General features: G+C 37.5%; 3 protein-coding genes, 1 long non-coding RNA gene, 2 other non-coding genes and 1 pseudogene across 14 annotated transcripts in view; 3 read left to right on the top strand and 4 right to left on the bottom strand.

Moving 5' to 3' along the window:
* The first annotated feature begins 175393 nt into the window (after window positions 1-175393).
* Window positions 175394-175456, top strand: LOC120365819 (U7 small nuclear RNA). The gene has a single exon (XR_005580664.1). It is a non-coding gene; the product is annotated as a U7 small nuclear RNA (small nuclear RNA).
* Window positions 175457-345886: 170430 nt separating this feature from the next.
* DIAPH3 (diaphanous related formin 3) lies at window positions 345887-834998 on the bottom strand. Its single transcript, XM_074387642.1, has 28 exons — window positions 834644-834998; window positions 802592-802624; window positions 777041-777217; window positions 759414-759518; window positions 712866-712996; window positions 686417-686491; window positions 686259-686328; window positions 680644-680780; window positions 678650-678755; window positions 663244-663354; window positions 662845-662963; window positions 661948-662064; window positions 657825-657943; window positions 656638-656702; window positions 650108-650212; window positions 646638-646946; window positions 645743-645857; window positions 601741-601836; window positions 588992-589086; window positions 584579-584680; window positions 553631-553870; window positions 535148-535277; window positions 517190-517313; window positions 510794-510959; window positions 492828-492963; window positions 456796-456891; window positions 456259-456318; window positions 345887-347132 (listed from the first exon to the last, which is right to left on the bottom strand). The coding sequence occupies exons 1-28, from the start codon at window positions 834821-834823 to the stop codon at window positions 346870-346872; spliced, it is 3582 nt and encodes a 1193-aa protein (XP_074243743.1). The 5' UTR covers window positions 834824-834998; the 3' UTR covers window positions 345887-346869.
* On the bottom strand, window positions 697951-698600 carry LOC120365724 (cx9C motif-containing protein 4). The gene has a single exon (XM_074387358.1). The coding sequence runs from the start codon at window positions 698358-698360 to the stop codon at window positions 698154-698156; it is 207 nt and encodes a 68-aa protein (XP_074243459.1). The 5' UTR covers window positions 698361-698600; the 3' UTR covers window positions 697951-698153.
* Window positions 834999-881138: 46140 nt separating the features above from the next.
* On the bottom strand, window positions 881139-884299 carry LOC120365581 (uncharacterized). Its single transcript, XR_012514240.1, has 3 exons — window positions 884179-884299; window positions 883676-883745; window positions 881139-881492 (listed from the first exon to the last, which is right to left on the bottom strand). It is a non-coding gene; the product is annotated as an uncharacterized LOC120365581 (long non-coding RNA).
* A 53957-nt stretch (window positions 884300-938256) lies between these two features.
* On the top strand, window positions 938257-939877 carry LOC101033997 (TAR DNA-binding protein 43-like; annotated as a pseudogene).
* A 116928-nt stretch (window positions 939878-1056805) lies between these two features.
* The window catches only part of TDRD3 (tudor domain containing 3), a 408301-nt gene continuing 311673 nt past the window's right edge, over window positions 1056806-1153433 (top strand). For 6 of the 9 annotated variants that reach the window (XR_012514351.1, XR_012514352.1, XM_074387640.1 and 3 more), the window contains exons 1-9: window positions 1057096-1057244; window positions 1096437-1096521; window positions 1101445-1101510; window positions 1118009-1118169; window positions 1126101-1126242; window positions 1132517-1132588; window positions 1134529-1134678; window positions 1141616-1141756; window positions 1153011-1153167. Coding sequence is in view for 7 of the 9 variants with exons in the window: in XM_074387640.1 (XP_074243741.1) it covers window positions 1057204-1057244; window positions 1096437-1096521; window positions 1101445-1101510; window positions 1118009-1118169; window positions 1126101-1126242; window positions 1132517-1132588; window positions 1134529-1134678; window positions 1141616-1141756; window positions 1153011-1153167 (1015 nt within the window). In the remaining 2 variants the exon portion in view is untranslated. Of the gene's footprint in view, window positions 1056843-1057054; window positions 1057245-1096436; window positions 1096522-1101444; window positions 1101511-1118008; window positions 1118170-1126100; window positions 1126243-1132516; window positions 1132589-1134528; window positions 1134679-1141615; window positions 1141757-1153010; window positions 1153168-1153433 lie in introns of those variants that run through there. The other 3 variants (XM_003927197.3, XM_010337924.2, XM_039473286.2) reach the window with 2 other exon arrangements.
* LOC120365818 (U7 small nuclear RNA) lies at window positions 1073804-1073865 on the bottom strand. Its single transcript, XR_005580663.2, has one exon. It is a non-coding gene; the product is annotated as a U7 small nuclear RNA (small nuclear RNA).

The raw sequence follows: 1153433 nt of genomic DNA, 5'->3' as shown, positions 1-1153433 counted from the left end.
TGCTCTGGCACTGGGAGCTCGCTTTTATGTTCTCGCTGGCATCCTGAGGAAAATGGCCTGGGGCAGCCCGTGGTTCTTCAGATGGAAGGCGCAAATTCAATACACCATCACAGTAGGAAACAAGTTCAAAGATTTTTACTCACAGATCCCGGGAAGAGAGGGTGTAATGAGTGGAGAGGTCAGCCTCCATCCCCACAAGGCAGCTACGAAGAGTCAGGCAGGGAGAGAGAGTGTGTGTAGCCAGTGGCAGTATGTAGAAAGGAATAGAATGTGAGTCACTTTAAGTCTGCATCAAATGCCTGAATGGTTTGTTTAAAGGAAGCAGGAAAGCAGGGATCCCAGCTTGCTAAGTGGGATAGTTGCTTCTAGGTTCTTATCTCTGGCCGCCGGCTTGAACCAGCTGGGTGCGGTGTAGAACTGGAAACTGTCAAGGGCCACTGAATCTTGCTTCTGGTATGATAAAGTTGTATTCAGAATTAATGCTGAGCCAACATAGAATTATAAGAACTTACTACTATGAGAGCCTCACATATTTAGTAAAATATGTTAGCATAGCCTTAGAGAAGGAAATAAATGGGCTTTATTTATGCTTGAGGCAAAGCAGTGTGGGGAGGGGACAGCAGCTTGCAGCGTGGTGATGGCAAGCCCAGAGTGTGCGTGAGAAGCCTTAAGCAGTAGTTAGGAATGAACAGTGAAGGAAAATAACCCAGGAAACATACGCCCTCCTCTTCTGGAGATCCTCAGACAAAAGTGTGTGTTGTACACAGATGGAACATTTATTCAGCAAATCTATATTTTCAGTGCCCGACACTGTTCTAGGTGCTTTGGATAACAGGAGTGAATAAATCTGACCATGTCCCAGCCCTTGTGGAGCATGGGGCCCTGTGCAAGAGACAGATGATAAACGAGCACAAATTATGTCACATGGTAAGAAACATAATGGAGAAAAGTAAAGTAAGGTGCAGGGGATAGCAGCTGCTGAGGGGAGGGCTTGGTAACATTTTTAAAGGCGATCAGGGGACCTCTCTAAGAAGACAACTTTTGTGCAGAGATCTGAAGGAAGTTGTGAGTGATCTATACAGATGTCTGAGAGAAGAATGTTCCACGAAAAGGGAACAAGTGATAAGACTTGGGACTGGAGTGTGCCTGATATTTTTGATAGCTTTGGGAATAAAAAAAGACTCCATATGTCTCTGTGAATCATTGCTATCGCCATCGGTATGTATTGGCATCAAATCTTGTTTTCCACTGAGAAAATCATTAACTTCATCAAATACCAAACATGATTGAGACCAGTTTTTCCTGAGGTTTCATCAAGAAATCAAAGCAGAATGTAAAATTTTTTACAACTATACCAGATTTTCTGATTTTCCACAGGGTAAATCTTGATGCATCTAATTAAATTCTGGGCAGATTTTTTTTTTTTTTCAGAGAGAGAGAAAATGAAAGAGAATTCGAAGCAGTTTAATTCACAGTCTTCCTCTCCATTCCAAGTTCTGCTATCATTCCCAGAAAGTTGAGCGTATAGATGGACAATAAATACATCCAAAAGCTTCCTTCAAACATTACTTTATTTCCATAATTTCAATGACTTTCCCGCCATTCTAATTCTGCTCCCCACATCTCATGGAGCAGGCCTGGTCTTTTTTCCATCACTTGAAATGCTCAAGTCTAGTTTCCTAAACAAAAATATCATGATTTAATAACCACAAGTTCTGTCCTTCCAGTTGTCTCACTTGGCTGCTTATACAAAACCTGTAGCTGCAAAGTAGCTCAATGGTCACAGCAAGAGCCTGGCATCAGATGCCCTAGGCTAGCAGCAATTCTGCCACGTTCAGAATGTGTGAGCACAAGCAAATTTCTTAATCATGCTAAGCATCTGTTTTTCCTGTGAAAATAATAGTCGTTGTTGGGAGGATAATATAAATCAGAATATTTAGCATGATAGCATTGACAAAACATGCAATATATCACCCTCCTTTTTATTACTTGATGACATCAAAACCTCTAGTTGCTTCATTCTTCCACTTCTTCTTTATTAGCCAATGTTTAAACTCCTCTCTCCCCCACGCCCCGCTGCACCCCAGTCTCAGACAATTTGGACATTCACTTTAGTCATTCTCCTGCCAAAGCTCTCAAATCTCACCTCATTGTCCCACTGTACTGCCAACTCATTCTGTCTGTAAAACCCCAGCCCGAGGCTGCCATTGAATAATAAATACATATGCAATTTTAAAGGGCACACCACTGGGTATGCTATCCTTAGGGCGGTGTAGGTGTTTAGTGAGTAGAATGAATGGATGAGTGCTACCATCAGTCCAAGGCCTGTATCCTCAAGGAGACCCTCAGAGCTACCCAGCAGCTTTATTTCCTCCTTATCTCTTTTTTTTTTTTTCAAAGTAGTTATTTTGGTTGCCACTCTTCTCAAACTCCAAGCCCTACCACCTGACTTCAAAGGAACTGCAGTCTGTGTCTTCCTCCCACTCCTGTATCCCTTCGCTATTGTATCTTCTCTATGAGCACTGAGTCATCCACGAGTTTCTCTCCTGCCCAAATGAAAACAAAACAGCACACCCAGGTATCTGATTCCTCAGATCCTCTCCAGTTACTGTCCTATTTCTCTCCTGCTTTTTCCATGGGAATTTCTTGAAAGTATTATTTATACTCAGAGCTCCTACTTTACTTCCCACGTACTCCTCAATATGTTTGCATTCTCACCCCATAACTGAAACTTCTCTTGTCAATGTTATTTGTTGCAATAGAAGTTTGGCATTTTGGCAACAATTGACATTTTAACCTCTAGATATTTTTTCTTGAATGCTTTATTCCCTTGAGATTTATTAAATAACAGTTTGAGATGGAATTCACATGCCATAAAGTTCACTCTTTTAAATAGTACCGAGTTTTAGTATATTCACAAAGTTGTATATCCATGACTACTATCTAATTGCAGAATACTTTGTTACCACAGAAAGTAACCCTATACCCATTATCGGTCACTCCCTGTTATCCTATCCCCTGACAAACATTAACCCAAGTGCTGTCTCTATAGATTTGCTTTTCTGGACACTTCATGTAAATGAAATCATATAATAGGTGGCCTTTTATATTTGGCCCCTTTAGCTTAGCATGTTTTGAAGATTTGCCCATATTGTAGTACATATCAAAACTTCTTTTTATGGCTGAATGATATTCCGTTGTATGGATATATCACATATTGTTTTTCAGTTCATCAATTGATGGGCATTTTAGTTGTTTCCACTTTTTGACTATCTTGAACAATACTGCTATGAACATTCACATACAAGTTTTTATGTAGATGCGGTTTCAATTATCTTTGGGTATATACCTAGGTCTGGAATTGTTGAATCCTATGGTTAATCCATGTTTAACTTTTTGAGGAACTGCCAAACTGTTTCCTGAAGTGGCTACACCAGCAATAAATGACGGTTCCAAATTCACTACATGCTTGCCAACACTTGCTACTGTCTGTCTTTTAAAATAGCCATTCTAGTAGATGTGACATGGTATTTCATTGTGGTTTTGATTCACAGTGCCCTAATGACTAATGATGAAGTGTATCTGCTCATGTTCTTATCAGCCATCTGTATGTCTTCTTTTAAGCAATGTCTATGCTTCCCTGATTTTTGAGATCACTTTTTTTTGAGGCAGAGTCTTGCTCTGTTGCCCAGGCTGAGTTGCAGTGGTTTGATCTTGGCTCACTTCAACTTCTGCCTCCCAGGTTCAAGCAATTCTCTGCCTCAGCCTCCCAAGTAGCTGGGATTACAGGTGCCAGCCACGACACCCGGCTGTTTTTTTGTATTTTTAGTAGAGACGGGGTTTCACCATATTGGCCAGGCTGGTCTTAAACCCTTGACCTCGTGATCCACCCGCCTTGGCCTCCCAAAGTGCTGGGATTACAGGCGTGAGCCACCGCACCCGGCCGAGATCCCATACTATTGGTTTTCCTCTGTCTCTTTTGTGGGTTCCTCATCTTCTGCTCTTGCTTTAAATATTGAAGTTCCTCATTATTCTGCTCCAGATCCTATCCCAGGATGACCTCATCAATGCTTAGGCATTTGTTACAATCTAAAAGTCAATTATTTCTAGTTCTCCAGTTCAGTTCTCTCTTTTAACATCAGATTTGGTTCTCAAACTATTTACTAAACATGTTTAAACTTGAATTTATTGTTCTGCACCAAACCCCAACCTATTTTTGCCAGGATGTGTATCCATGACTACTATCTAATTATGTCTACTAACTATCTCATGTCTAGTCATTCAGCAAAACACCAAACCTCAAATTCTAGCTATCCTCCTTTTCCCTTTTCATCAACTGCACATCTAAAGTAACCCAGTCCATCGTATTCAACATCTTTCATTATCCTCTAAATAGGGTTTTCTGCCCTTTTCTTAATTATCAGTGACCTATATCAGCCCTGTTAATTAATTATCTGAACTTCTAGCAATGGCTTCTCTATGCTTCCCAACCGGTCTTCTCATATCAAATGTTTTATCCTTTGAGGCAACACTCCTCATAATCTTCATGCGAACAGAACAAAGCTGACATGTTTAAGGACTACATTTCCCAATCTGCCTTCCATCTTGTGTTTTTCACACACAAAACTTCCCAGCAGAATCACCCTCCAGGTTAGAGGACAGAGGTGAGTATGAGAAAGGGGCAGCCACACAGGCCATCTGAAAGCCTTGGCAAGGAAGCAGCTTGGTTATCCAGTGGCAGCTTTCGTGGCTGTCCTTCTGCCATGGTTCTCAACCCTGAGTGTGCACAAACATCAGCCACAGCTTTTCTGTTTTGTTTCAACACCATGGCCGGGCCCTGCTCCAGATCAATTAAATGCAGTCTCTGGGGGTGCTGACCAAGTACCAGTACTTTTGTAAAGCATTCCAGGTGATTCTGACGTGCAGCCAGGATTGGGAAACATTACTCAGATGTCCAGCTGGTTCCTAAGTTTCTAGTTGCCAAGCCTAGGCCATGGTAGCTGCTACCGATCCTAATTCAGCAGCTTTCCTGTGTGACCACAGTGCTGTCATTCTTGAGTAGGAGGTGGTAGCCACAGACACAGCAGTTCCTTGGCCAGCCAACATGGCAGTGTGACTTGTGTGATGATTGTTTCTTGAAAGTCAGCCTAAAGCCAGCTTCTCCAGCCCTTGCAGCAGGTCTGTAAGCTGCTTAATACCCAGTAAGAAATCCCATTCTGCTAAAACTGGCCCGAGAGTTCCGTTGTCCACTACTGAACCTTTACCAATGCAGCTATCCAAAATTCATGTCTGACCACATCACATGTCTGCTTTAAATAATTCACTGGTTTGTCATTATTTTCACATTACATCTAAAATGCCTGTAAGTGACTTGTAAGATCTTTTGTGAACTGGTATTTGCCTTTACGAAAAGCATGCCAAAAATATGTGTTAAAAGTATTTCATAAATGGATACTTTCATCAAGAAATTATACATGTAAGAATTTATTGAATAAAGAAGATGTGGACATATGGGTAAAATGAGGCATATAAGGATATGCATCACTGCGTTATTAGGTTTTTTTAGAAGAAAATGCTAAACAACTTATAAGACTCTGGTGAGAAATATTATAGTATCCTCATAAAGTGAAATAATTTTTGTTAATTAAAGAATCTTCGTGTGGTAATCTTGTGAGTGATTTCTATAACTTTCTTATACTTTACTCTCATTTCTCAATTTTTTTTCAAGGAACATATATAAACATCTTCAGGAAAAAAATTCATGAATCCTCAAGGCTTGAGGATTTTCATGTTAGGAGGAAGAATTTGATGTTTACAGTGAACAGACCACACCAAATAAGCAGTCCCCCTTAAAGAACAATGTCCTAATAGGATTCTTCTAAATGAGCTAGTGCAGGGTCCCCAATGCAGGAAAGAGGCTCACTTAGAAAGAGTCTGTTTTATTAGGTCTACTAGTTGGGACCCCCTCCCCCAAGGGTCCCCTAGTGCAGGGGTCAGAGCATCTGTGGCATTAGATCCTCATAGGATTGCGAACCCTATTGTGAACTGCACATGCATGTAAGGGATCCAGGTTGTGCACACCTTATGAGAATATAACTAACGCCTTGTGATCTGAAGTGGAGCAGTTTCATCCCAAAACTATCCTCCACTCTTACTCCCCATTCACAGAAAATTTGCCATCCACAAAGCCAGTCTCTGATGCCAAAAAAAAATTGGGGACCACTGAGCTAGTGGACAGAAGCTCTCTCCCACTGATACTTTCCTTTTGTGCAAGCCACTTTGACCATCATTATGGCCTTTCCAGTGGAAGGGAGGTGAAAACAAGTTCATAAGGATTGGAGAAATCCAAATATCTTATAAATAGTATCTGTTTGCCTTGCCTACAAAAGTGAAAAAATTAAAAAAACAAAAACAAAAACAAAAAAACCACCTTGACAAACAAAAGAGATCTAAGCAGACCTCAGGAAGTAAGGGGAAATCTTCAGTCTCTGCTCTCTCTTCCTGACTCCCTTCTCCCTCCTTCAGTAGCATATGTTATATGAGAAAGGAAAGTGATTATATAACACACATATGATAAAAAATCATCAAACATGTTTCCAGTACACAGCATGCACCAGAAGTCACAGCAGGAGCTTTAGGTAATAAACAGACATCACTATTATCTTAAGCAGAATATCAACTGGTTCCTTCAGTAATGGTGTAGATGAGAATTTCTGCATCACCACTTCATAGGTAGGGAAATTGAGGATCTGGGAAATCATGTCCCTTTCTCAGGTCAGCCCAAGGCCTAAGTGGCAGGTCAAGTTTCTTGGCCAGCTTTCTATATAAGTTCTGAAATAAAATTTTGCAGAAACAAGCCAGGTTTTATCCAGGTCTGCAAGTGAGAGGGAGAATGAAAAAGACGGGCAAGAAGATCTGAGAGGATACGGTAGCAAAGGAGGAGGCTTTCGCAGGAATAGGTTGCATGGAAAGCACTGAGCTCCCATTCATCACTTCTTTATAACACTAATTTGAAAGTTAACATTTTTGGGGGGAAAATAAGTGTGTGGTTAACATAGAAAAGTTTGTGTGTGAATGCATCTATTAAGGCATATAATATTTTCATTATAAGCATATGGCTTTCATGCTGAAAGAAATAACCTAAAGCTTTTCCTTCTGTGCTGTGTAGTTGGTTCAGAGAAAGGCCAACCTAAACACCTAGAGGTCGGTATTAGTCCATTCCCATAGTGCTAATAAAGACATACACAAGACTGGGTAATTTAAAAAGGAAAGTGGCTTAATTGATTCATAGTTCAATTCAACACGGTTGGGGAGGCCTCTGGAAGTTTATAGTCATGGCGGAAGGGGAGGCAAACACGTTCTTCTTCACAAGACAGCAGGGAGAAGAAGAATGAGAGCCAAATGAAGGGGGAAGCCCCTTATAAAACCATCAGATCCCAGAGAATTAACTCACCATCATGAGAACAAGATGGGGGAACTGCACCCCCCATGATTCAGTTATCTCTACCTGGTCCCTTCCATGACATGTGGGAATTACGGAAACTACAATTAAAGATGAGATTTGGGTGGGAATACAGCCAAACCATATCATTCCACTCTTGACTCCTCCTAAATCTCATGTTCTCACAATTAAAATGCAATCATGCTCTTCCAAGTCTCTCAAAGTCTTAACTCATTCCAGCATTAACTCAAAAGTCCAAGTCCAAAGTCTCATCTGAGACAAGGCAAATCTCTTCCACCTATGAGCCTTTAAAATCAAAAGGAAGTTAGTTATTTCCTAGATACAATGGGAAAACAAAGGGGTTACAGGCCCCATGCGAGTCCCAAATCCAATAGGGCAGTCATTAAACCTTAAAGTTCTAAAATGATCTCCTTTGACTCCATGTCTTACATCGAGGGCACACTGGTGCGAGTGATGGGCTCCCACGGCCTTAGGCAGTTCTGCCTCTGTGGTTTTGCAAGGTACATCCCCACTCCTGGCTGCCTTCACAGCCTGATGTTGAGTGTCTGAGGCTTTTCCAGACACATGGTGCAAGCTGTCAGTGGATCTACCATTATAGAGTCTGAAGCAGGCATCCCCAAACTACGACCCACAGGCCACATGCGGCCCCCTGAGGCCATTTATCTGGCCCCCCGCTGCACTTCAGGAAGGGGCACCTCTTTCATTGGTGGTCAGTGAGAGGAGCACAGTATGTGGCGGCCGTCCAACGGTCTGAGGGACGGTGAACTGGCCCCCTGTGTAAAAAGTTTGGGGATGCCTGGTCTGGAAGATGGTAGCCTTCTTCTTACAACTCTGCTAGGCAATGCCCCAGTGGAGTCTATGTGGGGGCTTTGACCCATTTCCCTTCTGCACTACCCTAGCAGAGGTTCCCCATGAGAGTTCTGCTCCTGCAGCAAACTTCTGCTCGGACATCCAAGCATTTCCATACAGTGTCTGAAATCTAGGCAGAGGTTCCCAAACTTTAATTCTTGACTTTCGTGCACACAGAGGCCCACCACCACATGAGAGCTGCCAAGGCTTAAGGATTGCACCTTCTGAAGCCATGGCCTGAGCTGTACCTTGGCCCCTTTTAGACACTGCTGGAGCTGAAGCAGCTGGGATGCAGGGCACCATGTCCCAAGGTTGCATAGACTAAGAGGGGCCTGGGCCCAGCCCACAAAACGACTTTTCCCTCCTAGGCCTCTGGGTCTGTGACGGGAGGGGTGTGCTGTGAAGGTCTCCAACATGCCCTGGAAACATTTTCCCCATTGTCTTGGTGTTTAACATTTGGCTCCTCATTATTTATGCAAATTGATGCAGCCAGCTTGAATTTCTCCCCAGAAAATGAGGTTTTCTTTTCTATGACCATTTTTGTCAGGCTACAAATTTTCCAGACTTTTATATTCTGATTCCTCTTGAATGCTTTGCTGCTTGCAAACTTCTTTCTCCAGATACCCTAAATAATCTCTCCCAAGTTTAAAGTTTTAGAGATTTCTAGGGCAGGAGTAAAATGCCACCTTTCCATAGCAAGAGTGACTTTTACTCTAAGTCCCAACACTTTCCTCATCTTCATCTGAGACCACCTTAGCCTGGACTTCACTGTCCACATCACTATCAGTATTTTGGTCAAAGCCATTCAGCAAGTGTCTAGGAAGTTCCAGATTTTGCCTCATCTTCCTGTCTTCTGAGCCCTCCACGTCTCTAGGAAGGTCCAGACTTTCCCATATTTTCCTGTCTTCCTCTGAGCCCTCCAAACTGTTCCAATCTCTGCCTTTTACCCAGTTACAAAGTCATTTCCACATTTTTGGGTATCTATATAGCAGCACCCTGCTCTCCACAGTACCAATATTTTGTATTAGTTCATTCTCATGCTGCTAATAAAGACATACCCAAGACTGGCTAATTTATAAAGGAAAGAGGTTTAATTGTCTCACAGTTCAGCATGGCTGGGGAAACCTCCGGAAACTTATAATCATGGCAGAAGGGGACGTGAACACATTCTTCTTCACATGGTGCCAGGGAGAAGAAGAATGAGAGCTGAGTGAAATGGGAAGTCCCTTTTAAAACCATCAGATCTTGTGAGAACTTACTATCATGAGAACAGGATGGCGGAAACCATCCCCATGATTCAATTATGTCCACCTGGTCCTTCCCACGACACATGGGGATTATGGAAACTACGATTCAAGATGAGATTTGTGGGGGGATACAGCCAAACCATACAGGAGTTAGCAAGGCCCAGTTTCATATCTTCTTTCTCCCAAAGACTGTGACTAGCTTCCTACGCTGCTAATTCTTAATTTAAAAATTCAGCATAGACTAAATTTTGACTTTAAAAATATGAAATTCTTGCAAAAGTCCATAATAATTACAAGAAAAAGGAAATTATTACCTCCAACTTCTTTCTTACTCTACTACTTGCATCTTTTCTTTAAAGCTACTCTGGGGACCATTAGTAGTGTTCCTGACTTAGTGAGAAGACCCAGGCCTAGAACAGAGTCTCCCTTCACTACTTCCAGGAATAATTTTTTTAAATGTTCATATGTGTCCATAGGTACATCATAAATATGAATGTTTATTATAGCATTAGCAATAATGAAAAAAAATCAATGCTCATCCATAAGAATGTTTTAAAATAGATTATGGAGGAGCCATACCTTGGAACAACACATAGCAACTAAAAATAAGAATGTAAATGTAGAATAAGAATGTTTAAAAATGGCTGCCAACCACCCCTTCCTCTTTAATGTCTTGGTGTTTGCATGGGAGGGAGCTTAGGTATAGACAGAGTGCTCCAGGGAAAGCTTTTTTACTCTTTATACCCCAAACAGCTAATAACAACACAGTAAGTCCTCACTTAACATCGTGGATAAGTTTTTGGAAAGTGTGACTGTAAGTGAAATAAAGTATAAAACTAAACCAATTTTACCATAGACTAATTGATATAAACAAGAGTTAAGTTCCCATAATGTATTTCTGGTCACAAAAACATCAACAAAATTTTAAAACCAAAACACTTCCAACATCACACATTGAAATAAATGTGAGATATACATACATTTAAGAAAGATTAATGAAAAGAAATAATATTAATGATTTACCCAACTATTCTAGTCCAGGGTCTGGGGTGGCCAGAGCCTGTCCCAGCAGGTCAGAGCACCAGGAAGAACTGGGCTAGAACAGGGCTCCATCCCAACACGGGGCACACTCTCACGAACACCCAAATTCACTCATGCGGGGACAATGGAGACATGTGAATTCACTGACATGCACATCTTTCAGATGTGGAAGGAAACCAGAGCACCCAGAGAAAACCCGTGAAGACATGGGGAGGATAAGCAAACTCCACACAGATGGGGGCCTCAGCCCAGAATCATATTTTTTCCCTTATCAGTGTTATAAGGAAACAACATTGAACAAAAAGATGTTATTCGAGGACCTGCTGCACTCTTCAACCCTGACCATTAATGAGACCTAGAAAAAGCAGAGTGAAAATGCACCTGACAACATGAAAAGTAAATGACCTGCCTGGATTGAAAGAGGCCAACACAATAAAATCATGCTAGTAAGACATTTAAAGTTATTTTTGCCACTACCTCTGATTCCATCCAGGCATCCAAAATTTTTATGCCCTCTCTCCTTTTCCTGATTTCAGCACAAAGGCTGATCTAAAATCAATCCTTTACAAGCTTAGTGGGGATATATCTCAGAGCCAAGGTAGAACTAGCTGAATTGCCCAGGGGCCTGTTCCCAGAAATGTATGCAGATAAAGTATTTCATATACTTGTACAGTGTAATTGTTTTCTATTAGTTCCACTGTTTCTAATATTTTCATTGTAAGTACACAGTTCACTGCTATACAAGGCCAAATGCTTTTTTGTGGAGTCATGTGAAAGATAACAATTTTTAAAATAGTGTTCAGTGAGGGGATGTGACCTAAATTTTAAAACCACTGACATCCATACTTTTAGAAAGCAACCTGTTTGAGACTTCAAATTACATGAATGCTAAATCAGAAATTAAAGGCATTTAAACACCACAAATTACTCTTGATGAGACACATTTGCCTCTGGAGCAGGGGTCTGAGTATTATTGCTGAAAGTCAGAGAAACCACTGAGGTTATAAGCAAGAGTGACAAAAGAAATGTGACACAGAAAATCAATTTGTTAGTGGTGTGGAGAATGGATTAGAAAGGTGCAGCAAGGAAATTAGAAAGATCCTGCTATATATATGTCACTAAACAGTTTATTTCATATATCTAACCTCACTCACTGCAATAGATATTTTCATATTCATTTTACAGATGAGAGAACTGATGCTCAAGGAAATAAAATAGCTTGCTCAGGATCACATTGCTATTAAACATCAGTGCCAGTTTAGGGGAAGAGATTGTACATACAGAATTGACTTATGACATCCTAGACTACAAGAGACCCTAGATCAATTATTATGATAATCCTGTCTTTAGACCAGTGCTTGCAACTTCACTAATCATTGGAATCACCTGAAGAGCTGCTCAGAATACTGAGTTCATCATCCCACATCAAAATTATTCTGATGATCAGTACCGTTAGAAAACTTCTGCTGCACTATCGATGACTAGGCATTCTACTGAAAAACAGGCTAAGTCCAAGAGATGATTCATTCAGTATCAGATTTACTGAATTTGAGATAATGGAAGGCCTCAAGTAGGCTCAAGGAATAACTCAGCTAGAGAGATGAGACCAGAGCTGGAAAGAAATGTCAGAACTGGAGGGATGAATTTTGAAATTGTCTGCATGGAGGTAATAGTTGGAGTCATGCAAGGTATTCCAGGAAGAAAAGAAATACAGAGGGTAAAGGCAAATTTTTAACGAATATCCACAGAAGTAGAATGGGAAGAGGTAAAGGAACAAGTAGATATGACCGAGTGGTATTCAGACAGAATATCTGCCAGGAAGCTGCAGTGCCATGGAAGCTAGATGAATAAACTCCAATTCTACAACTATCAAAGATGCACTAAAACAACGACAGCAGCAGCAAAACCATGAATGTGACCATGGGAAAGTTACTGGTGAATTCTGAGAGTATTATCTAGGGGAGAAGACAGATGATGGGACTGACTTAGGCAATGAGAAAAGAAAGGCAGTAAGTGTAGGGCTTGAGGAAGTTTAACATTGAAAGAAAGAGAAGAAGAAATGGTAGCACCTGGATCAGCAAGGTTAACGAAGAATGTTTTAATGCCATTGTCATTGAACTATTTGGCTAACGCTAGGTGGGAAAGCAGATTAATAATTTACTTGAACCATGAAAAAATCTTCCTCAAACCCAGAAATGTCCATTAAACTGAAGATTTGTGGACAGTTTTTATCTATGTGAGTCAAGGATACACACCGCATTTGCAGGGAAAAGTCCAGGTAAGTTTGCCAGGTCTAAAAGATCCGTCTCATGTGAGCAGTCTCTCCAGCATAGCTGATCAGGGTTCTACCTTCTGGATGCTGCCCTGGGCACAGAGGGCTGTCTTGTAACAGAAGAGCTTGAGCTCTTTACATTATAACAGCTAAGCCAGGACTTTTGCCCCATGCTGGGCTTGAGGCCAGTTAGTCCAAGGCACTGAGGACACATGTGCAGTATCAGATGTCCCTCTGTCCTTTACATGAGGTCAGTTGAAATTCAAGTTTACTTGTGTTTTGATGACAGGGGTGGCACGGTTGGCCAGGACAGAGCTTAAGACCTCTGGATCATGTGCTGCAATCTAGCCTACCAGAGTGTTTCCTGATGAGGTCTGGGTCCCAAGTCAACTTAGCAATACAGTGCCACTGTTTTTTCCTTTCCAATTACTTGCATATATCCCTCACTAGGAAGTTAATTTTAGGCTGGTGTAGAATCCAGATATTTCTGGGTCTCCTGGTTATCTGGCCACCCCAAACCCATCCCAACTTCCAAGGCCACATTTGGATAGGGAAAAGCAGCACACGATCGACGTCTCGAGCATGAAGGACAAACCAAGTCAAATTCCGTAAGGGAAAACTAAGTTTAAAATAACCTAGAGGGCAGGCACAGTGGCCCACGCCTATAATCCCAGAATACTGGGAGGCCAAGGTGGATGGATCACCTGAGGTCAGGGGTTTGAGATCAGCCTGGCCAACATGGTGAAACCCTGTCTCTACTAAGAATACAAAAATTAGCCGGACATGGTGGTACATGTCTGTAATCCCAGCTCCTTGGAAGACTGAGGCAGGAGAATCATTTGAACCCAGGAGGTGGAGGTTGCAGTGAGCCAAGATGCTGCAACTGCACTCCAGCCTGGGCTACAGAGTGAGATTCTGTCTCAAAAAAATAAAACAAAACTTAGAGACCATATACCAGCACCAACTACCATCTCAGTTTTAGCTAATAGTCTCCATTTCCATTTCGCAAAAAAAAAAAAAAAGAAGGTGCCACATGGGAAGTCCACCACTTTCCACTGCCTGCAACCCACTCACCCTCTTCCCCTGCTCCCTTCTCTTACAATTCAGAAAGACCCTTTCTTCTGTATTAGGTCAACCCTTGTACCTTGTTGGTGCACTTTGATTTCTATCCTTACTGCCTAAGAACGCTTCCTTTTCTTCTAACAAATTGTTGACAACCTACTCTCTGTCCTTTATCTTCATCTTCTCCCTCTCAACTGCATTCTTTTCATCCTAAAGAATGCCCAAGGCCCTCTTTTTATTTTAAATAAAATAAAATCTAGCTCAGACCCCACCCCAGGTCTGAGCGAGATTTCTGAGTACAGAGGTTCAGCTTCATTGTCCCTATGTTGCCATCAGCCTCTTTAATTCTAACTCTCCCCTACTCCCTCCCAGTCCATCGCACTACTGAAGCGGTCCTTAGTTCTGTTGTGGTCACTCTACCTTGAGCACATTCAGTTGACATTTTCAACTTGAAAGCTGAATTCTTAGAAATCACCCTTCTTGAATTCTTAGAAATCATTTCTAAGAATGGTCACTCCCTCAGTCTAGAAACTGTACCCAGCTCAAGTAATGGCACTCACATTCTCCTGTGTTACTTTGTTCTATTTAATCCTTCTCAGTCTTCTTTCCTGACCCATCCCGCTCTACTTGGCTGTTAATATTTAGCTATCTGTAGCATCATTTTCAAACCCTTTTCTCAGTCTATTCTCTCTTCCATGACTAGCTTCCATGCCCATCTGTAAATTAATAATCCCCATGCCTGTACTCACTTTAATCCTTTCTTCTGGTCTCTAGTTCTACAAACTCTACTTTCTACTTTCAAATCTCCATTAGTGTAAACATTTTTCAAGCTGTTCATGCTCTGAAATGAACTCAATCTTCTCCCATCCTAAACCCAATTTTCTTACATTGTTCCTTGAGTTAATGTAACTTGTATAATCCAGAAACGTATGGGTAATCCTTATACTTTCATATCCAGTTCATTCATAAGCCACAAGATTTTACCTCCTGAATATCTGACATTTATCCATTTCTCTCTGTTCCTGCAGTCACCATTCCAGTCCCAACTACCATCATCTTTCCCTTACACTGCTGTAATGAATCTCTAACTGGTCTCTCGACATCTACTTTTGACTCCAATTAGTGTTCTCTCTCTCTCTCTCTCTCTCTCTCTCTCTCTCTCTCTCCCCCGTCTCCCCACTCTTTCTCTCTCCCCTCTCTCTCCCTCCCTCCCTCCCTCCCCTTTCGGGATGACATCTCATCTGTCACCCAGGCTGGAATGCAGTGGTGCAGTGGTATCATGTTGGCTCCCCTCAACCTTCGCCTTTCAGGTTCTAGCGATTCTCATGCCTCAGCCTCTCAAGTAGCTGGAACTACGGGTATGCACTACCATGCCTGGCTAATTTTTTTTATTGTTAGTAGAGACAGGGTTTTGCCATGTTGGTCAGGCTGGTCTCTAAACTCCTGACCTCACGTGATCTGCCCCCCTCGGCCTCCTAAAGTGCTGGGGTTACCGGTGTGAGCCACCGCACCTGGCCTCCATTTGGTTTTCTACAGTACAACCAGTATTGTATTTCAAATCCGATCCTGTCATCCTCTCACTTAAAGCTTTCTAGTGCTTCTCGTGGCTCTTAAGACTTACAAGGACCCGCATGATCTGGCCCCTGTTTTTCTCTCCAGCCTTGTCCTCATCTCACGCATTCTCTCGCTTTATTTTTGCTTGCATTCTTTCCTCTTCCTGGAATCAATCAATCTATCTATATATCTATCTGTCTGTCTGTCTGTCTGTCTGTCTATCTTTCTATCTCTTCCATCTTTCTCTTTGTTACACACACTCAAACACACTCTTCCTAAATACTCACATAAACAAATCTTCATAACCTGCTCCTCCTTCACCTCTAAACCCGCCCCATTATATCTCCTCATAGCACAATGTGCCTTTCCTTTTCTGTTTTGTCACAGTGTCTAATCAGACATTTATTTAAACTTGCATAACTCTTTTATTCCATGACTATCCTGGAAGCCCCCTGAAGTAATATTCTTAATACTAAACAAGGTTTGGCCCAGGAAACAACAAATATTTTATTACATTTGACCTAAGGCCAGGCACAGTGGCTCACACCTGTAATCCCAGCACTCTGGGAGGCTGAGGCAGGCAGATCAGGAGACCAGCAGTTCAAGACCAGCCTGGCCAACATGATGAAATCTCATCTCTACTACAAATACAACAAATTAGCCTGGCTTGGTGGTGGACACCTGTAATCCCAGATACTCAGGAGGCTGAGGCAAGAGAATGGCTTGAATCCGGGAGGTAGAGGTTGCAGTGAGCTGAGATCACACTACCACACTCCAGTCTGGGGGACACAGTGGGATCCTGTGTACAAAAAATAAATAAATTAATTAATTTAATTAAATAAATTTGACCTATTACATTTGACCAAGAGACCATAGACCAGATTGGGTTTAAGGTTCAAAATATCAAAGTTCAGAATCATGCTTGGGTCAAGCTGGAGGAGAGGTGGTTTTGGGATTCTAAGCCTCACATTTACCGCTTTGTGGATGTGCAGGTGAGTCATGCTGCCTCAGAGAAGGGGAGCAAGGCAGATGCTATCACCATCTCAAATGACTGTAAATTAAATAACACTATGCATGCAAAAGTGTTTTACAAGCTAGAAAAGCTGCTGTTCATAGATTTGATTTAAGCCTATGTAATATGAGATAAGATTGATGAGGGTAGGGAAAGTCTATCCACAGCTGTACCCTAGTGCTGAGAACAGTAGCAGAACATAGTAGAAGCTCACTACTTGCTTGTCAATGAAAAAATAGATACCCCTCTTACTATAATAAGCTAACAGAAGGATTTCTTAACTACATTTGTTGAATGATTAAACCCTATTCTTTGAAGTGTCAGGCTGTCCTTAGATTTAATTCAAAGTTTCTGAAAAATAAGATAGGATTTCATATATGAAATAGTTTTTTTTTAAATCCACGTGGTAGAATATGTAAAATAATTCCTTTAGGATAATTTCAAGTTCTATTTCCTTAGTTAATGACTATTAATCCTTAAAAATCAACGCAAGCACCATCTCCAGTGGAAAGCCTGTCCTCACTCCCAGTCTAAGTATTCAGCACACACACACACACACACACACACACACCCTGAACTTCTGTGGCTCTATGGGAATATTTCTTTCATAGCACTTTTCACATTGTTTTGAAATCCACTGAGATCCCTTTCACCAGTCTCTAAGTTCCGTTAGAATAGCAACATTGTCTTATTCTTCTAATGATTGCTAATTCCTAACATAGTATCTGGCAGTTAGTAGATGCTAAATAAGTTTTCGTCAAAGTGATCTGAATCTTTGAAGACTTTTAGAGATGGTATCAATTTTATAACCTGATTTACTCATGCATTAGCTTTCAGCCGGTTTCTCAGCTAATCCCTGTTCATACCTGTACCTGGAAGGAATGATAACATATCATTTCATAAAAACTTTCTGGACCACTTTCAAGGTACCAGATTCATTTTAAAAGTATTCTGATCAATACTAGTTTAAATTAGGTATCAGAAAATCCAATGCATACATAAGTGTTTGCTGTATTTATATAAAGCTAAACTCAACAGTTTCTTCCATTCCCTTTCTTTCATTTGGCGTGACATTTTAGCTGATATTACCGAACTGCCGGATAGAGCAAATGCATTTCTATTAGAGGCAGTATTTCCCCATGGGATTCTGCCAATAGGTGCTCCAGCTTCTTAATTATCTGTACACTTTCCCTTTACTTTTTAATTACTAAAACAAGAGAATTTACTGCAATTGCTTAAAAGGCCAGATCTATTTAAATAAATAAGGCTATTCTGAATTACATACGGAATTAAAATTTGGTCGATGTATGGTCAATAGGTAGCATCCTGGTGTTTTCTTTTCTATACCCTAATTCAGCTCTGAAATTTTGGGGAAAGAGATATTCCAGGGCAATATCTTTATATTCACAACTCTCAAGATTCCAAATACAGAGGGAAAATTCCACTCTTAAGAAAACATAGCTTAATTTTCCCCTTCCAAAATTATGTACCTGCATGAGTCCATATATTCCAGATAACTTTCTTCAGTAAACATATAACTATGGTACCCACCTGTGCAACCTCCATATATCTTTAAAACACCACAATCCACAGAAAACTGTCTTTAAAAACAAACAATGTGAAAAGTATACAGATGTTTGACTTATTTTTCTGAGAAGAAACCTTCCCAGAAAAAAATTTACTACACTATATTCAAGCCATGTGGTTTGTCTCGGGTGAAGAACGGTGAGGGTGAAGAGGGAGTCATTTTTCTGAAGTCTTAACTGTTACAGTTCTAGTCATATTTCCAAAATATTTATGATTTTCAAAGTTTCTTTTTTAAGTTAGATTTGCCACGTACAAATCCTGAACTCCTCTGATGTTGCTTCCTTCCTTTTTCCAATAATTTTATATGTTGCTTTACATACACAGATGTGCAAGCAACACGTAAAATGCAGATACAAAATCTGCATTATTTCGACATATGGTTCTGGCAAAACTTCTTAAAAGCTGACTTTATTTTGTCTGACGGATTCCAATTGTATTCATTATTTCCTGTTTTTTCCCTTCCCCCAAATCTCTTGCCTTAACAGAATTAACATTCTTACATGTTCTGTTTCGGAAGAACAGACTGGAAACATCTCAACTATTACTGCTCTGCAGCGGCCCCTGCTGGTAAAAGACGCTATACAATTTATCCTTTGTCCGCTCTGCTTGTCAAGCCTGAATTTCCAAGGAACCATGCCACCGTCTAGCCGCAATTAACCTCCAGCTTCGGCAGATCCTAGAATGGGGCTGCCTAACCATCTGCAGGGCAGCAACTATTCCTTGTTTTCAGTATGGAAAGAGAATGCCAGAGGAATACATATTTTGTATGAGTCTTTATTTTCCTTGTTTCTAGAGCGCATTAAAAAAAAAAGGGGATTTAGAAACTGTGACTAAAATGATAAAAGGAAATCAATGCAGCAAACCGTAGACCACCTGAAAATCTTCAGTTGAAGCACAAGTTGTGGCATGATGTCAAAAAGGTATTCTTTTCACAGAGAAGGCATATTAAATTATGCTAGTGCTGACTGCTCTTCCAAGGACTGTTGATAGATGCTTACAAGAAGAAAATCTTCCTTTCTGGTTGACCTTAAAAGCTGTCTTACCCCAGGCCTTAAACGTTTAAATGTGAACATAAAACATTTTTTCATTGATCTCATAAAAAAAAAAATTTCAACTTGTTCTCCTTAGTTGTTCCTTATCATCTGCCCGTGCATATAGAAAGATGTATGTGTGTATATAGAGAGAGATGTACAGATATATTAATTCTCAGCTAAAGAATAAATACATTTATCATTCAGAATGACAGACCCAGAGTAGAAAATATCCAGGTGATTGCAATTTGTTTTGCCATGCACCCATGAAAACTCCCTGTAGTGAAAAGAAAATAGAGCAGTCAGGTTATGATAATAGAATATATCTATTTTTCTCACATTTATCATTATATTTAAGCCAATCTTCCCGAACACAGCAAAATGTGTACATTTGTAATAGGGATACTATTCCCCCAGGATTTTGTTAAATGGGGCAGGGGAAGCTGCAGAACTAATCTACGTGAACTTGAGTTGTGTAATGGGGAAAACAAGACTTTGGTTGGGAGAAATAAAAGAGACATGAACAATGGGAGACAGGAAACAGGACACAGAAGACAATTTAATTTAAAGATTTGGAGTATGTGCCTATTTTGGAATCAGGAAATGTATCTTTAAAAGGAAGGGTAAATATGCTTAAAACAAAGAAAGAAAGATTCTTTTTTTTTTTTTTTTTTTGGTATACAACCTCAACAGAAATAACATCCCTTCAAAAGAGTAGCATCAGGGTTACTTCCAATTCGTGTTTGATGAATATTATAATTTCATTTAATAGCGTACCACTAGATGTATCAGCTACCCAATGACTATGAACCGAGCCAGGAATTCCAGGTAGATTAGGCTGTGATTTTTGCAGGCTTCTCACTTAGCAATATCACTCAACGGGCAAGCCAGGGTACCAGAGACCACCAAAGCATGGCTAGAGTAGTGCCTATTTTAATGAAATAGAATCATCCAAGTACTTTTGTTTTCTTATTTGAAAAGCAAATTTGGCCTCAAAGAGCCATCTGATATAACAAAGCAGCACAATCCAGGCTGATACAATGATAACCTCTCAGGCAAAGCTGCTAAATAGTTGTACCTTTCAAAGAAAATGAAGACAAAGAAACCCAAACCAGACACTACATGTTCCCTCCATAGTATCCCTATTACAAATGTACACTTTCAAGTTGTGACAAGGGATTCTGACATACGGCAAACCTTGACAAAGCATCAGGGTACAGATGAGAAACCGTTAAGTCATCTGACCTTCGTCTGTACTCTCTTTGGCAGACACTCACAAAAATACTACCCAAGAATTATCACTTCCATAAAGCAATGCAAAAAAGTCACTAATGTATTATCAGATCCGGCAAGAGGAATGCTCTAGAATTTATTCACTGTTAATGAATTAACAATAGTAGGGGTATATTTATACGCTTTTGTCCCCCAAAAAAGGAAAAGACAAGACAGGTTTCATTATGCCAATGCGTATATGCTTCTTTGACAACCTTCTTGGCAGCGATTATAAAAGCACAATCTTGGGGGGAAATGTCACGAGGGCTCAGCTTATTAAATTTTGTAAATCATAAGGTTTGTCTGCGAATGCAGAGCACTGCAGCTGATTTAGTCGTTGGCCTAGAAACTCTGCTGTTAGGATCATTAAACAGGTCCAGAGTTTAAGTTGCACTGTAAATTACACTCAAAAGAAGCAGACAGAGACTTTTGCCTTCATGTTTTCTGTCTGTGAACACAGTCACCACAGCAGCCCTGTGAGATGATGTCAGGATTTTACAATGATGTATCAAACTACTGCACCTTGATTGAGCCTACCTGAGACTACTGCAGAGCTCTCTTGTGAATTTAAATATTTAAAAAATGGAGAACCAAATTAAATTAGGCCTTTTCTATTTGAAAAATCTTCACAGCTGGAAGAGATACAACCAATATTCTTTTTAGGTTATGCCAGCTCTTACAGTCACTTTCAACAAATAGCTATCATTAGAAATAGCAAGGACAATGCAGTTGATCGTTTAAAAATAAATGGTTGTCATTTTGATTTTTTTTATTCTTAAAAGGAATAATGAATTGCCTATAGCTACTATGACTGAAACACCCCTTTAGAAGCTACAAATAAATGAAGCCATAAAGAAAGCAAAGTCATATGTCAAAGAAATCTGATCCAATTAATCATTCTGTGTAGCAATTCTGTCATGAAACTTTCTAATGTTTTATTTCTATTGAGATGTAAACTGTTAGCTAGTAATTTGGAGCCTACTCAGTTATTTAATGTTCTATTAATTTTTTTAAATAAAGTTTTTTCATACAAGACTAAGTTTTGAAAGTTTCTAGTGGCTAAGTTACAAATAGCCAATTATTTAATAAAAACTGGGAAATAAATTATTTTCTAAAATATAGAGACTAAAGGAAATAATTTGAAATATGAAATATAACATTATTGTGCTTATATTCTGAAAAAAGTGTTGCATTCTGTAAGTGTTGCATAGTTGTAATATTTAAGTGCCTGAAGATAAGTATCAAAATAACCCCTATTATACTTATGTAATCTAAGGATATGTGTTTAAATTTTCACAAAAAAAAAACCTTTCTATTCAAGATCACTTAAATGATGCCTTAAACGTAGTACACATTCAATTAATGGTTGATGATAAGTCCAATTCTGCCCATTCAACAGAGTTCGTAAGCATAAAATCTTCACTTAGTTCTCCATGGTAAATTCACCTAAACCAATTGCAACTGGTAATTTATTAATATATCTACAAAGCCCTCTTCAAGACAAAAGAAAATTAATGTCAATCACTGATTGAGTTCTTCCCACTGTTCCCCAAGACCTATACACCAAGTACTTTATAACAGAACAAAATAGAATGCAGTTTGCTTAAATTGATTGAAAATTTTTTCCCACATGGACGTATTTTATGTTAAGACCCAAGAATCTCGTTTGGAAGATATGATTAAAATGTGGTTTGATATCAATAGAAGAAGAAAAGGGTGGAAATCAATACTGTGAGGGCTAATAAAGACAAATGTACTACGATTCACCAGGGAAGAAATAATGGATGAAAAATTGAATATGATTCAGCGCTGTAATACTGTCACCAAAAGGCAAATGCTATATCGGATTGCATTAATAGACATATCATGTAAAACAAGCAAGGTAATTTTTCAGCAGCAGCATTTCTCAACACTATTGGTTAGGTCCAAATTGGAACAGGGCCAGTATTTTGGGCCATACTCATTGCACAAAGTTGCCCAGAGTTCACAGGAGAACAAAAAAAAAAAAGCACAGTCAATCAATCCATGTTGATAGATAGAAGATAGCTAGATAGGAAAAAGAAACTATCGACCACGAGGCTTAGAAAAGCAGACTTGCTTTCAGAGATAAGAGAAGTCAGTTGATGTGCAGCCTAAAAGCTAAGCCGACTGAGGGAGGACATGACGCATAAAGGCAACGAGGGCTCAAAAGAACCAGTTGCCTTCATTCGGCAGTAACAGGACCAGCAATAAACAGATTCCAGTTGTTTCCTATCATGATTTACATTAACGAGAAAGAAAAATCTGTAGCATATAGACAATCAATGGTATGTCTGGGATTTCAGTTGCTGGATATACTCAAAAGAATAAGCATACTCAATCTTTCAAAGTGGATTAATGGGTACATGGCTAAAGAAACCTTCAAATATATTTAGTTTCTGATCTAATACAGCAGGATACTCAGTCAGATAACTAAAAGAGCAAAACTAAAAAATAAAAATGAAAATATCTGGGGAAATGCAGGGTGAAATTACAGACTCCATGAGTCAAAGCATCTCTACTTTATCAAAAAGAAATTATCTTAGAATAAAAAGATGGGAAAAATATTTGCTAATTGTATCAAGAACTTACTGTATACCAGGCGATATCCTGTATTTTTTGCCTATAAAAATGCTTTAACTTAAACCAGGCATCCCCAAACTTTTTACACAGGGGGCCAGTTCACTGTCCCTCAGACCGTTGGAGGGCTGCCACATACTGTGCTCCTCTCACTGACCACCAATGAAACAGGAACCCCTTCCTGAAGTGCGGCAGGGGGCCGGATAAATGGCCTCAGGGGGCTGCATGTGGCCCGCGGGCCATAGTTTGGGGACGCCTGACTTAAACCATCTTAAGAGCTATATACTAACTCCATGAGAAACCGAGATGTAGTATTCGTTAGCAATTTTGCCCATAAGTTTTCACAAGCAGGATATTGAACTCTAGCAGTCTAGTTGCAGGCCCTAGTAGGCTGTCCTGCCTTTCAGTTCCCAAAGAATATATCACAGAGTCTGCTGGAACTAAGTAGCATGGGCTAGGATGATAGCTAGAGCGTGTATCAGTAGGTAACGGCAGTTGATGAGTGAAGAAATAGCCTTATGAGGCAGAAGGAGAAAATTAGAATAGGAGGACAACTTTATGCTCAATGCATGCCATTAATCTTAGAAAACACATTGTGAAAGGGTAAGGAACATTCTTTCTGGTGATTTTCTAAAATTCTAAATAGTTTAGATTTTCATCTTGCTGTGATGATTTTGTGAAACTTTTTCTGAATGTAGATTATTAAGTTATTCAAACTTTTTTAGAGCATGTGATTTACATAAACCATAACATTGCTTTGGAAACATCACACTAGGGGACTTCAAAGGGAATATTTAATTTGTCTAACATAGATTAATTTAATATTTAATTTCTATCTAATATAGATTAATCTCATTAATAGGGGCAACTGGCTACAAAAATCACATCCTCAAATTTTGCATCTCTTGAGTCCCAGAGAAAGAAGAAGCAGTTAGAAATGGGAATTGAGAAGCAATCCCAAACATGTTCAGGATTATGACAATTACCTAAATCCTATCACTTACTGTATAAGCATATTCAATTCAGAAACATTATTCAAAGACGCATTCATGATATAAAAAAGGTTTAGCTGACAAATATTGCATTCATATTGCTTCTTATAAAAATAGAATTATCATAACGATTATAATACTCTCTTTCCCATATAGCGCTCAGATAGTCCAATGCCTTGGTGTTCTGTTTCTCTTATTAATATTTTCCCCTCACCTGAGTTGGTGCCATTGAAAGCATATTTTGTTTCTGGCCAAAATAATGGGAACAAATGACAAAACCATGATCTTAGAATTGATATAAGGCTTTGTCCTTCAATTCTCATCGGTTACCACTTTGAACATGTTCACAATAGCATGAGTGCTACTGGTGATCTTTCTCTACCTGCCCTTTATTCTGTTCTATCTAGAGACTATCCAGGAACCTTTAAGGACATTTGCAACAACATCATATTCCTTCATAATGGGTTCATTCATGTGTCCTTTGTGGATAAAACTGCATAGCTGAATGGTCACGCCCTTTCTGCTCAATGAATTATCTCATTAAAACTGCTATGTTGTAGATAAAAACTTTGTCCAATACAATTTTTATCTCTCACATACAATACTGTTGAATTTGTTAACACTAGATCATAAAAATAAATAAGGTGGATAAAGAAACACTTTATTATTTTTATCCAGTGTTAAATTAATAAATTCATCAGTATTATATGTGAGAGGCAAAAACTGTATTGTACAGAAGTTTTTATCTCCAACGTAATAGTTTTAATGAGAGAATTCCTTGAGCAGAAAGGGATAAACTGAATAAAGAAAATGTGGTTCATACACACCATGGAATACTACGTAGCCATTAAAAAAATGAGATTATGTCTTTTGCAGGAACATGGACAGAACTGGAGACCATCATCCTTAGCAAATTAATGCAGGCACAGAAAACCAAATACTGCATGTTCTCCCTTGCAAGTGGGAGCTAAATGACGAGAACACATGGGCACATAGAGGGAAACAACACACATTGGGGCCTCAGGAGGGCAGTGGGTGGGAGGAGGGAGAGGATCAGGAAAAACAACTAATAGATACAGGCTTAATATCTGGCTGATGAAATACGCTGTATAGAAAACCCCATCACATCATTTATTTATGTAACAAAACTGTGCATCCTGCACATGTGCCTCCGAACTTAAAACTTTAAAAAGCACACACACACACACACACACACACACACACACACACACAGTGTTTTTTATTCTAAATCCTAGATCCTGAGCTTCCTCAAAACAAAAACAAAACCAGTAACATAGTTTACATTAAATGCTGACTCTTCACTGTTCTTTATTGAATATCCATTAATAATAAAGCATTATTCAAACCCAGAAAGATTCAGAACAGTCTTGGCTCAAATATTGGATCTGCTATTTACTAACTATATTAACTGGAAATTTAACACATCTGCACCTATTTCTGCTTGTTTAAAAGGAATAATTTTACTTGGATGCCAGCATGACTATAAAAGAAGACAAATCAAATTACCATGGTCTTGCATGTAGCAGGCACCCAAAATGAATGATGGCTCTTAAGATTATAGTTATACTTTAAAAAATGCTAAAGAGCATTTGAAAGTCTAAGAAGAGACCAAAAGAAGGCAGCAGATTCTTGCAGTCAACCTGAGAATTGGAATTAGAAGGGTCTCTGTCAATCTTTCATTCCTATGGACCTCCTTTGTTCAGCCAGGACTTTCACAGTTATAGGGGAGTTTCAAGAAAATAGTGTACCAAACATCACATTCCTTCCAAGAGAATATGATAATTTGTTTGGTTCACTAGGCTTTCAAATAATATTTTATTTGATAAAATGCTTATTTCAGTAGAATAACCTTGGAAGCTATGTGAGATGTCCAGAATTCAGCCAGATATTAATTTCTCATTCTTAGTTGAGATTTTTAAAAGCTTTTTAAACTACATAATAAAAACACATAATTTAGTTAAGTTCAGGGCCTCTAACATTAGAAGGAAAAAACATTCTGCATATTTTATGAGCCAAAGAAATGCAAAATCCAATAATTAAGGATAGCCTGAGAGCGGATTACAAAGCAATCTGACTTATAGACTCTGTGATTAATTGTGACTTTAAGTTATGAAATCCTTGTCAGATATGATGCACGGGAGTCAGTTTGTCCTATCCACATCACAAAGAACCAGTTGCTTCTTGACTAGAAACTCTGATTATTAATAACTTCAGCAAACTGAGAAGGCAACCAAAAGCATCATGTGAGAAAGCTAGTGAGAAAACTACCCTCAAAAGTGTTTGAGGTAACAAAATTGCACCTCTCAAAGGAAACACTGTTCAAGCCAAGCAAATGTAGAATGAATGCAGAATATTTAAGATGATCATTTATTCATTCATGTATTCATTCAGCAAGTATTTATGGAGTGTACTAGGTGCCAAGTACTATTTTGAAAACTGTGGATACATGAATGAGCAAAACAGAAAGTCTCTACATTTGTAGACCTTGCTGTCTAGTCAGAAGATAAATACAATAAACATTATTATGAAGTATAGCTGATGAGACCAGTGCCTTGTTTACTCTTCCTCTTCACTCATTGGTTGAAGACTGTTAACTGTGAACAGCTGCAACTCTGCCCAAGCACGAGAAACACACTCCAACCACACTCAAGGCCAGGCAGAAATGACTGTGGAAGTCCTGAAAGCAGCTCTCAACCAAGGACAGAGGGAGTCTGGTAGAGCCATACCCCGTCTTTCTCACGTTTTGGTAGAAAGCAATTGAGCCTCAGTTGCCCACAGAGATAACCTGCTTAATAACCTACCTTCACCTGACTTGCTACCCTACTCCCTTGCCTGTTTTTCTTGGAGTAAATTCCCAAATGACTATGGGCTCGCATTTTATCTCCAGATCTTCTTCTAGCAGAATGTGTCTGCTTCTAAACAAATAAATCATATAATATATTAAAAGGTGGCACATGCTATAGGAAAATATAGAATTCATTAGGAGGGATCTGGATTAGAGGGCAGGGATAAGGTGGTTTCCGGCATTTCAACAAAGACTTGAAGGAGATAAAGGGGTAAACCATGGGCTATATGAGGGAAGGCCAATGCAAATGCCCCAAAGCCAGAGTATGCCTAGTTCATGCAGGACCTGGCCGCCACTGTGACTGTGATGGAGCATGTGAAGGACATAGTATGCCATGAAGCAGAAAATGGGATACAACAAGGAACATACCAGTAGTGGGTACGAGGGTTAAAGACCTTGTAAGGCCATAATTATAAGGACTCTGGGTTTTAGCCCAAGTGACATAGTGATACGAAAGGATTTGAGCAGGGGAATGACATTAATTGACATGTTATAAACATATTTCATTACTGTGATGAGAAAGAACTGTAAGATAGATGTCAAAGGTAGGCACAGGGGGGCCAGTTGGACATCTATTACAAAATGCATGTAGGAGTCAATCAAGGCATTAAGCAAGAAAAAGAAATTATATATTTTTTAAAAATTCTAGTGGAAACATTAAGCATGAAGAAAGCAATAGATGGGGCCAGGTGTGGTGGCTTATGCCTATAATCCCAGCATTTGGGGAGGCTGAGGTGGGCTGGTTGTTTGAGTCCAGGAGTTTGAGATCAGCCTGGGCAACATGGCAAAACCGTCTCTACAAAAATCACAATAATTGGTCAGGCATACTGACACACACTTGTAGTCCCAGCTCCTTGAGAGGCTGAGGTGGGATTATCAGCTGAGCTTGGGAGGCAGAGGTTGCAGTGAGCCAAGTTCATACCACTGCACTCCAGCCTGGACAACACAGCAAGACCCTTTCTCAGAAAAAAGGAGTAAGTAATAGAACAAATAGATAGAATAAAGAGCAAAATGGATACAGCTAAGGAATGGATTGAGTTTGAAGATAAGTTTCAGTAACTCTCCCAAGCAGCAGGGAAAGACTAAATTCTGGCTTATGACATCAATTTAGTGAGTTTTGACCAGCTTTGAGAGAGAAAAGAACAGAACAGAATGGAACGGGATAGAATAGACTAGAATCACTGCATGGCACATAATAATGTTAAGAATACTTTGTGAAACCTTTAGTTATTCTTATTTTTGTATTCCTTTGTATGTCTATGTATATTGAGTTGCTGTGTAAAATGAATATTTTAGTGTAGGTCACAATTAAAATGTTTGAAAACTGAAAAGAAAAAGTCCACCAAGAGATGAATAAATTACATTATATTTACATACAATGAAATATTATTTAGTCATATAAAGGAAAGAAATAAACCTCAAAAATATGCTAAGTGAAAAAGGGCAGACACAAAAGTCAAATATTGTGATTCCATTTATTCAAAATATGCAAGATAAGTAAATTTGTAGAGACAGAAAGCAGATTAGTAGTTTCCATGAGTTGTAGGGAAGAGGGTTGAGGAGTAACTGCTTAATGAGTTTGGGCTCTTTTTGGGAATGATGAAAATATTTTGGAAGATGGTGATTACACAACATTGTAAATATACTAAATGTCACTGAATTATTCAATGTAGAATGATTAATTTTAAGCAATGTGAATTTCATCTCCATTTTTAAAATCTAAAACAAAAGAGCAAGGGATGAGGATGGCTTGGACCAAAGTCTTAATGACGTAGGTGATGAGAGTGGAATGATTCTGGACATATTTTATAGGTAGAGTCAACAGCATTTCAAAATTGGATGCCAGAGCGAAACTCACGGTGACTCCGAATTTTGGGACTTGAGCAACTCTTAGAAAGAAGTTGGCACTTACAGATAAGAGGAAGATTGCAGTTGGAGCATGTTTAGGGTAGAAGATCAAGAGTTCAGTTTTGAGTATGTCAAGATTGCGATGTCTATTAAGCAATGTCTTAGTTCAGGCTGTGAAAACTAGCATAAACTGGGTAGCTTATAAGCAATCGAAATTTACTTCTCACAGTTCTGGAGGCTGGGAATTCCAGGTTCAAGGCACTAGCAGGTTCAGTGTGTGGTAAGGGACCAATTCCTGACTCACAGAAGGCAGATTGGCAGATTCCTGCTGTGTCCTCATGTGGTAGAAGAACAAAACCTATTCTATAAGTACTGATCCCATTCATGAGGGTTCCACTCTTAGGATCTAATCACCTCCCAAAGGCCCTACACCACCTAATACCATCATCTTGGGGTTAGGATTTCAACATATGAATTTGGGGGGGAACACAAACTTTGACGCCATAACTGACAGCCAAGTGGAGTTTGACATATCTAGTAGTAAGGGCAAAGATTTGAGCTAGAATCACATCCACTGTGTTTTTATTTTTTATAAAGGAATCAGTGGATATTTGGCATGTTAAATATGTCTTGATTTTAAGAGAGTCAGCTTTGTAATTCTAAGTTAAAGTGTGTATTTAACTTAGAGTAACTTAGAATTAATTCTAAGTTAAATTTTAAGTTAATTAAAATTTAAATGTGATTTTAACAAGCACTAGCTTTTATGTATTTGATCATTTTTAAAACCTTAAGTGTTCCATATTTATAATTTTAATTTATTAGATCCATAATAAATAAATCATTGAGATTTGTCGATCATGTCAATGATGCAATTAAAAATAAAACAATATATTAAATCTATTAGCAAAGTTTAGACAATATAAGGGTGTATATACTTGTAAACAGACCTGAGCTATTCAAATGCCCTGAAAAGTTATTGTAGATTTATAAGCAGAACAGTAAATTTTGTCAAATAAACCTAAAATTTAAAGAATAATTCAGTTTTAAAATATCTAATCTTAAGAAAATGAATATTATTCTTTAAAAGAAAGTTAACTCCTGAATGGTCTCTTTCACATACAAACCAGCCCCCAACGGATCAACAAACTCACATTCAATAGCTTGCTCTGATGAAAGAAGAAGTTGAATGCCCAGTGTGCAGTCAAGCATATTTCTGAAGACTCGAGAAATTAAACATACTCCCTAGAGTTTCAAAGTCAAGATTTTCTGATACTTTTTGGTAGTATTCATGCCTAAAAGGAGCTATGGTTTAATTGTGAGTCATTTGGGAAGTTCTGGAATTCTATGACACATGTCAAATTATTCTGGAAAATATTTGGAGGGCCATCTCATTAAGGTCCATGATGCTTTATTGTTACTGTTGTTTTAACTATTCAACACAACGCATACAAGATGCCATCCAAAGCACTTTGTATGACATGATATTTACTGCTTATTAGGGCAGAATGGACTTGCCCAACGCATCCCAATAAGTCACAGCAATGCTGCAGTGAATACAATCAAAGAAAAAAAAAAGGAAGAATTTGCTACAACAGACTACTTTCATTTTTATCCAGTTCATTACCATATCTGGATAGAAACCACAGCAACAGCAGCAGTTTACAATATTAAGAAGAATTTGGGGAAACATAAAACTGTGCTGATTAAAATTTTTTAAAATATTGTGTATAAGCAATACTGAGCTCTATTGGATTGTAGCTGTTGCTAAGTTTATAACCAATTGTTAATATTACAAGCGGGGTTGCATTGCGTTTATTGGTTTAAGGGCTTATTTAATGGTTTAAGGCATCTGAAATTTTTGGTTGCTCCCATAAGTAGAATTAATTTAGGTTGATTTGATAACTGATTATTTATGAGGCTGGTTGGGGGCCTAAATAAGGTGGAACAGTGATATTAAAGCAGAAAATCACTTTAAGTAGCTGAAGTTTCCAGCTATGCTTTCCATATTGGTTTTATTCAATGGGTAGTTCTTCATACCCCTCTAAATTTTTAACACTTGGGTACAGATCACGGAAAAAAAAATGAGAATTAAGAGTTACTTAAACACAGAAGAGTGCCACATGAGACTTTGTAGAATTTGAGAACACGCACGTAAAGAATGTCAGTCCTATTTGTCACTTTTTGTCCGATCCATTTGACCTTATATTTAAATATTTTGTTAGTTTGTTGCCAAATATTTAACTCTAAATATAAATGTATATTTTTTCTCCTGTTAAAAAATTCTTACAGATTTTACAAATTCATTTTCATAATGAATTTGGAAAATATAAGGATGTTTCCATTTTTAAAATCTCTTATAAATTCACCACCCAGAGTAAACATTTTGGTGTATTTCTTTCATACATATGTGTATGTACACAAACACACACACACACACACAGAGAAAACTATACACACACACACACAGAGAAAACTATACACACACACATACACACACAGAGAAAACTATACACACACACACACACACAGAGAAAACTACACACACACACACACAGAGAAAACTATACACACACACACACAGAGAGAGAAAACTATACACACACACACAGAGAAAACTATACACACACACACGTGTGTGTGTGTGTGTGTGTGTGTGTGTGTGTGTGTGTAAAGAGTTTTCTGCCACGATTGTGACTACTTAGGAGGCTGGGGTGGGAGAATTGCTCGAGTCCAGGAGTTTGGGATAATATATTTAATCTAGCTCTGTGTGTTAAAAACATTTAATATCGATCTACCCACAACTAATATTAAAGCATAAAATACAGTGCTGTTAACTAAAGCTATGATATTGTACAGTAAATTTGTTATTTTGCATAACTCAAACTTCATACTCTGAATAGAAACTCCTAATTTCCCCCTTCCTGTAGCCCTTGGCAACCACCATTTCTACTCTGCTTCTATGAGTTTTACCATTTTAGATACCTCATGATTCATATTTAGTATTCTTGCCTCCCTAGGTAATTTCACTTTGGTCAAAATTTCCCAAATGTGTAAATATTCATGGAAAATGGTTTTTCATGGCTATATAGCATTGCATCATATAAACATATCCTATTTTATTTAACCATTTCTCTATGGTTATTTGTGTTCTTTATTGTTTATTATTACATAACTAGCTCATTAATGCCTAAAAATATGTATGTGCCAACAGAATAAAAATTGACTTAAAAATATATAGGGAAGTTCCTAAAGAGATAAAATATTATTTATTTTTAAAAATCTGTCCTATTTTCTTTCTCCTTAAATATAAACTTTGGTGGTGTATTTGAAGTATTTAATAGGTATGCTTTGGTTTTCTTTTTCTCATAAATGAATTTGCAGTGAATTACCTAATTCTTTTGAGTCTAATGATTCTCTCGTCTGCATGCCAAATTTTCATTTATCTCAACTATCTTCATTTGACAGTTTTGTTTTGTATTACTCCTATCGGCATTTTCCTTTCTGCATTCTCTAACATATTTTTGGACAATAGTGAAGATAAAATCAAATGAAATATTCAAATAATTGCGCAAACACCTTCTGAACACAAACCTAACATCATCGTCAGAGCTAAAATAATAGCTAACATATTATCTGTATATACCAGCAGCAGAAATTACTACTAACTAGCCAGCCTATGAATAATAACAATTCATTGGAAGGGTGTGAAATTGTTCACAGGACTAAAAGGAAGTAAGATGGGAATAAGCAGCAGGCAGTCCCTATCTCAGTCACAGGAAGCATCTGGAAGTCTTACCTTGGCATTGCTGTAAGAACAAATAAAATCTGTTTCTGTGTCATCCCATTTAAGTTTCAAATTTCCCATGAGGAAGTATAATATCTAGTTGGTCAAGATGCCCTTGACAGTACCGGAGTTAAGAAGGAGGATCTATATAAAGTAAGGAATCTACAGGGCCTTTTCCGTTTCTCTAGTAAGAAAGCAACCATACGGAGTTACCTTCCCACTCAATCCTCACAGGGTGAAGGAAAGGGAATCACTGGGGTGTGAGTGGGTGTCCTATTTAGGAAGAAAGGGAAATGAATGCTAGAATGCAAACTCCATGAGGGCACAAATCTATCTTGGCTCACCAATGCAGCATATAGTGAGAACTCAGTAAATATTTTTTGACGTGAATTGGATAGGCACCAAAAGCAGGAGACAAGGAAGGAAGGAAAAAGGAAAAGGGCAAAATCTAAAAGTAATTCAAGGTAAATTTTATTTTAATAAATGGGAAGTAAAGCTAGGTGATACTTTTCTTTCAGCTACATTAAGGAATTACTCTAAAGTAATGTAATCGATTTTCTTGGGTGGCTCACATATTGACTTTGAAGGCAATTTTCAAAGGGAAGCTCTAAAATGATCTTCAACAATGGCAGTAATGTTGGTATAATATAGAGCTCCCCTGTGGGGGCACTTTAAAGGACTCATTTGTATGTTTAAGTCCTGCTATGTAGGCTTTTAAAAAATTCATTTGTGGTTATACATTGTATATTTGCTATAAACTAATTGGTTAAGGAAAGCAATGTGAGGCGATAGGAATACTAAGAGAAAAGCAGGAAGGCCATCACTTTAAACATGACAGGCTTAATAAAATTTACCGATCAAATATAATTTCAGAGACCTAAATGATTACTGAACACATTTTCAAGGCCTGCTAAAAGCTATACTAATAGTTACCATATATCTAATACTGACTATGTATAAGGAATTTTACACTGAATTATCTACAATACTGTAACAACCACCCTGCTAAACAGATACTGCTGCTCCAATTTTACAGGTTAGGAAATTGAGGGTCATAAAGGTTGAATTGCCCAAAGTCATGCAAGACAAATCCTGATTTGAATCCCAGTTTGTTCCGTGCCATACCTTGAATGCAATACTGAATGCATAATTTGAATGCAATATTTTTCACTAAAAGCAAAAGGGCAAATGAGGCAATGTCCTCTTCTAAGATACAAATATATGAGTATATTTATTACTTGCCTACACCTCCGAAATTCTCATGCACAAACCATTTAACATATTTTCTAAATGATGTAAAACTCAAGCAAGCAATTAATGTTATCAAATCCTTCCCTTAATTTTTAAAACCACTTTATTTAACCATGTTTAAAATCTAACCACTCACATGTACATTGCAGCATTATTCACAATATCCAGGGGTATCAACCAACATATCCATCAACAGATGAATGGATAAAGAAAAAGTGGTATATATGCACAACGAAAGATTATTCAGTCTTTGAAAAGAAGGCAATTCTGTCATTTGAGACAACAAGGATAAACCTAGAGGACAATATACTAAGTGAAATAAGGCAGGCTCAAAATCAAATACTGTGTGTTCTCAATTGCATGAGGAATCTGAAAACACTGAACTAGAGAAGTAGAGAGTATAATGCTGGTTACTGGGGCTAGCAGGAGGGAGATGGGGAGATTCTGATCAAAGGGTACAAAGCTTTAGTTAGACAGAAGGAGGAGGTTTTAGAGATCTATTGCACAGCATGGTGATGGTACTTAATAAAAATGTAGTATATATTTCAAAATTGCTAATAGAACAGATTTTAAATTCACACCACAAAAGAAATGAGTATGTAAGGTGATGGATATATTAGTTTGATTTAATTGTTTCATAATGTATACCTATATCAAAACATCACATTGTAACCTATAAATATATACAATTGTTATTTGTCAATTAAAAATTAAAAATCCAATCATGTAGACATATATAATATTAATTTTAAAAATCAAAAGTACTTGAAACGTTACTAAATTGATAGTGATAGACTTTCCATTAAGTGAATGGAACTTCAGCATATGATTCACATTTGCACTAAATTTGTATTTTGTGGAAGAAAAAAAGTCTTGTTTTCTATAATGACCAAGGACTAGACCCACAGATATCCCTTGTAAGGACTCCTTGATGCCAGAGCCTATCAGCATAAAAAAGTAATAAAAGAGAGCTCACAAAGATCTAAAAAGTTTATGGAAAGAACAACTACTTCATAATGAGAGTTTCCAGATCACAAAGTAGAAAGAAGAAATCCAACTATAAATCTGTATTCAGAGAAAATCAGGAAATAGGATATGAGGTAATTTTTTGCCTTACTTTTGAGCAACACAAATCTTATGAACGGAGGTGGAAGTTATTCAATAACATTTATTGCAAGGTCTAGTTCAGTGCCTTCCACGGGTGTGCAGTCAAAAAATCTTATTTGGAGATGATATTTATGCAATGATAATCAGTCTACTTCAGCACAGCAATTCCGGGGGAGAATATTGTCTGTAGTGAGGTTAAGCTTTGTCAAGTAAGATAATAAAAGAAAGGGCAAAGACCAGATGTGAAAAGTATTCAAAAGAGAAATTAAGGTTTATGCAAAATTTGCAAAAGCATTGGCAATTACAATTCAGAAAAGTAAATACATTTTCATAAAACTTGGAAACACATTTGGCTACATGCAGAGAATGCACTGAAATCGTACATGATTTTTTTCTCTCCTCCGACTTTACCGACTGACGCATATTTATTTACTCATTCAAAGAGTGAAGATGAGGATACAGAAGGACTCTGACCTTTGTTTCAAGGAAGGGGGGGATCAATTATATATAATTGAGTCCTTTCACCTGTGTTTCTTGAGATCTATGGATAATAAATTAAATTATAAGGACTACTATAATTTTGAAACATAAGAAATTGAACCAGGTAATTTTTTATATCATGAATTAATGGTTTGAGTCAATTCTATTAAATGATTCAAACATAAAACACTTAGGTTGATTTTAAGCTGAGAATCCTTATTTTCTTAGCATGAATTAAAATTTATTTTCTCATGGCAATACACACACGCACACACACCACGCACACACACACACACACCAGAGCACTCTCAGTGGACACTCAGTGCTGATATACATACAGAACATGTGTCCAAAAAAACAAAAACGAAAACAAACCCCAAGCTGACAGTTAATTTAGAAAAACCTATAGTTTTAACGAACAGTTTTTCATATAATTTTCATATGGTATTTAGAAATAACAGAACTTTATATTATTCTTTGCCTATCAAGGAATAAAGATTTAAGGAATAACTTACGGAAAGAAATAAAATGAAGAAAAAGGAAAAGGTACTGCAGCTGTGACATTTCTTTAAAGATAGCATAGAGAATTGTTTCACTATGTTCACCACAAACATATTTGACATGTATGTTTTAGAAGTTGTTAAAAATAATAGGTAAAGTTCAAAAAGCAAATACCAGAGTTGAGCCTGTTACCTTAATAGTCCAAATTTCTCATTTAATGATTGTATGCTCAGTAGAAAGAAAGCTACCCAGTCAACAGGACACTTGTTAGAAACCCAAATGGGAAAAAGGTCACTTACTACAAATTTCAGGTTACCTAAACACCAAGTCATTTCTATGCTAAGGTGCGATTTTAGTTTTCTTAGAATTCTTTATATCCTCCTTCCTTTTTCAATTCATACACCCAGTTTGAAACTCAATGGTTGGCATAACTCCATCTACAATTTCAGCTGTCAGTCAAGAACAGTCACTTTCACCTGACTTTTTCTGATAGAGGAAGTTGGAAGGAAGAAAACCCAGGTTGTTTACTTAGCAGAGACAATGAAACATAGGGAGAGATATTTTTCTTCCATTAACAGAGGAGATGCGTAGCAAGGCAAGCAATGGAAGAGCAGGAAGCAGCCTTGTCCCCAAGAGCAGCTATCAGCCAAACAGCCCGAAAGGATCAACTAAAAATAAAAATGACTTCCATTCTCTGAAGTTTCTCACTTTACACAATCTACTCTCTGCGTTCATACCCTAACTTCATCTCTGACTTCATTCTGTAGGGGAGTGTGACTTCACAACTTAAACAGACTGAGTTTACAGTAAATCTTTGCATGCAGACAACAGTGGGAAGCTTTGGGAGCAAGTCACTTTGAAAACAGGGAGGACAAAACTATGCGCTGCATTGAGACAAGGCTCAAATTAATCATACATTTGTTTTTGTGGAAACATATTGGATTCCACCCAAATACACACACCTCCCATACCCACCCACCCCCCCACACACATACATACACATACACATTAGCGAATTCACAATATGTCAAACTTTTCTCATTAGGCCTGGGTATAAGTGCACACATGCCTATACGTACATGTGTGTGTGCATGCATACACAAGGAAGAGAGAAAAAAATACGTAGTAAAACTCACAGAACCCCAAATAGATAAACAATATTTTTTTCATTGCATGCAATGTTCAATACTTAGTAATTACTACAAAAAGAATATATCCCATTCAGGAATTTTTTTAAAAAGTTGTATGCTAAAAGTGGAAGAAAGTACCTTTCAGGATAGGGCTGTATGTGAGTCTAGCTGAATTAGAGCTGATCAAACAAGAAGCATAAATCAAGCAGTGGTCAGATTAAGGAAGGTCAGTCAAGGCAAGGTGCAGACAAATATCTATTCAATTTTTCAATGAGAACTTACTCATCCATTCAACATTCTTCATCCGTTCAACACTCATAAATGTTTAATGAGCACCCACAATATTCCAAGTTCAAACTTGGCTTTCAGTGAGTTCACAGATAACTGTTTCCAGGTGGCTAAAAGTGACACATCTGGGAGGCAGGCAACAGGAATCAGAAATTCAGGTTAAAGAAAACAAAGAGAAAGATCAGAGAGTTAAGCCAGTGAGAAAACCTGGGCCCTCAGGCCCCTGGATCCATCTTGCTTTTTAGAGAGGTGCTCAATCTAAATTCAGGAAAACGAACTCTCCTATCACAGATGGGGAAATTGAGACTGATAGAACTCATGTACAATTTTGTTTATCTCATAGCCCCTATGTCACCCTCTCACCCCATCACCACTTCCATCTTTGTAAGTTTCTGCTGAAACCCCTTATCTTAGTACAAAAAGACTTCCCAGAGTATTCCTTCCAACCACTTTCTGCCTTGTCTTTGCTCTCATTCTTCATCCCACATGGAAAAAAATTCAGACCCACACATGCAGCATGCTCTTTCATCCTTACTTGTTTCTACCTATACTTTTGTTTGATGAGTTACAGCATATGCTGGGCATTTTTCCAATTGCTCTATGTGAATGGCTCACAAAATATCCCTGAAGAGACTATAATAATTGTTACTCTTTTTTACAGACAAGGAAACTGAGGCTTAAAGAGTTAAGTAACTTATATAATAATTCACAGCCGTAAGGGGTTGAATTGAGGAACTTGCCTCTAAAGTCCACTGTATCACATATCATGCTCCTTCTTGCCCTTTGACTAACTCACACTCCAGACAAATGTTTCTTACTCCATAATTTGAATTAGATGGTGTTTCCTATTCTCGCTAAACAGCAATTACTTTATCACAGCGCTTGCCCTACTCATCTGCAGGAATTTATTTGGTTGTCTTTCCTCTAGTGTCGAGAATAAGCCCGCAAGCCTCTGATGCTCCAGTGCATAGCCCAATGCCTGGTACCTCAAAGGTGTTCAATAAAACTTTACCGACTCAGAAAAGATGTCACGTGGCTATGAAATCATGGGCCGAAGGATTAAATTACCAGTGTATCTGACTTTAAAACCATTCTTCCTCCAATGTACCATACTGATTCCCAGCTCATCATAGATGAATGTTCTTACTTTACCCAGAAAGTGGAAATAAGGTTATCCATTCTGTCATTATTGAAGTAGGATAGTGAGAGAGCCAGTGTTTAAACCTATTCTTTCTTGTGCCTATTTCTGGCACACAGCAGGAATTTAACACGTTTGTTGAATAAATAAGCCTGGTTCTGGCATATCGGTAGCCCCTACCTCATATGTCTGCTATCTGCTTAGGTTAACAGTAAGCACTGTATGCTCTATCATTTTCTACTGTAATTGTGGTCCATGAATGAGTGCCACTAGGAAACCTAGTAGAAATGCAAATTCTAGGTCTCCACCCTGGATCTACTAAAAAAGAATATGCATTTCATCAAGACCCACAAGAGACTAATGTACATGAAAATGTTTAAAAAGCGCTACTCTAGACTATAAGGTATGTATGAACGTGTGGTTCCTGCTCAAGGATATTGCAATTTACGTTGGAGAGAAAAATCATTCCCATCATAAAACACAATAGGTTAACATCATAAAATTAATACCAATGCAAAAGAAGAACAGCATTAGACACAGTAAATCAAAAGCCATAGAGAATAAATTCATGTAATAATTCAAAGAGCTCTTAGGCAGAGTAGAGAACCAGAGCATGCTACATCTAATAAAGATGCTGTCTGCAAGGGACCGGTAGGGAGCGCCCTAACTGGTACACAGTGTTCAAATCATAATGAAGACAGACCACAACAAAATTCATGTGGTTAGCTCCATATTGTAACTTGAAGTGAAAGTTCATACGGTGGATAAAGAGTCAGGATCTGAAGGTGAACTGCCTGTGTTCAAATTCTGGCTTAAACACCGACAGTGGAAACGATCATGTGACATTAGTTGCATTGTTTAAGCCTCAGTGCCTGTCCTGGGAAATGGAATAATAAGGTACTTAACTTACGGAATTGCAATAAGCATGACATGAAATAATCTCTGCAAAACACTCCGAAGAATATCTAAGAATAGTTAAGAAGGATATTCAAATAAGCACTCAAAAATTATGACTGCATCATCACAATCATTCTGAAATACACAGGCAGTGGTTAATTTTGGTGTGGCTCTTCTGCCCTGATCAACTTAATTCTACATTGTCCTCTCCCTCTTTTTGCTTTCGCATCCCAAAACATGGCTGCTATCTCATTATGGGAAACAGTTGACCATAAACCCTTTAACCTTACATAAAAAGATTGCGTATATTTCTTAGGAAATGTTCATATTTTCTGTGAGACTTCAAGGGCATTGACGGTCTCAAAACAGTCTTTAATCGCTATTCTGAATGTGGTGGAATGAGATGATCAAGAGCATAACTTGTGAAGGCGGCAACAACAGGCTTGAATTCCAGTCCGGACTTCACTGGCTGTCTCCCTGTCTTTCAAGTAAGGATAATAACACTGTCTTAACAATATCATTTACTGTAAAGCCTTGTGTAACAGTCCAAAGAGATGCTGTATGAAATGGTACTCTGCAATTGTAAAGAACTTCCAGATAATGTAACAGTGACTTCTCAAACGTTTTCTCTTACGACAGATCACACTCACTCCAAGGAACCATTCCGTCAGAAAGCTGCGAGTATGATGAGCTGGTCAGGGGGCTGCTGCATCCATTACCTGTGCCCCTGCCATGCTTACAGAGACTGGGGTGGCTGAGAAGTGTGGCAAGATGGAAACAGTGCCAGGGGAGGATCAGTTTAAAAGAAGGTTGCTCATACAGAGGCAGGGGAATGACAGCAGCTCATGGCTTGACTTGGATCTCCACACAGAATATCTTGAGCAGAAAATGAATTGATGGAGAGTATCTGTGAAAATTCACCAGTGAACGGAACCATATCAGAATGTAGGGAGCTTCAGGAACAGAAGAATGTGACTGACAGCAATTCAAAGCAATGGGCATTTCTTGGTCTCACATAACAGACGTGCCCTGATGTGCCTTCCAGGCAGCAGTGTTTTCTCTTCAGCAACACATTTCCAGGCAGCCTTGTGCTCCTGCTTCCATTTGTCAACAACAAAAATCAGTGGAACACAGGATTCAGAAGTCAAAAGATTCTGCTTCTTTAATTAAAAGGGGTCAAAGCAAAGTAATATGGAGATAGGGAAGAAAAGCAATCTCCGCAAGTAGATCAAAATGTGAGCCCAACTTTGGACCTAGACATTTCCACATTGTAATCAAGTGGATTGCCAGGAAGCCAAGATCATACAGCTGAGGAGCAAGTGAGAATGAGACTCTGAGAGTGTGATAACAGTTCTGTATCCATAACGCTTTCATCTCAGAGAACACTTGTGCTGCGAATGCATTTGCCAGCAGTTTTCCTTCCTCTCAAGCGGGAGTCTAACAGGAAGACTGCAGAAAGGGAAACATTAGGAAGTTAGATTTTTGTATGTGCCAGTGGGACGAGAGTAGGCTAGCCCTGTACCAAGTGCACAGAGAAGGCTTCAGAGTGTTTAAAGATATGTTAGGGTCTTTATCACGTGCCTGAACAATTCACTTCAACCAATGAGTCCTTCCCAGCTAGCATTCCTTTTCAATGTATAAAACAAAAATGCAGTCTCTTTCTTAGAGTTTTCAAATTAGAAACAGGGATATTAAATCAGTTCCTGAAGAAATGACATAGGAGAGCTATTTAAGGCTTCAAATTCTTGATAATGTGAAAAAAATAGAACGAGGCTTGGTGTTTCCTGCCTCTGTTTAAGATGAAATCATTGTACGTGTCAGCCCATGACCGTATTTAACTCATTTCCTACGTCCTTGCATTGTTCGCATTTTCTTCTCTTTGAGCTTTCCTGCTTGAGTGGTGTCAGTAATGAAGGGGAACACATTTGTCTCTCCCAACTGTCAGAGATGACACAAAGAGGCAAAACGAATGTGGGAGGTGCTGTTTTGTTTCTAATTAACAAAGGTTTTCAGGTATTTGTGTAAAGAAAGGAAGCCGACGTTCAAAAAGTTTGAATCTATTGCCCTTTTCAATGTTTTCCTTTAAGAAAAACAAAGATACATTTTTACGCAGGGAGATACTGTGTGCGCAAGTCAGTGGAAATGATAGGGACAGCGGGAAGTGAAATATGAAAAACATTAAATAATCCAAGTACTGTAAAGCAATGCATATCTGAAGGTACCTTATTGCTTTGTATTATACCTTCTCATTCTGAATAACCACTGTTATATAATATGAACCATTGATGTTTAATAATAGAAATAACCACAGTCAGATGCCAAATCGAGAAGAAAAGATCAGCACTTTGAAAAAAAAGAATTCTCCTAATGCATATGCCACGTGTAAACGTTCGGGGCTTGAGCTCTGAAAGGAATCCTGCAGCGGGAGGCTATTGAGAAAAGCAGTTCTGAGCAAAAGAAGGCGGTGGGAGCTAGTTACAAGTCTGGTTCTTGCCCGGTTGAAGTAACTGACACTACACAAGTCTGTCTAGACCTAGCTCTTAGGTGTGAACATCACCATCACCACACACTGACACCTTATCTTGTTGCCTAGAAGCAGCTGCAGGAATTAATTCAGTGTTTGGTGTGTCCATCGATCAAAAATACCTACTAAAGTGTCTAATGAGAAGAGTGTTCTGGATTATGCATCTTAAGGGAATACCAAAAAAAAAAAAAAAAAAAACCTCACATTTTATGACTCACTATCTGGAAAGACAAAAAGCAAAACATAAAAAAAAAGAATGCCTCTGCAGGATACATAGTGACAAATAGGATATATTAGTATTGCAAAGTGCCGTGTATTAACGGAAGTAAAGGGCTGCTCAATGATAATGTTCGCTGAGCACCATGAAAAGAAAACGACTATACTTAGGATAAGAATGAGGGTTCTATCATTTAAGCCTTCCTCAAAAAGATGAGTTTTGAGCAGAAAATGAATTAATGGAGAGGACCTATGAAAATTCACCAGCGAATGGAACCATGTCAGAATGTAGGGAGCTACAAGGAACAGAAGAATGTGACCGACAGCAATTCGAAGCACTGGGCATTTCTTTGTCTCACCTAACAGGAGGTCTGGACATCAGCCACTGGTGTTAGGTCTGCAGTCTCAAAGACAAGAGCCAGAAGTTCCTGTGATTGTCTTGTGGTTCTCTTTCTTAATCACAAGATGGATGCTGCAGCTCCAGTCATCATAACTTTGATCAAGGCTTAGCAAAAAAAAAAAAAAAAAAAAAAAAAAAAGAACAAAAGAAAAAAAAGGAGGGGAGTGAACAAAAGGGGGAGCAAAAGAAGAAGTGGCCCCCTTTATTAGGAAAAATGAAAGCCTTTCTGGAGCCCCGACTAGCTGGCACAAAGAGACGGGGAAGACCAAGAGTCTGCCAAGGGACTGTGTGTGCCACACGGGGACAGATGAATGTGAGAAAATACAGGTGATGGTGACTTTGAAAGACTTTTCCAAAGTGCGCGTGCGCACGCGCGCGCGCGCGCGCGCACACACACACACACACACACACACACAAGCACAGCACAAAAATAAATTGTAGGTAGAAATGATGTCTAGAATATCTTGTTTACAAAAACATTCACACCTTTAAAATAAACTTTCATACTTTTATGCACTAGAAAATTTCCACTTGTAACAAAAGAGCAGCCATCTCTGAAACAGGATATGGCAGTAATTTGCCACGATGCAAACAGGAATTCTCCAACACAGGTTAAGCATGGAAATAGAAGCCACTTTCGCCAGAGCAAAACTACAAAAACGGGTTATAAGAATACACCATATTTGTCTAAAGAATCTCCCACCGATGTTCCACATTTCCCCCTCTTTTCTGGTCTGTTACCAAACAAGTGACATATGCTTTACATAGTGCTAAGGCACTTTGCCTTGTTTGTGGATATTTTATTTGTTCACAGGCACACCATGCTGGACAACCTGGTACCATGTCCCCGTTTCCTTTAATGAAGAGGAAAATGAAGGGGGTTTTCATCTCTGTATACTTCATGTCAGCAAAGTCTTTGTGCATGGGGTCTTTTGGGTCTCCTGGCAAAACTGTGATTTGAAGTGTCACTATCTTATCTGAAAGGGGAATAGTTTGAGGGTTAGAGAAGTCAAGTCAGATGACTGAGAAAGAGTGAGTCACAGAGGAGTTGTGTGGTATCAAGCCACGCCAGTCAGACTGCAAAGCAGGGGGATGCCACGCTGACTCGAGAATTCTACATGATGTGCCAAAGACCTTAGCAACTAGCATAATTACTGAATTGTTAGCAACTGAATATGTGAATGAAACCAAGTCTCTGGCCATAAAAGAGAGGGAGAGAGAGTAATAAGCACTGAAATAATTTTCCAACCTTGAAAATACCAGGTCAATTTGATTCAAGCCATTCTGGTCATCTAAAAGCCTTTCCATGGTTTCCCCAAGCTCTAAAACATACCTAAGTGTGTTGAGATGCCCCCAACTACTTGCAGCACTCAGAGACAACATCATCCCGTGGAAAGAGTAAGGGTTTTAAATCAAAGCATCCTGGATACTACTCCTAGTTCTACACATTGCTAGCCAGTGTCCATGGATGACTTGCTGGGCCTCCCTTTCCTCTTATGCAGGCGTCCCCAAACTACGGCCCGCGGACTGCATGCGGCCCCCTGAGGCCATTTATCCGGCCCCCCTCCGCACTTCAGAAAGGGGCACCTCTTTCACTGGTGGTCAGTGAGAGGAGGACAGTATGTGGCGGCCCTCCAGCGGTCTGAGGGACAGTGAACTGGCCCCCTGTGTAAAAAGTTTGGGGACGCCTGCTTATGCATAGTAGGGTTAATAATGGCCACCATAGCCGGGTGTGGTGGCTCACACCTGTAACCCCAGCACTTCGGGAAGCTAGGCGGGCAGATCACAAGGTCAGTAGTTTGAAACCAGTCTGACCAACATGGTGAAACCCTGTCTCTACTAAAATACAAAAATTAGCCGGGCATGGTGGCACAGGCCTGTAATCCCAGCTACTCAGGAGGCGGAGGCAGAATTGCTTGAACCTGGGAGGTGGAGGTTGCAGTGAACCAAGAATATACCACTGCATTCCAGCCAGGGCAACAGAGCGAGACTCTGTCTCAAAAAATAAAATAAAATAAAATAAAATAATAATAATAATAATAATAATAATGGCTTCCCTGTAGAGAGGATATGTGAGAAGCACCTCACACAGGGCCTGATATGTGGCTGGCGCTCTATGGAGAAGAGCCAACATCAGTGATGTGAGCCCTTTGTTAGCAGCACACTCTCCACACAATGACAACCCCATGGCCCAAGACCAGATACTCCCAACATGACCCCAAAGTAAGCTTAAGAAAAGAGTCAGCAGAACAATTCCCAGGCCTCTCTCTGCCCCAAACAGGGCAATCCAGGCTTAGCACTACCTAATAAACAGCACAGATTTATAATAGAGTCAGGAGTGTTTGAGCACATAGGGAATGATGGAAGGACATCAGAGATTAGAACTGTTAGTGGCTCACACCTGTAATCCTTACACTTTGGGAGGCCAAGGCAGGAGGATTGCTTGAGCCCAAGAGTTTCAGACCAGTGTAGGCAAGCTGAAAAGACTCAGTCTCTTAAAAAAAAAAATGTTTTATAATTAGCCAGACATGGTGGCATGCACCTGTAGTCCTAGCTACTTCGGAGGGTGAAGCAGGGGATTCCATGAGTCCAGGAGTTTAAGAAAGTACTGAGATATGATTGTACCACTGCACTCCAGCCTGCGTGACAAAGCAGGATCCCACATCTAAAAAGAAAAAGTTTTAAAATTTTTCTTAAAAAAATTGTTTAGGGAATGTAAAGATGAAAGGGAGACATAGAAGACCATAAAAATGGAGTGGTGAGGGAGGTGTCACATCAGGAAAAAAAATTATATATATATATATATATGCATGCACCAGAAGGATCAAATGCTCCATAGCTAAAGGAGATGAACTTGCAAAAAAATTTTAAAGGCCTTTGAATTTCACAAGACCATGGTACTCCCAATAGTGGAATGGAGCAGTTTGTCAGATTGAAATAAGCCATATTGAAAATGCCTAGAAGGGTTGAGTGAGGTTTTGGAGGGGTTATTTTAGAACAGCTTCTCCGCCTTGGCTCCACTGACATTTTGTGTCAGATAATTGGTGTGGGGGCTGTCCTGTGCATGGCGGATCTTTAGCTGCATCCCTAGCCTCTACCCACTGGGTACCAGTAACTCCTCCAGTCCCCGAGGCATGACAGTAAAAAAATGTCTCCAGCCTTTGCCCAATTTCCTGGACTGTAGGGAGAAATGCAGCCATTCTACCCTCAGTTGAAAACCATCGCTTTAGAATGCAGAGACCTGTATGTGTTTTAAACCACAAGGAAATAAATATATAAATAGTTTCAGTGTCTTGTCACGTCAAACTTTTCTGTTTTATATCAATACAGAGGGAATAATGCCAAAATTTCAAATGGTAAACAGAAGAAAAAGAGCAATGACTGTCAACTAAGGGGATGGAAATCAGCAGTTCTTTATTGTTGTTCTGTTCTGTAATAGTGCAAGTAAAGATAACGTTGGGAGAAAGATAACTTAGACTGTAATTTTATTTAATTTCAGGGCATAAATGTAGGGTAGGCAATCTCCAAAATTGGTGCTCGGCCCAGGATGGTTGGTTCTTGGCTTCACCCAGGAAAGAATTCAAGGGTGAGTGGGAGGTGTTAGACAGCAACCATTTTTTTTTTTTTTGAGATGGAGTCTTGCTCTCGTTGCCCAGGTTAGAGTGCAATGGCACAATCTTGTCTCACTGCAACCTCTGCGTCCTGGGTTCAAGGGATACTCCTGTCTCAGCCTCCCCGGTAGTTGGGATTACAGGTGCTCACCACCACGCCCAGCTAATTTTTCTATTTTTAGTACAAACAAGGTTTTGCCATGTTGGTCAGGCTAGTCTCGAGCTTCTGGCCTCGTGATCTACCTGCCTCGGCCTCCCAAAGTGCTGGGATTACAGGCATGAGCCACCATGCCCGGCCTCTAGATTGAAGCAGCAGTGTCCAGCAGCAGCAGCAGCGGTGCTGCTCCCTGCAGAACAGGGCTACCCCACCGGCGGTGTGCCCAGAGTGGCAGCTCAGAGGCGGTTCTAAAGTCATATTTATACCTACTCGTAATGACATGCAAATTAAAGGGTGGATTCTACAGAAATTTCTAGCTAGAAAAAGCAGGGTAACTCCTAGGTTGTTAGGTTTTTGCCATGGAAAGGGGCTGTAACTTCTGGTTGTTCCACTGGCAATAGTAAATTGGCATGGCACACTGATGGGTGTGTCTTATGGAAAGCTGTCTCCACCCCAGCCCTGTTTTAGCTTGTTTTCGATTTGGTCCAGTGTCCGCGGCCCGCCTCCAGAGTCGAGTCCTGCGTCCTACCTCAGTATGACCAAATTAAGAATATACACTTTCTATGCAATAAAAAAATTAATAATTTGAGAACAAATGTCCAGCCAAGAGTTTTGAAAGAAATCAAAAGCTTCAAAGTACTCTTACTGTGTAGACAGAATGAAGAAATGAATATGACACAAAATTTTTATAGCTTGTGCCTGTCTTTCGGCTTTTTTAGACATGATGCATTTGGAGTCTTTCAGTTGTTCCTACCTCCCAGCTTCCTTTCTAAATGAAAGCTTTAGCATTCAGTCATGAAATACTGCACCCCCGTTGCTCCTATTTTTAAACAGATTCTGCAGAGTTGATATTAGCATAGTTTAATGTTTTAGGCAGAAGTTCAAAAAAGAAATAATTCAATCCCATATATTTACTTAGTCACATATTAAAAGAAATATAATTTATAATAAATATCTGCTTTCTAGTCATAGCATAACAGAAGGCAAAGAAAATTAGGTGTGAGCACTGACATACACTCATGTATATATGTAATTAAACCTTAAAAATAAAGCTGATGGATTTTTTTATACCAGTCCAATAATAAATAATACCTAAGTCAAAGTTAGGTCTTATAAAAGTGCTTTCTTAAATATAATGGGCTAGTTCAGAAGGACAGACCTGTTAAGGTCTCTCAGTTCAGAAAGCGCTCTCTGTGCCAGGGGGCAGTAGCTCATGCCTGTAATCCCAGCACTTTGGTGCGACTAAGGTGGAAGGATCAGGATTTTGAGACCAGCCTGGCCAACAAAGTGAAACCCCGCCTCTACAAAAATACAAAAATTAGCAGGGCATGATGGTGCGTGTCTGTAATTCCAGCTACTCAGGAGGCTGAGGCAGGAGAATCACTTGAACCCGGGAGGCAGAGGTTTCAGTGAACCAAGATTGTGCCATTACACTCCAGCCTGGGCAACAGAGCGAGATTGCATGTCAAAAAAAAAAAAAAAAAAGAAAGAGTTTTTTGGAATAGATCTGCGTGACACTGCTAGAAAACAAAACAACTGGCCGGTTCTGGGGCGGCGGGGTGGGGGGCAAGGGAAATTCAATAAAATTGATTATTTGGCATTGTGAACACACTTCTCTAAGAAAGATGATCACATTTAATTCTCACTTTCCAACTGTTTGCCTTAAATTGCTTTGATAAGAACTTACGGGAAAATACTTCAGAGATTGCTGTAGTAATTTATATACACCAAAATATCTAATGCTTATATTTTCTTCTGTTTCTTATAAAATATGTCCCTGAAGAAATAATGGATATTTGAAAAAGTAATTGCTGGATTTTCTGGAAAAGCCCCCCAAAGATAAAGACTTTAATTTTTAAAATAGCCATTAGGTTAATATCAGTGAACTCTGGTATACAGCATGTTCCAAGGGAGGTCATACTCTTGAGTTAATTCTAAAATAAGCTGTTTATTTTGGTTTGTTTCATGACTATAGGTTGTAGCTTCAACTCAGGCCAATCAGATCAAAACTGCAGATGTTGATCCAACAGAAACGACTCCCTAGTGTAAATAAGTCAACTCAAACTCAGGCCATTACTGGAAAATAACTCAAAGCTTATAGACTCAGCCAAAAGATAACCTATTAATGTGGGGGAATAAATCGACCAATATGTATTGTTTTGTGGTTAATCAGTAATTCTACCTTCATTTAAGGAAACAAACAATATGTTTGCCATTCTAAATCACAATAAACAAAGAAAAATTCTACCATTGACTCAAACTTAACCTGAGTACTCATCACAAATTATCTGCACCTCTCTATAAATCAGCAAGGCAAATCAAATTCACAGTTCAATTACAGGCAGCCTCGGTTATTAAAACTGTTAATGAACAGTATTTGAAGTACTGTTTGTTTGAACAATGACTCAGATTACAGGGTTTCAACTGAAAAACAAAAAGTTACAGTAGTAAACGTAGCACATCCATCCTCCACAAAACAATGTTTCAAATGACCAACTCGACCTTTGGTTAAAACAATGATAATCAGCATTCTGTTCCATACCATAAACACTCTTACACCAAATATCTGACATTGGAAAAGAGTCTTAAAGCAAACAAAGGAAGGTGAAGTGAGATACTGTGTTTTTGATGCTGCAACAATACCTAATGTTTTGAATGCTGCAAAGCAGTGATGACAAAAACAGAAAAGAAGCTCTTAGTGTTGTTTGGAAAACATCCTGCAGATGACTGCATCCATTGGCATTCATTTTGCAAAAAAAAGAAAAGGTAGCCATATTATTTCCCCTTTGAGGCGTTGCAGTTGCCCATTCTTCACGCTTCTTTTATGAAAATGAGATTAATAAGAAAACAGGCTGATATTAGGGATTCTTTTTGAAAAGCAATCAGAGCATCCGTACAGTTTAACCCAATTCCCCAACTTACTACATTCACATCTTTAATGTTTACCATAATTGATGTTTAAAATATTTACCTCAAGGCACTATAAGAATCTGAGAAGTCAATTGTGTTTAATATACCTTGTTTATTAAAGCATAAAATTAGAAAATATATTTTCAAAAGATTATTCGAAAACTATGATTGAAGCAAAGAAACAGAAGTTGGGATGGTCGATGGGCAGTCAGATGGCTTATGTTCAGCCATGCCAGAAAACTGAGCTGTAACCAAATATTTATCATCCTGTTGCAGAGCTCTTTTAAGTCAAGCCGCCCAAATGCGCTGTCAGCAGATCTCGAGCTCTGTGTATGTGTGTGTGGGGGGCGGGGGTCGTGGGGAGAGCAGAGGCTAATGGAGAGAACATGTCAAAATGCCAGACTGCAGAGTTCTCCTCATACAGATTCCCACTCGGTAGGTCTGAGGGGGATCCGGGACTGACCTTTGAAATAAGTAACCTCGGTGATTCTGAAGGAAGTGGTCCATGAACAATACTTTGAGAAATATTGTAGTCTTCTCCTTAACTCTTGAGAAACCTTGCTTTACAGTCTTAATAGTCTCTTCCCAACCGTTCTCAGGCATGTACACCCCTCACAAAAGGATCCTCCTTGCTTCTTATGGTTTCCTGGGAGTCCCTTTCCAGTCCCTGCTCCCAAATGTTTTCTTTGCCTCGCTTCCTGAATCATTTCATTCCACTGGACTACTTGATGCTTCGGACTGTTCTTTGCTTCTTTACTGAGCTTACCTGATACAGAGACTCTAGTTTCCCTGCAAATGCAATTTTCTGTAGAGTACAGACAGTTCTGTTCCTCTTTTAGCATATATGTTATCAGAAGTGTGTGACATTATCATTTTGAAAATGGCATAGTGGTGTGATATAAACAACCTGGGGTCTCAAGTCAGACCTAAGTTTGCATATTCATACTGCTTAGATCCAACTATGGACAGTGAGAAGGTTGTTTGAGACTCTGACCCTCAGGCTCCTCATCCATAAAATAATACCTCACTCTTGGGGCTTCAGTTGGGGTTCAGTGAGACGCTATCAGTGGAAAGGCCTTTGGAAACTGTAATTTCCTACAGGAGTATTAGACTATTAGGTAAAGTTTTGAACATTTTTGCCCAGCAAAAAGAAAACCTTGCTAATAGTCATTTTTAAATCCCCCTCTTCTATAAAATAAAATATAGAACTTCTAGCTTCTTTCTCATGAGGGGTTAAAAAATATAATCCCATTATAGTAACTTCGTTCTTTAGACACCAATAATGCTAACTCTTTAGTGATCTGAAAAACAACTGTTCTGGATATTTTTCACTTTTCCTCCCCTTCCGCATTTCATCTCAGGAAGTCCCCACTAAAAGTTATACTTCATGGACTCCCTCATTGACTGCCTTCTGGGTGGGGTTGGCTAACAGAGGCACCAGTGAGAGATGGATGACAGGAGGAGCAGTGACAGGGTATTTCATCGCCACTCATTCTGATTTCAAATCACATCTCTGGCAGTAACGATGTCCACCCACTAGGACAGTCACATTCCCTGCAGTCCCAGGGCTCACTGGGCTCCAGTATTTCCTCTGCTCAGCCCTAGTCCTAGGTGACAAAACGGCTGCCTGCTTTCACCCCACCATCCTCTGTTTGATTCCAACCCACGTCCCTATATCTCCTTTTATTAAAGTCTTATTTGAACCATCTGGAATGAATTCTGTTTCCTGCTGGGACCCTGATTGATATAGCAATACAGGAGGCCGACAACATGCCTGGGAGTTTTGAAGCAGGACGGGAATGTAAGTTCACTTTTATGATCAGGGATTTATGTTATTGTAGATTATATTCTATTCCCTTATTCTTTATCAAAAGCAGGCATTCATGCTAATATTGAATCTTTGGCCTGCGGCAGCATGGTTAAAAAGATCATTGCCCTAAAGCTAAATAGAAACAAACAAATTCTCTCTCCTGAAAACGTCTCTGAAGTTTTTGTTGTTGTTGTTGTTACTATGGGATACTTTAGCACTGGGGTGTTTTTCTCTTCTCTATGCCTTATTTAAATGATGCATAGAGGCTTTCTAGTTGAGGAGTGGCACTGTTTTCTGTTGCTGAATTGGGATATAAAGTAATTTCATTTTTAAAAATATATGTTTATAAGTTTTTAATGTGAATTAAACTCCCTCAATATTTTTATGTAGAAAAGAATTAATGAAGAACTTATTAACATTGGAAAATAGGCAATCTCAGTTACACAGTAACTTTTTCCCAATGGTTTTCTTAATATTTATAAATTAACATCATAACAGTGCATTACAATTCATACAATATGGAGCCATTTATTGCAAAAAAGCGATCCATTAAAATCATATCCCCATCCTACAGCCAGACTCGACATGCCATCAGGGCTCAGAGGGAGCCAAACGCAGGATCACATGAGAGGCCAGAAGCTGGTCTACCAGGCCAGGTAAGTCATACACATTGCGTAAAAGAGCCAAGTAAATAGAGAAACACAAAAGTCTCTGTAGAGTAAATGTGCACTCGGGCAATTATTAAAATAAGGATTGTGGAAGATTCTCTTCTCTCCTTTACTCTAGGCTTATCCTTTTAATAAGAACAAAAGTAAATCAAACGTGTATGCACAAAGACACAGAATACAGTCTAATAACTTCAGGGACTCTGTTTTAATCGACTAAAGGGATATATTTCGAGTGGAGAAATAATATCTTGAGACCCCTTCATTCTATCTGGGTGTTACAACTGATATAGGCCTGTGTCAGGCAAGTTAAGAACAATGCGTGCTGTTCTGATGCCTGGATATTATAGGTGCAGCAATAACTAGCTTGCAGAGCTTCAAAGAGCAGAAACGATTTCCACCTTAATAACCCCTGTGGCATTTTTCAATTTTCCAGGCTGCCAGTCAAATGAATGCATGTCTGGGAAGCAGAGGAGACAAGAAAGGGAAAAGATTAACCTCTGAGATCCAGGATATAAACTCCATTGGCTAAAATTGGTCATGTGTTAGGAAACAAGCATGGGTGGTGATCGCCCTGTCTAAATACTGGGCACGAATGTTAGAACAAAGATTCTCGGAGAGAAACTGGGATCCCAGGGTCACCTGGCTGAAATAATCTTGGAATGTTAATCATTCGTATTTTCTTCATCCTCTGAGTTGAAAGTAACCCACCAGTCTCCACCTGATGATCTTCACACTAATTAGCCCAAGAGATGGTTCTTAAAAGCCAGCATTGTCTTTTTAAATGAGAAAGCTTTGCAGAAAACACAAACCTGCTACTGCCTAAACCACTGGAACTCGACTGAACGAAACAAGCAGAACTCTTGGTACTGCCCCTTCCTCATCCTTACCGTGTAGCCTTTCCCCAGGCTTCCTTTATCCATTGACAAATTAGAACACTTCCCCCCAGGAGGTGAAGAACCTCTAATTACAGATGCTTCTAAAAAAGCTAAGATTACTGCTATTGCCAAAAGAGCAAAATGCAAATAATATGCACAACGAATTTGCTCTAAAGACACCCACATGATGCAGATGGCTCACTGCACTTTAACTTGCTTCTCACATTTCCAGGTATTGAACACTTTCAAATTGTCTTTCAAAGTGTCTTTTCAGCCTCTGTTTTCTACCCAGTGCTCCTCCCTGAACCTTTGTGCAAATACTGGGCATTCCAAAAATAAGACAAAGGATCACTCATTTCTGGTAAAGGGGTCCTTGGAAGCAAAGGGAAAAACTGAAATAGTCTGATTTCTGTTTGAAATCACCAGTGCTGCTTCTAGAGTTAGGGACAGAGCCACCTTAATACTGCCAAAGGGCTGCTGTCTTCAGGGTCTACTTAGCCTAATCTAACCCTTTTTTAATTAATTCATCTATTTATCTATTCATTTATTTATTCAAAGAATATGTATTATGTAGATATTATGTAAATACTTCCATGATAGATACATAAGTAAAAGAAAAGATAAATGGGCTGGGGTGCGGTGGCTCACACCTGTAATCCCAGCACGTTGGGAAGCCGAGGCTAGTGGATCACCTGAGGTCAGGAGTTCGAGACCAGCCTGGCCAACATGGTGAAACCCTATGTCTACTGAAAATACAAAAATTAGCCTGACATAGTGGTGCAGACCTGTAATCCCAGCTACTAGGGAGGCTGAGGCAAGAGAAGCGCTTGAACCCCACAGGGGGAGGTTGCAGTCATCTGAGATCATGCTACTGCACTCTAGCCTGGGTGACAGAGTGAGACACCACCTCAAAAATAATAAAATGAAAGATAAGATAAATGTAGTTTACAAACATGTATCTTGCTAAAGAGAGTCTGTCCCCACCGTAACTCATTTTTAGACTGGAAACTGCGAGAGTGTCTGATCTGCTCTCCTTTACCCATCCATATACCCCTCCAATCCAGTCTGTACACTGCCCCCAGGTTAGTGATGTTTTCAAATGCAGCTCCTGCTGTGTCATTCACTATGTATAACCATCACACCTTACTTCAAGATAAACGTCAGCATTCTTAAGATAGTGCTCAAAGCCTCTGGAAGTCTTGGATTGGTTTTAATCATGCAGTGAGTTTCTCTCATTCTGACCTTATTTTTTAAACATAAATTTACATTTGGAAGAATTTTAGATGTACAGAAAAATTGTATAAATATTTCCCGTATACCCCTCACCTGGGTTCAGTTTAATGTTATCATCTCCCATTACTGTGAAATGTTTGTGAAAACTTAGAAACCAACATTAGTACATTACTTAGTAACTAAACTCTGTGCATTATTTAGATTTCATCAGTGTTTCCATTAGTGTCCTTTTCCTGTTTCTGGGTCTAAACACTCTGACCTTCTTTTAAATCTTTCTCCCACCACAGGGTCATTGTGCATGCCATTGCAATGCTTAAAACGCTCTCATTTACGCTCACGCCTTCCTCCTAGCCCTCTTTGCTATGTGGTTTCTACTCATTGTTCAGATTTCAGTCCAAAGGGCACCTCCTCAGAGGAGCCTCTCTGAAGTCCAGGTCTAGGACTGGTTTCTTTATTACAGGCCTTCACGCACCCATGTTCTCTTCCTTCATAGCACTTTCCTCAATCTGTAATTTTACTCTCTGATATGGTTGGCTGTGTCTCCACAGTAATCTCATCTCTGATTGTAATCCAAATTGTAACTCCCACGTGTTGAGGGAGGGACTGGCGGGAGGGGATTGGATCATGGGATGGTTCCCCCATGCTATTCTCGCAATAGTGAGGGAGCTCTCATGATATGTGCCTGGTGCCTCTCTCTTCTCTCTCTCTCTCTCTCTCTCTCTCTCTCTCTCCTGCCACCATGTAAGATATCCCTGTTTCCTCTTCACCTTCTGCCATTATTATAAATTTCCTGAGGCCTCCCCGGCCATATGGAACTCAGAGTCAACTAAAATTTTTTTCTTTATATATTATCCAGTCTCAGGTAGTATCTTCACGGGTCAGCTAGGGGAGGGGTTTCAAATGCAGGAATTGGCCATCTCCAGGCCTCCATCCAGAGACCAGAGAGGTTTCAAATGTTAAGTTCTTTGTCTAGTTTTCCTAAACATGGGACAGGTAGCGAAAGCCAAGTTGGGCTCTTTTGTCCCAAATTCCCGCCCAAAGCTCTGGGAGGAGGGCGCTCTGTAACTCAGGGTTGTAGAATAAGTAGCCATTCCAGTATCAGAGTCAAAGATCAATCACTCCAGAGGAAGTCTGAAAGAACTCCTTTCACTGGACAAGAACATGAATGGAGAGGGAATAACTCAAGGGTTAAAACCTCAGCTGCTCCTACCTGAATGGATTTCCCTCTCTGGGGTCCCCTCCCATAGCAGTGTGGGAGCTGTCTTCCTTCCATCTCTCTAATACATCACTCTTCCACAAAACTCTTTGTGTCCATGATATTTATTTGAACAGCAAACTCACCATGCCACTGGGGCCCCTTTCCCTATTCTTCAGCATTAGAGAGGCCAAGAACCTAAGAGCTTTGGGAGCTGGATACACTCCCCCAGTTACATTCTCTTGATGTAATAATTTAATTATTGTCTCTGTTTATAAGTAGACTCCAAAAGCCATGAAAGCAGAAATCTTATCTGTGTTTGCCATGCATTGTATTCCCCCAAGACCTAGCATAATCTGTGGCACAGAGTAGGCGATCAAGAAAGGTGTTGAATAAATGAATGAGCAAATACATGATGAATGAAAGAGGAGAGAAGAGTAAAGTGATAATAGGCGAAAGCACATTATAGAACATCGAAGTAAGTGATGCAGACAGTAAGTATCGCAGGACTTCAAAAGAGGAAAAGATGAAAGTGAGATGTGAAATTATGTAAAGACTTCATGAAAATGGGAGTGGGAATTTGCCTGGACATTTTATTCATGCAATTAACAATTACTGATTACCTACTGAGTGTCAAGCTCTCAAAGTGTTTTGTTGTAAATAAAATTATACAATTAGTGTGATGTGTAAAAAATAGGGAGAAATAGGGAGGATGGATTGAAGCAGAAGGAACCTGGGAATTGAAAAAGTTGTTCAGATAACAATCCACCTAAGAAATACTGAGGTCTTGTACTAAGGCAGACATGCTGAAGATGATAAACACTGGGAAGGCTGACTGAACAAGGACTTGGAGATGCCAAACAATACAACAGGAAACTCCCAGAAATGCAAGCAATGAGAAAAAGTTAAGAGTTACACCTTAGCGTGGACATTGGGGAAGCAGTGAGGATAATTCCAGGTTAAAGTAAAGGGCTCCTGATGGAAGCAATGAAATGGAGACTTGAATAGATGAATTGTGCTTTTGAAAAGTCAAGGTGATTGGATTTTATTCTATTAGTGATGAGTCATTAAACAATAATGACATGATGAAAGTGAGATATAGCATAAGAGAATCTAGACAAAGGGAAAGTACATTGAGAAGCTGCTGCAGAAATCTAAGCACTTGCTTTAGAGGGTTAGCATTCGAAATATAGAGATGACATAGCTATGACACTTGACTTAAAATACCCAAGTTAGCATCCACTACAGTATCCTGTACGTTCTATTTTGTCCTTTAAGCTTGCAGTTGACCTACTCTTCTTTACGAAGAAAGCAACTTGGAAGACTAGTCGATTGTTGAATATCCATAAATATTTGCTGAGAACCCTTCATATGATGAGTAAATGGAGCACCCCAAAAAAAGTACAAGTGATCCTCCTTTGAATTATCTCTTTCACTCTTATCAGCTTCATCTTATCAGGAGAAATTAATCTATGCCATATACTTCTGTGGTAGTCCTCCTCCAGGATGGCCTCCAGGGATCTCCACTTCCTGGCATTCGCACAGCGTGGCATCCTCTCCCACGTGGCATTGGGGTTGATCCGTGAGCTGCGTAACACACAGCAGAAGCCAGAGTTTATCGTTTCCCAGAGTCGGCTGTAACAAGACTGCAGCTTCCATCTCGGCTTTCTCTCTTTTTTTCAGATCAGCCACTCCAGGGAAAGCAGCTGCCGTGTCGCCAGCACGTTCAGCAGCCTGTTGAGAGGCACATGTGGCGGGAAGGGAGGCCTCTGGACATCAGCCAGCGAGGAACTGAGGCCTGCCAACAACCACATGAGCGAGCCTGGAAATGGATTCTCCAGCCCCAGTCAAGCCTTGATGGGACTGCAGCTGCTGCCAACAGCTTGACTGCTACCTTGTGAGAGACAGCGAGCCAGAGCCACCCAGCTAAGCTGCTCCCGGTTTTCTGCCCCTCAGAAACCCTGAGAGATAACACATGTTTGTTGTTTCAAGCTGTTAAATTTGGGGGTAATTTGTTACACAGCAATAGATAACTAAAACAACTTTGTACTACTAAACATTAAAAATTATCTAGGAAATTATGTTTCCATCTTTGTCCAAGCTGCTAAGGAGTACAAACTAAATATGCTTCTTGATGTCACTTGCCTTTCTCAGTCCGAAATTGTTGGTTTTCCCTCTTCCCCACTCCCTTCATTTTTTTATTCTCATACTTCATTTTCTATCCACTGACTTTGGTTTTATCCTATTTACTCATTTATTGCAAAGCTCTTAGAGACTTTTTAAAAAATTAGATGAGAGATAAAACAACAAAGTAAAGACAGTAAACATTAGATAGGATTCCAGCCACCATCAGAGAGATGAAAAATCTCGGAGAGAAAAAAAGAGCAATACGGCGCAGCCCGTTACTGGTGTTCAACTAACTAGCAATTGCTCTTAGAATTCAAAGAAATGATACATCAGAAAAGCTGTGTTTTTGGTCAATTTCCCCTGAAGCAGACCTTGAGATAGGATTTGCATTATGAAAGGACTCTTAAAATAAACTACTGAGGGAATGGGGAAAGCCAGAACAGAATGGGGAAGAAGTCAAGCCAGGGTAATATCTCAACATCTCACAGAAGATTGCTTCAGCCTGATCCTCCATAGGATGTTTGCGATGTAAGTTAACACCTCAGAGATTGTCCTGGGGCAAAGGAAACGAGCTTCCCACCTTCTGTGCCAGTCACCCGTTGGCCATGGTCCTCTCAGGGAAGCGAGCTGTTAGGGACTACAGCTTTTTGTGGGACTCTCTGGATATGTAGATAAAGTGGCGGCAGTTGCCTGTGTAAGTCCTTCAAAGAAAGTTCCAGGTGTCTGTGGTCAGGGGGAAGAGCACACTGACCCCAAGAAAACACAAAGAGGTGGTAAAGGGATCTGAGGGCATCTAAGTAGAGCATCAAGGTCTGCTCTTTTGGGGAAAGTTCCATTGAAGGAGCTGGCTCTTCACCTGTACTGAGCCTTAGAGGATAGGCAGAATTGGTATAGACATGGAAGAGAAAGTATTTTATAGAATCTGCAATTCAAAGATTAATTATAAAAGTAGCTGAATCCACCAGGTGCTCTAGAATGATGGGAAGTTATTACCTAGACTCTGATTTCTATTTCCAGCCCCAAGGAAGAATCCTGAATTCATCTTTTACTTAGGTTATTAAATACAATCATTTGTCTTTAGATAAGGGGTGATAGAAGGTTTTAAAAAAAATATGCTTCTCCCAAACTTTAGCAATGCTATTATTCATCCATTCTGGTCCTAAAGTACAGAGACTGCATAAATATCTGCCCTCAATAGTAAGTAAAAAGGAAGCCTGGTGGGAAGAGGATGAGACCCACCTCAGTGTTTTAAAATTCCCTATTCTATTATCATCATCCCTGGGTTGCAAAATTTGGAAACCATTTCAAATAAAAGATATTTAATAATGTGTCTCTTTTTCTTTCTTTTTTTTTTAAAGTAGAATTTATCACCAACAAGCAAAGTGCAGTAATAGCTTTTCCTCCTGTGCATGCTTTAGGATGTAGTCTAACTTTATCTGGAGTTGGGCACAAAGGCATAAATCATTAAGCCCCGGCTGGCCTGATCAAGAGCCTATCTTTCAGAAAAATCAAGTGTCTAGAGGCTGCCATTCACAGAAACTCTATTTTCTGGTTCTTCATCAGGGTTGCAGACACCTCTCCCCAAGGATTCATCAACCGCCAAACAAAGAGGAAGGCAGGTCAATGACACCAAAATCTGCAGCTTCAGCAGCTTCTGAAGTTTCTGACCAAAAAAAAAAAAAAAAATTACATAAAATAAAGTAAGAGAGAGAGAAAAAAAAAAACAAACAGAGGCAGTATGAATAAAAAATCTCAAAGGAACTTTAACAAACTATCTCAGATTCCACAGTTTACATCCTGGAAAGGAGGCTTTTGGAGGCCTACAACATACAAGCTTCTGTTGCTAAAATAATGGGCTACCAAGCAGCCACTGACCTTTATTGTTTTATTAGATAGTACCGAGTTACATGTGCTTTAAAAAAATCATTTTGACACAAGAATTTCTTCATCATATCTTTTATCATGTTATCATGATTTATATGTAGACAAACCAAACTAAAATATTCCCATTTACAGAACACAGGCACTGCCTTCTGGGTGAATATTCCTCTTTCAATTTGTCCTTGGGTACTGTTGTACTTTGGCACCACCAATTTATAGCACAAAATTATGGAATTCCGATCCAGATCAGGAAGCATTGCTTTTAGGATTAGTGTTCATTTTCTAGGTGAGGAAGCTGAGGCTCAGAGACGTTGAATCGACCTCTACAGGGCCAGATCAAGCCTGTTGTGGAAGAAACCCAGTCAACTTGTCTTCCTGCTGAAAGCTTTTCTAGGTATACCACAGTTCAAGGAAAAACGTTAGAGACAAATTTAAACTCCAAAGATTCTTCAGAGGGTAAGACACAACATGATGAAACTCAGACAGATAAAAAGCAGAACTCTTTATTACTCACAACTCCTAAGGAGAGAAGGCTGCCAGGCAGGGCCACACAGGAAGTTAGACAGGGGAAGCGTACCAGCAAGCTGGAGCTGTGAGAGGCAGCTTAAGAGAGCTTCCTGTGGACGCGCTAATTTGAATAATTCCTGGGACTCAGGCTCCACGGTGGAAGAACTGCCCTAGTTGTTTGGTATTTTGCCCTGGGGTAATTAGGGCAGGTGCACAGCAGCCTAAGCACATGGGAGCTCCAGGAAAGAAATGGCTAGGGTATGGATTCAGCCTTCTCAAACAAGAGCTAACTCGCCTTTAGCCATGGCCTTAAAACTGGGTATAAAACATCTCCCAAAATTATTTTACAAATAATTATTAATAAATAGTGTTAGCCCTATGCCAAACTATAAATACTCAGAGAAGTAACTGTGAAAAGGCAAAACAAAATAAAAACGATAAGCCAACATAGTTAATCAACAGACCTGGATTTGAGTTTTTCTGCCACTCATTTGCTCTGTGATTTCAGCCAACTTAGCTAACTTCCCCTGTACTTCAGGCTCCTCAGCTGCGAATCAGGCATTGACATAATTTACAGGACTATTGTGGAAATGAAATGTAATCATGTATTTTAACAAACACACATATTTCATATGTTTATGTAAACTATAAAGTTATAAACAAAGGAATTTTCACCCCAATGACAGGTTTTATACAAATATAATGATATCAAGATATTTTTAAGGGACTGCATTCTTATCATTACAGATATACACAGCCTTCTAGCTCTCAGGGAGTGTCTTTTTACTACCAAATAGACAGAGCTATAAATTGTGGATTCTTGATATAATAGATCAAGATAGCCCCTTTCCATGTGTTATGTTCTACTGCCTTAAAATAATAAACTGCCAAGACAGCACCATGCATCATACTAGAGGCAGATTATTCAGTGAAACTCCCAAGGAGAGGGACTTGCAGCTCACAGACACGAGGTTTCATCCTTTGTTATCTGATTCTTCTTTGCAATGTCCTCAGTTTTACAGAGTAAGAAAAACCTTAACTTATAGTAATCAGAAAAAGTATGATTCATAAAAGTACTTCAAAATTCTTAGAAACACAAAACTTTAAAATTATCAGTGGTAAAAGTAGCATAAAAATAAATCATTCTAGACTTAGAAGAACTGCTTTTTGGGTGAAGATTTATAAGGGAGATCAAGACATGGGAGTCTGAATAGAAAACATTCAAAATTCTCTCCCAGACACTCAGAAGTTCTCGTTTCTCAGTTCGTGTTTCTCAGGAAGCACAGTTCTTTTGATGTCAATAAAAGAGACTCAAATTGGCCTCAGCACGGATTTTTTTTTTTATCATTAAAGTTTCTTCCCTGATCAGCAATGAGTGGTCTAGAGAAGAACCCCCAAGGAAGGAAAGGACCTATCAGTTAGAGCCCTTACTAGGTTCTCACATGGGTCCAAAAAGAGCTTTTCAGAAAGACCTCAAAAGTTTCCAAGACACAGAACTCTTCTCTTGTAACCTTTTTCTTTGGAAACAAGACACAGGTGAATTATTCAACTACACATTTTTCAAAGCATTATTGTGTGGGGGCAGGAGAGGGGGAGTGAGTGAGTGTCTTGCTCTGTCTCCCAGGCTAGAATGCGGTGCCATCTCAGCTCACTGCAACCTCTCCCTCCCAAGTTCAAGCGATTCTCCTGCCTCAGTCTCCCCAGTAGCTGGGAGTACAGGCACCCACCACCATACCCAGCTAATTTTTGTGTTTTTAGTGGAGAAGGGGTTTCGCCCTGTTGCCCAGGCTGGTCTCAAACTCCTAACCTCAAGTGATCCACCCACCTCGGCCTCCCAAAGTGCTGGGATTACAGGCATGAGCCACCATGACTAACCTCCTATATTGTGTATTTTTAAATGCTTTGTGCTTTTGAAATGCTATAGCCTGCAGAGTCCACTTTCAGGAGAGTATCACATATAATGAAGCCCAGCCCAGACAGAAATTTCTGATCGTTACTCACAAACCTCGGGTATTTAGAGGGTCCATTTGCAAGTGCATGAAAACTCTCACACTGTGTTTTCTTCGACACTCTGTTACCTTAAAACTCCTAGGAGCCTCTTACTATCCTACTCCAAGTGCATCTGATCTCTTAGCACTATTCTGTGTGCTAAGACCTCCCCTCTTATCTCAGTAGCCAAAACTAGGCTACATGTCCACTGTAAGTCAATCACAGGTGAGGGAACTTAGACCACCATACTGGACCTAGACAAGTTAGAATTTACTGCTGAATCATATGGAAAGTGCTAGACATTGAATGTCAATTCTAAAATAACCACGGTATAGGAACTCAACAGGGTATGTTAGCATTGCCATTTCTTGAGTAGCATACGTGCTTAGCATTTTAAATACATTATGTTAGTCAATTGTCAAATACCCATGAGGTAGCTATCACTATGCTTATTCTACATATGAGAAAAAAATGCAGAAAGGGTCAGTTATATGCCTGGATGGATCAGTAATACAACTGATGTCACATCCCTTTTCATGGCAGAACCAGACACCATGGCCAAGTTGGTCGATCCAAAATGTTTGCCATTTTTGCCATTACCCAGTGTGCTGAACTTTGAAATGAAAACCCCAACAGGTATCATATCTGTTGAATCTTCCCAATGAGTTGCTATTAAATCATCAATTTTCCTTCCTGGGAAATTATTGGCAAATAACAAATGAAAGTCACTGAGCTTAGACCCTTCTCAGTTGCTCCAAAACCAACTTAGTTAGATTTACCTACGTTGGGATTGTTCAACAAAACTGCCATACGGAAAACCAGAAAGAATGGGAAGCTTGCCATGAAGTGCTGAGAACAATAGTTATTAGGAAGAGATACCAAAATATCATTGATTCGCTGGAGAAAATGTTCCTGTTCTGATCCTCACATGCTGATACTACAGATGGACCCAGTTTAGCTGAGGCATGCTCTGTGCTTCAGCTGTTTACTTAAGTAGCACCAGGGTTCTCAGAAATAGTTGCTATGCCAACCAGCCCCAGGACTATATATACATTCATGACCAGGGCTTATTCTTAAGGCTTTGTTACCTCTCTTTCAAAAGTTTGAATCTCTTATTGCTAAACTGCTTGCGTTCACACATTACAGTGTCTGATAGTTGGGCGGCTTCCTTTTTTCCAGGACGTGAAAACCCCAAGTGGAGATTTGCAGGCTATGCCGAGCACCCTTACGATATCAGAATTTTATAGTCAAGAACAGGACTGTTCTGTTTGCCCAAGCCTCTAAAGATCTGGCATCCAGGTGATCAAGGGCAAGGCTCTTTGTCACCGATTAACTGTCACATGTGCACATTACCACAGAAGTTCTCAGAGAAGGAAGCAAAGCAGGCTTCTGGGTGCCTTGACTGGTGTGCTTCATTTCTTTACCACATTTTTAACGGGACACATTTCAGAACAGCATCAGCAAACAAATTTGGACCATCAATCCACCTCTGGTCTCCTGCTAGAGCTGCATTTAAATAAACCTGCAATGTGGAAAGCTGAGGAGAAAAAGCTCTTTAATTACCTTTTCTCCTGTTTATGTTCCTTTGATGGCTTTTGTTCAAATGCATCTGAATTTTCAGTGTGCTTTTTTATAATTATTGGATGACTACATGCTGCAATGCCATTTCAATTAGATTTTGATGGCTGATAAAACCATTGTTGACAGGGAGTACACAAATGAATTTGGGGAAACCAGATTAGTGATGTTTGTGTTGTTGCATTTAAATAAAATGAAGTGTCCTGGCAGCACTGTGATCGAATCTGAAAATTTTTTTATATAAAGAAAAAATAAGCAGCCCTGCGAGAAATCAGGTTTTCAACAGAGAAGCCATTTCCTGTCGAGACATCATTTTAAATCCTCAAGTGTGCAGCTACTTCTTCAAACAGATTATAAAACCAAAAAACAATCATATAATCTCTTCTAACAAGAGGTTTTCAACTAGACAGATTGCTTTAAAGGAGAATGAAGTAGAAAGAAAATCAAGATCTAAATACCGATAATGCATGCTAAATCCATTAGAATTGATAAGGTAGAGAAAACATGGTGATAAAGCTTAAGGGGTTAAGGCTTACGTTCACCCAAAAGATCAATACCTAGAGAAGAAGAAAACTTGGAAACATTTCCATCTCCAATTAACAACTAAAATATGGCAGATGAGGCAGAGTGGAAACAGACAGGCTATTTCCCCAGGAACAGACCTAGCTCAAGCAGGGCTCAGGCTTGCTTTGTTATCGATGTAACGACTGTGTGAATGACAATGTTTAAGTGCTAAAATATTTGCAAAAGGGAATAGAAATCTGCTGTTTCTTCCAAGTCATTAAAGCAAAGCCGGATAGTAGAAACAAAACAGAATCATGCATAGTTGGCAAACTGAACAGAAACTAACATCCACACAGCACGCCCTTCTGCCATGTGCTGAGCTCAGTGCTATTCATGCACTATCACAACGCAACCACAATGCAGCTTTCCCTCCTGGAAGATGTAGTACATACAGCTGGTCACTGGCAGAGCTGGGATGAAGACCCAGAACTTACCCAATGCCTGTGTCCTTGACCATTTGGCGATAGTAGGCTTTCCAGTTTGATTTCCTCTCATCCAGCATTTGAATTCGTCTACCATTTGTTGCTCTTCACCCTCCTTGGCTGAATCTGAGGTCTTCACCAGGAAACCTTAGTCAGAATTAGAAGTCAAAAACAACGTGATGTTAAATGCTTTAAAGAACAAAAATTGGTATGCCTGGCTATATTTTACATCTTCCTTTAATTTTATTTTTTAATTGACAAATAATATCTGTACATATTCACCAAACACATGGATGTTTTGATACATGTCATGTATAGTGATCAAATCAGGGTAATTAGCATATCCATCATCTCAAACTTTTATCATTTGTCTTGGGAAACTTCAATATCCTCCTCCTTGCTATTTGAAACCATACAATATGTTATTGTTAACTAGAGTCATCCTATAATGGTATAGAACATTGAACTTACTCGTATCGAACTGTAATTTTGTATCCTTTAACAAATCTCTCCCTACACTTCTCATCTTTAATTCAGATGTTTGTTGTAATAGAATAATTCCATCTAACAATTGTATGGCGTTTCAGCATGCTAAGCACTTTTGTAAGCACTTTATAGATAGTAAATCTAACTTACTTGTCACAACAACCCAAAAAAGTGAGTACTCATATTTCCATCTTCTCCATCTTACAGGCAATGAACAAGAGGGAGGAGGGATCCCTCAGCTGATAAGGGAAGAGCCAGTTTCATACCTAGTCAATCTCTGTCCAGCGTCCACACTCCTGCCTGACAATATTTACTGAGCCTATGAGGATAACTGTGCGTGCTTATGACTGTGCTTCATACACATCTAAGTGATTGCACATTTCTGTTCTATGGAGCAATAAAACAAAATTGCTTTTCTATTACCTGTTGTTTTTCATGATTATTACTAGTGATAGTTGCTCTGATAAAAATTTGTTTCTAATTTTTATTAAATGTTATAGAATTACTGATATTTCTGCATACATACCAAATGCATGAATAATATATTTATACCGTTTCCCAGGTAAATTACCTATATTCTCTACTTTCACTCTAAAGTAATTGACTCTGTAAAAATCACATCTAGTTGTAAAAATTTCCACATTTACTTCCTAAATGTGCTCAGCATTTCATTTGGTCCTCACAGAAAGTTCATGAAGTCACGTAGGTGTTATTTTCTCCAAGTAAAAGACCAAACCACTAGGCATGGGAACATCAAAGACACTAGACAATAGGATCAACTCTGAAAAATACAGGAGGAAGAAGGAAAATGATGGAACCAACGACTCACAGAAGTCAAGCTGGCTTGCCCACACCAATTAGTGAGCAACTCAGACACACTGCTCAAGATTCAAGAGAGGCTAAGCAGATACCTATCAGTGAAGAAATCACAATTACTGGGTTATGAAGACCATACCATGGGCTATGAGAAGCCAAACCCTCTAACCTTAAAGAGCTTACCATCTGAAAAGGGGACAGATGGCCGGGCGCAGTGGCTCATGCCTGTAATCCCAGCATTTTCGGAGGCATAGGCAGGTGGATCACAAGGTCATGAGTTTGAGACCAGCCTCACCAACATGGTAAAACCGTGTCTCTACTAAAAATACAAAAATTAGCCAGGCATGGTAGGGTATACCTGTAGTCCCAGCTACTTGGGAGGCTGAGGCAGAAGAATCGCTTGAACCCGGGAGGCAGAGCCAAGATCATGCCGTTGCACTCCAGCCTAGGTGACAGAGCGAGACTCTGTCTCAAAAAAAAAAAAAAGAAAAAAAGAAAAAGGAAAAAAAAAGTAAAAAGACAGATGCACATAAGTCATTGTAAATAAGAACAAGAGCTCATGTCAGTCTACCTTATATCCCAAAAAAAGATCCTTGGAAAAAGTAAATATCTTCTATTCGATGACTACTGGTAAAGAAATTACAAAAACCAGTAATGACTGGTAAATAAATTATCAATATTAAAATTATTCTTGAAAAAAAAATAGCACAATGCAGTCATTAGATAAGATTCTGGAAACAAATCAAAGGACTTAGTTTTGATGAGTAGAATAATGCTGAGGTTTGAGAAGTTGTTGTAATCCAATTTCTGCTGGAAGTTAGAAGTAATGTTAAAGTTTCCATTTTTTTAACTCAGGCCCAAGAAATAGGCAAATGAGTTATAAAGTTTTGAGAGTAGCATGTTCTTTCCCAGAAAGTATGAGAAGTTAGTAAGAGGAAAAGCTGTCCTATTTTGGTTACTTGTTCTGTAGTAAGGCAATTGGAGAAAATGAGACTTTGATAATGGTAAAAATTCTATATTGTATTTTGAATATAAAGAAAACTGACTCTACCTATTATGTTCTTAGCTGCATGTTTTTATGTTGGTGATAGATAGGGCTTATTCATTGACTCTCCAGCTTGACTCTTCCCCCACTCCACCCTACTCCTCAATAAACATTACACACTTACAATAACTGAATAACACAAACCCAGATAGATTGGGTTAGTGTGTATGTGTGAGAGCTGTTCAGGGAAAATAAGAGAGGCTGCTCTTATCAACATGTTACAATGGAACTAGGCAACATACCACCAAAAGTACTCAGAAGCCAAGCCAAGGACTTATTTTGATGGTGGGGCCAAAATAACTGCTTTCTTTACTTTTCATTACAATTACAATCTACATAGCCTGTAGATAAATTGTGATTCAGAACCTGAGAAAATGAAGTTACACATCTTATCAGGATTTTGTTTAGTACAGATGAACTTTAAAGCTTTCCTATTAAGTAGGTGCATGGCCGAGAGACACTATGCCAATTTCTCTGTATGTCCTTTCCTCATCTGCAGAGGATGGGGTTGAATTGAGAAGAGGTATGGACTCCAAGGAGATCAGTTAAAACTGTGACTCTAGGCACTGTGTCATGCATAAGTGGTCTGCAACACACTGCAATAAATTGATGTAATTCATTCAAGCTGTTCTTTCATTGTGTGATAAAGGGAGTCTGTCCAGGAAACAGTAGTATTCTTTAACAAAACCTGATTTTGCTGTATCATTACTAACATTTTACTTCTTTATTTCTCTTTAAAATTCATGCTTTTTTTCTTTTCACCAAATATAGTAGTTTCTTCCTTTAAGAAGAAAGGTGAATTTTCGGAAGGGAGAAACACAGCTTATATCCTACTTCAAGTCACTTTCATCTTTTAAGACTTGCTTTCATTTAGCATGACGCATTGATAATCAAACTGCAAAATATCTAGGAAATATTCAAATCACTTCCTTACTCTCCTATCTACCTGTTCTCACAGAGGAGATGAGACAAGGGTGAAAAGGAGAAAAAAAAGGAAAGGAAAGAAGAGAAAAAATGTTTTCCAGGTTTCAAATGATCACCATCAACATAAGAGGCACGACGAACAGTCGGAGTTTGCGGCGTAGGCCTTCTTGAGAGCATATTTCTTGCCCCTCCTCCTCTGCACTGATTGCTCTGTCCACAATTTCATCCCCTGCTCTTCTCTAATCTCCTCACTCAACTGTTTTCTTAGTGTTCTCTGCCCTCAGCATCTCTTCTGTGATTGCTCTGGCCTCCCTGGCTTTCTCCAAGCTACCTCTGCTCCTCTGTTATCCCTCTTTTCTATTGCCTCACCCTTTCTCTGCCCTCCTCTGCTCTCTCAGCCCTTGTGCTCTCTCTGGCCTCTGTAGCTTTTCCTATGATCACCCTTCTTCGTTTTTCTCTGTGATTTCTCTGCCCTCTCTGGCTTTCTCAGCTTTCTTTAGAAGTCAGAAAACCTCGAAAAGTTCAGAGATTAATTTCAGTTTAGATAAGCACCCAAACTTGTGAGTGCTTACGCCAATTCTTTACTGAAACTCTTTGGATCTAAAATCTCACTGGGAAAGTCAGCATTAGAAAAGTTCAAGTACTTGGAATTTTATCAAGAGAAAAATTTCCCTTCAAACATTGGCCTTTCTGCTCCTTATTTTCCGTAAGATGAAAAGAAGATGGTCATTGTTTATTATCAATCATTTATCTTTTTTTCACATGATGTACACTTGGTACTGAGAAGGAATCTCAAGCATTCATTCATTCATTCATTCATTCAGCAATAATTTATTGATGACTGCTATGTGCTGGAAATGCAGGAAACTGGACTTTAATCCCCATGCAATAATTACAAATTTGCTTTCCATAAATATGCCTTACAGACCATATATCCTTGGTGCAACCTTAAATTAGATGGGAAATGACAAAAATGTTACTGCATAAATCCTGCCATCTAGAATTTAAATATTAGATATTATTTACTTCCTGTACCTTTAAAATATATATTTCTATTATTCCTATTACAGAGCAGCTCAGGTACTGTTAAATCAAAAGTTTTCACTAACTCCTCCCTTCCAAGTCAAGTACAATCACCAGTGTTACAAGTTCATGCCATAAACAATAAAGACAAATAGGATAACAAATAGAATTCTTTTTAATTTCTTCACCCAATATTTGAGACATTTATTGTTTAGCTTTTGTTTTTGCATTTCTTAGGGAAAGCGGAAAACTGAATCTGTGTAGTCAACCTCAGGTGTAATTCCATAATCTGATAATAGTTGAAATGTTGAGCCAAATGGCAAGCTCTATCTGCTTTCCTACTAATATTTGGTCATTTGCTCACGTATCTCTTTAGTGAAGAGTCCTAAAATGCTGTTGCATGGGTCACGTCAAAAGATGTGTTTTGTTTGCCTGCAAAATATTTTTCTCTGCTTTTATCAGAGATGGGGTTCTCACTATGTTGCCCAGGCTGTAGTGTAGTGGCTATTCACTGGTGCAATTATAATACACTGCAGCCCCTACCTCTTAGCCTCAAGCAATCCTCCCATCTCAGCCTCCTGAGTAGCAGGGAATATAGGCATGCACCACTGCACCTGGTTACCTGAAAAATATTTTTAAAGTCTAAATACGAATGTTCTAGACAGGCTGGCAATCTACACCTTGCGACACTCTCCAGTAATATCAATTGTCACATATTTGTACCACTGCACAGACTTACATTACTCACCTAGTTCCAAAAGTATTTCAGTGTCTGATTCCTAAGCTGAGTGTATCTCACCCAAGTGGGAGATGAAATATGGAGAGACGTGAACTTTTGATGTTAACCGAAAACATTCTAACCATAAATTTGTTGGAAATGTAGTAATAAAATGAGATCATTGATTAAATTTCACTCTCGCAAACCTTCTTATGGATGGATGCATAAGGTAAACTAAAGGAAAGGAGTCATTTGGTTTCTTAATAATTCCCAAGAAAGCCTTCTGTAGTTGTTAGGGATGAGAGAGCTTGCATACTTAGAGGAATTCACTCCTCTAATAGATACTAGCAATATGCACTTTCATTAAAGAACAAGGATGTTGTTATCCAGTGCTAAATTTGGTTAAAGGATCAGAAAAATAATAAATAATCCCTTAAACAAAATTGCATAATTATCAGGCTCTATTTCATGGTGTGGTAAGGTCAGCCCTGAGTACAAAAGGGTGGTGGCATGACAACAGTTTGTCCATTTCTTAATTCTGGCAGGATCCTACCTACATACAGAGTGCCACCAGTAACTGCAAGCTTCAGAAAACCAAGGGGAGAGGGATAAGTTGTACCTAGACTTGATATGTGTGGCCACCTCACTTAAATCCATATCAGAATCTGAAATTGCATATCTGTGGTGAAGAAGGGCAGAGTGTTGTGCAGTGAAGGATTAATCCTGTCCAGACTGAGGTTTGGTCTTTGCCCTCAGAACCTGAGAGAGAACCTTTAAGCCCTTGGAATGCTTTCTTGATAAGAGTATCCTTGCTTACCTAGGGGACGTGGGCCATGCCAAATAGTCTAAGTTGACAATATGACCTAGAGTGGGGAGCCTTGGTCCATGTGATATTAGCTCAACCTCTTGACGGGGCTGGAGCCTAAGCTAGGCCATACAGGAGTCAACCATGTCTAGGTGACTAAGTCCCAATAAACCCTGTACAGCAAAGATTGGGTATGCTTGTATGGCTAGCAGTACTCTATGTGCATTGCCATACATGTTGTTGAAATCAATAGACACTATCCAACACAATTCCACTGGGAGTGCCAAAGTGGAAGCTCCATGACTTGTCCACTGAACTCTGCACTATGTTCCTCTTTCTTTTAATCTGCATCTTTTTTTTTGCTATAATAAACAGTAACTGACATGGTTTGGCTCTGTGTCCCCACCTGAACCTCGTTTTGAATTGTAATCTCCATGTGTTGAGGGAGGGACCAGGTAGGATGTGACTGGATCACAGGGGTGGTTTCCCCCATGCTATTTTCATGATAGTGAAGGAGGTCTCATGAGATCTGATGGTTTAAAAGTGGCAGTTTCTGCCAGGCATGGTTGCTCATGCCTGTAATCCCAGCACTTTGGGAGGCTGAGACTGGTGGATCACCTGAGGTCAGGAGTTTGAGACCAGCCTAGCCAACATGGTGAAACCCCATCTCTACTAAAAATACAAAAATTAGCTGGATCTGTGGTGGGTACATGAAATCTCAGCCACCCAAGAGGCTGAAGCTGGAGAATCACTTGAATCCAGGAGGCGAAAGTTGCAGTGAGCCAAGATCGCACCAATGCACTCCAGCCTGGGCGGCAAGAGCGAAGCTCCATCTCAAAAAAAGTAATAGTAAAAATAAATAAAAGTGGCGGTTTCTCCTGTGCTCTTTCTCTCTCCTGCCACCATGAGAAGAGATGCCTTGCTTCTCCTTTGCCTTTCACCATGATTGTAAGTTTCCTGAGGCCTCCCCAGCCTACAGAACTGTGAGTCAATTAAACCTTTTTCCTTCATATATTACCCAGTTACAGGTAGCATCTTTACAGCAGTGTGAAAACGGACTAATACAGTAGCCATCAATAGAACAGCTTTTCTGAGTTCTACAAGGTCCTTCTAGCAAATTATCAAGCCTAAACAAAAGGGATCTCTCAATAGGGCTCTCTGTACGGGTCTTGGGGAATCTCTGAATGTGCATTTGGTTTCAGAAGTGAGAGTGGTCTTGAAAACCCCTGAAATTGCAAGTAGAGCTGCATGGAGGGATGGCAGAGAAACTGCAATTCTCCAGAAATTCTACGGTGACTTCCTGAGGGTTCTATACCTAAAGTAGCCAACGGTTGTCTAAAAACAGCCTCCTCTGGTAACCTAAGTTTCCAAGCAATGCCACAAGGGTACATCCCCATTTCTTTAACCTGGGCCCTACCAAGGGAAAGAAAAGCCAGCCAATTCATCTTTCTTTCATTCTCAGCATCTTATTCAGAATTTTTTTTTTCTAAAGCTGCTGCTCAGTATTATGTCGTTAAGGAAAAAGATAATTACAATATTAACATCTTGCTTCCAAACACTTAGTGAAGTCACTAGCATTTAGCTTCACACTTAAAAGAAATGGGGACCAAAGTATGTGACACCTATTATTCAAATGCAAATCTCAGAGTGATGCCGAAAACTCAGTTCCTTTTCATTTCCCACTACAAAGAACAGATAGCATTTTTCAGTGAACTGATCTCAAATTGCCTACGGGAATGGAGGAAAAACACAGGCACGTATATAGATCCACCTTAGAAAGTAACAAATTATATTTGGAAAAATGTTCATCTAGACTAATTCCACCCACGATACTACTAACATGCTGCCAAATGCTGGAGAAGTTTTCCAACTCCAGTGACTGACTTTCTTTTTACAGACATACGAAGTTCCAAGCCCTGGGGCAGGGACATAGGCTGCCCGATGGCACACACCCAGGGTTTCCTCTGTCCCAGAATGTCTTCCATACAATAATCACAAGGCACCACAAAAGGGGAGCATCCACAGACTCCAGGGTAGCCTACTGCTCCATTCCCACTGCTTGTTGAAGGATTACCAAATCCCTGACACTGTGCTGAGCTCCCTACATAGGTGGAATCCAAATTTTAGACAGGTTCAAGAACCTGCCTAAGATGACAAAACTAGCAACAGTCAAACCCACTTTCCAACCCAGCTCTGTCCGCATAGAAACATATTTTATTGCTACGCATTCAGCATTCTGGTTAATTACAGACTCTGATTATAACAATTTATCCTATATATCATCAATGAATTGCTAATTTTTAAAGAATTAAAGTACAGTAAAATACCCATAAGACCAAAAGTACTAAAATTCCACAGAATATAATCAAATTTTTATTGGATGCTTCAGATGATACTTTAAGCCCTTGTAATGTCTCGGGTGCATCATCCTGAGGAAGAGTGATTGTGCTAATAAAGTGTAGGTCAGAAGAATAACAGATAAATCAGCTTCCACTTACATATAATCACTATCCTAATTCTCATAAATACTTTTGCAGAGTTCATGATGTAGTGATCTACTAACTTTTTTTCAATCCAAGTTAACAAATCTTTATCTAGTGCCTTCTTTGTGCCAAGCCCTGTGGTAAGCTCTGGGCAGCAGTAATAAGTGTGATATAATGCCTGTCCTTAAGCAGGACACATTTTGACTTTGGAACGGTACATTATTTCTCTTGTAATAGAATTACTTTGTCAATATTTAATTGGCTATAAGTGGAATATTAACAGCAGCAGATCTACATTTTAAAAAATTACAATTGGTATGTCCACTGAAGTTGTAAAGTGACTACTATTTTTCTCTTCTCTTCTCTTTTATATTGTTTTCTTAAATGAGCAATGGCTACCTTCCATGTCACTTAAGACTCTTCACCCATACATACATGCACACAAACACACAGTAACAAACACACCCATGGGCGTGTGTGAACACACATACACACACACACACAGAGAGTGAATAAAAGGGTGTTGTGGCTGTAGTGTTACCCAGCATCCATCACCGTGCATATATTCACAAGGATCTTACAAATAATCTCTCTGATGACTCTTGGGAGGGAAAGGAAGCAGGGAACAAAGGCGGAAGGAAGCAAGGAAAGGAGCGTAACCTTCCCTTTGGCAGATGTCTGGGAAAAGGAGACTCTTTATGAAATCACTGGATCAAAGGGAAGTAAGAAGTTTCCAGGCTGCCAGTCACAAAGCCACCAAAAACTCACTTTTAATGAAAAAAGAAACTGTTAACTCCTGCACTGTTGTAAAATACTTACCAAAGACACCTTCCCTGCTAAGTGCCATTCATTTCAAGAGTGAAATGCTGTAACAGAGAAAAATGCCCAGGGCAACTGGGAACCTGAGAAGGAGGGAAGTATGTGGTTCAACTGTCCCTGCAGGGGAGGGAAAGCATCTCTTTCCTTGACAGCTACCCCACTTAACTACTGTGCAGTCAGCCCTATTTGGCACCAGCGAAAATTCAGCCTTCCAGCAGATTCCCTGCCATCTGCCTTATGACTAACAGCTTACAGTCACACACCTTGAATGCTGAAAATCTGCAGTGCTCCCAGGGGCCGCCTTTTTGGGGCAATTAGAAGATCCATGGAAAGGAAATCTTTACTTTGTCACTTGGCTTAGGATTCCACATTTGGTTGAAATTCTGGAAGAGAATATTTGGATAAATACGATTTCCTGATTTTTCTTCACCTTGGTGGTTTTTTAGTACCCGTAGCCAGCAGCCATGGAAGATGAGGGAATGACAAATGGCCATCAGGAAGGCTTGAGTCTCCAAAACTCAGCAGAGATGTTATCCAACTGACAAGGAAGAAAAAGGAGAAAGGAAAACAGAAACAAAATAAGCTCAGCTTTTGGCCCCAGGGCTCTACCAGGTATCTGCCAATTTACTCACACTGAAATATGAAGAGATTCCAGATGGAAACATATTCATTTTTTCGTTGTTGTTTTCTCTTAACTTTATTTGGATTTTAGTGGTTGCTATTGGAAAGTTTCCCTGTGCAGGACTAAGAAGAAAGCAAAGACCATTGCTCAAAATCTATGGAGGGAAGCAGGAGAAGTTTTAGCATTTAATCATTTACATCACTTGAGTACATGTTGCAAGAAAGCCAAGACAAGCTCTTCCAAAACATATCCACCTTTCACACAGACACAAAAAAAAAGATAAATAATTTGATAGCTTTCCCACAAAAATGTGTGACTAACATGGAGTACCAAAAGATGCCTTCCTTAGCATTTGGATTCTAGCTATGACTAAAGCTAAATAACTTAGTTATCAGTCTAGTCCAGACCCTTTGAGAGTCTGAAAATGTATGTAATCTCTTAACATCTTTATAGCCAAAAAAATCTTATCAACAATAGTATAGGCATTATAAATTTCTTTTCTTTTTTTTTTTTTTTCCAATAAGGTCTCATTTCATTACCCATGCTGGAGTGCAGTGGTGTGATCATAACTCATGACAGCCCTCAACCTCCTGAGCTTAATTGATCTTCACACCTCAGCCTCCAGAGTAGCTGGGACTACAGGTCACGTGCAGCTATCCAGGCTAGTTTTTTATTTTTATTTTTATTTTGAGATGGACTTTTGTTCTTGTTGCCCAGGCTGGAGTGCAATGGCATGATCGTGGCTCACTGCAACCTCTGCCTCCTGGGATCAAGTGATTCTCCTGTCTCAGCCTCCCGAGTAGCTAGGATTACAGGTGCCTGCCATGACTGGCTGATAATTATTATTATTATTTTTGTATTTTTAGAAGAGACGAGGTTTCACCATGTTTGCCCGGCTGGTCTTGAACTCCTAATCTTAGATGATTCACGCGCCTTGGCCTCCCAAATTGCTGGGATAACAGGTGTGAGCCACTGTGCCCAGTCATTTTGTTTATTTTTTTGTAGTAACAGGGTTTCATTATGTTGCTTAGGCTGGTCTTGAATCGTGAATGCCTGAACTCAAGCAATCCACTCACTTCAGCCTCCCAAAGTGCTGAGATTACAGGGCACCATGCCTGGACTAGAAATTTCTTGTCCTCCCGATGTTGCTGAGTACAAAACTCGTACCACTCACTGCACAACAGCCAGTAAGTGGAGAGAAAAGGTGTTGGAGCAAGGAAGATGACTTTATTTCTGGGAGTCAGCAAACCAAGAAGATGGTGGACTAATGTACTGAAGAACCATCTTATGCTAATATGGATTTGGGGATCCTTTTATGTAAAGAAAAGGGGTAAGCAGAAGGCGGTTGAGGTCAAAAGGTGACAAGTGATTACAGACATACAAGCAGCATCAAAGGTAAACATCTGGAGGAGGCTGGACAAGATGGCCAGGTAGGAACAGCTCTGGTCTGCAGCTCCCAGTGAGATCAATGCAGAAGGTAGGGGATTTCTGTATTTCCAGCGGAGGCACCTGGCTCACCTCACTGGGACAGGTTAGACAGTACAGCCCATGGAGGGTGAGCAGAAGCAGTATGGGGCATCACTTCACCTGGGAAGTGCAAGTGGTCAGGGGACTCCCTCCCTTAGCCAAGGGAAGCCCTGAGGTACTGTGCCATGAAGAAGGGTGCATTCCAGCCCAGATAATACACTTTTCCCACAATCTATGCAACCCACAGACCAGGAGATTCTCTTGGGTGCCTACATCACCAGGGACCTGGGTTTCAAGCACAAAACTGGACAGCCAATTGGGGAGACACTGAGGTAGCAGGAGGTTTTTTGTTGTTGTTGTTGGCGTTTTTTTTTTTGTTTGTTTGTTTGTTTTTTTTTTTTCATTTCCAGCGGTACCTGGAACACCAGTGAGACAGAACCCATTCACTCCCCTGGAAAGGGGGCTGAAGCCAGGGAGTCGAGTGGTCTAGCTAAGTGGATCCCACCCCCACAGAGCCCAGAAAACTAAGATACACTGTCTTGAAATTCTTGCTGCCAGCACAGCAGTCTGAATTTGACCTGGGAAGCTCAAGCTTGGTAGAGGTAAGTATGTCTACCAATATTGAGGCTTGAGTGGGCGGTTTACTGTTCACAGTGTAAAGAAAGCTGCCAGGAAGGTAAAACTGGGTGGAGCCCACTGAAGTTCCATGAAGTCGCTGTAGACAGACTGGTCCCTCTGCTGAGGAACGACTGCCTCCCCAAGTGAGTTCCTGACTCCCATGCCTCCTGAATGTGAGACCTCCTACCAAGGGTCGACAGACACCTCATACAGGAAAGCTCCAACTGGCATCTGGCGGGTGCCATCCAGGGAACAAAACTGGATAGAGAGTGAATTTGACAAATTGACAGAAGCAGTCTTCAGAAGGTGGGTAATAACAAACTCTTCTGAGATAAAGGAGCATGTTCTAACCCTATGGAGGAAGCTAAGAACCTTGAAAAAAAGGTTAGAGGAATTGCTAACTAAAATAACTAGTTTAGCGAGAACATAAATGACCCGATGGAGCTGAAAAACACAGCATGAGAACTTCGTGAAGCATACACAAGTATCAATAGCCTAAACAATCAAGGGGAAGAAAGGATATCAGGGATTGAAGATCAAGTTAATGAAATAAAGCATGAAGACAAGATCAGAGAAAAAAGAAAGAAAAAGAATGAACAAAGCCTCCAAGAATATGGGACTCTGTGCAAAGACCAAACCTACATTTTATTGAAATCACTGAAAGTGATGGGGAGAATGGAACCAAACTGGAAAACACCTTTCAGGATATTATCCAGGAGAACTTCTCTAACCTAGCAAGACAGGTCAATATTCAAATTCAGGAAATATAGAGAACACCAAAAAGATACTCCTCGAGAAGAGCAACCCTAAGACACATAAAATTGTCAGATTCACCAAGGTTTAAATGAAGGAAAAAATGTCAAATGCAGCCAGAGAGAAAGGTCGGGTTACCCACAAATGGAAGCCCATCAGACCAATAGCAAACATCTCTACAGAAACCCTATAAGCCAGAAGAGAGAGGGGACCAATACTCAACATTCTTAAAGGAAAGAATTTTCAACCCAGAATTTCATATCCAGCCAAACTAAGCTTAATAAGCAAAAGAGAAATAAAATCCTTTACAGACAAGCAAATGCTGAGAGATTTTGTCACCACTAGGGTAGCCTTACAAGAGTTCCTGAAGGAAGCACTAAATCTGCAAAACCATACCAAATTGTAGAGACCATCAACACTATGAAGAAACTGCATCAACTAGCAGGCAAAATAACCAGCTAGCTTCAGAATGACAAGATCAAATTCACATACAACAATATTAACCTTAAATGTAAATGGGCTAAATGCCACAATTAAAAGACACAAACTGGCAAACTAGACAAAGAGTCAAGACCCATTGGTGTAGTGTATTCAAGAGACCCATCTCATGTGCAAAGGCACACATAGGATCAAATTAAAGGTATGGAGAATGTTTATCAGGCAAAAGAAAAGAAAAGAAAAAACAAAACAAAACAAAACAAAAAAACCAGGAGTTACAATCCTCGTCTCTGATAAAGCAGACTTTAAACCAACAAAGGTCAAAAAAGACAAAGAAGGGCATTACATAATGGTAAAGAGATCAATGCAACAAGAAGAGCTAAATATCCTAAATGTATATGCATCCAATACAGGAGCACCCAGATTCATGAAGCAAGTTATTAGAGACCTACAAAGACACTTAGGTTCCCACATAACAATAGTGGGAGACTTTAACACCCTGTCAATATTAGACAAAACAACAGGACAGAAAATGAATAAAAATCCTGACTGGAACTCAGCTCTGGACCAAGTGGACCTAATAGACATATATAAAACTCTCCACCCCAAAGCAACAGAATATACATTCTGCTCAGCACCACATTGCACTTATTCTAAAACTGACCACATAATTGGAAGTAAAACACTCCTCAGCAAATGCAAAAGAACAGAAATCATAATGAACAGTCTCTCAGACCACAGTGCAATCAACTAGAACTCAGGATTAAGAAATCCACTCAAAAACTGCAGAACTACATGGAAACTGAACAATCAGCTTCTGAATGACTACTGGGTAAAAAACAAAATTAAGGGAGAAATAAATAAGTTACTTGAAACCAATGAGAATAAAGATACAATGTACCAGAATCTCTGAGACACAGTTAAAGCAGGGTTTAGAGGAAAAATTATAGCACTAACTGCCCACAGGAAAAAGCAGGAAAGATCTAAGATCTACATCCTAATAGCACAATTAAAAGAACTAGAGAATCAAGAGCAAACAAATACAAAAGCTAGAAGAAGACAAGAAACAGCTGAAAGCAGAACCGAAGGAGACAGAGACACAAAAAATCCTTAAAAAAAAATCAATAAATCCAGCAGCTGGCTTTTGAAAAGATCAACAAAATAGACTGCTAGCCGGACTAAGAAAGAAGAAAAGAGAGAATAATCAAATAGACACAATAAAAAATAATAAAGGGGAGACCAAAACTGATCCACAGAAACACAAACTACCATCAGAGAATACTATAAACACCTCTACACAAACTAGAAAATCTAGAAGAAATTGATAAATTTTTGAATACATACACCCTCCCAAGACTCAACCAGGAAGAACTTGAATCCCTGAAGAGACCAATAACAAGTTCTGAAATTGAGGCAGTAATTAATAGCCTACCAACCAGAAAAAGCCCAGGATTCACAGTCAAATTCTACCAGAGGTACAAAGAGGAGCTGGTACCATTCCTTCTGAAACTATTCCAGACAATAGAAAAAGAGAGACTCCTCCCTGCCTCATTTTATGAGGCCAGCATCATCCTGATACGAACACCAGACACAACAAAAAAGAAAATTTCAAGCCACTATCCCTGATGAACATCCATGCAAAATCTTCAATAAAATACTGGCAGATCAAATCCAGCAGTGCATCAAAAAGCTTATCCACCACAATCAAGTCAGCTTCATCCCTGGGATGCAAGGCTGGTTCAACATAGGCAAATCAATAAATGTAATCCATCACATAAACAGAACCAATGACCAAAACCACATGATTATCTTAATAGTTGCATAAAAGGCCTTTGATAAAATTCAACATTCTTTCATGCTAAAAACTCACAATAAACTAGGTATTGATGGATATATCTCAAAATAATAAGACATGCTTATGGACAAACCCACAGCCAGTATCATACTGAATGAGCAAAAGATGAAAGCATTCCTTTTGAAAACCGGCACAAGACAAAGATGCCCTCTCACACAGCTCTTATTCAACAGTCTTAAGTTCTGGTCAGGGCAATCAGAGAAATAAGAAATTTAAGAGAAATAAATAAAGGGTATTCAAATTGGAAGAGAGGAAGTCAAATTTTCTGTTTGTAGATGACATGATTACATATTTAGAAAAGGCCACTGTCTCAGCCTTAAATTTTTTTAAGCCAGTTTTCCCAACACCATTTATTAAATAGGGAATCCTTTCCCCATTGCTTGTTTTTGTCAGGTTTTGATGTTGCTGATAAGCAAGTTCAGCACAATGACTGGACACAAAATCAATGTGCAAAAATCACAAGCATTTCTGTACACCAATAATGTACAAACAGAGCCAAATCATGAGAGAATTCCCATTCACAATTGCTACAAAGAGAATAAAATACCTAGGAATACAACTTACAAGAGATGTGAAGGACCTCTTCAAGAGAACTACAAACCACTGCTCAAGGAAATAAGAGAGGACACAAACAAATGGAAAAACATTCCATGCTCATGGATAGGAAGAATCAATATTGTGAAAATGGCCATACTGCCAAAAGTAATTTATAGATTCAATGATATCCCCATTAAGCTACCATTGACTTTCTTCACAGAATTTTTAAAAATTACTTTAAATTTCATATGGGACCAAAAAAGAGCCCATATACCCAAGACAATCCTAAGCAAAAAGAACAAAGCTGGAGGCATCATACTACCTGACTTCAAAGGTAAGTTCTACAAGGCTACAGTAACCAAAATAAAAAGGTCCTGGTACCAATATGGATATATAGACCAATGGAACAGAACAGAGGCCTCAGAAATAAAGCCACACATCTACAACCATCTGATCTTTGACAGACCTGACAAAAACAAGCAATGGGAAAAGGATTCCCTATGTAATAAATGGTGTTGGGAAAACTGGCTAGCCATAAGCAGAAAACTGAAACTGGACTTCTTCCTTATACATTATACAAAAATTAACTCAAGATGGATTAAAGACTTAAATGTAAGACCTAAAGCCATAAAAACCCTAGAAGAAAACCTAGGTAATACCATTCAGTACAGAAACATGGGCAAAGACTTCATGACTAAAACACCAAAAGCCAAAATAGACAAATGGGATCTAATTAAACTAAAGAGCTTCTTCACAGCAAAAGAAACTATCATTAAATGGGAAACAAAGAATGAGAGAAAATTTTGGCAATCTATCTATCTGACAAAGGGCTAATATCCAGAATCTATAAGGAACTTAAACAAATTTACAAGAAAAAGAAAATAGCCCCATCAAAAAGGGGGCAAAAGATATGAACGACACTTCTCAAAAACGAAAACAAACATTTATGCAGCCAACAAACATATCAAAAAAATACAACCCCATCAGAAAGTGGGTGAAGGATATGAACAGACACTTCTCAAAAGATGACATTTATATGGCCAACATACATATGAAAAAAAAGCTCATCATCACTAGTAATTAGAGAAATGCAAATCAAAACCACAATGAGATACCGTCTCACACCAATGAGAATATCAATCATTAAAAGGTCAGGAAACAGATGCTGGAGAGGATGTGGAGAAATAGAAATGCTTTTACACTAATGGTGGGAGTGTTAATTAGTTCAACCATTGTGAAAGACAGTCTGGTGATTCCTCTGGGATCTAGAACCAGAAATAGCATTTGTCCCAGCAATCCCATTACTGGGTACATACCCAAAGGATTATAAATCATTCTACTATAAAGACACATGCACACATATGTCACTATTCACAATAACAAAGACTTTGAACCAACCCAAATGCACAACGATGATAGACTGGATAAAGAAAATGTAGAACATATATACCATGGAATACTATGCAGCCATAAAAAAGGATGAGTTAGTGTCCCTGCAGGGACATGGACAAAGCTGGAAACCATCATTCTCCGTAAACTAATACAGGCACAGAAAACCAACATCGTATGTTCTTAATCCTAAGTGGGAGCTGACCAGTGAGAATACATGGACACAGGGAGGAGAACATCACACACGGGGGCCTGTTGTGGCCTGGGGACCTAGGGGAGGGTTAACATTAGGAGAAATACTTCATGTAGATGCAAGTTGATGGGTGTAGCAAATCACAAAACTGCACGTTCTTCACATGTATCCCAGAACTTTTTATATATATATATATATATATATATATATATATATATATATATGGAAACATCTTTGTCTTGGTCAGATCACAACGCTCTTATAAATTTTTAACAACATTGATACTTGTGTGTACACCTGCCTTATATTTCTGGGAATCAGTTTTGGGAAGGCACTATTATCATCCTGGCTTTGAAGTTCACAGGTAAGCCAAAGCCATTAACCTAAAAGGTATGACAGTGGTGGTTAGGAGCAAAATGGAGTTAGTCATGCAAAGCTTCCTTTTCATAGTCACATCTACAGGTTTCTTTTTCTTATGCCCTGAAATTTTTTGTCTAGTTCCCCTTGTTGAATGGTTCCTCTAGATTTGGATTAATAAGCTCTTGAAATCTCTTCCATTGAGATCTACATTAATTGGATTTGAAGCTCTACCTATGTTCCTAGGTACACATTTAAGGAGGTCATCAGCTGAGATATAAATAATGTCTCTGAACAGCTGTACTTTTTCAATATAGTATTTTAAAATATACTAAAGCTAAAACAAAAGTTTCCTAGTGAGAATAGGAAGTGACCTACTTACGACCAAAAACATTCTCTCTGTATTACACCTATGTTCCGAAGGCAGTTTAAAATTTTCTTAAAGACATTTAAAAATGCAATATAAGTTATTGTGTAGTATACTAACATGGATTTCAATCATTTCTATTCAAACTTAAACTCAGATTGACTTTACAATCCATTAGTCATCTTTTGTTTTTTCCTGAGTTTTTGGAGACAAGAAGTATTTCTCTATGTTACAAATGAGAATGTTAGTTATATTAAGAATTTCTACTATGTCGGAAATCAGGACCAAAAAGGCTAAGTGCGGTAAATATTTCTTTTAACTGAAAACTGAGTGAAAGATATCAAGTGTATGACTTGTACAGATCATGTCTCAGTTCAGAGTCCCAGAACAGCAAAATGGTGTTTTCCTAGAGTCTAGTTTCCTGTTGGATTTGCTGAGATCCTCTCATTAGAAGCTAGAAGTGAGTTCTAAAAACAGGACTGATGATTTGAACCGAATAGATTTCTTGAGGATAAAATTTTGCACCAGGGTTCCAATTAGAACCTAAGGCTCATTATTTGAATTTATAGACCTCCTGGCTGAATCCTAGCTTTCCTCACCACTGGATCAATGCTTTTTTACTAGGTGATTGAGAATATTTCAGTGGATCTTCCTCTGACGTCTTCTTTCTATTGCTTTTGGGGAATCTCCAACAGCTTTGCTTTAGCAGCAGAGTAAATGGCTGTGAGCATGGGCTCTGGTGTCACCCTGCTTTGATTTGTACCAACACCACCACTTACCAATATTACCTAAGCAAGTTCCTAACCCCCGCAAAGCCTGTTTCCTCACACATTAAATGTAAATACTTACAATACCATCTTTAAAGTGATGGTTTGAGGATTAAATTAACCAGTATATATAAAACAGTCTAACAGTGTAATTAGCACTCAAATTATAGGATATTATAAGCTATTATTTACATACATATAATACATATATAAATGCATAAAGGTTTGTGTGTGTATACACACACACACACACACACACTTACTTTCTGGTTCACTGGTATCTCATCAGGATTTTTTATTTAAGAGAAAAGGGATCATGCTATGTTGCCCAGGCTGGAGTGCTGTGCCTATTCACAGGCATGATCATAGTAAGTATACTACAGTATGTTTACTGTGTATATACAGTATACTAGCTTAGCACATCTGTTCTCAAGTGATCTTACTGCCTCAGCCTCTATAGTAGCTGAGACTACAGGCATGTACCACTTGCACCTGGTTCATCAGGATTTAACACAAAAAATTATAGTATAATGTAACATACTCTTGAAAATTCCCCTAAAGTGGTATGTTTTCTCTTAGATATACAGCCTGCCAAAGACACAGCATGTGTAGCAAACACTGGATGTCTTGTTGATATTCTCTTTATGTATTGTAGACCACTTACTGCACACAAATACCTGCCATTTTCTGCCTAAAGAGTTTTCAATTGGCTATGTGAGCACCCTCAATCCATGGGCAGGGTCAGTTGGAAGTCTGGAGAGCTAATGGCCTCCAGAACCCCAACCAATGAAAATGAAGAAATCACTAGATAAATGTCATCATGCCCTTGGCCATCAGCTGGAAGAGTGAAATGTGTTCTCACTGTCTCCCAGACTTCCTTTCAGGGGTAGAGCTCAAGAGGTCCTCAGAGATAACTATCTCAGAACACACATTTTGTTGTCTTCCTTCCCTTTCCTGACTGAATTCTCTCTCCATGGGTGTTTCCTGGGATGACCTCCCAAATAATACATTACATACACTTGAATGCTTCTCCCAGAGCCAGCTTCTAGGGAATCTAAACCAAGACACTGCCTCAATGAATCCATTATAGCCACGTTTTCATTCAATGAATGTGGACAAAGTGTTCCTTTTCTGTTAAGGATCTAGTAAAGTAACTGACTTGGTTTGGAGGCCACAGAGTATGTTTACATGTATATCTGTATATGTATCTCCTTAGAATTGAAATCATAGGGGGGCTCAAGATTGTGGTTCTGCCTTCTCGCTTCTATATCTAGAAGTTTCTTCATTCTTCTGAGAAATTTCTTTAGAATGCAGGTACTAGATCTTCCTCTTTTCTTTTCTCATGATTATTTTCAGGTTGCGTGTCTTCTGGAGAAATATCACAGCAGTAAAACTCCTTATTGCATCCTATCAAGAGACGGTGTACAATTTTGACTTGTCCCATTATTAATGACATCAAGTTTAATCACTCGAATACGTTGGCATTATCCATGCTTTTCCACAGTAAAGTTACTATAGTATGTGAGGGAGGTACTTTAAGATTTTTTAAATACCCTGCTTCTCATCCAGTTAATTAATTAATAGATATATAAATAGATACCTATATAAATTCTGTTTTATTCTATTTTTATTAAAAATTTTCTTTAATTTTTATTCTTGAAAAATTCACCTGAAAAGGCTGCAGCTAAGCTCAAGAAGGGTTGCCATCTTTGTGGGGAGGGAAAGGAGGGTCATGGCAGCTTGTGCCACATTGGAGCCTAAGAAGGGTGAGGAGAGCTGAGGGCTTCAGCACCTAGAATGGTCTATTGAAACTTGAATAGAGCATATCCAGAGTGCAGATTGTGGTTGCTAAATATTATTTATAAATCAAAGGAATGAGGGCTGATTTGCAAGTTGGGACTAGAAAACTTCAAGGTGATCCTTGAACAACTTGGTGTGTCTAGATAAAACAAAGTGCTCAAAGAATGATGGGGATGAATCAAAGATCATTTTGAAGCGGTTCCTATTGGTCAAATCTGGACAATTTAAAGCATCAAAGTAAATAATAATAGAAACAAATAATCATTGAATAAAACAGAAATGGCAATTTATATAGATATTATTAATTAGATGAAAAGAAGGGTATTTTTAAAATCTTGAAGTACCTCCCCAAAAACTACAGTAACTTTGCTGTGGAAAAGCATCCAAGATACCACCTTATTCGAGTGATTAAACTTGATATCATTAATAATGGGATAAATCAAAATTGTACCCGTCACTTGGTAGGATGCAATAAGAAGTTTTACCACAGTGATATTCCTCCAGAAGACACACAACCTGAAAATAATCATGAGAAAAAAACCTATGAAACACAAAACTGAGTGACCTTCAGAAATGTTAAGGTCATAAAATTTGAGGAGAACTAAGAAACTTTTCTAGAGTGAAGAAGACTAACAGATGTGGCAGCAAAATGCAACATATGATTTTCTCCTGGATTCTTCTTATAAAAGACATTTTGGGGAAACTTAAGTGAGGTCTGAAGATTTGATGACAGCAATGAACATCAATGTTAATTTCCTAATTTTCATGATTACTATTTGCTTATAAATGGGGAAGTACTTGTATACAGGAAATACACACAAAGGTATCATATAAAAAGGTAAGCCACTTACTTTCAAACAGTGCAGAAAAATAGGTATATCTTCACTACTCTTAAAATTTTTCTGTAAATTCGAATCCTCTTTCAAATCAAAAAGTTTAAAATATATATAGGAACTGCAATCAGAGAAAATACCTACAGATACTGATAATTAGGAATTGCTTGGTCAGGTGCAGTGGCTCATGCCTGTAATCCCAGCACTTTGGGAGGCTGAGGCGGGTGGATCACTTGAGGTCAGAAATTTGAGACTTGCCTGGCCAACATGGTGAAGCCTCATCTCTACTAAAAAATACAAAAATTAGTCTGGCATGGTGGTGTGCACCTATAGTCCCAGCTACTTGGGAGGCTGAGGGAGACAATCGCTTTAACCCAGGAGGTGGAGGTTGAAGTGAGCCAGGATTGCACCACTGCACTTCAGCCTGGATGACAGAGCGAGATTCCATCTCAAAAAAAAAAAAAAAAAAAAAAAAGGAGTTGCCCAAGGAAAAATCAGATAGCCATCAGAACTCCAGTCAACAAGCTCTTGCAGCCAACCTAGGTTCCATCAAGTTTTTAGTACCTCACACCAAAGTATGAATGGTCAACCAACGGTCATCAAATGCCTGAGGAACGCTTTCAAGATACCAAAACAAACAAAAGGACAAAATGATCCAGAACAAAAATATGCAAAGAAAAAGACAGCAGTGCTTTATTTATACATTTTTAAATTTTTATTTCTTTCAATAGGTTTTTTTTGGGAACAGCTGGTGTTTGGTTACATGAATAAGTTCTTTAGAGGTGATTTCTGAAATTTTGGTGCACCCATCACCTGAGCAGTATACACTGTACCCAATGTATAGTCTTTTTTCCCTTGCCACCCTTCCCTCTCCCCGAGTCTCCAAAGTCCAATTTATCATTTTTATGCCTTTGCATCCTCATAGCTTAGTTCCCACTTATGAGTGAGAATATATGTTTGATTTTCCCTGAGTTACTTCACTTAGATTAATAGTTTCCAATTCCATCCAGGTTGCTGCAAATGCCATTATTTTGTTTCGTTTTAAGGCTGAGTTGTATTCCATGGTATATACCACATTTTCTTTATCCACTAATGATTGATGGGCTTTTGGGCTGGTTCCATATTTTTGCAATTGTAAATTGTCCTGCTATAAACGTGTGTGTACATATATTTTTTGTATAATGCCTTCCTTTCCCCTGAGTAGATACCTAGGAGTGAAATTGCTGGATGGAATGGTAGATAAACTTTTCACTCTTTTGGGAATCTCTGCAGTGTTTTCCACAGTGTTGTACTGGTTTACATTCCTACCAATGTGTAAAAGTGTTCCATTTTCAACGCATCCATGCCAGTATCTATTTTTTCTTATTTCTTGGTTACTGCCATTTTTGCAGTTTTGCAATATTTTGGTTTAGATGTGTATTTCCCTGGTAGTGATGTTGACCATTTTTCTATATGTTTGTGCCATTTGTATGTCTTCTTTTGAGAATTCTTATTCATGTCCTTAGCCCACTTTTTGATGGGATTTTTTGTATTGCTCTTGCTGATTCGTTTGAGTTCTCCGTAGTTTCTGGATATTAGTCCTTTGTTGGATGTATAGATTGTGAAGATTTTCTCCCACTCTGGGTTGTCTGCTTACTCTGCTATTTCTTTTGCTGTGCCAGAACTTTTTAGTTTAATTAAGTCCTATCTACTCATCTTTGCTTTCATTGCATTTGCTTTTGGGATCTTGGTCATAAGGTCTTCGCTTAAGCCAATCTCTAGAAGGGTTTTTACAATGTTATCTTCTAGAATCTTTATAGCTTCAGGTCTTAAAATTAAGTCTCTGCTCCACCTTGAGTTGATTTTGTATAGGGTGAGAGATGAAGACCCAGCTTCATTCTTCTGCATGTGACTTGGCAATGATCCCAGCATCATTTGTTAAATAGGCTGTCCTTTCTCCACTTTACGTGTTTGCTTTGTCAAAAAATCAATTGGCTCCAAGCATATGGCTTTATTTCTGGGTTTTCTATTCTGTTCCATTAGTCTATGTGTCTTTTTTTTTTTTTATACCAGTACTATGCTGTTTGGGCGACTATGACCTTTTAGTATAATTTGAAGTCGGGTAATGTGATGCCTTTGAATTTCTTCTTTTTGCTTAATTTCGTTTTGGCTCTGTGGGCTCTTTTTTGGTTACATGAATTTTAGGGTTGTTTTTTCTAGTTCTGTGAAGGATTATAGTGGTATTTTGATTGGAATTTCATTGAATTTATAGATTGCTGTTGGTAGTGTGGTCATTTTTACAATATTGATTCTACCCATCCGTGAGCATGGGATGTGTTGCTCAATACACACACACAAATATATGTATATGTGTGTATATATATATATATATATATATATATATATATATATAACCAAATATATATGTTATATGATATATGTGTATTTGTGTGTGTATGTGAGACAGAGTCTTGCTCTGTCGCCAGGTGCCAGGCTGGAGTGCAATGGCCCAATCTCAGCTCACTGCAACCTCTGCCTCCCAGGTTCAAGCAATTCTCCTGCCTCAGCCTCCCAAGTAGCTGGGACTACAGGTACATGCCACCACACCCAGGTAACTTTTGTATTTTAGTACATGTCATCAACAAAAACAGGCCGGGCGCGGTGGCTCAAGCCTGTAATCCCAGCACTTTGGGAGGCCGAGGCGGGTGGATCACGAGGTCGAGAGATCGAGACCATCCTGGTCAACATAGTGAAACCCCGTCTCTACTAAAAATACAAAAAAAAAACTAGCTGGGCGTGGTGGCGCGTGCCTGTAATCCCAGCTACTCAGGAGGCTGAGGCAGGAGAATTGCCTGAGCCCAGGAGGCGGAGGCTGCGGTGAGCCGAGATCACGCCATTGCACTCCAGCCTGGGTAACAAGAGCGAAACTCCGTCTCAAAAAAAAAAAAAAAAAAAAAAAAAAAAAAAAAAAACAACAGTTTGACTTCTTCACTTATCACTTTGTTTGCCTTTTCTTTCTTTCTCTTGGCTGATTGCTATGGCTAGGACTTTCAGTACTATGTTGACTAGAAGTGATGAAAGTGGGCATCCTTGTCCTGCTCCAGTTCTCAGGGGGAATGCTTTCAACTTTGCCCTGTTCAGTATAATGTTGGCTATGGGTTTGTCATAAATGGCTTTTACTACCTTAATGTATATTCCTTCTATGCCGATTTTGCTGAGGTTTTAAATCATAAGGGATGCTGGATTTTGTCAAACGCATTTTGTGCCTCTATTGAGATAATCATATAATTTTTGTTTTTAATTTTGTGTGTTGTATCACATTTATTGACTTATGTATGCTAACCCATCCCTGCATCCCTCATGTGAAACCCGTTTGATCATGGTGAATTATCTTTTTGATACGCTGTTGGATTCTGTATTTTGTTGAGGATTTTTGCATCTATGTTCATCAAGGACATAGGTCTGTAGTTTTCTTTTTTTGCTATATCCTTTCCTGGTTTTGGAATTAGGGTGATACTTGCTTCATAGAATGAGTTAGGGAGGATTCCCTCTTTATCTTTTGAAATAGGGTCAATAAGATTAGGAACAATTCTTCTTTGAATGTCTGATAGAATTCAGGTGTGGCTCCGTCTGGTCCTGGACTTACTTTTGATGGCAATTTTTTTTATTAGCATTTCAATCTTGCTGCTTGCTATTATTCTATTCAGAGATTCTATATCTTCCTGTAATTTCCATGTACTTTAATTTAGAAGGGTTATATATTTCCAGAAATTTATCCACCTTTTCCAGGTTTTCTAGTTTATATGCACAAAGGTGTTCACAGTAACCTGGAAGAATCTTTTGTATTTCTGTGGTATCAGTTGTAACATCTCCTCTTTCATTCCTAACTGAGCTTATTTGGATCTTTCTTCTTTTCTTGGTTAATCTCACTAATGGTCTATCAATTTTCTTTATCTTTTCAAAGAACCAGTTTTTCATTTATCTTTTGTATTTTGTTTGTTTCAATTCCATTTAGTTCTGCTCTGATCTTTATTATTATTTTTCTTCTGCTGGATTTGGTTTGGATTATTATTTCTCCAGTTCTGTGATGTATGACCTTAGAGTATCTATGTGTGTTCTTTGAGACATTTAATGTAGGTATTTAATGCCATGAACTTTTCTCTTAGCACCCCTTTTGCTCTATCCCAGAGGTTTCGATAGGTTATGTCACTATATTGTTCAGTTCAAATAATTTTTACATTTCCATCTTGATTTTATTGTTCATACATTGATTATTCAGGAGCAGGTTACTTAATCTCCATGTATTTGTATTGTGTTGATTCTTTTTGGAGTTGATTCCCAATTTGATTCTACTGTGCATGGAAAGAGTACTTGATAGAATTTAATTTTTGTAAATTTACTGAGACTTGCTGTGTGGCCTATCATATGGTCTATCTTGGAGAATGTTCCATGTGCTGATGAATAGAATGTATATTCTGTAGTTGTTGGGTAGAATGTTCTGTAAATATCTGTTAAGTTCATTTGTTGCAGGGAATAGTTTAAGTCCATTGTTTCTTAGTTGACTTTGTCTTGATGATCTGTCTAGTGTTGTCAGTGGACTATGAACATCGCCCGCTATAACTGGGTTGCCATCTATATCATTTCTTAGGCTTAGTAGTAACTGTTTTATAAATTTAGGAGCTCCAGTGTTAGGTGCATATATATTTAGAATTGTGATATTTTCCTGTTGAACTACTACTTTTATCAGTATATAATGTGCCTCTCTGTCTTTTATAACTGCTGTTAAGTTTGTTTTTTCTGATATAAGAATAGCCACTCCTGTTCACTTTTGTTGTCCATTTGCATAGAATATCTTTTTCCACCTTTTTACCTTAAGTTTATACAATTTCTCATGTGTCAGGGAGTCTCTTCAAGGCAGCCCATACTTGATTGGTGAATTCTTATCCATTTTGTCATTCTGTATCTTTTAAAAGGAGCATTTAGGCCATTTACATTCAATGTTAGTATTGAGATGTGAGCTACTATTTTTTGCCTTAATACCTTGGAGTTTTTTCATCGTGTAATTTTCATATATGTCCTGTGAGATTTACACTTTAAGGAGGTTCTATTTTGGTATATTTTGAAGATTTTTTTCAAGTTTTAGAGCTCCTTTTAGTAGTTCTTGTAGGGCTGGTTTGGTGGTGGTGAATTCTCTCAGCATTTGTTTTTCTGGAAAAAGAATGTATCTTTCCTTCATTTTTTAAAGCTTAGTCTCACTAGATAGAAAATTCTTGGCTGTTAATTGTTTCGTTTAAGAAGGATAAAAATAGGGCCCCAGTCCCTTCTGGCTTGTAGGATTTCTGCTGTGAAATGCGCTATTAATCTGATAGATTTTCCTTTATAAGATACACAATGCTTTTCCTTCACAGCTCTTAAGATTCTGTCCTTTGTCTTGACTTTAGATAACCTGATGCCTATGTGCATAGGCGATGATCTTTTTGCAATGAAACTTCCCAGGTGTTCTTTGAGCTTCTTATATTTGGACATCTAGATCTCTAACAAGGCTGGGGAAGTTTTCCTCTATTATTCCCTCAAATATGTTTTCTGAACTTTTGGAATTCTCTTCTTCCTCAGGAGCACCAGTTATTCTTGGGTTTGGAAGTTTAACATAGTCCCAAAATTCTTGGAAGCTCTGTTCACTTTTTAAAATTCTTTGTCTAACAAATTGGGTTAATTAAAAAGACTTGTCTTCAAGCTCTGAAGTTCTTTCTTCTTGTTGATTCTATTGTTGCAACTTTCCAGTGCATTTTGCATTTCTCTAAGTGTGTCCTTATTTCCAGAAGTTGTGATTATTACGCTATTTCACAGAATTTCCCATTCATATCCTTTATTATGTTTTTTTATTTCTTTAAGTTAGACTTCACCTTTCTCTAGTGCCCCCTTGATTAGCATAATAATCAACCTTCTGAATTCTTTTTTTTTTTTTTTTTGGCAATTCAGTGATTTCATCTTGGTTTGGATCCATTGCTGCTGAGCTGGTATGAATTTTTGGTGTTAAGGAAACTTGTTTTGTCATATTAACAGAATTGTTTTTCTGGTTTCTTCTTATTTGATAGACTATGTCAGAGGGAAGATCTGGGATTCAAGAGCTGCTGCTCAGATTCTTTTATCCCATGGGAGTGGTCACTTGATGTGGTGTTGTACCCTTCCCCGAGGACGGGGTTTCCTGACAACCGAACTGTAGTGATTGTTTTGCTCTTCTGGGTTTAGCCACCCAGCAGAGCCACCAGGCTCCTGGCTAGTACTGGGGAGTGTCTGCGAAGAGTCCTGTGATGTGATCCATTTTCAGGTCTTAAGCCATGGATATCAACATTTGCTCCAGTGGAGGTAGCAGGGAAGTGAAGTGGACTCTGTGAGGGTCCTTAGTTGTGTTTTTATTTAGTGTGCTGGTTTCGTTTTGGTTGGCCTCCAGCCAGGAATTAGCACTTTCAAGATCACATCAGCTGTGGTCCTACAGGAAGAATGCAAACTTGCCCTAGGGACACCTGGTTAAGTATTCAGGTTTCTCAGGCAGTGGGCAGGGTTCACAGAGCTCCCAAGAGATTGTGACTTTTGTCTTCAGCTACCAGGGTGGTTAGAGAAAGACCATCAGGTGTAGGCAGGGTTAGCCGTGTCTGAGCTCATCTCTCCTTGGGTGGGGCTTCCTGCGGCTGCTGTGGGTGATGAAGGTGTGGTCCTTAGGCCAGTGGAGTTATATTCTCAGGAGTATTATGGCTGCCTCTGCAGAGTCATACAGGCAACCAGGGAAGTGGGGGAAAGCCAGCAGTCACAGGCCTTACTTCATTCCCACACAGCCCACAGTCCTAAAGGCTGGTTTCACTCCCACTGTTCCTCCACCACAGCACCAAGTCTACTTCCTGGCAGCAGGTGACCAGAGCTGAAAACTTGCTGCAGACCACCAGCCTCTCTGCTGAGAAAGCAAGCAGACTCACAGTTTTCAGCATCTCAGGGAGCCCAAAGCAGTGACAAGTTCCCTCAAAGGGTCTGTGGATTTTCTCTGATTTCCTGATATGTTTCTATGGTAGTTCTTGGAGCAAAAGTTCATGATGTCAGTCTCTACATGCTGCTCTGTCCATCCAAGCAGCAGCTACAAGCTGGCCCTGCCTCCTATCTGCCATCTGTATCCAGCATTGGTGCGTTTATTAGACAATATTTGTGGAGCATGCACAGGCTTGCTACAAAGTCCTCACATGCAATTGTAGATGTTTTTTGAATGGGCATGTACATTATCAACGTAAATTTTAATTATCCCCATGTTCTTCTGTATGTACTCTCCCATGTTGATAGTTGAAATTTACTAAGGCAGTCCCTGATAGTGATTTGTAAGCAATTTGATGAAGTTGAAAATTATGAGTCAAACCCAAGTGGTACTTTTGTACCTGGGCCATGGAATCAGAAAAACTTGGGTTTCAATTATGATCTATCAATCATACTGGATGTTATTCTGCCTGACTCCTGTTTCTGCATCTGCAAAATGGGTATAATAGTATCTACCTACCCTTTTAGTACTGTGTGAAGATTAAATAAGATCAGCCATAACTTTCTCTAGCAAATAGAACTCATGAAATGATGCTGTTGATAGCATTATTATTACTTATCACTAGCATCTAGATTATCTCAAGATATAAGTCTTCCTTTGGGAAGAGGCTCTGAGCTCATTATTTTTCTCAATTATGTTCTGTCCCAGAATATCCATGACTGAGTGTCTTCTGGTCATTTCATTCTAGTCATGACACTCATCCCACCAACTAGTGACTATGCATTCCTTCCCAGTTATTACTCTTGTCTAAGCATCAAACTCATTTTTTCTATATTCCCTTTCGTAATTCTGGGGCTGAGACTATTAAAAACCTTCTTTTTATTTTCCCAGCAGTTCTGTTAGGCATTGTCACTAGGGGGCACCAGAGGGAGACAGCTAGGCTAAAGGCAGGGACCGCAAACACTTCCTGTTTGTATCTTGCTCCTGTCTTGGTTTTCTGTTCTTATTTTAGTTTCCTGTTCCTATGTCACTCTAGCATCACTTACACCTGGAACACTGGTTTGTTCCAGTAGAATAGCTGATTCTAGTTTGCAATTTTTCCAACACTTAAAGACCAGCCTTGTCTCACCTCTCTGGTTTACCAGCGCTGCAGAGCCTCTCTTCCAAGTCACTAAGTGTTCATTATTTCAACCTCTTTCCTCATCCTCCAGGCCCGATTATACTGTTTTATTTTTGCCTTTTCATTTCTTTAATTCCTAGTTAACAATTTTTTATTTTAAACTCTATTGAAATAACAGGTAGTATTTTATGTCCTGGCTGGATTCTGGTGGGCACAGATGAGCTGTACATTCTCCTTAGACTCTTCTTTAGACTCTATGCCAGGATCTCCTGGGGATAATCTTATATCCTAAGATAAGTCAGTTCTTCACCATCCCATTAGATATAGGCTTTTCTCAAAGAATTTCAGCCTCCGTGATTGTTCAAGCTAACTTAGCTCTCTCTCAAAGAAACTCTTGTCACCACATCTAGTATTTTCCATTCATGTCTGCTGGCCCCTTAGAGAACAGACAGGTCTGTTCTACCTGATTGCTTCTAGCTATTTCCCTTTAAATCTTACCTCCCAGGGAGATCACCTATGAAAGGCTCCTGACTCAAGCTAGGAACATAGTCAATTGTTGAAACTGGAGGTAGCAGAGAAAGGTAGACAATCCTGTGCTTCTCATGACTATATCACTTATTTTGCTTCTCTTCCACTTCTTCAATCTCCAGGCCACTATAAAGAATTCAACAGTATTTTCTCAAACATCATTTCTATCTTAGTTCATCCTCAAGAATGTACAATGATTCCCTATTGCCCATGTGATCAAGTCTAACCATTTACTTAGACCCTGGGTATCATTAGGATGGCTTCAACCAATTAAACTGACAACATTTTATAATCCTAGACTGATTTTTCCCTTTTATAGCTCTTGCTTTAGCGAGAAACTTGCTCTTCCAGCGTGCTGTTTGTGTGTGTGTGTGTGTGTGTGTGTGTGTGTGCATGTGTATATAGAATGAACTAGTGGAACTAGTTACAGTCTATAGGAATAGAACTACTGGGAAAAGAAGATGCCTGGGAAACTGGCCTATGGTTTGGCCAGTCTCACAGCTAACATGCAGGAGCACAGTACACTAGGGATAGATGAACAGGGAGCCAGAGACTCCATAAAACTTAGCAAAAGGCAAGAGGGAATCCCTTTAGAAATGAAAAACCTTCTTGGGCAGGAATGAAGCACTTCTCACCCCAGTTACATGCTGTCAGGCTCCACCAGGCATCCTCAAGAGGATGTGAAGTCCAATAAATCATCATTCTTCAACCCTGAGGGTTGCTGTACCTCCACAATAAGAGGCCTTCCGTGTACATTAAATAGTATCTTTTACCTGCATTAAAGCTGCTTGTGTTTTTGTCTATTTCCATCGGCCAAATATTATCCCCCTTTTGACAGCCACAAATATCTGCCAGGTAATTTTCCACAGAAGGACTTCTTTAAAAACATTCATTTTATAAACAACTATCTACCAATAAATGATTATCTTCCATAATTAAACAGCTATCATCTTTCATTGATTGTATGGTCATTCTTCTGGTTTTATTATATGTTGCCTACAAGGAAAATGGTTTGTGCCTAATTTATAGGATTTGAAAAGATGGTTCAGGCTGTTTTTATATGATTCTGAAAGGCCAGTTAAAAATAGAAAATTCACCCAAATGTCTGCATTTTTGGTCTATGTGGCATCAAACACCTAGATGTTTAAAAATACCTGGATCATTGGCATACCTTATATATCAACCTAAGAAGAAAAGTTAAAATGTGTAAAGCATATTTACATGTTTTTAGTGCTCTTTCTTTTTACTTGGCTAATAATAATTTTGCTTAGATGTTAAATATTATGTTAAATATTATCTTTTTAAAAGATGACTTAGTACTAAATTATCCTAATTTTGATGTGCCTATCAGGACTTTTAAATATATTTACTGTCATTCGTTTCATTTCAATGTTTCTTCTAAGTTACACTCTTGACATTTACTCTATTTTAGCTCTTCATGATTAGAATATGGTATGATGCCATTTTTTTCACTCTTTCTTTCTTGAGGATTTGTGCCATTAACTTAGCTAGATTTCTCACTTAATGGTAAACTTCTCTGATTTCAGAAATCTTCAAAAACTACTGAGGGCAAGATGAGAGATGTAATCAAAAGAAACATTATGTTACCTGATGTCACACACAACAAAATGAAAATTTGATGAACCGGTGTGGAGAAATTGTACTGCCTATTTGAATTAATCAGTGGCATACATTCGGAGCTTCACATGTGGCACATAACAAGATATTTTAAAATTCTTATTTCTTTCCATGAAATGAAATATGTTTACTATGCATATAGTACTGGAACAAGTATTGTGTCCTTACTAGAATGTGAAGAATATGCTTAGCTTGATGAATCAGCTGAGGGCAGTAAGCGTGAGTAGTAGGCAAGGGACTTATTTTTGTATAAAAGTCTAACTCACACCACTGGCCAAATTTCACATTCAACCTCTTATGATACCCTGCCTTAAGAAAAATAACTTGTCTTAGTCAGTTCAGCTGCTATATATTAGAAAATAATGTCACAGACTGAGCAGCTTAAACAACAGAAATCTATCTCTCACAGTTTTGGAGGCTGAGAATTCCAAGATTAAGGTGTCGGCATTTCCGGTGCCTGGCAAGGGCTTGCTTCCTGCTTTGCAGATGGCCGTCTTCTCACTGCACACGGCAGAGAGTAAAGAGAGAAAGCAAGCTTCCTTAGGTCTCTTGAGCACCAATTCCATCCTGAGATCTTCATCCTCATAACCTAATTACCTCTCAAAGGCCCCATCTCCAAGTACCATTTTGCTGAAGATTAAAGTTCTAATGTGAATTTTAGGTGGGGACAGAAACATTCAATCCATAGCATAACACTTACATAAGTATATATAATCAATAGCAGTTATTTCTATTCTTATCTCCTTAGAACTCATCGTACCTCATAGAACTGAATTTAAATACATTTCCTGATGGCTACATTGCAACGCATTCCAGAAATCCATCAAAACTTGCCTCCCCCAGCATGCTCAGATGCACTTAGAATGAAGTCCAAACTCTTTTACCTTAACCAACAAGGCCCCACCTGATCTGTCCCTTGCCTTTGACCTTCTCTTTTGCTACTCTCTTACTTAATCTATTCCAGTTTTACCAGACTTTATGTTATTTATCTTTCCAGTCTTATTTGCCCCTTGGGACTTGCATTTGCTGTTCTCTTTGCCTGAAAGTTTGTTGCCCCCAAGTCTTTGGCCAACTCATTATTCATATCTGACCTCAAAGGCCAGCTTCTCAGAGAGGTCTTCCCTAAACATCCTAACTCCTCTCTGTTCTACTGTGCTGGACCATAGCATTTATCTGTATGTGAAATCATTTATTTACTTCTTGTCATCTGCTGTGGGAAAAGCTTTCCCTCTAAGTCTGGTCTAGGAGCTTCTCCAGGTTCCTGGTTTGTTTTCCAGTTCTCTGCTGCGACTGGAGCCTGCCCCAAATCCTAAACTGTTTACCTTGATCTTCCTCCCAGAAGCCCACTCTGCCTTAGAACTGGATCCAGCTCTCTGTACCCTCATGCCTTGTGCCTAGAAAGAGCCCTTCCTAAAACTTTTCCTCTTTCAAAGACACTTGCTGTTGTAGCTAAACTTACTAGGTCTGAATCTTTGGATGGGACCTAGGCACTTTGATTGAACACTCATCTCCTTAAGAAACAGGATGAAAATGAAAGCTATTCTCTTACTTCTCTAGCATTCCTTGAGGTAGGAAGTTCTTCTGATTCCCAGAAGCCCTTAACGTTTTCAGGATCATCATCTCTGGGAATACGTAATTTCCTGTTAATCCTATCCAGACACCAAAAATATGATTCAAGAAGGTTAATGTAGGAAGTACATGGTACAGTGAGGTGGTCAGTTGCATGAGTCTGGAGTCAACATCTTGATTCAAATCCTAGCTCTGCCATTTACTTAACATATGACCCTGAAGACATTACTCAAGATCCCTGAGCCTTAATCTCCTAAGTATACAATAAGGGTCATAAAACAAAGAAATAACATTATAATAAGGAAAAGTTATTGTGAGAATTCAGGGAGATAATCTAAAGTGTTCAGATTCATGCCAGATGCATTCATACATTGCTTGTGGAGGTGAAGAATGATATGAGCCTACGAAGGGCAATTTGCAGTATGTACTAAAATTATACAGGCGCTTACCTTTGGTACAGCATGGCACCCATACCCACAGCTGCACCTTCACAAGTACAACATAGGCACAAGATTATTTGTCAAGGCTTTATTTGTAATAGCAAATATTGGGGAAAACATAAATGCACAGCCACAGAAGATATATAAATTGATAGATATTATATATGTGTGTGTGTGTATATATATATATATATATATATATTTCCCATAGTGCAGAAAAGAAATATATAGGTAGATATGGGCACGTGTATATATACATAAATATATAACTATGTGTGTGTGTGTATAAATATATATACACACACCCATATATACCTATGCATTTATGTATATATCCATGTATACTTTTTTGCTTATTTTTAAAAATAAAATATAGGAAGAACAAATCAGAAACTAATGAAAATTGTTTATCATAAGGAGTTAGATGGAAATTGGGAGAACGAAACAGGAGTAAAACTTCTGAACAGACATTTTTAATGTAGTTTTGCCTTTTGAACCATGTAAATGTTTTACAATTCTAAATTCAAATTTGTATTAAAAAAGATTTACCAAAAGCAAACTCTAAAATGGAAATTGAACAGCAACAAATGACTCTAACTACATATCAACTTGATAATATAACCACACACAGGATGAGACATCATTAAGTGGGTTTGGAACAGAGTTGCCTGACTAAACATTCTTGGTGGAATCGTATCAGACAAATTCAAATTGTGGAATTTCCTCTAGGACATCTATCCCGGAGTCCTTGAAAATATTAATGTTGCAAACAACAAAATGGCAAGGGAGTGCTGTTCTAGATGGACAGAGACTAAAGAGACTAGAGAACCAAACTCAATGTGTTATCCTTCATTGGATCTTGGATTTAACAGACAAATGACTATCAAAAACATTATTGGGACAACTGGGGGAAATTTGAAGTCAGATTGCATGTTACAATATGCTGTGGTATCAATGTTAACTACCTTGGATATGATAAAGATAGGGCAATATCTTTGTTCTTAGGAGATGTATGTTGAAATACTTTGAGAGAAAGTATCATGATTCTACATGAAACTTACTTTCACATTTTCAGCAAAAAAAGAAAAAAGAAAAAAAAGAAAGAAAAATGAGAGAGAAAGCAAATGTGAAAAATGCTTATTATACTACAGATTTAAAAATTTTTGAAATAAAATGTTGGGGAGATAACTTCCAAAAACAAACTAAAAAAGATCAGTTCTTTTTAGCTGTTACTACCTCTGACTCCCCCAGTCCAGGAGCCTATGAGAACAAAACCAGGAATAAATATATGTGGTCGATAAATAAAAAGGAAATCATATACTGGGATCTATTTTCAGCCTCTGAAGCATGTCGGTTGATAATTTTACTTATTCATTTCCCACGTGATTTGCCCAAACAAATAAAACTGCCTCCAACTTTAAAAAAAGGAAGTGAGACTGTCTCCAAGCTTCCCTGGAAAGAAGCAGTTAAATCTTATCCTTATTTTACCTCCTTCTTATTTAGTGATGTGCCTTGGCAGAAGCCCAAGGGAGTACTGTTCCAACCAGCCTCTGGAAAAAAGGCAGACAACACTACCTCCCACTTTTGTGAGTGATGCTGGGGAGAGCGCCGCTACTTCCAACCTGCCCATCTCAATTGTGGTGACAAAGCACCAGGCCAAGAGGCAGATCCCTGGGTAGACGGGTCTGTATTATTTCAGATTTTAAATACTGAAAGCAAGACAGAAAGCCCTCCTCTCAGATCAGGGAGTGGAAAGTGTAATTTGAAATAGATTAAGCTCACTTATCTGGGGAGCATTTAAAGATCTATAAGCCCTTCCTTTTACACTTCTGATACACAATTGACCTAACAAAACACCTTTAGACACTCCTAAATTATATATACCTTTAAAAAATCTTTTTCCCAGATATATAGTATTTGCCTCACAAAACGATGAAACGACAATTTGCCCCTGGCCTTCTATTTTCCTTTCTTTCAAGCCTTAAAAGCCTGTTTCATTTCTATTGCAGGATTGTATCCAGGTATAGACAGATGCCCTTTGTAAGTGGTTAAAAGCTACAGAAAAGCTCTATTGAAACAAAATGCTGCTCATATCCCGATCCATGCCAGGAGGAATAAATCACACAAAAGCACCTAAAGAAAACTGTTTTATAGTTACTACTATGTTACATTAGCTGACAAGGGAGAAATGATTACATTTACCGATTTTTTTTTTCCTTTTATAGAGGCAGAATCTATGTGCAGTTGAAGAATTGTGTATTATCACTACTGGAATTTGAATTCAGCTAATGAGAGCTAACGGCAAAAGGAGGACTTCTGGTAAAGCGGCTTCATCTTTGGTCCTCAGATGAGCCACAAAGCTGGGCTGCTTGGCTTCCCTTTGGGACCACAGCACTGATCCACAAATGTATTTCAAGATTCTATTACTGCATCAATAAAAATATTAAAACATGCATCTCTTAAAACATGTATCCTAGGCTAGTTATGAAACTGGAAGCTATTAATACCAAACTAACATTATAAAGTAATACCCTATATTTGCATACTAATAGCCTCTATTTGCGCAGAGCACAGTCACCATGGGTAATCTCATTTTCTCCTGGGAACTCTAGGAGGTAGACTGTGTGGTCAGTCTTTCCACTATGCCACTATGCAGTTAAAGCAACTGAACAAGACAATCATTCTCGATGCTGAAATTTATGCCAACTATTGATCAGAACTGAAAACCCTGACTTGAGAAAGAGAGCAAGAGAGCACTATTCAGTTCTGTCACTTACCAGCTGTGTGGTCCTGGGCAAATGACTAAACTTCTCTGAGCTTCAGTTGCCTCAGCTGGAAGACAAAGAAAATAATACCTACCTCATAAGAATGATGTCATGGTTAAATTATTTGTTAACTTGGCACTAAAAAGGATATATATTTATTGATTCATTCATTTAACAAATGCGTTACTGTTTTAGTAGTTGAGATGAATAATAAAGATCTAAAAACAGCAAGCAATATCATTGTACTATTTAAGTTATAGTGCTGGCCTTCATGAACCTTGCAGACTAGAAGGATGGCAGACATTTAAGTAAACCATTACAATATCATTTTATATTGAGGAAAGCAGGCCAAGGCAATCATGTACAATTATGAAGATTTTGCACTATACAATCCAGGAGGCAAGGTTTATGTCACAGTATATATGATAGAAAACACCCTTGGAATTGCATAAAGCACTACCTTAGAAGCCATAGACAGCAACCCTTCAGGAAACAGAGAAAGGTTCATAAAGGCTTCACAGAGGTGACATTTAGTTTAGGTCATTCAAGAAAATGGAAAAACTGCATGAGAATTAATGGAATGAATATGGAATTGCAAGCCTATCATTGTCATATATGACAGAAAAATTATATTCAAAAGATAAAAAGATGGGAGGCTGAGGTGGGTTTTAGCTCAGGAGTTCAAGAGCAGCCTAGGCAACATGGCAAAACCCTGTCTCTACCAAGAAAAAAATAAGAATATGAGAATTAGCCAGGCATGGTGGCACATGCCTAGGGTCCCAGCTACTTGGGAGGCTGAGGTGGGAGGATCACTTGAGCCCAGGAGGTCAAGGTTGCAGTGAGCCAAGATCGCACGACCATACCCCAGCCCAGGTGACACAATGAGTCCCTGTCTCAGAAAAAGAAAGAAAGAGAGAGAAAAAGAGAGAAAGAGAGAGAGAGAGAGAGAGGGAGGGGTGCAGGCACGGGGGTGCTGGGCGCAGTGGCTCACGCCTATAATCCCAGCACTTTGGGAGGCCAAGGCAGGTGGATCACGAGGTCAAGAGATCGAGACCATCCTGGTCAACATGGTGAAACCCTGTCTCTACTAAAAACACAAAAAATCAGCTGGGCATGGTGGCGCATGCCTGTAATCCCAGCTACTCAGGAGGCTGAGGCAGGAGAATTGCCTGAACCCAGGAGGCGGAGGTTGCAGTGAGCTGAGATCACGCCATTGCACTCCAGCCTGAGTAACAAGAGTGAAACTCCATCTCAAAAAAAAAAAAAAGAAAGAAAGAAAGAAAATGAAAAAGAAAAGATAAAAAGAGACCACATGGTGAAGGGCCTTATAAATCATCATAAATAATTTGCACTTTATTCTCAAAACGATAAAATGCTTTCGGGTAAATATGTGGTTGCAGCCTCAGCACACCTCCTCTACTTCCCAGCAACCTCCATTTTCCACTGGGAGATTTACACGGTTCTAGGAATTCATAAACAGTATAAACCCAAACACCCCAAAATCAAGCCTTACCTTAAGTCACCTATAGAGATCTTCAATTATGTGAATGTTACGAACTGAATTTTATCTCAAAAAACTCATATGTTGAAGCGTTAATGCCCACTAGCTCAGAATGTGACTATATTTGGAGACAGGGTCTTTAAATAAATGATTACACTACAATAAGGCCATAAGAGATGGTCCTAGTCCATTCCAATTGGTGACCATGTGAGGATACCACCATCCACAAGCCAAAGAGAGAGACCGCAGAAGAAACCAAACCTGCTGACCTTTTGACCTCCAGCTTAGAGAACGGTAGGAAAACAAATTTCTGTTGTTTAGGCCATCCAATATGTGGTATTTTGTTATGGCAGCCCTAACAAACTAGTAAGTAAGCCAGTAAAATTCTATTTATTATTTAAGCCAGTTTGGGATTTATTTTTTGTTACTTTCTATCAAAATATTTTTAACTGATGCAGGTATCCATGAAAGACTCTAAGCAAAGGAATGACATAATTTTATGTACAATTTAGAAAAACATTACTGACAACAAATGGGAGATGAACATGCTAGAATAGGCCAGAAGTCAGCAAAACAGTCTTACTGCCAACGTTCAAACAAGAAGGGAAGACAATAGAATGAGCTATGTGTCCTGACCCACGAAAAAGATCTCTCTTTCTTCCCCACCCTCTCTCTCCCTACACACACACACACACACACACACACACACACACACACACACACACACACTCTTAAAGACAGGGTCTCATTCTGTTGCCCAGGCTGCAGTGCAGTGGCACAATCACAGCTCACTGCAGCCTCAACCTCCCAGGCTCAGTTTATTCTCCCACCTCAGCCTCTCGAGTAGGGACTACGGGTGCACACTACCACGCCCAGCTTGTTTCTTTATTATTTTTTATATTTTTTTGGAGAAGAGGTTTCATCATGTCTTCCAGGCTGGTCTCAAACTCCTGGCTTCAGGCGATCCATTTGCCTCAGCCTCCCAAAATGCTGAGATTGCAGGCATGAGCCACCATACTCAGCTTCAAGACTTATTTTTAATGGGTAAAACCAAATTGCAAAATAATTTATATTACATGTCCCATTTTTATTTTTTTAAATCCTCATAATTTACATGTGTACATGCATTTTACTTTTTACTATATATGTTTTCTGTCTGAATTTTTTAAAATGAGAATTATATTTGTTATGTAATTTTTTAAAGGACAATTTAAGAAATAATGACCAAGACATGTAACTCTGTGGCCTCGAATGGAAAGAATGAGTTTGAAAGATGTTTGACAGTCACCTATATAAAGTCATTCTTTCAGGTAAGGTTCTAACCCACCTCATCATGACTCTTTTCCGGACTGGCCCTCCCCAGAATGATCCTCCTTCCTTGAACTCCTCTTCACTCTCTGGATAAGCATTACTTCTGCCCACTGTACTAAAGGTTAACTTTTCATGATTCCGTATATTTGTAGTCTCATTGCATCCAGTTTGTTATGTTACACACAGTAATTATTAGAATATCCCCTTGTTAGTTAATCATTTTTTTCCAGTCAGTGATACTTCCCTCCATTCCCCACTTCCCCTACCCTGTCCGCCCCTAACTTGAAGAATTAAGTGTGCTTTTGTCATACAGGACTCCACTCTCTCGAGTTCCAGTTTTAGCTCTGCTTCTGCATCATGAAATGACCTCGGGAATGTCTCTACTTCTCAGGGAAAGTCTCTGTATCTCTGAGTCTATTTCTATGAAAACTTTCACAGAAATATTTGGAGGGGTCAAGATTAAAAGTCAAGAAGGTCAGAACCTGTTAGGCACAGAAGAAAAAAGCAGGCTGGAACAGGAAGGTAACATCAGGGAGGAAATCTTAGGTCAGAAGGAAAATAGTCAAAGTTACATTCTAGAGGCAGTGCATTCGATGAAGGCATCCATTTAAGAAAAGCATAGGGCAGTGACACCATTAATATGGCTTTACCACCAGAAACCCATGATTTAATTACGTAAACTGTCCTCAAGTGAAGAGAGCAAGTACAAACTGGTTCAATTCTGCTGAATTCTCCTTGTCAAAATATTTATTGAGTTTACTCAATAAATATTCATTGAGTGTTTGTATTTCTGAAGCACTGTGGTCAGTACTAAGAAGACAATAATAAACAAGATAAGCATGTTTCCTGCTCTCATGAAGCTTAAGCTCTAATGAAAAACAAAGGTAAGTAGTCTATGTAATTGACACCCTGAAGTACAGTTTCACAAACTACAATGTGAATCGTGACCTGGATAAGAAATATAATGGAGGAAACCCTCATACTTTGTTGGTGGGAATGTAAATTAGTACCACAACTATGGAGAACTGTTTGGAGGTTCACCCCCCACCCCCCCCAAAAAAAAAATAGAGCTACCATGTGATCCAGCAATCCCACTGCTGGGTATATACCCAAAAGAAAAGAAATCAGAATTTTGAAGAGGTATTTGCAGTTCCATGATTGCTGCAGCACTGTCCACAATAGCTAAGATTTGGAAGCAATGTAAGTGACCATCAGCAGATGAATGAATCAAGAAAATGTGGTACATATACCCAGTGGAGTACTAATTAGCCATAAAAAAGAATCAGATCCTGTCATTTGCAACAACATGGATGAATCCGGAGATCATGAAGTTAAGTGGAATAAACTGCGCACAGAAAGACAGACATCACATGTTCTCACTTATTTGTGGTATCCAAAAATAAAAATAATTGAACTCATGGACATAAGAGGTTATCAGAGGCTGGGAAAAACAGTGGTGATGCGGAGAGGTGGGGAGGGGCGGGGTGGGAAGAGTGAAAGGTAAGGATGGTTAATGAATTTAAAAAGGTTAGAAAGAATGAATAAAACCTACTATTTGATAGCACAACAGGGTGACTATAGTCAATAATAAGTTAATTGTACATTAAAAACAACTCAAAGAGCATGACTGGATTATTTACAACACAAAGGATAAAACACACAAAGGGATAGATACCCCATTCTCCACGATGTGCTTATTTCACATTGCATGACTGTATCAAACATATCATGTATCCCGTAAATATATACACCTACTATATACCCACAAAAATTAAAACTTTAAAAATGTCAAGAAATACATAATGGGTGTTATGAACTGAATGTTTGTGTCTTCTCAAAATTCATATGTTTGGACCCCAACCCCTAATGTAATTTACTTGAAGACAGAGCCATTATGGAGGTAATTAAGGTTAAATGAGATCATAAGGATAGGCCCTGATCTTACAGGATTCATATCTTACAACGAGAGGCACTAGAGAACCTACTCTCTTTCTACTATGTATGAACACAGCAAGTAAGTGGCCATCTACAAGCCAGGGAGAAAATCTTCATCAGAGAAACCATCCCTGCTGGACCTTGATCTGGCAATTCTAGCCTTCAGAACTGTGAGAAAATGAATTTCTCTTCCATAAGCCACCTGATCTATGGTACATTTGAATGGCAGACCAGGAGGACTAACACAATGGGAAAAATGCAGAGTGTTGTAGGAGCACCTCACCCTATTTTAGGGGTTCATAGAAGGCATCCTAAGAGAAAAATGAAATGTAATATTAGCTACAAAAAAGAGTTTTCTCAGGTCAAATGGAGAATTGGTGAAGCGGGCAGGGAAAACTGTTGAAGGAAAATGGTTTCCCAGACAAAGAGCAGCGTTCCTATGAAAGAGAACAAGACACATTTACAGTCCATACCGAATGGGTCATAAAGTTGAGGGACCCAGTCTGTGAAAAGTTTAGCAGAGGCAGGGTCACAAAGAGACTTTTAAAACCTTGGTAAGGAGTTTATATTTTACCTTGAGATTAATAAAAGTGCTAAAATATTCCTAAAATATTAAAATTAATAACTGAAATTATTTGCTCCCTGTAAAGAAATTGTCAAACAGTCTGGAAGGAAATTTCTACTTTCGCAGCTTTTCAAACATTTGCTCAGCACCACATGGTGGCACTCAGTGACATTTGTTTAATAAATGACTGGTTGAGGCCTTTTCTGAGGACATTATGATTCACATCTTACCATCACAGTGGTTCCGAATCAGAGGATTTTTTAATGATCTCTTACTGACATGTTAAGAGAGACTTTTGCTATGGCAATCCCTATAATAATTTAACCCTAGAATCTAGGTTTCTATTTGGGTTGCCTCTTAAGACTCGGTCCTTGCACCTGTTATCCCCAGATTAGCTAACACAGTGCTGGACTTGTGAAGACTGACTTTAAATCATCTACTCTGTCTCAAGAACGATTCTGTGTATTCTGGTAGTTTCTACAAACTGCTAGTCCTTGGATGGGTATCACCACTACAGTTTTACATTTTTCATCCTTCTGGAAAACAATAGCTAAACATCAGAGCATGACATAACGTTTTGTTTAGGGGTCTGTCAAGCATGTCAGGTCAAAATCTCTCTTTTTGGCCTTCAGATTGTTTTGAGAGATCTCATAATAGCATTGCACCACACTTGGTCCTCAGGGAAACAGACTTGGAAAACAAGAGTTGATGGACTCTGACAGCCAGTTTCTGAGGTTTGTCCCTCCAGTCAGCCAGTCATGGGAGATAGTTACACTTTGACCTCAAGACCTTTGCCCTGCCTCCCAAGGCCTCCCCTAGCACTATACCTTCACGTCTGTTTAGAGCCCACTATTTGCTGGACATACTTTAGTCTCAGATTTTGAGGAAGATGGCTATCTCTTAGAAATCTTTTAGCTCTCTTAGAAACACTTTTGTATACTACTCATTTATTTTGTGTGTATCTGGTGCATAGAAAAAAGCTCAATGTGATAAAATTAAGAACTGCAGCTATGGAATGATCAACACCATAAACCAAGCCTACTATTGACAAGGTAAGCAAATTCCCAACCCCAATCTGGCACCATTACTGACTGCAGCTGGCAGCAAGAAGTCATTTGGAGGAGAGATGCTTTTGTGATCAATAATCTTTGAACATCTTATATAGAAATACCAGGCTTGAAACTAAATAAGAGGGTTTCTAAGAAAGCGAACCTTCCAAATTGCTTTCCAAACACAGCGATAGAACTGTGTTTTCTACGGTTTGAGTGTGTCCTCCCCAAAGCAGCAATGTTGGATGGTGTGTTATCAAAACACAAGGGTTTTGGTCTACATTCTACTGCTTGCTGCACAGAAAGCCAATCACTGAGACAAGGAGCGTTACCAGAGAAGAAGGCTTTACTTGGGTGCTGCAGTCAAGGAGATGGGAGATGAGTCTTAAATTCATCTCCCTCACCGACTGACTAAAATTAAAGGTTCATATAGCAGGAAATTAATGTAATTACCTGCAGGAAACCAGGAATTAAGGAGGGGGTAAGGAATAGGAGTTGGTCAACAGAAAGCAGGTGGTCAGTTAGGCAATCATGATGAGTGAGAGGTCTGGTGTCTCATTGTCTAGATGCATAATCTGGTAAGTTTCCGTTCTTTGATATTACCTGGGAGGACTAATGGTTGGTTTTCTGAGAAAGGAACTCAGATAAGACAAACGAAACTTTCTCAAGTTTTAAGACTAGGAGGGTCAGTTTCTATGTTTATTCAAAAGAAACCATAAATATCAGTTCTATGGGAATTCTAAGGGACAATGGCCGAGTTTTATGTGGAGCCTAAAAGGAGCTGTTTAGATCATGAGGGATCCAACTTCATGAATAATTTGATGCCAATTATAAAATACCTTGTGGCTGTGAGTTTGAGCTTTCTCTCTCTGTCTCTCTTTCTCTCTCTCTCTCATCCTCTTACCTTCTGCCATGGAATGACACAGCAAAAAACGTCCTTACCAGATGTTGGCACCTTAATATTGGACCTCTCAGCCTCTAGAACTGTGTGAAATAATTTTTTTTTATTAACTATGCAGTCTGTGGTATTCTGTTATAGTAATGCAAAATAAATGAAGACAATGTTATTCAAGCTAAAACTCTGGAGGAAGATCAAGCGTATAGGGCTTCCTGAGACTTGGCAGAGTTTTGTGTGTGTGGTTTTTTTTTCCCCCTAAGAACGTATAGTCCTAAAGGACTAACTCATTTGAATTTATAGATGCTAAATATTAGACCTTTGTCAAATGCATACCTTGCAAATATTTTCTCCCATGCTGTAGGTCTTCTGTTTTCAGACCTCTATTTGCGTAAGCATTGGACTTCTTTAGCAGCTTTGACTGAGTCATTGGATCTACTTTATATAGAAGTAATATTGAATGCCTACCTTGCCAGAATAGCTCTTATCATTTCTAGTATTCTCTCCACTAGTATCTTTGCTGGTACTCCCCTTTCCCCTAGACCAGCTTTCAGCTCTCTGCTACCAACTATTAATAAAGTCTTTACTGATCGCCTCTCCATTCCTACCCTTAATTGTCTGCTTGTCCTGGGTCAGGTTCATGGGGAAACCGATTCTGAGACAGATTTGCATGCAGAATTATTGGAGAATGCAGTTAGGATGCACACATGCAAAGGACTGAAGAAAACAGATTTAGAGAAGAAGAAATTGAAATGAGATGTAGTTACAACAGAGGCCAATTGCACCGGGCATTCTGAAACTAACATATTTATTCAGTGTTTCCAAGTTAAGGCAATGTGGCCAGGGCTTTATATTCCCAAATCTACAGATTATTAGGCAAAGGATGCTCTAGGAAAGGGTTATAACCTTGAGGACAAGGCAGCTCCAGCAGGCAGAGGGCGATTTCTCGAGAGAGTCTTAGCTGTGAGCCCTCAGCAGCAACACTCCCAGAATCTGGGGAAGAGGGGTCTTGAGCCGGAAGGTGAATGTGAGCAGTGCCCCAGAGCATCTTTCATACCTTCTCACCCCAATAATGTCAGGAAGAGTTTAGAGTGATGTAACCACCTTTTCTCCCCTCTCCATTTGATTCATCATCCTTCTGTCATTCCTCCTTGCTGGCAAATTCTAGCAATGCATTATGGTCTTACCCCAAGGGGACTCCTGCTTCCACTCCTCCAAAAGTGTCATGCCAAGCAAGCAGCTTAGGCCTAGGGTCTGGCAGTTTTAAATTTTGTGTGTTTTGATAGACTTAAATACATTTTGTAATATTTTTAAAGGGAATTTTTAATACTCATTTCTAATTTCTCTGGCTAGCTTTTAATTGCAAATGCACAGTATTTCAGCTACATTTGGGTGAGATCAATTTTTGTCTACCATCCAAGAAGGCTTACAGCCATTGTTTCTATGAGAAAATGTATATTGAGTTCCAAACACTAAGCTCAAAAGAAGTTCTGGAACAGTGCCCAGGTGAGGACTGCCACACAGGTAATGGCTAAAATAAGCACGTTAACAATTGTCAAACTCTTCAAATGCACAGAGAGTGAGTAAAAGCCCATTAAGGGCTGAAGCTGCTTTTTAAATGTGCCTTGCTTAAACTGATGCCTGAAGGCCAAAATATTATTCTCATCAATTTGTTCCCAACAAATAAATCCACTACCACATACTCCAAAACAAGATAGGCTGTTTCAAAAGATCACACATTTTAATGGAATCACACATCACTTCTGCCCAAGCAGCTCAGCTGTCATTATAAACAGGATCTGGTGACTGCTCCCTCTATCCCTAGCATTATCCCTATTTTACCAAAAAGGAAGCTGGCATGATGTGCTTAAGTGACTTTAGCCCCAAACTAGGGATCAGGACCACAGCAGTTGGTGAAAGCACAGCCTTCCACAGCCTTCGCATGGGTTCCTGGCTCCTTGCCCCAGCCTGGATTTCCTCCCAGCTGCAGGGCCTGAAATGTCCCTTTAAGTCTCCTTGGCTAATTTCACCTGTGAAACAAGCTGAAAACAGCCTTTCCCGGGAAGATTCAGTGTTCATTCACTAATCAAAGAAGAACAACCCATCACCCCTCCAGGGGGACACAGACTCAACACAGTTTCTGAGGAGGGCCTTATTCTCCTCCACAAAGGGGGTCAGAATTTCTTAGGTTTGAGCCTCTCTTATGCTTTTGACAGCAATATTAATAATCGCCCCACCTCTCCCCTGGCATAGCTGTACCACTGAGTAAAGCCCAGTGTAGGAGATGTGCCCAGTGCAATAATGCTGGCTAAATAAGTGCAGTTCATTACATCCCAACAGTCAAGGAGTTTAAAATCCATCAATTCATCCCACATGAGGGAGATTATGTGATTTACATGTTAAAGTGCCCCTGTGGTTTGATTTGCATAGCAAAGACTTTGGGGGCATGGAAACAAAGCATCAGTGTGCATGACAAGAGTACTATTAGCATAGTGCCTTCAGATTTTCAGACAGCCCAGCCTGGCAAACAATCCCGCACCTTTGCCACATGTGTGGAGTTTATCAGATTTGACAATTTCTCATCCACAATCAGGAAAGAGGTTAGGGAGCTGGGGTATGGAATGAGGTTTACTAGAAAGGCTGTCTTAAATACAATAATTAGTCTTTCCTTGAAAGACTTCCCTCCTCCTATCACTTTCTTCTTCTTATATTCATTTCAAGGTAAAAATATTCCACCTGATCATTCTGGAAGAGCCCAGCCACAGCCATTTCTAAATGCAGAAAAACTCAAGCAGTAGCTCCACCATTATCAGCCCACCCTCTGCCTAACCACACACACAGACGCATGCACACACCACTGTAACCTTACTAAAACCTGCTGGGACGCATTAAGATCTCCCAACTAGAGCACTCTGGGCTCAAACTATTGGGCTGGCCTCTGGCAAAATTGCAAAATTAGTTGAGCCCTTCCAGTTCTCTTCTGAATGGTTCTTCTGGCCATTGCTCTCACTCCTCTTGATTAACTTACAGCGGGAGATGAACCTAACATGAGCCACAAAGAGCTGGTGATGCTGCAGGTCTTGCTTCCTATTGTGGGAAGTCCTTTAGAAGTCCAGACTGAGAAGGGAGGTTACTGGATAAGCACAGAGTCAGAGCAAATGGTGTCCTCAGGGGCCCTTCTATTAGTCTGTCCTTGCAGCTTGAAAACCCAAGAGGTGGTTGGTGAGATAAAAGGCAGGTTTGATCAGAGAGCCAGCAAACAGAGAAGATGGTGAACGAGGGTTCTGAAGTACCTTCTTGAATTTCTAATTTACTACAAGAGTTTTAAAGGAAAACTTGATATGGGAGACAGAGATACAGGGTATTGGGTCTGTGTGTCTTGTTCCAATGGCTATCTTGGGTAAGAGATACACCTAGTTGGCATTATATTGACTTTGGCTCAATGGTCATGGACTAATTGTTCATGATTCCCCTATGTGGGAGGATTCTGCAATCTGGTTTCTGTGCTGGTTTGTTTCAAGATTAGTCTCTGAAATTCCTTAAGCAAGAACATAGATAAGCCTGCACTGCCAGAGGGGAGTATCTAGAGAGGGAAGAAATGAAGGGCTAAGAGTGGAGGGAGGAAAAAAAATAATGGGTGATTAAAATATATTTTTAAAACTGAGGTCCCTGTTTACAAATCGAGGGCACTGGGATGAGTTGCTCTTCCACTACGATTCCTCAAATGCCCATGATCACTAAGGCTTTATGATTATAAAAACGAATGAAACAAGGTTGTAGCCATCAAGGAGCTCCCAGGCTAGTAGGGGAAACAAAAGTGTAAGATCCTGTGTTTAGTGCTACAATAGTGATATGGTTTGGCTGTGTCCCCACCCAAATCTCACCTTGAATTGTAATAATCCTCAAGTATCAAGGGTGGGACCGGGTGGAGATAATTGAATCATGTGTATGGTTTCCCTCATACTGTTCTTATGGTAGTGAATAAGTCTCATGAGATCTGATGATTTTATAAAGTGGAGTTCCCCTGCATAAGCTCTCTGGCCTGCTGCCATGTAAGATGTCCCTTTGCTCTTCCTTGATCTTCAGCCATGACTGTGAGATCTTCCCAGCCCTGTGAAACTGAGGCCATTAAACCTCTTTCCTTTGTAAATTACCCAGTCTAGGTATGTCTTTATTAGTAGCATGAGAGCAGACTAATACAAATGGTATGCTAGGAGAATGAAGAAGGAGCACTAAGCCAGTAACCAGATGGATGGAGAGGGAGGGACAGCATCTCAGGGGAGGAGATGCCTAAGCCAGGACCAAAGGATCTACAGGGAAAAACATGAAGTTGAACATCCTCATGCTAAATAGGATGGATAGGGCCATCGTAACCAACTCTTACACATTGTTTCTGACTCTTTGCAGATGCTTATTATTTCCTCCTTCATCCCTACTCCTCCCCACAACACTTAGCTACTTCAGTTAAGTTATAATTGACTAGGTGAAGGCTTTTTGAGGAACACAGTGGCTCTCAAACACATCCTGTTTCTTTCCTGATTGTTTGGCCCCACTGATATTACCCTGACTATTTTGAGGGCACCTATATCTCTCAATCCACTTGCCCCTAAATCTACACCCTGCAACACACACACACACACACACACACACACACACACACACACACCTCACCCTAAAAGGTATTTAATTTGTATCCTATTTCTTCATTCATTCATGTAATATTTATGTAACAGCACTGGTTAGGAAGCTTGGAGGGCTGGATTTAAGTCAGAGTCTCTCCTTAACCAAACTAATCAGGCTTCTTTTAACTTTCTCTTCAATAAGGCCTGACTTTTAGGCTTTGGTGTTAGTCTCTGCATTGTTCAACTTTAACAAGAATCGTGCTAAGTCACTTTAACCAGAATCTCCCATCCTCAGTATCTGATCACCTTTGACATCTGATCAGGTTCTTCCTCCTCCATCATCACTCAGATGATGTCTGATCACCCTGGCCTGCCTTCAGCAAGAATCATACCAAGTTAATTTTGGTAGAATTCCCTCTACCTTACACCTGATATTTCCTCTTAGTAATTTCCCACCCATTGACACCCACCTTGCTCCTCCTTGGCTATAAATTCCCATCTTTCTATATGTGTTTTAAGTTGAGGCCAGTCTCTCTACCCTACTGCAAAATCTTATTTCAGTGCTTCCTATACCTATCATGATGGTCCTGAATAAAGTCTGCCTTAGCATTCTTTTTTTTTTTTTTTTTTTTTTGATACAGAGTCTCCCACTGTCACCCCGGCTGTAGTGCAGTGGCGCAAACTTGGCTCACTGCAATCTCTGCCTCCTAGGTTCAAGCAATTCTGCCTTAGCCTCCCAAGTAGCTGGGACTACAGGCATGCACCACCATGCCCAGCAGACTTTTTTGTATTTTTAGTAGACAGGGTTTCACCATGTTGGCCAGGATGGTCTTGATCTCCTGACCTCGTGATCTGGTGCGTTGACCTCCCAAAGTGCTGGGATTACAGGTGTGAGCCACCATGCCCAGCCACCATTCTTTAACAAGTATGAATAATTTTTCTATGATAAGCCTTGACTCTGCTACACTGGTTATCTGGAAAAGTCACTTAATTCCTCTGCAATCCAGTTTTCTCCAAAGAAGTAAGAGAAAACCTCTAAGATTTCTTCCAGCCCTAATGTAAGAGAAATTAATAGGGCATTCTGGTGCACAGTGATATCAGACAAGGTGAACCACAGGAATGAGGAAGCTGAAGGCTAAGATGAATGTCCAAGAAACCCCCCTTTACATGCTTAATCATCTGTCGCTTTAAGAGTTTGTCACTTAGAGAGCCAGTTTCTAAGTCTTTAGAAGAAGAATATCAACAAATGTATCTCAGGGATATTGTGAGAGTTAAATATAGTGTTCTATGTGAAAAGCTCTTTGCAAATTATAAATGCAACACACTGTTACTAATGTGTTAACTCAGATGAGATTGAAATTTCAAGTACTAACAGCAGGATACTGTGGAACATTCCTTTAATCTATTGGTTTTCAGTGTGGAGGTAGGAGAGATTTTGCCACCAGGAGTTATTTGGCAATGTCTGGGAACATTTTTGATTGTCACAACTGAGGGAAGGGGAGAGAGACTACTGGCATTTACTGGATTGCAGCCAAGAATGCTGCTAAATGCCCTACAAAGCACAGGACAGCTCCTCACTACAAAGGATTACCCTACTCAATAGCAAACCTAATACTCAAAAGCCATCCTATATCATGGCTATCTGTTTTCCTGGGGACAAAGACAGGTCGAGACAGTATGGACCACCAATAATAAGACTCCACAAATACCTAGACTCCCAAAAAATCCCATGGCTCTGTGACAAAGTTCCAGCTGAAAACAATTTCCTTCAGAGATTTCATCACCAAGATCTTAGCTACAGGGATTTGAATGGAGGTTGTCCTGTGACCAAAAAGTTCCATAAATGGATGTGAAGAAAGATCACGGAGCATGCTGGTAACTCTAGAAAATTTGTGCTCTCTTTTTTTATTAGGACTGGGGAGGCGGGGGAGCCAGATCACTGAAACCTTCACTGTGTATAATTAAGCAATGGGAGCTACGGTGTATGAAGAGTAACATGATGCATCATTCATACTGTGGGGTTGAACTCGTTGATTCTATATGTATTACATTCTCAAGCACACAGAAAGGATGTAGTTACAGAAGTCATTCTTCCTGGAAATCTACTAAAGGTTGGACCAGGCTTGGTGGCTCATGCCTGTAACCCAATGCTTTGGGAGGATGAGGCTGGAGTGAGGGACTATGTTAACTTCTCTTCCTGGGTCCACAGGGGCGTGGTTTCAAAGGCAAGAACTTCCTAACACCATGCCTCTATCCACCTCCCCATGGGGAACCTAGAGTTCTTTGTCTAATTTTCCTGAGCGCAGTCTAGATAAAATTCCAGGTGAGCTTCCTTTGTTCAGAAAGCCCGCCAAAAGCCCTGGAAGGAGGGGCTCTGTTGTGGGCCCAAGCAACCAATCTCGGATCAGAGTCAAAGATCAATCAATCACTCCAGAGGAAGTTTGAAAGAACTCCTTTCATTGGACAAAAACATGAATGGGGCGGGAATAACTTCAAAGTTAAAATTCAGCTGCACCTTACCTGTGCAGATTTCCCTCTTTGGGATCCCCTCCCACAACAGCGTGGGAGCTCTCTCTACCCACCCCCGCTACCCCACAACAAATCGCTCTTTACAAAATTCTCTGGGTCTGATATTTACTTAACAGGTAAGCTCACCCTGCTGCCAGGGCCTCTTCCCCATTCCTGGGGCCAGGGAGCCCAAGAATCTCTAGCATATCAAATGGGCAGGGGGAGCTAAGCCCTGACCTGTCTGTCCGGTGATCCAGTTACAGGAAGATGGTTTGAGGCCAGGAGTTTGAGACCAGCCTGGGCAACATAGCAAGGTCCTGTATCTACAAAATAAATAAATATATATATATATATATATATATATATATATAGCTGGGCAAGGTGGTGCACCCTGTAGTCCTAGCCACTTGGTAAGCTGAGGCAAGAGAATCACTTGAGCCCAGGAGTTTGGGGTTGCAATCGGACCATTACACTCTAGCCTGGGCTACAGAAAGAGACCCAAAGGTCTGCTAGGTCCCAATGTAAGGGGACCAAATGTCTGTTATATTGCTTTATGTCCTTTCATTTTTGCTTTTCTGCATGTTGTCTGTTTTTAGGGACAGAGTATTGCTCTGTCACCCAGACTGAAGGGCTGTGCACAATCATGGCTTACTGCAGCCTCAAATTCCCAGACTTGAGTGATCCTCCCACCTCAGCCTCCAAGGTAGCTGGGAATACAAGCATGTGTCACTACACTCGACTTTTTATTTTAATTTTTTTGTAGAGACAGTATCTTGCTATATTTTCCACACTGGTTTCAAATTCCTGGGCTCAAGTGATCCTCCTACCTTAACCTCCTAAAATGTTGGAATTACAGGTATGAGCCACATACCTGGTGCATAATAGAAATTCCTGTTAGTTACTGCTTTTAAAAATATTTGATCACTAGCTGAGTGTTACACAATTTGAAACCTGAGTATTATTTGTATTTGGCTACCAGTTCAGCATTAATTCTGAACAGACAACCCCGGTTGAAGGGTGAGTGTTATTTGGTTAGCTCTTTAGTGGGTTGGTAGTTTGTTTTCAACTTGTTCAAAACCTCAGATGAAGAAAAAGATTTTCTGAAAAAAGAATAATTATTACCTTAAAATCCCCTTAAAACATATTATCACCATAATCCTATGAGAAGGATGTTAAAATAAATGAGAAAACAAAATCATAAGGAATAAGAAAACTTTGAAGGTAGGAGTAGAGTTCACCACCTTTAAATCGTTGAAATCCATGCCAAAAATTCTGAAAATGCAACAGTTGCCCTCTCTGTACTTTCTCCTTAAACCTGGTGTTTTCCTACTCCGTGTTATGCCAATTTGTTCTCTAAAGGGCTTTTTGAATAGCAGTGACTTGGTAGGTGATTATACTGCAATGCTTGACCATTCTGTCTTGATTTGTCATGTTCATATCAGATTTCCAGCCTTGAGCCTGGTGTTAAGGTCTGTGAATCCTGACATCTCTGACCCGAGCTGAGAGTTCTTTCCTTTACCCTCTTGAAATGTTAGTGGGGGCGCTGGCACTGACTCTCTCCGCTGAGATAAGAGCCTGGCAGTGAAATAGCGCAGTGGAGGTGAAACCCTTGTAAAACACAGAGCTAAGGCATAATAGTTTTAAGGTGAACAGAGGTCACTGCTCCTGAGAGCTCGGCGAGGTGGCACTGACAACACCTACCGAAACCCTGGTTTTGTAGTGCGCTGGTAATTGTAGTCTCTTTGTGAAGAAGTCACTGATTAAGGTTTATGCAGATAACATTCCAGATTTTTCCTGTGTCTAAGCTTGGCACTTTTGAAAATGGTATGAAATCTGTCAAGTCAGCAGGGTGCCATTTTTGAAATTACTACTACAATGAACTAAGTGGCACCTCACAGGATTTACCCCGTGTTCAAAAATTGTTCTTATAATTAAAGGATAAAACCATTTGATAAACTCCTAGGAGTAATTTAGGTTCTAGGTGAACCCAACTATTTCGGGCCTGCTTTTGTCCAAGCCCTTTCCCCTAGGACCCTGAATGAACTCTGAAATTTTTTAATTAACAGGTTTTTTGTCAGAAGTTCTTAAAAGGTATTATTCTCCTTCCATCTCTGAACATGCATGCACACATACACACTTTGTAGAGTTCACTTTAAAGGTTTCTGGTTAAGGACGATCCCAGCTTCAAAAAGGCCTTGAAAGGGGTTTGAGGCAGTGAGAGAAAAAGAGAAGACAGCAACCCAGGAGGTGCCATCTCAAAACCTGTAGATCATTTGTGTTTAGGATGTGATCTGTAAGTTTAGACAGGAGTGGCTGACGGCTGAAGGAAGCAGTGCTAAAGACTTGTATATGTTTAACACGGAGGACGGTTCTTTCTGTAGTTGTCTAGATTAAAGAATGTTAAGTCAATGGCCAAAATAAGTGGCTAAGGTAGGGTCACCTAAATTGGGTGGCATTGCTTGCATGCATGGCCTAGAAGAGCCTCAGAGCTTTCTAGGATATCAATCTTCTAGAATAACAAAGGACTAAAAGGGGGAAAAAAATCATCTGACTGACAACTGTTTACTGGAAAATATTCCCAGAGGCTATGCATGCTTCAAGAAGTATAGACTAAACATTGTTTCTTTCACATAATGAGGAAATTGAGCTAGTCACACTGTCAGAGCAGCTGTGACCAAGGAAGCTCACCACGACCTGGGCGAGCACTTCGGAGATCCTCAGGCAGTATTTGTGCTGTCTGTTAGGAAGTAAGGAGCTCCGGGAAGACAGAGGCACAAATCTCCCCAGCCTTCGTCTCAGGACGGAAAGGAAACAATGTCTCTGAGACAAAGGCGGCTCAGAACACATGGCCTCACTCTTGCTTGGGTTTTGTTGAAAATAATTGCCAACATGCCGTTGACACAAAAGCGCTTTAAAATTGAATTAAGCAAGGCTAACAAACATAAAAAAAGCAAGAAGGTGTATAATTACTTCTGTTCTTTTTACTAGTATCTTATTCCACATGGTTTCCTTTCTGAAACCTAAAATTTTCAATATGGATCAGAACACAGTTTTGTGAGTTTTTTTTCTTTTTTTTTTTTTGTTATTAACTAAAGAATCCATTTAGGAAGGTGGGTAAAAGGGGAAGGAGAGCATTAGAACAAACACCTAATACATGTGGGGCTTAAAATCTACATGACTGGTTGATAGGTGGAACAAACCACCGTGGCATATGTATACCTATGTAACAAACCCTCACGTTCTACACATGTATCCCAGAACTGAAAATAAAAAGGAATCCATTTAAAGATAAATATTCTGAGATATGCTTAGTTTCCCCAGTTTCCACCCTGAAATGAAGTCTATGTTACACTTAGAGTCTCCTGGTGAAATGTTTACGGTCAAACAATGTTTAATAAATTGTCAGTCTTATCTGAGAAAAGTCACCCCTCTACCCTCTCTTTCCATTAACTGCATTTTTCTATATGAGGAATGCCATATCTGAACAATCCATTTTAAAAATAAACAAAACTCTGTGGGTAGCTGATCTTAGATTGCGCCCAAGATTCATCTTTGTATCTACCCTAAACTGTGTTGTCGTCCAGTCAGGATGCTTTGCCAGCCCCTGAATGGAAGTCACTCACACGGGAAACAGAGAATCCATCTATTAATTGTCCCAGAAGAATCTTTCTCAACATGAATGTTTCTATGAGTTGTTTATATCCCGTTGACTGTAACCCTATTACCTCGATTAGAAACAGATGTCGAGATGTTGTGAAAAAGTAATATTCATCTCAAAAATTTCATTTAGATCATTGTACATGAACACCCAGAGATAAATGCAGGGCTGAGGTAATAGGATACAAGACCATGAAAAAAATTCAGAAATAGCTTACTTTTGCTATGTGCTTCATCTTCTGGAAGTAGAAGAAACACACATTGCCAAAAATTGATTGGGAATTAATTAGAAAATTCTATGACCTAAATCAAATGATAAACTATGAGAAAATAAATTTTTTCAGTACCTTGCAAGTTTGTACTTCCCTGGTAATACCTGTTTTATTGCATAGTGTTGCTATGGTTTGCATGTGCGAGCCCTCCCTCCCCCGCCCAGCCCAGTCCATCCAAAGTTCGAGAGGTGGTTACTTAATTCCCAGTGAAACAGTGTTGAGAGGTAGGACCTTTAAGAGTTAATATGGTCACAAGGGCTCTGCCCCCACTGAATGGATTACCACCCTTATTAGGAGAGTAGGTTTGTCATCACAAGTTTGTTGTTATAAAAGTAAGTTCGATCCTCTCTTACTCCTTCTGGCCTGCATTTGCTCTTCTGTCCTTCCACTCCACCTTAGCATGATGCAACAAGAAGGCCCTCTTCACATGTGTGACCCTTGACCCTGGACTTCCCAGCCTCCAAAACTGTAAGAAAAAAAATCTCTTTTATTTATAAATTTCCCAGTCTGTGGTCTATGGTATTCTGTTATAGTAATAAAAAATCTGCTAATGCAATTGTGTATTTTTTTTTTTTTGAGACTGAGTTTCACTCTTATTGCCTAAGCTGGAGTGCAACAGCACAGTCTTGGCTCTCTGCAACCTCCACCTCCCAGGTTCAAGTGATTCTCCTGTCTCAACCTCCCAAGCAGCTGGGATTACAGGCACCCACCAACACACTCAGCTAATTTTTTGTATTTTTAGTAGAGATAGGGTTTCATCATGTTGGCCAGCCTGGTCTTGAACTCCTGACCTCAGTGATTCACCTGCCTCTGCCTCTCAAAGTGCAGGGATTACAGACACAAACCACTGCACCTGGCCTGCAACTGTTATATAATTTTTTCTTATATACTCTCTTTTTGGAGAGTCATATATATATGACTCTCCAAACTAACCAACATTATTGATTTTATATGCATTTTTAGTTCAAGGACACATACAGTTTTATAAGGATGCATACTTCCAAGGACACATACAAACTTTAATATACTGCCCAATGGTAACTAACAAAACTAAATGCTTTGTGAAGTTAACCAAATCAAGGCTGGATTTTAAAGTTATGATTAAAGTGAATAATAACGCCTACCACATATTGGCCAACATAGAGAGACTGTAGAGGGGTTCCAGGACCAGTGCTGTGCTATCAGACTGTGATATTAGTTGTCCACCAAAGGCCATTCATTATTCAATGCCAGGAAAGATTAATGAGGCCGCAAAAGGAGAAGGGTATGACCTTATTCAAAAAAGATGTTCGAATCTAGGTATCAAAAGCATGAATGGCATTAGTTGTAAGACATCTGACAAGAGGAATTTTAAAACAAGCCTTAGCATGAGAAGGGTCTCAGAAGAGGCCAGCGATGAGCACTGATCACCCTCAACAAGAGCCATTTGCTCCCAGAACCTCAGTGAGGTTATCTCCAACCAAATATGAGCCCTGCTCATCCTGGACAGGAGCCCTTTGCTCCTAGAAACTCAGAGACACTCCTCCAATGAACCACTGGCAAGACTCCAGCTGGTTTACTCCACTACCATCTGGATGTTTGAACCGAGAAAAAAAAAAAAGGTTTTGAAGGCCAAGCATGGTGGCATATGCCTGCAATCCCAGCTACTAGGGAGGCTGAGGCAGGAGGACTGCTTGAGGCTAGGAGTTTGAGACCAACCTAGCAACATAGCCAGACCCCATCTTAAATAGATTAGATAGATAGATTGATTGATTGATTTTGAACTTAGAATAAGTGTCAAATCATCAAAGAGAAACTGTATCTATTAGCAGGATTGCCCCAGTTTAGTCATGCTGTAATCAGTATGGAGTAGTGATAATTCAAATAAAGATTGAAGGTATTTTTCCTCACCTGCTGTTGGTAGGGAATTTTCCAGTAAAAGTACCCATGAAGAACGTAGGTATCACAGCCATACTTTTGCGACAGATTATTTAATCATAGAAGTTAATTTTTTAGAATTAAAAAGAGACCTAAGATATCTGATACAACTTCCTCCTTTTACAGAAAAAAAAACAGCTAAATTTGGAGAAGTTGAATGTTTTCTCTAAGGACACACAGCAAGTTAGTGGAAGGCTGTTAAGTCTGAAGTGGAGAACTCTGAAACTGTGCTATCTAAATATGTGTCCCATCTTCACCACTGGGTCACTGTGTTATCATAAGCATGTTCCTTACTTTATCTGGGTTTCAATTTCTTTATCTGCAAAGTAGGTGTGATAATAAAAACAAATGTAATAAAACATCGGTGTAAGCAGAGACTCATTAAAACATACAAACACAATATTAGTCCATTTTCATACGTCTATAAAGACATGCCCAAGAATGGGTAATTTATAAAGAAAAGAGGTTTCACTCAAAGTTTCACATGGCTGGGGAGGCCTCAGGAAACTTACCATCACAGTGGAAGGGGAAGCAGGCACACTACACAGCAGCAGGCAGGAGAGCACGTGAAAAAAGGAAAGGAAGAAGAGCCCCTTATACAATTTCAAATCTCATGATAATTCACTTAATATCATGAGAACAGCATGGGGGAACTGCCCCATATCCAGTCACTTCCCACCAGGTCACTCTCTAAACACCTGGGGATTACAATTCAAGATGAGATTTGGGTGGGAACATAAAGCCTAACCATATCAAACACTAAATTATTTATTTTTAATCTAAGACATATACAGTTGACCCTTGAACAATGTGAGGTTAGGGACACTGATTCCCCCACTCAGTTGAAACACTGTGTATAACTTTTGAACTCCCCAAAACATAACTATTAATAGCCTACTGTTGACCATACGTTTTGCTAACATAATTAACATGCGTTGTGTACGTTATATGTATTATACACTGTATTCATCATAAAGGACTTCATTGTCCTTGTCTTCACATTCAACAGAAAGGAGGAAGAGTAAGAGGAGGGTTTGGTCTTGCTGTCTCAGGGGTGGCAGAGGCAGAAGGGTTGACAGAGGTAGAAGGGGAAGCAAAAGAGGCAGGCATACTTGGTATAATTTCTATTGAAGAAAGCCCACGTATAAGTGAACCTGTACAGTTCAAATGCATGTTGTTCAAGGGTCAGCTGTGTGTTGTTGCTGTCACTGTTGTGTGTATGTGTGTGCACATGATTCATCCATTTTCATGTAGAATCAAGGCCTCTTCTCTGAGGGTAGGTCCTCTGATTTTGTTTCCATTCATCTTTCTTCATATAAACCATACCCATAAGGTTCCATCCCTTTAATTTGGGAGAAGTAAAGACAATTATGAGTCAGTCCAAATACACCATTCTTTTTAATTTTTATAATTTCCAATTTTACAGTTGTTTCACATGGTCTTTGCCTGTTGAGACTACTGTAACAAAAATCATACACGAGGTAGCTTATAAATGACAGATATTTATTTCTTATAGCTCTAGAAGCTGGGAAATCTGAGACTAAAGAAGGCACCAACAGATTTCATGCCTAATGAGGGCCATTCCCTGGTTCATAGATGCTGCCTTCTAGCTTTGTTCTCACCTAATGTGAGGGGCTGGACTGTTCCCTGGGGCATCTTTTGTAAGGGTGCTAATCCCATACATGAGGATTCTCTTCCATGACATAAACGCTTCCCAAAGGCCCCATATCATAACACCAGCACATTGGTGATTAGATTTCAACATATAAATTTTGAAGGGACACAAACATTTGGAGCAAAGCACACTTCTACCTAATTCAACAGCATTAAAAACATAAATTATATTGATTGAATCCTTCCAATATATTTAACTTTGTGTTTACAAAAACCGTCTTTAGTCGATTAAAATTATTATTGCATTGAATTTTGTTATATTTGACAAAAAAATGCAATTGTATTCATAAGTGCAACTGATATAATCAAATTGGGTCCAAACACCCCCGACTCTCTTGATAATATTCATCTCAACTTGCAGGAGCAAAAGTGATCAGCTTCCTGGAGGTGGGCCCACTCCCTGGAGCTGTCAGTGTGCTATGTCAGTGTGCTTTACAGACAGAATGGAGAAAGCCAAGTAATCTTTTAAATTCAAGTGGTTAAGGAAGTTTCTTCTGAAAGCTTATAGAACAATGCCAACATATATAAAGCACTGAACAAATGTTAGCTATTAATATACAAGTTTAGAACTCATTTCTCCAGACTTCATGTCAGGAAATAAATAGACACTTGTAGATTGATGCTGTTCTTTGTTCTATGTTCTTTTTTGCACTGATATTCATAATTAACTTTTATGTCCTATTAACTACATTCATAAAAAATTACCAGTGATTAAATGATATGCCCTGCAATTGCTACAACAGTAAAGACTGGCAATCAATTCTAGAATCATGCTGGTCTCCATGATATAAGAAAAAATATTTTTATATGTTAGATAGTTGATTTCTTTTTTCTCGGAATTAAAATGCATATGTTTTAAAGTCAAATACTGAATCACACTGATTCTAAGATGCACATTTTTACACATTTTAGTATCTTTGAAATCTGAATGCCTTCTTACTGTCTATGTCATCTTATAATTTCAGTGGACCAGGTGGCAATCATAACACAGTGACAGTGTCTACACATCTACACTTCTAAAAAGTACTAACATCAAAACTCAGAAGTGACAGCAACTTGAAAAAAATAACAGAATCAATAGTGTATCATTCTTTGGAGGAATACTGTATCACCAATGATCTCAATAGCACAGAGAGCACTACCGTACGGAAAGATGCAAGCACCAACAACGTTGAGTTGAAGTAATTCAGGAGAATTTGACATTTTAGGAATACCTTATCCAATTCATTTCACTTACATTTTTATTTTTCATTTATGCACAGGAATTATGCATGATTAAAAATGCTAATCCAAATAAATAGAAAAGAGCCCTTTCATTAATATTATATAAAGATTGCAATGATTTCTGATAATGGTGGAATAACTGGTACCAAAGAAATGCTCCTGTGATGAACAAGCCTAACAGTGGGACAAACATGCTAGGCAACTGTGTTGAGACAGTGGACCACAAGCAGTACAAGAACGTGATCTCTGAGAAGAACTCACGATGGGAGCCTCACAACTGCGCAGCTGTCTGACTCGGGACAAATTCCTGACTAGAGAGCAGTGAGCTGCTGTGCAAGCAGATAGTGCTAGTCCATCTCAACTGAGGAGGCGGAGATCGCAGCAGCAGATGAAGCAGCTGGAATCTGCAGGGCAGGACTCCAGAGGAGGAAGCTGAGCAGAGATGGGACTCCAAAAGATTGGAATGGGTATTTTGCTAATGGCTGTGCTATGCATGGTCAGAGTGAGATTAAGCTGCTTCGGGGTTCAAAATTGGAAAGAGATTAGTGGTCAAGCTCTGCTTGTAAAGATGTTGTTAACACCAGCTGGGCATTGTGGCTCACGCCTGTAATCCCAGTGGTTTGGGAGACTGAGGTTGGTCGATCACCTGAGGTCAGGAGTTCGAGACCAGCCTGACCAATATGGTGAAACCCCGTCTCTCCTAAAATTACAAAAATTAGCCAGGTGTGGTGGCATATACCTGTAGTCCCAGCTACTCAGGAGACTGAGGCAGGAGAATCACTTGAACTTGGGAGGCGGAGGTTGCAGTGAGCCAAGATTGCACATTGCACTCCAGCTTGGGTGACAGAGTAAGACTTGTTCTAAAAAAAATAAAAATAAAAAAATAAATAAAATAAAAGTTAACACCTTGGATATCCTCCAGAGACAACAAAAGCCTGCATCTTAGAAGTAAGAGCCATGTCCCGTTTTATACCCACGCAACAAAGCCAAAAACAAAAACCCAGGAAGTCAGAGTTCAGAGGCTTAATCCCATCAGGTTAGGGAGGTCTAGAAAACCCCTTGGTTTTTTCAAATATCTGCTTTAACAAAGTATATCCATAAGGCTAAAGTTACACAATACAAGATGACCAGACAATAACTGAACTGCAAACTAGCAGTTTAAAACAAAAGGAGCATTCTTCAGATTTAAGGACTCCCCAATTCCCAGGCTGCAGACGGGTACCAGGATCTGCTTAGACAACAGCTCACTGCATTCTAGTCAGGAATTTGTCCCCAGTCACACAGCTGGGCATAGTGAGGTTCACATCCTAAGTTCCTTTTTCAGGGCTCACATTTTTGAACTGGTTGTGATATACAGTTTCACCCCGAAACCATCCCCTGCCACTCCCATCCACGGAGAAATTGTCTTCCACAAAACCAACCCCTGGTGCCAAAAAGATTGGGGACCGCTGCCTATAACATACAGCCAAAACAATTTTGAAACTGAAAAACAAGCTAGAATAATTATACCATCTGATCTCAAGACTTACTACAAAGTGACAGTAATCACTTTCTGATACTGTGTCACATTGAGACAACATGATAATGATGTAATGACAGACAAAATAGAGTCCAAAATACCTCCACACATATCTAGTCAATTGATTTTTGACAAAAGCCCCAAGGTAATTTAAGAAAGAAACACATTCATTTCGTCAAATGGTGCTGAAACCACTAAATACCTGGTGTGGAAGAAAATGAACCTTGATCTATTTCTCACACCATACACAAAGATAAATTTTATATTCATCAAATCTAAATTTATAAATGAATCAATAAAATTCCTAGGAGAAAATATATGTGAAAATCTTTGTAAACTTGGTATAGGCAAAGATTTCTTAAACAGGATTGAAGAAGCACTAATCATAAAAGAAAAAAATGAGAGGATGGATTTTATCAAAATTAAAATTCTCAGACAGGGCTAGGATTAGGGTAAAGTAAGCAAAGCCAAATTTTTGCAAGTCCAGAGTCAGTTTTTGTCTTTATTTTAACGTTCAATATTTTGTCCATTGTAATTTTTTGCATTAGATTTTTTAAACATTGCATTAAAGCATTATCTATTTCTATCTATATCTCTATCCTAGAGTCAGTGAGACCTCTGGCTCTGTTTCGATTCTTTCTTCCTACTCTGTAGCCTGCAAATGCTCTCCAATCAGTAAACTGGGGCAATCATAGGGTGCCCTTATCTGTTTTCCTTTTCTCAGGAATCACTGTTATATTGTACCTCTGGCACAGTGGCTAAACACCATTATTTCATAGGTATTGTCCAATTTTCCAGTTGTTTAAGGAAGGAGCGTACTTCTGGTCTGTGTACTTAACGATAGCTGGAAGAAGTTACTTGTAAGAGTTTTGAATTTTTTTTTTTTTTTGAGATCGAGTCTCTGTCGCCAGGCTGTAGTGCAGTGGCTTGATCTCAGCTCACTGCAACACCCGCCTTCCAGGTTGAAGCGATTCTACTGCCTCAGCTGGGACTACAGGTGCATACCACCACACCCAGCTAATTTTTTTTGTATTTTTAGTACAGACGGGGTTTCATCATGTTGGCCAGGATGGTCTCAATCTCTTGACCTCATGATCTGCCCATCTTGGCCTCCCAAAGTGCTAGGTTTACAGGCGTGAGCCACTGCTCCTGGCCTGAAATCTATTTTTAACTCGAATATTTATATCTTTAAAGGTCAGTGACTATGGCACACTTTGCTATGTAGTCAATTTATACTGGTTTAAAATAGATAGCGATCAAAATTTTTCAACAATGTTATACTCTTTATATTAAACTTTTGCAGGTGGCCTAATGACCATTTATTTTATCATACTGCTCTTTAAAAAAAAAGGTCCACAATATTTGGCAATGACTTGTAAGACTGCTATGTGAAATACACTGAACTAAAGTTATAAAATGTGCAAGCATGTGACTATCTATGACATGATTCATGATTAAACACACTGGAAATCGCTAGGTTCCTTGAATGTTAATGAAATTGTTTCCATTCCATTGATTTGTAGAGGGGGGTATATTTTCTGTGCATGAAGGAGACTAGACAACTTTTGAGAGATTCAGTTTACCTTTTTATATTGCTATAGAAACCTTGAAAGATATTTCATCTGTACTTCTCAAGGCAGGAAAAAAGTGTAAGGTCAAAGTGCTTGAACTAGGCTCAGAGGTGGGAGGACAGTTGCTTTTAGACTGCAGGTCATTGAGTTAGCATCAGGAGATGGGGTGAAAATGGGGAGCAGGATGAATGCAGGTTCAAGTGCATAACTATGGAGTGAAGACCAAAGAAACCAGCCACGCAAGAGTGTAACCCAACACCTACTTCTCTTCTTTAGTGGGCACCTGGATACTTTGTCTAGAGCAAGAGATTGTTTTTATTCTGTTGTGATCAGCAGCATGCATTTACTAAGAGAGAGCAATAATTGTATAACAAAAAATAATTTATATTCATAAACTGTCTCCCTGGAGACATAAGACATTATTTAGATTGGTTTAGATTAAGAAAATTATCTTCTTACTTCTCCTTACTGACCAAACAAAACTATGTTAAGCATCCTCTAGCATTGCTGCAACATGTGTTTATGTGAAAGAAACAGCCATTAAATAAGGTATAAAGAGGTCCTCTCATTCTTAAAATGATTCTGTTCTCCCTGCTGAGCCTGCCAGCCACCTGCCAATTGTGATGTACTTCATGACAGGGACACAGGGAGCTAGACAAAGATCACCAATTAATTTCCTTCCCCAAAAATGACAAAACATATCATGAAAGAGAATCACTTAAACCAGTGGCCACTAAGTCTTGGCTTCTACCCCAGAAGCAACAATCTTTCTCCTTTCTGATGACTGATTTAAACTTGGAAGGAACTCAGCTCCTGCACCCATGGCCATAGCTGTTTAAGCTTGGTCTTTACAAACGGTTCAATGATAGAATGTGGATTTAGAAGAGAGGGTAGAGTTCGTCTGATACAAATTTCCCAATTCATAGAGAAACTCAGAAGTCACTCTTTCGCCCAAGCTGGAGTGCAGTGGTGCGATTTTGGCTCACTGCTCACTGCAAGCTCCGCCCCCTGGGTTCAGGTGACTCTCCTGCCACAGTCTCCTGAGTAGCTGGGATTGCAGGTGAGTGCCACCATGCCCAGCTAATTTTTGAACTTTTAGTAGAGACGGGGTTTCACCATGTTGGTCAAGTTGGTCTTGAACTCCTGACCTTGTGATCTGCCCGCCTCGTTGCCCAAAGTGCTGGGATTACAGGCGTGAGCTACCATGCCTGGCCAAGTTAAAAGCTCTATTACTCTCAAATTTTTTCCGTTATTTTAGTCAGTGAGACCTTTTTTTGCTTGCCTTATGCAGACTCTACAGTATTATGGAAAACATATTTTTATCCAAATTATGAAACTAGTTTGCTAACATGTGTTTTGGTTTCTTTATAACCAGATTAAGGCATTAAAAATCAAGAAAAGACTTTGGGAGGCCGAGGCGGGTGGATCACGAGGTCAAGAGATCGAGACCATCCTGGTCAACATGGTGAAACCCCGTCTCTACTAAAAACACACACACAAAATTAGCTGGGCATGGTGGCTCGTGCCTGTAATCGCAGCTACTCAGGAGGCTGAGGCAGGAGAATTGCCTGAACCCAGGAGGCAGAGGTTGCGGTGAGCCGAGATCGCGCTATTGCACTCCAGCCTGGGTAACAAGAGCTAAACTCCGTCTCAAAAAAAAAAAAAAAAAAAAAATCAAGAAAAGAATGGGAATAACTGTATTAAAATATTTGAATGCTTTTAATGCCCAAGGCTGTTTTAAGAGGGATGATAGAGAAAATGCAAACCAATTTAGAAGAGTCTCAGGTATCAGCCAACACAGGAGCAAAATAAAACAAAAATGAAACTGAGCAGGAGAAACAACAAGTGACTGATCTCAAAATTTTGTGGGCTGCCTGAGCAGTTGTTCCGCTGGCCTCACCTGGACTCTGTGGCTTCAGTAAGCAGTTTAGTTGTTGCTGGATACTCTAATGCTGGGCCATCACATACCTGGGGCCTAAGATGGGTTGTCTAAAGTGATAGATATGGCCAAGCCTCTGACCACTTGGCCTTTTATCCTAGTTTTCTTAATTTTATGGCAGCAGCATTCCAAATAAGCAAGAGCAAAGTCATGAGTCCCCCTTGAGAATCTCACAGCATCCAATTTACCATGTTATTTTATTATTTCAATAAATTTGGGGGGAAGAAGTGGTGTTTGGCAACATGAATTCATTCTTTAGTGGTGATTTCTGAGATTCTGGTGTACCAATCACCCAAGCAATGTACACTGTACCCCACGCGTAGTCTTTTATTCCTCACTCCCCCTCCCAGCCTTTCCTCGAGTCCCCAAAGTCCATTATATTATTTGTATGCCTTTGTGTTCTCATAGCTTGGCTCCCACTTATGAATATGAACATACAATGTTTTCTATTCCTGAATAATTTTACTTAGAATGGTTTCTACAAAACTGCCAAAAGTAATCTACAAATTCAATGCAATTCTCATGGAAATACCACCATCGTTCTTCACAAAACTAGAAGAAAAAAAATACCCCTAAAATTCATATGGAACCAAAAAAGAGTCTGCATAGCCAAAGCAAGACTAAACACAAATAACAAATCTGGAGACATCACATTACCTCATTTCAAACTATACTATAAAGCCATAATCACCAAAACAGCATGGTATTGGTATAAAAATAGGCACAAAGACGAATGGAACAGAATAGAGAATCGAGAAATAAACGTAAATACTAACAGCTAACTGATCTTTGACAAAGCAAATAAAACCTAAAGTAGAAAAAGGACAACCTTTTCAAGAAATGGTGCTGGGATAACTGGCTAGCCACATGTAGGAGAATGAAACTGGATCCTAATCTCTCATATTATGCAAAAATAAACTCAAGATGGAATGAGGACTTAAATCTAAGACCTAAAGCTATAAAAATTCTAGAGGTCACAGGCGTCCCCAAACTACGGCCCACCCGCGGGCCGCATGCAGCCCCCTGAAGCCATTTATCTGGCCCCCTGCCGCACTTCAGGAAGGGGCACCTCTTTCATTGGTGGCCAGTGAGAGGAGCACAGTATGTGGTGGCCCTCCAATGGTCTGAGGGACAGTGAACTGGCCCCCTGTGTAAAAAGTTTGGGGAAGCCTGCTAGAGGATAACATTCAAAAACCCTTCTAGGCATTGGCTTAGGCATGGATTTCATGACAACCCCAAAGCAAATGCAATAAAAACAAAGGTAAATAGCTGGGACTTAATTAAACTAAAGAGCTTTTACACAGCAAAAGGAACAGTCAGCAAAATAAACAGACAACCCAGAGAATGGGAGAAAATCTTCAAAATCTATACATCTGACAAAGGATTAATATCCAGAATCTACAATGAATGCAAAGAAATCAGGAAAAAAAAAAAAGTCCCCTCAAAAAGTGGGCTAAGGACACGAATAGACAATTCTCAAAAGAAGATATGCAAATGGACAACAAATATATCAGAAAATGCTCAACATCACTAATGATCAGGGAAACACAAATCAAAACCACAGTGTGACACCACCTTATGCCTGCAAGACTGGCTTTTGTCAAATGATTTTTCTGTGTTTATTGAGATGATCATGTGACTTTTGCTTGTTTTAATTTCACTTAGTTCTGGTCTGATCTTGGTTATTTCTTCTTCTGGATTTGGGTTTGGTTTGTTCTTGTTTATCCAATTCCTTGAGGTATGACCTTAGATTATCAATTTGTGCTCTTTCACACTTTTTGATGTAAGCATTTAATACTATGAACTTTCCTCTTAGCACCACTTCTGTCATATCCCAGAGGTTTTAACAAGTTGTGTCACTATTATTGTTCGGTTCAAAGCATTTTTAAATTTTCATCTTGATTTCATTGTTAACCCAACAATTGTTCAGGAGCAGGTTATTTAATTTTCATGATTTTGAGGCTTCCTTTTGCAGTTGATTTCTAATTGTATTCTATTGTGATCTGAGAGACTACTTATTGACACTTGCTTTGTTGCCTATCATATGGTCTATCTTGGAGAATGTTCTATGTGCTGATAAATAGAATGTATATTCTGCAATTTTGGAGCAGAATGTTTTGTAAATATCTGTTAAGTCCATTTGTTGTAGAATATAGTACAAGTCCATTGTTTCTTTGTTGACTTTCTGTCTTGATGACCTGTCTAGTGCTGTCAGTGGAATATTAAAGTCCCCACTATTATTGTGTTCCTGTCTCTCATTTCTTAAAACTAGTAGCAATTGTTTCATAAATTTGGGAGCTCCAGCATTAGGTGTATATATATTTAGGATTCTGATATTTTCCTGTTGGACTACTACTTTTATCATTATATAATCTTCCTCTTTGTCTTTTTTAACTGCTGTTAAAGTGTGTTTTGTCTGATATAAGAATAGCTACTCCTGCTTGCATTTGGTGTCCATTTGCATGGAATATCTTCTTCCACCCCTTTACTTAAGTTTATGTGAGTCCTTATTTGTTAGGTGAGTCTCTTGAAGACAGCATATACTTGGTTGGTGAATTCCTATCCATTCTGTTATTCTGTATCTTTTAAGTGGAGCATTTAGGCCATTTATAGTCAACATTAGTATTGAGATGTTAGGTACTATTCTATTCATCATGCTATTTGTTGCCTGAATACCTTGATATTTTTTCATTGTGTTATTGTTTTATAGGTCCTGTGAGATATATGCTTTAAGGAGAGTCTGTTTTTGCATATTTCAAGGATTTGTTTCAAGATTTAGAGCTCCTTTCAGCAGTTCTAGCAGTGTTAGCATGGTAGTAGCAAATTCTCTCAGCATTTGTTTGAAGATTGCATCTTTCCTTCATTTATCAAGCTCAGTTTTCCTGGATACAAAATTCTTGACTGATAATTGTTTTGTTTAAGGAAGCTAAAGATAGGACACCAATACCTTCGAGCTTGTAGGGCTTCTGCAGATAAATCTGCTGATACGTTCTCCTTTATAGGTTACCTGATACTTTTGTCTCACAGCTCTCAAGATTCTTTCCTTTGTCCTGACTTTAGATAATCTAATGACTATATACCCAGATGATGGTCTTTTTGCAATGAATTTCTCAAGTGTTCTTTGAGCTTCTAGTATTTGAATGCCTAGATCGCTAGCAAGGTCAGGGAAGTTTTCCTTGATTATTCCTTCAAATACATTTTCCAAATTTTAGATTTCCCTTCTTCCTTGGTAACACCAATTATCCTTAAGTTTGGTCATTTAACATAATCACAAGCTTCTTAGAGGCTTTGTTCATTAAATTTTTTTTCTTTGACTTTGTTGGATTGGATTAATTTGAAAACCTTGTTTCTGAGCTCTGAAGTTCTTTATTCATGTCCTGATATCATTTTTATTTCTTTAATTAGGACTTCACCTTTCTTGGTTCCCTTTTGTTTGACTTAATATTCAACCTTATGAATTCTCTTTCTGGCAATTTTGGGAGTTCATCTTAGCTTGGATTCATTGCTGGTGAGCTAGTATGATCTTTTATGGTTGTTAAGAAACCGTGTTTTGCCATATTATCAGAGTTGTTTTTCTGGTTTGTTCTCACTTGGGTAAAGGATGTCAGAGGGACAATCTGGTACTCAAGGGGTGCTTTGCAGATTCTTTTGTCCCATGGGAGTGTGACTTTGATGTGTTGCTTTCCCCTTTCTCCCATGGATGGGGCTTCCTGAGAGCCAAACTGCAGTGATTGATATTTTTCTTCTGAATCTAGCCACCCAGCAGAACTACTGGTCTCTGGGCTGGTACTGGGGAGTGTCTGCAAAGTGTCCTGTAATATGATCCATCTTCAGTTCTCTCAGCTGCAAATAACAGCATCTACTCTGATGGAGATTACAGTGGAGTTAAATGGACTCTGTGACAATTCTTGGTTGTATTTTCATTAAGTGTGCTGGTTTTGTGTTGGCTGGCCTCCAGCCAAGAGCTGATGTTTTAGAGAGTACATTAGCTGTGATTGTATAGGGAGGATACAAGGTTGCCTTAGGGTTGCCTTTGGATAAGTTTTCAGGTTTCTAAAGCAGTGGACAGGGTCATAGAGCTCCCAAGAGATTATGTCCTTTGTCTTTGGTTACCAGGGTAGGTAGAGAAATGCCATCGGGTGGGGGTAGGGTTAGATGCATCTGAGCTCAGGCTCTCCTTGGGCAGGGTTTGCTGTGGCTCCTGTGGCAGATGGGGTTGTGGTTCTCAGGCCAATGGAGTTATAATCCCAGGGGGATTATGGCTCTCTTACATCACACAGGTCACCAAGGAAGGGGCACCGAGTTCATTTCCAGGCAGCATTTGAGCAGGACTGAGCATTTGCCCCAGGCTACAAGCCTCCCAGCTGAGAAAGCAAGCACACTCACCATTCCTCAGCTGTCCCACGGAGCCTGCAGTGGCAATCCGCTTCCTTCAAATGGTCTGTGGATTCTCTCAGCTTTCCTGGTATGCTCCTGTGGTAGTCTTTAGACAAAAAGTTCACTATATGGGTCTCCACACACTGCTCTGTCCCTCCTAGTGGGAGCTGCAAGTTAGTCCTGCCTCCTATCCACCATTTTCTTCTTCTCTCCCAATCTATCAGGTTCTAGGTGTCGATGAAAGTCAAAGGCCAGCCCAGATCCAAGTGTTGGGGAAATGGGCATCATCTCCTCATGGAAAGATGGGAAGAGTTCATGACCATTTTTAATCCACCACTTGCATCATAAATACAAATAAGCATAAAGGAAAGCATTATTGAATGCCAGCATATGCCAGCTAATGCTTTATATGTAACATCTAAGCATTTATTATAATTCTATGAATGACCATGAATGAAAATGTCTTTATTAGAGATGAGGAAACTGTACTACATAAAACGTTAAATAACTTGCCAAAGATCATACAGTCTGTGATGCCAAAGCAGATTCAGGCCCAATCAGTCAAATGACAAATCCCAGTCTCTTGATCACTACACTTTATAAAATGTACCATAAGGATATCATACGAGTTTTCTATTGCTGTCATAACACTTTGCCACAAACTTAGTGACTTAAAACAATACGAATGTATTGTCTCACAGTACTGTAGGTCAGAAGTTTGAAGTGGCTTGGCTGGTTTCTCTGTTTCAGTTTTCATCAAGGCCAAATCAAGGCTGTGTTATTATCAGAGGCTTGGGAATAATCTATTGCTAAGTTCATCCAGTTTGCTGGAAAAATTAAGTTCTTTGCAATCAAAGACTGAGGATCCATTCTCTTGTTGGTTGTCAGCTGGAGGCCACCCTTGGGTCCTAGAGGTCTACATATATATAATCTCAAACCCACTAACTGCGCATCAAATTCTTCTCACACTTAGAATCTCTAACCTTCTTTTCTGCTGCACCTCTCCTGCCTTCTTTTCTGCCACATCCCTCTGACTGCAGCAGGAGAAGTTTATCTGCTTTTATGGGTTCATGTGACTAATTGGGATCACCCTGATAATCCAGGATAACTGCTTTTTCTTAAGGTTCGTAACCCTGATTACGCCTACAAGCTCCCTGTTACCTGTAATGTAGCACATCATAGGATGCAGGGATTAGGGTGTGGACATTTTTGTAGGCCGGGGGATTAGTAAGTATTCATGGAGGTAAAATTGAGTTGGATTTTAAGAGATGCATAAGGTATTACAAGGTTTTCCTTGTGTTGTTGTGTTGGGGAGGAAGAAGTATAAGCCTATGGGAGCAGCTGTCCAGAAAACAACAAAAATCACACAAGTAGGGACACAGGAAAGCATAAGATACTTGTGATAAGGGATGATGATTGGAATGATGAATTTGTGGGAACAATTAGAGGAATGATATGTTAGAGGGCAGATAAGGTCAGCCAGTGGAGAACCAAAAATGCCACATAGAGGAATTTGGGTTTTATTCTACAGGCTACAGGAAATCATTAGGTTTTTGAGTGAAAGAGTGAAAAATTAAAATGATCTGCTGAAGTGAATCCAATCAGTGTACAGGAAAGATGGGAGTGAGGTGGGTAGAAGACAGCCAAGTAAATTATAATCAACCAGTTGTGCAATAAGAAAGTTGCTACAGAGGAAGGGAAATTGGTGAGAGATTCCAGGAAGAAAGAAACAGCTGGAGTATGGCTCAACTGAAGGTTGCACATTAAAGAGAACAATTGTGATCTTGGAAAAAGAAGGGTGGGGAGCAATGGGGTGAAATCTGCTACAAAGAGGAAGCCTGAGTTAGGTAAAGCAGTAAATTGTGATTCCAGTCTAGAGAGAACAGCTTTGCCCTAACAAGGAACAGCTGGGGTCTCCATCCTGCTCAGCCTTCATGTGCTGCCATCTTCCCATTTAAAGGTAAGAAATGGACTCCTCCACAAAGCAGGCTCCCCACTGGAAACTCCCCGACTTCAAAGCCACATCTCCAGGCACAGAAATGCAGAGGCATTTTTTCCTTCTGAAAAGTTCCTTTTAATATTTGGAGTTATTTTCCAAACAGTGGTTTAATTAGTGTTTTTAATTTCTAAACTTAATGAAAAATTTATAGCTCCATGGTTACTCTGAAGACTCTATGTGATTATGTGTGTGTTATCTTTTTTTTCCTTTCTTCCTATTTCTTAATGCCAGATTTTTATAGACTCGAAATCTTCTGAACCTTAATCTTTGGGGGCATCTCTGCATTGCAGAATTAATGTATATAATAATAATAATAATAATAATAATAATAATAAAGTCCCCAACTATATGAAATGTTGGATTAAGAGATCACTCTTTAAGACATTTCTTAAACATTCTTTGGCAGGCCTGAGATTTACAGGGGGCCATCATCAAAGCAGCCATGTAAATGGGGACATATTGACAACTTTCCCCCTTAAAGGCAGGCACAAACAGGATTTATAGGCCTCAATCACAGCTCCCTTGGGAACTCAACAAGGGACTTATTTTGTTTCTCTTTTAATAGCTTCTCTTGGGTACTTTATGGACCAGTTCTCTCATCTCAAGTGTCTGATCCCAAGACATAAATTAATTTTAGATGCACCTTTTATCCATCTTGTCTGCTAAGGCAATATTCACTATTTGTTTTGGTTGCCATGGAGAAAATTGACTTCCTGCAGTGGCAGGAGTCTTGTTTGGGGGATTTAAAGGGGTTTGGGTCCAGGGATTCTTTAATTTTCACATCATGAGGAAGGCCATTTCAACAGGGGAACATTCGTATACATCTCCCACTTATAATTGGAATGATTTTTTTTATCACCTTGTGAAATTTCCCCTTTTATTTTTCATCACTTCCTTCTTTATGGTTTAACCTCTGCTCTCTAAGGTGCTGACTAACACCACAGCAAAGGACAAGCATTCTATTTATTACTGTTTTGAAGAATGGTTGGACACAGCTTCTCAGCAGAATACTATCTGAAAAAGACAGCTGAAGAATCTGAAAAAAAAAATGGTGGCTTATAGAACCCTCAGGTAGAGGAAGAGGCTACATTTTCTCAAGGCAAAAAACACTTTGAATACCTATTCATAAAATCAATCTCCCAGTTACCAACTCAGGCTGCAGAAGATTGGGTCCCTCTCAAGTTTAGGTACCAGTTCTGATATTTACAAAGATGATTGTTGGATTCTGCTATAAACTGTTAGAATAGGCAACCTGAAAATCCATCTCAAGTACAATGACAAAAATTAAGAAAGAAATATCAGCTGTAAGAATATCCTCTTTAAGATATACAAATATACAAATAAAATGATAAATGTGATGTTTCACACACATTCCCTCCTACCTTCCACATTTGACTCCCATTACAGATCATGAAAGTTTCCCAAAAAAATTATCTAAAGACTTATAATGGCATTTAAAAACCTAACTACCAGAAATATGTCCTTTTTGTTGCATTTGATTTTTGAGAATATGAGTTATGATATTTCTGTACAAAAATTTTACACCACCAAAAAAATCCTATGCCACTTATCCACAGGGCTAATATTTTTGCTAAAATAATTTTTCACTGTAGTTCAAAAAGCTATTACCAACAGAAAAAAATTAAATCAATGATCAGAATGAGAATTCTTAGGAGCAGTAATAGTGAACACAACTCTAAGAACCTACTTCAGTTCTTTTAAGTGCACAGCACAAAATCAATTTGCAATGACCCTGAGAATCAGCCTTCTTCACCACATGACAACAAAAGAAATGGGAGATGAAAACAAATTAAAATAAGTTCTTAAAAGTCTTTTTTGCCTTCTAAAGATTTAAGGGTATCTTTGAGCTATGAAACTTTTAAAGGCAGCTCTTTGAATGCTTATCAATATCGTTGTATATTCTTACAGTAATGGCTTTTAGGCTGACCCTAGAAGCTCACAATTCCCTTTCCGATTCCTCTTTCATTCTCATTATTTATTTCATAATTCTTTTGAAGATATATTATGAACATAGCACTGTGCTAGGTAATGGAGGGAAAGAAAAATACCTGATGCAATCTAGACAGGCACCAACGTCAGGATAACACAAAGCACATAATTGGATGTACATGTTCAGAAGACAACAAAATATAAGGGAATACAAATTGGAGGGAAATGCTTCATTACATGCCTACCTTAGCTACATTCGCTCATTTAACACTGACAGTACCTCCAGTCCACTGACATTTTAAAGAAAGCTACACTTTAAAAAGGAGCTGATATAGGGCAGAGCCCGGATTTGACCCTGGGAGTCTCTGAATCCTAACCTAAACACTAAACTACTAACTTATAATGCTTCCCTAGTTTAAGTATTATAGTTGACTTCGATGATGACATTTAAGCTGGACCAGGCAGGATTTTAACATGTTTAAAGATACAAGGAAGTGGATGCATGAGCCCCTGAGACAGGGAATATAATAGCTAAGTCTTACATCTCCAATGAGGGCAAGTACTATTATCATTCTCACTGTATAAATCAGGAAAACAAGGATTAGAGAGATCAAGTAACCAGCCTAAACACAAGCAGCAGCTAGTAAACGGCAGAGCAAACCCAAGTGATCTGGCTCCGGAGCCTTTGCTCCTAACTTCTGACCCCTGCAAGCGCCATCGCCATCCCCGCAGAGACTGGATATGAAATTCAGGAGGAATGGGTGGGGCAGGGCCAGACAACCAATGCCCGAGAAACGTATCTTGGAGTCAGGCTGACAGGCGCTATCAATTGTCTTCTCTAGGCTTTGAAGAGCCATGTTTTGGGGTTTGTATTTGTTTTGTAGCAGGGATAAGCTAAGCTCAGCTTTGTGCTTTAGAAAGATAACCCTGGAGCAAAGAAGAGCATGAATTGGAAGGGATGAAAACTGGAGCCACTTTTCTTTCAATAAAAACATATTTACAGATAACCCTACACACACACACAGAACTCACACACATACACAACACATAAACACACATATACCACACACACGTCAAATATAGACACATGAATAACTTAAATACACATCAAATATGCACTACATACATCCATATACCACACACATATACACACCACACACCACATATACTCACACATATACCATATGCACTCACTCCATACACACATATATCACACACACATATGTACATGAATATTCAAACATGCCACAGAATCCCACACACATACCTGCATACACACTACATATAAACCACACAGACATAATACTGCGTTCATACAATATGCATAAATACACACACGCACACACACACACACACACACACACACACACACACTCACATACACATGTATTCCCTGGCCTGAATCATGAGGTAAATGAACTCAAACAAAATGTTCACTAAGATTTCTTTATGTCATTTATTTTTTGCCTCCCTGAACACAGACTAGACGTCATCCAGAAACTTGAGCCTGCAAGAAAGGAATGCTACACATCTCCTTCATCCTGCTTCTAATAACCCAACATTGGAAAGACTTTTTCAGCCGGGCGCAGTGGCTCACGCCTGTAATCCCAGCACTCTGGGAGGCCGAGGTGGGCGGACTACCTGAGGTCGGGAGTTCGAGACCAGCCTGACCAACGTGGATAAACCCCATTCTACTAAAAATACAGAATTAACCAGGCATGGTGGTTCATGCCTGTAATCCCAGCTACTCAGGAGGCTGAGACAGGAGAATCACTTGAACCCAGGAGGTGAAAGTTGCCGTGAACCAAGATCACGCCATTGTATTCCAGCCTGAGTAACAAGAGTGAAACTTCATCTCAAAACAAAAAGAAAAAGAAACAAGAAAAGGAAAGAAAAGAAGACATTTTCTTTTCCAGATTAATTTGAATATTCTGAGCTCAAGAAGCCTGCCAGGGAGGTATCTTGAAAGCCTAAAAAGGTACCTTGGGCAGCATCGTCCTCAACTTTGCAGATGTTACCTGGTCACTTATGTCTTCATTAAGAAAAACAATGCATTTCTCTTTCCCTGGTTTCATCTGATTTTTTATTTAGAAATTATATGTGGTAAGCCTGGAAAAAGTCAGTGTCCAGGTCGAGACAGTGACTCCCGCCTACCAGAAGATCCCATACAGCTCTATGTGGGCTTAATTGTGTATTTGCCTTTATGCAAATGTCTAATTTTCTACTTTTACTTTTTTTGTATCATAAATACACAACTATAATATTCTCTATTTATAAGAATAATATGCCTGTATCTAAACAAAATGAAAACACTTATTCGTTAGTCAAAATAGCTGCTACCTGGATGGTAAATTATGTTCAGATTATGGCTTATACTTGAAAATTATTTTTAAAGCGTCATGAAATTCTTGAAAGCAAAACAACATTTTTGAGCACACACGATTTAAGTTTCACTTAGGGACCATGAAAAAAAATACATCCTTTAGAACACACATAGGGCATTTACAGGAAATGTGGTCCATGAGATACAGAGCCTCTGTTTGTGCTGAATGGAAGATCACATTTCATATTTTAAGGTCAAATTACATCAGTTTCTTTCCAGTAAAAAAAAAAAAGTGCATCATACTAGAATGTTAATATCTTTAAAACCTCCAAGACTCAATATTGTGTACTCCAGGGATAATTTACTGAAGATGAGACTGATGAGCTGCAGCAGCCATTTAATACACAGAGTTGCACTTAGGAGAAAAGGATTTCCAGGATAAACCATTTGCAGGGAAAATTCAATCTAAGCTTCTTTATTTTCAGAACCTATGTTCAGGGTGGAAGAAAAAAATAAACTCTAACATATACAAACATAGAGTTTTCAATCCTTATAATATAATAAGACTGGCTATTTAAAAAGTGTCGGCATAATTTAGAACCTTGAATTTAGGACCTAATTCATGACTATGTATCATAAAATCATTTCAGTGAGAAAAAAACAACCAAAGTGATTTCTTTTTCATTTCCTTTCCCTCACCCTTTATCACACTGTCTCTGTTGGCTCTGTGTTGTTATTATGTTTACAGAATCGCATACGAAATAGATTCACTAAGCATTTACTGAGCCCCTACTCTGCTAGGTGCACACGGAGACATAACATCATAGGAGACTTCATGTTTGCCCTCAGTGAGCCTGAAATCCAGCAGGAATGGTAAGACATTTGCGGGCATACCTAAAAAACAAAAGCGCAGTTGTGAAGATGAACAGGAGGGTGTAAACTACTTTAGGAATGCAGAGTCGGAGTGGAGAATCACCAGACTGCAGGCAAAAGAAGGCACATGCATTAACAGCGGGATATGAAATTCCCATTTCAGGAATATAAAGTTGAAGTGTGTTGAGGGATGTTTTGGCTGCAGCAGCAGATGTTTGAGACCCTGTGTTAGAAATAGGAAGTGTTAATGACTACAGGTGGCTATCATACCAAAATGAAAAACAACAATAACAAAAAAAACCCATAAAAACCTGAGTGGCTTCTGCTAGGTTTGTTGGCATGTTTTCAAACTGAAGGAGATTGCTCATAAATTATCTTTCAAGTTGATTTTCTTTTTCTCTGTATGCTCATTAAATGCTTTAACGAACATCTACACCTCCTCAGTGGAATTGGGAGTGAGTTATTTGTGACAAACAGGTGAGGTTGCTGCTCAAGGATGTCCTACGTGTTTCTGCTTGAGTGACACAGCAGTGGACTCACAGATCTCCCAGTAGGTTTCGGACAATCGTAGCAACTATCAAAGAAAGAGGGTTGTGGTCACGGGGAGGTTTTCCAAGTGGAATTTTACAGAGGACTTTGTCAGCGAGTTCTCGAGGCTCCTTCTGAGCATTCATACACATCCCTCCTTCTCTCATTGGTACCTGCAATCTGAATTTTCTGCACAGAATCACATCCATATCTACAAGGTGGAACAATCAAATTGGATCAGAGGCATACCCCACTGCCCACACCTGTGGGGAAAGGCTCCACTGTTAATATTTCTGCTGAAAAATTAACAGTCTCTGCCATTTGCAGAACCCCCATCATGTTCAAGAGTCTTACATTCATTCTGTTGTCTAAACAGTAATTATGTAGGGTTAGCTATTGCTATTTTTCATAGGCCTCAAAAGTCTAAATATAAGCTCCCCAAGACTACAGACACAGCAAGACTTTTTTTGATCCCAAAGTATCATTCTGCTTTGCTCTAGGATTGGAAATAGAACACACAAGAAAATTGTAAATTTCAATTTCAGCAACATAAAAACATGGCCATCAACTAGGTAGTGACTATCTACTGGGTTAATCCTAAAATAAATGAAAAACAAACCTTTGGGAAGCCCAGAGCATACTATTCCTGTTAGAAGAGACAAAGGAAGACATCCAGCCTAGGACATCATAACCTCAGGCAAACAATAGGATGCCCCGGGCATTGGGGGCTGCTATTATGAAGCATTATTTATTCTCTCCAGGGACAGTAATTTCACAGGCATGAAAGCCATCTCAGAACCTTAACGTGGGGCTGATGATTCGTCCACTCATGCGTAGTGCCTACTAAAGTACACTGGATGAAAATCTGAACCCAGGCATATTATAAATTCATGGCTTTTCTTTATTAGGAGTTAATCTAAAATCAGAGATTTTAAATAAAATATGGACATTCAAAATTGCAGTGTTATCCTTTAGGAAATAAATGTTACTTATTCAAAAATTATTAGAATCCCATGGACTTGAAATGGGCTGACACCAAGGTATAGAGATGAATAGAAATGAAAGATGAAAAGATCTATCCTAAAGAATAATCTTACTCTCCTACTACTTGGAACTTCAAATAAAATACATCTTAGATTAGGCAAATTTCCCAGGATCTTATACAGAACCCCTTTTCATTCTTTTTTTTTTTCCTTTCCTTGCAGGGGTCTCTGCGGAGTGGCTGTGTTTAGAAGTAAGAGAGGTGTTGAGGTTTTTGTGGAATAAAATATGATGACAAAGAAGAGGAAGCCATTCATTCATTCATTCATTCATTCATTCATTTCATGAGTATCTGAGTATCAACATTGTTTACTACTGGGGAACATAGTTAAGCAAAAACAGTGAACAATCCGGAGCTCACATTTTGTTGAGAGGAAAAGCTGACAAGAAAAGAGAAATAAAATATAGAATGTGTGTTAACAATGATAAGTGAGGAGAAAAATACAATAGAGGGAGATAAAAAAGTGTCTGGGGCTGCAATTTAAATGAGTTGGTCATTTAACATGGGAGCCCATGTCATCTATACAGTCTTCAAATTACTGGAAATACCCTGACCCTGGTACAGTAGGCCTAATCAATTGGTGCATTAGTTTCCTGGGGCTGCTGTCACACAGTATCACAAAGTGGCTCCTTTAAACAGCTATTTTATTGTCTCACAGCTCGGAGACCAGAAGTTTGAAGTCAAAGTGTCAGTAAGGACTTCTGTGACCCGTGGGAGATAATCAGTTGCATGCCTTTCTCCCAGCTTCTGGTGGCCTCGGGCTTTCCTTGGCTTACAGATAGTGTTTTCCCTATCTTCCCTCTGTGCATGTCTGTCTCTATATCCAAATTTCCCCTTTTGATAAGGTTCGAAACATATTGAATTACACCGCCCCCAACCTACGCCCTCATCTTAACTCGATCATTGTAAAGACTCTATTTCCAAATAAAGTCACATTCACAGGTACTGGAGATTAGGACTTCAACATTTTTGGGGGGAGACATGATTTGATTCATAACCGTTGACAAATAAGAAACGCCAAAAAAAAAAAAAAAAAAAATTTAAAGTCCTGACAATTCCACTTGGAGAGAGAAATCATTAAAGGGGTTGATTGCTCTCATCAGGGAATGGTGGTGATGCCTGCTTCTATATTTAATAAAGGCTAATTTCAGCCTACAAACATCCACAATGAATTATTTAATGCAGGCTGGCAAAAATATACCTATTGAACACAGATGTTGTCGTCCGTTACTATTGGATCTGACTATAAAATAAGAAAGGAATTAGTAATCTCTCAGGGACCAGAGCAACAGAAAATTAGGCAGGCCAAGGTGTCCTTAACCCACTGTCCAGAACAGCTCTGCATTCACTGGGCTGCTACCTGTGCTAGGAGCAGCCCAGAATGGGCTCCCTGGTTTCTTAATAAGCATATTTTCTTTTCACAAAGGGTAGAAAACATTATCAAGCTAAATTTTTCCCTTTGCCAACAAGTTAGGGATAATGTGCACCATGTGGATCAAGCTGATCACATAAATTAGGGCTTTAAAGCATAATATCTGAGCATTTCCCAAGTGAGCATTACTTTTCTGTATGAATTAAAAATGTCTAAAAGGGGGTTTATTAGAAGGAGACTATCAAAGCTTTTTATGAACATGCTTTCTCTTTTGATCTATGTAATTTTCAAAAAGTGTTAGACATATCATGATTTCTAGCACAACTGGAATTTTAAATCTAAGAATCAGAAGAAAAAAAAATGCAAATAGGAAAGACATGATTTTGAAGCCATGTCTATTTTGCTGCAATTAGTCATTAAGCAGAGGAAATGAATGCAGTAAAAAGCCTGCTTTATCTAGCACTTTATCAACCAGAAAGCTCCAGAAAAAAAGCATTTCTAAAATCTCCAAACACAAATTTTCAATCTATTAACCACAGGACTACAAGAAGATTGTTATTTGCTTTCTTACTGGTTTGGGGAGGAGAGAGAAAATTACATCTTTGCATCAGTGAGCTTTTTCAAACAATGGTGATTTACATGTCAATCTCTTGATTATTAAATATTATCTATGTGATTTTCAACTGCATCCAATAGAAAAAAAATTTAAATCGCAGATAATGTCTCAGAAACAGTAACCACTTTGAATTCCTATAAGACCTTAGAGAAGATCAAAGTCCTTTCAAGGTATGCTTGTGGATCACTGAGCCAGAACAGATCTGAAGTGGTCATTTATTGCTAAGCACTCTCTTCAAGCATGTCAATATTAAAATATCAAATATTGGGAGACTTTTCAGGTTCTACTCTTAAAGAATCTTAATACGCAAAGTTAATAGAGCCTCTGTGGACTTGAGAGATGACCAAATAGTAAATAGGGTATTCATAAGGTGTCCAATTTGGTGGCCATGGAAAGCGGTAGAATAATCGAAGCTCCTTTCCTTGTCTGAATGTCAACTGGGAAAAGGTGCGGTTCCTCTCCTTTCGGAGGTTAGTCCATCAATTTACCGAGCCACAGGGTAGCAGAAAGATGCAAAGGCATATGTGTTGGTTTGCTTGGGTTGCCAAAACAAAATACTACAGGTTGAATGGCTTAAACAGCAGAATTTTGTCACAGTTCTGGAGGCCAGAAGTTCAGTACCAAGGTGCTAGCAGAGTTACTTTCCTCTGAAGGTCATAAGGAAATGATCTCTTCCAGGCCTCTCGCTTTGGCTTGCAGATAGCCACCTTCTTGCTGTGTCCTCACATGGCTTTGCTCTGTGCAGGAGCATCCCTTGTATCTCTGTGTTTCTAATGCGTATCTGTGTTTCCTAATCTCTTCTTACAACAAAGATACCAGTCAGATTGGCTAGAGCTCACCCCATGCCCTCATTTTCCCTAACGTAGTCACAATGTGTGGTTGAGAGTGTCAACTAACGAATTGGAGGGGAGGGGAAGACAATTCTGCCCACACCAGAAAGCACTGGGAATCATCTGTTGGGCTCAATGGTAATAATTCTTTCATTCCTAAAGTTTTTCACATTCTTCCTGCTCAACGGATGAATGGAGGCTTTGTCTTAATTCAGCTGTAAAAGCTGCAGCTCTGTTATTTGCCTGAATGGAAGAAGAATTAGCAAAACAAGGTGGACTACTAAGGTAGCCTAACCCCTCATAAGGTTTCCAGTCTTCCGCTTCTATCCTGGGAATAGAGAGGAAATGACTATATACATCAATGCTGTGTGGATTATAAGTGTCGAAACTTTAGAAATCTCAAGCTAGAACATGGATCTACTTGCATAATTCAAAGCCCTGCCTAGCACAGGGTGTAGAACAATTAGGAGCTATCCGTGTAGTATATCTCTTAGTATGTTGGCTGCCATCATACCCCTTCTTGTTTGCAACTCTCATCAGCAGGGATTTGCCACATGCACATGGTTTCCCCAGCTCCCAGCATGGTAGCAGACACACAGCAGTCACTCAGTTAGAGCCTGCTGAAGGAGCATACCTTCTCCTTTAGAGAAGCTCTAGAGCTAGCACAGTCATAGGTGAGAAAAGTTGTACGATTTCAAAAGTCACACCTTTGGGTTTCCTGAGTAATTTGATTCAGATTTTCTGCCCATTTTAGCTGAGAGAGGCAGTTTGATCTTATCATAAATCATGGGCGGTTCGCTTTTTCCTACTGCTCTGTACAATCTAGTTACAATACTTTTTTATCTAGCTGAAGGAGATAACTCTTGAGTATGAATGACCTTCCCTTGATAGAATTTACTTTTGGTTTGATTCATGTGTATCCCAGTCAGGGAAAAGCCTTCACAAGATGGAATCTGGCAGCAAGGGCACATGAAGTCATGGTGCTTTTTATATTTTACATAGTGCAGAGTAATATTTGCTTCCTCCAATGAAATGTGTGGCATTATTCATTGTATTACATTTCTCAATAAAGTCATCCAAACACAGCGTCCTCCTAGATGGTGAGTGAACATGTGCTCATTTCCATCATGAGACTGAAAGCAGATTGTGTCTAGGTGTACTCTTATTGTGGTCTATGCAAACGTAAGGTCTGTCTACTTGCACGGTTTGATTTCCTAGTGTAACGATTCCTCTATCTTCTCATTTGCTAGCATTCTCAGGAAGGAAGCATATAACTGTCATTAGAGATAGCACCCAACTACAAGTGGAATCTCAGTAATGACATCCTCTGATATTGTTCTTTCTCTTCCTTCCCTCCCCAGCTTCCTGGAAACGAAGGTCATTCCTCTTTGTTAGAAGACTAAGGGTCCCTGACCTGATCTGTGGAGCGCCAGGGTGGAGAGAGTGGAATCGGCAGCAAAATAAAGAATTGGAAGCTGTTTTCAAAATTTTTGTTCTCATTCTTGTATTATAGATTACCTAAAGGGAAAATGTAACTCAACCAAAAAATCTGTTCAGCCCTATGAAGCTGAAGATGTTAGATACTGACTCTTTCCTAAAGAGCACCAAACCTGAAGTTTTTCCTGCTAGAGAGAACTGATCTTCACGGATACCTGTCTATTGCTAGACATTAAGAAGGAAGGTGAACTCTGTCCTCTCCTCATCAAACACATTTTTGTCTTTCCCCCTCACTCCTCCACTGAACCCACTATGTTTACAAGCACAAGCTATGACTCTGGAGATGGATAATCTGATACTGTCAGCACAAGTGGAACAAAATGAAGAGAGAAAAAAACCTACACCCATCTGGACTTCCATATGCTCTGTAGCCCAGAGGCTAATATAATTCCTTGAATGTTGGTTATAAAGCAATGTGATATGGATGAGTGCTATGCACTGAGCTTATTTAGACAAGTGTTCTTTCTACTCAATAAACCTTTGAAAGGATTAAAGTACAATCACTCCCAATTATCTGTTCTTGCCTTTCTGAGTTTTGACCATATCCTACAACTGGTCCCTGTTTCTACCCCATTCTGATTCCGCATCCACGGGACCAAGTGACAGTGTAGTGAGAAGACATGACATTCAGGGAATATTGAGAAGTTGGATGTGACAAGGGTGCTGGGTGTGTGGTCAGGCAGGGGCTGCTGAGAGAGCTGCCTAAAGAGATAGGAGACAGAGTATGTGAACGGCCTTGCCTGCTACGGTGTAGATTTTATCTTCTGAGCATCAGGAACCCTTGAGAATAATGTGATGAATTTTGTTTTAAAGAAATAATTCTGATGACAGTGTGAACAGTATGCACAAGAAGAAGAAAAAAAGGATGAGAGGTACACTAATTTGGTGAGATGGCCGTGGTCTGGCAGAGAGAGATGATGAAGGCCAGACTCTGAGAGGGGATGGAGAGCAAGGGCTCAGTTCAATTTTGTGGTTAGATTTACACAATGGGAAAAGTGAGTCCCTTCACTTCAAGGAAGCAATGCAAGAGTAAATAAACTCCCTGAGAAATTCCTCTCTGGATTTTTGCAGCCCCTTATACATCAGGAACAATATTAAGGAGACTTGGAACGTGCTGGTTGAAGATTACTCTTTAAAAAGGTCTTAAAATTATACTCCTGGCTGGGCACGGTGGCTCATGCCTGTAATCTCAACAGTTTGGGAGTCCAAGGTAGGTGGATCATGAGGTCAGGAGCTCGAGACCAGCCTGGCTAACATGGTGAAACCCCATCTCTACTAAAAATACACAAACTAGCAGGGTACGGTGGCACACGCCTGTAGCCCCAGCTACTCAGGAGGCTGAGGCAGAAGAATTGCTTGAACCCGGAAGGCAGAGGTTGCAGTGAGCCAAGATCATGCCACTAAACTCCAACCTGGGCATCAAAGAGAGACTCCATCTCAAAAAAAAGAAAAAAAAATTATATCCCTGACTTATGTTACAGGACGATAGTCTTTAATATTCTTTATCATCTTTACATGAAGGTTGCTTCCCTATTATTTTAAAAAGACATAGTCTTCTGCATCCTAATGTATTCCTATATGCTAAACATAAAAATGCCTCGATTTTTGTTCCCTTTTTCCCTAATGATGCCTCAGATTTCTGCCTCTGAAAGCTCCAGTGACACCCTTGACCATCAGCCCTTTAGTACATTTCATAGTGAAATTAAGACTAAGTGGATTTCAATGATTGAGTTTATATATTTCTAAGTCCTCTTGTACAGACATCCTTTAAAGTTGGAGACTACACAATGGTCTTTGTGCCAGTTGTGAAGAAAAAAAAAGAGAAGAAGGGAGATTTTACAAGATACTTTTTTCTCTAAAAATGTAGCTCTTATGTTAAAATCCAGACCAAACTATTGTCATGTACAAGAACTTAAAAGACCCATGCAGCAGGCAGAATTAACCAATGAACATTATCATCATCATTTACAAAGACAGCACTGTGCTAACAAAAACTCTCCATTGATCCATGCTCAAGGTAATTGTGTGTTCCCAAGATTTTTACCTGTTAGAAAGGATGAGGTAGCTCAGTGGAACACTGTTTTGTAGGTCAGCAGGTTCAAGGTCATCCTTTACAAGTGGCTTGAGTAAAGCCCCAGGTGTGATGTGAATTAGATATAAGTACTGACCTCAGCAGAGCTTGGTGCCCTGGTGCTCTGGGACCCACAACCAGGGATACAGGAGAGTCAAGACATTATATATTTGAGATAGGTAGGAAGAGGAAACTGTAACTGCGAGACATGGTTTTAAAAAAAATTAACATTTCCTAAAGAGTAAGGGAAATAATCTAATATCCTCACTGAAGCTTCTTGGGAAGCTTGGACAAAAATTTCCTTCACCAGAGAAGCAGATGTTTACGGTTTCTGTTTTTCTCTTTGTTATGAAAATGATCACAGGTTAAGAGAGAACTGCATGTGTTGGACCACAATTTTGAGCATGCATGCCAGTGTAATGGGAAATACGGCATCAGAAGCCCTCACCTGTTTTCATGATGGGCTGCGCAGACAGACAAGCTCTCAGGAAGCAAACAAGCTTGTCAGCTCACTAAGGAAGCCACAGACCAGCTGTCACTCTATTGCACAACACTTAGTTTTTAATTTTATTCCAAAGACAGGAAAACAGAAGTCCAATACCACCTCTCATTTCTCTTAAGTAGCGTAATAGAACTGAGATTCTCTCAGTCACAGAGAAAATTTAATCAGAGTAGCTGAAATAGGAGGAAAGAAAATATATCAGGGAGAAATATATACCAGCCGCTCACTCAGGGCCAGGTTTTCAATGGGCCTTCTTAATTGTGTCTGGAGTCTTTAACAGCACTTCCATTTTCACCAGTATAAGCCCACATTTCAAAAGCAAATTGGATACCTGCATGAACAAGCAGGCAGTTAGGCAGCTAATTACTGTTTGCAATTCAATTACCTAATTACTGTGGGCAAGTGTAGGGTATTTGTGCAAGCAAACAGTCCCACCCACAAATATCGCAGATTTGATTAAGGCGGCTTAAGTGCAAAGATCCATGTTCATTGCTAGCACCTAATATAGGCTCAGTAATCTTCCCTCTGGGCCCAGGAAGGTCCTGGTTAAGCATTTTTCTAGGACTGGAGTGGAGAAAGCCCTGCTTAAGTGAACCTCACCAGCCTCCACCATACCAGGATGAAGGCTAATCTGGAACTCAGCCTTGCTACTCAAAGTGTGGCCTGTGGACCAGCATCATGGGCTCTGGGTGTTTGTTTGGAAGGCAGAATCTTGGGCCTTACCCCAGACCTACTAAGTTAGAATTTGTATCATGACAAGATATCCAAGTTATTCATATGCACCTCTGTATCTGAATACACCTCACTAAATGCCTGCTCAAGACATACAGCTGCTCTTGGTGCCAACTTATGCTAAGTCTGTGTGGGGATTGCCCTTGGAAGCTTTCCTTGAAAATGAGAGCAAAGCTGGTATCAGGGAGATGACCAACAGTTATTCAGCCATTGTGAGCAAACTGAATGCTTTAAGAGAAATCCCAAATAGTCAACCTTTCAGGAACAAATCCTAAAATGTTAATACTCAAAGTACCCAGCATGTGCCCCAGGAGAGAGCAGAGATGATGTGACTGGATACCTCCACAAACACATGCTTCACACATCATTCCGGGAACATTCTCCATCCATTTAGGATCTGTTTGACTTGTGATATTTATCTTCCTCTGTGACTACATGTTCAGCAACCAAATTATTCTGCAAATGTCCTCAACCAGAACTTTGAGTCCTATTAATCAGTCCAATCCGCCTCCACGGAATACCAGTATGTGAGGGCTCTATTTTGTGGTCTCTGCCAATCTCTGCAGAGACGGACCACACTGATGCATTTACTCAAACGTTACTGAGAGGATGGCTATACAGCCTCAGGGACAGGCATTATCTACTCTCAAATAGACTGCTTCAACTACTCCATCAATCTTGTTCACTTTGCATGGTGCTGGAACCTGAGAGCAGTGCCATTTTAGGCAAAATTGTGTCATTTGTCTTCATGATGTAGAGCAAAAGTACCACACAGGAAATGGGGCTCTGACCCCACCACTAACCAGCTATGTGACCTTGGGCAAGGCACTTAAGCCTCAATCTCCTCATCCCTAAAATGAAGGGACTGAATTGGATTCTTTTCTAATTCCCTTCCAGTTCCTACAATAATTTGTCATTATACTTCCACACTTGGGTTCTTGGCTTCTAAGTCCACGTCCAGTAGCAAGGTACCTTTGTAAAGTATAGTTTTAGACCTTCCGATTTCAGGCAGTTCTCCAGTGTAGGACTTCTCAGCTCTCTCCTACCTACAGTTTTCTACTCTGAACCTCATCAGATTCAGAGCCTGCTTCAGTGAGCCATCCCTTTAACAACCTTCCAGAAAGAAGTGTCCTAAAGTAGCAGCAGCTAATTTAAATGCATTTACCTTCCCATGGTTTTGGATTTGAATGGGAACCTTTCCTTAGCACAGAGAACTCAATTTTTTTTTTTTTGAGATGGAGTCTCACTCTGTCACCCAGGCTGGAGTGCAATGGTGTGATCTTAACTTATTAAAACCTCTTCCTCATGGGTTTAAGTGATTCTCATGTTTCAGTCTCCCAAGTACCTGGGACTACAGGTACATACCACCATGCCTGGCTGATTTTTGTGTTTTTAATAGAGATGGCATTTCACCATGTTGACCAGGCTGATCTCAAATTCCTGACCTCTGGTGATCCAACCACCTCACATGCCCAGCCTGTTTCTAATGATGAAATTTTAAGCTGGTTTTCCTAATAAGAGAATGTGACATTTCTATAAATAGCCCACAAAGCATAATCCTGCTCTTTTCATTTCAGCAACTGAGGCCTAGAGAGATTAACTCACTTGCCCAAGAAGATGCTGCTAGGATTAGAACTAATATTTCTTGAATCTCAACACTGCAAGCAGGTTCATCGTTTTTTCTTATTATTATTATTATGAAGGCTGCTGCAGTTTGAGGTAAGTGCTGACCAATCAGCATGACGATTAACTTCGTCTCCCAAAAAGAGGTAAGGGCAGACCAGATCTCAGACAGGGGATAGATAGCATTTCAAGGTTTCTTCCATAAAGGAAAAGAGAAAGTATATTCCACAATAATGCTTCATAGTAATCATCCAAGCTAAAGTTAATGGACTTTTTTTTTTCTGAGACAGGGTTGGACCCTGTTGCCCAGGGAATGCAGTGGCATGATCATGGCTCTCTGCAGCCTCAGTCTCCTAGGCTCAAGCAATCCTCCCACCCCAACCTCCCAAGTCACTGGGACTACAGGCATGCACCATGACGCCCAGCAAACTTTTGTTTTTTTTGTAGAGACAGGGTTTTATCATGTTGCCTGCTTGGTCTCAAATTCCTGAGCTTAAGTGATCTGCCCATCTCATCCTCCCAAAGTGCTGAGATTACACGTATGAGCCACCATACCTGGCCAAAAGTTAATAGGCTCTTAAATTCAGCAACCCAGAGGGAAAAGACAATATTGCTGAAAGCACAGTTTACTGCAAGAGAAGAAGGACCAAGAGATGCTATAAAGGAGATATAATAAAACCTCAGGAGATCTGACTCTGTTTCTCACTGGGGTCAACAACTCTATGCCTTTGACTCAGATTGAACTACATAACCTCTGGTTTCTCTCATATTCTGAAAGTCACTTGAAAAACTGTGATAGGTAGGAATAATGAATCAAACCTAAAACACAATTTATTAGGAATAAATTAAAGGTCCAGCATGTAGATTCATATAAACTGAACAGGAACAGGATGGGGTGAAGATAAGACTTGGTAACTGTATGATTAAACAACAATCACTGACTCCAATTAAAGTCTTACATGACTTGAAAGGGTTAATTTGAGTGCAAGTAGTATTTTATATGTTGACTTTAACACAGAGCAAGGGCAATTATAGTCCTGTCCTGCTTGGTCAGACCACACCTAGAGTGTGGCATTCAGTTTTGATGCCACGTTTAAGACACAGGTGGATAACGAGAAATATGCTCAGAAGAAAGTGAGTAGAAGAGTGAAGCGGGTTCTGAACCTTGCCATGTGAGGAATTACCGGACGTGGAATGTTTAACCGGAGAACAAAAGAAAAGTCCTCAAGTGACCTGATGACTGTGTCGTTTTCAGGAGCAGTTGGCACTATTCTGTGTAGTTCCAGAGAGCAGAGCCAGGGCCAGTGTGAAGGAGGCGCACAGAGAAGCGACTTCTGAGTAGTTAGGGGCATCCAAAGGCAGAATGGGTGACCTCAGGAGGTCACTCACTAGAGCAGTTCAAGCCCTTCTGTTTGTTCTTCTTTGGAAAAGATCCAAGCATCAGATGAGTGGATGAACAAGGTGACCTTTCCTGTTCCTTCCCAACTAAGTGTCTATGAAATGGAGAGAAAAGCTGGACGAAAAGAAAAGACAGAGACGAGCAAATGCCAGGTATTTATTACTGCTCTAAATGAAACCATTCCTGTCTCAGGAACAGCAATAAATCATTCATTTTCACAGGGGATATTTTTAGTATACGTTGCTAACATGCATAGAAGGCACTCCTGCAGAATTACAACTATTAAGGCACTCTTGATGTCCCTGATACAACAAGGCTATCACCTATTCGATTTATTTTTCGCTAATGAGATACAAATCTCTTACATTTACAACGGGAAATTCTTTTTTTTTTTCTGTACCTAATATGTAAATCCTTTCTGTGTGCCTTATTTAAGGCTATTATATCTCATTAACAAATTTTATTTTTACCTGACCAGTAAACCCACATCATGTTAATGACAGGTCTTATCACTAAACTTCATTAAGAAGTGTGGTATCTTCACTTTGTATTCATTGCTGGTGTCTTTGCTGCTGCTGTTGTAACTATAATTTATTAAGACGTGATTGTCTTCAGTAGCGTGACCATCTGTGTTATTAATACAAAAGCAAAACAAAATCTGCTCCTTTTATCTTACTTCCACTGTCTTGCCCTCCAAAATCTAATGATCATCTTATTGCGACTTCCCTAAATGGCATGAACTGTTTGCTGATTTTAAGAATCTCCATTTTGAGAAATTTTGAAACTCACCTTTCCGTTATAGACATGGTGAAAAAATCACTAAAACTCTGACAATGCACATCAAATCCAAATGTGCAGATGTCCACAACTATTAATTAGCAACGGTGCTAAGTTTATCAGAGAAAGATGTCCCTCTGTAGTTTGTATCAGTAGAGGCTGTTTTGAAATTGTACTATATTACCCCCAGTAAAAGTCTGAAGACACAGGGAAGAAAGATATATCAGTCCATAAAGGAAGAACTGTTTTTAATAATTAGAATGATAAGCTACTAAATATTTTTCTGCTGTTTGGGTAAAGGCAAAAAGAAAGCGCTGATTTTTGGACAGCCAAGGGTCAAAATGAGGCCCCTGCAGCCTTAGAGGTAAGGAAAAGGGGTGGTTAGGAAGTCGGAGCGTGTACATAAGGGAGATGTGAAGATACCAGATGCCATTTTTACTTGGCTTTTGGTTTTGTCCAGGTTACAGTGAATCTAACTGCCAAAGAAAAGAGTTAGGCCAGCTCATACATGAAGAGGAGGTAGAAAGATCTCAAATAGGAGAAGCCCTGGGCCATTCCAGACCAGCGAGAATTTCTTTCCTTATAAAGATCTCTGAAAAATCTATAATGTCCTCAATAGCTCTTTCCATAGCTGCCAAAGAAATATTCATTGATTGAATGGCTGTTACCAGGGAGTTCAGCCCAGTCACTAACTTGCGATTTCCAACTCAGGTCTTCCAACCGATCACTAGCATTTTTACCATGTCTATCACCTGTTAGGAGCATGGGGAAGCAAGCCGACAGCCCACAATGCACAAGCCACATAACAAAGTTCATTCTCCTAAATCTCAAAGCCAACGGCCTTCACCCAGACTCCTCCCACCAATCACAGGTCAGAGAAATAAGCCCTTAGTCCAGGTCAGCCTGTTCTAACAGCCCAGCGTCAGACAGAAGAGACCTAGGTTACAAGAAGTATGTCTGTCCCTGAACCTCTGAAGATATGATGAAAGCATTAACAAAGATAGCTAGCATTGCTCTATGCTCTATTGATGAGGGGAACAGGGATATTTTTCTATGTATTTCATTTGATTCTAAAGACAAACCCGTGAGTTAGCAAGGGTGATCATCACACCCACCAATTAGCAAATGAAGACATCAAGGGAAAAGAAATTGAGACTTGCTTCCCTGGTCAGTGTCACTAACCCTGACCAGCCATTTAAACTCTTTAAGGTCATATGGATAGTAACAGAATTGAGATTACAATCCAGGTACTCAAAATGCTAATTTAATGCTCTTTAGCCAAGCCAACCACTCTCTTCTCATTACTATCCAATTCTCTTCAAAAAACAAAAGCTGTTAATCCCACATTAGTTCCAGGAACTGTTCTAGGTTCTGATGAATCCATCAAGTCCACAAGAACTTTAGATACTAGATAGGTAAGTAAATAATTATGTCAACTGTACTTCCGATTGTAGTAAAAGTTCTTAATAGAAAAATTCTGTTTCTCTGAAGATGTCAATGATAGCAATGTTTCACCTAGCTCTAAAAACATGAGCAGGAGTTCTTGAAATACAGAAAAGGCAAGAAATATCCTAGCACAAAGAATAGGGTAAATAAAGTCACAGAAATATGACAACTTAGAGACATTGAGTTGGGCCCGGGTTGTGGGGCAACTGGAACTATGGAAGAGTCCTCCACAAATGAATAAAGACTGTTATCAATAACCTATTAAGAACAGAGCGTCAGGCTGCAGACACCATTCTAACTGGCAGGCTGACTAGAAATGAGAACAACAAGCCCCCTTTTTGCTTATTCTAACCTGTCTTCACCCAAGCCGACATCACCGTTCACCTCCTCTTCTACACTATCCAGGAGGCATCAAATGTAATTGAACATCCACAGCAAGTTCTATGTTTGCAGTGAATGGAGTCATTCATTCTGGCCACAGGATCTTCATTACAATTGCATGAAGCTTTCACTGTGGGCCGTATTATGAGAGTATGCTCGGTGCTGGCACAAGGAGAATTGCCTGGTAGAGCCAGCTGCAAATGTCATGTCCAGCTTTTACGCACAAAGGAAATGAGAGCTTTAAAAAAAAAAAAAAATCCAATGCCCATTATCATTATGATTCATCTTCTTCCCATCAGCACCAGGATGTCTCAGCTTACATTGTCTGGCTCTCGGGAAAGAGAACTAGGGCAAGGCTGAAGGGAAGGGTTGCCACTGTGGAGTCAGGGCCTCTCCTCTGAGGCTCCGGCTGCAGATAGCCACGCTTCCTGCTGACAGTCGAGCCAAGGTCTTCCTGAACGATGGCTGAAAAGGCCTTTATAAAACAGAATGTGAACCCTGGAGCCTACTGCTCCTGGTGGGAGTCAAAGAAGGGAACAGCAGGAGCTGCCTGTAATTTTCTTTGTCTGTGGTAGCAGAGCAAGGGAAAGAAGTGTCACAAACATGAGGGAAAGGAAATGAGAGATCTTTATGCTGAGCCACTAAATTCATTGGAGGCTGAAAACCATAAAAGCAAGTTCACATAAAACATCACTTGGCATTTCACCTGGGATGTTCGACAACTTTGGGTGCAAGGAGTTCTAAATTATAGCTGTCTCATCTGTAGACAGGGAGAAATGATCTTGTCTGAAAACTTGGGACTAAACTATGGGGCCCTAGGTGCCTACATCCTTGAGGGTCTAATTAGAGAAGCACTTTATTATAGAGATTTGACTTTAGAAAATGGAAGGAGCTGGTAAAACAGTGTCTGCAAGGCCATTGGCTTTGCATTTGATGCTGGAGCTTGATGTCTGCTGGGCAGGCAGTCTGGAAGGAATGGCTGGATGTAAATAAAATAGAGAGAACGAGGATAAGCTCAAACCACGTCAGTTTCTCACTGTCTCCTGCAAGAGAAGATGGACTCTTCTTCATAGAGGTAAATACACACCTGGACCAGGAGTCAGAGAAGCTGAAGGAGGATGCAGGGGAAGGCATAGCAATTGCAGGTGCAGCTGCTGCCTTAAACACCAATGAGGTGAGCAGGCAGATGAGCGGCAAGGTGTATGAGCCGCAAAAGCACCTGGTGGCCATGTCTCAATATTCTGAGCATAAAAACAATATGAGGGGCTGGGCACGGTGGCTCATACCTGCAATCTTAGCACTTTGAGAAGCCGAGGCAGGCAGATTGCCTGAGCTCAGGAGTTCAAGACTAGCCTGGACAACATGGTAAAACCCTGTCTCTACTAAAATACAAAAGAAATTAGCTGGGCGTGGCAGAACACACCTGTAGTCCTGGCTACTCGGGAGGCCTGAAGCAGGAGAATTGCTTGAACCCTGGAGGCAGAGGTTTCAGTGAGCTGAGACTGTGCCATGACACTCCAGCCTGGGCAACAGAGCAAGATTCTGTCTCATTCTCAAACAAACAAACAATATGGCTGCTGTTAGAGTTGTGTCCCCAAAGCTTGCACAAAAATATATCTTGTGGCACAGCTTAATTAAACAGAGAAGGGGGTTCTAGGAAACACAACACAGCCCTGTCAGTTCAACATGTTACAATGCCACCACATGCCTTCAGAATTAACTCATGACTTTAAAAGTAGATGGCGTATAGATGTTTTATTTGTTTCCAAGGGCTGCTATAACAAAGTACCAAAAACTGGGTAGCCTAAAATGAATGAAATTTATTCTCTTATAGTAATAGAGGCTAAAAATCCAAAATCAAAGCATCATCAAGGGCAAGCTTCCTCCAATGTCCTTTCAGAGCCCAGGGAAGAGTCCTTCCTTGCCTCTTGAAGTTTCTGGTGGTTGCCAGCAATCCTTGGCATTCCGTGACTTGTGGCAGCATGGGCCCAATCTCTGCCACTCTCTTTATATGGTTTCTTCCCTGTAACCCTGTGTATCATCCCCTCTTCTTATAAGGGCACAAGTCATACTAGATTTAGAGCCCACACTAATTCTGTATGACTTCATCTTAATATAATTAATTACCTCTCCAAAGACTGTATTTTAAAGTAAGTCATATTCTGAGGTTGTATAGGGTCATGAATTTTGTGGGGGACAGAATTCAATCCAGTACAAGTGTTATAAGGGAAAATCTAGAACAGAAAATGAACAAAAATCTCCAAACAGTGGGTTCAAGCAAAGAATATGGGCACTTATAAAAGGAGCGGCTTTGTTCCAAATAATTAATGTATTCAGGAGTGTGGTTATAATATCAGTTAGACCCTAAATTTGTTGACATTTGGTACAGAAATATCTATAAGATTCAAAGGCATGCATTTACTACTTTCTCATTCATTTCTTTTATTTTCTCATGGAGAATACCATATTATTCAAAAGAGAAAATCTAGGCTCAGAGAAATTAATATGCCCAAACTATGCCATCAGAAAATCTGCCGGGCACGGTATCTCACGCCTGTAATTCCAGTACTTTGGGAGGCCGAGACAGGTAGATCTCATGAGCTCAGGAGTGCGAGACCAGCCTGGCCAACATGGTGAAACCCGTCTCTACCAAAAAATACAAAAATTAGCCAGACATGTTGGTGTGCACCTATAATCCCAACTACTCTGCAGGTTGAGACATGAGAATCACTTGAACCCTGGAGGTGGTGGTTTCAGTGAGCCCTCCAGCCTGGGCGATCCTGTCTCAAGGAGAAAAGAAAAAAAAAAAGATAAAGAAGTGGTGGAGCAAGAAATTGAACTCAGGAGTGTTAGATTCCATAGGGCATGTTCTTTTATTACCCTTATCACGTAACAATAAATAACACTCGCTAAAATGAATGTTAGCAAACTTCTTCAGGCCATCTCTTGCTTATCCTTCAATGCTCATATTAAGCATTACACCTTCTCTGAAGACTTCCCTAATTGCTCAGGACAAAGTGAATTCCTCTGACCTCCCACACTGAGATTACAATTCCACTGTTGACGCCATTTCATTGTATGATGTTATCTATCTGTACATCTGTTTCCTGTCTTGTATGTAGCTACCATATCTTGTCACTGCAGCAGCCCCAGTACCCAGCCCAGTGCCTCGAACAAAATAGAAACTCAAATCTTAATTGATTAAAGTACTTCAAAGAAGGTACTTCATTTTATAAAAATTTCTGGAGATGTTATGCCTGTATCTTCCCCTTATACGCTGTTCTCAGACTTCAGAGATTCCAAAATCTTCTTTTATACCAAATAAAATACTACTTCAATGCAAATTTTTATTTTCTCTTTTCTGAGGATATATACAACTGGTTTTGAAAATTTCCAAAAAATATCAGGTAATTATGTCCATTTTTCTTTTCCTGGTTAAACAGCTCAATTGATAATCTCATTTTATGCTTTCTCTTTTTTGAGACAGGGTTTTGCTCTGTCTCCCAGGCTGGAGTGCAATGGTGTCATCTTGGCTCACTGTAACCTCTGCCTCCCAGGCTCAAGTGATTCTTCCTGAGTAGTCTCTCCTTTCCGAGTAGCTGGAACTACAGGCGCTCAACACCACGCTCAACTCATTTTTGTATTTGTAGTAGACATGGCTTTCACCTTGTTGGCAGGCTGGTCTCAGACTCCGGACCTCAAGTGATCCACGTGCCTCAGCCTCCCAAAGTGCTGGGATTATAGGCTTGAGCCACCGCACCTGGCAATTTTATGCTATTCTTAAAAACCCTGTTGCCTATGCTAATGAACACACTTAAATGTTTCTCATTTTATTTTTGATTTTAGGTCATTTAATAAGCTAAAAATCCACATTAACCCTAGCCATGCGTTCTATTCCATTTTTTCCCATGCATCTTCTCCATTTCCTGCTACCTTGTCTCTAACTCTAGGAGCCAGCATCTGCCTTCATTAGACTTTCTCAGTAACTCCCCAAGGAAATGGATCACCATAAAAACTACACCAAAGAGGAAAAACAGTCAAGGCAAGAGTAATTTGAGACCACCACCTGATTTGGGGCTCACTTACTCCCAGGGGACGTTCAACAGCTAAATTTTATTCCTATTTTTCTAATAGCCTTTCATGTACTCAGTCCTGTGTTATACACAATAGAGGCTACAAAGTCACAAAAGGCCAATGTACTCAAGCTGCATGGCCAGCTCTTGTTTCCTTAAATGTTTTAATCCATGCCCAGTGATGTCCTAGATTCTGGTTATTCAAAATGCAGTCCACAGACCAGCAGCAGCAGCACCTAGGAGCCTTTTCAAAATGCACAATCTCTGGCCCGTCCTCAGACTTACTGCTGCAGAATCCACATTATGACAAGTCTTATGGTTAATTCACATGTGCATTAATTTTTGAGATGCTCATCTCCGGATAATTGGAAACAGCTGTGAGACAGAGGCAATAGCCGTGGATTGGCATCAAAAGACCTAGGTTGGCTCTGCTATATTTCTACTTGTGTGACCTTTGGAAAATCACTTTGCATTTCTGACCCTCAATTCCCTCAACTGTATATGAAAAGTGTAAAGTGATTCAAGAGTCCCTTGCATCACATACTTAAGTCCTACCCTATAATTACTGAATCAGAATTTCTCAGAGGTTTACATTTTTAACAAGCTTCCCAGGTGATTCTCAGGCACATTTTCATTCGAATCTCTATAGTCAATAAACATAAGGAACAGTCTTTTCTATGTCAACATCAGTGCTAGTGATGTGTGTGTCAGTTCCAGTAATACCAAAAAGAGGGGCAGTAACTGGAATAATCTCTAAGTAACTTGACATCTGTACTACATTTTTGCTTCTCTCTTTAACCTCTATCATAAATGAAGAAGTAATAGCCTTTCCTTAAACTGAATCATAACAAGAGGATTGCTTTATAGGAGAACTACCAAGACTGGCAATCATTCTAAACTATTCATCCAAGACAAAGAAGCATGGTGCCTAGTGGGTTATTGTACTATCAGTGGCTATTCATTGCTCTTCTGATTTGTCTAAGAATACCGAAAAAGGTTTCCAAGGAGATGTGGCTTTCCACTTCTCCTTCACAAGATGTTCCTACACCTGGCAGTTAAATGAAATGCTGAAAACCAAATGCTTTCTTCTTACTGCTGTGCAAGCTTTCTAGATCAAAGAAATCTCTTCAGCAGTCCTATAAAGTTAAGTTAGGGAGTGAAATGTTGGAATTCAACATTTAGTGAGCCTCTCCTCTATGCTGGGCACTGTTCTAGTTATTCTACTGCTACTGATTCAGAAAGTTTCCACTGCAGTTCTAGCAGGCAGAGTTTATTTGCTGCATTTTCCAAATGATGATGAGAATTACTGTTGGACACATTACTGTTTTATGCATAGGTTTTATTCTGGGGTCCATTTCACTCATTAGAGTCTCAAAAAAATAAACCCAAACCCTAAAAACTAATACTCTCAGAGTACCTAAGTTACAATTTACTTACCTTAGAATCTTATTTATTATTTTCAACCTTATAGTGTCATGCAACTTAATTCATGAAATATTGTTTAGTGTTTGTTTTGCCATTTGGGCTATTGATATGTATGGTGAGCAAAGACTATACATCACTAAACCATAATAGCCTGGGAAGACTGTCTCACATTCTTCACAGGCTATACATAATAAGGTGAGTACAAATAAATGTTCATACCATGTGAGATGGAATAAAAAAACATGCTTCTAGGGAAGAGCCTGGGGAGTTTCCAAAGAAGGAAGCACTGGTATCTGGCTGCGGGGACAGGCATGGTATAGGAAAGGATCTCATTGTGCTGAGATGGAAAGTTGAGCACTACAGGAAAAAGCTCAGATAAGCAAAGGTAGGGAGGCTGGGAAGTTCAGGGTCTATTCCAGGCATCCCCAAACTCTTTACACAGGGGGCCAGTTCACTGTCCTCAGACCATTGGAGGGCCGCCACATACTGTGCTCCTCTCACTGACCACCAATGAAAGAGGTGCCCCTTCCTGAAGTGTGGCGGGGGGCCAGATAAATGGCCTCAGGGGGCCACATGTGGCCCACGGGCCGTAGTTTGAGGACGGAGTCGAACAAACAGTTAGGCCCCATTTGGTTGGTTTTGGTTGGTTGTGGCCAAAGAAATAAGCAGGAGAAATCTGCAAAGGAGAGATGATATTATGGAGATCCTTGAATGTGAAGCCAAGATGCATGTCATAGATTCAGAAGGTTTGGGAACTAAAGAGTATTTAGTTAGAGCTGTACTTTAAACTCACTCTGGCAGCACCGTGCAAGGTGCTTGGATGAGAAAAAGTCTGTGGACAGGGAAGGCGGCAAGAGTCAAACCAAAAACCCTGAAAGTAGAAAGGCGACTGCACCCCTGGGCTCTGGCCCCATGGCAGCATCTAGGAGTGGGAGCCTGTGACTCCTGAAGCCCAAGTGGGCATGTGTTACAGTGCTCTCTTTTAGCCTTGCCATCCATGTACAGCTTAAGTGTTAACCAGCTCAGTGCCCTCTTGGTACCCAGGTCCTTGTCCGGGTGTCCAGAAAGAATCAGGTCACACATGGACTTAAAAAATGAATCTGGGGATTTCACTGAGTGGTGGAGGTGGCTCTGCAGTTGCCATGAGAAATGATCCTGAAGCAGAACATATACACCTTGCCAGGACACTGAGCAATAGCAGGAAGGAGGGAAGCACTTATATCAACAAGAGGGAATGCAGAGGCAGCCACCTAATGTCACCCCAAACTGCATTTATACTCCAGCTTGGTTCCATTTCCTTAACCTTTTTAAATCTGTAAACTTATTTGTAACACAAGAAGAATCATCTTACAGGGCTGTTTTGAGATGTGATTGAGCAAACTTGTAAAATGCCTCATTCAGAGTGCTCCTGATACCTTGGCTTCCTCCTTCTCCTAAGTCCTCCTACTTTACAAAGCACGGTGCATGGACCAACAGTGGCATCATGACCTAGAAACATGTTCAAAATGTAGATTCCCAGGCTCCACCCCAGACCCACTGAATCTGAATCTGCATTTGGAATATTAACCCCCCAAATTTCTGCACATTAAAATTTGAGAAGTGTTACCCTAGGTAATCCTTCTAGAATGCTCCCCAGGTCTCCCTGGCTTCTCCCTGACTTCTAGCCTTAATACCACCTTTCCTTACCCTTCTTCTTACCCTCAAGAAAAAAAAAAAAAGAAAAAATGAAGGGAAAAAATATAGTAGAACCCAGAAGAACGCCTTATAACATAGAAAAACTAATTTTTCTTTCAACAAAATTGTCACAAGAAGGCATTTTAAAAATAGTTCTAAAATGTGAGTTACAGAAATATTTGAAGAAAAATGGCTTCCAAAGATACATTTAGTTAGCAGTTTCTCTGCTATGTTTGTTGCGGGGTGGGGATATCTCATTATTTTATCTGCACACCTGCAGTCAAGTTTTTAAAATGATGGATAAAAGGAAAATGCAGTGTTCTAGTGACAGTAGTAATCCAATTTTATAAGGCAACAATCAGGACCTGTGGCTGGGAAAGAAGCACCTTTGATTTTGTGGATTAAAGATCAAACTCGGTTCTGAATGCCTTTGCATTTGGCCACCATTCAAACCAAAGCTTTTAGGCTCTTGACATTATGAAGCAACAACACAGTCAAGGATCAAAGGATGGAGAATTCTCTGCATGTCGGGGTTAGCTTGGCCTCTGCCAACATAGGTATTCTCTGCATAACATCAGCAAACACAGAAACTGCTAAGCTGGTGGGCTGGCGGCTCAAGGCAGCAAAAACAGACATTCTAATTCCAAGCACAGAGAGGACAGCAAGATGATCTCTAAGGTCTATGCCTGTGAAGGGGTATTCATAATAAGGAAACAAGAGCCACAAAACAAACAGTCTCAGATCAACATGTCAAAAGTGTATCCAACATGGATCTAGGTCTACTCACAACAGTCCTCAAAATACTTTTCAAAATCTTTCTGGGAATATCCTACTGAATCTACTAACCCTGATAAAAATCAGCAACTGACAGAATATCCCGATTTTATTTCAGTATAAATATGTGAGAAATATGTAGATAAAAAGAATATGCAGTTGATTGAATAGTGTATTATAATTTTAGATTATTAGTGATAGCATCACTGTAATAGAGAATAAATAAGAAGAACAGTGACAGTCTCAATAACTTCCCAGTGATAAAGATAGGAGCCAAGGAAATACTGGGTAGAAGAGGGCTGTGCTCCATTAAAGGCTCCACCCTCAATCCTGGAAACCCACTACACTAAATGGGAACAGGATTCTTCTTTTCATACCGAAACGTTGCCTTTTGGCCTGCCGTGTTCCCCTATCCTTTACCCATATAACCCCCATACTCTAGGCTCCACAAGCAGATGAGCAGACAAACGAAAGAGCATAAGACCAGGAGAGATGGAGAGAAGAGAAGAAGCATCTGAATGTCAAGTGGAGTTTGGCTGAGGATGGTCAAAAATAAATGAACTAGGTAGTGAGCTGCTGGTCCAGAGAACCCACAGTATAGCAGACACGGACTGATACAGCTCGGTGACCTCTCCTTTAGGGAGAAAGGGAAGACTGAAGCATAGGTCTAAAGTTCCAGCTTTTCAGGGGACTACCCAAGGGACTGGTTTCTGTCTAGCCTACCTTGGGGTACTTATGGGACCCAACATAGTCTAGATGCCACTGAGGACAAGAAAGAGTGAGAAGGCATGTTTTAGTTTCAAAGAACACATGATACAGCAGACAGGTAACAGAGGAAGCCAGAAAGTATGAGCTTCTGAAAAAAAAAAAAAAAAAAAAAAAAAGGAAGACAGAAGAATGAAGCAGCAGCAGCAATAACCAGCTGATCTCTCTAATTGGGAATGCACATGCACAAGTCCAGAGAAGACAAAAATGCAAAAATAGATTTGAGAGGGTTCCAAAATCTCTAACCAGGCTGATTGGTGAAGATTTTTCCTTTTATGAAGCCAGTCCATAAAGACTGGGAGAGGCTGCTATTTTTCAAATGTGGGATACTCACACAAAGTTACAAAACCAATGAATAAACAAGGTGAAAAGTCCCAATTAAAGGAAATAAAGAAATCTCTAGACACCAACCCTAAAGAAATGGCGATATATAAATTACCTGACAGGAATTCAAAATACTCTTATTAAAATGTTCAGTAAGATTTAAAAAAAAAAAGACAAACAAAATGAGAATTTCAACAAAAATATACTTTTTATACTTTTTTTTGAGACAGAGTCTTGTTCTGTCCCCCAGGCCGGAGTACAATGGCGCGATCTCAACTCACTGCAACGTCTGCCTCCTGGGTTCAAGCAATTCTCCTGCCTCAGTCTCCTGAATAGCTGGGATTACAGGTACACAGCACCACATCCAGCTAGTTTTTTTGTAATTTTAGTAGAGATGAGGTTTCACCATGTTGGTTAGGCTGGTCTTGAACTCCTGACTTTATGATTAGCCTGCCTCAGCCTCCCAAAGTGCTGGGATTACAAATGTGAGCCACTGTACCTGAATTTTTTCTTTTTAAGCAAATAGAAATTTTGGAGAAGAATGTAGTTACTGAAGTGAAAAAAAGAAGAGTTCAACAGCAGTCTTGATCAAGTGCAAGAAAAAAACTAGTAAACTAAAATATAGGTGATTTGAAATTATTTAGTCAGAGAAGAATAAAGAAAAAAGAATGACGACATTAAAGAAAGCCTAAGGAACTTATGGTATCCTTCACACAGAACAGCAAATACACTGTGGGAGTTCTAGAAGGAGAAGACAGAGAGAGAAAGGAACAGAAAATTTATGTAAAGAAATAATGGTTGGGGATTTCCTGAATCTGGGGAAGGAAATGGACATCCAAGTTTTAAAATCTCAATGAATTCCAAGTAAGATGAATCCAAAGAAGTTAACAATGAGATACACTATAATCAAACTGTACAAATTCAAAAACAAAAGGAGAATTTTAAAAGCAGCAAGAGAAAAACAACTTATCACATACAAAGAAAGTCCTTGAGTCTATCAGCAGATTTCTCAGCAAAAACACAGGCCAGAAGGAAATAGGATATATATTCAAAGGGCTAAAGGAAAAAAAAAAAAAAACTGACAATAAAGTACGCTATGTCCAGCAAAACTGTCCTTCAAAAATGGAGAGATAAAGACTTTCCCAGATAAGTGAAAGTTGAGTTGTGGAAGTTCATCACCACTCGACTTGCCTAATTAAGAAACACTAAAGGGAATCCTTCAAATTTAAATGTAAAGATGCTAAACAACAACACAAATGCATATGAAAATATAAAGCATGCTGGTAAAGGCCAAAATATAAACAAATATTGAATTTTGTAATATTGCAATAGTGGTACATAAATGACTTTTGATTCTAGTAGAAGTTATAAGACAAAAGTATAAAAAATAAGCTATAACTATTAAAAAATATGCTAGTCACAATATAAAAATAATTTGTAATATCAGTATCATAAGGTTGGGGGAAGGAATGAAGGGCAGAGTTTTTGTATGTGATTAAACTTAATTTGTATCAGCCTTAATTAGATTGTTATAACTATAAGATGTTTTATGTAAACTCTATGGTAACCACACAGAAAATACCTATAAAAAGGCAGAACATAAAATGAAAATGAAAAATGTTATCACAAAAATATCAACAAAACACAAAAAAATTGCAAGAGAAGAAAAGAAAGACAAAAGAGCTATCAGACACATACAAAATGATGAAATGCAGTAGTGTGTCTTTCCTTATCATTAATTACTTCACATGCAAATGAATCAAATTCCCCAATCAGAAAACATAAGGCAGCTTGACGAATAAAAAACAAACAGGATCCAATTATATGCTGTCTAAAAAAAGACTCACTTTAAAGACAAAATAGGCCAAAAGTAAAAGGATTTTTAAAAGATTTTTTTAAAAAATATTTTTCATGCAAATTGTAACCAAAAGAGAAAAATGTTGGCCATATTTATCCAGGCAAAATATACTGTAAGTAAAAAACTGTCATGAGAGACAAAGAAAGACATTATATAATGGCAAAGTGTCAATTTACCAAGAAAATAAAAGAATTATAAATAGATAATTCAGCCAACATTACAGCACCTAATATATGAAGCAAATAATGACAAAATTGAAGGGCAAAATATACAACAACATGATAATAGTAGGAGATGTCAATACCCCAATTTAGATAATGAATAGAACATCAAAACAGAAGATCAATAAAGAAACACAGGACTTGAACACCACCAAGTAACAAATTGACTAGACATATATGTACAGAACATTTCTTCCACAGCAGCAGAATACACATCCTTCTCAAGCACACATAGAACATTCTCCAAGGTAGAGCACACATTAGGTCAAGAAAGAAGTATTAACAAATGTAAGAACGCTGAAAACATATCAAGTTTATTTTCCAACCACAATGTAATAAAGCTAGAAATCAATAGCAGAAGTAAAACTGGAAAATTCACAAATATCTGGAAGTTAAACAACACACTATTGAACAACCCAAGGATGGAAGAATGAAGTCAAAAGGGAAATTAGAAAATATCTTTAAACAAATGTAAAAGGAAACATCGCATTCCCAAAACTTACGACATGCAGCATAAGCAAGACTAAGAGGGAAGTTTATAATAGTTGCCTACACTAGAAATGAAGAAATATTTCGAATGAACAACCTAATTCTAGACCTCAAGGAACTAATAAAGAAAAATAAATTAAGCACAAAGTTACCAGATAAAGGGAAACCATAGAGATTAGAGCGGAAATAAACAGAAAAATGATTTTTAAAAAATCAATGAAACTAAGAATTTTTGAAAACTGATAAACCTTAGCTAGACAAATTAAAAAAAAAAAAAAAGAGATGACACAAATAAATACAATTGGAAACACAAAAGGGAACATAACAACTGAGACCACAGACAACATCATTACAGACTATTACAAACAACTATAGTCCAACAAATTTGGAAATCTGGAAGATATGGCTAAATTCCTGGACACATACAACTTACCAAGATTGAACCATGAAGAAACAGAAAACCTCAGCAAACCAATAACGAATAACGAGAGTGAAGCTTTAATAAAAAGTTGCTCATCAAAGAAAAGCCCAAGGTCTGGTGACTTTACTGTTGAATTCTCCCAAACACTTAAAGAAGAACTAATACTAATTCTACACACAGTCTTCAAAAACATTAAAGAGAAGGAACACTTTCAAATTCAATTTATGAGGTCTGCATTACTCAGATAAAGACATTACAAGAAAATAAAACTACAGGCCATCAACAAAATACCAGCAAACAGAATTCAACAGCACATTAAAGGCATCATATGCCATGACCAACTGGGATTTATTCCAAGGATGCAAGGATGATTCAAGTTACATAAATCAATAAATGTGGTACACCATAGCAACAGAATAAAGGACAAAAACCATGTAATCACCAATAAACTCAGAAAAAGCACTGATATAATTCCACATTCCTTCATGATTAAAACTCTCAACAAATTAGGTATAGAAGGAATATACTTCAACATAATAAAGACCATATATGACAAACAGTCAGTTAACATCATATTCAATGGTGAAAAACTGAAAGTTTTCCCTCTAAGATTAGGAACACAGCAAGGATGGCTACGCTTGCCACTTTTTAACATAGAATAATTTGGCTAGTACTGGAAGTACTGGCTGGAGCACTTAGGCAAAAGAAATAAATAAAAGGCAACCAAATACAAAAGGAAAAAGTAAAATTATCTCTGTTTGCAAATGGCATGATCTTATATGCAGAAAATGCTAAGGATTCCACAAAAAAACTATTAAACAAATTAATTCGGTAAGATTGCAAGATTCAAAATCAACATACACAAATCAGCTGTGTTACTATACACTAACAATGTCCAACTGGAAAAGGAAATTAAGAAAATAATACTGTTTATAAAAGCATCAAAAAGAAGAAAATATTTAGAAAAAAGCTTGACAAAGGAAAGAAAAAAACCCGTATACTGAACACTACAAAACACGGCCGAAAGAACTTAAAAAAGATACAAGTAATTGGAAGACATCCTGTGTTCATGGGTTAAAGGACAATACTGTTAAAATGCCCGTACTACTCAAAGCTATCTACAGATTCAGTGCAATGTGTATCAAAATCCCACTGGCATCTTTTACAAAAATAGAAACAATAATCCTAAAATTTATATGAAACCACAAAGAATCCTGAAGAGCCAAAACAATCTTGAGGAAAAATAAAATAGCAAAAGGCCTCACACTTCCTTGATTTCAAAGCATTTTGCAAGTTACAGAAATTTGAATGGTATACTACTGGCACAAAGACAAGTATACAGACCAATGGAACAGAATAGAGCACAGAAATAAACCCACACTCATATGGTCAACTGATCTTCAGTAAGAACACAAAGACTACACAATGCAGTCTTTGATAATTTCCTCAACCAGTGGTGTCAGGAAAACTGGCTATCCACAAGCAAAAATAAACTGTACCTGTATCTTACAACATACACAAAACGAACTCAAAATAGTATAAAAACTTAATGTAAGACCTGCAACTATTAAACTTCTAAAAGAAAACACAGAGGGGAAGATTTATGACGTTAGTCTTGGCAATGGTTTCTCACATGTGACACCAGGAACACAGGCAACAAAAGCAAAAATTGACAAGTGAGACCACATCAGTTTACAAAGCTTCTGTGAAGCAAAAGAAACAGTCGATAAAATGAAAAGGCAGTTTATGGAAGAGGAGAAAGTATTTGCAAGCCATGTATCTAACAAAGGGTTAATATCCCAAATATATAAGGAACACCAGCAACTCAATAGGAAAAACCAATCCTATTAAAAACTAAGCAAAAGAGTTGAATGGACATTTCTCCAAAGACATACGAACAGCCAACAGGAATATGAAAAGGTGCTGAGCATTACCAGACATCAAAGAAATATAAAACTACAATGATATATCACCTCACACCTATAAAATGTAAATTTTTAAAAAGAATATAGGCGGAGGTGGGCAGATCACCCGAGGTCAGGAGTTCGAGACCAGCCTGGCCAAAGTGGTGAAACCTCATTTCTACCAAAAATTCAAAAACTTAGCCAGGTGTGGTGGCACATGTCTGTAGTTCCAACTACTCAGAAGGCTGAGGCAGGATAATCACTTAGAATCTGGGAGGCAGAGGTTGCAGTGAGCTGAGATCATGCCACTGCACACTCCAACCTGGGTGACAGAGCAAGACTGTCTCAAAGGAAAAAAAAAACAATGTAACGGTAAACCAAGATGTGGAAAAAGTGGAACCCTTGTGCACTGTAAGGAATGTAAAATGGTAGAAGCCACTATGATGAAAATCTAAAAATAGAATTATTGTATGATCCAGCTTTCTGAGTATTTATTCAAAAGAACTGAAATCAGGATCTCAAAGAGATATCTGCAGTTCCTTGTTCACTGCAACATTTTTCACAATAGCCAAGATGTACAACCACCTAAATGTTCATCAATGAATAAATGGACAAAAAAATGACATATACATATAACTAAATTTTATTTGGCCTTAAGAAAGGAAATCTTTTCATATACTACAACATGGATAAACCTTCAGGACAGTATGCTAAGCAAAATAAGCCAATCATAGAAGGACAAATATCACGTCATTCCACTTACATGAGGACTCTAACTCATCAAAGCAGAAAATAGAATGGTGGCTGTCAAGAGCTGGGGTGACAAGAAATGGGGAGATGCTTTTCGAGAAGCATAAAGTTTCAATCATGCAAGATGAAAAAGTTCTAGAGGTCTGCTGAACATTATGCTTATAATTAACAATATTGTCCTGTATGCTTAAATATTTGCTTAAGACAGATCTCGTGTTATATATTTTGTATCACAATTAAGAGAAAGTAGGTATGTTAAAATTGAAAATAAGAACCAAATCAGTGGAAAGATTTACAGTAGTATAAATTTTGCTTCTAGACCTATGGCCAGTCACAGTTCAAAACTGCTTTTGGTTTTGTTTTTCAAAGTACATTCCATAATTTTCCATAGCAATTCCTCTATTACCCTTAGGAAATTTCTCTTTAAATGTGTCCTAACTCTGTCATTAAATACAGCATTTGTTTCTTAAGTTTAAATATAAATATTTTATTTGGTACTTGTCCATACCCCTGGGATTTGTGTGTGTGTACTTTTCATTCCTTATACCACTAATTTTTTTTTTAATGGCTCTGAGACTCTCCTTGTTATTGTCCAGCAGATTGATGATCCTTAAACTTTATTATGTTCTTGAGGCCAGGAGTTCGAGACTAGCCTGGCCAACATGGCAAAACCCTATCTCTACTAAAAATACAGAAGTTAGCCCAGCATGGTGGCTTATGCCTGTAATCCCAGCTATTCAGGAGGCTGAGGCAGGAAGATCACTTGAACCCAGGAGGTAGAGGTCAGTGAGCCAAGATTGTGCCACCGCACTCCAGTGTGGACAACAGAGTGAGCCCCTGTCTAAAACAACAACAACAACAACAACAACAATAAAACACACTTCATTATGAAATAACCAATGCAGCCAGCAAGATAGTTATCTCGTCAGATTTTATTTTCTTGGTTATACTTTTTACTTTGCTATGTAGGCCTTGCCTTTCAAATGCCAGGAATTATATTCAATTTACTTCTTCTATCTACATGTAACTATATGAATTTAAATTTAAATTAATTAGAATTACATAAAATCTAAATTTCAGTATCCTAGTCACATTAGCCACATCTGAAGTACTTGATAGCCACATGTGGCTAGATTACTGTACTGGACAGGACAGATACAGAACATTTTTATCACTGCAGAAAATTCTACTGGAGGCCCTGTTCTAGAGATCCTACCCTTACCCTCCAAAATGTCTACTCCTTGTTAGCATATTAGCAGAACACTGCCTCTAAAGAAATCTTACACCTCTCATCTGAAAAGTGAGGATTACACTTTTACGACTCAGGAAAGAGGACTGACCCACATTTCCTTTGAGGTTCCTTACCAGTATGATAGCTTCATTTCTATGAATCCACTAAAACCTGACCCTAGGGATCAGAAAGATAACTCTATTATAATAATGTTTCTCTGGAAAAAAAGTCAAATTTGAATGACATCATCTCAATTCACAGCTTCTCTGCCAAGAATATAACCTACTTAAGTGGAGGAACTGCATTCTAGCTCTACAAATTCCTTATTAGGTCCAATATGGCAGGTGGTACTTAAACCATATCAGTTTTTTCACACCCCAGCAGGCCTTGAAATCACTGTGATAAGAGAATCAGCCTCTCTAAGAAGGGTCACAGCATGCCTATAAGAAGACATCTGGGAAGCAGAACATTTATTTTAAAATGCAAACTACGTAGTCTTGTAAGCAATTAATTGGGAAACATAAGTTGTATTTGAACTAAAACGGAACCTTTGATTACACTTAATGTCAGCTGGATGATTAATGTATAAAGTGTTTGTTGTTTACTAAACAAAGGATTTGTCTTTTTTTTACCATCTGAAAAATTTTGTCTAAAACACTTCTTTTCAGAGATGTGATCATTTCTTTGGCACTTACTGGACTGTTAAATTGAATTCATGCTGTCCTTCCAGTTTCCCAGCCTACTAAGGAAGTATGAAAATGGGAACTGATGAGCAAGGCCTGGACATGTTTCCACATCTACTGTGTTCATGTCTGTTAATGTAAGTCAGCCCTGCACAGAGATTGACCACCTGGACCAAGATAAAGGGCGAGCGATATACTTTGCTGCTTGGGCAACTTTCCCTCCATGTCTGAAACAGAGTAAGTTTCCTGAGTTGGAATATTATTCATTTTTTATCACAAACCTTGTTGAGATCAATATATTATATCAGAAACCATGTAAAATACACAGATGCATTTAAATGACAATAATTCCCAATGCAAAATATAACAGGAAAGATTATCAAACCACTCTCCCACTACCATTAAAATTTTTTTCCCTTTTCTTTTTTTTTTCCCCTTTTTCTTTTGAGATGGAGTCTCACACTCTTGCCAGGCTGGAGTGCAGTGCCATGATCTCGGCTCACTGTGACCTCCGCCTCCTGGGTTCAAGCTATTCTCCTGCCTCAGCCTCCCAAGTAGCTGGGATTACAGGTGCACGCTACCACACCCAGCTAATTTTTATATTTTTAGTAGAGACTGGGTTTTACCAAGTTGACCAGGATGATCTTGATCTCTTGACCTCATGATCCACCTGCCTTGGCCTCCCAAAATGCTAGGATTACAGGCATGAGCCACTGCACCTGGACTACCCTTCAAGTCTTAATCTTGACTGTAGGTTTTCCTGAGGAGAGAAAATGAATTGGTGGGGGAAGTGAGTGATTTTCTCCATCCCTTCCCTAACTTTCCTAATCTTTAATTGTGCCAATTCAACTTCATTGTGTTATTCTTGACCTTTTGCCTCATGAGGAACCAGAAGTTTGTAAGTACATAGAGGAAGCAGTGGGTTTTTTTCCCTGAGGCTCATCAGCCTCCAGAAAATAAAAAGCAAAATTATATAAATACCTGCATTTTTTTCTTCGGAGGAGATTAATAGCTTTCATTAGGTTTTGAAAGAAGTCCATGATCCAGAGAAGACTAAAAAGTCTCCATTTTGATAGATTTGGAATAGAATCCACTCATGGATGAAGTTACTGCCTCTGCCACTAGTGGGGGCAGTGAGTGGGTACCACGCAGCAGCTAGAGTTCTGTAAGAAAGAACAGAACCTGTGTGCTGAAGTCAAGAGCCCTTCTCTCATTGCAGCTTTTAATAGCTGAGATGTGATGACAAAACTGGTGATAGACTTTAAGTCAGGTGATTCTGTGATTTATAATGAGAAATACATATTTGGTCTGTATTCTCATTTCTGGCACACAGCTCCTAAAATACTCATCATTTCCTAAGTGATAAGAGCTATGAAAGTATCTTTGGTTCTAATCTTTGGTTCTTTGTCTGGGGTTCCTAAAAGAGCTCTAGAGTATCTCTTGTTATTCATACGAAGCCTCTTTCAACCACATCCAAGTTTATATTAATGAGGTGATTTTTCAAAAGCCCCTAGAAAATCACTGGATGGGGGCTAGATGCCAGAGGAATTAATCATGTGATTTAGAAGGTTAGAACTTTACCCCCTACCTCTAAGGGGCAAGAAGCTGAAGCCTGAATTGATCATCAGTGGTCCGTGATTTCATCAATCATGCCCATAGAATGAAACGTCCATGAAAACTCAAAGGCACAGGGTTTAGAGAGCTTCTGTGTTGGTGGTGAAGGAGAATGGCATGTCCAGGGTGAGCACAGAAGTTCCGTGTCCCTTCCTCCACGACTCGCCCTTTGCATCTCTTCCAATTAGCCGTTCTTGAGTTAAGTGGGAAATGTAAATAAATGTTTTGCTGAGTTTTGTGGGCCATTCTAGCAAATCATCAAATCCAAAGAGGACATCACAGGAACCTCTGATTTATAGCTAGTCAGTCAGAAACACAGGCAACAGCCTGGACCTGTCAGTGGCCTGAAGTAGAGGCACTCTTACGGCACTGATCCCTTAACCTGTGGGATTTGATGCTATATCCAAGTAGAGTGTGTCAGCATTGAGTTAAATTGTAGGATACACAGTTGGTGTCCACAGAGAATTAGAGAATTACCTGGTATGGAAAACCCACACATCCGGTGTCAGAAGTAAAGTACTGAGGGTAGTAGAGGAAAAAAACTGTTTTCTTTGGTTGGTGGAGAGAAGGAAATCGTTCTCTCTTACAGCCCCAAAAGATGAACTGGTGACATGCCAGAGCTCTGACTGCAGTAACATCCACCATTATTTGTTAATACACGTTCTTCCATTTAATCTTAATAATCCTTCAAAGTGGTATGATTACCCCATTAAAAGGTGAGAAAATCAAGGCGCAAACTGGCTAATTCATTCAAGATGACAAAGTTACAACATTGCAGAACCAAAATTAGAGCCCAGGTCACTCTGATTCAAAAAGCTTGTTCATTAATACTGCCCAGCTAAGATTATCTGTCCAGATTCTAGGAATGGACCTTTAATTCTATCACCTCACCTAAATCTGAAAAGGTAGCACATCTCATGATTTCTCCAGCAGGGCCAAGCAAGGCTAATTTTAGCAGTCTAATGAGAAAGGATTAAGGTACTTCCTGTTAGACAGTCAACACAAGTGGCTCTCATTAGCAACAATAAAAACCCAGCTTGTTCCATCGGCAAGAGTAGCAGCCTCCGCTCTCTTTTGTAATTCTCAGCTGGGTTGCCCCTTTAAGAAGCTTAGCCCGCATAGTCACAGTCACAGATCCTCTAAATCAAAATCTTTTTTTAAAAACACCCAGGAGCGATCCCTAACTACCAAGGAGTAAGACATCCTTTCAGGAAAGGACATTGACGAGGTTTATCTGAATGCCAGCAAGTTTCACCTAGTCAAGAGAAATCCATCTAGAAAAGTGCTTTTATACAATTTGTGCATTGTATTCAATTCAACCTTTATTTACAGTTGCTCTATGTAGGAATTGTGCAGAGCGCAGCAGAAGAAGTTAAGATGTACAGAATGAGATGTTCTCCACTGGAGGTTCACACTTCATTGGTAGAGACAGATGCACACCCAATATGTATAGTGCAGCAGACAGTACTAAGTTAGAAAATTGATTTCCAACCAGAGTGCGAGACGAGAATGAGAGAGGGAGACAGGGATTCTAATGGCCGGTCAGGGTAGAGACTAATCTGAGAAGAGCTTGTGGAGAACGTGGGCTCAGTGGATAAATAGGGCAAGTAAGATGTAGATGAATACCATGACATGGTGAAAGCCCCATACAACTGTATACCTCAACCATACCTCGGCTTTCTGTTGAAACTGCTCTCTGTGACCCTAATGTGACAGGCAAGCAGTCCAAACCCGTGCCATCTTGGCCCCTGCGACTTGTAATAAGTAACTAAGATCTGTAATTTCCACCACTACCCAATGTGTAAACTAACGCTTATCTTGACTTCTGCAAACCACTTAAGTAACAATCAGAGTGACAAAAGTCCCCTGGCCCTTGGAATGTCTGGAGCCCCTCACCCTCATCTCTGCCCAGGAGGTGATTTATGGAATCCACTGGCCCTCAGAATGTCTGAAGGCCTTCAGCCCCACCCCTGCCCCTCACCCTCACCCCCGAGGTGGTTTATGGGCATAAAAGGACTTGACACCCTCCTTTCGGGGTCACAGGTTGGAGAGACGCGAGTCCTCCATGGCCGCCGGCAACAAAGACCCTATAATTTGCTATACTTTCGTCTTGGCGTTGACTTTCTATGCTCGCTCCAGTACAACAATACTAGCGTCCCAAAAGCATAGAAGCAGAGGTTGTGCATGTATCTGGAAAAACAACAATGTCTTGGGAAGGCCAGAGAGTAGACTGACAGGCCCGTCCTGCAGAACCTTGCCATTCAAAGTGAGGTCAAAGGCAGAGCATCCTCAGAAACACCTGGAAACTCTGACATGCAAAAAGCCCAGGCTCCACCCTGGCCCGAATGCATTAGGATCTGCATTTTTACAAGATCCCCAGGTGATTCTTATGCACATGAAAGTCTGAGAAACCTTGCTGCAGACAATGGGGAGCCATTGGAGGTCCCTGGGAGAGAGGAGTAATCTGCTGTTAGATATGCCTGGGAAATGCAACTTTAGGAAGCAGAGTAGAGGGCACATGGAATGACCAAACAAATGAACAGTTATTCGACCAACCAAGATCTTTTAAAAATTTGAATGTTAAGTGTTACAGCTCTTTTAGAATTGGTCTTGCAGGTTTTCTGATTTGCACTAGAAAAACCATAGAAAGTGAAAATAGAAAATAATGTGAATAGTCATCTATTAGAATAATGATTAATAAATGATATCCCTGTACTCATAGCTCCATCATATTTGACTGTAAGGTAATTAGGATATTAATTTTTAAATGCAATTTATTCATTGGATGGGAGGAAAAGGAAGTAAAATCAGGTTGTGGCCAAAAATAACATATTTTTTCAGTTTAGTTCACTATCTGGAATCTATGTAACCATGCTGTTTGATTTTAGACTGTTCAAAATTTTTAATACTCTCTGAAATCTGATGGTCAAGGACCCTGTAATCCAAGATAAGATTGATCAGGCCCAGCGCCTTAATTCCAGAATACTCTCTAGCAACTCATACACCCTCCCCCATTCCCCAAACACCCATTTTGAGATAGCCAGGGTAATTTTCTTCATTTCCTGCCCAGACAGCTGTGGAATGTTGTAATTTATTGTTAGGCAGCTGCAGCAATCCTCCTTAGAAAAGGATACATCTTGTCAAGGATACGGTTATTCTCAATTTTTGAGTTTATTTTTTAAGCAGTGATGTACCCACCAGATGTAGAAATAGTCAAGCCTGAAAAACCTCAAAGGGAGGCTGGATCTAACACATGCATCCCTGCTTAGAGGTCAGTGCTACAAATACCCTCACCAGGTCGCCTGTAATCTCACTGCTTCAGCAAACAGTCCAACCCACTCCTGTTGGAAAATCCTCTAGACTCCTGAAAATAACTCCTTCCTAGCCGAGTAAACCTTAACCCTCTCCTACAAGCTCATGAGAAAATGCAGCACACCTGGAAGGTGAAGAGTAGCTGATTTTCATCCTCAATTATCTCCTTCCTCCACATCCACAAAAACAGCACTGCTGTCTTCTGATCTTTACTACAAAACTGGGGAGAGGAGAGCAAAAGGAGATTAAAATCTCTCCACACTGTGTGAGTGCATGTGACTCTCTCTCTCTCTCTCTCTCTGTGTGTGTGTGTGTTAGAGAGAGAGAGAGAGAGAGAATGTGTGTGTGTCTATGTGAAAGGGAGACAGAGACAACCATATAAAAATTGAAAATTACCCCAGATGACCAGAAAATAGAGGAGACAGAATACTCCAGGGAGCAGCAATGATTAGAGTTAGTAGGAGTGTCCTGTGAAGGCTAAGAAGTTAGACTATTTAGATTACTTGGGAAATGTGGGATAGTAGATTAAGGAAGGTCCATTATGCCACATCCTGTAATTTAGAGATTGCAAATTACAAACAGGACAAATGAAGGAAGCTTTCCTACTCTTAACGTGGCTTCTTCTGCTTTCCTAATAACCTCTCATTTTGTACAATTTTAAATTTTTAAGGCACCTTAGCGTTGGCAAAATGGATTCAGAGGCAATTAAAGTCCCTCTAGTTTCTTTTGTGAAATTGGTGTTTAATAGCTATTTGGGGAGTTTCTCCCAATAAAAATCCCATTTTTCCCCATTTCTATTTCAGAATTTCCAATAATCATTAAATTTTGTTTGACACGTTCAAGTAAAGCTATTTTATCACTTTATAAAATCAGTCACAAAACTCTCTTCCAAAGTACAGAAGAGAAAGAAAGAGTCTTTGTCTATCAGCACAGCCTGGAGATTTACAGAAACTAGGCAACAAAGGTCAACCGGCCTCACTCAGTCAACAAACCTCTAAGTACCTCTGCATAGCTAATACCTATCATGCGCCTTGCTAGGCAGAGACTACAAGAGGACAAATAAGGCGTAAACTCTATCCCACAAAGCTGATGTATTTATGAGGGAGATGATTAAAGAGAGAATAATCATAATACAGACTGAGTAATCTAATAGGAGCGGCTACCCAGAGAGTCAGGAATGGCTTCCCGACCAGTTAGGGGAAAATGTCCCCCCCAGAGTTCAGGCTTCGAAGTTAATTCTGATGCAGGTTTTGGTAGACCTGGATATACTCAGTCAAGGTTAACTGAGAGGGTAGACCCTCTCCCCTCCTCCTGATTCCTGGCCTCTACATCCTCCTCCCCTCTGGATGGGAAGGAGAGTGAAAAAGAAATAAAATACCAAAGAGCTGGGAAGATAACGCCCTTTTCAGTTTCCAGGGTCTCTGCTATCTATGAGCCTTGACAGAGTTGCAAATGAATGTTATCACTATCACTGGAGCCTGGCACTGGGTCACGTCCCCTACATTTGCATGACCTAGGCTCCCTCCTGGAAATACTGCTGCCAACTAATAATTTACTGCCTTTGTCTTGTCTCTGTAAGCCCCCTCCCCTGCCTGTTCCTGCTCATGCTGCATATGAATTAGCAAATCAATGAAGCCAAAAAATTGCAAGGTGGAACGTCCAGCAAGTTGTCATTGTCACAGTTTCACCTCAGTTTTCCCTTTAGTGTTGTAAGCCTATAAAAGGGGAGAGAAGCTGCTTCTCAGGGAGCTCAGTGAATGAGGCTGTAGCCCCTCTCAGCTCCCTGCCAAAAAAAAAAAGCCACTTACTTCCTGAGTTAGGTGTTAAAGAGGTTTGTTACTCACTCCTGCTTCAAGTCAGGGTTTACCAGCTCCAAGACTAAGTTTGATTAAGGAATTCAAGTAGAATGATGATGGACACACACAAAACAAGTTATTGTGGAACCACATTACCAAATTCAAAGAATTTTAATTCTGAAATCAAGATGAACTCTTTGGCCCTCTTAGAAAATCCTCATGTACCAAGTACATTATAGGCAATCTGTAGTTGGTTTAGTGGGAAAGTCTTACTAGTCAGGAATATATCACCATCAAGCAGCTTGGAACAAGCAAAGACTCCAAAGCTGAACTGACCAGGTTTGAAGCCTGGTTCTCCCCTTTACTAGATATTTGACTTTCAGCTCAATCTCTCTATATCACAGTTTCCTTATCTGAAAAAAGGACTTAATAATCACATCTACTTCACAGGGTTGTTATGAGAAAAACAGATTAAGTAAATGTCAGGGTCACTAAATCCCTAATTCAATGTCTCAAGACAGGGTGGCTGAAGCATTTATTCTAAGTAATACCTGCTTTTTCTAAGGATGAGGTTACCTTCCTATGGGGGGAAAAAAACATCTGATGTAGCCTCTGTCTCAACCAAAAAGACCCACTCTGACTGTGTTAGTTAATACTCAATGTCATCTTGATTGGATTGAAAGATGCAAAGTATTGATCCTGGGTGTGTCTGTGAGGGTGTTGCCAAAGAAGATTAATATTTGAGTCAGTGGGCTGGGAAAGACAGACCCACCCTTAATCTGGTGGACACCATGTAATCAGCTGCCAGTGTGGCCAGGATATGAAGCAAGCAGAAAAACATGAAAGGCTAGAATGACTTAGCCTCCTAGCCTATATCTTTCTCCCATGCTGGAGGCTTCCTGCCCTTGAACATCAGACTCCAAATTATTCAGCTTTGGGACTCAGACTGGTTTCCTTATTCCTCAGCTTGCAGATGGCCTATTGTGGGAGCTTGTGACCATGTCAGTTAATACTACTTAATGAACTTTACACACACACACACACACACACACAGCCCTTATTAGTTCTGTTCCTCTATAGAACCCTAATACGCTGACCATATTTAAATAAAAAATAGCTCTTGGGTCCCCTTCTCTCCAGATATGCCATAATGAATGGAATATGTTTTCCCAAAAGATTCTTGGCATGGTGGTACCCAACATCTCTTCTCCAGAATTAACAATAGATGGTCAAGCAACAGCAAGCAGCAATCTCATATTAAAGGAGATCCCAGAATGCAATAACAAATTAGCATTATAACTCAGACATATATCTTTTCATATGTCAGTTTTCTAAAATTCAGCATCAAATTTAATTACATTGATGGTATTTTTTGTCTTAGATTATAAAATTAATTTTCATAAATCTTCAGCTTTCCCTATTGTCCACAAAAGTTAGCAAACAACCCTCCTTCTCTAGACCTTTAAAATAAATTACACTTAGGCATACACATTACCCCTAGACTGACAGACTTCTACAAAACTAATTTCCCCATCCTCTTATCAGAGGGCTGTACTGGAGCAGCAACCACATGGAAACTATTTATAAGCTGTACAAGGCAAGTAAATGCCAGGAAGCAAACTTGGCTGCCTTTAAGATTTTACACAGACATTCCAAAGTCCCAGGCAATTTCTTTTCCAAAATTTTAGTAATTAGTCATTTTCTTAAGCTTTAACAACAACAGCAAAAAGACAGACAAAATCTTCCTTAGGAGGACATTAGGATCATATTACTCTACTTTGTCAGGCAGCTTAGTAAGTGTCCCATTGAGAGGGTCAGGAGTTGCAGCCCCTCCCAGCTCACTGCAGATCAAAACTCCACTGATAGGCACTTGAGCCCCTGACCTGCAAGTTAACACTCCCTGTTTTTCCAGACGGCCATTCTCCCAGGTGCAGGCTGACAATCATGTCAAATGGGGCTAGGACCTGATCACCAGCCTCATTTTCAATTGTGAGTAAAACCAGGATTTGAAGTCAGGTCTCTGAAGACCAGACACAATGACATGAACTTGGTCCCCTAATAAATCACTGCTGAAGCTAGCGTGCAGGAGAGCAAATGCTATATGATGTTGCAGGCAAGATGAATTCCATTGCAGTTTCACCTGTCCCTCTTTGCCTTGGCTTAAAACTTTCAAAGAAGTTTAATCAGAGTTCTCAGAACTCCATGTTTATCCTTTGTTTAAAAGCAATTTTTTGTTCTTTTAGGAAATCATCTTACAGATGGCCTCAGGAGAAAAATGATGTGTTTTATATATATTCTGAGGTCTGTGGGTTCTCAGAGGAGCAAAGTTTAGAGCAAAAGCCACATGTGCATCTAGGAATTCTGGGTGAAGAAAGAACAAAAATTACATATCAAGTCACTTGAAGTATTTTTAACATTTTATGTTTTCTACCTAGAAATGCTGAAAATAAACAATAATGTCTGAAAATTATGATTTACCTTCCAAATTCAGCTTCAGTGGAGCAGGTGATATTTAAGAAACCATCATCAGTAAAAATCAAAACATCACAGAAATATTGATGTTTTACCTCTATGCTCTTTTTAGCAATTTTTAAATTGGCCAAATGGTATAAATTCAGCATTTAAACCTGCAAAATACAAGCATTTTTTTTTTCTGATTCTTAATGCAAAGGTATGTACTCACAAAGAAAAATCAATTTATCAACCTTGTGTGTAGATGACATTTTTTTTCATTTCCCGACTTGCTGAGGAGAAATACAATGTATATTGCAGAATGAAGTGACATTTAAAGAATTGTTGATTTTTTTTCATTTACCACCTTATTCACATTTAAAATTTTTATTTCAAACATTACAAGTGTCATCCTTCCCTACATATTTAAAATCAAACTAGCAAAATTCCTTGCAAGGAAGCAAAATTGTCATAAACTTAAATCATCCTTTTATGCCTGTTGTCAAAATGATGCATATAACGGCATCAAAAGCCTGAATAAGTGGAAAATTTGGGCTCTCTGGGCAATATTTTACAAAGTTATTCAGGTTTTCACTTGCCCTAAACTGATTTCTTTCAACATGGAATTCATGCCTTCAGGACCTAGCCCATCCTTTTTTTCCTGACCATGTTATTGTAACTGCAGAACCAGAAGTAGATAATTTACAGTTTCTTATAAAAGAATCAGGTTTACTTCTAGAAAGGAATAGTTGGTCACTGGTGGTTACATCTTCTATACGTAGAGTGTTCTTAGGCACATCCTGGCCTGTGTAAAGTAGGTTTCGAGGAAATAGACTGCCTCCCCTACTATTTTGCAGGGTGAGCACTTTCTCCTAAAGCGGTTTCATTATACTGAGTAAACCCATTGCTCAGGGTCCCTGAAGTAGGATGACAACCAATACTCAACCCATTCTGGCCTCAAGTGTTTTATGCTGTGGGAAAAATAACATCAGATCCATTTAACATCAATGCCAGCCCCTGGTCATTATTTAATTTGTTTTTTGTTTTTGTGTGTGTGTGTGTTCTTTTTTTTTTTTGAGATGGAGTCTTACTCTGTCACCCAGGCTGGAGTGCAGTGGCATGATCTCAGCTCATTGCTACCTCCACCTCTCAGGTTCAAGTGATTCTCCTGCCTCAGTCTCCCAAGTAGCTGGAACTGCAGATACATGCCACCACACCTGGCTAATTTTTTGTATTTTTAGTAGAGATGGGGGTTTCACTGTGTAAGCCAAAATGGTCTCAATATCCTGAGCTTGTGATCTGACTGCCTCACCTCCCAAAATGCTAATTTGTTTCTTAAATAAAACTCTATGGTATTGGTCATCCTCTTGTCATTTTCTAGCGGACGAAACTAAGAATCAGAGGTACAGAGGATTAAGTTCACTTAGCACTCAGGAATTTGAATCTTAATGGTCTCCATCCAAAACCTGGAATCTAGTCACTAAGTCTTCCTGCTTCTGTTTCTGGCCACAAGTAAAATGTAGTGGTTAAGTTCTGAGGCCTGGGCTCACATCCCACCTCTGTTCCTTCCCAGCTGCAGAACTTTGGTAAAAGTGTTGAACCACTGAGTGAGATGAGTCTAGAGACATATGTGCCTCATAAGATGTTTGTGAATATTACAAAGTATGTGGGAAGTACTCCACTGCATCCCGTGCCATAAAGCATTTAATAAATATTGGTGGCTGCCATTACATTGTGTTTTTTATATTTTCAGGGAAACATCTAATCATCTTAGATGCTAGTACCAATTTCTTACTTTGGGATATGTCCTTACCCAGTTGGCCTTAATGTACGGCAAGTTCTATTGGACTCTGGCAGTGAGTCAAAGCAAGATGGAAAACCTTTCTTTACATTAGGAACTTAGTGCAGATGGGTTTCAAACACTATTATTCAGAACAACGAACACTCAAAGAAATAATGATAGTGGTCTTCATAACTGTAATAATAACAACACAATCCCCATACCACTGTAAGGATTCATAGGCTAGTTTAAATGCCTTTCGCTGAAGGAGTGTTAAATTTTTCTTCGAAGTGCTACTATTCTGGATATGAGCAGAAGCAGCTCTGGGAACTTATTCAAATACAGAGTGCAAGGACACTCCTTAGCTAAACAAAGCCCTTCCAGCCTGTACCTCCAGTGGCCACTAAGAACTTGCCTATACATAACAGATGTTTCAAAACATCATAGATGTTGTTCCAAATGGTTATTTTGTCATTTTCACTTGGATTCATGTTGTACAGTAAGAGAGACTGAGATATATTTGAGGACAGATTCACTAAGCAGTTATTGACTGCCTTCTTTGTGGAAGGTATTTTTTGGACAAAGAACCTGTGATTTTCATGATTTTGAATTATAAGTGGCTCCAACGAAAACCCACAATGATATCTCCAGTGTTTGCTCACTGAAATAGAATTGAATTTGCAAAGTGTGTTATTTCATTTTACATTGCTATAAAGGAATACCTGAGGCTGGGTAATTTATAAAGAAGAGAGATTTATTTGGTGCATGGTTCTGTACAAGAAGCATAGTGCTGGCATCTGCTTCTGGTAAGACCTCAGGAAGCTTACAATCCTGGCAGAAGGCAAAGGGGGAGCAGGTGTATTACACAGTGAGAGAGAGAGAGGGAAGGGAGGAGGTGCTAAGCTCTTTAAACAACCAGCTCTCCACTAATCTAATAGAGTTTGAACTCGCTTATTACTAGGAGGAGGCACCAAGTCATTCATGAGGGATCTACCCCCATGACTCAAGTACCTCCCAGTAGGCCCACTTCCAACACTGGGGATAGTATTTTAACATAAGACCTGGAGGTGACAAACATCCAAACTGTATCACAAAGTACATTGTATCAGTCAACTATTGTCATGTAATATGCCACTTCAAACCAATATTAATGTATTCTCATACATGTGTCTGCTGGTCAGCTTGGAATCCGTTGATCTAGGTGGTGTTAAGCTAGATTTACCTTCACGTTTCAGGCTGGTTTAGGGTTAATCCTTGCGTCTTTCCTGCCTTAGAACTAGCTCTTCTTTTGTCAAACAGCAGATGTGCAAGCAATCAAGGCCAACATCCGAGCACAGTTCAAGCAACTGTGCCAAAACCCAATACAAACTACCTGGCTGAGACCAGTATCAAATCATCAAGTAGCACTCCCCACGAGGGGGACAGACTACGAATTCCCAAGCAAGCAGTGTGGATACCAGGCAGGACAAAGAATTGGAGCCTGTAAGTCAATCTTTCACATATACTTTCTAGAAAATGGTTAATTCCTCATAAATTGGAGTGTCTATCATTAGACAGATAGGTGGCATGTACTTATCCCTTATAAACTTAAGCTAAGTATGTTTCTCTAAGATCTTAAAAATTATCACGCATCATTTAAGCACTACAAATTTCCCTATTAAAAATATGGCCATTACTTTTATATAACAATGAATCTTAACTGAAAATTAGACCTGTGTCTACATATTAGGCTTATGGAAAATCCTGTTTAAAGTAAGATTGGCAGAAACTAACTTGCCTGCTCTATGAGGTTAGGGATTATTCTGAAATCTTTATCATCGTACTTTGTCCAGTGCTTGATATAGAACAGATGCCCAAGAAAGATTTGTTTACTGAAAAACTGAAAACAATTACCGAACATCTCAGAGGCTGGCTCTGTGTTTACAATCCTTGCTTTTGGTTAGTTACCACTTGATCTTTTCTTAGCTCGTAGGTTTCCTCTGACTCATAGGGTCAAGACTTCCCACCCTATGTGCCTGTGTCTGGGAAGATATTTTATCTGTGAAATGAGAATTTGCCACTCGTTCCCAATATAGTTGGTCAGCCATGGAATTTGTGTTTCTATTGTTTTAAGGCTCTTTGGGCCAGCTTTTATATGCCTTTGCCTCTAACGTGTTTGTGTTTGCTTGTTTTGCGCATTTGTTTCAAAAAGAAAACTATGTACAGAACTCTACCTCTTCTCCTGCCCAGAATACTCAACCAAATTCCCTCTCTTTACCCTTTCTTCCTGTTAGTATCTTACTTGAAAAGATGCACAACTAGAAAATGGGATGGCCTTTTGTCTGGCACCAAACCATGACCCTACTTTCAGATCTTGCTACTTTCAGTCTAAATGGCTGAGTCATTAATTCAGTTTATCAACCTCTCTTCTCCTCATTCCCTTTCTACATATTTGACTCTTTACATATTTGACTTCTTATATTTTTTTTTATATTTTGGTTTTTAAAATTTATTATTATTATTTTTTTTTTGAGACTGAGTCTCGCTCTTTCACCAGGCACTAGGCTGAGGTACAGTGGCATGATCTTGGCTCACTACAACCTCCGCCTCCTGACTTCAACCAATCTCCTACCTCAGCCTCCTAGGTAGCTGAGACTACAGGCACGTGCAACCATGCCTAGCTAATTTTTGTATTTTTTAGTAGAGACAGGGTTTCTCTATGTTGGCCAGAATGGTCTCGATCTCTTGACCTCATGATCTGCCCTCCTCAGCCTCCCAAAGTGCTGGGATTATAGGCATGAGCCACTATGCCTGGCCCTATTATTTTTGAGATGGCGCCTCAATCTGGCACCCAGGCTGAAGTGCGATGGCTTGATCTTGGCTCATTGCAACCTCCGCCTCCCAGGCTCAAGAGATTCTCCTGCCTCAGCTTCCCGAGTAGCTGGGATTACAGACGCCCATCACCATACCTGGCTAATTTTTTGTATTTTTAGTAGAGATAGTGTTTCACTATGTTGGCTAGGCTAATTTTTTGTATTTTTAGTAGAGATAGTGTTTCACTATGTTGGCTAGGCTGGTCTCAAACTCCTGACATCATGATCCACCCTCCTCAGCCTCCCAAAGTGCTGGGATTACAGGCATTGAGCTATAATGCCCAGCCTTATATATTATCAATAAAGTTTTTAAAATCTTACTTCTGGAACATAATTCATTCTTTCTGAACCTTTCAAAAATACATTGAAAATAATAGAATTGCTTTTGAATACAGCTATAAAAAAGTCTCCTCCCAATCTCTCATAACAGATCTTGAGTGAAATCTGAAATTAGGTGAGGCTGCCTTCATATGTTACAAGGAGCCATCAGAATATGGCAAGTCCCACACTGACTTAAGATATTCCCAGTCACAGGGAGTGTCTTCCATGCATTTGTGGAGTTAAAATGCAATACCTTTAGCCAGTTCATTAGTCAGCCAGGGCTTTAATAATTATCATCACAATTAATGAAATTAATGAAAACATCTTTTATTAAAAGCTTGTAGCTGCCAGGTATGGTGATGAGCACTTTCTATATACCATTTTCATTGATTCTGATAACCACTCACTGAGCTGGAAAGTAAGGCTAATTTACAGTGGACAAACCAAGGATTTGGACTGGTTATATATTCAGCCAGCTGGTCATGTAGATGGAACAGTGGAGATGCAAACCCAGGCTGACATCAGAGCCTAAGCTGTTGCAATAGTTTTGTGAACTACACTTTCCAGCTGTTTCGTTGTTCTTTTTCTTTGCTACATTAAAAGGATGGAATGCAAAAGTTTCTACCCAACTCCTAGAGAATTTGAGGATTGAGACTTCGCCCTTCAAGAAAGAAATACTGGCTGATGAGTTGCTAACAATTTGGATGCCAAGGGTTCTGAGTATAATGGGCCATCCACTCTGCAAGAACAAAGAAAACACAGTTTGAAGAGAGTTGAAGTTCCTCTAGGAGAGAAAGATTACCCCAGAATGAAAATAAGTCAGAAGAAAGCAGCTGAGAAGGAGGAGGTAAATGGGCAAAGCATCAGGGACAGGAGACATATCCCAAAAAGTAAGCTTAACGGAGGACAATTCTGAAGGACATGGGTTCAATGCAGAAAGCAAATGTTTTAAACAGCAATGACTCTGAAGCCAGCCTGCCTTAGATCAAACCCCAATTTCACTATTTTCTAGTTTTGTGACCCTTGACAATTGACTTAATCTCTATGCTACTCAACCTCTACCTCAGTTTTCCCTTCCATAAAATGGGAATCATATTAACATCCACCTTGTAGGGTTCTGAGGGTTAAATGAATAGATACCTGTTAAGGCATTAGGATGGTGCCCGGTTCATGGTGTTTAGTAGGTGTCAGTCCTTATTATTCATATGGTATTTGACAGCTTTGGAGTTGGGCGGGGCCATATCATTATCTGCCCAAAGCAGAAACATGTCCCATGACCTGCTCTCACACATCTCTTGCTTGCCACAGGATATTGTCCCAGTGAGGCTCAGAAAGGACTCATTCCAGAAGGATCCACTGTGCACCTGTACCCTCCCAGCAGGAACAGCTCCTGGCCATGCTACAAGAGCTCTGCTAAGCCCCTTTCGTAATTCTAAGAACAGGAAGTCAAATGGCTTTTAACTTAGAAGCCAAACGATTAAGAACGGAAGCCCTAGAGCCCTTTTCTTCTGGCCCCCACTTCTATTTCACTCAGTTCTCCCATCTGAAAAGTAAAACTACTACCCACCTCACAGTATCATGAGCTCCTTTTTATTAAATGACAGAACAAATAAAAAGGAGCCAGCGGCCGGGTGCAGTGGCTTACGCCTGTAATTCCAGCACTTTGAGAGGCCAAGGCAGGTGGATCACAAGGTAAAGAGATTGAGACCATCCTGGGCAACATGGTGAAATGCCGTCTCTGCTAAAAATACAAAAATTAGCTGGGTGTGGTGGCACGTGCCTATAGTTCCAGCTACTCGGGAGGCTAAGGCAGGAAAATCGCTTGAACCAGAGAGGCAGAGAGTGCAGTGAGCTGAGATCGTACCGCTGTACTCCAGTCTAGGCAACAAAGCAAGACTCTGTCTCAAAAAAAGGAGCTAGCACAGTGCCTGAAATGCAGTAGACACTTTAAAAGTACAGTCGTCCCAGGATATTTGCATGGATTGTTTCCAGAACCTCCCTCAGACCCCAAAATCAGCAATGCTAGAGTCCCTGATGTAAAGGGGTACAGGATTTGCATATAACCTATGCACATCCTCCTATATACTTCAGATCATCTCTAGATTACTTATGATACCTGATACAATGTAAATGCTATATAGATGTTGTATTGTATAGGGAATAGTGACAAAAAAAAATCTGCACATGTTCAGTACTGATGTATTTTTTTTTCCAAATATTTTTGATCTGCAGTTTGTTGAATCCATGGCGTGGAATCCACGGGTACAGAGGGCTGACTGTATTCATTTCTTTCCTTAAGCTACAGACAGCCCTTACTAAACACTGTTAAGGGACTAATGGCTTAAGGTAAAAAGCCTGGTGGGAAGTGGGGAATTAGTTCTGTCATTAAGCCACTGCTGCCTATACCATATCTACTGATTTATTCTTTCCCCAAATGTGTGTTTTTCTTAATGTATGTAGGTCAGAAAGAATGGCTTCAATATAGAAATTAAATGAATATAATAATAATAATCACTAATAATATTTAGCTTCAGAAGTGTAAGAAAATTGGCTTCTGTTCCTTTAATAGAGAAGTCTATGGTTTTCTTTTTTGGTCCCTAGAAAATTAAATCATAATTTATTCCTGTGTTTCAGGAGGGGATCTGTTCTACTGAAATCATTAGATTTATTTAAGTTCACACAACAGAAGGAAACATTGTGGAGGCTCTTTTTCATTGTTAAATGAGCACCTATGTGATATTGTCACAGATGAAGGAGGTAAAGATACTTTTAGGAATAAGACAGAAAAGGCACTAGCATAAAAATTAATCAGATTAAATGTATTAGTAGATAGAGACCTGCAATCTGTTTTCTCCACCCCCTGTGTGACAACATGATAAAAGTAATCAGGGAAACTACTGGAGAGGGCCCACAGTTTAAAGACCAGTATGCTTGAAACAAAGGCTTCCTTGAAGCACTCTTTATGATGCTACACCTAACTCTCAGCAGGACAGCTAATTTCTCACACCAATCAGTCTATTGCAAGAAATGCTGAGGTGGAAAAATAAAATCCCTGCTGCACACTTTCCTGTCTTTCCCCAGATTCTAAATCTTCACACTGAAAATAATTTGCAAGCACAGGCATCTCTGGAATTCAACGGATTTCCCTTACCACCCTGCCTTTGTTCCTTTAATCCTAGAGGGATGCTTCAAGCAGACAGGAAATGTGACCCAGAAGTGTGGCGACACATTTGTGTCTTGTTTCAGGAAGATGAGTGTTTCTCAGCCTCCTCTAGTTGAACTCACACATTCCATCTTTGGAGAAAGTTTTAAACAGTTCTGGCTTATTCGGAGTCCTTTGTTCTCAGGACCAGTTTAGGAAGCTGCCTACGGGGACACAATGGCTGTGGTGGGCACAGCATTTTGGAATACGTACCTTCAGGGATGGGAGTATGCTACTAATATTTTTCTAATCATGACTTCCTGGGCAAGATTTTTTGTTACCCATTGGTAATACCAATCCTAATCCAGATCACACTTCGAGAATCTATTTAAATGATCTTACACTAATCAATAGCATGATAGAATATAATTGCATAAACTTCAAATTAGTTCTCATTTTCCCCTTTGAATATAAAATGTCATTTAAAGTCTTCCTAAAGACATAAATGAAAAATATGTGAATATTCCACACAAATATCTAAATCTAGGCAGGCTTTACGTAAATGAAACCAGATATAGAAAACATACCTCTATTAACCAATAGTTATTGATTTACTTTCATTATCAATAATTCATTTATTATTTTCTTATTGAAATAGGATTTAAGGGTAAGGAAATCAGGGATGATTAAAGTAAAATATCTTGGGTTCAAACTGACACCAAGGAGCCTAAACATTCTCAGAGATGCCATTAGTCAATATGGAAAATGTGGGTGATCTAGGAAAAACCTTTTGTCTTCCCCACTCCAACTCTGAGCAGCCCTGTGGGCCCAGGGTTTATTGAACAGAAGAAGGGGGTCTAAATTTCAGACCCCATGTTCTACCTCAGCCAGGTGCATTCTTACATTTCACAAACAGTACAATCACCGAAAGCACCCGAAGCCACCTTCCACAGCAGAGCAAGAGCAGATCAGTAATGAGTCCTTGCTTGGTAACAGAGACTGTCTGGCAGGTGAATCTTTAAAAAGGTGGCCTCTCCTTCAGGCTTGTGGTTATTCAAGTGAAAGTGAAAGGTTTCCCTGTCATGACATAAAACTGAGCAAAAAACAATCACCATATCTCTTGCCAACTTTGTCTCCTTGACTCAGGGAGATTTTAAATATAGAACGAGTGCTCCTTACATCAGTAGCAAATCAGCCCCTGTGTCACTATTGTATTAATAATGCCTTAGGAAACATATCTCTGAATTGCTTCTCGGCCTTTTGTCTAAGATCATGTGTGGAAGCATGTCTCTGATATGAACGGCTCTAGTACACCAAATACCCTGATACAGGAACACTTTGTACTGCAGGCATGGCTATGGTAGTATATACTCAGTGTACTAGATGAGCAGTTGTATTCTTTAGATATATAGAACAAATTTTATCTTTTCAAATGAAAATTCCAACACATTACTGTTCACAGGAAAAAAAAAGTCATAATCAGTGAAGACATTAGAAACCACCCAAATAATTTCTTCTGAATCATCTATCTGCTCGACTTCTCCCCACCCTCACCTTCCCATTGTCCATAGTTGCCAGAAAGTAAACATGAATGCTGAATCAAGAATGAAAGTAAAACAGAAACACATATTTATGTAAACTGGTATTGATTCAACTCGGAAGAAACCCCATAGCTTTCAAGGCCTGAGTCACAAATCATTATGATCAGAAATGCTGATGTGCTAGGAATGCACAAGTATTTCTGATTATCATTGCCCAGTCCTGTTGCAGAGCAAGAGTTAAGCTGAAAAACAGTAAATATGGTTTTAAGCTTCCATTTATCAGGCAATATTTTGGGAAAGGGAGGACACAGTGGCAATGAGTCCAGGCTTGTATATTCAGCTCTACACTCGGTCACCAAAAAGATCCACATTTGGGAAAATCAGAGGGAGGTCACACCACCTTTCCAAACAAGAGAAAACTCTGTTCTTCCCAAGATGACCTGAAATGTTCTAATTATTGGTTATTCCCTCTGCTTGGTGACGCAGCCAACAAGCACGTAGAGTTCAGCAAACCCACAAGTGCACAGCTGTTATCTTTGACTTATGGCCAAAACAAAAATTGGAACAGAATTTACTCAGACAAGTATAAAGGCTTCTGTTTAAAACAGCTATTTTCTAAGCCAGATAAACAGCTTTGAAATGGAAAAGAAATGAATCCTTTTCTAGAATGTCTGAATCAAAGTGAGGTCAGCATCTTGAAGACGAGATGTTAACATAGATTACCCACACGGCTGCCCAAGTCTCCCAAAGCATGAGGCAGCCTCCACACCTCCAAGTTATCTGTATTTCTACTTTTTTTTTTGGTCAACTTTTTTTTTGTGTTTTGGAAACAATTTTCTGCATTTGGGAAAGGTGGCTATGTTTAGTTAGTTGGTCAAATAAAACATTAAGAACAGAGAATTGCTGTGCTGGAAGCTTCTGTGAGCAATTGCACAGGCCAGTGGTCCCTTTGGCCAGTAGCATGAGGGGCTCTTATGTGGCAGTTTGAGGACAGAAGAAACAAAGTGGCATCACTGTGGGCTTGAGTCAGTGATTCTGGCCTTTGAAGTTCCGCTAAGAAACATTAGCAAATACCCAATTTTTTATAGGTGGCAAAGGGACTGGTAAGAAATAGCTGGTAGGAGAAGCAGGGAAACATCACCCTCCTTGTGCCCCACACAAATACTGTGTGCCTGTACTAATCTGGCAATCCATCTTACAATCACCAAACAGTGCAGAGCAAGGAAGCAATTCACACTGCAATAGTGCTCCTCCGAGCTTTTCATAGCTTGATGCCTATTGCAGCTGCTTATATTGTACCAGCAGGTGGGTATAAAACAGCAGATTCCGGAGCCTACAGAAGCCGTGTCCCAGGGTAGAAGAGGAGATGATTTTTTTTTCCAGTAGAGTGAATATGCATATCAATGTACCTGAATGGAGAGCTGGGTCCTGGTGAGCTGTCATCAGCAGCAAATCCGTCTGTACTTCCATCTCAAGTGGCCTATTTCAGCGATAACAAGGCTTATGCAGCAAGGGTTTGAAAAGCCTGCTTCTCTCTCGATTCCAGGGGGCTTACAGACTACGTCTGCTGTGTGGACAGCCTTGAGCCCACTATCAAAATTCATTCATTCCCAAATTCTCCCTGCACTCATCATTCGCAGCAACAGTAAAATCTCACCAGTTTGAAAGTCCTGGGTTTTCTAGAATAGTAAGTGCAGAATATCCAGACATTGTAAGAACAATTATAACTACACAGCATTGTGGCCTGTTCTAAAATACTCTATCGTTAAGGCAGTCAGCTGCATAATTGGTGTCAACTGCATACCTAATGGGCAGGGATAGTTATCAGAAGCCCACTGAACAAATGGATGGGACGTTTCAAACCTAAAAGCATCAAGCTCCTCCAAAAATAACAAGAAGTGACAGCTGAAGTCATGCTTAACAGAATTGGTTTAAAAATGTGAAATGGGTTTTAAAAGCAGCACTACCTTCATATTGGGTGTGAATGAGGCTTCCTATGAAAAATCATAGGAGGGGAAATCCCTATTAAAGCTGAGACTCATGCTTTGTTCTCTGTGTCTGACAATTGGATCTCTCTAGACAATACTTGAAAGGACCGAGAGGTGTGGCAGCAGATGGGTGGGAGGGCAAGGCTGTGTAAAACAACCCTCTAAGAAAGAGCTTCAGTGAGCTTCGTAAGTGGCACCATTAGGACCCGTCTGTGTAACAATTCCAGAACTGCTGCTTATCTGGTCATTTGCTTTCATAAAATGAGCAAGGAGAATCATGTCTGCCCCCTTCCTTCCCTCCCTGAGATCATGTGTTTCCTGCTGTTGGTTGTATGGTTATTTTCTTTCACCCTTTCCCCATCTGGTCATGGCTTTCTTATACTCCTCTAACACTGGGGTCAGAAAAATTTTTCTGTAGAAGGACAGAGAATAGATTAAAAGTTTGCAGAACGTACTGTTTTCATCACAACTACTTAACTCTGCAGTTATAGCATGATGGCAGCCACAGACAATACTCAAATAAATGGGTGTGGCTGAGTCCCAAGAAACGTTATTTACAAAGATAGGTGTATCTTTGGGTGTCGCATTTAACCCACAGCCATAATTTGGGGATCTCTTCTCTAAGACACTGTATCTTAAAGTCAGCTCTGGGAAATACTGTGGATTTTACTTACTTTTCTACACTTGATAACCCTCTGTGGCGGATTATTAGAGCAGCAGCTCCCTCATTTGTTCATAGGTCCCACTCTCCAGGCCCCGGGGAGTCTCTTCCCATACTGATTGTTATGGGCTGAATTGCATCCTCCCAAAATTCATATGTTGAAGGTCTAACCCTTAATACTTCAGAATGTAACCGTATTTGGAGATAAGGTCTTGTTTTTACATGGCGGAAAGATATAGATATATTACGAATTAACCAGCTGTACTCAGATTAGATGATCCCAATTTTGTTGGCAACATCCAAAGCATCATAATCAGGAGCCAGATGAACATATGCCTTCTTCTCTCCGTCAGGCCGAATCAGGGTGTTGACCTTGGCCACATCCACGTCACAGAGCATCTTCACAGCCTGTTTGATCTGGTGCTTGTTGGCTTTAACATCCACAATGAACACAGTGTGTTGTTGTCTTCTATTTTCATGGCGGACTCAGTGGTCAGCAGAAACCTGATGATAGCATAGTGGTCCAGTTTGTTTCTCCTGGGGGCGCTCTTCCGAGGATATGTGGGCTGCCTCCGGAGTCACAATGTCTTGGGCTGCTGGAAGGTGGGTGACGTGTAGATCATCTTTTTTTTGTGGCAGTGGACACCTTTTAACACTACCTTCTTGGCTTTTAAAGCCTTGACTTTGGCATCAGCTTTAGGAGGGACAGGAGCACCCTTCTTTGCCTTTGCTGCCGTCTTCTGAAAAGGGTCTGATAAGTTCTTTAGAGGGGTGATTAAGTTAAAAATGAGGCCATGACCCCTAATCCAACATGACCAGTGTTCTTCTAAGAAGAAGAGACACCAGAGATGCAGACATAGAGAAAAGACCATGTGAAGAGGCAGCAAGAGGGTGGCCATATGCAAGCCGAGGAGATAGACTTCAGAGGAAACCAAACCAGACACCTTGATCTTGGACCTTCAGATTCTAGAACTGTGAGAAAACACATTTCTGTTGTTTGGGCCACCTAACCTGGGGTACTTTGCTATGGGAGCCCAGGGAAACTAATATACTGACACTGGGCCATGCATGTGACTTTCTTTGGCCAAGGGGCAGTAGCAAACATGATATAAGCAAAGACTTGGAAAATGTCTCTTGCTGCTCTTGGGAGCCCTACCAGCAACCAAGTTGGGGCTAATCTTCCAGATGAGGAGATAACATGGCCCGTCAGCTCACTGCCCCAGTTCACAAGTTAAACCCCAGACGCAGTTGCCTAGCTTACTGCCAGCCCCCACATATGCATGAGAGTCCAATGGTCCAACGGAGATCAGAAGAAGAGCCACACAGCTGACACCAGTCCCAACTGCAGATCCACAGAATACTGATATTGTTTTAAGCCACTAAGTTTTGAGGTAGTTTGCGACATACATTAGGTAACTGGTATACCACGTACCCACTTCCCATGTCTTCTCTACCCCAATGCTTAGACTATCTTCTTTGTCTCATGCTTATTTGGTCTGTTTCAAAGCAGCATTCCTTTATTCAACTCTTCGCCTATCCTCTCCAACCATCCAGTACTTCAGTCTGGTGCCTCATCTGCTTAAGACACCATTGTCTGCTGTGTGAGTTGGTATTCATTTTCTCTTGCCATGATAACAAATTACTATAAATTTTGCAACTTAAAACAGCATGCACATTTATTCCCAGGTCTGTAGGTCAGAAGCTTGACGTGGATCTCACCAGGTTAAAATCAAGGTGTCGGCAGGACTATGTTCCTTCCTGGAGGCTCTGAATCAGTTTCCCTGCTGATTCAGATTGTTGGCAGAATTTTCTTGCTGCTGTAGGATGGGGAGCTCTGTTTTCTTGCTGGCTGTGAGCTAAGGGCTGTTCCCAGCCTCCAGGGGCCACCCACATGTCTCAGCTGTTAGTTTGTTCCTCCATCTTCAAAGTCAGCAAGGTAGGTCAAGTCCCTCTCATGTTTTGAATCTCTCCTGCCTCTTCATTTATCACATTTCTCTGACTCCAGTGAGCAAAACTTCTCTGCTTTTAAGGGTTTATGTGATTAGACTGGGCCCACCCTGATAATCCAGGATAATCTCCCCATCTCAAGATCCATAACCTTGATCACATCTGTAAAAAGTCCCTTTTGCCACATAACATAGCACATTCACAGGATCTGGGAATGAGGATGTGGATATTTTGAAAAAAGGAGGGATCCATTATTCTGACTACCATAGTTGGCAACTTGTGGCAATGAAATCAGAGACCGCCTGGGAGTGGTTGCTCACATCTGTAATCCCAGCACTTCGGGAGGCTAAGGCAAGGGGATCACTTGAGCTGAGGACTTTGAGACCAGCCTGGGCAACATAGTGAGACTCCTCGCTTTATAAAAAATTTCTGGAAAATAGTCAGGTGTGGTGGCATGTACCTGTAGTCCTGGCTGCTCAGGTGACTGAGGCAGGAGGATCTCTTGAGCCCAAGAGGTCAAGGATACAGTGAATCATGATCATGCCACTGTATTCCCGCCTGGGCGACAGAGCAAGTCCCTGTCTCAAAAGGAAAGAAAAAACAAAGAAGAAATCAGAGAATAGTTCCCACCAGCTCTCCACGACAATGGGGATTTTTCAAGGGCTAACTACAAACTCCATGGCCCAACCCCCTTCACAAGCACTGTACAGCAGCCCCAGTAGTCTAAAATTGCTGCTTTTATTTACTATGGAGCAGTCTTCACCCACATGCCCCTGAATCTGTACAGCTCTTCTCCATGCATAGTTGTAAATTAGGATAGGACATGTGGACTATAAGCACCTGAATATGAGATTTTCAGGAACAGTGTCTAGAATCCCTTATGTCATTGTCTTGGGCAAATGAGCTGGAACAGGTAGTCATTTTCCTATCCCTACTGCTTCAAGCACTAAGAAGTTTCTAGGCTAACATCTAATAGTGTGTACAGGGGAAGTACCAGTGTTATAAGGAGTATCATAAGTTTCTACTCCTATCTACATGGAACTTTGCAAACTGGTTTATTGTAGCCTATTAAAGCTACTAAGATCCATTCTGTATCAGTTAGGATGCCTTCAGCTGTGAGAAAAAAGAAACTGATTTAAACTGGCACACACAATATGAAAAATTACTATTTCACATTACAAGAAGCACAGACACAGATAAGACTTCAGGGTTAGTTAACTCTGTGGCTCAGAAAAATAATCAAGGTCCCAATTTCATTCTCTCTCTCCACCCTGACATCCTTGTGTCTCAAGTTGGGAGCAAGGTGTCTACGGCTCTTTCTGGCATCACATCCAATTAAAACAACATCCAGAGGAAGAAGGGAGATTGTCTCTTCCTGTGCCTCTATCTTTGTTGTGAGGAAACGCTTTCCTACAAGTTCCCCCGGTAGACTTCCCTCTGGTTTCATTGGCAGAATTGACCTAATTTTAAAGCAAGGCAAGGGGAATGAGAACATGTCACTTCATCGAGGCCTTCCTTGATCCCTTGATCACCCTTTTAAAACGACAACATCTCCCAGCATTCCCTTCTGCCCCTGCTGAGGCTGGGTTTTTCTCCTTAGTTTTTATCACCACACGCTCTGCTTTGTTATTTGTACTTTTTCTTCCACACACACTAGAATGTCAGTTTCATTGCGTTAGGGATTCAGGGTTGTTTTATTCGCCTAAAACAATATCTGTCACATAATAGGAGTCTCTCAATATTGTTAAATAAATGAATGAGTTATAACCCTTGAACTAATCAAGTCCTTGGTGCAAGATGTAAGATCCACTTCTCCTATGTCATACGGCTGCGGTGGGAGGATGAGTTACAGAACAAAATTGAATGAATGTTATGAGTAGGTGTGGGGAGTAAATGCTAGATAGGCAACCTACATTCTCACTCTTCACTGCATTTCCCACCACAACCATCACCAATATTGGCCTGGAGTAACTCTGAAAAGACGGATGGGCATGTCAAATCTTAGAGGGGCTTATGGGTCTCAGGTAATCTTTTCTTCCAAGGAGTCCTGGTCCAATCTAGACAGGTAGAAACTTTTCACAGATCCATTTATGCTTTCATCGTTTAGGGTAGAAGGAATGATTACCGATGCTATCAAGTCCAGTGGTTTTATTTAACCTTTGCTATTCTAATAGTTGTAATACTTCATATAATTTACTCATAGAATTCTGAGGAAACAATTTTTCTCAAGTTTACATGCTAATAAGAAGGGGGGTTCGCAGCCAGACAGAGTGGCTCATGCCTGTAATCCCAACACTTTGGGAGGCTCAGGCTAGAGGATCACTTGAGGCCAGGAGTTCAAGACCAGACTGGGCAACATAGATGCCCATCTCTATGAAAAATGTTAAAAATTAGCTGAGCGTGGAGCCACATACATTTTAGTCCCAGCTACTCAAAGGCTGAGACAGGAAGATAACCTCAGCCTCTGGGTAGCTGGGGGACAAAAAAAAAGAAAGGAGTTTCTCCTGGAAATAACCATCTAAAGCAATTAATGGAAGGAGTAAAAGGGGCTAAGGAAAGCCATTAAGCTGATGTCAAGCTATTCAAAGCACTCCAGCTGGAGGTGCCCGAGCAAAGCTTGAGAAAGGGTAATCCATGTTTCCCAGCATGTTCTGCTCTCAAGGTTTTTGAGTGCTGGAAGGTAGGGGATCTGGGCTTTCAAGATCTCCTTCTAGACCCCTCCCTCAGAGAAAAACCAGTATGTTCACTGCACAGAGATGTAGATCACGTGCCCTGTTGATGTCAAATCCTAGAAATTTCTTTCCAGTCTCCTTCCAAAGACCTTTCTTTGGAAAGGCTTCCCTTTGAGAAGAAAACAAAGGGACCATTTGGTCTGTTTATCCTGAATCATTAACACTGGACTGTCTTGCTATATACATATTAGGTTACTGCAAAAGTAACTGCAGTTTTTGGCATTATTTTCTTTTTTTTTTTAGATGGAATCTCGCTCTGTCACCCAGGCTGGAGTGCAATGGTGCAATCTCAGTTCACTGCAGCCTCTGCCTCCCCGGTTCAAGCCACTCTCCTGCCTCAGCCTCCTCAGTAGCTGGGATTACAGGCACGTGACACTATTCCTGGCTCATTTTTGTATTTTTACTAGAGATGAGGTTTCACCAGGTTGGTCAGGCTGGTCTTGAACTTCTGACCTCATGATCCATCCACCTCAGCCTCCCAAACGTGTTGGGATTACAGGTGTGAGCCACCGCACCCAGCCTTTGGCATTACTTTCAATGGCAAAACTCGCAATTACTTTTGCACCAACCTAGCATGACCCACCCAGGCTCTAGGGTTCTCTTCCCCCTTGGAACCCACTTTGCCTAAGTAAGGCTTGCTTCCTTCAGAATCCTCACTTCACTTCGTGGCTGCCCTCATCATCCCCCATAGGCTTTGTTCCCCTGGGTGGCTGATTCCACTCCAACAAGCAACCAAAGAACAGCCTGAGTGACTTCTGCCAGTTTCCATCCCTAGACCTCCAAACTCCTTCTTGGAATTCCTTATAGCCTCTGGGGCCAGCTCCTCTCAAAGAAGCGAACCCTCTTTAGGTACTCCCTGAGGAAATCCTCGTTACTCTCTAATATTTCTATTATTTATTTTCTTGCTCCAATTGTTCCAACTCTGGCCACTAAGAGTTACTCTAGGTTGACGCCAGTGTCTTTGTAGAAAGAGCCCTTTCTTTCTGCACACTTCCTGACTCCACAAGATGATCCAGGTTAATTTTGTATTCTCCCAGCCTACCCAGGAATTTATCACTTCTTTATGAAGCACTGGTTTCCTTTATTGAAAAACAGTGTTTAGAAACTAAGATCTGGGCATCAGGTGTATTCACTGCTGTTGTAGTGTCATTGCCTGTAGGCCCTTTCAGCAGGAAGAGGTGGGAATTCATATCTGTATACTGACCTATGCATACACACACATCTATATTTTTGTACCTGTCTATCTGTACATAGACCAAAGTCCATGAGTTTATGCTGATACCTCTGATTCTAGTCCAACACCAAAGATTTCATTTTAGCCTTACGCCTTTCCTTATCTGTAACATCCTTCTTCAATAGTGAGAGACATGGCGTATTATCTACTTTCTGATTTATTCTATTTCTCATATAAATAGATACATTTAATTGTTCATTCAACTCCAGTATACACATAAAGTTTTTCAGGATTTTGAACCCATGACCTCTTGAGAAACACATTTACTAACTAAATTATATCACTTGTATACAGTTATTTCTGTCTTCACCATATTTAGTTAAAACACCTTTTTCCAGTGTTACCTAGGTAGCTCATTCTTAGGGCAGATACAACTAAACATGCTTTTAGGGTTATACTTTTAGGTGCTACTTTTAAATGTGCAGGCTAATTGAGTGTCAATTATATATTGTACCAGATCTTCAATTGTCTTCTTTATCAGCTTAAAGCTCTTCATTAAATAAGAATACACTTGACTCTCGTGCATATTGTATTTATGCTATATTATTTTTCTATATAATACTTGGGATGCTTGAGCTGATGATTATAAATTTCTTTTTATTATTCTAAATTTGTACTATCCCCTTAAGTAGCATATTGAATTGCTATAGTTCACAACCTCCAGCCATAAAATACAAAGCAATAAAATCTTCTAATTAATGCACACATATGCAAAGTTTGTAATTAAATGCAAAGCTATAATTGGACCCAGTGCCCATCTAACACACAACAGCAATAGCAATGAACTAGAGGGAAAAAATAATATCTGGAATGCTCAGTCATTGAAGTTGAAATGGTTATTTACAATAACTTAAAGAAAAAACATTATTCCAGATTGTAGGGAGAAGAAATATCCATAAAGCCAATAAGAAGAAAATATCAATCATTATGCAGGCGGATAAGGTCTGCTATACTTATAACACACTAACGTGGGGGAAGACCATAGGAAATTTATGGATGTGGTAGTTAAGGAAATAAGCTCATCTGTTGACTATAATCTGCCCACATATACCCCTAAACACAGCCACAAAAAAACAAAAAAAAAAAAAAAAAAAAAAAACACACACACACATATCTCCATTGCTGGAAGCTTTAAATTCCCACTTCTACTTGATTTTTTCTTTTATAGATTTCCATATAAATATTACAACTCTTGCTGCAAATGGAGTTATTCTATCTTTGACAAAGTATTTCTGATGATGATATCAACTGACCTGCAAATACGCTTTTCATGGATAGCTTGTTTCTAAATTTTAGGAAATTAGTAATTTAGGAGTTCCGAATTTCATATGAAATAGAAAAACATCTACATTATTGTGTTCTATTAGTTTTAGGACCTAATTAACCAAAGTTGCTCCTCCCCTAGTCTTCCAGTTGAGCATTAAATGTCACCACTGTCCACACAGCATCCCCGCAAGGCAGAGCATAGCAATCATTCATCACTCATCTGAGATATACCCTGGAGCATGTTCAATCCATCAATAAATCCTATTAGTTCTAGCTGGAAAATGCAGCATGAGTTCATCTCCATCTTTCAGTCTCTACAGCCACAGCTCAAATCCAGCCGGCTCTCCACTGTCAGTGGACCACTGAAGTAGCCCCTAACTCCTCTCCCAGTATTCATTTTTCCCACCTTGCAGCCGTCCCGTGACTGCAGCCACTCAATTGTTTTTCACGAATGTAAATTGAATCATATCACTCCTTTGTTTAAAGAATGTTAAAGGCCTTCCATTTTCTCGTGATAAAAAACCACGCTTGTTCTGGTCCCATCTGGGGGCTCATCTTGAGCCACTCTTCACTCCTCTTTGAACTCAAGCTCACAGCCATCCTTCAGCTCCTGGAACACTTTGTTTCTCCTCAGGGACTTTGCCTGTACCTGCCTGTCTGCTACACTGGGTTAATCCTTAACCATTGTTCATAACTCAATGCAAAAGTCAGCTCTGCTAAGAAATTCTCCCTAACCCTCATGGTAAAAGTCAGAGTACCTCTCATGTTTTCTCAAAATACAACGGGCTTTTTCTTCATAGCACTAATTGTAGCTGAAATCCTACATGTATCTGAAAAATTATTTAATTACTATTTTTCTACCTCCACTAGACTACCTGGGTTCTCTATAGTGTCCTTTGCCCCTAGGAGCATCATAATTTGGCACTCAGTAGGCAATCAATATGTATTTATTGAATGAATACTGGATAGAGAAAAGAAATATCCTGAATATATGGAATTTTGGCTTTTGCCTTCTTTATCAACCATCAACAGCAGGTGGAATAAAAATCCTGTCAGGGCACGTGAATCTCCTATTGTGATCCCTGAAGTTCTGCTGTGCTCAAGACAGATGGAAACCCTGCAGCAGCCTCGCAGAATGGCTCTCAGATATGACCCGCATATAAAGCAGAGAGCAAGAGGATGCTCCAGAGCCAAGCGCCGGCAGCCTGTTGACATCCATAAAATACAAGACTATCTTCAGTTTTGACCCTCTCAGGTCCAGTAAAACATGGCAAAAATGTAGAGAAGGGGCGAGCTGCTGTCTTGGAATTATTCCAGACAATTTGAATATATGACCAATGTGTAAATATATGACCGATCTGTATTATCTGCAAATGTGCTATCATCTTTTTAACCTCAAAGAGCAAGAGAGTAAATGCTTTGACAGTTATTTTTCTTCTCTCTGGCATTTCCAGGTGACATATTTTAGTGAGATAAAAATAAGGGTAATGCTTTCTAACCCTCTCTTTTGTAGCTCCCACAAAGATATCACATCTTGATCACATGTAATGTGGAAGGCAGAGAAGCAACCAACCTAGGGAGGAGAGATGGCCACCTCTGGGAAGGAGCCAAGAGGTCAAACACTGTGCCCAGGGCATGCAGTGAATGCTCACCTACTCCAGGAAGGAGGCAGTATGCATGTTTCCAGTTCCCGGGTGCTGGGAAGAGACTCACAAGGGACTTACAGTGGCAGGAGTTCTGGGCATCAGGTGGTGCCTGAGCCATGGACTGTGAAAGATGATAGAAGCAGGATCCAAATCTACAAAAGGGGCTAGTAGTAACCAGGCAAGAAGAGTCACTGTCCCTGGCCAAGTAAACTTGGTTTATGGAAAGGGGCAGGTGTAACTGAGAAACAGAGGGAATAAAAAACCAACCAAGCTGACTCTCCCCCTTGCTTATCACATTCATCTTTGAATTTTATTGAGATTCCATAAGTGTGCATGCTGTTAATGGGCTCATTTTCTGATCTTCATCCATGTAATAAATTTGCCAGGAATACCTCCAACCCTGGATCAATTCAACCATCTGCATTACCACATACCTGGTCTGCTAATCAGGTAACTCAGAAGAAAATTCTCCTACCTGAGTAGGATAGTCCAATTACTAAAATTAATGACCTAGCTGGCCTCCATCTGAGCATGCCCAGTGTACCCAGTTGTCTTTCTCAGGATTCCATTTAAAAATACTGGCCAGGTGCAGTGGCTCACTCCTGTAATCCCAGCACTTTGGGAGGCTGAGGCAGGTGGATCACGAGGTCAGGAGTTTGAGATCAGCCTGGCCAACATTATTATTATTATTATTATTATTATTATTATTATTATTATTTTAGTTTCTCAACTTGCTCAGTGCTTTATTGAACCAAGACCTTAACAGATGACTCAGCAGGGCCTTCAAGCACAGCCCTGCCCCCATCTTGAGATTCAGAATCCAGAGGGTGCTCAGTCCTTGGTTTAGCTGCTTCTGTGACATTTCCTCTTGAATAGTTCCAAACCCTAAGTGTAAAGATTTTTGTCCACATACACAGACACACATATATTCCTGCTGCAGGCTGTCATGCTCACCCAAACGCTGCCAACTGGTTTGGGTGTGCAAGGCACTGTTCATCCATAACCATGCATCCACCCACACACCCACCCATGCATCCATCCATCCATCCAACCTTGCGTCCATGGTGAAACCTGGTCTCTACTAAAAATACAAAAAAATTAGATGGGCATGGTGGCACATGCCTGTAACCCCAGCTACTCAGGAGGCTGAGACAGGAGAATCACTTGAACCCAGGAGGCAGAGGTTGCAGTGAGCTGAGATTGTGCCACCACACTCCAGCCTGGGTGACCAAGGGATACTCCATCAAAACCAAACCAAAACAAAACAAAACACAATACTGACATCTCAGTGGGCTCTTTCAACCTCTCCACTCTCATATATCCCATTCTCACCACATCTCTCTGCCAACTGAACCTTCTTTTTTATGATAAGAAATACCTCTATCTCCTAACCCTACCTCAATCTCCTGACCCTACCCCTTTTGACTTGTAAAGGTATCTGGACCTTTGCTTTCTTCCTTTCAACCTCAGAAAAAGAGGTGATTCTTTTGCTGCTCAAAGTTAAGCCTTCCACATGCACTCTCAATTACACCCTGTCCAAGTCCTCAGAAAACTTGCCCTGTCAATTACCTTCTCCTATCCTCTATCTTCCACTTTTCTCTTGCACCACTCTTAGCCACTCTTTCCACATTAAAAAAAAGTTATCCCTTTACCTCTCTCCTTCCCTCTTTTCCCAGGTGACTTAAAAGGCTCTTCTATACTCAAAAATGTCTACTTTGTCACCTCCTATTCACCTGGCACAACTGAAACAGCCCTCGCCAAGTCAACAACAGCCTGCTCATGATCAAACCAATGGACACGTTTCTGTCTATATTTCACTCATTGCATTTAACACAGTTGTCCAGTTTCTCTTCTGTTGGCTCTTGCGACAGTCTCTTCCATCTCATTCTTATTCTCTCTCTCTTCCTTCATAGTCTCTTTCATCGATATCTCTTCTGCTCCCTATCTCTTCTCACAGTATACTTTTTAGTCACAAAATCTCACCCACACCATGTCACCAACCACCCATATACAGAGGACTTTCAAGCACCAGCCCTGATCTCCTGAGCTCCAGGCTACTCTGTGCAAAGTGTCTATTAATCATTTCTACTTGGACATGTCAGAACGATCTCCAATTCATCATATCCCAAATTAAACTCACGTGCTTCCTCACAAAAATTTCTTATTTTATTGTTTTCAGTCTCTGATAACTATGCAGTTTGTTCACCAAATACTATTTGTTTCCTCTTAAATACATCTTAATAAGTCTGCTCAAGTCTACCTCCACTTTCCCTGCTACAGTTAGGGTGGTCATCATTACTTCCCTGAACTGTAGTAAGGGACTCCACTCCTAATTTATCTCATTACCCTGCTATACTTGGTCTTAAATTTGTCCTCCAGAGTTCTCTGCTTTTATTCTGTAAAAGACATACTCTGGGGAAAACCACAAAACTTCTAGCATGTCATATAAATGATTCCCAATCTGAAAAGCACCATTATTTCCCCTCATAAAGAGTACATTATAGGTTGATAATACCTATCACATAAGGTTTTTGTGAGTATGTCAAAGGTTTAGAAGAGGGTTCCATACAAGAGTGCCCAAAAACTTGACGTAATAGTCGAATAAAAACTCAACAAATGTTCACTAAATAAATAACTGAGGTGCTCATCAGAAGATTTGGTGATTTGCATCCCAGTGTTAAACAGGTGACCAGAAAACCAAGTGTGGGCACAGCAAACTTCAAATTCCAGTTTACTTGGGAAGAAATGGTTGACATTATATGAGTTAGGGCCTTTAGTGGTTTAAAGATTGAATTTCTGATTTCTACAACCCACATGTGAGAAGGCAGAGCAATCTGGGATTAAAAGTACATTAACCATGAGATCTCTCTCTTTGTTTCTTATATTTACCTCTATTGGGAATGATTTGTTAGCATTTTCTTTTTCTTTTTTGAAATCTTTTAGAATAGACACATACAGGGTAAGATGAACTGTATTTCGCTCAGTGGAAACATGTTCTAACTGATGCTGCCTGAGTAACTGAAGATAAGATCTTTGCTTTTTCACTTGTCTAAAATCTTTGACTATCAACGCATACAGTATAAAAACTGTAGGGCACTCAGTGGAAACTCAAGTTATAACTGATGCTCCCTGGGTAATTAATGATGAGAAAATGATCGAATGATAACAATGAGGATGCTGATCAACAGTGTCTCTTCTCTAAGCCACCTATTTGGCAAAAGAGATTTCCAACCCTGGTAACCTTAAGAGAAGTTTTACGTGAAAATATAGTCATCTTGCAGAATCACAGGTGGCAGACCTTGTCTCTGTCAGTTGCACTGAAATTTATGCCGCAAAAGAACGTCTCTGTGCTCTTTCACATCAACCTTCAAGACATGCCTGAACTTCCATTAACGATCTGTCATTGCTATTTATCTAAACCAGGCTGACGAGCTATTTATGTTATTAGCCTCCTCTACTATTTGTCGGCAGTGAGCTTCTCAAATTCTAAACTTATCTCTTTCAGATCAAAGGGGTCACTCAGGTATACCTAGATTTGGGGAAAAAAACAATAAAGGGCTAAAGGAGAAAACACTTGAGTAAAACCATGAGCTCTAATGGCAAAATACTGTTCCCCCAAATCTTTCACTGGGGCGGGATACAGCCATTACTTTCATTTGGCACAAAAACCACACACCAGTACCAATAACAAAGAAACCTATTTTACTTCAATAATTATAGCCAGAAAAGCACATTGTTTTTTAAAAAGAGAGACGATTACATTTTAGACGTTTTTATTCTTCTTACTCCTTGTTGTTCTAGGATTCAGAAAAGATTATGTCATACAATTTACTCACCTACATAAAAATGTAGTACTAGTGCCTAGAACAGGGTAAGTATGACACATGGTCATCACTGCTGTTATTATTGTCATTATGATTATCAACTCCCATAGTACAGTGAGGACGTGGTCCAAGGACAGAAGCAACTATTAGTATGTCTTCAACTTAGGGAGATTAGTAGGTAGGTAGGTAGATGTATGTGTGCACATATATACACACATGTAAACACATATATACATATACATGAACGGCTTTTGCATTTATCACATCACCTTCACTTAGGATTCCTGTGAGGTGGGCAAGGTAATATAATGATTTGAATTTTACATATAGAAAAACTACACCAAAAGCAGCAGATCCACTTCGTCACAGCAATCAATGGAAGATTTGAGCCAGGATTTCTGCCTTTCAGTCTCCTAGTGTTTTGCTCTTTCCTTTTGAGGTTGAAGAAAAGATACAAAAATGGTTGAGGGATTGCGATGCAAGGGAGGTCAGGGAATGAAAGATAACATTACAGGAAGCTGTTCTCCAGGTTATCCATGTCCCACAACTCATGCAAGATATAGAGTTGTCAAGCAACTGATTTTGTTTGTGGCTGTAGCTTATTAGGTTTGTCTCTTTACTTTGTTATTATCTTTGATAAATTCATTGTAAATAGGCATTAGCCTACATTCATGATTTATCATTTGTTGTACCAGCGTGAAAAGTCAGAACACTGCACTGTATCCTACTAGGGCTCAAATTTTTCTTTGAATTTATAATGCTTGTTCTAAAGGAGAAGTGAGATTCTGACAAGCATGGGTTGATTTCCCATTATGTTTCCTAGCTTCTTGGCTCAATAAACTAGACCTTCCACGGTGCCAAACATACGTTGACTGCCCTGGATCACCCAAGGTATGCTGGAGGCCTTAGGAGACCATATGTTAGGCATCTGACATATGTTAAAAAAGAGCTGGTCATATTTCTGAAGCGGATTTCCATAATGGAGCTTCAGCAGTGCTAGAATTAGCCCTGTAGCTCATCATGTTTAATTCATGCTTAATTACATTTGAATCCGTGAACTTTCCATGAAGTCGTTACAACTGCACTTCCACTGCAATAGTCATACTTGCTGAATTTTTCTGCTTTAAAAACGAATGTCAGTGCCTTGTGAAATTTCACAATTATGCTATTCACTGTCATTTTTCATCCAGCTATAAATCAACATAATTTGATGATAGCTGTACAATTATGAAAATACTATCGAGTAGACATCACCTATGTGAACCTAGCGCTAACCATTATTGTAATGAAGTCAGTGAAAGTTATGAATTTCCTAGCCAGCCTGAACTTAACAGAACATGAAGTCATTTAAATTAATTGAAAATGCTAGTTCAGTTTTTTACTTTGGCAATAGAATTTCCACACCAATTAGAGCTGCTTAGGGACGTATTGCCTCCATAGTCGTCTTTAACACAGAGCAGGCAAGATTACCAAATTTACAGTGGTATTCCATATCCAACCCTCCTTTCTAAGAACCATTTGATTATCTTCCACTGCCATGTTTAAATCAAGTGCTATGAAGCCCCCATCAGAAAGTCATAGAATCATAGCTTAAAAGAATTTTAAAGATTATGTATCCCTGCGGTTATTTAATAAATGAGAAAATCAGACCCAGACTGCCCTAAAAATCACAGTTCTAGGGCAGTCAACTGGAAATGAAGCTAAACTTTCCTAACACCCAAGCCAGGGATAGTTGGGGCAGGTAATGGAGCATGTGTCAATAAGGGTCATTGAGAGTCTCAAGTAAAGCCTGAAGCTTTATTCCTGACTGAGAAATGCAGCACCAAAGAGTAGAACTTTGTTTCCTTCACCCAAATAAGTCATCGCTTCTAGTATGGTTTTATGCCTGAAAACCTCACCATTTGTACGTCACTCTCTAAAGTTACACCACCGCATTCCTAGGAGAATACTAGTAAAACGGAAATCATGTATTATATAACAGGGAATATCCCCTGAAATTGTCCAACGAATCCTTCAGCATGAATTTCAAGTTGGAAATTAGGGCCTAAATGGGTGGACAAAGGACAGATCATATTTGATGAAGGTAACTGATGGAATTCAGTAATGAGAAGGGACTTGGACATGGTTGAGAACAATGATGAGAACCTGGAATCTGAAGGTCTAGATAGGAAACAAGCTTGGGAGGGGCAGAATTGAGTGCTTATAATAGGCTGGGAAATGAAAGAGACAAGGCTCTGACGAAGAGCATGGAATGAATGACTAATCCCCACACACTGGAAACATGAACGACCAATGACCAGTGTTACCGTCTCTGGAGAATTATGTCTCCATTGAGCATTTTCCTTTTTTAACCTCTACTCACTCAGAAAGGCAAGAAAACTTCTGTGTCTATCTTAAACACTCTTGCCTAAGGGTTTCTCTGGGCACGTATGGCCAAAAGATGTTCTATCCTTTAGCCAGAAAGTCCATTTTAGAAAAGCTTCTTACTCCAGACAGCAGGGGAATAGCTCCTAAACAAGTCTTCATCTTCCCATCTCCCAGCTTCTTTTTGTTACAAAGCTTCCACAAAAACATTGTAATAAGTCCTGAAGTCCACGAAGTACAAGGAAAGACCTACAGTGACCGTCTGGCAACCCTTCTGCCTCCCTCCCCATACCCCACCTTCAACCCTCGTGTGTGCTGGGCTGGACAAGGTGATTACGGTGGCACTTAGGAGTTCTAGGCTAAGCAGATCCTGCTCTGCTTTAAACTGAGTAAATATATAATGGGGTGGGCAATTCCCATTGGGAGGTAACATCCTCATGGGATAAGATGATGTTATAGCTACAAGTCACTTTCTGGTGTGTTTAAGTCAACCCACAGCAAGCCCCTATGCTGTGTAAGTCAGTAAGAGTAGAAAGAACATAGAAACACAAACTCCATTCTTATGAGCTCAGAGCTTGATGGTATAGAGACAGCATCTCTGTAGAAAGATGACCAACAATAATATCAAGATCAGAGGAAGGGAAGGGTGGAGAGAAATGGGTGAAGGAGAAAGGATAGCACATATACCTGTAAGTGGATGATAACAACAGTTACATGAGAACTGTGTTCTCAGCACCGTGCTATGATTTATATACCTTATCTTATTCAATGGTGTTTATGACTTTAGATCTCCAGAAAGGAACTATAATTAGTCAATTCAGACTTGTCTCTAAATACTTATATCTAGGAGAAGTAACTGAGCGAAGGTACCTCATTTATGGATGACAAGGCTGGTGCCTGTGGTTTGATAACAGAAAGTCAACGGCAGAATCTCTGCCTTGTAGACCTTCCTCTAGGAACGCTATCTGCTATTTTATCAGCTTTGCTTTAAGTGTCCCCTAATAATTGTCACAGCATCCTGAGTAGAGCAGATGTCCAATATTCCCTTCTTGATTTGCCTTGGGTTATAACTTCTTGTATTCCGAGGGACTCCCCATTTTTGTCATTAGCAAGTGTCCAAATCCTTACCCCTCAGTTTGTCAGCAATTCATGTTTCCAAAATGCTTAACCAAACATAGCCAGAGAAGGCCCACTGTGAATCTTTGATGTATCCTCAACATGTACAACTACAAACCTCTCCCTCTTTGACCTCCACATACACACAAGCTCTTCCAAGTGCAAAGTCACCCAGAAGTACAAAAGGCACAAATGGAATTGAGAGATTCATGAAACAAAGACAAAAAGTGGCCTAGAAAGTGCTAGAAGGTGAGGGAACAACGGCGCTTGACATGCTAAAGACATTTTCACCCAGAGCAGGCCAAATCTTTGTCTGCCAGCTTTGAAAATGCTGGCCGCAATATGACTTCGGTTTGCCAGGATAGAAGAGATTCTATTGTGGAACACCCTCTGGGTTCGTGGAAATAAGTATTAACTGTGGCTTCCATAGGCTAGGATTATGCCAGGTGGAAAAAACCACGTGCTTTAATCTGCTTGATCTGAAATGCGAAATTGGGCCTAAACACTTCCTAGTGCTCTAAATACTGCTGGGAGAACTAAGATCTTGTTGCCTTAGACCTTCTGTTCTAAGCCCAGGCTTTTCTTTTACATTTCCACATTAATTAGAATTCTTTGCAAGGGAGAGAATAATTGCTCTGGCTATTATGTACTATCAACAGGCCGTTTTCAAGCTTTTACCCAAAAATCAGTGATTAGACCTCAGCCGACATGCCTTCTGGTTACCCTCGCTTAGCCCTTCACACTTGCTGAGCAGACAATCGTCAGTCCTGTGGTTCTGAGATTGGAAAAATACTAGACCTCCTTCCACCTTTAATCTCTGTGCCTACAGAGTACTGAGGGGAGAAGACCAAAGATGAGAGCTCCTCCTGGGACCAAAGCAGAATGTAACTCTCATTTAGAAAACAGAGAAAGCCCTTCAGAGGCATATGGGAGGCAGGCCCGAAGCAACACAGGGTTACATTGGTAAACTAGGGCACAACCAGGCTGGCAACGCAGACTCTCAAGAATGAGGTGGGTTGGTTTGCACAAAGCAATACAATGAGACCAGAGCCAGAAGAGGGAGAGGGCATCGGCCTCTCCAGATGGAGACTCTGGATGGTGCTGGATGCCGCTGTGTATGCCGGCTTGACGGTGGCTTGTCACTGCCATTCATTTGCCATCAGGAGCACAGCCATCGGGCATGGGAGGTCACTAAACCAGCAAAAAACACACATTCACTGCTGTAGTATGTCACTCTGCTCTGTCCAGTGTTTTTAAATTGTAAGGATTATTTTCCAAGAGTGAAGAGGATGTGTGTAACTAAATGCTCAGGGAATAGCAAACACTGTAATGAAGGGTCAGACTCCATTTTTGACATTTGAATGCTGACAGTTTTAAGCCCCACTACTCCTTCCTCTCTGCCCACATCTGAGCACTCTCTTAAGAAAGCCCAGGTGCTCCCTCTTTTGGCATCAAAAACAAGTTCAATGACAGAAGCCACTGGCCAGGCATGGAACCCTTCCCCTGGCCACACCTCACTAACCACTATTAAAAAAAGATCCTTTCTCTGCCTTCTCAAGCTGTTTTCAGACAAGCCTGGGAGTTTTCCTTGCTCTCCACAGAGAGGCCCATTATATGACTAATAAACTTTTGCACATTCTCAGTGCATATATGATGTCATCTCAACCAAATTTGAGTTAGGGGTTCACCCCCACACTGTAGGTCGACCACAACACATTGTTTAAAATGCATAACGGCAAACATTGTACTTGACCAGGAGAGATCGAAGACATGTTATTTTTGTTTGTTTGAAGGAGCCTGTGTAGAAATAACCATGCTTGTTGCACTTTATGCAAACAATCAGACCAAGTATAAGACTAAAGTTTATTCGTAGTCTTTACCAAAAATGAAAACAGGAGAGAAAACTTTTCCTCCAAAGCTTATGATCTATTTGTCATTAAATCCTAGTCTCGTTGCTTTTAAGCAATGGTTGCATGATTTCCTTTCCTGTATAATTTTTTCCTAACATTAATAATTATTTCTATGTAATTCTCTCTAATATTTTCCCAATATTTCCAGATGTTTAAATAGATCAGATAGTCAGTCCTCCCTCCAAAGAACTTCCTAGGACTTCCCTTTCTTCCTTCTCTCATGTTAGATGAATATGCACTTTTCTCTCTTTTTGTTTACTCTGCAGTTTGCTTAAGCACAACTTCCAGCAGCTTCCCAAAAAATGCAACAAAGGAGACCCCTCTTTTTTTCTTTCACTGTTGGCATGTCTGGAAAAACATTTATTTCTTTTATAATTTCCTCATCTCTGTTTCTGATTGCATTCTTATTAACCTGATGTTGAACTTTCTAGATCGAGCTAATATCCTTCTCTTTCCTCTGTATTCTTCCTTTTTGTTCTATTTTCTGAGAATTCCTCAACTTCATCCTCCAATCCTTTTATTAAATTCTTTATGTTACTATCATGTTTCTCATTCTTAAGGGCTCTTTCTAATCCCTTGATTATTTCTTTTTATAGCACCTGTGTTTGTTTTATAGATGTAGTATCTTTCATTGCTCTGAAGATATTAAATATAGATTTTTGTTTTCTTCATCACCTCTGTTTTTTTATGATCCTTTTTATTTGTTTGTTTTTCCCTTTAATGGTAGATGACTTACCAAATATACAGTGCTCCTTGGCTGTACATTCACATTTCAGCCTGGCAATTCCAAAGTTGCTGACTGGAAGCTCAGTGTTCATGATTATGACTCATCCAACAGTGAAGCATGGCGTGCATAGGCATGATCTGTCCATCAATGAGCAAATTGGGAAGATGTTTAGCTCTGAAGTAAACAAGGCTTGGTAAGAGAGCAAATGTTAGAATCTTGGGATCCCAACTCTGGATGTGTTGTATTTCTCCAAAAATTCTCTAATTCCCTGCTGGAGATGAGACAACTTTGTGAATACACATCATATTCTTGGCAATTAGAATTCTAAAAATGAGACAGTGGGTGGTCCCTGATGATTCTAAAGATTGGTGCATAGAGTTTGATTTAATGGCCTGCTTTCAACCCTGTTCCTTTCAGAAGGCACTCCCTGCCTTCCGTAGTACTGCTGTAAGCACTATGATACCTAGTGTGACTAGGAGAAGGAAGACAGACAAATTGACAGCAGGGACAGATGAAGTGTAGAAACTAAAGGAACTGTTACGTTACTGGAATGAAGTGTTGTACTCTTCAGAATAGATGGACTGCAGTCTTCTGTAAGACCAGTATAGCTTATTGACACTTAAGGTTTCCTAAAGATGAATCCTACTCTTAGGACTAACTCTGGCCAACATAAGGAGATAAAATGTTGTAAGCTGGATAAAAAGTTCCAGGCAGCAGCCTCACATGGAGTGATATTGCTAAAATAAATCTTCCTGGTAGCTGGTCTGAAGCTCACTGTTTCTGGGTATTGAATTTTAGCCTATTTTTATAGTCATGCATTCCTATAAAGACACTTATTACAGACTGCAAAAATCTGATTATGAAGAGTAGCTACAGAAAATGAATTATGCAAAGGAAAGATCTTGCATTCTTAATACATATACTTGTTAACAAATATGCAGCAGAGGAACAATAGGCAAAAAACCAGCTACTACTTTAAAAATGAATGCTTATTATTCTAAGAAATGTATTGTTTACAAATAACCTGTATCATCTGGCAAATTTATGTGAATGACATCCTGCAACTTCAAGCAGATGAAAAGGGTTTAGCCCGCGAGGGCTCTACCTTGTGTCATCACTGCAAGGGAACGAAGAAAAGTCTCTCTACATTCTTTCTAGACTCTTGGTTCAAGTTAGGCTCATGTCAGGATTAAGAAAATTTCACTTCTCAAGCTACTTTGGTATCTTGCTGAAAGAAATGAAGCCAATTGTCCATAAGGTGAGTTCAGAGATGGCTTCAACATGACTTGAAGGATCTGGGGTCCCTATTACTAGTCACTCCCAGTTTAAGGGTAATGCTTTCTTGCTGTGGACAGCTGAAACACTGCTCTACTAAATTTCTCTTGCATTAGTCAGGGTTCTCCAGAGAAATAAGACACACACACACACACACACACACACACACACACACACACACGGGAATGTATTACAGGAATTGTCTCACACGATTATGGTGGTTGAGCATCCCACAGTTTGCCATCTGGAGAACTAGCAAAGCTGGTGATGTATTTCAGGCCAAGTCTGGGGATGATGGTGCTAAGTCCCAGTCCAAGTAGCTTAAATATAGAAAGGAAACTCTCTTCTTTTTTTTTTTTTTTTTTTTTTTTTTTTTTTTTTTTTTTTTTTGAGACAGTGTCTCACTCCATCGCCAGGCGCCAGACTGGAGTGTAATGGCACAATCTTGGCTCACTGCAATCTCTGCCTCCTGGTTTCAAGCAATTCTCCTGCTTCAGCCTCCTGAGTAGCTGGGATTACAGGCGTGTACCACCCTGCCCAGCTAATTTTTGTATTTTTAGTAGAGACGGGGTTTCACCATGTCGGCCAGGATGGTCTCGATCTCCTGACTTTGTGATCTGCCCACCTTGGCCTCCCAAAGTGCTGGGATTACAGGCGTGAGCCACCACACCCAGCCCTATCCTTCCTTTTTATTCTATTCAGGTCCTCAGTGGATTAGATGATGCCCATCCACATTGGTAAGGGCAATCTTTACTCAGTCTACTGATACAAATGCTACTCTTGGCTGGGCATGGTGGCTCACACCTGTAATTTTGGCACGTTTGGAGGCCGAGGTAGATGGATCACCTGAAGTCAGGAGTTTGAGCCAGCCTGGTCAACATGGTGAAATCCCTCTCTACTAAAAAAAAAAAAAAGTCAGGCATAGCGGCAGGTGCCTGTAATCGCAGCTACCTGTGAGATTGAGGCATGAGAATGGCTTGAACTGGGAGGCGGAGGTTGCAGTGAGCTGAGATCACACCATTGTACTCCACCTGGGGACAAGAGCAAGACTTCACCTCAAAAAAAAAAAAAAATCCTACTCTCTTCTGGAAACACACTCATGAACACACCACAGAAATTATGTTTTACTATCTGGTCATCTCCTAGCTCAATCAAGTTCACATATAAAATTAAACATCATATCTCTGTATATGTAATCAGTTCTATTTGTACAACTGGGAGGTAGTCTTAGTACAAACTCTGATACTACATAACAATTCAAATAGTAAATGTAATGTCACACATCTACTCATGCATATGCCTACCCATACCTAACCATGCCTGTTGCATGAAGGAGTGGTTTACAATGTCTTTACTAAAAGCTACTTAAAAATCTTGCCTCACTTCTGATACCAGGGTCTAAATAACCTGGGGTAAATATAAAATTGCAAAGGGAGTGAAAGACTAGATGAGGGTCAAATTGTCAAAATAAAAGAACTCTTTTCACATACTTAAACCTATTTCTGGAACCCAAATATCGAAGAATACAACTCTATTAAAATGTTTTGTAGCCGGGCGTGGTGGCTCAAGCCTGTAATCCCAGCACTTTGGGAGGCCGAGGTGGGTGGATCACGAGGTCAAGAGATCGAGACCATCCTGGTCAACATGATGAAACCCCGTCTCTACTAAAAATACAAAAAATTAGCTGGGCGTGGTGGCACGTGCCTGTAATCCCAGCTACTCAGGAGGCTGAGGCAGGAGAACTGCCTAAACCCAGGAGAAGGAGGTTGCAGTGAGCCGAGATCGCGCCATTGCACTCCAGCCTGGGTAACAAGAGCAAAATTCCGTCTCAAAAAAAAAAATAAATAAATAAATAAAAATAAAAATAACAAAATGTTTTGTAAGAAACTTAAGTTGATGCAATTACCTTAGCAAACCGTTTTTACACTCTTTTAAAGTTTAATTAACATAGCAGTTTCATTCCTAAACTCTTGCATATGTGCACAAGAGACATGTACAAGAATATTTACTGCAGCCTGGTCCACAACATCAGATAAATGAAAACACCTACATGTCAACTGAGAGGAGAATGCTAAAATAATGGAATGGCAAGTGATCTAGAAATAGGCATGGGATGGTTCATTTTATGTGTCGTCATGGCTAAGCTATAAAGCCCAGATCTTTGGTCAAAACCTAGTCTAGATATTTCTGTAAAGCTATTTTTATATGAGATTAACATTTATAATCACTATATACAGCAGAGCACCCCCCTCCATGTGAGTGGGCCTCATTTAATCAGTCGTTGTTCTTAAGAGCAAAGGTTGAGGTTTCTTACAAAAGAAAAAATTCTTCCTCTAGGTTGCAATATAGAAATCCTGCCTGAATATGACTCCAAAAGCACAAACAACAAAAGCAAAACTAGACAAATGGGATTATATCACGCTAAAAAAAAAAACCTCTTGTACTACAAAGGAAACATTCAACAGAGTAAACAGACAAACTTTGGAATGGGAGAAATATTTGCAAACTACACATCAAATAAGGAGTTAATATCCAAAATATATAACGAGCTCAAACAACTAAATAGCAAGAAGTCAAATAATGTGATTTTTTTAAATGGACAAAATACTTGGATAAACATTACTCAAAAACAGACACATGAATGGCCAAAAGGTATATGAAAAATATTCAGTGATATCTCTAATTGTCAGGGAAATGCAAATTAAAACCACAATGAGATATAACCTTATACTTGTCAGAATAGCTATTATCAAAAAGATAAAAGAAAAAAGGTGCTGGTGAGGATGTAGAGAAAAGGGAAATCTGATACTGCTGGTGGGAAGATAAATTAGTATGGCCATTAAGGCAGTTTGGAGGTTTCTCAAAAAAATTGAAACTAGAACTATCATGTAATCCAGCAATTCCACTACTGGATATGCTTTCAAAGAAGATGAAATCAGTATGTCAAACAGGTATTTTCACTACCATGTTCACTGCCCCATTATTCAAAATAGTTTAGATATGGAATCAAGCTACCTATCCATCAATGGATGAAGAAAGAAAGAAAATATGATATATGCACACAATAGAATACTAGCCAGCCTTAAAAAAAGAAGGAAATCTTGGTAATTGTGACAACATTGACGAAACTGGAAGACACTGAATTGAGAGAAATAAGCTAGGCACAGAAAGACAAATACCACATGATCTCACTAATATATGAAGTTTTAAAAAGTCAAATACATAAAAGCAAAGAGTGGAACGGTAGTTACGAGTGCATGGTGGCAGAGGCAGTGAATTGTGTGGATGTTGGCCAAAGAACACAACATTTCAGTTAGACGGGAGGAATAAGATCACGAGACCTATGATACAACACGGTGAGTAGAGTTTATAACAATGTCAAAACTGCTGAGCAAGGAGACTGAGCTTTCTAATTACAAATAAATGATAGGTATGTGTGGTAATACATACATTAATTAACTCAATTTAGCCATTTCACAATGTATACGTATTTCAGAACATTGTGTTGTATACCATGAATATACACAATTTTTATTTGTTAATTTAAAACAAAGAAAAGGAAAAAAGAAATCCAAGGCTGCCTGAGTCTTCATTTCCAGCCTGCTGGCCTGGCCTAGACATTCAGACTCGCCAGTCCTCACAACTGCTTAAGCCAGTTCCTTCAAATGCATTTCACTCTCTTTCTCTTGCTCCCTTTCTCCTATCAGCTCTGTCTCTGCGGAGAGTCTTGACAAATACAAAACATAAACATTGGTGCAAAAAAGCATATAAAACTTAGTGGTACTGTGATACCATAACTAGACAGGTCAAAAAGAGGGAAAACTAAACAATATAATATTAGGAACGTACACATACACGGAAAAATTACCTTAGAAAGGAAGGGATAAGCACAAACGCATAAAAGCATAGTATGGCTGCGCACGGAGTCAGGGCAAGGGACTTTCATTTCACATGTGTTTGGTAGCGTTCTACTTGTCGGGTAGGGTGATAGGTTCAAGAGTATTTTATTATTATGCGTTATATTTTACATGTATATTAAACGGACTTTTTATAAAACAAATATTTCATGATTACAACGTTCTTTAATAAGAAATCTTATAGGTCCTATAAAGGAACATGGTACTGGGCTTTTGTATGTGCGTGTGTGGCTTAGTAACTGCTTATAACAAAGAATTTCTTCCTGGAAGTCTCTCTCTGTTCCCTTCTCTTTAGTAACACTCTTTCCTTTTTTATCCTTGTCCCACTTGTATTTTTCACAGCTTCTAATCCATTAACCACTCTGACATATGGGTTTAAATGCCCTTCTTATTACACTCTAAGTTCTCTGGGTCTAATTTTCCCAATTCTGTCTAATAATCAGTAGCTTTTTCTATAACCTTTATTTTCAACTCTCTCATCTGGTTGTAATGCCATTCTCCTTTCTCTCATCTTGCCCAGGCTCTGAACTATGTCCTGGGAGAGTGCTATATCCCCTGCTGCCTCCTTTGGCTTTGATTACTTCTCCTCTTAACCTTATTCTTTCGGTTAAGCAATTCTTCTTGGCTAAAAGTTTGCATCTGTGCCCTTAAGTTTCTTTCCTTCAATTCTCTCTTTGACCTCCTCTAATCTGCTTTTACCCACTTCGCTCCATTGAAATACAGAGCTCCCAGTGACCTTCTCCTTGGGGGCTCAGCCTCCTGGCCTCTGTGCCAGCCTTCACCCCTTTCACCTTACAGCTGCCTTTGATCTTGTGCAACACTCACTCTGGGTCAACTGATGGCTCCCACAAGGGCCAGCTGAAATGCATTCCCTTGCCTAGAGGAGTCAGCAAGCAACTGGCAGTCTGGGGCATTTTGCATGCAGCAAAGTAGCTCCCAGCTAAAGAGGTGAGACTTGAGATGAGAATCAGTTTTTCATTTGAATGCTGAATGAAGGATTGATCGAATAGGCTGAAGTACCTTGAGGAAAGAAAGAGCTGCCAATGGTAAGAAAATGCAGACCTTCTTTCCAGTAATTTTACAGCAATTTAACAAATAGAAGTATAAAATAAAAATTTTTAAGGAATTTGAATTGAGTCCAAAGTTCACTGTAATAACTTGTCCCTCTTTTTCTGACTAGCATATTTGAGTTTTAGTTTTATAAGTAAATATATGAGCAGCATATTTGGGGTTTTTGTTTGGTTGGTTTTTGCTTAGATTTAGAAAGAGCTGGAAATAATATTTTCTCTAAAATCACACTTTAAAAATATTTTCTCTCGATCCTCATGGTATTTTATCACTTATTAAGATTGGATGTATTATTTATAGTACAGGCTGAATATCCATTATCTAAAATGATTGGGACCAGAAGCATTTCAAATTTTGGAATTTTTCAATTTTAGAATATTACATATACATAATGAAGTATTATGGGGATGGAACACCAGTTTAAACATGAAATTCATTTAAGTTCCATATATACCTTATAATGCATAGCCTGAAGGTAATTTTATACTTCTTTTTCTGTAGAGATGGAGTTGGCCAAGTTACCCAGGCTGGTCTTGAACTCCTGATCTCAAGCGATCCACTCACCTCAGCCTCCCAAAGTGCTGGGATTACAGGTGTGAGCCACTGCGGCCAGCCTATACAATATTTTTAATAATTTTGTACATGAAACAAAATTTTGACTGTGTTTTGTCTGTGACAAAATTTCATACAAGATCACGTGTGAAATGTGTCACTTGTGGCATCAAGTCAGTGTTCAGGAAGTTTTGGATTTTGGAGGATTTCAGACCTCAGATTTTTGGATTTTTGGATTAGCGATTCTCAACCTAGGTGGTTTGAATTTGCACGTCTTGATAGTCTGCCTTGGACATTCAAGGTAGCCTCTCACAGCATATCTCCAAATTACGATTGTTGATTTACCTTTCCAACTTTATACAATTTAGCTGAACAAGACTCTTTGTTCTTTCTTACACCTTTGCTTTCCCTCTTCAGCAGCTCAGTTCCTACAGTTTTTGTCTGCTTTGCCTTTTTTTTTTTTCCTGACTGAAAGATTTCTTCACCCTCTCATTTCCACTGGTCAAAACTCCTCCCATTATTTAACTATCACTAGTACTGAATTTGTACCTTCCCTGACCTTTTTTATGTACATGTCATATTAGTTCCTTAACTTTGTATTTCAAAATACTTTCAAACTCACGGAAAAGTTGTGAAAATTATGTGGAACATAATACCCTTTGCATAGATACACATTAACATTTGCAATATTTGTTGTACCTTTTCTTTTCTCTGTGTGTCTGTGTATGTGTTATGTGTATTATTTCCTTCCTGAACTTCTTTTGAATAGGTTGCATATGCCATGCCCTTTTATTCCTTAATATTTCAGTGTGTATTACATAAATGAAGAGCTTTATTCTTAGGAAACTGGAGATTTAATAGTGACATATACCTTTTAACAAAGCAATCTATATTCCAACTTTGTTCATTGTTCTGTTAAAGATCTTTATGATATTTGTTTTTGTTTCCAGAACAGAATCCAGTCTAAGATCACATGTTGTATTTAGGTAGCATTTATTCTATGTCATGTATCACTGCAACTAGTATGCAATCTGGGAACAGTCATATTAAGGACATATAAATATCCTGCTCTTCATCACACTCTTCCTCATAGATTTAGCATCTGTTGATGACTGTTGCCTCAAACAATCTTTACTATGATAATTGCAAGGTGGTGAATTTCTAACTTCACTATCCCATCCATATTTATCTGTCTAAATTAACCTGTAAGGAAGGGCCCTCTCATTTCCCATTTTTATTTACTATCTAATTATTTGCAGCATAAACTCATAGATTTCTATTTTCTTTAATGAGTTGTCCTTATTTATATTCATGCTTAAAATCATTCTGTATTTTGCCAGTGAAACCTCTTCAAGCTGGCTTTATATCCTTTGATACGTCCATCATTGTTTTGATCACTTCCTTACTTTCTGGTATAGCAGAATGGTCCAGGCTCATCTTGGGCCTTCTCTGCCCCAGCCCTCAAAGAAGTCAGTTATTTATTCGCATCACACACACTATTTTAAAACCTGCCATATGCCAGTCACTCTGCTAGGTTCCACAGATACGGAGATGAGCCATACTAGACACTGTGCTTTTCCTGATAAAGTAGATGAGACAGACATTCATCTTTTTCTTTCCCCATGCCTCAAACTCATTTACCCTGTGTGTTGTGAAGTACACAAATGTCTCACTAATTGGATTGAAAGGTATTGGAATGAGTCTTAAGTTATCTTCTGATAATCTCCAAATTTCTCTGTCTAAATCTGTGATCTTTCAGTCCTGTAAGAAATAACTGAGTCAAAGCCCATCTTTGGCCAGCATCGAAGCCCACTTCAGTGTCTCCTGCTCACCTGCTCTGGGGCCCACTTGCAAGGCACGATGCTGGGTAGAAGAAGACACATAGTGTTGGCTGTTAGGGACACAGGGCATTGGATCAAAACTTTGAGGAGGAGAAAATAATGGCCAAGTCAGAGCTCTGGGTGACTCAAGACTAGCATTGTTGAAAACCACAGCTTCCCCAGTCCCATATTGCATGCTCCGTGTGCTACAGTCACATAGGCTTTCTTTCCATCCCTTGAAAAAGCCAAGCTTCACCCACTTGTAGCATAGCCAAGAGTCCCGGCGCTCTCATCCACAATGTGCTCATCTTTCACATTTATAGCAGCTATTTCTGACCATTCCACCAAGACCCTTGTTCACTCTGTTCATTCCTTTACCACCACCTTCAGAGTCAGCAATACAGAACTTTGAAGAACATAACAGGGAGCTTGGACTTTTATTCAAGGGCAATAGACTTTGAAAAAACGGAACCATCATAACATTTAAGATAATCGACTATAGATGTACCCTCTCACTTGAGCTCAGAAACTTAACAACCTAGAAGAAAATGTTAGCACTCTCACCTCTATCATCTGGAAGGCTTGCTTGCGATCTGAAAAACTAGAAATGAACAAATCATTGCACACACATTCAAAATAAATGAAATGTCCCATGGTGAGGCTTTAAGCAGAACCTCCTGTCTTACTCAGGGATGCTACTTCCTGCTTTGGTCATGCTGTTTGAAAGTTATTAGTGCGCCTGGTAGGTACACCTCAGGGACTTTTGAGAATGTAATTTACAACATTTAATATAGATGAAATGTGAATGCTTTTCATACCCAGTTGTGCATAGCTGAATGCATAAGGGTGGAGTGCTGAAAAAGTGTATTTGTACTAGCAATGCTTAATCATAAAGGCCTTTATCTCCATAACCCCACCATCTTCTCTTATTATCTGGAAAGTAGTGGTGGGGGGGGGCAGCAAAATGTTCCAGAAGAAATGGTATCTTTGGAGCCTTTTAATCATCTAAAATTTGGGACTTAGGGACCTTTAAAAATGTTATCAATTAATCTGGAAACTGAACAGTAAAATAATCAAATTGTGATTGCTTTATTGCTTTAGTCACCTACAGATAAAAGCATCTATTGCTAAGATTTGAGGGATTTGCTCTTTAAAATATTAGATTAAAAGACTTACATAGAATTTTGTATTATTTCAATTATAAAAGCAATATACAAAATAAGCTGATATCTTAAATTGTAAAAATAATGAAATAAGATAAATTTGCTATAATCTCACCATCAAAACATACTAGCAACTATTATCATTTTGATATGTGATGAGAGAATAAGGGTCAGACTGTAAAGAAAATTCTGTAGCTGACTTTTGTCCTTAATTTCTATTCTGAGCATTTCACCTTGTCATTAAATAATCTTCAAAGCCATAATTTTTAGTGCCCACATGTAATTTCAGCATGGGCATGCACCTGATTTATTTAACAACTTCCTTGTCTTTGCAAATGTAGGTTGTTTTCAATTTCTACTTATAATGAATAAGGTTGTAGATATCTGGTTTTTAAAATGTCAGACTGATCGCACACACTTTAGCCCTCTGCTTCCCCAAACCCTGCTAAAATACCCGAAAAGGGGCATTAATCCATAAGGAAAAAAGATAGTGCAAGAGATCTCAGCAAATTAAAGACTTCAGTATATTTTTGGAAGAAACAAATAGAGGAGACCTCAGCAAGTCAGAGATTTTAATACATTTTTTGGAAGACAGAGATGAGGTGAGTAACTGACTCGCTAGAAGATGCAGAGGGGCTCCAATGAGAAGACAACAGATCGGTACTAATGAACACTGAGAGGCACAGCCCTTCAAAATACTTTCCTATTTCTTCCCTATATATAACCCTTCTAAATCGCTCTCTGCAATATCTAGTCAGGAGTGACCATGCATTTCTAACCTTGATCAAATTATGAATCCATAAGCCCTGAAAGGGCCATGTGTGAGGGGACTGAGTCAAGCAGTCAGGAGAGGGCAGACAGTGGTTGGTCACTGGTTATTTCAGGAGGATCTTTGTGATGCAGTTGAGAACGGGGAGGAGGTGAGTCTTGTGCTATCATCTTTCACTCCTTATCCCTATGCAATTTCTGATGAATTCTCATTTTGATTTATAAGACCACAACTTGTCTTTTCAGAGTATTTAGATACATATTTCAATCTACGTCTCTCTGAAATTTTATTCACTAGACCCCAACTGTAAGCCCATTGTCCTTCTTGTATGGAATGTAGATTCTATATATCTCATGTTATTCAGTGCATATATTGAAAATTTTTGAACATATAATTTATTAAGTCATGGCAGGAACTTTAAGTCTTTTTATATGACTTTCAAAGTAGCCCACCTTATACCAGCAAGTTTAATAAAAACTCTGATGGACAAAATAAGTAGCTTTTATTATGTTCAAATCTGGGTGCTTGTTTTTTGACACTTTTCCCTGGTGTAGGTAACACCAGACTTGAAGCCTTCCTACCTCCATCCTATCATAGCTCTTCTGTTACTGCATTTATCACTTCACATTGTAACTATTTGTTCACAAAACTATCTCATATGCTAGCCTATGAGATCGCTGGGGTCAGAAACCATATTTATATTCCTTCAATACACATTTTTTGCACCTGCTACATATCACACAATATAATAGGAATAAGAAATACAGTGATGAACAAGATAAAGTAAACATGGTTTATTTGGGCAAATGCAGTGTGGTCTGAGCGCCAGAATCATATAGTAGTTAGCACTTGCCACAGTAATGCTATATAACCATCCCAAAGGTCAGTGGCTTACAAGCATTCATTCTCACACCCACGGGTCTGCAGACTCTACTTTGCTTGATCTAGGCTAGGCTCCAGTGGGAGGCTCTACTTCAGAATGAAGTTTGTCTGGGCATGTTTCCTCATTGTGAGTTGGGTTCAGGTTGAAGACACTTTTGTGTTAATTCTAGGGCACAGGCTTCTCAGAGCATGCTCTGCCTGGTGGGTCACAGGAGCACAAAATGTTAAATACATCAGAAGCCTCTGCTCCATGATGTCCATTAACTTTCCATTGGCCAAAGCAAGTCCCATGACCAAGTTCAGTGTCAATAGAGCGGGAAAGGCCCATTGTAGGAAAGTACTGCAGAGTCACCCGGTAAAAGATACAGATGTATAATTCTAATAAAGGGTTGGTGTCAAGACTTGCAAAAGATGGTCCAGGCACAGTTGTGGATGCCTATAATCCCAGCACTTTGGGAGGCGAAGGCAGACAGATTGCTTGAGCTCGGGAGTTCAAGACCAGCCTTGGCAACATGGCAAAACCACATCTCTACTAAAAATACAAAAATTAGCCAGGCATGGTGGGGTATGCCTGTGGTCCCAGCTATTCAGGAGGCTCAGAAGGTCAAGGCTGCAGTGAGCCAAGATCACACTACTGCACTCCAGAGTACACTGTACTCTGAAATGTACATTGTACAAGAGGAGTACTCCTCTTGAAATACTCATTGCATTTAGAAAGAACTGGCTCAGTATTCGTCACGCTAGTCTTCTGTAAGCTTTATAAACATAGTAATCTGGCATGTTTTACTCACTAATTATTCACCAAGTTATTCTTTACACATAGTAGATGCTCAACAAATTAATATTGCATTAAATTGAATTGGTAAGTGTTATAACAGGGAAATACAGAAAGCTAACAGATAATACAGAATAGAGGTTCTTAGTATCACCTGCTCCTTAAAATCACCTGAGTCCGGTGTGCTAGCTCTGAAAAATAAAAATTAACGGAAAAAGAATCACCTGGGGAACTCACACAACTCCACGCCCATACCTCACCCAGTCCAATTAAAGCAGAACTTCCTGGTCTAAATCTCCACAAGTGGAGCCTGGGCCTTGGTGTATTTCAAATGCATAAGAATCACTGACCTGGGGACAACTTACTCGGATTTGGGCAGTCAGGGAAGACTTCCTGAAGGAAGTCGTAATTAAAGCAGAGGCTTTGTGTGAACTGATAAATCCATACGGGGCCCAGCAGGGGCTGAGGGTAGGTGGGAGAGGTCTGTAACTGAGGAAGTTGACTGTGCAGGTGCACTGAGGTAAGAGGGAGCTCTCTGTCCTGATGTCAATGTTGCAGTATGCTAAGCGAGGCAGAGCCTAGCAAATGTTACTCTAGGCAGAATTCTTAGATAAAATGACCAGAAAAGCTTAGGATTTGAGGGGAAAGCTTCCTGACCAGGAGGCAGAGGTTTCCCAGGACAGGCTCTGCCTAGTCTGAGTAACTTCCCTTGGCGGTGGTGGCTGGCCGGGGGCGGTGGGGGAAGCTTTTGTTTAGCAGAGCTTTTGCCTGAGTTTATTTCTGTAGCTGTTGTTGTTATGCTCAGCTCTTTCCAGCTATTCTTTATGTAACTCTCTAGGCAGCCATCTAATTTCTAGGATATGACAATCTTTCCACATAACATTTTTGTTCATATGACTGTTGACTTATATTTTAATATTAAGCAGGCAGAGCTTTTTCTCAAATATCAATATAAGAAATATTTATACTAAAAGTATTTCTGCTTTTTAAAAATCTAGTTTTCAAGCTACACTTCATGTAGCTCAATATTCTCCTTATACAGTTCCATGTTATTTCTTTTCAGAGTCTTATCAGTAAAAGCTTGTTGTTCTTGTCAAATGACTTATTTTCTTACATTTGATAATGATAAATATTTATCCATATCATGTTTTACCTCATCTTATTTTCCAAAAAACTCAGAGCTAAAATTGCAGAATTCAGTATTAGCCCAGGTTAAAGAGTGTCATTCTCTTTCCTATCAGATTTTAATTCTTTTATCTTTAGCAACTCTATATGTGGCTTCTATGGTAATCTACCTTAAACACTTCTTTGAAGCAAGATTACAGATTACCAGGTAAATTACTCAGGCCTCTTATTAGTTGCTACAAAAAATACAAAGGCATGTAACTCATTCACTGTCCAGGAGTTTTCAATCTACTATATATTCAGAGACAAAGTTTCTCTACAAATAGATGTGTTAATGGAAGACTCATAATTTTTAGGCCTCAAATTATCTCTGCAATAGGCCTAAAACTAAACATGTGTTTTCTTGTAGTCTATTTTAGACGTTATAACTATTTTTTATTAGAAGTCCTCCAACCATGTACTGAATATTCTTTTTTAGAAAACGTACGTACATATATATACACATGTGCAAAGGTAGACGCAGTGAATGTTACCAATGTAACATTGTGAAGGCTAACAAATATGAAATGTTTATTTGTAGCATTTCCATTTGAAAGGTACATGGCACTAACAATAAAATAGTAAATGCAAATACCTTTTTGCGACTTTCCAGATAAAATGGCATCAGTTGAAATTAAGTAATTTTGAACCCTCTCATTCCACAATAGAGAAGAAAATCTAAGAAAACTGAGTACTCTAAGGAAAATGTGAATACGGAATTAAGTAAAACAGGTAGGAATTTTCCAAAGATAATTAGGCCATTCCAGATCCCAACACAAGGAGTATCTGCCAATCTACCTCCTTCCAATAAAAATCACAATTTTTAAAAACCCTTTAAAAAGTATTTCTTGACACAGTTCTGCCTTCTGAATCCAATTAGCAATTTTATCACCTGATTTTATTAACATCTATTAATCTTGAAAAACATAGTACTGGCATTCTATTGACCTCTTTCTGGTCTGTATTTATAAGGGAGAAAGCTTCTCATTTCTATTTACTAGCACGAAAGAAAAAGATTTAGGGCAAGACACTTAGCATAGAAAACTCATAAACTTCCACCTAAATAAGCAGTTACAGAAGAGCAGATGCATCTAGATTGCATTGGTAAACAGTGCTGTGTTATAGACCAATCAATACAGTTAATGCTAATTGTAATGTACTTTTGTCAAAATTGCACTTTGTCTTAATTTCTGATTTATGGCATTTTCCATTAAGTACATCTGAAAATCTAGAGCTTATTACATTCAGTCCCCGCTAATGGGAGACTGACAGGATTGAAATAACACTCTAACCTGAGTATTCAGATATCCAGTTCAATATTCCTGTTGGTTCAGAAAGAACTAATATATACCAAGCCATCTCCCACCTGCCCCAGACTTTCTCTAACTGCGTAAGACACTAGTATGTCAAGATCAACAGATCTTGACCCCAGCCACTTTTATAGAAAATACCAGAAGCATTTATCTCAAGAGATAATATCCTTTACAAGTGCCTAGAGAAATATTTACAACGCATTGTCGAGTGCATTGATCATTCTGTTCAATAAATTGTGCATTGATAAAATAGGACAAGAATTAAAATTCAGTTTTATTATTGTAAGTGAAGGGTTCTGTGGTTGCTCCTTATATGTCAGGTCCCACACCTTGGAAAAATAAAAGAACTACAGGAGCCAGATCTATCCATGTTCTAAAGAAATAGGAAAGTTTCAGAGGTTCCTGCTTCATCTACAGTAGAAAAATCCTGCCAGATCCTTCTACTCCACACTGTCATTAGACTACTGCGAGGCACCAGCTGGACAGATCTTTCTTTCTCCAATATTTTTCTCTCTCTCACTTCCCCCCGCTCCTCTCTCTCTCTCTCTCTCTCTCTCTCCTTTCTTCCCCCTGAGCCCTTCCCACTCCCCTTCTCTTCTTCCTTCCCTCCCTGGCTGTCTTTCTTATTCTATTTATAAACTACCTGGTTCTTATTTACCTCTGTAAACATTTTTGGCTAGATAATTCACATCCTTTGGGGGGATTTAAAAAATTTAGCAAAATGCCAGGTTCTGTACTAAGACATTTATAGAGGAGAATCTAATAATTTTCCATAGCTGTTCTTCCCAGCATGGTATGAAAATGCATTCAGTAGTTTAATTTTCTTTTCCTTCTTGTTGCCAGAATTATTTATTGCTGAAAATTGAAGAGTTGTATTATAGTTATTATTTCTTTTGATTGGTTTAAAATTTTTGTTTGATAGAAATCTTAAAGAAAAAAAACTCACAAAGTTTAAATGTGGTTTGGAAAGGCAGCAGAGGGATTTGAAGAGAACAGATCTGATGAAAAAGAAAAATGTTTTAGCATTTTCAACCGTCCAGAGTAGAATCATTGAAAATCAAGCAGTCTCAGAAGGAAACTGCAACAAAGTAAAAAGGTTTTATAAAAGAATACATAGTCATTTGGAGAGTTGTGTTGGAAAGGATAAGGTGATATTTTTTATCTGAGGCTATAATGAAAAGACCAGAATTACAGGTGCAATCCCTCTGTAGGAATCAAGTTTTTTCCATGACAACAAACTAGATTTCCATCTCTGGCTAAACATCTTGAAAAAAAATGTAGAAATACAGAACTGATCATGTCGAGCTGATTAAATCACAGTTTGTGGAAAAACAGTATGTAACAAAGGATCAGTGTTGTAATGTTGAGAACAGTCCCCACAAAATAATCTGAATGACTAGAGTTGAAAGTTTCCCAGACAATGACTATTAACAAATGACAATTGACATGAAATAAACAAATTACAGCACAATTTTTTTTTTTTAATAGAGTCTCACTCTGCTGCCCAGGCTGGACTGCAGTTGCCACAATCTCAACTCACTGCAACCTCCACCTTCTGAGTTAAAGTGCTTCTCCTGCCTTAGCCTCCTGAGTAGCTGGGACTACAGGCATGTGCCACCACTCCAAAATTTTTATATATTTAGGAGAGACAGGGTATCACCACATTGGCCATGGTTGGTCTTGAACTGCTGGTCTCAAGTGATCCATGCACCTTGGCCTCCCAAAGTGCTGGGACTACAGGTGTGAATCACCACACCTGGCCTATTACAGCACAATCTATTCATCCTTACTATCACTGGAGATTGTTCTACCATCCATTCTGTAGCCACAATTACTGTCAACAGCCAAAGTGATTATGAACAGACAATATCTTGTGTTGGAGGGAAACACACAGATGAACTTTACCTCTTCTGCTCTTCCACTAACTAGTCATTTGATGTTGAGGGCCCTCTAAACTCCCTGTCTCTTTGCTTCTTGTTTTCAATAGGAATAACAATTCTGCCTTCTCTACTGCCTTACTGGGTTGTTATTGAGTATCAAATGATATGAAAGAAGCAGCAGCAGCTTAGAAACATTAAAAACACTTATACAGCATTATTAGTGTTTGTTGATCCAAGGTGCCAGGGTTTATTCTTACATTTGCTCAAGGTTCAGCTTTTAGAGCAAAATATGCCATTGATAGTAGGTTTATTGTCTTCCAAACTTCGTATCAATACATTCTGACTTTAAAAATAGCAAATTGAGATGGTTTTTGCAAAGGGGACTTCTCTTTTGTTCTTGTCTTGCTCAACGTGCCAAAGTCCTATGTAGAGTTTAATTTTTCATTTTTGTGAGTACCTAGGTGCATATATGTGTGGGATACATGAAATAATTTAATGGAGCCATGCAATGTGTAACAAACACATCATGGGGAATGGGATAAACATCCTGTCAGGCATTTTTCCTTTCTGTTACAATCCAGTTAGACTCAGCTACTTTAAAATGTACAATTAAATTATTATTCACAATAGTCACCCTGTTGTGTGGTCAGACACTAGGTCTTATTCTTTCTATGTTTTTGTGCTCATTAACCATCTTCACTTCCTCCCAACCAACCCTCAACAACCCTTCCCAGCCTCTGGTAACCATTCTTCTATGCTGTATCTCCATGAGTTCAATTGCCTTGATTTTGATGTTTCCAAAAATAAGTAGGAGTTTGATTATAAAATACTTTGAGGTAGGCTTCTTTCTGTTTAATCTTTCTAGTGTTCTACAACCTTCTTGTACTTAAATACCGATACATTTCTCTAGGTTTGGAAAGTCCTCTAATTTTATCCCTTTGAATAAACTTTTGACCCTTATCTCTTTCTCTACCTCTGTTTAAAGGCCGGTAATTCTTAGATTTGCCCTTTTGAGTCTATTTTTCAGATCCTGTAGACATGCTTTGTTTTTTTTTTTTCTTTTGTCCCCTCTGACTGTGTATTTTCAAATGGCCTGTCTTCAAGCTCACTAGTTCTTTCTTTTGCTTAATCTATTTTGCTATTAAGAGATTGATGCATTCTTCAGTTGCAATTTTACAAACTTTAGAATGTTTGCTTTTTAATTATTTCAACCTACCTGTTAAAAGTGTCTGATAGAATTCTGAATTCTCTGTGTTATCTTGAATTTCTTTGAGTTTCCTCAGTACAACTATTTCAAATTCTGTCTGAAAGGCCACATATTTCTGTTTCTCCATAATTGGTCCCTGGTGCCATATTTAGTTCTTCTGGTGAGGTCATGTTTTCCTGGATGGTCTGGATGCTTATAGATGTTCATAGGTGTCTTAGCATGAAGCAGTTAGGTATTTATCATAGTCTTTGCAGTCTGGGCTTGTTCGTGCCCATCCTTCTTGAGGAGGCTTTCTAGATATTCAGAGGAACTTTGGCCCCAAGCCCAATAATGCTATGGTTCTTGCAGACTCAGAGAGATACTGTCTTGGTGATCTTGAATAAGATTCAGAATAATTCCCTGGATTGCCAGAGACTCTGGTTCTTTTCCCTTACTTACTTCTAAACAATGAAGTCTCTTTCTCTGTGCTGAGCCATCTGGAACTGGGAACAGGGGACACAAGCACCACTGGGACTGCACTGGTTCAGACCTGAAGCCAGCAGAGCACTGGGTCTCACCCAAGGTCTGCTGTAACCACTACCTGGCTACTACCTATCTTCACTCAAGTCCCCAGGGCTCTACGATCAGCAGGTGATAAAGCCATCCAGGTTTGTGTTCCTCCATTCAGAGTGGTGAGTTCCCCTAGCCATAGGGAAGGTCCAGAAATGCTGTTTGGAAGCCAGGAATTGAGTCAAAAAACCTTAGAAATGCATTTGATGTTCTGTTCTACTTAGGCTAAGCTAGAACTCAAACCACACTACAAAGTCCTTTCCCATCTTCCCTCCCCTTTCTATAGGAAAAGGATCCTCTCCTTGTGGCTACCACTGCCACTGGCAAACAAGGGAGGTTCGCCGGGCCACCACTGATATTCACTTATGGTCCAAGGGCTCTTCAGCTCGTAGTGAATGCTGCCAGACCTGGGACTCACCCTTCAGAGCCCTAGTCTCCCCTCAGGTCAAGGGCAGGTCCAGAAATGCTGTCCAGGAGCCTAGACCTAGACTTGGGAACTCCAACAGCCTGTTTGGAGCTCTATCCAACTGTGGCTGAGCTGGTACTTAAAGTGCAGGACAAAGTCTCCTTTATCTTTCCCTCTGCTTTTCTCAAACAGAAGGGGCCTTTCACCATAGCCACCACAGCTGGGAATGTGCTGGGTCACATCTGAAGCCAGCACATCTCAGAGTCTCACCTAAGGCCCATGGCACACTCCCTGGGTATTGCTGATTATTCAGGGCCCAAGAGCTTATTAGGCAGCAGGTTCCCTTTTGGTCCAGGGTGTGTTTCAAAATGTTGTTCATGAACTAGGGCCTGGAATGGGGGCCTCATCACTCTGTCCAGTGCCCTACTGTGGCTGAGCTGGAATCTAAGATGCAAGACAAAGTCCTCTTTATTATTTGCTCTCTTCTCCTAAAACAGAAGGAAGGAGTCACTTTCATTTGCTGCAAGCTGCACTGCCTAGAGTTGGGAGAGGGGTGGCACAAGAACTACCTTAGCCTCCCCATCTGGTATCTCCCTAGATCACGTGTCACATGCCTAGGTCACATGCCACTAGGAGTTGCCTAGCAATCAGTGTGTCCTAGACTGCCTTTCAAGTTTACCTAGGACCCAAGGCCACTTTGGCCCATGAGATGGTGAGGCTTGCTAAGAAACTCAAGTTCCAACCAGAGGGATGGATGATTCCCCTCTGACTAGATCTGGTCCAAATGCTCCCTCCATGTGTGGGCACCAGCTGAACACAGCAAGGCTTTGTTCCCCACTGTGACAGGGCAGTACTCAGCTTAATGTAAAGTGCCCCAGTCACTGCGCTCTCCCTCCCCCAAATGCACAGACTCCCTCTCCACACTACATGGCCACTGCCAGAGGATGGGAGAGGGGTGGCATTATTGATTCAAGATTCAAAGATACCCGCTTCTGTGCCTCTTTCAGCAAGAAGAGTTAAAACCAGGTACTGTGATTGCTCACCTGATTTTTGGTTCTTGTGATGGTGCTGTTTGTGTGTAGTTAGTTGTTAAAATTTAGTGTTCCTCCTGTGGGGAATGAACAGTGAAGGCTTCTATTCAGCCATCTTGTTCCACCATCTACTAATGCACAGATTTTTATTTTTAGTATTCAGAAGACTTTGGGAAGAAGTTCAAATTCAGAGGCAACTTTCAAATCCCCTTCACAAGTACATCATTAGTGATGTTAACACAATATTAATACCATCTGCATTGATATAGGCTTGATATTCCCTTATAGTCATGTCATACGCACATTGCAGTTTGAGAAAGAGTCATAAATACTTCCTGGAAAAGCCAACTGGTATGCTTCCTGAAAAAAGCCACCTTGGTATAGTTACTAAGGGTATGTATGGTCTTAAATATGGAGATTGGAAAGTCCATAGTCAGTACATACAGAGTTAATCAGGCACAGGGAAATAACTTGCACCAACCCCATCCACAAGTCTGACATTAAGGAATCCAGAATGCCAATTTATTCACTTATGATAAAAAAAATAATAATGCTCCATTGATGGATCTGGGCAGGCCAAGTTTCACCAGAAAGTTGCTTGATGGATATAGCATTAGAAGCTTATTGCCTGACCTGAATGGCTGCTGTGGTCAAGTCACCAGAGTACTGAGGAATATGTGTGCACACAGGCCAGGTCCTTGAGCCCATAGCTCAGGAAAACCAGTCTTCTGGACATAGCTAGAGATGGAAAGTCCACATTTTTCACTATGCCCTACCATACTGTTGATCAATCAGCTTTAAGACTTTTTTCCTTTTGCCATTAAAGTATTTTTCCTTCAAGTTTGACCTGGAAGATATTTTGCCTTCTTAAGATAATCATATCTTTCCTCTGATATATTAAATGTTTATTTTATAGAAACTCTTGGTGAGTAATCTGATTTTTACGTCCAGATAATTGGGCTGCACCTCATCCTTGACCCAGGTAACATCAGCAACAATTCTTTCTCACATTTCCCAAGCTTTTTCTATACTCTTAAACTTCTGGGCCTTTGAGTATGGTTTGGGTTGAAATGCTCACCATGATCAATAAACTCCTGTGATAGTTCAGTGTACCTTTAAAAGTTGATTCCTCTGTGTTTACTGGGTAAGCAGGGCCGGTGTTCACAGAAAAAGAGCTACTGCACCAAACTCAGTTATGCTATCGGGCTTACGTCACTTTTCTTGGGTAGCCTTTCTTTCCAATGGAGAAAAATAGAGTGGAGCATCCTAAATTTTGCAAGAGAGACAACATTGAAACAAATCTCCAAGGAACTATTCTAGTTCCCTGGTCACAGTAGCTGTGAGGACTCCTCTTGGCTAGGAGGATTTAATTACACCACATTTTAAAAGTTGTATTTTATCAAATAAGATGTTATGTCACACTGATTATTGTAACACTTTGAGATTCAAGGAACTACTCCAACCCAGCCGCAGTGAGCTACGTTTTTAATTGCAGCTGGCATTCACTGAGGGCTTTCTATGTGCAAAGAAGTGTATTAAGCATTTTGCATGCATTTTTTTTCATTTACTCCTGACAGTGAACTTATGATGAAGGTGGTTTTAATTATCCCCATTTTATAGTTGAGGAGACTGATGATGATAACAGACAGATGGTAAGAGGCAGAGCCAGGACATAAACCTACTGGTGAAATCTGAAACAGTATAGTGACAAATGAGTCTTCCATTTTCTACACTCTTTGTTTTTCACACAATACTCATCTCTACAGTATACCTGATCCTCATTGCAGAGATGGGTCTAGATGTTCTACAATGGCTAAGCATTTTAGCAAGATCTGTGCAAATAAAAAGTTGGAAAGCAGCCAGGCGCAGTCACTCACACCTGTAACCACAAAACTTTGGGAGGCTGAGGTGGGGGGATTACAAGGTCAGGGATTTGAGACCTGGCTGGCCAACATGGTGAAACCCCATCTCTACTAAAAACATAAAAACTAGCTAGGTGTGGTGGCACGCGCTTGTAGTCCCAGCTACTAGGGAAGCTGAGGCAGAAGAATCACTGAACCTGGGAGGCAGAGGTTGCAGTAAGCCTAGACTATATCATTGCACTCCAGCCTGGGTGACAGAGCAAGACTCCATCTCAAAAACAAACAAACAAACAAACAAACAAAACAAAAAAAGGAAGCACAGAAATGTAGACTGTTGATACAGAAATACAGAAATTGCGCCAGGTACTCCCTGGATCTGCTATGGTTCCTAGTAGATGAAGCTGCCGCAGAGCCATAAATGAAGCACTGAGACCTACTGTTCAATGCTTTGAGCCCTGTGAGGATAGTGTCACACAACTGAGAAGTATTAAGAGTTGAACTGAAAAAAAAAAAAAAAAAAAAAAAACAGTAACCTACAAAGCCATGATTTTTTAAGAATCTCTAATGTTTTAGAAGGCTCATAGTTCCCTCATAATTTCCAGAATATTAGACGTTTGCTGATTGTATATACAGTCATGCATCACTTGACTGGGGTGTAGGTTCTGAGAGATGAATCATTAGGTGATTTTTGTCATTGTGTGAAAATCAGGGTATACTTACATAAGCCTAAACGGTATGACCTGCTATACACCCAGGTTATATGGCACAGCCTATTGTTCCTAGCACAAACCCGTATAGCATGTACTGTACTGAATACTGTAGGCAGTTGTACACAATGGTAAGTATTGTGTATCTAAACATATCTAAATATAAAAATATACAATAAAATACAGTTAACTTATGGAAATATTGTATATGGGGCCTGTCATTGACCAAAACATTGTTATGCAGTATATGACTATATTCACATTTTAGCCCGTGTAGGGCTCATGTAGCAACACAATTGTGCTCCTGAGAGCCCCAAAGAGAGAAACTTCTACCTAACCCAATCTCATAAAGTTAGAGACAGCTATTTTTTTTTCTTTCTAGAAAACAAATAGTTTCCATCATAAATGGACCATAATCCCTAGAGGTATTACCATGTCTTCATTCACACTATTTGATGAGTCAAAGGAAAGTATGTGTAGGCTATCACCAGTTCCCACTGGGGCACTCAGCCAGCTGTAATATCTAAACACAACCACTGTTCACAGTGTCCTTCTGTCTATTCAATAACACGTATTTGGCACCTACCATATGCTGGCCACTTAGCTATCAACCCTCAGTGTTTTATGTTTTACAGGTATATCTAAGCACTAAAAATCATTTGGCCCGTGTAAACATTTTAGACCTATGCTTTAATATGTATATGAGTTGCCATGTAGTCAAATGAGTGCTCTGATATGTAATTTGAAAAGGGGAAGTGTGCCTTTTAGAATCAGAGGACACTCAACCATTGAAACTTTTTTTCTCTCCCTTCCTCCTCTGTCCTTCCCCCAAACCTATCTCCAAGTCACCTTCTCTCATCCCCTCCACACAAACACACACTTAATCATAAGCAAATCTGTAGTGTAGCTACTCACATGGTGACTTCATCATTAAGATATATCACTTCACAGCACCTTATGGTGATAGTAGGATCCTCCCCCCTCACTCACCCTTTGATTAATACGTTTAACATCTCTCACACATGCCTACCCAAGAAACTCTTTCAGGGGAGGAAACAAAATTACACCCTCTTTAACAATGATCCAGGGGAGAAAATGAGATTGCCCAACACATTCCAACTTCCATTCAGCAGAGCCACATGCTCTCTCTTGAGAAAGGATGGAAAATGAGCTGCCAACTAAAAACTCCTGAAGAATGTCACAATTACAACTTTTCACTGGTACTCCCAGTGACAGTACTTCTGACCTAAGACAACTGAGACACACAGGCTGTACTCCTAAGCCTGCTCATTAGCCTAATGAGGATGGAGTCAGGCAAAGAGTTAATTTGACTAATTTAATCAGCATGCCCTCTGATGTGTCTACTGGGAGAACTCCAAAGTGAGGGAGACAAACACAGAAACACACAGTGGAAAGGGGATTTACTGAGCTGTACTTGTGATTAGGCAGAGTCACAGTTTGAAAACATAATGGAATCAAAGCTGGAAAGAACCTTAATGATTGCTGAAGCCAATCACATCATTTTATAAAGTCTAGAGAGGTTAAGAAATCATTATAAACATAAAATGTATTATAAAATGAGTAATAAATGAGAAAACATTTTATAAATTATACACTGCTACTATGTATGTATATTAATTTCCCCCAAACAATATAGAATTTAAACAGTGGATACATTGTTATGTATTTTCATAAAACAAGTATTATATGTAAGTTTCTTCTCCTCCTTCTTCCAGACCTCTGATTGTTTAGCTATGTCAACACACTTCAAATTCACTCATCTGATAGATATAATTTAAAATTGTTAATTTAAAAAATTATTGAAACTTTTTCTGTACTTGTAGACTTTAAAAAAATAAAGCATTAATGGTGTTATTTGATGAATATAAATTTTAGTTTTACCAAAATTAAGGATTTTTAGTTAACACTTAGTGTGAATGATTTATGCTTTTGATAAATGGTTTTCGATTTCTTAAAAGTTCCACCTTAAAATGAATAACATAAAATATCTATTTAATATTGGCAGTACTTCTGACAGCATGCCTTGATCTTACAATTAGAGATTAAGCCACAATTACCCCTCACATTTAGTATTTCTGAGAGAGTCGATTGAGGGTTTTCTGGACAATGGAATGTCATTTGCATTAATTATTTTATTATGTTAATTTTCTCACCACTTTTTTTTTTTTTTTCATTTGAACACTATTAGGGAAGTTTTTTTCAACAGGCTCAAGCCTAAAGAGATATAAAAGAAAATGAATAGAGTTTTTCCTGTTAAAGACAAGCAAAGAAGGAAGGAAGGGAGGAAGAAAGAGAGGAAGAAAGAAAGAGAAAGAGAAATAGAGAGAAAGAAAAAGAAACAAAGAAGAAAGAAAAGTAAAAAGGAAATTAAAAAAAAGAAAGGCTTATGAGGCTACTAAGGCTTATGGCTATAAATTTGTTCTGTTCTTTTTTCCTTGATGGTAGGTTGCAGAATTAAAATAATATGGGAAAATTTATATTTTGAGATTGTCTTTTAAAAAATGGATCTTTTGTAACATCCCTTCTATGTGAATGATATTGCCAGTATTGCAACCGTCAGGCCAGACACAGCATAATACTTCTTTTTTGTAAGTTTCCTTAAAAATTATTCTGTTTTCAATTATTAATGGAGATCTGATTATGCCTACTAAGTATAAAGTTTATGCTCTTGCAGGAGACAGACATTAAATTCATTAAATAAATATGACTAAAAAATACAAGAGCAATAAAGGAAAAGAATAGTGTTCTACGATAGAAAAAAAAAGAAGGATAACCCATTTGTAAGTGTCATCAGGGAAGGCCTCTCTGAGAATTGCAAAGAGCAGAGACAAGTTAGGTGAGAAGAGAAAATGGACCAGACAAAAGTAACAGTATGCAAAAGATTCGGAAGCAGGAAAGACCTTGGTGAATTCAAGGACTATCAGTCAAGGTCAGCATAGCTGGAATAAAGGAAAAAGTGGCCCAGGATGAGCTTGGAGAGGTGGCCAGTGTCCGTATGGGAGAAGGTTGAAGAGTGAATGGGAAACTTTATATAGAATGGTGATGGAAGGAATGCAGGATCAAATTCTTCTGCCCCCTCCCAAATACCCAGTATAAAATGACATGAAGTAATTTTTTATAAAAGGCATAAATCCCCAAGAACAAAGAGAGATGCAGGTGAAGCAACAGAATCTTTAGAGTTTGAAAAGCATGTTAAAAGTGGTTTTATCAAATCTGAGACAGGCCACAGTGCAGAAAGCTGAGAAGTTACCCAGTTTACCAAGTCACCTGGTGAAATGTGGGAAGGGCAAGGCTAAAAACAAAAGGACTGGTTAAAATGCCATTCAAGGAGCGCTTAAACTGTACTGTATCGGTCAGGAAGGAATGTAATACAGAGAATTAGCAGACTAATTGGAAAGACTGGAGCAGCACAGGTCACGGAAAGCCATGGCTGTTCCTGAGACTTGTCACCTGAGTCAGGAAGTTGCAAGAACTACAGAAAATTTCAGAGATGACTATAGCTATCTGAAGCATCATAGCAGGAGATTTGCAAATAAACACCCTGAGGCTGTTGTAACATTTCACGTTTACTGAAATCTGCAAAATTGCCTACTGCTGCTGAAGGCATTAATATGGTTTATGCCTTTCTTATGCCTTTCAAATCTTGAGGTGTGCCTCTCACTGTCAGACTTCAATCCAGAACACGAGCAGCAAATGACACTGGGAACACAGTTCCTGGTCTTCCAGCCCCTGAATTATGAGAGGGCATAGAAGAGACACGACGGCAGAAGGAGCAGGAGTAAAGAAGCTGAGTTGCCATCTGTGAGGCCAGCAGAGAGGGCCTCCTGGACCCCATTCCTCATCTGTCCAACTGAGTAATTGCCCCTACCTGGTGCAGGCTGGTGAGGTATAAGACAGATGATCTCTAGACTGGAGCACTAATCTCAGTTGATGGCAGGGATATAGTTCTTAAAACAGGGCGGCTAAGAGAAGATGAACATATTAAATGTTCAGACCTTCTAGCTCTCTTTTCCCATTAACTCCTGTAGGTATTAGCTAGGTTTTTACCTTCTGGGCCAGATATTGGAAGAGCTTTCCCTAGAGAATCTTACCAACCCAAGAGAAAAGACCTGAGAAATACAGATATCTTTCTTCCAAAAAAAAGACCATGTCAAATTACCTTATAGAGAAGCCTATAGTGCAAAACCAACTCATGGGTATAAATCTTTAAGCAACTATTTAATGCCCTATATTAGATATAAGCCAAGTATCATCATCATTTGAGAAAGGCAACAGGTATGAATATCAGAGCCCAAAACAAACAAAACTCGTGGAATACAGAGGCTATAGGGAAGAGAGGAAAAAAATCAAAAAGGAAAACTATTATTAAGTATCACCGGAGAGGAAAAGGAATATTGAAACACAAATAGGATGCTCTTTAGGGGCTGGGGTTGGGGGGAATTAAATATGACAGCAGAACCAAAAATCTTAATAGAAATTTTAGAAAATAGTTACAAAAATATTTCAGAAATTGGAGTGAAAAGACAGATTAAAAATTATTTTAAGAGAAAAAAGATGTTTCAAATAATAGAAACCATAAAAAAGAAAGAAATGAAGAAATTATAGAGAAGAAGGAGAAAGTATATTAGGAATAATTCAAGATAATATACCAGAAATGAAGGATATTGCACTCAATTCAAGGAAAAAAAAAAACAAACAAACATGGACCCACAACAAGCTACGTTAAAACACTGGGGACCAAAAGAAAATCTTACAAACTTTTAAGAAACAAACTTTTAAGAAACAAACAGCAAGGTGGCCAAGTAGAATTCCCTAGAGATTGAAAACCCTTTCTGGAAACACACACACACACACACACACACACACACACACACACACAAACACACACACAATATTTTAGGCTTTTGGGGCCATATAGTATCTGTCAAAACTACCCAGCTCTGCTCCTGTAGCATGAAGGACAACAATAGAAAGCATGTAAATTAACGAGCCTGGCTGCGTTCCAATAAAGCCTTTTTTTTTTTGAGACAGAGTCTCACTCCATCACCAGGCGCCAGGCTGCAGTGGCGCGACCTTGGCTCACTGCAACCTCCGCCTCCCGGGTTCAAGCAATTCTGCCTCAGCCTCTCAAGTAGCTGGGATTACAGGCGTGAGCCACCGCGCCCACCCCCCAATAAAACTTTATTAACGGAAATAGACATTGGGCTGGATTTGTCCTGTAGGCAGTAGTTTGCTAACCTCTGACTTATATAAAGAATCAAGAATCAGAATGGCGCCAGACTTTACAATAAATAGGCTGGACTAGATGACTTGCTTAATATTGATAAAATTCTGAAAGAAACTTATCTTTAACTTATCATTCTATTCCCAGCCATATTATCAAACAAATGTGAGGGGTGACTATCTCCCTTTATCTCCCATTGGCCTTTCCTCAGGAAGCTAACCAACAGTGGGCTTTATCAAAATCACAAAACAAAATAAAGACATGGGATCATAAAACTAGAAATTAGGTTCCATTGCTTGGATCTGCAGATTATGTCAAAGAAAAATACAAAGTCTGCAAGTCACTCAGCAGAGAGGACAAGTGCTCTAGTCAACTCTGGTAGAAACTGCTTCAAGAAGATAAAATTGGAGTGACATCAGCAAGGTGGCCAAGTAGAATTCCCTAGAGCTTGTCCTCCCAGCAAAGACCACCAGAACAACAAATAAACAACTAGATTTTAATGAAAATAGCAAAAGGAGAGTGCCACAGTCCATCAGAGTAGTAACAGAAGCCCTGATGAGCACAGAAACTCAGAATAACCACAGAGAGAACAAAAGAAAACACTTGGGCCTCCAGCATCCCATCCCCCAGCTGGGATCAGCTGGAACCACAAGGATCCTCTCCCTGCAGGAAAAAGGTAAGCAAGAGAGTCCCAGCAGCCCCATCAACACCTGGAACACCTGCGGACTTCTACACTGTGGTCCCATGCAGTCCTCACAGATACTAAACCCAGCTGAGAGAGCTGCCTGGAGTCTGCATAGCTGTGCTCCTTCAGAGAAAGAGCCAACACTGTGCCCCAGTTCCTGTGGCCATGTGGCTACTCTGCTATGCCATCTTGGAACTGAAACTGCTATTGGAATATGTCCTGCTCTGGGGACAAGTGCTCATGGTACCCCTTCATCCCTGAGGCTAAGCTGCCATTGAACCAGCCCCACTCAATGGCCCAACAATTCCAAACTGAGCTACAACCAGCTGTTACATGCTTCTGTGTGTGACATACTAGGGGTATAGCCAGTCCACTTACCCCTCTCACAGTGTCCAGGTGCAGCCTGCCTGCTCAGGCCAAAGCTGAAGCTGCACACTCCTTCCTAGGGAAATGGTGCCTTGGCAGAGCTACTCCATCTACCCATCTCAGTTGCTGCTGCACCTTACACTTGGGAGCTGGCACTAAAGCTGCCCACTCTCTGAAAGAAACAGTGCCTTGGCAGAGTAACTTCATCTGCCTCTCCCAGTTGCTGTGGCACCCTGCCCCTAGGGAGCTAAGCTAAAGCTGCACATTGCCTCTTGGAGATATGATGCCACGTCAGAGCTGCTTCAAATGCCTCTCCTAGTCACTCTCCTAGTCAGTCCCCCTGTGCTGGAACTGAAACAGTAGATCAGTCATCCTGGAAAAATGGTGCCTTGGCTACCCAGAGCAGTCATACCTTTCTGTGCCAGAGCTGAAACAATATCCTGCTTTTTGAGAAAGCATCACCTTCACTGCCCAGAGCAGTCACACTTCCCCAGTGGCTAAATTGAAGCAGTGCCTTAAATCCCAGTGAAACAGAGCCTGGGCCATTTAGAATAGTCACGCCTTCTGGGGCTGAGCTGAAGCAGCACCTTCTGCCCTGGGGGAGCAGTGCATTGGCCAAACTGAGCAGCTGCACATCCCAGGGCTGAGCTGACATAGTACTGTGTGTTCCAGGGAGACACAGAAGCAGCTAAGCCAAGTACCCCACCCTCAGGCCTAACAACTCTAATATTCTGCTTTCCTGGAGCTGGACTAGTTCCCTAGAGTCTAAACTGCTAAGGCACCCTCCTCCCCAGAGGGTGGACTCATCACTGTGTTATTCCATGCCACCCAGCACCCAAACAACAGGTGGGTTCCACCACTCTTGGATACTAGTACTTGGATTCACAGTCTGAAATACAGCCAAGCCCTGCCATCTCAAGGGCTAAAGGCATGACTACACAGTGTCTCATCCTCTGAGATCCAAGTTGCCACTGAGCCCTATTGACTTAGGTTCCCAAATTGCAGCCACACTCTGGTCTCTGGGCTCAAACATCCAGAGCACCCCTTCTTACTCAGAGTTAGGCCAATGTTATGCCATGTCCGTCAGGGGTAGAATCACAACTGGGCCCTGGGGCCCAAGCTGCTAGGGAGTGCCTCAGAGTCACAGGTGCTGGCTGTGGGCAACGTATATCCAACCCTGCCACAGAGAGAAAAGCTATGCCCCAAGACTCTGGGGCCACAATATGTCAGACCCTGAGCCTAGGGCCCCAGGCCCACAGATGCTCTGGGCACATGCATCTGGAACCCAGAACTACTGTAGCTGCTTGTAGGCCATGTCAGACCTGACAACAAGAAGGAGAATACCCCAAAAGTCCTTGCTCCTGAGGACCTTAACAACCTATGCCACTGCTACAGTTTCCAAAATTCTACAGCCTAGGGCACTGAAGTACTTACAGTTACTGCTTATGTCAAACACAGCTAAAGAAGCTGCATGGAGACTATACCACTGTATATATCTGGAAGCAGAGTTACCACATCCTTTTCAAACAGCACACTAAGATCGATTTGCAGGTGAAAGTCTTTCCTTATGAAAGCCACTCTAGATATCTGGAAAAGGCTATTGTTCTACCAGATTCACAGGTATTAATGCAGGAACACAAAAAACTTGAAAAGTAAAAACATCATCAACAACAACAACAACAAAGAAAAACAGCACCAAAGGAACACCATAACTCTCTAGTAGCAAATCCTGATGAAAGGGTAATTTTTAAATTGCCAGAAAAGGAATTCAAAATGATAATTGTAAGAAGATTCAGTTGGATACAAGAACATATAGACAATTCAATGAAATCAGGAAAACACTTCACAATATGAATGAGAAGTTTAACAAAAAGACATGTATCACTGAAAAGAAACAAACAGAAATCCTACAGCTGAATAATGCAATAAATGAAACTAAAATAAGGACTTTCAACAGTAGATTTGAACAAGCAGAAGAATCTCTGAATATGAAGAAAGGTTATTTGAAATGATCTAGCCAGAGATTTTTTTAAAATAAGAAGAATGAAAAAGAGTGAAGAAAACAAGACTTATGGGACATTATTAAGTGAAAAATATTGAAGTTTTGGTAGTTATTGAAAGAGAAGATATAAAAGGAGGCATAGAACACCTATTAAATAAAATAGTACCTGAAAACATTCCAAGTCTTGGGAGAGATAAGGACATTCAGATTCAGAAAGTTCAAAGTCCCCAAATAGTCAACCTAATAAGGTCTTTTCTGCGGCATGTTATAGTCAAATTGCCAAAATTAAAAGACAAAGAGAAGATTCTAAAAACAGCAAAAGAAAAGCATCAAGTTACATATAAGAAAACTGCAATTAAACTAACAGCAAATTTCTCAGCAGAAATCGTCAATATCAGGAGAGAATAAGATGGTATGATCCAACTGCTGAAAAAAAAAATTTCAAAAATACTACGCCCAGCAAAGCGATATATCCTTCCAAGTAACCTATAAAGTATTTCCCAGACAATGAAAAACTGAAATAATTCATAACCACTACACTAACTTTATAAGAAATGTCCAAGAGTATCCTAAATCTGGAAGCCAAAAGACAATTATCGCTATCATGAAAACATTGGTACAGCAGATACATAAAGGAGAAAGAGAAAAGAGTAAAACTTGATCACACAGAAAATCACCAAACTGCAATAAGTAATAAGACAGAAAGAAATAAACAAAGAACATATAAAACAACCAGACTAACAATTAACAAATTGACAGACATAAACGGTCACCTATCAATAACACCCTTTAATGTAAATGGATTAAATTTCTCACTTAAAAGATATAGACTGGAAAAATTGATATTTTTTTAAAAACATACTTTTTGGCTTGGCGTGGTGACTCATGCCAGTAATTCCAGCACTTCAGGAGGTTGAGATGGGCAAATTACTTGAGCTTGGGCATTCAAGACTAGCCTGGGCAACATCATCAAACCTCATCTTTACAAAAAATACAAAAATTAGCCAGGCATAATGGCATGTACCTGTGTTCCCAGCTACTTGGGAGACAGGTGGGAGGATCGCTTGAGCCCTAGAGGTAGAGGTTGCAGTATGTGGAGATTGTGCCACTGCACTCCAGCCTGGGTGACAAAGAGCTTTTCTCAAAAATAATAAAAATTAAAAATTAAGAAAAATAAAAATAAAAATTCTCAAAAAAATATTCCCAACTGTATCCTGCCCATAAGAAACTCACTTCACCTATACATACATAGACTGAGAGTGAAGAAATAGAAAAAATATTCTATGCAAATGGAAAACAAAAGCAAGCAGAAGTACCTATACTTACATCAGATAAAACAAACTTTAAGTTGAAAACTGTAAAAAGAGACAAAGATGGTTATTATATAATGATAAAAGGATCAATACAGCAAAACATAACAGTTGTAAATTTGTATGCACCCAACATCAAAGGACCCGGTTACATAAAGCAAATATTTTAGATCTATATAAAGGGAAAGATAGATTCTAATGCAATAATTGTTGGAAATTTCAACACCCCACTCTCAGCATTGAACAGATAATCTAGACAAAAACCCCCAAAAAAGCCATTGGATTTAAAATGTGAAACATTGGATTTAATATATAATTAGATAAAATGGACATAGCAGACATTTAAAGAACTTTTCATCCAGTGGTTACAGAATACATTCTTTTCATCGGCTCATGAAAACTCTCCAGGATAGATCACATCTTAGGCCACCAATATAAGTCTCAACAGATTTAAAACAACTGAAATCATATCAAGTATCTTTTCAGACCACAATGAAATAAAACTAGAAATCAATAACAAGAGTAATTTTTGATGTTGTATATACACATGGAAATAAAACAACATGCTTCTGAACAACAAATGAGCCAATGAAAAAGTTAATAAGAACATTTAAAAATTATTCAAACAAATGAAAATAGAAACACAAATTGCCAAACCTATGGGATACAAAAAAAAAATAATAATAATAATAACTATTAAGAGGTAAGTCTATAGCAATATACTCCTATATCACAAAAGGGAGAGATTTCAAATGAACAAACAGATGATGTAGCTTAAGGAACTAGAAAAGCAAGAACAAACCAAATCCAAAATTAATAGGAGGAAATAAATAACAAATATCAGAGCAGAAATTGAGACTTAAAAAATTGAGACTTAAAAAACAGAAAAATTTTTTAGATTGTTTTTCTGAAAACATAAAAAAAAATTGTTAAATCATTGACTAGACTACCCCAAAATAGAAAAGGCCCAAATAAATAAACCGGAAACAAATAAAATGAGAAATTTAAACTAATGCTGTAGATATGAAGGATCATTTGACACCATTACAAGCAACTATACACCAACAAACTGGAAAACCTAGCAGGAATAAATAAATTTCTGGATGCATAAAACCTACCAAGATTGAACCATGAAGAAACAGAAAATCTGCAAAGATTGATTCTGAGTAACAAGATTTAATTGATAATAAAAAGTCTTCTATAAAAGAAAAGCTGAGAACTTAATGGTTTTACTGCTGAATTCTACCAAACTTTTAAGGAAGAACTAATACAAATTCTTCTCAAATCCTCCCAGTAAATTAAAGAGGAGATAATTCTTTCAAACTCATTCTACAAGGCCAGTTTTACCCTGATTGCAGAACCAGACAAAGATACAACAAAAATAGAAAACTACTGATGAAGCAATAACCCTGATGAACACAGATGCAAAAGTTCTCAACAAAATAGTAACAAACTGAATCCAACAGAACATCAAACAGTTAAGATGCTATGATCAAGTATGATTTATCTCAGACATGCAAAGATGGCTCAATTTATGCAAATCAATAAACATGATAAATCATATCAACAGAATCAAGGACAAAAATCATATAATCATCTCAACAGATGCAGAGAAAGCTTTTGATAAAATTCAACATCCCTTCATGATAAAAACTGTCAACAAACTAGGTATACAAGGAACATACATAAATACCATAAAGGCCATATATGACAAACCCACAGTTATTATACTGAACAAGGAAAAGCTTTCATGCTAAAACAAGACAAGGTTCCCCATTTCACCACTCTTATTCAGTACGATAATAGAAGTCCTAGCCAGAGTAATTAGCCAAAGAAAATAAATGGCATCCAAATTGGAAAAGAGAAAGTCAAATTTTCTCACTTTGCAGATGATATGATTTTATATATAGAAAACCCTAAAAACTACACCAAAAACTCCTAGAACTGAAACAAATTCAGTAAGGTTGAAGGATACAAAATCAACATACAAAAAAAAAAAAAAAAAAAAAAAAAGTAGCATTTTTATACACTAACAACAAACTAGCAGGAAAAAAAATTTTCAGTTACAATACCTAAAAAATTTTAATAAAATACCTACAAATAAATTTAACCGAGGAGATAAAAAATCTCTGCCAGGAAAACTATAAGACACTGATGAAAGAAATTGAAGAGAATGCACAAGAATGAAAAACATCTCATGTTCATAGATTAGAATAACATTATAAAAAATGGCCACACTGCCAAAAATCTTCTACACAGTTAATACAATCTCTATCAAAATACCAACGATACTTTTCAAAGAAATACTTTCAAAAAATCAAATGGAGCCAAAAAAGACCCTAAATAGCCAAAGCAATTCTGAGCAAAACTACAACAGTAACAAAAGCTGGCGGCATGACAATGTGTGACTTCAAAATATACTACAAGGGTTATAGTAATCTAAACAGCATGGTACTGGCATAAAAACAGACACGTACACCAATGAAACAGAATAGGATGCCCAGAAATAAAATCCATGTATTTACAGACAACTGGTTTTTGACAAAGCCATCAAAAACATTAACTGGAGAAAGACTAGTCTAATAAATGGTGCTGGGAAAACTGGGTATCCACATGCAGAAAAATGAAACTAGACCACTATCTTTCATCATATACAAAATAAACTCACACAGATTAAAAACCTAATAGTAAGATGCAAAACTATAAAACTACTAGAAGGTAATATAGGGGAAACACTTCAGAGCATTGGTCTGGGCAAAGATTTTTTGGATAAAATCTCAAAAGCACAGGCAACAAAGATAAAAACAGATAAATGAGATTACATCAAAATTCAAACTTCTACAGAGCAAAGGTCAATAAAGTGAAGAGACAACCAGCAGAATGGGAGAAAATATTTCCAAACCATTCATCCCACAAGCAACTAATGTCCAGAATATACAAGGAACTCAACCCAATAGCAAAAAACAAGCAACCAAAAGACCCACAAATAATTAAATTTTAAAATGGGCCAATGAACTAACTAGAGATCTCTCAAAAGAAGACATATAAATGGCCAACAGATACATGAAAAAATGTTTAATATTACTAATTATCAAGGAAATGCAAATCAAAACCACAATGAGATATCATCTGGCTTCTGGACTTTTTTGTTGGTAATTTTTTAACTACCATTTCAATCTCACTGCTTGTTATTGGTCTGTTCAGGGTATCTAATTCTTCCTGATTTAAGTTAGAAGGGTTGTACTTTTCCAGGAACTTATCCATCTATTCTAGGTTTTCTACTTTATGTGCCTAATGGTGTTCCTATTAGTCTTGAATGATGTTCTGTATTTTAGTGGTGTCAGTTGTAATATCTCCTGTTTCTTTTCTTAGTGAGAGTCTTTGGATTTTCTCTCTTCTTTTCTTGGTTAATCTTGCTAATGGTCTAGCAATTATATTTATCTTTTCAAAGAACCAGCTTTTTGTTTCATTTATCTTGTATTTTGTTGCTGTCATTTCAATTTTATTTAGTTCTGCTCTGGTCATGGTTATTTTCTTTCTTTGGCTGGGTTTGGGTTTGGTTTGTTCTTGTTTCTCGAGTTTGTTGAGGTGTGACCTTAGAATGTGTTTGTGCTCTTTCAGTCTTCTTGATGTAGGCATTTAGGCCTATAGGCCTATGAAATTTCCTCTTAGCCACCGCCATTGCTGTATCCCAGAGGTTTTGGTAGGTTGTGTCATTATTGTTTGGCTTGAAGAATTTTTAAATTTCCACCTTTGTTTTTGACTCAATCTTCCTTCAGGAGTAGGTTATTTAATTTCCACGTATTTGCATTGTATTGAGGATTCCTTTTGGAGTTGATGTCAGGTCCCTGAGATCAACTTTCAGTTTTATTTCAGTGGCCCAAAAGAGTGCTTGATATAATTTCAGTTTTCTTAAATTTATTGAGGCTCATTTTATGGCATATCATGTGATTGGTCTTGGAGACAGTTCCATGCGCTGTTAAATAGCATGTGTATTCTGTGGTTGTTGGACAAAATGTTCTCTCTATATATGTTAAGTCTATTTATTCCAAGGTACAGTTTAAATCCATTGTTTCTTTGACTTTGTCTTGATAATCTGTCTAGTGCTCTCAGTGGAGTACTGACGTCCTCCACTATTATTGTTTTGCTGTCTATATCATTTCTTAGGTCTATTAGTAATTGTTTTATAAATTTGGAGGCTCCAGGGTTAGGTGCATATCAGTTTAGGATTGTGATATTTTTCTGTTAGACAAGGCCTTTTGCCATTATATAGTGTCCCTTTTTGGGTCTTTTAAGTGTTGTTGCTTTAAAGTTTGTTTCATCTGGTATAAGAATAGCTACCCCTGCTCGTATTTGGTAACCATTTGCATGAAATGCTTTTTTCCCCGCCCTTTACTTTATGTGAGTCCTTATGTATTAAAGTCTTCTGAGGACAGCAGATAGTTGGTTGGTGAGTTCTTATCCACTCTGTGGTTCCTTATCTTTTAAGTGGAATATCTAGGCCATTTACATTCAATGTTAGACTGGGAATTTTTCCTCAATTATTCCCCTAAATATGGTTTCCAAGCTTTCAGAATTCTCTTCTTCCTCAGGAACACCAATTATTCTTAGGTTTGCTTGTTTAACATAATCCCAGACTTCTTGTAGACTTTGCTCATATTTTCTAATTCTTTTTTCTTTGTCTTTGTTGGATCGGGTTAATTAGAAGACCTTGTCTTTGGGCTCTGAATTTCTTTCTTCTACTTGTTCAATTCTATTGCTAGGACTTTCCAGCATTTTGCATTCCCATAAGTATGTCCAGCGTTTCTTGAATTTTTGATTTTTTCTTTAATATATTTCTTTGAATATTTCTCCCTTCACTTCTTGTGTCATTTTTTGGACTACCTTGCATTGGGCTTTGCCTTTCTCTGGTGCCTCCCTGGTTGGCTTAATAACTAACTTCCTGTGTTGTTTCTCCAGGTAAATCAGGTATTTCTTCTTGTTTTGGGTCCATTGCTGGTGAACTAGTGTAATTCTTTTGGGGGGGGGGGCGTCTTAAAGAGTCTTTTGTCATATTATCAGGGTTGGTTTTCCGGTTCCTTCTCATTTGAGTAAGCTCTGTGAGAGAAAAGGTCTAGGGCTGAAGGCTGTTCAGATTCTTTTGTCCCACAGGGTGTTCCCTTGATGCAGTTCTCTCCCCCTTTTCCTATGGACGTGGCTTCCTGTTAGCTGAATTGCAGTGATTGTTGTCTCTCTGCTAGGTCTAGCCATCCAGCAAGTCTACCCAGCTCCAAGCTGGTACTAGGGGTTGTTGGCACAGAGTCCTGTGATGTGAACCATCTCTGAGTCTCTCAGCTGTGGACACCAGTGCCTGTTCCAGTGGAGGCAGCAGGGGTGGGCAATGGACTCTGAATGTTCTTAGCTGTTGGCTCTCTATTTTTGTGCTGGTCGTACTCCTCCCGGGAGGTGCTGCTTTCCAGAGAGCATCAGTTACGGTAGTATGGAGAGGGACCAGTGGTGGACAGAGCCCAAGATTGTAAGTCCTTTTTCTTCCACTATCAGGGTGGGTAGGGAAGGACCATCAGCTGGAGGCAGGGCTAGGCATGTCTTAGCTAAGACTCTCCTTGGGCAAGTCTAGCTTCGGCTGCTGTGGGGGATAGGAGTGAGATACCCAGGTCACTGGAGTCGTACATCTGGGAGGATTAAGGCTGCCACTGCTGAGACATGCAGGTTGTCAGGCAAGTGGGGGAAAGCCAGCAGTCATAGGCCTCACCCAGCTCCCATGCAAACCAAAGAGCTGGTTTCATTCCCTCCATCCCACCCCCACCCCCCACAGCAACCCTAAGTCTGCTTCTAGGTGGTGGGCAGGCTAGGCTTGAAAACTTGCCCCAGGCTACTCACCTCCCAGCTGTGAAAGAAAAGGTCTTGGGTTCTTCCCCAACCTGTGGAGTCTACAATGAATTTGTGCTCTCTCGCCTGAGTTCCAGCCAAGAGGATTCTCACCCTGTTCAAATTGTTACACAGTTCAACTAGAGATTTCCTTCTCCCTGTGGATTTTTATCACCCACATTTCTGGTCACCCTCCCGATGGATCCTTGTGGTGCCAGGCAGGAATGCCCTGCTTGGGCACCCAGTGAGCTCCAAGGGTCTTTCTGCTGCTTCTTCTACCCCTTTATTCTGCTCAGCATTCTAAATTGACTCAGCTCCACGTAAGACCAGAAACTTTTGCCAACAGACCTTCAGTTTTTCCAGTGGGGGTGTGGAGTTTTTCTAGTGGGAAAGGAGGCTGTCCCTTTCCCAATTCCACAGTTGGGGCACTCACAGGATTTGAGGTGTCTTCCAGTTCCTGAAGGAGCAGACTGCTTCCTTAAGAGGGTCTGTGAATCCTCTTGGGATTGCTGTTTTGTTTTCGCAGTTGATCTGAAGCTAAAATTCACAGTGCAAGCCTCTACACGGTGCTCTGTCCAGAGCTACAATCCAGTTCTGCCTCCCATCCACCATGACCCAACATACCCTTGTAACAAACAAACCTGCACATGCTCCCCTTGAATTTAATAATAAAACTTTAAGAAAACAAGCCTTGTAGAACACTTCGACTTTTTAAACTATGCACATGTATACACTTTGATTTTTAAAAACACTTTAGGGTAAAAAGTAGTTTTCCATTGCCAGGAAAATAACCAATGGCATATTTAATCAATGGATTTTGTGTGTAGCTCTTAATAAAATGGAGCTTTCATGTTTCAAGATGAAAAAATATCAATAGCAATGCTAAAGAAAACAACAAAGCAAATTGGAAAGAGATGTAGAGTGTGTTCGACTCTACTAAAAGTTTAAAAACATGAAATGCAATACTATATTTTATTTCTATATAAATATGTACTAAGTAATAAGACCTTGCATGGGAAAAATGAACAACTATTTCGGAATGTGGTTGCTTCTTGGAGAGAGGACAGCGAGTGGTCTATGAAGTGTTTCCATGACGGGATGTTTTATTTCTCTAAAAATACTAAGCAAATAAGATGAAGTAATGCAGTTAGATAAACCAGGAAGGAAAAGTTAAAGAGGCAAGAAAGAGAAACGTAAACATGAAAAACAATGAAAACTTTCATATCAAAAGTATTTTCCTCTTTCTGACTACATTCAATCTAAGTAGGCTTTTTTTTTTTTTTTTTTTTTTTTCTCCCACTTCTTCCTCTCTGTTTTGTTGTTTTTTTTCTGTCAGCATTCCAACACGCTCTTGCAGTGACTCTTTCTACCTACAGTGAAGGTCCTGTTCAGTCAAGCTGACTGGAAGGGTTTATTATACATGGGGTCTCCATTTTCTTCCCTCCCAACCACTGTTTATTTTAAAGATTTTTTTTTTTTTTGGAGTAACAAAGCTTCAGTAAGAGAAATTCAGAGTAAAATATGATGTTATCAATTATAATTGTTTCCTACCCCCGCCCACCATGCTGCCACATCTTTGAAGAAATGAAGGTATAATTAACTACTCTGTGAGATTTGAAGGACAATTTTATTATTGAACATAATGAAGAATCAGGAAGTAGCTATTTCCAGGTTTGGTTTAGTCGTGCAACTCAATGCCATCAGGAGCCAGCCTGCTTCTACACTAGCATCCTCAGATCACTGATTTGGTCCTCAGATTTGTCCCTGCATAGTAGTCCCACGGGAGTTACCACAATTCCCAATATCTAGGTGAAGAAAAGAGTTGTTTCTTCCCACGCATCTCTCGTTTATTACAGAGGAGCTTTCTTTTGGGTTGCAGACGACTGACTTATTTTATTCTCATGTGGCAGAGAGACAGTGAGAACGCTCTCTGGGTTCTCTTTTTTAAAGGCACCAATCCCATTCAGAGGGTTTGGTCTTCATGAACTAATTCCCTCCTAAAGGCCCGCCTCTCAATGCCATTACACTAGGGGGTTAGAATTGCAACACGAGTTTGGGGATGACACAAACTTTCCATCCATTGTATGTATGCAGTGTATGTATGTATGCACTCCTCCAGATCACATTCACCAGGCTTGGGTCATGTGCCCATGCTACCAATACAAGGAAGAATAGAAAAAGGAAAGCTGGGATTTTCCATCTCTAGAGTAGGAGGCAGCTTCTCCTAGTAAGTAAGTGGGGTGTGGAATAGCTGTTGGATAGGCAAACTGATTAAAAGTGACTACACTCAACTTGGGTCCCACAGAATATCCCCTACAATACCCAGAAAAGGGCGGAGCAGTGTCCAGTGGACAGAGCCATATTCATTTGAAGTGACTGCAATGCCTACCGGAGGTAGCACTGCCCAGAAGAAAAGGCAGTATCAAATGGAAGCATCAATGTTTCCTGGTGGACACAATGATGCCCAAAAGATACAGCACAGTCAAGCATAGGGAGAAGCTATAGCTGTACTGTCCAATATGGTAGCCATTGTCCACATGTGGCTAAACTAAAATTAAACAAAATTTAACATTCAGTTCTTCTGTCACACTAACCACATTTTAAGTGAGCCACCTGTGGCTAATGGCTACCCTCTTGGATACTGTAGATCAAGGACTGTTCCATCTTTACAGAAAGTTTAGTAGACAGCACTGGGCCAGAGCAAGGGAAGAACTTCTTAAATGACAAATCCACATGTGTAGAAATAAGATTAAATCATAGCTTATCTACAGCATCTTCAGGGATGCCTGGAGCCATGGTACAGACCCTGGGCCAAAATAGGGATAAAATGTACTAGCTAATGATTTGCAATGTGCTGTTTAAAGCCTGGAATTCCCCCCAGAGGCACTGGGTGCCAGCTTGTCTACATTGCTTGGTGAAAATGTATAGACTGATGGTCCTCACCTGGTTTACCTAGTCACTCAGCTTGATGTTAGCTGTTTGATTAGAATAATGAAAGACAACTCAGTAAAGTTGTTTCTCACCTTGCCCGAGACAGATATCTTATTCTCATATTGGTGGATCGTGATCCTGAGATAGAGCATAGTCTGTGCAACTGAGAGAGGATGACACTGGGCTCAGGTGTTCCTGGCCATCATAATGTTGCTGTATGCTTTCCTGCTCCTGGTGTTGTGTATCCTTCGCCTGTAATAAATCTTTCATAAGTATACCTTGTTAGAGTCCTGTGAATCCTTTCAATTACCTGTCCCCAGGTAATTGCAGCACATCACGGTGGCCAATCAGGACTGGTCATTAACACATACAAAACACCCTCAGGCACTGCTAGAAATAACTAGGCTGAACTTGACAAAGCTCTGAAGGTCCTGCTCTATCAGGTATAAGCAAAAACACCATGATTTACTTATGAATTTGTTGCTCTTGTTCACTCTTAAATGTAGAAAGAGAGTTTTAAATGAAGTGCTGTAGTTTGACATGAATGTAAGAGAGATTATCTGTGTTCAATCCATGGGAAAATGAGATTATCGCTTAAACTTCAGTCTTCTCTTTTGTAAAATAAAAAATATTACATAGTTCACATTATAGGTCTGTTTAAGGGGTTAATTTAGTACATGCAAAAAGCAATGAAGCAAATATTAAGTACTCCATAAATGTGAGCTCTTCTTATTACTCTCCCCAAATAAAGATTTGTCAAATATGAACACTTATAACAAAGTTTAGTAGTATATTGCTTTAATGATCTTATTATCTGTCTTAGATTTTAAAAATTTTATCCAGTAACAATGTCTCAATTATCTTCCAATTTTACATTTATTTTCCCTTAAGTGGTATTTTATATAAACACATACTGTACCTAAATAGAGTGCCGCATCTTCCAATCCTAAATATAGTAAATATTTTCATTTGCTCTGCTGATGAGCTTAGTTTTATTGAAAATTCTCTATTTTTATTCTATGCATGGCACTTGCCCAGTGGGAAAATTACGAATCTAATTGTTAGGCCACTAACTCAAATTTATTTCCCTGGTGGTTAATCATGGTTTCCAATCCCAACTGTATAAAGAGCTTTCCAGGAGTTTTCTGGTATAAACCTCTCTCTTTAGTGAGATCTCATAGCTAGTAAATGACAGAACTGGGGCTCAAATCCAGTCAGACCCATACAAATGCAGAAGTTGTAAGAATATATAGAATGAGGGGTTCCCCCTCTCGGCTTTGGAACCCTCCTCCCTCTGTCTCTGTGCAGGGGAGCTTCTTCCTTCTCCCTTCCTTCTTGCCCCTTGCCTATTAAATTCTCTGCTCCTTTAAACAAACAAACTAACAAAAAAGACTATATAGAATGATATGTTACATTTTTGGAGAGCATATCCTTTTTGATAGAATAACAGATTGTGAAGAGACACAGAAAAACTTTTTTAATTACTTAGACTAATGTATAGGGTAATCCTTCAAAAGAGGCAAAAGTGTATAACATATTCTTCCTACCATTAAAGAATTTAGACATTGTACTCAAGGTTCTTTTAAGTCATATGAACAGAAACCCATTCAAGATAACTCAAATGAAATGATGATTTATTATAAGGCTGTTTCAAAGAAAGAAAAGGAAGTATGCCTGAGCCATGTAATTCTGTTTTCACTAGACTGTAAAGTAAAACAGTGTTAGGGACTGAGCCAGGCACTTCATCTTTCCTGCTTGGGACTTCTCCTCTAATCTCGACCTTCCTTAGATTCTTTGCTCTGAATTCCTTTCTGTTTCACCTGGTTTCCTCTGCTGGCATATCTGAAAATGGCCCAACGCAGTCTGACTCTTAACTCTGGAGTCCAGCACTTTGTGCTACCAGCATGTGTCTCCCTTCTCTATCAGGCAGTGTCTCCCTCATCATTGCAGTTAGTTGCACTGTTTGCCCTTGGCCAAGAAATTTATCTGTTGTCAATTGATTTGGCAGGAGGTTTGTGAGCACACGAAATCTAGATCGGACTCCCATAGGACTATGATATTAGGAGGTAGAGGCTTATGGGATATAATTAGGTCATAAGGGTGGAACCCTCAAAAATGGGATTAGTGCCCTTATAAAAGAAAGCCAGAGAGCTCCTTCACCCTCTCTGTCACGTGAGGATGCAACAAGAAGTTGGCCGTCTGCAACTAGAAAGAGGGTGTTCACCAGAACCCACTGTGCTGGCACTCTGATCTCGGACTGCTAGTCCCCGGAACAGTGATAAATAAATTTCTGTTGTTTAAAAGCCACTCAGTTGATGGCACTTTGTTATACCCGCCTGTATGGACTAAGACAATACATGCGTAAAACTTCAAAAACCATGCAAAGGTAGTCATTCACTGCTGTTCTAAGGTGTCGCATGAGATACGTTGCATGTTGTCCAATGCACATAATGAAAACAGGAGTCCTCCAACAGTTCCGTGGTATCTGATATGTAAGTGGACTGTATGCACTGGGAAGACTAAACAGAGAAAGTGACTGTTCAGAGGTATCTTTGAGAATGGGTACAGTTTGCCTATGTGGCAAAAGGTTAAAGGGCATGGAGATAGGAAATGTTAAGGTGTGATTAAAAGTTAGAATAGGGCATTTGAACTGCAGCAGTGTTCATATACAGGCATAACAAAAGGTACAGTTGTGAAAGGTAAATTGTGGGCTGAGGAGGGCCCTGCAGTGCATATTAGAACAAATTTGATTCTAGAAGCAAGTTTAGGTAACACTTGATTTCAAAGTATTTTCTTTCTGGAGTACATGAGGAAAAGTTTTGGTACTAGGGCTCTTTGAAGATGGGTCTTGGGTGGTCCAGGGTTAGAAAAAAAAAGAGTAAAGTGATGACCAGTTCTCCATCTAAGATGCCATCCTTAGGAAAATATAAAAAAATGAAGACCAATATTTATGTATCAAATACTCATGATAGAACTACAAATAAAATAGAAACCTGGAAGTAATTTAAATACCTTACAACATGAGATTTATTAATGAATTATGCATACCCAGATATCATAGCATTAAAAAAACATTTCCTAAGACCACTTAATGATATGAAGAGAAAGGGGAGATGGAACTGCTCATTATATTTGAAATGCAAAATTCAGGCACAAAGCTATACATTCATGTATATGGTATTGCCTAAAACTTAAGCATCAAATCTTCCTTTTGAAACTTTTGGAATCAATCTCTGCACTTCTTAAACAGAATATATTATCATTATTCATATTTTTGAGAAAGATTTATTATAACAAAGGTTGACATTTGTGTTATAAGCTAAGGCAAATGCTAAGCTGCTATAACAAAGACAAAATAAATTTAACAGCTCAAATAAGACATTTAATTATTCCGCTACTCTAGGTTCATTGAATAGCTCCATCTCACAAGGCCATTCAGGGAACTCGGTTTCTTTTATCTTGGTACCCGATCTTACTCCGGGTTTTTGCTTTTGTTTTTGTTACTTTTTATGCCTAATCAAAGCTAAGTTGGTGCCATGTCCCTGTTCTAGCCCACAGGAAATGAAAAAGAAAGCAGCAAATTCAAGCACCATTATTTTTAAGGATGTGTAGCAAACGTTGCTCACATCACTCTGCTCATACCTCATTCGCCAAAATTTGGTCACATGATCATACAGCTGTATGGCAGGCTAAGAAATACAGTAGCGGAGGGACAGTGTGCTCTATGACTTAAAGGAAGCAGAAGAGAAGAGATGACTGGGGTTAATCATCTCTTCCACACCTGCTAGAACGTAATTGGTCCTCAGAGATTGTTTATTCACTGTTCCCAAAATACCTAAGGATGCTTTTTCCCTAATGTCAGTAGTGGAAACACTGTAGTGATTGGTAAAGCAGTCACTGTTTTAGTTTACTGGCAACTGAGCAACCAGATCGCCAAATAACAGCAAGAATAAATCTCAAACAAACTTAGGTGCGATTAAGTAATTATATTCTTTTTTATCTTTAAATATTTTAAACCTGACCCCAAGCCCTCTGACATCTGGATGGCAAGAAAGTCAATCTTCAGAATGACTAGACAATTTTATCCAAAGTTTACATTTTTAAGAAAACTAATTTTAACACACAGTGAAAACATGACAAGAAGCAGCATGCAGCCAAGTCTCTGCTAAAGAGGTGAGCTGTCTCTCAGAAGACACTGTGAAGGCCTTCGAAGTCAAACAAGGAGAAGATCTCAATATTTTAGATCAAAGGAAACTTTGGCTACATCTTTTTTCTTGAAGATGAAGTGTCGTAGCAACTTTCTAAAATGCTCTGGCTGACATCTTTATTAATGATCTTGCAGAGACAGCAAAGGGTACTTAAATGAAGTTTGCAGACGATGCTAAATTAAGAGCTGTTGCTAATATCAGTAAAGACAACAGAGTAATAAACTCATGATGGTTAAAAATACAAGGAAGGAAAAAGGGGGAAGACGGGAAATATCTAAAAGTGATATAGAACATGCATATTTTGTGATGTTACATGAAAGCTATCATTCCAGCCTCCCCCAGCCCCACCCCCAACTCCACCACAAAGAGACCTATCTTAGGGTAAACATAAAGATCCTGCTTCATGGAGAGAAGACATTTTTCCTTTCTCCTGACTGTAGAGCTGAACTTAGAACAGCATGTCTAACTTGGCACCAAGTATTCGACCTGGAAAAATGTCAGACTATAGAACAAATCTGAACTGAGAGTCACCAAGGGTGATGCAAATAAAAAGATTAATAGGGATAAATATTTATAATTTCAATACAAAAGAACATCTGCAATTATTCGAAAGGTGCAAACTCTATGAAGAAGAGCAATTATTTAGTTTTGGAAAAGGCTTGTACCTAGAAATAATGATAGAAATAATGATGTTAAGTATTACGTTATTTCAGAAATATCTGGACTTTTTTTTTCTAGCCACAAAAGCTATTAGATCTAAGCAGTAGATACAAAGAACATGTTTCCAGAGGCTTCCTTTCTGTGGGGAAGAGGAGAAGTAGTGAAAAGGATTGTAAAGCAGTTTAAGAGACAGCATTAGCCCCCCACAGGGAGCAAAAAGCAGAGACCTAGAGCTCATAGCACCAACAGAGTCCTCTGGGAGCCATGAATTGAGGAGCTGTGGGTCCAGGCTTACAAAGCCAAGGGAACATATTCATTAAAAGCAAGAAGGGGAGGGACTCTGAGTTCCTAAATATCAGTCCAGAAGCAATCTGGCTTCACCCCACATACAGAAAATAAAAAATAAACACAGTGCTAAGCAGCAGCAATATCTTAGAATTCAAATATGAGAATTAGGTAGTTCATGGGGTCACAGAGAAGTGAAAATCAGACTTCCATGTTTAAGATGCTACTTCCTTTAATTTGCACTGCACTGTTTGTCCCCAATTTATGGTTTGTATACTAGAAAAAGTGAGACTGAGGTGGACAACCAGCTTCCCCACCATCATGGGTTCCCTGCCAAAAGTTCTGTCTCAACCTACAGGAAGCATCCAGAGTACCTGGAGAGACAAGGTACCCCTGAAAACAAGCCAGAGATGAAGGAGGGAAGTTAGACTAACATTCTAAGTCCTAGAAACTCTACTCTGTAACTCAGCCAAAGGAAACATCAAATCAAAGTGTCTCTTCAGCATGCTGGAAGAGTTTTGTTCCATAGGTACCCTGGATGCAAACTCCTAGTCAGCCTTCTTATAATACCAAGATATCCCTTTTGGGATCTTCCTCACTCAGGACAGGCAGCACCTTGATTGTTTGCTAGAGTAGAAGCAAACTTGTGTTTAAGGTGCCATCTAGTACTGAAAAGGAAGCAGTGACCTAGCGGGGGGGGGAAAAAAAAAAAAGAAATCAACAGGACTAATGGGTAGATTACAAAGAAGGTCTAAGAAAATATATCTTAAGAAAAAAAAAAAGAACTAGACAGAGAAGACTGGAATAAATAACCAATCTTTCAATGCAAAGACGTAGACATACATCCACAAGAAACAAAAACAATCAGGGAACCATGATCTTCCAAATGGACATAGCAAGGAACCTGTGACTGATTGCAGCAAGACAGCAATATGTGAGCTCTCTAACCAAAAATTCATAATAGTCATTTAAAAAAACTCGCTGTTCTCCAAAATAATCCAGAAAAGCAATTCAGAAATTTATCAGATAAATTTAACAGAGATGTTGAGATAATTTTAAAAACCAACCAGAAATGTAAAATCTGAGAAATACATGTGTTGAACTAAATTTATTAGTGGCTCTTGACAGAACACATCTAACAGAGGAAAGAATCAGTGAGCTCAAAGACAGATTATTTGAAAATATGTAGTCATAGGAGAAAAAGGAAGAAGGAATAAAAAGGAACAAAGATGACCTGCAAGATACAGAAAATTACCTCGAAAGACCAAATCTAAGATTTATTGGTGTTTGAGAGATTTGACCAAGAACAAGAAGTAGAAAGTCTATTCAAAGAAGTAGCAACAAAAAAACTTTCCAAAAGTTGAGAAGGATATAAATATTCAGATACAGAAAGGTCAGATTACACCAAATGAATTCAACCCAAATAAGACCATCCTAAAGTACTTAATAATGAAACTCTTAAAGGTCAAGGACAAAGAGGATGCTAAAAGCAGCAAGAGAGAAGATGTAAATAACATATAAAGAAGCTGCAATTTGTCTGGCAGACTTTTAAACAGAAACCATACAGTCCGGTAGAAAGTGGGACAGCATTTTCAAAGTAATGAAAGAAGAAAACTGCCATCTAAGAATACTATATTTAGCAAAGCTATTCTTCAAATCTGAAGGAGAAATAGTCTTTTCTAGACAAACAAAAACAGAATTCACCACCACCAGACTTGTCTTACAAGAAATGCTAAAGAAAGTTCTTCAAACTGAAGTAAGAAAATACTAATGTGCACACAGACACAGACAAATACACACACACGCACATGCACACGCACACACACAAATTGAAGATATAAAACCCACTGGCAAAATTAAGTACATGGGCAAACCCAGAATACTCAAATACTTTAATGTGTAATCCACTCATCATTCTAGTATGAAACTGCCAAAAGACAAATCTATCAAAAACAGTAAGAGCTACTGCAATCTGTTGAGAGATAAGCAATAAAAAGTATATAAAATGAGACGATAGTAAAAATGTGGGGGGATAGATTTGAAATGTAGAATTTTTCTTGTTTCTGTTCTCTGCTTTGTGGTCTAAGATAAACTGTCATCTCTTTAAAATAACATATATATGTATATACACATACACATGCATATTTATTTATATATATGCACATATACATGTTGTTTGGGAGGAGCCTTGTGGTAACCAGAATGCCAAAACCTGTAATAGATTTGCTAAAAAAATAAAAGGCAACAAATTAAAGCATACTACCAGAGAAAATCACTTAGCCACAAAGGAAGAGTGTAAGTAAGGAAGAAGTTACAAAACAACCAGAAAACAAGCAACAAAAAGGTAATAGTAAACCCTTATTTATCAGCAATAACATCAAACATAAATGAGTTCAATTCTTCAATTAAAGAGACACAGTGGCTGAACAGATAAAAAGAGCCAACTACAGGCTGCCCACAAGAAACCCACTTCACCTAAAGACACACATAGACTGAAAGGGAAAAGATGGTAAAATATATTTTATACAACTGGAAACCAAAAAAGATCAGGAATAGCAACACTTAGATCAAATAGACTGCAAATCAAAGATATAAAAACAATAAAGAAGGTCGCTATATGATGATAAAAAGGTCTATTCAGCAAGAGAATATAACAATTATAAATAACTAAGCACCCAACACTGGAGCTCCCATGTGTAAAATGCAAACAGTAATAGATTTAAAGAAAGAGAGAGACTGCAGTACAATAATAGTAGGGGACTTCAACACCCCACTCTCAGTAATGGACAGGTCATCCAGACAGAAAATCAACAAAGAAATATTTGAGTTAAGCTACATACTAGACCAAATAGTCCTAAATGACATTTACAGGACATTTACCCAATTGCTGCAGAATGCACATTCTTTTCAACAGCACATGGAGAATTTTCCAGAATAGACCATATCTTAGGCCACAAAACAAATCTCAACAAATTCAAGAAAACGGAAATCATATCAAGTATCTTTTCTGACCACTAAAGAATAACACTAGAAAATAACAAGAGGAACCTTGGAAACTATACAAACACAAGGAAATTAACATGTGTTAATTCCTCCTGAACAATGGGTCCGGAAGAAGTTAAGAATAATTTTTTTCCTTTTTTTTTTTTTAAACTTAGAGACAAGGTCTTACATTGTTTCCCAGGTTATTCTTGAACTCCTGGGCTCAAGTTATCTTCCTGCCTTAAGCCTCCCAAAGTGCTGGGATTACAGGGAAGAGCCACCACATCCAAATGAGAAGAAAATTCAAAAGTTTCTTCATACAAATGAAAGTGGAAATAAAATATATCAAAACATATGGGATACAGCAAAAGCAGTACTACCAGAAAAGTTTATATCTATAAACATCTCTATAAAATCAACAAACCAACAATGAGTAATGAGATCAAAGCAGTAATTAAAAAGTCTCCCATTGAAGAAAACTCCAGGACCTGATGGCTTCCCTGCTGAATTCTACTAAACATTTAAAGAAGAACTAATACCAATTGTACTCAAACTCTTAAAAAAAAAAAAAAAAGTAAAAAGGAGCAAATACTTTTAAAGTTATTGTATGAGATGAACATTACTCTTCTACCAAACCAGGCAAGGACATAACACAGAAAGAAAACTCTAAGAGAATATCCTTGATGAAGACAGATGCAGAAAATCCTCAATAAAATACTAGCAAGTTCAATTCATAAACACATTAAAAAGACTATTCACCAGAATCAAGTGGAATTCCTCCCAGAGATTCAAAGATGGTTCAATAATCGGGCTGGGTGCAGTAGCTCATGCCTGTAATCACAGTACTTTGAAAGGCCAAGGTGGGCAGATCACTTCAAGTCAGAAGTTCAAGACCAGCTTGACAAACATGGAGAACCCTAATCTCTACTTAAAATACAAAATTAGCCTGCATGGTGGTACACACCTGTAATTCCCAGGTACTTGGGAGGCTGAGGCAGGAGAATCACTTGAACCCGGGAGGTGGAGGCTGTGGTAAGCCAAGATCGCACCTTGCACTCAGCCCAGGCAACGAGAGTGAAATTTCATCTCAAAAAAGAAAAAGAAAAAAGAAAATGAATAAAGGTGACACATTACGTTAACAAAATAAAGAACAAGGACCATATGGTTATTTTAACAGATTCTAAAAAAGTATTCAATAAAATTTAACACCCTTTTGTGGCAAAAAAAAAAAAAAAAAAAAAGAAAGAAAGAAAAAGAAACCCAACAACAGCTTATCAAACTGATTTTAGAAAAAGCATACCTCGAAATAATAAAAGCCACATATAACAAACCAAAAGCTAACATTGTCTGAATGGGAAAAAATGTAAAGTCTTTTACCTTAGATCTGAATAAGACAAAGGTGCCTACTTTCACCAGTTTTATTCAACATATTACCAGAAGTCCTGGCCAGAGCAATTAGGCAAAAGAGGGAAAGAAAGGAAAGGAAAGGAAGAAAGGAAAGGAAGGAAAGAGAAGAGGAGGGGGAGGAAAGGGGAGGGGAGGGCAGAGAGGAGGGGAGGGGAGAGGGGAGAAGGTGGGGAGAGGAGGGGAGGGGAGGGGAAAGAAAGGGAAGAAAGGAAAAGGAAGAGGAAGGAAGGAAGGAAGAGGCATCCAAACTAGGAAAGAAGTCAAATTAGCCTTGTTCACAGACAACATAATCTTAGAAAAATCTAAAAACTATTCAAAAAATTGTTATAACTTGTAATCAAATTCAGTCAAGTTTCCAGACACAAAATAATCATACAAAACCCAGTAGCATTTACGTATGCCAATAGTGAACATCTGAAGAGAAATCAAGAAAGCAATCCCATGTACAAGAACTACACAGAAAATAAAACATGAAGGAATCAATTTAATCAAAGAAATGAAAGATTTTATACCATAAAAACCTATACAACACTGATGAAAGAAATTAAATAGGACACACACAAAAATGGAAAGATAGTCCATGTTCATGGACTGTAAGAATACTGTTTAAATGGCTATATTACCCAAAGCAATTCACAGATTCAATACAATTCCTATAAAAATACAGTTTCTTCACAGTAGTAGAAAAAAGAAAACCCTAACATTTATGTGGAACTAGAAAAAATTCCAAATAGCCAAAGCAATGCTGAGCAAAAAGAACAAAGCTAGAGGTATCATAAGATCTAATTTCAAAGTATATTACAAAGCTGTAGCAACCAAATCAGCATGTTGCTGGCATAAAAACAGACACACAGACCACTGCCAGAATACAGAACCCAATATAAGTCCACACATTTACAGCTAATTCATTTGTGACAAAGGCTCCAAGAACAGACATTGGGGGAAGGACTGTCTCTTCAATAAACGGTGCTGGAACAAATGGGTATCCATATTCGGAGAACGAAACTAGATCTTTATCTCTTACCATACACAAAAATTAAATCAAAACGGATTAAAGACATATCTAAGACCTGAAACTATGAAAGCACTGGAAGAAAACATCTGGAAATTGCAGCAAGACATTGATCTGGGCAAAGATTTTTTTTTCATGTGTGAAAGACCTCAAAAGCACAGGCAACCAAAGCAAAAATAGAGCAGCAAGTTTACATCAAGCTAAATAGCTTCTGAAGAGCAAAGGAGATAGGCAACTCATGGAATGGGAGAAAATAATTGTAAACTATTCATCTGACAAGAGATTAATAACCGGAATAAATAAAGACTTTAAACAATTCAATAGCACGTGTGTGCAGGTGCACGTGCACATACCCGCACCCACACACGCACACACCCGCACCCACACACACACGCACACACCCACACCCACACACACACGCACACACCCACACCCACACACACACGTACACACACACACCCCCCTCACACACACCCCCTCACACACACACACCCCCCTCACACACACACCCCCCTCACACACACACCCCCTCACACACACACACCCCCACACACCCCCCCACACACCCCACACACACCCCCCACACACACACCCCCACCCGCACACACCCCCACCCACACACACCCCCACCCACACACACCCCCACCCACACACACCCCCACCCACACACACACCCCCCACACACACACCCCCCACACACACACCCCCCACACACCCCCCATACACACACCCCACACACACACCCACACACACACACCCCACACGCCCCCACACACACCCCACACGCCCCCACACACACCCCGCACGCCCCCACACACACCCCACACGCCCCCCACACACACCCCTCCCCCCCACACACAAATACTCTGATTTTAAAATGGGTGAAAGACCTGAACAGACATTCCTTAAAAGAAGGCATACAAATGGCCAGCAGCAACATAGGGGAAAAAATGTTCAACGTCACTAAATCAAAACCACAGTGAGATGTTATCTCACTCCAGGTAAAATGGTATTTTAAAAAATAATAATAATAAACAGAATAATGGATGCTGGCCAAGATGTAGAGAAAAGGAAATCCTTGTATATTGTTGGTAGGAATTTAAATTAATACAGCCATTGTGGCAAACAGTATAGAGATATTTCCAAAAACTTAAAGAAGAACTACTATATGATCATTATTAAATATTTACTCAGAGAGAGAAATCAGTATATAAAAAGAGTATCTGCACTCGCATGTTTATTGTGGCACTATTAATAATTGCAAAGATATGGAATCAATCTAAATGTCTATCAATGGATGAACAGATGCAGAAAATGTGGTGTATTTATGTGGTGGAATACTATTTGGTCATAAAAAGAATAAAATCATGTCATTTGCAACAACATGGGTAGAACTGGGGGACATTCTGTTAAGTGAAATAAGCCAGGCACAAAAAGACAAATGTCACATGTTCTCACTCAGGAAGCTAAGAAAGAAAGGATCTCATGAAAATAGAGAGTCAATTAGTGGTTAACAGAGGACAGGAAGAGTAGGAAGAGATGAAAAACAAAGAAATTAAAGGTTTTTAAAATTATATAAATAAAAGAAAAAGAAAAAAAGCAAGAAAGCAAGCTAATGATTTTCAGAATTCCTCCTTCCAGTCTGGGAAAGAATGAACAGAAAAGACTCTAGTCATATATTATAGGAAATACTTAGACGAGATCTCCGATGTCCTCTAAGAATTAATGCTGCTGTCACGGTAAGTAGCTGACACATCACAGTAGCATACCGTACTGGGGATAAACCAATCTGTCTAGTGAATACTGATACATTCTGGCAACAATGAACTTATGCGGTTGTAACATACTCTCAATTCTGACAAGTTCTCCTCCCATCCCTTCTGGGTAGTTAAAATAATTACATGATAGAACCGCTCAAGAAAAAAACTGAAAAACTGTTTCTCTACTCACAGCACTTCTGACACCAAATGTGTGGATCTTCCACACCAAGAAATTCTCCAGTTGTCTATAGACACAAAATGGTGTCCTAAAATGTAATTCAATTCTGACATTAAAACCATCTTAGCGCAGACCCCATACATTAAGAGCTCAGTCCCTTAAGACTGCTCCCCACCTTAAGATGTCAGTCAGGTAGTTGATCCACGGGTTACCCATGCTTCTGTCTGACTTGGTTGTGAATCAGGTGTTCTCATATCCCATTGTTAGGTTTAATAATTCGCTGTAATGGTTAACAGAACTCACAGAAACACTTTGCTTACATTTACCAGTTTATTATAAAGGATATTATAAAGCATACCAATGAGAAGCCAGATGAAAAGGTCTATCAGGCAAGGTCCAGAGGGATCCTGAGTGCATGAGCTTCCATCCCCTTGGAATGCAGGGGTGAGCACCTCAACATCTGTGTGTCCACCAACCCAGAGGCTCTCTTAACCTTGTGGTTTAGGGCTTTCGTGGAGGATCTATTACTTAGGCATGACTGATTAAATTATTGACCATTGGTGATTAACTCGATCTCTCAGGAGGTTAAATGCGGGCTGCCTCTGGCAACCAGCACCCATCCTGAAGCTATCTAGGGGTCCATCCAGAGCCACTTGATTCATGTAATCTCAGGTATTGGTGAAAGGGGCTTATTATGAATAACGTAAAAAAAAGTCCACTTGAGGACTTGGCTGCCAAACACTCCCACACACATACTTTGTCCATGCTTACAATTAAGTAGCAACAGATTTAGCAACGACACAATGTAAAAGACTGCCACCAAATACGCCCCTTATAGAAGTCATCTATCTGTAAAAGGGAGATACACTGTTAACTACGACTGCCTCCAGGGGCAAATCAAAGAGCTCTGAAAGGTCTATTCCTCCTCTACATTTTTCTCAATCCCATCTGGACAATCTTTCAGCTTTGCACTGTTTTGTAAACTTTACTCACTATAAATAAAATATGTAAGGCAACAAGAAAGCAGGGAAAGTTAGAATATATAAGTATATACATGAAACAGTAAGAAAATAAGAGTAAGAACAATAGTTCTTATCTCTGAAATGGTGACAAAGTTAGATTATTTTAAATTTTCTTTCTCCTCTATTTCATGTTCCCAATCTAATCAGTCAGTACCTCAGCTGGTCAGAGTTCTTTACATGGTGGGATTAACCAAATTTTACTCTCAGAATGTACAAGTTCTTGGTAATCGTGCCTGTAGAGGGTTACTGTAGTTTTATCTTTATCACGGAATAAGGAAAAACTAGCAGACATCACTGAGAATTCCCTGGGTTCCATGAAGAATTCTCTCTGTCTTTACTGTACAAAAGCAACCCTATTTTCCATTGATAATAAGGATCCATCCCCTCAGTTAACATGGAGTTCTTATTTTTGCCTGTTTTCCAGAGGCAAGAGGAATGCTAGATGGCGAGATAACAGTCTCAGCTTCCATCATTGTTACATTTATTGGCAGCAACATTTTTCTCTTGGTCACTTCCACACTTAAACCAGGAGATTCCAAAGGCACAGAGAAAACAAAGGTTATTGGAGTAATTTGGTTACAGAGCAATCTCGAGCTTCTACCTCCTTAAGATTTATTATAAGTCAGCTGTTTACAACCAGGAAGTGGGCCCTCACCAGAACTGAACCATGCTGGCACCATGATCTTAGACTTCCAGCCCCCAGACTGTGAGAAATGAATTTCTGTTCTTGATAAGCCACAGTTTCTAATATTTTGTTCTAGCTGCTGGAGCCAAGAGTTATGATAGTAGGATGCACCACTCTCACTTCTACATCTTAGTTTCATAAACCCTGTGTTCTGACTATGAAGGAAACAGCACCAGGTATGAGTCACTGATTCACATCAAACCTACATCTAAACAGCACATGGGCTGCACAAGCCGCTGTCTCCCAGCCAGAGCTGTAACTGAGTCTTCAATGGAATGCTCCACTGTGCTATTAGTCCAGCTGCTTCTGGATGGTGTGGTACACTAAGGCCAGTGAACCCCATGGCATGAGCACACTGGCTCATGTATTTTCCTTTGAAATAAATTCTTTGCTCCGTAAACTGTGGCTCCAGCTCAGATATTATAAAAAGGCAATCATCTTTCATTCTTCAACTGAGTACTATCCACTGGGATCTTGCCTCCATACAGTTCTTTACCCTTTTCCAGACAGGTTAGGGGTCAAAGGACATGATTCTTAAGCTTTTTCAGAATCACACAGCAATCCCAAGCAAGACATTGCTTCCCACCAACTTTGGTTCTAAGAGGCCAAAGTTACAGCAATCTCTCATTTTTTTTTCCCTCTATCTCCTTCTCCTTTTAGCCCTTTTTCTCTCATGTTCTTTCTTACTCTTCCTCTTTTCTTCTTTTTCTCCTAATTCTTTCTTATCCTTCACCTTGCACTCCTCATTTTTTGTAGTTTTAACCTCTATTTCCTTATCCAAATGGAATGAAGCCCAATCCCTACGTAAGTTTCCCAAAGCAGCCTTTTTCCTGGTTACCTTTCAGGCACACTATGTCACAGAAAACCTTAGCATATGCAAGAAGAAAAATAACCTTGAAAATATTACATTAAATTATTATTCTTCCTAGCATAAAAAAAAATCAATCTTTGTCATTTGTCTTTAAGAGTTCAAGCTTTGACCTCTCATTGCAAAGATGTATATATTTAAGTATCGGGGAACTGTTTTCAAATTCCCCCATTTAGAAATTTTCTCAGTTTCAGCCTCTAAGATCATTTTTATTTCAGAATAAAAATCTTCTAGGCTGGGCTCGGTGGCTCAAGCCTGTAATCCCAGCACTTTGGGAGGCTGAGGCGGGTGGATCACGAGGTCAAGAGATCGAGACCGTCCTGGTCAACATGGTGAAACCCCGTCTCTACTAAAAATACAAAAAATAAGCTGGGCATGGTGGCGTGTGCCTGTAATCCCAGCTACTCAGGAGGCTGAGGCAGGAGAATTGCCTGAACCCAGGAGGCGGAGGTTGCGGTGAGCCGAGATCGCGCCATTGCACTCCAGCCTGGGTAACAAGAGCGAAACTCCGTCTAAAAAAAAAAAATCTTCTTTCAGCACCATAGACTTATTAGGTAGTTGCATTTTAGCCAAGCACTTGATAGGCTTTTTGTTTGTCTGCGTATCTCTATATTTGCTTTATCGTGTTAGATTTAAGTGTATATTTTCAAGAACAGATTGAAGTGTACATTTTAACCCCTTTGTATCTTTTCTTACATCAATTGTGATTATTCTTGTTTTACCCTTATTTAACTTCTGTTGACAATTCATATTTTATGACATTAAGCTTTAGTATTAGATTTATGATAAAAGTAATCATATCTATAGTCTGACATGTTTCAAAAGCTTCGAAGCTGAGGTGTAAATGTTTTCTACGGACTGTCAAAGATCTGCTTTTACTAATAACATGGTTTCATTGAAAAAATAAAGAATGGCTTTAAATGTCAGTGAAGATCTTTTGAGTCACAAATGGAAATGTACAAAAGAAAAGCAATTTATTGCAAATAGTATGTGATGAGAAATGATCCAAAATGGAAGAAAATTTTCTGAGAATAAAAGTGTTTTGAACATACTTTCTCTCTCTCTCTCTCTCTCTCTCTCTGTCTCTCTCTCTTCCACACACACACACACACACACACACACACACACACACACTTCTCTATGGTAATAGTTCTTATTATCTTTAGGGTCTTGGACTCCTTTGATAATCTAAATAAAGCTACAGACTTTCTTCCTAAAAACGAAACATATTAACGTACAGGGTCCATGGACCTCAAGGTAAGAACCCATCTCTAAGGAATAGTATTAGACAATTAATCCAAGTCAAAATGCCCTCTGATTCCCTTTCTGCCACAGCCCAAAGTTTTACTTGTTGAAAATTAGCATTTTTCCTCAAGTAGAAGGGCAATATCCCCCAGCATTTGAACTTCTATCCATTACAACACAGCCGAGAAAGAAACAGTAAGTAAATGAATGAATGCATGGGAGCCCAATTCACCATTGGTGGTGACACTGGGTTGCAGGATTCTGGGGAGGCTCAGCTCCCCAATAGGACGTGTCCTTCCAGGCCCTTGGTCCTTCACTCACCCAAGAATGGGGGAGAGGATCCCACCAGGCACAGTGAGCTTGTTCTAAGTAAATATCAGATCCCAAAGAGTTTTGCAGAAAGTGATTTATTTAGGCAAAGAGAGAAAAAGGAGAAAGAAAAGCAGCTCCCACATCATGGAAGGAGTTCCAGAAATGGAGTCCACATGGATGTGGGAGAAGGAGACTTTTAACCTGGGAGATATTCCTGCCCCATTCAAGTTTTCTGTCCTATGAAAGGAGTTCCTTTAAACTTCCACTAGAGTGATTGATCTTTGGTTTCTAACTTTTGATTTGTTGTTTTGGCCCACAGTCCTCCCATTGCTTCTCACAGGCTTTTCTAAACAAAGGGAGCTCACCTGGGCAGTCTATCTTCCTGCAAAAGTTAAACAAAGACCTCTAAGCTCCCAGATGGAGACATGGAAGAAGGCAGGTTAGGCATGTCTCTGGGAAGTCCTTGCCTTTGAAACCACACCCCCTTGTGGACCCAGGAAGAGAATACATTCCCTCGGTGGGCCTATGTCAAATACCGTGTGGGCTTGATTTGGAGAAAGTCATCCTGGGCAGAAGAGACAGCCTGAGCTGAAAGAAGAGGTGTGAAGCACCATGCAGTCTGTGGCAAATTACAGGTGTGAAGGGGCAGTACAAGAGACTGGACCCTTCCATAGGGGGTGAGGCAGCGTGATGAACGTAATGATGACCCTATTCTGTAAAGAAAGGGTTTTGAACAGTGGAGTAACTGGCCAGCTTCAAATGTTAGAGATCACCTTGGTCCTCCTAGAGGCAGAAACACCATTAGGAGGTGGCTGCAGAAGTCCAGGACAAAGGTGATGAGAGACTGAAATGAGGCAGTGAGCGATGACATATAACAAAAAGGGGGAAAAAATTGGAAAACATTAAGATATAAAAAAACAAATAGAAGAGGATGGGGAGGTTGGGGAGGGATAACATGGGAAGAAATGCCAGATATAGGTGACAGGGAGACAGAGGCAGCACACCACCTTGCCATGTGTGTCCCTATGCAACAATCCTGCATGATCTGCACATGTACTCCAGAACCTAAAGTACAATAAAAAACAAAAAACAAAAACAAAACAAAACAAAACAAAATAGAAATAAAAGAGGCACTATATCACCCTTGCTAGAAGTATTTACATTTCACAGAGGATTTAAATTGTAGATAAACAGCTTAAATATCCCAAGACCACCCCACTGAGGGCCTTGGGTGGTTTTGTTGTGCTGCAAACACAGCACCATTTCATAGTAGTGTGAGGGGAGAATGCCCTTTTCTTCCGCTAAGGAACTACAGCTTAGGTTGCCATCTAAGGCTGAAGCTTGGAAGCAGAAATATTTGGGGAGTGGGATAAAGGGGATTGCAAAGAGGTTTTTATAACAATAAACTTTCTTATACTCTGAATCTCTCTCTCTCTCTCTCTCTCTCTCTCTCTCTCTCACACACACACACACACACACACACACACACACACACACGTTGAGCCCCAGAAACAGAGTGGCTAGAGAAAGTCTCGTGAGTCGTCAAAAGAATCCTATTCGTATCATGCACATACCATCTGTTTGGACAGGATTCTTGCACTACGTGAAATAGACATACTCTGGCATTGAATGCCTAAAGTATGTTTTCTTTGATTTTCAATAAAAATCTTTATATTGAAAAAAGTACTTTTCTAAGTGCTTACACTAGTAAAATCACAGCTTATGATTCATATGCCTGATTCAGCTTTCCTGAATTTTGACTCTATTTATAGCTGATACATTTTGGGGGCATTTTCTAATTCTTGGTGAATTCTCTCTTCCCATCTTCTTCAGGTCACGGGCAAATAAAACAGAGAACCAAAAAGAAAAAGGAAGGAAAAAGACTGTAAAGAAAAGTAATCTAAACTGGTGTTAAATTCTGATGGTTGTATCAGGGTCATTCCTCGCTTGCCTTTTTTTCCTCATCAAACCCTGAAGAGGTGATGTCAAGGAGCGGCTACAGACAGGGGTTTTGCTCCACCCCAAGCCCCAGTAATCTCTGTTAGTGCTTCCCTCAAGTAATTCATATACAAGAACAAGGTAAAAATACAAGTAAAATCATGTTTTTTCTGGATGTTGTTTTGGGTTTTTTTTTTTTTTTTTTTTTGGCAAACCCAATTACAAGTCTCCCAGGTGCCCACCTCTGACTAGCTTCTATTCCTCAGCCCTTCTACCAGGTTGTACCATATTAAATAGCCCTGTTTGTATGTCAAGCACAGTTGACTTTCCTCAATTTCACATGGTTCAAGTGAATATGCAGAAATTCTGGATTCACTGTTGCACAAAATATGTCCCTTCCTAAGATTGTAGGGAAGAAAAACATCCTAAGCCATTCATTTTGCCTATGCCACCTGTTATACACCTCCGAGTTCCCCAGTTTTTTCTACTCTGCTTGAAGATTTTCCCTCCTATAAAGTTTGTCTTGGCTTGGGTGAGAAATAACAAGGAATTCTGAAAGAGTTAGGGGCTTTCTTGGAAAAGACCAAAGAAAAACCACCTGCAGCCTATCTTGTATCAGAATTAGTAGAGGGGCGGGGGTTCCTCCTATAGCATCCCAGGACCCCCTACCAAAAGCCACTGTGGTCTTGCTTTGCTCAAGACACAGCACCATCACATGTGAGTGTGAGAAGAGAATGCATTTTTCTCATACTAGACCTTGGGTTGATATTTAAGACACTGTTCTGATCCCTGAAGAAAGCTCCCTCCCTCCTGCATAAGGGAGAGGCGGGGAAGAATATGGATTTTACAAAATGTGGCCAACAAGAGAAAACTAAAGAGTACAAACTCTGGAGACAGTGCTGGAAAAATTCATGTCTGTGTTTAATAATCGATAGCTTATGCTGGCTATCATCACAAGCACTGTATGCCTGCAGACTGTGATACAATCAAGCTTTCATTTATATTTATGTGGCCAGGAGGACTTTGTATTTGATGATTTTAAAAGATGCATGGACTCTGCGCTGTTTAATTCTGATATATTGGTCTATTATCTATAAGAGGCCATTGGCTAAATTGTACTATTCACATGAGGGTCCGTGATGAAAATTTATCAGAATGATAGAGAAATATTCAGATTTAGTTTTTCCTCAACAGTAAAATTTGAAGACTATAAGCACATTGTGCTTCCAAACGACCATCAGAACTAGATTTAAGAAGACCTCATTCTACAAAGAATGCATTATTAAAATAGTTTGTTATGCTGCATTAAAAGAAAAGCAGCTTGACAACTGACAGAGCAGGAAAGATTGGATCCAAAGAATTACAGCCAATAAGACTGTTGTCTTGGGGAGTCAAATTCAGCCAGCCTGGAGGAAGCCTCTAACAGTGAAGGAAACTGGCATTTCTAGGTGGCCTGTCACCAGCAGAGTCATCTAACGTTTCGTTTCAATAAAATGTTTATTTAGCTTCTGTCACTGCTAACTCAATCTGGACAGGTCACCTCAGTTTCTAAACCCTTTCTTTTATTCAGCATCTATGGGCGAGTGTCCCAGTGTGATAGTTATTGTGATAGGTATGGATTGTCAGAAAAGATACTCATTGTCACTGCCCTGAGGAATCCGGCAGTCTGGGGAGGAAACACAAATATACTGATTGGTATAACAGTTGTTTAGTGATCCTCTTGAAAGAGGTAAGGAGAGGTAGGAAATTCCTGATTCTCAATGGGAATTTCAATAGTATTGAACAAAGGTGTTCTACGGACTGTAAGTCATGCTCTCATCTCAACACGATCATTGTAATGATATTCTGTTAAGGAGCAGGGTATGTGCCTGCCACTACCTCAAGTAATGGGTTTGCAGTAAATCGTTCCTGTGCGATCATTGATATGGATTTTCAGGATGCTCTTCTGGATGAGCAAAGAGTATTGACTTATTGGAACAAACACAGAGGGTTTAAAATGCATTCGACTTTAGGGTTAGAAGACCTGGGACCTAGTTCCAGCTCTGCCACTCCCTGCTAGTTGGATACTGGAAAAAAATCACTCTACTTCCAAGGATCTCAGATATCCTCAGCTGTGCAATGTTAATAGAATGTTAAAAGTGACTAGAGGTATACATTTCTATGTCTCAGTGTGGAGCTGAGCCTTTTCTCACCTCTAATGTCTTGAAATGAAGGCAGTTACGGAACATGTTGACTTTGTCTTAGAGCCAGATTTACAATTGTGCCCTTACAAAACCACATGATCATACTGATGGAGATTTGTTGTACTTGTATGTTGGTTTTGGGAACGAAATATCTGTCTATTTGAGATTATATATATATATATATAGAGAGAGAGAGGGGGGGGGGAGAGAGAGAGAGTGAGAGAGAGAGAGAGAGAGAGCGAGAAAGAGAGAGCGCACACACGTATTTTGGGGCCTGAGAAACAATGTAAAAGCGATGGAGTCCCTTCCTTCCTGTGCAGCAGTAAGAATAAAGTTCCTGGAATTTACATCAAGAAGCTCAAGTATCTTCTAGCAGGATGCATAGCTCGTAGCTAGTATCATAAAATACTGTATCCAAAATGATGTTAGAGATCATTTACAAAACACAAGGGGAAAGTGAGACCTAGAGACGTCCAGCTTTCCCAAGTCACTCACGGTGCTAGTGATATTCTTCATTTACTCAACAAATATTAGAATTCTAGATATTTTTGCTAGTTCCCAGAAAAACAGTAAACAAAGTACTTACAAATCTCACGGTCTCATGCTTGTCATAGATAAACATGATTTGATAAGTGTTATGGTCTGGAAATCCATTATAGAGGGATGTCACAGAAGGTTTTCTTGAAGGAATAAAATCTAGGCTAAACTCTAAAGCAGGCGTCCCCAAACTTTTTACACAGGGGGCCAGTTCACTGTCCCTCAGACCGTTGGAGGGCTGCCACATACTGTGCTCCTCTCACTGACCACCAATGAAAGAGGTGCCCCTTCCTGAAGTGCAGCGGGGAGCGGGGGCTGGATAAATGGCCTCAGGGGGCCGCATGCGGCCCGCAGGCCGTAGTTTGGGGACGCCTGCTCTAAAGGACGAGTAGAAGGCATAGAGCTAGGACTGTGAAGCCTATTAAGTTCAAGCCTTTTCTACAAGCCAAGACTATAGGAAGTAATTGGGTGTATTCCTGGAGGAGGCTTGTCTGCTCTCACCTTGTTTAACACAAACTGTTAGATAGCTCCTGAGAACTTTTGGTTTGTGTTCACTCTGCCAGTTTGATTTGATGGTTGGGGTGAGAATAATATAGTGGAAAGTGTGGGTCCCACAGAGCTGAGTAAATCTGGGTCAAACTCAACTTCAACAGTGACCACAACTGTGGCCATGGGCAGAGCACTTCCCTCTCTGAGCCTCGCAGCTGCAAAGCTAGAGAGATACCTCCTTAATAAAGTTGTGGAGTCTTTAATCAAAGAATGAATATAAAACAGCCACAGTCTCAGCAGCCAGGCCAGATAAAGAGCCCACAGAGAGTAGCTCTGAAGGGTCAGGAAACTGCAAACACCTGAAATTGCAGGCTTCTCGTCAGGGGTGACTAATAGACTTTGCAAAGGAAACAATAAATTCAAGATCTCTAAACACTGAGAAACTATCTTCTGTTCTGCTTCTCTGCTTCCTCATTATCAATTAAAATTATAAAATTTCTTAGTACTTTATCAAAAGTTATTAAAAGATATCTCTATAAAGCCTCCATCCCAAGCTCATCACTCCATTGGACTTACTAAGATCCAGGAAATAAAATTCAAATGTGCAGATTTACAGGTTAGAATCAATTCATTCAGCCATAACCTGTGAAAAGCAGCACAATTTCTGCTGTTTCGCTCTTCTGGAATAAATTAATTATAGTTTATTCAAATAAATTTTTAATAAAGAACCTAACAAAATTGTAAATATAGGCCCCAGGCATTTTTTAAACAAAAGCACAAGTATACCATCCTACTTCCTGCTTCAGAGGGGTTCATCCAGAGTGTACAGACATACTACTCCCCAAAGCGATCCTCTTTGACAAGATACACAACAAAGCAAGTCAAGATGACATCTGGGCACACAGATCATGCACACTCAATACACAGTTTCTCTTTAGGAAGCAGAGAGTTCTGTCTGCCACAGTCTCCATCTTCAGTGATGACTACAAAAGCTCTTGGCTGCCTGGTTTGTGCTGCATGTAGCTTCCTTTCTACAGCTCCTTCAAATGTTTTTCTTAACCTTCTCATAAAACTTTGCAAGGAAGAGAAGTGTTAGTTTACAAACTAAACACATTGGACCTGATTGGCACTAACAAACTGGTATATTTAAGTCTGGGAGGCTGATAAAATGCCTGCGATTTCTGACATATGAAATTATTTCCACTCTGGCTTTTCAGAAACACGTATATTAATGATAATATCAATTCAGTCTTTCCTACTCAGGGATGTTGCATCATCAGCTTTCAGGCTCAGATTTGTACAATCTTGATGACTCCTAGCCAATAGGTTTTAATTTCAACTGCAAAAAAACCTATAGGGTTTAACTGCTAGAAAAGCAGCCTGTAAGTTGTTTCACTTCCTGTCTTCGCAAATGCTAATGTGATCAAGAAAAGTTGTAGTCACATGAGAGAATATAATTCAGTATTTTTCATCCTGAGAAGAAAGCTTCATTGTTTGGTTTAATTAATCCAGTTAGTGACCCTTGTACCCATCCAGCTGATGTAAAAACCTATATTGATGAGTGATTACCCCTATGTAACTTGAATGAAGAGAGTCACAATTTCAGAAATCAGCAACAGTACACAGAAAGGAAATAGTTGGTTATTCTACACAATGTGGCTAGAGGCAATTCTAAGTTTTCAAACTCAGCTGGTATTCTGGTATCATTCACAACTTGCGTTGTTAGTGCTATCCCTGAGCACCTATGACCTCAGTGCTCCTAAGTGTTCTTTTGTTCCCTTTCATTGTTCTAGCATGTGGACTCCGAGGTTCACAAGTTGGAGCAATGATCTGTACAGTGATGATCAAACTGGGGCACTCACAGCCCTGGCATTATAGTATGATTTTCCAAAGGGTGAGATAATTCCTATAGTTATCAGAGAATCAATTTCCAGATTCCCAAATTCCATTTATATCTTCTCTTAAATAAGATTTACTTGAGTATACACTGTGTTCACCAATAGCCCTTTTTTAAACGTTACCAAAAATGAGCCATTGCTTTATCTTCCGTGAAAAATCACCAGCTGTCCCCTGCCCATAAAAAGGTGGAGTCCCCACCCCCCCAAAAAAGGTGGAGTTATTTCCTTTCATGACTACTCAAGACAGTGTAAGGTCTTAGGGCTCCCCATCATTCCTTCTCCTTCATTTACTCTTTCCTGATCAAGATGAAGATGAGCAAAAAAAAAAAAAAAAAAGAAAAGAAAGAAATTTGCCCCTTGGGCAAAAACTAAAGAGAAATTTGGATCCCTGTTTGGATGTTCTAAATTCAGGTATACAATAAAGTGGGGTTAATCACATAATAAAAATAAAAAAATAAAGTGAGAGTAATGATAATTTTTGTTTAATGATTTTATGTATTCTATTCTCCTATTATCAAAGAATTCATTATTTACAAGGATGAATCTGTTGAAAGCAAGGTAAAAAGAACATCTGTGGGAAATACTGAACACTAAAAACTGGTTCTTTTTGACATACTTAAATGTAAGCATTTCTTTTACAGCTATTCTCAACGATCGTCCCTAAGACATGTTATTAGCTGGGGAAAAAGCAGCTTCCATCATCCAAAGAGAAGCATCTTCCATTAGCCAAAACAGTATGGGTTAGTGATGCAGATTTTTAAATCTAAGTGGACTGTTCTCTGGGACTGCAAATTGTTTAAGATAGATCTGATAAACACTTTAACATATAACATACACCAATCTGAAAAGTAATTACATAGTTTATCTGTGAGTTTTAAACATCACCTTATGAAAAATTTAGTATTTTCCTCTTATTAGTAAAATATAAAATTACGCTAGCTGCCAGGCCAATTCATTTTTAGCAGGTTATATATCTTTCTCTTTTATTTTATCTGTAGGAAACTTCGATTATAGTATCAAACCAAAACAATGGTGTTATTTATTCTGTTTATATCTGACTTAATTATATGTAAAAGCCAAACACCAAAATATGATACACACATATCACATATACACGTTTACTAAGGATTATCATGGCTTTTATTATTATCCCTGTATTAATCCTTTCTCACACTGTTTTAAGGTCAAACCCAAGACTGGGTAATTTATAAAAGCAAGAGGTTTAATTGACTCACAGTTCCACATGGCTGGGGAGACTTCAAGAAACTTAAAATCATGGCAGAAGGGCAAAAAAACCCATCCGATTTCATGAGAACTTACTATCATGAGAACAGCAGCACAGGGTTCCCAATCGATTGTAAGTTCCCAACTTATAATACCAATTATAAGTTGCCAGATAGTGATCTGGCAACTTGTAATTTTACCTACATATTACATTATGTTGTTACAAAATTAAGTAATGAGAAACTACGTATTGAATTATCTTGTTTTTGTATCTTAGGGAAAAAAAATGTCCTCCTTCACATGACAGCAGGAAGAAGTGCCAAGCAAAAAGGGGGAAGCCCCTTATAAAACAATCAGATTTCTATATTTTTAGTAGAGACAGGGTTTCACCATCTTGGCCAGACTGGTATTGAACTCCTGACCTCAGGTGATCCACCCACCTTGTCCTCCCAAAGTGCTGGGATTACAGGCACAAGTCTGTAATCCCAGCTACTCAGCAAGCTGAGGCAAGAGAATTGCTTGAACCTGGGAGGAGGAGGAGGTTGCAGTGAGCCAAGATTGTGCCAATGCACTCCAGCCTGGGTGACAGAGCGAGACTGACTCAAATAATAATAAAAAAAGCAACCATCAGACTTCATGAGAACTTACTATCATGAGAACAGTAGCATGGGGGTCCCAATCCCTATTTGGTAACTTATAATCTTACCTACATATTACGTTACGTGTTACAAAATTAAGTAATGAGAAACTACATGTTAAATTATCTTGTTTTTATATCTTAGTACAAAAGGGATAAATTAGTTATATCAGATCTAAAGCATTTTAATCTTAAGTGTTTTGATAATCATTTTTATAAGATTTACTCTATAATCTTTCTTTAGAGTTTCACTATACTTAAAGAATATACTTTGGAGTTCCTACTATACTTAAAAACATGCTTATTGACACATACTTAATTTAAAAATTAAGTCAGAGTGATATCCAGTTCTAGGACAAGAGAAAACATGTACCTACCTTCCTCCTGCTTATTACAGCTGTAAACTCTTATGTAAAAATAAGCAAGAAGACTGAAAGGTGGAGAGAAGGCAGCAGACTAGTGTGGGGCCTTGGGATCTAAAAAACAACATAGCAATGAGTTTCCTGGTTTTTCTGTTTGCCTTGTATACATACCCTATACTGGGTGCTAGAGAAGCTAGTAATCCAGAAACACCAATGGTGGAGATTTTAGAAAGCCCCCTCAACAGCCTGTTCTCTGCAGCCAAAAGACCAGGAAAGGGCTGCCCAGTAAGACAGAAAAACTTTTGGAAGACAACTTCCTTACTCTGACCATACAACATGGAAAAGCTCAGCCTATGCTTCTACCAGGTACAAAGGCCAAGTAGCAAGCTCAGACTTCCATCTCATCAGAAGTCTGTAACAAAGTGTGCCCCTTTACATCTGGGATGGTGTCAGAGAAGGCCAAGTGGGGAGCCAGAGCTTCCACCACCACCCAGTGTTAACTAGAGCAACCTCTACCACCAGTGATATCAGTGAAGGCCACATGGGGAGCCTGACCTCCCAGCCCTGCCCAGCAGTAATGAGGTACCCTCCATCAGGGTGTTAATGGAACTTGGACATCTACCTCAACCTGACATCAACTGTGTGGTACCACTGTCATGTCAGATATCATGTCAAAAGATATCTGCTAAAACACAAGATTTAAATAAAATTCAGAGTTCCATGATGCTCAAAATGTCCAGGATAGAATTCAAAAAATCAAAAATCATGCCAAGAGCCAATTATACCAGGAGCTTAACTTGAATGAATTAAGATCATTCCTTCCACATAAGTGGCAGAGATGGTGACATTATCTGACAAATTCTTAAGTACTCATGAGAAAAATGTTTCAAAGAGCAATTATGAACATAGTTTAAACAAAAGAAAAACTTTCAGCCAAGAAAATATATATATATATAAAAATGGAAATTTTTGGACTAAAAATACAGTAGCTGAAATAAGCTTAATTGGACTCAACAGCACAGTGGGGATGACAATCAGTGAACTGGAAGATACAGCAATAGAAACTACCCAATCAGAACAATAGATGGAAAAAATAAACTGAAAAAATAAAGAGAACCTTAGGAGTTTATCAGACTATAATTAAAAATCTAACATTTATGTATTAGTCTGTTTTCACACTACTGATAAAGACATACCCGAGACTGTGTAATTTATAAAGAAAGAGTTTTAATGAACTCATAGGTCCATGTGACTGGAGAGGCCTCACAACCATGGTGGAAGGTGAAATGCACATCTAACATGGTGGCAGACAGAAGGGAATGAAGCCAAACAAAAAGGGAAACCCCATATAAAACCATCAGATCTTGTGAGACTTACTCACTACCATAAGAACAGTATGGAGGAAACCACCCCCATGATTCAATTACCTTTTATCAGGTCTCTCCCACAACATGTAGGAATTATGAAAGCTACAATTTAAGATGATATTTGGGTGCAGATACAGCCAAACCATATCAAATTACATCATCAGGATCCCAAGATGAGAGAAGAGAGCAGTACTAAAAAGGTGTTTAAAGAAAATAATGGCTGAAAATTTTCCAAATCTAGAAAATAATGTTAGCCTACAGACAAAAAAAAAAAAGGAGCTAATCTCAGATTAAATCCAAAGACACCCATGACAAGTCACATAATAATTCTGAAAACTAATGAAAGAAAAAAATTTGAATGCAGTAAGAAAGAAACATTTTACCTATAAAGGTAAAAATTTCTAATGATAGCACATTTACTGTCAGAAAACCTGTAGGCCACAATAAATGGTAAAACATTTTTCATGTGCTTAAAGAAAATTACTGTCAACCCAGAATCTTATATCCAGCAAAAAAAATATCCTTTAGAATGAAAAAGAAATTATGACATTCTTAAAAGAAGGGAAACTAAGAATTTGTCACCAGTAGTTCTACCTTAAAAGAATAGCTAATGTAATTTCCTAAGGAATGAAGAAAAAACAAGGGACAGAATAAAAATATGAATAAATACAGTAGATCTCAGCTCCTCTAAGTTTTCTACATTATGTTTGATGTTTAAAACCAAACTTATAACATTCTCTTTAGTTTTCAATGTACATAGAGGAAATGTTTAAGATGATTATATTAGAAATGAGGAAGGGTAAAGGGGTCTAAAGGGAAGTAAGGTTTCTGTGCTTCTCATAACTGGTAAAATGTCAATACTAGTAATATCTAGAGTAACCACCCACACATACACATACATATACATACACACACACACACACACACACACACACACACACATACACACACACAGAGAGAGAGAGATTACAGAAAGATGTTTACTCAAAAGCACTTTAAATAAAATTCTAAAACATGTTTCAGTAATCCACAAGGAGGCAATTAAGTAAAAGAGATACAAAAATGAGAAAAGAAAAAGGTAACAGAAGGAATAAGCAGAAAAAAAATGACAGATTTAAGCCAGAGATATTTGTTAGGCAGAAGTTCAGATGTGACCACATAAAGGTAGCATGAGGAAGATCTTTGTGCCCTCAGTAACACTGTAGTGATAGAACAGTTCTGTATCTTGACTGTGGTGATGGTTACATGAATATGTACATATAATAAAAATGTGTGGAACTATACGCATTATACCAATGTCAGTTTCCTGGTTTTGATATGTAAGGTGTAACCCATTGGAGGAAACTCACTGAGTGATGTGTATATGACACCTTGCTCTACTGCTTTTGTAGTTTTCTGTGAATCTGTAATTAGCTCAAAGTAAGTTTTAAACTTTTTTCCAAAAAAACGAAGTCAGACATTTGGTTGATTGGTTTGACAATGTGTCCTTGCTTTCTAATTAGGCTCTCTGTTGATCATTAATGAGCTAAATTTTCTACTCTAGGTTAAAAAACTGTTTAAGCCACATGATAAAATGAAAGTATTATATCAAGCATATTATCCTGGTAAAAGTGTAATACAAGTAACAATGTTTTATTTTCCCTGTCTTTTCTGAATGAATATAAGGCTTGGATAAATAGGATGCCTCTAAATTTAAAAAAAAAAATAGGTAAAATTGCTTATCATTTTATGTCTTGATAGCATCTTTTCAGTATACTATACTTTCCTGAAACTAGAAACTCAAATTCAAGGAGACAAGAGTAAGTCATATAATTTTAAAGACCATAATTATTTATTTTTAAAATGAATGATAGTGGGTATTAAATTATCATATTTGGATACCATTAGTTTTAAAAATGATGTAGTTTTATGTTTAAATATCAGCATTTATAAAATACCAGAAACTACATCTTTCCCAATTACTTAAAGTTATGAAGAATCTTTGAGGTCAATTATAATACATGTGGTTGGGCAATTTTTTAAAAAAAGTTTGAACACCATATACATAAGCCCAGTATCTTTCAGAACTAGCCTCTTCCTCTTTCCTATTGGTCCCAAACCACTCTGGGGCAGACCATCTATCACTCACACGTGGCCACATAGCAACTTACACTGGGTTCCTAGGCTCCACTTCTCTCCTATTTGTACTTCTGTCATAGTCATTATGAATCCTCCCCAGAGCCAGTCTTAGAGTCAGGTGTTCTGAGTGTGGAGACAATAGACTATGCTAATCTCAACAAAGAATGAATGGGGTGGGGCGTTAGCTAAGGAGGGTTTGTGTCTGGAGCACCATTTATCTGGGACTATTTCTGACTCATTTGATCTTTTTAATGCTGGCTTTGCCAGCTTCTGATCTCCTTTACATATTTTGTTTAGCTTACTTTGAGAAAGATTTATGAAAGTCTTTTACATACAGACACTGATTTGTGCAAGGAGATTATATATCTATCTATAGGTATAGATAGATTATATCACTTGGCTTTTAAGAAGCTTACAGCTAATAGATTTCAAATAAATAAAGCACTGAAGGAAAGATACAAAATCAAATATGCAGAAATACTGTATTTTATCAAATCTAAGATACCATAGATTATAAAATGTTGCATAATTCTATTTATCAATAAGGAAAAGCCACTGCTGCTTAAATACATTTTTATAACAGAACCTTTATGTTATACTTATTGAAAGAACTTACAAAACTTATTTAGATGTATATTTTCATATTATATATACATTAAAAGGAAAATAAATTGGTTAACATGTTCCTGAAACTTCGTATTCAGTTTTATTTTTTAGTATCACTTTGAGTCAGAGCTCTTCATGGCTATGTCTTTCCACACAGTAGAGTCTTCTGTGCCCTCCATAACATTGGTGATGCGGCAATTCTTGAAAGAGTACTTTACTCATATCTCTAGGATTTTCTTTCAAGTTGCTGATACTCTTTCTACAAGTATCTGCAAGTTTTGACAACTCTTCCTTGACTTTATGGAGAAGTTGTCAACAAAAGATTTTCAAACAATTAAGAGTCATAATCCTTCTTTGAATGGCTCTCTTAAAGTTTGTTGACAATGAGAGTTTGCAGCTTTTCAGTGGTGCTTCCATGAATAATAATAAGTTTTAAGTATGTGCATGAACCAACCACGTTATAACCAGTGATCATAAAATATCAATAATGATAAAGGCATCCTGATTTCAGAAATAAGATGTAGAAGAAAAAATACTGTGTTTTGGATTTGATATAGTATGATAGTATGAAGGAAAGAATGGTTACGATTTTCTGGGATTATTTGGGATGGTTTCTGTTAAACAGTCATACCTGACCATGTTTGGTTTTCTGTTTGTGTTTAATTGTTGAACGAGCATTCAACAGGTATAAAAGGGGAGGAGGAGGGGAATACATGGAGACATAAAGCAACAGGGCAAGCTGGGGACTCAAGCAGTTGGTGAGAACTTAAGGTGAGTCTGGATATCAAGACAAATGTCAAAAGGGTCTATGTGTTCAAATAAGAAGCCTAGACTCTGTTGGGCAAGTTACTATTGAGCTACTAAGACGTTAAAGGACTGTCAGGATTTGATTCAAAGAGGCTTTAAGATGGATGACTAGAAACATTTTATACCCACCTCCTTCACTTAGAAAAAACAATAGTACATAGATAGCCACACTTTGAATACATCATCCAATAGAGAATGCTAGAATCGAACAGAGAAGTGGCAGGTAACAGCAAAAGTGGGGAAGGAGAAGGAAGAGGCAATCTTCTAGGACAGGACTGGCTGGGAGTTGGGAATAACTTCTTCCCAATGCAGGGCAAGGATGAGTAAAGGACTTCCATGAGCCCACAGTCCCACCGTGGAATTGGGCAATCCATGCCACGGGGGAACCCCTTGACCCTCCCAACCCTAGAAACTAAAATGGGGAGCTGCTGGAAGATGATGGGGGAAGAACTGCTCTGAGATGGAGCTCACGCTGGGTCCTACAACCTTGGTGAGCTAAGTAGCTCTGGCAAGGTGACATTTTCAAACCTGGCATACTGAATGCTGCCCTGTGCCCAGTGGCACTAGGACTGAAGTGTTATGGAAGTCAAGCTGTCACTGCTGGGACTGGAAAGCCAGCTGGGAATACTGCCATGGCCAGGGCTAAGAAGCAGGCAAGGCACAGGCTACAGCTGCCAGTGCTGGAAAAGGAACACTACTAGGACTGCTACTGGAATGTAAGCACAGAGTTGCTCCTGGGACTTGGTCACAAGCTGGGTGTTTGCTCCTGCAGCCAGGGCAGAGATATGAGCTAGGTGTGAGCTATGGCCACCAGAACCAGAGAGTGAACCCCACCAAAAGTGGGGCATAGGAAGGACACACCTTTCCCATCCACCAGCTTATTCTGTGGGCACTGATGATGGCATAATCTGTTCCAGTGGTAAAGCCTCACCATAGCTGCTACTGTCCCTCATTGGAACACTCCACCTGGAACCCAAGGATCACCTCACCTCTGTCCACCAAGGCTGGTGCTGGTTGTCACCACTGGGGAACCTGAACACTAGCCAACCTAGCTCAGCTTCACCCCCTAGCTGAGAAAGAGCACATTGCCCAGGGTCCTGGGGATTGCCCCGTACAATACACCATCTTAGGCAACCAAGCATGCAACAAAACCAAAACAACAAACAATAAGAGACATAAAGAAATAACAAATAGATAAAACAACCAGAAAACCATTTACAACATGACAGAAATAAAGCCTCACATATCAATAACCTTGAATGTAAATGGATTAAATTATCTACTGGAAAGATATAGAATGGCTGAATGGATTTTAAAAAAAGAATACAACTGTGTGCTGTTTACAAGAAACTCACTTTAAGAATAAAGTCACATAAACTGAAAGGATAGAAATGAAAAAAGATATTCTATACAATCAGAAACAAAAAGTAGGCCGGAGTCACTATGCTTATATCAGTTAAAACAGACTTTAGGTCAAGAAAAGTAGGAAAAGACAAAAAAAAAGGTCATTATATAATGATTTAAAAAAAAAATCCAGCAAGAGGATACACAATTTTAAATATATATGCATTCAACACTGCAATACCCAGATTCATAAAGCAAATATTCTTAGATATATATAGAGAGAGATTGCAATACGATAATAGTGGGGGACTTCGTCTGGACACAGTGGCTTACACCTGCAATCCCAGCCATTTGGGAGGCTAAAGTGTTCATCCATGATTGAATGAAGAAAATGTGGTAAAGGAATGAAACTACATCATTTGCAGCAACTGGAGGTCATCATCTTAGGTGAAAGCCAGACAGAAAAAGACAAATATCATGTCTCACTTATATGTGGGAGCTAAAATATTTGATCACATGGAAGTAGGGAGCAGAAAGATACATAACAGAAACTAAAAAGTGTGAGAAAAGGGAGGATAAAGAGAAGTAGACTAAAAGGTGTACAAACATTCAATAAGATAGCAATAAATTCAGTATTTGATAGTAGAGTGACTACTCTTACCAAAAATATACTGTGCTCATATGATGGACACTCTAAATACCCTGACTTGATCACTTGTTATGGGTTTTCGTTGCATTTGGCTCTAAAATAGTCTTGTTGGGAAAAGTGTCGGGGAGAGGGCTTCTTCCTACATACGCATTGAGAGAGACCCCAACTAGCTAATGATCTTGTTTGTAAGAAAGAGATTTTGCTGGTTGAGTGCCTGAAGAGAAAGGTGGGATGGCCTTCAGATTATACCACTTTATTAGCTAGCATTGCTAACCAACTATTGTAAGCTCTGAAAATAAAAGATCTTGAACCCCCCAAAATAAAATTATACACATGTAGCAAAATTACTCGTGTACACTATAAGTTTGTACAAATAAAAAATTTTATTCACAAAAAATTACTCTCCTTATCCAGCAAAAGAGAAGTTTAAGGAATTTAAACATGCAAGGAAGCTACTGGCAGCAATAGTACAGAGATAATGTAAGTAAATACTCCCAGAAGTCTTCAAGAGAATGAAAGCAGCATCAATAGCATCTACGTCCATGATGCCATGAAGATCAGGCTCCCATTGCAGTTCTGAGTAGATGATAGTTGTAGAGAGAACCTATTACCGAAGTGAATCTCCAGTGGTGGCCTTTTGCCTCTGACCTTTCATGGCCCAACCCAATCTTTAAGGCAAGGGGGAAAATATCCTGCCGAATCAGATTACTTCAATTTACAGTAGGCATGCATGGAACCCTTTTAACCAAGCAGAGTGTTTTATCAGTATTCTCCAGTGGGACTCTAACACAAAGGAACTAGATAAAGTAGTTGTTCTTCAGAAAATATAATGGAGAGACATTAAGAAGGGAGGGAGGGAGGGAGGGAAATCAGCACTTGAAATAGAAGATCCCATTTTCACTTTCAAAGTTCATAAAGTATACACAATAGTATAGCATTCAGCCACTGAAAAGAGTGAAATCGTGTATTTTGCAACAACATGGATGGAACTAAAGGCTATTATCTTCAGTGAAACAACTCAGATACAGAAAGACAAGCATCACAAGCTCTCACTTATAAGTGGGAGCTAGATAATGTGTACACATAGTCATCCAGTGTGAAATGCTAGCCAATGGAGACCTGGAAAGATGAGGGGGTGAGAGGCAGGTGGATAATGAAAAACTGCTTGATAGGTACAATGTATGTTGTTCTGTTGATGGATACACTAAAAACCCTGACTTCACCACTATGCTATCTACCCATGTAACAAAATTGCACATCTACCTTGTAAATTTATATAAAAATAGATTTCTTTTTTTTTAAAAAAAAGAAAGCTTAAAAGGACATCTATACATGAAACATGAAGATATCTAGAAGAACTTGTTCCCACACGGTGAAGTTCTGGTAAATTTCTTATGCTTCCTCCTACCTCTTTACCCCAAGTTTATTCACATATTTAGATTAGAATTAAGATTTCATTATCTCCCCAACCTCTATGCTATAATTTTACATATGTCACATTCTTTTATATTATTTCATATGTTCCTGAGGCTCTGTTTGATCTTTTCAATATATTTTTTATTATTTCTATTTTGATTATTCTTAATCTGTCTTCAAGCATACCTTACTCTCTATTGTCATCTACATTCTGCTGCTAAGTCCATTCAATTTTTAATTTCAGATATTAGGTACTTTTCAGTTCTAGAATGCCTAAATGTTTCTTCTTCATTGCTGCTGTATATGTGCTGAATTTTTAAGAATATTTTCATTTGTTGCAAATAGATTTTCCTTTATGTCCTCAAGGACAGATAAGTAAGTTGCTTTAAATCTTTATTCACTATTTCTAACATCTCACTTATCTCAGAGTTTGTTTTTTTCTTTTAAGAATGGGTTTTATTGGCTGGGCGTGGCGGCTTATGCCTGTAATCCAAGCACTTTGGAGGCCAAGGCCGGTAGATCACCTGAGATCTGGAGTACAAGACCAGCCTAACCAACATGGTGATACCCTATCCTTAAAAAAACAACAACAACAAAAAAAGGCTGGGCGCAGTGGCTCAAGCCTCTAATCCCAGCACTTTGGGAGGCCGAGGCGGGTGGAACATGAGGTCAAGAGATCGAGACCATCCTGGCCGACATGGCGAAACCCCACCTCTACTAAATATACAAAAATTAACTGGGCATGGTGGCGTGCGCCTGTAGTCCCAGCTACTCGGGAGGCTGAGGCAGAATTGCCTGAACCCGGGAGGTGGAGGTTGCAGTGAGCCGAGATTATGCCATTGCACTCCAGCCTCGCACTGCACTCCAGCCTCGCACCTGGTGACAGAGTGAGACTGTCTCAAAAAAAAAAAAAAAAAAAAAGAATGGGTTTTATTTTTCTGGTTCTTTGAATGTCAAGTAACTTGATATTTTTATCTCAGACATTGTGAATATTGTTTGAGAGACGGGGTTCTTTACATTCTTCTGAAAATCGTACATCTGCTGTGATGGAAACGGGTTTATAAGATTGAGAAAAATCCACACCAAGAAGACAGCAAGGCTAGTTTACTTCCCGCAAGAAGGGGGCAACTCGTCAGCAGTCTTGCCACGAGAGCACACCTGAACAGAGGAGAAAGGGGCATTTGTCACTTTCATAACCTGATGCAATTGCCCCACACTGTGTCCAGTTTGCTTTGGCCGGAATAGGACCCCACATTCTATGCTTGACCCGATTGACTAAAAACTTGGAAATATCCTGAATAAAGGGGAAAAAAGTCAAGGAAGGAGACAAAGCTAGTCAGGAGAAGGTCAGGAGGGTTTCCAAATAAGGAATGGCATGCACTGGGGTCTGGAGCTTGCCCAGTTCTGTTCAGACATGCCAGATAGAGTCAAGGTAGCCGATTTAAGATGTAGCTGATTTAGAGAATATATACATGGGTTTATGTTTAGGCTAATAGTGGATAACGGCCATAGAGCAAGAGATTCTAACTCCTCCTTATAATGTAGTCTAAGATAAAAACTCTGAAGAACTTCCCCATCTCTCACATGCTGTTTTAGCAAGTAATGATTTGGCTGGATTCAAACTGCAAACACAGACTCTTAGAAAGCACCTTGAAGTTCAGTTCTTTAACCTTCACGGAGTCTATCACACACATTGAAGGTTTGGCACCTAGAAAAAGATTTAGGCTGGAGTTTGCAACCTGCAGCAAGAATGTGGGTACTTTCTCTGTAGCTCTCCAGAATTTCCCTTTCACTGGCCCTAACACTGTCCTTTGTTTCTTCAGACCAGAAAAACTGAGAATTTCCTTTCAGAATTATAGTGACATCTTGATGTTAACTTTGACCCACCCTCAGATGGAACGCTGTTAAAATATTGGTAACTCATCCTTTTTCTAAGTATCAACTCTTCTCCAGAATAAGCCTGCTTTTGTTCATTCTCCAGTAAGTTTAGGTCATTTGTATTTTATTTTACCCCAAATTTGTAGTTTTTATCAGCAGGAGGGTGAGTTTTAGTGGGAGCTACTCATTCATACAGGAAGGGAAAATTCAATATTCCTGATTATGATTTATAATCACTTACTGAGTCTTTGATCTGCACAGGAACTGTGCTTTTTCACACATTATCTCATTTAGTCCTAAAGGAGTCCCAGTGGGAAGTGACCATTTATTTACCTTTTACAGGTAAGGAAAAAGAAGTGAAAAAAGGCTCCAGGTTGCCGGGCGCGGTGGCTCAAGCCTGTAATCCCAGCACTTTGGGAGGCCGAGGCGGGTGGATCACGAGGTCGAGAGATCGAGACCATCCTGGTCAACATGGTGAAACCCCGTCTCTACTAAAAATACTAAAAATTAGCTGGGCATGGTGGCACGTGCCTGTAATCCCAGCTACTCAGGAGGCTGAGGCAGGAGAATTGCCTGAACCCAGGAGGCGGAGGTTGCGGTGAGCCGAGATCGTGCCATTGCACTCCAGCCTGGGTAACAAGAGCGAAACTCTGTCTCAAAAAAAAAAAAAAAAAAAAAAAAGGCTCCAGGTTACATTCTAATAACAAATTCAAACCTGGTGTTTTAAAGTCCAAAGTCCATATTCTTAACCTAATGCTTTAAGAAATAAAATAAGCTCTCACTTTCAAAAGGTGCCCTAAGGCACCAAAAACTGCCCTAGGCAGCCTTCTTAATCAGAAGTCAACTTTAAACTAGTTGATTGTAGGCTTAGAAATTCATTTTCTTATTCACTTCAAGTAGTGTTTCCCCAACTTGCCTTATCATACAGATCACCTGAGGGGAATTTCTGGCTACAGATAACAGACTTTCTCAATCAGTCCCCAGGGGCAGGGGCTGAAAATCTGAATATTTAACAGGCTCTCCAGATGACTCTAATGTTTCTCCAGTTTGAAAACACTTACTTAAAAAATGAGCACCTGGCACCCACACACTTTATTTGCAACTGTTTCCTGGTATAAATAACGACAATAATAAGAACTGGTAATTATCACCTAGAGCTTACCTCAGGCCAGGCAGGTACTTTTCTAAGTATTTTGTATGTACTACCTACTTTAATCCAACAAACCTACAAGTAGTTACTGTTTTTACAAGGCGATTAAGGTACCAGCTGCCTACAATCATACCAGTAAGTAGTGAACCACAGTTTAATTCTGCTATTTGATTCCATGACTTTATCACAACGTTATTCTACCTCCGCTTGTTCAATCTGCCATAACCACACCTGAAGAGATGTTTGAGTAAACATATGGCCATGATGCAGCATTTCCAAAAGGCCCAAGAATAAAATTAACTCAGCCTGGAAAGAGCATCTCTTCACTGCCAGAACCCACTGAAGCTTTGGATTATGCTCTGAGCAGTTCCAAAGATCCTGCTACTTTGATTACTTTCAGCAGGAAGATTGGAGAAGAATAGGAAAGAGCTCTGGAGAGCTCAGCCAACAGATTCACAACATGCACCTAATTATTTTCCTATCTTTTCCATAGCAGTCCATGTGCAAGGCTTCCATGTATAAACATAGCGAGTTTATAGTCTAAGAAAGGAGGAAGACAATTAACAATACTGCCAGCTATTGCAGATTGATCTACTGACTATATGCATAACTCTTAAGGTCTTTTATAGATTATGGTGTCTACCAAATAAGTTTGAAGTGGAGAGGGTCAGCTGGTTCCTTATGATAGGTTATTCTAAAAGCATATCTCGGAGTTGCTTATTCATTAATTAGATGTTTACTAGCAAAAAAAATATTAAGGAAACTATTTGACTTCTGTAGATTGCAGAAGACTTCTGTTGTCTTTCTTTTCAGATGCTCTGACCACTAATTTTGTATGAAAGTCTTATTCTAGAATAATGCAAGATTCCAGAGGCAGAATTCTGTCACCTTTGTCTGAAAGTATCTAGAGTTCATAGCTAGAAACCAGACCTTTTAAGTGCAGTCCCTAGGGATGCCTATAATTATAGATCTTGTATAATTTTTATATCCTATTCATGTTATTTTAAACACAATCAACGTATATTAAATATCTTTATTTCACAATTGACAGCTCATTTCTAATATTCCTTGCATTAAGCAATGGGCTACATTTTTCACTAATAAAAACTTATTTCTGACAGGCACTGTGCTAATTAGAAAGCATCTGATGTTGATGGAGCTGTGGATAACAGGAAAGCCTGTGATAGCTGCCTCTGAGTGTGGCCCCTGCTGATAGAATGTTATTTGACCCCTGGGCTACACTTTCTTAATTAGTAGACTAACTGACCACTTCATGACTGTGCTTTCTAGATAATGCTAAGGAACTTTGAAAGTAATTACAGACATTATAACGACAACAACTAAGAAAGCAGCAGCCATGGTCAAGTTCTATTTAGGAAGCCCATGACAGGGTTTTTGATAGAGAGGAAACAGTTTTTGGTTTCCAGAGACCCAAGACTGATTGTGGGAGGGTCAAGAGTCAGGAATCACCTTTCCTACTTTTCCTTTTCCTGCAGTCCTCCTGCCTCAGTTGTCCAGAAGTACAACTAGGAAAGAATGGAACATATTTAGGGAGGCATTAGCCAGGAGTAGAGAGTAAGAATTGTCTAGTGCATTTGGGCTGCTACAAAACACCACTGTCTGGTTAATTTATAAACAGCAACATTTATTTCGTACAGTTTTAGAGGCTGGGAAGTCCAAGATTAAGTCACCAGGAGATTTAGGATTCAAGGAAGGCTTTCTCTTCAATTCTAATATGGCGGCTTGTTGCTGCCTTTCACTTCACCAGGTGAGAATGGTGAAATTAAAGGCAGCTCCCTTCAACCTCTTTCATAAGGGCACTCATCCCATAAATCTAATTCTTCAGGACTTAACCTCCTCCTGAAGCCCCCCCCTCCCCCACCTCACTCTTCACACTATCGCATTGGGGATTAAGTTTCAACATGAATTTTGGCAGGACACCAACATTTCACAGCAGGAATCATGATAGTTAGAGGTGACAGACAGCATCAGTGTCAGAGAGTAACATGAAAGCATCCTATGAACAGTCAACCCATAATTTCCCCAATCACCAGCAGAGCTACTACAGTAGCCTCAGCAGTTCTTAGACACATGGATTTGTTCTTCACAGATTATACACCATTCTGAGCCCATTTCCCACCCACCAACTCTACGCTGCTGAAAGTACTGTCTCCACCACTTCCCCTTAACAACTTCCTCTCTATTCAGCCTGATCTAACACTGTTCTAGAGATTGTTAGATCTCTGAAAAAGCAGTAACTGGTCATTTCTATTTTTCAACACACCCTTTCCTCTGCTTCCTAGTTCCTAAATGACAACTAGTGATTCTGTTCATTTTTATGTTTCTACTATATTTTTCTTTCTTTCTTTCTTTCTTTTTTTTTGAGGTGGGGTCTCACTCTGTTGCTGAGGCTGGAGTACAGAGGCACAACCTTGGCCTGCTGTAACCTCAGTCTCCCAGGTTCAAGTGATTTCCCACCTCAGCCTCCTGAGTAGCTGGGACTACATGCACAATACATCATACCTGGCTAGTTTTTTTGTCTCTCCCTCTCTCCCTCTCTCCCTCATAGATAATGAGGTCCACCATGTTGCCAGGCTGGTCTCAAATTCTTGAACTCAAGCAATCCTCCCAGTCTCAGCCTCCCAAAGTGTCAGAATTACAGGCATGAGCTGCTGCACTCAGCCTATATTTTTCTTTTCATAATAAGAAAAGCTATGCTTTATTCTACATGCCTATTATAAAAAGAACTCAGTAACATGAAAATAAGGAATAAGTAAAAGTCACCATAAATCCTACAATCCAAAGAGTACCACTGTTAGCAAATTTTTATGTCTTAATATAAATATACATAAATTTATATAATTTTACATGAACATTAACCATGTTTTATCATATAGTGGTTCTTTCCACACATTGTTTAACTTTTTAACACAATTAAAAAATTGTTTTAACATATTTAAAAGTTTTTAAATTGTGGCTTACTTTCAAAGCAACACATTCTAGTAGAATCATGAACATATGTACACATATATGAGGGACTTGTCATTGTTTTGAATGAAAACATGTATTCTTCCCTTTAACTTGCTTTTATCAATAATAAATATTAGAAATTTCTCCAAGCCAATGGTATTTCATTCATTCATTTTAATGTCAGCATAATGTGCTATGACACAGATCGCTTGGGTTTATTCATTCTCTTCATAATGGGGATTCATAATTTTTTTTCTTTTTTTGGTCCCTACAAACAAGGTATGAGTACTTATCTTCTTACATATATTCTCAATATGCCAGACACTTTTATCCCTTTGACTATTTCTAGGAGTATGATTGCTATGTTGAAGATGGTGTATTTTTATTCTAATGAATTTTGCCAAATTACATGCCCAAAAACCTTTCAGAATTCACACATCTGTTTGCCAAGGGAAAGAGTGCTCTTTTCCTCAAATCTTTACCAGCGGGAGGCATGGTAACTCTTTAATTTTTGTCATTCTAATGGGAGAAATAATCTTTCTCATTCCTAGTTTAATGAGTCTTTTCATGACCACTAGTAAAGTTTAATCCTTTTACATGTTTATTTTCCAGTTGGATTTCCTTTTCTGTAAAATGTCTATATCTTTTGTTCATTTAACAAGATCTTCCTTTTTATTCTGCCACCTTGAAGGTAGTTATTGCATATTATAAGTTTAGTCTATCATATGTGCTCCACTTCTTTTTCTCTTTGAGACAGTCTTGTTCTGTCGCCAGGCTGGAGTGCAGTGGTGCAATCTCAGCTCACTGCAACCTCCGCCTCTCAGGTTCAAGCAATTCTCCTTCCTCAGCCTTCAAGTAGCTGGGACTACAGGTGCACGCCACCAAGCCCAGCTAATTCTTGTATTCTTTAGCAGAGACGGGGTTTCACCATGTTGGCCAGGATGGTCTTGATCTCTTGACCTCGTGATCCGCCCGCCTCCGCCTCCCAAAGTGCTGGGATTACAGGCGTGAGCCACCGCGCCCGGCCTTTTTCTTGATAAATCATTAGTGTCTTGATTTTGTATTTGCTATCACCAATTGTTTAAATGTTTGATTTGTATATAGTCTAACATGCCTAGCTTTCTCTTTGTGGTTTCTGGGTTTCTTCTTTTGCTTCAATAATGTTCACTGTTACAAATGAAACTGTAACAAACATTCTAGACTATACCTCCAATTTTTTCCTTGGACTAAATTCCAAAAAGTTAAATTAGCAAATTACCGAGGTAGAACATTTTTAAGATTCTTAATGATGTTGCCAAATTTTTCTCGAGATAGACTGTGGTTGTGGCCTTTTAAATCTACCTAGCAGAGTGTATTAGTCCATTTTCACGAGGCTATAAAGATACTATCTAAGACTGGGTAATTTATAAAGGAGAGAGGTTTAATTGACTTACGGTTTGACATGGCTGGGAAGGTGCCAGGAAAGTTACAATCATGGAAGAAGACGAAAGGGAAGCAAGAACCCTCCTCACATAGCGGCAGGAGCGAGAAGAGTAAATGGAGGAACTTGCCAAACACTTATAAAAGCATCAGATCTCGTGAGAATTCACTCACTATCACGAGAACAGCATAGGGGAAGCCGCCCCATAATTCAATCACTTCCCACTAGCTTACTTCCTAAACACCTGGGGATTATAATTCAAAATGAGAGTTGGGTAGGGAGACAGAGTCTAACCATATCACAGAGTATATGAAAGTTTATTGTACAGCACCCGCCTCAGCACTCAGTATTCTTATACTTACCATTGATGCTATAAGAATATCCCTAATCATAATCATCCCTCTGTGTGCTCACATCTCTTGTTAGATCCTGAAAATCTTGACATCAGGCTGGTGGTTCATTTTTTTCTAATGTAGCACTCTTTGTGGAATATCTCAATAACTTCTGGAGCAAAAGGAATTTCATTTTCCTTTGGGGCAGTTTTTACTACTGTTGATTACAAACTATACCTCACTACACCCACTATATCTTCCAAGAGAGACAGTTTTTATCCCTTATAGTTTATAACATGGATGAATTTAAGCTACATTGATGGGGGTGTCTTTTTCACAAAAGACAGACAACAGTAAGCTGGAAGAAGCTTAAAGTCTTCATTTCTTCTGGACCCCTGCTTTCCATGGATATCTGAAAGCACAGTGTGGACAAGAGTTTATCTATCCCAATGATTCTCAAACCCCGAATCTACCAGAATCACCTGAGGGCTCGTTAAAAGACTCAATCCCAGAGTGTCTGATTCAGTAGGTCTGGGGCAGGGTTCAAGGATTTGCATTTCTAACAAGTTTCCAGGTGATATTAATGAAGCTGGTTCATTAGCAACACTTGAGACCCTCTCATCTGCCCAAACCCCACCTATTTTGGTAATAGAGACAAGTATTTAATAGGCCTCACTATGAAGTTCTATTACTTCTCTATAAAACATCCCTCTTTTATTAGTTCTGTCCTCTGTGACAGCAAAGAACAGCTGGTCAGCACCTTCTTCATTATAACCTCTCATATCCTTGAAGACAAGTATTAAGTTTTCCTTACTCTCCTTTTCACCTATCTGAAGTCTTGATTCCCTCAGCCTTTTCTGATAATAACATATCCAACCTGCTCATCATTTTTATTGCTCTTCCCTGAAGCCTATTTTGAGTTTCTACACCACCCCGTCCCCATGTCTGTTAATATGAACAGATACGAGGGAAAGGAATATGCTCATATAAACCTTGCGTGCATAACTTTCTGGACTACCCAGCGTCTCCGGCTAAGATATTTTAAGTAGGTTCATGCAAGTGGGTGCTTTGTGTTTTTTTTTTTCTTCACAGTTATTTCAAGATTATAGTTTTCTTATTTCAAAGATTATAATGTTACACAAATGGGTGGAAAATACTAACCACTTTCTTCATATTTATTCAAATATAATGAGCTGCATCTTTAGGTACAAGAAATAGCCATTCATTGACTTATTCCACAAATATTTATTAAACATCTGGAATGTACCAGGTACTGTGAATACTGTATCTAGTGGATTTGGCATTGACTTTAGACCAAGTCAACTTGCTTAGGTGCCTCTTAACGTCTAAGAATATCAGGAATGTTTCCATCACTCTGCCTACAGCATGGCTGAAGAAATGCAGTTTAGCAACCCAAAGATGATTTTGGCCTCTTCCAAATCCATCTAGAAATGGACCTAGATTATATTCAACTTTACATTCTGCAAAGAAGCAATAATATCTTCTATAATTAAAGTTAGCCCATTAAAGATAATCACTTCTGTTTGGGGGTTTTCTAAAACAGGCATATTACGTTTAATGCTGTCATAAGTAGCACTGATTTGTCAAAAAAGCTTGTGTCTGAAACATTTCTTCCCCACCAAAAAAATTAGTCAGTGACTTTCCCCATGCTCTAAACACCATCATGTATCTGAGAGAGCAAGACTCTGCATGGTAGACTGCACTGTGCATTCTCGGTGCTATGTTAACAGGTGTTCCTGATGGTGAACAGGTAGCCAGGTAGCACTCTGCTTAGGTGGTTACTCTGTGTTGTTGTGCCCTGGCTTTGTGTTGTTTAATCCTTTTTACTAGTTATTCTGTGATGAATTGGGCTTTAACCTCTAATGTCCAACAAAGTGTGAGCAAATAACAGAACCTATCTCAAATAAACAACAACAATAAAATCATCCAAAAAGACAAGAAAATGCAAATTTTATGATAGTGCAAGTCTCTTTCAAGGAAATGACAATGGAAAAGAGAGTAAAAATCTGCAGGCAGTTAGGGATTGGTGGAAGGGCTTTGGCTTAACAATAGGCATCAGACATCACTAGCTCATATCAGTCAGTGGCTTCAGAATATTTGAAGAAAAAGAGAATTGATTTCCAGAAGCTACCGTACCTCTCCAGCCCTGGGGGTCCGTCTTCATTCTTTAGCCCACATGGGTGCCACAACCCTGGCTGCACAGAGCCTGGTTACAGGATCAGTTAACTTCATTAGAGGCTGTGCTAATACTATTTATTCTGGTATCAGTTCCATTTCTTTCAGAAGCACATGGGATATACTCCATGGGGAAGTGAGGTAGAAAGTGAACTTAGTGGTGAGTGTTTCAACTTCATACCCTCTAAGCTACTTTTGAAGCTTTTTGCAAAAATTCCAAATAAATTACCAATGAATTTGATTCAACAGTATGTTAAAGTAATAGAAAAGTAGCTGACACCCTCCCAGGTTAGCATAGTGGATACGCTTCCACACCTGGACCTGAGAAACAGCCCTGGGGCACTCCCCACTTGCAGACACATCTCTAACATGACCAATAGCCTATGCCTGCCTCCCATGCTTGAGAAATAGCCCCATGTCTTCCACCACCGTGACCATGTCTCTAGCTCACCCAACAGCCCTGTCCCCACACTCAGGGCCTAGGAAACAGTCTCGTGGGCCACCTCTGGCAAACACACTCGCAGGCTGCCCATGCAGGCTTGTAATCATATCGTGGATCTGAAAAACAACGCAGCAACTCCACTCCTAGTAGAATCACCCCTAGCCCTGAAGGAGACACACATGCATATTCTAGGTCTGAGAAACAACCTCAGGAGCCATCCCCATAGGAAACATCCCCCAGGCCAGCCAAGCAGCCACACACTGGCACCTAAGGTCTGAGATAAAGACATAATGGGCCCACCCCCAATAGACACGCCTTTAGATTGGCTGAGCAGATGAACACCAGCACTCAAGGCCAGAGAAACAGCCAGGCAGTCCTACCACGGGGCAGTCATGCCTCCAAGCTGGCTGAGCAGCTGCATGCCTGTGCCTCTGGCCAGAGTAGTAGCCTTGTGACCCCAACCTAAGCAAGCCAGGCTTCAAGTTGGCTGACCCATCATGTGTACACAAATGCCTTTGACCAGAGAAACACTTTAGGAAACCAGCCCCCAGCAAAGCTATGCCATTGCTGCCACAATATACTGCCTATGCCACTGAGAAACTCACAAACATTACTATCATGAATTACAGCTGAAGAAATTGCAGAAAGACTATATTACTACATCTACCTATAACAGAACCTACCCCACCCAACTGACATGCCAAAATCTACCCATAAAAATAAGTCTTTCCTTAGAATACCTACCCCATAAAATTATTATTTTTTTATTTTTATTTTTTTGAGACAGAATGTCACTCTGGAGTACAGTGAAAAAAATCTTCTCACCGCAGCCTCCACCTCCCAGGTTTAAGTAATTCTTCTACCTCAGCCGCTCGAGTAACTGGGATTACAGGTGTGAACCACCATGCCTGGCTAATTTTGTATTTTTAGTAGAGACAGAACTACTCCATGTTGCCCAGACTGGTCTTGAACTCCTGACCTCAAGTGATCCATCTCCCTTGGCCTCTCAAAGTGCTGGGATTACAGGCATGAGCCACCTCACCCAGCCCTACCCAATAAAATTAGAGGGTGACTATTCAATCAGATGCACAGAAATCAACATAGGAACACATTAACCATTAAAAATCAAGGAAACATGACCCCTCTCCAAAGGAACACAATAATTCTTAAGTAATAGACCTCAATCATAAGAAAATATATAAAATGTCAGAAAAAGAATTCAAAATAATGATCTTAAGAAGACTCATTGAGATATAAGAGAATACAGACAATTCAATGACATCAGAAAAGTAATTCATTATTTAAGTGAGAAATTCAATAGAGATAGACATCATTAAAAAGGAATGAAATAGGTTAGGCATGGTGGCTCACACCTGTAATCCCAGCACTTTGGGAGGCAGAGGTGGGCAGATCATGAGATTAAGAGATCAAGACCACCCTGGCCAACATGGTGAAACTAAAAATACAAAAAAATTAGCTGGGCTTGGTGGCACATGCCTGTAGTCCTAGCTACTCAGGAGGCTGAGGCAGGAGAATTGCTTGAAACCAGAAAACTGAAGTTGCAGTGAGCTGAGGTCACCCCACTGCACTCCAGCCTGGTGATACAGCAAGACTCTGTCTCAATAATAATAATAATAATAATAATAATGAATTAGAATTTCTAGAACTGAGAATTCTATGAAGGAAATTAAAGATACAATCACGAGCTTCAACAACAAACTAGACCAAACGGAACAAAGACTTTCTGAACTTGAAGACGTCTTTTATAATAAATGAGGCAGAAGTCAATGATGACAACAATAATGATGAAAAAGAAGAGGAATTAAAAAATTTAAACAATAGAGCCTACAGGATTTATGGGACACCATTAAGTGAACAAATACTTGCATTGTGAGTGTTAGAAGACAAAGAAAGGAAAAATATGTAGAAAATATATTAAATTTAAAAATAGCTGAAAACTTCCCAAATCTTGGGAGAGAGATGGACATCCATCTTCAGGAAGCTCAAATGTTCCCCACATAGATTTAATTCATAAAGGTCCTCTCTAAGACACACTTTAGTCACTGTCAATAGTCAAAGGCAAAGAATTCTAAAAACAACAAAAGAAAGGCATCAAGTCACATATATGGGACTCTCCATCAGACCAACACCAGATTTTTCACATGAAACCTTTCAGACCAGGAGAGAATAGAATGACATATTCAAGGCACTGGTAGAAAAATACTGCCAGTCAAGAATCTCGCACCCAGCAAAGCTATTCTTCAGAAATGAAGAGAAACAAAATATTTCACAGAGAAGCATAAACTAACCATTAGACTGCTGTTACAAAAATGCTCAAGGGATATCTTAGATCTGGAGGTGAAAAGACAATAACCACCATCATGAAACATGCAAAGTTATAAAAAAATCAATGGCAGAGCTAATTCATAAAGGAGAAAGAGAATCAAATTTTTTCACTACAGAAAAATATCCAAAAGCAAAAATAAACAATAAGAAAGTAGATAAGGAACAAAGTGTATGTAAAGAACCAGAAAAAAATGAATAAAATAAAATAAGGCAATCAACAAAATGAGTGAGTTCCCACCTATCAAGAATTACCTTGGATATGTAAATGTACTAAATCATCCAATTAAAAGAAAAAGACTGACTGAATTAAAAAAAAAAAAAAAAAAAAAAAAAAAAGACCTAACTATATACTGCCTAAAGAAACTCACCTCACCTGTAAAGACACATATAGACTGAAAGTGAAAAGATGGAAAAAAAAATATTCCATGAAAACAGGAACCAAAAGCAAGTTAGAGTAGCTATAGTTAGATAAAACAGATTTCAGGTCAAAGATGTTAAAAGAGACAAAGAAGGATATTATGTAATAGTAAAGAGATTAATTCATCAAGAAGGTATAACAACTGTAAATTTATACATCAAACACTGGAACACACAGATATATAAAGCAAATGTTAGATCTCAAGGGAGAGATAGGCCCCCAATGTAATAATAGTTGAGGACTTTGACACCCTACTGTCAGCATTAGACAGAGACCATGTAGACAGAAAATGAACAAAGAAACATAAGATTTAGACTGCACCATAGAACAAATAGACCTAACAGATATTTATAGAATATTTCATCCAACAGTTGGAGAACTTTTTATAAGTGTGTGAAATATTCTCCAGGATTGGTCATATGTTAGTACACAAAACAAGTCTCAACAGATTTTAAAATCAAAATCATATCAGGTATCTTATCTGACCACAATGAAATAAAACTAGAAATAAATAATAGAGAAACACTGGAAATTATACCAATAAAAAAAAAATTAAATGACATGCTCCTGAATAACCAGTGGGTAAAGGAAGATATTAAGGAGAAAATTGCAAAATTCCTTGAAACAAATAAAAATTGAAACACAACATACTAAATGCTTTGGAAAAGAGAAAAAGCAGTTTTGTTTTGTTTTCTTTTGTTTTGTCTTAAAACGGAGTCCCTGCACTCAGGCTGGAGTGCAGTGACACAATCTCGGCTCACTGCAACCTCCGCCTCCCAGGTTCAAGTGATTCTCCTGCCTCAGCCTCCTGAGTAGCTGGGACTACAGGCACGCACCACCATGACCAGCTAATATTTGTATTTTCCATAGAGATGGGGTTTCATCATGTTGACCAGGATGGTTCTGATCTCTTAATCTCATGATCTGCCCATCTCAGCCTCCCAAAGTGCTGGTATTACAGGGTGAGCCACCACACCCAGCCTAGAGAAAGCAGTTTTAAGAAGCAAGTTTATAGGAATAAATTCTTACACTAAAAAAGTAGATTTCAAATAAACAAACTAATGATGTATCTCAAGGAAACAAAGCAGAAACAAACGAAACGAAAAATTAGTAAAAGCAAAGGAATAATAAAGATTTGAGATTGTCCAAAATACAAAAGATCAAGTCAACAAAACACTGGCTTTTCAAATGATAAAGAAAATTGACAAACCACTCACTGGACTAAGAAAATAAGAAAGAAGACCCAAATAAATGAGATCAGAAGTCAAAAAGGAGACATCACAATGGATACTACATAAATAAGATGGATTGTTAGAGATTATTGTGAACAACCATATGCCAATAAATAAAAAGCCTGGAGGAAACGGATACATTCCTGAAAACATATAAACTACCAAGATTGATTCAAGAAGAAATAGAAAGCCTGAACAGACCAATAACAAGTAGGATTGAACCAGTAGTAAATGTCTACCACCAAAAAACAAACAAACATACATACAAAACATTTCAGCACCAGATGACTTCACTGCTGAATTCTACCAAACTTTTAAAGAAGAATTAATATAAATTCTTCTCAAACTATTTCAGAAAATTGAAGAGGATGAAATTCTTCCTAACTTATTCTATGGGGTCAGTATCACCCTGATACCAACACCAGATAAGGACACACACACCAACAACAACCTATAGAACAATATCCCAGGTCAATATAGACACAAAAATTCTCAGCAAAATACCAGCAAAAAACACATCAAAAAGATTATTCATCATAATCAAGTGGAATTTATTCCAGGTACCAAAAATGATTCAACATACATAAATCAATAAATGTGATACATCACATCAACAGAATCAAGGACAAAAACCATTTAATCATCTCAATCGGTGCTGAAAAGCATTTCATAAAATTTAACCTTCCTTCATCATAAAATCTCTCAGTAAGTTGGGTATAGAAAGAAAGTACATCAACACAATAAAGGTACAACTAACGTCACAGCAAATGGGGCAAGGCTAAAAGCATTGTATGTATTGAAACATCACTATCATAAATATGTACAACTATTATGTGAGAGACATATATATATAAAGTTGGCACGCATTTTCATAGGCACTGGGAGTATAATAACAAACAAAATGAAGTTTGTTATTGTTAAAGTTCTGACTAAACAAAAAGATATAAACATATAACTATTAGAAAGAAAATAATTATTACTTACAAATATTGTTTATGTTGAAAATATCAGATAATAAACTGAAAATATTCTAGAATTAATGAGATTAAAAACATAAATTTTCCTGTCTGAGTCTTTTTAGGTTCTATAACAAACAGCTATAGACTGGGTGACTAATAGACTAACCATAGGAATTTATTTCTTATAGTTCTAGAGGCTGGAAGTCTGAGGTCTAGAAGACCATGCCAGCACAGTCAGGTTCTGGTGATGGCCCATTTCCTTGTTCATAGATAGCAATCTTCTCACTGTGTCCTCACATGACAGAAAGTCCAGGGAGCTCTCTGGGACCTCTAGTATAAAGGCACTGATTTTATAAGGGTTCCATTATCATGACTCAATCATCTCCCAGCAGCCGCATCTCCTAATACCATTGCCTTGGGGGTTAGACTTGAACCTATAAATTTTGAGGAGACTCAAACATTCAGTTTATAGCAGTCTCCAAGTTAAAGTTGGGAGGAAATATTATTCATGAAGGCAGTAAAATGATAAAATAACCAGGTACCTTACCAGAGAATATGCATTACCAATATGAATGATATTATAAGAAAGATCCTAAAGAAAATAAAACAAAATGCAGAGGCATACTAATTAAAACATACACAATGTCAATTCCTCCCAAAAGAACATAGAAAACTAGAATGCAATTTCAATTCAATAATGAAGTGTTTTTAACGTTACAGAAAAGATTCTAAATTTAATCTGAAAAGTAATAAAAGGAAAGACAAGCCAAGAAAATTTTGAAAAAGATAAATAATGAAGATCTTTCTTTATAGGATATTTAAAAATCTTCAGAGCCACAGTATTAATTTTTTTTAAGTATCTGATGCTAGAAAATGTCTCAGAGCAACAGAACCACAAATTTAAATAATAAGGAATGAATTATTCAATAAATAACCTAGGTAAAATGGATAATCTGGAAATAATTCATTCAGAACCTAACTTTACAGATGGACTTTAAAAATTAAACATAAAAATAAAAATATGTTTCTCAAAATGTTAAATAAAGCATTGCCCTAAGACCCAACAACTCTACTTCAACGTATATACTCAAAATAATTAAAAGTAGGGATTCAAACAAATACTTATACATAAATGTTTATAGCAGCACTGTTCATAATGGCCAAAAGGTGAAAATACCCCTTTTCCATCTCATTTCCACAAAGGTGGAAATGCCCATCAACTGATGCATGGATAAACAAAATGTGGCATGCCATACAATGGAATATTATTCATATAAAAGACTAGAGTACTTATACAGGCTACAATGTGGCTGAACCTCAAAAACATTATGCTAAGTGAAAGAAACTATACCAAAAAGTCGCACATCATGTGACTCCATTTATATAAAATATCCAGAATAAGGAAATCCAAAGAGATAGAAAGTAGATTAGTGGTTGCTAGGGAATAGAAAATGGGGAATGAATGCTTTATGAATTTGGGTTCTCCCTTAGGGTGATTTAATGTTTCAAAACTAAGTCAAGGTGATGGTTGCACAACACTGTGAATATACTAAATGTCATTTTAAAATGGTTAATTTATGTTATATGAATTTTATCTCAATAAAAATATAAATAAATACAATTACAAAAATAGAATACAGGTGTACCCTTCCCTAAAATCTGGATTTGGAGGAGCTTTCAAAATATAAACTCATTAAAGTAATCAGAGGAAAAGGTGCATACAGTTAATGATGGGTGAATTTATTTAAAATTTGTTGAGTCCAATTAAACAGGAAAACTGTACTATATGATATGATTTTCAAGAAATACAACAGTCATTATGTTCCCTAGCCTGCCCTCCACCATTCGTAACTCTTTCCTGCTTCCCTAACCACTCGGGAAAAATCAGCACCTCTTATTAGTCTGTATCTAGAATACCAGCTTAAAGAATATCAGCCATATTTATAAAATTGCTGTTTCACTTCTTACCAAGAGCATGAAATAAGCCTCAGTAGAGGGTTTATGAAGACATGATTTATGCCCAGAAAGTGTTAGATTTTTTAAAGGTGCAGATCATAGAAAGATTTGTCCTAAATCTCAGTTCAGCTAAACTATAAACAGACTTTATTAGATATTTATTTAGATGCCCTGTACAGATTGCTTTGTTTAATTTTGAAATTAAGTTTCCAGGTTTGCCGTGGAGCTTTAAATACATGAATTCTAGAAAGGCAGCAGCTTTGAACCTTTGTACTTCTCTTCTAAAAAGCTAATTAGGAAATTAAATCCAAAAGGACCGAATCCTTAAAATGTTGGCTTTGTAATGCTGATGGAACAATTCAACTCCCCTGCTATTTTGGTGACATCTCCTGATTAGTCACTGGAATGAGATATTCAAAGAAATTTAAAAAGATTAAAAAAATAATTTAGGAGCTCCACCACCTTTGTTAATATTAGAAACTTTATTGCTTGGAAAATTAAATCTGAACAGAGAAGTATTTTAGATTTTCTTATCACTCCTGGTTAAACGTTTTCTTAATTTCTTATGCACTTGATCAGTCGGCAAACTTTTGGGCTAATTTCTAGTCGTGGTGTCAGCTGGAGCTTCGGAGCCTGACCATTATCTCTGTGGGTGCCCTGGAGCCCTGTGGGCTCAAACCACGAACAGCTGGAGTCCACTGGGAAAAAAAAAAATCACTGAAGCTTTTTCTACCTCTAAAGGTCTTTCCAGCTTACCAGGACTTGTAAGGCTCAGCGACATTCAAAATTCATCTTTTCTTCAGCAGAAAGTTTCATTTACTGCTGTGACCCTTGACCTCTTCAAATGAGTTTAAAATACCATCTTACACTGAGGTAATTTCTTTTGTCTTTTGCCTTAAATGTACCCAGGATCCTATGAAATCCGACCACTACACAGAGAGACCATGGTTTGTGTGGCTCAGATGAGAGCTTCCTAAAACTCACCCGTCAGGCTTTCCATCTAGACTTCCTTTTTTCAAATATCAATGGTGTGAAGCATGTTTCTGGCTAATTTAATCTTCAAAAACAAAGGAACAGATTTTTTTTTCCTTCCACACATACTTTTACAGGCCCACCTTGTACCCGACCCCTTCCTGAGCACAAATGAGAAAAAAAAAACAGACTCAGATCCCAATGTGCTTACAGTTTAGCAGGAGGGACAGTTGTGTAAACAAACTTAAATGATGTATTGTAGATGCCATAGGAGAGAACAGGATTTTTTTTCCTCATCGCTCTCTAGGTTTATGGCTGAGGCACCTACAGCAAAAGATAGATTCACTAGAGAGAAGCCTACAAACGTATTTAGTACAAAGTTTACATGACACATGAGCCTTCAGAAACGAAGACCTAAAGAAAAGGGAAAATTTGTGCATTTTCATGCTAAGTTTGAGGAAGAATGGACAGTCATGGAAAAGTATGATTGGACAGAGTAGGAATGAGCTAATGGTAGTAAACTGGGGGGAACTTAGCAAAGCCTGTTTGTTCAGATTCTTCTTGGCATCTCTCTCTCTTTGAAGATAAGTTCATTTCTTTCTTCTGGGTCTAGAGACAGTAATTCTTGAACGAGGGTCTTAAACCACGTCAGAGGAAAGTCAGAGAGCTATTTCACTGCCTGCTTCAGGAGAGAAGGCCAAGAGAAGGTCAGAGAGACCTTCCTGCTTCTGCTATTTTCTCAGATGCCAAGGGGTCATATTTTGGGTGGGACAGTGTGTCCTGAACGCCATCAATGCCAAGAGAGAGGCAAACCAGGGGAAGAATAAGTAGGTCTATAAAGGAGGGAGGACTGAATTCTGCTTCAAGGCGTGGGAGTCAGGAACAAGCCTGATCTTGTAATGTGAACAGCGTGTCTGCTAGTAGATGAGGACAGAGAAAGGGAAGAGAAGAATGCACTCCCGACCACTGTTGCTAGTCTCCAAAGACTGTCACCATCCATTTCTGCCCTCCGTGTGCATGCATAATGCTGTTCACATCAAGCATCGGAGTAATTTCCCTGCCCTGAATATGCGCAGATCTTACTGACTCATTTTAATAGTAGAATGTGGCAGAAATATGCCATGTGACCTCCAAGGCTAGGTTAGAAAAGGCCATGCCACTTCTACCTACACTGTCTGGAATGCTTGCTCTTAGAATGTAGGCTCCATGTTATGATGAAGCCCAGGCCACAAGGAGGCCCTTGTGAGCCTCCAGCTCTCAGCCTCCAGTGAGTTCCCAGCCCATGGCCAGCAACAAGTGCCAGACACATGAATGCGGAAACCTTTGAGATGCCTCCAGCCCCAGGCACCAGCCGACTGCAACCTCACAAGAGAACACAAGCGAGAACCACCTAGATGCATCTGAGCTCTACCACCATGAAGACAGAAAAAGTTAATCACCACAAAATATTGCGACTGCTGTTCTAAGTCGCTATGTTTTGGGGTGATTTTTATACAGCAACAGATAACTAGCACACAGACAAAGGAGGAAGCCTATGGAACAGCACAGAGATGCTAAGCAACAGCTAGACTTTGGATGTTGCAGGTTCACTGAGATTGAGGAAGGCAACAGAAGGAAAGAATGGCAGAGCAGCAGGATCAGGGCAGGAAGTGGCTGATCACTAAGGCCATACTCCCCAGGGGTGAGGATCCCACCCTATGGGATATGGGGAAGCCATAGAAGACGTCTTGTGGGGAGGGGAGGCTAAAACAATCAGATCTGAGGAACTCCCCCTAACAGCAGAGGGTAGAAGGTTTGGGAATGTAGAGAATACTGTCTTCATCCAGAATCCTCATGTGGACCCTGAACTAAGGCAACAGCAGTGAAGGTAAGGGGTGGGGAATAGAGAAGAGATTTAAACATGCTAAGAAAAAGAATCTATTAGCTTTGGTGACTCTCTGGATTTGGGATTGAGAGGAAGGTAGAACCAAAGAAATCTCATTTATTCACTCAACTCTGATGGGGGGCCTGCTATTGATTAGTATCAAATGTGCTTCTAGGCTTTGAGGATAAAGCAGTAAATAAGACATTCTGGGCTATCGTGAGCTTATATTCTAGTGAGAAAGAAAGATAATGAATGGATTTAAGGGAATTTAAGGCTTAATTAAATCCAGTTGGAACCTTTCCTATTAATCTGTCTCCTTATTTATCATGCAGTATACAGAAAACATGAACAACTTCTCATAAGGTAAAACAAATTCCTTAGTTTTGTATTCTGAAAATGATGGACCAAGGCAGATCACCTAGCTCAAGAGTTCAGTTTACAAGGGCTTGCTTTTCAATACTGTTAGATCGAACAAGGAAATGCAGGCATGTGGGGTCAGAGGAGCGCCTTGGGCTATGTATTGTGTCTTTGGTACCAGAGACTAGCGGCATGGAATAAAAAAGAAGAATGAAAAATAGGTTTCAGGCCAGGAGGAAGTGGTTCTCACTCATTTTTTGACAAAGATTTGTTAATTCAACAAATATTCACTGTACTAACTGCTAGGAACGTTACAGTGAAATAGAGAAAGAAAACTCCTCATTTTATGGGCTTCCATTGTACTTATGAAAACAGGTAATAAACAGGTAAAAACAAATTAATACCGGTGCATTAACTTCCTATTGCTGGTGTCACAGATGACCACAAGCTGAGTGACTTAAAATACCTTAAGTATATTTACTTACAGTTCTGGAGGTCAGAAGTCTAAAAGAGAATCTTATGGGTTAAGTCAAGGTGTCAGTGGCACAGTGTTCCTTCTGAGAATCCATTTCCTTGCCTCTTCCAGCTTTCAGAGGCCACTTGCCTTCCTGGGCTCCTGGTTCTCTTCCTGCCATGGCCCCACTCTGGCCTGAGCTTCTGTGGGGTAGCTCCTTCTAGGACTCTGATCTTCCTGCCCTCTTGCAAGGACTCTTGTTCCACTCAGATAATCTAGGGCAATCTTCATATCTCAATATCCTTAATTTAAACGCATCTGCAAAATCTCTTTTGCCATGTTGGGTTCTGGAGATTAGAATACAGACATTTGGAAATTGGTTGGGGCGGGCATTATCTAGCTGACGGCAATAGGAAAGTAAAGCAGGGTAAGCAGATAGAAAGTGTCACTAGAGAGAAAAGAAGTGAAAAATGAGATCAAGGAGGGGGGCCATAAACCATGGTAGGAACTTGGGATTTTATTCTCAGTGTGTTGGGAAAACTTCAGAGAATCTACTGCCCAAGTTGTAGCATGATTTAATTTACAGCTTTGAAGGTTCACTTTTGATGCTATGTGGAGAATATTTTCAAAAAATATTATTCCAAAGAGGAACAGAAAAAAGGGGCTGAAGGGCAACGTGTGGTCAAAGGAGGTGTTTTTGTTGCTGCTTTGATTTTTATTTTTCACACCGGAGATATTTCAGCAAGTCTGTCTGCTGATGGGAATAGAGCATACAGCAAAGAGGGGAACGTGGATAACACAGGAATGAAAGGGATTAAAAGCGGAAGTAGAGTCCTTGGCTAAGCCAGAGCACAATAGGATCCCGTGTACAAGTGGAGGGGTTGATCTTGGTAGGAACAGAAATCACTCTACTTTTGTTAATAAGGGTGAAGGTGGAACAAGAGAGAAGAAACAAACACAGAGAGACCAGTATATTGTACCTATCCCCTGGTGGAATACAAAGCAAGGGTATCGCTGTGTATGTGTGTATGGTTTGGCGTGTTGGTGAGTACAAGAGACAGGAATAAGTGTGAAATATTTAAGAGAGTGGGAGAATGTGTTGACATGGGAAATGTTGCAGATTTCTTGAGCAACGTGGAAAGCCCCTTGAGGATTGTAGTCATTAATTTAAAACCAGCAGGGTTGTGTGCCTGTTTTTTCTCAGCCGCGATCAGCGGTTTGGGAGCAGTAATGGAGAGTGTGAAATGTTAGATTTAATCGAGACTGGGAGTTTACATGTGAACATGATGGAGAGAGAAGGGGAGAAGTGAATCGTGGGTCAATGCAAGGAAGCAATCATAAATATGGACCACAGAGCCAGAAGGAAAAACATGGGCAGTGATAGAAAGTAAAAAGAGGTAGAGCCAATGAACAGAAAATCCCAATGGGGTAAAACAAAACAAAACCATTGGTATGGAAGTTTTAGAGCAAATGAGCTAGAAAAATAGGAGGTGGTGATCAAAGTGGGGTGCCTAAAATTGAGATTTTGGAGATGTCTGTGTTAGTAGCAAACCATACCATGGGTGTGGATAACCAAGGTGCAATGGAAGATAAAGTTATTGTAGGCAGTGACAAGGTGTTGGGGAAATTATCTACATAGATATTAAAGACATAAAAAATGATAATAGAGTAGTGATAGGGAAATTTCCAGTAAGCCAAATCTAAGTTCTTCAACTAATAAAGGTAGAAAAGTGGAAGGATGGTTAGTGATTATTAAAGGAGGAGTATCAAGCACTATAGGTAAAGACATTTCGGGGATAGAGGAACGGGGAGAATAATAGTCTAGAAATGATCATGAACATCACCACTCTAGGCACAGTGGTACATGTGATGGTGGGAGAAACATGGGCATCATTTGAGGGAGTCATGTGGGAAGCACTGTCTCAAGGGAAAGTCAGATACCTGCAAGAGCAAAATGAAAGGAACATTGAAGTTGAGAATTTAGGAGATGTGGCTGATGATACTAAGTTTCAGAGAACTCGGCTCGAAGGTCTAGGGGCTCAGGGAGGAGTAGGGCTTGGGTCAGAAGAGGGCTGCATGGAGCCATTATAGGGATAGTTCCTTGGGTGGGTTGTGGTTTTCGTGTGTGGAAACTGAGGAGGAAATAATGTAGGGTATCTGGGGATTAATTCTGATGTCCTCTTAGGGCAAGGCCCAGCAAACATTTTCTGTAAAGAGCCTGATGATGAACACTTTAGCTTTGTGATCATATGGTCCCATTATGAACACTCAGTTCTGCCATTGTAGAGCAAAAGCAGTCATAGACATTACATAAATGAATGAGTGTGGCTGAGTCCCAATAATACTGTACTTGGAAAATTAAGCAGTTTGCTGACCCTGCCTTAAATGAAACTGGCTGATTGGTTCTGGGGACTGTTATCTCAGGCAATTGCAGGGATAAAGCAAGTGAAGTAGTTTGGAGCAGGATGGCTGAAGTAGCATTCCCATCAGGAATACCTGTCATGCCAGGGCCCCTCACGCTGCAGTAGCGTGGGCCCTCAGTGCTGCTCTCAGTAGCATTCGGATCTCTGTGGGCCACTCACATCCTGTTGTGGCCTCCTGGGTCATTCTCCAAGACACAGATGATGAGGGAGGGCCATTGAGGGGCAGGAGATAGAGGATTAATTTCATTTATAACGTTGATTTTGAAGTGTCTGTGATACATCCAAGTTGAAATGACCAGTAGCCAGTTGGATTGGGATATTGAGCTCCAAAGATGTCTAGACATGTCTAGGTGTCTAGACGTCTCAGTGCCTAGCTGTCTAGGTGGGGCATAGGTCAGTGTCTAGATGTCTAGATGCCTAGGTGGGTGAAGGTGTTGTCCATGAATAAGGGAACTGAAGCTTCACTCTGGTTCTAGCTGGAGCTATTTCCCTGGGAACATCTAACAGGTAGGCAGAAAGATTCAGATACAGAAATCTTCACTGAATACTTAGGTTTTAAATCAATTCTTAAGTTTTCCAAATTCCAGCTCCCTCTTGCGCTGGGTGAGTCCTGAGATTCTGGAGAGTATAAAACAGAAAGTTTCCAGTGTGCATATGTCAGATAAATACACTATTTGCTTGAGGTTGTATTATCATAAATTGAGTGCATGAAAAAAATCTTGAGTTTTCTTCTGAAATTTTTCAGTAGAGCAAGGCTTATTCATGAGTCATGTGTTGATCCTCCTTCTCCTTTTTTTGATGGTTCATTTTTCTTCTCACCATCACCTCTATAAAAGAACAAAAAATAAAATAAGGTGGTGATATGCAAATTATTTGACATTACCACCAATGAACAGCTTTCATTCAGGGAAGGATTGGAAGGTGTGGTGTAAGTGGATGTTTTCAGGTTGTCTCTTAATATGCCTTGGGAACTCAGAAAGTCAAAATTAGATAGTAGAAAAGTGGTTTGCTCTTGGAATCAGAGGACTTGGATTTGAGAGGTGGTTTTGGCCCCAACAGGAAGCATGACCTTGGGTACCTCACTTCTCTGCAGCCCAGTGGTCTCACTTGTAAAACACCAACCATGAGCCAAGTATAGGCCAGACAACTTACATACTCCTTGATTCATTTAATATTCCCTACCTAAAACAGGATGCTGTGATAGCCAAATGAGAACATGAATGTAAAAGCACTGGGAAAACTACAGAGCAATATGTCAACATATGTCATTGTATACCTCACTAGTCATTGTTTTCAGTGGCCCTAAAATGGCCTTAAAAATAACGGACTGGTTTGCCCATGCCCAGAGGCCTAATTTGTGGCTCAGTTTTCTTTTTGTGCTGCTGTTTTTAAGAAAGCAAACCAACAGCTTGTCCTTTATATTTTATAGTAAAATTGCCAAACTCAGAAAAGGGAAGATAAAATTCCAAAATGCTTAGGTGACATGAACTCCAATCCTCTTATAAGATTTGCTGTGACTTTCTTAAACTCACAGTCTGCTGCTCTTTCTAAAGCTCCCCTAGCAAAGTAAAGGGTTTGGAAGAGGAATCCATGGGGGTGCTTTTTCCTGGACTGAGGAGGCACTGCCATTAGACGATGATGGCATTCCTGCATTATAATTTTCACCTGCATTCCTTGCACTTTATTCACTGCCAATAATTATTGAATAATTACTGTGTTCTCCTACTGAGGCCTCTCTTTGTACTCCCACTTCTTCCTAGGGTTTCAACTAGATTGTTGCCTTTTGAAAGTTTCTTTCCTTCTGAAATGAAGGCAGGTGGTTTATAATTCTTATTTTTGAGCCAAGCTTTTAAATCAGAAAGCTGTGTACCCAGTAGTCCGTCCTGTCTCCCTGGTTTCTGAATGCACAGTTTGCTGGAAGGAGAACAGGAAGTGGTTTGTCCTAGAAAGTCACTTTTGCTTAAAGACCTTAAAATTCATGTGTTTGTGACTCCCATGTTACCTATTTTCATGTAGCATCTTCCAAATTTGCTAAGCTGATTTGAATTGAGATAAATTAGATCATTTGCAGCCCAACTTGCCTGCCAAATTCAAATTGGCACTTGAAGCACTTTATCTACGTTTAGGGGTTTGTTGGAAGACAAAATCATCAAGACTTAGCTACATTTGAAGGAGTTTGTTTTATTTTCCTGTATGAAAAAAAAAAAACAGGTTAATTCTTGCCTTTTCTCCCCTTCTCTGCAAAAAAAAAAAAAAAAAAAAAAAAAAATTCCTCAATTACTTAGTCTGTCTTAGTACTCAGTAACCATTCTCCAGGTCAGAAGAATAAACCTAAAGTACAAGACATAATCTGATTGCTTTACCTGGGTGGTCTTCTGACTGTAAGATCATTCTGGTGCCATGGTACCCAAGGAAAATATTGTTAAGACTGTAATCTTTACTCATTATTGCTTTCCATTCAAAACTTGTAATTAATCATGGAAGAACTTAAATTTCTGTCACTCCTGGAAGAGTGTTTATTCTGAATCCTAAAGTGTTGTTTTTTTTTTTCCACATACTTTACAACCGTGACAAACCTCAATAAATGATGGTTGAATAACCAAGTCTTCTTTAAGCCTGATTATTGAAATAGAGACAAAAGCCATTCTGGAGTCCAAACCATGCAAACAGTATCAGGCTGCTTTGTGTTTTTACTCAACCTTAGAACTTGCACCCAAAATGACCATAGCCCTAGTATTATAGAACAATTAAATATAAGGCAACCTTCATTAAATAAATGCGGATGTGGCTGAAATTGGCAGTATAATGTAGCACACAGCACAGGCTTGGGCTAAGTGCTTTACACCCATTTCTTAGCCCTCAAACAAGTTCTCCAGGAAGTTGGTGGGCAGAAGGCAGGAAATAATATGATCGTTTGCATTACAGCAAAGGAACTGAGTGACCTGAAATTGGTTGGGAGATCTAAACCAGACATTCAGAACATCATTTTGCATCCAGAGGCCTCCTCAGTATGAGAAGCTTCCAAATGATGTTCTCATAAGAAAATAGATGGTGACAAAGTCATAGGAATGTTTGAAACTTCATTTTGTTGTGTTGTAAATAATATATTCCCCTGAATAATATTCCTTTATAGTACACATGTCACCTCACCCAGCTATCTCTATTGTGAAAGACTCCAGATTTGGGAGAGGACAGATTGACATTCCCCTATGTCCCCATTGTTATAAAATGTTTGATAAAGCTGAAGTCTGCCTCCAAGTATTTTTTAGACATTGGTCAATTTATTCATTTAATAAATAATTACTGAACATCTGCCACCTGCTAGACACTGCACTAGGTCCTGATAATAAAACAAACAAAGCACAGTCTCTGCCCTCCTTTGACATCTCTGCAGCTGCTGAAAGTAAAATCGGAATCAAAAGCCAAGAGATGAGATTCATTAGATACAGAAATGACTGACCTCAAGAAATAATCCATACAGGTTGGTTGAGAAAATGTTAAGACATATAACTTATAAACAATTATGAATTTGTTAAATTGGAGCTATTATCTAATCCAGATAAAATGAATCGACATGTTGAAGTGAAGAAATGAATTCACTCCCTCATATATCACATGTATCGTATGTGTACCTTTCCCTGCCCTCACAGAACTTACAGCACCAATTTACCAGTTTCTCTCTGTCTTTTCCAGCTGTGGAAATGTCACCACATCCATTCAGTTGCATAAACCAAATTGCAGGAGTCATCTTTGATTCTTCTCCTTCCCTCAGCCTCAACCCCCTTCCCTCACTCATGGTACTCTCAGCCCACACATAATCCAGTAACAAATTTTGCCCACTCCAAGACACACCATGAATCTTCCCTTTTTTTCACAGTCCCTACAGCCACTCCTCTGGCCTAGCACCAGCTTCTCTCACGTGACCCACTGGGATGAAATCCTGACTGGTTCCCCCGCTTCTGTGCTTCTCGTCCAAGCCCAATACAGATACATCCCTTCCTGACTCAGCAGCCAGAGTGAAAGTCTTATTTTTTTTTTGAGATGGAGTCTCACTGTCCCCAGGCTGGAGTGCAGTGGTGTGTTCTCGGCTCACTGCACCCTCCATCTCCTGAGTTCAAGCATTTCTCCTGCCTCAGCCTCTTGAGTAGTTGAGAATACAGGCATGCACCACCACACCCAGCTAATTTTTGTATTTTTAGTAGAGATGGGGTTTCACCATATTGGCCAGGATGGTCTCGACCTCTTGAGCTGGTGATCCAACCGTCTTGGCCTCCAAAAGTGCTGGGATTACAGGCGTGAGCCACTGCACTTGGCTGTGAAATTCTCTTAAAAGGTAAACTGGATAGTGCCACTTACCAGCATCAAGTGGCTTTCCTTACATGTGGAATCAAATCCAGCCTCGTCTTCCTGATCTATAAAGGCATATGTGATATAGCCTGTTTTTCTCTCCTGGCTCAACTACTGCTATTGTTGCCTTTGTCGAGACAAACACTGGTCTTTCTGTGCCTCCCATTCACAGACTTCCTTCCCAACTTTAGGCCTTTGTACAGGCTGATCCTTTTGATCTTCACAGAGCTCATCATTTGGATCACATCGTTTCCTCATCATTTGGATCACAAAGAAGGGTCACCTCCTCAGCCACCTTCTTTGACCTTCCACTCAATTTCACATCACAACCACTGTAATTTTCAGCCTACCACTTCTCAAAATCTGTGATTTACCCTCTTTTTTTGCTTATTTGATTCTTGTGTGTCTACCACCACTAGAACAGAAACTCTGTGTCTGTTTTGTCTGCTACTGTATCTCTGGTGCCTAGAATGTTGCCTGATGTGCATTTGATGCTCAGTAAATATATGTGGAATGAATGGATGAAGGATGATAGTAGAAAAGGAGGGAGTAATGAGAACTGGAGGGAGGAGGTGAGGAGAAAAGGAGAGACTGGGGAATGAAAAGAGATGGAGAAACGTTGGCAGAGGGAGAGCCAGAGAGCCAGTAAGAGAAATTAACCGACTTTGAGATTGAGACTCCAAGGATGGAAAAAGTTAAATTCAGCAGGAGTATAAAGTGGGGTGAGGAAAAGGTGGAGAGGTGGGGATGGAGAGGCCGGCAGCAGGTGGATCATCAGGAACTTTGAAATCCAAGAAAAACCATTTGTGCTTTATTCCGTAGAAACCAATTAAAGGTTTTAAGCAGGGGAGTGACAGGATCACATTTGTGTTTTAGAAAGATCACTGTGGCTGGGATGTAAAGAATGAATTAGAAGAGAGAAGACAGATGAAAACTTACGTTAACAGAAAGGAATGGTCATTGTGGCAGCTTAAACAAAGGGGAGTCGGAAAGCAGGGATTTGGCAGTGTTTTTCCAACACTGTCAGGGTAGAGGTGGTAAATCTGAAAATGCGAGCATCCCAGTGACTACAGAGGAAGTATATAATGGCCGGTAAGAGTCTGGGCTTGGAGTCAGACAGACCTGGGTTTAACCTCAAATCTATCACTCTGTAGCTCTGTGATCTAGAACAAGCGATCATCTCTAAGCCACAGTGTCCTCTTCTGTAAAATAGAAGTAATAATTGACAGAATATAAACTGCTTAGTTCTTAGTTCTTCTTAGTTCTGCTTGCTATATTTGAGTGCTAAAAACATATTAGTTTTATTGTGATATTACTAGAGATGCCCTGTGCTGGGCTTAGAAAATTCGAATCGGTCACTCCAGAACCTAGATAAACTGTACCTCACAGCCTCTACCTTCTTGTGATATGAGTCTCTACGAATCAGGAAACTCTTTGATTATTAACTTCACTTCCTACACAGTTGCTTTATGAGTATCTTGGCCACCAATAAAAGCATATTTCTCAATTAATAATAAAAAGATAACACTGTGCTTACATGTAGTCTCTGTTGAGTTACGTTAGCTTGAATCAAGCCCCTAAACTTATATTCATCCCTAAGAAGAACTGAACACTGAGATGTGCTTTGTGTTCTGATGACAAAGTCCACACCCTGGGTCAGTGGCTGTGGCTAGGGGACCCACCGTCGGAGAGTGAACAGGGGGGCTGTCCTGACAATGGGATTCTGTCTCTCCACGTTAGCCATTCCCAACTGCCCCACGTAGAAAGAAGCACATGCCTTAAATTTGATCACTCTTCTACATAACATTTTTAATACTTGAAAATCTCCTAATTTTCTTTTACTTTCCTCCCTCCAATCTTTCCTTGAGCACAGATATCCAGATGGAATAAGAAATAACTAGGGTTGTTTTTCAGTTCCCAGCTTCAAATGGATCAAGAGTGATGCCCGCTTATGCATTTGATGTGTTTTTCTTTGAATCTGTCTTTGGGGAAAAGGGTTATGTCTGTTAGAGACTTAATATTTTTAGAAATTTAATAGGCTCATTGAGAGGTAAATATTTTAAACAGGCCACCCATGCGTTGCATTAACTGCACCTTGCTGTGACATTATCACAAAGGCTTCAAACCTCAGGGACTGAGAAACCTTTTAACACTCTGTTTAGTAAACGTTAAACCCTCGGTTGATGATCTGAGTTCACTCTCCCTTAGTATAGATCAGGCTGCTGAGGCGGGTGATATTTCAGTCATTTGAATGTCAGTCTAAAAGCACGCACATCACTGCTGTACACCATCAGAGCCTCGGGTCATTTACACTTGTGGTTGTTTTACTTCACAGCCCAGAGCCTTCCCCGAGCTGCTGTCATTCTGACCCTGAGGCCGCCCTTCACAGCCTCCTGACTCCACTCCCAACATCCCCTTTCAAGCTGACACAGAGCAAAGGCTGACCTTGTCCCATCAACCACTTACCCACATAGACCCAATTAATCTTTGGTTGCCAGTAAATCCAGCGCACTTCCCTCCTTGCATACTACAGAATTTCGCAGAGGGGATGCTTTGGGCTTCGTTTGCTTCCCTATGAGATGAGCTGTGGCTGAAACACAGGCAGTTGCCCTGCAGAATGATCTGAGGCCCCTGGCCACCAAAGGTGTCTCCCTGTCAGAATCTCAGGGTATGGGAACTCACTCCTAGCCTCTTTCCATTATTCCTGAGGACTTCCTTCCAAGAATAAAGAATTCCTAGGAAAATTAACCAGTTGCCTCCCACAAGGCAGTGGTGTCCTAAAACAGAGTTCATACAGGGATGAGGGGAAAGGGATGAAAAAGGGCACTGAAGACGGGGTTCTGGGTGTCCTGAGACATTTGAAGGCACTGGGTGCCTGCAAGTAGTGAGACCCAAGTGAGGGCACAACATGACTCTAGATGGGTTTGTTCGTGGTCATTAAACTATATGACCCACCATACAGATGCATTATAATCAATGCAAACATCACTCACTACCAAATTTAGTTTTTGCCAGACTTGGCTTTGGTCAAAAACACAAAAACACAAATCAGTGGCTACTTCAACAGATGGAGGGTGGGGGTCTAGAGTGAGACTCGTAGCGTACACCTTGGGCATTCAGGATAATGAAGATGCATCCAGATCACTGTAGGAAGGTAACTGTTGTCTACATGAGATTCCTGGGTCAGCACTGGCCTCAATTTGATGGGTTTCTTATCTGTGAATAGAGTGCAGTCTGGAATTTGGGGTGTGGGGCCTGTTAAGGAAGAGGGCATTGCTTGCCTGTGGAGTGAGAAACTTGAGGGGTAGGAAGGCTGTGGTCCAGCACACTTTCTGGAACTGGTAACAGCATCCTATTGCACCATCCCTGTAGCTCAGGTGACCCTGCTGTCCACATTAGCAAGAGTTGGGAAATGTATTTCGGTCCTGTGGTAGAAAGAGTAATGCTCCCTCCAGAGACGCCTGTGTCCTAATCCTATGAATATGTTAAGTTATATGTCAAAGGAGAATAAAGGTTGCAGATAAAATTAAGGTTTCTAATCAGCTCACCTGGAATGGGTGAGATTATCCTGGATCATCTCAGCTGGCCAAATATAATCACGAAGATCTATAAAAGTAAAGGAGGGCAGCAGTACAGAAGGCTTGAGTGATGATATAAGGAAGTCTTGACCCACTCTTGCTGACTCTGAAGATGGAGGAAGAGAGTTACATCCTGTCAAGGGATGCAGGTGGCCTCTAGAAGCTGAGCAAGCCAAGGAAATGGAGTCACCCCTAGAGACTACGGAGGGAACGCAGCCCCGCCATATACCTTGACTTCAGTCTGGTGAGACCCATGTTGGATTTGCAGCCTACAGAACTGTCAGATAACAAATCTGTGTTGTTTTAAAGCACAGGGTTTGTGAGAACATGTTATAGCAGCCATTGGAAACTCATACAGGTCCCTTCTGAGGTGCAGGATTCGTTCTACCAGACGATTTGTCCAAAGCCACAAATCATATTCTCGGTCCCCGAAGAGAGCAAATTCTCATCTTTAACCCAACCTAAAAGCTTCCTAAGTTCTACTTCTTCCTGTGGCATAGAGAATTGAAGCCAGATTCCCCATGACCACAGGCATTCAGAAGTTCTAGGTGGGCAGAGTATGAAATGAAGGACATCCATTAATGGAAGTCAACGTGAAACTTACCTCAGAACTTTTCAGACTACTGCTTCAAAAGAAGAAATGCACATTATGGGGGTTGTTAAGGATCTGACTAGGCAGCTTTAGAAAAAAAGATTCAGAGACAAAATGTGTCCTGTATCTCAAGTTTACCTTTATTGTTCCAAAGAATAGCAGGGATCTTAGAAGACTGTCATCTCAAAGCACAATGTGTCGAGTTAAAGATGGAGTGGCAGTATTAATGGAATTGCCTTGCTTTAGTAGGTTTAAGGCAAATCCTTAACATTATTTTCCTGCCGTTTTCTAAATTAAATTTATAAGAAATATTATGTATCCTGCTGTGCAAAGTGAAAGCTGTGTTCTTGTAAAGGGCTTATAATCATATTAAAAAGCTGGAGGGTGAAGTTTGTTCATGCCATCAAAGTCACAAAGTAAAAATAGAGTCTTATATTGTGCATTTTTATAATGGTAATACCTTTTGGGGTATATAACACCACAAAGTGCTTCACTGATATTGTTTTGTTAATCCTCAGAACATCCCCGGTGGGGAGGTATATTTTTATCTCCACTTTGCATATGGGAAAACTGAGGCACAGCGAGTGTCAGCAATTTGCCTTGGCCTGCCAGTAGGTGGTCAGCACAGCTTGTGCAGAAACTCCAGGATCGTAGCCCAAAGACTACTCACACCATTCATCAGATGACAGTCATCTTTCTAATCTACCTTTTTTCAGGTACAGAAATAGCTCCAGGACTTTGGCATCTCTCAAATTTTATCTTCAAGTTCCTTAAGAAAAATATCCTATGAATAGATTTTCTGTTAATTCCACTACATCTGCTTAAAATACTTATGAACAGTCGGTAGGAGGTAACAGCACAGGGCTCAGAATGGGGGAATTTTTGTAAAGTTAGAGGGAAATGTGGACGATATGGGGAAAGCCAAGGGAGACAGTTTGGGGAGCTGGAGCAGGATGGTCTGTCTGGTAAACCAGAAGCTCCTCCCAGGAGCCTGCTCACCAAAAGCACACAGTTCCCCTCTGACCAGGGAATTTTAGGTCTTTCAGGAAGTTCTATTCCTGGGCACAGAGATTATTTCCCTTTTTCTGAAGACTTAGATTTTACTTTTTTTTTTTTTTTTTTTTTTTTTTACTTTTACTTTACTCAAGCTTCTGCTTTATGTGCATTAAACCAGCTGGTGCATGCCAGGTTTGAGCATCTTGATAGGAACACTCAGTAACTGAACTTACAGTTTAGTTTCCCTGCTCTGGGCCATGGAGAGCAGGTGGTCCAAATTCTCCTCCTCTCTGCTGATTTCCTCAGTTATGTTTCCCTGAGTGACAAAGAAACCAAAGGTGTGAGCACCTTGCAAACAATATAGGTAAACACAGGGATGTATTGAGCACCTGCCAGGCAACGGCATGAGACCCACGTCTAGGTCTCCACGTGTCACTCCTCGGGCCTCATTGGAATTATGCTGTCCATTTGCACAGCACAGGAGGAAGAGTCATTTGCTTAAGGTCATATCATGAGTAAGTTGGTGTTGGTGCAGCTGGGATTCAGCCCCAAGTCTGATGGGACTTGATCACCTGCTTTTAACCACTACCCTAAGATCCCTCTAATGTTCTAGGATGTCTGATCTATCCTGCATCCTGTGAGAAATGGACTTTGCCAGCCAGAAACTACCCTTCCAGCACAGTGATGTGCTCAGGGCTGCTTGCTGTTTGCATCTGTCTTTGGTATCTTGCTATGTAACCTGATAAGCTCGCCCATATTCTTTAGTTTTAGGGCTTCTTACCCTCAACACCTTTCAATAAAAATATGAGTGACAAGGTTTCTAATTTTTCTTCCTGGGAACTGATTTAAAACAGACAGTGGGCTGGGTGCAGTGCCTCATGCCTGTAATCCCAGCAGTTTGGGAGGCTAAGGGAGGCGAATCACCTGAGGTAAGGAGTTTGAGACCAGCCTGATCAACATGGTGAAACCCCATCTCTACTAAAAATACAAAAATTAGCCAGGCATGGTGGCACCCACCTGTAATCCCAGCTATTCAGGAAGCTGAGGCAGGAGAATCACTTGAACCTGGGAGACGGAGCTTACAGTGAGCTGAGATTGTGCCATTGCACTCTAGCCTGGGCGACAGAGTGAGACTCCATCTCAAAAAAAAAAAAAAAAAAAAAAAAAAGATACAGTGAAGTTATTTGGATAGCTAGCATTTTCTATTCTTTTCCTTCCTATGCCTATATGTTATATTTGTTCCATTAGTGTGTTTCAAATGCTCAGTTGTTCAATGATTTATTTACATAAATAAATAGGGTTTATTTATATACCTGTTATGTAACCTGATAAGCTTGCCCATATTCCTTAGTTTTAGGGCTTCATACCCTCAACACCTTTCAGTTAAAATATTAGTGACACGGTTTCTAATTTTTCTTCCTGTGAACTGATTTAAAACAGACAGTGGGCTGGGTGCAGTGGCTCACTCCTGTAATCCCAGAACTTTGAGAGGCTGTGCCAGATGGATCATGTCAGGTGATCATGAGATAGAATGATCTGGTTGTTTAAAAGTGTATGGCACCCCCCCATCTCATCCCCTAACCCCAACCCCCTAACCCCCTTTCTTCCTACTCCTAGTATGTAAAACATGCCTGCTTCCTTTTCACATTCTTCCATGATTATAAGTTTCCTTAGGCCTCCCCAGAAGCCAAGCAGAAGTTGCTATGCTTCCCGTACAAGTTGCAGAACCATGAGCCTATTAAACCTCTTTTCTTTATTAATGACCCAATTTCAGGTATTTCTTTATAGCAGGGTGTGGATGAACTAATATAACCAGCTACAAAAAAGCTCATCCAAAAGAAAAGATTTCATTCCCAGGTTAAGGGACACAATGGAGAGATAAGGGGCTTACTCTGTCCTCACCTGGACAGCAAAGATGATCTTACATAGTGTTGGTGTTACACAGAGTATCTGGAACTAATTTCTTTAATGTCTTCTCTGTTTCTGGGTTGAGATTTTTTTCCAGACCTGCCAGCATGCCCACTATGCAGAGCCCCAGCCATACCCCTCACTTCTCATTGTTCTGGTACCTCCCAGTGACTTCATGCTGCAAACACATGCGACTCTGTCTAAGGGTTTCATCTGACCATTTGTATGGCCGTCTGAGAGGAGGGTTGGCTAAAAGCACCAGGAAATTAACACCCCTGAGAGCAGCAACAACCAATGATGAATTGGAATTAGTGAATCTTTAGCCCACTTTCTTTGCCTCTCAGGTAGAACATCTGATGCATCTTCTAAACTGTGATCAAGAGACCCTGCAAGATTTAACCCATTTACCCACAGAAGTAAGTTGCTCACTAATGTACTTACTTCCCTTCCCTGTCTCACTTCCCTATTCCTTGTTGGTGCTTCCCGAGATAACCTCCCAAATAAATGCAAGTTTGTCTTCTGGGGGAACCCAACCTAAGACACCCATGTTTCCTGGACTTCTGTCTTCCCTTGTTCTATAAATCACTTACCTTTTGAATTACAGAGTTAGACTGGATCTTCTGAGTCATCTAGCTTTGTATTGACTGTGTTAGTCCATTTTTGCATGAATACCTGGGGCTGGATAATTTATAAATAAAGGAAGTTTAATTGGTTCACAGTTCTGTGGGCTACACCAGCATGGCCCCAGCATCTGCTTCCGGTGAGAAGTTTAATATCATTGTGGAAAAGAAGGAGAGCTGGTGTGACATATGGTGGGAGCAGGAGCAAGAGGAAGAGAAGCGGGAGGTCCCAGACTCTCTTAAACCACCGGATCTCGAGTGAGCTAACTGAGCGAAAACTTGCTTATTACCAAGGGGATGGCACTAAACCATTCATGAGGGATCCATCCCCATGATTATTCAATCACCTCCCAGCAGGACCCACATCCAACATTGGGAATCACATTTTAACATGATATATGGAAGAGACAAACATCCAAACTCTATCACTGACCTTCACGGCGGAGGAAGGGCAATAAGGCAGGATTCTGGCCATTTCTTTGAACTGCAGCAGGGGTAATTTCTACGTGGTTTACCTCTTGTATTGTCAGTAATATTCAATTTGAACTAAATAATGTAAACCTTTTTAAAAATTGCTTAAAAAGTCATAGATCTATCTAAATTTATTTTCCCATACAGGAATCGTATCTGTATTCATTTCTTATAGCTACCCTGATAAATTGTGAAAGACTTGTTGCCTTGAAATTCATTCCTTCATGCTTCTGGAGGCCAGAAGGCCAAAATCAAGGAGGTGGTAGGGCCATCCTTTTTCTGAAGACTTTATGGGAGAATCCTTCCTTTTCTCTTCCAGCTTCTGGTGGCTCAAGATGTTCCCTGGCTTGTGGTGGCATAACTTTAATCTCTGTCTCCATCTTCATTCATTCTTCCCTCTATGTCTTCCCTCTTCCATCTCTTATGGGGACACTTGTCATTGGATTTAGGGCCCACTTGGATAATATAGGGTAATATCATCTTGACATTCTTAGCCTAATTATATCTGCAAAAACAGTTTTTCCAAATAAGGCCACATTCATAAGTTCCTGGTGTTATACCTCTTTGGGAGCCATCATTCTACATATTACATCAGTCACAGCACCTCTGACCAACAGTGTATGATACAGCTCAAATCTGTAATGACTGGCAATTTTTCTTCTCTCACATGACAGTTGATTTCATTTTTTGCTGAACTCTAATTTCTTTTTTCTTTTCTTTTTTTTTTTTTTGAGACGGAGTTTCGCTCTTGTTACCCAGGCTGGAGTGCAATGGCGCGATCTCGGCTCACCGCAACCTCCGCCTCCTGGGTTCAGGCAATTCTCCTGTCTCAGCCTCCTGAGTAGCTGGGATTACAGGCACGCACCACCATGCCCAGCTAATTTTTTGTATTTTTAGTAGAGACGGGGTTTCACCATGTTGACTAGGACGGTCTCGATCTCTTGACCTCGTGATCCACCCGCCTCGGCCTCCCAAAGTGCTGGGATTACAGGCTTGAGCCACCGCGCCCGGCTTGTAATTTCGTAAAAGAGAATCTTCATGTTGTGTGCAAGTCAGCATCTCTGTAATTTCCCCCCATCAGTCCTACTTCTACCTATGGAAATACTGAGGGATAAACTCAGTTCTTTTGCAATAAGACTAATGAATAGAGCTGAACCTAAAACATAAGGGTCAGAGAAATGTGAAGGTTTGTGAAAGCAGGGCAATCTGGACAACTAATTCAACATAATTCATCAATTCTTTATTATGTGTTTACTTTGTGCAATATACCGTGGTGGATAGTGCAGAAGATTTTAAGATGGATAAGAGAGTTCAGGACCTCCACATAGCAGGGCAACAGGACATGTTCACATATAACTGCAATGCACAATATTATGCAAATCACTATAATACAAGGTATAAGGTGGTGGAGGTCATGAAAGTGGATTAACAAAGTGCAGTAGGAGTTAGATGAGAGGATATTCTTTGTCATCCATTCTATTCTGTCTCCACACAGAAGCCAAAATGAGTTAAAAATAAACGGAAAAGGCTCAAAGCAGACTCTTCCAGGCTCAACACTATACAATGGCTCTATGTGGGAAGAAAGAAAAGAAAAATCCAACCCCTGGTATGGCCTTCAAAGCCCCTACTCACCTTCCAGCCTTGCCTCGTCCACATTCCTCCTTGCTCTCCGCAAAGGCACCAGCCACCGGGGCCCCTGTGTTCAGGTCCTCAGACTTGCCATGGTCTCTTCTGGCCCGGGGCCCTCTCCCAGCCACTCCCTCAGCCTGGAATACTCTCATCCCAATCCTTTGCTCTTAACCTTAATAAGGACTCTCTTGATTGCTTATTTAAATTAGATCCTCTGTCATATTATCTAATAGCACCTTGCCTTTCTCTTCACACTGCTGATCACAGTTTACAATACCTAGGTGTGTGATTATCCATTTGATGTGAATCTTTGTTATTGGATGGTAAGCTTCAGCAGGGCTGCTATTTCACACAACATTCGCATGGTATATCGGAGTACCTGGAAAATAGATGTACAATAAAGACAGTTGCCAAACGAGTGGTTCAGTGAGGAATGAATGAGAGCAATTAGATAAGGTTTTCCTGAAGGAGGTGGCATTTGAGAATTCTGAAGAAATCACAGACATGGATGGGGCTGGGAAAACATTTCGGGAAAGTGAAAAATGAATAAATGGGAAGTTCAGGGGTTATTACCATTTGGAAAATGGCAAAAAATAAGAGCACGTGTCTAGGGCAAGGGTTGGCAAACTTTTTCCATAAAGGTCCAGTTAGCACATATTTTAGGCCATATGGTCTCTGTTGCAGCAACTCAACCCTGCAACTGTAGTGTGAGAGCAGCCACAGATAATATGCAAACAAGTGGGTGTATCTGAGTTCCAGTAAAGTCTTACTTGTAAGAACATGTGCAGGGCTGGATTTGGCTCTTGGGTTGTCGTTTGCTGACATTTGGTCTAGGGAATACTGAGAGGGATACAAGTGGAGGCTGGTGTAGTACCCTTAATCCTAAGCTGTGGTAATTCACTAGACAGTCCATAGGAAATCACAGCAGGTTGAAAGGTATGTGAGTAAAAGAAGGTGTGTGAGTAAAAATTATTTTAGTATTTGTATTACTTCATTTTCACACTGCTATAAAGAACTGCCAAAACTAGGTAATTTACAAAGGAATGAGGCTTAATTGACTTAACAGTTATGCATGGCTTGGGAGGCTTCAGGAAACTTACAATCCTGGCAGAAGGCAAAGGGGAAGCAAACTTGGACCTTCTGACATGGTGGCAGGAGAGAGAAGAGCAAGCAAGGAAATGACAGACCCTTATAAAACCAACATATCCTGTGAGAACTCACTATCATGAGAACAGCATGGGGAAAACCATGCCCGTGATCCAATCACCTCCCACCAGGGAGGTATGGGGATTATAATTCAAGATGAGATTTGGGTGGAGACACAGCCAAACTATATCAGTATTATTAATCTGGGAACACCTCTGATGAATGGAATCAGAAGAGATTAGAGGCTCAGAGAGGGGCATTTAGGAGGCTATATGTAAGATAAGTTATGATGAATCTCACCTGATAAGACTGAAAGGGAGCAGATGAAGGATACTGCAAAATTAGTTCTGATGTTTTATCCTGGGTATTAGACAATGGTATAGTACTAATAGGAAAGAAACAAGGAGTTTAGGAGAAAGATTGCTAAAGATTGCAAGGAGTTTAGGAGAAAGATTGCATACAGTGGGGTAGCCAACAGACCAGAGCAAATGCGGGGCTTAAGCCAGGGACAGGTGCTGCAGATGCAGATTTGGGTGAAGGGCTGAGGGACAGGAGAGAGGGAAGGTGTGGTGCCCAAGGACAGACCCCGGTAATGATCTTCGGTTAGACAGTGAGTGGAGAGAGGAAAGGTACTAAGTGACCCAGGACTGCAGAGAGCTACAAGACGCAGACTGGGAGGGTTTTCAGAAGGAAAAGTGAAATCAGCCCCCAAGTAAATCCATCTCCAGAAAGCAAAATGTATATCTGTTTCTGAAATTATCAAACTATATCAACAGCTTGGTACACTAACCAGAAATTATGTAATAAAATTAGCCAGGGTGAGTCTAGCCTTAGGGTTGGTGCTGCCCTGTTCTCTTCAAGAGCCTGCATCATGAAGAACGTGACGCAGAAGAGACAGACCTATTTGCTTTCTTTATCCAAGGCAGGCTCGCATACTTCCAATGACCTGAACAAATTCAATAATCTGTTCATTTGCTAGAGTCTCTCCCCGAGACTCCATTGATGGGTGATTTATCAGAGCAGCCAGGGCAAGCGCAGGGGCATTTTCTGCGTTTGCTTTGAAGCCCTGATGCCAAAGCACATTATCAGGTCTGAAGGTCATTATTTCCATAGAAAACAATGGCTTGTGGTTAATTCCACCCTGTTGGCATATAACAGGGGAGATGACTGGCGATAATGTGAGGACAGAGAGTTCACTGCAGCCCACATCTGTAGTTCAGCTGCCTCCTGTCTGTTCGCCCTATATTCTCACGCTGCCCTCGCCTTCTGGGAAGAATGGGATGCATCTGTTCTTTAGAATGAAGGCTCTGAATCCTCCTTGGCTCTAGGTATAACCTGGAGGGAAAATACCCACCCAGCAGAGGATGGACAAAGGCTGACTTCACTGGGCTTTTCACTTGCCACTCTTTGGGTCAAAGCATTTGACCGCAGCTCCCTGTGGTTAGGCTAGCGGAGACATTAGCAGAAGGAGAGCGATGATCCCAGACAACCTTCCTGGAATAAGCCCACTTTGTTCTCACTTGCTGAGTTCTGCATTCCTGCCAGGTGCTCTGGAATTTAAACTACTGTTTATTAGTTTCTGTGGATTCTCTTTCTGGAAAGATTTACTATTCTTGCATTTCTTGGGTAAAAAATATCTATAAAAACTTCTGAGGCATCTTTGGGGATTTTACAATCAGGAAGTAGAAAATTATGTTTTAAAGCTGAAGCTAATGAGAGATCATCCTGTAATGGGTGAGATATAAGGCTCTGTATCTGTGGAGGGAAGGGATGAAGGAAACGGGTAATTTGCTAGCTCTCTCTGTCACCAGAAAAATTTCAACTTTACAGCCTGACAAGAAAGGGTTGCAACCGAGAACATGCCAAACCTCAAGTGAAAAACAACTGTTACCCATGCAGGCAACCATGCATTTTCACGAAGTCTTCTGCCTTCAGGATAATGAGTATTTTATTTCTCTAGAATGACTTTCAATAGCATTTCTCTGTGAATACATTTCAACTTTTAACAGCACTCAGGGTTGCACGTGGAAAAGCTACCAGGCTATAATGGAGCCTTGTCAGTCATTCTCCACTTGCATGTCAGGTTTGTTTTCTGGCCTTCTGTGTGTGGCAGGAGGTTGCTCTTTATAAAGGGCTTCGCTAAGCTCCCTGTTCTCTGGACTCTGGTTGGCTTTGTGCAGTAGGGGCACCAGTGGGGGACGGGGCACGGGGAGGGTGTAAAAGCACTCAGGGTACCTATTTCCTCAGTCCCCTTCCTAGTCCCTACCTGCCCTGCTGAGGTTCCTGCCAGCTGACCCCTCTGTGGCCTCCAGGAGCAGGGACCCTCCTTTTGCCCCTTTAGGCTCGGGGTGCTCAGGGCCTCTCCACACCTTGTTGGTTCTACCGTACCTGCCCACACTCCTGAAGGTCATCCCTTCATTAGCCTCTTTTCAGTGAAACCCTGTAAGGGTGTCATGGGTTTCCTGTCTGCTCTGTGATGGAGACAACTCATATTTTCTTAAGGTACTATTTGCAAAATCATGTAAAAGTGAGTATGGAAACAACCATGTTCAACCAGTCAACATTTTCTTAGCTGTGTTAGGAAACTTGACAGAATAATTCTAAATTTCTTCTAAAAGAAAAAAATAATCCAAGAATATAGTCAGGGGAATTCTGGAAAAAAAATTTAAAAATCTTCTGAGGTGTTTTCTGTTTTGTTTTGTTTGTTTCGAGACAGGATCCTTCTCTGTCGCTCAGACTATGGTGCAGTGGTGCACTCTTTGCTAACTGTAACATCAAACTCCTGGGTAACTCACTGTAACCTCAAATTCCCACCTTAGCCTCCCCAGTGCTAGGAATACAGGCATACACCACCAGGCTTGGCTAATTATTTTTTTTTTATTTTTTTGTAGCGACAGGATCTTGCTGTGTGGACCAGGCTGGTCTTAAGTTCCTAACTTCAAATGATCATCCTGCCTTAGCCTCCCAAAATGCTGGGATTATAGGTGTGAGCCATCATGCCTAGCCTAAAGCTTTTGATTTATCAGATATTAAAACTGATTATAAAACTTCCATAACTGAAACAAAGTAACACTAGTACAAGAACAGAAGATAGATCAGTTAAAGAGAATAGAGGGCTGATATGGTTGGCCTGTGTTGCCACCCAAATCTTAGTGTCATTTGTATCTCCCAGAATTCCCATGTGTTATTAGAGGTACCCATCACCTGACCTGGAAGGAACAACAAATAAAATTGTTTTTTTTTTTTTTTTTTTGAGGTGGCATATCACTCTGTTGCCCAGATTGGAGTGCAGTGGCACAACTTTGGCTAACTGCAACCTCTGACTCCCAGGTTCAAGCGTTCCTTCTGTCTCAGCCACCTAAGTACCTGGGATTATAGGCATGTGCCACCATGCCCAGCTAGTTTTTGTATTTTTAACAGTGACGGGGTTTCATCATGTTGTCCAAGCTGGTATCAAACTCCTGATCTCTAATGATCTGCCGGCCTCGGCCTCCCAAAGTGCTGTGATTACAGACATGAGCCATTACACCTGGCTCAAATAGAAAATTTTAAAGCACAGAAGATAGACTAACTCTTATATGTACCTAATAGAAGTGCCAAAAGACAGAAAAGCAATATTTGATGAAATAATAGCCAGAATTTTTCAGAATTATGGAGAGACATCAGAGCTCAAATTCAGGAAATTCAATGAATCTTAGGGAGAATGAATAGAAACAAAACAATACCGAGACATTTCACGGTGAAACTGCAGAATCCCAAAGATAATGAAATTTAAAAGCAGTGAGAGAGAAAAGGGAGATTACCTTTAAAGAACAGCAGCTAGACTGACAACTGATGTCTCAACAGCAATAATGCAACTCGAGGAATAATATCATCATTGTGCTGAAAGAAAATCTGCAAACAAAATCTTTCAAGAATGAGAGTAAAATAAAGAAAATCTCTCAGTCAAACAAAAACTGAGAGAGTTTACCACCAACAGATTCTTACTAAGGGAAATTTTGAAAGTGGGTGTAAGATGGTTCCAGAAGTCTATGAGATAAGGAAAAAAACTGTCTGTGTAAAACAGCAATAAGAATGTCAAATGTATTGAGCTAAAGAAAGATGGAAGTAAAATATTGGACAATTTAACCCTGTAATTTTGGAGGGCCTAATTGGTGTTATTTATTTAGAGCTTGCATTATTTGGAAGAAGAGTAATAAAAACAATTAACTTTAGACTTTTAAAGCTAAACTCTCAAAATAGCTAGGGAAACCACTAAAAGAAAAACGCATAATTTCCAACCTTATATGTGGGAAGTAGAAAAGTTCCTTTTTAAAGTTATCTTTCTTGTTAAAGAATAAGTGTGCTAATAACTTTGTTAAGCCCTATCTTATCTAGCTGTTAGACGTACCATGCTTACAGGCACGTAGTACATTCTATGTCCTTGTACTTTAACCAAGATATCTGTGCTGGACATGCTCACAGGCATGTTCCAGCTCTCCATTGCTTTTACCTGTTTAGAAAAGTTTTAAATTATTAGCCAATAGGGCTTTAGTTTAGATTGTGAGGTCTGGCTCCAGCCAACAGAAAGCAGACACAGCAATAAGAACAACCTCAAATACATAAGGCATAAATTTGTCTGTTTTCCTTTATTCATTGCACTCTCATGGCAAGATGGCTAGTAAGAGTACCCTTCCTGCAGTCCAGGAAGTAAAAACTGTGTTGCTGAAAGATCCTTTGTCTCAGGGCTAATTTTTCTTTGCAGCACTGAGCATCTACTTCCAACATTATAGTGGAAAGTAATGCAGTGAGAATAGTTGGAAGAGAGACTAAAACACATTGTTTGAGAGTATATACACACACACATATATATACATACATACGTATACATACATTAGTATATATGGAAATATCACAAAAGTGAGAGACAGTGAACACAAAATTGAGAGTCTGTGAAGGCTGGACAGAAACCGTGGCACTCTGCATGGTCACCCTTAGTCTGGGGTCTCCCTTAGTGTAGTTGGCCATAGAATGGGCCCAAGAGTGCCTCTAAATGCCAAGAGTGGAGTTCGGGAGCGGGGGAGGTGGGGGGGATCCTGAGAACCAGTTCTCAGGAGCACCTTTGGTAGCTGAATGATCTATGCTGAAGATGGAGAAAAAATGGATTAGGATCCCACAGCCCCTTCCCAATTTCTCTGGCACGATTTTAGCTTGGAAGAATTGCACAATCCCATGAAGGAAGGAAGGGTCCCAGAGGTGATGAGGGGATTTTCCACTGGCCAGTGAGGTGACAGTTCAGGTCACAACATCTGACTTATATAAATAAAGGAATCAGAAATGTCATTGTCTGAGAAAAAAAAAAAAAAAAAAAAAGCCAAAACACCTCACTCCCAAAATGTTACTGGTGATGATCTTTGGTGAAATTTCAGGTGACTTTTAGTTTCTTTATATTTGCACTTATAATTTTAACATAAAATACCCCAGATATGTATAAAATTAAACTCATCTGATTGCAGGATGTAACAAAGGGAATTTTCTGTGGCTTGAAAAGACTAGTGTTTGTAATTCCCTAGAAGTTGCCCTGAAAACACTATTTTGGTTGTAGTTTTTAATGTTCTAATTGAATTTCCTAAGGTGGGCTGTGCTTTAGAAACCGTAAAGCCCCATATCTGCTCTCATTGTTTTTATCTTTTCTTACATGGAAGTTAGAATTTTGGCAATCATTCTCCCTTCAAGAGATCATTTTATCAAAACAAAAATCTGTAACTCATACTGTCGCATAAGACTAAGTCACCTTATAACAGAGGGTTTCCACAATGTGTGACTTCTAGAATTATTAATATGTGTAAATAATATCTTTAAAAGCAGAAAATCAGATCAGAGAAATGGCTGTGGTGGAGACTGTTGCTTTGCCTACTGTTTTCCCCTCCTTTGGGCACACAGCTAGACTACGGTTCTCAGCTTTCCCTACCATGAGTTGACTTAGTTCTCTTCAATGGAATGTGAGCGTGAGTGGTGTCTGCTACTCCGAGGCCTGGCTGTCAAAACCTCCCACATGCCCTCCTTCAGGCTCTTTTTTCCGTCAGGTTGCCTACCCTGCACCTGCCCCACCTCCCACCCACAGCACCCACAATGCCACATGCTGAAATGGCAAAGCTACCATCAGCCTGGGGCTCTGAGTGCCTGTGTGTGTGGAGCATGCTACTCCCACCCCCACTCCCACCTCAAACCTCTCTAGAGCACGTGTGCTCAGGAGATTAACTGCTGTCAGGCCTCGAGTCTCTGGGTTTACTTGTTCCCACCATCTTGCCTACCCTAATGAAAACAGTGGCGCATTCTCAAGAGTGGCTCATAAATGGCCTGAGAGTGAAACTTTTTCTCTAATCACTTTATTTGTGAAAGTCTTCTTTGGAGGAATCCTCAAACACTGTGTGGTGTTTCACCCATGAATGTCAGATTTACCTCATTAGTTAATTTGATCTCCTGGGTGCAAAACTGTTCATCTTTTCACTCAGTGTGAAACAGAGGCACACTGTGTGGGGTACATCTTAGATGCCAAAAGTTACACAGGGCAATATTTTCTACTACATTCATTTGGTTTGTTATAATTATGGGTGGGAATGTGATGTGGAAGCTGAAACTGCAGTTTTGAAAGTGAAAAAATAGCAGAATCTCCTATTTAAAGTGACAGTTATATAACTAAAACTCAATACAGTAGTCCTCTCCGATCCTCATTTTCGCTTTCCACTGTTCAGTTACCCACGGTACAGCACAGTAAGATATTTTGAGAGAAAGACCACATTTATATAACTTTTATTACAGCTTATTGTTATAATCATCCTATTTTATTGCTTGTTGCTGTTACTCTTTTAGTGTGACTAATTTATAAACTAAACTTTATCACAGATGTGTATGTCTAGGAAAAAACATGTTACATGTAGAGTTTGGAAACATCCTTGGTCTCAGGCGTTCACTGGAGGTCTTGGGACGTATGCCTGCGGATAAGGGGGGCTCCTGTAACATGTGCTGTTCTGGAAGAGGCTGCAGATATTTCAGGAGAGTTGTCTCCTCCAGAATGCACCTGTTGTTTTGACTATTCTTGAGCCTGTCTCAGACGGCATTCAAGAGCCATTTACACATAGCCCACAAATTTGACTCCAGAAGCCTTGAGAAATTATATGAATATTGACTAAAGGTTTTCTGCAAGGAGTGCTGCAAGGCTTTATATACAGGACACACAGGACAATGTTTTAAAATTCCTCTTCACCCATCCGTCTCTGCCAGTTCCCTACAGTGGCTGCACAAACATCTCTCCCCATGGTGATCTCTTTATGTTTTCCTCCTCTTTCCGCTCCCTCTTCTTTTGCTAGCTCCTCTCTGTTCTTTTCAATGTAAATCCTGCTACAGTTCCTTCAGATACTCCACACCTCATTCAATACACCGAGCTATCAGGAAAGGTCCAGGGAAAGGAATAGAGGCTGGAACAAGGTGGTGAATTCCTGAGTATGAATCTTTTTTGTTTCTGTCATAATGATATTGAAGTTTTATGAGATTGTATTAATCATAAGATTCTTTTCTATGCTCTTTTCACTTTTCAAGGAAAAGCTCTTAGTTCCCGCAACAGCACTGTAGTCCTTAACTGAATGAACTGTGAAAGTATGAGGAAGGGCAAGGCCTGGAAACTGGGGGTGAGGCTTGGATCTCTACAGATACCAGTTGTCATCCTCAGTTACCAGTTTTGGGGAGCGAATGCTTCAGTCCACTGAAAAACAGTTGAGAAATGACTGGAGGGCCTTTAGGCATGCAAGGATGTACTCTTAAATGTTCTGTTTCTTTCCGGTTTTCCCAGAATTCTAATGTGATGGAATTCATAAAAGAGCCATTCTGGAAGGCTTGCTTGTCCTTTAGATAATCCTGGAGGACAAGGACTTCTTGAGGCTGTTTGCTTGGAGCTTTCCCTGAAGCAATGACACTGGAGCACCTGCCCTGTGATGGCTGTAATTGTGCCTTCAGCCTTGCTTCAGGATGAGGAATAATGGCGATCACCTGGCACTGCTATTTCGCAGTGTCACTGGACCGGGAGGCCTGCATTGGGAGCTGCCAGTAGCCATTGTGAGCAGGCGAGTTTGAGATATCCAACCACAGCGAGGACCCTAAGACCTCCGACAGGGCAACGGAGACGCCTAGTCCTGGATGATCTGCTGCTTCCTGTCTCTTACTGGGGACAACAACCCTGAGCTAGTGTAACCGGGTGACAGGAGCAGGGCTGCGGGGGTGTCCCAAAGATGCTCACTGTTCCCCAATCAGATGTGTTTTCCCAGGTCCTTGGGCCTCACTCACCCAAGAATGGGGAGAGAGCCCTGGTGGCACGATGAGCTCATTCAAGTAAGTATTGGACTCAGAGAGTTTTGCAGAGAGTGATTTATTAGGCAGAGAGAGAGAGAGAATGAGAGAGAGAGAGAGAGAAAGAGAGAGAGAGAGAGAGAGAGAGAGACAGAGAAAGACAGAGGGAGAGAGAGAGAGAGAGAGAGAGAATGAGAGAGAGAGAGAGAGAGCGCCATCTCCCATGCGATTGTGGGAGGTGATCCAGAGTAGGAGTCCCTATAGTTAAGGGAGTAGGGGGGTTTTAACCCTGGAGTTACTACCACCCCATTCAAGTTCTCGTCCAGTGAGAGGAGCTTTTCCAGACTTCCTCTGGAGTGATGGATCTTCGACTCTGATGCTGGATTGGTTGTCTGGCCCACAAAAGAGCCCCTCCTTCCAGGGCTTTTGGCAGTCTTTGTAAACAAAGGAGCGCACCTGAAATTTTGCCTAGCCCGTGTGCGAAAATTAGACAAAGAACTCTAGGTTTCCGGATCGGGAGGTGGATGGAAGCATGGTGCTGGGAAGTTCTTGCTTTTGAAACCATGTCCCTTGTGGACCCGGGAAGAGAAGTTAACAGAAGTTAACATAGTTCCTCACTAGGACTGAATCCTAGGGACACGTGTTTCCTTTGGCCTGAACCCTCTGTTGCCCAACATCCACCTGGGCACCTCATTCCTGGGGCCTCTGCCACATACTTCTGAGTACGGGGTCTCTGACAACTTCACATTACCTACCATCATTTCCTCTGTGACCTTTACAGTTGTCAAATGAGTTTATGGTTTTTTTTTTTTTTTTTTTTTTTTTTTTTTACCCCTCTAGTCCTTTGTCCCTGGAGTGAAATAAAGCTGCACATTAATCAACTTGGGTCCAGACACTTTGCTTTGAGGTCTTTTGTAGTTCTTTGCTGTCTAACATAACACGCATTTAGAAGCATGGCCACCCTGCCCTTTTGGAACACATTGTGTTCTGAAAGCCGGCATGACATAAGCTTGTTTAGATGAAAGGGCCAAGGCTGTTTTGGTAGCTTCTGTTTGTCTTGTTTGACTTTGGTGAGATCATATTAAAGTTTCATGCTTTCTGGGTGTGTAAAATTGATGTAGCATAAATTAGTTGGCTGATCTATGCATTTTTTTTCTATTGTTTGAAAATTACTGTCTCCAGGAAGCTCCCTAGTGGATACAACTTTGCCTGCATGGGTCTTAGACAAAACACCACTGTTCATAGTTCTCATAAAAGTATGTATCTACAGGGGAAGAAAGGGCTCTCTGAAAAATCAGACAAAATGGCTATTTTTACATATTCCTTTTTTTCTTCCCATCATTTCTAAAGAATGTACATCCCACGGTGATGTGGATGATCTAATGGCATTTTGTACCAGCAATGTTAAAAATTGGTGTGACAGACTTCATCTCAAACTGTATGGTTACTTTCTAAAATAACACATGAAAGCATACACTGAAATGTATACTTGAAAATATATACTTGTATCAAGTAGGAAGGTGATGTGCTTGCCTTAAATACCAAGATAATTTAGTGTAGCGAAATCCTTGGAATAATTAATATAACAGATGTTCACCTTGCAATACCTTAAAAATAGAAATCTTAATGTATTTAAAACTAATTAAAGGTTGAAGCCTTCTAACTTAATTATATATATTTTTTTATGAAGATGAAAGAAAATTTAAGGAAGTTTGATACCATGAGTAATTATTAGTTGTTTTCATTTTGTAGTTGGCTTGGCAAAATTTATACAACCCTCTCTCTCAAAAAAAATTCCAGTGGTTTAAACAAAAAGCAGATTTTTTAATGCTATAGAAGATGCAATATGCTTAGCTTACCCGCAATCTCAGACCTATTTTGTGCCCCAAATGAAAATTTCATGCTGTCTTCCTGTTACAAAACTTCATACATATTGTTCCTCCTGCCTGGCACTCTTTCACCCCTTCCGCCTCTGTCTAGTCCTGCCCACCCTCTTCACTTCAACCTAAGTCACTACCCAGGAGGGCTTCCCTGATCCCCTGTTCAGCTCAGTTAGCCTTCCATTATATTCTCCTCCTAACCCTGTACGTCTCATACCAGAACAGTTATCCTATGTTTGTCTTCTCCATTAGATTACACACTCCTCTAGGGCAGGGACCATACAGTTAATACTTTCACAATATGGGTTTGAACTGTGTGGGTCCACTTATATACACGAATTTTCTTCTGCCTCTGCTACCCCTGAGACAGCAAGGCCAACCCCTCTTCTTCCTCCTCCTCGGCTTATTCTATGTGAGGATGATGAAGATGAAGACCTTTATGATGATCCACGCCCACTTAATGAAGAGTAAATATAGTTCCTCTTCCTTATGATTTTCTTAACAGCATTTTCTTTTCTCTACCTTACTTTAAAAATACAGCATGCAGGCCGGGCACAGTGGCTCACCTCTGTAATCCCAGTACTTTGGGAGGCCTAGGCGGGTGGATCACTTGAGGTCAGGAGTTCGAGACCAGCCTGACTAACATGAGGAAACCCTGTCTCTACTAGAAATACACAAATTCACTGGGCGTGGTGGCGCAAGCCTGTAATACCAGCTACTTGGAGGCTGAGGCTGGAGAACTGCTTGAACCTGGGAGGTGGAGGCTGCAGTGAGCTGAGATCATGCCATTGCACTCCAGCCTGGGCAAAGAGAGTGAAACTCCAGCTCAAAAGGAAAAAAAAATACAGTATGTATTATATATAACATATAAAAAACTGTTAATTGATTATGTTACCAGTAAGCCTTCCAGTTAATAGTAGGCTATTAGTAGCTAAGTATTTAAGGAGTCAAAAATTATCTGTGAATTTTTGACAGCATAGCGGGTCAGTGCCCCAAACTCCTGCATCGTTCAAAGGTCAGCTGTATTTGCTTGTTGCATTTTACATTCCCAGGATTTAGCACAGTCTTAGGCATTGCCGAATGAATGGGTTTATGTTAAGGATTGACATCTGAACAGCTTACGACGGGCTCTTACATCTAATTGCTATTTTATACACATACGTGGAGTTTAACAAAAGCATGAGTTGTTAAAGAATAAACACACACAAAATTCTCTAACGAATCCCTTTCTCTTCTTTGATTAAACTGATAGTTGATTGGTTTTCCTGTGTATTTTACAGTTAAAGTAAATTTTATTAAGCTTTATGTCAGGTATCATATAGGACAACGAATACTCTTGTTGTCAGTAAGGAAATCAGAGAATGGATACTATGGTGCTAGATCTGTGTGCAAAGGACTCGGGAACTTTTAACTTTGTTCCAATATAATTATAATCAAAATATAAGGATTAAACTGTGGAAGCAAAAAGGACGAACAGATAGAAGTCTTATGCTGGAATGCCTTATTAATAAGAGGAGCAAATTCGCTTTTTAAGTTGTCTTTAAAGACTCATTTATTGGCCAGGCGCGGTGGCTCAAGCCTGTAATCCCAGCACTTTGGGAGGCCGAGGCGGGTGGATCACGAGGTCAAGAGATCGAGACCATCCTGGTCAACATGGTGAAACCCCGTCTCTACTAAAAACACAAAAAATTAGCTGGGCATGGTGGCGCGTGCCTGTAATCCCAGCTACTCAGGAGGCTGAGGCAGGAGAATTGCCTGAACCCAGGAGGCGGAGGTTGCGGTGGGCCGAGATCGCGTCATTGCACTCCAGCCTGGGTAACAAGAGCGAAACTCGGTCTCAAAAAAAAAAAAAAAAAAAAAAAAGACTCATTTATTTGTCAGTATTGCTGGTTATGGACTAGAAAAGCACAATCTACGGGAGGGCCACGCCAACTTTATTTCATCTATAATAAATCTCTTACCTTCAGTATAAATGAAATATAAATTGCCTCTTATCCAAATGTTCAGTATGAATGGAATAAAGATTGCCTCTTATCCAAATGATGAAATTCAGAAATTTCTCAAAATATGGTATTCCAAAATGCACAGCTTACTACTAATCAAAGGTGTGAGAAACACTGTCATGAGTGGACTTGTCTCCTTAGAACTTCACACATTTGCAATTTTAAAAACCCCACTCAAAGTACTCTAATTTTTAGATACTATTAAAAGGCCTATCTTAAAGTGATTGTTCTGGCAAAAAATAAGTCTTGTGAAAGTTACTATTTATGAATCGTGCTTCTATTTCCCCCTAAATTCAGAAAAAAAAAGAAAGGAAGCCAAAAGAAAGCAAAAAATGATGAGCATTGTTACTTTGCGGAGAGGCTAAATGTTTGGGAAGCAATCATCTCCTGTACATACCAGATTCGTGGAAATCTCAAGAGTCTTCCAAATGCACAGGGTCTGACAAGCTGTTCATCTGTGCAGGAGAAGCACTCCTAGGGGGAGCAGTGTGGGAAGGCGACCAGTCTCAGAGGAGCTGAAATTCCTGTCAACCGCTGGTCGTTTGACCAACTCTGGCAGCAGACATCCATGTTGAAACTTACCTTAAGTTTATATGTGTGACTATCTCACAATACTAAAAGAGAAGCAGAGATGACAGAAACCCAAATGAGAAATTTCTCCATTGCCATCTTTGGTACATAGGTTTACTGAAGATTCATAGCATTTTAGAACAATGAAGCTGAGGGGTGAGAGTCATCCACAAGGGCAGCTGCATAACTGCATGCAAGGCATGGCGGAGGCAAGGGGTTCAGGGCTGATTGCCAGTGTCGTTCCATGAGGCAGTTTAGAGCAGTGCAGGGAAACGGTATGTTCTAAGATCACAGAGTCCAGAGTTTGTGAATGCCTACACTTTTACCCTGTTCACTTTCTACTAGCTGTGTGACCATGCGTTACTTAACTTCTTTACACATGAGTATCTTCATTATTGAAATGCAGCCCCAACAGCAATTCCTTCTCATAAGATTGTAATATACATAAAGTAAGATAATAGGCATAACGTGTTTAGAACAGTGCCTGGCGTGTGAGTGCACAAGCCACATCAGTGGGTGTTTCTATTCCTCACTGCATTTCTGCATGCTGGGAATGAGCTGCTTTACTGCTCGGACTGAGTCATGTGGCCGCCCGGGTCCTTGGCAGGTGCTCCTTCCCACCAGGCTTTTTGCCTGTCCTGACCACTCCTATCGAGGGCAGTGCTGATTTATTTCAGTTACAAGACCTGGCGCAGGCACATGAATAAACCAAGACAGTTATTATGTCCCTCAAGGAGATAAGCAAGCGGAATATGTGATGGCATGAGAAAGGTGATAAGCCCCAAGGCTAGGGTGCCCACTTATGATTCCATAAAATCACAGAACACTGATTCTAAGCATGATAAAGTCCTTCAGAGCTCATAGATGCCAGCCTCCTCCCTGAGTAATAGATTCCTTTATTATCTGCCAACCAAACCGAGTCTAGCCTGTGCTACCTAAAGTAACTTGGTGACTGACAGAGGCTGTGTGATGAGGGAGGGAGCAGAAGGAGCCAGGAGACACGTGCTCCAGCTGGAGCAGTCCACTTCCCTCTCAGGAGGAGACCAAGGGGTTCCAATGAGATGACCTCCAATGTTCCTTCTAAGAACTTGCTCGAATTTTAAGACTCAATGACTTTATCACCTTGGAGGACAGCCTCTCTCATCACTGGGCAGCTCCACAGTTAAAATGCTTTCCCGTATACACTATACTCTATTTTTATCTGTTGGCTTTAGCCCTGTGCTCTGGAGACACAGAAAGGCAGTTCATTATCTTCTCCTTGTGAGTTCCTGAATGATTTGAAAGTAGAGGTCCTGTCTTCGAGTCCTGACTCCCTCTGAACTTGTGATGTGTATAGCTTCCAGCCCTCACTGCCGAGGGACTTCATGCACCTCTCAGCAAACCTCCTCCCATCTCATGCCTCTTATTCTGTCCTTCTCTCTCTCTCTTTTTTTTTTTGAGACAGAGTTTCACTCTCGTTGCCCAGGCTGGAGTGCAATGGTGTGATCTCAGCTCACTGCAACCTCTGCCTCCTGGATTCAAGAGATTCTCCTGCCTCAGTCTCCTGAGTAGCTGGGATTATAGGCATGTACCACCATGCCAGGTTAATTTTTTGTATTTTTAGTAGATACGGGGTTTCTCCATGTTGGTCAGGCTGGTCTCGAACTCCCGACCTTCAGGTGATCCACCTGCCTTGGCCTCCCAAAGTGCTGGGATTACAGGCAGGAGCCATTGTGCCCCACTATTCTGCCCTTCTCTTAACTCTCCTTATGTTGCATGGTCTCTGTCTTCACCCACACACGCCAGTCAGTGCACTAGTTGGCCAGTTGGTGAGTGTGGCTTCTGAAGGAAGTTACTGGTTAGAATTATGCAGCTTATAGCAAAGGAACCATATGTCCACATCAACACAGACATCAAACCCAAGGTCCAACTCACTCTAGTAGAGCTGACAACACTATACATTCAGGCAAGGTCTCTTGTCTTGTTTCTGAGATTTAGCAAAGGCCAAAATGCCCATGCAATCCTCCTAGGTGTGTGGGATATAACTGTAGGATTGAATTGATGTTTGCTATCCTGCAAGATACCTGAAGATGAAAGGTGGCTGCACTGTTCCTCAGCAATGAACCACTGGTCCCCTTTGTTATCTGCTGTCCTACCAGAGGATACACTCAATGGCTTTTTCTCAAAATGAGAGGCACGTGGTTAACGTGGAGGATGAAAACTGTTGTCCATCAGCTTGGGCGTCTTTCTATTTCTTGCTGCCTTTATCTAATTCCCCACTTCTCTACTCAGAGCAAGCTTTTTGAAAAAGGCTCATCTTGTCTCAACTCCACAAAGAAGAATGGAGGAACTTTTGTCTGTGCTTTGCCTTCAGCATTAAGGGGAAGTAAATTCCCTTCAAGACCCGGGTGATGGTAACAAGGGTATCCAGAGTGAAAGAACACCAAGAGGGAGGTGCAATTCAGAGCTCAGTGAAATCAGTGAGCAATGAGTTAAATGAGTTCCCTTAGTTTGTTGCTTCCCAATTCTCCATGGGTAGACTTTTAACCTTTATAGGCCAGATGTAAGTTAAAATGCAAATATACCCTCAGCAGGGTAACATTTTGCTGCTACCATTCACCTAAAGAACTGAAAAGAGGCTCAGTTAACAGAGAAAGAGAAGCCCAAGAGTAGCAAAGGTGTACAAAGGTGTAGCTTCTCAGGAAGACTGGAGCGGATCAAAATCAAGCTTTGCCTTCCTTGTGCTGTATCTGGGCTAGGCCTAGAGAAGGGTCATCCTGAGTGGCTCTCTGTCAACAGGGCATTTTGTCTCTGCAGTCATGCCAGCCCGATGTGTCTCCAACCTCTTCATGCTTAATAGCGTCCTTGAAGTGTGCCTGTTCTTATGTGTGCTTCCTTTGGCTAATCAGACAGAAGTTGTTAAGCATCTCTGGAGAGTATGAAAAAAGCTATTACAATATCAAAAAAACTTAGTTTCCAGGCGGATTCACAAGGAAGTGCTGAGAGGCAACTTTCCCTATTGACTGCCAGTATAAAAGAACTAATCATCGAAAAGCTGGGTGGTGAATTGGTGGACTTGGTGAATAGATAGTATTTCCTCTAAGATCCTGAGCCCCAGAAATTATTAATGGATGAGGCTGGACACTTCTTGATGAGGTCCTTTAATCTCTAAGAGACCTTCAGTATTCATTTCATAACAGGAGACACATTTAATCTAATGGAGGCAGTAAATGTTTTGCAGAAAACATATGGCATGATTTGCAGAACATTTAACAGACTTTTAAATATATATATATATATATATATATATATATATATATATATATACAGATTTGTTTTCTTCAGGTCAGCAATTCTTTATTTTGAGGAGAGGCTGTGGAAGGAGGAGAGGGTAACGGATACAAGCTATAACTCAGGAAGGTGATACAAGGAAGGTCAGATGGGACAGAATGATGTGTGAGATCATGTTAGAAATATCACCAGATTCCTTGGGGAGTTGTAAAGGTGCCTTAATTCTTGTCCTTGCCAAACATCCTATAATAGTATGACAAGATTTTATTTATGATCACAGTCAAATTGGACTCTTATGCTCTGGGTAGGCCACAGGTGTGGAATGTCAGTCATGGCTCTTACAATCATCAGAATGGCTCTTGTTAGGTCATTAAGAAAAGGAAAGGATTCAAGAGGAAGCCCTCCAAAGAAAATGTCGTTTTCTTCAGGCTGTAGAGGTACCTGTTTGCTTTTATTAAGCACCTAGTTGATTTTGCATTGAAAGAGCCATGTGTTTGCACCTGAAACAAGGGAAGGAAAGAAATACCCATTTCAAAATCAAGTTTCCCTGATGAATTGGGCACTTTAGTTATGAAGTCAAGCTTTTGTTGTCTAATTCTGTAGTCTTTTAATAGAGAATACTACACACAGAATACTACACACAAATTAAGCCTTGAAAGGAAATAATTACCAAATATGTAAATTAGACATTTCTATATACTAACATCTGCATCTAACTATATTTGCCTTTATGGCTATTAAGTGTATTAAATTAAATATACATTAAATATTTATGGTCAGTCTTCTATTTTTTGATGCGCAGATGAATATACTCCACCACAACCAGTCATGTCTGTGAGAAAGCAGATACTTAAGGGAGAAAGTAACTGGAATATACATATGTGAAGATTTAGTCCTACTCTCAAGAAACCAGAACATTTGTTTTAATCTGTTTAATCTAATTATTTTATTATAGCTTCCTATAATAGGCCTCATGTTTGACCATTAATCACGTGAATGCAGATTATACATAAAATATTAAGATTAGATAGATTCTGATTGGAGATTCATCTTTGAAATAAATGCTAGTAATCCTTAGTTAGAAAATAAGGAGAAAAAATAAATTTTTACTAATGGGTTTATAGTCCAAATATAACATGAGATAAAAATGTCAAGATAAAAACAGAAAGTCTTAATCTGTAAAAAAAAAAAAAAAAAAAAAAAAGTTAAGTAACACAACAAACTTACTAAAATACTTTAAAAAGTTGTTGTAAATGAAAGTGAGTAATTTGTCCTGAAGAGATAATCAAGATATTTGGTTTCCAATTTTGTCATTAGAATGCCTTTTCAAAAATTATATTTCAAATAAGAAATCTATAATAATGTAGACTGTAGAAACACAGTGAATGTTGATAATATCAATTGTAAGAAGGCAGTATGTGGAGCTTTTAAAACATTTTTGTCCAATGGTTGGGGTTTCAAAATGGAAAAGTGGAAGAAAAACATCTATCACTTTAGAGGTTTTCTGAAAGAAACCAAGGCTCCTTTCAAGTTCTTGCTTCTTGGAAATGCCTTAAGGGAGGCTATTGTTGAAGTAAAATACCACACTCAAATATAACTAGCTGTATAGGAGACAAAGAGGTCTCTATAGTTGAATCCTAATTAGAGGACATTTTGTTCTACTTCAAGCCCTATCCTCAATTCTAGCTTTAACCTTCTCCTCAGATTCACTTTAAAAGGCAAAGGTCTGCTTAGGAATAATGAACTTTCATGGATCAAGGTTCCATTATGTTCATTTTACGGAAAGATCTGGATTTAATTCCAAAACAGCACCTGGTCTCTGTGGGTCTTTGGGAACGCCACGTATTTTGCTAAACAGTAGCTCTTGGAGCAAAAACTGTTGAACAATGTGGCCCTAGGACACATTTTAAGGACACTCATTCATGCCTGGTTACAATTTAACAATTCACCAGACAATATGATTACCAGGCCACTGTCAGCTACAATTCTTAGATTTCAACATTTTAAATAATTTATATGAAAGGAAAAGAAAATAAATGTCACCTTTTTGGTTTTCAATCAAACTATCAGTGTACATATTAGGACCTATTACTTTCCAAAAGTCACATATTCCCTATAAAAATTTGCCACACAACTCATCACCAAAAATATTGCCAATCTACATGTGTTTATATAGCAAGGAAAGCTTAATTAATCAGAGGAAATGTGGCACAAATGTATGTTATAGCCTCAATAATTTAGTTCCCAACTAAACGCAGATCTATTTCAGATTATGACATTTTAAAATAAAAATAAATCACCCAGGACATAATCACTCATGGGTAAACTAACATTTTAATGTCATTAATAGTTCTTGTTTTTGAATAAATAGTATGTTACCAACTAAAAGAGTTTTGGAGCAACTTGTTGTAAATTCTGTTTTTTAGATTTACCAGAAAATTTTGATATGAATTATTGAAATACCCACTTCTGTATATAAACACTGTGTGTTTGATATATTTTGTTTAAATATGCAAATATGTTAACAATAAAGGAGATACAAGCTCATTTAATGAGATTACTTCCATTATTTTTAAGTTACTGTAAATATTTGATGGGGAAAACTTGTTAGCCATGGGACAACTCAATGATCACCCAGTTGTGTGTGTGTTCCTGCCAGATTCTCTACAGTAACATGAGAAAGGGCACAATGATCTTTCTGGGATCAGGGATGTGTTAGTTTGTTTTCACTCTGCTAATAAAGACATATGCAAGACTGGATAATTTATAATATAAAGGAAAGAGGTTTAATGGACTCACAGTTCCACATGGCTGAAGAGGCCTCACAACCACGGCAGAAAAGCAAGGGATGTCTTACATGGTGGCAGGCAAGAGAGAGGTTGTGCAGGGGAACTCCCCTTTATAAAACCATCAGCTCTCATAGGACTTATTCACAATCATGAGAACAACACCGGAAAGACCTCCCACTAGGTCCCTCCCATGACACATGGGAATTATGGGAGCTATAATTCAAGATAAGATGATTTGGGTGAGGACAAAGACAAACCATATGGGGTTTATCACTGGCCTGGATGGAACATGCTTATTGAGACAAACACACACACACACACACACACACACACACACACACACACACACACACGAGAGAGAGAGGGAGAGAGCATGAGAGTGGAGAGAGAGAGAGAGAGAGAAAGAGGGAGGGAGGAAGGCGGAGGAGGGGGAGAGAAAGAAAGAGAGAGAGAGAGAGAGAGAGAGAGAGCGAGCATGAGGAATTGGATCAGGTGATTTTGGAAGCTAAGAAGTCCCACCATCTACCATCTGCCAGCTGAAGGTGTAATTTCAGTCCAAGCTCAAAGACCTGAGAAACAGGAAAGTCCATGGTGTAAATCCTAGTCTAAGTTCAAAGATCTGAGAACTAGGAAGGCCGATGAACAAGGGCAGGAGAAGACGATGTGCCAACTCAACCAGAGAGTGGAAAAAATTTTTTTCTACCTTCTGTTCTATTCTGGCCCTCAGCAGATTGGATGATACCCACCTACAGTGGGTAGGGCTCTCTTCTTTATTCAGTCTATGAATGCAAATGCAAATCTCTTCTAGAAACACCCTCACAGACACTTCCAGTAATAAAGCTGTACTGCTTGCCTGGGGCATCCTTTAGCCCAGTCAAGCTGACACATAAAATTAATCAACATACCCGCTCATTCCAATGAACAAACTTTTGTTTATTCAAAAAAATAAAACTGTACCTCAACATCTGCCCTTAAATTAAAGGTCAGTGCTATAGTTTGACTAAGGAAATATTAATATTATGTATTATAAAACCCTATCATAACTCTATTCCATTGCTGAAGGGCATCTACCAAGAAAAGTATCTCCAAATGAAATGATCTGTTCCTTGAGTTGGTACTCACCATTATCTGTCGTTGAGCGTTTTTGTCTCCACAGCTATGGTCCTTTCTGGAGCCGGCTGCTGTCACTGAGGGAGGGGGAGTGCTGGCTGCTGACCTGCCGGCGGCTAGCTGCTGCGGATGTTCTGCTAGCCTTGGCTCCTGGCCCTCTTGCTTGAAAGTTGTCCTCAGCTCCTGCAGACAGATGCTCTGAAGCCTGCCTGCTCCATTTCCGGACTTCCCTGCCTTCCTCTGTCCCTGAGAGTCTCCAACATCTTCACTGTCCTGTACTTGCCAGGCTTCTTCTCCCCTGTGGCTGCTCCCCGGTCCCAAGTTTCCAGAGTATTTACCTGCTTCCTCGTGTGTCCAAACTCTCTAGTTGAATTTAAGTTTTGTTTCTGGAAAAACCAAGTCTGCAAAATCACATTAAGAACTGATAGTGAGAGTTCTTTCATTTAACTTCTTTCCTAAACAAAACAATCCTGCCTTGCTGTTAGGGATGTTGTCAGCTTAAATGTGCAAATGCTCTTCACCTTTCTTGATTTTTAAGGTTTGTTTTCAGGAAAACAGGAATCGTGACTGGAGGGCAAAATGCACATTTCAGCAATACATACAGGTACACATTTATTCCTACACTGGCTATAGATAATACTCTGTTCTCCAACGTCTATAAACAGGGCCTGGTGCATAGTTCTAATTAATTAACTTTATTAACTTGGAGCTGAAAGGAGGTGGCAACTTAAGGAAATAAAAAGCAATAGACCTTACCGACTAGTTCCATATAACTGCTTTTTAACTGAAGGTAAAAGAGCAGTGTCTTACTTATATGTAATAAAGCAAAATAGATGCTTAGACAGACTGCATAGCACAGTCTATTCCCAGCTTATCCACAGAATATGTTTTCCAAAAAGAGAGAGAAAAGAAAGCATAGTTTTTTCCTTTAGTGCAAGTAGCAAGTTTATTTTCTTTGATATAGAATTAACAGAGCAATGACGCCCAAATGAGGTAATATTACATTTGCATAGGAAAACTTTCCTTGAAACACTTATTTAGATCTTTGTTAAAGTTATTGATTGTCAGATCAGAGAAACTGCAATTCCAAGTTTATCCATAAAATTAAAAAATGTTACTTTGGAAGTTTCAAAATGGCAATTTTATCTCAGAGTCATAATCAGAAGGAGAAAAACACTCTCTTAGCTAAGACCAAGAGTTTCGGCAGCACTGCAACACTGTTTAAACGGCACGTGCATTTGGCAAAGAGAGTGCATGCATTCTTACTACATCATTTTTGGTTATGTGCCCAATTGCCTTACGGTCTCCTAGAGGGTCTGCTTAATGTGAATTTGACGAGGATAATAATGGGGTTAGGGGTTACCAGTCATTTCCTTACATATATAGCTCTGATGTAGTCAATTACATGTTTTTGATGATGTGCTGGTAATATATAGATTTCAATTAAAGAGAAACCTGGGCCTATATAAACAATATATATGGAATATACATGGATATGTAAAGACTTGAGGTTGATGACTTGACATTCATTAATGTTAAAAATAGTAAAGTAAAAATTCCAGTGGCTTAGAAAGATGGTATTTTCTTAAGGACACATTGCTGAACACATGGCCACCTACCTGCTCTCTAAAGCAATATGTATAATTTAACCACCAAATATAGAACAGAGGATTACTAGGAGACATAAAAAGCATTAAAGCCCATTACAATCTCGAATAAACCCAAACCTCCAGTACATAGAAAAAGCACTGCAATCATGTATTTAGCTTTATTTTTCTAATATATATCATAATTTAAAGCTATATAAGGCCACTTATATAAAAGCAATTTTTTCAAGTGTTATAGTTTAGAGCATGGCTTTATATTTGGCTTAATCATTTTTTTTTTCTTAACCAGTTTAACTTATAAAGCTCGTAATCTTGCCAGCAGGGCTTCAACTTCGGGAACTGATTCATTTTTAGAAAAAGAGCCAAGAAGTTCCGTTTCCTTTTTTCTGTTGCTTTCTACATTACAGGCTTCCTTCTTTTCAACTGCCTTGATCCTCCCGGTAGACGCATGAGTGTCTAGATTATAATTAAGCTCCTTGGCGACTGGAGTCCTTGTTGAGTTGCAATTGATATTGTAGTGTGAACGTGACCCTTCTGTCAACTGCACTTTCTGATTTTCTACGGTAAGGAAGAAAGAAGCATAAAACTTACCACCATGATAACCAAGGACTGTGCACATTATGAAACAGATTTAAAATAATTATTCTCAATAAACAAGTAGTTTTCTTAGATAATGAAACAGTCAACAGAGTAAGACGGATTTAAAGTAATCACACAGAGGTTTAAAAATAAACTAAAATATAACAGCCATCCACTTCATTAGCACCAATGCTTATTTCCTTCTTCCTTTATGCCTGATATGCCTGTCATGTGGTTATCATCAGGGCTTGGTCCCGTATTTCTTTCAGGTCTCAGTTCAAACACCACGTAAGAAGGGAAGCCTTCCGTAGCCACGCATCTAAAACAGAACTTGCCCTTTGCACTGCTCTATCCTTCCCCCTCACGTTTTCCTTGACAGGACTCATGACAGCTGGACACATCACATATTTGCTTACTTGTCCATTGTCTGTCTTACTGGAATGTATGCACTAAGACAGCAGGGGCATTATTTCAAATACTGCTAAAATTTCAGGGCCTGAAATGGCCCTGGTGCAAAGTAGGTCCTCAATAAATATTAGTTGGATAAATAAATTATTTCCATACTCTGTGACACAAGATAAACATTAATTTGAATAATAATATGAATTTTCCTTTTTGAATGAAAGCAAGAAGGAAAGTTTCTAATAAGAATTTTAAAAGTCGATTATTTTCCTTTAAAAAAATAATGAAATTGGCACACTAATAATTAAGACTTCCTAGCAAGCCAGAATGTTATATGTAATCGTCAAGAATATACACATCTATAAATACATGCAGGTATATATATACATACACATATTCATTCTTTTATTGGTAAGTGATGGTAATGATGACTTTTAAAAAACAGACACCTTCGATATTCATGTAACCTTGAACAGGGCTTGAAAATGGTTTCAGCAAACCCGACATGACATTTAAAGTTTTTTGGTTATTCTCTGAGAGATGTTCCATTGTCCCAACAGTAATGACTTTGGAGCACAAGCAGTCACTCATGACAGTATGTTTTATGTGAGTGCTGAAAATTCCAACTGAAAACAGCTTGTACATTAAAAGGTGGCTGCTGAAGATATTTACTGCACTGTCAGTTCCTGACCAGGGGCTTCCAGTGATGGATGAGGATTTTACACACTTTCTTGGACAATCTCAACAAATTTTAGAAGTATGATCACCTTTTAGCTGCTGGAAGAAAATAAATACACCTTTTCTTTCACCTTCTATATCAGGTGGTTTTTGTTACTCAAAAATCAAAATCTAACAGAGCAGTGATTTTCTCTTAAAGGAAGGTATGCTCTATAGCTTGTAATGTACATCCTGTGTTTGTTGGAAAGAGCACAGCGGATGTGGTATTCCTGCAGTTCCTATGACCATAACCTTTTTTTCCCTAGCACCAACTCTTCTGTCCCACACAATGCCTGAAAGCTGCATTTGTAGCTAAATGCAGCATGTTGCCCAGCTTACTGCTCCTTCCCCAAAATGTTCCTATTTTTGCTTACTTGATTTCTTGCAAATCACTTCATTATGATGGTATCTCTAACAAACCAGTTTATTCTGCTATTGGACCACTCTAATTAAATGTCTAATGGCAAAGAAGATATTAAATTGGCCAAAATATGAAGTGAGTGTGTGTGTGAGTGTGTGTCCGCGTGCATGCATGAAGGTGAACATGTATGTACTCCAAGAAAGTAGGGACATTGTTTTAAATAGTGCTATAGCTTTAGAGCCTAGAATGTCCTTGGTGCAAAGTAGGTGCTCAAGAAATATGTCAGGTAAAGAAATTATTTCTACACTCTATGTCACAAGATAAACTTTAGTTTGAGTAGTAATGACATTAATTTCTTTCTTGAGTGGAACCAAGGAGGAAAGTTTCCAATAAGGTTTTTTTTTAAAGTTAGTGATTTTCTCTCAGAGAAATAATAAACTTGGCAGGTAAATTATTAAAAATTCATGTATATATATGAATATATATATATATATATATGTGTATGTGTATATACTCACAACACATACATATATACCGTCTTATGAATAGCCTGTATTTATTTAGTACCTTTATTTATTAAGCACTTGTTGCACTTCAGACATTCTCACCCTCAGCATATAGATTGAGGGGTACAGGCAAAAGGTGGTTAAGTCGTTTGCTTAGACTTAGTTACGGAGTAAATCAGTGGTAGATGCCAAATGCTGTTTCTAGAGGTACTGAGGCTGTCTTAAAGAAATATGAAAACCTTTTTGCCAAAGAAAAGTGCTAAGTCATTCAAAGCTAAGTTTCATAATAATGGTGTCCTGTACTTATACTTCAAAATGCCTCTGACACACTGAATTCTCACAACTTTGTAAAGCAGATAGTATATCTATGCAAACTACCTCAACACAGTACGTCTAAGGCCACACATATCCTCCTTTTCTTTCCTGCTCTCACTTAGATTCATGACTATGAGCTTCAAAAGCACAACCTTTATCCCACCACAATTCCCTAGTCCATTCACTCTTCCATTCTCCAGGACAACCATTTCACTTTCTCCTCTCTTTCAAACAGCCAACATGTCCTCCCTCATTCTCATTTAACTCATTCATAGAGACAATTGGAAGAGAGCTCCTGCATGTGCCTCACTGCTTCCCCAACACCTATTAGCCGCCTACTGCACACACATACCTCCACCTCTCCTGTTAGGATGAATCAACCTTCCAAGCTCCCCTCTGAGGACAGCCCTCAAGGTGAGTGACGGATGTGACTTTTGCTTGTCTGCTCAAGGACATCCCTCTGGCTGCTTTGCCCTCTCTGCTGCATTGCAAAGGTTTCTTCTTCCAGGTGTTCATTCCCCTCAGCAGAGAAGTAAGCTCCAATAACCATAAATTTAGGAGGTGGAGGAATCTCTATTTGTCTCCACATCCTGCTCCACCTAGTATCTAAATTCCTGGCTCCTTTTATAGCAAAATACCTTGAAAAAATTGCCCATACTTACTCTCTCAATTCCTCTCTCCCTATTTTTCTCTTGAACCCACTCCAATCATGCTTTTGACCCTTTACTCTTCTGAAACAGTTCTTGTCAAGGTCACTAATGAATTGCACGCTGCCAAAAACAAGGCTTGCATATCTATTTGAATGTCTTAGAACTCCTTGATCTATACCAGATCCAAGGATGAAATGCCTAGCATTGCCTGGGTTTTTCTTTTAGTGTTTGGTCTTTGAACTTCTTTGGAGACTTAGGTAAATAATAATGGATGGGCCGAGGCCGGCAAAAGCATTTCTATCCTTCTGAGGAAACTCAAAATAGCTGTGGGCTTGTTTTAGGGACAAAATGAATAGAGGAAAACTAAGATGGTATTTATCTCCTCTGCAGTTTCAGGTGAGGAATCTGTCATGAGAAGCACCAGACAAGACAGTGTAAAACGGAAAGAGGCCATTCCTGAGACCACCGAGGAAATAAAAAAGAAAGTGCACAAGAGTTTTTTTTTAAAGGATGTTTATAGCTTTGTTAGAAATTCCTAGATAACAACTCTTCACTCCCAGCCCTCACATTAGCTCTCGGCACCCCCACAGCCGCCATTGTGGTCCTCAGCTTCTTTTTGCTTTGTCTTCAGCCATAGGAGACCAAAACTGTAGAACTGAGCAAGTCAGGTCTGAAACCGCAAAGCAGATAAATAAAACTGGACAGGAGTGCCTATCCCACTATAATCAGAGATAGTGCAGGTAGAGGAAGTGCCCAAGTTGGCAGTTCACTTTTTTTAGGCTTGGTTTTGTTGCCAAGCTGGGGATAAGCTATCCAGCCGCCTCAGCCTCACAAAGCGCTGGAATGACAGGTGTGGGCCACTGTGCTGACGCACCCCGGAAGTTCACTCTTATATAGAAATCTTATTGTAATGCTGAGTCAAGACCAGGTGTCATTTGTTATTACCATTGTTTTAAAGTTTGTTATTGGTGGCTTTGTGTCGGCTGGAGACCTAAATCCCATGCAGAAACATGCACTTAGTTTCCAAATGGTTGACTTTCAAACAACAGGGGGATGCCACAGCCCGGTAAGTTGGAGAAAACTCTATACTCTATCCAGGTGCTCAGAGGCATAAATAAATTGCAATTTGAGGCAGGCGGGCCCACTCTTTTCGTATGAAGTTACACAGTTACAAATGCAAGACGATACCTAGAACAAACGGACTCAATGAAAGGTAAGGCTAGGGTATCAATAAAAAGACAAGCATTTCTATTTCTCCTCAACTCAAATCTTCCCCATACACACTTTTAAATGGAAACTAAAAATACTAAGGCAAAGTGGAATGATTAATTCTTCAAGGCGAGGAGTTCATTTTATTATTTTACAAATTGAATTCTAGGCCTTTTTTTCCCTTTAAGATATTACAATTGATCTCTATGTATAATATATCTAGGACTACTGCCAATATTCAGGGCCACTGTTGATTGTAGTACTTATAGGCAAAGAACCAGCTGCTATTCTTAGTACCAATTCAGTATGAAAATGCAATTCACACATCTTGTATTTGTGTTTCTGTGGAAATAAACATGATGAGAATACATGCTGTTTTCCTTTAAGAGAGGAAGACTTACTTATTTCAATTTAATTCCTTACAGGATTCTTACTGTAAGAATTAAATATAGAGCCCCACCACAGCCTTTTCTTTGAAACTGAACTCAAAGTTGAACGTTGTTGGAGAGTTAAATGCCTCTTAAATACACATACCCACTGGAATTAAAAATGAGAATAAAAGCCTTAAACGACATCTAGTGTTGGGTCCCACATGACCTTTGGCAGAGTATAGATTTTGATGACAAAGAAAGCTTAAAAAACTCAATCGTCTTGTGCTAACATTTCCACTGTTTCTTGAGAAACACAAAAGAAATCGGAAACTAGGAAAGTTGCTGACAAAAAATTATATTTATACAGATATGTGTGTGTGTATATATATATATATATATATATATATATATATATATATATATATGCGACTTGGCATGTAAATGAGAAAATATTTCAGCCAACAATTGTTATACTTCTTAAGCTAAGAAGGCAAGGCTAAGGCCCTGGTGGACGGCCCTTGGGGAAGCCTTCTCCGCGGCAGGAAATATCAGTTATGGTTCAGAAAGAGGCATTATTCCTTTTCAGTCAGTATTGATCCCCCTTCACATTGTGGTTCTAATGGGCACTGGCTTCTTAGGAGTGCCAGCTCTCAGATGAAATATAAAATTGAGCTCCTGTCTTTTGTGGTCAATGGTGAGTCCGTGGCAGCCTTGACAGGAGGAAGAATACAGAACTCTGGTGTCCTAAACTGACTGCATCTATTCCGTGTTCCTGAAATTTGGTCTCCCCTCACAATTCTTTACCTTTTGCTTTTAACTATTACTTTGACCCACTAAGTAGCTGTTTTGTTTCACCCCAGCAATGACTTGACTTTGGTGAAAGAAAAAGAATGACCCATAAATGTAATTTTTAAAGCACCACTGGGTCTACACGATAGTAAAGTGTGTGACAAATATATGTTTTTAATCTATGCAATAACAGAAGTTAGGGGTGGCTGCTGGCAGCCCATATCCCTGTGGTTTTCCTTCCTGTTGATTTACTGATGTTATAAATAATTGTCTTCCCTTGGTTTCATTTCACTGTTTATCTTACGTATTGAAAATATATAAAAATAATTCAAAGAGCAAAAGGTCATTTTTGTATATAGTTAAAATCTTTTAGGGGTGCCAGAAACTCTTATTAAAACCTATTGTGTAAAAATAGAAACAACTAAACAAAACAATACTCCCCCTATCTTAACACAGCATGCAAAACAGAAGATGGTATTTTTGAATAGAGGAGACAACTGATGAAGAACTTTATTTGCAGAAACTCATATGTAAACTTCTATTCATGTTCTGTATCACTACCTTTTAAATAAAATTCAAAGACAACCCTGCCATCTCAGTTTCCTATGCTGAGTTTTTCTGAGTGGAGGGCTAGAAGGAAGCTCAAGATGATGCGGGCTCTGTGCACACGATACCCAGGATATTCAGCCTCTAAAGGAAATGGACTGCTTATCTTTCTGATCTGTAATATGCTACTTGAGTTGGATACCCTTCTCCATATCTGCTTTCCTCTTTCTTACCTCTCCCCTTAATTCTTAGCGATTCTAATTTGGCTTTCATCCATATCCCTCTTTTGAAATTGCTCCCTACAATATTACCAAAAGCATCAAAATTCCTAAATTCAACGGCATTTACTCATGCCTCCTTTTCCTCTTACATTTGCAACATTTTGGAATGTGTGTAATAAAGAATTCAGCTGATTTTTGTCCCAGTCCCTGGGAGGTGGCCTCTAAAGGCCGTGGAATTTTTTATTCACGTTGGGCCTCTCAGACCTATAGTTTGAAGCCCTAAAGTGATTTTTTGCTAACAAGGTAACTCATAGTGGGCCCCTAGATAGTTTATACTAATGAATGACTCGGGATGGGGGTTAACCATGCCAGAAAGACCAGTCATGTGATTAGAGGGTTGGGGTTTTGAGCCAAATGATTATGCGCCTGATTTCTGAGCAGGAGAAAGGTATGGGAGCTTGAGCTTTATCACGTGGCTGATGATTCAAATAATTGTGCCTAAGCAGCAAAACCTCAGTGCAAACTCAAGACACTGATGTCACATGAGTTTTCCTGGTTGGTAATCCTCTGTGCATCCTTACACCTCAGTGTGCAGCAAGGGTGATGCGACTCTGAGGACAATAGAGGCTTCATGTGTCTCTCCTTTGGCTGCCTTTGATTTACACTCTTTTGATATAATAAAGCTGTAATAGTAAGTACAGTACTTTCCCGAATTCTGTCATTCTAGCAAATTATTGAAACTGAGAGGGTAGTATGAAGCACTGAATTTGTAACCAAGTGATCAAAAGTGAGGGTAACCTAGGGACCCTCAAATTTGCAGCTGATACTGAAGTGAAGGCAGTCTTTTAGAGGACTGTGACCTGTGAAATCTGGCTTAACTCCAAGTCGTTGGTGTTAGAAGTCAATGTAGAATGTTATTTGTGACTTGAACATTATTATGGAATTAATAATATCCATATGATCATTATTTTTATATACGGCTCTTCTATAGTTTGCAAACACTTTTCCTGTATATCCACTCATGTGATTCTTATAACAGCCCTGTGAGATAGGTAATATGGGTATATTTACCTTGTTTGACATGAAATTGAGAAAGCAGACATGACTTTGAGGCAGAGCCAGAGACAAAACTAAGTCCTCAGACTCCTGGTTAACAGGCTCTAACATGGTATGGCCCTTGACCGTGCTTACTCTTCTAATTTTGATGATTCATTTTAAATCTTCTTTGGTAATTTGTTCTACCTTCCCAACCTGTATCAAACAATTTTAACTCTTAATGTGGCCATTTTTCACAGTTACATCCTTGGCCCCCTTTTCTGCCCTTTCTACCTTCTCTCTATCAAGATCTCACAGCTTCAAACACTTCCTCTAGGAAGAAGACTCACATCTGCATTTCCAGCCCTGACAACAGAGCTCCAGTACCGTATCCACCATGGCCTCCCTACACATTCCTACATATGCACTACTACTACTTCAAATAACACATTCTCAAATCACACTTTCATGGTCTTCATACTAACATACTGAAACCAACCATGGCCTCTGTTTATCAGCCACGCTATCTACTACTGACAGCTGTCTCGGACTACTATGTACTTGTGGTCACCTGGAGGTAACTTGGCAGATATTAAGTAAATATTTCTAAAGTATGTAATGACTTGTCAGCTAATTGATACCAGGTCACAAGTAATTTGGTCAATTGATCTGGTGGTTCATGAGGGAGAGGGTAGAGAAATAATATAAGGGTATGGTCTGACAGTATGAAACACATACTACGTACCTTATAAACCTTTTACATGCTATTTTGTTTCCTTTTGTTTTTAGAGATAGGGTCTTGCTAAGTTGCTTGCTCAGGCTGGAGTGCAGTGGTGCCATCACATGGCTCACTGTAGCCTTGAACTCCTGGGCTCAAGGTATCCTCCTGTCTTGGCCTTCGGAGTAGCTACATCTACAGGCACACATCACCTGGCCTGGCTAATTTTTAAATATTTAAAAGTGAGACAGGGTCTTGCTATGGTGCTCAGGCTCACCTAGAACTACGCCCGTGATCCTCCTACCTCAGCTTCCCAACATGCTGGAATTACAGGTGTGAGCCACTATGCCTGGCCTTTATGTGTTATTTTAAAATTTTTTCAACAATCCTAAAGTACAGGTACCAACAAGCCCATTTTATAGATAAGGAAACTGAGGTTTAGAGAAGTCTATGAACTGCCAAGGCCACATAGGCTTTGCTGTTTGCCTCCGGATAATTCAGTCCAAGTAGTCGGCCCTCCAGGTTCTGGAGGCACATGATTAGGCCTTGGGAAACAGACATGATGTGAAGTGTAAGGAGCACTTCCCAAGGATGAAGAGGCTGGGGAAAGGTTGATTTCCAGTGCTAACAACTTGGGAGCTGTATTAGAAACTAACCAGCTAATTATTTTTAAATACTTCAGGACTGAAACATATTTCTGAAGCCATTTCTAAGTCTCATCACATAGTGTGCTTTTAAGTATGTTCCTTTATTTCTTACACTTCTTCAACATTTATTAGACATTTCAAATGTACAGGTATTTCTTCTGAATAACTTACACTATTTCTGTTTCATTTCATTTTGATTTGCAGAATCGTGTAATGTAGAATCAAATAGAAAGAGCCCTGGTTACTTGGTGGAACCACCTAGCCAATGCTTGAATTATGTTTAGTTAGCATCCTATCAAGTGGCTGTCCAGCCTCAGTTTGAAAACCTACAGTCATTTCCTCACACTCTCATCAGGCAATGTAGTCCGCCTTTGGTCAGCTCTAACAATTACATGTTTTACCTTATATTTATCCAGTGTTTATTTCCCTGAAATCTCAGTCACTGGCTCTGCTGATTTTTTTCCATTAGGGCCATATTAAGTTTAATTCCTCTTCTACCCACCAGCCCTTCCACTATTTGAAGACAGATACTATATTCCCTCAATCTTTTCTTCTCCAAGCCAAATAGCTATTCCTTCAGTGATCACAACTGTTCCTTAGGTGATCATGAGCTGAAATTATGGTGAATTCATTAGGTAATTCAGTGAGGGTTTAGCCTACCATGCTAGGTGCTAAGTCCTTGAAACACTTAAGATCCTGTCATTTCTATAATGAACATGCAAAACAAGATCCGCTTAGTAGTTCAAAATTCTGGGGAAAAACTAAAGCCAACTAGGATGTCCAGTACTGTAAAACAATACAATTATATGCTCAGAGATTCTTTTAAAAAACTTCCATGTAGCCTTAATACTTCAGGTTGATTTTCGGTATACATTTAATAAGAATCTGCTTAAAATAATGTTTTTATTCATTAGAGAATTCAATCTTGGGATACATTTGTGTTGATGACCATTTTATAAAAAAATAATTTTATATATGACTACGCACATAGAAATGTTCCTTTACTTCTACATGGCCTGTTACTACATACATACTACATTAGCCATATGTAAACACAGAAACATATTCCAGTAGTAAGAAATCCAATTCATATCCATCTAACTGTGACCTAGCTTGCTATAACATAAGCTCTATAAAGGCAATATCTTTGTTATATTCACAGGTGTATTCCCAAGCCCTAGCACAGTGCCTACCCGCTAACAAGTGCTTGATAATTTATTTCTTGAGTGACCAAACCTAAGCATGGCATAATTTTATTACCTTGTTGCACTTAATGTTTTAAATTAAACCTTTTTTTTTTTTCCAAAAAAGAAAACGCTTTGCAGTAATATTATCTGGATACAGAGTAAGCTGAATATATATCATTTTGGTTTATTGTACATTGTTTGGGTCCCTTGAGGACTCAACATTGAGACTAGAATGGCATTGTCCAATAGAAATTTAATGAAAGTCAGAAAAATGGGCTACACATGCAAGGTAAAAATGTCTAGAAGTCACATTAAACATTGAAAAAAAATCAAGTGAAATTAGTTTTAATAATCTATTTTGTTTAACCAAATGTCAAATGTTACCACTTTGACATATACAGCAAAAATATATTGATATATTTAGCATTTGTTCGTACTAAGTCTTCAAATATCAAATGTCTATTTCATAATTACAGCACATCTCTATTCAGACCAACCACGTTTCAGGAGCTTAAGAGCCATACCTGGCTACTGTCTACTGTATTGGGCAGCACAGGTCTAGAACCTGGAGTTTTTCACACTGCTGTTACCTATACATTATCTCGAGTTGAATGTGTGTATATTATAAACAATCAAACAAAAAATGAATTGTTCTAATATTTAGCATTTCATTGTGATTTTGTTTCATATAAAGAGGAAGGAACAGTTATAAATTTCGAGGTAATTTGGATTTAGGTAAATCCTAAATCCTATTTTGCCTTTTATGAATGGCAAAATAGACAAAGGCTAAAGATTAAAAATATATTCACAAAGTTTGAATGCTAATAATGACAAGCCTATCATGGGGAGACTGGGTTACCATTCAGAGACTCTTCTACTTTCACTTACTAGTTCTGTACATGTTTTAATAAATCAATGAAAATTAGGAGGCTCTAACTTATTAAATCTAATTCTCCTTCCTTTCAAAATGAGATTGACCTTTATTCCATGCTATTCTCCTATTCATATTGGATCAGGACCTACGTGGGGGTGAGGTTCACAGAGCTGCCACTATCAGAAGCTGATAGACTGGCCTCTTTTTATTGTTCTATTCATAACAGAGCAGCATTATCTTGTACTAGGATTGATGATACCAAGCTTCATGATGAAATCTGAAACTATTTCTAAGATTTTATTTTATGCATTTCTAGAAAATGAGCGAAGAAAAGAAATCTGGCATGAGTCATAGACATTACCCTAAAGAGAGTAGCTCAGGCTAGTACACCACTGCCTCCTACTGTCTGTTTGAGGAAAGTGAGAGAACCCTACTCATCCTTATTTCTGTTTACAAATTTAGACAAGTGGTCTTCTTCCTTCAAAGGACAATTTTGTGCAGATAACCTAGGAAGAAATACTGATGTTCTCTGAATTTCTCTGAATTCTTCCCTTGCTTAGACTGCTAGATCTGCGGGAAAAAAATCCAGCAAACAACTTGAGCATGGATCTTTTTCCATTCTAAAAAAGAAATTGGTTTTAAAGGTAATTCACAAAACACCTGTGCTTTTAAATTCTATTTCACATTAGTTTGTTGTTAAATTTTTCATTTTCCTATTCTTCCTTCTTTCCCTGTGGGGCCTTACATCACATCTCTAACAAAAATACGAGAGAAAAAAAATCTGTATTATTTTAAAAATCTTTCAGCAGCCTTCTCCTAAATAAAAATATTAACAAGTATGACATGAGTTAATATAGTAGGAAATATAACAATTCATTAAATACAGAGAAATGTTTAAAAGCTTTAAGTTATCTAAAATATGAAGGCAGTACATGACTACATGACAACTTAGGATAAATAGAAAACTACTTATTTCTATAACGAGCACATATAGATCAATGATTTGGATGCTGATTGCACAGTCCCCTGCGCTCAAACTGTAGTTTCACTTCTCGTCGTTTTGGCTGAGTCGAAGAATATGAACCCTTATTTTAAAGGTGAAATTTTTGATCAGCAAAATAAGTCAGGCAAAGAGGACCTTTCTTAGAAGCTGCTCCCTTTTAATGAGGAAAAAAGTAAAAGGAATAGGTCAATGTCACTTCAGTTATTTTCTTGCAAATAAAATACCAAGTTTGATTTCTATGAAACCCCAGGTTGCACTAAGGTCTCTGTAAAATTGGTTTCTGTAAATGACTCATCTTAACACAGCATTCACTGGCAGAGCTTGTGCTTCCTAAGACTGCAGACACACAATCAGATTGGACCACACAATTCCCCTTTTCCCGTTTACTGCTAGATTCTTGCCTCAGGCTTCCCTTGTCAACAGGGACTGTTTCCTCAAAGACCTGCTTCCAGTCTGTCTTCTTGGGGCTTTGAGCTTTGGAGCACCTCCTGTCTCTATGGTAACACAAAACACAAAGACTGGAAATGTATCATACAGAGGGCAGAAAAGAAAGAAATTACAGTATAGTACTCCTGGCAAGCTAAGAAGATGCTGACGGCAGGAAAATAGATAAGGAGGACAAGAGATAGTAACTGTTGTTCCATTTCACATACATCCTCTTAAAAGAGCTACAAGTGTTAGCACAGAAGCCTTAAAGTATGTGGAACTTTACAATCCATATGGTATTTAAAATTTTAAAAATACTGGAGACCCATATTGGCCATAAATACTTAGCAATTCATTAAACTACTGAGAGAAATAAGAATTCTCAGTGGAGACACAACGCGTTAAAAAAATTACATCAAGTATTACAGTATGGTTTATGTTAAAGACAAAGAAATATATGTTACTATCACATGGCAGAATGTTCTCTTTTTTATTTTTCAACTCTAAATACAAATTTTTCTACTTTTTTTCAATTTGGGGCATCATAGTAAATGTAGCATCTATTAGTTCAATGGTTCAATACAATCAGAGGGTTTATGTCCTCAAGCTGTTGGTCAATTCCATTCTGTTTCTTGGTCACAAGCAGCATGCTGAACTCAGAAGAGCTGTCTCAGAAACATGGTGGAGTCTTTGAGGAACTGTAATGCTGTCAATTTAAACCCCAAGATATTTAAGTAACACACACACCTATATATTAGGAAAGGTATATTATTCATACAGCTATCTAAAAAAATATACATGGTCATATACAGGTATCCTATCAGTATTTTAAAAACATTTCATGCCAGCCTATAAAGTGTTGTTGAATATCAATGTTGAGAGCTTGCTATGAATTTAAGAATGTCTATTTAAAAAAATGCTGTAAAGATGGCTTGGCTGCTGGGCCTCAGAGAAGGATCTGCTGACACACTGAAAGCATTTGAACACATAGATTCACAAAGTTGGTTCTGAACGCTGTTCCTTGAGGTAGTACTCCAACAGTCAGACCAGCAGAACTTCAGGGAAGCTAATCATACACTCAGTTGTAGAACTCTATTATTAGGATCTAAGAAGACTTCTTTACTTAGTCTTTTTTTTTTTTTTTTTTTTTTAAACTCAATCAACTAAAATGCAGCTATAAACTATAGCCACTAGAGGTCAGACGGCTACACCTATCACCAATCATTAAATTTTACTGGGCATTATAGTACCCTGAGTAATTTAAAAAATATAGAACAGAATATACTTACTTAAAACTATTATGGTATAATAATATGTTTACTAATTAATTATGCTGTTTCTAAAGGTCTTAGATTTTGCAATGGTACTACTTTTCTCTGTTGGCTTTCATTTTATTTGGATGAGGAAAGAAAACATTGCAGTAATGGAATCTAGAAACCTTTGCAAATAATGAAATCTCATGATATCAAAGACCACTCTTTTGAGCAGAACATGGAAGAACATGTGTTCTGTAGTTTTATCAAGCCCATTTGGTAATGCAATCCTTATGAACCTTCCAATCTGAATCATTTTATTTATCTAACCTAATCTTTTGCCTAATTTTCTCCTGGTATATACAAATCTTATTGTATACAGTTATGGCTTTACTTATTAAAGATTTATTATAATGGGGGGTATTACTACTTATCTTTCAAATGAGGTTTATCATGTGACATGCCACAAATACTTTGTTAAAAAACAATAAACGCCGGGCTCAGTGGCTCATGCCTGTAATTCCAACACTCTGGGATGCAGAGATGGTCGGATTGCTTAAGCCTAGGACTTCAAGATCAGCCTGAGCAACAGAGTGAGACTCCATCTCTACAAAAAATTAAGAAAAATGATTAGCCAGGGCATGGTGGCACACACCTGTAGTCCTAGCTACTTGGGAGGCTGAGGTGGGAGGACTGCTCAAAACTGGGAGGTTGAGGCTACAGTGAGCCATGACTACACGACTGTACTCCAGTCTGGGCAACAGAGTGAGACCCTCTCTCAAAAACAAAAAGATTTTTAAAAATAGTAAAACTTTCACCTGTAACACAATCCACAAATAAGGAACACAAATTTCATTATAAAAAAATTATGTTCACTTTCTTACTACATGATTCACAAAATAACTGTTTCAAGGCTTTTTTCCATTTCAGGCTATGTTTTACAAAAGACTCACTAAAAACACAATACTAGTACGTTAGAGCACCTACTAAGTGCCAGATTTGCACAAGGTGCTTTATGAAAATCATTATATAGCCTAAGCAAGTCTAATTTGTATACTCTACAATTCACAATAAGGAAAGAGGCTTTGAGGGATTAAGAAACCTGTCCTAGTTATAAGCCAAGTTAGGGTGGAGCTCTTATTCAAGCTCAAGTCATTCAATTCAGCTCCTGGCTCCAAATTATAGCACGTTAATAACATTTTTAAGCTGTAAATGCTGTAAAAGAAGCAGGAAGTATTTCTACATCGTACAAGGAACCAAAAGGAAACTATGAGACACTTCATTTTTACTCATATTGCTTTTGACAAATATCCTAAAAGTCTAGTGAGCTCTCTAGTTAAAGGCATATTAATTTCCAGATTTTCTGCTTATATCGTAGAGTACTGTCCATACTTATCTTTGCTGTATATCTACTCACAAAAGCAGCAAAATCTATGTCCCAGGTTCAGTAGTACATTAGAAAATATTAGAAGCTAGTTATTTTGACGTTATACATAAAACTCTCACATTTTAACAAATACTACTCAATTAATACCAAGAGTCCAGCGTCATAAAATTATTTTCCAGTTATTTTCTTTTTTAACAAAAATAAGCTAATCACAAAAATCTTGATCTCTTATTCATTTAATAATTATTTATTGACAAGGTCTTGTCTGTCACCCAGGCTGGGGTGCAGTGGCATCATTACAGCTTACTGTAGCCTCAAAATCCTGGGCTAAACTGATCCTCCCCCCTTACCCTCCTGAGTAGCTGGGATTACAGGTGTGAGCCTCCATGCCTGGCTCCAATCTATTTTAAAGGTTAAAGTTTTAGCATATAGTTTTCTCTCACTAATAATCTACACTTTAGGATACTACTCTTCTATTAGGAAATAGTGCAATTTCTTAAAATGCCTTTACATTTTTTAACTGTACTTATGCAGCAAACTCTATATAAAAAATACTTCATTAAACTCTCATATAATACAACTCCCTCTCTATTCCCCTATTCCCTGGTCTGAATCATTGTCTATAATAATCTTTGATCCCTCAAAGCTCAATGAAATACGACCTCCTGATTTTCCAAAACATAGCAATGGCACCTTGTATTGTATTTCTCTCATATCATTTGTATCTGGGTTAGCCTGGTGGTATAGGTTTTTGTGCCCCTGCTGCATACTCAAGTCTAGTGATAATACCATAAACTACTCAAAGTAGAATCTATGTACTTCCCATTCTTTGTGCTAAAAGCAGTACTTTATGTGCAGATTTGTCATATTTCATCATAAGATTCTACATTCAAGAAGACAATGTTTTCTAATTCTTTGGTGTACTGCAAGACAAAAGATGAAGAATATGCTTTCATTCATTTAGTCAAAAGCATGTAGAGTGGGCCATGCTGCTTTACGCTTCAGAGACATAGGAGAGAATGAACAGACATAATCCCCGCCTTCAGGAAGCCTACGATCTAACCACATTCATATATCTCTATCCACAGAGAGATTTGCTTATTACCTTCCCTATATAACAAGTAGAAACAGTAAGAACAGCTTGGATTGTGTTGAGTAGTCACTCAAACCTCTCACTTTTTTTCGAGGCAGCATTGGATCTGGTATCTGTTATGACTTCTAGCAAAATTAGGGTTCATTTTGTCTTAAATACTAAATACAAATGTTTAAGTTCCCGGGGCTGTGTTAGATTCCAAAAGAAAATATATAGGGCTGGGGGTGGCGTGTCATCTGTAGCAGTGATGAACAAAGGAACATAAGCAATGTGAAGGTAGCAGGAACTAATTAGAGGAAATCCTCTGATGCAAACTAATAAACTAGGATATTCAGGGGACTCGTTGAAAGACAAGAGGCAGGAAGTAAAAAGGAGGCTATGTAGAAAAGCAGGCAGAAGTGATCAAATCTGGAAGAGCTTATAAAGGATGAATCAGGCAGAATTTGAAGAGCAACATATGAAAGAGGAAATAGATTTATAATCAGAAGTCCTGAGTTGGAGACATGTTAATCCCAGGTGTCATTAAAAGTAGTGGCTTCCTCTAACGTTCTTTCACTGAGGTTAACCTCTTTTTACTCTCCTTGCTGTCAGTGCTATACTAAAGGGAGAAGAATAAAATGAATTCATCATTCCACCTGGGTCTCTCCTAAGAGATTAGTATTCCAGTTTCCCATTCTTTTCACAGTCAGTCTGAAACTAGGTCTTAATCCAAATGGCGATGATGGCAATGCTACCACTTACATCATGTGCCTGTGTGTGTGTGCCAGACATGAAGAGGAACTTGAATAGCATTTCTCCTGTTAATTCTGACATACCCAGTGAAGTTGTTGTTAATATATCCATTCTGTAGGGGGAACAGAATCAAGGCCATGGAGCCAGCTATTATCTGTGAGACTCTGACAATGTTCTTGGCTTGCTGCTGGGGATTTCTTCTGGGCCTTCTGCAGAGAACTCTGAATATCTCAGGCAAATTAAAAACCCTTTTGTGGGAAGCAAGGTTGGGAGGCATCTGTTGTCTCCTCAGATTTGGTTTTAACTGAGCTTTCTGTCACAGAACAACCTTTTTGTTTATCAAGCTGTATGCTTATTAATTTGTTTGTTCTATGGATTTACATGAAAGAGAACCAAAACAATTTCTGCCGGCTCATCTGGTTAGTTGCAAACTGTACATTTGTGACAGCTTAGATCAGAGGATATTGTATTATGGGGTTAGTTTATACATAAAAGGAAAAATTGCAAGGGTTTCTTCTTGGCTCTATCATTTACTTTTTATCTCCTGAAACAATGCTCTTCATCTCTTTAGACTTCAGCACCTTTCTTTGTTTACTGGGGATGATTAAACAAGCTAAACCTACAAAGCAGTTTTATGACAAAAACAACCTATGTAAAAGCTCTTTGAAAAGTACAGATCGACCCCTTCCTGACACCTTACACCAAAATTAACTCCAGATGGATTAAAGACTTAAACATCAGACCAAATACCATAAAAACCTTAGAAGAAAATCTAGGCAAAACCATTCAGGACATAGGTGTAGGCAAGGACTTCATGACCAAAACGCCAAAAGCAATGGCAACAAAAGCCAAAATAGACAAATGGGACCTAATCAAACTCCACAGCTTCTGCACGGCAAAAGAAACAGTAGAGTGAATCGGCAACCAACAGAATGGGAAAAAATTTTTGCAGCCTACCCATCTGACAAGGGGCTGATATCCAGAATTTACAAAGAACTAAAGCAGATCTACAAGAAAAAAACAAACAAGCCCATTCAAAAATGGGCAAAGGATATGAACAGATACTTTACAAAAGAAGACATACAGGAGGCCAACAAACATATGAAAAAAATGCTCATCATCACTGGTCATCAGAGAAATGCAAATCAAAACCACATTGAGATACCATCTCACACCAATTAGAATGGCGATCATTAAAAAATCGGGAAACAACAGATGCTGGAGAGGATGTGGAGAAATAGGAACACTTTTACACTGTTGGTGGGAATGTAAATTAATTCAACCATGTGGAAGACAGTGTGGCGATTCCTCAAGGACCTAAAAATAGAAATCCCATTTGACCCAGCAATCCCATTACTGGGTATATATCCAAAGGATTATAAATCATTCTACTACAAGGACACGTGCACACGAATGTTCATTGCAGCACTGTTTACAATAGCAAAGACCTGGAACCAACCCAAATGCCCAACGATGATAGACTGGATAGGGAAAATGTGGTACATATACACCATGGAATATTATGCAGCCATCAAAAACGATGAGTTCACGTCCTTTGTAGGGACATGGATGAACCTGGAAACCATCATTCTCAGCAAACTGACACAAGAGCAGAAAATCAAACACCGTATATTCTCACTCATAGGTGGGTGTTGAACAATGAGAACACATGGACACAGGGAGGGGAGCACTACACGCTGGGGTCCGTTGGGGGAAAATGGGGGAGGGACGGGGAGGTGGGGAGGTGGGAAGAGGTAGCATGGGGAGAAATGACAGATACAGGTGAGGGGAAGGAAGGCAGCAAACCACACTGCCATGTGTGTACCTATGCAACAATCTTGCATGTTCTTCACATGTACCCCCAAACCTAAAATGCAATAAAAAAAATAAATAAATAAAAAAAAAAAGAAAAGTACAGATTATCATACTCATCACAAATCTTGAAAAGGGCTGGGTTTGGGCCTCTTTTCTGCTGGGTTACAGCAGATAGACTAGTAACAGATACTACAAAAGACAGATAACTCTGGGTTAAAACAGAGTCATGGAAGCTTTGGGAATAACCGATCAACATATGTCTTTCAATGTTGTACAAAGAAAGAACTTTCATTTCTAAGACTTTCAGTGTAATCTATCTCATCAGCAAACTGGTTTATGCTTACACGTAGTATTAAATTTATGGTTACAATGATACATCCTATGATGTGTATTTATGTGCTAATTTGCTTGGGATAAGGTAGGTGGATATCCAAATTCAGAATAATATATCCTATGAGAATGGCAGCTGTAATACATATGAATTACAGCTCTGTGTCATTTAAAATAACCTGACAGCTCTTTCTTACTACATGGTAACAGCAATACACTTAAAATCAACTTTGAGGATTTCAGGGCACCTAGAGTTATCGAGGAAAGAAAGAATTTATGAAAAGTTTATTGGGGAGTCTAGGGGTGAAGGGTGGAAAGGAGATTTTCTTTTCTTAGAGTCAAAGAAATATTTCACATTTTCTTAAATATTGGTGCTTTTTAAAGAGAATTCCTTCTACTCAAACCTTCAAATATCTTGAAATATACCTTCAAATATATTGAAATATCTGTGACATCTGAGTAGTAATGAATACATTATGCTCATCAATAAATGAGAATGAAAAACGGACTAAGAAGAACAATTGAAATCTCTTATTTAATTATACTGAAGCCCTCTTGTTCATGTATTCTTGCCTTTTCCAAGTTCTTGCTGGCTGTCAAATACAGGTCTCAAAGAAGCAGGTGTGTGGATATATTAGCCCAGAGAGCATCCACTGAATCCTCCTGTGAGGTGGTTATTGCTTACCTCCATTTACCAACAAAAACACTGAACCTAGAAGTTAAGTGGATTACTTTAGTGACAGAGCAAGGAAAAGACAGAACCTGAATGAAAATGTGAAAGTCTCAGTTTCAAGCGGTATGGTATCATCTTCTGGATCATGGATTAGTTGTTCTGTTGAAAGCGGGGGCTCTCTTGTAATACAAAGCGATGGTAAATAGAGATATAGAGATGGAAAAGTGGTATCACTGTTGGTTGTGTGGGAGAAAAGAATATATGGGAGCTGCAGGAGATCCAGCAAAACTAAGCAGCTACAGGCTTAAAGATTTTGTAGTAACAGTTTGTAGTAACAGAAAAAATAAAGTTCTATTGATCATAAATTTGTTTTTATGTGGAATATTTGTGGGGATTGCTACAATTATTTTGAAAATTCCTGTGTTTCTCTTTTATTTGGTTTTAATCTGAGATAAACTAAAATCTATAGCCCAAGTTAACATTGCAGTAGTTAAAAATTGGCAATCCCCAAACTAAATGTGCCACTGCATGTGACTTTGTGTATTTAGACTCAGCTTCATCAGCTACAAAATAAACACTTTGTGATCTCTAAGATTCTTTTTGATTTGAAAGCTATTTGATTCTATAAACAAATAAAATGACATTAAAAATAACGTTACAAATATTTGTTACTGGAATCGGCTATAGGAGAAAGAAGTAGATAACCCCAGAAAATGTGGCGCTCTCTTTTTCTGAAACAAAGTGAACTGGAAGAACTCTTAACTTCCGATAATGTGATTACAGGCTAGTTCTAAGCTGTGAATTTGGCACTTACTACAGGCCTTATTTAGAGATGTTACATACACCTTTAATCTTATACTGTAAGAATAAAATCACAAAGGATATCTATTCATATCAATGTTCTACTCGAAAGAGGAAAAAAAATTAGCTCACAGGTGGCTGTCAGGCAAGAGGACTCAAAGGTTCGAACAAATAGGAAAGCACTTTGGGCTCTTCAGGAAAAGGTACTGCTATTTAATAAAAGTAAGGATCTTTTCCCACTGAGATAACGTATAAAATATGTTCACTGACAAAACAAGGTATTCATTTTTAACATAGTTATGTTTTATACACATTTACTTTGCCGAAGCAAATATAATCTCCAAGTTATTTCGGGTTAGAAGCATAGAAAGTTTTGCTGGAGAATAGGAAGGCTTTTGCCTGACTTGTGTCAGAGGTTTATCAATCGACACAACCAGGATAAGCACATTCTAAAGCAGACCCTATCATCACACATCCTCAGGCAAAACCATGTGCACCAAAGCATTATAGAAATAGCCTTCTGAAGTAGAACACAGCACTAGGACAACAATGAAAAACATTGCAGACCAGAACCTTTCATGATCTTTGACAAGTCATGGTATATAAAATAGTAACGACTTCAGAGCCGCGGAGGTGCTGGGGGTTCATGTAAAAGCACCATCCATTTCTCTTTGTCTGCTCTTAGTTGAGCTTCCCTGTAACAAGTGAGTCTAGACCAAGAGGCAATATTAAAAACAAAAGGTTAGAGATCATCATGGGACATTAATTATGCAAAAGAAGGCAAACTGAATTTAATCAGAAGCAGTACACTCGGTGCAGGAAGAATTTTCTCTTTTTGACAGAAGCAGTTAGGAAAACATTTATGGTAATACCACAGCATCTGCTGATTACAGTCAAAGCTGCAGGACACCAACGTTAAATCACTGAGCCATCCTGACAGCTCCTGGGTACTCGTCACATCCAACAGCAATTTACAATGAAATTCATCCAAGTCTAAAAATCAGCCAACATGCCTCAACCAGAGCAAAATAACTTAGTTTGGACTTTTAAAAAACAATTATAAGAGGGAATTATAGTTGATGAAACTTTTGATAGAGTGTAAGTATTTGTGGGTTTAAAGACAACATACCCATTTTTAGATCTATGAGTATGCTTTGTGATCAGGCAGATTTTGGAATATATAGGAAGAAAGGATTTTATGAGGCCAAGAGTACAGGAAGTGGAGTTTTAACTCTTTTGATAAGAAGTCAGGACAAAGTCTGACTTAGTATCTTAAAATGACGTATCAAAAGGACTCTGAGAATATTAGGATAAATTTTAAACAATTATAACTTGGTGACTAAGCAAATATGAATAGAATAAAAAGTTCAGAGAGACAATGAACCACAATGTAGTGTAACATAAGGATGATGATTCTATGAATTGCCCATAGAAGTACAGGCAGGACAACCGCATGCCAATATTACCCACTGGGAATTGCTGAGATGGTAATTAAAATAATGAAATACTATAGATATTAATAACTAAAGCTTTCATACTTAGGTGTTTCAGAGGGCTTTCTTGTGGTCAAAAACATATCGATGTTTAAATTTAAATCTTTGAATGACACAAGAACCCAGAGAACAAAAGATTGTATGGAAGCCTTCAGAGATTAGCATTCACAAAAGTAAATGTCTCATATTTTATCCAAAATCAACCCCAAAGATTTTCTTTCCTCAGCTGCTTTGGGAGTTCAACTAAATATTATTCATAACATGAGAGATTAAATGAAGAAGGAAACAAAAATTTTAAAATGGCTATTTTTGCAGGAAGCCATTGAAATTGTGGTCATAAGGGATGGCTCTATTGTTGTCTTTTTCTCAGCTTGATAAATTGCTTCAAAATATGTTGGCTACAGCTAATCACTAGCACAATATTCATCTGCAATTTAAAAAGAATTTCTTTATTCTTTTCCCAAACAAATTATAAATGTCTCTAGACTTCTATTTATAGATATAACCTATTGATGGTAAAAGTGCACCTGGGTAATCAAAACCACTGACCAAAAAAAAAAAAAAAGATAACTGAAAAGGTCAAAAAGTGGATCAATCGAACATTTCAGCCTCACAAATAAGTCCAAACATAAATGAATAATGAATCCATAAATGTTTATTCAGCACCTATATGCATAAGACACAGAACGTGGAACCACCAAGTTTAAGATACTGTCACTGGTCGGAAAAGAACCAGGGATAAAGAGCAGCTTATGTTGACTCATTTTTTAATGTTATTTAAGTGTCAAATGCACTGTGCACATAATAAATAGAATAGAATTTTGATGGAGTGAGGCTCGTCTAGAGCTTCATCAGGGTAGGATTTCATTTCAGTTTTGAAGTAACAATAGGATTAGATACATAGGAAACAACTTGTAGGGAACTTTACCTAAAGGAAATATCTATTAAAAATGCTACCAAGTTCCCATTTAGTGGATGGTTAGGATTCAGGACAGGCAACTCTCATGCAGATGAATATATGAAGACAATGAAAAAAACCACATAACATGGGTTATCCAATACTAACATGTTTAGTATCAAATTACGTTGGAAATTTCACATAGAAGATGTTTATGTAATAGTTTAACCCCAAATCAATCAACTACATAGACTGGGTTTCATCTTTATAATGTACTAGTCAACCCCCAGGCACAGAATGAAAGCAATGATTGAGGGAGAGATAATTGTGAATCTCTTGTTATAGAAAGTGAAAGACTACAATAATTTAGCACCTTCTTTCTTCTGCTGCAAAGAAGTCTCCTGAAAGGCCACAGGTTTCTGGGGAAGCTTAAAAACAGGGCAGAAAGTAGAGAAGACTTGGGCTACCTGAGGAAAGAGACATTCTAATCAGTCAGAGAGAAGAGTTTGAGCCTCAAGTATTTTGCTTGGAGTACAGCAGCCTTCTGCTGTCCACACTCTTGTTTCTTTCCTCACCCACACATGAGGAAGGAAGGAATGAGCTGGGAAAATGGGAAGTGCAGGTGGTCTGATAAAACCGATGAAGGAATGAAAATGGATTGCACTAAAGTAAAAAACAAACAGAGTCGTCATCAGCAAACAGATGGCTCCTAATAGAGAATAAAATTTGATTAGACAGTTTGCTGGAGTGGATATCTGCTGCACCAGAATCAAGTGAGAAATTTTTAGGCAAATCATGAAGGATAATTTGTTTCTTCATGGAATAAGGCAAAATTCTGTGTAAGAAACAAGAAGATTGCTATTCTGCAGGTTTGGATGTAGATATTACTTGATGAAAGTTGGTTTCTGCGTGGATCTTGGTGGCAGATGTTGAGGAACAAATTGGTTTTAGGATGATAAGGTTCAGCAGACATTGGGGAACAAGATGGTTTTAGGTGGACAGATTTGGCAGATTAAGAAAAAAACTGTATTAAGCAGTGTGTGTGTGTGTGTGTGTGTGTGTGTGTGTGTATGCTATGCAAGTGATGCTTTAAGTAGCTGAAGAAATTCAGACCATATAATTATGACCCTTCCAGGACGTTTTTTATGCCAGAAAAGTTACCACTCTATTCAAATAATGTTAAATACAGATAGATATTCGGGTTAAAAGAACTGGAAGTCATCTAATTTGTACAATGTTACTTTACTCAAGAGGAAACTAAGGCCCAGAGAGATGAACTCATGTGTTTTCTGTTTGGTCCTGGTAGAGAAAAGATAGCATGCTGGTTACCCAGCTCCCAGGTGATAGGGTTGGGCAACAGAATTTGAAATCTCAACTCTGCTCCTTTATTTTTCATTCCTTTAAAAGTCCAAAATTCAGTCTAATTACATTTGTCTGTAAGCACTTTATGCTATGACACATACTGCATTTTTATAGGGCTGTATGTGTTTCAATGTATTCTTATATACATTACTTTACTTTTTCTTTAGGGTGAGCGGGCCAGAATTTACCAAGTTGGCTGGACAGATGCAGAAACTAAGGCATAGTAAAGTTAAACGATTTAAAAGGGAAATTAGTGAAAGAGCCTGGCCTACGTTCAGCTACCCTGCTCTTGTCACTAGATCATAGTACGCTTCCCAGTTGGTATAATTTGCCCTAGATTGCATTTTCTATACAGAAGAGGGATTGTATTTACTTAATGTAATGAAAACATTGCACATTTGTAACAGTGTTGTTTTCTGCTATTTTTCATTACAACTGCATAGTGCTGCAGCTACATTATGGGTTAAATAGACTCATGAGGGCTAGCCTGGGAACCTAACCACCACTTATAACATTCTTTCCATGGGAAATTGCTTTGTGAATTCCAAAACAACTGATTTAAAAAATAACTTTGGGAATACAACCGATTTCAACGTAGAAGACTGTTGGTCGGACATTTCATGTAATTGGTTGCTTAATTCACACAACTGAAGCAAACAATAATGGACTGCCTGCTATGCATCTACCAGCCATTAATCTGGGGCCAGGGATGCAAGGATGAGTAAGATCTTAGACCTTGAGGCACTCGTATCTATCAGAGAGAAACAAATTACTAAAACAAATAAAGCATAAATAAGTGCTAAAATAGAGTTATGGGGAAAATGCTGCAGAAGCAAAGAGGACAGAGGAACTAGGCCTCCAAGGGATTTACTATGAAAGTCACATTTGTGTTGGGTCTTGACATGTAAGTAGGAGTCTGTCCAATAAAGAAGAATAGTAGCACATTGCCAGTACAAGAAGAGGCAAAGACAAAATGCTGGGAAGTAAAAGTGTCTGGTGTTTAGGGAAAATGACAACAGCAACACACAGGAAGGCAGGATGGCTGTTAATTATCAGTTGCTTTTTAGTCATTAAAAATTTAAGTAATTTCTGGAGAAAAAGTTAATAAGAAACAAAATCAGTGTATAAGCAAAGTGAGTCCATATTGGGACCTCTTCAATTATTTCACCTTCTTGGATTTTCCAAAGGAAAGGGGATGACTAGACTGAAAAAATTATATAGACTCTTGCCCTGCATGAAAGATGAGAATTTCTGTGTACTAATTTCATTAGTCTTGTTTTTATCCCCATGGGTCATACTGTCAACCTTCAGCAATCTTTTGCTGAACTACGATATCAGATCAAAGATTATAAAAGCTTATTTAATGACATCTAGGTGTTTTAGGAAATACAGTAAAAAATCAGTAGTTAAAATAAAACCTGGCACATTTCAACCATTTCCTTATGCTTGCTTCTGTTAAACTAGTATGCTTTATATTAGAAAAATTATAATCTTTTTGACCATAAGAAATAGTCTCACTGTAAACATATGATTAAGGAATATTCAGAATAAAGCCTAACCTGAAATTTCAGTCTGTATGTAGATCAATTTTAGTTAAAGCATGAATAAAATAAGCAAAAGACAGGAAGCAAAGCTAGAGAAAGGGAAAGAAGTAAACAAAGAGGAAAGAATGTTTTAGCTCAAGTACATTTAAAATGTGTGAGAAACATTTTTATATTCAAGTACATCATCCATTTGCAGAGGGCTGACTGAGGGTGTTTATGACTATGTAAACTGTATTTCTTTCACGTACAACATAAACAAAAGGATACAGTCCACTGATCCTTTGTAAACATTAGTTAAAAATAATCCTGACCCTTCAGTGTAAAGCTTATGCAATGTACATGTTAGGACTCAAATACTTCATTCAGTCTAACACAAGTCAAAAAGGATTTTAAGAAGGATTAAAAAACAGAATTTAGAATGTAGCATACCCCACGTAGAGTTCGCAGTATTCTCTGTTCTATGGTTTTTTGATAAAAATAATAGAATAAAACTTATTTTTTTCCATTACTTGGTATAGATTACTCATAGCTTTGAGAAACGTTTTTGGTTGGTTCTTTTTTTTAAGAAAATAATACAAAACTTTTACTCTTGATACCTTAGCTATTTTTCTGACTATTTGAGACTGTATCTATGAAATCTGATGAGGAAAAAGGAAGGTTGAGGTTTAAAACTCAAGGGCTAATAAGAGGTATGAATGTTAAATAAATAATTATGAATTTTGAGCCAGAGGTCATTTGTAGTCGTATCCCTTTTCCAGACCTTTTACATCCGCCTGCTTTGCCCATTGACACCCGCCTCCACCCCAGCCCATAAGCTCTATATTCTTGGCTGTGTCTGGAATTCCTGATAAGGTTCACAACTATAATCCACCTTCCGGGCAGCAAAGAATGCTGAAGCCCAAGCCTTACACCATTCTCCTATTTGAAGGTGACAATGTTATAGTCATAGAACTTCAGGTTTCCCTTCTATGACAAGGAAACAGGCTCAGAATGGTGGAAAGACATGCCCCAAACGACACAGTGAAATTGTCAGGGTGCACTCTTGCCATGCAGAAATCGGCCCACCACCACCACCTCCACCAACCATAACCTACTCTATTAGGCCTCTAAAAATTCAGCCTGGTGCTCCTCCTTTATCACACCAAATAGCCTCTCCTAGATTTCATGTTTTTCAGGCTGTGTATTGCTCCCTGGGAGTTATTTTGGGTCTAATTTACCTGTCAAAAGTGTGAAATACTGATTACAATAAAGTCTTTCCTCTGATTCCAACTCTTTCTTTAATCACAGAGTTTATACTCTATTGGGAGAGGCAGGCATTAAACAAATAATCAAACAAATATGTAATTATAACTTGTAAGTACAATGAAGGAAAAGTAAAGGGTGCAATTATGAAGTGTAACAAGGGACCTGATTTAAGTTTTAGAGGGAAGGCAGTTAAAGGAAAACAACTATGAGAAAATTATATTTGAGACCAGAACAAGAAAGAGTGAGCAAGACAGGGTTAGTGGAAGAAAGGCAGCCCAGGGAGAGAGAACGGCATGGAGGCCTCCGGTAGAAGGCAGTTATGACTGAAAAGTAGTGACCAAAGAGAAGAGTGACTCGACTGAGACAGGAGAGGTAGCCTGAGCCTGTGGGTGAAGGTGTTCTGGGACATAGTACAAACTGAGATTTTATTCAAAGAATTATGGGAAACCACTAAAAGATGCTGAGCAGAAAGAAGTATGGGCTGGCCAGATGTGCTTTTATAAGCTCTCTAATGTCATGACTCGCTGGTGTCATGGAACTCAGTTCTTTGCCTGATTTTGATTGTCAAAACTCAGGCTTAAAAGTGTATAACGTTATTCAAAAAAATGAGGAAAATTATCAGTGCAAATTCCTCTCTCCTACTTGTAAAGACAATTTAAAGCAGATGCTCTTTGGATGGTCTTTATATAGTATCAGAATTATTTGTAACCTCACATGAAAACTCACTGCAGAACACAAATAGCATATTTCCCAATCTTAGAAAAAAGTGACAAAGTTTGTGCCAAATTCATGAAGCATGTGTTGGGATATCTCAAAAATAGCAAAAATGATAGTGTTTTTAATAAAGAGAGAAAAAAAATTATTGTAAAATTATGTGACATATTTTAGTTTCTTACTTGCAGAATAAACTTGAAGCTTTAATTTATATATAAAATTATATTTTTAAATCTGAATTTTAAATGATTCTTATAATCCCCATTTAGAAAGCAAGGCCAAAAGTGAATTTTCAAGGAAATAGTTTCTAAAATAAATTCTGAAATGATGACATGTTTAGTATACAACCTTCTACATTCATCACAAAGAAAAATCCTTAAGTTATATCCTAAAATGTGACTTTATTCTTGTGATCCCTAATTGTTCTTGTGGTGTATACATAAGCCAAAGTCACCAAATACTCCACCTTCAATTTGTTTACCATTATAAGAAAGGACAGATATGAGAGATACTAAATATTTTTATCTTTGAAATATTAAGAACTAATAGCTAGCCTCTGTAACATTAAGGAAAGTAATGGTAGAATGGATTTAATCAAGGCAAAAAGAAATAGGAGACTGGCAAAACTCAGATAATTGTGTATGACTCCAACCACCAGAGGATACTCAAGATTTATTTGCTATAGAATTGAAAATCTCATCTCAGGTCAGGGTCTATTCCAAGAATAAGTTTATGAGGTTGACCCACTGATTTTGGTCTAATTTACTATAAAGGAAGTTATTTTACTCTTCATTTGTTGCACAGTTCCTAGTTAAAAAATTCAAAGTGCATCACCCAAAAGTTAGATAATACATTATAGGAAAGTATGATTTCATAGTTTCTAAAATTTTTGTCTTCTTTGGGTACTTCAACAACTTAAGAAGAAAAGTCATGGAAAATGTTATAAACTAGCTAATTTTGTAGCTGCTAAAATGCTTGATTGTTAAAATAAACAACGCTCTTGGGATGCCTATATTTCTGCTTAATAAACTAAATTGGTCTTCGCACAGTTTCTTAGTGAACATATGACTTTAGTAAATGCTTCCTTTGTTCCTGTTTTTTGGGAAAATAATATTGAAAACACAAAGAAAGTTAAAAAAAAAGTTACAGTTCTAGAATGAAACAAAGTTGTTTAGTCATCAGAAACATCTGGTACTGAAAGTGGATTTCTTAATTACTGAGAGGGCCCTAAAGTATAAATATTCACAGGTTCAAAAGAGTGCTGCCAAATGGGTTATCAAGCAAAAAATACGCGGCCACCTGGAGAACAAAATCCATCTGTCTAGAGACTGAATCTAGTCGAAAATAATTTTTTAGACTTGTTAGTAAAACCCTCATGTAAAATTTATTTGATTGAATAATTTACTAAGAATATTTCCATAAGCATCATAAAGTGCTACAGTCGATAAAAATGAATATACTGATCATCTTTCTAACTTCGAACCACTGCCATAGCTTCTACTGCATATATTTTGTGGATTACTAGTTTGTTTTCATTGTACCTGTGATCTCAACTTGAACACAGGATTGCCATCAATAAAGTGTTGCCATCCCATTAAAGGCCCCCTTTACAGGGAAAAAGGGACAGTCTAAATATTCCTGGTTGTAGCTGATATTTAACTGAAGGCAAGCAGCACAAATGTCTTTAAAGATTTGCACCCTAGTGCTCTTATCTTCCCCAATACTGGAACTCGGGTGAAAGCGAAAGTTGGAATGAAGAATGCCAGGAGGAATAATATTAAATCTGTATTCTCTCTCCTGGAACTTTCGCGCTTGAAAAGAACCTGCTGTTGGAATCCAGATGGTTCCTCCTTTTAAGTATAAGTTAAAGGGGCAGTGCATTAAATGAGATAATACAATGCATATAAAGCACAAAGCACAAAGCACAGTACTTCACACAGAAAAGCCACTAAACAAATTATTAGTTCTATTAAATGGCCATTGGTCTCCTGTCCGAAGTATCAGAAAACTGTAACAGCAATGTTCCTAACAAAGAAGTGAGATCTTCAGTCAGGTAAATTACCTGTTAATAAGTGAAATGTCAATATACAACCAAGGTGGATTAATGGTTTTAATCCTGAAACATACACTTTACCCTTTCTGAAGACTAAAACATGTATTTAAGAAGTTAGTATTAAAACTCTTACCAGCATCAGAGTATTCCAACAAAAAAATTTAAATTACAATAAAATAACCCTTATCTAAATAAGAATGACAATTTAAGCTGAGTCAAGCAATTAAAAAGATATGCACTGGTACCCTTTCTTCTAATCTAATAATATAAAGAAGTCTTTAAAAATTATTTAATGTAGTTAAATAATGTGGTTATCTTTAAAAATAAAATGGTAGAACTAGAACTAATCCCTTGATCTTACACTTTTAGATGGAGATCAATCAAGATAATCAAAATGGCATGTTACTGAAATTAACAATCACTTTTTAGAAATAGCTCAATGGATTCCATATTATCTGGATTGATTTTTGAACATTAAACAACAGATGGTACAATATTAGAATATAAAATTTAGGGCAATCTGAAAACCTGTCAGTTGCTATGATTACAGTATAAGAACATGTGGAGTTATTTCTTGGAGACAATGCCACGTTCTTTTACGTCACAAACCTGTTACCATGACAGGGAGGATGAACGTCTGCTAGATAGTGCTATGCATCCCATTATGGTGAGTTCATTCATATTTATACAGTCTGTGATGTTGATGCAATCACTTTAGATCTCACTGTTATTTCAGACAAATTCATAACTGAGCAAAAGGCAGGATGTTGACAGGCATTAATGTGGGTTTACGCTGTTTACAATTGCTTTCTAATCTACTAAATGGCTGTGAAAATTGATGCACTGTTAAAAGTGTTTGTATATACTAGTACAGACAAAGAGTTGGGTTGCAGTAATTTCTGTAATGCTAAATTGAATTTTCTACAGTGCTTTTTGTTTTCCTTATTTGTATGTGTTAAGTAGGTTCCTGATTTTATGTAAACCATTAATAAAGAAACCAAAAACATCTTCTGATTTTATTAATTGACATGTATTTGCGTCTGCTTGCAGAAGTAAAAGTAAACTTGTAATTCTATCCTAGTTAGTCATAAAATAAACTTTTAATTGTATTTCAAATGAACGAGGGAATCATATTCCCGAGAGAGTTGGACTATCCAGTTCTAAACCTCTGAATCATTTAACTTGAGTAGAAACTTGACTAACACATGGTATATTGAAGGCTACATAACCTAATGATAGTTATAAAAATTCAGAAATTTCAATGTGAAATATTAGTGATAATACCCCCTCAAACGACTCCACACGCTGACAGTAAGATACGTCAGAGAGCAGAAAGGTTTTGCAAAGAATGGATTCGACTCATATACCAACATCTGTGATTATTTCACATAGTTCATTTAAATATCACTACAAATACACCCTACATGAGTGGTTATTAGTCATCACAGCTACCAGGAAACTGCACTGCCTCTTCAGTTCTGACAGAAGTATTAATACCGATATTTGACAGCTCTAAGAATCATTCCCCCCTGTGAGGCCCACCACTGGAACAACCTGGAATCTAAGAATGGGAGGTTGGGTTTTCACCTTTACGCAAGCTATGAGAAAAAGATTACTTATTGATAAAAGGAAAGAATAAATGTTCACGATGTATAAAAACCACTTTAAATCATTCAACTCATTATCAGCTACTTGATTATTGTGCTAATGTCTTGTATTTCCCAGAAAAGGGTTAGATACATTGAATAATTATGCTTTCATTTTAAGATGTTAATCGTATTTGAAAATAGTTGCTTTCACATAAAATTTTGTTTAGAAGTAAATGATGCTCCTGGCATTTTTTTTTTACATCATCTTATATTATGGTAGTCAAAGAAAGTTATGTATTGGTAAAAATAAAACACTCAAGAGAAGTCCAGTAAAATGCATATGTCCAAATGTGCATAAACCAAAGAATGCTTATTGTTCAGCCACTAAAATACGGGTACATCCTTTCAAAGACCTGCCTTCTCTCTCCTCATACTTATCAATACATTTCATGCTTTCATCCTTTTTCTCTCAACAAGTTACCACATTGACATTTACAAAGTATACCATGAAGAATATGAAATAACTGCCTGTCTGATCACAATTTCACTCTGAGCTTAATGTAAGATTTTACGTTTTTTTCCTTGTAACTGGTAAACTGGTAAACTGGTAAACTGGTCTTCTCTAGGACTTAAAATAACTTAAAATGATGCCTTTCTGGTGAGGGAACACAAGACTATTTTGCTACCTCAAACAACTAATAGAAGGAAAAAAAATGAAGTAACAATAGACCTTCCATGACAACCTGCTACATTTAAAAATCAGAGCTACCAAACACAACAGTTGCTGAAGCAACCTGAATATAAAAATCACATTTAACAATGCTTAACAAGGCAAAATCCTGTTCATTTATCTTTTTAAAATCTCTCTTGCATAAATATTATGGAAAAAACGTGCAGAAAAAGTTGCTAAATTAGTGCATGAAAAAGTATTACCAAAAAGGAATAGCACAATAAGCCATATTCCTCCTTCCTTAAAAAATAGGAAGTAAGCAATATTCTTATTTCCTTAAATCAGCTTGAAGTAATTTATTTTCTATGAATAACACAAATACTGGATGGCAAGGATTAATAGAACTAAAAGAATTAGGATGGCTTGGTGCAGTGGTCCCAACTGCAGCTTACATGTGTTCACTGAGGCAAAATGAGAAAAGTGATGACTCTGGAAGTCAAATTAACAAAATTTAAAATTATGTCCTCTCTCCTTTTTTTGGTATTAAAATATTCTCATTAAGAGTGAAATATTAGGGATTGCAAAGGATAATCTTTAATACCCATTTATTAATTCAATACATGCTGAACTTCTCATATGGGTCAAGCTCTGTTCTAAGAATAGCAGACAACAGAAGTGAAAAGGACCCTGGCTTTCATGGAGCTTCTATTCTAGGAGTAAGGCAGGAAGCAGCTCACAAGAGACACACAGGTAAACACATAATATGTTAGAGGGTGGTCAGTATATTGGAGACAAGGGCAGTGTCAACATGCTGAGGATTGGGGTTGCTATTTTACAAAGAATGGTTGGAGTAGGCCTCTCATAAAACGAGAATGGAGAAGAGAGCTGCAGTAATAGATGGAGTGAGTATACATATATTTTGAAGGAGATGTTCCAGACAGGAGAAGTAAGTACAAAGACTGATGTGTCCTAGGAATAGCAAGACGGCTGGGACAGCTGAAGGGGAGTGAGCCAGGGCTGGAGTAGCAGAAATGAGGTCAGAGACATGACGGGGACAGACGGTTTGGCCCTTGGTCTCTGACTTCACTGGAGGGTTTTGAGAACAGTTATCTCATCCAACCTGCATTTGAGCAAGTCACCCTGTCTATTGTGTTCAGAAAAGACTGATGGAGGACAGAGTGGAAACAAGGAGGCCAGTTAAGCGGCAATTCCAACAATCCAGGTGAGAGGGATGTAATTAGTTTGTTCTCCTACATAAGAGATCCAGAGAAAATGTGGTATGTCAATTCAATAACAGTTATTTTAATGATGACTTACTGATTTATTTTCTTGTGTCCCACTCTTTTCAGAAACACTTTCGGGCACAGAAGGGTCTTAAATCCAGGTTTTGTCAGAAAGTGATTTCAGTAATTCACTCCATCTTAATTTATAGCCTGATTTTCTCCAGGGCTTCCTTCCAAGACTTTGAACAGTTTGGAATCAGAGCCCACTGGGAAAAGTCCATGCAGTGACCTTCCATGGGCTGCTGGAGCTGAATTAGAATGATAGACTTACTTGGCTATTCTAATCTTTAAGTCAGGTGGAAAGGGCTATTATTTTTCTTCCAAACTTGAGTATACAGCTCATTCACTTCTCTTACCCTGGTGACACTCACCCTTGCTGCTCCAATCACACACACACTCTCCCTTGGTCAACCGTAAATGTGAACACTTCCCTAAGGAAGAGAGCTTGAGGTCATCTGTCCCCTACGCTTAAACACAGGCTTTGGCTTCAAACCTTGTACCTCTATGCTAAAGACATTTCGGAGTTGTCAATCTGTTTCTATTTGTGTATAGTGTACCTCCTTCTTGTTCAAATTCCTGATGTCTGAATGGACATTGTTTTTCTTCTAAAAGGAAAAACCTGCTCTCTTTACATTCCCCATTTTAGTTAGTAGTACCACTGTCTTCCCATTTAGCCCATTATTTTTACCATAGGGAAAGATGAAGCGGGAGGAAACAGTAATTCTAATAATAGTGTATCTCCCCATAGTATAACACCTAATTGCCCCCTTTCCTTTTATCCAGCAATTTCTCAGCTGGAAACCTTTGTAATAGCAGCCAAACAGTTCTCTGATGGGGACTTCGTGTTTGGAGAACTCTGGAAAAGAGGGATCAATGTGTGCTTGCGGGGTGAATATACAGACACACACACATTCCTTTATTATGCCACAAGAGTATTTTTATCTCCAAGAATGTAAGGCTGGAGGGTGTGGCAGACAGAGAGCTCACCAGATAATCTATGTGCTTTCCTACATTTCCCATATCTTTCTGCAGTCAGGTTGAGGATGCGAAAATCTCTGGTTCATGGGTATGACATAACTTGCGGTATATTTAGGGTGATGTATTTAAGAGTCAAAGTATCTCCTCTATCCTTCTTTCCATGCTGCAAAGACTATTATCTTCCAGATGATAAAGCCAGTTGTTGGAGGGAAATTGCCTGACCCACACCGGACTTCATATGGGAAAGAAAAACCTTTATTGTGTTAAGCCCTTCAAATTCTAGAGTTTATCTGCTATGACAGTAAGTCTTGCTGAATAATAAAGATTGCTTGGTTATCCTTGTTAAACCAACCATAAATGTTAAAGAATAGATTATTTTAGTACTTCTGGCATTCTGAAATTTATCAAAAATTTTCATTTCCATTTATAGTTCATCTTATTATCATCTTTAAGATAATTAGTACAGAAGTTTATTAGTATACTTAGTAAAGGAAGTGACCCAGATCCAGTTTCAAGGATATTCATTTTTTATTTTAGTATTTGAAGATTTGCTCTATCAGTCTTTACTAACACAACACCACATCTCTTTCTGTATGTATATATACGTTGCATATATGTATGAATATTTTATAATGCTCTCTCCCAGCCTCTGCCTCTGGGCCTAAAAAGTCACACATTTAGCAATGGATCTTATCCTTCCGTTAATTTTAGTTGCTTGCATTCATTCCATTGTACCTACCTTGGAGTATATCAAACTCACAGATACTAAATGTTCGCAATATGATAAATAACAAAGATCTTGGCCTTTGACATTTTTGTAATTTTGACTGAAGGTAATCATTGTATGTCAATTAGGTGCTCTCTTGCAAGCCATCTCTGAAAACCTTGGTTCCATCCACAGTCTGAATCCAGTGCCTCTCTGGAGACATACACAGCACTCTGGCATAGAGGTGGGAACAGGGATCACTCTGCTGCATAAATGCTTACTGATCTAGCTCCTCCCAAATTGTAACCTAGGTCAGCTCGAGGTCAGAGGCCAAGTATGTCTTTATCTCTCTGTTTTCCTAGCACTTCATATAGGTCAGAGGTCATAGCTGAAGCTCAATAAATATTTATTTGTTCACTAAATAAATGAATTGAACAAAATTATTTCTGAAATTTTTAGCTAATTCAAGACCATGGCTTCCTATTGTGGGGGTTATGAGTTTTTTCCTAGGGAAAAGGTTCTTAACTTTGATTAGATTCTCAAAGGAATTGGAAAATTTTTCAAAAAGGATAAAAGCCATTGCTTGAAAATCACGTACATAAGCATACGAACGCAATGGCCATACATACATCACTGCATTCTTACCACCTCAACATTCATCTGCCCACCTGCACATATCTGCAAGGTCTTCCCTGAGGAAGCTCTCCAATTTATTGATTCTTTCCTACTAGAAAGTTTAGCGTTCTTTAAAACCTCTGATATTTGACTGAGTACTGCCTTTCTCCAGATTATTTGTAAAAGTGTTAAGTAAGCCTAGAGCTAATATCAATCCCTGAAGAAACCTATTCCTTAAACTCCTCAACCTTTCCTTCTTACTGTTTGTTTTCCTTTTCTAAGGTAGTTCCTTTACCATAAGTAAACCTCTCATGCAACCTCAACGAATAAAGATTTATTATTATTTATTTTTCCATCTTGGCCATAGTAATTGTATTTTTCAAACCTTTAATTAGGAAGATGATATATAACACCCAGGCATACTCAGTATTAAAATCTGCATTTGTGAGATGAAGAAACGCCCTAGCTTTCTAACTAGATGCCTTCTCATTACCTAACTTATAATGAAGACTGAGCCACTTGTCATAAAAAAATGATGCTTAACTTACAAATTGAATGTGGTTATTTTCAATCTTTAAAAAAGAAAACAAAATGTGAGAAAACCGAAAATGAATAGTTTTCAGATTTTATATTCATTATATTATATTCACAGTATGGAAAAGCTGTTCTTTAAAATATTTTATGCTGACAGAGCTTGATTAGGGGAAAAGGACTTTTGAAAATCAGCTTTAGAACACACGCACAGAAACCTTCCCCGACCTTTCACACGGCACTTACTAAGGCATTACCTGCCTTTACCATTCAGTCTCTCTTAGGAAGTATTTTTATTCTTTTATTAGCAGCGGTAGAAAAACCAAAGCTAATATTTAAGCCTTGAGATCCCCCCTCCTTAAGATGAAGTGAGTACACAGAACATGAAAATATACAGATATATTCTTTATCTCTAGATAAACTTCAAGAAGTACAACAAAGCTTTATATGATCTGGCCTCCTTTTGCTTCTCTGACCTACTCTAGTTAATCCCTCTACAATATGCCCGCCTTGTTGCTGCATACACTGGCACACTCCTGCCATGAGTCCCTGTCCTTAAACTCCTTCCTGCACTCATGTGCAAGGCTCACTCACTTCCTCATCTCCTTTACGTCTATCCTCAAACACTACCCTGTGGGGAAGCTTGCCTTCATCTTTCCATTTAAAACTGTATGCCCCTCATGCTTGCCACTACCAGTATCTGGCACTCTCTATCCCCTTTCCTAATCTTTAAAAAAGATTAAATATGGCTCTCCTTTTGTTTTCTCTTTCTTTCTGGGATTCTCCTTACATACTGTAAATCTGAGCTGTCCGACATAGTAGCCATACTGACAGGTGACGATGGAGCACGTGAAATGGCTGGTCCCATATGAGATGTGGTGAAGTGCAAAATGAACACTGATTTGGAAGACGTTGCCCGAGCAAAAGAAAGCAGAGTACCTAATCAATATTTTCGTATTAATTAATGTTGAAATAATACTTTGAATACATTGGGTAAAATAAATGATCAAAAATTAACTCCATCTGTTTAAGTACCATATGTGTTCCACATTATAAGTCTATTGGACAATGCAGTCTTAAACCTTTCTGTTTTATTGCATGTCCATTATACTTTTTTCTATACACAGCATCTTTTTTTTCTCTCTGCTTCTGCTTGGATGTTTTCTGAAAGTCTTCCAGTTCCCCTACTCTGTTTTCTGCTTGTCTAAACTGCTATTTTATCCAGCTAATTTTATATTCTGTATTTTTCAGTTCTAGAATTTCCATTAGATTCCTTTGATGGATTCTAATTCTTGGGTGAAGCACTCCATCTTTTCATGCATTTTCTCATTCTCTAGTATCTGAAATATATGCATTTCGAAGTAACTGTCTAGTAACTCCAGTATTTGGATTATCTAAATAACTATTTCTTGTGTGCGTGTTTATGTGTGTGTATGTTTGTATGTCCTGTCTCTTAGCATGTCCAGCAGTATCTTATTGAAAACTTTGCATTGTATATATATTAATAAAACAAAATACAAAAAAACCCACAAAAACCTAGGAGGCCCCAGATGCTGCTGTCTTCTACCTGAGGATTCATTTTCCTCTCCTGGAAAGAAAAGGTCAATGTCTTACTAACCTCAATCCAGTCAGGGACTGAGCTAACCCCCAGGCTAAGCTGTGGTTTTAATAAGACTGGGTCTATTTTGCTATTTCCTAGGGAGGGCATAGGCCTCCTGGGTTTTTGACTGATTGTCTGGCAGATTATCATTTCCTCAGCAAAAAGAGGTCTTCTGCTTAGACTTTGTCTCTTGTGCAACCCCTCACCATCCACAGCTTCAGGATTTAGTAAATCTTATGAAGGGGAAATGGAGGCCCTTCCCCTGTGCTGAGGCCCTTCAAATTTCCCTTTGTGCCAGTCTAGCCCCACAAAACTGCCAAAATGTGGCTGGCTTCTTAGCCCAAAGCGGTAGCCCTCTGCCTGGGCAAACCCAGATTATCAGTCTCTCGCCTTGGCAGCTGCAAGTGTCATCCTACAGACAGGCAGACTGCGCTCCAAAATTTACGTTCCTCTGGTCCTCACTGTTTCCACAGCACTTGGATGATCTTTGTTTCCGCTGGTATTCCGGTTGCTCTTGGCAGTAATGTGGATCTGCCACCAGCTCTGCTCCACTCTCACACAGAGGCAGAAGCTTGCTGTGGTATTTTTTTTTCTTAGCACTCTTTACCATCTAACATGACGTGTACAGTCATGTGCTGCAGAATGACACTTCAGTCCATGAAGGACTGCCTGTATGATGGTGATCCCATAAGACCATACTGAATTTTTACTATGCTTTTTTTATGTGTAGATACATTTAGATACACAAATACTTGCCATAGTGTTACAATCGGCTACAGTATTCAGTGTAGCAACATGCTGTGCAGGTTTGCAGCCCAGGAGCAACAGGTTATATCTACAGTCTACATTTGTAGTAGGCTATCCCATCTAGGTATGTGTAGGTAAACTATTATGTTCCCATGACAATGAAATTGCCTGACAATGTATTTCATCGTTAAGTGCCACCTGACTATTTTCTTTCTTTAGTTTATCATTGTCTTCCTTCAGCAGAATGTAACTTCCAGGAAGGCTAAGAGTTTTGACTTTTTTTTTTTTCACAGCTGTACCCTCAAAAATATAAAAGAATGAATTCCGTAGACATTACAATGGTAAGATAGGAGAAACCTGAATGAAAGTGATTATTAAGTAAAAATGATCTGTTTTATCCTCCCAGTCTGACAGCCAAGAAAACAGAAATTTATTTTACCATGATTTACAAGGCCCTTACTGAGTGCCAAACAGTGTGTGAGAGGCTTGCATTCAAAAATGATTATAGCATAGTCCTCACTCCAAAGAAATAGAGCAGCAAAAAATAGGGATTAAAAACAAAATAACCACCTACTTTCTTGACTCATGACAAGAGAGCAGCAATGAATTTTTAAACACATGAAGACCCTAATTAACCACAAACCCCTTCGAAAGTTTCTGTGGGAAGTTATACTCTTAGTACTCCCACGGTGCCACTCAGATTCTACGCAGAACAATCTGCCAATTTTTCTATAATTGCCTTCAGGGTCTGTAGCATCTTTGCTTTCAATGGTGGCAAAAATGTTTCCCCTTGAAAGTAGATTTGACTTTAGAAACAGTCAGAAGCCCTTTGGAGTGAGGCCTGATAAAAAAGGAACCTCATAAAATCATTTCAGATCAATCAGGGAAAACTGTAAACAGGACTTCGTGTGTTTTATAAACTGGCTCTGATGGCAACTTCAAGAAACTTGAAAATATAGAAGCATGAAAATATTGTTGAAGTAAGTACTTCAGTGTTTTGTTTCATTATTTTAGTCCTATGGTTGAACACATAATTTTCAAAGTATACCATATCCACTGCAAGTTAAGAATGAAAGAATCCAGGGATGAACAACTAGTATATTGGGAATAAAGGAAAGCATATTACTAATTGTTATGGTAAATGAGACTATTGAGATTTCTCTAACCCTGAACTTCATAATTTCAAATGCACAACTTTCCTGTGCTAATATTACTAAGCATATTTTTAATAATGAATAGTCCTATTTTGTGTTTCATGATATTGAACTACGTATGTAATGCTTCGGTTTTCCTCATTAACAGTTATCCACTAAGACTACATAGATGTTTCTCAGTACCCATGGGGGATTGTTCTAGGACCTCCCAAGGACAACAAAATCCAAACATGCTCCAGTCCTTGTTATAAGATGGCACAGTCCTTGCAAATAACTTACGCACCTCCTCCCATATACTTTAAATCACCTCTAAATGTACTTCGAATACCTAATACAATGTAAGTGCTATATAGTTGTTATATGTATGGTTTAAGAAATAATAACAAGAAAAATGTCTGCACACGTTTAGTGCAGATGCGATTTCAGTGTGCGTATTTCTAACCTGTGGCTGGCTGCAGCCATGGAAGCAGAAGCCCTGGACATGGAGGGTCAACTCTACATCTTTTACATCATATAATTTCTGAATCACCTTCTATCATGAACTTGAGAACACATATAACACAAACAACTGTGAAGAGAAGAGTAACTTGTTCCCATTTTCAGTTGAGTAGCTACTAGGTCAAACAGGGAAGAAGAAGGAACGAGAAACATTTAAGAGCACGAATAAAATACAAACTAATACAAACCATGACACCAAAAGTTGGCTGCTCGTAGTGGTGATTAAGTTGTACTCTAATATAGTGCTTCATGTATACTTTGTAAATGTTCTGACATTTTAATTTATAAACTACTATAGAAGTCCAAATAATAAGATACTTTAAAGTGTCCATAACCTACACATAAGCTACCACTTTAAGAGACTATTTCTTTTATCTATATCCTGAACAAAACAAGCTTTCACTATGAAAGGTCTGCTATTAATAAAAGGAAATAAAGTCACCTCTGAGAGGTCAATTTTCTTTTGTCTCATTTTTTTCTCTCCTGTTAGTCATTTGTAGATTACTATTAATAATTCTGATTGGTTATATTTGCATTTTTGGACAATCAAGATAGCCAAATTGATTTCTTCAAATGGAAAGTACTAACAAAAATATGTTTCTATTTTATAGTAATAACACATACTTTCCATGGGAACAGTTTGATTGGGTAGAATTGACACATGCATATAAATGCAAGGAAGTAATTATGATTATATTATTAGCAGTTATGGCAATAATTTCAGAAAATGGTTATATCCATCTGTCTGAAAAAACAGACTTTAACACAAAATGAAGTCATATTCATTACACGAAAGAAGTGATTAGAACCCAGTAGTAAAGCCAGCTAAATGTGTTTCTACCAAGCTCCAAGTTTAAGTTTTAATGCATTTTTAAATGTTTCTGGTCTCAAAACATTGAACAGCTGACAATTTCTCCCAAGAGAACAATACCTTGAGGGGAAAAGCAATTAGAATATGGATTGACCAGCAATCAGTAATCATTATTTGGTACATTAAATGTAGTATGCTGGCACCTGGTTAAGTAATTCAGAAACTGGTTAAGTATCTGGAAAACAGAGGTTTCTCAAGTTAAATGTGAGAGCTCACAGAAGTAAAATGGACTTTCTCACAGTTACAACATATCAGAAAGAAAACTGCAGAATAAGGTTTTAGAAAGTTAAAATTGGGTGAACATATTAAAGGGAATTGGAATCAAAGGGACTGAAGTAGAAAATCTGGTATTTCTGGGAGTTTAAATTCCCCAAAGTTTATAACTTAGAAGAGCTGATGATACATTTCCTAACAAGGTTTAATATTTCTATGAAGGTGGTTTAAATATACTGTATGATTCGAAAAAAGCTTTTATTACATTCTTAAACTGCAAGAGAAGAAATGAAAATAAATTACTAAGCCAGTGAAACAAGAACTTCTACAAATTCCCTTCACTGCTGACATCTTTCCACCTATATCGCTTTACGGGTAGACTCTACCTTCCCTCCCATTTCTACTGATGAACTGTCCACGAGCCAATAAGGCCAACTCCTCCACTTGCGACCTAGACTTCATAATCTCTCATTCAAGGACAATGCTCCAACAATTCACTCATCTTTTTCTAACATACCAATTTCTCCCCACTTTATTCGATTATTCTCTTTAACAAATAAACATACTATTTCTCTCACCTTTAAAAAAAAAAAAACTCTTCCCTTGATCCTAATTCCTCTTCTAACTACTAATTAATTTCTCTCCTTCCTTTCATTTTATTATTTTTTTAGAGATAGCATCTTTCTCTGTCACCTAAGCTGGTGTGCAGTGGCATGACCATAGCTCACTGTAGTCTTGAACTTTTGGGCTCAAGTGATTCTCCTATCTTAGCCTCCCAAGTAGCTGGGACAACAGGTGAGAGCCAACATGCCTAGCTAATTAAAAAAAAAAGTTTTTAGAGATGGCGTCTCACTATATTGCCCAGACTAGTCTTGAACTCCTGGTTTCAAGTGCTCCTCCAGCCTCACCCTCTCTTTCCTTTTATAGCAAACTCCCTTGAAAGAGTTATCTACAATTACAGTTTCTTATTCTTTCTCGAACTCATTCCAATCAGGTATTTTGGGCCTGCAACTGCACTAGAATTCCCTATCTTCTTCTTGAGGTCACAGTAGCCTTCCCATTACCAAATCCAATGGTCATTTTACAATTCTGACCTTACTTGACTTCTCAGCTGACTGGACACAGTTGTCGCTCTCTGCTACCTGAACTTCGTTCTTTGGCTTCCAGGACTTCACCCTTGTTTGGTTTCCCTTCTCAGTGTTTTGTGTTTCCTCCTTCTCCTCTCCTCAGCCCCAAATGTCATTATGTTCCTGGCTGTCCTTGAATATTAACTCTCTTATATCTACACTTAATTTCAAAGCAATCTATTCCAGTCATACTGTTTAAATACCATTTACCTACCGGCAAGCTCCCAATTTATATTTCCACAGCTCTGACCTGTCTGTGGAATGCATTTTCTGAATATTTTAAATAAGACACATTGCTTTTAATAATAATAAATAATATTTTTAAAAAACACAATTTTTCTTCTGGATTTTAAAAGGACCTTATTCCTTATAGACTAAAAATTCTTTACCAAAAAGCCTTTATTCCCATGTATAATTTTTAAAAAAATTACCAGGTATGAGAACTATAAAGATGAATAAAGAAACTTAAAAATCACCGGTCCTCTCAACAGGTAGAGATAACTACTTTCAGACACACATGAACTCTTTAACAGCTATAAAAAATTTAGATCTAAGCCCATTTGGAACAAAGTCATACCTGAGAGAAAGTTTTTAAATGAATACATAATCTTTTGTACTCTTTCACATGAGTAACTTTTACTTCTGGGTCAGCCTGTCATTTTATAGAGTCATTAGTTTAACATGATTTACCTTTATTAAGTTGGTCTTTCAAAACAACAGATTGACTACAGCTAAGACAGAAAAGTGCTAAAAAGCAATACCATGGTGTATCTGCAAAGATCTATCACAGACTTAAAACATTTTAATTATTTCAAATGTACTCTCTACATTTAAACTTAGTTTAAAAATGATACAACAAATTATAAAGCTAAAATAGGCATGCAATTTAAAATATGGTAGTAGATTAGGGACATATTAATAAAATGGTGACTCAACTCTCTTTATTGTTAAACAATCAAGGGAGAAGGAGTAATAAAGAACTTGCTCAATTAATAATCCAGTTAAAAACAGCTCTGGCAACAGACTGACTTGCCAGTTGTGTGAGCATGGGAAAATCTCAGACTTCATTTCTTTATCTGTGAAATGAAGATAATGCTGTGCTGGCTCTCATCTTAAGACTGTTGTGATTAAGTGAGATAATATATGTAAATATCCTAGCACAGTGTCAGGCCTTTTAAACAAATATTGGCTATTATCGCTATTGTATTAATTTTTTTAAACTGATTTACTACATCTTTTTTCAAAACAGGTTTACTCACAAAAGCTATTCAAATAAACAAGTAAAAAATAATTAAAGAGAAAATTCACACTGAGCTCCAAATTCAGTTTCACAGCTTTCAAGCAACACAATTTGTTACACAGACCAAAACTACACTTTGAGATGAATTTGTTCTTTCAAAAAGACAAAAATACTCAGAGGATGAAACTGAATGACCACAATGCACGCTGGCCGAGAGGCGAGGCTGTAACTTGCTCTTTAAAGTACATGCAAGTGAACGCTGTTCTTGTCATTTTAATATAAACTTTCCACCCTTACACTGACTTTATGAAATAGTTAGATAATTGTTGTGCACTTTTAAGTCACTTTGCCAGTGTTCTTGAACTGTGAAAGTAATTCAGTACTGAACTCATAAAATATACTCCCCAAGGTCCAGGTCTAAGTGAGCATAGTGATTTGTTTCCTAACAATGGAGCCCAACCACATTTAAAAATGCCTTTGTACTGGATAGTCCTTGAAGCTTTGAGTGTCTTTCTTATCCACGGACCTTCTGAGCAACTTGCATCTAATAGCAGGGTTTTTTTTTGTTTTTTTTTGTTTTCCACATAATCTACTACTGACACCCCACAACTGCCATGATTAAGAACTATTTACCTCCATTTCTACCACACCATTCTCATTGACTCAGTGACTTCCTTTGTTGTTATTACCACAACCAATGCTACGGCTCTTACCACCACCACCAGCACCGTCATCTCTCTTACGACCACCACCAGCACCATCGTCACTACCACCACTGCCCCCTCTCTTACCAACATCACTAACGATAAGCTAGAAGTAAACTGAGTCCTTTACTTGAGTGACTTCATTTAATCCTTAGAAAAATCTCAAGATATGCTGTATCCATTTTATTGATGAGGAAATCAAGGCACAGAGAACTTAATAATTTTTGACCTATGTTCCTATATGAGGTGAATGGGAAAGCCGGAATGTAAATCGAAGTTTTAACAACTCCAAAGCACATGTTCTTTCCATGGTTTAGCACATCATTTGGCACAGAGTTAACACTAAAAAAAAAAAAAAAAAAAAATTGCACAAATAAAAGTTGTCATGTTTGGGGTCACATGGCTCAATGGAAAAAGGATATCTGACCCATAGGCTGTGTGAACTTGGCATGAGGCAACTTGGCAGAAGAAAGCCCATGGGACATTCTATACTAGATATCATCTAACTCACCTGTAAGCTCTTCTCTTGGGACAATAAACAACACAAAGAGAAGGGTACAAAGAGGATAGGACCACTGAAATCAAGGACCAGAGAGAAAACAGTATGTTAGAGCCACAAAGTCAAGAAAACCATGTAAATATTAGCCAAAAAGGTAACAGTATTATATCCAGCTGGTAATGACAAGAGAAACAGAGGCAGAGACAGGCAGAAGATACATCATTAGGATGATACTGTACTCTTGGGGCAATGGCACTATCCTAAACAACCTTCTAGCTCTCCAAGTGGTTGCCTAGGTAGCTGCTGACATGGTATTTTAAACTTTTTTTCTGGCTCCTCTTTTTCTAATCAAGCAGTGGTCCTTTTTTCAGGAAACAAGAGACTCATGTATCTGCTCAAGTCAGAAACTCAAGAGCCTTGTCTTATTCCCCATGTACAATCACATACCATGTTCTGTATTTTCTCTCTCTTCCCACTGCTTCAACTCTGGCCCAAGCTACCACTATCTCTTATCTGGATTACCGCAATTCCCTCTGACCTGGTCTCCAGCCATCGACTCTGGCCCCTCAATCCGTTCTCCATATAGCTGGTTCTCACACATTGCTTCTGCACCTAGCTGAGATGTATTCAGCTCTCACTTAAACACCACTTCTTTGGGGGAGGCTCACCTTCAGAGCAGGTTGATATCCCTATTACTGACTTGCAGCCCCTATTTTCCTTTCTTAACACTATCACATTTACAGTTACTCGTTCACTTTAATAAGTCTTCCCTTCTAGATGGCAGTCTCCATGAAAACAACCCTGTGTCTGTTTTGTTTAATGCTGTACACCAGCGGCAACGATTCTGGCACCAGAGACTGGTTTCATGGAAGACAGCTTTTCCACAGGGGTGAGGGGGAAGGACAGTTTCAGGATGAAACTGTTCCACCTCAGATCATCAGGCATTAGGTTCTCATAAGGAGCACACAAATAAATCCCTTGCATGCACAGTTCACAGTAGGGATGGTGCTCCAATGAGAAGCTAATGCTGCCGCTGAGCTGACAGGAGGCAGGGCTCAGTGGGAAATGCTCACTCCTGATATGTGGCCCAGTTCCTCACATGTTTCTAACCAGTACCTATCTGTGGCCGGCGGGTGGGGGACCTCTGTACACCAAGTACAGTGCCTGGCACATAGGAAGTGAAGCATATTTGCTCAACAAATACATCATTTGAAGTCATCTGAAGGCTTTTTTTTTTTTTTTTTTTTTTTGTGATGGGGTCTTACTGTTTTCCCCAGGCTGGTCTTAAGCAATCCCCCCCACTTCAGTCTCTGGAGTAGCTGGGGCTACAAGCATGTGCTACCACATCTGGCACAGTCTGTTTTCTGAAACCTAAAAAATATTCTCAATAAATGATCTCAAACGTGTTTGTAAACATCTTGCAATTAAAAGTACTAAAATTCAGTCCACCTCCACTGAGGACTGACATTATGCAAGGACTGTGCAGAGTGATCTGGGATGGGGAAATAATATTCAAAGGCAAGTTCTCTACAATTTAAGCCGTGGAATTACCAGATCAGACCTGTGTTTTAGGAAGAAAAATCTGGCAGCAGTGTGGGGGACTAATGTGTGTTAATACTTGAGGAAGGGGAGCTGTTGGGGAGCTATTAAATTACTACAGGCAAGAAACTTTTTCTGATGGCAGAGCCAGCCACCTACATGGCCATGTAACCTAGCTCTGGCCATTAAAGCTTAAAAAAGAAAGTCTGTTAAAGGACTTCCAAGCAAGATTCTCCTTCATAAAAACGGAGGCTCAAAAGAAGAGGGCACGTCCCAAGATCCATATGTTTTTGGACATAGCTGTGTGTGGATGTGATGTCAGTTATTCTGTACGCATGAGTTGCTGAGCCTACAGATAACAGCCATGGAGAGCGAACAGGAAAAGTTAAGAGTCTGAATCAGGCCTGGCATCATGGCTCATGCCTATAATTCCAGTGTTTTGGGAGGCTAAGGCAGGAGGATCCCTTGATGATAGGAGTTAGAGACTAGCCTGGATAACACAGTGAGGCCCCATCTTACAAAAACTGTTTTAAAAAATTAGCTGGGCATGGTGGTATACACCTATCGTCCCAGCTACTTGGGAGGCAAAGGTGGAAGGATCACTTGAGCTCAGGAGTTTGAGGCTGCAATGAGCTATTATCACAGCACTGCCCGCTAGCCTGGGCAACAGAGTGAGACCTTGTCTAAATTAGAAATAAGTTTTAATTACAAGAAAACAAACTTCAGGATGTTAAACCTCAGTTTATAACTTTACTTTTTTCTTGTCTCCCTTCCTCTAATAAAGATGTCACATCCTTAACTTTACCTTCAAAATGCTTCTTCCAACCATCCTGTCTCTATCAGTTAGGATGCTCCAAAAAGTGGCAGATTGCTTATTATAAGGTATTTTTATTGTCTCACTTAAGAAATCCTAAGTTTTGGCTTTTTGATGTGCCTAACTGGGGCCTCAGGGAGCCGGCTGAGAGGGTGAAGAACAGGCAACCCCATTTTCTTTTCTTTTCCTTTTTTTTTTTTTTTTTTTTTTTTTGAGACGGACTCGTGCTCTGTCTTCAGGCTGGAGTGCAGTGATGCAATTTCAGCTCACTGCAACCTCTACCTCTTGGGTTCAAGCGATTCTCCTGCCTCAGCCTCCTGAGTAGCTGGGACTTATAGGTACATGTCACCATGCCCGGCTAATTATAGTAGAGATGGGGTTTCACCATGTTGGCCAGGATGTTCTTGATCTCTTGACCTTGTGATCTACTTGCCTTGGTCTCCCAAAGTTCTGGGGTTATAGGCATGAGCCACTGCGCCTGGCTGCAACCTCATTTTCTAGTGTGAGTCATATGGTTCAATTTTATGAGAAATGTGTTTTTAAGAACAAAAATAAGTATTCTATCTGTCCAAACAGACAAACAAAATCAACAGTCCATATTTTCCCTCACCCACGAACAAGGGAGCAGGGAAAAGAATGAAAAGGGGAAATATGGACATAATTTCTCTTATAACCAGCTTCTCATAAATTGAGATGCTTATTATAATCTAGAAAGTAGGATAGATCCTATTTTCCCCATTTATCTATCTAGATGCAGCATATGGTTATACTCCTCTCTTTCATTCATCTAATATTTGTTACCATTTATGATGTAACTATCTATTATCTAGATGGTAATGAGAGCACATAATTTTCTCTGCCCTCCAAGAATAATTCAGAATTCACCTCAAGAAGACATCACAAATTATCTGCTTAGCAAATTTCCCAGCACATGGTAGACTATCAAATATTTGTTTAATGCATCTGTTCTGTAGCATTATATTTTTCAGCGAGTTCTAAAGAAAACTTGTGAAGACAAAAGCTTCAGGATATGGAATCTGATTAGAGAAGGGGATGAAGGAAGAGATGACTAGAAGGCATAATTTTAAGCTTTGAAAATTCCTTATAGACACATAACATGCAAGTGTCTATTTCTTCTAGAACATCCTGACAGGAAACAATCCTTCTTTTGCTTGAATATTACAACTTGTAAGGAAGTCACACTGTCCTGAGAGGTCAGTCTATCACTGTACACTCCTGACCATTATAATGTTCTTTAGAGTAAGAAAGAAATCTGTTCCCCTGTTTGGAGGGGAGAGGAAATTTCCATAGTTTGTTCCAATTACAGCACTTGAAGAAAGTGGTTGGGGTTTGATGGAATTAACAGTGACCTGGTGACACGGACCAGGTGTAACTTTGAACAAGGTGTATAATCTTGCTGAGACTCATTTTTTCTTTCTCTCAGATGAGGATAATCTTCACCTGCCACATTTATTGTGAGAAGTGAGATTATGTAAGTGAAAGTACACAGTGCCTTCTTGCAGAAAAAACATTTTTTTAAGCTATGCAAGAAGATGATACTACTGAGCACTTCTAAGGATAACCCTTTACAAAAAGATGAAAGTTAAAAAGATTTTTTTAAGTGGACATATCACATTAATGTTAACTACATTTAGTTTTAATGCACAAATATGTCACTTAACAGACAACTATAGCCACGTATTATAAGCTGTTGGTTATGGAGATGCTAATCTTTTGATGACTATTTTTAAGTTAAAACGCATTAATATTCATGAGTCTGCCTTTCTTATATTCACAGGAATAATGCTGGGCTTGTATATCAAAGAAATATTTTTTAAAAAGAGATGACAATGAAAAGGTATCGGCAACAAAAATACAGGTACCTCTTATGGAGACGTGCTCTGTGCCAGGCAATACACTAAACCCTTCACATGCTGAATAGCTTCTAGTGCTCAGAAACCCTTTTGAAGTAGACATTATCACCTCCATTTACAAATATGAAACTGAATCTAAGATGGCTTAAATAACTAAAAAAAAAAAAAAAAAAGGTCACATTATGAACAGCTGAGGCTGGATTTGAAATCTTCTCCTTGATGTTATACTCCCTCCTCCCTTTATTTGCTTCCTTAATATATATCATGGAGGGGAGGGTTGACATAATTACTGTGTTTAAAATACATCGCTCACTAAATTCTGCTTTAAATGAGATTTTCTATGAACAGGGGAATGCCTGACTCTTTGGTAGCGTACATTATTACATCAGGTCTCTTTTGTGATGATTCTGTAACTACAATGACAGATGGACCTATTAAAAAAGTAAAAGTAGTAAGAATAAAAACATTCTCACTTAAGTTTTTAAAAATTTCATGTCTGTATTAACTATCACAAAATGCGACAGAAGCAAAGAACAATATAGTGTCAAGCATTTACATCCTGTCTTCAAAACACTGACAAAATATATTTAAAAGATCTGCAATGCAGCAGTCCAGGAGGGTTGATGTTAGGAAAAAAAATATTAAACCCAAAGTTAACGATACCTTAGAACTACTCTGAGTTTGTGAAGGAATTAAAAAATCATTAAAATGTTAAGAATTTATAGTACATCAGTTAAATTTTTAAATAAGGAGACTATACATACTGATTAAGCTTTAAGTACTTTTTCCATACTTTAAGTATTTTGAAGTGTCTTCTCAGGGGCCTTCTTAACAGTGTGCAGAGGGGGTGGCCATCAGCCAGCTAGTCACCTTCAGTGACATCCATGGTGGCAGGAACTTGTGGTCTCTGTTGCTTCCTCTACTTGCAACTCTTGCATTAATTTGCCACCCAACACCTACTCTTTCTGGTCCAACCAAGACCAGTGAGTACAGTCTGACCACTAATGCAGACCTTTTCAGAGAAATCTTACTTTCTAGTCATGTGCCTCCTATTCGGTTACAGATGATTACACAATAAAACTATGGTATTTAAAGAACTTAAAAAAAAATGATTAGATTTTGTTTTCAGTTACCTATGCAAAATACTGGTTGGCTTTCCCACATAACTGTAAATCCACCTCAACATGGTTAGGTGGTAACTGAGAAAATTATAGGTACAGGAGGATAAATATTCTGAAATCCTACCCTTCGAGTTCCATTATATCCTACGCGGAAAAAAACAAAAAACAAAAAACCACAAAACTAAACCAAACCAAACCAAAACAAAAAAAAGAAACAAGAGAGTCTATTAAAATGGACAATCTTATTTGTAATCAATTGTACTGAACTTTTTATTTCTAATAATCTATACAGCGATCACTAAACATACAACCTGTAATTTTAACAATACAATAACTGAAAAAATTAACAATTACTGAGATGGTACTGTATATATCAGGCATAGCCAGGTTCTTTTACGTTATTTATTCTGTTTCAGACTCATCACCACCTCTCATGGCTGGAATTGTTCTTCCAGTTTGACAGGTGATGAAACAGTCTTAAAGGCACAAGGTCAGACCCTTGGCCACCTCCCTGACACCACACTGGTGGTGGTGAGAAAAATGCTCACACTCAACTTTTCCTCTGAGGAACTGTGTTAGAGGAACTTTTCCTGCCTCTGGCTGTCTAGGGGCTGTGGTTTCCACTTTTCCCACCTCTGGCCAGCTAGGGGCTTTTGTTTCCAGTTTTCCTGCCTGTGGTTCTTAGGGGCTTTAAGGGCAGGAACTTTTGCTGCCTCTGGCCCCTAGAGGAGGAGATTCTGTGACTTAGGGTTTGAAAACAGTAGCCAAGCCAGTAAAGGATTCAAAGATCAATTAATCCAGAGAAAGGTTGAAAAAAACCCTCTCACTGGAGGAGAACAAGAAGGGGGAAGGAATAAATCAGGGGTATATTCTCCTGCCACCCAAGCCTGCAGCAGCACCCCTGTAGGTTCCTTTCCACGGTGAGGAAGCTGTCTTTGCGCTCTGCCTAATAAACTGCACTGCCACACACTCTTTGGGTCCATGAGTTCTATCTGAGCTGTAACACCATTACCACCGAGGCCCTCTTTCCCATTCTTCAGGGTTGGGAGGCCAGGAACCTGCAGCTGATCCAGTTACACTTTCTTTAAAAAGAATATCACAGAACATAAACCACCCTAATAAGGTCCTAAACATTTAGAGGAGGTACAATGGAAAGTTCTTGGCATTACAAAGCTAAATTCTTCCTGTTCTGAAGTCTCCTTGAATAGCTCGAAAAGAAAATTAGATGTTTAGCACTTGACGATCTGTTCAAATTTTCAGAAACAGTAATAGTGTTTTACTTAAAGCAAATCATTATAAAATATAAACACCAGAATGTTACTGGCCTAAATGAAACACTCAGATCCTATTGATAGCTACTGCATATCAAGAACTTTATGAATTAATGTGCCTGCTAAGATGATACCAGCTAGAAAGGAGATCACCAAAAGCAAGTTTCCAAAGTCAAACTGTAATGTCTTCTAATAACAGATCTTATAAAGAAACATTAATATTTACACATGTACTATACAATATATATAATTGAGACATTTTTAATAGTGGAATGTTGAAAGAGGAAAATGTAATACTTCTTTTTTTTAAAGAATTGTTATTTGTTAAATCCTTTTGGTAGGCTGTATTCCAAGAAGGTAATATTTTGAACCGGTTTTCAATCATCACAAAGGTTAGAGAATATCTTTCTGTATATTTTACTAAGGCTTCTGAGAGATGTAATAGATACTTCAAATTCATATATTTTAATGACAATGCCACCTCAAAAAGTAACCCCTACCTAACTGATAACTTAAAGAAAATATATTCAGAATATAACCTGAAAATAAACAGAGTATAATGAAGACTGATAGTATTTTTTTTTTTCCCTGAGATTTAGCTCATGGTAAGGAAATGCATCTTTCTAAAAAGCACTCAGGTTTCTTTAGCAAAAATACAAAAAAAAAAAAAACAAAAAAACACAAAACCAAAAACAAACCAAAACAGTAGACTGCTCTTTTTCTTCTGACATACCATATAAAGCCTTCCTTCCAGAATATTTTTCCCTTTGAAATTAAGCCATAAAATAAAATGTCTTGCTTGAAAATCAATATATTAGTGAATCGGGACAAACGTATTTGTGTGATTTGAGTTCAATTGTAACACATATAATGAAGAAAGCCACATTTTTACTTAGAGAAGGCATCTATCAAACATAATCCTAAGATCAGTTCTGTTTCTTATTTCTAGGTAAAATTTTCGTTAACAAATGAAACACTGTGATTTAATGAAGAATAGATTAACCTGTAAGCTACGAATCTTACAGCTTATGATGAGAGGTTGGCTCTAAACAAAAAGGCGAATTAAATGAAGCCTGCCTTTGGAGTTTGTTTTCCTTAGTGGTGACATTCCACGAGGCCATGAGCAGCTACTGGAGAACACATTCCAGGCAATGGGTTCTCTCAAGCTGCTCATGGTCTATCTAATTACGGCATTCCTTCATGTGAAGTACCCTGGGACCTGAATTTGTGTCTATACCTCTTCTTCTTGGTTTCGGAGAAAGCTCTTTAAAGAGCTATGCTTTCTGGCTGCTATTGACTTTTTTTCCTCCCTGAATAAAGAAATGACAGATGGCACTCTAGTGGTGAAATTGGACTGAGAGGCAAACTTGAGAACCGGAAGCTAAACGATAAAGAGGGTAGGCATTAAGACAGGGGAAGCCCAGGTCTGTGATGACATTGTGGAACCTCAATATAAGCATCAGACTACCTTTGAATTTCCCCATTTAAATGAAGTATACAAATCAATGATAATTTGAGTGTTCTCTCCTACTGCATTTGAACCTAATCCTAAACAATTGAGAAGGAGAAACCGGATAGTTGGGGAGGGGAAACTGTATAGCGGGAGACAATGGACTATGCTCTGAGAAATGTGTCACTGTGATTTTGATGTCATGGGAACATTATAGCGTATATTTGCCCAACTGATATAGCTTACTATACACCTAGGCTATACTGCAACACAATTGTATTTGTGGATCTAAGTATATCTAAATATAGAAAAGGTATAGTAAGGGCAGACACAGTGGCTCATGCCAGTAATCCCAGCACTTTGGGAGGCCGAGGCAGGCAGATCATCCGAGGTCAGGAGTTCAAGACCAGCCTGACCAACATGGTGAAACTCTGCCTGTCTCTACTAAAAATACAAAAATTAGCTGGGTGTGGTGGCACATGCCTGTAATCCCAGCTACTTGGGAGGCTGAGGCAGGAGAATTGCTTGAACCAGGGAGGTAGGGGTTGCGGTGACCCTAGATCATGCCATTGCACTCCAGCCTGGGCAACAAGAGTGAAACTCCGCCTCAAAAAAAAGGTATAGTAAAAATATAAAGATAAAAATGGTACACCTGAATAGGGCAGCTCCATTATAATCTTACTGGGCCACTACTTTATATTGGGTCTGTCATTGACCTAAATGTCATTATGTTGTATACGACTATATTTTCTTCTGAAAATTTTAATTTTGAACCATGTATATTTATTACCTAGTCCAAAACTAAATTCTAAGAATTATAAAAATACTATGTTCAAAATATTAGAACTTGTTATTTAAGGAAAATATTTAGGTTTATTCTGTGAAAAAGCTCATAAAAAATTGAAAATAAAATACTTATTTCAGTAAACATGGGCAATGTGATATAAGTCATAATAATTACTTCTGCAAACTGAGAATTCTATCAGGACGGGAAACATTGTGTTCACCTTTGCAACTAGAACATCCAGTTGGTATTCTGTGTGTGGCTGATGCTTGCAAATGATGGTTGAATAAATAAAATGCCATAAAATACATCCCCATTGCAAAGAGATGTCCTCTGTATGTGCCTGACAGTTATCTATAAAACTGAATGTATGAGGAAAATTTTAGGCAAACATAGGAAAAAAAAGAGATTAGAATTTTTTAGAAGAAGCTTAGCAGAACACAGTTATTGGTCGTTATTTAAGCTAGTAAGCAAACATTCTAAGCCCATTTATTTATCTGCCCCAATAACTCATTTCCTCTGCAAGTATTCACTGACTAGCATATGTAATAATCCCCAAGTAAAAGTTAAAAAGTATTTATGTAGGGTGGGGTGGCAAGCTGTCATTAAAGGAGCACTGTAGGAGTTTAGCCTAATTTCCATGATTTTTATTTTTCTAATATTTGTATTCTATTAAAACAACCCAAAAGAATATAACTGACTAAATGCACACTTGACTAAATTTTCATAGTGAAAAGTTCCACAAATATCTCGCTGTTACACAAATCAAAAATTTTGATTTATATTTACATATGTAAATACATTTGATTTGTAGTTTACATATGTAACATACATTTTTGGGGTAGTTCTATTAAACAAAATCACCCATCTTCCCAAAAGGGATTGTTAACAATTATAACCAGTTTATATGAAAATTTGATTAGAACAGCTGAAACGGAATTGGCAAGTAAGGGCTTTTTACTGAGCGAATGCATAAAACTTTCAAAAGATTGATAGGAATATGTAACTTAATTTGTCAGTTTCATTTTTCATGTCTTGGTAATAAATGTTATTTTGATAAATAAAGATGATTTTATTGCATTTATTGCAATGTGATTTTTATACAACCATGGTTCTTCAAGTAATATAAGAGGAAGAACCATATTTCAGTACTCAAGCTGTTAACTCATGTTTCTTTTAAGTTATTTGTCAATGTCTCTTCATCTGCATAAGAATTCGGTGAATTATGGTACGGGTTTCTCTAATGTTCTAAATCATAAAAATCCCAAGGAAAAGAAACGAGTGTAACAGACCTATAAATATTTGTGGATTGTCACTAATTCTACTCTATTTGCTTTCACCATTGACTTAGGATCCTTTTCATTTTATGTTCATCTGACCAGATAATGGTAATGACAGTGGGCAAGAGGTTGTACCATACACAGAACAAAATGTGGGTGGATTTGAGGTTTGTCCCATTTGGCACCAGTCCAGCCATGAGAGTAGGTGAAAGAGGGAAGGAATTCCAGTCCCACTGGGTTGCTTGCGTCCAGGGGAACAAGAGCAAAACTAATCAAGGTCGTCATCGGGAGTTCTGAAAGCAGCTTCCAGGCACCACCAAAGTAATGGTCAGAATGGTACTGGCTGCTTGTGCTCTTTCAAAAGCTAGGCTTTACCTGGCAGCAAAAGCAAGATAAAAGCTTTTGAATAAAGATATAACCATATGAAACAGCTTTTACACTTTATATAAAGCTGCTGTCAAAACATTGTCCATAAAACATCTAATTATCCCTGTCAAAGGTTCTGCATTCAAAGCCCTTAGGAATTCAAAGCCACAGAAAAAACTTGCCATTCTTCAAGAATCGGTATACATCCCTACAGAAGGAAATAATAACGATTTAACCTACAGAGATCCTTAGGAAACATTTTTCAAAAAGAGTCTGAGAGCCTTATGACATGGCCTTTATTGATTTTTCCCTTTTGTAGGGTTCAAAGGAATTAATAAAATGTGATTGTTACTTGTGAACAGGTAATGTGTCCTGGTTATGGTGGACTGACATTCAACATCCATTTTTAACCATCGACTAGAGTGTCTTCCTGTACTGCAGTGACTGAAAGCTAAAAACCACATCAGAGTCCTCGGGTGGTTTCAATGTGATTTGGTTTGGCCAGTCTTCACATTGCTCAAGGTTAGGATGTTGGAAGAAAGGTAGAGGCCATGTTTTTGCCGGTTTTGCTTGCAAGTGTGACTGTAGAAGCATTTGGTTTTCTCTCATAGCACCAGCAGCATTCCTTGTATCCAGTCACTAGCTTTGCAGCACCAAAAGGCAGAAAGACAGCTCTCTGTTATGCTGGTGTGGATTTTAAGAGGCACTGAAAGGTTCTGTATCCGGCAGTAACAGTGGTGCTTCCTGATCATGGGGAATTCCTGTCAGGGAGTGGCAGTGAGGTTCTGGAGCCAGCAGCTTCCCAATTAAGCAGGCAGTTTCTGTATCATAGAGTAGGGAGCAAATGCCTTGGTAGCCTGTGTTACGTCTTTAGATGTAGCTCATCAAAGCTCTACCTAAATTGTTTCTTCAGTCCTCCTATCAACCTGGAATCCACTTATAATGTCATGATTAAATACTTCACTGCTTAAACTGGATTCTAGTCTCTGAGCCAGAACCCTGACCTATACAACATGCCAGCACATACACACCCCTTCCAAGAAATGGATTTCCTGTTTTGTAGTGATGAGGAAGACCAAAGCAGGTTCTAGAAGTCTATAGGAAGACAAAAACAAAAACTCTCCAGAATAATGTTCAGGGACTAATGGGTGTGAACTCTTTCCTCCACTCTGAATCAACATGTGTTCCTGGTGACACTGAAATATATTCCAGGACCAGGAGAGCTAACATTTAAAATATTTGCTTGAGCCAAGATGTCCACATTGTTAATGTACTTCTAGAATGTAAACCCCAAGCATAAAAGGACAGTAGTACAGTAAGAACTAAGCTCTCAGACTCAGTGAGTGAGACCGTATTTTCTAGCAACAGTGTCCTGGTAGCTGCAGGCACCTATTAATTTCTAGAGGCAATGGGTTCTGAGATATGCTGCATCTGCTCCTGCTGTGCAGCCTTCCAACTTTCCTTAAGATGTTATACCCTTGGCTAATTAAAGTGGAAGCCTTATTTAAATATATTGAGAGAGAGAGAGAGAGAGAGAGAGAGAGAGAAAGAGAGAGAGAGAGAGCGTGTGTGTGTGTGTGTGTGTGTGTGTGTGTGTGTGTGTGTGTGGTCTTTCCCTATCAATTCTAAGCTCACTTGAAGTATTCAAGTCTCTTGGTAAAAGTTTGTTTGTTTTATTATGTACTGTCTAAAGATTCTTTGTTAAGTGTCACTTTGATAGAAAATGATAGTCTATCTGTTCATCTCTGTGTGTTAAAAGTTTTTAAAAAAAGAATACGATTGGCTCACTATAGATCCTCAGTTTTTATAATAAAGCGATAGTCCTCTGTTACACACTGTGAGGGGGTTTACCAGTAAGTTGTGGGTAGGATTGCCAGATTTAACAAAATAAAACAATATAAAAAAAGAGTACTCTTAGTGAAATATGAATTTTAGATAAACAATGAACAAATTTTTATTACATGTATATCCTATGCAATATTTACTACATGTTTAAATTAAAAACTATTCATCGTTTATCTGAAATTCAAATGTAAATGACATTCTTACGTTTCATCTGGTAACCACAGTTGTAGAAAAACTCTTGTGTGAACTATCACTGCAGAGTGATCTTATTCTACAACAGCTTGGGAGCCTGAGACTGTCTAAAGAATTTAAGACATCCATTTTTACATAGAAAGAATGAGCTCAGTATGGGCAATCTATGGCCTTATAAATAAAGGGGAATAAATGGTACATGAAACTCTTGGTTGGCCTTACTCTTGATATTTCTTGGGTTTTATTTCCTTGAGCCTAAATTTAAATATGCATTTGCCTAGAGGATGCAACCCAAGTTTTGGCACTCTATAATCAATGCTATTTTCTCTTTTTCTCTTGGCTGTTAGGAAGCTCAAAAATAAATCATAGTATTAACTTTTCAATTTTTCATCCTTAAAATAATAAGCTATCTTAAATCCTTTCAAAAGAGGTATGTACCATAAATTGCTGATTGAGTCAAATGAGCTGGCTTTCCTTTACGGTAGTCACAGATACCGAAAGAAATACTTATGAAAATTACACGTAATAGAAATCACCTTCCTAATTTTTATATCTTTGGGAAATAGAAAATAATTTGTTTACTTTAATTCTTCTATAAAATTTGGCTATACAAGTTGAAAACAGTATAGCATCTTGCACTATTGTTGCTGTGATGAATATATAACCAAGAACAGAAAAGCTATTTTAGAGTTTCAACTTTTATTTACCAAGGCCTGTGTTCTATAACACATAGAAGAGAGCGGTATCAAGCAATTTACTGTTTTTAGTTGCTCAAAGTGTTCTACTGCTGAAATCTGAGGAGTGAAAATGTGGCTAAACTTTGAAATGTAATATATGTCTGGGAAATAAAATAATTTGCAGCATAGCTAAGTTTTGCTCAAGTCTGGAGAGATAACATGAAAAATGTTCAGACTAGCAATTTGCTGACTAGAAAATGACTATATTTTCAATCAGCCTAATATGGCAGTTGTTTTTCATAGGCAAAGAAAAGCTAAGGAAGACTTACAGTCTGTAGATATTCAGCATAGCTTGGCAAAATTTAGCCGCTAGTTTCTTCTTATCCTTGTTATATGTTTCCATATGGGACTTCTTATTATCAAGAAGAAATAAAAGAAGTAAACAGAAGCAAGAGGAAAGGTCCAGACTGGCATGCATTAGCTGCTTGTCAACTACGGTTTTCCTAATGAATTGTCCTGTTGCTCTGTATCTCAATGATTACAGTACAACAGCTTTCATTAGTCACTGCAAATAAGACTTAGTGCCACCTTATTTACATTCTATTGCAAATAATTAGCATTTCACATTAGATTCGTCCAAGGCATTTCTGAACTTGCAGCAAGACTATTTGACATCATCCAATACTTGATTCCATCCTGAACAGGCTTGAAAACAGATTCTGTGCTTTTTAGTTACAACAGTGTCACCAATGAATTCTACCATAGCTTATATTCTTGCCAATATTGTAGCTAGGGATATCAAAATGCTGCAGTAATTAGACCTTGCAAGCCTGACTTCCCTAGTGGTAGAACTGTCACAGAAGGGGAGGAATTGATATTCAAAGTTTATAATAACTCAAACCTCTACAATTATTGCTAGAACACGAATGCTACCATTTTAAATAGCAGAAAGCAACTTAAGAAAAAAGCCTTATTACAAAGGTAAAAGAGAGAGGGGGAAAAATAGCATCATATGCTTTGATGACCAATACCTTTCCTCTGCTAACAATTTATAATTACTGATTAAAATTCAAACCTGATTATTAACTTGGTGGGGAAATATTTCTCTCAAAAACGTAGCTGCCATATTTAACAGAATATAAAGCTTATTCTATTCTATGAATTAGAATTTCACTTTACAAGTACATTATTCTAGAACTAAATATATAGATTTGCATATATTATTTCATATAACCAAATTTATAAAAAGTATTTTGTACGAAACCAATTATTTCTATTTCTATATAATTAATATATGTCTATATGTCTCTGTGTGTCCATGGGTGTTTTTATGTGTGTCTGGACCTACCTATGTAATCTTTTATATGTAACTGATGTAGTCTCTGGAATGCACATACAATAAAACCATGATCACTAAATCAAATAATGTTGAATTTGTGTGAATGTGTTATTCACAGACAGAACCAGTTAATTTGAATATAACACTTTGGGAAAGGGCAGTCATCAGTCCCAGGCAAAGGCTAGAGTCTATTTGCCTGCTCTTATCTGACTTTCCCATCTTATGCTCCATATGATGTATACCTCCTGATATCTACCTCAGGACCATATTTTCATAGGATAATTGAGCATCCTGGTCCCGTTAACCAACTCCAGAATACCCCAATCCGTTATGTATTTCTTCCCTTTGCCTGAGAGTCTCACTCCTCAATGCCTGGCCAAGAGGGGCTCAGATGGCTGATGTAGTGACCCTTCACTCTAAAGAGAAGAGATCTGTGGGACCATTCCATCTCAACATTTTAGTTTTCAACTGATGGTTTAATTGTGCTCATTAGATATTTAAGAAAAATGAGTAACTGAGTGTTAAAATACAATGTAATAAAACATTAGCCTTAGGATCAAAGATGTTAATACAAACACATTAAAAATAAAAGTGTGTAAGATTGTTGATTAAGAGGTCCTGGTGAATGTAGCAGAAATTAGATGTTAGAAATCAAGAATAATAATAAAATGTACTAATTTATAAAGCCTTTTCATATAAATTATCTTTTCTATAAAGAGATTAAAAAACTCAAAGAAATAGAAATGGGTCTCTTTTTACATTAATGTTTTGTTCCTTAACATGTCTTTCAATGGGGGAGTGAAATAGTTCTATCTGAGGAAACCATTTCAAAAACAAAGCAACCCTCTGAGGATTTCTTGCAAGGTTACTGTGACCTACAGTAACAAAGTAGGTGTTTACTTTCCCCTGACAACAGCTGGTGGTCAAATCCAGGCTACAGCTGCTTAGTGGTACAGGTGGTTGTTTAGGAAACTGGGATGATAATTAGGTCCAATATCCCTGAGGTCACATAGTACAAAATAAAACAAACGTTTGTTATTCAGGGAAGAAGACTGTTAGAACTTCTCTGGGCTGATCCACAATCTGTCTTCTTCCCAAATGTCTGCCTAAAATGAAACTGGGAATTTGGAAACTTTTCCACAGGAGTCATTATCAACATCTATCCTTCTTTCTCAAATAAAAAATATCGATAAATGTATGGGTTTGAATCCCACCTCTGCCATTTACTAGCTATTTAACTTTGAGCAAGTTACTTAACCTCTCTGTGTCTAAAGTTTCTCGCCTGTGTATGTGTGTGCGTCCCATAAGGCACAGGACTTATATATATATAATATATATAATAATATGTATTATATATAACAATATATAATATTTATATATCATATAATATATATTAGCCCTGTGCCTTACGGGATTTTTAAGATGAAGTAAGTTAGTTCATATAAGGGCAAAACACTGCCCACCTAGAGTAGGAGGTATATAAGCATTGGCTCTTATTTCTATGGTTAGGAAGATGTGATGTAGAGAAAATAAACAATCATGAACTTGTGAACTTGAAAAGGGAATTTCTTGTCTAGTCTGTTATTAAAAACTCCTGGCTGGGCCGGGTGTGGTGGCTCAAGCCTGTAATCCCAGCACTTTGGGAGGCCGAGGTGGGTGGATCACGAGGTCAAAAGATTGAGACCATCCTGGTCAACATGGTGAAACCCCGTCTCTACTAAAAATACAAAAAAAACATTAGCTGGGCATGGTGGCACGTGCCTGTAATCCCAGCTACTCAGGAGGCTGAGGCAGGAGAATTGTCTGAACCCAGGAGACAGAGGTTGCGGTGAGCCGAGATCGTGCCATTGCACTCCAGCCTGGGTAACGAGCAAAATTCCGTCTAAAAAAAAAAAAAACAAAACTCCTGGCTGTAGCTTCATACAGCAGGTCTACCACCGTAGACAATTTGCATGCAGCCCTAATACCCGTATTTTGATCTCAGACACTCTTCCATTACAGAAAGTGAGTGTGGAGAGTAATTGATTCCAAATCCTGTAGCAGGGTTAAAAAAAAAAATAGTCAAAATGGGCCTGGGACATCTTGCTGTCAACATTTTAAAAAATATTTAAAAATGCCTAGGGTAGTCTTACAAGTACACGTAAACTTAAAGTCCTTCCTAGACCAGTTTGACAGGGCATCACAAAGAAAATAAAGGAGAAAGTTCTACATGAGTTGAAATATATTCTCCTAGTTTCTTGTTTGTTACTTCATGTTTTAATATCTGGTAAGCTAAACACCCCCATTGGTTACTCTTTATTTTTAATTCTTACTTTCTCTAATTTTTGCTTGTTATTCCATATGAATTTAATAATTAGCTTATCTGTTCACAAGAAAACATCTATAGATAATTTTTATTGTAAATGACTTAATATTGACTGATTGAATTAATACATAAAGAACTCCTGGAAATAAGAAAAAGAATGAATAACCTAATAAAAATGGGAAGAGAGATTTAAGGTATAAAGATATAAAGACATTTACAGTACATAAAAAAGAAAAAACAGAAGAGACAGTGGTAACATTAATTGACACTGTAGAAAGAAATTGTGTGTATAAAGGACATGGGGAGTGAAACTTTATAAATTTTCCATTTTTAACTATAATAATGTATTACCAATTAAAAATAAAGTTATAAAATGAATATAATCATGGTTAATTGGAACAAGTTGAATTATCTATTAACACTAGTTAATCATGGCATGTAGAAAAGGGAAATTAACATGTAGAATATGAAGCAATATAAAAACAGGTGACTATAATAGGATATATTTAACTTTTACCAATACTCAGGAAAGTATGGATATTTAATAGAAAAAAACCAATGTACTTACATAGATGAATTTTTCTCTATCTATGGAAGTAGAAAAGTGTACACATGGAGAGCTCTAAGTAAGAAATGTGGTTTTACAAAGGTAGGATATATTATAAGAAGAAGTAGGAAACCCCAAAGAAGGGCTGTGAGAGGATGAATCAATCAGTCTCTTGAGATGACAGCTGACTGTGTACCACGAACCCTCCTAGCTACTGGGAGCTGAAACCTCTGAATAACTTCACTAATTACAATGAGATGCTCAGAAGGTACAAGGATGTGCCTGGCGAAGTACACTGGAATGGCTGTGACCAAGATGTTCATGTGGCAAAGAAGAGAAGCATCAGAATTCCTGACAAGGTGTGATATGTCCACCAATGTAATATAAAAAGCTTGACTATAGTCAGTACACTGGCTCAAAAAACCACAGAGCCAACACTCACCATGGCAGAAGCAAGATTCTAGATACAAATTAGTCAGGCAGTTACTTACAACATTTCCCCTTGGCTGGTCTGAAATCATATCCTTTCTCTTTTTGGTCTAGTAACTGTGAGCAGGCATAGAGATAAGAGTTGAAATAATGATGAGAAAGATCTCTAATATAGAAGCAAACAATAATTAAGTAGATTAGAAAAATATCATTCAATAATTAGTACTACGATTGCTCTTGGCAGTTGTGTGTGGGGGCAAGTAGGGGGTGGGGCGGGGCATGGGGTACGAAGAAGAACAGAAAAACAATTTACCACAACGAGGTAGCATGAGAATTTTGGGTACTGAAATCTGTATTTTGATTGTGATGTTATTTATACATGCAATAAATTGTACAGACCTATATACAAACACACAACACATATACAATAAATGCATGTAAAACTTATAAAGTCTGAATAAGGCCTATAGAATGTCCCAATGTCAATTTGCCAATTTCCTGGTTATGTACTAGATATTACTATTAGGGGAAGACTGGGTCCATGGAATCTCTCTCTACTATTTTTGTGACTTCGATGAATACACTAATATTTTTTTTTTTTTTTGAGACAGGCTCTTGTTCTATTGACCAGGCTGGAGTGCAGTGGAGAAATCTTGGCTCACTGCAACCCTGACTTCCTGAGCTCAAGCAATCTTCACACTTCAGCCTTCTAAGTAGCTAGAACTACAGGCATGCGGCACCACACCTGGCTAATCTGTTTATTATTTGTAGAGATGAGGCCTCACTATGTCACACAGGCTGGTCTCAAACTCCTGGACTCAAGCAATCTACCCTCCTTGGCCTTCCAAAGTACAGCATATTTAAAAAACAGAGAGCCCAAGCCGGGCGCGGTGGCTCAAGCCTGTAATCCCAGCACTTTGGGAGACGGAGGCGGGTGGATCACGAGGTCAAGAGATCGAGACCATCCAGGTCAACATGGTGAAACCCCGTCTCTACTAAAAATACAAAAAAATTAGCTGGGCATGGTGGCACATGCCTGTAATCCCAGCTACTCAGGAGGCTGAGGCAGGAGAATTGCCTGAACCCAGGAGGCGGAGGTTGCGGTGAGCCGAGATCGCGCCATTGCACTCCAGCCTGGGTAACAAGAGCAAAACTCCGTCTCAAAAAAAAAAAAAAAAAAAAAAAAAAAAACCAGAGAGCCCAAAATTTTAAATGTGACATTTCACATAAAAAAAAAAAATGTAGATTTCTGATTACTGAAATAGCAAAACTAATCTTAGATATCACATGGCTGAACTGGGCAGCAGGTGACCTCTTCAGATAGGACACACTCTTTAATTCCCCTCAGGTCTCTGCTTGGCACATGCATTTCCATTATGTGCTTGGTTTCTGACAATATTTTTTAGCTTTTATTTCCACTCTACCAGTAGAATAATGTTATACTTTTATGTTTCATAAATCTGGAAGTGCTTGAAAAAATTATAAAGGAAAAGTGTAGCATTTGACTACACAAGGGCAAACAAAACGAAAAGAAATACAATAAACTAAGAAGAGTCCATAGCTTTTAAGTTATTTTTATTATAAAAGGAGAGATTGCAGGGTGGAAATGCATTACAAAAAAGTAAGTCTGCTATTATTTTGTTGCCTGTACATTTAGCTATTCAAGAAAATAACTTAAAAAAAAAAAACCAGGAAAGTAAATATAGACTTAGTTAAAGGTAAAATGAAATTGGTATAAAAAGTATAGTAGTAGTTGAGACTGTGAGCTCTGGAATCTGACTTCTGAGATTTGAGGCCATTCCGCCTCACACTCAAAACTCTCTGCTTTTCTTACATTGGTAAGTTACTTCCCTTCTTTGAATCTTCCATTCGTCATTTATAAAGCAGAGATAGTATTACCATCTACTTCATAGGATGTTGAGATGATCACATGAGTGTGCATGTGAAATATTTAGCACAGTTCCTAGCACCTATCAGTGCCCAATGAAAATGAGACAGTATTATTGCTGTCAGCATAAAATCCCAAATCCTTACCTTACCTGTCTGGTCCCAGCTTACCTCACTAATTTCTCTAACTGCTTGCCATTCCCCATTATTCCCTTCTTGGCAACATCACTCTTCTACTGGTTCTTCTAAAAAGTTCCGATCTTTCCTGCCTCCGGCTTTCACTCCTTTGCTGTTTCTTACCTGCAAACTTCTGGGACCTCCCTTCACTGTAGCCTGAATGTGACTATGCAAATTTGAATGAGTGAATAATCACTCATGTGAGTAAATCAATGTTAAGAGATATAATTGCCATATTCAAAGATCATGAGTCTGCTTGTTATCTACAGTCCAGTATAGTTATTAAAAAATTAAAAAGGAAAATGGTAAGAAGAACCAAAAAGTAAGTTTGCTTAGCTTTCCACAGCTGAAAAACGTTTGTACCTAAAGTTAGAAAGATTTCTTGCTTCTGCTGCTTATCATATCTTCTCATTTGTTTCAATGACAGCATAATAAGCTGCTACTTTGTTTATTTATTTACTTGCTGTTGCAGAAGAAGGTAGACCCTGAAAAGTCTGCAAGGGCAGAAACAGCTAAATCAACCCAGTATTTAAAACAGGTGTTCCTGCGAGCTGTACAATGAACCTCTATGGAATGAATTTCTCAGCATTAAACTACAAGACATTGGAGGAAAAAACTGTACATTCTATGCCCAACAGCAAATAAAACTTCAAGCTCAAATGTTTAATTATGATTAATGTTCTATAAAGTTCACAGAAAACCCAATTATATAATTATATTAAGAAAGAATATTTGGGACTCAGAGACAAGCAACAGTACAACAAAAAAGAATGCCATTCTGATAAATATTAAGCAATCTAATTAGACAGACACCATATCTACTTCTCTATAACATTTTGAACTGTAAATTGTACCTTCACACCATAAAGGCAGCTCTGTAATTACAGTGATCACCACAGTTAAAAAGCTTAGAAACAGAATGAGTGAGTAAATCAACGTTAAGAGACGTAATTGCCATATTCAAAGATCATGAGTCTGCTTGCTATCTACAGTCCAATATAGTTATTAAAAAATGAAAAAGGAAAATGGTAAGAAGAACTAAAAAGAAAGGTTGCTTAGCTTTTCACAGCCGAAAACTGTTTGTACCTAAAGTTAGAAAGATTTCTTGCTTATTTTCTGCTGGTTTCGCTTGACTGTGAAGATTTTTAACATCTAGATGTCTTTACTGATCATCTGTCACAATCCTGGTGTCTTATGTCACTGAAAATACTTTAAAGCCTATTATTATGGGAATTGATCCACTGTGCTAAACTATGCTGAATCCTTGTGAGGTATTAGTTTAGGGATTAGATTAGAACAATAACAGCATAATATTCTTGATATAGCCAAAGTGAGTTAATCTCTGTGACCCTCAGTGTTCCATAAGATTTGATTTGTCATGTTTTCTTATCTATACAAAATGCTATTTTTTAACATCTTCCCGAAAAAGTCCTCTTGTGAAAAAAAAAAAGTTTGTTTTCCATTCCTTCAAAATTTAGTTCAAATCATATTTAGTACTTCAAGTCTTTTTTCAAGGTCGATCTATTCTTTTTGCTAGTGTTACAACCAACCCCCTTAATACCAACTTAAATAGAATTGTAAATAACAAATATAATTTACAGACTGAATTATAAATAGGACAGCACAATTAAATATACGTAAGCAGCTACTTTGTTTATTTATTTACTTGCTGTTGCAGAAGAAGGTGGACCCTGTAAAGTCTACAAGGGCAGGAATAGCTAAGAGCAACCCAGCACCTAAACCAGGTGCTCTTAGGAGCTGTGCATTGAACCTATATGAATTTAGCTAAATATAATTTGAGCTAAATTTTGAAGGAATGGAAAACAATAAACTTTTTTTCCACAAGAGGATATTTTTTGAAAATATGCCAAAAAAGAGCATTAAATATACTTAATTGTTTTGTCCTATTTATCATTCAGTTTGTAAATTCCTTGAGGACCCGGAGCTTAATTTTTTTTTTTTTTTTTTTTTTTGAATTTTGCCCAGGCTGGAATGCAGTGATGATCACAGCTTACTACAGCCTCAACTTCCTGGGCTAGGGTGATCTTCCCACCTCAGCCTCCCAAGTAGCTGGGACTAAAGGCACACTCCACCACACCCTGCAAGTTTTTTGTATTTTTAGTAGAGACAGGTTTTACCACATTGCCCAAGCTGGTCTCAAATTCCTGGGCTCAAGCAATCTGCACACTTCAGCCTCCCAAAGTGCTGGGATTACGGGTGTGAGTCACTGCTGGCCTGGTACTTCCTCATATACATCTATATATCTAACAAAAGATACTTCTCAGTTTGAGGTTTCCTTAATCAGTAAAATCAGACAATTAGAACATTATTTTTTAAACTTCAGGTCCCTACCCACCAAAATTGGTATTATGTATTCTATTTTTTAGTAGAACAATTAGAAAAGAATGGATTAGAAAAGAAAATAGAGTACATCACCTGTAATACAGGTAAAAGTTGGGAATTTTTTGTTTTCAGCTTTTGGTAGGGGTGTCTGGTTATATGTGTATGCAGTGGGTCTTAGTATACTATGTTTTTCTGTGAGTTGCAGTTAAAAAAGTTTGAAAGCCACTAGGATAGATGATCTTTAGGTTCCTTCATTATCTACATGCTTTAATTTCTAAGTTACTCATTTAGATGTTAACTTTTCTTCTTACATCATAGCTCACTAAGAACTATTACTGAATTATAGGGAATTTTATCCAAAGGAGACTCTTAAAAAGTGTTTAACAGATAAGCACATTAATGATTATGAAAATGTTCACTATTGAGTAAAACTTGGAATAGATATCTAACCATTTATTTTCTCAAGACAAACAACAAAGCCAGAACTTAATTTCCATAAACTCTTTCAATCTAAAACACCCATAAATCTGAGTATAAAGACTGAAAAGAAAGTAACGAAAGGTGCTATTGAAAAACTAGTGTGGGCCGGGAACAGTGGCTCACGCCTGTAATCCCAGCACTTTGGGAGGCCAAGGCGGGTGGATTACTTGAGGTCAGGAGTTCGAGACCAGCCTGGCCAACATGGTGAACCCTCATCTCTACTCAAAATACAAAAATTAGCTGGGCGTGGTGGCATGCGCCTTTAGTTCCAGCTACTTAGGAGGCTGAGGCAGGAGAATCACTTGAAACCAGGAGGCAGAGGGTGTAGTGAGCTGAGATCATGGCACTGCACTCCAGCCTGGATGACAGAGTGGACTCCATCTCAAAATAAATAAATAAATAAATAAATAAATAAATAAATAAATAAAAAAGAAAGAAAGAAAACCTAGTGTATAACTTGTATACTGTTGTCTTATCCTGAAGTTTAAAATAAAACTACCTAAGTTCAGATTTCTGAAAAGAGTCCTTATAAAAGAAAAATATATAACTTGGAAGAATTCTCTACAAGTTTGAAGAATGATATCTAAGATATCAAGATGTTTAAGTGTATTAAAGTCTTCTATACCACCAATGTCATCGCCCTTTAGGTTTCTGATATACGTTTACATAGGAAACAAAAATCTCAAGCAAATAGACACCCCCAATCTCTTTTCACTATCAACTTTGACAGTTCAAGTACTGCTCAAGGAGGACAGACATGTGGTATGTAATAGACACTTCCCTCATGAGCAACCATCACCACAGACATCACTAAATGAGCACCATACTCTTTCCAACTGAGCATTTTCCAACCCAGTGCTCAAAGAAGCAAATACCAACCAACGAATTGTTGAGAAGAGATAAAACTGTCTTTTTTGGCCCAGGCCAGAATCTATGGCATGATTAATATGGAAACCAACTTGTCATCGCATATACACACCCTACGCATTCCCAGTATGCATGCCCAATTGGCTAATACATACATGCCTTCAGAAATCTGGTTGATTTAGGCTTATAATTAGGCATGATATCATCAGGAATTCTAACCTTTTGCTGTGTTTAGTTCCTAAAGTTACTTGACTTAATGAAAGTCTATTTATTTATATTTTTCAACTTGAGGAGTTAGGTCATATATAAAAGGTAGATATAGGGTTCTTATGATCTTCCTTTTTTGACTCGCCTTTTAAACTCACGTTCCAATCAAATGGCTTAGAATTGAAAATGATACATAATATGTGAGATTCTACATTAAAACATTTAAGTATCATTCATGGATAAGAGAGTATTGAGGGTGAAAAAAAGATGAAAAGTTGGCCTAATCCAACAAAAAGCACCTAAAGCCTAACTATAAAAAATAAAACCTCATTTTTTCCTTTTTTCTCATCAGTATCATCTCATATCAAAAGTTAAAGTTTATGAATTATTGAATTGATGAGTAGATTTGCCCCTTTAAATCATCTAACTTTGCCTCTGAGGAGTCATGTCACTTCCTCTTCATGTCAATGTCATGTATGGCTGAGTTGCTACAATCCGCTTTGGCCACTAAAGCTCAAGTCATTCGGAGCCATCAAATCAATTATAACAGCCGCTGCTGTCTTACATCGACAACCAGTGATTGATAACAAAACCTGTCTGCTTTCAGTTCTCGTCTGACAGCAACAACACAGTCTCTGCCTGCTCTTACTGGCATTTGTCATAAATCAATAGCAATTCCACCACGCAGAAAGGTGCTGGCGGCTCTTTCAGTCCATCTGGTCTTATTTTATTTTCAAATTAAAAAAAATATATAACTATTAAGCAAGATTAATGCCAAAAGTTTATTTCTTGAAGTATCTAACATTACATGTAAGTAATCCCATAATACAGAATCTCTAAATAAAAATTTAATACCACAGAATATTCCTATTATTTAATTCAATTTCTAAAGTGAGTCACTAAAATTTTGAAAGAGAAAATTTTACATTCTGAAATCTGTGATTTTTATGTTTAGTAGAAAAAAATGACATTTTCTTTCAGGTTATCCAGATATTATGTCATGTTTTAAATAAAATGTTTACAAAATATTTTAATAAAAACTTATTGAAAAACAGATTTTTTTTACTATTAAGCAACGCCACTACAAAAACTTAAATGCAATATTACATGCAAATATTAGTAAGCATTGAATATTAATTGCATACAGAAGACTGACTTTACACATATGAAAATGTAAAATGATTGGAAAAGTTATTACTTACAGACTAAAACCAGCACACTTTAGCTATTTTGTTAAGTTGAATAAACACCTGGTTATTTGAAGAAAGAGAAAACAACACTGATCTAATTTGCAGAATTTGAAGAACATTTTGAAAATCTGTAACACCTTACTATGCAATCTTCAATGTCAAAAAATATTTAATAAAAATATGGATACATTTGACATCATATTAGGTACTGTGCTAAATTAAATGGGAAAGGATAATTTTGCAGAGACCTTGCACAGTAAGAGTGAAACAAAGGTAATTCAAAAGACCATGAGGCATTTATATGAGGGGGAGAAGAGAAAGAAAAGAAAGTAACATATATCAAGTGTCTATTTTCTATAAGATGCTAACAGATGCTTTATAGACATATTTCATTGGCTTCTCAAATCTATAAGGTAGGTATTTTTTTTCCCAACTTTAAAAAAAAAAAAAAAAAAAAAAAAAAAAAAAAAAGCATGGGATCCTAACAAAGAGACTGAATTTGAATCCAGTTCTGCCTAATTTCCTTTCTTGTAGTATGTTTTAACTTTTATTTTAAGTTCAGGGGTACATGTGCAGGATGTGCAGGTTTGTTACTTAGGTGAATGTGTGTGATGGGGGTTTGTTGCACAGATTATTGCATCACCCAGGCATTAACCCTAGTATCTATTTTTCCTGATCTCCTGATCCTCTCTTCCCACCCTGCACCCTCTGATAGACCCCAGTGTGTGTTGTTCCCCTCTATGTGTCTGTGTGTTCTCATCATTTAGCTCCCACTTGTAAGTGAGAACATGCAGTATTGGGTTTTCTGTTCCTGTGTTAGTTTGCTAAGGATAATGGCCTCCAGCTCCTTTCATGTCCCTGCAAAGGACATGCTTGTGCCGTTTTTTTTTTTTTTATGGCTGCATAGTATTCCATGGTATATATGTACCATATTTTGTTTATCTAATCTAACATTGATGGACATTTGGGTTAATTCCATGTCTCCGTTATTGTGAATAGTGCTGCAATGAACATACCTGTGCATACGTCTTTATAATAGACTGACTTATATTTGGATATATACCCAGAAATAGGATTGCTGAATTGAATGATAGTTAGGTCTTTGAAAAATCATCACACTGTCTTCCATATGATTGAACTAATTGACACTCCCACCAACTGTGTATAAGTGTTCCTTTTTCTCCACAACCTCACCAGCATCTGCTATTTTTTAGCTTTTTAATAATAGCTATTCTGACTGGTGTGAGATAGTATCTCACTGTGGTTTTGAGACATACATGCTTGTTGGCTGCATGTATGCCTTCTTTTGATAAGTGTCACTAAAATGGCCATACTACCCAAAGAACAGAATAGATTCAATGCTATTCCCATTAAACTATCATTGACATTCTTCGCAGAACTAGAAAAAAAATTTTTTTTAAATTCATGTGGAACCCAAAAAGAGCCCAAAGATCCAAGGCAGGCGTCCCCAAACTTTTTACACAGGGGGCCAGTTCACTGTCCCTCAGACTGTTGGAGGGCCGCCACATACTGTGCTCCTTTCCACTGACCACCAATGAAAGCGGTGCCCCTTCCTGAAGTGCCCGGGAGGGGGGAGGGGGGATAAATGGCCTCAGGGGGCCGCATGTGGCCCGTGGGCCATAGTTTGGGGACGGCTGATCCAAGGCAATCCTAAGAAAAAAGCTGGAGGCAACATGCTACCCAACTTCAAACTATAGTACAGGGCCACAGTAACCAAAACAGCATGGTACTGGTACAAAAAAACAGAGACACAGACCAAAGCAATAGAATAGAGAAATTAAGACTGCACATATACAACTATCTGATCTTCGATAAACCTGACAAAAACAAACAATGGGAAAAGATTTCCCTGTTCAATAAATGGTGCTGGCTAGCCATATGCAGAACTGGCTAGCCATATGCAGAAAACTGAAACTGGACTGCTTCCTCACAACATATACAAAATTTAACTCAAGACGAATCAAAGACTTAGATGTAAAATCGAAAACATAAAAACCCTGGAAGACAACCCAGGCAATATCATTCAGGTCAGAGGCACGGGCAAAGATTTAATGATGAAGACGCCAAAAGCAATTGCAACAAAATAAAAAATTGACAAATGGAATCTAATTAAACTAAAGAGCTTCTGCACAGCCAAAGAAACTATCAACAGAGTAAACAGACAACCTACAAAATGGGAGGGAATATTTGCAAACTATGCAACTGACAAAGGTCTAATATCCAGCATCTATAAGGAAATTAAATTTACCAAAGAAAAAATAAACAACCCCATTAAAAAGTGGGCAAAGGACATTAACGGTTCTGCCTAATTTTAATGCCTATATTCTTTACATACTCATTTTTCATTTATTCACCACTTATTGAGAACCTACTATATATTGTATGTTAAGCTAAGCATGGCAGACATAGAAAAACGAACAAAACTCAGGCATTGAGACTATTGTGAAACAAAATCAGAATAAAACCAGGGAAGTTTTATGTCAGCCAGAGTATAAACAGATAGTATCATAGTGAGTAAGACAGCAATAATTTTACTAGTTCCAAAACCCAACATATGTGGACTTATAAAGCTGGATTTAAATCTTGATTTAGGTAAAGAGCTGTTAAGTCCTTGAGTAATTTATTCTCTTAACCTCACCTTTTTCTCATCTGTAAAAGTGAATTTATCTCAAAAAGGTTGTTCTGAATTCCAAATGAATTAACCTATACAACCAAACACTGGGCATCATAGTAGTTGCTCACTATACACAAACTTTTACCTTCATATACCTTCTATGTTTCTTGCCATCCTCAGAAATATACAAGGCCTATCTTCTTCATTTCAAATACAAAATTAGGCTGGGTGCAGTGGCTCATGCCTGTAATACCAGAACTTTGGGAGGCCAAGAAATAAGACTGGGTAGATCACTTGAGGTCAGACATTTGAGACTAGCCTGGCCAACATGGTGAAAACCTGTCTCTAGTAAAAATACAGAAATCAGCTGGGCATGGTGGTGGGTGCCAGTAATCCTAGCTATTCAGGAGGCTGAGGCAGGAGAATTGCGTGAAACTGGTGGGGGTTGGTGGGCGGGTGGAGGTTGCAGTGAGCTGAGTTCGGGTCATTGCACTCTAGCCTGGGTGAGACAGATTCCATCTCAAAAAATAAATAAAATAAAATATAAAATTGTCTGATGTACAGAATTCTTTGACCAGAACTGGTGCCCACGACAACAATGGCCTGGGGTCATCTTAGTAGAGATCTTGCTCAGGAAGGTGGTCTGCCTAAGCAAGAGGACCACAGAAGCAAGAGGGTGGGAATAAATGGGGGATGGGAGGGATCAGAAGTGGCTGGCTGAAAGAGTAGAAAAGGCTCAGCAGAGGAGCCTCCAGGGAAACAGTGAGCTCTGTGGACTGGCCAGACGCAGAGCATGCCAACTTGCTGAAGTTGCCTAAGGTGCTTAAGAATTGTCTTACTCCTTTACCTTTGTCCGCCCTCCTTGTACTGGGGAAGGGAGGGGCTGCTATGATAGGCAGGCCCCCACCAAGATGGATTTGCTCTACTGTCAAATGCTAAGGCTACTAAGAAGAGAATATGCACAAGGGAATATATTCCTCAACTGATGAAAACCTATAATCCCACTAATCCATGAAGGTATCTTTAAGTGGCACCACTTTAAAAATCTACTCCTTCACATAACAGCTTGCAGCACCCATAAGGGAATTCTTTAGATCAAGTCAGTTCTGCATCTGTTCCAGTAACAGTTACAGACTGACTTGAATGAAATGTATCTTCTCAAATTTCAAAAAGTCAGTTTGACCACTGTATGTATTTCCCTATATGCCTCCTTGTATACTGAGAGATTTTCACTAACATATCATGTGTCCATAAAAACTTGACTCTGTTTACAACCAGTGGCTCTCTCACTTTTGGAAGCTTAGCCTCCTTTTATTCCCCTTTTTTGAATTTTTTCTTTTTACAGAATAGAAGCAATACAATTAGATGTATTAAGAATATTTCAGAGCTGACATTTAAACGCTCTCCTTACTGGCCTCCCATCTCTCCTGATCATGTTTCTAAAGAACTATCCCTTGTGCTTAGGTCCAAAGTATCAAAATTAACAACTGTTAGTAGAGGGATTAGTAAAGGGATTTGAAGGTTTGAATTTGCATTTTGTTAAGAATGTGATGCCTTAGAATAATGTGCTGTATAAAATAAACTGACTACGTTTCATCTACTGAATTGCAAGTTGAGTTTTGAATGTATTTGGCATCCTAATACTGAACTGTTGGAGGCTGCATGGTATAATATAAAAACCACATAAATACAAGAGTCAGAAATTTTTTACTTCATATGTAATGCTGTGAGCTGGTGCCTTAACTCCTCTAAGTATTCATTTGTTAATTGGGAAAACTAATAACAACATGTGCCCTCACATGTTGAGAATCAGTGATTTTAATCACTTTTGAGAATCAGTGATTATAATACCAGTACTAGTACCATCAGAAGTACAATGGTCTCTGTGGTCTTTCATGTCTACTTGAGTATTACTCTGGAACAGGCATTCTGTGAACTGCTTTTATATTCAGAAGTTATTTAGTAACCACAGACATCTACTAAATATGTTTATTTTATTTATTTTAAATAGAGAAAGCTGAAACATAGAGAGATTAAATATCAAGTAAATGTCAAAACTGAGATTTGAATCCAAATCTGCTTATCCCAATGTACATCCTCTTTATCACAGTGCTACAGAGACTCCTGCAAAGCACTACACAAACATAACGGGGACCCTTAAATATACACAAGAGTATAAAGTCAACCCTCCGAATCCACAAATTCAACTAACTGTGATGCAAAAATATTCAGAATAAAAAGTTCTAGAAAGTTCCAACAAGCAAAACTTGCATTTGCTGAGCACCGAGTACAACTTGAATCCTCATGAATGAAGTGATGTGGAGGGATTGTATTTGGTATGATAAATAATCTAGAGGATATGCCTAGGTTATATGAAGATACTATGCCATGTTATATAAGGGGCTTGAGCATCTGCAGATTTCAGCATCCTTCAGTATTTGCAGGAGTTTGAACTAAGCTTCTACAAATACTAAAGGATGACTATACTTACAAGCCAGTAATGAAACTTCAGCAGACATGTACCACTCACATTTTTGATAATGTGTATACACCCATTTACCTGCTTATTCGAGGTTATGGTACAGAATTGTTTCAGACTATTTTTGCTTCCTTAAAAATACACCACATTTAAGAACTAGTAAGAAACATTTTAAGCACAGCATTTAAGAAATACCTACTTTGGAGTCAGAAATATCTGAGTTCCAATTCACCTCTACCTTATTCTACCTATGAGACTGTACACAAATGATTTCTTCTCTTTCTCTTTACCTTGGAGATGAGAATAGTCTGACTTGCTTCCTAGAACTGTTGTAAGAGTTAAGTAAGATAGTACACAGTACCTATCACATACAGAGTGCTCAGTAAGTGATGTCTGAGAATATTAATTACAGTGATAGCACTGGTGACATTTAATTAGCCTGTTTGCTGGGATTTCCCAGATGCTAAGTCTAACAACAAGCACGAAGCTCTTCTATAGTTTGTAAAATTAGCAAACAGTGGACACTTAAGCAATAAATAAAAATGCCATGGAAGGAAGTAAAAGCAAACTTAATGTTAACTTAGGTATCCTGAGAAAAATTTCATCAAGTTGTATATAAAGGGTCAAGAAACATACAGCGAGCTGGAATTAGGTACTTTATCTACCTTTCTTTTACAAGTTAGAATCATTTGATCTATATTAGAGAAAAAATATGTTTATTTCCCCCTTCACATTTTTCACACTAAAATAAAGGAATAGGGGTCAGAGAATGAGGAAATAAATCAGAGGAGATGAACAAAGAAGGTGTGGCCCCAAAGCATGAAGGCCATTTTCTCAAAGATTGTTGGTGAACAGCTCAAGGAATCTATACCTAAGGCTGGGAAGAGAAAAGAAACATTAAGGATGATGAGCAGACAGAGGTGAGGGTAAGTGGTGACCTGGACTTGTAGAAAGCAACGTGACTAGCTATTTGCTGTGCCTCACTTTGGGTGTTAATGGGTCATTTTTATAGCTTAACCCACTGTTACTCCTGACAAGACAAACATGATCAACTTAAAGAAGACTTCAAAATGAAGCAGGTGCTTTCTGAAAGAAGATGAATGAGTATAAGGGATGGGGTAGTTAGGAAAAAGAAGCTTTTTTTCTTGAATTTCCTTTCATTATAGGGATATTCTGAAGAGTGTATACATAGAGGACAAACACATAACATAAAATCTTAGCAAATATCTACAGAGGAGAAAGAAAAAAATTATATTCTTGTAGCATTTATGCTATTGTATTACATATGTAACTTTCTCATATTCCACCTAATGAAAATATTACAGATTGAAATGTGCAAATAGACAAAAACAGAAAACAAAACTATAAGTATTGCCAGCAATAAGAAACTGGGGGGCCAGGTGCAGTGGCTCATGCCTGTGATCCTAGTACTTTGGGAGGCTGAGAAGGGGGAATCACTTGAGCCCAGGAGTTCATGACCAGCCTGGGCAACATAGTGAGATCCTGTTAAAAAAAAAAAAAAAAAAAAATTAGCCAGGCAGGAAGGATTGCTTGAGCCCAGGAGGTTGAGGCTGCCGTAAGCTGTGATTGCATCAAAGCAAGAAAAAGAAAGCACAAAATACAACTTTTAATGAGATATTCCACTCTATAATTCTAAACAACTGATATCATCTTAAATAAATCCAAAATGACATAGGGGGTAAAATATTTCCTACCCGCTTTTGCATGGTCCATGACTGAGACCCCTATAACAAAAGACACATTAACAAGAGAAAAGCATATTGTATTAGTCTATTCTCATAATGCTAATAAAGACACCCCCAAGACTGGGCAATTTATAAAGGAAAGAGGTGTAATGGACTCACAGTTCCACCTGGCTGAGGAGGCCTCACAATCATGGCAGAAGAATAAGAAAGAGCAAAGGGACTTCTTACATGGCAGTGAGTAAGAGAGCTTGTGCAGGGGAACTCCCATTTATAAAACCATCGGTCTCACGAGACTTATTCACTATCAGGAGAACAGTATGCGGGAAACCACCCCCATCATTTAATTATCTCTACCTGGCCCCACCCTAGACATGTGGGGATGATTACAATTCAAGGTGAGATCTGGGTGGGGATACAGCCACACCACATCACATACATATTTGTTTAATGTAAGTTTTACATAACAGGTGAAACTTCAGAAATGAAGACCCAAAGAAACAGGAAAATTTGCATATTTTTATGCTTAGGTTTGCTGAAGAGTGGACAGTCATGCAGATAGACTGTGGGGCACTTAGGAAGGCCTGTTCGTTCAGATTCTTCCTGATGTCTCTCTGCATCCTTCTGGTAATGGGGAAGACTTCTCTGGTTCTTTTGACTTACTTAAGGGTCAATCCATAGATGAGTAGTAATCTAAAAGGGCCGGCTTCTGATCTAACCACGGATGCTGCTAAAAGAAGAAGGAAAAAGAAGGAAGGAAGAAAGGAAAGAAGGGAGGGAGGTAGGGAAACGAGAGGGGCAGACCAAGACATGTCTGTTCTACACAGTATGTCATGTTTTTATTTTTATTTTTTTGAGATAAAGTCTCGTTCTGACACCAGGCTGGAGTGCAGTAGTGCGATCTCAGCTCACTGCAATCTCAGCCTCCCGGGTTCAAGCAACTCTCCTGCCTCAGCCTCTCAAGTAGCCGGGACTACAGGCACATGCCACCACACTGGGCTAATTTGTGTATTTTTAGTAGAGATGGGGTTTCGCCATGTCAGCCAGGACGATCTCAGTCTCTTGATCCACCCACCTCAGCCTCCCAAAGCGCTGGGATTACAGGCATGAGCAACCGCGTCTGGCCCATATTTTTACTTTTTATTTTACTTTTACTTTTATTTTACTTTTAATTTTACTTTTTATGCTTATATTTTATGTCGATATTTAAGTAGCTTTGACAATTCACCCTTCATAAGTTGACAAGACTCAAAACAGAAATAAAAAAATGATAGATTTTTGGGGTGGGCATTTTCAAAGAGAACATCACATTTTGAATCTTCATGAAATGTTGGAATACAGAGGCAACATTTCTAGAAGGTGAAAGAATTGTACAGAGTTGAAAAGTGTGGCTCACCCTGGGAGCTGCCAGTGGCTTACGTATAGCCAAAGAGTGGAATCTGGTGATGGAGTGGGATGAAATAAGCCTGGGAGGCACGAGCAAAATCGTGAGGAATGCACATTCTAAATTATTGGAATTTACACAGAGAGCCCAAGAAAATATCTGTATTTTTGAGGATCTCCTTGGCAGTGATAGTATGAAGGAATGAAATGGATAGGAGGACAACTGGAGGAAGGGAGAATGATTGGGACGTTACAGCAACAAAGCAGTCTGGAAATGAAGATGGCCTGAGATAAAGCAGTGGTACTCAAAGACTTGAGCAACCTTAAGGAGATAGAATAAATTGTGCATGGTGACAAATGTGGTGTGTATGTGGTAGTGGTCATGAGTAAGGAAAAGGAGGAAGTTTCCAGCATGGGGGAGTAAGTTGGGCTGGAGTTTGGGAGGTGAGATAAGAGGACAGAGATGCACCCTGTTGGGGTGGATGAGAACACCCAAGAAGAGAATGCTGTCACCCTGGCCTCACCCCTTAAAGGTCTGTGTCAGAGGCCAAACTAAGGACTGCCAAGGAAGAGTGCAAATATTCCTTTTCTGAACATTTTAAAGAAAAAGTGGCATATTATCTTTCTCTAATGGCCCTTCACAGATCTACTGAAGGGTCTCTTCTAGCCCTTTTGATTCTATGACAACTGCCTTTTTCAGAGTTATATGGGATGCTTGGGGAATTAATGGGATATTTGTAAAGCATTTTCATTTCCTTTAAAGTTTTTATTTACAATCCATTTACATACATTTACATGCAGCTAGAAAAGCATATTTAAATTCAATTTCCTTTGAAATTGCCAAGGGACTGCAACAGGGAGAATAAAAAAGCACTTTAATAGAGGAAAAAAGTCTACACCCCACAGGCATCACTGTCCCTTTCTTGTCTCAAAATACACACATATACACATATAATCAAGTAAAATGGTGGCAAATCATGCTATTCTTTCATTAAATTTGCTAGGATCAACTTTTTATTTTGGGGGGTAAGTTTCTATATTGCTAAACAACTATATGGGTGCCGGTCACATGTGTTCATTTTGAGAAAAATACACTGAACGGTGCCCTATGACTTGTGAATTTTCTGCATATGTATAAAACATTTCAGTAAAATAATAAAAACCAAAAATAAAACCCCAAATTTTAATGATGCCTAATTCATCAGTTTTTATTATTATAAAAACCATAAATAAAATGATACCAGATGATGACATGATATGTAATTATTACGCAGATTATATTGGTCAATTATCTGAAAACAGTGACCCAGGGACAGATGATCTTACCAGCAGAAATAATAATCCACCAAGTTCACTTAATAAATAGTATCTGCTGGGCACTCTGCTAGGCATTAGGGAATCAACAATGAAGAAGATGGCCTCTGCCCTTCAAGAGGGCATACCCTATTACAAGCTTGTCCAACTTGCGGCCCAGGATGGTTCTGAATGTGGGTGGCCCAACTAAAATTCATAAACTTCCTTAAAACATTATGAGGTTTTTTTCATGTGGTTTTTATTTTATTTTTTAACTCATCAGCTATCGATAGTGTATTTTATGTGTGGCCCAACACAATTCTTCTTCTTCCAATGTGGCCCAGGGAAGCCAAAAGATTGGAGATTCCTGCTCTATTAGGCAAGACAACTGGAATCACCACTAACCAAGTTTAAACAGGGGCATAACTTATTATCATAGCACAGAGCAGCAGTAGTTAGCTTTCTTTGGCCAGGAGTGGGACAAGAGTGGTCTTGAAGGCTACATCTGAAAGGGAGTTTTGGAACCAACATTGCACCTGGACAAAGGAGAAAAAAGTTCCAATCAGAGCGAATGAGCAAAGATGTGAAGGCAAAAGCACTTTAAAAGGATAGAGAATGATGGAGGAAGAATCATCGGGTGGATGAGAACACTCAGGGAGAGGATGCTCTCACCCTGCCTCACCCCTTACAGGTCTGCAAGACAGTACACATAGCTAGAGTAGAGTTTATGGATAACCTTGAGACTTGGAGCCTTTTTGTTTCAAGGTTTCTTGAACAGTTGCTTTCATAAGAACAACGTTAGCCTGCCAGAAAGGAAGAATTTAAAAACTTAGTTATTTGTTTGCTTTGCTTTTTCCTCTAGCTTTAACACACAGCCTGAGGTTTGTCAGCATGTTTAACAAGAGCCAAGCAAGAAAGTGAAAGAGAAGGCAAAAGAGAAGGGAGATGGGACTAAAAAAACAACACAGCAGGGGACAGTACTATTTCAAGTGTGAATACTGAATTGTTTAACCTAGAGGTTAATTATCTTTAAAAACAGAATACCAAAGTTTCAGCAATTTCTTCTGGTATATCTGGAGAATGACATTTCCAATAGGGTTAGCAAAGTATCTTGGAAGAGGTATTTCAGACAAGTGTGCCAAGGGTGCTGAGTTTTCTCCTGATTTTAGTGGGTAGAGAAAGGAAAATTCCTCACAAAAAAATGACTAGCATGTGTAATGGAGATACTCCTTGCACAACAGAGAATTACCTGCAAGCCGATGGTTACCAGTCTCAAGTATATGTAACATATGAGGTAAGGCTGTACATACAAAATAGATTAAGTTAAACAGTCAGTCATAATACTGTGGTTAATCAGAAGCCCAGACTTCACTGAACCAATGTAATGCTATTAGCCAGGGAAAGCAGGCTGGAGAGGAGCAGCCTACCCAGCATTGTTCTTGGCTCCACTGAACTGTCATTAGCAAACTGATATTTTAAAAAAGAAGTGCATACAATCAATGCATACTTTAGGGATATGTAAAAGTTAGTTTTTAAACAAAGAAATTTTCTAATAGTTTCACCCAACTATGCCTGCTCTGCTTGTTTGGCAGTTTTCACTAATGTTGAAAATATGTTTCAAGCTCTGAGTAAATATTCTGGAATGATATGGATTGAAAATGAATATTTCTAATCATTAATTCATACAATGATAATTTTTTTCATTTTGCACTCTCAGGGTGTTCTTTCTAAAGAAAGTTTACATCTTAAAAACAGCAATTCTGGCCAGGCGCGGTGGCTCAAGCCTGTAATCCCAGCAAGTTGGGAGGCTGAGGCGGGTGGATTATGAGGTCAAGAGATCGAGACCATCTTGGTCAACATGGTGAAACCCCGTCTCTACTAAAAATACAAAAAATTAGCTGGGCATGGTGGCACATGCCTGTAATCCCAGCTACTCAGGAGGCTGAGGCAGGAGAATTGCCTGAACCCAGGAGGCGGAGGTTGCGGTGAGCCGAGATCACGCCATTGCACTCTAGCCTGGGTAACAAGAGTGAAACTCCATCTCAAACCGCCCCCACCCCCAAAAAAAAACCAACAGCAATTCTGTCCATGTTGTATATTTCCTTTATTTAATGTTTATTTTTGGTCCATAATAATATTACCTATTTAACATTATTTTATTGTACATGTCTTTTATATTTAGGTAGCTTTAAAAATATTTTCTTTTTAGTGAAAAACAAAACATCGAACAAGGACCAACAAGAAAAGCAGAAGCCAGCTGGGTTTTTATTTGTTTGTTTTCAGAGTTGCTCTGTTGCCCAGGCTGGAATGTAGTGATATGATCTTAGCTCACTGCAACCTCTGCCTCCCCGGTTCAAGCAATTCCTGTGTCTCAGACTCCCAAGCAGCTGGGGTTACAGGTGTGTACCACCATGCCTGGTTAATATTTTTTTGTATTTTTAGTAGAGATGGGGTTTCACCACATTGACCAGGTTGGTCTCAAACTCCTGACATCAAGCAAACTGCCCACCTCAGCCTCCCAACTTGCTGAGATTACAGGTGTGAGCCACAGCGCCCAGCACCAGATGGGTTTTGAATAGTCACCCTCAAGATTTTAAACCTGTTTTCGCATTGGAACTTGATATTAAAAAGTAAGAGTTATTCCAGATCATTATTTCCAAAATCTTCCTTTTCTGATCAGACATTTCAGCTACACAGTAAGTTTTTTAGGAATTTGTTTAAAAACAGTTCCTAGGCACCTACGCCCAGAAATTCTGATTCAGTAAGCCTGGAATGAAGTTCATAAAAGTATTTTTAAAAGAAGCTGCCTACTTGCTTATGACACACAGCAAGTTTTGGAACCACTGACAGCGTTATTTCTCATTATGTATAATTTATAATTTAAATAGTGATAGTTTCTGGCTTGACTCATCATTTTCCTTCAATGACTGACAAAGAGAAAAACGATTTTAAGTTTTAAAAAGTTTTAAATTTAAGTTTTAAAAAGTAAAAACTTGAATTCCTATCACCCACAAGTTATAAAATCATGAGATGCAAAAAATTATGAATATATAATTACTTGGAAACATTCATTTTTGACTAGTTTTCTTAGGAGCAAATTGCTTAATGCTGCATACAATAAAAATAATTCAGATAACATCGCTAAGCTGCAAGGCATATTTGGCTGAAAATGATTGCGAAAATAACCACAATAGCAAACCAAACTGTAAAACACAAATGTACTAAAAAAGTAACTAACTGATTGCTAAATACCAATGTGAAAAAAAAAAAAAATCAGTAGTATTCAGGATAGTCTCTGAAACATATATACGTAGGGAAGGATTTTCCAGACAATGTCACAGTGAGGCTTGACTCTGGCATAAATCACGAGGGAATGAATCTTTAATAAATACTTATATGACTTACAGATTTTGCATATAGGTATTTTAAATCAGCCTGTTTACACCTACGTATTGCTAGAATGGCTCATCAGCCTTCCTGGCCGGATGGTGAGTGGATCATCATGAGATGTAGCTCCTCCAAGGTTCCTTTATTTAAAAGGAGGAACAAGGTATGAGTGGTTTAAGCAAGGGTTAGAAATGAATTTTAAAATCCAGGTCACTCATTCCTCCATTCTCCCAGTGAAGCTTACTTTCAAGCTATCAGGTCCTGCCCTGGCCACTGGGACCTAAGAAATCTCATGCTGGAAAGAGAGGGCCATCTAACCTTTTGAGCACCCAGACAAGATCTGCTGGGCTTGAGTTGCATCCTACTGTAGTCACTCTCTTCTCAAGGGGGTAATGTGTTAAATTTGAATGACATCTATGACTGCTGTAGAGTCACTCTCTTCTCAAGGAGTAATGTGTTAAATTTGAATGACATCTATGACTGCCTTCTCTCTTCAGGAAGTGACTGTCCTGCTATCCACACAAGAATGAGAGCCATTCTGGTTCCTGGATTTCTTTTCCACATAGTCAACTGTTCCTTGCTAGGCAATAATTCTTAAAAACGCCACTATAATCAAGTGGCCTGATTCTAAATGCCTGTAGACCCTGTACCTTCTACTATAAATTATTTGAGAATGCTATGTCTTGGCCCAAATGAGCTTAGCTAGCCAGAGCATGCTGCTACACTGGAAGACTATGGAACACAGTTAGCAATGGCTCTGATTCTGCCCCGGATCGATGTTGGTAGAGTTCCAGGTACCACATGAGCTGCTTTCCTGGTAAGGCTGAATATTATGTACTTGTAGAAAACTTCTTGGTATTAGAGCACTCCTCAACCTACATTCCAGTTGTAGGCCCTTCAGATCTCTGGTCATTAGGGAAAAGTACTTTGGCAGAGTGAGGGTGGAATATCTACTCTTACTTCTCTAGAGGGCTGCTGTGGCTTAATCATTATGAAAATCTGTCTTACCAGTTATCATGCAATACATTGCAAGGTTTTGTGAAACACAAATACTCTCTGTCAAGAAAGAATGGATGTGTAGCCTCACTGTAAAAGCTTTTAGACTTCACTTGTTCTCAGAACCTTATGGAAGAACTAACCACGTTTCTGGCTGTTAAAAGTCTGAAAAAAATATCATTATTGATCTATTCCTTTAAAATTCAAGTAAAATAATTAATCATTAAATTAGAATCCTCCTAACTTGATTTTTCTATCTGTAAACACCTTAAGAGGCAGCCTTCACTTTCACTGCTACAAGTGTTACCTACGAATTCACTTGTTCTTCAATCAGCTGCTATGATATAAATGTATGCAACCTGTAAAAAATTAACTTGCTTCCTTACACCTAGATATTCAACCAACCTCTAGATGTCTGTAATTGTAAAAAGGAAGGTGTAACCATGTCTAAGCATTTCATATTACAGGGGTCCAGAAACCATGGTTGGTGGTAATGTGACAGCATTTCAATCTCTGTTGATCGAGGAATTAAGAGTATTTCTGACATTTTAGAGCTCTTTTCTCATGCTGAGCACACAGCATTTCAAAAGTAAAGCCAGGCCACACACGATGCCTCACGCCTGTAATCCCAGCACTTTGGGAGGTTGAGGTGGGAAGATTACTTGAGGTCAGGAGTTCAAGAACAGCCTGGCTAACATGATGAAGCCCCATCTCTACTTAGAGTGTGAGAGTTAGCCAGGAGTGGTGGCAGGCACCTGTAATCCCAGCTACTCAGGAGGCTGAGGCAGGAGAATCGTTTGAGCCCGGGAGGCAGCGGTTGCAGTGAGCTGAGATCACACCACTGCACTCCAACCTGTGTCCCTGAGCAAGACTCTGTCTCAAATTAAAAAAAAAGTGAAGGCAAATGTTTTAAAGTAGATGATTTAATAAAATAAAATAACCTTTTATTATATCCAGTAGGGCCTATTAAAGAATATCTCACATATATAATTCACAATTTGATATGCAAGATAGCTTACATATAAAATTCATAAATAAGAAGTATATACTATGTAGTAGTCTAAAAATAGTATTTGTTTTACAATTAGTAGGTATTTCTTAATTAAAAGAAAAAACAATAGGTCTTAGAACATTCAAAAAACAAATTTTAAGTTTTTTCTCCTTAAAATTTATGGAATGGTATATGTTTTAAATGAATAAATGAAACTAATTTGTTTAGTGTTTGAGGCACACAAATGACGTATTAGGATCACCATCATTAGAAACTAATTGATTTCAGGGCCCTTCATGATACTCTGTTAGTTATATCCCTGGAAAGAGCGGAACAAATGATACAAACATTAAATATACATGGAGTTCTTTCAAGGATATCACATTAAGTTGAAACCTTCCTTTCCTCCTGGTCAATAAAAAGAAGAATCTGTAGTAATGACTGGGTAATTGTTAATACCGATTTTGACTTTCTCCATACAAACAAACATAAAGCAATAGTGAGAAATAGCTTGATATAACAAGCCTACAATATTAGTTCTCCTGAATTTTAAGAACATTCCAGCTAGAATGCACTATCAGTCTATTCAATTAAGAGGTACATACGTTAAATTTATATCTAAAAAACTACCTTAAAATTTATTGCTATGTTTATTCAATGGCTGTTTAAAAAACCTCATGAACTTGACCATTTTTATGGGTCAATACATTTCCAAAGGGAGGATATAATAGTATAAATAGTACCTCACATGTTTCTTCTTACCATGATAATAAGTTTTTTCATCCTCAAGTACCTATAGCAATTAGGTTTTACAAAAATTACTACTTTCCAGGTTTAAGAACATTTAATCAAATTAAACTAGCATGAAAGACCACGCAATTGGTAGGTATCCCTTTGCCTTTTATTTTTCAAAAGGGGTCTGCTCTCATTTACGATGAGTTGATTTGCAGCTTCAACTCACTTTTGGCAGTTAAATCATAAGTCTCTAAAAATAAGGGATTATAAAGATAGGAGGGAGTTACCAGTACAAACGGAATCTAATACCTGTGTGGATTACAATTGGTTGGTTCCAACCAAACGAATATTTTTACCGTAGGCCACAGTAATGCAGTTTCAGATGGAAATAACAGGAATAACCATTGATCTGTCTCCTATAGCCTCTGGACATTCCAGTATTGAGTTCAGGCCTGGATAAACAGTTGTTATGATATGCCTAGCACCTACCTCTGAGGGAATGGTGTCAAATTAATCTCCATGTCATCAGTACCTTCTCAACAGGTTTTAAACAGTCTTCTCTTTCCCTCTAAGTCCCAGATCAACAGTTGTCAGGGTCTGAGTCAAGCTGTGCTTCTGCCCACATAGTGGCACTGTCAGCACTGTCGGCTGCTCAAATGATTTTTTAAGCAGAGCAGCCGGTTGCCTTCAGCAGCAATGCTTTTGGGGGCACCGCGTGCTGTTCACCCAGAGTCTCTGGCTGCTCTACAACTGTGCTAGTTAAGGGATCGACAGAAGGAACAACAAATGGCTACAATTAGCATTCGCCCTGCTCCCGCAAAAGAATTTCATTGCTATGGCAACGGGAGTTGCCCAGACAACATAGGGCTTTGGCTGAGAACAGTGTACTGCATTATACTAAGTATGGAACAAAATAGCCATAGATCAGGCTCTCGCTTCACGGCACAAAGATCTCTGCCATCATATTTAAGTTTAATTAACAAGAACCGATTTCTTAATTTGGGGAGCCAAGGTTCTGGCTAATAGCCTGAAACAAAATATCATTATTGATCTATTCCTTTAAAATTCCAGTAGAATAATTAATCATTAAATTAGAATCCTCCTAACTTGATTTTTCTATTTGTAAATACCTTAAGAGGCAGCGTTTAATTCTATTGCTACAAGTGTTATTTACAAATCCAATTTTTCTTCAATCAGCTGCTACGGTGTAAATGTACACAACCAGTAAATAATCAACTTACTTCCTTACTCCTGAATAGTCAACCTCTAGATGTCTGTAACTGTATGAAGGAAGGAGTAATTCTATCTAAGCATTTTGTATTAGGAGCTACAACCTTGCAGGTCTTCTAAATAACTTTACATCAAACAGGAGAATATCTATTACACTGTTTTTGAAGTAAACTTTTAAAGCAGAAAACTAAAAACATCTTGAAATTGGTACGGCAATGGTACTACAAGTAAAATGGAAAAATTAATCAATGACATAAAAGTAAGCTATCTCAGCCACCATTAAATGCCCTTGCAGTCAAGCTTCATAAATTGGATCAGTGCCACTCATAGTCATGTAAAACATTCTATGGATCTGATCCAGTAATGCTTCTTAATGAGCCAAGAAGCAGGATATATTCAGGCAACACCAGGTCAATGAGGCTAGTTGGTATAACCTGGCAAATGACAGTGGTCTAAATTTTTTAAAACTCAACTATTTCCAGAGTGGTGTCTCTTTACCAGCCAACATCCTTCTTATGGAACTGAATATTATCATCAGTGATACCAGGTAACATTTATTGAGTGCATAGTGCTTTGGGTGGCATGTTTAATTTAGTTTTCACAAATACTCTCTAAGGTAGGTATAATTTAGATAAGGAAACTGAGGTGCCAAGAGATTCAGTAACCACCAACATATAAACAGCAAAGCTGGAATTCAAAACTAAGTAGACCTCTATAGGGTTTTCTTTACTTCAGCTACATTATAAGTATTATACCACAACAAGCAATAATGTAGTCAATTTTTTTTTGAGACACAGTCTCACTCTGTCACCTAGGCTGGAATCCAGTGGTGCCATCATGGCTTACTACAGCCTCGACCTCCCAGGCTCAAGCAATCCTCCCATCTCAGCCTTGCCAGTAGCTGGGACTACAGACGCACACCATCATACCCAGTCAGTTTTTGTGTTTTTGTTAGAGATGGGGTTTTGCCATGTTGTGCAGGCTGGTCTCGAACTCCTGGGTTCAAGCAATCCCCACACCTTGGCCTCTCCAAATGCTGGGATTACAAAACTGAGCCACTGCACCCAGCTAATGTAGTCATTTTAAAGCTTCAGTCTCTTTTAGAAAAAGGGTACGTACAAAGTCTATAATGGGAAAAGTCTACACAAAAACTCTTAGCATGCAAGCATAAATGATTTTAAATTTAATCATTCAAATTTCTTAAATAATTATCTGGAGATGTGGGTAAACGTGGAATAAAGAGAGAACTGAATTCTTCATGAAATACATTAGCTAGTTCTGATTTTGGTATAAGATGTCTGAATATACACATGTAAAGTGTCTGAACAGAAATTATCTCCCTTAGTAACACACATAGACACCTATTTTTATTTTATAACAGACTATTTTTAAAGGTAAACACTTTATTAGTGGTCAGTAGCTACTAATGAAAATTACAAATATTTTACTGTTTGGGAGAAGTGATTCTGCTTTCCAGCTTTTTAAATACTATCTGGATAGTTCAGATCATACTGTATTATTTAGCTCCGAGGCTAACACAAACAAGTTGGGTTAAAGAACAAAAGCAGAAATAATTTCTGCACTAAAAATGATTTTTATAAATAGACAAATTTGACTGAGTCTAACTTTTGTCCAGTTCATTAGTAAAGGGCAAATAATAGAATATTTTTCAAAAAATTCAGTATCTGAGGCTTCTTCTCTCTCATGAATCACAGATATTTATGTAATTCTAATTTATGAAATTAAGAGTATTTATAAATCACTAAACTTCAGACAAAATGCGGTATGAAGTTTTTCATGACTCCAAATAATATAGTAATACAAGTCTGATAAATGTCAGTTTTTGTTATACTGATTTTTTGGGGACTCAATACTACCGCATGGGGGAAAACTACTTTGTTTTGAACATGTTTGAAGAGCAGTATTAAGATTTTTGAGATAGAGAAGCTAAGATCCTCTCTCATAAGACTAATTAATGGCTGGTATTTTCTGAGTAACATCTATATCTTAATTTTTGATCATAATTATACTTGTCACTTACAATGAAATAAACACATTTAAACAAGTATATACAAAGAAACTCCAGAATAGTTGTGCCTTCCATCCAATTTGTTATAAATAAATTTCTTATGCTTATGGATATTTTAGAATAATAGAAACAAAATTGTAAAAGTGCCAGCAATATATTAAGATCAAACAAAATATGGTACATGAAAGCATTAGGAAAATGGTAAAGTGCTATAAAAATGTGTGTCTCACAAAAACAGCATTAACTTTTATGGGCTAAAAGAGATCACCCTTGATGTTTACTTACTTTTGTAAATCAAAGAACAAAAGAAGATAAAGTATGTAATTTCCATACCCTTCAAACCCAGCCCTTCTAATCTACCTCTATCTCTAAAACCCTCATCTAGGCCATCTCCAGACTCCTCCTACTGAGACATCTTCACTTTTTAGCTATTTAAATACATGCTAAACTCAAGAGAAATCCCTCAGCTGATTTTTCCCATTTAATCTGTCAGGGAGTAAACACAACTCCCGTCTCCAACTTATCTTTCTGCTCTCTACTTCTGATATTTTTTAGTGCATCTTCTGTTCCAGAAAAAGTAATCTCCTGATTCCATTCAAAGAAAGGCAATTTACTGAAGTGATTTAGAGAATGGAATTTGCTGTCACAGATCTGGGTTTAATTCTTGCCTCTGTCATTTATCAGCTTTATGATTTTGGGCAAGTTACTTAACGTTTCTACACCTCAGTTGGAGACAATGCAAATAATACACTCAACAGTGTCTGACATGTAGTCAGTGGTCAAATACTAGCTGCTTTATTCTTTTTGGAATCTTATCTTTCTAAAATAGATATCCCCCTCCTCTCACCTCTTATGTCTGGGGCAATCTATTCCCTCCTCTCTACCATCGAGCAGTAACCAACTTGTAGACAGAGTTCTGAGTTTGTATCCTGGCTCTGTCACTTAATAGTTATAACGATCTGCCAAAGCAGCCTTTCCAATTATAAATAGAGCAAACTGAGAATGAAAATCAAAACTATTTGCTTACAGAAAAATAAGCTCTAGTTTTTAAAATAGAAGGTTCCACATTAGCTGAATTAGTCACTGAAGAAGGTAGATCCGAGACTAATCATCCTTTTGTCACTTGGATTATTATCAGTCTTGTCAAACCAAACCTAAAATACTTTCTACTATCAATTTCTCACTTGACTCTTAATTTACTTGAACCCTTGCTATGTGCTTGGTTGTACTGAGAGGTTTTCGTGCATTACCAGATTTTAATCCTCACAAGAAACCAAGGCTGGAATGATTATGATCCCATTTTACCGACCAAAAAACCTGAGGCACAAGAGGCAAGTGACTTGCAAAAGGTTACACAGCTAGTGAAGTGGCAACCTACATTCTTAACCTCTTTCCTGTACAGGTATAGTAAAGATCATTATATCCAACAGACCTATGAACTACACGTTAAATGTTTAGTTTTTGTGTTTAAATGCTTATATGTTCTTCATTGCTCACACAGCTTATGTTATATACATATTCTCCTTAGAGTTAAAACTACACAGTGTCAGATTCAGTACTTATTTTCAATTATTTAGAAGTCACAGAACTTGTTTCAATACCACCAACTTCTAAGCATTAAATAAATGTTCATTGGTAATGAAGAAAATGTGCACGGGCAGGGCAAGGTCAAGGTAGCATCACCCACATGGTGGAAATAATTTGCAATAAAATTATAAAATATTAAAAATTAATGAGCACAGTCTCAATTAGGAAATTGAAAATCTGCTCATTAAACTTGCAGATGATACTTAGTTGGGCAGGGGTTAAATGCTTTAGAAGAAACAGAATTTAAAATGACCTTGATAGATTAGAGAAATGGTTCATCAAAAACAGGATGAAGTTCAATTAAGAGAAGAACAAAATGGTATGCTCAAGAACCCAACACGTAACACACAGATTATAATAAAAGAATGAATGGCTAGGCACATTGATGGAAAAAAAAAAAAAAAAACACCAACAACCCACAAATGAAACAATCTGTTACTTGTTGGCAACAGGGGCTATTTTTATCTTTACCTATCAGTGGCTTACAATTTTGTCCCGCACACTGAAATCACAAAGGGAGTTTCAAAAAAATACGCTGCCCAGACCCCACCTTAGACCAATTAAATCAGAATATGTGGAGATAAGGCTCCATAATGGAGCCATTAGAAAAGCTTTCTAGGTATTTCTAATGTGGCCAATGTTCAGAATACATATGAATATATAGGATAATATACAGGATATGATATAGAATTAATCATATACTGTATAGCCATAAAATGAGCCTCATAAAACATAACTATTACTATGTATGATCAGACACTGAAATACACAGCTCACAAAAAGACTAATAAATATAGTGTGAATCAATGATTATTCCAAATACTCAAAACAGATAAAGATGATCCAGATACTGTGGTTCTCAAAGTGTGGTTCTTATATGAGCAGCATTTGGGAATTGAGAAATGCAAATTCTCATGACTACCATACACCTACTGAATTAGTAACTCTGGATTGAGCCCAGAAACCTCTATTTTGACAAGACTACAGGTGATTCTGATGCATGATGAAATTTGAGAACCAAGGCTATAAGCTAAGGAGCCAACTTTCTTTTCTTACAGCATCTGTCATCTCTTATAATTACATAATTATTATGTGCCTCCTTTTGTAAGCCATTTCAAATTCTTCCTAGAAATAAGTACAGGATATAAACATTAAAAAATTGTAATCTACTAACACCTTCACTATTGAAATACCTTTTCTTAAATAGATTCATGTGGTAAACTTAGAAAAAAGGAAGGAAGGAAGGAAAGAAGGAAGGGAGGGAGGGAGGGAGGGAGGGAAAATCTGCTAAAGTTGCTGTTAAAAATAGGCTGGAAGAGAACGTAATCCATTGGTCGGCTCAGTTCCCATCAGGTAGACTAAGGTTAGTCACAGTTATTTTTACAGATCAATTAAACTGCTACCTAATTACCCAAAACCCTTGGGGAAGGAGATGTGAACCCATCTGAGGTTCCAGCTATTTCTTGCCTCTGGGATTTACGTCTGTCTCTGATTTCCATTCACCTATTTCTAACCCATTACTCTAGTACCTCAGAGCTAATAGTATTTATTATCATTAATGATAAAAAATGTACAAATAAAACCTACTCAGTGGTAGCACTGAAAAATCATCACAAACAGTAATGATAAGAATTTATCCTAATAGAGAAATAAGACAGAGAAAATAATAATATTAAAGTTTCTGATTTTTCCTTAAGAATGACATAGTTTGCTGAGAAATACAGAGAAGGTTCTCCCTCCTACCCCATTTCTGGTTCCTTTGCTCACTTAATTTTATCAGTTGTAAATAAAGGATGAAAATATATGCAGTTTTACAGCTAAAGAAAAATGAAAAACAGTAAGACACCATTTTGTCAATAGTAAAAATTCTGAAACACATCTAGTGTTATTGAGGATTTAATGAATGAACATGTGTATAGGCTGCTGGAGTATAATTTAGTATTATCCCTTTACTTCACCCAGGCCAGTGAGGCAATATGTGTTAAAAGCTTTAAAATTGTTCATATCTCCTGAATTATCCTGAAGAAACAGTGCTATATATAATGGTAAAAAAAAAAAAAAAAAAAAAAAAAAAATTAAAAACATGTAAAAGTCAAACCATAGAAAAGCTAGTTAATATGGGCCATCTTTACTACCCAGCTATGCTATGCAGCCATTGAAACACTGTTAAAAGAGTACATGCTACAAGGACAATATTCATAATACAACTGGCAGTTTGACATGCGTTGTGATAAAATTGCAACAAAATCTATTTATTCTCAACATGAAAAATGCTGGTAAGCTAATGGAAAAATGGGCAAATAAAATCTACTCAATGGCAGCACTGAAAAATCATCACGAACGGTAGTGATGATAATTTATCCTAACAGAGAAATAACACAGAGGAAAGACTTGAATAAACACTTCATGTAACAGGATATCCACAGAAGCAAATAAGCCTATGACAAGGTACTTACATCACTCATAGAAGAAATGCAAATCAAAACCACACTGAGACACCCTACTGGAATTACTGAAACTCTTTTACCTGGCTGATGGAAGTATAAACCGGTACAACTATTTTGGAAAACTGTTGGACAATATTTTCTACAGCTGAATATATGCATATCCAACAAACAATCCTAAGTGTATGTCTGATAGAAGCAAAAGGCATAGACAATAAGAACATTCTTAGCCATGTTATTTGTAATAGTCAAAATCTAGATACAACAAAAATATCCACTGATAAAAGGAAAAATAAGTTGTGATATGCCCTTGTAGTGGAATACTAAACAATAGTAAGAATAAATGAATTACAGCTTCATACAACAACATGGATACAAAGTGTACAATTCTATTTTCGGAAAGAACAAGGTAAAGCTAGTTTATGCTTACAGTCAGGACATATGTGGAATGTGAGGTAATGACTGGCCATGAGGCTACTGTGTTTTTAGTTAAATTCTGTTTCTTGATCTGGGGTCTGGTTATACAGGCAAGCTTATGTGATCAACATTCATCAAGCAATATACTTAGGATTGTTTACCTTTCCATATGTATGTGATTCTACCATACAAAGTTTACATTTAAAATGAAGGAAGAAGCTAGGCAGTACCTGAGAAATTTAAACACAATAAAACAAAACCTCCTAAATCAATGCAATACACAATGTAAAGCAATTTAGTGAAGAGGGGATTTCACAGAGGCAAGAATTTTGTCTATCTCTCTCTTTTTTTTAGGAGACAGGGTCTTGCTCTGTCCCCCAGGCTTGTGTACAGTGGTGGGATCATGGCTCACTGCAGCCTCAACCACTTGAGCTTGAGTGATTATCCTACCTCAGCCTCCTGAGTAGTTGGGACCACGGGTTTATGCCATGAGACCTGGCTAATTTTGAAAGTTTTTTTTTTTTTTTTTTTTTTTTTTTTTTTTTTTGGTAGAAACAGAATCTCACTATGTTGCCCAAGCTGGTTTTGAATCCCTGAGCTCAATCTATCCTCCTGCCTCAGCCTCCCAAAGTGCTGGGTGACAGGCATGAGACACCACACCTGGACCAGTTATAGTCTTTTAGTTCTGATTTTGAAGTAGTGCTTAGCAGTTTTTGAAAGAAAAATACCTTTTTAACATGGTTAAAGAAGATCTTAGTGCAAAAATACAGAGAGGTTATAGATAGAACCGGAGATCTGTTTAGAAGAGCATGTGATGAACCATATGGGCCTACAGTACGAAAAAGCAAACTTCGAAAAACACATAAGGGTGGGCCCAGGGGCACAGAAACTACCACAAGGAGAGTGGTCGCAGCAGGATATGAAAACTAATCACAAAGTAATTTTAAAAATTATTTTCAAAACCCCTTTTCTGGTTATTAAAACAAGATGTAGAAGACACAGAGTTAATTTCTAGGAAATATTGCATTTCTATAACGAGTTACTGACTTTTATTACTTCACCTCATCACTATATTTCTTTTTCACCCTGAGCAGATCAAGACTTCTTATATTTAAGCCAGGGAAGGGAACAGGGATCAGTAAATGAAGAGAAAGTTGGTTCACAGAATGAAGAGTAATAGGTGGTATTCAGCTTCCAGTAAGTGAGTAGCAGAGAGAGACCAGTGTTTAAAAAATGGTGAGGCCAATGCAGTGGCTCATGCCTATAATCCCAGCACTTTGGGAGGCAGAGGTGGGTGGATCACCTGAGATCGGGAGTTAGAGACCAGCCTGATCAACATGGAGAAACCCCATCTCTACTAAAAATACAATATTAGCCGGCTGTGGTGGTGCATGCCTCTAATCCCAGCTACTCCGGAGGCTGAGACAGGAGAATCACTTGAATTCAAGAGGCAGAGGTTGCAGTGAGCTGAGATCGTGCCATTGCACTACAGCTTGGGCAACAAGAGGAAAACTCTGTCTCAAATAAATAAATAAAAATAAAAAGTGATGAAAGTGGCCTGGCATGGTGGCTCACGCCTGTAATCGCAGCACTTTGGGAGGCCGAGGCTGGAGGATCACAAGGTCAGGAGTTCAAGACCAGCCTGGCCAACATAGTATTAGCTGGTTGTAGTGGTGCATACCTGTAATCCCAGCTAGTTGGGAGGCCGAGGCAAGGAGAATTGCTTGAACCTGGGAGGCAGAGGTTGCAGTAAGCTGAGATTGCACCACTGCATTCCAGCCCAGGCAACAGTGAGAGTCTCCAACTCAAAAAGCAAAAAAACAAAAAGTGATGCAAGTCTTGAGATTTATTAGAGAGGATGCTACTGTCAAAGGGTGCAAGTATAGGAACAGGTCCTGGAAGCTGTCTTAGGCAGGACTCTTCTCTGCCCTATAAGAGTATGAGAGATTTGCTTTAATGTACTATGCCTTTCACTTATTTCTTCTGGCATATTAAAAAATGGAGTATACCCTCATCACTCTCATTTGAAAAGCTGCCTAATAACAGATCACAAAGAATTTTAAAGGATCATTTTCTTTATATTTTCTCCTCCTTTAGTACATGGGAAAGACTAAGAAAAAGTTATGAAATACACTTTCCATCCAGTGATAAAATTGGATTTAATAAAACTCTGTTCACGGTTTATCAAATATCAACTTAAAAACTTCTCAGAGTAACTGTATTAACAAAGATATGAGTAATAAAAGAACTGATAACAAACGTTTCTCAGTTGTCTCATATATTTGTAGCCTTGAAGTTAGATATACAGATTTTGAGTTACTGGCTTGTCACAGCTAAAATACAACAAGATGTTTTAACATTTTTAAATGCTAAATCCAACAGTATTTACTGGTTCATCTTTCAGTGTGAATATGTCGGTAAACATGGACTTTGTTGTTATTTGCTTATCATATTAGCACTGTTCTGCTACATACATTTTTTAATGGAAAAATATGCAAATATAATTTTATAGCCCTAATTCTATCTCGAAATAAAAACTGTTGTCAGATTTTTTTCAACCGTAATGTTGTAATACGAACTAGGTGAGGGAAAATAAAGTCAAAATATGAGGTAAATGAGTGATGCTTTCTTGTTTTCTTTGTTATATTTCCGTGTTCCTTTGTTTCATTATTCTTCTAGAAATTGGAGTAAGACAGCTCCTCTGACTAATTAACCCAAAGAGGTTTGACTAATAGTAGGAGATTGCAAGCATGATTACTTAAATGATCATGTACATAGCACTTAATGATCATTATCATTTATTCTAATATTAGTGCTAATAAATGGTAAAACTGTTTAAGCCAAATGCTGTCACATCACAATAATGTACATCATGGCTAATGCTAATAATTTCTAATTTACTTGGGAATAAATGAGACATTATAGCATTCTTAATGCATGTCAATGCTTACTTCAAAAAATTTATAGACCCCTTTAAAGCAGGAAATATTTAGTATTTATCTCTTTACCTAGACTAAATAACAAGCCATCAAACCACTATTCCTCCCCCAAACCACAAACAGTTCCAGCTATGCTACCTACATTCCTGGCTTTCATGAGATCTGTGCAATATATGAAAAACCACTTCTTTAGAAAAAAGCCAATGATTATAACTAACATCAGTGTTTCAAAATGCTAATTTCATCCCACCCTCTTGCTTACAAAGGAGTCAGTGGATACAGATTATCTACCAAGTTTTTATACACTACCATAACGGTACCTTTGCTCTAAAAAGCAAAAAAAAAAAAAAAAAAGTAGAATGGTACTTGACTTTTCTCTTTTGCTCATTTCTATCATTTTTTTTTTTTTTAACACATAAAGAATGAGGAGGGAAGAAAATAATGCAGAAATGTGCTGTAAAATCACTGGCTAATGTTATCTACAGAACACAAAAGAAAAGGTTGGAAGGGTGTTCATTTTATATGCAAAAGCACATTTATTATCCTGAGCTAGCGGCACTACCATTATTGACTCCTATCATCCTTATCACTCCTTAGGAATGCACATTGAAGAGCACTTTAGTTTCTGGATCACATAAAAAATGATAAGCTGAGAGTTAGAACAGAGAAAATTCCCCTTTAGGTTCATATACAATATTGGAAGAGAGAAAGAGAAGAGGAATTATGCAAAATTAAAGTACAACCAGTAAATTTTAGGAGAAAAGTAGACAGATAACGAAATGAAAAAAGAGATTTCAGCTCTGGTTATATCTTAATAGAGATAAACTTAGAAGCTCATACAGCTGCTAGATGGAAGCTCCAGTTCCTCACAACTTGAGTCTCTCCAAAGGGCTGCTCACAACATGGTGTCCCCCATAGCCAAAGGAGAGTGGGAGAGAACAGAACACCCAAGATGAAAGCTTTGGCATATTTTATAATCTAAGCTTGTTAGTGAGAAAATATTATTTCTGCCATGCTTAATTGGAACAATGTTTGGGGAGGAGTGGATTATATAAAGGTGTGAAAACAAGGAGGCAGAGATCACTGGGCACTATTTTGAAGGCTGGTTACAGTGTTTCTGTTATTACGGCTAAGTAAAATAGTATCTAGGACTCTGTGAAGTAGTGTACCATAATCATATGTCACTTTTCTTTTTTTGCCAAAATTAATAATTGCCTCTTTTGTTAAGTGTCTATCATTAAAGCTTTCCAAAATTGTCCACAAAGCCCTTTAATATGATTGTACACATAGTCATTCAGATTATCTGTAAGTTTTACATTTTCCCCTGATCTTTCCTGCTATGGTTTCAATGGCTGTCTGCTCTCAAACTCATGTTGAAATTTAATTGCCATTGCAATAGTATTATGATGTGAGAACTTTAAAAGAGAATTAGGCCAAGAGAGGTCTGCCCCAAATATGGATTGATGCCATTATTGTGGGAATAGGTTCCTTACAAAGGATGATGAGTCCAGCCCTGTTCTGTCTCCCTTAGCCCATCCACCATGGGAAGATGCAGTAAGAAGGCCCTCGCCAGATGCCAAACCCTCAATCTTGAACTTCCCGGTAGCCAATAAACTTTTGTTCATAAGTTACCCAGTCTGTATAATCTGTTAAAACAGCACAAAATAGACAACAAAATTCTCATAGAACCCTCTATCTTGATGTTTTTTCAATATTGTACTAATTTTTTTCTGCTACCTTGGATTTTCCATATCCGAGAGATCCTTGTTTCCTAATTCTTCTTCATACATACATCTTTATATATGTGTATAAATATACATATAAGTGTATACACATATGCGTAGGTACACATACACACATATATATATATGTGCACACGCACATATGTGCATGTATGCATTCTATTCTTTTCATCATTGAAATAGTCTTTTAGGCTGGGCATGGTGGCTTATACCCGAATCACAGCACTTTGGGAGGCTGAGGCACGAGAATTACTTGAATTCAGGAGTTCAAGACCATCCTGGGCAACACAGTGAGACTCTATCTTCACACACACACAAAAATTTAAAAAATAAAATTAGCTGGGCATGGTGGTATATGCCTGTAATCCCAGCTACTCGGGAGGCTGACATGGAAGGATGGCTTGAGTCTGGGAGATGAAGGCTGCAGTGAGTTATGATCATGCCTCTGCACTTCAGCCTAGGCAACAGAGAGAAACCCTCTCTCTCTCTCTCTCTCTCTCTCTCTCTCTCTCACACACACACACACACACACACACACACACATTGAATTTGATATCTCTGAAATTATAACTATGGTGTTCTGCTTTAAATTTTTCTTTTGTTCTTCATATTTTCTCTTTTTATTAAGAGCGCCTTTGTTTTTCCTTTTTTCTCCATGTTAAATGTTTTCCTCAAATGTTAGCTAATAAATCCCTGGCCCAAATTAATATTTAAGAGTAAACATTTTGTGTGAATAAGTAGGTTGGTCAACTAATGGGTTTCTCTGTGTAATTTTCTTGCTGAGCTAGTACTATGGGGAGAAGCAGATCAGAATCAGAAAGCCTATTCTCTAGACTGTTCATCATTTCCAGATATATATTCTGTCATCTGCTTGCAGCATAAGCTTGGCTTCTGTATGCTAAGAGCTAAGTGGCAGAAGGGAGTCAGAAGAGGCTTTTTCCATTCATTTCCACTTTTTTCTCCTGTGTTTACATAATCCCTGACTGCAGTGGAACACCTCGTTCCTGCTTCATATTCCCATTCTAGATTCTTGAGCACAATTTCTCCAAACAATAAATCTCTGATCTCCTGGAAGGATGGAGGAAAGGGAAGTGGGTTGAGGCAGTACAGCATAATTGTCAAAATTCTAGACTTCCGAGTCAGACTGTCTAGATGGTGCTAAACTGCCCCCTTTCCAGTCCTATTTTCAGCTCTATGACTGACTTGTTCTGTCAGTGGTTCCTGGCACCAGAATTCCTGAGCCCTCCTCAGAGGCTTGGGAGGGATGGATCAGTCCATTTCTCACTGGGGCCCTGTGGTGTCACGGGTTGTACTGTGTCTCCTCAAAAAGATATGCTGAAGTCCAAACCCCTAGTACCTGTGACTATCAACTGTATTTGGAAATAGGACCTTTGCAGATGTTATCAGGTAAACTCAGGGTCATACTAGGTTAGGCTGAGTCCTAATCCAATGACAGGTGTCCCTATAAGGCAGCCATGTGACAAGTTAAAGGACACATGGGGGAGAACACCATGTGATGATGGAGACACACACTGGGGTGATGCAGCTACAAATCAGGGAACACCAAGGACCCCTGGCAGCCCCAGAGGCTAGGAAAGAAGCACAAAACAGATTCTCCCCGAGAACCACCAGAAAAAACCAGCCTTGCCAACATCTTATTTCAGACTTCTAGCCTCCAGACCAGTGAGAGAAATAAATGTGTTGTTTTCAGCCTTCCAATTTGTGATAATTTGCTGAGGTAACCCTAGGAAAATCATACATCTGGATTCCAGGTTTCTCCTCGCATCGTCATCCTCTCCATCCTTCCCGTCTCTATATATTGTTGTTTCAGATTAAAGGCACCTTAACGTCACAGGAGCTGTAAACTGTTTTTGTGACTCTTTCTCTTGGTGGCTTTGTGGTGACTCCCAAGGAGAAAAGGACGTAAAAATATCTTGATTCTTCTATTTTAAAAACAAAATTCTCTATAGTCTTAATTTTCAACATTTTTTCTGCTAAACTAGTTGATATTACTTCATGTATTTTAAGTACAGTCCAAGAAATATTCATGGTAAGAAAATTAATTTCCATGTCTCTTAATTACTAAAACCATTCTATGTACCATTCTCCTTGAAGGATTTGCAATAACTTTCTATTGGCAAATGTATCATGGAGGGAAAGTGAAGAGGGGAAGGAATGAGAAGGTGCCTGCAGATTTTGAGTTTACTGAGAAGCTACTCAATTCTAGGCACTACATCACAAATCTAGGCACTTCCACACACTTTTATTTAGTCTTCCTAACAGCCTATGAAACATAGTGTAATTTCTCTGCTTATAGCTGAGGAAAAGAAAATTTAAAGACAAGTAACCTGCCATGATCACCCTGATAGTAAGTCAAGAATTTAAACTGAGACCTGTATGACTCCAAAGCCAAAACCTGACTCTGAACTGTTTTTCAAGGTCAAACTCCTCTGCCAGACCATTCACTTGTAGAAACAGTATTTGAAAATCTGGCTAGTTTTATGCTTTCACAAATAGTCACTGAATAAGAGCTGTTTTTTTTTTTTTTTTTTTTTTTTTTTAAGTACCTACTATGTGTCAGGCATTTTGCAAATTATTTATTTGTAATACTGACAGCAATTTCAAAAGGTGGTTTCCATATCTGTGGCTACTTTGAACTGACCTTTAAGGAGGGAAAATAAAACATAAATCCAATGGTATCTTATAAATAAATATCAAGTGTTGTTTTCTTAGAAAAGATTTCAGACACATAATGCAGTTGGCACATGCCTGGAAGACACTCAGCTGCAGTAGGGTCCCCCATCTCTGCCATAATGTCTTCTACAGATGGAATACAACAGCAAAAACAAACGACACATTGTTATGTTCCAAAAGAGTTTTCATTATTTTCCTGTAACTGCTACACTTTTTAAAACACAAAGTATCTTATCCTTTCAGAAAATCTGATGACTCAATGCATCTGATATCGTCAGATCTCGGAAGCAAAGCAGGGTCGGGCCTGGTTAGTACTTGGATGGGAGACTGCCTGGGAATACCGGGTGCCGTAGGCTCAAAAAAAAAAAGGAAAATTTGATGACTCTGCTTGGCTGGGGCTGTACAGCACACTGTTTGCCTACTGCCTGACTGAGCACTGTGGTCACACGTGTAGATTACTTTTTAGAACCTTGAGGCTACTGGGGACCATCTGCCCTTTTTCACAGGACCTGGGAGGCACTTTGGCCACTTTTCTTCCCAGGGACTTCACACACTATACTATCGCTACACAAGTAATCATCTCCCTCTGCAACTAGGCCATTAATGTAAAAATCACTTTGTGTTTTTCCTGATCACTTTCCTCTGACATTCCCTAGAGGAGATATGTTATCACCCACTGACCTTGCCTCCTTCCCCTAGCCAGAGACTATGACTTTCAGGAAGAGACCTGATCTCCTAATTGTCAGAGAAAACAGGTGTTATCAGGCGGAAGTTCTGAATTCTCCCTTACTTACCTTAAGGGAGTAAGGGATCCACTTCTATTCAAACCTCCTTCCTTTGTAACTGTCCAGGTGCTCTGCACCTAGGCTCTCACATCCCATTCCCTGGGAACCTAATCTAAGTTACTGTTCCCCTAAGTCTTAGCCCCACACCTCCAGAGCTATTAATCCTTCCTTTCAGAATACAAAGACAGTAAAGCCTTTGCGATATGAATGGCAACGAAACATAATATGCTCATTAAATCACAAGCCATTTGGTGCAGCTATTTCCCTACTTTTTCTTTTTTCCCATATCTAGGCTTTCAAAAAAAAAAAAAAAAAAAGTTCCACTCCTCCTCCAACCGAGGCTACCTGGCTTCCGTTTCTACCAATACTGCATTTCCCAAGGTAAGCAGTGATACCTGAGCTCTTCAGTCCCATCTGTGCTTGGGTGCTCATCCATCCTTTTTGTACCTGGTCTTTCTGAGCATGTGTCTTTGGTGACTATTCTTTCCCATCTCTGTGTCACCGGTGGCTCCGAGGGGAGAATGCTCCTCCTCTGGCTCCTCTTTCTCTTCCTTGCTCCTTCCAAGTTTGACGACCCAGATGAGCCCTGCATGCCTTCTAGCCTGGGAGATCCAGTAAGACCAAAGACTATCCCAGGTACAGATGATGTCATTTCCTCCATATGCTCAGTGAAGCTCCACAGTAGCACCACCACTTCATTGGATTGTAACTGTTTAGGCTACACAATTTAACACAATTTATTTGTCTCTAAAACTGTAGATTTGCCAACCATTTCACATGTCCATGAAAGTTTAGTTCTCAAATGGCAAACAATTATTAATATACTAGAAATGGCTTGCCTTTTAAGTAATACAAAATCACATAACACATAGAAACAATGTGTAATGGATCAAACAACAAAATCAGTAATTCTCTAATCCTCTTTTAAAAGGAATTTCTATTTTGGGAGAAATTTGATGAAATCAACTGATCCTTTCACCAGTTTTTTTTTTTTTTTTTTAAGTCCAAACACAAAATTGAAAACAAAAGTACAGAGTTCAAGGAGCGTCTAAAGTCTGCCCATTGATTCCTTATAAAGTTAGACTCTGAACTTCTGCTATAAGAAAAGGGAGAGATTCAGAATGGGCAAACAATTTTAAAAGATCATAATAATTATAGTCCACTATGGAACACAAGCAGAACAAGAGACATATTAATCATAACAACCATTTCAGGGAAGTCAAGGACATTACGTTCCTTACACAATATAGTTCTTTATCTCTTTTCCACTAAATTTATTCCAGCCTTCAGCATACATTTGTGAATGCTCATTAAATGAAAGACATTTGCTATTTCTTGCATAAATGTCCTTTTGAAACAACTTGAAGTCTTCACTTCTTGAGACTTTTCTAGCCTGTTCATGCTTAAGAGTCTGTTTGATAATGACTATGCCAAAAGGTTGTCCTGCCCTGACTATAAATTAGATAAGAAAAGCCTTTCCTGTCTACCCACAGGGCATCCTTACCTAGGCAGGAGCCCTGCTGAGTCCGTTCTGCCTTTTGCTTGACTACATAGTAAATATAAGAGACTGATGTTTGAATAAATTGTGAAATCATCCAGATTATTTTACATTCCTGGCCTAGAAAAATCTCCTTAAAAAATATTTAAGTCTTTTGACAGCTACAGGTAGCATTTGATTCTGCTTGAAAGCCCAAGTGTAAGGGTGTCAAAAACAATTAGTATTTTAATAGCTCCCTTTCTTAGGTTATTTGGCAGGCACAAGTTCATCAGAAAAAGAACAAAAAATACTCTCAAGAAAATAGGCCAATGACATTTAGAAAATCAAGTAATTTAACTATATTGTTCCTTATCCTCTTTCTACTTTAAAACAAATGAAAATGGAAGTTGTTAATATTTCCTACTTGGACAGATAACGTTCTCCAGAGGCGGAATGCGTTAGTGCTGTCCTCATTGCTTCTATAGAAGACTTAAGGCAGTTAGTGCTCAGTAGACACCAATGGAAACCTTAGAAATCTCCTAATTCTCCCTCAAGACAAACTCTTCCTGGTTTTTTTTTTTTTTTATTATAAGTTCTGGGGTACATGTGCAGATCTTGCAGGACTGTTACATAGGTATACACATGCCATGGTGGTTTGCTGCCTCCATCCCCCTGTCACCTACATTAGGTATTTCTCCTAATGTTTTCCCTCCTCAACCTCCCTACTCCCTGCTATCGCTCCCCTAGCCCCCCACCCCACAACAGACTCCAGTGTGTGATGTCCCCCCGCCCATGTCCATGTGTTCTCATTGTTCAACACCCACTTAGGAGTGAGAACATGCGGTGTTTGGCTTTCTGTTCTTGTGGCCGTTTGCTGTTTGAGAAACAGCAGGACAAGAAACAAGGTGACCCAAGACTGAGTGGACTGGGGATGGGGGAGGAGTGGCTATATATGAAGTTTTGATATATCAACAACAAAGCCTGTCTGTGTGCCTCCCTTAGAAAAATATGCTAATTCAAAGATATCTAACCAGCTTCACATTTAACTCTGACTTCAAATCTTGGAGTGGCGGAGCAGCTGTGCCTGGAGGCAATACAATCTTATTTCTATAAAAATCTCTCAAAGTGCCATATACAAGTGGAGGAGTAAAAATAGATAATCAAATCCAAATGAAGGCTATTAAGAATTGATTTAGTGTAAAGATAATATAGCAAGATTTTGTTTAGGTTATGGATGCTCTCTAAAAATGCATAATACTTGTTTGCCTAAAATTTTGATTATGTTTTATCTTATTTTGTCACAGTTAAATAGTTTTATCATTAGGAGTTTTTAATTGCATATAGTTTATAGAGTTCTTTCTGATTACTCTCTATCCATTTAACTGGAAAAAAAAAGTCCCACTGTACTACTTATGAAAAGAGAACCACCTAATGAGGATATAAACAAACTGCAGGCAGATGCAGCGTAAGGTGTGGCTCGACATTCATATATGTGGAACCTTTGTCACAAAAGTTTTACAGAATTTACAAAGGAAGGGAAGAAAAACACTAGTCACTCAGTGGTATACCAGAGGTTATAAAGAAAACAATCAAGAAAAAAAAAAAGAAATGAGAAAATCAAAGTCTTCTCTCAACCTTCACTGTATAGGTTCCACTGCGATGTAATTCCTCCCAACTTCTTGATCTCTTTTCTACTTCTCCTTCACTTCATTACTCACCTGAGTCCATTCCTAAAGTCCAGTCCTTAACTTGCCATTCTCTTGTTTTAAAGACTCTCCTTTAGATAACTTACTTGCTTAAGAAGTATTAGCAATTCTCTGTGAGGGTGTTTTAACCTACAGCTCTAGGCTGGGCTTTTTTTCTTTCTGATTTTTTTTCTTCCCCTCTTTGACTTTTCCCCCCATCCCTAGCAGCCGATTGATACTGGCATAGAGGCTGCCATGAAGTCTTTTCAATTCTTCCCTCCCACTTACACTTTAGTTCCACATAAATGATGGGGACCTGCCATTTTCACGCTCAAAAACCTCAACAGTCCAAATTTCTTGACCTGTGTCAGACTCGCAATATACTTCTTCCCCATCTGGTACTTTATTTTCAGCTGGGCCAGCTGATTTATTAATACTTAACACCACAGTATGATCTTAATTAAAATACATTAATAAATATTTTAATTATGTTGACTTAAAAAAGGAGATTTCACTATTTTTTGGAGACTACAGAAAGTCTTTAGATTTGGACTGTGTTGAATAAAGAAAATAGATAATGCCCTGTACTCATCAATAAATACATTCTTTTGTTTTAATGTTGCCACACTTTGCTTGACTAAGGGAAAGATATTTAATAAGTAACCCTCCACTTCTAAGAAGTGAGTAACCCAATCAAGACTGAATCTCCCCTCCCTCACATCTGATCCAACAATTCTTTGAAGCTATGCATAGGCCAAACAATCAAGTATCTCCTTTTGATGATAGATAACTTTAAGGGAGATGGGAAGTGGTTAACTGTGTTCACAGCTGGAATTTTAGCAACTGACATATCAAATTCCACTTATTTGGGTGACAATAAGAGATTTGATTTTTCTCCTTAACATATATTAATAGTTTCATTCAAGTATAAACATAAACATGTCTGTTCATTCAACACATTCTTATAAACACTTACGTGCCTGATACGAATCCAGCTAAGCATCAGGGTTACAGCAGTCAACAAGACAGATATGCTCCTTTATGCCTTGTTTCCGCCATAATGAAACTCATGAGTAGTGTGACAGAGATCAAATAAAAACATTTTCAGGGCAATGTGCATTACAAAATGGGAAGACTAGGGTGTTACTACAGTGCACAGTTCTATAAGGTTCAGACTGTGGTTCAAAAGACCTCATGAAAAAGTGCATACATGCTGTTCCTACTGCTGCTAGGTCACTCTGCCCTTGGGTTTTGGCCTCATTTCTACTCATCCTTCAAGTCTCAGCTTGGATTTCAGGTCCTTCTAGAGGCCAGCTCTAAACTGTCCTCACAAAGCCTGGATCAGTCTTTCTGACTTCCTGGTCTTGCCAAAACTTTTTGTGTTACTTCTAACCTGGCATTTACCAAAAGTAGGGCAATTATTACTAGTCTGTCTTTCAACTAGATAGCGCATTCTTGGAGGGTATCTATAAATCTTAAGTGCCTAGCAACAGCTTAGTACATTTTGCTGAATAAATAAAGATATAGCACATACTTAATTTCTGCCTGTGCCTTTATAGCCAAAGCAAAAGATAATAGGTAAAACTTGTAACAAGAGTGTTTTTGGTAGAGGTTTAGAGCACAGCACAGGGCTGGATAATTCAGTGCATGAGATGTCTATGTTTCTAAAGCCCATTGGAGTTAGAATGTTTGCTAAAATACATACAGGGACATTTTAGCCCCAACATCCAGGAGGATACTTTAGCAGAATTATTTTTAATCTGAAAGAAAAGATGCTTTCTCTGTATACAAAAAGAAACCTAAGAAGTCTGAGACTATAGTTATGATTTAAGAAGGCACAGACAGCAAAAGATATACAGACAATAAAAAATTAAAATTGTAGCTAATAAACTTAAATTTGGGCTGTGGATATATATTTTTTACCCAAGTCTTCTATAATATTTCTAACACAGCATAGGTTTATTAAAATTAACATAAATATTTTAATACTGAGTTTATTAAAAGAAATAAGGGCTGGGCACGGTGGCTCACGCCTATAATCCCAGGACTTTGGGAGGCTGAGGCGGGTGGATCACGAGGTCAAGAGATCAAGACTATCCTGGTCAACATGGTGAAACCCCGTCTCTACTAAAAATACAAAAATTAGCTGGGCATGGGGGTACATGCCTGTAGTCCCAGCTACTCAGGAGGCTGAGTCAGGAGAATTGCTTGAACCCAGGAGGTAGAGGTTGTGGTGAGCGGAGATCGCGCCATTGCACTCCAGCCTGGGTAACAGGAGCAAAACTCCGTCTAGGAAAAAATAAATAAATAAATAAATAAATAAAAAGCGGTCATAATTAATTCTAGATTATTCTCATAATCCAAACCTCAGACTAGGAAAACAGTGCTATCTAGTGGTTAAATTTGGGAACAAAAGATGAGGCACACCAGAGGCTGAAGAATCTCTGAGAGGTTTTGTCTCAATAGTTCAACTATATGTTACGAGCAAAAAAAATGTATGCACATGAGTCATCAGCTCATGGATGAGAAGGGGATTAGATACTGATTCAAGCAGCTTTGTTAAAAGTATGGCATGGCAAAGAAATTAAGAACTTGGACTCTGAAGTCAGATAGGCATGCACTCAAAATTTGACTACATGCCCTTAAACAAGTTATCAGATCTGCTTAATACTTGACTAATTTCAACTATGAAAGGGGACAAAAATATTGACTCTCTGATAGAATTATTTGAGGTTAAATGCATAGTATGCATAAAACACTCATCATAGTGCTTAGCATTTAGTAAGCCAAATATCTTAGTAAACATTAGCTTATTGTTATTACTATTACTATTATTATTTTACATAGGCTAGAAACGAATTTCAAATAGCTGTAGAAAACCTTTTGAATCTTCAAAAGTAAGTTACGAGATCAATATCAACAATATATACTTGTAGAAAATATAAATATTAGACATCAATTTTCCTTTAAGTATACAAAAGCAAATTAAAAATAAGTTCAATTTTACATTTCAATTATATAGTTCAGTTGCAGGGTTAGTATTTGCAACGAAAACAAAGAAATTTTTAGAAACAGAAAGTTCACACAATAAACTCCAAAATGTTATACTAAAAATAATCTGCACCCTTTTTGCAATAAAGACATTTTCCTTAACCAAATCCTGCATTTTTCAATATCTAGTCTAATAATCTATAGACACATAATTCTTAAGAAAGATTAGGTAATTTGGATTTCTTTCTACTTGGTTAGAAATATGAAGGGCAAACACAACAGAAATATGAACAGAAAATAGTTTCTAAAAATGTAGGACTTCATCACATTTATATTAGAACAGAGAATTTGATCTTTGTGATATATCTCGTGTAGCTTGCTATATAATCTACTAGCTTAATTATCACAACAGCCTTAGAACTTAAGACAGCATATACATTAACTTTATAGATGTGCAATGCTCATCTGCTTTATATATAATAAACAGAAACATCACAATTTATAAGTAATTGTATCTGAGCCATTATATCCCAGACATTTTACTAACATTACAGTCACAAGGCTGAGTTCTCCAAGCCCAGTGTACAAAGTTACTTGAACTAATTTTCCCCCACATATTATCTAAAAAATATATTTTAAATTAACCCTGTAGGATGGTATATGCACATCAGTAATCATATCACAATCATTGTGTTTGGCTGTAGCTCTTTTTTAATGATTTTAAATGGGGGCTGAATTATTTATCTTGTTAATATTAATAATAAAAATAACTGAAGTACATATATGAAATCCAAAAAGAATTAAAATAGAAATTAGAACCGTATTCTGGTCACAGCCGTATCATTAACCAGCTCTGCACTCTTGGGAACTTTTCAGCCTCTCTGGGTTTCCATTTATTCATTGATAATACAAAATAATCTGTAAGATCAGGATAGACCTACCTTCTACAGGTTTTGCCATTGTGAAATATATCACAAGGGCTCCAAACATAACCCTACAATTAGGAATTACTTAATTAGTCACAATGAACTTCTCTGACTTATCCCAACTCTTTTTTTGTATTGTTATAAAAGGGAAAGGCAAGACAAAACAACAAAAAAGACCTACTTAAGAGATTGCAGCATATTTTTACTTTTACAGTCATTTATTAAGCACCTACTATATATACTTTACCTTGGGCAGTAAGGATCCACACACCTCTTAAAAGATAATTACATCCATGTCTTTTTCTTATTTACCTCACAATTATTTTAGGCTTCCCGAGAAATTGGCACAGGTTTCTCTCTGTCACATGTTAATAATTCTAGAACTTAATTCATCTAAACCCAAAAAACTCTTGAATAAAATCTGTCAAGTTTTTTTACATTTATAAATCTGGAAAACATGAGTGACAATCTCACTCGGAAAATCAGCGCCCACAATCAATGAATGTGTTTTGACTATGGAAGGTAGGCAGAACCCAAGTACATAACACAGAGGGAAAAGAACCAAAGCAAATAAAAGCCAATCAGCATGAAATGGTACCGTGAACAGAGCAAAGAGTTACATACGGTTGGGCATGGAGATTTCTGAGAGGATTCCGTCTTAGATAAATATCAGAGGCTAAAGTTAATTCACCTTTTTAGTGATTTTAGCACATCCTTCCACGATAATACCACATGAAGCTCATTTACATGTATTATTTTCCCAAAATGCCAGTCAAGGTATTTCTAGCCACACTGGCAAATGTCGGAGAGTAAAACAGGTGACAGATTTAATACTTCAAGTTGTATCTTGACATATAGTAAGTCCAACACTTAAAAAAGTGTTATGAGAAAGAATGCCTTGGATAATACTAATCAGCAATGATTGAACGTTAATTTCAGATAATTATAATAATAAAAAATTCACTGGAGACCCAATAGAAGAACCTAAAACACAACCTCAAGGTAATAGGGATGAAAAATACAAGTACACAATCCCATAGCAAATATGTACATGCACACATTTTTACTAGTTTAGTTATAATGAAACTTGAAAGTTTCACAGCAGCCTACTAAAATCACAGATCAATAAGATAAAAGTAGATAAGAAAAATGTGCAATTTATGAATACGGTTTATTACCATGGTTACAAACTTTCAGAACAGGCCTCTGAGACATTGGACTGAGACTCTGCCGAACATCTGTTAAAAAATATGAAAAAGAAACTTAATATAGAGGTCTGTGCATCTCAAGAAGGAAAACAGTAGTAGACATACTTTTTTCCAAGGTTAAGTATTTCTGGCAGCAAAGTAATGCTTCAATACCCTGAAATACTTGAAGCAGTAATGTTATGACTTTTACTTCCTATTTAATTATGCTACTGTAAACTCCACTGGGATAAGGTACATATGGTTCTTTAGATGAGACTTGTCACACTAATCAGCATTTTCTAGGTTCAGTGGATTGATTTGTTAATGTGCTACTGACATCGGCCAACTGGAATGCATATCTCCCTGACATTTGTCTGTACAAGGGATTAAGCAAACTTATGAAACTTCTGAACAGTTGTTGCCCACGGCACTGCATTCTTGACACATGACTTTAAAGGAATGAGAAAAAAAGAGTTCTTCTTTCTGATAGCTCCCTAGAAAGTAACATGAAACAAGAATAGGGTTCACCTTTCGGCTTCGGTGTCCTTTTTCTTCTGTCGCGGAAGGCAGCCCCGGACTGCAAGGCCTCCAGCAGATTATCCATCACTCCTGTCTCATCACTCTCTGTGAAAAGAGATGCAGGGAATTCCATCAGCCCTTAGGGTTACCATAGCAATGTCAAAGCATACACAGAAACTGGTGATGGTGATGGTAGGGAAAAAAAAAGATCAGATGCCGGGACGAAACCAGCAATTTCAAAATAAGACAGGACTTTAACTCCCGCATAAATCAAATATCTTTTAATGAATCTGTCTCATTAGTGCCTATGTTACTGTCCACTAAAGAGGACTGAGTTCCATTGATTCACTTCAGAGCACTGCTTTTATAGTCCAGTGGCATAATTACTTTAAATGGAATGTGGTTCTAGTCATGTCTAAGTCTTGGGTTATCATAAATCACATTTCTTTTGTAGAAATGAGCTATTTTCCAGACATCAGCCTCTATTCTAAAATCAACCAGGTATGGGAGAGTGTTTCTGTTCCTACTGAGACTCTGCTGTCTAAACTTATCAGACAAAATTATATTTCCATGCTAACTTTTGTGAACATGCTTCTAACAACTGATTTTTCATATCAAAAGATAATAATCCCCTGACTTGAGGTGACACAGATCACTACAAAATTTTACAGAATGTATAAGTTTATCTTCTATAATAAAAAATAAACCAAGAGGTTCTCTAAAATCAAAAGGTCTCCATTCCATTAAGATTATTTTAAGTTGATATCCTGTATATAATTAATGAAAGATGTGGCTATAGAGCCAATTCTCTCTACAAAGAACAGAATATGAGTAATATTTGTAAATATTTATAGTTATCAATGTTAAATATTATTCAAAGAAAGCAGGAGAAAAAGTTTCAAAGGAACTATTGGCCCAAACCAAATTCAAGGAAACCCTAAGGACTTTTTAACTGTCCAGAAAAGGTAACTTGCAGGCATTGTTTTTTTTTTTTTTTTTTTTTTGAGACTGAGTTTCACTCTTATTACCCAGGCTGGAGTGCAATGGCACAATCTTGGCTCCCTGCAACCTCCGCCTCTTGGGTTCAGGCAGTTCTCCTGCCTCAGCCTCCTGAGTAGCTGGGATTACAGGCACACGCCACCATGCCCAGCTAATTTTTTGTATTTTTAATAGAGACGGGGTTTCACCATGTTGACCAGGATGGTCTCAATCTCTTGACCTCGTGATCCACCTGCCTCGGCCTCCCAAAGTGCTGAGATTACAGGCTTGAGCCACCACGCCCGGCAACTTGCAGGCATTCTTTATGAAATTGTATGGCTGGTATACTGTTACATTTAAAATAATGGAAAGCTATTTTCCTCGGAACTTTTTGGTATTTTTTTCCTTTTGATACACAATCCCTTTACAGAGAAAAGATGAAAAGAAAATGCAGTAGAATACAAATAACATACTCATTTACAGTTTATAAACAGATACACAAATATAAATATGTACCAGCCCTTTTTCCATCTGCTTCTATTTCATATTTTTAGAAGAGTACTAAGCCATGTAGGTGTTATCAAAAACGGTGGGTGATAAATAGAATATTTGGAAGTTGTTAATTAACTGTAAACGTAATTCTGATATGATGGCTATTTTAATTAAAATACATGAAATATTTCAGACAGCTAAGTAGCTATTTGAAAATTTACATTCAAATTCAAATATATTTTTCCTTCAAAAACTTCAGGCAATTTCAAATATTTAAGGTAGTAAAAGAAAAAGAAAATATTTCAAAATCTAAAATTAAAATTTTAAATCTTTTTCAAGCAATCATGAGACTGAAAAAAAAAATCCTAGTACTGAAATCAAAAGAAACAAATGAACATGTTTTCATATTGATAGCATTAATTATAAAGGAGGGGAAAAAAGAATAAATCCAAGTAACTTTTGAGTACTTTAATGGCATAAAGTTTAAGGGAAAAAAACATAAATAAAATGTGAACTTTCTTCTTAGTAAGTTTGTTGTTGGTAGTGGTATTGATGTAGTGATTCCGAGACTACTGTGTGTATAAAAGAGCAGATGTGTAAATGTGCTGTTGTTGTGGTCACTATGGGAAGGAAATGGAAACATGGAATTGGAGAAAAAGAAAAAGAAAAAGAAAAAGAACCATGAAGGGTTGGATTGGATTTGCAGGTATTAATGTAAGCTCAAAGCTTAAAAAACAAAACTAAACTAAAAAACAATTTAAACAATCCCTTTTCCTATAACACTAAAATAATAGCAATGAGCCTTTGGATCTTAGTTTCTAGATACCATTACTAGCCTTCAAATCTTGGTTGCTAATTACCTCTCTCACCCTCCAATCTTGGTTTCTACATACCATTACTCCCTAAAAGGAATGAGAATGCTTACAGAAATGGCTGATTCTAGAACTGAGGCCAAGAAAGTGTGAAATGAGTCAGAAACATATTGTTGTGCCAGAAAATCAAAAAGTACTCAAAAATAGATAGTGATATGCTGAAAAGACAGAAGAGCCAGATTGAAACGTTGCCTTGGCCAAATTTAGGACAACTGAGTATCAAATAAATAATGATGGGAATGGGATTATTGCACACTGGGGGAAAAAAGATTCATGCATCTATACTGATACTAAAAAATATATAGTAATCAAAATGCAGGAAAGAGAGTTCCTTTCTACAGAAGAATGTCAACTAATAAATGTCAAAGATAGAAGGGAAATAGAAAATTCACCACATTACAGTTCACATAGTAAGAAATGATTCAGGCAGGAGTTGTCAGTGGTTGCAAAAACCATTGTGTGTAAGGATGTGGAGGAACAGGATATGGAGAAATCTGGTAGATTCCACCTTACCCAAATAATCAAATTTGACATTACCAATAATGTGGAATGCGCTGATACCAATTGCCTCCTGAAGCGATGCACAACTTAACCTGTGTAGTGCTTTGCACAAAAATATTTTACTTGAATGCAAGGCAACAATCATACAAATCCAAAGTGAGGGACATTCTGTGACACAATTGGCCTAGGATCTAAGAAGTATCAATATCATCAAAGACAAAGAGAGGAAGAAAGAGAGAGAGAGAAGAAAAGTCTAGAGAACTGTTCTAATTTAAAGGAGACCAAAAAGAAATGACAGCTAAGTACAGAGCAGTCCCTGATTAGCTCCTGAATTGGAAGGAGTTATATATGACATTATTGAGATAATTGGAGAAATTTGAATATAGACTGGATATCAGATAGTTACAATGTACCAATGTTAAGTTATCAGAGTATGATAACCGTATTACGGTTCATTAGAATAATCTCATTGTTCTTAGACATTAGATGCTGACAGTTTTAGGCTCACGAAACTTACACAGTTTCATGTTTATTGCTTCATGCCTTTGAACATGCTGTTATCTCCACACAGAGCATCTGTCTCATTTTCCTCACCAAGCTAGCTCTTACCCCTCCTTCAAAACAGAGAACTGAGAATCCTTCCCTGACCCACGTGGCCTAAACTGGGTGCCCCTCTGTGTTCCAATGGTCTGTAATACATATAACAATAAATTCTTTACAATGTTATATTGTTTATGTGACTCTTTCTACCACTAAACTATGAGCTCACTGAGGACAGTGATTATAGATTTCATTTATCACCTGGCAAAATGCAACTAGTATATACAGTGTTCGACAAACATATGTTGACTAAATTAGCTAAATATATGTTGACTAACTTAACTAAGATGGTCAGCTGGAAGGGTTGTTTATGCAGGAGAATAAAGGTCATAGATAGACAGGGGACCAGGGAAGAGAAGGGAGTATGTTCCCAACATCATTTGAAACAACACAGCTTTAATCCGTCTCGCTTGTCTCATACATCTATTTAGTTGTCAAATATTATAGACTGAAACTCTCCATTATCTCCTGAACTAATCTGCTGCTCCTTTTTTAACTAGACTTTATGTTGGTAGTATGGAACTGCATTATTTTTTACTGGAATACTGCATGAGTTGCCTAGTCATGTTACTTCCAGTTTCTCCCTAATTCTGCCCATGTATTACCAATAAGTAAACCCTATAAAAGAAATGATCTCCAGTTCCCCCATTACAAAGTTTCAATATATCTTAGTTCTTACAATATAAAGTCCCAATATTTTTTCATTTTTATTTTTAATGTTTTTTTTTTCTCTCAAATGGATTCTGACAGATAAAGTCCTAACTCTTATTCTTTCCCCCAAAATGATTTCAACTGTGTTTCCAATCTTATCTCTTACTTCCACCTACTCTTTAGCTAAAGGCAACAGCCTGTAATTCTCTACAAGCATTCTTTCTCTTGTCCATCAGTGTCCACCTGGAACCTCTACCCCTGCTCTCATCCCCCAAAGCAGATGGCTATTTTTGGCCTTCATTCTCACATGCGTAATGGGAAGAAAACAATACTGAAGTAAAACAACCTGCATTCTAGTCTGAGCTTTCAACTAACTACCTGTGTGACACTGGACTATTATTTACATAATCATTCCTGACATATGCAATACAGACAATATCTGTCTGGGATTAATGAGGGAATCAAATGAGATAACACAAACGAAAGCACTTGGTAAACTGCTAAGTGATATAAAAGTATAGGGAAACAAATTCACAGATAAAATTCATAGTAAATTATAGGATGTGTATGAAATACCTGCTTATTATTGAATGTTTCAAGCACTGTTTTAGAAATAGTACAAACAAAGGAAGCTTGTTTGTGTGTGTTTATGTATATGTTTGTTTGTTTGAGATGGAGTCTCGCTCTGTCACCCAGACTGGAGTATAGTGCCTAGGCTTACTGCAACATCTGCCTCCTGGGTTCAAGCAATTACTCTGCCTCAGCCTCCCAATTAGTGGGGATTACAGATGCACACCACCACATCCAGTTAATTCTTGTATTTTTACTAGAGACAGGGTTTCACCATGTTGGCCAGGCTGGTCTCGAACTCCTGATCTCAGGTGATCCACCCACCTGGGCTTCCGAAAGTGCTGGGATTACAGGCGTGAGCCACTGTGCCTGGCCGAAGGAAGTCTTTTATAGTGTATTCTATTATGTTCTTTATTAGGTATAACAACATTTTTAAGAAAAACTCTGACTTGAAGTACAAATACACTCTTGAAATAAACCAAAGTGTAAGATGGGGACATATAAAGATGTTCTTCCAAATGTTAAAAATGCATTTAGAACATTCAACCAACACATGTTCACCTGGCATATGGTACTATGTGCCAGGATGTTACTAGGCACTAAAGATACCCAAGATTCCTGCATATGGTACTGTGTGCCAGGATGTTACTAGGCACTAAGATATCCAGGCTGCAAGGGTTAACACAAAAGCATTTCTGTTCTCAGAAGCGGAAAAGTATATATATGAGTTACTGGAGAAGTACAGCTTCCTAGTAAATGATGACTTGAAGAATAAGTAGGAGTTATTCGTGGCAGGGACTGGAGAGGGAACAGCATTCTTGGCAAAAGGAATAACAGGTACGAAGGCAAAAAGTTGGAATAAAAACAAATATGACGTGTAATAAGGTGTTTAAATGATTTATATTTACAATAGTCTAACACAGGCCAGAGAAGTTAAAATTAGTCATTTTTTTCTTCTAGAACAGAATTTAATTTCTCCAGGAGTAATTTATATTAAAAATATTTATAGTTTCTCCTCTGCTAATTTATAGTTTCTCCTCTGTTAATAGACTAACTGCAAAAGGCAAAGCTTTTCTATATCTAAATAACATATCACCTTAATTTGCAAATAGTACTTTAAAAAAACTGCGCTGTGTCAAAGGAAATGGAGAAGGGAGAGTTAAGGACATTTCTAACGTGGAATCGATAGGTCTTAGGGACTGAAAGAGGGCCGAGCTGCTAAGGACACATCTGAGATCTCTGAGGCCCATAGCTGGAGGAAAACACAATATGAAATTTAAATATTATTGATTTTGATGGGGAACAAAGATTGGAAAACATAATGGGTTTCCTTTTGGACCTGTTAATGGAAGGTGCTAGCAGGGACCTCCAGATAACTTCTGGAAATTCTGGCCTCAAATTCAGACAAAAACATGCGTAATGTTTTTGGAAATCATTTCCAGATTGTAAAAAATGCTCATTCAGCACTCTGGAAAAGTATATGCCTGAATTAGGAGAGGTGGCATCTTGGAAACCACCTAAATTTAAAGGACAGGAGTAAAAAGATAAGTCTGTGATCCAGTAGGAACTCTCTTTCCTTAGTCCATTTTCTTCAGCCATGGTACAGTACTAAAATTTTAGATAACTAAGGATACAAAGAAGATCCTCAAAAGTTCTAGAATGCTGAAAGTAAGTAAACAAATGAAAACAGGTAAAATACGTAGGAAGGAAATAAGACGAGGTCTGGATTTCTTAATGGCAACACTGAATTCCAAAAGATAGAAATGGCTTCCAAATTCTGAAGTGAAATTATTTCCAGTGAAGAAATGATTATATTGCTAATTAATCATGGACAGAAAATGGACATCTTTCAAACATGGAAGTGTATATACATGCCTTCTTAGAAAGAGACTGGAAGATGTACTTTTGCAAAAGCAAAAAAAGAGGGGTAAAATAGTAGGAAAAGATGGAATCCAGAAAAGGAGAAGGAATCAAGAAAGCAAAGTGGAAAATTGAATTCCCACGATGTCCCAGTCTCAGAGCAGCCAGTTCACATCACACGGATCACATGGGAGGAAACTGGGCTGTGGGACAAAGGAGTGGCCATAGAACTGATAGCAAATGTACTGTATTGGACCATTTGCAAAATGATTGCTGATTATTCCCCAGATCTATTAAAAAGTTTGGATAATACAGTATCAGGTATGTATGTACAAATACTAAACAAACTTTTTGAAAAGTCTGTATTAATCTAGAAACAACAAGATTGTCCAATAGGAAATGCTGTAGTCTGAATATGTTAGACTTGACCTCCAATGTAATGGTATTAAAAGGTAGGCTCTTTATAAGGTGATTAGGACATGAAGGCAGAAATCTCATGAATTGGATCAGTGGCCTCATAAAAGAGGCTGGAGGAATCTTAGTCCCTTCTACCATGTGAGGACACAGCAGCAAGACACCATCTATGGAGCAGAAAGTGAGCTATCACCAGGCATAAAATTTGCTGGCATCATGATCTCGTACTTTCCAGCCTTCAGAACTTCAAGAAATCAATTTCTGTTGTTTATAAATTACCCAGTCTAAGGTGTTTTCATTATAGCAGCAGGAACAAACTAAGACAGAAAGTAACGAAGATTGGAAGTTGAGGTAAAGAAATATATACTTAAAATTTAAAAAAAAAGAAAAAAAAGAAAATGAGGTATATTTACATAGTGCCAATATTATACACACTGGCCATTCTGTTGACCATCAACTGTGATATAATTATAATGAAAGACAATAGAGTAAAGGAATATGGGTACACAAGGTGAGAGTTAGTAGTGACAGGGCATTAGGGAACTAAATCAGGAACTCAGTAATGCCTAAAATAAAATATTGATAAATAACAGTCTATGTTATTATCTATAAATAGGGAACATATATATATCAGAAGAAATAACTAAGAGTTAAAAGTGATTGCCTCTGGGAAGTGGGAGAAGATTGAGAGGAGTGAGGGAGAACATATTTATCGTGCTATGAGCCTATTATATTTAATTTAGGAATTTGCAGACATTGATAAATACAAGATAGTTAAAAATGTTCCTGAATGAGAAAGTTGACTGAGGAAGAGAATGTGAAGGAGGTTGATTATTGATCTAAAGGTGCTTACGTCTGAGAAGGGGAGGATGACAGGTAGAAACAATACAACACAACCAGATGAATATTATGGCAGAGATATTCAGCATGTAGTACAGGGTGGTGGGCATGTTGCATGGGGCAGAGGGAGAAGGAACAACAGTCACAGAAGGCTCAGAATACCTGAGACTTAAAGAACTGATTTAAGAGTGCCAGAGCTGCCCAAAGAGACAGGACCTAGCTAAAGCTGTCAGAAAAGCTGTACAAGGCAGGGGTTCCTGAAGAATGTGCAGTGGATATGAGTAGGAAGAGACAGAAGGGGTAGTGCTGTGAGGTAAAGGTGAAGAGAGAGCCAGGGTCAGCTCACCAAGGGCTGAATACACCATGCTACGGAGTTTAGACTTTAAAGGAGCCGTGAAGTCATTTTAAGCTAGGAAGAAACATGGTCAATTTCTACTTTAGAAAGAATATTTTGAGAAGAGACAAGACTAGAGGCAAAAAATAAAAGAAAGAGACAGACATGCCTAGTGATTTAAATCAAGACAAAATGTGATTACAAGGTCCAAGTAAGTTACAGAAGTGGAGAAAATAGAAAAGAGAAAAGAAGAGACATGGAGAATTCTTGGTCTGCGTGGATGTGAATATTATAAAGAAATAAAGTTAAGGCTGATTTCCAGGCATTTGGCTCTGCCAGTTGGATACATATTGATATTATTTGGCAAGCACAGAACTGTCTTTGTTTGGTGGCAGAATGAGTTGGATCTAGTGAGGAGTTCAATTTTGGATATGTTAAGTTGAAATGTTCATGAAATATACAACTACAAAGTGATTCAAGGTGTCCAGAGGGCTGAGAGAGTCACAGGAGTAAAACTTGGGAAAGAGGAATAGGTTACACTAATACATTCAACTCAGAAACATAGGTTGTACCTGAAACTATGGGAAGGAGTACAAGCTTAGTAAAGTGGTAGAGAACAACGCAATTTTGAATTCATCCATTTAGATGCAAACCAATGGTGTCCCAAATAACAATCAGTATTACTTTGGGCAAATTACTTAGTCTCTATAACCTTCATTTATTCTCCCTCAGTGTTGAAAGGGCAAGAATAGAACCTATTTCGTAAAATATTGGAAGGATTGAAAGAGATAAACCACGTACAATGCTCAGTAGAGTGCCTGGCGCATATGAAGAGCTTACTAATAGTGAATCTTTGTTATTTTGGTTATTGATATTGTGGTAGAGTGTGAGCTCTCTTAGGGAGATGGTGTGTAGTGACAAGAAAAGAGAGCTGAGGGTAATGCACAAGGCAAACTAATAGGTAAAGGTGCTTTTAGGAGGAAATGACTATTCTCAACCTGTGACCATTTTCAATTGTGTTTACTTTGCGTGCGCTTTTATAGCTCCTCCTTTTACTCCCCATTGTCTCCTGACATACTTTCCTTAAGTCAAACCACTATGTGTGTGTGTGTGTGTATGCGCGTATACACACACACACACACACACACATATATATACACACATATATATAATTATTATAATAATTATTATTTGAAGGCACGTCTGTCGCCCAGGCTATAGAGACGTGGAGCAATCTCCGTTCATGGCCACCTCTGCCTCCTAGGTTCAAGGGATTCTCTTGCTTCAGCCTCCCAAATAGCCAGGATATAGGCATGTGCCACCACGCCTAGCTAATTTTTTATATCTTTAGTACAGACAGGGTTTCGCCATGTTGCCCAGCCTGGTCTCGAACTCCTGAGCTCAGACAATCTGCCCACCTCAGCCTACCAAAGTGCTCGTATTATAGGTGTGAGCCACTGTGCCCAGTGACATTTTATATTATTTCAGCAGTAGTAAGTGACATAAAGATTACAATCTGGAATTTGAAGTGGGAATAGGGAAGGAAAGCTCAGTTTCCCCAAAGGTTAAAAGTGTGCAGTCAATAGACAAAATTCATAGGCTTATAGTTTAACCCAATTCAGAAGAAAACCACACACACACACACGCACACACACACACAGATGCCCTAATATAATTACATGAATTATTCCTCTATGATTCTGGTTATAGAGGTTTTGGGGGAAAAGATTACACAGCTTCTCTTGGTAACCCAGTTCAGTCTTTAACCAGCTAGAACAAAGCGCAAAATACTACTTAAACCAGACAGCAAAAAGACAGGAATAACTTCAAACAAAGTCTTTGAACTTGTCTTAATCCAGATGTGAAACTGAAAATTTATTTGAGTCAAGGGAGTTAGAAAGCCCAATTTTCACTGGGATTTAACTGATAAAATGATAATCAGAACAGTTCTCTTTCATACTGTAATTAAGTGACTGGCTCAACCATAAGAAGTGGAATTTTATGGGAAAAAAACCCAAATAGGTTAATATTTCTGTTTTTTTCACCCTTATTTTTCATGATTTATGCAAATTTCATTAAATATATTTCTGTTATAAGTTAGAAGGAAAAATTAGAATATTTTACAAAAAAAGGAAGTTTTGTTATTGTACTTTTTTCCTTAAAATAAAGCACTTCAGAGCAAAGTTAAAGAGTGAAACTCCTGGACTTGAATCTTGCTTCTTACTCTTATCAGCTGTGTGCTCCTTAAAGATCACCCCAGTCTCCTTGTGCCTCCTCATACCTGTAAGATGAGGATTATAACAGTATTTATCCTCAGAAGGCTATTGTGAAGATTAAGCAAGGTATCGAGCTTAGCACAGTGCACCCTACATGTAAGGCCTCAAAAATATTAGTGATTCATGTTTTTAATATTTTGATGACTATTCTTTTTCACTAATATAGCAAATATTGCTGATTGGTCAACGCAACACATTGATTCCCTACCTTCTTCTTCCTTCCTACAAAGGCTAGGAAAGCTAAAATTTCTCTCCATGGCTCCCTTGAAGCTAAACTAGGGGTGGACATGTGATGCATTTCTATCTAATAAGGCATATCTGTAAAATAAGGCATATCTGTAACCACTCTTCCTATCTTAAATATGGCCTGGAATTACAGCAGCTATGACTGCTATCATTATGTTACAATCTCCTTCTTCCTATCTTCAATAGGCTTGGATCTGTAGCATCCATCTTACACTTAGAGTATAGGTCACAAGGTAATCCTTTTAGTTGCTCTGGTTAAAATATAAGGCTTGCTGGAGCCCAGGAGGCAGAGGTTGCGGTGAGCTAAGATCCCGCCACTGCACTATAGCCTGAGTAACATAGCAAGACCCTGTCTCAAAAAAAATCCCATGACCAAGGCCAGGCACAGTGGCTCACACCTGCAATCCCAGCACTTTGGGAGGCCGAGGCGGGCAGATCACGAGGTCAAGAGATTGAGACCATCCTGGCCAACACGGTGAAACCCCATCTCTACTAAAAAATAGAAAACTCAGCTGGACATGGTGGTGCGCACCTGTAGTCCCAGCTACTCGGGTGGCCGAGGCAGGAGAATTGCTTGAACCCGGGAGGTGGATGCTGCAGTGAGCCAAGATTGTGCCACTGCACTCCAGCCTGGCATCTGGACAGAGCAAGACTCTATGTCTAAAAAAAAAAAAAAAAAAAATCCCATGACCAGCATCAAAAAATAAGGCTATATTTTCAAAGTTTAAGTGAAAAATGTTTTGTAGCTGTATTATAATGTGTAAATGAAAATTACGACACAATTTATTACATTGTATCCAAGTTTGAATCTAAATAATTTCATGTCTTACACTAAATGGGATTATAGGATTATTATTCTACCAACTCTCCAGCTTAAAAAAATCTATTCTTGGATGTCACGAAAATATTATTGAATTTTAACTATAAACACAACCAGCAAAAATGGTAATATAAATATACTATAACAAATTATATCATGTTGTTATTAATTCTTAATTTCCAAATTTCGTATGATTTAGATTCTGTTGTAAGACAATGATTCAGGATAAAAAAATTACTTCTCTGCTCATTTAATTGTCTACTCAAATTAAAAAGGTACAATCATTTTTGGACTATAAACCTATTAAGGCACAAGATTTAAGAGTAACCATATCATGGATGAATTTGTCATTACAAAAGAAGAAGACATATCACATTAAAAAACAAATTCAATATATAAGACAACATTTCCCAAAGTGTTCACCACAGAACACTAGTCCTATAAGAAGCTCTGTGTGTATGTGTACCTGTTTAGGGAGAGGGGGTAGAGGAAGTGGTTCTATGGTCAAATAAATTTGGGTAATAATGTGCAATAGAGGCTGGGTGTTGTGGCTCATGCCTGTAATCCCACCAATTTGGGAGAATGAGGCAGGAGGATCACTTGAACCCAAGAGTTCAAGACTGGCCTGGGCAAAATAGTGAGACCCTGTCTCTCAACAAAAAAAAAAAAAAAAAAAAAAAAAAAAAAGGCCAGTATGATGGTACATGCCTGTAGTCTCAGCTACACAGGGGTTGACGTCGGGGGGATCACTGGAGCCCAGTGGTGGTGTGCACCACTGGAGCCCAGTGATCCCCCTGACGTCACTGGCTGCAGTGACCCATAGTTGAGGCTGCAGTGACTCATAGTTGTGGTTGCAGTGACCCATAGTTGAGCCACTGCATTGTAGCCTGGGTGACAAAGTGAGACCTTGTTTCAATAATTATAATAGTAATAATAATAATGTGTAACATGCACTACTCTTGGTGATTTATAACAAATATATATGACAAGTCAATTTATGATAAAGGTGGCATTTCAAATCGGTAGAAGATTTTTAAAATGTGTTGAATAACTACTGCCTAGAAATAGCAACAGTCTGTTTGGATCTCACCTTGTTATTTATATCAAAATAAATTTCAAGTAGATCAAATATTTCAACATTAAAAGATTAAAGTATCAAGCTATAGCAGAGAATGTGGAAAAGTATATTTTCAATAGTTCTGGAATGGGAAAATATTTCTAGAAAAATCCAAAAGTAATATAAATATCTAAAAATCAAATAGGACAGGTGTGGTAATATAAATATCTAAAAATCAAATAGAACAGTGCTGTACCCTCAGCACTTTGTGAAGCCAAGGTAAGAGAATCACTTAAGCCAAGGAATTTGAAACCAGCCTGGGCAACATAGCAAGACTTTGTTTCTATTAAAAATAATAAAAAATCAAATAACAACAAAGTGTACATATAAACAATGAAAGGATACGCTGGAAAAAATATTTAAAATTTGGACATTCCTAGGACTGATTTTCTTAAAATAAAGAATGTTTATAACTAGGTAAGAAACAGGCCAAGAAATGGGCAAATTATTTGCTTAGGGAACACATCTTCTATGATCTGAGTTGTTGTGCCCACTCCCAACCCCAGTTTTATATGTTGGAATCCGAATTCCAAGGTGATAGTATTAAGAGAAAGGGCTTTGGGAGGTGATGAGATCATAAAGGCAGAGCTTTCATTAATGGGGTTAGCACTTTTATAAAAGGGACTCTAGAGAGCTGCCCTTGTCCTTTCCAGAATATGAGGACACAGCTAGAAGGTCACAGACCTCATTGAACACCCAATCTGCTGGCATCTTGATTTTGGACTTTCTAGACTCCAGCTCTGTGAGAAATAAACTTCTGTTCTTTATAAGCTACTCAGTTTATGATATTTTTTATAGCAGACTGAATGGACTAAGACACCATCATAAAAATAAATAAATCATGCTTTAAATGTGATATAATCCTCAACCTCATTCATAATTAAAGATATTCCAAATACATCAGTGAGAGATCATTTTCATCTAACAGCATAGCAACAATGAAAAATTACAATAAATCAGTATTGGCAAAGGGCTGAGAAACAGGTCACTTCACACATTTGTTGCTGAAAATATAAAACAAATGTAATCACTTTGGAAAATAATTCAGTAATTTTTAACAGAAATAAAATTGTGGCCATCTACGGTGGCTCATGCCTATAATCCTAGTGTTTTGGAAGGCCAAGGTGGGTGAACCGCTTGAGGTCAGTAGTTTGAGACCAGCCTGGGCAACACAGCGAGACCTCTCCTCTAAAAACTACATTTTTTTTTAAAGAAAAAAGATTGCACATATCACATAATGAAATAATTTTTCTCTGAGAAAGTCATTCTATGTGTATAACTTACATGTGTGGGAAAACATATGTAAAAGGATGTCCATTATATTGTTTATTATAATAGGAGACTAGAAACAAACTAAATGTCCATCTACAAGAGATTAAATAAACTATGACATCCATATACCAGACTATGTTGTAATGTAAAATAATGATAAGGCATATTCAAATTATTCATATGGACCACCTCTAAAATATAGTAAGTGAAATAAGCTAAGTCCTTATTTTATCCATGAGGACACTGAATGAAGACTTTTCCATGACCACTTACAGCTATTAGCTACAGAGTGAGCAATTGGTTTTATGACTTCCAGCAGCTTAGCAATTATTCCACCACATGGTGCTAAAGAAAGGCACTACTTAATCATTCTTTCAGTGGTAAATGATTGTTAAAATGTCTTGCATGTAAGTATTCAAGTGCACCACTCCTATGAGCTTGTTCACTCTGACCTATTCTAAAATTACTTAAGAAAGCAAAATTTAAAAATGAGCATTGACTCCCTGGCAAAAAGAATGCTACCACAGTCGACCTTGCGTGTTATGCAGGGTCTAGGGTGCTGAACAGATGCCTTCAGTTGCAAAAGCACAGAATGTCAAGGGGAAAAATGTATCTATTTAAATACATATGTAGATGTGAAGTGATAATGACATTTAACAAAATGTGACTATCACACAAGTGAACACCCACGATCCTTTAATCACAGAGTAACCCAGGGAGGAAAAGGTTAATTACATGGCACGCCACCTCCCCTTCTGGGTGGAAGTCTCACTTGTCACCTATAAGAGCTTCACTTTATTCTGAGTGAAGTTTGACAAGCTTAAGCTTGACAAATGCTTGCTTCTCACTGAAAATATATTAGGATTTGTTTTAGATTTGTTTTAGTATTTTCTTATTAGTGAATAACTGACTTTTAAATGGCTTTTTTCCTTATGAAGTTTTTGAACAGAGAATGAAATGATTTCAGAGAATGAAAATGCTTAATTCAACAAGAATAGAAAAAAAAAGGGGGAAGGAGCTAGGGAATAATAATGGTAATTTGACAGGATTTTTCTTTCAGGAGAAGCCAGGGTAAATGGACCTGAGGCCATGAGGAGCCAGTGAGTAGTGCCTGGAACACCGAATGATGCCCACAGGGGCCCAGCAGTCATGCTCTGACAGCAGCATATGGTGCGCACTGGAGGAAGGGGAAAAATAAGGTCAGGAAGGCAGGCTGTGGGAGCTTGGATTTGAGGCTGAGGAGCTGCCATCAAATGTTTCTGAAAGGTGTGAAATAATCAAAACTGTACTTCATGATGATTAAAGCTGGCATAGTGTGAAGGTGTCAAGCCTGGGTGACTGGGAAAATGGTGGTATCATTAACCCAAAATGAGAACATGAAAATCAGGTTTTATGTGGAACATGACAAGTTAGGTTTTAGATGAATTCATTTTGAGGTACTGGTAGAATATTCTGTTTTGTTCAAGGAGTAGTTGGAAATAACAGAACTATAAAGTCTATAGTCTAATTCAATTCTACAAAGACACACTAAGGACTAAGTGTCAGGTACTGAACTAGCTCCAGCCCCTGTTCCCATGGATCTTAAATGTAAGAGCAAGTTCAACACATAATTAGTGACTACCTATATGATGAATGTTACACAAAATAAATCAGGGTGCTATGAAATTGCTTCATACTGAGGCAGTAGAGGTGAAGAGTTATAGCTATGATTGCCTAGTGACAATTTTAGGAGATACTCTTTGATACCCGGATTTGTACTTCAATTTCTGAAGATATCTTTTATTTGTACCTTAAAACACAGAACCATATAGATACCACAGTACACTGTGGAAATCTGTGTATTTGCATTTTGAGCTTTAAGGGTTAAAGCCCATCTTACTGCTGCCAGCCTTGCCCAAAGTAATTTTTACCAGATTCAAATTCTTGGTTCATTTCTAACATAAACTTTGTGTTCAAAGTACTGTAAGTATGCATTACCTTTCTTACTCATTTTAAAGTAGAAACACAGATTTATTCTGCCCAAATATAATGCGCTTCCTTATTCCTTCCACAATCAGATGTAGAAATCATCCCATTACTATTAAACACAGAGGAAATTTTAAAATCCGAATCAGAATAACAGCAACATAGTTTTGAAAAAGAGGAAGTCAGTAAGGAGAATAAGGCAAATTTGAATGAGTGAAAATTTGGGGGAAAAAAAAGTATTGACATATGCTTTCAGAAGAAAGCAAGTAAGAGAAAAATGAAAAGATGAGACAACTGAACTTTCAATGAACTCATTAACAATTGCAAAAAAACCTGAAGGCAAAAATGTGCTACTGTCTCAAGAGAACAATGAAAGACTCCCTCCCCCACCCCATAACTGTAAAAATAAATACACGAGCCCTACAATAAAAGCTGGTATTAGGTAACTCTTACAACAATTTTATTTTACTTTTATGGTTTTTTTCTTTTTGTTATTGGGGTGTGTGTGTGTGTGTGTGTGTGTGTTTTAAAAGAGATGAGGTCTCTCTGTTGCCCAGGTTGGAGAGTGTAGTCGCACAATTATAGCTCACTATAATAATCTCAAACTTCTGGGCTCAAAGGATCCTCCTGCTACAGCTTCCTCAGTACCTGGGATTATACCATGCCAAGTAACTTAATTTTTTAAATTTTTATATATTTATTTTTAAAAATAAAGACAGGGTCTCACCATATTGCTCAGGATAGTCTCAAACTCCCGGCCTCATGTGATCCTCCCACTTCAGCTTACCAAAGTGTTGGGATTACAGGTGTGAGCCACCATTCCTGGCTGAGAACAGTTTTATCGAGGAAATAAGGCATACATAAAATAAAGATTAAAAAACCTAATTATGAATTTAGAAACAATAGGAACTATCAGTTTGATTAAATGCCTATGTGCTATTGTTCATGTGGAACATTTTACCTAGATTTTCTAATTTAATTCTCACTCCCCGCTTTCAAAGTAGCTATTATCTGATCCATTTTAAAGTTAGGGAACTTGGACCTCAAAAAGGTAAAGTAAGGTGCCTAAAGCCCTGCCATAGGTTGGCAGCACAGGGGAGATTTGAACCAGTATCTTTCTGATTCTAAAGCTCATTCTTTCTACTACAGACTTTTCTTAATAAAGAGGTGCTACATGAAAACTGATAACTATTCAGATCTTTACATTTGTTGACTTGTATTTAAAGGTGTTTTAGGAAATGCCTTAAGACACAAAGAGATAGTAGCTTTCAGAGCTGGGAACTGGAGCAGGTAAGCAGAAGTTACTTTCCCCAAATTCCAGGATTTTTCTCCTGGAACCTGGAACCTGACAATAAGAGATGCTCCTTCCTCACAGAGAAAGACCAGAAACACTCCTCGTCTGGAAATGAGGCGTATCTGAAAATATTAGAATTACTTCAGTCCACCATGGCCTCCTGATTCCTTCTAACAACCTAGCTGCTGGGGATTGCTGTAGTTGGGCTAAAACTTTGAAGGCAGCTAAACCACCATCACTATCATTCTTAGACAATAATGTCCTTCTGATCTTTATTTCCTCCCGCATTATTAGCATGAACAACAACCTCTCTACTGCCTCAATTTCTTCAGCATACCCTCTTTCATCTTGTTCTCTTAACTGAAAATGGGCTCTACTTGGAAACTGGACAGATGTTCTCCAGTGGACAACATCTACCCTTCTAGTAGATGTTGCTTGTTCCCCTCCTATCTCATGTGCTTAAAGTCTGCAGGGCACAGCTGGAGGACATCGGAATGTCTGCTTTCTCCTTGATCAAAGCTGCCGTGTCAGGCTCTCACTTTTTCTCCTCACTTTTTCTCACCCGCCTTTGAGACACATGTCATTCAGTTATACCACTGCCATCCCTCTGGGTCATTGTCATCTAGTCATACACAAGTCTACCCTCTCATTCAGAATAAACTATCAATTGAGTCAGTCTTCCTCATCAAACCAGGCTCTGCCATCATCTTGTGGGATTTCAGTTTAATGTTAATATCTAATCTAACACCAGGTCCTATGAGTTCCTTGACCTCCTCATCTCCAGGGAACAATCCCTTCTACTTTCCATCGCTCACTTCCATGGCCGTAATCTAAACTTTGTCACTACCCAGAGCTGTTTTACTTTCAATAACTTAACTTCACACAACCATTTTCTGACCCATATCCCATGAAAATCTCCAATGCCCCAGCCCCACTCTCTTTATATCCTCGGCTATCTAGCGTAGACTCTGTACATCACTTTGACCATGGTTCACATGCTGTTATCTTCCTTCCTTCCTCTATTCTCCTACTTTTCCAGACTCCCACTAAAATGTAAATAAGCCCCAAACTTAATCTTCTTGGCATTACTCCAGAGGCTGAGCAGTCCTGGTGAGAAACAGTATTACAGGATCAGGACTAGTACCCCCAACTGCTACCTCAGCTGGATTCTTACTGCTATTAACACTCCTCTTTATATGTTTTATCAGGAGGCTCTCCCACTCTCGGCAAGGGGCTGTTGACATGCTTACAGACTTCACTCAAGCCTCCCAACCAACCACTGCCCTTCCTCTGCAAAGACCTTCCTTTTAGACAGAAAACAGAAACCACTTGATAAAAGCTTCTTTAACTTCCCACCATCAAACCTACAAATGTATTTGCACCTGGCCCAACCTTTCCACCTTTCTAACTATCACAATGGCAGAGCACGTACATTTCCAAGACAATTTCCTCCACTTGTGCTGGTACCATGCTGCTCTCCAGCCCTCCTGCCACCCTCAGAAGTTTACTCCATTGATTATCATTCTCTTCCAATTCCCCTCCTTTTTTTCTCATTCCTTCCAGTCTGCATTCACACACACACACACAACCTGCTTTGCCCTCCTCCTTGACTTCCAAATCCTCTATAGTTACTATCCTTTCTTATTCATATCTTAGTCTCATATCCCATATTCATTTATCAACTCTTTATGCTCTTGTTTGAGCTAAAGTCAATGGGATGGCTGTTAGTTCATTACAAGACCTCTCAGTAGCATTTGATTGTGTTGACCATCCCTTCCCTTTTGAAATGGTCTCTTCCCTGGACTTCATGATACCAGACTTTCTTGGTCCCCCTACTATCTCCATGGTGACTCACTTTTCAAGGTCCCCTTCTGGCTCTTCTTCCTCTGCTCCTTCTTACATCATTCCTTGAATTTTCCATTGGTGTTTTATTCATTCCATGGCTTCATTTACTGAAAACTCCCAAGTTTTTATCAACAGCAACAGGTGCTATTCCTGAGTCCCAACTAGGGTGACCAACCATCCTGGCTTGCAAGACTAAAGGGTTTCCTGGAACACAGGACTCTCAGTGCTAAAACTGGGGGAATTAGGCCAAGTGGGATGAGTTGGTCTTACTAGTCCCTTCCAACTCACTAGACATGGTAACCTGGATGTCCTACAGATAGCTCAAATATAATACAGACTGTTCCCAACTGACAAATTTTTGACTCTACAATGACACAAAGCAATAAATATTCAGTAGAAACTGTACTTGACTACCTAAACAACCAATGGTTTTCATATTCTGTATAGTACTCAATAAATTACATGACATATTCAATACTTAATTATAAAATAAGTTCTGTGTTACATGATTTTACCCAACTGTAGGCTATTGTAAGTGTTCTAGAATGCTTTAGGTAGGCTAGGCTAAGCTCTGATGTTTGGTAGGCTTAGGTGTATTAAATGCAGCTTTGACTTACAATATTTCCAAATTATGATGAGTTTATCTGGACATAATCCCATCATAAGTCGAGGTGTTTCTGTATATACAAACTTGAATTCATCACCATTTTCCCCAAACCTCTACCTCTTCTTGTGTCCCTTATCTCAGTGAATGGTACCACCTACTTATGCCAAAACACTATCAGTGATTTTTAAGAACTGTTGAAAGTAAATATATATAAGAAGGATTTCTGTATCCCTAAGCACTGAGTTTCCAGTCATATTTCTTATTAGGGGAATATCCAATAGGGTTTTTATATAGCCTGTCAGCAATTTCAGATCCTCTTTAGTGAAAAAAAAATTTTTTTAATGTACATTTATCTGAAAAGTTACAGATCTGTTGGATAGTACCAGTGGTGCAAGATTCATTTCTTCATTGCCACATTCTTCTACTGTTCACATTCTTGATGCTAATTTTGATCACTATGTAATCAACTATAAATATCATTTATTTATTTATTTTTATAGAGGCAGGGTCGCAGTGTGTTGTCCAGACTGTTCTCAAACTCCTGGCCTCAAGATATCCTCTGACCTCAGCCTCCCAAAGTGCTGGGATTACAGGTATGAGCCACCATGCCCAGCCCACTATAAATATTTTTCTTTAAACATTTTCGAATATTTCTAACATTCTCTTTAGGAATGATTAGTTTTCCTTCACAATAAGCTGAAAGAAAGGCATGTTCCTCAAGTAATGAAACTCTGGAAAACAATTTGTATTAACTTGTGAATGCCTCAGTCTATAAGACATAGTACATGCTTTGTAGGTCATTAGGAAACAGAATGGTTGTCCTTCATAGTTCATTCTGTAAATGGCCTGCAGGCTGCAGTTAGCTCCACATGTCTCCTCACTCTGTGTGGGCCCCATTAAATCTTATCTTTAAATCTGCCTGGGTAACTGCACAAAGAATGAATGAAAGCTTCAGATTAAGAATATATGAGAAGCACAAGACCCAAGACTCTTTAGGCCAAAGGAAGTAAGACAAAAGTGACATTATGGTGCTCTGGATGATATCTATATTTCTTCATCTTCATTCAGCATGAGACAGTAGAAAGGCTGATGCTACAATGAAAAATTGAGACTAAATTTCAGGAAGAACTATCTGAAATCATTATTATTACAGGACCAGGCCACCAAGGAAAATGGCATCCTTTCCCTTTTCTTGAATTTAAGGAGGTGTTTTCTTCTGTCCCTGAGAATTTAGGTATACCATTCTTGAACTGGGTAGCTTGCTGTGGTTTCACGACATTTGTTACTAGACAGTTACACACATATGAACAATTCTCCGTTGCTTGGTGTATTTATCTAAGCTCATACTTACCATTTCCACCCTCTTACCAGCCATCTTGTGACCACATTTGTACATATTAGTGCTTTCATCAGGGGGTAAGTGCATCAATAAGAGAAGAAGTTGAAATTAGATTAGTTAATTTGCTACTTCATTAACAGCTGTGGTAAAAAGTCCAAGGAGAAAAAGGATTGAAACTAGCTAAAATGAGAGGTTTGTATTGTAAGTGAATCTAAATTATCTATGTCCCCTATTCCTGCGGATAACTGAGAGTCAGCTGTGCACACATCTGTGGGTGTTTATAAACATTTACCATCTGTGAGAAGCTTATGGGGTGTAAATGGTGGGCTAATTAGTGAAATGCTAGTCATTTCTAATGACAGTTGTTATGGACAAAGATCTTATCCAGGTTAAATTGATCTCAGAACCTCGATCACTGGAGGCCACTCTACCTTTTATGACAAGACTAAGTAGTTACACTAAGCTGAACATGTCACACATTAAGGATGCATGATAACTCGATCAGACTGCTAGTTTATGCATGTTAATTAGCCCTGTTTTCAACAGACTGAAGTGTGGATTGAGTATTTGTCAGAGAAAATGAGAAGGTGTCAATCTGTTGAAAGGTCAACCGATTCTGTAATATATGACATTATTATTTCTGTTCTACAGACCTATTAAGTGCCTTCCATTCTGAAAATTAAGAGCATAGATAGAAACCTAGAGATGCTTCAAAAATGAAAACAGTTTTCCATATACATACACACATATGTGCAAACAGATATATTTCCCTAAGGCCCCCATATCAGTAACTTTTCCTAAATATGTTTTTTACTGATCCATATTGTGGGCAAACATTCTAAACAGGTAATTTTAAAATAAAGTCATCTTGTAACCAAAGGGAAGGAAAATAAACATACTGTATAAGAAGAGAGTCATATTTACTGTGTAATATAAAAGTGTCTTAAAGTAGAGATTACCTTGTAAAAGAGGACAGTGCCAGAGAACAAATGAGTGAAAGCGTAGGTAAAACTTGATTCCTTGGGTTCTGATAAAGTTTGTTATTAATTTCTAGAATACGGATGGAATTTTCCAAATTAGAAGGAAGCTTATTTTGTAGATAAGGAGAATTATGGTGTGAGGCTAACTGGCCTGCTTAGGTACTGGTGGGGCAGGGAATGGAATACTGGTAACTCAACTTGTGAACTTGAGCAGAAAACATTTCATGACACCACTATTCACAGAGAATAGCAATATTATATATAATGTCAAGATTTTGGTAAATGAAAAAAACCACCCCATGTAAATGTCACTCCTTCCCACCCTTCCTATCCCCCATCCCTACTTTATTTTGTTCTCCTTAGAAGTTGTGGACTTCTAATGCTGTATATTTATTTTAAATGTTGTCTGTCTCCTGCAAGAACATATGCCCATGAGGGCCAGGACATTTGCTTGTTTTATTTTCTGCTCTACTCCTAGTGCCTAGGGTAGTAGTATGATAATAAATAAATATTTGCTGAAGGAGAGTTTTGATAGAAATAATTTTTGCACGATCACACTAATAATTCTACTAATGAAGGAGGTATTTCAATGCCCATTTTTATAATTCCTTTTGACAGAAATTAATGGTCACAAAAACAAATCACACAGGAGCCTTGGGAATGTCTTTCAGATTGTTAGATAAGGTGTAATTAGTACCTAACGAGAAAACAGTTAACTAAATACTGACTACAACAATATCACATGCCGGCAAAATAAATGCCAACTTGAACAATGAAAATCCTAGAGCCTTGGAACTGAACGTCTGGGCTAGTTTTAGATGAAGGGGAAGGAGTGGGACCGGCCTGTTTTCCTTCAAGGGGATAATGGGACACATTCTCTCCCTTACCCTACCTAAACCCCATGCCTCAGACTCTCCAGGAAAGGGCCACCTCCAGTTTCTCCTCATGAGCTAACCAAGATTTATTTTCAAAGGTTCTTGGTTAATCTAGTTATAAAAACTTGCAATGCAGTCTTTATTAACAAATAAATTTGTTTTTATTTTCCACTATGAAAAAAGTTAATAGTTACTATGTAGATGTTGTGTTTCTTACCCTATACCAGGCCCATTCAGGTAAAAAAAAATTTCTAAGATTAAAAAGGCTTTAAACTGGAGATGTGAAATCTATGTGTCCTAAAGCTGGTACAAGCAGCATCTTCTACCCGTTCATGAAGTATTCTCCCTGTCTCCCCACACACAATCCACTAGAAAGCCCTGTTGATTCCGCCTCTACAGCGCCTTTCAAATCCATCTTGTCTTCTCTTTCTTAGTGCTTCCTAATTCAGGCCTTCTACCTTTATCTTCCACAAAATTGCAATAGTCTCCTAATTGGTCTCATTCCTCCTAGTCCCAACACCCTCTGATCCACCTACATTTTTGCTACAGAGCCATTTCTCTAAAAGCAAATCATATCACTGCTGTTTAATGCTCTTGGAATGTGCCTACAAAATAAAGTAAAGAAAAAGTCCATACATGAATGTCACACTTTGGTATCTGAATTTACTTGGCCCACTGGAAGCCCAGGCTCAGAAACTCTGGCCTTTCATTTCACTGTATTCGTTTGGTATCCCCCTAATTCAAGATTCCACATTTCAAAGGAACAACAAAGGTAGTCTTTTCTGCAATACTGCTCACATGTCAGTCCATCCTCCTTTCTCCCTCCCCAATGTGGGAGCCAAAGAATCATTCTTAGTATAGGAACTACCCATACAGCAAAAAATGCACACTACATTCTTAGGCTATGAACAGTAAGGAAGGAAGCCAGCTCGGTACCCTTCTTGTACCCTCATCTGGTGGGAGAGATTATGGGCAGTGCAGTAGCCCTGCACACTCATCCCAGAAGGAAGGAGTGCATGTTGGGTAGAATTTCCTAAGAAGTCCCAGGGAGTTGAGTCCAAGAGTGGCGGTTCTTGTGTCCAACATGCAGAATTGTTGAGAACGGGCTCAGGAAACAAGACGAGGGCACAGAAGGCCACAGAAGCCCCACAGGAAGGTGAGTGCTGTGGTTGAAGCTCAGTAATTTCCTATGCGCCTCTACTTGGGGAGGGAAAAAAAACTTCACAAAGAAAGAGTGCAAGTGCAAGAGAGGAATGTTTCCAAGAATCATTAATTTAGGGAGCCAAAGAGAGAACTAACAGAAATCCAACAGATCTATCTGGTTACTACTCAAAGGCAAATCAGTCATCACCTGTACCACAAGCAGACAGTAGGGGTGATGCCAAAGCAGAGAGGCCGTTTCAGATCTAGATGCAAAATGAACCAGAAAGAGGGCACATGCACAGAAGGGTACCTCCAGCTGGCTTCCTTCATCGAAGGAAGAAGGAAGATAAGAGATCATGGAGAGAATTTCAAACATAAATAACAACTCTATACAGAAATTACTAGAAATACACACACACGCATGCATACACACACACACACAGAGAGAGAGAGAGAGAGAGAGAGGGAGAGAATATTAATTATATTGTTAACCATCAGGTAGGCTGATGCCTCAGTCACAAATTAAACTCCATTTATAGAAATAGTAATATTTTTGTATATTTGAACTTGTTATCATGACTATGAAATTCCCCATTTGTTACAAAAACTATAAGAGCACATAAAACAAACTTGACATATGTCATACCTTGTCCTAGGATTGGGCCAATCTACTTTATGTGGGTATGCACGAAGAGGACATGTACAATTGAGGAGTTTTTTGTTCCACAAATGTTAATTCCATAAATATTTTTAAAGTGCTTATGAAACACCTGCTATAAAAGGAAATTAAAAGCAACATCTCACTGTAAAAAATTTCTTTAAAACATGGCTAATTTTCTATAAATTTTTATTTTTTAAAGATTTATTATTTGAGAAATAATGGCATGTTTGATCTTTATGGAAAAGCAAATTTTTCAAAGCAAAATCAAAATATTAACTGAAGTATCATTTAAGATCACTATAGTAAATGTTTCATATCACATCCCTCCTTTCTTGTACTTTATTAAAGATTAATATTATCTAATTAATGAAATGAGATAAACTCTTACTCCAAAAAGACTTCTTTTTGAAGAAGTTTCTAGGAGGAATACACCAAACTGTCAAAACTTCTGTTTCAGAATCAGCTGACCACAAACTGAAGCAGTTTAAAAACATGCATGCAAGTGTGCCTGCACACGCTCACATGATCCTCGCCTATATAGAAACCTCCATTCGTTAAACTGTAATATATTCAGATGGAAAATTCTAAGGGTTCCTCAGTTTCCATGAATGGTAAACACTATGAGATATATTTTCCCCTTCTTTTCTTACCTTTCCCTTTTTAAAGCTGATAAAGGATGACGAGTTCATATCCTACTTCTATTATATCAAAGTGCAATGCTTTAGGAATAGGACAGTATCAGCATGAAAAGGGAATTATCTCACAGGGAAGATGGAAGATGTAAAAAACAACACTCCCTCCCAAGATTTCCCCATCACATGAGTGTAGCAATTCTGAACAAACCTTGACATCATTTGGGTTCTGCTAATATTTTCTAGGCAGAGAAGAATGTTTCTTTAATTTCCAACAATAACAATACCTCCAAATATAACATTAGGACATTTTACGCTCAATCTCAGCAGATATCATGACTTAGGAAAAGGTATTTCCTCAGACTGCAATGCTATTTACCTTAATGGTAGAATCAATTATGTTTCCTCGGACCAAATTCCTTTAGCATTCTGTGGAAAGGGTCTCTGAAAATTTGTCTATGGGTAGTGGGAGCAGGACTAGCATCTTTGCTTAAAGATGAAAAGTATTTTAATAATCATAAACAATATTTTCATCCACCAAAGCCAAAATCAGAGTACAATGAACAGAGTCATTGTAAAATGGTAAAATAATCTATTAAAATATTTACTAAAATTATTTTTTAATCTAATGAAAATATTCCCTGCATTCAAGAAATAATGAGTGACTACTATGAAAATGTACTTTTGAGAGAAGTACAGAGCATTACTGTTCCATATCAAATCTTAACATAAATAATAAAGGATAAAGGTTTTTTTAAAAAAGTACTTTTATTCACATGTGAATCCAGCAGAAAGTACAATCTAATTAGCATTGAGAACATCCACTGAAAATCAGAGATCATAATTGCAATTCAGCACTAACAGAATCATCACTTCTGAAATATATCTGAAATGCAGCAGAAAGACTGCCTTTTTATTAGTTCTTGGTCTTTGAATTAAAATAATCTTTTGTTCCTCAAGCAAACAATCTTCTTGACTTTGTAACACTTGAAGGCTAAAAAGAGGAACTGTCACACATTTAGAATCTTCAAACTAATTGCCAGTCAGAGAATCAGGGTTGGAATGACTTTGGAGGGAATCTATCCAGTTTCCCACAGCAGTGATCCTTTACACGACATTTATGAAAGCTAGTGACAGAACCTCAGATTCAGCACTAATTTGACAAAAATATTTCTACTTTGCAAGAGTTCATGCCTGAATAGCACTAATAGTTTAAAAATAAACATTCAAAGGATTCTATTGAAATGAAATTACTGTCACTTATAGCCATTTATGATAATTATTATTGGAAGTTCAATGATGAAAATTCACTCTAGTCAGGCAATGGCCTCCAAGAATTGCTTGCTCTAAAAACAGTCAGTCATCTATTTTCTGTTACTATGCTATTCTGTCATATTCTTCCGGCCTTGGGGCATTCTAGCCTGTGTTAAGCCTGCCCTCAGCGTTAACTCTGTTAATATCATGTTGCTTATAATTCTCTTGTAAAACATTGGCTGTCTGAGGAAGGAAGCTATCCAGGAAAGAATATTTTAAAATCTTATTACAAAATAATGTCTAATTTCATCTAAATACTAATGCCTATTTATACGATTTACAAGTTACATATAAATATTCAATTTCTTTGCTTAATTTTCCCAGTCTGCCCTAGGGTATATTTACTCATCATCAAATGCCAAATACTATCGAGTTTCTTTTTCCTTCTTTGAGATAATCACTTTAGACTTAAGCAACCTTCATGACCAAGTCCAACACCAATGAATAGATTTCCTTCAACTTTAAGGATTTAATGTCAGAATGACCAAAAATACAGAGAAAAGAGAGAGCCTATTAATAAAAAAGAAGAAAAACCTGGCTCCACCTATGACCTTTTGACACACTGATATTTTCATCTTGAAAGATATACAAACAATACTATAGAAATACTCGGGTCTATAAGCTGGGATAAAAGAATAAAAAAGCACAATGGTTGTGCTAGATTGGTTACTGAAACAATCAGCAGGCCAGATGCTTGCTAGCATTTCAAAAGTTCAACTGCATGACTTTCCATTTCAAATTAGTAGATCTAAAAATCACACAGTTCTCTGCAGCAAGAAACATGCTTAATGATTAATTTTTCCCTGATAATTATCATTAATTTTACCAATAGTTTTACTCATTGTTATTTTTCAACATAGACTGGTCATTTTGCAAATGCATGCTTTTGGCTATAGGAAAATAAACAAACAAAATTAATAGTTTTTTTTTTACGGTCTCTTAAAATCAAAGAATAGAGTATATGAATTATTGATCAATAGTATGAATCAGCAATTTTTTTCTGTAAAGGGCCAGCTAGCAAATATTTTAGCCTATGTGGGATATATGGTTTCTGTTGATTTGTGGAGACAGCTAAGGAGTACTGAATGTTACAAAGAAGATGCAGTGCCGTGATTGAGTTCTCAATTACAATACAATAAATGTAGCTGACATTATCAGTGTTACAGTTTTCCACATTGTGATAAGATCAAAAGAACTGAATGGCATGATTTTTTGCTCTAGAATATGAATAGGGTGAAGTTATGAATAAGTGATGTTAATATAAAGATTTCTTTGGTAAAATTCTTAGAAGTAGACCATGCTACACCTTAAAAATTTAAATTTTGCCACAAATAATGTTTATGAAAATTGGCATTTAATCTTTTATTCTCAAAAAAGTTAAACAACAAAAAGTGGAGTTGAGAATGTAGTAAATATCATATAATAAGAAAAACATTTTGAAAATGATATTTAAATATTGGATGAGCAATAAACTAATATGAGTATGTGCCACAAAAATGCTTAAAAAGAGTGGCACTGATAATCCTCAAGAAAAGGAAGGGACAGAGGGAGGGAGGGAGAGAGGGAGGCAGGGAGGCGAGAGGCAGAGACAGACAGAGAGAGAGGGAACAAACAAGAGAAAGAGAGAAAGAGAAAGAGAGAAAAGAAAAAATCACTTTCAAATTAAATTATGCTGGAAGTCTGAGAACGTCCTCTTTTCTGGGGCTTGTTGGAAGGGGACAAAGGATGGTGTGTGAGCCTTGTATAGCTACATGAAGAAGACACAAATTAGTGCACAAAATGGTTGAACTTTGAATGAGTTTCTGTAATTTAAGCTATGTTATTCCAGTGAAAGAGATGCCTGCACATAAGTGGAAAGCTGCACAGCTACGAGAGAGTCTTGGAAAAATTTCCCACCAGACACTGCTTGATACTATTTATGGAATAGAATTTCAGTTTCTTAATACCATCAGGAGGAAAAATTGTTACGTGGTATAGTTGGTGGACACGGAAGAACGTCTCAGGGCACATATCCTGAGTAAAGCACACCAAAATGTTTGTGGCATTTCTAAAACCTACTATATTGCAAATTCTCCAGTTCCTTAACTTCTATTCTAAATCAAACAATGAAATAACTGGACATATTTCTACCTCCCTCAGAAAAGTTCGCCTCTGGCAACTCTTTTGGGTCAGAACTATTCAGAACATCAAAAAATCCCTCCAGTAACTATGACAACCCTCCCCTAACTTCCAAACACAAAGGGAGAGCCCATCTGGCTTAAAACCACTGATTATTTTACCAAAGATATGGCTGACGCTCTCACAGATTTCCAGGGAAAATAATTTAAAGCTTCTTATCTAGGCATAGTCTAGTGACAGTTACCAATTGCTAATAATCATTTTGGTCCCTTTTTCCTGTACGATAGTTAAGTCATCAGTGGTAAAATATCATAGCACAATAGTTAAAAATATGACTTCATGAGAAGACTTGAGTACTGGCTTCATGGCTTGCCAAATCTGTGATCATGTGCAAGTAAATTAATTTTTCTGATAAAATAATCTCATGAGTTAAAGTATTACATATAATAATAAATATAGACTGGCAAACAATATGCGATCAGGCAAATAATATGTGATCAACAAATGCCAGTAATAGTAGTAGTAGTAGTAGTAGTAGTAGTACTAGTTGTTGTTGTTACTACAATGTCTGTTCTATAAATGTTGGGGTAAAGAAAAGAGAAATATAACCAAGCCAATGCAATTCCATTTGTTTTACCCTTCTATACTGAGAAATTATTAAAACTATTGGCTTATTTATATGCACCAATTGCCAATAACACTATTAAACTGAAAGCATTACTGCACAAAACTAGAATATGTGCAATTATGGAAAGTAATCTAAGTTTTATGATATCTGTAGAAGACAGGGTAATTGTTAAAGCCTTTATGAAAGCAAGCACAAACATTAATTGCATATCTGTTGAGATTGGCAGAGACATTCCCAAGTAGTATTTATGTAATATGCCTTTCCTCTAAAATGGAGGCCTAATTACTTAGTTATTCTAAATTGCAGAATGAAAAACAAAGGAGCAGTTTTGGCCATGTGGGTAAACAACAGATTTCTAAAAGCTAATTATCTCTTTATTTAATAGACTGAAGTTGCACCAAATGAGACATTTAAGTCTAATAAATAATAGACAAATTGTAACCTAAAGACTAAAATATAGGAGCTGCTCATACAGTTTTTATTGCTCCATTAAATAAGCTCTTATTTACTTCCCCCAAAAAACATAATTACACAACACTGGGTCCATTTCAAGGCCATTTTGATCTGCTATTTAAAAATGATGTGAATCGACTTACATACTCAGGAAGTCTTAAAGTATAATATTTAAATTCTATTATCAAATGCCCTATTTGTGTCCATGATTAAGAAATAGAAATGGAATTTAGAAAAAGTTGTGCATAACCACATAAAATTACTACTACTACTTGCCTTACTAGAAATGACTACACATAAGAATAGTTATGTATTTTAAATTAATAAACACTAGTGTTTACGCTTAGTCCTTTTCAGGTCAGATGTTTAATACTTTAGGTATTTTTTCAATTAAAATAGTTTAAACTTAAGCATCAACCTTCGACATTTATTTAAAATTTATATATTAAATAAAGATATTGTGAAAATTTAACTTGCGTTTATGTAATACCAAAACATTCAACAGAACAACCAAAACTGTGTATATGAAAATTTAAGAGACCTTCAGGTTTGACATTAAAAAGAAAAAAGAGAGAGATAGAGAAAACGAAAACAGGAAACATCATGTTTTAACACTATAACATGGTAACAGGATTGCTTTCTTAGTTTTGTTGCTCAAAAGGATTTTTTAATGCTTCATTTTTCTTCTTGGAGAAATTCAGTCCACTATTTTTATCTTTATTTTCATTCTATTAACAAAAATTACATTCTAAAATGATAGTGATCATAAATAATAGTAGATCAGGAAACAGCTGCCTGTTCTCTTGCCAAAGGCAAGTAATGATTTACTACGGATAAGAAAGAACAGGAATTTAATTTACTCTGCTATCTCAGGTAGTGATACAAGAATTGGTACACCTGTGAAAAAATTCAGTTCTTATTTGCATGGAGGAAATATTAAAGTCATGAAAATATATAGAAGGAAGCTCCCTGTGGGTTTATGGCAGTTATGTGCAGATTTTTCTCTTCCTCTGTCATTCAGGGATATGTGTCTTACAAAATAAGCTAAAATAAAAAGTTCCTGGCCCAGTGAGATAACAAAAGACAATATAAATTCGTTAATCCACCCTTCCACATTCCTTTAAGGCTGAGAAAGCCAGGCTAAAAATTTCTACAAAGATTTGAGCAGTACCATGTTCTGTACTAAATATAATACCTGCAAAGAAAAATTACCTAAAGTTTCAACTGATCCTCACAATGTTTAAGAAATACACCATATTAGCACATACAGTGCAGCTTATAAACATAAGCATGGTTATCCAAAACCATATACACTGATTATATAAATCTTATCAACTTCTGAGGATTTTTATTAAACAATATTTTAAATTAGAAAGTTTGATATATAATATTAGTCTCCTTAGTTCCATGAGACCAAATTTTATTTGTTACTACCACCAGCCTAAGCAGTCTCCATCTCATCATCCTATCTTATTTTAGTTCCTGTAAATTATCATCTGACATTATTTTAAATATTTGGTTATTTGAAGCACTCATTAGAAGTTTAAACTTCATTACAGCAGAAACCTTTTTACATTAATTTGTAATTTCAATACAAAGAATAAACTTTGATGAATAAAAGAAACAATAAAAAGTGGGCTTGCTATGATTTGTCTTTTACCAATAAAATGTTATTAGAAATGATAACACGTGTATTTATAATCATATTTGTCAAATACCACATATGCATAAAATTCAATGTATCAATTTAAAAGTATAAAAAATGGTATTTTACAGGTTTTCAGTAATTAAGTGCTAAATTAGATATACTACTTCAGTAACTTTTATTTTATAAAGACTTTAAATGTTATAAAAATCATGACTTGACAAAAAGGGTATTCTACATATAATATGGAAAAACAGTAACTGCATACTTGTGGTTTTCTTTTTTTTTTTTTTTTGAGACGGAGTTTCGCTCTTGTTACCCAGGCTGGAGTGCAATGGCGCGATCTCGGCTCACCGCAACCTCCGCCTCCTGGGCTCAGGCAATTCTCCTGCCTCAGCCTCCTAAGTAGCTGGGATTACAGGCACGCGCCACCACGCCCAGCTAGTTTTTTGTATTTTTAGTAGAGACGGGGTTTCACTATGTTGACCAGGATGGTCTCGATCTCTCGACCTCGTGATCCACCCGCCTCGGCCTCCCAAAGTGCTGGGATTACAGGCTTGAGCCACCGCGCCCGGCCTTGTGGTTTTCAAAAAAGTGGCAAGGGTACCAATAAATAAGCATGTAATGATATATTTGTTACATGGTTCCGTGACTTACTTGGCAATAACAGTTACTTTAAGAAATCAAATACTTTGTTCCTTTATATTAATGATTGTGTTGATTTTAAAGGAAAACTAAAGACCATTCAGAATAATTGTCACTTATTGGGGTTTTAGAAGAGGTCTTTCACTTTGGTGAGAAAAATATGTGTTTCCAAATATTAAAAATTTGGGCTATTATCCCTAGATTCTTTTAAATTCCACAGTCTAAAAAAAAAAAAAAAATTCAAAGTTGACTTGCAAAAATTTCAAATGTTTTTAAAAGACAAAGTCTCACAGTAGCTTCTTAAATCATAGCTGTTTTAGCATCTCGTATCAAATGAATCTGATTACATCTATAGCATGTTCATATGTATGATATAGATATAGCATATATCTGTATTTATTTTACAGATGTATTATTTTAAAATTATCTATTTTAATATTATTTATATAAATCAAAGTTACTGAAGACTACATTCTTCAGAGGGCACTCCAGAAAAATGTTAAAATGTATGATGCATATGCAGCTCAGAATATTAAAGGTTTGGAAAGTCCTATAGGGTGAGGATTTTACATTTATTTGAGGCCCACCAATAATAATTTGCAAATCATGTTTAGGAAGAGATAGTACAGAAAAAATCTAATAAAATAATCCAATAGGTCAAATAATATGAGCTCTATGATTAACAAAAGAGATAATAAAACCTTTCTTTAAATCTGTTGTTAAAATTAAAAACATTCAAACCTATTTTAAAATTAAGAATAGAAGGTAATGTCCTCAATATAAAATTACCTACTTTAAAGCGACACAAATCAGCTATTAAACACAATTGATGGCTACATATTAGAATGGTTTTCATAAAATTGAGAAACAGATCCCAGTATAGTAAAACCTATATATAAAATACATGAATAATTAAGGAATAATTACAAATAAGTGGAGCAGAGTCATACTATAAATAATCAAAACTAGAAAAGAAATGAAGTTGATATGAAATCACTGAAAAGATTTTCTAAACTTAAAGGTAATAGAAAAAATCACAAAAGCAAATATTAAAATAAAACATCATAGAATGAAAATAAAACAGTTTTATATATGTCAAGATATAGAAATAAAAAAGCTACATTGGAAAAAGATATTTAAAATGTAACTATTAATACATACTGAGCTGACTTGTGCAAATCAATAAAAAGATAACACAATTCACAACAGAATAACTAAAAACGAACTATAAACACTTTTTAAACCCCAACTTTTTAAATATTCAAAGAAATGCAAATTGACACAATAAAATATAATTTTAAAATCTAGAAAATTAGCAAAAATCTTTAATAAAAAACAAAACCAAAAGAATAGGGCCGGGCGCGGTGGCTCATGCCTGTAATCCCAGCACTTTGGGAGGCTGAGGCAGGCGGACCACGAGGTCAAGATATCGAGACCATCCTGGCCAACATGGTGAAACTAAAAATACAAAAATTGGCTGGGTGTGATGGTGGGTGCCTATAGCCCCAGCTACTTGGGATACTGAGGCAGGAGAATTGCTTGAACCCGGGAGGCGGAGGTTGCAGGGAGGCGAGATCGCACCACTGCATGCCAGCCTGGCACCTGGCACCAGAGTGAGGCTCTGTCTCAAAAAAAAAAAAAAAAAGATTATTCAACCAAGGCACATAACCCAGTGTTGAAAGTTGAGAAAATTAAAGTTATGCTTCTGAAAGTCAGTTTGTAAGCATGCATCAAAAATCTTTAAAAAGTTCAGCAACGAGCCGGGCGCGGTGGCTCAAGCCTGTAATCCCAGCACTTTGGGAGGCCGAGGCGGGTGGATCACGAGGTCAAGAGATCGAGACCATCCAGGTCAACATGGTGAAACCCCGTCTCTACTAAAATACAAAAAAATTAGCTGGGCATGGTGGTGCGTGCCTGTAATCCCAGCTACTCAGGAGGCTGAGGCAGGAGAATTGCCTGAACCCAGGAGGCGGAGGTTGCGGTGAGCCGAGATCGCGCCATTGCACTCCAGCCTGGGCAACAAGAGCGAAACTCCGTCTCAAAAAAAAAAAAAAAAAAAAAAAAAAAAAAAAGTTCAGCAACATAAAGTGAGACACCGAATTGCATATTTAATAGGATCATAGCTACTATTAGAAGGTAGAAAAATTTAAACCTGAAAGAACTATGTGTGGAAATGTTCATGGTTCTTTGGATAGGAAGACTACTGGTAACAGTCTTTTGATCTACTATTTTTTAGGTATTTTCCATAATGCAAATAAATTTGAAAAACAAACTTATTCTTAAAAATGAAAGTTTTCTTAGGGAGACACAAATCTAAATTAAAACATTACTGAGACTCCATTGGAAGTTTCATTAGAATTTTTGTATCCTATCAAGTTTCAACTTTTCAAATTGGTATAAGAGAGAATTATGAGAATTGCTCTGTGTAATCAGACCCTTGGGCAAAATCCATAAACAGTACATCCAATCTGCCATCTAGTAAATCATCTAGATAACTTTGGCCAACACTAAAGGAGCTAATGCTCAGGCTGTGCGGGGTGGCTCACTCCTGTAATACAAGCACGCTGAAAGGCTGAGGTGGGTGGATCACCTGAGGTCAAAGGTTCAAGACCAGCCTGACCAACATAACGAAACTCTGTTTCTACTAAAAATACAAAATTAGCAGGGCCTGGTGGCGGGTGCCTGTAATCCCAGCTACTTATGAGGTTGACGCAGGAGGTGGAGGTTGCGATGAGCTGAGATCGCGCCATTGCACTCCAGCCTGGGCAAAAAGAGTATAACTCCAACTCAGAAAAAAAAAAAAAGGAGAGAAAGAAAGAGCTAATATTCAAACACCAGAATCTTCTGTAAATTAGGAAATTTAAAATTCTTTCCAGAAGCATATTTTAAAAATAAATAATAAACTTTTCTGATCTCCATTTTCATTCATATTTAAAGAAATTTCTAAAAATATTCCCTAAATTTCAAACATAAACAAGAAATTGTGTTTAGATGATTTTCTTTCCTGGAAGAAGCAAGTGCCATACATTAAGGTACTTGGTTCGCTTTGGTAAGCATAAAATATACCTGTAAAGTGAAATAAAGAAGGCATCTCCGTCTATTTCTGGGGAAACATTAGGCGAATTTGCAACCCTGAATTGTAAACTATGGTGATTTAGCAGTGAAGTGGATGGAGTTTAATTAAAGCCTTGTTCAATCTTTATTGGCTTGAAAGTAGAAAAGCCACATTTTTCAGGGAATGAAAATATAACTACATTTTACATAATTCTTCTGCTTCTAAATAAGTGGCATCTTTCAGCTTCTTGAAATACATATATACATATGTTTCTGTAAAATTTCAGTACCAGTCTCTAAAAGATACTTTGAAACATATTGACAACAATTTTGTCATGTTTACGAGAAAAAAAAGTATCCAAAATTTTCAGACTGCTTTTTTCTTTTTGTCGTTTTTTTGAAACAAAATCTCACTCTGTCGCCTGGGCTGGAGTGCAGTGGCAAGATCAAGGCATACTGCAGCCTCAACCTTTCAGACTCAAGCAATCCTCCCACCTCAACCTCCCAAGTAGCTGGGACCACAGATTGGAATACATATACATTCCATACATTGCAGTTGGCTGTTATGTCCCTTACGTCTCTTTCTTTTAAACAATGTTTATCCTCCCTCACTTTTTTTCCCCCCCTTGGTGTATTTTGTTGAAGAAAACAGGTTATATGTCCTATAGAATATCCCACAGTCTGTTTCTGATAGTTACTTTATTAACTGACACGCATTATTAAAGATTGGTTATTGAAGTAGTAATTGAAGAAACATGAATACACTGGAACCAAACGAGCAGAACAGAGGATGAAATCACCTATGACATTAGAAAGAAGACACTTTTTGTTAGTAAACAGAAGAGGGAAAAGACCATAAAGAAATAATTGTTCTATGGTTTAATTACAGAAACAAATGATTGCATTTTCCTTTTTCACTAAGTTCATTAATATGCTAATAAAGCAGCCAGTATAAATCTTAAGTATACATAGAATAAATAGCAAATTTGATAGTACTCACCAGTCTTCATTTCTAATAAGCGTTTTTTCTTTTGTTGGCGTTCAAGTCTTTCTCTCTCTGCTAATTCTTTAGCTATTCTGGCACGTTTTTCTTTTTCCTCTGCTTCTCTTTTTTTGATGTTCTCCTTTATTGCTTGCTATTACAAAAAATTTTGAAAAATGATCAATTTTAACCAGTGATTCCCCTGCAAACTGGAAAATTATCTATTTGAAATTATACTTAAGACAGAAACATTATCTTTTAGATAGTGGTGAGTTATGTTAGCAATAGAGTCTTCTAAAAGGTATGCACAGAAACCCTTATTAAATATGTTACATATCTCTAAATACAACTGTTATTAAACATAAACATGCATGTTTAAAACACCTACATTCTAATGAAATTAACTAAAAGGGAGGTGGAAACAGAAACTGAAAATTTAAAAAAGCATTTAATTCACAAATCAAAACTGTCTTCTCATATACATTTTCAAAAGTGTCTAGCAACTGAATTAGGGTTTTCCATATCTCCTATGTAAAACATATTATCAAGTACAAGAAAAATTACCAAATTAAAGACATGATAAAAGAAGTGAAATCTTGTAGTGGCTACTTTTTTATTACAATCATATGTGTAATTTTTCTCATATAGAGATAAATGTCCTAAAGACAACTAAAGAAACATTCGGCATTTCAAAGCCAGGTCCTCTGGTTATTGATCAAAACTAATAATAACATGCTAATCATAAGAAGATCTATGATTATTTAATTTCTTATTTTCTAAGTGTTATACACAATGAGAAATGCCTCTCATGTGGCATAAAGGGGAATGAGCAGGTAAATATGGATTTTTACGTGCCAACAAAGAGAGTAACATTATATTAAACACCAAGGAAACCAAACAGTTAACACATTGGAAGTTTATCACCACTGGTATTAAATAGAAAAGTATGTAACTAAACTATAACAAGTAGGTGGCTTATGTTATTTTTGGGAAAGGCTTTTATTTCTTTTCTGTGGTACTCTTTATTTTTAAACTCTAAAGTTAATACAACTTCTTCATTAAAAATCAAATAATAAAGTTTAATATTTTTGACCAACAATAAAAAGAAACAAAAAGCATAGAGTAGAAGGGATATTAACTTATGCATGCATGCATGCATGCATCCGTCCATTTATTCAATTAATACTTACTGAGAGACTACTAAATAGTATTGTTGTAAAGTGGGGGAGAAAGAAACAGAGAGAGAGAGAGAAAAGGAAGGTGGAGGGGGAGAAGGAAGAGCGCATAAGAGAGCGCACTGAAACAAGTTTACATTCTATGTGGTAGGGTGGGGCGAGAGGCAGAGATAAACAATAAATAACAACAACAACAACAACAACAACAACAACAAAATAAGAGTGCTGTGGCATCATTCCTGAGGGGTTACTTTACATTGGATGGTTAGATAAGGCCTCACTCCGACTTGATTCAAGCAATCTTGAATATCAAGGAGCTAGGTAAGTGATAGTCTAGAAGAAGAACATATCAGGTAGAGGGAAGTGCTAATGCAAAGGCTGCTGGTGAGTTTAGGAGACAAGCAGAAGGTGAGTATTAAGGTGTCAGATGATATAAGGGTGGCATGCTGATCCAGGGAGGAGGCCTGATCCCTCAGGGTCTTCTAGGCCAAGGTAGGAGGTTGGATTTTCTTTTAAGGGTACTGGAAAATGACTAGAGATTTTCAAGCAGACAAGTACAAAACTAAGTACACTGAGATACAAGTACCAATCAAGCACCTTTGTTTTAAACTGTCTTTTCAAAGATATTTGCATAATGAAAAGTATTTGAAGATAGAAGTATCTCCCTCCTAAACTAAGGGGTTTGTTACTGCCCAGAATGATACAGTCTTACTGCCTATTATAAAAAATTGCATTCCCTAAATTCAGGATTTCCCTCCAATAACATAAACCGCTATGTATATGTGTTACCTGGCCCTCTTCACATGGCCCTGTGGGAATACGGGCTCAGAAACGTTAACAGAAATGTCTAAACTGGCTATGGCTATTGTGTGAATAGTAAAGTATTCTTTGTCTCTGACCCCATATCCATGAAACAATGCGAACTTAACTTGTTAGCCTGTTAGTAGGTAAATTCTCAAACTCTTCATAGTTCCTGACATATATAAATGCTAGTTATTATTGCTAAGCTATAAAATACAAGCTGTAATACTAGATGCTTTATTGTGCAATCCCTTTAATTTTCAACTTGGATTCTGCATTCTCTAATCTAGCCCAGAATGGTTAAGTATTTGTTCACTGTAATAAAGGTAGTAAGAGGCAGTGATTACAAGATCTGAAAGCTCACTACAGTCAGTGGTTTTCCACCGTATTGCTTCATATTATGGTGACATATATTAAAAGACAGCTATGAGACAAAAGTTTCTATAAAAATCAACGTGGTAAGAGTGGTAGAAGAAGATAATCATGGGTTCAAAGACAAGTGTGTATATCTGTATGTGTGTGTGCGTGTATGGGGTAAAAAGATAGTTTGTGATAGAGAAAGAATTAGCAAATATTCAAGAATCAAAATCATATTTCTTGCTTGAGAGAAATGAACAAGAGGAATCTACAATAAATAAATACCACATAGCTTATTGATGAGTCTGATTAAGGTATAACATTTTCTGATGTGAATTTTCTACTCTAATAACTGAATACATTTCAATGTGAGTATATAATAGGCCACGTGTTATCAGATATAATTGCCACACCCTTTTAGTGTTCTCATGGGTGAAAAAAGCCAAAGTTCTTTCCCAAGATCTACAAAAACAATATTTACATTTAGAAATAATTTCTGAAGTTCTTAAACCTATTTTGTTTTATGAAAAATACACTATTTTCATTTAAAAGCCCACTAATTTAAAACATACCATATTCTGATATAAAACTATTAGGAGAAGAATTTTAGCTGAAAAAATACCAACAGCATAGAAAGAGCTGTTTAGTATGAGACTAATATTCCAGTACAAACAGTAATTTGGGATTTTATTTTATTTCAAATGTTTAGAAGTAAAAGTAGCTTAACACAGAAAAGCTGAATAGTTAAAGGAGAACAACATTATTCTGGATATGATTGCCTCTTAGTGACTTTCATCCTAAATCTGAATTAAGGAAGAAAAGTTAAGGGTTAGCCACATATAAAGATAATCGGCTGTAAGACATTGATATTTTTAAAAACACCGTCTTTTCTTGACCTTGTTTTATATTTAGTCAACTGGCAAATAAACTGCACTGCCACCAGCTACTTTCAGCTACACTTTGCCTAAAGAAATTATTTGAGTGTTATACGTCAGACAGAGTTTGGTGCAACACCGCTACTTCCAAGTAGAATGATAACCACTATTCTATTCTCCAGTTCTGTAAGTTTGACTTTCTATGTTCCACATGTAAGTGAAATCGCATTATGGTATTTGTCTCTCAGTGAATGGCTTATTTCACTTAATATAATGTCTTTTGGGTTCATCCATGTTATCGCAAAGGACAGACTTTCACTTCAGGGATAAACTCAACTTGGACAGGAAGAATTTATCTTTTTGAACATTTAGTCATAAAATACATTTTTGTATTCCATTTGTTTGAGATGATGGTTTCATTAAAATTTAGTAAAATGTATCTGAAACACTTCCTAGGCCAAGTATTTATTTGGAAGATTAAAAAGTCAATTAATTGCCAGATGCGGTGGCTCACACCTGTAATCTCAGCACTTTGGGAGGCCAAGGCAGGCAGATCATGAGGTCAGGAGCTCAAGACTAGCCTGACCAACATGGTGAAACCCCATCTCTACTGAAAAAAACATAAATTAGCTGGGCATGGGGATGCAGGCTGAGGCAGGAGAATCGGGTGAGGTGGAGGTTGCAGTAAGCTGAGGGTAGGCGGAAGTTGCAGTGAGCCAAGACAGGGCCATTGCACTCTAGCCTGGGTGAGTAAGACTCCATATCAAAAAAAAAAGAAGTCATTAAATTAAAAATTATTTATAGAACTATTCATGTTTTCTATTTCTCTTAATTTCAATAAGTTATTTTTTTCTAGAAACTTGACCGTCTCATCTACCTTTTCCAATGCCAGCCTACAAATGTTTACAGAAAGCTCTTTTCTTCTATTTTCTATATCTTTAGTTATGTTCCTTTTTACATCCTCAGTATTAGTTTTCTTCTCCTTTTCTTGATTAATCTTTTCAACAAGATATTTAATTAACTTGTCTTTTCAAAATAACCTTATTCTGGGCTTTTGAGTTTATGTCACTTTTTCTTTCATTTAATCTTTCATTTCTCTCCTTCTAGTTGCTCTGGGATCATATAAATCCTTTATAAATTTTGAAGTCAGATACTTATATCTGTAAGTCTTTCTGATACAAGTTTTTTTTATTGATACATAATACATGCACATATTTTGGGGATACATATGATAATTTGATATATTTATATAATATGTAAAGAACTAATCAGGCTAACTGGAATATCCATAACCTTAAACATTTATCTTTTCTATATATTAAGAACATTTGAGTTATTCTCTTAAGCACATATGATATAAATTTATTTATACCACTTTTACTGCAACCCGCAAATTCTAATGTGGGGCATTTTTAATATTGTTCAGGTGTAATTGTTTTCTATGATTTCACCTTTGACATGTGACTTTTTAAATGTGCTCTTAGAATTTTCAAAATAGAGGTTTTAAAATTTCACCCTTTTAATTTTATTTCTAATTTCATGTCATTGTTATCAACAAATAAATAAAAATGATACTTAAAAATGTATTCAGATTTCATGGTCTCCAGTATGTAATCAATTTTATAAAAGTCCCAATTATGCATGAAAAAATGTGTATTCTTTTATTATGGAGTTTGAATTCTACATATACTATAAATTGAGTCTATTAATTGTTTAACCCTTGTCTTTAATGATATTATTCTGCTTATCAGTAAGTTAGGGAATATAATGCTAAATTTGTCCATTTATCCATATAGTTTATTAATTTTTACAATGTCATTTTGGGATTATATTATTAAGCACATTCCATTTTTAAATTGTTGTATCTTTCAGGTGAATTAAGCCTTTTGTTGTCATGAATTAATGTCTTACGTCTATTTTATCTATTAACATAGTTTCCCTCTTTCTTTTAATATTCGCTTTGTATTTCATTAACTGTTATGTTACTTTAAACCTTTCTATATCCTTTGTTACGGGGAGGTCTCTTAAAAGGAACATAAAACTAGATTTTGGGTTTTATCCAATATTACAGTCCTTTAAAAAATTTATTGTGATTTATAAAATGTTTGTTTCCATCTATTTGTCTGGCTTTAGCTATGCTTATATTTTTATTTTTCCTGATATATATTCTGGTGTGTCTTTCTTAGTCTATTTCGCTCACTACAGTTTATAATTTATACCTGATATTTCTATCCTTTCCCTGATTATCCTTGTATTTTTATTACACAAATTAGCAACTTAACAAGACCTAAAGTTAATTGATATCTATATCTCCATTTCTCCCTTGAAAATAAAGAACACCTGACTTCTAAATCTTTCTCACTCAATTTATAAATTTATATAACATTATTTTATTGTGTACTTCTTTTCTTTACATTTGCTTTCATGGCAGCTATGGCTGCTTGTCTCTCAAATCTTCTTTTTAATTTGTTGCTTCTTTAAATACAACCTTTAGAGTGGAGGTTAGCAAACTCCAATCCTTGGATTGACCATGTATTTTGTAAATAAAGTGTTATTGGAATATAGCCACAGCCATTCATTTACATATTGGCTATGGCTGCTTTTGCTCTGTTGCTACAGAGACTGTATTGCCTGCAAACCTGAAATATTTACTATCTGGCTGTTTAAGAAAAAGTTTGCCAGTCTCCATCTTAAAAATTCTTTTAACGTAAGGGTGTTGATGAAAAACATTCTTGTTTTCTGTTTATCTACAAATAGTAGATAATTCCACCTATGCTCTACAAAGAGCTTTTGCTGGATACCCCAAATAAGAAGAACATTTATGTTGGTGCACCACTTAAAGATCTCACTCTCTTCAGCCTTCTGCTTTGGCAGATAAGTAATCTGTAACTAATTGTTGTTGCTTTGGGTGTCATATCTTTTCTCTCTGGCTGCAATGTTTGTTTTGTTTTCTTTTCTTTTTTTGTCTTTAGTGTTGTGTAGCTTCACTATGCATTTAAAGTGAGTTTCACTTTATTTGGCTTTGTGTAGGTTACATTTCCTATTCTGTGGATTCTTAATCTGGAAAATTCTTAGTCACCATTTTGAATATTGTCTTTCATTCAATCTTTTTGAGTCCATTCTTCTAGGACTTTAATTATAAAAGTGGTAGGCCTTCTCATCCTGTTCTCTACATTTCTTAAGAAGTATTTTACACTTCTAAATATATTGTCCCCCTGGTTTGTATTCTGGACAATTTATTTGTATGTATTGTGCAATTCATCATTTCTTTCCTTAACTGAGCATAACCTGCACTTTAATCCATTGAATGTTTAATTTCAACCGTAATACTTCCACTTCTATGCATTGTATTTGGTTCTTTTTCAAAACTGCTCAGTCATTTTTGGTGTTCTCCTGTTGCTCTCTTTTTCTCTTTTTAAAAATCTCACACTCTATTTCCTAAAATATTTCATATATTGTCACTAAATATTTGGGGTCTTAGAGGCCTATATATGATCATTTCAACACACAATCCTTTGTTTCTTTGTATATTTGGTGGTTAGGATTCAGTTCTTAGTTAATTAAACTTAACTTGTGAGATTCCTGAGGACCTAAATTGTAACTGTCCTCTGGCACAGATTTGAATTTGCTTCTGTAAGTAGCAGAGATCATTTCTAACCTGAATAAGTTTAATTTGCTTTTGTCACAGGCTTATTGTAAAAGATTTATTCACTGTACTCACCAAGTTGTAGTATTGGTTTTCATTCCCCAGGGCCAGCCTAGCTTTCCCTTTGCTCACTTATGCTCAATGTTCAGGTTTCAACTTCATTCTTTTCTCTTTAATCACATTTGCCTTGGAGATTTCCCTAATTTTCTCACACAAGACAGCCATATTTTTAAAATAGTTTGTTGTATTGTGGTGAGATGGATTTTTAAGAGTCCCTAGTAAGCCATATTGTGATAAGCAAAGTTCTCAAAAGTACATTGTTTCATAAGGTTGAACAACACAGAGATCTTATTTCTGAAAAACGTTCATATGATATAGCAGTTCTTATATACTACATATATTTTAGGGGATACTTTATACATGTGTGTTTCATGACCCAAAGATTAAAAAAAAAAAAGGGGGGGGGGTAATTGGACAGCCATATCAAATGAGTCCTGAACAAGCATTTGAAAAAAGATTGCGAAACTGAAGATCAAGAATGTCTTCAAGAATAAATTAAATATGACATTTCACCACTTTTAGAAATTGTAAAAAAAAAAAAAAAAAAAAAAAAAAAAACATGATCCACATGATCCAAGCTTACTGCTGCATATTGTAAAGACAATATATCATGGTAAGAGAGTGGAAATTGAAATTATATTGTTTGGTATAAATAACCACCTAGAACTAAATAGCTGTGTGACTATATCTCAGTTTCCTCTACTGTAACATGGACAAAATAGTACCTGTAATACAGAAATATTTTAAGACATAAACGAGATAATACATGTAAATAGCTTATATCATTGCCTCACACATAAATTTTAGCCCTACATAAATGCTAACAAGTATTATCTCTTTACAATAACATCAATTTTTTTTTATTATTACAATATCATTAATGAAATTCCTCAAACACATTTATCCAGCAACAACTCAAGAAAAAGCCATTTTCTGGCTTATATCAATTATATATGCTTCCATCAAATGTATGAGGGAGTGCCAATTTTCATAGTTACTATGAGAATATGAATGCTTTCTATTCAGAGATGCTGGAATACGATGGTACACTGAGTTGATTAGGAGTAAAATGGTTGCATCCAATACAAGCTGCATCACTTGGCAGGGAAGCTATAGTGGCGAATTAAATATGGAAGGCAAGATGTAGTTCTCAACCTCAAGTCTAGCTATTATACCTCTAAAGATTTAATTTACATATATATACACATTGTTTTTAATATTCTAAATCTAATGTTCATTATGAGATTTCATTCTGGAAGAGTTACTTTACTTTCCCGTGTTTTCTTCAATAAAGTACTACTTTCATTTGAAATTAGACATTCCTAAAAAATTCGGAACATTGTCCAATAATACAATTAACATTTGTTTTGTATTTTTCCCTGAAAGTACAATTTAAAATATCAATGTGCATTTTCCCCTCCTTCCAAAAAAAGCATTATAAACAGCCTATGTTCCAAATATGCCTTTACTTGACAGATACATCAGTTTTATTTTATGTTATAAAATAAAATTGTAATAAAACATAAAATACAAAAATGATAGTATTAAATACAAGTAGACTGCCATAGATTCTGATTTTTCGATTGTACTTCATCTATTTGAGTTTTGGCCCATTTAAACAGATTCACCTACCCAACTCAACATTTTTCAACATATTATAATATCCTGTATATTTTTGTGACATAGAAAACTAGTAGAGATTTTATTATTTAAAAACAAGTTGAAAAGTTTATGAATTTGCCTTCTTGTTCAGAGTTCTATTTCATTCAACCCGAATGTATACTCAAGCTACACAAGTCAGGGATCTCTTCAGCACAGGTTTCACTAAACTCAAATATATTTACTTTTTCCTAAATATTCAACTTTGTCTCAAGTCCCTAAAATGAGATTAGACAAACCCAACTTAAATCTCCATGTTTTCCAGGGGAGTAACTGTGAGGTACTATGAAAACAAGACTAATCTTCTCAAAGTAAACAAGCACCTGCAGATCTCATACTTTCCCACCAAACACCTTGCTTACAGCTTGTTTAACCTTAAGAAAAGGTAATGCTTCACCATACTTAATTACTACTTTCTAGAAACTCATGATGACCTCAACTTTAGGAATTATTGGAAAATATTTTAATTTGGAAAAAGAACCCCTTAAAAATACATTTCTGTATTCTCATACATATTACTGTAGTGAAACAGAAAAAAAAATTTTAATTAATACTAGTCACCAAAGTCTGAAAGAATATAGAAATTATGTGGTTTACTTTTCAGTTTTCCACTAAAATTATTTCCTTTGATAACTAAATGTAAAAACTTTCCCCCAAGTGCCAAAAACAAACAACGAATTATAGTTACTTTGTGGAAAATAAGTTTATTGTAATAATCACAAGATAGATGTTTTAGAAAGAAATCTAGATTGACAGCAGAATTAATCAAAATAATTTTTCTAGTATTACCAAATCCAATTAAAAATGCTATCAATGAAAATAGGAGAACATGATATACTGTCCTCTGGCACAAACAATTCATCATCTTAACATTCAATGTGAGTTGCTATTAGTTGAACTTTTTATAACTGTGAAACTTATGAAAATGGGAAACTATCCTTTGAGGAACAAACTAGAATATCCCAAAGGATGTGCAGGTGCTGATTATTAAACTGTTTCAGCTTAAGTTGCTCTTTATTGTGAAATTGGTCTCAGATAAAATAACAGATTACTTATTAATCCATCACAGATGTAACATCATTGGCCCTTCTTAACTTTGCTATGAGTTTCCTTGCAATTCTTCCCACACTTCACAAAATTTTCAGGTAAACGAGATACTTCAACCTATTCACATTTCTTTAATAGATAAAGTATAAGTTGTTTGGAATAAAGTTTTTTCCAGCGTATAATCTACTTTCCCATTGTGTGTTCCGTTCCCTTGTGTTCAGAAGTGATATCCAATAAAAACGCTATTTTTATCTCCCAACTAGGAGGCTAAATAGCCATGCACAAGATGGTAGCCATGGTGTGCTTAAAGGGAGGCTTGGTGATGAAGCAGAATTTTTTTGAGCTACTGCTAATCACCTATTCAAGGGAAACTTCCAACTAAAGTCCCACTAGTCTCAGACGAACCTAATTATGTTTAAAATGCAACATAAAAAATAATCTTAACATGTATCCTCTCCTTCAACCTCTCCCTCTCCTCTTGTCTCTATGTGAGGGTGTATGAGACCAATCTAGAAAAGTCCACTGCATCTGATGTACAAAGAACATACCATTTATTCATTTTTGTTTGTAGTATTCTAGGTTAATGCCACCTTTTTAATGACATGACTTAATATATATTATTATTATGTGTTAGTTATTAAGTTGATTTCTTTTCCCTACACTATCAATCTATTTTTATTCTCACTATTGTATTAGAATAATCTAGGCATTATCTTTTGCTACATTATTTCAGAGAACAAACAAAATCTTTTAAATGTGGAAAAGAAATAAAAATTAGCAGTTATTTACTCATAGAGAAGCTGGCAGTCAAATCCATTTATTAGGTCATTTAGCAATTTATTTAGAATAAATCTTACCAAGAAAGAAAAGAAAGTAAGCCAATTAGTAAAGGTCTGTTTTTACTGCGGAAAACTTAAAGAGTAAAGACTAGAGGAACTTATCAGAATTAAATTATTTTTCAAAGTTGCAAACTCAAAATATTCAGCACTTGAAATTGATCTAATTCCTTAAATAAACAGATATTAAAGTATAATAAGAAAGACAGCCTTATAGTTAGTATATTTATTTTGTTCTAGGTTTGGAGCATTATAGCTCCAAGTTTGATCTCAGAATAACAAAGGTGCTAATGAAGACATAAGTCTTATGTGAAAAGACTCCAAATACAATTTTCAAGTTGTAAGCCCACCAAATTAAGCAAGGATAGAAGATGCTTCCTATTATAATTGCACAAGCTGGCTCAACACTCGACCATAGGACTTATACATGATTTTCCCTCCTCTAACACATATAATGAGTCAATCTACAAGATTCAGGAGCACACAGAAAATGCTTAGTGCTTTGACATTCCTTTTGATGATCTAGTTGGTCCACATAGTAGTCAGCATAAATGGCATTTAGAGTTGACAAGGATCAAATTTGTGTAATCCAAATGATTTGGCAAAATGAGTTTTGTTCTGGCTGTCCTCCTTATCAAAGACAATTTTACACTAAAAATACCCTGTGACTGGATGATTTCATTTTTGTTTGGCACTTCACTACTTTAGTCTGAGAATTCAGTAGAATAATAAATTATATTTGATCAACAGATGCAGCAAGATTAACTGAGTTATGATTGATTTTATATTTGTTCACAACATAGATTTCAATTGTAGAAACCAAAAATTGACTTACAGTCAGCAAACAGCAGGAATGACAAATCTTTATCTAGATGAAACATAACTTTAACAAAACTGTAGAAATAATGTAAAGCCAGAGAAACAGGTAGCTATTTATTCACTTCACAGTATTCTATATGGGAGCATAAAAGTTAAAAAGGATAAAATACAGTATCAATCCTGTTATAATGAGATTGAAAATGTAAAATTATTTTACTTCTATTAAATGGTTAACTTGTTTTGAGGGTGTATGTATGTTATGTAATTTCATCTTCAAAAAGTAACATCCCTAAGAAATGCATGCTGTTATTATCAGAAAAACTGAGGCTCAGTAAGTTTAAGTAATTTGCCTATAGTCATATCACTAAAAATCTACAGAGATGGGACTCAGTCCCAAAGTTCTCTGATGGCAGAACTTGCATCTCAACCACTGCTGTCTTCCAACTAGAACAGCAAACAGCAAAACATCACTATTAATAACCAATGAATTGGCTGAGGCCTATCATAGGCAGATTTCATCAATCATTTAAGATTTGAAGAAATCAGAACTAATCATGTCTCTCTTTAATTGTCATCACAGGCAATTCAGATGGGAGTTATATATAGGAAATGAAGTTCCAGGAGAAAGAAACTGGATGTTATGAACTAGAAAATAATAACTACAAAGCTTGGCACATATGTCTATAACCATATACAAAAATGATGAGAACAACAATATATGTTTCTCCACTCGTGTGTGTGCAATAATAACCCTTTTCAAGGCAGGGATTTTTTTGTTGTTGTTGCTCTCTAAATCCTAACCCCAAAGTGGGGTTTCCAGATATTCAAGGTCTTAGAAACTATGAATAAGAAAGGAATCTAGTGGCCTTTTCCAGTACTTTAAAATCCCAACAGGAAATGTTCATGTGCTCAAAAATAAGCCAAAGAAATGAAAAAGTATTCTACATGGGAATAGACATACCACACATTTAGTCACAAAACAGCTACATATGTCTAATTAAAACAGAAAAACGACACATTTTTAATAAGTTTAATTTGGTAGAAAAATTCTTTTGAAACAGGTTACCTGTAAGGAGATCTGTAACAAAGAGGTATGAAGAGGTGAAAGCATTAGGAAAAATTTCTTTAAGATGAGATGTTAAGGAAAACAAATAAGATGTCAGATAAAATTTCCTTAAGGAGCTAAGAGTGTTGTACTGTGCTAATAATTTTAGATAAGAAAGAGAATAGTAAAAGAACTTTCAGTGATAAAAGGGAGAAGCATCACCTGGATAAGAGAGCATTAAAGAAAAGATCGTGCAATTTGGGTCATGTGAGAAAAAGCAATTAGATCAAAATCCTCTCATGTGAATGGAAAGTGGAAACAGTACATACATTATGCTTCAAAGCCACAGTGGCCAACGAAAAACAAAAAAAATTAGGTTTAAATTCAAAGGACAAACATGAACACGCTACAGCTATTGGACATATTAAGGAGGACGAGGTTGCTCCCAAGATGCAACAAAAATTCCATGAGCTCAATTAATCATGTAGATACATGATATCATTTGTTAATAACAAATAGATTGGTTAATAGCATGTAATAAATCTAAAACCAGTCAGAAACAGAAAACAATGATTATTGCTATACAACACTACATGAATAAAGGTATGAACTTCACTTGATATAAAGCTTGATGCCTAATAGGCCACCAGTTTACTCAGTATATAGTATAAGGTCAGATATTTCCACCTAGTACCTCCAATCTGAATGTTTTTTATCTTCGCTCAAGTCTGACAATAAATAAAAATCGATTACAGAAAGATATTGACCCTCTACTCTTCACCTTAACCTTCACCTCGGCAACCAGGCTTTACATTAATAGTCCTGTAATTTTAAAAGAAAACATTTCGTGCTTTGAAATAGAAGCAGGATCTGAAAACATTCCTCTATCATGAACCCATCAATGCAAACAGACAATTATTATACCTAAAGACTATGATAATAAAGTCTGCCCTGTGCTGATTCTCTCTAGCAAGTTATCAAAAACACTCTTAGAAATTACAACTGTGGCTTTCCTTGCAAGCTCTCTAAACAGCAACATGCCTGAAGCTGTTAAAGAACAGGGCCTGGGGTCAGGCAGGCTTCCATTCAGCTACCAATTCTGAAGCTTCTCTGCAAAGACATGGAGCTTCTCTATGCTGCAGTTATCTCACTCGTCATATTCTGGACCTCAAAATAAAAACACTGTAAAGATGAAGTGGGACATTCCATGCAAAGCACTGGGCACTGGATCTAGTATGAAGCAACTATTCAAATCACGACAGTTGTTTTAGTTTTGCTCTGTTGGTCATGGTAACAAAAATAAAGCTAAACAAAATTATAATGCAAACTTACGCCCTATTTCTTGGGAAATTGATCGGTAGTTCGAAATAGAACCATTCCCAATGAGCACATTATCTATAATAGACTGTTTAAAAACAAAAACAAAACAAAACCCAAAAATTAATTCCCAGTTGAGAATTCTCAAGTGGAAGAGGAGTGAGTTAAACTGCTGTCAAAATAAACAGCTGTTCCTCAGAGAAGCTACAAGATTTTGAAACTTTTCCCCCTTGGTCTACATGGCTTGAGGCAGCAGTCTGGAACAGATGTTCCTTCTTTAGCGATTGTATCAAGGCTCTCATAGAGCAAAAAAAATGAACACTAAGAGCTGTATCTATACAAATTAGTCATGAGATCCTAAGAAAAAAAAAAGAGGAGAGACTGTATGAGTTAGTCAAAGGCATAGGGAAAAGCTTTTAAACCCAGCCTTTAACTGCTTAAGTTTAAATCCCAAGACAATCTTAAAGTATACATATTTTGGATCAAGTTTTTACAAACCAAACTATTATTCCAAAAAACGGCCGCTTTTTCTTTTTTTCTTTTGGGAGAGAAGTTAGGTTTCAAGCTAGTCCTATTTGACACAGCAATAGCAGTTATGCATTTAATAGATGTTAACACAGGCCACCCATATGTGGTATAAACTCTGGAGCCAGACAGCCTGGGGAGGCATCTTAGCTCCTTGCAAGCTATGTAATGATGGGCAAGTCAGGATCTCTCTGTAACTGTTTCCTCATCTGAAAAATGGGAATAATGACAGTACACATACCACATCTGGTTGCTACTATAAGGATTAAATGAGTAAATAAAGCTCCAGATACATGGTTAACTCTATATATGTTAGCTATTAAATCACCCATTGATCATCTGTTACTCAACAAATTTATCTATTACATGCCATGAACTGCACTAGAGAAACAAAGATAAACACGATAGACACAGATCTTACTAAAGGAAGAAATGTCTGAACAGAGATCAAAGGGATGAGTACGATAATTTAGTCAGGCAGAGTATGGAGAAACTGCTCCAAGCACAGGAAACAGTAGGTACAGTGGCCTGAACTTGAGAAAACATTCCATGGAAAACTGCCAATGTGGGGAGTAGGTATGCAGTGAAGACAGTGGTTCCAACCCCCAATATGTGATATAAAAATTAACCTTCACCTTATGGTAAAACTTGTTCACTCATGACCAGAAGTATACCTAAATGCCAGTGATGAACAAACAATGGAAACATTTTAACAGGACTTTTGTTTAAAGAAGATCGTTTTTGCCTATTAACGTGGATTTCTGGAACAAGATCTTCAACAAATTAAAACTCTACATCTTTCTTTAGCTACAGATCTAACATATCCATACTGACTCATTCACATTGATTTGGTTTTCAAAGTTGAATAATATGGAATTAAAGAGCAACCTAAGAGATCAGAAGACTCGGCCAAAACGAGAAGTTTATTTGTCAGGAGTTTTTGACAACAGTACAACTCTGGACTTTTAAGAAACATATTTTGTCTAAAATGTAAGCATTATAACCCCAAAAAGAAAGAAAAATAGAAGAGAATAAAGTACCTGTGTAAAATTTTACCACCTTGCTATAATCCATTCCCTTCCAGTCTTCATGCTTATTTTTCTCCTAAATAAAATTTCTTCTATATACTATTGTTTACATTTAATAAATTTTTATAGTTAGTGTTAACAATTTTAATTTAGTGCAGTGTATACATGGATGTGTGTGAATAGCAGTGACTTCTGTTACCCATGTGATCTCTGAAACAAAGTATAGCTGTCACTGTTACCTACTTTTTTGAACCCTTTTCCCATTCATACTTTCTCTCTGCCCACTACTTGCCCACATGAAATGCCAAGTTACCCACAGAATGCCAAAACCCTCTAATCCGTTTAGATCTATTAACATCTATTAAATGCATAACTGGTATTGCTGTGTCAAACAGGACTAGCTTGAAACCTAACCCCTCTCCCAATAGAAAATAAAAAAGCGCCATTTTTTTTTTTTTGGAACAAGAATTTGGTTTGTAAATAATTCATCTAAAATATGCATACTTTACATAGTTGGGATCTGGATTCAAATCACAACTGGATCACTTACAAACAATATGGTATTGATCTCATTAGGAAACCCTCCAAATGTCAGTGTTCTTATTAGTAAACTGGAACACAAACTGTAGAATACAAGAGGCAGCATGACATAATGTTTAAGAGTTAAGGCTCTTCAAGAAGGCTTTAGAGAAGATTTTATGGGTTTAAATTCTAGTTCTACCATTTTATAGCAGTATAACACTAAGCTGGATATGTTCCATCTCTGTGCCTCAGCTTCTTTATCTGCCATAGAAGAACTGTGTGGCTTTCCTGATATGATATATGTAAGGCATTTAGAAGAATGCCTGGCTTATAGAAAATTCTCAGTAGAGAAGGGTATTAATACTTCATATATCCATTTTATACTTGATGCATAATTGTGTCAGAGGTTCCCAAGATCACCCTCAGGTAGATAATTTGCCGGAAAGACTCATAGAACCCAGAAAAGTCATTATATTCACTGTGATGGTTTATTATACCAAAGTATACAGATTAAAAGGAAAATGTGCAAAGGGCAGACTTCAGGAGAAACCAGATCCAAGTTTCCCATTGCCCTCTCCCAGTGGAGTCCAAAAGGCAATGCTTCATCATTCCCAAAACAATATATGACAATAGATAACAAGTACTGCAAACCTGGGAAGCTTCCATGAGTCTTGGTGTCAAGAATTTTATTGACAGTCAGTCATTTAAGCATAGACTGCCTGGAAGACTAATCTTAGCTATTCTACCTATCTCTAGCTTAGTAAGAGTTCAATGGACATAGTGTGGCCCAGGGCCCCAGGTAAACAAAACAGGTGTTCACCATAAATCACATTGTTGGCATCTCTATATAGGTTGGCCCAAGGCCCAAAGTATATAAAACACCCTTATCAAGCAAGATATTTCTAGGTCTCTTAGTAGCCAGTCAGGGGACAGTTTTCTTTGGAATATGAAGGTTTTGGGCACCCCAAGCCTTCTGAATTAACCCTTTACTGAATAACAATTTATTGAACAACTACCATATACCAGGAGCTATGATAAACATTAAATACATATTATCTCATTTAATACTAATAACACTTTCATGGCGAAGGAATTCACATTCCTTTTTAAAAACAAATGTGGAAACTGAGACTCAGGAAGGTTAAATAAGCCTTCATAGACACAGAACTCGTATGAAATCCAAGTCTAGCTCTCTCAGACTGCAAAGTCTTTACTACTTTGACTAAGCCATATTGCTTCACAAAATGTTACAAAATTTATAATAATATATTGCAAAGTATGTGACACATACAGGTATATAATATATTAACCAAATTTATTTCTGATAGTGAAAAATAATTTAAAGAATTGCTTTGAATTTGTGGAGAAAATAAATTAGAACTGTGAGCAAATGTGTATTTCCTGAAGACTAGTTTTTCTTTAAAATAGTGTTTTCATTAAAAGGCTATCTAATCCTAACTAAATAATTATAACCAAGCCCAACAACCTCAGCAATAAAGTTTTCCTGAGATTAAAAAGAACCAGTTCTTTAAATTCAACCTTCTTTTTCTTTACACCTCAAAACTTTTTAATCACCACGAACAATTGCTGAAATACAGAACTGACTTACCCATCTATTAAGAATAACAATTTTTCATTGCAGAAATATACCACCAGTTTCCCTAGGGAGGCAACAATGCCTTCTCACTTTCATATGTGTATGGTTCTTTCCTTCCCCCCATCTAATCAGCTAATATTTTTGAAAAGATATTTTTAATGCCTAAATGAAAGGATTCCACATCAAAGACCTGACCTCCTATTAAAGTATCTAAAGGAAACCCTACAAATGTAAAACCTATTCAAAGGCAAATTGCATGTGGCTTATTGTACAATGCATTAAGAAAAGGGAAAAAAGCTGTATAAAAGCTGCATGGAATTTGGTAAAATTATATCACAAAAATACAAATTGATCTTAAGTATAAAGAAACAAATTCATAGCCAAAAACTTATTACAGAAGTGCTCTGTAATCAGCCAGCAAGGGAGTCTTTATGAAGAACTATAGAATCTGTCACTTTTTCAATCAAAATGTCTGATTACAGCTTAATGTTGGAAAGGCCAAAAGGAGAACAAACCATACACTTTTCAATAGATTTTAAAATCTGAAATTTTATAGCTAACTTTCAAAATCAGAAAAAACAGGTTTTCCTATGGCAACAAAAATAGAACAACATAATGAGATAAGATAGTATAAATTTAAAAAAAACATTTTACACAATAAATTTTTTATCATACCATGAATGTGGTTCTGAAGTTATTCAGGTCAGTAAGAAAGTCTTCCACGGACACCTTCTTCACATCAATGGCATAGTATCCCATTATACTCTGGTATAACTTTTCCATGTTTCCATGTAACTTCGAAAGTGTCTCATATTGTTCTTTTGCAGTGGTAATAAATCTGTATACTACAGTTAAGGTATTCTGAAATTTGTAAAGGTAATTCTTTAGGGAAAAAAAAAAACTCTGTAAATCCAATGTTTTCATCTAATAGCCACCATTATTATAGCTCAAAAATTCTAAAATTACATTTAATAGTTAAAAATTCTTAAAGTCAGTCTATACTGCATAGCAACAACATTTTAAATTCAATTTCCAATTAACTTTGGGAAATAATTAGAAAAGATTCATATATTTCATCTTTTTCTTCAACGAGGTAAAAAACGTTTCTTCCAATTTACCATAATAATATATAATACGGAGTTCATACATAATTCAAAACTATAGCTCAGTAGTTGCAGTTGAGTAATTGCAATAATATTGATATCAAGACTACAAGCATTAAGCACAACAGTTAAACTGGACAACTTGGGATCAATTTCTAGCTCCTATACTTGGTAGTAGTATGCCTATGTACAAATCCTCCATGTCTCTGTGCTTTGATTTCCACATCTGTAAAATGGGAACAATAATATCACCAACTCAGGGCTATTGAGAGGACCAAATGAGTTAGCATATGCAAAGTTTGCAGTAAAGTGACTGGGCATTTAGTAGCACACAAAAATACTTGTTAGTATTATCCCTCACTTATTTTAAACTTTATTTAAGGTTCTAAAAGTAAACAAAATAAAATCTTAAGAGTTAAACTGAAAACTTCTTCCATTATGTCAGCAAATTAGCATTTTACCTTCTCTTAGAAAACTGGTATATAATTTCTTTTATGCATTAGATTATTAAAAATTACGATTACACACATAGGCACACATAGGCATAAAGAATTACGATTACACAGATAGGCATACAGAAATGTTCTTCTCTCAATACTCATGACAATATAGTTCTTCTGTCACTTACTCATGACAAAATGTTCTCTCACTCATGACAATATAGTTCAAAACACACTGAAATTAAGAAGACGAATTTAATGTGAATGCGACAGCCACTGACATTAGAAAACATTTTCTAAATAAACAATAAAATTTTCTTTCTTGTGTGACAAATTGCCAATGCAGTTAGATATAACATTACCATACCACATCCAGAAAAAATGATTGTTTTAGAGCATCACTCATAATTGTTGATGGCTCTTTTAAATTGGGACATTTAAAGAAATGGAACATAGTTAAATTTGCAGAAATCCTTTTATTAACTTTGGTCATTTTTAAAACAAAAATTTTAAACAAATTAAAAATTTAAAACAAAAAATGAGATTTAAATTTTAAAACAAACAAAAAACAAGATTCAGGCAGGCCAGGAAAAAGTAACTAAAAATATAATTTTGATACCTAAAATTTTTTTGCCCACAATTTCAAAAAGATATGGTTCTTCTGGCCAGAGCTTTCACCACTAGAGGATGAAATAAGGAAACTGATGCAGGCCCTTCACTTTGAGAAAAATAACGAAAGATAAGGAAAAAAGAGACAGCACTACGGCCAGGTAGGGAGTAAATGTAGACTAGCATATGAAAGAACTCAAATTCATCATCATCATCATCAGCAGCAGCAGCAGCAGCAGCAGCAGCTAAAAGAAAAACCAAATGTGGTTAGTTGTCCTTGTGCAAACTGTTAAACTCCAAGTTTTATATTTGTCAAGAGCTTTGAAAAAATATGTGAGATATTTAACAAAATAAAAATTTCACAAAATTCATTATAAAAATATTGACATAAGTCCAATTACTTGATGTTTTGAGAAACCTATTTTGTTGTGTCCTTTACCAATACTGAGGCCAAACTATCATTAATTTCTACTAGATTCACTGTCATCCTCCCATTTGACAGGTATAAGACAACCAGATCTGTGTTTATACGCATCAAATGACACGTATTTAGCATTCGCCAACTAAGACTTGAAATTCTTCTCCTGGTCTGCCAGTGCTACTCATTACCAAATCACCTACCACAAATATATCCCGCATTTATTCTTAGGTCATACTGCCATTATTACAGTTCTGTCACTGAGGATGCCCATAACTGCAATTAACACACTTTACAAGGATCAGCATCAATCAGACCTATGTGTCTAATATCTTTCATAGACTTTCTTAAGTACACAGTATCCAGCAAGCCATTCAGTAAGTGTTTACTGAGTTCCACTGTATTCTAGGCACTAGGAAAACCAGTAGTTAACAAGTCAGGCAAAGTCCCTGTTGTCTAGAAACATTTTAGAATATGGAGACAAATAAATAAATGAATGAGATTTTCAACGTAGTAATAAGTATGATGTAGAAAAAAAATTTGATGTTATATAATGTGACAGAAGTTAGGTAGTTTAAAAAAGTCCTGGCTAGGAAAGTGAGATTGACTAAAACAACAGAGACTTGACTGTTAAAGAGCAGTGAGTCCTCCACTGGGTAGCACTCGCGTGTAAGTGTAATAAGACTTCAGAAAAAGAAAAAATTATTATAAATTTGGAGACTCAGAGAGAATTAAGAGCAACATATTTAATGCTAATTTTAAAAGTTTGCTAAGAAGGAATTAAACAGCAGACAGGCAAGAAACAAAGAAGAAGAAAAGGAGAAGAAAGTGAGAAGACGAATTCAAGAGAAGAAAAATCTGCTATGATAAATCACCTGATGGCCCAATTTCCCACTCTTACAACTGCGCTATGTATTACACAAGTTTACATTTCGCCCATTCCAATCTTCTGTTTTACTTCCTAGTCACCACAGTTCAAAGTTCAAAATACTAAACTTCTTTACTTGAAAAATGTTTTACATTATGCAGTGCAGAATATAAATATAAGTAAGTCTTTCTCTCAATGAATTTACTGGGCTGGCTTTAGCATCTACGCAGTGATTTCAGAAGTTTCTAAAGCATTGCTATATAGAATAACAAAAAAAAAAGTGTGAAAATAAAGTGGGATTTCAATGAAGAAATTTAAAGAATATAACATGGAAAGCAGTCAAGTAACTTGTCACATAAGTTGTAATAAATACAGAAATATATAAATGTCTAGCAAAATAAGTTTTCCTGAAAGACTCGGGAGAGGGAGCAGGAAGAAAATAGAAAGGCAAGTGCTCATGCAAGAAGAATTTCAACAGCAATGCTCTAAATTCTATTTGTTATTCTCCTTAAAATAAGACATAGCACAGAATTTAAAGATCATGAGAAAGGAACAAGCACTACATGACACAAATCCTGGCATATTCTTAATTTTCTCACCGGTAATAATTTAGTAAGTACATACACCTCACATATAATAGTTTGCATGTAACAATACTGCTATACATTGAATTTGGCTTCACATTTTTCAAGCAAGTAGCTACTGTGGAACTATTCAACTCTAATTAAGGCTCTGACTAGACTTAGCAAGTGAGAGGTAATAATTATTACTAAAAAGGCAATGATATTTGAAATAATAGTGCATGCTTTTTAAAGGATGCAGTAAATTCATATTTTTTAATATTAAGAGGTGTACGTAAAAAGTGAGCATGCACTGAAAGAATAAAAATACAATATACTATCGTTGAGTGCTATTAGTAAAATTTCATATTACAATAATATTATATCTTAATAATTTAAAACAATGTAATTAACATATATAACAGTTCACTAAATCATAATTGTTTAAGTGTGTGCTTGTGAGATACATCCTTAACAACTTAAATAGTAGACATATTCTTCCAGAATTGGTGAATGAACCAATCATTTGATATGTACTTTGACTAATAAGCATTAAAATGAAAAATATAAACAAAGTTTAAGTGGTTAATAACAAACTTTAAATATATTTTATTAATTGTGCATTTTAGCTTCCAGATTCTTCAATTTTTAACATCTAAGATGCTCACAATTTGCCATTTTAATAAGATCTGTATAAATGCATTTAATATGCAAAATCTGACTTGTCAGTCCTAATTAAAGTAAACAAAGACTTGCAATGAATGAATTTAATTACTTCGAAACTAGTATGTCTAACTAAGAAGAAAAGCAAACGAGTGCAATCTAATCTCAGCAAAGAATATTTATGATTATAAGCTTTGTCAATAGCAAAGTGCACCAACTGTTCATATATCTGACTTCCAAGAGATACATGAATGCTAATCAGTTCATTAGAGGCTTCTAGGTTGTGATATTTAGCGACAGGATGTAGTAGCTTTCTTGTCCATGGAGTATAATTGCACTCAGAATGAAAAATTGTTCCCAACAAAGCATCATCCTTCCTGTTTCTGATTTCCTGCTGGTTGCTTTTTATGAGCTGCATACCTTTCAAGAAGCCGACATCATTCAGTTTCTTGTGTCATATAAATACAGGTACAGATATGTCCTGAGATCATCTGCTAAGCAAGATTCTACAACCCTTACTGCAAGCTCAGGAATTCATCTTGGTTCTATAAACCCGAGCTTCATAATTAGTGCACTCACAGTGTATTATCAGAAGCTACATGCAAGCAAAATCTTTTCTAAACTGCTTTGTATCTATAGGGAACAATAAAAAGTAGTTCAATTAACAGTACTTAGTTATTAACAAACTGTCACATATGAACATTTTTAACATGATAAAGAAAAAAGCTAAGAATGATGAAACATACAATGCAGCAATAATACATTTATTTTAAAAAGGATACTTTATCATATTGAGAAGGTAGTATGAAAAATTTTTTTTGATGAATACAGACTTCACCTTTATTTTTTTTTTTAAAAAAGCCTTACTCACTATGGTGATAAAGGCATCCTCCCTAATGAAACAAGACACTGGATGGGTGGGAAGATACAAAAGGAAACAAACACATTAGCCTGAATTGATTGTTGTTGGATTATATTTTTACGATATTCCCCGACAGAGACAGTGAACGAAGCTGAAATTGAACTAGTTCACAATTAAGCTGAAAGCATATACAATAAAATCTATGACAAGCCAAATATTAATTTTGTGATTCACTAAATCTCAGGAGAGAAGAGGCAGAAAGAGGAAAAATAGTAATTTTATTTCAAGTACCTCAGTTTAAGATATTAGGAGTGTCTATTTATAAGAGCTCATTTTAGAAGTGGGTTATCTTTCATACAGATTTCATTTGTCCACATGGGATTTTAATAATGCACTGTAGTAATATTTTATTACAACACAAAAGACATCAGTCTGTAATTTCACAAAATGGTTTGCAATGCGACTCAACATTAGTTTCAGGAAATAAAAAAGTTTATTACTTCAGTTACTCATTAGAGATTAAGCCACAAAATTAGTGATAATAAAGATAACTGAATACAAAGGAAAGCTTAAACAGGACACAAGCCTCATGCTATTAATTATGTATATATAGGGGTGTGTGTGTGTATGCATATACACATATATATATTTATTAATTTATTTGGATTAGGAAAATCTCAATACAAGTAGTGACTATAATAAACTCCATTTTGATTTTGCAACTATCTAGTATTTCTAAAGGAAATATTAAATTTTATGGAGCATGAACTAATTTATAATATATACCAATGCTTGAAGTGAAGCTGAATAGTTAAACCTGTTTATGAAGTCTTATATCTGCTTCCTCGGACATTTCAAAGGTATCTAAAGCATATCATAACTTTAGAGTCAAACTTCCTCAAGCTGAGTTTAATTTCCTTTCAATTCATCATGAACATCAGAAGGAAATAAGGCATACGACAGGGAAGAGATGAGAGAACATACTATTATCCGAGCTGATAAAAAGGAAACAAGGATAGAAATTAATGCATATACATTTGTGGCTGGGCACAGTGACTCACACGTAATCCAAGCACTTTGGGAGGCTGAGGCAGGTGGATGACTTGAGGTCAGGAGTTCGATAACAGTCTGGCCAACATGGTGAAACCCTGTCTCTACTAAAAATACAAAAAAATTAGCTGGGCATGGTGTTGCATGCCTGTAGTCTTAGCTACTCGGGAGACCAAGGCAGGAGAATTACTTGAACCTGGGAAGCAGAGGTTGCAGTGAGCTGAGACCATGCCATTGTACTCCAGCCTGGGTGACAAAGCAAGACTGCCTCAAGAAAAAAAAAAAAAAAAAAGAAAAGAAATCAATAGACATACATTTGTGTATTATTCATGACAGACAGACACTTTGATAAATTTCCCTTTAAAAAGGCATGGGTTAAACCTTCTGTAATGTGGCACTACAGAATGATCTCTGGTTATGCAAATACACCTAAAATATTAAATAAATTGTATTTCTAGTTGACTAGCGACTTAAGTTATTTAGATATCAAAGGATATGGACATCTTTGTCACAAACTTGTCATGCAAGTCCTCAGGAGGGGGAAAGGTTTCCAATTCCTTCTCAAGCTGTTGAAGCTGCCTTCCCATCTGCCTCAAATTCTTTTCCAGCGTTTCTACAGAGACTAAAAGAGAGTATATTAAATGCCTTGAAAGGACAAAATTATAATATATAAAAGGTAAGACACCCTAGCAACAAAACATTCATGAAAAAAACGCATAATAATGGAAGAAAATTCATTGTAAAATAAAGAAAAATGAATTTCACTAAGTTTTTTTACCTTTCAATTTTTAAAATCTAGTTATAAAAGAAATTCAGTAAGACAGTCTTCAAAACATAAGACAAAATTTCAGAAATGCTTATACACACAAATAAACCACACTTAAGAAGTTTTATTAGTGTTCTTGACCATTAGAAATACTACAGAATCATCAGTCCATTCAGAGAAGACAAAAAGAAAACTTTTTAAAATTCAACTGATTTAAATATAATTTTAACATTTTTCAAAATCATCTCTTGACAGGGAACACTGAATAGATGGGACAGATGGGGAAAAGTGCTTTCTATTGTCCAAACTTACCTACAATGCGAAAGAAAAGGTATCAGAGGCTATTTAAAATGACAAATGCCAAGCTTTCTTTACTGATATCCTGAACACAATCTGTGTTTATTATCTAATAATATTTTTCCTTCTTTGACTTAAAGTGGCTCACACAGTACATATGAAGAAATGGTAAACTAGGGCACTGTGTCACAATGAGAATATACTGGTCACCCAGCAGAACAGACATTAAGGATCATATCTGAAAATCTTTGCATAGTCAATTTTATATGACACCCGGAAAAAGATTTAATAATGCAAAAAGAAGACAGAATGACCTAAACCAACTTTTAAAATATTTGCTTTAGGTACATATAAATTCTAGGTTAAAAAAAATCTATTGTTGTTGATCAATATGAACTATATAAAACAATGTTTAAAGAATATATACAGTAATTCATGGTAATCTGCCATTCTTAGGATTTGAGTTAATCCTGAAGAATGAGTACAATTCAAGTTTCATCTATAAGGACAGGAATATCCTTGGAAGCAATCTAAATGCCCAAGAAAATGGAAGTGAGTTTTTTTTTTTTTTTAAATTTAAGATTCATTTAAAAGAATAAAAATAGTAGGGAGACATTCAAAATAATGTATAAGAACATGAAATGGTGTTTTTTTTTTACCCAGATGTACAGAAAATAACATTTCATATTCTGACATTAACAGCTTTTAAAAAAACATAAATATATTTTCTTATTTAAAAAAATTAGCAATCTAAGCCTCAGATGCAATGTTTAAGGAGTCCAATGATTCAGCTGAACTCTTCAGAGAACCACATATATAATACTTGTTTGTGCTTGAAGCGTGATGGTACTTTAACTTTTTTGCTCCCACTGTGATGAAGGTAGTCTGGATTTATACTCATGTATATTTTCTCAGTTTTTTTTTTTAAACTTCTTATATATTCCCTTTCTGTGATACTTTGACTTTATACACTCAATGCTATAATGATATGCCCCATTATCTGAGTCATTGTCTCAAGTTTAAGAATCAGATTCTTACCTTTTTAACTATTTAACTCATTTCCCCAATACCTTGCTGTATACTGCTCATTCCTATGTTATGCTCTTTCATTTTTATGTCTGCTTGTCAATTATCCAAGATTCTATTTGATTAGGCCAATGGTGTTTCATTTACTCTTCTCATTTCCGATTTTTTTCCCTTGCTTCTTTCAAAGTTCTCTATCTGCATTACAGAAGAGATTCCTTTTGCTCTCCTAGTCTATTTGATCTCTCCCTTAATGTCTCATTAGCATTTCCACTATCATTTTTCAAGAACTCTTACAGGTGGTTCAGTCACTTTTTATACTTCCTATAACTCTGCAACTTCTGATTAAATAAAGGTTCAAAAGCAAGCTGGGCATGGTGGTGCACATCTGTAATCCTAGCACTTTAGGAGCTGAGGCGGGAGGATCAACTTGAAGCCAGAAGTTCGAGATCAGCCTGGACAACAAAACAAGACTGTCTCTCCAAAAATTAAAAAAAAAAAAAAAAAATTAGCCAAGTATGGTGGCATGTGCCTTTAGTTCCAGTTAATGTGGAGGCTGAGGTGGGAAAATTGCTTGAGCCCAGAAGTTTGAAGCTACAGTGACCAGTGATGGCACCACTGCACTACAGCTCACTTTATTAAGTAAATACATGCTCAGAAACGTTCATAAACCATACATCCATTTTGTGCTATAAATTGGGTTCAAAAAGGAAGTTAGTGTATTAGTAGTATAATGGTAGCAATAATTATAATAGTAGCAGTGACAATAAAATAATAATAATGGTAATAACAGCATGTAAAATGTACCATTTATGTATGTCAGGTACCATCTTAAGTGTTTTCTATTAATTAACTCATTCAATCCTCACAAGAACATCATGAAGTAGGCATTATTATTATTATTATTATTCCCATTTAACAGATGAGGAAATGAGCTTAGTAGGTAAGTAAAAAGGTCAAACAACTAAAAAGTGATGAAGCTAGAATTTGAATTCAAGGAGTTTCATTCCAGATCTTATTTTTAACCATTGTGTTATATATAAATTATTATAAAGTATCATTTTATTTTCATAACCCCCATCAGTAATAATATTTAAATAGACAGATATAATTTTCACATAGGGGTTTCTTGAATATTCTTGCACATTGCAATCACAAACAATTCATATTCCCTGCCTAATATATATATATATATATATATATATATATATATATATGGCTTTATATATATACATGGCTTTATATATATATATATGACTTTATATATATGTATGCATTTATTTTTTAAGTACTATACATATTGAAGTGGTATCTCATCTTGAACAAAACCACATACTTAACATACTGTCTTAGTTGCTTAACCAATTTTATTATGCACACATGTCACATTAGCAAAAGATCTAAGAACAGACCAGTAGTTCTGAGGGACTCCCATATGAGAAAAAGCACAGGGCAAATGTTGGGAGGAAATATAGACTGTTTGGTTTTTTTCTGACACCAAACACACTGTTCCAACACTAATCAATTGTCTAATTCTCCAATACCAATTGAGTGTCCGAGTCAGTGCACACTCCATAAGTTAAGGACAAAGTCCTTCAATTCCGATACTAACTACCCAGATTTTGTGTCAGGTGGTACAAATAGAAGGGCTCACTCTCACAAAACTACCCTCATTTCAGATGCCAGTTGCCAGTCAAGGGAACCATTCATACTCTGACTGGCTATACATTTGGGGATTCCCAAAACTCCCTTCCCTGAAGTTCCACAATTCACTAGAGTAACTCACAGGAATCAGGAAGGCACTATACTTATGACTATAGTTTTATTATAAAGGATACAACTCAGGAACAACCAAATGGAAGAGATGTACAGGCAAGAAATGGTGGGATGAAGGTGGTGCACAGTTTCAATGCCCTTTCAGCACATCCACCCTCCGAGCACATCCATGTGTTGCCAACCCAGAAACTCCCCTATCCTCTTTCAGAGTCTTTATTGAAGCCTCATTACAAAGGCACTATTGATTAAATCATTGGCATTTGTGATTGAGCTCAATCTTCAGCCCCTCTCGCAGCCAGAGGTTGGGTATAAGCTGATAGTTCTACTCCTTCAATTACATGTTTCGTACTTCCAGAGTCGGTCTTCATCCTAAAGCTATACCCCAATAGTCACTACATTAGCATACAAAATACAGTATCACTCAGGAAATTTCAAAACTTCTAGGAGCTTTGTGTCAAGCACCAGGGACAAAGACCAAATATTTACTTTTTATTATACCATATGGACATAGAAGTACATGTCTGGTCAGAGAGCAGAATTCCAGTGGGAGGTATAAGAGAAGAACATTTTTGGCTCATTCTCAGAGGTACCTAACAGCCTTGGCTGCCCTCAGAAGAAGCCAGCTACTGGTAACTGAAGATAGAGCCATCCCAATGGGTGAGTGCTTCTCAGCTAGGTGGGAGAGGGACTTAACTCCACTGCATAAAAGGCTTGTGCCTTTTCCAATTCTGTGGTTGTCATTGGGTCAGGAACTACTCTCTTTATGATTGGAAGCAACTTCTCCTGGGCTTAATTTCCACATTAGTGAAATGGGAAGGATCTCACCGCATATTTTTACCTCGTAGATACTTCATAAAATTTTGCATGCTATAATATAGGGAGAATATTTTTAAAGAATAGCACTATGTTAGTCTTATAACTAAATCAGAAATGAAAAGCTTAAAGACTGAAATAAGTGACATTTGAATTAAAGAAAAGGTAAAGAAAGTCATATCTTCAATATCATCATCACCAGGCTGAGGATAGTACTGTGGAAGTCAGCCTAAGAAGAAGGTCTGCTATTTTCAATAGTAAAATAGTAGGAGTGTTTGGGGAATATTCAAACATTTCAGGTCAACATCATGAAGAGTAAGCAAGCTGTCTTCAAAAAAATAAAATGGTTCTTGAGGCTACTCTACAGATGGAAATCTCACTAAGCCATTTCTTATGCTTCATCAAAAGTCTATGATTACATTACTTGTATATTATAGTTAAGCGGATTTAACTGTAATTGACCAATCTCTCACTGTTGGTTTTCAACACACATTTGGAAGAAAGAAAGGAGTGTGAGAATTCTGGGCTAATAAAATGTACACCATCTCATGGGTAAAACTAAAGAGGATTTCAAGAGTTCCCCTGATGTATTTATAAGTGGGAGCTGAACAATGGGAACACATGGACACAGGAAGGGGAACAATACACACTGGCACCTGTGGGAATGGCAGGCGGAAGCAGGGAGAATAGCGGGAAAAACAGCGAATGCATGGCAGGCTTAATACCTAGGCAATGAGTTGACAGGTGCAGCAAATCACCATGGCACGTGTTTACCTATGTAACAAACCTGCACATCTGACACATATACCCCAGAACTTTAAAAAAAAAAAAAAAAAAAAAAAAAAAAAAAAAAAAAAAAGAATTCCCTTGGTGTTTTTTTTTTCAGCAATTATTCTATATCTACAGACAATTCTTTATGTATCTTCAACATAATTTTAGCCACATTTTTCACATGTGTCAAGTTCTTTGAGGTCAGGAACTATATTTTTTTTCTTAAAAATCTAGGCTACATCAGGGAGTATTAAATTGTAGACTCTCAAAGAGGTGCTAATTTACTGGTGTCTCTGTATGTGACCTATGTGTGAGTTTTATCTTTCAATCTTCTCACCAAGAAATTAATCATATTTTCTTTATTCCTATACATTATTTGGAAGAAAATTAACAAAACAGAGCCATCATCAAGCAGAGCTAACTAGACAGTTCTGACTTTTGCATTCTCCTCAGTTAACATTCCACCAGATGACATCTCTCAGTTACTTCAGACATCATGAGTCTCTACCTCCAACCAGCTCCCTATCTGTAATCTCCCCACCACAGAGGCAAAAGGACTATAAATTCCCTTTCTTGTGCTAGAAACCTACTGATCTTGACCCTTTCCTCTCCTGCAATCCTCAGATTCAAACAATCATAACACTGAAGTATTTTACTTGACAAACAATACTTAATTCCTTCTTAACACTTTTAAAGTCATCAAGAACCCTTTTCTCTGATCTCTGACCTCCTATTGTTTTTCTCCAGTGCTGTTTTTACACTGTGCAGAGGGGTTTCCAGACAATCAATAAAGCTGTCCCTTTCCAATGCATGACAATAAACTGGTTACATAACATCTGAGTTCCTAAACAAGGCCCAACCCACAACCTGGGGTGCTCTACTTCATACTGTGCCAAGTATTCATCTCAGAACAACATACTGCTTATAGTTCCCCTTTCCATATCCCTCTTCATCCAATCTGTACCTGATCCTGGAAATAATGTGTATTCGTCTGCCTTGTGCACTTCACCCCTGGGTCACAACCATTCATACTTTATAAGGAGTCAAAAACTACAGCAAGTATACAGGTAAAGTGCCCTTTTTCCCCATCAGAATGGGTATTAATTATCTCTATCTCTGCAATTATCACTCTCTATTTACATTTACCTTTTTATCTGTCTTCCTCTCCCGAATAGCTGGGAATTCCATAAGAGGAGACACCATTCATCTTTGTATTTTCAGTTACAAAAGTATTGCAGACACTCAAATGTTTGCTGAAGGAATGGGTTTTGGATTTAACTTTAACCTCTCAAGATAAGAGCATTAAAAATGAAATAGGAAAACACAACAGATTAAATATCTCAGACATTAAAATCTAAGACACAGACTTTTCCCCCAAGTGTCTTATTATTATGATAATTATACATCAGAGGTGTTAAAGAAGCTTTAGAGTAAAAGTTAAAATCGAAACTATAAATATTTAAGTTTAAAGCAATCATGAATACATGCTTTTTATAACACCATGGCCTCTATGATTTACTAGATTAAGATTTCAAGTAAGAAAGGAAACGAGACGTTACACAAAGTAATATTTATAATTAAAAAAATAATCCTCTATGAATATCTCCTGGAGGTGTTGGTCATTATTTCATAACAAGCTTACTAAGAAATGCCACACTCACTCTTACATATCATGATACAATCCAGGGAAATTGATTTCTTTAAGGAAAGCTTAAAGAACTTATTACCATAGACAATTTAAACATGCAAACTAAATCAGCCTTCCTAGACTCACAGAATCAATTGTTTCATGTAGAAAACTATTTAGTTTCAGGATCAAGCAATATATTTCTTCCTAGACAACTGTAATAATAAAAGCATTTTATAAAGCTACAACAACATTTTACAAATGCAAGTTAAAATAATAAAATTATGTGGACAAGATGGCCCAAAACAAACCTCAGTGGCATAAAAAAAAAATCCTATTAAGTAGGTCTACAACAAAACCTCAATTCTAGAATATCATTATAAAATCCATGACTACAATGAAAAGATATGACACTAGAACAAGAGTGTAAAAAAATCAAAGTAAAAATAAATTGTAGCTCGGTTCATAACAGGCAAAGACAAACTGAAAGACACTCCGCTGTCGGATGCAGAAGTTCACTCCTGTAATGCCAGTACTTTGGGAGGCTGAGGTGAGAGTATCACTTGAGGCCAGGGATTTGAGACCAGACTGGACAACACAGTGAAACCTCATCTCTATAAAAAAAATTTTTAAAAATTAGCCAGGGGTAGTGGTGCCTGCTTACGGTCCTAGCTACTCAGGAGGCTGAGGAAGGAGGATGGCTTGAGCCCAGGAATTTGAGGTTACAGTGAACAGTGATCATATCACTGCACTCCAGCTTGGGTGACAGAAGGAAATCTTGGAAAAAGAAAAAGAAAAGGAAAGAAGGAAAGAAAGAGAGAAAGAGAGAAGCAATGCTAAGTGAACAGCCAGTCATCCTCACCAAGTAGTTGTGCCTTCCTTGACTCACTTGACTCAGATCTTCTTTCTCCATTGTTGTGACTCTTGATGGAACTCCATATAATAACAAACGGAATTTGCAGTCCCTAATTAATTTACTATACTGTATGCAATGATGGTTTTATTTTTGTTGTTTTTACATAATACTATAAATGCCTTCATTTGCTACAGAGCGTGGAATGAGGAAAGGGAGCAGGCAAGTGGAGGAAGTGAATACAACCAGGTCAAGGCCTCCGGTCAATTCCGTCGCACTGTTTCATCCCCCAAGAGAAAGAGGCAGCCCTGTCCTTACAAGCACAAAGAGGGTATTAAAGGCAGGCAGCTTTTTAGAAGAGAAAAGTATATTAGTGGGAGAAGCCCATCTCAAAGGAAATCATGCTTGCTTATGAGATTTGAGAATTCCCCTAGATAAGATATTCAAAATCATGGTATAAATATTAAATTAAAAAAAGTGCATAACAGAAATGTTTAATAACAATATTCAAAATGTTCCCTCATTATGATGGTTCTGTGTACATGAACATGGGAGGGCAATTTTACTGCTTTTTACTTTGTCACAGGGGAAATGTTACGTGCAGACTGACTGACTTTCAAATGAGACTAGTTTTCACTTGCAGCTGTTGGAGATCAGGTCAGCCTCAAAAGTCCAAGACTGCATGTTACCTGGACTTGAAAAAAGTCAGAATTTTCTCTCATGCCTAGATCCTTCCCCTGAACTCCAATGGCCTATTTGGACAAGTCTCCTTAAGGTTTAGTAGGCAGCTTAAACTCACATTTCCAACTAGAATTTATCTTCATCCTTGAATTGCCCCTACATTGCAATAAATCATTAGTTTTTATAACTCTTTTCTCTCTCTTGGCCCAAACACTAACCATAGAGATCATCTTGTTGGTTCTAACTTCAAAATGCATTCATTTTCCAAATACTTCTTACCACCCGCACTACTCTTCCTGATCCAAGCCAACGTTATCACTCCTCTGGATTATTTCAACAGCATCAGCGTGGTTTTATTCATTCTACCATTAGTCACCTACATTTTTTCCTCAACAGAATAGCCAAAGCAATCCTTTGAGAATTTAAGTCAGATGTCACTGTTCTGCTCGAAACCTTCCAGTGGCTCCTCATGTCAGAGTAACGTCAAATCCTTACAATGGACAGTGATGCCCAACAGGATCTACTACTTTTTGACCTTGCCTCCTACTATACCCCCTCCCTCCCTCTGTTCCAGTCTCACTTCTATATCTTGAAGCCTTTACACTTTCTTTTCCCTCTGCCTGGAATATACTTCTCTCAAATACCAACATAAATGGTCTCTCCACACTTCCTTTAGGGTTTTCTCAAAGGCCATTTTCTCTACAGAACATTCTCTGACCACTCAATCTAAAACTGCAAAAAAAAACCCTGCCTCGGCATGCCCATGCCACACGTAAGATATACAGTGACTTGGCTTGGCTCTATATCTGCCACCTAAGATGTAAACTTCAAGAAAGCAAAGACTTTTGTGTTTACAGATCTTTGGTGCCTTGGAATGCATGAGGCATTCAGTAAATGACTAATTAAACAATGAACTGATAAATCTTATTTAAACCAACTTTATTTTGTTTTTCTGTCACTTACAGTCCAGCCTAATCCTTGCTAATACAGTGCCTAGCACAGAGCCTATCAAACAGGAGTTCAACAAGCTGTCTTGAGAGTCCTTTCCTTATAGGGTCGAAACATATCAAAAACTTATAATGACATTAGTTATTTTTTCCATAAAACACATAGTTTGAAAGATAGTTCCCAAGAAACCACCATCACAGTGATAGACATTTAGATGACAAAAGGGTATCAATGCTGATCAATTTTAAATCTATACTTAATTTCTTCTGAGGGGAGAAGGGATGATTACCCTAGATCTTATTTTCTTTTTCTTTTCTTTTTTTTTTTTTTTTGAGACGGAGTCTCACTCTGTCGCCTAGGCTGGAGTGGCACAATCTCGGCTCACTGCAACCTCCGCCTCCTGGGTTTCAGTGATTCTCCTGCCTCAGCCACCTGAGTAGTTGGGATTATAAGCATGCACCACCACACCTGGCTAATTTTTATATTTTTAGTAGAGATGGGGTTTTACCATGTTGGTCAGACTGGTATCCAACTTCCTGACCTTGTGATCTGCCTGCCTCAGCCTCCCAAAGCACTGGAATTACAGTCGTGAGCCACTGTGCCTGGCCCTTATTTTCTTTAGGCTTTCCTATGAGTGTGACTATATATCATTTTAGATTTTCGTATCACTTACATCATTTGTCATAAGTTAGTTTATATTTCTATACGGTATTCCTTCAAAATTATTGGCTGCAATGAAAAATTTATTTCTTAAATGCCTGCATACACCTCCAGAAAAATAAGGTCAGAGTTGAAGAGTTGCTAGAGACCAGATGTTTTCAAAGGTTGTTTAGTACCAGAACTCCCTTTTCAAAAGAAATCTTACGTCAAAGTTCAAAATATAAAATAAACTGTTGCAGGCTGAAACAAAGAAAAATAGAACCTATTTTCCAAATTCCATTCCCTATGTTAGCATGTCCAACTGGTGAAAATGCATTGAGCTGTACACTTATTATCGGTGTAAGTGTATGTGTATTATTCTTTAATTTTTAGAAAAGTACCAACATAAGCCTACAAAATTTGTGGTTGTTATGGTTTAAAGTTTGAATAAGCGCCAGGCAACACACCATTGGAATCTCTTCAAATAATTTCTGACAATACATATTAAAATTCGATAACAACATATTATCCACATAGACTCATGTTATCTGCACTGTTTATGACAGATAGGCAAATGTGTGTCAACAATAATCATGGAAAATAACAGCAACAAATATAACAAATGTAGAGAATATTTATATTGTGTTTAGTAGGTACTAAACATATAAACTATAAAGCTCTACAAGCTTTATAAACATTTATACATATTAACCTGTTTAAACCTCACAACAAACCTCTGGGCTAACTACTAACATTGCATCCATTTTATAGGTAGGAAAATGGAAGCTCAGCGAGAATAAGATACTTGTCTAAGATTAGACCTCTAACCAGCTGAGGTTTCAACTCCAGGTGAACCAGTTAGCTAGCATGGAATGGTTTCTCCCCTGGAGCTTTCTGAAGATGCTAACCCTACTAAGACTATGTTTCAGGGACTTTAGTGACAGACTAAATTTCTGTTGTTTACGGGCACACAGTTTGTGGTAATTGGTTATGGCAGCCCTAACAAAGCAATACAACTACTAATTCAAGATTCTGCAAGCTGCATAAATACAATCTGGTTTCTGGAGAGGAGCTGGCAATTCTACCTGCAGCATCTGATTATCTCCATGCCTCTTCCACCAACTGGTTACATGTCAACTTTGTCTCCAACAAGATTCATAAGATTGCCATTAATGTGTTTGCTCCATCCATGGCTGAGGTTTCTCTGTAGTACACAGATTTGTTACGTTAAGCTGTCCTTCAGAATACACGAGCCTGAAATTTTCTTCTACCTACTTTGTTTGTAATTTCCCACTTCATATTGCAAAACTAAGGTGCAATAAATATTACTTTATAGCCATGAGTGTAAGAGACTTCTAAAACCTTGGTCGTCACTGGTGATACTGTCCTGTTACTTGATGTTTGCTATGGTTCATAGGTGACACTGACAGAACTGCTCAAGTAGCTACTTCAAATCCGTAGCTGGCCAAAAATCTGCAAACACTGTAAACTGTTAGTTTCTCAAAAAGATTAATGCTGTATTGATGCCACTTTCAGCCTGTTAACCTCCAAAAGATATAGAGGTCTTCCTGATGTGATTTTCTTCCTCATCATCATCTATCAGCCCAAGCCACAGCAGATTCAGGAAATGTTCTTAGCTCAGTATCTCAAAAAGCAATCTTTAGCTGCAAGTAGTTCCTCCATGCCCAGTGTTCTTCAATGTCAATCCAGAGAATCCTTAATCCTTCTAGTGATTTTGGGATGTGCTCTTGCTACTCCACTCTGCTGCTTTCCACAACAGTTTATATTTGTACTACAAAATGATTAATCTTACAATCAATCTCATACCCAATTCTCCAACTTAAACTTTTCATGCCAACTATATACAGATGATCCCTGGAAATAAACTGGGAGGATTTAAATATGTGGTCTTTTACCAGTATACCACGCTTGCAATATGCTATAAATATTTTTCATAAATCTTGTAATTATCTTGGGTATGGCCCAGTTATATCTCATCATACCTTTGGTGAAAAAAAGAATTTGTTGAACACAAAATTTTACATATTCTAACATTTGGTAAGTACATGCAAACATATGTAAATTATATTTAAAAATAAGTTTAACTTTCATTTGGCTTATATTATTAAAATGATTTTAGAATTCCTAAGTATACTTACTAAATATATATAAATATATACGTAAAGTATACTAATATATACTTTAGAATTCTTAAGTAAATTCCTAAGTATACTTACTAGATGACTACAGGTAGTCAATTACTTCCCTGAGATGTAAAACCATTAGGAGTCATAGGCTGGCTTTACAGACATAGCTTTTACTCCAAGGTCTATCTGCAGAACCAGCACTACACAATTTGGAGATACTAAATGCTGTCATTATTTCCATGGGAAAATGAAAAAACAAAAAGTAACGTCATCTACCCATGACTTACTTTTGGAAAAGTGTCAAGAGATAACTCAGAGTGTTATTAATCTGTTACCTGTTTATATGAAAATTACAACTATTATAGTAGCAAAACAGGGAAAAATGGACAAGAAATATATATATTGGGGTATATATTTATGGATCCATATATGGATGTAGAGAGTAAAATAAAAAGACAAAACAAAAACTTAGTACAGTACAACATGATTAAGTGCATTCTAAAACAAAATCTAGGAAATGCCATAGACCTAACCCTGAAATTAAATGAGAATTTTCATAAATATATTTATTTTAAAGTGCCTTAACATATCCTTATTCGGGTACTAATTTATGTTTCATGTCTACTCAAAAGAAGAATTGAAGCATACCTGTAATTATTTCAAGTCATGTGATAATTCACAGTTTGTGGAAGAACCTTAGATATTCCTAAACTGATTACTAGTGAACATCCAACACAGCAGATCTACAACTGCTACTTCAACTTATTTGATAAAGTGAAAAATCACTCAGTATAGGCTACTCTATTCTATAGCCAAAGACTGCTAAGCAAGTAGGAAAAATTTCCTAAGTAAGTATATTAGTTTGCTAGAGCTACCATCACAAAATACCCCAGGCTGAGTGGCTTAAACAACAAAAATTCATTTTCTCATTTCTGGAGGCCAGAAGTCCAAGATCAACATGTTGGCAGAGTTGGTTTCCTCTGAAGGCCGTTAGGAAATGATTTGTTCCAGGCCTCTCCCCTTGGCTTGCAGATGGCCACCTCCTCACTGGATCTTCACATAGTCTATCCTCTGTCCATGTACATTCCTGAATGGCTGAGACTCTAAATGTTCTCTTCTTATAAGGACACAAGTCAGAATGGATTAGGGATACCCTAATGATCTCATTTTAACTTTCCTCTCTTTAAAGGCTCTATCTCCAAACATAGTCAAGTTCTGACATACTGAGGTTAAGGGCTTTAACACAGGAATTTATAAGGGATACAGTACAGCCCATAACAGTTAGAAAACATTTTTGTTCCCTTCACTGAGAATTTAATAAAAGCAATATTCCACATGGTTGTCTTCCATAACTAAATTATATTATTATAAATATTTCCACCAGCAACAATGAATCCTATTAACTTCCTCATATAGGCAGATATGGGTAAACCAAAGTGGCTTTTCATAACATTCTAATATTCTATTCCTGATCTGAAAGACCAAATAAATAAATTAATATATCGTACACAAATTACAAGGCCCCAACCTACAACCTCCATGACATAATGATTTCAACCAATACAATAGCAGCTGTGTTGCTGACTCTGCTGGAGGGAATATAAAATGCAACTAAATCAAAAACTAATATTGTCTATTCAAAATATGTATCAAACTCACTAACAAATTTTAACTGGCATTTTTGGAAGGCTATAGCAACAAAGAGGTTAACGCATCTGCTAGTTATAGCAGATGAATTTGAAATTTTCAAACACTATAAATTTTCCAGGTGGTTGCCACCTGGAAATTAAGTGTCCTAAGTGCTCGCAGTAGGTGAACAAAAGATAAACATTTGGTATTTAGTAAGACATTTATCATCAAATGATGGAGATGCATGAGGAACTGGGAACCAGGAGATGTATTTGAACAGAAAAATAGTTGAGTCAAACCAAGGAATTGCTAGCTAAAAACACACAGTCTTAAAAGCAGAAAGGGTAGTATTAAATGGGGAAGATTTAAAAATCAAATATATCAATGAATGCTCCTAATGCTAAAATATGGAAACAGGAAAGTGACAGAAATTATAAATGAGCAATCATTGAATCTACTCTGATAATACACTGAATATTGATCTCTTTTAGAAGCTTCATTCTATTCCCAGCTGTCCCAGGAATAATCCCTGGTCTACAGCAGCAGTTCCTAAATAGTAGTATAAGAATTCCTGGAAAACCTATGAATTTATCCTTAAAGAAACAGTAGAATACACAAATTTAGGTGAGGTTCCCAGCAAAAAGCACCAAAGGGAAGGTGACATTTAGTTTTAAGTTTCTTGATGAAGGAGAAAAACTAGACAACATTCTAGGCCGCAGCTGCCACTTCCCACGGATTTAACTTAAGCAAAACCCATCATGCAGCTCTGCATTGAGATGCTGAAGGCTATAAAGAGATATGACAAATGAGAGAAAAGATATCCAAAGAAGTGGAGACAAGCAGGATTTTCTCAAGTAAATAAGATACAGAAGTAGAGGTTAAGGGTGTAGGAATCAAGAGTCCCATTTTGTGGCATAAGATGATTCTGATACCTTTTTGAGAGGCAACGGAAATGGTAAAAGCTGTTGTAAATACAAGTGTGGATCTTAGAAAAAAAATCTGGGATATACATTTGTCAGTAATTAACATGATTATGGTATTTAAATCCTAGGGAACTGAAGACATCACCTAAAGGGAAGATGTAGGGACAAAAAGAGAGAAGAGATCACTATTAGGCTAATTTTTAAAAAGCAACACATAGACACTGCACAGTAGAAGAGGATAAAGTTAAGGAAATTGACAGTAATAGGGAAGAGCCAGCTAGGAAAGAGCCAGATGGGAGTGAGGCAGTTTGGGTTTCACTAAGTCACAGAAATTACACCTGAACCAATAGTAAGACAAGAGCACAATTTCTGACACAGTGTAATCATTCAATAAAGGCTTGTTAAATTAATGAGTGAATGAGTTACACACTGAACTGGCATGGCATTTCTAGAATCCAGGGTTGACTAGGAGAGGATGGAAATACATGGTAGAACTATGATAACTCTAAAAAAGGTCAGACCAAGGTGGTGTTGTAAGTTTACATTCATTTTATTTTAATATATCCCCCAACAAAAAAGTAAGTTTTATCATATTTTCTACTCTTGAATAAAATTTAATAATGAAATATATTATTGGGAAGTAATCAATAAAACCTTTATATATTAATTTAACTGCTTAGACAAGGAAAAATGTATTCATTTCGTTTGTCATATCTCTTCACAGCCTACAGCATCTCAATGCAGCTCCATATGCTACCTACATTTTTAGGAAGCATGGGGCAAAGTAAATAATTCAGTGTCATTAGAACACTAGGATTTAGTAGTAAAACTTTAAGTAAAAAGCTTACTTTTTGTCTTAAAAATCAAGACAGGCTGTATGAAATATTTACTTCAAAGAAACATACATCTCAGCATTGAGATGCTGAAGGCTATGAAAAGATATGACAAATGAGAGAAAAGATACCCAAAGAAGGGAGGCCAAGCAAGTCCAAAAGAGAGAAATATTACAGTGGTATTCAGAAATATAATAATGACTCAAAATATTTCCATGAAATGCAACAGAAAAGCTATAAGTCATTGTATCTTAGAAAAGAAGCAGTCCTAATGAAGTAGATTTTTGAAAATTGTCATACAGGTAAGCTCATTAGTTGCAATGAAAGTTCTCCCTGCTGATCTAGGAGTATCTAATGACCAGGATTTGTTATGTCTCAAAAACAAAGGTACTTTTTAATTCATGAAATAGCACACCAAGGAGATTTCAAACCTGGAAACTTTCAAATGATGATACATAATACATGTATAAGAGCGCTAAAATACTCCAAAGCAAACACAGACTTACTTCATTCAAAACATTACATCTTCTCCTTAAATCTCATTCATTAAGTAATATAATCATAAAAAATTATGCTTAACAATCACCAATACTATATAAAGTATCTCAGTGATGACTTTTCTATGTTAAATAGGAATTTGGCTGTTTCCTGTGAAACATATTAACAGTATCTGCTGATCCATACACAGACACTAGCCTCCACTCTTTTTTTTTTTTTTTGAGACGGAGTTTCGCTCTTGTTACCCAGGCTGGAGTGCAGTGGCGCGACCTCGGCTCACCGCAACCTCCGCCTCCTGGGTTCAGGCAATTCTCCTGCCTCAGCCTCCTGAGTAGCTGGGATTACAGGCACACGCCACCATGCCCAGCTAATTTTTTGTATTTTTAGTAGAGATGGGGTTTCACCATGTTGATGAGAATGGTCTGGATCTCTTGAACTTGTGATCCACCCACCTCGGCCTCCCAAAGTGCTGGGATTACAGGCGTGAGCCACCACGCCCGGCTAGCCTCCACTCTTAACAGAGGGAAACTAAAAAGCCCTAAAAGCCCAGAACACCCTGCTGAAACATCAAGATAACAAACAAACAGAAAAACATCCGGAAAAGCCAAACCAAATTACAATTTTGCAAGTCCTTATCAAAGGTAAATATTTTTAAAGAACAAATTATAATATTAACATAGATTTTTAAGTATGAGCCAACGTGAATATTTCAAAAACTTAATTTATAGCAAAAACTGCTAAACAATAAATTCTACAACAAAAAATATATCTATTCAACCATGGTTTTCCCCAGGAAAAAAAATGCCCTGTGTATTTCAAGACACTTTGTGCCATGTTTTCATCCACTACTCTGTTATCTATCAAACTGCTTAATGTCCATCAAGGACACTCATTTCCGATATTTTTCATACCATTTAGTAAAATATTCCAAAATATCAGAATTCTCTTTAAGAGAGTTGATATCCTTGAGTTAATGAACCAATCAGTAAAAGCTATCTTGAATATCATGAGTGATTATGAATGTTTCCAACCTATTCGGTTCAATGCCCTTTCGTCCTATCTCATGTGGTTTAATACAAGAAAATAATTTCAATTATTTTCCCTTCTTAAATCCTATTGAAACATCTAAAACTATAAATATGGAAAAATTCTTCTTATACCAGGACAGTTTTAGGTAGCATAAGGGCAAAGTAAGTAATTCATTATCATTAGAACACTAGGATTTTGTAGTAAAAATTTAAGCAAAAAGCTTATTTTTGTCTTAAAAATCAAGACAGTCTGTATGAAATATTTACTTCAAAGAAACATACATCTCAGAACAAAGTTTCAAAGAACATCTCATCCAATCACAATCTTCTTTGTCAATAAAGTTTTATAATTCCTGTTGTATAGAAGAACAACAATTTAAAGGGAGCAGAAAAAAATAAAATTGATTTTTAAGATGAAATATTCACTCTAATATGAAAAGCAATAATATATCCTTCTTTAAGTTGATGATTTCCAACATTAAAAAGAAAATAGATCGTAAAGACAATTTGATATTACTAATGACTAGTAGTCAACGAAAAAATAATATAGATATTCTATCATTCCACCTGAGTTATTTTCCAAAACGTATTCAAAAATTGGTTGTTTGGCACCAAGTGAAGTTGACAGACTTAATGTGAAATATAAATGAACCTGTTTATGATCCTTTATGACTTGATCTAAGCCCACAATTGAGAATAAAATCAAGTTAGAAATTTGGGAATTAGGAAAGGGTAAATTGAAACTGGCACTATGGTGGCTTCTACAACAAAAAAAGAGAGTACCTACAAGCTGGGCAGCGACAGATTTGGTGCTCAGGCAAATGGGGACACTGATAGCTGGTCCTGGGCTCAGGTATATAATGGTCTCTCAGTGCCTGTGAATGATACTGAATCAAGAGAGAATCACCTCCGCCGAAGTGGAGGAGGTTTAGAAGGTAGGGCTAGCAGGCATCCATAAGGTTTAAACTGCAAAACAAAGTATTCTATAATATGAGACCTCATCATTTAACTAAGCAAATTAAACTCATAGCTCCAATCATGACAACTCATAATATCCTATAATTCTCTCTTTATTTTTAAAATGAGATACTGGGTATGAAAATACTGTGACAAAGTGGAAAGTATGCACAAATAAAATGTATAAATTTCAGTCTTTTAGTGCTGAAGACCAGAGCAATAAAATGTTTCTTATAAAGGCACAAACCTTTACTAGCTTTGTCTAAAGGTTCCAAATCATCCACAAAATTCAGGATATCAGGGTACTTCTCTTCACATATTTCTACCAGGAAATGCAGTAGCGTTGTTTTCTGATCTGCTGATTTTGTGTCCTTTAGCTAAATAGAACAGGAGGGAGAAAGAACACAGAATCTTAAGTATGTTGATATTCTGTATACTGAAATGTTAATACTGTATTTTGTAGAAAAGAAATACAAGTTGTAAAATTAGTTGATTTCATTTTTGAAAAACAAATATTTAAATACTTGAAAAACTACTTTTTACTTGCCGTTTGGTAAAAGTTATTATTTGTTGCCAAAAAAAGGAGTAAGTTTAATCTAATCTACCACGCAATGTTTGATAGGAAAAAATATATGGCAAAGTGCCTAGGAAAACAGAGTAACCTGTGAGTCTATTTAATAGTCATATTTAAAACATCCCTGGGCATTCATCATTTATCATTTGGCACATATCCATAGAATGCCTATTAGACACTGTAGTGGTTGGAGACATAACAAATTAAACACACTCTTTCCTCAAGAAGCATTTAGTTTAAAAATATATGTATTTGCCTTGGTGTGACAAATACTATAGTAAAAATAATCACTCAAGTTCATCTAGGAAGACATGACATCAGAACTGAAATTTCAAAGACAGGAAGTTGTATGGGATTAGGAAAGAAAAGGAAAAAATGCAAAAGTGCAATAGCATAGGCACATGGAGCAGCATTGACAAGGGCTATAGATGAGGAAGGATATGGCACATTGGAGGAGGCTCAGTGTCTCCAGAATAAAGGTGGATACGCATTAGGGAAGGCAAGTAGGGGACATGGCAAAGATATAAATCTGAAAAGACTAGAAAATAAAAGGTAATGCCATGCAATGGAAGTAGGATTTTAATTTTGAAGCAGTGCAAGTTTTCGATCTAGATGAGAGATGATCAGATATACATTTTAGAAAGCAACCTCCAGTGAGTGTGGCTAAAAAGATCAGGACAGGGCCGGGCGCGGTGGCTCAAGCCTGTAATCCCAGCACTTTGGGAGGCCGAGGCGGGTGGATCGCGAGGTTGAGAGATCACAACCATCCTGGTCAACATGGTGAAACCCCGTCTCTACTAAAAATACAAAAAATTAGCTGGGCATGGTGGCACGTGCCTGTAATCCCAGCTACTCAGGAGGCTGAGGCAGGAGAATTGCCTGAGCCCAGGAGGCGGAGGTTGCGGTGAGCCGAGACCGCGCCATTGCACTCCAGCCTGGGTAACAAGGGAGAAACTCCGTCTCAAAAAAAAAAAAAAAAAAAAAAGATCAGGACAACAGTACTAAGAGAAGCAAGAAGAGTAATTTAAAAAACCTGTGGCAATAATCAGGCAGGGAAAGAGGGCAGCCTGAACAGAGGCTGTGCCTGGGAAATGGAGACAATGAGACCATGTGGGTCTGGAAACCCAGGAGATGCTGTTAACTAACACAGGTAGGAAAGGATGAAAACAGATGTGTGTGGGGTGGCCAAAGAAGAGAATTGCTTTGGAAAAGGTAAATTTGAAGCTTTTTGGTAGTAACCAGTTGGAAATGTCTTCAAGGAACATAAATTTATCAATCTAGGTATAGATCAGTGCTTCCATTTTTTTTTTTTTCCATGATTGCTCACTAAGGAGTTTTTAGGCATTTTTTTTTTCTAAATGCATCTATGAAATTTTAAACCACAAAGGTAATGCATTATGTTTATATAGTGTATGCATATCTGTGTTTTACACTTAAAAACTAGTTAAAAAAGACAATTTTTGCTCCGCAAGAACCAACTTTTTATCCCTCAAAGATATCTGTTGAAAATACGTGGGTAGATCTCAGAGGAATAAACTGCGGTACCAACTTGTGACCCCTTTGGTACCAAAGCTAATTATCTGATCAGATTGAAAGAAACAGGTATGCAGAATGAATGCAAAGAGGATATGGACGTGAGATGGCCAGGGTGGACCAACAGTAATCTGAAATGGACAAGGAGTCCAATCACAGGGAGAGGTAGTTAAGCTAAAACCTGATAAAAGTGAGCTTGGGTTTTGTGTAGTGCTGGGGCAGAAAGCATTGGCAAGGAGGAGTGGTACAAACACAGGACTAATAGGTAATCAGGTAGCATTCCCTACCATTAAGTAATCATTTAGAGCAGAGACACAAAGAGTTAAAAAAAAAGAAAAGGGGAAGGGGAAGGGGAAGGGGAAGGGGAAGGGGAAGGGGAAGGGGAAGGGGAAGGGGAAGGGGAAGGGGAAGGGGAAGGGGAAGGGGAAGGGGAAGGGGAAGGGGAAGGGGAAGGGGAAGGGGAAGGGGAAGGGGAAGGGGAAGGGGAAGGGGAAGGGGAAGGGGAAGGGGAAGGGGAAGGGGAAGGGGAAGGGGAAGGGGAAGGGGAAGGGGAAGGGGAAGGGGAAGGGGAAGGGGAAGGGGAAGGGGAAGGGGAAGGGGAAGGGGAAGGGGAAGGGGAAGGGGAAGGGGAAGGGGAAGGGGAAGGGGAAGGGGAAGGGGAAGGGGAAGGGGAAGGGGAAGGGGAAGGGGAAGGGGAAGGGGAAGGGGAAGGGGAAGGGGAAGGGGAAGGGGAAGGGGAACCCTCTCCACCAGAATTTAATTTAGACCTGAAATTCAAGACATACTTAATTGGGCACGGCACTATTTACTTGTTTCCTTTCCAAGAATTTTCCACTTTAAAATTTGTTCCTAAATAAATTCCCATCAGATTATATAAATACACACACACACACACACACACACACACACACACACACACATATATATATATATTTTTTTTTATTTTTTTTTTTCCCATATTTTTTGAGATGGAGTCTCTCTCTTTTACCCAGGCTGGAGTGCAGTGCTGCCATCTTGGCTCACTGCAACCTTTGCTCCCCGGGTTCAAGCAATTCTCCTGCCTCAGCCTCCCAAGTAGCTGGGACTGTAGGCACCCATAAGTAATATTTTAAAAAATCCAACATCACTAACTATTCTATCACTATCAGAAAAATACCAAATAACTGTTAATGTCTGGTAGTGGAAGAATGAGAGATTTCTGTGCCATCATACATAATTAACATAATGACTACTTATTGATTCAAAATCTATCATAGCCCTGGGAACAGTGAGCTACCCACCTAGACAGCCTTACTTTCACATCATAACACATGTAATAGGTTCAAATGCTACACTGACCTACACATCAAAACTAATTAATAGTCTTGAGCAAGTTACTGGACCTTAGCTTTCACAAAGGTAAAATAAGAAAATGAAACAACATAGAAACTCTAAATTCACTTTTTACTCTAAAAATGTTAAGTATACATTATAGTGGAACTAAGAGTTAGTAGATATAGTACAATTTAATTTTTAAAAACTAGAAGAATGGAGAAATGTAGTTATTATCTCATTTCAGAGCTATTTCTATGTGCATAGGTCAGTTTGAATCATTCTATGGGCTTCTGCTTTTACATATAGACTTATGAATGTCAAATACAATTTTTAAAAGTTTCCTTACAATCCTATAATTTCATTCATACCATCATCTTAAATAGATAAGGCCAGATTAAAAGCAACTTTTAGAAATAGTTTTTTTCTTTGTACAGCCACCAAAGATGAACATGAAAGTTGTATTGTTTTGTTATAAAGCACCCTAGTAGCAAAGATCCTTTATCTCACCTACGCTAATTCACAGCGATGACTACTTGGGGAATACTGTTCCTACTGTGAACTCTCAGCAACTCACTCTTACCAGTCTACACTCCTGCAGCCTGTGTGGAATGTTAAGACAAGCACCATCTACCTTCATAATTTGTAAAGCCTAGAAAGAGTATTCCAGTAGTATTTGTGATGTAGCTAAACAGCCAGCAACTGCTAAGATTAATGTATCAAAAAATCTCTATGATGGAAGAACAACCAACTGGATCAATCTTGGTCTTTATTTGTAAGCAATGAGAATTCAGAATTTAGGATCATGGAACACAATAGAGTCTGTAGCAACTACTAGTTTAATAAATGTTAGGTACTCAAGTCAAACACAGATTTGAGTTATTCAGAGACAATTACAAAGCTAAACACTGATTTAGGAGGAGGGTGCCACCATGGGTTGCCTTGTTGAAAATATCAACTGAGTGGTGAGCAGCGTGCTGGGAACAGTCTAATATTAAAAAGTACACTCACTGAATAGTAAAGGGAATCGCAATACACCTATCATTTCAAAATGGGTATTTAACAATTAAGAGACACCACTCAAATTTTCAAGTGAATATATTTGAAACTAAGCCTTATAAGAGGTTCAGACTAGAAACATGTTGTTGATAATGCTTGTGTCTTATGTATAAACTACTCTGCAGCTCTAAACTATAGGGCAGAGATTCTTCATTCTTACTCTAACATTCTCAAGAAAAATTTCACAATGCTGCCAAGATACTCTTCCTGCCTCAACTACTCTATTCTCTTTGTCATCCTCTCTAATCATTTTTTGAAAGTCTCCCAAAGCATGAAGGCATAAAATGTATTATGTCTTTATCCATCTGCTCAAGATTTTGTCATTTCATTAACGAACATTACCAACTAAAAAGACCCATTTTACTTCTACTCATGTCATATTCACATCACAATCATTTTCTGAGTTTTTGTTGAAGATGAGTTGCAACTTATGAACGTTTTGTAATGCTAAATCTTGGAAAGAAAATAAAACTGAAATATTTGCCTTAAAAATATGTTCAGGTTAAAAGTATGCTTTATTTAAACTTTAACAGTCAGTACGTGACAGGATTCCTTTTGTATTATTGTCAAGAGATTTTTCTTACTGATGAGTAATCATCACTGTTAAATAGAATGTTCTATTTATGTATTGTTTCTTTAGGGTACACTTAATGTGGCATAAATGTCAAATAAACAAAAGATGGATGGAGTTTCTACAACCACTCTGTTCATTCCAGACAAAATAACGTTAAAAGCAGATCCTGTAATAAATCATGGCCTAGTTGTCAGTCTGGAGTAAAACTCCCTTGTAGTTACAATGCAAGGTTGGGGGATATTTTTGAGGTATTCAGCACAAATTTGGATGACATTTAAAGAATATTCCATTATTTTAGTCACATGGAAATAATTTAAATTTGAATCCTAAAATAAAAACTAAGCATCTTCTTGGTGATCTTCAGAAGTCAACGAAATAGATCCCTTCTTCTTTGAAATAAGGAAATATACATCTTAAGATATTATTATCACATTAATAACTCTACTCCTCATCATGTTCCTATATTATAGGTATGCATCAAAGCAGCACTGAATATTTAGATGTTTAGATGCTGTGGACATTAGTGAACACCAGAAACATGACAAAATTTTTAAAAATCTTGTAATGGCCCTATTAACGTTTTAGAAGAGTAAAACTTGTGAATAATACTAATGCTGAAGATGACAGTAGCAAGTCTTGTTTAGTACTTACTATGAGACAGGCACTAGCAACATAATATAACAATGTTAAGTGCCTAAAACATGCAACCCCCAACTAGTATTATATCCCTTATTTAAAAAGGAAAATGGAAATTTATAGAGATCATATAGCTTATACTGGATCACAAAGAGCCAGTGATTGGAACACATGTCTGAGTGAATAGAAAGCTCTTTTCTACTAAAAAATATAGTTCCTTTACAGAAGTCTTTAGCCTAGCTTATTATTAACAAAAGAAATCAAATTCTCAAAAACAGTGGGAAAAACCAGTAGTAAAACAACAAAAGAGCACCAGTGCAATTTAAAATACTAGCACCATTTAACCTGCTAATTCTAGCCTGGAAAGCATCTAAAAACAGACACCACACTCTCCTGAGATCATTTCTAGTTCTAAGAGCACGACATTCTATTGTTTTATCTGTAAAACAAGTAAAATGCCGTCTGAATCATATCAAGTAGTAAGTCTTTATATATTTCTTTTTTTTTTTTTGAGACAGAGTTTCGCTCGTTACCCAGGCTGGAGTGCAATGGCGCGATCTCGGCTCACCGCAACCTCCGCCTCCTGGGTTCAGGTAATTCTCCTGCCTCAGCCTCCTGAGTAGCTGGGATTACAGGCACACGCCACCATGCCCAGCTGATTTTTTGTATTTTTAGTAGAGACGGGGTTTCACCATGTCGACCAGGATGGTCTCGAACTCTCGACCTCGTGATCCACCCGCCTTGGCCTCCCAAAGTGCTGGGATTACAGGCTTGAGCCACCGCGCCCGGCAAGTCTTTATATATTTCTAATAGATTACTGCTGACAAAATATCATATGGTTGAAGTAAAGATATCTATAAAGTTTAACCTTCAATGGATTTATACAACTATATTTTAATAGCATCATATACCATCTCAAATCTTTTGCAGAATAAAGTCGAAGATGTATGCATGAAATAGCATCTCTAAAAATAAGATAAAGCTATCCATGTGAAAATGGATGTATGAAAACATACTAACAAAGATGATATCACAGTTGCTCAGACAGAAAGCTAATAAAGTCAGTGTGGTAATACAAGTTCACTAGAAAAACCAACCACCATTATAGAATGGATATTGTTTTCTGGTGTGTATATATATATATATATATATATATATATATATATATATGTGTGTGTGTGTGTGTGTGTGTGTGTGTGTGTGTGTGTGTGTGAGAGAGAGAGAGAGAGAGAGAGAGAGAGAGAGAGAGAGATGGGGTCTTGCTTAATTTTTCAGGCTGGTCTTGAACTACTGGACTGAGGCAATCGTTTCACCTTAGCCTCCTGGGTACCTGGGACTATGGGCTTGTACTACCATGCCAGCTAAATACATATATATATGTATGTATATGTATTTAGCTGGCATGGTGTGTGTATATATATATATATATATATACATACACACATTTAAAACATACGCGTGCGCACACACACACACACACACGCACACACACACATATATATTTAAATAATCACTGTGCCAATGAAACTTTTCAAAAAAAAGTATCACTCCAATACAAATGGCAATGAAAATCCTGAAGTAAATGAAACAAGATGGTTCAGGCAGGAGAAGTGACTGAGCCTAGGAGTTCAAGACTGCAATGAGCTATATAATCTCTCCACACACCCTGGAATGGGTGCCAGAGTGAGACCTGTCTCTTAAAACAAACAACAAAATAAAATAAGCCCAAAGTGCTTATGCCACTGCTATAACCATAAATAAAATTTTCTTAATAGTTTTAAAGATAGAAACCAATAGATATTAGGTAAATTAGATATTAAGGCATATAAAATATTAAATTACTTATGGCACTCATATATAAAAACAATGTATATTAATAGCTTGATTTTCATTTTAAAATGATAATGAGAATTAAAACATTAAGTGACCAAGTAAATGCTTTAAATAATGTGGACTTCCATAATTATAATACACTACCATATCCCTATACACTTTCTCTGAATTATATTTTTAACGTATTTCTCTTGAACAGTGAGTGCAGAAACTTCTATACAAAAAAGGATTTGTGCATCTTAGTAAAAGTTTAGTTTACTACATTTCTATTATACTGTATATATTGTTCTGTTCATACTGCCCCCCTTTTCCCTCAAAAGATACAAAACAGCTCAATGTTCTTTATAAAAAAGGACTATTTTCAATTCTTTCAGTACTGCGAGATCAGAAAACAGACATTCATAACAGGCAAATGGGAAAAAGTACTAGAATAAACAATCTGCAAGGGAACAAATACAATTAGAATACAAATATATTTTTTAAATGCTAAACTCTGATGATCAAAGACATCAAAAAATACAAGATAACACTTCACCAACTCTCCAGCTAACAAAAACGTTCTCACCAAGAACAACGAATCATGGCAGGGTTGCACTGAGACTGGCACTTTCATAGTGCCAGTCTATGAAAGCCACTGCAGGCATGTACAAATCAGTAAAACCTCCAGGAAAATAATTTAGTAACATATGTCAAAAAATTTAAAAATATTCTTGTTTGGAGTAGTTTCAGAAAACTCACTGGAGTCCAATATTGTCCAGCCAAAGCTATATAACTAAACTGCTATTTTAGAGCACAGATTTCTTAGGAACTTCTCATGGGAACAATTAATAAAAATTGGTGTAAGTGCTTAGAAAGCAAACATGTTTAGATTGTACAAATGGACCAAATACATTAATTTTAAATGAAAGGTTTTTTAACACTTAAAATTTATTAACAATTAAAAGACTTTCTATTTAGAGCAATTTTAGCTTTACAGGAAAAGCACAGAAAACAGAGTTCCTATATACCCTTCCCTACATGCATATAAATTCTGTTATGAGCATTTTACACTAGGGTGGTACATTTGTGAAAAATAATATATCAGTATTGACACACTATTGTTAACTATACAGTTTACACAATATGGCTCACTATTTTCTGCAGTTCTTCATGTTTTGATAAACTCAGTGTTATCCATCCATCACTACAGTGTTATAAAGAATAGTTTCACCACCCTAAAAAATTCTGTCTCACCTATTCATTGCTTCCTTCTTCCCTCTCCCCAGAACCCCTGGCAAATACTGATGTTTTATTGTCTCTATACTTTTGTCATTTACAGAACATCAAATAGTTGGAATCATACAGTATATAGCCCTTCCAGTCTGGTTTCTTTCACTTAGCAGTATGAATTTATTGTTCTTCCATGTCTTCCCTTGGCTTAAGAAGATCATTTATTTTTAATATTGAATAATATTCCAAATACCACAGTTTATCCATTCACATATTAAAGGACACATGCTGCTTGCTTCCAAGTCTGGGCAATTATGAACAAAATGGCTGTAAATATTTGTATGCAGGTTTTTGTGTGGACATAAGTTTTCAATTCATTTGGGTAAATACCCAGGAGTTTGATTACTGGATAGTTTGTTCTATGTATAGCTTTGTAATTGCCAGCCATCCAGTTGATGTGCCACATTGTGCTTTCCCACTAGCAATGAATGAAGTTTGGACCATATACTTACCAGCAGTGGGTGCAGTCATTGTTTAATATTTTAGCAATGCCAGTATGTTTCATTGTTTTAGTTTGCAATTCCCTAATGACATATGCTGCTGACTATTATAGGGGCAATAATATTCCAACCCCACACTCTTAGGGTCCTTGCTGACCTGACACTTTAATTTGATGTGAGATAGATCAACAGGAGAAACGTGTAATGCAAGTTTTACGTAGCACAAAGGCCATCAGAGAATGCAGACTCAAAGAAACACAGTCAGTTACTCATATAATGGATTGGGTAAAGAATAGTTGATATGAAGCAACTACATTAGGTGAGAAATTATTTTTAACAAGGCCTCTACAAAATTCTCTTTGTTATGATTTCTTGTTGTTGAAGATTAAGGATGCTGCATCTTTCTGGTATGGGAAGGCCATCTTTTGCATGAAAATTTCATCTTCTGCTTTTAAGAAATAGCAAGGAGATCAAAGCGATCTTTCTACACCTGCTGTTGTTCAAGTATCTTTAACTTAAGTAGAATAGCATATTTTAATTCCTTCAGTATCTTTTCATAGATTTACTTGCCACCTATAAGTTTTGATGGGTATCTGTTCACAGCTTTTGATCATTTCTTTAAACTGGATTATTTTCCTAGTTATGAGTTTCAAGAGTTTTTGTACATTTTAGAAAAAAGTCCTTTATTTGGAAAGATTTTCTTCCAAGCTTTTGTCTTTTCATTCTCTTAACTGTTTGCCACAGAATTTTTAAATTTTAATTAGGTTCAATTTAATGTATAGTCTTGTATTTTATATTTAGTTCTATGATAAATTTTTAGTTAATTTTGTGGAAGATATATGGTCTTGCAACTTTTTTTTTAATGTAGATGTTCTAACACCTTTTCTTTAAAAGAAAGACTATTATTTCATTATCAAACTACCTTTGTTCCTTTGTCAAAGATCAACTGACTATATTTAAATGAATCTATTTCTGGGCTTTCTATTCTGTTCATTTATTATTTATTTATTTTATTTATTTATTTATTTATTTATTTATTTTCCTTTGGCCGTAACACAGTATTTTGCTTACTGCAGCTTTATACTAAGCCTGGAAGTCAGGGAGTGTCAGATTTCTGACTTAGTTCTTCTTCTTCAGTATTGTGATGGCTCTTCTGGGTCTTTTGCCTCTCCATATAAACTTAGAAATCATTTTATCAATATCCATAAAAGAACCTGCTGGAACTCTCATTGGGGCTCTATTGACCCTATAGATCAAACCAGGAAGAACTGACATCTTAACAATATTGAGACATGCTTTTTATGAACATGAAATATATACAGCTTTATTAGATCTTCTTTGATTTTTTTCAAAGTTTTGTAGTTTTCCTCATACAGATCTTATATGTATTTTGTAAGATTAGTATCTATGTATGGTTTTTGTCACTAAAAAAATTGGATACAATATTTTAAATTTCCAATTCCAATTGTTCATTCCTGGCATACAGTAAATCACTGGCTTTTAAAATTATGTGACCTCATAATCTAAAACCTTGATATAATTGCTTAATAGTTCCAGGAGGTTTGTTTTTTTGTCAATTTGACAGGGTTCTATATAGACAATCACTACATCTATGAACAAAGAGATTTGTTTATTCCTTCCAGCTTTAATTTTTCTTGTCTTATTGTACTAGCTAGGACTTCCAACACAATGTTCAAGAGGAGTAGTGAGAGGAGACATACCTGCATTATTTCCAATTTTAGGGGAAAAGCAACTAGTTCCTTAAGTATGACGCTAACGTCGGTTTTATGTAGATATGTTCTTTATCAACTTGAGGAAGTTCCCCTCTATCCCTAATTTGGTGAGAATCTTTCTCATGAATGTTGGATTTTGTCAAATGCATAAATGCATTCTCTGCATCTATTGGTGAGTTTTCTTCTTTAGCTCATTGATGTTCATAGATTAACTGATTTTCAAATAAAAAGTGTTCCCTCTGCTTCTATTTACTTGGACAGATTTAGATAATTGAAATGATTTCTTTCTTACATGTTTGATAGAATTTACTGCTGAAACCATCTGAGTCTTGTTCTTCCTGTTCTGGAAGGTTACTCATTATTGACTCAAGTACTTTAATAGATTGAGATTTTCCATTTCCTCTAGTGTAACTTTTGGTAGACTGTATCAATCAAAGTCCATTTCATCTAGGTTATCAGATTTGTAGGCTTGGTGGTGTTAATAATATTCTTCTGTTATCTTTATAACATCCATAGGATCAGTAATGATAATCCCTCTTCATTTCTGATATGGGTAATTTGTATCTTCTCTCTTTTTCTCATGGTTAGCTTGGCTAGAGACTTGTCAATACTATTGATCTTTTTAAAGACTCAATCAGATATTGATGGGTTTCATTTCCTCTATTAATTTTGTTTTCAATTTCATTAATATCTGCTGTAATATACATTAATTCTTTGTCTTGCCTATTTCAGAGTCCATTTGCTCTTCTTTTCCTGGGGACCTAAGATTAAAGATTATTGATTTTTACATCTGTATTTTGTAATGTATACACTTAGTGATCCCCTGCTCCTTCACCCACACCGAATTTCCAGCTCTCTGAAATCCCCTCCCACATGGTAGGAGCTCTCTTTTCCCTCCTGGATTTTCCCCCTCTGAGGTCCCCTTCCACCCAGTGTGGAAGCTGTCTTTCCTCTCCTGAATCCCATCTTTCTAAATTCTCTCACTCAGTGTAAGGAAAGTTTTCCTCCTCTGGTTTCTTCCCTCTAAAAACCATTCTCAGTCACTCAGAGAAAGAAAAGCAGCCTTTCTTTCTCTCATTCAGTGTAAATGCCAGCTGTTTCTTTCTCTCTCCTTCTCCTTTTTCTCTCTCTACCTAAATAAATTCACTTTTCTGCAACACTTTGAGGGTCCGGTATTTATTTCACAAGTGCACTGTGCCACGGTCTCCTCTCTCATTCTTAAAAAAGTAATAAACCAAAAACCTAAAAAATGTCCTTTCAAAAAAGCTAAGGGCTCCCCTAAACCCCAACAGTATCTGTGTATAAGCACAGTGCTGAGGAATATTCTGATGCTTCGTATCTGGACAAAGGGTAGTTTGACAGAGGAGCTATGGTTGCTATGAGAGCAGGAAGATGAAGGCACACATGCAGCCTATTTGCTGAGCCTGACCAAAGTCACTATATCTTCTATAATTCTATTAAAATAAGCATTCTAATTTACAACATTTAACTGCAATTGAAAGACAAAGGTGATGTGAGAAGAATTTACCAAAAACACTATTTAGAAAAGCCAGTTAAATATTTCTTGGAAAATGTCATAGAATAAATGTGTTAATGAATGAATCAAAGGGGGTTAAACATTCTAAATAGTTTCACATGGCTTTGGAAGTCAGTATTTCTGTGATTTAATTGGCTGCATGCAAAATAAGAATGGCATTTGTTATTTGCGAGTCTTTGGCCCATAACTGCTTTACTTTCAAACGTTGCCAAAATTTACTGGTATAATTTTGCCAATCTAATAAGGAATAAAAATCCCTCCCAAAATACACTGAATACAGATGGAACAATGGATTTGTTTGGCAGAGATCTTTCTTAAAAATAAATTCATAGAGGACATGAAAAAGTGATACACAGGATCAAAATTTCACAAAAACGACGCACAGCATTAACACGTGTGACTGTGACAGGTATGCAAAATACAAACTGTCTGAAATAGGCAAAGGTATCCTGTCTCATGCTTTCATAGTCACTGAAACTCTACCTGTACAAGGTAGAGACTTGCAAAATGACTTGAGAAACAGGCCTTCAACTTATTTCAGTTCCACTACGTGCCTCAAATTCACACTCCTTTTCAAATTCATTTTCAGAGTAATGTTTAGCTTGGCATGAAAGAAAAGCAGCAGATTTTGAAAATATTTTCACCACTCATTCTTTTTTTTTCTTTTTTTTAGACAGAGTCTCACTCTTTTTGTTCAGGTTGGAGTGCAGAGGCACACTCTTGGCTCACTGCAATCTCCACCTCCCAGGTTCAAGCGATTCTCCTGCCTCAACCTCCCCAGCAGAATAGCTGGGATTACAGGCGCCCCCACCACACCTAGCTAATGTTTGTATTTTTAGTAGAGATGAAGTTTCACCATGTAGGTCAGGCAGGTCTCGAACTCCTGACCTCAGGTAATCCGGAGCCCCTCAGCCTCCCAAAGTTCTGGAATTACAGGCGTGAGCCACTGCACCAAGCATCACCACTCATTCTTAAATGAGAAAGTAAAGTTGTTTATTTTTTGTTTTGGTTTTGATGTTGGTTAATTTTCATTTTTTCATGTTTGCTTTTGATTGCAGAGTACCAGTCAGGGATTTTCCATTCTAGGATATGAAAGTAGGGCAGAAGACCAAGTGATTCATGCTTTGAGTTGAGTATTAAAATCACCTAGGAAGTGATTTTAAAAATGCCACCAATTGGGATCCACATCCATACTTACTAAGTTAATGAAACTGGTGTGGGGGCTGCAGCATCAGTATTTCTTAAAGGGTACACCAGGTTGTTAATCAATGCCATCCCAAAGAGTGATGTCACCGTTTTGAAAAGTGTCTCATTAGGATTGGTGGAAACATTAAAGAATAAGAGAATTCAATGTTTGTTGTTGTTTCTATTGTTTTAATTATCTTTATCATATCTGTGGTGAAGTTATTCTACTTTTTCTGCTGTTTGCTTATAAAAGGAATACCCAGAATCCAGTAAAAAACTTCATGCATAAGAAAAGAGAATTTAGGCAAAAATAATCTTGCTTGTCGCCCTCCCCCATCTTAGCATCTAATCCTAAAACCCCAATAGCCCCATTACCATGTATTCTTTGATGACTTCAATTTTGAGACGAACTCATTAGATATTCTACTGCCATAGAAAACAGAAGGCTTCCTACAAAGTAACAGTATGGGTAAATTTAAAGTGGGATCAATAGTTATTTGTTCGTGCAATTTTCCCAAAGAATAACAACATAACTATCAATAAAAATTAGTTATTACATGTGGTAAACTCCTTCAAAATTTCTATCATTACCCCAGTATAGGAAGTCACTTGATTTAATCACCTGAACAAAGAGCTGCATCATCCTGCTGTATTGATCAGAATGATTTGTTACTTGGAAATTATACATCTTATTAGACATTAGTAAACATTATTAAACATATGTTATGGCTATTGTATGTGGATTAATAATCTGCCTCTTAAGTTTACAAGTCAAAATTATCTTATATATATTTAATATGGTGTTGACCTTTGATAATTGGGTCAAAATCATTTGGAAAAAAAATGAACTTGGCCCTATCAACACAATCTCTTGGAGAAATATCTTTGACACTAACCAGATACAAACTTTTCTAGATCAGCATTTTGGTCAGATAAACATGTAGCATTTGCTGATTTGATTTCTAAAGATATGTATTTCCACTTAATCAACAGCAGTCCCCCTCTTCTCAATATATTCTCAAAATGGCTATTATCTATTTTTTTTTAATCTATAGCCTAGTCATATATTTGGAGGATTTTTTAATGACAAGCAGTCCTCCATGTTTCCTGCAAAGTTTATCCTTTTAAAAAGTCAAGCCATCAGAAAGCAAGGTATTTATGCCATTTTAACTAAACTAGAAGTAGCATTACTGTGACTGAAATGTATAATTCGTTTCTCATCATAAGAGTTTGCATGGGGTGCCAGGTCCTTAAGAGGCCGAGAATATATATTTTGACGGGGAGGAAGAAGAAGAGAAAGAGGGATGGTTCTTAAAAAAAAAATCCTCATGAAACTGATTCATTTGTTGTTTATAACACTATTCAACACGTTTTCCTTTTGTAAAGATACACATGCAACATTTCTTATGAAGTTTTAATCAGGGAAAATACTGTTTTGCTCATGAAGTGAAGTTTCCACATCACTTTGATCATCAAAAAGTCAAGCACTTACAGACCAAGTTTAATTTTTATTTAGATCTTAATCATAAATTCTAGTTTGTATTTACCTTATATGTTATATTCTACTTTTTTTTTTTGTCATATGGCACATCAAATCTTTAGGATATAAGAAAGTAAATTCTTTTCTCTCTGAATTCAGAGATATAGTTACTCACTGCCATCCTGACTACAAATGTCTACAAAGCTATAATATAGTTCCCTAAACTAAACTATAATGAGCATGAAATTCAAGTATTCATGCTCTTATTTCTAAACAATGCAAAGTTAATTTATTATGAATTTTCATGAATTTTTCATACTTGAGTTAAATTCGTAAAGGGCATTTAAAAGTAAGGATTTTGGATACAGAATGTTAAATGTCATATAATTACCCAGCATGTTTTAACAGATTAAAACACTTCCCTGTCTTTCTACTGTCAAATATATATGGAATTCCTTGTGTAGGAGCTTATCAACAAACCAAATGCTTTATACTCAGTGTGAAAATTCAATCACAATTGTCAAAGATCAAGCTGCTACTTCTGATAACAAATATGATGAGATATCATCTTGTTCAATATATGCTTTCAACTTGACATGTAGGCTAATAAAAAATATGAAGTTGCAGTATTTATTTTGTTTCTTCCACAACAGAAGGCTCCTAAGAGGGATGATCAAAATACTCCATATCACTGCATGAAAATATAGTCAACTCCTTATCTGCAGACATTAACTGGTTTGCAGACGAACTATAGTAAAATAATAACAGCATGCATTGCATTTGTAAGATTTTAAAATTACTATGCATCAGTGATTCTATCTCAATGAGAGGATGTCTATTTATTTTCAACTACAAAATAAACATAAAACACTACTTCATGTCTTATGGCAACAAGTTTCATTCATTGAACAGCTATTTACTGAGTACTTACTATATACCAACCACTACAGTAGGCTACTCTACCTCGTTAATCAGATGTATTCTCCTGTCAACAGCTCTCCTTAGAGGAAGGCATGAGGACATGAGGAAGAGCATGCAGCAAGCTTTCTGTGAGTCAACTATAATTCTGAGATGTAAAACCTAAAGAGGATCACACTTTTGCAAGAGTAAGCAGACCGTAGTACATGTGTGGCTGTGGAATTTACCCTATCTTGCCCCTCACCTTGTTTTTCTTACTTTGCTTTCCTTCTCAGGGAAAGCCTGAATCTGCCATTCTTGCTTGCCTCCTTCTCCTTCAGCTTCCAAATTCATAACAGCACACCCTGACAATTTCTCAGATGTCTCTGAATTTGTATACTTCCCTATATCCCCACTATATTCTACCTCAGATCCCTCTGCTGTTACCTTAGCTTGGAACTCCATCATCTATAAAAGCACAGTGATAGTAATTTAGTGGACACCCAAACCTTTGCTAAATAATTGAATAAGGCAGCTTCTATTAGAAGCCCTTTAAGATACTGAGGTAAACAAGAGTTGGAAAAAAGTAAAAAAACAAAAACAAAACAAAACAAAACAAAACAAAAAAACCCTGATCTCATTCTCTTTTGAGCAACCACTTCAAACATACCAGTAGCAATATTTCCATTCGTTGGCTAAGGTAGATACATAGGAGTTATCTTTGACCTTTCTCTCTTCCATCATGTCCCATATCATCTTTCCTACTACCTTCTTTGTTCAGTTTCCTCTGTCGCTCTCTTAGGTCTCACACTACATGTCAGCCAAATACCCCATACCAAATACCTCCTCACTGTAACCCTTTAAACCAGTGCTGTCCAACAGAACTTTCTGCAGTCATGGTAATATGCCATATATATGCTGCCAACGAGTATGGACACTGAGCACTTGCCATGTGGTGAGAGTGACTGAAGAACTATGTTTTTAATTTTATTTAAATTTCAACTAATTTGAATTTAAGTAGCCATATATCTTTAATGGCACCAATACTAAACAGTGCAGCTTAATCTTCTTCTATACTGCTGATAGACATACCTTACTACAAAACGTCTGATCATATTACTTGCCTTACAGAATGTGTCTCCATAAAATCTCCATCTTTAGGCAGGATATTCAAAGCTCTTTACAATCTAGACCAATTTACCATCTCAGTCTCATTAGCCCCACTCCTTTCCCATTTAGTTTGCAAAGGTGGTAGGGCACTCACTGTACTCACACATGCCATGCTATAACCCTTACGGAAGTTGCTGACTCTTGCTTAGAATGCCTTTTCCTCTCACAGAACATCTGCTCATCCTTCAAGATCCAGCTTAAATTCTTGTTTCTCTCTGAATATCTAACTGCCCTCTCATAGCCGAACTAGGCTCTCTGTCTTAACTGCGCTGCCCTAAGTTTTTATATATGGCTTCATTAAAGCATTTAATCATAATTAATGGTTTACATGTGGAAAATATGAGTCTTATGTATGCCAGGTAAATATTAATCACATACATTAAAGAGATAATCTGGCAAAGCATCTGGCACAGGATTTTACTCTGAGTAAGCCCAAGACAGATGTGCCAAGTCTTCAGGATGTGTTTTAGGAATTGTATCAGCCATGCTAGGGACCTTCACCAAATATTGGTGCCTAAGAAAACAGAGAGGAAAATAAAAGGATGGAGATGGAGCAAGGGAAACGCTCACAAGGCATTGATAGCAGTGAGAGGCTTAAGCCAGGGAAATTGTATAAGAAAATTCATAAAAGCCTCACTAGAATAACTATGCAGTAAACCTGTAGTGGTAGTAAAGCTGAACGTGTTTTTCACCTTTCCTACCTAACTGGCAAGAGCAATAATCAAATTCCTTAGTCAGGTAGTGTGGTTGTTATGAGGTCAAGAACAAGAAAAAGGTTTCCTTGTGATGTGTAACTGAGAAGATTCTGCTGTAAGCAGATCAATAAAGCACTACTACTGTGGCCCACTCCTCAGGAAAGAGCTCTGTTTTATAAAACACTGAATATCTTTTCCGTAAGGAAATTCAACCTACGAAATACACAGAAGAAAAAAAAAAGTCTCTAAACTTACTCTATTCTCATGTCCTCTAAAATTATATTTAAATAGAAAACACTTCGAAATCAATAGTATCTGAGTAGCACTTATTTCCAATATAGTAATTCCCCTTTAAATAAAGGGGTCTTATTTTTCTCTCCTTTTAGTCTGCTTACAAAAGCAATGCAGAGAAATATTAAATAGTTAAAGGTAAAAACGTAATGGCAATCCTAAGCAATACTCAATATATACACAGGTATCTGAAGTGGGTAAGTATGAGTCAGTATTAATAATATTTTGATGTTCCATTTCATTGGTTTGAGAAAGCACAGGTTTACAATATAATTTTGTTATTAAATAAAATCCTTGAATTGGATTTGCAGATTGAAGAAAATTAATATTTGGATTTAGTTCAGAGGTTGAGTAAATTAGCTCAATTCACTCTGGGTTTGAGTTCATGGTTCATTCAGTTCAAGTTCTTGATATTGAGTATATCAAAATAAAAATATTTAAATAATGTAATCAGGGCTGACATTTAAGAGCAAGTGTTCAGGCAAATATGTGTTTTTAAAGAAACAAACTCACTTTACAGAGAGAGCTAAGGTTAAATCCGAAGGTCTGAGCATTCCGGGAGCCGGCATTCATGTAGTTTCCCATTAGCAATACAAGTTCCAGCAACTTGCTAAAGCTTTTGCTCTTCTTTATCTCTTCGCAGGCAGTACTGACAGCCATGATGTCAGGTTTGATGTTGTTCACCTGCTCTTCAAACTGAAGCTTAAAGAGAATAGCACTGAGCCGTGGCCGTAGTCTCTTCACATTGCTCATCTGATTGAAAAGAAAACAGCAGATTTCCTTTAAAATGCATGGTATACTTTAGTACTGTACGGCTGCAAGTAATCTGGGATGATTTATTGGTATGACAGTACCGAAGAAGCAATATGTCTCCTAAAACTGATAGCAGGAAGAGAGAAAAGCCCTGCTTGTTTTTGTAAGGAATCCAGAGTCATCCCTCAAAACCCAAATTAACAATTTAGATGCTCAATGAAAAGAAAGCTTTAATTAAATGATAACGTTTAATTAAGCAATAAAGTAAGCATTTTTTAAACTAAATTCTGAAATGGTAACAGGATACATAGGCAACAAATTACAAAGCATTCATGTCATTATTTTGAATAATTTTTGTTCAATACTGCAAAATACTGGGTCATGTTTAAAACATATTCAGGAAGGTCTAAAGAGGGTTTGTTTCCTTCAAATAGCAATTGCTGTCCTCAGAAACCCTGCTGACTAACAGTATGTGTTAGATAGAGGGAGAGTAAATAGGTCCCAATTTGTACTAAATTGACTTTCTTTAGAAACACAGGAAAGTAGAATGACTCCTGACACATACTAAATTAGCAGAATCAGAGTTAGGAAACATGGGAGTAGTAGGAGGCAGGAGCGCTGCAAACCCACGAATCCGTCACATGACAAGTGAACTCTGTCTGGGTTTCTCCACTGGGAATGTAGGGGACTGGAGGTGTCTAAAAGAACGAAGGGGCAAGTTCCTGCCTCTATCCTCATTCCTCTGTTATATCAGCACACAGGCAGGAAATAACCACCTACCTGTAGGCTGAAGACATACCACATATTAAGCTAGATATGAATTCCTTGACCAAATGCATTGGGGATTTGAGACGTAAAACACACTGAAGGGGTGGCAATAGTAAAATTGTTGAACTTCAACAACTATTGTAAATGTCAAAAGCAGGCTGAGGCAAGGTCAGAAGAAAAGCAGGGACAGGTTAAAATCGGGACAGATTCTCTTAGTCACAGGCTGTAAAGGAAATGATAAAAAACAATGCTTTATGAAGCCTGTAGGGTGCCAAATATAACGAAAATCATGACTATTTGGGACACAAAAAGCTGTCGGCTCATAATATAATAATGACCATCACTTAAAACTATACTACACAAAGGCTTATTAGATTCTATTATAGACACTGCCTTATATGACTTAACTCAGCTTACTCATCTGACAAAAATTGAGCAATAAAAAATTAGTTCTTTGTACACACCTCTGGGAGAATGTTTTCATGTAGACCAAAGCCTTATAGTGAATGAAAAGTTCCACTTTCAAATAATATAAATATCTAATTCATACTTAGCATTCTCCCCAGCCCCTTGCCAAGTTAAATGGTTATGCGTCTACAATTGAGATTCTAAGAGCTCAACTAATGTAGGTAGTAAGAAGTCTACTTCACAAGGTACTTTAAGGAATGTCTTCACATTCCACTGTCTAGAAAAAATAAAGAATATAAGTTCAATAAAGTATCAAAAAAGAAGCAAAGAAAAAACATTATTAAAAGTTTATAGAGTAACTTTAAGTAATATAAAATTATAGAGAGACAAAGAGATGCACTATTAGAATACTGATAATTACTGGGCATGAACTTTTCTTTTTAAGCAGTGATCACTTACCACAAAGACGTTTGTCCTAAAATATATGTCTCCAGATGGGTTCACTTGCCTGAATTTATTGCAAAAGGAGACATTCATAAGACATTGGTAACATGAAGAGTGCTCTATTACACTTAATATGTCCTTCAGAATAGTCAGAGGTACCGAAGAGCACTCACATGTAGTACCTGTAGTTATGGCCATTCTAAAGGTATATAATGAGCTCATAGCATCTCTGTTTTCAGTAGGTGCCATTACTCATGATTATGAAGCCAGATACTTGAAATAAATGTGAGAAAAAAACTCTCCAGTATTCTATGCAAAACATTTGTATTACAAAATATATTAATTCTAACATATATTAATGTAGTACTACTTTCATGCACAGGAGAAAAAAGAGACTGCTTAAGCCTACATTATCCCACCCCAAAATATGTTAAAGCTTTCCTGCTGACAAGCTAGCCATATGTAGCCAGCATAAAGTAATTAATTCTCCTAGAAAAATATAACCTAGATTTGTATGAATAATGAGTGTATCTGGCACTAGGGACAGGTACCTTGAAAAGACAGAGTAAGTCTATGATGTAATGCAGAACAAAGTGCTACAAGTTCAGGAAAATCCCTGACAGGGCAAAGTCAGGAAAGGTAACCTAAAAACAAAGCTTTGAACAACACTTTTAAAAAAATTAGATGTCCTTTTCCTATTGTTCTTTCTTCCAAATTTAGATAAATCAGTATTTGACTATTATTGAGTAAATGTATTTTAATAAACAAAATTATTGAGCTGGAAAGGAATCTGAACGGTCACCTGGAGATGGTGCCTGTCTTTAGTTCACTATTTAGTCATATGATGAACCCCAAGGCCAAATGATTGCCCTTTTTATTTAACAACAAAATCTCATTTAAAGTTAATGTTCCAAGATCTAAATCTTAGAATCTATGATAATAATAGAAGGCTTATTTTCTTTTTCTTTCTTTCTTTTTTTTTAAAAGGCAGAGTCTCACTCTGTCACCCAGCCTGAAGTGCCGTGGCACGATCTTGGCTCACCACAACCTCCACCTCCTGGGTTCATGAGATTCTCCTATCTCAGCCTCTTGAGTGGCTGGGATTACAGCCATGAGCCACCACACCTGGCTAATATTTTTGTATTTTTAGTAGAGACAAGGTTTTGCCATGCTGGCCAGGCTGGTCTTGAACTCCTTACCTTAAGTGATCCACCCATCCTGGCTTCCCAAAGTGTTTGAATTATAAGCTTGAGCCACCACACCTGGCCCTTTTTCTCGTTATTTGAATCAAACTTTATTTCTTCAAGTGGTATCAAATAAAAAGGTTAAGCGGGGAGAAATATATGTATATGTAAAAACCCCAACCATTGTTTTCTCATCCTCACCACTTCTCACATTCTACCAACACTGCATTCTGTTCTCCTGCTAAGAAAACTAAACTCCTGACTTGCCTGTCTAAGACTAAGTGGAATGAAGAAATGGAGAACTATGGTGCTCAAATAAAATTCTGAATGGCAACAGAAAGCCATTTTTAAAAAAAGAAGAAAGGGTTACAATAAACATGAAATGTTAGCAAGTGAATAATTAGAACGTTAGAAGAAATTAAATTTCATTTTTACAGTTATCCTTTAAATCTATTGTTATGAAGTCTTAGCAATATAAATTCACAAAACCCAAATCTATAACAATAATAAGATATAATCTGAAGATCAATCCAAAAAAGTAAAAATACTTTGATTTCAAGAAAAGCAGGGAGCGGTACTGCTGTAACCTCCCACCCACAGATGTCATATGTCAGAATGAAGAGATCCTAAAAGCAGTGACAGGTAAAAATCAAGAAGCAGTATCTGGCTGGGCTCAGTAGCTCACGCCTGTAATCTCAACACTTTGGGAGGCTGGGGTGGGCAGATCATGAGGCCAGGAGATCGAGACCATCCTGCCAATATGGTGAAACCCCGTTCTACTAAAAATACAAAAATTAGCTGGGTGTGGTGGTGTGCAACTGTATTCCCAGCTACATGGGAGGCTGAGGCAGGAGAATCACTTGAGCCTGGAGGCAGAGGGTGCAGTGAGCCGAGATTGCACCACCGCACTCTAGGCTGGCAACAGAGCAAGACTCCGTCCCAAAAAAATTAACGATAAAAAAATAAAGAAGCAACATCTAGAACCCTAAGGGTAATTTTATTTCAAAATTTAGTTTGTTGGCAATATACATTGTTGAGGAGGGAACAACGTAAAAAGACCTTTAGAAAACCAATGAGCCAACAAGTATTCACTAGGCCCCATTCAGTGCTATGAGGGGCACAGAAGTCATAGCAACTGCCCCTGTAGCCCTTATCGTTGAATTCTTTTCTGTCTGTCTTAACGAGTAAAAAGTTGGAAAGGTCCCAGGAAGATGTAATCTCTTGTAATCTTATGATGGCTATATTTTTCACATATGATTTTAATTTTATTCATTATTCTATGAGGAAAAAAATCATTTTTACAGCAACTTTGTTTAACACCATATCTAGTTATCTCCACGCATTTTATTTTATAAATAAGAGGTAGTCAGATGTTTTATTCCCCCGTCCTACTATGCAGACTTACACGAAACACCTCAGAGAGACTTATTTTTTATTCTTCCCTGAAGTCATCATGAAACTAACTGTTCACTTAACTTTCTACAGTAACCTGCTGATTGGGAAGTTACTGGCCTCAGTCTTAACTTACAATACTTTAAAAGCATTAGTTCACATACTTTGTAGATATCATATTACAAGGAATAATAGAAAAGCATTTCAGGAAGGTGAAATGACTCTTTCAAGTCACCTGGCTAGTAGGAGTCAGGCCTAGAGCTAACTAGCTGCTAATCAACTGTACTTAACACTCTAAGAGCATCACATTGTGGAAGTTAATAACCACAATTTACAAACCATCTGCAACTCAAACTTCCTCTGCTATGTTTTCTTGTAAGTAAAAATGAACTTTAATTTCTTCACAGTAGTCATATAGTAACATTCTATAGAAAATAACCTTGCAATGAGCTCTGCCTGCCACCTATACTATCTCAATATTTCTTACCTTCCTCCGTAGTATACTCAACTACCTCCTATTGTACTGATTTTTTTTTTTTTTTTTTTTTTGACAGGGAGTTTCTTTCTTGTTGCCTAGGCTGGAGTGCAATGGTGCAATCTCGGCTTACCGCAACCTCTGCCTCCCAGGTTCAAGCAAATCTCCTGCCTCAGCCTGCCAAGTAGCTGGCATGTGTCACCACGCCTGGCTAATGTGGTATTTTTAGTAAAGATGGGGTTTCTCCACGTTGGTTAGGCTGGTCTCAAACTCCCAACCTCCGGTGATATGCCCGCCTCGGCCTCCCAAAGTGCTGAGATTACAGATTACAGGTGTTAGCCACCACACCTGCCCTGTGATGAATCTTTAATACTTTTTCAGATCTACTTTTGTTCTCTCTCGGCAACAGGGGACCCACAGCAGTAACTGTCAGGAAACAAGCTGCAGAGTAGGAGGTGAGCAGGTGGCCTGGAGCAAGCAGGTGAAGCTTCATCTATAGTCATAGCTGCTCTCTACTGCTAGCATTACCACCTGAGCTTGATCTCCTGTGAGATCAGTGGTGACATGAGATTCTCATAGGAGTGAGAACCCAAATGTGAACTGCACACCTAAGAGATCTAGATTGCATGCTCCTTATGATAATCTAATGCCTGATGATCCGTCACTGTCTCCTATCATCCCAGGATGGGTCCTTTCAGTTGCAGGATAACAAGCTCAGGGTTCCCACTGATTCTACATTATGGTGAGTTGTATAATTATTTCATTACATAGTGTAATGTAATCATAATAGAAACAAAGTGTGCAATAAATGCATTGCACTTGAATCATCCCAAAACCATCCCGCTGCCATCTGCAGCAAAATGAAACCGTTCACCAGTGCCAAAAAGTTTGGGGACTGCTGCTCCACAGTACACTCTCCACTCTGACTTGCCTATTAGCTAATTCTTCCATTCTCTGTGGGAGAGGTAGGATAAGCAAGAAGAATGTGAAAAAACAAATGCAGCTCCATGAAAGACAAAAGAAAGTACTTTGAGAAAGTAGTGTGATCTAATACTTCGATCAAAGAATTAAGACACTAGGGAAAAATTTTTTGAATCTGATTTTTCCAATGATATAAAAAATATCTTTCACGGTTAACAGACCAGTATGTTCATGATCTCCAGAATTCTCAGAAAAAAAAAAAAAAACACAAACAAACAAAAAAAAAAACACAAGTTCATTTCACTTGGAGAAAGGCTTCAAAAAAAAAAAAGCTATTCAAGTGCCTTATGCCTGAGGTAATACTCAGAATATGAAAAATGTTTTTTAAAATAAATGTACTCATATTAAAGCTGCTATGCTAAAATTATTTAAGAAAACTATACAGAAACAAAGTACATATGGTATAATTTTTACATATTTCATGGGTGAAAGGTAAAGCCAAGACTTGTGAAAAAATATTAAAAGGCTAAAATGTATATTCCTCCACTTAAGAAATAAACAATTGGGTATAGACATCAGAGTCTGCTGCACCTTTGTTTATAAATGCTTATCAATTCTGGATCACTAAGGATTTCACAGGAGGTCCAAAGGAGCTCTGAAGATACTCAGGGTCATCAAGTGGTAAAGCTATGAATGGTAAAGCTAAAGAGAAAAGAGACTTCCTATTTAATTTGGCAGTCCCAGCATACAGTCTTAACACATAAGTTTCATATCTGTTGAATTAAAAAGCTGGCATAAACCCCGGAATCATATCAGTGTCTTAAATTCATTCATGCCCACTTCCAGACAATCCCCATCCCATCACAGAAAACCAATGTTTTGATTTCTATCACTATAGCTTAGTTTTGCCTGTTCTCGAAATTTACATTAATAAAGCTATATGGTAAAGTTTTATATCTGCCTTTTTTCACTCAAAAAAAAATGACTTTCAGATTTACACACACGTTGTATAATTCAGTACTCTGTTCCTTTTTATTAATATGTAGGATTTCCATGCAAGAATATACCAAAAGTTGTTTATCCACTTTCCTGCTGATGGAGTTCCTCCCCGCTATGCCCCCCAGCCACCCACCCCTGTGCCTAGTTTGGAGCTATGTAGTATAGGTTGAGTTGAACAGAGACCTGCAAAGGGTATGTCTAAATCCTAACCTCTGGTACCCAGAATGTGACCGTATTTGGAAACAGTTTTAGCATACATAATTAAATTAAGAATCTTAAGATGAAATCATCCTGGATTTAGGGTGAACGCTAGATTGGAGCGCTGCATCTACCCAGAAGCACCAAGGATTCTGAGTAGCTTGCTAAAGGTAGCAGAGAGGTATGAACCACATCATCACTCAGAGCCTCTGGAAGAAAGAAACCATTGATTTCTGGACCCCAGAAATGCAAGAGCATAAATCTCTGTTGTTTTAAGCCACCAAGATTGTAGACATTTGTGGGGGCAGCCCCAAGAAACTAATAACAGGCTATTATTAATACTCTTGTATAAGTCTTTTCACTTCTATTATATTAGTAGAAAATACAGTATAAATGTATACTTAACCTAAAAAACTGCCAAACTGTTTTTTACAAAGTAGTTTATATGATTTTACAGTCCCTTTACCAACTTATGTTTTATTCTAGACATCTTTTATCTTTTCATGTTTAGGTCCATACAGCATTCCTCTAATTATTCAATGTGGTGTGATGCAGGAGTTGAGGCTCATTTTAGTCCCTAAGATGTATAGACTTTACAAAACCATTTGATACAAATCACACTGTTGAACACCAAATAATAGTATCTTTGTGTATCCAACTTTCTAGAAAGCTTATTTGTATATCCTTAAGCCAAAATTTTTGTCCTGATGTTAAATCAGTAGTATAAGTACACCAAATCTGTTCTTCTTCAAAACTGTTTTTCTATATTCTATGTCCTTTGTATACCATATGAGTTTTAGACGCCATTTGTCAATTTCTATAATAAAACCTGCTGGGATTTTGATTGGGAATATGTAAAATCCATATGCCAAGTGAGGGAGATGTGAAATTTTAACAATACCAACTCTTCCAATCTACAAGCATAATATGTATCACCATCTTACAACTTTTTTAATTTCTCTCATCAATATCTTATAGTTTTCAGTGGATGATTTGTACATATTTAGTGACATGTACCCCAAAGTATCTTTATTTTTTTATGACACTGTAAATAATATTTTTTAAATTACATTTAAATTTTTGCTGTTTGTAGAAAAAAGTATTTTTGGTACACTGACCATATTCTATGACCTTGGTGAATTCACATAGACAATTGGGTCAGCTGAAAAAAAGAATAATATGGTATACTTTGTTTCCTCTAAAGTATTGATCAATCATTTTTTCTTGTTACATAGATTAGTACATTATAAATAATGCTGAAAGGAAGTAATTTAAGTAGACATCTTTACTGGGCTCTCAATCATAAAAAAAAAGACAACTAATCATTCATTATTGAGTATAACTTCCGGTTTTTCATGAACGTCCTTTATCAAAATGAGGAAGTTTCCTTCCATTTCTAGTTTGCTGAGAGTTTTTTCATAAAAAAGACTGAATTCTGTCAAATACTTCTGACTTTGCGTCTGTTTAGATAATTTTGATTTTTCTTATAATTACATGGTATTTTTTTTATCTGATAATATGGCTAACTAATTAATTTTGAAATGTAAAACCAACCTTGCATTCCTGGGATCAATTCCTTGTGGTCATAACACACTTCCTTATTAAGCTCAGCAATATTTGATAGAGAAATATTTCGTTGACAGCTTCTGCATCTATGTCCACATATGAGTTTCTAATTTTGCTGTAGTAAATTCCCTTCTCTGATTCCTGATACCAGTAATTTGAGAATTTGGTTTTCTTTTTCAGTGTTTCACTTTCATTTGGCTCAAAATAATTCCTTCTTTGGCCCACCAGTAATTTTAAATTATGTTATGTAATTTTTAGACTGTGGTAGATGTTGTATTATTTTTGTTTAAATTCTGTTGTAAAGAGAAAACATACCCTGCAAGATATCTACATTTTGAAAATTACTGAGGCTTAATTTATATTCCCATATGGTCCACCTTGGTAAACATTTGATACGCATTTAAAAATAATGTGTTCTTTGCAGTTGTTGTAGATACTGTTCTATAAATATGAGAACAAGTTGGATGATAGAAGTATCTTGATTTTCTAAGTATTTACTGATTTTTTTTTTTTGGTACACTTTTTCTAGAATTTATTCAAAGAGGGGTGTTAAAGTCTCATTGTGACTGAGAATTTGTCTATTTTTCCATTTATTTCTGCCAGGTTTTGCTTCAGAAATTCTGATGCACAATTGTTAGGCATACATATTTGAGATGATTATCTCTTCCTGGTGAGTTATTATTTTTGCTATTGTGTACTGATACTTTATTTCTTATAATATAGCTTGCCTTGGAATATACCTTCTTGGAAATACACATACCCATGATACTTGTCATGTGCTTATTTTATTCCTATTTATTTTCCTTGTGTCCTTTCTGCCCTTTTCCTTACTGCTATTGTTTGAGTGTTTGTGCCCCCCCAAACTTGAAAGTTGAAAACCTACTCACCAGTGTGATAGAATTATGACATGGGGTCTTTGGGGGTGATTGGATCATGAGGGCAGAGTCCTCACAAATGGAATCAGCACCCTCATAAAAGAGGGCCCAGAGAGTTGCCTTGTCCCTTCATCATGAATCAGAAATCAGTGGTCCCTGACCAGACATAGAATCTGCCAACATCCTGATCATGAAAGTCCTGGCCTCCAGAAATGTGAGAAATAAATTTTAGTTGTTTATAATCCATCCAGTTTATAGTACTTTGTTATAGCAGCCCAAACAGACCAAGGCAACCTCTTTTATCCTTTTTCTGTTTTCTGTTAGTCAAGCAATTTTCAGTATTCTATTTCCTCTATTGGCTTAACTATACCTCTTTTTATATTTTCTCTGGTTTGTCTAGGATTAATATGTCTTAATATATCAATCTAACTAGAGTCACTATTCAGTCAAAATTGTACCTCTTCATATTTCTCATTTCCTACCTCACCCTTCCAAATTTCATATTTCATACTTTCTGCACAATTCTATTTCTTCTATACCATCATTACTATCACATATTTTATACTATGTACATTATAAACCCTGTTATGCAGTACGTTTTTAATCACAAATTTTCTTTCAAAGAAAAATCCTAAGAAAAAGAGGTTTACTATTTCAGGTACTCTGAATTACTTTTTGAAGATCTGAGTTTCCGTATGGCATATTTCCCTTTTGCCTGAAGGACAACCTGAGGGACAACCTTTAGGGTTTCTTGTAGGTCAGGTACAACGGTAACAAACTCTCTCAGCTTTCATAATACTAAAAATGTCTTCATCTCACATTATTTTTTTTTGAAACAGTCTTGCTCTATAACCCAGGCTGGTGTGCAACGGTGCAATCTTGGCTTATTGTAACCTCTGCCTCCCAGGTTCAAGTGATTCTCTTGCCTCAGCCTCCCGAGTAGCTGGGATTACAGGCATGCACCACCACGCCCAGCTAATGTTTTGTATTTTTAGTAGATACGGGGTTTCACTATGTCACCTAGGCTGGTCTCGGACTCATGACCTGTGATCTGCCCGCCTTGGCCTCCCAAAGTGCTGGGATCACAGGCGTGAGCCGCCGCACCCAGCTCACCTTATTTTTTTTTTAAGGTATCCATTAGCTAGACAACTTAGAGTTTACAGGGTATTTTTTTTTTAACACATTTCTGTTGAGCTTCTTGCATTTTAAACACTTTTCTCTTGACTTCTGCTATTAATTCTGTGAACCCTGAGAAATCTTTTAACTTTGTTTTCCTATATGTACTGTGCCTTTTATCTTTTTCCTCCCCTCAAGTTACTTTTATGATTTTCTCTTTTTGGTTTTCAGCAGTTTTACTAGGCTGTGCCATGATAGCTTTTTCTCTTTATATTTATCCTGGTTGAGATCTGCTGAGCTTCTTAAATCCTAAGTTTATGTTTTTCACTGAATGAGATTCTTTTGGCCATTATTCCTTCAAATATTTTGTCAGCCACAATCTCATTCTCTTCTCCTTTTGGGACCCCAATTACAGGTATTTTAGACTGAATGATATCTACCAAATAAAACCTGTTGTTTATTATTTTATTCAGTCTTCATTCCTACATAGCTAAGAGAAAATAACCACTATAAAACTGCCTTCAAATTTAACTCACTCTTCTGCTATCTCCAATATACTATCAAACTCACACACTAAAATTTTTAATTTAGCTATTAAACTTTTCAAAAATTTCTATATAGTAATTTTTTACAGTTTCCATTTCCTTGCAAGTATTCCTTAATTATGACCATGTTTTTCTTTAATTCTTTGAGGACCATTTGCTTTAGTTCTTTGAAAATATTTATAATATCCATATTTTGTCTTTGCAAGTAAAATCTAAAACCTGAACCATTTTGGACTTTTTTCTCTTGACTATACATTCCATTTTATTATTCTTTCATTTTTAATTCCATATTGCATTCAATATTGAATACTGTACTTATATGTAACCAATCTCAGTTCTGTAACATCCCATTGAAAACCATTAGTTATTATTATTATTATTGAGACAGAGTCTTGCTCTGTTGCCAGGCTGGAGTGCAATGGCACAGTCTCAGCTCACTGCAACCTCTGACAGATATTTCATCTGTCAACCTCTGGTTCAAGCGATTCTCCTGCCTCAGCCTTCCGAGTAGCCGGGATTAGAGGCACATGCCACCAGGCCCAGCTAATTTTCTTATTTTTAGTAGAGATGGATTTCACCATATTGATCAGGATGGTCTCGATCTCCTGACCTCATAATCCACCCACATTGGCCTCCCAAAGTGCTAGGATTACAAGCATGAGCCACTGTGCCTGGCCTATTCTTATTTTAGCAGTCAAATCAATCACTGGGTGATCATCTTAAACTGTATAGGCTTCAGTATAAACTTTGTTACTGTAGCTCTGTGGAAAGTACAATTTGTTTTCCTAGTCCCTTTAACTTAGTGAAACTCAATGTCAAAGTTGTCTTCCCCGGGAAGTTCATCAAGACTTGATGTGGGTTTTATTAGGGTAGGTCTAGAGCAGGTCTTTCTTTAGGGTGTGGCCCTACTTCCTAAAGCACAAGCTTTTCCTTATTTGATTGAATGCCAAATATGCTAATGAAGTATTAAGATGATCTCTTTACCTTGGCAGAGCAGAAGTCCAAAACCTCCCAGTAAAACTGAATCTTAGTATCTCTGTTCCACTCTCATCCTGTAGAAGCTGGCTAGTCTTGCTCAGTGTATGAACACTCCAGCTCCCCGGCACAGACTCAAGGGAGATCCTCACATGAACTACCGGAGTTCCTTTCTGCACATTTCCTTCCCCATTAGTGCTCTTCCCTATAAATACCAGCTGTTTCACTGCCATAATTTCTGATCTTTGCCTCCCTCAGCTCAGAGAACCATATTCTCTCAAATCTCTGATTTCACAGGAAAACTGTCACCAGGCCAAATTAAGTTTCTGTTTGCTGAAGAACTGCAGCTTTTCTCTACCGGTTGTCCACTGTTTGAAAACAGCTGACCTGCATATTTTGTCCAATTTTATCACTGTTAGCAGTTTATGTATGTTTTGTTAAATGTATTCCTAAGCATTTTAAGTTTTCTAATGTTGATGTCAACACAATCTTTTACAACTTTTTACTATAATTTCAGTTTTAAAAATACAAAAAACTCATCCTGTACCCAGATTAAACCTGCTGTCCACATACTGCTCCATTTAATTTATCATATCCTCTCTCTCTCTTCCTTTCTACATATAAACGTATGTATGTACATATGTATGTGTGCATAAGGTGCTGTATGTATGTATGTGTGTATGTGTGTATAAGGCACTCTTCACAAGTTTTTCCAGTGTTAAATTACGATTTCTTTCCTTTATAATTAAGAAGTAATTTATGGGGAGCTGCATTGAGGCTATGTAAGTGTTATGTATATAACCTATTTTCAACAAGTTTTCACGTTTGTATCAACAAAGACAGCACACAACTAGGAAAATACAGAATATACTCAATTTTATTAACACTGAACTTTATGAACCCTTTCAGAAACAACAGTACCTTCAAGAGCATGACATAAAAGTGCAAATGAACCAGAATATATCTACAATAATTACACCTTAAGTCACAGCTGCAACAAAATTGCCTAACTCTTCAGTAATTTAGTTCCTTAAGTCCAGCCTCCCCTTTTTCCATTATGTTTCCAAAATAGTCTTACAAGAGTATAGGTAAAGCAAATCTCAAACCTCATAATGAGATTTGAGGAGTACAGAAAAATGATTTCCAGGCACTAGATGAAAGATCTAAAAGCAACCTTAAAACAACGTTGTTTACAAAGTGATGAATCATAAGAGACCTTTTGCTTATAACTACAAAACGCTTTAGGCTGTATTTCAAATGAATGATGCAAGGCTAGTAATTATTATGTGACTATAATGATGTTTTGTTTTGTTTTTCCAAATGAAAGAAATTAAGCAGATTGTGCCATAAAATTTCAATACTACATCGATGGTCTAACTAGAAAGCGTCATGTTCCCATACCAAAAAAAGAAACAAAACTTATCATCAAAAAATAAAAACAATCCACAATTCTATGATGAAGTAAAATGCCCCCACTTTTTAGCAGGAATTTAGTGGGGCAGTGGGGATTTTTTTATTTTAAATCTCAAATTAGAAAAAGCAGAAACTAAAAAAATTTCCAAAAACTTACCTTGAATTATCCATCAATTCAAGTTCCTGCTTAAACATTCTAGGTAATTTTTACCTTGAAGTTAACCTGCAGTTATTAAAAATAAATTGCTGAAGCACTGAAACATAGAGAAACCACTGCTAAAAGCAACTTTAAGTACAGTAGGCACCTACAGCAAATAGAAATACAAGAGTGATTGCCACCATAGGAAATGAAGTATGCCCTCAAGTGTCAAAAAACCATGGTTCATAACTGAGTTGTAGTCAACAGGTTAAAAAGTTGTCTCATCTATGTAACGGTAATGCTTATTTCTGGAGTTATGTGAAAATGAGATTTAACTTTATTCATTCATTTGCATATCAAATATTTATTAAACCATTATTTATGTGTCGAACACTGATTCAGGCCTTGAAGATTCATATGGGGAAAAAAAAAATCCAAGAACCTGGTTCACATGGAATATGTCATAAGTAAGCAGAGAGAGAAGGCGAGAAAAAGAGATACAGAAATATATGCTATAAATAAATAGAAAATAGGGTAACAGATAGAGAATGATGGGGACAGTATCATTATAATGAAAACTTCCATAAGGAAGTGGCATTTGGGCCCAAGAGAAAAAAACAAGAAAAAACCTGAAATGAGAACAAGAAAATGTATATAGCTGAAACAGTGGAAAAAGAGAAGGGTAGTAAAAGTTGGGATTAAAGAAAGGGAGACTACATTATCTTAGAAATTATCATGAAACTAGAAACCATTAGAAGTGTCAAAGAAAAAAACTGAAAGAATTCACTGGTACCAAAAGAAATGTTAAAGGCATTTCTTCAGGAAGAAGGAAAGTGATTTCAGATAGAAGTCTAGATTTACACAATGATGTGAATAATACTGGAAATAGCATATAGGTGAGTAGATGTAAAAGACTTTTTTTTTTTAAATAAAAAAGACTTAAAATTTCTTTCAAAAATAAATATTCCAAGACCTAAAGCATCACTAATACAGCAAGACAAAGAATAAGAGTTAATAAGTCAAAAGAAAATAATATACTCATTAAAAATAATCCAAAAGAAGGTAGAAAAAGAGTAGCAAAGAATAGTTGAGATAAATAGAAATTAAATAGTAAGATGCTAGATTTAAACCCTGCCATGTTAATAACCACATTAAACTAAAATGGTCTAAACATTCCAATTAAAAGGCAGAAATGGTCAGATTGGATTAAAAAGCAAAATTCAATATACTGCCTATAAAAGCTGTAGGTTAAAAGGAAAAGCATAGAAAAAGACATACCATGCTATCACTAATCAAAATAAAGCTGAAGGGGCTATATTAAGATAACACAAAATAAGTTTCAGAAACCATTGGAGTATTTTAAGCTTGCGAATGACATAAATCTCATTTAATTTTATAACAAGAGTCACTAGCTGCTATGTGAAAATAGTGTATTCAAAACACGAAGCACAGGTCCTGAAATACAGTAAATAACAAATGGCAAATACAAAAATACATATGGTATGATGAACTGGCATAACATCAGCATCTGTAAGATAACATTTTTCTCAACAATATTGTTCTAACATTAATAACCCTATTTTGTTCTACTTTAAATTTGGCTTTCCATTGCCATTTCATTAACATTTAACAAACACACTATAAGCATGGCAATCCCTGCCGGACTTCCAGAATTTTATTTAACAAAAGAGGGATTATGAGAATTCATTAAAATACTATAAACGTGATACTTACATTCTAGAGTGACTTGACTAAATCCTCTGAACTTGCAACTGGTTAATTAACTACATGTTCAAGATTGATCAGTGGACCAGGTAAAGGTCAGTTAGTCACAGAGTAAAGGGAAAGCTGGAGCTGGGAAGGTAGGATCCAAACCAAAAAAACAATGCAGTCAGATACGTGAATGCGATTCCAGCCAGCTAACCATTTTATATCTATCTTTAAACATGGACATCATCAGTAGACGTTCAAGTTTTGGCTGGTCTTTTGGGGAGGCAGGGTCAGGGGCAGAGATACAGATAGTGTGGCACAGGTAAAGCCCTCTATGTTGCAGATTCGTTTATTCAGTAACAATAAATAAGAGAACCTTTGTCTACTATATTTGCTAACCGGCTCATATTTCAAATAATAGCTCTGCCCAAAATACGCTTAAATGACTAATTCCTTGCTTTTAATTTAATCTATACAATTTTTACAAATTCTCACTTTTCTCTGATCCCAGAATATTAATGACATAAATCCATTAAGAACAACACCTTGCTGTGTTTCTTAGTATTGACTGTATGCAGTTTTTATTCTTTGTTTCCACGTTAGGACAAGTGAAATTCATTCAGGACTTCTAAAAATAAATTGGTGGCCTTTCAATAATTCATTTGGTGTTTGGGTTATGCTTTAATTCAAGCCATTGATTGGGTAGGTGCATTTTGGGAGCATTCAGATAAAATCACTGTGACACTTTTTTTTTCAGGCAACTCCTCTGCCCTTCGGTAATAATGTCTGAGGATGTCAGAGGGGCCAGGTCTGTGATCTGCAATTTAAGCAGAATGGGAGAATTATGTAGATACTAAAATATGGGAAGACAAAGGAAAGCCTTCTGAAGATGAGACATGAGGTGGCATTAAGGTACTGGACATAACTAATTAAGACTCATGGGCATAAAAAGTATTTGGCAAAAACCTGGATTTTAGGAAGTACAAGGTTGAGGAAAAAGTGGTCTCTAACTGCTAAGAGAGATTATTAGTGAGGCCAGCAGTCAAAATCACAGATAATTCTGAAGGAGGTGGTAATAAGAATTCAGTAGGAAGTAAGGAGCTAAGACCGCAGCAGACATTCCCTCCCAGGAATAAAAGAAAAGAAAAGAAAGCCCTCATAAAAGAACATAAAGTAATAGAATGAGAATAGGAAAATTGAGCAGTAAAGAAAAAGACTGTCACGAAGCTAAATGAACTAGTTTTCTTGTAATTACATTAAAAATATAAAAGGTTTTTGGAAATTTGGGGTCAGAACTTAGGAAAAACAAATACAGTGTCAAGGAAACTTATAGTAATATAAAGCTGCTGAACCCTTAAATCTTTTCAGAACATACTAGCAGTCAACTGATCAGAATGATTTAGGTACTTTACTAAGGCTAGTGATTCCAAGGGAAGCTACTTAAGAAGGAAACGCTGATAAAATAGTGTCGAAAGACTCCACTTGTCCACAACATAAAACTTCAGTAATGCCATATAGCTGACTATAAGAAGGAGACAATGCTACAACGAGGAACAAAATACTGACAGAATCAAAACTGACTTAATGATAGTTTCAGCATAAAGCCACAAACTAAGAGAACCCTTAAACAAATTAAAATTTATATTACTAATCTTGATTATTTAATGAACGACTGTAAGCCAATGTACTGTAAGTGGGATAGTATGAACACAAAAAAAGGAATTTCCTAACAGATAACAATTTTAACAATTCCTAGATTTTTGCTGGCAGAAGGAATTTGGACAAATATTGTAAGTCAAATGATTTGGTAGTGGTAATGCTGGTGGTATACAAGTTAGTACTAGCATTTCACTAAACAGAAAAAAACACTTTGACTACTTGGTAATCGCTCTTCTAAATAAATGCAATATACGAACTTGGATATAAAATTGGCATCCTTGGATGAGAAAGAAAAATAGCAGTAATAATGGATAATAGCTGACTTGCAGGATAGGAAACGTGACCCAATGTTAAAGGAAAAAAAACATTTTATCCCGTGGAAAGAGCCAAGTCTGGTATGGAAGATAAGGATGTTTAATGAAGCATATAATTTAATACAAAATAAAAATATAAGTAAAGCAAAATAGGAAAGAAAAATCAACTCAGACAAAGACTATAATTAACCAAATACATATGGGGCCAAAACACTACCACCCTTTGTCACAGGAGCCACAACGTGAATGAAGTTAAATAAAACTTTTAAAAGTTGATTCTGAGTATCCCAGAGAAATTTTCAAGTGCCTCAAGGTGACAGTTTCCCTGTTAAACTGGGGACAGAAAAAGAAAAAATGAAAAAGAAAGGCCTACTCAAGTGAAGTCAGTGGTCAGGCCACAAGAACAATGAGTCAAATGAGGTAGGTGGCATTCTAGAAGTATATGCACTCACTGGGCTCTTTAAGGATGGACAGGGGATTCCTTTCCCATTTGGGTCTTGTATTTCTGAAGATAGAAGATGGTTAAGTATTTAGTTTCTGCAAAGAAAAGCAGAGAGGAGACTGATCCTAAACAAAAACACAATGTAAGTTAAAGTCTATTTTTAAAACCCCTTCCCTTTGCATTCATTTACCTTTTCCCCACCTCCTGTGTGCACCTAATTATTTGCCAATATACCAAGAACTCTGTGCCTAAAAATAACACAGTGTGGCAGAAACAAAATGAAATATGGAAATGTAAGTTTAGAACACCTCAAGTTGAATCTTTCTCTTTTGCTTATGGTATAGGGAGTGGGACTTGGTTAAGTAATTTATTTTATACCAGTTTCTGTTCTTGCAACCCTGAGGAGCTATTATAAGGAATGTATCATATACATGTATACAAACATGTTTTGTGAAATTTAAATCACTAAACAAAAGTCATATAATACAACTGCTATGTAATTACTTTTCTGCTCTATAGTGGCTCATTGGATGCAATATTATGCCATTAACCTGAAACTCCAAAACTGACCTCTCTCCCCACTCCCTTTACCCAAATCATCATCTTTTGAGTATTACAAGTCACAGATACCATATTTTAAAAATTAATCAGACTAAATGAATGTAGAGTACGATTTTAATCTTCTCCAGGTATCCTATAGCATGATATGATTTACAAACAGAAAGCTGAACTGATGTTTTATAATATCTCAGGGAATTACATGAACTTGCAGTATTTTTTCGAGGCGGTCCTTGAACAAACATCTATAACAACTATTCAGCTGTTATTGTACACAACTTGTTGATTTTAATTTCAGGGGATTCCAAGAAATGCCAGGATACCTAGTCAGAGAGACAGAGGTAGGACGTTTTTAAAGGCTCATATTTCTAGCCCCAACATGTGCAACTAATATCAGAAGAGAGCTTATCCTAATTACTTTTTTTAGTAATGGAGATTATACTCTTAAAACCCATTCTGTTGAAAAGAAAAGAAATAATCCAGCACCGCATCTCAACATGAGATCTGGAAGTCACAACAACTGATCACACTGAAATGTTCATCTAGTATCCACCTTTACATCAACCCCTATATGACATCCCCTTTGCTGCTTTTTACTACAATCAATTGTGTCTACTTGAAAGCCAAAGTACAGAAAGTCTGAAAGGTAAAAACTGCTCAAAAAGAGTTATTTAAAAAATAATTATATGTGTTCCATAAAATCATTGAGAAAGAGGAGGGTATGAAAAGAAGAGAGAGTAGAGGAAATCATCTGACTCTTATTCACGTGTAAGAAGAAATGGGAAAAGAATTAGGGAGGAGTCAGACGTTAGAAGCACAAGGGAGCCAGGAGACAGAAGAAAAAGTAGATATAACTAATAGGGTGAAATGCTGACCAGAGGTCAAGAGCATACAAAATGAGAGATAAAAACACCTAAGCTAAATCTAGAATTATGAGGTTGTCCATATCACTAAGAGAATAACTCTACAACAGTGATAGGCACAAAAAAGCACATACATAAAACATGCTAAGGAATCAGAATAGTGAGAGAGAAAATTCTAACTGTAAAGTGGAATATAGTTCTTAAAGAAAGCGGATGCTGAACTGGATCGCAATAGATGAGAACAAAAACATGCAACGTAAAAATAAGAGAATGAAGGCTGGGCATGGTGACTCATGCCTATAATCCCAGCACTTTGGGAGGCCAAGGTAGGTGCATCACTTGAGGTCAGGAGTTCAAGATCAGCCTGGCCAACCTGTTGAGACTCTGTCTCTACTAATAATAGAAAAACATTAGCCAGGTGTTGTGGCATATGTCTATAATCCCATTTACTTGGGAGGCTGAGGCAGGAGAATCATGTGAACCTGGGGAAGTGGAGGTTGCAGTGAGCTGAGATCATGCCACTGCACTCTAGCCTGGGCAACAGAGTGAGACTCCACCTCAAAAAAAAAAAAAAAAAAACAAAAAAAAACCCTGAAAATGACGAGAGCAGCTAACATAACTGGGCATTTACTATTCACCATATACTACACACATGCAGGCTCTCCTAATCTCACCACAATTCTGTGGGACAGGTTCTGTATTCACATATATTTTATAAGCAAAAGAAATGAAACTGAGAGGTAGTAAGAAACTTGTACAAAGTTTCATAACTAGATGTGGAAAATGCAGAATTCAAACCCAGGTCTTCATAATCAGATTAGAAACACAACGAAGGACAGTTGAAGGTATCTGGAATACCAAGACAAAGTTCTTTTAACCGATTCAAGTTTCAATACTAAGAACATATTGCCAGGCAAGCCTCAATAAGCTAAGAGTTAAATGATTTTAGTTTTTCATATTTAAAGTACATAAAGCATCTGAGGGAAATATACTTACTCATCAATATTTATTGTATAATGCCAGATATTGTTTGAGGCATTAGGAATTCACCAGTGAATACCTGAGAGAATGATTCCTGCCACCATAGATACTTGTGGCAGGCTAACTAGGTTAATGGACAGAGTATAATATAGTAGATCAGAAGCTGATGAGTACCAGCAAGAAAAATAATGTAGCGAAGAGGTATAATGGTTAATATTGAATGACAACTTGATTGAAGGATGCAAAAGTATTGTTTCTGGGTGTGTCTATTAGGGTGTTGCCAAAGGAGAAGATGAACATTCTGTCAGTGTACCAAGAGAGGCAGACCCACTCCCAATCTGGGTGGGCACAATCTAATGAGCTCCAGCATGGCTAGGATAAAAACAGGCAGAAAAACATGGAAGGATTAGACTGACTAAGTCTTCTGCCCTCCATCTTTCTCCCATGCTGGCTGCTTCATGCCCTCGAACACTGGACTCCAAGTTCTTCAGCTTTTGGACTCTTGGACCTGCAGCAGTGGTTTGCCAGGGGCCTTTGGGCTTTAGTCACAGACTAAAGGCTGCACTGACAGCTTCCCTACTTTGGAGGCTTTGAGATTCAGACTGGCTTCCTTGCTCCTCAGTTTACAAACAGCCTATTGTGGGACTTCACCTTGTGATCCTGTGAGTTGAAACTCCTTAATAAACTCTCTTTTATATACACACTTATTCTATTAGTCCTGTGCCTCTAGAGAACCCTGACTAATACAGGAGGAAAAGAAGTATTTTGAGCAACTGATTATGCAATTTCAAAGAGGGTACTTAGAGAAGACTTCCACAAAGGACATACAAAAAAAGACCAGAAAGAAATGAAAGAGCAAGCCATTTGAATAACTGGAGAAAGCAAGGTACAAGCGAGAAACTCTCAAGCATGTGAGTCGTATGTTTAGGAAACACTATAGAAGCCATATGATTAAAGTTGCTTTAGCCAGGGGGAACGGTAGAAGATGAGGTAAGAAATACCAAGGCAGAGACAAATTATGTAAAGCCTTGTAGACTACTACAAGAATTTTGGGCTTTCCTCTGAGATGGGAAGCCCATCAGAGGGTTACAGGCAGAAACAGAACATTATCTGACTGAAGTCATTGGCTGTTGTGTTAAGAATAGACTGGGCTGAATATAACTTGAGACGTTTTTTAACATCAAATTCTTTCACAAATTTTACATGCATGTGGTACAAAACACAAACAAAATTTTGTGCCTTTTGCCATATATTTAAAAAAAGGAGAGCTCAATATAAGTCACAGTTGAAATTTCAAACCTTTTGAGAAACTCACCAGTATTAGCAGCTCAAGGAAATAGCATAATATTCTGATCATGCTGTGTTTTTATTAGTTCTAATAAATTAAAGAGTTGCAGAGTTATTTAATATAGTTGACATTCTACTAATTTCAAGGGAACAAGAGTAACAAAAGCTCATAAGAGAATTCATTCAGAGCTCAATTCCACTTATCCTCCCACTCTACAGAGAACACAATTGGTAGTATGTGAGTGATTTTTCCCTGTAATGGCAGGATTTGATATTGCTATTTTGATGGAGATTTGAACTAAATGAACTCAATCCCTTGATTAAATGAGAGTTATTTTATCAAGGAATATGCCTGCACACTTCTGGCATTTTAACTTTATCTTAGTTCATAATATAGGAACTATATATTCATTATCATGATGTATTAGAGATTATTCCATTTTCTTCCATATGAGAGCAAGGTCTGGAGGCAAAAGCAGTTCTGTTTCCTTCCACTGCACGGACACATATTCTCATGACCACTACCTTCTTTCTAAATGTCCTTGATGAATTATAAACCCTACAAATGCCAAATATCCCTCTCACCCCAATTCATGGTTAGTTTTTGAAACAAACTGCAATAGTGTCATATTATACAATCACCTTGTACAATTCCCTAGATAAGGGATTGCAACTGTCCTTTGAGAGGTGGTAACCAGCAGCAAAAACAAACAAAACCTTGCTGATGGTGTGTCCCTCTCCAGGGAGAAGACAGAAAAACAGTAAGGTTTGCATATTTCACCTTGCCCTTCACTGGCTCTTGTGTTACATTTCTAATTCACTCCCTCAGTGATCTCATCCACTCCCATAGCTTTGTATGTGACCTGTATGCTACTGGCTTCCAAATTTATACCTCCATTCCTGAATTCCCAGCTTATACCCCCAAATGCATACTTCATATGTTCACTTAGAGGTCAACAGACACTTAGTTATCTTCCCTTCCATAATCTGCTCCTCTTGCAGGACTTTCCATCATCTCTATAAATAGGAACTCTTATCTTTTTAATTGTACAGCCTAAGAACTGTGGAGTTATTCATGATTCCTCTTCTACCCCAAATCCAATCTGTCAGAAATTCTACTTTTCTACTTTCAAAATCATCTTCTCACCAGAATCTACTTCTCACCAGTGACACTGCTGCCAAGCCTGTTAAGCTACTACAAATTCACACATTAATAATGAGATCACTAAAATAGCATGTTAACCAGCCACTGGGTTTAATTATATTCTCATCTCACCCTACTATCTGTTTCTCCACATAGCTGCCAGCATAACACTTCTATGGCATCGGTCTGATCATTTCACCCCTTTGTTTACAACTCACTAACAGCTTTCTTAGAATAAAATCCATGATTCTCACACTATGGCTTCAAGGCCATACATGATCAAGGCCCTCGGGGCTGCTTTACACCATCTCCCACCATCTCCCTCGTTCACTCTGCCACAGCCACTGGCCTCACATAGCCAAACTCACTTATCCCTCAAGGCCTTGGTGTTTGTGGTCTCTTCTGTCTATAACATGCTCCCTCGAGATATTCACACCTTTAACTAAAGTCACTCAGGCTTCTGCTCAACTCTTACCTCTTCAGAGAGTCCTTCCTAACCACACTAATTGCACACACAAACACATCCATCCTACCACTTCCTTCAGAGTATTCACTACTATCTGATATTACATTATTGTTTACGCATATATTGTTACCAGCCCCAGTGAAAACAGAAGACAAGTAAGGACTAAGAGACAGGCTCATTGCATTAAACTCAGAGTCTGCAGCAATACCTAGCACGCAAAAGGTGTTCAATAAATATCTGCCAAAAAATGAATAAACTATTGCTGAATCAAGGAGACAAAGTATTCAAAGAAAGTTTATGAGACAATGGTACAGTCTACCAATACAAACTCAAGGTCTAAGGTCACCCAACAAAATCCAAATCCCTGTAACATCCTAAGACTGAAACTTACACTACTGGAATAGTTGCTACCAGGAAGCATTTCCCCAGAATTATCTAATGAGAATGTAAATAAAAATGTATAAAGTTCGGTAGTATACCCAACCTATCAGCACTAAAAGCAATGTCAAGTTCCACCAGAGAAAAGCCTCTAATTTTCCATGAATGTTAGTATAGTTAGATCAATAAATCAATTATACATTATTTTGGACTGTTAAACATATAAAGAAAAAAAATGTATATGGTTGATTTGGTTTCGATTTGAGTCCCCACTCAAATCGCAAGTCAAACTGTAATTCCCAGTGTTAGAGGTGAGGCCTGGTGGAAGGTGACTAGATCATGACGGCAGATTTCCCCCTTTGGTGCTGTTCTCGTGATGAGTTCGCAGGCAATCTGGCTGTTTAAAAGTGTGTTGCACCTCCCTCCCATCTTATTCCTGCTCTGACCACGTAAGACGTACACGCTTCCCCTACACCTTCCACCATGATCATAAGTTTCCCGAGGCTTCCCCAGAAGCTGATGCTGCCATGCTTCCTGTACAGCTTGCAGAACAGCAAGCCAATTAAACCTGTTTTCTTTATAAATTACCCAGTGTCAGGTGTTCTTTATAGTCCCAGCACTTTGGGAGGCTGAGATAGGCAGATCCCTTGAGGTCAGGAGTTCAACACAAGCCTAGCCAACATCATGAAACACCGTCTCTACTAAAAATTCAGTAAAGTTAGCCAAGCATGGTGGCGCACACCTGTAATCCTAGCTACTCAGGTGGCTGAGGCATAAGAATCACTTGAACCGAGGAGGCAGAGGTTGCAGTGAGCCAAGATTGTGCCACAGCATTCCAGCCTGGGCAATGAAGTGAGACTGTATCTCCAAATAATAAAAATAAAAATAAATAAAGTGACAAGAACAACTGAAAACAAGGACTGAATGCTTTTGATCTTGAGAGACGCATACCTCTAAAATTTAAAATAGCTAGAAATATAGTTATGAAATAATAGTTTATTATTCCAAACAAACGTTCTCACTGTGTAAAAAAGGATTTCCAGATGAGATTACCAAATGGCTGTCTAAAGCATCATGGAACTTGAGGTACCTTAGTCAACTGGACAAGGTAGCGGCAGTGGATGAATGGAACTTCTATTTTCTAGGAAGAGAAGACAGTAGATTCTGCCAACTTCAGACTGGCACAACTTATGTAATTGACAGACAACATCAAAAATGAATTATTAAAGAGAAAAGGAAGTAGTAATTACAAGAAACCAATATAGGTTCCTGAAAAAATTGTATCAGAGTAACTTCAATCCATGTCTTTTGTTAGGAGATTGAACTCTGCGAAGTATGATTAATTTTGTACCTGGCCATTTGCAACGCCTTGAAATAGTCAACACTTAAAGAATGCAAGAAAGATTTGGAGATATTTGGTCTAGGAAAGCATTGGTTTGGTGGAGATACCTCATCAGGCTCCTTGCCTATCTTGGTCAATCTTTATTATAAAGTGTTTCGATAGCCATGGTTCTTACACGGAATCAAAATTTCCTAAACATCTTTTAGGAAATAAAATTACTAAGTACTAAAACAAGCACTGTATAGAGTACCACGAGTAGTCACACTCAGAACAACATGGCCTTCTGAGTTAAAGATCAGGAAAAAGTTCAGTCTAAGGTATTGTACAAGAAAAGCCTACAAGTTAATTGGCAAGAACACTCAGGGTGTGAGTTCTCCTCTTTGAAAAAAAAGTGTGAATTATGCATCAAGTTATTGATTTCTTGGTCTACTTTTGAATTAACCCATTTTCACTCACAGGGAAATCACCTACAGATTAATTTTTAACATAAATCTCAAAAATACTCAACATGATTTTTAAAAACACTGTTTTCATTTTATTGTTCTTGCTAAATTTTTTCCATCCTTTCTGTTCATCTCTTCTGTATTTCATACATTCACTTAACCCATATTTATTATGTGGCACTACATGTCAGTAGCTGTGCCACATGCTGGGAATAGAAAGATGAACATGATACACTCTATCCTGTCAAAAAGTTCAGAGCATAAATGAAGATTGTGACTTGTAAAATAACACTTATATTCCAGTATAATACAAACCATTTAGAGATATGCACAGGGTTCTGTGGTAACAAAGAAGAAAGATACTAAAAATTGTAGAGAATGAAGTGTTAGGGAAACCTCCCCAAAGAGGCTTCCTCAAAGGGGAAAGGAAGGAAGAGCAGAATATTGACAGACTAGAGCACGATGCTTTCGGAGCTCAGCAAATTGTCTAGCAATGATGAGGCAGAAACAGAAAAGTAAGATATGAGGTAGAAGGGGAATGGCAGGAACTGCTTCATTGAAAGCCATAATGCTGGGTGGGAAGGACCGAATTATAGATGAACCTGAGAAAACATTTAGGGGTAATGGGTATGTTCATTATCTTGATTGTTGTAATCATTTCACGGATGTTTTCATATGTTAAAATTAATCAACTGTTATACTTTAAATATATGCCATTTATTGTGTCACTTTACCTAAATGATGCTTTTTTTTTTAAAGGCCTAATGCTCTTCTAAGAATTTTGGGTATCAATGTGAAAGTCTCAGGGAACAACTGAAGGAATTTAGAGTCAGTGAAACACATATAGGGGCATTTCATTCTCCATTTTACATCTTTAGAAGATCCTCTATTTAATCAAATTAAAGAATTAACCAACTTCTATTTTCCATGCACCTATCATGTACAAAGAACCATTGTCTCCCTAAAAAAAAAACACATCTCTATCATTAAGAGAGTAATGTAGATTTTCTTTATTTTAATTCACTTTTAAAACCAAACTTCAAAGATGCAAGATACAGCTGATGCCATAAATAAAAGTAAAAAGACAAGAGGCAGTGACAAAAATTGCAAATATTTACAAGAGTAGCACTATAGAATATATAAGGAGCTCTGACGAGCTATAAGGCAATAAAATAGGAAAATCAACAGTATTAAAAGGGAATTCTAAGAAAAAATATAAACAACCAATAAATATATAACTGCTTCAATCTCATTTAATAACCAGGAAATATAAGTAAAATAAAAGTCACCAAATAAAAAAGAAAAATAATATTAGTGATTAAGCAAGGAAAAGAACCTCACTTATATTATTCATAAAAGTGTAGTTCACACGCCTTATGGAAGGGCAATTTGACAGTAACTAGCAAGGTTAAAAAGGCCTTTCAATTTAGCAATTCAACTTCTAAGACTATTTCCTAAAGAAATAATATAATGAATAATAACAAAAGTATGATTGTAAGATGATTTACACTGATTCATTCTCAATTTATTTAATACTCAGAACAATGCAATGTAGGTAAGCACTATTATTGTCCCTGTTACAGGCAAAATAATGGTCCCTCAAAGATATCCATGTCCTAATACCTGATACTTTTGAATGTGTTACCTTACATAGCAAAAGGGACTTTGCAGATGTCATTAAGGATCATGAGATGGCGAAGATTACCCTGGATTATCTGGGAAGAACCAATATAATCACAGGTTCTTTATAAGAGGGAAGCCGGAGGATCAGAGAAGGGGTTGTGATGACAGAAACAGAAGTCAGAGCAATGCTGAACCATGAACCAAGGAATGCGGGCAGTTTCTCAAAAAGCTGGAAAAAGCAAGGAAATAAATTTTTCCCCTAGAGCCCTCGGAAGGAATGCACCCCAGCTAAACCATTTTGGACTACTGATCTCCAGAACTGCAAGATCATAAACTTGTGTTGTTTTAAGCCACTAAGTTTGTGGTAATTTGTTGTAGCAGCAATAGTAAACTAATATAGTCTTACTTCATAAATAAGAAAACACCAGTACCAAAAAATGAGTACCTACCAAAGATCATATAGCTAGGAGTAGGTAGAGCTAGGATTTAAAGCCAGACCATGTTCATAGCTATACTAATGCACTGCCTTCAAATACCTATACAAAGATGTATAGAGAATTATTTTTTTAAAAAACCTGAGGCAGGAAGGAAAACCAGAGCTAAGCATCCTTCATTAAGAGAATGCTTAAAAGGAAAAATCATAATATGGGCTATAAAATACAACAAAAGAATTTAAAAACAGTATAACATGAAAAACATATTCAAAATATATGACACAGCAAAAAAGTTTCAGAACAATGGATTTTTTTCCTAATGTTCATATGAACATGAATACATTGATAAATACACAGAAATGAAATTAGAGGTCCAAAAGATTGTTAAAAATGTTAATTTGTGTGGAATGAAATGAGGTAGTGGGATACAGGGACCTCAACATTGTATTCAATATTTTTATGTTATTTGAATGTTTTACAACGAGAATATGTGGTGTATTCTAAAGCGAGGCATTTTAAATGCAGGGAGATATGTATGAACTTCCTACAACATTTTTCATTAAAAAGGCCTCAGCTGCACAAAGTTTAAAAGCCCTGCCCTACAGTGACACCAAATGGTGGTAGATCAAAATACAGCACACAAACAGGACATTTGTTCAATTCAATCTTCCTGTAAAGGTTTGATTCCTTTAAAGAATAGGCAGCTAAACAGAACTAAATAACATGGAGACAAATACTCAAAAACTTAAAGTTTTTAATCAAAGAAAGTCTAGTACACCAAGCTTCAGTTGCAAATTTTTAGGTCTCTTTCCAAACTTCAGCTAATCTTCTGATCCCACTGAATATTTACATAAATCATTTCTCACATTTAAACCACACCACTGTGAGCACTGTGATTTTACCTAATAGCTTATTGATCAAAGAAACCCTACGAATACAAGAAATGCAGTTATACAATGAAAGTCAGGCTCTATTCCCTGGGAATCAACCTTTGGTAAGTAAGTAATATTTTGGGAGGGTCGACGAGAAGGTGTTGGGGCTGAAGAGAGACAGAAAGAATCCAAAAAGAGATACAAGCAATGACTCCAACTAATGACAAAGTATATTTTCATTTGTTAATCTAGTGATAGAAAATTAAGCTGAGTAAAAGAGGAGGCTATTGCCTCTCAAATGCACACCAATTTGTTCACAAGAAAATTTTTTCCTGGACTGTCCAGGGAAAACAATATTTCAAATTAAGCACATTAGTCAGTATTCAGTGCCTTCTGCCCAGAAACTTAAACAAAAACAGCACACAAATGGCTTTATTCATTACAAGCCACTACAAAAAGCTAGAGACAGACCCCCTCTCAGGGCATTCCTCTAAAACACAATTTGGCCAGGATCCTTATTCTCTTGGAATTAGAGTTTATTGGATTTTTGATGTGTTACTTTTCATATAGCAAAATCTCCTAGAAAACACAGGACATAAATTATAATCATCTATAAAAACAAGTCAATAATATAATTAAGCTGTAAGGCCCTGAAATCACATAACTGTATTCCAATCCTAATAGATACAAGCCAACCTACGACCACATGTCATCAGCACTATTTTACCCGACACATGCATGATAGGCTCTAGAAGACCTTGAGAGCTATCCTGATCAAATGGATCCATGTTGTCACAAGAATCACAAGGAGATCAGTTCAAAAGGTAACTTAAGTTTCTGAATTACCATAAATAACAGATGAATGACTAAGAACTGAGTACCACAAAAAGTATTCATGTCTACTACACAGACATTTAAGACTCTAAATTTGAAAGACAGGTAATATCAGCATTAAATAATTTTGCTTCCAATTTCAACAGAGACATAAATATGAACATGAAAGTCTATATTACAGGAAACGTAAAAAAACAGACATATCAAATGGCTTAGTGGTTAGAAGTTTCAAGAATATACAATTTAATAGAAACTTTCATAATAATTCTCACAGTAAATTTGTATACCATACTCTATAAGATATAAAGCCCTGGAAAACTGTATCTAACTAACACAGAATAAAACTAAGACTTATAGCCGGGTGTGGTGGCTCACACCTGTAATCCCAGCACTTTGGGAGGCTGAGGTGGGCAGATTACAAGGTCAAGAGATTGAGATCATCCTGGCCAACATGGTGAAACCCCATCTCCACTAAAAATACAAAACATTAGCTGGGTGTCGTGGCGTGCGTCTATAATCCGAGCTACTCGGGAGGCTGGGGCAGAAGAATCACTTGAACCCATGAGGCAGAGGTTGAAGTAAGCTGAGATCTCGCCACTCCACTCCAGCCTGGAGACCAGTATATAAATTATGTCTGATATATGCTAATTGGACTTTAATCGACACTGGTTACTAATATTTTAGATGCGTTACTTTTACAACCTGACTTTCTATCAAAGAGAAAATAACATAAACACCAATGTCACAGTGGAGCTGCACCTTATGTTTTTTAACTAATTCTCCAGTAAAAATACAAAGATTAGCTGGGTGTGGTGGTGAGTGCCTGTAATCCTAGCTACTCCGGAGGGTGAGGCAGGAGAATCACTTGAACCTGGGAAGTAGAGGTTGCAGTGAGCCGAGACTGTGCCACTGCACTCCAGCCTGAGTGACAGAGGAAGATTCTGTCTCAAAGAAAAAAAAAAAAAAAAGTTTTCCAACGAAAATAAGAAGACTGTGAATAAGAAAAACCATGCTTTTTCCTTTTGTGTTCTATTTAGAGTCTTTTGAACTTTGGTGGAAGTGAGGAGGAGTAGACTGGGTTTATAAAGAGATAGGAAGGAATTTAAAAGCAAATGTCTACGAGGCGCAGGCACAGCTATTAAGTAACTCAATCTGAATTTTTAAAATTCTGTCAAACAAAATTCCATCTTGGCCCTGGAGATTATTAATATAACTGAAGATGAAAGGGAAAAAATTAAACAATCTTATTAGAGAAACAAAACTAAAGTATTGTTATAATGACAAAATGTAATTAGCCTAAAAAAAATAATTTAATGGTAGGAGAAAAGAACATAAAAAAGAAACCTTGATAAAAAATCTTAAAATTTGAAGTTGCAATATAGCTAATATATACCATTGGAAATTCTTTTCACCACTTTAGACCCCAGCTTCTATAAAATAAAAGGCTAGAACAAGATGATTATCAAGGTGCCTCAAAGATTTTCTAAAATGAATTCACTTTTCATCCTAAATGCCAAGAAAGAGACTATATTTATAATTTCAGTCTAAACTATGAGATGAATTCAAGTAAGTGATCAGAAGGAGAAACTGAAGTACTCTTGCAATATGTAGGAATACACAGCTCTAGAATAAATCACAAATATACTCTCTATTCATAAGAAGTACAGTTTTATTTTACATTGACATTAAATAGAGAGCAAAAAAATTTCTACATACACTTTTCAAAAGCGCCTTGGACTTCATTTAATGCCAGAGTTTCAATATATATTTTAAATCAAGATAATTTCACATGAATATCCTCAGGTTTTTTAAAAAAGCAAGATGGATATTAAACATAAGTGATTACTCACATGCTTTTTTACATTTAATGATATAAATACACTTGACATGTTCTCTTGTTTGGCACAGTATAAAAATCCTCTCTGGGACTTGGTACTTACCACAACAGCAAACTGCTCGGGTTCACATAAGTTGTTATATTCACTCTTGAACTGAGACAATGAATTTAATTGCTCTTGATCAGGAAGATGCTTTATTAAGTTCTAAAAATTAAAACCAGAAGGAAAGATCTTCATTAAAGGCACTTCTTGAATTTTAAATATATAATCTAAAAATTGCTGAAAGAAAACCGCTGAAGTTAATCTTTAGTTTTATTTATAGGTAACCTCCTTCCTAATAAGCCTTAAGCAAAATTCCCTGCATCTTGAAAACAGTCAATTTTCCATTTCTCTATCCCAGAGTTACTATATATTCAAATCAAGCACTACTGAAACTGAATGTTTACTTGATTAGCTATATAATTGAGAAAGAGAACTCAATCTATACCAAAGGAACAGCTTTCTCACCTGAATGAATGTGATCCATTACATTTCAGCTTTAGGGAATGAAATGTCAGAAATTTCAGGCAAAGCCAAATATATTTTAACACTTCACTCAGGTGGATAAAAGAAATCATCATATTGCTATGAAAAGGCATGGGAAGGGGCAGAATAGAAATCAAGGGAATTTTAATGGCAGTGCTTGTAAGATTTACCAATAGGATTATAGTTTAATAATAACTGAAGATGTCTCTAAAACAAAGACAAAGTAAGTTTTCTGATCTGAAAGAAAATTTAAAAAGGTGTTGAAGACACATGATGATTGATATACTTTGCAGATAAAAAGATCCTTTAGAAACTTAAGCCACACACTTAAACAAGAGAATGACTTGAAGAAAGAATAAAGGAATACGTAAGATTATCTCTTCCTGATAGAACTTAAGTGATTAAAGAATTCCTTGGACAAAGTCTATATAGATCCATTGTATCAAAATATAATCAACTATAATAGTGTTACAAGAAGTTAGTGCATTGATATTAAAATTAAGATAAAAAAGGGTGGTTGGTGCTCACAATTCCAACTTACAGCATAAGTAAATTCTGTACAAGTCCAAAGTTGAATACAAACTATAATTAAGCCTAAATCATGCTATATATATTTATGGGGGGAAATTCCCCAAAGGTGTTATTAGTTAAAAATACTGTTAGAGAATGTTATACGTCAAAAGCAATTAGATCAAAGAATAGCTTATTGACTCACTGTGTACCTTTGGACAAAAACTTGGTTAACTGGCCAAAAACAAAACAAAAAAAGCGGCATTTTAAGATCAACCCTAGACAAAGTATTCACTATTAATACTATCAAACTGAATAAAAATAAAAGTATATGATTTCCCCACATAAACAGAAATTTCTCTTAGTGGAATTGCTTGAGACCAGGTTATTTATATATATTTTTTACCCGTTCTAGTTGACAGTTGGATTGTGAGTTAGATTTTATTACATCAGGCCTCTGAATAGTATCCTTTTAGATGACAATCAAATCCCCCTAAATATCTAATACATAATTAGGTTTTCATCTTTCATTTGAATTTTTTTTTATTTTTCACTTCATTCATTTTACATTCTAACATAAAAGTACTATTGTGATTTTTCAGTGTATGGTCCCAACCTCCCTTTGTCTCTCCCCTTAGACCAATTCCCCATACCCTTCACAAATCTTAAGCTCCTATCCAGCTATATTCTGCACACAAACATACATGCCCAGCTTTTCCCTCACAGCCCACAGTATTATTACTGCCAAAACAATCGCCCTTCACTATATTTTTCATGCAACTCCTCTCCTCTATTCTACACCTATACTTATTCAACCTTTACATACCCCTGCCTCCACACATACACTCACAAAGCATACTCCCCCAACATATTCTATTGTTCTAAACCAATCTTAAAACTTTGCTTACCTTGCTTTACAATTATGTATGTAAATGTCATTTCCCTTGTCAAACTATAAATTCCAAGAGGGTCAAGTCTAATCCTTACTGAGACTAATATACACCCAGGTGCAGTGGCTCACACCTGTAATCCACAACTTTCAGAAGCTGAGGTGGGCAGATCACTTGAGGACAGGAGTTCAAGACCAGCCTGGCCAACATGGTGAAACCCCATTTCTACTAAAAATACAAAAATTAGGTGGGCATGGTGGCAGGTGCCTGAAATCCCAGCTACTTGGAAGGCTGAGGCAGAAGATTTGCTTGAACCCAGAAGACGGAGGTTGCAGTGGGCTGAGATCACGCCATTGCACTCCATCCTGAGTGACAGAGTGAGACTCAGTCTCAAAAAGAAAGAAAAGTAATAAAAAATAAAAATTATTGAGCCTAATACAATCCCTGGACATGGCATATAAAATATTTGCAAAACGAATTAATAAATGACTGATATGACAAATACAAGTAAATGGGTAAAAAATGATGTGGGAAAAGTGGCATGAAAAATGGCAAAACAATGACATACTGCTGACCACTAGATGTAATATGAGTAAACAACTAAATATGTCAAAATATAATCATCACAGTGAACACAGCAAACCAAAATCATGATTATTACAACATAAAGCTCTGTTTCTATGCCCTGGTCAAAATAGGAAGTTCTTGATATTAAAATGAGGAATATACTTTTAAAATTAACAGTTCAAATAACAAGAAATTCTTATTTTTTAATGAATACATTAAAACTTTATATATATTCAAAATAATTTTTTTATGTTTTAAAAATACTCAAGACTGGTTTTATATTTAGAAAGTATGATAGGCACAACAATGACATCCATTCCTAAAGATGTACCCCAAAACCTGAGAAAATATTAAGTTAAATGGCAAAGGGAATTTAGTTTATAGATGGAATTAAAGTTGCTATCAGCTGACCTTAGAGTGGTTATCCTGAATTATTTGGATGTGCCCAATGTAATAAAAAAGTCCTTAAAAGCAGAAATGAAAAAACAGCAGAGCTGGAGTGAGATGTGACTGTGAGACAAAGCAATCGAAGGATGCAAAATTGCTGGCTTGGAAGGAATGGTTCCATGAGCCATGGAATATAAGCAACCATGAGAAGCTGGAAATACAAACGGATTCTTCCCTATAGCCTACAAAAAGAAACACAGGCCGTTCTGCCAATACTTTGATGTTAGCATAGTAAGACTAATATCAGACTCCTGATATTGGTTTTACAGGAATGTAAGATAATAAATTTGTGTTATTTTAAGCACATAAGTTTTTGGTGAATTGTTATGGTATCAATAGAAATCAAATACGTTAAAAATATATGGAGCTGAATGTACTTCAGACATGAATTTTAAAAAGCAAATCATCTTTTTTCTATTATAAAACAAAACCATGTGTTCATTTAAAACATTCATGTAATCAAGCTAAAAGCTACTCTGTAAATATTTAACTAATTCATTATAAGAAATACAAACAAGTATTAAGTAGAAAAATTTTATTTAAGGAACTTGGAATCTATTCCCAGCAAGACAGCACACACATAATCAACATGAACAAAGTTGAAAATCCAGTAAAAAGAAACTGAGAATGAAAAAAAAAAATGCTTAAATAAGAGCAGTTAAATTAGGTAGTTTATGAGTCTCAGAGACTCACAGCACAAATCAATAGTGAAATTATATGACCACTACATTTACAAGATAGGAAAGGCAAAACTTAGAACAACTTCCAAAGATATCATTTACTGATTAGTTAAAAGGTTCAAAATAATTTTAATTGTTTGTTGGCACTAACATATATTTGGTTTCTTTTTATTGTTAAGTAATTATTTTCCTAAATATATCCACTATCAGAACAAAAGGTAGTAAGCTGAAGATTTTGTCTCACTATATAATTTGTGTTTTGATTCTCCAACTTTAAATTTTATCAAGATATACATTATTGATTTATGTGGAACTGAGCGATAACTTCGATACGATTCATTTGAATTCATTTGAAAATGAATTCATTTGAAAATACTATCAATAAAAACCACTAATAAAAATCTTCTAGCCTTCTGAATAAATTCAGAATACTATGTAAACAATCTCTAATATTCATAGAGGCCCAACTGACTCAAGAAAGAATTGTTAGTAAAGGTAATTGTAAATGAAAACTCCCTTAATCTTACATACCATGTAATAATATCTTCATAAGCTAAAGGAAAACACATTCTAAAAGGACTATAGAAACAAATTTTAAGTAACACATTAATAATCTAAACTATAACAAAACATGTAAAACTAAACAATTTGCTTTTCAGAAACAATAACTTAAAATACCTAAAATGTAATCATTGATAGCATTATATTCCATGTGCAGTTAAGAGAAGATGCAGCATTCTCTCCTGGCAAGGCAGAAGTTATGCTAAAACTAATTATGCAGCAATGATTTTCCAGTTGAATGATTTGGGTTAAGAACTTTGCTTCACTTACAGATTTCTATTTAATGAGAAACTTGCAATGAAATATTGAAATTTAAGCTGTGCCTGTTTGTTTACCTGAATCATAGACTCTACCAACTGTGTTTCATCTACTTCCAATATCATCATTCTGATTTCCTCATACGGCACCCGAAAAGAGCTCAGGAAGATTGCTAAAAGGGAGAAAGAGAGAAAGGTTTTCAATGAAGACGGTTAAAAAAAATTTTCAGATGTAGTTCTATTTATAAAATCAAAAATTGACAAAACAAGAGAATTCAAACATTTAATGTATTTATTATGGGGGAAACTTCCATTACCACATTTTATACTCTCCTGCAGTTATAAAACTGTGTTTAAACAACAATCCTGTGTTATTACACTGGATCCAAGGTTTTTAAATGCTCAATTGTTTATCTACCGTAGGAATGATGCCAACTTTCATGTGATAACAAAAAATGAAATAACTTAGGTACACTATAAAAACATCACATTGTAATGAAAATAATGATAAAACCACAGTATGTGCATTTAGTATTTGTCTAAACATATGTGTTATTTGATTTCATCTCTTCTAGCCTTAGGAAAGAGTTCAGGAAAAAGTATTTTAAGAAAACTGCTTAGCACTACATTAACACTTTTATAAGTAATAGTAGCACTTCACTATTCAGAAACATTGTAAACAGTATGCTAGAGAAATCTTTACATGTAATTAAAGCTTAAAATATCCAATTTTAGAAAACATATTCTCATTGAAAATTATCCAAATGGACTAGATAGTATAGTATGTTATTACTGAGAATTCTAAGTACTATTTACATCTTTCTTGATGCTTCTTATATCAACTAATAATTTTCTCCAAAGTTATTGAAGTATAAGGATATTTTCACAGCAACAGATATAATGCTTTTGCTAGTTCACCCCTTAGTCTACTATTATGTTTCTACATTCAAGATGTCACTACTTAACCACACCCAGCACCTGCAAATCAATAGCCGGTTTTTTTTTTTTTTTTAATTTAGTGAATTTCTGTCATCTGGTATGTGTATTTCTAGATAAAGACACTACGTTCAGCATCTCATATCTGTGGGGTCTGCATTCACAAATTTGACCAATTATGGATCAAATTCAATCCATAGTAGGTTCAATCTAAACATACAGAAACATGGATATAAAAGCCGACTATAAGAAACTTGAGCATCTGTGGACTTTGGTATTCATTGGGGTCCTGGAACCAATCCCTCTGATATCAAAGAATGACTGTATTTTATGTATTTTATAAAACTCAGGAAACATGATCTGCTTCTTTTCTGTATTGAGGTTGTATTCCTGATTTGTGAGAATATCAAGTATCTCCTACAGATTAACAAGAACACCATCTGTGTTCATCATATCACCAATATACACAATTCTGAACCAAGAAATCACAAATATAAAATAATTATGATAGAACTCACAGATGTCTATACAATCCCTAATATCCCAAGAACAAGATAAAATATGTAAATGGTATGAGTAAACAGAGATTTATAATACTACAAAAAATAACTCCATAAGAACGTGCAAAAAATATAATCACTGAAGTTGGTGAAGTAGGGCTCTCCAGTAATTCTCCACCCCTACCTCAAAGAAACATGAATTTGAACAATTAGCCACATGTGAAATTACCTTCAAAAGAGAGAAAAAAAGTGAAAAAAATCATTGTACCTGCTACAGTCTAATACTAAAGAAAGACACATTGATGATATAAAGAATGTTTTACATTACCGATGTCAATCCCTTCCCCAACGTCAAGCAGCATAGGAAAAAAGAGATATTGTGGACTTAAAAAAAAGAGAGGGAAGGGAACACAGAAATTTGCCTTTGTCCGTAACAACAAATCTACTACTGTAGAATGCTCATGGTCCCTAATCCGTGACAGGTATCTGCAATCTAAGCATCTAGACTCGCACTGGTACCAGACAGTAATCTAAAGGTCCTTTGAGAAAGACTTCAGTTCCCATGTCACTGGGAAATGACTGCAGTGACTTTCATTTAAAGAAAATCCTCAGTGGCAAATATGCAACAGAAGCTATGGGTTTCAGGAACCACCCCGGACTGCAACAGCATTAAGAATCACAAAAGTAAGCCTGATGCTAGGCCAGCTGTGGGGGCAAAAAATGTCCAGCCTGGGCTGCACCGGCCAAAGCACTTCTAGGCTTAGGGTACTCCCTAACACTGCACCAACAACAGCAATCCATACCAGATACTCTACTCAGTAACCCTAAATAGACTTACTGTTGAAAGAGGACATAAATTTTTAAAAAAGCAGGAGTTGCAATCCTCATCTCTGACACAACAGACTTTAAACCAACAAAGATCAAAAGAGACAAAGAAGGGCATTACATAATGGTAAAAAGATCAATGCAATAAGAAGACCTGACGATCCTAAATATATATGTGCCCAATACAGGAGCACCCACATACATAAAGCAAGTTCTTAATGACCTACAAAGAGACTTAGACTCCCACACAATGATAGTGGGAGACTTTAACACTCCACTGTCAATATTAGACAGATCAACGAGACAGAAAATTAACAAGGATATTCAGGACTTGAACTCAGATCTGGACCAAGCAAATCTAGTAGACATCTACAGAACTCTCCACCCCAAATCCACAGAATATACATTCTTCTCAGCACCACATTGCACCTACTCTAAAACTGACCACATAATTGGAAGTAAATCACTCCTTAGCAAACGTAAAAGAATAAAAATCATAACAAACAGTCTCTCAGACCACAGTGCAATCAATTAGAACTCAGAATTAAGAAATTAACTCAGAACTGCACAATTTCATGGAAACTGAACAACTGGTACCTGAATGTCGACTGTATAAACGATGAAATGAAGGCACAAATAGATGTTTTTCGAAACCAACGAGAATGAATACACAACGTACAGAATCTCCGGGACACATTTAAAGCAGTGACTAGAGGGAAATTTATATCAATAAATGCCCACATGAGAAGTGAGGAAAGATCTGAAATTGATACCCGATCATCAAAATTGAAAGAGCTAGAGGAGTAAGATCAAAAAAATGCAAAAGCTAGCAGAAGACAAGAAATAACTAAGATCCGAGCAGAACTGAAGGAGATAGAGATACAAAAAAATCCCTTCAAAAAATTAATAAATCCAGGAGCTTGTTTTTTGAAAAGATCAAGAAAATAGACAGGCTGCTAGCTAGATTAATAAAAAAGAAAAGACAGAAGAATCAAATAGACGCAATAAAAAATGACAAAGGCGATATCACCACTGATTCCACAGAAATACAAACTAATATCAGAGATTACTACGAACAACCCCATGCACATAAACTAGTAAACCTGGAAGAAATGGATAAATTCTTGTACACTTGCACCCTCCCAAGCCTAAATCAGGAAGGAGTTGAAACCTTGAATAGACCAATAACAAGGGCTGAAGGTGAGGCAACAATTAATAGCGTACCAACCAAAAAAAGCCCAGGTCCAGATGAGTTCACAGCCGAATTCTACCAGACAAACAAACAGGAGCTGGTATCACTCCTTCAGAAATGGTTCCAAACAATATAAAAAGAGGGAATCCTTCCCAAATCATTTTATGAGACCAACATCATCCTGATATCAAAACTCAGGAGAGAATCAACAAAAAAAACCACTTCAGGCCAATGTCCATGATGAACATAGATGCAAAAATCTTCAATAAAATACTGGCAAACCGATTGCAACAGCACATCAAAAAGCTTACCCAGCATGATCAAGTAGGCTTCATCCCGGAGGATGCAAGGCTGGTTCAACATATGCAAGTCTATAAATGTAATCCACCACATAAACAGAACCAAAGACAAAAACCACATGATTATCTCAACAGATGCAGAAAAGGCCTTCAATAAAATTCAACAGCCCTTTATGCTAAAAACTCTAAATAAACTAGGTATTGATAGAATCGATCTCAAAATAATAAAAGCTATTTATGACAAATCAACAGCCAATATCATACTGAATGGGCAAAAATTGGAAGCAACTCCTTTCAAATCTGGTACTAGACAAGGATACCCTCTCTCATCACTCCTATTCAATATAGTACTGGAATTTTTAGCCAGAGCAATCAGGCAAGAAGAAGAAATAAAGAATATTCAATTAGGAAAGGAGGAAGTCAAATTGTCTCTATTTGCAGATGACATGATTGTATATTTAGAAGACCCCATCATCTAAGCCCAAAATCTCTTGAAACTGATAAGCAACTTCAGCAAAATCTCAGGATACAAAATCAATGTGCAGAAATCACAAGCATTCCTATATACCAATAACAAACCACAAGAGAACCAAATCAAGAACAAACTCCCATTCACAATTGCTACAAAGAGAATAAAATACCTAAGAATAAACTAACAAAGGATGTAAAGAACCTCTTCAAGGAGAACTATGAACCACTGCTCGAAGAAATAAGAGTGGACAAAAACAGATGGATAAACATTTCATGCTCATGGTTAGGAAGAATCAATATTATGAAAATGGGCATACTGTCCAAAGTAATTTACAGATTCAACGCTATCCCCATCAAGCTACCTAAGATCCTTTTCATAGAACTGGAAAAAACCACCTTAAACTTCATATGGAACCAAAAGAGAGCACGCATAGCCAAGATAATCCTAAGCAGAAAGAAGAAAGCTGGAAGCATCACACTACCTGACTTCATACTATACTACAAAGCTACAGTAATCAAAACAGCATGGTACTGGTACCAAAACAGAGATATTGACCAATGAAACAGAATAGGGGCCTCTGAGGCAATGCCACACATCTACAACCATCTGATCTTTGACAAACCTGACAAAAATAAGCAATGGGGAAATGATTCCCTATTTAATAAATGGTGTTTGGAAAACTGGTTAGGCATGCACAGAAAGCAAAAACTGCACCCCTTCCTGACAACTTACACTAAAATTAACTCCAGATGGATTAAAGACTTAAACATAAGACCTAACACCATAAAAACCCTAGAAGAAAATCTAGGCAAAACCATTCAGGACATAGGCATAGGCAAGAACTTCATGACTAAAACACCAAAAGCATTGGCAATAAAAGCCAAAATAGACAAATGGAATCTAATTAAACTCCAGAGCTTCTGTACAGCAAAAGAAACAATCATTAGAGTGAGCCAGCAAACAACAGAATGCATAAAAAGTTTTGCAATCTACCCATCTGACAAAGGGCTAATATCCAGAATCTACAAAAATCTAAAACAGATTCATAAGAAAAAAGAAAAAAACCCATTCAAAAGTGATTGAAGGACATGGACAGATTCTTTTCAAAAGAAGACATATACGAGGCCAATAAACATATGAAAAAATGCTCATCATCACTAGTTATTAGAGAAATGAAAATCAAAACCATATTGAGATACTATCTCATGCCAGTTAGAATGGCAATCATTAAAAAATCTGGAGACAACAGATGCTGGAGAGGATGTGCAGAAACAGAAACACTTTTACAGTGTTGGTGGGAGTGTAAACTAATTCAACCATTGTGAAAGACAGTGTGGCAATTCCTCAAGGACCTAGAAATAGAAATTCCATTTTACCCAGCAATCCCAGTACTGGGTATATATCCAAAGGATTATAAATTGTTCTATTATAAACATATGAAAAAAATGCTCATTATCACTGGTCATTAGAGAAATGCAAATCCAAACCATATTGAGATACCATCATTAAAATATCTTGGTAATAATTTACACTACCACCAACAGTGTAAAAGCATTTCTATTTCTCCACATCCTCTCAAGCAGACAACAGATGCTGGAGAGGATGTGAAGAAATAGGAATGCTTTTACATTGTTAGTAGGAGTGTAAATTAGTTCAACCATAGTGGAAGACAGTGTGGTGATTCCTCACAGACCTAGAAATAGAAATTCCATTTGACCCAGCAATCCCATTACTGGGTATATACCCAAAGGATTATAAATCGTTCTATTATAAAGACAGATGCACATGTATGTTCACTGCGGCACTGTTTACAATAGCAAAGACCTGAAACAAACCCAAATGCTTATCAATGATAGATTGGACAAGGAAAATGTGGCACATATACACCATGGAATACTATGCAGCCATAAAAAACAATGAGTTCATGTCCTTTGTAGGGACATGGATGAATCTGGAAACCATCATTCTCAGCAAACTGACACAAGAACAGAAAATCAAACATCGCATGTTCTCACTCATACAAGGGTGTTGAACAATGAGAACACATGGACACAGGGAGGGGAGCATCACAAACTGGGGTCTGTTGAGGAGGACTGGGGAGAGACAGTAGTGGGTAGGGAGGTTGGGGAGGGATAACATAAGAGAAATGTCAGATATAGGTGAAGGGGGATAGAGGCAGCAAACCACATTGCCATGTATGTATCTATGCAACAATTCTGCATGATCTGCACATGTATCCCAGAATCTAAAGTACAATTAAAAAATATATGTGTGTGTATGTGTGTGTGTGTGTGTGTGTGTGTGTGTGTGTGTGTGTAAAATAAATAAATAAATTTTGCCCTTTAATGTTAAAAAGTAAAAATGTGTCACTTAGGTTTCAGAGAATAGATAACATTGCAGAAAACTTACTATAAAAAGTAATAGCAGAAAACATTCCAAACCAGGAAAACAATATAAATATCCAGATACAAGAAGGTAAAAGGTATCTAGTCAGATTGAATCCAATACTATACCATGACATATTATAATCAAACTGTCAAAGATCAAAGACAAAGAGGGGATCCAGAAAATGACAAGAGAAAATAATAAAACCATACAAGAGAGTTCCAGTATACCTAATGGCAGACTTCTCAGCGGAAACCTTATATGCCAGGAGAAAGTGTAATGACATATTCAAAGTGTTGAAGAAAAACAACTTCTAACCAAGAATACTGTACCATAAAAATTTATTTTTCAGAAATCAAGGAGAGATAGAGTTTCCCAAACAAAAGCTAAGGAACTTCACAATCAACAGTGCTGTCTTACAAAAATTGCTAAATAAAGTTCTTTCAGTTGAAAGAAAATGATGAGAAACACAAAAATATCTGAAAGTGTAACTCACCAGTAAAAGTAAGTACACAGTAAAATTCTAAATATTCTACATATTCTAATAATGTAATGGTGGTATATAAATCACTTATATCTTTAATAGGGAGAACAGAGAACAAAACTATTAAAATTAAAAATAACGACAATAAATTTCCATATTCAATATGGAAAGATGTAAACTGTGACATCAAAAATTCAAAATTGAAGGAGAGACTACAATTAATATGTAGTCTTATTTTTTGTAAGTGATCCAGGTTATCAGTGTCAAATAAACTGTTTTAACTATAAAAACTTTTAGTTATCCTCATGATAACCACAAAGCACAAGTCTATACTAAATGCAGTACAACTCAAAAGCAAATAATCAAAACATACTAATAGAGAAAAATCACTTATCCAGAAAGGAAAACAGTAAAAGAGGAAGAAAGCAAAAAGGATCTACAAAACAACCAGAAAACAATCAACAAAATGGTAGTTATAAGACCTTCACTATAAATAATTATCTAGAATCTAAATGGATTGAATTCTCAATTAAAAGACATAGTGGCAAAAAGAATGCAAAACAAAACTACAACTATGTGCTGCCTACTGAAGACTCACTTCACCAGTAAAGACATATATAAAACAAGTGTAAAGATAGAAAAAGATACTCCATGCACATGAAAACTGAAGTAGAACAGTAGTAGCTACATTTACAGCAGATAAAATATACTTTAAAACAAAAACTGTAAAAGGAGACAAAGAAGGATATTACATAATAAAGTGATCAATTCAGCAAGAGGATGTAACACTTGTAAATATGTGTGTGTGTGTGTGTGTGTGTGTGTATCTAACACCAAAGCATCTAAATATACAACGCAAATAGATCTACAGAGAGACATACATTGCAAAACAGTAATATTAGAAGACTTCAACACCTCACTTTCAACAATGAAACAATCATCTAGACAGATAATTAACAAACATTAAACAGAAAATGAACTCCAGGCCAAACTGACCTAACAGATATTTATAGAATGTTACATATAACAGAGTCAGAATACACATCCTTCTCTCAAATGTACATGGAACATTCTCCAGGACAGATCATAACATATTATGCCACAAAACAAGTCTTAACAAATTTAAGGAGACTAGAATAATATCAAGTATATTTAATAACTATATTTGTATAAAACTAGAAATCAACAACAGAAGAAAATTTAAAAACTTTTCAAATACACGAAAACTAAACATGCTTCTAAATAACCAATGGGTCAAGAAGAAATGAAAAGTCTTCAATTTAAAAATTTATTTAGAAAAATGAAAAGGGAAACAGAACATACCAAAATCTATAAGATACAGCAAAAGCAGTTCTAAATGAGAAATTTATAGAAATAAATGTCTATCTTAAAAAAAAAAAAAGGTGAAATAACTTAATATTGCACCTGCAGGAATTAGAAAAACAAGACAAACTCAACCCAAAATTAGTAGAAGCAAGAAAATATTAAAGATTCGAGCAGAATGTATGTGAATCTATGGGACAGCAGAAATAAATAAAATGGAGACTAGAAAACACCAAAAAAAAGAAAAACAAAAAACAAAAAGTTGATTTTTGGAAAAGATAAACAAAATAATCAAATGTTTACTAAGATGAGGAATACTCAAGTAAATATAGTCATAAATGAAAAAATATTACAACTGACAGCACAAAAATAAAAAGAATTATATGAGATTATTTCAAATAATTTCTTATACATCAATAAATTGGATAACCTAGAAAAAAATGGACAAAATCCTGGAAACTTATAACTCACCAAAATTGAATTATAAAACAATAGAAAATCTGAATGAATCAATAACTAGTAAGGAAACTGAAATCAGTAATAAGTAGTTTCCCACCAAGGAAAGCTGAGGATCTAATATATTTGCTGCTTAATTCTACCAAACATGTAAGTAAAAACTATTGCCAATTCTTATCAAACTATTAAAAAAAAAAATCAAAGAGTAGAGAATACTGCCAATCTCACTCCACAAAGCTGGCATTTCCCTGAAACCAAAACCTGCAAGAACACAACAAAAGAAAACTACCTGTCAATAACCCTGATGAACATAGAAGCAAAAATTCTCAACAAACTGAATTCAATACATGAAAAAGATCAAGCACTATGACCAAATGGATTCATTCCAGAGATTCAAGGATGGTTCAAAATATACAAATCAGTAAATGTAACACATCCTATTAACAGTATCAAGGAAAATACCATATAATCATTTCAATAGATAGAAAAATAGTGACAGAATTCATCATTCTTTCATGACAAAAAAATTTTAACAAATTAGGTATAGAAGAAATATGTCACAACACAATAAATATATGTGTTATATATGACATACAGCTATCATATAACAAACGAAGAAAAGTCAAAAGCTTTTCTTATAAAATCTGGAAGAAGACGAGGATCTCCACTTTTACTACTTCTATTCAATGTATTACTTGAAGTCCTAGCCAGGGCAATCAGGCAAGAGAAAAAAAAAAAAAAAGTTAAACTGTCCCTGCTTGCAGAAAACAACCTTAAATATAAAAAATCCTAAAGTCTCCACCAATAAACTGTTAGCTCAAATAAACAGTCAGTAAAGTTGCAGGACACAAAATCAACCTAAAAAAATCAGTACCATTTCTACACACTAATAATAAATTATCTAGAAAAGAAATCAAGAAAATCCCATGTACTATAGCTACTAACTATTAGAGATCATTGTGTTAAGTGAAATAAGCCAAGCACAAAGAGGCAAATATCACAAGTTCTCACTTATTTGTAGGATCTAAAAATCAGAACGATTTAACCCATAGAGAAAGAGAAGAAGAATGTTTATTACCACAGGCTGGGAATGAAAAAGAGATTAAGAAACTACTAGATGTAAGAACCAAAACTAAGAAACTACTAGAAGAAAATAGAGGGAAAGCTCCAGGACATTGGTCAGTGTAATAAATTTTTAAATATCACCTTGAAAGCACAAGCCACAAAACCAAAAATAGACAAAGTATCACACCAAATTTAAAAAGCTTCTGTACACAAGATACAATTCACAGAGTGAAGAGAAAAACTACAGAATCGGAGGAAATATTTGCAAATAAACTGCTAAGAGATTAATACTCAAAATATATAAAGAACTCAAACAATTTATCAAAAAGAAAACAAATAACCAAAATAAAAATTGGGCAAAAGACCTAAACACATTTCTCAAAAGAAGACATATAAATGGTCAGCAGGTGTACTTAAAACAGGTTCAATGTCTCTAATTTTCAAGGATAATCGAAGCAAAACTACAAGATACCACCTAACCCCCTGTTAGAATGGCTATTATCAAAAAAACAAAAATGGATAGAGAAAATGTGGGACATACTACACAACAAAGTACTATTCAGCCTTAAAAAAGAATGAGAAACCCTCATTTGCAACAACACAGATGGAACTGAAGATCATTATGTTAAGTGAAATAAGTCAAGCGCAGAAAGACAAATGTCACATGCTCTCACTTACTTGCAGGATCTAAAACTCAAAACATACTCCTTAGGGAGATAAGGAGTAGAAGAACAGTTACCACAGGCTGGGAAGGGTTTGTAGAGTAGTAGGGATGGTGGGATGTAGGTGAGGAAGGTTAATAGGTACAAAAAAAAAAAAAAAATAGAAAAAATAAGACCTACTAACTAATAGCACAACAGAGTGATTATAGTCAATAATATACAATTGTACATTGAGAATGTAATTGGATCATTTGTAACACCAAGGGTAAATGCTTGAGGAGATAGATATCCCATTCCTCATGATGTAATTTGTTCACTACTTTGAGATAGTATCCTGTAATTAAAGTAGTACCTACTATTAAGCACATATATAAAGATCACACAAGGGTTTAAAAAAATAGTTTATGAATAGATTATCTTTTTAGAAAGCATTTGTTATAACAACTAAGGACAAAAAAAAAAAAAAAAATACCCAAAAGTTGAAAATGACCTGATGCCTAAGAGACAACTCTGAAGACAAATGTAAATTTTTTATATACTTTGAAAGTTACTGAAAAGGAGAGATATTCAGCTAAAGTGTCCACAAGATCCATCAGAAGGAGTCTTTTTATTAACATACAACTTTATCTTTCAAAAGATGACCATATAGATCCAGTAGTGAGCTTTGGATTCAGTTTGAAAGTGTGAAGTATACAGATTTTGGAACCAGTCATGCTTGTTTTCTGGTAGGAAATTTATAAATATTTAAAACTTGATGATAATTTGTACATTTGAGTTTCCTTCTTTTATAGCTCTCATACCCACTGAAAACAAATCTGGTAAAACAAGTGAATCTTAGAAAACTCCTGAGCCTTCTCTTGATCCTAGAATGCCTAGAATTCTATCCTTCATGTTGGGCCCAGAATCTTTGCCAAAACCTTTATGAACTCAAAAATATGGGAAACCAAAAACACCTTTAAATAAACAAGTAAATAACTGATTGACTTTTAGATTCTTTCTTCAGAATTCTAATCTAGTACACATCCATATTTCTCTTCAATGAACTTTAGAAATGAATCTCTCCATTTTGTTATTAATATTCTACTACTGACCACTATTTTATTTCAATTTATCTCATTCCAAAGCAGTTCTCACTAAGACTCTCCTCAGAATTGAGACTCGTAAAACTCAAAATTTCATGAGAAAAACCAGCAGTGAATCAAACTATAATTACAATAAAGATTATACGCTGCTAAAGGTTCTTAAAGCTTAAATCATAATGCCTGTTACAATCAGAGAGGGCAAGAATAATCTTAAAATGGATTACATCATAATATGACATGGTATAAATTCTGTATCTTTTCATCTTACACTTTAAAACATGTTTCTCAATTAAATGAATAGGATATGTACACTCTAGCTAAATCAAACAAGGCAAACAGATTCCTTCTCCATAATAACATTATTTTGTTATCTATAAAAAGAAACAGATATGCATTAAACCTATTGGCTATTTTCAAAATGAGCAACCTTATTGAAATCACTTAACTGCTACAACCACCAGCTAGCTTCCCTATCTATACGGTCAATGCTAATACCCAACTGGTGGGGTTGTAATGAAGATTAAAGGACCAAATACAGAACTAGTAACAAAAGGTAATCAGTATTTATTAGCTGTTTTAATTAAATTTGAAATCCCATGTAGAACATGTTCAGTAATACATAAATAAATAACCTTGTTCAAAAAGTTATTCAACTTTGAGATGGACATTAAGGCTAACTTATTACAGTTGATTCATCCAGAAATAATTCTATTAACCATGATATTTCTACAGAAACTATTCTAAACAAGATTGCTTGTGTGATCAAATATCACAGTATTACAGATTCTAAGTTATAAAAGAAGTAATACACTACCAAATTTTTTCAAAATATGATGTCATTACCTAAATTCCTTAAGTCTTTATTTTTATACTTTAAAAAAGGGACGTTAAAGAGTAATATTTTTTCAGTTATGAAACAAAGAATTTCATTTTAAAACCTTTTCTTATTTGTATTTCTTAATATGTACTTATCTTTTGAAGCATTTAATCCCATAATTTACCTAAAGGATAGTTGTCTGTGAATTTATCAGGCAAATAATAACAAAGTGAAAATAGCAAATAATGAGTAATCAGTCTTAAAGAAAATAAAATCATTTAAAGAAATATTTCCACTGTCTTTCAATGATATTGGAATATAATACTTACAAAGGTTCTGGGCAATTTTAGAATCTAGAAACTTAAGTTCTTTAATTTTCTTCTTAATCAATTTCTTCTCTTCAACATTTTCCTCTTCTCTTCTCTCTGTAAAACCAAGAGTATATCCATGTTATGGGCAGTAATTCATTTGAATACAAAAGTGTAATAAGTGAACTTTTTAATAATCAAATAAGCTAAAAGGGATGTTACTCTTCTAAATAAAAGTTATAAAAATAAATAAAACAATAGATATCCCAAGACATAAACTGTTGAAGATAGAATCTGGTAGCTTTATGCCAGAGAAACTATGGAAAGTAAATATTTGAAGATCTAACAAGAAAAACAGAAATAAAATTTTCGTATACTATGGAAACCAACACCACTGGGCATAAGAATAACTACAATTAGCTCATTTAAATAGCATAAAGGACAGAGATATAAAAATTAATATATCCACACTCAAGTTGCAAGTATATTAATTGCATTATATTTTTAAACTGGATTATGAAATTAGCTCTAAGAATGATAACTAAAACAGTCATTTTATGTCTAATATACAATATGCTTATTTTTAAACAGCTTATAGAAAATTAAAAGAATAAATGTTATTGATTTGTGAATGTCGAACCATCTATGCATCCATGAAATAAATATCATTTGATCATAGTGTATTATCTTCTTGATGTACTTTTGGGATTTGGTTTGCTGCTATTTTGTTGAGGATTTCTGCATCTAAGTTCATCAGGAATATTGGTCTAAAGTTTTCTTTTTATGTTGGGTCCTTGTCTTGTCTTGCTATCAGTGTAAGTCAGCCTTGTAGCATGAGTTAAAAAGAACTCGCTCCTCTTCATATTTTTGGAATCGTTTGAACGGAATTGGTGTTAGTTCTTCCTTAAAACCTTGGTATAATTCCACAATGCAGCCATCCAGTCCTTGGCCCTTCTTTGTTGGAAGACTGTTTACTACTGATTCAACTTCTTTACTTACTATTGGTCTGTTCAGGATTTTTATTATTTCTGATTCAATCTTGTTGGCTAACTGTCCAGAAATTTATTCATTTCTTCTAGGTTTTGCAATGTGTTGGCAAACATTTGTTCATAATTAGCCTCTAACAATCCTTTTGGTGGTGTCAGTTGTAATGTCTCCTTTTTTGGTTCTTGATTTTATTTGGCTTTTCCTCTTTTTCTTCTAATGGTTTATCAATTTAATCTTTTTTTAAAAAAACAACTTCTCATTTCTTTAATCTCATATTGTTTGTTTTGAGACAGGGTTTCACTCTGTCACCCAGTCTGGAGTGAAATCTTGACTACTCAGGCTCAAGTTATCCTCTCACCTCAGCCTCCCATGTAGCTGGGACTACAGATGTGTGCCACCACACTCAGCTAATTTCCTCTTATTTTTTTATGGAGACAGAGTACCACTATGCTGCCCAGCCTGGTCTGAACTTCTGGCCACAAATGATCCTCCTGCCTCAGCCTCCCAAAGTGCTGAGATTTCAGTTGTGAGCCACCTCACCCAGCAATGTGTCTTCTGTTTTTGTCTCTATTTCATTTCTTTCTGCTCTGATTTTTATTGTTTCTTTCCTTCTACTAACTTTGGGTTTGGTTTGTTCTTCTCCTGGTTCCTTGAAATACATTGCTAAGTTCTTGATCTTAAATCTATTTTTTTTAACGTAGGCTTTTTTTTTTTTTTTTTTTTTTTTTTTTTTTTTTTTTTGCTATATTTGCTATAAACTTCCCTCCTAGTACTGTTTTGTGCTATATTCCAAAGGTTTTGGTATATTTTGTTTCTATTTAACTCAATTCAGAATATTTTTAATTTTCTTCTTAATTTCTTCATGGCCTATTGGACATTAGAGAAGCATGTTGTTTAATTTTCAAATTATTTATATAGTTCCTCAAGTTCCCATTGTTGTTGATTTCTAGTGTTACTCCATTGTGGGCTACAAAGATAATATGATGTTGATTTTTAAAATTTGTGAGGACTTGTTTTCTGGTCTAACATACAGTCTATTCTGGAGAGTGTTCCATATGCTGAAGAGAAGATGTGTGTTCTGCACCTACTGGATGCTATATTTTGTAAATGTCTGTTAGATCCATTTGGTCTATAGTGCAGTTTTGGACTGATGTTTCGTTGACAATTTTCTCCCTAAATAGTCTGACAAATGCAGAAAGTTAAATTCTCCAACTACAACTATATTGGAGTGTCTCTTTCTTTGGAGATATAATAAAATCTGCTTTAAACATCTGGCATTCTGGTGCTGGGCATGCATACATTTAAAACTGTTATATTCTCATGCTGAATTGGTCTCTTTATCATCATGTAATGAACTTGTCTCTTGTCATGTTTTTTCAAAAAGTCTATTTTGACTATATATTTTGACTAATATAAGTACAGCTATTCCTGCACACTTTTGCTTTTCATTTGTATACAATATATTTTTTTATCCCTTCACTCTCAGTCACTTTGTATCTTTACAGATGAAATCAGTTATTGTAGGAAGAATATATTTGCATCCCATTTTTTTTAAACCATTCAGCCAGTCTATAACTTTTAATTAGAGAATTTACACTACTTATAAACAAGGTTACTACTAATGGGTGAGTACTTGCTCCTGTCATTTTGTTGATCGTTCTCTGATTGTTTTGTATATCCTTTGTTCCTCTCTTCCTCTCCATGTATCTTTGCAGTTTGGCAATATTTGAATCCTTTCTCATTTGTGTATCTGCTCTATAGGGAGTTTTATACTATTACGTGTTTTAACAGTGGTTAGATAGAGCTTTCTTTTGCTTCCAGATATAGGACTCCCTTAAGCAGGGAGTCTAGTGGCGATGAATTCCCTGAGAGTTTGCTTGGCTGGAAAAGACTATTTCTCCCTCATCTCTGAAGGAAAGCTATACTGAGTATAGTATTCTTACCTGACAGTGATTTTCTTTCAGCATTTTGTATGTGTCATCCAATTCTCTCCTAGCCTGTCAGTTTTCTACTGAAAAACTGATATTAGTCTAATGGGGATACCCTTATTATGTGACTTGACAGTTTTGTCTTGCTATTTTTATAATTTGCTCTTTGTCTTTATTCGAAAGTCTGAAAATAATATATCTCACAGAAGATATTTGGAGTTGAATATATTTGGGAATCTTTGAGCTTTATGTATCTGGATATATATTTCTTTCCCAACACTTAGAAAGTTTTCAGCTATTATTTCATTAAATAGGTTATCTATGCCTTTTCCCATCTCTTCTCCTTTCAGTAACCCCTAAAAACAAATATATATTTGCTTCATTGTGTCCCACATGTCACACAGGCTTTCTTAATTTTTTTTTCTAGTTTTTTCTTTTTTTCTCTTTTTTTTTGGCGGTGGGGGGGCTTGTCTGGGTTATTTCAAAAGACCTATTTTCAAACTCAGAAATTCTTTCTTTTTCTTCTCTGGTCTACTGTTGAAGATCTTGATTGTATTTTTTATTTCTTTTATTGAATTCTTCAATTCAAGGATTTCTGTTTCTTTTTTTATATCTATCTCTTTGTTGAATTTCCATTCTAATCAATTGTTTTCCTGATTTCTTTCTATTTATTTAACTTGTCTTCTCTTGTGTTTCACTGAGTTTCCTTAAGATCATTATTTTGAATTCCCTTTCAGGCCTTTTATAAATTTCTTTTTATTTGGGGTGTGCTACAAGAGAATTATGGTATTTCTTTAAGTTATCACGTTTCCTTTCTTTTTCATGATTTTTGTATCTGTAGTGATATCTGTTTACCTCCTGCAATAATCACTTCTAATTTTATAGAGTAACTTTAATAAGCTAAGACTTTTTCCTGTAGGTATATTTACAGAAGTGGCTAAGTAGGGTGTTTGGGGTTTTGGGTAGGAGCAGCCACATAGACTCCATATGATTTCTTCAGTACAGTCATTAGCAGTGTCTTATAATTCCTCAGTGGCTTAGGCTGCAGTTGCTGGTGGGGGCTTTGGTATGACTTTCCTAGTGATAAAGATGAAGAGCCAGACCCAAGATGGGTCTGTCGTTGAGCTCAGGTGGCATGCATACAGATACCAGCAGGCCCTAATCACATCAGTCCTTGGGGCCCTGGACAGCAAACATAGGTTCTAGGCAGACCAGTCCTTGGGCCCATGTGAGTTGTACTTGGGCATTGGCAGTAGCAGTCAGGTGGAACATGTGATGATCGCAGGGCAGTTCCACCACTGGGGGTGGTGAGGTCGCTACTGAACAAAATTGGGAACTTGATAAGAAAAAAGAGTATAGCAATGTGTTTAGGTAGATATGTAAAAATAAATCACTAAAGCTAAAGTTCAAAATGTGAAATGCTCCAAAATCTGAAACTTTGAGCATCAAGATAACACTCAAAAGTTATGTTCAAAGGAAATGCTCATTTTAGCATTTCAGATTAGAGAGTTTTAGATTAGAGATGCTCAACCAGTAAGTATTATACAAATATTCAAAAATCTAAAATACAAAACACTTCTGGTCCAAAGTACTTCACATAAGTGATTCTCCTGCCTCAGCCTCCTGAGTAGCTGGGACTACAGGCATACACCACTATGCCCAGCTAATTTTTTATTTTTGTGTTTTGTTTTTCGTTTTTAGCCAGAGTTTCGCTCTTGTTACCCAGGCTGGTGTGCAATGGTACGATCTCAGCTCATCGCAACCTCCGCCTCCTGGGTTCAAGCAATTCTCCTGCCTCAGTCTCTGGAGTAGCTGGGACTACAGGCATGTACCACCACACCCAGCTAATTTTTGTAATTTTTTTAGTAAAGACGGGGTTTCACTATGTTGACGAGGATGGTCTCAATCTCTTGACCTCGTGATCCACCCGCCTCAGCCTCCCAAAGTGCTAGGATTGTTTTTGTTTTTTAAGTGGAGATGGGGTTGCACCATGCTGACCAGGCTAGTCTCAAACTCCTGGCCTCAAGTGATCCACCCGCCTTGGCCTCCCAAAGTGTTGGGATTACAGGCATGACCCACCGTGCTCAGCCCTCTTTATTTTTCCACATAAACTTAAGAGCAATTCAAAAGGTTCAAAAATAAAATCCATTTTAACTGTATTTGAATTGCAAGGCAACTATAAATAGATTCTGAGAGATTTGACATCTTGACAATTTCTGAACTTCCTTATCATGAACATGGCATGTGTTTACAATTATTCAACTTAGCACAGTGTTCTTCATACACAACCTGCATATTTTTTGTTAAGTGTTAGGTATCCAAAGGACATGTAATTTATACTCCTAGGTATTGTGCAGAAACTTTGCCTCATTTTGCATACATGTTTTATAATCAAGATTTTACTTATTTTGTCTTTTATTAAGATAAAAAATATTTATTAAGCAACTAAAAGACTGTGTTAGGCAACAAAGATACAATGCTAGACAAGACAGAGCAATTCCTTGCCTCAAAGAATTTAAGTCCAATACATGTGACTATAAAATAAATGACAATTATAATACATAGATGTATCAGTGATGTTATAGTAAGAACCGCACAAGAATAAAGAAGAGCAGTCTAACCATACTTGTCGAAGAGAGTCTTTATTTAAGCAAAGCTTGAAAGGAAAAAGGAGTTAGCCAGGTAAGAAGCTGGGAGTATGCAGCAAAATAATGGAAGGATAATACTTGAAAGTGTAAAGGTGCAAAAGCTCTAAAGACACAAAAAGAGGTGAGGATGATAAGAACAGAAAATAATAAACATAAATAAATGACACCAGAAATGAGACAGGTACCAGATCACAGAAGATATTTTAAGCCAGGCTAAGACATCTGTATTTTATTCTCGCAGTAATGAGAAGCCACTGAAGATTTACGCATGTGAGACATTAAGAGAACTATATTTTGGAAAAACTCAGGCTAAAGAACATGGATTAGAAGAATGGTAAAAATAACAATAGAAGGGCAAGACTGAAGGAAGTTACAGTAATCCAAATGAAAGTAAATGGCACTCTCACCAAGGGTAATAAGAACAGGGAAGGAGTGTATGGATGAGTTCCAAAAGCAGATTCTATAGTAGGAAACAGACTAATTATTGATCCAGCCCATATGTGTCTCTTGAACTCCAGACCAGACTTGAATAACCAACTGCGGTCTCTCAACATCTTTACTTAGATGTCTAATGAGCACCTGTACTTAACATGCCCCAAAGCAAACTCCTGACATACATTCCTACCTCCATATCTGCTCTCTCAACTATTTTCTAAAGCTTAAAAAATGGGAATGTTCTTTTTGCTATTTTTCAAGTCAAAAGCTTGAATTTTTCTGCCATTCCCCCCATAGTCATATCCAATCCATCAGTGAATTTTGTTGATTCTAACTCCAAAATATTCAGTAAAATAATCAATCCTCACCACCTCCCTGGCTACAATTTCTCTTTTTTGGCTAGCATCCTTTTTCACTCGGACCACAACTGCTTTCTAACTAGTCTCTTTGCTTTCAGGCTTGACCATCTGTAGTTTCTCCACCACAGTGCAGCAAAAGAATCCTGTTAAAATGTATTGGCAAAGCCTTCCCTTACTGACTTATATAGAAAGCAAACTCTTCACCTGGTGTTCTGTATCATCATTCTCTGCCTTTTTCCTCCTGGAAAGCACTTACTCCTTACATATCATAAATTTGATATTGTCCCTCTTCCTCCATTAGAAAATAAGACACTTAGAAGCAGAAACCTTGATTGCCACTATATTCTTAGCACCAAGAATAAAGCCTGGAACACATTAGGTGTTCAATAAATATCTTCTGGATGGACATATATATGGTCACTTATGTGTAAGTATGAATCTGTAGTAAAGGAGAAGAGGACACTCTGGCTTACACAACCAGAGAGATGATGATGGTGATGTTTATTTAGATAAATGATGGTGATGTTTATTTAATTCAGCAACAAATGAGAAACAGGTTTGGACTGGACCAGTTTAAAACATGTTCAATTACAAAAGCTCTTATATATCCACATAGTCATATACAAGAGGCAACTGGACATACAGATGCGGAGAAGGGAAAATGGGAACGATGATACAGGTATCAGCCCTAGTAACCAGTCCGTGGAGTGTCGCAGGTTTTCCAGGTGCTATATGATGACACTTTCATCTCCTTATTCCCAGAATTTAAACCTTGTTTCCTGTCTTGCTGTATTAGTTAAAATTTTCAGATGAAGGCTAATAAAGTTTGTAAGATTCCCTTCTTTAACCAGACCAAAGAGCAATCCTCAACTTCTCAGAAAATGTTTATGTTTAATTTTGTCTTTATTCTTAAAGGCAGATGGTAACTTTTTTAAATAATTACTTTTCTCATCATTATTAGTAACCTTTTACATTCTGAGACATTTCATAGTCTCCTAAAGAAAAATGTCAAAGACACAAGTAACCTTAAATTTTAAATCACATTTACTGAACGCCTATTAAGTACTGCAGTGAATGCTTTGTTTCCATTTCTTATGTAACTCTCATTATAGTCATCCTAATACCATTACCATCATTTTCAACATCATCATCATCATCATCATCATCATCATCACAAAAAGAAAAAATATGCTTAGGGAAATTTTAAACAAATCTAATAAAAGAATCATGACTACCTGACTCTGACTCCAATATTCTTTTCACTATCTATGAATTATGTTAGGTGTCACATTAAAAAAAAAAATACAAGCAACCTTCACCACTTCAACCTCCAAATAAGACACTAACATAATTTACCCAATTCTGCCTCTGGAAAATAAAAATGACAAATTAGACTCCTACTGAATGTAATGTATCAGCATACTTAGGACGGTGAGTATATACTCAGTCAATCTTCTTCTCCCATCTTCGTTGCTATCGTATAGTCATAGCATTGTTGGGATAAATGATCAATGGGATGTAAATAGTGAGAATATGGACGGATACAAAGAAGCAGAACTGCCTAAGAGAAAAAACAACAGAAATTTAAAAAAAAAGAGAGAGAGAGAAATACTTTTTTGTTGATATGAAGCCAGATAATGAGTCTATTATCCAAAAAGACTGATTTGGAAAAATCTTTCATATTGAGAGATAACAAATGTTTTTCTTAATCCAATCAGGGCTGCATCAGTGCAAAACCAGCAAAAATGTTTTATGCAAAGATCACTGATAAAGCAGCTTCTAAATGTTGGTAAAAATAAGAAGGATTATTAAATATGAATGAAAATAAAGCAAGATATTTAGTGAGAATGAAATTTTTACACAAACTACTATTTCCATTAGCCATGCTGGCAATACCTCTGTAAAATAATAGTATGACTGGAGGAAGGGCAGGGTCCTCTTTCAGGGAACTCAGGCCTGGAATCCTGACAGCAGGTTCTACATCCTACCCCACAGCATACTAGTCACTAAACCTCATTATGGCTGTGATTGCTCATCTATGATACAGGGACACTGGCCCTCTATGAGTAGTTGTGAAAATGAAATGAGATGATAAATACCTTCATGTAACTCTCCCCCTGTGGTGACAAATAAGAGTACAATCAGAGTCCATAAATACTTTAGCATTCAAGAGTAAAGCACACTTTAGACTTAGACTCAATCCATGAATCAGTGAAGCTACTCGTCAAAAGCCAGTACAAAATACACTGATGCTGAAAGATTAGATTTTCTCAAGTATAACATGAAACTCTAAATCATAAAGTCAGATTATTAGTGCCATCTATACTTGTGATCTAGCTTTGTTGCCATTAGAGGTCTGTGTTTAATCTTACTTCCTAGAGATGCTGTGTAAGGCTCCGTTTTTCCAAGAGAAGATTAATACTGTTCAAAAACTGTTCTGATCCCTAACACAGCATATGCCGCATTTTATAAGGGTTTTATGTCAAAATGAAGTCAAAGATGACAAAAGTTTCTATATTGCCAAGAGCCATGAACTGAAAAAGTCTTTTTTAATTACATTTTCACTTCGTTCTTTTTCTATTTTCAACGTTTCAAAAATAGCCACAAAATTATATAAAGAAACTCCTTTTGAATCTTTTTTCATACTAAATTTTCCATTTAAAAATCATAATTACATGGCACATGATTATACATATTATTCCCATTCCTTTTCCGTTATATACTAATCAGATTGATTTAAAATACAGTTTTTTAGGAGTAAGACTCCATGTAAGTGTTATCAGACATTATTTCACCATTGCAAAAGAAAAAACATCTCAGAATATGCAGTTTTAAATGTATTAGTCAGTATAGGCATAAAAGATAATAAAATCCAGTTTTTTCTTTCTATCATTGAATATTTAAAATCAGTAAATGTTACTAGTAAGTGTTTATTCTGCTTTTGTTGGTGCTCCCTGGCTAAATGTATCTTATGACAGTATGTATCCAAAATATTAAGCATTTTAAGTTTTTTTTCTGGTATGCCTTTAGCATAAATATTATTAAATTTTACATATTAATGTTTATAATAAATTACCTTTTTAAATAGACTGTAATTACACTAGCCTTAAGAGGATGAAAATAAGTATATTTGTGAAAATAAGCAAGCATTCTTCTCTATGACACAGAGAAGACAACAAATTCAACTCAACTAAAAAAATTAAGTAAGCTAATAATTTATCTAGAAAATCAAAAATACCAGTCTCTAACAGACTCAAATGGAGTTAGAAGTGGGGAGACATTTATAAATTATTTTTATAATTGCTGATATTTTTCTTTGCTTTCTAACTCATGAGATTCTAAGAGGCTGATAAAGAGTATCAAAATTTAAAAGATACAAATTTTTGAACCAGAACAGCCCTTCAGTATGGACTTTAACCACCTCATTCTATAAATCAGGAAACCTAAGCAGAGAGAATATAAGCTACTTGCTGAAGGCGGCACAGAAGGCTTGGCTATGAGCAGACCTGAGACCAGGAACTGGTCACCTAGAGGATGCAAAGCCTAGAGCATCCTCTGGGGCAGGGAATCTGCATGAGAAAAGTAGTCTACAAACAAGCACTTTAGAAGGATAACTCTCCACACATTGCATTTACACTTGATCCAAATCTTTCCTTGCTATACATGTTCACCAGAACAGTTAGTGGGAAACTGAATAGGCCTGAGGGAGGGAAGAGAAATGTTTAGTCTCTAGAACACAATGAACAGAATTTAAAACTTTGGGAAATAACTATACAGTTGACTCTTGAACAACACATGCTTGCACTGCACAGGTACACTTATATGCAGGTATTTTTCAATAAATATAGTCAGCTTTCCGTATTGGCAGATCTCCATTTGCAACCAAACACAGATTCAAACTACAGTATTCTCAAGAAGCAAAGTCTGTGGATATGGAAGGCCAACTGCAGGCTAGGCAGAACCAACTTTAGGACTTGAGTATGTGTAGATTTTAGTTATCTGTTGGGTTCCTGGAACTAATCTCCTGCAAATACATAAGGATGACTCTAGTTCCAAATGAAAGTCAAGAATTCACCTATCACTACCTCTCAAGTAGTGGGTAACTTTGGATAGGGTTCACCTATTCAGCCATACAGTAGAATGGAATGCACCTGATAATCTTTAAGGTCAGAAATGGAGAACAGGCAAATGACAGAGAAAAAAACCCTAAATTTCTGAGTTAAAAATACTGGTGGTTGTGATAGGACAATATGGTTTCAAAGAAGATTTAGGTGACTCAAAACCAGATGATACAGAATACACAGGGGAAAAAAAAGTTTAAAAAAAAAAAAAACTGGAATGTTTTTGTGAGTTGGCCATAGACTCCTGGGAAAACATCAAAGTAAATGCTTTGGTATTGAAAACTACAATTGTATAAATCACCTTAGTCATATCTGATCTCTCAAACCAAGTTTTAATATTTCTAGGCACACAAATAAATGAGTATGTACCTAACTACATAGAAAATAATCAGGGGAGAAACAGATAGGCTATTTTTCTATTCAAATACTAATATATGACTGCCATAACTAATCAGAGTATTTTACTAGCAAAAAGAAGTCTGTTTGACATTCAAGGCTAAGAATTATGTAATATATAGGAAGAATAGCTGAGGCACTAAATAAAATTTTGTGGAACAGACTATTTCAACTGTAGCAATCATCAAAAATGTAGCAGATAAATGCATATTTCTCTTTCCGTGACATTCTGGTTTAGTAGATGTCACAAAACAAATAGTCTTGAAGGTCTTTTCTCTGCAACTCAAATCCTAAATGGACAGGAATAAGAAACTCAGTACTTAATAAATCCTTAATTATGGGTATATCTAGATTTTTTTAACCATTATTATATGTACAAAAGAACTATTAAAGTATTAGGAAATATTCCACTAAAAAATAAAGTATATACCTCAAAACAATAACGATTTTTACAAAGTTGACCTAAAGAATGCTTTCCCTATCTCTTTATTCCTATATGAAATTGAAAACCAAAATATTTCATAAAAACTGCTTAATCTCCAAGGACCTTCTAAATTATACTAATTAGCAACTTTGCTCATCTCAAAAGTATGGTCCTTACAAAAAGAACCATTTCCTTGAGGTCCCCTTGGGTATAATTGCCCCCTCATAACTAAAGATTTAACTAGCAGAAAACAAGAGTTCAAATGAAATAAAATATTAACACCATTTAAATTCACAGATTAAACAACTTTTTAAATTCACAAGCTGTGCATTAGGGAGAAAAATAATCCTGAAAAGTTAAGCCTATTTATCACATATATCTTAGTGTTAATTGGGTTCGTTACAATTTGAGATGAGCTCTCACTGAATAGATCTAAAGACTGAAGGAAGAAAGTAGAAGATATCAGGAGAGTTAAAAACATGACTGAAAGAAAACTCAATCCTGTTCTAACATGATCTCTCTTGGCTCCTCACAACTTTTCAAAAAAAATCCCTAAATTTTTATGTCTTTAAAATCTCCCCACCATAAGAAATACTTCCAGTATCTGGCCCTCATGAATTCTTCTTGAATGCTGGTGTTTCCCAATCATGAAATAACGCATGTATATTCATAAAACATATTTTTCCACTGTTTTTATGTGTAACACTCTCCCATATGTTATCTGATGGTATCAAAGGGTAGAAAAATATCTCTGCTAAAAGAAATTACAAAGCCAAGTCTGAAAGTTAATGCATGACACATGAAAGCATATACAAGAGAATGGACCAGAGATGGGAAAAGTCATGAATGAGAACTCAGTGTACATTCCTAATTTACAAGAATTAAATCCAAATGATAACACAGGTAATTCTGGATCTCTAGCATGGTGTCAAATGAAAATAGTTGATAAAGCAACTTACTAGTATTTGTACACACAATGCTAAGCAACTTGAGACTAGAAAAAGTAATAATACATTATATTAACCAACAGATAAAAATCAATGCCATATTAAATCATGGACAGACCATCCCGGTGTATCTCTGGGAAAGATAGCATACAATCATCAAAACAGTCAGAGTGAGTATCCAAAACTTGTTAGAAGTGATCAGACACAAACATGATCATTATTCCAAAATACAGAAAAGAATTACACTGATAGCAAAATGGTCAAGCCTAAGTGGCAGACTTTTATAATAAACTTACTTCTGTATTTGATGATAGCATGCCCATAATTTTATGGATCTTGTATTGGAAGAGGAGAAAGGCAGGGGAGGGACGGGAAGGAAGGAAATGGTTTATGTGGGGCATTGGGTGTGGGTGTGCCAGGGTAGGAAGGAGGAGGAGAAGTTAGAGACAATACCTAGGTATTTCATCAACTGAACTCAACTTCTATTATCCAGACTTTCTGATATGTAGTTATCCTCTCTCTCTGCTTTTATGTTATTGTTTTTGATAGCTCAGTTCGGAATTCAAATCACTAGCCCAATTTCTCAGTTACTGAATCTTTATTCTCCTGTACTCTAAGAATAATGCTCCAAGTAGCATTACACATCATTCTGGTGTCCAATTAGTCTAGCTAATTGGAGTTCCATTATTTGCCTGATCTGTGTTCTAGAATCAACTAATCTATGCTAATTTCTGTCCCTACAAGCTCCTGAATTTGGAATATTTATTAATCTAGGCTTTTAAAACTTGTACTTCTATGTTATCTTGCGTCTGGCTGGAGCTTGTATTGTATACATCCTACATAGCTATTTATAACACCCGGCTTGCTGTGGCACAGGCCTGTAATCTCAACACTTTGGGAGGTCGAGGCTGGAGTATTTCTTGAGGCCAGGAGTTCAAGACCAGCCTGGGCAACAAAGCAAGTACTCATCTTTACAAAAAAACTTAGAAATTAGCTGGGCATGGTAGTGCTAGCTACTAGGGAGGATTCACTGGGATGATCACTTGCGCCCAGGAGTTTGAGACTGCAGTGAGCTAAGATCAAGCCACTGTGTTCCAGCCTGGGCAAGACAGGGAGACTCTGTTTTGAAAAAAAATAAAAAATTAATACAATGCCCAGCTCACGTACAGAACTCTTTTCCACTGTACCTTCTAACTGCAACCCAAATGTTCCATATACACTTCTCTAGTAGTATAAGGAAGTGAGGTTAAAGGAAGATTAGCAGGATTCATTTTATACTGTGATTAGAAAATAATATTTTTAAAAATGATCTATGAGAGAATAGAGAATGAGGAAATTAATGTCTAATGGATACAAAGATCAACTGGAGAAGATTAAAAGTTCTAAAGACGGTGGTGCTGATAGATGCACAATGTTACTACTGCCACAGAACTGTGCACTTAAACACGGTTAAAACAGGAAATTTCTGTCATGTATACTTAACTACAACAAAAGAGAAAAAAATTCTTTATGAGGCTTGATTTCAAATAACTCATTTTAATTTGACCATTTGGTTTGAAAATTTCTATAGGAATGATGTAGTCAATATTTTGCTTTGTCAATTGAAGAACAAAAATCTAAGTGGCTGTAAAATTAATTAGATCAAACTGGGATCATTTAAAATGTATATGTTCTTTCCCAAGAGCTGTTCAAAGGCAGAGCTGGCGCTTATTCACTGCACACCTCAAACTCAAACATGGTTTGACTATTTATATGATGGTATAGATAATGCTGTTACAAAATAATGATTTCTCTCCTACCTATCACTTGGATTACCTCTCCAAATTGTACACAGAATTTCATTCTTGGGCAATTCAGTGTTTCAAGAACATAATCACATTTCTATTTTCTTGAATATCCAACTCTCAGATTTCTAAGCTTATAGTAGCCCATATCAACTACTCTGTCAATAAAGATGCATAGTGATAAAGCCAGGGCAGACTTTTACATGAAAGGAAGATCTTCATCTTTTCCTACACAGAAACTGACCCTCTTCAGTTTCTTGTTCTTTGTCACATAAAGACAGCTGACACATGGATAAGGTACAGAATTAGATTCTGGAAAGAAAATCCAAGCCATCCTTATGTTTAAAAGCCTCAAACCATTCACCCAGGACCAGAGACCAGTGAGATGTACTTGGAATATTCAGACAAAAGCCAAGTTAACAATAAAATGGCTCTTTATCTAGGTTTGTTGTAGATCTTTGTATATACACATTGACTTAAACTGACTAAGGCAAAGTCACCTTTTTATTTTCTAGTAAAACATTACATATGTATATGCATGTACAGGGAGAATGAGGTGTATGTAGGGGTGTGTGTGCGTGTGTGTGTGTGTGTGTGTGTGTGTGTGTGTGTGTGTGTATCTATCTCACCAAGGAATCCCACAGCAAAAATGGAGAGCTAAGCCGAGTCAGGTTTCAGAAACCCCTGGATGGCTTATAATCCTCCAAGCCCCAGCAAAAACTCCAAAGAACATAAAACAAGCAATACTTTCATCCACTTGCCAATGTCCATATATAAAGTTAGGCTATTTATAAAAGCAAAATCTCCCAATGTTTTCAAGACTGCCTAGTGCCTCCCCCACCCCCAAAATCTTACCTTCAGCATAACAACGAAATCTACTATTAAAAAGAAGGTACTTAACAGAGCTATATTGTGAAATGGGGAGCAAGGTAATCTTTCATTAATGGGAATGCAGTGGCTTAAATTGTATTAGAAATCTCACTTTAAACTCAATTACTTCACAATTATGTTTGTCCACCTGACATTTGGGCAGAGGAGAATTAACAGCTTAGTGAAGAAGAACCTTTAGAAGAACTGAAATATCCCTTACTGTAAACTCCCCAACCTAACTAATTAAAAACTATCTTTAACTTCAAATGCTTCAAGAAAATGTCAGATAGTAAAATTTATTGTTTGAAAGGCATACACCAACAAGCCAATGCAGAACAGGAAACACAATACTAAACAGAACAACACCTTTGACATCCAGAAATACCTATTAATTGAGACTCTCTGATTCATGTCAAAATTTCTAATCTCTAAAATGCTTTAATAAATCATATTCATATGCTTAAGACTTTTACTTCATGTTAGAAATATCAAATCTGTATTTCATATAATTTCTTGAATTTCTGAAAGACTCAAACCTTTTTTTTCCCAATTAAAATGGACAGTGGAATATTATCTAATTTTAAAAATTTCCTTTTCCAATAAGAAAACTAATCCATAAGAGGCTAAAGGTCTGGCAAATTAACATGAGGATGCTAGACGCTCGTTCTTTTGCTTATGCCATCCTGCCCATTCAAAGCCTATCTAGCCCATCAGTAGACACTGCAAATGTGATGACAAAAGAATTCAATGGAATTAAAAGCAGAATGATGAAGATTCATCCTACCCTGCAGAGAAAGTGGAGCCAGATAATAATTGGAGATAACTGGAGATTAGTATTTTTCTTTCCTGAAATTTGTCCCATAGCCTTGCCATTTCAGGATCAATGGCATTTATTTCCTCCGGGGAGAAAAGATAAACCTTAGAATAAGAGGTCATTCCTCAGCACTGAGTATAAAATTAGATTTCTGTTAATATCTACAGTGAGACAAAAGTCTTGAAAGCTATGTAGTTCAATTGCAAAAGCTAGGTACTTACAGGAAAAAAAAATGCAGTCACAAAACATTCCTTTAACTATATAAAACTGAGAACAGGGTCCTACTATAAGCAGTGGCTAGGAAGGAGGCAGCATATGAGAAAAGGACAGAGTATCAGACATAGGGAAGGCACAAAAGCCTTTCCTGAGCCAAGGGAGAACTCGCAGGGGATAAGAAGGACAAAATCAGAATGCAGATACACTTCTGGAGGTTGTGCTCTCTCCTCCTCCCTCATGGGACAGGGCTGGAGGAGAGCTACCTGGGGAATAATAGAAGACTAAAGAAACACTGGAGACCCTGAGCAGAGGGTATTTGTGGCCAGCCTCCTGTCTGGATCTCCACAGGAAGACTGTCTCATAGTAGCCCCTACAAATAGGAGGCAAGCATTAGAGAACAAAAACAGTGCATGATACCTTTAGACAAGTGTGCTTGTGACAATATCTTGCTTTGTAAGTGGTTAATGGGAGATGTAAAAGCATGAAAAGAGTCAGTGGACATATTTTCAAAAATATTTACATCACTTTAGATTTTTCAAATAACAACTGAACGTTCTCATTGGATATAAAATCCCCTGCAACTTAATTAGGAAAAACATCTACACTACCCGCAAATATTACATTTCAAATTTCAAAAAATAAGGCAGTGGGAAGGACTGGGAAAAAAAAAAAAAAAAAGAAACCTCTATTTCTTCCCAATATGTACATGCAAAGGCCCAAAGGGGTCATAACACATAAAACATGTATTTCTATTGACCTATATAATACCTTATCTCAAATTATCAAAATTAACATCTTATCCCCATACTTAGCTATTTTTGCTTAGTTTCTCAAACGCCCATAATAATTTCTCAGCTTTTCTCAAGCTGCTCCTTCTAAGGCTGAGGAAGATATATATGATTTTTCACTTTATGAATTAATTCCATCCTCACACTTGAGCAAACATTCTTCAGGATAACCATTACACAGATTTCCTTCATTACAAATGAGTGTCCCTTTTGATCACAGGCACCATTTGGAATAATTAACTATCAAATATATTGCTTTCTGAATGGAGTTTACTGAAATAATGGAACCTTGTGTACGTAATATGCTTTTCTTTCACTTTGAAAAGCTAAGGTCATTTCTAAGCTTTAACTATTGAAAACTAAAACAAATGACTCACAGAACTTGTTACAATTTTTTTTTTAGATTCATTTATACTGACTAAGGCAAAGTCGCCTTTTTATTTTCTAGTTAAACAATACACATCAAAATATTTAAGGATTTTTTAAAAACCAAACAGGCTATTCCAGTTAATTGTCATATTATTCAAGACTTGTCCCCTAGGAAAAGATATTAATTTTTAAAAGTTCATTGTAAAACAATTCAAACAATATAGAAGTTCAATTTTTAAAAAGTAAAGTTTCCCCACACATTAATACAAATATTCCCCAAAGGAAACTATTGAAAAGATAATCATTGTTAGCAAAAGCTACTGCCGGTAGTTGTCTGAAAGGCTACACATATAAGTGTATAAGAGTGTACATAAACAAAAAAGGTATACACATGTATACAAATATACAATTCAGGTTTTCTTCCTAAATTAAATGAGCCTATACCATATACATTATTTTGCACTTTACTTGTTTCACAAAGCAATAAACCTAGTGTAATTTTCCATGTTCTTATGTCTAGATCAACCACATCTGTTTTAACAGCTTCACAGCATATCACCTGGTACCATAATTTGGCTACATATCATAATTTAGCTATTTTCCTTATTAATGAGCATTTAAGTTGTTTATAAATCTTTGCTACTGATATTACTAAAGTAAAAATTCTTGTATATTTTTCCATATATAAGCATGCATTTGTTGCATCTACTTTTAACTGTGCCTATGTAATAATCTCCCTCTCTTGTGAGAAAAGAAATATCAATTTACCACCCTTAGCACATTTCCTCTTCTATTGAGTCTGAATAAAATTGGCTTTTTGGTTTTTTAAAAAAGTTATTTTGGCAGTTTATTTCTTAACATCAGCAGTTTCAAAGAATCCTAGAATGTTAAGCTACCAAGAACTCTTATTTTATAGATATGTAACTAAGGCCTGGAGAATTGATTTCTCCAAGGCCACAAAGCTACCTAATGGTAGATTCAAGACAAGAAACGGGTTTCCCCGTTCTAGGCCACTCTTACTTTACCAAACTCCCTTTTCCTGTGGAAGGAGGGACACAGAAACACGGGAGCAAGAAAGCCCTGTTAAAACAGTAACAACTGAAACTATACCAGTTCTCAATATGGAGCTCCTCTGGGGCTTCCTTGTCATGATAAAGAAAATCTTAATCTATTTCTTTCATTTGTTAATTAATTAATTCATTCACTCACTCACTCACTCTCAAGCTACTGAGTTAGGATCTCCACAGAAGAATACAGAAAAGTCAAATGTAAAACTTGCTCTTAAAGAACTTCAATTTAAATTGGAAAAATAAGATGTGAAGATATAAAATTATACAATAATATAATCATTTACATAAAGTAAAAGCATTATAGAGTTCAAGCAAATTTTTATATTTATTTTATCAGAAGCCCAGTAAAAGTTTACTAAAAGGTTAGTAAATTTTTCAATGACTAAAGGCTTTGATTGGTCTCAATTATTTGAGGACTCACTAATATTCATTAATAATAACAATTATTACTATATCCTTGAAGCCAATCAAGAAGAAAGATGATGGTGGCTGGGCATGGTGGCTCACGCCTGCTACCTCAGCACTTCAAGAGGTCAAGGTGGAAAGATCACTTGAGGTCAAGAGTTCAAGACCAGCCTGGGCAACATGGCAGGACCACGTCTCTATAAAAACAATTTTTTTAATTAGTTGGGCATAGTAACACATACTTGCAGTCCTAGCTACTTGAGAGGCTGAGGCAGGAGGATCCCTTGATCCCAGGAATTCAAGGCTACAGTGAGTGATGATTATGCTACTACACTCCAGCCTGGATTACTGAGCATAACATTGTTTCAAAAGAAAAAAAATGACGGAGCACTTAGAAAGTTAAAAGAGGCAATAACATCTCAGTAGATGGACCAGGAAAATCTTCACAGCGTAAATGCTATTACATGTAGGCCATGAAAGATTAACAAGGGACAGAATTGGAATGTATTCCTTTACTCTCTCCTCTATGAAGAGTTATTTCCTAAATATAAATATATGCATTTGTATACATACAGAAAAAGAAGCAAACTACAGTTCTGAATAAGTTTTCCAAAGAGTATAGAAGAAAAGTTGACTAAAAAAATAGATTAATCCAAAAGCTTTAGGCATTTCCAGTTTTATTCTCTGGAAGGCAACTGAAGAATAGGAACACTTGTTTCAAAAATTATCACACAGAAATTTCTGTGCATCTCTGTGACACAAGACAAACCAATCCTTAGAGGGAAGCAGAATTGTAAGGATTCTATTTGGAAAGAAAAATGGATAGATTTGACTTCTACTGCTACCCATACCTTGTGTACAATGGGATTTTTGATAGTTTATTTGTTTAAATATGTACATTTATTGTTAATACACAGTTGAATAAAAACTGTGTTTAACACTAACTTGTTTCCAGCAACTTTTCTGTGTGTTCGGGAAAAAAAAAAAAAAAAAGAGTTATTATCCTTTACACCTCCTTCTAGAAAGAGAGAGGCAAAACATCTGGAAAGCACTTGCCATTAGTGATCTTTTCAGGCTCATAACTAGCCACTAACTAACTTATACAGCCACCACTCCCTCTTGCAGGTCAGCAACACCATCATCTACGTTTACATAATTATGCCCTGGAATAGGGGCATTTCAATGATGTGCCAACACTTTCTTTGTCCCCACCACTCCTGCCAGATTGGCTTCCTCCTTCCTTGCTGCTTTCAAAAATAATATACTCATTCTTCAAAACAACTCAAATGTTTATTTGAAGCTTTTCCAAACAATCCACATCTGAAATCTCATCTCCTGTCCTTGTCTCCAGTTACACTAAACTTCTGATGGATCCTAGATCACAGATTCTTTCCAACCTGAGGACTTTCATGACTATTCTCTCTAAACACACCCCTCATCACACTTTGCTCATTTACTTTCATAGCACATTCAAAAACTATAGTCATTTTGTTGGCCTATTTATTTTCTATCTTCTCTGTTAGATTATATACTACAGGAAAGTAAGTTATCTGTTCAGCACCGTATCCCAGGAGCTAGGACTGTACCTTTAACGGGAGAGGCATCCAATATTATTTGTTGCTTGGCTAATAACTAGTCAACCGGCTGCATGACTTGCCATGATGGACCCCATAACAAAACTAAAGCCCTGCTTACTGATGGCAGATAGCTGCAATCCTAGGTAAAGTACAAAGTAGCAACTAGCATTGAGGGAATATGACTTGTATATCCAATTTCACTTGCTGGCAGAAAAAAAAAAAAAGGCCACACTACCACTAAGGCTTAAGCACTTAATACAATAGGAATTATAGAGCTCTGAGAAGAAATAGTCCTTAAGCATAAAGCTGCTAGGCTAGGAAATAGAAAGGTTCTTTTGCACAGTGAAATACTGATGTGAGAACCAGGGTCAAGAGGTACAGGTGAGTATTCCTGTCCTGTTTCCTTCACGACTCAAGGTTAATTTACAAATATTTTCTAGAACAATTATAAATAATTTTATCAGAAAAAAATTAAAAACCTATGAATTAAAATTTAAAAGCAAGCTTCATCTATTAAAATATGCTTACAAAGAAAAAACAAAGAACACTAATCTGGCTTATTACTGAAAGCTTATAAATTAAGTAGGCAGTAAGTTATAAGAAGCTGTCTCCATAGGGCACATAAAAAATAAGAAAATATTTCTCAGTGATCAACAAATAACCCAAATATGTCAAATGATATTTCTATTGGCAACACTTTTATGACTTCCATACTTAGCTCTCAAATTTTTCACCTATTAAATGAGAAAATGATAGCTACGATCTAGTAACTTTACAATCCTATGATGATTTAACAAGCTTCCACTTTTTGTACTTCTGTTACATGTTGCAAAGCACTGTGCTCCTTATGTGTTGTCCTTTCAGCTAAAATACTTTAGTAAAAACAAGTGTTTGCAGATTTTATAGTTTACAAAGCACAAATTCCAGTTGGTATACCAAGTCCACGATTATTAATAATGAAGGAATGATGAGAGAAAGAACCCTCCCAAACACTACCTGATTCTATTCCTTACATTGTTCATTTCTTAAAAAAAAGAAAAACTATTTGAAGTTTATGCTCAATAGATGACATATGAAATGTAAAGCTCACAACAATAAATTTTAAAAGTTCCTAAAGGGTACATAGACAGCTAGTTTGAAGTAGCATACAAATAAACAAATGCTAAAAAAGCACTGAGTCATTTAAAATACAGGCAAACACACAAAGAGAAACAAACATGTTGCTGATGAATGCTGGCCCATGCTTAACTACTTAGACAGCTATTGTGTACAATATCTTAATTCAATCATACTTAAAATTGCAAAGTTAGCATTCTAAAAATGTTAGTACATAATGGATATGTTAATGGTTTTGTTTTTAAACTATACCACTACTGCAAGGCACAACTTTAAAATAAAATGTAATACAAAAATGAGAACATTTGAAAATCTGGTATGATTGGGGGAAAAAAACTCTTAAAATAAAATGGATGCTGAAGTGTTGAGTTGCACCCAGGGGTCAACAACACTGTGTCTGTTATTCAGCTGAAACACAGAATTTGCCTTTAGATACCATTTTAATGTTAAATCAAGAACTGTCAATCAGCACCATTTGTTTGTAATCCCTCATCAGAATCCATTGCCTCAGTCTGAGCATTCATAGGAAAGAATGCAGAGGGCATATCTGCAACCACTTAACCTTCATCAGCCAACATTCATGCATGCTCATTAACATTTTTTTCATCCCACTTTCGAGCATGACACAGCTCATACCGGGAATAATAACTCGCTGATAATTGTTCAAGACAACAGCTGGACAGGCAGAGTGCAGAGGTGAACACTCTTATAGATTACGGGGTACTGTAATGCATTACAATTAGTAAAAGAGTCACATGTTCATGTTGAATAGCTTTCAGTGGAAGTTAAGGAAATGTCATTATCATAAACAGCAATCTCCTCTAACTTTAACTCTGCATGGTCCACTGCCTGATTCTCTTAATACTTTCCTATTTTGAACTAAACCAACAAAAAACATAAACCCTGGTTACTGCACTATTTCATGAATGGAAGTAATATTTTTGATGTAGTACAATCAGATACAATCCAAATCTGTGATTTAATTTAAAGACAGAGAAGCAGGAGGAGGCAGAAGAGGAGGAAGAGAAGAGTTTCATATCTTACTAGTAACAATTGTTTTGAGCCTGGTGGTATACACCTGTAGTTCCAGCTACTCAAGGCTGAGATGGGAGGATCATCGCTTGAGCTCTGGATGTGGAGGATGCAGTGAGCTGAGATCATGCCACTGCACTCCAGCTTGGGCAACAGAGCAAGATTCTGTATCCAAAAACAAAACAACAACAACAAAAAAAAACCAAAACCAAAACAAAACAAAAAAACCAGAAAACTCTTTTGCATTAAATCCCATAAAATCATTATTTATAATTCATTGTTATTTATTGTAAAGCAATGTAAAGCAAAAATGCTTTACATTGTCAATTCAGAAGTATAAATGTATTTTACTGAAGAAATTTGCAATATCAATAAAAAGGAGTCCTACATATGGAAGGGAATTCAGAATACAGTCCAATGTCCTATTCATAACAGCTGTGATAGCTACTTTACTTCTTTGCCATAATGCAATAAAAATAAAATGGAATTAATATGATAATGATAGTACTAGTTGCCATTTTTGGAGTAATGTGAATCAGGTATCATGCCAGGCACTCAATAGACACAATAAGGTGACTTCCTTATCATATGGGCTCAGGTAAAATAGGCTCCTTCCTTATCAAAGGGGCTCAGGTAAAACAGGCCCCTTCTGGGAATCTCTTGTTTTTTGGAAAACTGGCCCATGTCAAAGTTCAGTTTGATTACATGACTCCTAGCACAAGTGACTCCATTCTGGTTTGATCTGGTCTGTTGAGGCCAAGTGCAAAAGCATAGTCTAAAACAACAGCCTCCCATAAATTCTGTTTAGCAACATTTAGTCACAAATATCTGGGAGACGGGAATCAACAAACCTAACAGATACAACAGTCTATATCTCCAGTTCTACCTGTAGGGCTCACTGTTGAAGGAAATCACATAACCTACAATGGGATCTACTACAATTTAATAATATAATCTGATATAAAACCTCAGTAATATAACCAGGGTCAGCAAACTATAGCCACATGGGCCAAGACCAGTCTGGTACCCGTTTTAATAAAGTATAAGAGGAACACAGACGTGACCATTAGTTTACACAGAGTCTGTGGCTGCTTTCACACTGCAATAGCGCAGCTGAGTAGCTGTGACAGTAACCATATGACCTACAAAAACTAAAATATTTACTATTTAGCCTTGTATAGAAAAACACTGCCAACTTGTAATATAATCTGTAGTGGAGATCCATAAAAGTATATTGAGTCAAGTGGATAAAAATAAAACCCATTTATCTTTAGCCTAAAATCTACAGACACCAGCCTGATTCACTTCATAATCCTAAATCATTCCATGCTCTGCTTTCTTCCCAAAATCTACCAGCTAATGACTGTCTAAACCTGGTTGATCATACTTCCTCAAAGAGCTTTTATATCTAATGTACTCCCACGGAAGTAACCTATTCAGGAATTCATCACCAATGCCCTTGGTAATAAAGTAGTCTCTTAATTGATATTCCAGTTTCTATACTTTACCTACTGCAACACAGAGCTGTGTGATCCTAAGGTTTCATGCTAAAACATAGATTGTAATAAGTTATGTCTCTATTCAAAACATTTAAAACTTTGTGACAACATAATTTAATATTTTAAATTATTTATAAACATAAGTGACAGAAGAAAATATAAAAGCCTAGATTTTGCATATAAAGACCTCCCTAATGTAAACACAATTCTTTCTAGGTTCATCTTTCAATGACATTGTCCCATATACATCTCCTCATTCTCAAACACAATGCGGTATACTCTACTGTTGATCTTTAGCTCCCAAGCCAACATATTTTCCCAAACACTCCAGCAGTACATTTCTCAGTGCCTTTGTTCACACTCTTGACTTCCCCCTCTGTTTGTTCATTCAATCATCCATCCAACAAGCTTATTAAGCAATGATAAACATAAGACACTGCCCTGAATAAAAGTAATAGAGTAGGCAGAAGACATAGTTCCTAAGCACTCACACAACTAAAAACTTTATTAGAATTATAAATCTTTACTATGAATGAAAATTAAAGGGCATTATGGGGTTACATCACAAAATCTATCACAATCTGAAAAGTCACAAAAGTCGTTTTTCAGAGATGACACTTAAGCCAAGAAATGAAGTATGTATGGAGTGGGCAAGGTGAAGCTATCTCCTTCATGATGATTTTCTAATTATCCCAATTAAAAATCAACAGATTTTTAAATATACCTAATAGCTGTGATATAATGACTAAAGTAATACTATATGGTCAGTCAAGATATTATAAAGGCTATTTAACAGCATGAGAAATGTGGAAAATAACTATGCATATATATTGTTATAAACAGTGCTAGAAAAAATAAAAGTTTTGAAAAGCTTAAAGGTAATTTATCCAAATTCTACAATGAAATTGAATACAGTAGTGGAGTTTAGGGTGGTAATTTTTTTCTTTCATCAATTTTCTAATTTTTCTGTAACATAATTATTTTATCATGAATAAATTATAGCAGCTTAGGTGAACAATCTTTATGTAATCTTAATGAATATGTAAGTAATGTTTTATGTGTACTTCAGTATTAAGACACTGATGTGGTTTGGTTGTGTCCCCACCCAAATCTCCTATCGAACCATAGTTCCCATAATCCTCACATGTCGTGGGAGGGACCTGGGAGGTAACTGAATCACAGGGGTGGTTACCCTCTTGCCATTCTTATGGTAGTGAGTTCTCACTACCATAAGGTCTGAGGGTTTTATAAAAGGCATTTTCCCCGTTTGCTCAGCACTTCTTCCTGCCATCATGTGAAAAAGGTCACGTCTGCTTCCCATTCTGTTATGATTGTAAATTTCCTGAAGCCTCCCAGCTATGCTGAACTGTGAGTCAATTAAACCTCCTTCCTTTGTTAAATTACCCTGTTTCCATTATGTCTTTATTAGCAGCATAAGAATGAACTAATACAGACATATATAATACTGTATGTTGTACTGATCTATAACACATCTATCTTTTATGCAAAATTGCAAACTTCTCAGTCATATTTATGAATCTCTGCCACCATTCACTCAATAAACTTTGTAATTAAATATTATTTTGATCCTCATATCTCTCTAAAGACTTTATTCGTTTCTGTAAGAATAAGGGTTAATATACTTGATTTTCTATTATGGCCCATCAAATTTTTATAAAAGCATCATTTGCAGTAAACTTTAGAGGATTTTAACGCTCAAAATCAACACCTATAAAAAATGGAAAATAACAAGTGTGGGCAAGGATGTGTAGAAATTAGAACTCTTATACATTGCTAATGGGAATGTAAAATGATTCAGCTACTGTGGAAACAGCGTAGCAGTTTCTCAAATAGCTAAACACAGAATTACCAAATAACACAGCAATTACACTCCAAAGTATTAATCCCAAAGAATTGAAAACAGGTATTCAAATACATGTACACCAGTGTTTACAGCAACACTATTCACAATAGCCAAAAGGCAGAAGCACCCCCAAATATCCACCAGTGAATGAATAAACAAATCATGGTATAAAAATACAATGGAATATTATTTAACCATTAAAAGAAACATAGTACTGACACATGCTACAATGCAACCTCAAAAATATTATGTAAAGTGAAAGCCAGATACAGTAAGTCACATATTGTGTGATTCCATTTATATAAAACATCCAGAACACATAAATTCATAGGCAGGAAACAGATTGATGATTACCAGGGGAAGTGGATAACGGGAAGAGGCTGCTTAAGGGATCCAAGGTTTTACTTTGGAATAATGAAAATGTTTTAGAACTAGATAGAGGCCATGATTGAACAACACTGTGACTGTACTAAAGGCCACAATTATTCATGGTTAATTTTATGTGATATAAATTTTACCACAATTTGAAAAAAAATCAACACCAAACAAAGGAGCAATTTTCAGAAAAAATATCTAAAAAATGTGTTACAGTATGTTTGCTATTAGTTGCTCCTGATGTGCAGACATCAATCAGTGTCCATCCAACAGTAATACAGAATTTACCTATAATTTTTACTTTCCTCCTTCTTACCTTTTGCTGCTAAAACAGTAGGGGGAAAAAGTGAATCATTTTAACATCTGGGTCCTGAACCTATTCTACTCTCAACCACCTTCATTATTCTCTGAATTTTTTTTAACCTAATTTACAAAAGAGTCTGCTATTCACTCAGAGCTAAAGTCATCAGTGGCAGAGTTAATTGGAATCTAGATCACTTAAACATTTCTACTCTCCTTCCAAAATTCCCATTTGCTTAAAATGAAAAAAAAAGAGTTTGCTTGAGGAGGCTAAAATTATTGCATTTCTGCTTTAAAGAAATGGAAAAGCATTCATTTATTCTGCAAACATTCAGTACCCACATGTGCCAAGTATTCATTCTTCTAGGTACCTGAAATACATCAGTAAATGAAACAAAGAACTCTTTTGTAATGGAGCTTAAATTCCAGTGGGAGTAGGTAGAGAATAAGATAACATATCTAATAAATAAGTAACTAAAAATACATTAGAAGGAGATAAATGATATGAAAACAACAACAAGGTAGAAAGAATGGGGATGGGGAAGGGACAAAGAAAAACATGGCCAGATTAATTTGGGAGTTGAACAAAGGAGCCTCATTGAGAAAGCAAAATTTGAGTCAAGACTTGAAGGTAGTAAGGGGCTTATGGAGCAGATATCTGGAGCATGAAGGTTCCTGGCAGAGAAAATTCCATGGCAGGAGTATACTTGGCATGTCTGGGGTACATCATGAAGGTTGTCCAGTATGGCTGCAGTGAAAGAACTGAAAGAAGGTAATAGGAAATGAAGTTGGTGAGCCAAGAAGCAGGAGAATAAAATTTTTCCCAAGGCTTCAGCATTTTCCAGGTACTGAGAAAAAAAAGGGCTCAACTATTTGAAGGTGGAAAGAGTACTACATGGAATGTGGAGGCCAGGGGCAGAATCCAGGTGGGCTTTCCAATGCCTGGTGAGAGACGCACTGTAATTCAGTCAGCAACAGTTCCCAATAGGAATTTTAGTAGAAGATAAAGAATGGGTAAGGATTACAAATTAAAACATTCAAAAATAAGTAATGAGGACACAAGGAAGGGGCAAAGAAATACATAGCCAAATTTAGTGAAAAAGTAGACCGATGTTACTCAACTATAGGATGTGCAGAGCAGAAAAATAACAAGGAGCAAATAGCTAGATACACAAGTTAGACCTGACTGCAGAAGGCTACAAATGCCAGAATGAGAAATCCCTTTTCTTTTTAATCCTTTAGTATGTGTGCACACAAAGGATTTGATAAATGTGATATTCCCTGGGACCACAAATCTGAAGATAGTTTGCATTATTGTCTTTAAAAGAGAATATGAAAAGAAAGAGCAATTTGGAAGCTATTTTTTAAAAAAAGATTTGAAGAAAGTATGTAATAAATGAAAGGCTATCCCTGCTTCTAAGTGTAAAGAAACAAAAGAAGGCAAAATATGAGATGTAACTGTGCTGTAAAAGCAATCAGGGATCCTGATGCCAAGGTCAATTACATAGCAATGCATAAGGTCCTTCAAGATGCACCTGTTATGCTCTCATGCCTTTTCCTCCCTCCTGTTCTCTAGTGTCTAAACAGGATAGAGAGGAAAGAACAAAAGTTATGAAGTCAAGAATTAAGTTCTTGATTTTCAACTCCTTTCTAATGATGTAACCTTGAGGGCCAGAGTTTTAACTTCTGAGTCTCAGTTTCTTAACACTAAAATAAGGCAAAAGCCTAAATTACAAATGTGAGTACTGGGCACCATCCCTAGGGTTATGCAAGGCACTCATTTTTTCTTTAACTTGTAAGTCACTTCTTTACTCATTCCCTTTTGTTTCCAACAACTGCTCTGGCCTTATAACCCTAATATAATCATAAATAATGGTAAAACTTGGGCTATTGTGGCTGTTGAACATGCTAATTCATCAAGAACACATTCAAAAAACAACTGTCTTAGTAACAGATACCTCAGAGCTACAAAAGTAGACAGAGGATGATCATATTAGGTGGTTAATTGACTTCTCTGTGTTCAACTATCTTATTAAATAACAGAGGTGTGTTTTAGTCCATTCTCACACCGCTACAAAGAATTACCTGAAACTGGGTAATTTATAAAGAAAGGAGGTTTAATTGACTCATAGTTCCATAGGCTGTACAAAGGGCTGAACTGGGGAGACCTCAGGAAACTTACAATCATAGAGGAAGGGCAAAGGGGAAGCCAGTACATCCTATATGACTGAAGCAGGAGGAAGAGGGATTGAAGAGGAAAGTGCTACACCCTTTTAAATAACTAGATCTCATGAGAACTCAATCACGAGGCAGCACTAAGGGGATGGTGCTAAACCGTTAGAAACCAACTGCATGATCCTATCACCTCCCACTAGGCCCTATCTCCAACACTAGAAATTACAATTCAACATGAGATTTGGATGGAGACACAGAGACAAACCAGGAGTAACGAATGAAACAATCTAATGATTACTCAACTTTATATTTCTGGATTATGGAATAATAGTTTCATATACACACACACACATACTTTTACATACATTTATATTTTTATGTGTACATATGTATTTCTGTATATGGAAAAATCTATTATGAAACTATTATTACTGATATGGTTTGGCTGTGTCCCCATCAAAATTTCATCTTGAATTGCAGCTCCCATAATCCCCAGGTTGTAGGAGGAAGCCAGTGGGAGGTAACTGAATCACAGGGGTGGGTTTCTCCCATGCTGTTGTCACGCTCGTGAATAAGTTTCATGAAAGCTCATAGTTTTATAAAGGGCAGTTCCCTTGTACATGCTCTTCTGTCTGCCACCATGTAAGATGTGCCTTTGTTCTTCCTTCACATTCCTACATGATTGTAAGGCCTCCCCAGCCATGTGGAACTGCAAGTTAATTCAACCTTTTTCTTTATAAATTATCCAATCTCAGGTATGTCTTCATTAGCAGCATGAAAAGAGACTAATACAGTAAATTGGCACTGCAGAGAGTGGACCGCTGCTGTAAAGATAATCGAAAACGTGGAAGCCACTTTGGACCTGGGTAACAGGCACAGGTTGGAACATTTTGGAAGGCTCAGAATGAGAAAGAAAAATGTGGGAAAGTTTGAAACTTTCTAAAGACTTGGAGGGCTGAAAAGACAGGAAGATGCGGGAAAGTTTAGAACTTCCTAGAGACTTGCTGAATGGTTTTGACCAAAATGCTGACAGTAATATGGACAATAAACTCCAGTCTGAGGTGGTCTCACATGGAAATAAGGAACTTGTTAGGACCTGGAGTAAAGATGACTCTTGCCATTTTTATCGGAGAAATTGGCAGCATTTTGCCCCTGCTCTAGAGATCTGTGGAACTTTGAACATGAGAGATATGATTTAGAGTATCTGGTGGAAGAAATTTCCAAGCAGCAAAGCATTCAAAGGGGACTTGGGTGCTGTTGAAAGCATTCCGTTTTATTCATTTACAAAGATATAGTTTTGAATTGGAACTTATGTTTAAAGGGGAAGTAGAGCATAAAAGCTTGAAAAATTTGCAACCTGACAATGCAACAGAAAAGAAATACCCATTTTCTGAGAAGAAAATCAAGCCAGCTACTGAAATTTGCATAAGTAACAAGAAGCCAAATGTTAATTACTAAGACAATGGGGGAAATGTCCCCAAGGCATGTCAGAGGTCTTCATGGCAGCTCCTCCCATCATAGGCCTGGAAGCCTAGGAGGTAAAAATGATTTCATGGGCTGGGCCCAGGGCCTTGCTGCTTTGCACAGTTTCAAGACTTAGTGTCCTGTGTCCCAGCTGTAGCTAAACGGGGCAAAGGTACAGCTCAGGTTGCTGCACCAGAGGGTGCAAGCCTCAAGCCCTGGCAGTTTACACATGGTGTTGGGTCTGGGGCACAAAGAAGCCATGAACTGACGTTTGGGAACCTCCGCCTAGATTTCAGAGGTTGTATGGAAATGCTGGGATGCTCAGGCAGAGGTATGCTGTAGGGGAGGAGCCCTCAGGGAGAACCTCTGCTAGGCCAGTATGGAAGGGAAATGTGGAGTGGGAGCCCTCACACAAAGTCCCCACTGGGGCACTGCCTGATGGAGCTGTGAGAAAGGAGCCACTGTCCTCCCAAACCCCGAACGGCAGATTCACTGACAGCTTGGTCCATGCACCTGGAAAACCTGCAGACACTCAACACCAGCCCACAAAACCAGCCAGGAGTAGGGATGTACACTGGAAAACCTCAGGGGCAGAGCTGCTCAAGTCCATTGGAACACACCTCTTGCATTAGTGTGACCTAGATGTGAGACATCGAGTAAAAGGAGATAATTTTGGAGCTTTAAGATTTAATTGCCCCACTGGATTTCGGATTTGCATGGGGCCTGTGGACCCTTTGTTTTGACCAATTTCTCCCATTTGGAACGGGCATATTAGCCCAATGCCTGTACCCCCATTGTATATATGAAGTAACTAACTTGCTTTTGATTTTACAGGTTCATAGGCAGAAGGGACTTGCCTTGTCTCAGATGTGATTTTGGACTGTGGACTTTTGAGTTAATGCTGAAATGTGTTAAGACCCTAAGAGACTGTTGGGAAGACATGACTTGTTTTGAAATGTGAGGACATAATATTTGGGAAGGGACTAGGGGTGGAATGATATGGTTTGGCTGTGTCCCCACCCAAATCTTATCTTGAATTGTAACTCCCATAATCCTCACATGTTGTGGGAGGGACCCAGTGGAAGGTAACTGAATCATGGGTGCAGGTTTGTCCCATGTTATTCTCATAATAGTGAATAAGTCTCATGAGATCTGATAAGTTTTATAAAGGGCACATGCTTTCTTGCCTGCCACCATGTAAGACACGCTTTAGGTCCTCCTTCTCTTCTGCCATGATTGTGAGGCCTCCCCAGCCATGTGGAACTGTGAGTCCATTAAACTTCTCTTTCTTTATAAATTGCCCTGTCTCAGGTATGTCTTTATTAGCAGTGTGAGAACAGATAACTACAGTTACCATGCTGAAGCTGACACAAATTGCAGTTTTCCTTGCTAACAGTACTTAAAAAAAAAAAAAAAAAAAAAAAGCTGAATCTGCTGAAGCAGTTAATGAAAATACAAATAATTGGTCAATTTTTAAATGTCATTTATGTATATACAGATAGAAAAGATTCAAAATAAAGTAAAATAAAACATGGGGAAACAAAATATTCAGAAAAAAAAAGCTTAATTTTAAAATAGAAAAACATAAAAGCTCTAAAAACTAATGCCCCTCATTTAAAAACAAACATAATTATCCCATTGGCTATTTTAGCTCTCCTGGGTTGAATCTTACGCTAGGGGAGCAGAGAGCCAGACTGTCCCACTGTGACCTATGAAACCCTGAAAAATAATTGGTTCTCTAATAAAAAGATTAAAGGAGAAAGAAGAGCCCTGCTTCAGGAAGAATGAGTCTAAGGCAATATGATGATAGAAGAGTAGACTGGAAAATCACTAAGAGCCAACAATTAAATTAAAATAAATTGCTTATTTTGTGTGAAATGTGGCTGCATAGATCTTTTGATAAATGTGATTTTCCTCAGTGATAAAATTTTTCCAATTAAAATAAACTTTCTATGTGGTATTTTTAATTATCCATTAAAATATGTAATTACAATAACATATTTTCCATGTTGTGATAAAATTATATATATTCATATCCATTAAGAGGTCTGAGTAATATTTGAACTAGGAAAAGATCTATATTCTCAGAGTCTCTATAACAGAAATATTTTTCAGGTAAAAATATGTTGTGAAATTTAAAAATATATTGTGAAACATCATAAAATTAGAGTAACAATCTGTGTTTTAAAATATAATTAAAGTTTAAGATAAGAAAATTTAGTTTATCAACAGGCAATGTAGACGTTATCTTTTAAAAGTTAATGATGTATAAATTTTTTCTAGATTAGAACTACTTTCTCTTTCAATCTTAATGAACTAGTAGTGACAGTCACAAAAAATGTTTTTAAATGCCAATGACTCTTTAATCTAAGTTTATTGAAAGTATTTCTAGGTTTAAAAATATATGAAATAAAAATATATATAATTTAATAATGTCCCAGAAAAAACTGAAATTAGTAATACATATTACAAACTGCAAAATATAGACTATGATACTTGATGCACATTAAATAAATATAATTTATCTTTCCTGGTACTTAAGAAAACACAATATAAGAATTTTTCCTAAAAATCTAGAAAGGCATTTTTGGCTGTGGTGACAAAAACATATGTTAATGTAATTGATACAGATCTAAACTTCAATAAACCTTTTTTTTTTTTTTTAAGACAAAATTTCACTCCTGTTGCACAGCCTGGAGAGTAATGGCATGATCTTAGCTCACTGCAACCTCTGCCTCCCTGGTTTAAGCAATTATCCTGCCTCAGCCTCCCGAATGGCTGGGATTACAGGCACACGCCACCATACATGGCTAATTTTTGTATCGTTAGTAGAGATAGGGTTTCAACATGTTGGCCAGGCTGGTTTTGAATTCCTGACCTCAGGTGATCCACCCACCTAAGTCTCCCAAAATGCTGGGATTACAGGTGTCAGCCATCACGCCCAGTCTTAATAAACATTTTGTGAATAAAAGAAATGATTTAAAAAGTTGAGTCACAATGCCCCAGGACTCCTAAAACAGCATTCCTACAAAAGTAATGCAAGCTAAAAGAAAGTGACATAACATAAATAAAGTTATGTTCATTTAACAGAGCCAACTATCCTGTGAAACACTGCAATTTTATGGCACAGAGTTGTCCCACAGCTTCTGCTGCCACAGATATCCATGTCCTAATTTCTGGATCCAGTGAATATTTTACCTCACATGGAAAAAGAAACTTTGTACATGTAATCAAGGTTAAGGATTCAGAGATAGGGAAGAGCAGCCTGGATAATCCAGGTGAGCCCAATTTAATCACATGAGCGTCTTTATAAGAACCTTTTGTAGGTTAGGTCAGAGTTAGAGAAAGAGATGGAATCATGGAAGCCAGGCAAGAGAGATGTAACAAGATGCCCTGCTCTGCCGTTGCTGGCTTTGAAGATACAGGAAGGAGGCCACAAGCTGAGGAATGTGGGTGGCCTCTAGAGACTGGAAAAGGCAAGGAAACACATTCTCCTCCAGAGTATCCAGAAAAGAACAGAGTCCTGTTGACTTCAGACTAGTGAGATCCACACTGGACTTCTGTAGAATTGAAAGATAATAACTTTGCACTTTGAAAGCTGCTAGATCTGTAGTAATTTGTTACAGCAGCAATAGAAAACTAATACAAAGCTCATTTGTGAACATAATGTTTCTTCCTGTCTCTGCTAGCTAAGCTAAGCTGAAACTAAAGGGAAAGCTGAGAAAAACAGATGAGATGCTAACCTAGAGTTCTATCATCACTGGGATGTTGAATTAACCAACTCTAGGACCACCAACCACTAGACTTCTTGCTTTAATCATTCCCTGCAGGCAAATTTCCTCACTGATTCACAAGAAAAGAGTGATTTCTATACACCAACACAGAATGTAAAATTCTAAGGTTTTCTTCCAATCACAGGTGTGGGGGCTGTAAGTCATATTCTGAGTAGAGTAATTTTCACTTCGAGAGTTCTGTCCTCCTCATCTATTACCTGTCAAGCTGGTAGGAAAATATAAATACTTTCATTTAAGCTAAAAACTAAAGACATTTTTTTATGTATGTCCTTAGTTAATTTGTTACCAGTTTAGAAAACCAGTATTTAGTTGAACCACGTGAAGGTTTCCATTGTCAAAATGGCCTAATGTCATATGGTTCACCCAACTAATTTCTATTAGCTTGCACCAAACAAATGGAGGAGGGAAAAAAGGAGTAACCTATTCCTGAAAAATTATCATTCTTCCGAAACTTGTGCTAGCAATCTATGAAACTACAAACGTTAAAAGTCATCACGCCTCCTGCAAACCCTGGAGAGAATTTAGCCATATACTTTATCTGGCACTCTTATTTGCCTATCAAATAAAGGTTCTCTATGTCTTAATTCAATTCAGTTCCATAGTTATATTAAGCCATCTCTACTCTCCTTACTAATCTCTGAAACTGTAAATAACTATCAAAAGTGATCATGAATTATTAGCAAAAACAAGTAATGTTTTATAAGGAACTGAATGAGCTTTTCAAGATCACCTCAAAGTCATCAGTTCAATGCTCTAAAACTGAATCACAACAAGAAAAGCAAAGTTTAGAATTTCAGCTTTCGAATCTCATAAAATTACAAATATTGTTAGGCTTCAGTTCCATGAAGGAGTCATCAACTGAAAGGAAAAAAGTCATGGAAAAAAAAAATCAGGAAATAAAAAAGAGCTTTATATTTATTCTGTTCCAGATTTAACAAATCCCTGTCTCAAAAAACTTAATGAAGCACTTGACATTTAAGATATACATAAAAATGAAACAAGATATACAGAATAATCTATTATTATTTTCTAAAGTTAATGGTATGAACGAGTGTTACAGTAGTCTTCGTAAGTGGCTATTAACATAGGTCAGTTAACAGTAGTTTCATGATTTAAAGTTTCACTTGAAAGCAAGGCTACAGTGAACACAAGCCATTTAACTTGTTACACTGTAGAAGATTCAGAGATGATACACAAAACTTTTTAAGTTGAAATGAGTTCTGTATTCTCATCATTTAAGTTCAGCTAACATTTCCTGAGCAACTACAATGAGCTGAGCACTGCAAAAGATGCTTTACAATATGCATTATATAATCCTCACAATAACCTCATGAGATGGGTATTATGTCCCCCATTTTATAGAGGAAAGAAACTACTGCTGTAAAAGTCAGGGTCACACACTTGTAGGGTGGACTCCACAAAGTCCCTCACTTGGCGTGTATATTCCACAGCATGGTGTTAGTATTTACAGCTCAAATACTTACAGAAGTGAATAGAGGTACCAAATGATGAAAGATGGTCTTAATAAAAAACAGCAAGTTTTTAAAGCCTTTAATATAAATTGTGGAATGAGGGTGAACTGCTGTGGGGCAGTGGTAAGGTGGCAGGAGATGAGAGGAAAATTATTTTAAATCAAAGCAGAGCACTTTAAATAAAACATAATAGGATTTCTTTTAATCAGAGGAGCAGGATGGCATAGCACAAAGAGCAATGGCTTTAGATTCGGATCTGTATTCCGTTCAGAGCGGCTGCTTCTTTTAGCTGAAATTCACCGCAGAATATAACTTTCTTATATATAAATGTATACAGCATTTGCCTTGGTTCTTTCACATAATTGTTTTGGAGAGCAAATAAAGTAACATAAACAAACATTTAACTAGTAAAAAAAAGACATTATTAATAGCTTGCTTTATTATCTAATTAAGGAGTTTCATATTTTGTCTCAGATTTGATCTAAGTATGCCTTTATTAATTAATGCATTATTAGTAGTCTGCTAAAGTGAGATTCAAAAATGGACAGTCTGATGTTGAAACTGCCTTAAAGTTGGATGAAATATTTCATTACATGTATTGGTTCCTTGAATTAAAAAATAAAATACAAACAAAACAAAAAAAGCAACACAAATTTAAATAGGCAGCAGTTCCGCCCAGGCTCAGGCCCTAATTTGAGTGGGAGTCCTAAATGATGCAGACAAGGCAAGGAACTGCCTAAAACAGGGAAGCACGCTTGAAGCAATCAGAGGGTAGCTAGAGTTGCCCTGGTGAAATGGAGGGTAAAGCAGAAAACAGAGAAAATGGAAGACAGGTCCCTAATGTTACCTCACTTTCATCACTGCACAAATTAGAGAGGCTAAGGCAGTTCTTAACCTTTTTTGCCAAAGACTCCATTGATAGTCAAAGAAGTAGACTGTTTCTCAAAATAGTACTTTTAAATGCATAAACAAAAATACGTAAGATTTCAAAAGAAGCAAATTATACTTGAATGCAGATATCAAAATGCATTAAACACCAGTTTATGAAATAGTAATATACATTTGAGGCGGCAATGTAGATACGCTGTTCAGATCTTCATTTAGGAAGAACTTTCCGCTCAGTCGCAAGGAATGCATTTCGCTGACAGGCTTCAAGTAACTGTTAGCACCTTTAGAATGCTCCTTAGCTTTGGAGTCCAGGACACACTCCTCCTGAGCAGCCCCCAGCCAAAGGCTCAGCCTGGCACAGGTAGTAGGACTGCCAGTTGGCCCGAAGAGGGACTCCTCTCACAGGCATCATTTGTTCCAGAGCTCCGTCCTGGCTAGACTGGCTGGGAACCTGTAAGGTTTGCACCACAGTCTAAGGCTTTTCCTGCCCAGTCTTGCATCCTGACCCTAAAAAAAGCACACATACACTCCAGCATCTCTCTGTCTGCTTCCAGGTGGAACCAACCAACAAATCTGCTTCTTTATTAATGGATTAAACAACAAGACCTAGTTACAGGTCTAATAACTACCCTAATTTTGAAATACCAATCATTTTAAATGATATGTCAACTAAACTAGAAGAATTCTAATGTATTATGAAAGTATATATCAATATACTTGTGGAAATTTAATAGGTAATGCTGTATTTGTTGCCTAAAATTGAAGAAAAAGCTAAATTTCAATTAGAGGTTAAAGTATGGAATTTTTTTTTTCTTAACCAAGTTCAGACCCCAGAATTCTATTTGCAGACTCCAAGTTAAGAATACTGAGATGAAGTGTCTGACTTTGAAACATCCATTCTTTTAAGACACAGAAATGTACTTAGACAAGTGAAAGCTGTGGTAACAAAAGGTCTCTAACCTGGCTTTCCTACTGAGACACCAATGAACATGTGAAAGCCTCTGTTTGATGCACAGAATATGTTATAAGATCATGTGCCCAAATGATTTAACCTTGAGGGACAAGAACAGCTTACCTAAACACATGAATGCATAATCACCTAAAAATCTAACTTGTGAAATTCAAGATTATACAATATATAATAAAGTTATTTTTGTACAGTTTCTTTTAAAGAATTTACTATACTATTTAACATCAAATTGCTATATAGAGTTTACTATACTACATACTATATTATACTATTTACTTGCTATACAATTTATTTAATATCAAATTGCTATATAGCATTTAATTCAGCAAGAAGTCCCCTGTATCTACTTGTGACTCTCTAACTTGACCCTATTCTCTTCCTGTACTCCAAGGATAGTATCAAGTTATCATTCTAACTCCAAGTGATTCCATCTCTTCTAGCCAGGCAAATAGTATACGTAGGGAGGGGAAAACAGGTAAGTGAATAGCCAGATTTACAAATTTTTCTTTTTAAATAGAGACAGGGTCTCACTCTATCACCCAGTCTCTACCTTTATAGTGACAGGTATCAATACATTGCAGAGGCTGGTCATGAACTCCTCAAGCAATCCTCCTGTCTTGGCCTCCCAAAGTGCTGAAATTGGAGGCATGAGCCATTGTGCCCAGCCTCAAAATATTATTAATGCTTTAAGATTACAATAGTGCATTCAGAAGGACAGGCCTCATTTAAATTTCCAGGTGAATAATAATAAGCACTAACTTGAGTGGGAGTCCTGAATGATACAAGATGATGCAGACAAGACAAAGAACTGCCTAAAACAGGGAAGCACACTTGAAGCAATCAGAGGGCAGCTAGAATTGCCCTGGTCAAATGGAGGGTAAGGTAGAAGACAGAGAAAATGGAAGACAAATTCTGAGACAAAAGGTGTGAGATAACAACAACGAAATGTAACAACTTTATAATTTTGTTAAGGAATGATAGCTACAGATACACCACTGAGAACTTATTACCAAGATTAAAATATCAAGGTCAACTGGTAATACGGAAAAGAAACAGTATCCTCCAATCTACCATTAGTTAAGTGACTCCAGTCAAATCCATTGCCCTAATATCATTCCTTTCTCTAGCAGAAGTAGGAAAGTAGAAGAGAAAAAAAGAAAAAGCAATGTGTATGTACGTACACACCCCAATACACATGCACCCTAGTTTCCTCTGTTTATAACATCTGGATAGTATGCAAGAAATGTGTCTATTTATAGGGATTCAAAATATTCCTGTTTCTTGTATACCGTACAGATGTTACCATGCATAAATTTCTACCACACTATACCAAAGATAAGCTGTAACTAAGCATTTAACCAAAGCATTTGGTGGACTTGCAAGTCTTCTGTGGCTCTGAGCTAAATAAATTCACTTTCTTTAGCCTCTCTCTTTCTCTAAAGCTTTCAGAAAACATTTCTATTTCTTCAGCACCCCAACAGAGAATATACTATAACTGGTAACAATGAGATCCTTTAATGAGAAGATTAGATATTCCTGACCCATTTCATAATTTCCTTAAGTCTTCAGTACTTTTGAGATTCAGTCACAGACAAGAACCAAATGAAAGGTCCCTAGAGAAATATTTCATTCTCTATTTTCTCCCCAATCTTTCCAAATTAGTATTTGTGAAATATTCTGTTCTTTTCTGAAGACTTTACTATGTACAAAACATATTGCATTTATTTTGGCATCATCTCTTTATCAGCATGCAGCCCAAAAAAAACAGATTTCTATGTGTTCACCTTAACGTAGCCTTGTGAGGTAGTTTAAAATTTTTTATACATATTTGTTTGTAAAGAGAAATAAACTATGTTTCAAATACAATACAACATCTTAAACACAGCCAACTTGCTGGGATAATCCATGTTTATCACTTACTACCTCAATTCTTTGTCCACTGAACTATGATGTCAGAAATCTAAGCTTGATTTGTTTCTAAGTGGATAATCCATTAACTGTTTCCATATGTCATAACTATTCAGTTGAGAAATAATTTATAAACCAATTTATTGGCCCTATCTGGCAAATATGACCTACCTGTTATAAAATACGATTATTTCAGAAAGCTAACAATTGTGGAACCACATTTTCATAATATATTAGTCTAAGTGAATTAGACTATTCATATACTTTCAGAAAGCCCTTTAATCACTATTAAGTTAACAGTTTGTGAATAATGAAAGTAATTAATATTAATTTTACTTGACAAATCCAACAGCAATAACCTGTGAGTATACTCTAATCCATTTTCCAACAGCCTGTAAAAATTAACCAACAGATGCTTCCAATCTGGTTAAAAAAAATACACAGGTCGTTAGCATTATTTTGATGATACCAAATGTTCAATATATGAATATTATGATTAAATATCAGAGAGATACATAAACAATGTTTTTTAATAACCTTGTTAAGTCTTAACAGAAGCTGGATTTAGTAAAATATGTCAGTCTTTTCTAAAATCACAATCAGCATTTGTTGTTCCACTTCTCGTTATTATGCTTCAACTACGAACTTGACTGAGTTTCACTAGGAATATAAAATCAACATGAGTACAGGAAGCACGTCTGCCTTATTCATGCTGGTATCCCCAATGTCGAGTACAAAGCCCAACACACAATATGCACTCAATAAATATTTGTTGAATTAAACAGTGTGTAACCAATAAGAAAAAGTGGAAGATAGGAAAGAGGTGATATGAGGAAAAGAAAAAAGATAATCTGGAAAAGTACCTATATATATTTCCAGAAGAATCTAAAATATGAGGAGCTAAGATGCATCCCAAAAACTGACAACAGAGAGAATCAAGAAAACCAAAGTGAGCTACTTAACAGCAAAATAAAGTATAAAAGAAAATGATATAAGTGAGTCAGGAAAAAATTACTGATTTTTCACAGGAAAAGGATTAGAGAGGATTCCTATTCCTCTACAGACATGGCACAAGGTACTTTCCCACAGAAGCTTTGTTGTAAATGGTCACAGATTAGTTTAAAAAGCAGAATAGGTAAGATCTACTTAAAAAAAAAAAAAAAAAAAGGAGGGGGAATGTAATAAAAGGCAACAGGAATTAAGAAGAAATATCCAAGCCCTTATCAAGAATATCTTGGTAATATGTAAATGTAAGTAGGGCAGAAGAGTATTTCAAGAAGTCAGAATGTTTTGCTATCAGCAGACCAGGATAAAAGATCTCAGCTGGAGTTCAGTAAAGATTAAACAAGATAATATGAAGACAACACAGCTCAGGCATTGATATACCACATATGTGCAACAGATATTAGCTCCTTTTCCAACTCCCAGTGTGTTAGACCTGTAAATCCCAGTAGTCTAAATTTAAAAGTCCTGAAAAGTCTTATAGTAGTGTGTACTATAAGAAAAAAAAGCCACCCTTATTTTATAACAAATAAAGGCAACATGAGAGAAAACTTCAAGGATCTCTTTAAATGATTAGATTCAGTTCCTTTTTTCTTACTACCTATTTTGAATGGTTGGGAAGCACAAAGGATTGGCATCTATCATTTAAATGCCTGGGATGGAATGTCCATCTTTGTAATCAAAGAAATAGCCTTGGTTCTCAGTCCAAACAGTTACTGTTGCAATAAAAAGCAGAGACATGACATTTCTCTAAAAAAACAAAACAAAACAAAATAAAACAACAAAAAAAAACCCCTCACTATTCAGTAATTACCATCCTTCCCTGCCCAGCTGTGATGAAAATCAGCCAGCAGCCAATGCCTCCATCTCTGCACTGGCTTGCTAAAGGGTGGAGAGACAAATGGATTTTCACCTTGGAATGAACAACACATAAGTGACCAGATTTAATTTTGTTTTGTTTTTTTTGTTTGTTTTTGTTTTTTGTTTTTGAGATAGAGACTTACTTTGTTGCCCAGGCCAGGGTATAGTGGCATGATCTTGGGTCACTGCAACCTCTGCCTCCCAGGTGCAAGCGATGCTCATGCCTCAGCCTCCAAGTAGTTGGGACTACGGGTGTGCACCACCACGCCTGGCTATTTTGTTGTTGTTGTTGTTTTTAGCAGAAATGGAGGTCTCACCATGTTGGCCAGGCTGGTGTTAAACTCCTGGCCTCAAGTGATCCACCCACCTCAGCCTCCCAAAGTGCTGAGATTACAGGTAGGAGCTACCATGCCTGGCCATAATTTTGAATTCTGCTGAAATTACAAAATTGATTCAAACAAAGTATGTTGGAGTCAGGGGAACCAGTCAATGTAACATTTGGACCCAGTGCTTCAGCAGCCAGACCACAAATAAAGAGACCACGTGGAGCAAGCTGTCTACTACAGCAGTCTTGTCTAAGCTCTCCGGACATCTTTCTCTTTCCTTCCTTTCTGATCTTTCCTATTAAATGTCTATATAAAATCCTGTTGCTCTGAATGTAGCAATGACTAGCCTTTCCTATAAAATACTCTGACGTGTTTTACATGTAATTATACATTTAACTGCTATATATTTTCCTTGATTGCCAGATGACCGGTGATACCAAAAAGCACTCTTAGGACTCCTCAAATAATACATTCTAGAGATTATTCTTTAAACTGAAGTCCCCCCAAAAAAGTCACCATCACAGCTCATCTCTGCTTACCACTGAGAAATGTTAGCCCTGCTCAGAGTCACAACCCTGGGCTTCCCCAGCTTTTGTGTTCCCCCTGGAAATGTCATCTACTGTCACAGAAAAAAAGAAAGCAGCATTTGAGCTGAGCTGAGACAGAAGATGTCATAGTCCTTTGCCAGCCTCTAAGTCAAGTGAAAGAGATACCAGGCCAACAGGCCAGTGGTACAAAGGTAGAGAGAGATGGCAATATGGAGTATGCAAAAAATGATCACCATTTCACCTTAATCTTTTTAACTAGTATTAGATTGAGCAAATATATCAGTTTTTTTTAACCTTGAATCTCAAGGCTAAAGTTAGATGACTTAAGAATTCTTTAAAGGTCCAATTATTTCATTTAGGGCTAACACTACAGCTAAATTAAAGACATGCTAACAAGTTTCCCTTTTGAGCCTCATTAATTAAGAAAGTAATCAGAGTAAGGAGAAAAAAAAGAGTAGCTGTATGGCAGCATTACTTAAATAGTTTTTAGGTACCACCATTTGCACCTACTAGGAAAGCAAAAAAAAAAAACTAATCAATTCCAGATTATGAAATCTGAAATTCTGAAGTGTTTTACATGTAAATACAAATTTTAACTGCCATATATTTTCTTTGATTGCCAGAAGAGTACACTAATCTTATTCAAAGAAAATTTCGATCCCCCATAATCAAAAGGTAAAATTAAAATCTTATTCACAAGTTTACTAGGGTGAGCTTGCTAAGAAAATTCTCCCTGTGTTCAAAGACCAAAAATATACCATTTTTAATATTTTAGTCAGGATAAATGGTACTCAAAAATATCTGTTAATGGTTTTTGATTTGCCAAATTCTACAAAACTACCTTAATTTACAATTACCTTTTAAAGAGAGTTTCTAATTTACATTAAGAATTTCTTAATTTTCAATTACCTTTTAGAAAGAGTTTCTAATCTTTCAAAAAGTCATTCAAAGGAATACAGATCAATTTTTTAAATATCTGCGAACATTCTTTGGCTGCTGTGCTCCAAGTTAAATTAGATATATAAAGCATCTAGCATGGTGCCTAGCTAACAATAAACATTTAAGAAGTCAACTCGACCCTCTAAACAAAGGTCTCTGACCTGTATCCATCCAGTACAATCTCTCCTTCCACCTCTTCCTTTGTTCTATGAGCTCAGGGATATAGGCGGCATAATTTTATAGTGACAAAGTTCTTTTTGAAAATTAAAAGCTAACGATTGATCTAAGGGTTTTGCACTACAGACCTAAAATGTAAGTTTTATATAATACTTAAAAATTCTGTGTGCATACCAGTTTTGAAATGTAAGTAGGAGGCCCACGAGATTGGATGAAATAAGTTCAATTTTCAGACATAAGTAATACCTAAGCACTTTTTAAAAAATCACACTACACAGGTAAAAATTATCACAAAACATTTTGGAAAATGAGTATCATTGCTTTTAATGAAAAGATCATATAACCTACTCAAATACTTCTCTCTTTCAAGCTAACTTTTAAGACACTACAAATTTGATATTTCTATCCCATAGGACTCACAGCAATTAATTAGATTATGTGATAGTCACTGTGATATTAAAGGCTAGTAAAACTCTAAGTAGAGCCGGGCGCAGTGGCTCAAGCCTGTAATCCCAGCACTTTGGGAGGCCGAGGCGGGTGGATCATGAGGTCAAGAGATCGAGACCATCCTGGTCAACATGGTGAAACCCCGTCTCTACTAAAAATACAAAAAAATTAGCTGGGCATGGTGGCACGTGCCTGTAATCCCAGCTACTCAGGAGGCTGAGGCAGGAGAATTGCCTGAGCCCAGGAGGCGGAGGTTGCGGTGAGCCGAGATCGCGCCATTGCACTCCAGCCTGGGTAACAAGAGCGAAACTCCGTCTCAAAAAAAAAAAACTCTAAGTAGAAGAAAGAACACATTTTGTTTTTCTATTTTTTTAAACCAAAGGAAATTCTCATGCCAAAACTGTCTCTGAAAATATCCTCCTTTACAAAAGTCTAATTTACCCCAATGGAATATCTTCAAAAATAATACTATATAGAAAATTTAATAATTAAAGCTTTATATGCACCATTTGCATTTTTAAAACAGAATTCACTTTTTAAGCACTTTATTTCATATTATTTATTTCTCCATTAGTGATATAAAAATATCATGTACAAGATTCATAAAATAATGTTTTCCAAAGGTTGGTATATAGTGTCAATATAAAAATTCTAAAGGTTGGTATATAAAAAGTGTCAATGTTAAAATTCTAAAATTAAATTAACAAATAAGCAATACGATAACTTACCTTTGTGTTGGCAACAAAACGTATTCTCAAGTTTACAAAGCAAATCCACATTTTCATACTTATTTTCATTTACTTTTATCCAGAAACAGTTTTCAGTCATTTCATGAGGTCTGATCTACAATCAGAGAGAAGACTGATTCATAAACAACTGAGTGTTTCACCTGTCCCAGGCCAAGCACTATGCATAGACATTGAGTACCATAGCTGCCAGCAGATATTTACAAAGTTATATCTGTTAAGATTTTTCCTCAAAGTGTGTTTAATGAGATACAAGTTCTGCAGGATGTTAAGGTCTTATTAGGAAGAAGATACTTCCACGATCCAATAGTTAAGGATTTTAAATATGATTTAATTAGCTTCTTCTCAATTGCATTTCTCGTAGTCTCTAATAATGCTCATCTGCACTATACGTCTTGAAGGGCAGGATACATTATACAGCATTTTCCAAGTTTCTGTTACCATGAAACCTTTTTTCTGCAGGATTCAGAGTTCCTAAGATCTGACTAGATATTAGCTTCTGACAACCAGTTTCAACATCTATCAATAGAGAAGATTCCTAAAAACACTATCATTTTTGTTTTTAAAAAATACTTCATAAACATAGGGTTCACTGCAATGTTTAATTATCAATTTAAGTTCAAATCACATTCTACTGAAACAATATCAACTCTCACCAAACTTATAAACCAGAAAGTCTTAGTCAATATCAAAAGGCTTTGTTCTAATATTTAAAAAAAAAAAAAAAAAAGCTATTTTATTTGTCACTTTGATTAATGACATAAGAAATTATGCATACATTATGTATGTATAAATTAAATCCCATTAAAAATTATGTATATATTTAAATTAGACTGAAATCTAGCTAAAAGTATTTTCCTCTATTAATTTGTTTTACCTTTAACCAATTCAATCTTCTCATACTGATTTCAGGCTTAAATTCTTTCTTTGGTTTCAACCCAAATGGCAGGGTTGGTAGAGGAGGAGAACTTTGTCCTCCAAGGAATCCCAGGGGAGGCGGTGGAGGTACAGGACCACCAAATGGCATCCGCATTCCTGGAAGTGGAGGTGGTGGTGGGGGAGGGGGTGGAGGCGGCACCCCTCCACCGGAGGGCAGTGGAGGCGGAGGAGGAATTGCTGGGTGGCCAGTTCCACTTTCTTTTGAGGAAGGCAAAGGAATATTAAAATCAGCTGGCAAGGCACCAAACTGGAGGAAAAAAATGAAAGAGACATAACTAAGAACATATCTATAAAACATGTAAACACTTTACTCAAAAATAAGGTACTCATTTAAACCAAAAATAATTATCAGTAATTTCATATGGTTTAACCAAAAATCAAAATTCCAACAATTTTTCTTCTAACTTAAGAATACAACTATAGCTTTTTTTCCTCATAAAAACATAGTTGCCGGAAGTATAATTCCCTGGTTTGAGGCAGTTATGATCATCTAGGCAGAAACGTCCAGGAGGGAAATGGATATATGGATCTAGACTTGAAAACCCGCAGCTGAAGCCAGGGAAGTAGGTAAGTTCGCTCACAGTACAGAGAGAACATGTAGCATGACAAAGGGTCTACGGACAGAGTTCTTTGGAACTCAAGCATTTAAGTGATAAGTAAAAAATAAGATCTCAAAAAAAGGACTTAAATGGTATTGCCACATCATGCCTTCGCTCAAATCTTCTCAATGGTGTCCTACTGCACTTGAGAAAACAGTAACAACAACAAACTAAAAATCTTCATAGGGCCTATATCAGTTTGTCACAATCTGGTTCCTGCCATCTGGTCTGGCAGGTGACTTTCTTCTAATTCCGTGTATGTGCCAACCTCATGCTAATTTCAGGGCCCTTGTACATGCTGCTCCCTCTGTCTGGAACATTCCCCTCGCTGACCATCTCCTACTAGACTCTTCAGTCTGAGCTAAGAGGTCCCTTCCTTGGGAAAGCCTTATCTGCCCACTCATTTTACACTCATAGCATCTTATAGTTTTCAATAGCTATTAGCAAAAGTGTGAAATGTTTAAGGAAATATTAGCATTTATCTCTTTGACACCTTATAAGCTTGATGAGGTAAGTGACTATCTTGCATTATTTACTGCTCTTTCCTCGGCACCCAGAGTAGTGACTGGTACATGATAACTATGGGGAAAAAATGGGTAGGATAAACGCATTGAAGAAAAGAAGAGAAAAAGACAAGCACAGGGTCAAAAACCACAAATGAAGACAGCACCACCCAAAAAAGACTGTTCTGCAGAATCAAATGCCACAGAAAAGCAATGTAAAATCAGGGTGAAAAAGAACCACCTGTGTCCACTGGTCGCTTTTGTCCTTATGTTTCCATGGCATAATAAGAATTTAACAGACGCCTTTCAATGGATACACAGAAGATATTCTGGGTTAATAAATAACTTTTTGTAATATGATTAGCTTCTTGAAACTACAGATGTAAATTCTAACTACCTTTCAGATGGTGGGCATTTAATAAATGTTAAGTATTTCCAATTTTTATGGCACAATTATGAAAAAGAGACCACGTATAAAAGCTTGAAATCAATGACATCTGAAATCATCACAAAGAAAAAGAGAAAACAGCGTTATAAAAGAAGTTGAGACCACAAATCAAAAGCATGCCTTATCAAAACCATTAAGTGTAAGGAAGAACCAGTTCAGTGTTAATCTGGGTCGCTGTGATCAAAGGTGGTACTACGCTTTGAATGTATTTTATCGTTAACTATCAATGTCTTAAAGACATGGCTGAATTTCCGCTCAGAATAGCTCATTTGAAAAAGTGTGAAGACTGACTTGAAGATATGGTTTGGGAGGCCAGACACTGTGACTAACTTGTTCATCATTACATCCAGCACCTAAAGTACTTGGTTGTCAAGAGACTACAGGAGCAAAGGAATCAAATAACAGGTAACAGAACATATTTTATTCATACGCTTCATAGTCAGCATAGCTTTGAACACAAAGAAGGGTCTTAAGATCAATGTCCACATTTTATAAGAATTAAACTAGAATCCAAAAAAAGAATTTGCCAGTTGTTCTTCAAAGATGAATATGGTGGCCAGTATTAAGTATCTAATTCTAGCTTTTCTTCTCAGAGCCATAAAAATGGGTCATCCACTATGTACAATTTAAAACAATTTAGGAGATCCCTTGATTTAATTTCACTTTCAAAACATACACTTATTCCCATTTTATATAAAAGCGTTATGCAACAATAACATATCCAAAAATGGTGGGGACATTTTTTTATAAACTGGAATTTTCTAGAGAAGATTTACAAATAAACCTTCAACTGGAAATAATTAAAAAAGAGAGTTCTTAAATTTACATTAGCCCAGACCAAGAAAAACTTGTCATAAATATTTCAGCCATTGTCTATAACTCAATCTGAAGTACAGACACAATCAAATGTTTCTTTTAATATGAGAGACAAGGCGCCATATGGGAAAGACAAAGATACTTTCCTCTTGCAGCACTAAAGAAAGAAGATGAATGAGAATAATTTTCCTGTAAATGGGAGATTTTAATTTTTTTTCTAAAATTGAATACTAACAGATAGCTATTTCTTAAGGTATCTCCAGACAGCCTCAGTAACAATGCTATCCACTAAGCATTTAAAAGAAAACAAAATTGCCAGTAAGACAGGATATAGTATACCTGAGACTACTTCAACATAACAGTAAATTATGATGAAAGGAAAATAGCAAAACTATACTTATTGCTCATCATCCTGTATGTAAATCTACATGAAGAAATTTAGCTATGAATATTCTACCTCCTTACTTATATCCACATAAAGCATGCAGATGACATATTTCTTGCTATCTAAATGTTTTATGTGTAGAGGGTGCATGGGAGCTATCTGCTTCATAATCCAGATTTATTCTCTTTTTTGTCATGTTTTAAATCTGTTTACTTTGGAAATTGAAAAATTATCAGAAAATGTTCTCATTCAGCTAGAGGTTATCTTTTACTGCAAGGGACCCCTAAGCTGAAGGTTTTGAAAAATAAATAGGTTGAGCAATAATTTCCTGTAGTGGGATAAAGATCAGTGATGAATAACAAATCTGAGAGTAGAAGATTTTCTTACTCTTTGTGCTTAATTACTTAGGAAACATGTGACATTAGGAACAAAACGCAAACAAAACATAAGAAAGTAGATTAATTAGTAAAAGCTTAAATATTCACACATAGAAAAAAATGATTAAAAACTAGCAAAACACAAGTACAAATAAATAATGCTATAAAAACATGCAAGTGAAGCTAAAGTTTAAAATTTTTGATGCTATGAAGATAAAACATAACCTTTGCTCCCTCACTGTGTTTTCAATACCCAAGTTTGTTCAGGGTGGAATTTTACCTGAGATTTAAAAGTTTGTAACTCTGCTTGAAGCTCATTAATCTTTGCCTCTTTCTTCTGCAATTCAGCCTGAGTTTCTTGGTGGTCGGTAAACTCTTTTTCAAACTGAAACAAATTAAAAATAATAAAAACAGAAAGATGAAAATGAAAAGCTATTCTTCACTTAGAAATATGACTGGAATGATCTGCCAGTAGAACACAAGTTCCTGAATTGGTTTTATGAAAGAAGTGGTAGAGTTTTGAAAAGTCACTGACAAGTCTTTCTCTAAGGCCCCTCCAGGTCTCACCAAAATCATTCATTCATAAGGTGGCAGAAAAAGCCAGAGACAAGTCTGTGACCTTCTCTCAGGAGAGCAAACTGGCCAGTTATCCACAACCTTGGCATTTTTCTTCAAAGTCTTTAAATGTCATTGTGACTTTGATAAATAGAGAGCAAAGCATTGTATGAATTTCTTGCACCCTCCACCTGCAAAAACTTATACTTGAAACTTATCTGACGTTAATCAACATGATTTAGAGGATTCCATTCTAATATTTTTTATTAATAACTCCATTCTCTTCAGTTTCTAACATTTTTCTTATAACAACATAATATCTCCTAATATCTTTGGGAAAGTAATAATAAATTAACTTTTGGAAGTCCCTGGTGAAATACCTTCTGGGGAAAAAGACAATAAAATTTGGTGAATCCAATGAGTTTTCTATAATAATTTATATAGCCACTCATCACTATTTCTCATCTTGCATTCAAATAGGTTCAACTTTGCCATTATGATGACTAAAAACCTTCCAAAAGAAGTGAATTTAAATAGTTTTGTCTCACAATCAAAAACAAGCATTTGACTTCTTAAAAAAGAAAAATGAAAAATCAATCAAAAAAATACAACTATCTCACAAATGTAGCCTCTTCATTTTAAATACACTCAAACCTCAATTAGGAAAATAACAAAAATGTAGAATTCCACCATTTACAAAGGGCTTTCATTTTTACCTAGTTTACAAAGGGAGCCTTATTTTGTCCTTAACAACACAAAGAAGCAGTTGCTAGCCCCTCATAGCTAGTAAAAGATGTGAGATTAAAAAGCCAGATGTCCTGCCTTCGAAGTCTGAGTTCAAACGAAACCATACCACCTCCCTGCAATTAATGTTTAGATAATGCTTTACAGTTTTACTTAATAGACTAATTTGGAACAGTTTTAGGTTCCCAGCAAAACTGAGCAGAAAATGGAGATTTTCCACATACCCACTACCCCTATCCATGCATTATCTCCCCGCATGCTTTATAGCTTTCAAAGCACAAAAAGAAGCATTCTTAAATTTCATTACAAAACCTCTGTGAAATAAGAAATATTGCTTTAATTCCTACTTTACAGGGAAAGGAGGTAAATTTCAGACTACTGATCCTCTCAGTCTCGACCTCATGTTCCTTTATTAAGATAACAAAAGCTAATTGGTAAAAACTGTCCAAATGTCCTTCAGCCGACCTAAGCCACAGCAACATTACCATTCCCCGCTGCTACTACTACAGCTCCTACAAACCCCTCTTACTGTTAAATAATTAAAAAGATCCTAGGCCTAAATCTAATCAACTTACTAATCTACAAAACAAGCCATGCATGAGTCTTAGAGGTCCACCCACCTTCCCCTGTCACCAAGTGCTTCCCCCTAAGGACTTGCTAAATCAATTGCTTTCACACCTCCCTTGCATAGTTAACCCCTCTGTACTTTCATCCCTCATTTTACTCCTTATAACCCTTCTCACCATCATCTCTCCTTTGCTTAAAAGTCAACTTCTTCAAAGATTTGGATTCTGGTTCTCCTGCTACTCCTTGATTGCTCCTACCAATTCCTGCTATGACTTTCTACAAAATCCAACCCATACTCACTTTTCTGACCTGTTGGACTCCATTCATGTCATTATCCAACACAAGTTAGCTATGATTCATTCTAAAAACCCTGACTTACCAAATTCCAATTCCTCAAGTCCAAATTCCCTGGACTTCTCTCAGCCTCATCTTAAGTGATCGCTCTAGGGCCATCCTATTTCAATATCGTAGCCACTAGCCACAAATGAGTATTTAAATGTAAACTTAAATAACAAAAATAAAAAAAATTCAGTTCCTCGATCACATCAGCCATTTTAAAGTATAAAGCCATTTATACTTTAAAAAGTATCCAATAGTCACATATGGCTGATGGCTACCATGTTGAACAATATAGATTATAAAACATTTCCATTATCCTATATTATACAGGTCAGTTCTATAGAATAAATACCTATAAATAAGCCTCCATATTCAACCTCTTTTCCTGTATGTTCCATTACAACACACATTCTGGTTTTCCTGCTACTCCTTGATTGCTCCTACCAATTCCTGTATGGGTTTCTACAAAATCCAACCCATTAATGTTGGCACTTTACAGGACTCTTTCCTCACCGCCCCCTCCTGCTTGTCTCATCTTCCACACCCATGTTTAAATCATCATGTGTACACTGATGGCTTCCAAATCCCTATCAACAGCTCAGCTTCTTATCTGAATTCCAGGCTAAAATTTCACTTAATAAAATCTTTTCAAGACAGATGAAAAAAGCAGTATTTTCAAAACCAAACATGTTTCCCCCATAAGAATTGTTTTTTGAATGTTGCTATTCTTTGTAAAGGACAGCTCCAATTATATGACTCCTTTGTTTTTAAACTATCAGTGGCTTCATTATAATCATTATTATCTAAGAACCCTATAGGATCTGGCCCTAATCTACCTATTTCTCATTACACAATAAATATTTAACAACACACTGGAGATACGCCCCTCAGAGTGGTAGGTTCCAGAGACACACTGAAACAGAATATGGTCAGTGTACTTTTAGTAAGCACAGTGGCTGGTGGAGAAGTAAAAGCAAACTAACAACCCTAAATCCATTAAAAATATCAGCAATGAAGAAAGAGAAAGAGAGAGGGAGGGAGGGAGGGAGGGAGGGAGGAAGAGAGAGAGAGAGAGTGCGCGAACGTGAACGCTGGGAAATGATTCCTGGAGGAATAATGCTTGACCTCAAAGTCTGAAAAACTTATGAGCACTTTAGTGCATGGATGAATGACAAGCAATACTTCGTAAGGGGCACAAAAAGAGGTATGAGAACAAACTGAAGGGGATAAAGCCAGAGACGTGCACAGAAATAAAACCGTTGAAGGAAATTTTGCAATAAATCAACAAATTAATCCTTTTTTCCTAAAAACCATGGAGAGTTATTGGAGTATGTATAATAAATAAATAACATAATCAAATTTTTACTTTCAAAAACTCAACCGGCAGCAGTGTGAAAGACGGGCTGAAAAAGACATACCAGGGGCATGGAAATTCGTTTGGAGGCTGTTGTAGTTATCCAAGCAAGAACTGAGGGCCTGCCTGAATTGAGGTGGAGAAGAGGGTAATGACAAAGAAATGAAAAAAGACTACAGAACCCAAAAATGTTAGTGTCTGACTGAATGAAGGAAGTGAGCGAGAGGAGTATATCTAAGATGACTGTGGGGTTTTGTGGTTTTACAAGCTGGAAAAAAAGTGTTGTTATTTGGGGAAGATAAATAAGGTTATAAAATGCAGGGGGCAAAGGTACTTCTAGGGAGAAGAAAGATAAATTTGGCTTTGGATATGCTAAGCTTGAGATACGTATAGGAAATTCAAAAGAAATTTAGATATCCCTCCTTTTGGCTATCTTGCGTTGTTCTTCATACTGATTCCTCAGGGCTCAGATTAGACATCGGTTCCTTGGAGAAGGCTTCCCTGGCCACCCACAGCTAGGTGAGGGACCTTTCCTCCAGGCTTACATACAACATAGGGTTTGTCTACCTACCAACTGCACACTGTAATATAAAATTACCAAAATATATAATACTATAATACACTTCAGTAACACTCACTAACCTGAAAGCTCATAAATGTAAGAACCTTTCCAATTGTATTCATCTTTCCAGTGTCTTACATTTATAATTAAAGTCAAATAAATATTTGTTGAACAAAGTGATGAGCCAACCCCTGTCAAATCTTCCTTTCTATGCTGAATGACTATGTCAACATAGTCACTCTCCCAGCATCAGAAATCTTTGAGAGGTCATTTTCCTTTTGACAACTAAGACAAAGTTCACTGCTGCACAGTAAGAAAAAATGTTACATTCTTCTTATGAGAGTAAGAATGAAAAAGTCTTTCTACAATACCAGTATGTGGACTATCCTATTTCATAAACCCTAGACTAAAGTTCATAAGGCAAAAGAATTATTTTGGGACTTAAGATAAAAATTATAAAAACAATCACAATCATAATTAGTATATTCTAAGAACATTTATTAACTTGCTCATACTGAAAATAACTGTATTAAGAAAAAATAAATTCCACATCCTCCCCTATAAAAAGATAGCTGAAATATAAACTTTGCTGTAGCGTTTTTGTAACATCTATAGTCAAAACACTGTAGCCTTGGGGATAAAACGAATCTCCATTAAAAGCACACCTTATAAAAACTGATATGATAGCCTTCTTCTCCAAAAAGAGTTACTAGAGCAATATTACACTTAGAAAATTACACGCAAAAAATGTTGAAAAACACAGTTAAGGTTGAGGCTCTGCTTAATTTCATTCCTTAGGGTGAATGTATTAGTGCATCTGTACAAGAAGGTTGATAATTCAATATTCTCTATATACTTTCTGACATTTCTGGTCTTCATTTTTCAAATTTATGCACCAAAATAAAGAATGTGTCTAGCAACCATGATAGCTTCCTGCCTAAAGCCAAGTATTTACATGTGTCCTTATAAAGCTATCAGAACAAAGTTTTTGCTGATATATACAAAATGATATGGCAACAGAAATATTTTACGGAGCAAACAGTATTTCCTGAATACATCTAAGACATATAATTTCTGACTAAAAGGAGACAACTAACCTTGAACAAGGTCTTTCTTCTATTTACATTTAAAGCCTACAATTTTTTTTAGAAATCTGTTGAGAAACTTTAACTCCACTCATGTTTAACTCCATTCATATATAATACTATACATTTAAAAATGATAACAAAATCAAATTTATACCATCTGGGATGCATCCAAATCAAGTACTTGAAAGTCTACTACTACTTTCCTACAAAGAGTTAAAGCACTGACTGAGCTTAGAATGCAATGTTGGCTGGGTGAAGAGCCACCCAACAACATGAACATCTATCCACTGTAACACTATAACAACTAAACTTAAATGATCCATTAATTTGTTTCCCCCACTAAACTAAGTCACTTCAGAGCAATGACAATATTATATTCACAGCTGTAATCATAACCTGCAGCCAAAGGCCTGGGAAATAACAACCTCTCATTTAGCATTCGGTGAAGTCAGAACCTCAAGGCCCCCTAGGACATTTATAATGTTTTTCATAAGTCACTCTTAACACATGAAAGAGTGCCTATAATTTGTAAGTTATGTTTTATCTTCAAAGTTTATGAAAATGTACAGCTGCCTCAAGATATTTAGTATCTGCTACCACAAAAACGTATACTCCTTGGCATGATGCCTAACACCCAGTAAATATTCACTTAATAAATGTTCATTGTGGGTTCATCATGGTGGCAATACTAATAATTATTATCACTCCTTCAATGTGAAAAACCATCTGAATAATTCAAATCAGATTGACTATTTAAAATGCAAAGAATCAAAACAACAAATTAAAAGTCTAATAGGTACTTGCTAAGCCAGAGATAAAAGGACAAAACACTACCTTAAATTTATGCCTAGTGTTCCATTATTGGAATGCTTAGCATGTGGGAGTTATTTATCTTCTACTGCTCAAGGTCTTTGCCCATATCTGATTCTCAAAATTCCAAAAATTGCAATCTCAGGCATAAATGCATTAAAGTAGAGAATTGGTTGGATGGTTAGAAATACCATTGTGTTGAAACAGAACCCGTAGTATAAGTTCAACTTAACATAATCAAGCAACTTTAATCAAAACTAAAAACAAGAACTTAACTTTTTTCTTAAAATTTTTATGTACGATTTCATTCTTAAGGTTCTAAACAATATGATTTCTTGAGAATTACCACAATCTTCAAATTTTGATTATGTACATTTTGCTCAATCATCTACTCACTCAAAAAGTATCTTTTTAGTTTCGACAAAAGGCCAGGAATTGTTCTTGGTGTAGGGATAGTGAATAGAGGAAACAAAACACCTCTAAGTTTACTCTTAGGGTAAAATAGACAATTCATTTATATATAAATACATAAACTATGTAGTATGTCAAATGATAAATATATTGGAAGAAAACAAATAAGAAAAGAAGAATAGGGAGGGTCAAGTTTGGGGTGGGGAGTTAAAATTTTTTAGGTACAATGGTCTATGAAGTCCTCCTTGAAGGATGGCATCTGTGCACACACCTGTAGCAGGTAAAGAAGAAAGAAGGAGTAACAAGCAAATTATCTGAGGCAAAAGCATGTTTCCAGTCATTACCCACAGAGAACTATAAAGTTAGTCAAGACTACTTACTTTCTTGTAAAGTTCTGATGCTTTCTCTTCAATTTCTTCTAGTTTTGCTTGATCTACGCAAACATCTAAAATTGCAATGACAGGAAATTTTTAATGTAATAGTTCTTAAACTCATCATGACTTCAAAAGTTTAGTTTTTTTAACGCATTTATGCCTGAGAGAAACAAGCATTTTCTTTATCAGTGTCATTAATATTATCTAGTTCTTCACTAGTTCTTTGTATTTCATTCTTCTTCCTTGACTCAGATAAATGTTCCAAATGTTGACATGTCTTTATACAGTATAATAAATAATCAGAGAGGTTAATATCACTACTGACATCAGAAAATAATTTTAGTATTGAGAACCTGTCAGCCTAAGAGCAGCAAATACAAGTTTTCCAAGATTCAAATTTCCACTTAAAAACTAAAATTTTCTCACAGGCAGCATATTTGATCAGCCATTTTCTGCGAAGTTATAGGCTCACTTTATTTCATTTTTAAGAAAGCAGATGCCTGACAAAAACTTAAATAAAAGACAAATGTTATAACACTAAATAATAATTAATGCTTTATCTCAAAAAAAAAAAACTCTCAAGTTACAGTAGCCATCCTCTTTATGAGTCACTCCAAGTTTTTTTTTTTAAAAAAAAAAAAGGCATTAAGTGGGGCAGGCAATTCTGCTTGCAGCTCAATTACACAAATATTTTCTTATTGAACTCTTTAAATAGCTCTTTTGCCTTTGGAGAATTTGTAACATGAGACACTGGTCATGTGTAGCAGAAGTGCTGTATGTGTAAATCCCATTTATTAACACAGAATATTAAAACAATGTGTATGCAAGGGTCAGTCTTTAATAAAGTTAATGTTTTTAGGACTTTATCAAAGGCATCCTTAAGTTAAGAAAATGGCAGTTTTTGTTGTTTTATTGACAGTAAAGATGACAGTGACTACTCCCACAGTTTAGTGCCATTGACTTGATTCATACAAAGTGCCAGGGGTTTTACTCACCATTGTTCTGCACCACCACTGCAAAATACCAACCAAATAAAAAAGGCGAATAATGTTTTTGTGCTATTATGAAAACAGTTGTGACAATTAGGGCCCTCAGGAGTCCAGAAACACTATATGAGAACCAATATCCTAGAGTTCACTCACAGAATAAGAGACAGTAAGATATTTCCATTTAAATAATAGAAAAATACTCACCTATGAACTGGGTTAAATCTAAATCTAGTCTTTTTCGATATGTGAAATCTGGATCCATTCCATCTCTATGCAATACAATCTGGGATACACATTCATCAATTAATTTGAAGTATTGTTGCCTAAAACCAAAGAGAAGAGTAAATGTATAATCAATCATTAGAGTAACTTTACATCAAAATAAAACTTTTTGCTAAGATTAATTTCAAGTTCAACAATTTATTAGAAAGAGTTTCAACAGCTGACATAACAGATTTAACATGGGAACGAGAGTAAATACAATTGGCATCACTTTGCTTTTAATGAATTCAAAACACTAAATTTCTTAAAGTCTTTTAGGAAATACAGTACCCCTTAATTTTCTCATAAAAGTCAAAACCTTGAATTAATTAGCTGAAAGTAAATTAGCTGAAAGTGAAGTGATATGTTCTTAAAAATAGTGCTCAGAGGTCATCAACTTTCCACTGTACCACACTGAAATACCTACTATTAATTCACTTCATTCATACAAACCAAAATAAACAAAATTATTTTCTAAAAAGTTTTATGGTAGTCTATGGTATATTGCTTTCCAAATGTTTGTCAAATCAAATTTAAAATTTATACTGTAAATTACATACAATATAAAATTCGCATTTCTTACTCAAAAGGAAAAATTCAGTATAATAATATTTGTCCGAAAATCAAAGTTTAACAAAAACCTCCAAGTAGATTTTATGTTGTCATTACAGTTACATCTAGTCCATCTACATTTGCAATAAGTGAAACATCCCTTAAGATTTAATAACTGTAAAATACACAAAATATTTTATAAGAACAACCAAACTAAAGTGATAGGTTGGGCAGTATTTTAATGAAGCACAGTCCTCCTTCCCAAATCATCCCCTAGAACTGCCTTCCTTAATGACTTTTAGCATGCTTTTCCTCTCTAAATCCTCCCCATCACCTAAGAGTTGGTCCCTCAAGCCATTTAGGCTTTCCATTTCATAAACTCTAACTCACTGCTCTGAACTTACTTATTTTACAGCTAATAAACCATCTATTAGAGTGAAGAAAATTTACTACAGCTTAATACTAGCAAAGATGACTTATGATCGTTGTTATAGAGTAAAAATGTTTGAGAAATGATTCCTGGGTACAAATCAAAAGTGTTATCTATGCTTGCCTCTATTTGTTCAAGTTCTTTCACGACATTATCTCCCATCCCCAAATATTTCTGCCATAATAACTACAATTACATGTGGTATATACATTTTACACACATATCACATCAAAAAATCTTTAAAAATTTAGATTAATAACTCCAATTAAATGTGGTATATACATTTTACACACATATCACATCAAAAAAATTTTTTACTCTTAATGTCATTCTAATGTTTTAAAATAAAAATGTTTTAAATTAACAACACAAGCTATTTCATATCATCTTTTTAAGAAACCATTATTTCAATAAGTTTTTCCTCAACTCCACAATGTCCAATTATGAGTTCATCTATAATGTAGCTTAAATTTCATGCAAAAACTCTTTGTGTAGGTGATACCAGCAAAGAATAATATACAACATTTCAGGATTCCGAAAATGTAAACCTAGAAAATAATCTCCATGAACAATACTGGTGAGTTACTAAATGTGTCTGAGGAATACGTTAAAAACTGAAGGGATGAACATAAATTGTCATTACTGATAAAATGCTATTTTCGTTGAAGGAGTTTTTGAAATCTTGATTTTCTCTGTAGCATTGTTAACAAATATTAGAAATTATCTCCCATGTGCATTTAACCAGCATGGTATTTTACGTATGGTAAGCCTTAATTATTTGGTGCAAAACTGATCATTTCCACCCAATTATCTTGCTGTATTTCATTCCCCTCCTTTTTCTTGGGGAAAAGGGTTGCCTTTGACATACATTCCCCAATCAAATTCCATTTCTGTCAAATTTTCTTTTGTCCCAAAAGTGGAAATGAAACAAAGACTGTAATTTTTCCATCCACCAATTCTTTCAAATGAGAACATTTAGTATCCTGCAATGGAACAATGTACTATTTGTAAAAAAAAAAAAAAAAAAAAAAAAAAAAAAAGAAAAGAAAAAGAAAAAAGAAAGAAAGAAAAAAAAATACGTGTGTTCATATCAAAAGTAGTTTAAAGGGCTCATTAAACAAAAAAAAGTTCAGGTTATCTAAGATTGCTGAAAAGGTAAAATACAGGTCCTTCTGAGGTAGATGAAACCAAAAAAATGAAGGTAAAACCAAAAGAAAACAACAATCATAGATGTGTACACTGACAGCAGTCAATTTTACTGTATGTAAATAAAAGCTAATAAATAAAAATTTTAAAAATTAATGCATGACAAAAATGTATGTAAATTATCACAATTCTGACACAATCCTGTAATAAAAGCATAATATATTTTTAAGAAATTAACAACAATAATAATAAATAGGAGAGTTTGTAAACATGAGGAAAAAATTGAGTTGTCTTGAGCATAGTAGTCACAGGAAGAATACTGCCTTTGTGGCAACCGTATCTGAAATCAAGATACCTGGAGTTTAAAGAGCCAAAGAAGGAATCAGCATAGATGAGTATCAAATGTAAAAGTTCATATTCAAACGATGACCAAAATATCTAAATTTCTATGCCTTAATGTCATTTTGGTAATGCCACAATTTAATCTTTCTCCAAGACTCTTGCTTTAACTCAAATGACAGGGTTACCTGAACATAACCCAAAACAGTTGTGTTTTTTAATCTGCTTTGAAGCTAGATACAACCACATACCCTCTTGGGGCACAGATGAATCAAAGTCATAAGTACGAGAAAACCCCTGCAGAACTACAGGCATGTTCGAACCATTGAAAACAAACAACAGTCTTAAATTCTTGGGTACTCAAACAGCACCAAACATCCAGAATATGACAGGACTGACCATACACAGATTGAAAACTGTATGGAGTTTACCACAAAGTAAGTAGAAGTTTCAATTTCATTTTTAAGTAAATTTGGAGTAGAAATATAGTATCATAAACAGCATGGTACAAATGATTTTAAAATCTAAATTAGCATTTCTTAATCTAGCATTTATAAAGTATGTAAATATTTAAACTGGTTTATTTTTAATAAAATACCAGAAAGAAGCAAGTTAAACAAAATCAGTTACTAGACTCATATTTTAGAATATCAACGGCGCTTCTGGCTACAAAGAGAGTAATTTTGATGCATGTCCTATCCTCATGCGGAAAAATCTAAAGGTTTAACATTTTCGGTCTCCTCCTTGCTTGTTATATATATAAAAAAATCATTGAGTCATACACTCTGGTGTTATTCAGAGGAAAAAGCCTGAATTAAGTAGGAAAAGAAAAACCACCCTAAGTATAAGAAAATGAAATTACAGCAAATCTGAATTGGTGACAACAAAAATGATTTTATATTCAAAGAGCTCAGCTTCCACCATAAAACAGTAATAGAAATGGAAAGTGGATACAGAGAATATTTACTAAGCATTCACCATATACTGGGGGTTTGGCTAGAACTTTTACCCACATTCCCATATTTCACCTACATAACAACCCAGTGAGTTAGGTGCTAATCTCCCTATTTAGTCACATTTTAATGTAGCTGAGGCAAAGAAAGGTAAATAATTTGTTAAACTCAGATGGCTAGGATATAATCAATCCTTAAAAGCCATCTGTCTGACTTTTTGATACTTTAGCAATATTTAACGCAACTGTTTTATTAAGGCTTGCCAGCTACTTAAACACTAATAAAAGCAATGTTTAGTGCCCTTCATGTAACTTATGAGAAGAAACTTATCAACATCATTCCTGCTGTCTAAGGAATAACCAGAAAATATTACCTATCACATGATAAACCAGTAATTTTTTCCGAGTTTGCATTTTTATTCAGATGAAAGGTTGTAACCAGGAATGCAAAGGAGCTTAAAAAGTAATAGTAATATCATTTTACCATCATCTACCTAAATATATGCCCAGAGGAAACAACACATTCTTTGAATCCATGTTATGACAAAAATAAAAACCATTTGCTTGTCCAAAGCAAATATCATGTAAATTTCACAATTAATAGATTTTTATTAGTGAAAAAACATTGGAATATAACTCCCTCTTACCTTATAAAATAATCATTTCGAATCAGCAAAAGATGCTGAAGAATAGAAATAAAATATCCCTCTGCTCTAGTCTCTTTAACTGTGCTCCAAACCATGTTGTAAACATCATTTGCTTCAGTGAGTGGATTAAGGAATATATAGATTTATTTACATGCTACACCAAACAACTCTAATAATATGAAAGAATTTGTTCTTTAAGGTTTTGAAACTCTACTACAGGAATCTTATATACTCAACATAAAATACAGATAGGATTGAGGGTAGGTGAAAAACTCTGGAAATGGTAACTTAACCTGACACTTCTTGACTTCCCTTCTACAATCAGCTCCAACTAATCTGTCTCCCCTAAGCACCGAAGCTGCTGGGGACAAAGGTAGTAGGGCAGGTGGCTATGAATACTGCGTTGAATTCTAAAGGCTGCCTGACCAATAGAGCTGGTGGTCAGGCATTATCTATTATGAAAAACCCCAGGTGAGGAAAGGAGCCTGGTATGTCTCATGAGGAGCACAAACATCTGCAGACCCACAGATTAACATGGGACACATGAATATGCACCCAAGGTGCAGGTAAAGAGCTGCCAGAGACTGAGGATGTCCTATTCCTGAGGCCGAAAAGCACTGGGTGAAAGGAGTAGTGTCAAATATAAAAAGAAAACAGAAGAGATTGCACACATACATATAAGAAGCCAATCTACGGAATCCATTTGTTGCAGCATACACTTAGATATATATGTATTCAAAAAAAAAAACAAACTAATAAAACAATAACATTCTTCTGATGCAGGAAGGTTTGATTTCGTGTTGTTTACACAGAAATAAGCTAAATACTTGTGGCTGAATATTTTGGATTTAGCAATAATTTTATATATGATTTGACTAGACCAGAACAAAAGGATATTCAAGTTCAGCTCTAATATCTGTGAGACGATGGGATAACTCAATCAAATCTTCTTCTTTATGCTCATCAAAGACTTTAAGTTGGATATCCAGGCCATCATTCTTAATGCATTTTAAATTCTAAAGATAAATAGAAATTATGATGAAGGGTTTTGTTTTTAATTATGCAAAAGAAAAAACATATAAACAATAAACCAACCATTCAACTTTATTTATAGCATTCCAACATTTAAAGTGTTAAACAACACTCAAATCTTACCATCTATATTTCAAAAACAGATTTTTATACTCAAGCCTTTTCCCACAGATAAATTATTCTTCAAGGTAATTTATCTAAATTTCCCCCTACTCAAGTACTCTTTTAATTTAAATATTAATAAGGAGACTGCAGGGCACTTACTGGCAATATCTCTTTCAATCCACAACGCATAAATTCATTTCTGATGTGAAGCCTGAAGTCCAAATCATCAGGCGATGTCACCAGGGCATTGATGAGCTGCATACAAGCTACCTACAAGAGATCAAACAATGAGACAGACTGGGTTTCCAACATTAAAGAAAGAGTAACAAAACTCAACTTCAAGATTTTGTTCCAGCATTATTAAATACCTTTCCTATTGAAACAATTTGTAAGCAAAATATTTTAGTTAGTTATAAACTATAAAAGAAAATTTCAGTGGAGTTTTTTATTTCTCATTTATTTGGGGGTTACTGAGGTGAAAGGATGGTGGAAAACAGCCATTAATACTGCTCCATTAAAAAAAAAACAACTAACTTGTAATCAAAAGCTAACTTCCTATCCAATAATACCACTCTATATACATACAACACAAATTGAACACAACCTAGTTGAAAATGATAAACACCTATTGGATAGATAATACTGACCTAAGATAGGATAATAAGATAATTTTCCATTCATCAAGAGAAACTCAAAGTCCCAAAGACTTCCAGGTCAGCAAGGGTCTTACCTCTGGTTAACAAGGTTATAAACAAAAACTATTAAAAAACCACTGTATAATTAATTTCTAGAAGTTAACTTATCAGACGGTCGTTCTCATACTTTGTCAAAAATTCAAAATGACCCTATGTTTTAACCAGAAATAAATAATAAAGCTCACTAAATCCTTTAATATATAGGTTAAATGATAAAAATTTTTCAATCACAAAATTTTTCATTTCATATTTAACACTTCAATTTTCAACTTCTTCACTTTTTTAATCCCTAGCTAAAATATATCTTTCATTCTCCAAAATCCATAAAATGGAAGCAAAAGACAGTCTCTCTAGAGAAGTATTCTTGGTTGTTTTTGATAATACTATTTTTCTAAAGTCTACATTCTACCCAAGTCTAGCAAAAACTACCCGACTACTGATCAATATGCTTAACTTCATGCTGTTCCCTAAATTGTCTTTTCTTCATTCCTTAAGGCAAGATTTATATGAATTTAAAATGCTGTTTTGGAGTAAGACACCAACAGGAGTCTCAATTCCTGCTGTTTGAAATATACAGTAATTTTATATTTGATATCTAAGCATTAAAATCTGACGAGCATACCTCTACTGTCAAAACTTAAGGTTGTTTAACGTGGGAACGGGAAATACGGGAAATATGCCAGAATAGAGAGGAAGAAGGAAAACACACTACCCAAAAAAAAAAAAAAAAAAAAAAAAAAACAACAACAACAAAAAAAAAACCTTAAAACAGAATCTACCTTTCCAGTACATGTTCATTCAGCTGTAACCAGTTCATGTCAAAAAGTCAAGTTTAAAATGTTTTCCTTCCACCCCCTTGCCAGTCATTACACAGAAGCCACAAACTTTTTTTTTTTCAGCAATGCCATATAATTTTAAAAGATTTCAAAGAGCAAATAAATAATGTTTCTCTACATTCAGAGAGACTAAATCTGACTCAATCACCTGGTTTCTAGAAAAACGCAAATTACAGAAAACTGAAAGAAAATAACAAAAATAAGGAATACAAAAACTAGCAGCAAATATCTCTTAAATGGAAAATAAATATATGTAGACAACAGTAGCATCAAACTGAGAAATAAGGGAAAGGATAATCCAAATTATTTCCAGGAAATATTCGAAAAGGTAAAGGTCCATAGAAGAAAAATTAGGAAATTAAATTGAAATAATAAATCTAAGTTAAATTTACAAAATTGCTTTCCAATTCTAATCATAATTTGCCATTAGTATGGCTTAAAACCTATTCAATTTAAATCATACAAACATGCCTGTGAATACATATAGGTATGCACTAAAATGTAGTGACTGTTTCTTTATGGATAAATAATTCTATAATCAAGGTAAAGACCAAGGAGTTCCTTCCAGGTTTTACCATATTGAGATATATATACCTGTGGTATCACACAATTTCATAATTTAGCATACCAGCAGAAGGGAGTGCCAATCAGCATTTATGCTGTAGCAATCAACTCCTAGAGACACAGAGAAAGGTTAAAAAACTACAAAGGTTAACAAGATATTTTGCCTGTCCAATGAAGGTAAAGCAGTAAAATGATAAAAATATATTATATAAAATAAGGAATATGTTTGGTAAATAATGGGAATATAAAGATGCTAAATGTGAACTAGGACAGCTGAATAAAGTACTAGATCAAGGATTAATAAAATGGCCTGATGAAGAAGTAGATGAAGATGTTCTAAGCAGCAGAATTAAGATGCTCAAAGACAGAGAACCTTTAAATTACAAGTAATTCAAATTTTATGAGTAGTTTGTCAAAGGCAGAATAGGAAAAAACAGGAAGAAGTCAGAAATGAGGCTGAATAAGGCGACAGGAGACAGGTAAGGCACAGCATTGTATGTCAAGTCACAAAATTCAGATTCAGCCAGAAATGGTGAAAATCATAAGGAATTTGATGCAAAGAGGGGACAACAGATTCAAGTTCAGAAGCTCTTGTAGAAGTAAATTTTTGAGCAAGAAGGAAGGTTTGAACAACATTTGAAATATAAAGAAACATTGATAAAATGAGGTAGAAGAAAAACATTTATAAGAGGCCTCCTACTTTTGTTGTTAATTGGATAGAAAGTGGTACCGTTAGCAGACATACAAAATGTACGGAGAGCAACATGTTTTAGAGAATAGGATAAAACCTACTTTCAGAATTCTGACTTAGGTGTATATTAGAATCATTCATTCATTAAAAAAATAATTACTGAGTACCTACGCCTTCTATCAACTGGAGATATTAATACTCAAAAAATGAGAAACAAAAGTGAGATGTTTGTCATAAGGAAGTCATCTCCATGCTCTACTTGATGTTCCCAAGATGTAGCATATGATCTCTCTTATTTTGCATGTTACAAAAATTGTTTTGATATATTACAAAACCAACCTCCCTCTGAGCTAATAAAGGTAAGAAAACAAGGAGCTTCTGTCTTCCTAAGAGCACCTAGTTAACTAAAAGTTCCATCTTTAGCATCTGAAGCAGCTTACCCTGTTATTGGCTCACATACTTCATTCTTTAAAAGCCTATTTATCGATGCCTACTATATGCCAGGCACTGTTCTTGGTTCTGGACATACAGCTGTGAAAAAGATGAAAATTTCTTTGAGAGGAAGAAGAGTCAAGACTGACTCCAAGGTTTTGGGCCTGAGCAACTTAGAAGATGAAATTTTAATATATTGAGACAGAAAATACCATGGAAGAAACAGGCTTGGGAAGAAAGAGGGACTCAGTTTTGGAGAGAAGTCGGACATGCATATCAGTGATCTCAATTTTAAAAGCTGAGAAGGCAACTGAAGACAGAAGACTCCAGTCCAAAATAAAGTGATTACCATAGCAACAATATGCAAAAACCAAGATCTCAGACAGAATCACCTAGGGAATAGTACAGAGGAAAAAGGAGGTGTAAGAACTGTTCAGAGCATTTTCAATTGTAGGTTTCAACGTGGAGATTAGAGAAATAAGTTAGAAATTGTGATGTCCTGAAAGTATGGAAAGTGGTCTCAACAGTGAGAGAGTAATCAACTGTGTCAAATGTAGTCAAATAAGACAAAAACTAACCAATTACTGTTGTATTTGGCAACATGAAAACACTGGTGACTTGACAAGAATAGTTTCTACAAAGGGACAGAGTTGCTGTTCCAAGTGGAAAGCACCGCCTTCCCACAGATACCATAGGCAACAGTAAACAATGCAATTGGCTCTAAAATATTCTCCTCTTTGCCCCAAATGCATCTTTATATGTTAGAAATGACTGCTCCTTTATCTTTTGTTTTTTAAAAGTCTACGTAAAAACACAGCTCTAGGTGTTATGGATTGCAAATTCAATTCTAATGGTTCGGAAAGCCAATACTGTAAGCTCACATTATTACTCTTGTGTCAATTATCAAAAAGGGTCTTATGTGAGAAAAGGCATCTTAAATATAACTTTTAGCTGAGATGGGTGGGGGGAGTGTCCATCTATGATTCAGGACAGTTGAGGATTTCCTTAGGGCAGCAGTAAACCAAAAGTACGGTACCAGGACTGACACCAGCAAACTCCAGAAATCCTAAGAGCAGGAAAGTGAGTGGCCAAAAAGGTAATGACAAGGAGTGGGACAAAAGTCAACAATACCATAAACTAGGAAGGTGAAGACGTAACAGGGGCCAATGAAGTAGATAAACTGTATATGGAAATCTCAAAGATATTCAATATGTGGGACAGAGCCAGTCAAAGGCAATCTTAAGAACAAGGCAAATGATCAAAGGAAAATCGTTAGAAGCAGAAAGAGGTTAACAGCAAGACAGAGGAACATGCCACTATCTAGATCACTGAATCAGCAAAGCAGCTTTCTGCCCTTGGAAATAAAGTGAGAAGGTTTCTTCATATGTGAACACATAGAACCTAAATTTCCTTTACTACATAATTTACTGCAATTATTGTGTTCAACACAAATATGAGAAAAGATAAACGTGTTTACTTGTACAAATTTATTGTACATGAGAAATCTTGTTACATGTATATAAGGTGCAGTGATCAAGTCAAGGTATTTAGAGTGTCTGTTTCCCTAGTATAATACCTTTATTTGATCAGATATAGTCACTCTATTCTGCTATCAAACACTAAACTTATTGCTTTTGTCTACCACATGTTTGCATCCTTTACACACTTCTCTTCATCCTTCCTTGTCCACCGCTAGTCACTCTTCCAGACTGTTACCTATCTTTCCACTTTCTACATCCATGTGATCACAATTTTTAGCGCTCACATAAAAGTGAGAGCACGTGATATTTGTCTGTGCTTGGCTATTTCACTTAAGTTAATAGCCTCCAGTTCCATCTATGTTGCTGTAAATGACAGGATTTCATTCTTTCTTAATGGTTGAATAGCATTCCATGGTGTATATGTACCACATTTTCTTTATCCATTCATTCACTGATAAACGCTTAGGTTTATTCCATATCTTTGCATTATGTATAGTGCTGTAATAAGCATAAGAGTACCAGCACCCCTTTGAAAAATTTATTTCTTTTCTTTTGGGTAGACACTTGGTAGTGAGATTGTTTTTTTTAACCTTTGCTTTCCTGACCCTTTTTGGACAACAAACTTAAGCACAAAATTCAAGGTACACTAACAGGTACAATTCCTGAGCCCCATCCACGAGGACAATCCAGGTTTTCCAAAGGCCGCCAGAATAGATGCTTTCAACCTGATTGTGCTAAGGAGATTTAGAAAGTTGTCTAATAGCAAAAGTAAGTAGTTCTTAGAAACTTTACTCTTGAGTCAACACGTTCATCCTGGATATCAGAAGATGTTTTTACAATTAAATGATGGCTCTACATTGTAACAATATAATAGCTTCAGGAGCTAAATGCAGATTGAAAACAAGTACCAGTAAAATACTTAAATAAAAATTCTATCAGAATCTGCAAATACTTACTCTCTGGGCCTGGAAGATATAGTTTAGACTGCTATTCATCTTTCCTACCCCATAGCAGAAATCATGTCTCTCTTTGAATAATTAAATTTCACATTTATCAAGTTAAAATGAGTAAACGTTGCTTATGGAGAAATATTTTGCCTCTAGGATAAAGAAATTCCAAAGCTTTTAAAACTCTATACACATGCATTGAACTAACTGCATATACCCTATACAGAATCAGAGAATTAAACTGCAAGACTCAAGAAGCTGTAATTGATATAAACAGGGACACTAAAGAACAAACTTGAACTATAAAATATTTATTCAGAAACTCCGCCAAGACATTAATTTCTTCTATATCCTCCCATGCCTTTTTCTAAAACTGCCTTTATTGCAATATTTATCTGAAATCTTAGAAGGCTTTAAATTCTTGAGTATAAGCTTCTTAAGGGCAGATGTGTATTTCATGCAACTTTGTAGTTCCAATACCTAGCATAGGCCAGTACATAGCAGTCACTAAATAACTAAATATTTAGTTACCTATATAAAGACATTATCTTTCTAGTTGTCCATGTAGAATAAATGAAGAAATGTATTACATAGACTTATATAGATTCCAAAAACTACCAGCAAACTCTAGATAATGGTAACCATTCGTTTATAATGGGGTATGCTCCATATGACAAGATGAGTTCACGTTAGAATATTATCTGTTTCTTTAATGTCTACTAGCATATGGCTTATTATTTACTGATCCATTTTAATATGGTTGATGCTTTAATTGATTGGTACTTAATATAGCAACCCTATTCATGCAAACCACAATAAAAGTAGTAGTCAAAAGAGAAAGGAATTAAAACAAATTAACCTTTGCATCCTGCTGGGATAGCCCAACAATGATCCTAAAAATAAACCTTTTACTAACAGTCTGTATTCTTCATTTAGTCCTTCATTAAATGTGAGAAAAATTTTATTTAAAATGGAAAATAACTTTAATTAACAGTAATTTGAGGGGACAAAGAAATACTTAAAAAATAGTAAATAAAGATATAACCATTCATTATAAGAAGACCCTTACTTGGTTTTCGGCATAATAAAACCTGGGTAAACTTTGGAGATTAAAGTGGTAGGAGGAAAAAAAGTGACCAAAGCAAATACACTTGGCTAAATCCAAAAAGGTATTTATCCTCTAATTTGTTTCAATGTGAGCACTCAAGGCTTATTTGTCTGATTATTGCCCACTGGAAAATTTCAAAATATAGTGATTATCACTCAGTTAAGAAAGGTTTCTGGTACTATTTTCAATACTTTAATAAAGCTACATATATAATGATAAAAAGTTATCTTTTTTAATTTATAAAAATACTGCAGTTTCTACTTTTTCAGACATGGAAAAATAAGATCATCAAACTTTCAAAGATCTATCTTGTAATTGAACTTAATGCAGATTGAAAAGAGGTTTTTTTTTAAGTTAAAGAAAAATTTAACAATCTTTGCAGCAGCTGTAAGAATGCAACTCCCAATCTTTGACTGAAGGAAATATACATGACCTACAGCCCCAGCTGCTACCTTCTGAAACCCATCACAGCAACTGAACTGAAGTCACAGTTCCCTGCTCCCAGCCAAGGCTTGAGTACCGCAAGTATACTAAAATAGACCTGTTCCTAGTACACACATGACTTTGGCTCAAGAATTTCCCAACGGCCTTGCCAAGCTCTCCTAGAATCACAGGGCAGCCTGAGACACTGTCACCCAACCTCCATTCCTTCCCTCTCTCCTTCACCTAGGGTCAGATCTGCACTGAGTTCCACAGCTCTCCCAGCCTCCCCTAGCTCCTCCTTCAAAGTCCCTCACAGGCATTTCCTCTAGTCCCTTACACATCAAACATCTTGCTTCTCAGAAAACCAAGGCTAACAGCCTCATTTCACAAAGCAAGTTTCAACAAGGGTTATCATTTTCAAATTGTCAGACTCATAAGTATTGTAACTGAAGCTTAATCAAATTTCTTATTTTTTAAGTATTTAACAGAACACTTTTACTTTTTCTTCTTGTTCCTTATATATGATCACCCTTTGTATTTTCATATTATATCATGAGACACAGATTAAGACCATCTGCACACCAGACACTAAAATACATTTGGAACACAGTTTTTCTCTATTTCTAAAAACACCAATGGCCTGTATTATATTCCTTGCTTTTGTTTCCTTGAAAAATATATTCTAGGGTAGAGAAGTATCTACCACAGGAATCCTAGAAAGACATACCAACCATCAACCACCCCTACCCAGTACTGCACCAATGCTATCAATACCGTTTAAGAAGCCTGAAGATATAAGGGTTGCACAACAAGATGAATGTCTTAATGACACTGAACTATACTCTTAAAGATGGTTAAAATGGTAGATTTCATGTTATTTGTATCTTACCATAATAGAAACAAAAAATCTAAAGAGAACAATGGCTACATATTTCAATGGTGGGCAAAGAATTGACAAGATCTAAGTTATCTTTACTAGATAATCATAAAAAGTAGAGGTCCACAGAAGGACAACATAAACCTAGCTACTGATATTATATCTGAAGAGTACACTAAAATCAAATATTTAGAAACCTAAATGAAATTAAGTAAAAGGACTTAAGTATATATTTTAAGTAAGCAAGCTCAGAACTAAAGAAGCTACAGATCCACATCAAGCTATCAAAGACAACCAAATACTTTTTTCCCTCTGAAACAGGCTTCCCCATCTTTTCCCTTATTTGCTCTCTGACAGATTTATTTCTCCTCTCTGGACTCAGAAACTGTGGAAATCATGTTTTCCCTTTATTCAGTAACTAATGTAGGGATAATAATCTTGAGATATTTATTCAGTAACTAATGTAGGGAAAATGTTCAATCTTGAATATTTTCCCTATATTAGTTACTGAATAAAGGGAAAACATAAAAGTCGTAAAAGAATATGGCTCTGACAAGAGAAGAAGGTATCCCAAGAACCAAAATTAATGAAGTTTCCATCCCATTAAACCTACAACCAAGACATAACAAATGTATAGCAACAACATCAGAAACCAACAGACTAAAGGAAAAGTAGCCAAGGTCACACTAGGAGGTTTGTGGTCTTCTCTCTGTTGCAAGACAATTCTCCCTGAGTCTCTCATATTTCATTCCATTTCCACTTGTATAGCAAGTAAAGACATTGATGGTCTTTGTTCTAGATGCTTTTCAAGGATGCATGTATGCTAATCTTGGAAAACAGTCTCTCTCTCTCCAGAGCAAAAAGCAGGCCCACTTCATTTCTAGTAATAGTAAAGATAAGGTCTCCTTTAGGAGCAAAGCACAGGCAAATTCAAAGTTCCTCTCCTGCAGTACATCCTGCTATCTACCACCAGGAAGTCCTGACCATGATTTGATTACCATTAACTACAGTTCACTAAGAGGTCAGTCAGAATAGCAGAGGATAGATCCAGCTCCTGCATTTCCGATGCAAAACATCTTCCCTCATCTCTAGATGTTTACCCCTTTCCAACTCCCATAACTGTAGTTCAGTCATTCTGTGGGATGGGTGAATGGCACTAACAAAAAAGATAGGTTGGACTGACTGTCTTCAGACAGTCTCTCCAAAAACATTTAGACTTAATATTATTTCCTGAACCAAGAACTGTAAAGTTTATCTGCCAGTTGGAAGCCAAGTTGAAAGCTCTGCCACCCTGAGGCCCCTCAACTAATTAAGATCCTATTTGGGTCATCCCAACGACTATAAACAACACTTTCCTTCCAAAAGCACCATGTACACCTTTCAAGACTATTTATCTTGTATGAAAGCCAGGAATCAACTTGCCCGTCTCTTCAAAAACACCATGACTTGCACCCTACCAGTGTGATCATCAGAAATGTTCAAGTGTTTAAAGAAATGCAACCGATATGTCATGAAACCCTTAGGCAACTATGGTGAGCTCTCCAAACTAAAGCTATCTTTAGTTACTCTGGGGAACTTCCAAGAGGAAAAAACTGACTCAGTATGTGCACTCTGCAGGCAGTTATCCTACAATGGGAGCTGGTAAAAAAACTTGTGCCTGATTTTAGCTAAAGTGATCAATCACCCCACATCAGCCCTGGAAGGCAATCAGGTCAGCTTCAACTTACTAACTAGGACTGTTACGAATGAAAGAATTTTCCTAGACTTCTTTGCTGAACAAGGGGAAGTTTGTGCAATCACTAACACATCATTCTGTATCTGAATTAATATCTCAGGCCAAGTTGAAAGATGAATCAAAAAATTTAAAAAGAAAGCCACCCAGTGTTCTAAGGTAGACTCTGATGATTTCCTGGTTTATGGGATTTGTTCAGCTGACTAGATGTAGGACCTGGAAGGCAGGACTGAAGCCAATACTTAAGATAGGCCTCATTCTGCTGCCCACAGTTCTATTGACCAGTAGCCTTAATTAAACACTATGAAACATATTGAACAGATTTCATTATAGCCTGAATCAATCAGAGTCATTGCTCCCATAATATAAAAGTAATATTCCCTATGCTGAAGGTTTCTCTCCTAAAATACAACCCACTGTAACTGGTCATATTCACATTACACTACAGGTGTCACAATATGAACACTGGCACCACTGGACTGACACAAAGCTGATACTCAGCCTACTGTTATTGCTGTGAGCAATAAAATCCTTTCTTTTTAACCTAGGAGTTCGTGTCTTTTGACAGCACCAATAGAACTGTGGCAGACTAACATGTCAGTTTACAACTGGCAAATTATCTAAGACCCTTCATGTTCCTGACCCTGCATCCACAAGTCCATGGGTACTGGATCAGGGAGAAACCACAGGAAAGGAAGGTTCAGCATGCTATCACCGTGGACCTGTGGACATATACACAGAAGAAGAACCAAATATCCATCCAAAAAGCTCTAGGATTCCCAAGTTTTGATTCTCTTCCAAAAACATATCACAATTCAATCAGTCCTATGACCAACAGCAAGGGTTTCAACAACTCTGTGGAATCTAGAAAATGCTCTTGATACTCCAGCAAAGTAATGACTCTGACAAGAGAAGACAGATGATACACAAAGGAAGGAAAAGAAAAAGGAAAGAAATGAAAATAACAGAAAAGTAAAGGTTGGCACAAACTAGAGACTGGTTAACCAATACTTATCCCAGTCCTTATCTACAAGGAAAAACTGACCAACATGAGGGACAACCACACACATGAATACTGGACCCTATAATGAAGGGTTTGGTTCTGCTGGGGCAACTGTGGCAGAAGGATGTCTGTCCCTAGCGTCACAAGTGCTGAACACAGCAGAGTGTTGGGAGTGGCATTTCCATTAGATAATTGCTGTGATATGCTGCAGCAATCCCTCTGTATTACTTCTAGCTACATACTATCCACATGATTCCCTGGGCCTACCAGGAATTTTGTAAGGTAGGTATAAAATTTGTAAGGTAACTGATTGATATAGACTGTGATGAAATCAGTTCAATTTGTTTCATAGCATATTTAATTTTGTATTACCATTTTCTGCTTAAATTACCTAGAGTGATTACGTTGCTTGCAGCTGGGAAATGCTGACATGTTTAAAAAAAAAAAAAAAAAAGTAATATATGCTACTTTAAGTACTAGATTTATATCTGTACTTTCTTTCCTGATAATAATATTCTTCAAGGCCTGAAAATAAAGTTATTCCAGGTACAAAGTTCATCATTTTCTCACTATACAATATAAAATGGGAGAAGTGTGCTCAATTCAATCATAAACAAATTATCATTATTAGGATCAGACTAACAAAAAAAGTAATAATTCTCCTTATTCTCCTTTAAAAAATGGTTTGTCATAAATACTTTGCAGTAAAAGAACAATGAAGAATGTTTTTATTTTGCTATTTCTCATTTTCTCTAATTTAAAAGCGAAGAGTTGGTTCCTATTTTATTCACCAATAAACAAGTTTTAATTGGTGATTTGCTAATGTCATCCAATTTAGTACATTTTAATAATGCAATTTATTAAAATGGAATAAAATGGGTACAAATGGTTTTCTGGGAAAATTCATAGCCAGCTACCTCTAAAACATACTTTATTTGCGAAAAATTCAGAAAGACCTAGAGAAAAAAGTATTTATAGATATTACTATAATGTTTTTTGATAATTTTAAAGAACACAGAAAGAGCATAATCTGCAATACGCAGAAAAGAAAATCTACTTTACCTTTTTTTTTTTTTTTTTTGACCTAAGTTAGTACTCTGGAAAATGGTACCTTTTACTCTTCAGCTTGCTACCTGCTATCTATTTCACACATTAGGTTTAAAAACAATGAGAAACTTTTATTAAAAAGTAAAAACCTTCAACAAAATGTTTGAATAGGAAAAATAAGAATGTAGAACAATTCTTTCCATTTTCTACTCCCAACTAAGAGCATGGAAACTTAACCTGAACATATCAGAAACATGAGAAAGAAAGAAATTTGAATTAGGCTAAAATTACCTTTCACTTCTTAAAAAATAAGCTTTAAGGCCAGGCACTGTGATCCACGGCTGTAATCCTAACACTTTGGGAGTTAGCCAAGCATGGTGGCATGTGCCTGTAGTCCTAGCTACTCAAGAGGCTGAGGCAGGAGAATCGCTTGAACCTGGGAGGCAGAGGCTGTAGTGAGCCAAGATCACACAGCCTGGGCAACAGAGCAAGACCCTGTCTCAAAAAAATACAAAAAAATAAGCTCTAAGAAATATATCAAGAAATTTCTTTTAGAGTTTACAGGATATCAAATAATACTACCAACTGTAACAGAAAATATAATTGCAACTAAGGAAATTAGTTTCATAAAAGCATATATAATGAACTACCTATATCTTGGCAAAATTTTTTCAAAAATTGGCAAAAATTTTTCAAAAACTGAATCATCACCTACTATGTCCCACAAAAATTAAAAAGAAACTATATCAAATCGGTGACTTCCATAACTACCAAAGGAAAACATTGCTCTAAGCTCTCCTCCTCCCTACCTCTATTCACTCAATGCTAAATATGGCAAATAAGCAGTTTAAAAAGAAATCATCTCCACAAATGTTCACAGCAGCATTTTTCATAACAGCCGAAGAGTAGAAACAACCCAAATGTCTGTCAAGTGACAGCTGATAAAATGTGGTATACCCATATGACAGATGATTATGTAACAATTTTTTAAAATGCAATATTCCAACATGAATGAACCTCTAAAATACTTTTGCTATTAATAAATAAAAGATGACAATCACAAAGATCCACCTAATAGATTATTACATTTACGTGAAATGTCTGGAATATGCAACTCTATAAAGACAGAAAGTAGATCAATAGTTGTCTCAAGCTAGAGAGAGTCAAGGATTGTGGATTTACAGCTAAGGGATGAGGACTTTCTTTTGGGGACAATGAAAATATTCTAAAATTGATTGTGGCAAAGATTCCACAAATCTCTTAATATACAAACAACATTGAATCGCACATTTTGAATGGGTAAATTTTGTGATATGTTAACTTAATCTGACTAGAGCTGTTAATAAAAGAAATTAAGCCTGTATCAAAACTTTACATAAACAAAGTTTTTTAAATTTATTGAAGTCTTAATATCTTCCATAGAATAGTAAGCTATAAAATTCCAAACTTTTAACTGATAGTTCTCTTTCTAGATATTTACTGGCTAAACATAAATTTCTCACGACTATAGAAAAGTTATTTTTTTTTTTTTTTTCACAAAAGAGCACCTTCAATAGAATTTGAACTGCCAATAAAAGAAATTACTTAATTTATCCCCTAAACTTTTAAAATCAATGTAGCTTGCCTTCAAGTTCATGCTTGTCAATTTAATTAGTAGTTAATTAAGGTCAGATAGATTTACCTTAACCTCTGACAGCCAAAACAAATATTCCAAATAACCAAGAATAAGACTGCAATAGTCAAAACTTTCCAGGTATGAGAAGATCATGTCACTTATCAGGACAAAACTGGGCTTTGTCTTTAACAAGACATTATTCATCCCTTCCCTCCCAGTTTAAAACCTCATGTAATGTAATACTATTGTAAAAACTGAGGGGACCCCAGTTTTACCAAGATTTTTATAAACCTTTTATTCTAAAATAATTATAGATTCATAGATGGTTGCCAAAAAAAAAAAATCAGATAAAGTAATTGCTCAGCTTTCCTGTACGAAGTTTTCTTTAGGGTTACTCTTCATTCATTTTCAGATGAATAAGAAGCCTGGGGCCAGATGACAAAGAAACTTGTTAAAAGCACCAGATGACAACAGACCAATCAGACAAGGAAAGACACAAAAATAGAAAGGAAAAAGAGAAGCAATAGGAATGAAAAGGAGAGAAAGGAAGAGGGAGTTCAGAGAGGAGGTAGGAGAGAAGAACAGAACAAAGCAGAGAGTAAAGAGAGGAGAAGGAGAAGCAGAGAAATGAGACTGGCAATATATGAATTAAAATAGCCCATCAGGCAACTAAAGAGGCAAGGTCTATGTCAGAGATGGGGAACACATCCCAGACCTCGACACCAATGTCCTCTAACAAGCCCAGAATGCATGAAAAGGGTCTCTCTTCCAGAGTTTCCTGTTGGACTCATGCAATAGAGACCCTCTACTTAGGTCTTCAATCCTTCCTATTGCAAGAGAAACAAATTAGGGTTCCTCACCAGCTATTCACTAACACTGTCATCTGAAATGTTATACTAAATTATTACTTTCATAGCTCCTATCATATTCTCATTATTTTTCTTTTCTTTTTTTTTAAAGACCGAGTCTCACAGTGCAGTGGCATGATCTCAGGTCACTGAAACCACCATCTCCTGGGTTCAAGCTATTCTCCAGTCTCAGTCTCCTGAGTAGCTGGGACTACAGGCACTCACCATCATGCCCGGATAATTTTTGTATTTTTAGTAGAGACAGGGTTTCACCATGTTGGCCAGGCTGGTCTTGAACTCCTGACCTCAGGTGATCTGCCTACCTCAGCCTCCCAAAGTTCTAGGAGTAGAGGCGAGCCACCACACCCAGCCTATTATTTTTCAAATACCATTTGTTTACTTCTAATTTTTTACTTCTTTATTTTAGTTTGGATTTGGCTTTTCTATTCCTATCATAAGAAGAAACAATAAAATAGCCACATAGAACCTTTAAAAAAAAAATAAGTGTAACTTTTTACTTTTATTTAGTATGAAACAGATTTATTTCATATCTATTAACACATTGAAATTTTGCTGCAGATTAGGATCACCAGAGGATCATTTTAAATCTCTCAACATGCAGGTCACACCATGTCAACTAACTTTTAAAAGTATGGAGGTGAGAATGAGGTATTAATATCTTTTTAAGATGATCACTTTTGATTAACAATGATCATAATAACAATTATACCAATAAAAGCCTCTTTTCCTTTTTTAAAAAAGTAAATTAATATTAGTTATTCAGCTCAACTACTAAAATATTTAAGTCTAAATGTGTCTTTTTAGAAGTAAATATTTTTGGAAATGTCTATAACCTTGGGTTTGCTTGTTATTCAGTTAAGCTCACAACTTTTGAAATATTAAAATTAAAACAATGAGAAGCCCTAATTCACCTAATTGAAACATCTCAAAAGTTAAAGTAATTTATGAGACTAACATAGAATAAACAGTTCATAGGACTATGATTATATCTTATATAGGGAAATCTAATAATTCTACCACAGAAAAAGTAACCTAGGAAATAACCATTGTTATGTGTGAAGATGTATCTACAACATGTATTATCACATAGTATAAATTGAAATTCTATATATTAAAGATAATGCTATAAAGAAATATTAAATGGCATGCAGAGCTTCATAACAATTTACATATAAGTTAAGCACAAAACAGTTCAAAGTAATATATAGCATTTAAAAATAGATTGTATATACACACAAAACTTACTTGCAGTTGAACTGAATTGTGCCGGAGGCCTTCCACAATACAAAAGAATCTGTCAATTTTTTTTTCTTCACCAGCCGAAGTTAAAGCTTCTAAAACTTCTTCAAGGCTATTAGAAAATTTGAGTCAATTAAATTGCAAGTAGCAAACACAAATGCCATTATACAGTTGCTTTATCCTACTAAAGAAGTCAATACCCTAAACAGCCAATGTATTTTAGCAGTAGCTTACTGAACACATAGCATGTATCAAGCACAGTTCTAAGCATGTTATATTATACCCATTTATCCCTGACAAGAACCCTGTGAAGATGTTTATCAAGCATTTATATAATGCTTTCTACACATCAGGCACCATTTAAACCACTTTACAAATATCAACTCATTTTAAAGTATATAACAACTGTTTGAGGTAGGTACCATTATTAACCCATATTACAGATTAGGAGACTAAGGCAGAAAAAGGTTAAGCAATCTGTCCAAGGTTTCACAACCAAGAAATGGTTGAGTAAGAATCTGAAACCAGACAGTTTATGTGGTGAGCACTATATAAATATATGCTCTTAAGCATTACACACTTACGCCTCACAAATTTAGGTAAAGGAAACTCTGTGATAGTTGAAAATATATAGTAGTATGGTATTATAAATATTCAAATATAAAATATAATAATTATGCAAAAAACTACACTTCCTCCTCTTTTAAATATTAGTTAACAGCATCCAGCACACGGGAAAAGCTCACAGTTTATGGATGGATATGGACATGTAGTCCTAAATGTTATTTACAGGATCCTGATAACCCATTCTGAAGTCAAGAAACAAGGAAAGGGGAAGGATAACAGAATAGGGAGGGGAAAACAAAAGCAAGGAAGAGTCTGAGAGGAAAGAGGAGGAGGAAAAAGGAAAAAGAGAAAGGAAGTTAAATGAGAGAAGCAAAAAATGATGGCGGAAGGGATAAAGGAAGAAAGCAGGAAGGAAAGCTCAGAAAGTATCATATATGTCAACAGAAATTTCACTCTTAGATTTGTACACCAACATTTATATGGGCTTTAAGTACTGAAGCTGTATGCCTGGCTTCGCACGGTTGGGAATGCTGCTGGGTATGGCTAAGCCTCTTCCATAGATAAACACTGTAGACACACTGGGGGCAGAGTGCCCGGCCGAGTAGTTTCTTTGACTATGCAACCATCAAGCTGAACCTGCTCAATCCCACTGACTCCAGCAGGACCTCCACAAGGCTGATTTTCAAATGAACACAGGAGGCTCCCCTATAGGGCTCTGCCTACCCCTACATGTGGGGATATTTCTGTTAGTTCTTTTGGCAGTTTAGTTTTTACATTTTTATCTTTTGAAAAAGGCATTTTAAATAATTTTTAAATGTTTCCTTATAATTAGAACCCTAATTTTCTTTTTTTTTAAAAAAAATCTTTATCTTTACAATTATCTTTAATATGTATGTAATCGTATTTTATTATAGTTTTAAGAAATGTGGTTAAGTTCTTGACAGCTTTAGTGTGTGCTTTATGCTGAAGGACTTTGTACCCTCAACTAGTAAACTACTATTAAATATATCACTTTCTACTCTGCCTTACATATAGATTTCTAAATCATAATATGTTTTCTTTTATAAGGGGATAGTCAAGACCTACAGTTTGAAATAATTCTATCTGGGGAAAAAAATCAGATAAGAAACAGAACCATTTGTATATTTTCAAAGTCTCCTCTTTGAATTTTTTAAAATTTAGGGTTTCAGTTCAAAACAATTTAAATATAATAAAGAAATCAGTTTTTCATAGAAGCATTTTAGCCCGTAACTATCAATTAAGAGAAATAATATTACACAAAAATTTCCAGTCAATAAGAACCTACATGCTTAAATATACCTCAACATTTATTTAAATTCTAGTAAATTCTAGCCTAGAGTAGATAAGGAAACATTAAATGAATCAATCTGTATGAAATTATGTAATTAGAGAAAAAGGTTGAGAACACTTACATGCTTTCCTCCCCTACAATGCATACCGCAGAGAGAAGTTTAACCACATCTGTCATCATATTGGGGTGTCTGGGATCCATGGCTTTGGCCAATAAGGAAAGACTCCTCTCTTCACTCATAATTCTTTCCAAGCCATACTACAATATTTTAAAAATAAGAGGTCAAATGTTAGGAATTAGTTAGAAAAATGATGCCCTGAAGGAAATGTAGTTACTAACAATTTTTTGTAGAATAATATATTTTTACACTTACTAAAACTAAAATATATAGACTGTGTAACACTCTAAAAACTTCCTGGCCAGTCATGACGGTTCATATCTGTAATCCCAGCACATTGGGAGGTCGAGTGGGTGGATCACCTGAGATCAGGAGTTCGAGACCAGCCTGACCAACATGGAGAAACCCCCGTCTCTACTAAAAATACAAAATTAGCCAGGCATGGTGGCGCATGCCTGTAATCCCAGCTACTCAGGAGGCTGAAGTAGGAGAATCACTTGAACCAGAAAGGTGGAAGTTGTGGTGAGTCAAGGTTACAACCACTGCACTCCAGCCTAGGCAACAAGAGCAAAACTCAGTTTCAGGGAAAAAAAAAAAAAAAGGAAAGGAAAAAAGTTCATAAGAGTATTCACTTTAAGTCAAGAACCACAAAACTAAACCAAATAAAGATAACTCATCAAAGGTGATTTTACAGCAATGCAGCTAATAATTATTAAGACAAGTTAAGCAGCCAAATGGAGAAAGAGAGAAGCAGTAAGAAATACAGGATTTGCCAACAGAAATATATGAAACAGACAGCCAGATAATGAACCAGACACTGAGGCTATGAAAATCTTTTTCCTGGGAAGGACGGTTGGTAAGATATATATTACCATAAGCAAACACACAGATCAGTACTGTCCAAGAGAAAAATAATGTAAACCACATGAGTAATTTTAAAATTTCAAGTAAGCAAAACTACTTTCAATAAAGTTTATCCAATATATCCAAAATATTATCAACATATAACCAATATAAAACATTTATTGATGACATTTCACTTTTTTCTTCCTAAATATTTGAAATCCAGTGTGTATTTTACACTGTTAATACATCTCAATTCAGACTAGCCACATTTCAAATGCTCAGAAGCCACATGTAGCTACCATATTACAAAATACAGGCCTAGATATTAGCACTTCGTTCACAAATGGGCAAAAACTGAAAGATGATTTCGGCAGACACCGGGTATAAACTGCCATAATGGGCACAGGTATTCTAATCATACTGGTATTTATTATTAGGAAAACAATGCAGTTGTAAACTCTTCTATAAATGAGATGACTGGATTTAAGATAAAGTTTATTTACTACTACCAGGATGTCAAATCCAATTGGAAGATAAGAAGTTATGTTAATGGCATATCTATGAAAGACAACTGCCAAAATACAGAGGATGAATAGAAACAATAAAATAGAGGATGCATCTCAGAGAATCCTACTAAACCATGAGAAATTGACTAATCAGAGTTACTACCAAACACTAAAAAAGGGTCTTATTCCCAATTACAGGCCTATGACCTAAACTCAAAATTGGCACTACATGTAAGCATCAAAGTTGAATCTATAAGCAGCTTAGAACCAAGTACTTTGATTATTATAAAATCCTATTTATAACTTTCCTATCTTGTATATGGCCATTTATGCAAAGAAACCTTGTACTGTGCTGAAATATCACATTTGTTTTAAGCCACTACCTAAGAAACATAGAAACAATGGAGAAAGTACAAGGAAAGGCCAAGGGTCCCAGATTATGAATTTTGGAGAGATTGCTCGGTCTTGTTAGTGATAGGGAAAAGTTTACAACGAGACTGCTAAACAGTCAGGAAATACTTCCATGATACCCTGGGCTATTACATAACTCGATAAAGAATGAAAAGGCAGGCAGAGGACCAAAAACTAATCATTTGACAATCATTCCAGGGAATTTTTCAGGTTTATAAAGTACCACTTAGATTCAATTCAGAAAGTCAATCAATGATTACCAGGTACAGAAGAGCTGGCTCTGTCCTAATAAACCTGGGAATTGAGTAAAGCTTGCCTCTAGCATTTCCCCTTCATTTCCCATCCACCTGGCTGTCCTTAGCTAACACCTGCCCTTCTAGAATCAGAATCCTGTGACTCCTCCAGCCACCCAAGGTTACACATGCTGATTTCCTCCAAGTGATACTACCTACCTTATCTGTCAAGCCCTCTGGCCCTAAATCATCATGTATGAAAGGTGAAATGTTAGAATATTCTGATTTCACAGGTTTAACCATCATCCTGTAACCCCCAAAAGTCTATCACAAGCAACATCCTCTGATTTTGGCAATGCAAAATTGTGTCATACTCATTTTAAGACTGGAATGAGACCGGATTACTACTATTCAGTACCTATAACTAAATACAGAATTGCTACTTGTATAAAATTAGTCTCAATTGTTTAAAAAACACAGCAAAACAAAACAAAAACTGTTGACTCTGTGTGAGAAGCAGTCAACTTACCAGTAGTAGGATTAAAGTGTATTTAATGCGGGCTATTTTAGGTTAGAGAGGTATGACAAATTTTGAAAGGTCTAAGGATGTATCTTTCCTGAATGTCAAGGACCCACTTCAGATAATATGATAACTGGCCTGTTCTTAACAGAGGATCAATGCCAGGTTCCGACTGCATTCCACATGAGGCCTATTATTAGCTAACAGATGGAATTTCAGGCCACTGAAGATGACGTTTTAGGTAGAGGAACGTTAATGCCCTAAATCCTCATGTAGGATGACCAACATCTGGACCCAGTGGTGCATGGCTACTGGTGCTGAGCAGCCACCCACAGTGAGTTAATCCCAGTAGCAGAGATAATGTGAGTAAAGGAGCTCGCTTCAGGAGCAAAGCACCCTCACCCTAGTGTACTCTTCAAAGCAACACACACAAAGTTAACTGACCAAATGGAAGCCTCTGTTCTTACCTTTCAATTTGAATAGACTAACTTTTCATCCTTATCATCTTTTATTTTCTTCCCCCTAGGTAATTAAAATTCTCTTCCATTTAGAAAAATACTCTTAGTCCAATTTAATGTTATAAGAAATTCCCTTTCATGTAATGTTATCAAATTTGCTCATTAATTATATAATTAATTACTAGTATCAAAGAAGGCACCACATTATTTTCTTTTAAAACTTATATTTTCATCATTCAATGAATGCTACTAAAGACTGTGTAAGTGAAGTTTAACAAATTTTGTACTGATAGATGTGTGATCAAATAAAGATTAAGAAAACCATTAACCAATCTTGAATAGAAAAAGACTTTACCAAAATTTTCAAATATTGCTAGATTTAGAGTTCAGACATTATCATACTAAGTACCAATAACTTAAATTAACTTTTTATTCTTAATGGCACAGATAATAGCACCAAATACAAATGGGAATAATTTATAGCTCCACCTATATAAACCACAAGCAACAAAAATCTCTTAAGAAAATAATAATAGTATATAAATTACAAAATTAATGACGTTCACTTTTCCTCCAATTCATTCTGACTCAAAGTAAGAATATTATCTTCTATTTACCATCTTACTTTAACCATGATATTCTTCTTGAATTCAGATTACAATCCAAATGTTCCTTTGGCTTAAAAAAAAGTTCGTTTTTTTTCTATTTTCAGCCTTCCCATCACTAATAAAATGTCCAATTGCCATAGTCTCACTTTAGAAAGGGCTTCCTAACCAGTTCTATGTACTTAGTGGGAAAAGACCTCTCCCTATCAGCAATCTGATTCTTTTATTAATTTACTCTTAAAACAGATATGTAAAAAGCTACCTTATATATCTAACATCTGATTTTCAAAGAACCATGAATTCAGCATAGAAAAGAGTTGTGATTCCTACATCATGTATTTTCTTTGAAAATAATATCTGATTAGAGGAGGCAGGGAAGAAAAAATATTTCACCAGTTAAAAATAGAAAGCTTAGCTCCAGAAAAGTGCTTAAAAATACATAGTTTAATAAGACAAAAATAATTAGAAAATATAAATATTTGCTAATATATTTAGTAAAAAGAAATATAAATCTTAATAATTTAAGTAGTCCTTAAGTGTGTAGCCTTATAAAAGTTTATTTTTAAATGAGAATATGGCAAATTATAAATTAAAATGAATCAGAAATATATAGATGGTTTTGCTATAAAACAAAAATCATCATACCACCAGAGGTAAAATTTCCTCCCCTGCTGTCTAACAGCAACTTAAACACATATCATTACTTCACACATCATAAGGTAGATGTGTTTAGATGCTGGAGCTAAAGAAATGGCATAGGATAATGCTAATTTCTGCAGTTAACAGTATAAAAGCAAAACAGAAACATTGCTAGATAAAACTAAAATCTAACTTCAGTAAAGAGCTTAAAAATTCCTCTTTTTTTCTAACCTCAAACTCCTGGGCTCAAGCCACCCTCCCAACTCAGCCTCCTGAGTAGCTGGGACCACCCGCATGTGCCACCATACCCAGCTATTTGTTTTATTTTTTGTAGAGACAGGGGTCTCACTATGTTGCTCAGGCTGGTCTCAAACTCCTAGCTTCAAGCAATCCTCCTGCCTCTGCATCCCGAAGTGCTAAGATTATAGGTGACAGCCACAAGCAGGTTTCTCCCTTATAATGTAACCTCTTTATGCAAATTCCTCCATATTACATTTGTTCTCGATGTTACTTGGGTTAAGCATCATTGCTCCATTTCTGAGACCTGCTTATATATGTTTACATTAATTTCATTGTAGATTTTAAATTCCTAGAATATAAGAAATCTTCCCGCCGGGCGCAGTGACTCAAGCCTGTAATCCCAGCACTTTGGGAGGCCGAGGCGGGTGGATCATGAGGTCAAGAGATCGAGACCATCCTGGTCAACATGGTGAAACCCCGTCTCTACTAAAAACACAAAAAAGTAGCTGGGCATGGTGGTGCGTGCCTGTAATCCCAGCTACTCAGGAGGCTGAGGCAGGAGAATTGCCTGAACCCAGGAGGCGGAGGTTGCGGTGAGCCGAGATCGCGCCATTGCACTCCAGCCTGGGTAACAAGAGCGAAACTCCGTCTCAAAAAAAAAAAAAGGAAAAAAAAAAAGAAATCTTCGCAACCTGAACCTTTGATACTAAGTATTATTGCAGCTCACATTTAATAATCACGATCTTACAGCTGACTCATGGCATACTTCTGAGTCGAGACAGAGGAAATGAGGGAAGGAAGAAAAGAGGACGAGGAGGACAAAAACATCAAAGAAAGGGTGGGAGGGGAAGAGAAAAAAAGAAAGAAGATGGGGTGGGGCGTGGCGGGAGGGGGTGGGGTGGGCAAGGCTGACGGGGGAGGAAAGAGTGGGGAGAGGTAATTAGCCTACACATGAGGAGTTCGGCACCAGAAGAGGATTTTTTCATTCTCAAGTTTCTCCTATTGCAAAACAGTTGAAAGTAGAATTCAATAAAATTCTATTATTTTTTCCATGATGTACTGAAAAACACATCAGAATAACGTATCATCACTTCACTGCAACTGAAAATCATATATTACAAAATTGGAGATGGACAAATACTAATTACCTATGTACATACCTGTGTATTCATCAGGGCTTTCAGACACTGTATGACTTTATGTTGATTTTTCTTTACAATTTTTTCTTGGCTGTATTAGCACAAAAAATAGAAGCATAGGAATTATAATTGGACATACAAATAATGCTTACTTGAAAATAATTATTAGCAATACTTACATTTTTCCACTAATCAGTTTTTCCAAAATGTCTAGTAATAATCCAAGCCCCTCATGTCCAAAGCTTTCCATCCAACTGAAAAAGAATAATAGTTACACATTGTCAGTAATGCAGCTTGTGTTATCACAATAATGTTATATACCCACAAGTATTTTATATTTGCTATATTCACAATCATAACTAAAACATAAGACTAACACCACATATAAAGATTATTCATGATTCATGCTCTTAGTTTCAAAAGAACCAAAGATGGGATATGCCAATAGTGTGCTGAACTCAGCCTGCACAAGCTTGTAAGAGTAGACTGTGGCCATCTCTTCCATACTCCATGTCCAGGAACATCATGTGGGTAGCTTGAAATCAGCCACAGTTAAAGGATTTACACCACAGAAACTGGCAAATGCTACCAATCAGAGCTTCCCCTACCCAGAGCTGGCTCTAAACATTTACCAGCACACCACTAATTACAGCCTATTTTGGGCTATGTCAAAGAACACAAATTATGCAAGTGAGTAAAGCTCTATGGAGAAAAGATGTAGATGAACATAAAGAAAAATGTTGATGGCAAAAATTAACCAAAACAATGAAAAAGAGATGCTTTGGCAGAATTTCCCTAAACGCTGAACTATATCCCAATAAATGTTAAGAAATTCCTAAGTTTCAAAGTTCAGTTGCTTAAAAAAATAAATAAAAAATTTTAAAAACTGCATCACAGGTTTTTAAATGAGTATGTCAATCTTCACCAAAACAAACCTGTCCCATGAACTCATTGATCCAATCAGAGGCCTCTACATAACTAGAACATTACTGTCACTAGACAACAGCTTGCCTTGATTACAGGAAAACTACCTTAGTAGAAATGAATACTTTTCAGTGGACATTTGGAAACCTAGGCCAATAAATAATACAATGACAATAATCTGTCACCAAAAGAATGGAGGAAAGAAAAGATACGCTTGTGTATATTTATTTGTATACATGTCCTTATATATGTGATTTTATATATGTGTATGTGTAGTGTTTGAACAATAAGATGTTAAAAACAAAATTTCAGCCAAGTGCGGTGGCCCCCGCTAGGAATTCCAGCACTTTGGGAGGCAGAGGGTGAGTGGATCACCTGAGGTCAGAAGTTCAAGACTGGACTGACAAACATGGCGAAAACCCATCTCTACTAAAAATACAAAATTAGCCAGGTGTGGTGGCACATGCCTGTAATCCTCAGGCAGCTGAGGCAGAAGAAGCACTTGAAACTGGGAGGTGGAGGTTGCAGTAAGCCGAGATCATGCCATTGCACTCCAGCCTGGGCAACAAGAGTGAAACTCCACCTCAAAAAAAAAAAAAAAAGATTTCAAGGAATCCAAAACAGGGCATTATAAAGAATAAAAACAAGCTTAAGTCATGTATCAAAAAATACCAAAATATCATTTTCTTCCTTAAGATACAATATAGCATTTCTAGTGAAAACAAGAGAATAAAAACCAAAGGCGACATATTTATAGAAAAAATACAAATATAGTTTAAAATCCAGCTTCTTCATTTGCACATTTCTGTGAACACAACTTGACACCCATCCATGTTCGGAATTTCTAATTTTACAAAAAAGAAATGAAAACTACCATTTAGATTAGCAATCTCTTGTCAGACGAATTTTATGCATCTCTTTCCAGTGGAAGCTACGAAATAACTAATTTTTTAAATGCACTTGGACAGGAAAGCTACTCTATTGTAAAGACTGAAGATTGCTATTATAGTTAATGTGAGGAAAAAGTTAAAGTGAGGTTGCCGTTTTCAAATCAGGATGCTACTTCAAAATGAGGAGTTTACTCGCTACTATCAGCAACAGACAGATTACCTGCAGGCATTTAAAACCCTGTTTTCATGTTTCATGAAAACACCTACAGCATCTCACTTAACTGTTTGCCTTGCTGACATCCTATTCGGAATTTATTCCTATTTCACATGCAGCAGGGAAGTGAGGAGTAATCTGAGCGTTTTACTTGGGCTGACGTTGAGATGCATGGAGAGAGACTGTTCACAAGACCCTCCTCTTTAATACTTCACAGTGGAGCTTTCATATTTCGTTTGAAGTACATTTTCAACAATCTTCATATTCAAAAGTATATCCACAAAGATATTCTAAAGCTAATAGAAATGGTTTCAGATTATTCATATTGCTATCACCTTCAATCATTGTGAAGAATAAAATCACTGTTCATCAAACTGCCTTACACCAAAATACACAAAGGAATTTTAAATCATGTTAATATAACAAAAAGACTTTGTTACACTAATGCTTATATCGTGACCCACTATAAGTTTAGGAAACACAAATCCATGTAAATCAGTAGGTTCTCTAATCTAAAGCTATTTAAAATTCATCACCCTTAACAAAATTAAAACTAGAATTATGAGACTCAGACAGTCTCAAGTCAACTATTTCTAGACCCATTATATAACTCTCTTCTAGAGAATATGAACTATTCAAATAATATTTATATGCACACACATATTTTACATATAAGCTAACTCTCTATAAAACAAAACTTATTAAAATTGAATGTAAAGAGGCATTAAACAAAATCACTTCATCTACTACAATCTTTTAATCATTGTTGGAATTCCTCAACAATTCTCAACAATAAAATCAGAGAAGTGGGCAATGGCCTTCTGAAAACCAGGTTACACATTTTGTTTCATAAAACATGTCAAAAACAAGAAAAGTGGGACAGGGTATAGGGAAAGAAAACTGAGACACCTGACAACCAAAGAAACATAAAAATTAAAAGAAAGCTACCCAAAGTACTTATTAAAAAGATTAAAAATTAAATAGGCATAAAACATCTCCCTGTTTTCTTAAAAATCTGCAGTCAATATACTGTTGTATTAACAGGTTGTCACTCAGAAAGCAATAATGTCAAGTGTTTCACCTTCATTCCTACTATTTTCAGCAATATTATTTTTAAGAATAGGGATACAAATATCACTTCCTATCTCCTCCAGAGAAGATGTTCAAGATAAAAAGTGATATTGAGTAGGCAGGTCTGTGGTCTTGACAGAGGTTTATTGAGATTCATAACTTTCTACAAAAATGAAAAATTTCTCATCATCAGTGTAAGAAGCAACCTGGAAAAAAATTATCAACTCATCTATAAATGATCAATCTCTGGGAACTAAAACCTGCACTATTTGTTCTGTGCCTGTCAGCACAGTAACATCAGGCATTATGTGGTTTAACTATAAACTGCATTCATGGATAAATAAGCACATGTTTCTTCTTCATGAATAGAAATGACATAGAGATCAGTATGACATTTGTATCAGAAAAAAAAACAGCAACTGTAGTGTGCTAAATACTAATTTAACACAAAATCTACCACTTAAAATTCTGTAACAGGAAATATCAAACTCTTCTAATTGCCTCAAGGAAAACTTCTATTACCATTTAGCACTTCCTAGTAGGGGTCTCAATATATGAGAAAAGAAGAGATGAAGAGGTAATAAAACTTAATAAAAATTTAAACACACACACACACACCAGAGGAAGAGGGAGAACAGGGCCCCAGAATTACAATGTTTAATCCACCTTTAAATGTTCAAAAGCAGCTTAGGCTTTGAAATTCAGTTACTACTTCCAGAAACACAGGATGAAACTGAAAGTGTATAAAGCGGTTTCTGACATGTTGTTGGCTTTAGAAAGCCAATACAGTCAGTCACCTCACTGAGCAACAGAGGCAACAATCAGGTCTCAGACTTACCTCCTGGCCAAAAGGAACAAAGCACTTTCAAGTATGTTTCCCAAAGACTGACCCTCCTGCCCTCCCTTTGTTTTGTTTCAAGTTACTATCTTTCTTCCCAGATGTGCTCTTAGAAAGGGAAAGACAAATGCATCATAAATGATAGCGTAATTAATCTTGGGATTATTATCCTATGATCTGAAATAAACATACCAGATCATAAGAGCAATTTTACCTGATGAATACTCACTGAGTATAGGGACCATTTCTGATTTATCCTAATTATTCTAGCATGGGATAGACTATGCACTCAATAAATCATTTTAAAATGAAACTAAGCCCCCTTCTATTGTTGCATATAAGAGGTTATAGTCACTTAGAAATAATATCTAGGTCTGCTTATAACCAGGCTTGTGGCCTTTACATATACAGAAACAAACACAAAGAGATGACAGGTCTCCACACCATTATTGAAACTGTCTCAACCTTCATACTGAACCAAATATCATCTGCAAATAGGGACAGTTTTCTTTCTACCTTTCTGAGCTGCATGCCTTTATTTCCTTTTCTTGCTTCAGTGTTCTACCTAGAACTTTTCCATGGTGTAAAATAAAAGTCCTGAGAGCGGGCACCTTTGTCTTGTTCTCAACCTATCTTAGAGGGAAAGCATTTGGTCTTTCATCACAAAATAGAATATTAACTGTAGGATTTTTGTAGATCTCTTAACCAAGTTGAGAAAGTTCCTCTCTGTATTAGTTTCCAAGGGCTGCAGCAACCAAGTACCAAAAAATGAGTAGTTTAAAACAGATCTTGTAATAGATCTTGTAGTTCTGGAAGCTAGGGGTTCAAAATCAAAGTGTAAGCAGGGCTGCTGCCTGGGACTCTGGGTAGAATCCTTCACTGCCTCCTCCTAGCTTCTGATGAATGCTGCCAATCCTTCCAGTCATCACATGAGACTCTCTCTGTATCTCTGCTTTTTTAAGGATACAAGTCATACTGGATCAAGAATTTACCCTACTCCCTTATGACTTCATCTTAATTACACTGCAACGACTCTGCTTCCAAAAGAGGCCACATTCTGGAGAAAGACAGTTAAGAACTTAAACGTATCTTTCTATAGGACACAACTGAACTCCCCCTCTATTCCTATGTTTCTAAGAGTTTTCATTATGAACAGGTGTTGAATTTTGTCAAATGCTCTTTCCAAATCAATTCATATGATCAAGTGACTTTTCCTCTTTTGCTTGTCAATATAATGCATTATATAACAATTTTTGTATCTATATTCATGATGAACATTGGTCCGTAAGTGTGAGGGATTTTTGGTTTTGTTTGTTCTATCTTGATACTGTATTGGTCTGGTTTTGCTATTTGGTAATTCAAGCCTAATTAAAAAAAATTAATTGCTCTCTTCTGCTATTTCTGGAAGAGGCTACGGCAAACTGGCATTCCTCTTTAAGGTTGTGGTAAAAATCTGCATTGAAATCACCCATACCTGAAGATCTTATACATGAGGGTTAAAGCAGAAATTTAATTCTCTTAATAGTGAGAGGACCATCCAAATTATCTAGTTCCTAATGGGTGTGTTGTAGTAGTTTGTGTTTTTTGAAGAACTGATCTATTTCAATTAACTTACGGAATCATGTATTTAAAGTTGTTCAGAGTATTCCCTTATTACCCTGTTGATATACTGGTAACATCTCTTGTTTAATTTATGCAATTGGCAATTTGGGCGCAGCTTTCAAGATGTTTTTAATCTATCTTTGGTTTCCAGATTTCTTGTTTGTTTGTTTGTTTGTTTGACACAGAGTATCACTCTGTCTTCCAAACTGGAAGGCAGTGGTCCAATCTCAGCTCACTGCAGTCTCTGCCTCCTGGGTTCAAGCAATTATCCTGCCTCAGCCTCCCAAGTAGCTGGGACTACAGGCATGTGCCACCATGCCGGGCTAATTTTTGTATTTTTAGTAGAGACACGATTTCACCATCTTGGCCTGGCTAGTCTCAAACTCCTGACCTCAAGTCATCCAGCCACCTTAGCCTCCCAAAGTACTGGGATTATAGTGTGAGCCACCATGCCCAGCCTAGTTCTCAGAAATTTGAGAATGATACATCTGTGTGTGAATTTCTTTGAGTTTATCCTGTTTGTGACTCATTCAGTTTTTGTAGGTTTATATCTTGCCAAATTTGGGAACTATTCAGACATTTTTTTTTTTTTTTTTTTTTTTTTGAGAGAGTCTTGTTCTGTCACCCAGGCTGGAGTGCAATGGCACAATCTTGGCTCATTGCAACCTCCACCTACCGGGTTCTAAGCAATTCTCCTGCCTTAGCCTCTCAATTAGCTGGGATTACAGGCATGTGCCACCACACCTGGCTAATGTTGTATTTTTAGTAGAGACAGCGTTTCACCATGTTGGCCAGGCTAGTCTCAAACTCCTGACCTCAGGTGATCTACCCTATCTACCCACTTCGGCCTACCAAAGTGCTGGGATTACAGGCATGAGCCACAGTGCCCGGCCTATTCTGCCATTATTTCTTCATGTGTTTTTTTATCCTGTCCTCTTTCTCCTCTCAAGGCAACAATGACAAAAATGTTAGATCTTTGGTTATAGACCCACAAGTCCCTGAGACTCTGTATGTATTTTTTTCCCAATCTCTTTTTTCCTGGTTGTCCAGATTGTGAACTTTATATCATTCTATAGTCCAGTTAAATAATTCTCTCCTTTCAGCCTCATGTTTTGCTCTTGAGGCCCTCCAGTAAGTTTTTTGTTTCAATTATTATATTTTTCACTTCTAAGATTTCCATTTGGTTCTTTAACAGAAAAAATAGTTTCCTCTATTTCTTTGCTAAGACTTTCTATTTTTTTTCTTTTGTTTCAGCACATTCCTATTTGACCATTGTAACACTTTTATGATGGCTGCTTTTTAAAAGATTCTTGCAAGATAATTCTACCATCTCTGTCGTATCAGTGTTATCACCTATTTTCTTTTTTCACTGACTTTGGGATCTTCCTGCTTCTTGGTATGACATATTTTTAATACAGAAGCCTGAAAATTTGGGATATCGTGTTATAAGACTCCAAATCTTATATAAACCTCTTATTTCATTAAGCTTTCTGTGACATAGCTCCAGCGGAAGAAGAGAAAGCACCACCTCATCACTGCCAGGTGGAAACAGAAGTCCAAGAGAGATTCTTTGTTACCACTTGACATGTATGAAAATCTGGGTACTCCCTGATGGAGAAAAGGATTGCCTCATTATGGCCATCATGTAACCTACAATAGCACCATGGAGGGGGATGTGGACATCTGTTATTACTGGTGATGGTGAAAGCCCTTACTCTATTGGCCTTTATGAACACAATGCCAGTCAGGAGGGGGAAGAATACCTCATTACTGCCATCTGTGGGTAGAAATCCAGACTACCCACTTTGCTTTTTGATGGTGTGGGTAGGGATAGGGCCACGGATCTTTTTCCGTGGTATTTAACAGGCACAGAGTAGTTATTGTCAATGTGTTCTGTCTTGCTTGCTGCCATTTTTGTGGTCCTTTGGTTTAAGAGAGAGGCTTTTGTTGGTACTTCTGTGCCCCCTGTCATTTCTGGGTTGCTGACTTCTTCACCTCCAAATCTGACAAAAAGGCAGAAAGATAATCCAGCAAACTCACTGCCATATTGTTCCTTAAGTCCCAAGGTTACGAGCCTGTCTTCTTATCTCAGTTTCACATATAATGTCCAATATTTCTAGTTGTGCTTAGCAAAAGAAATAGGAAAAAGTAGATTTAGTCTATCCTTCAAATACAAGTCTGAAATATCCACTGTTAGAGTGTGAGAACAGGCAGAAGTTCCCACCAAGAAAATTAGAAAAAGGCAGTGACAGTGGTAAGAGGAGAACCAAGTAAATCTGACAAAACAAATCCAAAGGAAAGAGAAAGTTTCAAAATAGAGAAGTGTCAAGAGTAAAGTGCTAAAATAAGGTCAAATAAAATAAGGGCTTAAAAGAACTATAAATAAATGAATTCAAGAGCAGTTTATAAATAATTCTGTAGAAGTGAAATCGTGATTGCAAAACAACTAAAGGAGAAAGTAGTAAGAACAAAGAAAAAAACATAATTTGGGATTAAGGAGTTGATGAAAGAAATCTGAAGGACAACTGACATGAGAACAATAAAAAAATACCATGTGCAGTAACCACTATTACAAAAGTAAGCAGAGAATATCAGAGGAGCAATGAAGATGGCTACCTAACTTAGCTAGGTCCTAGGAACAAAACCCAACTTAAAAAAAAAAAACTATGCCGACAATCTTGAAGTGGAATGATGCTCATATATCTTAAGTTTTAAAAGCAGTTTTAAAAGCAGAAATGGTATATAAGGCATTTTCTATCATACAAAAATGTTTTTGTTCATGTATAAGAAATGTATATACATATGTGTAGCCATACAAACACATTCTTGATTATCTTCCACCTAGTCAGCTAATTCAAGGCCTGCATTCTACTCTCTTATACATCCCCACACACTGCTCCCACCAGAACCAGTTGGGTTTCTCTCCAAATCCATTCTTGACGGTTGTACTTACTACTGTATATAATTAATATGATACAAACAGGTTACACGTAAGTGGGAAAGAGGTACTTCTAAGAAAACTAAGCCTAACGTTTTGGAAAGCTAAAAATACGTTACTTTTTTAAATGGTAGTAAAAGTAAATGTGGCACAACTATATATTAAAGGGAAATCATAGTACCAAAAAGATTTTTTTTTTTTTTGATACAGGTCACGCATTGTCACCCAGGCTGTAGTACAGTGGCATGATCTCAGCTCACTGCAGTCTCTGCCTCCTGGGTTCAAGCAATTCTCCTGGCTCAGCCTCTCGAGCAGCTGGGACTACAGGTGTGCACCACCATGCCCAGCTAATTTTTATTTTTTTGTATTTGTAGTAGACACAGGGTTTCACCATGTTGGCCAGGATGGTCTTGATCTACTTATCTCATGATCCGCCCACCTTGGCCTCTCAAAGTGCTGGGATTACAGGTGTGAGCCACAGCGCCCAACCAAGGTTTTTTTTTTTTTTTTAAACAGACGAGTAGTTCTGTACTCAGATTGCTTTGCCAGAGCCTTTATGATCCTGTTCTACTTTAAAACACCAATACCAGGAAGACAATGCATTATGGGTATGTTTTATGCAATCAGCCTTTGCCCACTCCAAGAAAAGGTCTGCTCCACATGAAATATCTAAAGAAAGAATTATTATGCTTTTAATTGAATAAAAAAAATGTTTGGGGTATATTTGAAACATTTATTTGATGATTACATGCTAACAAATGTTTTTAACCAACCAACCAACCAACCGATGGTATTAGACAGGAAGACTTTCTCTGTAGACAGAGGCAGTCTCTCTCCCTCTGTCTCTCTCTCTCTCTCTTCCTCTAACTTAGTGTCTATTTAAGTAGACAATATTATACATTTTTCTTGATTTTCCTTTTGCATATTTACTTGTCATATAATGAACTTACATTTTTTGTAATAAGAAAAATATTTTTAATTACCCAAAAGAATAATCTTACATTAATGCCTAGGCAAACAGAAATCTAGGTGGTTTAAAATCAATATACAAAGCTTCTTCAAATGAGAAAAAATACATTACTGCTCACATGTGACAAACTAACAAATTTCATATCTTAAACTTGGAAGGTCAGCTTTAATACCATATAATATCTAGATCCAATTTACATTCCTCTGTCAGAGTAATATATCACCAATGCTGAATATAATTATAGCTTATTTTAAGCTTTCATTTTCACATACCTTTACCAAGGTGACTAAATACTTAAAATGAACAGTTCTAGGAGGGAGTACAAAGCAATTAGCATGCCCTGTGGGGCAAGACAAACATACACCTACATGCCATTCAATGGCCCATCCACCAAAATTACACTAAATTATAGAGCCAGGCTGGGAATTCAGGAACTATTATAAATAATGTTCAGACTGTAAAATCTACTAACTTTCAAAATACAACCACTAATATGTATATTTTCTTGAAATATACTTATTAAGAAAACTGTATATTTAAAAACAATCATTTATTCCCACTTTTTATATTAGATAAGATAACCCAGTATTCTGCTAGTCTTTTTTTTGGAAACAGAGTCTTGCTGTATTGTCCAGGCTGGAGTGCAGTGGTATGATCTCTTCTCACTGCAACCTCTGCCTCCCAGGTTCAAGCAATTCCCCTGACTCAGCCTCAAGAGTAGCTGAGATGACAGGCATGCACCACCACGCCTGGCTAATTTTTGTATTTTAGTAGAGACAGGGTTTCACCAGGATGGTCTCGATCTCCTGACCTCATGATCTACCCAACTCGCCCTCCCAAAGTGCTGGGATTACAGGTATGAGCCACCACACCTGGCCAATATTCTGCTAGTCTTTTTCTGGCTATGACATACTGAAAGGCATAAAATATCCAAATAAAATGAAAATAAAACCAGATTAACAGGAATTATAAAAAACAATGCACAAGAAACAAGAGTTCTTGACCTTTAGATGAACAAATAGTAAAAGAACAATGGATTTAAAAACATATACACTAGTATGTGCTCTAATCAAAACAAGTCCACTATTAAAAGAACCATATTATAGAAAAGGAAATATCTTGTTTGGAATGTATTAAATATTAGTAAGTAAGTTTCTTAGTCTCAGTTAAACATCAATAGTTCAGGAAAGCACTAACTTATTCATTTTAATATAGACTAATTTGCCAACAATATATGGGTAAAAGACGTTATGGTCATATTTCAGGCCTTTCATCACTTGTTCTCACCCTAAATATCTTTCACTACTTCTAGTCAGAACAGTCCTGATTATTAAATCCATGGTCTTCCCTTCATTCAATAAATTTCATTGCTACCTTTGTGTGGCAATGTACTCATAATGCTCCCCTCCACAGAACTGCCTTTGAAACAACTGAAACAATTTCATTTTTCAAGGCCAATTCACATTTCCTTCTTTTTTGAACTCTCACTGATTTGATTTCTCCATGTGCTCACCAAGTTCCATTCACTTGACCTCAGCTACCCGTCCGGTTAGTTCCCATTTCTCTTTCATCACAAGCATCCTCCGCACTTCTTGCCATCCATTCACACAATCTCACTTCAGTCTGGCTTCTACCACCAAGACTGCAAAAAAATCTATTTTCTCAAAGGATGCCAACAACCTTCCTCTTTCCAATTCCAACAATATCATCTTGCCCCACCTCACAGCAGTGCACTATGTAGTTTGTCACTCTCTTATTTTGAAACACTCTTTCTTAGGTCCAGAAACCAGCATTTAGGGTTCTCTTCCCCACTGGCTACTCCTCAGTCTGTGTTTCTGGCTCCTATTCCCTTTCTGGATCACCTATTTCTGGACCCTTTCTGAACCCAGAATCCTTCAGAACTTGTTCTGACTACTCATCTGTATCTTTAGCTTCCTTCTCCATACAGCCAGCTCACAATGGGATTCCATCCATTCTCAGGGCCTAAGCATCTCCACTCCACATATGTAAGCTCCAGACTCACATATCTAGGGGCTTGCTTGATGTCTCAAATTGTGATACTCTTTTAAACATGTCAAACTTAACATGTTAAAAAGAGTTATTTTGGGCCAGGCATGGTGGCTCATGCCCGTAATCCCAGCACTTTGAGAGGCAGAGGCAGGCCGATCACAAGGTCAGGAGATCCAGAGCTGACCAACATGGTGAAACCCCATGTCTACTAAAAATACAGTCGGGTATTTTTTTTTTTTCTCTTAAACAGGTTTATTTTAGCAGCTCAGTTTATTACATTCTGCATATTTCTCTTTTAATATGTTTATATTTCTGCCTGTTCTGCATAGGTGGCATATTCATTAACCTTTACAGCTGACTTTTTCATTTGTCATTTGCTGCTACCCGGCCTGAAGAAAGGAAGATAAAAAAATAAAAAAATCATTCTGTGGAAACATGGAGCAGCACTTCAGCAGAACTTTACTTCGATGCAGACTTCAGTGCTAGGTTTTCTTCCTCTTCTTTTTCAAATCCTGAACAGACGACAGACCTTCCCTTCGGATACCGAGCACAACACTTACGCAGTTCTTGGATGACAGCCTGACACTTTGATTCCACGTAGTTGTTGGCTTGTAAACATTTCTGTATCTCACAGGCATGCTTCTGGCACGGATCCTTCCGCGGCATATGCAGAAAAAGAATATAATGCTTCTTGGGCTAATTAACCCGTCTTGAGAACAGCGAGGCTTAAACTTCCAGGTCTACCCACCCTGGGCCACTCAACCCTAAGTTACGAGGTGCAGGCCGGCAACCAGAAGTGGTCCAGGGTGAGTTGTACGAGAGTCGGGGGCCGTGACTCGGAAATAAAACCTTAACTGTTCTGGGGAGTGACTTTCAAAAGAGCGTCCCCCCGGCTCAAGAGGCCAGCGTTCGTGGAGCTGTCGTCTTTAAGGGCTGCCCCCCGCGAGCGGTGGGCCGCGCACGGGTCTCCTTAGCCGGCAGGCAAAACGGGCAACGGCACTCGCGAGGCGCAGGCGCAGACGCCCGGACGCCGCTCACAGAGTCCGCCCACCTGCAGCCCCGCAGCGCCGCCTCCTGGCCGCCCCCGCCACCCCGCGGTCGCGGAGGCTGGCGCACGCCTGTAGTTCCAGCTACCCTGTACTCTGGAGGCTGAGGCAGGAGAATCACTTGAAGTCGGGAAGCGGAGGTTGCAGTGAACAGAAATGGCACCACCGCACTCCAGCCAGGACGACAGAGTAAGACTCCGTCTCAAGAAAAAAAAAAAAAAAAAAACAGATGGGGTGGTATTTTTATTTTCTTCTCTAAAATTCACAGAACCAGTAACAATCTCCTCCACTGCAGTTAACAGCACTACTATCTGCCTATTTGCTCAAGTTAAAAAAAAAAAAAAAGTTATTCTCGATTCCTCCTTTTCATTCACATCCCACATCCAATCCATCAACAGGTCCTGCAGTTTCCACCTCCAATTTATCTGCAAGATTTACGCACCCCTTGGCCCACCACTGCTACAATCCTTACCCAAGCCACCCTCCTAGTTCATGTGACTAGTGCCGAAGCCTCCTACCTCACACCTCCTAGTCCACTCTCTCCTCCCTTCAATCTATTCTCCCTGATATGGTTTGGCTCTGTTTCCCCACCCAAATCTCACCTCAAATTGTAATCCCCATAATCCCGACAAGTCAAGGGCAGGTCCAGGTGGAGGTAATGGGATCATGGGGCAGTTTCCCCCATTCTATTCTCTTGAGAGTGAGTTCTCACAAGATCTCCCTTTTATAAGGGAAATCTCCCATTTGCCCTGCTTTCACTCACTCTCTCCTGTAACCCTGTGAAGAAGGTACCTACTTCTCCTTCACCTTCTGCCATGATTGTAAGTTTCCTGAGGCATCCCCAGTAAAGCAAGAAATGTGAGTCAGCTAAACCTCTTTCCTTTATAAATTACCCAGTCTCAGGCAGTTCTTTATAGCAGCCTGAGAATACACTAATACACTCCCTGTAGCAGTTAAAGTGATCCTTTTAGAAAGTTAAGCCAGAATAGTTCATCCTGCTTGAAATTCTTCAACAGACTTCCACTTACATAGAATGAAAATCCAGCATCCCTATCAAGATCTTTACAGCCATAACCTCCCTCATGGCCTGGCCACTGCCCATCTTCTCTGACAGCCTTTTGGATTCCACCATCCTCTCTCCATCCTTCTGTCACACACTCTCCACTTCATGTTCAGTACTACCGCCCACTCTTCTCTAAACTAGTTCCTTATCCTTTTGGTATCAAACTCCACCATCTCAGAAAGACTTTCTATAATCAGCTATAATAAAAAAAACCTCTCCGTTAATCACTCTCAGCCTCCATTTTTTATTTAATGAACTGATTATACCTTTTGTTTTACTTATTTGTGCTCTAGGTTTCTCTCTCCTATATGCTTCTCATTTACTGTGTTACCTAGCATAGCCCTTGGAATACCTGTGGCATGTATAGATTACAAAATCCTGTGCTATACTTTACTGGCATGTTATCCATGTCACATACCTAGGAACTTAACTAAGAGTTTTATTCTTTCCCATGTTAGATGCTTCTCTTTAAAAGGAATCTCAGTAATATAAGAAAAGAAATCCTTGAACCTAGTCTAGTATTCCAAATAGACAATGCATGAAAACACTAAAAATACCTGCTCTCCTATCTTGCAAAATGAGCAGTACAGGCTCATGCATTTTACTTTATTTCAGGCATTAATCTCCCTATTCTGTTTTTACTATTCAAATCCATTTAACATGTACTCTGATTTTCTCTCCTGAGTCCCATATTAAAGCTTCACAATGACACAACACTTTGTCCCCCTCCTGAGAAATTCATAGCATGGTGGAGAGAGCAGCCACACATATAGACTCAAGAGTGCAAGGGCTCAAAACAAGTGCACTAGAAATATGTTTTACTAGTTTCTAAAGCTGTGTTGTCCAATAGCGTAGCCTCTAGACACATGTGGCTATTTAAATTTAAATTAATTAAAATTTAATTCCTAATCACACTAGCAACATTTCAAGTGCTCAACAGCCACATGTGGTAAACGGCTTCTGTAATGAACAAGACAGACATAGACCATTTTTGTCATTGTAGAAAGTTCTATCAGACTTCTGTTCAAATGGGCTAAACTTCTACTTAGCCCTGCAGAGGCACTCCAGGTGACATCAGTGACTCTAACCTTGTTTTGGGTGTTTCTTACATATTATTGTATTAGGCCATTCTTGCATTACTATAAAGAAATACCTGAGGCTTGGTAATTTATAAAGAAAAGAGTTTTAATTGACTCACAGTTCTGCAGGTTGTACAGGAGGTATGGTACCAGCATCTACTTCACTTCTGGTAAGGCCTTAAGAAGCTTCTAATCATGGCAGAAGGTGAAGGGGGAGCAGGCATACCACATGGCCAGAGCCAAAGTGTATGTGTTGGCCAGGGTGAGGGTTGGGGGAGGCACAGTTTTAAATGATGAGATCTTGCAAGAACTCTATCACAAAGATAGCACCAAGCCATAAGGAATCAGACCCATGATCCAAACACCTCCCACCAGGTCCCACATCCAGCACTAGAGTTTACAATTCAACAATAGATCTGGGTGGGGACAAACATCCAATCTTTATCAGTCTGCCCTTAGCCCCTCCCAAATATCATATCCTTTTAAAATTACGAAATGCAATCATGCCTTTCTAATAGTTCCCCAAAGTCTTAATTCATTTCAGCATTAACTCAAAAGTCCAAAGTGCAAAGTCTCATTTGAGACAAGGCAAGTCCCTTCTACCTATAAGCCTGTAAAATGAAAAACAAGTCATTTACTTCCAAGATATAATGGGGGTACAGCTATTAGATAAATGTTCCCATTCCAAATGGGAGAAATTAGCCAAAACCAAGGGGCTATAGGTCCCAAGCAAGTTTGAAATCCAATCTTAAAGCTCCAAAATAATCTTGAACTCCATGTCCCACATCCAAGCCACACTGGTGCAAGGGGTGGGCTCCCAATGCCTTAGGTAGCTCTGCCCTTGTGGCTTTCCAGAGTGTACCACCCACAGGTGCTCTCAGGTGCTGGAATTGAGTGTCTGTCGCTTTTCCAGGTGCAAGATGCAAGCTGCTGGCGTATCTACCATCCTTGAATCTGAAGAAAAGTGACCCCCTTCTCACAACTCCACTAGGTAGTGCCCCACTAGGGACTCTGTGTAAAAGGTCCAACCCCACATTTTTCCTTGGCACTACCTTAGCAGAGGCTCTGTGTAAGGATTCTGCCAGCCCCTGCAGCAGTCTTCTACCCGGACACCCAGGCTTTTCCGTAAATACTCTAAATAATCTAGGCAGAGGTTACCAAACCTCAGCTCTTGCACTCTGTGCACCCACTGGCTTAACACCACATCAAAGTCTCCAAGACTTACAGTTTGCACTCTCTGGAGCTGTGGCCCGAGCAGTACCTGGGCCCCTTAGAGCTGAGGTTGATGCCAGAGTGGCAGGGAAGCAGGGAGCAGTGTCTCAAGGCTGCACAAAGCAGCAGGGCCCTGGGCCTGGCCCTCAAAACTATTCTTCCCTCCTAGGTCTCTGATGAGAAGGGCTGCCAAAGGTCTCTGAAATGCCTTCATGGTTCTTCCCTCATTGTCTTAGACATTAACTCTTGACTCCTTTTGAGTTATGCAAATTTATCTAGCAAGTGGTTGTTCCACAGCCTGCCAGAGTTCCTCTTTGAAAAAAGTTGCTTCTATGCCACATGGTCAGGCTGCAAATTTTCCAAACTTTTATGTTCTTCTTCCTGTTTAAATTTCTTTGCTCTGACATTGGAGCATAGACAATTAGAAGAAGCTAGGGCACATCTTGAATGCTTTGCTGCTCAGAAGTTTATTCCACTGTGGTAAAGCACAGTGGCTCATGCCTGTAATTCCAACACTTTGGGAGGCCAGGGCGGACAGATCACAAGGTCAAGAGTTCGAGACCAGCCTGGCCAACATGGTGAAACCCCCTTCTCTACTAAAAATACAAAAAATTAGCTAGGCGTGGTGGCAGGTGCCTGTAATCCCAGCTACTCGGGAGGCTAAGCCAGGAGAATTGCATGAACCTGGGAGGAGGAGGTTGCAGTGAGCTGAGGCTGCACCATAACACTCCAGACTGGACAACAGAGTGAGACTCCAATTGTTTGTTTGGGGGGAAAAAAAAAAAGGAATTTCTTACATCCGGTACCCTAAACCATTCTGAAGTTCAACTTTCCACAAATCCCTAGGGCAGGAGCAAAATGCAGCCCAATTCTTTACTAAGGCGTAACATGCATGACCTTTGCTCTGGTTCCCAGTAAGTTCCTCATTTGTATCTGAGAATGGCTCAGCATGGATGTCACTTTCAATATTACTATCAGCATTTTGATCACCATCATTCAACCAGTCTGTAGGAAGTTTCAAACTTTTCCTTATATCCTGTATTCTTCTGAGCTCTCCAAATTCTTCCAGCCTCTACCCCTCACCCACTTCCAAAGTTCCTTCCACATTTTCAGGTATTTTACAGCAGTGCCCCACTCTTTGTTACCAATTTTCTGTATTAAGCAATTCTTGCATTTCTATAAAGAAATATCTGCATCTTAGTAATTTCTAATGAAAAGAGGTTTAATTGGCTCATGGCTCTGCAGGCTGTACAGGAAGCATGACACCACCATCTGCTTGCCTTCTGGATTGGCCTTAGAAAGTTTCTAACCATGAATGGAAGGTGAATCAGGAACAGGCATCTCACATGGTGAGACCAGGATCAAGAGAGAGTGTGGGCAGAGGTGACATACACTTTTAAATGACCAGATATCATGAGAATTCACTCACTATTGCTAATACAGCACCAAACTCATAGGGATCTATTCCCATGATCCAAACCACCTCCCACCAGGCCCCACCCTTAGCACTGGGGATTACAATTCAACAGGAGATGTGGCCAAGAACAAATATCCAAACTATATCAATTATTAAGAAATTTAATATATAATAGAGGCTGAAATAAACTGTACCTGTTCATTTCAGATCTATACGGCCCCTCTAATAAAAGAATTAGAAATCTATCAGCAATCTAATACTAATAAGTTTTCTGAATCATAAAAATTAAAACTTCCTTCTGTTGTCAATGTGATCCCTTCCTTTGTATTAAGGCCTTTCTTTACGTATAGGTATACATAAAGACAAGGGAATACCAAGATAAACATCATCATTATAAAAATCTTTTACTTAACTGACTAAGCAATACTCTAAGACATAATAACAAGCCTAGAAAATTAATCTAAGGAATAAACTATGCTGACTTTTTGTATGTAAAATACTAATCACTAGAGGCTTCAGTGTCTGCAGTTCGATAATTTCTCACATTTAATATCTCTGAACAGAAACCAAAGAAACCAAAATATCCAGTTAATAACTTCATACTGATTTCTGTATCGCCATAAACACATAAGGTTTACATTCTCAGAAAACAAGCAATAACATTTTTTAAAAAAAAAAAAAAAGCAAGTTTCTTATATTTTACCTTTATATCCATAAGAAACTGTAAAGTTTAATTGTATTTTTTTCTAAATTGTTTTGGCTTAACACTCTACTTTTTGTTGTTGTCTTTTAAACAGTAAACTGATAGTTTCAAACAATTAGGTTAATTTTGTTTCATTTTGCTTTGTTTTAAGAGGCAGGGACTCACTATGTTGCCCATGCTAGAGTGTAGTGGCTATTCACAACCACAGTTCCACTGCTGTTCAGCATGGGAGTTTAACCTACTCCATTTCTGACCTGGGCCAGTTCACCCCTCATTGTGCAATCTGGTGGTCCCCAGCTGTCAGGAGGTCACCATATTGATGCTGAACTTAGTGTGGATACCTGACTGGCATAGTGCACCACATCCCAGAATTCCTGGACTCAAGAGATCCTCCTGTCTCAGCCTCCCATGTTATTGGTACTACAGGCATGTGCCACCATACCCGGCTCAAATAATTAGGTTTTAATTACATTTCCTTTGAGTTATACTTAAATGTCAGCAACATAGGGTCCAAAATCTATTTTTAATAGAGTAGCTGCATATACCTACTCTAGAAATATATGAGTTCTTGTAGTTATATGAAACTACATTGAAAATGAAGATTCTGGATTCTGTGTCACATTGTCATTGACTTTACATGTTAAAGAATTTTTTTAAAAAAATATAATCTTGGCCATTCAAACAGAAATTTATATTTTAAATAAACTGGGAGACATATATGGCATATGATACATATATGATACATATATGGCATATGATATATATAGGAGGCATATATGGCATATTATATATGGCATATATATATGGCATATATATATCATATGCCATATATGTCTCCCAGTTTACTTGAAATATAAATATAAACCAAATATTTATACATTTTACTACATATATATATGGCATATATACACCATATTATTTTTATATATATACACACACACACACACACACACACACACACACATATCATATGCCATATATATGTGCATGGCATATATAGATATACATACAACTTCAAAAAATAGATTTGGAGCACTTTATGATTACTGGCCCTCTCAGGTCAACTATAAATTGAGCTGAGCAACTATTTACCATCTACAGAAAATAGTCATTTGACTGTTAAAAGCAAATTAATAAATTTTCAATGTGCTCTTTTTTCACTGTTAACCCTGTATTCAAAGTCAAAATATTTATACATTTACTACATCTATAAACCAAAACAAAGCTATAGAATGAATGACAATATACAAAAGAAGCAGCCTCCTACCCTTAGGGAACAATCAGTCTTCTGCAGAGTCTCTTAGAGAAATGGTGTTGGGTTTGGAAGGACTGTGAAAGCATGAGAAAGTAGTGGCTTGTCCTTTGAAAATATGAAGTTAGTACTTATTTGAAAACATTAATAGTTACTTATTTCCAGAACATTTTTTCATTAATATTTCATCAATTTCACATGCTTTTAGAAAGGACAGTCACATGACTTAAAATTGGAAGATATTTTCAACCAGTATTTATTTAATAAGCAGTGTTACTTGTCATAAGCATTACAAACTCTGAATGGCAATTAAGAAATAATAGAAGACATATTCGAAGATATATGGCAGTGTCAAAGAGGTAAAAAAGAATATGAATATCCCACCTAATACTTTTTGACTTCTTATTGGAAAGTAATCTTGAAAAAATGCCTTTAAGAGGTATAAGTGGGCAAAAACTCTTTAAAAAATGCATCTCACTAATATTTTTAATTTTCCAAAAGAGAAGTTTCTACGACTTCTGTGATGCACCATATTGCTGATTCCTTCATCCTTGCTACAGGCAGTTACATCGATGACTTCCAGGGACCATAACTATAGCACTGGCTGTCAGACAGATTTCACCTCTCCTTTTCTATTCCTTAATACCTGGTACAAAGCCCTCTCACTCCCTTAGCCTCATCCTGTGAGGACGGCACTCCCTGCTGAAGGCAACCTTCCTTATATTACTCTTTTATTCCCTTGGGACTCTCTCGAGATGAATGATCAATCATCCTTGTAAATTTTTAAAAATAATCTTCAATCTGTCAGAGTTTATCTTCTCTATATAGTCTCACCATCTGGAATATAACATTGAAAATGTAATAATCATGCAGTTAATATAGCAAAGAAGTAGATATGCAGAACCAAGTCCCCTTAGGCAGTACTGTCCAACAGAATTGTTTACAATGACAGAAATGGCCTATATGTATTGTCCAATATGGTAGCCACTAACTACATGTGGCTCTCAAGCAATTAACACGTTTTTGGGTTTCTTTTCATTCATTTTTAGTTAATTAAATTTAATAGCCACAGAGAGCTGGTGGCTACCATATTGAACAACAGGAAATAAAACAGAGAGCTGCCTGCGTTACCTACCTCCACAGTATCAATATTAAAGAGAATGGAAAAAAAGAGAAAGAAAAACAAAAAAAAAGAAAAAAGAGGAAAGAAATACACCCAGGAAAACCTTTACTCCTCCTACCCATTTCAGAAATTGTCACTACTAGTATCAACACGAATCTGAATACATCATTAATTCTCAAACTCTATGTTATATATTGTTAATTCTCAAACTCTAAGGTGAATTTTTAATATGATTTTATATCCTGTTAATCTAAATTCTAAACATGTCATTCAAATCTAAAAATATATATCCAGAATGTAGTAGAGAGAGACAAACAAAGTATTAACGATAGGATAGGAAAAAAATAGAGTATAAAGCAAGAATGTCTAACATATATAAAATTAGAGGGGAAAAAGCAATGCGTGACAAAACAATGGCAAAATTTTCACAGAATTTAAGAAAGATACCCATCATATTCAAAAAGCTAAAAGAAATCCCTATCAGAATAAAAAAGAAAGAAATCCCACCTAGACACATAAAAGAACTCTAAAACACCAAAGACAAAGAAAACACCATAGAAGCACACAAAGAGAAAAGCTAGATTACCTAGAAAGGAATGCGTTCTACTAAATGCCAAGTTATCAAAAAATAGCAATGAAAGCCAGAAGAGAAAATAATGTCTTCAACGTGCTAAGCAAAGATATCTAAACCCCTCAATTGCATCTCAATTGCATGCCTAGGAAACCTATCCTTTCAAAGCAAAGGCAAATAGATATTTTGATATCCTTCCAAAGCAAAGGCAAAATATCACAACAACAACAAAATTGTGGGTCAACTTGATGAAATACAATATTGAAAAAAGAGACTTTCAAACAGAAAATTTTGCCATCACACTAAGGGACGTTAATAATATACTTGAAGCAAAAGTAAAATAATCAGAGGGGAGAAAAACAAAAATTAAAAAGAATGATGTGTGTAGAAACATATATTATACATATACACATATTTTATAATATGACTCGGTAATAGTAAAATCTAACTTATTAAAAAGAAAACATACAGTGAAATATCACTCAAAACTGGCATACAAGTGAAGTAAGATATTGAAGTATTATTTGGTTCAAGAGAAGAGATATTGCTTACTTTGGTACCTTTTAAGTACATGCAAGTTAAATTTCTTTTTAAAGTATGTTCATGTAAAATTTCTTTTCTAAGATTAGAAAATGATCATTTGTCTTCCAAATTAGTAAATGAGGAAAAATAAGGAATTAAATATTAATCCAAAAGAAGTTAAGGAAAATAAAGAGGAAGAACGAATATAGAAAAGGAAGAAGCAGAAAGAAAAGATGAGGAGGAGCAGGAGCAGTTTAGTTTGGATAGGAACCTGGAAAAAGTAGCATAAATTAAAAATTCAAAAGGAAACATCAGATTCCAATTCCAAAATATTTTCACAATTGATACAAAAAGTTAAAACTACCAGGATAGATGGATAGATACATCTATCCATCTTGAAACAATATTGAGAGGAAATACAAGTCTCAGAAGAATGCATGAAAGATGATCTGTTAACATACAGTTAAAAAGCATATAAAATCAAACCGTATGTTACTTAGGAATACGTATATGCTAAAACTATAATGGAAAGGAATGATAAACCCAAATTTCAGGACAGTGGTTACCACAGAATAGTTGGGGGAAGGGGCACTTGGGAACGAATGAGAGGATAGGATTAAGGAGGGAGGAAAGGAAGCTTCGAGCTATAGGCAATATTATACATCTCAGCCTCATCAGTAGGCAAGAAGATGCAGGTTTTACTGTTATGACAAATTGTCTTTTGAAAATGTTTAATATTTTATTTAAAAATTTAAAGTAAGTCAAAGTGTTTGCAGCTTCACATTTCTGATCTTGAAAGACTTCCTCAGATCATGTTGATAAAAATGAGTACACTGCTTGTCACAAGTTTTTCTATTTCTATATTTACACATGTGACATATGGCATAAAACAGATCAACTCTTCCACCTGCTTTGTTTTTAACCCCACAAATAAAGAAAAAATAGATTCCAAAAATGACACTGATTAAACAGAATAATGACATTCAAAGGCTGTTTACTTGTTGTGATGTAAACATATGCTTTTCTGCAAAATTTTCCAAAATAAATTTCTCAAAATTATAATTATCAAGTTAAGAATCTCTTTATAAATCTATCAAAACTATAACTTTGTCAGAAAAAAAATCTTAATTTGAAAATGAAAATGTTAACTATGATTAATGGAAAATAATGCCAAAACTCTCAAAACACAAAAACCTGATAAGACTCGATTTTCTGAGACAAAAAATCTTGCCCTTGACAGGCATGTCAAATCAAGAAAATAAAGATACCTTATATCACTAATTTGCTATATGCATAGATGGGTATAATCTATAAATGCTTGATATCAATCATAATGTTACTCTCTACCTTTTTATGTTTCTACCCAAATGTATTCCATAATTCAAACATAATTATTGACTATGTCAAGATGCACTAAAAGTAATATTTGATAATTTGAAGAAATTGATCTTGCCCTACTATTCAGAATAAGCTCAAAACTGTCACCAAGGATGCGAGATAATCAATAAATCACAACAAATAGAAGAAGTTTGTGATTTCTACATCAAATCTTCACAAAGCAAGGCAAATAATCTAGAATTTAGCCTACTGGTTTTCACATAATTCACTAGATAGTAAAAGACTAACGTGGCTCACAATTGCTAGGCAGTTTCAGAAGTCGAAGAGTGGCTCTAAAAATATTACATATCCAGAGTCGAGAGGGGAGCGCTAATTGGGAGTACGGAGGAGTCTACTTTTTCCTTGATTTCTTTCTTTCTTCCTTTCTTTTCTTTCTCTCTCTCTCTCTCTCTCAGTCTCTCTCTCTCTCTCTCTCTCTCTCTCTCTCTCTTTCTCTTTCTCTTTCTTTCTTTCTTTTTGAGATAGAGTCTCACTCTATTGCCCAGGCTGGAGTGCAGTGGCATCATCTCAGGCCACTGCAACCTCTGCCTCCCATGATAAAGGATTCTCATGCTTCAGCCTCCCAACTCGTACAGACAGGGTTTCTTTATGTTGGCGAGACTGTTCTCGAACTCCTGGCCTCAAGTGATCCGCCCTTCCCAGCCTCTCAAAGTGCCAGGATTATAGTCGTAAGCCACCGTGATCAGCCTTCCTTGATTTTTTACTTAAATAAATCCTAATCCTAAACGAGCATTGGAAAACCATTAACCAATTCAATTTTCTTTTTCATTCTATTCAGACATTTTAAAAACTTTAATTTACTTAATGATATCACAGGTCTGACAATGATCTCAAAACTTTACAAAAATTAGAAATCCTTTTTAGTCCTACAGGATATAAAAACAAGAAAAAATAAAACCTGGCTTAAAGAGCAGGCATATCATAACAAACAGGAAAGTCCAAAAATTTGATCACAGGCATAACTTCTAAGTTTTACATGTCCAGCTAAGTCATTTCTCTAAAGTATCTTCTTGGGCGGGGCGCAGTGGCTCACGCCTGTATTTCTAGCACTTTGGGACGTGGGTGGTTCATTTGAGGTCAGGAGTTCAAGACCAACCCGGACAACATGGTGAGAACTGTCTCTACTAAAAATACAAAAATTAGCCAGGTGAAGTGGTGCGTGCCAGTAATGCCAGCTATTCAGGAGGCTGAGGCAGAAGAATCGCTTAGAACCCGGGAGGGAGAGGTTGCAGTGATCCGAGATTGCACCACTGCACTCCAGCCTGGGCAACAGAGTGAGACTCCATTTCAAAAAGAAAAAAAAAAAAAAAAAACAAATAAGGATCTTCTCAACTTTCTCTCTAAATGAAGTGACACAATTTCAGAAAAAAAATTCTCCAATGATAATATTTTCTATTCTTTTCAATTAAAAAAAAAAAAACTACTTCATAGATAACATCACAGATTCCTAATAACATATTCTAGAATTGCTCATTATTAGAGAAGTAATTCCACCAGTTTCTAATTTTTCTTTTTTAAATAAGGGTCAAATGAACCAGACATAGAATAATTTCCTAGTGTTTTTAGGTAGAATCACAATAATAATCCATTGTAAAATGCATGAATTCACATATAAAAACCTTCTATTTTGTTTTCTTTTGTTAGCATAGACATCTCAAAATCTGAAGAAAAAGAAAGAGATGAATAACAGCAATAGTAAAGAAAAGGTCTACTTCTCATTATATTGAAAAACTATAAATATTTTCAGTGCCCACTGGCTGACAGATAAACTGAGAAATGAATGTGAATTGTCTCCCCAGGCAACCCCCAAATACCTTCTTCCTATGTTTAAACTCCATAGAAACATGGCATGAATCTGCTTTGTTTACTCAAGCTCCATATCCAACATACTACTTGGAAAACAACAGGTGCTCAATAATTTTTTTTTTTTTTTTTTTTTTGAAACAGAGTTTTGCTCTGGTCACCCAAGCTGGAGTGCAGGGGCATGATCCCAGCTCAATGCGATCTCCACTTCCCAGGTTCAAGTGATTCTCCTGCCTCAGCCTCCGGAGTAGCTAAGATTATAGGCAAGTGCTGCCACACCCAGCTAATTTTGTATGTTTGGTAGAGACAGGGTTCTGCCATGTTGGCCAGGCTAGTCATGAACTCCTAACCTCATCTGTCTGCCTCGGCTTCCCAAAGTGCTGGGATTACAAGCGTGAGCCACCACACCTGGCCAGATATTTTTTCAAATGAACATATTTTACAGGCAAAGATTAAACTGGAAATCAAAGCCCTTCATTTATGAATATACCTGTCAAATAAATTCCCTCATCCATTCTCAGTTTCTAACATCAGCCAAGGTAAAACTTAAAAAGGCTGAAATTAAAACCTCATTGTTTCAATCAACAAATCTTTATGGAGCATTTCCTACATGCTAAACAGTGTGTCTGGTAAAAAGAGGTAAATAACACATAAGAAACCCTCGTCTCATGCCCACCATTAGTTTGCAGTCTAGAAGACAGACTAGAAATGGCAAAATATGGAAAAATAAAGTTAAAATATACTAAAATTTGTTTGTTTACTCATCATACTCCTCAGTTAAATGTGACTCAGTCTCACATCTCAGCAGGTAAGGTCATTTTCTTTTAAACATTTGGATGCTCAAGAATTTCTGCATACTATATCCCAGCCTCAGAAATGTCCAAAGAGTAATAATCAAAGCAAATCCTTCTCCATATCAACTTCCAATTCTAGTATGCAATTCTAGCCTTCAGAACACACATATAACTACATATACATACATTCTTATGCAGAAATAATCATTCATTTCTTATAAAATAAAAACCCAAAACTGGTCTACCTTAGATCCTTGCAGCTCTGAAATTCTTTGATTCTGACTGCTTTGGTATTTCATAACAACTTCTGCTTTAATTTTTTCAAGAAAACTCTTGTTTAGCCACCTGCCTAATTCAGAGTTAGCATATAGCCTCTGAATAGATTGAAATCTCTCTTTTTAGGCACCACAATTAACATACATGATTTACTTCGAGTACATTTTCCTGGTTTTTGTTTGTTGTGTTTTTTTTTTTTAACAAGTCCATCTTCTACCAGGCAATCATCTGACAGGTTTAATATGCTCAATTTATCAAAATATATTTATATTGATTGTTAAATTTTGTTCACAACTATTTCTCAGCGGCACCAAAAATTAGCCTCATTCCAAAACTGACTTATGGAAACATCTATGGTACTGTTTTCAGATAAAATACAGGATACTCAATTAAATTTGGACTTCAGATAAACAATTTTTTTAAGCGTAATTGTGTCCAGCATTGAATATTTCTGGTTGTTCTATACTTTTATTTGGTAAATATAGCAAAAATAACCTATGACCCCTGCAACAACATCGCTTCCAACAACAAAGAAAACATAATTAGTAGTATTTCTTACTGTGTCAAATAGGATCAGCAAGTAAATATACAATGACAAAATTCAGGGTGAAACTCGGTCATATTAAATTAATAGTTTCTCATCATAACAGTTATTTTGTAGAAAACACCTTGTTTGTAGAAATTCTATGGCAGAAAAAAGGTTTTTGTAAAGTCCCCCAGCAATATGCCACTTAGTAATAAATGCAAAGGGTACTATTGAGACTATACTTCGTCTTGTATATACATATTAGGTATTCAGTTTGTACCTTGAGAAACTGTTGGGGTTTACCAGGCAAAATGAAAAAAAAAGTATTAAACTAAAATAACACATTAATGACATCTGCCCTGTTGGTGTTCAAATAGATGAATTACCTCACGGGATTGCTGGTCAAAGACACTCGGAGAGACTCTAAGCATGTGACAAGTCTCTCATCTGCAGAACCCATTTTCAGCTCATGAATGAATTCCTGAGGTGAGGTCTGTCGGCTTCTCTTAAGACTTCCCTATAAAATAAGTCAAAAAAATTTTTGATTAATACTGCATGGAGACTATCCATTAAAAAATAACAAGTTAATCCCCCTAACAGCTGCACATACTGCTATAATTAGCACTATTTGGGCAGGGGTGGTAGATAATTTCCTTACTTCTGCCCAAAAATCTATAAATTCATAATCTGTGGTACCGATACTAATATAACATCAGAAGCCGGGCGCGGTGGCTCAAGCCTGTAATCCCAGCACTTTGGGAGGCCAAGGCGGGTGGATCACGAGGTCGAGAGATCGACACCATCCTGGTCAACATGGTGAAACCCCGTCTCTACTAAAAATACAAAAAATTAGCTGGGCATGGTGGCGCGTGCCTGTAATCCCAGCTACTCAGGAGGCCGAGGCAGGAGATTTGCCTGAACCCAGGAGGCGGAGGTTGCGGTGAGCCGAGATCGCGCTATTGCACTCCAGCCTGGGTAACAAGAGCGAAAAGTCCGTCTCAAAAAAAAAAAAAAAGAAAAAGAAATTCCAGTATCAATATAACATCAGAAGGTATACAAATTGAAATAACTGCTTTCTCAAATGTAAAATGTCATGAACAACTATGTAGTATAGAAAATATCTTAAAACACAGTAATATATTTTAGACACACACAAAATAAAACTCAAAACTCAATATAAGAACTACCCTATTAAAACTAGTGTTCTGAGGAATGATGAAAAGGCTATTAGACACTGATTCATTCAACTAACATTACAAGCTTAGCTCTACTTGGATTTCTTAGTTCTAGAAATGCAAGCAAGAAAATAATAATTTTCAGTACAGTCTAGTTCCTGTAACACAGCACCAAGACACTCAAGGGAAGAACATCTAACTTGGCAGAGCCCATCAGGGAAGCTTGCATAAGAAGGGTAAAGGTAAGTAAGCATCAGGGAGGCAAAGAATGAGAAAGGAATTAATTTCCAGACCAAAACAACACTCACGCACACATCCAGAGAAAAACAAAAACATATGCAACTGATGATAGGGGCCAGATCATAAAGTGATACAGCACTATTATACAATTAGCTTTCCCTGGGGAATTTTGGAAGAATCACTCCAGTATGAAATATGATATAGAAGAGTTAGAGTTTACTCATTATTCAACAAACATTAAGTACCTACTCAATACTGGGTACTGTTTTAAATACTGAGAATAGAGCAGGGATGAAATAAGAATAACAGATGAAAATTCCCACCTACGTGTAGCTTTACTACATGTGAGGAGAAACAGGTAATATATAAAATAACTAAAATATGTTGTATTGTAAATAATAAATGCTGCAGAGAAGAATAAAAGCAGGAAGGAGAATAAGTAGCATCGTATGAGACATGCAATTTTAAACAGAATAGTCAAAAAAAGCCTCGCAGAAAAGAATTCAAAGGCCTCAAACTTAGTGTTAAAAAGTCTAAAGGAGATAAGACAGCTAACCATGCAGATACAGGAAAAAATGTTGTGATGGAGGGGACTGTAGGTTTTACAGTCCACTCAGAGAACTTGGACTTTGACTCTGAGATCAGAAGCAGAGAGATCTGTTGAGAAGAAACCTATATAGCCTAGATAGGAAACGATGAGGATGGCGAACTAACAATAAAGTCCTAAATTGTATTATTTAAATTACAGATTAGCCATCCAGTGGCAGGAAAGGAATTGTATAAGTTCAAAAGAAGATCAGTTACAGTGGCAGGAAATTAGGTGTTTTTCATGTCTTTTGTTTTTATTAATTTGCTATACGGTTATTCAAGAAAACATTCCCAATAAAGGAAAGCACTGTAAAGGCAGGTTATTTTTATTCATGTCAATATCAAAGTCATAATTTAATAAAGAAGAATTCAATGGTAAGATCTCAGAAAATAAAAGGGGAAATGGTGAGAGTTATGAAAATGAACATCCAATTATTTTTATCATAATCACTGAGATCATTCAAAGAAGATATTAAACTTGCACCATCACAGCACTAATCAATGTCTTTTTTTTGCTCTGAATTACCAAAAGATTGATTGCTCAACAGACAAAATTTGGAAAACACAGAAAAGCAACAGAAACAAAGATGCCTCAAAATAACTATTAATATATTTCTACATAAAGCTTTTTTTCTCATATATATACAGAATATTTATATATTTGTATGTATTTATATTTAAAAACATGTATGATACACTTTGGCTGTGTCCCTATCCAAATCTCATCTTGAATAGTAGTTCCCATAATCCCCACATGTTGTAGGAGGGACTCAGTGGGAGGTAACTTAATCATGGTGGTGGTTACCTCCATGCTGTACTCATGATAATCAGTGAGTTTTCACAAGATCAGATGGTTTTATAAGGGGCTTTTCCCCAACCTTTGCTTGGTGCTTCTCACCTGTTGCCATGTAAGATGTCCCTTTGCTCCTCCACCTTCCACCATGACTATGAGTCTTCTCTCAGGCACGTGAAACTGACTCCATTAAACCTTTTTTATTTATAATTACCCAGTCTCAGGTAAGTCTTTACTAGCAGCATGAAAACAAACTAATATACTTTCCTTATTTAAAACATTGTTTGATACCTATTGTTCTACAGGCTACTGTTATCTTTAAGCAATATTTCATGAACATATTCCAATTTCAATAAATAAGCCATAAATAATATGACCTCTTCCTGCCTACAGATTAGAGCATTACTTAATTAGTCCCTTACTCTTGGGCAAGTAGGTTGTTTACAATTTCTTGATATCATAAATTTTTCAAGTTTCCTGTGCGTGATGTCAGGCCAATATTTTTATTGAAAAATATTAGCAGTGGAGGTTAACTAGATGATCTCTTGCAGACCATTCTAAATTTATTATCGAAATAAATACAATTCAACTAGAATCAAAATAAACCACAACTGAATAAACAGATGAAGACCATTCTAAATTTATTATCGAAATAAATACAATTCAACTAGAATCAAAATAAACCACAACTGAATAAACAGATTTTTTTCTTCAACAATCTATAAGTAAGCTCCATGTAGCAAATACTACTTAAATATAAGAGTAATAACTAAAAAGTGCATGTGCATAAAATAAAAATGGTATTAAACAATAAAAAACAAAATCCACTTGTCCTACATCCTAGCCCTGTCTCACAAAGGCAATAATCCTTAATTCCTTTAACAGTTTCTTCTGGTAGTTACTTAATATGTCTAAACAATGTATCTGATATTTTTAGATTTTTTAATATTCATTATTACTTTAGATTTATATTATGACAGATAAGGATTTAATTATCTTAAAACATTGGAAACTCTTATCTTCCAGCTTCTAAATAGTAACAGGTAAACTCAACTGAACCAAAAGATGCCATTCCATGAAATGAGAGCTAATTGAATCTACATTGTACAAAGTCCTTACAGCAACATCCCTAAAGAGATGAGTTCAGGCATCCAAAAATTTTAATTCTTGAGTTCATTTTATCAACACTCAATTGGATATTTTATGTCCCCAATCATAAAATCATCCAATTACTATAATTTCTATGGTGATCAAACTGAACACTTTCCCACAATAATTGAGAACACAAGAAGTATGTCTGCTTTTTCTATTCCTATTCAATATTGTAGTGCAGGTGTCTGCTAGTACAGTAAGGCAATAATAACAAAAACAATAATAATAAACACACATTAGAAGTAAAACTACTTCTATCTGCAAATGACATGACTATCTACATGAATTTAACAAGGTCACAGAATAAAAGCTCAATATATAAAAATAATTTCTAAATCTAAATACTACCCGCAGTTGGAAAATAAAATTTTAAAACAGAACATTTTTAATAGCATGAAAAAATGTAATTAGTGAGAAGTATAACAAAAGAAAGAAAATATCTACAGATAAAACTACAACACAATTGTGGAGAGAAATTGAGGACAACCTACAAAAATAAAGATGTTATACCATATTCATAGATCAGAAGACTTAATTTTATTAAGAAATCCAGTAAGTACATTTTTCTGAAAAAAATAATCTATAGATTCAATGTGATTACTATCAAAATTCCAACAAGTGTTTCTAGAAATTGAGAAGCATGTTCTAAAATTTATATGAAAATAAAGGAGACCTAAAATAGGAAAAACAATTTTGATAAAGAACAAAGTTAGGGGGATTACACTATCTGATTTCAAGATTAACTATTAAGTTACAGTAATCAAATTAGAATGGTACATGCATCGATGGATTTGGGAGTCCAAAAATATAATTTATATGGTCAACAATTTTCACAAAAGGTGTCAATGAAATTCAATGGGGAATAAAAATCTCTTCAACAAATGCTGCTGGAACAACTGGACTTTCATTTGAAAGAAAGTGAACCTGGATGGTAGACCTAAAAGTAAAAGCTAAAACTATGAAACATCTAGAAGAAAACCGGTAAAAATCCTCCTGCCTTGGAGAAGGCAAAGATTTCTTAAATAGGACACAAAAAGTACTAGCTATAAAACTAAAATATTGATAAGGTGTACCTCATTAAATTCAAAAGTCTTGTATTCGTTTCAGAAAGAAAATAAAAGGTAAGCACAGACCAGGAGAAAACAGTTGCAATACATTTAAGAACTGTACAGAATTAGAGATTTCATCTTACTTACAAGGTAAGTTAGCCTGTTACTATTTTATGGATGCTGGCAGAAAACACAAGACTCCTGGATTAGAGAAACGACTTTACTATGCATGTGTTGGGTCCCCAACGCACCAAATCACAGGACAATGCATGGCCCATGATGAATGCCTGCACATACAGTGGATTGCATTATAAAAGAAGAACACTGAGCTTGGGGGATTCACCAATTTTTATAGTGACCAGTAATAAGCATGCTCATTGTGCAGAGGGAGGCGAAACCTCGCCTCTGAAGGCTACTCACTGCAAATACAAGTCTGAAAAATGGGATGGGCAAAGAGCAATCAAACCTTGCATTCTTGGCATAGCCAGCACAAAGATGTAGGGAAACTCAGCACCCATGGAAGACTGCCTCTCCCAATGATATATTTCATATAGAATGAGTACTCAGAATAAAGAACTCCTATAACTCAACAGTAACAAGACAAAGAAATTAACAAACAGATTAAAAACTCTGAAAACAGAAGATATGTGAATGGCCAATAATCACATAAGGACACATTTAACATTTCCTGCTGATATTTCGTCAGCAGGGAAATTCAAATTAAAACCAGAAATGAGGGAGTGCTACATAGTCCCTATAGTAGTCTCCTAGAGTGGTGAGAATTTGATACTCCTGGAACTCTTCTACACTACTGGTGGACATATAAAATGATACTGTCACCGTGAAAAATGTTTGTTTCTTCTAAGTTAAATATACATTGCCCATATTACTCAGCAATTGCAGTTAGGTGTTAATCAAGAGAAAAAAATGAAAAAAATCTATGATGTATGGAATGCCTTTATTCTTAATAGCCAAAAACTGAGAACAACCCAAGTATTCCTCAACAAATTATAGTATAACCACACAATGGAATACTGTGCAGCAATAAAAAGAATTCACTACTGACAAATGCAACAAGATAGAGGAATCAAAAAATTATGCTAAGTTAAAGTAGCCAAACAAAAAGTACACAGTGGATGGTTCTATGTATATGAAAAACCAAAACTAACCTCTCAATCTTTTCTCTGGGGCCATTACAATTCAGGCACAGAAGCAGAGCTAGAGCTATTAATTTTTGGTGTACTCAGCTAGAGGATGGGAATAAAAGGAGGCAACATTTTAAATAGGGCAGCAAATAAATCTAACCCAAAAAGCACTGGGAAAGAAAGACTAAATCCACTAGCTAATGATGATTATTTCAGCCATATTGAACTATCCAACTTGAACAGTTTGTTGCCTCAAGGATTCTGCATTTGCAGCTCAGAATCCTGCCTCTAAAATACTCCCCCGCTTACCCAAACCCTCACCACCACTACTACACCCCTTACCCAGGCCTACTCCTAAACACTGGTTAAACCAGAGCTGAGAGTGACTTCCCACAGGAGGCCTCTCATGAGCCATAAACTCAGTCCCCTCCCCCAATATATAGATTGATTTTTCATAACTCTTACTCTGTATTAAAATAATTTTCAATACTACTTATTATTTAAATGATATATTGAACACCTACTGTGTGCCAGGCAATTTACATGATGTAGACACAGGAGCGAAATAAAAAAGATACGTCCTAGGACTTTGGTCTAAGCCAAAACGTGGTACCCTCTACTTAGCTTGGGAAGACAGAATAAAGAGAGTGAATGATAGGGGAAGTAGCCTCTACTTGTGATGCTAAGCATGGTGGCTCATGCCTGTAATTCCAGTACTTTGGGAGGCTGGGGCAGGAAGAGTGTTTGAGGCCAGGAGTTTGAGACCAGACTGAACAACATAGTGAGACCCCATCTCTACAAAAAACATTTTTTTAAACTAACCCAGCATGATGGTGCATGTGTGTAGATATGGATACTTAGGAGACTGAGGTTGGAAGGTAACTTGAGCCCAAAAGTTTGAGGTTGCAATGAGCCATGGTTGCACCACTGCACTCCAGCCTAGGCAACAGAGCAAAACTGTGTCTCAAAAAAAGAAAAGACCGAAAGAAAGAAAATATCACTTGTACAGAGACCGGAATGAAGAGGCAAGGATATGGAAAAACTGAGAAAAGGAACTTCAAGCAAACAGAAGAGAAAACACAGGACCTGTGGCAGGAATGAACTTGGCATATTTAGAGGACAGTAAAAAGACTAAATGAACACGATAAGAGTTACAGATGACAAGGACAGACAGAAAAAGGGGGGCTCCAATCCTGTAGGCAGGCAGTTGAAAAACTACAGCCCAAGGGTCAAATGTTTTTGTATCTTTGGGCTGAGACTGATTTTTACATTTTCAAAATGCTTGTTAAAAACAAGAGGAAGAGAATGAAAAAGGAGGAGGAAAGAGGAGGAGAAAGAAGGAGGAAGGAGGATGAGGAAGGAGGAGGATGAGGAAGGAGGAGGGAAGGAGGAGGAGGGGGGAGGGGAGGGGAAGGGGAGGGGAGGGGGAGGGGGGATCAGAAGCAGCAGCAGTAGAAGATGCAACTGAGACCATATGTGACAAAGCCCAAAATATTTACTGTCTGGCCATTTAAAAATGTTTGCCAGCCCCTGAAAGAAAAACCATGATAAGGACTTCAAGTTTTATTCCGAGCAGGATGAGTAAGTATTGGAGAGTTCTAAGTATAGAAAGTATAAGACGAAATAAACATTTTTTAAAGGATTTTTCTAACTACTGTGTGTTAACAGAGTATATATGGCAAAACATGAAACAAGGACATCAGCTAGAAGATGACTGCATTGTCTGGTCAAGGGCTGTTGGTAGCCTGGCATAGGATGCGGTGATGGAGAGCATTAGATGTCCTCAATATGAAAGTAAATTTTCAATGTAGAGCAGACAGGAGGATGATAGTTTATATGTAAGTATGAAAAAAGTAAACTCGGAAAATATGCCCATGTTTTTGTCCTCAGCAAGTAAATGAATGTTGTCTACTGATCCCTGCAACCTTGAAAAGACTAGCTTTAGTGGTGGATTAGGGATAAGCCTGATCATAAATTCAAGAAGAAAAGCAAGAAGAATGGACAACTCTTAGGAGATTTTCTGTAAAGGGGAGACAAGAACTGGGGCAGTAGCTAGAGGGAATCCTGGGGTGTAATTTTTGGGAAGTGGGCAGAAGAAAAAACATGGTAATGTTTGCATGTGGATGAGAATGGCCAAGTAAAGTAAACAAAACTGATGATGCAGGGAGGTAGGTACGGACACAGAAAAAACAGTAAAGAAAAACCACTTGAGTAGATGACAGAGGATGCGCCCTGCAATACAAGGAGAGAGACTGACCTTACACAGCTGGAAGGAAAGTTTATCACCGTAAAAAGAGCAAAAGCAGGGTTTAAGAGAACAGATTCTGGTGCATTGTCAGATCTGTTGATTAGAAAGTGAGGTATGGCAGTTCTATTCTGATTACATCAACATTCTCAGTGATAAAAGCAGCAATATAATAAACTAAAAGTGAGAACACCGAGCTGAAGGTAGGAAATTGTTTTCAGGAAGTAAAGAAGTGCAATAAAAAGGGTAATGTGGTAGGATATCTGAGCACTGTTAAGGGCTTTCTTGTTAACTGTGGTCATTCAAAAAAAGACTAGTCAGTGTAGCAGCTACCTGCTTCCTCCCAGATGCATGCTGTGCTGAGGTGCACGTTCAGAGAATGGGGGCAAACTTAACGAATGCAGAGTTTATAGGAACGAAGAGGCAAACGAACTGATGGTTTGTGTGAGAGTAAACATTTGAGGGTCTTAAGTAGATAAGGAGAGAAGTAAAGGCATGGCAGGAATGGGGAAGTGACAAACATGAAAAATGTAGAGTCAACTGATCAAAATTGCCAATGGGGTTACAGAATTCTTAAAGTGAAGATACTATGTAAGCAGGAAAGATACACAGTGCTCAGGAAAAGACGTCTGTAAATCATATTTAGAAGTGGTATTTTGCTGTCCCAGGTGGCTGAGATGGGGTGAAAAAAACAAAGTTCACTAGGAGTGATAAAGTTAAGAAAATGAGAAAGTGGAATGCTGGACAGATCACCTATGTGAATAATGAAATCATTAGGGATGATGGAGGTGGTAGTAGCATAAGGAAAAGCAACCAACTAGGTACTCCAGTCTTCAAGGTATAAGAAGTCTGTCTTACACGACAGCATCTCTGTGTGATGCCATCTTCTCTACTAGAATACATCCAACAAGGCAGTGTCTGCTTCTGCCTAATTCATCACTGTGTCACCAGTCCTTTGCATAGTGAATGGCATTCAATGAATGAATGAAGTTATAATAAAATGGAAGGTATACTTAGACTAAGGGTTAAAATAAGAGCCAAGGCAGGCAGATCACCTGAGGTCAGTTCAAGACCAGCCTGGCCAACACACTGAAACTCCCTCTCTACTAAAAATACAAAAATCAGCCGGGTGTGATAGTGTGTACATCTGTAGTTCCAGCTACTTGGGAGACTGAGGGAGAAGAATCACTTGAACTCAGGAGGCAGAGGTTGTAGTGAGCCAAGATCGTGCCACTGCACTCCAGCCTGGGAGACAGAGCCAGGCTCCATCTCAAAAAAAGAAAAAAGAAAGAAAGAAAAGAAATAATAATAAGAAAGAATAAGATAAGTCAATACACACACACCCCAAAGTAAAGACATAGGAAATAGATAGAGAGATTATTTTTCAACACAATTAACTACTTCTTATTATATTACTATCCAAACACAGTTATGAAAGAAAGGAAATTGAGGGGAGAAAACAATGTATTACAAGAACAATCAGAAATACTCCTTTTAAGAACAGCTCTTGCATTTCATTTTACATAACTTCAAAGGAAGAGGAAAGTAGAGGGAGAGGGGGAAAGGATACTCACCGCTGCATATCTCTAAGTCCATTAGCCGTGAAGATGAAAATACTTAGAAAGCTTTATCCCTTGTGGTATCAAAACACATTAGTGAGATAAGAATGTCTGCCTGACATCACAAAAATTAGAAGGATATTTATCCAATATAATTTTTAAATCTTTTTAAATCCCTTAGCAAAGTTTATTCTAAAATACCAAATGCAGGATAGAAAGAAAAATACATAGATTCCTCTTATCATTTTCTTTATTAAATGTTTTCTAAGGTATAAAAAGTAATGTAGCTTTCCCATACTTATTTCCCTTACCATTTCTGTTTGTCTAAAACTAAACATTCTTTCTTTTGCTGGGTAATGATTATGGGCAATAGTAACCCTCTCTTTTGACCTGTCTTGAAAGATTATTTTGTCCCTACCTGAATGACTACATTTCATCTCAGTTCAGGTGTAACATTTATTCAGTGTATGCTGACTCACTATTATATCTCATTTGTTTGCTTTCATAGAAATGGTATTTGGAAAGGAAGTCTGTAAATCATATTTAGATGGTATTTGGAATACCATTTCTATGACAAAAATATACTGAATTTCTAGCTAACAGTTATTTTTGAAATAACTGAATAGTTTTATACAACCATGAAGAATCTACCATTTACTAATGACCAGATTTTAAGATACTAAATGTAAAAGAAACTAAGTATAGAAAGTCTGCACATTCTGAAAGAAAGTGATACAGCATAATGCCCATATCAATCAGGACAGTGACTTGTCTTTATCTGCCTAGTAAAACATATGGTATTTGCTTAAAGCAAAAGTTTGCCTAGCTTATCTGTGGTATCAAAGGAGTCAGAAATCATATTCTTTAACACGACTTCAGTCACTGTAGATGGTTATTCAACTCACTAAACAACACCTTATTTCTCCCAGACAGTATCCTATACCAAAATTCACCATGCAACATCTTCAACTGCTGGTGATAGCTTAATCTTTAAATCACACTGAAACCTATAGAGAAAACCAGTATTTTTTTTAACATGAAGGCCCATAATATATAACCTCCAGAGATTAATATATTAAAATATCAGAAAACTGTAATCGAAACGTTAATTTTTATGTGCAGTTACTAGATTCTAGATCCTTCTCCATAACATTTACTTTGTAATTTTATCCAAGTAAATTACAGAAAACAGAAAAATATTATCTACATAAAGCCTAAATAGTGAAAAAGCTTACATTCTCATAGCGATAACAGAGTTAGATGCACTCTTACATGGATGTATGTGTCTATTTCTATGCCTGTAAGTTTCTATTTAAGCCAATCTTTGGTTTTACAATTTCTGAATTCCGCATACCTACTCAGGTGATGAAACTTGTGAAGAACAATGAGATGATATGAAATGTCAAGACTATTTAAGGAAATAGTTTGCACTGATAGGGACAATATTTTAAGAAAAGAGCAGAGTCAGTGCAGTACAAAACAAGGGTAAGCACAGTTGCTGCCAAGAGGGTAATTATAATCTAAATTACTATCATGTATATTACTATTAAAAAGCATTGGGACAATTTCCTTGCATTTTTCAAATGATTGCAAGCATCTCTAATGTCACTGATCAACAGAAACACTAAGCTGTCACTACTGTATGAATAACTCATTTTCAGAACATACATAAACAGATCTCCAGTGCCAATAAAATCTGTTATTCACAGATAATTTTATGCAAACTCATCGTAGAAACTATGAAAGCTGAAGAATATTGCAGAAAGGTGCATTCACCACCAAAATAAAGTTTAGCAAGGAATTCCCTTCAAGAGTTACTTGGCTTTTTAAACAAACATTTAATGAGTATCATTACGTGCCAAAAACTCTGCCTATAATTTGGAAGGTGGTTTTAGTGTACATTAAAAAGCTTAAAATTACTAACTATATTTTACTAAAAAAAGATAAAGTACAAATAATATGCTATCCCCCCTTTTCACTTCTAAAATATCTCTATAAAGAATAATTATAATGATCTAATACTAATTTTAGACCATTAGAAATTAACATGAAATAACGGAAGAAATTTGACACATAACATTCTATTATTATCCATCAATATTTAACCAGCACTGATCTCTATTCTAACGGAAAAGCTTTCTTGCATTGGTCCATTGCCTTCAATAAGACACTTGATTATTTAGACTATTTTACATATTTAAGAAATGTTGCTTCAACTGCTGAATGCAATACTCCAGTGTTATAACACATCTACCTGCTTACCATGACCAGAACCGAAGAATTTCTTTAGCTCTTAAGCTGCAAAAAGGATATACTATACATAACAGTCAACTGTTTCTCCCATAGCCAGAGAATACTAGTTTAAACAAACCAAGATGGAACACATAATGGATTAGCATGCAATTATTTAAAAAAAAAAAAAGACAATATCTCTATAAGCTGATAAAATCATATCCTGAAAATCATGTAACTGGAAAACATGCCAAAAAAAATCTATAGTATATTACCTTATGTTTATGAAAGAAACTAAAAAATACACATATTTCCTCATTTGTACAAAAAGGCACAGGAAGGAACAAGAAACTAATACAATCATATACCTTCAGGATGGATAGGAATATGGTAGACAAAACGGGAGAGGAAATTTCCAGAGAATAGAGGGGAAATTTCCAGAGAAAAGAGACTAAGCAACAATTTTTTTTGCATGGGTATTGTTTTTAAAGTTCTGACTCTTTTAGTATAGTTCTCTATATAGTTCTGACTTTTGGAACTATGTTAAAGTTTCATATACTCTAAATGATAAACATAATATCAAAGGGTGGAAGGAAATCCTAAAATTAATCCAAACACAAGAAACCTAATTGTATTTCAAATCAGTAGTATCAGAGAAATAAGAATATGAAAATATGTAAGGACAGAATGAACCCTATAATGTTACACTCTAACTGAAGATTATCAACATGAACTTGAGGTTTAATATATATATAAAATACATATATTATTATTTATTATATATGTTATATATAAGCTATAATGTATTATCTATCTATATATAGAGAGAGACAGAGTGAAGAGAGATGGAGAAATAGAAGCAGAGAAAGGAGAGAGTCAGAAAGCTACAGATACAGAGATATAGACAGATGAGAAGAGAAATAAAGACAGATATGTGTATACACTTATGTGTTTTCTATATACGGATCTACATATATTTCATATATATGCATATACTCATGTACATATATATGTGTATCACATACATGTAAATACATGTAAATATACATGTGTCTGTGTGTGTGGTGTGTGTGTGTCTGTGTGTGTGTGTGTGTATCTTTTTTTCTTTTCCCAAGCTCTGTCTGTAAGGGCCCAGACGATATATCATTAAAAGACCTAGCATCCAGATCTTGGATTCTAAATAACATTCTCCACTAAAAGGAACTAAGAGGAAGTAGGGATCCTTGGATAAATGCCTGACTCCAAGGCTGGGTATAGAACAGTACAGTACTAGATGATTCTAGAAGAAAGTGTGCAAGATAATGAGGCACACATAGTGGCATAATAAGCACTAGAGGATGAAGTATTACCTACTGAGTACAATGTACACTATCTGAGTGACAAGTGCACCAATTCCCAGACGTCACCACTATCCAATTCATACATGTAACCAAAAACCACTTGTACCTCTAAACCTGTTGAAATAAAACTAAAAATATTAGATTAAAAATTATTAATATGATATGTATAAAAAGTATGATTTACATGTCCTATAAATGTATTATATGTTCAGTAAATATTAATGGTTACAAAACTAAAAAATACAAACTTTTAAAAAACATTTATAAAATATAAAAAGAAACTAATATTTAGTGTTAGAAGCCAGAAGTGAAGCTGTCTTGAAGAGGAGGAAGGGTAGTACCTGAAACATTTGAGTTTATGGGCATTATCCTATTTCCCCAGCTAGGTACGATTACAAAGATGTGTTTACTCATAATTTATCGAGTGGTATCCTTAGGATTTGTGGATTTTACTATATGAACATAATCTAAAAGTACTAGACAACTATTTTTAAATTTACAAATGTTTTATGCTTTATGCTATTTATAAGGTACATTCAAATCTAATTCTTCTGAAATCCTTAATTCAGGTTTTTAAGCATGCTACTTAAAATACTTTACACAGATTATCATTATATGTTTCCTTTCTAAACAATAAAATTACATGGAAAGGTCATATGGTGTCAGACAGGACCATTTAAACTGGAAAATGTTTAATCTCACCTAAAAAACAAACTGTGATTTAAAGATTTAAAGCAGCCCAAAGTTGGGGGTGGGGGAGCTGATTAAATAAACATGGATGCTCTAATTTGCCAGCCTCTATTTGATGGTTCAGTGAAGGATGAAGATGTGTTCAGCACATCTGAACAGATTTTAAAAAATGCACTGATGCTTTTAGTCATTGGTTCATTATCGTCTTTATTGTGTTGATTATGTTTATATAAAAAGAAAAGCCACAACAAAACTTCATTGGGCATTTACCAATAAAAGGGGAGGAGGGACAAGAAAACACCAGCTGTTCTAGTCTTTAAAATTAGACAATTTGTTTTTCAATCCCTCCAGGTAATTGCACAATTATTTGCCTTCACAATTCAGAGTACTACTTTCAAGTGTCACTGTTACATTTATGCTTTAAGTCTGTCTTCCTCTTTTTCTTCTTTCTTTTTCTTGATTTTTGGAAGAACACCACCTTGCCCCTTCATATGTACAAGCTAGCCTATAAATGTAATCTGTTTATATTAGCAAAAAGCTTAAAAACATAAATAGAACTAAAATCTAATTCACTTTCTAGATTATTCTTCATATAAATAATAGTACCAGCCAAAGACAGCAAAAAATAAATAGTAGCGAGGATAAAACAAAATCTTTAGATCATTGGATCACGTTCCACTACGATCCGTTATGGGACTTTGGCCTCTAATTTCCTAAGTATAAAATGCTCACAGTGGTTATGGAGTGGAAGAAGATGCAAAACTGAAATACACTGGGAAAATGCCTGCATTGTGGTCACAATAAGCAAATACTCTCTTTTATAATTAACAGTTTTTTTTGTTGTTGTTTTGTTTTTTTAATGAGACGGAGTTTCTCTCTTGTTATCCAGGCTGGAGTGTGATGGCGCGATCTCGGCTCACCGCAACCTCCGCCTCCTGGGTTCAGGCAATTCTCCTGCCTCAGCCGCCTGAGTAGCTGGGATTACAGGCACACGCCACCATGCCCAGCTAATTTTTTGTATTTTTAGTAGAGACGGGGTTTCACCATGTTGACCAGGATGGTCTCGATCTCTCAACCTCGTGATCCACCCGCCTCGGCCTCCCAAAGTGCTGGGATTACAGGCTTGAGCCACCGCGCCCGGCCTATAATTAACAGTTTTTAAAGCTGTGCGATTTATACAGTAAAGCAAAAGAAGAAAGTACTGACCCACAGTTTGTGGGTTAGGGTAACGGAACAACTTGACAAATGAATAGATCAAAATGAGAAGCAACTGAAGTCCAACCAAAAGAGTTTTGTTGTTCATTTGTTTATACTTCATTCTCCCTGTAACTAACTAGACAGATTTTCTCATAATGCCTTTTATATGTCCCAGAATCCTGGGCACTATTATATTCTAAACAGATAATGTATAAATACTTCTTAAATACAATGGAGGGTAAAAAGGATAATATACCTAAATTTACTGAATTACCATGCTAAGAAAATTCACAAACATGAAAATTTTAAATTTTAATAATATATGAAATTATATATAGTGATTTTATAAATTCATAATTTCTAGGATATTCTGTAAAAACCCAGCTATTCACCTAAAAGTTACATTCAATAACCACATAAGTATCTATCATATACTGTTATAATAACTACTGAAACTCAAAAAGAAATAAGAAAATTCTGCCCATGAGGTTCTCATCATCAGCTGAGTAAGAACATCTAAACAGTTAAAAAGTAAGGGAACCTGTACATGAATCTAGTCTCTGGGAGCAGAAGGGAAGATATCCTAATTGTTGCCTAGAAGGTCACGAAAGCTTCCCAGCAGAGATCTTATAAGAACCAGGACTTAAAAGACCAGGATTGGAAAGCGAAATAACAAAGGCAATATGGACCAAGGCAGAGTCTGGTGGAAGAGCTGGTGTGTTTTAGGAGCTATATGCCCATATTACAGGTTTTATAGGAAGGAAGAGGATAAAAGCACAAAACACACAAGAACAAGAAGGTGAAAAGTGCCTACCTCATACTCAGGAAAGGAGACTTTAACCCACAGACAACAGGATGGCACTGAAAAATTGATTGGAAGTGAAGTTAAAAAAGCTGTATATTAGAAAGTAATCCCAGCACTTTGGGAGGCCAAGGCGGGTGGATCACAAGGTCAAGAGATCAAGACCATCCTGGCCAACATGGTGAAACCCTGTCTCTAAAAAAAAAGAAAAAAGAAAAATGAAAAAAAGAAATACACTCAAGCAACAGTGAGCCTCTCCAGAGGCTTATAAGGTTACGGAGACACAGAGGCACGTTCAGGTGGACATGAATAAAAGATACATCTTCTCAGTTCTATCATAACATTAAAAAAAAATCAAGAAAGAAACAGCTGGAAAAAGTTGCTACATTTGATCACAAAACATGCCCCTCCCCCCAACACCCATCACCTCCACACATAAGAAGGAAACTAAACACGTCTGACCTCAAGGAACTTAAAAGACGAAATATAGGGAGAATATTTTCTATTAACAGACACACAGGAGTCTCTCTCAAACAATTTCACTCTTCTCAAAAATATTCAACTTTCTACTATCTAAAAAAGGTCAAAATTTTCCAAAACTTACCTTTCCAACCTCATATCCCATGGTTCTCTTACATGACAGCTTAACTCCAGAGAGGAAACAAAAAACAAAAAACAAAAAACTTTCCAATTTAGCTAAGCATACCATGGATTTCCCTATATACAAATATCTTTACTGCCTACACCCCCACCTCCAAATGTTCAAATCCTATCTGTTCCTTCCCAACAAAACCTCTTCTAACCCCCTCAGCAGGAGATAGGGCTGACCCTCAAATTCCTACCTTAGATTTATTTCCCCTGTTTTATCTTAATTACTTCTGCCTTGTTTGAGTGACATATTTATACATTTTATGACTACAAGATTAAAGACTCCTTGGGAGTAAGATAAATGTTGGGTTTATCTTTACATGCATCTCAGAAGATAGAAACTCAAAAACCATTACAAAACTTTTTGTAATCCTTCCTTGATTAAAACCGTATTAGGGCTACTGGCTAAAACAAGATACTTACACTCATTTATTCATTCTACATTTGCTGAACATCTATTAAACGCAAGCAGTGTTTTACAAGTTAAAAATACAAAAACGAACAAAACCTGCAAAATTCCTGTTAAGCTCTGGAAATGCATGCTTGGGAATTTTACCAATTTGCTGGGTAATTCTTTCCAGAGTAGTTTTTTTATGATTACTACTTAGATCAGTGTTTCTGTATACTATTTCCTTCCAATTACCTTTAAACCTTTACATTCTGACATCCATCAAGCACATCCCCTCATGAACATCATCAATAAATAAGGATATCTGTGCTAGTAGAAAAGATGAACATGTCAGATTCTCAAGTTCTGTGGTACTATGAAGGAACTTGAACAAAAATACATGCATACCTCAGAGGTACTGCAGGATCAGTTACAGATCATGATAATGAAGCAGATAGATATTACAAAAAGTGACTCATGAACTTTTTGGTTTCACAGTACACAGAAAAGCTGTTTTTACTATACTGCAGTCTATCAAATGAGCAACAGCAGCAGGTCTTAAAACAACATACATATGTTAATTTTCAAATATTTTGCTGCCGAAAAATGGTAATGATAATCCGAGCCTTCAGCAAGTCATATTTTTGCTGGTGAAGGGTCTTGCCTTCAATGTTGATGGTGGCTGACTGATCAGTGTGGTGGTTGCTGAAGATTAATGTGGCCATGGCAATTTCTTAAAATCAGACAACAATGAAGTCTGCTGCATCAACTGACTCTTCCTTTCATGAAAGATTTCTCTGTAGCATGCAATGCTATTTGATAGCATTTTACTTTCAAACTTGTTTCAAAATTGGTGTCAGTCATCACAAATACTACTTTATCAAATAAGCTTATGGAAGATTCTGAATCCTTTATTTAGTAATTTGAACAATGTTTATAACATCTTCACCAGGAGTCATTTCCTCTCAATAAACAATTTTCTTTGCCCATCCATAAGAAGCAACTCCTCATTTGTTGAGCTTTATTATAAAATTGCAGCAATTGTCACATCTTCAGGCTCCACTTCTAATTCTAATTCTCTTGCTATTTCCACTAAATCTGCAGTGTTTCCTTCACTGAAGTGTTGAACCCCACAAAGTCATTAGAGTTGAAATCAACTTCTTCAAAACTCATGTTAATGTTCATAGTTAGACCTCCCCCCATGAATTACAAATGTTGTCAATGGCATCTAGAATGGTGGATCTTATTCATAACGTTTTCCATTAAAGGAATCACTATATAGGGCAGCTATAGCCTTGAGAAATGTATTTCTTAATTAAGACTTGAAAATTGAAATGACACCTTGACCCATGGGATGCAGAATGGACATTGTGTTCACAAGCTTAAAAACAACATTACTCTCCTGGCCAGGAATGGTGGCTCACGCCTGTAATCTCAGAACTTTGGAAGGCAGAGATAGGTGGATCACCTGAGGTCAGAAGTTCGAGACCAGCCTGGCCAACATGGTGAAACCCTGTCTCTTACTAAAAAATACCAAAAATTAGCCAAGCATGGTGATGTGCACCTGTAATCCCAGCTACTTGGGAGGCTGAGGCAGAAAAATCGCTTGAACCCAGGAGGCAGAGGTTGCAGTGAGCCAAGTTCACACTATGCACTCCAGCCTGGGCAACAAGAACAAAACTCCATCTCAAAAAAAAATAACTCTTCTTATACATCTTCATCAGAACTCTTGGGTGCCTAAATGCATTGTCAGTAAGCAGAAATATTTTAAAAAGAATATTTTTTATGAGCAGTAGGTCTCAAAAAGTGGGCTTAAATTTTTCGGGAAACCATGTTGTAAACAGATGTGTTGCCATTCAGCATTTGTTCTTCCATTTCTGAAGCACAGGTAGAGAAGATTTAACATAATTCTTTGCTTTCTTATCGTAGCACTTTTAATTCCCTTATGAATGTTTCCTTTGCATTCACAATGTGGCTGTTTGGCACAAGAGGATTAGCTTTTGGCCTGTCTCAATGTGTTGGCACACCTTCTTCACTAAGCTTAATCATTTTCAGCTTTTGATTTAAAATGAGAGACATGGGATTATTCCTTTCTCTTGAACACTTAAAAGTCATTGTAGGGTTATTAGCTGCCTTAATTTTAACATTGCTGTGCCTCAGGGAATAGAGAGGCCCAAGGAGAGGGAAACAGGAAATAGCTGGTCCATGGAGCAGTCACAACACACACATTTATTAAGTTCACTTTCTAACATGGGTGTGGTTTGTGGCATCTTAAAACAATTACAAAAGTAACATCAAAGACCACTGATCCCAGATCACCATAACAGATATACAAACAAATACTGGAAAAGTTTGAAATATTGCAAGAATTACCAAAATGTGACACAGAAATATGAAGTGAACACATGCTGTTGGAAAAACGGCATCAATAGATTTGCTCAATGCAGGGTTTCCACAGACCATTTTTTTTTTAAAGCAGCATCTGTGAAGACTAATAAAGCAAACAAAGCACAATAAAACAAGATATACCTATATTAATAATAGTAAAAATACAATTATTTCAATACAACTATTACAATTTCTTCTGTCCCCTAATCTGATCTTATGTTACATATTTACTGATTGTTTGACTTCCCTATTAAAATGTAAGCTAATTACCGTAGGGACATAAGTCAACTTTGTTTATCATAATATGCCTACTGCCTAGTAACAGTGCCTGACACACAGTAATATTTGTCAAAAGAAAAATGAATGAATGAACGAGGAAGAGACAGATGAAATAATTCTACTAACCTAAGAGATATGCTGCTTTTCCAATATTTCAAACTAAACGTCATGACTTAGAGACCTGATTCATGTCAACTCATCAAGAAATTTTTATTTCTGGAGTTGACCTTAAAAAAATTTTCAGAAATTCCCAGAATAGTTCACAAATATGCTATCTTCCAAGTCCTGTCATTAACTACTAAAATAACTAATAACAGGAGAGAAAAGCACACCAATCACAGCTTTGGGCAACAGAAAAATGTTTGGGGTGAGTAGGTAATTAAATATCTTTCTAATTTTGAATGGAAAACCCAGGAGAAAATACAGTGGTCCTGTAGAGCCATTATTTAATCATTGTTTGGGATGAAATATTTCAGAATGATTAATATTCATGATGATCTGCAGAAACCTACACATTTCCTACAAATCATATATATCAAAATAAAATGTCATTTTTAATAAATCATATCTTTAGAAACAGGCTAAGAAAATTCAAGAATATAGTATGACTTTCACAGAAATACAACATTTTAGTGTCATTGCACTCAATAACATGTATCATAAGCAATAAGCCATTCACTAAACATAAAGTAAATTGAGCTATCCTTGAAATACTACCACACTCCAATCTAATAGCAGAAATGGAGTAATTGACACTTGGATTAATGGATTAATTTTTAATAATAATCAATAAATAATTTTTAAGTGAGAAAACCATCCTATATGTTATAAATGTTGTATCTAATTTCTGATGAAGACAAATCACAAATTACAGAATGTAACATTCACCTTCATGAATTAATTTTTATAGTCACTATATCACAGGTCATGATTCATACTTAAATACAGTGGTGTTGCTGGTAAATGTTTAACAACCATTTCTCAGTAACAGAAAAACAGTTTAATATTGTTTGCCAATCTATGTGATGTAAATATTCCCAGATGGCTGATTACAAGCAACCAGTGCAATGTCACTGAATGCAAAAGAGAAAGTGAATCTAGAACACCACTGAAGGTTATATTGTGCTAGACTAATTTGTGTTTGAGACATGCTGCAGTTATAAATCACTCTTATTCATCAATAACTTATAGTTCATATGCTACATTCCAGGCTGAGGAGATAAAAGTTACACAATCCCTGCCCTCAATGAAATTAGAGTTCTTATGAAGATCAGAAATGGCACAATGCCATATGAATTTGAAACTGCTTAAAAATCTAAAACAAACTGATATTTATTTTTTCCATCTTAAATTGGCAACAGCTTACATTCATTTTAGATTGCTCAATCATCAGTCTGATTTCATACCTATCTCAATATGATCAAGTTAACCAAAATGTTCAAAGTGACAATGATTACAGATCTTTCCTAAAAGGAACCATACATTTTTATTAAGGTATGTAATTGGTATTCTAAATTCCATTTTTTAAAAATTATTTTCATGGCTGGGTGAGTTGGCTCATGCCTATAATCCCAGTACTTTGGGAGGCTGAGGCCAGAGGATCACTTGATCCAGGAGTTCAAGACCAGTCTAAGCAATACAGTGAGACCCCTGTCTCTATAAAAAATAAAAATAAAACATGAGGCAGGCCTAATGTTGTACTGGTGTATGCCTGTAGTCCCAGCTACTCTAGAAGCTAAGGTGAGAGGATTGCTTGAGCATGAGGAATTGAGACTGCAGTAAGCCATGATCTCCTACTGCACTCCAGCCTGAGCAACAGTGTGAGATCCTATCTCAAAAAAAAAAAAAAAAGAAAGAAAGAAAGAAAATTATTTTCTTACTGAATGTCACTCTATTTACATCTTCCAGTGCATTTACTCAACCAACATTTATTAAGCCAAATACATACAGGTCTGATGTGTATACGTATTAGATAAATAAGCATAAACATATCTCTTTATCCAACCAACATGTATTAAATGCCAGATGCAGCCTTGGTTATGTATATATAGACAGCTGACTCATTGCTAGGATGAGGAGATACAACTGGATTTAGATGTGCCATTACCTTAAGCTAATTTCCTTCACAATAAGTCTATCTACCATCTTCAAACTATGCCCAGAAATTAATTTTAATGTCTCTCAACTTCTTTAGTTTGAAAACTGTAATTTAAAAATGGCATTCTGAAATCCTTTAGTTATGATTCCTAAAAGTAACCAAATCTATATTACCCTTTTAATATGGTTTTCTAAATAATTTTTAAACCCTTAACTTCGAGTGTATATAGATATATCTGATTTTTTTTCATAAATCCACAATAGCACAATTTTTTGCCTAGTTTCTCTATCTCCTTCCCATCATAAAGTAATCCATGTTAAAAGCCTGATATATATACTCTTCTGCATTTTATTCCCTACAGATAAAATCCTATATAGGTGTGTGCATGCACGTATCATCTTAATAATTTTCTGCAGATTTGCTTTTCTCAATTTTCACCTCATGAAAGTTCCTCAAGTTATCCGGTATTATTCAAATTCATTCTTTTTAAGATGGGCATACTACTCAATAACATAAATAGTGGTAATTCACTTCACCATCTCCTTTTGTTTCCAACTGTTTTACAGCAGTAAATAATACTGCAGAAAACACATCTTTGTGCATATGTCTTCATCTATTGGTGCTTTTATTTCTATATCACAGAGTTCTGGGAGTAAACTCTTGGGTCAAAGAGCATGTATATTTTCTTTTTTCATAGACATTTCAGCTAGCTTTATCAAAAATGCTGTATTATATCACAGGTCCACCAGCCATGTATGAAGGTACTTTTTCTCCACTAAAAAAAAGATACTTGCTAGGTATAAGGTGACTTTAATTTGGATATCCATACTGTAAGTCTTTACATACTTCCTTATTTGAATTTGTTCTTTCTGAATTGACTTTTCAAATCCTTAGCCCATTTTTTTAAAAATCCCAACATCGATTTTACACTCTAACCAACAGTGTATAAGGATTTCTTTTTCTTCACAACCTTGCCAGCACCTGTTATTTTTTTACTTTCTAATAATAGCCATTCTGACTGGTATGAGGTGGTATCTCATTATGGTTTAGCTTTGTTTTTCTCTAACGAGTAGTGACATTGAGTACTTTTTCACATGCTTGTTGATTATTTGTATGCTTTCTTTTGAAAAAGTTCTGTTCATGTTCTTTGCCCATTTTCTAATGAGGTTTTTTTTTTGCTTGTTGATTCAAGTTCCTTTTAGATTCAGGATATCAAACCTTTGTTGAATGCATAGTTTGCAAATATTTTCTCCGACTATGTAAGTTGTCTCTTCACTCTTGACGGTTTCTTTTGCTGTGAAGGTGTTCTTCAGTTTAATTAGGTCCCATTTGTCAATTTTTGGTTTTGTTGCAATTGCTTTTGGAGTCTTCATCATGAAATCTTTGCCATGTCCTATGTCCAAAATGGTGTTTCCTATGTTTTCTTCTAAGGGTTTTTGTAGTTTTAGGTTTTACATTTAAGTTTTCAGTCCATCCTGAGTTGATGTTGTTATATGGTGTAAGGAAGAGGTTAGTTTCAATCTTCTGCATACAGCTTGCCAGTTATCCTAGCACCATTAATTGAATAGGGAGTCCTTTCCCATTGGCTTGCTATTGTCAACTTTGTCAAAGATCAGATGTTTACAGGTGTGTGGCTTTCTCATTTAACCTGTTCCATTGGTCTATATGTCTGTTTTTGTACCAATACCATGCTGTTTTGGTTAATGTAGCCTTATAGTATAGTTTGAAGTCAGATAGTGAAATGCCTCTGGCTTTATTCTTTTTGCTTAAAATTGCCTTGGCTATTCAAGCTCTTTTTTGGCTCACAGAAATTTTAGAATACATTTTTTTTTCTAATTCAGTGAAAAATATTGTTGGTAGCTTGATAGGTATAGCATTGAATCTGTAAATTGCTTTGGGCAGTATGGCCATTTTAACAATATCAATTCTTTCTATTCATGAGCACAGGGTATTTTTACATTTGATTGTGTTGTTTCTAATTTATCTCAGCAGTGTTTTGTAATTCTCACTGTAGAGATCTTTCATGTCTCAGTTAGCTGTATTCCTAAGTATTTTATTCTTTTTGTGGCTAATGTGAATGGGATTGCATTCTTGATTTGGCATTTCCGTTTGAATTTTTTTTTTTTTCTGGTCTTTTTTTCTAGCCAAGTCCTAAAAGCCCACTACAGAGTATTGGTAGTAGCTCTTTGTCAAAGTCATTAGAAATATTTTTTACCAGATCTATTATTTGTCTTTTGCCTGTGCTTAATTTGACATAAAAACAGTTTTAGTTTATTATTTTTTTAAACAGATTATTATGCCTATGTTTTCTCTTAGTTTCAGGTTTTCCATTTTTGGACAAAACTGCTCTGCAGTCTGCAAAAAGGAAATCAACATTCAGAAAGAGGCCAAAGGAAGAGGAGAGAAAATGCCCTGGCATCAGACTTCATTCTAGTCATCCCAAACCTTATCCCTTCCCTTCCAGATATTCAAGCCAATAAAATTTCCCTTTTTGCTCAGATTAACTCAAGTTAGGCTTCTGTCACTGACAACCCAAAGAAATTTGACTAACACTGCCATGTATTAGTCAACTGAATTGTTTTTGTTTGTTTGTTTGTTTTTTGAGACGGAGTTTCGCTCTTGTTACCCAGGCTGGAGTGCAATGGCTCGATCTTGGCTCACCGCAACCTCTGCCTCCTGGGTTCAGGCAATTCTCCTGCCTTAGCCTCCTGAGTAGCTGGGACTACAGGCACGCGCCACCATGCCCAGCTAATTGTTTGTATTTTTAGTAGAGACAGGGTTTCACCATGTTGACCAGGATGGTCTCGATCTCTCGACCTCGTGATCCACCCGCCTCGGCCTCCCAAAGTGCTGGGATTACAGGCTTGAGCCACCGCGCCCGGCCAACTGAATTGTTGAGTTTGATACACTGCAGTTTTTATGTCAGTACTAGAAAATTGGTATTATATAAATTATTTTCCATTCTCACTACCCATGTCAGTGTTCCTAAGTCTCCACATGTTTATACAAAGAACATACCATTACATGGTTTATTTTGAGAGAAATGGAATTGAATTTTGAAATTGATGTATAATTGTCATTATTATTTAAATTACTCCTAAGAACCACAGTAATACACTTAGAATTTCCATTTGCCAAAGTTTCCTTTTTCTTAAATACACAACATTTTTATTCTCATTTCCACTCACCCAAAAGTTATGGATACAATGGTTAATACTTAATTTCAGAAAATATTTCCCATTTTACATGTTTGTTCCCTAGCCTTAATCTCAGAGTCACTATTGTGTTATTTACAGATTGAGATTGTTCTGATCTATCTGTAGCCAAGGAGAAGCTGATCCCAAAACTTCTCCTTCATCATCTTCCTTTTCTGATCACTGTACTCCTCTCCCATCAGGACAGACAGTATCAGTCTACATTGCATTCCTCAGAGTTCTATAATTCAGAACTGACTGTAAGAGAGTTGACCATGGCTTCTAAGGCCCACTATCCTTTTTCAAAGAGAATAGCTCGCCATTTATCTTTCACATATAGGGGCAAGGGAGGACTGTTTAAGACTCCATTTTTCAGAAAGGTTCCTGCACTGAACAGAATTTAAGAACCATTATTCTGCATTATTTGTTTACATTTTCCAATCTCAAATGGGCCCTCTTATAGCTTTCAGATATTTTTATCATACCCCATTTCCTTCAATGCCTCTTCAAAACCTACGAGCTCTTCTCAAAACTATCCTGAAATCTGTTCTACTCAGAATACATAACTTTGCTCCTTACTTCACTGATAATAGTGAAGTTCTGTAGTATGAGCTGACTCAAATTTCTTCTTTGTCAAGGAAACAAGTTTTCTTCTATCTATACCTGATGTCTCTGCCCAGAGAAATATGTGTGATTCCTTATGTTTAAAACTTTTAACCCTAAGCCATCAATCTAATCCCAATACCTATTTGCCTCTTTTATCTTCAATCTCTTTCCCGCTAATGAATCCTTTTCTACAAACCTTTCAACCAGTCTCTCTCACCTAAACCTCCCTCGGTTCTGCTTCCCATCAGGCTACTAATTCATCCCTCAATGCTAACCACCAAACATCTGAGCAGTCTGGGGTACATTTGCCGACCCCCTTCCTCACTAGACACTCAATTCAGAAAGCTCCACAGATTTGGTTACCTTCCTCATGGGCTTTCTCTCATGGTAGCTCTTATAAATAATCAGGAACCTCCTAATTGACACATCTCTTCTTGATGTGCGTCTGCCCATCCCCTGAAGCAGGATACTTTGTGTTTTCCTACCTGAACTGATCTTCCTAGACTAGCTCATCTAATTCTTCTCTACCTCTCTCCACTGTACCTATAGATATGGGTATACTTGTAGCACCTGGTCAGGCCTTTCATAGGTTTCTTCTCCTTTATCCCCTTAACAGAGTTGTTCACTATCACTCCATCTTTTCTCTCTTCTTGCTAAGTTAACTTCATTGGTAAGTTTTTATACATGCCGTTACACACATGAACAAGAAAACCAATCTACAGCAGACCATTTTATTAATTTCAGGGAAAAATGTGTATTCCTTGCTCTTCTCTACAGAGAAGTACTCTATTAGACTTAACTTTCATATCTATGTACATTAAAATTTTTCTTGAAGTGGAAAATTGGATAGGACAAAGAAACACTAGATTACAAATGTATCTCCATCAAACAGTACCTTATACTGCTAACTGTAAGTTATAGTTAATAAAAGTCTCTAACAAACCTCAGAATAAAAAGTTGAAACATAATCCGGACATTATTGAAATAAAAGCGAGATAATATCAAAAATAAGGCTGACACTTAAAAGATAACTAAAGAATGCACCTACGTTTAGTACTGCTAGGTGTTTTGCCAAATATATATGCCAGCAAACACACATAAAGCAATATTCATTTATTCTTCACAACAACCATTTGAGGTTAGTGTCTTCAATCTCATTATCAGGGACTGAAAATAAAGTAACCAAAAATATTAACAACCATTACCACTCTTGGAGAAATTATGGATGGATTGCATTTTGTTTTTTGTATTTTCTACATTGATAATACATTACTTTGGAAAAATTGTGTTCAGATAAAAATATCAGCCAGGCACAGTGGCTCACACCTATAATCCCAGCACTCTGGAAGGCTGAGCCAGTCAGATCACCTGAGATCAGGAGTTCAACACCAGACTGGTCAACACGGCAAAACCCTGTCTCTACTAAAAAACAAAAACTAGCCAGGGTGGTGGAAGGTACCTGTAATCCCAGCTACTCAGGAGGCCGAGGCAGAAGAATCACTTGCACCTGGGAGGTGGAGGTTGCGGCAGTGAGCCGAGATGGTGCCACTGCACTCCAGCCTGAGCAAGAGTGGGACTTTCTCTCAATTAAAAAAAAAAAAAAAAAAAAAAAAGATGAAAATATCAAGTTTTCAACTGAATGGTTTTGGAAGCAGGAATTATAATTGAGTGGCATTTCCTGGTAAATGAAGGAATCAAAGAACTTTGCAAAATAGAAAATAACTTAATGTTATCAAATCCAGTCCTCTAAATGTTTAGAGTAAAAGAAATCTGTTTATGTAATAAACTCTCAGGCGAATACATAAATTCTTCAAATATAAAATCATACTTTTCATACAATTTAATGTAGTAACATACCTCCTTCATGAGGTAAATAACCAGGCTAACTCTATTTTTCATTTATGGTGATATTTATGGCATCCGGCATTGTAACACATAGGTAAAGGCTTAATAAACACTATTTGGCAATGATCACAAACTGAACATTTATATTATTCACAGATTTACACAGATGTTTCCAAAACTTTAAATTCTGTAAATGAAAGTGATTATTAAATGAGTGCCAATTTACTACAAGAATATAAAATGAATCTGTGTGCTATTCCAAGTCATATTTAAAAGCTTTGCCAACAGCATACTATTAGCTCTGCTGATTTGTTTTTATTTTTCCTAATTGAAATGTGGTCCGTGTTATCAGGCCATCTGCACTGTGGTAAAATGACCTGGTAAACAAGACAAAAATGGTGTTCTCGGTTAGGAACAACATCGGATTTTGTTTCTGCTAAGAAAACATTATTCTTCAGGAAGATTTTCTGGTACCAACACTGAAAACTTTGATAAAGCAAGTCACAGTAGGAGATGCTTGTTGCACTGTTTAGGTTGCCAGCTAAGATGCTGATGACAGTCCAGGGTTTCTCCCATTAACTCCAGTAAGTCAGAGTACTGCGTTTTCAACACTGTGCTTCTGGCAATAATTCAGCACTTTAGCACATACTTAGGGCCCATATATCACATTGTACTCCTCTTACCTGCTTATACATTTTGTCTCCACTAAACTGTGAGCTCTCTGAAGTGCTAGAGATCTTATCTTATTCACATTAACTACTCCAAGTTTTTTATACTTAACAGAAGAAAGGCTGGATTATTTTAGCCTACTTTCAAGGAGCAATCATTTACACTATGGTTTACATCTCACCACTCCAGAAGTTTGATGTATTCCAAGATGGTTGCCCTTCCTATTCCCCTAGCTCTTTGTACTGCATTATCCCCCCCCACCCCCGCTTTTTTTGTGTGCGGAGGTGGGGGGGGGTCAAAAAAATGCTATCCTGAGACACACAAAAACACCAAAAATAAAAAGTCACCCATAATCTCACTACTCCTTTTTAAGTATACAAGGAAATGAAAGTTCTTGCCCCCGTTTCTCCAACCCTAGTGGAAGATGATCACTGCAAATGCTTTTACAAGTTTGGTTAGAATCCATCAAGGGTTTTCCTTTACATGGGCAGATACACACAGCACCAACTCATTCATAGGATAAACTCACACACTGTCTTTAACAAAAACTGGTTCATACTATACATATGCTTTTATATCTTTTTTAATATTGGGTAACTTTCTAAGTCAGATCTAACTCATTGGTTTTAATAGCTGTGTTATCCATCAACGCATGACTGTACTATAAATTACTTAATCATGTCTCTATTGATAAATATTTTTGTTTTAAATTTCCTGATCTTTCACACAGTGCTGCAAGAACATCCTGATATATAGATCATTATATGCTCAAGCTATTCTTATAAAATAGGTTCAAAATAGTGGAACTGTTACATCAGTAGGGTATACAAGTTTTTATTTTGATAGATACTGCCAAATTATACTAGCAATAGTTTGCATTGATATATATTTCTATACCCTCACCAAACATTTACTGTCAAAAATCTTTAGTTTCTCTGTTATGACAGACAAAAAATGCTCTCCATACCTATTTTAATTTACATATTGAAATTGAATGTCTTTTCATATGGATGTATGACATTCATAATTTTTCTTGGGTGAACTGCCTATCACGTAAAGTAAATTTCTTCCGATTGGGTTATTCATCTTTTTCTTAATGATTCGTAGGTGTTCTTTACACATTATTGATACACAGCAAACATTTTCTTCCAGTCTTTTATTTCTTCTAACTTTGCTTACTCCCTCTCTCTCTGTCCTTCACTACCCACATGAAAGGTTTTTGTTGTATTAGCAAATATAGCCATTTTTTTCCCTATGACTTCTGGATTGTAACCTGCTTAATAACATTCTCCTCTTCAAGATTAATTTTGGTAATATCATCTCAGTATGATTTTCTAATTTTCAGATAACTTATCTAGCCTCATGAAGTAAGTTTCTTTCTGAAGACAAAGAAAATATGAAAACTTCAGTCTTAACTATGTAAAAAGTTTCTCCCCTTTCTCAGTGTGAACCTCACTCAAATCTGTAGTGGATGAACAGGGCTACACATCTTCACCATTTCCCCACCTTGTTCTTCCACTCCACCATGCCAACTCATCAGGTTTCCTCCAGTACCTTCAGGGCTGAAGACAGTGAAGAGGAAAGAGAGACAAATGCAGACAACTGCTGTAATCAAGCATTACTGTTACACTCTGGTGCCACAGTCCTCTACATGTAGCTGATATTCAAGTGTTGACTACATCTTCCATGGAATTCGTATATGGATTACTAATACAGTAAAGAAATACTACTAAAGAAATAGCAGTATACCATACATAAACTGCTCCTACTGGGGTTCACTGCACATACAGGGAGCCCCTTGGGAAAAAAATTCCTCCTAAGACAAGTCAAAGTCAATGCTTTCTGAAAGATCCACATCTGGCACAAGTCCAGCTTGTTCCAACTATTAGTCTAATCGTTTTTCTTTGCCCTGCCACCAAAGCAGCTCAAATAGCCTCTTGCCTTTAAAGTCTAGCAGAATGAACAGAGTAACGTTCCAATCTGTCTCCAAACTGGAAGAGATACACATCAACCTCTGAGTGCTTCTCTCAAATCACCACTCATTTGGCTCCAGTCCCTCACAAGGGGTCAGAAATAATATCATAGCACTCTGACACCTCTCTCTCAGAAGAAAGCCCCTCTGTCAATCCTCCATTTCTTAAATTATTGTGAACCTTATCTTGTATAGTTTCAAGTAGGTGACAGGCTAATGGTAACACAATAGGCTTCACAGTCTCTTTTCATGGCTGTGTTGTTTCAGCACCTGAAAGCCTCAGCCTCTGGGCTCTGTCAAAAATCTGATATAACAGGAAAAGTCATATTTAATTTTTCCGTTATAGAAATCTTGGTTTTATTGTTAAAATATTCCTATATAGGCCTTTCAAAAACCAAAACAACCTTAATATTATAGGTAAATGCCCCATCTTTGGTAGGATTTTTATTCTTTCCTCATAATGTCTTACATATTCTAAATTTTCTATAACAGTGCATCACTTCTGAAAGAAGAAAAGAAGATTGTTAAAACTGTTATATTTTAGGTACCTTTATTTAGCACATTACCCATTGGTCACATTCTTAACTTGGATTTTGCTATTAAATAAGCATTATATAAAAGTAATTATTTAGAGACATTTTATTCACTCATTTACCTTTTTACTTATTTATTGGGCATTAAAATATCTGAATTCTGATCATACACTAGAAGAAAAGCATCCTTCTATAGCACTGTTAATGTGAAAAGTATATATAAATCATATACCTTTTTCACATAAGTAGATAAAACAAAGCAATAAAATAGTAACAAATTATTTCACCCTAGTTAAAGACTGCTTCATTAACAGACACTCTATTCTTTTAAGTTGTATCTTTGATTTTAATAATTTTAAATTTGAGCATATGAATAAATGAATGATACTTAGAATGTTACTTGATTACTAAACAAGTTGATCTTAGAATTTCTAATCATTTTATTTTGATTACTGAAACAACCTTTGTGTCCTAAAAACTCCTCAAAAATAACAGAAGGAAATGTGTAAAGATCATGAGCTATAAAATCTAAATACTGCAAAATTAAAATGAGAACACTAGTTCTCATCTAACTCTTCTCTAAAAGATAACCAGACAAGAAGTATACTTTAGGAGAGATACATTTTGCCAACTATAGGACACTCCCAAATCTTAAATTATAATTGACTTCAGATTAAGGAAAATAAAAATTTGAGATAATGTAAGCCTCCCAGCAAAATGACTCAGGAGATTATACACATGTGGACCAATATCAGAATAAAATCAATTTATGACCTCAAAATAAAATAAATTTATTTAAATTGCCATAAGAAAACATGATCTTATCAATTTCAGAGTACTCTAAGAGAAGTGAGCATGTGTTACAGGAGGAGACAGTCTGCACAGTACCTGCAAACACGTCCATAGACCTCAAGTGCTGCAAAATCACATTGCGACTCCCCAGGAAAGGGAGTGCCCAGACCAGGCGTCCCCAGACGGCGGCCCCCTGAGGCCATTTATCTGGCCCCCCACTGCACTTCAGGAAGGGGCACCTGTTTCATTGGTGGTCAGTGAGAGGAGCACAGTATGTGGCGGCCCTCCAACGGTCTGAGGGACAGTGAACTGGCCCCCTGTGTAAAAAGTTTGGGGATGCCTGGCCCAGACACATAAACACCAAAATATAGTTTTCGCTGCAGCAAGAATTCTCTGCCTTCATGGAGCTTCTGGTTTATCACATTAAAGGAAAGCACATGATGCTGGGTACGTGCACAGTTGTAGGATGTCTATTAGTCTAAATATATGCCCCGTTATCTCCATAGCGGATCATCCAGCAAACCAAGTAAGCAACTCTCTACCATTTGGCTTCCTGTGTAGACTAGCATTATAAGGAGAGAAAAAAACTACAAGTCTTCTTAAGAATAGTATTTCTGAGTGTAAATTACTAAAGTGATATTTGGATTTTCATACATCAATCTCCATTAAAATAGATTGTATGCCTGCTCATGGAACACAAAATGAGTCTTTGTATGTTGACCAATCAAGTTTATGGGCCTCCAAGATCCCCATCAATGTGGATAACGAAGAATTCTCAAAAGTAATATTCTTTTAAGGATTTATTTTGCCTGAATGACACATGACCTCAGTGCATGTCTTTTCCTCCAAGTGCAACATAAAAAGGGAGAACCAAAGCATTTTACATCCCATTCAGTGCCCTCAAGTACTAACTCAATAGGCAAAAAGGGTGACAATGCTGAAGTCAAAACAGCAAATTACAACCGAGTAATTAAAAATGGCTACAGGGAGAACAGGGGCTGGTTTGTGGTATAAGAAGGGCAGAACTAGTACAGGCAAGGCAAGAACAAAAAAAGAGTCGAAGTGGGCAAGGTGGAGGTCAGCATGAACTTTGGAGAAGTGTAATGGTTACTGCATGCCTGCACGTGATTCCAGAACATCCCTGAGTGAATACGGTTAAGTTCAGTTACATGGGACAGAATAGAATGGATAATTCAAAGTTAAAATTCAGGAGTGGAAATGGGTATAATTTTTAAAAGAAAACTAATAAATGGAATTATGTCATGAATCCAACATACCTAAAATATGATAAAAATTAAAGAGAAACCAAACTGATTTCATTTAAGAGGCAAAATTTTCAAATGAAATAGTAATACATTATTTTATTTATATTTTCAATTCACATATATTTTAATTAAAACTCTATTACATGTAAAATGAATGCAACAAATAGGAGGTATAGACATATTCATATAAAATATATATTAGCTAAGTAACATATAATCAACTTTTTAAAAATCAATGGGGTAAGTGACCTAAGGTTTCTGAAGACTACTAGACCTAAAATACAGGTGTTAAATCAGGAGGTTCTACTAATCTTCTACATATAAAAAGAACCTAGAAGCCAAGATTAGAAAAGTAGAGGTAAGAAATACAGAAAGAACCTGTCCTTAGGTCATTTGAGAACCCAGATCTATGCCTGCCTCAAGCCAATACTAGGCTTTTCAGAGGCACAAGCCAATATGCTCTGCTTTTGAGTCAGTTTGAATTCATTCCGTCATTTCTGACAGAAAGAGAGCAGAAAAGTTAACTGGGGGAAAAACAAAACAAGCTTTAGAAAAATATATTGCTATGACCCCATTGGGGAAAGAGCAGAAAACAAAGTTCACCAGAAAAAATAAAGCATGAATTTAGTTAAGGTTCTGGAGATAGACTTTCAATATTAGGCTTCCATTATTCCATAACACATATTAAATAAGAGATGCTCAAAGCATACTGAAGGCTACACATCTACTTCCATAAAGTGAATTATGTGAATATCAAGAGTTGATGTTTTGTACCCGTTTATGAACTGTTATAATATCTGTGTTCATTAATGTAATCATACAAGAATCAAAGGAAAGAGCATTATTAGGGCTCGAGAAAGATAAGATTAGGGTAAGTTGCTTTAAAAAACTTATCTTAAAAATTAGGTAAAGGTTTAAGATAATAAAAAAAAAAATCTCATTGTAAAACCATATACATCTCCTATAAGTCTAAACTTAGATTACTTTACAAGTATAAATTATTGGTCTACTCAAAACATACATAAATGGTGATCACAGATGATATCTTATGGGCATGTCTTATGTACGAAAAAAACAAGAGCCACTCCTACTCAAAGGAAAGAGTTTGACTCGATTTCTAAAGATTGGCTGTGAATACATACTTGCATATTTCATGTGCAGGAAAAACACTACATGTGTTATTTTTTCTTATACTTAGTTTTGTTAACTTTTTTTTGTTTTTGTTTTTGTTTTGTGTGTGGTTTTTTTTTTTTTTTTGAGACGGAGTTTCGCTCTTGTTATCCAGGCTGGAGTGCAATGGCGCGATCTCGGCTCACCGCAACCTCCGCTTCCTGGGTTCAGGCAATTCTCCTGCCTCAGCCTCCTGAGTAGCTGGGATTACAGGCACGTGCCACCATGCCCAGCTAATTTTTTGTATTTTTAGTAGAGACGGGGTTTCACCATGTTGACCAGGATGGTATCGATCTCTTGTGATCTCGTGATCCACCCACCTCGGCCTCCCAAAGTGCTGGGATTACAGGCTTGAGCCACTGCGCCCAGTCTTGTTAACTTTTTATTCAACTTTTTATTCCACATATGAATCAGATTTAAGAATGCTTCAACTGTAACATTTCTTTACTCAGGCTCATTTTACACTTTACTTGAACTTGGATTAGAAGACTGAACTGTTAAGATTTTAAACATAGCCCGTAGTCCATACTTACCCATACAAAAACCCCTAAATTTTATAATTTAGTAAACTGAGTTAGAGAAGAATAATGATTTTCTGAAATCACAAAGTTAGAAACAACAAAGCTAGATTCTTAACTCCAAGAAACAAAGTATAGTCTTAGGAGTTAAATAAGTTATTATAAAATATTGCAGAACACAACTTTAATTTTTACTGTCTAGAAAAAATATTTTTTATTCTTTGTTCCTATTTAAAAATCATTAACGTCATTACCCTTCAAACAATATTTCAGTGATTTTTAGTATCCAAAAACAGTAGCAAAATACAATTACTCACCATTTTCCACTTTATTTTACTACTATATATATAATAAAGCCCTAATGTCCATAACATTTTACAATGTGTTATAGAAATTAATAAGTTTAATTACTTAATCTGCACAGATCAATTGGAAATAAACTGAAAATGAATATATCATACACTCTACTTAATCTTGTTATAGTTTGGTTTCAGAATTCACTTTCTAATTTGAAATCAGCATGTTATATTTGAAAATAACAACTAGAAAAGTTTTACATTTCAGCTCAAACAAAGCAAAAGCAAAGTAAGTAGGTAGAGTTCAATTAGTCAAGAGATCTGACCTCAAGGGTAATCTAAGCCAACTCATTTGACTTCTTTGTCATACTCATTGTTCTCTTCTTAAAAATTTAATGATCCCAGCACTTTGGGAGGCCGAGGCAGGTAGATCACGAGGTCAAGAGATCTAGACCATACTGGTCAACATGGTGAAACCCCGTCTCTACTAATGGTGCAAAAAAAAATTAGCTGAGCATGGTGGCATGTGCCTGTAATCCCAGCTACTCCAGAGGCTGAGGCAGGAGAATTGCCTGAACCCAGGAGGCGGAGGTTGCGGTGAGCCGAGATTGCGCCATTGCACTCCAGCCTGGGTAACAAGGGCGAAATTCCATCTCAAAAAAAAAAAAAAAAAAAAAAAAAAAAAAATTTAATGAAATAACATTACACTTTCTGTCTATAGGATAATTTTTAAATGAATTATAGGCACAAAAGGTAGATAAAGTAATCAGTAGATGAATTAACAAAGGAAATAATCATTCAGTGTCAATTTTAGTTGGTTAAGGATGGCATGGAACTATATACTTAAGACAAATAATACACATGTATCCAAAGTAATACAAGTTATCTGCATAAGGGGATCACATATCACCTTTCACATTGCTAAGCCATTTTAAAACAGAAGGTGATAAAAACTCGTAGATGCCTATGAACTCCATTTACATGGAGTACATCACTATAATTTTTTTAAATGCATTCATATTCAAATCTGAGAAACATGATTCCGAGCTCATCAGGCCTGCTTAATTGCACTAACATCTGCAATCAATTTAAATTCTTTAAGATAGTCTTTCACAGTGCTTGAAGTGATTTCATGCTGTGATAGCTTTAACACACTCACTAATTTATAGACATACACAAGCAGATGAGACCTATTTTTCCAGGGATGGGGTATAGTACTGAAGGGCAGTCTGAATTTCCCAACTATCAATGGGATTCAGAAAGGGATGCATCTTGCATAACTTACTGAACGTACATAAGGAAATAATAACACTGCATAAGCATAGCATAGAAATTAAGCTTAAAACTATTTGTAGGTCATGGACCATTAAGAGGTTTAATGAAAGTTTATGGATGAAGTAACACCAAACCCAAGAGCTAACGGCTAAAAGTTACAGAGAAAAATGTCATTATTTTCCACTCTAATAGTTAGGGCAGGGGGGTGCTAATAACCCTGAACTGTTTTTTAACCCAAGACATAAATTGGCATAGAATTAAAATAATAAGATTCAAAATCAGAAGACTAGAGGATCTGGGCAGATGGAGGCAGCAACACAGTTTTGAAAACTCCCTGATCTCCCACACAAAAAAAAGGCCAAAAAACTAAACAGCAAGATCAAACACTCAACAAAATTGGGTGACAGAGTATCTCCTCAACAATCTTCAAACTACAGGAAGCTGAAGACAAACCACCACCACAAGATCGCACAGTAGCAACATCTGTATGGGAAGAACCAAAGGGAAGCAACAGGGTAGCCAATGAACAGGAAAACAGGATAACTCCAAAACGGCCCAGAGATTTCCACTGGACATCTCAGTAGGCCAATCTGAAAGCAGCAGCTCAAACTGGAAGGAGTATGGGTGACTACAAGAACCCCAGAAAAGATCTAAAGGAGCTGGAGAACTCCATATCCCATCAGTAGCCAGAGCTCCTCCGGAACAGAACCCTACCTTGAGGAGAAAGTGCTGAAAGTGAAATCAAAATTGAGCAGAAAATTCCTGTAAAAGACGAAAGACACCTCAAAGACAAACCCATAAATCAAATTGTAACTTACAGTTTCAAAGTGAGCTAACAGACATTAAGAGAATATATAAGACATGAAAAAGTATTTAAAGTAGACTAAGACACACTCAAAAATGCAGTGAGGGAATTCAAGAAAAAAACAGAAATAAAAAATCATTTCAGAAATAAAAACTAACAAGGAAAACAAGAATAAACATAATGTCATAAGAGATGCAGACATGAAATAAATAAAATTTTTTAAACTTAAAAAGAAATAAAGAATAAGAAAAAAGGCATTTGGGAGAAGATGGCATATTAAAGATAGACAAAAATCCAACATACAGATACCAGAATCCATGAAAAAGAAAACCAAAGCAAAATACTAGAACACATCCATGAAAGAAAAATAAGAAAAAAAGAGAAACACAATAAAAAAGTATACTGCATACTTGATAATCCTAACTCAGACATCCCAGATAAAGATAGACAATAACTTATAACTAAATGTTAGTTATCAGCTGACCTTTTGACAATAATGAAGTAAAGCTTTATATCAGAAAAAAATTACATAGTATTATTCAAGGTCCTAAGTAAAAAAACATGTGAACCAAGGATTTTATATCCAACAAAATTGACCCAACAATAAAGGGCACATACTATTATCAACATGCAAAACCCAGGAAATATTGTTTCCATGAGCCCTGCTAAAGAACAAACTTCAGACAAACAAAATGTTTGTTTGAAATATCAACATAAGGATGGTGGTGAGCATTCAAATATAGTTACTTAATGAGGTTAAAACTATGTGCAGAAAACAGAAACTGGACTCCTTCCTGACACCTTACACTAAAATTAACTCCAGATGGATTAAAGATTTAAACATCAGACCTAATACCATAAAAACCCTAGAAGAAAGTCTAGGCAAAACCATTCAGGACATAGGTACAGGCAAGGACTTCATGACTAAAACACCAAAAGCAATGGCAACAAACACCAAAATAGACAAATGGGATCTAATTAAACTCCAGAGCTTCTGTACAGCAAAAGAAACAATCTTTAGAGTGAACCAGCAACCAACAGATGGGAAAAAATTTTTGCAATCTACCCATCTGGCAAAGGGCTAATATCCAAAATCTACAAAGAACTAAAACAGATTTACAAGAAAGAAACAAACAAAAGTGGGCAAAGGATATGAACAGACACTTTACAAAAGAAGACATTTATGAGGCCAACAAACATATGAAAACATTCTCATCATCACTGGTCATTAGAGAAATGCAAATCAAAACCACAATGAGATACCATCTCATGCCAGTTAGAATGGCGATCATCAAAAAATCTGGAGACAACAGATACTGGAGAGGATGTGGAGGAAGAGGAACACTTTTACACTGTTGGTGGGAGTATAAATTAGTTCAACCATTGTGTTAGACAGTGTAGTGATTTCTCAAGGATCTAGAAATAGAAATTCCATTTGACCCAGCAATCCCATTACTGGGTATATATCCAAAGGATTATAAATCATTCTATTATAAAGACACATGCACATGTATGTTCACTGCGGCACTGTTTACAATAGCAAAGACCTGGAAACAACCCAAATGCCCATCAATGATAGACTATGGACAAGGAAAATGTGGCACATATACACCACAGAATACTATGCAGCCATAAAAAATGATGAGTTCGTGTCCTTTGTAGGGACATGGATAAATCTGGAAACCATCATTCTCAGCAAACTGACACAAGAGCAGAAAATCAAACACTGCATGTTATCACTCATAGGCAAGTGTTGAACAATGAGAACACATGGACACAGGGAGGGGAGCATCACACAATGGGGTCTGTTGGGGGGGACTAGGGGAGGGACAACTGGAGGTCGGAGGTTAGGTAGGGATAACATGGGGAGAAATGCCAAATACAGGTGATGGGGGCATGAAGGCAGCAAACCACCTTGCCATGTAAGTACCTATGCAACAACCCTACATGATCTGCACATGTACCACAGAACCTGAAGTACAATTTAAAAAAACAAACAAAAAACTAAATGAAGACTAAAAGGAAGAATGTGAAATGTTATGGCTATATCCTTGGTCAATGTAGATACAGTATGACAAAATTAGCAGTTGGAAACAGAACATATGCAAAATAAAAACTTTTTAAATACACATACACGCATGCATTTTTATTTTTCTATCTCTCCACTACAAACAATTAAATCAAAAAAACAGTAAGTATCCTTGGCCCTCAGGCTGTAAACTTTGTAATATCATTTCCCACACTAACGGAAAGAGTCAACTGATACCAGGTTTAACATGATAAATATACTAGAGGAGCAGCTTGATCATCAGACCAAAATGAATAGGAGCCAACCAGACAGGTCCCAATGGCCAAAGATGGGACACTTTGATATTCACTAAAAATAATTGTAATGCATAAATTTTTAATGATATTAAAAATGATTGGTCATCTTCAGAGAATGACAGAGAATAATGTCAATATATTGAAAGCTGATAAATAAAAGAATCAAGCATTTATCCTAAATTTTCTATATCACTGGCTAACCAAACAGTATATAAGAGAGATGTCTCTTTGTAAAAGTACTCCAATAAATGAAAATGAAATTAAAGAATTCTAATTGCAAACCAGATGCAAGTACCTATTAATTAAAGAATATAATATTTCCTGTGATCTTGGTAAACAGATGAAACCTGAGTCTGATCATGTCTCTAGATCTAGCTGTCTCTGTGCAGAAAATAGAGGATAGGAAAACATGTTAACTTTACCACAAATATACAAATCAGTGAAATTCACAATGTCCTGGATAAAATAACTGAAGATTAAACAAAACATAAAGATATTTCAAATTTTAAAATACAAGCAACAGCAGCACATCTGGTGGCCCCATGGATCTATCACTTGCTTCAATGGTGTTTGGACAGAACAGACCCAGGGACTTCCTCTCAAAAAACTTTTTAAATAAAAAAAGGCCAAGCACAGTGGTGCACATCTATAATCCCAGCACTCTGGAAAGCTGAGACAGGAGGATCACTTGAGCCCAGGAGTTCAATATTACAGTGAACTATGATCACTACTGCAGTCTAGCCTGGGTGACAGAGCAAGACTCTATCAATATATGGATGGATGGATGGATGGATGGATGGATGGATGGACTATAGTCTGAGGATACACTTTTGAGTGAGATAGATATAAATATATTATAATCCAAGGATGTACTTTTGAGTGATAAAACTATAAAGAAACTCAAGGAAGTGATTCCCATAAATTCAAGATGGTGATTACTTTTAGGCTAAAATATACACAAAACTTAAGAGAGGGTTTTGGGTGGGACAGGGCAGATAGAGGGCTTTCCAGGATGACTGGCAAGGTTTTATTTATTTATCTGTGTGGTGTTCTCTTTATGATAATTCATTAAGGCACACATTTGTTTTTTGATGTTTTCTGTAACTATTTTTATTTCACAAAGTTTTTTTCTTTTTTTAAAGTCAAAAACCCTAGTTTCTAGTCCTAGCTACAGCATTAATATGGGAATGTCACACACTCCCTCAGACTATTCCCTCATGTGCAAAATGTAGAGATGCTATAGCTTCCAGACCTAAAGTAAATTTTAAAAAAAAAGTGAACTACCACTAAGTATATCTACTAAATAAGAGAGTATAACAAAGTCATCCTTAACAAAAATGTAGAAAAAGTTTTAAACTCATCAAGGCAGTACAAAGCCATTTCCCAATTAAAAAAAATTCATAAATAAAATCTACCATAACAGTAATATACAAGGAATAGTCAAAACCTAAGATTAAATTTACTGTTGGACTATTTGGTCTCCACACCTCAACAAATCGTAAGGACAGATCCTTAATTTACTTAATCTACTCTGGAAGGCCTTCTGGTAATAAAAGCATCTGAAAAATTTTTGTATCACATTGATAGTAAGAGGCTATACCAACCATATTTATTGTCTTGAGGGTTGTGGGGGAAACCACCACACTGAGCTGGTTAGGAAATGGCAATAAGTCAGAAAACCATTAAATCGCAAACAAATGCCTTTTGGGCATCAAGGTGATTGAACAGCCTATTAAGGATTTTTTTAAGTATGTATAAAATTGATGCCCTTAAGGAATAACTAAGAAATCAAAGGATATCTCTTACGTACAAAATAGCTTAGGTGTTTAAGTTTAATGCCACCAACTAGGAAGGTGAATGAGTTCACTTAAGTTTTAAAATCAGGCGTACTCTTCTCCGTACTGATACCTGTTCTATTGGGCATCTTTTTCCAAAATAGAACAAGTTCTTTTCTGTTATAATAGTTAACCTTCCTTTTGATTATTTTTACTAGTGACCAAATGTCATAGGAACTTCTTAGCAGCTACCAGTTTGTATGCTACTTGAATACTCTTTTACATGTTATGCATATGGCAAACTATCCTTGAAGCCACAGTGACTAGATAATAGTTTTATTAGTAAATGGTCCATGCTTAGCCTTTAAATTCTATCAATTCCTGGTCTCTTGTTAAATTAATGTTATACTAAGAGATATCTGGTGATAAGGCTCATCTTCTACAGCCCAATAGTTCTCATTCTCGACTGCACCCTAGAATCACCAGGAGGGCTTTACTCAATACTGACGCCTGGGTCCCATCCACAGGAACTGTTAAATGGTAAAGGCTGGACACTGAAATACTTAAAGTTCCCCAGATGATTCTACTGAATATCAAGATCAAGAGCTAATGCTTCTGGACACTTTTTCCTCATTTCATCAATTACATAGCCCCTTTGTTCATTGAAAGACACTGCACATATGTAGCATTTATTTTCTTAAATTTTCACTTTTTCCTTCAGAGGTTCTCCTTCTTTTAAAAGGTCCTTTATATTTGTATATATGAATGTCATGTGCCTCCTGTGGCACTTTCAAAGTTATCAAAACATTCATGGTTATCTGACATAAGTTTAATTATGTTCATAAAAATCTGAAAAGTACGTACAAGCATAGCAAAATGTCTTAGGCCAAGAAACAACTCAGTGACAAAATGAAAACAACCTTGCATGACCTCTAATGCCAATAAGTGGTATAAACATCATTAACCAACTCAGGCTCTAATAAATATTCAACTAGTAAATAGCAGTTTTTCTATATCTGATGAAGGCTTTAAAAAAATGCTACAATAAAAGAAAAGCTGTCTTAACTACCTATAAGATTTTTAAAAGACCAAAAGTACATAATTATAATGTGAGCCTAATATAATGTATTCCTATTTAAAAAAAAAAAAAAAGATAATCAGTTTCCTTATTATCATCTCCTACCTAAACAAAAACACAATGCAGTAATACTAGAGAACATGACACACCACCAATGCTGCCCAGAAACAACTCATAAGGAATCTGGATAAATTCTAGCTCTTGGAAGATCACTTTAATTGTGCATACATAAAACCTATCCTATAGAGGGATAAGTGAAAACTAAAGTGCCAGCTAGATTATTAGAAAATACTTTTAACAAGAAATCAGTTCATTGTGCTGAGGCTCTGAAATTTTCTGCTAGCCAGCAAGTAAGACCTGGAAACAAGCAGGCAAAGCATCATAAGCAAGGGCACTGTGTTTATCAGATATATCGAATGCCAATCATAATTATTTACTAAGCTCTTTTGTTATAGAGGTTTTCTTATCAAATCCCTGATCTAAAATAGAATCAAAAAAAAATCCATGTTAATGTTAACAAGAATGTGTGAAATTTTGGTTCTTCTAAGTTTCTAGTAGATACAATATAAACCTCCTCTAAGTAACAACAAACAAAAATGAGAGAAAATAATAAGAACCTAATTTACTTGTACCTGACAGTGTTTTCCAAAATTAACATTGGAAACTGTAACTCGAAGCAAGAAAAACTGACACTGCAATCTATTAAAATTTCATACTAATATTACAATATTAACAAATCAGTGCTAAAACTAACAACTCAATCACAGATTTTCCATCTAGAGAAAATATAGCTATCCCTCAGTAACTGGAGGATTGGTTCCAGGGCCTCCCACAGACATCAGAATCCAGAGATGCTTTAGTCTCTGATATAAAATGGCATATGTGCAATGGTATTTGCACATAATATCCACATCCTCCCATATACTTTTAATCATCCCCAGATGACTTATGATACCTACTACAATGTAAATGCTATGTAAATAGTCATAAGATTGTTTAGGAAATAACAAGAAAAAAAAACAGTTGTGCATGTTCAGTACAGACACAATTGTTTTTCCAAATACTTTCGACCTGTGATTGGTTGAATTCATGGATGCAAAACACATGGACACAGAGGGTTGACTGAATATATAAATCTAAATATATGACTAATATGTTCTCAAAACATAATTCTTTTCTGATCAAAAAGAACAAAGTGGCTCTTCAGCTCCAGATCCTTTCATGAGGGAGGGAAATCTTTCTCAAAAACCCCCAAGTGGAAGTGCCCACCAGAGTGTACTGGACAAACCTGGATCACATTCTCATACCCTGGAAGTTGAAAAAATGTAAATCTGGTATTTTCTGCTTCTAAATACGACACTTGCTTAAAAAAAATTTAATAATCCTTTCTAATTGCACAAATTCCATTTTATTCTTGTGCTACCTAAATTCAAACTTACTAAGGTCTTAGAAATAACCTAGTTTGATTGGTGGCATTTTTTTTTTAATTCTAAAAACCAACCTTATCTACATTAAGCCCACTTTAAGGGTTAATACTTTGAGGGTTAAGTATTTTCAAATCATACACTGTAGACATCAGTACTATTTTCCAAAAAATAATATTAATGCTTACCCACAAAAGAGAACTTTGAAGCAAATTCAAAGCCTAAAACCATAACAAAAGTATATCTTTTTTATCCTCTATTCTTTTCATATCCTTTCTAGAACAATCTATCTTTGAATTTTGATTCTGTTATTTTCAAGTAACTTTTTCACCAGTCATTAATGTAAATAAAGTAGCATGACAAAGTCTGTACCCTAGAGTTAATAAAATGTGTTTCTACTTTCAGAGCAAAAATAAATGACTGGTCAGCTTGAACTTTCTATAATGGCAACCATCTGCCAAATTATTCAGAACCTTTCTAGGAAGAGCCATGATCCTCCACACACTAATTAAATGAGTCAATGCTGTAATCACACTTTAGCTAACTAATCTATTTCAATCCTGATAATTTAATTACCTAATTCTGGTAAACAAATTTCAACCTTAGTCCAAAATGATTAGAGGATTAAAGTTTAAAATGAGTAAATGCAAACTGAAATAGATCCACTATAACAAAGTTCAAAACAGTTTATTCGTTCCTTAAAATTATGTTTATTACCTCAAATTCAAGAATTAATATGAACTATCATGCCAAGGTTTTCTAAGCCAGTTCTAACCGATGTCATATCTCTTATATTAAATGAATTCCTGCTTGTTAGATTTACAATTCCCTAACAGGGTAATCTTCACTGGCTACTCTGCACAAAACATGAACACCATCTCCACTCACCCACTTTGTTGTTTTTTCCCGCATCCCATTTCACCTCCTATTACATATGTTTATGGTTTCTGTTATGTACATCCAGTGCTGTTACATAGGACACAGTGATAGACTGTCTTCGTGCACCATCTCTGGTGCCTAAAATGTTGCCTCACCTGCAGTGGCGCTATCTTGGCTCACTGTAACCTCTGCCTCCTGGGTTCAAGCAATCCTCCTACCTCAGCCTCCTGAGTAGCTGGGACTACAGGCACAAGCCACCACACCCCACTAATTTTGGTATCTTTTGTTGAGACAGGGCCTTATTATGTTGCCCAGGCTGGTTTCGAACTCCTGGGCTCAACTGATCTGCCTGCCTCAGCCTCTCAAGGCACTGGAATTACAGGCATGAACCACCACACCTGCCCTTATAGACACTTAAAAAAACAACCAAAAAAAGCCTTAGAAATGTAAACTTACAAATAGTAAATCTGTATATTTACTGATGCACTTTTCTCTATATTTTAAATTACGGTATAATGATTACAACAATAACAAGAACAATAAACAAATTGCAAAGAAAAACGATTGCTACCACCACCACTACCACAAGAGGCAATCACCAGCTATAAAATATGTTGTGTTCAAGAACAGAAAATCAAACACCACATGTCCTCACTCATAGGTGGTATTGAGCAGTGAGAACACATGGACACAGGGAGGGGAGCATCACACACTAGGGTCCGTGGTGGGGAACTAGCGGAGGGACATCAGGGAGTGGGGAGTTGGGGAGGGATAACATGGGGAGAAATGCCAGATATAGTTGATGGGGAGGAAGGCAGCAAACCACATTGCCATGTATATACCTATGCAACAATCCTGCATGTTCTTCACCTGTACCCCAAAACATAAAACGCATTAAAATCTGTATATAAAATATATATATATAATATATATTTTATATATATATATATTATATATATATTATATATATATATATATATATATATATATATATATGTTGTATTCTAATCATGGAATAAACAATTTAATCTTGTTGTTATTATTATTTTTTTAGATACAAGGTCTCACTGTGTTACCCAGGCTGGAGTACAGTGATGTGATAGAAGCTCACTGCAGCCTCAAACTCCTGGGTTCAAGCAATCCTCCCACCTCAGCCTCTCGAGTAGCCAGGACTACAGGCTTTCATCACTACATCGAGCTAATTTCTTTTTTTGGTCAAGACAAAGTCTCACTATGTTATCCAGGCAGCTCTCAAACTCCTGGCCTAAAGAGATCCTCCCACCTTGACCTCTCAAATCACCATGCCTAGCCGATTTAACTCTGATAAGTACACTATATAGGTATTCCCATTTTATGGATAAGAAAATTGCCAATCAAAGTTGTAAAATAAGATTTCCAAAGCCAAGCAGAGATATGTAAGCAGATCCAAAACACCAGAGCTCTGACTCTTAAACCCCCAATACCAATTTGTGATATATAAGTATCATTAAAGGACAAAGGCAATTAGTATCGGTATCATAGTAGCAGAATACAGAGCCCATATATATAAAGAACTAAAAAAAGCACAGTACGGACAGTGATTTCTATACCTGAAGAGCAGGCTGCCAGAACATGAGACATGTTTAAAAATTAAACATCACTTGAGTCTTTCTTTCAAAAGAAATACCTCAGAGTCACTGACTGGTCTAGCAGATAAGTGGAGTTAAAGTATAAATAACTTATGTTCTTGCAAGCTGAACTTAGGTTAAAATACACAAGGAAGACTAGTGTGTTAAGCTACTTTTTCCTAATCCAATTCTGTTGTAAATTGAGCCAAAATCATTTCCTACTGTCTTTCTACTGATTGCTTCTTCATTGGCTTCCATTTCATATTTTTTATCCAATCCATTTGTTCACAATTTGTATATAACTAGTCAAGCTCATTTGTTGTTCCATGAAATAAATGCAATTGATTCTGTGTGCCAGTCATGGTTTCTTAGACATTTAGTCATTACTTCCACCCACATATTTCATGTTTCTCTAGAAAACTGGCAGCCATGCAGAGGCCTAACGCTCCTTTCAATACCAACATTTATAATTTGTTACAAGATAATTTTATTCATAGGGAGACTCACATTAAAGATACACTTCTAAGCCATTGTTATGTACCCAGATGTAGAGTAAAATCGGACTCACTTTTCTATAATACAAACATCGCTCTGATTTATGTGACCTTAAAAAAATCAATAAATATATTAATTCACTAACAAGGAAAGGTGACAGAGTAGACCCTCCACAGTGGTTCTTAGCAATGTAACTGGCTAAAAAACCCAAGCAGCTTAAAAGTTATAAGATGAGAAATATTTTTAATTTAAACAAATGTATAATACTTGTGCCCTTAATTATGCATTCAAAAGCCCTCTGATTACAGCTGCCCACAAACTTAAGTACTTCATTAGACAAATGTGTTGTTTTCCATACTGAAACATGTTCAGCAGTATTTTTCAACTTGACAGTTTTACTTACTGTCTTAGAAGCAGTATTAATGTACTGCATCAGCATTTCTTTTTTGATACTGAAGTCCTTTTCCCGCAATGGTGCCTTTTTATCTTCATTTAAATTCATATCTTCCTGGAAAACACAATTAAAATGCCTCATTTTAGAATCTAAGGAGAACAGCAATTCCACATGCACTGTGAATGGAAAAATCAATAATTTGTGACTAAAGCAGCATTAATTGTTTTGGAATGATTTACGTGTAGTTCAGCATGAAGGAAGGAAAGAGAAAAGAGCTGGAGAGAGAGAGAGAAGAAAGTATTCCAGATCATTTTAACAGGTAAAACACTTACCAAATGAACCTTTAAAATTCACAGCAGGCAAATAAAATTATATTCACATCACTATAGATAATTAGACAGTTGCAGATTTCTGCCATTCATAAGGCCATTAGGATTCACAGTTTCAATATATTTATTTATTTTTACAACAGCTGCACCTGAAGCTACCTTGCACTGCTTTGAAAGAGCTGCTCTTTGTGTCATAAAAATTAAAAACTAAATAAACCAACCAATTTTCAGATTCTGATACCCCAAAACACATATCAAATACCCAGTATTGATTCCAGCAAAAGACAAAGCATTTTATAGTTTTGTCTTTTCCCTACTCTTATAAAACATGTTAACTAGTTAATTTATTGAATGTTCATATCACATAAAAGTTATACTTACAAAAATAGCCACCACCTAAAATCTAACATTGCTCAACAGCACCAACCAAAATAAGGGTTTAAGTATGCAAGATCTTGCTACAGGCTTAATTTTGACTAAAAAGTCAAGTCAGGTATATATTCACATAAATATATGAATTGCTCTTAATTAAGCTGCTGAAATAAGAGGCTGTTCTGGCAAAGGAAAGGGTGCCTGAAGTAAGACAGAAATGGCTAAAGGAGAAGGGCAGCTCAAATGAATTTCCTCCTGAACCTAGCCCTAAGTCATTTGTGATATGCAATGTGAAATACCTGAATGTATATAAACTCCGTATCTACTCAGAATAGATCTACAAAATCCTACTTTGGATCACCGATGGAGCCTAGCAAGTCAAATTTCTTCCGGATTTTATAAGGGTGCTACATTCATCAAATGCTGTGGTTTATGCCTTCAGCTGACTCAATTCTTGGCTACCAAACCCTTCAAGCAATTAAAAGTCAACATTCCCTTCATTTTACCTTGATAGAAATATTTAAGATCATAGAAACTGTTCCATTTGACACTACAATAAAAGGTAGTAATTAGTAATGCCACTTTTGCTGTTCTAGTTAGAAACACCCTGTTATGTGAATAATGGTTTGTTTTGTTTTGTTTTGTTTTCTCTAAGCTAGTGAGAGAAGGCTCAATAGGACTTAACATCATATAGGAAGCATTTTGGAAATTTTGGAAACTTCTGTAAGTCTGTTTGTTAGTTGTCACAATAATTGAGGTGATGCTAGCAGCATTTACAAGGGTAGCACCACAGTTTAACCTGTACAGTAAGAACTACCTGTGCCCCATAAAGAGATTCACATACACAAAAAAGACAGAGGGAGAGAATCATCCTTAACTAAGACTAGACTTTAATTCAATGGAACTGTTCTAGGAAAAGTGAGCCCCAAATCCTGAGTTTAGCCCAGGAGGGCTCTTGGCTACATCACAGAAAGAATTCAAAGGCAAGATGGTGGTATTACACGGCAACCTTTTATTGAATAGTGCTGCTCCATGCAGAACAGGGCTAACTCAGGCAGTGTGCACAGAGTCAGAAATGTATGTGCTCTTGGCAATTGTAATTATTCTCACTTAAAACCTCTTTGCTGTATGCAAATTAGGGGGTGGGTCAATGTAAATCAAGGGGTTGGTTATTTAGAATTTTCTAGGAAAGGGGTGGTAACTTCTGGGCCATTGACATGGCATTTGTGAATTACTATAGTGCTAGTGGGAGTGTCTTATGCTAATGAGTAACGAGGGCAGCTAGGGATTGCTTTTGTCCCATCTGCCAGTTTTTTTTTGTTTTTTTTTTTTTAATGCCGTCTGGACCAGTTTCTTTTCTGATCAGCAGGGTTGAGACTAAAAAACAAGTTCTGCCAGTCTCCTATTCCAGAAATAGAAGTAAAATGTAAAATTATTACATATTACTTTGTATTGCATGCTTTTACTTTATACTGAATTTTCCAAAAATCAAACTATTCTGTAAATTATAGTTACACTGTGCTTTCTTTAAGCTTTACCAATAGTTATGCTTCATTCCTGAAATGTAGGTGTCCCAGGGAAATACTGTTGGTGGTATCTGAATCCCCAAAACAGCATAGCTGTATCAATCTGCCACTGCTGTACTCACAGAGGCATGAAGCAGAGATTCAAGTGTGTGAATTTACACTTGATCTTAGCCAAAAGGCCAAGAAGCGATGTGTGTGAATTTACTATACCTTCTTGAGTGGTCATAGCCAGTTGTTTAAATTGAAATATATATTTTATTATAGAGTACAAAAAGACATTGATTTTCTTAATTTATGAACATAGGTAACATTATCTATAACAAATTCCACAGGAAAAAAGTAATGAGACAGTTAGAGGATAACTGTTATAAAAGGTGGGGGAATCTGAGAGCACTGGGAAATTCTGTTTTAAATTATTCACTTTATTTTTATTTTCAGTGTAATGACCAAACATTATCCAGTCTCTTTAGTAAATTAAAATACTTAATAGATACGGAATACCAAAAAACAGAAAGCCCTTTAGTTATGGCTGAAACTGAAATACAATTTCAAGGTGAATAGTAGAAGGAATTTTTTTTAAAAGTCCTCTGCTTTCTTTTTAGAAAGACATCTTCGTGATAACACCAATTCATACACGAAAGTGGTTGTAATGGTTAATTTTGGGGGTTGGTTACTTTTAGGTGTGATGGTTAATTTTAGGTTAGTCTTCTGGCTTAAAGGATACCCAGATGGCTGGCAAAGCATTATCTCTAGGTATGTCTTTCAGAATAGATTGGCACGTGAATCAGTGTACTGGGTAAGGAAGATTGCCCTCAGTGTGGGCAGGCACCATCTTATCAGCCGACAGCTTGGATAAACTGAAAAGGTAGATGAAAGGCTAAGTCTCTCTCTCTCTCTTCTGGAACTGGAACAACTTTCTTCTGCCGTTGAACATCAGAACTCCAGGTTCTTCAGCCTCTGGACCCTGGAACTTGCACCAGTGGCACCCTCCCTGGAATTTTCAGGCCTTAGGCCACCTCAGCCTCCAACTGAGTTACAGCAACAACCTCCCTGGTTTTGAAAACTTTGGACCTGAACTGAGCCGCACTGCTGACTTTCTTGATTCTCCAGCTTGCAGACAGCATACTGTAGGACTTCTCACCCTTTATAATCATGTGAGTGAGGTCTCCTAATAAATCCCATCTCATACAGACAGGCAGACAGGCAGACATCCTACTGGTTCTGTTTCTCTGAAGAACTCTGACTAGTAGAGTGATACATATGGAATTAAAGGAGACACCCAAAGTTCTCCCAGATGCTTTCTCTGGTTTATCCCACCACTTTTGTCTAAATATGGTACCCACCTTCCTGACAAAAGTAATGATGACAGTCCTAGTGTAAAAAACAAAAAGGAGACAAATAATACTTGCTCTAATACAGATGTTGTCCCATGCAAATCTCACAGTTATATTTGAACCCCAGTGTTGGAAGTAGGGGCCTAGTGGGAGGTGTCTGGGTCATGAGTGCAGGTCCCTCATGAAGAGATTAGTGACCTTTCTGGGGTAGAAGTGAGTTCTTACCCTATTAATTTCCATGAGAGCAAGCTGTTAATAAGAGCCTGGCACCTCCCCACCACCTTCTCTCTTGCCTCCTTTCTCGCCATGTGATCTCTGCACCCACCAGCTGCTCCTTGCCTTTCATCATGAGTGGAAGCTCCCTGAGGCCCTCACCATACTGGTCCCATACTTCTTGCACAGCCTGCAGAACTGAAAGCCAAATAAAGCTCTTTTTTAAATTACTCAGCCTCAGGTATTCCTTTATGGCAACACAAAATGGACTGAGACAATACTACAAAAAGATTGGAATCAATTACATAACACACTAAACCTTTGTGAGATATCCACTAGGCATGTAACTTCATCTAACAGGTCATTTTCCATATGTCCAGGAGGAAATGGCATTTGAAAGAGTAAGAAAAGCTCTGTCCTTTAAAAAGAGAGAAGGAGAGATAAGGAGGCAGCAGACAGAAAAAAAAATATGCATGAAAGCATGAGGGGTACAGTATTTTTAGAATATACTTTGAATTTCTATTTATGGAAAACAAGGCTGAAAGAAGAAAATCCCATGAGGCAGTAGCACTTAACTTCTGGGAGTAACAAAGTCCTTGGAAATTTTATTGGGAGCTTTTTTCCCTAAAAATCGCATATCCATATTTTATGCTGAAATTCCAGAAGGGTTAAGCATCTACCAAGGCTATCTAAGAAAATGGAGTTGGGAACGGTCAGTGGGAGAAAAGTGAGCAAGCGATCATTTTTTTATGTTTCTTAGTTTATATTTCCTCAAAATTATCATGTTGTATCTCCATTATCTATGGTCATGTTCCCTTAAAAGCAGAGCCTGAAACAGGGATTCAGGTGCAGGTGGGGCTGCTCTCAGGATAAAGAGAGTAAAGGAAGTAAGACAGAAGAGGAAAAAAAAGACATACTGAAAGTGGCCTCTGGTGGATTCTCACTTCACCCTGAAATGCACCACAGTCAGGATGACCTGGAAGCAGAAACCAGCCTCAACAACCTCAAGTTAGTCATTAGCTGCAGAATCCTAATTTTGATGAGGGCCAATCTCTGAAGAAAAGGGCATCTATAAGCCATTAGAAGCCAACGCTCATCAACTGGGGCCTGGGCGCACCAGCCTGGTAAAAAGGGGCTGGGAGGGGGTACCAACAGTACCCACTATGCCATTTGAAAATAACTCACTGGATATTAAAATAAGACTTCTTTCAAATAGAACTGAATAAATGTAGAAACACACAGAGATGGCCTAAAAAAAGAGCAATATAAACTATTGTGTATTAACTGATTAACTGATCCTTCCATTCAAACACAGGTCAATAAAACATGCTGTTTTACTGTGCTACCACACTGCCTAGGTACAAAATGACACCATAGACAGACTTTAAAACAGCTCTAAAATGGCCGTTTTACCTCAATATATCAGTATGTTGATATATGTATGCATCTAATGTCAATTATAGGTAAAATACTTAACAGGAAATATAAAAAAAACATAAATACATAAGGCTCAGTGAGTAATTTGAAAGAGGTTAAAATTTCCATGGATATATGAAATACATCTCTACCCTTTATATGGAAAAATTTATCAACTGGCTATTGGGCTGAATATATGTCGTTCGAAAAAAATTATTTGACAAGTCACCTATTCAAAATTTTAATACCCGTCTGAAGAGCATGTTATTGTTTTTGATGTTAAAGTTCTGTTAATATGTTAACAATATGCATTCTGAATTATCTCATTTATAGTACTCCTTAATATACAGATGCTCAACTTACAACAGGGTTATGTCCCAAAAAAGCCATTAAAAATTGAAATGCAGAAATGCATTTAATACATCTAACCTACTGCATGTCACAGCTCAGCCTAGCCTCCCTTAAACATGCTCAGAACACTTGCATTGGCCTACAGTTGGTCAAAATCATCTAGCACAAATGCTATTTTATAATAACATTTTGTATACACAGATGCACATTTTGTAGACATAGTGGGATGCAAAAACACAAAGCACAATATCCAAAAATTGCTGGGGACCCAGTACAGGTGGTTGTTCAGCCTCATGATTGCATGGCTGACAGGGGAGTTGCAGCTCTCAGGTTTTGCCCCACATCACAATAGAGTGTCAAACTGCATATTGCTAGCACAGAAAAAGAATAAAATTCAAAATTCGGAGTACAGTCTCTACACAATGCATGTTGCTTTCTCACCACTGTAAAGTCAAAAATCATTCCATCGAACTGCTGTATGTTGGAGACCACCAGTACATGTGTAGACACAGTTTTGCCAGAAAAAACTGGGAGTTGCAACATCAAAAAAAAAAAAATAGTTTTCCTTTGGCCAATTACTTTCTAATTAAAATCTGTACCTAAATGGAATCACTGTGCTGTTTTACTGTGCTAATCTGACTGGCACTAGGAATAGATTTCAGGAGTACAATACTTGAAAAACTTTTTTTTCTTCATTCAATACACAGAAACACAGCTATGCCATCCAAAAAGACCAGAATTTAAAAGACCAAATTAACATGGTAGCAGAAAGTTTAAAAAAAGTACTCAAAAGGAAGGAAGAAAGAAAATGTGTCAAAAGGACATGAGCCAAACTGCCAAAGCTATAAATAGTCAAAACTGGAACAATTTGAAAAGTAAAATGATAGAATTAGATTATAAGCTAAAAAGCAAAATAAATTAAGGAGATGCTTTCAGACCATGCAGATATCCTGTCTCTCCTTAATGATAAAGGAAAAAATAGTAACTTTACAAGGGCAGAAGCTGACAGATGCCACCTTAACAAAATTGTCCAGGCTAACACCACCAATAATAAGACATATTGATATTTCATACCTCCAGCTATGATATAATGAGAAGGGTGATCACGTCTGTAGTATTCATCCCAAAATGAATCTTAAACTAATCTCAAAAATAAAACAGTCAGACAAACCCAAATTGAGAGAACTCTACACAATAAGTAACCATAATTCTGCAAGAGAATCAAGGTCATAAAAGATAAGGAACTGTCATTTACTAGAAGAGGCATGACAAACAGATGCAAGATGTGATCCTGGATTTGATTCTGGAAGGAAAAAAAAAGGGACATTTGTGGGAAAACTGGCAAAATCTGAAGAAAGTCTGTAGTTTAGTCAGTAACATTGTCTCAGTATTCAATTTTTAGCTTTAATAATTGTACGAATGTTACATAAGATGTTAACATTGGGGTAGTTGGGTGAAAAGTATACAAGAATTCTCTATACTATTTTTGCAGTTCTTCTGTAAGTCTAAAGTTATCTTAAAAAATTAAATTGAAGTATTTTAATAGTAGAATTTTTTATAATGATTTGGGGTAAAAAAAGAAAAACAGAACATCATTATTTTAAAAAAACAAAAAGGAGAAGAAGAAAAAGGAGGGTTTTTTTTTTTTTTTTTTTTTTTTTTTTTACCTCATCTAAATAAAAAGAATAGGTTTGTAGCCTATTTGGCTATGGTAAATACACACTGAAGTGAAGGAGGAAAGGGGACTAAAGAAACCACAATCAAGACAAATCCAAGGGTCCTGAGAGGAAGAGTTAAGTAAGTCAGACACAGGTAACACAATTCCATTCAAAACCCAAACTTCTCCGACTGTTTACATTTCCAATTTTCATTCTAAACCTGTTCTATGAACTGATCTTCTCATCCATTCTCCCAGAGCCATTTTACAAAGACCTCTAGGTATTCCTGTAGTCTTAAATGATGGTCAAATTCTTGAGCCAGGCAGTGTGCTAAACATTTATAAGCTTTACTTAACTAATCCTCACTAATGTGGGGTATGTCCTCTTTATTGAGGAGAGAGCTGAGATTTAGGAAAATTCTGCAAGTTGACCATGGTTCTTTAACTTAGACTTGAACTCTGTTCTATCTTATCTTCCTCATTCTTATTTTCATATTATTTATCTCTATTAGCATCTAAAATTCCTTTTCCTTGGGGCTAGTACCATCTGACTGAACACTTCCACTGCCATCAACTTGGGTCGATTCCTCTGACACTCCACACCTTGCTATCACCCACAATGGCCCTAGAGCCAGCTTGTCCAACTTGCAGCCCTGGACAGCTTTGAATGTGGCCCAACACTTTCTTAAAACATTATGAAATTTTGTGATTTTTTTTAAAGCTCATCAGCTATTGTGCTAGTGTATTTTAGGTGTGGCCCAAGACAACTATTCTTCCAATTTGGCCCAGGGAAGCTAAAAGATTGAGCACGCCTGCCCTAGAGTGTCCTTGGCTTCTTTGCCAATGCAACCTTCACTTCCACTGTCCACAGCTACAGTCCTCGTGACCACACCTGGACCTTTTCATTATCTAAAACCTGCTCCACCACAGGCATCATCAGAATCTCTATAATCTTTATCTATGACCTCAATCTTCCATCTTGTCACTTCTCCCACTCCCAGACCACCTTTTTCTTGACCCCAGTGAAAACCTCCACTTTCTTGACCATTCCAATGTCTTCCAATGAAGGCCAACTGTTGATTCATCAATTCTCACAACATTTATAGTAAATCCTATTAGTCTCTTTTCATATTTAATATGGTACTTATTTCAAATCTTGGCTATTTTCCAGGAACTATGAAACTACTACTTCTGCCTATCACTCTAAGTAAATTTCAATTCCATCTATGAAAGGAAAGCCACAATTCCATTTCCTGCTGTTTTACCACTTTATTAACACACTAATATCTTTCCCTACCCAACCACTGCATCTATCCTCTTGTTCATTTATGCTCAAGATCCCCTTTCCTCCCACCTTCAGAAAGGGTATTACACATCTATTATCCTCTTCTATTTTATTTCACTGAATTCTCTCCGTTGGTTCAGTATCAATACATAAGAAAGTTAATCTTTAATTGATTAAAATTAAACAAAAAAACTTCCCTCAACTCTGGCTCTTTATATGTAACTCTCTCTTTCTCCTTCACGATAACATTTAAAAGAAATTTTTCTATACTTAACGCCTCTTTCATAGTGCAGGGAACATCATGGTCACTTTTTAAATATTTACTAAATAAAGAAGATATCAGAAAAGTTCTCAAATAGAATTTGCTCATCCTATTTTAGGAAAAACATATGAGATGTAGGTAATCTTCTGGGAAATGGAACTGAAGCTGGAGATGATACAGCCCTAGACTAGAACACTAAGCAATTGCTGCTCCTAAGAAGATTCTCAAGAATCTTCAGATAACAGTAATGGGAATGAGTTCCAACTCCAGGGGTAGAAATCTTCAGGTCATGACACTGACACAGAGATGGTCAAGCTAAAAATCCATCATTTTTCAGGAACACTAGCAGAACCACACTAAACCTCAGTGACGTAGAACAGAGTCAATATAATGACTCACACCTGCCAAGAAGTACCTAGTTGAGAAATGAATGGGACCAAGGTCCCTTCCAGATTTCACTTCATCATCCCTTCCAAACTTCCAAACTTATGACCTTGTGTGGTGCTGTGCCCACCCAGAATGAAAGGATAGACCTATTTTGTAATTTGCACAAGGACCAAATTGGTCAGCGGTGGCCCTGACCTGGAAACCAGGTCAAGCAAGCAACTTTTAAGACACTCCAAAAGAGTCTTCCTACAGGTTGCATGGGGCTCGAAGTTCCCACACACCAGCAAACTGCCAGTTTGCTACTATTTTTAGAGACCCTAACTCCCTACTAGACTGCTTTTTTTTTAATAGGACATAATAAATATTATCCACATTTTCTTTGGCAAAACGGAAGGGGGGAAGGATATAACTTAATACCTGTGCACACACATGCAAGTAGCTGGAGCGCTAAGGCGCAATCAAGCAGAGAACAACAATGAGAGAGTGGACATTTTTTTCAACTGAATTACACACGTTAGACTCAATATTTTCATTCATGGCTGTGGATTTTACAAGACAGCATGCTCATTAAATTTACATACATCAAGTTGAGTGGGACAGTTAAACCATGGAGAGTCAGATTAAATTTAAAATGATTGACTATTTGCAGAATTAAGTGAATATGTACAAGCAGCAAGTTGCTGAAGACGGTCAGGTGGAAGGATATTCAGCCAAAAAGGAAAAACACTACAGACAGGCAGGGCGTGACTAGTGTTACAAAATGGATACAGGAAATATAGTACTATAATGGGCCAAAATATTTGTATGAGCTAATAAGCATAATACTGGAAGATAAAAATTGAAAGCACTACAATAGCAAAACCACACATTAATTCCAATTACGTCAACAGCAATCATCTAACTTCAATATTATTATGTTTTGTTTTAGGGGTTAAAGCTAACATAATTATTCTTGGTAGCAGTCTCTGTTTTGCTAGCATTATATTATTAAAACTACAAACTGGTTAAGCATCTTAAGAGGTGCACAGTGATCCCGTAATTCCCTCTCTGTGACACAGCTCAACATCAGATAAGCACAATTTTATCCAGAATTCTGCTAAAAGTGTCATTCTGTTCTTAACTACATTTGAATTCATCTTCGACATCACACAATTATCAAATAGTCAGGCTTTTTATTACACTAAGGGTTTTACTACCATAAATGGCTTAGTGCCAAATAAAAAAAAAAAACAGAAGATTTCACGACCTCATTCGAGGTCATTATACACTGTCAAATAGGGCAGACTAAATGAATCTTACCTAGTTCTACAATTTAATAAATTTTATTCTTAGATTGGGTTTAGACATAATTAGAAAACTAAAAGATAAATACTACCAAGAATCTGGAACTTAGTTATATCTTTATTACTACTTTTCTATATTCAAGATGTCTATAAATACATTGAAGCTATAAAACAGCTATAAAATCTTTTGCCTATCAGTTTTACTATGTCCTTATATAAACTTTTGAATAATCATTTTTTAACATAAATGTCATTATAAAAAAGGTATATTTTTTGGTTTTACCAATAGTGGAGTTGGCTTACCACTGTACTATCCAGTAGACACTGGATTCCTCAATTCTCCTTAAAATTAAAAGAAACTCTCTGGCTGCTCATTAATAGAACAGCAGCCAGAGAATGACATTTACCCAGAGATTGATAATGAACTCATAAACACTATTTTCTGGCCAAATATTCTAACTGGAGAATATGGGCAGAGTGTAAACTATCTTAATTGAAAAACACATTTCAGTTTATCCTAATACAGTATCAAGGAACACATACACACATACACACACACACACACACACACACACACACACACACACAGAGAAATTTAAATATCAGTTTTCTTTCAAATACTGTAAATGTTAGCAGAACAGACAAGAAGTGAGCTGAATATTCAGAAAGCTGCACAACTAATTTATTTTGGAATGTAAACTTGCCAGAATTATTCTGTGTATGCTTAAGCACATATGATCACAGACAACTGTTACGTAATCCTACAGATAAGAACACTTTCAGTGATAAAAAACGGTTTTCATTCATATATTTCTTTTTCAACTTTTCTAAGTAAATTTCTTCATAAATTACATACAGGATAAGATGGTCATTTGACTCAAGATACAACTTTTATCTTAAGGCCAATTTTTCTACAGAAAATATGACTGAGAAAAGGCCTTCACAGGTATACACAAATTGCCTGCACAGCTCCTAATTGGCAAAACAGCATGCTGAAATATTACCAAAACATTTACCCTTTAAAATTCCTCCCACTAACCATTTTATTGGTGCTACAAAATCCCACCAGGCAAAATCCAATACACCTAAATCGTTTATTTTCTCATTTATCTGGATCTAGAAGAAACAACTAAACATTGACATTATCCCCCTGACAAACACAACCCATGAATCAACTTGATAATTGCCTTGAACTACTATACTCTCTCCTTCTTCCTCCTCATACTTGGATTATTATTTGGATTGCTTTTAAACCACCTTTCCCTGAAATTTTCAATTTCTAGCCAATGGAGAGGGAAAAGAGTGACAAGTAATAAATCAGAACAAAGCATTCCCACAGAACCTCTCTCATTTTATCTGGTCAAGCCTTAATATACTTTTTTAGTTTGTAAGAAATAGAAAATGTTCATGATACAGGAAAGTAGATTTGTAAAGAATACTAATACTTAAAATAAACTGCTGGTAGGAATCTATAGAAGTCAATAAACACTTAAGAGAATTAACACAAAGGGGTCTTTGTTGGTTTTTATTTTCATTCAGCCTCCTGGTGACCCTTAAGATATTCCTTGCACACTCAACACAATAGGCATTCATTTACCTGACCAAAGTAATAGCTATTCATAAATGTTTAACACCAAGAATTAAAGAGAATAAAGAAAGACTGTCATTAGCATGTACCCAAAGAGTGGCAACATGGAATAAGCTTAGCAAGAGGAACACTCCCCACCTCTATACCAAAAGTATCAAAAGAACATGGTCACATTTGATTTTTGTCAGTTCACCTGAGCTCTTCTTTTTCCCTTTGGAAAAAGGGCTCTTAGATATTAAGGTTTTATACATTTGTGGTGACTAAGACAACAGACATAAATGCAGAACTAGACAAACGAACTGACTGACAAAAATCAAACCTCAGAAACAAACCCACATGTGCAAAAACCTGATCTATAACGTTAGAGATTTTACACATCATAAAAAACAACAAACTATTCAATAAATGCTGCTGGAAAAACTACGTAGAAAGAAATTGGATCCACATCTCACATCAGACACAGAGATATATATTTCTAATAATTTTAAGTGAGTATCTAAGAGAATAGATTAATGATGTCAGGATTTCTTCAATAATACACAAAAAGCACAAGCCATAAAAAGATTAATAAATCTGACCACAAATTTTACATTTTTGTACTTCAGCTCTTCATCCCCCCTAACGAAAGTAAAAAGACAAGATTCCGACTAGGACAAGATATTTACAACACATATAAACTGAACACATGTGTATTATTCAGGCTATATGGGAAATTTTACAAATCAATATGAAAAAGATAGAACTCTCAAACAACAAAATGGGCAAAAATATAAACAGGAAATCACAGAGGAGTAGACCAAAGGGGCAATAAGCACATGAAAAGTTATTCAGTCACATTTATAATCGGAAAAATATAAATTCTTTAAAGCATGAGACATCCTGTTTACATTTATTTACTTGCAAAACTTAAAAAATCTAATACTAATGCAAACAGGGATGTTCTACAAATTAACCCGTCTGCAATCTTTCAAACTGTCAAATTCATAAAATTCACAAGGAAACATAGGAACTATTCCAGACTGAAGAAGATTTTGAAAACAACTGAGGGCAACATATGTCTCCCAACTAGACTTTTTTGCTATAAAGAGCGTATTCGTACTGTTAGTAAACTTGAATAGTGTCTGAGGTAGAAACTGATCATTGTTAACTTTCTGATTTTACTGGTTGTATTGTAGTTATACAGAAAGAAGTCCTTACTCGTAGAAAATATAAACTAAAGTATTAGAGAATTATGGGGCATTGAATCAGAAATTTCCCATCAAATATATCAGAAGAAAAAAGGTTTTATTCCATACAATTGTATTCTTATACAGAAAAAAAAATTCTTTAATGTATGGGAACAAACTATTGGATTCAGGGTACTGTTCACCTCAGGGAAGAAAAGAAGATACAAGTGGGGTTTAGAAGAATTACACAAGGGAGTTCCATTATATCTGTGGTGGTATTTTTTATACTATATTCTATACTTTTTTTGTATGCCCAAAATACTTTATAATTAAAAAAAACACTACAGAACAAAAATAGATTTCACTCTATGTTATACACTGAAAATTGTTTCAAAGTCAAATATGAATGCCTTTGGTATTATCTAAATTATGTTTCCCCCACTGAAAAACTAGTATATGTGTTAGATATAGATAGCAGGTCATCTAAGTTCTTACTGCCAGGACATACATACTTCAAACATATGCTTATAAGATGACGATGGCATCTTATAAGTGTGCTTTCTCCTACATTACGAAAAAGCCTGATAAACATCTTCCCAATAAAAGAATAGAGCATCACTATTCATACTTAAGTACTTCGTGCAATTTTATCAGATCTTTTTTTCCCTTACCACAATTCTAGATAGGAAGTCCAGAGAATCTAAATAATTTTTGTCAGAATGATTTTGGTATCGCTAGCACTCATTTAATGCCTGTTATGATAGCATCCTGAAAGATGAGCTTTCTTGCATAGCTTTCATTCTCTCAACTGATATAGTGAAAATAAGAAAAGGCATGAATGCATTAAAAAAAGCTATCTTCCATTCATTAGTTTAATGTTTTTGTGTTATTGGGCTGACAAGCAGTTAAAGCTAATCTCCATCTAAGTATAGTATCAAAGGTGAAGAGAAATATAGTAACCTAAAAATCTTAAGTTTGGAAGCTGCACTTAACAGACATTTGCTGGAACGATAAACCAGTGGATGATACTGCATGAATTTAATCTAATGGGAAAACAGACATGTAAAAAATGAAAAGTGAAAAAAAAGAATGAATTTCACAAGGTACTCATACACAAGCAGTTCTGAGAGGCAGGTTTAAGGGGTCCGTAACTCAGAGAGAGCATGGGAAGATAATTAAAGAAGAGTAACGTCTGAACTAAGATAAAAAGTATGTATAAGGCCAGGAGTGATGGCTCACATCTGTAATCCCAGCACTTTGGGAGACCGAGGCAAGCGGATCACTTGAAGTCAGCAGTTCAAGACCAGCCTGGCCAACATGGTAAAACCCTGTCTCTACCAAAAATACAAAAATTAGCTGCCATGGTAGTGCATGCCTGTAGTCTCACCTCCTCAAGAGGCTGAGGCAGGGATTCCTTGAACACAGGAAGTAGAGGTTGCAATAAGCCAAGATCACACCACTGCACTACAACCTGGGAGACAAAGCAAGACTCAGTCTCAAAAAAAAATAACAATAAAGTATAATAGTTCTCTAATAGAGGCATGGAGGGAGATAAATGGCAGAGAACACTGCAATATCCTAGATAAGAGATCATGAAAGCTTGAACTAAAGCAGGGGAGAAATAAAATTAAGAGCTAATAAGGATCGAGAAGTAAATGGATGTAACCAATGCCTTAATGAGATCAGGTATGACTCCCAGGTATGGTTTCAGTGTGGACTTCTGAGACAGGAAATTAAGACTAAAGCAGAAATTTTGGTGGGAGGATGCAGTGTAGAGGATGTATGTGTGTTTAAGAAATATGATGAGTTCAACTTCTGATGTGTTGAGATTCAGCTTCTTGCAGAGAGCTGGATTATAACTGGTTTTCTATAGAAGAAATAAGCTGAGAGGGCTGATTTAAAGATATAATGGCTAGATTAAACTAGCCACTTCCAACTTATACCTATAATATTCACCTCATTCAGAAAAACTACTTAAAGAGTTCAAGAATAATCACTGAAACTGACTTCAGAAATCTAAGTTGTAAATTAGTGATGAACACAACAATTTCACATATCTAATAGTCATACAGAAACCAATATTGGCTTTCAGCTAGAATTTCAGTGCCAAAAGACAAATGGGGGGAGGGAAGGAAGCCTTTAAGTATAACTAAAAATTCAACACCACTTTTAAGATGCACACAGAAACTAGACTATTACCCAGAGACCAAGTAAATCAATTTCCCAAGTGAAATGAGTACGAATGTTGAAGTATTACACTGTACTTCACGTTCGTTAAGTAATCCAGTCAGCACAGTCTTTCAAAGGACTATCTTGAGGAGGGAAAAGAGGTGCTCTTCAAAACAAAGTTGTTACTTCATGTAAAAATTACTAAATACCTTTGATAATGATAAATAAGAACAATCATTTTAAAAATTGCACAATGCCAAAGCAAAGTACCTAGATGTAAACTTTAAATGGTATAAAGCCTCTGTACCTACAAATGCTAAGAAGTTACTATGGCTGATTATTCAATGTTGCTTACTCAAGAGAATTTTCATTAATAAAAATGTAATAGATATGTACAAGCCAAAACTAAAGCTAGTTTAAATCTAGCATTCTCCACAGACATAGAAATAGCTCTAAATTTGTCAAAAATATGGTACCCTGAGAAGCTTGAAAAATATCCTAATCCACATTTAAAGAAGGTAGCAATAACCTTCTCGGCTTCAAAAGCCTTTCAGCTTCAGAATCAACAGCAGATTTTTCCCTACAGAGTATTGTAATATACTGAAGGAATCAGCAAAGAAAAGAAAGAACCTGTTCCTTTTTTTGTTTGGCGATGGAGTTTCACTCTTGTCGCCTAGACTGGAGTTCAGGGATGAGATCTCGGCTCACTGCAACTTCTGCCTCCCTGGTTCAAGAGATTCTCCTGCCGCAGCCTCCTGAGTAGCTGGATTACAGGCATCCACCACCAAGCCCAGCTAATCTTTGCAATTTAGGTAGAGATGGGTTTTCACCATGTTCGCCAGGCTGAACTCCTGACCTCAGGTAATCTGCCCATCTCAGCCTCCCAAAGTGCTGGGATTACAGGCATGAGCCACCACACCCAGCCCTGTTCTTTATTCTTTAAAAAGGCCTTAATTATAGCTATCTCATCCCTTAGCAAATTGGACAGTCCTGAGAAAACAACAATTTCATCTTACTCTGCTAAGTCACTCCATGAGGGTTTTATCACAAAAATCTAATGCCTATAGGTAGACCTGCGTAAGGATGAACAAGTGGTCTGGTCTACTTATTTAAAAGGTATTCTGTAAATACTTCAAAAATGCTGATATTCATCTGTCCTCTATTAGCCCTCTCCTAGCTAAGAGTAACAGAAAACTAGCATAAACTATACTCAGTTGTACTTGGTAGTTGTACTTTTAACTTGTGGAAGTAAAATGTGGCCTCCATAGATGTTTAACATCAATGGGTTACTTACTCCACTTACTCAGATGCCACCCTCAATCATGATGAACGTTTTTAACCCAGTAGCCACAAGTGAACCATAAAAGCACCAGCCTGGAATCTCATGGATGGACAACTTAGGTGAGTAGTTCAATACATAGTACAGATATGACAGAAAACAAAGGGCACTTTATGATCTTGAGTCCTCAAAGGTAGTAGTGAAGAGAGTTACCTTCATAGAAGCCTCATTAACGGAGGCAAAGGCTAACCAAAAAAAGGCTAGGCACCCAGAAAAAGACTTAAAAGTGAGTTCAAGTCTCTACAGATATAAGAAACTGGTTATCCTAAAAACTAAGGAATAAAACAAGTCATGTCTAAGATCCAGCCCGTAACAATGCCAACAATAGAGCACAGTGACTATCATTTTAACATGGAATGGACTCAAACCACTTAGATCAGGGGTCCCCAACCCGGTTAGGAACTGGGCCACACAGCAGGAAGTGAGCAGGAGGTGAGCAGCAGGCCAGCCAGCATTACCGGCTGAGATCCGCCTCCTGTCCGATCAGTAGTGGCATTAGACTCTCATAGGAGCATAAACCCCATGGCGAACTGCACATGCTCCTTATCAGAATCCAGCTAATGCCTGATGATCGGAGGTGGAACAGTTTCATTCCAAAATCATCTCCACTACCCGCCAACCACTCATGGAAAAATTGTCTTCAACAAAACCAGTCCCGGGTACCAAAAAGGTTGGTGACTGCTGATTTAGATAATCTACTCAAGACAAAAATATACCATTCAATACTTTAGATTATTTGTTTTTATGCACTCACTACAAAACTGAAACCTGGTATGTTGTTTTTCTTCAGATTTCTTATTTCTGTAATCCAAAAACTCTTTGTGGCTAAAGTGCTATCTTAAGTGACATCAGAAATCACCCCACGGAATACGAATATCAAAAATGCTTAGAGTTTCATTAAGATGAGCAAAGGCTACGGGTTTTTCCTCAAACATTTTCTGAAGAATCAAAATTCTTACCATCATTTTTTCAAAAAGTTCTAAGAGTTCGTTCTCTGACAGTGGCTTTGCAAAGTTATCCACCATCTCTAAAGGTGCTGCTGAGCAATCACTGCCTGCAAATGTAGTCTTCAGGTTGGGAAGTGGAGGTCTCTCTTTCTTGCTGCCTGGGATTCTTATGCTGGCAAATTTGTCCAGCTATAAAGAAAGACAGAATGACAAACATGTGAGTATTTCCTTTCTCAACTTTTATCTCATCTCAAAAATTAGAAAAACAAAGAGGGCCAAACATGTTATCATTGTGATTTCATCAAGAGGCATTCAACACTGGATATTGAAAATTGAAAATAATAACAAACAGTGGTAAAAATTTTTCAGGAACCATTCTATCTACAGATCAAAGAAAGATCAGACAATTTGAAAGATTCCTTCTAATCTTCAAACCACACATAAATTTGAGATTCTAATAACATATAAATCCTCTGCTTTATATGTTAGGAAATTAAGCCATTTTAGAAAGATTACTTAGATAATTTAGTGTTGGCACCAAACTAGTACTCAGTGTCCCATCCCCCACCCCCTCCTGGTCCCTTTGCCTATTGCCCTTTCCATAATGCATACTATCTCTTGGAGTGGGGTGTGAGGGGAACATGATTTAGAAATTGTTAGGAATTGGATTCTACTTATATCTTCATAGCTTATTGGCCTGATAAACTATTTATCTTTGTTCAGGCTGGTATGTATGTGAACTTCTTTAATATCTACAGGGCAGAATGGTGAAAACCTTAGGAAATAAAGCTAGATTTTTGTTGCAATGAGATTTCTTCTTCTACAACTAGATAATCAAATAGCTTGCTGATATTCAAAAAAGCATAGATATTAGTTTACAAAGCTAAGTATTCATTCATTCATTCAAAATTATGTGAATTTCCTAAGTTCTATTGCTCATAAAGAACCCAGACTCATACAGTTCATGACTCATACAATGTTTCAACAATCAAAAATGCAAAAAGTCTAAACTGAAGCAGGAATCAAGAACAGAAGTATACTCAAACAGCACAGTGATTCCATGAGTTTTTCATCACTGTAAATGATGTAAAAAATATACATTTTTAATCTACTGTCTTCACCATGTACACGGTATACAGACCTGTAATATTCATTATGGTAGCCACTAGCTATGTATGATTATTAAATTAAATTGAATTATATTGAAAATTCAGTTCCTTCGTTGGACTAGCCACATTTCAAGTGTTCAAGAGCCACAGGTGGCTGGTGGCTAGCATACTAATACATTTAGAACATTTCCATCATTGCAAACAGTTTTATTGGACAGAGTTAGTATAGCCATTAAAAATACCTGATACCTCAAAGTCTCAATGTAAAAGGACAATAAGTCACAGTATTGATTACTCAAATCACTAAAGAAATAGGATTTCTTCAAATAATGAGATGTACAGATAATATTTATCTTTCAAAATAAGTTTCTAAATTTACTATGAAGGTAACGTCTAGGAAAAACACTGTGTACTGCATTCACCCATGGTCCATCTAACATCTCTTAAACATTAAGTACTAAGAATACAACAGCTTCCTGCAGGATTTAGAAAGTTGTCATAAAACACCACTGCTCTCATTCTAACAACTGAAACAAACCAGAAAACATACAAAGTTATTTTTGCTGTTGTTGTCCACCCAAGCAAAAACTGAGGACCCAAGGAAACATACAACAATCAAATACCAGAAAATGACAAGCTGCTCCTATCCCTAACAAACAGTTGAGGAAGCAGAATAAGTTAAACAAGCATAAAGAAAAGCCAGCCAAATTTTTAAGGAAATATTGATAGTTGCATGGGTGCCAGCATGGCATTAAAGAAATATTGAGAGCTGCATGGGTGCTAGCATTAGAATTTCAAGGAGCCCCACATGAAGTCCCAGCCCTATGGCAAGTCTTCACCCACCTACCAATGCTTTCCCCCAGTCTTCACCAACTGAATGGAGTAGTATGCCAATGGCTTGGAGCAGAACAGGAAAGCTGTATGAATACTCTGTGAGGCATATGCAAATAGCTGCCCTCCAAAGGCCATAGACCAGCAAAAGACTAGAGATAAATTCCCATTACACATCTGGACTTTCAAAGAGCATGCCATAGTGCCATCTAAAGCTGGGGCAGGGTACCTGGTCAGAGAGATTTCCTGAAGAAATAACCACAAGTAGAACTGAAAACAAAAGAGAACTCTACATTAACCCTAAAATGGGCATTCTCTTTTCCCAAAAGGACATAATGAAGAGTGGACATTATATATGAGATGGATAATTTCAGTAGTTAAGTCACAGAAACTAATTTAATAAAAAGTAACAGATGAATTGTAAATGAAGAATATATCAGAAATGAAGAGTTTTCTTGGATGAGCTTAACAGTAACCTGGACATAGCTGAGGAAGAATCAGTGAACCTAAACCCAGATCAATAGAAAGTTCCAAACTCAAACACAAACAAAATAATGAGATTTAAAAAAAACAGTGAGTAAGATCTGCGATGGAACATCAAATGTTGTAACACAAGTGTAATTGGGGTTCAGAAGAAGAAGAGAGAATGGAAATGGTACAGAAGAAATATTTCAGAAGAGAATGACTAAGAATTTTCCAAAACTGATTAAATATATATGTATAACTTAATTCACAGATCCAAGAGGCTCAACAAAACCCAAAAAGAATACAAAACACAGAAACACACACACACACACACACACACACACACACACACACACCCTACCCCTAGCACTTCATGGTCAAACTGCTGAAAGTTAAAAATAAACAGCAAACCATACAAGTACAGTCAGAGAAATAAAAATACATTATATACATGGGGAAAAAATGATATGACAGCTAATTTCTCACCAGAAACAATGGTGGAAAAAAACAACACAATGGCATCTTTGAAGTGCTGAAAGAAAGGTAGGGCTGACTCTTGCACAACACAGGGATTAGGCCAAAGTCCACATATAACTTTAGACTCCCTAGAAACTTAACTACTGATAGCCTCCTGTTGACAGGAAACATTACCAATAACATAGACAGCCAATTAATACCTTGTTGTATGTTATATGTACTTAATATATTCTTACAATAAGTTAGATAAAAGAAAATGGTATTAAAATCATAAGAGAAAATACATTTACAATACTATACTATATTTATCAATACTGTAAGTTTATATCATCTAGTCACAAGGTAAATTGCCTGCTGAAATGGTGACCAACGCAGCCTCAGACCTCAATCTATACAATTCACATATCAAGCAATTCACCTTTTTCTTGTAATGTCATGAGTTTTCTCTGATTCTTGGGAGCACTTCTAGCATCACTAGTGGCACTTTGTATGGGTTCCATGGTGTTACTCAGGGTTTATGGTATTGCACTAAACACGATGAAAAATACTCAAGAACTGCAAGAGATCAGCTTTTACTGTAATATGCAATTTACTGGAGAGATTAACTGCTCAAGCGGAGATGATTAGTGTCACATGACATTTTAAGTAGATACTCAACACACTTGAGCTCCCCGGAATAGCAACCAGAGGTGACTACAACATTAATACAGTAGTATAGTGTGTGGTACAGTTAATTTTATGAAGTTATAGTTTAATACTCCATCTTTACATTTGTTCACATTTCTCTTGACTGCAAATGACGCCATCTTTAGTTCATGTTTGTGTGCATAAGTTTTGATTAATTTTAACTTTTTATAATAGATTTGTAAATATTTTGTGGTATTGAGAAAAGACTATTATTTAAATATATTCAAAACATATATAACTTTTTCTTAACTTTTTTGATATTTCTAATCAATTTGTCTGCAAGTTTTTTCAAATTATTGCAAATCTCCAAAAATTTCCAATATATTTATTTGAAAAAAACCTTTGTGTAAAGGGTCCTGCGTGGTTCAAATCAATGTTGTTCCAGGATCAACTGTACTGTTATCCTGAGATTCTATAACCAATGAAACTGCCTTTTATAAGTATAAGCAAAAGAAGGATACTTTCAGACAAAAACTGAGATCATCTGTCTCCAGCAGACCTGTATTAAAAAGTGTAAAAGAAGTTTTTCAGGCTGTAAGGAACTGATACACATATAACTTTTTCTTAACTTGTTCTAGGATAAAATCCCAGATCTACAAAAAAGAAATGAAGTGCAATGAACAGTTGTTTATTAGATGTTGGTGATACAAAGATAAATGAGCTATAATATAAGACTTACCTTAAATAATTATCAAGTGGAGGAGACAAGCACATAAACAAGTAATTATATAGCTCTACAGAAAATGCAGGAGGGATGTTAAATGTATTATAATAGCAAAAAAGAGTGGCATCTAACTCACCACCATAAGTGTTTCCTACTTTGGAATCACTCAGAAACATAAAACTGTCTCCACATGAATATATGTCCAGAAGTTAAATCTCTATGTACATTTGTACTCTGATTATTAATGTTTGTTTTAAAAAATAACAGAGAGAAACAAACAAGAAAACCTGTTTTAGGAAATGGGACTGGTTAACTATCTTCCAAGTCAGTACTTCATTGCCATCATTTCTGTACAGATAATATCAATTCCTGAGCACAGAAACTATTTGGCTCTTTACGCGCGCGCGCGCACACACACACACACACACACACACGAACACACATGCACCCAAATTAAAAAAAAAAAAAACAGTGTAACGTAATTAATATGCCAAACTTATAATGAAGTGAAATTAAGCAAAACTTCATTAATGCAACATCAATATTGTAAATGTAAACATGTCAATAAATGGGAATAATAAGCTTAAGCACCTCACAAGCTAATTTGGAAATGCATAACCTAATGGCTCTAAGAGTGACAGAAGACAGAAAATCTTAGTTTTCACCAAAAATCAAAACTTTTTAAAATAAGAATCTCTAAAAGTCATAAAAATGAACAATATTTTTACTAATATTTACTAAGCCTTTTCTATATGTCAAGCACCAGCTAAGAGCTTGAAATGCAGCATCAGATTGAATATATTTGTTTAATCCTTACAGTGAGGAAACTGCATGCCTAAAAAATAAAGAAGAAGCTGCAAAACACTTTAGTACCTAACAATTTCACAGCACTGAGTTCAAAAACAGGACATAGGAAGAACATCAGCCCTTTATGTTTGCAGGAGTAAAACTACACTTTTATCAATAATATAATTTGTAAAAGTAATAACATTAATAATAAAATATAATTATCATACCTACTCCATATGCTTAGCACCTAAAACTCTAGGGAAAGGATAAATTTTACCCAAATGGAAAAAAAAATTGAACATTACCACTAGTATAGATGGATGAAGGCTAGATAGGAAAAATTAGCATCTCCCTCTTCTAGTTTCTATATCCACAGTGGTCAAAAAAAGTATATGAGATATAAAAGGATCAATCAGTATTTCATATTTTAAATATTATGCTTTTATTTCTTTTCCCAGATACGAAAGGATAAAAGAAAAAGATAAGGAAATAATCATAAAAGAAAAATAAGTACAATCCTTCCTCCTATACTGGAATAGCAACTTGAATCTAGTGAATACCTCAGGCTAAAGGTAAAAGCATTCCATGCTCTATTGAGCACTCCAGGTAGATTCTACAAAATCTGGGCACTTTAACAAAGCTAGGTGCAAAGTGAGCTTTACTATCAAATCATTTTAAATGTTTTAAAAGAAGTTTCATTTTTTTAAAAGAGAGGTTACTATGACTCCATTCACACATGGAAAAATCACTCCTAATTTATCTTTTATGAAATTGCACACACAACTTGCTTAAACCAAGGCACCATGGAACACTTGAGTAAACTTTAAAATACTCTTTTACATAAATATCTGACAGGAATCCCCCAGTACTGGTTATCTGGCAATTTGGTTGGGGGTTGTGTGTATCACAGTTTGTGCACTTTCTATTTGCATGTAAAATTTTCATAATTTTATACAAATTTCTTAAAATTGAGCAAGAAACACAATACAGAGAGGTGAAATATACAAACTATTTGCCTTTGTTGAAGAATTAGTTAAACACATGCAAGCCTGAAGAGATTCTGTTATAATGCCATTTGGAGGTGGTATACCACACTTAATTAATATGGCTTTGACTGTGTCTGGGGTATACTAAGTTTTATAAATTAATATCACTTATCTTTAGGGGAAGCTAAATGAGCACCCTACTGAGTATTATCTCATACTGAGCAATCACACTGATAATCAGTAATGACAGTTTAAATAAAATTAATTAAACAAAAAACAGGTTCAAAAAATATCTGAATTTTTAGCTACAGTATATTACTGTGAAAGTGAAAACTCAGTGTTTGAGGTTTTCAGTATTACATCTTAAATACCAAAAGGGAAGTATTTTTTTTTTATTTAAAAGAAAAGGAAAATATAATTAGTCATCTTTTTCACAAGTATGAAAAACTATGTATAATCATAAACATACTTCAATAGAACCCAGAAGGGAGTAGAAATTTTCATGTAATCCAGGAGAATTATTAAGCAAATAAAAGTTCCTTCTCATTATAGAATCAATTCTATCCAAATATATACCTGAAATACAGAAAAATATACTGCTTGAAATTATCTATTTTCATGCAATTTTACACTATATTTAAGAGGAGGCAAAAACCTAACAGCTAACATAGCTTGGCTCTTTCGTTAACTTTATTACTAACCTGGGAACTTACTGATTGAAAACAATCAAGGCTCTGGAGTCTGACTTCAGATTCATTCTAAACAAACCTTCCATGATACTACCCATCACAGAGAGGTGTTAACAGAAAATAAAAGTACTATTCACTCTCAGCTTCGGACGAAATGCCTCCCCTGACCACTCTATCTAAAGTAGTGCACGTATCCACCCCTTTTCCATCACAGCACACAGCACATTCTCTTATTATGTCCTTTCAAATGACTCATGAAAATCTGTAATTATCTCATTTATTTTCTAATTGTTAACTCTGTCTCTTTCAAACTAAAATGTAAGTGCCATGCTAGACAAACCGTCAACTGTCTTAATCACTGTGGCAGCCTGTCTCTAAGATGGTCCCAGTGACCCTGACTTATGTAACCAATAGATTTTGCAGAAATTATGGAGTGCAGTTTTCAAGACTAGATCATAAAAGATTTTACAGCCTTTGTTTTGCTCCCTCTTGGATCACTGACCCTGGAATATGCCAGCTGCCAGATCATGAGAACTTTCACTCAAGAACTTCTAAGGGGAGGCAAAGAACATGACAAAAAACGGAGGGCTTCCACCCAAAGATAAACAGGTTTCTTGTCAACAGCCATGTCAGTGAGCCATCCTGGAAATCCCAGTCAAGCCTTCACACGATCATAGCTCCAGCCAACGATTTTTCTGCAGACTCAAGGCAGACTTCAACCCAGAACCACTCAGCGAAGCAACTACCAGATTCCTGACACACATAAGTGGTATGAGATCATAAATGTTTGCTATTTAAAATCATTAAGTTTTGGGACAATTTGTCACATACCAACAGATAACCATTACAGTCACGTTGTATATGCAGCCTATATGTGCCGGGGACCAGCCCTGACATGAACCGTGGGGGTTGCAAGAGATGTCGGAGACAAAGGAACAAGAAAAGGCAAGTTAAGAGTGTGTAAAGTGGGGAACAGGGGGCCAACTCGAATATGGAGGCTGCAAAGGCCCCGAGCTCTGGACACCCACACCATTTATTGGTGTACAACACAAAGCAAGTATGTGGTAGGGGTGTGAGGGAAGAGAGCTAGAGAGGTTTGGCATTTCCTCTGAGGCATATAGAACAAATTTTATTCTAGATTTAATCATTAAACAAGCTAGAGAGGTCGTAGATAGGAGCCAGCAAGTCTGGTCGCATTCTTGTGCTTCCAAGAGGCGTTCCTCCCTTGAACAAAGAGCATGGCATTCCATAAGCTCTCTCTTTCTGTGCCAGATAAGCAGGTTATGCCACAACCTTCCTTCCAGCATATATGCACTGTTTCTACCTGATAGCTAGCAGTCAGTCAATTAATACTTGTTGAAGGTATGAATGCATGAGCAATTACTAGATGATAAAATATATAAAATACAGTTACCATCCCTGTAGGCGCTTACCGTTTGAAAGAAAAATATATAATAAAGGATTATAATTTAAGGTACAATATTGTAAAGGCCCCCAAGAAAATAAGCCAAGTGAACTAGCAACAGGAATGAAAGATTAATTCAAGAGTACAGAAAAGTACCATAAAAGGGGCTGTGGAATGGGAGTACAACAGGGAACTTGTGATGCTGATATGAAATTATAATAATGTTAACTGCTAAGCAGTATGTCTGCTTGTTCCATGTTCTTTATGTTTAAGCGCTAGTGACATCACTGGTACAAAGATATATCATGGAGAGAAAAACTGACCATTCAATCTTGCAGGTATGATATAAGCTGAGGCCAGTTTTAGGCCACAGACTTATCACCCAGGAGCAATTCCTACCATTCTACCATTCTGACTTTGATATTCCTCAGTGTTACAAATTTGGTTTTTTCAGCTCTTAATTTGTATTTTAGTGAAATTTATAAGAAGTTCTTTAGCCAGAGCCTTCTTTGAAAAGACCAAAACTTACTGTTCCCTCCCTACCAAAAAATACTTGATCATCAACTTATAATATTTTGTCCACATTTAGGTTGCACATCGTATTTTAATATTATTAAATGAAAAACACATTTATGCTCTTAAAATTTCTTCAGTTGCTTGAAAATAAGTTACAACATGCAATACGTGTTCTAAAGCCAGCTGTCATGCATGGAGCAGCATTTGGAGATGATTGCAAAGGGAAGAACTGAGACCTCACCCCACCAAATAGCACCCACTTGCCAGTCATGAGTGAGCCACTTTGGAAATGGACACTCCAGTCCCATCAAGGCTTCAGATGATTATAATCTCATCAAAGACCGCAAAACAGAACCATCCTATAAGCTGTTCCAAAATTTTTGATGCAAGAAACTGAAATACCAAGTGTTTATCATTACTTGAAGCCACCAAGTTTTGAGAAATGTTATATAGCAATAGATTATTAATACAGAACTCATAGAATACTTTTAAATGTCTAAAATATATATATGAAGAACTAAAGTAAAATGAGGTAATCAAAATATTAATAAATTTTAATATATCAATGTTCTTCACTATTGCATTAAATAACAAAGGTAATAGCAAGTCCAATTTCAATATAGTGTCAAATGCAAACCATATTTCGAAACATCTTCAGTAACTACTGTGCTTTGAAAATATCTGTGATTTCTGTTGGTGATAAAGTCACAGGTCAAATACTACTGTGGGTTTTTCTGGTATGCTGATAGGTTTTTTTCTATATGCATAACTGAAAGAAATACTAAATTTCATTTACAGATTAAAGAAAAAAAAGTTTTAATTTTTTCTTCAAGGACACCCTGACCCTTTAGTGGTCCATAGATCACAAGCTAAGAACCCCCAGTAGGTGATAAAAATAAGAGCAAAAATTGTGGTGGAAAAGAAAAAAGTAACTCAAGTTCCAATGCCTTCAGTGAACCAATGGGAGGGACTAGAAGACCTACAGTTGAGACCACCAACAAGGAGGAACCAACAGGTTGTATACTCTGATGGTTTATGCTTCAAAGAGAGCTGGAAGCTTTTGAAGTAAGAAGCCACCAGGAAAATAAAGCCATCAAAGAACATCCCTGTTTCAACTACTGCAAGGAGGAAAGAGAACATTCAAAGACGATAACAGACTTTGAGTTCCAAAGGGCAAAGTAGGAGGGTTTGGGAAGCCTGGAGGACTTGAGAGATAATATCAGATTAGAAGACTGAATGCACCTGAATGGTGAGAGAAGCAAAGGGGTACTTACTGATGATATGAATTGATTATGACTCAGTTCTGCTGAAAGGTGATTTGAATTGTGATAACTATAATTAAAATTAATAAAGAAATAAACCAAACCATGTGGACTGCACCTCCTTAATGCTTCTTCTCTCTGTCCCTACTGCCACTAGCTCAGGCCACTTCTAACCTGCCTCCATTTCTTTACTGCCCTCTCCGCCTACCATGCTACAGCAATTATCTACCCCAACACCACTCAATCTCCTGAAATGTAAATCCAATGATGCCCCTCACTCCTGTGGTTAAACTCTTTCAATAGCCCCTCATTACTCAAAGGATGACATTCTTGGCTCAAAGATCCATCTTGATCTGAACCTATTTCCTCTCGAGACAATCTCTTCACCACTCTGCCACCTTACACTGTATGATCTAGAAATAAAGAACAACTTAGAGCCGTTTAAACATGCACAGGCTGTTTCTGGGGCCTAATACCTACCCACACCTCAAACCCCATCCCCTTACCTGGCTAATTTCAACTCAGTCTTTAGCTCCCCACTTAAACTATAGCTCATGTTAGAGCCCATTTTGAATCCTCAAGACTAGGTTAGATGCTCAAAGACCTAGTGCTTGCATCATATAATATGTATACAATTCTTTAACTGCTTGTGAACATACATGTTTACTGAACTAGACTTTTAAGTCCGTGAGAACAGATATTATTTTATTCACTCAAACCATCTCTGAATTTACCACAGTTCTAAACATGTAGTGGATGTTATATTAAGATTTGTTGTTAAGTGAATAAATTAATTAGCTTCCTATCTTCCAGGCCTGGAACACCACAGCCATTGCTTCTTGCCTTGCTAAATTTTTCTCAACAATATTCTAAATAAAAAATAATTAAGATAGCATATCAGGGAGAATGCCAGGTGTTATGTCTTTTATATACTAAATAGGAAAACCCAGCCTCTTCCTAACACTGATAATGTATAGTCCCCTACACTAAAAAGAAGCATAAATTTGTAATTTAATATCACGATATCAGGTAGTAAGAAAAATATCCATTCAAAAAGGAACACGAACATCAGTGAAAAAAAATTTAACATTCAAGAAACCCCAAAGTTCTATCTACCCATCAACTCAAAAGTACAATTCTAACTGCATCTATTTAAACATTAATACCATATACTTGAAAGGTAATGTAAATTAGCTCTGTATATATTACATTTTATTTGAAAGAGCATAGACCTATATTATCTATACACAAAAATCATCTGGAGACATCAATAATTGCTTTCTTCTTGCCAACCTGACATGCTTTCACTACAAATCCATTTCACTGGTATGCCAGAAGTAAAATTATTAAGGAGTAAAAAATTACACCAACTCCTGCTGCCCAGAATCCAACCTGTCCTTCAAAACTCAGCTGAAAAGTCGCCTTCACATGAAGTCTTCCAAGATCAAATTAACCTTCCAGCCCCTATCACACCACACTAAAACTACTGATTGTCTATGCATCCATTTCTCTACTGTACCCAGAGGACAGAGACCTTCTTTTTCCATATTTCTATTTCTAAAACAGTACTAGGCACATAACAAATTCTTAATGAATGAGTGGACAAAAGAATGAATAAAACAAGTCTGTACACTCCACTACATCGTAGTTTGTTCAATTCTGAGAGCTCTTGATCTTATTCCCAAGTTTGTGCTGATTTGAGGAGGAGCTCTCTAAACTATCCTATAAATATTTAAAGATTCTAAGATAGTACTTAAGTATTACTACTGAAAATTTAAGTACAGGAAGTCCTAATGAACTCATTATGGGCTAAAAAAGGCCCACCTGACTAAGTGAATAGTTTTAAGTTCTTTAAAACAGAACTTGTTTTGATGTATTTTACATTCAGTTACCCCAGTCCATGCTGTATTTCCACTTTACACAGAAGAATATAATATGAATATACAGTTTTACTGAAAAACTGTGGTAGGGCAGACAGGGAAGGTCATACTTTTTATCACTCGTTGTTATTAACTTACCAAGGAAAATATAAAAAGTTAGTAAAAATAGAAAATAAATTATAATACAGAAAGCCTTATATCCTACTAAAACAGTAAGATAAAACTATTTTAAATGATTCTAGGTTGAGCTTTTATTTTTAAAAGCTACTGACTTATCTTCTATTACTTGACATTCAGTTAATTAAAGTCATTTTCCTTTCTTTCATAAATATGATGTCTAATTTAGCATATTCCCACAAGACACATCACATCTAGGTAGGTACAGGTAAACAAAGCTCAGTCCTATTAGGCTACATTCATCTTTGAGTGAAGTTTCACAGAAATCACACAGGAATGTACTAGAGTTGTTTGGTAACAGTTATACCGAGTAAGAAAGCCCAGAGAAGTCAGGAGGCGAGAGAATAGTGAGGTGCAAGCTTCCACAGCACATGATTTCCACAGTGGCTCTATGACCCCAGTACCCCAGGGAATTATGAGGAAAATGAAGAAAGCCTATATCTGTACTTGGGTGCCGGCTGCAATTGTTCTGAGATCTGTGAGGTGCTTTCCATACGGAAAAGTTTTTCCAAGTCCTTTACAACTAAAAGTATCTCATATCCTTTAACTGTTGACCTCTCTCAGTCAAACACCTCACTATTTCTCTGGGATAGATCTTTTTCCGTTTTGTTTACTTGAAATATTCAAAATAGTTCATTTCTCATCTTAGAAAACATCTTAGATATAGTATGTCTTTACAATTATAATGATTTTCTCAGGATTAAGGTCAATGGCTCTGATACAATTTCTCCTTTTCCATTTAAGAGTCAGGTGTCTCAAAGAGATGGCATCAAGGGAAAAGCAGAAAATAATGAGATGCAGCCTTGGTAACATGGAGAAACCCCATCACTATAAAAAAGAAATATAAAAATTAGCCAGGCAAAGTCGTATATGCCTGTAGTCTCTGCTACTTAGGGGTGTGAGCTGGAGCCCAGGAGGTTGGGGCTATAGTGAACTGTGTCTGCACCACTGCCCTAAGTGACAAAGCGAGACCCTGTCTCACGAACAAAAGAAAAAAAAAAAGAGTAAGATATACTTCTAGATTTTACACTTGGTGCTCTCAGTGGAGTAAAGGATATTACTTAATGGCAGTATAATGCTTTTGATAAAAATCATGTCACCTGGAGCCAATCTGCCAGAGTTTTCCCACGGCCCCCTAAGACTCTTAACAAGTTACTTAATCTCTCTCTGCCCCCAGTTTCCCCATCTTTAAAGATGGGAACAACAACAGTGCTTACTCAGAGTCCTGGTGTTACAATTAAATGTATTTACACAGTAAACATCTGGAACACATTTTAGCATGTCGCTAACAATTCCATAGTCCTTACCGTAACTTAACACACAGTTCTTCTAATTAGCAAACATAATTCACTAGTTATGTTGTTTTGTTTTGTTAAGATAGGGTTTTGCCCCAGTCACCCAGACTGGAGTACGGTGGCACAATCATAGCTCACTGTAACCTCAAACTCCTGGCTCAAACGATTCTCCCGCCTCAGTCTCCCAAGTAGCTAGGACTATAAGTTCATGCCTCTACACCATCACGAACAGGTAAATTTTTTTTTGATGGGCTTGTGGGTGGTAGAGACAGGGTCTCCTTATCTTGCCCAGGCTAATCTCAAATATCTGGGCTCAAGGAATCCTCCCACTTCAGCCCAAAGTGCTATGATTACAGGCATGAGCCACTGCACCCAGCCCCCTAGTTATGTTTTTACACTCCCTAAGTAAATTCTCCAGCAACTTTTATCTTTTTATTCCCTAGAAGGTTTCTGCATGCTAATGAGAGATGCATTATCAAGTTAGAGAGGCAGGGTTCTGCCATGAAGGCTTTATCTGCCATGTTAGACTTCACCTATATAAAACAGGTGCAATTAAAGTAGTTTCAAACAGCATAAAACATGATCAGATAGGCAATGTAGACAGATCATTCTGACAACTGTGTGGGAAGATAGTATTTTGGGTAGCAACTGGAAGTTGCCAGAGTCCAGAGAAGAAAAAATGAGGGAACTAGCACTCTCATAGAAGGAACCGAGAAAAAAAGAGATTCAAGTAATAATTAGAAAGAAATATTGGAAAGGTGAAGCTACTTTCTAAGAGAATATAAGAAATAAAACAAGTTTACAAGGAAAGTAAAGGGTTTAACTTAGAACACACAGAGCTTCTAGAATAGATGAGATATCCATTGAGGTCATTCAGTAGGCCAATGAATTATTTCTCAATTGGAGGAAAAGGTCCTAAAAAGAGATATACATGGTTAGCTGAAAACTTCAGAGGTGATTACCCAAGTAAAACACTACATACTGAGAAGAACAGAATCAGGAAAACAACTTAGAAAAAAACAGTAAGGCAAAAAGAAAAAATTATGCAATATAGATAAATAATGAGAGGTCAAAGGGGTATGAAATTGAGAAAATTTGATGTCACAGAAGTCAAGAAATCTTTGTTCTCCAAAGAGGAAGCATACAATTAAATCAAGTAGAGGAGGTAAATCCAAGAACTAAAAACTAAGGAAAATAACTTGTAATTTTAAAATGTCATTTATGAAAGATAAAGAAGTCACAACAATCTTAAATACATATGTGCTTCACTGCAAAGCTTCAAAATACATGAAGCAAAAACTGATCGAACAGGAAAAACAAAATCTAAAATCACAGTTGCCAACTTCAACACTTCTGTCAATAAACTGATCGAACAGGAAAAATAAAATCTAAAATCACAGTTGCAAACTTCAACACTTTCCGTCAGATGAAAATTTATACCATAAAAAATCTTTTAGCCAGGTAGAATGGCTCACACCTGTAATCCCAGCACTTTGGGAGGCCAAGGCGAGTGGATTGCCTGAGGTCAGGAGTTCGAGACCAGTCTAGCCAACATAGTGAAACCCCATCTCTACTAAAAATACAAAAAATTAGCTGGGCGTGGTAGCAAGCGCCGGTAATCCCAGCTACTACGGAGGCTGAGGCAGGAGAATTGCTTGAGCCTGGGAGGCAGAGGTTGCAATGAGTCAAGATTGCGCCACTGCACTCCAGCCTGGGCAACAAGACCAAAACTCCATCTCAAAAGACAAAAAAAACATTTTATGTTAGCAAACAAAGGTCTTAAATCAGTATCTTAGACTTCTACCTTAAGGAATCAGAGAAAAAAAAATATTAAAAGAAAGTAAATAATAAAGGTAAAACAAAAACAAAAGAACTATAAAGAAAATTAGTGAAAAGAAAAGCTAGTTTTTAAAGAGATCAATAAAAATGGCAAACCTCTAGCCAGACTAATTACAGAGAGAAAAACACAGAAAACAATTATCAATATGAGGAAAGGGGGTAATTAATATAGATCCCGCATTAAAGGGATAAGAAAATAACACAAACAACTTTATGCCCACAAGTTCAACAATATAGGCAAAATTTTAAATATAGGTAAAAATTTAAAGTTAACAGAATAGGTAAAATTTATGTCCTTGAAAGACATAAACTACCAAGGCTCACTTAGAAAAAGAAAATTACTTGAATAGTCTTATTTCTAGTAACAGACATTTAAACAAGAAAATAATGGCAAATAAGCACATAAAAAATGTTCCCTATTAGTAACTGTGGAAAACAATTTGTCAGTTTCTTATCAAGTTAAACATACACTATGACTCCCACCAAAAAACAAAAACATATACACATACACACACACACACACACACAAAAAAAAAAAAAAAAAAAACCACTGTACTCAAATGCTCATAGCAACTTTACTTATAACAGCCAAAATTGGAAACAACCCAAACTGTTGAATAGTTAAACCAACTATAGTATTACCAAACAATGAGCCTGACCCAAAGTCAACACACTGTGTAACTCCATTTATATGAAATTCTAATAAACTGAACTATAGTTCAGAATGCTGGTAAGTGTTTGTCAAAAGCCAGGATGGGAGAAGAGAACTGACTGCAAGGGGGCACAGGGGGAACCTGTTGGGGTAATGGAAATATTTCATATCACAAATAGTGCACATATTATTGTATACACTTGTCAAAATTCATCAGATTATACTCAATACTGGTGCATCATATTGTAAGTAAATCATACCTCAATTTTTAAAAAACTTTTATTTTAGGTTCAGAGGTACATGGCGCAGGTTATATAGGTAAATTCAAGTCACATGAGTTCAGTGTACAGCCAGGTATTATTTCAGCCAGGCACTGGTCCTAGCACATATCTAGTATCTAATACGTACTTCTTTCTGATATTCTCCCTCCGCCCACCCATCACCCTCCCACCCATCACCAGACAAGTATGTCCCAGTGTCTGTTTTTCTCCTCTTTGTGTCCATCTCTTCTCATCATTTAGCTCCCACTTATAAGTAAGAACATGCAGTATTTGGTTTTCTGTTCATGGGTTAGTTTGCTAAGGATAATGGCCTCCAGCTCCATCCATGTTCCTGCAAAGGACATGATCTTGTTCTTTTTTATGGCTGCGCAGTATTCCATGGTGTACATGTACCATATTTTCTTTATCCAATCTGCCATTGACGGGCATTTAGATCGATTTCACGTTTTTGCTATTATAAATGGTGCTGCAATCACCATAAATGCATGTGTCTTAACAGTAGAAAAATTTATATTCCTTTGGGTATATATCCAGCAATGAGACTGCTGGATCATACCTGTTTTTAAAAGTGTATGTTACTAATCATAGCACTAAATTATAAATGCATGGTTTACTAAGCATCTTACTTAACTTGTCCCTTAAACTAGCCCTATACCAAGGCTCAAAAGCTACCTAACTTACACACAGTCACGCAGCTAGTAAATGGCAGAGGTGGCACTCTAACCTGAGTTTCCCACATGTAGCTGTATATAATAAAGAATACACACTAATGAAAATGACTTCCTCTAGTTTCTGTGTAGGCCAGTGTTTGGTTTTCTAGCTATAGCCGTTAACCATTTGTGGGTCATGAAATCAATTTAGTGGATTCAATCACCCTGTTTTTTTTTTTAAAGAATGGAGAGAAGAAAATTGAAAGAATTGGAAATAAAAATATCAGAGTTCATTTTGCTTAGAAATGTTAAGTATTGGTTTTTAAACTTCTGTTTCAACTGAGAAGCAGAGAGTGTAGGAGTTTATGCATGCAAGGCTACAAAATAAAATGTATTTCTTACTGTAGCACCTAGCCGAAAAGATTTGAAAACCGTTGCTGCAGGCCAAACAAGGGATTACAACAGTAAAGCAGGCTGCAGTCAGATGAACAAAGAGATGAGGATCATAGAAGTACTGTACTGTAGACAAATGGTTGTAAAGGACGGGGAGAAAAGAGCAAGTCAAAAACAATGCCTAGACTCCAAAGTCACTCAGTGGACACACTGGTGGATAATTCAGCATTGTCACATCCACATTCCACGTGTTCCAAATTACCTTTTCAAACTTGTCTCCCCTCACTCTACCTCCTCCCAACCTTTTTGCCTCTATGAGGAAAACCTTCTTCAAAACCCAAGTATAAACAGTAGAAGTTATAAGCTAAACAATTATTTATTCACCTTTATTTATTACCCTAGCACCTAAGCTGCACTTTATACAAAGAGAATGCTCAGATATTTGTAGAACAAACACTGCTTATAGTCTATTAACTTTGCCTAGGGACTCCAACACTACAGTAATCCTTTATTGCCTTAACAAGACAGTGAAATTCAATTCTGACAGTAACTCAAGAAATAACCTTAAAACATGAAGTACTTTTGCAGACCTTTAACAAAACAACTTAAAGAGAGAAGTTTTTAACGTCAATGCTTCCCGTTATGTTTTCCATTTAGTGTTTCTAAAATACTGCTATTCAAATGTATGACTACAGCACAATGCTATTGTTATATGCCTCTCTCAAGCTCTGCCCCAAAAAAGGCTATTCACATTAAGAATTTCTACATTGAAGGCATACATGCAATGTGTATGTTGCGAGGGGGCAAACTTCAATCAGAAAACATACTGCCAGCACATATCAAAGCATCATTGGCAAATGCTGCCCTGAGCTCTAACATACCAGAAATAGTTTAAAGAGCCCTCAAAATATCCAGCTACCCTTTCCCTTCTCACAACTCTACATTGATCTATAACAAATATACCCTGGAAGTCTCAGCTGCAAATGTGTCACACCACTACTCTATCCATACATAAGGAAATAATTTTAAAAGGGGTTAAAAAAAGACAGAACTGAACGCAGCAGGTTAACATACTTAAACCTAAGAATAAACTCACCAAAACTCTATGAGAAAGGAAGACACAGCGTAACTAGTTCCAATTTACAAATAAATGAACAATCGAATAATTGATTTGCCAAGGTAACAAAGCTAAGAAGCAGTAAAATAAGGTCTTTCAAGAAGAATTTTCTGATTCCAAATCCAACAATGCTCTTTCTACACTGCATCGGTCAACAATGAGTAAGAAAAAATGTACTCTTTGGTGTCTCCTGTTGAAGATAGCCACGCTTATTCTCAAATCTCTACAGGAAGAGATACAGCTGCCTAAACCAGGCTACCTGCCTGATCCTTTCCTGGACTAAACTCCAGGCCTACTCAAGAGATAAGCTAAAGCACAAGATCGGAAAAGAACAGTAAGAGTGAGGAGACAGTACTTCCATCAGCAAGTCCATGTGAAGACAGTCAATGAGGAATCCAGGAGAAACAGACATGTGTATACCTAAGAAGAAAGCAGGAGCAAGGCAACATTCAGCAATCCAGGCAGGCTGTCAGAAAGACTGACAGAAAGCCTTCATTACAGAACCCATACCTTGTGCAAAAAGGGCAAGACTCTGTGTCTGGGAAGCTGACTAGGGACAGGCGAGGCTGAGAGCCAACACAAAGCAGGTTATCAGGGCAGTGACTTTTACTTGTTCCACAAAAAAATTTATTAAAATACTCACTATGTGCAGAAAGCATGCTAGGTACTAGAAGTATTAATTACATATTGTCCCTGCCTTCAAAAGGTTAAACTATTGCTGGATCCAAGATGGCCAATTAGGAGCAGCTCAGGATTGCAGCTCCCAGCAAAAGCGTGGAGGGTGAGTGGACGCCGCATTTCCAGACGAATTTTTATTGCCCACAGACCAGGAAATTCCCAGGCGGAAAGCCCCACGGGTCGCCAGCGTGGCTGGCTTGGCCAGCCTGCTGTTTTGCCGGCCCCCAGATCAGCAGATCTCCATACAAAATACACAGGTCTGGGCACCGTTTTAGCCAGTGATTGGAGCTCCTGGGAGACAGAGTCGCCCATTCAACTGAGTGGAAAGGGGACGGAAAGAGGGAGCAAGGCCAGGAGATTCCCGGGCAAAAAAGCACCACAAATCTCAGCGTGGCTGTTACAGCCAGTGCAGTGGGTCCCCACACAGGGAATCACACAGATCCTGGCGCCTTTTCAACAGGTGACTGGAACACCGGGGAGACAGAGTCAACCGTTCAACTCAAAAAAAAAAAAAAAGTGGGGGGGGCTCCAAAGCAGGGAGCCAGGTGATCAGGCTCAGCTGGTCCCACCCCCAAAAATAAAACAGCAATCAGAAAGCTCTGGATTGAGAGTTTCACAGCAAGCACAGCTGAACCCAGGAGGGTTCAGCTCTGTGGGGGAGGGGCATCCGCCATTACTGGGGCAGTCCACCGCTATGGAGGTAGTTTGCCATTGCTGAGGCAGCCCGCCATTGCCAAGGCAGCCCACCATTACAGAGAGAGTCTGCCATTACAGAGGTGGGCCACCATTGCTAAGGCAGTTCTAACTACACCCGTATAAACAGGACTGCAGGGAAGATCACACTGCAGCTGGGCGGAGCCCACAGCAGCTCAGCAAAGCCTCTGCAGGCAGACAGTGACTAGGCTGCCTCCTAACTTGGCAGTGAAGCCCTGAAAAAAGCCAGCAGCACAACAGAAACTCACAAATAAACCCCTAACTCCCTGGGACACAGCACCTACGGGAAAAAAAAAAAAACGGGATTTATGACTTCTGCTGCAGCAGACTTAAACATACCTGACCAGCAGCTCTGAATGAACAATGGAGCTCACAGCTTAACACTTGACCTCCTATAAAGAACGACTGTCTCCTCAAGCAGCTCCCTGACCCCCATATATCCAAAGAGTCACTTCATAAAGGAGAGCTCAGACTGACATCTAGCGGGTATCCTTCTGGGACAAAGATAGCGAAGAAGAAACTGGCAGCAACCCTTACTGTTCTGCAGCCACTGCAGGTGATCCCCAGGCAACCAGGGCCTGGAGTGGACCTCAGCAGTCCTACAGCAGAGGTGCCTGACTGTTAGAAGGAAAACTAAGAAACAGAAAGAAATAACTTCATCATCAACAAACTAGATGTCCACTCAGAGACCCAATCTGAAAGTCAACAACTACAAAGACTACAGGTGGATAAATCCACAAAGAAGGGAAGAAACCAGCACAAAAAGGATGAAAACACCCAAAACCAGAATGTCTCTCCTCCTACAAGGGATCACAACTCCTCACCAGCAAGGGAACAAAGCTGGATGGAGAATGAATGTGATGAATTGACAGAATTTGGCTTCAGAAGGTGGGTAATAAGAAACTTTTGTGAGCTAAAAGAACATGTTCTAACCCAATGCAAAGAAACTAAGAACCTTGAAAAAAGATTTAGTGAAATGCTAACAAGAATAAACAACTTAGAGAGGAATATAAGTGAATTGATGGAGCTGAAAAACATAACACGAGAACTTCGTGAAGAATACACAAGTTTCAACAGCCAAATTGACCAAGCAGAAGAAGGGATATCACAGATCGAAGATAAACTCAATGAAATAAAACGAGATGGCAAGATTAGAGAAAAAAGGGTAAAAAGGACTGAACAAAGTCTCTAAGAAATATGGGACTATGTGAAAAGACCTAATCTACGTTTGATAGGTGTACCTGAATGTTATGGAGAGAATGAATCCAAGCTGGAAAATACTCTTCAGGGTATTATCCAGGAGAACTTCCCCAACCTAGCAAGGCAGGCCAATATTCGAGTCCAGAAATACAGAGAACACCGCAAAGACATTCCTCAAGAAGAGCAACCCCAAGACACATAATTGTCAGATTCACCAGGGTTGAAATGAAGGAAAAAATGCTAAGGGCAGCCAGAAAAAAATATCGGGTTACTGACAAAGGGCCATCAGACTCACAGCAGGTCTTTCACCAGAAACCCTACAAGCCAGAAGAGAGTGAGGGCCAATATTCAATATCCTTAAAGAAAACTTTCAACCCAGAATTCCATATCCAGCCAAACTGAGCTTCGTTTAAGTGAAGGAAAAATAAAATCCTTTGCAAACAACCAAGTACTCAGATTTCACCACCACAAGTCCTGCTTTACAAGAGCTCCTGAGAGAGGCACTAAACACAGAGAGAAACAACCAGTACCAGCCAATCCAAAAACATACCAAATGGTAAAGAGCATCAACACAGTGAAGAAACTGCATCAACTAATGGGCAAAACAACCAGCTAGCAACAAATGGCAGGATCAAATTCACACATAACAATATTAACCTTAAATGTAAATGGACTAAATGCTCCAATCAAAACACACAGACTGGCAAATTGGATAAAAAGCCAAAACCCATCAGTGTGCTGTATCCAGGAAACCCATCTCACATGCAAGAATACACAAAGGCTCAAAATAAAGGGATGGAGGAAGATTTACCAAGCAAATGGAGAGCAAGAAAAAGCAGGAGTTGCAATTCTCGTCTCTGATAAAATAGACTTTAAACCAACAAAGATCAAAAGAGACAAAGAAGGACATTACATAATGGTAAAAGGATCAATGCAACAAGAGCTAACGATCCTAAATATATAGGCACCCAATACAGGAGCACCCAGATACATAAGTTCTTCATAACTTACAAAGAGACTTAGACTCCCACACAATAATAGTGGGGGACTTTAATACTCCACTGTCATTATTAGACAGATCAATGAGACAGAAAATTAACAAGGATATCCAGGACTTGAACTCAGATCTGGACCAAGCAAACCTAATAGACATTTGCAGAACTCTCTACTCCAAATCCACAGAATATACATTCTTCTCAGCACCACATCACACCTACTCTAAAACTGACCACATAATTGGAAGTAAATCACTCCTCAGCAAATGCAAAAGAAGGGAAATCATAACAAATAGTCTCTCAGACCACAGTGTTATCAACTTAGAACTCAGAATTGAGAAACTAACTCAGAACCACACAATTTCATGGAAACTGAACAACTGGCTCCTGAATGTTGACTGTATAAACGATGAAATGAAGGCAGAAATAAAGATGTTCTTCGAAACCGAGAACGAAGACACAACATACCAGAATCTCTGGGACACATTTAAAGCAGTCTCTAGAGAAAAATATGTAGCAATAAATGCCTACATGAGAAGCAAGGAGAGATCTAAAATCGATACCCTAATGTCAAAATTGAAAGAGCTAGAGGAGCATGATCAAAAAACTAAAAGCCTGGCAAAAGACAAGAAATAACTAAGATCAGAGCAGAACTAAAGGAGATAGAGACAGAAAAAACCCTTCAAAAAAATCAATAAATCCAGGAGCTGGTTTTCTGAAAAGATCAACAAAATAGACCCCTAGATAGATTAATAAAAAAGAAAAGAGAGAATAATCAAATAGATGCAATGAAAAACGATAAAGGGAATATTACCACAGATTCCGCAGAAATTCAAACCATCATCAGAGATTATTACAAACAACTCTATCCACATAAACTAGTAAACCTGGAAGAAATGGATAAATTCCTCAACACTTGCAGCCTCCCAACCCTAAACCAGGAAGAAGTCAAAACTCTGAATAGACCAATAACAAGGGCTGAAGTTAAGGCAGCAATTAAGAGCCTGCCACCCAAAAAAAGCCCAGGTCCAGGTGAGTTCACAGCCGAATTCTACCAGACATACAAAGAGGAGCTGGAACCATGCCTTCTGAAACTATTCTAAACAATCCAAACAGAGGAAATCCTTCCCAAATCATTTTATAAGACAAACATCATCTTCCTACCAAAACCCAGCAGAGACTCAGCAAGAAAAGAAAACTTCAGGCCAATATCCATGATGAACATAGACGCAAAAATCTTCAATAAAATACTGGCAAACCGATTGCAACAGCACATCAAAAAGCTTATTCACCATGATCAAGTAGGCTTCATCCTGGAGATGCAAGGCTGGTTCAACATACGCAAGTCTATAAATGTAATTCACCACAAAAACAGAACCAAAGACAAAAACCACATGATTATCTCAATTGATGCAGAGAAGGCCTTTGACAAAATTCAACAGTCCTTTATGCTAAAAACCCTCAATAAACTAGGTATTGATTAAATGTACCTCAAAATAATAAAAGCTATTTATGACAAACCAACAGCCAATATCATACTGAATGGACAAAAACTGGAAGCATTCCCTTTGAAATCTGGCACTAGACAAGGATGCCCTCTCTCACCACTCCTATTCAATATAGTATTGGAAGTTCTAGCCAGAGCAATCAGGCAAGAAAAAGAAATAAAGGGTATTCAAATAGGAAAGGAGGAAATCAAATTGTCTCTACTTTCTGACTGTATAGATTTACCTGTTCTGGACTTTTTATATAAATTGACTCATATCATATGAGTATCATGACTCACTGCAATCTTGACCTCCTGGGCTCAAGCAATCCTACCACCTCAGCCTCCTGAGTAGCTGAGATTACAGGCATGCACTACCTCACTTGGTTAATTTTTACTGTTTTAGAGAGACAAGTTCTCCCTATGTTGCCCAGGCTGGTTTTGAACTCCTGGGCTCAAGTGATCCTCCTGCTTTGGCCTCCCAAAGTTTTGAAATTGTAGGGCCTCTGCACCAGCCTCATTCACTTTTAGTGCTGGATAGTATTCTGCATGATGACACTTTTGAGGTTTATTCATATTTTATGGATATGGTATTTTTCTCTCTTTCAAATACTGCCCTTACTTTCATTATATGACGGTCCTTGCACATGGCCAACCCACAATCTTTACCTTAAGTTTTAGAAACAGAGTCATGATTATGTCACTGCACTTCAGCCTAGACAATAGAGTGAGACCCTGTCTCAAAAAAAAAAAAAAAAAGAAAAAGAAAAAGTGAATGAAGTACTGATACATGCAACATGGATGAACCTTGAACACATTATGGTAGTGAAGTAAATCACAAAAGACCACATATGATATGAGTCAATTTATATAAAAAGTCCAGAACAGGCAAATCTATACAGTCAGAAAGTAGACTAGTGATTACCCAGAACTGAGGGAATTGACGGAAAATAGGCAGGGACCATTTATGAACATGATGAAAATGTTCTAAAATGACTAGTAATTGTTGTACGATTCTTCTAAATATACTAAAAACCACTAAATTATACACTTTTAATGGGTAAATTGTATACTCCGTAAATATATATCAAAGCTATTACAAATATACCATGGTATATTATCATAAAAATTCAAACATAAAAATTGCAGATGGTTTATCAGCCTTAAGAAGCCATTTGCAAGCTAAGTTAGCATAGTAAGTATATAAGACCTGAAGCACTGTGGAACAAAATTCAAGCTACAGCTGCACCACTTGCCAGCTGGGCAGACTTGGCCAAACTACGTAATCTTTCTGAGCCTCAATATTGTCAACTGCAAAATAAAGACATCTACCTTGCAACGTGAGAAATAACTTCCATAATCTATAAAAATGCTCTGTATTGTTACCAATTTCTATGTATTAGTATACGAAAATGTCATCTAGAAAATTGTACATAAATATGCTTTTCTTAGGTACTATTCAAAGGAATAAAACATATAAACATTCTAATACAATTTTTTAAATCATTCATGTGAAGACCTATGCTTCATCTTTGTATTCTGCCTTACCCAGGTGCATAAGACAGTACTTTGGATATTGGAGGTGCTGTTTTCTAAATGTTACTATGTTTTAGGCATTCTCTTTCATGCTTCATATATGGTGAAATTGAATCCAAAGCCTGGTCAATGGGGGGCCATGTTTTTTCCTCTATATCACACTTACATATTTTTGGTGTCATTGTTTATTTGGGTTTTGTTGTTGTTCTTGTTGTTATTCCTTTACCATCAACCACAAGTTACATTTAAAAATATATTTCTCAGAAAAACTTGAGTATGCAAGAATCTGTAATGGTGCTATAAAGTGTTACTTACTTATGAGAAGCCCTATTACTTTCAACATTAAAAAACATAGTAAGGCATACCTGATTCTCTCATTTTTAAGCAAAATTACAAAAAAAAAAACATGTATAATATTTTTGTCTGGTTTCCTTTAATTAGCAACTACGTATTTCTGAGAAGTTGACATGTCTTTAGCTATCTTTTACCTTGTTTTTGAAGTGTGCAATTCATTCCTACAGAATGAGAGCTGATTTGAATAAATCAAAGTTGACTAACAATTTGTAATTGAACAAATTTTCTAAGTTAACATATCCACCATTGACTTTACAACCTAAAACCAACAATTTAGTGTATTTTACCAGTTCTGCCTCTTATCTTAGCACTATAAGAACAGTACATTTCCAATATATGTGACTTTTAGCAATTTCAAAGATGTTACGACACCACACATCAATGTTATATAGTTAGTTACAATTCATAACAAAGGAAAAGTTGAGAAAAATCTTACCATATCATCCGTCAGTGTCCTAATATTTAAAGGCTGCAAATAAAAAAAAGTAATCATATGAGTAATTTATAACAGCTTTTTTATTTTAGTTAATAGGGTACATTCAAAATTCTTCAATGCTAACTTGAATGTAATTAAATTCCTGACAGTCCAATAAAAGCACATTATATATCGCTTTAATGTTTCTCAAAAAGACGGACAAAAGTTATCCTGCATGCTGTACTTCCAAACACTTACTAAAATTTTTTGACTTTTTAAACCTCACAAACTAAAAAATTAACTAGGGTACAATAAATATATTATCCCAATTAAGAGTATTAATTACCATTAATATATGAACTTAGAACACAATGGATCTGTGTAAGAATGAGGGCACAAAGTTAAAAAAAAAAGAAAATGAACACAATGGATATTAAAGATTTTAATATGATTTTCAGAAAATTTTTCATATTATAAAACAGTGAAACTTTAAATTTACCATTAGTATTCAGCATAATAGATAATGAAGTACTTTGCTGGCTTAATTAACTTAAACAATTCTGGTAATGGAGAAGAATGTACTAAAATGACTATTTGCATCTTTAACATCAGTTTGATTTATCACCAGTGGAGATGGTAGACAATTTTCAATTGCATTGCTAGCTTCAAGAACCCTTTTGCTGATTTCCTTGCTAGACAAACATAAGACCACTCTAGAGAGTGAATAAATTAGTTTCGTACAAAGTACAATTCAAAGGAAAAAATAATTATTTACAGAAAAAACACAGAAATCTAAGTATTATAAATCCCAGTGTCAGGCAAGATTTTGTATTGAAGTAACTGGAATCAAATACCAATTCCCCTTTCTCTTATTCACTGGAGCATTCAGTTTTTAAAGGGGCAGGGAAAGGGTCAAACACATTTTCTAAATAGAAAACCAGGTCTACTCTTTTATAAGGACAGGTGTTAAAACCATTATCCAACAGACTAAGTGGAACACAGTTAAATCAATATTTATTTATTAGAATGAAATTTATCATTCATGTTTGTATACTCAAGTACACCTTCATGCTATGAATCTATCTCAGTGATGATCCAGATTATAAATCTGTACAATATAAATCATTATCCCAGATTCTCTTCTCCCTTTCTTTCACCAAGATATTCCTTCTTCTAGTGCAAAGGAAAAAAGGTAACTGGAATCTAAAATGAATTCTGTGTATACCAAAGAAAATGTAGCCAAATGGATGACCATTAGCCATACCACTAGGCTACACATTGAACTGTCTATTGAGTTAGAATCACCTACTTTGACCTGGGAATAAGGAAGTAATAATAGCGGATTAACTAAGGGTTGGTGTCTAATACCACGCTATAGAATTTGCTTTTTAGTCAATACTATCTTCAGCCTTTGAAATTAACAAGTATGCACAGGGGTCCTTAAAAGTGGTTGTAATCCTTACCATAAAGTCTGTAAGGAACTTAGGGCCAGAGTACCACACTGGAGACCATTACTAAAATTAAACTCAACAGTAGAGGGGTCTTGAGTTTGCAGAGGAAGGAGCTGGGGCAATGCCTGCGTGGTGTGCCCTTCCTCTAACAGCCTGTCGTATGTGCGCCTTCCTGCCAGTAGAGACTTCCAGCCTATTGCATTTGGTTAATCACATTTCACTCCTGCTATTTTACAATCAGAGGTATCGCCCCAATCACATCTCATTTCACTCTCCAAAGGGTTCAAGTTCCTGTGACCAAACAAAGGGGAAAAAAGTGTCATGTAGTGAACTTCTGGCACAATGGCATGCCAAGCAACCTAATGCTTAAAAAGTAAAGCCGAAGAAATAAAGTATAAAGCTGAATCCCATCTAGGATGGTGTGCTACAATGAAGAGACAACATCTATTTCAACAAATAAAATATTCCCAAAACCAGCTTGAGTTGCTTCGGGAAAACGCCATAAAAGTGATGTTTTAAAAAGTAAAAGACAATAAAAATAGATAAATAATTTTAAAATAAAATTTCTAGGGTCCAGGCAAGATTTTTGATCTAAAAACTGCATAAAAGATACAGAAAATAAAAGTATTAGATAAGAAAACAGGAAACATAAGTTACATGATGAAAAAATTCAGATATAAACATCCAAGAGAAACAATTTTATATACTATCCAAGTTCTAAAATTAGACAGTCTTTTAAAAATTTCAGCTGGGCTCACAACATTCAAGAAAAAGAACAGCCACTATGCAAAAACAAGGCAACCCAAGAATCCATTTTGGTCATTTTTTTTTTAATATATTTATTCTGAAACTATCTCACTGAGGGTCTAGTTTTTTAGAAGATTTAATTTCCTAAATGCTTGACCTGTTTTCAAATTATACAGACATGTACATAAGCCCAGTTATTACCTATATTACTATATTTCACAAAGAACAGGTGATGAATCACAACAGAATTGAGATGCAGGTGTATCTTGCACGGAGAAGTAAAAAAACTCAAAGGGATATAGATGTGGAAAGTATAACCAAGTCTGAGAGAAAAGAAGAAGGTCAAATTCATTATTCCTTCTCTTCTGGAGAACACTTACCTATCAATTCTCACCACCAGCAAGAGAAGCCAATAGGGCAGAAAAATCACAGGAAATTCAAGGGTCCAGACAGGACTGGAGAAACTAACAGAGTAAGGAGCTGGAAAACTGATCTGAGAATTGTGTTTCTATGTCAAAACAATAAAGTCAGAATAGTTTTCGTTTCAAGATTTAGCTTGCTGAAGAATAGAGATTGCATAGTTATGTATACACATGCAATCTTAAAGAAACCACTAAAGATAGGCTAGCATTAAAAATCTAAATAAATCTAAGCACTAGTAATTTCCCATAAAAACTGGAATGTCTCATCATAGTTTACTTCAAACATGAAATAAAGAAAAAAAACACTAAATACTTAGTGAAAAAATATAAACACTATATGAAGTAGCACCCTTTTGTAGGATGTTTCAATGTTAATACTAAATTCAAGTTTATCATTAAAAAGTTTACATTATCTCAAGGTCCTGCCTGCTTGGCTGATACACAGAAATCAGGACTATCCATCAAATTGAAATTGCCAAGAGGAGGGACAAAGGAAGAGAATGAATGACTAAATCCTCAGATAATTCTGTGCGGTTTTAGCCTTACTTTTTCTATTTTTTTTTTGAGACAGAGTCTAGCTCTGTCGCCCAGGCTGAAGTGCAGTGGCACGATCTCAGCTCACTGCAACCTCTGCCTCCTGGGATCAAGCAATTCTCCTCCACCAGCCTCCTAAGTAGCTGGAATTAGAGACGCCTGCCAACATGCCTAGCTCATTTTTGTATTTTTAGTAAAGATAGGGTTTCACTGTGTTGACCAGGCTGGTCTGGAACTCCTGACCTCATGATCCATCTGCCTTGGCTTCCCAAAATGCTTGAATTACAAGTGTAAGCCACTGCGCCTGGCCTTAGCCTTACTTTCGTAGATACAAAACTATAAGGGTAATATCCTTAATTAAAATAAGGAAAACCTTTGTAACATAAAAATATCGATTTTATGCTGGTACTTGAGCTACTATTTAAAATGAAGTACTTCTGTTTTATAGCCACCAGCAATGCTTTTTACTATTTTCAGGAAAATAGGAACTGCAAACATCAATCCAGTTCATGAGTAGTCTTTGTGGACATCCACTCCCAAAAGGAAATAGAAACATAAAATTGATTATTAAATGGAAGCAACTAGGAACACCTTTAAAAATAATAATAACCCGATAACAACTTTTTAAGGTTATTTTTACCAAAAAGAAAAAAAGTTAGAAGCATACAGTTTTAAACATATTAAGCCTTTCATATCTAAATGTGATTTTGTGACCTTTAGTTTTATCACCTGGCTATGATTCTTACAGGTGTTACTAATGTTCTATGGCGCTGAAATCAAATAAAACTCATGATATTAAAATATAAACAGTTCTGTCCACAGGACTACTGGTAATTGGTTAAGGTGTGACATTAGGACTCTTTTCCTAAGCTAAAAACTCATCCTTCTTTCTATGGTCCTATGTTTCTCAACTTGCTAATTCTATTTTCTCTCTAAAAAGTAAGGAGAACCACATACAGATGGGTAACAATGTTTTCTGTTAATGAAAGTTCCTAGGATGAATGGTCAAGAGGGTCATTCTGGAATTGAAAGAAGAAAAAAAGCTTTTATAGATTTTTCTTCAAAAGAACATAGGAGTAGAAACACAGAACACAGGTCTCTATATTCCCATTTAAGCAATGCATCAAAACTTTTATTGAAGATAGTACATGCTGTCAAAAAATGGATATAGAGCTTTCAGAGAACTGTGCTAAATGCTGTGAATATCAAGAGGCATGTGAAATAGTTTCCCCACTAACTTAGTTTACAAGTAACAAAGACAGATACATTTTAGTACACAAAGCAATACACAAACCCAGGAGGTCCACATACAGTGAAAAAGATACCAAGCTGTAGCCCAAGACTTTTCACAAATTTTACGTTTTCTTTCATTGGTTAGCATATCTGAACCTGCAGACCAGCAAAGCGAACGATCTGTCCATTGATATCATTAGGAACATGACAGCCACCCACAGATATAAGCTAGCAGGCTTATATCAATTTATTATTAGCATCAGAACCAAATATGTGGTAGCATTTTTAAATAATCTTTGGCTGACACAGTTTAATTCCATTAAAATTTCCATCTTTCTTTTTAAGACACAGTTCGCTCTGTCACCCAGACTGGAATACAGTGGTATGACCTCAGGTTCAAGTGATGCTCCTGCATCAGCCTCCCAAGTAGCTGGGACCACAGGCATGCACCACCACACCCAGCTAATCTTTGTATTTTTACTGGAGACAGGGTTTCACCATGTTGGCCAGACTAGTCTCAAACTCCTGACCTCAGGTGATCTGCCCACATCAGCCTCTCAAAGTGCTGGGATTACAGGCATGAGCCACCGTGCCTTGCCAAAAAATTGTATCATTTAAGTGGATCGTTATGAGGGATTACCAACGAGAGGAAAACTTGTAAGATTAAAGACTCAGATGCAATTTTCATAAGCTAGATCCTCTAGACCAGCTGGTTGAAGGTTTTCGTTTGTTTGGTGTGCATAAAAATCACACCAAGACTTTCTTTGTAAAACTGATTACAGGACCTCAGTCTACCAACATTCTTATTTAGTAAGTCAAGTTGGTACCTGGGAACCCACATGTTGAACGAGTCATGCCTGTCATGATGTGGCAGCATGCCCAGTACCACGTGAGAAACCCTACTCCATACTCCATCACTATCAGCCATTAAACATTCCCTCAGCCTGCACACATATAAATTTCCAATCATATGGCTCACTCTAAAAACTGGACATACCTGAAACAAGCCACATAAAAGGTACAGATAAGAAGTACAAGAGGATTTCAAAGAAGTGAAGACAGGGAGTTGATAGAGTTGGGGCAAGCCTTACTGCCATGAAGTGACAGGTCCCAATTAATACTGTATTAAGACAATTCAACAATCTCCGGTATATAAGACGAATTATCAACTGCATCATTTATTTAAATGCTTCGCCTAAGATACAAATCATTCAGTCTCATAAGCATAAACTTAGTACCTAAGTATTACAGATTGTTCATTATATAGACTATGACATAACACCATTGCCTTGACAAAATGAATAAATCACAGGTTACTGACGAAAGAAGGAAGGAAGGGAGGGAGGGAGGGGGGTGAAGGGGAAGGGACGGGAGTAGAGGAGAGGGGAGGGGAGGGGGAATCTTATGGGAAAAAAGAAAGGATCAATCTTAATCATAATCTATAGCTGATGATAATAGGTTGAGATGTTGCTCAGTTTTGTTTTGAAGTCCAGATTAGATTATTCCTTTCCACCAATAATTTATGAATATGTGCTTCAATCTAATAAAATTTATAGCCCACACCCTTGTGTTTATCTTAACGTCAACACCAATTATAAAGACTATGGAAATTTAAAGTAATATTCCTGCCAGCCATGACACTAAACACACCTACAGAGTCTATCTATGGATCATCTCCCTGGCAACTCACAACACACATAGATGTGAAAATATTATTCTTCAAGGGCTCCAGATTTAACATCTAAGAAAGGTCCAAAAATAACACTGAAGCTTTCATAGCACTGAGGACAAGAGTAGAGCTGGCTCTTTGATACTACAAAGAAAAACTTTTAAGTTCACATGATTTTTAGTCCAAGGAGGAAAAAAGTGAAAGGGGAGATGTTAGGAACAGGTGAGAATTAGGAAAAGCTCTCCAGCCTCTTTTAATCTGCTCATGTGTTCATAACTGCAATTCTGCCAACCTCAGAAAGACAAATATACCATGTATTACTCATTATCCAGCTTCTCTACTGTCATGCAACCCAGTATCCAGACCTCCCTATCTCTCAATTCCTACATCGTGAAAGGTGAGCCAGCAAGAGAGATCAGCTTTAAGGAGGAGGTATCATTCAAGTGTCCACAGAGGTGAAAAGATTTATTTCTCTGAGAACGCAAGGTTTAAGGAGGCAACATAGCTGCTAGGAAAGAACTACCTCTCTAGAAAAAACAATTCTCAAATTGCAGCTTGGAACTCTGACCTAGATTCTACCCCATAGAGGCTAGGTACCTAACAAGTAATTTTTCATTCTAACATAACTCCAATATTCTTTTTCCTTGAATGAATTTATTCAATGTTGGGGTAAAATCAAAGGGAAAAATACAATGGCTAATTTACTAACACAACTTTTATACTTATTTTAAGATGCTCTTTGTCTATTCTAGTTCTTTTCACCTACACTACCAGATCAAAAACTGTTTTGCAACATGTTGAGGGAAAAGCAAATCGAATCTCTGAACCACTTTACAAGCAGGTTCAGTTCCAGGTTATTGGAATCCAAGACCTTTTTCATCGTCTGGAGAAGGCTGAAAGCATTTACAGTATTTGCTATACAGAGAATTAGACTGATCCCAGAACTCCTAGAATCACCTTGAAGCTTATCCAAACTACTAAATTGCTTCTGAGAGTGGCTTAGCAGCCTAGACATCTTGTCTACGACACAAATTTAGATTGGATGGTCCTAAGACTAACAGAGCATCACCCATTCTTTCACATACATTTGAGAAAGATTTTGTTTATATTTCAGCATCACAATAAAGGAAATTTAGTTTAGCCATTTTAGGAAACAATTTGGTAAAATAAATCCCATGTTCATACTTTAACCTAATAATTTTACTTCTAAAATCTATACTTGGGAATTAAGAAATACAACAAAAAGTTTATACACAAATATGTATCACTACAGCATCACTTTAAATGTTAGGCTGTAATCAGCCTAACATTCCCTCAAACATGGGAAAGATTAAATAAATCACAGTTCTGCCATATGGACTATAATGACATGGAAAAATGCTTACAATACAATGGTAATGAAAAAAGTTGCGTTTAAAATTGCATAGGTAACATAATGCCAACTTCATTAATGTATATATGTATAGACAAATAAGACAGAAATCATAGGTAATTTTATATACCTGGATTGTGGGATTTGTTTCACATTTTCATGTATTTCCCCAGTAGTCTACAATGAGCATATTTACTTTAATACAAAAAGTTTAAGTTACTATGGATGATACTTTTCATATTGAGCAGAAAATATAGATTAGTTCCTTTTCAAATAAAAATGTATGTTTTAGTAAAAAGAAAAAATAAAAATCTTAAAAATCTAATAAATATTGTGTGCACAGACTTTTTAATAGGCTAGGTTTTTCAATGCATATTTTCAAGTATGTCAGACTATAGTAAGCACATTATTCATTTGTTTTCTAATTCACATATATAAATTAACCAATCTCAAAAAGCTCCTTGGTTCTGTGAATTATTGATGTTGTCACCTGCTACAGACTTAATTCCAAGAAAAATATACGAATCACTACATCACAAGCACAAATCCTTTTGACACAAATTCAATTTCTGTGGCAACAATAATATATTGACTTTGCTTTATTTTTCTACTTTATGACACTTATTAATGACAGAGTTAAAAGAAATCTATCATTTTCCTTTATTGTAAATGTAAATGATATCATGCCATCTTGAAAAAGGGTAAATACCACTTACTAGATAATTCCTTAATGTAAATAAGGTAATGATACCAAAATATAAGAAATAAAATAAAGGATTAAGATTTTTAAAGCAAGACCTAGTCTCATAATTCTAAGTTTCTTCTGCTATACGATATAATTAGGCCAACAACACGTGTGAGACACAACCTTAATGAAGATCCAGTCTCTGCCCTTAGGAGCTTACAAACAAAAGAACAAGATAAACCAATAACCAAAATGCATCATAACAAAGTATTCAATGGTGATTGGAAGAAAAGGTGAAGTATCCACCTGCTAATCATACATGCTTAAATGCATGCCAATTAACATGCAAGCATTATAGCAATGATCTAAGACAAAAGGCAAATAAAATTTTAGCCAAGATTCAGGTAAAACTTGTAATGTAGAATTTGTTCTTCTAACAGAATGAGAGATTCCTAAAACATTCATGCATGCAACAACTGTTAATTAACATCGCTGTATTTTTGACAAGGGAGACAGCAATAAATTAAAAAAAAAGATTTTTGCCCTAAAGGAACTTATCTTTACTGAGAAAACAGACAATAGGCACAATAAGTAAATTACTTACTTAAGATGTTAGAAGGTGATGAATGCTCTGATAAAATGAAAAAGTAGCGAAGGCCAAAAGGGTATGCAGGTTGCAATTTTAAATATGGGGAATTGAAGTAGGCCTAGGCCTCATTGACAAAGTGGTGTTTGAGCGAAGAGTTGCCAGTGGGCTAAGGCGTCATCTATGTGGATGGGCAGGGGAGTGTTTCCAATAGAAAGAATAGGTCCCCACTATGTTGCCCAGGCAGGTATCGAACTCAGCCTCAAGTGATCCTTCAGCCTTCCAAAGCGCTGGGATTATACAGGTGTGTGAGCACCACGTCATCCGACCAGCCCTTTTTTTTTTTTTTTTTGGAGACGGAGTCTTGCTCCTTCGCCAGGCTGGAGTACAGTCTCGGGATCTGGGCTCACTGCAACCTCCACCTCCTGGGTTCAAGCAATTCCCCTGCCTCAGCCTCCCGAGTAGCTGGAAGTACAGGCCCGCCACCACGCCTGGCTAATTTGTTTGTATTTTAGAAGAGACAGGAATTTCACCATGTTGGGCAGGATGATCTCAATCTCCTGACCTCGTGATGTGCCCACCTTGGCCTCCCAAAGTGCTGGGATTACAGGCATGAACCCCCGCACCTGGCCTAGCCTTTCTCTTTTAATACTTCCTAAATAATATCCATGTTAAAGTAACCTACCTTGGTTTCTGTTTATTTCTGGGCCTTGACCAAGACACTACGGCAGTCCTCTCCGTCTCAATACCTGGCTCACCTTTCAAATGCTGCCTGATTCAGGAAGTTTCTGTAAGCTTTTGCCACACCAAGCGTGCCTCTCCTCGGACTTTTACAACCTCCCTTGCGCCGTGGCATGATAAAGCAATATTGAGCAGAGGTGAAGAGACTGAGCTCTGGGATAAAACTCACCTGGATTAGAATCCAGCTCTGATACCAATCATCTGTGTGATCTTGGGCACTTTAACTCTGAGCCTGAATTTCTTAACTGTACCACCAGGCAAACAAGCATCTTCCCCACAGGCTTGGTAGCAGACTTAATAGAAAAGGCCAGTACACAAAATACTACACCTGAGTTTAGGAAACTTTGCCCAATGTTGTTCTGCTTCCTTCACAATAAGATCCACATAAGCATCACCTGGGTTCAGCTCAGCACCATTCTCCTCAAGGATACTCCCAACAGTCTTCTCCTCCTCTAGGGCCCCATAACCATTCTGTAATCCATCTAAATCCATTTTAAATGTGTGCTGCCTCTCCTGTGGGCTCGATTTTTGTCATGGTCACTTTACCAGCAGCTCTGTTTTGCTGGGGGTCAGTTATATTGGACTGCCCTCTGGGGCCTTTCAAGTGTTGTCATATTTCTTTGGGACTCAAATATGGGAGTTGAGAAGTCTAAGCAGTGGCAGTTTCCTAATGCCATCCCCAGAGCCAGCGTGCTGCCAGGGCCTCCAGAGACTCACAGTCAGATGCATGAATGAGGTGAGCTAAACAAATCGAGTAGGTACTGCAGATATAAATTTAGAGTAAGGATGGGTCAACCTTCATTATTACCAAGAAATAATCTCATTTCCGTCCTCCCACATCCCTTTTGTTTATAACTCCCTTGGGTCACTGATCTTTGTCTTGCAGTTTATGTGTATGCCTCCTCTTCTGCTTGTATGTGACGGGTACCATGTTCCCCTCAACTTTGAATCCCCAGCCCTATCATTGGTGGAGGGAACACTTTAGGCAGCGGTTATCAACCTGACTACATATGAGAATCACCTGAAAGCTTGTTTTCCTTTCCCAATACAGATGCCTATGTAACATCCCAGGCCAAATGAATCAATACCCAAAGATGGAGCCTGCTGTGGATAATTTTAAAGATCCCCCAGGTAACTCTAATGTGCAACCAGGATACACACTACTAAAACTAGGCAAACTATTTTAGACTCAGTCTTTCAGTACCAAGACTATCATCAAGGAATCTCCAAAGATCCCCTCAGGTAAACATGGTAGGTGCCCATGGGTTTATCTGCATCCTGCATCATCTCTTCTCTGAGAATGCCTATGCCATAGAGGTGGGCCCACCAGTCTTCACTGTTCCTTGTAAGCCAGCTCTCGCCACAGCTAAACCCAAGCAGAGCCAATCAAATCCCCATTATCCCACAATTCTGGAATTGGAATTCAGAGATGAAAATCAGGCCCTACTCTTGCATGGACCAAGGATATATATGCCTGTCTGGAATTATGAGGTTCTAGGCTTGGCTGTGTGAAGATCAAAGCAGTGGAAGCCACAAAATGCCAAGAACCAACAGTGGACCTATGCCGAGTGAGAAGCAGAGAGATGCTGGATGGCCTGAGAGGGAGACAGAAAGAAGCTGTCAGCTTTTAGTTCCTGGTTCCACTCCTACATGAGGGCCAGCTTGATTCAGGTGATACTCCTGTGTATCTTTAATTCCTCCTTTCAGGATTCAAGTAGATATTGTATAGGAGTCTGTTCTTTAGACCAAATGGAACTTTAACTGAGACAGAACCCAAGATTCCTAAATGGCCCCCTAGGTACTCATATGATATAGCCCACCTTATCATTACTACTACAACTTATTGTTATTAGTATACCCAGCAACCCTAAAAATTCACTATGATCCCCATCTTAGAGAAATGGAATAGCACAGAAGTGATTTATAAGGGTTGATGAATGTCCAGGCTGGGAATGAGTCAAAAATCCACCCTCATTCTCCTTCCTTTCCCTCAGTCCCCAGTACTATGATGGGACAGCCAACTGCTGAAGCAGTTTCTGAATTATTTATGGGGCAAAGAATTCAAAAATGAAATCTTAACAAGAAAGATGAGCATAATTCCAATTGGATGGTTATTAAATGGTAACAACAACACTGACTATAAAACCACACCTTAAAACCTCAGAGATTTTCTTGGTATATTCTCTGGAGTTATTGGTGATTAAAAGAAAAAAGAAAAGAAAAAATAAATAAATAAATAAACCTCAGAGATAAATGAGCATGGGTGGGGTTGCAATTTCTGTAAACTGACTAACACTAATAAGAATACATAGTTTGCTAGGAGGCTTCCTCCTTTGAAGTTGCTCTCAAATATATAATAGAAATGAAAAACTTTTTTATTTATCTTTTATAGATTTTTTTAAAGCTGTGGTATATACCACAAACCTTATAAACCATGCACTCCCAATTCAGACTAAAACATAAGCCAAAATTATCCACATTCCAACGTGTCACTAAAACATGCTCGTCAGGAATACAACGTAATACAACAGCTAAAGAAAATTTAATTTCTTAAATTATTGCTAAAGTTTAAATTTTATTTTCCAAATAATTAAATTATCATTAAGTTTTCTTGCATAATGTAAATAGTAGTTTTTATTAAACCCTCTGAATTGTTTTATCTCTTAAAAAGAAGCAAGAGAGAGATCCAAAATGGCTGATCACTAGCCGCTCAGGATTGTAACTCCCAGTGAAAGCACAGAGAACAAGAGGACGCCACACTTTCAGGCGAATTTTTGTTGCTCAAGGACCAGGAGATTCCCAGCCGAGGAGCCCCACGGGTCACCAGCGTGACTTTTGTGGCCACAGCGGCGGTTCTTGGTGCAGAGTAAACGGGACTGGGTCCCCTTTTGGCCTACATTTGGAGCTCCAGGAAGGCAGAGTCGGCTATTCAGCTGATCGAAGGACGGACTCAAGAAGGAACCCAGACCGGAGATTCCCGGGCAGAAAAGCACCATCAATCTTAACGCCGCTGTTTTAGCCTGCGCTGTGGATTGCTCAGATTCCAGCACCGGGAATCAACAAGTCAGACGTCCACTCAAAAACCTAATTAGAAAGTCGGTAATTACAGAGACGACAGATGGATAAATTTATAATGAAGGGAAGAAACCAGCCTAAAAAGGCTGAGAATACCCAAAATCAGAACACTTCTCCCTCTACAGGGGATCACAGTTCCTCATCAGCAACTGAACAAGGCCTGACAGAGAACGAGTATGTTCCATTAACAGAGGTATGCTTCAAAAGGTGGATAATAAGAAACTTCTGTGAGTTAAAAGAACTTGTTCTAACCCAATGCAAAGAAACTAAGAACTTTGAAAAAAGATTTGACAAAATGCTAACGAGAATAGATAATTTAGAGAGGAATATAAGAGAATTAATTGACCTGAAAAACACAACATGAGAACTTCGCGAAGTATGCACAAGTTTTAACAGCTGAATTGATCAAGCAGAAGAAAGGATATCAGAGGTCGAAGACTAACTTAATGTAATAAAACAAGAAGATAGGATTAGAGAAAAAAGGATAAAAAGGAATGAGCAAAGTCTCCAAGAAATATGGGACTATGTGAAAAGACCTAATTTACGTTTGATAGGTGTACCTGAATGTGACGAAGAGAATGAATCCAAGCTGGAAAATACGCTTCAGGATATTATTCAGGAAAACTTTCCCAACCTAGCAAGGCAGGCCAATATTCAACTCCAGGTAATACCGAGAACACCACAAAGATATTCCTCAAGAAGAGCAACCCCAAGGCACATAATCGTCAGATTCACCAGTGTTGAAATGAAGGAGAAAATGCTAAGGGCAGCCGGAGAGAAAGGTCAGGTTACCCACAAAGGAAAGCCTATGAAACTCACAGCAGATCTCTCAGCAGAAACCCTACAAGCCAGAAGACACTGGGGGCCAATATTCAACATCTTTAAAGAAAAGAACTTTCAACCCAGAATTTCATATCCAGCCAAACTAAGCTTCACAAGTGAAGGAAAAATAAAATCTTTTGTGAACAAGCAAGTACTCAGAGATTTCATCACCACCAGGCCTGCTTTACAAGAGCTTCTGAAAGAAGTACTACACGTAGAAAGGAACAACCAATATCATCAGCCTTTCCAAAAATACACCAAAAAGTAAAGAGCATCAACATAATGAAGCATTTACATCAACTAATGGGCAAAACAGCCAGCTAACATCAAATGGCAGTATTAAACTCACATATATTATTATTAATCTTAAATTTAAATCGACTAAATCCCCCAATCAAAAGACACAGCCAAAACCCATCGATATGCTGCATCTAGACCCAAATCACATGCAAGGATACACTAAGACTCAAAACAAAGGGATAGAGAAAGATTTACCAACCAAATGGAGAACAAAAATAAATAAATAAAAAGCAGGAGTTGCAATTCTCGCCTCTGATAAAATAGACTTTAAAGCAACAAAGATCAAAAGAGGCAAAGAAGGACATTACATAAATGTAAAAGGATCAATGCAACAAGAAGAGCTAACGATCCTAAATATATATGCACCCAATATAGGAGCACCCAGATACATAAGACTTATAAAGTGACTTAGACTCCCACACAATAATAGTGGGAGACTTTAACATCAATATTAGACAGATCAATGAGACAGAAAATTAACAAGGATATCCAGGACTTGAACTCAGATCTGGAATAAGTAAACTTAATAAACATTTATAGAACTCTCCACTTCAAATACACAAAATATACACTCTTATCAGTACCACATCACACCTACTCTAAAAATGAAGTAAATCATTCCTCAGTAATTGTATAGCATTACACAGGTTTAAATGAAATATTGGTTGGCTGTTTGTTTGTTATTTTCTTCTCTCATTTCTTCCTGTCTACATTATTAAGCACAATTATTGGCATAAAAGAGGTTTTCAATATCCATTTTTAAACTGCATTCTAGCCTGGGCAATAAAGCAATACTCCCGTTCTCTCTCCCTCTTTCTCTTTCTTCCTCTCCTTCATTCTTTTTTTTCTTTTTCTTTTAAAAATCAAAAAGATGATTACAAATTTATAAAATTAGCATCTGAAAAATGAAGAAAAAGCACAATTAAAGTTTTTACATGCAGTTCCAGTACTATGCATAAGATGTAGGTTACATTTTACATTTATTTCAGAAATATTAACCAAACAGGATACAGTTACTCCGCATCTAAGTTACCAGGCCACCAGGTGAGGGCTGGGTCATAAAGACCTATAAAATATGGTACCCGCCCTGAAGAAGTTTACAATCCAATAAGTTCTAGCATAACAAAAAATAGGCTGGGTCACTTATTTTCCCTTTTTGGTGACTGAAAAAATAATATAACATTAGTAATTGCCTGCCAGAGCTAAACATACTGAAAAACACAGGTTCATCACCTCAATGCTTTCCTTTGCACTTGTCATCCAAAGCAATGTGGGGAATTTGGAGAGATAAATCCTAGAAGGGGATTTGATAAGAGCAGCCCAATACTGTACCTAATTTGCACTGTGTCATATGCTGTACAGTGAAATCTTAACATGTTACATTCTATGTTGCAGTCTGGTTATGAACACACCAGTTTCTGTAGTCCAGCCACAAGCTCAAACAACTGCAGCCTAACTGTCCTTGGCAATCCTCCAACAATGCCAAAGACAACTTCTGTCATGATTCAAGCATATTTGTATAGGACTTTTAAAAGTACAATAGTTTTATGTTGATTATGGCACCATTCAAACACACTAATAAAAAAAAAAAAGGCAACAAGGGTTGCCAGAAGTCAGCAGCTGACAGCTACAGGTAAGGGAAGGCACCCAATGAGCCTAATAATCTAGTGCAAATTACTAAGCACTGTAGATCTCACGAGGATATGCAGATAATTTTCACATGCCTGTTTCTGTCATCACTGATGTTGTTTTCACTCATAAACTTATTGAGGGTAGCCTTATAGGCTATAAAGGTGCATCATCTTTGCCAGAAGAAAATGTCCATGTTATCTAGAAGGGTTAAATCACGTTACTGGAAGGTAGTCTATAAGAAACACCTGACTCACAGGTGAAGCCTCCAAGGGCCACAGGTAGTCCCCTTAAATCTGAATGTAGGCCCATGTCTGTCAACTGAAGAAGATCTAGAAACAAACAAAAAAATGCTGCCAAGAATGCCACAGGAAAACTCTCAGCATGTGTCTTCAATGTGTGCAAATTTCTATTTACAGAGAAAAGATCATTTGAAAAAAAAGGTCATTTTGGAAGACTGAGCAGCCAAGGTTCTTAAGGAGATTGGGACCAAAGAAAAAAGGTAAATGTGTTCATCAGTCTACTTGGTACATATTTGGAACTAGAGACTCAAATAGGGAAAATTTCCTCCTAGGCCTCCCCTTCCCCTCTCCAACACATCTATCAGATAAGTAAGTCTAACAGAAACTTCAATCTGTAAGGTACAGTACAATGAGATTAGTGCTATAACAGATACTGATCTAAGCATGCCAGAAGAGTTGCTTACAGATACCAGGGAACACCGCAGGGTCCAGATTCACTTCAAGCATGCACAGAGGACACTGGAATGGACCAAACCAGCACAGAGCTAAAGCTTTCCAGACAGGATGTCTAGCTTGTAAAACTGCATTGCAATCATGCCGGGACATACAAGTAGATTGTGTAGATGAGGAATTGGAATTTCAGGTGGAAATTGAGGGATTCAATCTAGAAATATGGGTAATGACAAAATCATTAAATGACAAGATCATGCTACTCAGCCTTTAAGTTGTGAATGATGCAGGAGATAAATTGAAGAGTTTTAAGCAGGTTCCATAATCACACTTGTGTTCCAAAGAAAACTGTTGTAGCAGCAACATGCTGGATGAAACAGAGTAGACCCAAGAACCAGAGCCAAGGAAATCAGTTAGGAAGCTACTGCAATAACCCAGCAGAGAAATGGAAGGTAAGAGAAGTAAGGTCAGGGACGGAAGGAGTGGAGAAGAGGCGAATGCTGTTAAGTACCCTGGAAGCATAATCAAGGTTGCTGGATAACCAATGGACATGGGAGTTAAAAGATCAAGAACTTGAGAATAAATCCAAGGATAAAATGATGACATTGACTAAGAGAATATAAAAGAAAGAACTTTATGAGAAAGCAGATAAATTCAAGTTGAGATACGTTGAGTTTGAGGTACCTCTAAGCCAACCATGTAAAATAGGTTGAATATGTTGGACAGAAGCTCAAAAGAGCATCCTAAAATAGAGATGGAGTTTAAGAAGTCATCAACTTCTAAATCTGAGCTGTCCAATATGCTAGTCATCAGCCACATATAGCTATTTAAACACAACTTAATTCAAATTACATCAAATTAAAAATTCAGCTCTTTGGTAGCAGTAGCCACACTGAAGTGCTCAAAAGCCACATATAGCTAGTGACTATCAAGTTGAACATGGCAGGACACAACATTTCCATCATCTCAGAAAGCACTAACCTAAGTGGTAGTAAAGCGAAAAAAAAAAAAAAAAAAAAAAAAAAACGGATGAGTTCACATTAGAATTATGATAAAGTAAAAAGAGAAAATCAAAGAGATATTACTTGGGAACACTCATCTTAAAGGGTGGGGAAGGGAATAACCAAAGATCAGAAGAGAAGAACATGTTAGACCATGGTTTCAAGGAGGGCAAGGTTAGTACAAAATACAATGAAGAGGTTATATAGGGTGAGGCTTTAAAAAAATCAGCATCAAGTTTAGCAGTTGTTGATCTGCCAAAGCAATTTCAGAGGAATGACAGAAGCAGAGGCAAGGTTGACGAACCAATGAGAGATGGCTCATCCCTCCTTAATGAGTATACCCTCCCTCTACCAATGCTATCATAATAGCAGCAACACTCTATAGCACAGTGGATCATCATATGTAACCTATAATATAGATATTACTATTCCTGTTTCACAGGTGAAGAACCCAAAAAAGAAAAAAAATGTATTAATTCTCCAAGGTCACACAGCTATCAAACACAGAACCAGGACTTAAGCCCAGGTTAGGCCAGGCAAAGTTGCTCACACCTGTAATCCCAGCTCTTTGGGAGGCCAAGGTGGGGGGATGACTTGAGACTAAGAGATCAAGACCAGCCTGGGCAACATAGTGAGACCCCATCTCTATAAAAAATTTTCTTAAATATTAGCTGGGCATGGGAATGTACACCTATAATCCTAACTACTCAGGAAGCTGAGGTGGGAGGATCACTGGAGCCCAGAAGCACGAGGCTACAATGAGCCAGATCATGCGTCTGCCCTCCAGCAAACAGAGCAAGACCCTGACTCAAAAAAAAGCCCAAATTAACTCCACAGCCTGAGTTCTTCAAGATTATGCTACATGAACTCTCCAGTAACACTGCAGCATATCTGTTGATTGAAACCTCTCTTTCCCCATATAAGACTGAATATAAACCTCTTGAAATCAAGGACCAACTTGCATCTACTTGACTTGTGTGTGCTATGCTCGGTAAAACTGGCATTCAAAAATTTACTGAATAAATGAAAACAAGCAATGCACAGAAAGTGGCTACAAAGGAAGGAAGCAGAGCATGGTATTTAGAGAGACAAAGGGTCAAGGGAAAGTTGAGGAGAGGGATTGTTTGGTTTTGGTTTTCCTTCTGCTTTTTCTTTCACAATAGTAAACATTTCAGCATCCTTATAGGATGGAATGTGTAAAGAGTGAAAGCTTCCTTACTGAATGCGCATGGGCCAAGAACAGCAATAAAGGGATTAACCTCAAACAGGCAAATATATTCCTTCCGTGGATATTGGAGGAGAAACAATGAAGAATGGTTGTAGATATAAGCAATTACAGCAAGCTCTAGGAAAATTTTCTCTCTGAAAACGGTATCAAGGGGCATGCTAAGAGTCAGGAGCAATCATTTCTGAGATCTTAAGTGAATGCCATGGTATGTTCCCATGTGGGAAAAAAGTAGGTGCTTGACACGTACACACTATATCACTGGAAGGAGAGAAAAGAGCCAGGTGCTATGGCTCACATCTGCGATCCCAGAACTTTGAGAGATTGAGGTAGAAAAATTAAGCGCAAGAGTTCAAGATGAGCCAGGGCAAAACAGTGAGACCCTGGCTCTAGAATAAATAAATAAATAAATAAATAAATAAATAAGCCGAGTGGTTCAGCATGCCTGTAGTCCCAGCTACTCCAGAAGCTGAGGTAGAAGATCACTTGAGCCCAAGAGGTGGAGGCTGCAGTGAGCCATAATTGTACCACTGCACACCAGCCTGGGTGACAAAGTAAGACACTGTCTCAAAAAAAAAAACAAGGATGTAAAAGAAAATAATAAGCTAACCAGCAGCCCTTGAGGCTGCTCTGACTATAGAGTACCCATCTTTTGTTTTATCTCTGATACTTTCTTTCACGTTAAAAAAGAAAAAATAATAAATGTCATCATGGCGGGTGGTGGAGGGGACCTTACTTGTGGTCTGAGACAGAAGAGAGACTTAGGGAATTTCCCTTTTTCCTCTTACATCATTGGACTTTTTAAGAAGTACATTGTTTTTCAGTTTATTTACTTATTTTTTGAGACAGGCTCCTGCGCTGTTTCCCATACTGGAGTGCAGTGACACAATGGTGGCTCATTACCACCTCTGCTTTCCAGGCTCAAGCAATCCTCTCACCTCAGCCTCCCAAGCAGCTGGGACTACAGGCATGCACCACCATGCCAGGCTAATAGTTTTGTATTTTTTGTATAGACAAGGTTTCACCTTGTTGCCCAGGCTGGTCTTGAACTCCTGGACTCAAGCTATCCACGCACCTTGGCCTTCCAAAAAGTGCTAGAATTATAGACATGAGCCATCATGCCTGGCTGCTTTTCAATTGAAAAAATCATTTAGGACAAAAAAGAATCAGGCCCATAGATGAGGTAAAGACAGTGATAAAAGTTTAGCATAAACACTGTGAGAAATGGAAAAGAAAATGACCAAAGAGCTAAACGCCAGGACAAATCATGCCCTATTCCCAGTTAACCTCTCTATGTCTCAACCCTCTGATGTGCAAAATAACAGTAGGGAGGGTGCCCATTTCAAAGCACTATGTGAGGGATAAGTGATGAAAACAGTGCCCAGCCCATTGTATGAGCTGAACAAATGTAGCAATTGTGACGATGATTGCTATCTAGCAGCACCAAGGACACAGAGATACCTGATGTCTAAGGGCATCAGTTCACAAAGCTGGGAGTGGTTTCCACCAGGATGCAGGTACCCAGTTCAGCCACAGAAGCCTGCCAGGTTGCTTCAGACTTGGCGATCTGAGGCAACTGAACAAGGAGGCCAAAGGTTCTATTATTTATGGATATGCTACCTTATGTGAGGTGTGAGGAAAGGAGGAGTTTGAAGGCATCCCAGTTCAAAGGGAGCTCCATGGTTACTTTAGTGGAGTGTGGGTTTAGTGTGGAGCAAATGTTGACAGCAGGAGACAGACATCGAAAGAGAGGCAATGTCAAGGGGCTGGAGGTCTACATGAAACAGAAAGGAAAAGAATATATCCAGGCACCAAACCTCTGGTGTGTGTCACACTGCAATGAATGACTGAGTCCCTGGACATAATCTCAGTGTCCCCCAGGGGAAAAAAAAAAAAAAAGCTGTGAGGAGAAAGGAAGTAGGAAGCAAGAAGAAGTAGTTAAAATGCTGTCAGTAACTGGGGATTTAATACGATAGTGGTGGTATCTCCCGTTAATAATAGCTGTTACATATGCACTGTGCTGTGGCTAAGCTATTGTAACGTGCATTAACTGAACTAATCCTCACAACTATCTATAAGCATAGACACTAAATACTTCCATTTTACAGATGGGAAAAGAGAGGCACAAAGGTTAATAATTTGCCCAAGGATATACAGCCACATGTGAGTCTCCCTCAAGTCCCTTTTATCACAGTTTAGGGGTGGGACTTTAGAGCCACGTTGCCAGGCCCAAGTTCTCCCATAACCCACATATGTTTCTGGTAGTCTTTCCATACCCTTGCCCGCCACCACTGCGATCTTTTATAAAAAGAAATGAACAATTAGGGTATATTAATAGCATTCATTCAAACAAATCAGTCATGAATGGATTAATGAACCACGCAATATAAGGTTACAAGAGTACTTTGTTTAGATTTTCAATTAGCCAAGTATTCAGATTCCTACTGTAAACACAAGTCAATACCAGGCACCACAGAGAAAGTGACTTCCAAAAGCTTACAAACACATGTATAAAGTAACTAAAAACAGGTTCAATATAACATAACAACAAGAGCAAAATTATACCCTCAAAAGAGACTGAGTAGAGTTAGAACATGGTTTTAACTGGAGACCATCACCTTTTATAAAGAAGTGAAATTGTCACATTGAATTTCTCAATGTAGATTATATGCACTCCATTTTTTCATGTTTATTTCTCAGGCTGTCAATTTTTTCATTAAAAAACAATCATAATTGTCATCATGCAATGAATTTAATCAAAGGTTTTAATAAAAAAAGTTTAATTCTATAGTAAAGTCCATAATTAATGTCATCAATTTGCAAATCTTTTATTTAAAAACTGAATGTTACGAAGTTTCATTTTATAACACCCAAATAACAGCCAACCTCGGAAAAAATGCAGCAATTACAGGATAAACTCTCCATATTGGGGGAAGATACTTCATAATAAAATTAACGAAATAAATGCAGCATTATAGATCTCACAATTAATCCACTAAGGTCTTTTATTAAGGGCTTCAAGAAATTCTACACTGTAACTCCTTTGAGAGAGCTGTAGTACTCTGAATAGGTATTCAGTCATCTTTAACTCAAGAGGGTGTGACTTAGACCACAGCTACTTAGGTATATCCCAAATCCCTTTGCACACAGAATGACCTCACATTTGGTATATTAAATCATAGTCTCCTCCTTCCTTTCCAGTATTTAAGATCTGCCATCATCCTCAAAGATGGAGAGATCAGAAAGCTACTGAGTATTAATTCCATTCACAGATATACTTTTAGGAAAAGAGATGTATAGAAATTGGAACTCTAAAAATAATCAAAATTAAAAAAAAAAAAAAAAAGCCTGGTAAATCCAGGAAATGAAGAGCAAAGATTAAAAGGAGATAAAGATAGGAAGAGAGAAAATGAACATTTCAATGGAATTCATATTTCATTTTTAAGCTTATTGTTGAGTATCCAGTGTTTTACACATCTTTTGTGATACATATATGATAAAATTGTTTAAAGATTGCAAGTTTCTTGTTTACCCAAAAAGACTGTGAAGCAAACTGTTCTGAAACACATTGTATACATCCTTCACTACTGATAAATACTAATCACTTTTATCTCATCACTAAACAGAGGACTAAGGAGGAAAATCACTGCCTGCTTCAGGTACACATCTTATTTCTTGACTCAGGTCATCTCTGGGTACCCCAAACTGTGGTCTACAGAGGCCTTCCACAAATTCTACTTAAGTCTTAGATTTTTCAAGATTATCTTAAATATTAGAACTAAAGTAAGCCTATTCTGGACATTGTGAATGACCCATTCTATAATGATGTTCTGTCAGGAACTTTTGGTGACTATACTTGTATTTACTACCAAGATGGTACCCAATGAGGGCCAAGCAACATCGTGACACACTAGATTTTCACAAACTCTTCCACTTACGAGGAATTCAGTTCCAAATGGCTATTTATAATTCCAAAATCATGCTACTCTGGGAACTATGCACCCACAGCTATGGAAAATTAGATTTCAGGAGAAAAATGAATATAGTAGCTGGTAGTATGAATTCTGATTTTTTTCTGCTGCTTCAACAGTTTCATAACATTTACTAACAAATGTTTACAAATGGCTGTTTTCTTTTTAAAAACAAATTTATAACAGTTCACTACTTCATCTACAGCCTCAAGCCAAGACCTATGAAAAAGATAGTGGTGTCCAATGGCAACGCCCTACTAATAGTGTAAGGCTGTCTTGTGAACTCCTCAGTCTACACATATCTTCCTCAGCCTCTGGGATTCCATTTCCACCCAGGAATCAAATTGAAAGAAAGAAAAACAGCAAAATATACACGTATTTTTCCACTATTAAATCCAATAATGATGACTTAATTTCAGCAAAACGTCATCAATTGCATTAAATTAATGTTGTTAATTTGAATTTTATTGGTTTTATGGTTTTGTTTTGGATTTTAGATGTAAATCTGTTTTAGTTTTATAGCTATAAAAAGTAATAGGCATAAAGAGTTATACTTGGTTTTATAACTGTATATATATTAGTAACATTATTTTTATTATCATTCAAGTCCATATCAGAGCATCACAAGAATTTTTTTTCCCTAAGTTTGAAGTTGTTTCCTGTACAGGTTCTTTTTGTAAGCTACATTTATACCCCAAGTTTCAACATCATATGAGCCCCATTTTAGAAATAAAGAACAAGTTCCTAAGAAAGCTTCAGAAACCTGCTATGACCATTCAGCTATCAGAGCAGAACTCTGCATCAATCCAAATGTCACCTGGTATGCCAACAGAAGAACTAAGAAGAGAATGGCTCTACCTCCACTACACCAAGAGGAAAAAGCCTGGTTCAATTAAGTTTTCCAGTATTAGAAAGTTATTCAAATATCCAGTGTATTCCTAATGCCCTAAAGTATAGAGAAAAATTGTACTGCTACTACTGTTATTAATAACAACAACCACAGTATAAATATTTACAAAAATCCTATAAATATTTACATAGAGGTTACAATGAGCCAGGTACTATTATAGGCCCATAACATAGCTCTTAATCTTCATGACAATCCCATGCTACACATGAGAAAGGTTAAGTAACTGCTCAGTTCACACAGCTAATAAGTGATATTGCTGGGATTCAACCCTGAGAGTGGTTCAAGTCACTGCTCATAAATGTTACTCATAATGCCTCTTCTACAAAAAAACTATAAGTAAAGATAGCAGTGGGTCTTTTGAAGAGGCAAATCTGTGGCAAGCATTTCCAAATTAGTTTTCACCAAGTAACCAGTAACATGAATGTTTCAGCACCAAAACTTATTTAAACTCTTAAATTCTCCCCTAAGTTAATAATGACTATTCAATTTGCTCTTTGGGAAAAATTACTCCCACTGGTAAGGTATTTCAATGCTATCCTGCTGCTACTGAGAGAACAGTTACCTTTGTAGATCCTGTTCAAAGAAAGCCCATGCTTTGATCCTTAATATCCCATGAAGTAAAAGGTTATGCTTAATCTATATTTTATAGATCTAAAAGTCAAATTAGTTCCTGGGATAAACAAGAATATAAGGATAAGCATATTCTTTAGCATTCATTTGATTCCAGTTTAGAGGATACTATGTGCTGAGTTAAAGACAATTATATTAGTGTAATACGTAGCAGTTTTTTCCTGTACTATTCTGCAAACATAAACAAGTTATACACGTTAATTTGCATTCTATATAAAAAGCCAATTTTAAATACAATTTATAAGGCAATAAATATATAAAGATTCTAGGACACAGCAATAAAGTTATGCCATAAAGTAGAGTTAATTCAAGACAACAATAATAAAAGCATGACAAATTTTAACATTCCACCAACTACACAAAGGTGTTTCAGCTAACATCTGTTAAGATGCAATTGCTACAAGACTAGATGAGATGCAACATTTCACCATGTAATAAATGTATGTCAGTTTGCTTGCTTCATAATTAAAGACATGAGTCTTTGAAAAAAGCAATTAAGCCTTGCTCTAAATCTAAGACAATCATCCCTACCCCCACCCCTTTTTACCCTCAAAGAAAAGTCCCAGAGTGGTCCAGGAGTATTAAATACCATATGTTATATGCTTTCAGCAACTAAATGTATCCCCCCAAAAGCCACTTAACATATACTGGTTTTTTAAATAAATCACTTATTTAAAAAAAAAAAAAACTGGGTTTTTCTGTTTTATTAACAAGACTAGAAAGGAAAGAAAGGCTGGGAAAATTCAGAGCAATTTCTTAGAAGAGCAGCCTTAATAAAATGATTTTTACCTTCTTCTGAAGGTTACAATGTCTGGTGTGTGTTAGGCAGAATTCTGACATGAATAAAACTCAGTTGCCTAAAGCTTTCAACTAAGAACAGTATCTCAATTCTTGACAGTTTAACCCTAGGACAGCTGAGAGCATGACTTAAACTGAGAACTCAATGAAGGAACAAATTCAAAAAAACAAATACAGCATTTAGAAATCACCTCCATCTTTTCCCAGCTTTCTAGCAACTATAAATATCACAGAGTAGATAAAACAAAAATGGAGGTTTTCGTTGTTACTCCAGTTGTGATTTATTTTTTTATTGTAATTTGGTTATCTTCTATCCTCCCAAATTACAATAAAGTGAAGGGAGAGATTTAAATGAATCTGATGATCCTCCTTATAACTACACCTAGCTTCATTTCCTATGGCAGGTATAACACATTACCACAAATTGGCAGCTTAAAACAACAGAAATTCATTCTCTCAGTTCTGGAGGCCAGAAGTCCCAAATCTGTTTCACTGCGCCAAAATCAAGGTGGGCTGCTCTCCGTCTAGCAACTCTAGGAGAGTGGCATTCCTTGACTCTTCCAGCTTCAGATGGCTGCATTACCAATCTCTGCCTCTGCAGTCACAACACCTTTTCCTCTTCTGTGGTAAAATAACAATACATGTGTTTGCATTTAGGGGCCGCTGTGATAATGCAGAATAATCTCATTTTAAAATCGTGTAAAGTCCTTTAAAAAAAGAAAACAGGAGAAAAGGTATACAAATGTATTATGTGCAAGTGTGGCAAGTGTGGAGTTATGCAAAGTATGAAACTCAAAGAAGGACCAGATGGCTAAAGCTCAAATACCCTCTTCATAAGGAACAAGGAAGTGGGGGATGTAAGGCAATTGACAGGAGGAGTAAATGATCTTTCGGGGAGATGAATGGGCCCAAAGAAAGAGACAGCAGTCTAGGACAAAGTTTGTCTCGGCTCTGGGTGTAGTGTCAACTCCAGTCTTCCTTCCTTCAGTATGCATCTATTTGAGTTGAGATAGCTGGGGAAGGGATTCACAACAGTTGAATCTCTTCTGGGGGTCTTCTGGAAAACACAAAACTTTAGGTAGATAGGGGAACTTCAGAGAAGACCCTTTCCTGCACTGCCGGCTCCCCAGGTTCTCTCAATTTGAAGTCCAAAGTGGCATATTTGGGGGTATAATTTTCTAAACCCTAACAATGCTTTATTTCTCGTATTAGTTTCATAAGTTTCAAACAGATAACTGCATTTTCTTTTCCTCCCAATACAAGGAGTCTGGTGGCAGGAAAGTTCCCAGATTAACCTAACCTATAGTGGCTCAGAGACCCTGATCCTTTCTTCATGTATATATACACAGAGAGAGAGAGAGAGAAACAGACAGACAGACAGACAGACAGACAGACAGACAAACAGAGGAGTCTCACTCTGTCACCCGGGCTAGAGTATAGTGGCATGATCTTGTCTCACTGCAACCTTTGCCTCCTGGATTCAAGTGATTCTCCTGCCTCAGCCTCCTGAGTAGGTGGTATTACAGGTGCCCACCACCATGCCTGGCTAATTTTGGTATTTTTAGTAGACATGGGGTTTCACCATGTTGGCCAGGCTGTATTGAACTCCTGACCTCAAGTGATCTGCCCGCCTTGACCTCCCAAAGTGCTGGGATTACAGTTATCAGCCATTGCACCCGGCCCCTTCCTATATTCTTGCTCTGCCATAAGTAGCACAGCACATGGGCCTTGTCCTTAGGCTAGCTATCCCCATGATCAAAAGATGACTATGGCAAAATAAGCATCACATCCTGATGATGGCCAAAGGCAAAAAATGGGCTATTGCTTCTTGTTAGCCTTTTTGTTTCAGACTTTGGATTTTTCAGTGCTAGAATTTCCACTGTGATCTTTATATAGTTTCTGTTTCTATGCTGAAGTTTCCTATCTTTTCATTCATTGTGAGCATATTTCATTTATATTCTTAAACATGGTTATACAACTGCTTTAAAATCCTTGTCTTTTAATGTTTACAGCTGAGTTATCTTGAGGTTGGTCTCCATTGATTCCTTTTTCTCATTTGTATGGGTCACATTTTCTTGTTTTTTTCTGTTAAGTACGTTTGCACTGTATCCTGAACATTGTGAATGCATGGTGTAGGGACTCTGAATTCCTTTTGTTCTTCTGAGAAGTATTGCTTTTTGTGTTTGTTTTAGCAAGCAGTTAACTCAGCTGAATTCTCAAACTGCACATACTGTCCCATCTGCTGGATGGAACCTGAAATCTGTTTAGATATTTTAGCCCTAGCTGTGCTGCTTGCAGTCTGTCCCAAACATGTGAGGTTTAGAAATTTGAGCAGTCTACACACAGAATTTGGGTCTACCCATTTGTGGCTCTCTCTCCTTTCCAGGATTTCCTCCTCAATTATCAGCTATACGGTCACCAGAACTCTGTTTTCTATTTTTTTATGCCAGTACAACTGTGGGCTTCTATTCTGGTTTTAACCACCCCACATGACCCTGACTCGGGGCTTCCCTTAGGCAAAAAGCCAGAAAATATGAACTAATCCCTTTTTCCAAGTATTGACTCCAATGTCTTTTGATCATGCTCCAGTGTTTTAAGAGTTCCTTTTATAATTTTGTCATGTGAGAGGTTTGTGGTCCAATAAGAGCCACTCAGCCATTAATAGATGCAAAATTTTTGTTAGTCCATTTTTACAGAGCAAAGACATGCTTCTGAGAATTCCCCAGCAGATTTTTCCTCTAGCTTACTGGCCAGAACTGTTTTCATCTGCTCTTTCTTAATCCCTTTTGTTCTGGGGCCTGCATACCCTGAAGGATTTTGCTGCCACACACTGGCTGATTACATTAATAAGTTGGGTTACAGCTTACTCACCGAGCTTGTGAGCTGAAGTGTATCCACCTCAGAGATAGACTCAGTCTCCATGTGCTGACCATATCACTGTCCAAGGCCCCAGATGTCCAAATGGGGTTGCCTCCTGGTGGAGTTCAACAGGCCCAGGCGGAAGCTGACTGAACCACCTGTGACTGCCCCAGCCAAAGGGCTGGAAGCAGCCACATTTCACGATCTGAGCTGGCTAGGAAGCTGAGCAGGGAGTTCCAACACAGTGGCAGCCCAAACTCAAGCAGGCAAGCACTGAAGGGTAGTTCCTCCTCCTGGCAGGGGGCTGGAGGCTATGAGTTACCCTGTCTCTCAGAGCCTGGGAGAGCAAAGAGCAGTATCTCTTTCAAACATTCTTCTGTCATTAGTTACACCACAGCACAGTCATTCATTGGGTTTAACTGTGGCTCCTGCCTGGCCCCTCTTTAAAAAAAAAAAAATCTGTGAAGTCCTTTTTTGCCGTATACAGTAACATTCCCAGGTTCCAGGGATTAAGGAGTTTCTATCATCTGGAAGATCATTGCTCAGTCTACTAGTACACCTGCTTCCAAGTAACCCAAAGTAATTGGCAGACACGCACCAATCTCATCAAGCTTACTGGGATTTCATCTCTACTTAAATTCCTACTATCTGTACAATCAACAAAAATTCTCCAAACTCATAAATCTTCTCAACTCCTAGTCTGCCTATAATCAGAATATCCATTCTAAATTCATATTATATATTCATTAAAGGCATCACTAATTATTGCTAATGGTTCCTGGATGAGAAAAGAAGCAGTAAAGATTAAAGTTCTCAACAGCTATGGGAGATAATTCAGGAGTGACTAAGAATGTGTACTCTGGGCTGGGCACAATGGCTCACGCCTGTAATCCCAACACTTTGGGAGGCTGAAGCAGGTACATCACTTGAGGTCAGGAGTTCAAGACCAGCCTGACCAACATGGTGAAACCTCGTCTTTACTAAAAATACAAAATTAGCTGGTAGTGATGGCACACGCCTGTAATCCCAGTTACTCGGAGGCTGAGGCAGGAGAAGCGCTTGAACTCAGGAGGTAGAGGTTGCAATGAGCCAAGATTGTGCCACTGCACTCCCATCTGGGAACAGAGTAAGACTCCGTATCAATAAATAAATAAATAAATAATAAAATTTAAAAAGGAATGTATACTCTGAAGCCAGCTTGCCTAGGTTCAGATCCCAGCCTCATGAACTGGCAGCTACGTGATTTTAGGCAACGAATCTCTCTATGCCTTGGTTTCCTCCTACGGCAAACAAGGCTAATAATACTATCTACCTCACATGGTTGTTCTAAGAATTAGAGTTGATAATTATAACACACCTAAAACAGTGCTTAGCTCACTCAGAAGGCTAACTGGTATTACTATCAATGTCCAAACATGGTGAATATACAGAAATTAAAGGACAAGGTGAAAAATCTAAAACCAAAACTGAAGGTACTACAATGACATAATAAATCAATAATTAACAATCTATTCGATGGAAAAGATCAGACGATTTACACTGAAGTCCGTGAGAACTTTTAAAGAACTCTCCTAATTAAAAAGACGTCTTTCGTCAACTTGGACCACCACTTTACAGGCCCCCTTTGAATGGACTGACATGCATCCTAGAGACGGACACTTCTCCCAGAAGCCACATGTCCTGCTCTCAGTCTGTAGCTAGTGGCCGCCACCATCCGTGTGTTTTTAAGAACAACGAGAAACAGGTATTACTGAAAGGCTCTCCATAACCAGTAGGACATTTGTTCTGTTCTACAAAGGATATAGGACTCAGGTCCAGGTACTAACAGTGTGACCTAGGGCAGGTTCTGAGTTTAAAGATCCCACTGAATTTTATCTGCCTTCACAAAGTCTTCGCCCAGATACTTGCTCTGTCCTCTCAGCCTCCTCCATGTATCTTCTATGCCCCTGTAGCTAGCCCTATCATCTCTATACTCATGGCTTAAGATACTTCCAAATGAGAACAAGTTGGTTAATTCACAATCAGCCCAAAGTCAATTGATTACAGCACAGTGGAAGTATCATACAATTACAATAGACTAATTTCTGCTATCTATACTTACCTATGAGAAGAGGTTTCTATGCTACAAACTTTTTTACAAACTTTTTTACCCAACTTACAAGTGACTTGAAGCCAACTATAAACTTGGTAGAAAACAAGAATTCGTTTACCTGCTTTATCAGGACTCAAAGTAAAACAAGATTTCAGTGGGCATCAGAGCTCCTGCTTTCTTACACTAAGACAGAAGGGAGTGACCAGTTTACCACTCCATCCCACTACCAGCTTGCTGCTTTGCAGAAGTGTGCAAAACACTGGCCACCTAAATTATTCCTACCCATCACATCACCAACCTGTATTACTTGCTCCAATCAAAAGCAGCTGCCCCAGGCTTGGATAATGACTGGGTGACCCGAAAAGATTTAGGATAACGTCACTTCATCCAATCAAGAAAAAGCCAAGAACTGACTTGCCATCTGCAAGAACAGTGACTGACTTCACACCTGCAAGTACAATTACTTTCTGAGGCATTGCTGGGACCTCTGATGATCTCAAAGATCCCTCTCCATCCTAAAAACAGGAGTTACTGGTGTGCAATCAAGAGCAGTGACAGGCAGGCGAACTGGGAAGAGCTGCTCAGGAAACAGCCTTGAGACTGAAATACTGAGCTTTTAGGACAGGAGAAGAGTAGAGCTGTGCCTGGAACTTCTGCCCATCTTAAGATTCCCAGTTCAACAGGAAGGTGGTCCAAAATCAGTAGCATGCCCGGGTTCCTGGTAGACAGACTCAAATTCTCTCCAAAGACAAGCATCCCTGGAATCCTACAGGTGAAGATAAAGCAATGAGCTTACAAAGATAAACAACCAGAAGAAAGAGGGCAAGCCATCATGAATATGAGTCAATGTAGACAGCCCAGGTTACAAATAGCAGAACTGTTAAATAAAGAATAAGAACCACCAAGTAGGAAATGTCTGAAGAAATAAACGAATAAGAAACAAAGAACTATCAAGAATACTCAGGCAGATTTGAGAAATAAGCAAATGGAACTTATTAAAATAAAAAATAATTGCTAAAACCAAATATTCATAAAAGTAAATTAGACATAGCTGATAACAAAATTAATGAACTGGAAGATATAACTAAAGAAATTACCATATAAGCAAGAATCTAAATTAGCTTCAAAGTACCAAGAATCCAACTTACTCCTAAATTAATTGGAAGTCATGATTCAACTCAAACTCCCACCCAAAAACACAGTGTTTTAGATGTGTTTATTACCTTTACAACTTAAGTGTTACGTTTTAGATGTTATTTCATCTTTACGAGAACTCTTTTAACAAATGGCATGCTGAGGTTGTCAGTGTGACATACAATAAGAATGAAAAACAGTACAGAGACTAGAAACAAATAATCAAATCCTTCAATGAAACTAAACATAAATATTAATTTAGATCCCGTTTTCATTAGCTCCTTGCTGGGAATGAGTCACAGAAAATAACACCTCCTGTATTCTGGACCACAGAAGTCAAGACAAAATAAAATAAGATTATTAACCCAAAGAGTAGACTATAAAAGGAAGAAAAGTCATTGCCTTAGTGGATTCTTCTCACATTAGGCAAAAATCTTTCACCGGAAGTTAATTCTGTCCTATTCATTCTTCAGATCTGTCAAGATAATAATAAAGTCCATATTTAATCTTTCTGCAAAATGTCAGAATTCCTATGACCATTTTGATACTTAATTTGGCATAATTAATATATGCTGTTCTTCATTTTCAGTATTCTGATATACATGGGCTTTCTTTTTTATTCAACTATTATTTTTATCTAAATGTTATAGTTAGCAACTGGCTCACAAACCATTATTCCCTTAATTTGTGAATCATGACTTAAATTTCTCACAATTTTTACTTGTCCACATAAGGCAAAGGCTGTACTATCACACAAAAAAAAAGTTTTTCCATACTCCTGAGCAAAATGGTGGAGTAGTCAATGTGAAATTTCAATTATGTTGGATTCATCCCAAATCTATCAACCCTCTGTGATTTATTTACATAAACGCACCGCAAAATAATCATCACTGCCTATACTTTCACTAGTTGATCCAACGAAAAGACAAGGTGCTAATCATGACACTTTCCTTAAGTGTTAAAGACAAGCAAACCAGAATAGCAAGTTTCAAATATTTAGAATTCTTTCCAAGCTAAGCAAAACATTCTTTAGCAGTGACCACACCACCCGCCAAGTTTCAAAACCAGCTGCTTCAACTTGGAAAATTGTATCTACCTTAAAAGTTCTTATTAGATAAAAATATTAAGCAGGGAAAAAAAAATACTATCATCTAAAAGTTCACTTTGATTTATCTTATAACCTCTTACACTTAGGAAGAAGGGAGAAGTTCAACTTAAAAAATGCAATATCCACCGAGATGACGTCAATACGTATACACGTTTGAAGTACTTTTTACATCAGCCTTAAGAAATTTGGGGCAACACAAAGATCTGGGCATTTGCCACAGGATCCAACTAGAACTAGACTCGGTCACTGTCAATCTAGGATGACTGTCAGCTCTAAATCTCTAGAATAAAATTTGCCCCCCGCCCCAAGTCCCTGCGGGCCCACCCTCGTCGGTCAGCACTACGGCAAGGCGGGAGCAGCCCCACCCTAGCTCCAGACGATACTTACAAACTTGGGGCGTTTCTCCCCAGGCTCCTCGGGGCCACCGGGCGGCGGAGGGTGCTGGGGGCCCTTCCTGCGCGGCATCCTGCTTTCCCGGCAGCCGCGGAGCGAGGCAGAGGAAGAATAGGGAGTCCCCGCGGCTGAGCTTTGGGCCGGATGATGCAGCCGCGGCCGATGCCGTTCCATCTTTCCCCGCGGCTTCGGAGGCCGGAAAGAAGGTGGACACTCAGCAAGTTGCAAGCGGAGAGCTGAGGGATCGGCAACGGGTTTCCTTCCCGGGCTCCTCCACCCACACAGTCAGCACAGCCTAGCCCAACTGCTGAAGCCGGGGCCGCAGCCAACACATCTGAAAACTCCCGCCACCCTTGTTGGTCCGGGACTGGCCAATCCCGCGCCACCGGATCAATGACACGCTGGAGTACCGCCTCTTCCGGACATCGTGAAACGTGATTGGCCATACCGCCTGTCCGTGCCGCTGCTCAACCCTTCTGGCGGTCCAGGCTGCTCACCTTAAGGGCATAGAGTGGCGTCAGATTTGGAGGAACGCTGGGGACCGTGGAGGGAGTCATCTGACTGTATTTCTTTGGATTTGGAGATAGGGTTCCAGCAGAACTGGAAGGCGGACGAGACCGGCCCTGCGCCACCATTTGATCAGAGCTGGAATATAAAACCATCTGCTAGGCCTCCCCTTGCACGTCTGAGGCTGGAAAAAGTTCTGGGACTGGGTACGATGCTGGAGCGGGGACTAGGCAGGACTAAACGACGGGGCCCATGACTCTCCAAAAAGAAGCCTTCTGGACATATTTCCTGCCGAAGTGCTTGCTCTGGGGTGGCAGAGGGGTCCACCCAAAATCAGGCAGAGCTAGGCTAGGCTGAGCCCTTCAGGAGCTCACAGTCTCCTGTGGTTCGCAAACCCTAGCACAATTAACCAAGGAATATAAATGCTATAGCAGGTGTTTTAGAAGTTCCTTGAGAACAAAAAGGGGAGTTATTAAAGCTGAAGGAGTGGATCTGGAAAGGTGAAGAAGGGCCAAGAGTGGCGGGGCATTCCTTTAAAAGGCATTCCAGGCAGGAGCAAGGCCAAGGGAGCACAGAGGTGAAGAAACTTCAAGTTAACAAAGGGCCTTGAACTGAAACCAAGCAAAAGAGTTTGTTGTGTAAACCCAAGATCAAGCTACAAGGTCAACACCGTTTTCTCACACATCAGTGTATATTTTCCCCCTTTAAAAATGAGCTTTTCCTTTGAAATACTCCTTTAAGATATCTATCTTCTGATTATATGGAATTGGTGAGGCCAAGACTGGGAAACATGCAGTATTGATTTTGGTACAAGAACAACTCTAGGTACTCTGAGGATATTGGCACAGAGGTTCAAAAAATGAGCCTTAGTTCTGAGTAAGTCTTCACACTACAGCTTTTCTTTTTTAATATTTGTTTTACTGTGCCAGACTCTGTACAGCTCTGTCCTCAAAGAGCACATAATCTTTAGAGAAACTTTCAGGAGAACAGCAAGGTCAAGAGAATTACAGGTAGTTCCTTATGACTTGATGACAGTTAGACCCAAATACAGATTTTATTCCTGCCATTTACTAGCTATTGGGTACCGGAGATGACGTTTAACTTTCTTTGCTGCTTCATCTACAAAAGTGAGCTAATTATACTAATACCTATGAAAGAGGGGCACTTTCAGGCTTAATTAAGATAGCATGTGTAAAGGCCTCAGAGTTTTGTCAATGCTCTCCAGCCAACGACTCCTAGAAGGAATACCTGTAGTTGAATAAGTTGGGACTATTTCTCAGGGAGGGAAAACATGCACTATGAGGAGCCAGGGAGTGTCTTAAGTAAATGGTACTAGAAAGCACTTAAAGGATTTGGGCTTTGGTTAGGTGATTTGGGGAACACTGTGGAAAGAGGTGAGAAGGGCTGCTCAAGATTAGGTGCATTCAGGAAGTGAAGACAGTTCAGTGATTATCTTAACTAGGGGGATAGCAGGCTAAAAAGCAAGCCTAAAGCCCTAAATGACAAAGAAGCATTAGTCACCCATACCATGGAGATAGGGGAGTATTTGATTTTGAAAGACAAAACAAATTTACTTTAAAGATGTAATTGGCTTTTATTTGCATTCTCTAAAATAGAATCAGTGTTCTAATGAGCTAAGCAGAGGAGATTGGCTTTATAGGCAGAAAAGAGATAGAGAACAGAAATAAGGAATGAGAAGCAGATGAGTTAGTTGTTCAAAGTACTTTTCCTTATACGGTTAAAATAGAGGGGAACTTTATTAACATACCAGCTCAGGTAAACTTGGCCCTTTCTGATTGATTGTTATGAATCTCCTCTTTTTTTGGATAACTGGCTGGTTTCAGAGTTGAGTTTGATTATGTGACAACAAGCATGAGGGCCCATTCTGCTTTGGTCTGGTCTGCTGAGGCCTAGCATAGCAGATCAGTCCAAAACTAAGGTTAGTCTATAATGGTTTCTCATGAATTTATTTAAATTGATATTTTGTGATTTGCACACTGAGCTTGTTATTGTCTGTGCTTAGACAAAACATGGAAGTGGTCTTGTTTTTTCTCACTTCATCATGGTCACAGAGTGACCCTGTCTGATATTGCTGTTCTGTGAGATGCTATTCACCAGGAGAACAACATGGCCTAACTGTGAGTGGCAGACCAGTTTCTAAAAACACTGAGACTTAGCTGTAAGTGAGTGGCAGACCAGTTTCTAAAAACACTGAGACTTAGCTGTAAGTGTCACACTCGTTCCCTGATGTCAAGGACTGCTCCTTTCTTTCTCATGTCCTTGGCACACAGAAGGTACTAAATATAAATAAACAGGAGCCATAATAATTCATTTTCAAGTTTACGTAGAGCACTCTGAATTTTTTCTCAGAAATACACTGGAACTGCAGTGTACCAATGAAAATAACATCTTTGTGTAAGTTTTATGTTTTTTAATGTACATTTTATATGTGTGCTTGCAACATATTTAAACCTCATAACAGCATGCACTGAGCCTCAATTTGATCACCCAGCAAGATGATACACCCCACTGAGTCAATAGTCATGTAGATGCTACCTTCTTCCAGGCCTAGTGTGCAGGACTGGTAAAAAGCTGAAGGTGAATAAAAGGCCTGGAAAAGCTTGTAATCTAGGAATACATTTCTTTCCTTTATCATTTCTGTTCAGTGTCAACATCCAGAAAATTACTAATGCCATTCTTTTGATGGTTCATTCTTAGGGACCATGTGAGAAAGTTGTTGAAAGCTGAAGGAAGAAGTTGATTATCCTTAATATTCTTAATCAATGTTTTAAAATGAGATGTCATTTATCCTCTTTAAATTGACAAATATTACAAAGTTCCATGTCTCCAAGTTTTGGCCAAGTTAGGAATTCCTGGATAGATAGTGGAAGTGCAAAACTGATATAGGCACTTTGGACAACAACTTAGTAATACCTAGTAAAGATGAAGGTATATGTACCTATGACCCTGCAATTCCATGTCTAGATGTCTCCCTGGAAAAGCCCAAATATACACTTACAAAGATATTCCTTAAATACATCTACGATATTATGATTATATGTGTATATATAGATAAATACAGATTTTTGCCCATGGGTCCTAGTTCATAACTCTCATAACCCTTGTTACAGCCTTTTGTTGTAATGTGGGAGTGCTTTAGGCCTCAGAAGTAGGCCTCAGGGAACAGAATCTCTCTCTGGGACCTTCTCCTGCTCTTTTTTCACCTGCCCAAGACAGGGATTTAATCTGATTTGGGTCATAAGACCCTCAGGCCAGAGAGAGTCCTGCCCCATACTCTGGAATAAGGAATGCTGCACAGAGAGACCAAGAAGAATCGGAACAGACAGGCCTTGCTGGGTTTAGAGCATATCCTTTATGCAATCACATTTTGACACGATTGTCCATGCTTCAATCATGGACAACCAATGAAGTCTCCATAAATGACCCAAGGACAGGGTTCAGAGAGCTAAACACATGGGGGCTGACAGGAAGGTGAACAAAAACTCATCTGCATGCTGGGAGGGTGGTGTACTCCAACTCCACTGGGATAGAATCTCATTTGGGACCCTTCCAAATGCCCTCATATGTCCTGTTCTAAGCACTTTAATATACGTTCCCAAATGCCCGTCAATGATAGACTGTATAAAGAAAATGTGGCACATATATACCATGGAATACTCTGCAGCCATAAAAAAGGATGAGTTCATGTCCTTTGCAGGGACATGGGTAAAGCTGGAAACCATCATTCTCAGCAAACTAACACAAGAACAGAACACCAAACACCACGTTTTCATTCGTAAGTGGGTGTTGAACAATGAGAACACATGGACACAGGGAGAGGAACGTCACACACTGGGGCCTGTCGGGGGGCAGGGGTCTAGGGGAAGGACAGCAGGGGGTTGAGGGATAGGGGAGAGATAACATTAGGAGAAATACCGAATGGAGATGATGGGGTGATGGATGCAGCAAACCACCATCGCACGTGTATACCTACCTAACAAACCTGCACATTCTGCACATGTACCCCCGAACTTAAAGTATAATAATTTAAAAAAAAGAATAATTATCTTGCCAACAGCACTGACTTTGCACCTTCATTTCAAACCCTCTGTGGTAAGATATAACACTGTTACTTGCCTTACAGGATTTGGCAAGATATGACACTGTTACTTGCCTTACAGGATTTGTGGCATGGCACTTTCCACACTCTCCACATGCTTGTCTGTCTTAAGATTGCTGCTGTTGCACTGTTTACAATAGCAAAGACCTGGAACCAACCCAAATGCCCAACGATGATAGACTGGATAAGGAAAATGTGGTACATATACACCATGGAATATTACGCAGCCATCAAAAATGATGAGTTCACGTCCTTTGTAGGGACATGGATGAACCTGGAAACCATCATTCTCAGCAAACTGACACAAGAGCAGAAAATCAAACACCGTATATTCTCACTCATAGGCAGGTGTTGAACAATGAGAACACATGGACACAGGGAGGGGAGCACTACATACTGGGGTCCGTTGGGGGGAAATGGGGGAGGGACGGGGGGGTGGTGAGGTGGGAAGAGATAGCATGGGGAGAAATGACAGATACAGGTGAGGGGACGGAAGGCAGCAAACCACACTGCCATGTGTGTACCTATGCAACAATCTTGCATGTTCTTCACATGTACCCCAAAACCTAAAATGCAATTAAAAAAATAAAAAAATAAATAATAAAAAATAAAATAAAAAGATTGCTGCTGTTTAACAATATATGGTTACATGGGAAAGAAGCAAAATAGGTATAAAGAATGACCTCTGATATAGTCACATAATGTGTCTGTCTACACTAAGGCTTCTCAACCTCAGCACCATTGACATTTGGGACTGGAAAATTGTTTGTGTGGGAGCTGTCCTGTGCATTGCAGGATGTTTAGCAGGATTCCCATCCTTTACTCAGTAGATGCCAGTAGCAGACCCATGGTTGTGACAACTGAAGATTCCCCAGACATTGCCAAATAGCCCTCAGGGACTGAGTAATCTTCCATTATATGGACTTAACACTTCCATTTTGGCTTATCCACTCAGTTGATGGACATTTGGGACATTTCTACCTTTTGGCTATGATGAATAATGCTGGTACAAATACTCATGTACAACTTTTTGTGTGGACTTAACATATTTACTTTTCTCCAGTATACACTGTTAAGGAAAAATTATCCATGATACTTATTAAAGAAAGTAAGGTGGACTTTTTTCAAGAAACTACCATCAAGACAAGTATAGGGACCACTGCAATAGGGTTTTGCAGGGTGGGAGAGAAACTGGGCTTGACTTCTAATACAAGAAGGTCAAGTGGGGATTTATAGCCAAGGAGCTTATGTTGAGAGGTCAGTGGACAGAAAATTACTAAGAGAAAACATCAGGGGTAAGGAGATTCTTGCTAAATCAACTCAACAGAATTATTGTTGAAGACAAACCAAAGTGATAAAAATAGTCAGATACCATTGGTGGAGGATACAGTGACTTAGCAGGATTCTTCTTCAATCTGGATTCTACAAAGACAGGGTAGCTCAAGGTCAAGCCTAGTCAGAAAGAACTCAGAGAAGGCTGACTCGAGTTTGGTCAAGGGAAAGAATCTTTGTCAATACACAGGAGAGGAATTTCTGGGTCATACAGTAATCCTATGTTGGAGGAATTGTGAGACATTTCCAACGTGGCTGCACCATTTTGCATTCTCTCCAGCATTGCATGAGGGTTCTAATTTCACCCCATCCTCATCAACAGTATTTTAAAATCTGACTTTTTGAATTTAGCTATCCTCGTGGGTGTAAAGTAGTTTTGATCTGCTGCCTATTTTCTGTTAAAAAAAAAAGTTATTGGAATATAGCTACACTCATTCTTTTACACACTGTCTACAGCTGCTTTTGCTCTACAACAGTAGAGGTAAGAAATTTTAACAGAGATCACGTAGCCTGCAAAGCCTAAAGAATTTGCTATCAACCTCTTTACAGAAAATGTTTTCTGAGCCCTGCTAAAGGATGTTTTTCCCTTATTATACCACAATTATTTTTATTCGGTTATTTCTTTTTCTTCAGTGACAGTAGTGTTCTAGTGTAAAGTAAATGTTAATTTTGGACAAGGGTTCACAACTGAGCTAAGTACTTGCCTTTGCCATATGATACACCCTCACAGGCTTTAATACATTTTTTTTCTTTAAGCTATTTAACAAGGTCAAGAAGATCTTGCCATCATAATGAATCACTGTGGAGAACCAAGTTGATTTAAGGTACATATGAAAAGCAAAATCATAGCAGGGAGAGAGAGCAAAAAAAAAAGCAAAATTATTAAAGTTATTATATGGATATGTGATTCTTCTTAAAATACATTAAAGCAATTTGCGCTCTGATAAGTTTTCTCCAGGGTCTTAGGCTCTAAGTTCAGATAGAAATTCTTCTTAGGGAATGTAATTAGTATAACACAGTTTAATGTCATGCTTAATAGTTTCCCAGAATGTTTTGATTAGAAAATTAATCTGCCCCTGTTTGTAGATGATAGAGCCATTTAAAGGAGAACAGAAATATTCCTATTAGTTTGAGATACTTAACTAAGGTTCAATTGAAAGTGTTAGATGTCACTACCAGATCGTATTCCCAGTATTAAATAAGTAGAAAAAAGGAATTAGGTAATTATTAAGACTGTTGTAAGATTATAGTTTAATTCTTTTAAAGCACAATTACTAAGACCTAAATATAATTTGTTGAGTCACTTGGAAAATAATTTGTCTGACAATAGCAAATAGAAATTATGTCACTCAAAGCTAAAAATAAGTATAAAATAAATGATAGTAATTCTGTGGTTCCCAATAGAGATTTTCAAATAGTCTATTTCTTTCATCTATATCTCTGTCTCATCACCACATATGGTTTTCTTTTCATCCTCAGGTGAATTGCTGTGTTGTGGACATTCCTTAAGATCAAATGTACATAAAACCTGTCTGTATCTACATCTCTCCTTAGGGTGTCCATTTGTGTGCATTATTTGTTTTGTGTTTTGTTCTTCAATTGAACCCATTGTAACATAGTAGACTTAAAATTATTGACCAAATTTGTTTTGTTTAAATTATTGGTGTTTATATTTGGGTCATGAAAGAGTAATGTGTAATTAGTTACAACAGTTACAAGGGCAAATTCGTGTCCTTACCTTTTTGCTGAGATGTCTGAAATATTTACAGTTTCTTGTGAAATCAAGCTGTGCCTGCACAGTGTCCTCACACTGCAGTCACAAGCCACCAGAGAATTTTATACTGCCAGAGCCTCATTCTCAGTATTTGATCCCTCTTTATTTGCTGCTGTTGATCACAATATCCTTCTTGAGACTCTTTCTCACCTATTTCTCTCATCATCTCTCTAAAAATTCCCTCCCTGACCTCTGCTTGGGCTTTTCTTTCTCTTCCCATCTTCTAGTGGGATGGTATGCCTTTTTGTGTAGAATGCTTTGAGACAAAAAGCCCAGTTTAGTTTCACAATGTGGGAACTTCCAAATAATAAAACAACTGGAGGAGTGAATGCTTACACATGACAAGTCTGCCTCGGTTTACTCAGCTGCAAAATGAGGAGGTTAGATTGTATTCTTCAGACATTCAAACTGGGATGCTCAGAGCTCTAAGCTTTCACACCAGTACTTCAAGGACCACAGCAGAAGGCGAGGGAAAAGGCATCCACACAGTATGATTCTAGACCCTCCCCCTAGTGACGTTTAAACTGACTTTGCTTTTACCTGTTTGTTTTATTATTCAATATAAAATGTGTAACCTGTTTGTTTTATTATTCAACATGAGGTACCATGTGTAACAAAAAAAGAATAAAAACTTTATTAAATGCAATAGATTGAAAATCAGTGTTTCTTTTTTGTTTCAGTTTTAGAGATGAGGATCTTGTTATGTTGCCCAGGCTGGTCTTGAACGTCTGAGCTCAAGTGATCCTCCCACCTCGGCCTCCCAAAGTGCTGGACTACAGGCATGAGCTACCACATCTGGCCAAATTAATGTTTCTTAACTTTTTTAAAAATTGTCCTTTTAGGCTGGGCACAGTGGCTCATGCCTGTAATCCCAGCACTTTGGGAGGCAGAGGCAGGCAGATCACCCGAGGTCAATTGTTCAAGATCAGCCTGGCCAACATGGCAAAACCCAGGCCCTACTAAAGAAAAATACAAACATTTGCCAGGCATGGTGGCACATGCCTGTAATCCCAGCTACTTGGTAGGCTGAGACAGGAGAATCGCTTGAACCCAGGAGGTGGAGGTTGCAGTGAGCCAAGATTGCATCATCCCACTATAGCCTGGGCAACAAGAGAGACACTCCCATCTCAAAATAAATAAACAAATAAATATAAATAAGTCATCCTTTAAAAAAATCTTTTAGACATTTTTTCCTAATTTCCCTCCTCTATAAAATTTTAATACCTTAGATATACTGTATATGTTTATGCACTGTATGTATATCACTGCTTTATATCTAAAAAGAAAACATTTCCTTGCCCCCAAAGGACCAATTTTCATAACCTTGATATGTAAATTTTCATAATAAATTTTCAAGGGTAATATTTCCCCTCTGTACTCTAAATCCCATATAAAACCCACTAAATAACTAGGTAACTTCAAGCTACTTTCTTATCCTTGAGAATCTCTATTTCCATTTACAAAACAGGAGACAGCACTTGGTTCATATCATATACTCAGTAAAGGTTAATTTTTTTTCACCTTGAAAGTCCCATGCAGTCTGACATTCTATGAAATTACAATTCTACTTGTATCTTCCCAATTTAAACATATAAAAATCACTTCTTACAGTCCTGCTGCTATCATCTTCCCCTCTCAATTGCCAGTGTCTGCCGGCGTTAGCGCTGTTCTTTAGTATTCCGGGCAGAAATCCTGAATGTTCTCTTTGATTTTTCCCTCTCTTTGACAAATTACACTAATTCAAGGTCGCATAGGGTGAACAAAGAGTACCATCCCCAAACTCTGGAAAGGAGGAATGAAATAGGTTGCCTCGCTGAGAATTAAACCAATTACATTAACATATCATAGGAAGGAGATTATATTTTGTTTGTTTTCTGAGTTAAAGGACTGGTAACTTTGACTTCAAGAGTATATTAATCTACCAGCAAAGAAGAATATTCATCAGAAGTTTGGCAGTCAGAATTGGAAAGGAGAACAAAAATGAGCCTATCCCACAGACATGTAGAAATCCAACACATTACAAATGTAAACTCAGCATTTTTGCCCCTACAGCTGCCCCACCCAATAAACTCACCTCACTGAATAGCAACATAGCCTACCCAATTATCTAAGCAGAAATCTGCTCCATTTCATATCCAGCCTCTAAATCCTGTCAATTCTTTATCCTTAATATCGTTCAAATCCATTCTCTCTGCACCATTGCCCTGCCTGAGAACAGGCTTTGCCCCTGCTCCCCCGGCCAGGTGACCCAGCCCAGCTTTCTCAGGCTACTGCTGCCATGGTGCTTTCTCAGATATCCTTTTGTAAAAAGGATATCTGATCATCTATTTAACTCTCACAGTTTAAAATCCAGTGACTCCACCTCATACCCCTCCAATATCTCTAAAGAATGAGAGGACGGGACGTCTCTCCAGGAGAAACTACCACAAAGCAATGTAGCAATATTGCCTTGACTAGAAAACTGGCAGCAGAAAAATCTTTTAACTAGTTGCTTTATGTCACGAAAGCTACCTTCTGTTGACCTTAAAAGAAACAAACTTGGGCCTAGCCTAGGTCAAGGAGTAATCCCTGAGTTTAGCAAACTTTGACTTGGTTTATTTTCAGTGACAAAATGTTTTTTATTACTTCTCACAAATCATTTGGGAACTCTTGAATTTGTCAGGGACATAACTACATGTGTCATGGTCCCCTGTAGTTATAATGGAATCCTGGATTCAGAGACAGAGAATTGCTTATTTTATAGGTCACACGAGCCTCAACTTTCTCATTCTAAAAATCAGTATACAGAATAAGTTGTAACACAATATTCTACTATTCTTACAATTAAGCCTGATTCATAGTTTTGTATTGTTTCAATTACTACCTATGGTCAGGCACCACATAACATTTTGGTCAATGACAGACCACAAATACAATGGTGGTCCATAAGATTATGATACTGTGTTTTTCTTATACTTTTCCTACATTTAGGCATGTCTGAATACACACGTTTGCCATTGTGTTATAATTGTGTCTCTCTCAAATTCTGAAATATTAGAATGACATCTGTATTCTGAAATCCCAGTTTAGAAAGTTAGGTCAAACTATAAGTACCATTTACTTTTAAAAAGCGTTAGACTAAGCTTACTAAAGACAGAGGAATAAGTGGTTACTAAAAGAAAACACACTGTCTGAACATTAGGGTTTAACATATATTTGAAGGAGGCTAATACGTTTCCACGGTCTTATGATTTTTAGGTGGGACTATTGGCAGGTGACTAGACATGAAGGCAGAGTGCTCATAAATGGGGTTTGTGTCCTTATAACAGGGACCTCAGAGAACTGTCTTGCCCCTCTACCATGTGGGGCTACAGCAAGAGGACAAACAAAATAAAATAAAATTATAAATACAATATGTAAGCAAAATAAACAAAATAAAATTATTTTCACAGCATTCACAGTATATTATACTGTACAGTATTCAGTACAGTAACATGCTATACAGGCTTCTACCTACAAGTAATAGGCTATATTACATGGTCCAGATGTGTAGTAGGCTGTATCACCTAGGTTTGTGTAAGTTCACTCTATGATGTTTGCATGATGAAATCACCTATGATGCATTTTGCAGAACGTATCCCCGCCATTAAGCAATGTATAACTGTATTTCCTTCCTCCATTTTCCTAGTCTCAATTTTCCTTTAAGATATCTCCAAAACTCTTCAGTTTAAACCTATATCACCATTTTTCCTTCTTTTCTTTTCCTATAATTCTTTTCCTTTACCTCAGGTTGTGTCTTCATAAATAAGTCTCCAAGATTTTTCTTTTCTTAAAGGCAAATACTTGAGCCTAATTATCATCTTACCATATGGTTTCTCTTCTCTTCTTTATTCCTCAAAACTATCACGCAGTTCTTCTGCAATTGCTATCAAAATTCACCTGACCTCTTCCCATTATATTTGTACACCTCTAAACTTACCATCTGTCATTGTCCTTCGGATGGTTATGAAATACCGGAATTCATTTTAAGGTCTTGCCATTCTATAACTCTGTTTCTTGCCTCTTCAGTTATATGATTCCCCAAACCTAATTTCCACTTCTTACTAACAGGAGAGAGTGAACTGTCATAAACAAAATAAAACATTCATTATGACAAGAAAGAGTTGCAACTTACCTGTTTCCTGAAGGTGATCTTGAGCAAGGACAAACCACGCTAGCAAAGGAAGAGAGGAGGAGTGCTACTGAAGATGCTGAAAACACAACTCTGGTGCACCATGGCCCTGTTGAAGGAATTCTGAGATATGAACACCTAGGAGACTTGTCTTAGTCCATGTAGGCTGTTATAATAAAATACCATAAACTGGACAGCTTATAAACAACAGAAACTTATTTCTCATAGTTCTGCAGGCTGGAAACTCCAAGAACAAGGTACCAGCAGATTCAGTGTCTGGCAAGAGACAGCTCCTGGCTCACCGGCACATGTCTTCCTGCTGCGGCCTCACATGGCGGAGGGGCAAGCAAGTTCTCTGAGGTCCCTTTTATAAGGACACTAACCCCATTCATGAGCACTCTGCCTTCATATCCTAGTCATCTCCCAAAGGTCCTACCTAAAACCCACGAGGCTGTGGAAACCTGTGTTAGCCTCCTTCAAACGTACATTAAACCTTATTGTTCAGGCATAGCCTGTTTTCTTTTGGTAACCACATATCCCTCTGTCTTTAGTAAGTTTAGCCAAATGCTTTTTTAAATTATATGGTACTTCTAGTTTGACCTAACTTTCTACACTGGGATTTCAGAACACAGGACTTCATTCTAATACTTCAGAATTTGAAGTACATGTTCTTTTCCATCTAATTAACACACATGATTTTAGGCATTTTGAGCATGTCTTCTTCCAGTCTCGTTCTTTTGATGGAAAATATTCTCATCCTTGAGTTCTACCTCGATATAGCAGCACGCAGCCCCTTCAGCTGTTTTGGTTGATTATAGATTAATTTTTTTCTACTTCTCTGTATCTTTACTAACAAGTGATAATCAGAACCACAGACTGAATTTCCTATGTAAATGAACCATGCTTTTATATGGCAATGGGATATGGTTTTCATTCATTTTCAAAAGATTTGAATGTGAAAATGTACCCATTTCAAAATAGATAGCTTACCTATCAATGACCCATGAGTTCTTTCCAAAACAGAAAACTTCTTCCCTCAACCCCCACCCCCACCCCGAGACGAGTCTGGTTCTGTCGCCCAGACGGGAGTGCAGTGGCGTGATCTTCAGCTCACTGCAACCTCCATCCCCCGGATTCAAGCAATTTTCATGCCTCAGCCTCCTGAGTAGCTGAGATTACAGATGCCGGCTACCACACCCATATAATTTTTGCATTTTTAGTAGAGACGGGGTTTCATCGCATGGCCAGGCTGGTCTTGAACTCCTGATCTTGTAATCCACCAGCCTCAAAATTCTTATAGGAATACATTGTAAGTAAAAGCATTTTATATACTGGGAATCACTCTAAACATACAAATTATAGGCTGGGCATGATGGCTCATGTCTGTAACTTCAGCATTTTGGGTGGCTGAAGAGGGAAGCTCTCTAGAGCCCAGGAGTTGGAGACCAGCCTGTGCAACATAGTGAGACCTTATCTCCACAAACAAATTTTAAAAATTACCTAAGAATGGTAGCACGCACCTGTACTCCCAACTATTTGCAGGGCTAAGGCAGGAGGATCGCTTGAGCCTGGGAGGTTGAGGCTGCAATGAGCAGTAATTGCACACCATTACACTATAGCCTGAGTGACAAAGTAAGAGCCTGTCTTCAAATATACATATACATACACACACATATATATATAGACACATATGCATTAAAAATTACAATTATTTCTTGTATGTGTTGTAATTTTCTCCAGTACATTTTTCTCTGGTATGCTATATAGGTATCAGAATATATAAATATATATATATGATATATAGTCACATACATATGAGACATAGTTGTATAGTACACAAATATATAGAATACATATTTTCAAATGTGTTATATTTTAAATATTTATATTATTTTTATATTATATATTAAAATATAATTTATATACATAAGAAATAGATATATTTTAAGGTGTTGTTAACATTAGTTTTCATTCCATGGACGATCTAACTGATGTTGTGAAGTTAGCTGAAAGCACGGCAGATGGCAGGAAAATAGCGTTTAGTGTTAGAACTGTGTTATAAATCACTCATAAGTGAATACTTTCTCCTTCACAGATAATCAGGGGTTGATAGTACCACAACCTGAGGACTGATAGAAAGTGCAGGTTCAGAGATATATTTGTCAGAACCTCTTCATTGCAAGTCACAGATTCCCAACTCAAAGTAATTTAAGCACACAAGGGCATTTTATTTTCTCTCAACACTGAGAAAAATACTTGGGAAGTTCACATGATAGAAGGAATTGGATCTGGAGGTAGTGATGAGGCCTGCCTACATACTTTACAAAATTAAAGGCAAATTACCTTATTTAAAAATTATTAAGACTTTCTAGATGGTAGAGCATGAAACCAAGTATGTGGGCCCTTCTAGGATCAGAATTGTGTGTGACTATATATTTGACATGTCCATAAATCTGGTCCTGCTGGAGATTCAAGTCAACCAGGACTTACCTTCTCTCTTATAGTCTGAAATGTCTCCTATCTACTTTTCTCTGTTTTTCTTTTTCTTCTTCTCTGTTTTCCTCATTGTCTCCTACTGCAGAGGAGTTGAGCCCATTCTTCTTTGCCAGTTCAAGCACATAAGATCTCAGAGAGGGCTCTGATCATTCAGGCGTAAGTGAAAAGCCTCTCTGTTGAGGTGATCTGCAAGGGAGAGGTGGGGTTATCCTTGTGAAATAATGGTATAGAAGAGCTCCTCAAAGGAAATTGGAATGCTCTTACCAGTAAAAATGAGATGAAATAGTATCCTAAACAAGGAAAACTAAAATTACCACATAAAACCCACTGGGCTTGATTTGCCACCCTACTGGTTGTAGTTTTTTCATCTTTCTAATTCACAGTTGTGAAGATTAAATGACATGATTAATACTACATTACAGGCATTCAACAACTATTAGTTTGTTTTATCTTTTTTTTTTTTTTACCTTTTTGTGTGTGTGTGATGAGTCTTATTCCATCCCCTAGGCTGGAATGCAGTGGTGCAATTGTGGCTCACTGCAACCTCCACCTCCTGAGTAGCTGGGATTACAGGTATGCACAACCACACCCAGCTAATTTTTGTGTTTTTACTAGAGACAGGGTTTCACCATGTTGGTCAGGCTGGTCTCTAACTCCTGACCTCAGGTGATCCACCTGCCTCGGCCTCTCAAAGTGCTGGGATCACAGGTGTGAGCCACTGCACCTGGCCTGTGTTCTATTTCCTAATGTTAGTGTGGGCCCGAGATAAAAAATTGTATCATTAATTTGGGGTCGAGGTACAGTTTTCAAAGTTGTGTGTAAAGATGAACTGCACACCGATTCTGGCTGGTTCTAAATCTCTTCTGCAAAACCCCTTAACATAATGGTTGAGAGAAAGCTGAAGGACAAATGGCAGGCCAGGTGACAAGAAACTTGTATTTACAATATAAGGAGACTCTTTTTTACATTGTAGACTTGTGTTTACAATATAAAGAGATTTTTTATATTGAAACTTGTGTTTACAATATAAACAGACTATGTGAAGGACAAATGGCAGGACAGGTGACAAGAAATTTGTGTTTACAATATAAAGAGACTTTTGTGGAACAGGTTTTCCTAAATAGAGATGGTGTACATTATTTGTAGAAACTTTATCATCTGTCTTTTAATTCCCCTCAGTACAGATGGACAATTTGTAATGATAAAAAAAAAAAAAAGCTGTTTTGAAAATTTGGAGATAACAAGATGGAATTTTAAAAATTTACCAAATATAACTTTTTCAAGAATCTTAGGACAATGCTTTTTCTAAAGGTTTCCTGCTAGTCATTACCTATTCAGGAATCCAACCTGTTTTACTTCTGTGTCTTTCTCATTCGACTTTATGAAGTGTATTTCAGAGCTTCCTTTCTTTTATACACAGGTATACTGGTTACAGCTTAGCCCATAGATTATTGAAAGTTTATCAAAGAAGATAAAGCAGCTCTCTATACCCTCAAAGAGAAAGGACTAAAGTTAAATTTCTAGAAAGAGTTGAATAGAGAATTTATTATGGACAAGAGAACTGGTAAAAGATAAAGTATAATCAACATTTTATTTTTTATTACATTGGCAGAGTAACACAGAGAATTCACTTATAACTGATATAAATAGCCAGTTTTCTTAAAAGCTAAACATCTTGAAAATTATCTATTTAACTACCTTGAGGTTTTTTTATGTACTTCACTTAGGTTAATACGAACCAATCTTCAGAACTACATTGAGGACTAAAAAATTTTTCATCATGTCAGATGGTTGATAGGTCTTTTTCTGCATGTATGTTTGCAAAATATAATACATAACTAAAAGGTTATAAACCTTTTAATGTGCACTCATTTATGGAACTTCTGTAAATATTGAATATTTTCTTCATGAAGAAAGCATACTAAATGTTAAATACAAGCCCTATGTTTTCTCTCTTTTTTTTAACATAAAGTAAAAGTCTTGGAAAAGCAATAGTCATTGCTACAAAATGGATTTTCCCATGCATTCAGAAATAGCTGATACCAAAAAATAGGCAAATACATAAGTCTATTTGCCTTAATTACCATGTGTAAGATTGGACAACAGATGTTCTCCTCCATGTGGTTTGCTAATTTATTTTATTCTTTCTGTCCATTTACATGAGCCATTCTGAAAATTAGTATTGAGAAGGAAAATCAGATTTTCTCCTCTTGATAAGCAAAATCTAATCTCTCTCATTAATATGTCATCCTTTCAATACCAAAATATAGGGAGAAGAATGCCTGTTACTAACCAGAGTCTTATGTCATGCGCAAATAAAAACTCACACCAGTCTTAAGCTTTATACGAAAATGCCAACTTCATTTTTCTAATAACAGCAGCAGGAAAACAAACAGAGCTACTACCACACTATCATGTTCTTGAAGGGTTTTAACATTTTAAAAATATTATTTGATTTTCACTCATATATTTTGTCAAATTCAATCATTGCCCCTTCCAATACCGGTGTACATACACATGTTCTCTGCAAGTCTGGAAATTTGCCCACAGTTATATCTGGAGCCATGATTTAAATACAGCCAATTTTGAAAGAAGTGAATAACTTCTACTTAAATTACTCAATATCAAGGATGTTCTAGAAAACCTTTTAAATTGGGATCCATTTTTCTATTATGTCTGCCTCATACAAGTAGTGCCTTAAAGAGGAAACTGACATGCTTATCCATTATATTGTATAGCTGACCAAAGACTATTTAAATTGGTTTCAAATTTTAGGTTAATGTTCTTACTGCTGTCCTGCTACTTACCTTAATCCATCTTAGTATTTTATGGTGTTAGATATTACTGTCTGCATAATGATCATAGAAGTTTTAAATGTAGTACTTCCATTCTCCTCATTAATGCCGCTACTAAGCTTACTTCTTAAGGAAAAAATGATCATGTTATATACATATTTCAAAACAGATAATTATGGTGTCGAATGATACTGCCCTATATGGTACTTTAATTAATTATGTGATGTATAACTTGACAGTAAGCACCTAGAGAATATGTACTAAGTTTACTATTTCTTAAAGTTATAAAAATAAGATAAATGTGGTAATAAAAATATTTAACATTATAAAAGATTATAAAATACCAAGTAAAAGTCTCCTGTTCTCTACTCCTAATTCTATTCAGCAAGGATAACCACATTTAACTGTTTCTATTTCAAGTTCTTCTGGTCATTACCTCCAAAATACTGAATTTTATGCTTTGGTCTCATTTTCTCAATTTATTGGTGTTTAGTTGTATCAAATGGCTATTATGAAAAAGTGAAAAAGTTAAACTTATTTCTACCTTCTGCCATCTCTTCTCCTCCTCCCAAGTTTTGCTAATGTTTATTTCTATCCAATTAGCTATCTTTTTTGTTTATAAGTATGCACACAAATATATATTTATCATAACTAAATAAATATAACATTATATGTTTTGTTTAAATGCAGTCTTTTTTCTTATTTTTTTCACTTAATTCTCCCTCCCTCAATTCAGAAGTAGTCTCTTCCCATTAACACATACTTACAACCTATTAAGAATGCTTCAATATTTCTTCATGATTATATAATTATATAAAACATACACTTTGTTTAATGGATATAAAATTTCAGTTTTGCAAGGTGAAAAGATTTGAACATCTGCTTATTTTTGTTTTGTTGTTTCTTTTACTGAGACAGGGTCTCACTCTGCTGCCCAGGCTGGAGTGAGGTGGCTTTATCTCAGCTCACTGCAAGTCTCACCCTTCCAGACTTATGAGGTTCTCCTGCCTCAGCCCCCCAGGTAGCTGGGACTACAGGTGCATACCACTTCCCCAGCTAATTTTTGTATTTTCTTGTAGATACGGGGTTTCGCCATGTAGCCCAGTGTGGTCTTGAACTCCTGAGCTCAAAGGATCCACCTGCCTTGGCCTCCCAAAGTGCTAGGATTATAGGTGTTAGCCACTGCACCTGTCCTGGATGTCTGTTCCACAATAATGTGAACGTATTTAACACTACCAGAAAGTACACTTAAAAATAATTGCCGGTTGCAGTGGGTCACGCCTGTAATCCCAGCACTTTGGGAGGCCGAGGCGGGCAGATCATGAGGTCAGGAGCTCAAGACCAGCTTGGCCAACATGGTGAAACCCCATCTCTACTAAAAGTACAAAAATTAGCCAGGGGTGGTGGCAGGTGTCTGTAATCTCAGCTACTTGGGAGGCTGAGGCAGGAGAATCGCTTGAACCCAGAAGGTGATGGATGCAGTGAGCTGAGATCACGCCACCGCACTCCAGCCTGCATGACAGAGTGAGACTCCATCTAAAAAAAAAAAAAAAAAAATTCAAGTTTGATAAATGTTTGACTCGGTGCAGTGGCTCAAGCCTGTAATCCCAGCACTTTGGAAGGCTGAGGAGTGCAGATCACCTGAGGTCAGGAGTTGGAGATTGGTCTGGCCAAAATGGTGAAACCCTGTTTCCACTAAAACTATAAAAATCAGCAGAGCATAGTGGCAAGCACCTGTAATCCCAGCTACTTGGGAAGCTGAGATAGGAGAATCACTTGAACTCAGGAGGCAGAAGTTGCAGTTAGCAGAGATCATGCCACTGCACTCCACCTGGGCAACAAAGAGCAAAACTCTGTCTCAAAACAAAACAAAACAAAATGATTCAGATGGCTGGACACAGTGGCTCATACTGGTAATCCTAGCATTTTGGGAGGCCATAGCTAGAGAATCATCTGAGTCCAGGAGTCAGAGATCATCCAAGGCAACATAGTAAGACCTTGTCTCTACAAATAATTTTTTTAAATTACCAGGCATGGTGATTCATACATATAGGCTCAGCTACTTGGGAGGCTGAGGCAGAAGGGTCACTTGAGGCCAGGAGGTCAAGGCAGCAGTGAGCCATTGATTGCACCTCTGCTCTCCAGTCTGGGTGACAGGGTGAGATTCTGTCTCAAAAAAAACAAAACAAAACAAAAAAATTAAGATGTTAAATTTTATGTTACATCTTTTTTTACCACAATTAAAAATTTTTTAAATACACAATTGTATAATGGAAACATGTATGTGTATACGTATTTATAATGATATACATAGGTATCTATATACATGTATATAATCATACAGATGCAGAAATTCTTTACCTTTTACAGTTCTTATACATAAATTTCAGTTACTCTCATTCAATTAAATAACACTACTCCCCCAAAAACATGGGACAAATTTCAGTTGCCATGGTATATTAACATGAATGATTGCATAAAGTATAAACTTTATTGCTACCTTGTTAGTCTACAAATCACCGTAGATAACAAATGTACATCATGATTGGTAATCAATCATGTCATTTCTTTCAAAATCTTTTGGTGAATGGCCAAGACATATTTTCTCCTTGTTCATGTACAGACAGCAAAGCCTATCGTTGTGTTGCTTCCTTGTCTCCTTGAGATAAACACACATGGCATTCTACAAAAATGAATAATCGAAAGAGGAAAATGGTCAACAAAGATGAAAATGCTATATATAAGTGAAAATAATGCTGAAAGAAAAATTTAAATTGATCATAAATGGAGTTATAGAAGAAAATAGCTGGGTACAATGTACCCAATTCAGGTAATGGACACATTAAAATTTCACACTTCACCATTACACAATTCATCCATGTAATCAAAAACCACTTGTACCCTGAAAGCTGTTGAAATAAAATTATATATACATATGTTTAAAAAAATAGCTGGCCATGGAAACGTTGACACTGCCAATGTTGGGAAGACTCCAGCTATTGTGGCTACAGGAACTTAGTGAAGGTGAACTTATTGACATAAATGAGGACAAAAAGGATGATGTCCCAGAGGAAACAACACCAACAAAAACTTCACAGTAAGGGAATTTCTGGAGATACTTGACAACATTGAAAGTACAATGGATAAAAATTCAGAGCTGATCTAAATTTAGAAAGAAGTAGGACAATTTGCCAAGGCATAGAAAAGTCACTTGCTCAGTTTGTAAGTTATACATTAAGAAGGCAGCACTATTGCAACTACACTTAATAAGTTTGCTTTAATAAGATTTTATAAAAAAGATGCATTAAAAGCTTCTAGTATTTTCATTACGGTATACTAAATAAATACTAGTTTTAAAACTTTTTATTTTCCTACATATTGATAACTGACAGGAAAACAAATCTTAATGTTTGGACTGCATTTCTTAAAAGTCTAATAACAATTATAGTTTTCTCCATTTTCTATTAAGATCACTTTGCTGTCTGGTGTGGTGGTTCATGCCTATAATCCCAACAGTTTGGGAGGCCAATGTGGGAGGATCCCTTGATTCAGGAGTTTGAGACCAGCTTAAGTAACATAGTAAGACCTCATTTCTACCAAAAAAAAAAAAAAAAATTAAAAATTAACAGGGGGTGGTGGTCCCAGCTACTTGGGAGGCTGAAATGGGAGGATCACTTGAGCCCAGGAGATTGATGTTGCAGTGAGCCATGACAGCATCATTGCACTCCAGCCTGGGCTACAAAGTGACACCCTATATCAAAGAAAAAAAAAAATCTCAACGACAAACAGACTATAAACTTGTTCAAATTTTCTAATAGTCAATAATAGTTAATTAAATTAACAATAAGATATAATCTTATCCTATCAGTCTGGCAATGATTTAATAGCTCTAATCATTTCTGGTGAGGAGCTTTTTAACTTTACTTTCCTTACCTTAACTTACTTACAGATAATAAAGTGCATAACATCACAACCTTTTGGGAAATTTGTCTGATGACATCTAAGAGAATTTTTAAAGACCACATATTTTCAACCTAGCAATCTCATGCCTAGGAATCTATTTCACATAAATATATCAAGCAATATTTAAGCTTATTTGTACAGAAGGGTTATTGAAGCAACTATCATTGTGGTACAAAAAGAAGTATTTTACTGCACATTAGAAGGGAATAGTTCAATAAGTTATAGCACATGTATATCACAATTTAGCAACAATTATTTAACAATCCCTTAAAGCTGTATCAGTTGATTTGGAAAGATTTCCACGAAAAACTGTCAAATGAGAAAAACAAAATGCAGAAAAGTACAGGTAACATGATCACAACATTAAACAATAGCCAAAAAAATCGAAAGAGGTAAAATCAATCTCTTTGTATGTAAGATAGCACTATTGAAATGACCATGCAAGTTAAAATCATGCAAAGTGATTTTTTCTTTTTTTGAGACAGGTCTTTTTCATCCAGGCTGGAGAGCAATGATGCAATCCAGGCTCACTATAGTCTCAACTTTCTGGCTACTCAGCCTTCTGTGTAGCTGGGACTACAGGTGTGTGCCACCATGCCACGCTGATTTAAAAAAATTTTTTAATGGAGACAGGTCTTGCGATGTCACTCAGTCTGGTCTCAAACACCTCAATTCAAGTGATCTTCCCTAAACTCAAGCAATCTGTGCTCTTAGGCCTCCTAAAGAGCTGGGATTACATGCATGAGCCACCATACCCAGCCAGTTTTGCTATTTTGTAATTACTGTTGTGTTCTTTGCCCATTTAACAAATTAAGTTGTCTTTTTCTTACTCATCTTCAGCTCCTTGTGTGTTATAGGTTGAATAGCCAATAAATGTAGAAAAGGAAAGCATTTTGGATGGGCCAGACCTTGCTTTACTTGCTTTACTATTAGGTTGGTACAAAAGTAATTGCGGTTTCTTTTTTTTTCAAAAACCAGAATTACTTTCACACCATCATAAGTAGCAGAGTGTGCATTTATCATATCAATGATATTCATATAGGAAGAGACAAATGGATCTGTAGAAAAGAATAGTCTCCAGAAACAAATTCAAGTATATATAATAGTTGATTAAACTTACTATAGTCATTCATGTAGATGGAAAAAATGATCAATTATTGAATAAATGTTGCTGGCAAAACTGACTGATTATATAAGAAAAGTAAATTACTCCATTTTGGATGCAAAATAAATTTTATATGGATTAAGAACACAAATGTAAAATGAAAAAACATTCTTACACAAGTACCTGTGATACTATATGTACAGTCTGTGAATAGGAAAACTAAAATATCTGTAAAAAATGATGAAACATATTTGATTACACAAAAACTCAAAGTTTACAGTCAATAGACAAATTACATATGTGTATGTAAATACACATATAAATATGTGTATTCATTATTGCTGCCTAATAAATTACCTTCATAATATGTAAATAATAAAATAATAATACATAACAAATAAATAATACAAAAATAAATAGAGCACAATTTACTATCTCATTATTTCTTTGGATCAAGAGTCTAGATGTGGCTTAGCTGGGTGCCTTTTGCTCAAGATTCTCGTGAGGCTATGGTCAAATTTTGAGCCAGGAGCTCAGTCTCAATGGAAGGTTCACCTCTGGAAGAAGACCTTTCCACAGGACTGTCCCATAACCGGGGGGCTAAGCAATCCAAGAGAGAGCAGGAGAAAGCACTTTAGGTGGAAGTCAGTCTTTCTTATAACCTAGTCTCAAGTGAAATCTGCTTGTGCTGTATTCTATTTGTTTAGAAGTTAGTTAATCCAGCCCACAGGCAAGGCGTGGGGATCACACAAAATGTGAATAACAGGAGGCAGGGACCCATGGGGATGATCCTAGCAGTTGCCTACCACAATAGATCACACTTATAATTTTAAACAATATACATAATTGAATCTTGTTTCTTTTATTTCAACATCTAGCTAATATCTCTCAACCACCATAAAATGAGGAAATTATTTCTCTCTACCTCCCTGGTGGCGATGCACCCCCATCATTTCTATCAACTAGTTATGCTTACATTGTCAAAGTTTATCCACTTACCCAAAAGTATAATTAAGTTTGTTGACTCTTAAGTACCCCATCCAAGAACAGGCAGGAAGTCTTCTTTCCCACATTTCACTATGAAGAGGGCGTACACCAGTGGACAATCCCCACTCTGGAAACCTTATTCTTCTGGCAGATTATTCCACTAATTATTTAACCTGGGACTGGGAATGAAGAACTCCCTAGTTTTAAACTGCCAGTCTTCCAGGACTTGGCAGCAAATGGCCATACTCGCTTCCACCACAGGCTTGTCTGTGCAGGTTTGGGTCTCTAAATTCTTTCACTTCAGCTTACTCATCAATATGTTCCCAACTACTTTCTATCTTCTACAGTTCATTAATTATCTGTGGATGTTCCTTCTCCCAATTTTGATTCCTTTCTTTTAAACCTGCCAAATGTAGCAGTGAGGGCTTGTAGACTAACTTTAGTGACACTAATGTTATATTTTGATAACCCACTACCCTCAGATCCAGCTGTTTTTCAGTCTTTTATGAATTTTTTCTTCTATTTACTAATATTTCAATGGAATTCTGGGAAGAGTGGGAGGTAAAGGCCTTTGGCTCAGTTTGCCACAGTGGAACAGAAGCAACCCTCTATATAGGCTTAAAACAACAGAAATGTATTATCTTACAGTTCTGGAGTTCAGAACTTTGAAAATGGGTCTCACTGGGCTAAAATCAATGTGTCCAGTAAGGCTGTGTTTCTGTCCGGAGGCTCTGGGGAAGAATTCATTTTTTTATGCTCATCCAGATTGTTGACAGAATGTATCTCCCTGCTGTTGTAGCCTGAGCTTCCATACCTTTTCTGGTTGTCAGTTGAGGGCTGGGCCCAGCCTCTAGAGACCACTCAGATGCCTTGACTCAAGGCTCTCTTCCTCCATCTTCAAATCTAGTAACTAAGGATCAAGATCTCTCAGACTGTAAACCTCATCTGTTTCTTCGTCTATCATTGCATCCCTAACTGACTCAATCTTTTGGTTCTGTTTTTAAGACTCCAATAATTATATTGGGCCCATCACAATAATAATCTCCCTGTTTTAAGGTCAGCTCATTAACAATCTTCATTCTATCTGTACCCTTTATTTTCTTTTCCTGTGTAGGATAACATATTCACCAGTTTTAGGGGTTTAGGACATGGACATCTTTGGTGGGCCATTATTCTCCCTACCAGAGTAATCAACATCCCCTATCATTTACTGTAAAAGGCAACTGTCCCATTCTAGTTATTTTTAAAAGTTTATAAAAGATAGGACTTCAGAAAGACTATGAAGAAGGTGAGTAGGTTTAGTTGAATGAGAAGAGAAAGGCATTTTAAACGTAAGTGACAGTGAGAAAGAAAACATGAAACATAAATTTGTAATCATAGAAATGGAATAAATAGCTGAGCAAGAATGTTCTATGTCTTAGATCATTCTACTTATAAGAATGGAAATATTTTTAGAGCAGAACTGTTATTTACAAATTAAGACAGATAGTTAAATAAATGTGTATTCCTGGGACTAAAAATAGGTGTGGAAAAAATTAATTTGGTACAACCAGCAAAGATTTTTCTGGTTAAAATGAAGATGTTTCCAGTGGAACTACAATAAACCCTGAGATTTCAAAATGTTTTCTTAGAAAGTCAATATATATAATAAAGATAGTGAAAATAACTGTTTACTGGAGTATATAAAAATATAATTTGCTATACAAGATTTAACTATCCACTAAAAACTGAAAACAAACTCATTCATAAAATCCTTGTTTCCACATTTGCAATATGATAAAGCCAAATGTCTGCTCTGTAAAATAGTAAATATCATTTTCTCCATCATAAAGAAAAAAAGGATACTTCTTTGTTTTTTTATGGCACAGAGAAAAACACACTTTTTAAATGTCCCTTTATTGTTTTATAGAGTCATTTGTGTGATTAAATATATTTGTAATAAATTTGCAGGTACCTTGTGTATTTCTAGTGCTGCACAAACTGGATCATTAACTGATACTTGCTTCTAATCCCAGGTGAAATAAAGCTAAGGGATAGGTTCAGACTTCCATTTAAAAGTTGACTATCTGTCAATGTCACTTTACTATGTAGACAAAAATAAATAATCATCTTCTGTATTTTACCGATAGGTGAATACAATTCATCCTCAGTGCTAAGTTGACTATATATGGTGCCTAATAAGGTATCACATTGCTAAGAAATGTACCTTTAACATGTTTAAATGTGCATATAAATATTGAAAGCTGTTCCAAATATAAATTTGCTAGTGTTTCTTACAAACTGGAGAATTAAATATGTGACAAAAATAAAAAGTAAATGTAACTTACCAGGTTTGAATATGCACTTAATGCTCATATGTACTGTTCACAAATGCAAAAGTTACTCAACGTAGACTTCAAACATCTTTAGGAATGTTAATTTTATTTAATAAAATTCTTCTATCTAATTTCTTTGTTCAGAGTGCAATTTCTAGGTAATATTATTTTTTAATGACTATAATATCATCCTGACATCAAATGATAGTTATGGGGTTATGAGCATTTTTATAATGTCAGAATTTTAATATTTTAATTGTGAATTCTTAATAACGTGAATTCATTCTTCTGTGCTAACTTTGACATCTTTTCTTTTACGAGGGAATATGTAATTTTATTTTAAGCAGAACAGAGTCAGTATTTATGCTCTTAAAAAATTATCATTTGTTTCATTTTGTGCCTCTTCTAAAGAATGTTAGATAAATGGAGAAAACTTTTAGTTTGTTATAGGAATTTATCAGAAAGAGAATAATGACTAAGCCTCCTTCGTTTTTTCTTTCTAGCTACATTTATTGAAGACTTCTCTCTTGTGGCATCTATAAAACAACAAAACTAAAATCCTGTGAGATATGTCATTCTTTTATGTCTTATAGACTTAGTTTTTCAACTATAGTGGACCTTTATCATACGTTTTCAAATTCCTCTTTTCCTAAATACTACTCTGAGGCATAATTTCTGACATAAAATGATGATATGAATCACTAAACACAAAGTTTTTTAGTTGATTTGTGTTGGCCATAAAAGTTGCTAAACGCAAAGCTTATTTGAATGTTCACACAGGATGGGTGTCTAGCCTTACCTCACTAGCCAAGGGATAGCTACCATGTAACACAAAGAACTAAAATCAGCAATCTCAGCAAAATTATAAATTGCAGTCATGTGTGCATAAGACCTTTTTGTAAAGAAAGACTGCATATACAAGATGGTTTCATAAGATTATAAGGGAGCTGAAAACTTCCTATTGCCTGGTGACATTGTACCTGTCATAAAGTTTTAGCACAATGGGTTACCTTTTCTGTGTTTACACATGTTTACATACATGAATACTTCCATTGTGTTACAACTGCCTACAGTATTCAGTACAGTAATATGCTGTATAGGTTTGTAGCCTAAGAACAATAAGCTATACCAATATAGCCTTGATGTATAGTAGGCTATACCATCTAGATCTATGTTAAGTACATTCTGTGAACTTCCTACAACAAAATTGCCCTAATGAAGCATTTGTTAGAACATATGCCCATTGCTACTCAATAGATGTCTGTATTATATGGCATGAAAATTTGGGATTATTGATGAGTCAAAAGTGGAAAAGTCAAATATGTGAATACTTGAAAACAATTTATTAGGTATAATTTTTATAACTATTTATAACTATTAATACTACTTGTGAAATTCTAATGGAAGGAAATCTTTCTCTTAACATTTTACAAGTAGTATTAATAGTTATAAACTGGACACTTTCAGGAAAGAGCTAGAAAATTTGGGTCAGCAAGAGAAATGTAGTGACACAATGTGGTACACCAGAAAAGCCCTGGAGTATATTAGAGATTTAAACACAAGTTTTAATTTTTTTCTTTCACTTCTCTTGGGCCTCATTTATTCTTTTACATGAAATATGTTATTCAATGCTTTTGAGCCACATCCCTGGCAGAACCTAATTTAACTAGAAAAATCCATCAAGATGCCCTCAGTATACTGTCATCAATCCTGGCACAAGATTTGAGGGCTCCTGCCTTGAAGATTTGGGAAGAAGATGTAGGTGTTGAATTGGCCTAGCCATTGCTATTTGTTTTGGGAATTGTATTTAACTCTCTCTTTACTGCTCTGATTTCCTGTCTGCTCTGTCTCCTCTAGAGCATCAGCAGATCCGACTTTTGACTTTGCCTATTCTCAAAACCAACCCCCATACGTTGAATGTATTTCATGACTACTGGCTTACTGTCTGTATTAAGATCTTCTGTTCACCCATCCAGACCCACTCTTCACCCTTCTTTCAGCTCTGTGTCCTAGAAAGCTGATCTATACAGACTATGACTGTGAGCACTTTTGTCTCCTGGCTTTCTGCTGTGTTCAGCCAAAGACAGCCTTATTATAAGAGTGGACAGGAAGAGGAGGATGAACTTGAAGAATTAATTATACTGTCTCTCCACATAGCATAAATTTTCAGTAAGGACAGTATTACCTCTAGGAGGGTAAAAATTGTCACTTAGGGTATAAAAAAAAATCAGCGATTGCAATGGTTTGTGGCTTCCTGAAGAGTCACATTACAAAAACATATATACATTAAATCTATGGTATTAAACTTTCATGAAGGAGAGGTGATTAAACATAAAATATCTATAAAGGTTCCATCAGGCGATAGTGACCTACCAACCTCCAGAGTTAGTGTGACCTGGCTGCATCCTCCAACTCAAGGTCAACACTGTCCTGAAACGATGGGTAAGTGGCAAGGTAGAAAAGAGCAATGACGGGAGAGAGAAGAGGTGCTCTCTTAATTAACTTTAACCATTGAAAATTGAGAAAAAAGAATTAAATCCACCAAGAGAAGAATGAGAAGCCCTCTCCTCCTCCTTTCTCCAACCTTGATTTCTACACCTAATCTTCTTTTAATTTATATGCTTTCCCTGATCAAATCTTTACATATGAATCAATTCACATGACATTTTCTGATCTCATACATAAAAAGGGAGTTTGAACAGAAACTGATGTCTAGAAACTGCTACGTTTTATGTAGCTCTTTCAATCATACACTCTTATTTTCAAAGTACTTTCGTATTATTTTACAGATAAAGATGCTAGACATAGATTGCTTATGTAATTTATCCAAGATCATGGCTGGTAAACAGCAGTATTAAAACTTGAATAATTTATAAAAATATAGATTTAGTGCTTTTTCAATTTCAACAAGTTGCCTTGAGTTACTTGCTAATAAGTAAGCAGAAGGTAGTCATTTCAAAATCCAAATAAGGCTGAGGTGTGGTGGCTCACATCTGTAATCTCAATACTTTGGGAAGCTGAGAAAGGAGAATCACTTGAGGACAGGCGTTTCAGACCAGCCTGGGCAACACAGCAAGACAGCATCTCTACCAAAACAAGAAGAGCCAGATGTGGTGGTGCCTCTGGCATCTGTAGTCCCAGCTACACAGGAGGCTGAAGTGGGAGGATAACTTGAGCCCAGGAGTTTGAGACTGCAGTGAGCTATGATTGCACTACTGCACTCTTCAGCCTGGGCAACAGAGTAAGACCCTGTCTCAAAAAAAGAGAAAAAATTCCAAAGAATCCTCAATATAAATGAATCTTTTTTTTTTTTTTTTTTTTTTTTTTTTTTTTAAGACAGGGTCTTACTGCATCATCCAGGCTGGAGTGCAATGGCATGATTTTGGTTCACTGCAACCTCTGCCACCTGGGTTCAAGCTATTCTCCTGCCTCAGCCTCCTGAGTAGCTGAGACTACAGGCACGTGCCTCCATGCCTGGTCAATTTTTTTTGTATTTTTAGTAAAGACGGCGTTTCACCATGTTGGCCAGGCTAGTCTTGAACTCCTACCTTCAGGTGATCCACCCACTTTGGCCTCCCAAAATGCTGGGATTACAGGCGTAAGCCACCATGCCTGGTCCACTATATTCTTAAATTAGTTTTTCATCTTAAATGTTCGGTGATAAAAAATAAAGGTAGAGTACAATGACTAAGTCTTTTTTAGAAATTCTTAAAAGATGTTTTGTTGATTAAATATAAATAAGTGTTTTGTGGAACATTAAAAACAGGTATGGGTGCAGAAGGGTGTTAGCTCCAGTATAATAGTAGAGACTTAACTATATAATAACTCTTGAAAATTGCTCAGAGGAAAAAATATGTACCAAAATTAAGAAGTATGAAGAAAGTATTCAGTTTAAGAGATGTTAATTAAAACCCAGTATATCTTTTCACTTTTTTAGGAATGAGAACTCTATAGAGCAGTGACTTGAGTATCTACCACTGAAAGAATTTTTGACAAATAAAATCTGTGTGGGAAATGAAATGATGACAAGGAGCCAAAGCAAACACAACAGATAAGAAGGAGGTATTTTAGATGAAAAGATATGTGTTTGCAAGTAAACAAAGTATTCTACTAATACAAAGGATTAACACTAATATCAGGTGAAGGAGATTGCCAAAAGGAAATAAATTTGCTAATACATGAGGACAAGCATAAAACTATGACTATGCCACTGAAGTCATTTTAAAAAAATCTTTCTTTAAAAAGAAAAACAAAAAGACATTTTTACCACTTAGAAATTATAAAGAGCTTGCCAAAGTAACAGTTGATAACATGATAGCATGGTAAGGAAGTTAGGGATTCTGGTTACAGGTAAGTCAGCAGCCGCAAATGACAAGCTGGTCAGAGATGAAAAGCAATTAGACAGAGGATCTACTGGGTTCCTTGCTAATTTAATTGTTAAAACCTGGTGGATATCTTTAGAAAGCATTTGTTGAAAAGAATTTTACATTGCTGAAGGAAAAGGTCAAGGAACCAAAGCAGAGGGAATGACCATCTGGGAGATACATTGTTAACTATTAGCAAAACAGTGGTTTCACCACCACAGGAGAAAAACTATATATATCAGAAAAAAATAGTTCCAAGACAAATGAATAGCAACACATTATCAAGATAAAAAATCCCATTCAAACTTATCTTTTGTAGAATTATCTGGAAAATGTTTGGTATTTCAACATTAATAATATTTCTGTGCTGTCTTCCTGAACTTTTTGTTGAAGAAAAATGAATTTGATTGAGATAGACTGTGGTCAAGAGGAATCAAAGCTTTCTTTATGTCTGTAGTAAAGATTATAAGATGAAAATATATCAGATTTTTTTTTTATGCAAGCTACTTGAATTTATCAGGGGAAAAATAGCACGTATGGTCTCAACTTTTAACTAAACTGTTTTAGCAAAATCAAATTAAAGATTTCTAACATTTCAGCTATCTGACATTTAGAAATAGTCAACATAAAATTTTTGAGCCAGAAGTTATTATTTTAAGAAATAAATACATCAGTTTTGCTTCCATTCATAGCTCAACAATTCTTGAATGTATATATCAGTTAGATAAAGTAAGTTTCAACTGATAAAGGTATATTAGAGAGAAAAAGCCAACAAATATAAATTTTAATTTACGTTCATTTGTTTTGGTGGCTGTGTACTACTCCACAGTATCTTTTATGTAATGATTTTAAGTAGGAATATTAAACTTATCTGGCATGTAAGTATAATAGTACTTAGAGAGTTGTTTATTAATCAGTTAATCAACTCATCAAAAATGCTTTGAAAGAGTCATTGATGTTTTAAAAAATCCCATTTTAAAACAGTTCTATCTGTAAACAATTACATGGCATGGATTTCTCTCTTTGCTACCACTTTCCAACACACACGCAGACACACACACACACACACACACACACTCACACATGCACAGAAACTTCAGAGTACCAAGGGCAACAATATATTGAAATAAAATACCAATTCTGGGGATATAGTGTACAGCCTGGTGACTATAGTTCATAATACTGTATTATTTACTTGAAATTTGATAAGAGAGAAGAATTTTAAGTGTTCTCACTACCCTTGTCACACACACACACACACACACACACACACAGATGAATACACACGCATGAATGGTAACTATGAGTGGTGATGGATGCATTAATTAATTTCATGTGGTCATCAGTATACAATGTATAGATATATCAAATCATTATATTTTCCACTTTAAATACATGTTTCATTTGTCAATTAAATATTTTAAATTCTTGAGAAGAATGCAAAAAAGAAATAAAATATCAAGACCATGGCAATGATTTCAGTTTTAAAGAATCCCAAATAGAGTTTGTATTTACAAAATAGCAAATCATTAATTGATTTCATTAATTTATACAAACAACTGCTTGCTTAACAGCCAGTTTAGTTGCCTACCCGAACTGATGTTCATTTTAGTTCAAATGTTTAATCTGGTAGCTTAATATAAATACTGTCCCAGTGTTTTCCCCATGGTTACTTTCAAGGTTACATTTCCCTCAGAGACTGAAGACATGCACCCACTGAACAAAGCACGCTAACCTTTCAGCAGCACAGAGGTAATTCTGGTGTGTTCAACAGTGATTTGACTCCTGTCACATATGTCTGAAGAGCAAAGGGCTACGTTGAAAGAAACTGTCTGGAGAGTAAGTGTTTCAAATTCTCTTGAAAATTCAAACAATCCTGCAAAGGACAGGCATGGTAGAAAAAGAAGTATCAGGTGAATAGGTTCTGGAGACTCTATTAGTTTGTAGAAGAAAAAGATGCCAAATGTGAAATATAAATCATTAGTTGAACCAGAAACATTAAATGAGTGTATTTTGTGGAGACGTGCTGCTATGAATGTTACTGTAAAATTTCAGAAAGCCATTCAATTATGCCTGACAGCTTTTAAAATCCTGCATCTTTAGTTAAATCAAAGTGTATTTACTTATTATGAAATAAACTCTGTTGACATATGTCATTGAAAAGTTTTTTGAAAACTTTCCTACTTAATCCCAGTATTCAGATATCACATTTTGCTAATCATTCACAGCACCAAAATTAAAAGCTGGAGTAATATCTAAATCAGAAAATTCACAGGAATGATTGACATATTTGAAAACCTCCTAGGGCAAAGAAACCATGAAAGTAAAATAAAAAGTAAAAATTGTTTAAAAGGCAAGCAAAAAGCATGTTGAAAATTTTTATAGTGACATATAAAGCTAACATAAAGCAGACAAACAGAAAAGTGGGCTGAAAGCTGGGTGTGTGGCACACACCTATAGTCCTAGCTACCTGAGAAGCTGAGGTGGGAGGATCATTTGAGCCCAGGTGGTTGAGGCTGCAGTGAGCCGTGATCATGCTATTGCACTCCAGCCTGGGTGACAGCAAGACCTTGAATCTAGAATGATATTTAAAAATTTGTTTTTAATGGCTGTGAATACGACTGGAGAATCTGGAGAAAAAATAGAAATTGTCAATAAACATTGGAAAAGATAACATGAATAATAATCACAGATGTAAAAAGTAAAATATCAATTTGGTATTATTTTGATTATTAAGGTAATAAAGAAAAAAAGAATAACATCTATAATTGGCAGCATGTGGATAAACTAGGACTTTCGCACACTGGGGCATATATGAAAGCAAAAATTTGTCAAAGCAGTGAAATGATTCCTCTTTTACATCAAGAATAAAAGTAATCTGATACATACCTCTAATACAAACTTCTCTCTTAGTACCCTTTTTGTTGTATCTCACAGGTTTTGGTATATTATGTTTTTTTCATTCATATCTAGAAAATTTTTCATTTTCTTCTCAATTTCTTCAATGACCCATTGTTCATTTAAAATCATATTATTTAATTTCCATGTACCCAGGCATATCTCAGAAAAGTGTGGATTCAGTTCCTGATCACTGTAGCAAATACTGCGATAAAGTCTAGAGACTAAGCATATTGAATTCTCTCAAAAATTCAAACAATCCTACGAAGGATAGATAGGGCAGAAAAAGTATTAAATATCCTTTTAAATAAAGTGAGTCACAATATTTTGGTTTTCAGTACATATAAAAGTTATGTTTACACTATACCATAGTCTATGAAGGGCGCAATAGCATTATGTTTTTTAAAAAGTACATACCTTAATTTAAAATATTTTATTGCTACCAAAAAAAAAAAAAAAAAAAGAAAGAAACAACTAACAATCGGCTGAGTCATCAGCAAGTCCTAATCTTTCTGGCGGAGGGTCTTGCCTCAATGCTGATGGCTGCTGACTGATTAGAGTGGTGGCTGCTAAAGGTTGGGGTGTCCATTTCTTAAAATAAGACAGTGTAGCTTCCTGACCCTTCCTTTCATGAAAGATTTCTCTGTAGCATGTGATGCTGTTTGATAGCATCTTACCCACAGTCAAACTTCTGTCAAAATTGCAGTTAATCCTCTCAAATCCTGCCACTTCATTATCAACTAAGCTTATATGATATCTTAAATTATTTATTGTCATTTCAGCAATGTTTATAGCATTTTGACCAGAAGTGAATTACATCTCAAGAAAACATTTTCTTGGCTCATCCATAAGAAGGAACTCCTCATCTGTTAAAGTTTTATCATGATATTATAACAATTCAGGCATATCTTCAGGTTTCACTTCTAATTTCTAGTCTCTAGCTATTTCTATCACATCTGTAGTTATCTCCTCCACTGAAGACTTGAACCCTGAAAGTCATCCATGAAGGCTGGAATCAACTTCTTCCAAATTCACATTAATATTGGTTGATATTTTGAAGACCTTCCATGAATCACAAATGTTCTCAATGGAATCCAGAATGGTGAATACTTTCCAGAAGCTTTTCAATGTACATTGTTCAGATACATCAGGAGAATCACTGTCTATAACAGCTATAGCTTTGTGAAATGTATTTCTTATATAAGACTTGAAAGTTAAAATGACTCGATCCGTAAGATGCAGAATGGATGTTGTGTTAGCATGCAATAAATACACTAGGCCAGGTGAGGTGGCTCATGCCTGTAATCCCAACACTTTGGGAGGCCGAGGAGGGCAGGTCATGAGGTCAGGAGAGCGAGATCATCCTGGCCATCATGCTGAAACTTCATCTATACTAAAAATACAAAAAAGTAGCTGGGTGTGACGGCCTGTGCCTGTAATCCCAGCTACTTGGGAGGCTAAGGCATGAGAATCGCTTGAACCCAGGAGGTGGAGGTTGCAGTGAGCCAAGATTGTGCCACTGCACTCCAGCCTGGGAGACAGACCACAAGTCCGTCTCAAACAAACAGAAACCTCATTAATCTCCTCACGCATTTCTATCATCACTCTTGGGTGATTAGACACATTGTCAACAAGAAGTCATCTTTTGAAATGAACCATTTTTCTCTGAGCAGGCCTCAGCAGCGGGTTTTAAGTAATCAGTAAAGCATTCTTACACAGATATGCTGCCACTCAGAATTTGTTTTTCCATTTCTGGAACACAGGTAGAGAGGATTTAGCTTAATTCTTAAGGTCCCTAGGATTTTTAGAATGGTAAATGAGCGTTGGCATCAGCTTTAAGCCACCAGCTGCATTAGCCCCTAACAAGGGAGCCAGTCTGTCCTTTGTAGTTTTGAGGCAAGGCGATGACTTCTCCTCTAAAGCTATGAAAGTCCTAGATGGCATCTTCTTCCAGTATAAGGCTGCCTGTCTGCACTGAAAATCTGTTACTTAGTGTAGCCACCCTCATCCATGAAATTGGTTACATCTTCTGGATAACTCACTGCAGCTGCTTGATCAGCATTTGCTGCTTGCTTCACTTTGCATTTTTACATTATTGAGATGCCTTCTTTCCTTAAATTTCATGAACCAACCTCTGCTAGGTTCCAACTTTTCTTCTACAGCTTCCTCACCTCTCTCAGCCTTCATATAATTGAATAGAGTTAGGGCCTTGCTATGGATTAGGCTTTGGTTTAAGAGTGTTGTAGTAGTTTTGATCTTTTATCCAGACCACCCAAACTTTCTCCATAGCAGCAATCAGGCTGTTTTGCTTTCTTATCATTTGTGTGTTCACTTGGAGTAGTACTTGCAGCACCTTTAACTTCCTTAAGAACATTTCCTTTGCATTCCTGACTTAGCTAACGGCACATGAGGCCTAGCTTTCAGCGTGTCTCAGTTTTGGACATGCCTTCCACACTAAACTTAATCATTTCTAGATTTCATTCGCTTTTTCTTTTTTTAAAAAAAAGACAGAATCTTGCTCTGTCACTTAGGCTAGAGTGCAATAGTCTGATCTCAGCTCACTGCAACCTCCGCCTTCTGGGTTCAAGGGATTCTTTGCCTCAGTCTCTCGAGTAGCTGGAATTACAGGCATGCACCATCACGCCTGGCTAATGTTTGTATTTTTAGTAGAGACAGGGTTTCACCATGTTGGCCAAGCTGGTTTTGAATTCCTGACCTCAGGTAATCCACCCACCTCGGCCTTCCAAAAGTGCTGGGATTAAAGGTGTGAGCCACCGTGCCCAGCCAGAACTGAAGTTTTCAAGAGAAAGATGTTTAATATGAAAAGCTGGCTTTGCATGTTAAAAGCCAAATTCTTGAGATGTTAAAAATAAATGATAGATTTGGAAGCATAATGTCTGGACAGGTTTTTCCCCTTACTGGACAGAGAAACAGGTTTATTTTTCACAGAGATGAGATAGTGGAGTTGGCTGTGGGTGGTGGTCTCTGAGAAGAAATAACAGTTCTCTGCTGACCTTTTAGCCAAGTTTTGAAGGTGGGATGAGTAGGAACAGTAGAAATCCAATGAGTTTGGGTGGGGAACATTCATGGAGAGGGTACCTGTGTTTTAATTTTCTAGGTTTAGCCCAGGAACACTGCAGGACTTTTAAAGAAACTTCTTGTTCAGTATGTATTAATATATTAGTTTCCTATGGCTGCTTAACAAATTACCACAGATTTGGTGGTTTAAGACAACACATATTTATTATCCTATAATTCTAGAGGCCAGAAGTCCAAAATCAGTTTCAGTGGGCTAAACATTGAGACAGGTGAGAGAGCTTCATTCTTTCTGAAGACTTGAGGGGAGGATCTGTTTTTCTTTGACTCTTCTGGTTTCTGGAGGCTGCCTCCATTCTTGGGTCCTGACTTCTTCCTCCATCTCTAATGCCAGCAGCATAGCACCTTTGAATCTTTCTATCTCTGCTTCCATCATCTCACCTCCTTTTCTGTTTCTTACTTATAAGGTCTCTTGTGATTGCATTTGGCCCACCAGGGTAAGCCAGTATAATCTCTCCATACCAAGATCTTTAATTGAGTCACATCTGCAAAGTCCCTTTCATCATGTAAGGCAGAACATTCACAGGTTATGGGGATGAGAACTTGAACATCTTTGGGAGTCATTATTCTGCATGCTACCACATGTTACCCCTAATGGTAGAATAGCAATGACTGTTTTAAATGTGCCAGCAGATGGTCCCAAGAGCAATTTCAGTTTGGCCTGAGAAGGCACAGACAGACTGATGGGCAGAACGCGAGAGGCCTTCTATTTGGAATAAGGAGGATGAAGAATGAGGAATCTGACAGGCAGATGTCAAGGACTGATTCCAGCCTCTTCACAGATGTGCAAGTATAGAGGCCATTGTCCAAAGGACAGATGCAACTTTAGCCTCTCTGCTGTCCAGATGATTTTTGCCTCATGTCTGATTATTGAAAAATCATCCTGGGTGAGGGGATGGAGAAGAGAGAGAGAAAAAAATCCTGAAGTGTTGAGATCAGGTCAAACCAGAGTAACCAAGAAAACAATGGAGTAACTGAGTTGACCATGAATTGGCCAGATTGACTTTCCTTCTAGGTGCAGATCTTAAGAATAAATGAAGTAGCATTTTAGAAAGGTACAATTTTGTGCATCTTGGTAAATACTTTGAAATGCATAAATAAAATATATATGTATTGATAGGGAAGGGTGTTAACAATGTATTATTATATGAAAGAACCACATTATAAAACATATTATTATACTCAAATTGTTATATTGTACTTACATGTGTTTATGCATAGAAAAGTGCCTTATTTATTTGCTTAGAGGTAAGGTCTCACTATGTTGTGCAGACTGGCCTAGAATTCCTGAGCTCAAGTGATCCGCCTGCCTCGGCCTCCCAAGTATTTGAAACTACAGGCACAGGCCACCATACCTAGCTGGAAAAATGTCATACAGTTTACATTCCGATTTAGACATGACTCTCTCTGGGTGATTAAGAGATTTTTTTGTGTGTACTTTTTATATTGATTCAATTTTAGATCTGTGCTATTGTCCTTACACCAAGCATTTACTTTTGAATAATCAGTAAAAACAGCAGAGTCATTTCCTTCTTACAAAAAGCGATGGTAAAAGATACCATCATTTGTTTTAGATAGTGAAATAGTATGTAAAGAACACTGAACAAAAATTGTTGACCACCAAATGAGATCAAGCGTCAGTCTTCCAATTTACTAGTCATGTAACCTTGTACAGTTTCTGGGCCCCATCAGAAAACTGGGGATAATAATGCACAGTGATACCAAATGGAAAGCATCGGGCTTGACATTTAATGTGTTATTTAATTCTCAAAACAACTCTTGATGTGACTATTATCATCCCATTATGTAAAATCAAATAAAGAGACTATGTACTGCAGCAATTTGAAAAACCGTAATAGAAACCTAAGATATTCCTGCAACATAATCAAGAAATGTTTACAGTGCTCAGCATAGATATAGATGCCACATATAAGCTCTTTAAACAATATATTGATAAATTAATTTTCAGTATATTAGGCTTCTCTAAAATGTTTAGCATTTTGAAATGACCCATGAGTTCTCTGTCTAAAGATAGCCTCTTTAAAACCAGACAATATTTCAATGGTATACTTTCCTACCTGCTGGCAGCCTGGGCTCTTGATTAAAGCTTTGTTTTTGAGAAAGTTTGCTGTTCAGAGAGTTGAGTCAAAGTATCCATTATCAATTGTGTTTACTAAATTCAAGGTATTTGCTGTAGCAGCTCTGTGTGTATTTGTAAGCACATGAATATATATGTTTTTATAATGTATGTAAACATTATAATTTTTAAAGCTTAGCTGTTATTAATTACCTAGTACTCTGGTTAAGATGAGATACATTAAGGATACAAATTAAGAAACTAGGATCAGGAATATGAATCAAGTATAAGGCTATATAAAGTAAAAATGTCTAGAAATATTCCATATAACCTAAATAGGAAAAACTAGTATAAATTCACCCTTTCTTATTAAAAACATTTAAGGCCAGAAATATTTTAGCATTCAGAATTGTTGGCTTTCAGGAAGCTACTTGAATGCGTATACCTTCTGTAATATACTGATATATATTATATAACATTGCCAACAGGTCTGTGCCCTGTAATTAAGCACCTTGTTACTTCTGCAGAAAAAGGAATGAATATTCATACTAAGTTGGATAAATAAAGCCTTTAAACAGCTTTGTATCAGCTCAGGTTTTGCTGCCAAATGAGTTTGTACCAAACTCAAGGAAAACTTTTCAGTTAATTAAACTCCATAATGAGAAATGAGGTGCTTCTGTTTTCTCCAAGTTGTTTTCAGGTTTACATTTTCCTACTCTTGATGATATGCTGAGAAGGGCAGGGCTTACGATTGTAGAAAGAGATAATGTGAATGCACAGCATTGACTCCTATCAGGAGCTTTATCACTAGTGGTGATGAGAAAGTTGTCTATAGGGAGGGAATTTCTTCCTTCACAGCATCAATGTGCACTCCCAAGATGAATAAAACATTCCCACGCCATTGGATGCTAAGAGTTAATTAACACTTTACTGTGTTAAGCTTTTAGAAGCCTTTAATTTATACAAAAATCTAACTCTTGGCCTCTGCTCTCTGGGCTTCTGCTAATAGTAATGCTTATTATCCATTTCAAGTTCTGATGACCTAGTTGCAATTATTTCTAGTGTTGATACACTTAGGACTGTAGATACTTTCATAATTTGAGTTATTATGTGAGTAAGGTGAGTAAAGGGTACATTTTTCCTGGACTTTGGATAAAATATTTCCATTAGCAATAGGCCAAATATAAATAGTGATAAGGTTAGAGAAAAGTTTTCAAGGAGTAGCTTTAAAATCTTGCTTCAAAAGGAAGCAGAAGGCTGGGCATGGTGGCTCATACTTGTCATCCCAGCACCTTGGGAGACCAAGGCAGGCGACTCCCTTGAGTCCAGCAGTTTGAGACCAGCCTGGGCAACATGGAAAAATCCTGTCTCTATAAAATATGCAAAAATTAGTTGGGCATAGTGGCATCCATCTTTAGTCCCAGTTACTTGGGAGGCTGAGGTGGGAGGATGCTTGAGATCAGGAAGTCAAGGCTACAATGAGCAGAGATTGCACCACTGTACTTCAGCCTGCGCAAAAGAGTGAGACCCCATCTCACACAATGACAACAACAAAAAGGTAGCAGATATCTAAGTATTTATGTCAACACCTAGGATATAATAATGGACAGAATATCCATGGAAGAGATAACAATGAGAAAGAATACAGAAACTGTTTTAAACTTCTTCCCACTCCTCAATCTTCCAGCAATTCTGTCGACATGGATCCAGCTATGATTGATGATAATGGGCATGTTATATTCATCTTAGTGTGAGTAAGGAGCCTTACAATTGAAGGTTAATGAGAGCAAAGGTTTGGCAGACCCTCCCAACAACCTCAAAAGGAAAGAATGGGAAAACTGAGACCCAGTAAGGTTAGATGACTTGTACTATGATTATGTAGATATAAATGATAGTGCCTGCAGGCTTGTCTAGTTCAAACAACGAAATGAAAATGATAACTTGGGAAGAAAGAGAATTGTATTCAATATACTCTCTAGCAAGCTTCTGGTGATAGCTATACTTTTTAAAGTTATACATATGGAAATGTATTTTGTAGGGATGATTTTCAAAGCATAGAATCAGTGTCAATTTATGATCAGGAGAAACGGACTAAAATAGAAGGGATAACCTAAGAATGATGAAAACAAAGTAAACTTTTCTCCCCACCCTCCGAACAGTCTGCACAGACATTATTTCTGTAGTTCTGGAATGGAAAGAAGTTGTATAATTGTGTGCAGTACCATCCAGTGTGACCACAGAGTGGGAGATCAAACTCTCCTAACCCAATGGCAGTTTTTGTTTCTGGTGACAGTGCAAAGAGCCAACAAGACTCTCGTTTACCAGCCAGTTTAAATTACTTTCTTGAGTAATTTGATTTGAGACAGACTTTAAGAGTAATTTGATTCCTAATCTGTGCTAGCAAAAATACATCACTGTGCCTCTGTGTTTTTTATTTACTCTTCCTGGATTTCAAATCATATACCCACATTCACCTTCACACACACGCACAATAATCCACACAAAATATATTTGGAATAGGACTTTTCCAGATCTAACCACAAATGATACATTTTTTAATGGAGGAGGTACAGGCACTGTGGGGAATAATAGCTTATGCCAACTGGTCTTTTTTTTTTTTTTTTTGAGATGGAGTTTCGCTCTTGTCACCCAGGCTGGAGTGCAATGGCGCGATCTTGGCTCATGCAACCTCCGCCTCCTGGGTTCAAGCAATCTCCTGCCTCAGCCTCTTGAGTAGCTGGGACTACTGGCATGTGCCACCATGCCCAGCTAATTTTTTTTTTTTGTATTTTCACTAGAGACTGTGTTTCACCATGTTGACCAGGATGGTCTCGATCTCTTGACCTCGTGATCCACCCGCCTCGGCCTTCCAAAGTGCTGGGATTATAGGCGTGAGCCACCGCACCTGGCAGCCAACTGGTCTTCTTAAACAAATGCTTGACCTTAAAGTGGGCTCATTAAGTGTTTTCTTATACAATTGGCTCTTTATTAACATAGTGGACAAAATTAATTCTTGAAAATATATATTTGTTAAATTTTTTATTCCTAATGTGTTATACTCCTGAAATGAAAAAGAGAAAGTTTAATTAGATGTTGAATTGAGTGTTCATGCATGATACACAGTAAGCCAAATTCACTGATGGCAACACACAGCAAAAAGTCACAGGTGGGGTAAAACCTCATGGATTTGATTACACCTGATGTATATGCCTAGTTGCCTAGCTTGATGTGGTAACAACAATAATATATTCAATAAAATAAATTTTAAAAATTGATCTGGGCATCAAGAGACATAAACTTATTTTAACTAGATTTGTGATCTCCTGTTCTTCCCTCTCCAAATATGGAATAATTTTGTATGCCAACAGGACAAAAATTGTGAGAAAAACAATTTTTTTTTTTTTGAGACAGTCTCTCTTTGTTGCCCAGGCTGGAGTCCAGTGGCCCAATGTCAGCTCACAGCAATCTCCACCCCTCCTCCCCTCCTAGGTTCAAACAATTCTCCCACCACAGCTTCCCAACCAGCTGGGATTACAGGTGCACACCACCACATTCTGCTAGTTTTTTTGTATTTTTAGTAGAGATGGGGTTTCATCATATTGACCAGACTGGTCTTGAACTCCTGATATCAAGTGATTCACCTGCCTTGGCCTCCCAAAGTGCTGGGATTACAGACATAAGCCACTGCGCCTGGCAGAGAAAAATATGAACAGAAGTGTCTCTAAAACATGACTTGTCCTCTGTCTGCCTATACGTAGTACATTAATATTAGTGGACAGTGAAAAATTACTAGATTAGAATATAATGGTCTTAGGGTTACTATTCTAAAGAGCTCATTAAAATTGATAAGAAAAACACTGAGACCCCGATATGAAAATGAGCAAAGGACATGAATAAACAATACATACCAGTGAAGATAATTAGCAAGCAAACATATGGGAAAATGTTTAACCTTGCTAGTTATCAAAGAAAAACAAGCTAAAATAATTGTGTTATTATCCTACACCACTTAAATGGGTAAAAAAAAAAAAAAAAAAAAAAAATTCTGGTGAGTTCTACCAAATGTTTACGAGTAACTAACATTAATCCTTCACAAACTCTTCCAAAAAAATAGAAGAGGAGGAAATGCTTCCCAACTCATTTTATGAGGCCAGTATTATCTTAATACCGAAATCAGACAAAAACACCATAAGAAAACTACAGATCAATGTCTCTCATGAACACAAATGCAAACATTCTCAACAAAATACTAGAAAACCAAATCTAATAACATATAAAAAAGATTCAAGTCTGGACGTGGTGGCTCATGCCTGTAATCTTAGCACTTTGGTAGGCTAAAGCAGGAGGATTGCTTAAGCCCAGGAGTTGGAGACCAGCCTGGACCTCATAGCAAGACCTTGTCTCTACTAAAAATAAAAAATTAGCCACATGCAGTGACATGTGCCTATAGTCCTAGCTACCTGGGAGGATGAAGCAGGAGGATCACTTGAGCCTAGGAGTAGAGGCTGTAGTGAGCTATGATTGTGTCACTACACTCTAGCCTGGATGACAGAAAGAGACCTTGTCTCTAAAAACAAAAACAACAACAAACAAAACAAAACAAAACACAATAACAGATCACACACCATGATCAAACAGGCTTTGTCCCAGGTAACCAATGTAATAGACCACATTAATAGAATGAAGGGGGCCAGGCATGGTGACTCAGGCCTGTAATCCCAGCACCTTGGGAGGCCAAGGTGGGTGGATCACTTGGGGTCAGAAGCTCAAGCCTGGCCAATATGGTGAAACCCCCATCTCCACAAAAAATACAAAAAAAAATTAGCCAGGTATGGTGGTGCACCCTGTAGTCCCAGATACTTGGGAGGCTGAGGCAGAAGAATTGCTTGAACCCAGGAGGCAGAGGTTGCAGTGAGATGAGATCACACCACTTCACTCCAGCCTGGGTGACAGAGTGAGACTCCACCTTGAAAAAAAAGAAACACACACAAAAACAGAATGAAGGGGAAAAATCTCTTACGATCTCTCAATAAATACAGAAAAGCATTAAGAATACACAACACTTTTTCATGAAAAAGAAAAAAAAAACAGTGAACTAAAAATAGAAGAAAATTACTTCAACCTAATAAAGGCCATCTATAAAAACCCATAGCTAACATAAAAACTAACGGTGAAAGACAGAATGACTTGTTCCTAAGATCAAGAATAAGAATATCTGCTCTCATCAGCTCATTTGATATTGTACTAGTGGTACTAGTCAGAGACAGTAGGCAAGAAAATGAAACAAAAGACATTAAGATTGGAAATGAAAAAGCAAAACTATCTCTATTGCAGAGGACATAAATCTAAAGAAAGCCACAGAAAACTGTAATAACTAATAATTGAGTTTAGCAAGGTAACAGGCTATAAGAACAACATAAAAATATCAATTGTATTTATGTAGCCTATAAATGAGCAATTTACAAATGAAATTAACAAAGCAATCACATATATGAAAGCATCAAAAAAAAATGCCTAGAAATAAATTCAACAAAAGACATGCAAGACTTGTATACTGAAAACCAGAAAACATCAGCGAAAAAGTTGAAGAAGACCTTAATAAATGGAAAGACAATTCAAGCTTCTGGATTGGAATACTTAGTATTATTAAGATGACAATACAATTCACGTTAACCTGCAGATACAATACAATGCCTATCAAAACCTCAAGCTACCTTTTTAGGGTCGTAAACTGACAAGCTGGTTGTAAAATTTCTATGGAAATTCAAAGAACCTAGAATAGCCAAAACATTCCTGAAAAAGAACCAATTTGGAGGACATACACTTTTTGATTTCAAGGTTTACTACAAAGATACAGTAATAAAGACAATGTGATAGATGGCATAAGGATAGAAATATAGATCAATAGAATTAAATTGAGAATCCAGAAATAAATCCTATACTTATGGCAACTGGTTTTTGACAAGAGTGCCAAAGCAATTCAATGAAGAATACTCTTTTCAACTGGATAGCTACATGAAAAAAATAAAGTTTGACTCTACCTCACACAAAAATTAACTCAAAATGGTTTGTAGATCTAAGTGTAACAGCTAAAATTATGAGTATTAGAAGAAAACAGGCAATAAATCTTTGTGACCCAGGAGTAGAAAATGGTTTCTTAGATATGGCATCAAGAGTAAAACTGACAAAAAGAAGAAAATAAATTGAACTCCATCAAGATTTAAAACTTTTGTGCTTCAGAAGATATCATTAAGTAAGTGAGAAGACAATGCCAGAAATGGGGAAAATACTTGCAAATCATACATCAGGTTCCTGACAAAGGACTTTTATATAGAATATGTAAAGAACTCTTAACAACTTAGCAATAAAAAGACAAATAATTTGGTTAAAACATGAACAAGAATTCAGATAGACATTTGCTGAGAAAGATACACAAATGTCCAATAAACACATGGAAAAATCCTCAACATCATGAATCATTAGGGAGATGTAAATTAAACCATAATCAGTTCAAATACTACTTCACATGTATCAGGAATGTTATAACCAAAACAACAGACAAATGTTGACAAGGATATGGTGAAATTGGAGTATTCATACATTGCTGGTAGTAATTTTAAAAAGTGAAGCTGTTTTGGAAAACACTTTAGCATTTTCTCATGAAGTTAACCCAGAAATAGTTGCAGTTACTGAGTTATAGTTAACCCAGAAATAGTTATAGTTACCTGAGTTACTATAACTCAGAAATTCCACTCCTGGTTATATGTCTAAAAGAATTTGAAACATTTCTACACAAAAACTGTACACAAACGTTCGTAGAAGATAATAGCCAAAAGTGCAAGCACCTGAAAAAAAAAGTCCATCAATGAATCAAATATATCTCCATACAATGCAGTATTATTTGGCCATGAAAATTAATGAAGTATTAACTCATGCTACCACATGGATGAACTTAAAATATGTTAGGCTCAATGAAAAAAGCCATTCATAAATGGTCACATATTGCATGATTTCATTTCTGTGAATAGGCAGATCCATGGAGATGGAAAATAAATAGAGGTTGCCACAATCTGGGAGGAAAGGAAAATGAGAAGTGGCTCCTAATGGATATGGGTGACATATGAACAATATCTCAACAAATCTGTTCTTTAAATAAGTTGTATCATTATCATTCAATGTTGTCGAGACCGGTGAAATTGGTGCAATTACATATTACTAGCAGCTTAGAAATTGTACAATTATTTTCTAAGGCTTAGAAATCAGTACAATTATTTTCTAAGGCAAATTTGACTATATTTTCTGTGAGCTGTACAAGTCTTTCCATCCAGGAATCCTGCCCCTGGGAATTTAACCACACTCAGTGCTGAAACTATGAAGAAAGCTACATGCCTGAAGATTTACTCTTCATAATACTAAAAAACTGAAAACCTCGAGTATTGTACAAATGAAGGGTCTTACCACTTTATCAATTCAACTAATTTCTCAAAAAATGTCTGATCAGTTGTTAAGTTAAAATGTTTTATATTATGTATTTTAAATTATTTATACCTACAGACAAGGACTGATAAAGAACATCAAGCCAGGAAGATAAGGGGCCTGTTAGCTTGCTATACTCATTGGGATCCCTCTCCTGTATTTTTATATTATTTTTGTGATGAATGTGAAAGTACCACAATATTCTTTGCCATTATGATGCTGTTATATTGAAAATGTTTTAAAAATATTTTAAAGATGATTTCAGAGTGCTTTTAAAAATTATGCTTGTGGGTGAAAAACATGTGGGTATGCTGGATATCTAGAAGATGATTCTAACCAGGAGAAAACATCAGGAGATCATAGCCACATTGGACGATCTAGCTGACGCCAGTGAAGAAGTGTGAGGAGCTTACCTTTCCTGAAGAGCAGCTTGCCAGGACTTTTCCCCTGGTGGAATAGCCAGGCTGGTGGGGAGAGGTGAGCCCCTCCGTCAACAAAGGGTAGGACCATAGACTTGTGAACCCTTAGAAGGAAATTTGTGATGATAGGAATGGTAACCCCAAGGAATGTTTCTTATGTGAATCAATGACTGGAGCAAAACACTGGATCTTAAAAAAAAATTATTAAACTTTTAAGTAGTGATAATAACATGTTCTTATAATTTTTAAATTAAAGCATGACTATTGGCCAGGAGCGGTTGCTCACACCTGTAATCCTAGTACTTTGGGAAGCCGAGATGGGCAGATCACCTGAGGTCGGGAGTTTAAGAGCAGCCTGGACAACATGGTGAAACCCCGTCTCTACTAAAAAATACAAAAATGAGCCGGCTGTGGTGATGGGTACATGTAATCTCAGCTACTTGGGAGACTGAACCAGAAGAATTGCTTGAACCTGGGAGGCAGAGGTTGCAGTGAGCAGAGATCGTGCCACTGCACTCCGGCCTGGGCAGCAGAGCGAGACTCTGTCTCAAAAAAAATAAATAAATACATAAATAAATAAAATAAAATTAAAGCATAACTGTTTATATATTTATATTTGATAAAGTACACAAATCTAAAGTCTACAACTAGGAGAATATTTATATAACTATGAATTCTTTTGCCAGTATTCAGATCAAGAGAGACCTTGTGGTGTCACCAGAGCAGCCTGCTCATGCCCACTTGCAGCTGATACCACTGCTGAAGGCAGCCAACAACTGACCTGTATCTCCATAGATTAGGTTTGCTGCTTTTGAATTTCACAAGTATGCCATTACTCAGTATGTACTCTTTTGCATCTCCCTTTTTCTTTCTCAACATTACGTCTGGGGAATTCATCCATCATGTGCGTGAGGCTGAAATTGATTGTTTTTCATTGTTACTGGACTTATGGTTTCTGCAATCTGCTTCCTGCAGAACATAGAAAAGTTAATGCATTTCTTTTTGTTTAAATTTCACTGTTACATAAAATAAATGCATGGTTAAATAAGCGATTTTAAGGGGAGAAAGTTTTTTAAAAAGTCATTTAAGAGCATTTGACTACAACAGAAGGGCGGATGTAGTCAGCTAGAGAGCTGTCACTTCTGAGTCAATGAAATGGGCAGATGTTTGGGAAAACCGGCTGTGGCAATCCTGTAGAGGGTGTTGGCAGAGCTACAAAGCAGAGAGATAAGGGTCTGGCCAAAACGGTAAACAAAGGAGGCTTGCACTCCTGGGAAAGTTTGCAGGAAGCACACAGCGATCCTAAAGCCCTCTGGACTCCTGGGTTTGAGGCAGATGCAGTGCAATTCCAGTGGTCTCTTCTGTTATACCGTAAGCCCATCTCACCTGTTTCAGACAGATCAGTTTAGGTTCCTGAGGGAATGAAGAGGAAAAACTTTCTTTACAGTTTCAGCTGTCAGCAAGCTGCTGTTTGCAAATTCCAGGCTTCCAGGCAACAGCAGGCAGGGTTTGCTCAGGAAATAAAAAAATAGTTTCCTAACTGCAGTAAACCATGTTTTAGAGCTTGCTCTGGGAGGATATCAGAGGTTAAACTGGATAATATTAGTAATAGTAATGATAATATTAATAGTGTAAGTCTGTTCTTATCTAAGGGGGGAGATTGGGGCAGTTGTTTTCTGCATCCACAGCTGGTAACCTTCTCAGTGGTTTCTTTCCCTCTCGGCATTGACTTTCCCTCTGAGTTTTCTGTACTGAATCTTTATTTTCTAGAAAGGTAAGGTAATTACTAACTTTTAAATCTATAGAAGCTGGCAGATAAGCTTGCTGGCTGCTTGCCAAGCCAGCTTTCATTGACATAAAAAATTTCTTTGTTTGTCATAACTAAACATATTAAGATATATAGAAAATATTTTAAAGTTAAATGGTTCCACTTTCTTCATAATTAAGGTAAAACAAAGTTATCTTCTAGTGTAAATTAGCACTCTTGTCACTAAGGTCTGTGAGACCTCGAGAAGGGCTTCTTGTGTCTAAGTTTCCTCAATCATAAAACTGTGAGCATAAATTAAGAGATCTTTAAAGTGCATTTTAAAATATTAACACAATTTCTAAATATTTTTATATAGTGATATAATTTCTAAATCAAGTCATGTAGAGATCCTAAAAAAAAAATAAATTCTCCTTTGATATTAGACTTAGCCTTATATGAACATTAATTCCAAGCAGCAAACATTCAGTTTGACTGGGAATTATGTTCCGTTCAAGTTTGGTGCTACGTTTGGAGATCATGACATACCTTACTAAAGCAGCATGTGAACACCAGGAAGAAAAATAACAATTACTTCTTGAAAAAGAGTGTTGAGATCATGATCAAAGACTGGTCTTTTTGGGTGAGATATAGAAAGTGCCAAATGTCAGATAACATTCGATTAATTTGAGACCCAGTGAACATTTGGGTCAAGCCAACAAATTTATCTTCATTTGAGCTCGTAGCAACCTGTATGGCAGGTGTTTATTACTATTGGACAAGTACCTTCTGTTTATCTGGAAAGCGTTCATTGAGACATGAGTCTCCATTACCTAGGTGTGACATGAAGTGGTAAGAAGTTGTCATGCAAACCCATGTTGTAAGGAACCATGTTTTATTAGGAGGAGACGATCATGATGAAGAATTTCTTAGACAAAATGTAGATTAGACTCATGTTTAAATCACCCCCAATTATAAGATCACCAGAGAAAATATGTCATCATCCTCCATGGAATTGTGCTTATTTGAGGCAAAATTATTTCTGATGCATATCCCTCCTTTCTTGGTGCCTGATAAATAATAACTCCAGCTGTCAAGTTCTGATGCAAGAGATGGAAATTCCATTTTTCTTTTCTTCTGCAGGAAACACAAAGATCCTCCATGCAATCTTCTGGGCTATAGTCATATAGCATGATTTATGTATTTCTTGTATGTTTCTTTCTTTTTTAAATCTGGAAATATATTCTTTTGTTTTATTGGGCTATTTATTCTCTTGACATCCTTGGATGTAAGTTAATGGAACCATGATAAAAGGATAGGGAAGTAGAACAAACAAGCCTGATGGTATAGATTTAGGACTGCCTGACAGATTAGGGATAGCAAGGAGAGGAACAAAAGATAAAATCACCTGATTCACGTGCACTGGGATGGTCCAAAAAAAAAAAAACTAGTGCTTGAAGTTTCACTATGCTGTAACTCTGGAAAAGAAACACAGAAAAAATTAGGTTATTATTAAAGCAATTGAGAAAAAGATGTTTTTCTTTTAAAAATTAATTTTGATATACAAAATCTAAAAGCTTAATTTACGAGCCTGGAACAATGCTTTGTGCTCAATGGGCATTTTATAAACATTTGTTACTTAAAGTCAGGGGAAGAGTTTATGGATGTAAGAATAATGGAATGCAGTGGACACACAATGATTATTTTATCTGCACAGAAGAGTATCCACTCCTGTTCTGGCCATGCCCCATCCATGTGGCTGAAATTGGAAGCTGCCATCTGCCTATAGATCCTGCTGTTGGTGATTGATGTAGAAATGCAAACCTAAGTTAAAATAATCCTAGTGCCTTCCCTCCATGGTAATTGGCCCAAAGAACACTTAACATAAGCTGAGCCAATTGGAGGACTTACCCGGATTTTTCAAATTGGAACCATGGAAAATGATAAAACTGGTATAACGTAAGCTTGAAAACTGCCAGCAGCTACTGTTCCTTGCTCCATACTCAAGAGGAAATGAGTCTGAGATGATGATGTCAACCTATGGATAGAGATAAGAGAGAAAGAGTCCTGACCACATTTGGCCCTGGTTCCAGCTGTCCACTAATCCAGTTTTATCTCTGCCCCTTATAATATTTGGTCACTTCAGCCAACACTGTCCCATGAAAAAGTTTTAACTAAAACAAGGAAAAATTAAACTTGAACAAGATGGATTTGGGAGTAATCTAGGCTCTAAGCAATGGGAGGTAAAGGATTATGTCATTCATCTTTATAATTACAGTGCATAAAATAGTGCTTGGTAAACAGTTGGCAGTCAATAACTCTACAGTTTTTCAAAATACATTTATTAAGTGTCTGGAGAACATGCTAATCACTGAGAATAAAATAGTGAGCAAGACAAATGCAGTCCTTGCCCTTAAGAAGCTTTCAAGTGGAAAGCACAGAGAAGATGATAACTGGCAATTGTATTATAATAAAAAGTAATACTTTTTTTTTAAAAGACTGGGTCTTACTCTGCCTCCCACACTGGAGTACAGAGGCATGATCATAGCTCACTTTAGCCTCAAAATCCTGAGGTCAAGCGATCCTCCCACCTCAACCTTCTGAGTAGCTGGGACTACAGGCATATACCACTGCTTTTAGCTAATTTTTTAAAATTATTTTTTTATAGAAATGGTGTCTCACTATGTTGTCCAGGCTGGACTTGAACTCCTGGCTTCAAGTGGTCCTTCTGCCTCAACCCCCAAAGTGTTAGGATTATAGGCATGAGCCACCACCCTGGCCAAGTAATACTTTTTTGATAGGGAAAATATATGATTAGTTATAGTTTTGGTGTGAACAAGTAGATAGCCTAGCTAATCCAAGTTAAAAAGGGAATTATTAGGTAATGAGTTGTCTCACAGAACACAAGAGGAGGGATGCAGCCTGACTTTTGGGAGGACAGGGACTGGGAACTGGAGTCATTGTCTCCCTAGAAAATATTCTTTCTGACTCTTCTCTCTGCTTCTTCTTTTCTTTTTAAAAAACTGTCTTATTTGCTCTCCAGACCAAGTGCTGTTGTAAAACTGGTCACAGCTTTTAAGTACAGACCTGTCCAGAGAAGGCAATTATATTGACCAGAATTCCCCTAGGAATATCTACTCATGAAAGTAATGCTTCAATAAGTTCTTTGATTAGCTGATTGGCTTAGTGAGTGAGCCCTCAGGGCATGCTCATGTCTGAAAAGATGATTGCTGTAAACTGCTATGTACAAAACAGGAGGAGAATTAGTGTGGCCCAGGAGAGAGACAGAGCTGGGAAGAAGAGAAAAAGCGGAGGGACTGTATGAACTCTCTCCCCTCCATTCCATTTATAGCAAAGACTATTACAATGATAAGATACTGGGGATGATAGATATTTTACTGGAAACTAACAAAAGAGCTGAGTTGTGTGGATTGCAGCAAAACAAGACAGTACTGGGAGAGGGGACAAACAAGTCACACAAGTTAAAGGCTTAGCCACCTGGAGAGACTGACTCATTCTCTTTGTTAAATTTCAGATGGCCAGGAAAGAATTCTGGTTGGCTTGTCTTGGGACAAGTGGGGCTGATAGAAGAGTGGGATTATGTACAAAATGACTGGTGGATCCACATTTATGTTGGGGTGGCCTGGGGTGTTACCAGTGGAATGTATCTGAGTTACTGGCGGCAAATCTGTATGAGTTTGCAGCAACCTCAATTCTTGCCTTCTCAGAAGAGAGAATTCCACTGAGGGGAATAAGGCAGAAAAACAGACCAAGACAAGGTTCAGAGCAGGAGTGGAAGTTTCTTTAAAAAGGTTTTAGAATAGGAAAGAAAAAAATGTACACCTGGAAGAGACCCAAGCAGGCAACTTGAAGGACAAGTGCGGCATTTAACCTTGATCCTAAGACTTTAAAGAATAGCCCACTTCTGATGTCTTCCATACCTTACCTTTCCCATGATTCTTCCCTTAGGGTGGGCTGCCCAAATGCACAGTGCCCTCCTTAACCTTGGGAAGTGAACACGCGTAGTGTGCTTAGGATATTGTATGCATAGCCATCTGAGGCTTTCTTCCCTTTTCTGATGGAGTGTCACCAGGAGGTCATACTCTGCCATTTTGTCTCATAATGCGCATGCCCAGGAAGTTGATTTTTCTCACATCTGCATTCAGCCAACACTTTAGTGCAACAGGTGCAGACCATCAGGAAATGACCTCTCCCTGGCACTGGTTGCCAATTTATCACTTTTATAGATGCAATGTGATAATTACCAAACCATCAGTCAACATTCTTGGTAGAGGAGAGAGCACCCTCTCCTGCCCTGCTCATGCCTAACTACTTATAACAGAGGGACAGTTAAAGGCATTTCTTGTGAAGTGGACAGAGCTTTAAAAGGTCTTCAATATAGGACAAAAATGGGAGTCCAGAATATATGTGGGAGAAACATCTCATCCAAGCTAAATATACTTTGAGTAAAAGAATTTAGCCAGGCACAGTGGCTAATACCTGTAATCCCAGCAGTTTGGGAGGCTGAGGCAGGCAGATCATGAGGTCAGGAGACCGAGACCATGCTGGCCATGGTGAAACCTGGTCTCTACTAAAATACAAAAATTAGCCAGGCATGGTGGCACATGCCAGTAGTCCCAGCTACTCAGGAGACTGAAGCAGGGGAATCACTTGAACCTGGGAGATGAAAGTTGCAATAAGCTGAGATTGCACCACTGCACTCCAGTCTGGTGAAAGAGCAAGACTCCATCTCAAAAAAAAAAAAAGAAAGAATTCATACAAAAAACTTTCTTGGATGGCTTGGCAAAAGCTGTAATAGACACAGAAGAAAGACAAAGTTATGAGTCAGTAGAAGTCTACAGTGAGAAAAAGATATGAGGTGAACAGAGAGTCAGGAGAATGTGCGGTGTCAAGAAAAGTAGAAGCCAAGACAGAGAGAAACACTGGAAGCCTGTGGATGAAGACGGTGAAATAATGAGACACGACTATGTGGCAGCTGAAAAGTGTTCCAGTTCTCCTTGAAGTCTGACTTGGTAAGCAAAGGGCTATTATCCTGAGGCCTGGTTTTGTTTAACTTCTGGATCTTTTTCTGTGTTTGTGTGTCTGTGTGATTGTGTATGTGTGTTTACCTTACCTACCTTCCTTATTTGTTAATGTATCCTTACAAATAACTCCTATTACCTAGATGTCCTCTGCGTGTTTATGATCCTGAGAATCTGAGAGAGTTTAGTAACAAAACCACCAAGGAAGAAGGGATGGAAGAAAACAGAGGGAGAAAGATAGAAAGTGAGAGAAAGAAGCAAGTGTGATCAGGGCTAGCATATTCATTCTTATTATCAAGTAAGAGCTAACTTCTGTCCTCCAATTGCTGTTTTTTTCTTCTTTTGGTTTTCTTCCCTATCTCCACTTCTTTATTCTTGGTAATCCTTTCTCTCCTAGCCTCCAAATAAAAACCTAATCCTACCTATCTTTCTCCTTTCCTGTTCTATTTGTTACAGTAATGATCAATGATGTACAGATGCTTACCAGGTTACTCAACACTTGCCTCATGCAAATTTGATCTTATACAAATTATCACATAAGGAACACAGTGAAGTTTTAGAGATGTAGAAAATATTGCTTTATATATGAAAACAAAAAGTAGCAAGTGCATAGATGAATGTTAAGAAACAAATTGCCCAGAAAGGATCCAAGATGGCTGAATAGGAACAGCTCTGGAGTGCAGTCCCCAGTAAGAACAATGCAGAGGGTGAGTGATGACCAAATTTCGAAACAAGTTTTTACTGCCTACAGACCAGGAGATTCCCAGGCTGAAAAGCACCATGAGTTTTGAGCATGGCTGTTTCAGCCCACACGGCAAGTCGCTGCACAAAAACTCACACAAATGTGGGCAGCCATTTCAACTGGCACCTGGAATGCCTGGGAGACAGAGCTACCCATTCAACTGAAAAAAAGGGGGCTAAAACAGGGAGCCAGGTGATCTGGCTTGGTGGGTCCTCCCTTCACAAAGACCAGCAATCTGAAGTGCTCTGGACTGAGAATTTCACAGCCAGCACAGCTGGACCCAGGATGGTCCAGCTCTGTAGTGGTCATGGTGGCTGCCAGTACTGAGGCAGTCTACCACTACCAAGGCAGTCTGCCATTACCAAGGGAGTCCACCATTACAGAGGCAGTCTGCTATTACTGAGGCAATCTGCCGTTACTGAGACAATTCACCATTACCAGGGCAGTCTGCCATTACTGAGGCAGACTGCCATTACTGAGGCAATTCTAACTGTACCTCTGTAAACAAAACCACAGGGAAGTTGACACAGCAGCTGAGCAGGGCCCATGACAGCTCAGCAACACCTCTGCTGGCAGACTGTGACAAAGCTACCTCCTTGCTGGGCAGGGCATCTCTCAAAAAAGGCAGTAGCACATCCGGAACTTATAAATAAAGCCCCACCTTCCCAGGACAGAGTACCTGGGGGGAAAAGGTGGTTATGAGTTCTGCTGCAGCAGACTTAAACGTACCTGCCCAGCAGCTCTGAACAGAACAATGGAGCTCACAGCTCAGCACTTGAACTTCTATAAGGGACAGACTATCTCTCAAGCAGCTCCCCCAATCCCCATATATCCAAAGAAACACCTCATAAAGGAGAGCTCAGGCTGACGTCTGGCAGGTATCCTCTGGGACAAGGAAAACAGAAGAAGAAACTGCCAGCAATCCTTATTGTTCTGCAACCACCACACGTGACCCCCAGGCAAGCAGGGCCTGGAGTAGACCTCAGCAGTCCTACGGCAGAGGGGCCTGTTAGAAGGAAAACTGAAAAACCAGAAAGTGATAAATTCAGCATCAACAAAAAGGACATCCACACAGAGACCCCACCTGAAAGTCACCAACTACAAAGACCACAGGTAGATAAATCCACAAAGATAGGAAGAAACCAGTGCAAAAAGGATGAAAACACCCAAAACCAGAAGGCCTCTCCTCCTCCAAGGGATCACAACTCCTCACCAGCAAGGGAAAAAGCTGGATGGAGAATGAGTCTGATGAATTGGCAGAAACTGGCTTCAGAAAGTGGGTAATAAGAAACTTTTCTGAGCTAAAAGAACTTGTTCTAACCCAATATAAAGAAACTATGAACCTTGAAAAAAGGTTTGATCAAATGCTAATAAGAATAAATGGCTTAGAGAAGAATATAAATGACTTGATGGAGCTGAAAAACATGAGAGCTTCATGAAGCATATACAAATTTCAACAACTTAATTGACCAAGCAGAACAAAGGATATCAGAGATTGAAGACCAACTCAATAAAATAAAATGAGAAGGCAAAATTAGAGAAAAAGAGTGAAAAGAAATGAATAAAGCCTCCAAGAAATATGGGTTTATGTGAAAAGACTGAATCTATGTTTGATAGGTGTACCTGAATGTGATGGGGAGAATAAATCCAAGCTGGAAAACACTTCAGGATATTATCCATGAGAACTTCCCCAACCCAGCAAGGCAGGCCAACATTCAAGTCCAGGAAATACAGAGAACACCACAAAGATAGTTCTCAAGAAGAGCAACCCAAAGGCATATAATTGTGAGATTCGCCAAGGTTGAAAAGAAGGAAAAAATGCTAAGGGCAGCCAGAGAGAAAGGTCGGGTTACCCACAAAGGAAAGCCCATCAGACTCACAGTGGAACTATTGGCAGAAACTCGACAAGCCAGAAGAGAGTGGAGGCCAATACTCAACATCCTTAAAGAAAAGAACGTTCAACATAGAATCTCATATCCAGCCAAACTAAGCTTCATAAGCAAAGGAGAAATAAAATCCTTATGGACAAGAAATTGCTCAGATATTTTGTCACCACCAGGCCTGCCTTACAAGAGCTCCTGAAAGAAGCACTAAACAAGGAAAGTAACAACCAGTATCAGCCACTCCAAAGACATATGAAATGGTGAAGAGCATCGACACAATGAAGAAACTGCATCAACTAATGGGCAAAACAACCAGATAGCATCAAAATGGCAGGATCAAATTCACACACAACAATATTAACCTTAAATGCAAATGGGCTAAATGCTCCAATCAAAAGACACAGACTGGTAAATTGGATAAAAAGCCAAAACCCATCAGTGTGCTGTATCCAGGAAACCCATCTCACGTGCAAGGACACACATAGGCTCAAAATAAAGGGATGGAGGAAGATTTACCAAGCAAATGGAGAGCAAGAAAAAGCAGGAGTTGCAGTCCTAGTCTCTGATAAAATAGACTTTAAACCAACAAAGATCAAAAGAGATGAAGAAGGGCATTACATAATGGTAAAAGGATCAATGCAACAAGAAGAGCTAAAGATCCTAAATATATACGCACCCAATACAGGAGCACCCAGATACATAAAGCAAGTTCTTAACAACCTACAAAGAGACTTAGACTCCCACACAATAATATTGGAAGACTTTAACACTCCATTGTCAATATTAGACAGATCAATGAGACAGAAAATTAACAAGGATATCCAGGACTTGAATTCAGATCTGAACCAAGCAAACTTAATAGACATCTACAGAACTCTCCACCCCAAATCCATAAAATATACATTCTTCTCAGCACCACATCACACCTACTCTAAAATTGACCACATAATTGGAAGTAACTCACTCCCCAGCAAATGCAAAAGAACATAAATGATGACAGTCTCTCAGACCACAGTGCAATCAAGTTAGAACTCAGGATTAAGAAACTAAATCAGAACTGCAAAACTTCATGGAAACTGAACAACTGGCTCTTGAATGTTGACTGTACAAACAATTAAATGAAGGCAGAAATAAAGATGTTCTTCAAAACCAACAAGAATGAAGACACAATGTACCAGAATCGATGGGACACATTTAAAGTATTGTCTAGAGGAAAATTTATAGCAATAAATGCCCAAATGAAAAGCAAGGAAAGATCTAAAATTGACACCCCATCATAAAAATTGAAAGAGCTAGAGGAGCAAGATCAAAAAAACTCAAAAGCTAGCAGAAGACAAGAAATAACTAAGATCAGAGCAGAACTGAAGGAGATAGAGACAAAAAAACCTTGAAAAAATCAATAAATCCAGGAGCTGGTTTTTTTCAAAAGATCAACAAAATAGACCACTAGTCAGATTAATAAAAAAGAAAAGAGAGAATAATCAAATCTATGCAATAAAAAATGATAAAGGGGATGTCACCACCGATTCCACAGATATACAAACTACCATCAGAGATCACTGCAGACAACTCTGTGCACATATACTAGTAAACCTGGAAGAAATGGATAAATTCCTGGACACTTGCAGCCTCCCAACCCTAAACCAGGAAGAAGTCAAAACTCTGAATAGACCAGTAACAAGGGCTGAAGTTAAGGGAGCAATTAATAGCCTACTGACCAAAAAAACCCCAGGTCCAGTTGGGTTCACAGCCGAATTCTACCAGACATACGAAGAGGAGCTAGTATCATTCCTTCTGAAACTATTCTAAACAATCCAAACAGAGGGAATTCTTCCCAAATCATTTTATGAAGCCAACATCATCCTCATACCAAAACCCAGCAGAGACTCAACAAAAAAAGAAAACTTCAGGACAAGATCCATGATGAACATAGATGCAAACATCTTCAATAAAATACTGGCACACCAATTGCAATAGCACATCAAAAAGCTTATCACATCATGACCAAGTAGGCTTCATCCCAGGGATGCAAGGTTGGTTCAACATTTGTAAGTCTATAAACATAATTCACCACATAAACAGAACCAAAGACAAAAACCACATGATTATCTCAATTGATGCAGAGAAGGCCTTTGACAAAATTCAACAGCTTTTATGCTAAAAACTCTGTATCAACTCGGTGTCGATGGACATATCTCAAAATAATAAAAGCTATTTATGACAAACCCACAGCCAATGCCATACTGAATGGGCAAAAACTGGAAGCATTCCCTTTGAAATCTGGCACTGGACAAGGATGTCCTCTCTCACCACTCCTATTCGTTATAATATTGGAAGTTCCAGCCAGAGCAATCAGGCAAGAAAAAGAAATAAAGGGTATTCATTCAGGAAAAGAAGAAGTTAAACTGTCTCTATTTGCAGATGACATGATTGTATATTTAGAAGACCCCATTGTCTCAGCCCAAAATCTCCCGAAACTGATAAGCAACTTCAGCAAAGTCTCAGGTTACAAAATCAATGTGTAGAAATCACAAGCATTCCTATACACCAATAACAGACTAACCAAGAGAAAAATCAAGAGAGAACTCCCATTCACAATTGCTACAAAGGGAATAAAATACTTAGGAATACAACTAACAAAGGATGTAAATAAAGGACCTCTTCAAGGACAACTACAAACCACTGCTCAAGGAAATAAGAGAGGACACAAACAGATGGAAAAACATTCCATGCTCATGGTTAGGAAGAAGCAATACTGTGAAAATGGCCATACTGCACAAAGTAATTTATAGATACAGTGTTATCCCCATCAAGTTACCTATGTTCCTCTTCACAGAACTGGAAAAAACCACCTTAAACTTCATATGGAACCAAAAGAGAGCCCGCATAGCCAAGACAATCCTAAGCAAAAATTACAAAGTTGGAGGCACCATGCTACCTGACCTCAAACTATACTACAAGTCTACAGTAATCAGAACAGCATGTTACTGATACCAAAACAGAGATATAGACCAATGGAACAGAACAGAGGCTTCGGAGGCAATGCCATACATCTACAACCATCCGATCTTTGACAAACCTGACAATAACAAGCAATGGGGAAAGAATTCCCTGTTTAATAAATGGTGTTGGGAAAACTGGCTAGCCATGTGCAGAAAGCAGAAACTGGACCCCTTCCTGACAACTTACACTAAAATTAACTCCAGATGGATTAAAGACTTAAATATAAGACCTAACACCATAAAAACACTAGAGGAAATCCTGGGCAAAACCATTCAGGACATAGGCATAAGCAAGGACTTCATGACTAAAACACCAAAGGCAATGGCAACAAAAGCCGAAACAGACAATCTAATTAAACTCCAGAGCTTCTGTACAGCAAAAGAAACAATCATTAGAGCGAACCAACAACCAACAGAATGGAAAAAATATTTTGCAATCTACCCATCTGACAAAGGGCTAATATCCAGAATCTACAAAGAACTAAAACGATTTACAAGAAAAAAACAAACAAACCCATTCAAAAGTGGATGAAGGACATGAACAGACACTTTTCAAAAGAAGATATATATGAGGCCAACAAACATATAAAAAAAATGCTCATCATCACTGGTCATTAGAGAAATGCAAATCAAAAACCACATTGAGATACCATCTCACACCAGTTAAAATGGCAATCATTTAAAAACCTGGAGAGATTTTCTTCTAGGGTTTTTATGGTGTTAGGTCTGATGTTTAAGTCTTTAATCCATCTGGAGTTAATTTTGGTGTAAGGTGTCAGGAAGGGGTCCTGTTTCTGCTTTCTGCACATGGCTAGCCAGTTTTCCCAACACCATTTATTAAACAGGGAATCCTTTCCCCATTGTTTGTTTTTGTCAGGTTTGTCGAAGATCGGATGGTTGTAGATATGTTGTATTTCCTCTGAGGCCTCTGTTCTGTTCCATTGGTCTATATCTCTGTTTTGGTATCAGTACCATGCTGTTTTGATTACTGTAGCCTTGTAGTATAGTTTGAAGTCCGGTAGTGTGATGCCTCCTGCTTTGTTCTTTTTGCTCAGAATTGACTTGGCTTTGCAGGCTCTCTTTTGGTTCCATATGAAGTTTAAGGTGGTTTTTTTTCCAGTTCTGTGAAGAAGGTCATTGGTAGTTTGATGGGAATAGCGTTGAATTTGTAAATTACTTTGGGCAGTATGGCCATTTTCACGATGTTGATCCTTCCTAACCATGAACGTGGAATGTTTTTCCATCTGTTTGTGTCCTCTCTTATTTCGTCGAGCAGTGGCTTGTAGTTCTCCTTGAAGAGGTCCTTTATGTTCCTTGTTAGTTTTATTCCTAGGTATGTTATTCTCTTTGTAGCAATTGCAAATGGCAGTTCGTTCTTGATTTGGCTCTCTTTAAGTCTGTTACTGGTGTATAAGAATGCTTGTGATTTTTGCACGTTGATTTTGTATCCGGAGACTTTGCTGAAGTTGTTTATCAGTTTCAGGAGATTTTGGGCTCAGATGATGGGGTCTTCTAGATATGCAATCATGTCATCTGCAAATAGAGACAATTTGATTTCCTCCTTTCTGATTTGAATACCCTTTATTTCCTTTTCTTGCCTGATTGCTCTGGCTAGAACTTCCAGTACTATATTGAATAGGAGTGGTGAGAGAGGGCATCCTTATCTAGTGCCAGATTTCAAAGGGAATGCTTCCAGTTTTTGCCCATTCAGTATGATATTGGCTGTTGGTTTGTCGTAAATAGCTTTTATTATTTTGAGATACGTTCCGTCAATACCTAGTTTATTGAGGGTTTTTAGCATAAAGGGCTGTTGAATTTTGTCAAAGGCCTTCTCTGCATCAATTGAGATAATCATGTGGTTTTTGTCTTTGGTTCTGTTTATGTGGTGAATTACGTTTATGGACTAGGCAAGGACTTCATGACCAAAACGCCAAAAGCAATGGCGACAAAAGCCAAAATAGACAAATGGGACCTAATCAAACTCCACAGCTTCTGCACGGCAAAAGAAACAGTCAGTAGAGTGAATCAGCAACCAACAGAATGGGAAAAAATTTTTGCAGTCTACCCATCTGACAAGGGGCTGATATTCAGAATTTACAAAGAACTAAAACAGATCTACAAGAAAAAAACAAACAAGCCCATTCAAAAATGGGTAAAGGATATGAACAGATACTTTACAAAAGAAGACATACAGGAGGCCAACAAACATATGAAAAAATGCTCATCATCACTGGTCATTAGAGAAATGCAAATCAAAACCACATTGAGATACCATCTCACACCAGTTAGAATGGCGATCATTAAAAAAATCTGGAGACAACAGATGCTGGAGAGGATGTGGACAAATAGGAACACTTTTACACTGTTGGTGGGAGTGTAAATTAATTCAACCATTGTGGAAGACAGTGTGGCGATTCCTCAATGACCTAAAAATAGAAATCCCATTTGACCCAGCAATCCCATTACTGGGTATATATCCAAAGGATTATAAATCATTCTACTACAAGGACACATGCACACGAATGTTCATTGCAGCACTGTTTACAATAGCAAAGACCTGGAACCAACCCAAATGCCCATCGACCATAGACTGGATAGGGAAAATGTGGTACCTATACACCATGGAATATTACGCAGCCATCAAAAACGACGAGTTTGCGTCCTTTGTAGGAACATGGATGAACCTGGAAACCATCATTCTCAGCAAACTGACACAAGAGCAGAAAATCAAACACCGCATGTTCTCACTCATAGGCAGGTGTTGAACAATGAGAACACATGGACACAGGGAGGGGAGCACTACACGCTGGGGTCCGTTGGGGGGAAATGGGGGAGGGACGGGGAGGTGGGGAAGTGGGAAGAGGTAGCATGGGGAGAAATGACAGATACAGGTGAGGGGAAGGAAGGTAGCAAACCACACTGCCATGTGTGCACCTATGCAATAATCTTACATGTTCTTCACATGTACCCCCAAACCTAAAATGCAATAAAAAAAAAATAGCTGGAGAGAGCAGATGCTGGAGAGGATGTGGAGAAATAGGAACACTTTTACACTGTTGGTGGGAATGAAAATTAGTTCAAACATCGTGGAAGACATTGTGGTGATTCCTCAAGGACCTAAACATAGAAATTCCATTTGACCCAGCAATCCCATTACTGGGTATATATCCAAAGGATTATAAATCATTCTATTATAAAGACACATACACATGTATGTTCATTGTGGCACTGTTTACAATAGCAAAGACCTGGAAGCAACCCAAATGCCCGTTGATGATAGACCTGACAAGGAAAATGTGGCACATATACACCATGGAATACTATGCAGCCATAAAAAATGATGAGTTCATGTCCTTTGCAGGACATGGATGAATCTGGAAACCATCAATCTTAGCAAACTGACACAAGAACAGAAATTCAAACACCACATGTTCTCACTCATAGGCAGGTGTTGTACAATTACAACACATGGACACAGGGAGAGGAGCATCACACACTGGGGTCTGTTGGGGGGGGAATAGGGGAAGGACGGTGGGGGGTAGGGAGTTTGGGAGGGATAACATGTGAAGAAATGCTAGATATAGGTGACAGGGGGATGGAGGCAGCAAACTGCATTAGCATGTATGTACCTATGCAACAATCCTGCATGTTCTGCACATGTACTCCAGAACCTAAATATGCAAAACACACACACACACACACACACACACACACACACACACACAAATTAGTTGGCATGGTGGTGGGTGCCTGTAGTTTAAAAAAAAAAAAAAGAAACCAATTGCCCTCCATCTTCTGTTGACTTGATGCATCACGTCACATTGCCATGTGTTACATTCACAGCTCCTCACCCTTGACTCCACCGTAGTACAGGATGCAGTTAAGCGCTCAGACCCTGGGATCTGGCTACTTGGATTTGTATTCTTTTTCTACCATTTTCCAGCTGAATGACTTTTGGTAAGTCATCTAAAGCCTCTAAGCCTCAATTTTCTAATCAACGAAGTAGGGATAATGTTTCCTTCCTCAGAGTTGTCATAAGAGGTAGATCAGGCATTGAGGTTCAGTGGCATAACTGGTGTGTGGTACTTATACAAACATAGATCAGGTAGTCTTATCATAATGACAGTCTGTAGTAAATACCCTTGCTAGTAAATTCAGAGTTTGATGTTGCTGACCCTAACGGCAGACTTCTTCTTTTACTGACCTACATATTAAATATTTTTCTACTTTTAAGTTATGGCAAAAACAGAAAAGAACAACTGCATAAACTAGAGAGAATCTGTCATAGCAAATCTAGCTCTGTGGGGCTTCTGTTCTAAGATTCGTCTTTTTTTTTTCTTAAGAGAGTTAAACTGAGCTTCTATAGTGATGAAGTGAATTGATATTCCTCCAAAATGCTTTTCCAGATGTTTAGCAAAGTTCTCAATTCCTTCTATTCCAATCATGGTCTCTCATTCTAAGTTCTCCTGGATTATTAAGTGAAGGGGGTGGGTGGGAGAAGGGTGGATGGGGTGGGATACTTAAACTTGGTTTGGAGAAAGTGAAAGTGAAGGGAGGAGATTAATATTGACTATTGTAACCTAAATATTGTCCCTATAAATATAACTTCCTGCAGAAACTCAGGTCAGATGTCTTTAAGCTGCAGTAGAGTAGAATAAAATATTCTCCATCCCTCACTGAATGGAGAATTTATCAGGCCGCATTTTAAAAAATCTCCTTTTGTGGAACTAGTGAGAGTCTCTGGGAACCAAGTTCATATCCATAATAATGAAGCTAGATAACGGTACACGACTCGGATTCTGCCCATCAAAACAAACCATCCAAGCACCATGTGAAAGGCTTTGATAAGGCCCTGTGAAGACAGTTTATGCCGTTCATTTGTCATTGAATATGGTTTCATCCTTAGCACAACATTTTTAAACAGCTTGATTTAAAAAAAAAAAAATCAATAGTCCTTGAGTAAGAATGATATCAGGACCACAGTCTTCAATTTAATATCGAGGGCCTGTTTTCATATCTTTTTTAGCTTCAAACTGACTTGTATCATAGTCTAAATTCCAACAATGACTTTCAAATGCTTCCAGATTAATTCTTTCTTACTTTTGTCATATAGCACAGGTACAGTCTCTTTTTTACTAGTGGTTTTCAAACTTGGGTTTGAGCTGAGGAATCTCTTATCAAATAAAATCTGACTCGGAACCCAACAGCATAATGGAACTGCTCAGGAAGTATCTCCTGTCAGGAAAGTCATTGCCCTATACCAAAAATACTTTCACTGACAGGTTTCCTAGCTAGAATAGAGGAATATTTAAAAATGTAATTTGCTCAAAGAATAGAAATTTGTTAAGTAACACCTGAGTAGAAAATAATATATGGTAACTGTATTCATGAAAAGGTTGAATTCCAGGATTAGGCTTTGTGGCCAGAAATACAAATGGCTGTAGGTTCAAGACTGAATTTCCCATTCTGCATTTTCTGTCTTCTGCAGGTGGGAAGGGCTGGCTCTGGAGCAGCACATCAGCAGCTGGCTCTCTTGCCTCTCTCCGGAATGGATATCCTCCCAATAATTCAAAGTTGTACATGTCCTAAGCCCAGGACTTTCAAACTGGGTAACTGATCCAAACACTGGGAAGGTGTGTTCAGAATATGAAAAACAGTGGAGACAGTACAAATGATAGTGGCAGAAGGCAGACAAATGCCTAGGTAGATAGGGGCAGGTCACTGGTGAAACCCCACCTTGGAACCAAAGATAGTTTACAGCCTGAAAACCGAGCCACGAGTCTCAGATAAATCCACAGATTGGATTGAGAACGTCTCTTCCCATTCGGCGCACTTTCCTCTGATTGATCTCCACCCTTCACCTATTTAACATATACCTACCCTTTCCTAATTGGCTTTTTTACACTGTCATGCCCACCTTTTGTAATGCCTGTCTTTTAGCCTCTTTTGCATACTTACAAGGCAATCAGCACATTCTCCCCAATTCTGACCCCATAAAAGCCCCACACTGCGAGACAGAGTGAGAGAAAGACCACCCAACTTTGGGTGGGGGACCATCCTTGCCTCCTGTCTCCATTGAGAGCTGTTCAATTGCTCAATAAAATTTTTCTTTGCCCTCCCTACTCTTTGATCGTCAGTGTAACCTTATTCTTCTTGGACGTGGGATAAGAGCTCAGGAACCACAAAATGAGGGTACCAGCTATAAAACAGGCAGGCTGGGACACACCCAGCCCAGCTGTGGGCTGAGCTAGTGCACCAGCCAGGTGTGCTGAGGTGGGTCTGGTGGGCTGAGTGGGTGAGGTGCCTCCTGCAGCAGGCCTGGGGCCAAGTGAGGCCAGGTTGGGGGCATCGCTGGCCATGGAAGGCCCCAACTGGCAAAGTAGCAAACAAAAATCCTGCATCACGAAGATATACTCCTAAGTTACTCTGACTTCAACATAAGGCTGGAGAGAAAAGAATTTTTCTTCCAACACAAGCATGCCAAACCTTATTTTGCTAAAAGGAACTCTGATCTCCGAGGCACTATTCTACAAACAACTATCCCCTGGATTATATTTGAGAAAACTAACCATCTTTGAAATGAGCCCCCATTTTCCAGTTTTAGAGTGAGATCCTTGGTTTTTAGAAATCTACAAGGGAAAAACATTTTAATATTTTAAACAAAGCTACCTGGCAAAGCAGCAGAGTTGGGCATATTCAAAAGTAAGGCCCTACCTGCATAGCACAAAGCTAGATATGTCAAAGCATTATGAATTGTTCATAACATGTGACAATCATGATTACATATTTCAATGTTGTACCTTTGCATTGAAAAGCTTCTTTGCCTGAGCTTTCAGTTTCTCTGTTGTTCCTTCAAAGCAGGCAGCCACCATCTCTGAGAGCTGCTGCTATTACAGTAAATAAGAAGTTATATGCTTCCTGTCTGTCTCCTCATAACCAACTCCCTTCATTAAAGTTAGAAGAAACAGTGCTATGCTGAACCTGGACAATACAGGCTCATTAGAGTTGACTGTTATATTTCCAGGAATTTTATTTTATTAGGTTGGTGCAAAAGTAATCAAAAGAATGGCAAAAAATGCAATTACTTTTACACCAAACTAATACATGTCATTATTAAAAATTAAATTGTATAACCTCAGAATTAAATAAATTTCTTTTTAAAAATGTAACAAATAATCTGAACTCATCACATCTTAGTGATTTTACTACATTTTACAACAATCTATACTCATTATATATGTTCATTTTATCTATGTGGTAGAAATGTCATATAATAGTGTGCAACTCTTTCCCACGCCACATTCAGTGATGTCAGGTTGGTAGCCTGAAATCAACTGTAAGCATTTACACCATGGAAAATGGCAAACACAAAACATTAGGGCTTTTATCTCAAGAGAACTCGTTGTTAAAGGTTTACCATAACACCATTGACACTGAGCATATGAATAGATGTCAATTCCTTTGCCAATACTTGACAAAACAATTACTTATGTTTTACATGACTGGCTAGTGAGACATTTTGCCATCAACTAGCTCTTTTTATAATGTCGTGAGCCTTGATACTCACAACTGAATTCCCTCATTCTCTCTTTACCACCAGTGAAAATTGTAAATCAGCAGCAATAAAGAATTAAATTGGGTTTCAACAAGAAATGAAAATGAAGCCAATCAGCTATGTGGGTAGCATTTTATGCTGTTAGAAAAGTAGTAAATGTATGAAACTCATAAATCTATTGCATGAATATATCAATCAGAGATGGAGAAAAAGCTACCACAAGGGGAGGGACATAAATTGTGCTTTGTGAAAGGAATATACTAAAATAAGGGAATTCACTGCATGGGTTCATAATTGGGTAATAATATGAGTTCGTTAGTTGCTATGTATTCGCTGGGCAGTAGTTTGTCCCTGATAGAAAACTTTACTGAAGATCCTGGGATCAGGTCACCAAAGAATGATTTAGGGAACATCTAATGGCCATTGTCAATGTGCTCACATTCAAAGCCAGGCCCATCTGCAAAGGGGCATCCCTTGTGTGGTGCCTTTCTGTTTCGTTTCCTTCACAAGGGAAGTCGTGGCATTTCTGCTCCCTATGAATCCAGGCCCTGAGCCCCCAGAGACTATTCACCTCCACCTTATGTTATATATCCCTAGTCCTTAATGTTTGTCCCAGGATTAACCTTATTGCTGAATAACAAATCCTAATAACATTTTCATCGGTGAATAAAGGGTATATGTGTGTGTGTGAGTGTGTGTGTGTTTGTGTGTGTGTGTGTGTGGCGTGGTGTGTGTGTAAGAGTTCTGTTGTAAAATTTCTCTGTGATAAATAGTATTTTAATGCAATCTATTTTAAAAATTAAAATTAATACAAAAAATCCATGATTCATAGAATATCAAAATCTGAAATAAAGACAGGATTAGACTTTAGGATAAGGGTACTGTCCCCACTAGTGAACCAGGCTTCCACGTGGAATGCCTTTATTCCCATTTTCTTTTATCCCCTGTAAGTTTGCCCAATTAGCTGTTTCTTTTCTCTCCTGAATTTTCAGCTGCTGGTTCTGTATAGGCATTCATTTCCCAAAGCCTACAAACTTGCTGAAGTTCCAACCACCTCTGAAACAAAAACGAAAGCAAGAACTGCCTCATTTCAATTCCCTTGATTCTTCTGCTAACATCCCCCTCACTTTCCTTTATACCAAAGTTCCTTGAAAAAGTAACCTGTGCTCAGTGTCTTTATGTTTTTACCTCCCATTTGGCATTTCCTCGCTGCACAGTGTTCATTATTCCTGTCTCTTTAGCGTGTGGGGGAGACAGGGTCGCGCTGTGTCACCCAGGCTGGAGTGCTAATGGCATGATCTCAGTCCACTGCAACCTCCGCCTCCTGGGTTCAAGCAATTCTCTTGCCTCAGCCTCCCAAGAGGCTGGGATTACAGGTGTATACACCACCACGCCCAGCTAGTTTTTGTATTTTTTATTAGAGATGGGGTCTCACCATGTTGGCCAGGCTGGTCGTGAATTCCTGGCCTCAAGTGATACGCCTGCCGTGGCCTCCCGAACTGCAGGAACTGCAAGCATGAGCCACCACACCTGGCCATTCCTGTCTTCCTGAGAAATCTCTTCTTTTTGACTTCTGTGATATCACATTTGTATTATTCCTTCTTCTACCTCCAAACATTCCTTCTCAGTATTACTTGCAATCTCATTTATTTCTGCCCTTTCTTAAAATGTTGGCAATCATCAGGCGCTAGCACCATCCTGTGCTTCCCTCACCCCTCCTTCAGTGACCACATCAACTCCCATGAGAGAACTATCAAAAACAAGCACGTGACACTTATTTCCCGCTCAAAAGTATCTCCTAGGATACAGATTTTTATATAGATTACCTACCAGACAGCCCCTCTTGGCCACTCATAGACACCTCAACTTCAACATGTCCTAACACACTCGTTACATAGCTCATTCACCACCACTGTGGCTGGCTTTACCTCTACTATTTGGTTGAATGGCACTAGGAATTCAACAAGGAAGCATGAAGCCACTCTAGAGTATTCCTTTTCCTCAAAGGCTGGAGCCCTGAGTACCTAAAGACATCACCTCCGCCATCCATGGAGCTGCCAGCAGAAGCTCTCAGAGCTTCACTTAGTGTTCACACACAGGACTTGCTGGTCAACCTGTGATCCTGGAAGGATATCTCACATTATCACATTGTATTCTTCTCTGCCTTCACCTTCTGCCTCTCTTCTTCCTGCCTCCTCTGTGCCAGAAGTGCTAGCCTTCCTGCTTCTGCCTGGGTCTTTCTTCCTCCAATACACAGCTCCCCACCTTTCTTTGTTCATCTGTCTACTGATAGAAATATCTGTAATCGAGATCTTTCCTGACCATCCCACATAAAGATAGCAACCTATTCCCCTGCTGCTCTCTTGTCTTCCTATCCCACTTCATTTTCCTTCATAGCACTTAAACACACCTGACTTATGTTGTTTATTTGTGTATTTTTCTTCGCTATTAAAATGTGCATCCCTTGAAACCAGGGTCTATCTTACTAACTATATTTTCATCACCTAGAGCAGTGTTTGATCTTTAGTAGAGACACAACATACATTTATTCAACGACTGTATGATTAATTCCCACCATACCTACTCCTTCAACATTTATTGTCTGTATCAGTTTCCTTGGAAATTCCTCACATGTTCAATAGATATTCATGCAGCTCCTCACAGGCCTGCAGAGTGCTGGCTGCTGCCATTGTCGCTGCCGCAGGACTCATTGTCTCCAGTCTGGACTCTTGCAATTGTCTCGTAATTGGTTTCCTCGCTTACAGTCAGTTCTCCTTTTTATCTGTTTTTCGTGCTGTTGCTAGGTTGTCTTTCCAACTTAGCTCAGATTGATAGCTTCTCTGTGAAGCCCTTCTCAATAATTTCAGCAGAATATCTTGACCTTCCTTGTGCCTCAATATGCCTTGTACAGATGGTTGTCATGGTGCATATACTATGGCACCTTACTCAACATATTTATATATCTGTCACATATTATTTGACTATAAACTCACTGAGGACAGATGCTGTAGTCTTTTATTTTCCCTGAGTTTTATTTATCCTCACTGTTTAACACAGTGCCAGGACTACCATGAATGCTTGATAAATATTTGTTAAATAAGTAACATCATACTATTATCAATAAATTAACTGTCTTTATGCCAAAGAGTCTAAAGCACTTATATACAAATCATAGTATGTTTTCCTAACTTTAAAAAAAATGATGTGAACATACATCTTTGTATGATAGGTAAGAAGCAGGTATTATTATCTCTCTCTCACAGAAGGAGGATTGGATTTATATCTGCTTCCTAAGATTAGTTTGCACCCATAACTGGATTGATAGCATCAGGTCTGGTGTGCAGATTATTAAATTGGATGCTGAGGGATTAGCAAGGAAAAGTGGAAACATTCTCTGCCTTCAAGGATCATATTACCTGAAAGGGAAGACAATACCCATAGAAAATAAGTAAGAAAATAGGTCTGTTAAAGCTCTTTTAAACAATCCTAAAAAATGGAGCACTCAGAAACTGAGACAGAAAAAGGAAAAATGCTGAAATGACCTCTGTAACCAAACTGGAACTTCCACTGGAGATCAGCATCCGTATTCAGATGACAGCTGCTCTACCCAGAGGGTCGGACGCAGGGAGACAAGTCACCTCTTCCAAGCCTGCAGTGCTCCCTAACGGCCAGCTGTCGGGAGCATGCAGCAGAATCACAGCATCCTGACAGTTTAATTCTGAGCATCACTCCCACAATTTACCTGGAGGGGAGAAGCTGAAGGCAGAATGCATAGGGAAATGATGACAAATTCCTAATGACTATTCTAGGTTAAATACCACTGGCAAGTCAATGGGTAGAATGTTTCATTTTGAAGGAGGCTGCTAAAAAATGACTAACACCATATTTCTAAAACTAAATCAAAACTACCAGAGATTCAGCTTCAAAATTGTGATAGTCTGGTTTTCCGGGAAAATGACTGTGCACAAAGAGAACAAGGCAAGGAAGTCAATTAACATTTCTAGGCATTTTTCACGTGTTTTGAATAGTTCTTTCAAACCCTCTCCCTCAATGAATCCTCACAACAGTATTGGAAGATAAATATTACTAGTTCCATTGTTATAGCTGAAGATATTGTAGAAAAGAAAGGCCCACATGAAAACATTATGTATTTCTATCAGTGTGGACTCATGAATACTTATGGTAATCAGTAGGTTATAATCTTAGTCTCATTTATTTTGTTGCTTTTCCCAGCTTTGACTATGGGGAGTTCCCTTAAATGGACTCTGGTGTCCTTTTCCCATACCTTGTAATTTTTTTTTCAATCATTTCCTTACTTTCCAGCATCACAAGACATTTCAGGCTCCCTTGTATTTTTTTCTCATCAACTCTGGAAGCAGCCAAGGGGCACTGGTTCCTTTTGTTAGAGAATGATTTTAAAATGAAAATGAGATCCGAGTGCTGGGTGGGCTCATTGCCAAGGTGTTATTGTTTCCAGGCACTCACAGAGAAAACAGATGAGAAATATATGCATGTATACACATACATAAGTTTCACATACATCCATCTACATCTTTTTCTATCTCTAGCTATCTCTAAATACATCAAAAACACAAGTTCACACTGATACCTAAGATTCCAAACCAGCACCTCAGGGTTCATTTTAGCCTGTCCTATCTCTGTCTCCAACAGTGAGGAACCAGACTCTCATTATCCCCAATATATTTATTTATTTGAGCATTCCTAGAATATACACAAAGCAGTCATTGAATTGCTAACTCATACTCCAGTCAGATTCAGTAACTAACAATATTTGTGAACAGTTTTTTTTTTGCCTTTAGCCTTGCAAAACATAGTGAAAACACTGTTTTTCAAAACAAATTTGAAAAACAGTGTTTTCACTATGTTTTGTAAGGCTAAAGATGAAAACAAACATCCGTATTTCATTTTGGATGTTCTCTACTTCCTAATTCATTCTGGCTATTTATTCAGTATGACTAACATGATCATGATTCTAAAAGTCAAAGCATATATATATAAAGGAATAAGCAGAGAAATGTCACCTCCCTTCAGCCCTGGTTTGTTTCTGCTGTCCCATTTTTTCTGTGGAGTCCCTTACCTACCTCCTTTAGGTAACCAATCTCATTAGTTCAGGTTTATTCTTACTATGCTTCTATTTGCACAAATAAGAAGATACATGTATATTTTCTTCCTTTCTTTCTTTCTCTCTCCCTCCTTCCTTCCCTCCTTTTCTTTTCTTTTTCTCATTCTTTTTCCCAGGCTGGAGTGCAGTGGCATAATCATGACTCACTGCTGCCTTGACTTCCAGGGCTCAGTTGATCCTCCCACCTCAGCTTCCTCAGTAGCTGGGACTAAAGGCTCATGCCATCACGCCCTGGTAACTTTTGTATTTTTTGTAGAGACAGGGTTTCACCATGTTGCCCAGGCTGGTCTCGAACTCCTACGCTCAAGAAATCCACCCACCTTGGCCTCCCAAAGTGCAGGCATGAGCCACCATGCCTGGCATTACGTGTGTACTTTTTAATGCTATGTTATACACATAACATAACATCCTAGGATTACATTTGGTTTTTTCACTTAAAAGTATATCCTGAAAATTAATCTATGTCACTAGTTTCTGACTAAACTTTTCTGGTCTTTTAGGTCACAAGCCTCTGCTTTGTCCTCCAGTTCTGCCAGGAGCTCAGTTCTCCAGAGAGCCTGTCTCCTACTCAAGATCCCAAATTTGGCTGAGAAAATATTTGTCTCCCTTTTATTTTTGTTCTTTGAGGGGACCTTTAGTCTGTGTCTCTCTTGGGATTTAGATAGCGCCATCCCTAATCCGGCCGAATCTGGATTCATCTTTGAGCCTGTCACTTAAGGTGTTCAGTGCTGCTTCAAAGACCAGGTGGCTAGGGGGACGTGTGTAAAAATGGAAGAGAATGCACCAGATAAAGGTATGGACTTAGAAACGATACAGAAACATGAGGGCATCCATCTGGGACTGGCTTTATCTTATCTTACCCTCCCCACTCCTCATCACACTGTCTGTTGCTTCTTTGAACCATCTCTACTTCTTTTCCTTTTCAAAGCAACTCTAATGTTTATTTCATCTGTTTCCCCTGTATGCCAGTAGAAAGGGGATTATTTTTATTCTCCAAGGTTGCCCCTGTTGAATGAGTTCCCTGATGGCAAACTTTCCAAATCAATTGTTTCCTAAACATATTTTCAAACATTCAACCAGCCTTGCTCTTTGCTACATCCTCTTTTGGGAATGCCTTTCTACTCCTTCTCTACTTGGAGAACTCTGGCTCAGCTGATAAATACATCATTATCTTTGTCACATGGTCCCAGTCTCCCTTTTCCTGGAAACCCTGTGGAGTGAGTTCATCCCTCCACTACGCTCCTACAGCTCCCTGCGTGCTCCTTATTACAGCATTTACCACATTATGTCATTATATTGTAATTAGATGTTTGCAGATCTGTCTCCCCCCACTAGACCATGACTGCTTGAGGCCTGGGATAATTATGTTTTATTCTTCTTTGTGTCTCCAGTGCCTTGCAGTATCTGTCACATAGTGGGTGCTGAGTAATGTTTAAATGATTTCATTAACTATGTTTCTTTGTCACACATGCACAGTCATTTAGCACAGATACAGAAAGGGAACAACTCTAAAGAGACTTCACATGTTCTGCTAATAAGGAGGAAACCAAAGCCCTATGGTTAAGTGAGGAGTTTCTGTGTTCTAGCTGATGATTAGGTCTTACTCCACCCTTAAATTGAGAGAGGCACTGAATAAAATGGTCAGATTTTCCACAAGCTCAACCAAGGCCAAATGGAGAAATTTCACTCTTGCCTGGACCAAAAAGTCCTACAATTACAATGAAGGATAGGCTTATGGGATGGCTCTTCCTCTTCTAGGAACATATGTCTATAATAATTTAAGTCCCATAGGCTTGTGTCTCAACCGTGCAACTGGTCTTATTATTTGACTTTTTAATTACTGGCAACTTGCTGACTTGAAATTTCTTAGGATCCTCAGAGCAAGGAAATAACCTTCTCCAGGAGAGAGAATAAAAATAAAATAAAACAAAAGCAAGTCTGGCACCCAGCTATGTTGGTGTCTTCCTAAAGTACGAACACTGTTATAAAGACTTTCTGCTTCTGTTTCATTATGTGAGAGTCAGAGACTGTAAACACTGTCGGTGGCAGAGAAAACAGTGTCTAGAAACAAATAAGACAAACTAAAGATGAAACTGGGAATATGTGCACAGCTTATGCTTTGGTATTCTGTGGTCATGACAGCTTTTGCTCTTATGAAAGTACTGTGTGTGGTGTTCTTTTTCCCTGTAATGATTTCTGAAACTGTGTGACTTGTGGAATTTGCCTTAAAAAATGCAGTGAGTGTTTAATCGCTCAGGGTGTGAGTAACCACATTCTGTTCGACTATGCTTCCAGCCCTCACTTTCCTCCTTATCAGTGACAGTACTCCAAACACTTGTCTCAATTTTCAGATCAAAGCTGATGAAAAACAGACCTCTAAAGGGTTGAATTGCCTTTTGCATTTTTGTTCATCGGAAGAAAATACCTATATCACTTGAAAGGGCTGAGGTTTTTTTTAGTGCCTCATCTGTAGATTCTAAATTCTGTTTTGCCTTCCTGCTTTGCGTATTTCTTACTCTGTCAATGTCATCTGCTTCATGAAATGTATCTTTTAATTAATTATTCTTGTCTCAAGTTGTCTGCTGTGGCTCACTGTCAGGGCAAGAATTCATATCAGTAAAATAGGATATGTCGCTCAGTGGAAATATCTTGGCTTATTTCAATATGAAATTAACTTCATTTACCCAAAAACCACCTTAACTGATTTTTCAGATAAATATTTTCATTGTTCATATTTTACTTGAAGTTGCATACGACATTACTTTTCTACAAAGAGCAGAAATCTGGAAAACATGAGAACATTAAACTATACAAGACCCTAGAAGTCTGATTGAAAAAGCATTTAGAGAGAATTCTAAAGCTAGAAGCCAAATCCAACAACACAACAACAACAATTCCATTCATATTCTGTTCTATGGGGAATCTCCCAAAAAAGGCCTCCCAGAAATGCGTAATAAAATATGGATAGTTTTGAATAGGTTACACATGGTTTGCCTGAGTTTATTAAAACAATGGAATCGGCTATAAATAATGCAGAAAAGATTTATAAATCTTTGAAGATAAATAAATTTAAACAAATAGAAACAACATGAGTGACAAAATAAGCAAACCTCTATGACTTTCCCAAAGGCAACCTTCAAAAACAATGGTAGATTTTCAAAGCTATTTACTAAAGTGAACAGGAACAAACATTGTATTATTGGAGAACGATAATTTAGTCCTGTTGGGAAGACATTGAGGTTTGAGGATATACACGTACTGGTAGAGTATTTCTGAAATGATGGTGACCAGAAGCATTATTAAATTTAGGATTTTAAAAAAATTTTGTAATGTTTGCATATACACAATGAGATATTTTAGGAATGGGATCTAAGTCTAAACATTAAATTCATTTATGTTTCACATACACATTATACACATAGCCTGAAAGTAATTTTATGCAATATTTTAAAATAATTTTGTGCAAGAAAATTTTGACTGCCACCTGTCACGTGAGGTCAGGTATGGAATTTTCCACTTGTGGCATAACGTCGGCACTCCACAAGTTTCCGATTTAGAAGCACCTTATTTTTTGAGATGAAGTTTACTCTTTTTGCCCAGGCTGGAGTGAAATGGTGCAATCTTGGCTCACTGCAACCTCTGCCTCCCAGGTTCAAGTGATTCTCCTGCCTCAGCCTCTTGAGTAGCTGGGATTACAGGCATGTGCCACCATACCTGGCTTATTTTTGTATTATTAGTAGAGATGGGGTTTCACCATGTTGGTCAGGCTGGTCTTGAAGTCCTGACCTTGGTGATCAGCCCACCTCGGACTCCCACAGTGCTGGGTTTACAGGCATAAGCCACCATGCCTGGCCTTGAAGCATTTTTGATTTGGGATTTTTAGACTAGGAATGCTTAACCTATATTTCTGAAAAGAGGATACTCTTTTCAGTGTAATCCTTCAGGATGAAATTCGTACTCCTTTCCTAAGGGGAATGAAGGTTCATCCTTCTTTTAGTTAAGATATTAGGAGCACTGTACTAATGCAATGTTTGGTTATTACGACTGACTGCATGGTATAGAAAGGTCACTGATCGAAGAAGGAAGAACTGTAAGTTCTCATCCCACATGCATCATTAACTGGCTTTGTGACCTTGGGAAAAATCGATGAATCTGACAAATATTCATTAAGCACCTAGATACTATGCAAGATGTTGGAGCTACAATGGCAATAGGAAAAGTTCCTTGACTTTCCCCTGAGAGTGACAGTAAAAAAATAATAATAAAGAGCTACACGTGCAATAGTAAGAAACAGATGGGATGGGGCTAGGGACAGAGTAGGCATTTCAGGAATTTCAAGCCATTTGAGAGATTTGCTAGAGCTGAGAATGCCAGATTTGAGGGTGCTTGACAGGTGGGCCAAAGATAAGGCTGGAGTCACAGGCAGAGGCCAAATTGTGTAGTGTCTTCTGCATTACAGTCAGAATTTTGACCTTAATGATGTATCTAGTAATGTTCAAATTTTAGTATGCAGCAGAATTACTTGGGGGAGTTTATTAAAACACATGTGTATGCCTTTGAGTGACAGCATCAGAATCTCCAGTGGCAGGATCAGGGCACGTGTATTTGACAAGCCCCTCAGGTCCTTCTATTGTGCACAAAAGTTTGAGAGCCACCGGTATAGTCAATGGAGAGCCACTGAACATCCTGGTGTAAGGGAGTAACACCAGATTTGTATTTTAGAAAGATTACTCTGCTAAGAGCGTAGAGAGCAGACTTGAGGGATATGATCCTGGAGCCAGGGAGACTGATTAAAAGATGACTTTCTCTATAACTCAGGACCCACCCTCCTCTCCTGGGCATATATCTGAGAAAAAATCCAATATATTTACCTTAGGAAACAGCAGAAAAGTGTTCATAGTAGCAATGTGTGTAGTAGCAAAAATAATAATAAGAAGACTATCTGAAATATCTATGAATAGGGGGATAAATTGATATTTTCCCACAAGAAAATATCCTACAACAGTGAAAATGAATGAATCAAATCTATATACAATTAAACAGGTGAATCTTACAAACACAGGGGTCCCCCTAACCTTGGGGAATATATTCCAAGATCTCCAGTGGATGCCTGAAACCTCAGGTAGTACTGAACACTATATATACTATGTTTTTTCCTATACATAACTATGATAAAGTTTATCATTTATAAATTAGGTGCAGTAAGAGATTAACAACTAATAATAAAATTGTATAATTATTACAATACTCTGTAATGAAAGTTATGCACATTTGGTCTCTTCTCTCTTTCCCTCTCAAAATATTTCACTGTACTGTACTTAGCCTTCTTCCTGCTGTGATCTGTCGATTTGATAACTGAGACAGCTACTAAGTGACTTATATGTGGGCAGCATGGACGGTGCAGATACAACAATGGGATGATTTGTGCGCAGCTGGGGAGAAGGAGACAGTGCAAGTTTTCATCATGCTACTCAGAATGGCATGTAATTTAAAATTTATGAATTGTTTATTTCTGGAATTTTCTATTTAATATTTTTGGACCACAGTTGACCATGGGTAACTGAAACCATGGGAAACAAAACTGTGGGTAAGTGGGAAGCACTGTAGAGTTTTGAGAGTAAAAAAGCAGTAATGAAAGACTCCATACTGTGAAAGTTGTTGAAATCAAAGTGGAGTGACTTAAGTCAGATGCTGGTGAATGGAGTTAGGCAATCATGAAGCAGGTAGGGGGCGGGCAGGGGGGACTCTCACACATATTTTCCAGAAACTATCCCAAAAGACTTTGCCAAAACCACAATCTTGCATAAAACCACCACAACGTTGCATTCACACACACACACACACACAGAGAAAAAGAAAATACTTTTGTGAGGACATCTACCCAGCAACTGCCTCTCCCGTCTTGAACTGACACTACCCTTGTTAGTGATCCTTGTAGCCAAGGATAATTGTCTCACAACAACTTATGTCACCATCCTCATTTTGCCTTTAAAAATGCTTGTCTTCCTTTGCTTTCCCGGATGCGCCCATGATTTGTCATAGCATGTGTGTCCCACATTGCAGTGCCCTACTCGTTCCTGATTAAATATTTTTAGAGAGCTTCTCTCTGTTTGTTATTTAGGTTGACAATACTATGTGATACCATTCAAACATGGTTTTAAAGAGAACAAAATTAAACAGTCTAAAAACACACATTGTTTTTCAGCAAAGCAAGGGAATAAAACTACATAATTTAGGACAGCATTACCACTTGTAGAGGTCAGTGGATTTGGCTAAGGATAAAATGCACAATATCTTCAATGGTGATGATAACATTTTATTTTATTTCACTAGTTGAATGGTGGATTGATGGCTGTTTATGGTTTGATTATGCTTCGTAACTTATATTTGGTAACCAGTCTGCAAAGAGGGCTCTCCAAAGCATCATGCCTCCCAGTGTTCATGCGTTTGTATAGTCCTCTCCCACATTGAACCTGGGAGTTTAATCAAGAGGATGGAGCAGAAGTGACACTGTGTGACTTCCAAGCCTAGGTCACAAGAAGCCTTGTATCTGCCTCCCAGGCCTCTTGGAACACATGTTCTGTGAAAGTGAGCCACCATGCAGGAAGACCAAATATCCAGAGACTGCCATGTTAGGAAGCCCAAGTTAGCCACATGGAGAGGCTGCCTGGAAACAAGGGATGCCTGGCTATTCCCAGTGGAGACACTGGTTATATAAGTGAGGAAGCCATCATGGGTGTCCAGCACAGGTGAGTCTGCAGATGACTCCAGCCCCAGCCACCATCTGACGGCAACTGCATGAGAAACTCCAAGAGAGAACTACCCAACTGAGCCCAGTAAATCCTCAGAACTGTGAGAGAGAGAGTACATCACTGTTGTAAGCCACAAAGCTGGAAATGATTGGTCATACAAGAGACAGCCAGAACACGCATTCTTTTGTATGCATCAAAACCTACAATTTTTTTTTTCCAGAAATGAGATTATTAACATACCTTGGAGTCAGACAGTTTGGCTTCAAATCCTGGTTCTAACACTCCTAGCTTCTGTGACTTATCTTGAATAAGTGATTTAACCTCTCTAAGAATCAGTTTTATCATCTGAGAAATGGAGGAAATAATAGTTCCTACCTTGTAGGTAAGTTGAGAGGCATAAGAAATACTGACTTTGTATATTCTTATCTGGGCAGAAGGTAGGGACATTATTACAACTTGTAGGAACCGGGCAGTACTACACAAACTTGCTTCCTATGTGGATCAAAAGAGGAAAGAAAAAAGCTTTTGTAAATGAAATGTGGATTATAGCTCAAGAACTCCTGTGAGTATTCATGGTAAACAGGATTCAGCTGGAACAAGTGGCTATAAAGTCTATTCCCACTCTGTGGTTTTATGAAGATTCATTGATTTCCTGCAGTTTATTTCAGGTATAAAAGATGTGAACTCAGATTTCTCAGAGATAGATTTCCCTGGTTATTTCCCTAATTTTAGCATTCTCTCTGTCCATGGCTTGCCTCTCCTGCGGAGCTCTCCACTTTGGGCCCAGTCATCTCATGCTAGGTGAAAGCAAAAAATAAAGGGGTTGTTCAGCCAATCCACTTGATGGCTGGTTAAGCCATTGCATAGAAGGAAGGGGCAAGGAAGGAGGAACAGGAGACCAATTGTGCTGTTCTTTCCGCAGGGCATTTGAAGTCTGGCAACAGAAGCTGGACAAGTGACTCTAGCAAGCAATCTTGTTTGAAAGATGAATATGCTGTAGGAAAAGGTGAAATACAACCATTGTGCCCCCCACAGATATCCTCGGAATATAATGAAAGCCAATTTCCACCCTTTCCCATTTAGCTTGGTCCACAAGCTACACGGTTCAAGAGGATTAGCAAAAGGCCAGCCAGGAGGTAAGCATTGTTCTAAAAAGCCTGTTGCCCGTGGAGCTTGTGAACCACAAAACATCAACATTGACATCAGCTGGAGGAGATCTGACGGGAATCAGGCATGGCATGCTGCAGGCTGCGTAAGGGCTAGGCACTCTATCTGCAAACCCTGGAGCTCACCGGGATCAGAGGATGACTTCCATCTGTTCTCCACAGCCACCGGGGCAGAACAAAGAGGATGGGGTTATAATCCAGCAGGAGGTATATGGGTTAGATGAGCTCCAGAGGTCTCTTTAAGCTCTAATTCAATGAACACTGTCTTTCTTATCTCTGAGAAGAGGTAGCATTTAAAAAAACTGAGTGTGCTTTTTTAAAAGATTGTACTTGTGAAGCATTTGTTGAAACTTCATAAATATCTGTGCTTTTAAAAATTTTTTATTGCAGTTAAATGTTCAGTTTTGCTAGAGAGCTGCTGCAGAACTTCAGAGCTTTATTTACATAATCTTTCTCTTTACAGATTCCTTCTTTCTTCCACTGAATTTTGAGGAGGAAAATAAGTCATTTCTACTCCAAGAATTCCCTCTGCTTCCAGCAGTCTCCTGTGGTTTTTAGTGGCAATCCTAAATGTCAGAAAGCAGGGTGAAACCTGTGGTGGAAACTTCAAGGTAGGATCTTTCGATACTTAGCTAGCAAGGTCTTGTATTGTTTAGCCATGTATAGTATCTAGAGGATAGCTACCGTTCCCCCTTTCCTGTGAATATGGATATTCACATCTCTACCTCACTGAGATTTCCTAATAAATTCCAATGCATTAAAAATTTTTCAGGCCGGGTGGGGTGGCTCATACCTGTAATCCCAGCACTTTGGGAGGCCGAGACGGGTGGATCACCTGTGGTCAGGAGTTTGTGACCAGTCTGACCAATATGGTGAAACCCTGTCTCTACTAAAAATACAAAATTAGCTAGGCATAGTGGTGTATGTCAGTAATGCCAGCTACTTGGGAGGCTGAGTCAAGAGAATTACTTGAACCCTAGAGGTCGAGGTTGCAGTAAGCTGAGATTGTGCCATTGCGCTCCAGCCTGGGCGACAAGAGCAAAACTCTGTCTCAAAGAAATAAAAAAAGAATTGAAACAATTTTACTTACAGAAAAATGGCAAACACTGTATAAATATTTTTTCCTAGAATCATTTGAGAATAAATTGTTGACCTGAAGGCCCATAATCCCTAAATACTTTAGTCCAAGAGCGTATTCCCTCATGACAACAAGTACCCAAATCAGGAGATCAAAATTGATACTTTACTACCATCTAACTCTCAGATTCCATTCAAGATTTGCCAACTGTCATAATGATATCCTTCACAGAAAAAAATCTGGTTCAGAATCAAGTGTTTTGGTTAGTTGTTATTTAAGTTGCCTTCACTTTAGAATGGGTTTCTGCCTTTCCTTGACTTTTGTTACTTGGGTACTTTTGAAGATTATAGTTTTTTTTTTTTTTTTTTTTAACTAGAATGGCTGTCATTTTGTCACCTGATGATTAGATTCACAGTATGCGTTTTGGCAAGAATGCCACCAAAGAGATGTTTGTTCTCATTGTATCCTGTCAGATGGAATGTGATTTTGATTTGTCTGATGAGCTGATGACGTTAACTTAGATCACACTATTAAAGTCACACCTGCCAGTCTTCTCTGTATTTTCCTCTTCCCCTTTTAAATCAACAAATATTTTGTGGGGAGATACTTTAAGCGACATAAATATCTTGTTAGATATCTAACTTTCTATTTTTGTCGGTGTGGACTCTTGGAGTCCTATTTCATTCAATGGATTATAATGTTACTCTATTTATTTTGATACTCAAATGACCAGTGGGATCCCCCGAAGGTAGTTCCCATGTCCTTTTCACAAGTCCTCATAGTTTGTTTAGTACTTTCTTACTTCCTGGCACAAGAAGATGTTCCAGGCTCATCTGGTCCTTTTTCTGCCCCAGCCTTGGAGTCAGCCATCTCTCTAAGGATGCCAGTTCTTTTTAATGAAGAAATTTAGAAACTAAGCTTTGCTTGCTAGGTGTGCACATGGCCGTTGGGGTATTGCTGCTCCTCAGTCTCTCAGTCCTTTCAACCTCTTTTTTTACAGTTTAAGAAAATTACCCATTTGTCACATGTGTTGCAAATAGCTTTTCTCAGTGTGAAGTTTTTGTTTTGGCTTTATTTATGATGATTTTTTTGCTGTTCAGAGATAATTGATCATTTCGTAGCCCAATTTGCCCACTGTTCCTGTTTTGCTTCTGTGATTTATTAGCCATTGCACACTTCAGAGTTAAAAACATGTTTCCAATGTTTTCTTCTAATTCTTTCATAGAAAAAGATTTTTTTTAAGTCTTGAAGTGCACATACCTCTATGTTGGTGAAGAAAAAATTGTGTTTCATTTAGAGAGCAAGCTCAGTGCCACAGCCTGATTCACTGTCTGAGGAAAACCAAAGCCAGATTCAAGTTTTTGGATATGTAAGCATTTTGTAAACAGTTCTAGGAGTTCCTTATCTAAACTAGAGATTTTCTTACCTTGGCTGACGATTATCACAACCTTAGGAGATTTTCTCAAACACGCTGGTACCCAGTATCCACCACACAAAGCAATTGACTAAGAACCTCCAGGGATTGCTGGGTAAGAACTTTTTTAAAGTGCTCCAGGTGATCCTAATGTGCTGCCAAGACTGAGAACCAATTCAACTAATTATACTTCTTCATGCTTGTCTAAAATTCTACCATGAGTAACTGTTTCCTTCAGACTAAGCAATTCTTTTTGGTTATCATCTTTCTTGGTTATCTTCTTTTAAAACATAATTCTTTTCGAAGATTTAACACATCAAATTTCTAATAATTTAGACTAGTGAGTTTAGCAGACTTTTTTTTTTTTTTTTTTTTTTGAGGCAGAGTCTCACTCTGCCGTCCAGGCTGGAGTGCAGTGGCATGATCTCGGTTCACTGCAACCTCTGCCTCCCGGGTTCAAGCGATTCCCTGCCTCAGCCTTTTGAGTAGCTTGAATTTCAGGTACCTGCCACCATAACTGACTAATTTTTGTATTTTTAGTAGAGATGGGATGTCACCATCTTGGCCAGGCTGGTCTTGAACTCCTGACCTCGTGATCCATCCGCCTCAGCTTCCCAAAGTGCTGGGATTACAGGCGTGAGCCACTGCACCTGGCCAGTTTAGCAGACTTTTAAAATGAAGACGCAAGCATTAAAGTTACATTTCTGTGTGTGTGGAAACTATACACACAGCACACCCACTCTCCTGTGCTGGTTGTACACAGAAGGCAGCAGCTACCTAGGTAAAGGTGATATGGGTGGAAATGTTAATAGGAAGAAGCTTTGCCTTCAGAATAATCTCAAGGGGAACCCTAACAATAGATTTGTAATTTTTGAAAACAAGAGCAAGCTGTGAGGTATGTGATGTTAAAAATATTACCCATTATCTGTGTGATTATAAGCAAGTTACTTTACTTTGAAGAGCCTCTGTTTCCTTATTCACAAAAATGAAGCTGATATTAATACCTCTCTCATGAGATTGTTACATCAAATCATAAAGGTAAAGCCCTTTACAAGTACCTCACATAGCAAATAGTAAGTGTTTGCCTTTAAATAAAGGATAGGTACTTTCACTTCTTCTGGCCATTACTGCTTCTAACAGATAACTATTTCTGCATTAACCAAGTTGCACGCTGGCTTAAACTTGCTTCTTGAGTGGTCTGTATATAATATTCAGTAGTATCACTATTTAATATTAATCTTAGAGTAAGAGTTTTGAGCTGAGACAGTTTTGTTTTTTTTTTTGGTAACAAGTATATATTTCTTGATTTCTAAGGAAAATTCAGTAAAGGAAAAAGATACACTTAAAATAGGTTGAAAGGTAAGTTTTTTTTTATCCTAATTGTTAGAATTATGTGGGGTAATGAATGAGTCCAAAGTGGTAAATAATGCTAAAATTGTTCATTGCACTGAAGTTGCAGTGCTGTGACTCTTGCATTATCATGTGTATGTGTCACACATGCTGGAAAATGTCAGAGCATGAGGCAATCATGAACATTACTGAACATAGATATTTATTATGGTGTTTAAATTATATATACATATATATAGTTTTGAGATGGCTTCTTGCTATGTTGGCAGGCTGAAGTGCACACCACAACCTCTGCCTCCTGGATTCAAGCGATTCCCCTGCCTCAGCCTCCCAAGTAGCTGGGATTACAGGCGCATACCCGTGCCTGGCTAACTTTTTGTATTTTAGTAGAGAGGGGTTTCAGCATGTTGACCAGGATGGTCTCGATCTCCTGACCTTGTGATCCACCCGCCTTGGCCTCCCAAAGTGCTGAGATTACAGGTGTGAGCCACCACACCCAGTCTTAAATTAATATTATAAATAAAATATTAGGTGACCTTATTTTACCTGATGTATTTTAAAAGTCAACCGACCTTGTGACAGTTTGAAATAATAGAGCATCTCAGAAATAGGCTCAGAATTATGTAGCCTGAGGCATGCACAATTTCCTGTGGTGTCAAGTAAAATGAATATGAAGTACATCCTTAATAAGTAGAAACAAAAACTGATAGCCCGTACAAAGGGGGAATTCTCTTAAGCTTTATATATATATGAAAAATCTATGAACATAGTTCTTTTATTTAAAGGAAATTGATGGTTTAAGTAAACTGTATTTATATAGCCATCAATTCTCTTTATAAAGATCTTCCACAGGGAAATTTCTGTACCTGTTAATCGTTTCCAAGACACAGTCAGTTGACAGACTTTATATTGATGCCTAAACCAGGCCACAGGTTGGAGGGGTTGGAAGAATACTTGCTTTCACCCATTAAATTTTTATTAAGTCTCCAGGATGAAGTAGCTCTATATTAGGGACTGAGATAACTATGGGCTTGTATAATAAAGGATATGTGAAATACTAGATAATGATAACCTTTTTTTTAAAAAAAAAAAAAAAACTAAAGAGAGAGATTTATTTGGGTTGAAGTAGTCAAGGAAAGCTTTGTAAGATAGGACCTGGCTTGGAACTTAAAGTGTCTGAACAGATAGAAGTGGAGGAAAGAGAAAGAAGGCATTCCAGGAAGAACAGTGTACACATATAAACTTAGAGGTGAGAATAAACAATGAGCATGTGGGGGCTACATTCATTCGTTATTGCTATTTAACAAATCATCTCCCAATGTAGTGACTGAAAACAAAGGCCATTTGCCCTTGTCCATTACGGCAATGTTGGATGGGTGATTCTGCTGATCTGGACCAGGCTCTGTCGGTCTCAGCTGGACTTGCTATCAGTTGGGTTGCAGTCAGCTGGAAGGTCAGGCAGAGGTGGGCTGGTCTCAAGTAACTCATATGTTAGGTTCGTTGGCTGGTTGTTGCTTGGTTGTTGGCCAAAGTGCCTCAGCTTACCTCTGTTTATTCTCTCATATTCCAATTGCCTGGTCTGTGCTTGTTCTTGGCACATGGCAGGGATACAAGGGAGCAAGAGCAGGAGTGTTTCAGTCTCTTGAGGTGTAAATTTGAACCTGGCACACTATTGCATTTTGCTAAATTCTTAGTCAAAGCATATCACAAGGACTGCCTGGATTCTAGCAGTAGAGACTCCACAGTGACATCATAAAGGATACAGGGAAATCAGTTTTGCAATCTTCCACATGGGCCATCTCATTGAAGTATGCAGCATGTGAAAAAAAAAGAGCAATTCTCTAGGAAGATTAGTTTGGCAATAGTCCACACAGATATGAAAAGCCATGGAAGAGACTGAAATTAAGGCGATATTGGGGGGTGCATCAGTAAACCTGGTGAGAGGTATTAGAACCGTGACAAGGATGGAGGCAGTATTGTAAGAATTTTTGTTGATTTGTTAAAAGTAACTACCAAATAAATGGTTTCATCCCTTTGGAAATATTTGGGAGCATTTTTGAATTGATCTTGGCTCACCGTCATGTGTCTGAATTGGGTCTTTTCCTGTCTGTGTCTGTGAGCTGCAGCCTATCTGGGGTCTTTGGCTGATCATGAGCACACGACATGGTGCTGACTCCCCCAAACAGTACCATATATCCAGCAAATCTGCTGTTGTGAGTGCTTGGGGTACACATTCATCAGCATTCAGCTGTTCAACAGCCAAAAGTGTTTTTATGGTGTTTGCACTCTCCTGAGTGGAAAGAGGAGATTTCCAGGAGATTTGACACAATATTCCAGTCTTGGTTTCTTGGATCCTGTCTGCAACTTCAAGTATTCTTATTCAAACAGTGAACGTGTTAAGTACCTTGCTTCATTCCTTTGTTTGATGGGACTGTCCCAACATGATGTCATCAGCTATGAGCTGCTAGACATCATCCTGAATTAAACTTAACTCTACTTAGAGTAATAAATGATGGTGTTACTGCTTTTGACAACTGCAGACGTCACATGAGATTAAAAAGGATAAGTGTATTTATAAAAATTCTAAGACTTATAGAACAAGTAACTTTCACAAGAATGAAACAAAATAAAGACCATACCGATTATAAAAAGTGTTTTATATTTCTTTAGGAAGTCTGAAGAAAACTGTAATAATTGAGTTAGGCCTTGAAGAAATCTTAAGAGGTCACTCTGAGAATACTTGTCATAGAAGAGAAAAATTAGTTAATACCAAGTAAAGATTTCAGATACTCATCATACTTTCCAAATTGATTAAAAAATTTATTGCTTTAATCACTCAAAGTTCAATTGTTATTACCTACCTGATACTCTTTTCAAATGGTCACATTGTTTTGTTCTAATGATTTTGCTTTTCCAAAGACAGTAAATCTTATATGCAAAATTTAATTGCTTCCCATGAAGGGAAGAGGAGATGATGGAAATGCCTAGTGTGGGGCTCCAGAAAAACAAAGCATTTATTTCTATTTCTGTCTGTTGAGATGTTTTAAGGTTAATAATTGGGAATTGCTCATTTTAAAGCCACATTGCATTAAAAAAAGACACGCTTCCTGCTGATAGGATTTTCAGACTGCCTAGGATTTGTTATAATTTTGTGAGAGAAAAATCTTAATAGCTTAGTGATCAAATACATTATAAAATAATTTTAGAAAACCTAAGTATTTACAATTTTTCTAATTGTTCCTTATAAATTTCACTTTCCCCTCTTGTACAGTTATGCTATCAGGATTTAGAATTTTAAATTGCAGCTTTCATTCATTTTACAACAGTATGATTAACATTTTATCTTCCCTGGGAATTATTATTTCCAGAGGTAATAAGAATGGTCATCTGTTAGATGGTCTCCATTTCTTGAGTTGTTTTCTGTGCTTTTTGTCATCAGCTTAACAAAATTAATTAGATTAATTCCCTAAATTCTAGAGAATATTGTTAGATATCAATTAAGCATTTATAAATGGTAATTTTAGATGGTAGTTTTATAGACTAATATTAAAAGAAAGTAAACTTACCTAGATTAACATATTTTAATTCTTAGTCTTTATCACATACCTCAATATCTATTAATATTTTTATTGTTTTTGTAGGAGTCTAGTAACAAGTTGTTTGTATGTATTTTGAATAAAATTTTAGCTGAGCTTCCTCTTTGTTTATCTACATTTTCAAATAGACCTAGGTACTGGTATATCCTCCAAAAATTAATTTTAAAAAAAGCCACACGTACCTAAAATAGATTGGTTGCTGATTCTAAATGTCTTGCTAGATGCCCACTTATGTTATGCTTTTATTATTTTTAAAAAGTTATTATTCAAAATAGTGTTCAAAAGCCAACATGCACACAGTTTAACCAGTAGGTAAAATGATATACCAGAATTCTCTGCCCTACTTCTCAGGATTTAATCTTACTCAACCGGGATACTAACTCAGTTCTTTTTAAGTCTTTGGTAAATAACATGTCCCAGGTTCCTTTGCAATTATCTGCAGCCTAGTTATTGAGTTTAGGCCAGTGGAATATGAGTAAAAGTGATGTAAGCCACTTCCAGGCCTATCAAAAATTTCCTTGATTCTCTTTGTAGCAATTGTGAATGGCAGTTCGTTCTTGATTTGGCTCTCTTTAAGTCTGTTACTGGTGTATAGGAATGCTTGTGATTTTTGCACGTTGATTTTGTATCCTGAGACTTTGCTGAAGTTGTTCATCAGTTTCAGGAGATTTTGGGCTGTGACGATGGGGTCTTCTAGATATGCAATCATGTCATCTGCAAATAGAGACAATTTGATTTCCTCCTTTCCAATTTGAATACCCTTCTCTTGAATATTCCTTTTCTTGCCTGATTGCTCTGGCTAGAACTTCCAGTACTATATTGAATAGGAGTGGTGAGAGAGGGCATCCTTGTCTAGTGCCAGATTTCAAAGGGAATGCTTCCAGTTTTTGCCCATTCAGTATGATATTGGCTGTTGTTTTGTCGTAAATAGCTTTTACTGTTTCGAGATATGTTCCGTCAATACCTAGTTTATTGAGGGTTTTTAGCATAAAGGGCTGTTGAATTTTGTCAAAGGCCTTCTCTGCATCAATTGAGATAATCATGTGTTTTTTGTCTTTGGTTCTGTTTGTGTGGTGAATTACGTTTATGGACTAGTGTATGTAGAAACAGTCAGTAGAGTGAATCGGCAACCAACAGAATGGGAAAAAATTTTTGCAGTCTACCCATCTAACAAGGGGCTGATATCCAGAATTTACAAAGAACCAAAACAGATCTACAAGAAAAAAACAAACAAACCCATTCAAAAATGGGCGAAGGATATGAACAGATACTTTACAAAAGAAGACATACAGGAGGCCAACAAACATATGAAAAAATACTCATCATCACTGGTCATCAGAGAAATGCAAATCAAAACCACATTGAGATACCATCTCACACCAGTTAGAATGGCGATCATTAAAAAATCTGGAAACAACAGATGCTGGAGAGGATGTGGAGAAATAGGAACACTTTTACACTGTTGGTGGGAATGTAAATTAATTCAACCACTGTGGAAGACAGTTTGGCGATTCCTCAATGACCTAAAAATAGAAATCCCATTTGACCCAGCAATCCCATTACTGGGTATATATCCAAAGGATTATAAATCATTCTACTATAAGGACACATGCACACGAATGTTCATTGCAGCACTGTTTACAATAGCAAAGACCTGGAACCAACCCAAATGCCCATCGACCATAGACTGGATAGGGAAAATGTGGTACATATACACCATGGAATGTTATGCAGCCATCAAAAACGATGAGTTCGTGTCCTTTGTAGGGACATGGATGAACCTGGAAACCATCATTCTCAGCAAACTGACACAAGAGCAAAAAATCAAACACCGCATGTTCTCACTCATAAGCAGGTGTTGAACAATGAGAGCACATGGACACAGGGAGGGGAGCACTACATGCTGGGGTCTGTTGGGGGGAATTGGGGGAGGGACGGGGAGGTGGGGAGGTGGGAAGAGGTAGCATGGGGAGAAATGACAGATACAGGTGAGGGGAAGGAAGGCAGCAAACCACACTGCCATGTGTGTACCTATGCAACAATCTTGCATGTTCTTCACATGTACCCCCAAACCTAAAATGCAATTTAAAAAAAAATTTCCTTGATACTATTCTCAATTTCCTGCTGAATGGAGGAGACTTGGGGACCTAAATTAATGGCTCCTTGAATCACTGTTTGGAGGAGAGTTGGTCTCAAGAGTTACTTTTAGACTGATGCATAAATAATAAACTTATTATGCCAAAACACAGAGATTTAGGGGTGGTTTTTTATAGCAGTTAGCTCACTCTAATAGACATTGCTTGATCTACTACCTTTTTTTTTTTTAGTTTATTTACTGTATATCCTCTAGTAGCTTGCCAAAAAGATACATGGTAGATAACATTTCTAAGTAATTACATTTTCGAAAATGTCTTTTTAAAATTCTCACACTTGATGCAGTAATTTGACTGAGTTTGAAATGTTGTTTTCTTCACAATTTCAAAGACATTTCTTTAAGCTTTCAGTATTGCTTTTTCTTTCCCTTCGTTTTCTCTGTAATCCCTTTCTAGAAATTCTTTTCTCATATCTGGAACCTCTACACCTAATCAGCTTGTCTTATCTTTCTTGCTTTTCATCTATTTGTCTTTGGGTTCAACCTTCTTTATTTCTTTATTATCTTCAACTCCCAACCCTTCTACAGAATTATTTCTTCCATATTATTTTTAATTTCCAAGAACTATTTTTATCTGCTGATTATTTCTCTTTATCTTTTTCATGGATACAATACACAGTATCTTTTCTCTCCTCTCTAAAAGTGTTAGTGGTAATTTTTTAAAAACTATTTTTTTTCTGCTTTCTTTATGTGCTCTAGATTTAGGTTGTTTTCTCTTTTTCTCAAATCAGACAATTTCTTCGTGTACCTAGTGGTCCTTAGATGTTTCTTCATATTTAACAGTGAAACTGTACAAAGCTGATTAGTTTTTTTATCAGCTTTTGTTTCTTAAATATTTGGCAGATTTTTCTATGGGTCTTTGAGCTGTATTGATGATCAGGGTGTATTCAACATATCCAGATTATTTTCCCTGTAATGTTTCAGCCATTTTTATTCCACCAGAAAGAGCAAGTAATTCCTAGTATGTGACTTTTTGTCTCTGCTATTACACAAGAAAATTCAAAACCACTGTCTAAAAATTTATCCTCTAATTTAATACAATATTGTCCTAGGTTGAGTATTGCATGTCTTTAAATATAACCAAAAAGAGTAGAGTTTTGCATCATGGTGATGGTTTGTTTTAAAAAGTCTTGCCAATCATGATGGCTTCACTAATATTGTCATTTCAAGAATGTAGTAGAAGTGAAATAATAAATGTTACCTTTGAGAATTGGCTTTTTTACTCAGCATAATTCTCTGGAAGTTCATCTAGTTATTACATGTATCAATAACTTGTTCCTTTTTGTTGCTGAGTAGTATTCTTTGGTATGGATGTACCATATGTTCATCTCTTCATCCATTGAAGGACATCTTCCCTTTCCCTTTCCCTCTTTCTTTCCATCCTTTTCTTCCTTCCTTCCTTCCCTTTTTTCTTTTTCCTTTCTCCCTCACATAATCTTGTGAATTTATTTCTGGATTCTCTGTTCTGCTTCATTGATCTATTTTCTGTCCCTCCATCAATACCACAGTGTTGATTCATGTAGCTATGTAATAAGTCTTAAAACAGGACTGATTCTTCCCATTTTATTCTTTTTTCAAAATTATTTTAGCTATTCCAGTTCCTTTGCATTTTCATATAAAATTTAGAATGATCTTATACTATTTATCTAACAAAAACCTTGCTGAATTGTGTCAAACCTGTGCATCAATTTGGGGAGAAGCAATATATTTACTATTTTGACTCTTCCAATTCATAAACATTGTATGTCTCTTCATTTATTTAGATCATTGATGCCTTACATCAGCATTGTGTGGTTTCTAGCATACAAATCATGTATGTCTTGTTAGATTTACACCTAAGCATTTTTTAAAGTTATTGTAGAAGTATCATGTTTTTAATTTCAGTGTCCATTACCAATATATAGAAAAATAATTAATTTTTGCATGTAGATCTTGTATCCTGCCACATTGCTAATTTCACTTGTTCTAGGAGATTTTTTTCTTTTGCAGAATTTGAAATTGTCTTTCTTCTGTAATAAGGACTGTTTTATTTCTTCATTTCGGATCTGTATGCCTTTTATTTCCTTTTCTTGCCTTATTTCACTGGCTAGAAATTCCCGGCTCACTGTAGCCTCAATCACCTGGGCTCAAGCTATCTTCTTATGTCAGCCTCCCGAGTAGCTAGGACTATAGGTGCATGCCACCACACGTGATTAATTATTTTTATTTTTTGTAGAGATAGGTTCTTGCTATATTGCTCAGATCTTCGTGTTATAATGAGTGGTTTTCAAATAAAATCTTAACCTTTTTATATTTTCACAATGAGGCTCTGGATCTTATCTAAGCATTTTACTTTAACTATCTTCCTCTATCAGGAAAAGGAGAGGCAATCTCTTTGTTATTGCCAGGTGGAGGTAGAAGTCCAAGTTTCCCACCCAGCTTCTTCTGATACCTGTGGAAAAGAGGTGCTTCACATTACTGCTGAAACTGTGGGGCTTACGGTTCCCCCTGTGGTCTCTTTTGACACTGCAATGGAGATGGCCTTATTATTACTAGTTAGTGGGGAAAGCCCCTGCTATCCTTGGGGCCTTTCTGACACCACTCCAGCAGGGAGAGGCAGTGGTGCCTCATCACTGCTGAACGGGGGTGGAATTACAGACTCCCAAATGGTTTCCAGTACTCTCTCATTCTAGTCAGCAGGAATGGATATCCTGGCTTCTTACTTGGCCTTCTTAAACAGCTCCCTTTTGGGGGTTTTTGGTCACCTAGCTATAGTGATGTATGACTGAAAGTCTCAGCTCCTAAATCAGCCTTTGCAGGCATCAGTGAGGATGGGGCCACAATCTTAACTGTGGTGCTTTGCTCTTATTGTCTAAAAGCTTTCTGCCTTGCTGGACTGTCCTTTTTCTGCCTTTGTAGAGATAGCAGGTTTTTGCTGTGGCATTTTTGTTTGTTTGAGCCCACTGGCGTTCCAGTATTATCGGCTTCTTCAGCTCTAAGTCTGGGATTTATGAGGCTAAAAGAAAGTGTAGGAAACTCATCCCCATTTCTTTTCTCATGTCCCAAAATCTCTTGTTGGTCTGTCTTCTCTCTACCTTTCAGTGTGTTCTTATATTTGCTTTACGTATAATGCTCAGGGTTTTAAAGTTGTGTTTAACAGGGCAAATAGGAAAAATGCATCTACTCTATTTTCCCAGAAGCAGACATTGGACACATTCCATTTTAAGGTGAGGAAACTAAAACTTTGGATAAGGATCTGTAGCTAATAGTGGCATGACATAATTAGATCCCTACTTTTGCAACACTTCATTCAATGCTCTTATTATAACAGTGAAAATTGGGTATCTTTCTTGATACTGAAAGGATACGCACCCCTGTGATGATGTAACAAGAGACAGTGTCGTAAGAACACTGTAGGGACTGCCACTGCTCCTGGCAACTTTCTTTTTTTGCTCTGTGAAGTAATGTCATTCATCTAGGCAATACCCAAGGTTCATTGCCTCACACCAAGGAAATCAAGGACATTGACACACCAGAGTGATGTCAAGAGCAGAAGTGTAATAGGCAATAGAAGAAGAGTTCTCTGTGTAGAGTGGGGTCCTGAAGAAAAATGGGTTGCCAGTTCCCTGGTGAAATGCACAGGGTTTTATAAGTGAGCTAGAAGAGGCAGTGTCTAATTTACATACGGCCCAAAAGATTGGTCAAACCAGATGCACTATTTATATAGCGTGTTAAGAAGCTGGCTGCCCCACCCTAATATTGTATTATGCAGATGGATTCTCTGCCTGGCCAGTGCCATGTTGCCTGTGCCTTTACTGTACAGGTGGTTGACAGAAGGAAAGATGGAGCCTCCATGTTGAACACGCCTGGCTCCCAGGTAGCCTTTTCCTATTGGCACAGCCCCAGGCATTTACCTGTGCAAGCTTCCCAGCTTGCTTATCTATGTCTGCAGCTCGATTTTACAGGCTGTTCTTCGTTAAAAAAGAAATTATTTGGGGTCTGCTTTTTGTTAAAAGGAAAGCCTTACCAAGGACTCTCTTACCCTAACTGCCTAAATAATTTCTTTTTGTTCCTGTGTCATCTGTATTCTTTAAGAACCTCTGCACAGTCTTAGTAGCATCACTATGTTGCCTGTCTCCAGTGATGGGTCCAGAGTTTCCATTTATGAGAGTTTGGAGGCAGGAATGTGAATTTAAGGCAGGGCCATGTACTTACAGCTATAGCCTAGTAAATATTCTGTTTTTACTCAATTATATATTTATAGGAGGTAGAATGGGAGATGGCTGATGGAAGCAGGAAGTGTCAAATTGCCTCAAGCCATCCAACCACCTGCTTTATGTATTTTTAAAATTTTATTTTATTATGGTATGAACACTTAATATGAAATCACTCTCTTGAATTTTTAAGTTGTATAATACAGTATTGTATTAAGTACAACGTTATACAGCAGATTTCTAGAAATTCATCTTGTTTAACTGAAACTTTATGTTTGTTGATCACTAATTTTCCATTCCCCACTTCCCCCAGTCTCTGGAAACTACTCTTCTACTCTTTGACTCTATGAACTTAACTACTTTAGATACTTCATATAAATGGAATCATACAGTATTTGTTTTTCTGTGCCTGAAATATTTCACTTAACATAATATCTTCCAGATTTATCGATTTTGTTGCAAGTGACAGGATATCCTTTTTTTAAAGGCCAAATAATACTCTATTATATCTATATACTACATTTTCCTTATCCATTCAGACAGATTTGTTTTCACATCTTGGCTATTGTAAATAGTGTGTCACTTAACGTGGAAGTACTAATACGTCTTTGAGATCCTGATTTCCATTATTTGGGACAAATGTCCCAATGTGGAATTGCTGGATGATATGATACATATATTTTTAATTTTTTGAGGAACATCTATAGTGTTTTTCATTGCAACTGTATCATTCTGCATTCCCCAACAGCAGTACTCAAGGGTTTCAACTTCCCTACATCCTTACCAACTTTTCCATAATTTTCCAACTTATATGGAACTACAAAAGACTATGACTAGCCAAATCAATCTTGAGAAAAAGGAACCGAGGTGGAGTCTTCACACTTTCTGATTTTTAAATGTATTACAAAGCTAAAGTGATCAAAACGGTATAGTACTCATGTAAAAACAGGCATATAAACCAGTGGAACAAAATAGAGACCCCAGAAATAAATTCATACATATATGGTTAACTCTTCTTTGAAAAGAGTATCAAGAAGAAACAGTAGGGAAAGAATAATCTCTTAGCAAATTATGTGGAAAGACTAGCAAATTATGTGGGAAAACAGGATATCTACATGGAAAAGACTGAAATAGGACCTTTATTTTATGCTGTACACAAAAATCAACTGAAATGGATTAAAGACTTAAGTGTAAGACCTGAAACTATAAAACTCCTAGAAGGACATATAGGAGAAAAACTTCTTGACATTATTCTCAACAATGATTTCATGGAAACTATAGACTAAATGTTTGTATTCCTACATTTGTATGTTGAGACCTGAACCCCCAATATTTGGAGAATATTTGGAGATGGGGCCTTTGGGAGGTGATTAGATCATAAAGATGGAGCCCGCATGAATGGGAATAGTGCCCCTATGAAAGAGAACAAAGAGAGAACTTTTATCCCTGTTGGTTATGTGATGTTACATATGGAACACATGGAAGTGACAGTGGAAAATGGCCATCTATGAGTAAGTGGGCTCTACTAGATATTGAATCTGCTAGTGCCTTCATGTAGGACTTTGTAATCTCCAGAATGGTTAGAAATAAATTACTGCTGTTTATAAGCAACTCAGCCTGTAGTATTTTGTTATAGCAGTCTGAACAGACTAAGACAATGGATAGAATACCAAAAAGCAAAAGTAACAAAAACAAAAATAAACAAGTAGGACTACGTTGAACTAAAAAGCTCCTGCACAACGAAGGAATCAACAGAGTAAAAAGCCAACCAATAGAATGGGAGAAAATATTTGCAGACCATATATCTGATAACAAGCTAATCTCTAAAATATAAAGGAACTCCCAACAACTTAGTAGCAAAGAAACTAATAACATGATTTAAAAATGGGTTAAGGACTTGACTAGACATTTCTCCAAAGAGTACATGCAAATGTCTAAAAGGCATATGAAAAAATGCTCAGCATCACTAATCAAGAAGCGCAAATCAAAACCTCAATGAGATATCACTTGTTTTAAGCTATAATGATAACAATATGCTGATATGATAGCCTCTGTTGGTTTTAATTCACTAATTTAGGAGGAAGGTGGAATATTTGGTTTAACATAAATTGGAGGTTATCTTTGACATCTGAAGATTAAAGAACACCTTAATGAGTAAATTTGCTTATTTCCCCCCTACTGTTGGCATCAGGTACACATCCATATCCATATAAAAGCAGAATCTGTCACTTCTGAGTTCCGCTTATCCTTGCATAAGTCTCAAGTATCAAAATTGATTTTTTAAAATGTTAATTTGAAAAACAGCAGAGATAAGATTCAAGGATGCTTGCTCTTAGAGAGGGATTATTTATTAAGGGAAAGACTTGTCTTTTGAAAATTATTATCATAATTATCACTAAGAACCAATTCTATATTTCTTATTAAGGCAAAGTCCCTATTAGGCTAACACAAGAAGGATGTTGATTGCAGTGGGATATCTGTCTGAGTGGGGCTAAGTAATCAGCTTTGAAATGTCACTCAGAGAGAATTAGCAGGGCAGAGGCTATTTTCTGGCAGATCTCAATATATTGCTGTTTTAAAATTGTCAAGGACTTGACATTGGCCTTGCATATATTCTGTGTAACCCCAGAAGCAATATTTAGGACTCAAAAAATTATATTGGAACAAAGAAAATAGCATAGAAGTCCAAGGAGCCACATCAACTCATTGACTATGTTGAGAGTCATGAAATCATGTACTCTTAAAGTCATTTGGTCCCAACCCATATTGGTGAGTAATTCTCTTCTGCAGTCACCATGCTACAGTGACAGTTTTCCATCTCATGCTAGGAAAATTGGAGACCTGCAATGACAGCCTGCTTCAGTCTCCGTGTGCTGACTTTCTTGTCTTTATTTGCAGGGCTTGACTCTATTCCGTAGAACCATGCAAGAGTTTTGTGGATAAATAATGAGAATGCAATTTAGCTTAAATCATTTAAAAACATTAAAAACTTCAATACAATAGGCACTTGACATTTTGAAAGGCTACATGACAAAACTTTTAATATTCTCCAGACAAGAAAATATTGCTATAGAACATAATTTCTTCCTAAAGTGTATCAAGTTCTCAAGTAGCAAACTACAGCCACCCACCACTAAGTTTCTAGATGCTGAGAAGTTGACTAGTTTTATTCACTCCCTAAGAATTTGGTAAAACACTTTACCTCTGTAATTGCCACAGCTTATGCATTTCTTCATCCTTTACTCATTCTACAAAAATGTTTGATGGCCTAGTCTGTGGCAGGTACTATACTAAACTCTAGGTACTTAAGGGAATAAAACAAATTTAATCCTTGCCCTTAGAGTATTAACCGTCTAGAGAAGAATATCAAAACAATAACAGAATAGACAAATAAATAAATAGAAATTATGGTAAGTGCATGGAAGGAAATAAACACATGATACATGGTATTACATATTGCAGAGGAAGACTTCTATTTTTATTTATTTATTTAGAGATGGGGGTCTCACTGTATTGTCCAGGCTAGAGTGTGGTGGCTATTCACAGGCACAATCATCACGTGATACAGCTCAGATCTCCTGGGCTCAGGCAATCCTACGGCCTCCACCTCCTGAGTAGCTGCACTATAGGAATGTGCCACTGCACTGGGCTGCAGAGGAAGGCCTCTTTGAAGGAATGACATTTAAGCTGAGAATTGAAAAGAGTCACTTACATAAAAAGCAAGAGAAAGAGGAGTCCTAATACAGGAACAGCATATGTAAAGTCCCTGAGAATGGAAAAAGCATGGGGCATTTGAGGGTTGAAAGAAAGTCAGTGTGGCTGCAGAGTGGTGAGAAAAGGGAAGGGACCAGGAGATGGGTGAGTTTTGTCAGACAGGAAAGAGCCAAATCATGTGGGGTCTTTGTAGACCGTGGTAAGGAGTTTGGATTTTATTCTTATGCAGTAGGAAGCCAATGAATGGGTTTTAATAGAAAAGTGACACGTTCACAGATTGGGTCAAACTCTTGGCAATCCAGAGCAGCCATTTTGCAGTAGGGTCTAGCATTGGCTTTTTACCTCCAAGGAAGGGCAGCCAGTAACCACCTGTGACATACGAAGATGACTGTAGTTGTTGTGGAGGAAACTGGTTGCTGGAGTCATGTCAGTACCTGGTAGAGAAGCCTGCAAAATAGTCGATGTGAGATGATGGCTCAGACTAGAGTGGCAGTGGTGGAAGTGAAGAACAGTGGAAGGATTCGATGTACATTTTCAATGTAGAAATGACAGAGATATTGTGTTGATACGGTGCAACTAGACTGAGTGCTGGTGCTGAAGTGGAGGAGTTTGGGAGACAGGAGTGGTGGGCTGTCTTGATTGTGCGGTTTGGGAATGCCTTGAGATGCTGGGAGACATTTGAGAGGAGATATCTAGCAGGAGTCTGCAAACCAGAACTCTGAGGAGAGGTTTTGGGTATAAATTTGGTATTTGAGAGTATATAAATGGAATTTAAAGTCATGGGAATTGAAGAGATCCCATAGAAAGAGGGCAATAAAGAAGAAAGTAGAGCTCAGGACTAAATCCTGGGGGAAGACAACAATTAAAAGTCAAAAGGAGATAGGGGTCCACAAGGAATGTCTGGAGGATTTGACAAAGAGATAGAAGGAAACCCAAAAGAGGATGGTATTAATTGAGGAAAGAGTTAAGGGGAGAAGGGGAGAAAGAACGATAAAAGTGTCCATAGTATTGAATGCTGGTAAGGAAGAGGGTGATTCCTGATTTCAAAGAGCATAAGCATCAAATCAAATTGACATGTATTTATCATATTTATTTCATGCGTATTTCACCTACCATCATGTTTCTCCTGCAGGAGTGATGACTGCTATCTGATTCATGAACATTGTCAAATTTCATACTTAAAAAAAAAACTTTAATCTTTTTTTCTTTATAAATTTTGACTCTCCCTGAATTCCCTGGATAATTTCCACAATTCTCTTTATTTTGCTAACATATGCAGAATCTATAATCCTCAAAAGTCTCTACTTTTCAAATGCAAAACTATTTTAGATGCAGTTTATTATCTTTTGAAAATTATCCATGTTCATTTAAAAACAGATTAGCTCTTCACCTTCAATGTATTTGAATTGTCATGTTACAGGAGACTTAGAATATTAAGTTTATCGGAAAGTTAGGGCAAGTTTTCTCTAGAGGGTGGAGAGTAGTTTTAAATTCGAAAGTGGAAAAAAAAGTTCCATATCTTAAAATAGAAGCAAATTTTTTCTCTGTTTCACATTCTCTCAAGATATCTGCAATCCTTTTTAAACTCTCTATTTATTATTAAATACAAGCAATTTAGCTCCTTTGTAAGGTTATGCAAATAACTCATCCAGAATTAGCATTTAACATGCAGTTCTTATATCCACACAAATGTTTTGTATAAAGTTGTTTTAAAAAGATTCAAATCTTTATAATTAGGAAGGGAAAATATATTAATAGGAATAAAGGGATACTCTGCTAATCTCCCATATGTAAATTAGCTTATAATTTCCATCATTTACTTTGGAAGCAACAGAACAATGGAACTTTTATTCTTTAATATTGCTGTCTCTCTCCTTCTCCAGCCAGAAAGTCTGTGCTTATACATATATATCTAAAGAAAAATAACAAGGATTGTTAAATATTTTAGTTTTATGGGAGAGAGATGGTTGGGTAACTTGTGAATGGGATTGAAGTTGATACTCTGCTTCGGCAGCCTAAGGGATAAAATGCAATGTAGACCCTCCTGGGTTCTCGTTTCAACTGCTTGCATTTCCTTTTGCTCTTTGTTATTGGGACTGGATTCACTCCTGCCTACCTGGAACCTTCCTGCACAGCTTCTCACTCCTTCCCCAATCTTACATAGAGGACATTCTCGTAGGATGTATGAGGAAACTGTTCATTTTCTTGAAGTACTTTCTCTTTGCTTTAGTCTTTAGCTTGGTCTCTGGAAAAGAAGATCATGCCAGCTGCAGATAGACATTGGTCAACAGCATAGTTCTGGCTAGGTTCTTCAGTCTCACTTATCTTCTGGAGCTTGGCTTGTATCTTCCAAGATACCAGAAATCAAGTGCACTGTCCTGGGAATTTATCATAACTAAGTAAATTGGAATTAGGATTGTGAAGGATTCAAAACCAAGTCAGACAAAACTGTTGAAAGGATTAAGTTGTTGAGTCTGGAAGTGGAAAGGGGAGCTCTGAAGAGACTTTAAGCAGAAAGTGGGGGCCGAGGCTGTGCACGGTGACTAATGTCTGTGATCCCAGCACTTTGTGTGGCCAAGGTGGGTGGATCACTTGAGGTCTGGAGTTTGAGACCAGCCTGGACAACATGGTGAAACCTCATCTCTACTAAAAATACAAAATTAGCTGGGCATGGTGGTGAGCATTTGTAATCACACCTGGTTGGGAGGCTGAGACAGGAGAATCACTTGAACCTGGGAGGTGGAGGTTGCAGTGAGCCGAGATCACACCACTGCACTCCAGCCTGGTCTCTAAAAATAAACCCACATAAATAGAAAGTGGGTTTAAATATGTTCCTCACAGTTGCCAAGTGGTAGAACTAGGAAAATGGATAGAAATGTATAAGGGATACATATTTCTCCTTCAGCAAACGTTGAAGAATCTGCCAGGTATTGGATAGAGCTCTGGGAAACTAGAGGCAAGGTGGAAATAAGCATTTACTCACTTCAAGAAAGTTACTGTCCAGCGGGAAAGATGTGCAAGGAAACAGTTATAAAAGGTCATGATAAATGCAAACAATACATATTGTAGTCGGTGAGAGAATAGAGGAAGGCAGCCTGTATCTGCCTTGGGGACAAATCTGCTTGGGCCATCTGCTTGGGGCTGCCGAGGGCAGCTCCTCCATCCTCACTGACGCCACTTCATTCAAAACTCCACTATCTTACATCTGAGTTTCTGCAACTGTCTCAGAGCTGGTCTCCCTGCCTTCAGCTTTGCTGCTTCAATTCTTTCATTCACATTACAGACAAAGTGATATTTCCAAAAAGAAAAACCTGATTTCCCCACTAAAAGCCTTCAATAAATTTTCATTACCACAAAAACAAAATCCAAACCCTTAATCGGGCCCTTGCTTCAATCTCTAACCTTTCCTTGCTCCCCACATTTAAGTTCTATTTACAAAGAACTACTTGCCACTTTCCTAAATCATTGTTTCTTCCTAACTCCTGGGCTTCTGCACATGTAGCTCTCTGTCTGAAACCAGCTGCCCTCAAAATCCACACATACAGAAGTATAAAAAGAGAACCCATGTGTATACATACCGTGTGTATATCCATGCACACCCACCCCTACACACTTCCCATGTCTACCCTTAGCCTTGCTAACTCATTCGTCCTTCTTCTGGTCCATAACACCCCAAGAATGTTATTCCTCCTTGTGGGTACACTTCTGTGTAGCACCCTTTGTGCACACCTAATCAATGAACTCATCACACTGTATTGTACTTGGCTGTTTACTTTTCCATCTTTTTTTTTTTTTTTTTTTTTTTTTTTGGATACACAGTCTTACTTTGCTGCCCAGGCTAGAGTGCAGTGGTACAATCTTGGCTCACTGCAACCTCCACCTCCCAGGTTCAAGCAATTCTCTTGCCTTAGCCTCCTGTAGCTGGGATTATAGGTGTGTGCCACCATACCCCACTAATTTTGTAACTTAGTAGAGATGGGGGTTCAACATGTTGGCCAGGCTTGTCTTGAACTCCTAACCTCAGGTGATCTGCCTGCCTTGGCTTCCCAAAGTGCTGGGATTACAAGCATGAGTCAGCATGCCTGGCCCTATCTTTTTTACTAGAGGAAAATCTGCTTGAGTGTGGGGACCACATCTTATTCCTCATTATATTCCCAGCAGCTACCATAGTTGCAAGTACATTGTAGAATGTGACTATATATTTGTTTAATAGATGAGTAAATGAATAAACTTTTCAAGAATGCTATCCAAAAATGTGAGATGGCGAGGGCCCTGTCTCTGTCAGTGTACAAATATATGTTACATATCTCAGTGTAGTGATGGTTCTAAAAACTCTGGAGGTTTCTTCAAACCAAAAAAACTATGGTTATATAAATCTGCCTTAGATCCTTGTTAGAAAGAGGTAGCAAGTAAGTAAATAATCCACAAACTATTTCTTACCTATGGGCAGTGTGATGGTTAATTTTATGTTGATTTGACTGGGTTATGGTATACTCAGATATGTGGTTAAACACAATTTCTTGGCATGTCTGTGAGGGTGTTTCTGGAGGAAATTAGCATTTGAATTGGTGGACTAAGTAAAGCGGACTGTCCTTCCCAATGTGAGCGGGCATTGTCTAACCCACTAAGGGCCCACATAGAACAAAAGGATGAAGCAAAGTTGAATTCCTTCTCTGCACCTGACTGCTGAAGCTGGGGTATTGATCTTCTCGTGCTCTTAAACTAGGACCCCATTAATGCTCCCAGTTCTTAGTCCTTTGGGCTCAGAGTGAGACTGACATCATCAGGTTTCCTGGGTCTTTAGCTTGCAGGTGACAGAGGGCATGAAGAAACTGAGGCCCAGGGGGGTGAAGTGAGATGCTCTTAGTCACAGGTGGACTCTACATTCTCACCCCAGTACTTTCTACCACAGCTTACCATTTCACAAACAAGGCTGCTTGGGTTATTTGGAATCTCACTGCTCCTCTTATTTCTAATTATTTTAGACCAGATTTTCCCTGCAAAAACTAAAGCAGGAAAGCACACATGACAAACCTTGTGAACACCAAACTGGGAAGGAAGGGGTGATTTATTTGGTCAGGAGTAGGGCGGCATAGTCGCCTAACAGCCAAGCTCACCTAACAAAGAAAGTCCCTGCCCTTTTAAAGGCTTACAGCTCTAGAAATTACGTGTGAAAGCGTCTTGACCCATGAAGTAGGCGTGGGGTGGGGGTAAAGTAAAAACAGTGCCTTCAGAGAGATTCCACCATACCATATCCGTGATCTATAGATGGGATTGTGGTTAGCAGTAGGGGTCTTATCCTTAACTGGCTGGCGGCACCAACTAGCCCCTCCTCTGGCTAATTTCTGACTTCTCCTTTTGAGACGAAGTATTGAAGGCCGAAGGTGATTAAGGGTCTCCTTCCTCAGAACAAGTTCCTAATGAGAGGGCAGCACTGGTCAAAGCAAGTCTGTTCTGTCAAGGACTCTAAGAGACTCTTTCCTTCTGGCCTCTTTCTTCTATACTCAGTTAACCAAGAGAAGAGACTCAAGGTGTGCTTTTGTCTTTAAAGCGAGAGGCCTCACAGCATCAGCTAGGGGAAGGCACTAAGAGTGAGTCTGAGGCTGACTTTCTTCCTCAGCGACCCTCAGGGTGGCCGTTCTGCCGGCTCCGCCTGGATTCCTCCTGTTGCTGCCACCAGCCACATCCACGCCAGCCTCCAGGTGTCCCCTTTTCACCAAAAAGGTGGTGCTATTTAGACAGGACTTTCCTCAGGAATGCAACGATTATTGTGAGGTCTGCATAATTTCACCTTTTGTCAGTCATGATGTAGCGGGACACGCCACAGACAAAACCTCCCGGACACCAGCTTTGTGAAGGAAGTCACTTTTTATGCAGCTGGGAAAGAACCGAGCTCTCTGACTGGAAATCCTGGCCTCTTTGAAAGGCTCACAATGTTAGAGGGTACATGTGAGGGGGTCGTGATCGATGAGGTAAGCGAGGGGTATATGGCTTAAGTGGGGGTCTAATCATAATTCAGCAAGAACAATGCCTGGGGGAAAGATTACTCCATACCATGCCTGTGATCTACCCATAGGAACTAGGGTGGGGGGTTGATCTTTGACATCTAGGTTTTGTCTCCTCCACTGACCTTGTGCCTTCGGTTTTTTACTTTTACTTCTCCTTTGAAATGCAATGTAGGAGGTTAAGGGGAAGTGGTCTTAGAAGCTTAAGGAAGGGGTCTCCTTCCTCAATGAGATGGAGGAGTCCTCCATCAGATGATAAGGGCTCCTGAGTTACTTTATTAGCCTCACGGGGGGGCTCTCCATAAGCGATCATCCTGTCCCTCTTTGTTGGTGCTATGAGAAGAATTCAGGTTATCTTAATTAACAAGACATCGTTTAAAAAAAAAAAAAAAACATATGGGAATGAGGAGAGCAAGTGCCTGGGGGATTAGAGAAAGGCCTACTTCAGGCCTCAGGGAGAAGGTTTGTATTCTGGTATTTTGTGATTAACATGACTTAATTTCTCTCTCCTGTTGTTTCTGAGGCATTTCTTTCTACATGTGCATTTTATACTTTATGACTATGGCATTATTAGAGTGTCTGCTCATTTATAACCTTTACTGCCTAATGGCCTCTGCAAATGACCTTCTCTGCAAGTCCTTTCCCCTTCAACCCCTCTGCTAATTGCTCAACTCTGTTTTTTATTTCACTTTCAAATTCCTGAGAGAAAAATCTCATTGCCCTGCCTAATCAACATCATGCCTTGCTAGACAAAGCTGTTCTGTCAAACCACCTAATAAACCTCTGGATAGCCTGTTTATTGGCTGGCCTTTCATCACTTGGCCTGGGAAATATTGTGTTATATAAAATGTTATATAAAACACTTAAAAACGGGAGTGAAGCGGTCACTGGGCTGCGCTTGGACCTGTCGCTGCCTTGGTGTCCCTGTTGGGCTTCCTAGCAGCAGCCTCGCAGAAAAGTAAAAGATATCTGAATATATTTGGGTAACCGAAGATGAGAATGATGAGCCCATTGAAATACCATGAGAAAACAATGGGATGGTGCTGCTGTCCATGGTTACAGCCCAGTTTCCAGGGGCATGTGGGCTTCCTTACAGAAATCCACGGGCACGATGTATGAGAGGTGCCCAGCTGGTAGAAGGAATGCTGCATGCCCACGATGCTGGCTGGGGAAATCTGGTGTATGTTGTCAAGTACCTCAAAGATAACTAAAGCAAAATGGATGAGATAGATGCTTCTTTAGCAGTGAAAGTGAAAAGAGCAGTCCAGAAGACATCTGATTTCATAGCGTTGGGTCTCCCATGGAGAATAACTGAACAGGACCTGAAAGAGTATTTTAGTATGTTTGGAGAAGTTCTTATGGTTCAGGTCAAGAAAGATATTACAACTAGTTATTCAAAGAGGGTTGGCTTTGTTTGTTTAACAAAATATGAAACACAGGTGAAAGTAATGTCACAGCGACCTGTGATAGATGGACGACGGTGTGACTGTCAACTTCCTAATTTTTAAGCAAAGCCCAGATGAGCCTTTGAGAGGCAGAAAAGTGCTTGTGGAGCACTGGACAGAGGACATGGCTGTGGATGGGCTGCGGCAGTTCTTCTGTCAGTACAGGGAAGTGGTGGATGTCTTCATCCCCAAGTCGTTCAGGGCCTTTGCCTTTGTTAGATTTGCAGAAGATCAGGTTGAGCAGTCTCTCTGGGGAGAGGACTTGATCATTAAAGGAATCAGCGTTCATATATCCAATGCTGAACCTAAGCACTGTTAAGCATGCTCTGAATGAAGAAACCACCTAAACAGGCTTTGTATGAGCAACAAGGCTGTTTATTCACTAGTGTGCAAGCAGGTTGAGTCTGAAAAGAGAGTCAGCAGAGAGTGGTGGGATAGGAGCTGGTTTTATAGGTTGGGGTAGGCAATGGAAAGTTACAGTTTAGGAAGGTTTTTTTGTAAGCTAAAGGGAGGTGTCACAGGATCCAATGTCACAAGGTTGGCCTATCAGTTGAGGCAGGAATAGTGGTAGAATGTCACAAGATCAGTTAATCAGGCCATAGGGTCCAGTGTCACAAGGTTGACTTATCAATTGAGGCAAGAACAATGGTGAAATGTCACAGGGTTGATTAATTAGGCACTGCAGAAGTACTGGGAATTCAAAGTTTTCTAAACTCATGGTAAATATATTGTAAAATACATATGTACTAAGAATGTTCAAAATTGGTTTGCTCAGTGTGGAGTATATTCTCCTTTTACGTTTTTTCTGCTACCTCAGACTTTCTGGCTCTGGGAGGCCATCTGGAGGTGTACATGTGGGTCACAGGGGTCACCATGGCTTGACTATGGTGTATCCATGGTGTAGTCAGTTCAAAGAAACTTACAAGCACAATAGCAACAGACAGAAATAAGTGGAAGATTCGGTGGTAATCCAGGTGGCTTTGGGAATCAGGGTGGATTTGGTAATAGTAGAGGTGGGGGAGCTGGTTTGGGAAACAATCAAGGTAGTAATATGGGTGGTGGGTTGGACTTCAGTATGATCGGCATTAATTTAGCCTTGATGGCTGCAGCCCAGGCAGTGCTACAGAGCAGGTGGGGTATGATGGGCATGTTAGCCAGCCAGCAGAACCACTTAGTCCCATTAGGTAATAACCAAAGCCAAGGCAACATCCAGAGGAAGCCAAACTAGGCCTTTGGTTCTGGAAATAACTCTTATAGTGGTTCTAATTCTGGTGCAGCAGTTGATTGGGGATCAGCATCAAATGCAGGGTTGAGCAGTGGTTTTAATGGAGGCTTTGGCTCAAGCATGGATTCTAAGTTTTCTGGCTGAGGATTGTAGACAGTGGGGTTGTGGTTGCTTGGTACAGAATACTGGGAATTCAAATTTTTCTAAACTCATGGTAAGTATATTGTAAAATATTAACTAAGAATGTTCAAAATTGGTTTGTTCAGTGTGTAATATATTCAGCAGTATTTTTGGCACTTTTCTTTAGAAAAAGACAAAGCCAAAGGAATTTTATAAGTTTTGTTACATGAAAGTCTGAAATATCGAGTGGTTGAGAGTGAACTGCTGTTTGCCTGATTGGTAAACCAACACACTACAATTGACATCAAAAGGTTTCTCCTGTGATATTTTATCCCTGGACTTGTCAAGTGAATCCTTTGCATGTTCAGAATGGAAACCGTTGATTAGAACTATACTCTTTCCTCCTTGTTTTAATTTGAACCCCACCATATGGATTTTTGTTTTCTTAAGAAAATCTCCTTTTGGGAGATCATGGTGTCAGAGTGTTTGTTTCTTTTGTTTTGTTTTTTAACACTTGTCTCCCCTCATATACAAAAGTGCAATATGAAGCCTTCGTTTAATCTCTGCAGTTCGTCTCATTTCAAACGTTTATGGAAGAAACACTTCATTAAAAGCAGTGCTGTAAATATTCTGCCATAGGAATACTTCTGTCTACATGCTTTCTCATTCAGGGATTCATCATCACGCATCACAGGCTGTGTCTTTGATGGTGGGTGTACCATTTTTATCAATGCTATGAATGCAAGGCTGTGATATGGAACCAGAGGGCTGTTTGAACCTTTGAAACCTTGTGTAGATGGTGCCGAGGCATGAATGGCTAGTATGAGCAAGAAAAGAGAGTGCATGCAGAGACTTGGTGGTGCGTGATGGATATTTTTTAACTTGGAGATGTGTCTCACCATCTGTAGCTTTGGTGAGAGAGTGTGCAGAGGGCAATGATTGCAAATAATGTATGAATGCTTTTTGCATTCAAAGGACATCCACATCTGTTGGAAGACTTTAAGTGAGTTTTTGTTCTTAGATAACCCACATTAGTTGGATGTGTTAAGTAAAACAATACTTGTACTCCTTCTACCCCTTTGTCAACTGCTGCAAATGCTGTGTGGTCTATGTTCTCTTCTGTTACTCATATGTAGGTGTGGTAGTGTGAACCGAAGCTGATGGGCTGGGAACATGGACTGAGCTTGTGGTGTGCTTTCAGGAGTACTTGGAAGCAGAGTTCACCAGTGAGCTCAGGTGTCTCAAAAAAGGGTGGAAGTTCTAATGTCTGTTAGCTACCCGTAAGAATGCTGTTTGCTACAGTTCTGTGTCCTGTGCTTGGTGGCTTTTAAAAAGAGTTGCCAATGTTGGAAATTCTTAAATAAAACTGATTTTAATAATAATAATCATAAATACTTAAGATACTGTCTAAATCTGCCTTCCTTGATCAGTGGCTGTGGGTGGGGGATTCCTAGAAGAGTCAATAAACCTTGGCCTAACTACCCTGTACCCCAGAAAGAAGTATGAATGTGGTGATGTTGTTTCCTCTCTCCTTGTGAGACTTCACTGTCAGCACCTTACATTCACGCATGAAATGAAGGGACTCCATAGCTTCCAGCCAAATAATAAACCATGCTTCTCTTTCTGATCCCCCCAAAAGATTCCGGATCCTTGTTGAAAGAAACTTTGGTAGCCTAAATGTGGGGAATAACTTCATATTCCTGTGTGCTCAACTTTATTCCATACAGTAATTTAGGCAACAGAGAAAACTGGACTGTGGGCCCCTTTGAACCAAACCTTAAATGCACTTTGAAATGTGATTTAGTTTCAGAAAAAGTGATTATTGGCTAAAAATCCTACCTTGTGATAACTTGATATTGTAAATGATGCAACTGCACTTTGGCCATTTTTATGGACGAAGGTGCTCCTGAGTTATGGATGATTCATTCCTCACCGTACAGAGCATTTGGCATTAGTAAATGAAGTTTAAATTGGAGAGACACCATACATTACACATGGAAAAAATTTGCATTTTAACATCTCCAGAATGCTATTAAATATCTCAGAAAGATCCATAAAGGAAAGTGTGTCCTAGAGCTTGAAATAGACAGTGATTGGAAAAGGTAGAAATAGAGTTCCTATTTTTCAGAAAGGAGCCATATCATCCCATAAATCTTTGAAAAGAAGTTTTCTTGGGCTCTGCTCTAAGCATTCAAATGCTTCCCAGGAGCACCTTGACCTTAAATTAACATTTATAGAGTTTAGCTGACATCAAGCTTTGCAGTTTAATGGAAGGCTTAAAGTTGAAGAAGGTAAGTAGTCTAAATTGTTAGTGTATATTAAGTCCTGAATAAGGATGCATTTCTACAACTATCACCATTTTCATTTATTTCCCCCTCTAGAACAATAATAACAATTGGTAAAATATATGAAATGCATTTCCTTTCATGAATAATACATTTTTATATGTTAACCTCATGGAAACAGGAGGCGTTCAACAGTAACAGCAGCATTAATGCTGTCGTCTTAAGAAAGGGTGTACAGGTGACAATGTTTGCACTGTATTACCTTGATAATGTTGTTTTCTGTGGAACCCGTGGTTTAAATATGGGTTGTAAGAAATATTAACCAAGGGTTAAAATAATAACCCGGCACCTTTAAACATGAAGAATAGAAGAAAACATGTAGTGTTGCCTACAGATTCTATTACAGATCAAATGAAAATGAGGTAAGTTCCATTCTGCTTAAACCAGGAGTGCATTCTAAGTAGAATATGAGTGTCTGGGGAGTAATATATAAAGCATGAAGATGGTTTTTTAATACCGCTAATGAGTTTCCCCTGGGTTGTATTGCAGATAAAAATGGGTTTCCAATATACATACGCATTTCTACACTGCGTAAAGACTGATTTATAAACGTTCAGCATTAGAGCACAAAGGAAAAGTCCATTTCTCCAGGTGTTTAGTCTGTCAGAATAACAGTGACTTGGCCTCCAGGAAAGACGTTTTTAAAACAAGAGGCATCTATAAGAATTAGTTCTGCTTTCAGACCCAGGCAACAAGGCCCCAGCTCTGGGCCCTGGGTTGGGCTGGGAGCAGGGTAGCAGGGAGCTGGTCCTGTCCTCCTCTCCCCCTTGTGTATTAGAGCAACTTCCTCAAACGTTTCTAAGCCCTCCTCACGTAGCTGAGACCAGCCAGAGCAGCAGCGCCATCCCAGCAGGATGCCCTGAGCTGGACCAATACCTGCATGGGCCCTGGACCCCATGGCTACCCATCATGACTACTCTCCAATCCTCTCTCCCCACACGGCAAGTAAGGAGTCACCCCAATGCCCTTAGGAATTCCAGACTTGAATGTGTGGGGTTGTCTCAGGGCCCTGCAGCCAGGTGCCAGTTCCCAGAGGACAGCCTGGTGAGCGAGTGAATCTTGCTGGAGGCTCAGTATTTCTTATGCTGGATTGCATGAGATGAGCCATCAGAATGGTGCTAACAAGCTGATTTTGGGTGACTCAAATTGTTTATGTAGACAGTAGCTCTTTAAAAATATATTTACAGGCTGGGTGTTAAGGCTCACGCCTGTAATCCCAGCACATTGAGAGGCTGAGGTGGGCAGATCACTTGAGGTCAGGAGTTTGAAACCAGCCTAGCCAACATGATGAAACCTTGTCTCTACTAAAAATACAAAAATTAGCCAAGCATGGTATCACGTGCTTGTAATCCCAGCTACTCAGGAGGGTGAGGTACGAAAATGGGTTGAACCTGGCAGGGTGGAGGTTGCAGTGAGCCAAGATTGCACCAGTGCTCTCCAGCCTGAGTGAGAGAGTGAAGCTCTGCCTCAAAAAATGATCAATAAATCAAAATATAGTTACCTTCCTCCTTCTACCCCAAGTTGGGGTGGCCCTGTAGTTAGTTACAGTAAGCAATAAAGATGACAATCTAGTCAGTTTAAAGTAAGACAAGAAAGTTTCCCTTTCTTCAAAGTTGATGACATACACATCACTTATATAAGAGCCAGGAAATAAATTAGTTTATTATTAGTGGAATGGCTGTGAAAATGAGGTGCTTCATAAGAAAAAGATGGCCAGGTGTGGTGGCTCATGCCTATTATCCTGGCATTTTGGGAGGCTGACGCAGGAGGATTGCTTAAGTCCAGGAGTTTTAGACCAGCCTATGTAACATAGTGACACCTTGTCTATACAAAAAATAAACAAAATTAGCTGGATGTGGTAGTGTGCACCTGTAGTCCCAGCTACTAGGGAGGCTAAGGCTGGAGGATCTCTTAACCCGGGGAGGTCAAGGCTGTGCCACTATACTCCAGCTTGGGCAACAGAGTGAGACCCTTTCTCAAAAACAAAAGCAGCAGCAGCAAAAAGAAGGTGGGGCAGAGGGGAGAGGAGGAGGAAGAAGAAGAAGAAAGAAAAAGAAAATATAAGCTAGGACATATTGACAGGTACTTCCTATGAAAACATTTATCATAGCAGAGAAAGCCAAATATCTTATCTAGATGACTTCCTTGCTTAAACTCTGTTTTGGACCTATCAGACTCCTCTTGGACACTGACTCAAGCCATTTTAATCTTGCTTCCCACTGTAGTTGCAGCTACTGTAAACAAGCTTGCAGAAGCTTTGGCCCATTTTATGCTGAAATCACTGCTTCTCTCCTAACCTGTCCTGTGCTCTTTATGCTGTGGTGTAGGACACCTATGACTCTGGAAGTGGGTGCCAATGGGCAATGCTAAACCCCAGGGGAGATCCAAGGGACATCCTAGAGCCAATGGATAAATGCTTTTCCCCATGATCCTTTGAGTGGACACTCTATTTGGCCACCCAAGGTACCAGCATGGTAGAGCTCCAGTAAACCCACAGTGGTGACCAACTCAAGAAAGCATCCTTGATTTGCCTTCTCCTTCTTCCTTGTTCGAAAATCAGTAATCTTTCACTCCTGTTCCCTGGGATTGCTTTCTAAAATAGACTACCTGTACAAAAGCCTGAACCTCAGACTTTATTTTCCCAGGGGGAAGTCAGGCTAAGACAGCAGACTTATACCACAGGTCACAGTAATCATTCCCCTGATTTCAAGTGGCCTCTCCATGAATTATCTATCACTTAAGCATGTCTCAGCGTATCACAAAGAGCTCTTCATATGTGCATGTATTTATAAAGTTTATCAGGCTGCAATAAAGACACACGTGATTATCCCATCACTTCCTGCTAAAGACTGTGATTAATAAAGCAGGGCCCATATCTCATGTTCCTTTGTTTCTCTCTATTAGCACCCAGGATGTTCCAAATTCACTGAATAGTTTATGGCATTGGACCACTGGTAATCTGCAGACAGTGGCTGTATAAATATCTCTATTAACTGTAGACCTCACTCAATACAATCACATGAGTGAGGGCAAGAAAAATATTTTCCTCTAACATGAATATTATGAATAGCAAGGTACTATATTTTATAAGATATATAACTGGCTTTATAAAGATACAGACATTCATTTATCTTCTCCTTACCTATCAAATGTCATTGAAATTGGCATAAAATCACCAACTGCTGTGTTTGTGTAGAATAAAATGATTGTCAGACTATTCAGAAATGTTCATCATTCCTAAGGTTCTGTGTTTTAGGGAAGACATTCACAGTTATGCATAGTATAATTTAGATGACTGAAGCCAGGCTGCCAACATATTCAAGTTTCTTTCAGACTTATGAACATCCCAGGATCCACAGAAAAAAATAGAGAAGTATTTGTTTAAAATGAACAGGCAAATCAAAAGTTATACACAGGCATGCAAATACACTCTCACATGATCAATTAGGTCTGCAAGGTTTGCAGGTAGCAATTTTCTACAGTCCCAAAGGAAGACTGGGATGATTAAGTGTTTCTCTTGGACAGGCTTCATTGCTTTTAAAAAGGAGAAAACTCTAGATAACATCTGGTAGTGATACATTATTGAAATACATTCTGGGCACTTCTTCTTTTGGTCAAACAGCTGGAATCCTTTTTATAAAAAATAAAATTTTGATCTGCCCAATCTTCATCTTCCTCCAGTTTGGAAAAAAAAAAGCATGAATGGCAAATAAATACACTCTCTCTATAAGTATCTATTCTGTTCAAGGCATACAATGCAATGTTCTACACGTTATTCATTCCTAGCACAGTCACAGAGAAATACACAACTGATAAGTTGTATATGAAAAGATGTAATCAGCACATTTACATGCATTTTTTTTTGCCAGATATCTCCTGTATCTTTGTTGTTCGTATTCTACATCAGTGAAATTCTAGTTTGGAAAATAGAAGGATAGGTATTTCAAGCAGAGAGATTTCATGCAGAGAATTATTTACTCAGGTTTTTGAAAGTTGAAAGAACAGAAAGGGAATGCTGAGGTAGCCCTGTGTTAGTCAGGGGTTCTCCAGGGAAGCAGTAGGATCGATCGCTCTCGTGCTCGCTGGCTCTCGTGCGCTCTCGCTCTCTCTCTCTCTCTCTCTCTCTCTCCCCCCTTTCCCTCTCTCCCTCTCCCTTTCCTCCCTCCCTCCCTCTCCCTCTGCCTCTCTCCTTCTCCCTCCCTGTCTCTCCCTCTCTCCCTCCTCCCCTCTCTTCCTCCATCTCTCTAGTCTATATAGATAGGTAGATATGAATAGGTACATAGAGATTTATTATGAGGGATTGGCTCCTGTAATTGTGGGAACTGAGAAGTTTCATGATCTGCCATCTGCAACCTGGAGGCCCAAGAAAACTATTGGTGTAGTCACAGTCCACAGACAAAAGCCTGAGAAACGGGAACACTGATGCTTAAGTGCAGGAAAAGAGGGTTATCTCGGCTCAAGAAGAGGAAAAACATGTGCCCTTCCTCAGCCTTTTTCTCCTGTGCAGGCCCTCAGTGGATTGAATTATGCTCACCCACATTGGTGAGGACACTATTCCTTACTCAGCCATGAAATCTTTCAGAAACACCCTCACAGACACACCCAGAAGTAATATTTTACTAGCTCTCTGGGCATTCCTTAGCTCAGTCAAGTTGACACTTAAAATTGACCATCACAAACCCCGATGTTAGTAACTGCTGAGAGTAGCTACTACCTACCCCGAGGCCTGGGAATACAAAAGAGAAGAGCAGCTTGGAGGAGGCATCCACCTTACCCCACTGCTGATGTTGATCCCTGGGTTGAGGGCATGTCTGGTGCAAGGAGTGCCAAAATAACTTGGAGGCCATAGTGGTGGCCATCCAGAAGTTGGAGAACATGATGGAAATACCTTCTCCCTTCTTTTCTGCCTTCCAATCTCCTGTCTGTGCTTTCTGTTAGCCTAAGAGAAGGTAGAAGTCAAGGAAGCCTTGGAAATGTTTCGTAAAATCTCAGGCCCAGCAACACACAGCATATCGTAGAAAAGTGGCTTCAGTGCTGAAAGGCAACATGTAAATCATCAATCCATAGCTCTCAGATAATTATTAGTTAATATAGTAACTTTATGTCTCAACTTTAGTACAAGCAGGCACATTTTACTTTTCGTTAAGACTCTTTGAAACCATTTACAGTGGTTTTATACCTTGGGACTTTGTGATCACAAGGGGTACAGAATAAGGTTGGATTCTATCATTTTTAATACCCCTAGAATATGATTTCAAGATAAAAATATTGATGTTTTATTTATTCATGTACTCACACATTTTAAATTATGTTCTCGTGCATTTTTAATTTTGGCTTTTGATATGATTATGATTCAACCAACAGATAAACAATTTTGGAAAGCTAGATGAATTTTCTACTGGCTTCAAATCTAAAGTCATACAAAACATCAGGGAAAGTTCAGCTTTCCAAATTCAACGCCAGAGAATGTGGTTTGAGATCTACTTTCATTAAACATTGTCACAGCCAGTTTTCGACAGAATCGCAATGGGCTTGCATCCTTAACTGGATTTAAATTAGAAACAGGTGCCCACTCTTGCTAACCTTTTCAGTTTTTCACCCAATGGCCTTTGCCTAAAGATTCTGAGTATTAATTTCTTTATATATTATGTCTTTACATGTAAAGAGTTATTCTTTATTGACTGTGACTAAGTCATGCCCAGAGTTAGAAGTAAAAATGCTCTCTTCATAGTGAGGGAAGGTGGTAAATAGGAAAAATCCAAAATTCAAGGGTATTCGAGTTCAAACTAAGTCATGACAACATCGATTGTCTGTGGTGTACTTATATGCTGTATACTATTTTTATAGCAGAATTTCTCAATCTCAACACTGTTGACATTTTAGGCCAGATAATTATTTGTTGTGGAGAGCTGTCTTGTGCATTGTATGATATTTAGTAGCATCTTGACCTCTAACCACCTGAAGCCAGCAGACTCCTTAGATCTTGTTACAAAAATGTCTTGAGGCATTGCTAACACTCTCCAGGGGCACAAAAATGATTCCTCCCCCAAACTGAGAATGTAAGTTCCTTTAATTATAATTCCTTCCCATGATGATGTAAGCATAAGATGAGATGTCTATGTGCATGTATATATAGTCCTAACATATGCCCAACTCAGCAGATTAGTGCATAATTGGTCAAAATAAGTGGCATAATCCCTTGGAATAAGTTAATTTTTCTGGCTATGGAAACTTGCTGCTCAAAATGTGGTCTGATTTTAACATCAATTGAGATCTTTAATCCTGCATTTAAAATTTGGGTTTCTGTTCATCATGGATTTTTTGGGTATTCATTTGGATTTTTCAAAATGTTGCATTAATATATTATCTTGATTACTGAATTTTTTGTCACCCTTTAAATTTTGTGTCTAGTCCTGGTCCTGATAGATGCAGAATGTTAGGCCCCAGATCAGTCTTACTAAATCAGAATTTGCATTTTAGCAAGATCTCCAGGTAACTGAGACGCATAACAAAATTAGGGAAGCACTGCTGAAGTAGTGTTGGGATGGGGTGTGGGGGAGGCAGGATTGGAGAGGGCAGCACGGGGCACATCTCAGATATCTGTCCCTCAGGCCTTCCTCATGAGCCTTGTGGAACAGTGGCTATGGAACAAGCTGAGGCTACCAGGACAAGCTGTTTTCACGAGGGGTCAGATGAGACATCTTTCTTTTTGATGCCTCCTTGATAAAGTGTGGCATAAAGTGGGAAAGAGGAGCATTCCCCACTATCTTGTGACAAACATGGTGAAGCTTGCATAAGCAGTCACCAGGGAAGGCGACCCATCTTCTAGAATGACCAGCTTTCTGCTTTAGAAGCCCTGGATGACAGTGCCTTCGTGAGGAGGGTGCCTGCGCCCTCAAGTGGATCTGTGGGCCATGGTGGGAATGAGGAATAGGAAAAGAGGGCATGTGTGAGACACTTAAGAGAAGACGGGATCAGAAATACAGTCCCTGGATAAGGTTTTCATAGGGACAAAAGCCTGCAGTATTCGGGCAGGGGCAGAAACCAGTGAAGGTATCTGTAAATCAGGTAACTCCACTAGTAGCTCTAAATTGGAGAGTCTTAGGTGACATAAATTAATTAATTTATTTATTCATTCATTTTTTAAATGTTTAGGGTCTCCTCTGCCTCTAGCAATGGCTGGGTAAACAGGGGTGACATGCATGTGGTTAGTCTTCAACAAATCCTAATTACATAAATGCATGGATCCTGGGATTCAACATTTGACTTGGGTCATATTAGCACTCCTCTCTACATGAATAAATTACAGACCCAGAAACAGTTATCACATATTATAGCCCTACAGCAGCTGGTTCTTAAATCTGTGGCATCCCCTAGAACTCAGTTATTTTGAAAAACAGGCACATTTTTATGCATACAGAAATTGCATTAGTAATTAATACATCTCACATGTGTTTGTACTGCCCTGTTAAAGAAAATGTGGAGTTGCTATTGTGCTTAATACAATATAAAGTTGCCTAAAATTTTATTAGTTACATTTATGTCATTTGGTATATTCCTCTTTAGGATATACCAAATGTGTAATTAATGCCACACAGGAGTCTCTGTGTGTATGTGTGTGTACACACATTATGTTAAAAGTATATTAAATGTATGTATACTGTATATAAGTATTTTAAAGGGCTTCTATGCTTACAAAGTCAAAAACTCTAAATTGTGGATTACACTTTTATACTTCTATTTAACTGCTGAGGACACTCTCAGAAATTAAAGTTTTGCTCAGATGATTAAAAAACATGCAGCATTAAAAGTCGGTATTGGAATTTTGTGCTTCAGACTCTCCTGTCCTCAGGCTCAATTCTCTCTGCCACAGTAACTCAGCAGACAAAAAGTAAACTATAAGAAAGCAAACTATTTTAACTATGAAAGGTGACCTGAAGAAAAATCATTTCAAGACAAGTTGGTTGCAGCAAAATTCATTAGCCTCCTCCAGGATGAAAGCTGGTGTCTGGGTGACATTCCAAGGTTACTAATGCTTGTCAGTCCAACAACTTGCAGACTGTACATGATGGGGAATCTTTGGGGTTTGGCATCAAAGGAGAAAGGATGTAGAAATGGCCCTGATGGATGTTCTGAGGTTGTTTGATCTAAATCCAGAGAAAATAGCAGCTATCACAGCTGATGGAGTACCCGCTATGACTGGGAAGATGAATAGGACAGAGGAAAAAAAATTAAAGTCAGAAAAGCTTGTGCCAGACATTTTATCATATCTTTTTATTTTATTTTTTACAAACTAAGCTTGACAACTTGGAAATCCCTTTGTGCAGTTTATAAAATAATGAATTCTAAATGAGGACCTAGATTCACCAACAGATCAAGCAATTATGTAAACAATTTCTGTTCCCCAAAATGGCTCCCCGTCATTGCATTTTCAAGTCAGATCACTTGCATGAGGTGGAACCATAACATATATTAGCTATCAGACGTGGTGAGATGCCAGTTCCCCAACGTCCCAATGACAAGAAAGGTATCCTGTGTTATATTTCCACTTCTGATTTACACTCAGAGGAGAGTCAACTGAAAGACAAAAGTGCTGCAGGATAATTTGTATTCTCATATCATTTCTCCTAGGTTTGGTGGCATTTATTTTCTCATTTCATTACCACGGCTGTTTCTTGCTTTCAAGCTCCTTTTAAACACACACACACACACACACACACACACACACTTCTTAAAAGTTACAATGAGTCACGTGGTTTCTTATGTGTCTTCTTTAAACTGTTTTCTCGTGTCAACGCTGGTCCTTTCCGTAGCACGCTGGCTCCTGGCGAACAAGCACCAAGTGTATTATGTCCTTTGTGTTCTCCCCACACAGTGAGCGTTCAATAAATACTATTGACTGACTGGCACATCTCCCTCCTTTTCTCTTTGTCTCTGACACCTCTGCTTTCTTTCAGAAATGATATTTTTTAAAGTGGCAATGTTCCCTACTTTGGACTTAAAAAAAAAAAAAGCTCTTCTCCGCCTCAACCTTTTCCCTTATGTAAGATTTTCAACAATAGACAAAATACAGGTGGAAAGAAACTGATATTTTCCTACCCCTCAACAATAAATTCTGTTTTTAATTGGAGCATGACAAGTATCTCACAGAATAAAAGCTTTCTCTCCAAGAACAATGTTAGCGTGCACATCTCCATTGAAGTAGCCATTAAAAAATAATAATACCTCCTGCCTGTCCTACCCACTCCAACACCTCCTGAATTCAGGGCAGGGTATTAATGGGCAGCCTCTGCTTTATTTTTCTTCTATCAGATGATGGGTCAGAAACACTCTCTATAGTCAGTGTTCTCTGTTGTTCTCTCACAGAACTTAAATAACAGTTTGTTCTCTTTTTGAACAGAAGCCCAAACCACAATTATTTTTTTAACCTTCCCTTAGGAAAAGTCTTGGTAGTTCAGTGATATCCAGAAATATGGACTTTTCAGGAGACATAAAAGTGTCCCCTCCATCAACCTGAGCATTGTTTGATCTCATAGAGGCAAAGTAGCGTGCCTTTATTATTGTTTGCAGTCGCTATTAAAGCTATTACGAGCTGTACAGTTGTGGGAGATGATTGTTCCAGGGAGTTTGCCCTCATGTCACATGCTTCCATTTGTGTCAGCCTCCTGGAAAAAGTGCAGGTGAGAAAATCTCAGCCTCGTGTGGCACCTGCTCTTCACAGTGTGTTGCTCCACTCACAGCAATTAGAGGAGAAAGCAGTGCTCTCTTTGGACTTGCTTCTGTATCCTGTTTCTTTTCCTCTAGAATCCAATTTTAAAGCCTCTTGTAAGAAAAAGAATATTCAGGAAAAGAGAAGGCCATAAACAAAAGAAGGATTAGCATGCCATGCAAAGATTTATAGACATTTCTCCCTTGGTTCACCTGCTCGCAGGTACCTTCCTGGTTGCTGCTGCTGATGCTGTATCTCTAACACCCGAAGCCATGTAACTACTGCAATTCCCCATCTATTTCAGGCCTCGGTGATGCTACCAGAAAAAAACGACTAATGTCTTAGTTTGGGTGTCTTCAGAAGCAGAACTCAAGATAAGGATTCTATTGCAAATTGTTTACTTAGGAGTTTTTCCCAGGAAATCAGGGAAGATGGTGCCATCTGACGTCGGAGGTCTGGTGCTTTACATAGTTACGGGGGATGTCGGGGATAGGAGTACAGAGTGGGATGGCTCCATTTTCCTCATGGTGCTGGATCTATCTCCCTAGGTCTAGAAGCAGAACAACTTGTGGGAAAACAGTACAAAGAAAGTCAGTAGGGGCAAGAGGTGCTGTGACCCCAGCCTATTGCCCAGGGCTCTTCCTCAGGTGGAGAAGGGACCTGGAGAGTGACATTCCTGTTGGGCGCAGGTTCAGCAGGGGAAGCAGCCCAGGCTGTGGTTTCTTCAGCGAAGCCAGGACAGACACAAAGGGAGTTATGAAAGCGACTCAAACCACCCCCCGGGTCAAAAAGACAAAAATAAGAGGCAATGTCCTTAGAATGTACACCAGGCCCTGACCTGCGGGTTAGCCACATTGGACACAAAGCCAAAGCACATGACCAAGCCCGCACAGCTGGCATATGGCAGAGCGGGGATTTGAACTCCAGCCACCAGTCTCCAGAGCCCACTCTTCTGACCACTGCACATAGGGCCACAGAGACATGACATTTATTCACCTCTGTGCTCATCTTCACTGCTGTCATTTCCCCAGCATGCAGGAAGAAGTGGGAGTGCAGCGCCTTAGGAACCGCAGCGCCTTCCTCACAGAGATTCTTGGATTTGGACATCATGTGGGGGTTACCTTCTTTCCACACTCTTTATTATTGGTTCCTGTAAGGAAAAACCCGATTTACTAAAGGATGCAGGCCCAGAACAGGATTCTTAGCATAGGGCGAAGGGCACGGTGCTGACATTATAAACTCTTCATTGATTCGTCTCTCACTTTTTCTACAACTTTGTATTCTTATTCCCACTTGAACACACCTATATTCTCCATTCAAATGATCCAAGTAAAGATGTGGAAACCATGCCTCTTTCCAAGGCAATTACTACAATATGTAAAGGAAATCTATCCAGTATAACCCTTTGATAGTTCTGACTGGAAAATACGCTGGGCGTGATAATTATTCAGGTAATTTTTTCCTCCCAGGAGAACAGGCATTTATTTTGACAGCTTATTTCACTGTTACAGTTAAAAGTTTACATTGTCAATTAATGGGAATACACCAGGTAATAGTCATGAGCTCTCAGGGGATCATCTCAAAGCCATTTCCAAATGTCCTTTATGGAAGCATATGGTCATATCCTCCACTTCATCACCAGGTCAATCAGCAGTTGCTCTTTAATATGGCATGTTCTTCATGCACCAGTGCAATTTCCAAGCTCTATCCCATTTGTTTTTCCCCCATGGTGCTTGAAAGTTGCTTAAGCCACTGATTATTGCCTTGCCATGAGCTCTGATCGCTCTTCTGGATAGTAAGCATTCAGATGTCATCTTTAATTTGCGGTATTAATATTGAACTCCATCACCGTTCAGTGGTTTTAGTGAAGTATTTACATATAGACTAGCAAAGTGTTTGAGCAGTGCATTGAAAACTGTCCGTTCCTAATTGGAACCGTAAAGTTTACCGCAGCATCTGCATGACATGGATATGATTTCTGGTTATAAAGCAGCCTTGGAGGTTTACTTTAAAAAACAAAATGAGATGCGTTTTTGCAGCTCTGTATTCCCTCGCCCATTCAGACTGTTCATGATTGGTGGTGACAGTGCTCCAAGAACTCCTTTTTACAACCTCACACACTTTTAAGAAAGATTAACTATCTCAAAGAGTTTTTACTGGGAATCACATTTAAAATTAATGAACTAATTAGTTAAGAAATGTATTACTTTATTATGGAAAGAGAAACCTGGCACCCTAATGACAGGATGAAATGCATGAAATGTCCTTTTATTTTATGACATTAGAGGAAGGTGGACTTGTTAAGAACATTTGGACTGCTGCTATCAATTATATGATTTAAAGATCACCTCATCCTGTGAGAAAGATGGATTATCAATCAGTATTTGAGAGGCTTAAAAGGATGAAAGAGAGAAAAAGAGAAAAGAAAAAGGGAGCATCTTCTGAGTTGTGTTGTTAGATGACCTTGCACCCTGGTATGTTTAAATTGCTTACTTCCTATAACTCTATAAACTTCTGTGTTTTCATTTGCTGGATTAGATTGAAGTGTCAGCTATATTTGATGAATGGCATTGGTAATATATGTTCATGTTCGTCTTTGCTCTTTCTGCTTTTATTTATATAGTCAGTATAATTTATTTCTCCTGAAAAAGCTTTCAGCAAAAAAGATTTTTTAACGTACAAATACTTTTTAACAGGGCTCTGGGGTTTGTGATGATCAAATCACTCATCTTCCCTCCTTCGTTCTAGCTATTTTTCCCCCCTCTTGCTTACTTTTAAACCTAGAGACTAAAAAAGAACATGGGAAAGCTCAGTGGTTGCACCAGTGAGCATTGCAGTTAGCACTGCAGGCAAGCCTCTAGTTCAGTCTATGCATATGTTAGTGGAATGATATGAAGAATTGCATAATTATCTGTATAATTTAATTAAATAATACCAGTCTGCAGCCTTTCCTTTACAAACACTATGTTCACTACTAAAGCAGGCCAAGCATAGGACTGAGAATTTATTGTAGTTCTAGCTGATTAGAGGGAATTTGTTTCTTTCTAAGGCGGTATTGAGAAGGAATCTGCGGTGATCCTGAGGTAAAATTGGAGCACCTTGTTAACTGTGTAACCAGTTACTCACTCTGGTTGTTTTGCTTAGATCAAAATATTGTGTTTATGCTAATAGGCATGTCTACCTGTTTCAAAGCTCTCAGAGGGATAATAGGTAAAAAAGAGGAGTGGATAGGGAATGGTGAACTGAAATCAGCCAGCCCAGTTTGAGTCGGAAAACTACAAAATGAGAGGTAGAGAAAACCTGAAAACTACAAAAAGAGATAGAGAAAACCGGAAAACATAATAAACACACAATGCTGAATTTGTTGGAGTGCCTTGTTCTTTCCTTTCTATTTAATTTTTTAAAAATACAAATGGTTTCAGACTTACTATCGTTTGCCTTAGTATTTTTAAAGTTTACAATGGTGCAAAAGTAACACATATTTAGTAGAAAACATACTTTCAGTACCCATACAACCATTCTAGTTTTCACTTTCAGTATTTAATAGATTACACGAGATAGTCAACAATTTAGCATAAAATAGGCTTTATGTTAGATGATTTTGCCCAACTGTAGGCTAATGTAAGTTAAACATGTTAAAGGCAGGCTAGGCTGCATTTTTGACTTAAAAATTGTTTTTTTCAATTTTACAATGGGTTTATTGGGACATAATCCCATCATAAGTCAGGGAGTATCTATAGTCTATCATTATTCTGATAGATAATATCATCTTTCCCTCATTTCTTTTTTCATCTTTGCCATCCAAGAATTTATCCTGGTAGTTGAAATCCAAGGTCTTTTTACTGTTTACCTAAAGGCTGTTGAAACAATGACAGATACAATAAAATGCCCAAGTTAAACCAGTTCAATCACAGAATAACAACATGTACATAACTGCATTTCTGCTTTGCATATCCGTTTGTCTCCAATCCACAGAAATAAAGATTACCATGACCCACTCATATACAACCTATTTTCCGACTGCCCCGGGCTTAGATCCTGACTTGTCCAGGACTCTGTGAAACAAAGAGATGACGCACATGCTTTTGGAAGACTCTGGACACATTTGTTCTGACACCAGAGAGTCTAAGAAGCTGAGCTTAAAAAAAATAAATAAAGAGAACATAAGAGTAGCAAATTACAGTCCTGCATGACTGAGCACCAGATAGAAGCTCATGAATTTTAAAAATTAGAATTAAGTCAAATTTTATTTCTCATGTACATGTGGATAAAGTGAAGAATGTGTTTATCATTTTTAAATGAAAAAGTTTCTCAGTTATGTGATTAACATGCAAAATGTGGATCAAATTCTACCTTTGCCTATTCTTTTATACAACAGTTTACAGTCAGTTGTTATAATTCCTGTTCATTTGAGAAAAGAGTATGTTAACATTTGGGCTAACATAAAAATAAGGTTCTTTTCCAGTTCTGTGAAGAAGGTCATTGGTAGCTTGATGGGAATAGCGTTGAATTTGTAAATTACTTTGGGCAGTATGGCCATTTTCATGATGTTGATTCTTCCTAACCATGAACATGGAATGTTTCTCCATCTGTTTGTGTCCTCTGTTATTTCATTGAGCAGTGGCTTGTAGTTCTCCTTGAAGAGGTCCTTTACGTTCCTTGTTAGTTGTATTCCTAGGTATTTTATTCTCTTTGTAGCAATTGTGAATGGCAGTTCGTTCTTGATTTGGCTCTCTTTAAGTCTGTTACTGGTGTATAGGAATGCTTGTGATTTTTGCACGTTGATTTTGTATCCCGAGACTTTGCTGAAGTTGTTTATCAGTTTCAGGAGATTTTGGGCTGAGACGATGGGGTCTTCTAGATATACAATCATGTCATCTGCAAATAGAGACAATTTGATTTCCTCCTTTCCAATTTGAATACCCTTTATTTCTTTTTCTTGCCTGATTTCTCTGGCTAGAACTTCCAGTACTATATTGAATAGGAGTGGTGAGAGAGGGCATCCTTGTCTAGTGCCAGATTTCAAAGGGAATGCTTCCAGTTTTTGCCCATTCAGTATGATATTGGCTGTTGGTTTGTCGTAAATAGCTTTTATTATTTTGAGATACGTTCTGTCAATACCTAGTTTATTGAGGGTTTTTAGCATAAAGGGTTGTTGAATTTTGTCAGAGGCCTTCTCTGCATCAATTGAGATAATCATGTGTTTTTTGTCTTTGGTTCTGTTTATGTGGTGAATTACGTTTATGGACTTGCTTATGTTGAACCAGCCTTGCATCCCTGGGATGAATCCTACTTGATCATGGTGGATGAGCTTTTTCATATGCTGTTGCAATCGGCTTGCCAGTATTTTATTGAAGATTTTTGCATCTATGTTCATCATGGATATTGGCCTGAAGTTTTCTTTTCTTGTTGAGTCTCTGCCAGGTTTAGGTATCAGGATTATGTTTGTCTCATAAAATGATTTGGGAAGGATTCCCTCTTTTTGGATTGTCTGGAATAGTTTCAGAAGGAATGGTACCAGCTCCTCTTTGTGTGTCTGGTAGAATTCGGCTGTGAACCCATCTGGACCTGGGCTTTTTTTGGGTGGTAGGCTCTTAATTGCTGCCTCAACTTCAGACCTTGTTATTGGTCTATTCAGGGTTTCGGCTTCTTCCGGGTTTAGGCTTGGGAGGATGCAGGTTACCAGGAATTCATCCATTTCTTCCAGGTTTACTAGTTTATGTGCATAGAGTTGTTTGTAATAATCTCTGATGATGGTTTGGATTTCTGTGGAATCTGTGGTGATATCCCCTTTATCGTTTTTTATTGCATCAATTTGGTTATTCTCTCTTTTCTTTTTTATTAATCTGGCTAGTGGTCTGTCTATTTTGTTGATCTTTTCGAAAAACAAGCTCCTGGATTTATTGATTTTTTGAAGACACCTTAAACTTCATATGGAACCAAAAGAGAGCCCGCATAGCCAAGTCAATTCTAAGCAAAAAGAACAAAGCTGGAGGCATCACGCTACCTGACTTCAAACTATACTATAAGGCTACAGTAATCAAAACAGCATGGAGAGATCCAAGATGGCTGATCACTAACAGCTCGGGATTGTAGCTCCCACTGAAAGCGCAAAGAATGAGAGGACGAAACACCTTCACATGAATTCTTGTTGCTCACGCACCAGGAGATTCCCAGCGGAGGAGCCCCACGGGTCGCCAGCGCGACTCTTGTGACCGGCGAGGCGGTTTTGCCGGTGCCTTGGAGCGACGGTTCTTGGTGCAGAGTCGGAAAAGCACCATCAATCTTAACGCCGCTGATTTGATCGGTGCAGTGGGTTGCTCAGATTTCGGCGCTGAGAATCAGTAAGTTGGACGTTCACTCAGAAACCTAATTACAAAGACGGTGAATTCAAAGAGCACAGATGGATAAATTTAAAACGAAGGGAGGAAAACGGCCAAAAAAGGCTGAGAATGCCCAAGACCAGAACGCCTCTCCCTCAGCGGGGGATCACAGTTCCTCATCAGCAACGGAACAAGGCTTGATGGAGAACGAGTGTGTTCCAATTACAGAAGCAGGCTTCAAAATGTGGATAATGAGAAACTTCTGTGAATTAAAAGAACTTGTTTTAACCCAATCTAAAGCAACTAAGAACTTTGAAAAAAGATTCGATGAAATGTTAACAAGAATACACAATTTAGAGAGGAATATAAGTGAATTGATGGAGCTGAAAAACACAATAGGAGAACTTCGTGAAGTATGCACAAGTTTTAACAGCCGAATTGATCAAGCAGAAGAAAGGATATCAGAGGTCGAAGACCAACTCAATGAAATAAAACAAGAAGACAAGATTAGAGAAAAAAGGATAAAAAGGAACAAGCAAAGTCTCCAAGAAATATGGGACTATGTGAAAAGACCTAATCTACGCTTGATAGGTGTACCTGAATGTGATGAAGAGAATGAATCCAAGTTGGAAAATACGCTTCAGGACATTATTCAGGAAAATTTTCCCAGCCTAGTAAGGCAGGATAATATTCAACTCCAGGTAATACAGAGAACACCACAGAGATATTCCTCAAGAAGAGCAACTCCAAGGCACATAATCGTCAGATTCACCAGGGTTGAAATGAAGGAGAAAATACTAAGGGCAGCCAGAGAGAAAGGTCAGGTTACCCACAAAGGGAAGCCTATCAGACTTACAGCAGATCTCTCAGCAGAAACCCTACAAGCCAGAAGAGAGTGGGGGCCAATATTCAACATCCTTAAAGAAAAGAACTTTCAACCCAGAATTTCACATCCAGCCAAATTAAGCTTCACAAGTGAAGGAAAAATAAAGTTTTTTGTGAATAAGCAAGCACTCAGAGATTTCATCACCACCAGGCCTGCTTTACAAGAGCTTCTGAAAGAACCACTACACATATGAAAGGAACAAACAGTATCAGCCTTTCTAAAAAAATTATCAAAAAGAGCATCAATATAATGAAGAATTTACATCAACTAATGGACAAAATAGCCAGCTAATGGCAGTATTAAACTTACATATATTATTATTAATTCTAAATTTAAATTGACTAAATCCCCCAATCCAAAGACAGGCAATTTGAATAAAAAACTAAAACCCATCAGTATGCTGCATCCAGATCCATCTCACATTCAAGGATACACAAAGACTCCAAACAAGGGATGGAGAAAGATTTACCAACCAAACAGAGAGCTAAAATAAATAAATAAAAAGCAGAAGTTACAATTAAGCAACAAAGATCAAAAGAAGCAAAGAAGGACATTATATAATGATAAAAGGATCAATGCAACAACAAGAAGAGCTAAAGATCCTAAATATATACGCACCCAATACAGGAATACGCAGACATACAAGACTTATAAAGAGACTTAGACTCCCACATAATAATATTGGGAGACTTCAACATTAATATTAGACAGATCAATGAGACAGAAAATTAACGATATTCAGGACTTGAACTCAGATCTGGAACAAGTAAATGTAATTAATATTTATAGAACTCTCCATTTTAAATATACAAAATATACACTCTTATCAGTACCACATCATATCAACTTAGAAGTTTAAAAGAAATCTTGGTTGGCTCCTTGTTTGCTATTCTCTTCCCTCATTTTCTTTCATGTCTCCATTATTAAGGACAATTATAGGCATACCCATATTTAGACTGCATTCTAGCCCGGGCAATAAAGCAATACCCCCATCCTCTCTCCCTCTTCCTCTTTCTCTTTCTTCCTCTTCTTTAAAAAAAAAAAAAAAAAAAAAAAAAAGAAGGATTGTAATTCATTGGCATAGGAGGTATGAAGCAGAGGTTTTTTTAAAAAAAATTTGGAGCTGAAATTATCTATAAAATAGTTTATGTTGTGCATATAACAAAGAAGTCCTGGAAAATAGATTAGTCAATTGGTGCCAATTGTTCTAGGTAGGTAGATCAAAAAATTATGAGAATCAGGTAGTATAATTTTATTTAAGAAACAAGAGGTGAAATCAAATCATAAGGCAAAGTTTGTTATTTTCAACTACTAAAAAATATCACTTTCTTTTCAAGGTAAAAGCCTAGCCATTTTTTTTTACAGAAAGGACATATAAATATTACATGGTTATGACCAGGATAAAACAGGTTCTATTGCATGGAAATTTGATAAAATGACTTTTAACACTGAATTGAGTAATGAGAATATAAATTATTTTAATATATTTGCTAGGTATGAAGAAGAAAATTTATGCTAAAGTAGGCAATCTGATATGCTTCTTAACAAATATCAATAAAACAAAACGAATAAGGAAAAGCAAGAAGCAACACAAGTATTATTTCAAACCTTAAACACTAAAAAAAATCAGAATTAGATTTTAGAATAATAACATATAATCCCTAAGGAAAAATATCTTTATGTTAGTGTTTTTGGATATTAATACTATATTAATAAGTACTATTTTAGTTCATGCATTGAATTTATTATTAAAACAAATCAAAACAAAAAGACTTTTTGAAATGATTATTAAGTTAAATATAATTATAAAAAAAAAACAAAACCAGCATGGTACTGGTACCAAAACAGAGATATAGACCAATGGAACAGAACAGAAGCCTCAGAGGAAATACAACATATCTACAACCATCCGATCTTTGACAAACCTGACAAAAACAGGCAATGGGGAAAGGATTCCCTGTTTAATAAATGGTGTTGGGAAAACTGGCTAGCCATGTGCAGAAAGCAGAAACTGGACCCCTTCCTGACACCTTACACCAAAATTAACTCCAGATGGATTAAAGACTTAAACATCAGACCTAACACCATAAAAACCCTAGAAGAAAATCTAGGCAAAACCATTCAGGACATAGGTGTAGGCAAGGACTTCATGACCAAAACGCCAAAAGCAATGGCAACAAAAGCCAAAATAGACAAATGGGACCTAATCCAACTCCACAGCTTCTGCACGGCAAAAGAAACAGTCAGTAGAGTGAATCGGCAACCAACAGAATGGGAAAACATTTTTGCAGTCTACCCATCTGACAAGGGGCTGATATCCAGAATTTACAAAGAACTAAAACAGATCTACAAGAAAAAAACAAACAAGCAGATTCAAAATGGGCAAAGGATATGAACACTTTACAAAAGAAGACATACAAGAGGCCAACAAACATATGAAAAAATGCTCATCATCACTGGTCATTAGAGAAATGCAAATCAAAACCACATTGTGATATCATCTCACACCAGTTAGAATGGCGATTATTAAAAAATCTGGAAACAACAGATGCTGGAGAGGATGTGGAGAAATAGGAACACTTTTACACTGTTGGTGGGAGTGTAAATTAATTCAACCTTTGTGGAAGTCAGTGTGGCGATTCCTCAATGACCTAAAAATAGAAATCCCATTTGACCCAGCAATCCCATTACTGGGTATATATCCAAAGGATTATAAATCATTCTAATATAAGGACACATGCACAGGAATGTTCATTGTAGCACTGTTTACAATAGCAAAGACCTGGAACCAACCCAAATGCCCATTGACGATAGACTGGATAGGGAAAATGTGGTACATATACACCATGGAATATTACGCAGCCATCAAATACGATGAGTTTGCATCCTTTGTAGGGACATGGATGAACCTGGAAACCATCATTCTCAGCAAACTGACACAAGAGCAGAAAATCAAACACCGTATATTCTCGCTCATAGGCGGGTGTTGAACAATGAGAACACATGGACACAGGGAGGGGAGCACTACACACTGGGGTCGGTTGGGGGGAAATGGGGGAGGGACGGGGGGTGGGGAAGTGAGAAGAGATAGCATGGTGAGAAATGACAGATACAGGCGAGGGGACAGAAGGCAGCAAGCCACACTGCCATGTGTGTACCTATGCAACAATCTTGCATGTTTTTCACATGTACCCCCAAACCTAAAATGCAATAAAAAAAGGTTAATTTTAAAGAACTAGGTGTTTCTATAAATGCACAGGCAATCATTTGAGGATGCTTAAAATTATAAATACATGAAAATGTTTATAGCTTTAGCTCTAGAATAAATGTTATATTATGATCCTTAGATGTCTATTATTAGACATAATAGACATCTCAAATTTAACACAACCTAAACTGAACTCTTTACGTTTTATTTCCCTACATCTTGCTCATAACTAGTTTGCCACCGTTTTCCTTTTTTTTCCCCCAGTTTTGTTCGTTTGTTTTTTGTTTTTAGAAGAGGACTTGCTATGTTGCCCAGGCTGGCCTCTAACCCCTCCGCTCAAGTGAGCCCTCTGCCTTCACATCCCAAGGTAGCTGTGACTACAAGAATGCGCCACCATGTGCAGCTCATATTCTTTCAGTTTTTTTTTTCATTCTTCCAGTCCTTCAGTCCAAACACTTCAGAGTTTTCTTGACCTTCTGTTTCTCTCTCACATGCCATAGCCAATCTTTCAGCAAACCCTATTTATTTACTCTCAAAATACTCCTCAAATCTCACTACTTCTCCTTATCTGTTACTACCACTCTCTCTCTCTCCTCTGAATTACCATAATAGTTGTCTAACTTGCTGCCTGCTTCCACCTTTGTTCTTGTAGAGTCCATTCTCAACAGAAAAGCCAGAGTGATTATTTACAAATGTACATCAGAGCACGGTTCTCATCTGCTCAAACCCCTCCAATGGCCTTCTTGCTTCCCTGGGTAAAAGCCAAAACTTGACAACACTCGATATAATATGGCCTCCTTGCTTCTTTGACTTCATCTGTTATGCTCTCCTTGCCTCATTCCATTTCTGTCACCTTGCTGTTTGTGCTGTTCCCCATTCCTGGAGCATTCTTCCAGATATCGTAATGGTTTACTCCATTATCACACTTAGGTCTTTGCTCAAAGGTCAACTTATCATTAAAAACTTTCTTTATTGCCTTATTGACAGTTGTACATTATGCCTCCTGCACTACCTGTCTTCCTTTCCTTATTTTTCTTCATTGTATGTATTACTATCTAACTATATATATACATACACACACACTATATATATACACACACACACACACACACATTATATATATTATGTTAGACTGATATAGATAGTAATACTAAGATAAACATACTATGTGTGCATGCATAGTGCTAACATACTACATATATAGTCATTGTTTTTGTGCATGGATGTATATGTGTGTATACATATACACACTAATTTTTCTTTTTTGTAGAGATAGTATCTTACTTTGTTGCCCAGGCTGGTTTCAAACTCCCAGACTCAAGTGATCTTTCTGCTTTGGCCTCCCAAAATGCTGGGATTGCAAGGGTGAGCCACAGCACCCAGCCTGATATTCTACTTTTGATCTACACACATGGATATTTCATATGATTTAACTTAGTTTGTATCTACATTTCCTCTCTGTTTCTTATCTTTTGCCTCCTCAGTCTTCTCACCTCTTGGCTCAGCTCTGGTTTGTGTTCCTCACACTCATCCAACACCTCTCAATATCAGTGCCTAAGTGAAGAACTGACGTGGTCAGTGTATCTCATGACCCTTTGTTCTTCCAATGCTTGCTTCATAGCCCATCTGAGATGTCTCCCAAATCAGCCATAGGAGGTAACATAGCAGTAGAAACACTGCAAGAGTCAGATGCATATGAGATGAGGACACTTACTTCTCCCATTAATCTCCCTTGCATATTTCTGGAGACTCAGGACCAGCATTTAAATTGGCCAAAGTATGTAGCTAGCTAACAAGCATGGTACTAATGCTGTCTTCTACATACCTTTGATGAGCTGGTCATACATAACAGATGACCCAAACAGATGTGGTATAGTAACTTAAAACAGATTAATCATAAACAGAATAGGCCAAGTTAAAGGCGAAATTGGACACTGTGTAATAACAGGGCCTTGCTTTGGCCTTGTGGAAAATAAGAGAATGAGCTTTGGAGAAAAACTGGGCCATGGGTTAAGAGTAGGGCTGGACAACTGAGCAGTGGGGATTACCTGGGAGTGTGATCAGTCTGCTTTACCCAGTTAAGAGGACACTTCCTAGTCAGCTTCTGGGTAGCTGTGTGAGCCAAGGTGGTCTTGGCTGGTTTTATCTAGCTGGCAGGCTGCAGATGGGGCAACAGGGACATAAATGGAGGAGATAGAAGGACTGGCAAGTTGGTCTTCCCATTTTCTTTGACCTTGGATAGAGAGGTGGTCCCTAGGTCTAGCCAGGAGCCCACATCAGGCATGGGACATAAATTGTGTGCTCAGGCATCCTCAGCCCTGGCCCAGCTACAACACCTCCTCATAAACCACATGGACTTTCTGGACTTTGTTTCCCTATGGAAGACAAATACACAAATGCTCTCATACAACATGTCTCCCCCATCCTGCAACCCCCTAGTCTGGGCCCACTCCTCACACCATCTTTACTACTATCTTGAACCTGTGAGTAAGGTGGACATCTCCTGGAACAAGGACAGGAAGGAAACCACTTCCTCTGCTGATAATGCAGATCATGTTTTTTTGACAAAAAGATCACTGGAGAGAGACTGAAACAAATTTGTATGCAGAAGAACTTTTATGTCTTGTTTTGGCTGATTTTTAAAAACTTTTTATGTAAGACTCACAAATTGCCAGAGTTCCTGTGTATCTTCCATTTGGCTATCCCTGATGATAGCCTCTTACGTAATCATAATATATTATTGACACTGATATCCTGTTACTCTTTCTTTCTTTCCTTTTTTCTTTCTTTCTCTTTTTCTTTCTCTTTCTTTCTTTCCTTCCTTCCTTCCTTCCTCCCTTCCTTCCTTCCTTCCTTCTTTTTGTAATGTGTCTGCAGTGGGATATCCTATTATTAACAGACAGATAGATCTTATTTTATATTGACAAAAGAAGGGCTTCCATCTTTGATTACGTTGGCTTTTGTCTGGGTTAATGCAAAGCCACTCAGTGGCATCGTCTCTTCTGCATCTTTTATCAGACTGACAAAATATAATTGTTAAGGATCAAATGGTTGGGGCTGGTTGCAGTGGCTTATGCCTGTAATCCCAGCACTTTGGGAGACTGAGGCTGGCAGATCATTGGAAGTCAGGAGTTCAAAACCAGTCTGGCCAACAGGGTGAAACCCTATCTCTACTAAAAATACAAAAATTATCCAGGCATGGTGATGGGCACCTGTAATCCCAGCTACTCAGGAGGCTGAGGCAGGAGAATCGCTTAAGCCCGGGAGGCAGAGGTTGCAGTGAACAGAGACTGCACCGCTGCACTCCAGCCTGAGAGATAGAATAAGACTCTATCTCAAAAACAAACAAACAAACAAACAAACAAAACCAAACAAAGAAAGAGTTGGATGGTTAGATAGTGGATTAGCAAGTGTGGTAAAATCTAATCATGACATCCCATTTTGCCTCTCTTTGGGTGCTGGCATTTGTTTGGGTCCTGGCTCTTTGCTGATCTCTGAGATGCATGACTTTCAAGTCAATGCACACTATCAAACCACAGATTCCCAGTGCACAAATATGTAGGGGACCAGCCAAAAACCAGCCTTTCAGCCGCTGAGTGTTTGTTAGTAAGAGGACAGGCTGTGCTCTAGCTAATTGAACTTCCATCTCTTTGAATCAGTCCCGGCTCTTGCTAGGCCATCATGCAGCTTCATCATTTCATTTCTCCTAGTCATCTGTCTAAGGCTGTATTATTGCAGTCTCTACTATCCAGAAATTTGATTTTCTATGTGAATTGGCTGTAGATGGAAGTGGGTGATGAAACTGTGCTTTCAGGATGGGTCAGGTTCCAATGGTATATATTCTCCTGTCTCCTTCACCTACATATAGTATTTAAGTTTAATAGTTTCTCATATATTCTAGCCCCAGGAGTCCAAATTCCTTCCTGTTTTTCAAGAGTTTTGAAAAACTCTTCCAGTACTTCATGAAGATCAATCAGACACAAAGGGGTTTGCCAGTAGAAGTTGCAGCAGATTTCTTTTGTTGTTTCAACATCTTGTTTGTGTGAAACTTAAACAGATGAAGTCACCTTGGAAACACCTAAAGGGCTTATCCAACAGTAAGACAACTGTTTCAAAAGGTGTCATTATATTATGGGTCCCATTGGGCTGTGGTTTGACAAATTTTTGTTACCTGGACTGAGGCATGGGCCACCTTTCTAAGTCCACATCTAACTGTTGATATTTGAGGAGTTATTATTAATAGTAAGATGCTTATTATTGCCAATAAGACAGATAAGTTTTGTTGGCAAGGTGCTCAAAATTTTTCTTTATGTGACTTTTTTTTTGGCAAAAATGGAAGAGATAAGATCCTGAAGTTGTTTCCTGGCAAATGGAAGGAGTAGGCAAGTTGACTTCACCATCAAACAGAGCTTTCTTTGGAGTGCTATAGTAATTAGAGTAGAAATTACAGGCATATTCCTCAGGATATTATCTTCAGAGACTAAGATATTCAGTAGAAACCAAGATTTCATAGTGATGTTATTGCTGAGACAGCCTCATGCAAATATGAAGCCCTAGAAATGACTTCTCTTATCAATCTGAGATGAACCAGTTTTTGCAAGCATGGGTAACCTGGAAGAACTGAAGACTGATGCATTGATTTTTCATCCAGAGCAAAACATACGTGTATCTCTGGCAGTTTAGTGAAGAATATTTATAAGGAAAAGTGTGAAAGCTACATGGAAGATGAAAGGATAGTTTGATGCCATGTAAAAAATTGAGAATATGGGAGAGAGATCCAAGATGGCCAATTAGAAGCAGCTCAGGATTGCAGCTCCCAGTGAAAGTGCAGAGAGTGAGTGGACGCCATATCTCCAGACAAATTTTTGTTGCTGACAGACCAGGAGAGTCCCAGGCGGAGGAGCCCCACGGGTCGCCAGTGTGACTCTTTTGGCCAGCATGGCTGTTTTGTCAGAGCCCCAGCACGGTGGCTCTTAGTGCAGAATATACGGACTGGGAGCCCTTTTGGTTGGCATTTGGAGCTCTGGGAAGGCAGAGTTGCCCATTCAGCAGACTGAAAAGAGGACTGAAACAGGGAGCCAGGCTGGAAGAGTCCCAGGCAAAAAATGGCCACGAATCTTAATGCCACTGTTTCAGCCAGCACAGTGGGTTGCCACATGGGAAATCATACAGATTCCGGCACCTTTTCAACAGGTGACTGGAACACCCGGGAGAGAATCAATGGTTTAACTAAAAAAAAAAAAAAAAAAAAAAAAAAAAAAAAGGCTTTGAGGCGGGGAGCCAGGTGATGATCAGGCTGAGCTGGTCCCACCCCCACAAAAAAGTAGCAATTGGAAACACTGTGGTTGAGAGTTACACAGCAAACACATCTGAACCCGGGAAGGTCCAGCTCTGTGGGGGAGGGGCGTCTGCCAAAAGAAACCTAAGAAACAGAAATAACTACATCACCAACAAAAAGGATGTCCACTCAGAGACCCAATCTGAAAGACGGCAACTACAAAGATGACAGGTGGATAAATCCACAAAGATGGGAAGAAACCAGCAGAAAAAGTCTGAAAACACCTGAAATCAGAATGACTCTCTTCCTACAAGGGATTGCAACTCCTCACCAGCAAGGGAATAAGGCCTGATGGAGAATGAGTGTGATGAATTGATACAATTAGGCTTCAGAAGGTGGATAATAAGAAACTTCTGTGAGCTGAAAGAACATGTTCTAACCCAATGCAAAGAAACTAAGAACTTTGAAAAAAGATTTGATGAAATGCTAATGAGAATAGACAATTTAGAGAGGAATATAAGTGAATTAATGGAGCTGAAAAACACAACATGAGAACTTCGCGAAGTATGCATAAGTTTTAACAGTCGAGTTGACGAAGCAGAAGAAAGGATATCAGAGGTCGAAGATCAACTCAGTGAAATAAAATGAGAAGGCAAGATTAGAGAAAAAAGGATAAAAAGGAATGAGCAAAGTCTCCAAGAAATATGGGACTATATGAAAAGACCTAATCTATGTTTGATAGGTGTACCTGAATGTGACGGAGAGAATGAATCCAAGCTGAAAAATACTCTTCAGGATATTATCCAGGAGAACTTCCCCAACCTAGCAAGGCAGGCCAATATTCAACTCCAGGTAATACAGAGAACAAAGATATTCCTTAAGAAGAGCAAACCCAAGACATATAATCATCAGATTCACCAGGGTTGAAATGAAGGAGAGAATGCTAAGGGCAGCCAGAGAGAAAGGTCAGGTTACCCACAAAGGGAAGCCCATCAGACTCACAGCAGATCTCTCAGCAGAAACCCTACAAGATAGAAGAGAGTGGGGGCCAATATTCAACATCTTTAAAGAAAAGAACTTTCAACCCAGAATTTCATATCCAGCCAAACTAAGTTTCATAAGCGAAGGAAAAATAAAATTCTTTGTGAACAAGCAAGTACTCAGATTTCATCACCACCAGGCCTGCTTTACAAGAGCTTCTGAAAGAAGCACTACACATAGAAAGGAACAACCAGTATCAGCCATTCCAAAAACATACCAAAAGGTAAAGAGCATCAACATAATGAAAAATCTTCATCAGTTAATGGACAAAACAGCCAGCTAGCATTAAATGGCAGTATTAAATCCACACATATGAAAATCAACCCTAAATTTAAATGGACTAAATGCCCTAATCAAAAGACACAGACAGGCAAATTGGATAAAAAGCCAAAACCCATCAGTATGCTGTATCCAGGAAACCCATCTCACATGCAAGGACACACAGAGGCTCAAAATAAAGGGATGGAGGAAGATTTACCAACCAAATGGAGAGCAAAAAATAGCAGGAGTTGCAATTTTCATCTCTGATAACATAGACTTTAAAGCAACAAAGATCAAAAGAGACAAAGAAGGACATTACACAATTGTAAGAGGAGAGCTAACGATCCTAAATATATACGCACCCAATACAGGAGCACCCAGATACATAAGGCAAATTCTTAATGACTTACAAAGAGACTTAGACTCCCACACAATAATAGTGGGAGACTTTAACACCCCATTGTCAATATTAGACAGATCAAGGAGACAGAAAAATAACAAGGATATCCAGGACTTGAACTCAGACCTGGAACAACCAAACCTAATAGACATCTACAGAGCTCTCCACCCCAAATCCACAGAATATACATTCTTCTCAGCACCACATTACACCTACTCTATAAGGGACCACATAATTGGAAGTAAATCACTCCTCAGCAAATGCATAGCATTTCACAGATTTAAGTGAAATATTGGTTGGCTGCTTGTTTGTTATCTTCCTCCCTTATTCCTTCCTGTCTCCATTGTCAAGCACAATTATTGGCATAAAAGAGGTTTTTAACACCCATTTTTAGACTGCATTTCAGCCTGGGCAATAGAGCAAGACTCCCGTTCTCTCTCCCTCTTTCTTTCTTCTTTTCTTTTCTTTTCTTTCTTTCCCTTTCTTTCTTTCTTTCTTTCTTTCCTTCCTTCCTTCTTTCATAAAAAAATTGAGAATGTAAATGATAATCTTTTACTTCTTAAGGAAAATATGTAAAACAAAAAAAGAAATTTAACATCTCTCAGGATTAATCCCAGTCCTGGAGTCCGTGACAATAACTAATGCTTCGTTGGGTTTTGCTTTTAATTTTAGCTCCTTGCACCTTCCCCTGACCCTGCTGGCCCCACTCTCAGCAGGCAATCTTGACTCCCAATTAATCAAGAAAATTTAGGCAATTGAGCACAATCTTTCTTAAATCCTGCCCATCTATCTATAAGCTGTTTACATTCATGGTTGCACTCAGGTTCTCTCACCCTGTCTCAGAGACTGAGGTGTTCCCTTTTCCTGCTTAAGGCCAAACCCTCTCTGTGTCCCTTGAGCCAGTCACATTTGGCCTCTTTCAGGACCTTGTTCTGTCTTTACACACTCTTCCCAGGATTCAAAAATGTATGCAGATATTTCTACACTATACTCAAGGTTCCAGAAGAAATTTTTTCCTTTCATTGTAGTTAGCATTTTCCCAACTAATATTCTATAATAGATAGATATTTAAATTTCTTTTCTTGGGGCCAAAGATACATTGAGAAGGGATAAAATGAATACAAATATCCACATCACATTGATAACTTCTTTTTGAAACATTTTTATAAAATGTAAAAACTTGGTACCTATGGAAAAGCAATTAGAAACAATCTTTTCTACATTTACAAAGCATAACTCAAATCCCCTATTAATTCAGGAGGCAGTTTTATCTTATTTAAACACCTGTTTTTTATAACAGGACGCATATACTCTTATATGCTGGTATTTTGATAATTCACACTAATTACATTGGACTAATTTCTGTTTGAAGCATCTATTAATGTGCACATTTCCTCTTTTCTGACAAAATATGGTTATTAATAAAATATAACATTTAATTTTTCAAAAATATGTAGGAAAGAAGTAAGCTTGTCATTTTCTCTCTCATCATGGTAAGTTGCTACCAAATAAGCTTTATATTGTTTTTGACCAAAACATTTTCTTCTCCCTTTCCACATAGTTTGGCAGAGGCATACTGACAACAATAATAATAATGACAACAAAATTAACATCAATATAGCGTGTCACAAATTGCAGGGCATGTCACATTTTCTTGTTTCTTTTGATGTCGACAGAGTGTGGCATACAGCACATACTGTTAGTGTCAGTAGCTCCTTTCCACAGATAAGAAAATAGAGAGGTAGGAATCTTAAGTGACACAACTGCAAAGAGACAAAGTTGCATATAAAACTGTAACATCTGTCATTTAAAACAGTAATTAAAGATGACACACTTGGCTTGATGTCATATTTGCACATAAACATTTTTGAGGGGTATATGAAGTGCTGAACTGTTTCTGGCATAATTTGAGTAATCAAATACGCTTCTCAATTTTCACATTTGTGTGTAGATCTAGATATGGGATAAGAAATTGTTTCTTGCATCCTTTTCATTACTTATTTTCTTCCCAATATTTACTTTGTGGTATTTGTTCAGTATTCCCCAAACACAGAGTCTGTGTTTAGGAAAGCCTCTCAGTTCACTGTTTCGCATCTCCTTGAAACTTCTAGAAGGGAAACTCTGGCCTCAGTGCATCCCTGATCACCAAGGACTGATTTTCTGTTTTTCAGCTTAGGTGAAACTTGATTTTCCAAAATTGTTTCTTCTGAGAATTATATTCCTGACTGCAGCACCCATTCATCTTGCCTATCAAAGTATTTGAACACGAAGGCTAAAATTTCATTTATGCTTTTCATAATGTCACTCCCTTTTGCACATCATTCCTGGGTTTTCTCTCGCCTGCCCTTACTGCCTCCTTCAGTGAGCTAGCATTCATCTTACATTCATCATCTTACATTTTCATAATATTTGTGAGCAGACCCTTCATTTAATTTTCAGCTTTCAGTTGCTTTCTCATTGTGTAATGTCTTTGAAGTTCAGCCTGTAAACTTTGTAACCCTGTCTCTCTCTTCTGTATCTTGTGCCTCTAACACTTGTTGCTCTTAGCTCTGATCACTTCCCCCAGGTCCTTTCTCTTGTAGTCACCCCTTTCCACTCCAGGGGCACCTACTGTTAGATCATTCACAGAACCCTGGGAGAGCGAGGAATTGCTTCCTGAACACTTTCCATTTCTTTTCCTGTTTTCTTGCTTATCCCTCTGTATTGTACTTAATATGGTCTCCATGTTTTCAAATTGCTTTTCTCTTGTTTCAGATTAACGTATGCTAATCATGAAAAGTATTTGAAATAACTGTATCATACCATCGCTATAACTCTGACTCAACATGTGCACTTTTATAGTCCCCTTTTTGTATTTAGAGGTTGCTCCACATCCCTTATTCAGATATGGTTCTTTGTTTTGTATGCTAAAACTAATTAAACCTAACTTACATAGAGTTCTTTTGACGACAGACCAAAGACAGACTAAAATTTTCCTTTGCATTGCTTTCTGAAAATGGGGCATATGAAACAAAACTATAAATAAGACTGAGGAAGTACATTTAATTGCTTGAATTATACTATATATTTGAAAATAATTAGATAATTTCATAACCTAAGTATAAATGAATTACCTATTATCAACAAAAAAATTGAATTACAACCATTATTGGGAAATTGGGTCAATAATATAAAATTTTAAAACATGTCTACATTTATATTTCGTTTATTTAAAAACAGCTCCTAAGTTTGCTTTAGGGAAGGTTTGCTTTTGTTGGGTGCGCCTTTCTATGGAAGTTTGTTTTTCTTAAACTTGCTTTGAGCTCTGTTTTCTTCTCTGTGTCCTGATCTTATCACATGCACATTTACATAAAATTCTGACTGTCCAATGCCTTTCTTACACATATTTTTCTGAGCTGCATTTTAAGTTGCAATAGCTTTGCATTTCTAACTGTTCTGTTTACTGAAAAGTTTTTTTTTAGGTGAAATTCACAAAACATAGCATTAACCATTTTTAAGTAAATAATTCAGTGGTGTGGAGTACACTCCCAGTGCTGTGAAACCAGTACTTCTATATAGTTGCAAAACTTTTCATCACTTTGTGCCCATTAAGCAGTTGCTTCCCATTCCCAGCCCTTGGCAGCCATCCATTTGCATCCATCTCTGTGAATTTACTTGTTCTTCATATTTCAGACAAATGGAATCATGCAACATATGACCTTTCATATTTGCCTTCCTTTACTTAGTACAGTGTTTTGAAGGTTCATCCACATTGTAGCATGTAAAGCAGTATTTAATTTTTTTAATGGCTGAATAATATTCCACTATGTTTATATACCACAATTTGTCTTTTGTTCCATTGATGAAAATTTGAACTGTCCATCTTCTGACTATTTTGAATAATGCTATTACCAGCATGCATATGCATGTATTTGTTTGATGCCTGTTTTTAGTTCTCTTGGGTATACATCTAGAAATGGAATCCCTATGTGATGTGCATTTCTATGTTTAATTTTTTGAGGAACTGCAAATGTGTTTTCCTCAACTTTTAAAATTTCTCTTTAGCACAAAATCTGAAGTTTTAGATGAAATATCTCTGAAAGTCAGTTTTCTGTGAATTGCACCCAGAGTCTTAAAATCAAATCATCAGCTAGGAGCAGTGGGTCATGTACGTTATCCCAGCTCTTTGGGAGGCCAAGGAGGGTGAATCACCTGAGGTCAGGAGTTCAAGACCAGCCTGGCCAACAAGGTGAAATCCCATCTCCACAAAAATATAAAACTTAGCTGGTGTGGTGGCGTGTGCCTGTAATTCCAGCTACTTGGGAGATTGAGGCAAAAGAATTGCTTGAACCTGGAACACAGAGGTTGCAATGAGATGAGATTGTGCCATTGCACTCCAGCTTGGGTGACAGAGTGAGACTCCATCTCAAAAAAAAAAAAAAAAAAAAAGAATCAAAATCATCAATTACTTTATTTTTGGTTGACCCTTGAACAACATGGAGGTTAGGATTTCTGACCCTCTGTACAGTGAAAAATTTTTGTGTAAATTTGATTTCCTAAAAACTTAACCACTAATAGCACACTGTTAAACAGAAACCTTATCAATAACAGTTGATTAACACATATTTTATATGTTATATACATTATATACTGTATTCTTATGATAAAGTAAGCTAGAGGAAAGGCTATGAAGAAAATCAAGGAAGAGAAAATATATTACTGCATTAGTTTGTTCTCACACTGCTAATAAAGACATATCCAAGACTGGGCAATTTATAAAGAAAAGAGAGTTAATTGACTCACAGTTCAACGTGGCTGAGGCCTCAGGAAACACAATCGTGGTAGGAGAAGAAACAAACACATCCCTCCTCACAGGGTGGCAGCAGGGAGAAGTATGAGCAAAAGGGTGAAAAGTCCATTATAAAGCCATCAGATCTCATGAGAAATCGCTGACTATCACAAGAACTGCATGAGGGTAACTGCTCCCATGATTAAATTACCTCCTATTGGCTCCCTCCCACAACACATGGGAATTATGGGAACTATAATTCAAGATGAGATTTGAGTGGGGACACAGAACCAACCCATATCATCCTCTCCTGGCCCCTCCCAAATCTCATGTTCTCACATTTCAAAATATAGTCATGCCCTTTCAACAGGCTCCTAAAGTCTTAACTTATTCCAGCATTAACTCAAAAGTCCAAGTTCAATGTCTCATCTGAGACAAGGCAAGTCCCTTCTGCCTATGAGCCTGTAAAATCTAAAGCAAGTTAGTTACTTCCTAGATACAATGGGGGTGCAGACATTGGGTAAATACTCCTCCAAATGGGATAAATTAGCCAAAACAAAGAGGCTAAAGGCCCCATGCAAATCTGAAATCCAATCAGGCAGTCATGAAATCTTAATGTTCCAAAATGATTTCCTTTGACTCTACATCTCACATCAAGAGTGAGCTGATGCAAGAGGTGGGCTCCCACAGCCTTGGGCAGCTCCACTCCTGTAGCTTTACAGAGTACAGCCCCCTTGCTGGCTGCTTTCATGGCTAGTGCTGAGTGTCTGTGACTTTTCCAGGGGCACAATGAAAGCTGATGATAAATCTACCATTCTGGGGTCTGGAGGATGGTGGCCCTCTTCTCACAGCTCCACCAGACAACGCCCCAGTAGAGACTCTGTGTGGGGGCTCCCACCCCACATTTCCCTCCTGCACTGCCTTGCAGAGGTTCTCCATGAGCAGACTTCTGCCTGTACATCCAGATGTTTCCATACATTCTCTAAAATCTAGGTAGAGGTTCCCAAATCTCCATTCTTGACTTCTGTGCACCCTCAGGCTCAACACCATGTGTAAGCCTCCAAGGCTTGGTGCTTGCATCCTCTGAAACAGTGGCCTGAGCTGTACCTTGACTCCTTTTAGCCATGGCTGGAGCTGAAGCAGCTGGAATGCAGAGCACCATGTTCTGAAGCTACATAGAGTAGGTAGGCCCCCTAAGCCAAGTCCAGGAAACCATTTTTTCTCTCATAAACCTCTAAGGACTGTGATAGGAGAGGCTGCTGCAAAGGTCTCTTATATGTGCTGATGACATTTTCCCCACTGTCTTGGTGACGGACATTTTGCTCCTCATTACTTACACAAATTTTGCAGCCAGCTTGAATTTCTCCCCAGAAAAATGGGGTTTTCTTTTCTATCACATCATCAGGCTGAAAATTTTTCAAACTTTTGTGCTCTGCTTCCTTTCAAATGCTTTGCCACTTACAAATGTCTTCCGTCAGATACACTAAATCATCTCTCTCAAGTTCAAAGTTTCATAGATCTCTGGGGCAGGGGCAAAATGCTACCAGTCTCTTTGCATAACAAAAGTGACCTTTACTCCAGTTCCTAAGGAGTTCCCATCTCCATCTGAGACCACCTCAGCCTGGACTTCATTGTCTGTACCATTACCAGCATTTTGGTCAAAGCCATTCAATGCGTCTCCAGGAAGTTCCAAATTTTCCCACAACTTTCTGTCTTCTGAGCCCTCCAAGTCTCTAAAAAGTTTCAAACTTTTCCACATTTTCCTGTCTTCTTCTGAGCCCTCCAAACTGTTCCAACCTCTGCCTATTACCCAGTTCCAAAGTCACTTCCACATTTTCAGGTACTTTTACAGCAGCACCTCACTCTCTCTGGTACCAATTTGCTGTATTAGTCCATTCTCATGCTACTAATAAAGACATACCCAGGACTAGGTAATTTATAAAGAAAAGAGGTTTAATTGACTCACAGTTCCACAGGGCTGAGGAGGCCTCAGGAAACTTATAATCATGGTAGGAAGCTAAAGGGAAGCAAAAACGTACTTCTTCACAGGGCAGCAGGAAGGAAAAGAATGCAAGCACAACAGGGAAAAGCCCCTATAAAACCATCAGATCTCCTAAGAACCCACTCAGTATCATGAGATGGCATGAGGGTAATGCCCCCATGATTAAATTACTTCCCACCAGATCCCTCCCATGACACATGGCAATTATGAGAACTACAATTCAAGATGGGATTTGGATGGACACAGTCAAACCATATTAATTGCTATGCATTCAATGGAAGTGGATGGTCACACGGGTCTTCATTCTTATCATCTTCTTGTTGAGTAGGCTGAGGAGGAGGAAGAGAGGGGGTTTGTTTTGCTATCTCAGGGTTGGTGACAGAAAATCCATGTATGAGTAGACCCGTGCAGTTCAAATCCATATTGTTCAAGGGTCCACTATATATTTGTTTGTTTTTTAATGATATGAGCTTCAAGAAAAATATCCTTTTGTTAAATCATTGAATACAGTTATGTACTGGAAAATAAACGTTTCTCCAGAATGTTAGGTAATGGAGGAGGTTAAGTAACTGGTGACTCATGACTGAGAGAAGGCCTAATGTCTCCCTCCCTGGGTCACCATAAAACTCACTTAGCTGCATTCTCAGGGACACAAGAAGATTCTACAATCTTCAAAGAGCATTAAAGTTATTAGTTTCAAGTAATTTTCATTTCTTATTGCCTTTACCTTATTTATGTGTTCTTTAATATAACTCACTTAAATCTGACTTTGCAAGCAGCAGCAAAGAAGAATGCAAAAAAGAAAGAAAATAGGGATGAGGAAAAGGGAAGCAGAGAGGAAAACAGCTGAGATTAAAAAAACTTAATGTAACATTGAGAAAAACATTTTTAAAGAACAGCTTTGGCCATCATTTGGTTTCAGGACTGAAATTAACCCCATCGATTATTCATATTGAGGACAATTTTCAATAAAATACTCCTATATTCTCTTTATTTTTCACAATTAATATTTATGTCTTTCCTGTGGGAGTTAGCCAAAGAAGATACTAGTTTTCAAGAAAAAAATTAGCCATCTCTTCTTTTATTTGTCAGTTTAGGTATTTAAGCTTATTAAACAGATCAACCAGAGATGAGCCTTTACATTTGAGTATTCTACTATTATTTCTCACTGTTAGGTGAAAAGATTTATTTTCATCAAATCCCTTGCAGTTTTCTGTAATATTTTAAGGAAAATTAAATAATCCTTGAGAATTGAAATGCAAGGATGAAATTACATATTACAGTGGTGATGCAATGTCACGTTTACTTTTATTAAAAATGAATATATCGATTTAGATTTATTGTACAATAGTTTATGTCTTCAGAGTCCAAGCTTTAAAGGTTCATTCTGTACAGTAATACATCAGTGAGATACATCTCCCTCGTCTGCAGGATCTCATTTATAAGCTAGGTTCACCTTCTACTTCCTGCAGTAATAAATGTTTTTGCCTGCAAGATTTTAGATGAGATATTGTGTTCCTTCTCTTATCCCACTTTCAAACTATTGCCCCATAGGAAGGGTGCTTCTTTTTTGTGACCTTTGAAGGAAAAAAAAACTCACTAGATTCATTTTTCCAAAGCAGCTCTTTTAATGTATTTGGAATTGCTTTCTGAATACTGTCTCTCGTGTTACCGTTGAGGTGTTCTGTTATATAGAAAATAGGAAAAACCACTTAGATGACTTCTTACTCCATTAAAAAAATATAGCTTCAATTCAATACAAACTGTTTTTCTCAGATTTCTATGTCTCTGAGGCTTTTGATGTTTAAACATATGACAACTGAGGAAAAGATACATTTAAGTATGCGTAGAAAACATTGTAAAACATCTATCATTGAAGTGCCTTAACACTCACTTTTACCTGACTCATTTTTTTTTACAGAAGCTGATAAGTATATGCTCTTGGAGTGTGCTCACTTGCGTGTGCAGGGCAGAGTATCTCTTTGTCCTTCCACAGATTCTCTGTCCTAGCATACTGACAGACTCACTTCCTCGCCATTGTGGGTCTAGAAGGCACAGGAAACCCTGTCAGCTTCCACAACGCACCACAATGCACCACAAAAATTGCTGGAGAATGAAGCAGACAGGATGCACCCAGATGCACCACCGTGAGGACACTGTGTCTGGTTCATTTTCCAGCAATTTTTCTGGCCAGTTCATTTTTTTCTTTAACTTTTGTTCATCTCTCCTTCCTGAGAGAAGGGCCTTCTGGGGCAGCGTTTCAGTGGGTCATCGAATATTTGCAGCATCCACAGAGGATGGCCAAGCAAATGTGCACTCACAACAGTGACACTGTCAGGAGGAGGTATACTTACTTATTAGCTAAAACATGAGCATTGGACCAAAGAAGAGCAGTCGCCCAAAAACTGCGCCCTAGAATAGAGCAATTAACATCTCAAGCTTCTGTTTCCTCATCTATGAAACGGGGCAATATTATCTGCATTGGAGTGGGTTATAACATTAAAAGAGTTACTGAGTGATGAATAAATGGTAGTTATTATTGTGTTGTTTCAAATATATCTTAAACATAGAGAAATTACTGTTTAAAACCCAATTCCATTTCACAGAGCACATTTAATTGAAAAGTCTTTTAGGAGTTAATATTCTCAAACTTGTCATCCTCCAACATTTTCAAACCAAACGTTAGATATAATAAAACCCTCCTGGAGGAGAACTTTTAGACATCCCAATCTGGAGTGCAAAACAGGAAGCTAGGGGAAACATATTTTTATTTTCCTCTCAATTAATCTGTCTATGTCTCATTTCTACTTCTCCAGCTCTATGCAGCTATGTGGTACCTGGAGGCCCTTAAAAGATTTTTATTTTATTTTTCCTGAAATGACAAATATTTTGGCGTGACTGATTCGCAAATGTGAAAAGACTGGAAATAGAGGAATAAAATCAGGCTTACCAAGATTTAACTGGAGAAAAAGACTAGTGAAGAGGGGCCTTAAAACCAAGTTATGTTGGGTTTAACTGTACAATTTAATTATGTTGCAGTGGAAAGAACTACATAATGAAAGTAACCATGCCAAGGACCTCATACAGAGCACACTAATGTTTTCATTTACTTTGTTGTATAAGGGAATAACTTTAGAATTTTCTACAACACAGAAGATAAAATAGGTGTCAGTCAATATTAAAAGCCATTGTGTTCCTACTATGTGCTGGGCATTGTATTAGATGTTGCAGATGTTCCAGAGACAAGTTAGTCCCTGACTGCTCAGAGCTAATGGTCATGGGAGAGAAATAAGACATTTTCAGAAATATCAAAACTATAAAACATGTAGGAAGTGCAATAAAGGTTAAAAAAAGTATTTATGAGAACAAAAAGTAATGGAAGCAAGCAAGGACTTCCTGCTGAGACCTTTAGGAAGGCTTTGCAGAGTGGTGGCATTTAAACTGGATAGGATTTCAGCAGAGGAGATGGGTGAGGTTAGGGAGAGCCAGGGCAAAAAAAAAAAAAAAAAAACAGAGTGAACAAAGGCATGGAAGCAGCAAGTGGTCTAGTGTGGCTGAATTTCTAGGGAAGGGGAGAGATGAGGCAACTGCTGATGACAAGATGGGTCGTACAGGAAGGGACTGTACACATTTGATAGACAGTGACAGGAAATGAAAGATCTGGGAGGAAGCGTGAGAAGGAAAGGTCTCAGAGGACAAAAAGGCCAATGAAGAGGGGCTTTAAAACCAAAAAGAGAAAGTGTTTACTGCTGGTTGTGGGAGAGCAGTGGAAGAAAGACATGAATAAAAGAACAATGACGAACTATGCCAATACTCTCCACTTGACAGAGATGTTTCTAGGCTGGAACGGAGGAAAAGAGGAGGTGTGAGGAGGGCCGACTAGGAAAGCAACATCCTTCGGCAAGCTGCTTAAATATAATTCTGTCAAGGAGTGTCTTTGACACTGCCTCCTCCGTCTAAGTTAAGTCAGATTCCCCCAGCTATCTGCACTGAGTTAGGATCCCAACAGGAAATGGGTGGCACACTCAGATGGGAAAACTGATGAGTTCAACAAGGAGATGATTCATGAAGGCATATGCAGGGTTAAGGGAAACCAATAATGCCAGCCTGGGGGAGTTGTGACCACCTCCAGACCTGAGTGACAAAGAGAGGAAGTGGTTCCCAGAACCTGCAGAGAGAAATGCAACTACTGTCATACCATGGCCAGGCTGGGAGGGAGCTGGGACAATAATTACCCTGATATTTCAGCTCTCCTATCTCCTGCTGAACCCAAAGGGAAGCCAATGTGCAAGGGAACTCAGTGTTGCTGCCCAACGAATCCAGTCTCCCATGGCACAGAGCAGAGAAGGGAGAGGACATATATGGAGGAGGAAATGAAGATTATCTATCCCACGTGCTCTCATAGTTACTATCTGTAGCCCTTGTCACAATTTTAACTAAAAAGGGGATTGCATAATTAGTTGTTTAGTATCTGTCTTCCCATTAGAATGTAAGCTTCCTGAGGGCAGATACCTTTTTGGTCTTTTTCTCTGCTGAATTTGAACCAGGTACATTGGGTACCTGGTTCAATGTCTTATATGTAGAATGTCTCAAGAAATATTTATTAAATGAATGAATGAATAAATGAATTAGTTTAAAACAAACTTTAATATCTGTTGTAGGTTTTTTGGTTTTTGGTTTTGTTTTTTTTTGTTTGTTTGTTTGTTTTTGAGACAGAGTCTTTCTCTGTCACCCAGGCTGGAGTATAGTGGTTGGTGTGATCTCGGCTCACTGCAACCTACACCTCCTGGTTCAAGCCATTCTTCTGCCTCAGACTCCTGAGTAGCAAGCTCCTTACAGGTGCTTGCCAAGATGCCCAGCTAATTTGTTTTTCTATATTTTTAGTAGAAACAGGGTTTCACCATGTTGGCCAGGCTAGTCTCGAACTCCTGACCTCAAACGATCCACCTGCCTTGGCCTCCCAAAGTGTTGGGATTACAGGTGTGAACCACCACACCCAGACTATTGTAGGTGTTTTGAAAGAAACCACAAAAACAAAAACAACAAAAAAACACCTCAAATTAGATATACTTTGTAGTTGGATTTGAATTCATTTTAAGCTATGCTTTGAAGAAAACTGTTAAGCTGAAAGTTTCTACACCTAGTTGTGGCTATAATTTTTTTTTCCCACTGATTATTGTACCTGAAGTTAGGCCCTTGGGATAGATCTTTTTGTAATTAGCAATAGAAGGCTGAAGGTCCTCAATATCTGTCACCATTCCTGGCAGCTGGAACTGGAGAAAATACACTCATAGAGCACTTTCATATCTCTGAATCTTCTAGAGACTGCAAAAATTTCTTGCTTATTTTATTTGCCTTATGGTCATCAAATAAAGGTCAATGCATCTGTATTGACTAAAAAATTCACTTAAATCAGTAACAAGATTCTTTATCAATTACACATAGGGAGAAACCGAGTGATGTAAAGTGTGAACTGTGGTGGATACAGGGGAGAGTTACATGGTAGGGAGGGTCATTCATCTATTTATAATTATTTATCTTCTAGACACTGTGCTCAGTTCCTGGGATATAATAATAACATCATAGCCGTAGTCTCTGCCCTACAAAAATTTCCAGCATAATAAGAGAGGCAGACAACAAGAGAAAATAGTGGGATAGAGTTGCAGGGGAAGCTCTGTAGGGGAGAGCTATGAGGGAAGAGCAGACTGCTCGGTGGCTCTGGCAAGGCCGATGATTCAGACTTGTGGGTGCAGTCAAAGAACAGGAGAGCTGGAGAAAGTGACATCTGGGCTGGGGCTGGAGAGAAGAGTAGGAGGTAAGGCGCTTTGGAGTATATTGTATGTATAACGGGATGCCTGTAAAGTGTGTGCTGCGAGATCCAATTTGCATTTAAACAGATCACTCTTCCTGGCTGCTTCCTGCAAAACAGATTGAAGAGGGGCAGGAGTGGAAGCTAAACCTGTCCAAGGGAATATTCCAAGTGTCCTGGAAGAGAGTGACAACTGCAGATAAGATGAGAAATGGGGCCAGACATGGTGGCTTACACCTATGATCCCAGCACTTTGGGAGGCTGAGGCAGGTAGATCACATGAGGCCAGGAGTTCGAGATCAGCCTGGCCAACGTGGTGAAAACCCATCTCTTTTAAAAATATTAAAATTAGCCGGGCATGGCAGCATGTGCCCAGTTATCCAGGAGGCTGAGGCATGAGAATTGCTTGAACCCAGAAGGTGGAGGTTGCAGGGAGCTGAGATCATACAGCCACACCCTAGCCTGGGAAACAGAGTAAGACTGTCTCACAAACAAACAAAGGAAATGAGCATATTGTATATATATATTCTAATATGTTGGAGTAAGAAGGAGGGAATGAGACAAAGCAAAATATCACTTAGATTTTTGGTTGAGAACCTAGGTATGTAGCGGTTCCATTATCCAAACTGTGAAGCCTGGAAGACAGTTTTGAGGGGTAAGGAATGCTTTGGACAATTCCATTTCTAGATGCACACTAGACATTGAAGTGGAGATATATAGACAGTTGGATGTATGAGTCTGGAGCTCAAGGGAAAGAGGAGAGTGCCTGAGATCAGGTTTGAGAGTAACCAGGCTAGAGAGGTGACGCTCAAAGCCATGGAGGAGGAGGAGGTTGCTTGCGGAGGGAGGGAGGTTGCTTGTAGATGAAACAAGGGAAAAGGAGGGAGCAAGGGAGTCCTCCAGTATTTGGGGTGGAAGAAAAGAAGGAGGAACTAGCAAAGCATTCTGAGGGAGTAGAAGGGAATCCCTCGAGTGGGGAAGTGTTTCTAGAAACAGTTATCAAGTTTGTCAGAAATTGCTAAAAGATCAGAATGAGGACAAATGTATCCATTTTATTTGGCCACCTGAGAGTTATTAGTGACCTTGAGAGGAGCATTTCAGTGGAACGGTGGGAGCAGAAGCCAGGCCGAAGTTATTGGAAGACAGGATGGGAGTGAAGAAGTGAAAGCAGTCTAACTATAGGACCAGTTAGGGAGCATCTTGCAGTGAAAAGCACAAGAAAAATAAGGATAAAGCCGGTGGGAATTGTGAGGCAAAGAAATGGTGGTGTTGTTTTATGTAGTACACAGCAGAGCCTATCTGTTGTACTGATCAGATGAGCCAATAGAAAGGGAGAAATGGATGATATTGGAGAGAGGAAATAATCAAATGATTGAAGTCCTGAGGAGAGAGGAGATGGTATTCAAGACACAAGAAGGGGGCAGTAACAAGAGGAAGAAGTAACAGAACAGCCTGAAAAATAGGTAGGTTTTTCTATTCGGTAAAAGGAATAAGAGGTCTTAATTCTGTTCCACCAGCTGACAGCAAGGAAAACTCAGCAGCTGGAGTGAGGAAGTAAGAAAGTGTGGGAAGAGAGACTTGTGAAAGAGCGATTTCAGGTCAGCCGCACTGATTCATGCCTGCAATCCCAACACTTTGGGAGGCTGAGGCAGGTGGATGATTTGAGGTCAGGAGTTGAGGGCCAGCCTGGCCAACATCATGAAGCCCCATCTCCATTAATACGAACATTAGTTGGGTGTAGCGGTGCACGCTTGTAATCCCAGCTATTTGGGAGCCTGAGTCAGGATAATTGCTTGAGCCTGGGAGGCAGAGGTTGCTGTGAGCTGAGATTGTGCCACTGCACTCCAGCCTGGGCAACAGAGCAAGACTCTGTCTCCAAAAAAAAAAGGAAAAAAAAAAAGGAATGATAGTACAACAGGGAAATTATAGTTAAACATAACTTATTGTATATGTCAAAATAGCTAGAAGAAAAGATTTGTAATGTTCCCAACACAGGTAAAAGATAAATTTTTGAGGTGATGAGTATCCCAGTTACCCTGATTTGATCATTCCACAATGTATACAGGAATCTGAATATTACATGTACCCCCAAAATATGTACAACAATTATATATCAATAAAAATAAATAAGTAAAAGAAATGTAATTTAGTTTTAAAAAGAAAGTAGTCACTTAAACATGTCGAGGGGGTCAAAGAGTTATTACAATGTCTATAGAAGAACAAGGTGGCTGGAAAGACAGGAGTTTGTATTTAAAAGGCAGCTTACTAGCCAGGTATGGTGTCTCATGCCTATAATCCCAGTGCTTTGGAAGGCTGAGGCAGGAGAACTGCTTGAGCCCAGGACTTCGAATCCAGCCTGGGAAACATAGTGAGACCCTGTCTCTTGAAAAAAGAAAAGATAGCTTATCATAAGTATGATTTAAGACAAGTACTCTTAGTGGTGATTAGGATGACTAGGCTATGAGTTTATGTGGCTGGGGAAGGAGGAAGGAAAAGCTGCCTGAAGTTGAGGAGGCCAAGACCAGAGAGACTGGGTTGTTTGACATCTTGTGATGTCAAAAGTCACTGAGAATGGCGTCAACTGCAGGGGTGGAGAGGAAGACAGTGAGCAAAACTCTTCAAAGAGAGGAGTCTGGGAATGGGGTCAGTAGACGACAACTAAACAAGGGATGAAAATGTAGCAAATAAGAAGTTAGGAAACTCAGAAGATCTGGGGCTTTGAAGGAAGAGAAATGGCTTGGATAGGGAAATGAACATTCTACCCTTTACTTCTAGCCTGAGATTAAAGGGGTGCATGCAGGCTCTAAGGGAGCTGTATCCTCAGGGCACAGCCTGGTTTCAGTTGCAAGCAGAAGTACAAGGTACATTCAGGAATTTGGAGTTACAGGGGAGTTTGCTGATCATGGATCTAGAATTCTGTAAGACAAAAGAAGTGCTAAGAGAGGAGAGGAAAGGGTGAGGGATTAGGTAAGATTAGGCGCTGTATGAGGGAGCATCTGAAAAGGGACCGGGAACAAGACCAAGGTGTGAGGGCTAGAAATGGAGTCTTGCAAACAGACAGAAATTGGGCCCTTGGGAACTGGGCTAAGAAGGAAAAACTGTTTCTTTTGAGGTCTACAAAATGAATGTTTCCCCCTCTATTACGCTGAAATTGATACTGGCTTTCTTTTAAGGAATGAAAGATGTGCTAGGAAAGGTAAAAGAGAAGAGGTGCGAAAGGGAACAAAAATTTATTTAGGTTATTTGCAAACTATAGTTTTTTTTTCTGATCAAAATATTGTTGACTGTCTTTTCTGACAATTTGCAATGGATAGAATTTTTAAGAAGCAAGCAGCAATCTCTTAAATTTCTCCAACTGGAGAATGCTACTGCTAGTATTTTTTGCAAACCTATTGGTTGCCTCCGCCAACACACATGTGAATCTTCATTATGCAGACGTGGAGAATCACCATGGAGAGAGGGAAAGCTGAGAAAGCAAAAGCTCACATTCTATGGCTCTGATTGTCTCAAAAAGAAGAGGAAGTGATATTAGTGATAGAGAGTGGGTAGAGTAGGGAGGCTTGGAAGTGTTAAGGAGAGTAGGAAATGCCCAAGTGGCTGCTACGGTGACATCTACAGGAAATCAACATGGGAGGATGAGGAGTTACTGAGCACATCAATAACAGAATTCTCCTGATTTTCCCCCAAGATTCAAAAAGTGCATAGTCTGCCAAGTCCACCAAAACTAGAAGATGTCATTAGAGTGTATCGCTTATTCAATAAAATCCATAGCAATTTTTACAAGATCGCATCAGCCAAACTCAGTTTCAAATTATCTCCTGCAACTGCTACAGATATCATTGGTAGATACCATAGGATGATTCTCCTTTTCTCTCCAGCTGACTTAAGAAATGAAAAAGAAAGAAAAAAAGAAAAGAAAAAAGCCTTTAATTTAGATCTTAAAAAATATACAAAAATGAGAAAATAACTTTTAAGATGATGATGGTGGTCAACATATTTTGTCAGATGCCACATGCTTAGGTGAGAGGAGGCTGGATTTCCTAAGAAAAGCAGTCAGTCTGTGTTTACCCTGAATTAGATAGCATAACTGAGACTTAACATAAAAGTGTTTCTATTTCTAAATCTCTCATAAAGATTCTGAAATAATTCTAAAAGAATTCCTTAGGATTATTTTCCTAAACAAAACTTCCACATTTTAAGGCATTTATATACTCTTTAAAAAGTTTTTTCTTTAACTTATTTTCTCCCTTTCTTGTCTGCACAACTCTTAATAAGTCTGCTGCTCAGAATCTTAATCTCCAAGGTCATAATTTTTTTTCTCTCTTTCTCTTGACAGTACCAATGCATGAGGTGGCATCAGGTTCATGAAACTGTGGACCCAGAGAGTAGAGAGGTGGACAGCGTGGAGCCAGGAGGGCAGCTGGGCCTGAGCCTTGGATGAGCAAGAGCAGAAGACAAGGAAATGAAGATCTCACACCAGGGCTCCAACATCAGGGGGTATGAAGCCCCTGACTAGAGGTAGAGACTGGGGAGAATTTGTAGGCAGGGACAGGACCAGGCAGCTGCAGATAGAGAAGGGGGCACTCACAATGTCAAAGAAACTTTATCTTCAGAAAAAACTCCCTGCCTGCCCCTGCGTCTGGTCTTTCTAAGGCCGTGGTAGCTATGGGCTAAATGGGCAGCACAAGACAGGTGACTAGGATGAGGGCATTTCCCTCAGGTGCAACCTGAAAAAGAAATGCATATCAAATCCATGAATCCTGTCCCCCTGAGGTTTTGAATTTGAGATAAAAATTCTCCTGGGTTTGTCCTTACTGAATGGATAAGGGTTCCTAGTGCATAGGTTTTTAATTGTTTTATTCTGTTTTGTTTTAACTTAACCAGGCAATTATGTTCTTATCCATTATAAAGAGGATGGCCTCAAAGTATATCTTCTGCCCCTAGGGTCTTATGTCCTTCAAGAACCAAATTTCAACTCTTGAGTTTCTGGAAATTTCCCCTCTTGTTCAGATTTCTGTGTATTTATAGCTAATAGTCAAATCTAGGGACAAGAATAGTTACCTTTAGAGCAGTGTCCCATTAGAGTAGGTACTCAGTAAATTATCAGTTGGCTTAATTTCTAAATGATTGTCATTATTAGCATAAATGAGCACATATTACATGCCAGACTACATTTTACATTCCTTATTTCATCGTATCTTCATAATAGTTTCAGATTTCTTTTTAGCCCCACTTTATAGAAAGGAAAACCAAGTCACAGAAAGGTCATTCTGCCTCTTTCAGGATATACCAATTGTGTGTGCTAGAAGTAGTGGAGCCAGGATTTGAACTCATGCAGTGTGGACCAAACCACACTGTCAGTCACTATGTTCTAAGTCCAGTATGATAAGAATCTACGGTGGAGTTAGGAGAAACCACACACGTATATAGGATCTGGGTGGTTTTAAAATTATATTGTAAGGATTCTTTTACATTTTTTTCATTAAAAATGTCAAACAAATTAGAATGGTATAACAAATATTTGTGTGTCATCACTTAGCTCCAAAAATTATCAATCTTGCTTCATCTAAACCTGTAGCTCCCACCTATATCCCAAATTATTTGAAGCAATTTCTCAATAATACATCATTTCCTCTGTAAGTATTGCTTACAGAGTAAATATATGCTCTATAAAAAATTTGTCAATATTATTATTTCAGATGTAAAGAAAGTATAAAATAGTAAGACTATGCTGAGTCTTTAAGTGCTTAACTTAAAAAAAAAATATCAAAAACTCTCTTAAAGTGGAATGAAATAGAGAGAAAGCTGTTCCCTAATGGATAGAGATATTCCTGAAACAGAGAAAGTGTAGATGCCTCTTTTTTTTTTTTTTTTTTTTTTTTTTTTCCTGAGATGGAGTTTTGCTCTTGTTGCCCAGGCTAGAGTGCAATGGCGTGATCTAGCTCACTGTGACATCCGCCTCCTAGGTTCAAGAGATTCTTCTGCCTCAGCCTCCCGAGTAGCTGGAATTATAGATGCCCACCACCACACCCAGCTAATTTTCGTATTTTTAGTAGAGACAAGGTTTCATCATGTTGACCAGGCTGGTCTCAAACTCCTGGCGTTAGGTGATCCACCCGCCTTGACCTCCCAAAGTGCTATAATTACAAGCATGAGCCACTACACCTGGCCAGGTGCCTCTTTTAACAGAGGATAGTGTTGAAAGTAGGGTGAGATGTTATTAAGTAAGCAGAGCCATGTAGTATCAGGGTATGCTGTAATACCAGTTGTGACGTTTCTCCCCTTTCTCCTTTATATCCTACCTAGTATGTGTCAGATATTATGTTAGACTGAAATATAATGTGGTGAATAAAACACACAGTCTCAGCTTGTTCAGAACAGACAGAAAATAAACACAATTCCCACAAAATATGGTTAGAAACTGTGAAAGAGAGAGTGTGCAAGATACTACAAGCAATGATAGCAAAGCCTCATTTGAATGGAATGGGGAAGCTGATGGAAGTCCATACTGAGTGACAGGTACTGTGACCCAATGAATGACTGGAGTCAGCTAGAGGAAGTGTCTGAGAAAGAGGGTTTTAGGCAGAGAAAACAGAATGTGCAAATGCCCCAAGGCAGGCAAGATCTTGTCAAGTTCAAGGGCCCAAAGGAAAGCCGGTGTGGCTCAGTATAAAAGGGAAGGTGAACTGGGAGAAGATGAGGTTGGAAAGATAGAGCCATGTAGCTCAGATTAAAATATGTGAACTTCATGTAAAATATCAAGCCACTGAAAGGTGTTAAATCTGGAGAGTGCTTTGGTCTTTTAAAATATCATAAAGATCACCGTGGTTGCCATAGGAAGGCTTCAGTGGATGTCCTTAAGGAGAGCAATTAGGGAGACCAGTTAGGAGGCATTGCTATCATGCAGGTGACAGAATGTGTCTGAGGAAAGAGGAAGAAAGCTGCAAATTGAAGGTATATTTTGGAAGTAAAATCCACAGATACAATGATGACTATTGATGTGACCGCTGTAGGAGCTCATATTGAGATCGTCCACATCATTCCAGGTTTTGAGTTTTTCACATAAGAATCCTTTCTAGACCAGGTGTGGTGGTTCATGCCTGTTATCCCAGCACTTTAGGAGGCTGATGCAGGCAGATCTCCTGAGGTCAGGAGTTTGAAACCAGCCTGACCAACAACATGGTGAAAACCCATCTCTACTAAAAATACAAAAATTAGCTGGGTGTGGTGGTGGGCACCTGTAATCCCAGCTACTTGGGAGGCTGAAGCATGAGAATCACTTGTGAGCCAAGATCATGCCACTGCACTCCAGCCTGGGAAACAGAGACTCTGTGTCAAAAAAAAATTTTTTTTTAAAGAATTATTTCTAAATATTGATGGCCCTTTGTCAAGCGTCTGGAGAGTCTCTCTGAAGAGGCCATCATGCAGCTGAACCTGTTGACTGGTATTCCCATTGTCTAAGTATTGGACAAGATCTTGAAGCCCATTAAGCCCATGTAGTTCTTGGGGGATTCACTTCCATAGGTAAAGCTAAGGAAGCTATGGCTGCCAGGACTAGGCCAAGAAGTGAAGGCCAGCAGGCAGTCTACTATCTCCAGGAACACCCTCCCTGCCCAGCCCACTGTGGGTGCCAAGCTGAATGCATCTTTGGGCATCACAATTTGTAGATGCAGATGGGACCGGTGCCTCCCATTTTTATTTTAACCATTTTGTCTCCTGCACCTACTTCCTTCATACAGACTAGTCAGAATGACACCTCTGGGGCTGGGGTTCTCCGTCCAAGCTGAGGGAAGACTCTTCTTATTCAAGAGCGTTGAGGTAGCAAGTCAGGTTTTCGTTAATGCTTCGTTTACTAAGAACCTGCTTGAGCAAGGGTTAGGGAGGGAACCATGCTAAGGCATGAACAGTGAAGAGAAGCAAGAGAGCCTATTGCCCCCCCAGGGGCCAGTCCTGTGCTCTCCTGTAGTCGGGCCACTGCTTTAGGGGGCTTTAGCCATTTTAGTGGAAGATAAATGTAACCTGTATGGTGATGTCAAAAAAATTACTATTTCTTTCTTTCCTGACCCCAGAAGGTTGAGATCAATTCTAAATTAAATTTATGTGCTACACTCTCTCTCTCCATCTCTCTCTCTCTCTCTCTCTCTCCATATATATATATATATATATGTATATATATATATATATATGATATATGATACAAAAGAAAAGCTCTTCTGGGGTTTCTAGTGGTAGGTGAAATAGTCCCACGCAAAATCATCAGAAAGTAAGCCATTCTTCACACCAATATGGGATAAGCTCCTTGACTTCTAAGGGGTAGAAATGCATCCGCTGTGTGTTTTAGAATGTTTTCCCCGTCTCATTTTGTGGCAGAGAAATACCCCTTGATCATGTTCAAGTGTGTTTTTCACTGTCTTATTTGAAGTGAAAATCTGAATCATGTTCTAGTTGCTTAGCCCTGCCACATGGGCCCAGTATTCATTTTGAGTATAATTTACTAAATATTTTTTTTCCAGATCAGTATAATAAAGGAGTGATATGCAATTAAAAAATAAAAACATTGATTGCCCCATCACTTGTCTGGTCTCATATCATATCTATAATAATTGACATTAATTGAGTACTTAGTATGTGCCAAGTTCTGTACTAAGTGCTTCTCTTCGATGTCTTATTTATTTATTTATTTATGTATTGAAACAGAGACTCACTCTGTTGCCCAGGGTGGAGTGCAGCGGTGCGATCTTGACTCACTGCAACCTCTGCCTCCTGGGCTCAAGTGATTCTCCTGACAGCCTCCTGAGTAGCTGGGATTACAGGCACCTGCCACCATGCCTGGCTAATTTTTTTGTATGCTTTTTTTTTTCCTTTAGTAGAAATGAGATTTTGCCATGCTGGCCAGACTGATCTTGAACCCTGACTTCAAGTGATCCACCCACCTCAGCATCCCAAATTGCTAGGATTACAGGCATGAGCCAGCACGCTGGGCTGATGTGTTATTAATCATTCCTCTAACTCTGTGGAGTATGCATGACTTCTAGAGATTAGGCAATGGAAACCTACAGAGGTTAAGTGACTTATTCAGTTACATGTTAATAAATAACAGATCTGGGACTCAATCTCCTCTGTCTTCAAAGCCTGTGCTCTTATGTACAATAGGGCATTTCCTCAGTATATCTGAAGTCATAATGAGATAGTAGACTACTTCTAAAAAAGTCCCCAATGATCTCTGCCTCCTAGTATTCCCTCCCTCATGTAATCCCCTCCCTGTGTGTGGTATGGACCTGGTGACTAGCTTCTAACAAATAGAATGTGGCAACAGTGATGGGATGCCACTCTAAGGTTAGATGATAAAAGACTGACTTGGTCTTAACAGCATTCTGACTTGCCTTCTTGCTCACTTGCTCTTATAAAGCAAGCTGCTATGCTGTGAGTGGCCCTATGGAGAGGCCCATAATGCAAGGAACTCAGGGGTAGCCTCCAGCCAAAAGCCCATGTAGAAATGAATACTGCCAACAACAACATGAGTGCACCTGGCAGTGGATCCTTCCTCACTTGCGCCTTGAGATTTCTGCCGACCTGCTGACACTTTGATTGCAGCCTGTGAGACTCTGAGCGGAGGACCTGGTTAAGCCATGGCCACATTCCTACTTTACAAAAACTGTTGTTTTAAGCTACCAAGTTTCGAGGATAATTTATTACATAGCAATAGATAACTAATACAAATGATAATGTCAATATTAATAATATTAATAACTATCCTAATATCTTGCATTTATGTGGTATTTCACATTTTTCCAAAGAAAAATCAAGTTTCAGAATAGTGAAATTAGAAAAATATATTCCTAGTATCTTCCCCTAAAACATAGCAGCTGCACTTGAAAGAACCACCTGTATTTTCAACAGGAAAAATTGGTATTTATTCACCTGTTTTTCATTACCTTAATTCCCATCTCTAAAACCATTTGAAATATGGTACCTAGCAAGGGAACCTTTTTCTTCTTTGTACTAAGCTATTAGCAAAGAGATATGTTTAAACCATCTGGCCTGGGTGTTCTTTAGGACCTCACATTAGTAGCAGCCAGTTGGACTTCTTAGACTGTGCTGGGGTTTCCTAATCCCTATATCAATTCCTGCTCCAAGAGAGGGACATGGGTTTTAAGCTGCCAATCAATATTTTTGCCAGTTGAGATGAAATATAAGGGGTAAAAGAAAAAAGTTAACATCAGACCAGAGCTCAAATTGGGCAAGACTACAAAGAATTTTTCTAGAAAGTTTTCCCAGAAGGACCTAATTACTGTGGGAGGAAATAATCTTCATGTTTGGCTTGAATAACTACAGAAATAACAAAATACAAATATTTAAAAAATAATGGAAAAATGGAAGAAAAACTTTCGATTATACCCTTGGTGGACTTACTTAAAAAAAAAAAAAAAAAAAAAGAACACCGAGTGTATGTGTAAATGTGTATACCTACACATACTACACATACACATTAGTAGAAAGAGAAACATAAGAAATAGACTAAAAATGTACTTATTTTGCGCATAGTTGTAGAGCAAGGCAAGTCCTGAATGTAATGTAAAAGTTACACCACAGAATAAGATAAATAGAGTCTCTACCCTGATATAGCCTAAATTTTAGTGGGATAGACAGATAAGTAAAAGCTAAAGCAATAAATCAGTAAGTAACTACTGGCTGTGATAGTGATTGAAAGTAAAAACGAGGAATTGTTTACACTGGACATTCAGAAAAGGCTTGTCTGAGAACTAAAGAAAATGGGGTCAGCTATGTCAGGAGCTTGGAGAGAGGTTTCCAGATAAAGGGAATCGCAGATACAATGGCCCTAAAATAGAAAGAATGTAGAATGTTCTAGAACTGTCAAAGGTCAGTGAGCCTGGTGAAGAATGGTGTGAAATGAGGAAGTAGTGGTCATAGGCCAGATCATTTAGGGCCTTATAGGCCATGCAAAGGAGTGAGATTTTACTCTAAATTCAAAGGGAACTTATGTTTTCAAAAGATCACTCTTGTGGCTATGTGAGGAATAGATATAAACAAGCTAACATGGACATCAGAAGCTGAGTAGAAAAATAAAAGCCTATTGTGCTGTTCCAGGCTAGAGATGGTAGTGGCTTAGAGCAGAGGCTGGCAAAAGACATAAAGAATAACAGACAGATTTTAATGGTAGAATGAAAACGACTTAAAGCTGAATTCTGTGTGGAGGCTGAAGGATCGGATGAAGCAAGGAAACTTGTTGGGTTGAGTGTTTGACATGTGAACATGGTGCCATGTATTGAAATGAGAAACCTGACAAAGATCTGTGTGTTGAGAGAATCAGGAGATTGGTTTTGAACATGCGATCTGAGATGTCTCTAAGAAATTCAAGTAAAGATGTGATTTAGAAAATTAGATCTATGAGTTTGAGCTAGATATTGTAATATTTTACATTTATTATGTCTATAAAGCCAATCACATTCTGTAATTAGCCTAAATATATCAATATATACAACATGAAGGATTATGCTTAGTAATGTAGTTCTTTGATTTTACAGAGCTAAAATAAATCTCAGACCTTTTCAAATCATTTTTCATGTTTAATTGTCCAAACACAAACAATACCATTTAATTTTTTTCAGCTTCATGCTTTCTAATTTTTGAATATTTGAGTTCTCCATTATAAAAAGTATTTCTGATGTAGCTACAGAAGGAGGGAGAGGTCTGAAATTTATGGAACACTTACAGTAAAACAGGCAGAAACAACATAACATTATTTCACTTAAATTCACCTAAGATTACTTCCTTTTAGCAGGTGAAGAAGCTGAGGTTCAAAGCATTTACATTAACTTGTCCAGCGACATATGATCAAGATTCAAAGCCAAGCTTTCTTTTGGCACTAAAGGCCACATCCCATCTTTACAGAAGATGCAAAGCCCATAGCGTCTCCTTTTGTTTCTCTTTCCGTTTCCATATCTTTTCCCCACTGTTCTTACATCTCTTTTACTGTTCGACCCAACTGAATACAACAAACACTTGGAGCATCCCCTGCATTTGTGTTGCTGCTGACTGCATTTCTGCTGGGTTTGGGACATGTTCCTTTCTTCACCTCCACCATTTCATGGTCTTCTGCCATTGTCTCAGCTGCTTAATAACAAGAAATTCCCCATATCCCTTCTTCTCAAAATGTCATAAATAGCTGCTATTGCCTGGGCAATTTTCTGGACTTCCACATCCAGTGAGAATTGGCTGTTAACTTAAACTTAATTTTCTCCTGGCCATAATCCACAGGAAACTACATTCATTAACTCTGAGGCTTGCTTCGTCAAACAAACAACTTGATTTTCTTCCTCTTTGCTTTCTTTTGTGTTTTCTGACTCTATTTCCTGTTCTCTTATTTTGCTTTTAATTTCATTATTTTCTTTTTATATTGCTTTAAAAGGAATCGAATGCCCTTTTCTAGTCTCAGGTTTTTTCCCTGTATTTCTGTTTTTCGCTAGTTGGAAGTGCACTATTTGAACCACTCAGTAATTATTTATTCATTTATTTAAATAGACTAACAGCCCCAACACAGTACTTGATCATCCTATATCAGAAAAAATTGGTAGTTGTCATTGAGAGATATACCCATCTTAATTAGATACGTTAGTCAAAGGAACATCACAATTCTTTTTTAAAAAAATAAATTCCTCTGTAGCAATTTCTATGTGCCTGTCGCTGTTACAAGACATGAGCTATTACTTAATCTTGCTATTCACTCTGAGATAGGTACTATTATTATCTTGTTACAGATGAAGAAACCACAGGAACAGAAACTCAGAATAGAAAATCTATACCGATTTTTACACATGAAAATAGAAACTGACCCTTATCAGCTGACAGAAGTTTTCTATTTGGGGTACTATATGATGAAAAAAAGAAAAACAGAAAATGGAGTCTTTTACCGTGCAAAGAAGTGTAATGCGCCCGGAAGAGGAGAGTTCCATAGGGAGAGAACTGAGGAAGGAGACATGACTTACTCTGTGTGCAGGAAAGGCAGCTATGAAGGAAGACTGACCTCCTTGCGAAGGTAGAAGTCTCTGGTGTCCTTCCTTTTGATAACAAAATAAAAATTTTATGTTAGCTAGAGACTTATCCTTTACTCTGCTAGAGCAATCTGCATTTACCTGTGCGATGTGATGTGCTTGTTGGAAGAGACCCAAGGAACATGGTGACCTCAGGGAAGATGGCATCAGCTTATTGAGTGGACTGTGGGTCACAGTTCCACGAGGTGATTAGCAGTACTATGTAGCAATCTTAGAGGAGTATTCTAAAGGAATGTAAGCCCAAACCTGGCAACGCTTATAGAATGGAGAATGCTTCCTCGAAAGGGGAAAAGAAACTAGACCACATTCGCATTTCGTAATACACATGAATTGTTCATAACATATGAGCACGATTTCACAGAGAATCTTAAAGGTAACCCAGTAATAATATGACACCCTGATGACAGTGTAAGTTAACAGCAGCAACAACAAAAAACCCCCACAAATTCACTGGTAGCCTAACACCAATGAAACAGTACAAACAGCTCTTTGTTGAGAGTGACTGCTTTATCGGTAGCAATGTGGTTGAGTTCTATTTGGACCACAATGTAGGCATGAACTAAAGTCTATTGTTTGGAAAATGATAAATCAAATGAAAGTAAGCCTACACTATAATCTTAACCAAAGAATGCAAAATAAACTAGATTGATAATGATGAAGGGAACAGTGCTATATAATTAAAGAATACGACTAGTAGTGAAGAAAATGATGACTAACTCAGCATAACACTATTGATACACTGATGATAAAGGGTATTTTCAAAAAGCAGGAAGAATTTCAAGTATCTGCAATGCATAAATAGCAAACATTTTGCAAATTTGTTTAAAAGCCAGTAGAATATTAGAATCCCAGTAAATTCCAGAATAAGTTTAATTTATTTTATGGATACCACATTGTATTAATTCTTAATAACTACTTAAGAATTATTAATGGTCTTAGAAATGTTTTGGGCAGCGTGTAACAGAAAGCTCCAGCTGATATTGACCTAAGCCATAAGAATTTTTACTGTTTATGTAACAAAAGCCTGGAGGCATATAATTTGAGGATTAGATCAGCAGCTCCAGATTTTAGGGCGTTTTGTTGATGTCTTTGTGATTGTCTTGGACTTCCCTACAGCACCTAGCACCACGTTCTCGGGCCTCAAAATTTAAAGACAAGCAAGAGTGAGGCCAGAGTAGTGAAAGAGCTCCTCCCACAGGCCTGTTCCTGTTTATCAGGAACAGGCTTTCCTAGAAGCCTGCCCATGACACCTCTTCTCCGTGTTGTCTGGGATACTCAGGGCTGCTCATTTTGGCCAGAACTGGGTCCATGAGCATGCAGGCTACAAGGGAGACCAGGAAAGTAAATATATAGCTCCCTCCACCCCCACCCCAGCTTCTAGAGAGGGAGAGATGAGCAAGGAAGAAGGAAGTTGGAAATGGGTATTGGACATCATTAATAAATGTTGGCCATGTTTTCTGTCTTAGCCAATGTGGGCTTTTGTATCAAAATACCTTAGCCTGGATAATTTATAAACAATATATTGTTCACAATTCTGGAGAGTGAGAAGTTCAAGATCAAGGTGCTAGCTGATTTGGTGTCTGGTGAGTACCTATTCCTCATGGGTATGTCCTCACATGGTAGAAAGGGGAAATAAGCTCCCTTATGACTCTTTTTAAAGGGCACTAATCCCACTCATGAGGGTGAAGCCCTCTTGAAATAATCACCTCCTAAAAGCTGCACGTTTTAATTTTATTGCATTGGGGATTAGGCTTCAACAAATGAATTCTCAGGGAATAGAAACATTTAGACCATGGGATTTTCCATGTTTAAAAGCTCTTACTTTCTCTGAATTTCTTCCAACATAAAGTCAAGAGTTCCAGACCAGCCTGGCCAACATTGTGAAACCCCATCTCTACTACAAATACAAAAATTCGCTGGGCATGGTGGCATGTGCCTGTAATCCCGGCTACTCAGGAGGCTGAGGCAGGGGAATCGCTTGAACACAGGAGTCAGATGTTGCAGTGAGCCAAGATTGCATCACTGCACTCCAGCCTGGGCAACAGAGCAAGACTGTCTAAAAAAATAAAAGAAAGAAAATATAAATTTCTGGATATTACTCAGCCCTTGCTGTCCTATGTGTGAATGTCCTGGATATAGGCATGAATTTCTTTCCTTTCTCTTTTCTTCTGCAGTTTTGCCCTCCTGCACATTTTCCCCTGGACGCCCATCTTATTTGTGGAGCACAGCGCCAAGGGGGTGCTCCTTCTTCGGGCTGCTGATTTGTCCATTGTCAGTCCTCTGTAGGCTGCCTCCTTAGCCTCGGGTGCAGTCTGACACCTTGCTGCATTTCCTCTCTCAGCATTTACAGAGGATCTCCTCCGTGTTTTCTGCCTGTGATACTACAGGGCTGCTCAATCTCAAAAAGGCCCTGTCGGCTAAAGTAAGCCCATTTCTTACTGCACCACTTGGTTACCAACTGTCTTTACTGATCACATTTTTTTCACTATATCCTCTAATAGGAGAGAATATTTTTCATTATCAGAAAACATTTTGTTATAAAAGAATACAACTGATTTCCTATTTGAAGATTTTCACCACACCCAAAAGAGAACACACAGTTACTAAGGTTCTCCCAAGTTTCCTTACTTGCCTGGCCCCTTTATTCCTGGGGAGGAGGGATGGGAGGAGAGAGTTCAGCAGAAAACATTTCATTCTTTCCTAGCTCTTATTTATTTATAATTTTGAGAGTGCTCTGTCTCCAGGAGGGAAGTAATGTTCCTCTTCTTAAATTTCTCACTGACTTTCAAATGGGCAAATACTGATTTCTTTAGACTTCTGATCTAATATATTCTACACAATATGAATCTGAGGTTCAATTTCTAGGTGGGTGGGTAAGACGTGAAAAGCTTTGTATACTCAGAACTCAGAACTAAGAACAAGCTGAAAGATCTGCCAGTGTACAGGGGAACAGAAAATGTGCAGAGGACTCAGGAGTGCAGGATTCTCTGCTACAACATGAGTTTTCACAACTTGAACTGACTTTCATATGATTGATTAATTAAGGAACAATGTATTTTATAGATTGCATTGGCTGTAATTGGATAGAGATTGGGAATTAGCACCAATCAGAGCAAAACTGCTGTTCTGGTTGCAGCCAAGTTTGTTTAAATGGCTGGGTGATAAGAAGAGGGCTGATGAAGGTGATAAGTGCTGTCTTTAGATAAGCACTGAGCTAATTGGCAGTTCTGGAGGTTACTGAAAAAGAAAAGCAATTAGTTCTGCAGTGACACAGAACTGGCCTTCCAAAAATATGGGGAAATTTTTAGTTATTATAATAGTGTGGGTAGGAGATTTACTGGCAATAAGTGGGTAGAGACCAGAGATATTAAACTCTTGCAATGCACAGGACAGGCCTACGCAAGGAGAAACTGGCTTGCCACAAATCTAAAATGCCAAAAGTTGCATCTCCCTAATCTTCTCCTGCCCCAAGGACAGGTATGCCAGCTGGAGAGAAAGCAATATTTGGTTTTACAGCTTTACATGAAATTATTAAAGGAAAGCCTTTATTCTGGACATCTTGAAGTCAAAATTCTATGGTTCCTTCACCATCTTTCTCACTGAAATAAAAGTTGTTTTTCAAAGCTATTTTTTCTTTTATGTAACAAGAATTTTCTTAAAAAAACAACTGAAAATCTATTTTAGCAGGGCAGGTAGTAAAAGAGGAAGTACTTCCCAGTACTTGAATATTACGGATTCCCTTACCTAGAAGTGGAGTTTACTGTACTTGTCAGTTTTCTCCTCCACTTTGGGCAACATTTCAATTCAAAAGAAAACTATGCTCTGTGAGAGGGAAATGTTGGCCAACTTATGCTTCTTTTAGATGGTGTAAGTAAATCTGAAGTATCTTTAATTTGCCTTCACTTTAGAATAAAATTTAGCTTACTATACTTACTCTTAGCACTTAAAAAAAAACACATGTCTTTCCAATGAAAACTCAATGCTTATGTTGATAGTCCGTTTTAAAAGTTAATCTTTTTTTCCTCTGGTTATTTCTAAGATTTTCTCATGACTTATAAGTTTGATTACTTTATCCTACAATTACACTATATGTCTAAGAATGGATTTGTTTCATTTATCTTGCTCAGAATAATGTACGCTTTTTTAGCCTGAGGTCTCATGTCTTTGTTTCATTCTGGAATTCTCTTAGCCATTTATCTTCTTATACCAATCTTTTCATTCTATTTTCTATTTCTCTAAACTAGTCTTTCAAATTTTCTATGCTGTCATTTCTGGGCTGTGTTCTGGGTTATTTTCACAGCTTTATCTTCAATTCACTAATTTTTTCTTCTGCTGTATCTAAACTGTTGTTTAACAAGTCTATCAAAGGCTTATTTTTAAGTGACTATTACTTCCTTTCTGTTGTTTTTGAATGGTCCAAATTCCTTCAGCTTTAAAGTTTTGTTCATTAAAAACAAACAAACAAACAAACAAACAAACAAAAAAAGCACTATCCCTTTGAACACCTTAATTGTTTATATTAAATCCCCCCTTAGATTGCTATCTTATCATAGTTGTGAAATCTCTACTTTTTCAGGTTTCTTGTTTCACACTAAACTCTCTATAAATTCTTTTTATCAGCTCACCTTCTATAAGATATTTTTCCTAGCAGTATCATATAAGCCCTAGAAGTTTCCCTTAGGAAAATTTTCCCATGGCCTCTTTTGAGGTTCTGAGCTATCTTGTTTCCCAGTTTGAGATTTCTGCGTAATGTGAGTCATATAAATTTAGATACTTTCACCTGAGCATAGATTTGACTTTTCCATGTAGACTCCTCGATATCCCCAACCAGATGGGCTGTTTCTGTACTCTGTTTAAAGTCCATTGGCCTAATAGACTTTATGGAAAATTCTTCCTTGGCTTCTCACTTTGGGCAATGAATCTAGTTCTTGCTGGGTGCAGGCTCTGCACTTTGAGTCTTATCTCCACAAAGTATGAAAGCCTGGACTATGGTATCCTGGTACCTCATAGGCAATGAATGAAGCTTTAATTCCTCTTTGCTTGGAGTCTTCATTTATGAAACCTGGATTTGTGTGTGTGTGTGTGTGTGTGTGTGTGTGTGTGTGTGTGTGTGTGTGTTTAGGTTAGATACATGCTATTAAAATATTTTAAATGTTCTATCTAGATTTCTATGTTTTTTGATTTTTTGCTTTTCTGGAGGAGTGAAAGAATTTCCCCTTCTGCTTAGTCCACCCTTTGGACTGGATGTCATTCCAGGTCTTCTTGTCTTTACCACAAAAGTAATTTTCACTCTGGTACAGATTAGATGCTCAGGAAATTGTTGTTGAATTGTTATATAATTAAATTTTATAACATGCTTTGTCCGAGTTGAACCTTGTATAAAGGAGTTTTAAATCACCCTTAAGAGAAATACATAAAGCAAGAGATAAATACTGTTTCTGATAGTGTGTCAATCTGCTTATTCATTTTGTAGTGGATGTTTCTTTCTCTTTTTCACTATGAAATTGCCTGTTAGGCTTATCTGAGAAATTTATTTTTTTATAGTTCTACAATTAACTGGAAGAGTTTTGGGCTTTGGTTTCGGCAGATTCTGGGTTTAAATTTCAACTGTGCCACACTCAAATGTTCAAGCCACATCGTAGGGGCTCAACAATCACTTGTTGAAGGAATAAATGAATGGATGGATGATTTAGTTGAGGATCAGTTCCTCTTATGCAAAATGTGGCCAATAATAGTAACCACCCTGTAGGGCTTTAGAATTAAGTGAGCTCATCTCTACAAAGAACCTAGCATAGCGTTAACTATTATTATTATTTCATATAGTTACTTGAAATGCATATTTCAGGGCCTGGACATAGAAGAATTAATTAAGCATTCCCTTAACTTCTTTTACTTTTCCTGTTACTTTCATTCTTTATATCTTCTTTTGAAAAATGTCTACTCTTGGCTGGGCATGGTTGCTCATGCCTGTAATCCTAGCACTCTGGGAGGTTGAAGCAGGTGGATCACTTGAGGCCAGGAGTTCAAGACCAGCCTGGAAAACATAGTGAGACCGTGTCTCTATTAAAATAAAAAACAAAGAAAAAGTAATCTACTCTTTATAGGGCCATGCTGATATATGTCATTAAGAATCCAATCTGAATTCATAGTTCTATGATTTTCCCCATATTTCTGAAAAAAATCTGACATTTTAAATATATTAATAACATTGGAATCGTTGTTCTCCAGGTATTTATTACATTATTAGAAAAATTAAATCAAGAAGGAGAGCCAAGTAGAGGTCTGGCACCACTGCACCAGTGAAAATATCATATTATTCTAAAGGAGGAAAGGCTTCTCTGACTTAATAGATATTAAAAACCAGGAAAAAATAAAAACACAAATTTCCTGGAGGTCATTCTAATTTTCACTGATTACTTTTTAAAAGGGAGTTAAAATATCTTAAAGAAAATTAGATCATCATATAGTTTTGTGCTATTATTTTCCCTTTAATATTCAACTGTAATTTATGTAATTTAAACTCTTAAGTTTTTAGAATTCTATTGTTTCCTTGGTTGATAATAAATACAGAAACTTATAGTGCCATCTTGTGAAAAAGATGCAGAATTGCATTACACTAAATCATTTAAGTTGAAATACAGCAGGGGAAGCGGATATATAGCTAAAAGTGTGCATAATAAAGATTAATCAGCATATTTCTGTTAACTTAGCTAGATTTAATGTTAAAAAATATAATTTAGATGAGTTTTCCACCCACCCAAATATTTCTATGGCATGGACAATAGCCAGAAAAGGAAGGGTAATATATTGAGTTAAAATTGTGCAAACAGAACTACCAAATTTCAGAACATTTTTATTGCGAAGGGAAAAAGAAGAGTAGCCTAATGCTCTGAATTGCAAAGGTGTGTATATGATTGAACAAAGATGTTGCTAAATGCAATGGAGGGGAGAGGGAGTGAACACCAGTACCATTTACTCATCAGAGCCTACACAAGGCATGGATACCCTCTAGTTGTCATGGAAAGAGAATCTGGAAGCTGACAGAGGTCACTGCAACTTACAGGAAAGAATTATTCCTTATGAATGAAAGCGATTCTCAATTATTTACTTTGCTTGGTCATAGGAGGATACAGGAAACATTTCTTTTTAGGCTCAATGTGAAGCACATTACAGGTAAGTTCGAGGCCCTTGGAAGAATCTGAATAAACAGACAAAAGTGGCTACTTGCCTACTGACTCAGGAGCACTGTCCTTGACTGCTTTTCAAATTGAAACACCCCACACGTATGTATGTTGGAAATAGTTACACATTTTCAACAGGATAGTACAGATATCTGGTGAAGGCACTAATACAGAATTTGTATTTGAGGTTTTATTTTTTTTTTTGTTTTTGTTTTTTAGACAGGATCTTACTCTGTCATCCAGGCTGGACTGCAGTGGCATGATCTCAGCTCACTGCAAACTCCACCTTCCACTTTCCGGGTTCAAGCCATTCTTGTGCCTCAGCCTCCCAAGTAGCTGGGACTGCATGCACACACCACCACACCCGGCTAATTTTTGGATTTAAAGACAGTTTTCACCATGTTGGCCAGGCTGGTCTCGAACTCCTGAAGTCAAGTGATCTGCCTGGCTTGGGCTCCCAAAGTGCTGGGATTTTAGGCGTGAGCCACTACATTGCCCATTTGTTTGAGGTTTTATAGAGAGCCAAATGAAAAGGACAAAGGAAGATTGTTTTTGTTAGAATAGGCTGATAGAAAATAAAAACGAGGAAAACAAAATCCGGGAAATAGGGATGGGTGGGGGGAGGGGAGGGGATTAAGTGAGGTAAAGAGATGGCCATAGCATCTGAAACAGAATATCATTTCTTATGATATCATTCTGATGGCCAAAAAGATAGCTTCCAGGAAGTATGTTGAAGAAAATACTAAGGACAAAGAAAAGATGGGAGAATAGTAATAATGAAAGGCTTTATTTGAAAAAAAAGAAAAAAAAAAAAAAGGTTGATCATTCCCTTATGATCCTGCTCCTATTACCAATATTTTGTTTCTTGCTTGTGTAATGGACCATAGGAGTTGTCATCAGCAAAATAATTTAACTGCCTCTACTCCTTGCTATATGTCTAAGGAAGTGGTCATGCACATGCGATGAGGCATGAAACTGGAGGAATTTTACTCCTAAAACCTTGCTTTGAATGTTCTTGACTTCATGGATTTAACTTAGATCCTTTAATGCCATAATAATTTGGTTTCATATTGAATGTCCTTTGGGCTTTCGTTGTCATGTATTTTTTTAAGAAGTTTTCTGTGAGTTCAAAATAATCCTTTTGGTGAAAAGGCAATTCAATTATAGTCACAGCATAAAAGAAACCCAATGTGATACAATTCTCTATCAAGATAAGATTTACTGCTAAACCTAGATGATTTTATAAAACCAAAATTTGTGTTTGCATTTTGAGACACTTGACTGAGAAGCTTGATCAGAACCTAAAGTGTCAAATAAAAGTGGGTCTCTCATCTAAATAAGGCAGAGCCGAATTAAGAGTTTAAGTGACTCTTAGGGAAATAAGTTATCTTGGCATGCCATCTATGCATGTTTGAAAGATGATTCTTAGATACTGGATCTCCTATGATACCCTTCCACACACAGGCAGAGGAGAAAATGTCCAGTTCTTTCCATATTATGGAGGTTTCCCATGCCACAGGAATGCATGACACACATATTCCCAACCATACCAGGAAGGCGAGTAGATTGTATTACAATTCATTTTAAGAGGCACCATTCTCTGAAGACCTGTTTATATTAAAATTGGTGCTGGCACTTAGTGGCAATGTGACCTTAACCTCTATAACCTCAGTTATATTCAACCTGAAAAATGGGGTATTAGTGTTTATCTCATAGGCTGTTATGAGATAGCAATGCTTGGCATGATTTAAGCTTCCCCTAATGTGAGCTATTATTATTATTATGTACAAAGAATCAACATATAAATGAATAGGTTTACATGTATATGTTTAGATACTGCTAGTGATCATAAAAATGAGATAAAATTTAGCATCATTTGCCTAGAAAATTGAATTTTCTGAAGAGTGATGACTAAGGATGAGATATTAGAGAAGCCAGGGTGAAGGAATTCTGTAAAGGTTTAAGTAAAACAAAGGAAAGAAATAGCAGAGCAGAGAGATGCTTTCATAGACATGGAAAGAAGAATATTACACTTGACCCTTGAATAACATGGCTTTGAACTGCACAGGTTTATGTATATGTGAAAAATTTTCAATAAAATTTACACAGAGTATGCCTGCCTATCCTGCCTTCCCTTTTACCTCCTCCACCACTTCTGTCTCCCTCCCTCTCACAGCAAGACCAACCCATCCTCTTCCTACTCCTCCTCAGCCTACTTAACATGAAGATGATAAGGATAAAAATCCTTCTGATGATCCACTTCCACTTAATTGAATAGTAAATACACGTTCTCTTGCTTACGATTTTCTTAATAACATTTTCTTTCCTCTAGTTTACTTTATTGTAAGAATACAGTATATAATACCAAATATGTGTTCATTGATTGTTTATGTTATTGGTGAGGCTTCCAGTCAACAGTAGGCTATTAGTAGTTAAGTTTGGGGGAAGACAAAAATGATATTCAGATTTTCGAATACATGGGTACTGTCAGTGGTATCAGCTTCCCAAAATCCCAGGTTGTTCAAGGATCAACTGTAGTTGTTAGTAGGTGCTTAGTAAATTTTTAGAGTGGGAATTGATAGCAGAGGTTCAGAATAGGACCAGAAATACTTAAATGAATCAAGAACAGCAAAGGGGAGGTTAGAGGTTGTTACTGAGGAATCAGCACAGACCAGAGACATATGGGAAGCCCATACCTTTGATTCTCAGTTTCTCTCATTTTTGTCATAGCATCTGTAACTATTTGTTGAACTTCATTGTTCATATTCCCACCATCCTCTTTTGCTATTCAAAATGTGGTCCTAGGACTAGCCTCATGAGCCTCACCTGGGAGCCTGTTAGAAATGAAGGCACTAAAGCCCCATCCCAGAACTAAGCACTCGCAAGTGCATTTTTCACGAGATGCCGTGGTGCTTCCTATGCATGTTAACAGATTGAGAAGCGGCACTTTCATAACCTTAAGCTTCTAGCATGGCTCCTGGCACATAGTCAATGCTTAATGGAAATTTATTGAATGAATTAAGTTCAACAAATAGTTACAGAGGCTTATCTTCCTAGAGGCCACCAATAGTTATCTTCCTAGAGGCTACCAAATTGAGCTACAGGTAGAGATGAAGAAAGTAATTTCAACCCAAAACCAATGCCTTGAGCTAGAGCTAAGCTTCTAGTGACTATAAAAACTAAGTAAAAGCTGGGCTGGGCACAGTGACTCATGGCTGTAATCGAAGCACTTTGGGAGGCTGAAGTAGGCAGATCGCTTGAGTTCAGGAGTTTCAGACCAGCCTGGGCAACATGGCCAAATCCCATCTCTACAAGAAAATATGAAGAAAAAAATTAGCTGGGCATGGTGGTGCACACTTCTTGTCCCAGCTACTCAGGAGAGTGAGGTGAAAGGATCGCTTGAGGTGGGGAGGTGGAGACTGCAGTGAGAGGAGACGGTGCCATTTCACTCCAGGCTTGGTGCCAGAGCAAGGCTCTGTCTCATAACAAGCAAAATCTACCTTGGCTCAGAAATTAAAAGTATGGTGTGGAAACAGGAAAGAACAGAGTGATTTAAGATTGGAGCTAGAGGGCTGGGCGAAGTGGCTGACGCCTGTAATCCCAGCACTTTGGGAGGCCAAGGTGGGTGGATCGCGAGGTCAGGAGAACAAGACCATTCTGGTCAACATGGTGAAATCCTGTCTCAAAAAGGAAGAGAGAGAAAAAAAAAAAAAAAAAAGATTGGAGCTAGAAAGCAATGGGACCCTGGAAAGGAAGGGCAGGAAATAGCCCACCAAAACCCTGGGGGTAAATGAGAATCCTTCCGCAACAGTATGATATGTCAAGTTCTCAAACTACTACTTGTGTCCAACACTGAGGAAGATTGTGCGTGCAATGGGAAAGGCCTGGGTGGGAGGGACAGGCAATGTAATCATACCCTCCTAGGGGAGGAGAACTATCAGCGAACTTTACTTAGACAATTGACTCAAGGATTTAAATTGCAAAAGCTTTAAGTAGATGAGACTCCAACTCACTCTTACAGGGCTACATTTTTTAGATGCACAAAGAAATTGCCACTTAAGTAATAGTTAAGCAGAATACCTGCTTTTTGACTTGACCCTAACTTACTGGATATGCTGACACTGATTTTGAAGTATTGACTTAAAACATACATTTCAAATATTCGTTTCATAGGCTTCCTTTAAAAAAAAAAAAGTATCCCTGTGTCTTAACTTAGCTTTGAAAAGACGGAATCATCTTTCATCTTTTACCTTGCATGTAACCGACCCATAATTCTTATGTAACCTTTGTTCACAATCTGTCTCACATAGATTTCTTCCCTTACGTTTCTGAAGCCACTGCCTTGATTCAGGTCCCTGGAAGGAGGTAGCAAGATGATTTTCTCCTTTCTACCTTTAAAAAAGTATATCTTTCTCTTTGAAAACGGTTCTTTTTGTTTTCCCAGAAGCATGCCTAAAACAGTTTTCTAACTAGGAATTTGGTGTCATGCTTGAACTTCGGAGTTGGGTAGAACTGGGTTTGACTTTCTGCTCCATCCCTTGTTACATGTGTCACCGTAAATTACTTAACTTCTCTGTCTCAGTTTCCTCATCTGTAAAATCGCAATAGCCATGGTATTTTTCCTCATAGAATTGTTAAGTAGAAGCAAGATAGTACATGTATGTAAAATAAATGCACACTGGTGGTTAGGAGCACAGACTCTAAAGCCAGACTTCTTGGTTAAATGTTTGGCTACCTACTAGTTCTATGTCTTTGGGCAAATTGTGTCCTCTGCCTATGACTCATTTGAAAAATGGGGATAATAACAGTACTTAGTTCATAGCAGTTTTATGAGAATTAAATGAGCAAAGTGCTTCATTGTGTCTGGTACATAGTAAGTGCTATACACATTTCTTAATTTAATGATTGCATTCAATAGTTGTTTTTCTATCTCCTGCCTTTAGTTTCATTACTGTATCAATTCATCCCCATTGTTTTCTTACACATCTCTCTAAAATATCCTTCTCAGCATCAGTTAGAATGTTGTGGTCACAAAAAAAACAGAAAATTTGACCAATTGTGGTTTAAACTAAAATACGTCTACTGGTTACTTAATTGGTCATCTAGGAGTAGGTGGATCCAGTATTGCTGATTGAGCCGTTCAATAGTATCATCAAAGATCCAGCCTCCTTGAGTCTTCCCTCTTAGCCATTCTGAGTGTGTGAGAGAGATCCTTCTTTACCAAGCTAAGATTGCTGCTGAAGCTTATAAGTACCATATCCTCAACAGAATTACTCAACAGAATTCACAAGGGAACAAGGTGGAGGAGGTGGTAGCAAGATGATTTTCTCCTTTCTACCTTTAAAAAGATATGTCCTTCTCTTTGAAAAATGGTTTTGGTTTTGTTTTGTTTTGTTTTGTTTTGTTTTTCTCCCAGAAGCATTAGGTGGATTTATTTTACAGCTTATTGCTCAGGCTTGTGTCATATTGCCAGAGCTGGTGGTCATCATCCATTAAAGTTATGCAGACTAAAACAAAGAATGGCTGCTGGGGAGATAAAATTAACAGTGTCTGCTGTGCTTTCACTACATCACTTTCTTGCCCTGCTTCAAAACCCTTTCTTGTCACCCGTCAACTGTTGAAAGTGCTCTCACCTTGCTTGGCAGGTATCAAGACTCCTCCGTGAGGGAGCGCTTCCACTTTCCCAGTCTCATTGCCATGGGCTGCCTCTCTATAGCTCTACCGGTGCCAAATCATGCTTTCAGCTATTATATAACCATGCTTGTACTTTACTGCTGTTATGGTCTGAATGTGTTCCCCCTACTTCATATGTTGAAACTTAACTGCCAATGTGGCAGTATTAAGCAGTGGTCTTTCAGAGATGACAAAATCATGATGGTAGCTCCCCATGGGTGGGGTTGGTGAACTTACAAAAGAAGTTTGAAAGAGCATGCCAACGCTTTCTGCCCATCTGTCTGCAATGTGAGAACACAGTGTTCCTCCCCATCAGAGAAAGCAGGATTCAAGGTGCCATCTTGGAAGCAGAGACTGGGCCTTCCCCAGACCCTGAACCTTCCAGCACCTTGATCTTGGACTTTTCCACCTCCAGAACTATGAGGAATAAATTTCTATTATTTATAAATTGCCCAGTTTCTGGTGTTTTGTTACAGCAGCAGGAATAGACTAAGACAGGCTGCCTTCATTGAGGAGGGGCAGTGGAACGCCAGTGGGAGTGATGTGGAATACTTTTGTGCCAACAATGCATACAACGAGTGTACCTCCTTATCCTCTTTCCCCACCATCCCACTGGCTGCATCCTCTTTGTAGCAACTTCTTTGGATGTTTAACTGCACCCTCTTCATGACAATTTAAACTTTGGATGTTTCGATATGGCAAACACTCTAAAATACATATTCTTCTTGTCCCAGATCAGCAGTAGTAACATCACCCAAAAACTTACTAGAAGGCAGACTCCTGAGCCCCAATCCAAACCTACTGAATCAGAAACTGTGAGGAGGGGGCTGATATAGTTTGTATGTTTGTCCCCTCCAAATCTCGTGTTGAAACATAACCTTGAATGTTGGAGGTGGGACCTAATTGGAGTTATGGGATCGGGGGCCAGGGAGGGGGAGCAGATCCCTCATGAATGCCTTAACACCATCCCCTTGCTTTAGAGTGAGTTCTCAGTTCATGGAAGATCTGGTTGTTTAAGAGCCTGGGATCTCCTCCTTTGTTTCTTGCTACCTCTCTCTTGCTTCCTTTCTTGCCATATAAAGTGCCTTCTCCCACTTTGCCTTCCATCATGAGTAAATGTTCCCTGGAGCCCCACCAGAAGCTGAGAAGGTGCCAGCACCATGCTTCCTGCTCAGCCTGCAGAACTGTGAGACGATTAAGTCTCTCTCTTTTTAATTAATTACCCAACCTCAGGTATTTCATTATAGCAGTAGAATAATGGACGAACACAGGGCCTAGCAATCGGTGTTTTAACGAGCCCTGCATACGCTTCTTATGCATGCTGGAGTTTGAGAGCCACTGTTCTAAGAGAAGGAGAAAACACAAAATGAGAGAAACCTGAGTCCCTGAGTATTATGTGGAATAAGACCGGATATCTGAATCTAGAGCTTAGGAGACAGTTTTGGGGGGAGATTATCAGCTTAATATGATAGTTAAAGCCGTAAGAATGGGTAAGATAACCTAAGGGGAGGGTTAGAGAAAGAAAAAGACCGGGACCTAGGATTGAGGCATCCATAATTTTGACATTTAGAGGGAGGGAAGAGATAGAGTAGCCTACAAAGAAAGGAAGCTGAGAAGTTGTGGCTAGAGAGGTAGAAAGCAAACCAAGGACTGAGAATGTGATGTTATGGAAGGCAAGAGGATAGTGCTTCAGGGAGGAAGCTGGGGTCCCCTCTGCTGAACTCAGAGATTCTCTCCTCCTCACTGATTAGCGCCATTGCATATTTTGGAGAATGGACTCTGACTCAACAGTGGGTCTGAGAGAAGAAAAAGTAATCCTATGCTCCCTTGCCAATGTTTGGTACAAAATTAACCAGAGGTCCAATTCTGGCAAGAAGTTTATTAAAGCCTTCTGAGAAAATCCTTTCTTTCTCTTACTAGGCAGCCACGGGAAGCCATTGATTTTCTCTCCCACTGGATGAAAATAGCAGCACTGACTATAATTGGCAGCCATTTTACAACGATGAAGTGATCATGAGGATACCATTTTATTTCCACATCTGTAAAATGGGGATAATGCTAGCATCTACATCATAAAGGACGAAGCTGGCACTTTAGACTCCGATTCAGACATTAAGGTAACCAAAGTCCTTGGCAACATGGCTGAGTTGCCAAATCTATCAAACCAAACTTTCTATTATGCAAGTTAATACATTTCCTTGTTGTTTAGTCAGTTTATTAGGGTTTCTGTTACTTGCAGCTGGAAGCAACTTATCTGATACAGTGATATATGAAGACTGCTTCTATTTTTAATTGTCAGAGAGTCACTGATTTATTTCAAATTCTCAAGAAAGATTATTTGTATGAAGTATTGTTCAATGAGTTTTGTAAAGCACTTTTCTAATAAAATGGAATCAGCAAACTAATCTTATAAGACAACAAAAAAATCAGCTTAGGAATAATGGATTAAGCATTTTACTTATCTGAAAATGAATATATATTTCCTATTAATGCATTCTACAATTCAAGTCATATTTTAATATTAAAGCCTCACTGAAACTAATTTTTTGAACTCTCATTTGGCATAAAAGATGCAAATATTGAAAGTCTATGTCTTATCCTTCCCTCAACCTTGAGCAATTGTAGGGATTGAAAATTAGATCTATGGAGAGAACATCTTGAATATTAAATATGCAAAATACTATAAACATGAAAATATATCCACACAAAGTCAATGGTTTGACTGGTTGAAATATTGATATCTTAATTTCATTTAGAAAATTGATTTATTAAAATACAATGAAGCTTAATACTTCAAATTAATTTTATTTACTACTGAAACACTGAGGTCGTAGAAAGAATGTTAATTTAGAAATCAGGAGCTTTATGTATTATTAGTTCCATCCCTGCCACCAATTGTGTGGTCTCAGGGACATAATTAACTTCTTGTTACCTTCTCTAGCAAAGTGAGGAGAGGTTGGTAACCTATGGAGTTCTTCTAGTTTTCTAATTCAATAATTTAAATTATGTCTTAAATTTCTAAAATAAAAATAACTATAGACACATTTTTATAAACATGTTATATGTTATCTACTCTGTTTTCAATTCCAAATTGGTAATTGCTTCTAATTTATAACTTGGTCTCTTTTTAAACATTTCTATTTTGAATTATTTACTATGAGCAGGTAGGAAGCTTCCATATAGATGAGTTTTAATTGAAATACTTGCATACTATGCCCTGGCAAGACGCAGTTTAATGAGAGGTGCAAAGAGATTGTCACAATGAAAAGGGAAAATTCCTCTTTGTGTTGGCTGGAAACAGGATTAAAATTAAGAATGATTCTTAAACCAGCAGTGTATTTCATAAGCCATGAGATTATCATTAACAATAATCTTCTTGCAAATGCTACTGTTGACATTCTCACTTATAGTGCAGTACATGCCGCATCAGCAGGATTAGTTTTGGGTGTGAAGTTTATAGTGTTTGATTTGTGCTATAGTGTCTACAATGACAAACATGTTTCAGTGGTTCAGTGGCCTAAGCCAGCATGTGCAAATGTGAACGGCAATAATGATTTTCCGTGAAACTTCTCAGGTATTGGTAGACAAATGTTATGCTTGTTTCTTTTGATCTACTATTCCTCGTAACCCTCCCTTCACACCTTCCCCAAGAAAAGATGTGTATATTATACATGACTATTAATTTGGGGCATTATCTTAGTAATTCACTGCCTTCTCTAATTTTAAAAGACTGTAGAACTTAACCTCTTGCTTGATAAATATGATTCAATTGAGTTAAACTGCTGTTATTCTGGAACTTAAAAGGTAAAATGCCAATATAAATATGTGGTAATTATCACCAGAACTGTTCATTTTTAACTATTAAATTTAAACAAAGAGCAATTGCTGTTTGTTCATGCAAAACAAACAGTGCCTGCTTAAGATCTTTTTGATTAATCTGCTTCCCTGCATGCAGATTCAAGAGAAAACACTGCCTCAGGCTCAGTACACACATCTATGAAACAAAAAAAGCTTTGCTGTCCCAGTCGATTGTTAGAGTGTTCCCAAAGAAGGGGTTTAGTGGGAAATAATGCAGGATCAGCTCCGGGAAGGGAGACCAAACCTTGGGAACAGGCCAATCATCCACGACTTGGCCAATGCAACCCAGTTCTAGAATAGGCGTTGAAAACAAAAGGGGTGCTTTGGTGTGGCGGGAGTGTGGTTGAATAGGTGAAGTATAGGGATTTACAGAGAAGGTAACTATTAACAGACATAGTGCCAGATCATACTAGAAGTTGCATCCAAAACAAGATAATAAGGAGAAAACTTTTAAAAGCAAAACTCCTGGCAGAGTTGGTGCTGTGAGTGTGACAGTCAGATACAAGTCCCAGGCACTGTGCTCAGTGGGATAGGTCACCCGGGTGGATGCCAAGGGATGGGAGAGGCTGATATGGCCAAAAAGGAAGTAGAAGCCTGTGTCAAAAGCTCCCCCATGCTCTTCAAGCCTCCCAACTTGAATAAAGATCCACAGAAAATTACCAAATACCAAGTTTGGTTGTATTTCTTGCAGAAACTGGGGAAAGGTGGAAATGGATGTTGAGGACATAATGAAGAAAAGGGAAATCATTCCCTTCCCAGAGAGCTATAGGAAATCACAGGGAGGGCTTCAGATGGGGACCAGCTAGGACCGGCATTTCGATCAGCTCTGATGGAGAGAGGTGCCCCATGAGATCCTTAGGTTACACGAGAGAAGCGAACTGATAACTGCTTACTGTGTTTGGGGCACTGAGTAGATCTTTTGTATCTCTACTGTCAGCAGATGAAGGAAGGCAGGAACTGGGTTCAATCTTCTGGGAGTAGGGCTGGCAGGAACAAGGTAATGAGCAGATCCCAGCTGTTGGCAAGAGACATTCGCCGAGTTTCCACAAAGAGTCAGGGCTCTGACCAGTGCAGTTAAGGTCTGCATGTGAGTGGTGGCGGTGGGAGTTATGAGTCTGTGGTTGGGTGGTGTTGACCAGGGAAGAGGAATCTTAAATACCAGATGGAAGAAGTTAGTTAGGCAGCATGCCCCCACTGGAGTTATTCAGGGGGTTCTCTTAGATGGATTCAAAGGCTTCCCTGGCAACCCTGTCTCAGGCTTGAATATTTCACACCCTATTGCTTCCTTGGATGAAAAAGTTGATATGTAGATTTAATATCTTCTGATTTAATTTTGAGAAAGAGCCAAGTAGACTGCAGCTGAGGGGGCCATTTGGACCATGTGGAAAGGTGCTAAGATAGGGACAGGAATTGACATCAATATGGACAAGAGTTTGATTTCTGAGGGGGAAGAAGAGACTTGTGAATAACTTATTATAGAACAAGTCAAGACAATATATGATCGATTGTCATTATATGACACAGATTGGATAAAAACTAGGGCATCACAGATCATTGATTCATATATTAAATAAATGTTAAGAAAGTGCCATGGGACAAGAACCATACTGGATACTGAGCACACAAAGGTGAATGATATCATCACTGTTCTCATGAAGCTCCTTGTCTAGTAGGGAAACACATGAGTTAAATAAAAAAGCCTAATGTGCTATATTACATACAAGCAACAAGTCTTATGGAAGGCCAGGGGAGAAAACCTTGCTCAGCCTGGGAGCTAAAAACAGCTTCCCAGACAAAGAAAGTCATGTCAGTTAGGATGTAAATCTTACATTGAGAGAGAGGGAGACACACACACACACACACACACACACACACACACACACACAGAAAGAGAGAGAGAGAGAGCGAGGGAGAGAGAGACCTGGGACAGGGAGCACTGGGCTATAAAATCCTTTTTAAACCAGTAGTTCCTCTTTCAAAGTTCCACAGAGAAATGTGTGCACAGGAACTAATGACCAGCTCTGGCCCTAAGTCAGTGAAACAAGCAAGTTAGGACAGACCATGGGGATTGTGCAGAGCAAGTTGCCCGCAGCAAAAGTAACCCCACGATCCTTTGCCTCCTTCTGTTTTCTCCTTCACCCTGATTTCCACCCAAAAGCAGACCAACTACCTCCAAGCCCATCAGGTTGAGGCTGCAGGGACAGTCCCTGTTGCCAATGCACCTCTCCAGCAACAGATAAGGGAACTACGAAGACTGTCCATGTGCAAGTTTACCTTGTGATCTCTTTTCTCAGCCCAAAGAGAAGCTCTTTTCCTTTCATAGCACTCAGCAAAATGCCTTTAAGATGACCAAATGTAACAATATTCCTCTATTTTGGGGGAAGTGTCTGGTGAAGGGACTGGGTGAGAGGAGCTCTCCAGAGAGGTCACGAGTCTTGAATGCATAAAGTTTTGAAGCATGAAGAAACCTAGAAATGGGTATTCTTAACAGAGGGAACCATATGCCAAAGATCCCAGGCATGAGAGATGACAGCAAGTCTAGGAAATGCCAAAGAATGCAGCATGGTTGGACAGTAGGATGTGAGGAAGGATTGTAGGGAACGGATGAGCAGGGAGGCTAAGTATCTAGGACATCGTTATCTTGAGATTGATAGGTCATCAGATGACTGAAAGTAGCAGGAAAATGATCAGATTCTTATTGTAGAACCATAACCTGCTCATATGAAAAGCCCATTTAAGCCTATTCTGAAATTAACTTACTACTATCCTAATTCTCATTCAGTCTCAGAATTTAGTAAAATGAGATTCCTATAGTGGATGATTAACTACATGCTCACTGCAAATTGGAACGTGTCGGAGAATGTCCAGGAGGACAGAGGTTCTGTTAGTGTGAAAGCAGCATTGTAGTCTCAGAAGAAGAAACTATTGGGCACATTAGGTTGAAACTCTAGGATCAAGGTAAGAAAGCATGAATGGCATCCTCCCATTCAGTAACCTCTCCAGACAGCATGGTGAAATGAAGAAGCAGCTCACTGAAAGGAAGGGAGGTGAGGTGAATCTGCTTGGTTTAGGATCTTGAATAAGCTATGAGTAAGGATGGATCTTTTTTTTTTCTCCCCAAGATGGAGTTTTGCTCTTGTCACCCAGGTCGGAGTGCAATGGCATGATCTTGGCTTACTGCAACCTCTGCCTCCCAGGTTCAAGTGATTATCCACCCTCAGCCTCCCGGGTAGCTGGGACTATGCCACCACGCCCAGCTAATTTTCTTTGTATTTTTAGTAGAGACAGGTTTTGCCATATTGGCTAGGCTGGTCTCAAACTCCTGGTCTCAGGTAATCTGCCTGCCTTGGCCTCCCAAAGTGCTGGGATTATAGGTGTGAGCCACCATGCCCAGCCTAGGATAGATCATTTTTAAGAGCAGTTTAGAACAAAGTTTACATAATGACTCCCATCCCAGATCTAGAGAGATTATGCCAAGATTTTTTGGTGAGGGGCATTGCACTGACAACCAATTGCTAACCAATTGTTATGTAATTGCTGCATAACAGATTAACCCAAAACTTAGTGACTTAAAACAACAATATTTATTATCTCACAGTTGTGTTGTATCAGGAATCTGGGCATGACTTCACTGGGTGCTGTGCTTTAAGGTCTCTCACAGACTGCAATCGAGATGTCAGCTGGGCTGCAGAAATCTCAAGGCCCATCTAGAGGAGTATCTACTTCCATGAGCATTCCTGTGGTTGTTGGCAGGGCTTAGCATTCTTGTAGAATATTGGCCAGAGTACATCCTCAGTTCCTTGCAATGTGAGCCTCTCCACAGGGCAGCTCACAACGTGGCATCTGGTTTCCATCAGAGGGCAAGCACATCAGAAATCAGAGCCTTTTTGTAACTTAATCTTGAAAGTGCCCTATGTTCTATTTGCTAGCAATTAGGTCTAGCCCAGTCTCAAGAGGAGACAATTACACATACATGTGAATAGCTGGGAATCACTAAACACCATCTTAGGAGGTGTTTAACACAGGCAGGAAAACACGGGAAGAATAAGCCCCACTGAAAATCTCTTAATCTAGGGGCAACACTGGAGATGGAGCCTGAGATTATAAATAAGGGGAACATGAGAGGCTGAGAAGGGGGATTTTTTTAAGCATTGAAAAGAGTATGGGGAAGAGACGAGAGTCTAGAAGGTGGCAAGAAGAAATACTGTCAGGATTTCTTAGGAAATAATGTGAGACATCTGCTGGTCAAAGAGTTTTAAGATTGGAATTCCATTTTGCTGCTAACGACTTAATAGGCAAAGTTCTTCTGCATCTTGAAAATCTTGAGTTTGAACAGTCACAGCTGGATGCAGGCTCTCTCCATAAGGCTGATAGGATGGTTTCTGACAGTCCCAGTCTCCCATCCTCCTATTCAGTAATCACAAGATTTTTCTGCCGGTAACATACATTCTTTCCATAAAAGGGATGTTTGGCCTGCTTATGTTACATGACTACTAGTGGACCAATCATTGTACGCAGGAGGGTGTAAGATCACGATTGGCCCATTCTGAGACTCATACCCTCATAGAGGCTGGGGACCTTGTTGTAGTCATTAGTAACTGTTCAACAAATGTTTGCATTTCTGTTCCAAGCACATGGAAGGAAGGATTGCACTTCCTTGGCCTGTTGGAGTAACTTGTGGCTTTCTTTGACTAGTGAAACTAAACAGCAGTGATGGGTGTTACTTTTAAAAAATATAACAGTTTTACTGAACTATGGTTTATATACCATAAAAGCTACCCTCTTAAATTATACAAGTCAGTGGTTTTTAGTATTCTGGCAGAGCTGTGCAACCATCACCACTAATTCCAGAATATTTTAACCGCCCCCAAAGAAACTCCATACTCATTATTAATCATTGCTCATTTCCTCCTGCCCCTATTCACTGGCTGTTATACTAATCTATATTCTGCCTCTACAGATTTGCCTATTCTGAACATTTCATGCAATGTGTGGCCCTTTTGTGACTGGCTTCTTTCATTTAGCATAATGTTTTAAATGTTCTTCCATGTTGTCACTTACATCAGTGTGCCATTCCTTATTATGGTTGAATAGTATTCCATTTATGGATACACCACATTGTATTCATCCATTCATCAATTGGTGGATATTTGGATTATTCCCATTAGGGGGATATTACAACTAATGCTGTTATGAACATTCATGTAGAAGTTTTTGAGTGGACATGTTTTCAGTTCTCTTGGTTATTATACCTAGGAGCGGAATTGCTGGGTCATAGGGTAACTCAATGTTTTCTTAAAAATGAAAACAAAAACAAAAACTTCTAAATTGTTTTCCAAAGCACCTGTACCATTTAAAATTCCCACTAGCAATGCGTAAAGATGATATTTTCTTCCCTAATGAAAACCAAAATGATAATGAGATACCATAAGTATAGCTAAATGTAAAAGAAAGAAAATACTATTTTCTAATGATTAATGATATGCATCTTTTCATTTCCTTATTAAGCAATTGTGTATCTTCTTTGGAGAAATGTCTATTCAAATTCTTTGTTCATTTTTGAATTGGGTTTTTTATTTTTTTAACTGTAAGAGTTCTTTTATGCTCTGAATACAAGTTCCTTATCAGATATGTGATTTGCAAATATAGTCTCATATTCCTTAGGTTGTAGTCTCACTTTCTTGATAGTGTTCTTTGAAGCCAAAAGTTTAATTTTGATGTAGTTCATTTTTATTATTATTTTTGTCACAAAAAAGAAATCCAAGGTTATAAAAGTTTATTGCTGGCCGGGTGCGGTGGCTCAAGCCTGTAATCCCAGCACTTTGGGAGGCCGAGGTGGGTGGATCACGAGGTCAAGAGATCGAGACCATCCTGGTCAACATGGTGAAACCCTGTCTCTACTAAAAATACAAAAAATTAGCTGGGCATGGTGGCACGTGCCTGTAATCCCAGCTACTCAGGAGGCTGAGGCAGGAGAATTGCCTGAACCCAGGAGGCGGAGGTTGCGGTGAGCCGAGATCGCGCCATTGCACTCCAGCCTGGGTAACAAGAGCAAAACTCTGTCTCGAAAAAAAAAAAAAAAAGTTTATTGCTATGTTTAGTTTTTACATTCTGCTTTACATTTACATTTTACATTGAACTTTTAAATTTAGGTCTATGATCCATTTTGAGTTAATTTTTGTATATGGTGTGAGACTCATTCTTTTTTTGGGGAATATCTAGTTATCCCAACACCATTTGTTGGAAAGACTATTATTTCCCCCACTGAACAGTCTTGGCACCTTTTCAAAATCAATTGCCCGTAAATGTAAAGGTGTAATTCTGGGCTTTCAATTCTGTATCATTGATCTATGTCTAGCTTTCTAACAGGACATGTGTGTCTCTTCCATGTGAAGACTTTAAGAGCAAGTGAATGATTTACCACACTTTATTCCTCTGCCTCTTCATTGGCAATGCTCCCAAAAGAAATTGGAATCTTAGTTTGGGTTTCAGAGTGATAGTAACACAGAGGAGAGCTCTGAGCCAAAGCACACATACAGTATGAGTGAAAATGAAACTTTTGCTTAAACTATCTAATATCTAGAGGTTCTTTGTTTATTTGTCTGTCCTAACAAGTACGCAACTATGATTGGCAACTCCACATAGAGGAGGGGTAAAGTCCACAAGAAAGCCAAAAGAAAGGAAACAAGAAAGTATGCTGGACAAGCAAAACTAGCTATAATTTTAAACCCCAAGGGTTATGAGCTAGCCCTTATTGTAAATCTTGGTTACCTTGCCAACATCAACACACATGACTGACTACTGCATCTTGGATACTGAGGTGCCAGTAATTCAGTTTATAAATGGTATCTCTACCCTCGGGATCTTACATTCTAACTGAGAAACAGAATATATACATGGAAAATAAAGAACAATGCAAGATACCACGTAATAAGTGGTGGTAGAGAGGATGAGAGGAGTAGGAATGAGCACGAGAGGGGAGCGAGGAGAAGCCAGGAGGGCTTCGCGGCATTGCGACTTCAGTTGTGCCTGCAGGAGAAAGAAGGACTTGGATAATCAGTGAGGAGAAGGTAAATGCATTGGTACAGGTGAACAGAGGGGTAGGCAAAGAAATACCCACCTGCCTGGGAGACGATGAATAAATAGACCATTTTACCTGGGACAACAACATTTGTTGAAAAATAGATGCAAAAAGAGTTTGGGTCTAAATTGTACATTGAAGAAGGCTGTAAACAATGAGCCTAGGTTTTAGTCTGTAGGTAGTGAAAAAACATGACAATGTATGTAGAGAGAAAATGATGTTTTTGTGAAATTAATTTCCTTGCAGTGACATTAGAAGCAGTGAAGGAAATTCTACTTTCTCTCCTCTGCAATGACCAGTAAAGGTGGCTCTTTAATGTATCTGACTTGCCTTAGCTCATCAATACTGTCCTGTAGAGACCTGGAAGTGCCAATTACTTCACGGGCATTGTCTAAAGTAGAGGCAGACTAGCTGAATAGTATCATCTGATACAGGAGTTTTCTAAATTGGGTAGCATAGTGTCAGTACACGAAATGATAACGTGTATTGAAATGGTCAAAAAACATACTGAATGTGGGCTTCAAATTTTTGGATCCATCAGGGCCTTGCAAACAGACTCCAGAGACAAATGGTAGACTTTAATAGTGAGGAAAAGTGAAGACTAAACCATCTGAATGTGGCAATTATGAGCCGTTTTGAGTGAGAGTTAGCAAATATTTTCCCAACTGTCAATTCTAAGAAACATGCAAACAGATTCTGTGTAAGTGAATGCAGCAGTGAACCTGTGTCTCTGTTAAACCACAGAGAAATGAAATAAGCTGATTTTAAATTTCTAAAGGGAACTTAAACCACCTGCTAAGTTGTAGAATTTAATTTGCAAGATGAATACTTGGCAATGTGACACTTCTTTCATAGCTTCATTTGCTGTTTTAATAAAAATGTTCACAATGCTTTGGTTCCATCTGTTAGAGAGAGTGAAAACAGCTAACTGCTATTCAAACAACAAAAAATACAGCTTTCTAGAAAACTATATAGAGTGCCGCCGAAATGTAAAGAGGTATTTATAAATTTTAAACTTCTGCCTCACTTCTAAAAAATGTTGTTGTAATTGCACTGCATCTTGGACTCAACATATAAATAATTTACGCAAAAATTTTAAATTTAAATTATTCCCCCACACTCTAAATGCAAACAAATTCTTTCAAAGTTATCATGACCATGAATCTTACTGCAGCAAGCTACAGATTTTCATTATAACAATTTGTAAGCAAATATTTGGTTATTTTTATAAGCCACAAATCTGGCTGAAGGAGAAAATAATGTATAATAAACAAAAACTCTGCAAACCACAAAGTATGTTTGTTGCTATGTTTCCAGATCAGAGATAACAATAAGCTACGGTAAGGCAGTCTCCCCACATTATTAATTGGATTTCCATAGCTTTTTCCTCAGAATAGATCAAGATTTTATAACTTTCAATAAGAATTATTTCTTAAGCACTAATTACAGTATTTAATACAGTGCTGGCAATATGGTAGACACAGCCTATGTGTTTGTTGAGTCAGAGAAATACAATAGCAGTCATGTTACATCAAGAAGAGACAATGAGGGGAGAGACATAGAGATGAGAACAAAATGTAGAAAAAAGAAAGAAGAGCCTTTTCAGGCTGGGTGCAGGGGGTCACAACTGTAATCCCAGCACTTTAGGAGGCTGAGGTGGGCAGATCACTTGAGATCAGGAGTTTGAGACCAGCCTGACCAACATGGTGAAACCCCCATCTCTACTAAAAGTACAAAAAAATTGGCTGGGCGTGGTAGTGCGTGCCTGTAATTCCAGCTACTAGGGAGGCTGAGACAGGAGGATTGCTTGAGCCTGGGAGGCAGAGGTTGTACTAAGCTGAGATCACGCCACTGTACTCCAGCCTGGGCAACAGAGCAAGACTCCGTCTCAAAAAAAAAAAAAAAAAGAGAGAGAGAAGGAAAGAAAGAAGAGGCTTTTCAATTGTCCCATGGAATTATTTAAACATTAGTTTCAGCTTGTCTTACCTTGAGGTACTGGCTTGTTGTATGCTGAGGAAAGCTAAGGCTGGCAATGACATAACAGGAGGTCTGCAGAATGCCCTGTTGTCTTTCCTGTGCTCATTCCTATAAGAGAATTGTGTATTTACCTTTCCCGTGGAAAAGTAGGGTTATGAGACACATCATCTTGCTGTGTCCTCACTTGGTGGAAGGAGAGATAGCTTGCCCTCTAGCCTCTTCTTATATTAGGGCATGGATCCCATTCATAAGGACTCCACTCTCATGACCTAACTATTTCAAAAAGGGTCCACTTCCAAGTACCATCAAGTTGGGCTTATGGTTTTAACCTTTGAATTTTGAAGAAACACAAACATTCAGTTAAGTAGTTAATTGCAACACATATGTTTTAAATGGTAAATGAAACTGGTATCTTTGTAAAAAGAAACCATGAAGCAGGGCTATATATAACAATATTGTAAAATAACAGAAAGAAATGAAATAGCAGGAAGCAGAACTAAAAATAAAGTTGAAGCAAAAAGGTAAAGCAATTACAGAAAGAGATGAACGGGTTAGAGAACAAGGAAAAATAGACACTGTGGAAATTCATGGGGATATAAGAGATAGAAGAAATAGAAATTGGGGAAGTGGAAAACAATTGAAGCAATAAAAAGAATTAGAGGGAAAACAATAGAAAAACCATGCAAACAAGCTTCAGCGTATGCATATTGGAATCCTTAAATAGGAAATTAAAAAAAATCCTGAAGTTAACGATACTTTTAGATTCAGCCTATTGAAAAAGTATATACTAGTTCAAGGAAAATTGACCTAAAATGATCAGTCTGAAGATATATCCTAGCAAAGTTAGAAAGCTAACAATTTTTTAAAAAATTAAATTAAATTTTTTTTATTTTAAGTTCTGGGATACATGTGCAGAACGTGCAAGTTTGTTACATAGGTATATATATTCCACGGTGGTTTGCTGCACCTATCAACCCATCATCTAGGTTTTAAGCCCCACATGCATTAAGTGTTTGTCTTAATGCTTTCCCTCCCCTTACCCCTCACCCCCCAAAAGGCTCTAGTGTGTGATGTACCTCTTTCTGTGTCTGTGTGTTCTCATTGTTCAACTCCCACTTATGAGTGAGAACATTTGGTATTTGGTTTTCTGTTCCTGTAAGCTAATAATTTTTTTTTTTTTTAATTTTTGAGATGGAGTCTCACTCTGTTGCCCAGGCCAGAGTGCAATGGTGCTATAGTGGCTCACCACAACCTCTACCTCCCAGGTTCAAGCGATTCTCCTGCATCAGCCTTCCAGTAGCTGGTATTACAGGCATGCACCACCATGCCCAGCTAATTTTGTATTTATAGTAGAGACAGCATTTCTCGATGTTGGTCAGGCTGATCTCGAACTCCCGACCTCAGGTGATCCGCCCGCCTTGGCCTCCCAATGTGCTGGGATTACAGGCATGAGCCACTGTGCCCAGCCCCTCAAGCTAACAATTTTATATCTATCCAAGTTGTCCTTCAAGGCCTTGAAGTACATTTAGAAAACATTTTAAGCACATAAGAACTCAAGGAATAGAATGCCTATGAGCCCTGATTGAGGAAATTATTGAAGAATAAACTTCGTTAACAAAGAGTCACTAAGGAAACAATAGCAAATAACTTTCAGTGAGAATTAAGTTCATTTAACAATAAAACTAAGACAAATTAATTAGCTAATTAATATCAAAATCGTGAACATGTATACAAGGTTTGCTTTCTAGAGTGGTAGAAAGCAAACCTTGTATACATGTACATAATTATGAAATTAATTGGGAGAGAAAGGGGGAGAAAAGGGAAGATTGTTTCATCTGTAACATCTGGAAGCCACAGATATTATTCTGAGTTGACAATCAAATACTGGAAGTAAAAGAAAATGAATAAACACTAATAAATATAATTATATTGACTCATAATTGGGACAAAGGCAAAAAGGAAAGCAAAGAAGAAAACATTCTGATATTACCTGATACAATTATCTAATAGAAACTAATAGTATCTAAAGAAATAAAGGTAAATCGAAAAATAAACATATAGGCCTTCCTAAATATTAAAAAAACTACATACAATGCAAGCAAATTATATTAAAAAACACTTTAAAAAACTGTCATCAGATAACACAGCATAAACAATAAGGCCAGATATATCTATCATATAAATAAATGTAAATGATTTAACTCACTTATGAAAAAAATCTTTTTGGAGACTAAAAAAAAAAAAACAAAAAACTTAAGCTTTGTTCTGTATGCAGGAGACAAAAAGAAAACTTTCAAAAGAGTTCCAATTAAAGTAGTTCTTGGCCAGGTGTGTTGGCTCATGTCTGTAATTCCAACATTTTGAGAGGCTGAGGAAGGCGGATTACTTGAGGCCAGAAGTTTGACAACAGCCTGGACCACATAGAGAAACTGTTTTTTCCAAAAAAAAAAAAAAAAAAAAAAATCAGTTGGATGTGGTGGTGTGCGTTAGTAGTCCTAGCTACTCAGGAGGCTAAGGTGGAAGAATCGTTTAAGCCCAGGAGCTCAAGGCTGTGGTAAACTCTGATTGTACCACTGCACTCCAGACTGTGTGAAAGAGAGAGACACTGTCTCTAAAAATACAAAATAAAGTAGTTCTTGACTTGTCCATATAAGATAGAGTAAAATTCAGAATAAAAAGCATTTTATAACAGATGTTTTTATAATGCCAAAGCAGACAAATTACAATGAAGATATAAAAGTCATGAAAATCTATGCACCAGTCAGAATAGCAGTCATATTCATAAGGCATAAATGATAGAAATTACAAGAAGAAATTTACAAACATACACCAGTATATGAGACGAATGTCTTAAAAGACCTAAATATTATTAAAATAAATCCAGTTGATCCATGTTGAACTTTGTTCCTGAAAATAAAAAAATACACCTTGTTTTCAATGCCCATGGAGTAAGCCATGAAAACTGGTCAGATTTTAGATCATAGATTACTCCTCAAATAGTATCTTTGATCACAATCAAATAACTTTGTGATCACAATCAAATAAAACTAGAAGTAGTGAGAAAATAAAAAGGTCCTTTCATGTGATAATTTAAAAATTGTTAAGCAACTTGAGGTATGAGTCAAAAAGAGCTATAAACTTAAATTGAAGAATTTCTAAAAATAATAAGAAAATTACTATAAAACTCAGCTCAAAAAAAAGATTATAGCCCTAAATATTTATATTACTTAACAAAGAATAAAAATGAATGACTTATGCTATCAACTCAAAATGTTTGACAAAGGAAATCAAAATAAAATGAAGGAAAAAAGGTAGTAGTAATAAAGATAAAATATTAATGAATTAAAAATAGAAAAATAACATAGATAAATCTGAAACCTGATTCCTTGAGGGGAAAAAATAGAGTACACAAACTAGCTGGCTTAATAAAGAAAAAAACACAAGGAAAGTGTAACTACACAAATTAATAAATGACAGTGGGGAAGTAACCTGAGAAGGAGGACATTCAAAGAATTCTGAGATTACTCTGCTCAACTCTATGCAAATAAATGAAAAACCTACATGAAATGAATAAATTACCATAAAAAGATAGAAAATGTAAACAAACCAATTTCTAAGAAGAAATAGCAGTTGTCAAGGAGTGATCTTCTTTGAAAAATTACCAGGTCCAGACAATTTTACAGGAATTTCTGTATAACCTTTAAAAAAATTACTCCAATGCTATTGGAACTATTCCAAGTATGGAGTAAATCTAAAATTCTAAATCTGTTTTTTTCATAAGTTTGCAAGACCCACACACAAAAATATTAAAACACAAAGGAAAGCTACATATAGAACAATTGAAATAATGGAAAGACATATCATGTACTTGATTAGGATTCAAATCAGTTTCCTCTATGTTAATTTGCTAATTTAATGTGATCTCAGTGAAAATACAGCAGATTTATTTTACCTAGACAAGTTGTTCCTAAATTTCACATAGAAAAATTAAAAAACAAGAATAAAACATAATGACTCTAAGAAAAAAAAAAGGAAGTGAATTTTTAGTGAGGTAGAACTAACCTTAAAAAGTGTTAAACTATTATAAGGCCTTCAGACAACCAAATAGGTAAGAATCAGAATTTCAGAAATAGAGCCAAATATATGCTGTAAATTAGTATATGATAAATGAGGCATCTGAAACTTGTTCAGAAAAATGCTAATCAGAAAGTGTGTTGAAAAAACTGTTGTGTGGTCTGGAAATACTTTAAAAAGATACTTTACACCTTTTGATAGACATAATTCCAAGATGATCCCCAAGATTCCTACCTCCTAGTATACATGGACTGTACAATCCCATCTACTGGATTATGGGCAGGATTTATGAATATGTGTCACTCCTGTGATTAGATTATGTTACTGGGAAAAAGTAGAGATTTAGCAGATGTGATTAAGGTTTCTAATTAGCAGACTTTAATCAAAAGGGAATTTTCTTGAGTGAGCCTGACTTATTCAGGTGAGCCCCCTAATGAAAAGTTTTAATGTCAGAGACTCTTCTGATGGCCTCAAAGAAGCAGACATCCATGATGTAAGGGGATCTCATAGCCAGGAACTGTGGGAGTCTCTCAGAGTTAGAATACTTCTTGGTGGATAGCCTGCAAGAAAGAGGATCCTATAATCATAAGGACTGAATTCTACCCACAACCATGTAGGCTTGGAAGAGAACTCCAATCTCCAGAAGAGATCACAGCCTGGTCAACATGTGATTTCAGCCTGTGAGACCCTGAGCAGAAGACTCATCCAAGCCATACCTGGCCTAGTGACCCACAGAAACTGAAGGGTAATAAATGTAAGTGGTATTAAGTCACCTAGTTGTAGTAGTTTGCTACACAGCAATAAATAAATACACATGTGAAAACCTGAGTTCCAAAAAAAAAAAAAGTGAGAGAATTAAATGCAAAGGTTGAAACCATTAAATAGGACAGCACATTAATAAATATATGTAGAATGTCAATAGTTTATTCAATAACATAACTGGGCACAGTGGCTTGTACATGTAGTCCTAGCTACCCGGGAGGCTGAAGCAGGAGGATTTCTTGAGCACAGGAGTTTGAGGTTACAGTGAGCTGTGATCATGCCAGCCTGGTGACAGAGTAAGACTCTGACTCAAAAAGAAAAAAGAGACAGAATATCATAGAGGACATTTTTTTTCTTTTTTTCTTTTTTAAGTGTGTGTGTGAGAGAGAGAGAAAGAGAGAGAGAGAGAGAGAGAGAGATATGCAAGGGTTTGGGGGGCAGAGAGAGAGAGAAATAAACAGAGAAGCAGAGGAAGGAGCTGAAGTGGTGAAGAAGTGGAGGCTGGTGGTAAAAGGGGGTGGAGCAGGGGAAATTTTTTAATGAGATATAGTTAAAGCTATAAAGCTATATTTTTAAATGAATAATGCACACAACTAAAGCGTTGGGGGGGAAAAATAAAAGAAAGCAGGAAGAATTAATCTATAATTAAACATGTTAAAATAGAAGCAATAAAATAGACAAAAACCGAAATAGAATTGATATGTAAAAATCCTTAAAAGGCTAGCAAGGCAAACATCAGACGAATCTGATCAATGAGAAAAAAGAAATAAATATCACATTCAGAGAAAAAATTTTAAATAATGATAGAATTCTAAGCACAACTAACCACTTATTAAACATAATGAAAAAAGAAATCCCACTCAAAATTGCAATAAAAACATACAAATTACCTAAGAGTAAGCTTACTAAGAATAGAAAGAAAGAACAGATTTTTTAATATACGCTCTAAAAAGACTTGAAAAGTCAGAGCCGTGCTGTATTCTTGAATAAGAAGATTGCATATTATAAATATCCAATTCTAGGCTGGGTGTCTCTAAAAAAAGTTTTAAACATTACCCCAGTATGGTGGCATGTACCTATAATCCTAGTGCTTGAGAGGCTGAGGCAGGAGGATTGCTTGAGTTCAGGAATTTGAGACTGCAGTGAGCCATGATTGCACCACTGCACTCCAGCTTGGGCATCAGTGTATAATCCCCAAAAAATATTGCCAAAAAAAAAATCTGTCTCAAAAAAATTGCAATTCTGTAATTTAATCTACATATTTCATATAAGTCCAATCAAAATTCCATTTGAAGTTGAAAAACTAGATTACAAATTTTTTTTTAAAGTCATGAAAATTATCCTACGAGAGACTAGATAAATAGAACAATAGTAATACTAACAAGATTAAGAATGATGTTCATGATGTGGCAGGAACCATGTCAAGTATTTCACAATTATTTTATTTTTGGCACACACTTTGAGGTAGATACTACTATTATCTATTAATAAATATATGTAGGATGTCAATAGTTTATTCAATAACATAGCCAGGCACAGTGGCTTGCACCTGTAGTCCCAGCTACCCGGGCGGATGAAGTAGAATTGCTTGAGCCCAGGAGTTTGAGGTTGCAGTGAGCGGTAATCATGCCAGCCTGGGTGACAGAGTGAGACTCTGACTCACTTTTACAGATGAAGTAATTGAGCATCAAAAACAGTAAACTTGATTGAGGCCATCTTTTTAAGCACCATCAATATAGTCTCAAGGTGATATTGCTGGCAAGTTTAGACTAGTGAATAGCTGATGTTGGGGCAATTGATATAGCATTTGGAGGAGAATAAAGCTGGATCCTCCCCATCTGAGTCAAGCAATTTCCAGAGGGATTAAATTGAAACAGTTTACATTAAAATATGCTAGAGAACAAACGATGTAATTATGTATCATTCATATGATCTCTGGGAAGGAAAAAAATTTCTAAACACAACACTGAAGAGAGGAACAGAAAAATGTAAACTTCTACATAGGAATAAAAAAATCAGCAAACAAATATTAAAGCTTACTAATAAATTTAAAGTATCAATAACAAAATAGTAAAATAAAAACTTGGCAGTTTGCTGGGCAAAGGTAGTATCTTAATGCATAAAGCGTCTTTCAAATCAATAAGCAAAAGACAAAGACCTCAGTTTTGTAACTTGGTGCTCCTTAGGGACAACTCAGTAAGATCATGATGGGGGCAATGTTGATAACTTGGTGTGGAAGTGTAGAGAACTAATGCGAAATACACGGAGGTTTCCTGGTTGGAAGGATATTTAAAATTATGCTGAGAAGCTCCAGGGAGCATAATTACTCCTTTAATTAGTCATTCAATAAATGTTGATCTAGTCTGTACGCTCTACTAGGTGCCAGAGGCACAGTGGTGAGCAAGACATGGAGCATATCTTCCTATTGTGAAGGAATGTAGATTAAGGAGAGCAAGGCAGAGTGAGACAGGAAAGAGCTATACCAAGAATTAAAACAAGATGAGGTGACTGCTTGTGAATGACTGGCCCTGGAAGACTCCTGTGAGGTAAAGTTTAAGCTGAATCCGATTGACGAAAAGCCTGAGGATGCTGTGGCAAGAAGTACATAAAAATGGAAACAAGGTGACCAGGTCGGAAGGTCTGGCAGCAATCTAGGCAGGCGATGACAGTGTTCAGACTAAGCTTGTAATAATGGAGACAGAGAGAAGTCAGCATACTTGGAGCACGTTTTGGAGGTGGCAGATCAACAAGATTTGTTGATTTGGAGGCTAAGGGAATGAAAGGAATCAGGAATGTGTGTGTGTGTGTGTGTGTGTGTGTGTGTGTGTGTGTGTGTGTGTGTATTTTTTTTGAGACAGGGTCTCACTCTGTCTCTAGGCTGGAGTGCAGTGGTGCAATCTTGGCTCACTGCAACCTCCACCTCCCAGGTTCAAGCAATTCTCTTGCCTCAGCCTCCCGAGTAGCTGGGACTACAGGTGCCCACCACCATGCCCAGCTAATTTTGATATTTTTAGTAGAGACGCGGTTTCACCATGTTGGCCAGGATGGTCTCCATCTTTTGACCTCGTGATCCACCCACCTCGACCTCCCAAAGTGCTGAGATTACAGGCATGAAGTCAATATTTTTTATGCTACAAATTGGGTCTGGGTTGATGGTGGTGCTATTTACTCAGATGGAAAATTTTAAAGGGAAGCAGATAGTTTACAATGGAGGCTAAGTGGGTAGAATGTGAGAAATGTCCTACCATGATAGGTTTGAGATTTCAAAGACATTAAGAGGGATGTCCAATAGGCAGAAGTGAGCAGATGGACTTGGAGACAGAGTTTTGTGTGCCATTTTCATATAGATGGCATGGAGGGAAAAAAAGGATATAAATGTATTAGCACTAAGCTGTACACTTAAAAATGATAAAGATGGTAAATTATATATGTGTATTTTACTGCAATCAAAATATAAATTTAAAAAAATCCTAGGGGTCGGGTTTGGAGGTTCACATCTGTAATCACAGCACTTTGGGAGGCTGAGGTGGGTGGATCACAGGAGGCCAGGGGTTCAAGACCAGCTATGACCAACATGGCAAAACCCTGTCTCTACTAAGAATACAAAAATTAGAGGGGTTATGGTGGTGTGCACCTGTAGTCCCAGCTACTCAGGGAAGCTGAGGCTCATGAATCACTTGAACCTGGGAGGTGGAAGTTACAGTGAGCCAAGATTGTGCCAATGCACTCCAGCCTGGGCGACAGAGCAAGACCCTTTCTCAAATATATAATAAAGTAAAATAATAATAAATAAATCATTTTAAAAATCCTAGGATCTAGATAGGATCTCTAGGGCAAGAGTGTAAATAGAAAAGGGAATGATGTCCATGAAATAACCTTAGAGTAATCCAATATTTAGAACAGCTGAAAATAAAAGCTAGCCAGAAGCCTAAGAAAAACTGGCCAGTGAATTAGGAGCAAACCAAGAGAGTGTGGTGTCATAGAAATCAAGAGAAGAGTTTCAAAGAGGACAGAGTGGCCAACTGGAAGACAAAGTGGTCAACTGCTTTGAATGCTAGTGAGAAGTCAAGTAAGAGGTCAAAGTGACAATGAGCTTTGGCAACCTGAAGTTATTGGTGATCTTGATGAGGACAGTTTTTGGGTCATCAAGGAAGGAAACACTAGCCCTAAGTTTACTTCCTCTCAGTTTTGCCATCATGAAGGAAGGACACTTGAGCTACTGGAACAGGTTTCCATAGGCTTACCTTGAGCCACCTGCCCATTCTCAGATTCATGGTAACATAAATAGCTCAGTTTAGACTGAGTGCTTCTACCTGTACCATTGCTGTGTCCAGGGAAGTTCATTCATGGAGCAGGAGTCTGGTTGTGGAGCAGGAGTCAAGAAACCTCCCCTGTGCCTGTGCTTGTCTGTAAAATGGTGTACAAACATCTTTCTATTCTTAAGTCAAAGGGAGCAAAATTTTTGTAAAAAAAAATCTAGATCCAAGGTCAAGGCTTAATCTCAGCGTTACTTATATGGTACAAATATTCTCTAAGTGACAAATGAAAATTTATTAAGTACTTAACATTCTTGACTCGTCATCTCTTTGTAAGAATAGTGTTTAATCTAGAGTCAAGACTCTAGAGTCTTTAATCTAGAGTCAAGTTAATTTGATTTAATGATCATATTGTAAGCTTATCTAATTCCTATTTTCGGGTATCATCCTTTAATATATTGTGAACTATGTGTTTAACTAAGTGTAGAGAATTGTAAAATGAAGATAATAGGGTAATTAATTTGAGCACAATAAGTACAAGTTACTTTTAACCATACTATAGTGTACACAAGTATATCTCTGAATTATCTCTGAAAGTATAGAATTATCCCATTTAATTATAACATATTTAACCTGCTTTTAAGTGAGTTAAGACCACTAACTTTTTCAATTTTGTTTTAGAAGTTAGGTAAATTTGTTTTAAAAATCAAGAAAGTGAAATCAAAATGATTATATTAGTCAGTCTATATGAATGTCACTCTTTGTGTTTATACTTTAAAAATGTTAATTCTGTTTTACCAATGAATTGTAGTTCTACTTAGCAACACTCCTTTCCATTTTTAGTTTCTAAGAGAAGATATATTTGTGTAATTACTAATAAATTGCTCTAAAGTGAACACAATTTTTTGAACTTTTATTACTTATATTCACAAAAACTCAAAGTAAATGTGTCAAATAGTTTCTTATAAATGTTTCACAACCCATCTCTTGGGCTCAAGAACCTGACAGTGGAGGGAAGGAGGGAAGAAAGGACACAGTGAAATAAGCTATTAGTATTATTTTATTCTTTATAAAACCGTGTGATGGAAAAAGAGTTCTGATTCCACATGGAACTATGCTGATCATTGTATTGACATTATGGCCATAGTGAGGATCAATTATTCTTATATTGTGGACCTGATTGAGAAAAGTCTACTTGCCTTCTGTAGATGATTGAATTGCAGCTAAAGGATAAAGTCACAAATCAGGCAAATCACCATGGCCATTCCAGTTGTTTGGGAAAGTCCTAATGACTCGTCATTTCCCACTGATGCAGGTGCAGGTGCAGGCTTCCTCCTCACCCACAGCTTCTTTTCACTGTGCACTCCATTGCATGAGGGCTTTTCTCCACACTCTGCTTCCAGAAGCACTCTCTCATCCTTCGTGGCCTCATGGCAGACCCATTAATTTCTATCCTGCTCGTGCTCTCTGCTTACCTTACAGCCCTGGATCAACTCACCGGGGACTCAGACCTTGATTGACACCCCAGCCCAGGTCAGTAAATATTTGTTTAATCCAATTTAACAACAAGTTTCTACTTCCAGGATAATTATTTAATGTTTACAGATTTGCTTACTGATATAACTAGTTTTGTTTATTTTCTCCTCTTGTTATAACAGCATTGGATTTTGTGGATAAACCTCTTGCTTATAGTAAAACCTTTATTTATTGTGTTGCATTATCTTTAGGTTTTGCTATTATCTATGCATCTGTTCTTTTATTTATAATATTCAAAAACTGAAAGTACAGCATTTTTATTAGTTTTCTATCACTACTGTAAAAAATCACAAACTTAGAGCACAAAACAATGCAAATTTATTATGGTTCTGGTGGTCAGAAGTCTGAAATGGGTCTCACAGGGCTAAAATCAAGGTGTTGGCAAGACTGTGTTCCTTCTGGAGGCTCTAGATGAGAATACACTCCTTGCCTACTCCAGCTTCTAGAAGTTGCTTGTATTCCTTGGCTTTGGGGCCACATCACTCTTCCCTCTGCTTCTGTTCTTATATCTCCTTCTCCGACTATCCCTCCATTTTATCATAAGGAGTCTTGTGATTATATCAGGTCCACCTAGATAATCCAGGAGACCCATCTCAGGATCCCCACTTTAATCATAACTGCAAAATCCCTTTCGCATATAAGGTAGCATGTTCACAGTGTCTGGGGTTTAGACACAGATAACTTTGGAAGGACTATTATTCAGCCTACCAGAGCATTCTTTACTATTATACCAGACAAGCAAGGCAATATATAAAACTGAGACCAGACTTTAAAAATGTTAATAACCTTAATACTAAAAGACTTAAGTTGTGTAGAAGAAAAGTTATTAAGCCAGATGGTAATATGATGTGAAATCAAGAGTTAACATTAGGTAATTAACCACATTCAAATTTAATAGAAAATATAATTGCATATTGTTTGAAGCCAACATCTATCTAATCTAGTAAATACCCAGGGATGATTTGTTTAAGACTTTAGCTTTTTATAGCATCAAACTAGACACTTAGTGATAGGATTTGGCTCTGTATCCCCAAGCAAAGCTCATGTTGAATTGTAATTCCCAATATTGGATGAGGAACCCGGTGGGAGGTGATTGGATCATACTGGCAGATATCCCCCTTGCTATTCTCATAATAGTGAGTGAGTTCTCATGAGATCTGTTATTTAAAAGCATATAACACGTTCCCCTTCACTCTTTCTCCCTCTCCTGCCACCATGTGAACACGTTTGCCTCCCCATTGCCCTCTGCCATGATTGTAAGTTTCCTGAGGCCTCCCCAGCCATGCCTCCTATATAGCCTGTGGAACTGTGAGTCAGTTAAATCTCTTTATAAATTACCCAGTCCCAGGTTATTCTTTGTAACACTGTGTGAATCAACTAATACACTTAGCCCTTGTCATTTCATTTTTTATTCATTTGTTTTGTAAATAATACATGGAAACAAAAAATTAGAAGTAAAAAGTATGTACAGTGAAGAGATATGTATACATGTATATATATATCTTCTTCATCCCCTGTCTTCCACTTACTCAGGTGTTTTCAGAGGCAACAAGTCACCAGTTTTCTCTTCAACAGTTTTTATTTTTCCAGAAGGTACTTGATCATTTTAAGCTTCTCTCCAGAATACTGAGGCATTCAAAAGTTAATCTATACATACTTTTTTATTTATAAAACTGTCTCAATACAAGTTAGATATCCATTAGAAATAATTTCTATTGGCACTGGAGACCTTTTTTCCCTGCAATTTTTGGCCTTTACTATCTCATAAAGTATGTACTGCCTGAGAATCTATAGTAAGTACTTTAGTATCAATATTTAGGTCCTTGATCATGCTTTAAATTTTACCTTTAATTATCTCCCCCAAAAGACCAACTCATGTGGACATCTGAGCAGCAGCTCTGAAGGCAACACCTCAGCTCAAAGTTTGGCTCTTCCAGCTTCAAGTTGTGTGGTTTTGGGCAAGTTCATTTACCTCTTCCCCTACAGCCTCCCCACTGCCCCCACAACCCTGCATTCTTTTTTTTTTTTTTTTTTGAGACGGAGTTTCGCTCTTGTTACCCAGACTGGAGTGCAGTGGCGCGATCTCGGCTCACCGCAACCTCCGCCTCCTGCAACTCTGCATTCTTAAGGAGTAAAATAGGCAGAATAATAGTACCTAAATCCAAGCATTGTTAGGAGAGTTTACTACTGTATAAAGGAGCTGGTATTTACTAAGTATTTAATAAAAAATTTTATTTATGCATAACTCCAGTCATTGTGTGAGGATTGTCCTCTTGTGTTTGCTCTACTTATCTTAGTTACTAGTAATTACTATTATTCTACATTTAACAAATTCACTCTATATTGGAGAAAGATTACTGACCTGCAATTCTTGGTGTTAATACTGGGATTATTTTATGGACAGTAACAACTAATGTTCATTAGTGTTTAATGTCTACTAAGCCCTGTGCTAGTGTGCTTTAGTTCCATTGTTATTTGAGCTTCACAAAAACCTTTGAAGCAGGTGATATTATTGTCATCATTCTCATTTCAAGGGTGGGAACCAAAGCATTAGAGAGGTTGAATAACTTGTCCAGCTAGTTAGGGACAAAGCCAAGATTTGAACACAGGTGGACTAAGTCCAATGTTCATACACTTTATTACTAGGTTATACTACCTACTGAAGAAAGTACTTACTTTGACACTTCTTTAATAATTAGGCCATCAGTCCCTTATTCTTTCATTTAAAAAAAAATAAAAATAAAACATTTATTGAATGCCTTTTATATGCCAGCTACTCTCATAGGTAATAGGTATAGAAAGATAATTAGCAGGGTGCCTACCCTCAGGTGACAGTGGCTAATAGCAACAAGTTAAAGATTCTGAAGAATAGTACCATAACTTAACCACAGTAACTGCAGCCTTGAACTTCTGGGCTCAAGCAATCCTCCCCACTCAGCCTCCCACATTTTTAGAGAGAAGCTCTATTCCTTTCAGTAGTAGAACCTTTAATTGTTGCTTTATTTATTTATTTATTTATTTATTTATTTATTTATTTTTGAGACAGTTTCTCTCTCGTTGCCCAGATTGGAGTGCAATAGCACGATCTTGAGTCACTGCAACCTCCACCTCCCGGGTTCAAGCAATTTTCCTGTATCAGCCTCCCGAGTAGCTGAGACTACAGGCACATGTCACCACACCCGGCTAATTTTTTTATTTTAAGTAGAGACAGGCCTTCACCATGTTGGCCAAGCTGATCTCGAACTCCTGACCTCAGGTGATCTGCCCATCTCAGCCTCCCAGTAGTGTTGGAATTTCAGGTGTGACCCACTGCACTGGGCAGATATTGCATTTTTTAAAGGACATTTCAACCATGAAGAGGCTGGGTGCTGTGGCTCATGCCTGTAATCTTAGCACTTTGGGAGGTCAAGGCAGGTGGATCACAAGGCCAAGAGATTGAGACCATCCTGGCCAACATGGTGAAATCCTTTCTCTACTAAAAATACAAAAATTAGCCAGGCATGGTGGCGCATGCATGTAGTCCCAGCTACTAGGGAGGCTGAGGCGGGAGAATCGCTTGAACCCGGGAGGGAGAAGTTGCAGTGAGCCTAGATCGCGTCACTGCACTACAGCCTGGCAACAGAGAGAGAATCCATCTCAAAAACAAAAGCAAAAACAAAAACAAAAATCCCATGAAGAATCCTTGTCTTTTTCATTCTTGCCACACTTCTTTTTTTTTTTTTTTTTTTTTTTTAGCTCCCAGTGAATAGTTTTTACATTATCTACAGAGAGCCTGTGGCTTATTTCCTTTAAATTAATTCTTTATTATTTTCCTCATAAATGCACTTATCTTATTGTATTGGTAAAATAAGGTAAATGTGCTATACTATTTTTTAATTTTCCCTTAATTTTAATCATATTGAGATAGACCTTATATTAATGGTATACTATCAGATTTTCTATAGACTGGACTTCCTATTTTTACTTTTGTTCACATCTAATATAATTTGTCCTATTTTTACTTTTGTTCACATCTAATATAATTTGTTTCTTTTTTTGTGTGCTAAAATTACTTATTATAAATGTCAAAATGCACGCTTTGAATGAAGAGACCCCCCTCAAACAGGCTTTGTGTAAGCAACATGGCTGTTTATTCATCTGGGTGCAGGTGGGCTGAGGCCGAAAAGGGTGGCAGCCAACGGTGGTAGGATAGGAGTTGGTTTTACAGGTTTGGGGTGGGCAGTGAAAAGTTAGAGTAAGTGGTGGGGGTAGGGGCAAGGAGTATACATTAGCATAAGTTCAGTTACAGTGGTGGGTTGGGTAAGGCATAAGAGTAGTTAAGATGGTAGGGTGGGGCTGAGGGATGTTCACAGAGCAAGAACAGTTAAGATGGCAGGGTGGGATGAGGAGTATTCATATTATCATAAGATAAGAACAGTTAAGATGGCAGGGTGGGTTGAGAAGCTTAATGTCGGGAGATCAGGGATAATGGCGAATGCAGGTGAAGTGGGGGATGATCAGCTGAGGCAGGCAGGACTTTACACTTTCTGGGTCAGGACTTACACATGGAGGCCTGAAACTAAAAGCCATAGAACTGAGTAATTTATCCTGTACAAAAACTTATCCTCAAGATGTCATCTGCATTAGTTATTGTCAACATGTGCTTTATAGCACTGCAATCTTCCTGAGTTTTCTATGGTTTGTAGCTTATCCTATATCCCATTGGTTTTTCTCTATCCAACTTTTAAAATTAAAACGAAAGCAAAATTATCATCTTCAATTCCAATTAAATGCAATATAATAGTTATATTACTTTGAATTTTAATTAGCACTTTTTGTTTTTAGAATTTATTATTTATTAAGTAGGTAGTATTAGTTCTACCATCTGATATAAAGACATAGGAACTCCAGATCTCTTGAATCTTTAAACAACTATCTACTGCCACATAGTCACAAAGACATGAAGATCATGTAACATAGGAGACACACCACCCAGAAACTATAAATTGATTGCACATAAACCACATCCAGTTTGCAGATATTTTGCATAGCCTGGATGGTGTTGGCCAGCATCACGTTTTTTAAAAAGTTTTAATTGGCAGAACTTTAATCAGAAGATTTCACATTAAAAACCCATATCTCCAATTTCCCTTGAAAAATTGGGATTTTTGGTAGCAATGAGCCAGAGTAGAGGAGCAGCTGCCCAGTTTGGACAGGGTAGGCACTCTAGTCGGCCACAGCCCTACCGCTTGCTCCTGTCTCTGACCCTAAAGGCAAGTGACTCTGATCCTTTACCATAGCACTCATGCCGTTGTTTTCCTTAGACTTGGCCTGCCTGGCTCAGTCATATGACCTGCCTGATCCTACAGGCATTGTATTATTCAAGCCTGATGCCTGGACTTTGGTCAGAACTTCTATCTGATTTTCTGTTTGGTGCTGTCATTCAACACAAGATCAGGAGACATCCTTCAAATTACACCAGAGACAAGTTGGAGGCTTGCTCGTTGGCTTTCTTCAGGAGGCTTGCACTACTCTCCCTGGCATCCTGGAATTTCACCTCTGAAGCTAGGTAGAGAAAAAGAAAGCCCTCTCTGTAAGGACTGGAGAAGAGCTTTCATGTGTTCTTTCCCCGGCATCACCCAGCTGCCCACTAAACTTTCCAAATTTAAGGCATTCCCAATAAGAATTCTGCTGGCAAACAGCCTTCTGTTCGCTCTCAGATATCCCAGTATTCCAAAGAATTATGCTGCTTAAGTTGGAGTACGGAGGGTTCCCATACAGGAAATATCCCCAGGCTCTGCCTTGACATATAGACACACTCAGGGAAAGAGCATGAAGAAAGCCAGTCCAATAGCTTAGGAAGGAAAGAGGCTGATGGTCTTATTAGAATTCTATTAAATATATCTTTGCAATTTCCTTTACAATGTTCTTCTCTAGTACAAAGACCCAAATCTGGTGTACTTGGGACTCCATTTTGTCCTTGACTCTCACTAGTTGGAGTGAATAGGGATGGGGAGGAGCTCTGGTCTCCCATAGAAGTTGGATGCCACTAACACTTTAGGGTATTAAAATTTGAGAGTGTCAATTGCTGTTCTCCACATCACATTGCTTGTGTATGCATGACTTGAAAAACTTGTTTTTGGCCCATTAAATACAGCAAACTTTGATTTTTGAACTGTCCTCATGGTTTTGAGAATCATTTGTTAGTCTCGCTATTTTGATATCCACCAGGGAAAATATCCAACCTGCTATGGAACAGGATCGTTAACTGAAGCAGCCACTATGAGAAGGAAAGTGCATAATGTTATAAATGAAGTCACCGCCATGAAGTAATACAGATGTATTCTTTTCAGTGAATTCTGTGCAAACACCCAGTCAAGCTGAGACTTCCCTGATTATGTATAGGGAATGTGTTCAGAAAATCACCAGCTGGGTTTTTCAGTGGTTTAAAAGCTGCTGTGCTGTAGCATTCCAGAACAAAATAAGTAAATACCACCTACCAACCAGTAAAGTTTTTTGATGCAACATCCCTTTACTTCAAAGCTTATAATGAAATTGATTTTCAGTGCTTTTTCATTTCAACTTGTAAGCCCCATGAATAACTACTCTAAAATAATTTCAACTTAGAAATATTCAGGAGCTGGTGAGAAATTGATAGTGACTGTTTTATGCTTCGCTAAAAGATGTTGAATAAAAATGTAAAGGAAGAACTTGTTGTGTTTAGATGAGAAGAACTATATGATAAGGAGGCAAGGATCCAGAAATGATTTTCCATGATAAAAAAAGTAATTTAAAACTTTAATTTTTAGTAGGACTGAACCCTCAAACAAATGACGTTTCACTGCATGGAGAATTGGCAGAGGCTGTAAATCAGATTCTAATGTGTTTGTTCCAGGAATGTCATCCATTGATTATGGCCATCTGATGCTAAACATTTTGATGAGTTTTTTTTTTTTTAATTCAGCAAATCATCTATGTATTTGGAAACTCTGGGATGATAGACACAAATTTTTTTACTTGGGATTCATATACACATAATTGTGTTGATATTTATTTCAAAGGAATGTGTGGATCCAGATTTTGTTATGTCTTCAAGTTTATACAATCTGGGAGGGGCAGTACTTCTTTAGAAAAGATTACAAAATTATGCACAAATATTTGGCAAGAAAGTGAGCATTCACTCAGAAATATTGTGAAAAGCACAACAAATTATAAATCTCAAAGGGCTAAAAAATACCACTAAGATCATAATGTCCAGAAATTTAACAAAATGCTTTTAAATAATGACCTTTCTGATATGTCACTACAAAAACTTTTTCCTTACACTTTTTATGCTCATACTCACTAATTGTCTCTTCATATGAAAATAATTTCAGGCCCAGGTGCGGTGGCTCATGCCTGTAATCCCAGCACTTTGGGAGGCCGAGGTGGGTGGATTGCTTGAGGTCAGGAATTTGAAACCAGCCTGGCCAACATGGTGAAACTCCGTCTCTATAACAAAAAATAAAATATAAATTAATTAAGTAAAAAAAGAAAATAATTTCAGAACATTTTTTTTTAATCCAAGGAAGAGAAAGATAATTCAGTCTTCTCCTTAGCATAGTTGATGCAAACTTGGTTCTTACAGAAAGTTTAGAAAAGTTTCAGCTTCACAACTCCTTCTTGATAAGGTTGATGTACAATTTTAATACTGCCGCTAAATTTGGGAAACCTCTATAAAGTAGGATTGACCTTTCAAGATCTTTTGATCCGACGGCAATCATTTTAACCAATTTGTAATTGAGGTCTTTGTGTTAAGATGTTCAGTGGTTCTGCACAATGTGGTCTCAGAAGATTCCTGGAAGCCATTCCTACGCTGGAACAGCCAGCATTAAAAACTATGTAAGAAAAGTACCTAGAAACCACATAAATACAGGCCACCAAACCCAAACTAAATGTAGCCTAACATAGTTCCCCTTAGGCAAGTCCCCAAAGTGCCTGCAACAATGACAATGCATAGTAGAAAGAGACAGTGGCTTCAGCTCAGTGAGTAAAGTAACCTTCTTTTGCATATTTTATAAAATCGGCATGGTAAATAGGCTTCTGTCTTAAGGGAAAAAGAATGTGAAGCCAGAGGACTAGATCCAGCATTTTACTTAATTTTATTATGCTCTGAGAAGTACCCTCTGAACTGACTGCGCTGGTCTAGCCCCAGCCCAGAGAATTAAGAGCAATTGTCCTTTGAATGTTTGTAACCTAAGGGTCTAAATATTTTTCTTCAGATACAAATTTGGTGCCTCATTTCTTTTCTTCTTGTGTTGTACAAATTCTTCGCTTTCTTCCTGTTCAAACTCTAGTCTTTATGAGACTACTGAGTTCTGGCACTTAAAGACTCAACACTGGAAGTTATCTGACCCTCATGTAGTGGAGAGAAAGCATTCCTTATGAATATAAGAATGAGAAGATGAAATATGTTTTAAACATAAAGCACCATAATATTTAAGAAATGAGAAAAAGAAAATGTGGCATCTTTTTTCAGTGGAAGAGCAAACATACTATTTTATAGATTTTTAGGGCCAGGCATGGTGGCTCAGACTGTAATCTCAGAACTCTGGGAGGGCAAGGCGGGTGAATCACCTGAGGTCCAGAGTTTGAGACCAGCATGGCCAGCACAGTGAAACTCTGTCTCTGCTAAAAATAGAATAAAATTAGCTGGGCATGGTGGCTTACGCTTGTAATTCCAGCTACTTGGAAGGCTGGGGCATAAGAATCCCTTGAACTCAGGAGGCAGAGTTTGCAATGAGACAAGATCGTGCCACTGCACTCCAGCCTGGGTGACAGAGAGAGACTCTGTCTAAAAAAATTAAAAAAAAAAAAAAGATTATTAAATGTAAAGAGAGCAGATACATTAATTTATGTCTGGATTGCAATTTCCCTATATCAGATGATACTTAATCATCTTTAATGTAAGTAAAGCTTTGCCATGTTCAAAGTTCCATGCTCTTTCAAGAAATATTCGGTTTAATTTATGACTTGAAAAGAAATCTAGGCCGGTTCATGCCTGTAATCCCAGCACTTTGGGAGGCCAAGGCGGGTGGACCACCTGAGATCAGGAGTTTAAGACTAGCCTGGCCAACATGGTGGAACCCCATCTCTATAAAAAGAAAAGAAAAGAAATCTAACTAGCATTGTTGGAATAATTTGGCAAAGTAGTAGTTTCCAGTACAACTCTTATTTGAAAGACACAAAAAGGTCAGCTTGTTATAAAATATTTCTGTATGTCATGGCAAAAAAGGATATTTTAGTGGAGTATGTCCTTCCCTTATTATGATAATATACATTATTTAATTATATGAGCTATTATCATCTGATTTTTGTAGAGACAAAAAATATGACAGGTCTGTGGGTCAATAAAATTGAATGAAACACAGCAAAGACAAGATCTCAACGGCAGTAGAATTTTTTATCATAAGATGACACAGTTGGGGCAATGTCACAGAAACCAGCTATTCTGGAAATCTCAATTTTTCAATTTTATCTGGTAAACATAAAATATGCCAGCATTTTCTTTATGCATTAATTTTCTGGAGTTTTTGAAAGGTATCAGATAGGGAATAAAATAATCAGTATTCTAGCTTTCCTAAATGTTATTTGATTTCTTTTTGAAAAGGTGGTATTCCATTTAACTAAAGAAATATATGTGGTTAAGGGAATCAGATGAAGCATGCATATTAAATATACAACTTCTATAATCTAGTGTAAATTTTTTCTGTTCAATTTGAAGTACACCAGAGAAGTGCTTCAAACTTCTCTGTTGTAAGAGAAAATCCAATTCAAACAGGCTGAAGAATGTATTGGCCTCTACAACCTAATTTCTTCAGATTTGGTTTGATTCAAGGGCTCCAATAAATCAAGTTATCTTTTTCAACCATGCTGTCCATTGTGGGGCATCATTTTAAGGCCTCGAGTAGTGCTTTCTTGTATCTCCAGGCTTGTATCATCCAATACTTAAACTTATGAGAAAAGGGAACATGTCTCTTACTGGTAACTCCAGCAGAATCCTAGATGCTATTCTTACTGGACCAACTGGGGTCACATCTTCATCCCAAATCAAATCATTCCCTAGGGGAAATTAGTAGTCTGACTGGTCAGGCCTAAGTCATATGCTTTATCCTTGGAACAAGAGATGAAATTGTACCTGAACCACATGGATGCAAGAGTTGCAGAGAAATGGGAACCCAAAAGAAATTCAAATACAATATTGTTAGCAAAAGAGGGGTAATGATTTAAGAAAATCATTTGGAACCTACCCTTTGATTAACTTAACATCACTATACATCTTTCTTCATGTATATAAACTTCCAAACATGTCTTAAATTGTCATATAATGACGTACTTTCATGTGTACTCATGCCTTCCCCCATGGAGACAATTCAGCATTTAGTACAATTACTGTATCTAATTCTAAATCTACAGTATCTGGGTTATGCATGTGTATTTGTTCATTCTTACACTGCTATAAAGAAATACCTGAGACTGGGTAATTTACGAAGATGTTTAACTGGCTCATGGTTCTGCAGGTTGTACAGGAAACATGGCAGCATCTGCTTCTAGGGAGACCTCAGGGAGCTTACAATCATGGGAAGGCAAAGGGGAAGCAGGCTCACCTTACGTGGCCAGAGCAGGAAGAAGTGGTGGTGGGGAGGTAGGGGGGAAAGGTGCTACATACTTTTAAACAACCAGATCTCACAAAAACTCACTCACTGTCACAAGAACAGCACCAAAGGGGAAATCTGCTGATCCAATCACCTCTCACCAGACCCCACCTACAACACTGGGGATTATCTTTGACATGAGATTTGGGCAGATTTGGACCCAGAACCAAACCATATCAGCATGTTTAGGTCTTAATACAATTCTCGTGGTCTAAGAACTTACAGATAAATAATATATCTAATCCTTCCCAACATACTCAGAATGCAATTGTAGATGGAAATAGGCTAATATCAACTTAGAACTCTTTTAGAGAAGAGGATAGAATGGGAAACTCCTTTAAGTGGTGACTGACCCAATAGTATATATCATGTCCTGTAAATAAGGAACTTTTTGACTGGGTAGTAAAAGAAAATTTTTGGACGGTGAATTTAGCCACCTCTTTCTTCCCTCTGGCAAGATCTCCCATGTCTAGTATCTCCCATATCTGCCTTCACAGATAATAAATACTAGGAAGGAAGCCCTTTGTGGTGGATGTACATCTTTACAGCCCACTTCCTGGTGAAGAGAAGGCAACAGTGTCACAGACAATTGTATGCATCCCTTCCCAAGTCTGTATTTAGTGACACATGTTGATAGCTTGAAATGGCCATGAAGGGAGCATTTATACTACAGCAGTCAGCAACTGTGAATCAAATGCTCCCCATAACCAGTTTTACCATTCTACTAGGACATCACTGAGAGGAAGTGAAGGGATTACATAGGACTTAGGGGTTTAGTGATTATCAACTTTTATTAACCTTGGAATTTCTTTGGCAGTACAGGTTTTTTTTGTTTATTTGTTTTTTAGATACAGTTTTGCTCTGTTGCCAGGCGCCAGGCTAGAGTGCAGTGGCACGATCTTGGCTCATGGCAACCTCTGCCTCCCAGGTTCAAGCAATTCTCCTGTCTCAGCCTCCCGAGTAGCTGGGACTACAGACTTGCGCCACCAAGCCCAGCTAATTTTTATATTTTAGTAGAGATGGGGTTCTACTATGTTGGCCAGGATGGTCTCAATCTTTTGATCTCGTGATCTGCCCATCTTGGCCTCCCAAAGTGCTGGGATTACAAGCATGAGCCACCGTGCCCGGCCGGCAGTACAGTTTTTAAAAGAATTTAGTTAGCTCTGAGTCTGTAATTCCATGGTTAATCACCAAATCTGTTGATCTAAAGTTAGAGTCTTTCAACATAGAATCTGGGCAGGAGATTTGTACTTCTTAGCAACTACCTTCAGTCTCTTCCTTATTTGCTTAGACCTCAGTTTCAAGACCTTTATCTTGGCCTTTGTCTCCCAGCACAGTGAACATATGGTCTGCCAGTGAAGAGGCAATGGCTAATTGGCTTTTGGCCCCCAAGCTGCAAGCCCAATGAATATTTGCAATTAAAATAATTATCCCCTTTTGCGGGAAGTGAATTTATAACAAGTGATGCTAGATAGGGGCCTGACCATCAGACTTCTTTTAAGTGCCAGTTTCATCTCATACTAGGTTTCCCAACTCCTGCTTTGTTTATATTTGTCTAGCTTAGTGCAGATAATTTTACATTTATAATACTGCAAATCTTCAGGTCACTGAACACTCTGCCATCTTGGATTAGAGGGCATTGACAAAGAATGTCTTTCAGAGAATAGATATATTTTTAAAATCTTTCATATGGGTCCATTTCTATGAAGTTGTTGCCTTTCCTGTAGGACAAAAATCAAGAGACTATGGTGTCTTGCAAGCCAAGTGAAGAATATGTGTCAGAGTGGAAGAAGTGCTCACTGTGCCCATTGTCAAGACTGATTGGCCACAAACGGGTAAGGAAAGACTGAGTACTGGATTTGGCAACATGCAGGTCTATGATGACCTTGAGCAGTTTCAAAGGAGTAATGGGAACAAAATAAGATGGGTTTAAGTGAAAATAGAGGAGAGAAATGGGAGAAAGTAAGTCTTTGACAGGGTTTTGGTGTGAACAAAAGCCTCCAATATTATTTCTACCCTGATCAGCTTTTAACTGCATTTCCCTCAATATATTTCCTTCAAAGAGAAAGGCATTTTTCTACTGGGCCTGTCACATTCCTGTAACTACTCTAATGAGCCTAACTTACTACCACCTTATGGCATCTATAGATATTGCAAAAATGACTTTTTTTTTTTTTTAAACCTTTTACCTTTTTGCAATTGGTCAACAGTATAACAAGGGTTACAGTTAGGGCCATTTGTCAAGAATATATTACAGCTAATATGTGTAGTAACTTGAATTGCTCAGGATCTCTGATTTCTTTCTACCCATTTAAAATGACCAAGAAACAGCCACCTAACTCCCCATATATATTTTTAGTTTTTTATTAATAAAATGAAGATTTAAAAAATATAGATACAATGCAGCAACGTAAGTAAAAAATAGACTTAAAAAGTAGTTTGAGGTGTAATGAACAAAATGATAAACATTCCAGGCATTATTAATCTATTTACATTTTTATCCACTATGTTTAATTCCACTTATTAATACTTCCTGGGAAATCTCATTTTACTTGGTTAAAGTTAGAATGATCAATTTTAAAGCTACCATCCGCTGGAAGGTCTAAATTTGAGAATGAATGAATTTATGCAGGCTTTTCTAAGAGCCTTGAATTTAAAAAAGCCTTACAGTTTATATATAACAAGGATCAAACCTCTCCCCTCACCATCCATTTGTAGATATAATGCGCATTTAGAGGTAATACTATACTGGCTTTTTGCTTGACATTTCTGAACAGAGCCTAAGCACAGGAAGTAATGAAGAGCAGTGATAATGGAAGGAAATCCTGAACAGTATTATTATTCAGCTCAGTTCCTACTTTCTGCCTCCCACATGCTGTTTTTTAGTGGTAGGGGCTGTCTTTGGTGTGGTATTTTTGTTTTTTGGGTTTTTGTTTTGCATTTTCACATGGGGAGGAGGAAAATATCTCCGGTCCTTAAAAGACAAAAGAGTTGGCATGTTTGGGAGAGACAGGATTCATTTTTGCTCTGTTACAGGAACACCCTCTAGTCCCCTGACTTCTGACTTTACTCCACACAGGCACTTGTCATTCATTCAGCCACTGTCCTGTATCAGGACTATGGCTTCAGGAAATTGGCCACTGATTATTATTACTGTCCAGACCTATAAATAAGATTGACCTATATCCAATCAGTTATCCAGACGAAATTTTTCCTTATAGCCTAGTTTGAAACTGCAAAATGCAAAATGTTTCAAGTTCCTTGTCCTGTAGCAGGAGACAAGTCTGATTCTACACAGAGTTCCTTTGCCATCCTTGACTGTAGCTTTTGCTTTGTGATTCTCTTTATGTGAGCCAGCAGATACATATTTTGGAATACAGGTGTGTGCATATATATATACATATATATATTTTAGAGAAAACTACTTTGCCATGATTCCTATTTTTTGCAATTAATCACCATCTCTAAAGATACTAAATCATTAATATATTTTGAATCTTTTATATATAATAAAATAATATTTGCTATAATGGTAATAATGAGTCTATTTTCATATATAAATGTAAACATTAATTAAAATGGATATAATTAATTTAAATACACTTCATATTAACAAAGAAAAATTGTGGGGGAATACATTTAGTGTCATTGATAACTATTATGATGATGGTGGTGATCATTTTGACAGATAAAGTTATTGACTCAGATGATGCCTCTAGGGATTATTTTCATTGCTTCTTATGATGCTTGGTGATTTGTTTGATAACATTTGAACATGTCTATGGAAAAGTACATGCGGTTCTTTTAATACAGAAAGGATGAATGCTATTACTACACTAATTTCAGTCTTTTCTAACCTGGAATAAACATTTCAAGTTAGTTAGATGAGGACACACGTTTATAACATTCAGTGATCAGTGTTTATTGAGTACTTGCTGTGTAATGGACACTGTATGTGTATTTTTTCTCATTTAATCCTCAAAGTAATCCTACCAAGATGGTCCATGAAAAGATAATGAGAGTTGAGACAAGTTAAGTAGCTCTTCCGGTGTCACACTGCCAATAAAAGGTGGAGCCAAAATTCAAATCTGCATGTCTAACTTTCAAGCTCTGTGACCAGGCTGGGTAGTAAAAGGATGAAATAATGGTTGCTGATGTTAAGCACCTCGCACCTCAGAACTGAATGCATAAATACATAAATGATATCAACGTGGTACAGTGAGAGCTGCAGAAAATGGATATACAAAATGGCATGTGAGCATAGAGGTGGGAGGCAACAACTGCATTTGGGTAAATCAGGCAAGGGTTTGAAGAAGTGATATCTGAGGCACAAATGAGAAGAGCAGCATTCAAAACTAAGGGCACAATCAGTAAAAAGCCAAAGAGGAAAAGGCATTAGAACATTATGGAAATCATGAAAAGTTTGATATTGGGGTAGAGGTGGTTGTGGCAGGAGCACTGGAATTACATATGGCGATGCTCTGAATTTACTCTATTGAATAACTGAATATTAAAATAGTCTGTGAGGATTCGAGAGCATAAGTTAGAGGTTAAGTGAGTAAGACAGGACTTACGACTTGCTAAGTTTTTAGCTAGGTCTATTTCTCTAGTTATTTTAATTACTTTGTCAGCATCCTTCAGAATACATCCCTTCTGTGGATTTTTTTTGTTTTAGGTCAACAATTCCATGGGCATTCAGCTGATGCCTCATTATTATGCTAACTGTATTTTCTTTGTTGAAACTTTATGTTACAGTGTGTTACTATATACGGCAGAGTATGATTTGGCCTTGCCAAACTTTGGGCCATTACCAGTGGCTTCAGATTGGACAGGGTTATTTTGAGGTCATTCACTGACGCTATAAAGGATTGAATTATTTATGACTTTAATATTCACCAGTGTTTCTAGCTCAAGATCCAATATACCACCAAATATTATCTGTCAACAAAATGCTGCATCTGTTCCATTTGTTGATGACTGATAAAACAAAGCAGTTGAATTTTGCTTTGAACTAAATATGGGTAGAATTTCCACCCTAAACATGTCAATAAAAATAATATTTATAATTATTATTAATATGTATAATTAATATGTGTGACATTAATTGGAACCAATAATGTATAAAAGTAAACATATATTACTATAATATTGCTATATTACTATATTAACTATTTTTACTTTTGCATAAGAGAGAGATTGGCGAAAACAGGTATCTTACTCAAATACTAGCCATAAAACAGCTACATTTCTGTAACAAATAAAAGTCTGGCATAAAAAATTACTTTTTAAGAATTAAAAGAGTAAACACCTCTATCTCATTTGACCACATTTTCCTTATATTTATTACCTTCAGCAAAGTAAGAAACATAGATATAAGTTAATATGAGAGAAGCGGTAGAAGAAATATTTCAGAGTAGTGACTAACATTCCTCCTTTTAAAGGCAACTGAAAAATAAATATATTGATAATTTCATAGAATTAAACCTTAGAGATGGAAGGCAGTTTAGAGTTCAATTTTAATCATTTTAAAAACAGGTTTTTAAAAATTGTCATTGTCAAAACATTTCTCTGTGAGCACCAACCCTGAAGTGGGTCTACATTACCTCATGGTAGTTTCTCCTCTGTACTAATCAGACAGTACCAGGCATTTCTGGGAAGGGCACTAGGAAATTGTCTCAAGGGACAATGATATAACTGGGAGTTGCATTACTGACCAAAAAGTTGGCATATAATAAATCAAGATATGTCCAATAATACAGCATAAAAGCAAATGTTGAGGCATAGTGCAGACTAAGGGAAATGATGTAAATAATGGTCCAGCAAGAGCGTCTGGCATACGGAAGCCAATCCAAACGTGTTATGTTTCTCATAGCCCAGACTCAGGTGGTTTTGGCTGCCTAACAAATTGCCCCAAAACATAATGGCTTTAACCAGTAATAATCACTTATTCCCTTTCACGGTTCCTGTGGGGCAGGACATCAGGGCACACAGACTCAGCTTTCGTCTGCCCCATGACATCTGAAGCCTCAGCTGAAAGATTCAAACGTTGATGGCTGCATTATGTGAAGGCTCCTTCATTCACATGTCTGGCAGGTGATGGTGATTTTTGATTGGGGACTAACTAGGGCTGCCAGCTGAAACACCTACAGGTGGCTTCTCTGTGTCACCTGAGATTACCTACAAGGTAGTGGTTGGAGTCTAAGGACAAACATCAAGATAGCTTAATAGATGATAGATAAGAAAGAGGGGGACAGAGGGACAGAGAGACACTACACAGAAACTGTTTTGCCTTTTGCAATCTAGTCTCAGAAATCAAGCAGCCTTACCTCTGACACATTCTTATGGTCAAGGAAATTACAAAGATCCAAAAGGAGGAAATAGAAACTCCACCTTTCACTGGAGGCATGGGGATGCCACACTGTAAGAAGAGCATGGGGTGAGATATACATTGGTGCAGCCATCTTCGGAAAATGCAATTTGCTAACCTATCAATAATATGAAATAATAAAATTATACTTTTATTATTTAAAATCGTAGAAAGTAGAAGAGTCTAGAGGATTTTTATTGTCCACCTCTTCAAGCAATTTAACCACTTGAATGAAAAATAGAGTCTTAGAGAAATAGATTATCTGAGTGGAGCCATTCATTTGGTTATTCCAGTGTCAAGAGTTAAACCCAGGTGTGCTGAGTATCAATTTTATAGTAATTTACCTTATAAATATCCTTAGGCTCAAACCCCAGCTCTGTCACTCACCAACTATGCATGCAAATTTAGGCCCTAGTTTCCTGAGGATTTTAGACACAGATACACACACACACACACGCACACACACACCCCTCTAATAGCTTTGTTGCTAAGATTAAATGAACGAATACATAAAAAGGTGTGGCTCTCACTGCAGGAACTTTCCTTATTTAGGTCATAGAAGAGTTATGTGCCAAGTTGTTTTTTTTTTTTTTTTTTTTAAAGTACTAATTGAATAAAGCAATCTCCACCCAATACCTCCCTTAATCCCTGCTTACATGATACTTCTCCAGATGAACCAATTTATTTCTAAAAGTTGTTCTCAAGAAGTTGAGCACAGATGTTAATTGGACAGGTTTGAAAGTGCAGAAAAGTTTTAAAAAAACAAGCTTTTGAAAAGTAGTAACAGGGTTTATTTATTACTGAAATATTTTAGGCATAAAACTGAATGTAAACCTGTTTCATTTCTTCTGTGCTTAGAAAATTTGTCCCTAAGTCTTTTATAGCAAAAATTAGCAGAAGTGACTCCTGGCTGGTGATTCAGAGGTCTCATATTTTCAGCCCTAGAAAGTCAATGAAGAGAGTTGGACTGTGAGGGTTTCAAAGCTCAGCTGTACTTTTTTGGCCTACAAAACATCCCATCGAAGCTCAGTATGACAGCTAGTGCTCTGACAGCTGGTGAACAGGGATTCTGAAAAAAAGAAAGAGAGAGAAAAAAAGAAATCTACTATGTGAGAGGGATAATCACCTGGAAAGTATTGCTTGGATCTGTGCTATATGAGTTACAGGAATGGAAGGTGGAAAATAAATAACTGATCTTTGGCACCAAGTTTATGATTAAGGATTTTACAGAAAGAAGGAAGATAGTTGGCCTGGCGTGGTGGCTCATGCCTGTAATCCTGGCACTTTGGGAAGCCAAGGTGGGCAGATCATAAGGTCAGGAGTTTGAGACCAGCCTGGACAACATGGTGAAACCCCATCTCTACTAAAAATACAAAAATTAGCCAGGCTTGATGGCGGGCGCCTATAATCCCAGCTACGAGAGGCTGAGGCAGGAGAATTGCTTGAACCTGGGAGGTAGAGGCTGCAGTGACTTGAGACTGTGCCATTGCATTCTAGCCTGGGCGACAGAGCAAGACTCCATCTCAAAAAAAAAAGAAAAAAAAAAGAAGGTAGTGCAGTTTTCCCTAAATTATAATGATCCACAAGCCTCTCTTACAATTTTGCCACATCCAAATACTTCCTGTATTATTGTTTGCTTAATATAAGTTTTTGAGCTGGGCATAGTGGCTCACACCTGTATTCCCAGCACTTTGGGAGGCTGAGGCAGCAGGATCACGAGGTCAGGAGTTCAAGACCAGCCTGGCCAACACAGTGAAACTCTGTCTCTATTAAAAATACAAAAAAGAAAAAAAAGCCAGACACGGTGGCACGTGCCTGTAGTCCCAGCTACTCGGGAGGCTGAGGCAGGAGAATCACTTCTACCCGGAAGGTGGAGATTGCAGTGAGCCCATATCGTGCCACTGTACTCCAGCTTGGGCAACAAAGGGAGACTTCATCTCAAAAAAATAAAAATAAAAATAAAACAATAAAAAAAACTAAGTTTTTGAACACTTTAAAAAATCTTATGTGTATTTATTATTATTTATTTTAATTTAGAGAAAGGCTCTCATTCTGTCACTCAGACTAGAGTGCAGTGGCATGATTATAGCTTACTGTAGTTTTGAATTCTTGGGCTCAAGTGATCCTCTTACCTTAGCCTCCTGAGTAGCTAGAACTACAGGCATACAACACTATGCCTAACTTTCAAATTTTTTGAAGGATGGAATCTTGCCATGTCACCTAGGCTGGCCTCAAGTGATCCTTCTAACTCAGCCTCCCAAAATCCTGGGACTATAGATGTGAACCACTGCACCTGGCCTTGTGTGCATTTAAACAGAAAACTTTATTCACTACTGTAAATAAAAAATCAGAATGTGTCATAAGTATAAAACATAATAATGTTATTAAATTATAGCTAGATATTGTAGTCTACAAAAGATTCTGACCTTGAGGCCTGCTATCTTTTTGTTAAAAATGGAATTTGGTATTAAAAGGATTAAAGTTAAAGAGATATTAAAATTAAAGGGATGTTAACTCATTCCAAACTGAAACCTCCTCTTTGAGGCTGTTAGACAAATGGAAGGGGAAATAGCTTTCTCATTATGAGATCAATTCGGCAATATTTATTGAGTCAATGTTATTTAATGTCATGTCAGAAACACCTGGAAATGCTGTCTATCTACTTGTCGCACATTCTGGGAATGGTGTACTGGTTGAGGATGGTATGAATGTCAGACAGACATAAATTTAAATCCCAGCTTTGTTACTTAACAACAGAGCTACATTAAGAAGGTCACTTTACCTCTATCCTCTTTCTTCATTTTTATTTAGAAAATATTTAGCACATTCAATAAATTTTGTTGCACTGATAATAAGAATGTGAATATTGATGTTCGGGATTAACTGAGGATGCTGGTCTGTCTACATATATTGCCCTTTTATTAAGGATTTGTCTATAGGTTGTCAAGCAAATACATTTTAACTTAATTCCACCTATTTGTTTTAAAAATCCATCCATATTATTTGTCTTTCTAGCATTCTAGTTCTCCTTCTTGAAATCTGAGTATTGGTTTTCTATCTTTTTGTGGCTTCTTCTTTCTCCTACTGTTTACTGTGGTTGTTCCTTAGGCTGCATCTTTGAGCCTCTTCTCAGAAGCCTCACAACTCCTCAGAAGCCTACTCATTTTTAAAGCTTTAGCAATGTCTTATAAAGTGATTCCTAAAATCAGTATATTTAAATCTGCCCTTACCTCTTTTACAGCCCAAATCACTACTTGATAATTGCCATGTCTTGTCACTTTAGATTCAGATTTAAAATCAGCACATTCATTTCATCCTCTGTTCCTCGTCAGTGATCCTATCATATTTCCAGTTCCTTATGAATACAGGACGTAAGAGCATGTGTTTTAGAGTCAGAATATCCTGGAGTCCTGTTTCTACCTTTTACCAATTTAACAGAAAATTACTCAACAGGATGCCACTGAACACTGGATGAAAACTTCCCCATACTTCAAGAGAAGTGGAGAGTGGTAGGAATAGTCTGTAAAGAAATAGCGCTAACATATTTTTTGACCTTGAATTTCATTACTTTATCGACCACTCTAAAGGAAAGTGTTAACATTAGTTGAAAAAAGGTGAATAATAAAGCATATATATTTTTTCTTTTACATAGTTTCCTGTGAAATGTTAGTTCTAAAATTAATTCAAATTAGTTAGATAAGAGTCCTTTCAGTGTGCTGAAAAGTGGCTATGTACCAAAGAACAGGGGTAAGTGACAGTGGTTGAGGTCTTCAGGAGATCTAAGAGCAGACTGCATGTTAGGCCAAGTTTAGGGGTAAGCTTTAAGGAGAGTAAGTGATTTGTAGCATATTTAGACTATGGTAATTCTGAGCGTAGAAATAAACTCACCTGCCTAAACTCAAAGAATGGACTTAGAGACCTAGAGAACAGCAAAAGTGAGACTTTTAATAAGTCTTGCAAGATTGGCTGTCTGATGAGCAGGCACACCCAGCACAGTTTTAACAAGCAATTTATCCCCTAGTGCACAGGACATAGGCTGAGTACTACTGGGTTACAATTTTCCCGGACATTGCCTATCGATTGTTGAGTAGGGGCTTTAGGTATTCTTTTTAGGATTGTCTTGCTGCATTTTATTGCAGACCACAGTGCACTGCAATCCTAGTTAGCTCAGGGGCTCTTCAAGTATTTTACTTATGACCTAAGTAGCTGGGCAGGCTGATAAGAACAGACAAAACAAGCTATTTTGTAGGCTAGTAAACTTTTATCTTAAACTTTGGTTCAGGTGAGGGCAATAAAGCCAGGGTGACGAAGTGGGGCAGTGGGAGGCCGACAAGCAGACATCAGCTATCCAAGCAGGGCTTAGTACATCCTGTTTCTTCTGTAGTTTGCTGACCTAAGCTGATTTAGGGCACTTTGTCTTAGAAATGGACCACTGTATACATTAGTTCCTTCATGAGGAAGGTGAGAAAATACAGGAAGTAATTTAATGCAAATTTAATTAACTATGAAAATTATAGCAAAAGTTTACAAAGGTTTTCTCTGGGGGGTCATTTTCCACTTCTCTTTAAAAAACAGATCTTCCTGCACACTTTATCATGCTGTAAACACAAAATAGATGTAGTCTTGGTAAATTTAATGGCTTTAAAGATTGTGGCAAAGTTTAGTACTTAAAGTGAATTAAATGAGATAACTAAAATATATACGGCTATATCTTGTGATGTGAAAGCAAAAGAGGCCAATTCCTTTTGCATATACTTATGAAAAGTCACATGCTAAAACTGTTGGAAAGTGACTGAATTTTATTAAAATCAAAGTGAATACAGAAAACTAAAATGTATCCAGAAGATACATTAAATTGTGATGTTTCATTTTATAAGTGAGTGCAACTAGCATTCTTTTAAATTATAGGTTCTTCAGGTGATTTCAGATATAATAGGGCCTCCTGGCATTGGCTCATCTAAGTCATTCATAGGTTATTTTAGTATTCCCTGGGATGCAAATGGCTTACAGTCACAAGATATAATTTGCCTCAGAGGGCCAGGCACTCTTATCAACTCACTTTTTTATTGTAGCTTCTATTACTTATCCATATTCTTTTACCCTTTTTAGTCTGAAAACCTTTTCCTTTACTGAAATGATAGAGGCGAAACAAAGGTGAATGGATTTTCAGTCTCTCTCTCTCCTGCTAATTTATACCACAGAATCCAAACTGATTTAATTCCTCCTTTTTGTTTTCTTGGACCTAACCTTTTTTTTTTTTTTTTTTGGTCACCCTTAGGGTTATCCCCAACTTCAGCTCATTGTAGCTATCTATTTTCTGTAAATCAATGATTTAACTAATTAAAAATGGAAATCTATTTTTTTCATCTAGTCAGCTATTACTATTCTCCATGGCACTAAATAATCTACATAGAACATAATTCCAATTTAAAATTTTTGATGTGAAAGAAATTAATAATTCACACTTATTTTGGAAAATTTCAAACCTAGAGAAAAAAACATAATATACATGTAGACCCTCCATCTGATTCACCCATTTTTAATATTTTGTCACATTTACCTCCTTTTGCTGTTATCTACATACATGTATATATGCAACATATATATTTCTCTGAATCATTTGCAAATAACTTGTAGACCCAATTATTCTATATCTGTGTTTTCGACATAAAATTCCCAATTTAAGGACAATACCATTATCACATTTAAGAAAACCTTAATTCCATTATACTACCCAATATCCAGTTCAGATTCAAATTTCTGCAACTGGCCATCAGTAACTGTCTTTTCATTTATTTTTCATATTCAGGATTGCATTTTGTTTCCATGTCTCTTACATCTCTTAAATTTGAAAGAATTTTTTTTTTAAAAAAAAACCTTAAATTACATTTTAACAGTCTAGGCCAGGTTTCCTGTAGAATATGCCTCACTGTGGATTTATTTGCTTGTGTCTTCATGTTTAACTTACTCAGATATCCCCTATATGTCCTTTAAATTTGTTCTCACATATAGACCTTAGCACTATTGACATTCTGGGCCAGATCATTCTTCCGAGTGCAGGATATCCTGTGCTTTGTAAGATATTCAGCAGTATCCCTGCTGCATCCCATGGGATGCATAACACCCCTACCTCCTCAGACTGTGACAACCCAGACATTGCTAAACAGATCTGGGGGTGTGGGGTTGGTTTAGGATCCACTGTCCAGAAGCTTCGTTAAATTCAGGTTAAACAATTTTGGCAAGAATATTTTCTTTCTTTCTTTTTTTTTTTTTTTTGAGATGGTATCTTGCTCTTGTTGCCCAGACTGGAGTAAAATGGCATGATCTTGGCTCACTGCAACCTCAGCCTCCCCTGTTTAAGCCATTCTCTTGCCTCAGCCTCCTGAGTAGTGAGGATTACAGGCACCTGCCATCGCACCCGGCTAATTTTTGTATTTTTAGTAGAGATGGGGTTTTGCCATGTTGGTCAGGCTGGTCTTGAACAACTAATGTTGTGATCCACCCACCTCTGCCTCCCAAAGTGCTGGGATCACAGGTGTCAAAGAATACTTCTTAAGTGATGTGTATGTCTAGTTGCATGACATCTGTAAGCAGACTACATTAGATTTTCCCATTATTAGTGATTCTAGCTTTGATCTGTTAAGCCAGTGATTTTTTTTAAAGGTAAAGGTACACTGTCTCTTCTTTAATAAGCACGTTATGGCTTGATACTTTGAGACCATGTGAAGATGTGAAGATCCTGCACTCCTAGTCTTTCACCTTGTGGCTTTTAGTATCCTCTGATAAAATTTCCTGAATCAATTGTGGTTGACCTGGAAAATTGTGATTTTTCTATCATTTGTTCTACATTGATTATCTTTTCCTCTGAAAGAAAATGTTCTGTCCTCCGTTCCTTTTATTTTTCGTGGCACTCCGGAAGAAATTCAATGTGTTTAATCAATTATTGTCACCATTTTTTGGATGCTCTATTGTCCCAAACTTCTCCAGTGGGAATCTCATTCTTTAAAGGAATTTACTATTTTGTGAAGTATTTTATTATTGTAAGCACCAAGCAGTGGTAAATCCTTACTGAATTATACTGCATGTAGAACAAACGGCTTCATAACCAGTGAGAAATTCTGATGATTGGGACAACATACCATTTTCATAGTTAACAAGTTACATTAACTGCAAAAGGTAAATATTTGGTAAGAAAAAATTCTAACTGCCAATAAAAATTGTTGGCTATTTGAGTCATCTATTTACCTTTTAAATGGCAAATTTATTCCTGGCTCCTGTAAATGATGGCCAATGACTAGAAATGGAAATACAATTGTAGCATACGTCTGACCTAAACATTGCATACTGCCACACATTGTAGGGAATAGGATGAAGCTAGTTCTGATCTAAAATTATCTAAACAATATGCTTGGGAACACATCTCAATAGCATTCTACCTAAGAAAGCATCGCGATTTTATAACTATGACTTTTGGGAAGACCAAACGGAATACCCCAGCTGAAAGGAGAAAAATCTGTATTAAGGAATTTCAGCTCCACCCAGGGCACTTATCCCCTTCCTTCTGGAACTGCCAATCTCCTCCCCAATCCCGAGCGCCTCTGCCCAGTTCCGCAGACTCTGCTCCAAGTCTGTTTTTGATGATGCCCTTAGATGAGGCAGCGGCGGCAAGTCGCGGAGACAGGGGTTACGTCTTCTTCCCTCGAATTGGCAGATGGGGACAGTGCCCTTCAGCAGCGTACTTTCCGCCCCGCACCTCCCGGACGCCCCAGAAGTCAAAGATCAAGAGGGTGGAGCAAACTTTTAGAGCGCGAGCGCCTCCTCGGCCCGCGAACCCTTCCGCCGGCTCCTCCCTGATTGGCCAGCGTGAGTCGCAAACGCCCAATCGCGCGGTAGCGTCCGCGGTGCCGCTCGGCGACGCCGCCGCGCATGCCCACTCAGAGACCCACCCCGCGCCGCAGCCCTCTGGAGCGCTGGCGATGGGCACCGGCGGCGGGGCGGCTGCAGTCGCCAGCCCTGACGGTACAGGCCGCGCTGGGACACGGATGGTCCCATGTGGAGGTCAACAGGAAAAACAAGCACTGACACGACCGCCCCCCTTCCCCACATCTCCGAGGTGCAGGTTTTCTCGGGTTGACCAGTCATTTTCACTGTGGTGTCCGGCTTCCACCCGATCTGCCCGTGCGGACTCACCAAAGCCTGCCCTTCATTCTTTTCTTTGCGTCCGGGAGGTCCAAAAGGCGAGGTGAAGGGAACGAATCTTTTTAAGAAAGTGAACTTTTGTGCGGAATGGGCTGGGGACACCTCTGAGTCTCCCTGCCCGAACCGTGGCCTTTTTAGCGCCGTCCTGGACGCGCGCTCCGTCCCTGGCCTCATCCTGCCGTCTCCGAGGTGACCGCCTGGCGGCGCTGCACACGCCACACTTTGGCTCTACGAAGAACCTCCCCACGACTTTCCAAGGTGTGCAACTCAGAAAAGTGGCCCCCAAAACAAGTGAAAGCCCTCGGTGGGGAGGCAAAGTCCCTCAGCGGCCCTCAGACTCCGACGCCCCCAGCTCGCGTTGAGTGGATCGGGCCCCGGAGCTCCGCAGCCTGGGAGCCCCACGCCAGGCCGGCCCCTGCGGCCGCTCAGAAAACGCGGCGAGCGGAACCCGCACGCGGAAGCGCCGGCCGCACTGAGCATGCCCAGTTGCAGAGCCGACCAGAGGAGTTTTTTTCTTTTCTTTTTTCTTTTTTTTTTTTTTTAGGGGGGGGTCTCAAGTAGGAGGCCTCCCCACCGCCCCCACCCCAGCCCCCCACCACCCCCGGCCTAAGCAGCGACCATGGCCGAGGTCCCCGGCGCGGCGTTGTCCCAGGCGGGTTGGTAAGTGGCGAGTCTCGCCGGCTGCCGGGCCGCGGGCGCGGGCCGGGGCCCCAAGGAGGTTGGGTTGGGGGCGGCGGGGTGCGTGTCGGGGGAGGCGGAGGCCGCCGTCCACCCCCGGCCTCTCCGCGGGCCCTTCGGGCCGGCTCCGCCCCCGGCGCCACGCGGAGCCGAGCGAGTCCCCTCAGCTCCCCTCGGGGCGGCGGCGGTGGCGGCGGCCTGGGCCCCGGGCGGCGGGCCTGGGGAGAGGCCGGGGGCCGCGGGCCGGGCGGGCGGCCGCCCAGAGCTCGGGCCGGCGGAGCGCCGGGAGGAACCGCAGCGCGCTCCGCGCCGCCGCTCCGGGGAGGGGGTGCCGCTGCGGCGGGACCGGGGGAGACGAGGGCTGGGAACGGAGTGCGGCGGAGAGGGACGAGCGCGGCCGGAGCCCGCGGGCACGCGGGAAGTTGGGGGCAGAGCGGAGCGGAGCCCTCGCTGCCGCCGGAGCCGCCGCCTCTTGCCCCTTATTTCCGAGTGCGGGGAGGACCGCTGTGCAGCTGCCCTCCGCGGCGCACACGCAACTTCTGGAGCTAAGAATGACCGCATTGTCAACTCGTGGGGGTGCTCGGTAGAACTTTTCTTGAAAGGATGGTGTTATGATTTGAAGAGGCCTTTCGTGTGAAGATTTTCGGGATTTGAAAGCAATGCGAAATGAGGCAGTTTCTGGAACTGCGGCCTTTACGGTGGTGATCAGCCGGTTTAATTCAGTAACGCTTTTCCCAGGCTTGCACAGACAGGCACATTCTGGGATGAAGGGTAGGGACGGCAATGAAAAAGATTTGCCTTGGCTCTCTGAAATTACTGCCTTTAGAAGAAAGAGTGAGCGTTAAAAGACCAAACAGACCCTGGGGGAATAGTGGTAAACCGTACAGAGGAACAGAGGAGTGCACTGTGGAATGGGAGGGAGAGTTCATTTCCTGAAGTGGACTTAGAAAGGTGGTAAGGAAAAGGCTTTCTAGCACAGAGCTGCCGGAGATGAGACATGGAAGCGCTTATTGCTTGCAGAACCTATACAAGATCGATACGGTTGGCGAAAGATGTGGATTTGATATTGTGAATACAGTTTTTGATCAGTAGAGAGATGTAATCACAACTGTGTTTTGAAGAAGCCCCTCCTGGTATTAAAGGCACTCGTCCACCCCATTTTACAGGTGAGGAGACTGAGGTTCTCTGTTACTTAACAGAGCTGTTAAGTAACTTTCCCAAAAAACGACATAGCCGGCAAGTGATGGAGTTGAATATTCAGCACAGAGGGCTTGGCTCCGGGCCTGGTTCCTTTAACCCTTACGCGTTATTGTACCTATAGTTTTTTTCGAAGAACAGGACAGGCATAACAGATTGTAGAGTTGAAGACTCACCGTCTTCAGTTTTGTTTTTGTTCAATAGGAATCTCTCCTCTCAGTTTCCCACAAGGGTGTCTTGAATAATCTTGGATCGCTCTTTCATTTCCCTTTCTCTCCATTTCTCATTAGATTGAGCGTTGATTCTTCACACTAGTAATGTTTTCATTTTACAAACTCAGTCTTTCACTGCTTCCCGACATGACCTCTGCTCTGGAAAGATTAGTCTCATTTTTTGGATCCCGAACACATGATAACTTTGTTTTCTTTGGCCTCTTATGCTCTTCCAGGGCGGGAACTAGGTTTTATTTTTTCTCTTTAACTGTATTGCCAAGGAGTGCACCAGATTGTAGATGTTCTCCGTGAGGTCTAATACAGTTGACCTTGGAATGCCCCTGCCAGTCAGAATTCTCTGGGCAGGGCCTCTGCAGAAGCTTGAGACCCACCTTGCTTTGTTAAATGGTTACAAATCTTCAGCAGTGTTACATTGTAGCATTTGCTACTTTGTATTGCAAATTGTCTGTTTATGTTTCTCCCACCACTCTGTGCTGCCTGTGTATGGCGGTGACTCATAAAGGCAAGTAATAACCTGTGGGGCTAGTAAGACTATCTTCCTGGGAATTTTGAGCTTCGTGTAATTCCTGCTAGGTCTTGAACAGACTAGGCAGGAGGATCACCTAGGTTTTCAGGTGGCTTTTACTAGGTCTTTAATTAGGGACTTCTTACCATGTTAAAATTTATAATCACAAAGGTTTAAAGGCAGAAAAGAGCACTGGAAGGAAAATTTCTCAGGGAAGGGCTTTCGCTCCTTTTAGTTCTTATATCCTGAGTTTGCTCTTAAACTTGGGGTTCTCTGTTATTGTCACTGACAAACCATTTTTCTTTTTTTAATTTAAGAAATTTTTTTTTTTTTTCTTTAAAGACCAGGTTTCACCATGTTGGTCAGGCTGGTCTTGAACTCCTCACCTCAGGTGATCCACTCACCTTGGCCTCCAAAGTGCTTGGATTACAGGCGTGAGCCACCAAGCCTGGCCCAAACCATTTTTCTTAGTATTCAAATCTATGTACTTAGTTACTTGTCGAACCTAAAAAGAAACAGATGCTAAAACATGGAAACACTATCATTAAATCAGTTCTATTGGTTTCACCTAAAATAGCAGATTAGGGAGATATTTAGTGCTGAAAGCTTAGAATTCTGAAAATGTGATCTTCAGGGGGGTACAGAAGACCTATGTAGACCAGTCTGTTCAAGCTTACATTATTTTTAAGTGCATTTCCCCCCATCTTTTTAAATCTTCATTAGAATCCCTATAAAAAATATTTTAAAATATAACTTCAGAAGTAGCTACCTGGCAGACTTACAATAATTTTTTTTTCTTCAATGGCCAGTAAGTAGCATACAAAGTATTAGATTTTGCTGATTTGAACTTAGACATGTTTCAGGGATTACAGTATAGTGGTTATGCTTAAATAATGCACTGAAAGGTACCTTGTGAGGCTTAATCATATGCATGGAATACCTTAATGGGAAGAAGATATTTGACTCTGATTTTATTTAGATAACAGTATCACTCACTCAGCCTTTTTGTTTTCTCTCTTCAGAGATACATTTCCCTTTAGGATGATATCTTTGATCACTGTGAGTGGAAATATAAAATTCTACTCACAGGAGAAAGATTCAAAGGGTTGATCTCTGGACATTTTGAATTTTTCTCCGTCTCCATCCTTTGTTTGTCTGCTTTAAAAAGAAACATGTCACAGGGTACCTAATTAGTTGTGTTTATATTTTTGAAAAAGTATCTTCTGGCTGGGCATGGTGGTGGCTCACACTGGTAATCCCAGCACTTTGGGAGGCCAAGGTGGGTGGATCACCCAAAGTCAGGAGTTTGAGACCAGCCTGGCCAAAGTGGGGAAACCTTGTCTCTACTGAAAATACAAAAAAAATTAGCTGGGCGTGGTGGTGGGCACCTGTAATCCCAACTCCCTGGGGAGGCTGAGGCAAGATAATTGCTTGAACCCAGGAGGGGAGGTTGCAGTGAGTTGAGATAGTGCCATTGCATTCCAGCCTGGGTGACAGAGCAAGACTCTCAAAAAAAAAAAAAAAATAAAAATAAAAAAAAGTATCTTCCATTGAATTAGTGTTGTATAGCTTAACTCTCTCTTTGTGCATATGAGGAAACTGAGAATTTCAATAATTTGCTCAGGTTTATAAATGGCAGAACCAAGAATACGGCCCAGATGTCTAGAATAAACATTCAGTACTCATTTCCACCCAAAATTAACCAAAGTGACCACATTTAATTTAAATTATTGATCAAAAGTGACACATTTTAAATTTGAAAATTGGGTTGAAACATTTTGTGGTATGTAAATTTACTTTCCTAGTGCAGGAAAGAGAAAGGGCTTGTTCTGAGGGGTGATCCTATTAGAATAAAATAAATCTTTTTGTTGCAGTGAATCATCTAATTGCAAACTAGGCTTATCTGAAAATCTGGTAAATTCTGTGTTTTTTGAAGTTTAAGAATACAGTTGGCCCTCCGTATCTGTGGGTTCTGCATCCTTGGGTTCAACTAGTCACAGATCTAAAATATTTGGAAAAATTTAAAAAATAAAAAATAACAAAATACGATTAAAAAATAAAATATAACTTTACATAGCATTTACATTGTGTTAGATATTTTAAGTAATCTATAGATGATTTCAAGTATACAGGAGAATGTGTGTAGATCATATGCATATACTACACTATTTTTTTTTTTTTTTTTTTTTGAGACGGAGTTTCGCTCTTGTTACCCAGGCTGGAGTGCAATGGCGCCATCTCGGCTCACCGCAACCTCCGCCTCCTGGGTTCAGGCAATTCTCCTGCCTCAGCCTCCTGAGTAGCTGGGATTACAGGCACGCGCCACCATGCCCAGCTAATTTTTTGTATCTTTAGTAGAGACGGGGTTTCACCATGTTGACCAGGATGGTCTCGATCTCTTGACCTCGTGATCCACCCGCCTCGGCCTCCCAAAGTGCTGGGATTACAGGCTTGAGCCACCGCGCCCGGCATACTACACTATTTTTATCAGGGACTTGAGCATCAGTAGACTTTGTTATTTGTTGGGGGCCCTGGGACCAATCCCTTATGAATACTGAGGGACGACTGTTTCTGAAAAAGTGAGACAGTATATTGTGTCTGCTTCCTTTACCCAGTAGTTTGAGTAAAGATCCTTTAAGGTAGCATATAAAATAGCATTTCCATTTTGTCCTGAAAGAACATGTAGAAACCCAGGTTTCTAACACCCAAGGTTTAGCCATGGAATACTCTAGGTTTTGTTTTGTTTTGTTTGTTTTGAGGGCAGGGATGGGATGGAGAGGATAAACAAATTCCTTCTTACTCCTTGAATTTCACTTTCCCCTTTGGGGTTATTTCTGTTTGATTATTTGTGCTACCACCATGCTGACATCCTCTGGCCCAAGTGCATGCATAACTCCTTTCCCTTTGTTTCACTTTTGAACAATTAAGAAAGGCTATAGCTTATTAAGGTCTTTCTCAAAATGTAGAACTAGAAATCAACCAAGGGGGTAAATAGAGAAAATAAGCATAATGACAGTATGGGTTATAAAGTGATTATTGCTCTCGTCTTCAGGTGCCTACTCTATTCCATTACCTTAAAGATAGTTACTACAAAGAGGTGGAACAACTTCAGGACATTTTGCTGGAATTTCTAATTCCTAGTTTTTGGCCTGTCCCCAGATGAAGGGTTTCTTTTCACCCTTTCATTACGTAGAGGCTTCTTCTCAGACATGTTAATGATCATGACTAAGAAACTCAGATGCCCAGTCTGCAACCACTGCTGTCCTTTTGTTTGTTTTGTTCTAGTTTTCTTAGAGACACACCTATTTTCCAGCAGATTGCTGGTGAATGGTCTCACTCTTCAGATGAGAAACATTATATAGCAGCATCATATATTATAAAGCAGCATCATGCAGTATATTGTATACTGTATACCTCTGCAGTAGCAGCAATATGATTATGCCTTTTTATGCTAGTGGTAATAGACATAAAATATGAGTTTATGCATATAATAAGAAGGTATTTGAAGTTTTGGTTTCTCACTATTCCAGTACAACTCTTAGAAATAGATACATTTTGTAGAGAATATCGGTAGTTCTTTACAAGGTTTAGTATTAAGTGCAGAGTTTTAAAAATCTAGTGTACGATATACCTTTAATTACCACACTTCATGGACTTTAAGTCATATGTACAAGACAGGCAGATGTAAAAATCTTGGTATACATACTCTTTTGGAAAGGATTCAAATCATTAAAACACTTTTTTATATGCTGAAGAACATTAGAGGAAACCAATAGCTTTTTAGTCAGATTTTAGGGGAATTTATTGGAGACATCCTTCTATTTTGAAATATTTTCTATTTCTTTAAGGAACATTTGTAACTATCTCTTTGGCTTATATTGTTGTGAAATTAAAACGTTCAAAGGTAATAAACCTTGTTGACCTTCTGTCTCAAAATATATTACATAGTGCTTTACAGCTTCTACTGATACTGTAAACTGCGAAAAATGACTGGATATTGTGTTAAAATGTGCAAGTGTTCAGTTTTCAAGGTGCCATTTGCAGTTTTGTTTTTTTTTTTTTTTTTTTGGCAACAAACCTATAAATCTAGTTTCAACTGCCTGTAGATTTGACTGCCTTAAGCATAAAGGGGTATAAAAAGAAACTTGCTACCTCAGCAGGTTGAAAATAATTTTTTCCTTTCACACAGCAGCATTTGCTAAATCAACTAAAAATTGCATAGTAACATTTCAAGAACCATAAAAATATGACTATATCAACTTTTTTGGCTTGTTTTCTCCTTTTGACAAAATAATATTGGCATTTTGACTTATCATGTTTCAGTTAAGTGCCATCAGTCAAGAAACTCATTCTTTCTGAGAGGTCTAGGATCTAGAAGTAGCTGAAGAACACTATTGCCAGATAAATTTTGGAAGAAGCATACTGCATGCCCAGCAATGCAGAAATTTTTATGTAAAAATTTGAGAAACACTTGCAATGTCACAGCACAACAAAGAAAAGCAAAGAAGATGGGCAAAAATGTCTGGTAATAATGTAAGTTTTTATTAAAAACTGTGACATCAAAGACACCGATAGCAGAAAAGAAACAGGTTGGTGATAGACAAAAGGAGGAAAGAACTGCCTGGTGCTCTGGGGCTGGACAGAGAGCCTGCATGCACCATGGCACTGGAAGCCCAGTAGGTTTCACATCTCTACTGGACTGGTGTGAGTGTGTGTATGAACTTCTCACCTGTAGTACAGTTTTATGGCCTTAAAAGTAGAGACAAATAGCAGTATAGTGCCTTTGAATTATAATATCTTTACAATAATAAGTAAGGCATATGCAGAGAAACATATAACTCTATACAATGATGTGTGCACTGAAATACATTTAGTAAATATTTATGTCTCCTGTATACAAAGCACTGTGTTTGTTGCTGAGATATAATGATATACAAGACAGGCAGAATTTAAACATGATATACACTGGTATTTTACTTGCAAGATGTTGTTGAAACACATCTGGGAGCAATTAACCCAGACGTGGGAAGGTTGGAAGGCTTTCCAGTACTAATGATGTATAAGCAAGGTTTTTGTATATGTCTTCTTTAAGTATCATGTCTTCTGCTCTTTGGTTAAGGAAAAAACAAGGCACTGTATATGTCTTCCTCAAATATTGTGTCTTCTCGTCTTTGGCCGAGGAGAACAAGGCACATTCATCAATGCACTCCTTCAACAAATAATTCTTTGTTGTTGTTGTTGGTTTGTTTGCTTTTTGAGACAGAGTCTCACTTTGTTGCCTAGGCTGGAGCACAGTGGCATGATTTTGGCTCTCTGTAACCTCTGCCTACCAGGTTCAAGTGATTCTCCTGCCTCAGCCTCCTGAAGCTGAGATTGCAGGTGCCTGCCACCATGCCCAGCTAATTTTTTATTCTTAGTTAATATGATTTGGTTCTGCATCCTCACCCAGACCTTTTCTTGTAGCTCTCATAATTTCCATGTATTGTGGGAAGGACCCAGTAGGAGATGATTGAATTATGGGGACAGGTCTTTCCCATGCTGTCTTTGTGATAGCGAATGGGTCTCATGAGATCTGATGGTTTTAAAAACAGGAGTTGCCCTTCACAGGCTCTCTTTTTGCCTGTTCCATCCACGTAAGATGTGACTTACTCTTCCTTGCCCTCCGCCATGATTGTGAGGCCTTCCCAGTTATGTGGAACTATAAGTCCAAAAAACTTCTCTCTTTTGTAAATTGCCCAGTCTCAGGTATGTCTTTATCAGCAGCATGAAAAAGGACTAATAACGGTAGTAGAGACAAGGTTTCACCATGTTGGCCAGGGTGCTCTTGAACTCCTGACCTTAGGTGATCCACCTGTGCTGGCCTCCCAAAGTATGGGGATTACAGATGTGAGCCACAGTGTCCAGCCTCAACAAATAATTCTTAAGCACCATGTTGTGGCAGGCACTTTTTTTAGTACAGTCAGATGTCAGGTGGTTATTAGTCACATTTCTCTTAAAGAGAAAAAACCATTAATTACATATTCAAACATACTGTATCTATAAAATATGCTAGAGAGAAGAAGAGACACCATTCCAAATGCACATGTTAAAGGGGAATTACTCTTTGCATGATTGTCAGAGAATGCTTCCCTGAGATCTGGAGAATAAATGATAACTGACTAAGAGGAGCAGAGCATCTGCAACAGTCACGGGGCACTAGGGAGCATGGTGAGTACAAATATCTGAAGGACCTTCGTGGCTAGAGGGCAAGACAGAATGACAGTGTAGTGAGATGGGATTAGGAGATACTTAACAACAGGTCACATAGCTTGGACCTGTCGGCCATGTTAGGTTTCGTTTTTATTTTGAAGGCAATAGGAATTAGTTTAAGAATTTTAATCATGATGTGAGGGTTATGGTGGTGATAATATAGTTCTGAAGTATCCTTGGCTTGAAGAAAATGGAGCTACACAGGACTATTAAATAGATGGTGTTGGTTGAGATAGAGAGCAGCCAATTGATTTGACAGCTATTTGGAAGGTAAATGGACAGGACTTTTTGACGGATTGGACATGAATGACAGAGGAGTTTTCAAAGGGTTGATTTCTAGGTTTTGGGCTTGTAGCCTCAAGTCAATTACAATTCAGTTAGATAGGGACTCTTAGAAGATGGTCATATTTTTTGGGGTTGGGGGTCATGAGTTAAATTGGCATTACTTGAGTGTGAGGTGCCTTTAAGTCATCTAGAATAAGTCAGGCATTGAGAAATACCAGTCTTGCACTCAGAAGAAAAGACTGGGCTAGAGATAAATTTGGACTCATTTCAGCATAGATGGTGATTGAAATGGTGCATGGATAAGATCATCTAAGGCTGCAGCTCTCCAGTATGATGGTCATCAGTCACATATGGCTACTGATCACTTGGAATGTATCGAGTCTAAATTCAGATGTGCTATAAATGTAAAATACACACTGGATTTGGAAGACCATGTAAAACATGAGTGGAAGGATCTCAGTACTTTTTACATTGATCATATTTTTAAAAGTTTTGTTAAAATAATTATTAAATGAATTTCACCTTTTTTTTGTTTTTAAAATATGGCTAGAAGACAATTTAAAATTATATATGTGGACATTATATTTGCTGGACAGTACTGATGAAAGAACCAGGCTTTGAGTAAGAGGCTAGGTTCAAGTACTGAGAAATTTTAGCATTTTTAGAGGATAATTAGTCTTTAAGGAGCTGCCAGATAGGGGGGAAAGCTTTATAATGCATTATAAAGTCATTGACTTTACTAAGAAGAGAGAATTGACATATTTTTAAGAGTTCTTTGATAAGACTATTTGATATGGTCAGTAGTAGTTTATTGACTTGCTGATATTAGAGACTTAGAGTAGCTTTTAAAACATTCTTTATAAATATAGATATCTGAAAGTCTTTTAAAAAATTCCCTCACAGTCTTTCCCCAAATTCCTCTAAATATATAAAAAGCAAATAAAATTTAGCCACAGCTTTTCAGAAGGCACTGTCATGAATATTACATGAAGGTATTAAGAAAAAACATTTTTATTTTACTCAGTTTCTAAGTGGGACCATGAGGATTTTGAAGATTAATAAAGGTGGATTTTGTAAAATACCTAATGTGAATCAGTAAGTGTAAGTATTGATGGAAAAACTTGCTAAGTAAATTAAGCCAGTATTTTATAATGAATTTGGAATTGATTCAGTTAAAGCTTTGTTTTGAGAGAGAAATAGGGATATACGTTAAGTTTAAGTGTCCATAATGTTGATAGTTTGATTGATGCCTTATCATTTTGTAAGCTTCTGTAAGAGAAGGATCAAGTCTTTACATATTTTTGTAGTATTCCAAGCATTTAGTAGGATGTAAGGTGCACAGTAGACACTAAATACTTGTGGAATGAATGTTATTCTCATCTTAATTGGTCTTTGTATCATTCATCATTTTGCTTTTGTGTCCTCAAGGGATGTGAAACTTCTTCAAGGTTTTTGTAGAGTAGAAAATTAGTTCTGAAATGAATGTTGTGAAATTTAAACAAAGTGTTATGAAAAATGTGATCTCAGAAATGCAGAAAATAAACTGTTATAAGAAAGCTTTCTCTATTCGTTGATATTTTCTACCTTGTTTATAGAATTCAACTGTTGTGAGATATAACTAGTGATAATGTAGATAATATACTTAAAGGTATATGTTTGTATGTAGTTAGAAGAAAAATTTGAAATATGTTGATAACATTTCTTTGCTTGAGACAACCAGCTATCTCTTTAGGGCAGACGCCCCCAAACTGCCGCCCGCAGGCCACATGCGGCCCCTTGAGGCCATTTATCCGGCCCCCTGCCACACTTCAGGAAGGGGCACCTCTTTCATTGGTGGTCAGTGAGAGGAGCACAGTATGTGGCGGCCCTCCAACGGTCTGAAGGACAGTGAACTGGCCCCCTGTGGAAAAAGTTTGGGGACATCTGCTTTAGGGTCTTTGAAATGTTTTCTCTCAAAGTAATATTAGTAGGAACTGTTTTCTGAATTAATTCTTTCACATTTGATGTTTTATGAGATAGTGACAAATTCTTTTCTTTTTGATATTTCAGAATTGCTTAGACTTAGTACTTCAGTGATATGGTGTGGCTGTGTCCCCACCCAAATCTCAACTTGAATTGTTTCACCCTGAATTCCCATGTGTGGTGGGAGGGACCCAGAGGGAGGTAATTGAGTCATGGGGGCCATGCTATTCTCCTGATAGTGAATAAGTCTCATGAGGTATGATAAGTTTATCAGGGTTTCTGCTTTTGCTTCTCCCTCATTTTCTTTTGCCATGGCCATGTAAGAAGTTCCTTTCACCTCCTGCCATGATTCTGAGGCCTCCTTAGTCATGTGGAACTGTAAGTCCAATTAAACCTCTTTTTCTTCCCATTCACAGATGCATCTTTATCAGCAGCATGAAAATGAACTAATACAGTAAATTACTACCAGTAGAGTGGGGCATTACTGAAAAGATACCCAAAAATGTTAAAGCAGCTTTGGAACTGGGTAACAGGCTGATGTTGGAACAGTTCTCAGGGCTCTTAAGAAGACAGGTAAATGTGGCAAGCATTGGAACTTCCTAGAGAGCTGTTGAATAGCTTTGCCCAAAGTGCTGATAGTGATATGGACAATAAGATCCAGGCTGAGGTGGTCTCAGATGACAATGAGGAACTTGTTGGGAACTGGAGCAAAGGTGACTCTTGTTATGTTTTAGCAAGGCATTTTGCCCCTGCCCTAGAGATTTGTGGAACTTTGAACTTGAGAGAAATGATTTAAGGTATCTAGCAGAAGAAATTTCTAAGCAGCTAAGCATTCAAAGGTGACTTGGGTGCTGTTAAAAGCATTCCATTTCAAAAGGGAAAAAGAGCATGTAAGTTTGGAAAATTCGCTGCCTATGTGACAGAAAAGAAACCCATTTACTGGGGAGAAATTCAAGCCAGCTGAAGAAATTTGCATAAATAGCAAGAAGCCTAATGTTAATCTCTAGGACCATGGAGAAAATGTCTCCAGGTCATGTCAGAGACCTTCATAGCAGCCTCTCCCATTACAGGCCTAGAGGCCCAGGAGGAAAAAGTGGTTTTGTGGGCTCGGCCCAGGATCCCTGTGCTGTGTGTAGCCTAGGAACTTGGTGTGCTGTGTTCCAGCTGTTCCAGCTGTGGCTGAAAAGGGCCAACATACAACTTGGGCTGTGGCTTCAGAGGGTGGAAGCCCCAAGCCTTGGCAGCTTCCATGTGGTGTTGAGCCTGTGGGGTCACAGAAGTCAAGAAATAAGGTTTGAGAATCTCTGCCCACATTTCAGAGGATGTATGGAAATGCCTGGATACCCAGGCAAAAGGTTGCTGCAGGGGTGGAGCTGTCATGGAGAACTTCTGCTAGGGCAGTGTAGAAGGGAAATGTCAGTTTGGAGCCCCCCACACAGAGTCCCTACTTGGGCACTGCCTAGTGGAGCTGTGAGAAGAAGGCCATTGTCTTCCAGACCCCAAAATGGTAGCTCCATTGACAGCTTGCACCATGTACCTGGAAAGGCTGGAGACACTCAATGCCAGCCTGTGAAAGCAGCCAGGAGGGAGGCTGTACACTGCAAAGCCAAAAGGGTGGATCTGCCCAAGACCATAGGAACCTACTTCTTGCATCAGTGTGACCTGGATGTTAAACCTGAAGTAAAATGAGATCATTTTGGAACTTTAATATTTGACAGCCTTGCTGGATTTTGGACTTGAATGGGCCCTGTAACCCCTTTGTTTTGGCCAGTTTCACCTATTTCGAATGGCTGCATTTACCCAAAACCTGTACCCCATTGTCTCTAGAAAGTAGCTAGCTTACTTTTGGTTTTACAGACTCATAGGTGGAAGGGACTTGTCTCAGATGAGACTTTGGACTTAATGCTGAAATGAGTTAAGACTTTGGGGGACTATTGGGAAGGCATGATTGGTTTTGAAATGTGAGGCCATGAGAGTTGGAGAGGCCAGGGTTGGAATGATATGGTTTGGCTATGTCTCTACCCAAATCTCAACTGAAATTTTATCTCTCAGAATTCCCAGGTGTGGAGGGACTCAGGGGGAGGTAATTGAATAATGGGGGCTGGTCTTTCCTGTGCTATTCTTGTGATAGTGAATAAGTCTCATGAGGTCTGATGGGTTTATCAGGGGTTTCTGCTTTTGCTGCTTCCTTATTTTTCTCTTGCTGCTATGATGTAAGAAGTTCCTTTTGCCTCCCACCATGATTCTGAGGCCTCCCAGCCATGCGGAACTGTAAGTCCTATTAAATTTTCTTCTCAGTCTCAGGTATGCCTTCATTAGTAGCATGAAAATGGACTAATATATTTAGTTAGAAAGGAGTTAGGATGATGAGATTGTATTTCATGCTAGGGTCTTTAATGAGGCAAAGAGGTAGGCATAGGTGTCTTGCAGTCTAAGTTGTCACAGAGCTCAAGTCCACTGAGGTTTTACCTGAGGACACTGCTAAAGAGTTTACTCTTTTGTTATCTTGCAATTATGAGCACCAAAAAGGATGTGTATATGTTACTGTTAGAACATAAAGCATGTAAAATGGGCTCCTCAGTATCCTTGCTCAGTTCACCGTACTCAGAATGGCAAGTACTGGCAACCCTTTGTGTCTGTGCCGAGAGCCCAAGTTGGTATTCAGGGGCCTCGACTCCTAGGAATATGTCATGATCTTTTCTCTGGGCTGCCTGCAGATTCCCTTATGTTCTAATTTGAGTAATAATGAGATTTCTCAGGATTTTGTTGATTTGACTTCTTTCCTCAGTTTTGCTTCTTGAGGATAGATGGGGTAGGGTTAGCACTCAGACTTCATGAGAATCTTCTTTGGTTGCTACCTTTTGAAGTTGAATAAGAACTGGATGTACGTTTTCCCTTATTTTGGTTGTTGCTGATAAATTTTTTGACTGGCTTTTCTGGTTGTGGTGTTTTTGCTTTGTTTTTACATTTTTTTCCTGTATAATTAATTACTCATTCATCAAAAGTCTTTATAAACATATTAATTAGCTGTTTCCTTGGCAATTAAAGTTGATACATAATTAAAGTTTTTATATGTCTATATTAAAAACATAATGGCTGTACAATACCGTGAGATTTCAATGACCATTTTTGTCCTGTGTTTACATTGTTTTTAGTGCAAAATGGCCACCCAAAACAACATTTAACTTTGTTAATAAACAATTCTAATTGCTCTTTGCAACACAGACACCTGCCATAATGCTCATTAAATTTTCTACCAGTTATAAAGACTTACTTTGCTGTGGTTGTTCACAATTAAAAGATATATTCATATAATTCGATGTAGTTTCTTAACAAATTTAGAGTTTAACAAGTTTAGATTTTGATTTGGTATCATGAAAAACAGTGCAGTGTAGTGTTATTTACTTTTACAGTTACAGGATAATAAAAATGGACCTAGTACTTAAATAATACATTTCCATAATTATGGTGTGCCTACTGAATTTTGATTATCTTGAAAGCGCAACCGAGTCTTGACATGTTCACCGTTTCTGCTTATATGAATAAGCATTTATTTTGATACTCTTTTAAGCAAAATGCAGAAGCAGGTTAAGTACAAAACTGGCCTGAGCTACATTTTTCTAATGCTTAAAAAAATGCCCTGCATTAATTAGGTTGAAGGCTAGGCTGATGTAAGAGAAGCCTGCAGAACATAGGTTTGGTTTTTTTGTTTGTTTGTTTTGTTTTGTTTGTTTGTTTTCTTGGTCACAAAACAACCCAGAATAGACAATTCCGCTTTGTGCTGTCATTTAAGGACCCAGGTTCCTTTCATCTTATTGATTTGATGTCCCCTCACCCCTTGCTACTCCCGAGTGTGGTCCACACACCAGCAGCATTGACATCACCTGGTAGCTTGTTAGAAATGTAGACTCTCAAACCTCACCAGCATCTTAATTTTAATAAGAGTCTTATTAAAGAATCTTATTGCACATTAAAGATTGAGCAGCAGTACTCTAGGGTATTGTCATTGTTTTCATGGCCATAGCAGAGTAGCTGTCACATTTAAGTTTCCCTAGCTGGAATGGGAAGAACAGCAGAGAGCCATAGATTCAGTTCCCCAATGAAGACACATCATATCCTTGGTTTCCAAGAACTTTTAATCTGACATCTACCTGAAAGGGGTTCTGAGAACTGTGGCCTAGCTCAGTGATTCTCAAATAATCAACTAGTTAAATCTTGTAAGCTATGAAACCTTGTGGCAGTGTGAGATTGCTCCAAATGTTTCTCACTGTTTACCTCAGTTTCTGTACATATCTCGTCATGTGGCAGTAACAGAGTTTATGGACTGGCATTAATCCATAAACCACACTTTAAATAGGTCTGTTCTACCCAGGCATATTTGAATTTTTCCTTCAGCGATATTGTTCAACCTATGGTAAATTTGAGTGAATTGGTATGAATAAATGAGGCCCTATTTTTTTGGCTTTTCATACTTTTTGATTTAGTTTACTTAATATTCTACTTTTTTAAAAATAGTATTTTTAGTAATAATCTTATGTTTGTAAGGACTTTTCAACTTGTAAAGCCCTTTTCCCTGTATTATATGACATTCTGTAATAATAGGTAGTATGGACTGTATTTGTTTATAAAAAGGGATTGCAAGCCTTATTGGTTTAATCATGCTGATAACTCATATGGCACATCAAGAAATGGATGCATTTTTTAAATGAAATGATGTCTTCTTTTTCTGTATTTTGTAACTTTCTTATACTTTTAGTTATGAATTAATATTTGTTTTGAATTGGTGTTATGAAATTTATTTGTTCCATTATATTGACCAACTGCTTGACATTTTTTTTTTTAATTCTTTCTTTGACATGTTTTCATGGAAAATAAAATTGAATTAGATGTTGCTTGTCTTTTAAAATGGTTTACCTTATCACAGTAGCTTTCATATATAAATTGTTTAGAGTTACTGGTAATGCTTTAAGCAAAAGTATATGTAAAATATATAATTATAGATCTCTGTATATCTAAGATGTGTACTTTAAAAGTGGAAAAGTAGGCTTATGTTTGACTGAATGTTTTTGTTATTTTCAACTTGCTTGTCACTGTTATGGCCTGCCTGGTATTCCCCTGCAGTATCCCTATGCCCCCAATTTTTTTTCCTTTTTGCCTAAGTATACAATATATATAAACTATTAGGTCAACAGGAAGTTAGTATTGTGAAAATGCCACCAGGGAATGGGCTCAGAAGCTTGAATCACTTTGTGTTTGAAACTGAGATGTAATAATTAAATGATTTTGAATAAACATTTATATTAGAATTAGTTAATTAGAATGAATTAGAATTTCATCACAAAACTGGATTATTGTGAGAGATTACTGAGAAAAAGCAAATAGTTACAAAACACTACCATGTACCTTTTATATTCAGTTAGATTTATGTCTGCTTGGGAAGCTGTATTGTTGGTGGTTACGAGCATGCGCTCTAAAGACCAACTCTCTCGAGCTGAGATCAGTCCTGGTTCTGCCACAGACTAGCTATAACCTTGGGCACATTTCTTAACTGCTCGTACCTCATGCCTCAGTTTTCTTATTTATAAAATGGTGTCAATTATTGTACCTACCTCATAGTATTGCTAGGAAGATTAGTAGGTTAATACACATCAAGTGCTTAGAACACTGTTTGGCATATGCTGAGTGCCCAGTAAATACTTAATGTTCTTACCATTGTATGTCAAGACTGGACTTGCTTAAATTAGTCTTGCCAGTTAAATAAATTCATATGACTTGCACACATAAATTTCTGATCTTGTGTCACCTTTGGAAAAAGTTGATGCCCTTTATTTAGATGATCTTGTATAGCCTGTGAGAGCATTACTTCGATAAAGATAAAATCTTTATATCTTATGGATTTTTAGTCTCATAATAAAATATATCTTACCATTAGCATTTTATAGTCTTATAAGTATTCGTGTCTCAAATTAAAGATAAAATAGTACAGGTAGATAAAATATTTATTTCATATAATATTATATTATTTCACAGGAAGAATAGAAATTTGAGAGAGGAAGCTGTCAGTATTCAGTCTCTTTTTTTTTTAAATTATTTTTTATTCTTTTTTTGGGGGGGGCTTTCGGGCAAAAACCAGAAAGCCTGCTAGACAAATTCTAAAAGAGCTGTAACACTAGTATTCAGTCTCTTAATATGGACGTGAACTTAAGTCTCAGGTGCAGGTAGATAATTTCTTATTCTTGTTGAAATGTTGCATTATTAAGTATCTGTCTTTTATTTTTGTAAATAAGGATTTCACTTAAAGAGTAATGTGTTGCCCTCCTCAAAACTTAAATGTGTGGAACCAGTTGTGCAATATGTACATTTATGAGACAATGTACTTTTTAAAAAAAAACTCTAAATACATTTTCTTTTCTGAGAGAAGGACATACCTTTTAAGTCTAGTTTTTGAAGAAAGAAAGATTATATAGCTTTATCCAAATGCGTTGGCACACTATGACCAGTGGGCCAAATCTGGCTGAATCAGTTTTTGTAAATAACATTTTAGTAGAACACAGCCAGAACCACTCATGCACCTACTGTCTGTGGCTGCTTTTGTGTGCTACAGGAGCAGAGAGTCGTTGTGATAGAAATCATATGGCCTGGAAAGCCTACAATATTTACTATCTGATTCTACAGAAAAAGTTTGCCGATCTCTGCACTAAGCAATTACTAAAATATATGTATTATTTCTTTATTACTTAGAAAAAACTGAAGTTGGAACAGGTAATATGGGCTACTTGTTCCAGAATTTGTTAAAAATAACTTGTCAAGAAAATCAGTGTCCTTGTTCTTATCCTTATTTGTAGTGACTGGTATGAATACGGCTGCCTCATAACTTGGTAAATCCTAACTATTTGATAGGAATGTGTCAGTACTTGCAGGGGTTTTCTGTCAAATACAGAGTTATCAGGTGTTTTTGAAATGGCCTACTGACTTTAATAGAACTTTTCCTTTATATCCTATGGCAGATAGAAATCCTTCATTGGTTTCGATTGAGCATTCCTGTCACACTTGGACAACTTTTGGATTCTGTAGAATACCTAGACAGCAGACAGTGGTTTTTGTTTTTGTTTTTGTTTTTTAAACAATAAAATCAGTACTACTTAATCAGAGAGAAAAGAGTGAATGTGAGGTTGAAAACCCTGTTAAAACGTAACAGTCTTGAGTAAAATATAGGAGTTTGTTCTTAGATAACAAAATATATTTGGCAGTCAACCATATTTAAATTAAACTGATTGGTCATCAGCACACTGATTATTTTATATAAGAAGTTGAACTTATAAAAAAAATAATTTTATTTGTCAAATTAACCAAGATTGGTATTTTGTAAGCATGAAGGGCCTAATAAGATCCTGTTTTACAATATTCATTGCTATTCTCAATATTTTTCCTTTTTGGATTTGTGTTCTGAAACTTCGAGAATTACCAGTTCCACTATGTGGACATTCATATTAACTGGGATTCAGTGCACAGTTTTCATTATCTGATTATATTATTCTGATTACATTACTATTTCATCAAAACCTTTACACTTCATCCAACTACTTTGGTGTATCAGGATTATAATTAACATATTGGTAATAAGCAAACATACTCATTTAACAAACATAAGCAATAATAGGCAAATATTGAGAATACTAGGCCCTCAATATTAGCTAATTAAACAGACCACTAGCTAATTAAACAGTCTTTATAGGTCATTCACACACTTAAAGAATATGAGAATTTTGAAGAGTACATTAATTTTTCTGTAAAATATGATTAATATCAAGTTGTAAGATGTATGCAAATAAAATTGCTTTCTTTTCTCAAATGGGCAAGCTTTTTATAGATGCCTTGATGGATCTTCTGGGAACTACCTGGAACTACCCTGTCCAGAGAGTTAATTGAATTTTAAATGGGAGCCATGAAAAGATCAGATTTGCCAAGTTTACAAAGATCATTCTGGCCTTTATTTCAAGGATGGGTGAAGAGATCAAGGCTCAGGCAGAGACAATTCAAAGAATAACATTCTTTAGAGACAAACTTCACCAATGTATTTTTTTCTTAAGGAAAGCTAAAGAAAGGGAGAACTCTGGTGGGCTCATGTTCTTGACTTGTCCCCTTCCCCTGTTTAAAAATAGAATCAGTTAATGTTTATTAGGGTTAATATTGGACGTTACAAAATATCCTTGCTTAAGAATTAATAACTTTGTTAGATGGCTCAAAAATTGTGTTTTGTAAGTTGATAAAATACTGATTTTAGATTTGACCTTGTACAATATCAGATCATGGCAAAAATGACCCACCTTATGATTTCACTGACTCTTTTCAATCAATATGATTTCTCTAAATCTAAAATGTAAAGATTTTTAAAGGAAGATGTAGAAGTACTCATAATATAGTTCTTAGTGTAAATTTCTAAAGAGTAGTAGGGTTTTTTTTTTAACTAAGGAAGTTTTAAACACATATTTACAAAACAGTGATTATTGAAAGATGGTAATACTTATTTTTACCTTTCCCATAATCAGTTGAGCTGATATGATCAACTACTAATTCCATTCTTAGTGGTATTTCCAAAGCAGTATGTGACTGATGCTGTATTTAAAACATTCATTTACTAAGTAGATCTTTATTAAGCAAGATTTTTTTCTTAAAAAAGAATTTCCTTTTTTAAGAAAACATTTTATGAATGCCTTTTCTTGTTTTATTGTTTAGCACATGTATGACTGTGTTCTTGTGTACATTTGTTTGCATTAGTCTTTATATCACTTTTCACTTCCTCATTTATATCTACTGTTTCTTTCTGCTGTCTGCTACAGTCTGGCTTATGCTTCTTCCACACTGCTGAAATGCTTTTGCTAAAAAGTACCAGTGACCTTCCAGTTATGAGATATCTTTCCTTACTGAGTCTGCTTCTTTGGACAGTTTATATCTATCTTGGAATTCACTGTTAAGACATTATAGTGTCTTGAAGTTCACTATTCCTTGTCTCCCCTAACACTGTTCTCTTCAACTTGTTCTTGTTCTCTTCATTCCTTTCTCATTATTCATTTGTCTTTTTAGGATATTCTTACCGTACCCTCCCTGGCTTTTCTTAGTTTCCTTGTTGGTACTAACAAAGTTCTATCTTTGGTCCACTTTCTTGTTCTTCTGACTTTAACTTCTTCTCGCTCTCTTTCTTTTTCTTTTTCTTTTTTTTTGAGTCTGGGTCTTATTCTGCTGCCCAGGATGGAGTACAGTGGCATGATAATAGCTCAGTCTCCTTGGGTTAAGTGATAAACCTACCTCAGCCTCCTAAGTAGCTAGGACTATAGGCACACACTACCCCACATGGCTAATTTTTTATTTTAGTAGAGATGGGCTCTTCTTATGTTGTTCAGGCTGGTCTCAAACTCCTGGCCTCAAGTGATTCTCCTGTTTCAGCCTCCCAAAGTGCTAGGATTACAGATGTGAGCCCATTGTACTTGACCCAGTCTCATTTGCTTTCATGATTTAAACTAATTTCTATATGCTGATGATTCCTAAATCTACCTAGGCCTGAACTTCAAAATGTAGCCTTATATATGAAATACTCGGCTGTACAGTTTGAACTAGGTATTGTAGAGGCACATCAAACTCATGTGTCTCACTGTATTTTTCTTCCCCTACATCTGCCAAGTTCTTCTCTTTGTACTCCTGTTTTAGAGGTGGTACACTCATCTTACCATTCGTGAGTCATTTTTTTTCTTTTTCCTATTCACTCATATTTAAGTTAAGAATCAGTCCTGCCGGTTTTACCTTCTAAATATTTTTCTACTTCAGGCCGTTATTCTTGAGAGTAGCCTCTTGGTTGGCATTCTTGCTTACTGTCTTAAATCTGTCTTTTCTATAGGTGTTAGAATGAGCTATCTACAAAGGTTGTCTAATCTTTAGATCTCTTGTCACCTACAGGATGAACCCTGTCTTACAAAGGTATGCATAGCCTCTTGTTTCTTTGTGGCATCCATTTTTGCTCCTGCCTCTCTAGTAGTTTATGCTTTAAAAACACCAGCTTGCTTGTGGGTCTGTTATGTACTTGGTATTTTATGTCCTGCCACTGTACCATTTCTCATCTAGCCCTTTCTGCTTGTGTTTTCTTCACTGAAGTTAGTTGATTATTGTCTTTCATTTTAAAACATAGCTGTCATCTGTTATAAGAAGTTTCCCCTGACAGAAGGTAGGTGCCCTTCTTCTGAGCTCCTTTAACATTCTATCTCTAGCTCATTGTGCTATAATCTTTTATATGTTTATCTCCTTAAGTAAACCAAGCCTCACTAGGACTAAATTTATTTGAGGTCATTACCATAGTTTTTTTCATCTTAAAATTCCTGGGACTAGTACAATGTCTGCCACAGAGTAGGTAGGGACTCAACAAATGTTTATTGAATAAATAAACTGACTGGACTTATCTTTTTAAGTTGCAGCACAAGTAATATACATTAAAATGCACAGCTCTTAAGTGTTTAGTATGGTAGGTTTGGATAGTTATGTACACTTAGGTAACCACCATCCTAAACATGATATAGAATGTTTTTATCACCCAAGAAGGTTTTCTCTTGCTCTGTCCCTTCTTTGCCCACAGATAATCTTTTTCTGACATCTGGCATCATGGATTCACTTTCTTGTAACTGGATACTATAAAAATGAAAACCTTATTTTTTCTGACATCTTAGAAGTGTAACAGTCCTTTTGAGGTTTGTTCATGTTAACTGTATCGGTAGTTCTTTTTTTATTGTTGAATGGTAGTCCATGTTTGAGTATACCATAATTTGTTTGGTCATTCTCCTTTTGACAGATAATAACCGATTTTTGGTTATTATGAATAAGACTTGGAGCATTCATTTATAGTATTATTTGTGGACACATGTTTTCATTTCTCTCATAGGATATATAGAAAACTGTAATTTAAGAAAACTTTCCAGATAGAAAAAGATGTAACTCCACACACTGAAAGTATGCTAAGTATAAGGGATGATTAATTCACAGCAATTAACTTCAAGTTAGATTATTAAGATAATGATAAAATCCTTAAGGCCTCCATGAAAAAAAGTCAAATTAAAGCAAAAGAATTATAGTAGCATCGAACTTTTCAAAACCAATATATAAAGCAAGGCAAAAATAGAGCAGCATTCAAAGAAAAGTCAGTGGAAGTATGAATTCAGGATTTTATATCTAGCCAAGCTGCTTTTTAAATATTAAGGTTATATAAAAATAGTTTTCATCATACCAGACTTAGAGAATTCTGTACCCTTCAGTCCTTCTTTAAAAGTCTACTGGAGGATAAGCTTCATCTAGCCAAATGCTGACTAGGAAAACTTCAGCAAAAGAACTGATGGTGAACATTTAAAAAAATACATAAATATAAGACTAAAACAAAGATGAGGGTGATGCTAAAACTAATGTAAAATGTTATATATTGTTACAGAAAAGGAGTAGAGAGAGGGGAAGAAGAAAATAGGCAGTAGATTAAAGAATGCTAAAAACACCTGGTAAACTAAATAGTACACTATTAAATGGGATAACAGGAACTCAGCGGAATTAAAAAAAACAAACATACTAAAGCAATAATAAAACAGAAATATAGACCTTTGTAAAAATGAACAAAAAGTAAAAATAGCAAAGCACACATATCTTGTGGAGAAAGAAATATGCTGAAGATAATAAAATAAATAATTTGTTAAAATATGATAAAATTGAACCCAAACGTGTCTGTTAAATATGCTAGAATTGAGGGCAACTGTATCTTGCCATAATACTCAATATGCATGGGCTTTACTTATCAATTAAAACTATTTTTAAAATTTGGCTCATATAACAAAATCCAACTATAGGCTGTTTATAGGAAACTTACCTAAAATAAAGTGATTCAGAATGTCTAAAAATAAAAGGATGGACAAAAGTCTATCAGACAAATGGAAACACTACTATTGGGCAGGGGATAGAGATGCTATCAGATATAGTAGAATTCAAGAGTGAGAACACTAAATGTGACAAAGAAGACCACTTTTAGTGTTAAAACCCACACTCTGCGATTAAGATGTAATACTTAAGGATATTTATGCATCAAGAAATAGAGCAACTGGCTTTCTGAAACAAACCTCAGGAGTTTGCAGGGACACATAGATAGAGACATACCAATGACAGGAAACTTCATTATACTACTTTCATTACTAGATAGATTTAAGTGGACAAAATATAAGGATGTAGAAGATGTAAACAATATAGCCAATGAGGTTGATCTTCTGGGTACACTGTATATTGAATGCTGTATCTTGATAAGAGAAAATACTCATTTTCTTAAGTGCCTATAGCACATTCATAAAAGCTGGTTATATATTATGTCATAAGGAAAACATTAATAACTTCTATAAAGTAGAACTATTATAAACGACACTCTGATTACAATGCACTAAAACTAGGATTTACTAACAAAACCAAATACAAGCCTTTTCACCTAGAAATTAAAAAGTTTGACCAAACTGCATTTTAAAAAGTATTTAAAAATATTGTAAAAGGGTAAATACAATTAAAGTCACTGAGTTAAAAAATGTAATGACAGTGAAGACACTTTATATCATAATTTAGGTGATATATTTAAAGTAGTGATTAGAGGAAAATTTATTTTACTACTACTTTTATTAATAAAATGAATAAATGATAAATGAACTAAATAAGAACAAGGTAAGACAAAAGAAAGGAAGAAAAATAATAACTATAAAAGCAGAAATTGATGAGCGAAAGAATAGAACAACAATAAATCTAGCAAGAAAGCCAAAATGCTGCTGTTTTCTCTCCTTGGCCATGCAGTGGTTTTTAAAAAACTAACAACTTTATTGAATTATAAATCACATAACAAAATTCACCCCTTGAATGCATATAATTTTGGCTGGGCACAGTGGCTCACGCCTGTAATCCCAGCACTTTGGGAGGCTGAGGTGAGCAGATCACTTGAGGTCATGAGTTTGAGACCAGCCTGACAAACATGGCGAAATCCCGTCTTTACTAAAATACAAAAATTAGCTGGGTATGGCAGCATGCACCTGTAGTCTCAGATACTCAGGAGGCTGAGGCAGGAGAATCGCTTGACTCAGGAGGTAGAGGTATGAGTGAGCTGAGATTGTGCCACTGCACCCCAGCCTGCACAACAGAGCACTACTGTCTAAAAATAAATAATAAAAATAAAGTGTATAATTCGGTAGCTTTTTGTGTATTCACAGAGATTAGTAATCATCACCACTACCTAATTCAAGAACATTTTAAAGAAACCTAATATGCATTGCCATTATTCCCTCTTCTTCCTAGACCCTGGCAACCTCTCATCTGCTTTCTGTCTCTATGGATCTTTTTATATGACATTTCATATAATTGGAATCATACAAAATGTGGCCTTTAATGTTTGGCTTCTTTCATTTAGCATAACGTTTTTTATGGTTCATTTATGTTGGCAACATGTATCAATTCTTCACTTACTTTTATGACAATATTCCAATGTATGGAAATAACACATTTTGTTTATATCCATTTATCAGATGAATAATCTTAGTGTTTTTGAAAAAGTTAACAAAGCAGACAAACCATTAGTTAACTTATTCAAGGAAAACGCATAACTATGTAAAATAAGAAATAACAAGGAGAAGTCATCTTTGAAACAGACTATGTTAAAAATAACTGATTAAAAAATAGACAAAGGACCTGAATAAACTTTTCTCCAAAGAAGATATAAAAATGGCTAAGAGGTGTATGAAAGGATGTTGAGGATCATGAATGATCTGGGACATGCAAATTGAAACCACATTGATGTATCACCTCACACCTGTAAGGATGGCTTTTATCAAAAAAGATTTGAAATAACAAATGTTGGCGTGGATATGGAGAAAAAATCTAGTACACTGTTGATGGGAATGTAGATTGGTATAGCCATTATGGAAAACAGTATGGAGGTTCATAAAGAAATTAAAAATAGAACTACAATATGACCTAGCAATCCCTATTCTTAGTATATAACCAAGGAAGATGAAATCACTACCTCATAAAGATATTTGTACTCCCAAATTTATTGCAGTATTAGTCACCGTAGCCAAGCTATGAAAACAATCTAAATGTCCATTGATGGAAAAGTGGATAAAGAAAATGTAGTCTATACGGTTGATCTTGAACAGTACGGATTTGAACACTTACATGTGGATTTTGTTTTATTTCTGCCATGCCACCCCTGAGACAGCAAGACCAACCCCTCCTCTTCCTCCTCCTCAGCCTACTCAACATGAAAACAATGAGGATGAAGACTTTAATTATGATTTCTTTCCACATAATGAACAGTAAATATGTTTTCTCTTCCATATGGTTTTTGTGACATTTTCTTTCTCTTGCTTACTTTATTGTAAGAATATGGTACGTGATACATATACAAAATATGTATTAATTGACCATGTTATTGGTAAAGCTTCTGGTCAACAGTGGGCTATTAAGTTTTTAAGGAAAATCATACTCAGTTTTTAGGGAAATCTATATTGAGATTTTAGGGAAAATTATACTAAGATTTTCAACTGTGCAGGAGTTTGCGAAGCTAACACCGAGTTCAAGGGTCACTTGTATATATATACAATAGAGCATAATTCAGCCTTTCAAAAGAAGGAGGTCCTGCCACTTCTCACAACATGGATGAACGTACAGGATGTTATGTAAGTGAAATAAGCCAGACACAGAAAAGTATTATATGATCTTATTTATATGTGGACTATTAAAAACAACGACAACAAAAAAGCTCAAATACAGAGATAGAGAATGAAACAATGGTTACCACAGGCAGTGGGATGGGCAGAGGAAATGGGGAGATGTGGGTCTAAGGACAAGTTGAGAGATGTACAACATGAGGACTAAAGTTGTTGAAATTAGAGATTTTTGTTAAAGAAGTAGATTTTAGCTGCCATTGTTACACACAAAAAGTAACTGTGAGATGATAGATATGTTAATAAGCTTCACTGTGGTAACTTTTACTATCTATATATATATCCTGTAACATCATGTTGTAAACCTCAAATATACACAATAATTTTTTTAAAAATGTCATGAGACCACTTTGCAAATACTTTAAAAACTTGTATGAAATGAGTAATTTTCTAGGAAAGTACAGATGACCAAAGTTGACCCTATTAGAGTTAAAAAGCTTAAGCAGACCAGTGTTATAGAGGAAATAGAGAAAGTTAACGAGAGATTACTCCATAAAAGTACTCCACAAAAGCACCCAGGCCCAAATGATTTCACAGAGGAATTCTACTAAACTTTCACATAACATACACTGTCATTCATCACGTAATAGGGATATGTTCTAGAAATGTGTTTTGAGGCAGTTTCGTCATTGTAGGAACATCATGGAGTGTACTTACACAAACCTTAATGGTATTACTGACTACACACATAGGCTATTTGGCATAGCCTGTTGCTCCTAGGCTGCCAACCTGTACAGCACATTATCGTACTGGATACTGTGGGCAATTGTAACACAGTTTAGTCTTGTGTAAGTATTTATATATTTAAACATATTTGTGTATTTAAACATATCTAAACATAGAAAAGATACTGTAAAAATACAGTATTTTAATCTTACAGGACCACAGTCATATATGTATCTGTCCTTGACCAAAATGTTATGTGGAGTGTGTTGTATTGAAAACTTTTTTTTCCTTAAGTGTAAATAGCTCTAATATCCACTTTAAATCTTTGTTATTTTCAGCATCAGGTTCATCTTGGGATCAGATTTGATTGATTTTCTTTTTTCTTCAGAATATGTTCCATTTTTTATTCTTTGTATGCTGGGTAATTTTGGATTGTGTACTGAGTATTGATAGTGTTAAATTGTAAATATTTTTGTTCTGTTGTTTTACACTGATGATTATTGTTTCCTGTGTTATTAAAGGTATTTTTTTTTTTTTTTTTTTGTGGGGAGGCTGGGTTTGAAGTACAGTTTCTTATCTTATGCAACAGCAGCTCTATTCTCTGTTCAAATCTTTTGTCTTCAGTTGGGATGTTTTGAGTGTGTTTTGCATTTGTCATTGGAGGTCAGTCAGATGTTGGTGGACAGAGTTTGGTGATCCCCTCTCTACGTCTTTCCCTTGCCTGATCCCTCAACACTGTTAAGTGTTCCTGTTTTACCCCCAGTTTCCATTTCTGCATAATAAGAAGGGCTACGGTTACTTTATTATACCTCTATGTAGTTTGTATCTTTTTATTTGTAGACTGAAACTAACTAATAGGGTTCACTGAGAGTATTCATTCAGGAAGAGTTAAGGAATCAAGGCATTTTAAGTTGAATAGAAAATGTCCTTCATAGATTCTGAGCTAAGGGATGGATGGCCTTTCAAAATAGTGTTTTGTATTTAATTAAATCAATACTTCTCAAGTAATTACTGGAATATGTAATGGATGTGTTCATTTCCTCCCACAAACTGCATGCCTTTAAACAATTGAAACTTATTCTCTTAACAGTTCTAGAGATCAGAAGTCTGAAATCAAAATGTCTATAGGGCTGTTCTCTCTGCTGAGGCTGGAGGGATAATCAGTAATTTACTCCTTCCAGCTTCTGTGGTTGCTGACATTCCTTGGCTTGAGGCCTCATCAGTCCAGTTTCTGCCTCCAGCTTCATATGGACTCTTAGTTTTCTGTGCGTCACTTTCCTTTGTGTGTTTGTTTTTGAACTCCCTCTGCCTCTCTCATAAAAACATTTGTCATTGGATTCAGGGCCTACCTGGATAATCTAGTATGATTTTCTTATTTCAAGGTTCTTAATTACTTCTGTAAAGACTCTCTCTAAATAAAGTAACATTCACAGATTACCAGGGATTAGGACATGAACGTATCTTTTGTGGACCACCATTCAGGCTACTACAAAGAGGAATGGGGAATGTAGCCAAATTATGTTTTCTAACTTAATATAGGTACCAGGGGAAAGCTTTCTCTTCTCCCTCTGAAGGTTTGCTGAAAATCAGCTGAAGAAAGCCTGATTAATAGAAGAGACATACAAAATTTGTTTAATGTGCATAGCACAAGGGAATTACAAGAGAATGATTGTTTATACAGTAATGCAGTGGGGGTACAGAGTGCATACTCTTCTTCACTGAGGAGAAGGAGATGTGGATGATTTTAAGGGGGATAGTAAATGATTTTTAGGGGAATTTAATGGGCTTGGAGAACATACAGTATCCTGAAACAAAGCCTTGTGGGCCCACAGAGAAGACAGTGGTTTGTGACAAAAGTCTGTCTAGGTGTGTTTATAGACTTCAGTCTTTATTCCTGCAGTATGAGTTAATGAAAAATCAGGGAATGGACTAGTGGTAATTTTCTTTTTTAAAGAGCCTGGACTTTAAGCAGATAAGGGCATATCAGAGTAAAGCTTCCAGCATCTGCCAGTCTCCAGGGGCCTTCAATTTAAAATAATCAGCATTCTAGGGTGCCATATTTTGGCGTGAAATTTCCTGGTCTCCTTCAGTAGAAAAAAACTAATTTATTTGCAGCATTTCAATTTCAAAAACTTAAGCAACGCTAAGCACTTTGTATTTAAGATGCATTTGAAAGAAATGGAAATGAGAATTACTAATTCATATTTATCAACTAACATATATATGGGACTATTTCACTCTTTAGACAAAAAATTTATTTGTTTAATATTGCCTGTTTAATTTAGTAACACATTTAAATGGCTGGTTTTTAAATTGTAATTTGTGCTTTTTATATGCCTCTTTCATTTTTTCTTTCATTTCACTATACAGAGAATTGTTATGCTATTAGACTGCAAGACATATGATTACATATACTGGAAACAAATAGGTATTTGTCTTCACTGCCTATGATAATTGAAGTAGTGGATTTTCATTTTTAAGATTTTTAATAAATGACATTAAATAAAATTTAAATGTAAATTGTAAAATGTTTAATTTTTCTCTGTACAATATAATTTTAAACTTTATTGCTTACTAGCTATTTCTTGGCATTATTGTTTTAAAGTTTGACTTAAATGGCAGATTAAACAACAAAGCAATGCATTTTGGGTTAGAAATTCTGTTCCAGGCAGAAACAGTTGTACAGTCTAATAGAATAACTTATTTTCTTATTGTTAAAAAACTTTCAACTGTAAAACTGAAAGATTTAAACAAAATAAATAAAATTATTTCCACCAGGTGCAGTGGCGCATGCCTGTAGTCCCAGCTACTCGGGAGGCTGAGGTGGGAGGATTGCTTGAGTCCAGGAGTTCTGGGCTGTAGTGCGCTCTGCTGATCGGGTGTCTGCACTAAGTTCGGTATCAGTATGGTGACCTCCCAGGAGTGGGCGATCACCAGGTTGCCCAAGGAGGGGTGAACCAGGCCAGGTCGGAGTGGAGCAGGTCAAAACTCCCATGATGATCAGTAGTAGGATTGTGCCTGTGAATAGCCACTGAACTCCAGCCTGGGCAACATAGCAAGACCCCATCTCTAAAAAAAAAAAATAATAATAATAATAAATAAAATTATTTCCTTACTGATATTTTTTAGTTCTCAGTGAACTCCATGTGAGGAGCTTGCTAGAAATGTGTGGTCAGGCTTACCAATAGGGAAGCATATACACTTTTGACTATTAGCTATAGCCTTTGAAGAAATTCCCTTTATTATTAGGCTAGTTTTATTCTCTTTCTTTCTCGTTAGAATCCAGATTTTTGAATATCATTATGTTTTGAAAATATTTTATAGAATAAACAATAGCATTGTGTTTAACAAGGAAGAAAACTAATACTTATTTAACACCTACTGTATCCTAAGCATATGCTAGGTATTACATGCTGTCTCCTCATTTATTCTTAGAAAAACTCTGTAGATCAGTATTTTCAGTATTGTCTTTCTTGATGGGGGAAACTGAGGCACAGAAAGCAAATTGACTAGGGTCTCACATATATTAAAAGGTAAGACTGAGATTTTCATCTAGTTTTCATTAGTTTCACTAAAAAGTGATAGTCTCCCTCCAGCTACTTTTAAAAATGCCTTCCAATTTTTATAATACCTTACATTTATGAATAGCATTTCTTATGTAAACTTAACCTAGTTTGTGATCTCCTTGGTGTTAATTCTGGAAGGCCTTGAGAGACCCTTGGCATGGACTTTATAGGCATCAATGCTATGAGTGCAGTAGTGGGACAGAAATATTAAGTAATCTCACATCTTAAAATCTGATTTATTAAAGAGTAACGCCAGTTCTGCTTCTGAATTGATATATGAAAATATAGAATTAGAGGAAGGTTATAAATTATAACCCCAATGAAAGTAAAAATATCCAGGCCTTCATTTTATACTTATAAATTTATGTGAAGTCATGGTTTACAAAGATGAATAACAACATAGTTAGGTTACCATTGCTGCTATACTTTGTAATATATCAATTATGGGATTTCAAGGGAATTATTTACAAATTTTTACTTGTACAGTTGTTACATATTTTTTAATACCAAATAAGCATTCTAGGATTAATGTCTTCATGAATTGGTTTATGTATGGGGAAAGTATTTTAATATTTTGAATACGAGTCACAAAAACAGAAGTTTGTTGTTTATTACCTATCTTCTTATAGTTATTATCTTAAAATTGTCATGGTTTTAAATTTTGTCAGAGAAAAGCAATTATTGAAATAATGGTGGTGGTAGACGCCTGTAATCCCAGCTACTCAAGGGGCTGAGGCAGGAGAATCACTTGACTCCCGGAGGTGGAGGTTGCAGTGAGCCGAGATCGTGCCACTGCACTCCAGTCTGGTGACAGAGTAAGACTCTGTCTCAAAAAAAAAAAAATATATATATATATATATATTAATAATAATAACTTTTTGTATCTATTCTAAAGCAAAAAAGCATTAGTCTCTAATAAGATATGTGTACTTTATTTTTATAAAATCATCTATTTCCAAAGATATAGATGTAGGAGAGACTGGAAGAGAAAATTGTCTTAATATATTTTATGGTGAGGTACCTCTTGAATGCTTACTAAATAAGTTTTTTTTAAAAAAAAACCCTGAGTGATCTTTATAGCAACACAAATTCTAAAATTATAATAGTCCATTTTGTTATTTTTTTGTTGTTGTTATCCCTATTCTCTAACAAGAAACAAATGTCAGAAACCTTTAAGCTAGCTTAGTGTATCTTCACGGTCTTAGCTTCCAACAGGAGTATATTTTACTTGTGAAACAAGGTTGTCATCTAGTGGTGCTTTCAGGAAGTACAGCTTTCACAATTAGCTACTTGATAGTCTTCAGCTTTTTAAAGGAAGTGCTTAACAAAAACCCATCTAGGTTTAACTTTTCAGAATTGAAACATTTTTTAGTACTAGTAAATTAGATAAAACTTACAAAGAATTTTTCCCTAGAAATGTTCTTAATTTACATCTAAATTTTTAAAATAAATGTTTTGTTTGGCTAGTGAAATACTGATACTTCACCAGTGTGGTTGTTACCCATGATGTGGCATTTCATATTGTTTTATATAATCAGAAGTTGTTTATTTAGAAAAACATGTTTAAATAGTGTTAAGTAATTCAAGATTTTTTTTTGCGTATTCATACTTTCAATTTGTGTACAGGTCAATTTTATGAAACATTTGAATTTAAAATGTTAAGATTTTCGTGATTTATTTCATTTTTTTTTTTTTTTGCTTTTGATGTTTCTATTTTTGTAATATAACAATCTTAAGAGTTAGCATAGAAGGAATTAAAATAGATTTTCTGGTGTAGGTGTAGAAAAAAATGTAACACTATAGGTTAGTTAAATAGTGGAAATAATAGCTGGGTGTGGTTGCTCACATCTATAATCCCAGCACTTGGGAAGCCAGGGCAGGAGAATAACTTGAATTCAGGAGTTCAACACCAGCCTGAGCAACAAAGCAAGACTCTCTTTCTACCAAAAAAAAAAAAAAGGGTGGAAATAATGTATATTTGTGATTGCAAAGAAATCATAGAAACTAAAAACTGAGAAAGTAATGCATTTTTATAGTTTCTTAATGAGTAAAATAAATCTTATGTTGAAAATAGTTTACTACGTTAAGATTAACAGTACATACTGGTACTTAGAAATACTTTAAATAATACATAACTTTATTCATCTGACCCATTTATGTATAAGTCACAAAGAAAATTAAAATTTTAAGCCAGCGTCGATCAGGTCTTTGTAGTTGTTGGAATAGAGATTGTGGTATTCAATTTGGGAGACGAAGTGGCTACTTTACCTAAACAAGAAAATAAAATGTAGTAATATTAATGGAAGAGGTACTTGGTTGTTAAGGGAAAGTAAATAAAGGCCTCTTTTTTCATTTTCCACCATTTTTTATAGTACTTTCTCTTCTGAATTACCTTTTGCAGAATTCTGATCCTTCTGTTTGTTATGCTTAATAGAGCTTTTGCCATGGAATTCATGAATTCATTCAACTAACTGCTGGTGTTCCATTTTATAGTCTCATCTGTGATCCTTCCAGTGTATCTGTAAGCTGTATTGAATATATTGATGTCATTTGTACCAGGTTATCGAAGAAAGTCTTGTGCCCCAGTTCTTTAGTAGCTTTTTAACCTTACTAATCTTGTTACTCATTATGGCAAAATCCTGTATTTTCCCAAGTTACATTCATAAACAAGAACTTGCAAGCCATCTTCATCTGCCTTAGAGGAGGGAATCAGTAAGTTAATTGTTTCAGTGTCTCTGGCTAGGTATAGTATAAGTCTATAAGAATAATAGATAAAACAAATTTTTGGCAGGCGTATTAAGTGACTTATACTGTGGAGAGAGAAACAGGATAGGCACAGTGAACAGAGATCTTTGTATGGGTAATTTAAAAATATGTATTTTAAAACATTAAAGTTTGAGGAATTTCAGTAGGTCAGGAACTTCCATATTTGCTAAGATCAAAAATATATTTTAATAGAAGCGATTTTTTGATTATTGTATTTTTTTTCCTCTCATCTCCACCTTAGCTTGGGTAATTAGGAATTAGTTATCTTTATTTTCTTTGTGGCTAAGCAAGAGTTCATTTATCAAACTCCCATTTTGGTACTTGGATATCATGTTGGGGGCTAGTAACCTCCATGTGGTAGCAAATCATCAGGTATAGGTTAGAGACCCCCAAAACTGCATGAAGCGATTTGATTTGGGTTTTATTCAGGGGCAATTAAGAACACCATGTACCAGTCACTGTCCAGATACCTCCTTTATTCTGACATAGTCCCTGTCCATTCGTGAAGAATGTTTTCTAATTGGCATTTTAAAGACTTTTCAGGCTGATGTGTCATCAGCCTAGTTTATAACAATGTGCAATAATTCTGTATTTGATTGTTTTGGGAAGTCAGGTTTCAGTTCTGATTTGAGTGGGCATTCACTACTTCAATGGGTGGCAGTGGGTAAAAGAGAATAAAACTTTAGTGTTTGCTTTTATGGCTTACTTTCTGGCCAATTAGAACATTCTTCCTCCTTAAAAATATAAGTATTCCTTGAAGTCTAAAGTAAGCATGAGTTCTTTATATGTCCATTTTGTAAGATATTTAGATCAATGACCAGACTGAATGATTTGATACTTTTTAGTGTGATGTAGACAATTCACCAGAGAATGTTTGATACAGGCATAATTGTGTTATTTGCTCTCCCAGTGTGTACAAAGTGAACTAAAAGACACTTGGTTCTTTTCTTGCTTGGAAAGGAAGTTGGCTATGAATGTTATACTATTTGAGGTACGCTTATAGCACAACTTGGCAGGTCAAAGAAAACTTGGAAGTTAACAGGAGCAAATAATTTAAATAAACTAATATGTTTAGTACTAAAGTACAAAGTGCATGTACCACATTCAGGTTGAGTCCTATTTTGTTTGGCTTATACATTGTTTTATGGAAATCTACAAGCTAAAAATCCAGTCTGATGCAGTAACTGCTTTACCAGTCCTTGTGCAGACATGGTCACCCCCTTTAGCTTAGCCACCTGATCTGTAGTTTACCTTGCTCCTCTTCATTATCTACACATCATAGCCAGTGAGCAAGTTAGACTCACGGGTTTTACCTGCTTTCAAAGAAATGGATCAAAGGAAATTGGCCCTCTTCTTTCCTTACTGATGATAAAGTATGGTAATGGAGATCTACTATCTGGAACTAATAAACGAGATTAAAACTATATATATATATATATATATATATATATATATATATATATATTTTTTTTTTTTTAATCACAGTTTTCTGCCAATTGAGATTCTTCAGCTATGGTATGGACATGTCTGCTTTATATGCCAAATGACTTCTGAACATAAGGTGAAGACAGTTAAATGATTCTAAGATAGAATTTTGACATCTTCTCATAAATAGAAGCATTTACTAAAGGAAGCATTTTCTAAAATCCCTTTTTAAAAAATTTTGAGCATTTAAGGTGTGGGGTGGTGGCTCATGCTGACAATCCTAGCACTTTGGAAGGCTGAGGCAGGCAGATTGCTGGAGCTCAGGAGTTGGGAGACCAGCTTCTGCAACATGGTGAAATCTCATCTCTACAAAATATAAAAATTCGGTGTGTGTGGTGGCTAGTGCCTGTAATCTCAGCTACTTGGAGGACTGAGGCCAGAGAATTGCTTGAGCCCGGGCAGTCGAGGCTATAGTGAGCTGTGTTTGTGCCTGCATTCCAGCCTGGTGACAAAGTGAAACCCTGTCTCAAAAACAAAAACAAACACAACTAAAAAATCTGAGCACTTACTAACCTGTGGTGACTTAAAAATTGCATAATTTGAAGGTAGAATTAGTGAGAATTTTTCATCTTTTCTGTATCATGCAGAAATTTAGCCCTTTCGTGCCCTGCTTGTCAGTAAAATGTATTTAGATGTTTTCATGGTTTAGAATAGTAATAAGTGGTGTTATAATATTACTGTCCCAAAATCTTCATTAGAGAGTGAAAAAAAGTGTGCTCTTGCTGGCTGTTTTAGTAAACAAGAACTCTCTGGTGTCAGTTTTTTCTTTTGTATCAATGCCCTTGGGTTTTAGGTGCTCAAAGGTGGCACATAGGAACTGATAATAATTCTGTTCCCTCGAGGTCCATCACTGGGACCATTATCTGGAGTGCCTGCTCTACTACTTTTCAGTTGCTTTCTTTCCTGATTGTCACAATTAAAACTGGTGAATCTTGTGTTGTGTTGTTCATTAGTTACGGCATTACTGAAGTTCTTGAAGCACATTTTGGTCTTTGACTTTTTATTTTTTATCACTTGTTTTATTAATTGGTAATATTGGAGTTTTAAATGTTTATAAAAAATGAAAAGATTAACTTGTAAATCCCAAATTATGGTTAATTTAGGCCCAGTCCTTCATCCAGTATTAATGAAAGGATCAGTATTACTCAGGGAGAACTGTGAACTGGTGCCCTGTTTGTTGAAAATTATGGAGTAAACCTATAAGGTGTAAGTGTTTTGGTTTTGTTATGTTCAGAAAACCTTTTACAGTCCTTATTATTTTCTTATTTTAATCGTTTTTTGGGTACAGGTGGTTTTTGGTTACCTGGATAAATTCTATAGCGGTGAATTCTGAAATTTTAGTGCACCTGTCACTTGAGCAGTGTACACTATTCCCAGTATATATTCTTGTAGCCCTCACCCTCTCCCAACCTACCTTCCTGGAAGTCCATTATATCACTCTGTATGTATTTGCACCCTCATACCTTAGCTCCCACTTACAAGTGAGAACATAAAGTATTTGGTTTTTCATCCCTGAGTTAGTTCCTGTAGAATAATGGCCTCCAGCTCCATTCAAGTTGTTCCAAAAGACATTATTTTGATTCTTTTTATGGCTGAATAGTAGTCTGTGGTGTATATATGCCACATTTTCTTTATTCACTCTTTGATCAGTGAACACTTAAGAGTCCACCTCTTTGCAATTGCAAACTGTGTTGCAATAAACATGTGTGTACATGTGTCTTTTCATATAATGACTTCTTTTCCTTTGGGTAGATACCCAGTAGTGAGATTGCTGGATCAAATGGTAGATCTGCTTTTAGTTCTTTAAGGAATCTCCATACTGTTTTCCATAGTGGCTGTACTGATTTATATTTCTGGCAGGAGTGTAAACCACATCGTGACAACATCTATTTTTTTTTTTTTTTCACTTTTAAATTATGGCCATTCTTGCAGGAGCAAGGTGGTTTCTCATTGTGGTTTTCATTTGCATTTCCCTGGTGGTTAGTGATGCTGTTTTGTTGGCTGTTTTTGTATACCTTCTTTTAAGAAATGTCTGATTCCATCCTTTGCCCGCTCTTTGATGGGATTTTTTTTTCTTGCTGATTTGTTTTGAGTTCCTTGTAGATTCTGGATTCTAGTACTTTGTTGGTTGCATAGTTTGCAAATATTTTCTCCCACTCTGCAGGTTGTCTGTTTACTCTGCTGATGATTTCTTTTGCTGTGTAGAAGTTTTTAGTTTAATCAGGTTCCAGTTACTTATCTACATTCTAAAAATGTAGAATTTTCATGGTTTCAGGTCTCAAATTTAAGCCATTAATCCATTTTGAGCTGATTTTTGTATAAGGTGAAAGATGGGGATCTAGTTTCGTTCTTCTATATGTGGCTTGCCAGTTTTACCAGCACCATTTATTGAATAGGGTGTCCTTTCCCCAATTTATGTTTTTGTATGCCTTGTTGAAGATTGGCTGTATTTGGCTTTATTTTGTGGTGCTCTATTCTGTTCCACTGGTATTAATGCCTATTTTTATGCCAGTACCATGCTGTTTTGGTAACTATAGCCTTGTAATATAATTTGAAGTCTGGTCAGGTGATGTACAGGCCTCGTTTGAAAGAAATCACATATTTGACTTACGTGGATAAAGGCAAGTTTCCAACCCCTTACAGCCCTGCCTTTAACATTTTTGTTAGATTTTCCCTTTTAATATAATTTTGTTGGAATGGGGTATATTTATTCGTCTGAAAACTTGGATCTCTAATAATTGGTTGATATTTGTTTCCTGATCTTCTACTGTGCTGAAGGGAACGGCATGACTGCTTTTGTAAACTGAGTTTTATACCTGTTTACCCATTCTTGTTTAATATACTTTAGAGCTCACTGATTACATTTGCCTAGTTCTACTTTTGTGTGTGTGAGGTGCTGAAGTATCTAGCTCATTAGGAAACTGATTTGTATAGATACTGGCTTTTGTTTCTGAGATGGTTATATCCCTAATATCGGCATTAATTGATAAATGAAAAATTTTTCTTTGAGACGGAGTTTCACTCTTGTTGCTGGAGTGCAACGGCATGATCTTGGCTCACTACAACCTTCGTCTCCGGGGTTCAAGTGATTTTCCTGCCTCAGCCTCCCAAGTATCTGGATTTACAGGCATGTATCACCATGCCTGGCTATGTTTTATATTTTTTAGTAGAGCTGGTGTTTCACCATGTTGGTCAGGTTGGTCTCGAACTCCTGACCTCAGGTGATCCACCTGCCTTGGCCACCCAAAGTGCTGGGATTACAGGAGTGAGCCACTGTACCTAGCTGAAAATGGTATGTTGTAATTGAAAGATTCTGAGTTGGGAGTTAGGATTCATTCTTATTTTTAATTTTGCAGCTTGCATTTTTGTAGCAAGTTTAATTTACATCTATAGGACTCCTTTTCTTCATCTGTAAAGTTGAAGAGATGAATTTTAATTATTTTTAAAGATCTATCCTAGTTCATCTGACGTTCTATAATTCTTTAATTCTACAGTTTCTTTTCTAGAAAACTAAATATTCTGTTAATCATTGCATACTACTTCCTTCCTGCATAGGAGCTTTGAAAGTTGTGTTTTTGTAATCACTCAGAATTTATCACTCATATCATATCCTATTGTGCACTGTTGCTTTCTAAAATTGGTCTCAACCTATGCTTATCTCTTATTTCTTCTCTGTTTTCCAGCCAGAAAGCTCCAGGATATTATCCCTAGGAGGTGCTTCACACTTACTCTCCATGTTTTTGCTCATGCTATTCCTTTTCTGTGCACTTTTTCCCATCCTGCAGCCACTTTGAGCTCCTATAACATTTTATTTATAATTATTTTGGCCTTGTATGATAGTTGTTTATGTATTGTGTTATGCTGTATAGGAGACTGTGAACTTCTTGAGGACAGGTGTTCAGTTTTTCATCACTTTGCTAATCTTATTACTGATTCACACAGTGCTTTTCACATAACAGGAGCACAATATTTATGAAACTGAATTTGTAAAACGATTAGACCTACAGATACACTTGGACAAAATACCTTTTTACTCTTCATAAATAGTGAAAAATTAACAGGGTAATAAAGAAATTACCATAGCGATTTTGAGTTAAATAAGTATTTTAACCATCCAAAATGACTGCAGATATTTGTATTCCGTGATTACTTATATAGTATCATTCCTGTCTACCATCAATTCATTCTTAGTGATTCGTCTATATATTTGCATTTTCTCTGTCACTCATTTAACTGCTTGCCTTCATTTATCATTGTAGTTTAGCAGTGCCATGATCTTAAGCTTTTAATAGTACCTAATTTTGTTAACATTCTTGGTTTGATTTAAATATATAGTTTCCTGACTTTTGTATCCTTGGTCTCGGTCATTGGCTTATCTACTTTAATCTTCTGTTGCCTTTCTGTACTGTTCTATTAACATTTGTTTTCACTGGCTCTTTAACTTTTGAGAAATTATTCTCTCCTTCTTAAAGACACTTTTTTGGGTTGCTATTTCTGGGTAAAGTTTACTTTGATAAGTATCTTAGAATCAATCTGGTGTTGAGGGTGGGTGTTGGAATTGCTGTTCATTAAAAATAAGCTGAGTATCTTACAGTAACAGTCCTGGATCCTTTTAATAGTGGCAGAATGTCTGTAATGGTGATGGTAGCATTAGCCCTTTGGTTAAAGGAGTTGATACTGATTATACAAATGAGAGATGTTAACAGGGATTTTTGCAAGTGGGCTTTTTGATGATTGATTCCCTAATTGTTGAGTTTATCAAAGAATTTCAAAATGTCCATGCTATGTATGGGTAGAGATGAATCTTTTTCCTTTGGATTCATTAATCTCTTTACTCTTTAATTAATTGTCTCTGACAGGTTCATGGTTGGTTTGGACTGGATAAAAAGAAAATGGCAAATAAGACAATGAGTAAAAAAACTGAAAATAAATAGGAAAAGCAAAAGATGTATTATAAAAAGTTGCCTATCTTTGTGTTATTTCGAATTAATAGCCTTTATTGAAGGATCCTTGAGAACATTATGTGAAAGAAAGGGACTTGAGAAGATAATGTGAGAAAGTCCAGAGAGAAGTTCTGTTGTACTAAGTTTAAAACTGTGTTGATTTTAGTTTTATTTTTATAGCACATCTCAATCTCTTTTTAAGAGCTTATAGTATTAACAGATACTTAAGCTTTTATTTGTACAATAGCAGATAGTAGCTTGTATTTCCCTAAAGTATATTGACATTTAAATAGCTTTTCTCAGAAAGCATATGAATACACTTACTGATACAATGTCTCTTTAAGGATACAAAAGAGGAACCATATGCACTGTTTAACTGTTCTATAAGAAATAGTAAATAAACAAGGAACCCATATCCAAGACTCTTTTCCCTAGTATTTATAATAGAACATTTTACAGTAGAAAACAAAATTGCATGTAGACTTAAGGAAAGAATTTTGGTTAATTTTGATTTTAGATAATATTAAACCATTTATTTTATTTTAACAGGTATCTTTCAGATGAAGGCATTGAAGCTTGCACAAGCTCTCCTGACAAAGTCAATGTAAATGACATCATCCTGATTGCTCTCAATGTAGGTTATATTTATTAACTTGTAAACATTTGAAATCTGGAAGCTATATTTATTAAAAAGTCTCAGAATAAATTGGGTTATATGATAACTAATATAGAGAACATTTTATTTTGTCCATTTTAACTTGAAGTGATGTTTGTTGAATTTGGTAATCTCATATTGGTAAGTTATTAATATCTATATACAGAATCCAATGAAAAAGAAAAAAATGAAATTAATATTTCTTTTTTCACCTACTAATCATTTATAGACTTTTTAAACATTCTTATTTATATTTGCTTCTTACTTACATACTATAGCTACATAATAGGAGTAAAAACTGAATATTCATTAAAATGAATTGCTATTTAATTTACATAGAAACTCTAGGTAGGTTATAACTTTTTGACAGTGGTATTTATTGTTTCAAAATAACTTTTCCTGATTATTTTAATAACTTTGATTGTTTTAAAATAATATTTATTATGGAACATTCCAGAAAATACAGAAAAGCAAAATAAGAAAACTAAATCTGCTTATAATTACTATTAATGTTCTAGTGTATATTTCTTTTCAACTCTCTCCACCCAACCCTCTAGCTGGTTTCTTTCCCCCATAATTGGATTGGCTTTTGGATTTTCTTCAAGTTATAAAAATGATTTGAAATAAAAACGTAAGTTAAACAGGCCAGGCACAGTGGCTCACGCCTATAATCCCAACACTTTGAGGCCGAGGCGGACAGATCATGGGGTCCGGAGTTCAAGACCAGTCTGGCCACTATGGTGAAATCCCATTTCTACTAAAAATACAAAAATTAACTGGGCGTAGTGGCTCGTGCCTGTAGTACCAGCTACTTGGTAGGCTGAGGCAGAAGAATTGGGAGAACTTGGGAGGCGAAGGTTGCAGTGAGCTGAAATCACACCACTACATTCCAGCCTGGGTAACAGAGTGAGACTCCGTCTCAAAGAAAGAAAGAAAAAAAAAAAGTAGATAAACAAGTGGTTTTTTCTCAGAAAACTATAGTCTGACAAATCCATCATATCACTGCAGAATCAATGTAAAGCAGAAATGATGGGCACTAAGAACATTTAAAATATAAATAAATACATAACTCTAGCTTTTTCTTTTAAAATTACTTAAATTTATTTTTATAGAATTAAACTTGGGTTTAAACAGAGAAAATTTAAGCCCTAAACTGAGTCATTGTTTTTCAGCTTCTTTGAATTTTATTTAACAAGACAAGCAAGATCATTTATTTTGGTTTCTGAGCTAAGTATTTAGGTTTTTAATAAATAAAAGACTACTTTTTAAATAATAAGCGTTAGTTAGAAATTATGTATGTTATTTATGATGAAAAATGGTCATATTTCCCAGCTACTTTAGTTTTGTCTTGCACTCAAATTAGTTAATTCTATTGTTTAAAAATATTAGAAAGAACTCTATTTTCTTGTTTATTTAAGAAAAACTTTCTAAAGATTTTAGGAGAGATTTTATGACAATTTGCTGCTTTTTTTCCCTTATATACGTAGGTAAATACCAATAAACTATAATTGTTATGAAAATTTGAATAAAATACCTCAAGATAAAGTATGCTGAGCACATAAGAGGTGCATGCTGACTATTATCTGAATGAATTAATTTGTCTTTTTTATTTTCTCTGAAATTTGTGTTTAAATACTCGAGACCAAAGCTATGGTGCAATATGATAGGAAAAAACTTTTTAATTAGGGTAAAGCCTATTGCAGACAAATAATCTATTTTTCTAAGTTTGTCATCGTTTATTAAAATTTAGGCATTTATAGTATCCTGTTGAATTTTTTTCAACTTTTGAGTGATTGTGGGAAAGTAGCCACTAGTTGAAAAACACTTGTATTATTGATTCTTATTGTGCAAATATAAAAAACATATGCATAGCTAATTATATATTGGGAGAATAATTCATGAATAAGTTTTCTTCTCTTCTTTCTATGGGGTACACACTGAGCTTGTTCCTTTTTCTAACAATGAACAGTGCAGTGACATGTATATGGTATTTCTCTCCAGGGAAGCCCACTGGAGGCTAGTACTGGAGGCTAGAAGTCTTTTATTAAGCTGCCTGCAAAGGTACCTTCTGCATAGCATATACCAAAATTTCAGACCCCTCCCAGAAAACAGATGTCCATCATAAATGATATTGTTTATATGAATAATCTATGTAGTGAACCACATTTTTAGTTAGGGAATGGTCCAAGTGCAAAGTCCCCAGCTGCCAGCCTAGGATTAACCTTGTAAGCTGGCCTTTCTAAAGATAGCTACCTCAGACCTGCTATGTAACTTTTAGGCTTAGATTTTTGTGTTGAAAAGGAATGTTTACATTTTTTGCTTTTTATAGTGGGGAGTTAGAATATTAAGAAATGACATTGAAATCTAGCATGTAAGTTTTACGTTCAAATACCAGAATTATTCAGAAAAAATATTTAATGATAGCCCAGTCTTAAATTACTGATCACTATCCATTAGTAAAAATTTAAAAACAAATTGTATTTTCATTTATTTTAAGATTCTGTATGATATAAAATGATTTTCCAAATAAATATTCTCTTGAATTTACTTAAATAAGTAGAGATTTTGTGTGTGTTTGTGTGTATGTGCGTGTGTCTGTATGTATTTATGTGTGCATGTGTGTGTGTGTATGGCTAGGTAGATGCTTTGAAAATTATTTTTAAAGTTTTATAGGCAGAACATTTTACTGTATTATTATTTTTTGTTGTTCAGTATAACAGAATTCTTGGATCCAGTCATCGTCATAGCAATTTTGATATAATGGCATCTGAATAATAACATTGTCTTTATAGTACTTATATGTTGAGTTGAATTTAGGGCATTTAAATATTTGGTAGATCATTTTCATCTTGCTAAAAAGGCATCAAAATAGCATTTGTATATTCAAGGACACATACTATATATATGTATGGCACTTTAGAAATTCTGTGAACTTTGAGTGTATAGTCTTTTTTTAGCCTGACAACAACCTTGTGAGATAGGGTTGATGGTGTTTTTCCATTTTAGAGAGGAGTAAATTAACTGGGTATAGAGAATTAGTGACAGTGTCCTAGATCATATGATTGCTTAATTACAGTTGGGATGGATCAAAGTTTATGATTGTTGTCTGGTGCTCATTTATTTTACAGTGATGCCTCATTTTCATTTGAATTTAATTTCATAATTATTGAGAAAAACCAGAAATTAGGGATCATGATATATTATAAAATTTTTATGTGTTCTGTTTCTCATTCATATTTAAATATTTCAGCTTTTTGGTAACTTCCAAATAATGTAAATGTTATCATGAAATGTTAGTTATGTTATTGATATGATGGTTATGTATGTTAAGATGATTTAAAAAAGTACATGTTTTAATGCTCACTAAAATAAACATGTTGGCTAACATTTATTAAGTGCTTACTCTGTGCAAGTCATTACACTGAGTGCTTTGCATCTATTAACATTTAATTTTAAAACAGTCTTAATATAGGGAAGACTGCTGTAAAGAAGTATTTTTTTAACCCTGTCTTATTCAGTACTTTCCAAGTGAAAAGACATACAACGTGAGGTACAGTTTATATTTCTTTTCATTTAGTTATTGGATTGAGGTAGCAAAAAGCCTATCTAAAGCACTGTTACCCAGTAGTCTGGATTTGGCTCTTAATTTACCATGTAGTTCTCTTCAGTGAGTTTTAATTTGAGTGATCCCTGCATTACATAAAGGAATAAATTATGAATCACAGTAGTAAAAAACTGGAAAGAATCTGTGGGGATTATATAACTTATAGTCTTGTTTCTTAAGCTGACCACATGTGGGTATTTCAAATAGGTGGATGTTCTGTTATTGTAGGTGTTCAAAAAAGATGGTGCTGCCCCTCTGTATGTATTTATTTCACATCACAGTAGTTGTAATCATCTAGTGTTTTCTCCTTAAGTCTAACAAAAAATTTTCCCTTATAATTTATGTGGTTAAATGAACTCTGTTTTCTTTTATCTTGTTCTTAAGGTGATGAAGAGCTACTGTTTATTATAAGGAAAAGTAAAACAATACAACTTTAGTTATGCTAATCTCACTATCTCAAGCATCAAGTTAATTTCTTAGTTTAAATAACTGGACTTTTTTTTATGAGTACTGATAGTTTTCCTATGAACAAATTTCTTACCATTCCTTTATATTTTCACTTTCTAAAGAGGACACAGTCCTACAGTGTTCTGCTTTGTATGTAGATTGTGTAGTCAAAATTTTCTTTTTTTGTGTCATGAATGCTATAACCTTGTTTATGTTAGTTTTTATATTTTCCTTGCTGAGTTACAAGTACTTCTGCATTTTCATATTTCATTTGTTTACCAACTTCGATTTCTGTAATTTGTTTAAGCAAATGAAATTACTATAGTAGAGGTTACTATAACTTCTTTGGTATTCCAGTGGTACTGTTTCCTGGGATATTGTATGTTACCTAGCTTTATGTTATAGATATTATAGCCTATAGGGTGATATGTTTTTATGTAATGTCAAGGTTGTATGGGATTCAATTTTTAAAAATATGCTATGTGTATTTATTCAAAAGCTGTCATTCGATCTTGGAAGGTAACATTAATTTTTTGGTAAGATCATAATTTACATAAATTAAGTTTTAGATTTTAATAGAGAAGAGTTAGTATGTTAAAAGGTTACCTAAAGAAATATGACCAGGATTGAGGCCTTATATGTTACTGTTCATCTTACCGGTATACTTAAAACAGCGTATTATGGGGCTATGTTACTTGAAAGATTCATAACATATATAGATCTCATGACCAGTTAAAGAAACTGAATTTTTGTTTCACAAAACATAAATAATTTCATCTTTTGTTCATGAGATTAGATTTAAATTTACTCTTTTCTGTAATTCCATTTTAATAATAATATTTTTATTTTAGACAGATCTGAGAACAATTGGCAAGAAATTCCTCCCCGCTGACATCAATAGTGGAAAGGTAGAAAAGGTAAAGAAAATCAATAACTTCTTAAATTATGCTAACTATGATAAATATGAACTAAATTACTGGAATTATTTTTTGTCAATAAAGACTGCAAACTCTGGAGGTGAACAGGTCCAAAGTCATTGTTATGGTGTCTTCCATGGAAAATTATTAAGAGTTAAACTTTTAGTGGCTTTTCAATGTTTAAAAAAAAAAACCTTTGTTTCAGGAATTGTAACTTTGGTATGCTTACAAGAACTGTGAGACTTACCAGATGTAATTGGCGCTCATTACAAGGACCTTTTATTATCTTTCAATTTTATTTACCTTTTTATTTTAGTTACCGTAATAAACTATTATGTTTATTTAATGATTTTATTATATGCAAATGTAAGATGAGGAAAGAATATTAGAAGCAATTTGATGAAGCTGTGGATTTGTTTGTTGCTGTCATTTTGCAGTACACACATATGTATTCGTGTTACTAATTTTTTTTGTGTTAGCAAATTATTTTTTTTTTTTTTTTTTTTTTTTTTTTTTGGAGACAGAGTTTTTTGCTCTTGTTACCCAGGCTGGAGTGCAATGGCGCGATCTCGGCTCACCGCAACCTCCGCCTCCTGGATTCAAGCAATTCTCCTGCCTCAGCCTCCTGAGTAGCTGGGATTACAGGCACACACCACCATGCCCAGCTAATTTTTTGTATTTTTAGTAGAGACGGGGTTTCACCTTGTTGACCAGGATGGTCTCGATCTCTCGACCTTGTGATCCACCCACCTCGGCCTCCCAAAGTGCTGGGATTACAGGCTTGAGCCACCGCGCCCGGCCAGCAAATTATATTTTTACCTGAATGTTTAACGCTGTAAGTTTAAGTTTATAATGTCTTTGTTTTTCATCAGGGGAAATGAAATACATCTGGTTATCTTCCTTTGTGAATAATTATATGCTTGAAGACATAAATGCCACTGCCACAGGTTTCTTTTTGTGAAAGCCGTCTGTCTTGATTCCTTTATTTATTCTCAGTCTCAAGCTTTTCTTTCATCTCTATTGTTCTTCTTAGAATCCTCTCCAGTTTCTTTACATTTCTTTTTCTTTTGGTTATAGTAGTTATCTCAAACTTCAGTGTGCGCCAGAATTTGCTGAAGGTCGGGCTAGAACACAGATTGCTGGACCTCAAAACACCTCTAGTCCCTTCTGAGATTCTGATTCATTAAGACTAGGATGGAATCCAAGAATTTGCATTTTGAACAGTTTTCCAGGAGATGTAGAATTCTGGGAAGCACACTTTAAAAAGTAGGCAACAATACTGACTATATCTGTTGAATGCAACAAATCTCTATAGGAAAAGTAAATACTATCAAAGCAGTGTCTGTACATCCTTACATGATTTTACTTAAGAAAATTTTGAACCTTTCTGGATTCTTGGTTTTCTGCTTTCTCTGTGTGTCCTAAAAGATGTTGAGAACTCACCTGTGCTGCAAGCTCATGGGATAGTAGTATGGAGACTCTTATCTGTTCCCTTCACTCTTTTCGAGTGTTTTTGCTTTTAAAAGTTTTGCACAGTGATCTTTTTAAGATTTCCTTTGAATGTAGCTAACAAGAAGAAAAAGAATCTTAAAACTTTCTGATCTAGATTATTCTGTGTCAAATTTTATCTTTGAAAATATTATTAATGCAAATAGAACTTCACATGAAAAAAATTTGATATCTCTGCTGTTCTTCTTTGATTATATTTTTTCTTTCACTACCTACTTCCAATACAATATTGTTAATAAACTAATAGTTCTCTAGCATTATTATTTTCACATAATTCTTCTTCTTTTATTTTTTAATAGAATTTTGCCCTGTTGCCCAGGTTGAAGTGCAGTGATATGATCTTGGCTCACTGCATCTTCTGTCTCCTGGGTTCAGGTGATTGTCCTGCCTCAGCCTCCTGAGTAGCTGGGACTACAGGCACACACCACCATGTCCGGCTAATTTTTGTAGTTTTAGTAGAGATGCGATTTCTTTGTGTTGGCCAGTCTGGTCTCAAACTCCTGATTTCAAGTCATCCTCTCACCTTGGCTTCCCTAAGTACTGGGATTATAGGTGTGAGCCGCCGTGCCTGGCCTTTTCACATAATTATTTTTATTTATATTATGTTATATTATATTTATGTGATATAAGAATATATATTATTCTCACAGAATTAATAATTGTCTTCACCAGTATTAATGAAGCTATTCTGAAAAATAAATAACCGTTTTAGAAGTTGACACACAGAAATTACGCATTTGGTTTGCCTTACATTGAGATATAACTTCACACCAGTTAGAATGGCGATCATTAAAAAATCTGGAGACAAGGCCAGGCGCGGTGGCTCACGCCTGTAATCCCAGCACTTTGGGAGGCCGCGGCGGGTGGATCACGAGGTCAAGAGATCAAGACCATCCTGGTCAACATGGTGAAATAACGTCTCTACTAAAAAAATACAAAAATTAGCTGGGCATGGTGGCGTACGCCTGTAGTCCCAGCTACTCGGGAGGCTGAGGCAGGAGAATTGCTTGAACCCAGGAGATGGAGGTTGCAGTGAGCCGAGATCACGCCATTGCACTCCAGCCTGCGTAACGAAAGCGAAACTCCATCTCAAAAAAAAAAAAAAAAAAAATCTGGATACAACAGATGCTGGAGAGGATGTGGAGAAATAGGAACGCTTTTACACTGTTGGTGGGAGTGTAAATTAATTCAACCATTGTGGCAGACAGTGTGGTGATTCCTCAAGGATCTAGAACTAGAAATACCATTTGACCCAGTAATCTCATTACTGGGTAGTGTAGCTAACAAGAAGAAAAAGAATCTTAAAACTTTCTGACCTAGATTATTCTGTGTCAAATCCTTTGGGTATAAACCCAAAGGATTATAAATCATTCTATTGTAAAGACACATGCATATATATGTTTATTGTGGCACTGTTCACAATAGCAAAGACTTGGAACCAACCCAAATGCCCATCAATGATAGACTGGGTAAAGAAGATGTGGCACATATACACCATGAAATACTATGCAGCCATAAAAAAGGATGAGTTAATGTCCTTTGCAGGGACATGGATGAAACTGGAAACCATCATTCTCAGCAAACTGACACAAGAACAGAAAACCAAACACCACATGTTCTCACTCATAAGTGGGTGTTGTCCAATGAGAACACATGGACACAGGGAGGGGAACATCACATACCAGGGCCTGGGGTTGAAGGACTAAAGGAGGAATAGCAGGGGGTGGGGGGATTGGAGAGGGATAGCATTAGGAGAAATACCTAATGTAGATGACAGGGCAATGGATGCAGCGAACCACCATGGCACATGTATATCTGTGTAATAAACCTGCACTATCTCCACGTGTACACCAGAACTTAAAGTATAATTTTAAAAAACGTAACTATCTTCAGCCAAAGTAAATATTTAAGGAATGTATTTTTGATGTGAATTGAATTATTTTGGCTTCTTTGTTAGTAAAATAAGACTAATGTAGTAAAAGTTCCTTATTTATGTCTTCATTGGAATGCTTTATTAACCAGCATTTTACCATTAATGATGACTATAAATACATGACTCCAGAATCAGTCACTACTGCTCAGTTACTAACATTATGTAAGTTATAGTTTTTGTTTAAATTAACTTGGTTTTAATCTGTGAATAAGATATAGAACAACATTTGGCAAACAGAATATTTGAATGAATAATCTGCCTATATCTCTTGATCATGCCAGATTTTGGCATAAAGTTATATTTTCTAGTTCTTCTTCTTCTTTTATATATATATATATATAATATATTACTCTCTCTCTCTCTCTCTCTCTCTCTCTATATATATATATATATATATATATATATATTACAACAGAGTGAAAGAAAGAAAGAGCTGGGTTATCTAGTGATCGTTCAAATAGGGCATGCTAGAAACCAATGTTCCAAAAACCAACTTAGAAAATTTAAAATATATGATAGACCAGCTATTTCAAGAAGCAGAGGAAGCATGGTTGTGACATGTTTCTGACTGAGGGCGGAGGGGAATTAAATGATAGGGATCAGGAACAGATTGGAAAGTCCAGACATAAGGTCTTTACCCTGGATTTAAATCTTTTTCCTGCTTACTAGTTTTTGTGGCTTTTCATAAGTTAGTTAATCTTGGTAGATTTTAAATTCCTTATTTAAATGCTACTCCCTTACAACATTGAAGACCTCAATGAGATAATGTACGTGAAACACTAAATAGTACAATGCATACGGCAAGCTTTGAGAATCATGAGCAATTTAGGATGGTATTTTTGTCTTGGAAGTCTAAGAATATATGAATCCTTATTATGTCAGTTAGGTATCTTGTTACTGAGTGATCTTCAAGGGGATTCAGTGAATAAGGTAAATTGGTAAGTCATTATTGTCTGGGTTTTGGCCCCAAACCCCATGCAGAACACTGCTACTTGAGGTAGGTTGGTCTCTGTCATAAAACTAAGGCAAGCTAAAAGCCCTGCTCTGTTTCTATTAAGCTCCAAGCCCATCTGATACTACCATTTCTGAGAGAGAAAGCCAAAGGAGAGTGAGGATTGGAGAGCATCTGACCCAGTATTTAAGAAGCAGTTAAAAAGCAACAGGTTGGGGGAGGAGGCTGTCATCTTAGTAGAAGCCACCTTTATTAACCTTGTGTGGTCCCTTTGCAAGAGCCTCACCTGTGTATTTTCCAACCACCTTGGAATCTCATTCACTAGGCCTGAGGCTCAATACAGTACTCTGGAGCTTCCCCAAGACAAATCACTAATCCTTTCTGGAGGTAGATTAAAGGAGTGTAGAGAGAAGTCTTCAAACTTGATGCCCAAAGTAAATTATCACACAGTGTGTATTATTATTTTTGTAATTAATAAAACTTTGACCATGCTGTTTTCAGCCTTTGGGAACTTGAGAATGGAAAGGGAGAATGGGGAGCTGAAATCTGTGATCAGGTAAGAAAGATTCTAAGTCTGTAGTTAGATGACAGCTAATCCTGGACACATTGAATTTAACCCCGTTTTAAGATACATCAAAGGCCTTCGGAAAGGCTTTGTCCTGAAGCTTTGAAACTGAAGTCTTAGTAATGACTATTACCACTGATTATTTTGGGAGAAGGTAGAATGGAAAAAGTAGAAGTAACTTTATTACTAATTAATATAGTGGTTTGGCTCAGGTTATTTTCTCTTTCTTCTATTCTCTTAACATTATTTTTCAATTTTTGTCTTTTCTCCACAAAGTTCCCCCAGAACCTTGATGCAAAAGTTTCAGAAAAATTTAAAAACTGGTGATAGTTGGGTAATGACAACTTTTTCCAGGCTTTCAGATTTTCTTATAGGCACTTTATATCTGATTCAAAAGCTGTAAAAAGTGTGAGTGGAGGTAAGTGTGTTAGGGAAGCTGTACTTTGCAACTGCGTTTCTGAGTTTTTCAGGGCATGCATTATTTTTCTCAGATATTACCAAGTCCTAGGACTGCTGTTGCAACTCATAGGCTAAAAATTATGGAAAAAGTCATGATAAAAAGGAAGTATAACTGTTAATGTTCTTAATATTCTTCTTCTATTTTAATATCTTGCTGTAGCTTTTTAAACCAAGGTGTAAAAGTTAATAATAAAATATAGTTTAGTTGAAAATACTTTATTACCAGTACAGCTCCCTGAGGACCTCATGTACCGCTATGGCGTCCTAACTGTACAGTCTTTCAGTTCTGTGTTTATTTTTTCTAAGTTATAAGAATGACAGGTTATGTCTGCCTTTTTAAATGTAAAACTGTGATTAAGACCTAATTTTCCCAAGTAGGAGTGACTGTCTCAAACCTCAGCAGTACTGACATCAACCACAAGATGTCTTCACTGCCTTAAAATTCAAAGTGAATGTTCTCTTGCCCTTGGACAGTCTAGAAATTGGACGTTTAAAAAGAAAAGGAATTGAAAAAGTTTTAAGTTTTGATTTAGTAAAATAATATCATGGTTCCTATATGTTAATTTAGTCTGTGTTAAATAATACAATTTGTTTCTTTTAGTAAGCTATATATTAAACATCTACTTGTAATTTTAGAAAACATGGATTACTAAAACTCTTATGCTTTATTTACAAGTCCTTATTGCTAATTACTAATAGGAATTCTGTGGAGTTTAAATAGATACTGTTTCGGATAATTGAAAAATAAACTATTCACCCTTACCTTTTTTGTTTTTGTTTTTTTTTGTTTTTTGGTTCCAAGGAACAAAAAGAGAAATGAGAATAGGAAAAGTGTTACTTTTGGCTGGTAGTCCCACATGCTTTACTTGTGTTCATTTGCTATAAATTACTTAATGACTGAATATGAGTAACTTATATTATGCTGTACTGTTATTTTGAGGGTTAAAAGGAGACTTTTTACTTTCAGGGAATCTTAAGTTTGGGAAAACTTATTCAAGATTATGTTGTCAATTTCTTAATTATAAGGCATTTATTAAATGTTTTAAAAATTCCTAAGAGGTAGTAGATCTTCTAGTTAATATACCACTATATAATTCAGAAAGTTTAAATTTTATTATTACTTATTTTCCACTTAAACTCCCTTGCCACATATGAATATCATTTGAAACATTTGAGATTAGGATTAGGTAGTGCCTTCCATACAGTTATTTCTTCCAATATTCTTGATGCTTTTCGTCTGCTCCCCTCTTGATCTTTTTTGGCACAAGCATCTACCTTACCCAGGACAACCCTGGTTTTTAGTGAATTCTAATAATCGTTGTTTTTTCTTCTGCCATTTGTTGAGGACCTACTCTATGCTAGGTCCCATGTTAAATAATTTATATGTATTATCTATACAATATTCAGAACAACACAAAAAATATAAACGATTACAGCCTTCCCTTTTATTTTAGAGATAAGAGAATTGCACCTTCCCTAAGTTCAGTTTTTTTGTCGCTATAGCACCTGAGTGTCCTCTCAGCTGTCAGACAAATGGCTCTTTAATTTTCAGATTCCAACTGAAGCGTGACCCTACTTCTCTTCTAAGTTTCTTGGCCTCTTTTGAGCAAAATTAATTTTTAAATATGAATGTTCTTATTGCTCTTTATACCTACATCTGTTTTTAGTACGTAACAAATCTTATCATGCTTTTAGAATATGCACTACAAAGAAGACAGGCTGTGCGGTGAGATAGATCTGAATTGGAGTTCTGATTTGCCTCTTACTGACTGACCACTGTTAAAGTACTTTACCCTCTGTCCTTAATTTTCTTATTTAGTATACACAAATATTCCTATTGTGCTTTATCTATCTCGAGGTAAATTAAAGAATTTATGTAAAGATCTTGCTACATTTTCTGGTGTATGTCTAGGAAGTGCTAAGTAAATTATAGTTAAAGCACTAGATTTTTTTTTTTTTTATCAGTTTCTGTATGTATATTTGTGCTAAGTGATAGCAATGTAGAGATCAAGAGAGCCTCTGTCTTCTTGGAACACATAGCCCAATGAGAGATTGAGAAACCAACAATGTCAATGTAGTGAAACAAATGCTATGTCAAAGGTGTGTATAATAAAGGGGCAGCTGTTTCAGTTTAGTGAGGTTATTAGGTTGCTTTTCTTGCTAACCTGTTAAGCTTTTAGATACGTGATATTTAATGAAGGAATGGTGGTTAGATGCTCCATATGGGATCGTATTTAAAATATTAGGGTATTGATATATGGTACATACATACACACACAGATTACACATACACACCGTATTTAATATTTTCTATTACACAAAAAACTCCTTCGTAGTAGAAACTAAAGAATAGAAAATAAAGCTTGACAGATATTCACTGGTAACAATACATGGAAGGTAAGTATAGTGGATATTTGTAATTTCTAAAGCCTGTATTCTCTCCCTGTGTTTGGGGGAATCTCTCATTTTAAGAGTCTTAGTAATAGAGAAGAAGAAAATCTCAGATACTTTTCTCCCAGCCTCCTTTGCAGCTATGCTAGTCAGGTGTAGCTGCCTTGAAGTTGGGCCATTTACACACACAAAAAGCAGGAACTGTGAAGAATCCTGTCTAGTAATAGTTGAAGCTGCAGCAAGATTGTTTCTGGAATAGTAGCTGCAGGAGTGCCAGAGTAAGCGTCCAGAGCTAATGAGATCACTGGTACAAGGCATAGTGTTAGATGCTTGCCATTGGCTGGATCCAGCTTGTTCCAGCTCATGAAGTTGATTGTTGGCATCTTTCCCCAATTTAGAGTGCAATAACATCCAGCTGATGGTTGTGGTTGGCCATGGAAATTGGCACAAATTACTGAGTAGAGTAGCTTTTCCCCTGTCCCTCTACCAGAAGTATTTTACCAACACACCTCTGCATGCATGTAACAGTTTTCCTAAGGAATATAACCAGGAATGAAATTCTACTACATTGTGGAAATAAGCCAGTATTCAACTTTACAAAATGATGCCAAATTATCTTGCAAAGCACTTGTATCAGCTTATGTTACCTTCAGTATTGTATATGAGATTCAGTTGAGCCATATCTTTCATGGCACTTGAAATGATCAGAATTTTCTAATCTTGTGATTGTAAAATACATTATTTTTCCTTAGATTAATCTCTCCCCTGTGCATATAGAGTTTTTGAATCAAATGATTAAGACTTAAAATATCATGTTGGAGTTTTGATTGAAATTGCATTGAATCTACACATTAGCTTAAAAACATCTTGATATGATATGATATGACCAGTGAAATGCTGGTAAAATGCTTCTCTGAAGAGCAAAAAAAAGCCTTGAAACATAGGATTTGTCATTATCTGTGGTGTAAATATTTTCTGTATGGTTGATTATAAGCTATGTTATGAAATCACTGAACCTGGAATTAGGAAGAAATGTACATAAAGAAAGCTCTTGTGAGCTGGTATAAGCTGGCTCCAGCACAACACTGGATATATCTCTTTCTTGATTTATTAATTCTTTCTATAAACTTTTGTAACTTATTGGAAGTATATAGGCTGTGCATCTTTTGTAAGCTTTATTCCTGGATCTTTCTATTTTTGTTATTGTAAATGGTGTTCTAGAAATTTTTTAAATTGCTGTTTCTATCTGTTACTGGTACATGGAAAGGCAGCTGATATTTGTATATTGATTGTCATTCTGTCACCTTCCAGTTACTATTCTTATTTATTCTTAAATTACTATTCTTATATAGTCTTATATTCTTATTATTCCAGTTATAATTTTAAAAACACCATTTATAATAGTATAAGAATAATATGTTATTCTACATATTCTTTTATGTTTTTCTATAAATTTGCCTTTTCTTGATATTTCACGTGAATGGAATCACATTATGGCTTGTTGTGTCTATCATTTAGTGTAATATTTTTTAGGGTAGTCTATGACATAGCGTATGTCAATAGTTTTTCCTTGTTACTGCAAGAAGCAAACATACATATTCTCTGGAGGGAAATGTCCAAGTTGGGGTTCCCCAGAGATAGGCATCTCTGCGTAACATCAGGAATGTTTCTGAAATTTCTAACAATATATAGTTGTTTTTTATTGTTGTTTTCTTGGGTCTGATACCATACTTAGAATGGTACAGGGGGTGTGTGACAAATCAAACTTTATTATTTTTTTTCCTCTCTTCCTATCCCACATCTATGTTTATTTATTAAAGTCAAATTGTGTTAAGGTGATACTGAGTAATATTCCTTTGTATGGATATATCACATTTTGTTCTTCCACTTACTATTAGATTGCTGCAAAAGTAATTTAAGCTTCCAATAAATACAAAGCATAATTTTAAACTATTTCAGCAGAATAAATTAAAAATATTGCATTTCTGTTGGCCTGCTTTGCTTTTTGAGCTGACTTGGAGTGCTGTTCGTGACATAGAAGACAACTTCTTAGTTCAATTCATTAATTTTCTTTTTCAGTTTTTTTTTTTTATTTTAAGGCTATTAAATTTTTTTCTAGCACTGATTTAACTATACTTCTGTATTTATATAGGAAATATATGTGTATTTACATATTTATAAACATAACTATTCAGATATGAAGATTTTATATATGGTACTTTCATTATTCAGTTCTAAATATTTTTCAATTAATCTTATTTTTCTTTATTTTGATTACAGAATATTAGATTTTTTTTGGTTGCAGATTTCTAATTCAGTTACATTGTGATCAGAGGATTTGGACTGAATGATAGCTCTATTTTGAAATTTGTAGAATTTTTATGGCTTGTTTTGTATTTGTAAATGTCACATGTATGCTTGAGAAGATACTTATTTCTATTGGGTTTAAAGTTCTATATAAATTTTCTAGTTTAGGCTTATTATTTTGTAGTTGTGTTTGCTAATTACAAATTCTCAAGTCCCTAAAGGGACTTAAATTTTTTTTATTTTATGTTTCTCAATCTTTGTAACTTGTTTCCTTGTAAGTCTCATGATAGCTTGTTAGGATTTCATTTTTCTTGATCATTCTGTGTGAGGATCGTGGCCACTTGGATCAGAAATGCTGTTTTTTTAAAGAAGGGATATGTGCTTGTTTCTGCCTTGAGCTAGTGGGGGTGCTATTGACTTACAGTGAATTAAAGTGCTGGCTAAGTTTAACTTTGCCCCTTCGCCACCAGCCCAAAGCTGAAACTCTTAGTTGCAGCCTTGTTACTGCAAGAAGCAAACATACCTATTCTCTGGAGGGAAATGTCCAAGTTGGGGTTCCCCAGAGATAGGCATCTCTGCATAACATCAGGAATGTTTCTGAAATTTCTAACAATGTATAGTTGTTTTTTATTGTTGTTTTCTTGGGTCTGATACCATACTTAGAATGTTACAGGGGGTGTGTGACAAATCAAACTTTATTATTTTTTTCCTCTCTTCCTATCCCACATCTATATTTATTTATTAAAGTCAAATTGTGTTAAGGTGATACTGAGTTGTTGGATAGAGAAAGCAGGTAAAAAAGAGGTTGTGGTAAATGCTATATAAAGCTGCTCTTTCAGGCTTTTAAAGCAGCTGTAGGCAGAATTCATATTTCTTCTTCCAATGCAGCTTTTTTGAAACATTGCCCTGTTGCTTGGGCCTCAAGGTAAAGATGTGAATAATCTAGTCAAAAACCTCCCTTGAAATGAAAGAATGGATGAAAAAATGAGCCCTAGGAAATCTTCCCTGAAGCCACTGGAAATGCTTTTGGAAGTAGTCATAGGGTAGAGAAAGAAATGAATTGTGACTTTAAGTAGATAAAAAAACAATGAAAGATGAAACTATTTCATTTTTTCCTCATTTTAATTTACTTTGCAAAATATGGAGCATCGATTGGAACTGAATCATACTTACAGATTCCTTTTGGGTATATGCTTTGTTTCTAGGGCTGATAGAGAATGTGATGCTTATGTTGTAAGGTATATAGATTAATTTCTTTCTTAAGGAAATTAATAAGATTACAAAAATAGGTAAGGTGTGGTTGCTCATACCTGTAATCCCAGCACTTTGAAAGGCCAAGGTGGGTGGATCACCAGAGGACAGGAGCTCAAGACCAGCCTGGCCAGTGTGGTGAAACCCCATCTCTACTAAAAAAAGATACAAAAATTAGCTGGATGTGGTTGCTCACACTTGTAATCCCAGCTACTGGGATGGCTGAGGAAGGGGAATCACTTGAACCTTGGAGGTGGAGATTGCAGTGAGCCAAGATCAAGCCATTGCACTCCAGCCTGGGTGACAGAGGGAGTCTACGTCTCAAAAAAAAAAAAAAAAGTTTACAAAAATAAATGGCTGGAATATATTTTCAGGCTAAGTGTCTTAAATAGTTTCTAGAGTTAAGAAAAAAAAATCCAGGTGTGATCATACTGTAAGGAATTGATCCCCTGTCATCCAAACTTTGGAGAGTGTGATACACAAGAATGTTGTTTAGTATGATCAATAAATTAATAAACTAACAACCATTTAAATCTAATATCTTATATCAATTGGTATGACTAGTTAGGAGTTTAGATGACAGAGGTGTTCATCTACCTCAGGAGAAGGAATAATGCCTGGATTAACAGCCTAAGAGAATATTTCTAGCAGATACTTAATATTGTTTATTAAAGTTAGAGATGCTTATCTGGAGGCACAATGATACATCATTCTAAGCCATTAAAACTTTTTATAGTAATTTATTTTGATTGTTTCTTATTACTCATACAAAAGAGAAAATCAGATTAAAGAAAGCTTGGGTGATCAAAATTAATCGTTTTTATTATTTTTATTTGAAATTGTTATTTTTTTTTTTACTTTGGAGTTGCTCTTGACAGTAGTTAAGAAAGATTTTGAAATTCTTGTCTATTTTGTGGATGTTTTAGATTTTTTTTTAATTTTAATTTTTAATTTTTATTTTTTGGTCTTTTTTTAATTGCATTTTAGGTTTTGGGGTACATGTGAAGGACATGCAAGATTGTTGCATATGTACACACATGGAAGTGTGATTTGCTGCCTTCCTCCCCATCACCTGTGTCTGGCATTTCTCCCCATGCTTTTTCTCCCCAAAGATGATACATATTTTTTTGAGCCAGCTTCTCGCTCTGTCACCTGGGCTGGAATGCAGGGGCACAATCGTGGTTCACTATAGCCTCCACCTCCCAGGCTCAAGAGATCCTACCATCTCAGCCTCCCAAGTAGCTGGGACTGCAAGCACACACCACCATGCTTGGCTAATTTTTGTACTTTTTGTAGAGGTGGGGTCTCCCTGTGTAGCCTAGGCTGATCGCAAACTCTTGGGTTTAAGCAACCTACCCACCTCCGACTCCCAAAGTGCTAAGATTACAGGCCTGAGTCACTGCGCCCAGCTTTAAGATGATTTTAGATTCAGGATTTAAGATCTTAGAACCATAACATTAAAAAATTTCTATTATATATATTTTATTTAGGTCCAGTACTTCCCTATGTTTTAACTACAGCGTATAAGAAACTGAATACTATAAGCAGAATAAAGAAAAAAGTTGTTATATATACTGGTTTACTTATAGAATATTTCTGAACTGTGGAACTACTAACTTAAGGCTTAGTGATTCAAATTAAGAAGTGACAAGAGATTCTGTAAAATTCGTGAGTTTCTTAGGAGGATCTAATAAATAATACTTTCTTTTCTACTTTGGTTTTGAACCAATTAACAAGAGTGGCATATGTGGGCCAAAATAACGTTATTACTGATTAAAATATATTTTGAAGATGTGTCTTAGTGGGGCAGGCAAATGAACACATTAAATGAACCACAAAACATGTAGGCTTGTACACTCACTGGAAGTGCCAGTCCAGTGAGGAGGCTGAATAAGTGCCTTCTCCCTCATGTTCCCTAGCTAGGCTAGATCTCAAGAGGAAGATGAGTGAGGCTGAGCCTAACATACAGTATTTTCTTCACAATCAGGTAACTTATTCCATAAGTGGGTATATTAATTAGCCAAGGCTGCTGTAACAAATTACCACAAACTTGGGGGCTTAAAACAATGGAAATTTATTTTCTCACAGTTTTGCAGGCCAGAAGTCTTTTTAAAAGGATCAGCAGGGTTGGTTCCTGTTGGAGGCTCTGAGGGAGTATCAGTTCCATGCTTCTTTCCTAGCTTTTGGGAGCTGTAGTTGTCCTTGGCCTTTTTCAGCTTGTAGATGCATAATTTTAATTTCTGCCTTCATTTTCACATGGTTTTTATACCCTGTCTCTCTCTGTTTCCCTTTCTCTCCTAAGGACACACTCATCATTGGCTATAGGGCCCACTATTTCACAATGTTCTCATCTCTAGATCCTTACCTTAATTATATCTGAAAACAGCCTTGTTCCCAAATGAGGTCACATTTATAGGTTTCAGGTAGACTTGTCTTTTGGTGGGGCCACTATTTAATCCACTAAAAGGGGTGGAGAGGCCAGAAGTTGGATTAATTAAATAAGTAAAGTTGCTGCTTGCTTGGAATTCAGCACTTGGGACAGTTGTTTCTCCCTATCCTTCATTCCCCAGATCTTTGTTCTCGTAGTCAACCAGATGTCGGAGATCACCAAAATAGTCCCATTCCTGCCCTGTGTTTGCATCATTGACATATCTTCAATTTGCCTTTCTTTGACAGAATCTTTTAAAGTGACTTACCCATTTTATGAGCATTAGTAGGTAAAACTAGGTAGTGTAATATATATGTCCATTTAACTGTGCACAAAGAACAGGCAGTTTGTCACAATACACTGAAAACAAGGGAAGGTGTCATGCCAACACCCAGGGATTTAGAACTACCAAAATTCCACAAAGATGCCTAGTTTCCTGTGTTGTATGGATTGAATAAGGGCTACAATTATTGCTCTGGATATCAAATATTGGTAAAGTTGGACTTTTTTTGGCTACTAAACATTAAATAAAAGCAAATGTTTTCCTCCTACATTTGAATGGAAATACAGTGCCTAGGATGCATGAGTCACATTGGAACACACAGGCCTAGATCATCACCAACTTTGTAGCGGGTTTTTTGCAATGATGTAAGTGGCCTAACTCTATGCTCTCCATGTATAGAACACTTGAAATATGGCTAGTATGATTGAACAATTGAATTTTAAATTTCACTTAATTTTAATTAAATGCAAATTTAAATAGCTACATGTGGCTGGAGGATTGTATTGGACAGCGCAGACTAGATATTTGTCAATGCCTAGGCTGAAAATATTGGGTATCAAAATAAACAGAATTACAACTTTACAATAATTATAACATGCTGTGACAAATGTCCTTATTTTAATGACATTAACAAAAGAAAAAGAAAAAGTTCATCCTGAATTAGCAGCTTATCTATACTTGTTAAGCGTTTTTGATTTGCTTCAACTTGGAATTTTTTTCTTAAGTGAAAATTAGATGAAATTTTAGATTCTCTTTTCTAATTATATTCTCTAGGCCTAAATTTATTGTAACAAAATTATTCCTTTTTTAGGCAAAATATTGATAAATATGGAGTAGAAATTTTTCAACTTGAGAACATGCTTGCTCAAGAAATTTAGTGTAAATATTTGTCAGTCATTTTACATTTCTCTTTGCTGAAAATATAAATTAATATGAACAGAAAAATTTTACTTAAAAGCCTATTTTTAAGAAAGTCTTTCTCCCCTAAGGTATAATACTATTTAAAGATTTAGAAGTTGTCACTTTAGTTGAATTTATTTTTCAGACATGTAAGCAGATTCTACTGTTATTTCTCAACTTTGCTCTATTTGTTTCATTTTTATATTTATATCTTTGAAATTTGGCTAACACATATAGCATTAGATTTAATATCAAAGTTAAAGTTTTTATTTTAAAAAAGAAAATGTGAAAATATGTTAATTACAACTCATAGTTCTTGAACTTTATGTAGTTTTGGTGATATTGTATTTTTCATGTATACCAGAAGAGGGTACACTTTAAACTTGATGTCTTTGAATAGAAAGCATTCTTTTGTTGTTGTTTTGAGATGGAGTCTAGCTTTGTCACCTCAGGCTGGAGTGCAATGGTTTGATCTCAGCTGACTGCAACCTCCACTTCCCAGATTCAAGAGATTCTCCTGCCTCAGCCTCCCAAGTAGCTGGGATTGAAGGTGCACGCCACCATGCCCAGTTAATTTTTGTATTTTTAGGAGAGACAGAGTTTCACCATGTTGGCCAGACTGAAGTCACAAGCTCCTGACCTCAGCTGATCTGCCTGCCTCAGTCTTTCAGGTGATTCACCTGCCTCAGTCTTTCAAAGTGCTGGGATTACAGGTGTGAGCCACCACACCAAGTCCAGAAAGCATTTTTTTGGACTGCTGCCATAAATTTGATTCCCTTAAGAAAAACTGCAAAGTTCTTTTTTTTTTTTTTTTCCAAAATATCCCTTAATGTACAAGTAGGGAGAAGTGGGATGTATGTGTATGATTTGGAGTGCATAAGACTAACAACATCAATAAATAAACCTTTCATCCAGAAATATAACTTTGTTTTTCTAGGGTTTTCTTTTCTCATTACCTTCTGAAAATAAATTCAGAATTATTAAAGAAAAATTGTTCTTCAGGAGAACTTTTTTTTTTTTTTTTTCCTGAGACGGAGTTTTACTCTTGTTACCCAGGCTGGAGTGCAGTGGCGCGATCTCGGCTCACCGCAACTTCCACCTCCTGGGTTCAGGGAATTCTCCTGCCTCAGCCTCCTGAGTAGCTGGGATTACAGGCACGCGCCACCATACCCAGCTAATTTTTTTTGTGTTTTTAGTAGAGATGGGGTTTCACCATGTTGACCAGGATGGTCTCGATCTCTTGACCTCGTGATCCACCTGCCTCGGCCTCCGAAAGTGCTGGAATTACAGGCTTGAGCCACCATGCCCGGCCTTCAGGAGACCTTTTTGAAGTTTTTCATTTCAATATCAAAACAAACAAAAACCAGATAATATATGATTTCAGTTTCGCTCTTAATTGAAGGTATTACAAATCATAAAGCACGACCATTAAGGAAAAGAGAAACACTATAAATGAAAGTACAGCCATGAATAGAGTTTCATGACTAGAAAGTGATTTTTATTCTTTTGTGTTTTGACAGCTTGAAGGTCCATGTGTTTTGCAAATTCAAAAAATTCGCAATGTTGCTGCACCAAAGGATAACGAAGAATCTCAGGCTGCACCAAGGATGCTGCGATTGCAGATGACTGATGGTCATATAAGTTGCACAGCAGTAGAATTTAGTTATATGTCAAAAATAAGGTGATTGGCACTTTATTTTGTCTATTTGTTATAGAGTGTTGAAGGTGCTCTTCAGTGGAATAATTTAAGAATTTAGAAAACGTGGAATGGACCCTTACATTATAACTTTTCAGAGGAAATTAGAGAACTTTGCATTTCTGCTTTATCTGTATAAAAATAGTTAAGAATAATATGGCCTGGGGAGGTGGGTCACGCCTGTAATCCTAGCACTTTGGGAGGCTGAAGTGGGTGGATTACCTTAGGTCAGGAGTTCTAGACCAGCTTGACCAACATGGTGAAACCCTGTCTCTACAAAAATACGAAAATTAGCTTGGCATGATGGCGGGTGCCTGTAATCCCAGCTACTCAGGAGGCTGAGGCGGGAGAATAGCTTGAACCTGGTGGAGGGAGGTTGTGGTGAACTGAGATCATGCTGAGGGAATGTGTTCTACTTCCAGGTCCACAAGGGGGCGTAGTTTTAAGGGCAAGAACTTCCCAGCACCATACCCACTCCCATCTGTCTTCTTCCGGGAAATTTAACAATTTATGTTTAAATTTCACCGGCACAGTAAGAAACTAAGAAACTGTTTTTGTGTATTTAGTAGAGACAGAGTTTCACCATGTTGGCCAGACCGAGGTCACAAGCTCCTGACCTCAGGTAATCCTCCTGCCTCAGTCAATCACCCCAGCGGAAGTTTAAAGGGACTCCTTTCATTGGCCAGAGGAACTTGGGGAGGTGGGAATTTCTCCCATGATAAATTCCCCTGTTCCTTCACCCACACCGGATTTCCAGCTCTCTGAAATCCCCTCCCATAGAGTGGGAGCTCCCTTTCCTCTCTTGGATTTCCCCCTTGGAGTTCCCTTCTGCTCTCTTCGTGGAAACTTTTCTCTCTTCTCCTTTTTTCCCACTTTTCTCTACCTAAATCAAATCACCTTTCTGCAACACTTCTTGGGTTGGGTATTTACTTTACAAGCTTACAGCACACCTGCAGTGGTCCCCTCTTTCATCCTTGAAATAGCGGAGACCAAGAACCTACGACATTCTTGCTGGGGAGCTGTGCCTCACCTGTACCCTAAAAACTCGGTTACAATGCCATTGCACTCTAGCCTGGGTGACAGAGTGGGACTCCAGCTCAAAAAATAAAATAAAATAAAATAATAGAAAAAAAATCATAGTTAAGAATGTAGTTACTTCTTGATTCAGTGTTAATTATAAAAACAAATTTATGGTGTTCTTGAATGGAAGTAATATTTTTAGTTTTGTTTGATATTTTAGGTTACTCAGTTGTTTAGAACAAACAGAATTTTAAAAAACATGGTTTCATCTTCGACAATTCAGTAGCTATTTATAATAGTGTTGTCCATCATACTGTTTAATGTTCTTGCAGTTTTATAGGCTATTGAATTTTCCTAGGAAATGATTGAAGTCAGGGAGGTTTGTGACTGACTTCAGTTATTTGCTAGGAAATGATTGGGAATGATTTTCCAAATCCTTCATTTGGTTATTTTAATAAGAGACTTTTAGGGTCGTGTTCAGTGGAATGGAAGAAAGCAATAAGAAGGAAGGGAAAGTGTCCCCTTTATCTTCAGTGTTTCCATTTGGCCATTCTGAACTCTGTTTTCTGAGGTAGAAACTTCCACAAGACATTTGCATCCCTCCTCCCACCTGCCTTTTTTGGTCTTCTTTGTCATCTTATATGCTTACATTTGCAGCTTGGCTCCTCAGCTTTTTTACTTAATATAAACTCCTATATCATACTTCTCTCTTGAGCAGGCATTTATCAGGTGTTCCAGCCCTTTACCAGTGTTGCAGGAACAAAGGTAAATGGCGTTTAGATTTCAGCCTCTTAGTAGCTCATATGCTAATGAGGTAGCACTTGGGCATGCAAATATTATAAGAAATATATAAACTGAAATGACTAAGAGTCCCGAAAATTACTTCTGCCTGGGGTAACCAGGAGTGAGTTTAAAATATGAGTAGGTGTTTTAAGGCAGGGAGGGAATAGCACGTGCAAAGACACAGTGTTCTGACAACAGAAAGATTGAGAAGTTACATTTGTGTAGGTGATTTAGAACAGTGGGTGTGTGAGAAGAAATGTGTTAGGTTGAGGCCTTGTATGATATCTTCAATGATTTCTCTTCTTTTTTCTTCTTTCGTCTGGTATCTGCATCTGGTAAACGAGGCTCCCTCCTCAGAAGATGTATGTTTGTCTAAAATGTTAATTCCTGTACACTAAGGGAGATTTGTTGACTTTGTGATTTTGTTGTCTTCTTTTTGAAGAGTAGGATTCCTACTTTTGTGTAGAAACAGCTTTTCAAATTATGACAAATTCAGTCACACCCCTTGCAAGGGAGCTCACAGATGACTCAGAAGGAAGACTTGCCATGTAATGGCTCACTCTCTAATTTTATGGCTGTATGTTTCTCTGAGGAGTAAAAACACAAGGTCAGTTTAGCATTGGGCAGTTGTAGTGTTGGGAAGTTGTAGCCTACTCTGCCCAATGCTGTCTACTGTCGTCCCTTGTTGAATTTATTGCAGCTAGCCAACTGAAAAAAATTGTCATATGTTCTTCACTCATCATTGAAGCAGCTTGCCTACTTTTGGTGCCATAAAAATGACAAAATAGTACTTACGTGTAAACAATTTGAAAGATATTTTACCAAACAAGTCTGTAGTTATCTTAGAAGGAAGTTGAAACAACTTTGTAGATCGGATAAACCAGGTGCTGATAAAGATGTGTTGTTACCTTACATGGGCTTTGCATTTTTCTGAGGTGCTTGTTTCTACTCTTCTGTCCTACCTTTTGCTCCATCCCTTGCTGTTTTTTTTTTTTTAAATGGCAATGAAGAGAGATTAAGGGAAACTTGGGGTGCCAAGAAAAATATTAACTAAACCAAAATGTGTTTTCTTAATAAGAATTAATTATGGTTCTGAAGGTGATAGTAAAAATTGTATTAAAATTTTAGTCCCTAAGTAAAAAGAACAAAGCTGAAGGTCTCATATTGATTACCTGGTTTCAAACTATACTACAAAGCTGTAGTAACCAAAATAGCTGGTACTGGCATAAAAGCAGACACATAGACCAGTGGAACAGAATAGAGAACCCAGAAATAAATCCATATACTTAGAGCCAACTCATTTTCAACAAAGGTATCAAGAACATACATTGGGAAAAGGGCAGTCTCTTTAATAAATGGTTCTAGGAAAACTAGATAACCATATGTAGAAGAATGAAATATCCATCTTTCACCATATAGAAAAATCAACTTAAATGTGGTGGGGCATGGTGGCTCACACCTGTAATCCCAGTACTTTGGGAGGTCAAGGTGGGCAGATCACCTGAGGTCAGGTGTTCAAGACCAGCTGAGCCAACATGGTAAAACATGGTAGTACACACCTGTAGTTCCAGCTACTTGGGAGGCTGAGGCAGGAGAATCACTTGAACCCAGGAGGCAGAGTTTGCAGTGAGCTGAGATCATACTATTGTACTCCAGTCTGGGCAACAAGAGTGAAACTCTGGCTCAAAAAAAAAAAAAAAAAAAAAACGAAAAACAAAAACACACACTTAAATATAAGATGTGAAAGTATAAAATTACTAGAAGAAAACATTGGGGAAATGCTTCAAGACTTTGGTCTGGGCAAATATTTTTTGGATAAGACCTCAAAAACATAGGCAACACAAGTAAAAAGTAGACAATTGGGATTATATCAAATTGAAAAGCTTCTGCACAGCAATGGAAACAATGAACAAAGTGAAGAGACTACCTACAGAATGGGAGAAAATATTTGCAAACTATCCATTTGACAAGGGGTTAGTATCCAGAATATATAAGGAGCTCAAATAATTCAAGAGCCAAGAAAAAATCCAGTTAAAAATTGACAAAAGGCCTGAATAGACATTTCTCTAAAGAAGACATATACACAGCCAACAGTTACGCAAAAAAACTACTTAGCGTCACTAATCAACAGAGAATGCAAATCAAAACTACAGTGAGAGATCATCTCACATGGTTAGAATGCCTGTTATCAAAAAGACAGAAAATAACTGCTATAGTTTGGATATTTGACCTTCCAAACCCTATATTGGAATTTGATCCCCAGTGTTGGAGGTGGGGCCTAGTGGGAAGTATTTAGGTCATGGGGGAGCAGAGCCCTCATGAATGGTTTGGTGCCTTCCTTGCAGTGAGTGAGTTCTTACTCTGTTAGTTCCTGTGAGAGCTGGTTGTTAAAAAGAGCCTGGCACCTCTCTCTTCTCTTTCTTGCTTCTCTTGTCATGTGATCTGCATATACCCCTTTGCCTTCTGTCATGAGCGAAACCCTCACCAGAATTGAATGCTGATGCTATACTGCTTGTACAGCTTGCAGAACTATGAGCCAGATAAACCTTTTTTATAAATTACCCAGTGTCAGGTATTCCTTTCTAGCAACACAAATAGACTAAGACAATAGCAAATGCTGTTGAGGAAAGGGGAATGCTCAAAGACAAATACTGCATGTTCTCACCCATGTAGGAGCTAAAAACAAAATGATCTCCTGGAGATAGAGAGTAAAATGGCAACTGGGAAGGATAATGGGGAGTGAGTGATAAGAAGGGATTGGTTAATGGGTATAAAAATACAGTTGGAATAAGATTCAGTAGCATAATAGGGTGACTATAGTTAACAATAATTTACTGAATATTTCAAAATGATTAGAAGAGTAGATTCTTAATGTTCTCAGCAAAGAAAAGATAAATGTTTGAGGTGATATCTCAGTTACCCTAATTTGATCATTACACATTGTATATATGTGTCAAAATATCACATATACCCCCAAAATATGTATAATTATGATACCAAAAAATAAAAATTTCGCCCCTATTTCCTTGTGTGGGAGTAGAACTTGTATTTAATCTGGTGAGGCTATCAATTGTTCCAATGAGATTGTAGGTCCAGCTTCAAATAATTCGACTACATAGGTCTTAGGTAAATAATCTAATTCATTAGCAGTTTCTTTAGAGGAAAAGAGTACAGTAGCCTGGTGTCCTTCGTGTTTATTTTTATGTATTCCTGTACATTGACTGTAAGAGTTATAAAGTCTGGATTTGCTGATTGTCTGGAATTGGGAACACTTCTTCACTCTTGTAATTGTATTCAGCTGTTACTGATCTTGAAGGCTAATAAATGGTTCTAAGTTTACTACATTTACCACCACAGAGCTGTCTACTTAAGGGTTAGGTTAGGCAGGGCTGTTTATTACCATTCATTTTGTCAGTTGTGATTGATCACTAAAAATGATTAAGCTTGCAGCCCTCGAAATAATTTTAATGGCTTTATTGCAATAGCATTGATATATAAAAATTATATATATGTAGGATGCACAGAATAGTTTTTAATATATAATCTATGTTACTCTGTATGGCCTCTTTGAAGTTTTAAAATCAGACATCCTCTATTTCTTCTTTTTTTTTTTTTTTTTTCTTTTTTTGAGATGGAGTTTTGCTCTTGTTACCCAGGCTGGAGTGCAATGGCGCGATCTCGGCTCACCGCAACCTCCGCCTCCTGGGTTCAGGCAATTCTCCTGCCTCAGCCTCCTGAGTAGCTGGGATTACAGGCACGCACCACCATGCCCAGCTAATTTTTTGTATTTTTAGTAGAGACGGGGTTTCACCATGTTGACCAGGATGGTCTCGATCTCATGACCTTGTGATCCACCCGTCTTGGCCTCCCAAAGTGCTGGGATTACAGGCTTGAGCCACCGTGCCCGGCCTATTTCTTCTTGTTAGTAATTATTTTATCAATTATCTTTCTCCAAAAAAGGCTGGTGCTATTAGCCCTCTCACTGATTTGCTCTTGCATATATTAGCATGTGGTAAATTTTATGAGGTTTTAAGATGTGAACAGTGCAAAGCCATTTCAGAATAGTTTTCTAATTTATCCTAAGTATTTTAGGACAGACTTTACCTTAGAAGTACTATTTGCAGTACTTTACTTCTTGCTGTATGTGAGGAGAGAGAGGGTGGGGCTTGGTATATATGCTTTTATTTTAGAACAAACCCAAGTGACAAAACGGATTTCTTTCCTTGTTTTCGTTTGCCAAAGAGTTGGTAAGAGGGTAAACATTTTGTCTCTGGTTTTCTATAAGAGGAGTCATGGTCCAATCGACTGCTGTCACCTTCACCATTCAAGTTTTTAAATCCTGAGTCAAGCCAAAAAAAAAAAAAAAAAGCAAACCAAAACAAACAAAAAAAATAAAGCCATGCCAATCTCATCTTGTTTTCTGTGCAAGTCCATTGGTTGGACGGAGCATCCCACAAAGTTCTACAATGTGGCTGAGGACTTTGTACATTGTTCTTTTTTTTAAGTTATTTCAAATATTGTGAAATGCATTGTTACAGGAAGTTCCTTGCCCTCCCAAAAGCCACCCCACTTCTCTCTCTCTAAGGACAATGGTCCAGTTCTCTCCCGAGTACACACAGGGGAGATAATAGCATTGCTTTTGTGTGAATTATGTAATGCAAAATTTTTTAAATCTTTCCCTTAATACTTTTTATTTTGTTTTATTTTTGAAAGATGTTAGCCTCTGTGGCTACCCCTTTTTTGTCCCCCAAATTGAGATGTATAAAGGCTTTTGGTCTCCCTAGGAGTGGGTGGAGGCAGCCAAGGCTTACCTGTACACTGACTTGAGACCAGTTGAATAAAAGTGCACACCTTAAAAAAAAAAAAAAAAAAAGAGGCATGGTGTAATGTTTGCCCCAAATCTGATACTATTAGCCTATTGTAGAAATGTTCTTTTAAAGTTAGTATATAAATAGCTTAAAATTAGCATATAAAAATCCTTTTAAAGTTTGTGCATAAATAACTTTAATTTGATCTTTGACTAGACAGTGAACAAAAAAAGCATTATTTTGTATCAATTGCTATGGCTCATACAGATGTTAAATTTGTAGGTTTATTACTAGTCAGCTAGCTTCTGTGTTGAAATTCAATCTTGTAACAAAAAACAGTATTTTTTGCTGTGCATAGCTAACGTTCAGAGAAAAAAATGTCAAATCTTATATTTGTATACCATAGCATAGTTGAAAAAGTATTTTATGTTTTATGTTTTTATTCTATTTATCATGTCTTTATTTATCCCAACTTTGTGACATGTTATTGTCCACCTTTTTTTTTTTCTTTTGCAAGTTAAGATTAAAGCTCATTTCTCTGTCATTGAGATAGAAAATGACAATCTTGGCCAGGTGCAGTGGCTCACGCCTGTAATTCCAGCACTTTGGAGGCTGAGGCAGGTGGATCACTTGAGGTCAGGAGTTGGAGACCAGCCTGGCCAACATAGTGGAGCCCTGTCTTTCCTAAAAATAGTAAAATTGGCTTGTCATGGTGATGCATGCCTGTAATCCCAGCTACTTAGGAGGCTGAGACAAGAGAATCACTTGAACCCGGGAGACAGAGGTTTCATGCCACTGCCCATTGCACTTCGAGCTTGGGTGACAGAGTAAGGCTCTGTCTAAACAAACAAACAAACAAACAAACAAAATCCCAATTTTGTTCCTGGTCCTCTAACTTCCTCTCTGGGGATAGTCAGCCTCCTGAAAAATTAATTTCAGTTTTAGTGCATTTTGAAGAACCTGATCAGGTCATAATATGAAACTGAATTCTAGGTCTGGGAAAGAGCTTCAACGTGTTTTATTTTTATTTGTTTGGGTTTTTTTCTTTTTAATTTTTATTTTTAATTCTGGGGTGCATGTGTAGGATATGCAGATTTGTTACATAGGTAATGTGTGCCATAGTGGTTTGCTGCACCTATCAACCTATCACCTAGCTATTAAGTCCAGCATGCATTAGCTATTTTTCCTGATGCTCTCCGTCCCCCTACCCCACCCCCAAAAAGGCCCCAGTGCGTGTTGTTCCCCTCCCTGTGTTCGTGTGTTCTGAGCTTCAGTGTGTTTTTAACTCTTTTCTCTTTGTTTTAGCCTGAACACACCACCTGGAACTAAAGTTAAGCTGTCAGGCATTGTTGACATAAAAAATGGATTCCTGCTTTTGAATGACTCTAACACCACAGTTCTTGGTGGTGAAGTGGAACACCTTATTGAGAAATGGGAGTTACAGAGAGTAAGTGTAAATCATGGCTTGAACTTTTGAAACATTACACTTTTTTATTGCATTAAAGAGCCCTTTCAGTAATGAAGGGTAAAATTAGTTCGTTTTGTCAGAGTTGAATAGAATGGAATATGATTATCTATAGAGAAGCTATCTTTGTCTAAGCATATTGTTTTTCTAACGTAGATAGAATTTTTCAATATTTGTTACATTTTGTTACTTATATTTAAACATTCTTTTCTGATAAGTTTCAAAACTGTCAAGATACCAGTTATAATCTATGTATAATTTATCTGTATATAATTCTGCAAAAAACGAAAGTGTGTATATATATATGAATATATGTATACCTGTCTTATCTACATACCCACATACGTGCAAGTAAAAGCAAGTTAGAATTTCACTATAATGAAGGAGTTCTTGTTGTGCTTGACTTCCTAGTCTCATTTGTTGATATTTTCCCCCATTTATAGTAACAGTATCTTCATCCTTCCAGTCATGTAGGTTATCTTGTAATTGATTGTTCCTCTGCTTTACTTCCAGCAACCATTTCTGTTGATCCATTGCAGTCAAATCTCATCTCACTTCCTTGCTCTCCAGTTCTTATTATTACTATAGTTTTGGTCTTTAGTATCTCTTGCTGGGACTGCTATAGTAGCCTTTTGACTGTCTATCCACATATCCTTTCTCTATCTTCTGATTTATTTTATGTACTTCCACCAGATTTTCTTCTGTCGGCATAGTTGAGACCATGTCACACCCTGCTTTTATTTCAAATGCCTTAATTTGGAATTGAATACCATTTGTAATCTAGCTCTAGTTCCAGTTTTCATTTCATTTTCAACTTTCTAAATTCTTCCACATAGATCTTGTTGTAACCAAATGGAATTGATTCATCTTTCTCTTATTCTCTATGATTTTCTCAGTTTTACATTTTTAATAAAATGTTTTCCCACTTTTATACCATTCATCTTGTTTTCTCTCTCCTGATCCCTGCATAGCCAAATCATCCCTGTGCTTTTAGACCCAGATCAAATGATTGCTTCTACTCAAGGTGAAGTACTTATTCCTTTATTGAATTTACACACACACACACACACACACACACACACACACACACAGTTTAATAGTAGTTTGACAGTTGCCCTTGAAATGTTTAATTATGTGTCTCTGCACTTGGCTTCCTGCAAGCCACGTTAGTATTTCTTGTTAGGGAGTGATAAAAATTTGCATTTAAAATCGTTTAAAAACATTTTAATATGATTGTAGTTCTTTTTGGTTTTATAGTTTTTGATTTGGTAGCCACAGCAATGTAGGAAACAGGGAAAGTGCAGTTACTTGAGCAGCTGGCAGTGATATACATAGAAATTACAAACCATTTGGAAATGAAGGAAAACTAAACATTCAGTAAACTATATGCAGTCATTGTAACCATAGCAAGTTGATACCAGATATACAAAATACCGTATTTCTATATGTTTTAGTGCCCCCAAACTATAGTTAATTTTTTTTTATTGTGGTAAAGTATACATAACATAAAATTTGATGTTTTAACAATTTTTTAAGTGTAAAGCTCGGAGGCTTTAAGAACATTTGCATTGTTGCACAGCTGTTACTACCATCCACCTCCCTAACTTTTTTGTCTTCCCAGATCTTAACTCTGTGTCCATTAAATAGTAACTCTGCATTCCTTCTTCCTCTCAGTCTTGGGCAACCACCTTTCTACTTTGTGTCTCTATGAATTTGACTAAATAAATTGTATATGTGGAATTCTATAATATGTATCTTTTTTGTGCCTGGCTTATTTCATTTCACATAACATTTTTAGTGTTCATCTGTGTTGCAGCACGTGTCAGAATTTCCTACCTTTTAAGGTTGGATAGTATTCTATTGTATATATATACCATCTTTTGTTCATTTATCCATCAGTGGACATTAGGGTTGTTTTCACTTTTTAACTCTTGTGAATAATGCTGTTATGAACATGGGTGCACAAATACCTCTTTGAGACCTAGTATTGATTTGCCTAATGCTTTCAGTAGGATATTGAAGTCTCTTACTATTATTGTGTTTGTCTAAATCTTTACATAGGTCAAGAAGAACTTATTTGATGAATCTGGGTGCTTGAATGTTGGGCATGTACATATTTAGGAGAGTTAAGTCTTCTTGTTGAGTTGAATTCTTTATTACTATGTCATGCCTTTCCTTGTCCTTCTTAACTTGTTGGTTTAAAGTCTGTTTTAATTGACAGAAGAATAGCGACCCCTGCTCTTTTTTGTTTTATGTTTGCCTGAAAGATGTTTCTCCATCCCTTTACTTTGAGCCTCTGGGTGTTGTTATTTGTGGGATGGCAACAACACCCAGAGGCTCAAAGTAAAGGGATGGAGAAACCTCAAAGACAGCAAACAGTTGTCTTGCTTCTTTATCCAATTGCCACTCTATTCCTTATAAGTCTGTCATTTAACCCATTTACATTCAGGGTCAATATTGATATGTTAGGGTTTGATTTTGTCGTCATATTTTTAGTTGGTTGTTATGTAGACTTGATTGCATCGTTAGTTTATAGTGACAATGAAATATGTGTTTAAGTGTGCTTTGTGATAACAGGTATCATTTCTTCATTTCCATGTTTAGCACTTCATTTAGGAGCTCTTGTAAGCAGGTCTAGTGGTAATAAATCCCCTTAGTATTTTGCATGTCTGAAAAGGACTTCATTTTTCCCTTCTTATGACCTTTAGTTTTATAGGATATGAAATTCTTGGTTGGAATTTCTTTTCTTTAAGGATATTGAAAATAGGCCCTACTATCTTCTGGCATGTAAGGTTTAAGCTGAAAGGTGTGCTGTTAGCTGGATGGGATTCTTTTTGTAAATGCCCTTTTCTCTAGCTACCTTTATGATTTTTTTCTTTTGCATTGACCTTGGAGAATCTGATGACTGTGTGTCTTTGGGATAGTCATCTTGCATAATATCTCACAGAGGTTCTTTGAATTTCTTCAGTTTTCATGTTGACCTGTCTAGTGAGATTTGGAAAAGTTCTGTGGACTGTAGAAAAAGAGAGAACAAGTTGCTTGTTTTCTTTCTGGAATGTGAAAGAGTTGTAGATTTGGTCTCTTTATATAACCCCATATTTCTTAGAGGTTTTGTTCATTTTCTAAATTACTTTTTACCTCAGGTTGGGGGTGCTCACACTGGGGAATGTCGTGGGTGTTTGGTGTGCAAGTGGGAGTGCTCTAGTGAGGAGAGCCCCACAGGTGGTGGTATTCTAGCCAGGATGATGGGGAGTGCTGCAAGTGAGAGGGCTACATGCAGGAAATGCTCCTATGGTGGCAGCTGGGGCACTTTGGGTGGAAAGTGCTCCAGCAAGGGGCACTGCAGGCACAGGGCCGTGTGGGAGGGGGATGCTTCAGCTAGGGGCTCTCTGGTGGTGTCAGCAGGAACACCACAGGTAGGAAGCACTCTGGCATTGGTAGTTGGCTTGCCTTGGGTGGGCAGCTTTGGCAAGGGGCACCACAGGAGGGGGGCATTCTGATGGGGGACAGGGACTCAGCAGGCGGGAAGTTTTCTGAAGGAGTGGCAGTGAGGTCACAGGCAAACAATTCTGGCAGGAGGATGTCAGCAAAAGTGCTCTGGTGGGATAGTGGTGGCTACCCTGCTTCCAGGCATGACCAGGTAGGGACTCTTGGAGGAGTGTTTTCTTTATTATTGATTTCAACAATTTGATTGTTTAATTATGACGTACCTAACATGGTTGATGTATGTTTTATCCTGTTTGGTATTCACTGAACTTTTTGGATCTATGAGTTTACTATTTTCATCACATTTAGAAAATGTGATTTGGCCAGTATATTTTTTCTTCCTTCTTTCTACTTTTTTTTTTTTTTTTTTTAATATGCCTTCAATTATACATACATTAGACTGCTGATAATTTTCCCATAAGTCTCTGAAGATCTATTCATTTTTTTCCCTTGGCTTTTTCCTTTGGTCTCATTTTGTTAGATTTTATTACTATATCTTTAAATTCTTTATTACTGATCTTTTCTTCTGTTTTATCTAATTTACTCTTAAGCCCATCCAATAAGATTTTCATTGTTGATGGTTTTTTCTTTTATGGAAGTTCCATTTGGTTCTTTTTTTTTTTTTTTTTTTTTTTTTGTATTTTTCTTTTCTAGTTGAATTTATTTTTTCTTTTAAATACTTCAATATAGTTATAATAGTTGTTTAACAACCTATTTGCTAGTTTCCCATCTTTGTCATCTACGGCCCTGTTTCTGTTGACTAAATTTTCAGATGGTTATGGTCACATTTTTCTTTCTTGACATGCCTTGTAGTTTCTGCTTAGATGCTGGACATTGTGATGTTGGTAGTTGTTGAGAGCCTGGATTTTGCTATTTTCCTTTAATGAGTATAGGACTTAGCTTTGGTCAATAGTTAATTTACTTTTGATCAGTTTGGCCCCTTCAAGACATGTATTGAAGCTTTGAAAGGAATATCTACAGTAGCCTTTGTTCCAAATATTTTTTAGCCCCCTGGATTTCTATTCCTTGCCTTGAGTGAAGGTGCAAAGAGTTTTTAGTCTGCATAGTCCAGTCTGGCTGAATTGTCTGTATACCCTTTATGAGTTCTGGTACTTGTTTGGCTTAACATCTCTTAGTTGTTTTTGGCTCAGCCTGTTCTTAGCAGTGACTCAAGGGAACAACGGTGAAAGTTTCTGGAGCTTCCTTTCTATGCAGGTTCTTCTTTCTGAAACAGCCCCACAACTTCCAGTTGCATCAGCCTGCTTGAACTCTGAGACCGATATTCTCAACTCAGCTCTCTATGATCTCTGTCTGCATCATGGCTCCAAGCAGAAAGCCCAAGCTCACCTTTTTTTTTCTGTTTTTCTCAGGGATAATAGTCTTCCATTATCTGTTATCCTGTGCCTTAAAAACAAGAAATGTTGTTTCTTACACATTGTCAAGATTGTTAGTTGTTTATAAAGAGAGATTAAGGATTGCTCATGTACCTTTATCAGGTCCTGTAATACATTTTTAATTATTTAATGTTATTGAGATATGGTATTATTTGCAATTTGTGAACTTTTAAAGGAAATGATAGTATAGATTGAAATGATTTATAACTGTTTGAATAGTCTGTTTAATATTTAAATTAAGGAAAGAGTCTCTTGATAATTTTATGCATTTGTGGTTTTAAAAAATTAAGTTAATATCTTAAAGATAGGTTTTAAAGAAATGTAGCATTTATATACAGTTTAAATTATTATTTGCTCAGTAAACTGAATGTTGCAGTTGTCATTAGTCTTAATTATTTTTATAAAGTGTTTACGTGATTCAGGAACTCTGGAATAGACTTGAAAGTGCACATGATGGTTTTTTTTTTCCCAACGTTGTCACGTCGTATTTTACATCATATTTAAATCATAATGATTTCTGTAATAACTAAAACGCACAAAAAGTTTAAAGTTGAATGTACTAAATAATAACTAGTAAGACATCTATGTATATATTAATACCTAAAAACCAAAATAAGTCAGAGAAATACATAACTGAAGAGAGTCCTGAAGACTCCTTATGGGATTTTTGAAAGACTTTATCATGTGAGAAATTGCTTTTGCTAGGAGAAGATTTTCTTTCCATTTTCATAATACATTGTTATCTCTCTATTTTTATGAGATTCAAGAAAAAACTCAAGTTAGTTGGATCTGGAAGCTTATTTTTATTAATTAACAATTATTGGTTGAATACTTTTTCAAAATGCAAATTATTTTGAAAAACATAAAACATTAAGGAAATTTCAGTATAATTGAAGAACCTCCATATTATATACTGTAACAATCTGTTCTGTTTAAGTAATTAGAAATCACCTTTATGTTGTTAACTAATAAATTTTGTGTCTAAAAATTTTATTTTTAAAGATAATTTCTAGGTAATATTGTCTCTTACAGCTTTATGCTTTGACATGGAATTCTTGTTACCAAAGTTTGTTATTTTTGAATTTGCTTCTTGTTTAAGAGGACTGTTTTCTTCTTAGGGGAATGGTCTGATAAATATTTCTGAAAGTTATGTGTGAATATGTGTTTTAGTAAGGGGAGGTGAGGAGAGAGTCTTTGCCTGGTTATTGAAGTTAAGAATAATATATTTTGTGTGGTTTGAAATACTTTATGGAAGGTCTTTTTCTTCCTATTTCTTATAAGAATCTACTCAATAGATAGATTCCTATTACATTATAAATGTTGGGAATATAGTTTTAATGTATAATAGGTCTTTTGTAACTGGACTTTTTCCACAGAGCTTATCAAAACACAATAGAAGCAATATTGGAACTGAAGGTGGACCACCTCCTTTTGTGCCTTTTGGACAGGTAATGACTTTTATATTGGGAGTTGAATTTAAATTAGGAAAAGGTATTTTTCATTAGTATTCAAACTGTGTTTCATGATGTGCTGAACTATTTATTAAGAGATTATGGAGTTATTTGTCCCAAATCTGAAGTTCAAGGAATTTAATAATTTTTTGGGTTTTTGGCTTCACGGTAATTATATTGTTGATGTTTGCAAGAGCTGTTAATTCAAAGATTGAAGCAATTAAGAGTCATATCTGAAAAGTAACTTATAACCAATTAAAATAGGATGGAGGAAGAATTTTTTTTAGAGAAGTTCAAAAATAAGAAAACAGAAATATGTCATAATTTCTCATTTGTTCATTAAAAACATAAGATGGAGGAGAGAAATGAAGCCACACAGGGTGATCAGATGAAATGCTACTTTGAGGCAGCTCCCCTTCTCACCAGTATCTTGTGATTTCAGTTGTCTTCAGCATCAAATTGATTCTCAATAATATTTTCCAACATGTTCTTGCTTTATCCCTGACAATTCTAAGAATAATTCTGTGGCCACTTGCTCTTCTGATGATGCCATCAAAATTTAGCTATTGGTAATCTGCCTTGCATTTGCTCTTTAATTTTTTTCAAAAGTGCTGGGCTGGCTAAGAGTAGCAGTGAGTTGTGGAGATAACAGGTAGGCAACAGATCTGCACATCCATAACAAGGTTATGTGTGTGTGTGTCTGTGTGTTTAAATTTTGGTATTTAGTACGATCTTCACTTTACTACTCTCACTTAAGTAAATCATTTTTGCATCAAACTTATTTTGAAGCATTTTTAAAATAATGGTTTTTCTTTTACTGAGTTTGGAAGAAGAGATAGCCAAGATAAAAGAAAGTATGAAGTTCTATGGTGTGATCCGTGTTGATGATTGATATTCTCCCAGTGTAATAAAAATCCCCGTAAGGAAAGCAGTGCAAACATTCTGATAACTTATATTTGAAAATAATAATGATATATTTGTAAAAATTTACTCTTAAACATTTTGGTGATAATATTTCTCTTCCAGAAAGACTTATGATCTAATTATTCTTAAGACTTTTAAGTGTTTTACAGCTTTTGGGGGGTTAGGGCATATAATAAAAGGTATAATTTTAATAATATTATTTGCTTATAAAGTTCATTCTGAAAAAATTCTTATGCAGCATCTTGCAGCCTTGTACATGGGTTGAAGATAGGTAATGCTAAGTGTGTGTTGGTGTCAATGTGATATATTTTTATTACTGAAATTTTTCTGTATTTGTATAACACATTTCTTTGAGATCTTCCTCCTTCATTTTTTTTAAATGAGTTGAGAAAAAGTTCATTTTATAGAATTTTTACTGGTAAAATTGGAATGGAGATCAGAACTGAGGGCTTATTTTTAGGCAGTGGTGCCTTTTTTTCTTTACTTTATGAGAAAAAATATAAAAACCTTGAAGCCTGATTTTGGACATGAGTATGTTTTTAGAGTGTGGTTTATCAAGTGTAGAGACATCTTTTTATATTGTGATATAATTGTAATAACCAATCCACATATGGATATTGTGGTATAATATGAAAATTAAGCTCTTCATGACAAAACCAAATTTAGATCTTACTGTGCATTAGTCAAGATTGTTTGAAATATAAAATTATTCAAGTAATTATCCTAAAATGAAAGGTTAGCTTTCTTGATCGAGTATATGTTTTAAATATATGCCTGGCTTAGATGGCCAAAAATTTATATAGCTTTTAATTGTATTTGCTAGTTATGTTTGTTTAAAAGTTATTTTTCCAATTTTTTACTTTTAAATATATGGGATAGAATTTTATTTGTGTAGGCTTTTAGCTATTGTAAAAGATACAAGATACTTTCTTTTGAAGAAGTTTTACTTTCTGATGAAAACTTGAATCTCTTTTGGAACTACTAAGTTGACTTATTCTTACTTGTTTTACCAGAAGTGTGTATCTCATGTCCAAGTGGATAGCAGAGAACTTGATCGAAGAAAAACATTGCAAGTTACAATGCCTGTCAAACCTACAAATGATAATGATGAATTTGAAAAGCAAAGGACTGCTGCTATTGCTGAAGTTGCAAAGAGCAAAGAAGTAAGAAATCAAATCATTACACATTTCTTATTTCTTAACGTTATGTTCTGTTTGGATTACCCGTGATCGTTACTGTCTTTTCACATAAGCTACCTAATTCAACAAATGCTTAACCTTGTTCTTCTTATATATTCCATAAGTAGAAATGTTCTGTCTCTTTATGGAATCTTACATGTTTTACTCATGTGTTCTTTTTCCAGATCTCTAAGGTAGTTCCAGCAAGTTACTCTTGCTGGCAAATTACCCTTCTCTTCTCCTTCTTTCCGTTTTTAAAGAATGTAGCAACTGGGCACACTTTTTATTGTGGCAGAGAGTTTCCTATTAGTAGTTGGGCTAGTTGCCACTTTTTGGGGGATAATTTCCCCTTATTCATAGCAATTTATGAGAAATAGCAACTTCTGAGAGATGAATAAAAATGTTGCTGAGAATTTTTCTATTGTATGACTGAATGGTATTCATCATGTGTAGACAGTCAGCTCTCCATATATGTGGATTCAACTTCTTAACTGTGGATTCAACCAGTAGTGGATCAAAAATACTTGTTGGGGGGAGATGGATGGTTGCATCTGTACTGAATGTATACACATTTGTCTTGTGATTATTCCCTAATGAGATAGTATAACAACTATTTGTATAACATTTACACTATATAAGGTATTATAATAATCCAGAGATGATTTAAAGTATACAAGAATGGCTGGGCATGGAGGCTAAGGTCTGTAATCCTGGCACTTTGGGTGGCTGAGGCAAGTGGATCACCTGCTGTGATGAGTTCGAGACAAACCTGACCAACATGGCAAAACCCCAACTCTGCTAAAACTACAAAATTTACATGCATTGTGGTGCATGCCTGTTATGTGAGCTATTCAGGAGGTGGAGGCAGGAGAATCACATGAACCCAGAAGGTGGAGGTTTCAGTGAGCTGAGATTGCACCATTGCATTCCAGCCTGGGCAACAATAGCAAGACACAGCCTCAAAAAATAAAAATTAAAAAATAAGTATACAGGAGGATGTGCATAGGTTATATGCAAATACTATATCATTTTATGTAAGGGACTTGAACAACCATGTTTTTTGTTATCTGCTGGGAATGTGAGAGTGATGGGAGTCCTAGAGCCAATCCCTGTATTATTTTCTTATCCCTTCATCTGATAGACAGTCAGGTTGATTTCATAACTTGGCTATTGTGAATAGGCTACAGTAAATATGGGAGATAATCTCTTTGACCTACTAATTTCCTTTCCTTTGGATAAAGACCCAGTAATAGAATGCTCAGTCATATGCTAGTTCTATTTTTAGTTTTGTTGAGCAACCTCCATATTGTTTTCTGTAATGGCCGCACTAATTTACATTCCCACCAGCAGTGCATAGAGTTCACCTCTCTTTACATCCTCACTGGTATTTGTTATTTTTTATTTTTGTCTTTTTGATTATAGCAGTTTTAACTGGGTTGAGATAATATCTCATTTTGTTTTGATTTGCATCTCCTTGATGATGTTATGCGACACCCAGGTTTCAGTCTAGATACTGCTGCACACTGCACAGAAAGCCAATCACTGAAATATGAGTGTTGCTAGGAAAGAAGGCTTTAATTGAGTGCTGCAGCTGAAAAGATGGGTGGTCAGTCTCAAATTCTTCACCCTGATGGGCTAAAATTAGGAATTTATATATCAGGGAAGAAATCTAACTATATGCAGGAAAACAGGAACTAAGGAGGGGTAAGGAAGTAATTATGATGAATAAGCGATGTGGCATTTCATTGTTTGGATGTGGTGATCTGGTGAATTTTAGTTCTTTGATACTTTTTTGAAAGGCAAGAGTGTCATTTCCTGAAGAAGGGACTCAGAAAAAGATAAATCAAGTGGAAGCTTCAAACTTTAAGAATCAGTAGGGTCAGTTTCTGTTTATTCAAAAAAATGTGTCTATGGGACTACTGGGCTGATTTCAATGATAAATGATGTTGAACATATGTTCATATACCTGTTGGCCGTTTGTATGGTCTTCTTTGGAAAAATGATATTCAAATCATTTATCCATTTTTAAATTGGATTTTATTTTTTTTTTGAATTGTCATGTTCCTTATATATTCTAGATATTGACCCCTTGTCAGATGGATAGTTTGCCATTATTTTCTTTCATGCTGTAGGTTGTTTCTTCACTCTGTTGATTGTATTCTTGGCTGTGCAGAAGCTTTTTAATTTGATACAATCTCATTTGTCTATTTTTATTTGCATGCCTGTGCTTTTGAGGTCTTATCCAAAAAACTTTGCCCAGACCAACATCCTGAAGTAACAAACCCCTCCCTCTTACGTTATTGATAGCCAAAGGCTCTCTTTTCATTATTTAGAATTTTTCTGCTTATTTGTAATAGGTGTTTTTCTAGTTACTTACTGATTTCTCTTATACTGTGATAAGAAATTTTAGGTCATAAATTAGTTTCTACATAGACATTTCTTAACCAGTGAGATTGAAATTTTGTTTCCTTTATTCAGAATCTGCAATGAATCTTAGCTTACAATTGCTTTCCAATTTGATTTTGAAGTAAGGATTAGTCTTCTTGAATTTTGGTTGTTCTTCCCACAGTATCTTTCTGTTGTCAGTCTAATGAGGGGCCAGACACACAAGCTCTGGAATCACAGCCTGAAAGCATATCTTGCTGACACCTTTGGATAGTTACTCAGCTTTTTATATTCCCCCCCACTTTTCTTTTTTAATTTGTAAAACTCGGAGATAATAATGTTACCTACTTCATATGTGAGAATAAAACATTTAGAACTAATGTAAGTACTCCCTGACACAGATCATAACACTTGCTCAGAGCTCTCAGTAAGCATGACTATTGCTATTCTTCACTTGGTCCTCTATCCAAGGCATACTTTTAAAAATCCAGTTTTACCATTTCTTAAATTAATACATTTTACATAACTTATATGAAATATACTTATTGTTTCAGTAAGAGATAAAATTATGGAGATTCAGAAGATACTGAAAATACGTATTTTTAAAATGATTACAGAAAGATGTTCTTTTGATTTACGTTTATCTCAAATGAACTTTTCTACCTAGGATTTTGTTGGATGCGGTTATAGCTGTCTATTTATTACAGTATAGTTAATCTTTTGTAAGGTGCTTCTTTTTGTTGTCACAATTGATATTATGTTTTCCCATAAATATTTGATAATTAAAGCATCTTTTTTTTTTATAGCAGACATCAGAACATCTCAATTTATATATGAGAGAGTTGATGGAGGCTCAAAACTAACAAACTTGGAACTTGCCCAAGGTTATCCAGTGATAATTGTAGAACTCAGTGGATATGTAACATAGAAGATCTGAATCATAAGTAATGTAAACATACTAAATAAGCAGATTGCAATTTTAAATATAATAGTTTGTTTAGGCCTCAAGATAGTGAGAGCTCAGTCAAAACTTGAAGGAGGTAAGAGAATTAGCTACTTGGTTATCTGAGTAAGAGTATTCCAGTCAGAAGGAAAAGCCACGGCAAAGGCTCTAAAGCAGGAGCACAGAGGAACAGCAGAGTGGCCAATGGAAGCAGAGAGAACAAAGGGACAAGCAGTAGAAGATAAAGTCAAGAGAGATACTAGAGGTTAACTTATGTAGGGCCCTGTAAACTATTGTAAAGACATTGTACTTCCTTCAAGGAGAAACAGGAGCCTTTGTATGTTTTGAGCATAGCAATTAAAATCAGCTGACCTATATTCTAAAAGGGTAATTCTAGGCCCGCGTGGTGGCTCACACCTGTAATCCCAGCACTTTGGGAGGCCGATGCAGGTGGATCACGAGGTCAGGAGTTCAAGACCAGCCTGGTCAACATAAGTGAAACCCCGTCTCTACTAAAAATACAAAAAAATTAGCCTGGCATGGTGGCGCATTCCTATAGTACCATCTACTGGGGAGTCTGAGGCAGGAGGATCACTTGAACCCAGGAGGTGGAGTTTGTAGTGAGCTGAGATTGCACCACTGTACTCTAGCTTGGGCAACAGAGTGAGATTTGGTATCAAAAAAAAAAAAGGTTAATTCTAGCTGTTGTGTTCAGACTTGGTTGTAGAGAAGGAAAATTGGAAACCAACAAGTAGAGAATTGCTGAAGTAATCCAGGATTTTAAAAAATGGTTATGGCTTGGACAAATATAGCAGCTGTGAAGGTAGTGCAGGGTGGTCAGATTCTGGAATTTTAAAGGAGCATTAGGGTTACTGAGATTCAATATAGGGTACAAGAGAAGATGTGGTATCAGGAATGAATCTGGCCAGGCGTGGTGGCTCACACCTGTAATCCCAGCACTTTGGGAGGCTGAGGCAGGCAGATCACCTGAGGTCAGGAGTTTGAGACCAGCCTGACAAACATGGAGAAACCCCACCTCTACTAAAAATACAAAATTAGCTGGGTGTGGTGATGCATGCCTGTAATCTCAGCTACTCAGAAGGCTGAAGCAGAAGTATTGCTTGAACCCAGGAGGCAGAGGTTGCAGTGAGCCAACACTGCGCCATTGCAATCTAGCCAGGGCAATAAGAGTGAAACTCCATCTCAAAAACAACAACAACAACAACAACAACAAACCCAAAAAAACAAAAAAAAAACCCTAATGGTTTTACCCAGAGAAATTGGCAGGTTAGAGTTTCTTGCCTTGAAATGAAGCCTGGAGTGGAGATCCGGTGCTCCATTCTGCACATGTGAATATTGAGGTACTTACCAGACATGCAAATAGTAATCATGTTTAATAGACAATAAGACTAAAGGATGAGCTTTAAAATAGACACATACATTTGAGAGTTGTAGACATCTGGATGGCATTGAAAATTATGAGACCAAATGAGATCACCAAAGGAAAGAGCATTGATAGAGAACAGAAAAGGCTAAGTAATGAACCCTGTAACACTTCAACTTGAACTTAGAGCCTAGATGGCAGAAGTGGAACCAGCCAAGGTGTGACCAGTAACAGGATAAAAACAAGACAATGGCCAGGCGTGGTGGCTCAAGCCTGTAATCCCAGCACTTTGGGAGGCTGAGGCGGGTGGATCATGAGGTCAAGAGATCGAGACCATCCTGGTCAACATGGTGAAACCCCGTCTCTACTAAAAATAGAAAAAATTAGCTGGGCATGGTGGCGCGTGCCTGTAATCCCAGCTACTCAGGAGGCTGAGGCAGGAGAATTGCCTGAACCCAGGAGGTGGAGGTTGCAGTGAGCTGAGATCGTGCCATTACACTCCAGCCTGAGTAACAAGAGCGAAACTCCGTCTCAAAAACAAAACAAAACAAAACAACAAAAAAATTAAAACAAGACAATGCAGAAAATGTATTATGGAGAAGGGAGTGTTAAACTTATCAAAGGCAATTTAAAAGTTACATAACGTAAGGACTTAGAATTGCTATAGAATTGAGGAGGTTGTTTATTCCATTCTCATTCTTAACATTCATAAGGTTGGTGGTACAATAAATCATATGGGGTTAAGATAAAGTGTAACCATGCATGTACCAGTGTGTGGGTTGATGTGGTCAAAATCTATGTGAGTTCTTTACTGATTATTTCAGTTTTTGTTTTTTAGTAAGGAAGTAAGCATGGTTAACACTGATGTGAGAGAAGGTGTTAGAGTTTGAGAAGGGAGAACATGTAAAATAGGGTTTTAGACGATTAGGAATATGAATGGCCTAGGGAAACATGATAAGATTGCTAGACAGCATTAAGGCCCACTTGAGTTTCATAGTCATGATTATCATGAATGCCTAATTCACATAATATGAACAAAAAGGGGTGGCTCATAAAGGACAGGTAGTAATAATGTTTGGGTAATATTTAGGTTGTGATGGTTCTAGATATTTACATTAATGAGTAGTAAGTACTTCAGAGCAGTGAAAAGTAACTCTGAAAATGCTACTTATCCTATTCCTTAATCCATAAAATGGAAAGAAAATTATAAGTAAATGCACCCAGAAGATGGGGCTGTTTCACTGGCACCAAAAGAAAAAGCACTTTCGGAATTACGGAATGTAAAATTTGGAAATATATTTAATTTGGAGCCGCTCAGGTAACAGAGTTTTCAGGTAATTTTGTTCTAGTATATTAACCAAAATAGTAATTACCATCTGTTATTGAGTGTTTACCATGTGCCAGCTACTGAGATAATAACTTAATATCGATGTTGTCATTTAATCCTCCCAATATCCCAGTGAGGTAGGTTTTCTAATCCCCGTTTTAAAGATGAAAAGCCTGAGGCTCCATGGAAGGTAGAAGTTAAGTGACCTGCCTGAATGCTAAAGATAGTGACTGGGCCAAGATTAGTCCCAGCCTTGTCTAGTTCCATAGCCTATGTGCCTACCTGTGCTGCCTTGTTTTCTAGTCTAATAAGTTTTGTATCATATTAGTAAATACTTTTTTTCTAGTTATACAAGCAATGATTATGAAGGCATTTCAGATATATTTTTTTTTGCTGGGATTCCATAAACCAAAAACTTAATGAATCTAGTAATGAGTCTTTGGTAATTGAAGAAGTGGTTTTAATTTTGATTTGAGTTAAATGGTAATACTGCCTGGTTATCCAAAGATAATCTTGCCTGATAGCTGGATTTAGAACCCAAGTCTCAAGACAGTAGTCAAGTATTTTACTCTAAAATCATTTTAACAAGTAATCTTCATAATGCTTGTATTATTTTCTTCTCTATAGCTGTAATTTTCATGACTTCCCTTTTATTCACAAATTGTGTAATTATTTTTATTGCCTGGTCTGGATTTGTGAATAAAAGAGATTGTGACTAGCAGATATTTTTGCTATCCAAAAAAAAAAGTTAATATTTTGTTTTTTCATGTAAAACACAGTTGAGAAACTTTTAATTACTTCAGTTGTTTTTTGTCATAGCTTAGGTTTTAGAGCTATTTTTAAATGTTTACATATCTTTCTTTTATCTTTCTCTTATCTAAAGACGAAGACATTTGGAGGAGGTGGTGGTGGTGCTAGAAGTAATCTCAATACCAATGCTGCTGGTAACCGAAATAGGGAAGTTTTACAGAAAGAAAAGCCAACCAAATCAGAGGGAAAACATGAAGGTGTCTATAGAGAACTGGTAAGGCCAAAGAACCAATTACAAATTTAAAGTGTTTTTCTTTAAAGGATTCTTTTATTCTTTCTCATTACCACCACTGGCTTTGTGCAATGTATTATGGATAGATCTTATAACTCTTGAAGACTTTCATTAAGGATTACAATTAAATCATTAAAAATTTGGATTGTTTGAAAAATAATTTACTTAAAACTTCTATCTCACTTAAATTACTAATGTCCAAATATTATATTTTGGAATGGATTAATAAAAAGCCATCAAAAGATGATGCATCGAAGATATACATTTTTCTGTGCTTCCCCACATCTTTTATCAAATTTTGTCTAAAAATGATTTTATTTTGTTTTCTGCTCCTTTTTGGGAAAAATATTGTGAAGCAAGCATATGTATTATGTGGACCTAATTGCAAAACATACTTGAATTTTTAAGATAAAAGAGGAGTCAAACATATTTCTTGTATGCTGCAATGTTTTCAGATCTAAGGATGTTGGCAAAAATTCATTTTCCTTTGCCTTTAGAGGTAAATGACTGGTTGATTTCTGTCCTTAGGGTACAGAATATCCAAAAGAGCTTAAACCATGGGGGTTTACTATCTCATATAACAAGAAATTTAGAATTACCAACAAATGTTGGTAAATTCTAGAGTATAACAATATCAGAGCATTCGTGGGTATTTCCATGATTTCTTGGCTTTCTCCTTAGGGTTCTATAACTGCCCAGTGGGTTCACCTTACCCACTGCCTAAATAGAGCTGATTTATCAAGACAGGGAAATTGCAATAGAGAAAGAGTAATTCATACAGAGCAAGCTATTGTGGGAGACTAGAGTTTTATTACTAAAATTAGTTTCAGCAATCATTCAGGGATCAGAGGTTTTTAGTTTTGTTTTTTGAGATGGAGTTTTACTTTTGTTGCCCAGGCTGGAGTACAGTGCACAATCTTGGCTCACTGCAACCCCCACCTCCTGAGTTGAAGTGATTTTCCTGTCTTCTCAGCCTCCCCAGTAGCTGGGATTATAGGCACCTGCCACTAATACCCAGCTAATTTTTTGTATTTTTAGTAGAGATAGCATTTCACCATGTAGGCCAGGCTGGTCTCAAACTCCTGACCTCAGGTGATCTACTCACCTTGGCTTCCCAAAGTGGTGGGATTACAGGCGTGAGCCACTGTGCCCCTTGGGATCAGATCAGAGTTTTTTTTTTTTGGATGTGCTTTTACACAACAGATCAGAGTTTTTAAGGACGACTTGGTTGGTTGGGGGAAGCCAGTGAACCAGGAGTTCTGATTGGTTAGGTGAGAGATAAATCATGGGAATTGAAACTGTCCTCTTGCATTGAGTCAGTTCCTGGGTAGAGGCCACAAGGTCAGATGAGTCAGTTAATCCATCAGGGTATTGCCAGCTGATCCATAAAGTACAAGGTCTGCAAAATATCTCAAGCACTGATCTTAGGAGCAGTTTGAATCTTATAGCCTCCAGCTGATCTCATGGATTAGTGTAGTACATAATTTCCCACAAGTGTAGTGTAGTACATGATTTCCATCTAAAATTTTACTCGCTAAGGTAAAGAATTTCCTTTTGGGGCTCTGTAAAGTTCCTTGGTTTTATCTTCCTAAATGAACCTCTGGGTTATGGGCACCCTGCTCACTTTCATTACCTGACAGAATTTGCAGGATAATTGCCCAGAACTAGAATATTGATCCAGATTTTTACATTACCCATCCCTTTTTGTTTCTTCCAAGCTGTAGATCACCACTTGAATCACAGGAATAAGCAGGGTTAGTCTAAAATGTTGGCAAAGAAACTTAAAAACAATTAATGAGACTGGAATTTAATAACAAATGTATAAGCTATGGAGCATAATGATTGTCTCTAGTCCTCATTTTTGGTAAAAATAAATTATGATAGGACTGTGTTTTTCATAGAATAAACTTTAGTCTTATACTTGGCCTGATTATTTGCATAAAGTGCAGCAAGAATGGTTATTTCTGCATAGGCCTTTTGGATTGTCTTTGATGGAACTCTGTTCCACAAGGAATTTGAGATAAGATCTTTTATGTCTGTGCCTAGCCATGGGTTTTTATCTTCAGATACCTGTGAATTGGGTGATCCTCTCCTCTAAAGGCCGCAAGGTAAACTGGGAGCTCCTGGTCCTGATAGAAAGTGACATTCTTTATTGATCATAGGTTAGGAACCCTGTACAGGGACTTTATATGTAGGTATGAGGCCAGTTCTCTCCATGGGACTTTGCAAGTCAAGATTGCCTCCTTAAAGGGAAGCATATCCTTCTAGTCAAAGCCTTAATAAAATAACCAGTTTTTCTAATTATGTTATCTTGCAAAAGGAAAATGGATTCCTATTGCACTGATGCAAACAACTATATTGTGATAAGAGTCTCACTATAGTTTCCAAATTCTAGAGGAACCAGGCAGAGAGAAACAAACATGATTTGTTCACAGGAGTATACCTTACTCAATTATTAAAGGCCATAAATAGTTCAAAATAAGTTTCCTTGACTTTGAAAAACAAACAAGGATCAGGAATATTCTAAGGAAAATCAAAAAGTTTGCTTTAGCTCTCTGAATTCAGTCTCTTTCATTAAGCTGTTTTGTTTGATACTTGTGAACATTTCAGCGCTTCATGAATCCAGTAAATTTTTCCTCTATTCCAGTGTTACAATCTTCAAAGCTATTAGAATCCTGCATTTGAGAGCGCCTGTTAAAGTCTTATAGCTTGATTGTAACCCATCTTTTGAGAAGGAACAAAGCAAGACAAGAATTGTCTGCAAATGACAAAATTTCCAACCTAGTTACAGTTAAAAACATGACTGATAAAGTTTAGTTATCTGTGGTTTACAATAACTTGACAACCTCAATTAATAGCATATATTTAGACATTAGAATTTTAGAAATTCTGTACAATTTTGGAACATATATTTGTATTATTTACCAAAATATAACTTAAAGAATATTGCAAATGAACATCATTTGGGTAATCTCATGTCAAACAATTCTGTTTCTCTCTTTTCTGGATGATTCAGAGCCCCTCTGAACCATCCAGAAAGCAAGGCATCAGGAAAGACAATTTTAAAACTTGAAGTTCAATGGTTGGGAAGCCTGCTAAATGTTGGAGGACTTAAAGCACTTGATGTTATGAAATAGAATTTCATATTGCCACAAATTATTTATTTTGTCAAAATGATGACTCAAAAAGCAAAAACCTTTCATTAACCTTTACTGTTACATGAAAATCCTGTTGAAAGCCCAGATTTTATCTTTGCATTAGTTTATTAATGTTAATCCCAATTTGTTTAAACAAAACCTTGTAGATGATTCCATGTAGTCTTAACCAGTTTGACCATGAGTTGAAATCTTTACAAACCTTTTATGACCCTGGCATCTTAAAACAACCTTGCTGTGCTTTTATTTCAATACTCAATTTATAAAAAGATCATATAATACTTTTTTGAATGTAGTTAATGTTTACACATTTTTTGCAAGATTAATTTTAAAAATCTTTTTATAACTTGCTTACACCTCTAGCTTTATCTTATCAAATGCTTTTAATTCTTGGGGTTTCTTAAAGAAAAGAGTGGCTTTTTTTTCCCCCCCCAAACAGGGTCTGTGGTGCCTCTTCTATTTTTCCTAAGAAGTCCCAGCTACCAAAAGTTGTCTTAGGACCTCTCTTGTGTGCCTTGAGTGGCAAGACAAAAAAAATGGAGAAAAATAACCTTTTTCCAGAAAAATAACCTTTTTCTTCATCCCTGGAAAAAATTTATATTTTCATGCTTTCTTATAATCTTTTGCTAAAAAACACATTTTACTATTTTTATACACCTTGCCTGTAAAACTGTTTAGTGGTCTCAAATACATGTTGCACCATAAACACTTAGCAACTTTTACTTTTGGTGAAAAACCTGGTTACTGAGCTATTTTAATTATATATCAGGTGTGGAGGCAAGGACCCAGATAGAAGTGCAGATGAGGTCTGACTCTTTACAGCATCTAAGTCCATGTGTCCTAGGCCTTGTCTATTTGTAAAGCAGGCAGTTTACAACCTTGCAACATTAGCAAACCTAGTATCTGACTTGTATGATTTAGACTATTTGCATTTTGATGACACTTGCATTTTACCAATAATCCTTAAGACTTTTTGTTTCTTAAGGATTGAAGTCACATTAACTAAAAGACATTACAGCTTTTATCTTTCCTTAAAGAATATTTGATTTTAGTGCTTATTTTTCTTTAAGCCAATCAATTAGAGCTCTATTTATAGGCATTACACAGAACACATTATAGCAATACAGACAGGCAGAGTATTCAGCACTTGTATGATTTTTCATTTGCCAGTTTCTTAATTGGATTACTGGCTTCAGGGTAGAGCCCTTGGAGGAACAAGGCCAGGATAGTATGCATTTTTAGGGTCTAATAAGCAGGCATAGCTGAAAGCAAAGAGCCCCAAAATTAAGAGTGCTATTTTGCACTGGATCTTGGATCCCCAAAAGGAGGGAGATACTATAGGAGAAGACAGTGCAGTGCTTCTACCATGCATTTCATTGCAAGGCAACCCAAAGCCACTCAGCTTATTTTGTAACCATCCCCCATGAGAGTCCCATCTCTCAGTGGCGGGTGAGGATGTTTCTGTATCTTTCAGGTGACCAAGAGCTTGCTTCTCTAATTCAAAGTGCAGAGAGTTAAGTATCCTTCTATAACTACTATAAGGCATCCTTAAAGTATGTTTTCTATCTATTACACACCATAGCTCTCTCATAATGTGAAGTAATTTGATACCTCAAAACTGTCATATAACACAGTGCAAAACAGAATAGAGTCTCTGATTTTGAGAGGGAACTATCTGCTTTTAATTCTTGAGGTTTCATAAATAAAACAGAGTGGTTTTTTTTTTCCCCCAAATCAGGGTCTGTGGTGCCTCCTCAATCTTTCCTAAGGAGTCCCAGCTACCAGAAGTTGTCTTAGGGGCCTTTCTTGTGTGTATTAAGAATGGCAAGACAAAAAAAAAAAAAAAAAAATGGAGAAAAATAATTCAGTTAACTGAAAAGAAAAAAACCTTTTTTTCCAGAAAAACAAGATCCAAAAAGAGAAAAACTATACTTGTAACTTGGATATCCACTTTTAATTAAGCTGGGTGCCCTTTAAGAAAATCTCTTTAAATCTCTTGTTACTCCACTTTAGCCATGCCAGGCAGTTAAAATTTTCTGCTTTCGAATTTCACAAAAAGTAACCTTACAGGTGAAACCAACAAGCCTTAGTCCTTACTTATGCTTTGACTTAACCACAAGTATGTGAGATATTTTCAAAGGATTGATAAGCAGCTTTTGAAACTGTCATTGCAAAATTGTGACTGAGACAGTGAAAGAGATCCAACCCAAGAAACTCTCTTTTGTTTCCAGCATCCAAGCTGTCATTGTCCATCCCTGGGTATAGACTGAACCAACTTAGAGGATCCTGGTTTACAGTTTATAATCCAAAACAAAGATGATAAGAGCCACTTCCTAAGATATACTTCCCTCTTGCCCGGAGACCAGACCACTAAACTAGTCACAAGATTAGAAACCATGGCTTAGGAGTCATGCAGCTGGAGCCTACAAGATTTCGTCCTTCCCTTAACTGCTCCCAAGATCAGTGCTTAAGATGTTTTGTAAACCCCACCCTTGATGTATTAGCTTGCACTGCCCAGATTGATAAACTGTCTTATCTGATTTTGTGGTCCCCACCCAGGAACTGAATTAGCACATGACAGCCACCATTGTAAAATGGTGGAGACTAAAAGTATTGCTCTGTGTTTGAGGTCATGTTCCCAAGGACATGAAACAAGGTGGAGACCTGTAGCCAGGTTTGCTACTGACCATTTTGTTGGGCTGGTGTGAACAGCAGACTTACAGGGTCCTGGGATTGCATCCTAGCCTGAGGTACCCTTTCTTTTGATAGATCCATACAGAAAGACATGCAAAGCACAGTAGATTTGGCTACCACTTAAGACTAACCTCACAAATCCTTTTTTGTTAATTAGAACTTTACAGAGAATATAAACAGTGATCCTTGTTATTTCTTTTACTGATTTGCACAGGGAGACAGAAGCCAAAGCCTGACTAGTGATTTTTTTTTTTTTTTTTTTTTTTTTTTCCCTTTGCCAGCATGTCAAGCTTCTGGGTTTTCTTCCCTCTAGCTCAACTATAAGCCAAGGATTTTAAAGTTTGGAGAAATTAACTTTTCCCAGGTTTGATGAAAATTATAAAAGTACCATTTTAAACCATGAAAGAGGAAAAAACATCATAGAAAAGTCTGGGGGTTTAGTTAGGGTTGTCAAGAGGTCCTGCTTCCCTTCCTATTGGGAATAGTGTTTCCCCTATTTCTTCGTCTTACCTATTTTTTTTCTTTTCTCTTTTGGCCTATTATAGGAGAAATAATGCTCATCTCCAGAATTCTCTGTTGTTGGCAGAACTGCCTATTTTTCAGCTGTAGTTAGGGTTTGGCTTAGAAGCAGCATAATATCACTTCATGAGAGGTCCAACACCTGAGTTAAATTTTGGAAAGCTTCTGTATACCTATCAGGGTCATTATCAGCCTAAGTCTCTCTTTATTTGCCTAAGGTCCAGTAATGAGAAGAGAACGTGAGGGAGTCCTCAGATTGTTCCCCTGGAAGTTGCTTCTCTAACTTTGGAGAATCATTCTCCATAGACTTTCCTGATATGACCATTAAAAAGGCTGAGTTGATTTTGTAAGACCTGCAAAGGTCTGGTAAGAAGGCCATACCCTTGTGCAAAAGAAAGTGAGCCATTTTTTCTTTAAATTTTTAGGGTCGAAGGAGTCCTTATGCTTCAGAATGCACTCCAGAGTAGTTCAAGCTGAAGATGATCTGTTACCCACCTAGAAAAAGACTAAATGCATCTCTTTAGTCTCCTTCTTTTTGGTGTGACCCTCAATGGAGAGGTGCCAGTGAAGGCATCTCTACTGCTGTTTTTCCTCCCTGGTTCCTGAGTCCCAGCAGCTTGTCGAATGTGCTGCCCATAGTTGCAGGCGTGACCCCAGCCATGGAACCAGAGGAACTAAGTGGGATTAGTCATGCTCACCCACATGACTCTAGTCCTCTGCTTGTGATTTCCCTTTTACTTCCTTGACTTGGGTGACCTGCCTGGCTCCCCACCCCCCCAAAAAAGGACCTCAGGAGAGACTGTGTGACAGTTACATTTGGGCAACTGTTGACACTTCCCTCCTTAATGGAGGACGTGTGTTGGTTTGAGCTCTGTATCCTGCTATTATTGCCTGTGCTAAAGCATTTACCCTTAGAAAATGGTTCCAGTTAACTTTGAACTTAGAATCCCCTTATTAATTAAGTACTATTGTAATTGGAGGTAGAATAGATGCCTTAAAAGAATATAGGGATTGAGTGACCGTTTTCTTGCTGATGGGACAGTATCAAGACCAAAATTTGGTTTCAGAGGATATTTTGCTCCTAGTTATTGAAGGCAGAATTTTTTTCTGTTCACAGAAGTAGCATAAAGCCTGATTTCTAGTAGAGATGTGCAAAAAGGGAAAAGAATTAGGAAGGGTATTTTGGCAAAGGACTGAGAATATGCCTCATGGAGAGAATCCCTGTTCCACTAGGTGGCACTGTTGACCTTGAAATGCCATGTGCTCTACAGCCCAAGGGCCTTGTGACCTTGACATGCCATGTGCTCTTCAGACCCTGGGCAGAGAGAGACCTGGAAATGCCACGTACTTCCCAGAGCAAGGACAGAGAGAGACTTGGAAATGCCATGTGCTCTCCAGACCAAGAGCAGCGAGAAATACTTACTATGGGAGAGGGGGAGACCTTCTGTTCCTAGAAAATCACACTGCCTTCTCTTGAGCTATATCCCCACTTACTATGGCGTTCCCTGATCTTCCCAAACAAGATTATTTCCCTGAATTGTAAAACTTCCTGCACATTGCATACACAGAGAGGATAGAAGATATGGCAGTCATAGACAAGAAAAGAGGAAATTACAATAGAAAATTTGGAGATCCTGCTGCCAGTGCCCCATTGGGTGATTGGAAGCTGGGGTCAGTCCAGAAGCGTTTGGATAGCACCCAGGAGTGAGCCTCAGCCAGAAATCCTCAGTTGCTCCAGAATATCTTCCAGCCCCATGTGACAGCTAAATCTTCCATGAAAGGAAGCTGATTCAAACATGGCTTACATGCCCAGTAACCTGTGGGTACTAGGGATTCTCCATGTTCTCCCCAGCAAGCCAGCCCCCTAAGTCTTGGTGCATGGCTGGCAGCCATGCTAATTATTTTTAAATGACTGAAGGGGGATTGGGGGGAACAGTGTTTGTTGATTTGGTTCTAAAATGGAGGCCAAGAGTCCCAAAATGAAAGAACAGAGTTGGAGTCCATTTCTCTACTCACCATTTCGATGAATGTTATACCTTGGTATCCTGAGTGAGGTTCTCAATATTATCCTGAATGAGGTCTTCAGTATGAAGTGGCTACATTGTCTGGGGTAGATAACCTGCGGTTTGTTATCTTGTGCCAGGAAAACTTAGGAGACAGACACATATGAGAAGTTTAGAAGTGGAAGTTTAATAGGCAGGAGAAAAAGGAAGAGAAAGGAAAACAGCTTTTCTCTAGTGAGAGGGCCAGACTATAATATTCAGCGACCACTGCAGGGTGCTCTTTTTCTCTCAGAATTTTATAATCTGGCTTGAGGAGGGGATGTCTGATTTATGTAAGGCTCACAGATTGGTTTGATACAGTATGATGTTTACATAGTCCTTGGGGAAGGCTGGCAACCCCACTCTAATCTTACTATGCAAATGAACTTTCCTTTCTGGTGGTGCCGTCTCATCTGCTCCTTATTGTACATGTAACTGACAAAGAGAAGGGATGATGAAGCAACCATCTTGAACATGATTGGCACAACTGGCAGCATCTATATCTGCAGCTCAGTTTTACAGGCTGCTCTTTGTTAGAAAAGAAAATTGGTGCTGTTTTTCATTAAAAGGGAAACCTGACCGAGGACTTCTGTACCCTCATTAACTGCCTAATTTCTTCTTAACTCCTGTATCATTAGGATTCTCCATGTGGTAAATCTTAACGTAAAATTTCAAGACAGGAAAGAAAGGGGACTATTTATCTGGTTGAAGGTCTATTTTATCAGAGAAGAAAATCTTTTCTGAAATCTTCAGCTGGTTTCCATTTATATCTTCTTTACTAGAACTTCCTAAACCAATCACTGATCAAGGGGAATGAGTTTATCCTTAAGGGCAGGCTACCTATTCCTTGAATATAAGACCATCTCATTCTTAAAAATAAAATAAAAAATCAAGATTTAAATAGCAAGACAGAGTGGAAACAGTGTGCTGAACATATGGTCCCTAACTTAAGAATCTCTCAAACTTGAGTGAATTGAAGAACACTTCTCTGGAGATGTCTTGCCAAAGAACACAAGAGAACATTAGCAGATTGGAGTGTGTTGTGAGATTGAAAACATATGAAAGAAATGACATCATAAAGATGATAGAGAAGGAAGTTCAAGGAATTTGCCCCTCTACTGAAGCAACTGTTGAGCTGGCAAGCACTGTCCAAAGCAAGTATTTTAGAACTCTGGATCCTAGTCAAATACTTGTGGCATCCAGGGTAAGTAAATGATGAAGGAAGGGTAGTCACTGGCTGACCATGGAGATGATGGAACAGAGACTTCAGTGGTCACACAATCTCAAGGAATGTATTTCTTGTGGGAAAAAAGTTTTAAAAAGTCATTAAGCAAGTTGATGACTGTAACCTTCATCAAGTAACAGAAGTGATCCTTGGGGAGGAAGCATAATCTGACTTTCAGTTGCCTAATTACAGGATTCAAAATGTCCAGTAGTTCCCAACCAAAAATTATAAAGCCTACAAAGAAACAGGAAGGTTTAGCCCATTCACAAGAAAAAGAGAAATCCATAGAAACCATTCCTGAAATAGCCCAGTCGTTTGACTTAATTAGACAAAGACTTTAGGTGAACTGTCTTACATATGTTCAAAGATCTGAGAGAAACCATTGACAAAGAACTAAAGAAATCAGAAAAACAATGTATGAACAATAATGAATATCAAAAAAGAGACAGAAATTTATCGAAAGAAACCAAGTATGTATTCTGGAGCTAATAGCTGAAATTAAAATTTCACTAGGTGAGTTCAACAGATTAGATCTCTTTAAGGGTTATAAATGGCTCATTTAAAATATTTTTTGGTGAAGCTATGTGTGGGACAATATTCTTAATTACATATTTATTTGGGAGATAATTTGGAGAAGGAAAGATTTAATTATTTTTTACATTCACATTAGTTTTTGAATAAGAAAGATAAATTATAGGTGTTTTAACACTTACTGTAGCATGTATACAGCAGGGATGGTAAGTAGATTTTCTCTCGTGTCAACTCTTATCTGTTGATAGTAGCTACTGTGTTTAGAAGAATTCTGTGACACGGGGGTTGGAAAAATGTACTGTACTTTTTTTAGAGTGCACGGACATCTTATTGTGTGTCTGCCACATGCATGCTATGTGTAGGCTAACTAAAAACCTATTTATGTAACTACTAGAGTATAAAAGTTAAAGAAATGTTTTTCTCTGCTAGGTTTGGCTCAAGAAATTTCTTTGCAGGATATGTTTATACTGCTTAGGTGGTCCTTGAATTCTATTGAGGTCTAGATTTTTAAAGGAGATTTGGATTCTGGCATTTGTAAAGTAGATTTTCCTATTGGGGTATAGCTGTCAAAGCATCATAAATAGTACTGCTAATGAATATAGAATAGAATTCTCAAGTAATAGTAAAAAAAAAGCTTCTGAGGGGGTATCATTTTGTTAGCTTCAATACTTTACATTTTTGGAGAGGTGCTATATGAATTACATTTCCCTTCTAGTATAGAGAAGTATCAAAAATTTACGTTTTTACCATGAAAAATTTTAATTAGGTAGTTTTCTCCTCACCATCTATATTATTTTCAAAGGCCATACTCTAACATACCATAAAATTGTTTTTGTGTGTGTGGCTTTTGAAGTGGTACTAGGTCAGAGAATACTCAAGGCACAATCCCACATATTATACAGATTCTTCCTTGCCTCTTGTAAAAAATCAGCAAGTGAATGTTGTATTAGAATGATACTTTTACAAAAGTATGAGATGTAATTTTTAGTTAAAAGACAGTAAATAGTTAAAATTTTATGCCTTGCCTTATCTGTGGGCTATCAGCCAGCTTTTCTCTTTATTCCTTGCAGGTTGATGAGAAAGCTCTGAGGCACATAACGGAAATGGGCTTCAGTAAGGATGCATCGAGGCAAGCTCTTATGGATAATGGCAACAACTTAGAAGCAGCATTGAACGTACTTCTTAACAGCAATAAACAGAAACCTGTTATTGGTCCTCCTCTGAGAGGTATAACTTATTAAGCAGTGTGCCAGATCATGTTGTTTGCTTTTCAGAGGAATATATGTTATTGACAGAGGCTGTTATAGCTGTAAGGACTGTAACTTTATTTAATGTTTTGGTAAGTGGAAGGAACACCAGTTTGGGAACCATAGAGATATTTTGAGTGTCAGTCTCATTGTCTTCATCTTTACGGGTCTGACAACAACAAAAAAACAAAAACAAAATGTGTCTAACAAGGCCGTATTTAACAAGGTTGTTATGAGTAATGGAGA

Source organism: Saimiri boliviensis, chromosome 16, assembly GCF_048565385.1.
Source record: "Saimiri boliviensis isolate mSaiBol1 chromosome 16, mSaiBol1.pri, whole genome shotgun sequence".
Lineage (NCBI taxonomy): Eukaryota > Metazoa > Chordata > Mammalia > Primates > Cebidae > Saimiri > Saimiri boliviensis.
Note: the sequence above shows the minus strand (reverse complement) of the source record. Positions and strands in the feature narration are given on the sequence as shown.

Excerpts from the sequence above, each read along its gene's own strand:
- LOC120365724 (XM_074387358.1), bottom strand. The coding sequence starts at position 698,360 with ATGCCGCGGAAGGATCCGTGCCAGAAGCATGCCTGTGAGATACAGAAA.
- DIAPH3 (XM_074387642.1), bottom strand. The coding sequence starts at position 834,823 with ATGGAACGGCATCGGCCGCGGCTGCATCATCCGGCCCAAAGCTCAGCC. Across the intron at positions 802,625-834,643 it reads GGGAGAAACGCCCCAAGTTT|CCTTTAAATATTAGGACACT; the intron begins GTAAGTATCGTC and ends TTTTATTTGCAG. Across the intron at positions 678,756-680,643 it reads ATTGTAGGGGAGGAAAGCAT|CCTTGAAGAAGTTTTAGAAG; the intron begins GTAAGTGTTCTC and ends ATTTTCTAATAG.